At 38.9% G+C, this 1,153,433-nt stretch overlaps 9 protein-coding genes, 4 long non-coding RNA genes and 1 pseudogene across 31 annotated transcripts; 6 read left to right on the forward strand and 8 right to left on the reverse strand.

Annotated features, from left to right (window-relative positions):
* Positions 1-62,210: 62,210 nt before the first annotated feature.
* On the forward strand, positions 62,211-78,833 carry DHRS7 (dehydrogenase/reductase 7). Of its 2 annotated transcripts, XM_082450500.1 has the most exons (7): positions 62,211-62,481; positions 68,960-69,112; positions 70,876-70,982; positions 71,451-71,690; positions 74,036-74,158; positions 75,409-75,624; positions 78,316-78,833. In XM_082450500.1, the coding sequence occupies exons 1-7, from the start codon at positions 62,349-62,351 to the stop codon at positions 78,361-78,363; spliced, it is 1,020 nt and encodes a 339-aa protein (XP_082306626.1). In that variant the 5' UTR covers positions 62,211-62,348; the 3' UTR covers positions 78,364-78,833. The 2 variants fall into 2 exon arrangements, with proteins under 2 accessions (XP_082306626.1, XP_082306627.1); XM_082450501.1 differs by lacking the exon at positions 62,211-62,481 and having other exon boundaries at positions 68,984-69,112; positions 70,863-70,982.
* LOC309655393 lies at positions 64,723-68,951 on the reverse strand. Its single transcript, XR_014260808.1, has 2 exons — positions 68,492-68,951; positions 64,723-67,000 (listed from the first exon to the last, which is right to left on the reverse strand). It is a non-coding gene; the product is annotated as an uncharacterized lncRNA (long non-coding RNA).
* Positions 78,834-80,315: 1,482 nt separating the features above from the next.
* On the reverse strand, positions 80,316-124,990 carry PCNX4 (pecanex 4). Of its 8 annotated transcripts, none has more exons than XM_082450340.1 (12): positions 124,717-124,990; positions 124,124-124,244; positions 114,238-114,982; positions 108,458-108,637; positions 107,860-108,374; positions 107,511-107,611; positions 107,263-107,385; positions 102,465-102,825; positions 99,792-99,895; positions 95,693-96,729; positions 95,141-95,327; positions 80,316-82,961 (listed from the first exon to the last, which is right to left on the reverse strand). In XM_082450340.1, exons 3-12 carry the CDS (start codon positions 114,924-114,926, stop codon positions 82,710-82,712), a joined length of 3,549 nt encoding a protein of 1,182 aa, XP_082306466.1. In that variant the 5' UTR covers positions 114,927-114,982; positions 124,124-124,244; positions 124,717-124,990; the 3' UTR covers positions 80,316-82,709. The 8 variants fall into 8 exon arrangements, with proteins under 8 accessions (XP_082306466.1, XP_082306465.1, XP_082306462.1 ...); XM_082450339.1 differs by having other exon boundaries at positions 124,124-124,177; positions 124,567-124,990; XM_082450336.1 differs by having other exon boundaries at positions 124,567-124,990.
* Positions 124,991-125,120: 130 nt separating this feature from the next.
* Positions 125,121-203,159, forward strand: LOC309655391. Of its 2 annotated transcripts, none has more exons than XR_014260805.1 (4): positions 125,121-125,261; positions 146,867-146,933; positions 193,857-193,907; positions 202,410-203,159. It is a non-coding gene; the product is annotated as an uncharacterized lncRNA (long non-coding RNA). The 2 variants fall into 2 exon arrangements; XR_014260806.1 differs by lacking the exon at positions 202,410-203,159 and adding an exon at positions 196,921-202,383.
* On the reverse strand, positions 140,887-243,581 carry LRRC9 (leucine rich repeat containing 9). The gene is made up of 33 exons (XM_082450322.1): positions 239,380-243,581; positions 232,785-233,113; positions 232,303-232,521; positions 231,544-231,684; positions 230,949-231,012; positions 230,593-230,663; positions 225,838-226,020; positions 222,240-222,395; positions 219,006-219,202; positions 217,973-218,104; positions 210,297-210,473; positions 209,848-209,965; positions 206,141-206,273; positions 203,891-204,013; positions 203,166-203,281; positions 196,750-196,962; positions 191,909-192,028; positions 181,813-182,004; positions 180,434-180,559; positions 178,152-178,286; positions 176,947-177,124; positions 174,641-174,861; positions 173,589-173,711; positions 169,161-169,291; positions 165,516-165,624; positions 164,677-164,816; positions 161,143-161,279; positions 157,186-157,403; positions 155,224-155,292; positions 150,743-150,883; positions 146,503-146,647; positions 144,889-145,057; positions 140,887-144,134 (listed from the first exon to the last, which is right to left on the reverse strand). Exons 2-33 carry the CDS (start codon positions 232,830-232,832, stop codon positions 144,095-144,097), a joined length of 4,485 nt encoding a protein of 1,494 aa, XP_082306448.1. The 5' UTR covers positions 232,833-233,113; positions 239,380-243,581; the 3' UTR covers positions 140,887-144,094.
* Positions 241,282-525,856, forward strand: RTN1 (reticulon 1). Of its 3 annotated transcripts, none has more exons than XM_082450382.1 (9): positions 241,282-241,345; positions 383,456-384,226; positions 393,645-394,394; positions 507,250-507,457; positions 510,017-510,155; positions 511,578-511,647; positions 512,162-512,208; positions 512,294-512,352; positions 525,059-525,856. In XM_082450382.1, exons 2-9 carry the CDS (start codon positions 383,479-383,481, stop codon positions 525,099-525,101), a joined length of 2,064 nt encoding a protein of 687 aa, XP_082306508.1. In that variant the 5' UTR covers positions 241,282-241,345; positions 383,456-383,478; the 3' UTR covers positions 525,102-525,856. The 3 variants fall into 3 exon arrangements, with proteins under 3 accessions (XP_082306508.1, XP_082306507.1, XP_082306509.1); XM_082450381.1 differs by lacking the exon at positions 241,282-241,345 and adding an exon at positions 272,105-272,541; XM_082450383.1 differs by lacking the exons at positions 241,282-241,345; positions 383,456-384,226; positions 393,645-394,394 and adding an exon at positions 493,009-493,194.
* LOC309655376 (non-histone chromosomal protein HMG-17 pseudogene) lies at positions 283,928-321,801 on the reverse strand (annotated as a pseudogene). The gene is made up of 2 exons (XR_014268825.1): positions 317,397-321,801; positions 283,928-317,344 (listed from the first exon to the last, which is right to left on the reverse strand). The product of XR_014268825.1 is annotated as a non-histone chromosomal protein HMG-17 pseudogene (transcript).
* LOC309655411 lies at positions 525,334-539,728 on the reverse strand. Its single transcript, XR_014260827.1, has 2 exons — positions 535,616-539,728; positions 525,334-535,501 (listed from the first exon to the last, which is right to left on the reverse strand). It is a non-coding gene; the product is annotated as an uncharacterized lncRNA (long non-coding RNA).
* On the forward strand, positions 525,960-610,328 carry CCDC175 (coiled-coil domain containing 175). Its single transcript, XM_082450520.1, has 21 exons — positions 525,960-534,646; positions 539,725-540,523; positions 542,264-542,349; positions 544,371-544,482; positions 547,951-548,086; positions 550,732-550,960; positions 557,424-557,546; positions 561,136-561,245; positions 564,806-564,887; positions 572,684-572,820; positions 574,998-575,108; positions 575,944-576,015; positions 583,042-583,177; positions 583,736-583,867; positions 589,771-589,909; positions 594,429-594,508; positions 595,991-596,143; positions 599,010-599,112; positions 602,521-602,564; positions 604,214-604,376; positions 609,667-610,328. Exons 2-21 carry the CDS (start codon positions 540,364-540,366, stop codon positions 609,753-609,755), a joined length of 2,397 nt encoding a protein of 798 aa, XP_082306646.1. The 5' UTR covers positions 525,960-534,646; positions 539,725-540,363; the 3' UTR covers positions 609,756-610,328.
* Positions 610,329-610,476: 148 nt separating this feature from the next.
* On the reverse strand, positions 610,477-629,998 carry JKAMP (JNK1/MAPK8 associated membrane protein). 2 transcript variants are annotated; one of them, XM_082450481.1, is made up of 7 exons: positions 629,865-629,998; positions 627,801-627,892; positions 627,074-627,228; positions 621,382-621,588; positions 616,528-616,709; positions 613,061-613,137; positions 610,477-611,199 (listed from the first exon to the last, which is right to left on the reverse strand). In XM_082450481.1, the coding sequence occupies exons 1-7, from the start codon at positions 629,866-629,868 to the stop codon at positions 610,981-610,983; spliced, it is 936 nt and encodes a 311-aa protein (XP_082306607.1). In that variant the 5' UTR covers positions 629,869-629,998; the 3' UTR covers positions 610,477-610,980. The 2 variants fall into 2 exon arrangements, with proteins under 2 accessions (XP_082306607.1, XP_082306608.1); XM_082450482.1 differs by having other exon boundaries at positions 627,801-627,874; positions 629,865-629,968.
* Positions 629,999-630,027: 29 nt separating this feature from the next.
* L3HYPDH (trans-L-3-hydroxyproline dehydratase) lies at positions 630,028-647,968 on the forward strand. Of its 4 annotated transcripts, none has more exons than XR_014260781.1 (6): positions 630,028-630,655; positions 633,989-634,158; positions 636,666-636,788; positions 636,878-637,015; positions 639,316-639,460; positions 642,067-642,153. XR_014260781.1 is itself a non-coding variant. In XM_082450473.1 (5 exons), exons 1-5 carry the CDS (start codon positions 630,148-630,150, stop codon positions 642,190-642,192), a joined length of 1,065 nt encoding a protein of 354 aa, XP_082306599.1. In that variant the 5' UTR covers positions 630,028-630,147; the 3' UTR covers positions 642,193-647,968. The 4 variants fall into 4 exon arrangements, 2 of the variants coding, with proteins under 2 accessions (XP_082306599.1, XP_082306600.1); XR_014260782.1 differs by lacking the exon at positions 642,067-642,153 and adding an exon at positions 641,403-642,059; XM_082450473.1 differs by lacking the exon at positions 639,316-639,460 and having other exon boundaries at positions 642,067-647,968.
* Positions 647,969-648,176: 208 nt separating this feature from the next.
* On the forward strand, positions 648,177-650,480 carry GPR135 (G protein-coupled receptor 135; the record flags this gene model as incomplete). Its single annotated transcript, XM_082451966.1, has 2 exons — positions 648,177-648,254; positions 648,351-650,480. The coding sequence occupies 2 exons, from the start codon at positions 648,177-648,179 to the stop codon at positions 649,863-649,865; spliced, it is 1,593 nt and encodes a 530-aa protein (XP_082308092.1). The 3' UTR covers positions 649,866-650,480.
* A 22,412-nt stretch (positions 650,481-672,892) lies between these two features.
* LOC309654876 lies at positions 672,893-698,638 on the reverse strand. Its single transcript, XR_014260478.1, has 2 exons — positions 696,012-698,638; positions 672,893-693,869 (listed from the first exon to the last, which is right to left on the reverse strand). It is a non-coding gene; the product is annotated as an uncharacterized lncRNA (long non-coding RNA).
* Positions 698,639-718,350: 19,712 nt separating this feature from the next.
* On the reverse strand, positions 718,351-859,988 carry DAAM1 (dishevelled associated activator of morphogenesis 1). 3 transcript variants are annotated; one of them, XM_082450344.1, is made up of 26 exons: positions 852,104-859,988; positions 832,473-832,691; positions 813,056-813,145; positions 787,521-787,592; positions 781,772-781,866; positions 779,465-779,798; positions 778,389-778,499; positions 778,163-778,266; positions 776,925-776,991; positions 776,583-776,700; positions 776,023-776,161; positions 775,676-775,734; positions 772,232-772,419; positions 771,426-771,725; positions 770,646-770,753; positions 762,590-762,696; positions 753,402-753,659; positions 749,408-749,492; positions 744,292-744,398; positions 742,401-742,489; positions 741,379-741,547; positions 737,519-737,626; positions 735,468-735,528; positions 724,916-725,047; positions 722,061-722,231; positions 718,351-721,067 (listed from the first exon to the last, which is right to left on the reverse strand). In XM_082450344.1, the coding sequence occupies exons 1-26, from the start codon at positions 852,122-852,124 to the stop codon at positions 720,858-720,860; spliced, it is 3,522 nt and encodes a 1,173-aa protein (XP_082306470.1). In that variant the 5' UTR covers positions 852,125-859,988; the 3' UTR covers positions 718,351-720,857. The 3 variants fall into 3 exon arrangements, with proteins under 3 accessions (XP_082306470.1, XP_082306471.1, XP_082306472.1); XM_082450345.1 differs by lacking the exons at positions 753,402-753,659; positions 852,104-859,988 and adding an exon at positions 764,164-764,193; XM_082450346.1 differs by lacking the exons at positions 753,402-753,659; positions 852,104-859,988.
* Between the last annotated feature and the right edge of the window lie 293,445 nt (positions 859,989-1,153,433).

The raw sequence follows: 1,153,433 nt of genomic DNA on the forward strand, positions 1-1,153,433 counted from the left end.
TTACCATCCCTTCTTTCCCACATCCAGCTGGAGAACTCAGGCTGCTCCCTCACTAAAGGGGCTGTAGCTGCTTCCCACCTCAGCCTGCCCCAGCAGCTAACTTATTTCCATCCCATTAATTCAGTGTCCTGAATCTGCTTTTAAAACTAGTGCTTTAAACATATGACTTTCTCCTCCGAAAATATTTGAATTTTAACAAGAGTCTTCTGGCTGAAAATAGGCGAGTCACTCTAGTGGGAAGTCAGGCAGCAGGATAGATACTTCAGGGAAGATTGTCCTCTAGTTCCCTTCAGGCCCTACACAGAGGCAGCTGTCTGCTCTGGCTTGTAGGACTGGTGCAGCTTCAGATCTTTGCTGTGCAGTAAAGGTAGGTTAAAGGGCAACAGGGCACCAAATGGAACCGAGAATAGCAAACAGCACATGGAGATGGTATTTTGTCCATGGATTGGGGATTACTATCCTAAGCTGCCAGGATTTTTCCAGTAGAGTTTTACACAATAAAATAAATGTGTTCTGCACTTTTAGTGTTTAAATAAACATGGAGGATTTATTTCTAGTCATAATGTAAATTGGTGATGTGGAAAGTTATGAAAAGAGAATGCATGCTAAAACTTCAGACCTCCTGGTTTCTGTCACCGCTCTGTGTGCTTAAACAACACTGATTTCTACATAAATAACTTACCTCTTATACAGTATTTGTATAAGAATTTACCCATCCCCCTTTTTCTTTAAAAAAAAAGCTGTTAATGTGAACCAAGGTTTATGGAAACTAACATAAGCAAACCAAGGGCAAAGTGCAATATATGTATAGATTTATTTTGTTTTTTTTCCCCGTTGAAGCTTTTGATTTCCTATATTTGTGTTTAAAACTACAATTGAACACTGTGACCCAAGAGATCCCTTCCTAAAATACACCCTGAAATAGTGTCTTTCCAAACTTTTTTGACTTTGACCTGAAATAATAAATCTATTTTAGCTTATGATCCAACACACACACACACACAACTGAAATCAAAGTTTCATAAAACAAAATTTACTCTTATTATGTGCAATGTACTCTAGTATTTTCTATTTGCTTCTATTTATTTTTCTTTCTTCTTTTTTAAAAAATTGATATTACTAACCACCAGCAACTTGGGACCCACAGTTTGAAAAACACTGCCTTAGAGAAACTCTTGTGCACACATATAAAAATGTTCATAGCAACACTATTTGAAATAGCAAAAAAGTGGGAAAATGCATATGGCAAATGATCAAGATTGTGTATAGAGTAATGGCAGGGGTAGAACTTGGATTGCGATATTAGGAATATTAGGACTTTCTGAGGAAATGACATTTAAAATCAGACTAGAAGACAAAGCTTGGCAAAGAGTATCGTATACTGAGCAGGCTTTGAATAAACAAAGATCTTGGCACCCTCAAGGAACTGAAGGAGGCTAATGTGGTTGTGTCAAGGAGAGAGCTGTGGACAGAAACATGTGATGAGATTGGGATGGTAGGTTGGAGATAAATTATGCAATGCCTCGAAGGCAATATTAAAGATAGTGGATTTTTATCCAAGTGCAATGGGTTGCCATTGAAGGGTTTAAACTGGGAAATGGCATGATCAAGTTTATCTTTTCAACCATTGCCCCACCTCTTGAGTGAAGAATGGTTTAGAGAAAGGATAGAGGAAAATCAGTTAAGAAGCTATCGTTAAAGTCTTTGGTGGTTTGGTATGGATGAACTTATTCACAAAGCAGAAATAGAGACACAGATGTGGAGAACAAATATATGGATACCAAGGGGGGAAGGAGGGGGTGGGATGAATTGGGAGATTGGGATTGACATATATACACTACTATGTATAAAATAGATAACTAATGAGAACCTACTGTATAGCACAGGGAACTCTACTCAATTATCTGTGGTGACCTAAATGGGAAAAGAAATCTAAAAAAGAGGGGATATATGTACACGTATAACTGATTCACTGTGCTGTACAGCAGAAACTAACACGACATTGTAAAGCAACTATACTCCAATAAAAATTAATTTTAAAAAGTCTTTGGTGGTTTGGATTGTGGCTAGAGTGGAAGCAGAGAGAAGTGGATACAGGGAATATTTTAGAGGTATAACATATAGGACTTGGAGATGCCTTATTTGGGATTGAAGTTGGGGTTGAGGGAGGGAGGTGAGATTGAAGATAAGGGCTATGTCAAGGATGACGCGCCCACTGTTCTAGCAAGGACATCTGAGTAGGTGAATATGTCATTTATTGATATAGAAGACCAAAGGGGGAGCACATCTGAGTGAGTCAAGATTAAGAGTTTGGTTTTGTAAATCTTAAAGTCTGAGGTGCTTGTGAGCTGTCCAGATAGATAAATCAAGTTAGCAATGATCTATGCAAAGCTGGAGCTCAGCAAGCGGATCAGACTGAAGATATATTGCCAAAAAGTTCGTTCGGGTTTTCCCATAAGATGTTATGGAAAAAATCCGAACGAACTTTTTGGCCAACCCAATACATTTGCGAGTTAGCAGCCTATACAGATCATTCTGGGATGACAGAGTAGAGAACAAGAAGAGGAGACAGCCCAGGATAGAGCCATGAGGAGTCCTGATGTTCAGAAGCAGCTTGAGAAGGAGGAATCAGAAGAGGAGTCTGTGGAGCCGGAGCCACAGGCTTGGTAGTAAGCCAGGAGTGTGTGGTCTTGTAGGAGACAAAGAGAATAATTTAAGAATTGGTCAGTAATCAACAGCGTCAAATGCTGCTAAGAAGGTAAACATGATGAAATCGAGAAGCGTTAGATTTAGCAATACGAATGTCATGGTGACCTTAGCAAGAGCTGTTTTCCTAGATTGGTGGGGTAGAAGAAAGAAAGGAAGGAGAGGAAGGAGAGTTAGTGAGTGTAGATAACTCTTGTGAACCTTGGCTGGCAAGGAGAGAAGAGTGATGGGAATACAGGCAGAGGAGAGTGTATAATCAAGGAAGGTATTTTTCTTTGTTGTTTGTTTGAGGGTGGAAGGTATAAGAGGATGTTTGAAAGCTGTTTGGAAGGTTTGGGTGGAGAATAAGAGGCTAAATATTCAAAATAGAGGATAACCACCAGAGCAACGTCCGCAGATGGAAGGCAAACCATGGGTGGCTGAATGGCTTTGGATCCGAAGAGGGATGTTCTCCTCCATTGTGGCAAAAGGAGAGAGAGTGTGTGTGGGTCCAGGAAATTCTATGGGATTGATGGTGGGGAGTTACTGTCTGATGAATGCAAAGTGAGTCAGTTTTGGATGGTTTGGCTGCAAGAAACAGAATATCCAACCAAAAGAGGCCTAAACAAATAAAGGTTTATTTTTCTCCCTTAATATAAAGTCCAGAACTGAACAGTTAGAATTGTTAGAATTGAATATCTTCATCTGAAATGATGAAGCCAGCTTTATATCCTACATTGCACTTAATGAACTTATTGTCCTACACTTGCATATAGGTAGAAACTCTACTTTTCAGAGTGCAGTTGAATGTACTTTGTGAAAATTTACAGAAAGTAAGAGAGAAAGAGGAGTGAAAGATAGTGGGCCCTTGTAAATTCAGTCTTACAAAAGGATCATTAGTGATTGCTGTTAATAGGGCTGCCTGGAAATTGTGCCCCCTGGGGTTGGGCAATGTTGCAGCACTAGCTGTTAAGCGCATAGTAGAATCCACTATGAACCCCTGTAGGGATAGTCCAAAACATGGAAGAGGATGATAGGTATAAATAAACTAGCAAGGAAGTGTCTGTTGCTGACAGCCAGTAGGAGGTGTTCACTTAAGGAAAAATGAATGTGGATTTACAATATCCAATAATCTTTTGGTAAATATTACTGAAAATGTTTTCCTACTAGTCTGAATGAAAAAAAAAATTAACTTTGATCCACGTTCCTTTTACTCTAAGTTCTATTGCTTACCTGCGGGAAGTCAGCATGGAACTTTTCACCTCTTCCTCCTTGAAATCCAACAAAATATGCAACTGAGGCACAATCATAGACACAGATAAAGGAAAGCATTCATCTGATACTTTCTCACTACCGTGAATGGTGAAGATTCATAGAGACAAGCTTTGATGCAGATTGGTATTTGCCAGTATGCTTTTTACAGTCTTGAATACATGAATTCCAAGATAGACAGAAATCCTGGAGCCTTGCCATGGATAAAATAAGGTACGCTGTATTCAACATTTCTTCCACATCATTAAATGAAAATTGTCATTTCTCCCATTGCCACACTCTACAATGTATCTTAATTCAAAACATCCCAATGTAGGCCAAATGCCCCATTTCTAAAACTATGCTTCACTCTTAATGGAAATATGTTATAAAGACATGAATCCCTATTATGAGTTTATGGTGCCTTAATTAAAGAAAGCTTCTCTGATATCAATATTTCAAAATATCCCTTGATTTAGTATGCCAGATTTTGTATCACTGTGTAATTCCCCACAGTAAGATTTTTTAATGGTGAAATGTATAAATTTCTTCTGCAAAGTTGAAGAAGAGTATTGTGATACTAATCCAGATTGGTTTTGTGATTTTTATGACAATACTCAGTTGCTCAGGCATTGACACAGGAGGTGGATGATGGAGTTCATTCAGGACTGGGGTCAGATGCCGTGAAAGAAGAGGCCAAGTGATCCCAGCATATTTGCAATAGGATAATTGTAATGATGGCCCAGGAATCTAAGCTGGTATCGGGGTAGGGAGGGCAAAAGGGTATGATGAAAAAATAAATAAAAAGATGAAAGGATCCATGGACTGAAAATGCTCGATGATGGGATTAACATATATACACTACTATATATAAAAGAGATAATCGGCAAGGACCTACTGTATAGCACAGGGAACTCAACTCAATATTCTGTAATGACCTATATGGGAAAAGAATCTGAAAAAGAATGGATATATGTATATGTATAACTGAACCACTTTGCTGTACACCTGAAACCAACACAACATTGTAAATCAACTATACCCCAATATAAAATAAAAATTAAATTAAAAAAAAGAGAAAAAGCTCAATGAGGCCAAGTAGGAAAGCTGGAAAGAGGAGGTTGTGGCTGAGAAATGGGATGTTAAAAGTTGTGATTTGTGAGGTGTTGAGTTTCTGGCGGTATAAAGGAGCAGGGTGTGACCATGGGTGGCTGTGGAGGAATGGAGGAGATCATCAGGAATTAGGAGGTTAAGGATCTGAGATGCAAAGATATTGGATGGGTCATGCCCTTGCATAATGAGATCTTCAAGGGTAATGGTGGAAGCAACGTGGAGAGGAGGGCTGTAAACCAGTCCCTCAGTCAGTGTGAGCAGGAAGCAAAGGGGTGAGCAGCAGATGGTTATTCCGAGATGGGTGGGCATGGTGTAGTCTGTACAGGGTGAACCTTAGAGAAGAGCTTTTTATAAGAGTGTAGGTGCAGAGGAATAGTCTGAAAGTGGCTCTGGAGAGCAAGAAAGAGAACTTGTTCACTTCCCAACCCTAAGCCATATGGTGCTTATTGGATTTCATAAACTCTTTATATACTAAACAGGATCCCACTTCCCTTCCTATAGATGAAGTACACTGTGATTGTAGCTCTCATGGGGCTAACTCTGAAACTTTGCATACCCAACACTGAGAAATAAAATCAAAGTGGAAAAGATATTTAAAAATTTGCATCTTCCAAATGTAGAGAAACATATGGAAATATAATGGACAGATGCTTGTTTTAGAGAGACAACACGAAGAAGGTCCCTATATTTTTCAATTTTCAGTCACCTCTTTGGTATCCATTTTTCCTGGATTTAGGTAAGACTTAAGCCTTCTCACTCAATGGAAAGATATTGAAATACAATTTATTTTCTTCAATTTCTGACAACAGAATATTTTTGGATTCAGTGGCCTGTACCTACTTCTTCCTGTACTTACATGAACACTTGGTGAATGCCAGGTACTATGCTAGGCAGAGTCAGCGGTTAACAATACATAGTCCTCCCCTCAAGGAGCTTAATCTAATAAGAATGATAGTGTAGATTACCATAAGATATCTCATTAATTTATTTATCCATCCACACATTGATTTATCCATCATTCATCCATTCAACCATTCATCAACAAACATTTATTAATCACCCAACTTGGGCATAGCACTACCTTAGCAACTTTGATCATTGTACATCCACAGAGATCCACAAACTGTCATTGTGGGTCTGATCTGTAAAGATAATTTCTGGTATTCATTAAGGTAAAAAGCACATTTTATTAATACTTGACATTGGATAAGGAGCAGGTAGATGATCACAAAAATGCTCTAAGAGGCAGTATAATGTGGCTAAGAGCCTGGACCTTGAAGTCAGATGGATTTGGATTCAAATCTTCACGCAAGTTTAATCTCTATGCTCTTCAATTTCCTCATCTATAGATTGAGAATAATACCTATCTCACAGAGTTGTTGAAATTCAGTGAGATGATATCCATATAGTACTTAGCAAAAAAGTGCTTATTAAATGCCATGATGCCATCGAAAGATCATTGAGGCAAATAGAAACAGACAAGACTGTATGGCAGTACTCCATCACTCCTTCCTTGTCTTTTTACTGTCAAATTCAGTAACAACCACTTTGAAAACAAAGCGTATGAAAACACACACATGCACACACACAATGCACATACACACAAATCTGTGAATCCACAGGTAGAGTGGAGAGCCCTGACAGCCCAACGGGTTCATGTAACCTCTCTGACAAAAGGCTTTTTCCATTTTACTAAGGGATGAGCTATTCAGAGCACCAGCAGTAAAATTCAGTTGTCTAACAGAATTAGAATTCCATTGGTGAGATGCTTTACCTGGGACTGAGAAAGCCGCCGGTTCACAGCCGGCAGTGTCAGAATTTTGCCACGTTTCAGTTGGTAGGTGCTTCAGCCTAAGATGTCCTGGCTTCCACCTGATGATGATAAAATTGAGTGGAGGTTATATTTTCTGTGGGTTAACTAATACATTAACTTTCACTTGAGTAGAGGCTTTACAACTTGCCTGCACATTGGAATGGCTGTGGAGCTGTTAAAAAGTTTGGATGCCAGGTCTCATCCCCAGAGATTCTGACTTAATTGGTCTGGGATACAGCCTGGGAATAAGGATTTGTTAAAGCTGCCCAAGTGATTCTAATGAGCAGCTAAGGAGAGAACCCCTGCCCTAAAGCCTAAGCTCCAGCTTAAGTCACAGAGGAGTTCCCATCTATATTGCATGAAGCAGATGGTGCCTGTACACACACACACACACACACACAGACACTCCAGTCACCTGCTATCCTGGTAATCTTACTGAGAAGACACAAGGTTTGTGTTTGGTCAGCAGGGTGGTAGAGCGCAAGGCTGAGCGTTTCCATCTCACTGTTCGGCACCCAGAGGAGGAGCTCAAGGCATTATCACTCTCAGGTTTTTCTCTTGAGCTACAATTACAAAAGTGCAATGAGCAACAGTAGCTGCTCTCAGCATGAGAAAAGCCATCAGAGTCTCTTCACAAGCTGTGGTGAAGACAGGACATATGGACTGTGAGGTCCAGATTAGTGGCAAGAGCTGGATGGAAGAGGTGTATGTTTGCTTTGGCTGTGGGAGCCATCTTGCTTTGGTCAGAGCTAGACATGGTTCTTTTTATGGTTTATAATGGGAAGCTGTTGATACTCACTGGGGTAAATGCTACAGTGCAGAATCCAGACAATTGTGAATATAGAAATCTCTTGGCGGGGGTGGGGGGCGACTCATTAGAATGCAGATTCCTGGGCCTCACCCTCTCTTCACATTCTGATTCATTAACTCTAGGATAGGGTCAAAGAGTCTGCATTGTAACAGGTGCAATAGGTGGTTTTTATGCAGATGGTCCAGGATTCACTGATGTTGGAGGACCCTAAGCAAATCGGTTGTCAATTATATTTGATACATTGAAAATATGAAGTTGCTTTTGAGTAGCATACAGTCCAGTTGCTGTTAGAGGATCTGTGTGTATGAGTGTAAGAAACAAGGACCTTATAACAGGAGATAGGGTATGATGACAGCCATACAGAGATGCAAACCAACATGTGGGCAGTGAAATGAAACAGATGTCACATTTGACTGAGAGGATCGTAAACACTTCATGAAGGAGGAAGTACTGAATTGGGTTTGGAAGTATGAGTAGGAATTCTATAGGTAGCAGTGGGATAGAGCAGAGAAGAGTATTGCTGTACCAGAGACATCAGTCATTTCCTGCCCACCCACAGTCCCTTCTAAGGGAACCTGATCCACCTACAGCCCTAGCTCACTTGGCAGTAGATCACGTGGTTTCACCTTCTGGTTGGAGTTGATTGGACCACATATATCCACTGGATTAGGGCTAGCTCACTTATAGGCTTGCCAGCTATCTGTCCCTGATGTGGCCGGGCTCACAAAACTGTGCTCTTCTCTTGGGAGTAGGGAATTAGGAAACTGAGAGACTGAGTCACTTAAAAGCAAGGTCATGACAAGGTAAATTATTTGGAGTTATTGAGAATTATTTTGGGACATAAAAACAATTCATTTTCTGGAGGATTTTAAAAATTATTATTCAGTATATTAAAGTTATACAACTGTATTAAATGAGGTTTGATTAAGTAGGACAAATATAGGAGGATACACTGATGATGGCAAGACAATTGGGAGGCCACTGTGACTGTCTAAGGAAGAATTAATTACAGCTAGCATTTATTTAGCATTTATTAGATTCCAGGCATAGTACTTGACAAGTGTGATTAATGCCAACAACAACCCTATTGGGAAAGGCCTATTATTATTTCTATTCAAAATGGGAAATGAAGCTCAGAGCAGTTAAGCAATTTGCCCAAGGTTACAGCTTATAAGTAGTGGAGGCAGAACCAGAGTCTGAACCCAATATGCCTCATTCCAGAACCTGTGCTTGGAACCACCACTTGATGCTCCCTAGATTGCAAACCGAGGGCCTCATGGCAAAGGTGACAATGGATACGGAGAGAATGACAGCAGGAGGCAGCATCCACTGCAGCACTGGCATGAGTACAACAGTGGAATGTAAGAGTGGAAACAGATGTTAGAGTTCATCTAGCACCACAGCCTCTCTATGGACAAGGCTGTAAGACCCTGAAAGGAAAACATTTCTTCCCCCATGAGCTCATCAGGCTACAAAAAAAGCTTTAACATGAAAATTAATGTCAGGGCTAAAGGAGAAGGAAGAATCAACAATACTTCTGAGGTTTGGCATCAGATTACCAAGAAAATAGAGGTTGGGGCAGACAGTGATGAGGTACTGGCAGATCATAAAGGTGGAGATGTCCCATGGACTATAGGCTAAGTTTAAAGATTCACTGAAGTCAGAGGAGAGGTTAGGTCATTGGAAACACCTTAAAGAGAGAAATGAAGAGCCAGGGCAGAGTGAGGGAGGATGATAGAGAAGGAGCAGTGAGAGAGAAAGGAGGATATTCAGAAAGCCTATGGTCACTAAAGACAACATAAGAGACATTTCATGAGGGACAGGATTTAGTTTCAAATCCTGCAAAGAGCTAAGGGAGGGTGCTACTGAGAATGGGCCTTTGCATGGTGATGAGGACAGATTTCTTAGCAACAAACAATGCAAACCAACTCTGGCTAACTTAGGCAGAAAAAGGTGTATTGGAAGAATATTGGATAATTCAAGACCGGAAGAGTAGAGAACCAGACTGAGAACACTGGCAGGAAACCAAAGAAACTGGGGAATCAAGGAACATGGCTGCGGTCTTGCCCAAGAAATTGTCTGGTGAAGACATTGCCACTAGCTTCCCCACTCTGAGGTATTCACTGCATTCACCAGAAACTTCAATGTCACCCCTCCTGTTATGACTAATCTCTAACTGATGTTGTGTTCTTGCTTCATGCTCTCCAAAATCAAATTTCCTTCTGCAATTTTGGCCAATCCTATTGGCCAAACCTAGATCATGTACTTACACTCTAACAGGGAGAAAGACAAGTCTGATCCTCTTCAACATTCATAAAAGGCCAAAGAAGTCTGCATCCACCAATCCTCATGAATAGGAGAGTTATCACATATGAAGCTGTTTCTGTGCTGAATATCCTGGAATGGCCATCATATCACTTGGGACATTTGAAACCATAATTTCAAAAAAGGCTCTAGTGGCAAAGTCTGGTTAAAGAGTGAATGCATACTAAGGAAGTTTTTACTATGGGATAAACTCTTCCCCAAAAAGGGAGGACATAGTTGAAGGAAGAAATTCTTTAGAATGGAGAAAGCCCAAGACAGTTTGTATGCAAGGGAGAAGGTATTCACAGAGAGAAAGAAGCAATATAGGTCTCATTTGCCACTGGATTTTCAGCACCTAGAATGGGAAGAATGAAGGAAGGAGAAGAAGCAAGAAGAAGAGAAAGAAAGAGAGGGCCATAAGAAACAAAGATGCACAGATTTATGAAGTCTTCCTGGGAAGAGAGAAGATGCAGTTGATGTCAGGCACATATTTGTTGGGTTGCCATCAATTGAATTTGTGACTTTCTTCAGCAGCCCCACCTCAACACTGTCAAGAATGATCAAACTTTTGATTGAGATTTTGAAGACCCTCCTCCCCTGACTCAGTACATTTTCTATTTCTTTCTCTCTTTTTTTTTCCTTCTCCTATTGATTTTACAATAGGTGCCATGGCCTGATTCTCAGTCCAGTCCAGCTCAGCCAGCAGTTCATGAACTGAGCATAACATGTGCTAATTTACTCTTACCTTATGCTGCTACTCTTTGAGTGGGACCAATAGATCTGCCCAGGTGCCATCCACATGGTCTTGGTTGGGCTTCTCCTATTCTCCAGCTCTCATTTATCAAGTCTGGCAAGGTTTAAATATATAATAGGCACTGAGGAAGAAAATGCAGCTATGTGACCCAGGAAGAGATTACACCCAAGACTGTGTGCAGCACAAAGGGGAAGGGCAGACATTGGTCTCAGAAGCTCTGAACCAGATTCTCTCATGTGGTCCAAGATAATCAAGCCTAAAAAAGTACACTTGTCTCCCTAACTCATTTGCACCAAAACAATCTTAAGGCAGATTTAATTATATGACAATGAACACCAAGCACATAGAGCTTCACTCCTCTGTTGCAGTAGTCTTTTCATGTACATTTCTCATGTTCCAGTATCTTGATGTCTGATGCTCCTAGAAAGATTTCTTTAAGATCTAAAGAATAAAAGATGCCCCTAAATTTGAGAATCTCTGAGTACCCTATTAACCTAACAAATGTTCTACCAACTGTGAAATGCAATCAGGAACAATAGGAGAAGTTTAAAATGATTCCTGATAAAAGCTGAACACGACCAAAAGTCATGGCAAAGGATATAAACAAGAACCAGAGATATAAAAATATGTCGTAAAATTTAATATGTGTGTGATTTGGTTTAGCAAATATTTTTGTAAGAAATTAATACTTTGGGAGTAATCAGTTCAAGGATAATGTACAATAGAAAGAAATTGTAATGACCTAAATGTCCGTCAACTGGTTTGTTGAATAAATTATGGTACAGCAAATATAGTGGAATACTATGGAACGATTAATAAAGTTGATGGAGTGCTACATCTGTTGACACAAAGAGGTATCCACAGTATTATGCTAAGGAAAAACGCCGATGGCAGAACAGTGTGATACAATTTTGAAAAATCTGGAAGAGACCCACTACAATGTGTAGGTTGAGAAGAGACTCTCACTTCCTTCATTTTCTATGTCATTGATTTTTTAGAGTAAGCATTCATTGCTCTGACAATCAGCAGAACCACTAAAATTGTTCTACTCACAACCACATAAAACAAAAAGAGAGAAAAAGGGTCTGCGTGAGCTAGTAAGCATTTACATAAAAGGTGAGCTACACCTTTTTTCCCTGATTTTGGAATTCAAGGTCAGCACCACTGTGGCAGTGACAAATGGGGGAAGGGTTGTTAAAGACATGATGTTCCGAGAACTTTGTTGAAGAAATTCACAGGCCTGAGGATCTGAAGAAAGTCTAAAAAGCTGTCTCCTTTTATGGTGCTGTGTGTGTATGTTTGCATGCCCTTAGACATAACTTCTCATGCATCTTTTCCAATGAACCTCAGAGCCTCTGGGTGAATGTCAAGGGTGTGGACTCTTTTTTCACATTCCCTCCCTCCCTCCCTGATCCCCAGAGGAAGTCCTCCTTTTAGAATGCTCAGCTCCACCCAGCATCAGTCCTGGGAAAACCTCAGTAGAGGAGGCCTCCCCACATTCTCTCCACGGGACCCTCTTCCTCCTCCCAACCTCCTCTCTCACCGCCCTCTGTCACCTGAGGCTATTCTCCAACTGCCTGCTTTTGTCAACTGTGGTCTCCCACCCCGTGTACCTTCCTCTCACAGCCCCCCTTCTCTCCAGGCTCCAGAGTAGCATTGCCTTTTATTCCCATCTCCCTGTGGGACCACAGCACCTCCTATTATGTCGGGGCTAGTTTCTTGGTTAGGAGCAAGTGAAATCACACCACAGTATAGATAATCCATACCCTGACAAGTATTATGTCACTAGAGCTAGTTACATCTTAGAGAGTTAACCTGGAGTAATCAATCTCTAAAAGTGGAATTTTAGCCAGAGTTACAGACTAGTTAGGAAGATATTTTAGGTGGGGGGAAGCTTGTTAGTAACAAAACAAGGACTAGAAGCCTTGTTTCCCTGTTGCCCAGTCCAGGACCCTGCTGGTAATAGTTGGCTGCCTCTTCTTGTCTCCTTTGTTAAGATTCAGCATGCTTAGCACTATTTTATAATTTAAAGAAAATTCCATCTTTCATCACTTTAAAGGGAAACAATATATTGCTATAGAATATGCATACAAAGCTGATTTGAACAGTGTTTTTAGGCATCATGGTGTCTCAAAGGCTTATCCCATTATACTAGTATTTCCAGTTTAAAGCAAAAAATCAAGATAACATGAATCCCTGCTAAACTGTTTGACAGATAGTGAGCTCTGGAGCCAACTGCCTGGATTTAGTGAGTGTATTATATGCAACAGCTAGCTGAGCCACAGGCTGGCTTTGTGACCTTGGGCAAGTTTACTTCACCTCTCTGTGCTTCCATTTTCTCTTCCATAAAACACAGAAAGAGTACCCACCTGATAGGGTTACTGCTAGCATTAAATGAGTTGATGCATATCAAAACACTGAGAACAGTGCCTGGCACAAGCACTCAATAGATGTTCCCTATTACAAACAGCAGTTGAAGAAATCTAAGCATAGGTTATACCTACATATATGTTTAGTTGGACGCTCGAGTCAGCAAAAAAATCTGTCAAATATATTGTTGAATATATTATATATATAAATGGTGAAAATAGTCAGGAAAACTTTTAAAAGACCAGTAATAAAATGAAGGCTTGTATTTCCAGGCAATATAGAATATAATATAATGTAATATATATAATTGTATATTTTAATATATACATACAATTCATCAATACAATCAATAAAACAAAGTGAAACTATGGCAACAGTAAACAGAACAATGGAACAGAATAGAAAACTTTGAAAGCAATCCCAAAACACACAAGAATTTAGTATCTGAGAAAACTGAGATTTAAAGTTTGGGAAGAAACACTTAGCCACCCAAAAAATAGTGGTGAGACAAATGGTTAACAATAAGAAAAGTTGTCAGATCTATTCTTTATAATTTACAGCAAACCCAAGTAGATTAAAGAGTTAAATGTAAAAACAAAGTGAAAATATAAAATGATAAAAAACAAATATGGATGATAAAGATAACTATTAATCAGCCATTGGGATGAGAAAGGACTTAATAAGCTTGAAACAAAAGGAAGAAGTTACAAAGAAATGGTTTAATTAAAAATTTTTTTTCATTAAAATAAATATTTGGAAAAAATGTTGCATATGGGGTTAAGAGCCTTAATATATAAAGCTCATTTACAAATCAATAGGAAAATACAGTGCACAATGAAACAAACAAAAAAAAATGGATAAAGGACATGGAAGGTAAATTTCCAAAAGAAGAATATTAATGGTTAATATATCAAAATTTTTTATTTGGACTAATATTTCAAGGAATATGAAAATTTTAAATGAGCTGCTATATTTCTCTTATGAAATTTTATCAAAAGTAATCAACTTTAACTAAAAACTAACTTTTAACTAAATTATACTCCTCATTATGTGAGAAGGTTTGGGGAATAACTATTTTCAGTTACTGTTAATAGGAGTGTATTTTGCTACAAACTTTCTTCAGAGCATTTAAGTGATGTGTCAAAGGCCTTAAAAATGCTTATACCCTTTGAACAGTAATTCTACTTCTTAAAATTATCTGAGGGAACTTAGATTGGTCTAAAGAATCAAGATAACTCTCCCAGGGACTTCCCTGGTGGTCCACTGGGTAAGACTCCACGCTCCCAATGCAGGGGGCCTGGGTGAAATCCCTGGTTGGGGAACTAGATCCCACATGCATGCCGCAACTAAAAGTTCACATGACGCAATGAAGATCCTGCGTGCCACAACTAAGACCCGGCACAGCCAAAAAAAAAAAGATAACTCTCCCATGCTAATGAATATATGTTCCCAAAAGAACCTGACTCCATATTTTGAGACACATTTGTATTTGAGAATAAAGACAATGAGCAGATTATCTTGAAAAAAAATTTATCTGAGGGAAATATTCAGAGATGTGGCCAAAGGTTTATCTGCAAACATACTCATTGAACATTTCTCACAATAGACTAAAAAAGACAAACCAAGGGATTGAGTAAATAGATTGTGGTTTTTCCATATGAGAGGATAATATGCAGTCATTAAAAATAATGTTTTAGGAGACTGTATAATCATATGGAAAACTGCTCACAGTATATTAAGTTAAAACACTGGCTTAATAAAAAGGAACGAAACTGAGTTATTTGTAGTGAGGTGGATGGACTAGAGACTGTCATACAGAGTGAAGTAAGTCAGAAAGAGAAAAACAAATACCCTATGCTAACACATATATATGGAATCTAAAAAAAGAAAAGAAAAGAAAAAAAAATGATCAGAAGAACCTAGGGGCAAGACGGGAATAAAGATGCAGACCTACTAGAGAATGGACTTGAGGATACGGGGAGGGGGAAGGGTAAGCTGGGACAAAGTGAGACAGTGGCATGGACATATATACACTACCAAACGTAAAATAGCTAGTGGGAAGCAGCTGCATAGCACAGGGAGATCAGCTCGGTGCTTTGTGACCACCTAGAGGGGTGGGATGGGGAGGGTGGGAGGGAGGGAGATGCAAGAGGGAGGAGATATGGGGACATATGTATATGTATAGCTGATTCACTTCGTTGTGGAGCAGAAACTAACACACCATTGTGAAGCAATTATACTCCAATAAAGATGTTAAAAAACATAACAAAACAAAAAAATAACACTGGCTTATAAAAAGTTTAATACTGATGTTTTTTACCGTTTTTTTTTGGTCGCCCAGAGCAGCATGTGGCATCTTAGTTCCCCAACCAGAGATTAAACCTGTGCCCCCTGCATTGGGAGTGCAGAGTCTTAACCACTGGACTGCCAGGGAAGTCCCAATACTGGTGTTTTTTAATACTGATATTTTTAATATAAGTTTTAAAGAGGCTAGAAGGATATACTTTAGAGTCTTAATAGTGGTTTTTTTTTTTAAGTGATGAAACTGAGAATTATTTTATTTTTCTTCTTTTTCCTTTTTCTTTATTTTCTATATTTTCCACAGAGAGCACCTATTTTTATTTTAGCTGAAATGTTAGTTGAGATAAGTGTATTCTCACATGCAATTATCACAACCAGGATATCGACACTAATATAATCCATGGATCTTGTGCAGATTTCTTTCGTTTTGTTTTTTTTTAAGTATTTTTGGTTTTTTTGTTTGTTTGTTTGTTTTGTTTTTTGTTGGCACCATGCAGCTTGTGGGATCTTGGTGCCCTGGCAGTGAAAGGGCTGAGTCCTGGACCACCAGGGAATTCCCTGAATTTCTTACTTTATTGTACTCATTTGCGTGTGTGTGTTTAGTTCTATATAATTTTTATCACACCTGTAGGTTCATGTATCCACCATCACAAGCAAAATACAGAACAGTAAGTAAGAAGCATCCCTCCTGTTTTCTTTTATACCCACAACTACCTCCCTAGTCTCCCACCCACCCTCCTGATCCGTAACCCTGAAAACCACTATTATGTTCTCCATTTCTAAAATGTTATATTAAATAAGTTAAATAAATGTTTAAATTTGTTAAATAATTTAAAACATGGAATGATAAATAAATGGAATGTTAAAAGTTCAAAATGTTAAAAATATGTATTAAGTATTGGAATGTCAAATGTTAACATTTAAATGTTAAATAAATAGAATCATACTGTATGTAAACTTTTAGGACTGGTTTTTTTTTTTTTTTTTCACTCAGCATAACTCCCTAGAAATTACTCCAAGTTGTCACATGTATCGGTAGTTTTTCTCTTTTTTTTTGCTGAGTAGTATTTCATGGTATGGCTGTGTCACAGTTTGTCAAATCATCCAACCACTGAAGGACTTTTGGAGCTATTATGGATAATGCTCCTGTGAACATCTGTGTACAGGTTTTCATTTAGACATAAATTCTCATTTCTCTGGGGTAAATACCCAAGAATAGAATTGCTACATCTTAAGGTATTTGTGTGTTTACTTCTCTGAAAAACTACTAAACTGTTTTCCAGAGGGCTGTGACATTTTACATTCTTACCAGCAGTGTAAGAGTGATTCAGCTTCTCTGCATTCCTCACCAGCATTTAGTGTTGTCACAACCTTTTATTTTCACCATTCTGATAGGTGTATAGTAATATCTCATTGTGGTTTTATTTGGAATTTCCTTAATAGCTAATGATGGTGAACATCTTTTGATGTCCTTATTTACCATCTTCAGTGAAATATCTCTTCATGACTTTGACCCATTTTCTAATTGGATATTATCGGGGGATATTTTCAGTGTTGAGTTTTTATTTTTATATATTCTAGATACAAGTCTTTGCTGGATATGTGTTTTGCAAATATTCTCTCTCAGTCTGTAGTTTGTTTAACCTATTCACATGGTCTGTCACAGAGTGAAGTTTCCTTTTTTCTTTTCCTTATGAATTTCTAATTGATTTTAAAACCTGTCCAAAGAGCATTTGAGAAACTGGGTATTTTTGACAATGCTAGTATAAGATTGCTGGGTTATACATAAAACTAGTTAATGTCCAAAAGGCCATACTATAACCTTTGGGATTATCTGTTCCACCGGACAGATATTATTTGTATCTCTACCAGATATATAAATTCACCTCCACTTCAACAGAGCTGTAAATAGCCCAGACAGTAGAAAGTCAACCTCAGCACTGTATTGCAAGAGCACTGAGTAACCTCTTTTGTTTCTTTCCAAGTTGAACAATGTGCCAGGAAAACAAAACTAAACTACGGCCAGTGAGAAATTTCAGGTCTTGCACTTTATTTTATTTTTTTAAACAACTTTATTGAAGTATAATTGCTTTACAATGGTGTGTTAGTTTCTGCTATATAACAAAGTGAATCAGTTATACATATACATATATCACCCTATCTCCTCCCTCTTGCGTCTCCCTCCCACCCTCCCTATCCCACCCCTCTAGGTGGTCACAAAGAACCAAGCTGATCTCCCTGTGCTATGTGGCTGCTTCCCACTAGCTATGTATTTTACATTTGGTAGTATATATAAGTCCATGCTACTTTCTCACTTTGTCCCAGCTTACCCTTCCCCCTCTGCGTGTCCTCAAGTACATTCTATACATCTGTGTCTTTATTCCTGTCCTGCCCCTAGATTCTTCATAAACATTTTTTTTTTTTTTTAGATTCCATATGTATGTGTTAGCATCTGGTATTTGTTTTTCTCTTTCTGACTTACTTCACTCTGTATGACAGACTCTAGGTCCATCCACCTTACTACAAATAACTCAATTTCGTTTCTTTTTATGGTTGAGTAATATTCCATTGTATATATGTGCCACATCTTCTTTATCCATTCATCTGTTGATGGACACTTAGGTTGCTTCCATGTCCTGGCTATTGTAAATAGAGCTGCAATGAACATTGTGGTACATGACTCTTTTTGAATTATGGTTTTCTCAGGGTATATGCCCAGTAGTGGGATTGCTGGGTCGTATGGTAGTTCTATTTTTAGCTTTTTAAGGAACCTCCATACTGTTCTCAATAGTGGCTGTATCAATTTACATTCCCACCAACAGTTCAAGAGGGTTCCCTTTCCTCCACACCCTCTCCAGCATTTATTGTTTGTAGATTTTTTGATGGTTTCTGCCCATTTTGGGATTGGGTTGTTTGTTTTTTTGATATGGAGCTGCATGAGCTGCTTGTGTATTTTGGAGATCAATCCTTTGTCAGTTGCTTCGTTTGCAAATATTTTCTCCCATTCTGAGGGTTGTCTTTTCGTCTTGTTTATGGTTTCCTTTACTGTGCAAACGTTTTTAAATTTCATTAGGTTTATTTTTGTCTTAATTTCCATTTCTCTAGGAGGTGGGTCAAAAAGGATCTTCCTGTGATTTATATCATAGAGAGTTCTGCCTATGTTTTCCTTTAAGAGTTTTATGGTGTCTGGCCTTACATTTAGTTCTTTAATCCATTTTGAGTTTATTTTTGTGTATGGTGTTAGGGAATGTTCTAATTTCATTCTTTTACATGTAGCTGTCCAGTTTTCCCAGCACCACTTATTGAAAAGGCTGTATTTTCTCCATTGTATATTCTTGACTCCTTTATCAAAGATAAGGTGACCATATGTGCATGGGTTTATCTCTGGGCTTTCTATCCTGTTCCATTGATCTATATTTCTGTTTTTGTGTGAGTACCATACTGTCTTGGTTACTGTAGCTTTGTAATATAGTCTGAAGTCAGAGAGCCTGATTCCTCCAGCTCCATTTTTCTTTCTCAAGATTGTTGTGGATATTCGGGGTCTTTTGTGTGTCCATACAAATTGTGAAATTTCTTGTTCTAGTTCTGTGAAAAATGCCAGTGGGTTTGATAGGGATTGCATTGCACCTGTAGATTGCTTTGGGTAGTATAGTCATTTTCACAATGTTGATTCTTCCAATCCAAGAACATGGTATATCTCTCCATCTGTTTGTTTCATCTTTAATTTCTTTCAACAGTGTTTTATGCTTTTCTAAATACAGGTCTTTTGTCTCCTTAGGTAAGTTTATTCCTAGGTTTTTTTTTTCAATTCTTTCAGATTTTTTTCATTAGTGTATAGGAATGCAAGAGATTTCTGTACATTAATTTTGTATCCTGCTACTTTACCAAATTCATTGATTAGCTCTAATAGTTTTCTGGTAGCATCTTTAGGATCCTCTATGTATAGTATCATGTCACCTGCAAACAGTGACAGTTTTATTTCTTCTTTTCCAATTTGGATTCCTTTTATTTCTTTTTCTTCTCTGACTCCCATGGCTAAAACTTCCAGAACTATGTTGAATAATAGTGGTGAGACTGGGCAACCTTGTCCTGTTCCTGATCTTAGAGGAAATGGTTTCCATTTTTCACCATTGAGAATGATGTTGGCTGTGGGTTTGTCATATATGACCTTTATTATGTTGAGGTAAGTTCCCTCTATGCCCACTTTCTGGAGAGTTTTTATCATAAGTGGGTGTTGAATTTTATCTAAAGCTTTTTCTGCATTTATTGAGATGATCATATGGTTTTTCTCCTTCAATTTGTTAATATGGTGTATCACATTGATTGATTTGCGTATATTGAAGAATCCTTGCATTCCTGGGATAAACCCCACTTGATCATGGTGCATGATCTTTTAATGTGCTGTTGGATTCTGTTTGCTAGTGTTTTGTTGAGGATTTTTGCATCTATGTTCATCAGTGATATTGGCTTGTAGTTTTCTTTTTGTGTGACATCTTTGGTTTTGGTATCAGGGTGATGGTGGCCTCATACAATGAGTTTGGGAGTGTTCCTCCCTCTGCTATATTTTGGAAGAGTTTGAGAAGGATAAGTGTTAGCTCTTCTCTAAATATTTGATAGAATTTGCCTGTGAAGCTGGTCCTGGGCTTTTGTTTGTTGGAAGATGTTTAATCACAGTTTCAATTTCAGTGCTTGTGGTTGGTCTGCTTATATTTTCTCTTTCTTCCTGGTTCAGTCTCGGAAGGTTGTGCTTTTCTAAGCATTTGTCCATTTCTTCCAGGTTGTCCATTTTATTGGCATACAGTTGCGTGTAGTAATCCCACATGATTCTTTGTATTTCTGCCGTATCAGTTGTTACCTCTCCTTTTTCATTTCTAATTCTGTTGATTTGAGTCTTCTCCCTTTTTTTCTTGATGAGTATTGCTAATGCTTTGTCAATTTTGTTTATCTTCTCAAAGAACCAGTTTTTAGTTTTATTGATCTATCTATTTATTATCTATTTATTGATCTATTGTGTCCTTCACTTCTTTTTCATTTATATCTGATATGATCTTTATGATTTCTTTCCTTCTGCTAACTTTGAGGTTTTTTTATCTTCTTTCTCTAATTGCTTTAGGTGTAAGGTTAGGTTGTTTGAGTTGTTTCTTGTTTCTTGAGGTAGGATTGTATTGCTATAAACTTCCCTCTTAGAACTGCTTTTGCTGCATCCAATAGGTTTCGGGTCATTGTGTTTTCCACATTTGTTTCTAGGTATTTTTTGATTTCCTCTTTGATTTCTTCAGTGATCTCTTTGTTATTTAGTAGTGTATCATTTAGCCTCCATGTGTTTGTATTTTTTACAGAAACTTTCCTGTAATTGATATCTAGTCTCATAGCATTGTGGTCGGAAAAGATACTTGATATTATTTCAATTTTCTTAAATTTACTAAGGCTTGATTTGTGATCCATGATATGATCTATCCTGGAGAATGTTCCATGAACACTTGAGAAGAAAGTGTATTCTGTTGTTTTTGGATGGAACATCCTATAAACATCAATTAAGTCCATCTTGTTTAATATATCATTTAAAGCTTGTGTTTCCTTATTTATTTTCATTTTGGATGATCTGTCCACTGGTGAAAGTGGGGTGTTAAAGTCCCCTACTATGATTGTGTTACTGTCGATTTCCCCTTTTATGGCTGTTAGCATTTGCCTTATGTATTGAGGTGCTCCTATGCTGGGTTCATAAACACTTACAATTGTTATACCTTCTTCTTGGATTGATCCCTTGATCATTTCGTAGTGTCCTTCTTTGTCTCTTGTAATAGTCTTTATTTTAAAGTCTATTTTGTCTGATATGAGAATTGCTACTCCAGCTTTCTTTTGATTTCCATTTGCATGGAAGATCTTTTTCCATCCCCTCACTTTCAGTCTGTATGTGTCCCTAGGTCTGAAGTGGGTCTCTTGTAGACAGCATATATATGGGTCTTGTTTTTGTATCCATTCAGCCAGTCTATGTCTTTTGGTTGGAACATTTAATCCATTTACATTTAAGGTAACTATTGATATATATGTTCCTATTACCATTTTCTTAATTGTTTTGTGTTTGTTACTGTAAGGCTTTTCCTTCACTTGTGCTTCCTGCCAAGAGAAGTTCCTTCAGCATTTTTTGTAGAGCTGGTTTGGTTGTGCTGAATTCTTATAACTTTTTCTTGTCTGTAAAGGTTTTAATTTCTCCATTGAATCTGAATGAGATCTTTGCTGGGTAGAGTAATCTTGGTTGTAGGTTTTTCCCTTTCATCACTTTAAATGTGTCCTGCCACTCCCTTCTGGCTTGCAGAGTTTTGCTGAAAGATCAGCTGTTAACCTTATGGAGATTCCCTTGTGTGTTATCTGTTGCTTTTCCCTTGCTGCTTTTAATATTTTTTCTTTGTATTTAATTTTTGGTAGTTTGATTAATATGTGTCTTGGCGTGTTTCTCCTTGGATTTATCCTGTATGGGACTCTCTGTGCTTCCTGGACTTGCTTGACTATTTCCTTTCCCATGTTAGGGACGTTTTCAACTATAATCTCTTCAAATATTTTCTCAGTCCCTTTCTTTTCCTCTTCTTCTTCTGGGACCCCTATAATTCGAATGTTGGTGTGTTTAATGTTGTCCCAGAAGTCTCTGAGATTTTCCTCAATTCTTTTCATTCTTTTTCTTTATTCTGCTCTTGGTAGTTATTTCCACTCTTTTATCTTCCAGGTCACTTATCCGTTTTTCTGCCTCAGTTATTCTGCTATTGATTCCTTCTAGAGAATTTTTAATTTCATTTATTGTGTTGTTCATCATTGTTTGTTTGCTCTTTAGTTCTTCTAGTTCCTTGCTAATTGTTTCTTTTATTTTCTCCATTCTATTTTCAAGATTTTGGATCATCTTCACTATGATTACTCTGAATTCTTTTTCAGGTAGACTGCCTATTTCCTCTTCATTTGTTAGGTCTGGTGGGTTTTTGCCTTGCTCCTTCATCTGCTGTGTGTTTCTCTGTCTTCTCATTTTGCTTAACTTACTTTGTTTGGGGTCTTTTCGCAGGCTGCATGTTCGTAGTTCCCGTGTTTTTTGGTGTCTGCCCCTAGTGGGTGAGGTTGGTTCAGCGGCTTGTGTAGGCTTCCTGGTGGAGGGGACTGGTGCCTATGTTCTGGTGGGTGGGGCTGGATCTTGCCTTTCTGGTGGGCAGGGCCGCATCAGGCTGTGTGTTTTGGGGTGTCTGTAAACTTAGTATGATTTTAGGCAGCCTCTCTGCTAATCGGTGGGGTTGTGTTCCTGTCTTGCTAGTTGTTTGGCATGGGGCATCCAGCAGTAGAGCTTGTTGGCCGTTGAGTAGCTGGGTCTTAGCATTGAGATGGAGATCTCTGGGAGAGCTCTCGCCAATTGATATTATGTGGGGCCAGGAGGTGTCTGTTGGTCCAATGTCCTGAACTTGGCTCTCCCACTTCAGAGGCTCAGGCCTGACACCAGGCCGGAGCACCAAGACCCTGTCAGCCACACGGCTCAGAAGAAGAGGGAGAAAAAAGAAAGAAAAACAAAAAAAAAATTTAAATAAATAAAATTAAAGAGGAGTCAAGATAGCAGTGTGAGAGGATACGGAGTTAGCATCTCCCCACATCTAGGGCACCTTCTGGCTGCTGGTGGCCGACTCAGACGCCCAAGGAGAAGGGAGGAACTCCAAAGTGAACTGGTAGGATGTAGGGGGACTGAGGGAGGAGGAGAAGTGGAGGCCAGACAGGATTGGCACCCCTGAGGCCAGGGAGATCAGAAGTGGCAGTCGGGAGGGGCACTCGGGGAGGAGCGGAAGAGGAGTGGAGGGCAATTGCCCCACCCACTCAGGCACGGGGAGCCTGCTGAGCTCCCAGGCCAATACCCTGCCCTCCAAAGTCCCCTCCGCGTGGGTCCTTGGGGGCATAGGAGGGAGGCCGGGGAGACTAGGAGAGGCAGGCGAGAGGGGCCCTCCCAGATCAGAGGAGCAGGAGAAGAGAGGAGGGCGTTTGTCCCACCCACTCGAGTCCAGGAAGCCTGCTGGCCTCCCAGGTGAGGTCCCCTGCCCTCTGAGACCAGGGGTGGGGGGCATGCCTGGGTCCCATCTTTTCCTTGAGCCTGAGCCCCACCCCCCACATCCCCCAGGGCCTTTTCCAGCCCCGTGGGTCCTGAGCATTGGCCCCGCCCACCACCCAAACTTTGCCCTTGCTTAGGCCCTGCCCTCCACAGCCAAGGCCTTTTGCCCCCACCTTTCTTTTTTTTTCTTTTCCCTCCTCCTATTTTTTACTAGTGTGATACTGACGTCCCTTCTGGTTGTTGATTCATCTATATTTTAATTTTTATATTCTTCCTATCAGATCTGTTAGTTTCCGAGTCTAATTTTATTTTTCACTTTGTTATTGTTCTCTCTCTTTTTTTTTTTTTTGCCACCTCATGCGGCTTGCCGGATCTTGATTCACGAGCCTGGGGTCGGGCCAAAGCTCCTGTGGTGGGAGCTCTGAGTCTGGACCACTGGACTAACAGAGAACCTCAGACCCCAGGGAATATTCAGCAGAGTGAGGCCTCACGGAGTTCCTCATCTCAGCACTAAGACCCAGCTCTACCCAACAGCCTACAAACTCCACTGTTGGAAGCCTCAGGCCAAACAACCAGTAAGACAGGAACAGACTCCCACTCATAAAAAAAAAAAAAAAGAGATGGCAAAAAATATGTCACAGATGAAGGAGCAAGGTAAAAACCTACAAGACCAAATAAATGAAGATGAAATAGGCAATCTACCTGAAAAAGCATTCAGAGTAATTATAGTAAAGATGATCCAGAATCTCAGATATAGAATGGAGGCATGGATTGAGAAAATACAAGAAATGTTTAACAAAGATCTAGAAGAACTAAAGAACAAACAAACAGAGATGAACAACACAACAACTGAAATGAAAAATACACAAGAAGGAATCAATAACAGAATAACTGAGGAAGAAGAACGAATAAGTTAAAATGGTGGAAATAACTGCCAAGGACCAGAATAAAGAAAAAAGAATGAAAAGAATTGAGGACAGTCTCAGAGACCTCTGGGACAACAATAAATTCACCAACATTCGAATTATAGGAGTCCCAGAAGAAGAAGAGAAAATATTTGAAGAGATTATAGTTGAAAACGTCCCTAACATGGGAATGAAAATAGTCAATCAAGTCCAGGAAGCACAGAGAATCCCATACAGGATAAACCCTAGGAAAAACACACCAAGACACGTATTAATCAAACTAACAAAAATTAAATTCAAAGAAAAAATATTAAAAGCTGCAAGGGAAAAACAAAAAATAACATACAAAGGAATCCCCATAGGTTATCAGCTGATATTTCAGCGGAAACTCTGCAGGCCAGAAGGGAGTGGACGGATATACTTAAGGTGATGAAAGAGAAAATCCTACAACCAAGATTACTCTACCCAGCAAGGATCTCATTCAGATTCGATGGAGAAGTCAAAAGCTTTTCAGACAAGCAAAAGCTAACAGAATTCAGCACCACCAAACCAGCTCTACAACAAATGGTAAAGAAACTTCTCTAAGCGGGAAACACAAGAGAAGAAAAAGACCCACAGAAACAAACCCAAAACAATTAAGAAAATGGTAATAGGAACATACATATCATTAATAACCTTGAATGTAAATGGATTAAATGCCCCAACCAAAAGACACAGACTGGCTGAATGGATACAAAAACAAGACCCATATATAGGCTGTCTACAAGAGACCCACTTCAGACCTAGGGACACATACAGACTGAAAGTGAAGGGATGCAAAAAGATATTCCATGCAAATGGAAATCAAAAGAAAGCTGGAGTAGCAATACTCGTATCAGATAATATAGACTTTAAAATAAAAACTGTTACAAGAGATAAGGAGGGACACTACATAATGATCAAAGGATCAATCCAAGAAGAAGATATAATAATTATAAATGTTTAAGCACCCAATATAGGGGCACCTCAATACATAAGGCAGATGCTAACAACCATGAAAGGAGAAATTGACAGTAACACAATAATAGTAGTGGACTTTAACACCCCATTTTCACCAATGGACAGATCATCCACAGAGAAAATAAATAAGGAAACACAAGCTTTAAATTACACAATAGACCAGAAATATCTAATTGATATTTATAGAACATTCCACCCAAAAGTGGCAGAATACACTTTCTTCTCAAGTGCACATGGAACATTCTCCAGGATAGATCACATCTTGGGTCACAAATGAAGCCCCGGAAAATATAAGAAAATTGAAATCGTATCAAGCATCTTTTCCGACCACAGTGCTATGAGATTGGAAGCTAATTACAGGAAAAAAACTGTAAAACACACAAACACATGGAGGCTAAACAGTACGCTACTAAATAACAAAGAGATCACTGAAGAAATCAAAAAAGAAATTAAAAACTACATAGAAACAAATGACAATGAAAACACGACGACCCAAAACCTATGGGATGCAGTGAAAGCAATTCTAAGAGCGAAGTTTATAGCAATACAATCTCACCTTAAGAAACAAGAAAAATCTCAAATAAACAATCTAACCCTATGCCTAAAACAACTCGAGAAAGAAGAACAAAGAAAACCCAAAGTCAGTAGAAGGAAAGAAATCATAAAGATCAGAGCAGAAATAAATGAAATAGAAATGAAGAAAACAGTAGGAAAGATCAATAAAACTAAAGCTGGTTCTTTGAGAACATAAACAAAATTGATAAAGCCTTAGCCAGACTCATCAAGAAAAAAAGGGAGAGGATGCAAATCAATACAATTAGAAATGAAAAGGGAGAAATCCCAAATGACACTGAAGAAATAAAAAGGATTATAAGAGACTACTACAAACAACTATATGCCAATAAAATGTACAACCATGAAGAAATGGACAAATTCTTGGAAAGGTACAATTTTCCAAGACAGAACCAGGAAGAATTAGAAAATATAAACAGACCTATCACAAGTAATGAAATTGAAACCGTAATTAAAAATCTTTCAGCAACAAAAGTCCAGGACCAGGTGGCTTCACAGGAGAATTCTATCAAACACATAGAGAAGAGCTAACACCCATCCTTTTCAAACTCTTCCAAAAAATTGCAGAAGGAGAAACACTCCCAAATTCATTCTACAAAGCCACCATCACTCTGATACCAAAACCAGAAAAAGATCATAAAAAAAGAAAATTATAGACAAATATCACTGATGAACATAGATGCAAAAAATCCTCAACAAAATACTAGCAAACAGAATCCAACAGCACATTAAAAGGATCATACACTATGATCAGGTGGGGTTTATGCCAGGAATGCAAGGATTCTTTAATATGCACAAATCGATCAATGTGATATGCCATATTAACAAAATGAAGGATAAAAACCATATGATCATCTCAATAGATGCAGAAAAAGCTTTTGACAAAATCCAACACCCATTTATGATAAAAACTCTCCAGAAAGTGGGCATAGAGGGAACCTACCTCAACATAATAAAGGCCATATATGACAAACCTACAGCAAGCATCATACTCAATGGTGAAAAACTGAAAGCATTTCCACTAAGATCAGAATCAAGACAAGGAGGTCCAGTCTCGCCACTCTTATTCAACATAGTTTTGGAAGTCCTAGTCACAGCAATCAGAGAAGAAAAAGAAATAAAAGGAACCCAAATTGGAAAAGAAGAAGTAAAACTGTCACTGTTTGCTGATGACATGATATTGTACATAGAAAATCCTAAACATGCTACCAGAAAACTACGAGAGCTAATCAATGAATTTGGTAAGGTTGCAGGACACAAAATTAATGCACAGAAATCTCTGGCATTCTTATATACCAACAACGAAAAATCAGAAAGAGAATTTAAGGAAACACTCCCATTTACCATTGCAACAAAAAAAATAAAATACCTAGGAATAAACCTGCCTCAGGAGGCAAAATACTTCTACTCAGAAAACTATAAAACACTGATGAAGGAAATCAAAGATGACATAAACAGATGGAGAAATATACCATGTTCTTGGATTGGAAGAATCAATATTGTGAAAATGACTATACTACCCAAAGCAATCTACAGAGTCAATGCAATCCCTATCAAACTACCAATGGCATTCTTCACAGAATTAGAACAAAAAATCTTACAATTCGTATGGAAACACAAAAGACCCCGTATAGACAAAGCAATCTTGAGAAAGAAAAACAGAGTTGGAGGAATCAGGCTTCCCGAGTTCAAACCATAGCACAAAGCTACAGTAATCAAGACAGTATGGTACTCACACAAAAACAGAAATATAGATCAATGGAACAGGATAGAAAGCCCAGAGATAAACCCACACACATATGGGCACCTAATTTATGACAAAGGAGGCAAGAACATACAATGTAGAAAAGACAGCCTCTTCAATAAGTGGTGCTGGGAAAACTGGACAGCTGCATGTAAAAGAATGAAATTAGAACACTCCCTAACACCATACACAAAAGTAAACTCCAAATGGATTAAAGACATAAATGAAAGACCAGACACTATAAAACCCTTAGAGGAAAACATAGGAAAAACACTCTTTGACATAAACCACAGTAAGATCTTTTTTGACCCACCTCCTAGAGTAACAGAAATAAAAACAAAAATAAACAAATGGGACCTAATGAAACTTAAAAGCTTTTGCACAGCAAAGGAAATCGTAAGCAAGACAAAAAGACAACCCTCAGAATGGGTGAAAATATTTGTAAATGAAACAACAGGAAAGGATTAATCTCCAAAATATACAAACAGTTCATGGAGCTCAATATCCAAAAAACAAACAATCCAGTAAAAAATGGGCAGAAGACCTAAATAGACATTTCACCAAGGAAGACATACAGCTGGCCAAGAGGCACATGAAAATATGCTCAACATCACTAATTATTAGAGAAATGCAAATCAAAACTACAATGTGGTATCACCTCACACCAGTCAGAATGGCTGTTATCAAAAAATCTAGAAACAATAAATGCTGGAAAGGGTGTGGTGAACAGGGGACCCTCTTGCACTATTGGTGGGAATGTAAATTGATACAACCACTATGGAAAACAGTATGGAGGTTCCTTTAAAAACTGAAAATAGAACTACCATATGACCCAGCAATCCAACTACTGGGCATATACCCTGAGAAAACCATAATTCAAAAAGAGACATGTACCACAATGTTCAATACAGCACTATCAACAATAGCCAGGACATGGAAGCAACCTAAGTGTCCATCGACAGATGAATGGATAAAGAAGATGTGGCACATATATACAATGGAATATTACTCAGCCATAAAAAGAAATGAAATTGAGTTATTTGTAGTGAGGTGGATGGAGCCAGAGTCTGTGATACAGAGTAAAGTAAGTCAGAGAAAAACAAATACCATATGCTAACACATATATATGGAATCTAAAAAAAAAAAAAAAAGGTTCTCATGAACCTAGTTGCAGGGCAGGAATAAAGAGGTATACAAAGATAACGGACTTGAGGACATGGGGTGGGAGGGTGAAGCTGGGGTGAAGTGAGAGTAGCATCAACATATATACACTACCAAATGTGAAATAGTTGGTTGGTGGGAAGCAGCAGCATAGCAGAGGAAGATCAGCTTGGTGCTTTGTGATGACCTAGAGGGGTGGGACAGGGAGGATGGGAGGGAGGCTCAAGAGGGAGGGGATACGGGGACATGTGTATGCATATGGCTGATTCGCTTTGTTGTGCAACAGAAACTAGCACAGTATTGTGAAGCAATTATACTCCAATAAAGATCGATTAAAAATTTTTTTTTAATTTTAAAAAAGTATTAAAATTAAAAAAAATTTTTTTTAAAGGAAAAAAGAAGAGAACAACCAAACCAATAAACAAATCCACCAATGATAACAAGTGCTAAAAACTAAACTAAGATTAACATAAAAATCAGAAACTAATCAGTCACAGACAGCAAACCCCAAATCTACCATTGCTCCCAAAGTCCACCGCCTCAATTTTGGGACGATTCGTTGTCTGTTCAGGTATTCCACAGATGCAGGGTACATCAAGTTGATTGTGGGGATTTAATCCGCTGCTCCTGAGGCTGCACAGAGAAATTTCCCTTTCTCTTCTTTCTTCGCACAGCTCCTAAGGTTCAGTTTTGGTTGGCCACACCTCTGTGTGTAGGTCACCCTCAGGCATCTCTTCCCCACCCAGACAGGAGGGGCGTAAAGCCACGGCTGATTAGGGCACTCTTGCTCACTCAGGCCGGGGGCAGGGAGGGTTATGGTAGTCATAACTGGAATGCGGGGCGAGCCTGCGGCGGCAGAGGCTAGTGTGACATTGCACCAGCCTGAGTCCACCGTGTGTTCTCCCAGGGAAGTTGTCTCTGGATCATGGGACCCTGGCAGTGGTGGGCTGCACAGGCTCCCGGGAGGAGGGGGGGGTGTGTGGATAGTGACCTGCACTTGCACACAGGATTCTTGGTGGCAGCAGCAGCATTAGCGTTTCATGCCCATCTCTGAGGTCTGAGCTGATAGCTACAGCTTGCGCCCATCTCTGGAGCTTCAGGTGTTGCTCTGCCTTCTGTGGGCACAAGGGGAAGCAATCTCCTCTCCTTGCACACCCTGAAACAATGGTCTCTTGCCTCTTAGGCAGGTCCAGACTTTTTCCCGGACTCCCTCCCGGCTAGCTGTGGCGTACTAGCTCCCTTCAGGCTGTGTTCATGCAGCCAACCCCAGTCCTCTCCCTGGAATCCGACCTCCGAAGCCCGAGCCTCAGCTCCCAGCCCCCACCTGCTCAGGGCTTCCTAGTGCGTGGAAACTTTTCCTCCTTCACAGCTCCCTCCCTGAGGTGCAGTTCTTTTGTCTCTGTTTTTTCTTTTTTCTTTTGCCCTACCCAGGTACGTGGGGGATTTTCTTGCCTTTTGGGAGGTCTGAGGTCTTTTGCCAGCTTTCAGTAGGTGGTCTGTAGGAGTTGTTCCACATGTATTTTTGATGTATTTGTGGGGAGGAAGGTGATCTCTGTCTTACACCTCTGCCATCTTGAAGATCCCTCACGTCTTGCACTTCAAATGATCGATTTCAAATGCACAGGTAATCGATACAAACTTGGGGTTCTTGGCAGATTGTTTAGCTTAGGGCAGACCATCCAGTTGATGCTGACCAATCAATGAATAAATTGCTAAGTATTTGCTTTCCAAGTCAGTTTGAGGAAGGCTTAATAAGCTTCCCTTAAATCTTCCAGGGCAACAGTTTATAATGAGGGCAGTGAGTCAGGTGTCCACACTGGTCATGGCAAAATGTAGTGACAACTCCCTACTGCTTACTACTCCATCATTCTAGGTTCCATTTAAAATTGTTGGAATCCTGTCTCCAGGCTAGCAGTCCCTGAGATGTTTTCCCCTTCATCTCAGAGCACTTTCATGGGCCAGAAAGCCCTATGGGGATTGGCCAGTTAGAACACATGCCTGGGTTCATGACTCTTCATGACAGCGATGGATAACCCTAATTCAGATCCAGAAGCTGCAACCTCAACTTCTCTGTTGTCCGGAGACGGCGGTGGCATGAACTAAAAGAGAACTCCTTCTCCTGGGGCACCAACCTTCAGGACCTGCAGAGGGCTCTCATTTCCACTGTTTGGAGCCTTTCAAATGCACAATTCCTGGTGGTCTATCTAATACCTTGTTTGCGGAATTCAAAAGCTTACATTTATTCATTAAGTAGTGTTTCTGAGCCATGCTCCTGGATAACCAGATGCTGGAGGTGGCTCCATTTCATTAATCAATGTCTCGACTAACTTCTCCACCCTTCAACCTCTACTTCAATGAAATGAAAGTGGTTTCTGTTTCTGGAAGAGGTGCCTTCTCAACCTCCTCAGCCCTGACAGACACCCCTGACACACTAGAGTCTGCTCTCCTTCTTTTTTCAAAACATGAACTACTGTGTACACAAAGAAAGGAGTGTAAAACAAAACGTACCACTGTTTAATGTGAAATTATGGAGTGAAAATCTGCAAAACACCATTAATCAAGGAAGAACATTGCCAGCCCAGAAGCCCCAGTGTGCCCCTTTCCAAACACAACTCCTTCTCCCTCCCCAGAGGTAACTACTATCTTGACATTTGAATTCATTATTTCCTTACTTTACTCTGTAGTTTTACCAATTTTGTATGCATCCCTAAATAGCATATTTTAATTTTGCCTACTTTTAAACTTTTTATGAATGCAGTCATACCATATATCTTGCTTGTTTCATTCATCGTTATGTTTATGAGCTTTATTCATTTTGTTGAGTCTAAATGTAGTTTGTATACATTCATTGTCCCATTTTTTATTCATTCTACTCTTGATGAACATTGTTTTTTTTTCAGTTTTTAGTGAATAGGAACATAAACTATAAAGATTCTTGCACATATTTACTGGTGCAAATGTGCCAATAGTTTCTCCAGGGTAAATACCTAGGAGTGGAATTTCTGGGTCATAGTGTAAGGATATCTCTGACTTTAGTAGATAATGCCAAAGAGGTCTGCCAATTTACTCTCCCAGCAGTCCCCATAACTCCATGTGAGCAGTTATATTTTTAGAGTTCTGATGGAAAGGCCTATGTGGCTGGTGATTTCATAGAGTAATGCTCTTTTCCTTTGCTCCCATGGATCCATGGGATCCATCAAAAGTAGCCAGGTTACTCAGAGCCCAGATTGAGTCTAACTCCACCAAAAGACAATAGGTGTCAAAGTCAACCTCACTGAGCAGGTGGCCGTACTGCCACAATATCATGGACACACTGCCAAAGAAAAGATATAATTTTGAACACTTAAGATAATTTTGCAAAGCATAAAAATATTTGTTGCATTAAATGACATTTGCAGAAAACAAGAACAAAATATTTATTGACAATTCTGCCACTCAACGAATCATACTGTCTTTCTGTGTTTCCTTCCAGACCTGGCTCAATTTACTATTATCATTTTTTTACACTACTGTAGTCACAACATAGATATAATTTTGTGCTTTGCTCTATTCCCTTCACAAGATACCATGAGCATTTTTTTCCTACCTTGCTATATAAACTTCCTAATAATTATTTTATTCACTGTGCAATATACTGCCAATAGTGGCAGCTCTGGAGCAGACAGTTGGGGCAGGTTTTAGTGCCCCCCAATTCCATTCTTCATTCCCCACAAAAAGCCTCAAATAAATATTTAGCCCAAGTAAAAAGAGCAAGCGCTCTGTTGAAATGCAGCTTTAAGCCCCCAACCTCCCTCCAACAAAATTGTGTATCCCAAACTCTTATCATGCAGAAATGCTGAGATTCTACTGACTATCAAGGGTATACCATAACTGATTTAATTGTTCCCCTGTTGGTGAGCCTTCAGGTTGTTCCTAATCCCTAGAAATTTTGACTTTTTTTTTTTTTAAATTATTTATTTATTATTTATTTTTGGTTGTGTTGGGTCTTCGTTTCTGTGCGAGGGCTTTCTCTAGTTGCGGCAAGTGGGGACCACTCTTCATCGCGGTGCGCGGGCCTCTCACCATCGCGGCCTCTCTTGTTGCGGAGCACAGGCTCCAGACGCGCAGGCTCAGTAGTTGTGGCTCACGGGCCCAGTTGCTCTGCGGCATGTGGGATCTTCCCAGACCGGGGCACGAACCCGTGTCCCCTGCATTGGCAGGCAGATTCTCAACAACTGCGCCACCAGGGAAGGCCCAGAAATTTTAAATCATGCCCATTCATAGGACGATTTTCCTTCCTTTGGGCTATTTCTCTAGCATAAATTCTTAGAAGAGGGTTAATGAGTCAGAGATGAATGTTTTTTCTGGATCTTGACATATAATACTACAGCACTTTACAGAAGTGGTGTTGCAATTTATATTTGCATGGAGGATGTATAAATGTGTGTACTATATTAATCAAAGTCTTTAGTTGCAAACTAAAGAATTATTGGCCCTTCCAGAGGTCCAGAGACTATGTCTTGGAGGCTCCACAGCCATGAAGAGTGCCTCCACCACACTATGGGACAGTTCCAGAGAAGATTCTGTTGTTGTCATCAGTAGACACCACTGCAGCTCACCTGCTGAGTCTGGGTACTGGTTGATGATAGAAAGTCTGCTCTCTCCAAAGCTGGACACCTCTGCTGTCGTCTCCATCAGAAAATGAATTCTGTGCATCATCTGCTTCCTCCTGTTTCCCTCTTCTATACCAAATTCTTAATTGGATGTATTTGTAAGTTACAAGTCTATATCCCTGTTGCAAAGGAGCTTGGGAAAATGAGTTCTGTATTTTCCCTTAAGAGGTAGGACTTATAACTTGACAACTTCCTCAAATATAAAAAGATTGTTCAAAAGATGCTGGTGGCCACAGACATAATATGTGTCCGCCTCACCTTCCACAACTGCCAGCATTAGATGATTAAGTTGCTTTTGCTAACCAGTTAAAAAATAGTTCTTTTTTCATTTATCTGATTACTAATTAAATTTTCTTTCAAGTTTCTGAATACTATTTTTATATCCACTCATATAAACTATCAGTCCACCTTCTTCATCTTTTAGAAACACCTGTGAATATATTTATTAATATATTTCTCATGGATGTAGAAGAACTTTTATATGCGATAGAGATTAACCTTACATGTCAGTGTTTTCATCTTTCAGCATCTAAATGTCACACTCATTTCTATGCAGGGTAAAGGTTAGGTAGGCTCAGCTTATTTGGCCTTTGTGCCCTTTTATTGCCAAGATATTTATTCTAATAAGCAGCTAGTCTCTTGATAAATGTCCAGAGAATTCCAAGTAACTCTAAGAAGAGAAGAAAAAAAGATTCCAAAAATCGCAAATATTTGTTTTAAGCCTTTGCACATTTCATGGATCTAGTTATTCTAGGAGGCATGAGAACATTGTGAGCTTAAGTGGCTGAGACGGATTCTCATCATGCCTCAGGTGGTATTTTTTGAACCAGATAGACAGACTTGACCTTGACATTTTTCTCCCGTTTTCATTATGGATTGATGAAACAAAGGAAATAATATTTGTTCTTTATGTCTAATCTTTCACCCAAAGGATCATTAGTTTACAAACATTGACCTCAAGATGAACCCAAACTCTAATTCTACACTCTGTAAGCGGCCATTTTACATATGGGGGGAAACAGCCAAGTTATTTTATTAAGGTTATAAATACTTTATCAACAGAGTCAGGAATTGTCTCTTTCTCAATTTTGGTCGCTTACTATTATTATCTCATATGCCCCTTATACAGAATTGTACAACTGCCAAATCACATTCTCAATGGCCAGGGCATTACGCAGCATTCTTTGGGTACTCTAGGACGTGATTTTCTCCTCTACCATGAAAGTACAAAAGGTGCAGCTTACCTCACAGACCACTGGACAAATGCCTAAATCTTTCTGGATTAGATCTGCCCATGTTTTCTGACACATATGGATTTGCCCTTGCTAGTGCTGCCCATGATTGGGAATGTCTGTGGAAGGACTCTGATGGATGAATGGCTCTTTCCACTACTTGGTGAACTGTGTGCTCCCATGGATAATAAAATAAATCCAACCGACAAGATTGCATTTCAGAGAAGCGGTGGCAGAGGAGTGAGCAACCAATCAAAAGTATCTAAAGCACCAAATTATGCCCCAGAGGAGTAATCCCGCATATCCTTGGTTCTGTTTCCATAGTAGTAAGGATTGCTTGGGATATTCAAAGGCAATTTAAATGCATTTAGGCCACAGCTTACAAGGGGATCATCTTCGGAAAATCAGAAGTGAGTAAACATTAACTGCTAGTAAAAATAAGCAGTATTAAAAACCACACTCCATCTTGCTCGCTTTTTTATTTAGTGAAAAATAAACAATTTTTTGACATCTGGAAACTTATGTTTGCTTCTAACTTGGGCTTAGGTTGACTCATTTCAAGAGAGTACCCCAATTGCCATATGTTAGAATACAGAAATTTGAGGCCGCTTATTTTTTAAATTTAATTTTTAAGCTCAGAACTATTAACTTACATTACCATTCTCCCCAGGGCCAGCATCAGGAGTGTGAGACCAGGTACAGGAAGTGTACCCCCACCTGAAAATACAACTGCTCAGTGATGTGTCAGTGTTGGAGATTCGCTTCTTTAAGCTCTGGTGACTTTCTCAGCCTTTCAGAGTCTCTGGGGAATTCAAAGTTCCCTCTGAGAAGAAGCTTATCCAGGCACCTTAAAACATTACCAGTTGTGATCTGCTGACACCCTGGTAGGAACCTGGAAAGGGGGCTAAAGATGAACATAGAAAAAGGAAGAAGGGATTGAAAGAAGGAATTGTGGGTAGGAAAGACAAAAAGCTTACTTCTGAATTTTTCCCCTAGGGCGTTGTTTGATTGCAATAATGGGACCAAAGCCTCGTGTTGTTTTATTTATTTTATAATTTTGTTTAACAAATAATTTCATAGCACTCGCTAGATGTTAGACACTATTCTATGCACTTTACAAATATTAGCTCATTTGTATCTCATAACCACCTTAAGAAGTAGGCATTTTTATTATCTCAATTGGATGGATAAGGAAACACAGAGGCTGAGGTGAGGGTACCAAGGGTCCTCACAAGCCAGTAAGTGGCAGATCTAGCTCCAAAGTCCCCACTTTTAACCATTCCACTCTGCTCATATACAAACTATGCATGTTTTCAACTCTCTTTGAGAGCTTTGGTGGTAGGGGATGCGGATGAGGAGAGTTCAGGTTAATGGTAACAGCTAGCTCCCAGGATTCAGCTCCCAAGTGGAGAATATATAATAATATCTACAGAGGACTCAGGAGACATAAATCCTGGAATTTGATTCTTTCCTCTGCTCTGTGTAACCTTCAGAGAGCTACAGCAACTCACTGCCTCTGTATTCATCTTTGAATGGAGATTTTGATGTTGATCAGATAAGAATTCTAATTTTCATATAAAAGAGAGGCTGAACTCCCCCAGAGGGCAGTTGGGCATTAGCATGATGGCCTGTGAAGGAAACTTTACTTTTTGCCCCTTTGAAAGCAGAGAATAGTCGGATGGTAGAAAAAAGTAGGGAACTCAAAGTATTTTGTGGAATCTGAAACTCTTCTCTGTGGCTGAGTATCATGGGAATTCTCTTGGCCTGTGCTGTGAAGGTAGCATGACCCTCTCTCTATGAGGGATGTGAGTTATTCACTATTTCCAATCATACAATTGCTTCATTATGTCCACACCCACATTTTTCTGTTTACAGCCAAAGAAAAGGCCCATTGTTGATGCCAAATCAGCACCTGAAAACAAATGTATCATAATTCACCTAAAATGTCTTAGACTGTTCTGAGGAACAGTATATTTTATTTGAAACTGGAAAGCAATTTTCAATCATCCCTTATTTAAGAAAATGGTGTTAAATCTTTCTAGGGTATTAAAATACCTAGATCTTTAAAGGTATTCAGTCTTTAAAGGTATTGCAAATAATCTTTCACTACCCTCAAAACTGTGTTTTCCTCTTAAAAATGTTATGTGTTTTTGTGTATTCATAGTTCATCCACAGAAGCCTGGGTTTCTGGCCTTTGAGAGCAGAAGAGGACTGAAGTGGCTGTAAGCCATTGTTCAGAGACCATTGCATTCCAAAGCCTCAGTGGAGAGTGATTTTGGTCCCTCAGGGGACATTTCCTTGGCTATAAACAGAAAACTGGCGGTGGGATGTTGTTACTGGCATCTAGTGGGTTGAAGCCAGAGATGCTGTTAAATATCCTACAATGCCCTGGACAGTTCCCTACAACAAAGAATTATCTGGTCTAAAATGTTGATAGTGCTGGGATGGAGAAACCCTGCAATAGAGATGTTCAAAACATTATTTGTAGGACTTTTTACTTAGCCCCTTCATTTTATGCTGCTTGCCTTACAAACCTCCTTTATACATAACTAGTCAGTCCATCTTGGAGCTTACCAGCTCGCAAGGGTGCCCGGCAGGACTCCTTGTTCACAGAGGATCAGAGAAGCTCTATTTCAGGGCTTAAGGTTCCAAACCACACTAAAAGCAGTTCTGTAAGCTAGTCCAAGAACCTAACCCTCATTTATGATTTAGAACAAGTATTTGCTAAGTCCTAGTCTTAGAATGAACTTTTAAAATGTACCTGTTTGAAAACTGGGTGCTGCCTTGATGGTAGTTCTTGGTTCAGGTCACTGGGAAAACAGTGGTGTTTGCATTGTTCAACTTCATGCTCTTTAGCTCCTGGAACTACTAAAGAATAAGTCACGACTAGTAAGATCTCTGTCTGAAGAGGACGAAGTATCACGGGGTGGGGTAAGATGATGGGCTTTGGAGCCAGTGTCATTGCTTTCGGATGTGTGGTCTTCGCGGCTCTAATCCTCAGTATACTCATCTGAAGATACCAATTTTTACAGACTTGTTTGAATGATATGAAATGATTTAACCAAATCATGTGCTCCAGTACCTGGCACATAATAGATGTTCACTTAATGCTAATTTTCTTCTCCCCACCTATTTTTTCTTAAGGAGAACCCTTCCTTTCCTCTCCTAGCTCATAAAAAATGAAACATCCACCGTTATGGAAGCAAGGGGAAGGGAGTTTCCGTCCTTTCTTCCATCTGTTGAATTCTTCTCCAGGGAAGGGGGAAAGACTCATCTGATTGGCGAGATCTGAGGAAAGCATATGTAGTACAGCCCCGTGAGTTCACATGGAGCTTTTGTACAAATGAGACAAGGGTCCCTCCCTGGATGGACACAGCCCTCTAAACACAGGGCTTGACGAGCAAATGGTATTTTTATTCAACACAGACTCAAACCGGTGTGCCCTGCTTGGCTAGCAGAGTGTGAGCTGGATTTCAGCCCCCTCCTGCCCCTCAGCTGGCACCCCATGCAGAGAATAACTTGCACTAAAACATGCACTAAAAACTTGCACTGAAACATGCATTCTCGAGACTTCCCTGGTGGCGCAGTGGTTAAGAATCCACCTGCCAATGCAGAGGACACGGGTTCGAGCCCTGGTCCGGGAAGATCCCACATGCCGCGAGCAACTAAGCCCGTGCGCCACAACTACTGAGCCTGCACTCTAGAGCCTGCGAGCCACAACTACTAAGCCCATGCGCCTAGAGTCCGTGCTCAGCAACAAGAGAAGCCACCCCAACGAGAAGCCCACACACCACAAGGAAGAGTAGCCCCCACTCGCTGCAACTAGAGAAAGCCCGCGTGTAGCAACAAAGACCCAGCACAGCCAAAAATAAAAAATTTAAAAATTAAAAAAAAAAGAGCATTCTCATTTTTATAACTGGCTTCCCTGCAAAAAGCACACATTTCCCTCTGCCCTTGATTCTGTGGGTAAGCACACCTGGGTCAAGGCCCATGGACGAGCTTCCGGAGGCAGGCCTCTCTCTTCTCTACATGTGATAGGCATGAGGCAGGTGGCCACTTCCCCTGTGGGATGATGGCTGCTCAGCAGATCTTGTCTGACTTCCAGGGTCTAGAAATCTAAACTTTGGGGGAGGAATAGGAAGCCTGATCCTGGCTTGTGGGTTCCGATGTCATTCTCCATCTGACTTCTAACTCTGTTGCTCCATAAAGGAAAGAGGTGAGAGTGCCATTTTGGAAAATCCAAGAACATATTCATTAATCCTTACCTCTATTCATTTATTCCACAAATGTTTTGCAGTATCCTCATGTGGCAAGTACGATGTTAGAACTTGCGGGTAAAATTTTGAACAAGACAATCAGTGCTCTAAAAGTACTCACAGCCCAGTGGGAAAGTGAAACAAGTCACAACATGGTATAACCAGTTCTCTAATAGACATATCTACGGGGTGCCTTGGGAACATGGGACCAGATTGAGAACTTAACTCAGCCTGAGAGGACCAGGGAAATCTAGGTTCTTCCCAGGAGAGGAACATCTACTGAGTCGTGAAGGCAGAGGAGTTTTTTAGACACATGGAGGTAAGCAAGAGGACGGTATCTAGGGTGATGTTGAGGTGTCTGACTTGGACAACTAGGTGAATAACAGTGGCAGTAATTAGGAAAGAGGATGTAAAGGGAGAAGAATCTTAGACATGTTGCTTAGAATTGATGACCTGTGTGTCACCTGGAGTTGTCTAGTAACCAGGTAGCTATAAGAATTTGGAGGAAAGGGAAAAGAGAACACCAGAGTTTTGTTGAAAACCTAATATATGCCAGATACTAAGTGATTTACATGCCTTATTTCATTGAACTTTCCTCAGACTCTGTGATTTATGTCTTATTATCTCCACCTTGCAGATAAGGGAAACAAGGTCTTTCTCAAAGCCACACAATGGCAGAGCTGGAATTTGAATCCAGGTTGTTTATGCTAAAGCCCATGATCCTTCCAGGATCCGGGAGAGATGGAGATGATGGAGGTCAGGGTTGGAGAGTCTGGTTTGGGATTTTTAACCCAGAAATGATGGTTTATTCTGAATTTGCATTTGTCTTATTATGGCTGCATCCAGGTGTTCTTGTCGGGACAATTTATGGCACATAGTGTAATTTACATTAGGTTTTCCTTTTTTTTTTCCCTTGCAAGTACTATTCATGTAGTAGTATCTTTTAATTACTATTTTTTTTTTTCTTGTAAGTCTGAATTTGGGCTAGATATCAGTTGGTTTTCATGCTGTTACTACGTTGGATACAGCAGTTTGCTGGCTGACTCTCAACCAACAACAGTTACTGAGAGTATAAGATCCTTATTTAGAACCAGTGTCAGGGCTTCAGGTAGGGACAGCATCAGAGCCTGACTTAGGGAGAGCGACAGGGCCTGAGTGAGGCCTAGCGTCAGGCCCTTAGCTGAGGACACTGTCAGGGCATGACTTAGGAACAGAATCAGCGCCTCTGTTGGATCAGCCTTAGCGTCTTTGTTACAGATATGATCAGGGCCTGACTTAGTCACAGCTTCAAGGCCTCAGTTAGGGAAAGCTTCAGGGCCTGAGTTAGGGACAGCCTCAGTTCTTAACATAGGGACAGCGACAGGGCTTTCTTGGGACAGTGTCAGGACTCAAAGCATAACTTTTTTGCAGCAGGAGAACCGATCATTATAGTTGACCAAGCTTACAGCTTAAATTTTGTCTCAAGAAGATAAAAAGTTTATCTCATGAGCTAGAATTAGCATACACATTGTAAGAACTGCAGCTGGTGATGTCACAAAGAAAGCATTTACTTGAGTTTATTTTTGAGGTTGCCAAAGTAGGAAACCAGTACCCATTTACTCTGATGAGAACTGGCTCTCCTTCTCTGGCTATCTGTCTCTATCTCCCTGTCTCTCCCTGTTTCTTTCCCTCATCTCTACCTCTGTCTTTCTGCCTCTCTGACTCTTTCTCTTTGTTGTTAATGCATTGGAATTCATTTTTTAAACTTGCAATTCTCAAAATTAGAAAAGGAAGCCTCCTCTATTTTTTTTTTAACATCTTTATTGGAGTATAATTGCTTTACAATGGTGTGTTAGCTTCTGCTGTATAACAAAGTGAATCAGCTATACATATACATACATCCCCATATCTCCTCCCTCTTGCGTCTCCCTCCCACCCTCCCTATCCCACCCCTCTAGGTGGACACAAAGCACCAAGCTGATCTCCCTGTGCTATACGGCTGCCACTAGCTATCTAGTTTACATTTGGTAGTGTATATATGTCCATGTTACTCTCTTACTTTGTCCCAGGGAAGCCTCCTTTTTGAGGAACATATTATTTGACCATACTAATAGGCATGGAGGAATATCCAGACAGCTCGGATGTCTTAGTTTCCATGCAGCTTTCACTGAAATTCAGAAAAAAAAAATCAAAGATTCTATTTAAATCACCTTGGACACAGTTGAGTAGTAAACACAGATTATCCAGTAGAGGGCGGTGCTGACTTATTCATGGATGTCTTCCATAGAAGATGCAAAATTTAGTAATGAAAGCCCCCCACCCCCTTTTGTTTACTTTAAAGGAACTCCCTGATAGACAATAGGTAGTTTTACCTGAGATCCTTTGAATTCAGCAAAAGTGCCTTTGTTGGAAAGAAGAAGCGTGGTCATCAGCTTCAGTCTCTGAACACCTAGGTTTTGGTGCTACCTCAGCCCAAGTACCGATGAAAAGGTACATTTCTGACTGCTAAGCCTAGACTAAGGTAATGTAGACTCCACGTTCCCCTACGACTCAAGTCCCAGCCGCCATCAGTGTCCCTTCATAGACTCTGGTTGGGGACTTGTGCTGGGGAAATGATTCAGGGTATCAATGGTGCCTGCTGTCCTTAACTGGTCCACAGGCTGGTTTGCAGCTCCCATGGAGAGAAGGGTTTGATGCTGATAGGATCTGGTAGACTTACACTAGCTTTGTGAGACTGAGCACAGAGAATAGTACATAAGGCATGGGGGAGGAAGGAGATGCTTTCCTTCCTTCTTCAGGAAACCGGGGACAGTCTTGCAACCTACAGATAGAAACCTTGGAAACAGAAGCCTGGACACCAAACTTGATGTTCTTGCAATGGTGGGTGGAAGCAGTGAGGTTTCCACAATTCATTCTGCAAAATCATTTAAGGACAAGTGGGAGCAGAGGCAAAAGATGAGGGCAGATGAGTTGTGGTTGTTGCTGACACTCTGCTTGGCAGGTCCATGTGAATCTTTTTTTGGGGGACACCCAACTATGGGTGAGAGACATCTTTTTTTTGAATTAGTACTTCATCATATTTTTACAAATTGAGAAATAATTGACATATAACATTACATTAGTTTCAGGTGAATAACTTAATGATTTGATATTTGTATATATTGCAAAATGATCACCACAAAAGTCTAGTTAACATCCGTCACTACAGTTACAATATTTCTTCTTGTGATAAGAGCCTTAAAGATCTACTCTATAGCAACTTACAAATATACAATGCAGTATTACTAACTATAGTCACCATACTGTACATTGCATCTCCATGACTTATTTATAAGTACTTTTGACTATCTTCACTCATTTCGCCCAACCCTACCCCCTGCCTCTGGCGACCTCCAATCTGTTCTCTGTACCTATGAGTTTGTTTTTTGTTTCTTTTTATTTTACATTGCACATGTAAGTAAGATCACGCACTATGTCTTTCTCTATCTGACTAATTTCACTTAGCATAATGTCCTTAATTTTCTTTCATCCACGTGGTTGCAAATGGCAGGATTTCCCGTTTTTCTATAGATGAATAATGATCCATTGTATTCCACTATATATATATTTCACATTTTCTTTACCTACTCATCCATTAATGGACACTTAGATTGCTTCCATGTCTTGGCAATGCTGCAATGAAAATGGTGGTGCCATTTTCACTAACATATTCGAGTTAATGTGGTTATTTTTAACATCTTTATTGGAGTATAATTGCTTTACAATGTTGTGTTAGTTTCTGCTGTATAACAAAGTGAATCAGCTATATATATATATATATATATATATATATATATATATATATATATCCTCATATCGCCTCCCTCTTTTGTCTCCCTCCTACCCTCCCTATCCCACCCCTCTAGGTGGTCACAAAGCACCAAGCTATGTAGCTGCTTCCCACTAACTATCTATTTTACATTTGGTAGTGTATATATGTCAATGCTACTCTCTCACTTCGTCCCAGCTTATCCTTCCCCCTCCCCATGTCCTCAAGTCCATTCTCTACGTCTGTGTCTTTATTCCTGTCCTGCCCCTAGGTTCATCAGAACCAATTATTTTTTTTAGATTCCATATACATGCGTTAGCATACTGTATTTGTTTTTCTCTTTCTGACTTACTTCACTCTGTATGACAGACTCTAGGTCCATCCACCTCAAGGCAAATAACTCACTTTCATTTCTTTTTATGGCTGACTAATATTCCATTGTATATATGTGCCACATCTTCTTTATCCATTCATCTGTCAATGGACACCTAGGTTGCTTCTATGTCCTGGCGATTGTAAATAGTGCTGCAATGAACATTGTGGTACATGACTCTTTTTGAATTATGGTTTTCTCAGGGTATAGGCCCAGCAGTGGGATTGCCGGGTCATATGGTAGTTCTATTTTCAGTTTTTTAAGGAGCCTCCAGACTGTTCTCCATAGTGGCTGTATCAATTTACATTCCCACCAACAGTGGAAGAGGGTTCTCTATCTCCACACCCTCTCCAGCATTTATGGTTTGTAGATTTTTTTAATGATGGCCATTCTGACCGGTGTGAGGTGATACCTCATTGTAGTTTTGATTTGCATTTCTCTAATGATTAGTGATGTTGAGTATCCTTTCATGTCTTTCTTGGCAACCTGTATATCTTCTTTGGAGAAATGTCTATTTAGGTCTTCTGCCCATTTTTGGATTGGGTTGGGTTTTTTTTGATATTGAGCTGCATGAGCTGCTTGTATATTTTGGAGATTAATCCTTTGTCTGTTGCTTCATTTGCAAATATTTTCTCCCACTCTGAGGGTTGTCTTTTCATCTTGTTTATGGTTTCCTTTGCTGTGCAAAAGCTTTTAAGTTTCATTAGGTCCCAGTTATTTATTTTTGTTTTTATTTCCATTACTCTAGGAAGTGGGTCAAAAAGGATCTTGCTGTGATTTATATCAAAGAGTGTTCTGCCTATGTTTTCCTCTAAGACTTTTACAGTGTCTGGCCTTACATTTAGGTCTTTAATCCATTTTGAGTTTATTTTTGTGTATGGTGTTCTAATTTCATATTATGTTCTAATTGTGTATGGTATTTTTGTGTAGAGTGTTCTAATTTCATTCTTTTACATGTAGCTGTACAGTTTTCCCAGCACCACTTATTGAAGAGGCTGTCTTTTCTCCATTGAATATTCTTGCCTCCTTTATCAAAGATAAGGTGACCATATGTGCATGGGTTTATCTCTGGGCTTTCTATCCTGTACCACTGATCTATATTTCTGTTTTTGTGCTAGTACCATACTGTCTTGATTATTATAGCTTTGTACTATAGCCTGAAGTCAGGGAGCCTGATTCCTCCAGCTCTGTTTTTCTTTCTCAAGATTGCTTTGGCTATTTGGGGTCTTTTGTGTTTCCATGCAAATTGTGAAATTATTTGTTCTGGTTGTGTGAAAAATGCCATTGGTAGTTTGATAGGGATTGCATTGAATCTGTAGATTGTTTGGGTAGCATAGTCATTTTCATAATGTTGATTCTTCCAATCCAAGAACATGGTATATCTCTCCATCTGTTTGTATCGTCTTTAATTTCTTTCATCAGTGCTTTATAGTGTTCTGCATACAAGTCTTTTGTCTCCTTAGGTGGGTTTATTCCTAGCTATTTTATTCTTTTTGTTGCAGTGGTAAATGGGAGTGTTTCCTTAATTTCTCTTTTAGATTTTTCATTGTTATTGTATAAGAATTCAAGAGATTTCTGTGCATTAACTTTTTATCCTGCTACTTTACCAAATTCACTGGTTAGCTCTAGTAGTTTTCTGGTAGCATCTTTAGGATTCTCCATGTATAGGATCATGTCATCTGCAAACAGTGACAGCTCTACTTATTCTTTTCTGATTTGGACTACTTTTATTTCTTTTGCTTCTCTGATTGCTGTGGCTAAAACTTCCAAAACTATGTTGACTAATAGTGGTGAGAGTGGGATCCTTGTTTTGTTCCTGATTTTAGAGGAAATGGTTTCAGTTTTTCATCATTGAGAACGATGTTGGCTGTGGGTTTGTCATATATGGCCTTTATTATGTTGAGGTAAGTTCCCTCTCTGCCTTCTTTCTGGAGAGTTTTTATCATAAATGGGTGTTGAATTTTGTCGAAAGCTTTTTCTGCATCTATTGAGATGATCATATGGTTTTTCTCCTTCAATTTGTTAATATGGTTTATCACGTTGATTGATTTTTGTATACTGAAGAATCCTTGTATTCCTGGGATAAACCTCACTTGATCATGGTGTCTGATCCTTTTAATGTGCTGTTGGATTCTGTTTGCTAGTATTTTGTTGAGGATTTTTGCATCTGTGTTCATCAGTGATATTGGCTTGTAGTTTTCTTTTTTTGTGACATCTTTGTCTGGTTTTAGTATCAGGGTGATGGTGGCCTCGTACAATGAGTTTGGGAGTGTTCCTCCCTCTGCTATATTTTGGAAGAGTTTGAGAAGAACAGGTGTTGGCTCTTCTCTAAATGTTTGATAGAATTCGCCTGTAAAGCCATCTGGTCCTGGGTTTTTGTTTGTTGGAAGAGTTTAATCACAGTTTCAATTTCAGTGCTTGTGATTGGTCTGTTTATATTTTCTATTTCTTCTTGGTTCAGTCTCAGAAGGTTGTGCTTTTCTAAGAATTTGTCCATTTCTTCCAGGTTGTCCGTTTTATTGGCATAGAGTTGCTTGTAGTAATCTCTGATGATCCTTTGTATTTCTGCAGTGTCAGTGTTACTTCTCCATTTTCATTTCTAATTCTGTTGATTTGAGTCTTCTCCCTTTTCTTCTTGATGAGTATGGCTAGTGGTTTATCAATTTTGTTTATCTTCTCAAAGAACCAGATTTCAGTTTTATTGATCTTTGCTATTGTTTCCTTCATTCTTTTTCATTTATTTCTGATCCGATCTTTATGATTTCTTTCCTTCTGCTAACTGGGGGTTTTTGTTCTTCTTTCTCTAATTGCTTTAGGTGTAAGGTTAGGTTGTTTATTTGAGATGTTTCTCAAACAGGTAGGGTTGTATTGTTATAAACTTACCTTCTAGAACTGCTTTCACTGCATCCCATAGGTTTTGGGTTGTCGTGTTTTCATTGTCATTTGTTTCTAGGTATTTTTTGATTTCCTCTTTGATTTCTTCAGTGATCTCTTTGTTATTTAGTAGTGTATTGTTTAGCTTCCATTTTTTGGTATTTTTTTACAGTTTTTTTTCCTGTAATTGATATCTAGTCTCATAGCGTTGTGGTCGGAAAAGATACTTGTTATATTTCAATTTTCTTAAATTTACCAAGGCTTGATTTGTGACCCAAGATATGATCTATCCTGGAGAATGTTCATGAGCACTTGAGAAGAGAATGTATTCTGTCGTTTTTGGATGGAATGTCCTATAAATATCAATTAAGTCCATCTTGTCTAATGTGTCATTTAAAGCTTGTGTTTCCTTATTTATTTTCATTTTGGGTGATCTGCCCAATGGTGAAAGTGGGGTGTTAAAGTCCCCTACTATGATTGTGTTACTGTCGATTTCCCCTTTTATGGTTGTTAGCATTTGCCTTATGTATTGAGATGCTCCTATGTTGGGTGCATAAATATTTAAAATTGTTACATCTTCTTCTTGGATTGATTCCCTTGATCATTATGTAGTGTTCTTCTTCGTCTCTTGTAATAGTCTTTATTTTAAAGTGTATTTTGTCTGATATGAGAATTGCTACTCCAGCTTTCTTCTGATTTACATTTGATTGGAATATCTTTTTCCATCGCCTGACTTTCAGTCTGTATGTGTCCCTAGGTCTGAAGTGGGTCTCTTGTAGACAGCATATATACAGGTCTTGTTTTTGTATCCATTCAGCCAGTCTATGTCTTTTGGTTGGAACATTTAATCCATTTACATTTAAGGTAACTATCGATACATATGTTCCTATTACCATTTTCTTAATTGTTTTGCATTTGTTACTGTAGGGCTTTTCCTTCACTTGCGTTTCCTGCCTAGAGAAATTCCTTTAGCATTTGCTGTAAAACTGGTTTGGTGGTGTTGAATTCTCTTAACTTTTGCTTGTCTGTAAAGGTTTTAATTTCTCCGTTGGATCTGAATGAGATCCTTGCTGGGTAGAGTAATCTTGGTTGTAGGTTTTTCCCTTTCATCACTATAACTATGTCCTGCCACTCCCTTCTGGCTTGCAGAGTTTCTACTGAAAGATCAGCTGTTAACCTTATGGGGATTCCCTTGTATGTTATTTGTTGCTTTTCCCTTGTTGCTTTTAATATTTTTTCTATGTATTTAATTTTTGATAGTTTGATTAATATGTGTCTTGGCGTGTTTCTCCTTGGATTTATCCTGTATGGGACTTGGCTGACTATTTCCTTTCTCACGTTAGGGAAGTTTTCAACTATAATCTCTTCAAATATTTTCTCAGACCCTTTCTTTTCTCTCCTTCTTCTGGGACTCCTATAATTCGAATGTTGGTGCATTTAATGTTGTCCCAGAGGTCTCTGAGACTGTCCTCAATTCTTTTCATTCTTTTTTGTTTATTCTGCTCTGCAGTATTTATTTCCACTATTTTATCTTCCAGGTCACTTATCCATTCTTTTGCATCAGTTATTCTGCTATTGATTCCTTCTAGAGAATTTTTAATTTCATTTGTTGTGTTGTTTATCATTGTTTGTTTGCTCTTTATTTCTTCTAGTTCCTTGTTAAACATTTCTTGCCTTTTCTCCATGCTATTTCCAAGATTCTGGATCACCTTTACTGTCATTACTCTGAACTCTTTTTCAGGTAGACTGCCTATTTCCTCTTCATTTGTTTGGTTTCGTGGGTTTTCACCTTGCTCCTCCATCTGCTGCATATTTCTCTGTCTTCTCCTTTTCTTTAACTTAGTTTGTTTGGGGTCTTCCTCTGCAGGCTGCAGATTCGTAGCTCCCATTGTTTTTGGTGTCTGCCCCCAGTGGGTAAGGTTGGTTCAGTGGCTTGTGTAGGCTTCCTGGTGGAGGGGACTGGTGCCTCTGTTCTAGTGGGTGGGGCTGGATCTTGTGTTTCTGGTGGGCAGTGTTGCACCAGTGTTGTGTTTTGGGGTGTCTGTGAACTTAGTATGATTTTAGGCAGCCTCTCTTGTAATGGGTGGGATTGTGTTCCTGTCTTGCTAGTTGTTTGGCATGGGGTGTCCAGCACTGGAGCTTGCTGGCCGTTGGGTGGATCTGCGTCTTAGCACTGAGACGGAGATCTCTGGGAGAGCTCTTTCCTATTGATATTACATGGGGCCGGGAGGTGTCTGGTGGTCCAATGTCCTGAACTCGGCTCTCCCACCTCAGAAGCTCAGGCCTGACACCAGGCCGGAGCGTCAAGACCCTGTCAGCCACAAGGATACAGCATATTTCTGAAGCTGGAAAAATTCTGAGGGGCTGAGGTGGGTTCATTTTTCCTGGTTTGTCGTGGCGGTGGCGAGGAGATCTCTTACATACCAGGTAAGAAATTCTTTATTCAGGTGTTTGGCAGAATTTATGATTCAAATTTTCCACATGGCATGTTTTGTTATAAAATACCTCAGGCTTTCAAAATATGCAATCTGTCAACATGAGACCACTGTGGATATGGGTTTGTAGTTTCAATAAAGTATTAAAGCATGCAGTGTGATGCAGGCGAAGGCTGGGCACATCTCTGAAGCCAGAGCAACTGCTTTTCTGGAGAGGAACTGGGACTAGCCAGCTATCAGGATCCTTTCCAATTCACATGCTCCACTCAGTCAGAAGGCCCTCACACAGCTCGCCTTCTCCAGTGGAGTGGAGCTTCAAGAACTCTGCTCACGGCACCTCCTCCTCCCTACTTCCACCCCCTTCCACACAGTCCATTCTAACTAGTGTCTTCGAGTTAATGTTTTCATTTCTTCAGATAAATACCTAGAAGTGGAACTGCTGGATCATATGGCAATTCGTTTTTGTTTTGTTTTTGTTTCTTTTTTTTAATTGAAGTATAGTTGATTTCAGGTGATTTCAATGTTTCAGGTGTACGGCAAATTGATTCAGTTATACATATACACACACACATATATATATTCTTTTTCAGATTCTCTTCCATTATAGGTTATTACAAGATATTGAATATAGTTCCCTGTGCTATACAGTAGGTCCTTGTTGTTTATCTATTTTATATATAGTAGTGTGTATCTGTTAATCTGAAATCCCTAACTTATGGCACCCCCTCTTTCCCCTTTGGTAACCATAAGTTTGTTTTCTACGTCTGTGAATCTATTTTTGTTTTATAAACAAGTTCATTTGTTTTTTTTTTTTTTTTAGATTCCACATATAAGTGATATCATATGGTATTTGTCTTTCTCCTTCTGACTTACTTCACTTAGTATGATAATCTCTAGGTCCATCTATGTTGCTGTAAATGGCATCATGTCATTCTTTTTAATGGCTGAGTAATATTGCATTGTATATATATTGTATATACCACATCTTCTTTGTCCATTCGTCTGTCAATAGACATTTAGCTTGCTTCCATGTCTTGGCTATTGTAAATAGTGCTTCTATGATCATAGGAATGCATGTATCTTTTCAAATTATAGTTTTGTCTGGGTATATGCCCAGGAGTGGAATTGCTGGATCAATGGCAACTCTATTTTTAGTTTTTTGAGGAAACTCCAAACTGTTCTCCATAATGGCTGCACCAATTTACATTCCCACCAACAGTGTAGGAGGGTCCCCTTTTCTCCACACTCTCTCTGGCATTTATTAGTTATAGACTTTTTAATGATGGCCATTTTGACTAGTGTAGAATTATTGTAGTTTTGATTTACATTTCTCTAATTAGCGATGATGAGCATCTTTTCATGTACCTATCAGCCATCTGTATGTCTTCTTTGGAGAAATATCTATTTAGGTCTCTGCCCATTTTTCAATTGTGTTTTTTTGTTTGTTTGTTATTGAATTGTATGAGCTGTTTTATATTTTGGAAATTAAGCCCTTATTGGTCAGTAATTTAAAAACTCCCTACAAACAGAAGTCCAGGACCAGATGGCTTCACAGGTCAATTCAGCCAAACATACAAAGAAGAACTTATACTGATCCTTTTCAACTCTTCCAAAAGATTGAAGAGGAAGGAACACTCCCAAAGAGATTCTATGAAGCCACCATCACCCTGATGCCAGAATCAGACAGAGACACTATCAAAAAAGAAAATTATAGGCCAATATCTTTGATGAATATAGATGCAAAAATTCCCAGTAAAATATTAGCAAACCAAATCCAACAACACATAAAAAAGATCATACACCACGGCCAAGTTGGATTCATTCCAGGGTCACAAGGATGGTTCAACATATGCAAATCAATGTGATACACCACATCAGCAAAAGAAAAGACAAAAACCACATGATCCTCTCAATAGATGCAGAAAAAACATTTGACAAAATTCAATATCGGTTCATGATAAAAACTTTTACCAAAGTGGTTATAGAGGGAACATATCTCAACATAATAAAAGCCATGTATGACAAACCCATAGCCAATATAATACTCAATGGTGAAGAGCTGAAAGCCTTTCAGCTAAAATCTGGAACAAGACAAGGATGCAGACTCTCACCACTTCTCTTCAAGATAGTATTGAAAGTCCTAGCCACAGGAATCAGACAAGAAAAAGAAATAAAATGTATTCAAATTGGTAGGAAAGAGGTAAAATTGTCATTATATGCAGATGACATGATACTATATATAGAAAACCCTAAAGACTCCACACAAAAACTACTAGAACTGATAAATGAATTCAGCAAGGTAGCAGGATACAAGATTAACATACAGAAATTGGTTGCATTTCTTTACGCTAACAATGAAATATCAGAAAGGCAATGTAAACAAAAAAATCCCTTTTAAAATCGCATCAAAAAAAATACTTAGGAATAAACCTCACCAATAAGGTGAAGACTTATATGCTGAGAACTACAAAACATTGACAAGCAAATTGAAGATGATTCAAAGAAATGGAAAGATATCCCATGTTCTTTGATTGGAGGAATTAATATTGTTTAAATGGCCACACTACCCAAAGCAATCTACAGATTTAATGTGATCCCTATCAAATTACCCATGACATTTTTTACAGAACTTGAACAAATAATCTTAAAATTTATATGGAACCATAAAGGACCCAGAATTGCCAAAGCAATCCTGAGGAAAAAGAACAAAGCAGGAGGCATAACCCTCCCAGATCACAGACAATACTACAAAGCTAAAGTAATTAAAACAGCATGGTATTGGCACAAAAACAGACATACAGATCAATGGAACAGAATAGAGAGCCCAGAAATAAACCCACACATCTATGGACAATTAATCTTAAAGGAGGCAAGAATATACAATGGGGAAAAGACAGTCTCTTCAGTAAGTGGCACTGGGAAAGTTGGACAGCTGCATGTAAATCAATGAAGTTAGAACACACCTTCACACCACACACAAAAATAAACTCAAAATGGCTTAAAGTCAGGCTTCCCTGGTGGTGCAGTGGTTAAGAATCCGCCTGCCAATGCAGGGGACATGGGTTCAATCCCTGGTCCAGGAAGATCCCACATGCCGTGGAGCAACTAAGCCCATGTGCCACAACTACTGAGCCCACGTGCTACAACTACTGAAGCCCATGTGCCTAGAGCCCCTGCTCCGCAACAAGAGAAGCCACCGCAATAAGAAGCCTGCACACCATAACAAAGAGTAGCCCCTGCTTGCAGCAAATAGAGAAAGCCCGCGCGCAGCAATGAAGACCCAATGCAGCCAAAAATAAAAAAGAAAACCACCTTCCAAAAAAAAAATGGCTTAAAGTCTTAAATATAAGACAATACACCATAAAACTCCTAGAAGAGAACATAGGCAAAACATTCTCTGACATAAATCGCACAAACGCTTTCTTAGGTCAGTCTCCCAAGGCAATAGAAATAAGAACAAAAATAAACAAGTGGGAGACTTCCCTGGTAGCGCAGTGGTTAAGAATCTGCCTGCCAATGCAGGGGACGTGGGTTCGAGCCCTGGTCTGGGAAGATCCCACATGCCGCTGAGCAATTAAGCCCGTGCACCACAACTACTGAGCCTGTGCTCTAGAGCCCACAAGCCACAACTACTGAGCCCATGTGCCACAGCTACTGAAGCCTGCATGTCTAGAGCCTGTGCTCTGCAACAAGAGAAGCCGCTGCAATGAGAAGCCCACGCTCCACAAGGAAGAGTAGCCTCTGCTCGCCGCAACTAGAGAAAGCCCGTGCATAGCAATGAAGACCCAACCCAGCCAAAAATAAATAAATAAGTTTATTAAAAAAATAAAATAAAATAAACAAGTGGGACCTAATCAAGCTTATAAGTTTTTGCACAGTAAAGGAAACATAAACAAAAGAAAAGACAACCTGCAGACTGGTAGAAAATATTTCAAATGATGCATAAATCTTTTTGAATTAGAGTTTTTGTCTTTTCTGGATATATGCCCAGGAGTGGGATTGCTGGATTATACAGTAACTCTATTTTTAGTTTTTTAAGGAACCTCCATACTGTCCTCCATTTTGGCTGCACCAATTTACATTCCCATGAATAGTGTAGGAGGGCTCCCTTTGCTCCACACCCTTTCCAGCATTTATTGTTTGTAGATTTTTTGATGATGACCATGCTGACTGGTGTGACGTGATACATCATTTTAGTTTTGATTTGCGTTTCTCTAATAATTAGCATTGTTGAGCATCTTTTCATGTGTCTGTTGGCCATTTGTATGTCTTCTTTTGAGAACTGTCTATTCAGGTCCTTTGCCCATTTTCTAATTGAGTTACTTGTATTTTTGCTATTGAGATGTATGAGTTCCTTATATATTTTTTATATTAACCTCTTATTAGAGATAGGGTTTGTAAATATTTTCTCCCGTTCCATTGGTTACCTTTTCATTTTTTTATTTTTTTTGATGGTTTCGTTTGCTCTGCAGAAGCTTTTTAGTTTGATGCCATCTCATTTGTCTATTTTTGCTTTTGTTGCCTGTGCTTTTGGTGTCATATCCAAAAATCCATTGTCCAGTCCATCCTTTTACTTTTAATCTATTGTATTTTTAAATTTAAAGTGAGTTTCTTTTTTAAAAAAATTAATTAATTAATTATTTTAATTTTTGGCTGCTTTGGGTCTTCTTTGCTGTGTGCGGGCTTTCTCTAGCTGTGGCAAGTGGGGGTTACTCTTTGTTGCGGTGCACGGGCTTCTCATTGTGGTGGCTTCTCTTGTTGTGGAGCACGGGCTCTAGGCATGCGGGCTTCAGCAGTTGTGGCTCGCGGGCTCTAGAGCACAGGCTCAGTAGTTGTGGTGCACGGGCTTAGTTGTTCCACGGCATGTGGGATCTTCCCGGACCAGGGCTTGAACCCGTGTCTCCTGCATTGGCAGGCGGATTCTTAAACACTGTGCCACCAGGGAAGCCCTAAAGTGAGTTTCTCATAGATAATATTTAACTGGGTCTTGTTTTTTGATCTACTCTGACAATCTGTGACTTTTAATTTTTGTTTTTAGATCACTGACATTCAAAGTGCTTATTGATATAATTGGACTAATATCCACCGTATTTGTTATTGTTTATTGCTCTATTTGTTGCCTTTGTTCTTTGTTCCTAATTTGGTCTTCCACACTCTTTCTGCCTTTTGTGGTTTTTAACTGAGTATTTTATATGAGTCTATTTTCTCTCTGTGATGGTTAATTTTATGTGGTAATTTGACTGGGCTAAAGGGATGCCCAGATAGCTGATAAAACATTATTTCTGAGTGTGTCTGTAAGGGTGTGTCTGGGAGACTGCATTTGAATAAGTAGACTGAGTAAAGAAGATCACTCACCCTCACCAATACAGGTGGGCATCATCCAATCTGTTGAAGGACTGAATGGAACAAAAAAGCAGAGGAAGGGTGTATTTGCTCTCTGCTTGAGCTGGAACATCCATCTTCTCCAGATCTCAGATATCAGCGCTTTTGGGCATTTGGACTTGGATGGGGACTTATACCACCGGCTCTTCTGGTTTTCAGGCCCCTGGCTAAGACTGAATTACACCACTGGCGTTCATGGTTCTCCAGTTGGCAGATGGCAGATCATGGGGCTTCTCGGTCTCCATGATTGCATGAACAAATTCCCATAATAAATTTCCTCTTACACACACACACACACACACACACACACACAAACACACATCTTATTGGCTCTGTTTCTCTGAAGAACTGCCTAATACACTCTCCTGTATTAGCATATAAATTATATTTCTTTTTTGTTAACTTTTTAAAGTAGTTGCTCTAGAAGTTGCAATATACATTTATAATTAATCCAAGTCTACTTTCAAATAACACTACTTTAGAGCAAGCACGTTATAACAAAATATTCCTACTTTAAAATGATTATAGATTCATAGGAAGTTGAAAAAATGAAACAGAGAGAGGTTCTGTATACCCTTTACCCCGTTTTCCCCATTATGTAAAATGGTAACATTCTATATAATTTCAGAACAATGACAGAGCCAGCAAATTGATATTGGCACAATCCACAGAACTTATTCAGATTTTGCCAGCTTTACGTGGGTGCATGCGTGCGCTCAGGCATGCATGTGTAATTCTACACAATTTTACCACAAGTGTAGATTTGAGTAACCAGCACCACTGACTAAATGATTTACTGAGATACGTAAAAGGAAGTTTGAAATGAGGCATTCAATGAGAGAGAGAGAGAGGGAAACAGAGACAGGGAACCATATGGTGAACTTTTCATGTTTAAGAGACTCAAGATAATCTTGAAATCAGCTAATCTAAAGAAATGCAATGATATGCAGAACAACATGTGGCCAGCAGTGCAGTGAGATGTTCCTATTGAGGAATCCCATGAGATTATCAAAGAGAAGGAAGCAACTTCTATAAGAGATGCAAGACCCTTCAGGTAAGATGTTGTCTGCCTGCAGAATATCAGGATACTGAACAGTAACCCGAATGCTTGTACATGCAGTATGGCCCAGCAGATGCACAGGGTGTGGAGGAATCCTTCCCTTAAGCACGGGATAGACCATGAAGCCTCTCTCCACCATGGCCAGGCTGCAGTATTTCTGGACAGGCACGGTGGGCATTTTGGGCCAGACAATTCTTTATTGGGTATGTCTTTACATGCTGCCCAGATATTTAGCACACCTGGCCCTTGGCCACCAGGCACTATGAAGACAAAGCACGTCCAACAGATTTCCAAAAGTATCCAGGGGTTGTAATCATGTCTGCAAGCAAAAGCCACAAACCCCTTCTTGTTCTTGAGGGAGAATATTCTCTCTCCAGACTTCCTCAGTCTCTGTTTCCACTCACAGGGTTTTTCTTTTTTCTTCCCCCAGGTACTGCCAATCTTGGAGGATCTGGATTTTCTCAGTTATTTTTAATATATGCTTTTATTATGGAAGGTGACAATTTTCTTATACACCACTGCTTACATCTTGGCTGATCTACTTTGATTGGTCCTGAGCCCATACATCAAAAGTGACCATTACTAAAAGGAGGGATGGTGGGTATCATTCTATCACAGCTGGAATTAAAAACTAAGGTTACAGATTATACAAAAGGCCTTGCTTGGGACTTTATTCAAAGCATTTTGATGACACTAGGAGAAGTTTGAATTATTAAATTCTAGGAACCCTCATTCTAATTTCAACTTGAGCTGAGAACTTCATAGAGGTTTAACTTTCAAAGAAAGGAGAATTTAATTCAATTTGGGGCTTACCGTTTGTTTTATTTACACTAAGCTAAATATTGTAGACCCTTCAAAAGAAACATTAGCTTTGCTACTTTATCTCAAGGAGCTTAAAGTTTCACTGAAGCAATAATATATTAACCCTAAACATAATTAGAGATATCAGACATAGTTCCAATCAGAAGTAATTGTAAAAAGAGGTAAGACTAGGGAGGAGGTGATATCGCTCCAGATAGCCAGAAAAAACTTTCTAGAGAAGGATGGGAGTGGGCAGGGGTTGGTGGAGGAGGTTTGCAATGGGATTGGAAAGAGACAAAGAAGAGCTGTTTAAAGAAATTTAATTATTGCAAGCAACATTCTTCAAAAACTTTTGAAGACGAAAGAAAAGGAAGTTTCATAACTGGAAAATAAAACATTGAGGAAGGAAGCCGCTATCTCACTTTCATGACTGTTATAAAGTTATATTTGGCTTCTGCCAAAGAACAGCCTTTGATGTCAGAACATACAAGGTATTGCAGGAGTTAGAATGGAAGTTCTGTTGCATCAATGCCTAGAACTTTCTCCATCTGACTATATATTGTCATCAACTATGACCTCGTTTCTCTGCATGCTACCTGGGCCCCCATGAGGCTTGTGGATTGAAACACTTTTGCTTTTAAATGCTTATGAATAAGAAAGTTGCTGCTGTTGATGCTTGTCTAACATATGTAGGTGTTTAGGAGGAAGCAATTAAATGCTTTGAAGCATATTTCTAGTGGAAATTAATCAAGAATAGTATCTTAATGTTTTGTAAATTAGAGTGGTGTTTTGATTACTTTCTGTTTTCACTGCATTGTGAAATTTAGGATGTGAATCATGGCTTAGGTAGGGGATGATTTAGCACCAAACTAGGATTTATTTGCCAAAATGGATACTTTTGCTGAGAGTAAGTTTGTGTGTTTGTAGAATCATGTTGTAAGGTGCTGAAATATATTGGGTTGGCCAAAAAGTTCCTTCAGTTTTTTTTTTTTTTTAATTTATTTTATTTAATTAATTAATTTATTTTTGGCTCTGTTGGGTCTTTGTTGCTGCACGTGGGCTTTCTCTAGTTGTGGCGAGCAGGGGCTACTCTTCATTGCGGTGCACAGGCTTCTCATTGCAGTGGCTTCTCTTGTTGTGGAGCACAGGTTCTAGGCACGTGGGCTTCAGTAGTTGCAGCTCGCAGGCTCTAGAGCGCAGGCTCAGTAGTTGTGGCGCACGGGCTTAGTTGCTCCACAGCATGTGGGATCTTCCTGGACCAGGGCTCGAACCCGTATCCCCTGCATTGGCAGGCAGATTCTTATCCACTGCGCCACCAAGGAAGCCCCCTTCAGTTTTTAAGTAAAAATAAAAGACACATTTTTGATTTTCACCAGGAACTTTATTGAACAACGTATTCACTCTTTTGTTCCACTACCTTCTGCCATTTTTCAGGCAACTTCATAATTCCATCTTCCCAAAACTTTTTATCTTTCTAAGCAAAGAACTGTTCTAGGTGCCTTTTACAGTATTCCAGGGAATTGACATTTTTTCCATTAGGAGAATTCCATAAAGACTGAAATAAATGGAAATCCGAAGGTGTAATGTCTGGTGAATACGTTGGATGAATCAGAACTTCCCAGCCAAGCTCTAACGGTTTTTGCCTGGTCATCAAAGAAACATGCGGTCTTGCGTTATCCTGATGGAAGATTATGCGTTTTCTGTTGACTAATTCTGGACGCTTTTCATTGAGTGCTGCTTTCAGTTGGTCTAATTGGGAGCAGTACTTGGTTGAATCAATCATTCGGTTTTCTGGAAGGCGCTCATAATAGTGAACTCCCTTCCAATCCCACCATATACACAACATCACTTTCTTTGGATAAAGACTGGCCTTTGGTGTGGTTGGTGGTGGTTAATTCAGCCTGCCCCATGATCTCTTCCATTCCACATTATTGTACAGTATCCACTTTTCATTGTCCATCACAATTTTTTTTTAAAAAACAGAATGTTTTCATAACGTTTAAATAGAGAATTGCATGCAGAAATACGGACAAGAAGGTTTTTTTACTTAACTTATGTGGAACCCAAACATCAAAGCGATGAATATAACCAAGCTGGTGCAAATGGTTTTCAATGCTTGATTTGGATATTTTGAGTATGTTGGCTATCTCCCGCATGCTATAATGTTGACTGTTCTCAATTAATGTCTTGATTTGATCGCTATCAACTTCAACTGCTCTACCCGACTGTGGAGCATCAACCAGCGAGAAATCTCCAGCACGAAACTTCGCAAACCACCTTTGACATGTTTGATCAGTCACAGCACCTTCTCCATACACTGCACAAATTTTTTTTTTGCGTTTCAGTTGCGTTTTTACCTTTCTTGAAACAATAAAGCATAATATGCTGAAAATGTTGCTTTTTTTCTTCCATCTTCAATACTAAAATGGCTACACAAAAATTCACCAATTTTGATAAGTTTTTTAAAAAATGCACACTGATATGACAGCTGTCACAATACAATCTAACAAAATTGTTTCGAATGAAGTTAAAGACAACTAAGCGCTGCTAGAGCCATCTTACGGAAAAAAACCAAACAAACCTTTTGGCCAACCCAATAGTATATGGTTTCAGTCTTTTTTCTCTAATTGTGAAAGGCCCCTGTCCTAACTGAGGGACCACTGCCTTGGCTCGTGGGGACTTAAGTGATGGCCACACTCATCAGTGCTGTCCTGACCTCATAAAAATATACTGAGACTTGAGGAAAGGAGAAGCCACTGCTCTTTCCAAATGGGAATGGCATAGGGTCTGAAGTGACAACGATTCTCTCCCTGTCTCTTGGCAATTGTTTAAGTTGCTCTGTTCACAGAGGAAATAATGTACCTTATGTTTGAATAAGTTTTTTAAAAAATTAGTGGAATGTTATATTTCAGTGGTTAAAATTTGGTCAGCTCATGAATGGACTGATTCAGGAGAGGCCAGATTTCCACTGCTCTGCCTCTTATGCCCCACTGGCCTCAGAAGAGTCCCTTCATTTGTTCATCTGTCTTTCATTTGCTTTGAGCACTTTGGCTCCAAGTTTTAAGGTAAATTCTGTGCAAAATGGGAAGAGGCAACCCTAATGGACACTATTTATGAAAAGAATTTGCTGAGTATCTTCACCCGAGGCAGCAGATCTGAAGCTGGATTTTTCTCACTGGTAAATAGAACAAATGAGGACATTTTATATTGCAAAGATGTTAGTTATAATAGTTATTTTTTCTGATGATAGTAACTAAATCTTTACACATATACTTGAATTCCAAAATGAATTATGCCTCTATTCAGGTAAAATAAAATTTCTGATGTGGAAATTCACACATTAATTTGCTGTTTTCATTTTCCAATGCAAGAACTGCTGGTGAGGTGAAATGACTGTGGTTTTATTATAGCTTGTGTACTAGTTAGGGTTCTCCATAGAAACAGAACCAATAGGAGATACACACACATACACACATATACCTATACCTATACATATACAGAGAGAGAGAGAGAGAGAGAGAGAGAGAGAGAGATGTATTTTAAGGAGCTGACTCACACAATTGTGGGGGCCAGCAAGTCTGAAATGTGCAGGGCAGGCCTGAAGGCTGGAGACTCAGGGAAGAGCTGACATTGCAACCCAAGTTCTAAGGCAGTCTGGAGTCAGAATTCCCTCTTCTCGGAACCTCTGTCTTTTTTTTACCTAAGGCCTTTAACTGATTGGATGAGACCCACCCACATTATGGAGGCTAGTCTGCTTTACTCAAAGTCTACTAACTTAAATATTAATCACATCTAAAAAAAATTCCTTCACAGCAACATCTAGACTAGTGTTTGACCAACAACTGGGAACCATGGCCTAGCCAAGTCAACACATAAAATTAAGCATTATAGCTTGTTAATTAATAAATGTCCATAAGTTTACAACAAGTACATACCCTGGAATGAATGAGACATTCATACTGCACCAAATCAACACATTAAAAGACAAAAACACAGGGATAGATTGGGAGTTTGAGACTGACATGTACACACCGCTATATTTAAAATAAAATGCTTTTCCATTAAAAAAAAAAAAAGACAAAGACATATTTTTGAGACTTAGATGTTCAGAGCTCACATAGACCTCTTACTCACCAGGGATGGACAGACCAAAGATCATATTCTTTGGGCCAGTTTTTCCCAGCCCTGGGCCTGCTGTCCCAGCTCCCACTCCCATAATTGCCATCTGCAGACCTGTCCCCTTTCACACACACCCCCCACCACCACCCCCAGCTGGAGTTTGTGATGGAGCATAGAGTGTACCCATCCATGGTATGGTCTGGCTTGGGACATTAAGTCTAACTCGACCCTTTCATTTTACAGAAGGAGAAAAAGGCTCAGAGGAAACTCTTGAAAAGAATTTGTTCACTGTAGTAGTATTGAAACCAAGCAGGACCCTGCGAGGCCCTCCCAGGTACAAAATGCTTCCATGTCCCCTGTTCCTTGTTTGTAGAAAAGCTGTAGTCTCTCAGGCCTCCCCTGAGTCGCAAAAGAGCAGGCTCAAGCAGTTCATGATTAGGACAATGGAGTCACAGAATCTTTAGTTCCTCCCTGAAGAACATAGATAACAGTGTCTGATGCACATTCCTGAGTTGTTTTGCAAAATACTAAAACCACTACCATATGGAAAAAGCGAATTGCATGATGACTAGACTATAGCCATGACATAAGCTGCTCCATCTTACACAATTTCCAAGAACTGGCCTCAAGGAAATGGAGACAAATCGACCTGGAATTGAAGATTAACTGCACTTAAAACAATCAAGATGACACTGACCAGGCCACCACATGACCAGTTTCAAGATGATTGTCGGAGCTGACTGTGCTGTTCTGCACACTCCTGAAACTTCCCCGTTTTCCCCTGTAAAACCCTTTCCCTCTAACTGACAAGCGGGAAATGGTTTTGGGGTTGCTAGTCCACCATCTCCCTAGGTTGCCGGCTTCCTGAATAAAGTATCTTTCTATTTCCAGCAACCCTTGTCTCTTGGAACACTGAGCAAGAGCAGCTGAACCTGAGATCGGTTCCAGCTCCAGCTGGTAACTATTTTTAAGCACCTTATTTGAAAAGTCATTTGTCATAAGGAAAATAAAACCCATATTGTAAAGGTGACAAGGCAATAAGGGTAACTCTTGGGCAATATTATTCCAAGTTGTGATCAGGATAAACTATCAGTCAGGGTCAGGGTTTAGCTAGGTAGGGCACATCTTCCTCCAGGAACCCAGAACAATATCACAATTTCTGACTCAACACAGTGTAAACATTCTTATGGCTTTCAGGTGTAACGGAACTCTCTAGGTGCAGAATATAGAGTTGATAAATAAAGCCCTCGCCTTTCAGGTTGGAGTCTAAGAAATGATAATTATAATAGAAACAATAAATAATAATAATTAATTCTAATAACTACAAAAGAAAGAATGAATATAATTACTGTGTATGAGCCACTGTGCTCCTCTCACAGGCATTTTTCTCATTTAAATTACATATTCTTGGGCTTCCCTGCTGGCACAGTGGTTAAGAATCCGCCTGCCAATGCAGGGGACACGGGTTCGAGCCCTGGTCCGGGAAGATCCCACATGCACGGAGCAACTAAGCCCGTGTGCCACAACTACTGAGCCTGCACGCTACAACTGCTGAAGCCCGCGCGCCTAGAGACTGCTCCGCAATGAGAGAAACCACCACAATGAGAAGCCGGCGCACCACAACGAAGAGTAGACCCCGCTCACCGCAACTAGAAAAAAGCCCGCGCGCAGCAAAGAAGGCCCAACGCAGCCAAAGATAAATAAATAAATTTGTTTAAAAAAAATTACGTATTCTTTGTGGGTACAGATAAGGAAAACATTTACTCAGGGTCACTGAGGAGGGCTCAGCTACCCGGACTCCAACTGAGTTGGCTCAAGTCCCCAGTCCGCGCTCCTAGCACTAGGACGCCCAACCTGCACTTTCTCATTCAGCAATGGGGCCAGGGTCACTTTTCAAGGTGCTTTCCAAATATAGGTGGACACGGGGCCAGTCCTACTCAGCCACTGGGTTAATTCGGGGAAGGGGTGGGGGTGGCGTGGGGTGGAAACAAATTGACGGTTTGTTGGGTTCATCTAGTTAAAGAAAGAAAGATAAGAAGGGGGAGGAGGAGGTCGAATTCATAGGTTGGAATATTTGTGCTCTTCCTGAGCTTCGAAAACTATTTGCCCGCAAAACAACTGTAAAAGAATCGTTCTTGAGATTATAAATGCTGTGACTACCGTACCAACAGGAGTATCGCCAAGTGCTTGAGTCATCCACGCCGTCTGTTCCTACTGCAACCCCTTATTAGGAGCACAAGCAGGCAAAGCCTGGGCAGCGATCGCCGGGCGGGGCGCTGGGCCGGCATCGCCCACGCCCAACGCGCGCAGCCGAGGGGCGGCTCCCGGCCGGCGGGGAGCTGGTCTGGGTGCACCTGGCCACTCCTCCCTTCTGCCGGCTCTCTGGGCGGGCCCGGGCCGGGGGCGGGCGCGGCGGCGGCGGAGGCGGCGCTGAGGCACGAGCGTTGCCGCACGGCTTAGACTCGGTCGGTGGCTTTGTTGGTCGGTCGGTTTTCGTCCTGCGTAGCAGGGTGCGCGCGGCCGCGATGAGCTGGAACCTGCTGCTCTGGCTGCTGGCGCTCTGCGCGCTGCTCGCGCTCTTGGTGCAGCTGGTATGCTTCCTGCGGGCCGACGGCGACCTGACCCTGCTGTGGGCCGAGTGGCAGGGGCGACGCCCAGGTGAGGACCCGCAGCCGCCTTTCCGGAGTGGGAGGCCAGGCTCCGTGCGGTCCGATTTCCGCTGCCTTCGCGTCCCTCGCTAAGGGTGGCGTGGCGCTTCCGGGAAGCGAGGCTGCGTCTTTCCCCGGGGCTACGGTTCGGGGAGGAAAGGGCCGGGGCCTTTTGTCTTCTGTCCTGGTCCATATGGACTTGCCTGGTTGCCAGCGTAAGAGAGCACTGTGGGGCGCCCACAGATCTCAGAATTCTCAAGCCCGCTCCCAGGGATTCCGATGCAGCGTGGGAGGACAATACTTTGAGAAACAGTGCGTTCTTAAAGGAGACTCCTTTTGAGGCTACTTTGTGCGGTTGTTTATCTGCCATTTCTCTCTCTACTCAGAGTAACGAAATAAAATTTGAGGTAATCCAGAGTCACCCACATACCTGCTTACTCACTGGGATAAAAGTATAACCATAGAAAGAACTGGATTGGCGTTTTGCCTGGAGGAAGATCATTACTGGCATACTAAAAGGCGTTCTGCCTGTCTCACTTTTATCTGTGCCCTGCTTAATATTTGATGGTCGTTTACTAAACGCATTCTATGTGCTAAGCACTGGGCTTAGGCCCTTTTCACACATGACAGGTCACCTTTACAGTGACTCTTATAAAGTAGGCATTATTAAGCTTATTTTCCAGATAGGGAACCTAATGCTCAGAGAAATCAATAGACTGCCCAGAGCTAGGCTTTGGCTCTGTAAGGGCCAGGGGGGAAGTGGGATTTCCCTGGACCTAGTTTCCTGTATGAAACTATCCAAATCATGTGAGGAGGTTTGCTTGGAAGTGATAACTAGTATGCTTTAAAAATGGAGCCAGCCATATGCCCTGAGTAAACCATAATTCAAAAAGAGACATGTACCACAATGTTCGTTGCAGCACTATTTACAATAGCCAGGAGGACATGGAAGCAACCTAAATGTCCATTGACAGATGAATGGATAAAGATGTGGCACATATATACAATGGAATGTTACTCAGCCATAAAAAGGAACGAAACTGAGTTATTTGTAATGAGGTGAATGGACCTAGAGTCTATCATACAGGGTGAAGTAAGTCAGAAAGAGAAAAACAAATACTGTATGCTAACACATATATATGGAATCTAAATAAAAGGTACTGATGAACCTAGTGGCAGGGCAGGAATAGAGACGCAGATGTGGAGAACGGACTGGAGGACAGCGGGGGATGAGGAAGCTGGGACGAAGTGAGAGAGTGGCATGGACGTATATACACTACCAAATGTAAAATCGATAGCTAGTGGGAAGCAGCCGCATAGCACAGGGAGATCAGCTCAGTGCTTTGTGACCACCTAGAGTGGTGGGATAGGGAGGGTGGGAGAGAGGCTCAAGAGGGAGAGGATATGGGGATATATGTATACATATAGCTGATTCACTTTGTTGTACAGCAGAAACTAACACAACACTGTAAAGCAATTATACTCCATTAAAACTGTTAAAAACAAACAAACAAAAACTGGAGCCAGGGAGGGAAGAGGAGCCATACCACTTACACAGGGGTGAGAATTGGTTCTTGGGGACAGGAAAAAATCTTAGATGGTACAATGTTTTATGCCCCTCCAAAGCTCATCTCTACCCAACAAAATATTATTCCTTAGTATTTCATTTTTCTTCTTGGGTTTTTGGGGGGTATAGCATGTGTAGCGCTGACATTGAGTTCATGGAAAATACATTAACACATGTGCAAGATCAGGGCTACAGAACTATGGCAAATAGATGGCTGTGATTGGTACACTTTCTCTTAGTCATTTGCTCCATCTCAGCAGATGGAATGCATGTGCCTGTTGGCTGCTTTGTGGATATTTGTGTTTGATCCTCAGTGCTTTTGTGTTAAATTGGACTTTGAGAATTACATAAAAATACCTTATATTTTATTATTCTATAAAAGTTATTCAATTGATAATGTCAAGTGCTGAAAAGGAAAAATGTTGACAATATCTAGCAGCTAGTTAAATGAAAAGTTATTTTAACATATCAAGTAAAAGTTAAGGTGGCTAAAGGTAATTTTTAAGAAATTCATTTAGTTTTTTCAGTGTCTTACTTTTGCTGGAAAAGTATCAGTTTTGAAGGTTTTTTTTAATACATTTAATTACTTTGCTATTATGTAGCTGTATAATTTGCCAATTTACATATGTAATATAATACATTACAATTTAAGTAAATACATTACAAGTTATTTAGCAAAATAACTTTTGTAAGTTTACAGTTGTAAAGTTAAATGTTAATAGCTTTTAACTTAACTTTTTTTTTTAATAAATGTGAATTTCCTGTATATTTTATTTATTTATTTTTTGGCTGTGTTGGGTCTTCGTTTCTGTGCGAGGGCTTTCTCTAGTTGCGGCAAGTGGGGGCCACCCTTCATCGCGGTGCGCGGGCCTCTCACTTTCGCGGTCTCTCTTGTTGCGGAGCACAGGCTCCAGACGTGCAGGCTCAGTAGTTGTGGCTCACGGGCCTAGTTGCTCTGCGGCATGTGGGATCCTCCCAGACCAGGGCTCGAACCCGTGTCCCCTGCATTGGCAGGCAGATTCTCAACCACCGCACCACCAGGGAAGCCCTTAACTTAACTTTTAACTTAATTTTTAAATTTCACCATTCTTAAACCTGCATTGACTGAAGAGTAAACTTCATAGAACTCCTTTTATGTAGAAAACACAGATAGATATATGTAAATACATAAACAGATATACAGTATATCTGTGAAATTTAAATGTCTTGGAGGAGTTAATTAGGAAAAAATGACTAAAAAGACATTTAGGGGCTGGGGGTGGGGGTGAGGCGATAATGAAAAAAAGTAAAAGGAACATGAAGATAGACTCAAGTTCCCTAAACAGCTCAGCCTGCAAAGACGGGCAGACTCTTTTAAGGTTAAAATAAAATTATCCTCTTTTTCTTCTCTATAGGTTTATTACTTTCTGTCACTTTAAAAAATAGACAATATACTCACATAAGGCAAATTTTAAAAATACAAAGGGATGTATGGTGACAAGTAAAGCTCTCTTCCACCCTTGTCTCCCAGCCACCCAGTATGCCTCTTTGGAGGCAACCACCATTTCCTGCCTTTTATGTATCCTTCTGGAGATAGTCTCTGCATTTCCAAGCCTGTGTCTCACATGGTGACATTTAAGAGTGACTAATTTTAGGTATTGCATGTAGATCCAGAAAAATCCATGGCACCAGTCCAGAGTAGGAAAAGTCTCAACAGCAGCACATATGAGGAAGAGTCAGATTTTAGTTGGCAGTAACCTCGAAGTGAATCAACTGTGAAGTGCCAGAAAAGATTAGGCAATCCTGGGAGATGTTTAGTGTCTGATGGAACAAACTGCAAACAACAACAGATGTCTTCTGAATACCTGCTTGTGTTGGCCTCTGTGCTGGGCACTGGGGACACAGCAGTGACTGAGCCAGCCACTGCCTGGGCCCTCACGGAGCCTCCCTTCTGAGGGACAAGGGAAGCGAGTAAGTCATGTCACTTTGCTCTGAACTGTCCAGACCCCATGGGAATCCTGTGTCCTGCTCTGGTCAGCTCCTTTCAGTAGGAACATTGACCAGCTGGAGCTTGTGCAGAGGGTGTGAGCAGAAGAGTGAGGAAATCGGATGCCATGCCATCTGAGGGAAGGTAGCAGAAATTGGAGGTGTTTAGCCTTAGAGAAGCAAGAGATGAAAGGACGTAGGGAGGACATAACAGCTGTCTTCAAATAGATGAGACACTGTCATGTGCAAAACAGGCTTGATTTATTCTTCCTGACACCACAAGGCAGAACTGCTGCCAACGGCTGCCGATCCATAGGAGTTAAAGTTATCAGTGTAAGAAAGAATCCCTGAACCCCTTGAATGATTAGACTTGCCTTGAAAAGGAACCGGTGCCTCAGAGATAACTAGCTTACTCTTCCTGTGAGGAAATTAAGTAGAGACTAGTCAACAGCCTGAGGGGAGAATTCTGAAACTGGGTTGCGGGTTGAACTCTAAGTGTCCTTCCAACTCCAAGAATCTGCTTTCAGAGGCTCTTTAGGGGAGGCCATTATGTATGCCAGATTCTGTTGAATTGTTAAACAAAAGTTGGTGCTGAATAAAAAAGTTTTCTTCTCCAGAGTGGGAAGAAGGGTGCCAGAACTGCAGGTGTACTAAGGTAAATGTGAGCCTGCGGGTTTTCATTGTTGCATTTAAATAATGTTTGCATATTGGTATACAAATGAAGAAATCTTTGTTAGTTCTGTGCTAGTTAGTAAATAGTTACAAATTATATTCACCTTGTAGTCTTGTGTATTGCAGAACTTTGGAACAATGAGTACTCACTGAATGACTATCTGAATATACGTTCTGCTATTCCTGATAAAGTCCTTCAGGAAGGTTGCTCAGTTGAGCCTTTCCACAAAAGTACATCAGATGTGGGAGTTCCCTGGTGGTCTAGTGGTTAGGACTTGGAGCTTTCACTGCCGTGGCCCGGGTTAGTGAACTGAGATCCTTCAAGCTGCAGCCAAAAAAAAGAGAAAAAAGTACATCAAATGATAGGAAAGCATTGTAGCCCAGACACAGTATTTGGGATGTTTCTGTCCTTAGTTCAGATATTTACATGACACCTCTTTCCTGAGGACATTTTCTTGAATGGCTAAGACAGTTGGGTTCTAAGATATTGATCTTATTAAAACGTGGTCAGTGTAGGCTAGTGATCGGAGTGTGGGCTTTGGAGCTAGATATACCTGGACTCCTATCCTAGCTCTGCCAGGGTTCTTGGGTGTTTATTCAACAGTGATTTATGGAGTGCTTTCTCTATGCGAGTCTCTGTGCGATGCACTGAGGACACAGCAATGAATAAGAGAGTCAGGGTCCTAGCCTTAAGGAAATTTACAGTCTAGTGCTGTAAATTAATCTCTGTAAACCTCAGTTTCCTTTTCTATAAAATTGAGATCATTCTTGTTTCATAAGGTCCTTGTGAGGGTTTTAATAAAGTAATATGTTTAAACACATAGGAAGCAATGAAAAAATGTTAAGCCATTAAAGTTAGTAACCCCATTGCCCGTGGCTGGAGAAATTACAGCATACAATGTGATTTGCTGCCAAAAAGTCCATTTGTTAAACAATTTTAGCAACAATTACAGTTGACATTTTATTAAGCACTGAGTATGTGTCACACACTGCTCTGAGTGCTTTACATGTTTTAACTCATTTCTCTCAACAGGCCTATGAAGGAGGTTTTATTATTAATTCAGTTTTCCAGGTTTGGAAAATTAAGGCACCGAGTTCTCACATGGGAGCATTTCATTGCTGTGTGTGAAACAGCTGGAACTTGAGCCCTGATAGTCTCCAGAGCTCGTACTGATTACCCGCCAGTTAGGTTTTAGAATTGTTTGACTAAAACAGTAAACTAGTTTCCTGATTTTAACTTTTCTGATCTAAAATCAGCAATGTGTATCTTAAATAAAACCTTGTTTGCTATTTTTGATAAATAACACATTTTAATAAATAAGGCACACAGGAACACCGCACTACAGTGACTCTCTATGAATTCAGGTGGACCGGTGGCTATCGTGTGCTTCAGTGCAAATAAGTTTTTCACTGGAGAATAAACCACTCGTCATTGCTTTATTTTACATTTTTACAATCTTTAACAAGATGATACTTGGGCAAACAGAGTACATTTCATTGCTCATATGTATTTCTTCTTGGGTGAACTACTAGATTCTTCTAAGATGAAAGCTCAGGCATTTGGAGGGCACTTTTACAAAATGACCTTTAGTTGATAGGCATCAGATATGATTGACAAATGGGGAAAACATGACTTTAAAAATCCAGGGTGATTCTACCATACCCTAGAGTAGAACTTGGTATATTCAGATTTGCAAGAAATTAGAATAATAGAATTGAAAACTGGATGGGACTTTTAGTGATCATCTTATCTGAATCCCTCATTTATGAATACGGAAAGTGAGAATGTGAGTCCAGATACTTTCTATTTACTTACCCTTCCTCTTCTTGATCAAATATACAGATAAATAGAGCCTTAGAGTCAGACCATGGAGTTATACCTTGAAGTAAAGTCTGGAAAACTCACCAAGAGTCTAGAATACACAAAATAACATGTTGATAACTGTTACTAATATGATTTGTATCACTAGGTAGGAAGTGTTTTCTTAGGATATTTAATTAAAAAAAATTTTAAACCACTTTATTGAGGTATGATTATCATATAAGAAACTGTTCATATTTAAGTATACAACTGGATGAGTTTGGGGATAAGTATACACCTGTGAGACCATCACCACAATCAAGGCTGTAAACATAGGATATTTAAATTTTTAAGCACCACACATTATGTCTTCTTATTCAGTGATATTGTATAAAACTACTTTTTTCCTTTGGTTAATCTTTGATTTATGGATGTAACCTGTAGCTTATTTTCTCCCCTCAATCCCCACTCCTTTTTCAATAGAATGGGAGCTGACTGATATGGTGGTGTGGGTGACTGGAGCATCAAGTGGGATTGGTGAAGAGCTGGCTTACCAGCTGTCCAAACTAGGAGTTTCTCTTGTGCTGTCAGCCAGAAGAGTGCATGAGCTGGAAAGGGTGAAAAGAAGATGCCTTGGTAAGTAAATCTAAAATAGCAGCAGTGCTTCCTAGAAGTAAATCAGAACCCAAAGTCAAAATTTGGGAATTTTAGAGGGAAGAGGGGGATCCTCCTGGGCAGTAGACTCTGTTTCCAAATGCTCTACGTGCTTTGATCCAAGTCCTCTCCCTTTTGTCATCTCTTAGTTAGCTGGCCTGCCCTTTTTCTTCTCTTTTTCTGCCACATTTCTACTTTTTTTTGACACTGGTTCTTAGCAGTAGGGAGTGACCATCAATTCTCTCAAATGCTAGTGGATTTTTAGTGACCAAATAAATGTCTTACATTTTCGTCTTAGAGAAAGAACAATTTGGTTCTTATGTATGATATACATGTATGTAACCAGAGAAATTTAATTGACATTTTGTTAAAACATCAGATATTAAAATCATGTGAAATGGTATAAGATTTCTGTTACCAGGATAAAACAGGAATAGAGTTTAATTTTTTTTTTTTCGGGCACGCCACACATGTGGGATCTTAGTTCCCGGACCAGGGATCGTACCCATGCCCCTTTGCAGTGGAAGCATGGAGTCTTAACCACTGGACACTAGGGAAGTCTCGGAATAGAATTAAGTTTGAAAAATGCAACTTGAGGTAATATTTTTCATATATATAGGACAACAATTTTTTTGTCTGTTTGGGTTTTGGTGTAGTTATGTTCACAGTGAAAGCAGCCTCAAGTAATAAAGTTATTATTTCTCATGGGACATTTAGTATCTACCCTGAAATAATTTTGAATTTTCCAGTAGACCATTTTTTTGGTCATTTACCTGTCATTCTTTAAAAATCTTTCTTTCACTTTGCTGATGGAACTAACCACCCAGAAACAGAGTTAGTTGCCACGGCCACAAGCCCTCTTTCACGATATTGCTTTCAAAGGCTTCTTGTGTTTCTGAACTGGGCCACTTCTTATGGCAGTTGCTCCTCCATGTTGAGACTTGCACTGGCAGAAATGAACCATAACAGCATTTCTTAGCTCGAGTAAGGCTGTTTCCCTTTTATTTGTCAGATCATTAGTGCAAACTATTTCTTTTAAAAAACAGTTAATGTTTCACAATTTACTCCTTTGCCCATAAAGCCTTTACACCTCTTGTTTTCTCTACTTACTTGTTTTTCTTATTGAAACACAACCTTGTTGTATTTCAAGGTTAGAATTCAAGGAAATTAGTTTCAGTTGCCCTTTTGATGAACAGAAATAGAAAGGGCCATTACAGCACAACATGTTTCTTGGTTGCGAATTTCAGGATTGTATCCTTTTCCTTGTTTGCCTCCTGGAATCCTTAGCCTCTGGAAGGAAGCTTCTATGTGTCATGTGACTGGAGGACTCAATTTCTTATTGATTTTCAGCATAAAATTTTAAAAAAATGTGTTTAAAAATCAAGTAGTGAACCTATCATATAACAGTTGTACAGATGTACCTCTGTACTTCTAAAGAAATTGCTCTAAAATTTTTGCTTTTTTTAGTTTGTAGTATAATCTTGATTTCTTCTAGAGTCTGTTCCAATATTAGGCTGTATATATTCAAGCTGAAGAGAGGAATTCTACTTCCTGTGTACCCAGCTTTTTGTCTGATGATATGTTGCCATATCACTACCAGTCCTCTTCTTGGTCACTGAAGAGAACCTCAACCACAGGGCCACCCAGAAATGAGTTCATTGCCAAATGTGGTTGTAGGGTGGGTGTTAAATGTTAATGTAAATAGCACATGACTTCCACATTAATTTTTAAGTGTCTTTATTTAGAGAATGGCAATTTGAAAGGAAAAGATATACTCATTTTGCCCCTTGACCTGACTAACAGAAGTTCCCATGAAATGGCTACCAAAGCGGTTCTCCAGGAGTTTGGCAAAGTAAGTAGCATTTTGAGTGCATGAATCTTGCTTTGAAGTAGCTGCAAAAGAGATTCCCATCTATGGTGCTGTCATTCAAAGGGCTTTAGGCAAATGGGTTCATGCAGTGTGATGAAGGCCCATGAGTTGGGCCTCCTAATCTCTGAGACTGTGGCTTTATGTAATTAGAACTTTTCCTCCCTTAACAAATACTAACTCCTCCATGTAAAACAAAAGAAGCTAAAAATCCACTGTGCCTGTTATTTTTGTGACACATTATTTTCCATAAAAAGTCACTTAAGTTGAGAATTTAGTTCCATAGGTGAATTCTGATTTTCATTTTATCTTTTTTATTGCTGACTTCTGGAAATATACCATCCTGTTCCATTGATTCATCAAGTTAACAATATAACCAGCCATCCCTGGGAATTCCAACAATACGTCTACAGGTCATCCTAAAGTGCCCCTTTTCTGATTTTCTTTAATTAGATTGACATTCTGGTCAACAATGGTGGAGTATCCCAGCGTTCTTTGTGTGTGGACACCAGCCTGGACGTCTACAAGGAGCTAATAGAGGTTAACTACTTAGGGACGGTGTCCTTGACAAAGTGTGTTCTGCCTCACATGATTGAGAGGAAGCAAGGAAAAATTGTTACTGTGACTAGCCTCCTGGGTGTTGTATGTGCACCCCTTTCTGCTGGCTATTGTGCCAGCAAACACGCTCTTCAGGTAAGGCTGCCAAAACTCAACTCGGATAGAACTGACCTGAATGTGTATATGGGGCATATGGCCTTCACTGCAAGAGATCATTGGAACTGGGTAGTGATGTATGGAGACAGAGAGACACCCAGGGAGATCTCGGGTAGAAGACTTACCCAGAAGATGCTAAAAAAGACTTGAGCCTTACATGCCTCTTCCTAATTTAGCAAACATGTATTGAGCACCTACACTATGTCGTGCACTGCAACAGGTCCTGGGAATATAAAGATATGATATGATCCCTGCCCTTGAAAACTGTATAGTCTAGTTGACATGTCACCCTTTACCTTTTCCTCATTTCTAACACATCTTCATGGCAAATTTGGGGTCTACCCCTTGTTTCTTCTACTCACATTTCAGGATGTACTTGTCCTCCTCATTTCTGTGACTTCTTTTTCCTTCCCCATTGTTGTTGGTGTTTATTTTACCTGAATTTCTAAATGTACATGCATGTCAGACATAGGAACTGCCCACTGAATGACTAGCCCTGCGTTTCATATCCCTACTGGGACTAGCCTTGACTCTGTTTACTCTGATTTCATTGGAAGAAGAAAATCTAGTTAAGGCAGAGTCTCGGAGGAAGCTTAATTTGGCTTGCATAATTTATGAGATGTGAATATTAGAAACGGATGAATTTTTAATGTTGGCTTAAGAGTGGATAAGAAATGTTACTAAACTATAACATGGAGCAAATTAAATCATAAGGCCAATAGGAGAATGATTAAGAAAGACAAATGATTTATAATTAATGCTGTTGAAGGTCAGTTTAAGTAGAATGTTTCACTGTTGGAATAATGAGATGCAATAGTTGAATGGGTCATCAGTCACATGAAAATTTGAAGCTTTGGTTCCTTAGGATCCTCTTTCTGCTGTGCAGAGCAGACAGTTGCAGAGTGATGAAATGAAATATGGGAGTGATGATTTCCTCATATTTGGTAATGGGGTATCATTTACTTCCTGCAGAGCAGTTGGGCAAGTCTCAGGCAGGCAGATGAGGGAAGTTGGCCACCCCATCTGTTTCGCACTTAGTATCTCATAAGACATGCAGGATGCTTTCAGTCAAACACAATATGAGTTGTCTGGCCTGCCCTCCGAGACTGACTGTTTTATTATTGGATTTGATCATCTGATACCATGTGGCAGGTTGAGACTCTGATTATACCAGTAGCTGAACACTGAGACCAGGAGGCTCTTTTTGAAGAGTACATTTCCTTCCCCGATACCCAGCAAGCTAGAGAGTGAACTTATTTGTCATTCAGAAGTTCACACACTATACTAGATGTGATTTCAAACAAGGAGAGGTTTTCGTGTCTGGTGTATTGGCTTTCATGGTGTCCTCTCCCCTCTTTTGCTTAGAGTGGCAGAAGGTTAAGGGTGCAGGAGTTCATTCATGAAGCCTTTTTTCCTGTCCATCTGAGTCAGGCACCGTATTAGTCTCTGACAGCATGAACCCTCAAAGACCCTGTGTTTGTTAGGCATCAGCATTAAAGGCTGGTAACTGTTTGATGTTATTGGATCATAAATGAATGCACCCTGGGTTAGCTGCTTAGGCTTTTCAATTAATTCAGTTTATCACAATGTAGTCTTGGAATATTTCCTGATTTAGAGAGGAGGTGAAGGGATGTAGATGTTTACTCCCTATTTGGTTTAGAAATGGGCAGTATCTTTTAAGTCTAGAGGGTCCAGCTTGTTTTCACAAAAGCCATTGAGTAAGCAATCATATTACATTTTTAACTAGCCATGTACTCTCTTACTACCCCCAAAATATAAATCATTGCTGAAACTAATTGTCTATTCAAACAGTAATTGAAAAGGTTGAACTGTTCCTCTATGATAGTTTCGGTTTAATACTAATCCCCGCTTGCTCCCCCTTGCCCCAACATCTGCACTTTAGGCCACTTTGAGGGAGAAAAAGAAACCCAGCCTTAGTGACGCTCGGTGGAGAACACGCAACCCTTTTGGGGTGGGGAGCTGGCGGCGACTGGGTGGGAGGGTGTATCAGACTCTCCAGGGGTAATCTCTCACTAATCCAGTGCTAAATCACTGGTGGCATGAGCTGCCACTGCCAATGCGGGGATGAACCATTCATACCTGGAAAGAGCTGAGAATGCCTCTTCTAGATTGCCTTCAGTCTTACACTTAAAAATGCCTCATCTTGTGTAATTACATTTCCTATCCTTTACTCAGGCATTTCAGGACATATTTTCTGCTGCTGTTGGCCTTCATAAAAAGTTGAAGAAAAGTAATTCAGTGCTATTAGTAAACATGAGATATGTGTCTGTATTTAATTTTACTTGCTTTTTTTTGCCTTTTAGGGATTTTTTAATACCCTCCGAATTGAACTTGCTACATACCCAGGTATAATAGTTTCTAACATTTGCCCAGGACCTGTGCAATCAAATATTGTGAAGAATGCCCTAACTGAAGAAGTCACAAAGGTAAAAATTTCTAGTTGGGGAATAATTTGAATGCTTTAGTAGTTATACACTGGCATTATATCACTATGCCTCAGGGTTTTCATGTTAGAATTGCTTATGAACTATTTACAGAACTGAACTCAGCATTAGGAAAATTGTTAAGGTTAGCTGATAGGGCTTTGGCATCCAGTTTTAATAAAAGCTAAAGAAATTACTAAGATAACTGCTTATAAGTAATCCACTATTATGTGCACTATCAGTATTTTAAAAACCCAGTTTTAATCAGTTCACAAATTATAGCAACATTGAAAGGTTCTGTGTGGCTGAATTTTAGTACATTAAATCTTACTGGGATTTTAAAAAAGGGATTATGGTGAAGGAGCTTAGAAAAAAGCTTGTTGAGTTGTACTAATTTTAGGTTAGCCTCACCCAGGCCTGTGCTTCCCTCAGCTCATAGATTACACATAAGTGATCTATCAAATTAATAGTGAATGTCTCATGAAGAATCCAGTATCACTCACTAATACAAAAATCCCTCTAAAGGCCATGAAATTTTCCTTCTTCTCCACTAATATTTCTACTGAGATATAAACCTATATATGCTTCTATGTAAATGTTTATGTATACAGTTTACATTTTCACATTTTCTGTGGAAGCACTATGGTAAAATAGAATAAGCACTCTATTATAGGAATCAAGGGACTTGGAATATAGAACTGGCTACTACTAAATGATCTGTGTGAGCACAGATAAGTTACTGCCTTTCTGGGCCTCAGTTTATTTGTAGAATGGTAGTGGGTTAACTAGAGTAGCAGTACCAGATTTGTTCAATACCAAGAAACCGCTTTTATCTTCTTCCTCCATTTCATCCCCATGGACTCCATATTTTATAGAATTTCACTTGCTAAATGTATGTATTAATAATTTGTTTAACATTTTTTACTATTAAAGTAAACATGGAATTTTTGGACATGGAATTATCATTAAGTACTTTAAGATGGTACAATTCTAATTGAAAGCAGAGAACCTTTATCTTTTAGTTAGCCTGCACAATCTTATCTGGTTAAGTGTATGAATTCCATTAGGCTTTTTGAAATATTACAAATAGCTTATAGGCACCCATTAGTACCTGTGGGGACTCCTAAGGGGCATGAGGCCACATTAAAGGAGTCACTCAACTAGATGTCTTCTGGGTCCTTTCTAGCCTAAAAGTTCTGTGAGATACCTTGGATAAATACACATCCCTCACTAATTTTTCAAAATTTTCTTAGACTACAGGCAGCGATGCAGATCAGTCCCACAAGATGACAGTCAGTCGTTGTGTGCAGCTGATGTTAATCAGCATGGCCAATGATTTGAAGGAAGTTTGGATCGCGGATCAGCCTTTTTTGTTAATGGCATATTTGTGGCAATATATGCCAACCTGGGCCTGGTGGATAACCAACAAATTAGGGAAGAAAAGGATTGAGAACTTTAAGAATGGTGTGGTAAGACCAATTTATACATTTCTGAATACATATCAATCTTGTAGGAAAGTATGACATCTTCTAGTGCTTGAAAACTTTTCTTACTAACCTTCCACTAACCTCATGATATAAATACAAAAGGTATAAAAAGTTTTCCATTCCCCCATGCATATCTGTTGGTTTACTATAAATTACTACTGGTCTTGGAGAAAGTTTTCTACAAGGTAAAATCAAATCAAGGATTGCCATTTTTTCTTCTATACTTACTGTTTGGCTAGTGTATGGGCCAAAATGCTTTTTCTCTACCATGTGTCCCCACAAACTCCAACCCATCCTACAAGTCTACATTCTACAAGTGTCACCTCCTTGGGTTGATACCTGGCCTCCCCTCCCATTTCTCCCCAGGACTTGGTGCACCTCAGCCCTGTGCCTACCTCCGTCAAAGCACTTCCACACTATAAAAGAGATGCACTCTTACATGTAGTGCTGGTTCCTTTGACTTTGTTCCAGAAGCACTTTGCACATCTGAGATGTGTCTAGGAAAATATGCTGATCGCTCATTCTTTCAGCACTCATTCTTCCAGAAAAGTAAGGAATGTTATAAACTATTTGAGAAAATTGTGACCATCAAAAGAGTTTAATGTATAAACAGCACAGGATATGTAATGAGTTAAGCTAAAAATTATAGATCATATAGGTATGATTATGCAAAGAAGCGTTATTTCTGTGGATGGTTTTTACTGTTAAAGTATTTCTTTCAGTGATTACTACCTTCTTTTAGAAATGTTAGCAGGGATTGTATATAAGGAGAATTATAAAATGGGATCATACCATTTGTATCATTATATAACCTACCACTATTTAAGCGATCACAAATTGTTAGACATTTATTCCAGCTTTTTGCAGGACAGTGAAAATGAATTAGTGAAAAAAGCAAAAAACAAAAGAAAACAAAATACTTAAAGAGACTTAAAGGTTATAAAACTTTCAATATGCACTAACATGTCTAGAGCTTGAAAAATCATGAAGGGGGCTATTCATTTTCTCCTAACCAGTTTGCTTTGGGCCAAAACATTTGTAAGTGTTTTGGTAACATTAAGTCCCAACACTGGGACTTGGTAGTGTGGGATGGTTCCAAAGGTAGAGCTTCATCAAATATTACATCTGAGTTTGAAATTTAGAGGACAGCAGATACAGTGGCATTGTGCCCAGTGATGGATAAGAGTTGAGAGGGAAAGGCCACCTTACTAAAGAGGTGACACAGCATCCTGGTTAAGAGCATGGAGCCTGGTGCCGGTCTACCTAGGTTGAAATCCCAGCTCTACCCCATACTCGTCCCATGACCCCAGGCAAGTTACTTCTCTATCAATCAGTCTCCCCATCTACAAAATGGAGATTACTGATGACAATAGCACCTAGTCATAGGATTGTTATGGGGAGTAAATGAGTTAGTATGTGGAAAGCTCTTAAAACATACCGTGGAGTGTTATGATTATTAAGTATTAGCTGTTAATGCTTTTGTTTTAATGGCAGGAGGATATTCAGCAAACAGATAGTAAAGATCAAAGAGTTAAATAATATGGCAGAGAATGCATTATAGAAATAATTGTTTCAGAGGGCAAAGAAGGACTAGGGGCTAGAGTATCAGTCCCACTGTAGCAGCTGTTCTTTCAGGAATGTCCATAGGAAGGATTTTTTTTTTGTTTACAGAATACCTAACTGTAAGATATAAACATCACTCAGTAAATCTAGGCACTTCATTACATCTCACATTTGCTAAAAATGATGACCTTTCTCTTCCTACCGACATCTTTAAAATATTGCTTATTACGTGGTCTTACTGCTTTATCACTTTATGATAAACTGGGCATCCTTTCATTTCCCAAAACCATTTCTGAGATATACCTTATTCTTTACACAAAACCCTAGAAACTTTTAAAAGTTGTTCCTCATTTTTTTTTTTTACTTAATTCTCTCCTCCTTGTTTCTTTCCTCCCCACCGTTATTTTGTATTGTATATATCCATCTCCTTATTGAAATTTGTTTATAAGCATCTAAGTTAAGAGAATGCCAGTATTATCCCAAACTAAATGTACTTGTTGATAATACTTGAATTTGTTTCTGTCATTTAAGCTATGAACATTATGTCTGGAACTGTGTTTTGATGAATCGTTATTAATTTTAGGCATAAAGAATTGCATTGTATTTTGTGTTATAATTTATTTTTGTCTTATTTAGTGCAAATTCTTGAAAGTGGTAAATGGATATCTTCCCAAATGAAATGTCACCGCTTAGAGACTGAGTTGCCTTGTTTTACTCTTTAAGCAATGTACTGTAAAGTCCACAAAAGATTTTGAAGTTGTCTGTCAAATATTTTAATTCTAAAGACACTGTTCTTTGTATTTATTAAGGCAAGTCAGTGTAGGTATGACATGCTGATCCAGAAGAGTAATAATAGAAATTTCAGCATTTATGAAATGGCATAGTCAGATGCTAACAAATGACTGGGGAATAACTATGCTAAGCCCATTAGAGATATTTTTGTGTAGATCTGGAATTTTGGCTATGATTTTTATTCTGATTTAAGCATTTGCCCAGGTTTTATAAGGATTCTCAACAGTGAATCATAATGATATAGCTCCTCAAAACAGAAGGAATTGTCAAAAACCGGGGTAGAAGAGACTGATTCATGTTTCTGTCATTCTGTTATAGGATGCAGATTCCTCTTATTTTAAAATCTGGAAGACAAAATATCAATGAAGGAGTACTTGCATTTTCCAAGCCAATGGAAAGAGAAACGGAAAACGTGACAACAGCAATTTTCTTATGCACTGAAGACTTACTTATTTGTGATTTTACTTCTTAATAGATACAACTTTCCTTTCAACGTGTAATAAATAAGATTGCCAGGAGTCTTGCAATAAGGGTATTAATGCATACTACATTCCTGGATTAAAGAGCATTTTAACATACTCTACCATGTATGCTTAAAATCTAGGTTAGCAGAATGCCAACCAAAGAATTACAGTAATCCATTTAGCATAAATGCATGGAATATTACATGAAGCAGAGTGCTGGGTAATGGGCAGATATAAAGAAGTGTCTGAAATGGCATGCCTCCAAGGTGCTTACACTCTCTTGGAAGAGTTGACAGGTACAAATGACTGGAATTTGAAGCCGTAGGTAGGACTCATAGCAGCCATAATTTATTAAAAATCTATTATATGTCATTTGCTGTACTGAGGTGCTTTGTAATTAGTTAATTCATTTATTTCTCATAACAGCCCTCTAAGCCCTCTGTTATTTCTCATAACAGCCCTCTAATAGATGAAGAAAGAAATGCCCAAAGCAAGTAGGTGTTACTTTCCCAAGGTCACAGAGCTCGTAAGAGGTAAAGCCTGGGTTAAACTCAGCTCAGGAAGATTCCATTGGCAACTTCTTATTTTAGTTATTATCATTAATTTTACTTTAATCTTTAGCACCTTATAGTAGAAAACATGCATAGGCCACAATAGAAAATCAACAAATATTCCTTGACTATTTACTGTCAAGGGAGAAGAACAGGGGAAGAAAAACATGGTTCTTATGTATAAGCAGTTCACAGTTTACCTACAGACAAGGTAACACCCATAAAATAACTGGAATAGTTGGTGGAGAAGTTGGAGACCACCCTGGTGGCTATCTTTGGGAAATGGGGAAGGTGTAAATGGTGGAGTGACACCATGAGGTATAGCAAGTAAAAGCAATGGAATAAATGCACACATGGCAAGATGGATATATCCTAGAAGCACGGTGATGAGTGAAGAAAGTAAATGATGACTATAACAATTCTGTTTGCATATACTTAAATTTATGTGCACAGAAGATAGTGCTTATTTTGTCCACAGGGGATCCCAGACAATGGAATTATTAAACACAGGCTTGAAAATTATGTTTGGTATATTGAAAGATGTAAAACACAAGATTGAGAATTTCAGCAGCAACCTAAGTGTCCATTGATGAATAAAGATGTTGTGTATATATATACAATGTAATATTACTCAGCCATTAAAAAAAGAAATCTTGCCACTTGATACAACATGGATGGATCTAGAAGGCATTATGCTAAGTGAAATATGTCAAAGAAAAACACCACATGATCTCACTCATATGTATAATTTAAAAAAAGAAAACAAAAAACAGACATACAGCCACAGAGAAAACATGGGTGATTATTGTGGGGTAGGGGGCAAAATAGGTGAAGGGGATTAAGAGGAAAAAGCCTCCAGTTATAAACCCCTGTGGGTTTGTTCCTATTGTCTGTTGTTTCTCTTGGATTTTGCTCATGTTGTCTTATCTCCTCATGTGCTTTATTTTAGATTGTCCAACATAAATATGAAAAATTATAAAAATAACTTAAAAGGTCCAGAGAAGATGTACATTTGCTCTGGGTAGTAGCTAGGTACACTACACATCCAGGGTCACCTTAATCCAGTTTTAGGGATTGAAAAGATTGAAAATGCATCTTTTTTTTTGTTCACCCTCCTTCTTTGGAGAGCCCTGGACTCCATTTTTTAACCCTGTAACTTAGTAGCAAGTCTGCCAAAAGTGTTAGTTATCTTCTCAGCCACCTCTTCCTTAATTGGCAAATGTTCCTAGAAGAAAAGCAGCTCAAATGCTGAGCTCAGGTCTCTTAAGTTTCATTTTGCCTTGGATCTTGGTTGGTGATATAATTCTTCACTGTCTTCTTGGTTCTCTGATACCTTTAAACAGACTTAAAAATATTATTTTGCCCAGCTTTCCTAATTCTCTGTGAGATGTGTCATGTGAATTACCTAGGCACTACTAAGGTAGAAGTCAGAAAAGCTGGTTTTAGGGCAAGTTCAATCAGGTCAGATATTTTGAATATATGAGATGGAGATAAATAGTTACATATACAGGTTCAATGCTAAGAAGAGAGGTTGAGTACATGTATTTGAACATCATCAACTTATTGATGATATTTTAGGTCTTGGGAGTGAATGAGATTGTCTATGGTGAAACGTAGAATAAGAAGAGGGGGCCTGAACCAGTTGTTAAGAAATTCCAAAATTTAGACGTCAGGTAGAAAAGGAGAAGCAGCAAAGGTGATTGAGAAGGAGTAGTCAGGGAGACAGGAAGAAAATGAAGATAATGTAGTGTCAGGGAAGCCCAAAAGAAAAAAATTCAAGGAGTTGTCAAATGTGTCAAATGTGTCAAATGCTACTTAGAGGGCAAATAAGACGAGAATATAAAAGTAACTATAGTTGACCCTCGAATAGTGCTGGGGTTTTAATCTGCATATAATTTATAGTGGGCCCTCTGTATCCCTGGCTCCTCCTTATCTGTGGATTCAATCAACTTTGTATCTTAGTATTTACTACTGAAAAACTCCATGTACAAGTGGACCTGCACAGTTCAAACCCACGTTGTTCAAGGGCCAGCTGTAGTTGGTTTGACAATATGAAGGTAAATAATGACTTTAATAAAAACTTTATTTGGGGGGATAGTAGAGATGGAATCCAGACTGGAATGTTTTGACAAGTGAATGAAGATGAGGAAACTTGGCCATGAAAAGAAATGGAGGGACATGGCGGCAGTTTGAGAAAAATTCATGGTAAAGGGAAAGCGTGGCTTGGCACTATTATAATACTGAAAATCTTTAAACAACTTAAAATGCCCATTATTTGGGGGACAGTCTAATAATTTGTCATATCTATCAATGTTGTACAGTCATTAAAACTGATAACTAGTGTTTTTAATGATATGAGAAAATTTCCCTAGGTGACAAAAAAGGTATATATATATAAGTTTCCAGCTAATAAATCTCAGTTACATAAATCATAAGCCTGAGATCTGAACTCAGATGTAACACCAAACCCTATCTTATTAACTATACTATATTGCTTCCCCCAAAATGACTTAACACATGAATCTCGTGAATTCATTAATTGAAATTAGTCCAAAAAGCTATCCTTTAACACTGCTGTATTGAACTGTTCCACTTAATAAAGGAATAATAGTAATAAAAACCTAATTGGTACATTTCAAATAATTTCAATCATTACTAAAGAGAATGTATTACTGTACTACCTACTCAGGAGGCTACTACAGATTAAATAACGGGTACTATAGACGGAAATAAATAAGGTGTAGAGGAAATTCATGTCCCAAATGATGCAGATTCATTGTTCATCCTCCTTATAAGTACCTGTAAAAAGTTCTAAGCAGCAAAAGAGTGAAAATAAAAGCCTGATCACATTATGAAAAATTTTCTCTCATCTCTTTCTGCCTTTAGTTCAAACACCTTAAGACACTAATAACTGGTAGTCCTACCGGATCAGTCATTCTTCAGAAGCAGTATATTCAGTTGAAAAGAAATGCATAAGGAGCCAGATCTACAGAATGGCCTCTAACAGTCATAATCAGATTACCTTAATGTTGCTAATTCTGTGAGTATTCACATGATGAATGGGATGATCTTTTCCTTTCAAACATATCAAAAGGATACTTGGAAAAAAAAAGATTTTTTTTGGAAGAGATTTTATTGAAAATTTTTAAGGTTTCTGAATTGAAGTATATGAAAAGAAAATGAATAGATTATATGGAAACAGACCATGTTAAATATTAAAATAAAATAGCACAAAGTTTGAAAATACTATAAAATTTAATATTTCAAATAAATATATATACATTATGTAACCTTCAGTAGGATCCATTATCTTGACTTAAAAACACTGATATGTGTATCTTTTAAGCATGTAAAAATTACATAGTTGTTGACTTCTCTAAGGCAAGTCACTTATCACACATTTAAGAAAGCATTAAAAAATTCATTATATAATCTTACACAAATGTTTTATATTTACCAAAGCCTACCACACTCAATAGGGCACAAATATTGGCCAACTAATTCTAACTTTTATGTTAGACATAAACTTGTTGTTTTAAACCATTAAGATACCTAAGAGAATCAACTTTATAGAGCTTAGCTTTTCTTAGGCATCTGACTTGTGGGAGGAGAGAGAGAAGTCCAGTGAAGTTATGAGGAATCATATTGTTAATTTTCTAGACATGTCATTTGCTCACAATACAAGTTAAAATGGGCTCTAAAACAAATGTATATGGAGAGGTTTTGAAGAATAAATTGGATATCCCAGGGGAGGATCAGCCGCTTGTACTGTAAGGTTTCTTAAAAGTAGTGGATGAGCTTGTATACTATAACGTTCCTCATCATCATTGGTGGCATAAAGCAATTCCCATGAAAGATTGGCCCACTGACCTCTAACAGCTTCAGCATTTAACTTCCCAACTTGGATCAATAATTCTTGAAGGGTAAGTACTCTCCCAGTGTAAACTCCCTGTAAAGAATAAACGAGGTGGGAGGGAAAGAAAAAGAAAAGAGATTATATTCAGGCCTTTATTTATAAAATTAGAGAAAAATTCCATTGTAGTTAGGCAAACTTAAACAGAAAGTAGTGTATCAAAATGTACACGAGTTGCTTGTCTTCAGAATCAAGAATCACATCTATCTGATTGCTCTCCAAATAAGTGCAAGAGAAAAAAATTTTCTGATAGCCACTGCACTCACTTCTCTTTACTTTCCTCTCTATTCCCTCATCCCATCTGGCCTCAGCAATGCATAAGTCATAAATACTAGTCAGTGAACAATCATCCAATAGGCTCTTTTCAAAAGCAGCTTTATTGAGATATAATTCACATTCCATATAATTTACTGATGTGAAATGTATAATTCAATGACTTTTTAGTATGTTCAGATACGTACAACTATCTCCACAATTGTAGAATATTTTCATGACCTAAAAAAGAAACCTTGTACTCTTTAGCTATTATCCTCCTATCGCTTAATTTCCCCAGTCATTAGCAACCACTAATGTATTTTCTAATCTAATGTATTGATTTGCCTCGTCTTGGAAATTTTACATGAATGGAATCGTGTGGTTTTTCGTGACTGGCTTCTTTAATTCAGCATGTTTTCAAGGTTGATTCATGTTGTAGCATGTATCAAGTAATTCACTCCTTTTTATGGCCAAATAATATTCCATTGAATGAATATACCACTATTTGTTTATTCATTCATCAGTTGATGGACAGTTGGGTGTGTCCATCTTTCAGCAATTATGAATAATGCTGCTATATTTGAATTTTCATGTGGATTTATGTTTTCATTTATCTTGGGTATATAGGAGTGGAATTACTGGATCATATGGTAACTCTATGTCTAGTTGAGAAAATGCGAGAATGTTTTCCGAAGTGGTAGTACCATTTTACATTTCTGCCAGCACTGTATCAAAGTTCCAATTTCTCCATATCCTCACCAACGCTTATTATCTAACTTTTTGATTTTAGACATCCTACTATGAAGTGATGTCATTGTGGTTTTGATTTGCATTTTGCTGATGATGAATGATGAGCATCTTTTCATGTGCTTATTGTTCCATTTGTATATTTCCTTTGAAGAAATGTCTATACAATCCTTTGTTATTTTTAAATTGGGTTAAGTTATGCTATTTATGGTCTAGCCCTCTAGTATATTTTTCACTTAGTTCTTTTTTATAATTTCTATCTCTATTGATATTCTTTCTCTATTTGATGTGAGATTGTCATCATACCTTCCTTTACCTCCCTTTTTAAATTGAGATATAATTGACTTATTAGTTTCAGGTGTACAACATGATTCAGTATTCGGATATACTGTGAAATAATCACAATAAGTCTAATTAACATCCATCACTTCTTGACATGACAACTTTTATTACCTACTCTCTTAGCAATATAACAATATACAATCAGTATTATTATTTTTTTTTTTTTTTTTTTTACAATCAGTATTATTAACCATACTGTGCATTGCATCCCCAGGTCTTATTTATTTTGTAACTGGAAGTTTGTACCTTTACCAATTGCACCCACTCCCACCCTCTGGCAACCACCAATCTGTTCTCTGTGTCTGTGAGTTTGGTTTTTTTCTTTTTAATTTTTTAGATTCCACATATAAGTGAGATCAAATATTTATCTTTGTCTGACTTATTTCACTTAGCATAATACCCTTAAGGTTTATCCACTTTGTCACAAATGGCAAGATTGCCTTTTTTATGGCTGAATAATACTGCAGTGTGTGTGTGTGTTTTCTTTATCCATACATCCGTAGGTATACAGGTTATTTCCATGACTTGGCTATTAAAAATAATGCTGCAATGAGCATGGGGGTGCAGGTATGGTTCTGAATTAGTGTTTTCATTTCCTTTGAATAAACATTCAAAATTGAAATTGCTGGATAATACGGTAGTTCTATTTTTAATTTTTTGAGGAACATCCATATTGTTTTCCATAGTGGCTGCATTAATTTACATTCCCACCAAAGAAGGATCCCCTTTTCTCCACATCTTAGCCAACATTTGTTATTTCCTGTCTTTTTGATAAGAGCCATTTTAACAGGTTATGAGGTGATAGTGGTTTTGATTTGCATTTCCCTGATGATTGGTGATGTTGAGAACCTTTTCATGTCCCTGTTGGCAAACTGTATATCTTCTTTGGAAAAATTCATATTCAGTCTACTCAGATCCCCTGCCCATTTTAAAATCAGATTTTTTTGTTTTTGCTATTGAGTTATATGAGTTCTTTATATATTTTAAAACATAATAACCCCTTATTAGATATATGTTTTACAAATATTTCTCCCACTTTGTAGACTGTCTTTTCGTTTTGTTGATGATTTCCTCTGCTGTGCTGAATGAAGCTTTTTATTTTTTAATTTAATTTAATTTTTTTTTTTTTGCTGAGCCACACAGCATGTGAGATCTTAGTTCCCCAACCAGGGATCGAACCTGTGCCCCTGCAGTGCAAGTGCAGAGTCTTAACCACTGGACTGCCAGGGAAGTCCCTGAATGAAGCTTTTTAGTTTGAAGTAATCCCACTTGTTTATTTTTGCTTTTGTTGTCAAATCCAAAAAATCATTACCAAGACCGATGTCAAGGAGCTACCACCTATGTTTTCCTCTAGGAGTTTTATGGTTTCAGGTCTTACATTTAAGTCTTTAATCCATTTTGAGTTAACGTTTGTGTACAGTGTTAAGACAGTGGCCCAGTTTTCATAACACCATTTATTGAAGAGACCATCTTTCACCCATTGCATATTTTTGGTTCTTTTGTCATAAATTAATTAACCATATATATGTGGGTTTATTTCTCGGCTCTCTATTCTGTTCCATTGACCTATGTGTCTTTTTTTATGCCAATACCATACTGTTTTGATTACTATGGCTTTGTAATACAGTTTGAAATCAGGAAGCATGATTCCTCCAGTTTTGCTCTTTCTCAAGATTGCTTTGGCTATTTGGGATCTTCTGTGGATCCATACAAAGTTTAGGATTGTTTGTTCTATTTCTGTGAAAAATGCCACTGGGATTTTGACAGGGATTGCACTGCATCTGTAGACTGCTTTGGGTAGTATGGACATCTTAACAATGTTAATTCTTCCAACCCATGAGCCTGGAATATCTTTCCATTTATTTGTGTCTTCAGTTTGTTTCATCGATGCCTTATAGTTTTTAGTGTCTTTCACATTCTTTTAAAAATTTACTCCTAGGTCTTCCTAACTTGCCTTTCTGAAAGTTCATTATTAGTGTGTAGAAATGCAACATATTTCTGTATATTAAGTTTGTATACTGCAACTTTATCAAATTCATGGATGAGTTCTAGTAGTTTTTTGGTGGTGTCATTAGGATTTTCTATGTATACTATCACATCACCTGCAAACAGTGACAGTTTTACTTCTATCTTTCCAATTTCGATTCCTTTAATTTCTTTCTCTTCTCTGGTTGCTGTAGCTAGGACTTCCAATACTATGTTGAATAAAAATGGTGAGAGTGGAAATCCTTGTCATGTTCCTTATCTTAGAGGAAATACTTTCAGCTCTTCACCACTGAGTATGATGTTAGCTGTAGGCTTCTCATATATGGCCTTTATTATGTTGAGGTATGTTCCCTTTATACCCACTCTGTTAAAGAGTTTTTATCATAAATGGATGTTGAATTTTGTCAAAAGCTTTTTCTGCATCTATTGAGATGATCATATGATTTTTTAAAAAATTGAAGTATAGTTGATTTACAATGTTGTGTAAGTTTCAGGTGTACAGAAAAGTGATTCAGTTATACATATTCATAAATACATATATACAATATATTCTTTTTCAGATTCTTTTCCATTATAGGTTATTACAAGATATTGAATATAGTTCCCTGTGTGATATAGTAGGTCCTTGTTGTTTATCTATTTTACATATAGTAGTGTGTATCTGTTAACCCCAAACTCCTAATTTATACCTCCTCCCCTTTCCTCTTTGGTAAAAATAAGTTTGTTTTCTATGTCTGTAAGTCTATTTCTGTTTTGTAAATAAGTTCATTTGTATTATTATTTTAGATTCCACATATAAGTGATATGATACTTGTCTTTCTCTGTCTGACTTACTTCACTTAGTATGATAATCTCTAGGTCCAAACATATTGCTGCAAATGGCATTATTTCATTCTTTTTATGGTTAAGTAATATTCCACTGTGTGTATATATGTATGTATGTATATGTATGTATGTGTGTATGTATATATATGTGTGTGTGTGTAAATTGGGTTGGCCAGAAAGTTCATTTGGGTTTTCCCATAACATCTTACAGAAAAACCTGAACAAACTTTTTGGCCAACCCAATATATACTACATCTTCTTTATCCATTCATCTGTCGATGGACATTTAGGTTGCTTCCATGTCTTGGCTATTATAACAGTGCTGTTATGAACACTGGGGGTGCATGCACCTTTTTGAATTAGAGTTTTTGTATTTTCCAGATATATGCCCAGGAGTGGGATTGCTGGATGATATGGTAACTCTAGTTTTAGTTTATTAAGGAATTTCTATATTGTTCTCCATAGTAGCTGTACCAGTTTACATTCCCACCAACAGTGTAGAAGGGTTCCGTTTTCTCCACACCCTGTCCAGCATTTATTCTTTGTAGACTTTTTGATGATGACCATTTTGACTGGTGTGAGGTGACATCTCACTGTAGTTTTGATTTGCATTTCTCTAAAAATTAGCAGTGTTGAGCATCTTTTCATGTGCCAGTTGGCCATCTGTATGTCTTCTTTGGAGAAATGTCTATTTAGGTCTTCTGCCCATTTTTTGATTGGGTTGTTTGGTTTTTTGATATTGAGCTGTATGAGTTTGCATATTTTGGAAATTAATCCCTTGTCAGTCTCATTGTTTTGCAAACATTTTCTCCCAAACCATAGGTTGCCTTTTAGTTTTGTTTATGGTTTTCTTTGCGTGAAAAAGCTTTTAAGTTTAATTAGGTCCCATTTGTTTATTTTCCTTTGTTCATTTCCATTGTTCTAGGAGACAGATCCAAAAAATTTGCTGCAATTTATCTCAAAGTGTTCTGCCTATGTTTTCCTCTAGGAGTTTTATAGTATCTGGTCTTAAATTTAGGTCTTTAATCCATTTTGAGTTTATTTTTGTATACAGTGTTAGAGAATTTCTAATTTCATCTTTTTATATGCAGTTGTCCAGCTTTCCCAGCACCACTTATTGAAGAGAATATCTTTTCTCCATTGTATATTCCTGCCTCCTTTGTCGAAGATTAATTGACCATAAGTGTGTGGACTTATTTCTGAGCTTTCTATCCTGTTCCATTGATCTGTGTGTCTGTTTTTGTGCCAGTACCATACTGTTTTGATTACTGAAGCTTTATAGTATAGTCTGAAGTCAGGGAGCATAATTCCTCCAGCTCGTCCTTCTTTCTCAAGATTGTTTTGGCTATTCAGGGTCTTCTGTGTTTCTCCATACAAATTTTAAAATTATTTGTTCTAGGTCTATGAAAAATGCCATTGTTAATTTGATAGGGATTACACTGAATCTGTAGATTGCCTTGGTTAATACAGTTATTTTAACAATACCGATTCTTCCAATCCAAGAACACGGTATATCTTTCCATCTGTGTTGTCTTCAATTTCTTTCATCAGCATCTTACGGTTTTCAGAGTACAGGTCTTTTGCCTCCTTAGGTAGCTTTATTCCTAGGTATTTTATTCTTTTTGATGCAATGGTAAATGGGATTGTTCCCTAAATTTTTCTTTCTGATATTTCAGTTTTTTGTGTATAGAAATGCAACAGATTTCTGTATATTAATTTTATATCCTGCGACTTTACCAAATTCACTAATGAGCTCTAGTAGTTTTCTGGTGGCGTCTTTAGGGTTTTCTATGTAAAGTATCATGTTATCAGCAAACAGTGATAGATTTACTTCTTCCTTTCCAATGTGGATTCTTTTTCTTTCTTTTTCTTCTCTGATTGCTGTGGCTAGGACTTCCAAACTATGTTGAATGAAAGTGGAAAGAGTGGGCATTGTCTTGCCTGCAAGTCCTTGTCTTGTTCCTGATCTTAGAGAAAATGCTTTCAGCTTTTCACCACTAAGTATGATGTTAGCTGTGGGTCTGTCATATATGGCCTTTATTATGTTGAGGTATGTTCCCTCTATGTCCCTACTTTCTGGAGAATATATTTTTTTATCATAAATGGATGCTGAATTTTGTCAAAATCTTTTTCTGTATCTATTGAGATATGTTTTTTTTACTTAATTTGTTAATGTGGTGTATCACACTGATTGATTTGCAGATATTGAAAAATCCTTGCATCCCTGGGAAAAAATCCCACTTGATCCTGGTGTATGATCCTTTTAGTGTACTGTTGGGTTCAGTTTGCTAGTATTTTGTCGAGCATTTTTGCATTTATATTCATCAGTGATACTGCCTGTAGTTTTCTTTTTTTGTGATATCTTTGTTTTTAGAATAGTTTCAGAAGAATAGGTGTTAACTCTTCTCTAAATGTTTGGTAGAATTCACCTATGAAGCTATGGTCCTGGACTTTTATTTGTTGGGAGTTTTTAAATTACTGATTCAATTTCAGTACTGGTAATTGGTCAGTTCATATTTTCTATTTCTTCCTGGTTCAGTTGTGGGAGACTGCACCTTTCTTAGAATTTGTCCATTTCTTCTAGGTTGTCCATTTTACTGGTGTATAGTTGCTCACAGCACTATCTTATGATCCTTTTTGTTTCTGTAGTGTCAGTTGTAACTTCTCCTTTTTCATTTCTGATTTTACTGATTTGGGCCCTCTCCCTTTTTTTCTTGATGAGTCTGGCAAAAGGTGTTATCGATTTTACTTATTTTTTCAAAGAACCAGCTCTTAATTTCATTGATCTTTTCTATTTTTTTAGTCTCTATTTTATTTATTTCTGCTCTGCTCTTTGTTTCTCTCTCTCTCTCTCTCTCTGTTTCTTCTAACTTTGGGTTTTGTTTGCTCTTCTTTTCCTAGTTCCTTTAGGTGTAAGGTTAAGTTGTTTGAGATATTTCTTGTTTCCTGAGGTAGGCTTGTATTACTATAAACTTCCCTCTTAGAACTGCTTTTGCTGCGTCCCACAGATTTTGGATCATTGTATTTTCATTTTCATCTGTCTCTAGGTATTTTTAAAATTTCTTCTTTGATTTATTCAGTGATCCATTAGTTTCTCAGCAGTATATTATTTAGCCTCCAGGTGTTTGTGGATTTTTGCAGGTTTTTTCTTGTACTGATTTCTAGTCTATTGTTGTGGTTGTAAAAGATGCCTGATATGATTTCAGTTTTCTTAAATTTACTGTGACTTTATTTGTGGTCTAGCATGTGATCTATCCTGGAAAATGTTCCATGTGCACTTGAAAAGAATGTGTATTCTGCTGCTTTCAGATGGAATGTTCTGTATACACCTATGAAGTCAATCTGGTTTAATGTGTCGTTTAACACCAGTGTTTCCCTATTGATTTTCTGTCTGGAGAATCTGTCCATTGATGCAAGTGGGGTAAAGTCCCCTACTATTATTGTGATACTGTTAATTTCTCCCTTTATGTCTGTTAATATTTGCTTTAAGTATTTAGGTGCTTCTATGTTGGGTGCATAATATTTACAATTGTTATATCGGTTTGTTGGACTGATCCCTTGATCATTATGTAATGTCCTTCTTTGTCTCGTTACAGTCCTTGTTTTAAAGTCTCTTTTGTCTGATATAAGCATTGCTAACCCAGCTTTCTTTTGGGAAAACAACCCCATTCACAATTGCATCAAAAAGAATAAAATACCTAGGAATAAATCTAACTAAGTAGGTAAAAGACCTGTACTCATAAAACTATAAGACACTGAAGAAAGAAATAGAAGATGACACAGACGGAAAGAGATACTGTGTTCATGGATTGGAATAAATAATATTGCTAAAATGACCATACTACCCAAGGTAATCTACAGACTCAATGCAATCCCTATAAAAATACCAATGGCATTCTCCACATACCTAGAACAAATAATCTAAAATTCGTATAGAAACACAAAAAACCCCAAATAGTCAAAACAATCTTGAGAAGAAACAAAGCTGCAGGTATCACATTCTCTGAATTCAAAATATATTACAAAGCTACAGTAATCAAAAGTATGGTACTGGCAAAAAAACAGTACATAGACCAATGGAACAGAACAGAGAGCCCAGAAACGAACCCACACATATGTGGGTGATTAATCTATGACAAAGGGGACAAAAACATACAGCGGGAAAAAGCCTCTTCAATAAACGGTGTTGGGAAAACTGGACAGCTACATACAAATGAATGAAACTGGAGTACTCTCTCATATCATACACAAATTCAAAATGGATTAAAGACTTAAATGTAAGACCTGAAACTATAAAACCTCTAGAAGAAAACACAGGCAGTAAGTTATTTTACATGAGACTTAGCAATACATATTTTTGATATGTCTCCTCAGGCAAAGGAAACAAAAGCAAAAATAAACAAATGGGACTACCTCAAACTAAAAAGCTTTTGCACAGTGAAGGAAACTATAAACTAAACGAAAAGGCCACTTATTGAATGGCAGAAGATATTTGCAAATAATATACCTGATAAGGCATGAATGTCCAAAATATACAAAGAACTCATACAACTCAACATCAAAAAAAGAAACAACCCGATTTAAAAATGGGCAGAGGACTTGAACAGACATTTTTCCAAAGAAGATGTATAGATGGCCTAAAGGCACATGAAAAGATGATCAACATCACTGATCATCAGGGCAAGGCAAATCAAAACCTCAATGAGATATCACCTCACACCTCTCAGAATGGCTATTATCAAAAAAACAACGAATAACAAGTGTTGGTGAGGATGTGGAGAAAAAGGAACCCTCATGCACTGTTGGTGGGAATGTAAATTGGTGCAGCCACCATGAAAAACAGTAAGGAGATTCCTCAAAAAATTAAAAATAGACCTACCATATGATCCAGCAATTCTGCTCCTGGGTATTTATCTAATTAAAAGAAATATAGGACTTCCTTGGTGGCACAGTGGTTAAGAATCCACCTGCCAATGCAGAGGACACGGGTTCGAGCCCTGGTCTGGGAAGATCACACATGCCACGGAGCAACTAAGCCCGTGCACCACAACTACTGAGCCTGTGCTCTAGAGCCCGCGAGCCACAACTACTGAGCCTGAGTGCCACAACTACTAAAGCCTGCGTGCCTAGAGCCCATACTCCGCAACAAAGAGAAACCCCCTCAATGAGAAGCCCGCGCACCACAACAAAGAGTATCCCTCGCCCCCTACAACTAGAGAAAGCCTGTGCACAGCAACAAAGAACCAATGGAGCCAAAAATAAAAAATAAATAAATTAAAAAAAAAAAAGGATAAGAAATATATGCACCCCTACGTTCATTGCAGCATTACTTATAATAGCCAAGATATGGAAGCAACTTAAGTGCCCATCAATAGATGAATGAATAAAGAAGATGTGGCATATATACAATGGAATATTAATCAGCCATAAAAAAGAATGAAATCTTGCCATTTGTGACAACATGGATGGACCTAGAGGCTATTATGCTAAATGCAATAAGTCAGACAGAAAAAGATAAATATGATTTTGTTTATATTTGGAATCTAAAAAAACAAATGAACAAACATTAAAAAAAAAAAACAAAACCAGAAACAGAGTTATAGACACAGGAAACAAACAAGTGGTTGCCGGAGGGGAGGGAGAAGGGGAAGGGGATGGAGAGAGGAAAGAAATAGGTGTGGGAGATTAAGAGGTACAAACTTCCAGTTACAAGAAAAATTTATTCCTAGGTATTTTATTCTTTTGATGCAATTGTAAATGGACTGTTGTCTTAATTTCTCTTTCTGATAGTTTGTTATTACAGAGTATAGGGTTTTCTATGTACAATACCACATCATCTGCAAATAGTACCAGTTTTACTTCTTCCTCTCCAATTTGGATGCCTTTTATTTCTTTTTCTTAACTAAAGTGCTCTGGCTAGGACTTCCAATACTATGTTGAATACAAGTGGTGAGAGTGGGCAACCTTGTCATGTTCCTGATCTTAGAGGAAATACCTTCAGCTCTTCACCACTGAGTATGATGTTAGCTGTGGGCTTCTCATATATGGCCCTTATTATGTTGAGGTAGGTTCCCTCTATAACCACTTTGTTTCCCACTTTGTTTAGTTCTTTAATCATAATTTCCTTCAGTCCTTTGAACATATATATAAAATGGTTACTTTGATATCTTTGTTAAATCTGACATGTCATTGATCTCACAGGCCATTTCTGTCATGTCCCCCCTCCCACCACCCTACACATGGGTCAGACTTTCTTGTGATTTTTTTGTTCTTTTTTTTTCATATCGCCTAATTTTTGTTGAAAACTGGACATTTTAGATAATACTGCAGCAATTCTGGGTACTGATCCTCTCTACTCCACACCCCAGGGCTTGTTATTATTATTTGCATATTTGCTTAGTGAATGGCTGGATGACTTTAGTGAAGTTAATCCTACCTCCCGTTCAATTGTGAAGTCTTTGATATTGCTCCTCAGGGAGTACAGCCTTGTTGAGTGCCCACAGTTACGATGGGATGGCAGTGGTTTTGGCAAGGTTCTCTTTGTTAAATGCTCACACCCAGCTGGTTGCTCTACATTTTCAACAATGACCTGGGACCTAAATTGCTCCAGTGATCCAATTAAATTTGGGCTCCTTTGAAAGAACAGTTTTGGAGGTCAGTGTTTGAGATTTGTTTTGACCCCAGGAGGGCTCTCCTCCGCTGTTTCTTTCCCTGGTTCTCTCTGTTAATCTACCTGGCCTGCAGTTCAGCTGAGACCTCTAATGATTTTACCAATTGCCTCTAGTAACTTTCACCACCACCTCCACTGTTTTTTGAGGAACATCTTAAGCTTCAGTGTGTCCACACTATGTGCAAATGAAGTCACTTCCTTTGGTTAAGAGATCTAGAGCTTTTTTTTTAATGGTCTGCTTCTCCCAGTGGGCAGAATCTCTGAGCCAGAGCACTGGAACTGGGGGGTAAGACAATGGCGCACTTCTGAGTAACACCTATGCTTCAGGACATGTGTTTGGTAGAGGGGGAGCAGTAAACTCAGGTCTTCTTGGCTTGCCTCTCCCACTGTGGAACCTCCACAGACAAGGGGGATCAGGCCCTGCTATTGTCAGTGGCACCAGACCCAGGTAAAGCCTCCATCCAACAAGTTGGGGGTGGCCAGAAGGGAGTTCCAACCTCTTGATTACACATGCCCAGAACCAAGCCTCACAATAGGCAGGTGGGAGTAAGATGAGAAATGCTGAAGTCCTTCCTCTTCTGGGAAAACAGTCCTCCAACTGGGAGCTGAGGGGAGAGGGAGCCCTGTGTTCTTGGCCATACCAGTCTGAGTGGAGTTTCTGTCTTGCTGAGCTGGGAGGGAATGGGTCTTGGTTCAAATAATGTAGTCTCTAACTGTTCTTAGGTTTTAGAAGATTTTCTTTAATAAATGTTTATTTGCTGTATGCCCTTAGGACCATTTCTAAGACTTTAAATGGTTGTTTTTTAAAAATAACTTTCATCATTTTCATTGGGAAGCACATGTGCAGTAACACCACATGTGGAACCCACAATAAGCTCATAACACTGAATCTTTCATATTGTGCACACTCAATGACATTTTAAATGCAAGAGAACAAGTACTAAATCTTAAAAAAGGCATTCCTTATTTAGAGTCTCTCTGAATTTTCACAAGTCAGACTTGCTTACAAATTACAAATTAATTTTTCTTCTAGGATTCAAATCCAAAGTAATAATTCATACACTTGAATTTGCCATATAAATACAACCCATTTAGTCAAATATGCTATAGCAAATTACATTTACTTGACTATCTTATAGCTCAGTTACTGCATAATAGCTACACAACATTCTTTATTGGCTCCTATTAGCTTTGCAAAAGTAAATAATCAGTCATTCTAGGACTGGATTATGTTGGCCATAAAGTCATGATTACAAATACCTTAATACTATAATTAATATATTTATACCTAGAATGTTATCTCTATCACTTAGGTTAAATACTTTATAACTGATTTCTATTCTTTAAGGTTAATATACGAAAATGTTTAAGAACACATTTTTAACCTTACCATATTAGGATCATACCCCAGAGAAAACAAGTATGGTTTTTCCTGTAAAATTGCTTCCTTCCACTTTTCATCAGATACCAAACCAATGTACCAGTCACTTTCATACTCTTCAAGGCAGTTAGTCAGCTCTTTAAAGTCTTCTATTGGACCTAAACTCACTTTATCAATCATTAGTTTCAGAGTATACCTAAAAAATGGAGAAACAAAGAATTTTAGAATTTTTTAAATCAACTTTATAGATGAAATAGATTTTTAAAGACACTGAACTGAAATCATACATATTTCAGAAAAAAAGATCTGGGAGAAATGAGAAGAGTTAAAGCAAAACAATCCAGTAAGCCATACAAAAAACAGGTTCTCCACATAAACAAAAAGAAAGTACAAATTTAAGTGTGCTCCCGATATAATCAGAGTACATACCAAGCATTTTTCATTTTTTGGAAAGTGAATACTTTTTAAAATTAGAAATGAAAGAGCATCTCCTTCTAGGTTATAAAAAAATCAACATTTTTTGGCCAATGTTACAACTTGTATGTAATCAAAATGCATTACCTGAAAGCTTTTAGGGCTAGTTGGAACAGTTCTGGCTTTTCTGTGAGCCAATCCAAGGCAAGAGACCAAGGGAAAACACCACTGTAGACTCTCAATATATGACCAGGACTAGGAATCATATTGTCTACTCCAAACAAACTAAAATAACAAGTCATTACTGCATGAACATAAAAGTCTTTTAAAACTCTGTCCTTTGCAATTTCTTCCACTACATCTGAGGCATTTTCTTCTGAATGAAAACATTCCAACTGCCTTAAAACAAAGTGGTACCAGTCTTCTGGAAATAATGAGCTCATCTCCTTCACTTTGGAATTAGGCAAACAATTAGATATCCACTCTTCAGGTAAGCTTAACAAGTGAGAATGAGAACAACTGAACTCCATGAGAGGGATGTATGCCATGGCTTCTTGTTTTCCTTTGTCAGTAGCAGGGTATCCCAGTGCAACTGCTTGGTAAAGACTATCTTCAGTAACTGTGCCTGCAGAATGTTTACCAACCCTCTGTGATTCCACTGATCCTGGAATAGGCAAATTTATACCTGGCAAAACTTTCAACTGATCTCTTTCTTCTTTTCCTTTTTTGATAGTTGGCTCTTCACCAAAAACATCATCAGACCAGTCATCCAAATTTTCTGAATTTAAACTATCTGTGTCTTCTGGGGATTCAGTTTGTGGTGAAGTATTCAAAGCAGGCAGGATTATTAGAGATGCTTTCCCTTTATTTTCAGTTTTGTGAACATTTTCCTGCACGTTGGACCTTCTGGAACAGTACTGAAGAAGTATCCACACAAGTACTTTAACAAGGTCACCTTTAAATTCTTTTAAGTTGTCATGGGAATCAATTATGCCAGATAGGACATTCCTGGCATCAGAATAGAGTTTCACAGGCAAAACAGTACAGGGTGTCAAGACATTTCCAAAGTGTTCATTAATGGAACATACTCTTGCATATTCTTCTTGTTCAAAGGCACCTTCAAAAACTTCATCAACTCTTCGAGCTTCAGCAGTATGACAGGAGGTCTCTTGCAATTCTAACCCCTAAAGAGGAAATAAGAAAATACTTGAGTTTATGATCACTTATTACACAGAGAAAAGTAACTAGTTTTGTAAATGCTCATGGATTGGATTCTCAAAATAAAAATATGTAAAATGCAAAAAAAGTCTTTAACCCAAGAGCTACACCTTAATTCAAACTTAATGACACTTAATACATTTGATGTTGGATACAGATATGAAAAATAATGCTATATTTTTAAAGAAATTTTAGAAATTCCACTGGAAATTGGCAAAACAATTTTAATGAGTATGACCATAAGTTTAAGACTGTATGTCAAGGTTGAATCACACTTGTTAAAAACTTTAAAAAATTATACAAATTTGGGGGGGAGCAAAATTGGAACTACACAGTATGCACATTAGCTTTGTATCCTTTCCATCCTACTTTATATGAGAGCAGTATTCTACTATGTGGATATGCCATAATTTATCTAACCATTCCTTTGTTCCAGTTAAAAAAATTATAATAATGTAAAAATAATACAGATTTATATATTTGATTATTGTCTATCTCTTCCAACTACAATATAAACTCCACAGGGCAGCTCTCTTTTGGTTACTACTGTATCCTCAGTGCCTAAACTAGTACCTGGCACACAGTGAGGGAAGCAACAAATATATGCTGAAAGAATGAATATTATGAATACATCCTTATATAAATTTTAAACCCATTTTAATTACTTCGCTAGAAGGAATCACTTGAAGAGGATACATCAGGTCACTGTTTACTATTATTATTATTATAATTATTGCTTATTTATTTATACATCTTTACAAAACTACCAGTGATTTTAATAAAAGGCAATGCTGTTAGGTTGTATTATGATCCAGGGAAAGAACACGGAATGTGACATCAGAATCTGCTTTTACATCATGGCTCTGCCAGATGCTAGTACACAATCTTGAGTAGGTCACTTACCCCCTGAGATTCCTTTTGCTTCTCTTTCAAAGAAAAATAACCCTGGCACATAGGGTTGTGAAGAGTAAAGCAAGTAATGAAAGTGCCTTGTCAAATTTAAAGTGTTATATAAATGTTAGTAGATGGTATAGCTAAGCAAGCTTGTGTCCGGAAAAATGAAAAAGAAAGAAAAAAAGACTGCCACCAAAAAGTATACTTTTATATCATATATTTTATGGCGCACGAAAGATCAATAAAAGGACCCACATTATTAGGTATTATAAAACTGTACCATTAAAAAAATAGAACTAAATTAAGCAATGAAAATGTCCTCCATATTCTGCATGATTTTTTGCCTTCTCCTACTTGTACATGTTAGACTAGAGCAGTAGTTCTCAAACTTTAGGTGAGTCAGAATCACTGGAAGGCTTGTTAAAACACAGACTGCTGGGCACTCCCCCAGAGTTTCTGATTCAGTAGGTCTGGGGTGAGGCCTAAGAATTTCCATTTCTAAAAAGTTCCCAGGACATGTTAAAATTACTGATCTGGAGAACTGCATTTTGAGAACCACTGGACTAAAGGAACAGCTTTTTAGTCACCAGCAATTTTATCCAATCTGCACTAAGACAAAAAAATTCATTCATTCACTACTCATTCAACAAATATTTATTAAGGGCCTACTATGTGCCAGGCACTGTTCCAGGGGCTCAGGATATATTCTCCAAATAAAAACAGAGATCCTTGCTCTTGTAACATTTATATTAGAGAGTGGAGGAACACAGGTAATCAACAATAAAATAAGTAAATTACATAGTTTGCTAGAAGGTATAAGTGTTATGAAAATAGAGAACAAGTAAAGCAAGCAAGGAGGACTGGAAGTGCAAGCAGGAATGGGAGTGGGTATTCAGTTTTAAATAGGATGCCCACAGTAGACCTCATTGGGGAGGTGACACCTGAGCAAAGCCTTAAAGGTGGTGATAGAGTTAGCTGTGTGGCTGTCTGAAGGAAGAGTGTTCCAGGCAGAGGGAACAGCCAGTATGCTGGAGTAGGGTGAGACGGTTAAAGTAGCAGATGAGACCAAATAGGGAGCCTGACCATTTAGGGCCTTGGCTTTTACTCTGAATGAAAGAAGATATCCACTGTAGGATTTTGAGTAGGTAAGTGACATGATCTGACTTAGATTTTAAAGATCATTCTGGTTGATAATAGGCTGTAGGGGGCCAGAGGCAGAAGCGGAGAGACCAATTAGGAAGCGATTGCAGCTATCCAGCAAAGAAATGAAGGTGGCTGAAAGTAGGGTGGTGAGAAGTGGTGGGATACAGGATATGACTTAAAGGCAGAGCCAACAGGATTTCTTGTTGGATTGGATGTGGGGTATAGAAGTAAACAAGGAGTCAAATATCACTGGACTAAAGCCCAAATGTTTTTGATCTGAGCAACTAGAAGGATGGAGTTGTCAGCAAGGACTGGGGCAGTGTGATATTAACAGGTCAAGGAAAAGAGAAGGAACCATCAAAGGAGACTGTCAAGGATTAATCCGTGAAACAAGTGAAGAGATGAACTCTGTCAAATTCTGCTGACAGGTCAAGAACGGGTCTGAGAATCAATCCTTGGATTTAGCAATGCCACAGCCATTGGAGACCTTGACAACAGCGGCTTTTGCTAGAGTAATAGGTAATAGGGTCAAAAACCTACAGTAAGTTGAAGAGAAAAATGGAAGAAATGAAATTGGAGACATGATTCTAAGTGACTCTAATAAGGCATTTTACTCTGAAAGGAGAAAAAAAGGGTATTAGCAGGTAAGGGCAGTGGGGTCAAAAGAAGGTTTTTATATTAAGTTGAGAATGCTTATATGATATAGGAGTGAAGAAAATATTACTGAGTCACCTTTTTGAGATGCTCAACTAGATAGGGATAAAAAGAATAAGACTGGATGAAAAAGGGGCAAGTGTATTTTGTTACTATGCTCTATCATACAGTCAACACTACTCTGTCTATCAATATGTGCATATTGAAATATACTTTAACAATCCTAAGTGTTTTCACAAGTAAAAAAATACTCTTCCAAAGTGAGCTATTAATTCTTTGATGTGTGCATAACAAAATTTTTACACATGTACTAGAGAGGTTTCAAATGCACATTGACCTTAATGTTAATACAGCAATAAGTATAGCCACATTCTAGAATCATTATCCATATTAAACGATCCTGAAAACGGCCCAAGTAATGAGACCCAGGTAAGAGGAGACCTAAAACAAATTAGAAAAAAAAAGTAAGTGATTGTTCAAGCTTGTTTTATTTTGCCACGTGAATCTTTAAAATTAATAACACACTTGGAACTAATTAATAATTCTTTCTAACCTCTTTTTACGTCAAGAATACAAACAACTATCCATTGCATATCAGGAGGCATTAAATTAAGCTCTCTACAGGAACAGTTGGAAGAGAAAATCTACAGGTGATAATTTATAAGAATTAAGAATATATTTTCCAGAAAAACAACAAATTAGAACCTGTTACGTAAAACCCTAAATACATGTTAAATATATTAGGAAAATATATTAAATATATAAAAGCCAACTTCACATTAATGATTTAAAACATTTTGGACATTTTTATATACATGCCTATAAGTGTTTTGTGGTGTTAAAAATTTATATAAAGTGCTATCTACCACACTGTACAAATACTCTTAAAACTTAGTTTTTCTCTCAACATTGTCTCTGAGACATTATATATTGACTACAAAGCTCCTTCACTGTAACTATACTGAGAATTCATTGTATGAATATAGCTGAATTTAAATATTCATTTCCCTGATAACAAACATTTCAGATGTTTTCCAATTTTTCACTATTATAAATAACGCTGTATAAATTATCTTTGTACAAGTCTGCTTGTACAATGTATTACGTAGAGCTAACATAGCAGAAATAACTGCTGTCTGTTAAAAGGCCTGCTTACAAAGTTGGCCCTTGGCTGGAAACTGGGAACTTTTATTTCAAAAGAGCTCTCACCACCCTAACTGATAAACAGTCTCGCATTGTGCCTAAACTGTCTGTGCAAAGAATACAGTTTATACTGAGCACTTGCTTTCCTTCTGGGAGTCTGGAATTTTGGTATTTGGTAGGCAGCGGGTGCCTACATGACCAGCCCTCAATATAAGCCTTAGGCATTGAGTCTCAAATAAGCTTCCCCAGTAGTCAACATATCACACATACTGTCACAACAAGGTGCTGGGGAATGTAGCACATTCTGTGTAACTCCACTGGGAGAGCACGCCTGGAAGCTTTCACCCAGTCTCTCACCCCATGTGACTTTTCCTTTGCTGTATTTGTTCTGCATCCTTTTGCTATACTAAATCTTAGCTATGAGCACAACTATATGCTGTCCTATGTGTCCTCCTAGAAAATCATCAAATTTGGGAATGGTCTTGGGGACCCTCAAGACACACGTGCAAGAGTTTCTCTAGAATTGCAATCACTGGATCATGGAATCTAAAACTGGAATCCCTAGGCCATGGGATATGTACATCTTTACTACAGACTATTAAGTTTACTCTTCAAGGTAGCTGTATGAATTTACACACTCTCTTTCAACAGGGTTTGAGAGTTCCTGTTCCCCACTCCCTAGCCAATATTTGTTAATGTCAGACTTTTTTAACATTTTTGTCAATCAGATGTGTGTGAAATGTTACCTCACTGTTTTCTGTTTTTCCCCCAGGAAATACTTTACAACACACTTACTGGCTGGATATAATTGATTTGATTATAACGTATAATTTCTACCTTATTACTAAGGTATTTATTATTTCAGATGTGAGTTTAACCTTACAGGCATTTTAAAAAGTGACATTGCACTATATAATAAAAATTAATTGGAACTGTATGAAAGTATTAAAAGTGTAGAATATTTCCTATAAGAAAGGAAAATGATTATTCACAAAAAATTTGTATTACAAAAATAAAATTTTTCCTAAATTATCTCACTTAATAGATAATTAGAAAAGTTCAACCCAAATAAACATTTCATTAAAATTCTAATTTTAAATTGCTACTCTCTGCCAGGGGAGTCAGTCTGCTAGGAAGTCACTGGACATACCTAAAACAAGTTCAGGGGCTAAAGCATACAGTAGGAGACAACACACTACTGTCATCGGCTTGTACTTTATCTAAAACCAACCTTGAGAAGTACAATATAGCTGAATTTACAGTTAGTGTATGATGAAATTATAAAATTATCACAAAATTATAATTATTAGTTCATTCTCATCAAAATTCTTGCTAATATTCGTATAGCACTTCATTTTGGGAGGTTACCGATCACTGACCAAAGCTTTTATGGTACCTTACCCTCTAACCTTGTCAGACAAGTTGCTAGACATTAACTAATAAGATACAAGCAAACTCCTTTAAGCTCTTCAATCTTATATTTATATAATGCTAGTTTTCACTCTTTATGGGCCTAAGCTGTTACATCTACTTGACATGAACTCATTAAAATTCATGAAAATTTTGGGATAAGGTGTTTTCATGTTTCATGGAGGGACTATAACTTGATTTTAGTCAAGAAAATGTTTTTTAAAAATTGTCAAATCACCTAAATGAAATTTTCACTTGGTATTTTTATTTTATAACTTTATTTCCCTCAAAATAAGGAGTAGGAGATATACTTCTTCATATTTAGTCTTTCTGCCTGCACATCAAAGTATTAGAATCTGTATAACAGTTGGATCAAAAGACTGTTTTTCTGTGTGTTCATTTTTTTGTACTTTAAATACATTTGTGAGGATTTCTTAAGCACAACCCATTTACTTACCTAAACTTCCAGCTGCCATTGCAGACTGCAGGGCAGTGTTCAAACTCGGGACCATCTGGTAGTAGTACACTGTATCTGCACACACACAGGCTGTGGTGCCCACAACTCCTGGCCAACTCTGAATAGGTCGAGGAAACCCCACCAAGAACAAAGGAAGGGTGAAGAGGGGGAGTAAAGGAGAAGAGAGTAGTGTAGAAAAAACTATGAAGACCAACATGAATGGAGAGAAGACAATGTTGAGTACACATAAAGTGGTGGTTGATTTTCTACGTTTTTTCTCTGTCCATGATGCCAAGAGTACGGTCACAGCAAACTGCAATTTAGAGATGAACTGAATCAGACGATCACGCATGATACCAACCTGCAGAGACATAAAAATGAATTTTTTATTCTTAAATACCTTTCATAAATTTTCAAGACCATATAAGAAAAACAGTATAATTTTATTACTGCTCCAATATTTTTAAGGAAATAGCCCTTATGTGAGATCCTTTGTTATAATTTTCTCCAATCTCACAATTAATAAATGAGACTACATTTTTTTTTAAATTTTTTTTTTATTTATTTATGGCTGTGTTGGGTCTTCGTTTCTGTGCGAGGGCTTCCTCTAGCTGTGGCAAGTGGGGGCCACTCTTCATCACGGTGCGCGGGCCTCTTATTATCGCGGCCTCTCTTGTTGCGGAGCACAGGCTCCAGACGCGCAGGCTCAGTAATGAGACTACATTTTTAAGTTTCAGCTCTCTTAAAAAAAAAAGTAGTACTAAAGAGAACAGAGTGCTGTCTATCTTAAGGTTGATTAAGCTTTGCATTACATGCTTGTTAAGTCATGAACTAGCAGTAGTAAACAGTTAAGCAACTATCCTTAATTTATCCTTATTTTAGAGAATATTTTACAGATTAAGAAACAGACATCATGCCATAAGACAAACCTCAATAGACTGAAATCATACTAAGTGCATTCATACAAATCATGAAAAGTATGTTCTTCAGTCAAAACTGAATTAAATCAACAATAGAAAGAAATCTGGAAATTAAAAGACAAATTCCTAAATAACCAACAGGTCAAAGAAGAAATCACAAGATAAACAAGAAAACATTTTCAGATGAATGAAACACACACCAAAACTTGTGATACAGCAAACCCAGTCCTCAGAGGGAAATTTATAGTTACAAATGCCTATATTGAAAAAGCAGAAAGATCTTAAACCAATAACCTAATCTTCCACCTTAGGAAACTAGAAAACAAAGAGCAATTAAATCTCAAGTAAGCAGAGGTAAGGAAATAATAAAGATTGGAGTGGAAATTAATAAAACAGAGAATAGAAAAATAATAGAGAAAAATCAATGAAACCAAAAGCTGTTTTTTGAGATCAGCAAAACTGACAAACCTTTAGCTAGACTGACCAAGAGAAATACATAGAAGACTCAAATTACTAAAATCAGGAAGGAAAGAGATAACATTGCCAGCAACCTTACAGAACAAAATAAAAAGAATAAGAGAATATTATGAACAACGGTATGCCAATAAATTAGATCACTTAGATGAAACTGACAACTTCCTAGAAAAAGACATAAATTACTGAAACCAACTCAAGAAGAAATAGAAAATCTGAATATACCTATAACAAGTAGGGAAATTGAATTAACAATTTAAAAGCTACCCAAAGAGAAAAGCTGAGGCCCAGATGGCTTCTATACTACAAAATATTACATAGTACAGAATATTTTAAGATACATACTGAATACTACAAACATTCAAGATTATTGATATGAAATTCCCAACTTATTCTATGAGGTCACTGCTATTCTGATACCTAAACCAAAGATAAGAAAGTCACAAATATATACATCAGACAAAAATTCTCAACAAAACACTAGCCAACTGAATCCTGCAACATAAAGACAAGACTATACACCAAGACTGAGTGAGATTTATTACATGAATGCAAGATTGGTTTAACAACTGAAAATCAATATATTACACCATGTTAGTAGATTAAAGGACCAAAACCACATGACTATTTCAACAGACACAGAAGAGGCAAAATCCAACACCTTCCATGATAAAAAAATTTAACTAGGAATAGAAGGGAACTAAAAGCAGGAATGGTAAAAGACAGATATCAACTTAATGGAGAAAGACTGAATGCTTTCCTCATAAGATATCCACTCTTACCTCTTCTATTCAACATTATACTGGAGGTTCTAGCCAGGGCAATTAGGTAAGAAAAAGAAATGAAAGACATCCAGATTGGAAAGGAAGAAGTAAAACTATCTTTACTATATCTAATTTGCAGATGACATGATCTAATATACAGAATATCCTAAGAAATCCACTAAAAATCTATTAGAAACAATAAAATATTTCAGTGAGGTTTCAGGATATAAGATTAACATTAACTAATCAATTGCAGTTTATACTTGAGCAATAAACAACTCAAAAAATTAATTAAGAAAACAATCTACTTATAATATCATCAAAAAGAATAAAATACTTAGGAATAATATTTAATAAAAGTGTAAGACTTGTACACTGAAAACTACAAAACAATGTTGAAATAAAGAAGATATAAACATGAAGACATGTCAAGCAGATGAAGGGGAAGAATTAATATTTTTAAGACAGCAACGAAGCCAAATCTAGCCTCTGTATCCTGACACTGAATTGAGTCTCGGAGACAAGAGTTTTGGGTGAAGTAGAAAAGAATAGCTTTATTGCTTTGCCAGGCAAAGGGGACCACAACGGGTTAATGTGCTCAAAACTGTGTGTCCCAAACCCGGGGGTGGGGGTGGTGGAGGTGGGGTGAGGAGTTTTATAGTCAAGGGGAGCAGGGTTGCTGGTAAGGATCAGGGTGCCTTGCTGCATTCCTTCAATCCAAAGATCATCTGGCATCAGGTGATGACGGGCAAACTGTGACCTTCTCTGGAATGAAGAGTGCTTCATCAAGTAGTTAACACCTTCCATTTGGTGGGGGTTTTAGTTCTGCAGAAGAGCTCAAAGATATTGTTATGTGTATCCCTTGAGCAGGAACCAGGACCCTGCTCCCAAGGCTGCACTATTGTTTCTTGACTGCTCCTCACTTGTCTCTCCATCCTCTCCCTTCCCCGATTAGCAACTGTTTGAACCTGCCCTTTGGAACTCAGGGAAGGGAACACAGAAAGGCTTTTGTGCCCAGGAGCCCCACAGGGTCCTGCTCGGCTTCAGCAATATTCCCAATTTTATCTACAGATCCAAGGCAATCCCTATCAAAGTCTCAGATGCCTTTTTGAAAAACTTGAAAAGCCAAAACCAATATTTCTATGGTAACACAAAGGTACCAGAATAGTCTAAACAATCTTGAAAAAGAACAACAAAGTCATAACATTCACACTTCCCAATTTTAAAACCTACTACAAAGCTACTGTGATCAAGACAGCGTAGTACTGGCATAAGGATAGACATATAGACGAATGGAAAAAAGAATAAGAGCCCAGAAATAAACCCTTACATTTGTTTGATTTCTGGCAGGGTGCCAAGAAAAGTCATTGAGGGAAGAATAGCTTTTTCAATAAATGATGCTGAAACCATTGTACATCCATATACAAAAGAATGGATTTGGAACCTTATCTCATAACATATACAAAAATTAACTCCAAGTAGATCATAGACCCAAATGTTAAGAGCTAAAACTATAAAACTCTTAGAAGAAAACACAGCAAATCTTTACGATCTTGAATAGGCAGTGTTTATTAGATATGACACCAAAAATACAAGCAACAAAAGAAAAAAATAGATTGAATTTCATCAAAATTATAACTTTTTTGCTTCAAGGGACATTATCAAGAAAGCTAAAGACAACCTACAGAATGGGAGAAAATTTTTGCTTGTCATATATCTGTCAAGGAACTTGTATCCAGAATATATAAAGAACTCTTAAACTTAACAATAAGAAGTCAAATAGCCCAGGTAAAAATGGGCAAAGAATTTGAATAGACACTTCCCCCAAAACATACACATAGGGCCAATAAACATATGTAAAGATGAATCATTAGTATTCAGAGAAATGCAGTATCAAAATCATGAAAAGACCCATGAAAATGCTATAATGAAAAAGTTAGACAACAACTGTTGGTGAGAATGTAGAGAAATTAGAATCCTCATACACTGCTGGTGAGAATGTAAAATGGTGCAATCACTTTGGAAAAATCTTTGGCAATACCTTGAAGTGTTAAGACATAAAGTTTGTGCATAACTGAAATTCCAGTCCTAGGTAAACATACCTGACAGAAATGAACTCACATGTCCATATAAAAACTTGTGCTTGAATGTTCATAGCAGCATTATTCATAATAGTCAAAAAGTGGCAACAACCTAAATATCTATCATTTAATGAATGAATCAACTAAATGTGATATATCCATACAATGGAATATTTTTCAGCAATAAAAAAGAATAAAACACTGATACATGCTACAACATGGATGAATCTTGGAAACATGTAAGAGAAAGAAGCCAGATGCAAAAGACAACATACTGTATAATCATATTCGTGTGAAATGTCCAGAATTGGCAAATCCTTAGAGACAGAAAGTAGATTAATGGTTGCTGGGGCTGGAGTAGGGAATAGATGAGATGGAGAGCAGAACGGAAATGACAATGTGTATGAGGTTTCTTTTTGGGATGTTGAAAATATTCTAAAATTAGATTGTGGTGATGGTTGCAAAGTTCTGAATATACACCGCAGAACTTTACACTTTAAGTGAATGATTTTATGGTATATGAAATACATCTCATTAAGGCTGTTAAAAATATATTTACCAGTAAGAGTCTGATTCCTGTATCCAGGTTTCGGTTCCACCATATGTCTGTATTGGAGATCAACAAGTGCACTGCTGATACAATGACTGTCTCCAATAAAGCATTTTCTGTATTCTGCCATACCTGCAGTACACAAATTTACCAATTTATTAGGCAGAATTTGATAATCTAAGTAAACTGTTAGAGTAAACAAAATCATAATTAAATTTGGGAATAGGAAAATACTATTAAGTGCATATTAGCATTACCATTCTAAAAGCTCTTGTGAATCCAATGGAGACAGACACAGAGTGGAGTCCTTGTAAGGAACTGTCCAATGAAAGAAATGCTATCATAGCAAAAGGTGACACTAAGGCAAACAAAAAAAGAGACAAATTTAATGAAGGCAAAATAACCCCTTCTACCATATTTTATTTTGGCCTATGAGTATTTTTATGAGCATATTTAAGCAATGAGTTAAAAAAACCAATAAATAAACCAAAACATAAAAGAATAAACACTTGTATGCAGTATAACATTATACAAATACAGGAATTCCATAATATTTTTATACACTTCCTAGATAAAATACAAGTTTATTAATATTTGTCTTCCTACCTAGATTTATCAAAATCCGTCTGACAACACCAATCTTCATGAGCTTTGTTTGCTTCTCTAGGAATAAAGTCACAGTCTGCGCATGCTTTGGATAGATAGGGTTCCGGAAAATTCCAAAGATATAGACACTTTGAATTTCTTTAAGTATCCATAGTATTATAAATAATATCATCAAAATATAGCCAACAATAGCCTGGGGACTGTTTTTGGAAATCTGTGAGAAACCAGCAAAGTGATGCAACAAACCAGTTTCTAAGAGAGCCAAGACTAATATAATGCTGTAGAAAAGGTATTCCTTCCAAGTAAACTGTTTTTCTGAACTGTTGGGTAAAGCCTTAGATTTGGTTCCAACTCTGTGTCCGGTCACACTGTGTTTGAAGCCAAAAACCATCTCACTTAGGTTAAGACTCAGTAAGAATCCAAGTCCAGTCATGAAAAGAACCACACCAACAGTGCTGGGAATGAAATATGATGTTACAGCTGTTCCAGTAGAAATGATGAACATTATTAACAACCTGCAGAGGGAAAAAAAGATCTGCTTGAAAAGAAAAAATGTTGAGAATAAATTACATATCATTTTAATATTTAAAATAGTTACCGTAGGTGGGTTGACATAGATGAGCCTCCAAGGCCAAACTCTAAAACCTGCTCCATTGCCCATAAGAAAAGTGCATCAGGTGGGGGTAGGGTCCCGAGTGCCCACAGAAAGGGTAAAAATATAAACAAGATGTGCAAAATCTGATTCATTTGTTCTAGAACTGGTATATTTACCATAAACCTACGATAAAAAGAAAATATTTATATCATACAAAACAATAAATAGAAGAAGATCTTTAAAGGAAAAACAAAACATATACACCTCCCTCTACACCCCACCTCTGCCCTGAAACAAAAGAATATTTACAGGAAGGTCCTAATCCCAAATTGCAAAAGATCAAAAACATAAATTGTGACCACTGTCCTTCCCCTATACCAGCAAGTACTCAACTGTATACAAGTGTAGTACAGGGCGAAAATATTTCTCCCTTAAATCTTTAAACTACATTGGCTGCAATTCCACCAATGATTCTATAGAGTTTAAAAATTTTAAATTTAAAATTGCAAGCAACCCTGGGAAAGCCAAAGCCTTCCTGCTGTTCATATCTTAGTAGCTAGCAAAGAGAGTAAGCTCTTCTCTTTTTCCTACTCTCTCCTGTACTGTCTTGCTCCCAGGTCCTGGAATTTGAAGTCAGTATATTTAAAATCAGAGGTCAGCAACATTAGGTTATGAACATGTCTCTGTGGGTTAGCCTGGGAATTTAACAAACATATAATATTGTTTCTATTTTGTATAAACAGTGGTATGGATTTGAGAACACAAACTTGTACAACACAGTCTCATAAATTAGTGAAGGCTTCTATCTTAAGTGGAGAAACTGGTTTTTGGTACAGCACTTACCAGTTAAACGTAACATTATCAAATCGTTTCAAATAATTTAACAAAAACTTTAAAGCACAGAGGAATAAACATTATCAATATGTTACTAAGTTTTTGGAATAAGGTTAGCCAAACACCTTGCCTGGAAACCAACAACGCTGTAGTACTTACAGAGTTCCAAACACAACTTTCAAAAGAGAAAACTAAATCTCAAAACTTATAGCATAAGAACTGTACTTGAATATCTGAGCTGCTAGGAATCAAAGTCAAGGAGAAAGGCAACTAATATTTATCCACTTAAGTGTATGTTAACAGCCGAGAAGCAAATGCATAGCAACTATGATTATAATAATGGTATAATGTGCTTCCTTACACAGATATCAGGACGATGCCAGCTAATGCACTCTGCTTCATAATGTATGTCCTTCAAATTTTTATAAGCAGAGAGAATTAACGAACACAAGGTTAACAATGTGATCCTAAATTAGAGGATAATACTTTCTGTAGTGTAGTTTTAAAATAAAATTCATTTCATTCTGAGAAGAAAACACTCCAGTAACAAAAAAGAAAATCAAACCACACACAATAAGCCATAGGAAGGTCAAGGAAAACATGTAGATTTGTACAGTTTTTGTTTTTGTTTTTTTAAAGACAACACTTCTCTTGCTAACATATTCAAGGAAAGGAAAATTTGTGTAAAAATAATGTCTACTTAGGATATATGTTACCCAAGTTCTATTTTACCCCCCCAATCTCTTTTTGTTCTTAAAGTAAACAAGCAATAGTACAGGAAAGTGTTTATACACAAGGATAGCACAATATAAGAATACATAATTGAAATAATCAAACATTGTGATTACTTTCCTGTGTGTATGACTCAGGATGATCAAATAGATGATTACTGTGGTTCTTTTATAACAGAAAAATGTTTAAATCCTAAAATTTCTGATAACGTAACAGTAGTTCTCTAGAGCAAAAAAATCTAAGCCCGCAAGAAAAAACTGTTTTTCTAACAACCATAAAAATATTTCAAATTCTGTACACTCACTAAGATAAGATCCACATGCCCAGAAAAAGATGTTCCTAATATGTAGTGGCTAAGATGATATAAACATGCATCATTCATTCAAACAGTTCCTGAGAGTCTATGAACTAAGCACTGAAGGTTTCACACTTGTCTTTGATAAAAATGCATAGAAAAAGTCATTTAAAATTATTAATATACAACTGTACTAGGTAGACTAAAGAATGCAGGAAGAGAAAAGATCACTACACTGTAGGGCTTGTCTCTTCAACTTTCACATTCTCTGAAAGAATATTAAGATACAACTTGACATATCTGACAACTCTCCAAATTCGAATAGAGTACACATTTCATACAGTATTTATATGCAGTATCACACCTACTACTGCATAAAGAACATCTTGATTATTATTTTGTTAATAAGAAGATAAAATTTTTCTAAAATTGAAATGGGAGGCAATTTTTCTATATAAACTTCATATTTTCTTTAAAAATAGATTCGAGGACTGCCTCTGTCTTTTAGTTATAGTTGAAAAAATCTTTTTATAATTATTAAACTGTAAACATTACAACTGTATATTAAATCCAACTTGAACATAGTAAAAAAAAAAAATTTTATGCTCTTTTATCGAGAAATGAAAAATGAGTAATGAGTCAAGGTAACCAAATTATAAATTAACTGTCTGAGATTTTTAAAAAGATTAAAAGAACCTAGGGCATCATTTAAATGCAAAGATGTTTTATAGCAGGTAATTTCCTATATCAGAAACGGCACAGTGAGATAGTAACTCAATAATTTATATTCTGAAAATAAGAATCTCATAAATAAATCTTTCAAAAGGGGTCAAATGTATACATATACATTTAAATTCAATTTTATTGCTAATTTTTCAAAATCAAGTTTTTAATTTTAATATATTTTATAGTTAGTAAATGGTAGTGGTACTAAGAAATCAATTACAATAGAATTTCCATAAATTAATTCTCCTCTTACAATATTTGATTAGGTGAAGAACTACAAGGGTATTATAGTGTTCTTTGGTCCATAAATGTAGCACAATTAGAAGAGGTTAAGAGTTAAGGAATTGCAGACATCTAAGAATCAGTCAGTTTCAGTACACAAACTGGCTATATATTTTTAAATGCCTTGTCTTCTTTTGGGCTACCGTAACAAAGTAACATAGACTAGGTGGCTCAAACAATAGAAATTTATTTCTCACAATCTGAGATCAGAGTGCCATTACGATTGGGTTCTGATGAGAACTCTCTTCCTGGCTTGCAGAGAGCCAACTTCTCACTGTATCCTCACATAGTGGAGAAAGGGAGAGAGATGGAACTCTCTGGTGTCTCTTCTAAGGGCACCAATTCCATCAGGAACTAGGGCCACCCTGATGACCTAATTACCTCCCAAAGACCCTCTCAAAATATCACTACATTGGGGGTTAGGGCTTCAACAGAAGAATTTTGAAGAGACACACACATTCAGTCCGTAACATTCCACCCTGATCTCCCAAATTCATGTTCTTCTTACATGCAAAATACATTCATTCCTTCCCAACAGCCACAAAATTCTCAACTCATTCCAGCATCAACTCTAAAGTCCATCCTCAGGCAAAATCCTCTCCAGCTGTGAACCTGTGAAACCAGAAATGTTATATGCTTCCAAAACACAGTAGTGGGACGGGCAAAGGATGGACATTCCCATTCCAAAAGGGAGAAACAGGAAAGAAGGGGTGATAGGTCCCCAGAAAAGTCCAACATCTGGCAAGGCAAATTCCATTAGATTTTAAGGTTGTAGAATAATCCTCTTTGGTTTCATACTCTGCCCTCCAGGCCCCCAGGGCAGCAACGTCACCCAAAAAGTTCTAGGTGAGGGTCCCACCCCAAGAGCTCTGCAGGGTAGTACCAGCCCCAAGGCTTCCAAAAGAGGCTTTCTAGCTTGTTGAAACCTGATAATCTCTGAATCACTTTTGGGATCATTTGGTGCTTAAGAAAAGCGCCATGTTCACCATCAAATAGCTCCAATATCCCTGTCCTGTCAAATTTAATAACTTTAATAGCCTTCATCCATTACATCTTTAGTTCAAACTGGAAGTGTTTCTGCTCTTATAATCCCAGAAACTCTTCACTGAGCGACAGTCCAGTCACACCCCTGGTGTTCCCTTCAGAACATGCTTTCTCATTTTTTGCAATATGGATAGACTGAAAATTTCCCAAACCTTCAAGTTCCAGTTCCATTTTGTTTAGCAATTGCTTCTTCAATTCATCTCTCTCCTTTTATATTTTACTATAAGCAGTCAGGAGAAATCAAGCTGTTCATTCAACACTTTGCTTAGAAATCTCCTCGGCTATATATCTAAATTTATCACTCTCAAGTTCTACCTTTCATAAAATATTAGAAAATGATTCAGCCAAGTTCTTTGCCACTTTATAACTAGGATCGCCCTCTCCTCCAGTTTCCAATAACATGCTCTCATTGCTGTCTTGAGACTTCACCAGAATTACCTTTAATGTCCACATTTCTAGCACACACTTCAAAACTCTTCCAGCCTCTACCCATTACCCAGTGCCAAAGCCGCTTCTACACTTTTAGGTATTTGTTATGGGAGCACCCCATCTTCTTGGTATCAAAATCTTAGCCAGCTCATAATGAAATACCATAGTCGGGTGACTTAAACAACAGAAATTTATTTCTCACAGACCTGGAGTCTGGCAGTCTGAGATTAGAGTGCCACCATGATCAGGGTATGGTGAAAACTCTCTTTCTGGCTTCAAGACAGCTGCCTTCTCATTTCATCTTCATATGTTGAAGGGAGAAATCAGGCTCTTTAGTGTGTCTTCCTATAAGGGTACTAATCCCATCATACCAGGGCCCCACCCTCATTATCCTAATTAGCTCCCAAAGACCCCATCTCCAAATATCACCACATTGGGGGTTAGGGATTTAATATATGAATGGGGGTGGTAGAAACACTCAGTCCATAAAGTGGTGCCTGTACATGTCTACCTGTGATAGAGAAAGCTGCAATCTATAGGAACAGAGAAAGAAATGTCAGATTTAGAAAAGGCAAGCAAAAGAAGTTATCAAATAATTTTGTTTAAAATTGTTATTTTCGGGGCTTCCCTGGTGGCGCAGTGGTTGAGAATCTGCCTGCCAACGCAGGGGACATGGGTTCGAGCCCTGGTCTGGGAAGATCCCACATGCCGCGGAGCAACTAGGCCCGTGAGCCACAACTACTGAGCCTGCGCGTCTGGAGCTTGTGCTCCGCAACAAGAGAGGCCGTGACAGTGAGAGGCCCACGCACCGCGATGAAGAGTGGCCCCCACTTGCCACAACTAGAGAAAGCCCTCGCACAGAAACGAAGACCCAACACACCCAAAAATAAATAAATATAAATAAATAAATAAATAATTTTTAAAAAAAGAAATTCCTAAAACAAAATTGTTATTTTCTATTTTTCTTCCATAGCAAATTGATTTTTAAAAAATCAATATTCTATATAATTACTATAACAAAATTAAATAAGTTATTCTATTCATCTTAAATCCACTCAATCTGTGCATTAACATTTATGTGTATAAATTTTAAATTCTCTATTTTCCCTTCACAGGAAAGTTCCATCTCATTTCACAGGTTTCACCCAGGCTATCTTACAGATTCATAGCTCCTTATTTAAAGTAAAACACAGGATTGAAATTTTGCTTATTTATCTTATCTTACAAAGGGTTTTCTTTTTACTCTTCAACAAGATTTAATTACTGCTTTAGTATGAATGTTTAACAAAGATTAGTCCTATGAGATTATTCATCAAAACAACCTATCACCCAATGGTTTGGTGACTTTTAATTCATAGATTCTTTTCTTTGAATACTAAGGAGAGTGCTCTTACTATGTATGCTTAAAAATAAAGTTATAAAGTATTTGATAGCTTATTACCTGTGTGCAAGATCTATAGAAACAAAGAAAAAAATATAAAGAGGCCTCATAAGAGGAGTGATTTCATAAGTATCCTGGGTTTGGAAAGTTGCAGTCTCTGTAGCTGTGTTTACAATTAATGAATATTCTCCTATACACAATGTCATCCATCCAAAGATAAATAGTAAAACAGTGCCTCCTGCACTGCCATACAGCAGGGTTATTCTATTCGGGAGCAAATACCATGTTCCAAGACCACACACTAAGCCAGCAAGAACAGAATGAAAAACGATATTGGCTGTATGTTTTTTGCCAGGAATTAGAAATTTGATGGTCTCAGCGCCAGCACAACTTGTAAATTCATGCTCATCTTCCTCTGCTAAGATATCTGTGGTCAGCATTCTTTCCACTGTCACCGATCTGCTTCTGGCGTATAAACTTGTGAATTGGATGACAAATGCAGTGAAAAGCATTAGTCCACCTGAAAGTGCTGCTGTATAGTAGTCTTCCAGGATGCCTAACTGGTACAAAAGTGTTCCTATTCCACCCAAAACCCATGGCATCAAAAAAAGGATAATCTGATTAACATATATGTAAGGAGGGGCACAATAGCCTAACTTGAGTCGAGGGCCTCCAAGAACAGTCTGTGGAAAACGCTTCAGAAAGAAGTCCTGTTTGTAATCATTCAGCAGAGGCACATCTGGACTCATCCTTCTCACTCAGGATTATTCTGAAAGTCACATCCTTTTCTGTAACACAGCGGTCTCTAAAAAAAAGAAAAAAAATCACTATTTGAAAATATCATACTTAAAACATGAGGGAGAAAAATCCCATATTTCCATTAGTTAGTTCCTTAGTGCAGGATTTGTAACTTCACTTCTTTAGCTCCTTCCCATTGCCTGACACGTACTTGGCGCAAAACAAATAGTTGCTAAGTACTTTTTTTTTATTTGGAAAAAAGTCATATTCACTATTAATTTATCTGGAACTTAGATAAACTTGGAATTTCTTAAGTAGCCCACATTTTCAGATTTTGAGGTCAAAGGAAAGTTCAAAAAGCCAGTACTCTCAACTCAAATCTGCTAGTGGTTTAACCAATCATTTCCCTGAGTGCTTCTGTTGTTTGTTTCTTAACTTTTCTATTACAAGGGTGAGCAAAATTTTTCTATAAAGGGTCAAATAGTAAATATTTTTCTGTTACAATGACTCAACCCAGCTGTTGTTGCAGAAAAGCAGCCATAGATAAGTGGATATTAGTGGCTGTCTTCTAATATAACTTTACAGTATTTACACAAACAGGCTATGGGCCAGATTAGCCTGTGGGCCATAGTTTGCCAACCCCTGTTCTATAAAATAAGGATATTCTCTATAATTCCTTTGAATTGAAATGGAAATAGAAGTGGAAAATAGAAATACTAAGTGTTAGTCACATCACTTAACAATTATAGTAAACTTAGGCTTTTCTGATATTTTAAAAAGTCAAACCCTGCTAAAATAGTAGCATTTCAATAAAAAGCCACTGGCAGCTCAACATGCAGTAGGAAGGACAATGAACTGGAAACCAAAAGACTCCAAGAGTCAGATTACATGCTTATTATTAAGCATATTATTACTATGTTACCACATGCAAACCATTTCATGACTCAATTTTTAGTGTCTCTTTCTCTTGTCAGTTTCCAAAAATCTACCAGAACTAGCAAAACATGAAATAATAATAGGACCCATATATGCTTTAGTCTAGATTATTTTCATTTAAGGGCCATAAAAAACTAAGGATCAAATAATATGGATTCTGTTCTCTTCAACTTTCCCTTTTCCTGTTTGTGAAAAACAGTTGCCTGTTAACAAGATCAGCTAGTGAAGCATTACCTCAGGGGTCATATACTAAGTTAGAAATGAAAAATTAAGTTTAAAGCCATCTTTATAAAGACAGACATATAGACCAATAGAATAGAACAAAGAGTCCAGAAATAAACCCACATATACAGTCAAATATTTGACAAGGGTGCCAAGACCATTCAATGAGGAAAGAACAGTCTGCAAAAAATGGTGCTGGGAAAACTGGGTGCCCACATGCAAAAGGATGAAGTTAGCTCCTTACCTAACACCATATACAAAAGGTAACTCAAAATGGATCAAGAGCTTTAAAGTATAAGACCTAAAACAACAACACTCTTAAAAGAAAACATAGGACAAAGCTTCTGACATTGGATTTGGCAATGACTTCTTGGGTATGACACCAAAGGTACAGGTAACAAAAGAAAAAAATAGACAAAATGGACTTCACAAAAATTAAATCACGTGCATCAAAAGATACTATCAACAGAGTGAAAAGACAATTAACAGAATGGGAGAAAAAAATAAGTTATGAATATCCAGGATATATAAAGACCTCCTAAAACTCAACAACAGAAACACAAACAATCTAATTCAAAAACTGGCAAAGAACTTGAATAGACATTTCTCTAAAGAAGATATACAAATGGCAATAAGTATATGAAAAGATGCTCAACATCACTAATCATTAGGGAAATGCAAATCAAAGTATAATGAGATATCACTTCATGTTCATTAGGATAGCTACTATCAAAAAAAACAAAAAAAAAAACCCCAGAAAATAAGTGTTGCCAAGGATGTGGAAAAATTGGAACCCTGTGCACTGTTGGTAGGAAGGTAAAACGGTACAGTTGCTATGGAAAACAGTATGGTAGTTCCTCAAAACATTAAAAATTGAATTACCATATGATCTAAGAATTCCACTTCTTGATATATACTACAAAGAATTGAAAGCAGGGTCTCAAAGAAATAATTTGTATACTCACGTTTACAGCAGCATTAGTCACAATAATTAAAAGGTGGAAGCAAACCAAGTGTTCATCAAAGGATGAATAAATAAGCAAAATTTAGTATATACATACAATGGAATATTATTCACCCTTAAAAAGGAAGGAAATCCTGCAATTTGCTATATCATGGGTGAAACTTTAGGACATTATGCGTAGTGAAATAAGCCAGTCACAATAAGACAAATACTATATAAATCTACAAGGTACTTAGAGTAGTCAAAATCACAGACAGAGAGCAGAATAGTGGTTGCCATGGGCTGAGGGGAGAGGAGAATGGATAGTTACTGTTTAAATGGTATAGAGTTTTACAAGATGAAAAGAATCACAGGGAGAGACAGTGATGATGCTTGTACAACAATGTGAATGCACTGAGTATCACTGAACTGTACACTTAGAAATGGTCAAGATGGTAAATTTTACGCTCTGTGTATTTTACCACACACAAAGAATTTAAAGCCATCTTAAAGTAACCTTTCTTCCTGTCAGTTTAAAAGAGTCTTTCTGCAAGTCACTTCTACCCAACAACATCAGCCATGGTGGGTATCACAAAAGGTTTTTTGGTCATCACTAAGAATTACTACCTTAGAGCACCTCTTGCTATACTTTTGGGAAATTCTTTATACTTTAAACACTTATCACCTTATATCTTCCAGCTACTGGCCTTAGCTCTATATAGAACGTCATAGCTTTTACTCACATGACAGACAGCCCTGCAAGTACTCACAAAATAACAGAACCGCAGGGCCAAATGGAACCTTAATGGTTGATGGTTTAATCTCAGAAAATGAAAAGATTGCCCCCTCCCCTCTGAATGAGCATATCTCCTGTACCGATGTCAGTGATGTCAGTGTACTGTACTGATATGCTTGTTCAGTACAAGCCATAGGTAAGTAAGGACATGCTCCTATGGGTGTGGGTAAAGATTCTGATTTCAATTATCTATGGATGATGCTATCAGACAGGAAATCGAGCTTGGATGGCTGGCCTGAGCATTTTGAAGAATCTAGATGTACCTAAAATTTTCCCAGGGAGTTAGGTAAAAGCTGGCCACTCCTTCTCCACTGAGGCAAGTGAGGAACAAGGTGAGATGGCTCGCTGGGAAAGGAAGACAGAAATTGAAGATATCTTATAAACTAGATTATCTAGCTGCACATTACTACCCATATTCATTAACCTTTTAGTACTTCTGAGTCTTTTGTAAATTTAGTTTAAATGTTCTTACCCATTTGATGGAATACTCTGTGATTATATTCCAAACAGTGGAATACTCTCACGATCTACTGTTGATTTGGAACATGGAAAGATGCCCACAATATATTGCAAAGTACAATAAACACACTGATGATCCCATTTGTATTAGAAAAAAGAAGTACACACACTTGTCTGTATACATGGTTATTCGGTGTGTATAAGTGTAAAAAATTTCAGAAGTCATACTCATTAGGCTGTGTTTGTGTGTATTTTACATATAACATTTTGACACTTCTTTAAAGTATCAAATATCCTCTAGAACTCTCAACCCATGCCCTGCAAACACATCCTGTGGCCTTCTGGGTACCTATGCTCATACCGTTTCCTTTGCCCAGGATGTCTTCTTCTTCCTTCCATAATTACTAATCTTAGTCAACTTCCAAGATTCAGTCTAATCCTTTCTGAAAATTTTGCAGAGCACTTAGACCAAACTATGCCTCTCTCTTATCTGTGTGTCAAAAACATTGCTTGTTCATAGTACTCATCTTGTAACATGTATCAACAGAGGGCAGTTCTTGTATTGTTCATCTCTTTACATGTTATCTTTTCAAATGTTTTTCTTTTCTCTACTATTAAGTTATTTGTGGGTAAGGGCCAAATCTTGAGATACTTCTGATTCTCCATAATATTTAGTAAAATACTGTACCTTGGCACAGAAAGGCATGTATTTAGTACATTACTGGCATAGCTTAGGTAAGATGATTAAAGTTGGAGAACATTAAATATTGTTGTTAAAAGGGAAGTTGGATGTTATTTACTATTTTTGAAAACTTCTTCCAGCATATCCTGCCCCATTCAAAACAGTAAACCCATAAACTCTTTATTCCCAGTTTTTAAATGTTTGGAAAGTATCTTCATTTATTTTTCTTATGGACTAAATAATGGCGTCTAATGATAGTACTATTGGCTCAGAGAAGATTTTGCCTAGAGCAGTATAGTATCCCAGTAATACTGGAGCAGGATGGGCCTGAGGGAGAAACATGGCTGGGTTTCTCCCATGGAGAAGGAAATGGCTAGAGGATTTTAACATGTCAGAAGTCCAATTTTAATTTGCTCCTTGTCTTATGCTACACTTTAATCTCCTTCATTACCAGGAAGGAGCAGTTAGTTCTTATTGGGAGAGAAAAACAGGAAGAACGGCAGACACAAGAGGCAAACTAAGGCAGGAGCGATAATAAAGTGAGGGCAGACGAAAAAGTATGAAGGGTATAAGTTCCCTCAAGAAGCCTTAGGAGAATGGGGGAGGACACTGGGATGGCGATTTATTTTAATGGAATATAAAAAGAAAGGCTGAAGGATACAGGATTGTTTGCCCTACAGAATGTTTTTTGAAAAGGTGTCTGTGGTCAAAGAAGTTTGAGAAACTATATACCAGACTGTAATCTTGAAGAGTCACAATGGATATCAGCAGACTAAAGACTCTGAGACATCTTCAAGTTAAAAAAAATACCACTGCAAATCTGCTTAAAATATGTCATTTGAGTTTTCCAAACTTATCTGTCCTTGGAACCCATTTTTCCCTTGATATCTAATAACAGATCATGTGTGCAGTGTTTCATGGAAACTGCTTTCAGAAATACTGGCCTGGGCTTCAATCACAACCTTAAAGATTTAGCTAGGTGAAGTAGAGTTAAAAAGATATACCAGTTAAGGAGGAATGTCATGAACAAAGGTACACAAGAAAAAAAATTATGGAAATTTGATAGGTAGCAAGTACATCAGGTTGTTTTTTCTAGTATTTTAAGGATAAAAGAGGATTACATGACAGATACTGTAAATTCATTTAGGCAAAAATTATGATAAATTGGTACTGTTTGACTTAAACTTTAATTACAGATCCTGGAATACTTCAGAAATATTTTCTTTGTATGAAATGACAGTTACATTTCTATAGAGAGATCTTCTAAGTTCTAATCTGGATTAGTAGCATGAAAAAATAAAATCAGAATAATTAAAACTAACTCCCTGAATGAGAATTTGGCATATGCTCTGAAAGACTGTTAAAGACAGATTGATGCATTTATATGGCTGCTACCTCCAACATGTTAAAATGAAAAATGGCTCAAGGCTTAGGGAAAAAAAATTTAAAGCTGTGAAAAGAGAAGTTAAGGGATAAAGGTGGCATCACAACAATCATTTAGGCCATATGCTTTCTTCATATGCTACTCTGAAAGCAGGCCAACAAAATAGCCAAAGAAATGTTACTTTTTTTGGAAGTTGAGCCACATTTCTTACCCATTATCCAAAAGGGTAGGAAACAGAGATCAATTTAGCAATGACCTAGAAAGGAGACTTAGTTACCAAAACTTTAACTCAGTAATCATGCAAAATATCAGCCTGAAAATCCCTTAAAACAAAGAAAGAGATAACAAAAAGTGGCAGTTTTGGGGGATTATACTGAATTTATAGTTCTCTAAATTTGGCAAAAAGAATTCCTAGAAATAGAAGTTTTAGCAATTGCCTGATTTTGGTTAGCAAAGGTTACTTTTTTTTTTTTTTAATCTAGCATATTGTTTTTATTGTTGGTTGATTTCATTCATTGAATCCACACATTTATTTTCTGTTCTATTACGTTAGATTTTTTTTTTTTTATGGCAAGGACACTTAACATGTGATCTACCCTCTTAAATTTTCAAATGTACAATACAGTATTGTTAACTAGCAACACAATGTTGTACAGTAGATCTCTAGAACTTATTTATCTTGTATAACTAAAACTTGTTAAACAGCAACTCTCCATTTATTCCTCCCCCAAGCGCCTGGCACATCATTCTACTCCCCGTTTCTAGGACTTGGATGATTTTAGATATCTCATGTAAGTGGAATCATGCAGTATTTGTCCTTCTATGATTGTCTTATTTCATTTACCATGTGTTCAAGGCTCATCCATGTTGTCACATATTGCAGGATTTCTTTCCTTTTTAGGCTTACTAATATTCCATTTTATGTATATACTACATTTTCTTTATCCATTCATCAGCTGATGGACACTTGGTTTGCTTCCCTTTTTGGCTATTATGAATAATGCTTCAGTAAACATGAAAGTGCAAATATGTTGAAAGATCCTGCTTTCAATTCTTTTGGATAAATACCCAGAAGCAGAATTGCTGGATCACATGGCAGTTCTATTTTTAATTTTTTGAGGATTCCCCATACTGTTTTCAGTAGCATTGTGCTACTTCTGTGTGATGTGCCATTTTGTATTCCCACCAACAGTGGGAAGCTTCCAATTTCTCCACATCCTCCCCAACACTTGTTATCTTTTGTTTTTTATAACAGCTATCCGAACAGGTGTGAGAGGATATTGAATCCACACATATTTACTGAGCACTTCTGCACTGTACTTCAACTATAGTTTTGTTGTACTTTCAGGAAACTTATTATGTTTTAATATACTTGTCAAATTTTACTAAATCTGGCAAGATATGAAACAACTTAATTCTCAGTTACTCTGGATAGAAATCATCTGTCATCACCAGAACACATATGTGTACTTTTTAGATAGCCAAGTACTAACTGTTGAGGGTACTAACAGGAATCTACAGATGCAAAGATAGTTACCCCTGTAATTATGAAAATACTCTATGGGATCTGAACCAAATGCTATGCCATGGATGAACAGCTAGATTCTTGAAGAGTCTTTTGAAAGACATTTGGTGCTTAAAGATGAAAAATACATTTCGTGTTTTAGTTTATCGATTATGTAGTAAGCACACTCCTCCCTTACCGGTAAAAGGAAAATCTACCCAAGTGCCTAAAAAGAACAAGGACGTTAACATCTCTTTGGCTATACAAAATGGTAATTTTTCAAATTCCAGATTTTGAAGGGTCTTTCAATTTAAGAGTTTTCTGTAAATTCACAGGAATTGGTATGTAGGGAAAACTCTGGCTGGATGGGAGGGGTGATTAGATAGCTCAAAGGATCTATTTATTGCAGATTATGTACTGGCAATGCTTCCCAGGTGGAACGATGAGTTGTTGGTTCTATGATTCACACTTCCCAAATGTACACCACTAGAACATGAACTGATAGCATTCCATTACTTACAGAAAACTAAGATGGTAGGAAATAGCCAAAGGTCACATCAGAGCATCATAAATGTGCAGCACTGCCAGTAATACTTCTGCTCCTATCCCAATCTACCCTTCCCACACCTCACACATCTTAGCCATTATAAATTCAAATGGATTAATAAGCTCTTCCTTCAAAATCAAGTATCAGGCGAATGAAGTCTACCACTGACATGAATTACCAGAAATAAATCAATATATTTTACAGAAAGTAAAATTGAGAACCAGTGATATTAAGTGACTGAACCAACACATAATGTCAGTTGGAGGAAGACAGAGTTTTTCAATCACATCAAGCTATTGACATATGAAAGGGAAGTTTATTTTGTGAATTAAGAAATAGAAGGACAAATTTGGAAAAAGGGTCTTCAGAGGAAGGTGGGCCTAAGAGACATCTACAAATGTCAAAATAGGAAGCTTTTGTTAGCTAAGTCAGCATGGCCATGGCAGGTAGGACTGCTTGATAAGACAAAAACAAACACAAGGGGGGAAACTGTCTAAAAGAAAAGGTTCTCACCATGAAGAAAGCGAAAACAACTCACAGAATGGGAGAAAATTATTGCAAAAAATATATATGTTAAGGGACTTATATCTAGAATATAGAAAAATCTCTTACAACTTAATAATGAAAAAACAAATAATTTAAAAATGGGCAAAGGATCTGAATTTCTCCAAAGATAATATACCAATGGCTAGTATAAGCACACAAAATGATGCTCAACAACATTACTCATTGGGGAAATGCAAACCAAAACCACAATGAGATATCAGTTCAAATCCACTTGACTGGCCATCAGAAAGACGGACAATAACAAGTACTGCCGAGGTTATGGAGAAATCAAAACCCTCAAGTGATAATGTAAAATAGTGCAGTTGCTTTGGAAACAGTCTGGCAGTTCCTCAAAAGGCTAAACATAGAGTTACCATATGACGTAACAATTTCATTCCTAGGTATTTACCCAAGAGAAATGAAAACATAAGTCTACACAAAAATTTATACATGAACATTCATAGCAGAAATATGATTAATAGCCAAAAAATGGAAACAACATAAACAGCCATCAACAGATGAAATAAAATGTAATATATCCATACAATAGAATAGTAATAGACTATAAATGACAACGAAGTACTGATGCATGATACAACATGAATGAACCCTGAAAACAGAATGCTAAGTGGAAGAAGCCAATCACAAAAGGCCACATATTGTATAATTCCATTTATATGAAATGTCCAGGACCAGCAAATCTATAAAGACTGAAAACAGATTAGGGTATGCCTGGGCTGGTGGATACAGTGAGGACTGGGGGCAGGGAGAGTGACTGCTAAAGGGTACAGTGCTTCTTTTGGGAGTGATGAAAATGTTTTAAAATTGAATTGTATGGAATGTGAATTTTTATCTCAATAAAGTTCTTACAAAAGAAAACGAAACAGAAAAGATCCCCAACGTGGTATTTTCTGTGGCAGTTAATAACTAGCAGGCATCTCTTTAAGTAGGAAATTTTAAAGTAATGGTCAGGTGCCCAAACAGTTAAATTACTAAAATGGCAACATCTGAACTGGCTTTGGATGCTATGATAACGGTCTGGAAATTTGGCATAGGTGGTAGTAGACACCCAATAATATAAAGGATGGTCTTTGCCCTAAATGCAGGAATGAGCTAACAAAGGAAAAATCCACCTAATACTATACAGCTGAATAAGAGAGAAAATCAATTCAGAGGCCTGGTAAGTGACTTCTGATGGAGTAGACTTCATTGAAGTAAATGTTGGTCCTTGATAAACAGCGGGCTGCGGAGAGAGGATGCAGATCAGTGGGGAAAGAGTTGTTCCTGTTCAGGGGTCCATGATTTGACCACTATGGGGCAAAAGGGGAGATAGAGAGAGAATGAACACAGTAGTAAGGGGCATAGTGTATAAACTTTATTGGGATAACAAAGCCATCCCTAAACTAAGACTGAAAGGGCCATTTTCCATTTCGCAAGTGTCTCTTAGAAATAAAATGCTAAAACTCAACGGGCTAACGCAGCCTTACGAAAGAAAATTAAAATCACACCAGATTGATGCCTCTAGCGACTGAGTTCATCTCACGTCTTAAGAAGTGCAATAATCACTCTGCACAGACTTGGAAATTAAGGCTACCAAGAAGTTCCCAGGTGGGTGTCGGGGATCTAACGTACCTCGAGTCACCTGAAGGAAGAGGCGATGCGAAGGCATCCCGGGGACTGCGTTTTTGCAGGTAAACCCATATAGGGCGCTCCCGCCGGGAGGTTGCCTGCGGTCCGAACGCGGAGGCAGAAGAGCTGTGGCGGCCGGGGCAACCAGCTTACCGCGGTGGCGTCGAGACCCGCTCCCCGTTTCCATGGCTAACGTCAACTCCAGCGGGCGCCACCCAGCGCGGAACGGAGCTCGCGTGCTCTGGGGAGGGCCGGGCGCTCGGCTCGCCCCGCCCCTCAGCCTGAGGTCGCGTCTGGGCGTCCAGCCTCCGGCCCGCCAGGCGAGGCCGAGCGCAGGGAGAGGCGCGCTTCGTTCGCTCCCAGGCCTGGGCTAACGCTCGCCTAGCCGGAAATCTTGGGAGTCGCTTGGGTTCCGGCCTCACCTTGGGCCCAGACGCGGCACCGGAGTTCACAGCGTCAGCGCTGAACTTTCACCCGCGTCGCGCCCTTACGCAAGAGCGTCGTTGCCCTGGTGACGTGACGTTCTTCTGGGGTCGTGCTCTCTGGTGGATAGAGGCGCGGCCGCCATTTTTAGAGCGTGAGGTGCCCAGTGATCTGACTGACGAGTCCGGGGCGTAGTGCGACTCCAGCCGCTCAGGGTCCTACGACGTACATTAACCACAGCCGCACTTTGGCCGTCACCACCCAACACACCGACGGTAATAAATGCTTTTAAGTGATACTTCATACATATACGTGTTCGCTGTCGCCCCTTTATTGCATTTTTCCCCCCATGATTGGATTTGTGACTGTATTTTAAATACTAGGAACCAAAATACCCATAAGTGAAACATGCCACTAAGGTATCTGTTTATTAATAAAATAAGGCAAAGTTACCGTGTTCCATCAAAAACAAAACAAAACAAAAAAACTGGCAGAGTATTATTAGTGGTATTAATTTCAGGGCCGGGAATCTTTACAGGGTGCCCGCGAAGTCCCCAGTTTTGCTAGTTTAAAAATTAAACACATGCCCATCACCCACTGCCTCCATTTTCCACCAAGTTTCATTGCTTCCCCAAGTTCTGGACATCTTCCAAGTTGCCAGTTGGGAGCCCAGGAGGCGGCCCCTGAGATCTTTAAATTGGCCTCTAACGATTTAGAGGTGTGGTGCGTACCAGAACGTTGAAGCCAATTTGTCGGTATCAAGGTACCCGAGTTTTCCCACGTGATTGATAACCTAGCAGTTCTGCATACACGAGACTTCTGACTGGCTTGAGGACCGTCTTGTTTGGATCTCCCTATCTAAAAACTATGAATGCGCCCTTTTTTGTTTCTTTTGTGGCTTTACTGAAAATGACGGCTTAGTTCTTAAGCACTTAGGTTTTCAGGCCATAATGGGGAAAACCTTTTGGTATTAATTAAAAGAAAGCCAAGGCTTATAAAAAAAGAAGATATAAATCTATCCAGAGGAAAAATGTAGTTTGTTGAAAGCATATGGAAGAAAACCCTGGGCACCATCCATGACAATGAGGTACGTATATACTTGCTTTCGAGGATACAATTTGCAGATAGGACCTTTCCTAGCTTGGTGTGAAGAGGAAGTGTGCATTTGGTCCATCCCTAATGTTTTCCAGTCTTTTGGGGAACCTCAGTCATCATGGGTCACGGTACCACATTAAGCATCTTTAACGCATCAGCTACCGCTAGGAAGTCAGTATAGAGTGGTTAAGGGTAGAAGCTCTGGGGTCTGGAAGCCTGAGTTAGAACTACTGGGGCCTGGGCAGGCCACCCCAAAATATTTCTCAGTGGCATATTGATTATTTTGAATTAAAGTTACTTAAGGAATGGCGGATGCAAGAGGGTCCATTGAACCTCCTCTCAGTCTCCCTGAAACCAGGGAGCTCCCATGTGAAAGTTATCCTCCCTGTGCCCTCCCTGTATTCTACATTTTTTAAAAAGTTGAAATCACAAGATTGGAAGAGAATGCCAAGATTTGGATATTAGTGGCTGCAAAGAAAAGCATCAGGAGAGAAGACGAAAGGGACTATAAAATGATTGATTTCTTACATGGCTTGTTGAAATTCATCTCATTGCTTTTATATCACAGATCGTGATATGCATGTAAATGTATACAAAGACCAAGTGAATGGGCATGTGATGGGTAGAAATTTTAGTATGTTCCAGCATATTCACAGGCACGTGAGTTGGGTGGCATTGGGTTATGAGGATATAAAGACAGGGAGTGACCACTTGTTAATTGCAAAGTTTCATACTGAAACTTCCTTTATTATAGAAAAAATCTCATACCACACAAACATTCATAAGTAGAACAAATAATGTATAATATAATCGTAAGTTTGCCATTAATTGGTTTTAAGCTTTGTTATAAAAGACAATATATTTTAAATTACAGTTCTGAAAATCTTCCAGTAATTCCTGTAGGGTGAAAGGATAGAGTTTCTCAGGTATTGATTTTGATGAAGAATTTTGAATTTTATTGTGTAGCTTTTAAATTTAATTATTTCACATCAGTAACTTCATAGATTAGATTTTTAATTCTAGAGGTGTTTCAATTAATATTATTTTAGAAAGTTATCACCACTGGAACTTACTTTACATAGTCATTTAAAAAGGGAACACAGAATTATTAGTAGCCTGAAAATCACTAAATTGCAGTATTTAAAAGGCTGAAGTTTCATTTTTTAAAGTTATGTTACATTTTGTAAAAGTCTATGAATATAACTTCACTGAAAGATCAAATTTTAAGCGTAACCAAACTCTGTAAATATCCCCAGGCATATTTATAATTTCACTCTTTACAAAAATTAAGTTACATGCAGATCTGAATTAATAACAATGATTCCCCTTTATTTTGGCGTATATAAATAAGAGTTGACTCTGCAGATTTCATAGTCTTTATCCCCAGTGTCCTGTATTAAGTTTGGAACATCAATTAACCCCTTCTGTTGACAGCGTTACCAAGAATAAGATGTCTTATTATTAGTAACATTAATTTCTAAATCTAGAACTGAAGTTAGTAACCTCAAATAGGTGTCCTTTTCCTGGCATTTGCCTGCTAACTTCTTTGTTTATAAGTGTACCGTTTGTTTAGAATTGTGTGAACATTATTTTCACTTTCCTATAGAATGAATATATAAGGAAATGCAGTAAACAGTTTGCCTGATAAAATTTCTGTTTGAAGTTGTAATTAAATAAGAATGTGGCGGTGGGGGAGATTTAGGTGTAATTTGCCTAAAGGTAGAAGAAAGCTTATATACCCTCTCATAATGTCTCCAGACTCATGATACTATTGCTGTTGAATGGAAAAGTCCACACTGGTTAGAATTACTTCCTAGAGCCTGCATTGTGATACCCTCTTCAGGTTAATATATTTAAAAACATGAAAATTGGAGGTTACTCACAGGTAAATAATTTAGGGGAAATGAAACCACATTTGGCAAATAAAATTATACAAAAAATATAAATAACAACAACAATATCAACAATAACCAGCTTTGGTGGGATGGCAGTTTAGAGGTATGTTTTGAAACAGCTTGGCTCTATCTAGCAAAATTTTAAATGCAGTTCTCTTTGACAGAGAAATTTTATCTCTAGAAACATACCTTACAGATATCTTCCTTTACAGATATCTCACCTAAGTAGGTAGCAATATTTGTACAAAGACGTACTTAAAACATTTGCAATAGCAAAATGCAAAACATTCTTAAATAGGGAACAGTTTTAAATAAATTAATTTAAAAAGGATGTACACCTACATGTACTGCTATGCAAGCATGTCCAACTTATATTAAGTATGAAATTTTAAAATTACACTACAGTTTGTATAGTATGATCTTATGTAAAAACTAGATGTATGCATGAGCATGGTTTGTATAAACTTATCTTTAATGGACACATAGGAAACTGATAGAATTCAACCTCTGAACAGGTTAACGGGTTTTATAGGAAGGGGACTTTTACTTTTTACCTTTACTCTTATGCTGGTAATATATTTTTAGCAATCAATATGTATTGCTTTTATAATCTTTAAATCGTAAAATAACCAACAAACAAAAATAAATTGACAATCAAAAACACCCCCACTACCCTTCCCCGAACTCCACCAAGCTGCTGTATAACCAGAAAACTGGCACAGTAGATTTTTGTTTTTATAATAATACTTTTAATCCAGAAAATAATTTGAAAAATATAGTTGCTAGTTTCTATGAATAAATGATTACAGTATTGATGCTTTCATAGGGAGAAAAATGCTACTTTTAGTGTTATATTACAGTTAAAAGTTACAGTAAGTCATTTGGTATACTGGTAAATTTTGAGCTCTGATCATCAGAGACTGCTTAAAATCTTGACCACTTCAGAGTTACATCGATAAGAATCCTTAAAGTTAGTTCATTTTATGCTAAATGAGAACATTTACTGAATTTATGTATACATTCTCAAAATTATTATTAGGGTTTCTTTCTAATGTTGGGTATAAAATTCTAATTTTAGTATATATGTAAAATATACATAGATTAGTGTATTCATACAGCTATATATGTAAAATATACATATCAAAAGTATCTGTTATATATAACATGTAAAATAAAATACATGGTAATCCTGTTTTATTGAACCAGGAATGACTACGTATTAATGGAAAAAATTTTCATACGTGGTTTGTCTTTAGCAATATAATTTTAAAGCACAACAATTTTTAATAAAATTTATGCCAGTAATTTAAAAAAATTTGCCAGAGGTGCTTTTTAGGCTCTTGGTTTAAATGAAAACCAGTGTATAGAAATGAATATCAGAACAATCATTAATCCTACTGCATTAAAAAAATTCTGTCTATGAATTTCAAGCCAAATATCAGATTCATGTTTTTACATAGAAATTTTCCTCCTAAAAGACTTTGTAATTAGTGGAAAGTGTATATACCAGTAAAGAGCAGCGTGCAAGAAAGAGATGCATTTACTTGTAGAAATAACCATATGTTAAGAAACAATGAATCATTTTTGTTTGTGGTTTTTATATAAAACTTGTCTGTGGATTCTTTTTTCCCTGTGAATTTTTTCCCTTATAACTTTTTCTCCTGGCAACAATAATGAATAAAATTTTAGAGACAGGCTTTATTTTAAGGGCATAAGGGCATATATGCCCTTCCTAACACATGTAATACCAAACAAATACTCATGCTCTCTACGGAAAAAATCAAATGAAACTTCCCCCCCACCCCAAAATGGCCCAGTTAGAGTAGAGTCGTACACTCTGAATTCTACAATCCAGTATCCCTGGGCAACTTGTTCCTGTATCATTGACATGCCCAAATGTACACTGGGCTAGAACATTGGGCTATGAAAACCTAAAACTTACATTTACTCTATAAAAAGACTTCCTTTGTTCATCTATGTCTCATTTCCCCACTATACATTTTCTTTAAAATTATAATACATCATAAAAATACGAACTTGAATATGATGTGGATTCTTCCAGAAATAAAATTTATTCCTTTTTCTCCTGATTCTCCTGATGCACATAGTGAATAGTGTTTGCCTTATTAGACAATGAACAGTCTTTAAGAACAATGAGGGGGCTGAGCTGATTTTCCCCTCCTTTCGATTATAGCCCCAACATCCCATCCATTACTGCCTCCTCCCAAAGAGAATGACTCCTTCTATTCAGAAATAAAAGCAACTCTACCTGACAACATTCTGAAATACTTTGCCCTCTTTTCTTTTCATAACCTCCATTTACTAGACCGGTATTTTCCTCTCTCCTTATCAAAGCATGAACTCAATAACTGCTTTCTTCTTCCATGTTGGATAAATGGATGTGGGAACTTTATTCCAGATTAAAATAGTGGAAAATTAAGAAAACAGTGCTCTTAGTGTGAAGGGCAAGGCCAATGATTTTCATAGAACTATAGAAAGCATATTTAATCAGAAATAATGAGATCTGAATTATAATTCACTCTCTGCAAGAAACTCAATAATTTGACATTGAACAAGTCAAACTCTCTGGACTTCACTTTCCTCCTTTTAAGAGATTGGGCTACATCTCTTAAATTTCCATTTAATTCTGTATTTCTGCTTTTGTATTATTTTTGTGTTAATGTCTCATGGTATGGGTGGAAATAAAGACAGGCTATAACATTTTTGTGTGTGCAAATTTTTTAAGGTGTATGAGTTTTATAAATAACAATCCTTTAACAAAAGATTGAGCTTTATTTATTGTCAGGCAGACCTAAACAAACATGATTATCGTTGGAAAGCTAAACTCTGCTAACTTCAGTAATGACCACTTTTTCCTGGGACAGTGATTTCTGTCAATGTTAACATCGGGTAATGTGTCACCTTAATCAGAATTCATTAAGTGCCAACAGTTTACTTTCTGAGGAATCTCTGTTTAAGGTCAATTAAATAAAAGTGTCAAAGCCAGTGTTGTTAAGATTTTTGCCACATAATAGTCAAATTATTTTATGTTTAGCCTCTTTGATTAAAAGTAGTGGTCAAAAGATGTTGAAACCCTCAAAGGTGATTTTGAAGATAGAGAAGTGCTGGAGCTACCCAGGCAGCAACCAGAAACAGTTAGGAAAAATGTACTAAATGCTTCATTCTTCCTCTAGGCTGCATTGCAAATTACATTTAATATTTCAGGCTTGTTGCATTTTAAAATAAAGCCTCCAACTAAGCAATTTTCAAGACAGTCAAAAGATACTGCTTAAAATTTTCTTTTTGCTACAGAAATGAAAAGAGTGATTGTCTATGTTGATTAGCTTGAAGATTGCTTTGGGAAGAATTTGACAGTTCTAGTAACATTCCCATTACAATTTACAATCTATGAAGAAGACTTGAATACTACATTAAACATCAGGATAGTTTAAAGCTTCCTTTTTATCTGATAATTTTATTCTACTACTTTAACATAAAGAGAGGATCTTTGTAATGTGTATTTTTAATGCATATGTACTTTATTTGTATCATGATTCTTTAAAATTATTCTCAATTAGATCAAATAGAAAATAAATATATAGCATAATAAGTATACCAGAATATTTATTGTTACCTACTATGTACAGATCCTTTTTTTGTGCTAGTCAGTTTGGCAGATGCAAAGATGAAAAGAAACATTTAATGTCAAAGGACTCAACAGTTTAATCAGTAGAAAATTCATAAGAAAAAAGAACAAAGAAAACATAGAGCCAGTTACACTTCGGTTATGATAAGTAGAGTATGGCTGATACTATTTCATTTGCTTATACATAAATGCTAAATAGGGGCTGTATCTACCTAATACCATAAACTATGCAAGTTGGGAACGTGGTCCCACAGTAATATTTTATGTTTAGAAAGAAAGGTTATAATTGAGTGGAATTATATTACACTTGGAAATGTATAGGAAAATGTTTAAATACCAAGAAGACCTACATATTGTCATTTTTTTATGGACCTCCTGATTTGAAGGCCAAATTTTTAACTGTGTTAAAATAAATAGTTTAAACCAGTCCAAAATGCACTGGTTCTCTTAAATTAGCAAACGAAATAAGATTCAGTGATAGTTAGGATTCAGTTAAATGGCATTCTCATTTATTCATTCATGAATTCTATTAGTAAACGTGTGTTTGCTAGGTGATAAGCAATCTGTTAGAGAATTAGTGATACGAAGAAGGTACCTCCCATCACAGCTCCTTCTGGTGAGAGTGCTGGGGTAATACAAATCTATATGATTCCTTTGTTAAAAAAAAAATTAGTGATATTTACCAAAAACTCTGTAAAAAAGTGCACATCTTTTAGCTGATTAATACCTTCCTATGGAAAGTATTCAACAGAAGAAAAAGGATTTATACGTGTATGTGTTTATTGCATATTTTTAATGGTGTAAAAGTGGAAGCAATTTGAATGTTCAAAGGTATGATTAAGAAAATATTTCCCTTTAGTTGAATATAATTCAAATATTAAAATGATAATTATGTTGGGTTTCTAATATCATGGAAAATGCTTAGATTTATAATGTGGAAAAAACCAAAAATTATATAAAGTATAATTCTGTAAAAATATACAAGTGAGAAAGCATTTGGATTTTAGAAAATGATAGTTGTATTAGCATGGTGGTTTAGACAATCATTTCAATGTTTGTTTTGGAAGCACTGTATGTTATTTAAAAATAATTAATTTTTTTATGTTTAAAAGTATTCCCAAGATGGAACCCTTGTGCACTGCTGATGGGAATATGAAATGGTGCAGCTGCTGTGGAAAATGATATGGTGGTTCCTCAAAAAAATTAAACTTGGAATTTGATTCAGAAATTCTAGTTCTGGGTATATACGAAAAGAATTGAAAACAGGAACTTGAACAGATACTTTTACACCAGTGTTCATAGCAGCATTATTCACAATAGCCAAAAGGGGGAAACAAACCTTGTCTGTCGACAGGTGAATGGATAAGCAAAATATGGTATATACTTACAATGGAATATTATTACAATGGAATATCAGTTTTGCAAGGTGAAAAGAGGTCTAGAGATAGATGGCTGTGCAACAGTGTAAGTGTACTTAATGCCACTGGACTGTACAATTAAAGATGGTTCAGATGGTAAATTTTATGTATTTTTTACCACAATTAAAAAATAAAAAAGGTTAAAATGGTAAATTTTATGTCCTATATTTTACTACAATGGTCCCAAAGTTATGGATCGATTTCTAGATACGTATCAGAAGTTGTAAAAAGGGCTAGTTAATAGATTTAAGAGTACAAGACAATGAAAAAATGAAATGCATAAAGCAGTTGGAAAAAGAATTTTAAAAATGAACATCCCCAAATTCTGTTCTCTGTTATGCTCAAATTAATATTTTGAAATCTGTCCTACTAGCGCATGTATGTTGGTAGTTTAAAAAAATGTAATTGTGAGACCAAAATGAGCTTTTAATGCTCATTCACAATTTTAGAGGTGAAAGAGATGCTTGGGTTAAGAGGTGAGAAACCAGGGGTCCAGAGAAGTTAAGATTATATTGATACGTAATGACAGAAATGACTAGAATGGGTCCCTTCATGTTTTTTTTTTCATTTTTATTTTTATTTATTTATTTTTTATTTTATTTTTTTAAACATCTTTATTGGAGTATAATTGCTTTACAATGGTGTGTTAGTTTCTGCTTTATAACAGTGAATCAGCTATACATACACATATATCCCCATATGTCCTCCCTCTTTTTTTTTTAATTTTTTAATATAATTTTATTTTTTAATACAGCAGGTCCTTATTAGTCATCAGTTTTACACACATCAGTGTATACATGTCAATCCCAATCACCCATCGCCCAATTCATCACACCACCACCACCACCCCCACCGCCACTTTCCCCCCTTGGCGTCCATACGTTTCTTCTCTACATCTGTGTCTCAATTTCTGCCCTGCAAACCGGTTCATCTGTACCATTTTTCTAGGTTCCACATATATGCGTTAATATACGATATTTGTTTTTCTCTTTCTGACTTACTTCACTCTGTATGACAGTCTCTAGATCCATCCACGTCTCAACAAATGACCCAATTTCGTTCCTTTTTATGGCTGAGTAATATTCCATTGTATATATGTACTACATCTTCTTTATCCATTCATCTGTCGATGGGCATTTAGGCTGCTTCCATGACCTGCCTATTGTAAATAGTGCTGCAATGAAATTGGGGTGCATGTGTCTTTTTGAATTATGGTTTTCTCTGGGTATATGCCCAGTAGTGGGATTGCTGGATCATAGGGTGATTCTACTTTTAGTTTTTTGAGGAACCTCCATACTGTTTTCCATAGTGGCTACACCAATTTGCAATCCCACCAACAGTGTACTAGGATTCCATTTTCTCCATGTCCTCACCAACATTTTTTATTTGTAGACTTTTTGATAGCCATTTTGACATGTGTGAGGTGATATCTTATTGTGGTTTTGATTTTCATTTCTCTGATGATTAGCAATGTTGAGCATTTTTTCATGTGTCTTTTGGCCATCTGTATGTCTTCTTTGGAAAAATGTCTATCCAGGTCTTCGGCCCATTTTTTAATTATGTTGTGCATTTTTTTATATTCAGTTTTATGAGCTGTTTGTATATTTTGGATATTCACCCCTTATCGGTCATATCACTTGCAAATACTTTCTCTCATTCCATAGGTTGTCTTTTTGTTTTGTTGATTGTTTCCTTTGCTGTGCAAAAGCTTTTAAGTTTAATTAGGTCCCATTTATTTTTACTTTTCTTTTGCCTTAGGAAACAGATTCAAAAACATATTGCTATGATTTATGTTAGAGTGTTCCATGTATGTTCTCTTCTAGGAGTTTTATGGTTTCATGTCTTTCATTTAGGTCTATAATCTATTTTGCATTTTTTTGTTATTTTTTATATTATATGAGGAAATGTCCTAATCTCACTGTTTTACATGTAGCTGTCCAGTTTTCCCAGCACCACTTATTGAAGAGACGGTCTTTTCTCCATTGTGTATTGTTACCTCCACTGTATAGTTGTTGTAGATTAATTGACCATAAGTGTGTGGGTTTATTTCTGGGCTCTCTATTCTGTTCCATTGATCTGTATGTCTGTTTTTATGCCACTGCTGTGCTGTTTTGCTTTGTTTTTTTTTTTTAGTGATCTCTGGACCCTCATTTTCTTTCTTTTTTTTTTTTTTTAATTAATTAATTTTTGGCTGTGTTGGGTCTTCATTGCTGTGTATGGGCTTTCTCTAGTTGCAGCGAGCAGGGGCTACTCCTCACTACAGTGCGCGGGCTTCTCATTGCTGTGGCTTCTCTTTGTTGCAGAGCACAGGCTCTAGGTGCGTGGGCTTCAGTAGTTGTGGCACACAGGCTCAGTCATTGTGGCTTGCGGGCTCTAGAGTGCAGGCTCAATAGTTGTGGCACACAGGCTTAGTTTCTCCGCAGCATGTAGAATCTTCCTGGACCAGGGCTCAACCCCGTGTCCCCTGCATTGGCAGGCGGATTCTTAACCACTGCGCCACCAGAGAAGTTCCTACCATGCTGTTTTGATTACTGTAGCTTTGTAGTGTAGTGTGATCATTTGAGGATTTGACAAGAGACAGTACGTAGCTGATTTTTTTTTAAGTATTTATTTATTTATTTATGGTTGTGTTGGGTCTTCGTTTCTGTGCGAGGGCTTTCTCTAGTTGTGGCAAGCGGGGACCACTCTTCATCGCGGTGCGCGGGCCTCTCACTATCGCGGCCTCTCTTGTTGCGGAGCACAGGCTCCAGACGCGCAGGCTCAGTAATTGTGGCTCATGGGCCCAGCTGCTCCGCAGCACGTGGGATCTTCCCAGACCAGGGCTCGAACCCGTGTCCCCTGCATTGGCAGGCAGACTCGCAACCACTGCGCCACCAGGGAAGCCCCGTAGCTGATTTTTAAACATCTTTTATAAATGTGAAAGGATAAAAGTATGATGTCATGAAATAGAAGTGATCCAGTATGTAGTAGGACAACTTTTTGTTTTATATCATTCTTTTTGTTAGTTATGTATCCTCTATTTTCTGCTATAACATTATTCATATGCTTACTTCTTTAATACATAGGCCATTCAGCTACAGTAAGCTCAATCATATATCCAAATGTATAAGTGGATTTATATCAGAGGAATAGCGTCAATTTTTAAAAACTTATAAGCCCATAACTTTTAAATGTTTTTACATAATCTTATACCTTCATTTAAACTAGTGAGTAGATTGACCTTATTATTTTTTAAAAATCAATTTTGTTTCCCCCACAAACATCATGAAAAGACTCATAAACATAATGAATAAAATTACAAAATTCAGTGGAAATAAAACAGTATGTAAATGTCAATAACTGATCTCAAGACAAAATAACTTAAACAGTTATGACCCAGTAAGGGAATTCAAGCTTCTTTATAACCAAATATGAATAACATTACTCTGGTTACCAATATTCTGCTTTGTTTTCATTTGATTTTCCCCATCTAGGCTCACAATTGTATTCTTTATTGGTTTTTGAATATAATTTAAAATAATTGATCAAAAAATATGCAGGATTGAATAGTAGAAACAAATACCTCACTTTTTAAAGTTGTTTTTGAGTTTCAAGAGAAAAGTGTTTCCTAACCCAAAACTAATTTCTTTCATTTTTGTTTCCTCCATGGAAATAATACTCTTTAAAAGTAAGTTTGGCTTTTATTATCTTTAATAGCTGTTCATGATTATTTCTTTTCTAAATATTGAAGTGACTGAAATACTCATGTGGTAAGTACATACATTTCTACTCTTATCTTCTTACAATGTATTGGAAAAAAGTCTGGAAATAGCACTATATTAAAACAGTTCCATGGTAATAGGAAATCTTCACTCTTTCTGAAGTCTGTTGTAGCTGTTGTTTAAATTCTTGATAATGTCAATATTAGTTAAAAGTAAGTCTTAAAAAGAATAGGTATTTAAAACTTTCAATAACGAACTATTAAAGGATGACATTATATGGCTGACGTTTTCATATTCTTTTTGAGAGTTAACAATGGCCCAACTTGTTAACATTGACAGATATTCGGGCTTTAGTTTTACTTAGTTTTTATCTACAGAGGTTTTCAAATCTATTTCCATAAATATAATTAATACCTTCATTCAAAACAATAATATAGTAATGCTTAAGTTTACTATACATGAAAAATATTAGAACTTTCACCTAACTTGAAAAATTATTTAAGCATCTTAGTCATTGAAGGAACACACACAAAATGCAAGCCAGAAGACAAAAGCAAAAATCACGAATCTTGGTCATAACCAACTTCCAAGGTTATATCGTCAATTCAGGTCACATTCTACACAGTTTTCTTAGCTACATTTCTTTAAAATTGTAAATCATGCACAACTATCACCTGAGACACTATAAATCATTGAAAATAAAATTTTATTTCATTTATTCTGCTTACTAAAACAGGAAAGTATGTCAATACATTTAATAAAAGTTTTCCCAAAATGTAGAAAACAAATGTTCTGATTGACTTCCAGCTAATTAAAAAATTTAAGCCATCTGATTATTCCGAAGTATCCTATTCTGTGAGTTGCATGTGTTATCTAGATGAGCTTTCTTTTTCAAGTTTTTGTAATAGTACACTTGCACCTTTGACATTAACTCTAAATTAGCCTTTTTTTGTTTTTGATTTTGGAGGGTAGGAAGTTTGATATAAATAGTGTACTGATTGCTATAGACCATACTATTAAATTGTTACAATTATATGAGACCTATATGTTGTATTTTTACTTGTATGTATCTGTGTATGTTTATGTGGTGTTAGGGCCACCCCAAAATATGCTTCAATGGCATATTGATTATTTTGAATTAAAGTTACTTAAAACACGACTGATGCAAGAGGGACATATTGACCCCTCCTCTCTGTCTCTCTGAAGGTAGGAAATAAATCCCTTATGTGAAATGTGCCCTCACTGTATCTGGAGGCAGAAGGACATAGGGAATTCTGCCTGGAAGCTTGTATTAACAAACCTTGTTACTTCTTTACTAATTTACTACCCAAGCCTAAACTTTGCGTAAATTCCTTCCTAATTAAGAACCCAAACCTGAGTTTATTTATCCTGTCAAATCCTCACAAATTTATTTTTCTTCATGTAAAAAGATATAAAAGCTGCCTGCTTTTGGTCAGTCTCTGAGCATCATCTTATGATCTTCTGTGTGCACAAAATTCAGCTGGTTTTTCTACTGTTATCTGTTGTGTGTAAATTTTATTATTATTCCAGCTATAAGAACTCAGGAGGGGTAGAGGGGGAAATTTCGCCCCCTGTCCCCGACTGATAGTTGCATGTATTCATTAAATTCACGGATGTACACTATGTTGTTGCTTAAAAACTCCAATGGTGGCAATTTAAAGACTATTTTGTTGCTAATAATGGCTTAATACCTAAAACTGAACAGAGTTGGTCACAGGTAAATTAACCAGGGAAATATGCCAATTTTGACTTCATTTCCATCCTATTGAATGACTGCATTCATTCTGTTTAGATTTAAAGCTCTTCATTCTACTGTTCCTCAACACTCTTTATAGAATTCCATCTTGCTTTTCACCTATATTTTAACAGTTTAACATAGATGGCTGGATCAAGTCCATTGTTCCAATTGTATGTAGCTTAAAAAGCTCTGCAGTATACTGTTTCCATTGTATCTGGCTTCTCTGAGTGCTCTGCTCACTGCATTTTACTCCTGTTCTCTCTGTTTTCTAAACCCATTTATACCTGTTCTTTCTGAAGACACTTGTTCATCTGAGCACTCAAATTGACTTCTCCTCATTCTATTTTCTTAACTAAAAATGCACCATTAAGGTTGATTGAAATCATTTAAAGAACTGCATAAAAAAATGAAAGGCTATAAGAAAGTAGGCGACCAGTGTTTGTAAATAACTGTTTTCAGCCAAATTGATAGAATGAAATAAGAAATAATTGGAAACTTAAAAATGTTATTGATATATTTTTTACAGATTAGTCTTTTTTGGTTGTTCTTTGAGAAACATACGTGTAAAACATTTGGGGGCAGGGAGGGAAGGGAAGGCGTTATATTGTAATTAAAGATGAAACAGTCAAAGAGAGCCAAACTACTAAAATTATTTAAAACATTTTAATGTTTTACAGTAAGCAATATGTAAAACATGCAGGTCCATGATTAAAATCTACAGCTTTTAAACCACATGATCTTAATTTTTTTCTGTTTAAAATACAGATATTGTTGTTTAAAAATAAATGTAATCATAATGGTTTACAAAACTATAAACTGTAAATGATTTATTTAATATCATAACCTTTTTTCCTATTTGTAATGTTTAAAAATGGAGCTCTGTTGGTATGAAATACTTTTAAGCATTTGGAAGTTCATTACCATTATAAAATTAAAAACTGGGGCTTCCCTGGTGGTGCAGTGGTTGGGAATCTGCCTGCCAGTGCAGGGGACACGGGTTCGAGCCCTGGTCTGGGAGGATCCCACATGCCGCGGAGCAACTAAGCCCGTGAGCCACAACTGCTGAGCCTGCGCGTCTGGAGCCTGTGCTCCGCAACGGGAGAGGCTGCGACGGTGAGAGGCTCGCGCACCGCGATGAAGAGTGGCCCCCACTCGCCACAACTGGAGGAAGCCCTCGCACAGAAACGAAGACCCAACACAGCCATAAATAAATAAATGAATGAATGAATGAATACTATTTGTGAAAAATACTTAACATCCATTTTCATTTTATTGTTTGATCAAAATGAAATGAATTTTTAAGAGGTACCAAAATATGTTATCCCAATGAATTTTTATTCAGAGCATATGGAAATAGATACTCTTATTTTTAATGATACAATATAAGGAAAAATATTCTAATTTTAAAATTAGCATTTCAGAATCACCAATATTTTATATGGAAAATGATGTTGACGAATTTGTTTTCTGATTTACCTAAAAGAGCATATAGTTAAGGTAAGGCCTAATAGATTACACGTGAATGATAATTTGATTTAAGGTAATTAACACTTTCAAAGCTCCTAAGTTCCTTTGAATGTATTATTCTATTTTTAGGTCACAGAATTTCATGTTTTTGCTATAAAATCATTTTACTTTAATTATAAGGAAAAATCATCACCAAAACTAAATTTGAAATAAAAAAATACATAAATTGGGCCTGAGAAATGTCTTTTCTGTAGTTTACAAAGCAGTTTTATTCATAAATTGAAGAAAAAGAGTAATAATGTAATTCATATTTTTATAAGATATAGACTTGTAGAAATAAAATATTAGTAATAAAATAACTGTACTTTTTGCTGACCTAGTTCTAAAAGGCAACTGCAAACTAAAATTGCAATTTGGTACAGGTTTTTCTTTGAAAATACTTCAATAATGTGGATGTATGTAGAGGGTATTATGCTAGGTGAAGTAAGTCTGACAAAGACAAATACCATATCATCTCAGTTATATGTGGCATCTAAAAAACAAAACAAAAAGAAAACAGATTCATAGATACAAAGAATGGGTGGTTGCTAGAGGGGAGGCAGAGAGATGTGGAGGGTGAAACAGGTGAAGCAGATTAAGAGGTACAAACCTCTAGTTATAAAATAAATAAGCCAAGGGATGTAATATACAGCATAAGGAATATGGTCAATAATATTGTTAATAACTTTGTATGGGGACAGATGCTTACAAGACTTAGAGTGGCGATCATGTCAAATCACTAGTACATCTAAAACTAACAATATTGTACGTCAACTATATTTCAATTTAAAAAAAGAAAGAAAAAAATTTCAGTAATAAAGTATAGAGAGATGAACAAGAGAAGTAGTTAAGCACTTGGAGGTTGTCCAAAAGTTCTAAGTTTTATAGCAGAGGAATTTTAAAAAAACAGCCAGTTTCTATACCAAAACAAACTGATAATAGATTCATGGAATAACCAACAGAACTCAGACATAAGTGCTTGCTTCTACTCTTATAGAACTATAAATAATTTACTGCTTTTTATGTAACATTTAATTGAAGCTAAGTGCCTATAGCATGACTAACAGTAAGATCTAATGTTTTAAAACAAACACTTCTCATAATATAGGATAGCTTATGAATAAATAATGAAATGACACGTTACTTAAACATAAGGACTATTTTAAAACTAGTCATGAGTGCCTGCAAACACACACACAGAGCCACACTAAATATTCTATGCAAAAATATGTTTTTTGTTAATTTTGTGTCAGTAGTAGTGAAATCAAGTAAATAATAAAGTTCTAATAAACAGTTATAGTCAATCTTCATAAATAGAAATCAGAAGATCACTTTGACATCATCTATATGCAGTTCAGCAAGGTAGGCTCCTTGTCTATAGTTAAAGTGCTCTAAATTTTAGCTTTCCAGGTTGTTTGTGGAATTGTCCTTTAATTTAAAACAAGTCGTACAATTATGCATATGACTGCATGCAAAATAAATTTATCATGACATTTGCTGGGGGGCAAAGAACTAATTTTACTGCAGAAATTATACATTTTCCCTAAGTTAAATACACTGAAAGAGAATGAATAAATAGTTTACAGTTTTTACACACATTAGGGCTCGACAACAGCTGATTAAACAGCACATTAGGAATAATTAAATGTCAGTTCATTTGTAGTAATCAAAAAAGCAATGAATTTAGAGTTGAAAAAATCTAGGATTTGGTGTGATATCTTTTCCTTTTAAGGCCAGTTTTTTTTAATCTATAAATGGAGACAGTACATGTCACATCTACTTTATAAGTTTGTTATTAGGATAAACCATGTAAAATATGGACTAGTGGTTTATAGTAATAAGCACTACCTGCTTGTTTTGTTATAATCGGTTGTGAAATGTATTACGAATAATTTAAAATTTCACAGTTGGTGAATGATTTACTTTAAAAAAAATTTAGAGCAGATCTAAAGCAGACCCGTAAAAGTTTATCTCTCATATTCAATTACATTTTCATTTGTTGAATAGGAAGGGGATGAAGTTATAGCTACTACTTTAAGAACTGCAGATAATCAACAGCTTAACCTGTCCAGGAGAGTATGTGTCATCATCTGCTTTCATGGCAGACAAACTTCAGAACTACTGTGCCAAATTATCTTGGTAATCATCCCCCTCATTGCTTTTATATGGAATTATTGATTGTATATTTATATTCAAAATGTTCTCAAGGTTGGGTCAATGTCTGTTTCTGTACAGCACCTAGCAATGCGTAAATACATTTATTATTATTCTTAGTGTTTGTCACTATTAAATTAAGTATTACAAATTTACTTTCTAGAACAAATTCGAATTAAAATTTTATAATAAAAATATCTCAAAATTGAACAATGTGTTCAAAAAAATCAAGTGATCTCAAATATATTAGAAATGCATAGAAGAAAATAGAATAGAAAAAAATGCATAGAAAAAATGGCTACAAGAAAAAAATGTCAAATGTTAAGTGGATGCTGGATAATAAGTTATGTTTTTCCTGCTTTATACTTTTCTGCTCTTGTAAATTTTTCTCCAGTGAAAACCTGTTTCTTTATTTTTCCCATCCAGTTTATTATTTACAAAGACACTTTTTACTATAAAAGTAGCATATATTGAGCATTTCATTTATACATAATCATAAGAGAAAGAAAAAGCAAATGATGTCAAGTTAGTAACAAATAGTGAAGAGCAGATGCTTATCACAACACTGTAATGAAAGCAGTTGTCAGAACTAAAGGGCAACAAAGACATCTTCTGGACATCTTAAGAACTGCATGGTTCCTTTTTAAACAGAGGATCTTATTTCTACCTTAGAGTAATAGTTGTTTAAAAACCACACATTAAGAAGGGTAAAATCAATCTGTATTAGGTTTGAAATTTTAAATATTACATCATTAAATTACAAACATACAGTATTTAATGAAGACACAAAATTGTTGCATACATATTGGCATTAGTTTCCAAAATATCCTTAAACCTATTTCCAGATAGATTATAAAATACAAATATTTTAGTAAAAATAATTTATTTTCTTGTAAGGAACACATAAAATAATATGAAAATTACATGCAGCGTTGAACCACTACTTGAAAAATTTAAACAGAATACTTCATGAATCTTGGAGCCCATTGATATCAAAATATGATTGGCAATTTAATCATTAATTTAAAGAACTGTGTTTAATAAATAAACAAATTCAAAACCACATTTGATTTGTGATTTGTCCTAGTACTATACAATGTAATTATCAATATTTTAGAAAACTTATTTCCAGTAAAATATAGTTGAGTCCAAATTTTAAATGTGTCCACTTATTTTGAACATGTGTTTATTTAGCCTAAAACTCATTTGTAAAATTATATCACTATGGGCACATTCAATGAATTATGTATATGAAATACTATTCTTTTGTTCTTAGAGCATGAATGGCTGGTTGCACTCATAGCCTCCTTCAGGAAGTATTATTGATGCCTATGATCTCCATCTCTAAACAATTCTTAGGGCGGACTCAGTTTGAGGCTATTTTTTTCGAAATATAGTCCTAAAAAACTAATCTGTAGTTCAACTAGCAAAACTCAACTTGCTTTAGTAATAGTTGTGTTTGGTAAGAAATGTGTGCTTTAGCTTTAGGTAAGCCTAAATGAACAGATATTCTACAAATGAAAGTATGCTTATTTCCTAAAATTATCTTTTCTTAGTATCTTTATATGAGAAGCCAAAATGAGATTTTACAACTAAATGCTTCCAATACCCCAGGACTAAACATCTGATTCTTTGAACTTTGTTTTATGTCACTTGTATCTTTTCAAATTGTTGTATGATATATTTCATGATTTTTCTAATATAGAAAGTCAAATGAATAATTAAGATAACCATAAAGAAAGTTTAAGAAAGATGATATTAAATAAAATTCACTAAGGGTGATAGAGATTATCTTCATATGGAACTGAAGTGCTTCAGTAACATAAGTAATGTGATTATCTTATATTTTTTATCACCCACACTGTCTGCTAGTTTTTGCACAACTACTAAACAGAAATAGGTTTCTTGGTATATATTCATTTCTCTTTAGGCAGTTACATTCGATTTGATCTTGGAAAGTGTCTGCCCGGAATTCTGTCAGAAAAAAAATATTTATGAGTCAAATAATAGTGACAATTTCTTAATGGATCAGCTCACTTAAGGTAATTCTGCAGTAAATAATTTTTGTATTTTATACGTGTACAATTTCAAAAAGACAACACGAGAGAAAAATATCCTATTTTTGGCTATCTATAAATCAGGTTATCATGAGGATAAACCATTGATATCAAAATATGATATCAATATATTACACTCACTAAATATATTCTCAGTGGGACATGACTGATTATAGCAGGGAAGTCAGTACAGCAAGAACCAGGCTTAAGCTAGATCTGCTGCTAGGTCACTCTAATAGATGCTCCAGAGATTGGCTACAAAGAAGCTAGAGGACAGGTATTAACTGGAAATCTGGGTGGACAGGTGTTGAGCAGCAGAGTGAATTCTTAATGAGAAGTAGCATGTTCTTAGGCCTTCAGCTGGCCTCTAGGGCTAGGATCCAAATTGGAGGAAGGGCAACTGGGAATTATAAGAAGCTTGAAGAATTTACATAATTCTCAGCCTTTGTGATTTCAGAGTTGAATTTATCTGTTTTTCAAAATATAAGTGAACTGCTTTGCATATTCAGTGATTAGAAGTGACTTGGGAGAGAATACAATTAAAAGTAGTTCCCATAATAGTAGTTCCCAATTAATAGTAGTTTCCTATTTCTATAGATGACAAGCAAATTTGGGAAGTTTTTTTTTTTTTTAATGATGACAAGTGATATTAAAGCACAGAATAGCTTTACCTTCCCTCATCTTGGTTGCTCTGGTATATTTGTGCACTTGGAGATGCCATATTCTGATGTGATAAAAGAGATGGAGAGAGATTTATCCCTCTGAGTTGCCGAAAAGCTATTTCTGCATGGATGCTCCGAGGATTACTTGTTAGAATCCCTACATTCTTGTCTTTTTTGTCTGAAATTAGGAATTATGAAACAATGAAAAGCATTAATAAATTAATAAGGTTTGGTTGTCCTTCAGTTGACTGTGTGCTATACATATTTCATAACATGAATTAAAATTTTTAAATAAAAATTAAAATTGGACTATATTTCTAGCACTTAATGCTGCTTAGATTTTTCTGAGCTAGTGGATCAATTTGATACCTTCTTGGTGATTTTTAAAAATACAAATATCCAGAGCTGTGTGCTATAATAAATGTATCGATAAAATGACCATACTTTTCAAAACAAAAATTGGGGCAACACAGTCAGAAAATAGGAAAGAAATAGGACTTTCCCAGAAAATCCTAAAAAAGTAGTTGCATAATGAATCTTAAAGAAAGATATCTGAGAAGAAAGTTATGGAAATGAATCCAGGATTGAACTAATGCCCCCCCTGAAAGATATTGAAGACATTCCTGAAGATGACAGTGATGACACTGTACTATTAAGGAGGCTAATAACAATTTGGTATGTCTAGTTTTACTGATAGTTCTATCTACTGGACAAAAGCATTAAATTTCTCACTATGATTAAAATCTTGAAGTCATAAGTACGTAGAAGTATGAAAAATAAGTTAAACAAAAAATAACATCTTAGAGTAAATTATGTTGGATTTCTTTTAACTGAGTTTCCTTTAAAAATAATTGCATATTCTTAATAGGCTTTTCGATCATTTTATTATTATTGTGATGTTCAGTTTTATTGTCTAACAGTAGTCTGAGGCAAAGTGGGATGTTAAAAAGAATGGAAGAGGTGAGCCCTCAGGGAAAGAGTAGCTACCCCCAATTTCACCAAAATGGTAGCCAGTGAAGATCTGGAATTAGAGAAAAGGCATGATCTAAGTCTGAATGAAAATGTATATAATAGAATGAAACATTTCCATGCCTTGTCCTTTTAATATACTCCCTTCCTTTAGAGCGCTACCTCTTGAAACACTTCCCTACTAATAGCTTCATGAATATATAAAATAATATTGTGGTTTCATGGATGAAGTTTGATCTTCTCTTTGTAAGATACCCTTTGAACCCCAAGAGTCTGTTGTTACCAATATTTTTAAACCTCTGATTTCTACTTTTAGCAGGATGTACTACAGGTTTTAGTAGTCATTTGCTATGAAATACACAAAATGTAATAAAAGCTTTGAAAAGAAATGTCAAGAACAATTGTGCAAGTATCACAAAGTTCAAATTGCAAGCAAATGTTTAGTTACAACATATTAGTAGTTGAGTAGAACCAAACAATACTACAGATTCTTTGAAATCAGAATGGTCACATGAAACTTGAACAAACATTCAATTTTAGGAAATGTAAATGTAAAATATGCAATTTTAAGTAGTATTAGAAATCAAAGTGAGATTTTTGTTTCAAATGAAGTGTTTTTGTTTTTTTACATTCACTCAGAAACTGTCAAAATACCTTCAATTTCAGGAGTTAAAGTGAAGTCAGATCCCAAGTAATGGCTAAATCCACCAGGCAGAATTACATTTGTTATCTTTATGGGAGGAGCTTTCACTTGGCCAAATGATCCACCATCCACAGGAGAGTTGGTAACAGGAATAAACTACATAATAAAAGAAAAGTTAAGAAGGCCTTATCTCTAAAACTCAGATCAATCATCTTAGCCTTACCACAAGCCCCACTTGATAATCACCTTAAAATTTTTTAGGTCAGAAATTATATGCTTCCCTAAACTCAGAGTTCGTATGAGGCAAAAACTGTGAAACAGACAGATTTTTGGGCCCTTAACCCCCCTCAGAACCTTATGTTCTTTTTTTTTCAGACTGCATTGTACTCATTACAACAGTCTAGGGTGATGGCACCTCCCCATTCCAAAGAGTCTTAACAAGGTAAGTGTAGAATTAAGAAAATGAGAATTAAGCCTTTACCCCTTTGTAATATCTTTTCTTTTTTTCTGAACAGGAATTTCTAGATGGTTAAGAGTTGTATCTTCTACATCTTTGTGTTCCTCACATTACCTCACCAGGTGTCTTGCAGTTAATTAGTTTCTCAAAAACAAACAAGTAAATAAAATGGGGACTAAGAAAAGCATCTTATAACAACCACTTTTAATGAGTGTGCTAACTCTCTAAACAGTGTTTACATTTTATGTTAGTTGAGAATTAAGAGGCTTTTAAAAGAGTTTCAGGAATCAGCAAATGGAGGAGAGAAGTATTTTAGGCTGGAGACTCTTGGTTTCCCTAGAAATTTATGCCTGCTCTGTCTTCAGTAAGACTGACCTTGTTTATACTTTAAAAAATATGAATTCTGAATATATGATTCAATTTATTTAGAGATACAGGCTTTTGCCATTTGTGTAAAATTACCCATTTCCCTCATATTTCAGTAAACGTAACCAAAATGCAGCTGCGTAATGAGCACTAAGGTATCAGGCCTTTTACTAAAGCTGATCCCAAATTCCCTAACTAATTCCTTCAATGGGAGTTTCTTCCCATCATTAAACTAGAATATTGTCAAATCTTCTTCTGAAACCAGAGCACCAAAATGTTCCGGTTTAAAGGACAACTTTAGATTTCATTTATTTCCTCTTTATTTGCTGTTAAAAAGAAAGAACGGCAGCAACTAAAACAAAGAAAAATACATTAGACTGAACTGATAAAACTTGAAAAGTATTCTGTTCTTGTGTCTTCTGAACAGCTAAATGAATAGCTCAATTTTTTTCTAGCCAGGAAAATAAAAATTATTATTGCATCTTAAAATAGATTTCTCTGAAACAAAGACTTCAAATACTCCCTTTATTTTACTAACCATATATAGATGAATTCTTTAAAACCTAATTTTTAAATAAAATATTTACATATAGAGTAAATGGAAAGATAATTAAATTCTTATGTACGGCACCGATTCGAATGGCAAGAATAGGTATCTAGAATCACTGAAGACAACATGGTAGTATAGAATGGGAAAAATCTTACTTCACTATATGAGAAATAGAAAAGAATAGCCAACAAGCAAAACCTTTAGTGAAATAATCATCCATCACTGACTACAATTTGAGTTTACGTATTTTTTTTGCTATATGAAACTAATTTAAAAATATATATGGAAATTGGGATCTTTAAAGTTGCTCTAAGTGATTTCTTTATATGGAATTTAGTGAGTATTTATGAAGTTATATGGAATTTTTTAAATGTAGCCAACATTACCTTAAAATAGAATTTATAAAATATAATGTTACAATTTGTATAGGTTTCTCACTGGAGGCCTCACATATGTGGTATGATAGACAGAATAATGCCGCCCCCCCCACAAGATGTCCACATCCTAATCTCTAAAACCTGTGAATGCTTTACATGGCGAAAAGGACTTTACAGGCATAATTAAATTAAGGATTTTGAGATCCAGGAGATTATCCTGGATTATCTAGGTGGGCCCAATACAATCACAAGGGTCCTTATAAGAGGGATGCAGGGAGGGTCAGTGTGAGAGAAGATGTGATGATGGAAGCAGAGGTCAAAGTGATGCCATTGCTGGAAGAGGGCCATGAGCCCAGGAATGCAGGTAGCCTCTAGAAGTTTGAAAGGCAAAGAACAAATTCTCTCCTAGAGCTTCCAGAAGGTATGCAGCCCTGTCGATACTTGTGATTTTAGCTCTGTAAGACTGATTTTTCGGACTTACAACCTCCAGAATTGTAAGATAATAAATTTGTGTTGTTTCAAGACACCAAATTTGAGGTAATTTGTTACAACAGCAATAAGAGACTAAAGTTTCCTTTAGTTTTCCACGTCTGGAAGCAAGAAGTGACTTGCCCATGGAATATAAGAGAGAAAGGGAAAGGAGGCTTAAATCATTGAACTAAATTTTGATTATTCTCTTTTTAAAGACTAGAGACTGTGACAGTAATTCGGTAGATGACATTAGATGGCGCTGTCTCTTAGTTATATCATACAGATTAGTAGCTAAGATTTTTTTCACAAAGCATAGTTTTTAGAAAAACATTTGTAAATATAACCCATAAATGAACCAATTTCCTCTGCCTAATCTAGATAATCTTTATTAACATTGTACAGCTCTAAGTTTCACAGGTCTCTATAGCTATTTTGACCCATAATAGAATCCCCTTGGTTAATTTTAAAAAGTCAGGGAATGATAAGAATTAGATCTATAATTCTTTTTATAATTCTTTAAAAAAATTTTACAACATAAAAGTACATGTGCCCACCCATCTTTTGATGAAGGGCCAAGGCCTTTTCTTTAAGAAAGAGTCCCTTGACTGGTATTTTATCTGATTGATAAATCCACCCTTAAGGGTTTTACCTACAGTTTCCAGTTTTGGTTTCGTTAAAGTAGCAAGAATTCAACAACATGTGGAGAAAATTTGAATACAAGAAACTGTCTAGATTTAAAGAAATTTTCCCACATATTTGTCTGAATTTTTATAATTTTCTTCCTTATTTTGCAGGGTTTTTTCCTCCCAACCTAATTTGATATTATTTGTGTATGTGTAATCAATTATTTGTGATTTGTGTAATTGATCTTTTTCCAGACTTTACAGAGAATCCCATTTGGCTTTCATAGAAACATAGAAATAATAATTTAAAATTTGTACTTGTGTATCTGTTTATTTAAAATAAAAGTTATAAGTTTTTGAAAAAACACAGCCGACTCTTAATAAATATGTGAATCTATTGCTGAAGGCAGAAGTGAGCGTAGAGAGTAGCCTACTAGTATCAAACGTTCAATGTGCTCTGGGAACTCGCTAGTTTGTTTTACAAAGGGAGTGGAGAGTGTTGGGTAAGCCAGTGAGATAAATGAAAGCATCTACAGTAGTCTTATCTCTTTCCTCTTCAATTTAACTTTTAAAAGTAATCTTTGTTCACTGACTACTGCCCTTGCTCTCTGGCTTTCACTGACATTAAAGGTTCATTTACATTCTCACTGCCCCACCTTAGTCCAGGTCTTCATAATCTCTCTCTTGGATTATTCTAAAAGCCTCTTAGCTGGTTTCTCTGCCTCCAGCCCCTTCTTCCTTAAACCTTGCAAAGGCACAGCTCTAATAGTATTACTTCTTTGTTCAAAAACCATAGCTTTTCTGTGTTAAATTTAGTCTTTTAAGATAGCTATGAAAAATCCTGGTGGTCAATGCTAGAATTTCCAAATGATATGCTTTTGTGGCTTCTCTCTCTAACCTCTTCCCTGTCATGCTCAGATACCGTACTAGGGTTCATAGGCAAAAGGCCCAATTATTCTGCCAATATACAAGAAAAGAGGCACACACCTCCCTTGTTAGATGAACTACACAGTCCAGAGAGTTTGAGGTCATTATTCCTTCCTTCCCTTTCTATCTCCTAAGTGGAGAGGGTTTTATTGTTAGTCACTGTTTATAAGAGTGATACGTTACAGTTTCTTACCTTCTAGCATTATCTGACATATGGAGCAAGAGGCACACAGTTTAAAATAATTTGCTCTATGTCAAAGTATGTTTTTTGAATAAGGAGCTTTCCTAGCTTCTATGTGTATGTGCTCTATTCACCAGATCAAGCTGCTTTTGACAGTAATCACCAAATACATACTAAAATTATCTAGAAAAACATCATACATCAGGTTTAAACATTTAAGTAAAAACTGATGACAGAATGTTCATCTACTAATAATTTATGTATTTTAAAAGGAAAAGTGTAAATAATAGAATTATTACCGAATTTTTCTTTGCTTGTGGTTCAGAGAAGTGAAATTCAGCTTTTGCCCTATCATCTGAATTCACAGGGATTCCATCTAACATCTGTAAGTTAGGCAGTCGAAATATAAGCATGTGGCGATGTAGCATTTTTCTACAAATCTGAATAAAGTTAAAAATAACAATTCATTCCTTAAAAAAACTTTTTATTTCAAAGATTAACCTTTATAGAGAAGCATAGACAGCAGAAATGACAGGTAACAGCTAATTTGTAGTATTAAGTGATATAAATACGAACTCCCTTTTTGAATGATTTCTCAATTCCCTGTTATGCCAAATGAAGATGAGAAGTTTTTTTTTTTTTTTTTTAACCAAGGCTACCACTTGGAGATTTAGTCTCTTTTTAGAGTATATGATATTGTTCATTAACTACAGGCAATCCCAACTCATGAATAGGATTATATTATAAAAGTTCACTTATAAGTAATCAGTTTGAAACTTGTATGATAATTTCCCATAGGCACTATGCAGTTTAATTCAATACACATCTATTGAACTATATGATCCATCACTTCATAGTATTAACCTACTGTAAAAATACTTGCATATGTGCGTAAGAAAGTGTGTAGAAAGTGTTAACATAGTAGGCTTGAGGCTGTTATCTTTAGAAGGATCTGTTTGCAAGGAGCTCTTGACAAGTGTTTGGTACTTGGATTTTGGAAGCTCTCTTACCATTCCTTAACTGATAAGGGTAGTTCACTATGCCTAGACTGCTTATACAAACAATAGGATTCATGTTCAACCTGCTCTCCTTCTGGGAGTCTGGAATTTTGGTATGTGATTGCCACAGGGTACCTACGTGACCAGCTTCCAAAAAAACCCTTGAATGCTATTAAGTCTAATGGGATTTCCTGGGCAGAAATATAACACATTTGTTGCTACATTTTTGTTGGTGTGTGAAGAGTGCACACTGCGTGATCCCCTCATGTGAGGGAAAGAGCATAAGGAAGCCTGCACATGGATTCTTCCAGACTCTGCCCATGTGTTTTTCCTTCATCACCTGGCTGTGTATCCTCATTATGTCACAGTAATAAATCTTAGCCATGAGTATAGCTATATGCTAAGTCCCTTGACTTTTAGCAAATCTTCTAGCAAATCTCTGAATATAGGGATTATCTGGGGTACTGACAACACAGAAGAAGTATGCAGCACTGTTTGTGATAACAAAAGGAAGAAAGAAAGATTATCATCAGAAGGGAATAAACTATTTTTTAAAACTGTAGTAGATACATATACATTAATGGAGAGAGATCTCTAAGCCATAAATTGAGTTGAAAAAATGAGCACATTCAAGGCCACAAAGCCAGTTTCATAGAACCAAAGAATGTATAAATAGACTCTCTTCTGATTAAAATGTAATAACACTAGAAATAAATAATAACGAGATAACTAAAAGTACCTAATAGTTTTGAAATTAACTATTAACACATACTCCTCAATAATTCACAGATTAAAGAAGAAATCTTTTGTAAAGTAGATTCTAAGATTTTTTTTTTGATGTGGACCATTTTTTTAAAAGTCTATTGAATTTGTTATAATATTGCTTCTGTTTCATGTTTTGGTTTTTTGGCTGCAAGGCATGTGGGATCCTAGCTCCCCAACCAGGGATCAAATCCACACCCACTGCACTGGAGGGCAAAATCTTAACCACTGGACCACCAGGGAAGTCCCTGTAAAGTAGATTCTAAGAAATAACAGGAAAAACACGACATATCAAAACTTTTAGGCTGTTGCTAAAGCAGTATTTTGTAACCTAAAATTTATTCATTTAGAAGAAATATTAAAAATTAATGAGTTAGGCATTCTACTCCAGAATATTTTTAAAAAGTAAATTCCAAGAAACTAAAGATAAAGGGTAGAAATTAATGAACAAAAAAGAAAAATTACACTTGATAAAACCAAAATATGGTTTTTTGAAGAGATTAATATGATAGACAAACCTTTAGTAAGACTCATCAAGAATAAAAGAGAAAAAGCAAAAAAACTCCAACAAATTTAGATTTAAAAAAGGTGACAAAACACAGATATAGTAGAGATTTTTAAAATTCATGAAAGTATTATGATGGAAGTACATTTAAAATTTAGATAAAAGGACAATTTTATTGAAAAATATAACTTCTCAATATTGACTTTTGAATAGAAATTGCTTCTCGCCTTTTTGTTAAGAACAAGTGTAGTATCTGTTCTTATCAGTTTAATAGAAAATGGCTAGATAATATATATCCATTAAAGAGTTTGAATAAGTAGTTTAAAATCTAACTTCAAAAAATATTAAGTTCACATGGTTTTAGAGACAGGATTAATTATCCTTCAAGGAACACACGAGTCTTCTTTTATATAAATTAATTCATAGACTAGAAAAAGAGGGAGAACTCCCCAATTAATTTTATGAGGCAAGAACAGCCTTGATGAACTTGAAAAGAATAGTATAATAAAGTAAAATTACAGAATAATTTTACTTATTTCCATAGAGATATGCTACATGAAATTTTAGCAAATTGAATCCAATAAAGTATAAAAGATGACCAAGTAGTATTCATCCCAGGAATTTAAGGATGGTTTAGCACCAGAAACTATTAATGTAGTTTGCATATTAACAGATTAAAGAGAAATACTGTATTACCAATTAGTTAAAATCCAGTGTCCATTCCTGATAAAAACAAGTAGTAAACTGGAATTAGAAAGGAACTGCCTTAAAATGTTGAAGGTTATCTACCCATAACCTACAGCAAACATATTTAATAGTGACAATTTAGAAGCATTCTTTTGAGGTCAGTAGCTATCAGGTGTGTCTATTCAACACTGTACAAGAAGTCCTAGTCAGCACACTGAGAGAAGTAAAGGAAATAAAACCATAAGGATTGGAAAGAAAGAGTCATTATTTATAGATACTATGATTGTCTACAGAGAAAATCCAACAAAATTTACAATCCATTAGAATTTAAAAGAGAGTTCAGCAAGCTTCCTGGATAAAGAGTAATATGCAAAAATCAGAATTTCTATACTTTAGCAACAAACAACTAGAAAAATATAAAAAGATATTGTTTAAAACAGCTATTAAAACAACAGAATAAATCTAACCAAAGATGATTAAAACCTTTAGGAGAAAATCACAGACCTTTATTGAAGGACATAAAATAAACACAGGGATATTTGTGTTTGTGAAAGAGAAGGCTGAATGCTATAAATATTAGGGGAGACTGCTTATTGTATTTCTTTCTTGGTGGAAATAGCTCTATGATGTGGCACTACTGGCTCTCTCAGTCCCTTCACTCCTTCACTCGGGGAAGTAGAGTGACTTAACTGATAAATCTGGGAAGATTTTTTTTTTAATAAATTTATTTATTTTATTTATTTGTTTTTGGCTGTGTTGGGTCTTCGCTACTGCACACGGGCTTTCTCTAGTTGTGGGGAGCGGGGGCTACCCTTCGTTGCGGTGCGCGGGCTTCTCATTGCAGTGGCTTCTCTTGTTGTGGAGCACAGGCTCTAGGTGCGTGGGCTTCAGTAGTTGTGGCACACGGGCTTAGTTGCTCTGCGGCATGTGGGATCTTCCTGGACCAGGGCTCAAAACCGTGTCCCCTGCATTGGCAGGTGGATTCTTAACCACTGCGCCACCAGGGAAGTCCCAATCTGGGAAGATTAAACTGGGTATGTTTAGCTTCTGTCTTTCCTCTTGAGAAGGAGCTTATTGCTGGGAGAATGCCTTCTGCTCCTCCAGGAGAAGCTCTCCTCCCATGTGGAAAGGCTTCAGTCAAGTATTTCCTGCTACTGGGTCATCATGACTTACTTTTGGCATCTGTTAGCAGGCCCATTTGGCTTTCTTACTAAGCTAAGCAAAATATTCTCAGCTCTCTATCTGCCACTGTCATATTTCTCAATTCGTTCAAATGTTAGGTGAGTAAGGGTGCTACTTATTTGATCCCTTCAAAGACTCCAACGGGAAAGGTGGCAAATTTTTCCCAAAATTAATGTATAAATTCAGTGCAATTCCAATTAAAATATCAACAAGATTCTCATATAACTTGAGAAGCTGCTTCCTGAAACTCATAGGAAGTGTAAAGGGCCAAGGATAGCCAAGACAGTGAAGAAAAAAAAAGAGAAGGTGGAAGACAAGGAAAATTAGAGGTGCTTACTCTCCTGGACATCAAGACTTAATGTAAAACTTTAGTAATTAACACAGTGTAATGTTATAGAGATTGACAAATAGGCCAATGAATACAAAGTAGAACCAAGACGTAGACCCCCTTGTATATGACAATGACAGTTTATATTGTAATCAGTTGGAAGAAGACACTAGTCAATAAATTGTGCTTGGATGACTGTTTATGCATATGGAAACAGATAAAATTAAATCTTTTCTCACATATAAAAATAAATTATATACAACTATAAATTATATTTAAAATAAATTAACTAATAAATTAGAAAAATAACACACTCACTGGATTGCCATAAACTGTAAGCTCTCTGAGGGAAGAGATACCATCAAGTTTTTCCAGTTCGGCCATATCCTATTAAAAATTTAAGCAGTAAGTTATTATTTGGTTAGACCCAACATCTTTAAATATATGCTGATTTGAAGTAATTATATGTAAGTGTTGGATTGCAACGAGTTCATGATTGAATCTTCTGAAGTGAGCTTGATTGACAATATTCTGTATTGTTGATTAAAGACAGATCTGTGTGCTATTGATTCCAAATACATGACTGGGTAAAGATGACATGCTAACATGGGAAATAGGCCATACAGCAGCCCTTGCTAGGAAAGACCATATTTTTTTCAGAAGACTTATGATCTATTCTAAAACTCAGATTATATTTGGTTAATTCCCAAGAGGATTGACCTAGATGTATAGAAAAGGAGGTGAATCTGGTCTAAACAATTTCAGAGGTGCATATCAAACACAACCTTAACCATCAAGGAGCATGTCATATTGAATGGACTTAATACTGATATATTTGGTGGGAATATATATACTTGAAAAACTATTTCTCTAGTTGAATGACTTGCCTTTGCTACTGGATGGGATTATTTATTATTATCTATTTAACATTGGTGAAAGTTTGCAAATACATTTTAGTTTCTGCAAAGTTATTTCTAAAATGCTATTGCTGACAAAATTTAGGCAACAAGATCAGCTTAAGGTTATTGCTAGTTCATAGTAACAAAACAAAGTTATTGATATGCTCCTCTTCTTATTTGGGATGACTAGTGGGTTTAGCCAATTCATCTAGTAACTATAAAAATTTTTAGGCCTATTTTAGATCACTTGGAAGTGGAATTTGAGAAGCCACAGAAATGCCCCAGACCCTGTGTATCCTTGAAATTATTAGTAAACCTTGATACTGGGTAAGGTCTCAGATTCATGTAAGTCTGATTTGACATATCCTTTGTGTTAGCTCAGTTGCTATCACTGGAAAGAGTTCCTATAGGATAACAATTTTCCTAATTTAGATTTCTTCTGGATAAAGCTTTGGAAGAACCATTGCCAGTTCTGGCAGGCTTTTTCTCAGATGAATGTTGTTTGACCCTTGATGTGTGAGTTGTATGTAATTTTCTCTGTATATATATTTCCTAGTTGCTGTGTAGAAAGGGGCACTGCTCATGATTTCCTTGTAGCCTTGAACAGGCTTTTATATCACTCCAGAAAAGGCTTCCTGAACTCCAGCAAGTAGAGCCACTAACAAATATTGGTCGTGTATCTACTATGTACCAGACGCTTTGCTATATTACTAATACAAACGTGGGCAAGAAAGACATGGTCCCTGCCCTTGCGGGGCAGTACACAGTTCAGTTTGTCTTCAAGATTGTCTTAGAGGTATGGGCAGAAATAGCAAAGTTGGTAAAAGGAGAGCTAAGCGATCATCAGCAAAACACTGAGAGAAATATTAGGGCTGTATGTGTATACCTTCAACCCTCTTATCTGCATACTATCTCAGAAGAGAGTGTGGGCAGGCTCAGTTGGGGCAGTGGCCTAATGGAAATAGGCTGAATTATGAGCAGGTGAAACAAATGCAGGATGCTAGCTTAGGAAGCCTTGAGTGGGGAAAGATGGATTATTAAAGCCAAGTCGAAGTCCATTATCAGGAGTTGATTCAAATGTCAGGTAGACCAAGTACATATGTTAAGGTTAAAGGGGCAGAGGGAGTCTGGGATTGAGATGCACAAATAGCTTGGACCAAGAGAAGTCAGGAACAAAAAATATCTCTTAGAGCATCTGCAGGTAGATGCATGTGGGTTGGTTGGGTTTATAAGTCTAGCAGCAGGGTGAGCATTTCTGCATCCCAGAGTATTTACATGTCATATAAATGATAAATAACACACTAGGAAAATTTTCATTGGTGTGCTTGGAAGCTTTATATTCAAAGGAGTTAAGTCTTGTAAATCTCATAAATAATGTTACCTGGATTTTATTATATCCTAGGAAGAGTTTCTCTAGTTTTACCAAAGGTTGTAATTTGCTCAGCTCTCGTAGTCTGTTTTCCTCTAGGTGAAGTGCCAACAGAGAGCTTGGTTTGGCAAAGGCACTATCATTAAAGGCTCTGATGCGGTTATGGTCCACTACCAATTCCTGAAGGACTTCTAAGTTGTCAAGCCCTTCAACTTGACTGATTTCATTCCCTGAAAAAGATAACTCATGATATGTCAAGTGAGCCCAAACTGAATAAAAGTTATCTATCTTCATTTAAATATTTTTTTATCAAATGATTCTTTAAGAAGTGAAGTATTAAAAAGAACATATTTCCAAGGAGAAACAGAAATGTAATTTACAGGAAGGTAGCATCATCATCAAATAATATTTGGCAAAATTTCTCCTTTAAGATATGATGTACAAAATGTACTGAATTGACCCAATCTGTCTGTTCAACAGTTAAGTGCTAAAATAGTTGATACTGATAAAAGTAGATGTATAAAAGTGCTGCAGAAGATATGCTTCTTAGCTCATACAGCTCAATAACAAAAAAACAACCCAATCAAAACATGGGCAGAGGACCTAAATAGACATTTCTCCAAAGAAGACATACAGATGGCTGAAGCATATGAAAAGATGCTCAACATTGCTAATTATTAGAGAAATGCAAATCAAAACTACAATGAGGTACCACCTCACGCTGGTCAGAATGGCCGTCATTAAAAAGTCTTGTCTGTAAAGGTTTTAATTTCTCCATTGAATCTGAATGAGATCCTTGCTGGGTAGAGTAATCTTGGTTGTAGGTTTTTCCCTTTCATCACTTTAAACATGTCCCTTCTGGCTTGCAGAGTTTCTGCTGAAAGATCAGCTGTTAACCTTATGGGGATTCCCTTGTATGTTATTTGTTGCTTTTCCCTTGCTGCTTTTAATATTTTTTCTTTGTATTTAATTTTTGATAGTTTGATTAATATGTGCCTTGGTGTGTTTCTCCTTGGATTTATCCTGTATGGGACTCTCTGCACTTCCTGGACTTGATTGACTATTTCCTTTCCCATGTTAGGGAAGTTGTCAACTATAATCTCTTCAGATATTTTCTCAGACCCTTTCTTTTTCTCTTCTTCTTCTGGGACCCCTATAATTAGAATGTTGGTGCGTTTAATGTTGTCCCAGAGGTCTCTGAGACTGTCCTCAATTCTTCTCATTCTTTTTTGTTTATTCTGCTCTGTGGTAGTTATTTCCACTATTTTATCTTCCAGGTCACTTATCCGTTCTTCTCCATCAGTTATTCTGCTACTGATTCCTTGTATAGAATTTTTAATTTCATTTATTGTGTTGTTCATCATTGTTTGTTTGCTCTTTAGTTCTTCTAGGTCCTTGTTTAACGTTTCTTGTATTTTCTCCATTCTGTTTCCAAGATTTTGGATCATCTTTACTGTCATTACTCTGAGTTCTTTTTTAGGTAGCTGCCTATTTCCCCTTCATTTGTTTGGTCTGGTGGGTTTTTACCATGCTCCTTCATCTGCTGCATATTTCTCTGTCTTCCCATTTAGCTTAACTTACTGTGTTTGGGGTCTCCTTTTCACAGGATGCAGGTTCGTAATTCCTGTTGTTTTTGGTGTCTGCCCCCCGTGGGTAAGGTTGGTTCATTGGCTTGTGTAGGCTTCCTGGTGGAGGGGACCGGTGCCTGTGTTCTGGTGGGTAGGGCTGGATCTTGTCTTTCTGGTGGGCAGGGCTGCGTCCAGTGGTTTGTTTTTGGAGTGTCTGTGCATTTAGTATGATTTTAGGTAGACTCTCTGCTAATCCATGGGATTGTGTTCCTGTCTTGCTAGTTGTTTGGCATGGGGTGTCCAGCACTGGAACTTGCTGGCCGTTGGGTAGAGATGGGTCTTAGTGTTGAGACAGAGATCTCTGGGAGAGCTCTTGCTGATTGTTATTACTTGGGGCTGGGAGGTCTCGGGTGGTCCAATGTCCTGAACTTGGCTCTCCCACCCCAGACGCTCAGGCCTGATATCAGGCCAGAGCATCAAGACCCTGTCAGCCACATGGCTCAGAAGAAAAGGGAGAAAAAAAGAAAGATAAAAATAAATAAATAAATTAAATTAAATTAAATTAAAATTTTAAAAAATTTTAAAAATTATTAAAATAAAAAAATTAAAAAGTAATTAAAAAAAGAAGAGAGCAACCAAACCAATAAACAAATCCACCAATCATAACAAGCGCTAAAAACTATACTAAGATAAACATAAAAATCAGAAACAAGTCAATCGCAGACAGCAAACCTGAAGTCTACAGTTTACCGTCTCCACCAGTGAAGGGGCTTCCTATTGTGTGGAAACTTTTCCTCCTTCACAGCTCCCTCCCAGAGGTGGAGGTCCTGTCCCTATTCTTTTGTCTGTTTTTTCTTTTTTCTTTTGTTCCACCCAGGTACGTAGGGATTTCTTGCCTTTTGGGAAGTCTGAGGTCTTCTGCCAATGTTCAGTAGGTGTTCTGTAGGAGTGTTCCACATGTAGATGTATTTTTGATGTATTTGTGAGGAGGAAGGTGATCTCCACATCCTACTCCTCCGCCATCTTGTTGGTCTCCCAACTCCCACTTATTTAACTAGATAGTTACATTTTAGATAAATTTGACCCTTAATCCTTAAGATTCTAACTTGCTTCCCTACAGCCCCACCCCGCCCTTTCCCTAAAGACTGTACCTTTCCCACCATCTTGCAAATTTAACACAACATGTGAAATGTAAGTTCATTAACTCTCTGGTAGAGCATGGCATGGCCTCATCTTATCACTGCCCACATTTGTGTACTCCTCTACAACTTTTACCCTCTTCCCTCTTTAGACTGACCTTAGAATTATCTCCTCCTGTTCAGTATCTTTAACCTAACTCACCTCTTTACAAACCTTTAAATATGCTTATAATTTCACTAGCTACCATCTGATCTCTTACCTTCTTTTCAGGGACAAGTTCCTTGAGCATGCAACCTCTGACCTCTGTTTGTTGCCTTTACTGCCTATCCAACCACTACCCTCTATATTGTTTTCACTTTGGTTTTTGCTCTTCCCACACTTCCAAATCTGATTCTCTGAAGGTTACTAATGGTCTCCTTTTTTGTTGAATCCAATTGTTTACATCCAGTATTTTTTTCATAGGCCTCATTCTTTTTGTCATTTGACTTTAGGTCAATCACCCTCTTTTCTCCTGACATTTAGAGTTTGTATTTCTTGGTTTTCTTTCAAAATTTTGTGAATGTCTCCTTTGCTGGTGCTTATTCCACCCTTCTTAATATTGGGTGTGGGGTGTGGAAGGGAATTGCTGAGAGGTAGTGGGTTTGTCTCCACATCTCTTTTTGGCTTTTCATTCTTTCTCTATACTTATTTCCTAAGTAAGCACATATGCTATGACTTTACCTGTTACCTCCACTGGGATAATTCTAAAATATACATCTCCCGTTCTGACCTGTGGTGCAGTACTACAACTTGAAAAAGCTTCCATTTTAATGTCTCAAAGTTGTCACAACACTAACTAACCTTTCCCTAGCTTTAGTACCTCATTTTGCCCAATCTCTTAATGAAAGCATGCAAACATCTTGAACTATTTTTCTTTCCTTGTATATCTAGTCATTATGTACTAATATTTACTTCTTTTAAACTGCATTTTGGACTCACCCTTTCCACTGACACCACTCTAGCCCCATTATGTCATTCATGCTGCATAGAAAATGCCATGTGTTTTGGTGTCAGAGCTAGAATGCAATATTCTATAGCTCTAGAATATCACATTTACATTATTTTTATAAATAACCCAAGATAAACCTATTAGTGATTACTAAAATATTTTTGTCAATGAATCTGTTCTAATGTTGATGCTTATATTTGCTTTCAAAACAGGATGATAATCAAATCAGTGTTTAATAATAAAGACTTACACATGAACAGTGTTGCTACTCACCCTGAAGAAAGAGGAATTTTAAATTTCTTAGTCTGTTAAGTTGTAGCTGAATCAGATTACAAATTCCATTGTAGCCCAAATGAAGAACTTCTAAACTGTGCATTACTGGAGGCAAATTTTCACTGTTCATTGTATCTCTGAAACACACATGTAAGTTTGAGCCCATAAACTTAACTTCAAACCAGCTGTTTGTATAAACATGAAAAGACAGTTTAGTATGTACTTACTATAAATTGAAGTTAAAAAAGAAAAAGAATGAATTTACTAATAAATCAAACTATAATATTCTGTCTTCATAATTTATATAATAATCACGTTTTCTTCTTTAAAAACAGTTTTATATGCTAAAGAACAAAGAAATACAGAAAGAGTTACTTGAAATAAAAAGCAAGAGCCAGTGCAATCAGGCAAGAAAAAGAAAAAAACAAATGTATTCAGATTGGAAAGGAATTAGTAAAACTGTCTTTATTCTCAGATGACAGGATCTTGTATTTAGAAAATCCTTAGGAATCCACCAAAAAACTATTATTGCACCAATAAATGAGTTCAGCAAGATTACAGGGTAAAAGATTAATATACAAAAATCAATTGAATTTCTATACATCTTCAATAAACTGAGAATGAAATTAAGATTTCTATTCACAATAGTATAAAAAAGGATAAAATACTTCACAAAAAATTAACAAAAGGAGTACAAAATGTATACACAGAAGACTACAAAACATTGCTGAGATAAATTAAAGATCTAAATAAATGGAGAAATATTCCATGTTCACAGATTAGAAGACTCACTATTACTACTAAGATGGTAGTTGTCCCAAAATTGATCAATAGATTCAATGCAATCCCTATCAAAAGTCCAGCAGGTTTTCTTTCTTTTTTTCTCCAGAAAATAACCGTCTCATCGTAACAGTTATAAGGAAATGCAAATAACCCAGAATATCCAAAACAATCTTTAAAAAGAACAAAGTTGGAGGGCTTACATGTCCTTATATCAAAACTTATAAAGCTGCAGTAATCAAACCAGTCTGGAACTGGCAAAAGGACAGACACCTAGATCAATGGAATAGAATTAAGAATCCAGAAATAAACTTTTATATTTATGGTCAATTGATTTTCAACAAAGGTACCAAGGCAACTCAATGGGGGAAAGGATAGTATATTAAACAAGTGGTGCTGGGACAAATGAATATACACGTGCAAAAAGATGAATTTAGCCCTCACATTTTACCTCACAACATGTACAAAAATAAACTCAAAATGGATCATAGTCCTAAATGTAAGAGAAAAAAAATTTTTTTGAAGAAAACATATGAGAAAATCTTTGTGAACTTAGGTTAGGCGAAGAATTCTTAGGTACAACAACAAAATCATAATCTGTAAGAGTAAAAGTTGATAAATTGGACTTTATCAAAATTAAAATTCTTTTAATTAAAAGACACTTTAAGAAAATAAAAAGACAAGCCACACATTGAGAGAAAATACTTCTAAATCATTTATTTGATAAAGGGCTTGTATCCAGAATATTTAAAGAACTCAATAATAACAAACCAAACAACATAATTGAAAAATAAGCAAAAGATTTAAACAGTCACCAAATAAGATATAATAATGGCTGATAAGCATATGAAAAGCTGCTCAACATTAGTCATGAGGGAAATGCAAATTAAAACCACAATAAGATACTTCTTTAACTCCACTAGAATGGCTGTAATCAAAAACACAGACAACAAGTGTTGGTGTGGATGTGGGGAAATTAGAACCTTCAAAAATTTTTGGTAATGTAAAGTGGTGCAACCACTTTGGAAAACAGTGTGGCAGTTTCTTAAAAAGTTAAACATTAAATTACCATACGACTCAGGAATTTCACTCTTAGGTGTCTACTCAAGAGAAATGTGAACATGAGCACATACAAATACTTCTACACAAATCTTTATAGCATCATCATTCATACCAACCCCAAAGTGGGAACAATCCAAATGTCTATCAACTGGTGAATAGATAAACATGATGTGGCATATATCCAGACAATGGAATGCCCAACATATTCAACAATAAAAAAAGAATGAACTGCTAATAGATGCTATAACATGGATGAATCTCAAAAACATTATGCTAAGTGTAAGAAGTCAAATGCAAAAGACCACATATTATATGATTCCATTTATATAAAATGTCTAGAAAACATAACTCTATAGAAAGTAGATTAGTGGTTTCTTGGAGCTAGAGGTGCAAAAGGGAATTGACTCCAAATAGACACAAGGCATCTCTCTGTTGTGTGATGGAAATGTTCTAAAACTGTACTGTGGTAGGTAGTAGTTGCACAACTCTATAAATTTAGTAAAAATTATACACTTAAAATGAGTGAATATGGTAAGTAAATTGTACTTCAGTAAAGCTGTTAAAAAACAAATATGAGTAGTCTCCAATATAAAGGATGTGTATAAATTTTCATAGCAACTTTAATCAAAACAGCTTCAAACTGGAAACAACCCAAATGTTCATCAATGGTAAATAGATAAACAACTTGTCATATAATGGAATACTACTCAGCAATAAAATGAAATGAATTATTGACACTTGCAACAACATAGATGAATCTGAAAAGAATTCTGCTAAGTGAAAGAAGCCAGATACAAAAGACTACTTACTATATGATTTTAATCATATGAAATTCTAGAAAAAGGCAAAATGATAGTGATAGAAAGCAGATCAGTAGTTGTTACCAGGATGTGGAGGGAGGGAATTGCGAAGAGTTATAAAGGGAAGTTTTGGGATGGGAATAGTTTGTGCCTTCATTGTGGTAATGGTTATATGACTAAATACATTTGTCAAAATTCATTAAACTGTACACTTAAATTGGTGAGTTTTTTATTATATGTAAGTTATACTTCAGTAAATGTGATAAAAACTCAAGGAATGCCCTTCATTGGGAAAACTGGAATGAAAGTATTTTGACTTGGAGATATATTTATATTTTCCTACCAAAAAACTGTAGGAAGGTGGGAGGTATGTCCTCATCTTCTTCATAAGGTATCTTTTCCATTGATGTTGGGGCATTAAGTAACCAGATAAGTAATTTAGAAACAACCAAAACAAAGGTTAAAAGAAACCTAAGTCCATACTACTGGGTAAGGGGCTCTTTTGTGGGTAATAACATTTTGAGGTTAGATGGTAGTAATGGTTGCACAACCTTTTGGATATACTAAAACAATCACTGAATTGTACATAAAGGGTAAATGTTATGGTATGTGAATTGTATCTCAATTTTAAAAAACCAAGGTATTAAAATATAAGGTTTTTTCTTTTATTTCATTTTTTACAATATAAGTATGAAATGGAGAAGGCTCGGAAAAAAACAATAAAAAGGAGTATTTTGGTATCTTTTTATTTGTGAAGTTTATTTTTGGCATGTAGCTATTAAACTAAGTATTAAAATAAGCTAAATGTATGTATTGCTGTCATTAATGTGACTAACTGCTTTTTAAATTCCCAACCAAAATTATTTATAGTTGTAAAAAAAAAGAATAATACCTGTTTATTTTTGAAGTTCCTTGCTGCCCATAGCCACTTGAAGGCACTTTCTGGTAGAGTAGTTGTCTATTGGTCAAGTGAGTCTGAGGCTTTAGTTGGGGCATGATTGATTCAATATGATTATAGTTGAGGCATAAGACCTACAGAAGGAATCCATCATTAATTAGATATTAACATATGAATGATGCTGTAAATATATCTTTGGTTTGAGATTATCACCATCCTAAAAACTATTAAAACGGTATGGATAAAACTTGGACTATACAACATAATTTAACATATTAGTGTTAAAAATGACATAAATTTTTATGTCCCAAATTGTCTGGATTTGGCTTTGAATGTGTTTTTTGTTATCTGACATGCTGAAAAATACACCATTTCAAACAAAATAATGGAGACCCTAGAAAGCTGCTCAACTTTCTCAATCTGTACTCCTGACTTCTCCAAGCCTTATTTAGATGAAATAACTCTAGTTGGAGAGATCGTTATTTCCCTAAGTTTAAAAGGCATTAGTAGATGGCTCAAAGCTATAGGACAGGAGGCAATGAGGCTGCTTTCAGAACCACAGTGTCCTCCAACTTCACTCACTACAGAGGCAGCCTTCCATCCCATCTCCTACAAGAGAGGAAGATTCACTGCTTATAAGACAATCACATAAAATTGAGATCAACCGAAATAACTTTGGGAAGTAATGCTTTTTTTTCTTGGTGAAAAAATACTTTTGGAAAATTAATTTCTCTTCTTTAATGACATGAATATACATTTTAGCCCAAAGTAAAGAAGATTACAACTTGCACTGAAAACTTGAAAGAAAAAAAGAAAATTTGTGAGTGACTCACCTTCACATTAGGCAGATAGATTAATCCACTGAATGAGGTAAGATTATTGTTCTGTAGATTCACATTACACACATTTCTAAACTGGTCAACTGGAATCAAATCCACAGTTCTGAATTTAGACAAAGTAAATACAGTTATAATTTTAACAGGCAAATTATATTGGTGAATCTCTCATGTGTAACCCCAAAGGTGTTTTTAAAAAATCTCATCTGACAAATTCTATGGAAAAGAATTGCCTTAATATAAAATATATGGGTCAGGGCTTCCCTGGTGGCACAGTGGTTGAGAATCCACCTACCATTGCTGGGGACACGGGCTTGAGCCCTGGTCCGGGAAGATCCCACATGCTGTGGAGCAACTAAGCCTGTGCACTACAACTACTGAGCCTGTGCCCAGAGCCCGCGAGCCACAACTACTGAGCCCACGTGCCTCAACTACTGAAGCCCACACACCTAAAGCCCTTGCCCCGCAGCAAGAGAAGCCACCACAATGAGAAGCCCATGCACCGCAACCAAGAGTAGCCCCCGCTCGCCGCAAATAGAGAGAGCCGCGCACAGCAACGAAGAACCAAAGCAGCCAAAAATAAATAAATAAATAAATTTATTTATTTTAAAAAATAAATAAAAAGTAAAGTTAGTTTAAAAAAATAAAATATATGGGCCAAATGATCAGATAAATACACATTTTTTTGGGGTACCTGTGTAAGAAAATGACATATAATTTCATTGACTTAAAAAAACATGTCTATTATCGGGGCTTCCCTGGTGGCGCAGTGGTTGAGAATCTGCCTGCCAATGCAGGGGACACGGGTTCGAGCCCTGGTCTGGGAAGATCCCACATGCCATGGAGCAACTAGGCCTGTGAGCCACAACTACTGAGCCTGCGCGTCTGGAGCCTATGCTCCGCAATAAGAGAGGCCGCAATAGTGAGAGGCCCGCGCACCGCGATGAAGAGTGGCCCCCGCTTGCCGCAACTAGAGAAAGCCCTCGTACAGAAACGAAGACACAACACAGCCAAAAATAAATAAATAAATAAATATTAAAAAAAAAACCAACATGTCTATTATCACATAAATATAGAACTATCATAAAAGAAACGTTAAAAATAAACATTTCCAATTTCTTTATAATTCCATACATGTTCGTGAAGTTGATATGGTAAACCATAAGATTTTCAGGTTGTAAACTGCAGAGGATATATATGAAATAGGTTACTTCTGAAATGCCAGGAAGGGGTTTGGGATAGGCAAGAAAAGGAGAAAGTAGGTAATGTCTTTGAAAACAGAGTTTTCTGTGGAATCTCCTGAAAACTTTTATGGCATTCCACCTTGTAAGGATGTTTTGGTAATTGGTCAGAATGCTTGATTCCTAGTCCACAGCTTTAAAAGTGTTTTACCTTCCTTTGAGCTATGAGGGAGAAGAGCATAAAGCTAAATCACCTTGTTCTAAACACTTCTTTTTTTCATATATCCCCATTTATTCATTTATATATTCTTTTAATTGAGGTATAGTTGATATACAATATTATGTAAGTTTCAGGTGTACAACATACTGATTCACAATTTTTAAAGATTATATTCCATTTATATTTGTTATAAAATATTGGCTATATTCCCTGTGTTGTACAGTATATCCTTGTAGCTTATTTATTTTATACATAGTAGTTTGTACCTCTTAATCTCCTACCCTTATCTTGTCCCACCCCCTTCCTCCTCCCCACTGGTAACTACTAGTTTGTTCTCTATATCTGTGAGTCTTTTTTGTTATATTCATAGTTTATTTTTTACATATAAGTAATATCATACAGTATTTGTCTATCTCTGTCTGATGTATTTCACTTAGCATGATACCCTCCACGTCCATCCATGTTGTTGCAAATAGCAAAAACAAAATTTCATGCTTTTTTGTGGCTGAGTACTATTCCATTTTATATGTATATACCACATCTTCTTTATTCATCTGTTTATGGTCACTTAGGTTTCTTCCATATCTTGGCAATTGTAAATAATGTTGCTATGAACATTGGGGTGCATGTATCTTTTTTGAATTAGTGTTTTCATTTTTTCCCAGGAGAGGAATTGCTGGGTCACATGGTAGTTCTATTTTTAGTTCTTTTGAGAAACCATACTGTTTTTCATAGTGGCTGTACCAATTTACATTCCTACCAACAGTATATGAGGGTTCCTTTTTCTCCACATCCTTGCCAACATTTGTTATCTGTGGTCTTTTTGATGATAGCCATTCTGACAAGTGCGACATGATATCTCATTGTGGTTTTAATTTGCATTTCTCTGATGATAAACGATGTTGAGCATCTTTTCATGTGCCTGTTGGCTATCTGTATGTCTTCTTTGGAAAATGTCAATTCAGATCTCTCCTGCCCATTTTTAATCAGGTTGGTTTTTTTTTTTTTTTTTGATGTTGAATTGTATGGACTTTATATATTTTGGATATTAACCTCTTGTTGGTCATATATTTAGTTTGCAAATTCTTTTTCACATTCAGTAGGTTGTCTTTTCATTTTGTTGATGGTTTCCTTGGCTGTGCAAAAGCCTACCACACCTTGAAATAAATCCTCAACCCTGAAATTATAATTATGGCACACTTTATACATTAAAAGTCATTTATTCTTTTGACTTGTTTTCATTAGTTATTTCCTAAGTGCAGACAGTATGTTTGGAAAGGCTACAACAAATACGAAAGTCACTGTCTGTGTCCTCAAGAAATGGGATTCAGAAAATCTATAATAAAAAAGGAAGGGCCTTCTATGTTGTACAAAGAGATTTAAAATTTTATTCTGTAGACAGTGGAAAGACACTGAACAATGTTGAGAAGGGAAGTGATCTGATAAAATTTGCATCTTAGAAGGCGGTATGGATAATAGATGGATTTGCAGGTAAGGTTATATAAGACAAAAAAACAATAGTTTCTAAATTAGTTAATTCTCCAACCTAGGACAATGGCAATGACTATGGAAAGAAGGGGGGAACTATGACACATACTTAAGACACAGACTCTATAGAATGTAGTGACTAATTAAAAATGGAGGACAAAGGAGAGAGAGAGTGGACTCTAGATTTTTGGCTTGGGTGACAACAGGTGAATGTTGTTTCCTAGATGCTATCTAGAGAGCAATCGAATATTCAAATTAGGAGCCTAGGTTTGGGGTAAATTAGGGGGTCATCGTCATAAATTAAAACTATGGCTAAAGATGTCTGCCTGTGAAGAGTGCAGAATAGAAAAAGAAAGAAGAGAAATGGATTTATTAAACAGGAGGACAATGATAACATTCATGAGAACAGCATCAGGGGAGTGGTGGCAGTGGTAGCCAGATAGCATTGGATTAGAGTGATACAATGTGAGGAGCAAACCTAGTATGTTCTAATTTTAAAAACTTGATTGTAAAAGAAAAGGGAAATATAAGGTCTTAGAAAGAGATTGATGACATTTTTAATCATAGTGTGTGATAATAAAAGTTATTAATGCAATTCAAAGATGGTAAAGTTAGTATGAGATTGTGAAGTAGTGTAGATGATTTTCTGAATTACTGGTTATATTTGGATAAGATGTATAAATTATAAACCTTAGAAAAAGAATAATAACTGTATATTATAATATCAAATAACATAGAATAAAATGATTGTACCTGATGGATGATGAAGTCCAATTTAGTTCTTGCATTTGGGTGAAGTTTGAATGTCCTTGTCGTTCAGCAATCATGTCAGAAGTAAGTCTGCCACCAAACAAATCTTTTGCACACTCAGTCTCTGGTGGTTCCTGTATATGAGGATATTTAGAAAGTGATGTTCTCTCTTACAGATGACTAAATGACATTAATTCTTTGGTTCCAGGTCAAAATGGAATAGCCTCATTTCTCCCTATTTCCTACTAAGTACAGCTAAACTCCTGGATATTATATATAAAATAAACATAGGAGACTGAAAGGTGCAGAGAAGAAGGCAGACCACCTAGGGACCTTGGGACCTGAGGAATGACACTGTGGTGAGTCCTCTGGTGTGTTACTGTGATAATAATAATAAATCTTCATCTACTGTTCCTGGCCTGGCCATATGGTCAGGCAGGAGGGCAATGGAAACCTGACCTATTAAAAGGATGCCCATATGGGGCACAGCCCTATGGAAATTTGAGGGGTACATTAAAGTAGGACACATTGATGCCCATCTGAACTCTCTTCCCATTTTGGAAGGTGATTGGAATCGACAAGCAGATATGCCCATATGCTCACTTAAGGTGGCCACCTGGGTCTATAAAATAGGTGGACATTGGGGGTCTACAGCAGTGCAGAGATGGGCTGAATCTAGACATATTCCTCTTGCACCCTCTGCGGCACTAAATGCCAATAAGAACTGTTCTGTCTGCCAGCAAAAGAGACAGAGACGGCAGATGGCTATGTGGCATATTTCCCTGTGGGAAGGCCCTGAATATAGCTGGCAAGTCAGACTGAGGCTGGTAGCCCTGGGGGGCTACAAATGGGTCTTGACAGGAATAGATACTGACTCTGGACTGGAATTTGCTTACCCAGTGTAAATGCAAATGCACATAATGCTACAAAAGAACTGGAACAGAAGATATTGCACCAATCAGGACAGTTGACTTATTTCTTCAGACCAAGGAACACACTTAACAGCCCATAATGTCTAACAGTGGGCAGAAAGATATCCTCCTCAGAGTAGTAGTTCGACAGAGAACTGGAATGGGCAATTAAAACATTGGTTGTCTAAACTGGGGGGGAGATAAAAGCATGATGGGCTGGCTTACATACCTTCCTAAGAGTGCTCATACTCAGTGTGAACATGAATGGGGCTAAAGGAGGGTCCCCGCTGGATAGACTTCTGTTTTTCTGGTGCATCTGGGGGATGGGGCAAGGATGCTGATATGACTATGCAATTCTTGCTAAAGAAGGGTGATGCTGGTGTAACCATTATATTTTTTCTTTCCTTCTTCCTCACATCACCTCAATTTTCTTTTCTACCTGATGCAGTGGCCACAGGACCACAGCTACAACTACAAATACTGGAAACAGGGATAATTCCTAAGTGAGAAACTATGTTTTTAAGCCTTTTGTCAGGATTCCTAAAGGCCTGATGGGGGTAGGTTTTACCTTCACCCCATCCGGCAAAACTGGGGTTAATCGTGAATGTACCTGTATTTCCTGGTGGCAAAAATAGCCCACTAGTTTTGCTCCTATATAACCTTGTCCTATCTGAAGGGGGGTGGACTGAGGGGAGGTATATGCTAGACTAGACCAGCACAGTGGCCGAACCTAATATCCCTTCCAAAGGTGGAAAAGTATGGGTGTAAATGGAGAGAACAGGGAAGGGCACTTATGGTTAAAGGAATTAATAAATAGGTTATGTAATGGGGAAATCCAATATTATACTACCTCAAAAGAGGTTCAGAGCAAGAGATGATATTGTCTCAGTTCAATTATATCAGATGCCTGAAGAAAGGGTTAAGCTATGTGTTTTGAGACCACTCCTGCTTTTGGAACCTGACAAAGTCTCCAATGGAAACCTGCAAATCTGAGTGGCCTCACTGTGAGAGACATTTCTATATGATTATGGGCTGGATAATTACTGAATGGGATTACAGTAATATTCCAACATATTTTGAATTTTCTGATCATTTTGCTGTAAAGGATCTGTGTTCAAAGGCCAGAGCATGAGCTGTGATATTGTGATTTATAATAAGAAACCTATATTTGGTCTTTGTCTACTGTTCCTGGCACATAGCTCCTAAAACCCTCGTAATTTCCTACATAAGAGCCGTAGGGGCATCTTTTATTATTATAATATTTGGTTTTTTGTTTTCCGTTCCTGAAATAGCTCCAAAGCCATAAAGGTGAAAGGACTGTGTTGCTATTTATAACAAGCTCCTTTCAACCAACCTGAGTTTATCTTAACAAGATGACTTTTGGAAAGTCCTTAAGAATGGGGGCTGGTTGCCAGGGGAATCAACCATGATTAGAGGGTTGGAACTTCTAGTACCACTCCCTTACTTCCTGGTATGATTATATATCCATGGAGCCTTGGGCACAGAGTGAGGCTCAGCTGTCCATGCTTTACCATTAAAAAGTCATGTCACTTGGAATGTCATTTAAATTCTCTGGAGTTCTTTGTGCTCATTCATAAAATAAAGGATTTGGACTGTGTCATTTCTAAAGTCCATGTCCATTTACCTCTCAAACACTCTAGGATTATATTGCTCTTCTACTTCCCTCTGTGTCTACTTTTGGTGGCTTTTTTCCTCTTTACATTTCCTAAATGGAAGTATTAAAGCCTCACTTGGATTTCTTTACTTTCTTTACTCTCTTTCCTTAGTCAATGTTATATGCTTTTGGTTTTAATCATCAGCTTCCTTCGTGTGTCTAACGCTAATCATCTTATTCCTGAAACTGCTTTTCTTCCTGTAATCATATTTCTGTTACGATATCTCTTAGTGGAATAGACTCAAGTCTTGTAGACATCTTTTATTCTTCCATTTCCTTGTCCTTCAAATTTAATTGGTTGCCAAGTTCTGTCAGTTCTTCCCAATATTTCTCCTACCTTTCAGCTCTCCATTTTTAAAACCACTTCCCCTTGGTTTATTTCAGTTTCTCATTTCCTCACATGTAGACTACGCTAATAGCCTCCTATTGGTTTTTCATTGATCGCTCTAAACACTGCTGTTAAATTTCCTAATATATAGTTTTCAATGTTATTCCCCAACTCAAAAATCTTCAATGCCTTCCCATTACCTCTCAATTAAAGTCTAAATTGTTCAATCTAGTCTTCATGTCCCATTATTAATTCATATATTTATATTCTACCTCATTCCACAAACAATTTGTGGCAGCTTACAGGAGGAACATATAATCGAATAGTAAAATGCAAATAATAAATAGTGAAGATCAAGACTGAGAATGATGTAAGTTAGAATAGATCAAAACTGGGGATAGGGACAGATAGACCATAAGTCCTACAGGGTTTCTGTCACTGAACCATAAATGTGGCCCTGAGCTTTTAGGTAGTCAAAGTGAAAAGGAAAATAGTTAAAAAATACTCATTGTCAGTGAGGAGAGCATAACTTTTCCTCAGAGGGAAAAGTTCTTCCTACACTGACTTCTAAAAGCACTTTCTCAGGTGGCCCTTCAAATGAGGGCACAGAGAGAGAGGAAGGATAAGATACTCAACACCACCACTGGAGCACATACAGTACTAGTTTCATGAGACTGTTTTTAAAACGTCCCTCAATGAAAGCCAACACCTAAATAAAACCCAGTATACAAGATTCTAGAGAATTGTTTGTTTTTGGGGGAGAATGTTTTTGATTCTTCATTCTGAGGAGGGCCCTGAAAAAATCAGGGTTAGAATTAGTAATCTTCTCAGAGCACCTCAAAGTCCCAAATAATCATGAACTATCTCTCAATTTCCTAGAAATTTTATGAGTTTTATTGTCTGACAGGGGCTAGGCAATGTTACACAGGGAACCTTTTTATTCTTCACCCATTTGTTGTGCACTTATCCTGTTACATGGAAATCAGGAGCCCTGTATGAACTTACTAGTTATAGAATCCAAGTTTCCAAATACTGCTTTCATATTCAGTCCTATGTTCTGTGTTATTTTTTACACAGTATAGAAAGTTATTTTTTACTAGTATAATTTACTAGTAATGTTGACATACCATTTTTTGGTTCAAATATGTTTTTCTTAAATCTTAACAACTGTATTTTTCCAGGTAACAGGAAGCTGTTTTTAGGCCCAAGAGGACGGTAGGGGTCCAGGGCAGTTTCTCCTATCCTGTCTCATAAATTGTTAGGCACTGAATTCAGTGGGTGCAAATGTAAGCAGCATCTTCCCTCCCCTACTGTCTCAATTTAAACAATTAAAAACTGGCCAGAGGAGAAACATTTAAAACCCAGATCTAAAATGTGCTTTGGAGACCTAGATTTTAATAAGCATAATAAGTTTGGGTAACATACTAGTGATAAAGCAACATTCAAAATGATTATGGCCTATGGATATATTAATATGAAGCCTGGACCAAATGCTATGAGTCAATAAAACAACTTACAATTGAGATTCCATCCAGAGCTTTCAGTTCTGGAAGATGAAATATTACAAACAACCGGTAGTTTTCTTGATTCCATACAATGATGTTTCCATACATATCTAGAATGACCAGGTTGCATAAACCCTGGTAATAAAAATACATACATTTAAAGTGATATACATATATATCTCACTCTAACAAGTTTTTTTTCCCCTTAAGAGTTTAATCATCCTTGAATTTTACTATTAAATTACTCTATCATTTCATAGTGATTTGAGTGCTTTTAAGTATGCTGTTTAGTGCAAGTGTTATACTTTCATACTATTAAGGTCTAATTTTGTGCAGTATTTCAGTGGTCTGTATTATATGATCAGAATCCCTTTTTGGATGCTGGTGCTAAATGTGTTACCCATGATAAAGACTTGTAAAGAAATTTAGCAAAGTTTAAAACATATACTTTGTTTATGGAATAATGATCTATTAAATAGTATGTGTGTATACAGATACAACAGTGAATTGAAACAATGAAAAACACAGCCTTCTGATGAGGGATAAAACTGAAGTGCTTCTGCCTTGTAAGAGAGTAGCAGAATTCATCTTAAGGGAAAATGTGCTTCCTTATTAGGTAAGACGTTTGTTGTGAAGGAAGGGCCCTGAGTAGATATGGATGGGAGAGGTTAAGACGAGAGGGAGTAAAACTAATCTGCATCTATAATGTAAAATGGTTTGTTTTGTTGCTATTGTTGATTAGGTTGACTCTGCAGCTCTAGAAGTAGTTGTATTGGGGGAATACAATGAGGATAAGGCTTCAAGTAAGGAAAGATGGGAAATGGACATAAGTTTTTGGTAGGAGATAAAGCCCTAGCAATATGGTATCAGCAAAAGGAAAGAGGCCACTGCAAGTCCCAATGGTAGGAAATGGCCATCAAATACATTTTTCTTGATTTTTATTTTCTTCCTTACATTTTTCTATATTTTCCAAATTCCGTACAGTGAACATGCATTACTTTCATAGTATAAAGAAATAAGAAAATATTTAGAAAACCAAAAACATTAGTACCCCAGATAGTCACCTTTAAATTGTAGATCTCCTGATTGAGAGCAATATAGTTATTGCCTATGTATAATTCAATTAGTGTAAAAGCTTTTTGTAAACCACTCAATGAAGTGATTCTGTTGTTCTCAAGAGAAAGGGAATGAAGATGAAGCATGTTATCAAAAGTATGCTTTTCCAAACCAGTGAGGAGATTATTATTTATGCTGAGGTGGGTTAATTTAGTTAGCTTGGAAATGCCTAGAAAAATAAGCAAATTCAAGAAAAGATTCAGACAGCACTGAAAGGTTAATTTAAAAAATAACTGGCTGGTTGTTTTACTGTTTCTCTTTTTCTAAGTTCAAATGGCTTTACAGATTTTATAGTATTAACCATCATTGTTTTTCCTTTTGTTAAAGAAGAATATAATGTGTATTAAGTCCTAGATAATATATTAAACTCCAATTTTGGATTTCCAAGTAGACTCATTTTTTTTAGGTGTTAAGGGAAGGTATTGTATAGGAAATACTGAATTAAGTTTTCAAATAACCTTTAAATTATGTAATTAATTAAGGTTTTCACCATCACAATAATATAAAGCTCTACTTTACAAAGCTCAAAATAATCACCAACCCCCATTGTAAAACATTAAGGGTAAGGAACTAGAATACAACACTCTGGAAAGTATTCCTTACTGTGCCATCATTTGTATTTAAAAGAACCTAATTCTACCTTTGTATGCTTGAAAGTACTCTAAGACAGAACTTTAGAAAATGCTTCCTCTCACCACAATCTAACCCCCTATGTACATTACGTGCTGTAGACACTTTATAACTGTAGGTAGGACGGTGCAGTTGACAGATAAGAACTCTGGAGTCAGAGCTGGTTTCAAATGTTGGTTTCACACTAGATTTGGGACCATAGGTAAATTATGTAAAGTTATGTAACCTCTTAGCCTAATTTTCTTCATCCATGAAATGGATATACTGAAATCTACTTCTAACAGTTATGGAATTAAATGGAATGGCATTTGAAAAGTATCAGTTATAGCTTTCGGCAAATAAATAATCAGTCCTCAATAAATTTTATTCATGCACCCCTTTCACACCAGCCTTTATCATGGGACTATGAAATGCTGAAAGCAAATCAATCTAGGGCAAGTTAGGATGTACTATCAAAGCAAAAATCCTTAAATGCATATTAAGCCTATCTATGTTTGGAAAAAAGAAGATAAATATCTGTTAAAGTTTAGTGGGGTAGCTATGTTTGAAAAGTGGGTATAGGGAAAATACAGGTTGAAGGAGTCTTCCCTTCAATGGGCTTATGGAGGGGAATAAAAAGGAAATAGGGTTCTCAATTGTTATATACATAGCAAAATTAACACCCTATTGTATGGGAATGGAGACTAGTGATAGCTGTAAACACAGATGCCTGACCTATACCCCCCCCCCCCACTGTTTACTTAGCTGAAATCTACAGAGGAGAGGCCTGTGGATCTATATACTCAATAAGTATCCTAAGTGATTCTTATGATCAAGCCATTTGTAGAAACTATTGTTAACAGCCATTAAAATAAAGTATAACAAATGTTATACATGATGTTTTTAATACTTTTGCATATGTAATTTTTTAAAGTAAAATTTTCTATTTTATGAAAAAGGTAGTACACACATGCTAAAAACAATTCAAAAGCTAATAAAGTATAAATTAAGTCTCTTTCCCAGGCATGATTTTCAATTCCTACCTTCTCTCCTTGACAAGGACAGCCTTGTTACCAAAATGCACATCCAGAAATGTATTCTACCTAGATAAGTACGCATGATATGTGTGTGTGTACACTTATGCAGGCATTAGTAAAGCTGCTTAATTTGTACTTGTATGTGGATCCCAGTAAAAGGTTATATAGTATATCTGATTTTCAACCTCTAGTGAATAAAATGTTCATTTTGTTGAAAGTCTTCAAATTTCCAAATGTAACCTTAATTCCGTATTTTGAAAAATGAACTGAGCTGCTTTATCTTTTTCAAAAGCATACCTCATTCTTTCATTTATTTACTCAATGGTACAGATTTTGAATACTGACTAGTTTGTAATGTGCTAAGTTTGGTAATAGATGGTAAATACTGGTTAAGAGAGGGGAGGGAAGGCAGCTAGTTGGGCTCATTATATATAGCAGCCAGTCACAGATCCCACTAAAGAGGTGTTTGGAATACTCTACTCCAAACCTTCTTGGAAATTCTCTGGAGACCTTCCTCTTCAGAAATTCTATCCTCAGTGTTATTCACTTTTTGCTCTTGTTAATTAGACATTCATATTTTAAGACTTTAGAATTCTCTAATACCTTACCTTCTATCTTTGAGATGCAGTTTCCATCTAATGTGAGCTCTTCCAAGTTAACACAAGATTCCAAGCCTTCCATTTTAGTGAGATTATTGTTGCTGAATGATGCCCACTTCAAATTTTCCAATTTTTCTAAATTTGTGATTTCAAAAAGATGTTGCCCATCTAAATTTAAGGCAGTTATCTGTAGAATAATTCACATTATATGTTGCTTCTGGATCACATCAATAACTTCAATGTTATAAGATAAAAAGGCTAATGAAATAGTTCAAATGTGGTAAGTAACATAAAAAAGTCCTCTAGGAACTAAAGATATTGCAAAGCTCTTAGTTTACAGAAAAGTAAAATTTGACAAGATTATAACTCAGAGAGGGACTTATACGGTATTACAGACACTGAGCTGTGCCAGTCAGATTCCCAGCAGTGAAGGACTTGTCCCAGTTGCTGCAAGTGCTGTTGGCAGAAAGCCTTCAACTGTCAGTCCCTTCAGGGACAGCATCAGCAGCAGAGAGCTGCCTTGCCCAAGGTCATGCTCCTTCCCAGGTTGGCCCACATCCAATGATGAAGGGAAAGGCCTGGCCATCTCAGCCCAACTTGGGACAGATTTAAAGGGCCATTCTAATTTCACAACTCCCTGTGGGGTCAGCTAAGACTATCACGGAGCCGGCATCACAACTAAATATCTATGTATATTCTGTAATAAAAAGAATGCCACTAATATCTTCCATTTTCAAGGGTCAGATTCTCTTAGCCCAGTTTCTATCTTTGGCAAGAGGTAAAAGGGTGCTTCTTGAGCAAGAAGCTGCTAGTGCTCCAGAACTTTTCCCTTAGCCTTGGCTGAATTCTGACCAGTTCCCCCATTCTCTTGCCAGGATTCTTGATCCCTTTTACCTTGCCATGCAAAGTTTTGGCTTGGTCTCTGGCTCTGAGCTTTAAAGTTTTCTTGCTTATTTTGATATATTATCAGAATCTACCCTTTGGTTTTGTAGTGTACCTTTATCCTAAACTTCCTGTTCTGTAGTGACCACTGCTGAGTTCTAGCCCCTGTGACATAACTACTCATGACTTGACTTCTCTTTTACTTTTAATTTGGCTCTTCCAGTTTTCTGCCCATTACCTATCTATGCCCTTGTTATGATACAAAGGCCAAAGCTGACTAAAAAATCAATTGAAATTAAATTTTTATATTAGGTTTAATAGATTGTCTTTACCTTCAAGTACCAGTTTCCACTCAGATGTGAATGTGGTCCTAACTTTGAAGTCTGTGTCAGAATTTTGGCAGAAGGCCATATACTAAGAATCCGTGATCTCTCCTCTTTAGTACTAGAATGCCGTAAGAGAGATAACTAATAAAACAAAAAACACATAAAGGAAATAGCACAGAGAGGTCCATATATAGAGAGTTAAAAGAATTGTTTCCTAGATGAGCGGCCCAATGAATACTTTTAAAATATGACATTTTCTTTGCCTTAAAATGTTTTCAGTATCTGGATATACTTTATATATCTCACTCATTTTTTTGTTTTAGCAGACATTTAACCACAAAATAATATTTATAAAACTGTGAAAGGATTATTATAAAGCAAACACCATATAATCCATCATGAAACCAGTTTAAGAGCTAGAATATTCCTACTACCCTAGAAGCTCCCTGGGTGCCCCATCCTAATCTTTTTTCTCTCCTTCTCCTTGGAAGCCATCACTCATCTCAAGTGACTCAATCCCCTAAGAAGCAATCAAATGATCTCAAATTTTGTATATACCATACTTGCTTTCTTTATAGACTTATGTTTATATCCATAAATAAAATATTAGTCTTATACATATTCAAACTTTATGTAAATTGAATAATGTTTATATTCTTCTATGACTTGCTTTTTTGCTCAGCATTATATCCATGAGATTCATCTGTGCTTCTTCCTGTAGCTGTAGTTCATTCATATGTCATTGCTATATAATATTTCCTTATCAATTCTCCCATCAATGAACATTGAGCTGATTTCAGTTTTTTGCTATTATAAGCATTGCTGTCATAAATATTCTTGTGCATGACTCTTGGTATATATATGCAAGAGTTTCTTTAGAGTATATAACTTGCTAGGTTTAGGGTATGTATATATTCAGCTTTACTAGATAGGGCCAATCTGTTATCCAAAATGGTTGTACCAATTGTAACCTTTACTTCAAATCTTTGCTAAAACTTGATATTGTAAAGGGTTTTTTTTCTCCCCAATAGTGGCCATAAATTGGTAGATCATTTAAGTTTTAATGTTTATTTTCTTGAGTATCAATGTGGTAGAGCATCTTTTCCTAAGTTGTTTGGCTGTTCTGATTTCCTCTCCAGTGAATTGTCTGTTTAAATCTTTTGCTCAGTTTTCTGTTTGACTGGTTGTCTTTTTCCTGATATATTTTGGATATATAAAGAATATTTTTTGTCAGATGTGTTTCAAATTTCTTTTCCCAGTATATAGCTTGTCTTTTCACTTTCTGCCCTTTGAGGAATAGATGTATTAATTTTAACATAGACAAATCCAATCTTTTATAGTTTATTCTCTTTGTTTCTTGCATAATACATTCTTCCCTAGTTCAAGGTTACAATGATAATCTCTGATCTTTTCTTCTAAAACATTTTTGGTTTTGCTTTTTGTAGTGAAAGCCTTAATGCACTTGTTCCAGTGCCTTTTATTGACTAGCTCCCTGATCTGTACAGGCAGCTCTGTTATTTATCAAGTTTCCAGGTATGTGTGGGTCTACACTGGGTCTTTATACTCTGTTGTATTGGTCTATTTGTCTAACTCTGCCAATTCCACATTGTCTTACAGGATTTTAGTAAGTTTTGATTTCTGGTAGGATAAATCCCCAACTCTTCTTCAGGAGTTAATTATATTTTTATCAGCAAAAGAGTTTCTTTCCTTCACTTTGAACAGATCCAAAATTAAACATTACATTAAGGAATTAATATTCAAATATTCCACAAAAAGTAAATAGCTAGATAACTAGAGTGGAGATATTTAGGATGTTGAAGCTACTTTGGCCAAAGTAGCGTTCTTAATCTGGATAATATAGGTATTTCCTCTTCCCCAAGTTAATAGGTTTTGTTTTTTTTCAGCCAGACACATGTAATATCAATACTAGGTAAATAATTTACTAAATGCTTTCTCAAGGCCTCGAAGCTTACCTTATCCACAGAAAGTTGCTTATTTTCATGTAGGTTCTAAAGGACTCTGGTGAGTTCAGGTTGACTAGGGAAAAAACAGTTACCCTAGAGGTATTTTTGGGGTAGTGTGCAGGGATGAGAATCCATACAACCAGTTGGTATTTACATGGAATACATTTAAACAGAAAAACATTCAAGTGATATGATTGTTATAGACTGATTTTTTTACTAGCATGCTAAGAGAGAATATAAAATCTCAATAACAAAATAAGAGTATGGGAAATATTATTTGTATATTCTAAATAGAACAAGAAATATTAAACAGTAAAATCGAACCTGAGTAATCTTTGTCCCAGAAATAAATTTCATAGCTGCTGTTGCTTCTTCTTCAGAAATAAGGACTCCATCTAACTGAGTAAGAGTCTTTAATCTGCCAATAACACTCAGCCTTAATGTGGCTGGCTTGGGAAAAATACCAAAAGTTAATTTTTACAAAATATTACATGTGCTATGACATGGAAAGGAGTTCTCTGTTCCTTCCCACATAATTCAAATTATGCATCTCCTACTTTATTATATTTGTCTAAAAATAAAGGCTTAACTTAATTCCTTAAATAATAGTTGAAATTAAATTATATTTAAGAATTAATCTCTTTTGTTTGAAGGTGGATAGTTCTACTCTTGTGAAGAGAGGAAATCCCACAAGCTGTTGAAAAGTGACTGTGGTGAAAAGTGTTCACAGAACAACTGCAGTGCCTCCTGTTTATCTAGATCAGCACTTAGCTAGTCAGCTCCATGGGTGATCCAATACAGATCTTTAGCTCTTGACATTTAATTTGGCAACAGGGCTATAGCTGTACTGTGATCATTCAGGAAGTCTGATTTGGCAAAAGAAAAATATCCTTCAATTTTACTGAGCTAAAAAGGAGAAATACAATAGTATAAACATAGTAATATGGCCAATTTAATAGAACCAATCATGCTTTAGTCCCTTTTAAAAATGTTGAACACAGTCTATAAACATTTTTGAAAAGCAAGGAAAGGAATAGTCTTGAAATTATAAACTTGGGGCTAATTTTAAATACTTGGAGATACTCTTCAATATAATCATTGAATACTGAAATTTCTTAGCATGAATCTACATATTTTTATGATGAGAAAGAATAGCGTTCAATCAAATTTCCTTTTATAACAGAACATAAATAAGACTTTATAATTCAGGTTTATCAGGGAATGTGAGGCATAGGAACCAAGAATAATAGAATACAGTGAGAGAAACATACTATTGTTAATTTAAAAGTAAACATGCTTTTGTTTATTTTTCCCCCTTTAATAGTATGTTTCTCTCACTGTATTCTATTATTCTTGGTTCCTATGCATCATTACAGTAGGGTTCTGGCATGATGAGCTATACTGTACTATGAAAATTCTCTGAAGGTGTGCAAATGGCAGTGACATCTAACACTCTTAAAACCACAATACTCTTAAACTATTAGAGAGTGCAAGAAAAGTCTGATGTGAAATTAAAGACTTTTCTTATAGTAACATTTTATTCACTTGATCACTACACTAAATTCAACTTATGAAATACTTAAGGGAATTCTAGCGAGACAAAGATAGTTTGCCTATTTCTGGCTATTCTTGAATAGTAGTGAGAAAACAGCTTTGAAATAAAAATGATTGTTTGCTTTTTTATAAACATTTCTGTTTCATACCTTTTGCCATGGATTTTGTCGAATATCAAGAGTGAGAAGGCTTGTGGTGTGTTTGCATAACATATTTATTTCATCGCCAGATTTTTTCAGCTGATTCCAGCTCAAGTCTAAGTGCTTAAGTTTCATCAGACCTCTAAATCCCTCAAGAGTTATCACATGGTTATGGCTTGCATCCAAATATTCAAGGTTATACTGCAATACATACAAATAGAAGTGATGCTAGAAGGATCACGGTTTGTATTTACATAGTTCTTTTCTCTCTGATTCTCTAAGTATTTTACGTGCTTTTTTGGTAATCCTCACAGAAAACCTAAACAGTAGTTATACTGCAGCAATGGTATCAATGTACATATTTTCCTAGTCATTTTCTCTTAATTCTCACTTCAGCCTTTTAACATAGAGTGGCAATGTTTGTTTTCATGGAGGAGAAGGCAAAGAGAAACTGGCAAGGTAATTGTCCCCAACAAACAAAGAAGTACATTTCTTATATCTAGGCTTCTAGTTTATACTATTGAACTCATGGCTTGGTTAAAAAAGTTCCATCTTGGGCTTCCCTGGTGGTGCAGTGGTTGAGAGTCTGCCTGCCGATGCAGGGGACACGGGTTCGAGCCCTGGTCCGGGAGGATCCTACATGCCGCGGAGCAACTAAGCCCGTGCGCCACAACTACTGAGCCTGCGCATCTGGAGCCGTGCTCCGCAACGAGAGGCCGCGACAGTGAGAGGCCCGCGCACCGCGATGAAGAGTGGCTCCCGCTCGCCACAACTGGAGAAAGCCCTCGCACAGAAATGAAGAACCAACACAGTCAAAAAGAAAGAAAGAAAGAAAGAAATTTATAAAAAAATTTAAAATTTTTAAAAAAAGTTCATCTTCAGAGGCAGAAACTAAACCTATTCCATTCTATAATTTCCTTTTTTAGAAGTACGTGGTTTTTAATAATAATTTTTAAAAATTATTAAAGTAACACATGTTCTTGTTGGAGATCTGAGAAATACAGTAAATAAATAAAAAGAAAAAATAGAAAGCATATATAATTCTATTGCTCAGAAAGAACCCCTGAAAACATTTTTTATTATATGCCAATATATTTTTTCTTATATAAAACATATTTATTATTCTGTTATATAGAATTTTGTACCCTTCTAACATGTTCACACACCATTAAATATTCTTCAAAATGATTTTTCATGGGGCTTCCCTGGTGGCACAGTGGTTTAGAGTCTACCTGCCAATGTGGGGGACATGGGTTTGAGCCCTGATCTGGGAAGATACCACATACCATGGAGCAACTAAGCCCACGTGTCACAACTACTGAGCCTTCACTCTAGAGCCCATGAGCCACAACTACTGAGCCCACGTGCCACAACTGCTGAGCCCACGTGCCACAACTACGGAAGCCCATGCACCTAGACCCCATGCTCCACGACAAGAGAGGCCACCGCAGCGAGAAGCCCACGCATTGCAATGAAGAGTAGGCCCTGCTCGCCACCACTAGAGAAAGCCCGTGTGCAGCAACGAAGGCCCGATGCCACCAAAACTAAATAAATAAATTTATTTTTTAAAATGATTTTTCATGGTTGCATAGTATTCTAATATGTGAATTATTAGTATTGTTCTAAACATTTCATTATGGACATTTATGTGGCTTCTAATTGTTGTCAACACTGCAACAAATGTCCATGGTCATAATACTTTAACCGAGATGCCAATATATTTTCAGAAAAGGTTTTTAGAAATAAGATGACTGGTTTTAAGGATTTCTGTATTGTTAAGACTCTTGATAAATGTTGCCAAATAGTTTTAAGGAAGTTTGTACGAGTTTTTTCTTCCAGCAATGGAATTTGAGAATGCTCATTTCCTTAAATACCCACCAACCCACCTGCCTTATTTTAATTTACATTATTATCAGTGAAGTTGTACATCTTTTCCATGTGTTTATATTAGACATTTAAAAATTTTTTTTGTTTGTTTGTTGTGTTTCTCATCTTTGGCCATTTATATATTCAGATCTTTTTTTACATATTTGTAAGAAGTCTTTAAGACTTTAATTTGTTACTTCTATTTGTTGCAAACAAAATTTTCTTTTAAAGTATATACGAACTCAGACCCAGAACAAGAAAGAGATAAAGAGTACTTGAAGAAAATATTTTGCAACATATTTTTTAAAATAAAAATAATATTACTATAAATTAAAAATAAACTTGATTTCTTTACAGTTTAAAACAAACAATTGTTTGAATTCACCATAGAATTAGTCACTGCTATATAATGCATAGTTTGTATTGTTGGAATAGCATCTATTATAGTGACTCAGGTTTCAAGAGTTGAGTGTTCAGATCATTAAAATCTAAAAAATTTCTGGAAATCAAATAGTATTACTGACATTTTAATCTCATAAGTAAGCATAGTAAAAAAAATCCTATAATTTACTGTGATTATAATTTCTTGAACAAAAGGATATTTGGCAGTAAAAAAGTATTAAGGATATAATCTTAGAACAGTCTTTTAAATTAAATTAATTTAGATTTATAAAAATTTACTATATGGCCCATCTTCTCCCATTTTTCATCAAAAAGTGGTTAAAAACTTGTCCCAAATTCTGGCACTTGCATGCAGACTAGCATTTGTGAATCATGCATCATATAAAGATAACTGCCTTCTTTCCTTGAAAACAGGGGTGGGATCTTCACTTTTTTATATTCCTAGAATATAAAACAGACTCCATACACTCCATAAATATTCAAGGAATAATATTTTCAGTTTTGTAGCAGAGTTTTGTGTTTTAACATTTCTTGTGCTTCAGTTTAAATCTTTGGTAAGTTACAGTACAATGTAGCCCAACTTACAAATATTAAAACCCACAAGACCTCTTTAAAATATTTTAGGGGTAATAGTTCAATCTCTAAATGTAGATTAGCTGTCTCAAGGCATTAGAAACACTTTAACAATAAATTTCTCATTGGAAAAGATAAGACAGAAGTACTATTTCCATAAAAAATTAGGCCCATAATCTATTAAAGTTGCAAATAGCCATACATATTTGTCTTTTCTTGGCCAACTCTGACTGTGGTGTAGCTATTTTCAGAGAAAAAAAAAAATCTGTTCCTATTCCTTTTGCTTGAATACTCTCCTTTTCTGATAGTTCAGGTGAGTGAATGACAGGCATACAGCTTATGCCATTTCAATTTACCTTATGTGGATGTCTTATTTAGATTTTTTAAAACTCTATAAAAACTATATAGTATATTTCCACCATTTATGAAGCCCAGGTCTTCCATTATATAAACAGTCACAGGTTGGGTATTTTGACTCACAAGGCAAGGCCAGGGTGATGAACACATAGTGACAATATGTTTACTTTCTGCAACCTAGTAGAACTAATGCCTAGCATGCAAGATGGGTATGGAAACTCTCCATGTTAGAGACACGCTTAAGGAAAATGACAGTAAAAATGAGAGGCAAATTAAAAAACTTAGAAGACAATAGGAATAACACGTGAGTGATTAAATTAGGTTATAACCTTTTATGATGCTGAGATAAATATAATTAATATTAAACACACATACAAAGTTGATTACTGTAGAATATAGAGGCTAGGCAGCATAGGTGTTCAATCTCTCTGAATCCCCACATAAAAAGAGAGTTAAAAATAAAACCAAAATTCTATGGACAACATTTATAACAAAGCTACATAACAAGGTAGCCCCATAAGTCTCAAAGAAGTTGGTGGGGATAAACCACCACCAACCACAAGACCTACATGGTGTCCAGGTCTATGTGAGAGGAAGAGGGAAGCATCAGGGCAGCATCTGATGGACCTGAGAATAAGAGAGCCCCAAAATAGCCAACCAATATTCAATGGAAGGTATGAGGGCCAACTGAATACAGCAGTTGAAAGTGGGAGGAGTTTTGCCCTCTTTGATACCAGGCGAGTGCATGGGACCTACAGTAAAAAGGTCTGAAGGGGATGGAGCAGTCTAGCCCCTACGAATCTTCAAACTGCCCCACCAGGGCTCCCTTACAGAACTGAATCTTTCTTGGAGAAGAAACTGCTGGGCTAAATAAAAATTAAACAGCATAAGGACAAAAAAGTCAAATAAAAGAGAAAGTTCAAATTGAAGTGGAGGAAGGGAATAGAGCCAGGAAATTTCAGAAAGTAAGTACTACAGTTTTTAAACAGTACATATAAACAGCAGAAGAGGGTGATCTGTGAAATTAGAAAAGCTTTCCCAAATCCCACTTTTGTTTTAAAAGTTAAGAACTAATTTCACTGGAAAATGAGCAGCAAAAAAGTATTAAGGTCAAATCCCAGAGAAAGCTGTGTGTGTGTGTGTGTGTGTGTGTAAGACATAGAGAAATATTGCTATATTGCTGCAGGCAATAAAAGTATACCAGAAATATATGCCCAAGAAACATATCATAACCATAAACCTATTATTTCAGAACAAGCAAAAAGATTTAAGAATGATACAAGATACAAAATAACAACATAAATCTGGATTAGAAAAACTCAGAAATGAGATGAAAGAACCCAGAAAAGAATTTGAAATAAAATAATAAAAGCATTTCAGAAATGAAGATTAAACTAGTCAAAGACAAAAGAAGTAAACACAACAAATAATGCCTTAAGATAAATAGAAGGTGAAAAAGATGAAAATTTTAAAAATCAAATCAATTTAAAATCTAAATGGAGAGATAAAAAGGACTCAAGAGGGGCTTCCCTGGTGGTGCAGTGGCTGGGAATCTGCCTGCTAATGCAGGGGACACGGGTTTGAGCCCTGATCCGGGAAGATCCCACATGCCATGGGGCAACTGGGCCCGTGAGCCCCAACTACTGAAGCCTGCACACCTAGAGCCCGTTCTCCAAAATGAGAGAGGCCACCACTGTGAGAAGCCCACGCACCACAACGAAGAGTAGCTCCCTCTCACCGCAGCTAGAGAAAGACCGCATGCAGCAACAAAGACCCAATGCAGCCAAAAATAAATAAATTTTTTAAAAAAGTTATAAGGAGTTACTTCAGACATACAAAAAGGTATAATGAAGAATATGATTTCCTTTAAAAAAAAAAAAAGAACTCAAGAGAAAGTGACAAATAGTGAAGATAGATAAAGATTCAACATATGGATAATGGGAGTTCCTAAAGAAGAGAACCAAAGAAAGGAAACAGAAAAATTGCTAAAAACCTCCAGTTCAAAAAAATAAAAGAAAAAATGATTTTAATCTACATTTTGGAAAAGCATACTGTGAATCCGAAATATTGACCCAGAACAACCAAGCCTGTGACTTACAAGGGAAAAAATTATACATTCTCATCAGACTTTTCTACTGCAACACTTTATGCCAGAAGAAAATGAAATAACATTTATGATGCCCAAGAAAAGAAATTGTGAGCCAAGGATTTTATATCTAACAAAGCTGCCTTTCAAGTATAAAGGACATAGATAAATTATTATCGACATTCAGTAAGTGAAGGGATATTGTTTCCATAAGCCCTTCCTGAGGAATCTATAATAGAATATTTTTCAGACAGTCAAAATGTTTGATACCACCCTAAGAACTGGTGATAAGAATTAAATACACAATTACCAATGAACTAAAAGAGTGTACAGAGTATAAGGGCTACATGCTCTAACAAAGTAGATATAGTATGATAATTTTAATTTTTTTTAAAATAGAGAAGAATGAAAAGAACATACACAAAATTAAAAAAAAATCTTTCCAGTAACATGTTGATAAGAGTACTAGCGCTATCATTCTGAGACTGTTGTGTGTGTAATAGGGGATAAAACAAATGAGTGATTATTAAATATCCTAATTCTATCACCTTGTATCCCTGAGAATCAGGAATATTGGTGTGGGAAAAAAAGATAAAGATGTTAAGTAACAGAGAAAGGTTAAGTTAAATGATTTGCAGTCTTAAATTTGAATTGGAAGTATCAACATAAATTCATGAGGTTATATTTACTTGCACATATACCACACACACACACACACACACACACCCCTCCCCCACAACAAATTCTGTCCAATGGAAAGACCTAGAAACAATGACCAACCCAGATTGTGGCCCTTAAATACCACTTCTCTAAAAGAAACCAGGGCTCCTTGAAGAAATAGTTGATCCCATGTCTGCAACAGAAAAATACATAAAATGTGTATGGAACATCTTTCATACCAGGCAGCAAAGAAGCTATCACAGACTACTAGGGTCATGGCAAAACGAACTAACCTTATGATGCTTCCGCTGGCTAAGGATGAGAAAATCTGAGCTTCAATCATGATAGTAATTGCAGTAAATTGAATATCATCAAATATGTTTAAGTCCTTGCATTCCTAATGAAATTAAAACTAAAAAAGCATTGCTCATCTTTGGAAATTCATAAGGAACTCATTCATTATCTTCAAAGTTGGTAAATAAAGGCAAATAATCAAACATCTATTCCGCATTTTCTATATGAATGGTCCTACTGGGTATCCAAATAATAGATAAGGGGAAACGTCTCTATGTAAAAGTGTTCCAATTAATAAATGAAAAAGAAATGCTAGAATAAGAATGTTGCTATTTTGTAATCTCCAATGAATTAATAGATACAGGCATTAATAATGGCTCCTAGAATCAGAAAAGTGAGACAACTAGACATTATGTGTCCCTTATAGTCTCGCCAGAGGAATGGAACCTGAGTCTGATCCAATCTCTGGATCCAGTTGCCAATTTGTAGAAAATCTGGAGGGTGGAGGGCATGTAGGGTGTATCATAGGTAAGCAAATTGGCAGGGTCTGGACTGTGGGAAACTCTTTGGTTTTGAAGGTCCAAGTATTTCTACAGATAAACAGTGGGGAGCAGAAGGGGATAGAAGGGAAACTTAAAAGAAACTTAAAAAATACAGTACATTAAAAAAAAAGGGAAAACCAAATTGCTGTGCTAGGGATACACGTTTGGGTGATGGAACTATAGGGGAAAAAGAGCAGGGAGAGAATAACTATTAGTCAGGATAATGATTTCTTGAAGGAATGGGGCATATAGAAGGGGTTTATGCTGTAGGTGGCAAAGTTTTATTTCTTGACCTGGATGCTAGTTAACAAGCATGTTCACCTTATAAAAATTTACTAAACCACTTGTTTGTAGTATGTAGTTTTCAGTATCTGTGTTTTATTTTACATGTACAGTATCTTCTCACTCTGAACATCCAGAGAGCCTTACAGTCATTTTTAGAGACATGTTTATACATTGGATTCTTAATGTCTGAGGGGTCTCTATCTAGCTACCTTTACTAGTCTAAAATTTGAAAATACCACTTGGGCATAAAATTTGTCCAGTTCCCTTATCTGTAAAATGACTGTGGTAACAGTCATCCAATAAGCAGGCTGTGGGGCTATGATGATGAAAGAAATTTTTGTATTGAAGAACAACAAAGCTACATTGCAAATACATGCTGGGGAGCTGGCTAAGCTCACTCACCTTGCATGACTTAAGAGTTTAGTCTTTAAATCTGTGCCTAAGCAAAATTATAATGCCTGTTATAACCTTTGGAACTGCTAGCAAATCATTAGAAGAAAATTAAACAAAAATGCCCAAAATTTATATTAGTCCTGGGACCTCTATTAAACTACCTTCTTTCCTCAGTTGCATACCAAACCCAAGGGGAATTCTATTAAAAAGGACTTTGGCCTTACAGTTAAGTCTTTAATCCATTTTGCATATGGCCGTCCAACTTCCCAACACCATTAAAATTCCTAGAAGAAATATAGGCAGTATGCTCTTTTACGTCGGTCTTAGCAATGTCTTTCTAGATATGTCTCCTAAACAAAAGCAAAAATAAACAAATGGGACTACACCAAACTAAAAAGCTTCTGTACAGCAAAGGAAACCATCAACAAAATGAAAAGACAACCTACTGAATTGGAGAAGATATTTGCAAATCATATATCTGATAAGGGGCTGATATCCAAAATATATAAAAAAAACTCATTCAACTCAACAACAAAAAAAACCAAACAACCCAATTTTAAAAATGGGCACAGGAGCTTTTTTCAAAGAAGACATACAGATGGCCAACAGGTGCATGAAAAGATGTTCATCACTAATTATGAGGGGAACACAAATCAAAACCACAATGAGATATCACCTCATGCCTATTAGAATAGCTATTATCAAAAAGGTAAGAATTAAAAAGAGGATGTGGAGAAAAGTAAACCCTCATGCACTGTTGGTGAGAATGTAAATTGGTGCAGCCACTATGAAAAACAGTATGGAGATTCCTCAAAAATTAAGAATAGAACCACCATATGATCCAGCTTTTCTACTTCTGTGTATTTATCTGAAGAGTACAAAAACACTAATTCAAAACATGCACCCCTATGTTCATAGCATCATTATTTACAATTGCCAAGATATGGAAGCAACACAATTGTCCATCAACAGATGAATGGATAAAGAAGGTGTGGTACATATATACAATGGAATATTACTCAGACATAAGAAAGATGAAATCTTGCCATTTGCAACAACATGGATGAACTTGGAGGGTATTATGCTAAGTGAAATAAGTCAGACAAAGACAAATACTGTATGATATCACTTGTATGTGGAGTAAAAAAAACCAAAATAAATGAACAAACCAAACCAAATAAAAACAAGGGAAAAAAAAAAGGCCATGAAGAACCAAGTGGCAAGACGGGAATAAAGACACAGACCTACTAGAGAATGGACTTGAGGATATGGGGAGGGGGTGGGGTGAGATGTGATAGGGTAAGAGAGTGTCATGGACATATATACACTACCAAATGTAAAATAGATAGCTAGTGGGAAGCAGCCACATAGCACAGGGAGATCAGCTCGGTGCTTTGTGACCACCTAGAGGGGTGGGATGGGGAGGGTGGGAGGGAGGGAGATGCAAGAGGGAAGAGATATGGGAACATATTGTATGTGTATAACTGATTCACTTTGTTATAAAGCAGAAGCTAACACACCATTGTAAGGCAATTATACTTCAATAAAGATGTAAAAAAAACAAAACAAAAAAAAAACATACAGATAAAAGGAACACAGTAGTGATTACCAGAGGGGAAGTAGGGTGGAGGGAGGGCAAAATGGGTAAAGGTGGTCAACTGTATGGTGATAGATAGAAACTAAACTTTTGGTGGTGAGCGCACTGTAGTGTATACAGAAGTTGAAATATAATATTGTACACACAAAACTTATATAATGTCATAAACCAATGTTACCTCAATTAAAAAAAAAGGACTTTGGCTTAGTAAAAGAAAAAAGGAAGAGGGTTTAATACTAAAATCTAAGGCCAATAAGCAAAGCAGCAACTCTCACCACAGTCGCAGAAGTAGCAGTACAAGGGCCTTGACATGGTTGCAAGGAGATAGAGTAGAGAATGAGCAAGAGCTGAGAATGATGATATATTCTGAATAGGTATGTCAGTGACTTGGGACCTATGGAAACAGGGGATGCTGGGTTGGAGTTCTGGGACCCATATGTAATTATTTTTGTTATATGACACATAACAGGGAAAACAAAAGCCAGATAAGATCCACACCTGAGTGTACATGTGTATTACTGTATTTGTCCTTGATTTATAAGAAGGCAAACACAAATCAAATGAGATCTATGTGTGTGATGCGGGTAGAAAGGACAAGGCAGAGAGAAAGAGAACTAACCACATGGATAATGAACAGATGGGAAGACTTGACAACATTAGTTGTGAAGTGGTAAACTAGAAAATGAGGAAGAAATAAAGACTCACAATAAGGAGAAAAAAAAGTGAGAAAAAAAGAGCAGAAGAAATTGGAAATGACACTTTACAAATGACATTTTAAAAACAGGTCTGGAGTAGTTTTACATTTATTTTCAAGTAGCTAGAAATCAGATATGACCACAGGTGTATATTTGGTTTGTAAACAGAATCTAAATCTAAGGCCTATTTTAGAGAAAGTAACATACTATATATACAGTTTATGTATGTTTTGTTCCTGAATTGGGCTGTATAATCTTTAATATGGTATATGTGAGGTCTAAATTACAAAAATAATTTATTCATTAAATTAATAATTTTATTTTACTTAAATAATTTCAAAAAGACAGTTCTTACCAGGTGGTATACATCATCTAAACAAGTAAATTCATTAAAGCTGATATTAAGTTTTCGAAGTCCTGTTAACTTGGAGAGATCTCTCAATTTACTCAAGCTGTTTCCATGTAGATTCAGACTCTGAAGTAAAATAAAATGTAAATAAAAAATAAGACATTATATCCTAATTACAGCTATTTAAATAACATTAAGAGAGAGCCAATGAGAAAAAAATATAATTTTGAAAGTATAGTCTAATTTTATAATCTGATTTTAAAAGGTATAGTTTCTAATAGCAGCATTGCATCTGGTTCTTGATTAATTTGATCTTCCACTTGCTCTAAGTTTATCAATAATCGGCATGAAATTCTTTTTGGAAAATGGTTAAATATTTTGTTGTGATATTCATTAGGGCAGACCTATTTCTCAGGCTAGTGAACAGTGTAGGCCCTAAAGATTTTGGGTATTGGCTAGGTTGCCTCGCAAGAGAAAGGATGGCAAGGATACACCCTGATTACAGGAAACCACATGAGGGCACTGGACTAAGGAAGAAAGGCTGAGGGTGTTAAAGTGGGAGACACAACATCAAAGAAGGAATTGGGAGAGTGTCTAAGACAGTTTCTACATCAGAATTTGGCCCAGATTTTCCCTGCCCATTTGATCCTGGGCTGTATAAAAATGAATGTTATTATATTTTTATATTTAGGGGGGGACCCTGATGTCTACATAATTTTTCTCTTTAAACTATACCATTGTGAATGGTATCAAATGAAGATTTATGTATAGTCTACAAAATAAATAGTGGCACAAGAAAATGTCAATATAATTGACCACACTATTCACAACAAATGGGTATCATGATAAAATCAGGTATCTACCTCCCAACTCTCTTCACTTACCACCACCATCTTATACCCTATTATACTGTGGACATAACTAAATTCCTGGCAGGGAGAAACAATTGAATGTCAAATAGTTATCAAAACTTTGCTAAAATTAAGAAGGGCCAATTTATGCAGACTAGTTTACAGGTCACATATGACAGATTCTACAGATACCTTACATTTAACCTGTTCACAATTGAATTCATCATCTTCTCTTATCTGCTTGGCAGTCCATATTTTCAATCCTGATTAAAAGTTTCACTAACATATTGTTGATCATCCGTTTCCCCTCTTTTCTATATACATTTGATTCTAGAAATGTTTCTTAAGCCAACCGCTCCATACCATCACCACTACAGTGCCTTAGTTCGGACTATTATTTGTCCTTTGGACTACTACAACAGTTGCTACTGGATTTCTATACCACCAGTCTGACCACAGTTAAATCTAACAACAAGCTATCAAAGTTAGGGTCTTTAAAAACAGAGAGCCTATTCCCTAAACAAAAGAATGTAAACTTATAAATTTGCCTTCTGAAATCCATCCTAATGTGGCTATAACCTTTTACTCTTCCAGCCACAGCCTCATGTATCTTCTTTGTATTACAACCTACACCTATACTTCCACTGTCACACACCCTATGTTCTAGTCACACTGAATTCCTCAGTGTTCCCTGAAGACACCAGGATCTTTCAAAACCACGTGCTTATAGATAAAGTATTTCCTCTGCTTGGAAGACAAAAACAATGAAATCTCTCATATCCTTCAAAAATCCACAAAAAACCCACCTCTTTCTGTGGACCTCTCCCAGCAACTCCAAACTTCCTGTATTTGTTTCCATATCTGTCTCCTCCACTGAAATAATATCCTTGGGGCAGGGAAAATAACTTATTCATTGAACCCCCCAATACTTACTTCATTGCCTAAAATACAGCAGATCTCAGTAAATGCTAAATGAATAAATCAGTGCAAAAGCCAGACATAACTGACAACTCTAATTTTCAGTATTTAATTGTGCTGTAAGAGAATATAAAATTATGTTACTCTGGGTTTTTTATTTCTATGTATTTTATTTATTTTTATAGATGTCCTCATAAAACTCGACCTAGTGGGGATAACTGAAAAGAAAATAAGAGGTATGTACCCTCCCCTCAGTTTCTCTTACAGTAACAGCACAAAGAAGGGAGAACAAAGGGTGTGATATCTAAATATCCTTCTTCTAATATCTAGTATTCTTACTAGAAACCCTAGAAAATTTGCTGGCTTTTAAGCAATATAGGCAAATTTAAGATGAAAAAGCCCCTCCATTCTTATGTTATGCGTGTTGACCAAATTAATACAGTCAGGTGGAGGTCACAAGCTGGCCAAGATATTCTGAAGTCTTAACTCTCCTCTCTGTTTCTTATCACAAACCAAAGATAATAAAAAAGACCTACCTTCTGGTGCTGTTTTGTTTTTTTTTTTACTTTTATTTAATCCCTTTAAATCTATAGGAATACATGTTCTAGAAGCTCAGTCCAATCAGAGCACATTCATTTATTAAACCTTTCATTACTGAAGCTTTATTATCAAGAATTCATTACTCAAATATGAAATCTTGACAATATAGTTCAGAAACAATTTTTCCATGCTGTCAGCTGGAAGATTCCTCCTGTAATAAGTATACTGCACACTTATGATAAAGGTGGTGATATTGCCATCATGTTATGAAGTTTTCCTTCCTCTCTAATAATAATCCTCTAAGGTAACGACAATCTCCTAGACTTGAAGATTTGGTGGATAATGCTAACACAGTTTTACCAAAGCAATCCCATAAACTTTCTTTAAAAAGTGTTTCAAATATTTTTAGAAGCAGGCTGAAAACTGTTGACCTCACTTATTATTTAAAAAAATATTTTTTGCTTTCTCTTTCTGTTTCACACAATCACTTGAGAAAAAACTGTCATCATAAACAATGGATTTAGAAATGTAACGATGGAGCAAAGTAATTGACTTTCAAGATAAAAATCATTTCTGAATTTTTATCTGTACCTTAGCTTTCAGTGCGTGCATAGAAAGATAGTGTCATGTAAGAATAATTTGTCTTCTTAAGTATTCTTATCAATTTATCAGTTAATATCAATTTGTTTACTACTTCTGCAGGTTCAAGCAAACAACCCACTTTCTTTGTTAAGAACCACTCAGACATTCTATTTTAAAACAAGTAGCTAATGAGTATCTCATGTGTGCTAGGTATTGTGCTAGATAATGGCAGAATTGATGCTAGTCCACTCAGTGTTTATGAGTAAATTAGAAAAAGGCATCCTTACATCAAGACACCTTTATTTTCCAGCTTTTAGAAAATTGTTGCAATAGGCTGATTTTGTTAGTAAAAGAAATTTTACCAACAGTCATCAAAAAATTGTTGTAGTAAATATACTACTCTTATTTGAAAGTTGCCCCTTAGGTATGGCCCTTTTGTTCAGTGTACACTGCACAATCTTATATTGTTGCCCTCATGCTGGGAATATAAATGACTAAGAACAGCCATAATCTCTACCCCTGTGGAATTTATAGTTTAGGAAGGATACAAAGCATATGACAAAGGAATCTTACTTAGATTCTTAGCTAGACCTAGAGGTAAGAGAAGGATTTAATGCGTAAGTATAGATCAAAAATATGTGTGGGAGTTAACTAGGAGAAACGGGGTCAGGGGAGAACATTCCATGCAGGAGTACAGTGCAGGAGTACAGTACAAGTGCAGAGGCTCTGTGTGGCTGCAAACGGTACATTAAACAAAAAGGAGGCTGAGCATAGATTGCTAAAGGGAGGGTAATATGAGAAGAGTGTGGAAAGACAGGCCAGGGACCAGGTCATGCAAAACCTTATAGGCCATATTAAGGACTCTGGTTTTATTTTTAAAACAATGGAAAATCATTTGAGCATTTCAAATAGGAGTAGTGAGGGATGACAAATCAGACTTGCATTTTGAAAAGACTCCTCTCGCTTCAACATGGAGAATGGGTTGTGGCCTTAAAGCGGAAGCAGGACAAGGCCTCTTTTGCATAGCTCTAGTAGGCATGTACCTCCCCACCCCCCAACACACAGACACACACACCTTGTATTGAGTTATAGTCAAGTTATAGAGTGAATGGCATCCAAAGAGCACATTAACAGAATATAATGTGCATGGTGCCTCCTGGAGTTGTGTAGTAGCCTTATGGAAGTAGTCTAGGTCGGAGATAAAGGGAGTTTGGACAGAATGGTAGCAGATTTGAAATGGACAGATTGAGAGTCAAGATATGGAGGGAGGCTTAATATCTCAATAGAATTTCCTCAGTGTAAAGTAAGTTGCTTCGATAAGTTACTCAAATTCTGTTGATTAATTTTGTAAAGATAAAACTCCTGTATTCTATGTTGATTGGTCCTGGAAACTGTTTTGAAACTTACTATCTTAATCAGTTAAAGAGAGTTTATTTGTTATTCAGGAATGAAATTCCTTGCAAATTACAAGGCTACCTCTAGACCTCCACTGTCCTCTATGATAGCCACTAGCCACATGGGGCTATTGAGCACTTGAACTGTGTCTGAACTGAAATGTGCTGTGAGTGTAAAATATACTCCAGGTTTCAGCGACTTAGCATGAAACTATCTGTTAATGAATCTTCATATTGCCTGTATGTTGAAATGATAATATTTGGGATATATTGAGTTAACTATAATATATTATTAAAATTGATCTTACCTTTTAATTTTAAAAATCTTTAAAAATGTGGCTAATAGAAAATTCAAAATTACATATGTGGTTCATATTATATTACTACTGGACAACACTGATCTGTAGAAGAAAAGGGCTGGGCACTTTTAAGCATGCCTGGCATGGACAGCATGCTGCCTGGCATCATCAGATAGGTGGTTCAATATCTTTAGATTTCATGCGATAGATTCTGACCAAATTCAAGGTTCATGTCCCCAAATTTTATTCCTCATAATACTCACCACAATATGACTGTAAATGCTAGTGTTGGCAAGGGAAAGTATTGTTTTATCATCCAAGCTAATAAGTTTTGGTCTGGGCTTGATCCTGGGATCCATTTTTATAACTTCATCATCAAATTTCAAATCCTGGGACAATACCGATCCTTCTGAATTTTTTTTGCTTTCTTCTAGGATAACATTGTTGAATGCAGAAAATAAAGAGTGAGCCTTGACCTAAAAAATTTATTAAAAATGTTGAAAATTTGGTTGCTGTATCTATCATTTTGAAAAAGAAATAGGCTATGTAGGAAAGATGAATTAACTTTTTTTCCTGTTATATAGTAATATCTATGATGAGTATCACATTAGGAAATCTATGATAGTAGATTAAAATTGTGTCCTCCTGCTGAAAATTCCTTAAAACTAGCAAAAGACAATTTTAAAATATTTTATAACAGTGGAGAGGGTACCAACAAAAGACTAAAAATTGTGAGATATAAATCAGAAGGGACTGAACTGATAGACAAATAGGAGCAGAAATGTAACCTGCAGCCAAAATATGTGCAGGAGATAACCACTTCAAAGAGCAGATCCCAAGAAACTTGATGTTCAGAGTGAACAAGTGAAATAGCAGGAGGATGCTCTAGGTAATTATCAGGCAACTAAGTAATTATCATAAGAACTGTGGATGAATGGGCAAAAACAACATGAACAAACAGAAATGGCTCTAGAAAAAACCAAAATGGTCCCTAAGAGAATTTTTTTTTTACTTTTTCATTTTATATTTATTTATTTATTTTGGCTGCACCGGGTCCTAGTTGCAGCACGCGTGATCTTCATTGCGGCATGCGGGATCTTTAGTTGCGGCACGTGAACCCTCAGTTGCAGCATGCATGTGGGATCTAGTTCCCCAACCAGGGATCGAACCCGGGCCTCCTGCATTGGGAGCATGGAGTCTTACTCACTGGACCACCAGGGAAGCCCCCATAAGAGAATTTTTTAAAATCTGGGAGAACAAAGCATCTATAAAAGAATAGGCTGCTATAGAAAAGAATAGGGTAAATGCTTTGAAGTCAAAATAAAAACAATTAGAAATAGAAAATATTCAATAAACGTTCTGAGAAACCAAATGGATACGACAGCAAATCAAATTAGCAAGTGGAAGCTAATATTGAGGACATCTTCCAGAACACAGAATTTAAAAACAGAAATGTAAATACAAGAGAAAAAAAATTAAAATACATGCAGGATCAGTTCAGAATGTCCAATGTTTAACAAACAGAGGTTCCAGAGGGCTTAACAGAGAATGGAAGAGAAGAAATGATCAAGGAATTAAGAGAAAGAAACTTCCCAGAGGTGACGAAAGAACTGAATATTCCGATTAAAAGAGCTCATGAAGTGGCAAGCAGAAGGATGATGGAGCTCTTTGCCAACATCACTGAAGTCAGTCACAACAGCCAGGGACTTGGCCTCACTACTTCTTGTTATTTCAGTTATTCTGTTTTCTGTTTGTTCGGATTTCTGTGTCTTTTACTGAAAGCATATTTGACTGATACAATCCGCTTCATAGCAATATAAAATATAAATGCCCAGAACTATACTTAACAAGAAATGTTTAAGACGTATATAAAGGAGAATGTGGGAGAGGACTTGAGTAAATGGAATAACTTATCATGTTCCTGGATGAGAGGCCCAATACTACAAAGTAGTCAGTTTGCCCCAAATTAAATTTAAATTCAATACAATCACAATCAAATCCTAATAGGACTTTTAAATAGAACTTAACAAACTGTTTCTAAATTTTATTTGGAAAGGAAAATGTTCAAGAATAGCCAAGAATTAAAAAAAATATATAAGTGGGGACAGGGGAAGAGAATTTGCCCTATCACATATCAAAACATATCATCAGGTTGTAATAACCAAAATAATGTGGTAGGTGTCCAAGATTAGACAGAGAGATCAATGGAACAGAAATAGAAGGATCTATAAATAGACCCCTTATATATGAAAATAATTTTAATGATAGCTAATATTTCAAAATAGAGTAAAAAAGATGATGCTTGGTCCATTTTTAAGGATAAAATTATTTGACCCCCCCCCTGCCACCTCACATAGAATAAAACAATTTCTAGATAGAATTAAAAAGCTAAAAGTTTTAGGTACTTCCCTGGTGGTCCAGTGGTAAAGAATCCGCCTTCCAATGCAGGGGATGTGGGTTTGATCCCTGGTCGGGGAACTAAGATCCCACATGCGGCGGGGCCAGCTAAGCCCATGCGCCACAACTACTGAGCCCGGGCATCTCAACTAGAGAGCCACCTGCCACAACTACAGAGCCCATGCACCCTGGAGCCCGTGCGCCACAACTAGAGAAGAGAAAACCTGCACGCCACAACTAGAGAAGAGAAAACCCACACGCCACAACTAGTGAGAAGCCCGCACACCGCAACGAAAGAAGAGCCCGTGCGCCGCAACAAAAGATCCCACATGCCTCAACAAAGATCCCGTGTACTGCAACTAAGACCCAATGCAGCCAAAAAAAAAAACACTAAAATTTTTAGAACAACCTATATTAGTATTGGAAGAAAATAAAGGAGAATATTTATATAAGCCTTATGAAATGACACATAAAATTCAGAATCCATAATGTAAAAGATGGAGAGATCTGATCTCTTAAAAATTAACTTGTAAATTACAAATGAAAATGACAAATACTTTTTTTGCTACAAATAAAATGAAAATACAAGTGACAGAAAACATTTGCAATATATATAAAAGATAAAGGATTAATATCTAGAATGCATATAAAGATTTTTCCAATCAATATGAAAAAGATTGAGTCCAACAGAAAATGGTCAAAGGATATAACAGCTGATTCATAAAACTATAAATAATCTATAAGAACATGAAAGGATAAAATATCCTTTCTTTGGCCATCAGATATAAACAAAAAGATTGATAATACCTGTGTTGGTAAAGATGTAAAGAAACAAGCACTGTCACACACTGTTGGAAATTTATAAAATGGTTCAACTTCTGTAAAGAGTACTGGCAAAATCTATCAAAATTAAAACACATATATTCATATATCCTTTGACTAGCCAATTCTTCTACAAATATGTGCTGCAGAAAAACTTCCATATTTGTATGGAAGATGCATCTGCAATGATACTCACTGAAATATTGTTTTAAATAGTAATAAAATTGGAGACAACCTATGTTTCATCAACAGGGGAACAGTCAAATAAATCACAGTATTACTGAATAGTATGAAGTCACCAAAAGACTGAAGTATAGACCTATATGTACTGAAGGGAAATTTGTCCAAAACATATTGCTAAAGGCAAAAATTTACAGAATACTTAGAACTTGACTCTACTACATAAAATGGTATATGTTGTTATATGTGTAAATGCACAGAAAAAAAGATTGAAAGCAAACCCACAAAGCTATTAAAAGGGGATGCCTTCATGAAAGGGAGTGGTGGTGGGATTGAGGTGAAAGCAGATTTTCGTGTTTATTCTATATTCTTCAATACAGTTTGAATCTTTTCCAGTGAGACTACAGTTATATATTACTCATGTAATATATTTGCATGATAAAATATTTAGGTGTCATAATGATTTGTTTTGAAAATTAAGTCCTTTAAAGAATAATCATTTTATACTTATATATAGGCATACCTTGTTTTATTGTGTTTTGGTTTATTGCCATTTTTTACAAATTGAAGACATCAAGCAAGTCTATCGGTGCTATTTTTCCAACTGCATTTGCTCACTTCATGTCTCTGTGTCACATTTGGTAATTCTCATAATATTTCAAACTTTTTCATTATTATTATATTTGTTATGGTGATCTGTGATCTGTGATGTTACTATTGTAATTGTTTTGGGGTGCCACAAATCATGCTCATATAAGATGGTGAACTTAATAAATGTTGTGTGTGTTCTGATTACTCCACTGACCAGCCATTTCCCTGTCTCTCTCCCTCTCTTTGGGCCTCTCTATTACCTGAGACAAGACAGTCTTAAAATAAGGCCAGTTAGTAAGCTTACAATGGCCTCTAAGTGTTCAAGTGAAAGGACGAGTCACATACCTCTCATTTTAAATCAAAAGCTAGAAATGACTAAGTTTAGTGAAGAAGGCATGCTGAACGCTGAGATGAGCTGAAAACTAGGCCTCCTGCTCCAAATAGTTAGCCAAGTTGTGAATGCAAAGGAAAAGTTCTTGAAGAAAATTAAAAGTACTACTCCAGTGAACACATGAATGATAAGAAAGTGAAACAGTCTTATTACTGATATGGAAAAAGATTTAGTGCTCTGGATAGAAGATCAAACCAGCCACAACATTCCCTTAAGTCAAAGCCTAATCCAGAGCAAGGCCCTAACTCTCTTCAATTCTATGAAGGCTGAGAGAGGTGAGGAAACTGCAGAAGAAAAGTTTGAAACTAGCAGAGGTTGGTTCAATGCAGTTCAAGGAAAGAAGCCTTCTCCATAACATAGAAGTGGCAAGGTGAAGCAGCAAGTACTGATGTAGAAGCTGCAGCAAGTTATCCAGAAGATCCAGCCAAGATCATTAATGAAGGTCGCTACCCTAAAAAATAGATTTTCAATGTAGATGAAACAGCTTTATATTAGAAGATGCCATCTAGGGCTTTCATAGCCAAAAAGGAGAAGTCAGTGTCTGGCTTCAGAGCTTCAAAGGACAGGCTGAGTCTCTTGTTAGGGCCTCTTTTAGTTGAAGCCAATGCTCATTTACCATTTTGAAAATCTTGGGGCCCTTAAATGCTAAATCTGCTCTGCCTGTGCTCTATAAATGGGACAACAAAACCTGGATGACAGCACATTTGTTTACAACATGGTTTGCTGAATATTTTAAGCCCACTGTCTAGACCTACTGCTCAGAAAAAAAAAGATTCCTTTTAAAATACTACTGCTCATTGACAATGCACCTGGTCACCCAAGAGCTCTGATGGAGATGTACAATGAGATTTATGTTGTTTTTGTGCTTGCTAACATAATATCCTTTCTGCAGCCCATGGATTAAGGACTAATTTCAAATTTCAAGTCTTATTATTTAAGAAATACATTTCATAAGGCTATAGCTGCCATAGACAGAGATTCTTCTGACGGATCTGGGAAAAGGAAATTGAAAACTGTTTGGAAAGGATTTACCATTCTAGATGTCATTAAGAACATTCATGATTCAGAAAGAGGTCAAAATATCAACGTTAACAGGAGTTTGGAAGAAGTTGATTCCAACCCTCATGGATGACTTTGAGGGGTTCAAGACTTCAGTGGAGGAAGTATTGGCAGATATGGTGGAAATAGCAAGAGAACTAGACGTAAAGCCTGAAGATATGACTGAATTACTGCAATCTCATGAGAAAACCTTACAGATGAGGAGTTGCTTCTTGTGGATGAGCAAAGAAAGTGGTTTCTTGAGATGGAATCCACTCCTGGTGAAGATGCTGTGAAGATTGTTGAAGTGACAGCAAAGGATTTAGAATATTACATAAACTTAGTTGATAAAGCAGTGGCAGGATTTGAGAGGACTGGCTCCAGTTCTGAAAGAAGTTCTGTGGGTAAAATGCTATCAAACAGCACTGCAATGCTACAGAGAAATCAATCATGAAAGAAAAAGTCAACTTGATGCGGCAAACTTCACTGTTGTCTTATTTTAAGGAATTGTCATGGCCACCCGTTACCTTCAGTAACCACCACCCTGATCAGTCAGCAGCCATCACCGTGGAGGCAAGATCCTCCACCAGCAGAAAGATTATGACTCACTGAAGGCTCAGATGACGAGTAACATTTTTTAGCAATGAAATATATATTTTTTATTAAGGTATGTATATATTTTTTTGGACATAATGCTGTTTCACACTTAATAGACTACAGTATAGTGTAAAAATAACTTTTATATGCACTGGGAAACCAAAAAATTAGTGTGACTAACTTTACTGCAATATTCACTTTATTGTAGTGGTCTGGAACTGAACCCACAACATTTCCGAGGTATGCCTGTATATATATTATAAACATAACATTAAGAGGCTTCAAATTACTGTTCTGTTCTCATTTAAGGAATTCCAGTTTTTAAAATGCATTCATGGGATTTCCCTGGTGGTCCAGTGGTAAAGAATCCGCCTTCCAATGCAGGGGACGTGGGTTCGATCCCTGGTCAGGGAACTGAGATCCCACATGCCTGGGGCAACTAAGCCCACGCGCCACAACTACTGAGCTCACGTGCCTCAACTAGAGACCCTGCATGCTGCAAACTACAGAGCCCTCATGCCCTGGAGCCCATGTGCCACACAGAGAGAAGCCTGTGTGCCACAATGAAAGATCCTGTATGCCTCAACGATGATCCCGCGTGCTGCAACTAAGACCCGCCGCAGCCAAAAAAATAAAGAAAAATTTTAAAAAATGCATTCATACCACTGTAATATACTCAAATTCTACGATGTATTCAGGCAAAACAAGGTCATGATCAAAGACAAACCACTTGTACTGCCGAATGCTGCAATCACAGTTTCTTGGTCCCATGATAGAATCTAGGGTAAAATAAAAAACAAAAACAAGCAAAACAAACACTCTTCAAAATGATATATAATATACTTTTTTCACCCTTACATAGATCAATAAACAAACTCAGTAAGTTCCAAATATTATGTCATTGAGGTTTTTTTCTCTTATATCTTCCCACCACTGTAGACAATTTCTTAATTCTATAAATACTAGTCACTCTTTCACTACAAAGACTAGTAGGGTTTAGTTTTATTCATCTCCTTTTCCTTTTCATACTTTTTCACTTTTCAATGTTTAGCCATATAGATTTTGACAAATATATTACTTTTTGGTTGTTAAAAGTTGGGCGGGTTCTATTTTTTGAAATACATATATTATACATATATATACATATATCTGTGTATATAAAACATAAAACAAACTTTTACAAAATAAAATATCTACACGCACACATATATAAATGTCACTGAAGTAGGAAATAGAAATATAGAAGCTCATTAGTAGCTAGGAACAGGTTTTTATAAAAAAGTTTATAAGTTTTGTTAGGTAGAGGTTAAACTGTAAGCATCTGTATTAAATGAAAACATTTTGTATTCAGAAAGATGAAAAAAGATTTATCTTCATGGCAGACATACTTCGTAAATATTTTCGAGGAATGAACACTGAATTAATCATTGGGTAGTTGGCTTGACTGATGGAGTCCTGATCACGAGCCTGAACACTCTGGCCAAGGAAAACCTTTGTAATCAGGAGGATGCCTAGTATGAAAAAACAGAATGTTTTAACACTAATTCATTAGAATAATTTTCCAATATCATCTTCCTTATTGGCCCCAGACTTGACTGTATATTTTGTAAAGGTAGAGATCCTGGCTATCTTGTCTGCCACTGTAAAGCACACAGCACACTGCTTGATCCAAAATAGAAGATCAATAAATATTTGTTGCATAAATAAAATGGTTATAAAAGAGAATTCCTGTGATTATATCAAGCAAAGCTTTACAGAGAAGGAAGAAGGAAAGAAGACAATATTTATCAATATTTTTATGAATTAATTTAAGAAAAGAAATTTGTTGTTCTTGTTAACTAGGTAAAAATTCATCTCTGTATCATCAGCACATAGCTTAGATCATAAGAGGCACTCAATATACGTCTACTGAATGGATGAACATTTCTTTTCCCTTTAGGTATTAAGGAACCTTGAAATTCACTAAATCCTAAGGATCTCTAGGAGTCACTGAATCTTATGAAACAGCTTCTAATTACTATGCATAAAGTATTCAGATGACTTTTTAAAACTGTGTACAAGTTATGAAATGTAAATTGGGAGAACCTAATTGTTTTAGAAAGTATATTCCAGAAGGATCAAGAAAAACATCATGGATATTTCTTCTTTTTTTAAAGATTTTTTTGATGTGGACTATTGTTAAAGTCTTTATTGAATTTGTTACAATATTGCTTCTGTTTTATGCTTTGGTTTTTTGGCCACAAGGCATGTGGGATCTCAGCTCCTCGACTAGGGATCGAATCAGCAGCCCCTGCAATGGAAGGTGAAGTATTAACAACTGGACTGCCAGGGAAGTCCCTATCATGGATATTTCTTACATGAGAATGGAGAAGGATGAGAAAAAAAGAAGCAAATGGTTTTTTCAAATAGGAGTTCTTTCTAAATTCAGTAATCTGCTTAATTTTCTGATTATTATTAACTGAATGAAAGACTGCAAAACACATATAATTTAGTTCAGCATGAATTATCTTATAACAGAGCTAGAGTCTGGAACCTAGAATATTACTTTTATAGAATTCAGTTAACCAAATTTCTGACTACCCAGTCTTCCGAAGGTTGCATAGTTGAGACCAAAGAATAGATGTCCCTTACTCCCTGACCTGATCAATTCTCTTTATTTTACATTCTTTGGTACTATGCATTATTCATAGTACAAATTCATCTTTGTAGCTCTTATTATAATTGTAATTTTACATTTATTTGGATATTATTGTTTGTAAGCACCATAGAGGAGAAACTGTCTAGTCTGTATTGACTAAATCCCTATCACCAACCAAATGCCTAATACCCAGTAAGCATTCAATAAATACTGGTGGAACTGAAGAATGAAAAGTGGAAGAGGGTGGGGCAAGAGAGGACATGATGAGCTGGTCTTTGTCCCCAGTCTGTGGGTACCTGGGAACCTCTCCCAGAAGTGTCCTACAAACTGACTCATGTGCTTTTATTTACATATATTCAAGGTGCAAATAAAGTACTAATAACTGTGACTAAATTAAGATACCAAACATTTATCTTCTATAAGGCAACTTTAAAGCAATCCATGCACTTCACAATTTGTCTTTAGCCAATTTTAGATTTATAACCAGGGTTTCTTATCATCTTATATTTTGATAATTAAGGACAAATAAGTCCTGCCTTCCCGAGTGCTTTATATAATGATGATCATATAAATAGGCCAAGTTCTCTTTTCTCTTTCCTATGAATTTGGGGTTTGTATGGTGATTGTGTGTGTGTGTGTGTGTGTGTGTGTATAACATGTACATGAATATGTTAAGTCTATTTTTAGGACACAACTTAATGAACAAAAGCAGATTATGAAAAGTGTTTATTTCATATAAGATGGATTAAATATGATTAACGAATGAGTCTCACCCTATTGATGTTGCTGATAATAATCGCTCAGTAAATATTTGTTGACTACCTGACTAAAGTAATAGATCAGAAAGTCATGTATCACTACACTGGTAAATACTAAATAAAATGGGTTTCAGAAAACCTCCCAGGTTGATAAAACCAAGTATCAAAAATATTATGAAAATAATTAATGAATTTGAATACTTAGAACTTAAAAGTTCAGAAACACTGCATACTTGTATTACCATGTCTGAAGAGCTCATGCTCAAGAGAGTTTTTCTTCTCATCCTTGTACTTTTGCTGTAGAAATTCAATTCTGGGACACTCACATATACTTAGGCTGTTAGCAAGAATAACAGCTTCTTTTCTGAGAGGCAGCTGTAAAGAAAAAACAAAGTATGAGTATTTTTACAAGATTGACAATACTTCAACTTTAGTAAGATGGTTTATCATTTTATGTTTATGTGTCTGTGCAAGGAAACTGCAGGTCAGACTCACTGAAAAGAAGTAGATAACCTTCAGGTGCAACTTCATTCTATAAAACCATTTATATATTTTAAATTTATATGCAAATAGATTTATGAAAAGTAATACAGAACAACATTTGTTCCTGTAAAACCAGCCAGAGTCAAAACTGACCACTCTGTGTGGTGCAGGAGCTATAGTTTTGCACGTTTTCAAGGATACTCCACTAGCAACTGTGCAAATTCCAAAAAGAAAATTCTGTGGGAAATTACACTGAAGATTCTTATTTAAATAAATAAATAGTCTAATAATTGGTCTAATAATCTACATTATTTTCCAGATACATCTCATTGTGCTAATGCATGGAAATTTTAGTTTGCATTGTGATTAGAGTTATTTCTTTAAAAGTGTTTTATCAGAAATATTCATATTACTTGCTGTGAAAGCAGCTCTAAAAAACAAACAAAAGTCTCTATTTTTAGCAGTAAAAAAAAAAAAACTAGACCTAAGAGAGACTATATGATCTATCCAAGGACTGAAGCAGAAATTGTCAAAGTCATGATTTGGACTCAGGTCTACTCCTCCTTGTCACTATCTTGGAGTTTTGAAATTATTACTAGCTTAATATTAGTAGCCAAATTATCTAAAATATATTTTATATAAATGCTGAATTGCCTATTTTCTTATTGAAACCTGTTATTCAAAGAGATTTAGAAAAATAAATACTAAAATGTGGCTCATCTGATCACAAATTCCACATTCTAGTAATTATAATCTCAGATTTCCCATGAACATCACTAAATATCCATTAGATAGAGGCTATGTGCATGGCTCTCTGCCTGGACCACACACTGCCAAACTAAGCCAAATCCTCCTTCTCAGCTGCTTACACAGCATATCTTTTTAATCAGATCCCGTCTCTTAAATGATGCAGAACATAAATGTCAATCTTTACTCATTGTGTGCACACCATAACATAGCATAGAAATTTAGCTTATCTGATCTTTGTGCTACCCAGTGATTTTTCTAGCCAATTATGTTCCCCCATTTCTAAGATCTTAACAATGAGAGTAATTGATGGTGTGTGGAGAAATAAGGGCAGAATAGTAAACTTTAACCTTCTGGTATTTTCTTGTTTAGAGGCAAGATGGGGAAGGAAAAGGAAACAAAGATGGGACAATCAGAAAAATGTGAGGATAACAATAGTGTATGGATGCTAAAGGAGAGTTTCAAAATGGAAAGAGCAATCAAAAGTATCAAATGTTTCAGCAATAACCTGCCTCCTTAGCACAGAAGGCTGTGCGTCAGTCTCATAATCAAATGTTTCAGCAATAATGGTGAATTTAATAAAAAATTTTCTATGTGCCAGGAACTGGTCTAAGAACTTTTTTGGTAAATTTTAATAATATATTTTATTGAATCTAATATTTCCCAAATATTATCATTTTAATATGTAATCAATATAAGAAATTATGGTCTTTTTTTCTGTACTAAGTCTTCAAAAACTGGTATTATATGTCTTAAACCTTTAGCACACCTTAATTCTGACCAGTCACATTTCAAATGCTCAGTAGTCACATGTGGGTGGTGGCTACCATATTGGACAGAGCAGTGTAGAGCGCTGCTGGAAGGATTAGAGATATTGTATCTCCTTTAGGAGATGCAGGGGATAAAGTGCTAGCACAGTGTCTGGCAGGCAGAAAACACACAGAAATAGCCCCATCCTTCCTCCACCCTCTGTGCCCATGATGGTTCAGAGTTCTCTGATATGACCCTGAGCACTTCACTCGCCTTCCTCAATTCCTCACCTCCTTCCTACTTCTCTTCCAGAAAGTACAGTGAGGGCACTCTCACTATACCACCCTGCTGAAGCCACCATCATCTCTGGCCTGAGCTGCTATAGGACCTCCCCCATATAGTGCCCCTGTCATTGCTTCTACTCCCTCCAATTTATTCTCCACCGAGAGGCTGGAAAGCTTTCTTGGTGAATTTTTTTTATTGTAAAAAAAACACATAAGGTAAAAGCTACCATTTTAACCATTTTAAAGTGTACAATTCATTGGCATTAAGTACATTCACGGTGTTGTACAACCATCACCACTATCCATTTCCAGAACGTCATCCCAAATTAAACCTGTATACTCATTAAACAATAACTCTCCGTCCCTCTATCCTCCCCATCCCCTGGTAACCTCTATTCTACTTTCTGTCTCTACCAATTTTCCTATTCTAGATATATTATGTAAGTGGAATCATACAGTATTTGTCCCTTTGTGTCTGGCTTCTTTTACTTAACATAATGTTTTCAAGGTTCATCCATGTTGTAGCATGTATCAGAATTTGATTTCTTCTTATAACTGAATAATATTCTATTGTATGTATATACCACATTTTATTTATCCATTCATCTGTTAATGGACATTTGGGTTGCTTCTACTTTTTGGCTATTGTGAATAATGATGCTATGAACAAGTATCCAAGAACTTTTTTGCGCATATCTCACTAAATCCTAACCATTCTGTTAAGTAGATACTATTATTATCTTCACTTTACAGAATGGATGAAACAGGCACAGAGAGGTGAAGTCACCCAGCTGGTGAGTAGGAAAGCCAGGATTCAAATGCAGCAATACTTTGATTTTATGCGTGCCATGATGAGAAAAGGATTAGGAAACACTGCTCTATATCAGTGTGCTACAGCTGCCTCGTCAAATGGGTGGAGGACCGAGAAAGGTTGATTGGATATTTTGGAGCTCAGGAGTGACCAAGGATAAAGCAATATCAGTATCAAGGTGGGGAAAATGAAGCAGAGAATAAAGAAATGGTGGCAGTAAAAGTAAAGAGAAAAATAGGATGATAGAAAGCACAGCAGTGTTAACTGAATGAATTTTTTCAAGATGGAGAAGACCTTGGAGAGTTTAAAACAGATTAAAGAAATGGATTTCAAGATCATCCACAAAAGAATCACAATATAAAATATAAGATGCCTAGAAAGATTAAATAGATAATCATGAAGATAAAGTAATTCATGATTCAACCAACTGTAGATTGAAAATATTTTAAAAAAAGAATTCTGGAAAGTTCCAAAAAGCAAAACTTGAATTTGCCCCTTCCACAACTATTTACATAGAATTTACATTGTACTTACAACTATTTACATAGCATTTACATTGTATTAGGTATTATAAGTAATCTAGAGGTGATTTAAAGTATACAGAAGGATGTGCATAGGTTATATGCCAATAGTATGCCATTTCATATAAGGGACTTGAGCATCCTTGGATTTCGGTATTTGTGGGAGGTCCTGGAACCAATCCCCCTCGGATACTGAGGGATTGTACTTTCCATGATAGCACTAAGCTTTTTGTGAAAGAGTATAAGTTTGCTATAACATGAATGAAAGCATTGAGAATCAAACCACGCTTAATCAGTGGCAGAGCTTTATTCATTAGGAAGAAAGCATTATTCTGAATGACATTTTATGCTACCTTGCTCGTTTCACTGTCTTTGAATCCTTTTTCAAGTATTTGTAGCAGATGCTTTTTCTTCACTGTAACTTCAGGATCAAAAACATAAAAAAGGCATTCCATCATCTGTCGATAGCTCCTTAAGAATAATTAAGACAAAAAAAGTTTTAGAATTGATTTCAGAAAAGCCTAGCTGTAGATAAGTTGACCATATGCCTTGCCCAGGATATTTCCCATTTACGCTGGATGTTCCAGTGCCATTATTAAACTTCCACTCCTCCTCAGTCTCAAAAAGAGCTCCAATGTGGATAAACTATGAGGTCATCCTAGTCAAGGAAGATGCATGAAAAGGAACTATTTACTGACAAGGATATTTTCAATATTGTAAACTTTTAAAACAGAAAGACTTTTTTTTACAAAATAAAATCAGACTGTTGTAAAAATGTTCCTTATGGAAGTTAACTTCTTACTCTGAATCATGCATATCTTCATTGTCCAAAAACTTTTGGAATTTCTCTTCAAATTTTAGTCTCAGAATACGGTTGTTAACCTTGATGACACGTTTTACTTTCACTCCTGTAATACCATATGTTCTGAAGTCCCATGTACAAAAACGTGATAGAATTAATTCATAGCAGGAATTAAACCTATATGGGATTACAAAATATATGCAAAGAAAAGAGATTTTCCTTAAAATGTTGAGAACACAAAGTTACATATGAAAAAAGTAATAGCTAATATTTTATGTTTTTTTGCTAAAGATAAATGGTCATATAGTATAGCTCTGATTTGGTTCTTATTCAATCAGTAAAAGAGGCGCTAAACTTTGAAACATAAAATAATAGTTCTTTTATTAATTATTATGTATTTGTTCTGACTAAAAGATATGGAGCAATCCTCCTTTATTGAAACACTTCCTTTTTTGGCTTCAGTGAAACTACATGCTTCTGGCTTTCATCTTACTGGCTGCTCTTTCATGTTTTTCTTTGCTGCTTCTCTTTCCTCTGACAGACTTCTAAATGTTGGATTGCCCCAGGAATCAGTCTTTGGCTCTCCTCTTGTTTCCATAAACTCTATCCCTAGGTGATTTCACCTGGTCCTTTGGGGATACATATTTTAAATATATTATTTATATATATATAAATACATATACATATATATTTATTGTACTAGTAAATTCCAACATTTTATTTTCAGGCTTTACCCTTACCCCACTTAGCTGGATATACCCACACTTGAACATCCAACTACCTGCTTGCTATGTTCACTTGTATATGTAATAGGCCTCTCAAATTTAACTCACCTGCCTTTAAACCTGCTCCTCCTGAGTGTTTTCCACCTCAGTATATGGCAACATCACCTAACTGGTAGCTTAGGTTAAAATCCCAGGAATAAACCTTGCCTCCTGTCTTCCTCACCAATATCCAAGTCTTCAGCAAGTCTGTTTGACTCTACATCTAAAATACATCCTGAATATGACCCTATTTAATCATTACCATTGCTATTTTCCTAGTTAAAATCACCATCATCTCTTAGTTGGGCTATTGCAATAACTTCATAACTAGGGATATAGAAGTGAAAGAGGCAGGGTCCCTGCTCTCATGGACCCTATCTTCCAAGGGAGTTGGACAAAAAAATAAACAAGACATAAAAAAAATCTAAACTGGTAAGTGCTCTGAAGAAAGAGAGGCTTGGGGGTAAGGAATGGAGCAGGGGATACTTAAGACAGGTCTTGTGTAAGACCGTTCAGAGAAGATATTTGAGCTAAGAATTGAAGGAGAAGTAGGGGCCTGCTGTGTGAAGATCTCAGGAAAATATACACAATGCTCATTTGCTCTCTGCTGCCGTTACCTGGCCATGATCAAAGTAATAATTCTGGCCCTGTCTTAAAGTAGCACAGAATTTAGATTAATTTGAAATTTAAGGGGGGGGGGTCAACTATATGGTGACAGATGGAAACTAAATATTTGGTGGTGAGCACGCTGTAATGTATACAAAAGTAGAAGTATAATGTTGTACACATGAAACATATAATGTTATAAAGCAATGTTACCTTAATGAAAAAAAAGTAAAAATAAAAAATAAATTTGAAAAAAATGGATCAGTTTGAAAAGGAAGTTAAGTGCTCCTATATGGGGTACATCTGCCTTTGAATGAGATGACTGATCCTCACTGGGATAATCAACCAGGGCCTGAGCATGGGTGTGGGCTAAGATCACAAAGGTAAGCTTCCTGATGGGTTGTCTCTTCCTAAGACTAACATCTGAGCTCCTAATTTAGAGCATTCGCCTTTCTCACTAGCAAAGACTGAACCAGTACAGCTAGGAACTGCCCAGTTACTCTTCCCCGAGAGTTGAAAAGTGAGCTGCCCAAACCAAACTAATCCCAGAGGAACTCGCAGTCTGGTACAGGAGACAGATAGAAATAGTGCTGCAATCCAGCATAATGCTGCTAACTAGTTCAGAGGTCCGGCTAAACAACCAGATCATCATGTGCAGTGGGAAACCTACAGTGTCATATACAGAGGGATTATTTCCTGGGTGCGCCTAAATTAGTCCAAGTCACCCCTAAACAACATGTCCTGGAACCACTGAAACTCATTATTACTTGCACTCTAATTATTATTATTATCATTATTATTGTGCTCTGATAGAAACTAGTGCTATAGGCGTTTTTGTTATAAAGTAACAAAAGGGTAATCGAGAATTGCCCTTGAGAGTAATCAAGAATAGATGGAAATGATGAATGGACAGTTCCCAGCTTCTAGCCTGGTCTCCCAGGAATGCAAGAACCAGGAATGGCACAGGAAACTCCAAGTAGTATGATCCTTTCATAGAGCTTTTCTTTGGGGATTAAGCAGCTGATCCCTTCCTTATATGGAATTCCTAGAGCCCTGGAGATACGGAACCCTGGTGCTGAGAGGACAAGGGCTCTGTGCTACCTGGGGTCACAGTAGTAAAGCAATTCATTCAATCACCTGGCCACACCATGGATGAGAAAACATCATTCAGAGGCTGCAATACTGCGGGAGGAGGGAGAATAGACCTATGCTGATAGAGAAGTACTGAGACTTACAATATTATCAGTACGTCATGGAGGATGATAACTTCTCACACCATTGTTGAATATGTGCTACATGCAACTGGGTAGCATGTCATTACTGGTCTTTTTTTTTTTTTTTTTTAAGTGTCATTTTTTTTTTTTTTTTTTTTTTATTTATGGCTGTGTTGGGTCTTCGTTTCTGTGCGAGGGCTTTCTCTAGTTGTGGCAAGTGGGGGCCACTCTTCATCGCAGTGCGCGGGCCTCTCATTATCGCGGCCTCTCTTGTTGCGGAGCACAGGCTCCAGACGCGCAGGCTCAGTAGTTGTGGCTCACAGGCCTAGTTGCTCCGCGGCATGTGGGATCTTCCCAGACCAGGGCTCGAACCCATGTCCCCTGCATTGGCAGGCAGATTCTCAACCACTGCGCCACCAGGGAAGCCCTCATTACTGGTCTTTATACATATAATTTATAATCTTTATACATATAATGTATACTGATATAATGTATATCAGTATGCATTACTGATGTATACACATTTTTGTCTGAACCTGAAATAATGACTCTCTAGGACTTTGTATAAAATAATATTGAAATCTGCTACACCTTTCTTTCAAAGAGTCTGATAGATTTAAGGGCAAAATTCAAACTACCCAGCCCAGCCTGCAAGACCCTTAATGATCAGGCCCTTGTCATGTGGAACTACTGAGTTCTTGGAACATATTATACTATTTCCAAACCTTTTCACATGCTGTTTCCTCTGCCTGCAAAGTCCTTCCTCTAATTCTTCGTATAGTTAACTTCTATTGGTCCTTCAAAACTCAGATCAAAGCATCTCCCTCAAGTATCCCCACTTCCAGAATACTTTCTCTAACTCTCCACTCTGCTTTGATCTTCACACAGCTGCCCGCTCCTACATTCTCCATGTGTACAATCATCCCAGAACTTATTACTGTTTCATTACCATAGTCTTCTACACCAGATTGTAGGCTTGATTAGAGAGGGAACTATATCTTATTTGACTTTTATCACTAGCACCTAGCATAGAATGTGACTTATGGTAGAAGCTCAGTGGATGAATGCTGAGCAAGTGAACAAAGTAGAAAAGACTCAGAGATTAAAAAGATGCAGTCTCTATCTTCACCGAGTTTATAAACCAATAAAGTGAAAAAGTAATAGGACAAGTACAAGCAAAATTATAATAGAGTATAAGATAGGAGAGATAAAACTCAGTGCTAATGAAGATTCAAAAAGAAGAAGAAATGACTATAGCTGATGGAGATGACAAGAAAATTCCTCACAAAGGAATGGCTTTTGATGTCATCCTTGAAGATAAAGTAAGTTTTGACAGGCAATGATAGAGCCAGGGCCTGGGATGCGAGGCATTCTGGGTGAAGGAAGTAGAACAAAGAAAACCACTTATGTGATGGTGTACCAGGTATATTCCAAGAGCAGTGAGGCATGCACAGTTCAGCTGACTCTGAAAGGGTTTGAAAAGAGGTTAGGGTAGTTTGGAGACTATACAGTGAAGGACATTGAATGTCAGGGTGAAGAGTTAGAATGTAATTTGGAAGATAACAGGTTGCTACAGGAGGCTTTTGTTTTGTTTTTAACAGAGTGCTCTTGGCATAGGAAGGGACCGGCTATATGTAGCAATAGTCTAAGAGGAAGGTCATGACGGCCCATGTGCAGGAGATTTTGGTTACAAAGAAGGAGAGAAAGAATGCGAGAAACATTATGGAGAGAACCTGTAGGTCTTAGGCTGATTGGATATGGAGATTGAGAAAGAGAATGGAGTCAAGAATGGCTTCAGTGTTTGTTGTGCCTCTATGACTAAGAGGATGGTAGTGCTACAAACAGGAATGGAGGAGTCAGAAGGAAGGGGTGGTTTGTGGGCAGAAGAGGAAAACGAAAGCAAAAAGATTAAGAACTAAATATTTTCACATCACCTTGTCTAATCCTAACAGTAACCTTTTGTGATAGTTTTTTATTTTCTCATTTTACAGATGACATTCAGATGAGTTAAATAACCGTTTTAAGACTATGAAGATAGAGTTTTGAACCTAGGCTTTCTGACTCTAACCCCACTGTCTATTTTTTACTTTACAGCTGAGTTCCCTTTTAAATGTGTTGAGTTTGCCTTGCCAGTTGGAATGTCTAGAAATGTCTAATAGGTAGAAATTCAGGACTGGAGTAAAGGAGAGAGATTGTAACTTTAAGTAATTTTTGAAAGTGCAGGAGTAGAAGAGACTGTCAAGGGAGAGCATAAAAAGAAAATAGGAAATGTCTAACTACAAAAAAAAAAAAGAGAGAGAGAGAGAGGTGAAGTTACACGGAAGGAATGGCTAACAGCAACAAGATCTGCAGAGGTTAGGAGAGTGAGGGCCCCTCATGTCACCGGGTGCCCTCACTCACTCAGTAAGACCTGAATGTGTGAGCATCCACAGTGGTGATATACACGTTGACTAAGATATTCAGTTACACAGAGAGATGCCTACAAACGTTCATTAATATACAAATGATGCACCCATTTAGCAAATGTAGAATGCAGAATGCACATGGTTTTAAATGGCTGGAGCTTAATAAAATCTATTAAAATCACTTCAAAATCCTAAACAAGCATTGAATAAATACTGTTAACTGACTTGCTAACTTAAACCATATCAAAAACAAATATAAAACAGTATAAAACAAAAAGTCTGAGTTTCTGTAGCTCCCTAAAACAGTACAGCATGAAATGTTTATATATAAAAAGTTAGATTAATTACTGAAAGTTATTTTATAGACAAGAGTGAACCTACTAAGTGAGTATCTATATATTGATATGGAGACTTCAATTAGTAGTTATCTATTGAGTTATGAATCCAGCCAGCCCTATGCTAGATGTAATGGCTTATAAGGCACATCCTATCTGTCCCCAGGGAGCTCACAGAGTCACTTATATATTGTTTTGTTGTACTTTGAAGTTATTTCTTTAAATTGTAAATGCCATGTATCTATAACCAGGTTAAAAAAGCTTCTCAAGCACAAGGACAGCATCTTTGATGCTTTGGAGTCCCCATCTGATAAATGTTGATAAATGTTGTCTGATGTCAGTAGATAACTCAGTTGGCAATACAGAGGTAAATAATATGATCTATAATGAAAATGCTGTAGTGGCAACAATCTACTCAACAGGCAAGTCTCTGTAAAATCAGGACTTTTTTAAACTGAAAAATAAAGCTCTTCAATTTCATAAAAGAAATGAAGCTAAGAAATATTCAATGATATACAATTAGAAATCTGCAATGCTCTTTTACTATAAACATAGGCTTTTCTGATAGAAAACCTTTATGTTTTAGTTCTAGCTCTACTCCAGTACTTTTTATTTAAATGCTAAATATTGGCCTTAAAAATATTAAAGAAAAGTCAGTGTTTAAATTATAAAATGACTAGATATGTACCACACAGAGCAATTTAAAGCACTTTAATAGTTATTTCCTAATATACATAAAAGATCAGAGCTAAGGTAGCCAAGCTTGTAGTATGCTAAAAGTAACAAACAGTCCTTGAAATTCTGCCAACATGTATTTGATTTTCTCCTTAAAATGGATCAAGGTTATTTTTATTAAAACCAAGTAAACAATTATTAATGCTTATTAAAATCCACCAAAGCTATCTAAATTACTATCAGGCTGACACGGTTACCTAAATGGCTTTTTAGTTATTTTGCTTTTATATATTTTTTTCACTAATGTACTTGTTTTATAAAGAGCTTACTTTGCGATAAGTTAAAAAGAAACAAATAATAAAAAACAATTCTGTTTAGGGTGAGTGAATACAAATGAAAGACTGAAGAATTATGCATACATCCTGCAGAGAGACACCATTCAATTCTTACACTTGAAAAATCAAGGCCTCTACTTGTTTACATGGGAACTGGGATGAATACCTTTTATATCTTTGTATATAAAAATCAAATATTGTGGTTAAGCAACAGTGATAACTGTTGGGCAAATGGATCTACTGATACAAAAGAAAGTATTTTAAAAGATGCCTTTGTCCCTTGGGCAGAGCGTCTTAGACTTGTCCACCAAAGTACCCTCAAGGCCCTTCAGAAGCTTTTACTCACAGGGGTGAGTTAGAGCCACATCTAATAGAATCAGGGGGCTTGGCTTAAAGTAATGGATAACAGTCACACATTTTTCTTTCTAAAAGGTTATTGTAAGTTTTGCGTTTTACTTCACAAAAATCAGTGTTTGTTTCAACACTGACTGTGAGTAAAACCATCCTCTGGGGTGATATATCAAGTCCATTCTATAGCTTTACATGGTTCCTTGTTCACGGGCTTCTCAATTTTGAGAAAGTGACTGCAGAAATATGAAAGTTATGATATTTTTGTGCCAAGACTCTCTTTTTTTAGGATCATTTTTTTGGTTGTACCCTCTAGTTGAAGCAACACAACCACTTCCTTGTGTCTACCAGTAGGCCTTGATTCTGAAGTGTGGATGCCTTTTTCCTGTTTCCATTTTGGGTGGCTTTCGCCATTTTTGTCCAAATGGCCTTTTCACCCGAATTCCTGGTTTTCAAGTGTCTGCCTTGTTTTAACTCATAAAGTCTATGTGCACCCTGACTCTATCTAGCTCTAGGCAACTGGTTTCACTTTGATCATGGACCCCCAGGAAATTTACTAGGCAGCCTCCTCCAGTGTTTGCAACTTGCTGTTGCCAATCCTGCTTTGCCACTCCTTCCCTGTTCTAGCTTCTCACCCAGTATTCAGAATCCAGGGCTATATTCAGTCCATAAATAAACCATATAAACATACATAAAATTAATTCTTGACCATAAGCTTTTCTAAATTATATTCTGCTCTTGGGCTAAGGGAAATTAAGTAAAGAGCAAAGAAATACTATTAGGATGTTTTCAAGTTAGCTCATGGCAATAGTATAAACAGAGAAATGTATATATGGTAAAGTAGGTAACTGCCAATTTTCAGTGGATGAATACTCTATATGGGAAGTGTTTTGAAATGGGACATTTTAAGATTTTTATAAGTTGATATTTTGGTTGATGATCCTAAGCACTTAAAATTAGTTTTAAAGCTATAACTAAATATCAAAAGATTTACCAGTCATCAGATCGAGTGCCTTCTTCAAAGTGGATGTTTCCCACAGTCTCCAACTCAATTAACAAAAATGGGATTAATAAACTATGGCTTGTCTTCTTTTGTTTGACTTCAATACGATAAATTCCTTCAATTCTAGTTAAGAAAAAAATAAAGCTATTAAAATGATCTAAAAATCACAACATTAAAATTCATGATAGTTTCTTCTAAGCTGATGTTAAAATATAAGGCTTTCATCAATGGATAAAGAAAGCCTGGTGCTAACAGTTAAACCACGTAAAAGACATTCTGTTTTTGGCAATTAAAATCACCTCAAATTTTGTTAACCTCAGAGTAAGTGAAGGTTAGAAGACTCTCCTGGCTCCACCATTTATGATTCTCAGATCTTAGACAAGTCACCACATTTTTCTGCTGCAATTTCTCAGAAAATGACAAGATTGATAGTACCTACACCTGAATAGGCTTTTTTGAGGATTATAGGCAAAATATATGTAAAGCTCTTAGCCAAGAGCTTGGCACAGAGTAAGAACTCAATAAATATTAGTTATTATTTTGTTAGTATTTATTATTACAGGGCAAACTAACTTATCCACTTAGTGCCTTAGTAAATTAAAAAAAAAATTCACAGTACTTACTAAGTCTTCTTGCTTTATGTTTCTAGTTGATACTCAACCTGAGTTTCTTTCTACATGATTCCAGACAACTTTTGTATGTGCTTTCTGCACCAGTAGCAGCTAACGTTAAAAAAACTAATGTTTTTAATTTGCAGACACTAGAGTCATGATGTGACAAGAAGCCACTCAGGGGAAGTCCAGTGTTCCTAGTAAAGTATTGCTTCTGTAAAAAACTATATGCTAACTTTGAACCAATGATGCCTACCTCTACTAAGAACTGGACTGGAAAAACATGTCGTGTTTTACTTCATACTGTAATTCTTTCCATTCCTGGAGGAGAGAATTGAGCTCGACCAGTGGCCCAGAACATTCTTTTCCCTCATGTTTCAAATTTGAACAACTAGATAATTCATTAAACATACTCATCTAGTTTTTTGTTCCAGAATGTTACCCTTTCATTCAAGGCATTTAGTTTGGTCACTATCTTCCGCTGAAGACTTGGTTCTTCTGTGACAGTTTCACAGTTTTTTGATTTTTCAAGCTCAGTTACTTTATTGTTACTGGATCTATCATTGTGCCCTTTGCCAGATCCTCTGAGTTCAGTCAGTTCCCGTTCCAACTGTTGAAATCAATGTGCCAGAGAGCAAAATCATTTAGTGGAATCTATTAAATATTTAATTAACTTAAATTAACAAAGTAGCAATCTAGATAATAAATAAGCCAAACTTCATAAAAACATGGCAAGCATGTGATTATAACTTTAGTACAAGTTCGGTCAACAAATTTCTCTTGACCAAGTGAAAGCCAGTATTAAATACTTCAAACATGGCAGTTCTCTCAATTGAAAATAAGAAAAGCAAAGAAATAAATTTTAAAATATTATTGATGAGTTAGCTTCTAATAAAGCCAAAGTAAAACGATAAGAAATGCTGGTTTTAGAACAAAGAGAATAAACTTGAAATAATGTGACTTTCATCACTCCTACTTTTCAGTTTTTCAACTACTTTGGTATTCTGGGAAACAACATATAAATACACACAAGCATGGATATAGGGGTGCACATTTTTCTCTTTGCCTCAGTCTCCTATATGGCTCAGCACAGCAATGTCTTTATTTAAAATTTTGATATTTGGGATTTTTTCTTGTTGTTCGTAATAGAATTTTTTGCATTCATTTGTATTTTTAAAAAATATTATAATAGGGACTTCCCTGGTGGTGCATTGGTTAAGACTCCACGCTCCCAATGCAGGGGGCCTGGGTTCGATCCCTGGTCAGGGAACTAGATCCCACATGCATGCCGCAACTAAGAGTTCACATGCCACAACTAAGGAGCCCACATGCCGTAACTAAGACCGGCGCAACCAAATAAATTTAAATAAATAAATAAATATTTTAAAATATATATTATAATAAAGTATATGATTTATCTTAATTATGGAGGTTTTAGACCTTCCCTTAAACTTTGGGCCCAGGGTGAGTGCCTCATTTGCCTTACCCTAACCCCAGCATCGTAGAATGGATTTCAAGATAAATTGTACTGTACACAGAGAAGTGCATACAAATAGAAATTTGCTAAGTATCTGTACTCCCTTCTCTATAATGGCTATATACAGCTGTTAAAAAAATGAAGTAAGCGTATTTTATAAAAATACCTATAGTTTATATAATCTATAGCTATTATTTTTCACATATTAATACATCCATTTGCACATGAAAATGGCAGATATAAAATGATTTCCATATACTGGTTCGCCTGTGATTTTTTATTCAAATAAATAAATTATGTTAATGTTTTAATGTTAAGAATACCTTTCTGATTATAATATGAATTTAAACCTGTTCATTTGAGAAAGAGTACTAAATATATTTTAAAAACTTGATTCAATCTTAAGAATGAGTAATTCTGCCTCTCTTTTTAAACATTTAGGTAGTTTCCAATTTTTTGTTGTTATTAATAGTACAGTGATGAATATTCTCATATAAATATTTATCCAAATCTTTAAATAGAGTGCTAGAAGTAGATTTACTGGGTCAAAGGCTATGAGCATTTTTAGGCTGTTAATAATATATATGACCCAATTACACTCTCATCAGTGGTGTAATAGTGTCACACCCATCTTCACCAGGCAGGCTATGACAAATTTATAGGTGAAAATGGTTGCTTGTTGTCTTATTTCATATTTGGAAATTAATAATCATGTTGAGGTCCTCTTTCAAATGTTTATTAGTTTTTATTTCTTCTTTTGTAAAATGATAGTTTATGGAATTTGCTTAATTTTTCTATTTGGATATATACTTTTTTGTCTTCTTTAAAATTTTTAAATGTATTTATTTTTGGCGGCATTGGGTCTTTGTTGGTGCGCGCGGGCTTTCTCTAGTTGCGGTGAGTGGGGGCTACTCTTTGTTGTGGTGCACAGGCTTCTCATTACAGTGGCTTCTCTTGTTGCAGAGCAAGGGCTCTAGGCATGTGGGCTTCAGTAGTTGTGGCAGGCGGGCTCAGTAGTTGTGGCTCGCGGGCCCTAGAGTGCAGGCTCAGTAGTTGTGGCACATGGGCTTAGTTGCTCCGTGGCATGTGGGATCTTCCCAGACCAGGGATTGAATCCATGTCCCCTGCATTGGCAGGCGGATTCTTAACCACTGCGCCACCAGGGAAGTCCCTACCTTTTTGTCTTGTTTTATTTATGAGTACTTTTATACTAAGGATATTATGTTTGTCCTTCATGTTTGTTGAAAACAATTTTTCAGACTGTCATTTATTGTTTATTTTCATTAATGATGCTTTTTAGTACAAAAGCATTTTACTTTTTTTTTTTCAATCAAATCTAAATTCTGTTCCCTGTGATATCTAGTATTTTTCTTATTTGGCAGGCTGAGATCAGTTAAATATATTAATCCATATATTCTTCTCCTTTTTTATGTTTTCATTTTTACATTTAATTCTTTTTTCCCCACTGTATTTACTTTTAGTAAAGTATAAACTAAGGATCCAAGTCCCCTATTCCCAAGTAGTTTGACTATTTTTGTAACACCATTTTTTGAATAAACCATTATTTTCTTATACCTTTTTTTTAATACAATAAGTTCTTACATATACAAAGTTCTGTTTTGAGGTAAGTAATCCTTCATTTTTCAGAGTCTACTTTTAGTAAAGGAAATCCTATTTATTCTAAATAAAAAAGCACATATAACTACTAAAGCACAAACTATTAAAGTATACAACATGATGGGAACTTTATAACAAGCTATACTTTAATAGTATACAACATACAATAGTAAAGGAGTGTTTTAGCATATTAGACAAGAAAATGAATTTTGAGCACAGCCTGCTGGTATCTAATTAAAATGTAGTGAAATAAGTCTAACAGATCTCTATAACTCACTGAATCATACTGAATTACACAGCATTTTTAAAATTTTATAAATTAATATACCTATACCTTTTTTAAATTGCAGATTTCTAAGCACAGAATGAAGCTTAGTTAAGTACCTAGAATCAAAACATTTTCAGGGCAAACTTACTTGAAACTTAGCATTAATTTAAAAAGGTATGATATGTATAAATGTATACATACATATAAAATTTTAAAGATAATAGTATCTTATCTGCCAGTTTTCTTAAGACAAGGCTATTGAAATTTTACAATATTAAATCTTACATTTTTTTTCAAAAAGCTGAATAATTTTATTCGTTCTTCTGGCAACTTCTGTAATTTACATTTTCGATCATTCAGTTTTTCAAGGTCTTCATTAAGATGCCTCTGAACAGTTTTTATACGCATATTGTAATACATTATTTTTTTCATTGCTGTGGTCTAAAAGTGAGAAAAAAGGTTAGCTGAAACAAAAAACATTATAGGTAATTATTAGTGGTATTATATGAGTGTGGTATGTTCTATATAATTATTTTTAAGTTTTACATGCTCAGTTACTAATAATGATATTAGTTGAAATGATAATGGCTACACAGAATTCTCTATTTAAATTTAATAAGCAAAACATAAAATTTCAAAGATGTTCTTTGTGTATAATATTTTAAGTGTGAGGCATATTTACATTTACTTTCAATGACAACATAAAGAGACTATAGAAAGAACTCAATTTACAAAATAGTGTCATTTAGCTAATGCGGCAGTACTACTAAAGCTAACATATTATTCCTGTTTGATTAATTTAGAGAAAAAATAAATTTAAAAGAATAAAAGCAAATGTAACATTATTCAATTCATTTTTTAAATGCATGGCTAAGAAATAGGATTTCATGGGGTTTTTTTTTCCCAAATCTATAAAAGAATGCTCTAAATGAACTTGTTTTAGATTGAGCAAATTACTAAATTGTCAATCTAATCCAGTTATCTTGAATTCCTTACTATCAATGGATCATGCAGTTACTAATGTTTATCATGATAAATTGATTAAATCCACCATTAAGAAATATACCAGGTAAATGGTGCTCATGAGTTATATTAGTCAAAAAGAACTAGCTGAGAAGAAAATAAACAAATCAGGTGCATATTATAATGTGACCTAGTTTTAACTGTTTACCTGAAATAATGAAGGCATTTCTTTTTATCGGGAAATCTGTACCTCAAGTAAGTTGGAAGGCTTGTACACTGTTGTGTGATTTATTTAGTAGAGAGTGGATAGTCAAGATCCCAACAGAATTATTTGGCATAACAGATAGAATGGAAACAAATATATGGCTTGATGAACAGACAAAAGAATTCCCTCTCTATACATATTATGAAATTCTGAAACTGAAATCACTAAATTCTTCTGCAAAAAAATCAGGCATTCATAACATAGAAGAGTTAAGGGAAAAAAGGCTGTTTTAGGGTGATGATTAGCAGATAAAAATTCCTGATCAAGAAGAGCTTGTTTCTCAGGTGCAACTGAGTAGAAAAAACTGTAACTAAGGAAATGGCAGATGGTGTTTCTTGATTTTTTTTTTTTTTTTTTTTTTGCCTACAAGTGGCAAGTAAAGTCAGAACTTACCTACCCAAGTGACACACTTCCCCATCCACAACATTCCCTTGGTGATTCATCCAGTCCTCGGCTTGGTATCATCCTTCTGCTTTCAATTCCCATATTTTTATCTCCAATCCAGGCAACTCTCTTAAATAACAGACTCATATATCCATCTTGGATATTCAAAAGATTGTTCAAACTTTATATGCTTAACATTAAGCTGTGATTCTTCCTTCTAAATGTACTCCTCCCATACTCTTCCTCATCTCATCAAATAGCAACTCCTTCCCTCCTTCAGTTGCTTGGGTTAGTTGCTTGGAATTATTCTCTACTTTTTCCTCTACACTTCAAATTCAATCTATCAGCAAATTCAGATGGGTTCTACCTTCTAACTGCTGCTACAATTACTTTTGATTACCTTTTACTACCCCCTCTACAGTGTCCTGTATCAAACCATCAGCATCTCTCATCCAAGTTTCTGGAATCTAACTGGTCTCTCTGCTTTCACCTTTTCCTTTCATCCTCTATTCTTAATTCATTAACCAAAAGGATCCCTTTAAAACATAAGTCATCTTGTTTCCTCCTCCTCTCAAAATTTTCCAGTGGCCTCATATCACTCAAAGGAAAAGCCAAAGTCCTTACAACATTCTTCAGTCTCACGTGATCTGCCCCCCACCACTCCTGTATTCATCTCTTACTTCTTTCTTTCCTCTTTGCTTACTCAGCTCCAGCCATACTAGCCTCCTTCTTGTGCTTAAAATATGAGGCATGCTCCTGCTCAAGGTCTTCGTACTTGCTGATCCCTGAAAAACTTGCTCCCTTATTTCCTTCAGGTCTCTGCTCAAATGTTGCCTTAGTAAATCCTTTCCCAACAGTTCTATATAAAAGAGCCTACAGCCCTTCCTCTGCCCCTACCAACAATCTTGTTTCCTTCGCCCTTATTTCATTTTTCTCCATAGCATTTATCACCATCTGACATACTAGTTTTTCACTCATTTAGCTGCTTACTATCTGTCTTCTCTCACTAAATGTAAACTCCAAGGAAGCAGGGTTTTTTTTTTTCTGTTTTGGTCATTCTATTTCTAGTGCCTCGAATGTAATAGGCATTAAATATTTGTTAGATAAATTAATCAGCCAAGTAATTTAGTGAAGCACATTCACCCTGCTCACCTTTTCAGAAAGTGTGTGATGAAAAACTACAGAGATGATAATGGAAATTTCAAAAATATGGTTGTCACTGCAAAGTTTTGTCATTATTTTTGACTTAACATTGTTAGAGAAGACATTCCTCCCTGACCCTCCAATGACTCTGAACATCTGCTGGTAGACAATAACTCTACCCTTTTGCTCAATATTACAAGACAGCTCACTTCTTAGATTGGGATGGGAGAGAGGATAATCTCAGTTTTGAAAAGAAGAGAGGAGACAATGGAATTTGAGAATAAATCCTCAGGCTACCAAGAGAAGAGATACAAGATAAATGGATAAAGACATTCTTTATCTATGTTGAGATGATGGATGAGCCACAAGGAAAGGATGGGAGGGCTTCATGTGGGCACATTCTAGACACTCATAAACTATTTATTGAATGGTTAACTGAATAAACAAATGGGACTCAATGGACTAGAAGGAGAGTTAGAAATATAATGTGGGAAGAATATTAAAAGACATGGTAAATTCCTATGAACTCTACTCTCAAATTATAAAGCCTTTCATACCATGGCATAGTAATCCCTTTACTGGGAGTTCACCATCAGTGACAGCCCAGGAAAAGCCCTTTTCAAGATTTTGGAGAACTTCAAGATTTGGGCAGTGTGGGTAGATTCACTTATACTTACAGAGAACCCCAAACCATCTTTAATTAGATTAAAATCTACCTAATCCTGGCATACTACCATCAACCATGGGTATCTTCTAATTTTGATATATAATACTCCAAATGAGAGGAGGTTACTTGTTTGATTTCTACTTTATTTAGGCTTTATTAATTTTCGTATATATAGCATTCATTTAATTATTCTTAACACTGATAATTTTTCAGATTTCCTTCAAGTTTTATGTAAGTTTAAATGTTTTTCTATTATTTTACCTTCCAATACTGTCATCAAAATTGAGATTCTAGTACTAATATTATTTGTATGCATCTATGTGAAATATCCAGCTCACTGGGCAAAAGTAGAATTGGTGACAACACTGACACGATAATACTACCTACCACATGTTGACACAGCCAGAAAGAAGCAGTTAATTAAACATAAGACACAGACACCTGATTAGGTATGCACTTACATCTGCCAGTTCCTTGATTTGCTTTGCTGACACATCAAATGTGTCAAGTCTTTGAAGGCAAGGCAAATGATATAACACATGTGTGGAATAATTACACAGCAGACAAACTGGATTGGTTTTATACTGAGGATCATTGAGACATAAATCCTTTAAGCGACACAGCCTGGTTAAGTTAGTGAGGTCCTAAAACAACAGCAACAATAATGGTCAATTGATTAATTGCAAATCTCCATTTCTAAAGGAGGCATTTGAGCTCTTAAGATCACCCATAATTTAATGTAATGCATCCCAATTATGTGCTTTAATATGTTAAAGTTATTTAGATGCATAAAGTGTTATTCTCTATTGAAAAAGATGCTAAATACATGAAAAATGGATCAACAATAATTAAACAGCAGACTCTATATAACTATACATTTTAAATATAAAATGACAAAGAGTATTTACTAAATCATGTATTCCACATGAAACCTTGAAGCCCATTTATTCCTTAAGACACCATTCCCTCTCTGCACAACCCCTTTGCTAACAAGTGCCCTAGGAGTAACAAGGATGTAGGTCTCCTACCCCCTTCACCATACTCGCCACACTGACCACCCAGGAACACAGCTCCCTATTTTCCTCAGCCTCCAGGTCTGCTCTTCTCACCAAAGGCTATGGCACCTATGTTTTAATATAAATAACACTGAACTCCTGATTTTTAGGTTTTTTTGGTTTGAGGTTTTTTTTGTTGTTGGTGGTGGTGTTGTTTGTTTCTATAAATGCCCTTTCTGCCTATTAAGGGCAACTGAAAGCTAGCTTTCTCCTGAAGGCCTCATTTTCCTCACAGCCTCTGGAGGGGTAGGGGTTGACGATGCACTTCCAGACCAATGTGATTCCTTAACATCTTTTATCTTGAAGTTTAAGTCACTGTTCACACCTTCCTTTATTTGGCATCTGGCCCTTGCTTAACTCTTCAGTCTTGTCTCTTCTATTTAAACTCTGACATTTTATGTTTTAGCCATACTGAACAACTTGAAGTTTCAGAATGTCCCAGACCCTTTAGACATTCACTCATGCTTCTGCCTTTGAATGGACTGAACTTCACCCCAATTTTACCTTTTAATCTGTCAAGACTCAACCTAGGTATCATCTTCTTTGAGAGCCTTGTTTCATCCCCCAGGCTTGGGGTAGATGCTCCTCCTATGAACTCTCTTAGCCACTGGGCTTACCTTTGTTATAGAATTTATCACACCCTACTGTCAATTATCCACAAGTCTATAAGCCAAGGGTCTGTATGGGCTTTGGCCCTCAGTCCACAAGCTAAGAATGGTGATTGCATTCTTAACGTGTTGGGAAAAAATAAAGAAGAATGTGTGACAGAGGCCATATATGGTCCACAAAGCCTGAAATATTTTCTTTCCAGCTTTTTAGAGAAAAAGTTTGCCAATTCCTGAGATAAACTCTTTGAGAACAGGGTTTGTGTCCTGTTAACACTGCATTCCCAGCACTCAGCATTTAGAACACAGCAGGCACTAAATAAATAATGTGAATTGAATTGAATGCTTATTACTTTCTACCAACCTCTAAGACACCCTCACATCTTTCTCAATAATAGTATTACTAGGGTGGTGCCTGAGGTAGGAAGGTACTATGGTAGAGTTGGACTTAAATGAATGCAAAGCTAGTCAGGAGACTCAGAATCAGAATTAAAGGAAATCCAAAGCAAGGACCAGGAGGCACTAATTTAGAAGATAAAGTATCAATACAAATGGAATCGGGAAGCAAGTAGTGAAATCAGGCTGCTAGAATTAAGAGTAAGACAGGGTGACATGGATAATGTGTGTCCAAACTCTCTCTGGACAAGTGAGAACTTGGCTTACTGGCTGGACCTAAGGCTATGGCTAGGCCCATGGCATGAGTGGGACTAACTAAGCAGGGTGACTCTAAAAAGGAGATTTCTGAATAGAGTTGTGCAGAGAATTATTTGGTCAAATTCTGCAGGGCAAGGAAGGTAAACCATTGACTATGCTGAAGAGTAAAGATACTGTTTGATTTCTGGGTGGCTGTGTTGCATTTGACCATCAGTCTGGGCTATGGCGGGTATGAACTTTGAAGTCTTACGCAGGAATCCTCCACCTACACTCAGAAGTTAGATGACACTGGAGACTATGAAAGCACATCTCACTTTCACCAGGATAGTATCTTTTTAGGGTGACTGGAAAGGTTAGACATAAAAATTCAGAATAATAATATTTCAGGAATATTCCTAATATGTGAATAATAAAAGTTGCTGAGTCATGTTCAATGTTTTTATGAGAAGCCATAATTATTATAGAGAGCCTTTTTAATTTTACGCCATACAATGAATCTTCACAATAATCCTATTTTTATCCCCATTCTTTTGATGAGGAGATTGAAATAGGTTAACGTAATTAAAGTGATAGTAATAATAATAAAATAGCATATCTATTGAGTGCTTACTGTGTTTAGTCATTATTCTAGGAGCTTTATATTATTATTTCACTTCAACTTCATGTTACCACTGTATTATGCTGCCTTTAGTTTGTGGCAGGGCTATAAGTGACAGATCTTTCTGCCTGTGCAGCCTCTGCTCTGTACCACAAGGCTGCCATGGCTGGCCAGGGTGAGATAAACTTCCATATGGCTTCTTGGCAGGGTGATACCTTATTCTCCCAGCCTTCTGCACTTATCTTCTTCAGCCTCAACTCATGATTCTCTCCCTCATTCCGTTCCAGGCACAGAGGATTTCTAGTTTTCTATATTTGCCACACTCTTTCCACCACTTAGGTCCTTCACACCTTTGCTTGGAATGCTCTTTCCCTAGGTAACTCCTGCTTACGTCTCATTTGTTAGCTTAAACATTACCTCCCACAGCATTCTGAATTTATCTTTCATAGCTCCCTCTGATCTCTGCTGCTGCTGTTACTCAAATAACATTGATTTCTTACCTCCACACCTTTTTGCATATTGTTCTTCTCATCTTGGAATGCCTACTTCCCACTGCGTTGTAGAAAATCCTCCCTACAATGCCTGTTGAAATTCTGTCAGCCCTTCAATGTTCGCATCAGATATTTCCTCTTGAATTTGACCAATAAAATTAAATTTTATTGAAATTTCTTTTTAAGGTGTTTATAACATTCTGCCTCATTCTATAGATTTTTGGTGTCTTATATTCTTCTCTGAGTAAAAGAATGCCTACTTTAATATTGATCAACTCAAAATTATTCCTATAGCTAATATGCTCACCTATCATCTAGAGGAAGTGTTTGAAAATGTACCTTCAGTCTGACACTGTCAAAATCATGAATGCCATATGTTTTCACCCACATTATATACCGTAAACATTGTCTTCTTATTTGTTTTTTCTCTCTCATTTATGTGCTTGACAAATGGTTATTGAGATTCATTACAAGTCAAGTACTGCTTTAAGTATCGTGGATATAGCAGTGAACAAAACAAGCCAAATTCCTGTACTCATGGAGCTTGTAATCTAATAAGGGTTGTGGGTAAGTGCCAATAGGAAAAATAAAACAGGGAGAAAGTAATGGAATGCTTCCGGTTGAGGAGGGTAGTAGGGGTCATTGCTATTTTACTTAAATTAGGCAGGAAAGGTGTCACTAAGAACATAACATTTGAATAACATCCAGAAAGAAATGAGATAAGCCACGAAGATATACAGGGGAAGAATACTCCAGCAAGTGCAAAGGCCCTAAGGTGAATGTGTCCTAGATATATTTAAGGAACAGTGAGGAGACCAGAGTGGCTAGAATGATGAAAACAAAGGGGAGGGTGGTAGAAGCTGTGGTCAGAGAGACAGTGGGGAGACTAGATTATATAGAGTCTGGTGGGCCATTGTAAGAACTGACTTTTACTCTGAAAGAGATGAGAAGCCAAGGGAGGATTTTGAGCAGAAGTGATTTGATCTGACATATTTTTAAAGGAGTGGGCTTCTATGTGGAGAACAGACTGAGTGTAGTGAAAGGGTAAACACAGGGAGAACTGTTAGAAGGCGCTTTTTTTTTTCCAATAATGCAGGAAAGAGATGATGGTGTCTTCAACCAGGCTGATAGTGATGCAGGTGGTAAAAAATGGTCAGACTTTGGATATATTCTGAAGGTAGAGCCAACAGAATTTGCTGATGGACTGGATATGGGGTATGAATGAATAAGAGGAGTAAAAAGTAACTCGAGGATTTTGGCTTAAGTTATTAGAAGCATTGAGATGACATTTAGAGAAATGGAGAAGGCTGCAGGAGACGAAGGTTCGGTAGAGGGGAAATCAGTTTGAGTTAGGATAGGAGATGTCTATCATTTTGGGTAGTTGTTAGGGAAAGTAGAGATACCAATTTAGGAGTGATAAGTGGATAAAGGTATTTAAAGTTATAAGATGATTAGATTAGAGAATGAATGCAGATAGAAATGAGAAAAGATCTTGGACTAACTTGGGGCAATCCATTTTTTAGATGCTAGGAGAGGATGAAAAACCAGAAAACCAAAGAGGTGTAGCCAGAAAGATGGGAGAAAAACTAAGAGAAAGTGGTATCCTAAGAGCCAAGGAAATAGTTATTTGTTTGGTTTTAATAGTGTCAGATCGTTAGGGCCAATTTAATCAGGTGACTCTCAAATTTCTGGGAGTACTGGGTAGTCCAAAACAAATTACTCTTTAAGTGGGGACTATTTAGTCCATTTTCTGTAAAAAGATGGTTCATGATCCAGGTTGATAAATAAAATAAATAATTCCACTTAAACATACCTTGAAAGAACATATTTGGTTACCAGAAAGGTTTAATCTTTCTAGTTGTTCATTGGGATCAAGACATCGACCTTTAATTTAAAAAAACAAGATGAGAAAAAAGTTAAATTTCTCATTTTACCTCCTGTTCATATCTTGTCATATTTCTGAGTTGTATATGACCATCTTTTCTTGCATATAAATGAGACTAACAGTAACGCTGTATAATTAGTAACCACTGATCAATGGGTAGTATTTTCACATCCTGTAATTATAGATTTAGAAATGCTTTTCAAAGATATTATAAGACTGTACTTTTCATATTGACAAAAAATTATTGTAACATTATCTCATATTCCAAATGAAACTGTACATACCAATGCTGCTTATTAGATTTCCAGCAAGGTTGAGATCACTTAAATTCTTCAAAGTTTGCAAGCCCTAAAATTTTAGACAATATATAATTTAGAAGAAATCATTAAAATCTATGTTTATAAATCATCTGAGCAATCTGGTTAGTTCTCCAGGTGTTCCAAGCACCAGGTGCTGTTTACTTTACAAGCTTAGAAGTAAGTGGGTGCCTCAGTGAAGTCTACTTTGTTCTCTGGAACCTGGAAAGAATTTTTGAAGGAGAAGGGAACAGGGAGGGAAGTAGAGAGGAAAAGAGGAGGAGGAGTAGCAAAAAGAACACATCACACAGAGTGTGTTTAAAATCTTAGGCAAGTTATATACAAAACTTCTCTAAACCTCCTTTTTTTTTTTTAACCTTCAGAGAAGAAATAACACCTTACCTCCCAGACATGGTGGGAGGAGTAAAGAAAATGATGCATACGAAGTTCTCTATATGTTACAATATGCTACATACACATTAGTTCTTCTTAACTAATTAAACTAGTCATGAATATTTCTTGAACATTGTGGTTAAACTCTACAGGAGTTGACTTTAAATATGAATCACTGAAATTATCTTACCTCAATATTTTTAATTGCATTGTGGTTCAGCCAAAGAACCTCCAATCTGGATAATTTCTCTAAATTTTCTATTTTAGAAATTTTATTAAAATATAAGTACAGTTTTTCTAAATTTCTACATTCTTGAATACCTTCAATTTTCTGTTAAAAAAAAAAGAGGAGCCTGAATAGTGTTAACTTGTGTTTTTCTATTAATCCTTCAATAAAGTAGATTTTAAGTACCTTTTCCTTAAAAATCACATTTTCAGAATAGATTGCAAAATCAACACCCAGCAAAATGAACTAAAATATAAAAAATCATACAATCCCTCTGCCTAAATACTATTTTCAATTTTCATATTCTTTTTTAATCAACTTGATACCTATTTTTATATGGTTATAATCATAACCATATACACTTTGCAATATTGCTTTTCAATATAGATGTTATAATTTTCACACAACCAATAGGGTCAAAGTAAACCAATTTCACTACAAAGCAGTACTGGGTATTATTTGATCTGATTTGATTACTAAAAAGTAGAATGTGTCTATGTTTTGTCTCTTTATTTCTATTTTCTCCTTTGTATAAATCTATTTTTATATTTTGCCCATTTATCTGTTTTTGTTTTGTTTTACTGGGCAAAGGGTTTAACTGCAATTCATCATGTATGAATCTATCTGTTTTGATCCATGCCTCAAGCATATACTTCAATGAATTATTTTTCCAAAGCCAAAGAACTTAGCATAACCTTCATGTAAGGTTACGTTTAGACTTACCTCTATGCAGCATTCGGCAATCCAAAGTTCTTTAAGCCGTAAACAAGTTTCTAGTCCTGAAATTTCTTTTATATCTTGAGCAACAATTGTGAGACTTGTTAAATTAGGAAATAATGATAATCCGACTATACGAGGATACCCTGAGAAAAACATTTCCAGTTTTGAAGTATCTGATCCTTCTTGTCCAATCATCTCATAAGATAAACCATTGCATAAACACTGTTTTCAAAAAAGAAATTGGATTATTACCTGTTTAAGATAATAAAAAATTATTTTTGCCATTAGAAATTATAAACTGTCAGTTTCACTGATGTCAGTTTTCACTCACAAGAAGAAAAGTTGTGCCATATATATGATTTTTCTCTACTTCCAAAGATCATGGTGTAGAAGAAATCTCTCGATAAGCTCCAGAAAGGAGTGTAGAAATGCTCCATTTAATATTCTTACAAATGTAGTTGAAAAGAAACCTGGCTTTGACTCACCAGTTCTTTAATTATGTCCTCTTGGTTTAGGTTTTCCCATTCAATCATCTTCCATTAAAAATAAAGGTTAAAATAATATATCTGTTAAGGAAAAGGAAAAGTTGAAATAAGTACTAGAGTCATGCCGTATCATTTAAAGGAACCTTAAAGTTACTTGGGTGGAATTACTCACCTGTGGCTTGACATTTTCCAACAGTACATTACCAAGTATGTCTGGACCCCAAGACAGTCCATTCCATCTCTGAAGTTTTCTCTTAGACAGTTATTTTTTATTCTGAATTTAATTCTGTCTCTCCATAACTCCTCCCCATTCACTGTCATTTTACCTCCTGGGTTCAAATAAAACAAGCATAATTTTTCTTTCACACTATGACCCTTTAATACTTGAAGAACATAGTCATCTCTCAGCTATACCTTCACCTTGCCCTCAGTTCATGTCTTTTAGTTCTCTCACTAGAAGGAGCCCTGGTTTTCTCCCTTGAACCAGTTCCAGTTCATTCATCCTATTATACTACGGTGTTTCAAACTGAATACAGTTCTCTAAGTATAGTTAGCAAAGAAAAGAATCTTCAGGGCTTAGTGACATACCATAGGCATGGTAATAAATGTTTATTAAAATGAATTAGTCAACTTCCTCACTTTAGATGGTATGAACTACTAAATACCTAAGTAGCTTCAATGAAGTTTAACCTAATTTTTCATAATTTTTAATATATTCATTATATTATTCCAGACATATACTATTTAAAAAATATAGGAATCCTGGTTTTAATATGAGGACATGACAAAGCATGATGTAGAAACTGTATTTATTTGTTTATTGTGATTCTACCTTTTACGATAATAACTCCTCCACAGATATGTGTGTACATACATGTGTGTATAGACATAGAATAGAGATATGTATGTGTGTTTATGATTATGTATGCATAAGGAGAAAATATGTAAAGATACATACTAAGTTGTTAACATGAGTTACCTTGGATATAGGTGAAAGCTGGTGTGGTTATAATAGGCATGAGAGGTTGGATGGAGATGGATCTAGGTAAAATTGGGAAAAAAAACCCCTACACTTTAAAAAAAACATGTTTAGTATTGTATAATATGAATATATAACCATTTACTTATTCATTCTACCATTAGTAGACATTTGGACTGTCTCCAGTTTGCAGCTGAATAGTGTTTCCCTGGACATTTTTATTATGCAGGACATAGGTACAGTTTTCTTTGGGGTTTATACCTAGGAGTAGAATGAGAAAGAAACTATTGGTGTACATAACATGAATGATTCTCACAAACACAATATTGAACAAAGGAAGACACAAACACAATGAGTACATACTGCATGACTCCATTCATATGAAATCTGGAAACTAATCTATGGTATTAGAAGTCAAGATAGTTACGACCTTTCAGGGGTGATTGACTAGGAGGAGGCAAAAGATAGGTTCTGGAGTGCTGATGAAGATAAATTTTTTGATCTAGGTGCTAAAAGAATGCATTTACTTTGAGAGAATAAAATTAGATACCTAAGATTTGTGTGGTTTCTACATATATGTTATGAAATTTTACGTAAATGTTTATTTTTTAAAGTATTTATATGCTCACTTTTAATCATTTATGCAAAATTTTATACATGTGCAGGTGTACATGTAAATTAATATTTTAAGGAAAAAAAGATGGTGACTTGAGGCCATGTATTTACCTACCTTCTCTGCTCAAATCTCACTGGAATGACTAGGGAACTAGGAAAATAAGAAAGGAATGTGTAGTAGTGCTAGCAAAAGAGCACTGATGGCCAGAGATGTTGAGAAAGGTCTTTTCAATGAAGATAAAGCAGATGGCATCAGACTGAGAGAAAAAGCCCATCAGTACAGACCAGCCCAAAATTCAAGGTACCAGAGATAGAAATTTTACAAAACTATCCTAAAAAATTCCCCAAACTCAGAGCAGCAGTGATTGGGAAGAAAGTGGCTGTGGGCCATCCAAAGAGACCAAATCAAAGGATTTTGAGATCTGTATCAGGGTAATGTGCACAGCCTATATTTGTACTCAGGCTTTGTAAACTGGGGACATTGCTCCACTATGCTGAAGAAGGGATCCCAGCTCACACCACAAAGAAAAGTACACCCAGAAAGTTATCCTCAGACACTGGAATCTCTGTTCATTCACTCATTCATTCACTTATGCATTGAGGACTAGTATCTACCAGTTAGAGAATAATAGATATGGGAGAAAAGAGAAGACCTCTTTGATAATGTGGAATCTGGGCAAAGAACTGTGGGAAATGAGGCAGTACGGGCTATGAGGAATCTTGGGGAAAAGCATCAAAGCATGGGGAAAAGAAAACACAAAAAAAATTGGGTGAGAGTATACTGGACATGTTTGTAGAATAGCAAGTGAGATGATGTAGCTGGAGCACAGTGAGGGAGATGGAGACTGGTAGGATGTGGGGTCAGAGAGGTTCTGTGGGGTCAGATCATGTGCTATCTTGTAGGCTTTTATGAGGATTTTGGATTTCATTATGAGTAAGGTGGAAAGCTGTGTGAGGATTTTGAATGAAAGAATAACACAAGCTGTCTTAGGTTTCAAAAAGGATCGCCCTAGCTATTTTGTTGAAAATGGACCTTAGGGGTTGAGGGGAGAAGCAAGGAGATCAGTCAAGGGGCAGTTGTAATAACGTGAGCGAGGATGGCAGCTGGAATAGGGTGGTAGTAGTGAGGATGGTGAGCAGTGATTAGATGATGGATCTATATTAAAAGTAATATTGATCATTCCTTCCCTGCTTCCAGTTGGCAACTGTCTCTTTACCCCATTCTTGGACAACCCCCAGATATTACAGCATAGGAGTGGCCAGGCAAGGGAGCACGTAGCAAAGGAACAACCTGAAGGAATTTAGATACTCCATCAGAGGCCCATACAGAGATGCAGGCCACAGTCTTCCCTCCTTAGGTTTACTTGGATGGCACCCCAAGTAAAGCAGGGCTTTGTAGCACCTCTTCTTATCAGAATAGAAGCCCCTACATTCTGGTTTAATGTCTGTGAGCACCAAAGGAAAAGTCTGGCTGCCCACCACCACACAAGGGATAAAACCTACCTTTAACACCCCCAAAGTCAACAAACAGCCATCCAAGTTTTCTAGCCCGCGTCCAAGATATCTATTACAGAAGAAATTAACTGCTCCCTTCGTTATTCACTAAATTATCATGTATACTTGAGCCTAATTTTGGACTTTCGAATCTGCTGTCCCTTACCTCTACCTATTCCTACAGTATTATCCTGTATTAATTACTGTGATTTATGTTGTAAATTTCGACCTCATTTTCTTTTTTGGAAATTTCCAGTTATTCTTTCATATTTATTTTTTCCAAATAAGATTTATGATTATTTTGCATTTAGTTTTTAAAAATTCACTTGAGATTTTGACTGAGATTCGACTGTAAAGATTAATTTAGGGAGAACTTCCATCTTTACAGTATTGAGTCTTCCTCTAGAACAACATATAACTCTCCATTTATTCAAGAAGACTACTATGCATATTTGGGGTACCAACCTTTTCTTTCACTTCACCTTATCTTCCCTTCACCAATGCCCTCACTTAGGAAAAACCTTGTTGTAATTCAATAGTTAATTAGCAAAACAAAATTTAACTTAAAACCCCCAGATTCTATAACTTGCATAACTACATCTGAATTATGTGATTGTGCATAATTAATTATGCATAATTATGGACCTTCCTGGTATTTACAAGTCTTGTATGTTTTCTCCGGTCACAAGTGGTCCCAAGGCTTCCAGTTTCTGATTCCATCAAGAGGTGAGTGTCCTGATGCCCAGCTTGTACCCACTCTCCTGCGCCTTGGGAAAGCTCTTTTCAGGGCCTGCCCATCTAAGAAACTACAGATCTTCTCTAGTTTCTCCAGGGAGCCAGGAGCCACCAGGAGCTTCTATAGCTTTCACGCTTCCAATCTTAAACCTTGGGTTGATCTAGTCACCTCTGCTCTCTGCTTTGGAGTGCTGCTGGAAGATTTCACATAGCCGGTTGGTTATGTGAGTTGAAATCACTGCAAATGTATGGTCTCTAACTTGAGTTGAATCCAACAACAGACATTTTATATTTTCCTCTTCAACTTCCTCTCCTAGGGAGTAGGACTAGAGATACAGATCTGGGATTCACAATGTCTGGACTATTCTAAACTTTCACCACTCTTCTCAATTTCTCTCTCTCTCAGCAGATGATCTTGTCCCCATTTTCACAGAGAACAGTGACACCATCAGATATACACTCCTTAAATTCCCCTACCTCTTAAAATATACAGTTGACTCTTGAACAACGCAGGTTTGAACTGCACAGACCCACTTATATGCAGATATTTTTCCACAGTAAATACTGCAGTACTACATGGTCCATGCCTTATTGAATCCGAGGATAAGGAGGAACGAAGGATAAGAGGGCCGACTATAAGTTATACATGGACTAACCCCCAGTTAATCAGTTCAAGGGTCAACTGTATTTCTTTCACTTTCTGATTCCTGTCTTAGTAAAAGTATTCTTTCTCTTGTCCAAAATGAATCCCTTTTCCTCTGTACTCATCCCATCCTCTTCAGTCTCTTTCAGAACTTTGGTCTGTCAAATTTTCCTTCTTTTCATTTATTCCCCTCTTTCTTTCTCTAGGGTCTCTTTTCTCTCCATATATGAATGTTAGGTCATTACTATCTTTAAAAAAAAGCTCTCCTATCCTGTATTCAATGAACAGCTGATTTTAGATCCCTTTACAGGAAAACTTTTAGATATGTCATTAGTACCATATTATAGCATTAGGAAACATTACAAAAGATATGTAGTCATTAGCAATACTTTAGTACCTGTATTCAGTTCTCAGTTTACTGCAGTCTCAGTGAGGACACCTCAGGCCACTGCAGTTTCTTTTTCCAGGTCAACAATAATCTAATTGCCAAAGACACTAGACATGTTTCAGCTCTCAATTTGACCCTGTCATGGAATCTGATGATGCTGATGGCTCTTTTTCTTCTTTGGGGTGACTTTTTCTCCTTGGCTTCTATTTGTTATGTAAAACCTAATTTTCTGATTAATAGTTTCCTTCTTGGTGAAGAATTACTAATTTTTATCTTCCTCTTTTCTGTGCAACACCCAACTACACACATGGAAAGCTCCACCTGAATGTGTCTCAAACTCAGTATGTTCAAAACTGAACTCTATATTTTCCAGCCAGCCTGCTTCTCCTAATGCATGTTTTCTCCTGGTAAGTGACACCATTCTTCTAATCATCCAAGTCAGAAGCCTGGAACTTATGCTCAACCACTCTTTTATTCTTTCCCCCACTTTTGCTCACTTATTAAATCTTTCTGCATATACCTCTTAAATGTCTATCACGTTGGTGTTTTTTTTTTCCTCCCCTCTATCCAATTGCCTCTGCTTTGATTCAGGCTCTCATCACTTCAACTTAACCGATGCTTTCCCTATAGTCCCACTTCCTGCCAATCGATCCTCTACTCTACCGTGACAGCAACCTCCTGAAAGGGAAATCCACTCATGCTACTCCTCTTGGAAGGTATTCATGGTCTCCAAACTCTAACTCCTGTCTACCTCTCAAGCTCATCAACCACAAACTCCCGGGAACAACACAGGCTCTGGCCACAACTATAGTTCTCTAAATGGCATGGGGTATTTCTCTTCTTTGGCACATGCTGTTTCCCCTCCCTAACTGTCCCTTGACTTTACGGCATACTCCATATACCCTTAAAGATTTAAATCAAGGGTCTTCTCTGAAGACTTTAATTCTCTCTGATAGTATTATAATCATTCTTTTCCTCGTGACTCCAATTAAAGCCAGCATATGCCCTATATACAACACCTGTTCCACTGTATTGTGATGCTTCCAGGTCTTTCCTCCTTGCCAGGTTACATGTTCACTGAAGGCAGGGACAAAGAACCTACCACAGTGCCTGACACATGCTTGGTGTTTGATAAAAATTTGTTGAATGGTTTGAATTAATTGTCATGCCACAGGGTCCTATATGGTATAACTTAAATACTTTCTGTACATGACCAATCAGAGTAGAACAATAATTAGAGTACAAAGGGCAATGTTTCTGTCTGCCATGAGAGCTGGGGAGGGTGTCATTGTGAGAAAATCAAGTTTCTTTTCTACAAACTAGAAGCCCTGTATGGTCAAGTAGTTTCCTCCCTTGGGTACAAATGGATCAGAATCCATCCATTATTACTGATGGGCCAAAAAACGCCCTTCCAGCTCTAGGTGAGCAGTATCAAGTGTGTCCAAGGAGCACTTCGTTCCCTCAGTAAAGGCTGCACAGGTGGCTGTGGGCCACCCTCCCTCTCCTCCTCCTCGTCCTCTTCAGCTTTGCTCTGGCAACCGTGACGGCCTCAGATAAAGTCATGTCACTGTCTCTCATTATCATCACCACTGCACCGTTACAGGGGTCTTTTGACTTCAGCGTTGCTTCTCTCTTGTCTTCCTCCCAGTGTGGCCAGAGAGAGAGGAGAGGGGAGCAAAGACTCCTGGGGCCTGCCTACAGGTGAGGTACTCCCAAAGGCCACCGGGGGATAGTCACTCACCTTATCCCAGAGAGAGGATGGATTCCGGGGCAATCCGAGACAGAACAGAGTCCACTCCCACTTCTTAATCCCTGTCTTGCAGCAGCAGGCACGACACCCTCTCTACCGTGGGGCCTGGTGTGTACACACTACCCCGCTGCGGTTGCCTAGGAAACCCGCCCTCCGCCTCCCGCGACCTCTGGGTGGGAAGGGGGTGAAAGGGGCGGGGAAAGCGGTGGCCGACTCGTTTCTGGATCACGTGGCGGCAAGCTCCAACCAATCAGTAGAGGTCGGGGTCGACCCGGAAGACCCTGCTGGTGCTCCTGGGAAAGGGTGGGGAGCTTCCCGAGCTGCGGGTCACTTGGTCCCTACAGGTAGCTTTTCACCCACCTTCGCCGGATCAGAGGCCCGGACAGGAAGCGACGACTTATGGCGGGGACCTAGTCGTTGCCTCTTCCAGTCCCGGCTCTTTCCTACTGAAAATCTTTGACCTTCATTGGAAGCCCGGAGCCTCGCTGGACTTGAACCCCAAAGACACGACGCTGTGATGTCAAGGCGGCCAGACGGCCGGAACAGGCCCTGATGCCCCCCGCGCGCCCTTGGTCCTGCGGCCCGCCACCGCCGCCCTCCAGGAGTGTAGCTGACTACAGCCCGAAGCCGCTGAGCGCAGAGCGAGCCGAATGGAAGGACAGCGCAGGCCAACGTAACGCCCTAGTGCCGTTTAGAGAAGACATAGGACGTCCAAGGGTCTTCTTGTCGTTCGTCGACAGGCTTTTGAGGGCCGTTTAAGTATTACAAAGTGTACAGGAGGCCAAAAAATTTTACAAAATAAAATTTAAAGAGGGAAAGGAAAGAACTTTTAAAAGAGTGGGCAGAGGGGCTGAGAAATGAACGAACTTAGGCAAATCAAAGTAACTGCAGGTCTCGTTTCATTTCTTAGATCTGCGCTGTCCCACATGGCAACCACTAGACACAGCCACGTGAAATGTGGGTAGTCCGAATTGAGTTGTGCTGTGAAACACACATGGTATTTTGAAGACCTAGCGTGAAAAAAGTATGTATTGATTACATGTTGAAATTATAATGTTTTTTGATATATTGGTTTAAATAAAAATGCCTTATTAAAATTACTGTTTCTTTTTACTTTTTAAAAGCGGCGATTAGGAAATTTTAAATTACATATGATTTCTATTATATTTCTGTTGGAGAGCACTACTATATATTTTGAGGTTAAGTTGATTTGTGTAGAATATTTATGACGTTCAGTTCATGCAAAATAGTGTCTGTAGTGCTCTTTTCCGTCACCAGATGGCTGCCTCATTCAATAGACTATAGTTTAAAACTGCTTTCTCATGAAAAATATGAGTGCAGATTTTTAAATATATTTTCATTTCAAATATTGTATCTGTAATATTGACTGTTTATAAACATACATAAACATAGAAAAAGAAAAAATAATTTTATGTGTACTTTTTTTATTTCACAGAAATTTCAGTTTGTCATTAATTAGTTAAAAATTAATTAAAATATTTATGGTTTAAGGGTTTAAAAAAAGGACCAGAAAAATCTGATTCATATTTGTACTTTTAGTATTATCTTCTCTGAAAATCTAGTTGAACAAGATGACCTGTCTGGGTAAATTTTCATCTTAGAGTGTAAAAACGAGATAACAATAGTTTAGAAATTTAAACTTTTAAATTAAATTAAGAAATTGGATCAGAAATCAATCAGGTGAATTATCTACATCAAGCTTCTCATTTTGGGAGATGCAACTCTTGCATAAAAGTATAGAGATTATCTACTTTGATATTGTTAGAAATTTTTATTGTGACTTTCCTAACCAGTAAAGGACTAGGAGAAGGCTAACATAGTTTTCTTTATATTATATAAATGAGTAATTTTAAGAATGTTATTTCTAGGTAAAGCTCAAGGATTTGGTCAGCAACTGAGTCAGAGTTCCTGTATAGCTGTAGACTGATAACCATTGGTGAGTTGCCAAACTAAAGCCCTTGTCCTAGTAATTCTTAAAGGAAGACTTGCCTGTTAGCATATTCTAGATGGTATTTGGAGCAAAAGGTGATTACAGTTAAAACCAGAGAAAGCATACAGAATCAGTGACCATTCTTGTTAATCTCCTTTTCTCATTTTAAAGCTTCTTTATGATATGGTTTTATGTGTCTGTACCAGAAACAATAGAAGTAGAAGCCACTAAAAGTCAAGCAAAGTAAAACATTCTAAGTGAAATAAGACTTCATTTCATTCATCAGTCTGTTCATACTCCTAGACAAAGGCCAAAACATATAAATTTAAATCTACTTTATTTATGGATAAAGGTATCTTGAACCTGAAAACAATTGGGAAGCTACCTTACCACTGATTATGGCACACTTACCGTGTCACCACCTGAATTAAAGAGGAATTACTTGAACAAAATAGAGGTGACTATAGACCTAAATAAGAAAATCTTTCTTTATTAAAATCTTTTGAATAGATGGTTAAATTGCTTTCCCCCAAAGCCCTATTCTTATTGGTAGAGAACAGTGGAGACATCTAATTACAATTTGGCTTTGTAATGTCTTCAAGTTTAATTCCAGAGAACCAAAAGTCTGGAGATTTCAAATACTAATTTAATTTTTATATTCTTGTTGACATTTGATCCTTATGCAAATGAGTACTTTCCAGTTAATGATTTTATTAGATTATCTGTGAAAATTTGCTGTCACATGTTTAAATTTGATATATCATGAAAACATGAAGGCAGCACAACTTAGGGTTTACTTTGGCAGCGGAAGAGATAATTTTGTGGTGCATATAAAATCATCAGCAGGGGCCCTCTTATTACTCATGTCTGGCAATGAATGTATATTATTCAATTAAAAGGTAGGAATTATCCTGAAATAAAACTTGAATTAGACCAACAGAATGCTATTTCTAATGTCTATCTAAAAAAGTTAAATAATCTTTATCCATGATTTGTTGACATATAATTAATGCACAAGCTTTTCTTAAAAGGCAGCCAGAATGGAACTGTAAAAAGATACTCCACTTCAGACAACGTAACCTCCTTATTTTACCTTCCTAATTCTATTTGTATTTAGCTTTATGGTAGCAAACTGAAGGATAGTGAATTTAAGAAGGGATGGTAGTCTTAATTCGCTAGAGAGCTGACCAGTTCTTTGTGTGGGAGAATTCTTTCCTCTACCTCCTTTCTTTTGTGTCTTTTATTTATTTATAATACCTGAGGCTCAGAAAGTTGATTGTATTCCTCATATCACAGCACATTATCATCATTTGTCTATATAAGGCCCTTGTTTTATTTTATATCCAGTTCCACCCCCATCCCAATAATAGGCATACATTTGATGTTTCTTATAAACCTTGAGTTGTGCATCTATCTTTGAAAAACAGGCAGTACTGTTTTGTGTGTCTGTATTTTTTATTTATAAAAAGTTACTGTGCTATAAATTGTATTTTGATTCTCTTTCATTCAGTGCTATTTTAGGATCTATCCTTGTTTCTGTACATGCAGTTCATTGTTTCTGTATTATGCACATTATTCCATAATATATATCTACCATGTTTTATCTTTCATTTATTGCCCTAGTGATGGGCACCTATTTTGACTACAATAAACAATAGGGTATTGAACAGCCTTGAAATTGTTTTCTTAAGGACATTTTCTCTGGGGTATATGCCAGGAATAGAATTATTGGGCAAAAGGCAAACATATACTTCACTAGATATCATCTGATAACTTTCCAGAATGGCTGTCCCAGATTTCCCTCCCACCAGTAGTGCTTGAGAATTCTCATTCCCCTTTTTGGGGAAATATAATTAAAACCAAAATCTCCTGGCCACCCAGAAAACCTCTCCACAAAGGTAGAAGGAAAAGAAAACAGTTTTATTACTGAATAAACATTAAACCAGAATATGATTCATATCACAGGCAATCCCCTGAAGAGATGGAAGACAGAAAGAAACCTAACCATTTTATATAGCCAAGCAGATACAACCCATCCCATACATGTTCTCAAATGATAACTAGGCCTTAAACAAGAGGACATGACATAGAGAATGGACTTGAGGACACGGGGAGGGGGAAGGGTAAGCTGGGACAAAGTGAGAGAGTAGCATGGACATATATACACTACCAACTGTAAAATAGATAGCTAGTGGGAAGCAGCTACATAGCACAGGGAGATCAGCTCTGTGCTTTATGACCATCTAGAGGGGTGGGATAGGGAGGGTGGGAGGGAGATGCAAGAGGGAGGGGATATGGGGATATATGTATATGTATAGCTGATTCACTTTGTTATGCAGCAGAAATGAACACAGCATTGTAAAGCAATTATACTCCAATAAAGATGTTAAAAGAATAATGATATACTGCAAAGGTGGGAGAGGAGTAAAAACACAGGCTGTATTAAATAGAAGGTCAGGGGGCAGCCAGCACATTCACTAACCCCAGTTCTCATTTGTAATAGGGGAAAAATCTCCCAACCATGATATCTGATCAAATTCCTCCCTCCACACTTCCCCTCCCCCCAGTACCTTACCATCCTGCCTTCCTTAATAATTCTATCAAGTTCTTTTAGCCAGAAACCCCCTTATCCTTGATGTTTCCTCTTAGCAATTTTTTTTTTATCCACTGACCCCTCTTTACCTTGCTCCTTGGCTGTAAGTCCCCACTTGTCCTTGTTGTATTCAGAATGGAGCTCTATACTCATGTTGCTCTTCCCCTATTACAATAGTTCCTGCATAAAATTTACCTTCACCACTTTAATTTCTGTCTGGCTCTGGTTTTCTCTGACACTATCTTCCTTGATGATTCCATTTCAAAAAGATGGCTCCCAGGTCCTTGAGAAAGACATTCCTGGGTTATAAAGTTGGCAAGAGGCTTAGGTTTTTAAAAGGGACAAAGAAAGAATTCGCAATTACAAGTATTCTAAAGAAATGCTCTGAAAGAAAAGGAGGAGAGAAGAGTCTCTTTACCATTTCTATACCAGGGAAAATTAAAATTTTTTTCTTTTTGGATTTGTATTTACCCTTACACCTATATCTTTGCTGAATGTTTAATGTCTGCCTCCACCACTACGCTTTGAGCTCTGTGAGGGCAGGAATCACGTCTCTCTCATTTCCCGTTGTGTTTCCAGCATCTACCTTAGTGGCTGTCACATAGCAAGTGCTCAAGAAAGATTTGTGGAATGTATGAATACCAAGTAATATGCCAAGGGCTTTATATGAACAATCTCTTATTTTGATCACTTTGGTGTATTAGGCCTCTAGAACACAGCCATAGAATCCTATCCCTCCTTCACTTTTGTTGGGAAAGCAAGAGTTAGCAAATAATTTTTTTCGTCTGCAAATTTACAGGAAATCCAAGTTTCCTCCACTTTATGCAAACTAAATACTATATGAAGATTGTGATTTATAAAACCCAAATTGATAATGATAGTTTACCCTAAATGTCCAGCTCCTTTCTCTGGAAGATAGTAGTGTCTCTCCAAAATTCAAGTCCATGTGGAACCTTACAATATGACCTTATTTAGATTTAGGTTCTTCACAGACGTAATTAATTAAGATGCGGTCATACTGGATTAGAGTAGCCCCTAAATCCAATGACTGTGTCCTTATAAGGATGCCATGTGAAGACACAGACACAGAGAGAAAATCATGTGAAGACAGAAGCAGAGATTGCGGTCATGCACCTGCAAGCCAAGGAATGCCAAGGATAGCTGGCAAACACCAGAACCCAGGAAGAAGCAAAGAAGGACTCTTCCTGAGAACCTTCAGAGAGAGCATGACCTTGCCCACACCTTGATTTCAGACTTCTAGCCTTCAGAGCTGTGAGAGAATAAGTTTCTGCTTTAAACCACCCAATTTGTGGTAATTTGTTATAGCAGCTCTAGGAAATAATTGTAGGTACTGTTAGGAAGGGGAAAGTATCTTGCCCAAAGTTATACATACAGGAAGGGATCCAAAGCCAAGCTTGATCAAAGAGCCAGAAATAAGATTAGAGTTGAGGGCAGAGCCGAGTTTGAGCCAGGCAAAGACAAGAAGAGTGTAGCCAGACTTTTCTGCCCCACCTCTGGTATGAGGCAGGTTAAATCATACTAACATCCCTATATACACTTTGACCATCCTGTTGTCTTTCCTAATTCCTGCCCCAGTTGGTCCAGCTCCTCTCCTTCTCTCTATTTCTAATACTACTGCCTTAGTTCAGGGTGGGAAATTTTTTTTTACCAATAGCCTCTAAATTATTTTCCAGCCACTAATCTTTGTCCACTAGCCAATCTTCCTCATTACCTCCACGGTTATGGTCTTAAAAAACAGATCTGGTAAAGTCATGCTTTAACAGACCTCCCATGCATCATCCTTTACATGTGTGTTCATTTGTGCATTCATTAATTCAGCAAATATTTATTGAACTTCCACTGTGAGCCAAGCACTCTTCTAGACACTAGAGATACAGTTAGTGAACAAAATAGCTTAAAATATCTATCTTTATGTAGCTTGCATTCTAATGGAGAAAAGACAAATAAGTAAAATGTACAGCAGGTTGCTAGAGATAAGTGCTAAGAAGAAAAGTAAAGAAGAGAAAGGAGATAAGAAGTGTGTGTGTGTGTTTATGCAATTTCAAATTGGATGTCCAGGGAAGGCCACTGTCAGTAGATGATATCTGAGTAATGACTGGAAGGAGGCGAGGCATAAGTCATGATGATGTCTGGGGAAGACTATACAGGATTGGATGTGGGGTATGAAAAAACAAGAGTATGATTCTAAGGCTTTGACCTGAGCAGTTGTAGAAAAGACATGGCATTTTCTGAAAAGGGAAAGCTGCAAATGAAACAGGTTTTAGGGGTGGGAGGATATTAAAGCATAGACTTGGATATTTTAGGTTGAAGATTCCTATTAGAAATGCAAGTAGAGAAGCTGAGTAAGAAGTTGGACTTATGAGTCTGGAGTCCAGGAGAGAGATCCAGGCTGGAAATACAAATTTCATCAGCCTGAAGATGGTATTTAAAGTCATTAGACTGGATTAAACTTCCAAAAGAGTAGGTGTGGGTAGAAAAGAGAAGAGGTTGAAAGATTAAGCTGTGGGACACTTGAATACTTAAGTTAAGAGAGATGAGAAAGAACCACCAAAGACTAAGAATCTTAGCCAAAAAAATGGGAGGAAAACCAGGAAAGTATGGTGTTCTAGAGCCAAATGAAGAAAATTGAGTAATGATAGGTCAAGGAAGATGAAGCCTGAGAATTGAGGTCATTGATGCTACCAAAAAGGACAGTTTCTAAGGAGTGGGTTCAAGAAGAATGGAAGGAGAGAAATTGGAGAACATGAGTATTACAGAAAACTCTTTCAAGGAGTTTTGCTATAAAAGGAAGAAGAGAAATGGGGGCATAAGCTAGAGGAGAAGTAGGGTCAATGAAGATATTTTTCAAGTTGGGAGAATAACAGCATGCTTTTAGGCTAATGAGAATGATCCAGTGGGGACCAAAAAGTATCCAGGAGATAGAGGGAGAATTGTTACAGCAACATCCTTGAGGAGTTGAGAGAAGGTGGGTGCACTCAGGTCACAGGGTTAGCCCTAGCTAAGAGCTTGGACAGGAGATCAGGTACAGTGGATTTGTACAGAAGCAGGTGGGTAGGTATACGTGGTGGTAGAGGTGTGTAGAAGCCTTCTTTTCATGGATTCAGTTTTCTCAGTGAAGTAGAAAGAAGGTCATCTGAGAGTAAGAATTTGGAAAGATGTTGAGGTTTGATGAGAGATGAAAAAGTACAATGTAATGATCCAGGTGAGTGAGTGGACTAGGGCAACAGCGTATGATTGCCTAACAGCATTACTTTCTTATGAATTTAGTGATCAGGAGTGTAAGTGATACTTGTCAGTATGGTTGTGATTTTCCTCCATCTACAGTGAGCTGTGTGGCTGCTAGCATGGAAGATAAGAAGAGTTGAATTTGGCCAGATATATGCAGCAAAGTGAAAGAGCGTGGATAGCTTGAGAGTGTATTCACAGGAAGGTTAATAGTGATTGACCTTGGAATTTAAGCTGGGTGTGGAAGGAAGTGACTTCATGAGGAAGGTAAGGGGATAAGAGTGGTAGGATCTATGGATTATGAATACCAGTGGGGCCACACAAGAAAATCCCCAATTTTTAGCACTTCATAAAATACAAGCTCAAATTACCTCTTGCTTCCTCAACCCCACACCCCACTTGGCAGCAATTCCTCCATCCACACCAAACTTATTTCCAGAGTATTGCAAGGCCTTGCACCACATTACCCTTTTGTACCTACTAGTTCCTAGGCCTCAAATGCTTTTTTCCCCTTCCTGCCTACCTTATCCTACAAATCCCTTTCAACACCTTCACTCAATACCCCAGCAGAGTAAGCTGTTCTCTCTTCCCAACTTGCACCCAGGTCTTGGTTCATGCTTCCATTACAGATATAGCACATTTATCTACGGTGAGTCTCTTCAACCAGACTGTGATCTTTATGAGTCAGGGCTACATCTCATTCATCCTTGCATTTCTGTAGATAATAACAAAGTAGAAACCTAAAAATAATGCCTGAATGAATAAATGAATGAATGAATACTACCAGACTAAAGAACCACCACCTTAGTCTAAACCAAAATAGACTGCAAACCTATTGTTTGCAAACCTATCCGATTATTAGAATCACTTGTAGAATGTTTTTAAGATTCTAAGGACATATCCCAGAGAATACCATTCAGTAGGTTTAGAGTAAGGTTCACAAATTATGTTTTAAAAAGTTTTCCAGATGCTGTTAGTAATCAGTCATGTTGAGATACCTTAGCTAATTATCAAGCTCTAACTAGAAGCTGATTCAATGATGAAGAAATTAGCTTCTTTATCTCTTTATTTTCCTTAGAAAAAATACAAGCATCCTTGATAAAAATGTCCATTATCCCACTTTCCTTTCTCCAAAAAACTGGTAAAAAAATTAACACTAAGATGATAGTTAACACTAAGAATTGATAGTACAATACTTCTCCCAGGGAAAGATTCCTCTTGTGGCACAATTTTAGGTTTCTGGAAAAAAAATTCTTTTGGCAAGGGAGTTTATTAACCTGGAATCTTTTTGATGTTAAGTGAAGAAAATCCAATTCAAATGTTTAAGAAAACTGAAAAAAATTGACCTTCACAAGCAACAGGTCAAGTGTCCAGGGGTAGGAATAGGTTTAGGCAAAGCTACACATCCAGGATTCATTCAAATGAAAATATCTGGACTCAGTTTCTTCATGACTCTGATCTATTTTAATCAGCTTTATTTTCAGAGAGGAGCATCTCCACATAGTGCCATCTGCCAGCTTAAGGACCCTAATGGAAAGAGGGGGCCTTTTTCCTACCAGTTTCAACACAAGTTCTGGTATTCAAGCCTGATTGGCCTAACTTGGGTCATATGCTCAACTGGAATGCTCTGATTGGCCTGGGCTGAGGGGTGGGGTCAGGTCCACCAGAATCTCAGGTGTACTGTAAGAAGAGAGTTGATACCTTGAAGGAAAATTGAGGTGTTCTTACCAGAATGTCGAATGCTGGGAAAGCAAAACCAGCAGATGTGCACTGTAGAGAGAGTGGCTGTCCCCACAACCTTTATATCACAATGTGTAGGTAAGCATTACCCCCACATACACCAAACCAGGGCTGCTTTGACTTTGTATAGATTTATCCTCATTTCTTTTCCATCTGTAGTATTTTACAGTAAAATATTTGAGAAGTTAAGAGAGCAAATGTGAGACCCCCACCCCTCTTCCCCACCCCCAATCTACTGCAGGAGATTTGCTCCTGATTTCATCTGTTGGTGCCCCCAGATTAGTTGGAGGCAGCAGTTTTGCCTAAGTGAATCACCTGAATAGACCCAAATTTTCCATCGAGTGAGCTCTAGCAAGATCTAGTGGGAATAGGGGATGTTAGTGAGCCTTTCTCTACAGATACACAATGATTCTCCCAATGACTTTTCCAGCATTAAAGCTGATATTTTAATCTCCAGTTATCTGTCTCATGTCTATTTCCCAGTTGGTTCCAAGCTTGGGAAGGAAAGAAAAAGGTATTATTTATTTGCTTTTTAAAGCCTAATTCTATAGTTTGGGTTAAGTGTACTTTTGTATAATCCAAATGTTTGTAATTTAAAATGAATATTGACACTGGAAAAAAAAAGAGTATTCCATTAGTCAGAATATGGAACTCTTTTTTCATTTTGGGAAAATGAAAGTTTGCTATACTGTTACTACAGGCCTACCTCTTAGCCACGTGTACACAAAGATGACAGTATCTGTAGAAATTAGAGCCAGCCTACATAGAAACACTTGATTTGCTTTACAACCCATGGCTAAAGTACACATGTGTTCACTTGACAAGAGATCTTGGAAAAAGATGTAACACTGTTATTAAATACAGAGAACTCTGAGACAATTACTAGTTGTGGCCAGCACCATTTTGCTAGCTATGCCAGAATGATCATTATATGAGCCAACCTGCAAACACAACACCTGAATAGAAGCAGAATTTTAATTGTGCAAATACAAGATGAATACCAAGCTGAACATTAGATTATAATTAACTTTAAATGACCCTCTTAAATCAGATACAGGACCTCAAAAATAAGCCATTCATGCCCTTGAAAACATTAGTAACATACGGTAAAAGTAAATACATATATGTTAATGTCTCATATGTATTTTCATTTATATATATGTATTTATACATATACTGAAGAATTTTACCTAAGATAGTGGATTTTGTATCAGAGTTATCAGAGTTAAAAAATTTTTGTGCTTATGAGACCTTGGCCATTTAATTCACCTTTTGTCTTAAAACAGAGTCACATTAAAAATCGTCCCAGATACTCTTTATTTAAAAGATATGTTAGCAATCTTTCAGTTTAATTTAAAAAATCCCCGTTGACAGAATGTTTACCCCTAAGCCTGACCTAAATCTGAAATGCTATAGACTCTGCCTTTTTTTGTCTGTTTTCATCTTCAGTGAAGACAGCTACTGACCCCCATATTAAAAAGTTTGTATTCTAGATCAACCCTGTTCAGTAGAAATAAAATGTGGGCCATATATGTAATTTTAGTTTAAAAATATTTATTGATTGATTGATTTAATGATTTACTTATTTATTATTGAAGTTTAGTTGATTTACAATATTATATTAGTTTTTGCACAACATAGTGATTCAATATTTTTATAGATTATACTCCATTTAAAGTTATTACAAAATAATGGCTATATTTCCCTGTGCTGTGCAATATATCCTTTTTGCTTATCTATTTCATACATAGTACTTTGTATCTCTTAATCTCATATGCATATATGTAATTTTAAATGTTCTATTAGCCATAGTAAAAAAGTAAAACAAACAGGTAAAATTAATGTTTTTACAGTATTTAAAAAATCACATTTATTATCATCAGAAAAGTCTTTTTTTTTAATTGAGGTATAATTGACATACAACATTATATTAGTCTCAGGTGTACAATGTAATGATTTGATATTTGTATATATTGTGAAATGATCACCTCAGTAAGTCTAGTTGATATCCATCACCATACTTCGTTACAGAATTTTTTCTTTTGATGAGAACTTTTAAGATTTACTCTTTTAGTAACTTTCAAATATGCAATACAGCATTATTAACTATAGTTGCCGTGCTGCACATTACTTCCTCATGACTTATTTACTTTATAACTGGAAGTCTGTATCTTTTGATTCCATTTACCCTTTCATCACTCCTCCCCCCAACCTCCACCTCTGGCAACCACCAATCTGTTCCCTGTATCTGTGAGCTTGGTTTTCTTTTGTTGTTGTTTGTTTTTGATTCCATATGTAAGTGAGATCATACAGTATTTGTCTCTCTCTGTCTGACTTATTTCGCTCAGCATAATGCCTCAAGGTCAATCCATGTTGTCACAAATGGTAAGATTTTATTCTTTTTCTTGGCTGAGTTTTACATATGTATATATATATCTCACATTTTTCTTTATCCATTCATCTATCAGTGGACACGTCGGTTGTTTCCATATCTTGGCTCTTGTAAATAATGCTGCAATGAATGTGGGGGTCCATATATCTTTTCAAGCTAGTGTTTTTGTTCTCTTCAGACATATACCCAGAAGTGGAATTGCTGGATCAAATGGTAGTTCTATTTTTAATTTTTTGAGGAACCTCTATACTGTTTTCCACAATGGCTGCATCAATTTACATTCCCATCAACAGTGCTCAAGACTTCCCTTTTTGCCATATCCTTGACAACACATATTTCTTGTCTTTTTGATGATAGCCATTCTGATAGGTGTGAGGTGGTATCTCATTGTGGTTTTGATTTGCATTTCCCTGATGGTTAGTGATGTTATGCATCTTTTCATATGTCTGTTGGCCATCTCTATGTCTTCTTTGGAAAAATGTCTATTCAGATCCTCTGCCCATATTTTAATTGAATTATTTGGTTTCTTTGCTATTCAGCTGTATGAGTCCTTTATGTATTTTGAATATTAACCCCTTATCATACATATGATTTACAAATATTTTCTCCCATTTACTATGTTGCCTTTTCATTTTGTTGATGGTTCCCTTTACTGTGCAGATGAAATTAATTTTAATCATATTTTTTAACCCAACATATCAAAATATTTTCATTTCAACATCTAATCAATATAAAACATCATTAATGAGTGATTTTACATTCTTTCTTTCATATGAAGTTTTCAAAATCCAGTGTATATTTTATCCTTGCAGTATATCTAAATTCAGACTAGCCACATTTCAAGTGCTCATAGACACACCTGTGAATAGTGGCTACCATATTCAAATGCGCAATTCTAAATGATTGTTTTTAATTTTTTAATTTAGAATTTAGATAAATATTAAACTTAGGTTTGGCTGCAGTGAAAGAAGACACAAAATAATCATGGCTTTATAAATATAGAAGTTTATTTCTCTCTCATACAAAGTTGGGAAATAGTGGTCTGGGATTAGTAAGGTGTCAAGGACCCAGCTTTTTTATCTTGTTGCTTTGTACGGCCTCTATTAATAAGATCACCTCATGGTCTAAGATGCTTGCAGCAGAGAGGAAGAAAGAGAAGGCGGAAATTTCATATGATAGTCATATACCATCAGCCAGAACTTAGTCACAAGTCCACAGATAGCTGCAATGGGATGGATGAAAATTTTAATGTTAATTTAAGGTAGCCCTATATCCATCTTAAAATTGGAGATTTTACTACTGTAGAGGAAAAGGAAATGGATAATGAGGGGAAACCAGTAGTCTTTATTTCAAGAGGGTCTTTGAAAACTCAATAGATTTTTGAGGAGATTGTCTTGAATATACTCATCACTGTTTGGAAGTGTAACAAGACATCTTTAGGGTTATATCTACTTCAATAGAATTTACCAACAAATTTGTTAATTTACTGGCAAATCTACTGACATTTAACATTCCAGAAGATAGAGATCCAAATGGGTTGTGTGACCTTAGAACTATAACAGTACGGTGTGTAACATTCAGAGAGGCTTCTGCTACAGTAAAAAGGTCCCCTCTGTCTTGGCTTATAGCCAGATCGCTTGAGATGCCTTTTCTTATTCCAGCTTCCCAATCTTATATTCATACATGCACATATTTAAATGCCTAGTTATTAAATTTGAGTTGTTATGTGTTCAAGAAATGTATTAAATTGAGAAGTTCTCTAAATGTGGAATAGTTTCTGGAGAAAAAATGGGCTAAGTGGAGGATGGACTCCATTTCTCCTTTTTTGGCAGGTTTGCTTTTTTACCATTTAATCATTTTGTTAGGTGTTTTTTTTCTTACTAAATATCTCTAAATATCCAGAAGGCAAGGGCCTATATTTTATTGCTTTTGTGTTTCCCAGACACAACTTTAGTAGAGTATTTGAATAAGCAGATATTTGATATTTCTAATTAAAATGCACCACTACTCTAAGGCTATGAAATCTAGGGCAAATATCCAAGGATCAAGGATACAGATAGTACAAAAAACTCAAAGCCATACTTTTCCTGCTCTTCTTCAAAATCAGTTTGCCTACTTTCTCAAGATATATCCTAACAGTTGAAATAAAAATTCTCTCATTCTCCATCCCTCAATCAATACTCTTAACTTCTGGTCCAACAAAAAGCATCACTGTTTCTGGAAAATTATTTAAATTGTGTGGAGACTTGAAGCCTGGTGATAAATAAATGGGTTTCCAGATAAGTTTTTATGGCACCTTAGAGTGACTTCAATAATCTAAACGGGTGCAGCAAAATTCTCAAAATGAATTCACTTTTATTTAAGTTAGTAAATGAATGCATTAGTAGACAGTTTAGGTTTGTCTGAGAAAGGGAAGGAGAGAGGAACCAACCAGGGGAAGTAAAATGTCATACAATAAAATAAATGGGAAAGAAACATCAAGTCAGCTTGAACCTCACTGTAATTTTCTCCACTAGACTGGGCAGCTCTCAGAGGACAGGGTCCCTCTCTCAGGCTTCTCCTGCCTTCAGGCCTCAGGAGCACACTTGCCACTGAGTGGTTACTCAACACATGTGTGTCGTGAAATGACAGAACAGTTAAGACTCCTTCTCATTACAGTGGCCCCAAGAAATAACTCCTGAAGTGCTGCCAATATGCTTTTACTAACCAAAGTTGGTGAGTTAAAAAGATATCTGAATAAAAATGATGATTTTAAAGGGATCACATTTGCCTTTCCCACATCAAACTCTTTTTAGTAAGTGTAATCATGGTTGCTATTCTCATTTAAAACTATTTCAGCAGCCGCTTGATCAGATTCAAAGGGAAAATAAATGAGAAAAGATTTAAGCCCCTTCTAAAGTTGTAGATCAGAGAATGGAGAAGAAAGGATAAATGAGATGATTGCAGACGAGATCTTTGTGTTCTTCAGTTGTAGATGTTTCTCCTTCCCCTGAATGCACTTTATATCTTTAATTCTTCACTTTTACTTCTTCCTAATTCAACTGAAGTGATTATTGAATTCATCTGCAAACCTTGTTTTGAATGCCTCAATTCTTTAAGTTGCCGTTAAGAATTTTCCTGCTGGATATCCCATTTAAAGGAAAAAAAGCCAAGGCTTATTTTTTCAAGGCTTTTAAAATATTCTTAGATTTTGTCGCTAATTTTCTTCCCTTAGGTTTTATTCCTCAGTTCAATTTAAATGAATTGCTAATCATTAGGAATATTATTAAAGCCATAAATACAATGACTCAAATGAGTGCTATGCCAGATATTGATGAACAGCTGTAATGAGTGACTGACAGGCATTTCAAATCACAAGTTTATTGTGTTTCTTTTATTTTTGTAATAATAATACACTTGACTAATTTGTAAACTATCCCTATCTTTCCCCATTTTCTAGAATATCAAAGCTTATTTATACTAGAGAGAGCTTTTAATTTAGAATTTCACCACAAAAAAATCTCTTAATTAGAACAGCAATACTCAACATTTTGGTCTCCTTTATACTGTTAAAAATTATTGAGGACCGCAAAGAACTTTTGTTTATGTGAGTTATGCCAATTGATATTTACCATTTAATTCAAAATTACAACTCAGAAATTCAAAACATGTTTATTAATTTATTTTAAAAACATTTCATGCTAACATAAACAACATATGTTTGTGAAAGATAAGTGTACCTTCTGAAAGAAAAGCTTTGGTGAGAAACAAAGCAATGTTTTACATGTTTTAAAAATTCTTTAGTGTCTGATGTAAGGGAAGATATTTGGATTCTCATACCTGCTTTTGCAGTCAATCTGTTACAGAATCTCAGATCATGTAGCTTCATGCACCCATGAGAGGATGAGAGTGAGAGGCAAATAATAACTTAATATTGTTATGAAATCAGTTTTGACCTCACAAACCCCAAGAGTCACTGGCCACACATTGAGAACCACTGGCTTAGAACAATATTTGGCCCATGAAGAGAAAAGGTGCAATGTCTATAATTGAAAGTAAATAAATTTAGAATTCTAAGCCTAGATTAAAATTTAAATTCTGAAAAATTCCACGTGTTTGACACTGCTGAGTGCCAGTAATATAAGGATAGATACACACATGGAGCAGAACTTTAAAAAATAGTCTTCAGAAGTTGTCATTTGTGATCTTACTGTTTCAACTAGTTACCACTGTCATATTGCCTAATAGAGTCAGATCAAGGTTTTGAATTCTAACTTCAGAACTGACTGGCTTTGTGAATGTGGGCCAGTTACTTCACTCCTCTAAGCCTCTAAGCCTTAGTGTATTCATTTGTGAAATGGGAAAAAGTGCCTGCACTGCAGAATTGTAAGGATCAGAGGGTGTGTGTGTGTGTGTGTGTGTGTGTGTGTGTGTGTGTGTGTGTGAAGCCAGAGAGCTAATAGCTGTGACTATAAGGATTAAACTTACAGTTTGGGACAGATTTTGATGGACAGCCATGTTGAATTCCACCTGAAAACAGGTGGGGGCAGTGGTGAACTGCATGAGTTGGGAGGCTTTGGCAAACCTTAGCTGCAGATGGACTGCTAAGACCCTACTGAAAGAACGTCAAGCCAAATGCAAGCAAGATGCAGCGATGGCATCAGAGGAGTGTGCACATCAGTTACAACGAGTACAGGGACACAGAAACCAGGGTGAACCCAGGGATGAAAGCCGAAGAGCAAGGTGCCATGTAACTAGAGTGGAGAGTCAGATCAAGGCCAGGAACTAAGAACAAGTAAGGACCTAGAGAGGGTGCAAAGAATCTTGAGAGATAGAAGTCAGGTCCTGGTTGAGCTTAGTGAGGGATGAAACCCTTTGAGGTGATGGCCTGGGCCAGTCACACAGCCCCGGCCTTATCTGAAAGACAACCTGCCCCAGTGTTGCCATAGAGAAGGGGGGCGAATTGGGGGCTTTTACCATGCTTCCACCCAGGCACAAGATGGATCTGGCCTGGGTGAAGTGAATATTTTCCCCTGCTTCAGCCCCTCTTCCCCCTTCATTTTGTAACAGCAGTGCTTTTTCCTGTGGAGAACTCATTCCAAATAGAAAAATAGCTGACCCACCTAGGGTGATCAATCTTCCAGGTTTGCCTGGAACTGAGGGGATTCCCTAGTACATAGACTCTCAGCTTTAAAACTGGAAGAATTCCAGGCAAACTGGGACAAGTTGGTCATCCTGCCCTACATTATAACCAACCCTCTTTCTAAAGGACCTCACATATCACCCCAAATCAAGGTGATGGAAGTCCTCCCCAGGGCATTCTCCTCAGAGCTATCAGCAAAGATGGTGCTATTGCTCCTGGCTGGACTAAGTTAGTGGGATGGATGTTATGATCTGCCAATGGTCATTTCACCCACTACAGGGAGAATTTCTGTCCGAGAGATAAAGATGAATCCTGATCCCTGATGATCATCTCAGTCCAGCTGAGCCTGAACTTATAAATTCTCTCTTCTGCACCAGGAGAGATTTAGAACAAATGAATGGACCTTTGGCTTAATCTTTGGACAATTGGATGCTGTTCTCGGTTGTAACAACCTGTTTTTGTCCTTATTGGAAACATGGCCCTCTTCCAAATAATACTTTCAGGCTTTCTGTGCTTTGGTTCTTAAGGGCTTCTTCTCCCATATCATATAATTTTGGCTCGTTAGATGGGCAAGGGATAGGGAGTGGAAAATTTGTGTAATAAGTTCGTGAAAATGCTGAGTCAGGGCTGAGTTAGGAAAGATGCTTCCACAGCTGTAATTTTCAAGTTTTAGTGGATATAAGAATAATTTGAGGTGCTTATTTCCAGTGAATCTAACTCAGTAGGTCTGGGGTAGGACCCAGGAATAAGCATCTTAAGCAAGAATGTCAAGTGATTCTGATGTAGTTGGTCTCTAGAACATACTTTGAGAAATATTCCTCCATGATATGTTCAGAACAATATGCTTGGGGGGAGGAAAGACCCTGATAGTCTGGGTGTACTAGAATAGATGCAAGGTGGACCATCTTTGTGGTTTTTAAATGTCTTTTGGGCCTTTAATGATGCTTGGCTTATTTTCCTTAAGCAGTTTGGTAAGCTTGGAAGTCAGGATGAAGAAATATGGAAGAAAGTATATTTATATATCCTTCCCACGTCTCTCCTGTAATCTTTCACAAACCCCAAAAGTACTACCAACTGTTGGAGCTTGGTGGCCTGCCCCAATCATGCATGTCAGGGAATGTCTTGAGGGAAGATGATTCCAGAGAATTGACCTTTACAGTCTCATATTTGGGTTGATTCAGCTCATCAAAGAGCCAGTGTTGCCAGCAGCAATTCAGGGTCATATGAGAGAATGGGCCAGAACTCCCTGGAGTTGTGAAAACAGTCATCCAGAATATGATTGAACCCCAATCCAACATGTAAAGAATGGTGTTCCTCAGCTGGGGCATTGTCACAGACTGGTTGGAAGGAAGTCTCAGAATACTTGAATCTGTATTCTCAGAGGGATGAACATACCCCATCAGAAGTGGGACTCCCAGCACCAGGGTGGTAGCTTCCATGGTACTATAAGTGTACTGGAAGTTTTGATATTCTCTGCATATCTCAGGGACACTTTGCTTGGCTGCTGGTTTTTGGACAGAGTCCAGGAAAACCATAGACCTTGTTAGGGGAGCAAAATGCCAGCTCTCAGGCAGACCACAAATTTTGAAACCTAGGAAAAAGTGGGATATATATTACACTCAGGATTACAGTCTGTTAGAAGAACAGAGTAATTATCATGAGTAGATAGTTCTCAAGGTTGGTCTCTCACCGTTTCAACTCCAGTGGGGCAATGAAGTCTGCTGAAGTGTTTGGCTCCTGGGAATGCCATTCACATAAATTGCGATGGGCATGGAGCTCCGTGGAATTTTTAAAGTATGGTAACATTTGGGGAAATATTGGGTAGAGGTAAATGTGGTCCTTAGTTATCAGTCAGAGTGTGTAGTTCCCAAAACTTCTTACGTTGGTAGAACTTGTTGAGGAACTGTAGAATGATCGATGAAGGTGCTAGGGTTGCTCCCTGATGAAATTCATCCTTTGGTAGGGGCCTCATTGCCCAGAGCTGGATTTTTCCACTCCCTCTCTCCAGTGGGGGCTTGTAAATGGCATAGTGGCTTGCCTGCCCAAATTCAAAGAGGAAGAGAAAGCTGGAGTCAGTGTAGCCTAAGTGTATCAGTTTAAGATGGTGCCTGAGAAGGCCACCAAGTTTGAAAAAAATTACAGACACATCTGAGCTGGTATTTAAGGGGCATTGAATCAGCTTCAATCAGTAGGCACAGTAATCTGGACAGAATCACAACTATATCCACTTCGGTAGCCCAAATGGACTGATTATTCAGACCTTCCTTAAACTCATTATATAGAGTGGCTTTATTCCAATCCAAACTGAGTGAGCTAATTGAAATGAGCAATTTAGGACAAAACTAAGCTATGGCTCTGCTACTGCCACTGAAGCTTCCAGACTCAGCCATCATCTTTAGGCATCCTTCAAAATCCACCCCAATTAAGCTGTGTATTCTCCATAGCAGCAGAGAAGGAGACTGTAGTTATTATCACTGGAGATTTGAATCTCTATCCCTCCTGGTGATTTATGAGGAAGCCCAAATTTCAAGGTATCTGTGCTGAAGTCTACAGGTCAAAGATTTTAGCTAAACCTAGAGCCATGCCAAGAAGTTGGACAGAGTCTTCTGTTTCTTTCAAATTTATTTGGAAGGCTGAGGGAGGAAATTATAGGAGAAACAAGGGAAAAGTGCAATGGACTTCAGTCTTTGAAATATTTAGGAATGCTGTGACCTTTTACATGGCTGTGGGGTGGGGGTAGTATTCCTCTATGTGTCTTAGGGGTTAATGGGCAGAATAGGCAAGGACTGACAGAACTCAAGAGGTTAATTTTAGAGCCTGCGGGGCCACAGCTGCACAAAAGCCTCTATCCCATGGGTGACAGACATAGAGAACAGAAAGCCAAGGAGTGGGAAGCTAGTGACTCTGCTTCATCTGGGAAGTGAGTGGAGACTTGCAAGGTGAAAAGAGGCTGAAGTGAAACTAGGGAAGGCTGAGTTCTCAGAAGGGAAGCCATATGTGAGGGAAAGACCAGGACAAGCAGAGATAGAAAGCTGAAGTCTCAGCTGCTTCATCTCCAGAAGGAAAATGTGCATCAAAGCCAGGACCCAGGAAATCATAGCATCTGGAGGTATCTGGCGGAGACCCTGGGTAGATATCTCAGGACTCATATGGAGTAGTGTCCCTTGGAGGTGATGGCCCTGCTTAGTCTAAAGGATCCCCAACGTCTCTTCTTCTAGTGGTACTCTTCACACTTCATTCATTTATTTAGCCCAAATGTATTAAGTATCTACTGTATGCTAGTCACTTCTATAAAATGTGCGTATAAATCAATGAGCAAAAAGACATCCCAAAAACTCAATGATTCCCTGTTTAACACAACATATAGGAAGAAGTTCATTTTTACAGGACTGAAATAACTTTTGGTCAACATATATCAGTCTTTTTTTTTTTTTATTACCACTGATTTTATTTATTTATTTTTTAACATCTTTATTGGAGTATAATTGCTTTACAATGGTGTGTTAGTTTCTGCTTTATAACAAAGTGAGTCAGCTATACATATACATATATCCCCATATCTCTTCCCTCTTGCGTCTCTCTCCCTCCCACCCTCCATATCCCACCCCTCTAGGTGGTCACAAAGCACCGAGCTGACCTCCCTGTGCTATGCGGCTGCTTCCCACTAGCTATCTATTGTATATTTGGTAGTGATGTATGTCCATGCCACTCTCTCACTTTGTCCCAGCTTACCCTTCCCCCTCCCCGTGTCCTCAAGTCCATTCTCTAGTAGGTCTGTGTCTTTATTCCCATCTTGCCCCTAGGTTCTTCATGACCATTTTCTTTTTTTTTTTTTTTAGATTCCATATATATGTGTTAGCATACGGTATTTGTTTTTCTCTTTCTGACTTACTTCACTCTGTATGACAGACTCTAGGTCCATCCACCTCACTACAAATAACTCAATTTTGTTTCTTTTTATGGCTGAGTAATATTCCATTGTATATATGTGCCACATCTTCTTTATCCATTCATCTGTCGATGGACACTTAGGTTGCTTCCATGTCCTGACTATTGTAAATAGAGCTGCGGTACATGACTTTTTTAAATTATGGTTTTCTCAGGGTATATGCCCAGTAGTGGGATTGCTGGGTCATATGGTAGTTCTATTTTTAGTTTTTTAAGGAACCTCCATAGTGGCTGCACCAATTTACATTCCCACGAACAGTGCAAGAGGGTTCTCTTTTCTCCACACCCTCTCCAGCATTTATGGTTTGTAGATTTTTTGATGATGGCCATTCTGACTGGTGTGAGATGATATCATAATGTAGTTTTGATTTGCATTTCTCTAATGATTAATGATGTTGAGCATTCTTTCATGTGTTTGTTGGCAATCTGTATATCTTCTTTGGAGAAATGTCTATTTAGGTCTTCTGCCCATTTTTGAATTGTGTTGTTTGTTTTCTTGATATTGAGCTGCAGTCTTTTCAATGTACTTTCACAGCAGCACTCCTGGCAGTGGGTCCAGCTGGTCAGCTCAGCACTGCTGTTTCTTAGCATTTTGTAACAAAGCAGGGCATTGTTGCCTGTGGCTCTGCATCCATTGATTTTTATGATGTTTCTTCAGCTTGCAATTATTTTGCCTTTTTGTTCACGTCGGAGCACCTACTTAATATCTTGCAGCTGTTTGTGCTTTACATGTGTCCTGCTCAGGTGCAGTGTTTAATGTACCCTTATTTCTAGGGTAATTTAGTTTTCAGAAGCCCAGCTTCCTACATTTTTTGAAAATGTATCCCATTAATGGTAGTTGGAATGCTGGCATTGTCAATTAGGCTTTAGGTAAACCAGTATTTATTACGGGATCAAAGTGTCTTGAAGAGACACTAAGAGCTTTCCCTTTAGAATAATTTAGAACCATTTATTGAGTGCTGACTATATGTCAGGCATTGTGCTAAATACAAAATAACAGATAGTGTTTATTAAGAACTCACTATAGGGGCTTCCCTGGTAGCACAGTGGTTAAGAATCTGCCTGCCAATGCAGGGGACACAGATTCGAGCCCTGGTCCCGGAAGATCCCACGTGCTGCAGAGCAACTAAGCCTGTGCGCCACAACTACTGAGCCTGTGATCTGGAGCCTGCGAGCCACAATTACTGAGCCAGTGTGCCACAACTACTAAAGCCTGCACGCCTAGAGCCCGTCCTCCGCAACAAGAGAAGCCACCACAATGAGAAGCTTGCACACCACAACGAAGAGCAGCCCCGGCTCGCCGCAACTAGAGAAAGCCCGTGTGCAGCCACAAAGACCCAATGCAGCAAAAAAAAAAACAAAAAAAACAAAAAAAAACTCACTATACATCAAACAGTATGCTAAGTCTTTTATATTATCATGTCATTCAGTCTTCACAATAGTCCTGTGGAGGACATACTATTATTCTGATTTTCCAGATGAGGAAGCTGGGGCACAGAGAGTAGCTTACCTGAGGTCTCACAGCTAGACCATGGCAGAGCTGGTATCCAAATTCAAGCCACATGACACAGAGCTCATGCTCTTAACTCTAAATATATGACCCACCTTATACAAACTTCACAGTAGTCTTATGAGGTCTACATTATGACTGTACTTTTATTATTATTACAGATATTAGAAGCTGAGGCTTTGGGGGAGTTAAGTTATTTCCCTGAGTTGAGTAGGCTGGATAGTCACAATTTGGACCCAGGAAGTCTGATACCACAATGCCCTTTTGTTCTTTCTTGCTATACTATACTGCTAGTAAGTGATGCAATAGATGTTCAAATCCTGCCTGACTTCAGAATCCCTAATCAGTCCAATACTGTCCATCTGGAAAGTCAGTCTCAGATGGTTTTCTTTGTTTGTTTTTCTGTTTGTTTTGGATAATGATTTGTACTAAGTGGGATAACTATTGTGGCCATTTAACATTCAACTCCACTGGAGTTATTGAAGAAATTTTAGAAATAAAATACTTTAAGCATACCTTAAAATGCTTTGATGAAAGTTCAAGTTGATTATTCATTTGACAATATTATGATCTTTCCAGAGAAAGATCATATTAGAAAGCCTTTGATAAAGAGCAGTCAGAAAGCTCTTGATAATTTTGGTATTCTCCATTTGAAGAATTAGAGTCTAGCAGATCTGAGAAAAAATGTACTGTAAAATTATAATGGAAGTCAATTGGAAAAAGCAATACAAATTACAAATATTAGGCTTACATGCAATTTTTCTTCTGCTGAAACCCTGCTGTTGCCACCTTCATGCTTTGCAGATGACTCTGCCTTACATGTAACCATCTGATGTGAATCTCCCTCATCACCACCTTGAACTTTTTCTCAGTGTTCATCTGCCTTGTATTTTCTTTCTTCTATCTCTGAAAAAGAATAAGAATTAAGTTTCCTACATTCTAAATTTAATCCTTGCCCTCAAGGGCTTGTACCAGGTGTGGGGTCCTATGGAGAGACTAGATTGGGTAGGGTTTTTTTCTAGGCTAGATGGGAGCTGTCAAAAGTCTACAAGTGATTGTGAGCTGTGGACCGAGAGGGAGGTCAATGTATCAGAGGTAAGTATCAAGCATCTGCTGCAAGGAGAGCCTTCAAGCCTCCAGGGAAGTGGTCAGGATCCAAGGAAAGCAGGAGCAGACCAGAAAGCGACGTTGTGGTGGCTCCATATGAAATGGTTTAGTACGTAGGCAAAGACAAAAAGAGGGGATGGGTACTTGCTTCTTTTGTGGTGATAGGTATAGCAGGCGAGGAGAACCAGGTGCTGATTCCATCTTAATTCATTGACTTCACCAATTATTTCCTGTCCTTGAATCTACAGTTTTCCCCTCTCCATTGTATCCTCCCCCTTAGCTTATATGTTTTCCTGTCCTTTTCTAAAAGCCCACACTTTCCTTTAATCCCTTTACTTCTTTAAGCAAGTATCACCTTTCTTTCCTGTCCCTCCTAGTGGCCAAATTCAGTGGCCAAATTCAATGGCCAATTCAGTCATCATCATCAGGCTCTCTGTGGGATTAAACATTGTTGAAGGTGCTCACACTTGAAACTCCTCCCTGGGGTGTGCTCCCCCCATCTCTGTGGATATTCTTTCTTCTTCTTTGAATTCAAATAAATATGTATTTCTTAAGGATGTGCTCTTGGCTGGCTTCTTAGATCTTGATATACTGTCTCCCCTGGCAGACTCATCCAACCTTATGACTTGGATTATTCTCTCTACCTAGGTGACTCCTAATCTCAATCACCAGCTTTGACCTTGACCTCCTTTTCATATTCTAGGAGCCAGCTAGATACCTTCACCTAAGTGTCTCATCTGCACATTAAATTCTGCATGGCCAAACATTAACGAGTTATTCTACAACCAGCTTCTCTTCCTGTGTTTTTAAGTTTCCATTAATGACATTTATAAATTATCTGTCCCCCAAATTCTTTGGATCAATTTTTACTCTTCCTGCATTCAGTCAGGTACCAAATTCAGTTGATTGAAATATTTCTAATATTTGTCCCCCCATTTATATTATTATTTCCTCTTTCTTAGTGCCCTTCATCAAAACAACTTTAATAGCCTGCTAGCCGGCCTCCTTATCATTAGTTTTCTTCCCCTAAAATTCATTTTAATTGCTGCTGTCTTTTCCTGAATGACATCTATTTATGTCTCTTTAAAACTCTTATTTTAAAAACAAATCCAAACACCCTAACCTGGCTTTCTAGGTCCTTCACAATCTGAACCCAACCAATTTGTCTATTTTTATTTCCCACTTTACCTACCTTTTGCTCTAGAAAAATATACTTAGTCACTCTTCTCTGTAAGTGCCCTATAATTGCTCTCTTCCATGCCCTTGCTGTTCCTTAGATCAGAATGATCTCTATTCATCAGCTCCTCATGTACAGATCCTACAACTTCCAAAGTCTCGCTCAAATAGCTCTCTTTCCATGAAGCTTTTCTTGATATCTCCAGATGGCAGTAATTTGCCATAACACTTTATCTGAGCCTTTTTCCTAGTGCTTATCACCTTCTACTTTGGATTTTGATTATTCACAGGCACATTTTATTATCTCCATGGTTTGATTATAAACATCTTGAAAAGCTGATTCATCTTTGTATTCCCAAAGTGTCTGGTACAAATGTTTGAACAAAGTTTATAAGACTCACCAAATATTCGATGTACTTCCTTACGTTTCCCAGTATCCTTTGCATGAGACCTGGGGCTTATGACCCGTTCTGACCAATATTCTATAAGAAGTGATATGTAAAACTTTCAGTATGAGGTATTTTGGAACAGATGAGAATTCTACACTCTTTCTTCCCTTTTCCCCTTCTGTGATGACCTACAAGGCTGTGTGTCCCAAATGGTCTAATGGCAAGTTGATGGACCATTATAAACATTTTCACAATTGTAGAGATAATTTCTGCTACACTATTACAATCTGCAAGGATTGTTGAACATGTCCATAATTTGTTGAAATATATTCACCCCTGGGGAAGTTAAGCATCTTCCTCTGACTCCTAAAGCCTGCAGTTGCAATCCCACATGCTGTCCTACTTGGGCAGTGTGAAGTGCTGGCTCTTCTCTTTTTCTTACCAAAATCTAAACTCAGCTTATTAAAGTATCTGATAATCCACTATAAGATATTAATACTGTGAATACTGAGTTACCTTATGGGGGGATGCTACCATTTACAGCAGTACTGACCTTCCAAAATTATAAAGTCAAAATGTTGAATTTCCAACACCATTGACACGCTAGATAGAGTAGGAGCAACATTTGGTAGTAAGATCTTTCTAAAGTCTCCAAAGTAAAGTTGCACAGGAAGCCATGATTCTGTTGAAGAATAACATTATTCCAGAGTATCATCTAGATGTTTCTGCAGAACAATTGTTTCTCTACATAAGGTGGTTGACCTATTGCTTTTAAAACAGAAACTAACCCCTTGAGTGATGGTCTATGATGCTAAGCCTGTTTCAAAGAGACAGAGCCCAATGTTCTCTTTTTTGCTTATTTATTCAAGTGAAATAAGTATTTCTCTTTATTGACTATGTGTAGGTATCCTGCACCATCTTCATGTTAAGGACTTCTGTTTGGAACCTTCTACTATCATCAGGACCTTCACTTAGGTTATTTTCCCGGTTATGATAGGCTTATCTTGATTTATCACTGCTTTACAACTGTAACCAAATAGGGATCAGTGAGATAGATGACCAACGACGGGATAGTTCATAAGGCATACAAGCCACAGAGTTTGTGTGGTCCTATCTGCTCTGTGACACCAGTGGTCAAACTTATATTATGGTGTATATGGAATTATAAATACAGCCTGGCTCTGAGCCCTTTTACCTCAGTATTCCCATTAATTCCCTTGGCACTCTCATATAAACTTAAGCTTCTGCCAAGTTCTGTTTTAGGTCCCCACTTATAGTGGATTTCCTGCTTAGTCCCTAAATTGGATGAAAAGGCATCTTGATGGATAAATTGCTGCAAGAAAGAAAAGAAAGAAAACATTTTCTCCTCAGACCAGGCTAACCCCAAAGAAGCCCCTGGGACCTAGGATTTTCTAACATATTTTTCAGGCCCAACGATGAAGGTATGTCATCTGACAAGACTACAGACTCTTGGAAGATGGTATGACCCTCTTCACCAAGAGAGGTTGGGATCATATTAATAAGGCCAGAACCCCTTAAATTGGAACTAACCCCATAAAGTATGAGTCAACCACTAATCTGAGGTTGCAGTGATTACAGTCTAAAGTTAGAAGAAAACTGGTTTTTGGCTAATGCTCATACTGAGCTGTCCAGGGTTCTGACTTTGGCATGGGACATTCCAAACCTTGGGCTTGATGCTGGTGATTTTGCTTTAAATTCTGAATACTTTGGATGTAGTTTGTGATCACTAATCTTGATTACCTCTGTAGTTTACCTTGAGCTCTATTGATCTAGGCTATTGTTAATGACATACTGTGTACAAACTGTAAAATTGATTATACTGTGTCAGGACTTTTAAGTTGGAGAGCATGAGGTATAGAATCAGAAGACTTAGACTTTAATAACAGCTGCATTAGCCATGTGATTTTGAAGAAGTCTCTGAAGATTTTTCAGAACCTTGGTTTTCTCATCATCCTTGAAAATAAAATGTGAAAAATATCTGTAACATAAATGACAAAAATATAATACAAAGAGCATTTAAAAATATGAGAAAAAAAACTTGGAAAAGTAAACATGGGACACAAAAGGCAATTTACAAAATAAGAAAGACAAATTACAAAGATATGTAAAAATTAACTCAAAATGGATCAAACACCAAATTATAAGACCTGGAACTATAAAACTCTTAGAAAAAAACATAGCTGTAAATCTTTTGGCCTTGGATTAGGCAATTGTTTCTTAGATATGACACCAAAATCACAAGTGACAAAAGATAAAATAGATGAATTGAACTTCATAAAAATTAAACAATTTTGTCCTGCAAAGGACACCATCAAGAAAGTAAAGAGACAATCCACAGAATGAAAGAAAAATATTTGCAAATCATATATCTGTTAAAGGACTTGTATCCAGAATATTTAAAGAAATTTTACAACTCAATATTAAAAGAAAAATAACCCAATTTAAAAATGGGCATAGGATCTGAATAGACATTTCTCCAAAGAAGATATACAAATGGCCAATAAGCACATGAAAAAGATGCTGAACACCATTAGCTATCAGGGAAATGCAAATCAAAACCACAATGTGATTCTACGTCACACCCTCTAGGATGGCTGTAATGAAAAGACAAATAATAACAAGTATCGGCAAGGATGTGGAGAAGTTGAAGTCCTCATAAACTGCTGATGAGATTTTTAAATGGGCCAGTTGATTTGGAAAACAGTATGACAGTTCCTCAAGTAATTAAGCACAGAGTTCCCATATGACCTAGCAGTTCTAATGCTAGGTATATACCCAAGATAAAAGAAAACCTACCCCCCAAAACTTATACACAAACATTTATAGCAGCATCATTTATAATAATCAAAAAGTGGAAACAACCTAAATGTCTATCAACTGATGAATGGATGAACAAATTGTGTTATATCTATACAATGGAGTATTATTCATCAATAAAAAGAAATGGAGTACTGATACATGCTATAATGCAGATGGACATTGAAAATCTTATGCTAAGGGAAAGAAGCCAGTCACAAAAGGGCACATATGGTATGATTCCATTCATATGAAGTATCCACAACAGGCAAATTTATGGAGTCAGAAAGTAGATTAGTGATTGCCAAGGACTGGATATGAGGTGGTAGGGATGGAGAATGACTGCTATTGGGTATGAGGTTTCTTTTTGGAGTGATGAAAATATTTTAAAATTGAGTGTGGTGATGATTGCACAACCATGTGAAGATAGTTAAAATCATTGAATTATATACTTTAAATTGTACTGTATGCAAATTATATCTCAATAAAGCTGTTATTTTAAAAAAGAAATACAAATTATCAAGAAGCACATGAAAAAACTCCAGATTCATTGGTCATCAAATAAATAAAAAATTAATAATTATAGTGAGATACCACTTTTCTTATCAAATTTTGGAAATTAAAATCATGTATATGTGCATGTATTAAATGAGATCTGTTTGTAAACTTCAAAGAACCTATTCAAAGAAAATTTACCTTTATCATGTATATATTTCGGTTTTCTTGTCAAGCTCAGAATTTTTAAAAGAGGCTTTGTGAGTCCAAAGCATGGAGAATTCAAGTTTCAGATCTCCTAATTCATGTTTTTGCCCAAAGAAATTAAAAAGTCTTTGTAGTTTTACTCAGATGTGCAAATTAGATAAGAAAAACGAAACTGGGTTCAATGAAAAGTGATCAACTCTCTTCTTTCCACCCCTACTGGAGTGGGAAGCATCTATGTTTTATGCATTAGAAGCGTCTATGTTTTATCCCCTTGGATGGCAGATTAAGTAACAGCAGCCACTCCCTATGGACAGAAGGAGCCTGGTGTGTTCCAAATGTGCTGTGCGACATTTGTGAATGATGTAGTGGTCTCCTGGAGAAAACACAGCTGTCTCGGGCACCAGCCTGTAGCCTCTATAAATTAGTTTCAATCTAAACATTCTTTCACTGCAGTAGGAATTGGAGAACACTTCCTGATCAAATTCAAGAGCTTCTGCATATTGTGGAAGGGTGAAAACCATGTTGCAAAATGAGCTGGATGCTCCATAGACAAGTTAAGTCCTGAACCAACCCCACACATAATGATTTCAGAGAAATCTGAGGCTCCAGTGTGAGTCTCATCTTGAGTCAAACACTTATCTTACTAAGTCGATGGGAGTGTTTCCACAGTTGCAGTCTCTCTTAAAAAGGTTCAAAAGTAGAGCCTTGGCTTGGATGCTAAAAGTTTTTAAATAAACCAGATAAGGCAAATACTTGGCATGTGCTGCCACGCCCCCTTCACTTGCCTGAATGTAGCTATTGCTTACCTTTCTAGACGCTCTTTTTTACTGACTCTGAATGTGATCTAAGACTCTTTCTCAACACAGTGCCCCAAGCATACATTACTAATCTATCAATGAGCTCTATTTGCCATTCCTGATATAGGAATGGCAAGTTGAAATATGTATACATGCCTATGTGTGTTTTACACAACTACTTAGAAGAACCTTTGAAGTATTTATCTTTATGTAAGGTTTGCCTTTCAGAATATAGAAACTACTAGTAGAAACAGATCAATAGCTACTCAATATCATTCCTTATCTAATTTGCTTTGAATGCCTGAAATGGTTACTGTTGACTCTCTGGTCTTTACAAATAGAAATACGCAGGCAGAGTGCTAACCATTATAAGCCATTTTCTGGAAATAATTTGGCATGTGCAATTAAATTTTAATAACATGCGTTACCTACATCAGCTCATTTAGTGCTCCCCCAAATCCTTTGCAGAAGGTGCTATTAAAATATCCAGATTACAAATGAGGAAACTAGGCACAGAACGATTAAATAACTTTCATACTGAGGCTGGAAAGGACTTCATCTTGGTTATAAAGTGTTACTTGTGGTACTCTTTCTCCATGTCCCCACACTTCTTTCCCCATGATATAAGCTTTGATCTAAGTTAAGAAGCTAGTGTTAAATAAATGCTCCTCACCAATTCCTTCTTTTGAAAAAGTGAACAAAACTTCTCTTCTAAAAAACAATAGCTTAAGACAAAACCTGACAGTTCTTTTGTCTCAACTATCCTTGCTATGACTCCTTTAAAAGTGCCAACTCCATTTTTCTTTGTCACAAAAGCATTTTAGAACAACTCATAACTTAGAGCAACTCTGCAAGCCCAGGAATCCCATTGTTAACTGTGTGTTATGCCCATACATCTTCATATTAGTCAAGCTTTGTCAGTTCACAGGGATGCAAATGTATGTAAAATAAATGATAGTGATAGACATTGGTAATTTCAAACCATAGCATAAAGTTGAAAATTCCTTCACCCAAATAGATAATTATTTGTCCACATCCAGTAGTAGAACCTAATGAATAAAGATAGTTGTGAAAATTGCTAAAACTAAACAGTGTGAACACCTCTTTTCAGCAGAGCAAAATAGAATAATTTATCAAAGTGGAATTTCAATTAAATGGGAAATGGAAATGAAAATTTTCAATCAAAATGGAAAATTTCAATTTTCTCTAACAAGTAAAATCTAAATATACTTTAACTGGCTATTTCTTCCACACATTCTCAATTAGAGTATCGATCAGTATCTGATGAACCATGAAAAAGAATTGGAACCATATCCCAAAACTCCTTATCATTTTAGGTGTAAGGAAGTCGTGAGGCTTGCATAGTTACTCCAGTTTTTTTAAATGATGACTTTCATTAGTGTTTCTCAGAGAAACACAATAACATTCTCCATATAATTCTGTATGTAATTCCCTTACCATAACAATTCTCAAATATTCAGTACCCATCGATAAGCACTTAGTGTTATATCATTAATTTTCTATATTCTTGGCATGTTGTCAATAATGAAACTGTGAGAAATTTCCACCTGGTATTTCTGATATTCTAAACAATGGAGTTTAAAAAACTCAGAAATGCCCCTGATTATATGAAAGGATTAAGCTTAATGGAAAGAGAGCAATGTAATAGCTTTTCACCTTAAAGATTTCTTAAACAGGCTCATTTTTCCCATGGAAAGATTTTGAAAACCATGATGGTTCAGGGTAACCAATAATTGTTAATGTTGAAGGGGGTAACTTTAAAAAATAGCTTTATTCAGGTATAATTGACATACACTAAATTGCACATATTTACAGTAAGTGATCTGATGGATTTTGACATATGTATACCCCTGTGAAGCTATCACCACAATCAAGCCAATGAAAATGTCCATCATAATTTTTGAAGATATCAATAATGTAAAATTTTGGTGATCATCATATCCCCAGGGGTATCTGGCCCTAGTAGGCCATATTTCCTGTCTATTGAGTGAACACATTTTCTCTAATTTATTGTCACTGAACAGAACAAAAGGTTGGGCAGAATTCAGGCTTTTAACTTTCAGCATTTTTGAGGAGCATCTGCATGGTGCTGAAGTTGGCCTTTGAATATATAAATTGACAGGTATGAAATCCTCAGCATGTCTATGGTGGCTTAGCAATCCCACAAAGCCTCACAGTAGCTTGCCTGATGCCCCACCTTCTCTAGAGATGGAGCAGTGGATGGGCTTATTCCTCCACCTTGTGTGTTGGACTGTGTGTTATTTTTTTCCCCAACCACATAATTTCATAGACAATTTAGGAACCAATAAAGCACAAGTCTCGTTTGAAAAGATGTATCTAAATATAGGAATAATACATTATAAGCCAAGTCACTTCCCTCCTCTGAGTTTCTGTTTATCTGTCAAATATCTTCCATCTTATCAGAGAGAGCTGTAAAGGAAAATGGGTGGGTGGGGAAGCAGCAGCAAGCTTTCTGGAATGTCCAACTTCTCAAATAAAATAGACTGCACCGACAGCTTATAATTTGTATGGCTTTGGCTCAGGGTTTCTGAAAGGAAACATAAGTTGTTTTTGTCCTGCCTATTGCTGTCTTATTCGCCCTCAGTGCTGGTAGGAATGAAGTCTGGTAAGCTTTTCTCGGAGGCTCTCCTGATAGCTCTTTCCTATACTCCACTATTTTAGGTTGTTTTGGAAACAGTTTATGGATGCAGCATTTAACCTCGGGGTTGCAGATTCCCTCGTCTCCATCTGTCAACAACAATTTTCACCCCTCCCCGCGAAGACCAGTCCCCTCCACAGATGATACTGGTCACCCTCAGAACTGTGGCCTTGAGGGCTCCAGCTTCCTTTCTTTGCCTCGGGTCCCAGGACACCAGTGGAGGTCTAACTTTATGAGTTGGGAGGGCAGCTTGCCTAATCAGTCACTCTTCAGCTGGGGGCTGTTTCTACCTGCTCATCCTCTCTGATTCTCCCCCAAATGAGAGGAAGATTCAAGTGGATGTGGCACATCCCCTAATGTAGGCCTGCAGACCGGTGGCTGACGTGTACAAAGGAAGACCCGGACCAAGCAGGCCTTTTTCACCTGCGTAATGACAGGCTTGGGAGTAGCGAAGCGGCAGCGGCGGCGGCGCCGGGAATAGGAGGAGGAGCGCAGGCAGCGGCCGGGGCGGGGCCGGGAGGAAGTGGAGGGGGAGGAGGAGGAGCTGAAACGCGGAAAGCGGCAGGCAGCAGCTCGGCCGGAGTTGCAGCAGCTGCGGCGGCGGCGGCGCTGACACCGCAACCTCCCCAAGCCCTGAGTCCCGGCGGGGGCAGCAGCAGGGAGCGCCTGCCCGCCCGCCCGCCCAGTCACTGCACCTCGGCCCCGCCAAGCAGCCGTCGCTGCGCCCGGGGAACTGCCAGCTATGGCCGCGCCGCCCGATCCCAAAGAAGAGCTGCTGCCGCTGGCCAGTCCCGGGTCCCAGTGGTTCGGGGACCGGGGCGAGGGGGAGGAAGAAGCGGTGACGCCGAAAGGGGCCAAGCCCGAGCCGCAGGCGGGAGAGCCCGGAGCTGGGCTGGGCTCCGGGGCCCGAGAAGCTGCGCCGCGGGAACTGGGCTCAGGCCCCGCCCGGCCGCCGCCCGTTGCCATGGAAACTGCATCCACAGGTAAGGCGGGCGGGCGCCGCTGCCCCGCAAATGGCGTCGGGGACTCGGGTCCCCCAACCGGTCCCCTTCTCTGCAGCTCGCCTATGCACCTACCTCGCGCTCTCTATCTTGAGCACCAACCTTAACCCCCCTTCGCCACAGGCGACTGTAAATATTAGCGGACTGGTAGGGACAGAAATTTTATTTTTCCAAAGGCTCGGAAGAAAACAAAATACTATTCATCCTTTTATTTCATTATCATTATTTTTCCGGCTTTCAAAGTTGTTCTCAGAGGCAAACCGCAGCATCCTGGCTGCCGCCGCGCCTGTGTACAAGTTTTTTCCTTCTTGGAAGGGGCTGGGGGCCGTAAGGCCCGCTTGGCCAGTTGGGATGATATTCTGAGGCGTGTTTGTGCGCCCGGCGCGCGCCAGCGACAGGGGACGCTGACAACAAAGCGACGGGCGGGCCTGCTGCCCCTAGACCCTGCTCGATCCAGGGCAGAGACGTGACTTTAACTCTCCCTTCCCTCCAAGAATCGCCACACCCTACTCCTAGCCCCTTTCCCTTCACCTCCTCTATCTCCCCCTCCCCCCGCACACTAAACCGAAACGCCAAGGTGTGTCTAATTGCAGAGGGACAGCGTTGCCAGAAGGTTGGGAGTTGTGGCGGCTCCCGCCCAGAGCCCTTCTTTCCCAGCTCCCCGGATGCTCCCGTCTCGAAGGGAGCTGTGAAACTTGCAGCCCTTTAGAGCGGCCGCTGGCTGAGGTGTTAGAGGGCTTGAGTGGCGGTGAGTGTTAGGCACAGTTTACCATCAGTCTGAACCTGCCTGGTCCTTTGGAAATTGCCCTGGGTTCGCCCTCCTTTCGCCTGACTTCCCCTTCAGAACTGGAGCACGTGGGTGCTCAGCGGGGACCAGGCATCCTGAAGCATTCTGTCCGAAGGATGCCTGAGGCGAGCTTTGGGGAGGGGCTCCCGGCTTGGGTAGCTCTGTGTTTCCAGGGAGTGGGGTAGAGGGTGCTGTGTTGTGTTGTTCCCGGAGAAAGCTTTGCTGTGGTGGAATGAGAGTTGTGTAGTTTTGGAAATGTAGCTCTTGAAGGCTGGGTGCTGGGTGATTCTGCAGGAGGGGAAGGGGGGCGGGACTGGCATGCTTGTTCATGGCAGCTGATTTAGGGGAACCCCTTTCTTAAGCCTTGCCTCTCTTAAGGGTCGTGTGGAGTGTCTTAGGTAGTCCTTAGGTAGTCTTAATTCTTCTCTAGTACAAACGATTTGAGCTGAGGAAAGGAGGTTTAGGGAATGTGTCGAATAAAACATTATGAAGGGAAGAAAAAAAGTAAAGAAAGAAAAACGAGAGAAGGGAAAAGGAAAGAAAGATTCAAAAGCAGAAAACCCCATTTGTCATATATTAGTTATTATGTGGAGGAGGGGAGGATTTAAGACTAAGAGAGATCTCAACTTCTTCATCTAAATGGAGAGAAAACAAAACTTTTTATAATTGCAAAAGAAGATGGCGGAAGGTAATAGACAAAGGAAGGTACACATTTCATTGGTTTACCATTACCATTCTTCGTTGAGAGTAGCTCATAGTACAGAACCTTTATCCACTGTCATCAAAGTAAATCATTTATAAACATTGCCCACCTCCCACTGGTGTCCCCAAGGTTAGGTGAACTAGGGAGAGGAAGCTAAGCGCCCCCTGTTCAGTAACATACTATCCACTAAAATGGTTGCTATATACAAAATACCTAGAACAACTGTGACAAAGTAGGCATTTGCAATTTTTAATATTATTATAGAAATATTTTACTTTGTTGAATATATTAGGGGTTTCCTATTCTAGGCAACAAATACACTAATAAAATCGAACATGATGCTAACTTTGGATGGGAGGAGAATGAAGGGAGGCAGAAGGAGCACATAGTTTGCATATTTATGTAGAAATTTTAAAGTTTATTATTGCTGCTTGAAGGAGTTTCTCACATAGTTGTTGGTTATTTAATGTTTTAAGTTTGTATGTGTCTTTTTTAGTAGACTGTATGGGCTGTTATAAGAGTCTCTGATGCCAGAAATGATATCTAAATAAATAACTAGATCTTGAAAAATTCAAATAAAATCTGGGCCAGCTTCCTTATCTGTTGTTTTGGGAGTTCTGTTGCAATAAGCAGAGTCAGCAGGTGCATCCTCAACTTAATCAGGGACAAAATCCAGAGGAAGCCTATTAAGCACATGGCTTTCCTTTTTTTTAAAAGAATGGTACTCTTTGGGACTCAAATCAAACTAAGAAGTAACTTAGACTTTGAGTGTGATGCACTGTAAACAGCTTTTGTTTCTTTCTCAAATGAAATTCTAAAATGTAAGACAGATATTGATGTTTTAAAAACTTTTTTCTGAAAAACACCACTAATCATGCCATCTGGACAGAAATTCTGTTATTTATTTTTATACATTGATGGTAATTAAAGTTCCTAAAGAAATATTTCCAAAAATATTTTTCCGTGATGTCCTGGAATGAGTATGTGTTTAAACATCATTAAAGTTGCACTATAAAACTCCGTCAGTACTGTATTCTCTACCTGTACTCCATCAGTACAGATATTCTCATTGCTTCTGTCCCTTTTGTGGGATGGAAATGTCCTTAACAAAAAGTAACACTTTTTTCTAAAGCTACAGTTTTTCATGTCTAAAATTGATAATGGGCATGTGATATGATGTCTGTTGCCAAGGAAACATTTAATGCACTATATGTAGGCTACAACATGTTAGATTGTTAATCATGAAACAGTGCCATCATCTAATAACTTTATACAAAGAATGTGAAGAGCAACATTTTCGTTTTTTCACGATCAGTTATTTTATTCCTGGAAACTATTCAAAAGGAGCATACAATAACACAAGGATAGAAGAATCGCCCTTTGTTTAAAGGAAGAATTTAAAATAGAATATTTGAACAAAATGCAATGGTAAGAATTAACTCATTGGCCACTTTGGAAATTAACTCATTGACTGATTCATGCATGGAAGGCAAAATGAATAAGAGAACGGAGAATGGTCTGGAGAAAGCAGCCCAGTGTGATGATTTGCTTTAGTGATATTGACTTATAGATAGTTTGACTTAAATTTTTGGATGATTGCCAAGGGGGAGGGAAGTGAGAGAGGGAGAGAGAGGTATTTTTCCAATTTACTTGGACTACAGTGCTCATAAATTTATATTTTTCAAATGCTGAATGTGATACTATATTGGAAAAAACTATTCTTAATCTATCATGATTTAAATACCTTTCAGAAATGCTTATATGTCCTGCATTTATTCTGTTTAATATAATAAATTGTACCATGCACATTACCAATCTTCTTCTAAAATCCATGTAGAGACTGGATTAGCTGTCTTTTCTTGTGGATGTGCTTGATAGATGTGTATATTTTAAAAAAATTTTGAGTCATTCCCAGCAATCCTCTTCAGAAGGTGTAAATTTCAGTCTTCTGTTTTCTTTCATCTTTTAAGAAAGCTACAGTTCTATTGAAATGGGAAGGAACACTACACTAGCTTTTACAATATTTTACAGAACCTATAAGAAAAATAAGAGTTTCTAATGCAATTTATTTCTCTGGACATTGGCTCTGAATATAATCAATGACATTTCTGGCAGTAACTACAGTACTTATCCTTTCATATTGGGAATTCAAATTAGGTTAAATTAAAATTTAGAAACACTTACATACCCTAAAAATACATTGATAAATAAATTTTATCAGAGCTTTCAGCATAACTTCCTTTTCATGAACTCACTGTTCCAGGAAACCCATCCTACTCATTGTCCCTCAGGTACACCATAGACCTTCCTGCTCCCATCTCTTCTCTAGGCTGTTCATCTACTTCTGACTCTGAGGGTTTGGAGAAGAGTTGTGGATTATTTTGTTCATTATACTGTCTGTCTTGCATAGCCTGGGAGATAGACAAAACTTCCAAAAATTTTATGGGAAGTTTTTATTATCTGTAAAGTGAGAGACCATTGAGATTCAATTCAATTTAGTAAACATTTATTGAATGCCTCCTTTGTGTAAGGATCTGTGCTAAACACGGGTTTTGGTTTCCTAGAACATGTGCACCTTTCTGTTTCACATTAGTATTTAGTTAAACAGTTCTTTTATGTCATTTTTAATTTTCCTCATTCCCAAGTCATTGCTGGAAGATTGTTTAGAAGGGTATTACAATAATCTAACCACATGGGCACACAGTCATGAATTAGTTTTCTGAGGTCGACATAGGATAAATAAATACTAGCATAGCTTGCTCAAAGGGCATAGCTGGGGGAAAACAAAATCTATCTATCTACCTAACTATCTATCTAGCTAATTCTTTCTTCTTCATAGAAGTAACTGTGGCTGAATAGTGCCCAAAGATCCTTGTATTAGTTAGTAGTGCTTTTATTTTAAAGTTAAAGGTAGTTATCTCAGTGGTGACTAAGGGAGATTTGAAAAAAGGCACTGTAAAATATAGACGGCAGTGAAAATAAAAGACATATTTCAAGAGACTAATACATCCACACAGGAATGCTTTCCATGAAAGAATATGGTCAAAAGATGAAAGACAACCAGTTTTATTTGTTTAAATAATATTTGAGGGCAAAAAGAGCAATGAGAAGAACATGAACTAGAGGGGCTTACTGCTTGTGGAAGATGCTCTAGTGAGAGTAATGAAAAAAAGGAGAGGGAAGAGTTTCTCAGTTCACATTTAACCCGTATTATTAAAATGGACAGTGATCATTTGGAAATGTACAGGAATATTGAACCACTATGTTGTGTGACAGGAGCTAACATAGTATTGTAGGTCAGTTATACTTCCAAAACAAACAAGCAAACAAACTCATGGAAAAAGAGATCAGATTTGTGGTTACCAGAGGTGGGGGTGGGTGGGTGGAGGGGGAATTGGATGAAGGCAGTCAAAAGGTACAAACTTCCAGATGAGATAAATAAGTACTCAGGATGTAATGTACAACATAATTAATATAATTAACAGTGCTGTATGTTAAATATGAAAGTTGTTAAGAGAGTTTGAGTTCTCATCACAAGGAAAACATTTTTTTCTATTTTTTTAGTCTTATATCTATATGAGATAATGGAAGTTCACGAAAGTTGATCATTTAAAAATAAATAATTAAAATGGACAGTGATTCTTAAGCTGGGCAATCTAAAACATACGGAAGGAAAGACTGGAAGCCCAGGATAAGTAAACAGCAAGTAGACTACTGTGTCACTGCTCTGATAAGATTGGCTCTTCGGAGCCAACTACTTTGTATCTCATGGTATAGAATGAGTGTGGTGAGCAGTTTTGATGTCATTCCTAGTATTTCTTGAGAATAAGACTAATTTTAGAAAAGTTGAAATGGGGAATGATTTTCAGAAAAGGGAAAACAATGGATATTTAAAACTTACAAGCCAATATATTTGTTGCTGAGTGCTGGTAGAATCTAAGAATGCATTATTATGCTGAATATTTATAAACCCTTAGAAAATAATAAACATGTTGATCACCAGCAATTCCCATTGGTTCACTAAAAAAATAATGCCCATAAAACATAATTTTCTCTTTTTCATATTCTGAATCACCAACATATGCACAGCGCTTACTATGCACAGGAACTCTAGAAAGTACTCAACTTACATTAGAAAGCACGCTCTTTAATTTTGCAAATGGCACAAAGTTTCAAAAGATGATTGATATGGTAGAGGGTAGAACTGCTGTTTAAAATTTTTGATTTTAATGTTAACTCAAAAGCAAATTCTTTTTATTAAAATAATTTTTTACTCTAATTAAAAAAATTCCTTGTTGGGGTAAGAAGCACATGCACGTGATATTAAAATTTAAAAGCTACAGAAGGGTGTACAGAGAAAAGGAAGTATTCACACTCAGTCTTTCAACCAGCCAGCTGTTATCCCTCTTCAGCAGCAACCATTGTTATCAAATTCAGCAATAGAGCATTATTTAATTCATTCATGATTATACTATTATTTATTGAACCCCTGCTCTATGCCAGGCATTGTTCTAAGCACTAAGGGTACGGTACAGAAAAGGACAGATAAAAGTTTATCACCTATAAATTATATATCCTACTGTGTGTGTGTGTGTGTGTGTGTGTAGGCAGGGAAGGAGAGAAGACAGAGGGGAGACAAAGAAGAAAAAATATATGTCAAGGTGTGATAAGTCCTAAGGAGAAAGTTAAAATAGAGCAGTAGAGTGAGAGAGATAGTCAAAAAAGTCCTCTTTGATAAGGTGGCATTAAAGCAAAGACTTGAAGAAAGTGACAGAGTAAGTCATGCAGATGCAGAAGATCATTTTAAGCAGAAGGAATAGTCTGTGCAAAGGCCCTGGGTGAAAGTACTCCCTGGAATGGCAGGGAGGTCACTGAAGTGGGGTGAACAAGGTGAAAATGGTAGGAGATGGGCTCAGAGTGCAGGGTGAGGGGTGATGGGCAGATTAGGTCCTATAGGCCATTTTAAGAGTTTTGGATATTACTCTGAGTTTGATGGGAGCCACTGGAGGGTTTACAGTAGGGGAGGAACATGTTTGGAGTTAAGTTTTAAATTAAGTTTAGTGGATCACTCTGTACTGTGTTGAGAATCTAAAATGGGGGAGGAGGGGAGGAATATGGAGCAAGAATGACCAACTAGGAAGCTATTGTAATAATGCAAGCAAGAGATGATAGTGGCTTGCACTGGGGTGATACATTGGAGGAGGTGAAAAGTGCTTGGATTCTAGATATATTCTAAGTGTAAAGCTAACAGTGTATCCCTAATGGGTTTTGTACGGGTGTGAGAGAAAAGAGTTAAGGATGACACCATTTTATGGCCTGAGCAAATGCAAGAATGGAGTTGCTATTAGCTGGGATTGGGAAGACTTTGGGAGGGGCAGGTTTTGGGGAAAAGCCAGGAGTTTGGTTTTGCAAATGCTAACTCTGAAATGCTCATTAGATAGCCAAGCAGTGATGTCAAGCAGGTAGTGTAGAGGTCAGGGGTGGGGAATGGTCTGGTCTGGGTATGTAAATTTTGGAGTTGTTGGCATAGAGTTGAGATCACCAAGAGAGAGTGAGTTTTGACAGTGAAGAGGTCAAGGAGTCCTGGGATACCCAAATACTCAGAGTTTCAAGCAAAGGAAACTGAGTAAAAGTGGCTTAATGATGTAGAAGGAGAACTGAAAAAGTGGGATTCCAGAAGGCAGAGAAATGTATGTTAAGAGGGATGGAATGATTGACTCTGTCAAACGCTGCTTGTAGGTTGGGTAAGATGAGGACTGAGAATCAGCCATTGGATTTGACAATGAGGAGGCCATGAATTTGATGAAGCTGTTTTATTGTGAAGTGTTGGGGGAAAACTTTGGTTGGAATGGGTTTTAGGGAAAATGAGAAAGGAGAAAATGAGAGACAATATTATAGACATAACTTTTGAAGGAGGAAACTAGAAAAATAGGAACATAACTACCTGGAGGGTTGGGATCAAGAGAAGGGAAAGTTTTATTTAATTATTTTTTACTATGGGGGATATTAAAGCGTATTTGTAAGATGATACAAATGATTTAATAAGGGTGGAGAGATGGATGGTACAGGAGAGGGAGGGGGCATTTCCTGTACTATGTCCCTGAGCAGGTGAGGGGAAATGGATCAGGACACAATGGAGGGGTGATGTTAGATAGACGTAAGGACAGTTCACGGATATAACTGGAGGAAAGACAGAGAAGGGGGCACAGGTGCAGGGGTGGGGCTGAGGAGAGGTGGAAGTTCAATGAAATAAGAAGAAAGGTCAACAGCAGAGTGAAGGCAAGAGTGGAGTTGGAAGTTTGAGAGGAGGGGAGAAGGTATACAAGTTTTGTGTAGGAGATTGGGAGAGTGAAATGTCTAGGGGAAATGGTAGGAATTCTAAGCATCCCCAGTGCCCACTTGGAGTTGAAGGTCATGAACTTAAAGCAAGACCAGTTATCATACATGTTGTCTTTTTTTCCCATCAGTGTTGATTTCAAGTAGGTGGACAGTTGGATTGGTTTTTGTTTTTTTCTGGTAAGTATGACAAGATGAGATGGGCAGTGGAGTTAAGGATGTGTGCAAGGCAGTGAGAGTACTGGCGGGTTGTGGAATCTGGGGAGGAGGAAGGAGGACAGAGGGGGATGAAGCACAGTGAAAAGATGATGTGAACAGTGGGTTGTGCGTACTGGCAGGGTTGAAGAAGAGCAGGAGCTGAGGTACTAGAGTAAGGGGGCTGAAAGGATAAGATTCAAGATGTAGTGTGTGATATGGAGATTAAGGAGGGGGTACAGTTATTGAGGGGATTGGGAGACAGATGTAGTGGAGGACAAGGTCAACAGAGGAGTGGCGTCCAGAAGAATGACAAGGCTGGGAGTGAGATAATTACCTACATGATTTCTGAAATTGCAAAGATTGAAGCAATTGGAGAATACAGTGAACTGGTGCTGATATCTTTAGGAAAGGGCACAGTGGCCTGGGCTTCAAAGCTAGGGGATTTTAGAGGGGAGGGAAGAATAGTAGCCTGTAAAATTATGAATTTCTGACTGTAGGTTCTGCAAATTCTATTTAATATGTTCAGAATGTAGGAGACACAAGTTAAAATAGTTCGTTGTGGGGGATGGGAACTTTGAGGGTTGTAATTAACTAAATATGAGCTAGTGGTATGGTGAAATTACTAAAATATCTTATGTAATTTTAGGTAGTATTAATAGAAAGTCTTGGGTACACATTATATGAGGTAATAGTTCCCCTAGATTCTGTTCTAGGCAGACAAAATTTGGAATCTTATACTAAATGATGGGTGCCATGGTTTAGAGACACTAGTACAGTGAGAGAAAGGTGACTAGATTGGTGTGGCTTCTAGAAAAAAAAATGCTGTTTGAGAAATGGTTGAAAAAATTAAGACTTTTTAGCCAGAATAAGAGAATGAAAGGAGATCTGAAAGTAAAATTCAAATACTAGAAGAAATCTTATGAACCAAATGAAGACTTGACCGAGGTGATTTCACAAGGCAAAATTGGGACTGGTGGGTAAATCAGAGAAACACATTTCAACTTAATGAAGGAGAAAGTTCTAATAATTAGAATCGCCCAGAAAAGAGATAGATTGCCTCTCAGTTACTGATATTTAAGCACAAGTGAGGTTGCTGTTTATTGGGGGAGACAGAAAGGAAAGTGTTAAGTTACACCAAGATCTTTATTCCTTCATAAGAGAAAACGATACACCTAACCTTACCTGTGGTTGTTGGAGAAGGCATATTTCTGAAGAGTGAACAGCTCACAAATGAAACCAGAAACAGTACTCATCACAAAAACCACAGTTAACTTCAAATTGGCTCTCTAAAAAATGCACTCTCCACAGAATTGTGGCCATCTTTAAATTCTTCTCTAGTTCTCCATTGTTGAGAAAAACTCTATAATAACATACTTGCCTCTTGAGAACCACACAGTTTTATACAATTTGGGGTTATTAACCTAAATGTGAAACATGCTATCTGCAAGCATCTCTTTTATTTATTCTTTTTTCCTGAACTATCTTTTTCATTTTTTTTTACTACAGACTCTAATTCCATAAATATTTGATATATTCTAAAATGTTTGGGGAATTCATTAACGAATTCCATATTGCTAAAAGCATCATATGATTCTGTCCTTAGTCCTCTGCCTCACTATCTGCATGTTTATGTCAGATTATTTATTGTAAAATCATGTTTGCTGAGTTGCCTAATGATTTACATTCTTAGCTGGAACTGTTCTGCGTTCTGACATGTCCAATCCCCAAATGGATTTTTCAATTCATCTACTGCATGAGATTGTTAGAAAACCAGTTATAGACCAAATTCTTGCTTCCTGAATGTGGGGAATTTGTTGACTATCTCTCATCCTTAAAAGTATCTAGAATTTTGTTTTATGTATAGCAAGTCTTCATTTTTTAAAAACAAGTCTTGGACAACAGAAAATTGTGTGTGATCCAGTTGGTGAGCATAAGAATAAAAAGCAGTGTCACATCTCCCTTTGGCATGAAGTTTTCAACGGATCCCGAAATATCAGGCCTCTCAAAATGTGGTCTGTAGATGACCTGCTTCAAGATCACGTGAAGCGATTCACGGACCTCAACTCAGGGAAACAAGCCTGCCAAATGCATGTTAAAACTTTAAGAAGCACTGATTTATTGACTCTCCTCCTTATGCTCAGCATTTTGCTAGGAGCTGTGGGGAATGATGGGACATGAGCCAGGTCCTCTTTCTCCATTCCTCCAAGCTTACTGTCTAGATGGGAGATGTGACTAAACCACACAAAACAAAGGTAGTTTGTCCAGCCTGGTGCTTGGATGGGTGCTACAAGCTATAAGCACTGTACAGATTTCATAATTTTATGGGTTCCAGGGTCCCTGGTGTCTTGAAAGAGGAGGAGTGTGACTTATGCCTAAAGGATAGATAGATCAGAAATAAGCAGAAGTGGCAGAAAGGCAGTTTTAGGTAAGGGGAGAGACATGGGTGATGACATAGAGATGAGCAATGACCAGGGTGTTTTAAGCCCATTCTGGTTCAGGGAGACAGATTCTGGGGGGTTTGAAAGCTATTCATGGGACTCTAGACTCCTTTTATATGGATTCTGGGACCTTTGAAGGTTTATACGTGAGGGAAGTAATACAGTCAGCCCTCTGTATCCTTGGGTTCCACATCCACCTTCACTGATATGAAGGGCCCACTGTACTATACCATTTTATATACGGGACTTGAGCATCCATGGATATTGGTATTTACACAGGGTCCTGGAACCAATTCCCAGTGAATACTGAGGAATGACTGTATTAAGGAAGATTAGTCCAACAGTGGCATAGATGATGAACTCAACGGGGATGATCCTGAAACCTGCACTTTTGCTGAAAGAAGGCTGACTCAATAACATCAGTTTCAGAGGCTTGATTAAATAAACATGGGAATGAAGAGGAAGGTACCTGGGAAGAAAGAGGAGGAAAGATGAGCACTTCATGGGAACATTCAACAGGACTTTGTGACTGGGGATGAAGGGAGGAATGAATCAACTCTAAGGTTCTGTTCCTATGGCTTGGAGAATGATGGTGCTATAGAGAGGTGGGAGGGGGCACTGGTCAGAGAGATGAGGATAATGCATTCATTTTTGTCATATGGGGCTCAAAATGAAGAAAAGCATTTGAGTGGAAATCTCCACCTGGCTCTGTATATTAAGGAACGGATTTTGGAGATGAAAACAGGATTGTAGATAAAGGTTTAGAAAATTAGAAAAGGGGACTTCCCTGGTGGTGCAGTGGTTAAGAATCCACCTGTCAATGTAGGGGACATAGGTTCGAGCCCTGGTCTGGGAAGATCACATGCCACGGAACAACTAATCCTGTGCACCACAACTACTGAGCCTGTGCTCCGCAACAAGAGAAGCCACTGCAATGAGAAGCCCGCGCACTGCAACGAAGAGTAGCCCCTGCTTGCTGCAACTAGAGAAAGCCCGTGAGCAGCAATGAAGACCCAATGCAGCCAAAAATAAATAAATAAAAATTTTTTAAAAAATTAAAAGAAAATTAGAAGAGAAGCCACAGAATAGTTTTTTGGAAGAGATTATGTAGTATGGGAGGAACAAAGGGCCAAGAACAGAGCAAGTGCTCCTTGTGTCTTACTAGCTGAGTGGCATTAGGCCAGTTATTGAACCTCCCTCAGCCTCAGATTCTGTGTATGTGGCACTAGGTCTTGTAGAGTGCCTGACAATCAGGTGGTAACTCCCCTCATTATTATAGTATCATGGAAATCAAGATGGCATGGTATAGAATTAGTCTTGACCGAGAAGACAGATTTGTCTAGTCTTGGCTTTGGCACCTAATATGTCAATGTGGGCAAACCTGCTTTATGTCTCAGTTTCTTCATATGTAAAATGGGCATGATACCATTGTCCTGGCTACCTTACAGGGCTGTTTTGAGGATAAAATGAGATAACAAGAGGAGGTACATGCAAATTACAAATTACTCTACATCTGTAAGGAACTACTAATAGGAAGCCTGGTAGCACTGTCAGATGCAGAAGAGAGGTCTAAGAGAATAAAGATTGAGAAAAAATCATGTCACCTCGGCCCTAGGTGTTTTAATAGAAAATGCTTGCTGTGCTTAGCTGAACCTCAGCCAAATGTTAGTGGGGAATGGCAGGAGAGCGAGGAAGAGTGGGGTTGGGGAGAAGTTGGTTCTGGCAATCCACATTGGGAGACATTCTGGCTACGAAGAGTGCAGTTGGAGTGGCGACCCACCCCATTCTTCATGTCCTAAAGAGTGAACTGTGGCTGGAGCAGGGCTGAGGCGTGCCCATGGGGGCCAGGTGAGGTCTAGTCTTAATCTCCCGCTCAGTGGAAGGGCAGTAAATGTAGAAAGCTGCCTCGTGTGTGCATGGTAGTCTGGAGAGGCTGTCTCCCAGAGAGGCTATCACAGTGAAAGCCAGCCTCTGCACCTCACCCCCACCTCACCCCCCAAGCTTAAATTAATTGGCCCTGTGGGCTTGTAGGTACTTGCATGCTAGTCTTACAGCTCTATAGATTTAAAAGTCTTCCATAAATAGATTAATACTTCTGGAAAGATGGAGTAGACAGCTTTTCCTTATCCCTCTTGCTAAGTACAGCTAAAAACTCTGAACATTATATACAAGATAAGCATAAAAGACTGTGCAGTGAAAGTAGCATACTTGTAAGGCATTAACCTAGATGAAAACCTATCTGGTGAGAGAGAAAAGCTGGGTGAGGGGGACGGTAGCTAAAACTTGGAATGACAGAACTTGAGAATCCAGAGATTTTTCTTGCAGTAGGATTCTCAAACTAACTCTATGAACAGAATAGGAGGGTCACAGTGAAACTGCAACACATATAAAGAAAAAAATAGAGGTGCTTTATTTAACCATAGTTAACTCTCAGTCAATGGGGCAAGCCAGCTTTCCCCCCGGTGAGGAACTCTTAGTCTTATTAACTCAAGGTGCCCAGAACCAGGAGCTGAGAGTTGTGCTTGGCTCCCGGAGGGTTGACCGCATGCAGGGCTGGGCCAAGTCCTGAGGGTACTGAGAGCGCCGGAGCAGAGATGGTAGCAGAAACCTGGACTCTGGTTGAAAGAACTGAAGATTTACAACCTGCACAAGAGGAGATAGGATGGATTATGACAGCCACCTAAAAATACATAAAGAACTGCCAAGTGGCATAGGGACTGGATATGTTCTACGTGACTCTGGAGGATGGAACTGTGGTCGATCATGAGTTAAGCCGTGAAATATGAAAATAGCTTGGACTACCTCATATGGTGATGAGTTTCTTGTTACTGGAGGTATGTAAGCATAGCTGGGTTGGTCGCTTATATGACAGAGGAGATATAATAGAGAGGATACATTAGGTTAGTAATTCTTTATCTTTTCAGGATCACAGATCCCCATTGGAGAATCTGATGAAAGCTTTGGAATCTCTGCTCAGGAAAGTGTACTTACAAACACCATTTTGGACACAAATTCTGGCATTTTTTCGGAGGCCTTTTATGGATGGAGGAATTAAATAACTTTCTAACTCCTAGAGATCAATAATTTCGGATACTCTCATATAAATCACTGTTTATACAGCAGCAATAGTTTCATGGTTTAATAAAATCTCATTGAATCTTCCATTTATTTATTCAGCAAGTATTTATTAAGCACATACTATGTGTGTGTGTGTTTGCATACCCACACACACAAACACACACACACACAAGGTATGTAGTTGAGTAGGTGATACCTAAATATGTAACCAGAATATAAAAATAAATGTGGTAAAATAACAACATAGGCTATTATGAAGAGTCTAAATTAAGGAAAAGTCTGCATTCCATAAATTCTATTTTGTTAGTTTCAGGAATATGTGGTATCTGAGTTTGTGGCCCTCAAAGGATTACTGAGCCATCCTCTTTCCAAACTGGCCCTGGTGAAGTGGGAGAAAGAGTGTGAACTTGGAGACGCCATGCTGGTTTCCCATCTCAGCTCTTCCAATGGCCAGTAGCTAGTCTCAGCCTCTCTGGGAAGGGCTAAATGGTGGATCTATATGAATCTGTAGTGTCTAGATAATGATGTATCATTTGTCTATTCACTGTTTCTATGTACACTGTACACTTCTGTGTACACTTTAGTCATTACTAAAGTTTTTAGAACCAGTGGTTACTTTAGGCAACATTCCTTTACTGATTATCAGGAGATGCTTGGGGTTGGAGTAGGGGAAGATATTAATTCTCCCTCTAATAATATCCCCATCAGCCATCTAAAGTCACAATAAATAAATAAACAAACAAACAAATAAATAGATATCCTCTGATGTGAACAATTACTGTTTTCTCAATTTTATGTAAAATATACATGCGATATTTTAAAAAATCTATACTACTTTTATTATTTACATATGAGCACATCATCAAAGTAAAAAGGTGCTCCCTGTGCAAATCCAGCTTTAAAATACTAAGTCAACTGGCTTCTACTCCAACCAGACTGTAGCCCCTAAGCACCATCATATATAGAAATTTTGGAGTTACTACTACTGATCATACTATTAATTTATTTAGCAAACCTTTTATTATAGATAATACAAGGTAAATTAAATTGTAACCCAGCATGTTTGCATTACCAGAATTGAACTTGTGTGAGTTTATTTTTTAAATTGAATCCATGGCATTAGAGAAGTGTTCCTGTTTTATTTTACCATAAGTATGAGAAAGAATAAACACCTAGAAATTGTATAACCTTTTAAAGGCCAAGCAGTTCCTGTTTATAATTTGTATGTTTGCATATCAGAAGTCTCAGAAGAATTGATTTCATTTCTGTGAATAAAGTGGAGCAATTAAAAAATATATTTTTAAAGAGAGGTAATATACTTTCTAGAGAAATGAGTCCCAGAAGTATCCTATCTTGAAGGTAAACATGTGTTAGGAGTAGGGACAATTTGCAGTGGCCTGTCAAGGCCGTCTGTGTTACTTTTTTTTTTTTTTTAAGTGTAGTAATCTTCTCTGTGCTCAGTAGTTATCTAACTATTATAATAACTCCCAGGAACATTGGTTCCTAAAAGGAATCTTTATCAATCTGTTAAAAGCAAAAAAAGCTCCGCCATTCTGCCAGACGGGGTACATCAAGGTCAACCTTTAACTGTATCAGTTAACACATAATGACTATGTTTGCACTGTGGTGGCTCTTGTGAAGATGTCTTTTTGATATTGAATTGATGTTGACATGCTCCACTGTATAATCACATTATTATGAATCTTGTGAAACATAATTTTCAGTTCATAAAAGGAAGGGTCGGTACATCAGTTGATCACAAGAACCTAGAACTTCTTTTTTTTTCTGTGAAGGTCCCTGTCCTTCAAGGAAAAAAAAAATCAGCAGATGACTGTATATAAGTAAAATGGGACTTAATTTAGTTGATTTTCTTAGTGAAATGGAAATGGTCAACTCTACAGCCTTGTTTTAAAATTGTAAGAACAATAGTAAAAGAAATGTTTGCAAGAGAAAACATTTATTCATGATCTCACTTTCTCTTTTTTTAAAATCTCACCCTCTCTGTACAACTCTTAGTGCCAACTTCATATGGTGGTTTGAGGATTCAGTGAGCTAATATTTGTAGTTCTTGACACATAGTAATGACTGTATAAATGTTTGCTATTCTTATTATCGTTATTAATTCCCTATCAATTTTATTTATTTGCATAATAATCACCAACCTCCCTTAAGGACTTTAGAATGGATGAAACACTGATGTCCTTTATGGAGTGATCCTCATTTTACAAATGTGAGCCACATCTCTGGCTCCCGAGTCTCATGCTCTCTCTATTGTACCACAGTGCCTTTCTGCCTTTGAAATATAGTATAAGGAAGAATAACACTGTCTTACAAGACAACAAAGCCAGGACATGGAATTCAGCTTTATCTTTCAGGGAGAGAAGACAATAATAGGAGTCTTAGCTGGAGAGACTGGAAAAGAGACAGGAGGAGAGATGAAGGTGGAGAAGAGAGGGGGCAGTGGGGTTGGAGAGGGTTGGTGATGGAGGGAGGAAGCTTGACCCCTGGAATGGACACAAATAAACAAAGGGGAGGGGAGTTAAGACACGGAAAGGGAGAGTGTTAGGGAACAGAGAAATACACAGAGGGAGGGAGGCCCTTTGAGGAAGCCAAAAATATGTCTGTATTTCTATCTTTATATAAAGGAATGGATTTGTAAAAAAAGGAAAAGAGAAGTAGGTAAGAAAGCTTTCCTAAATTCTGGAATCTGGAGTGAGACCAGGTTCTTGGCTTTACTTCCCTTTGAAATGGTAATTTGCATCCTTACAGTTGCTTAGATCCTTAAACCTCCAGTGACTTTTCTAAATGGGGTGACCCCAGCAGGCCCCTGTGGCTCAAGGGTAGGAGTTGTTCTCAAGGTGCTCTGTACAGGGCTGCCCAGAGCTATCTCACCCCCAGGCTAGACAAAATCAGACAGTGGGCTGAGTCAGGCCTGTGGGCCAAATGTTCCTTCCTCTGTCTGGGTATTTTCCAAAGGACTCACATTAACTTTGTCTAAATGGAGAAGAATTTAGCTCAGGGTTTTCCCTTAGATGTAAGAGATTATTTGTAAACTCTTCCCCTATGTACAATGAGCACTGAGGTTTGCAAATGCAATGGTCTGGATATCGATATCAAGAAGTTAATTGGTTTTTCTTTTACCATGCTCAAGTTTAAAAATGTACTTATACCTTGACTGGGGAACAAGGCTAGTTAAGGAAAAGAAAAAACAGATAAAAGATAAAAAGGAAGTTAACATTTATTTAGCACCTAGTGCTAGGCAGACAGGCACTGTGACAAACACTTTATATACTTTCTTAGATTAGTTTAGGATCCAGTGGCCTACTAATAGGTAGCAGAGGACTGTATTGTCATTTAGCTAATCTGAGCAGTGATGACAGATAATTTGCATAATTCTCTTTATTTGCTTCCAGCCAAGACCAAAAACTAGACACAGATAAGTCTTCTAGTGAGATCCCAGGATGGGGGACCAGATGTTGGGGTTCATGTCCTAGTTGGTAACACGTGTGCATTTTCAGGAATGTTTATTTAAACCACACTCTTCCTGGGGCCTGTTGAAATAGTAAGCTAAGCATTTGGGGTCCTTCCTATCCTTGCGTCAATGATGTTTTGCATACATGTACTTGTTTGTGTTCTATCAAGTGCATGAATGTTTTTTCTTGTCTAGTCTGCAAGTCCCTTGAGGCAGGTGTTATGTTTCCAATAGTCTCCATAATCCCTAGCAGAGGGTCAAGTATATCAGTGTCAGAATTTCATTGTTTGATGATTTATTTTATTTTTTCCTTTGATTACATAAAATGCTCTTAGTACTATATTGGGATCATAGCACATTTTCATAAGATTTCAAAGTTCACAGAATCAATGACTATTCATAGACATTAGAAGTAGGATTTGTATCTTTTGTGTATGACTCATGTGACCAATATTAAATCAATTACAGTGTAAATTCTTGCTCCTATTTCTGTGTTATAAGAATAATCAGCAAAAAATTTTCATGTCATACCGCTTTGAATTTCTTTTAAAAACTCGAGGGTGCTAACTTAAAAAATAAAAACAATTATTGACCGTTATGATTAAAACTATCTGATGGTAAATGAATTCTGTTGACATTTTAAAAAATTAATTGGATGGATGTCCTTGATAAGGTGTTCAATTATCCTGAGAATTTACGTAATAAAATGCAGTAGTTTGCCTTGAGATTAGTTTGACACAATTGCCATTAAGAGCTCCTCCTTCTTAGCACCTGGCAGCTCACCTGGCAGCTCTGCCCCCAAGAAGGGGATGCTGCACTGAGATGCAGACCATTACAAGTTAAATCTTCGTTTTCTATTAGTAATAGGAATAATAATGGCGCATTCGTTTTTCATTAGTTTGTGGAGAGCAAGGCATTACAGTCTTTCCAATTCAATTCTAGCCTCTTAAAGTGTGAGCAGTTACTTGAGGTGAAAGAGACTCCAATGAAGTGGAACTTAAAAGCAGGTTTGGGCCTGGTGAAAATTTTATTTCAGGAGTTCCTGGGGTAGACGGCCTGGCTAAAAGTCTTCATGTGGGATTTGTAAGTGAATTCAGGCACTGAGCCCACTTCTGACTGGTGGGCTGGGTAATCTGTGCCAGCTTCCTTCATCTCTACTTGGCCCTGCCTATGTATGTTGCTGTCTCTTCATATGGCAGGAAAAGTCTATGGTTCAAGAGTTAGAGCTGCTCAAAAGGGAATATATCATGAAGTAGTGTGTTCCCCATCCCTGGATGGGTTCAAGTACAGACTGCATGATCACTTAGCAGGGATGTTTAAAATAGGCTTATTTTCAATTAAGTGAGAAGTGAGAAGTTGAACTACACTACTTCAAATATTTTTTATATTCCTTTTGTCTCAGGATTCTACGATTTTACAATAAAATCAGGGAATTGTTATATACTAAGTCCTGTGAATGACTTTGTAAGACACCTATATTTTGAATGTTGGGGATTTAGACCTTTAGCTAAAACTTGTATGAACCCATATGAGCAAACCAAAACACCAACAATCTAAATTTGCAAGTAATTTTAACAAAAAATACTTTCAGCTTATTATTTTTATGGCATGCTCAGGTAAAATGTCATTGATTAATAAAATGGAAACATTGATTAATCATTATGTTCTGTAAAATACTGTTGGTAGACAAAAATATTTATAATGTAGTGTTCACCGGGGACAACAGTAAAGAGATGGGAACTAATTATTCATTATTATACCCTTACATGCCAGGTATTATGCTAAGTGCTGTGGATAGAGCATTAAAAAACCTCTTTCCTCAAGAAACTTATAGTCTAATGAAAGAGCTAAATAGAGCATCAATTATATTTTATTGTGAAATATGATAGAATGATGTACATGATGCGATATCAAGCATCTTAATAGAAGGGAAGGTTAGAAGAAGACTTTTACTGGAAGGGGTTCTGGAACTGAGATTTAAAGGATGAGAAATTAGCAAGGTAAGGCCTGGAGAAGACTGTTCAGAGAGAACAACCCTGCTTAAAGCCACGTTTCTCCCTTCTTGCTTTTTCAAAGAGGAATCCTTTGTTCTGAGAGTGCATATGGCTTTCAGAATTGGACAGACTGTGCATCTCAAACAGGTATGCAGACACTTGGCTAAGGATCAAGGGCACTCAGAGCCAGACTAGACAAAGTCAATTTTTTCCAGTAGCAAGCCTTTTAAAACCCTATTTTTTGTTACAAAATAGATGGATGCATTGAAGAGTAAATTCACATGCAGTTTTCAAAATTGAGACTTTAAATAAACTTCCTGCATCATATACCTAGACTTCACCCACAGGCCCTTGGGATACACACTTGATTTTCTTTTTCTATTGTGCTTACTTAGTTGGAAATATTTGAGAACTACTAGGCAGAAAGGTGTTTGGGTAGGTGCTCTGGGGTGAGTACTGAGAACCTCAGGATCAAGGTAGCAGATGAGTGTTATACGAGTGGGTGTGCATGCGTGTGTGTTGTACATGTGTATGTGCATGCACTGACTCATCGATATGGGTGCTGAGATGAGAAGAATGCTGTGAAAAAGACTGCTGGGATTGGTGAGTGTTGTCTGCTATGGGTGAAAAATGGGAAGGAAGAGAAGCAAAGCTGGGCCAGGATTTATGCTTTAGATCATTCTGTTTCTCCTTCCTCACAAAAGCACTAGTGAACCAGGAAGGTTAGGGGAGACATCATCGTTCTGGTCCTGGTTCTTTCCTTCCATCATCCTTATTATGCAGTATTGCTGACCTTCTGTTATGTCCCAATCTGGTTCACGGCCCATAGTGACCCATCCCTGATTGGTTACTTACTGAAATCAGGGCTGTTACTACAGAGAGTTCTTGGGGTTATTTTTGCAATTGTTCCAAGTTCAGATTTTTAAATATATAACCTTCGTCAATGGTACGTTTATAGTTCCAACTGCTGTTCCTAATCTACTATAGTGGAGTTATATATGATGCTGGAACTTAGGAGATTTTTTTCTCCTCCCCCATGTCCTCTTTAGACTTGTCCATGGCAGCTGCCTGAACTAGCTTCTTTTTCTGGGTCTTGAAGGATGTCATATGCTGGAAAATTGTGCAGGGAAGACTTCCTAGGGAGAGGGTCCGGGGAGTACAAATGAATAGAGTTGTAAAGCTGGCATGATGGGATAATGATAGGCGGTTCCAGGTGTGCCTAGACCCTCCTGGGGAAGGGAACAGAGAATGGAATGGTGGATAGGACTAGACTGTGAGAAGCTTAAAGCTGTTGGATGGCACAGTAAGAACTGTAGATTTTATTTTCTTGACAATAGAGAGTCATTTGAGGTTTTATCAATGAGATAGGAGCTCTCTCAGATTGGTGTTGAGAAAGCGCTTTGGCGACGTGGAAGGTTGGAGTGGGAGCAGGCAAGGGGTGGGAGGTGAGTTGAGAGGCTTCCACAGCAGTCTCATGAGACATGGTGGGGCAGAAGCTGTGGCAGTGGAGAGCAAGAGGCGTTGGGATGGAGAGATTTTGTGTGAAGTACAGATAGAACTTGGAGCGTTATTTCCGTTTCTGGCTTGGACATGTGGGTGCATGGTGATGCTCTTAAGTGAAATATGGTTACAGGAAGAGAGAAGAGAGAATCAATGTAAAACGCTTTCAAAGATAATAGCACTCCATTGCAAATGTAATGTATTAATATTGAAATAATGTATCACTGAACTTATGTTTAAGGTAATGGTCATCCACAGGATTGATTATACAGATGTAGAGAAACCATTAGGAGTCACAAAGCAAGTGCTTTTATAAACACTATAAAAATGCAAACTGAAGGCTTTGAATTTTTAATTTCTAATTGATGCAGGGAATCTGCAATGTCAAGTTCATGTATAAGGTGATTACATTTTACTTTGGTTATAGATTTTACTTTATTAGTGCTTTTTGATATGGAGAAACATTGACTAGTTCTACTGATTGAATATAACTGGATTCGCAATTGCTTTCTTATAATCTCATTATCTAGCATCCATAAAAAGTAACTGAAGTTGTTAAGTCTTAGACAACAAATTAAAGTTTGACAAGTTCTGATAAGATGCAAAAGAAAGATCCTTGATTATATCTTAACCCATTCGATAATTTATTAAATAAAACATCAGGAGAATTCATTATTTATTTAATTTCCTCCTGTGATTATCTTTTTTAAAAAAATATTATTTCTAATTGTGATAAAATGCACATAATGTTTACCAACTTAACCATTTTTAAGTACAGTTCTGTGGTATTAAGTACATTCACATTACTGTGTAACCAGTGCTCCATCTCTCTCCAGAACTCCCTCTACCCATAAAACACTAACTCCCTATTCCCTCCTCCTCCAGTCCCTGGCAACCACCATTCTACTTTCTGTCTCTATAAATTTGACTATTCTAGGAGGACTTATTACTTTTTGAGCAAAAGAAAGAAATATAGTTTTTCTGTAACCTGTTATTGATTCTCTGGGATGGCTCACATGTGACTGACTCATGATCAGAATAACCTTCAAAAGGTTTTAAAGCATCACAGTGCTTTGGGCTTGGTAAGAAAGTAGCACATTGGTGATCTTTGGACAAGTCCTTCAGATGCTGCCCAGTCCCAGTCAGAACCAGCAGTCTCCTGACAGGCAGTAGTCTGAGAGCATAGTATCTGGAGTAGCTTTGCCCGGGTTTGAATCCTGGCCTACCATTTTCTAATCATGCGATGTTGGGCAAGTCGATTGAACTCTGAGAGTCTCAGTTTCCTCTTCTGGAAATCAGTAGAACATGCCTTACAGTATTGTTGTGAGGCTTCAATGAGTTGTTATACATAAAAGCATTTAGAACAGAGCCTGGTGCATCATAAGCATTTAATCAATATTAACTACTATCATTTCTCAGGTGAGCTCTTAATCTAAGTACCTTGTATTGTCAGTCTGAGCTGACCAGGGACATGATTGAACCATGATCATGGAATATTTTAAGACCTTGCCACAGTGTTTTTAAAATCAGCCAGAACTGGGATGTCAAATGTAGTCATGGTTGGTAAAATTTCTGGGGTTCTACTTTGGTCCCAGTGTGTTTCTCTAGTTTTGATAATGGAAATATGAAGTGTGAACATTCTTGTGGCCTTAATATGGTGACTCACAACACTGAATATACTGTGCACTATTCAAAAAATTGTAAATCAAAGCATCACATACTAGAAGGATTGCTCAGGATCCTCCATATCATAACAGAAACTGGTCAGGAGATAGATTGTGGCCCCGTGTAAGGATTTTTCCCCTTTACATTAGCTGAAACTTCCTTCCTCTTTCCCCAGGGTTTAAGTGGAAGAAATTGATTGTTCTAGTTGAAAAATCAAGAGTTCCTCCTACCCCCACTGCACCCTGTTACGATTTCTTTCCCATTCCACATTCAGAGACTAAAATAGGGCTGTTCTTTCTCCAAGAACAAAGGTTTTGACCTCTACTTACTGCCAGTATTGTCTGACTGACATGGTGAGACAAGCAAGGGTTGTATCAGCAACTCTGTATTCAGAAACCTAGGGATAGCAACTCACTTGTGAATACCTGGTTCATTTTTCATGTTTGGAAACTTTATGTTCCCTGAAGTCTCACTATTATATCTCCATGGCCTAGAACAATGCTTGGCATATAAGAGTGTTCAAAACATGTATATTGAATGAAAGAATGATTGAATGAATGAATGGCTAGATTTCTTTGGTGAAGTCCTGGGGAGATTACAGGGAGACATCTAGAAGCAAAAAAGTCTAAGCCCTAAAATTTCCAGGTACTCGATTTAGTTCTTCCCTGTTCAGAAAGTATCATGTGCTTCTTCACTGCACCTTGCCTATTTTACTTTTGTATTTTTCCATTTTAAAACATGTTTTCCACATAATAATCACAAACTCTTCATTTTCTTCTCATATGAATAGAAAGACCACTACTACAATCTCGTTTTTATTTCCTTTCCATCCGTGAAGTTGTGTTTATTAGATCTGCGTAATTGTGCCTGCGAGAACACCCACAAGCTTTTCTTGTTCTTTTGCCCAGACAGGACTCACTCCTCCCTTGCTGAACCAGCCTGTATTCTTGCAGAGGCAGGGAGTAACGGTGTCCCAGGAGGATGCTGAGATTCTCAAAGCAGCTTTTTTCATGGAGCAAATTAAGGACAAACACAAATCATTTTGGGATTTCGACCTAAATCTTAACCCATTTATTTTCTTAAAATAAATCTTTTTTCCTAGTGTCTTTAAAATGTTTGTAAAAAAGCACTATTCTCTAATTGTTGCTTTCCAGATTGAAGACTTTGAGAATAAATGACACTAGTGGCAAAACTCCAATGGCTATGTAATTTATAAGCATTTAATGAAGTTTATCTAACCATTTATAGGACACTGGTTCTACAAGTTTTGTATTTCTTCCGATGTCTTACTTTAGTGAAGTTGCACTCAAAATTTCCCTTCTCAAATCACGCATGCCTTCCTTTTTCAATTTGTTTTAGCTTATCCTTCGAAGGGTGTGCAGTTACACTTGCTTAACAGATATTATTAACAGGTATTTAAGTTAGAATAGCAATAATAGCTATAGTTTATTATATATCATCCATGAGTCAGGCTGATTCTGTGATTTAACTTAATTATACCATTTAATCTTTCAAAAATACTAGATGTAATTTACATACAGAAAAGTAAACAAATGTTATTTGTACAGTTTGGTGTATACACGTCCATGTAACCATCACCCAGATCAAGAAGGAATATTTCCATCATCCAGGAAGGCTCTTTCATGCCACTTCTCTCAGTCAATCCCCTATTCCCAGAGGCAACCATTATTCTGGCTTCCATCACCACAGAATAGTTTTGCCTGTCTTTGAATATTTATGAAGGGAATAATTCAGTATCTGGCTTTTTTTGCTTAATAAGATGCTTTTGAGTTCATCCATGTTATTTTCTGTATGGAGAGTTATTTTACTGTATCACTGTGTAGTAGCGTACAATATGAATATATCACAATTTTTTCATTTGATTGTTGATGGACTTTTGGGTTCTCCTCTTATTTTTTGGCTGTTATGAATAAAGCTGCTATGAACATTCTTGAAACATACCATTTTGTGGATCTGTGGAAACATTTCTCTTGAGTATGTACTTAGGAGTACTTCCTTCCAGGCATAGAGTAGGCCTATATGCCTATATTTACTTTTATTAGAAACTCCTAAACAGTTTTCCAAGGTAGTTGTATCATTTTGTACTCCTATTAGCAATATATGAGTTGTTCCACATCCTCACCAGCACTTGTTATTGTCAGATTCTTTAATTTCAGGCATTCTAGTGAATGTGTAGTGGAATCTCATTGTGGATTTTTTTCCAGCTGAAATGTATCAAGATATAATTTACATATAATAAAATGCACTCACTTTAAGTGTATAGTTTGATGAGTATTAAAAAAAGTTTAAAACCGTGTGACCACCATCTCAATCAATTTTTAGGTATAAATGGTCTGTGATTGCCATTTAGGTCAAGTTAATAAATAATGTGTTTCAGAAATAAGAGTCACAGATGTAGAAAATAAACTTATGGTTACCAAGGTGGAAGGGGGGCGAGGGATAAATTGGGAGATTGGGATTGACACATACACACTACTGTATATAAAATAGATAACTAATAAGGACCTACTGTATAGCACAGGGAACTCTACTCAATACTCTGTAATGACCTATATGGGAAAAGAATCTAAAAAAGAGTGGATATATATGTATATGTATAGCTGATTCACTTTGCTGTACAGCATAAACTAACACAACACTGTAAATCAACTATACTTCAATAAAAATTAATTGTAAAAAAAGAAAATATAGTCAGAAAAAGCAAAAAAATAAATAATGTGTTTCATATCATCTCTGTCAGCTCCCTTTGTAACTGGGATTCTGCAGATAACTAAGCCCTAATGCCTTAAGGTATTCATCGTTTGGATTTAGAATGGTGCTGGTTATATACCATCTTTGGGAAAATTGAAAAAAATATATTGTCATTCAAATCATTTTTAAGTGCTTAAATTTCTTGCACAATTCTAGTTTATTAGAAACTCCTAAACAGGCTGTTCTATATCCTTATTGTTTTTTGTCTACTTATTTTAACCATTCCTGAAAGAGGGATTTTAAAGTCTCCAATTATGATTGTAGATTTTTCTATTTATCCCTTCAGTTTTATCAGATTTTGCTTCATATAATTGAAGCTCTGTTATTAGATGCATACACATATATGAATGTTATGTCTTTCTGATAAACTGACCCTTGCGGAATTATAAAACTATGCTGATACTCCTTATTTTGAAGGGTACCTCGTGTACTTGTTTTCTTATGCTTATTGTTTGCATGTATATCTTTGCTGTTCAACTTTCAATCTATCTACATCTTTATAAAGCATGTGTCTTATATACAGCATACCGTTGAATCTTACTGTTTTATCCAATCTGACAGTCTCTTATTTCTAACTGGAGTGTTTAGATACTTTTTACATTTATATTATTGATAATGTTGGACTTAAATTTACCATATTTTTTGTTTGTTTTTTATTGGCCTCATCTGGTTTTTGTTCCTTTGTTATTTTGTTTCTGCCCTTTTTCAAGTTAATAAAAATTTTATTACTATCAATTTTACTTCTTCTATTGTCTTTTTTCCCACCAGAGGAGTTATATGACTTTTTAAAAAATTGTTTTATTGGGGTATAATTGATTTACAATGTTGTGTTAGTTTCAGGTGTACAGGAAAGTGAGTCTGTTGTACAAATACAGTACAAATATCCAGTCTTTTTGTAGATTCTTTTCCCATATAGGCCATTACAGAATATTGAGTAGTGTTCCTTCTGCTGTACAGTAGGTCCTTATTAGTTATCTATTTTATATACAGTAGTGTGTATGTGTCAATCCCAATCTTCCAGTTTATCCCTCCCCTCCCCTTACCCCCCAGTAACCATAAGTTTATTTTCTACTTCTGTAACTATTTTGTTTTGTAGATAAGTTCATTTGTAACCTTTTCTTGGATTGCACATATAAGTGGTGTCATATGATATTTGTCTTTCTCTGTCTGACTTTTTTCACTGGGTATGAGAATCTCTAGTTCCATCCATGTTGCTGCAAATGGCATTATTTTGTTCTTTTTTATGTCTGAGTAATTTTCCATTGTATATATGTACAATATCTTCTTCATCCATTCCTCTGTTGATGGACATTTAGATTGCTTCCATGTTCTGGCTATTGTAAATAGTGCTGCAATGAACATTGAGGTGCATGTATCTTTTCCAATTATGGTTTTCTCCGGATGTATGCCCAGGAGTGGGATCGCTGGATCATATGGTAGCTCTATTTTCAGTTTTTTAAGGAACCTCCATACTCTTTTCCATAGTGACTGTACCAGTTTGCATTCCCACCAACAGTGTAGGAGGGTTCCCTTTTCTCTATACCCTCTTCAGCATTTATTGTTTGTAGATTTTTTGATAATGCCTATTCTGACCGGTGTGAGGTGATACCTCATTGTAGTTTTAATTTGCTTTTCTCTAATAATTAGTGATGTTGATTGGGTTTGTTTTTTTTTTTGATATTGAGCTGCATGAGCTGTTTGTATATTTTGGAGATTAATCCTTTGTCAGTTGCTTCGTTTGCAAATATTTTCTCCCATTCTGAGGGTTGTCTTTTTGTCTTGTTTATGGTTTCCTTTGCTGTGCAAAAGCTTTGAAATTTCATTAGGTCCCATTTATTTATTTTTGTTTTTATTTCAAAACAAAAAAGGTGGGTCAAAAAGGATCTTGCTGTGGTTTATGTCAAAGAGTGTTCTTCCTATGTTTTCCTCTAAGAGTTTTATAGTGTCTAGCCTTACATTTAGGTCTCTAATCCATTTTGAGTTTATTTTTGTGTATGGTGTTAGGAAGTGTTCTAATTTCATTCTTTTACTTATAGCTGTCCAGTTTTCCCAGCACCACTTATTGAAGAGGCTGTCTTTTCTCCATTGTATATTCTTGCCTCCTTTATCAAAGATAAGGTGACCATATGTGCGTGGGTTTATCTCTGGGCTTTCTATCCTGTTCCTTTGATCTATATTTCTGTTTTTGTTCCAGTACCATACTTTTTTGATGACTGTAGCTTTGTAGTATAGTCTGAAGTGAAGGAGCCTGATTCCTCCAGCTCCATTTTTCTTTCTCAAGATTGCTTTGGCTATTCTTCTGTTGTCTTTTAAGCTATTATTTTTAATGATATAGCTCATATCCTTACCTTATCAAATTCACACAGAATTGAAATTTCGCATTTCAACCATTTAATCTTCTCATTTGCTGTATGAAGTATGTATTATTATCCAGACTTTTTTGATAGATGAGGAAAGCCCCCCAAAAGGGTAATTACTAACTTGCTTAAGGTCACATATAGGAAGAGGTGGATCAAAGACAGCATCTAAAGAATGCTCAATATGGTACTTAAATGGCCTCAATGATAGTTCAGTGGATCTCTCCATATAGTCATTGCTTGTGCAAATTATATTTATGAATGGCATGAAACAAATATTTGTGCTAAGGACTTAGTGAAAGTTCCATGTGTTATCATCAGATGCTTCTAATAAAAGAGGTTAGCATCTAGTGGCTGCAAGATTGGCTACTTACTCATTGAAAAATTTTTTTAATCGTGAGGAAATGTTAATTTTACCCTAGAGAACAAGTCCATGGAAGAGGACTTACAGAGGGAAAATGGTGAGTGTTTTGAAGGTTGGACATGAAGAATATTTCAGTTTTGGATTTATTATAAGAGTGAAAGACTGAAGTGATATAAATTTAACTGTACTAATATTACAAAAATTAAATGTACTAATATTTAATTATACAAATATTATCACATTTTTTCTTTTCTTTTTTCTTTTTTATTACTTTGTACCCTTTACTTTGAACCTCTCCCTATTTCCCACACCCTCTAGCCCCTGGTAACCACTTTTCTACTCTCTATTTCTGTGAGTTTGACTTTTTTAGATTCTACATATAAGCGAGATCATGCAGTATTTGTCTTTCTGTGTCTGATTTATTTCACTTAGCATAATGTTCCCTGAGTTCATTCATGTTGTCACAAATGGCAGGATTTCCTTCTTTTTTTAAGGCTGAATGATATTCCATTGTATATATATATATACCACATTTTCTATATCCATTTATCTCAGAGGACCCTTAGGTTGTTTCCATATCTTGGCTGCTGTGAATAATGCTGCAGTGAACATGGCAGCGCAGATATTTCTTTGAGATAGTAATTTTATTTTCTTTGCATATGAACCCAGAAGTGGGATTGCTGGATCCAAGTATTATCACATTTAACCCTTACAACTATACATGATGCTTTTTGATCTTCAATTTGCAGATGAGGAAATTGAGGCACAGAGAGGATAAGGTATGCCCAAGATCACACAGCTGGAAAAAGAAAGAGCTAGTTAGGCTGAGGAAGTCTGTGTTCTTAACCACTAAGTAAAACTAGGTGGAGAGGAGAGAATGGTTTTCATTTTACAGATCTTCTGGACTCTATTTTATGTAAGTCTCACAACAGCTTTCTGAAGTCAATAAATGCAGTTATTATTTTAATGATGGGGAAGTGGAGACAGTGGTCAGGTGAGCTCAGCAGCATCCAAGATTTCTGTCAATAAAGGTCTGCCAAGTCCAAGTCTCCTCTCAGTGATGAGGATGGATCCATCCTGGAGTGGAGTAGAGTCAGAAGAAACAGAACCATATCAAATGAAGTACAAAGAAGGCAGTGGGTTCCAAACGCTAAAATTGGAAGAGTTTGGAAATGATTCTGGATAACTACTTTGAACAGTTTGAGAGGGTAAAAAAATAAGATGGAAAGAAAGATTAAGTATAGAATACTAAGAATTCAGATAATTTTAGAACAGAGAGGACAGGTTAAGCTTACAAGGCAGGAAAAAAAAAACAATTAAAAAAATTTTTTTGTATGTTTAACACCAAAAACAGATTCTCAATTATTCTTTGGATGAATGAGAATTCTACAAAGGAAATTCATTGTCTAAAATGAATTGTATGTATTAGAGAGAAAACAAAGCTGAGTTTTCCCTATGAGTCAAACTGAATTTGTTGAATTTTTAGCCTAAATATATGGAAAAAATTTCCAGTGTCAGAATTGGAATTAGTAAAGGTTGAGTCACTTTGGATATATTTCCATTGATTTTCTTATAAGTGTGTAGATTGATACTTTGCAAAACCATAATACATTTTGCTAATGGTCTGCACTTGTGCTTTTTTTAAGCCTGTAAGACCACAGTAAAACAAATGTTTTAGAAGGTGCCAAAGAATAATAGCCAGTTAATCTGTGTTCCTTAGGAGAGTTGGATTTGGGTGGAGGGAGGAAGATTATCAACTCTATAGTTCTCTGGGTTGTTTGACAGGTTACAAAAAGTAAGCAGGCATTACTTTGAAAGAGCAATAATTATAGTAAGAATAAAAGGAAATCATAATTTATTTTATGAGCTGGAGCTACAGACAAACTAATGTGTGTCTTAAACATTCTTAGAGGAAGAATATGGTTCCTGTAATGAAAGTATTTTTGTAGTAATAGATACATAGAATGTTGATTTCTAGTGTAAAACTAGTTACATCTGCATATATTTGTTAGGAAAGTGAAAAAAATGGTAGAAAGCAAGAAAACAAAAACAAAAACACCCCTGAATATTATCTATTCAAGTGAATTTCCTTGATAATCTAATTCTAATTGATCATTCTCAGTCTTTCTTTTTGATTCATAAGGAGGAATTTCGTTGAGAAATCTGGAAGATTTTGCCAGTAAAAAAAAAAAGAGAGAGGGAGAGAGAGAGCGCTTCTTTTTATTTTTGTTGGATGCTCTTTCCTTATTAAACTTTAGTAATATATACTACACTACAAAGTCGGTGGAAAGGGCTAAATAAACAAAACTGGACCATTGTAGAGGGAAATGGCAACATTTGAGACAAGCAGAGACAGATTAATAGAAGACTTTCTAGGTCAGAAGCACAGCTGTATTTCAGTGATCTCAAAATCCTCAATCATACATGTCTGTAATGGCCAAAATACTACATGTAATTTTTTCTGTGTAGGGATTCAGAATGGTTGTAAGAGTATCAGTTATTTCCTGTTGTGATCACCTTGCTCACTGGGAGCTGCGGCTCACTGCCCTGCCCAACATCACGAGAGGGGATTGAACTGCACATCACTAGCCAAGGGAAAAGATCAAAATTCAAAATTTGGAGTATGGTTTCTACTGAATGTGTATCGCTTTTGCATCATTGTAAGGTCGAAAAATCGTAAGTTGAACCGTCCTAAATCAGGGACCGCCTATACAAAAAAAAAGTCAGTGAAAATTTTTGATTGAAATGGGTATGTCTTTATTTATTCGAGTATTTCTTATGGTTTTTCAGAAGAATTTGACAGCTTTCCTCCTTCTGTACATTCTGTACCTTTCTATACTTCTTCACTCTTTGCTTCCCTCTTTTCCATTTAGCACATTTTGGATTAATTTGCCTAAAGTTCTCCTATGATTGTGTCATCCCTGGTTTCTTGTCTCTGTGGCCCACCTTTACCTAAGTCCAAATCCTTTCCTCTTCCAATCCTGCTTCCACCCCCCTTTCCGATTTTATCACCCCTTTTGCTCTGGATATCCTGGACTCCTTGCCTTTCCTCAATGAGGAATTCAACTTTCCTACTTCCACCCCTTTATTCACACAATTTTCTCTGTCTGGGATGTCATTTCTTCTGTTTTCATCAGTTTTTCCTAATAGCAACAGATTGTAGCACATCCATAGATGAGAACAAGAGAGTAAAACCTCTAGAAACCATGGTTTATGAAGAAGCGTTCTAAGAACTGACAAACTTAGGTGTGTTTCTTCCCGGGAAGTTTCTTAATGTCTCTAAGCCTCAGAGACCTCATCTATACAATGGGGACAACAAGAGGACTCACCTTATAGGATTGTTGGCATGATTAAATGGAATGATGCATGTAAGGTACTTGGCAGCATGGTTGGTGCATAGTGAATGCAGTGAATGCTAAAAAAAATGTTAACTGATGTGGTAGGCAGAATAATTCCACCCATCCCCCAAAGATGTCCATGTCCTAATCCAAGCAAACTGTGAATGTTACCTTACATGGCAAAAGGAACTTTGCAGATGTGATTAATAAGGACTTTGAGAGGGGGAGATTATCCTGTATTATTCGGGTGGCCTAGTATAATCAAAAGGGTCTTTATAAGAGGTAGGTGGAAGAGTCAGAGGCCAAGAAGATGTGATTACAGAAGCAGAGGTTAGAGTGATGGGATGAAGGAATTGAGGCGAGGAAATGATTCTCCCCTAGAGCCTCCAGAAGGAACACAACCTTGATGACATCTTGATTTTAGCCCAGTGAGACCCATGTCATAATAAATTTGTATTGTTTTAAGCATGTGCTAATTTGTGACTGCATTAATAGGAAACTAATACAGTTCTATAATTAATTTTATCATCATCATTATAACAATTATTAAGCCTGGAAGAAAGCATTAGGACATGATTCAGTCTTAACACAATTAAAGAATTTTCATATGGAAGAGTGATTCTAGGTGGTCCAGGGGGCAGAAGCAAGGTCAATGGTTGGAAGTTACAAGGACATTTTGAGCCAATTATAAAAAGAAAACTTCCTGAGATACAATAAAAGTAAATTACTGATATGTAGGAGTAGTTCAAGCAGCCACTGGAAGACGTCTATTGTTTAGTTGTACATGCATCCTGCAAAGGGTGGGGCTAAATTTCAGCCTTTGAACTTTCATGCCTTCCCTTTCAGTGTGTTTTCCATTATCATGCTAGCAAAAGTAATCTCTCATGCACCGTCTATCTGCTTTATTCCCATTACTCTTGGCTGTCCCACTTCTATGATATTTGTCACATGTGACCTTATATCTTGCTTCCTGGACTCTTGAGGACCAGGGCAGTGTCTTGCACACTTAGTAACTCACACAGAGCTTGTTTATGGTTTCTTGAACTCACCAAAAATATGTTGGAGGAAGGATTAAATTCATCACCGTTCAAGTGTAGAAAATATTCAAATTATCATTTGTCTTCCTTTGAGTTGGTTCATGGGATTAGAGACTATTTCTGCAATTATTTCAATGTTGATTCAGATTTTAATTTTGATGAAGTTATGAAATCCAGGATATGTGGGCAATACTTGTTTAAAGGAATGCCTATTTCTCTGCTTCACCTTATACTTAGAAACTGTATAATCATTTGTATTGTTTTAAAACCCTAAGTTTTTGAGCTCCCTGTTACTGAATGCTTCCCATTTATCTTTTATATGACTTGCATACAGGACTTTTGAAATCCATGTGGTCTCCTGGAAACCTGGATTCTATTTCTCATCACTGCCACCCTTAAACCCAGACCAGAGGGAACCCTTATCTGGATCTTTCTCTTTAGAGGGCTCTGTGTATTACAAATACTGAGACACAAAGATTTAAAATCTTAAAACATTCTTTTTTCCATTTTCTAACATTTTTTTTCCAAGTTCAGAAACCAACTGAGCGAATGAGATGACTGCTTGAGCCTTGTGCTCAGGCAAGGTTGCAGAGGTGAGAAAGCAGGAGTCCAAGAGGGGGAAGGAGAAATTATAGCCTCTGTCCTGGACACCAGAGGGTGCCTAGGCCTGATCTCAGGGGGCCACAGTCTGCGGTGGCTGGAAGCAGGACCTGGGTCCTTGTCTTCTTTGGAGAAAGAATTCAGCAAAGAGACAGTTTGTGAAGCAGTAAAGCATCTATTAGAAGCAAAGTACATGTGGAAAAACACACGGACAGACTCAGAGTGAGTTGTGCCCCAAAGGGGTGACTTAAATCACTTATATGGGGGCAGTTTTCCGGGTTCCCTCTGGCCAGTCATCTTGCCTGTGCCCATATTTGGTCTGACTCAGGGCCCTTCCCCATATGGGCGCACATCTTTTAGCCAAGATGGACTCCAGTGCGAGCATTTCCGGGAGGTTGGCAGGACATATTACAGGATGGCACCCTCTCCCTTCTCTGACCCCTGAGGATCTTTTCTGTGCATGTGTGGTCTGGGAGGTCTCCTTGACCACAAGAATGAGAAAAATGTGGTTGTCTTATCTTTTGTTCAAGCAGAGCTCTGCTCCTGTCATTAACAGGAGACTGTTTGCAGCTGCTCTACGTAGGGCCCAGCTATCTCCTGCCTCAGGCCCACCAGGTTTTCCAGGTAACTTCACTCCTGTGCTGTGCTTTGATCAGACAGTTTAGCTTTGGGAGGCACCTGGAAATCCTGAGTCTGGAAAGTGAGGCCTCAGGGAGGAGCTTGATCCTGTGAGTCTGATCAGGTTGAGAGAGGCCTGGCTTCTACCTAGCTGCTGCATTTTCCTGGCCTCCTTCAGGCTTGCCTGGGGCCCAGGAAGGGTAGCTCCTTAGCCTCTAGCTCTTGGGGCTGAGAGAGAATGTGGGCTAGGAAGGAGCACAGCTTGATTTATTGTTTTTGTATGTTAAATCTGTACTGTGAGCCTCTATTTGCACCCTTGTCCCAGGCTCTGCAAATGTTAGGGGAGGACCTGCTCCTCACTCTACCAGTTTCTAAGCTTTTTCCTGGCCTTAAACAAATCATTTTATTTATAAAAACAGAGATAATATTTTTAGAGGGGACCACAGAAGGGATTTTTGTCTACAGTTGACCATTGAACAACGTGGGGGGTTAGGGGAGCCAACCCTCTGGGCAGTTGAATAGCCATGTATAATTTATATGGGTTCCTCTGAATCCTAGATTACTCCGTATCCATGGTTCCTTAGCAGTGGATTCAACCAATCTCGGATCCATGTAGTACTGTAGTATTTACTATTGAAAAAAATCCACCTAGAAGTCGACTCAGGCAGTTCAAACCTGTGTTGCTCAAGGGTCAACTGTGGTTTATTCACTGTTGTATCCTATACCTATAATGGTGCCTGGTACAGAGTAGATGCTCAACAAATGTTAAGTAAAAGAATACATTTTTTTTCTTTTTTAAAAAGTTTGGTAGAGGTATAATTGAAATATAATAAACTCTACATATTTAAAGGTATAATGAGTTTGACATATGCATAAACCTGTGTAACCATCACCACAATCAAAGTAATGAACATTCCCACACCCAAAAAGTTTCCCGGGGCCCCTTTGTAATCTATCCCTTCCACTCCCACACCTGCTTTTTCTGTTACTATACTATTTTGTATTTCCTAGAACTTTATTTAAATGCAATTTTACAGAATGTACTTTTTTTTGGTCTAGCTTCTTTCACTCAGGGTAATTATAAAATTCATTCATACTGTGTGTATAAATATTTCACTCCTTTCTATTGCTGAGTCCATGTGTGGATGCACAATTTGTTTATCCATTTACATTTTGATAGCCATTTGGATTGTTTCTAGTTTTTGGCTTCTACAAACAAAGCTGCTGTGAACATTATGAACAAGTCTTTGTATGGATGTAAGCTTTCATTTCTCTTGGGTAAATACCTGAGAGTAGACTGGCAGAATCATAAGGTAGGTACAGTTTTAAGTTTGTGGTAAACTGACGAACTGTTTTTCCAATGTGACCGTACTATTTTGCATTCCCACCACCCATATACTAACAGGTATATAGTGGTATTTCATTGTGCTTTTAACTTGAATTTTCCAAATGACTCATGACATTGAGCACCTTTTCTGTGCTGATTTGCCACCCTTACATGTTCTTTGGTGAAATATTCAAATCTTTGCTCCAGTTATTATTAGATTTTTTCCTTATTATTGAGTTTTGAATGTACTTTATATATTCTGCACACAGTTCCTTTATCAGATATGATTTGGTTCTCTCAGCTGTGGCTTTCTTTTCATTCTCTTAACAGTCTTTTTGAAGAGCAGAAATATTTTTTTTATCAACTCTTATCAATTTGCTCTTTCATGGATTACTGTCTTTTATGGATTTTGATGTTGTATCTAGAAATCTCTGCTTAACCCCAGGTGCCAAAGTTTTCTCGGAACTACGTTTTCTCCTGGAGTTTTATAATTTCAGGTTTTACATACAGGCTTGTGATCGATTTTGAGTTAGTTTTTGTATATGGTGTAAAGTATGGATGGACGTCCTCTCCCTTTTTTGCATGTGGATATCCAACTTTTCTGGCACCATTTGTTGAAAGACTCTCCTTTTGCCACTGAATTGCCTTTATTGAAAATAAACTGTTCATATGTGTGTGGAATCTACTTCTGGACTCTCTGTTCTATTCCACTGATCTATCTGTCTATCTTTAAGCCAATACTACACTCTCTTGATTATTGTAGTTTTATAATGTCTTGAAATTCGGTGGCGTTTGTCCTCCAATGTGGTTCTTCTTAATGAAATGATTTTTAAACCAAAGGAAAATTCTGAAACATTGTTTAGAAGAATTTTGCAATGTTTCAGAGCTAGCATTTACTTTGGGGATAAACATGTCTACGTGACCTTTCTTTTTGCCTGTGCTCTGAATAAATGGAAGTTACCATATTATTTACCATCATGCGTATTCTCTAAAACTAATGTATAAATCATGTCATTAACCTTTTTACTATTATTTGATGCATTCCTATAAGTAAATTTTTTATATTACTAATTTGAATATATGTTAATCACCATGAGACAATCAATATTTATTATATTCTTTTTCATTCTTTCTGTCTCTCTTAGACTTACATCTCCCATATGAATCCATGTGGATATAAATGTCTCATTTTCAGATGAATCTCTGAGTTATGAGCCGTTTCTCTAGGATTGTGGATTCTGCTACTTGGAAAATATTTGTTCAAGCTTCAGTTTGGCAGCTACCCAGATGCATCTTATCATTAATTCTTCTCCTGAGGCCCTTTGTCATATTCTCTTCCAGACATGCTCTGTGTACCTCAATTATAAAGACACTTCCTGGTGTGTAATCTTTTTAGAGTACAGTCCTCATTTGTTCTGCATAGCTCCTTTCTTGACTTCCTGTGCTCTGAGAGGAGTGAGGGGGAAAAGTGAGGAAGTGGATTCAGTGACCATTTATGGGCTCTGGGAATTCATGGATAAATAAGAAAAAGTAAGATAAATAAATTGTCTATACTTTATTACAGATAATTATAAATAATTATAAATTATTCATAAATAAATCAAAGAGCTAATATATCTTTATAAAAGCTATCAATCTTTTTATCTTTATAAAAATATAAATTTAATTATTTATATTTGTAGATAAATATAATGACCCTTTTCAGGTCCTTACAACCCTAATTTCAGATTATAATTTAACCATCTCTGCTCTTCAGGTACTGTGACTCTCAGAAACCTGTGGTCTTGAGTCTAAGTCAGATTTACCAGGGTGTACAGAGATCATCAGTGGCAATACTGGGGAAATGTTGCCTCAAAAGGCCTCGACTTAGGGAGGCATCTTCTGTGCCCCAGTGGGTCAGGGGTGAATAAGGCAGAGTGTTGGTTAGGTTGAGGTGGCGTGGCCCTTCTTTCAAGTGTAGGGGAAGAGAATTGGATTTTTTCTAGTGTCAAGAGGCTAGCAAAGTAATAATTTGACATTTTTTCTTTTGATTTAAAACCCATACCTTTAGCTTTTATCGTTAAACCGAAACTCATGGGGAAATTGATCTAAAATGTACTTGTATCTTTTTTTGTGAATTGGTCCAGGACACAGAGCTGCGAGTTCTCAGGGTTGTTTCTGTGTCTTCCATTTTGATTAGTAATAGAAATAATAATAATAACAGATAATAATTATTTAGCCCTTACTACATAGCAGGCCCTGTTCTAAGGGCCTTACGTATGTTAATTCATTTATTCATGACAACCATGCTGTGAGCTAGGTCCATTACTATCCTCATTTTACAGAAAATTGAGGCACAGAGAGGTTAAGCACTTGCTGAGGTTATACTGCTAGTTAGGGACAGAGCTACTGTTCAAACACAAGTGATCTGGCTCTGACCTAGGAAGGTGCTCAGAAATGATCTGGTGCAATCCTCTGATTTTAAAGACAAAGAAAAGGAGAACTGGAAGAGGGTAAATGATTTGCTCAGAGGCACAGGATCTCTAGGAGGCAGAGCTGAGGTTTGTCCTCCGGCACCTGTCACCCTGTCCTGGGTTCTTTCCCATGATGCTGCCCTTGCTACCCTCTGTCACCCGACTGCAGTCACTGTCCCCTGGGCTTCACAGTCCTCACTCAGCAGTTTGCGTTATTGCTGCCTGGGCCAGAGAACTCCCTGAGTTCCCTTTGCTTTGTGAGCAGACTCCGTGGGTAAGGGAATTGGGTCGGTCTCGTTGCGGCTTGCTGTTTGATCCTTTGCTTACAGTGTGCGCCTGAAGAGTCAGCACAAATCATCTCTAATGTTGGCACTGAAGATGTTGGACCACTTTAAAATTCAGACTCAGATCCGGTGTAGCCAGAATTGCTTTCCAGCCAGCATTACCCACATCGATCCAGATTCTCTCTTACGCCTTCAGGAAGGCGTTGTGACAGTAGTGTGCTGCTGGCAGGCACATGGCTGAAGCAGCAGAGAGGCCTCACACTTGCTCATTCTGTGGCTGACCAGCTTGGGTGACTGTGTTCCAGTTACATTCCTTGCAGAATTTACTCTGTTGTTATAAGAAAATCATACTTAAGACACATGCCCCAAATACCTGTGGTTATCGTACATAGAAAACTCTTCAAAAACCAATGCCTGATGACACAGTTTGTGTTCTTGGGGACAGTAGTCATTAGTGCTATTTGCCAGATAGTTTCGGTTTTCCCCTGGGAACATCCTTGTCCCCTGGAAGCTAGATATGGCTGTGTGATGTGCTTTGGCCAATGAAACAAAAGTGCCATGTGCCTCTTCAGGGTGGAAGTTTAAAGAGCCAGGGTGTGCTTCACCACCTGTTGTCTGTCCTCCTTTCTGGAGGCACAGAGGTAGAGCCTCCTTCAGCCTGTTGGTGGGTGAGGACTGCAGAGCAAGCCAACCTGCCTGAACAAGCAGCATGAGCAAGAAATGAAATGACGTTCTGTACCCCCTCACCCACCTGTCTGTTTATTTTTGTTCATATTGCAGTAGCTTTAGATTTATAGGAAGTTACAAAAATAGTACCAAGAGGTTCCTTGTACCATTCACCCAGTTTTCCCCAATGGTTCTATCTTACATAACTATAAAGTGCTGCTTTAAGTCACTGAGATTTTGGGGTTACCTCAGCATTATCTAAGCTCACTGATAGAGATTTTTCTTTTTTTAAAAAAAAATGCATACCTTAATTGCAAAGACATAAAACTCTTCCAAACTCACATCACATTCTGATTGCCTCTCTTTTACCAAATGGAACGTTTTTCCTTGTATTATACTCACTCATGTATATTTTTATTCTCCTTCTGCCAGATCACAAGCTCCCTAAGAGAGCACATCTGATTTATTTTTGAATCCCTCCCAAACAGTTCTGTGTGTGTGGAAGGCACTCTAAAATGTTTATTAGTGAATGAATGATGGATTGCTGTGTAGTTGCTAGCCTCTTGAGTAGAAAGGATGGGAAATAAGAAGCTCATCTGGGGACCTACAAAAGACCAAATATCCTAAAGTTCCTCATTATCCAGCTGCTTCAATATGGACCTATGAGATCAAACAGAGACATGGTGAAAGCCTAAGAGGCTGAAAAATATAATATTTGGGGACTTCCCTGGTGGCGCAGTGGTTAAGAATCTGCCTGCCAATGCAGGGCACACGGGTTTGAGCCCTGGTCCAGGAAGATCCCACATGCTGCGGAGCAGCTAAGCCTGTGCACCACAGCTACTGAGCCTGTACTCTACAGCCCGCGAGCCGCAACTACTGAGCCCGCGTGCTACAACTACTGAAGCCTGCGTGCCTAGAGCCTGTGCTCTGCAACAAGAGAAGCCCGCGCACCGCAACGAAGAGTAGCCCCCGCTCGCCACAACTAGAGAAAGCCCACGCACAGCAACGAAGACCCAACGCAGCCAAAAATAAATAAAATAAAATAAACAAATTAAAAAAATATATACATAATATTTGGCAGAAGTGGGGCAGGCAGAGATAAGGCATTTACTATCCAGCTTTACTTCATTAGGCATAAGAGTCTGCCTTGTACCTTTTATAGGCCACCTTGCTTCCTTATTGCTTACAGATGTTCAGTGCTTCAGAAAATGTATTTGTGACTATATGTCTCTTTAAAGCCAAGAATTTCATACTGAAATCATAATACTTCACCCTCCCTCACAATTAGATTTTCATAACCATCTACCTTTGGGCCATGGGGGTGAAAAATCACCTGTTGGTTGCAGTCGGCAGTACATTTACCCCTGTGGTGTAGCAGCAAGCAGCTGGCCAGGTGTTTTATGATGAGGAGCCTTCTGTAGCTGCATCTGTAGTAAGCCATTGCCTGAGACCAAAACTGGGAGATAATTAGACCACTGGCATCTGGTTTTAAGGCAGTTTGCAGTTACTCTGCTGCTGGTATGTAAATGGATGTTCTGCGGCCTTCCCTCCAGGCCACATAATACCTGCTCATCCTCACCAATCTCTTCTTTCAGGCCTCTGTCATCTTCCCTCTGTGCTCCTATCCAGTGACCTCCACAATCCTCTTAAGGTGAGCTTTGTCCAGCCTAGAAATCAGCACAGCACTCCAGGGAGAGTCAGACTAGTCAGAACACAGTCCTTGCCTTCTGTTTAGGTATTACAGGCAGGCTCTCTGTCTCTCTCTTCTAATGATATACCTAACCCAATACTTCAATATTGAGAGAATGATTAGTTCTTCAGATAGACTTGATCATGTATGTTTAATTCTTTAGCTTTCCTTTTAGAATAAAAACCAAGGACAGATATTTGAAGATCTTCAGGAAATGGTGGCAAAGATGCACAGAAAGAATGTCTGTGTCAGGAGAAATGATTCTGAACTGTTGTTAAAGATGTAAGATTGCATTTGCCAAGCTACATTCCATTGCGAGGCGAACAAAAGTAAACAAGCTTCCCCTGAACTCATTTCCTGGGAGAGAAATAGGGTGGTAACTTATTTTGGTCCTGCTTGACTCATTCAACATGGAAGTATCCTGTTCATTTGCTTGTATGGGAGAACTTAAATTAAGTACCACAGATGAGTGGAAATAAACTGTAAATAGGCTGCAACTTCTGGGAGTATGTCATATTTGAAATCAAAGGACTTGTCTCAAATGCAAATATATGCAGAGGGAAAGTACAGGGAAGTTTGAATACAGAGGGGTAGAGAAGAACATCATGTGGCATCAGACAGGGCTATTATGGGTCACTTGGGTTGGCTGACTGCAGCCTTTTGTTGAAAGCAAGGTAGAAACTGGTTTGAGAAGCCCGTGAAGGAGAGGCAATGACTGAAGATTTCTCTTGGGACAAGGCTGCCTGATTTATTTTCAGTTACGGCTGAATAGTACTTGGAGCTGATGTAAAGAGTTATGGAGTCTATTGTTTTCTCAATAATGTTTCCATGACTAGTTGCTAGGATTGAGTGGGCGCTGAGTGTGGGCTGATGAGCGACTTGGTGGGCAAAATAAAATGGTCTGCCCAGGTTGCTATGGCAGCCAACAGGAGGGCAAGTCCAGTGAGAAAATGAACTCAAGTGAGGCAAAGAAGAAAAATGCAATAAGAGCCACATATGTGCATGTCCTCATTGGCAGTAGACCCATTTAGTGCCCCCAAACCTTCACTTGGCTGGATACTTCTTATCCACCAGGTACCAGCTGCAACACTACTTCCTCAGAGGGGCCCTCCCTGACCACCCACTCTAAATACCACAGCCCACCTCCCATTAATCCCTATCAGTCAAATCTGTTATATTTTCTTTTTTGCACTCATCACTAGCTGATTCTGTGTTTTTGCTTATTTGTTTATTGTCATTAGAATCTAATAACTGTGAAAGCAGGGGCCTTTCCTTCCTCCATGGTATCCTCAGAGACTGACATAGACCCCAGCAAAGAGTAGGAGCTCAATAAACATTTGCTACATGAAGAACTGTGTGCTGCTTGTGGGGGAACCTTATATTTTATTCATCTCTGTATTTTGAATTTCTGGCTTAGAAACATTTATTGAGCAAGTGTGGGCCATGATAAAGCAGGGAGATTATCCCTGTGACCTTTGTCTTCCTTGTCACTTGTTCCCAGGAGCCATTAGCCAATGCAAAGTCTGGAAGGAACTCAGGGGCTTCCAATGAGCAGCTCAGAATTATGGTTATTTGGCCAGACTGGGACTGGAAACATGGCAGACTGAATATGGAGGTGAAAAAGACACAGCTTGCTAGAAAACAGGACAAGAATTACTAAGAGTTATGAAATGCTTACTATGTGCCAGCCACTGTGCTGAACATTTTATATACACTGTGTCTTTAATCCCACAACTATACAGAGAGGTAGGTTCTATTATTATACCCATTTTACAGGTGAGGAAACTGAGGCACAGAGAGTTTAAGTAACTTACCAAAGGTCACCTGATTGTTTAGTGGTGGAGCCAATATTCAAATGTACATCATAGGATCATGTTGAGAACCAACTGAGATAATTAGTTAAAAGTATTCAGTTTGTACTCACAAATGTGTGTTCTCTCCTCCCCTCTTCCCCTCTCTCCTCTCTTCTTGTTAGTACTTTTCTGATCTCCTGATATTGTATTTTAATGCTTTTTCATCAACTTCTCTTTTTTATCTGTCTGGTGGAGAAACGTAAGTATACTATGATATGTTTAGCAGCGCAAAACATGCAGGTACAAATAGAAAAGCCAGTGCTAAATAATGAAATGTATGAACTAGGACACTGGGGATGGGTACCACAAACTGTTGGGTGCTCAATTCCACCATGCCTGGAAAGAGTGGCATGTGATGATGTTATAGGCTTTTGGTCTGAATTCAGTTGCTAAATAGCTTTGTGACGTTGGGTTTGTCATTTAGCCTCTGCAGACCTGTTTTATCTTCTCTAGAACTGAGGGTAAGATGGGGCACTGAGGCAGGAATACTCTAAAATTCTTTGTAACTCTAAGAGCGCATGATAACTTTGTTCCATGGCCTTTTGTGCTTTGTGTGCTCTCGTGGTTTGATGAATGCTGCCCTGGCTGGCCTGAGAGCAGTGGTGCTACCGGAGACCAGAAGGCCCAGATGTGACACGTCTGTATTCTTCTCACACTGTGGGCTGTATAGGAGGCAGCTCCCCCTCAGGCTGATAAAACTTTGAAAAATCAGAAAACACGTTTTAACTATTTTATTATTAGTTTACAGCAACTTTCTCTGAGTTAGAGCATCTTTCTGGATACTTCAGGCTTTTGATAGTAGAGAAAGCTAGGAGGAGAACAAGAACAGTGTTTGCCTAAAACGTATTAGGGCTGGAAAGCAAGGGTCGTAAATCAGGTAGCCAGAGGTCAAGTTTAAGAGGGTTAGCTAACATTCTCAACAGGAGATGGGGGAGCAGTTTTCTCCCCAGGGAACATTTGGCAGTGTCTGGAGACATTTTTGATTGACCTGACTCGGGGGAACTTTGGCATCTAGTGGGTAGAGACCAGGTATGTTGCTAAACATTCTGTAATACACAGGATGGTCCTCCATAGCAGAGAATTATCCAGCCCAGAATGTCAATAATGCTGAGATGAAGAAATCCTAAACTAAGACGGGAGAGCAGAAAAAGTGTCACATCTACAAAATCTGAGATCAGAGATCAGGAACCAGGCAGGCAAACTGAGCAACAGCAGGGCAGGCAGCCCAGGGTAGGAGGTTTGAGCTGCAGAGCTTCGGGAACCCAGCTAAGGATTAGGATTTAGGCCAGACATCTGGAAATAGGCACAGGCCACCAGCAGAATGAAACTTCTAATGTGCCATCGGCTTTCTGAAACAGAAGCCTCTTTTAATTTTTTTAAGGGGCTTCCTGATGCTGGCTTGCTTGGGATCAAATCTGGCATCAAGAAATAGGCATAATTCTAGCATCTGCTCCTTACTACACCTATTTGAGATAGGCATGGTCAGTATTATTATCATTATCTCCATTTTACTGCTGGGCCCTCTGAAGCTGAGACGGGTTAAGTGATTGTCACATATTACCAGTAAGTAACTGACAGAGTCTTCAGACTTCAAGTCTGGCACTTGTTTGACTGAGGAGAGTGTGGGTCAAAGTCGAATCACGTGGCTGGAGCAGGGGAAACATAGAGTTAAGCTGTACGTAGTTCTCTAGAGCCCTTCCCTATCAAAGCTGGAAGATGGGAAGAAAGTGCTCATGGAAAGATTGTGTGGTTTATGCTCAGATTTTAGCACATAGGAATTTGGGAGAATTTTGTTACCTTTTATTGAACAAGTCTCATTAATGAAATCAGGAATTTTATACATTATGACAATTTTTTTTTCCATGCCAAACTGTGCCCAGCTTTATTAAAGATACTTTTCATAAACAATCATGGCATTTCAGGCAGGATATGGGCAGACAATCATTAACAGTATACAACAACTTTCAAATGCCCTTTTTCAATGGACAACCAAAATCAAAAAGCCACTATAAAACCCAATGAAGTCTTCATGTGATGCTCTGAACAGGGAAAGTTTAGAGTGAGAGTTGACATTTAACATTTAGCATGTTGTTTAACAACTTTTCACAAGCTGACCCTGACTTTCAGGAAATGGAAATGAAAATGGCAGAAGTGTCAATCTGAAGATCCACAATCTAAAAAAGGAACCGCTGCTCTTTTGAGGGATGCCATCTCAAAGGTGACACTGGAAAGTCCAGGTTGCCTGACATACTGGTAACCAATTTTTTGGGGTCAGTTTCCAACAGGTCTCAGGGTTTAAGGGAGTCAAGTCTATGCTGAAGGTAGAGAGGGAGAAGAGGACATAAAAACTAATTTTAGTTTTTCCACATCGCAAGGTGTTTGTGCCATGGTGGCTAATGTGTGTCAACATCAAGGAATCCCTCCTTCCTGGGAACCAAGAGGAAGTCTCTCAGAACTTGACAGGAAAGGAGTGTTTTCCCCACATCAGCCCAGCTTCGCAGACATCCTATTAGTGACATGTGACCTTCCCCCAGAAAACAACAATGAGGTGTTCTGTGTACTAACAACATAGCTTAAAAAAAAAGTAAAACAAAATTCTGCATTTTTATAAAACTTGGTAAAAATAGTATTTCAAACAATACAGTCACCGGAAGTACACAGTTATCAAAAATGCACACACCTCACTCGGCATCTCCAGCATCTTCAGCTTTCTGTGCCTGCTCTGTTTTGGCATCTGCATGTTCTGCAGGGTTATTCCCATCCTTGCCAGCATCAGCTTTCCTCTTTTTCCCTTTGGGTACCTCCTCTCCCTTCTTTGCAGGGGCCTTTTTAGGCTTGGGCTCTGGAGCAGGTTTAGCAGAGAACCTTGCAGATCTTCTCTGTGGTTTGTCCTTCATCTTGGCTTTATCTTCTTTAGTATCCCCGTCAGCCTTTCTCTTGGGCATGGTGGTGACGGTGGCGGGATGTAGGCATTGGACACAGGGATGCAGTGACGCAGACTTTTGTCAGTCCAGGGGTCGCTCTCACCTCTTCTTCCATTTTGACAATTCTAATAATGCCTTGAAGTTGGGGATCTAGACTTCTCGGTGAATAAAAAATTAAAAGTTAAGATGCAGTACAGTGGTTTCTTCAGCTAGTTGCTTGCCAGAACTTTTTGTTGCTGTAGTTCCTAAAACTGTATTTTGAAAAAAAAAAAAAAAAATCCGCTACCTCAGGTTAAAGGGAAGGACTTCAGCAAGGGAGCTGTCACCGCATCTTCCTTCAGGTATTGTCTGGCCAACGCAAGCAAAGGGAGTATTTCCCGAACAACAGATTTCAAGAGTCACCACAAATACAAACATATGCGTGGTAAATATTGACACTACACAACATCTTACTTTTCTCAAAATCACATTTTGGGCAGTTTTAGGAAATGCTTGTGAAGTAAGGGGTGAACTCTCCACCCCCTATAAACTTAAATCATCAAAATAGGTGTCACAGAATCCAGAAAATAAAGCTGAAATGTCAGTAGAAGTCCATGGGCTCTCCTTCAAGATGTATTTATTTTACAAAGGCTTCTATACAACAAGAACAAGCAAAATTAAGATAATAAACATAATGGTAGAATAGGAGAAAATATTTTCAATCATTTTGCCAGGTTTATGTTTATTACCTAAAAATACAAGTGCTTATAAATCTAAAAGAACTAAATTGATAATGAATAAATAGACACAATAGTTATCATCTGTTGAATGTTTGCTATATCCCAGATATTGGGTTTAGCATTTTAAGAACATTATTTCATTTGATTCTTAAGCAACACTGCAGAGATGAATATTGTTATTATGCCTGTTCGGCATATGAGGTACATTAAGCTTAGAGAAGGTAAATAATTGTTCAAAATGACATAAAAGAAAAAAAAAACCCAGTAAATCAGTTTTTGAAAACTGTTTAACATCATAGTAAAGAGAGGAGAATTAAGCACTGGTTTTTATCTATTCAACTAGCAAAATTAGAGAAGACACTGAAATGTGCTGCTGACAAAGCTGTGGGTAGTTAGGTACACACCCCAGCATCAGCATTGCAGGATCCCAGCCAGCTGGATGTTCCAGGAGGCGTGGAAATGCTTATACTATTAAACCAGTACTCCCACTCTTCAGAAATTTCCTTATAGAAAAATCAAAGGAAGAATAAATGTGTAGATAGGTAGACAGATGTTTTAATGTATTGACAATTGTCCATTAATAAGGAAGTGGTTAAGGGCGTCATGGCATATTTATTAAGAGGGCAGCATGACTGTCTCTATAAACAAGAAACATGAAGATCATCTTCTTCAGGACATCCCCTTTGCCAGGACTATGGAATGCATGGTTATTTTGACAGACAGTTGGAGGGGAGTATAGGGCACCTTGATGATTTTTTAAGAAACCGATCCAAGTACGTCTTTTTTCCTGCCTTAAAAAAAGAAAAAAAAAATGGCACCTCTCCCCACCCTGAAGCATCATCTTGTTTCGGTCATCCTGCATATAGTCTCATGGTATCTTTTATTTTTTCTTCATAGTTCTTATCACCATTTGTAATTACTTTTTCATTTTCCTTGCTACTAGTTTGTTAATGTCTGTTTTAACTAGACATTAGCTAGAGGTCCCGTGAGGACAGGGACGATCACTCTTGTAACCCCCAGTCTTGGTTGAGTGCTTGTCACACACAGGCACTTAGTAACGATTTCCGGAATAAGTGGGTGCATATATGTTAGGACTTGAACTCTATGTTTGACTATTGCCTTCAAAGCAGAAATATTTCTTATGATGCCCCCTCCTGTTTTCTAGTAAGTTCACCACATACTGTTCATCATGCTGAGATCTGCTTTTAAAACATACATAAAATAAGCCTTACTAGTACTGAGTATTTTATAATTTAATCCTTCACAGTATTATTATTGTACCACTTCCCTTCCCCCCTCCTCCAGACCTTCTGGATATTGGTCTCAACTTGGTTTGAGTATTCCATCTCAAAGCTCATTTCCATGTGCAACAAATATTCATTAAGCCCCTACTTTGTCTCAGGCACTATGTGAGATGCTGGAGATACAGAGCTAAATCTGATTTCATTCTGATTTCTTAGATGTACCTCGGGAATTGGAGAAGGCAGACAATGAGCTACATTACCATGTGGTCAGCTCTGTAGCAATAGAGAAGTGGACAGGATGCTATTGGAGATGCGTGAGGATAGACAGCAGCTTCCCGGGGAATGGCTATTTTGTTCTTTACAAAAAGTCTGAATCAGCATTAATTAATCATTTGAGTACCTATTGTATTCGCATGCGTGTTCATGTGTGTGTGTATTTGCACCCCCCTTAGTCTCTCAGATTATACATGTAGCATTAAAGATAATCATAAAAGAAATTGGAAACAAGGATCCTACATCAAGCATCAGGGAGAAATTGTGCTTCTGTGTATTAGCGGAGGTTGGGTAAAATAAGTGAGGTGGGGATTAATCAGGGAAGTACATGGAGGTACTTCATATTTCTGTCTAAGGAAGGACAGGTGGCACAGGTGACTGCACAGTGGCAGGGACAAGGGGCCCTGCTAGCAGAAGTAGTACCCTGAGGAAAGGCACGAAGGTGGGAGTTGGTAAACAACACAGAAAATGGAGAGCAGATTACCTGGGAAGCTGGAGAAGGATGCAGATAGACAAAGGGCCTCTGGGGTCCTCCCAGGCCTGGGAATCAGCATTAAGGAAATAAGGAAGAAAGGGAGACTCTAAGAAGGGAGGTAGGGTACTGAACAGGCTGACCACAAGATCGGGGCTGGGAAGGGAGGAATGGGAAATCAGTATGAGATGGGAGAAAGGCTGAGCAGTGGAAAGCTTGACGTGGAAGGAGAGCTACCATGGGGCACCTTTGTGTTCCCAGGAGGGCACAGAGATTCTAGGTGTCCGTAGATACCTTCTGCAGAATTGCCGGCTCAGTAGGCATTGGTTGATGGACCAGGAGCTGGTGGAGAGAGTGGGAGTTGAGAGGTGAAGACAGTCTAGATTACCATCTAAGAATCTTGGTCTGAAGAGAATGAAGTAGAGAGACCCTGGCAACTGCAGCGGTATGTAGGGTTCAGGAGGGGAATTTTGAAGTCAGGAGAGAGATTTAAGTTTGAGAGGGAGAGGAGACGAGCAATGCAGTGCCGTCTCCAAGGAAGCAGCAGGGAGGGCTCATGTGGGCTGGAGGGAGATTTGCAGTCTGTATTGGGGAACCCCAAAGACTCTTCTTTAGTTATTCCAGAGCTATCACCCTCAGAAGGTAAAATCCAAGAGAGAAAATTCTGTTTAAAATTGTAGAATGGAGCTTTACACAGTGCAGTGTGCAGCAGGGTAAAGAATAAACATTAGGAAGGGCGTCAGTGCCTGTTGCAGTGACCTTAAAGAAGAAAGCTCTCTGAGAAGAAATCATTTTTCAGAGTAAATATGAACTGTCTTGCTCTAAGTGGTTGCATCTCAGGAGTAATTTATTACATGCCCTGTTTGGAGTAAGTGAGTCATGCACAAGACTTTTGAGTCTTGAGCAATATAAAATAGCCGGGACACACTGTTGTGAGAGATATATAATCTTGGCTTTAAATGTTACTATCTCTGCTGTTTTAACAAAGTAGCTGATTCTAACTATTACAGAGCAAAAATTTCAAAAATACTGTATATGAGAAAATTATACAGAAGACAAATCAGGATAATTTGTTCCTTTTCAGGATAAAATTATCCCAGAGAGAACTTGGCTGCCATTCTAAACTATGGACTTTCTATATTTCTTTCTTTGTTTGGGTTGCCTGTCATTAGCCTAAAATCATTGAATTTGCTCTACATGGTAAATGAATGACACCATTCATAGAATAATTTTTAGCATTTCCAATCAGGGTTTTCCCAAAGACTACTTTGAAGTAGCCCCCAGTCTGGCTTGCTAAAGCCATAGAGGCACTGATGTACTATTGTTTGCAAAAATGAGTTAATGGGTTAAAAAAAATGAGATGGAGTGGGACTTGTGAGAAGTTCATTTAGCTAGTCCTTTCCATAGTCTTTCTCTACATTGAGCTGATGACTCTTTCCAGAGAAGTGCTGACTTTACATCTTCAGAGCTTGTGCTTTCAGATGTAGAGCAGGTACTGGGCTGCTGCTCAGCGAGGACCCCATGCACACCTGCCCTGGCCCCATTCTAGGACAAGTGGGGCCCCTCACTGCCAATCCAATATGCAGTCAGCTAGAAATCAGGCTTTCGGCTCACTTCTCTACAGTAGCTTTGTTGATGCCCAACTTTTAGCCTCTGACTCTGTTGCCTGCCCTGATGTATATATAATACAGGAAAAGCCTTAGTTGACCTCCCTAGATTTTTTTCCCTTGGGTGCCTAGCCCTGGGTTATCTGTTGAGGCCTTCAGCTAATGTGCATGTTCTATCTTTTTCCCTTCACCTTTCCCTCATCTTCCTGCCCGAGATGTGGACATGATGTGTCCACATCCCAGGGTGCAGCATGCCCCCAGGGGCATGAGGGAGAGTCCATATTTTAAACAAGACTTTGTGGAAAGGCAGAAGGAGTCTGGGCCTTTCATGAGTCCCAGCCTGGAACTGTTCTACACCTAGGCTTCTTTTACTTAAGGAAATTAAACCCAAAAGTAGGATTTCTGATAACTTGTAGTTAAATGCAGTCTCAACTGCTTAATCTCCCCATCAACTTTAGAAGTGGTTGTCAAACCTTTTTGATCATGATGTCTATCAATAAAAATTTTGAACATGTATTTATATATATTAATTTGTATTTTTAATTATTTATAAACTATCTACATGTACTGATATGTTAGACATAGAGAAAAAGGAATAAGTTAAAGACAAGAAACATATTTTAAAATAATATTGTATTTTATTCTTTTTATTAACAATACAAAAATTTTTTTTAACTTTTGATACTGAGCAACATGATTGCAATTTAATATGCTTTCGAATTTTTTGAAAATCTAAGCCTAACACCTTTTGATTGAATGATCTCAAGGTCTGTCTTCAAGGTTAGTTTAGCTCTATGCTTGGTTTTATTGTCTGTCAAGTCTGAAAAAGATACCTGACAAAGACACGTATTTCCAAAAGGAATAAGTAAATCATTGGTTGAACTTATTATATCTAGGTACTCAGTTTTCAATCCCATCCCTCAACAATGCAAAGGTTTTTTTTTTTAAATTGAATTTGGCCAGTAAACCTCCATCTTCCCTGATGACTTTCCCTGCAAACTAACTGGAAGTGATGCTCTTTATACATTTAACAATTGGTTTCAAAACCTACTGACAGAAACTCCTCATGTCGAAGATTTTTAGACGGATTGGAAAATTCAGTTTCCAATTTAATATGTGCAGGTTTGAGAGTTTTTATATATGACACATATCATTTTCAGCAAAAAATTACCCAATAATGGAATCATTTCCAATTATTCATTTTCAAAATGCTCCCTTCAGAGCTGTTCTCTTTTGAAAAGCCATTATTTCCTCCCTTGTGGTTAAAGGGAGAGTTTTTGTGTCTACTTAGTACCGTATTACAGAAAGCATTTGTTATTATCAGGAGAGGTCCAAATTTAGCTTACTTGTCTTCTTTTGTGAAATAAAAATGGATAACTCAAATTAAAGTTCAATAAATCTTTTATTTTCTTTACAATGAGATAACCTGCAAACCTTGATTTGATGTAAAAGATTTTCTTGGTCACTTTCCATCTCATTGCAAATTACTGAAAGATTATGCTGTATTTCATTTTGTTGTTTTTGTAATTTTAAGTAGGCAGTTCTGCTATAAAGCTTACTTGAAAATGTGAGTTTGTTCCAATGCAATTGATATTTTAGGGAATACTTTGAGCATAACACAGATTTTGTGTTTGCTTATGCACGGTTTCATCCACGAGAAACACTATGTGAATCTGGGTGAATGCAGAAAATAGCTGAATCAGGACACATGCACATACACACACACACCCTCAAACATTTATTAGCTGCCTCAGTTTACCACGTTGTGTGTTATGAGTCACACTTATTCACATCTGGTGTTATAACTTTCCATCCAGTTTCAGATAACCCTCCTTCACCACTGCACAATAATCCACAAGCTGCAATACAAACCTTCAGGCCTTTTTCAAGGGACAGGGCCATATCTATTATATATTTATGTATGTCTTAGCCATTTAACACATGTAAAACTGTGCTTCTGGTTTTATTAAAATTTTATGTCTTTTTAAAACAATATGACACTGACAAAGTTTTTGAGCCTTGTGCTCATTTTCTTCATAAGCCCTGTGATTTTTATTGCGATTTTGCGTAGTGTGGTGCTGTGATTTTTAAGAATGCATGTCATGTTATAGCAGAACTGAGTATACACTGATGACCTCTAGTAGCAGTTTGTGCAATCCTGGCTTTAACTTCTTTGTAGCAATGGTTTGCTTGTGAATGATTCAGCAATGGGTTTCACATTGAGATGCTATCACTGCAACCTTCCTTCCTTTTCTCTTTCCTGACAAAAGAAGTATTTATAGTAATTCCGATTTAATTGGTCTGGGAAGGGACCTGGCCATGGGCATTTTTAAAAAACACACCGAGTTAATTCTAATGAGAACTTTGGGTTGAGAATCACTGCTTCATATATCACCAGAAGTAACTCTTTGTGTATTTTTTACTTGAAACAGATACTAGCAAATACCATAAGCTGAGACATGTTGAAACCCCAGTATTTTCATCCAACTGTGTAGCAAACCTCCCATATTGTATAATTTGTACTAATACGCATCTCTTCAAATATGCAGCAATGTTTAAAAAATTTTTTTTTTGGCTGCGCTGCACAGGTTGCAGGATCTTATCTCCCCAACCAGGGATAGAACCTGGGACACCAGCAGTGAAAGCCTGGAATCCTAACCACTGGGCTGCCAGGGAATTCCCACAGCAATATTTTTAATGCATCTTCCAACAGCATTTTCTGGGTTGAAGCACATATAATATTAAGTAGCACTGAAAAAACTGTAATGTTTACCTCCATGTTTAGGATGTGCTCAGTTTTTAAATGTCTGGCGAATTGTGGTGACTTGACACCAACATTAGCTAATATCTCAAGAATTAGCAGACACTTATAATGAGGTTCATCTTTACCAATGGTGGATATAGAGCCATATTTCAATTAACAAGGAAATGAATTCTTGTGGCTAGATCTGATTAAATTGTCATTGATTTTAGCTTATAATGTGGCTGATTGAAGAGATGGACTAAATATGTCAGCCCATTTTCAGGTCATTTGTTTGTATTTGCATCATTACTGCTATTGTCAGCCTGTGGTTTCTGGAATCTTTTTAAGCCAATTGTCCGTATTGTAAGAGTTAGCTTAATAAAACAAGGTAGTATAATCTGTGCATATTCTTAACTGAGTGCTCATAGATTGTAATGTTACAACATGCTGAAAGCCCCCCAGTGATTGAGGAGCTTAGCACTGTTCCCTGGGGAATGCCCGTATTCTGTGTGACACAGGATCATCAAAATACAGATCAAGTGGGGGAGGCAGTGTCAATCCATATATTAGATGTTAATCAAGTTAAATTATGATTTTTTCCTGTCACAGAAGACCTTTAATGGTCTCCTATTTATGGTTCTCTTGTTCATTTGTCCTGTTAGAGTTGAATAGACCGTAATAACTTATCTGACATAGCAAGGAATGCCACAGGTACAACAGATAAACCTGGCGGGTGGCCCAGGAATAAGGGTGTCACAAGAGAATCACTTAACAGAAAGGCCACAGACCTGGAGACCAGTCTCAGCCACCTGTCACTCCCCACACCCAGGATCCACTCACAGTGCCAGGCTAAGCGCCGGCTCCTATTGGAAAGGAAGACGCAGGCCCCTCCCCCGGCATCTGTGGCTAGACCCTAACACTGAGCAGAGATGCTCCAGGAGGATGGTCCAGTCTACACTCATCCCCTGAGTGCTCTCAGACCTGCAGGATTCCTCCAGAGACCCTTTAAGCAGTAAATTTCCCTCGAGCAATTCTAAACGGATTCCATTCCCACATTTGTGGTCAACTGATTGTGTGGGCAACAGGCAGGTCCCTGAAGAGAGGCTGGTCCCCCACCTGCAATCCCCCAAATTCTCTTCCTACCGGCCTGCCCCTCTGCCCAGGTCCCTCACCAGGGCTGACTAAGAGGTGGGCACTTTGGGAAGACTTGGACCAGCCCTTGGCACAGAATCCTGCCTGGCCCCCACCCAGGGTATTCCAGGTGAAAATGTGAGACTCAGGGCACAGCACGCCACGTGACGTGGGAGAAATGGTGCCAAGTGCTATTCTGTGTTCAGTCCAAGTGTGCCCTTGGGAACCTGACCTCAGTTTCTCCTTGTGTAAGGTGGAGATAGTGCCAGGCTCTGCCCACCTCAAGGGATTATTGCAAGGGTCATGGGAGAGGTGGGTATGAAGGGGGGCTCACAAATTCAGGGTGCGGTCATGGCCTGCAATAAAGCCTACATATTTGTTTGTATATTCCAATATATTTTTCTAGTGCCACAATGGATTGCCTTGTGTGCCTCTCTTTGGAGACCACTGAGTACAACCAAAATTTAGGCTCCTGTGGAGAGATCCAAGGGTCTCTATCTTTTGGCCTGTACCAACCATTCCAGCTATAGTCTGGGTCAATCCCAGGTTCACAGTTGATGCTTCAGCATCAGTGAATCATTTACTTCTCTGCACACACCATGTTTTGCTGCCACAGAAACCTTTCCTGACTGTCCCTTCCTGCTGATTTTGCAGTGTACCCATAGCCATATGTCTAACACTCCATGTACACGTTATTTTAGAATATTTTTGTTGTTTTTACTTACCCCAGTGACCTAGAGCTCCTTGATACGAGGAATTGAATGCCAAGAACTGTGAGGAGTTGGAGGTTCTATCCTGCTTACAAGCTAACAAGCTAGGCTGCCACAGTTTCGTGGAAGCTGACAGAGGACTGGGGACTCCTGGGTCAGAGACAGAGGACGTATTTATTCACAGCACAGCAGGCAGCATGTGCTTCATGTTTGCGTCAGTTCCCTGTCCCCAAATCCCAAACCCCGTGGGGGCGATGCAGAGCAGCCCGGGTGGATGCTGCACACAGGATGGGCTTGTGTCACAGCCCAGGAACTCTGAGCTTAGGAAATCCTCCAGTCTTCTAAGGGACCGCCAGCAAACCTGTCCCACTTTTGCCCCCCAAGGGAGACTTCATGTTCTGGATGGGAAACAAATCTGCCCCTGCTTGGGAGGGAGACTCTTCCTATCTTCCAAGGCTGTTGGCTACACAAACATTCTTGAAAGGGTAGTCAACAAGCCGTCAATACCTCATCATAAGACATGCGGAATTACGAAGAGACCCATGGAGATTTATATCCCAATATTAATCTTCTTTTCTCTGGCAGCTAGCACAGGGTTGGGAACGTAGTGGGTACTCAGTAAATATTTGTTGAAGAATGAGTGAAAGCAGCTGGAAATTTTTTTAAAAATCTTTGGGAGGAAGTGAAAAAGTCCCTATTTGAGAAGGTTTCCTTTTAAAATCCTTGGACAGAGACCAATTTCTTTTAGTTTTTTTTTTTTAATTAATTAATTTATTTTTGGCTGCGTCGGGTCTTTGTTTCTGCACGCAGGCTTTCTTTAGTTGCGGCAAGCGGGGGCTACTCTTCGTTGCAGTGCGCGGGCTTCTCATTGCAGTGGCTTCTCTTGTTGCGGAGCACGGGCTCTAGGCATGCGGGCTTCAGTAGTTGTGGCACATGGGCTCAGTAGTTGTGGCTCGTGAGCTCTAGAGCACAGGCTCAGTAGTTGTGGCGCACGGGCTTAGTTGCTCCGTGGTATGTGGGATCTTCCCAGACCAGGGCTTGAACCTGTGTCCCCTGTATTGGCAGGCGGACTCCCAACCACTGCGCCACCAGGCAAGCCCCTAGTATTTTTTTTTTTTTAAACCATGAAAATCAACCTGAAACTCTCTTACTACTTTATCAGGAACAGCTGGGGCCTCTGCTGTGCGCTCTTCACTGAGTCAGTCCTCAGCCTTAGTTTTAGCTGCTCTGTAGGGTGGGCCCAAAGTAGGGAGACTTCATAGGAAAACCTCTGGCCAAACTGCCAGGCAGCCTGTGAAACTCTGTTCTTTCCTGTCCATTGGATAAGTTAAAGCTAAGTACCAAATACTGATGCTTCTGATAAGGAAAGACAATTAGCAGATTTACTAATTAGGCTCCTGTTTACCCTTATATCCCACTAAGCCATTAATTTGTATAATTATGGCCTTTTGCTTTGGCTCAGTGATATCGGAATAAGAAAAGTATTTGCCAAACCTTATTCCCTGCTGTAAAATGTTGGGACATTCCAACATGCTTATAGATATGAAAACACACTTTTAGTCATTGTTAGTAAGAACAATTAATAATGTGCCTTAGGGTATATTGAAGGAGCAGGGTTCATAGGCTTCGAACAAAACCTTTATTCCCTCCTTACCCTTTTCCAACCTGCTTTGTGGGACTGGTTCTTCCTTGCTTTTTTGGATGCACGCTAGAGTGATTCCATAACTTCTCTGGTCACTCTGGGAAAACAAAAGGTCCTCAGCAACCTCAAGGGGCAAACACATAGTCACATATTGCAATCAAAACGTCACGTCCTTGTAAACTTCATCCCAGTTTCTTTTAAAGTTAAAGCTTTTCCCTATCACAAATCAGAGCTATTCCGTGTGGGAGGCTGCAGTGGAAAAGAGGGGACCAGTCAGTTTTTCTGTTAATTCGGCCAGGTCCTAGCACAGCTTGTGACTTTCCAGGGTAAAAGTGGGGCTGGAGAGAGGAAGGGTCAGGAAAGATTTCACTTGAATGACAATGATGTAAAAGCCTGTTGACTTCCTCTGAGTGTGGCAAGTATTTAAAGCTCTTATGGAGTATTGTGGATTCTTTGTAGATCACCCCCATCCCTAAAGATCTCTCATCTGCAGTTCCTTTGGATCTCTAGTGGATTTTCACATCCTGAGGATCAACTCAGGCCTCATTTTCCCAAAGTCTCCTAGTAGTTCTAGGCTGACCTCTGGGGCTGGATCCAAGACAACCTCATGTCACCTTTCCTTTGGCCATAGAAGGAGAATGCATCTACTTCCCAAAGTTAGAGCTGCACTCTGCAGCCACGTACCTCCTCACTGGCCGCCAGCCCACAGTGCTTCGGGCACTAGAACATGTACCAAGCTTGGACACATTCTCCAGAAAGACCCTCTCATTTGACTTGAAATCACACCTCATTGAAATATTCCTTTCAGTTGCTAACTGTCTCAGTCTCTCCAACGTTAACACTTTTATCATGTTGAATGAGTTACGGGCAAAGAGTTACAAAGCTGGTTTTCCCATTTCCTTTGGAATATGGGAGTTCTCGCTACCTATTTCGTTCTCAGCCTTTTGGAGCCTCAGCCAAATCTGAGATAAAGAATCCCATTTAAAAAATTTAGCTTTGAAAGGTAAAATATAAAAATATACTGCAATTTATGTTAGTTCAATTTTAATCTACTGGATTATAGTCAGACTTTTCAAAAATAAAAATGGTATCTCCGCAGATCAACTTTGAGGAAAAAGATGTATGATAATGAGAGAAGAAAGAAATATAATTTTATGGGCTATGATTCATAATTTTATTAAATCAAATGTATATAATTGTTTGTCATTCATGTCATCCATAGCAGACATCCTCTGATGTCAGTTTTATGAAACCCTCTCATAGGATTGAATTCATCAACAAAATGAAATACATTATGCATTCTTTGTCTTTGTTTTGTGCTCATTCCTTTCAGGGTCTTTGATGTCATTTGGGAAGTACCTGATAAGGTAGAATTCATAATGTCCCCTTTCATTTTAAAAATTTGGATGTATCATCTTGGGAACCTAACTGATGAAAAACAAAGGCTTTCACGGAAGAAACTTTTTGGACAGTTTTTTAGGTCAAACTTTTGTTTTATCATAATCAGGGTTTATGACACTGTGTAGGCCTTCTAGGAAAACACTCATTTATGGATGTGATTAATCTGAGCATCAGTGTTTAGTTCTAAGCTGTTTTATGGTCCTAAGGTTTATCCCTTGCTATAAATCAGGGCCTTGTGGTGGGGCAGGTGGGCAGCCATGGTTCAATCCCAGTCAGAATGTCCAGGGAGCGACCTGGCCACACACAGTTAGGTTCTTAGGTGCTCCACGCTGGAGACCTCCCTCTCTTCCCCTACCTTGCTTAAGTCTGTGAGCCTGTGTGCCAGAAACTATTTTGGAATTTGGGGATAGAGCAGTGAAGAAAGAAAAGTCTTTGCTATTATGGAGTTTACGTTCTAGTGGGGATGGGATAGTACAGTAAACAAACAGTGTCAGAGTATGTAAGTATCAGAAAGAAAAATGACCAGAATAAGGAGATAGAGACTAGGACTTGGGGATGCTGTTTCAGATGCGGTGATTAAGGAAGGCATCCCTGTGGAAGGGATCTTTGAATAGATGACACTATACATGAAGAGATATAACATTATTTGAAGAGAGATTGCGATATATATCTAAAATACAGATGTATAAATATATCTAATATCTATACTTAGATATTAGAGAAAACCCCACTATTTTCAGTTCTTCCCATGCTGTTCCAAGTAACACTCATGAGTAACACATGAAAAAATGTATCCCATAATCGAATATGCTTGGAGTTAGACAGTGCTTAGCAAACTTCTGAGGCCCATTAATGTGCTCTTCCATCTTATGCAGCATTTCCCAGGTGTATTTGAGTATGGAAACATCTCATAACTCACTTGCATTCTAAAGAAATCAATCTGGGAAATGGTGTCTGGATATAGCACGTCATGGACAACTGAAGTTTTTGAAGCAACTGGTAAAGTTACTAATGTTGAATGAAATCTGCAGAAAAAATGAGCTATTTTTTCTCTTTGGTTCCATTTATTTACTAGTAAAAATAAAGTCGTGAAAAATTAGAGGATTGATTAATTGAAACCTTTTAAAACAGAATTGTGACTTTTTTAGAGGGAGGGGCTAGAACATTCCTAGTCAAAATGTGGACCATGGTCTAGCAGCATCAGCGTCACTTGGGAGCTTGTTTGAAATACACAGTTTTGGGCCAAGCCAAAGACCTCCTGAATCCCTATCTGTACGGTGCTAGAAAAAGGCATGGCACTAGGCTACAGTAGAATGGAATATGACTTTCTACATGTCATTTTACATCAGGGAATGCGATTTAAACCCATTTGAATTTAAATCTATCTGACTCTGAGCTGTAAGAGCATCTGCGTTTGCATTTGCTTCAATGACTGTTACAAAACTCAATCCAAATTCTGGTTGTTAATACATACTCTTTACATATAATGTTTATATGTAATTTCAGATGAAATAAGCATTTAGAGCTCAGTGATACATTTAGAATTTATACATTTAGCATTTAAGGTTTCCTTTAAGTTACCATTTCCAGTATCCAAGCAGCCACAGCAAAGAAAGAGGCTTCTAGATTTGTCCAAAAGTTTCATCACTGGGGAAGCTTCATAGGTTTTGCCCTCCCAGCATCTGACCGTAACCTAAACCAAAATCTCACTTGCTAATAAAATGGCAACTAATTTCAGTTGCATTAACAAATCTTTTTTCTTTATCCAGAATGATGTCGCCATCTTGCTAAGATAGATCACTTTTACAAAGAGGAGAAATGGAGTTGGGAATTTACAGGTGACATTTAATTCTCTCAGCTTTCACTCTGAAAAAAAAGAATCTACACAGCAATCCACCATCCCCTTGGTGAAACTGATAAAGATAACATGTCATTTGCTCTGGGATAAACACCCAGGCCAAACGGAAAGTAGCTGTCTATCTAAGTGAAAGCACGAGGACAGGACGCCTCCTGTTCTCATTTGGCTAAAAACAGCTGGAGAGAGGACACCTGTAATCAGAGCCCCTGGAGCTGTGATTCTGGCAGCTCGCCTGCTGCCCATTGAAGGGAGGGGGGAGTCAGTTCCGTACGAGTCCCCGTGCTCTGTATGACTTGCCTCTACCCTCAAGGACTGTACCATGGGATGAATCCCTTTACAAGCTCATAGTTCAATACAGATGGGAAGTTTCCAGACCTTTCCTTTCATCCTCCAGGAAGGGAATGTGTATCTCAGGGAATGAATGGCCTATTTCCCTCAAAGGCCAGGTCTCCGCAGTCAAAGCGAAGAATTAGGGCAACTATCCAGATAATTCAGGCCACCCAAATCTACTCTGGCCTGAATCATTCAAGTTAAAAAGCAACCTTCTTTGCAGGATCTGGTCCCCCACATAATTCAGAGGGGTCGAGAGCCCATAGCGTTTTCTGCCCTGGGAAATCGGCATCATTTACTGGCCCACACAAGCGAGAAGTAAGAGTATTAATGTGACCCACTTATTTCTGTCTTCTGATTCTTTCTGCCTGGATACATTATACTTTGCTTTCCATTCTAAACAGCACTTTCCTTTCCTGAGCTGCACTACCTGTGACCTGAGAGAGAAACAATAGTAAATAGCACAAGAGGTAGTAGGCAGGTGGGTGGTTCTGAATCTCGACCTGGAGATTCAGAAATCTGAGGCCCCAGTACTCTATGCTTTGTTGTCGGTATGGGATAGAGACTCCATTTTTACACTGAGGGTTTTGTGTATTTATTTATGTATGATGACTTATTTATTTAAACGTTATTTTAGGATAGTTTTGGGTTCACAGAAAACTTGTCTTACAGGCTTCAAATTCCTCTCACGGTGGGATGCTGTTACCTTGTGCTTACTTGTGGTCATATAGTGGCAAATGGTTTTCCTCCATTTTGCTGCTTCACGCTCAGCCTGCAGCAGGCCCCGCCCATCTACTCCATGGAGGGGGTCTCTCCGTCTCTCTCCTTGCTTTTGCTTCTCCCCACCACCAATAGACTTCATTTGCATTATTACTTGGAGCAAAGCTTTTGGTAGTGGAGGTAGGAATTCTCCTGGTGCAGCTCTAGTTTTAAGCAGGTCCTCTGTGCTTACAGATAAAGTAAGGCTTCCTCAGTGTTCTTGTCTCTGTCCCCCTTAGGCCATCAAACTCTGCCTCATGTCTCTGGCAGCTCCTGGGAAGTACAGAATCCTCTCCCTCAGCCACCCCCAACCCCTGCCCATGACAGAAGACCTCTGCTGTGTCTTGGTGCAGGATCCTGGTCCCCAAAGGTTTTCCTGCCCTTCTCCCAGCAGCAGAGGGCTCTTATTTCTACCTTTCTCCCAGAGGCAATAGAGTTTTGCTTGAGTCCTGGCAGTGGGAAGGTTTCCTATCCTCTTCCCCAGCGGTGTAAGGCATTTGCTTTGTAGGAGAGAAGATTCTCTTGAAGTGGTTGGTATTTCATGTCTGCCCCACCCTGGCAGCCAGTCACCACCTGCAAATCTGTGCCACCAAGTGGGGCTTTCATGGTCTGCCCTTTTCAGGTCTTTCTTATGAGCACTCAGTGGGGATCCATGGAGAAGAATGTCAACTCCCTACGTGTCTGGGACTCCTAGTTACTGTAAGCTTACGCACTAGCCTATATTCCGCCTCCACAAATTTGCTAAAACTCTAGCTTATTTATCCTTTTATAGCGTCCATCTCTTCTTCCCATGCTCTATCAAAGGTAAAAGAGTTTGTGTGTCCTATATTTCCTTGGGGAGGACTTGTCCCTGTTGAAATTCAGCTCAGTTCATTGACTTACAACCTATGCTCTTTGATGGCCTTGAGAAAATTGATGATTTTGTAGATTATCCAAATTTTTCTCAGTGTTAGAATGGGAGTGATGTTCTCTTGAAGTTTTCTTCTTAAGAAGAAGCAGAATTTTCTTCTTCATGGTTATTATCATGAGTGAAATTTGATGAGTGTGGCTCACCAACTTATTCTCATTCCATAGGCATTTTGTTTTTGTTCAGACTGAGTGTCCTCCTTGGCCTCGTCTATGAGTGCCACTGGGAGAGAATTTTTAATTCTTCTGTATCATCTCAGATCATGAGGTAATACCTCAAGTTGTATAAAGCAGATTATATGTTTAGAACAATAGTACATTTGTTTATGCAGTCAAGTCATAATTCACTTGACCTCATTGGAAAGAATTATTACATTTTTAGAAAATTCAGACACACCAATTGCCTTTAAGGCTGGGAATTGTTTTTCAAGTGACCTCGCAAATCACTGGCTGTCATTGGGGAGCTAAGAATCCTTTGCTGTTATCATTTTGCATCACTTTTTAAGTCCTCAGTATTTGAAATGCTTTTTCTGTAAGTTTATTAATTTCACCACCGTTGAAGACAGAATAATGCCCCCTTCCTTCAAAGATGTCCATGTAAATATGTTAAATTTTTAACAAAAATCTAGTTCATATTTACAGGTTTACTGAAACCTGTAAATATGTTACCTTATATAGCAAAAGGGACTTTCAGGTGTGATTAAGTTTAGGGCATTAAAATTGAGAGATTATCTAGGTGGGCCCAGTGTAATCACAAAGGTCCTGATAAGAGAGAGGCAAGAGGATCAGAGTCAGGGAAGGAGATGTGATGATGGAAGCAGGGTCATAATGAGAGAGAGAGAGATTGGAAGATGCCACACTACCAACTATGAAGATGCAGTATGGGGCCATGAGCTAAGGAAAATAGGCAGCCACCTCCTGAAGGCAGAAAGGGCAAGGAGGCTGATTCTCTCCTAGGGACTCCAGAAAGAACCTTTCCTGCCAATATCTTGATTTTGGGACTCTGACCTTCAACATTATAGGGTAATACATTCATGTTGTTTAAGCCACTAAGTGGTAATTTGTTATACCAGTAATAGGAAACTAATAATAAATTTTGAAAAGCTAACATCCAATTTGCCTTCATTGCATAAGAAAAGGAATTACCCAGTGGATGTGACCATTTTAAAGAACATTCAGTCAAGTGAGCATTTAGTTAGTAATCTTGAAATGGGTCCTTTATAATATCATATGAACTGTAATGAATTTTGTCCTATGATAAATTAATGATAAATGATCCATTTTAACAGAAGGAGAAGAGTCATTTTAAGAGTCATGCCTTTTAGTGGCCTCTCTTCCTGGGAAAGTGGATACTAAACGCTTTATTCCAGAGATTTACTGTGATGCCCTGTTTTATCATGGATAATAATAGATGACACCCTATCTTTATAACGGGGAATATATCTTGTTTTTTTTCTGGCTTAATATTTAATACATTGTCTCTTCACTTTGGATGTGATGGCCATGATGGGTTAATGCCCCCTCAGAGCTGGGCCATTACCATTTGTAGTAGCAACAATAACAACAGCAGCAGCAACAACAATAATAATAAATGTCCATTTATTATGAGCCATGTACTATGTTAGGCACTTACACTTATCTCATAAAATCTATATAACTTTAGAAGTAAGTATTCTTATCCATATTTTACAGGTAACTGAAGCTCAGGAACCTGATGTAACTTGTCCAAGGTCATACAACTAATCAGTGGAAGAACTAGATTTGAATTAAGAGACATGTGCTTCTAAGTCTCATGATCCTCATCGCTATAAAACACTGCTCCTCAATCGTGCTAACAGGGATGGCACTAGGCAAAAGTAATGCAAAGGCAGAATTTTACCTTTAATATGACTCCAGTGCCTCCGCTCCCATATAAGGAAGAGGCAGACCTAATGTCTTAAAGCAAAGAAATGGCTCTAATAATGGGCGGATAGTTGGCAGCATTCAGGCGTGTTGGTGCATCTCTGTTTTCACGCCACGCAGGTAGTCACCATTTTGGCTATGCTGAGAAGCATCCCTGGGTTACTCTTCTTACTGAATGGTAGGTTCTGGTTACTCGTTGCACAATGGACTTTTGAATAGCTGAAAAGAAAGGTCTCTCTACAGCTTCACAGGAGGGAAGACTGCTGGGCTGGATGTTGCACAAAGTTTTCTGAATCAGAATCCACAGGTTCCCACTTTAATGTTTTCCAGTGTTGATATTTAAATGGCACAGCAGTTTGTGTTACCAGTACAAATAGTCCATTTCAATTAGGGAACCCAAGGTTGTTGTTAGGCAAGGGGATTTTCCCCATAGTAGTATATTACTGTCATATATTCTCTGTGCTTGTAGAAGTTGCTCAGAAAATGGTGCAGAGTAGTGGTGATGAAGATTTATTTCACGTTTAGCAATAGTTGGTTACATGGAGGAATTTCAAATTTCAAAGAGTTTGTTACATAAGAATTTCAGATTGTTTCATGCACAGTAAATCTTCCAAATAATGCTCTGTGGAAGCCAAAAGCTTGTGTTATTTCAAACAATCATGGGGGGAAATGTTCAGAGAATTCAGGTGACTCCCTTGTAATGTGAAGCAGTTACTCATGGATGACAATAATTTGCACTGAGTTCATTTACAACCTTAACACATCTGATCCTTTACTCATTTACTCAACAAATTTGTGTTGAATTTTTATCTTGGACAAGCCACTATTCTAGGCACAGAAGATATGAAGATGGACAGGATAAAATCACTGCCCCCCAGGAGCCCATATTTTAGTGAGTGAAAGAGGTCAGTAAATTAACAGTGAGAAATAATGTGATGGATGCAACCAGAGAGGATGATTTCTTTGGAGGGAATTAGAAGGAGTAACTAATACTGTTTGAAGAGGTTGGGGAAAACTTTCTTTATAAGGGAGGTGAAGCCTGAGCTGAATCTTGAAGAATGAGCGGTTAAACAGTGAGACCAGGTTGAGGTGGGAGTTTAAGTAAAGGCACAGAGACGTGAAACAGCATAGAATGTTCCTGCAGCTACAAGAACTGCTGTAAGGTTAGGGTGTATTGTGTTACAGGGATGCGCCAAGTAAACAAAAGACAGGACATTATTAAAGCCCCGTGTATCTTGCCAAGAAGGAGGGGTATTTTCCTGTAAGCACTGGGAACACTGAAGGTTTTAAAGAACAAAAAATGATATGATCAGTGCTTTATTGATCCACAGCATTGCCTATATTACCAGACTGAACACATCACAGGGGCGTGGATGTCTTGTCTCATTCTTCTTTATCTGCCCCAGTCCCTCACATAGTATTTGGGACATAGTTGGCAATTAATACATGATTTTTGGATTGATGTAGCTTACTTTAACAATTACATTTATTATAAAGCCCCTTTCTGGTCTTTTCTGTTTCCCAAGTACATATTACATTCCTGAGTAGAGCTCATACTGGGCCATTGGGATGGCCAAAACAAACACATCTTCTGTGACATTAATCAGCAACAATTACATGTATATACAACTAAATCGTTCAGTCCAGGTAAACTATGTGCTGCATATATACCAAGTATCAGTGTCATGGTTTGGCCCTTTATCTTTCAGGGAACACCCTAATGAGTTGTTTCTTTTAAAACTCTACAAGTGAATGCAGCTTCCTAGGCACTGGGAAGTTATTCACAGTAAACTATGTAGATGAACACTAACAGATAATACAAACAGATGGCTTTTATGTCCTGGAACAAGTTCCGAATTCTGGCTAAGGTTACCATTGTCCATAAGACTTAACATGAATCTAGTTATTTCTAAATGGTTCAAAAAACAAACTGTTCTCTAATTAACTGGCCTTAGAGAGTAAACCCCACATTTGTTATGCTACTACTTAAAAAAAAAAACAAAACACTTAAATGTCATCAAGCGAAAACAATTTAGTCTAATTCCAGTTTGTTCTATCAAAAATTAAAATTAGTCACAGAATATTGAAATTAGCCAGAGTTTGAACTTTAGTTGCTATGCACACAAACATACACACAATATGGAATTATTTTCTTGTAGAACTCAGCAGATGGAATTGAGACTGCTAGATTGGGGTAGATATTAAATAGGTTTAAAAGAACAAAATGGAAATGATTTTGTAGATCGTAGAAGACAGATTATTGCACCCATAAGGGACAAACTGTGGTAAAGGTCAGGGTGCAGAACTGCTGGTTTTCCTCCAGTATTCATCCTTTTCTTCCCCCATAGTGGAAGACATGTTAGCTGGACATATGGCTGCCCAGACAAAGACTACGTATCTCAATCTTTGTTATAGCTCAATGTGGCTATATGACCATCTTCTGGTCAGTAGAATATGACTGCGAGTAGTATTTGGTACTGTTACCGACCCTCCCCGAGTCAGTTCCCAGCAAGAGTCCTTCTGCCCATGTCACTCGCAACAATAAAAAAAGACCCAGGTGGGTTCGGAAGCAAAGGAAAGCTTCATTCTTTGATCAAAGAATGGAGAGGTAGAAGCTTCTGCTTCCAGAGTCCACGCTCTCCCAACAGGTCATGGGCGGGGCTGCAGGAGCGGAGGGGGCGGGGTTCTTACTGGGCTGGTGCAGCTGTGCAGCTCAGGCTCCAGATCCAGGTGCCGGGCGCAGCGTCTCTGCACACGGCCCGCCGCCGCCGCCATCTTGAATTGAGTGTCCCGCGCCGCGCTTCTGCACGGAGTCCTGAAGCGGAGGGTGCCGTCGCACCAGACACTCTGGTCTGAAGTGCCGAGGGCAGGGCCTCTTCCCATGGCCTCCTGTGCGCCAGGGAAACTAGATGAAGCACAAAGGAAAAGTAAATTAAAAAGGTCAGTCTTTATTTTATTTCCCAGATTCTATTTTTATTTCCCAGGACTTGTTAATGGACTTTGCCGGTGACACTACCTCTGAATTGTGCCCTTAAAAAAAAAAAAGGACGCCCTTTCCTTCCTCTTTTTTCCCCTTCTTCATCCTTCATCCAGGAACATAGGCTTGGTAGTGAGTCACCTTCACCACACAGATGACACCACATTCAAGGTATGACAGTGCAACAAGGTCAAAAGAACCTGGGTCCCAACACCATGGAGCTGCCATATTGGTCCTGGACTAAGTCATTTTTATTTTGAATCTTTGTTGTAACAACGAAAACTTTACTCTAATACAGTTGGGAAGCAGGGGGAATATGCATCAGCCAAGCACCTTTGTGTTGCAAATAACAAACTCGATTGAGACCGTCATAACAATAAAGAAGTCCATTGGCTGGTGAAACTGGAAACTTGAGGTAGACAGGCTTCAGGGGTGGTTTAATACAGTGGCTTACACCACCTTCAGGGCTGTGATGCTTTTTGTCCATAATTCTTTCCATCTGTCTTCCTCTGTAAGTCAACAAGATATTGCTAGCAGCTCCTGGGACTACATGCATTTGATGTTAACATCCAGGGGATGGGGGTGGGGTGCAGTGGGATGGGGAGAGCTCTTGTGCCTCCACCATTGAACAAAGAAATTGAGTTTCGTTTTGACTGGAACAATTTTAGGTCACATGTCTACGCTTGAATAAGTCACTATGGCCAAGATAATGCTATATTCTTACTGACTTATCTTTGGGTTATCAATAACTGAGGTAAAGAGGATGTACCATCCTGGATAGCTTCAGTCAGTGAGCATCCGTGGGACTGGAGGAAGGGTCAGTCTGACTCAAGATTCTGGTTGCTAGTCAGTGCTGCTCTGGGGAGGCACCTAGACAGCACCCACTGCTAAAGGTGGGCACACCTAAGGAAAGAGTGCGAGGCTTATGTGGCTTGGAGTGGAGTACACACGCTGTGGTGTAGGGCACTGTGTATAGAAAGTGTTTGCAAGTTATGATCAGGATTTTGTATATACAATAACTTGGGCATTTGGGCTGAGTCTTAAGCAGGACTCAAAGAAGGTGATTTCTGACAGTAGCACAACAGCAAGTATAAATCAGTATAATGGCCCTTAAGAAAGTCTAAGGGAATGTATGTCTGGGTAGATTTTTGATCTTGTTACTCTACGTGTGTGTCTGTATAATCCTGAGAAGGTAATGATATTTTTTTGAATTCCCTGCTAAAAGGTCCTGGGCAAAGGGAATGAAACATATGTGATTGAAAACATACCCGATTACTTACATATAGTAATCAGTTTCTTACTAGATTTTTAAGGTTAGGAATCGTTGTCTTTGTTGTTGTTGCTCTTGATTTGATTTTGCCTAAATTATCCAGACAGCTGACATAATCATCTGCTTTGCCTTGGCTGAACAGACCTGGAATGGAGCCCGGTGCTTCTGTACTTAAGAAAAAAAGTGTTGCATTTATAGTTTAACTCCACCTTTGATTCTAAGGGCAGCTGAAAGTAAAGGTGGAGACATAGTTTACATGTCCTGAACTATCAGACTGTGCCCAGCATAGAGCTCTGCTGTCACTTGGCAGGATGAATAAAACTGAGAAATCAAGTTTCTGTAGGAAAAAAAAAAATCTTAGTTCTGTTTAGAACAAAGTAAAATACTACATATTTGTTTTAAAAATGTGTGTTCTATGTTAATTAGTACTTAATAGCTCTGCTAATGCTAAGTTTGTTTCTCAGTAGAATTACTATGATGTGTGTTCTTCAGATTTTGCCAGTTTCAGTAATTTCTCCCTAGCATTGTCATGGTCTGACCTTGGGGCCAGAGTGGATCAATTGCTTAAAACAGTATTTTTAGAACCTTTTAAAAAATATCAGGCTAAAAGTGTCACATGATTTCAGGGAGGTTTTCATTGCCTTATTACTTTGTTGTTGGCACATGAAGTAATATAGTTCATTTCAATCTAGCATGACACAGAATGAAAAAGGAACTTTGTTGTTCATCCTGGAGGCCACAAAAGATATCTTTTTAACAGTTCTCTTTACTCATAGAAATACATTTACTGGAACTCTCAGGAAACCAAAGTATTGTTGACCATTTCTTGCTTCCTGTTAGTACTTTCTGAAGGATTCTGCATTTAAATTCTATTTTTGAGGTCATAATATTCACCCTTAAGTGTGATTGTGTTAGAAATATGTTGAGAACACATTGGTATTTTTGATGAAATGGGAATGACAGTGAATACAGAGAAAGCATGAAATGGGGGATTTTGATTCCTGTTTTCAGAATTGAGCCATAAAGAGTGTTGTTGATCCTGGTTTAAATTTCTTGGTGATACTAAGGCAGTTGTTATCTTGTCTTCTTTTGTAAATCCCTGAAGCTTACCCAGTTAAATATGTCCAGTTCTCTGTTTGGCTTTCATGTTTACTTACACTTGCACACACATCCATGCATGTTTTCTCAATAGATCTGTTACCTCAGAGCCTTTTTTTCCCCTCAGGTTTAATTGATAGCCTTTTATGTTTTCACTGTTGAAGAGTAAAACTAACTTACAGTTACTTTGGGGAGGAAAGTCCCTGATATATATAGCCTTAACTCTACTTCCAGGGGAAGATGGTGGAGTGAAGCCAATCACAGAATCTCCCTCTCCCAAAAGCCAACAGCATGCGCAAAGATTGAATACATTAAAAACCAGCAAAAAGTATGCTGGCTGCCATCAAATAAAGGCAGAGGTACAGCTTCCTGCAATGTTAACAGCTGGGGAAAGAAAGAAGCACAAGACTCCAGGAAACTTAATGGCTCCTAATTTCATTCCTTTACTTCCTATTCCCTTTGAGGGAATAGAATGTGAATGGACAAAGTCCTAAGAAGTCTCTTCAGTACTCCTAAGTTTAGTTAGAAGCCCTTGAGAGAATTTGAAAATCCCTTTGTATGCCCTCAGTGTCTCACCAAAGAGAGAAAAAACATCAAGACTAACCTTTATGAAAATGACCAGGTGGAAGGAAAGCTGAGAGAGAATGGAGAGTGACTGTAATTACCCTGAGCAAATTATCTCCAGCCTTGATAGTGATTTAGCCAACTGGAGGATGAAGGGTAAAGTAAATGGGATAAGCAGGAGCCCAGAGGGTCCAATTGTTAGACCACAGGAGATGTTAATGTGGCCAAAATGCTTTTCTTTGGCCTCTGTTGGCTGGGAAGAGAGTGGGATCCACTGTTGGGAAGAGGAGAGTGACACAGAGAAAGTAGACACTGGGCCTGTCTAAATGAAGCTTCCGTGGCTCTGCCGTTTTGGGAAACTGGGAAAATGAGTGTAATGTCCCTTGATACAGGGTGAATTAGAAAGTGTGCACCCAGATGCCAGCTCTTTATTTATCCAGAGCAGAAATGTGAAAGCAGCAGGCAGGTCGACCAGCCATAGCTTCTCACGGTCCCAGCTTCTCACGGTCCCAGCTGAACTCACCCCCAGATAGAACCTGAACTTCCTAACTCTCAGACTGAAAATAAAAGGAGAAGATGAAGAGGGGTCCGATAATATGGAGGAGAGCTAAGAAGCAATTATATTGTCTTGACGGAGGACTGTTCAGGTTCAACATGAGCAAGGTGAAAGCAAACACAGGGAAACTAGGCAAGAGTGAAGGAGCAAAAAGGAAAGCAAAGGAGAGGAGGATAGACTACCAATAAGAGGGAAAGAATTTGTTCTGAAAGAAAACTAGCTATGAAATGGAAACATATGATCTAAATGTTGCTTTTCTGTATAAAGAACTTTAGAGAGCATGAGTTCAATGAAAACTGAAACAAAGACAAGATGATACAGCTACAGAATGAGATAAAAAGGGAAATGCCAGAGTCAAGGAAATTGAGGGCCGAAACAATGTTGTTACCCCAGTGACAAATAACTTGGAAATAGGAGGAAGAGGATAGTAATGGATAAAACCTGCAATAATGACATAGAAGAAAGGCTTGAAATAATCAGTAGGTGTAAAAGGGAAAGGTAGAGATTTAAACATTAGACAATAATAATTATGGAATTCAAAGATGATATAGCAAAAGGAAAATTGGTATATCTGAGTTAGAAATAGAACAAATGGGACAGAAAAAATACTAAAAGAAATTACCACCCCCCACCCCCCCAATTCTGAAATAATTGATTCTGTAGATCAAAAGAACGTACTATGTTCCAGGAAAAATTGATACAGAAGCCTCAATGCCAAGACACACATTCTCTGATTAAACTTTGAAGCTAGAGAATGAATTCTGCAAGCATCTTCCTCACACATAAAAACAAATCACCTACAAGTAGGAAAAATCAGACTCATCTCAGAATTCTCCAAGGTAACAATCAAAGCCGAAGGACAGTGGAGCAAAGTGTGCAGAGTTCCGAAGAAAGAATGATTTGAGAATTTAATATAATTATTAGTTTAAAATTTAATTATAAACAAGCAAAAAAGAACTCAATCCCCTATTGCTACCACTCAGAAATAAATACTATTAATGTTTTTCACATTCTTATTACTTTTTCCTAAGTGTGTGTGTATATATGTAAATGTGTGTGTATCAGACATAATGAATGACTACATTGTTACCATTTAGAAAGTTACATGATTACAGATAAGTTAAATGTTCCAAGACACACATCTAGACTCTTTAGTATGTGTATCATTCCAATCTTCATTTTTACACTTTTATGTGTGTACCTATAAAAACTATACAACATTTTTGTGTATTTTCTTTAATGTATACAAATAGTATCACTCTGTATGCATCATTTTTCAACTTGCTTTATTTTTTTTTTATTTTTTAAAAAAATTTTTGTTTAAATTTATTTATTATTTATTTATTTATGTCTGTGTTGGTCTTCGTTTCTGTGCGAGGGCTTTCTCTAGTTGCGGCAAGTGGGGGCCACTCTTCATCACGGTGCGCGGGCCTCTCATTATCGTGGCCTCTCTTGTTGCGGAGCACAGGCTCCAGACGCGCAGGCTCAGCAGTTGTGGCTCACGGGCCCAGTTGCTCTGCGGTATGTGGAATCTTCCCAGACCAGGGCTCGAACCCGTGTTCCCTGCATTGGCAGGCAGATTCTCAACCACTGCGCCACCAGGGAAGCCCCCAACTTGCTTTATTTTTTAACAAAAAATTTTAGATCCATCCTCATTAACACTATTAATATTCCTTATTCTTTTTAACTTATGTATTTTATTATATTGTAGATATTTAGATTGTTTTTAATTTTGTTAGTTTTACAAATAAAGTGGCATTAGACATCCTTAGGTGTCTCCTTGTGCACAATTGTGACCTTTTCTCTAGGGTAAATATTAGAATTTCTGAGTTGGCAGGGTTGGTATATTTTTTAGTTTGTCCCAAGAATGTTATACCCAGCCAAATTGTTGTTGAAGTCTAAGGCCAACAGAGTATTTTCAAACATGCAAGATCTCCAGCATATAATTCCTAGAGAAACATCCATTTCAACCAGGCTTTCAAACTTATTTGCGTAAAAGTTTGCAAAGTATTCTTATAATTCATTTTGTTTTGTTCGTTAAATTTTCTTGAAGGATAAAAACCATATGATCATTTTAACAGATGCCAAAATGTACTTGATAAAATTCAATTCTTAAAAAAAGGAACAAGTGACTTTTAGCAAAATAGGAATGAATGACTATTTTCTTAACATTAGCTTAAAAAAAAAGGAAATCGTACAACATTAAAAATTTTCCCATTAAAATCATGAACAAATGCCATTTATCCTTATTACTTAGCATTTTCCTGTTTTGGAAAATGCATTTAGACCAAGGAAAGAAATAGACAGTGCTAGAAAGGAGGAGGGAAAATACTGTATATCAAGAAAACCAGAGAGAATCAAACTAAAAAACTGCACATATTACTAGAATATGGTAAGGTCACTCATTACATAACTGTTAAAGACATAAGTAATAGAAAATTTGAAGGAAGAAGAGATGCTATTTATAATAATAACCAAATGATAAAAATATATAGGAAAAAATTAACAATATTATATAATATGCAAAAGGCTGCTGTAAAATTAACATTAAAAACCTACCAAAGGACATACAAGAAGACTTATGTAAATTTGTACCTTATTCTTGAAAAGGAAAACTCTAAAAGATGCTATTTTTCCCCTAAGTTAATTTCTAAATAAATACCAACTAGAAATCAAGATATCCATTTTGGAATTTGACAAAATTGTAATCAAGTCCATCTGGAAAAATAAGTCTGTAAGAACAGCGAGAAGATTACAGGGAGAGGAGAATGATAACCAATCAAAATATGAAAATAAATGATGGAGCTCTAATAACCAAAACTGTTTAGAGCTGAAAAAGAAATAGATAAGTGGAAATGAATACAGATTCTAGAAGTAAACTCAAATTCATGTAAACATTTGGTATTAAAAATGAAGCATTTGAAATTAATATAATAAAAGATATTATAAATGGCCAATTAGATGACAAAGAGAAAGAAGAAAATCTTTAAAAAACAGAGAACTGGACAAAGAATATAAACAGCAATTTCATAGAAAAATAAATACAACATGAGTGAACTTGACATCTTTAGTCAAAGTGAATATTTTCAAATTCCCATATGTTTAGTATTTTGGTAGACAAAAATGTGCCATTGATTGATTTTATATTTCTTACTGTCGTTATTATGAATAACAATATTTATAGAGAATATACACATACACTATATGTATCTAGTCCTCAAAGAAGTGGTTGAAAAAGGGAAAGTGTTTACCATATATTTTGTCAAATACCAGTATGAGCTCTGCCAAAATTGATAAAAATGAATATTTTTACAGCATACAGACCCCCTGAATTGATTGAAATAGTAATAGCTGATACTTGTTTGAATGCTTATTGTGTTAACCAGTATTATAATATTTTACATATGTTAAATTTATTTAATCCTCATACTAACCCTTTAAAGTATGCATTACTATCCCTCTGTTATAGGTGGGATGCACCAAAAAGTAAAGTAATTTCCCCAAGTTCACACAGCTGATGACTAGAACCACAGGATTTCAGTACAGAACGTCTGACTCCATATACTTTACACTATACTGTGTTTCAAATATAGAATATAAAGATTACTATCATACAGAAGCAGATAGTTTAAATTTTTTTATGACTCAGAATTGAGGATCATACCATTTAAACATGTACACATCATGAGGCAGTCAATTTGTGCTTATGTATTTTGTTAAAGTAATTATTGGTGGTATGTAATTTTATTTAATTCAAGGGAGTTCTTATAATATAAGACCATAAGCCAACTCATTAAAATCCTCTGAATACTACTCAATCCAGAATCAAGGGTTTAAATAGTGACCTCTGAGACACAAACAGAATTGTTATAGACACTGAAGTGTTTGAATTACTTATCATGATTATCAAGACAAACGCACATTAGGACTGAATGAAAATATAAATCTTGTAATCCTCAGCTTATTGTTTAGTGCTTTGCAGATTGAATATCTTCTCTTTCACAGATTACTATTTGACCTCGGGCATCAGATAACTATTCAAGGTTATTTAAATGATATCTGTGCCAGCAATTTTATTTCCAAATCAATATGTACTATTTTTTTTCTTTTTTTGGTTGGGGTGTAGTTGTTCTGCAGTGTTGTGTTGGTTTCTGCTGTGCAGTGGGGTTGGGTGGAGTTCCCTGTGCTGTACAGCAGGTTCTCATTAGTTGTCTGTTTTGTATGTATTGGTGTGTATATGTCGGTCCTGGTCTCCCAGTTCATCCCGCCCCCTGTCAGTTTCCCCCCTTGGTGTCCATGCGTTTGTTCTCTGCATCTGTGTCTCTATTTCTGCCTTGCGTGCCAGTCATCTGTGCCATTCTTCTAGATTCCACATCAATATGTACTATTAATGGTAAGATTATTATATAGAGTTAACACATGCTATAATTTGAGTGTTAGAAATGCACATTTTTAAAAAGCAAACTTTATTTGTAATATGTTCACTACCTAGAGAAAAAACGTCTAAATAAACATTTTCCTCATTCCCCCCCAAAAAAAGAAAAATAAATACAAATGGCAAAGAAACATGAAAAACAAACAAATGCTGTGATTATATCCTTCATAATCAAAGAAAAGTCAAATAAAATGAGATTTTACTTTTCATGTGTCTAATGGCATGCTTGTGGCATTTGCTAGCCCTCAGTGTTGGCCAGGGTGAGTGGAAGCAGGACCTCTGCTGTGGGTAGGTGTGCAGATTAGTGCATTATTTTTTAAGGAAATATTTGGCAGTATTTCCCAGCAGAAAAAAAAAAATGCACATACCTATTACTTTAGCAGCCCCATTGCTGGAAATTTACCTTCTGGATAAATTTGCAAAAATATGTAAATTTATGTGTACAAGGATGTTTATTGAAGGATTATTATTACAAAGTGCTGAGAAAAAAAATTAAATATCCACTGATAGGGGTCAGGTTAAAAAAATTAGAGTGCGTTCATTCAATGGAATACCTCTACATCATTATAGAGAATGAGGCAGATCTATAATTGCACATATGGAAAGAGCTCTGAGATGAATTATTTAATGAAAAAAGAAAGCAGTGAGAAAGATCCCATGTAACATAATCCTTCTGTGTAAATAAAGAGTAAGAGGTTTTGACACAGGTAGAGGGATAAGAAAAGGAGTAGAGATTGATTTAGGCTAATAGAGGTGTATAAGAATTTCCTGAGGCGCACACAAGAATATGCAATGATGGGGTATCAGAAGGGGAGGAAGCATTTTCTTTCCATCTTATTTACGCCTTTGTCCTGTTTGCATTTTTAACCATGGGCTGGGCTCACATAAGGGTTATACAAATTACCGAGCGTACATGCGACCCCAGCCACACCAGTCCTGCCACCAGCCTCTCTCCTCTTTCTCCCCATTAGGAGAGTATGTGTCTACCACATTCATGGCTTTTTCTTTAGTTCTGACTTCAGTGGCAGGTGAGAGCTGCGTAGAAGGATAGAGAGATCAGGCTTCACTTCTGTTACTAATATTAATACTAGTGGTCACTGACATTTACTGCGTGCTGATTGTGCTGAACACTTCCCAGACATATAGTCTCAGTTCCTGCTCATATGGACCCATGAGACTGGTACTATTTCTCTGTCCATTTGACCAAAGAATTCTACCATTGGGGACCATGTGGATGGACCTGGAAGACATTATGCTAAGTGAAATAAGTCAGTCACAGAAGGACAAATACTGCATGATTCCTCTTATATGAGACATCTGAAATAGTCAAAGGTATAGAAGTAGACAATAGAATGATGGTTACCAGGGGATGGGGGAAGGGAGACACGGGGAGTTGTTGTTCAATGGGTATAAAGTTACAATTATATAAGAGGAGTAGGTTCCAGAGACTGCTGTATAAAATAGTTAATAATATGCTATTGTGGACTTAAAAATTTGTTAGAAGGGTAGATTTCATATTAAGTGTTCTTACCACAGAAACAAAAGCAAACGAAAAAAGAGCACAGGAAACTTGTGGATGTGATGGATATATTTATTACCTGGATTGTGGTGATGATAACACAAGTGTATACATATGTCCAAACTCACCAAATTGTATACATTAATTATGTGCAATTTTTCTTTACCAATTATATATCAATAAAGCTGGAAAAAAAACCCAGTACTCTGAAGATTATAGGCATGCAGTTACTTGCCCGGGCCTCCACCTACCTAATAAGAGGCAGGTCAAGGGTTCAAACCCTGATGTGCTTAACCCCAGCTAGAGCTTTCAACATTATTACACTACCTCTGTTGCACTCTTCAGAGGACGGCTCAGCTCCACGGTGAGTCAAACAGTTCCCTGGGCCCACCATTTATGGCTTTTTTTTCTTGATGGGGATGTTTTTCAGGTTCCAAATACTGACCCAGATGGACTTGGGGAAATGCAACTCCTTTATAAGCGGAGGACCATCTGCACTCAATGTTCTTTTTAATAATACACGTACAGCGGGAGTTCCTTAAGTACTTTTCTGCCCCTTGATTGCTTTCCCCAAATAATTTCTGATTGCTCAGTTTTATAGCTGTCAGGACTATTTTTGGCTCTTCAAAGGTATATTTTTGGAATTACTCATTTTGCTCCAGTTCAGTTACTAAGTTCTGACACGGTAACTCTTACAGCTAAACATTGTCCCATGCAAGTCTCTATTTTTCTCTCACAATGGCTATGTTGCTCTCAGACAGCAAAGGTGAAATAATTGGCCAGAAGTTTATGCTAATGATAAGAGTTTTAGCCTACATATTCATCAGACTCTTTGAACAGAAATTAAAGGGGAATTTTTCACAGGTTATAAATTTTTGTCATTTTGTGTTCTCTCTTCTTTATCTTATACTCTTACCCTTTCTCCTAACTCTTTCTGCCGTTCCCTAAAATCTAGAAGCTGAAAGGGACCTTGACAAGGCCAGTTGTAATCTTCCCTATTAATAGGAATAGTGATGATGATGATGATGATGATACCTATTGGGTGCCCAGTATGGGCCATGCATTGTTGCAAGTACTTTATATTCAGCATCATTTATTTCTGCATAGAAGAAAGATAGAGAAGCTCAGGCCTACACTTCTGCTACTATAATCCTAATTGTAACTGCTATTTACTGAGTGCTGTGAGGTGGGTCTATTCACTCCATTTTATAGATAAGTAAAGGCTCTAAAAAGTTGCACCCAAAGTCACAATAGTAAGTAGTGTCACTGGAATTCAAACGTAGACCTCCCTGACTGCAAAATGCTTTGTTCCTTCCATGAACTTCTGTTCAGCATAGGGTTTCATCTTAGACACACAGGTAGTTTTAGTAATATCTAGCAAGATGCTGGTCCCTTTCTCTGTTGCCTGTAGTCCTCCCCATTGGGCCATTGACTTCTGTGGATTATTGATGGGATCTTGCACCTTCTAGATAGTGAGGCAGAGAGCTTCTTTCTCTACCCTCCTTTTTGCGGATTGGAGAGGAAATTTTGGCCCTTATGGCCAACAAGAGAAAGTACAGGGAAGACTTTTGGAAGAGAGAGGAAAGGACTACTTCCATGGGTGACCCAGTGTTGGTCAATAGCTGCTGGACCTTAAGAACTCCCTCTCATACATGCTTTCCTAAAAGATACCATTAACAGCTCCAACCCTGGAGTCCCAGTCAAACAACATCAGACTGACCTTCATGGATGAATGGAAGGGTAGAAGTGTCATGTACTGGAAAATATAGGGAGTGCAAAGACAAGACTAGTTCAAATTCCAGTTATACCACTTGAGAAATGTATGACTTTAAGCAAGTTAATTAACTTCTTCAGACTTAGTTTCTTTATCTGTATACTGGGAATAATAATAGTTATAACATAGAGTGTATGATGGGGACTAAAAAAGTATGCAAAGTTTCTTCAAATAAACGTACTTGTCATTTGATATGGAAGCCAGATTAATTCTGAGAGAAATGTTAATTTACTTAAATAAGTTTCCAAACAGATGGGAAAGAAACAAATGTACTTAGGTAGAGACAAAGCACCAGATGACAAAATTTATCTTGGCACTTAGATCTTATGTGTTTAACTTTTGTTATAATTTTTCATATGGGTTTTAGCAATGTACTTGTGTCATTAGGCACTAAAATTAACTCCTATAATGCAAGATTAAGAAGAAGAAAAATGAAATTAGTGTTGCAGGAAGAATTAAGTAAAACAGCTTGAGCACTGATCAGTTTTACTGATTAGGTTAACATATTGTTTGGAAAGCACATTATTTTGTAAATGGAAAAGGTGTCCAAGGCAATACCTGCTGCATTAAGGTTGGTAAAAGACTCAGACATCTAGAACATGAGCCAACATATTTACCGTTGTAAGACACAGAAACCTCTCTGTTTGAAGGAGTTACTGCAGGATTCATCCAGTAAGGTAAACTCTGGATCAAGGTTTGCAGGGTTTGTTGGATCAATGAAAGTAAGTAAAATGGGAAACAAAAAGTGACAGTTGGAAATATGTTTATCAGGAGATTCAGGAAGACTTTCTGTTATTAAAATGTATCAAGGGCTTCCCTGGTGGCACAGTGGTTGAGAGTCTGCCTGCCAATGCAGGGCACACGGGTTCGAGCCCTGGTCTGGGAAGATCCCACATGCCACGGAGCAGCTAGGCCCGTGAGCCACAATTACTGAGCCTGCACGTCTGGAGCCTGTGCTCCGCAACAAGAGAGGCCGCGATAGTGAGAGGCCCGCGCACCGCGATGAAGAGTGGCCCCCACTTGCCACAACTAGAGAAAGCCCTCGCACGGAGACGAAGACCCAACACAGCCAAAAATAAATAAATAAATAAACAAAGTAAACAGTGCATTTAAAAAAATACATTAAAAAAAATGTATCAATTAAAAATGGAACTGTAAGTCCAAGAAGCTTACCAGTTCCCAGTCCAATTTCTGTCCCATTTTTCTTGCATTATATGCCCCAGCAGTTACAGGATTAAAAATATCACTAATTACTTACTCTTCAGCCACTAAGAGTCACTTAAATATCCCAGAAATATGAATTTGCATTTTGTATACAGTTTCTTTCTAGCAAAATATTCAAATGAAGAAAGAGGGAATAACATGTTTCACAAAAAGGAATTTTCAGTGTGAAAAAGAAACACTGCTAAATTTCCTTTCCAAAGGGCTCGAGCAAAGTGTACTCCCAAAGTATACCCCAGTAATAATTTTCCCACAATATACAAAACCCAAAAGACATTATGACAAATATTCACGGATTTAACCACATATAAGCTAAAACTGCTGTATAGCCAAAGATACCATAATTCAAGTTGAAAATAGTGAGAATGGAGATTTTTGTAACATATACAAAGATGAGATCAACAATCAAAACATATTAAGAGTTTCAACAAAGTAATATAAAAAAGACAAATGACCCAATAAATGTACAAAGGATATGAAGAGTCATTGCACAGAGAAAGAAATGACAAATAGCCAATAAGCATTTGTAAAGATTCATACCCTTTCCGGAAACCAGGAAAATGCAAATTCAAACTGTGAAATATCTTTTTTCTGCCCACCAGATTGGAAAGTTTTAATATTATAAGATTTTATTACCTCCTTTTTTTTCATTTATTTGTCTATACCATGCTGTTTTTATTTTTATTTATTTATTTATTTTTTATTCAACACGCTAGTATTTATTCTTCTAGCGTATAGGGACCCTCTCTGTAGGAGTGGACTTCTTCCATCACATATTTATATGATACATTCTTTTTGTTTTTATTATTAGAGGTTTATAATGCATTTTGCTAGCTGGTGGGGAAGATGCCCCTTGATTATCTCTTCCCTTGTGTGTTCCTCAAAGGAAGGAACAACATCCTTGGTGATGGCCCTCAGTGATACCCCTGTGTTATCAGGTGTCACTGGCCTCACTCCCTCCCCCCTTTTGCTACAGGGAAAACAGAAGGTTTCATCTCACTGTTGATATTGCATCTGTGATTTTGATTCTGGTGACTGGTCCTTCACTGTTCTCAAGAAGAAATCTCAATACCCAAAGCATTTTCTCAGTTTAGTTTCTTTGCTGAAAATCAGAAGGCTGTGGGGGAAGAAGCATATTCCACATCACACAGCTTTGACCACCTCACCTACTGCTCCTCTCTCCTCCTTTTCACATCCCCAGTCATCCCACCCTCCACCCCTTCCAAATTTCAGGTGTTAACATTCATCAGTACACCCAGCCTCCTGGGGAATGTAATCCAGGCACCACTCTAACTGCTCCTTCCATGGGATGTGACCCCACAGGGTCACTTTCTTGCCTGGTTCTCTCTCTGCACCCCACTTCATCCAGAATTTCAGTGAATATATTTGTCTCCATCTTGTTGCACATAGAGTAGAAATTTGGACATATTTGTGATTGACCAAAAACCACATATACATAGGCATGTAGGGTGGTCACACAGCATAGGGATCAAGAGGCAGGTCTTGATTAGAAACTCAGGCACTGTGTGTTCTTGAACAATGTTCTTTACCTCTCTCTGTCTTGCTTTCTTCATCTGCACAATCAGATTGACAGAGCTTTCTTTACGAAGTTGTTGAGGAGCATAAATGCAATGATATATGCAAAGTTGCCAAGTGCCTAGCACAGCACAGGGGGTGATGGTAATCTGGGCCACTGCAGCCATCACTGAACCGTCGCTCAACATAGCCGACAGGGTAGACTTGACTCTAACCATTTCCACCTCCCCTTTGAGGATGATGATCAAACACTCATTCTCCTCAATAAAAAAGGGAAGCTCACAGCTGAGTCAGGAAAGAAAAATTGCACCGACAAATCACTGTTGCAGTTCGACAACATTACATAACAGTCATTTGAAAAAGGTGTTGGTGAAGTGCATGCCTCTTCTTGCAGTACAAGCGCAGCTGAAAATGAAGGTCTCAACCTGAAAAATAAACCGTTATAGCCTCTTAGGAAGTCAGGATCACATATTATTCTACCTCATCATTTGGTTACATTTTGCCTCTTTATTGGCTCTTAATGATTAATTTAGGTGAGAGATTTGGGGTAAAAGGCTGACTTAACTCCTTTGCATTTCTGCAACTTCGTGCAGTGAAGTTTTATTGGTGCTTTAAGATGGTTCTAGCTCTGCTAACCCAGGGGAAAATTGTGCTCTCTAAACTGACAGAGTTATTTTATCTCTTCAGGTTTAATTCTTGCTCCTGGCTACTTTTCATTTTAAAGAAGAGTCCAAAACCAGGGGATTATAATGCAAATATACTTTCTCCTTCCCCTACATGGATTTTATTGGATAGTGTTGCCAGGTAGCTATCTTCCAAAAACAATATCTGCATGACCCACCTTTCTGTACTGCGAATCTATGTACTCTTTTATCATATCTTCATGAAATGTCTATCTTTACAGAGATGTTTCAAAAACTATGTTATTTCATTTTTAAAGTAATTCTTATCTAACCTACTCACGTCAACATTTTTGCAGTTTTAATCAAGTCAGGTATCCAAAGAACTCATTGAAGAAAAGTAAATTTTAAATGATAGGCATATTATAAATTCTTATACTTTGTAAACACCTAAATGTCAACTAATAATAATAGGAATGGGGGGAAAGGGTACATGAAAAGTATCCATGGTTATTTGGAAGGAAACCAAATAGTGACCAGAATGGAATATTTTATTGCCATTAAAATGACAAATGGTGTGAACCATGTCAGAAGATGGGGCTGGATTTTGAGATAACATTGAATAGGAAAAGCAGAGACTCAAAATTATATCCTGATGACAACTAAGTAAAACCAGCATATATAGTAACAATAATTGGAGCAGAACAGTAACAAGAACATAAATAGTTGATAACTGAAATTCTGGAGATTTTTGTTTCTATAAAGATATTAAAGTGTACAACAGAGTTATTTTAAAAAGAAATAAAATAGTCCAAGTGGTCTATTCTGATTTTTTTTCTGATCTGCTCTGAAAAAGTAGAAAGGAGATGGCTAAGTGATGGAGAGCCTGGGCTCTGGTATCAGTGAGAACTGGATTCAGATCCCAGCCACCCCCGCCCAATACTGTCCATGTGACCTTGGTCCAAATATTTCCATTCTCTTATCTGCATAGGGAGGCTAAGACACCAATTCCACAGGGTTGTTGGGAGACTAAATGAGATGATAGAAGTAAAAGATGCTTTGCATGTTCTGCTCATTATGATGATGTACTTTGTACTTATTATATATTAATTCTGCCTTCCATGCAGGTGCCATGCCCTGGAGTAGCATCCAGTAATGGTGCTATAAGGAAAAGGGTATGTGAAATCAGAATTTGCAAGGCTTTCACTCTACTTCTAAGGCACATGCCTCCACCTCTAACATCATATCTATTGCTGTTACAAGTTGCAAGTAAAATGAATAAATATTTGTGGAACTAATGGTTTTGCAGCACCTTCCTGAATTTACCTTGCTGTCTATGATGTAATTGGATTCACTGCTACCGAAATGAGTTTATGTTGTGGTAATTCACAGTCTCCTCCGTCCTTTAATTGTTAGAAAAACTGGTAAAGTGTATCTGCAGTAGACCTTGGTTCTCTACTTTCCATAGCTTCTTCATTCAGTTAAAATGGTTCTGGTCCAAATTTTCTCTTGAGTTTGATAACCACCAGCTTTGATTACCTCCTGTGTGGTTGGCACCATTAGGTAACACTTGCTTCTGTTATGGTTTTTCTTCCCCCAAACTTCCTTTTGGTTTCATGACAATTGGATGTAAATCCAAGATGGCATTATGTTTCATTAGTAGACTCTCTAATTTATTGAATTTCTTTGCTTTTATGGTTATGTACATGCTAAGAAAGTTAGGTTTCAGTGCAAGCATCGCATCTCCTCTCCAGACCCGAGGATAGAATTCGGCACACTCTCTCCACCACTGGTGGCACCTACAAAGACCTCTTTCACAGCACAAATCACAGTGCTTCTAACTGTCAACCGGTTCAGCCTCCTGCAACCTGGAAGCTCTTTGAGAACAGAGATCATGTGTTTTTACCTTTTATCCCTAGTACCTAAGCAGTGCATGGCAAAAGAGTGGTGAATGAAGGAACAAGGCCAGAATGTACAAGAAGTACCAATAGTGCAGGGTTATCCACAAATTCTTCTTTCAAGTCCTGCCCTGCTCTTGACTAGTGATGTAATCCTTGCTGAATCATTTAACATCTTTGCCTTAATGTTCTTCTCTGAGATTGCAGGGTGGAGGTAGGGGGAAGAAGAAAAACAGTGAGGGTGTGAGCAGTCATTAAAGAAGTTAGCAATATATGGACAACTTAAATGTGTATGCACAGAGCTAGACTGAGTTCTCTGAAAGAGGTCAGGCAAATTCTCAGAATCACTAAGCAGACTGGTAAGAATGTGCCAAAACACCATGAAAATGTTCCCCAAAGGAACATAATGTATCAGGAGGAGAGTATGATTTTCCTTATGTGGTTGGAACCTTTTCCATTCTCTATTGTTTAGAATAAAATTGTGGGGAATCATTGTCTCTTTTTTTGGCTCCTGTTTTTCAGTCTACACCAAAAATGTGGGTTTGGTTCCTTGAGATTCTGTCTTCCCTCTCTGCAGCCTTCCCCATGGCCTCATTCACAACCATGGCTCCACTTACCAACATTAAGATGAGATTTCCCATATTCATTTCTCTAGCCCAGTGGGCGGCTACACTCATATGTTTTTCAGGCAGTTTAAACTCAATGGGCCTCAAAGAGAATTTATTCTCTGTCTTCCCAAGCCTCTTTCTGCCCTTTGTATGTGGGAAAGTTGTATTACGGTCCACCCAATCAGCCACACCCAAAACCCAAGGATCACCCCAGTCTCCTCTTAGCTTGCACACCCAATGGGTATCAGATCCTGTTGATTCCTCTTCCTTTAATATCTCTTATATCTACTACCCTCCAATCCCACTGCTACTGCCCTAATTCTGGTCTTTATTACCATTGTCCTGGGCCACTGCTGTATGCTTTATTCTGTTCCTCCAGTTTCCAGACTCACCTGCTCCTAATCTGTCTACCTCTCTCCGCTTCCAGAGTGACTTTTTTGAAATCTGGTCAGATCTCTCTTGCTTAAGACCCTTTAGTGACTCCCTGTAGCTACAGCATAATCTCCAAGGTCCTTATAAGGCGTATGAGGCCGTACCTGACTTGCCCTTGCCCGTTCACTCCAGCCTCATAACCTGTGTTCCTGTATCTCCAGTCTGTTTGCTGTGTCTCAGGGGGCCTCACTCTCATGGTCTTCTGTACCTTTGCTTCCAGGGCTCCCTCCACCCTAATGCCCTTATTACTAATCTTTTTGGTAAGCACTTGCTAATATTTCAAGATTCACTGCTCTTCTGGTAGACCTGACCACGCTCTCCTGTATATGCCTGCTGGATGCTAGACAAACATCCTAGCCTGTGTAATATTTTATTTGACTTATTTATTTACAAACTTCTCTTGCTCAAATAGACTAAGAGCTCCTGAAAGAATTGTGACTTATTTGTTACTTTATCCACTGTCTGGCACAGGGCAAGGCATGCAGTGGGCACTGCATAAATACTGGATGAACGCATGAATAAGTATGGTCTCAGGCTCTCCTAACTTACTGTAACTTGGACAAATCATTTACTCCAGCAAACAGTGCTTCTTTACCTTTAAAAATTTGAGTTTAAAATATCTGTAGCACAGGATATTCTGAGAATTAAAAAAAGCCACTCATTCATTAATTCAAAACATGGCTTAAACTACCATGAGCAAAAACGTACATAATCCCTGCTGTCCTGGAGCGTATGATCTAGTTAGAGAGAAAATAAAATAATCACAAAAATAAATGTAAAATTACAACTGTGATCAGTGCTTCAAAACAGAGCCACATGGGGCTGGAGAGTCTGTGGTAGAAGGACTGACCTGCTCAGAGAAGTCAGGGAAGCCTTCCTGGAGGAAGCGATGAGTGAGCAGAAATCTGAAGGCTGAGGAGGAGCTGTTAGGTGAAGAGGGAGGAAAATTTTCCAGGTAGAGGACATCAGAGTATAGCATGTCCAAGGAACTGAAAGGAAGTCAGTGTGCCTGGGATGCAGAGAGCAAGGGTAAACGTGGAGCAGGGAACAGAGGCAAGTGGAGGCTGCATTGTGAAGCCCTGACTTGGCACAGGAAAAGACACAAAATAAATGTTAATTTTCCTAGTCTTGACTTTCCCTCATCTTTGATTTCTAAAGACTTAGAAAAAAGCTGGAAGAAAAAGATCATTCTTTTTTGCTGAAAATGTAGTGTCAGTCTCATTAGATACCCACGCGTTCCCCATGAAAGGGAGAACATCCTTTTGGTCCTAAGAGTAGTCCTGAAAAAGGGCAAAAGTTCTGGGATTCAGAGTCCAGAATTAAAACATCCTTCAGCTGAGCAAAAAGCACCATCAATGACTTTCATTTTATTCTGGAAAGTGATAGTTTGCAAGAAATGCCACCAAGTTAATGGCCAAAGGGAAGAAAGAGCCAGTGGTAGGTACCAAGCACAATAGAAGGACATTTAGATGACAAAGCCACTGGGTTGGCACAAACTTAAAAGGGACCGAGATGGGATGTGGTCTCATTCTTGCAGCTTTAACAAGTCTAATGTGCTCTATTTCCAGCTAATGAGTACTGTAGCTACTATTGGGAGAAGGAGAAGCATTGAGGGGTAAAAAGTCTGTGGGCCATGATGAAAAACAAACAGAAAAAGCAAGCTGATTCCCCAGGATTTTAGGGTGTGCCTCTAAACCGAGAGAAGACGGATGACCCATCATGCTCATGATGATGATGTGTAGCATGTGCTCTCCTCCAATAACCTGGCACCAGACAAAGGAGGGCGTAAGTTGGAGAGTCCACATGCTTCTCTGTGACATGGTCAGAATTCCGATGCTGAGGGTCCCTTGCCCAGGGACCATGTTTGCTGCCACCTTCAGTCTTCTTAGATGAGGGGCATGTTGCCCTGAGATGAACACTGTCAGCCATGGCAGGTGGGTTATTTTTAGTTTGGAAGCTATAGCGCAAATAATTTAGGATATCTGTGGGAGTTTCAGAGTGCCGATTAGTCTCATTTCTTCCCCTGAGTTCTGAACCAATCCAGTCAGATTCGAGCCTACATAGTTGCCTTATTTCTGGAAAACCTGGGTTGGAGGGCACAGCCTGGACCTGTGATTATAAATTGGGCTTCTTATTCCTTCATCCTCCTGAAATGAATTTTCCATCCGGTCCCCAGCAGAGCCTCCTACTGGATGAAGGAGAGGAGCCATGTGCAGCTCCAAAGGAGTATCAGAGAGGGTAAGAGGCAGGCCCAGGGTTGGCTCTAGATTGAAGATCCTTGGCTCAGCCTCTTGTCTTGGGCAGGGCAGATGAGGCAGAGAGAAGGGCTTAAAGGGTTGTGTCTCCCTCCCCCAAACCCCACACTTCCAAGATGAAGGAAGTTCCTATTGTATGGACATGTTCAGAAACGAAGAGAAAGAACAATGACTTAGCAATGTTTTTCTTATAAGTGTTGGTGCAAAGTATTTATTTTATTTATTTATTCTCCAAGATGCAATAGGCTTTTGACTGTAAAATAAAAAGGAAAGTGACAGAAATGAGCTAAAGTTGATTATAATATGGTATCTTATTGAAGGAAATTTTACTTAAATTTTAAATTATTGGATATTATTTATACTGATTGATCTCTGCAACCCCCAATTTAAAAGTTCTTGTCCCTGGTTGTGAGAAGAACAGTTCAGACTTCAAATAGCTTCTCTTCTTTATTTCAGTTATTAAAGACAACTTGCTGTTCCATGAATGAATGGTCTTGCCTATTTGTGGGATGTATTAAAATATACATTGAAGTAGAGGACCTTGATATTTGTCATGTAAATATAGAGCACAGAGTGTGTTATTATTGGTCTGGAGATGCATCATCTGGTATTTCAGTTCAGTTTCTGCTGCTGTGTGTTCTTAACCTCACTGTACTTCAATTTTCTCATCTGTAAAATAGGAATAATGAATAATACCTACCTCGTGGGGCTATTACAAGGATTGAGTGAGTTAATAGCTGCAGAGGATTTAGAACATGGTCCCACCACCCACACCAAAAAAAAAAAAAAAAGTAGAACATGGTCCCACCTAGGAAGGGAGCTGGGAAATGTAGTCCCTGGCTGGGCAACTACATCCCAGCAACACCTGTACAATGTAGAAGGGTAGCATGAGTAGGTGGACTGACAGCCATTGTTGCCATAGCTTTGAAGGAGGTTTCTGTTTATTATTGCAACATTTCCACCTGAAATGTTCATTCAGTAAAGTAACATAGGAGTAGTTACTTGGCCATCTTTGCCTCTTGGAGTAATGAGAAAAAGATAGTACTTTAATTATCAGGAATACTTTTTGGAGGAGTGACTTCCGATCATGCGGTCTCCCTGTAGGGATATTTGTGAATGCTTTGTGAGTTGGCTCTTGGCTGACTACTGTATCACTCCCCAGACTCACCTATGGTGGTGGTAAAGTATTGTGACCAGATTTATGCACATCGATTGCAGTTTATTCAGAAGGGAGCATTAAGAATACATATATGAATATTAGATTCCAAATGAAAATTACTTGAATTTCATTGACTTCACGTGCCTTCATTTGAGATCTTTGGGGGAAAAAAACAAAGTAAAGAATTGGACTATTAGGAACTGATATTCATCAATGTAGAGAGAGACTGCCAAATAGCTTTTTTCTCAGTCATTTTTTTGGCTTGAATTATAGGCCTAATTACTTCAGCTCTCAATTTTGCCCATGTTGACACAGCTAAAACAGTAAGTGACTTAACTAAAACTGCAGAGGTTGAAAGAAACCAACCCTTCAGAGCCAAATTATAATTATCTGTACAGTGTTTTGTAGATTATAAAGCACTTTCATACACTTTTTATTGAGTTGATTCCACATTCTACCAAGTGGGATGAAGAATGCTTTGGGGGGAAATTCAGCAATTTTTCAAGTCAATTTAGTACGAAACTCACATTGTTTGTCATAGAACAATAAAGAGCTGTGCTTTCGTTAACTCAGCAGTTGCATTATGTTTTAATTCTGCTACTTAAGGCAGCGATCCCCAACCTTTTTGGCACTGGGGACCAGTTTCATGGAAGACAATTTTTCCAGACTGTGGGTGGGGTGATGGTTCAGGCGGTAATGCAGGCGATGGGGAGCGGCAGATGAAGCTTTGCTCGCTCGCCTGCCGCTCACCTCCTGCTGTGCGGCCGAGTTCCTAACAGGGTGAGGACCAGTACCAGGGGTTGGGGACCCCTGACTTAAAGCATTTAAAGCTTCCCTTTCATTTAAGTTTAACTGGCAGTTCGCTACAGATAATCTTTTACCCCTAGTGTGGATACTAGTCCAAGATTTGTAAATCTGATATTCTAGTTAGCAAACATGTATGCAGGTTAATCCCAATTGTTTAATAACAGAGAAATAAGAGTAATTCTCCCTTATTAACACAAAAGAAAGAAAGGCATAGGTGGATAAAACCATCAGATCATCTAAAATCCTTTTCTCAGTCACCATATTCCGTCATCCTATTATGTTTTTGTTTTTGTTTGTTTTTCTGAAAGTGCCAAAAAAGAAGTACCAGAGGATGGACTGAATATTCATTTCTTTTCCTGTCTCTTGTCCTTTTCTTTCATCTTCTCTTGGGTAAGATAATGAGATAGTCATAAGCAGGGCAGGAGGAAGAAGAAAGACATTTAATGAAAAGCCAAGACAAATCAGCCCCTGAATACCTGAGAAATAACAGTGCTCCCACCTACTTTTAACTTCATGGGCTTGTCCCGTTATATCTTAGACATAGCAATATGAGTTGGCAACTCAGGTGGGGACACTGCAGTATCTTCAGGAGACTCTTCTCTTGATGGAAAAACTGCTTCTGATACTCAATTATGGAAAAAATATCTTTCATGAGATATTTGAAGTCTTAATCCAAAATGGGAATATTTATATCTGTAAATGAATATTATTATTGGTTTAAAGTGAGTTCTCATATGCTGGTTTATTTGTCAGAAATTAGCTTTTAGCATCAGAAGATGCATAATAGATATATAATAATTCCTTATCTATTGGAACAACTACAGTAAATTACACGATATAGTACTGTATTTAGTTTTTTCTTAATTAGATTTAATAAGATTGTTTTTACTATAATAAGAAATCAATCATGAGAATACTTTTTCTAATATAACTAACTAGGTATTTTAACAGTTTATAACTAATGAGATAGAATACCCATATGTCTCATAGATTTACACTTTACTGTTTGGGGGGTTCTTATCTAAGAAGCAACTTAAAACACATAAGGAAAGGATAATGCAGTTAAAGCCTAATTTATGAACTCCTTTAAGGCAAGGAATTATATTCTTAATTAACAAATCTACTACTATATTAATTTATAGCAAACCATCTGAAATGCATTGCTTTGAAATTTTACTGTAACAGTGTTCATTAGAGACAGAATGAAGTATAAGTTGAGCATAACTTGAGCATCATCCAAGGGAGTGCAATGACTTATTCACCAAAGAGCTCCATTTACCTGGAGTTCATTCACAGGGATCCCAGAGGCATAGCCACGGCGTTTCATAAATAATACATCTTTTCATTCTTTTCTAAGCCCTAAATTTTCCATCTCTAAAATGCCAAAAGACTCCCTTATGAACAAATAAGGATATTATTAGTAGGTTGTCCACATTCTTTGAGAACTTGAGATATTAAATAATGAAGGACAAAGGGCTGTGTCTCAGTCTCGTTCATCTTGGGGGATGAGTATTTTTCATAGTCTACGAGGTCCCTAGAGGAGAAAAACAGTAACCTAAAAGATGCACAGTCACAGTTGCATGATTTAGCATCATGATAGCTAAGGAATCAGCCAGCAGCAAAGATTTCCTGTTAGTGTACTTTTTTTTTTCTTAATCTTGGAGAAGGAGAGGAAGGAATTAGACTGTCATGGAACTTAATTTGGAAGGGTGTAAATTGTTATGTTCACCTTCTTTTGCTTCTTTGGTAGCACTCAAATTACCTAATAAAGTGCTGAGCACATTGAAGGCAGTTAAATGTACTTGTTGGTAAGTTGAACAATGGAATTGGCATATAATAAGCACATTTGTAAATGAAAGTGACTAAGGAGTCAAAAAAAATCTATGAGGGATAACAACTCGTGCAGATTTAAAATCGTCTCAGGATCATTCTAAAAGATGTGGAAACAGCAGGTCGATTCACACAGTTTGGTTTTTTAAAAGTCAATTACATGATACAAAAGCCAACAGATTTTTTAAATGTTCTGTAGACAAAACATTAGTTGATTGACTAAAAATTTTATTTTTCCAGAATTTGTGTGTCCTCAGCCTCCACATATAAAAAGTAATTTCGGTGCTGTTGTCTTCAAATGTTCTATTTGTTCAGATTTTATGAATTTTTTTTAGTCTATGTATTCTCAGAAGTAATTACAAAAGGCAATAGCAATAAATAATGAGTAGCATACTCCAGTCTAAAATAAAATGGTTCTTCAACAATTTAAATGTAGACATTTCTTCTTACTGTGTTTCTTATTGTCTCATGCTTTTAAAAAAAAGCACAGGGCAGTGGTTAAGAAAAAGCACTGGTGGCGCAGTGGTTAAGAATCCGCCTGCCAATGCAGGAGAGACGGGTTTGAGCCCTGGTCCGGGAAGATCCCACATGCTGCGGAGCAACTAAGCCCATGTGCCACAACTACTGAGCCTGCACCCTAGAGCCCGTGAGCCACAACTACTAAGCCTGTGTGCCACAACTACTGAAGCCCATGTGCCTAGAGCCCGTGCTCCGCAACAAGAGAAGCCACCACAATGAGAGGCCCGTGCACCGCAATGAAGAGTAACCCCCGCTCGCCGCAACTAGAGAAAGCCCGCAAGCAGCAATGAAGACCCAATGCAACCAAAAATAAATAAATAAATAAATAAATAAAAATAAAAAGCACAGTGCAAAATGACATGAATCTATACATGAGTAATTCTTCTGAGAATGTCTTGTCATATCTACAAGAAGCAGAATTGGAGTTGCATATAAGCCTTTCATTTACTGATAAGGATAATTGAACAAGCACTTCAGTGAAGATTTCACCAGATGGGAGAAGTTACCCCATTCCACTGTTTATTTGAAATTTACAATGAGAATACTCAAAGTGAAAGAATAATCTTTATGACCTCCAGCAACAGTTTCACATTTTATTATGAAGTATTTTCATGGCTGAAGATACAGCATTCTGTTGCTAAAGTGCCTTGCACACTGCCACGTGTATGCAGCATGTGGGTGTTTAATAAATACTATTTGATGATAAGGCAATTTAGGCATGGCAGTTTATGAATGCTTATGATTCACATACCTCTGTGGCGCTCACAGATGCACTTGGGTTTTAATTTTATAAAAGTTAAGGTGCCACTAGGCACCTTAAAAAGCAATGCCTGCACTTCTTGCACAGTTCAGACTCGTGGGTTTACCAGCAACTCTTACTTATTATTAGTCCTGCTGAAGACCCCTGTAGAGGCCTGTGGTTTTTTTGGATTCCATGACTGCAGGTGGTTCCCTGCTCCAACCCAACCATTTTGCAAATAATGGACCAAAATATCAGTTGGAGAATGAGAATGTAAATGGGTTGTCTTGCATCAGGCTATTAGAGAAATAATTCAAAATACAGATGCTGTTGATGATGGAGGACTTAGATATAGGAAGGAATTCATGTCACCACACAATTCTTAAGTAAAATATTTAAGGCTGCAAGCCTTTTGGGAAGTAAATCTGATTTGAAATTTTAAAGTGTCTATTTTCATTTCTGAATACCTGTGGTTGAGCTAATCACTATTAATTTCCATGAATTTCTAGTTTATGAAAATAAAGATATGTTTATACATACATACATACATACATAAAGCTTGACCATAACATTAAGGTTTTAGATGATAAATTCTGGGAGAGAACCATAGAAATGAGTAGAGCTCTGAAACCATTGAACTGGCCTTAATGCAAACTTGATACATTTCCAGATCCCAACCATCTAAATAAAAGGAAATCATGCATTAATCGTTGAAATCCCAAGTCCTATGTTGTTTTTGGCTTTTGGTTTGTTTATTTGTTCTATTGTGTTCCCCATATGTGGCATGCAGTACACCAGACGATCTTTTTCTTAAGACTCAGACTTTCCCATGGCTTTGCTTATTCTGTGTTCTCTGCCTGGGGAGGGTGGGACTTCTGTCTCCTTCTGTTGCCATCCTATCCATCCACCTAAACATCAACTCCTCTGGGACGCTCCTTGATGTCCCACAAGTCAGAAAGGACTGCTTTGTTCTCTGCGTTCCCACACACATTGTCCTTCCTGTATCTTCAGGTCATTACCTTTCATCACAGCTGTAGCCAATGTACTGTAAAGTCCTGGAGGGCAGCAGACTATGTCTTACCTTGGTATCATGAGACCTGCTTATTGACTCTGTCCTTTGCAGATGGGATTCCAGTGACCACATGATGAGTCAAAGTGGATCTTTTTCCCCCTCAAACCAGCTAAGAGGTGCCTACACCTTTGATGTTGGCGGGGATTGTTTAGACTGTTGTGTGATAAAGCCAAAGAGAAATAATCCTTTTTATTTTAATTCTGTTTATGTTTAATCTTAATGCAAACAAAATCTTCATGGCCTATCTTATAAGACTGCATTTCAGCGTTCTACTTTCTCAGCTTCTTGCACAATGTGATAGGTTCTGCAAGGAGCAGGGCTTGCTCCTTCAGGGTTCCCAGCAGAGTTCTTATCAATTATTCTGGAATTCTAGCAGCAAAACACTCATTGCTGGGGAAAGTGTCCATGAAAATTTTTTTCATTTATCATGAGGTTTAGTGGTGAATCTTTTCATATTCACGTTCATATTGTAGAGCCTCAGAAATGCTATGTACTGATACTGACTTTATTCAGGTGCCAAATCAAAAAGCATCTTTCTTAAAGTGCATATGTTAATAGTGTCTTGAAAAACACCCTAATGGAGATTGCAATGCAGAATGACGTGACTTCATGTAAAAGACCTTCCGGCTATTACTGTTTCCATTTAACATTTGCTAAATACCCTACAGAGAACTTCCATTCTTTTTAGTAATTGTCTGCATCAGCTCAGGCGGCTATAACAAAATACCATAAAATGGGAGGCTTATAAACAACAGAAATTTATTCCTCACAGTTCTGGAGCCTGGAAGTCTAAGACCAGGATGACAGGTCTGGTGAGGGCCCTCTTCTGGGTTGCAGGCTTCTTGCTGTGTCCTCACATGGTGGAGAGCAGAGAGCAGCAAACTCTCTCGTGACTCTTATTATAAGGGCACTGATACCATTACTGAGAGCTCCACTCTCATGACCTCATTTAATCCCAATTATCTCCCCAAAGCTCTACTTCCTCATACCATCACATTGAGGGGTAGGATTTTAACATATGAATTTGGGGGGGACACAGTCTATAACAGTAATGAATACTTAAAAAATAAGCAGGATAACATCATGATCAAGAGCAATGGCTTTAGAGTCCAACTACCTACGTTCAAATTCTTCTTCAGTTATTTATAGGGTAACCAATTTGTCTTGGTTTGTCCAAGACACTGCCAGTTTTAGCACTGAAAGTCCTACATCCTGGATAACGCCTTGGGCAAGCTAAGATGATTATGACTGTAGAAATTTGATGCCTCGTTCACGTCATGTACTTTCTCTAATTCTCAGTTTTCCCATCTATAAAATGGGGATAACAATAGTGCCTTCCTCACAGGATTGTTAAAGAGCTTAAAAGAGTTAATGTATGTATAGCTATTAGCACAGTGCTTAGCACATAAGAAAGTTAAATAAATCCGGCTATTGTCATCCTTATTATTAGCTAGTATACTTTTTTTAAACAATGAGTCACACAGAATTAAATAAAAGGAGGGGAAGAGAACCATGTTAATATGTTAGTGACAAAGCTCAAGGCCCTGAAACAGTCATTTCATGGATAAGACTCCCCTGCCCTCATCTCTGAGCCATTGACAGAGTAGAAGCTGGGGCAGGGGGTGGGGGTGAGGCGATGTGTAGCCCTCTAAACACAGTCCGGGGCCCTGTAGCCTATGGGCAAAGATGACGAAAATAGACCAGATCAATAGCCATGATGCATCCACCATTCTGAGGTAGAGCCATACTTCAGTTACCTCTAGTGGTCCAGCCCTTGTGAGGACAAGACAGATGATCTAAATCCTGATTTTAGTCATTGGACCATGACCACATTTTTGGAAGAGCTGTCTTAAAAGATACAGTTGCTTTGAGGTCCTATTTTTGTGTTGCCGAAGAAAAGGGAATTTTTCAAACATTTGGTGAGTCCTTTGTAAACTTAGTCATTCAGTAAGAGTCCTCGAACTCTTATTAAGTGCTAAGTACTGTGCTAGAGATACAGAGACAGTAGGACCATTCTTGCCTTCAAGTATCTCCCAGTCTAGTGTGACTATAAGTTAAGGTAGACAGCCATTCAATAAGGTTTGTAACTGGCTGGTTAACTGATGTATGTGGCTTTTCACATAAAATTGACAACTGTGGCACATTCAGAGAGATCAGGTACCCCAGTAATGGACCTATCCCAGGGCTTTTATACCGGTGTATAATATTTGCACTCTGGCCCATGGGCAGGAGTAAGAAGAACAAAGCAGTTGAAACAGAGAGAGGAAAAATTCAAGGATTCCATTATGTTTCACCAAAAGAAAACAAAAAATTGCGTATTGCCTCTTCTCATCCTTTAGGTCTCAGCTTGAATGTCACCCCCTAAGAGTGGCCTGAGCATCTTTTCTAAAGTAACCCATCTCTCCCCACTGATAAGCTTTTATTTTTTTTCTTATCCAGTTGTTTGTTTCCTTCAGAGCACTTGTTATAACTGTTAGTTATTTTACTTGTTTGCTATATTAATTAAGGTGTAGGCTAAGCTTCTGTAACAAAAAGATACAAAAACAGAGTGGCTCAAACAAGTTAGAAGTTTATTTCTCTCTTATTTGACAGTCCAGAGGCAGGTGAACGGTCAGGTGAGGGTCTGCCCCAGGGCTCCCGATTCCTTCTGTCTTCTTGCCCATTTTCTCTGTGAGTACTGCCTTCATCTGCATTGTTAAAGCTGGCTCAAAGAGACCTTGTTCATAGACTTAAGTCATGGGAAGGGCAAAGAAAGTGGAGGGCAACCAGCTTCGTTTTGAAGGATGTGATCTAGAGGCACACACCTCACTTCTGTTCATATCCTGGTAATGTGTCCACACGTAGAAGGAAGTTGGGAAGTGTATAGTCTTTAGCTGGGTGGCCATATGCTAAAATTCCTTGAGGGGGGTCTATTGCTAAAGGGAAGGGGGACAAGATAAACATTGGGGGACAATGAGCAGTTCTTGCTATGCCTGCATAGTTGTGTTTTTATTTGTTTGTTGCTTGTTGTTTGTTGTTTAGTTCTGTCCTCCATGGGGCCACGGACTATGTATCTGTCTTATGCACTGTTATTTCCTCAGAAACTGGAATAAGTGCCTAGCATATAGTAGGCACTCATTATATTTGGATGAATGAAGTTAAACAACTAAACACTGAAAAATATAATTTGCTATATCATAATTGGGTTTGGCTTGTCTTCATAATTCTCACGGTACTACTAAACAGTTACTGTAGAACGTTCACGTGGTTATTGATTGGCATCATCTAACATTGTGACTGGCAGGCACATAACAAGTATTCAACAAATGCTGTTTCCTTCCATTTCTTTTAGTTAGGAAGAAAAGATTCATATATAGGATATAAATATATGTTAAGAAATAGTATTGAAACAATTAATCTTGACATTTAGAGAAGAAATACGAAACATTAAGGAATTAAAGAATTTACCTTAAAGGATAGCATTTTCAAAAATCAGTTCTCTCGGGGATCATCTGACAAACAATGACCAACAGCCAACAAGCAATTGGATAGCTCGGTTTTAACTGTTGGTTTCTTCTCAAAATATAAGTGCATCTTATTGGCGTCTGACTTACCAACTTCCAGATAAATAAAAAATATGTTGAATACTGTACATGAGTTTGGAGCAAAAATAATAAAAACAAAGGTAGAAGAGAAGATATATATTGACTCTGGCCTGTTCCTCCACAGTTAAGAAAGGGAAAGCTTGATCCCGTATTTTCTTTCCAATTGCTTTTTTCAAGAAACATTTATTTTGAAAAACACTTTGTGTTAAGGGACAGATTAAAATTTCAGCTAATTGTTAACCAAATTTTCTAAAAAAATAATAATTAAATGTGATTGACTTTTGTTTGTGGCCCAATCTGTTAATTCAGTCCTTAAATAGAACAAGTACAGTTCTTAGGAGTCATGATTAGAGGGCTTCAAACAACAGATGTGGGAGATAATGTCCTGCAGATTATTTTTAGGAGTTTTTTAAAAAAACATGAAAATTTAATGCTTATATTGAATTATTTACACAGTAATTGGTTGCTGGTTCCTCTTCCAGGACACATTTGGTTTTGGCTTCTGCTCTCATTTTATGAATCTTATAGGATGAAGAAATGCAGTATCCTCTGCAAGCTTTTATTTATTTATGGTTTTATCCAGACTGTTTTAACTGTTCATATACTAGCTTGTTTAGGGAGTCTATTTTTTTGCCCTCAAACATGACAGATTCATTTCAGACTACTTAAAAAAATGCCTGTGAGATGGTGTCCAAAATTTAGATGGGATTTGTAGAAATTCAAATAACTCTCTGAATACATTTGACTGAACATCAGAGCATCAAAGCTTCTGTCCTTGGAAATTTATTACCTATACCTTGGCCTATACAAATCCTCCACATCCTTCAAGATTGAGCTCAAAACCCTTCACTTCTGTGAAACTTCCTGAGCCAGGCACTTCTGTATTAAAGAACTTTCTTCTGAACCTACCTTCTCTGGTCTCTTTGAGAGCTGTGCTCTCTGGAGCCTAGAACTCCAGGATATATATATATATATATATATATATATATATATTTTTTTTTTTTTTTTTAATAAATTTATTTATTTTTGTCTGCATTCGGTCTTCGTTGCTGCGTGCAGGCTTTCTCTAGTTGCAGCGAGCGGAGGCCACTCTTCGTTGTGGTGCACGGGCTTCTCATTGCTGTGGCTTTTCTTGTTGCAGAGCACGGGCTCTAGGCACGTGGGCTTCAGTAGTTGTGGCTTGCAGGCTCTAGAATGCAGGCTCAGTAGTTGTGGCGCACGGGCTTAGTTGCTCCACGGCATGTGGGCTCTTCCCGGACCAGGGATTGAATCCATGTCCCCTGCATTGGCAGGTGGATTCTTAACCACTGAGCCACCAGGAAAGTCCGCAGGCTATATTTAAAAGCAAGTCCTGCTGAATGTTCACTATTTTTTCATGGCATCTGCTGAAACCACTCTTTTTCTTAGCCTCTGTGTACTTACGTATTAAAAAAAAAAATGTTATAGTGATCATGTAATATTGCTTTTATAATTAAAAAAAAAATCACAAATTAATTTGACATGACTCCCAAACCTGTATGCTGCCATTGTGGGAGCTATTATTGGACTAATTGCTCTAAAACAATCACTGGATCCTTGTTTCCCACCATCTCTATGAAACCCTCACACTGGCTTCATAATCCCAGCCACCCCTTCTGGCCTGACTTCCCACTGCTTCCCAAGCTCTCCTGTTGGAGTTGGGATTCTTTCCTACTCATTACTTCGTCTTTACCTTTGCTATTATTTTCTGCTCCCAAAATAACTTTGTACTGCTTCCCTCTGCCTCTCTAAAACATATGTATTTTCAGATCCCCAGTGCAAGTCTCATTTTCCTCACAATAGCAATCTTTCTCCAAATTCCCCAAAACACAGTGCATTTTTATTGATCATCATGCAGGTAGCTTATACTAGAACAGTGCGATATTTCAGTTATCCCCTTCAAATATGCAGTTGATTGAAATTTTGCATTGGTGGAAGAAATTATGTGTTTTGAATTTATTGCTTATTATTTATTGTTCTTTTTCTTCTTGGAGATAAAAGGAAAGAAAATGGGAAGAAAAGGAATCTTGATGTAGTTTCCTGACTGAGCACTCAAGCCGCTTGGATCAATACTCCCAAACTCTGGCACATCAATGGCTGAGTTATTGTCTTGCTTTAAACACTACCTCGGCCCATAGATCAGATAGCTCAGAGAAGCAAAATGAATGCTGTTGTTGATAAAGGGCATTAATCTTTCTTTTCTTTCTCCTTGATTAGTATAGCTACCTCTGGGCTCCATTTTCTGTACACCTTAATAGAATAAATTTTCTACATATATTTTGATTGTGACTGCATGTGATTGTTTGTATGTGTGTGTTAAAGTCAAGTGGTTTGCCTTTGAGCCTACCAAGTGATGCGTCCTGAATTCCAGTTTTATGTTAATTTGTCCCCACATGTCATTCACCTGTTTCTACTCTTACAACCTGCATTCCACATGAGATTATGTTTAAAATTAGGAATGCTCAAAATCCCAAATTAAATTTCAAATATTCCAGAACATAGGAGTTAGATTTTGAAAACTTGAGGAAGAAGGTGTACTGTATAAATGCAGAATGGTAGCTAATGTTAATCATGCTATTGATCCTTTCAGGTCCGACCACAAAAAGGGTCCTCCTGCCCAGTGTGGCTCACGCCAATAGAACAAGACTGAGTTCTTCGTTTAGGAAGGAAAGGAAAGCTTTATTCTTTAATAAAGAATGGAGAGGTGGGAGCTCCCATTTCAGAGCACATGCTCTCCCCAGCAGCCTGTGGGCGGGGCTGCTTTGTAGGGATCTCATCAGAGGGGAGAGGGAGTGGGCGGAGTTTTCCCCTGGGGCGGTCGCAGAGTCTCTGCTCACAGCCTGCTGCTGCGGCCATCTTTGAGTGTCGTGGGCAGCGCTTCTGCACGGGACCCACCTACCTGAGGTGTCGGCACAGCCCTGTCTTGCTAGGACCTCTGATCTGAAGGGCCAGGTGCTAGGCCTCTGCCTGAGGCAACCTATGAGCAAATGAAACTAGACTAAGCATGAAGGAGAAAAAAAAAAAGGTTAGACTTTATTACCCAGATTCTATTTTTATTTCCTGGGAATTGTTAATGGGCTTTGCTGGTGACAATATCATTCAATCTCCTTTAATCCTCACAGCAGTTCTGAGAATAGTGCTAATAGCATCTGCTGTGGAGTCAGATTGCCCTAAATCCAAGATCTGAGTCTGTCTTTTCTGGCTGTGTTCCTCACAGTCAGTTCCTTAACCTCTCTAAGCTTCCGTTTCTTTATCAATAGTATGGGTGTGGTTTAAAAAAAAAAGCCCTCAGATTGTTTAAGCTTGAAATGAGATAATCCATTTTTAGCACCTGGTAAGCATGCAATTTAAATGTTAGTTGTTGTTATCTTCCTTTTGCAAGTGAGGAAACAGATTTCCTGAGAATTTAATGACTTATTAAAGGTCAGTAACTTGATGGAGAGATGGAAGGCCAAGTCCTCTAAAGCTTGGGACTTTTCTGTCACAGAATGCCACACTCAAAGCACCCTCACACAACAAACCACAGCATGTCCTAGCGCTCCATACTGCATGCTCTGTCATGTCAGGGCACAACACAGCACAGCACACACCATTCACACCACACCACAGCATGCTGTAACATACTTTATACCATGTCATGCCACATGACATGTCATCTTTCTAACAGAATTATCCCTCAGTCATCCTCCTTTGTCCTTCCTTATGTGCCTCCCAAAGTGTATCACTTTACATAACATTGTTTTAGATTCTAGGGATCTGTGTTCAATTCCCAACGCAGGCACAACATCCAAGATTTTCAGCAGAGGATGCATGTCTCAGGCACTGGTCTGTATCTGCCAGATGAAGGACATCTTTTTTTTTTTTTTTTTGGTCAAGACACAGTATGGGCTGATGGCAGCCCTGCAAGGGTCGCCTTATGCTGTGTGGACATAGATTTCCCTTTATAAAACACATTCTAATGAGACACCCTAACTCTAGCTGTATCTTGATCTTGTGGATTATTCCAGAGTGAGGTAAATTCCCTTTCTAGGGTCTTCTTCAATCTGTTCTAAATGATAGATGCAGGTCATAGGCAATTACAAAAAATCTTTGCATCTGACTTTAATGTCTTTCAAACTTATGAGATATACCCAGTGCTGTGGCTAAAAGTGCAATTTGAAATTATACAGTTTTAAAAAAAATTTATATACCCACATGTTTTAGTTGGACAGAAATGCAACATGAGCTAATAGTACAGGGCCGAAAATATAAAGGTTTGTGAATAAAAATAGGAAGTTTAAGTCAAGGGAATCAAAACTGGGAGGGGAAATTGTCTCACTGTCCGTCTCTGGCCTCATCAGGTTGTAGTCAGGTCCAGGTCAGATTTTAGAGGGATAATGACAAACTATAGTGTATCCCCTGGTTGTAACCAGTATGATGAGTATGGAAACATAGTCATTGATTTATCCCATAAGTATTTACCAAATAAAACCTATATGCCAGCAAACATGCTTAGCATGAGGGAAACAGTGAGGTACAGGTACAGTTCATGTCTCTTAGGAGCTTCCAGTGTGAGGAAAACAAATCATGTGAAAGAGAGAATGAAGAAGGCTCTAGCCTGAGCCATGAGAACCTAAGAGAGGACACATCTGCTTCAAATCTTTGAACATCTGTCATGTGGAAGAAGGAAGCTGGGCTGGGGGTTCCCATGATAGTTTGTGCAACACTATTACTATCATCCCACATTGTTCTCTTTTTCTTTATTTTTAAATGAAATTAAAAATTTAAAGAGTAATACATTCATTTGGTTGAAAGAAGAAAATAAATTTTTAAAAGAAGTACATAATGAAAAGTCTCCCTTCCACTTCTGTTACTCTATGCTGTCCCACTCCCATGGCTAATAATTAGTTTCTTGTGTATTCTCCCAGTGATTCTTTATGAAGATACAAACAAATGCAAGCATATATTCTTATTTCCCCCTTTTCTTACATGAGAGTTAGCATTCTACATATCTGTGTCTATATATCTCTATCTATATAACACATACTCTTCATCTTGCTTTTTCTCTTAACAATATCTGAAAATCTTTCCATATCAGTACGTGGAGATTGTCTTCAGTTTTTTTGTACAACTACTTAGTATTCTATGTGTAGAAGTACAGAGTTCATTTAATCAGGTCCTGATAATGAGTATTTAAGCTGATTCCAATTTTTGTTATTTCAAACTATGCTGCAGTGAATAACTTTGTTCATATTCACTTTATACACATGCAGGTATGTCTGTAGACTAATTCCTATAAGTAAGATTGTTGGTTCAAAGAATAAATGCATTTGTTGTAAGGCCAGACACTATAAAACTCTTAGAGGAAAACATAGGCAGAACACTCTATGGCATAAATCACAGCAAGATCCTCTTTGACCCACCTCCTAAAGAAATGGAAATAAAAACAAAAATAAACAAATGGGACCTAATGAAACTTAAAAGCTTTTGCACAGCAAAGGAAACCATAAACAAGACGAAAAGACAGCCCTCAGAGTGGGAGAAAATATTTGCAAATGAAACAACTGACAAAGGATTAATCTCCAAGATTTACAAGCAGCTCATGCAGCTCAATATCAAAAAAACAAACAACCCAATCCAAAAATGGGCAGAAGACTTAAATAGACATTTCTCCAAAGAAGATGTACAGATTGCCAACAAACAAATGAAAGAATGCTCAACATCATTAATCATTAGAGAAATGCAAATCAAAACTACAATGAGATATCATCTCACACCGGTCAGAATGGCCATCATCAAAAAATCTAGAAACAATAAATGCTGGAGAGGGTGTGGAGAAAAGGGAACCCTCTTGCACTGTTGGTGGGAATGTAAATTGGTGCAGCCACTATGGAGAACACTATGGAGGTTCCTTAAAAAACTACAAATAGAACTACCATACGACCCAGCAATCCCACTACTGGGCATATACCCTGAGAAAACCATCATTCAGAAAGAGTCATGTACCACAATGTTCACTGCAGCACTATTTACAATAGCCAGGACATGGAAGCAACCTAAGTGTCCATCTACAGATGAATGGATAAAGAAGATGTGGCACCTATATACAATGGAATATTACTCAGCCATAAAAAGAAACGAAATTGAGTTATTTGTAGTGAGGTGGATGGACCTAGAGTCTGTCATACAGAGTGAAGTAAGTCAGAAAGAGAAAAACAAATACCATATGCTAAGACATATATATGGAATCTAAAAAAAAAAAAATTGGTCTGAAGAACCTAGGAGGACAGGCATAAAGATGCAGATGTAGAGAATGGACTTGAGGACACGGGGAGGAGGAAGGGTAAGGTGGGGCGAAGTGAGAGAGTAGCATTGACATGTATACACTACCAAATGTAAAATAGGTAGCTAGTGGAAAGCAGCTGCATAGCACAGGAATATCAGCTCGGTGCTTTGTGTCCACCTAGAGGGATGGGATAGGGGTGGTGGGAGGGAGATGCAAGAGGGAGGAGATATGGGGATATATGTATATGTATAGCTGATTCACTTTATTATAAAGCAGAAACTAACACACCATTGTAAAGCAGTTATACTCCAATAAAGATGTTAAGACAAAAAAAAAGAATAAATGCATTTGTAATTTGGATAGGCACTGCCAAATTGCCCTCTGTAGGAATTATATCATATTCTACTCCTACCAGACTTGTCTCAGTACGTGAGTGCCTGTTTTCCTTCAGCCTCACCAAAGAGTGTATTGCCAAACTTTTTTGAATTTTTCCCAATCTGATAAGGGAGAAATGTCATTTTAGGGTTGTTTTAATTTGCATTTTTATGCTCTAAGGTCATTTATATTGCTTTTTCCATGCAGTGTTTATTCTTACCCTTTTTTCATTATCCAAAAAAATGGATCCATAGGCTTTTTCTTCTTGAATTCTAGGAACTGTTTATATATTAGGGAGATTAACCCTTTATGTGCTGTATTGTTTTGTGATTATTTAAGTTATCTGCTTCCACTAACAGACTCTGAAGACAAACCTGGGACTAAAGGCTAGAAGCAAAAGTGAGGTGTAAAGTTCAATTCTAAAAATAATAATGAGCCCTTAATGTGTATCAGGCGTGATTCTTAGTGCTTTGATCCCACCATCTCATTTAATCTTCACAACAATTCTATGAGGTGATAATTATTATTAACAGATGAGATAGAAGCACAAAGGCATTAGAAAATCTGCCACAGAGCTAGTAAATGTTGGAGTCTGTATTAAAAGTCATGCATTTGACCCCAGAACCTAACTACAAACACTTATTAATTATAATTAATTGGTTTTCATAGCAAACAGTGTGATACTATGAACGTGAATATTCAAACTAAGGTTCAGAGACGGCCAATCCTGAATATTGTGGATGAGATCCTGGAATTGAGGGAGGATTGAATTTGGTAACTTCAAAGAACCCTTCGAATTCATCTTTATTTTTTTTTCTGATAATGCCATGCCTGACCTGAAAGATGAATCAGGATATATGACATGTCAGGGCTCCATATAGGACCTTCCTCCTCTTATTATGATCCTCCAACATCACTGCCACTCCCCAGCATTCACTGCCACAAGCAGCCAGGGACACCCAAACTTCCAGTTACAAACAATGACTTCATAGTGGATTTTTGTGACACCAGATTTCTAAGCCTACATATATATGGGAATGTCCTCCACTTTGCATATAGTAAGTGTTCAACAAATCTTTTTGATTGAATTAATACATGATTAATGGTAAAGCTTATAATAAAAGTTCTTGAATGTGACTCAATAAGATGGTAATATGGAGGTAATCATCCATTCAGTGATTACTGAGTACATACTATGTGCAAAGCACAGTGCTAGGAACTCAAAGATATGAAGAGGTATAAGACATGGTTCTCAACCAGTATAGGGAAAAAGATAACTGGTGACGAAGGCAGAAAAGCTGGTGAACCCCAAACAAATGGTCATGCCTCAGAGTGGAGATGAGGGAGAAAGCAGTGAGGAGTGGGGTGGTAGGAGGAGGCTGCTTAGAGGAGGTGTGGCATCACCAGAGGCTTTATTTGGACTTAGGGAGGAGTGAAGGGGCCTTTCAGTTGAGGAAAAGGACTTGCACAGAGGCATAGAAGTTGAAAATCTCATGTTTGTGGGTGAACAGGTGTGTTTCTTGAGCAGGCTCAGAAATAAAACCATAAAGGCAGACTGGGGTCTCATTGATGATGATCCTGAATTCTAAGCCAAAGGATGGGCAAAGATGCTCACCAAAAGCTTTGGAACAGAGAAGTGAAACGGTGAAAGTGGTGTTTTAGGGAGATGAATGTGTCAGCTGTGTGCAAGGTGGCACAAAGAAGAGGCAAGGCTGGAACCCCTAGAACACTGAGGAAACTATCACATTAATTCAAATAGAGGGTGATAAGGGTCCAGCTGGGGAAGTAGCCATGGATGGGAAGTAAGAGAGAAAGGTCATGTAAGAGGTTTCTGAGGATTAGCTAGATGATTCTCTGTCAGGGGAGGGAGTGAAAGAACTATTAAAGTGTAAACAGAAACATAGTACGTATTTTTTTGCTACTATCAATATATACATAGCATTAAGGAAACGACCAAGAACAATTATTTTTCTCTTTGGAAATTAGAGAGCAAAATTCTTCAACAAATAATACAAAGATTGGGATAACTTTTTTTGTTGTTCCAAAGGTAATTCTTTGCATGGTGAAGGTAACTTAGAGCTTTTTCTGTATTGAAAACATTAAGAGTGGAATATATCTAAATTAAGTGGGTGGATTAGTTAATAGTGATGGTTGCATAATTCTGTGAATATACAAAAACTGCTGAGTTGCATGCTTTAGGAGTGAATTTTATGGTTTGTGAATTATAAATCAGTAAAGCTTGTATTTAAAAAAAAGCAATGGGAAGTCTAGGTAGGGTTTTAAGGAACTTTTCTTAAAATCTAAGTAAATTATAAATAAATATTTACCCCCTCCCCCCCAAAAAATTTTCCCCACCCAAGAGGGCTGCAGAATCACATTTCCATCTTTGAACACAGGCAAAAGAAGTCCCCACACTTCGACGCTCATCAGAACTTGGGCTTACTTTGCATCTCAGCACTTGGCAGCTTTATGCTTTCCAAGACCCTGCTGAGAACCGTCAGAGAAACTTAGACAGTGGTTTGCTGCTGGGCCAGGTTTTTCCCTCTAACAGAATTTTCTGCTAAAGTGAAAACTCCACAGGCAATGCAAGCCCTGGCTCTTCATAGTGGGGGAAAAACCCAAAACTTGCTGAATCATTTTTTATTAAACATTAATTTTACAATCCCGACAGCTAAATCTGTTATTCTGTCAGGCGAGCTTTAAATAAGGCAGTGAGTTGGGGAAAGAAAGAGTACTTACTCATGTTCTTAAACCCCGAGCATGTCATCAGCATTGGCTTCAAGTCTTTTGCTAGGGAATGCAGGCTGATCTTTTCCTTTTTACTCAATTAACTAATCACATAGATAAATTTTTAAAGAATGGATGTACCTGAATTTCTCAGTGTCCATTTGTCATGTTAAATAACAGGGTACTTAATTTTAGAAGAGAATGTTTTCTAAGTGACACAGAGGCTCCTGGAGCCTCCCTGGCATATCCATCCCTCATAGATGGCTCTGTTGTCAAATGTGTCACAGCCTCCATACCGTGGGCCTGCTGATTTCTTAGCATTTAGAAAAGATGAGTGGGAGTTTCAGGGGAAAAGCCTCACTGCCTAACCTCTGTGCAGGCTACTACCATCCATCACATAGGCAGTCTAAGGGCAAATGATTCTGGGAAAAGTGAATGCAGATTCACTTTGGGTTACTGTTTCTGGCCTTTAATTCTTTTTTTAAAATTTTTTAAAAATTAATTAATTTATTTATTTTTGGCTGTGTTAGGTCTTCGTTTACTGTGTGAGGGCTTTCTCTAGTTGCGGCAAGCGGGGGCCACTCTTCATCGCGGTGCGCGGGCCTCTCACTATCGTGGCCTCTCTTGTTGCGGAGCACAGGCTCCAGACGCGCAGGCTCAGTAGTTGTGGCTCACGGGCCTACTTGCTCCGCGGCATGTGGGATCTTCCCAGACCAGGGCTCGAACCCGTGTCCCCTGCATTAGCAGGCAGATTCTCAACCACTGCGCCACCAGGGAAGCCCCCTGGCCTTTAATTCTTGAATTTTAACATGCATCTCTCACCCTACTCCTACTGTCATTCCAGTTTTTTATATGCTCCCCCCTTTAAAAAATATTTCTCAATTAATGGAACTATTGTCCCCTATACGTGTTAGTGTTGACTCTATTCAAACAGTAATTGGTGTTTTGTTCTTATTTTTAATCCAGATGTTTATCTAATGGAGCACATCTACCTCTGTGCTCAGAAAACCTTTTTATATAATCATTCTTTCTTTCTGGCATTCTCAATGTTTCCATTTCAGTGCAATGAGAGGGTCTTTATTGAGTTACAGAAGTATCATCTTAAACTATAGACCCCTTATCTCCACCCTGAGGAGTCAGAATGAGCTCTGTCCACAAGGGAGAAACCTCATCTGTGGGTACCGAACACTCGCCTTCCTTTTCTGTTGTCTTGGTAAATTTCAACATATCATACCGAAGTCAGTCATCACCATGTTCATGACAGGATCCATCAGTTGTATCACTAGAAAGTACTTAACACCCAACCACCTGCTCATGGAGCTGTGCAGAGAACCCTGGCCTTGTACTCCTGGGACTTCAGCATCTACAGCAGACCCCAGAGGGCGACATGAGTGTGGACTGGCTATATTTAACTCCTCTGGCCCAAACGACCCTGATCACATGTCACTAGATAGGATAAAGTACCAAATGGACAGATGGTATATATTGCAAATGCTGGTGTCCTCCCTGCAAAATAGAGGTAGTCATGAAATCCACAGCTCTCATTTACTGAGTGTGTGTACTATGTGCCAGGAGTAGAGCTAAGTGCATAATCTCATTTAATCCCTATAACAGCCCAATAAGATGGGAACAATTATTGCCCCCATTTTGAAACTGAATAAACGAGTCTCAGAGAGGCTACCTTGCCCAGAGTCTCACAACTGATAGTAGTAGAGCCAGAATACAAACCTAAGCTGTAGGCTAGCAATTCAATGAGCTTGATTCGGTAAGGATAAGTCAGAGTCAAGAATGAGGATTGTAGGATTGAAACTTTCTTTGAGAAAAGTCAAACTGTCTTCAGCTAGTCATCATTCCTTAGTATTATGGAAGAAATTAAAAAAATAAAATAAAACACCCACCATTTAGGAGACTACTGCATTTGTCTAGCTCATGATTAGCATTTCTGATGTAGGACATTGGTGAATACAAAAGCCTGATTTTATCAGCACATATGATTTAATGGCAATAGTTTTAGCTTATTTTCATTCTTCTTCCGCTTAGCTTTTGACTGGAAATAGTGACCTATGGCTCCTTCAGCTTTTATAAGTACTTTCCTAAAAAGTTCCTTGTAAAATGAAAATTTGAAAATCAATCCCATTTTAAATTTGCTGTGCCCTCCTGTCTGGCCACCTCCCGAGAGGGCACGTGTGAGTCCACACATTGACTCTCCATGTACATCTGCCTCCACGTGAATCAGGTTTCTGGATGGCCAAGGCAATAGCCAGAGAGAATGAGGAAATCAGATGTTCCCAGGAATCCTTGCTTATATAAAGAAAGTAGTAATTTCTAGTCTAGACAAGGAAAGCCCTTTTATTTAGTGGATTTGTATCTAACAATGTAACAATATTGGTTCCTGCCTGGGGCAACTGGCTTATGCTGTCTGCCTCAGTCCCCACAGCTGCCAGCTCTGCAGGAAGTGCTGACAAGGATTAATTGGCTTTCCTGAGCCTTGAGGCTCAGTTCTGCTTCCCATTTCCAGTGATCCCACAGGACTCTGCTCTCACATAATTTACTGTCTACAAGGACTTCCCATTTTCAAGAGTTCTATCTAACAGGCCCTATGTAATGTATACACATTTTTAAATTCAATAACTTTGCACCTTGAGAATCTTTCAGGATATTTAGCTCAATTTAAGAAATGGGACATGACCACATTTAGAGTATTTAGATTATTTGTTGCTTTTTGAGGGTTCTTACATGGTCCCATTTAAAATGTGTGATTTACACAAATGGCTTTGTTCCTCTTCCTCTACTTGGTAGTATTTGTAGAGTGTGACAAAGGAGTCCTTCCAATTTTATGCTGGATTTTCTGAGCAAGATGAGGCTAGTAAGATGAGGATTTCAGGGGTGGGAGTTCTTCCCAATAACTGACTCTATTTATAGTCTCTCAAGTAATATAGATGTAATCTAGAGTCTATTCCCTCAATTATTACCATATATCTGGCAAGCTCTGTGGCATCACCTCAGGGAAAATTATGTTGATTCCATTGTACAGGCAAAGAAGAAGTAAAGGAAGCTGTGTCCCACTATGGTGGCAGCCAATTGGTGTAAAAATCATAGAGAGGGCTTCCCTGGTGACGCAGTGGTTGAGAATCTGCCTGCCAATGCAGGGGACACGGGTTCAAGCCCTGGTCTGGGAAGATCCCACATGCTGCGGAGCAGCTGGGCCCATGAGCCACAATTACTGAGCCTGCGCGTCTGGAGCCTGTGCTCCGCAACAAGAGAGGCCGCGATAGTGAGAGGCCCGTGCACCGTGATGAAGAGCGGCCCCCACTTGCCACAACTAGAGAAAGCCCTCGCACAGAAACGAAGACCCAACACAGCCATAAATAAATAAATAAATAAAAATAAATAATTAAAAAAAATCATAGAGAGTTGGAAGAGACTTCTGCTGTTGTCCTATCCAACTTTCCACCAAATGCTGGTTCCTGCCTAGACAGACTCTGGGCCTCTCTCTATCTGCCTGCCCACTGGGATCATAACAGTCTTGTTCCTGAGATTCAGCTCCATCCCATTGTTGGATGACTTGAATTCTGGATAGTTCTTTCACATAATAGATTAAAAACATCCTCTTTGTAACTTGCATCAATTAGTTTGTTCTGCATAGAATGTCTACTCATTTATTGATTGGTCCATTCATTCATTTATTCATTTTGTATTGGGTGCCTACTATGTACAATGTAGTGTGCAAGACATGAGCCTCAGACTCCAGGAACTGACAGGTTGGCAGGAGATGACGTAGACATATAGAAGTCGTGTGTCATGCATGTGACACAAGCAATATAATTAAGTGCTACAGGATAGGGGAGGGAGAAAAATAGGAAGGGGTCAGGTCTTGACAGGTGTGGTCAGCAAATTCATCTTGGAGTGGGTAGCATTTAAAGCTGTTTTTCTTTAATGGCTTGAAGTTAAAGGTGGAGATTTGGATGTGAAGATTGTAAGGAATAAGTGTTGGAGAAGTGATGGGTAGTTTTTATTAACCAGAGCTGAGAGTTTGAATTGGAGAGTGAAAGGGCTAGAAAGGCTGGTAGAGTGAGTGTGACATTGTGAAGGGCTTTCTATGCCTGGAGTAGAGGGTAAGTGAGAGGAGTCGTGGAGACAGGGCTGTGGCCAGGTGGCATTCACATCATTCATGTCTCTCAAATGCTAGGCTGCAGAGTTTAAGGATTATCCAGTGAGGCAAGGCAGAGCCCTGGGACCAGTTGCTGAATAGGTGACAGTTGTGTTTAGTGTGATAACTGGTGGCAGGAGACAGTGGGCTGCAGGGCTATAAGGGTCAGGAGTCCTGTGGTGGCCCCTGCAATAGAAGCATTGACTGAAAGTTGAATGATAATGACTGTGACACAGCCCTGGAAACTATCTACTGTGTCTTCCGCAGGAGAGCATCCCCTCCCCCACTCCCCAGACTATTTATATCCAGTGGCAAACCCCTCCTCACTTTCTGGTGAACCATTACTTATTAACATGTGGAAGTGGTTCCAGGTAATTGTGGTAGAGAATCCCAGGATCCAAATGTCTGTAGTGAAATATCTCTGCATTGATATCGCTGCCTCCAGTGAGTTCTACATGTAGGCTAAGCCCATATAATGAAAGAAGCTTTAAATATCCTTTAGGATAATGGTGTGTGTGCACACATGGATTTAAATTTAATAGTTTTTCTTTGGTGGTCTATGTATGGTAGGCAATAAGACCCATCATTACTACTATTCCTTTTGTTATTGAGTTTGTTTTTGTTTTTGTCTAACTTGAAAAGCGGGGCTGCCATATACAAAGGAAGTATAACTAGAAGACTAGCTGAAATGTACAGATTTAAACTGGCCTGTTGCTCACAAAATTAGGCTACTTGCTGAATAAACTGAATGTCATTAGCAATTTAGGGGTGTGTTCCAACATGTCTTCTCACACATTGTGTTATTTATGCTTTATTCTAAACTTCAAAATTACCTTCTTTAATTTTGCAAATATCTATTGAGTACCTACCATGTGCCTGGCCCTGTTCTAGGTTTTGGGCTACATTAATGAACAAAATAGTCAAAGATTCCTGCCCTCATGGAACATACCTAGCAAGCGGGGGGGAGGCAATCATTAAATAAGTAATGAATAAATAAGTTAATTATATGGTATATTAGAAGGAGACAAGTGCTACAGGAAAAAGGAAAAGTAGGAAGGGACAGGGTTGCTTGGGAGTGTAGGGTGAGTTGTAGTTTGAGATAGAGTGGTCAGGGTCGCCTTCCTTAAGAAGGTGACATTTGAGCGAAGACTTGGCGGTGAGTGGATTAGGTATGCAGGTAAAATGCAGGTATCTGGATGAAGAGAATTCCTAGCAAAGAAAGCAGCTCCTGCAATGGTGCTGAGACAGAAGAGTGCTAGAAGTGAAGAGGCTCTGTGCTTTTCCCTTCCCCTTAGACTAACAGTGGCTCATGTAACCAAGGAGAAAGCTAGGAAAAGAAAATAGATAAGTTTATTTGTAATAAAACTGATTCAAAATTACTTTAAAAAAAAAACTTCACAAACTGATTTAAGGAGGTACAAAGGGCACTAGGTGAGGTTTTCTGACTTCTAGACTGCTTGGGTCTGCATCCTGACTCCGCCACTTCCTGCCTGTGCGATCTTTGGTGTGCCATTCACCCCTTCTGTTCCTCAGTTTCCTCATCTGTCGAATGAGGCTAATTATAGTACCTATCTTCTAGGATTGCTTTGATGATTAAATGAGTCAATATTAATAAAAAGCTTGGTACTCTGACACATAGCAAGATTCAAATATTAGCTATTAATATTATTATGTTACTGTTACTACCTTTGTTACTTTTATGAGTTGGTGCCCTAATCTGGAATATTCTTCGAGTGTGTCTTAAGGGCTGAATGTGTTTGTATGTGTGATCTCTTGAGAGTGTGGGGCTTAATTTAAATAATTAGTTTTAAAGAATTAGGTAAAATCCTGCTGCTTAGCACATGATACGGCCTCAATGAATGTTAGTTTTCTTCCCCTCTGGCAGTATTTTACAGCACAGAAAAATACTAAAGGGTTTCCTTCTTCTGCTTGCTATTAATGAATTTTTTGGCTCATTTATGAATAAAATGAAGGCCTGGTGAAAGCATTCTATAGACTCAAACTTGGAAACTTACTTTGCCCTTAGAAACCCACCAAGAAATTCCCAGTGGGTCATTTTGAATATCACTGGAAGGCAAAGGGTGGGTAGTGGTGGGGAATTGAAAAGAAAAACAAAATGAGGGGAAAACTGAAGAAAGAGAGAAGCACTCCATTAGGGTGATACCACTTTGGGATGAGGCCACCAGAAAACTGGGAGTTTCTTTCTCTGAGGACCTTTAGCAAGAGAAGGGATGGCATCAATCCAGGTTGAGCAGGAGTCCCTGAATGAAAGGGCTGGACCAGAGAGGGTTCTTGAGCCTTTTCCCAGCTTGTTGAGTCTCCAAGAGCAACCATTCTCCCTAGTGGACTATCCTATTGTTGTATTTACACACCTGAATTTGCCTATATTTCCACCTCTGTTTAAAGAGTCATTAATACTTTAGATACAAAGGAGGCTTCTGTTGACTAATACCAAGTAAGAATCAGTCACTGTATATTTGAAGTACCAGATGTTGAGAATCAACTTTCTAGTCCTCTGGGGTCTGTCCCCCACATGTCTGGATGTGGCAGCTTATGTGGTCTGCTGGGGCTATCAGGGAGACAAGGCAAAGCAACATGAGAGTGGTCCGAAGGAACTCTGAGGTCTTGAGGAGAAAGGATGCTGTGTCTGCACGGGCCAGGGTGGGTGGTGGGTTAGGCTGGAGAGAGAACTGGAGCCAGGCGCCCCCTCACTGTCTGCTGCCGTTTTGATTCACAGGTGCAGCAGATGTATCCAGGGCCATGGATCATACCTTTTCAGCAGCAGCAAAAGATGGGGAAGAAGTGTGTTACACATCTCTGGTTTCTGACATCTGTTACCCACCTCGGGAGGATTCTACGTACTTCACTGGAATTCTTCAGAAAGAAAACAGCCACATGACCGCTTCAGAGAGCCCTGCGGAGATGCGTACCCCCGGGCCCTCCTTACCAGAGGTGCCTGGGACGGAGCCTCGTGGCCTATTTAGCTCTGATTCTGGAATAGAAATGACTCCTGCAGAGTCCACTGAAGTGAACACGATCTTAGCAGACCCCCTGGACCAGATGAAAGCAGAAGCCTATAAATACATTGACATAACTAGGCCAGAGGAGGTGAAATATCAGGAGCAGCGTCACCCCAAGTTGGAAGAGAAAGACTTGGACTTGAATAAGGACACTGACATCTCAGCAAAATCCGAAGAGGCCCGTGCACCAGAGAAACCATCTCCTGTGGAGGGAAAAATCCTCAAGGACCATTTATTTGAAGAATCAGCGTCGGAACCGTATGTAGACGATATCTCTGAAGAGCGGCACAGTGCTCCTCTGATCACGGCCCCTGTCAGAATCACGCTGACTGAGGTCGAGCCTTCTGTTGAAACTGCTACCCCAGAGAAGGCCCCCGAGAAGCAAGATGTCTGCCTGAAACCGAGTCCTGACACAGTCCCCACAGTCACCGTCTCAGAGCCTGAAGATGACAGCCCAGAATCCGTCACTCCTCCGTCTTCTGGAACAGGTAAGGCAACGGGTGTTCCCTGCCTTGGGAAAACCCAGCATATGGAAGTCTGAACATTAAGGAGTGAAGATTTGCATTCAAAATACTTCAATCTCCATTTAACTGATTTAATTAACATAACTTTTTCAGTCTTGTGCCCATTAGCAAAGGTTGACATCTGGGATTTTTTAGAGCCCTATCAGATTTGCTTTGTAAAATATTTCTTTCTTCATTTGAGAGGAGAGGTAAAGATGACACACTGGGGACATTCAAATTCTCCTGTGGCTTTACTCTTCAGAGCAGAGAAGGAGATGCTGCCAGCTTCTAGGTTAGCTCTCCTCCCTGACCTCTGGGCATCGTGGAGAGTACCTTGACTGTTCTTCCCAGACCAGCTGGGCCACCTTGGACAGAGCATTTAACATTCCTGGCCCCAACTCCAAGTCTGAACAATGAAGGGGGGTAGGGTAGAGGTTAGAGTCTTATTTTTGTGGGGGGGAATGGGCAGTGACAGGAAACCTAAACAAAGGGTACTCCTCCCCTCCCCCTTCAATCTCAGCACATCATTTTCATCTTTTTAGTTTATTGAAGTTCTGCATACAATTTTATTTTTTAAACTAAAGATCCTATTTGGTTAGAATTTAAAAAGTTCAGAATTCACTAGCCTATGATGTTTTTCAACCTGAGCCTTCTACTCTGACTCAAGGCAGGGTGTTGTTAAACCACATCGAAACCCCTCTCAAACACAAAGGGGACCTCCCATACCCTAATGAAAGGCCAGAGTGGTAGCTAGAGCTTCCCCATCCCACCCTGTGCCACCATCCTGGGTAGTAGAAGTGGAGCCTTTGTATCTCCATCACTCTCAAACGCTCATGAGGCATCAGGATGAAGAGGATAATGAGAGATCCTTGAATTGTCCCCTGCCTCCAGTGGCTGGAATTCTGACCCCACCCAAAAGAAATTTACAAACCTTTTTGATTTACAAAAAGCAATTTTCAAAAGAATAGATATAGGTATATGTATAACTGAATCACTTTGCTGTACACCTGAAACTAACACAACACTTAATCAACTACACTCCAATATAAAATAAAAAGTTAAAAAAAAAGCAATTTTCAGCACCTCAGGTAAAAGAGCTTCTACTGAACTCTTAAAACAGATCTAAACCCTTACAATTAGGAGTGACTGCTCTAAATCCTGATGATGCAGTAAGTCCAAGTGTTAGAACAGAGAGGATTTAATGGAAGGCCCTCCTGTCTTATTTCCGTAAAGATTTTAGCATCAATTCCTCCCCTCCCCAGCCTTACCTCAGACTCATGCAGCTGTAAACTCACTGCACCAAGTTCCTGATTTTCAAATTCATTCATTCACTCAACACACACTTTCTTTTGGTCAGGCACTCGAATAGGCACTGGTGATGCTGGAGTTGAAAAGCAAACAAAAAGCAGTCCCTGCCTTCCAGTGGGACAGATGACCAGGGAAATAGTCACACTCCAGCGTGACTTATCCCACCTGACAGCAGGCGGTAGGAACATATCTGAGTCTCAAAGCCTCCTTGTGGTTTTTCTGGCAATGCATGTAAAACCCTTCGATTATCCCATGACATAAAGATACTGACACTCTGAAGATATAAACTACATTATAAGCTGTGTTTACAGAGCTTCAGGGTTGTCTGGTGGTCAGTACAGAAGAACTTTGGCCAGTCTTCAGGAAGAGTGAAATGACCCTATAGGTTTTGGTCCATTTATATGACACATGCCTCATGAGAAAACTACAGTTTACAAAGCTGATGGTAAAGACTTGATATAGGATTCATTAATTAGGAGGGAATTTTTTTTTTTCTTCGGTAGTCACGACTCATTGGGGTTCTGGAGCATCTTCAAGAGAAGACAAAGTCGGATTTGGCTCTCATGATCTTGGAGTTTTATGATCTGTTGGTGGCCATTTGACAGCAAGGGGTTAGGGCAGTGGTTTTCTCTGCAATTGTTTCAAATAAACATTCTAAGTAAGGTTTATTCCAGAAAGAGAAAGTCCCCTGTCCCAGTACACAATTATCTCCCATATTCAGCTCCTCTCTCCACACACATCCCACACCATAAACACCTGAGTCATATGAGAACACGTAAGAATAAAATTAATAGGAGAGATAGGAGGACTCGGTTTGTCATTGAGGCTTTTCTCCTTGTCTTTTTTATCCCAAGAGGTTACCCTAACCCCTTCCCCATCTTGTGAGCCCCTGGTACCATGTGACACTGTGCCCATAGACACTGGAGGATTTGGGCTTTATTATATCTGTTGGGTCTTGATTCACTCTGCCATTTCCTGTGCTGACAGGTAAGACAAAGAATTACATATAATCCTACATAGAGACTGAGGAAAAGGAAAGCATCCTAAAGAAAAGGAATTCAGTTTATCATTGTTTAATAAATAAGGAATTATCAACTGACTCTGGGGAATAATCCTAATTATGTGAATTATGAATCAGAAGAAGATCTAATTTAGAACAGTTTTAGCCACAGACCCTAAAGCTTAAGCAAGGAGTCTAATATACTTTTTTCAGTTCCAATAGATTATTACATTTTATAACTTTCTCCAACATACTTAATTATTTTCATGATATTAAATAATATACCATGAGGTACAGAGGTAAAAATTCTTACAGCTTACATATTGAAAGTTTCTTCTAAGCAAAGATCAGTCATGAATACAAGTGAAGTATTTTAGGGAAATATAGTAAGTGCCCTGATGCACCAGACCACTGGCCCATCGGCAGCATGTTGTTTCTGACACAAACACCTAGAAGTATATTATGGTGGTCATGGATGTTCTTTGAGGTGTTATCCTCAGAAAGGACAATAATCAAGAGGCCATCATAAAACCACCCCAGCGTCCCTTAAAAAGAAATAAGCAATAAAAAATAAATCAATTTAAACTCTGAAAACTACTGTTGCTATTTCCTTGCATTGATGAGGTCTGTGATTCTCCTACCCATTTTGAAAATTTATTCTTTTATTCAAAAATACTTATTGAGTGACTTCAATGTGTCAGACATGTGCTGGGCACCAGAGACATTGCAGTAAACAAGATGTGTAAAGTCCCTGCCCTCATGGAGCTTACTTGCTAGTGGGAGAAGTCAATAAAAGGAAGCTCATAAGTAAGTAGTGTAATTTCATGGAGTGTACGCACTGTGAAGAGTGATAGAATGTTGGGTGTGAGAGGGTCAAGGATGGCCTCTCTGAGGTGACATGTAATCTGAGATTTGAATGAGAAGAAGCCCACAATTCAGAGAGGGGTTAAGAGGGGCCCCAGGTATAGAGGACAACTAATACACAGGCCCCAAGGCTGTATTATTTGGGAACTGAAAGATGGTCGAAAGGAGCAAGGGAGGAGTATGGCATAGAACAGAATTGGAGAGGTCGACAGGGCCCCAGTCACTCAGGGCTTCACATGCGAGGATAAAGAATTTGAATTTTGTTCCAAATGCAGTGGGAAAGCATTGGAGGGTTTTACTCTGGGAAGTGATGCCATTCATTCATTCATCCTTCCACTTAACAAATATGTATTGACCATTTACTCCATACCAGTTATTGCTCCATCACTGCTGGGGATACAGTGGTGAAACATAACAAGGTTCCTGAATGCATGGAGTTTGCGTTCTAATTGAGAAGACTTACATACAAATAAATAATAATGTAATATCAGGTCGTTATAATGGTTACGAAGAAAAATAAAGCAAGACAGAATGTAAGAGGGTGATGGGGTGGCCATGAGAAAATGCGTTTCCCTGCTGATGGTTTTCAGCAGAGACCTGAATGGGGTGAGAGAGCAAGCCATATAGACAGGTGAGGAAGAGATGCCAGGCTGAGGAGACAGCCAGTGCAGAGGCCTGGAGCTGGGAATGTCTTGTGTGTTCCAGGAGCAGCTAGAAGGTCAGTGTGGCTGCGTGGGGAGAAGGAAGGGAAGAGCTGCAGCATCAGATTTGTGTTTTCAAAAGATCCTTCTGGAAGATGAGTGGAGAATGAGCCGGGAGCAAAGGGGAGGCTGGAATGGCATCATTGTTCATGGTTGTTCACTGGTATCTGCGACTTGGTAGACTGGCCCATGTTCACCTTCCATTTTATCAATCTGAATTATATCATCATAATTATCATCATCAGCAAACACAGCTCCCCATGTGGGGTGGTTCTAACCTTCTCAGTTTCTATATTCTATTTAATTATTTTCAATGACTGTTTCTAGCTTTGCTGTGTCAGTCCTGACACGTAACTAGTGTCTTAGCTAGAGGCCCATAAGTTTTTAACAAGGGTAGGAAAACCTCTCTTTTGTTCTAAATTTTCTCCTGATTCCTCCTAGCACTTTGTTAAACTTTTACTTCACTTTAAGAATGGAGAGCAATGTCTACACTATATACTGAATCCCCTTTCACTCATAATAAAGATGATTTTTTTTTAAGGTAGTACTTTTACTTACCCAGGATGAAACTTATCAGGCCCTTTCCTCCCACCCCACAGCTGTCTGATACCATCCTTGCTCTTGAGTAAATAAAGCAACATCCTTGAGCCTTCTTTTCTGAATGCTCTAACACAGTGGTTTTCAGCTAGAGGTAGGATTGCCCGATAAAAATACCAGTATTTCATGGGACATACTTATACTAAAAAAATTCATTGTTTATCATAGATTCCTATTTAACTGGGTATCCTGTATTTTTATTTGCTAAATCTGCCATCCCTAACTGGAGGTGATCTTTAGAATCACCCTTAGAGTTACAAAATGCAGATGCCTGGGCCCCATTCAGACTTACTTCTACTAAGTCAAAATTTCTGAGGGCAGTTTTGAGCCATACACCTGATTAAGAATCACTGTTCTAAAGCTCTGAGGTAGTCCTCACATGAGCTCTGCTTGTTGCATACCTCCTGTGTGCCAGGCATTGCACTAGGTGCTGGGGATACGATAGTGAACAAACACCTTGGCTACCCTTTGCCCTCATGATGCTTTCAGTCTGGGGTCAGGGAGAGTGGGGGAGGATGAAGAGACAGATGTTAATGAAATCATCACATAGACATACAGAGCCGCCCAGGGGCACCCAGCTGTGCAGAATGAGTGGGCACCACCCTGTCTCCTGAATGATGCAGCATCAGGCCGGTTTGCACATGAGGCAGGCTACCCTGCAGGGTCGCCTGTGGTCCTCTTAGCCCAAGAGCCTGCCTGCCTGCTTCGTGGTCTCCTAGGAATGTTGTACAAGTAGGAGTTTGGTCAGTCCTAGCAGTTTGTATGGTTAGACAGAGGCTGCCAGCGTGAGAAATTGGAAGGATGTGTGCTATGGAAAGGGATGAAATATCCAGGATGAGAATTTTCTTCCCCTGGCCCATCAAAACAGCTCACTGTTCTGACTTCCATGTTTCTGGGTATGGAATTCCTATTCATTCTACTCACCCAGGCTCACTGTTTCTGAGTGATCTTTGACCACCCCCCCCGTTTCTTTCTCACTCACCACATGAAGCAGACCCCAAGTCTATGCTTTCTCCCTCTTCAGTGTCTCTTGAATTATCCTTTCTTTTCCATCCCTATGACCACTACAACTCATTAGGTTGTCATAATTCCTCCCCTTGACTATTTCAGTATCCTCTTAATGGGTCATGCACCTTTTATTCTTTCTTTCCTAAGTTCATCCTAACCCTTCTAGGACCCACCAGTGCCTTCCTGATAGAATATTGACTTTTAAACTAGCTTCCAGGCCTTTCTATGATCAGGGGTCTGCTTAACTTTCCAGTCATACGTGGTCTTTTGTGACTGGCTTATTTCACTTAGCATACTGTTTTCAGGGTTTAGCCATGTTGTAGCATGTATCAGTATTTCATTCCTTTTTATGGCCAAATAATATTCCAGTGTATGGGTATACCCCATTTTACTTATCCATTCATTAATTAATGGACATTGGGTTGTTTCGCTTTTTTGACAGTTATGGATAATGCTGTTATGAACACTGTGTACAAGTTTTTGTATGGACATAGGTTTTCAATTCTCTACTTATGAGTGGAATTTCTGGATCATATGGTAACTCTAAATAGTTGAACTGCCAGACTGTTTTCCAAAGCAGCTATACCATTTTTTATTCCCACCAACAGTGGATGAGAGTTTCTATTTCTCCACATCCTTTCCACCACTTGTTACTCTCTGACTTTGTTATTCTAGCAATCCTAGTGAGTGTGAAGTAGTAACTCACTGTGGTTTTGATTTGCACTTCTCTGGTGAATTATGACGTTGAGCATATTTTCATATGTTTTTTTGTCACGTGTAAATATTCTTTGGAGAAATGTCTATTCAAGCCCTTTGCCTATTTTTTAACTGGATTATTTGTCTTTTTATAACTGAGTTGTAATAATTTTTAACATATTCTAGATACAAGTCTCTTATAAGATATATGATTTGTAAAATTTTCTCCCATTCTGGTGATCGTCCTTCTACGTTCTTGATGTTGTCCTCTAAAGCACAAAAGTGTTTAATATGGATGAATTCCAAGTTGTATATTTTTATTTTGTCGTTTATGTTTTTGGTGTCATGTCTAAGAAACCACTGTCTAATCCAGGGTCATGAAGATTCATTTCTGTGTTTTCTTCTGGAGTTTCTGGTTTTAGCTCATATATTTAGGTTGGATCCATGTGGAATTAATTCTTACATATGACCTGAGGTAGGGGTCCAGCTTCATTCTTTTGTACGTGGTTATGCAGCTCACTTTTCCTCTTCGTCTCATTCTCCAAAATATAATTTGCCCTATCTGAGACCCCACCCCCTTTTTGAACAGATGTAGCATGATATAGTGAGAAACACATGGAACATGAAGACTTGAGTTCAAATTTAAGCCAAGTCATTTCTAGCCACATGGCTATATCATTCAGGGTCCTGTGAGGAAACAAAGTGACACACTCAAAGGTTGTAACTGAAGAGGGTTTAAAGCGGTAGCTATTTACAAATGTGTAAAGACAGTTAAGAGAACAAACAAAAGATGGTAAAGCACTCAAGGACTGGCAATATTAGGGATCTATTAGCACCCCTGGACCCAAAGGAGGAAGGGGAGGGAACAGCGTTCCCAAAGCCTGCCAAGACCTGGAGCTTCAGAAACAGCAAGAGGTATAAATACCCTAACATTTCTCTCCACCCCCTCCTCCTATGATTCCTATTGGCTGAAAACAACCAGAAACTAGAGGGGAAGGAATTCCAGGTAATGCCTTCTATGTAGGTCAGGCTCTCAGAACAGAGAACAGGACAGAGAAAGATGGGAATAAATCCAAGGGGGCAAAGATAGAAAAACCAGTACCGTGACCTTGGACAAGTCAGTTAACCTACTGCCACTAGACTCGAAGCCCCGTGTGTGAAGTGCCTCTATCCCAGCAGATGCTCAACAAGTGGAGCTGTGACCATGTAGCTACTGATAGTGCTCTGGAAGTACAGGCTGTTCCTCCATTCACACTAGCCTCTACTCCCTGTCTTCTTCCTCCTCCGTCTGGCCTACCATTGAGAATTAATGTAGCTTTTATACTTTTATGCTGCTTGTAATCATATCAAAGAACTATGTGCATGACTTATTAAGGAACTAACTTCTATAAAAATAGAGTTTGGGATCATGCAGTAAATCTTTTTACACATAAATTGCAAGATAATGAGGTTGTTGTTGTTTTAGTTATTAAGAAAAACAGCAACATAGATCATGTCACTTCTCTGCTCAAAACCCTCCAATGGCTTCTCATTTCTCTCAAAATAAAAGCCTGATGAGATCCTACATGATGACCCCCCTTCCCTGAATGCATTTGACCTCTTTTCCTATTATTCTCCCCCTTATTCACTTTGCCCCAGACATAACTGCCTCCTTGTGATATCTATAAATCATGGTGGCTCCCACCTCCAGGCCTTTGTACTGTCTGTTCCCTCTGCTTGGCATGCTTTTCCTCTGGATATCTTCATGCACTCGCTCACCTTCTCAAGTGTTGAATATTGGTTTCCTTCTCAATAAGGCCTATCTTGACTATCCTATTTAAAATTGCAAACTTATCCCCACCCTGTCACAGCCCTCCTGATCCCGTTACCCTACTCTACTTTTTTTTTTCCATAGCACTTAACATATTCTAACATACTATATACTTTAATTATTTATTACATGTATTGTTTGTATATTGTGTTCTCCTCTCATTTTTGTTTCCTGTTTCATTCACTAATACATCCCAAGTGCCTATAAGAGTGATGACACATAGTAGGTTCTCAATAAATAACAGATGAATGAATGATACATGGATAAAGGATACAATCAATTCAGCTTTATAGAGAACTAGACAAATCTAAAATGTTTTATCCATTGGGGTTCTCCCACAGTCCGAAATTGACAGATTACTTAGCCATAGATAGTCTACCTCTTACCCTTCCTATATGCCTCCCAGTGACCTCAAAGCTTCGGAGAAATGACAAGTGGTTCTTGCTTACAAAAGGGCCAGAAATCACTGTCTAGAATATTCTGAAATAAGGCCCTGCTGCATGGGCAAGGGGAAAACCAAGCTCCTGAAAATTGTTGTCATGGCGATCCCAGGTAATTTCAACTAAGATAGAAGTATCAGTAAGATTGCTAGTGAGGTTTGGGGGCCATCTGGATAAACATCAGACAGGAGGCAGGCACTCACCCAGCGGACAGGGGTTGACTCTTGGGTTTTGTTCTTCTCAAGAGGAGGTGAAGAGATGAAAAAGAATGACAGTGGGCTCCACCATTAGAAGCCCTGTGGGGTTGTGCAGTATGGTAATCTGCACAGCCTGCTTGGTGGAATTGGCAAAAACTATCTATTATATTGCTCCACTTTGTTACACTTTTCACTAAAAAAAGAGTAAAAGTATTGATTCTTATGGGAAATGTAAAGCTTAGAAGTTAAGTTGTATACAAGGATGCAAATTAGCTTTCTTTGTCTTATTGAAGTAGGGAATATGAACAGAAACAGACAAGGAATAATGGATGATTTCAGATTTGGTGACATTGGTGGGCCAGATTAGAGGGTTATATACATTGCATTATCTAATGAAATCTGTGAAACTGGAAAACTTCCCTCAGAGAATGGATTAGAAATCAAAACCATGACTTCTAGAATCTTTCCCACATTGGAACAGAAAAACCAGCGAGGTGCTAAAGCTAAGAAATTGCTGGGTCATTTTTAAAAATAGCTAGATTAAGACAGATAGGTATATCAAACACTGATTAATTGGGCCATAACAGTAATTAGCCTTTTAGTTCAGGTGGCCTGTCTTTCCAGCATAGCCCTGGAAACAGACTATTTTTGTGCTAATGAGATATGTATTTTTTAAGCAACGAGAAAATACCTCCCCTAATGGAATTTTGTTTGATTTCTTCTTTTTCTGTCCATCTGTCTGTCCTTGTGTGTGCCTCTTTCTTCGCTCTGTGGGATGACAGAACCATCTGCCGCAGAATCCCAGGGGAAATGCAGCATCTCCGAGGATGAGCTGATCACTGCCATTAAGGAAGCAAAGGGGTTGTCCTTCGAAACAACGGAGAGTCCACGGCCAGCGGGCCAGGTGGCCGACAGGCCGGAGGCCAAGGCCAGGTCCGGGCTGCCCACCATCCCTAGCCCCCTGGACCACGAGGCCAGCAGCGCGGAGTCGGGGGACTCGGAGATTGAGTTGGTGTCCGAGGACCCGCTGGCCGCCGAGGACGCTCTGCCCTCGGGCTACGTGACCTTTGGTCATGTGGGCGGCCCGCCGCCGTCGCCGGCCTCTCCGTCCATCCAGTACAGCATCCTGAGGGAGGAGCGCGAGGCTGAGCTGGACAGCGAGCTCATCATCGAGTCGTGTGACGCCTCCTCCGCCTCGGAGGAGAGTCCCAAACGGGAGCAGGACTCGCCGCCGATGAAGCCGGGCGCCCTGGACGCCATACGGGAGGAGCCGGGCGCCCGAGCGGAGGAGCGCGCCCACAGCCGGTGCGGCCTGGCGGAGCCGGGGCCCTTCCTCAAATTCCCTTCGGCCGCCCCCCAAGTCTGCTCCGAGCTGCCCTCTGGAGACGGAGCCCCTGCGCCCGAGGGGCCCGCAGTGCCGCGGACACCTGTGGAAGCAGCGAGTTACGACCAAAGCTCCCAGGCCACAAAGGGCCCTGGGCCTCGGGGTCCAGGCGTCGCGCCCCCTCTGCTGTTTCTCAATAAGCAACAAGGTAAAGTGACAGCTTTCTTGATTAAAGTAGGTTGTCTGCTTACTGTTCTCCCCTGGGTGCTCTGAGATATTCAGCAGAGGGAGGTGGTTCTGCCTTAGCCCAGTAGTCACGTCCTAGCTGGTCAAACAATCGACCGGAGAACAATTCCGAGGGGGGTGGGGAGGAGATGAGAGGATTCAGATTCTCAGCTGGGGCTTCCATGGAAGAAACACGTGCTCCGAGCTGCGCTGGGCTGGCTGAACCAGAGCATCTCCAATAAGGAGCGGTTTTGTGTACATTCCAAGATCTCCTGAATGGAGTGAATGTGTCCCTCCTTTCATTCCAAGGCTGGGTTTCCTCTCTTGGGAAGGGATGGGGTTTTGTTATTGTCCAGTCTCATTTCCAATTTCCCACCCTCTCAGTGACGGGGCGTGGCTACAGTCCCTCTAGGTGCTGGAACCCACCATTAGCACTTCCACTTGGCCAAACTTGTTTCTTAAATGGGCCAAGAGCATCTCAGCGCCATCCTTTCTCTTACCAAAAAACAAACAAAACAACAGCAACAACGATGACAAAACCAGCAAGGAATTTGGGCCTTGATAAGGTTTTTGTGTCCCAGCTAGCCAGGAAAGACAGTGACCGAAGTTAGTCCCAGGGTTTCTCCTGTGCCTAAGCAAGGCCTAAGGTGACTAATTTTAAAGTCACTTTTAACTTAGAATGATTTTAATCTGGCCATTATATTTTTCCTATGAGAAATCTTGAGTTGAATGAAGTCTTCAAATGCAGAAAAAATGGAAGTCATTATTTTGTCTTCCAGACACTCTTCCCCCCAAGTCATCCCCCACACCGGATTGCAGTTGTATAATGGAATTCAGGAAAGGAATGAAAGAGTCAGGTGAATAAATTAGGCCCTGCACAGTCTAGTTAATGGGCTACATTGAAGATAGACAATCTCTCCCCAGATGCTGGGTAGAAGAACATCCAGGTGGAACTTGAAAACAAACCCTAAAAGCACAACTATGTTCAAGGTCCCCTCTCACCCATCTCCTCTGCTTTCTGTTTTTTTAGAAGTATTTTGCCTTTTGGGGATAAATGATTCTGAGAGTACACCCTCCTTCCTGTTTATATGCTAACTTCAATGATGTTAGTAGCAATTAAAGGGCCTCATATAAAAATAGAGGACAAAAACTTTCTCTTTATAGATTGGAAGCTGGCTTCTAAATTCTTTAAAATTAGCGCATTGGAAAGGGGGAAACTGGAGGAATGTAATAAAAAGATAACCCTGCTGCATGGTTGCCGGAGGCCTAGACATGTGGCATCATGTTGGGGCTGATATAATTGACTCCTGATTTCTCAAATAACTTATCCCTGAGAGTTTAAAGTATATTTAGTGTGTGCAATAGGGAGGCTATTCTATGACAAACTTAACAGTAGGAATGTGTATTTGTTGGGTGAATATTAGAACTAATTTGGACTCTTTGCTACCACTCTGACTGTGGTGGGAAGGGGCCCTGCAGCTTTCAGGGAGCTTTGGGAAACAGCATTAGCCTGAACAACCTGCAGTTCCCTGTGGTCCTGAAGCAGGAGAGCTTGAGTCATTCGGAGTATAGTTTCATATCACCGTACTGTAACACGCATGTGTTTCCATTTTATCCCCTAACTAGTGTCCCCATAGTGAAATAGTCACCATGTGCACAGTGCTGCTCAAATATATTTATCCTTAAAAGTAAGTAAATCTGAAGGCTAATAAAGAGAAAATGGTATTGTGTAGGCCTATTTCCCTCGTTAGTATACTTGAGAGACAAGTATGACAGCTGGAACTGACCGAGTGACCAGACATCCGATGAAGAGCTAAGGTGATGGAATACTACAGCTGTCGATGCAAAGGCTTCAGAGAGTATTTTATGGCTGATTCTGGTGTCATTCTAATCTCTGTGCAAGTTGCCTCATATGGCTTGGACCCTCTGCTGCCAAGTTAGACGTTCGAAAGGAGAAAGTGGCAGTCTTTTCAAACAATTAAGGCATGGCAGGGTGAATAGCCTCTGCTCTCCTCTGCACTGAGGGATCCTTTGAAATCCAGTCTCCCACTGAAACTCAGCACTCAGCCTTATTATCTATGAAGAGTCTAAAAGGCCCTGGGGCAGCCAAGCACTGAAGGTTCTGGGCAGATGACTCAGTGCTGCCAGCAGGTTATTGGAGCCCTGAGTTCTTCTGGTCTCCCTGCTCCATCTCAGCATGTGGGAGGATCAGTGCTGACCAGCCAGCGCCAGGCTATTCTTAATCACTGTCAGTGGACAGTAGGATTGTGCTCACGTCAAGTGTGACACCCCTCAGCAGTGAGGTCAGGTCAGCTTCTGTGGTTTCCTGAAGCCTCCGGCAGTATAAATGCATTCAGGTTCATGCATTCACAAGTATGCTCATCTCCTTGGCTTTGGAGTTATTCTGCTGATGCTGGGCCAAGTTTTAGAAAGGTCCAGAAATATTTAGAATAAGGTTTGGCAAATATCTGACGGCATCATAGCACATACTGTCAAGGAACATCAGGCTTTACTGGTGTGCACATGCCCTAACAAGGTCTATTTTTGGACCTTTCTTACCTTTTGGAGACCTCTGCTGCTGTTTCACTGAAGACAAGATGTGGTTCATCATATTCCAGTTTCCATTCTCTGTGCACCCCCTGAGCTCCTGCTACCCTGTCATTCTGCTTCCTCATAGCCTCTAGGATGGCCTATCATGAACATGATAGGATAGATAAGTTTTCATTGTTGCAAGGTTAACCCTGTTAGGAACATCTAAGTGAAAGCCAATTAAAAATTCTAAATAAAACACTAATACCCAGTGTGACTCATCAGGATGGGTGTGTGGTATATCCAGACCTATTTTATTGCAGAATCTTTTATTAGACTGTGCTGTAGAGTTCATCTTCTAGGGCGTATTCTTTGGGAAATAGTGGTTTCTGGGTACTCACCTCCATTCCCTGCATTCTGATTACTTTTCCTTGCAATTCAAAAGCATAGTGTCAGATCAGCCATGTGGATATCATATGGGAGCCTGTTAGAAATGTCAGGGTCCTTCCCCGACCTACCTACTGAATTGGAATCTGCATTTTACCAAGGTCCCCTAGTGATTGCTATTCACATTGAAGCTTGAGAAGCAATGTTTTAGACCATGGCAGTCAGCTTTCACATTCCAGCCTGAAACTGTTCTGATGAAGGTCACCAATGACAACCTTCTTACCCCCCAAAAGACCTCTTTTCGGTCTCATCTTTCTTGTTCTCCCTGGTACTTTAATGTCATACTGCTGAACAGTCCTTAAAACAGTGAGAAAATAATGTATGTTCAAAATAATAATTTAAATTGTAAGAAATGGTGCAAAATAAAAAGTTAAAGTTCCCCTACTCCAACCTCACATTCCTAAGTCTCAGAGATAACCACAGGCTTCTGTTTTGTTGTTGTTGTTCTTGTTCCTTTCAGAAATTTTCTTTATGTATCACAATTTTTTATTGCACAAGTGATATCATGTTGGACAGACTTTTGCAACTTATTTCTTTTAGCAGTAAAATCAAGGATAATACCGGCTCACATGGAGACTCTTCTCTTCTTCTCAAAACTTTCCCCCCTTATCTCCGTGATGTTTCTCCTTCCTGGTTATCGCCTCAGTCTCTGACCTCTTTCCCAATCTCTTTTGCTACCTTCCTTCCAATTCCTCTGTCTGGCCCCGAGTTCTTTCCCTGTCTTCCTTTGTCCCTCGTTTCCTTGCTCTCATCCACACAGGTTTTCAGCCACTGCCTCATGTGTAGCACCTCCCAGATCTCTGGCTTTTACACTGCTGTAACACAGATAACATAAATTTCACCCAAGGTTATGCCAGCCCCACCCAAGCAAGACCTTACCCATTCATTCATTCATCCTTCCTTTGATTCAACCAATATGGCGTACTGCCTGCCTGACACTAGCAATATAGTAATGACCAAAGCAGACATGAATCCACCCCTTGCAGGGCTTACATTTGGGTGGTTGGGGGGCTGACATTAAATAGGAAATCAACAGAGTGACGTGTTCTCTTGAGCGAGTACCTGGTGATAGTGGAACTTAGATCAGAAGGTCAGAGAAGGAGGAAGCTGAGGAATCAGCTGTGGCAAGAGATAATTTTTAAAAGTTCTGGACAATAGAAAATGCAAAAGCCACAGGCAGGAAAGTTCTGGGAGCATTCTAGAAACTAAAAAAAAAAGTCTTTATAGTTAGAGTATGGTAGGCAAAGGGAAAAATGGGGTTGGAAGGTTGGCAGTGCCCTTTCATGCCCAGACCATGGTGCAGAATTTGGTCTTTATCCTACTCATCATAAGATGCCATTATAGTAGTTAAGGCATGAGATGGCAGTGTCTGGGAGAGGGAGGTAGCAATGAAGATGGAGAGGAATGGATGGGTTTAAAGTATATTTTGGAGATTGACTTAATAGGATTTACTGATACATTGGATTGGTGGTGGGGGTGACTTTATTCCCAACATCTCTCAAATTATATTTCAGTTTTTGTCACCAGAATCATTATAAATAGATGCAAAAATATTTACAATAGGAAAAATACCCCAAACTTAGCTGCTGTTTCTTTAGTCATTGAGCCCAATTTTTTATGTCTGCTATTGGAAAATCATCCATTTGGGTTATGCTGGCACTGAAGTATTCTCTCACAGGTTGAGCTGTATATCTAGTATATTTTCATGGCCAAACATCTGGGGGTATAATGGTCATTAATGTGTTTTGGTGACAGTGATATTTGAGTGGCTGAGACTGGAGCTTGGATGAGGGTCAAATATGGTACTTGTGGAGGTTAAATAAGACATATAGTGAGGTAGGCAGGGATGGTGGACAGCAAGTTGGTTTTTTAAAAAGAATTAAGTGTCAGTTTGGCTAGGGCCAGGAACTCACAAAAGCTTCAGGAGTCTAAAGTGCAGTTCCAAATATGGATCAAAATTACACTAACAGACAAAAGAAAGACAGTAGCCTGCCAGAGAGCAGAGGTTAAAGTCAGAGAAAAGGCAGTTTAAGGCAGGCACTCAAACTAGGGTCTGAAGTGAGGACAAGCATACCACTGGGTCTAGTTAACTTCAGCTCAAGCCTACAGTTGACCATTGTCTTTATCTGTGATTACTCAGTGCTTCCTGAGTTAACCCTATCTCTGTAATGGTCCTTCTGGGTTTTAAATGACCTAGGCCTGAGAAAGTGGTCCTCTTCTGCCAGGTAAAGCATTGATCCAGGACTCTTCTCTCTTCTTGTGGAAACTAGGGGCATGTGACAGGGAGAATGAATTGGGGGCTCAGTGGAACCATTTGTTTTTCTAGACAGTGTTTCTCAAAGTGTGGTTGGTGAACTATTTATATCATAAGCCATTTGTTAAAATACAGATTCCTAGGCTCACCCCGGGATCTCCTAGGAAGGGGCTAAGGAATCTGCTTCATTAAGTGGCCCCCCAGTGAATCCTCGGCACACCAGAATTTGAGAATTATTGTTCTAGGTACTGTGTTGAGGCTGATCTCTCAAAGCCCTCAGAGTTATCTTTGGCAGGTTTTTCCTCTAGTGTCCCATCTTTTTCCAGGGCCTGAGCCAGAATCCTGCAAGGTGGGTTTTCTGATTGAGTTTAAATGTTAGTTAAAATGGCTTATGTGTGGGGTTTAGAATGAAATTTATACTGTTAACTCTGAGACTTCCACCTCCTCGTAGGAGAAGTAGAGGGACGATAACGTGAGCATACCCTGGCCTTACCAGCTCACTCTGGAGGGCGCTCCTACTATCTCCCCACCCCACAAAGCCTCAGAGCAGAGAACTTAATAGGGCTGGCAAGGACGCAGGTCGATAGCCATTCATGTTCCCAGTAGTTTGGGGCCTCCTGGGTTAGAAGAGTCCTCCAGGTTGCCTCTGTCCATAGCTTGGAGAATCATGGGAGAGGGAGAAGTCCTGAGGGTGGGGTTGAGCTCTACACTTCCAGTCACAAATGGGGAATAGCAAGCTTAATCTTCTTACACAAGATCAAAAATTTCACTACCACTAATAAATAATTCAGTTCAAAGCTGCATATTCTGGTAAATAACAGAATTCTGGTTTAACTCTTCCCTTCTGGCTGGACCTCATTTTCTTACAACTCTTGGCTGAACACTGAAATCTTGGGGGATTTACCTACACACAGAGCACTTGCAAAAGCAGAATATGTTTTCCAAAGCTATTTTTTTTTTTTTTTTTACTTCCAAACTCACTTTTGTTTACCTCCCCTAGCAACTCTAGGAGATTTGATGCTATGTCTAAAAGCACAGAGGAAATCAAGTAAAGCAGAAGAATGGCTTTCATATTGATTTTCCCCACTCACTGTTAATGTCTGTTGCCATCCAGTGGTTGTGATGAAAATATCCAACCTCTACTTTTTAACCTCATCTCAAACCACCAGGATTTGAAACTTACAGATCTCCTGGGTTATGTCCCGTAAGTCCCATAGTTGCATAATTTTATGTTTTGCCTCTCCTTCTCTATATCTTTCTCCTTTGTACTCTCCTTTGCTGATGCTAATTGGTCTTACTGTTAGAAATACTGGTGAGGTAATTCTGAGCAAATTAGAAAATGACAATCTTGTCCTCAAGATGTTCTATTGCTACTTAGCTAAATATTGTCATATCTTTGAATGATTTTACAGTGTCCACATGGCTGGACCATTTATATGGTGATTGATGATTTAAATTATCATCCATATTTTTCTTGGAATAAGCAGAAGGACAGAGGTCCAAATAACCTGTTTTTACCAGAGTTAATTTTAAGCTAGGCCATTTGGCCTGTGCCAAAAAATATAGTATATAGGATTCAAGGGCCAAAGTTTCATACTAACTGGAGTTTTTGGATCAACATCCTCCTTTTAAATTGAGCTCAGGGTTTGAGGTACAGTCAGTTGTTCTAGGTGATATTGCAGGGATAGAAGAACCAGGATTTGAGATAAGATCTCCTGACTCTCATCCAGTGCCCTTTTCCAACTAAATTGCTTTCCGGATAGACTTCTTTGTAAGCAAACCTAAATGCTTTTCTGTGTGGAGTTGCTTTAGAATTTGGAGATTTAAGATTTCATATCTTAAACATATATTGCTGTAAATAGTTTTATAATGGTGCAATAAGCACAGCTAGTTGAAGTGAAAGTATGGTCAATCAGGTGGAAATGCAGTCCAGTCACCTGGAGAGGATTTAATTTTTTTTACATTTTAGGTTAGCCAAGTGATGGTTGAATCATTTTACACAGAGTCATAGTTTTCTCAGATGTTAGACATAAATAAAATCATAAATAACTTGGTTCTAGATACTTTTGATATAAGTAAAATGGCCTCATTGCCAATTTGTCCCTTTTATTTTCTCTATCTTCCCTTTGTTGGGGTCCACATTTTAAAGCCCCTTTCTTATTCCTCTGAAAACAGAATCTTGAAATTTTGGGTAGATTTTATATAATCCACAAATCTATGCTCTAATTACAAAGCCAAAGATCTTGACTTTGACTTTGATTTCTAAAGCACCTGGTTCCTGTTGACCACATCTTTCCCTCAGATCCTGTTAGTATGGCTAAAAACACCAGAGACCATGCTGATGGGGAAATTCCTAGGGACTGATGGCAAAGTCCTCTTTGAAGGAGACACCTTTCAGATTTCAGCCTTACTGTTCATCTGTCAAATCCGAACTGATTTGCCTCTAAGATGACACATAAGATCATTCACTTGAACTGTAAGTTTTCTCTCTCCCATTGTATATTATATTTGTTCTTGTGATTTATATAATGCCCATTTTGTAACAGGTAAAGATGGGTCACTTTCCACCAAATTGATACTTCCTCTTCCATAGTGTAGAGTCATTGCTGGGTGTGACTGCTCAGTCAGAGACTGCATTTTCTAGCCCCCCTTGCATGTAGATGAAGCTAAACCCTGATTGTTATCAATGGAATGTAAGTGGAAGTGATGTGAGTTACATCTGGGACAAGGTGGTTAAGATGCAGTTGTGCCTTTTCTTCCTTCTAGGCTGTAAGGGATGACAAAAGGGAAGGAACCTGGGCCCCTGAATGCCTGCTTGGAGGAAAGCTGCCTGCTAATGAACACTCACATTGATCTATTAAGTTAGCCCCAAAACAAATTTCTCCCATGTTAAGCCACCGAAATTTTGGGGTTATTTGTTACCATAGCCAGCCTCATCCTAATATGATAACTCATGATGTAAGGGTGAGGTTGAGAAAGAAGACCTACAGTTAGAATGTATGTTGGACCATATGTCCCATAGTTGCACAGTTTTATGTTTTGCCTCTCCTTCTCTATATCTTTCTCCTTTGCTGATGCTAATTGGTCCTACTGTTAGAAATACTGGTAAGGTAATTCTGAGCAAATTAGAAAATGACAATCTTGTCCTCAAGATGTTCTATTGCTATTTACCTAAATATTGTCATAAAAACTGAACAAATCTTTAATAACCACAAGGTGAGTAGTTGATGCCTTCTGGAGTTCTGCAAAGTAAGAAACAGCCCTGGTGATGATCATCAGGTCCACCAGAACAGAAGCACAAGAAGTTTCTGTGACATAGACCACTGAGAGAACTGGAGAAGTCCCATTGATTGGGCTAACCCCAGGAGAAATTGGGAAATAAGTACAGTATCTTGGGGTCCTCTGCCTCCCACAACTGGTGTATTCCTGTACCTCAGCTACTCAAGATCCCCACTTTGGAGCCCAGTGCTCCTGAGCTCCCCCTGCTTCCCTTTCAAAAATGCATTTCCTGTATCCTGTTTCGTTGGGGTTCTTCATGCTCTCCATTTCTTAGAGTGCGCTATAGAGGTTTAGTTTAACAAAGCAGTTCTTTTTCATGTGTTAGTGAGCTAGTGTGTGATCCCTTCTATGTAACAGAAGATCTCCAGAAGGCTCTGAAGGAATGAGCCACCCTAGGTTAGAGCTGGTCCACTCTAGGGAGTAGTTTCCTTAGTCCAAGACTCCGTTCTCAGTAGTAAGTGTACTGAAACACAAATGTATCTGAATCTGGTATAAACCAGAATGCCTCTTTACAATTTACCTGGAGATGTATCAGGAGAACTCCACCCCAGTGTGGAGATCAGCTCATTGTGGCCTGAACATAGAATTGGGGCAAGAAGAGTAGATTGTTTCATTGGAAATTTCCACCACACTTTGGCGGCGTGTGAACTGTTCTGTTCTCTAAGGACTTGGGTCCTCAACTAGAATCAGAGCAGCTACTCCCTGAGCCCATGCCTAAGGTGCTTCCCCTCTCGTGGCCGTCTAGAGTAACTTTCTCCAAACTCTGTATTGTTTTGACTGCATATCCCCCTCTTCACCGGGACAAGGAATCATGAGCCAGCTGGGTTTGGATCCTAGTTCTACCATTTATTACTAGCTGTGTGATTTTGGGCAGTTACCCTGTCTGCTCTTCAATTTTTTCATTTGTTCAAAGGGGAGAATAGTACCTGTATCACAGGATTCTTGTGATGATTAATTTAGATGATTTAAGTAATTACCCTCTTATTTTATTACTATTTAAATATTTATGTTAATAATAATTTTACAATGAGATGGAGCTTTGGAAGAATCTAGTCCAGTTACTCATTTAGTACAAGAATTCTTTCATAATATTTCAGTCATCTTACGGGTTGTCTTCATATGCTACAGTTTGATTGGCTGCTTTCCAAAGATTTATACAAAGTTGACTTGATCTCACTAATTTGCTCTTTCCCAAGCATATTGTTGGACAGGTTGCCTCTGGGGAGGTTTCTTAAAGCCAACGGACCCGATTTATCATCTTCTATGAGTAGTTTTTTTTCTCAAAATATATATGCTTAGGCCCTACTCTAAATATCCCAGAGTATACTCTTTGGGTATAACGTCATCTGTAGATTCGTACTTTTAGTATCCCTTGAGAGTGATTTAAAATGTCCATCCGGGGTTTACAGCCACTGAGTTTAACCCCATCCATGGTGTATGGGCTCCCATTTGTCCTCTCCCCCCAGGCTCTAGCATTTCATACTTTTTTGACTTAGTTTGAATTACTCAGGCCATACTGCAGTGAGAAACCCCCAAATCTCAATGGCTTAGCTCAACAAATGTTTATTTCTAGCTCACACAAAATCAGATGCTAGTTGATGGGGGGCTCTTTTTCATCCAATTACAAGGGATCCAAGCTCCCTCCCTCCTTTGCCACCAAATATCAACATATGGCTTCCCAGGTTGCCATGCCAGGGTAAGAGAGAGCTGGAGGGGCACGTTAGCTCTTCAAAGCCTCCTCCTGGAAATGACACATGTCACTTTTGCTTATGGTCCATTGGCCAGAATGAGTAACATGACTCTCCCCTGATGCATGGGGCATAGGAGAAATTTGTTGAGCATCAAGTCTTTATCACAGACCTCTTGCACAATTATCTCTTACTATAGATCTTCATAGCACTTATCATTACCCAGTGTATTAAATATGCATTTTTATTTGTTTATGGCTTGTCTTTACCACTTAGACTTTAAGCTCTTTGAGATCACACACTTGCTTTCAGTGCTGTGTCTCCAGTGCCTACAATGGTGCCTGGTAAGTTTGTAGAGACTCAATAAACATTTGGTGACTAAATGAATGGTGACTCCAGACACGCAGATGAAGCCACAGAAGTATATTATGGGATTTTATTGTATGTCAGTGTGTTTTATAGATTGTGCTCTTTTCCAAGAGCTCATTTAAACGTTATTGAATCCAGTGAAAGGTTAAAGAATAATAGGCGAGTTAGGAAGAGAACATTGTGTGTGTATTCCCTACTGTTACTCACGAAGAGCATCGTCCTCCTGGCTGTGCTCTTCTAGAGTGATCATCAGCCCAGGAAAGGGCATATAGCGTCAGCAGAGAAAGATGCTTTCTGAGGTTCAGCCGACAAAGCCAATAATAGATGTGAGTTGACAAAGCAGAAGGTGACATCACTGTAGGCCAGTGTTCAGCTTTTCTTTGCTGAGCCTATGGAATGTGTACAAGACCAGTCTATTGAAACTTTATAACCCCAATAAAATGGGGACACTTTCTGCAGTAAATGCTTCTTGTTTTGAATACAGCAGAACCCAATTAAAAACAAGGTTTGTTATTAAGGTTGTATTACATAGTGATTAAGGCGTGAGCTCTGAAATCACAGATTTGGGTTTGAACCCTCGTCTACCACTTGCCGGCCTAAAACTTCCCAGGCTTCATCTGCAAAATATGGCTAGTAATTCCTACTCCCTTGAATTGTAATGAAATTTAAATTGAATACATTGAATACTGTTTTTAAGGAGCTTAGGTTAGTAGAAGACCTGGCACATTGTAAATGGCAGCAATTATTATCACATTCCATGACTGGATCATGTTTTCTGTACTAGATAAGGCTATACACGCAGGCTACTGTCAGTAATGGTGGTTACCAAGGATATAGGAGAATGTGAGGCAGCAGGGATGGGCTTTCCTTGGTGGATCAGCCCCTTGGCCTTCCAAGGCAGGCTGTATGGCAGGCCTACAGATCACAGCCACAGCAGCCTGGTCATGCATCTGAGCTCCATCGGCAGCTTGCCCTCCTTCTGTGCACTGAGGACTCCTGTTCTCCAAAATGGGGAGGATCTGAGTGGGCTGCTTCATCACCATCAGATGCTCTCCTGTCGCACCTCACCTCATCAATATTTAGGTCAAGCCCCCGACTCTGGTTTGATCAGATTTCTCTCAACGCAGAATGACCAGTGCGGTAGCAGCTTAAGCAGAAATAACCATCAGGGCTACTTTCCTTTAAAAGGGACTGAATTAATGGCAAACTTGTAATGTTGCAGATGCCTCTTCCTCATTTCCCAAAGCATGACTCTAAACAAAAAAGAAGATTCACCCCTCTGATTTATTTTTATGGAAAACTACCTTCTGAACAATCAGATTCTTTAGGACTATTTGAAGTAACATTTGGGGGCAAGGTTTAACCACATTCTTACAGTGATAAACATGGAATTACCCCTTTAGAGTAGATAGACAAATCCTTGAGGGTTTATTTGTTTCTTACATGAAATGCTTCAGATGACTGCTGTTTCCCTCAAAAAGCTCTTCCATTTTTGTTACATGCTTTCAGTTATCCGAAGTGGGAAGGAATCTTTGGCATGCTTCCAATTCAGGGCAGTCTCTTGTCTGCCTGGTCTCCTACGGGCGGGCAGACTGGCAGCAGGCAGGGAGCAGGATTTATGCAGTATTTCTGTCTCCATCTAGGGAGGTTTCTTGCAACATCCTGCTTATTTGGTGCATTTTGCTTCATCTTCTTTGTCCACCATTTTCATGCTTTCAAAAATAATTGTTCATCAGCTCACTCCAAAAATCCACGCAAGGTATTTCACAAGCACTGACAAAGACTTGTCATCCTTAAAATAGTATATATTTTAATCATCCTTTAAGGAAGGCAAGATTAGGGTTGACCCTTCAAATATTTAACTGTTACCTGTGATTTGAATGAGTACTCATGCTTCTATTTTTTTCAAAATATTTAAAATAGATTATTATAGAAAGCTTCATACATACATTGGAGGGAATAGTATAATGAACTTCCAAATATAGATCTACAAAACTTAACAGTCATTACCATTTTTTTCACATTTGTTTCATCTAATTTGGGGGGAGCACTTGAAAATTAAGTCATAGCCATCAATATATTTCCTCTCCTAAATGCTTCATTGTACATTTCTAAAAATAGGAACATCTCTTATGTAACCACAGGACCACTGTTACATCTAATGCCCAGTTCATATTCAAATTTCTTTAAGAATCCTCCAAATTTTTTCGGTTGGTCACTTTTAATTAGCCAACGAGCAAATATCTCTCTTCTATTTTTCAACTATATTAACTGTAATAAGAACATGGAACAGTGGAAAGTTCCCTTGGTTTGTGTATTATATGATGATCAGATGTGTTTCCTTTTTTCCCAATATTTTATTATGAAAATCTTCAAACATACAGAATAGTTGAAAGAATTCTTCACTGCACACCTGTTTACATGGTTCTATTTTAAATTATTTCCCTTCCTTTTTTGGGGTGACTGGGACTTGATAGTTTTTATACCTCAGGCTCAGTGAGAAAGTGAGTATTTTACGGCTTCTTTTTAGGTGGAAGCCTTAAATAATATTTGCAAAGCAGATGGATAAGATACTGATTACTTTGCATGGTTTATAAATCTTGAAAGTGTCTTCTCCAACTGGGTAGCCCATGCCAGCCTATAAATACTATTAAGCCTGACTTTCAGTTGTCAGTATGTCTCTGGGGTATCCCCAGAGAGCCAGGTGCTGCACTGTTGACAGCGATATCACCATTGTGGGTTAAGCGAGAAAATGACAAGCCACCCCGTCTAATAATGAAGCAATTGGAACAGGCAGTGTGTTTACACCTTATGCAATGTCAGTTGTATTTCAACATTATCCAAAATATCATGCAAAGGTACTTAGAAAAGAGAAAAACAAATCTGGTTTTTAAAATGTCTGTCTGAGGGTTGCTGCTGTTGCTATGGAGATCAGAGAAGCAGATTTTCACGGCTTTACCACACGGAGCTTGTTTTTGAACAGATTCATGAGACTGAGCTTTTTTTTCTCCTATTCTAGGTGGTTTTGGTAGACATAACCTTGCCTGAATAATATTAACATATCGCTTGTGTGAAAGCACATTAGATGCTAATGCTTGGAGTTGTTTTTAGCAGAATGGTTTAACAATACCAGATTCATTTTTCATATGCATGTTTTTAAATAGACTGACTCCCCTAATCAGCGTTAACAGAGAGCTCAGCTTGGAGCATAAGGAAATGTTAGTTTAATATTTTAGTGCCATCTGCTGTAAGTTTCATGGCATTCTACCCCATCTGGTTTATTTGCAACTATTCCTCCCCCTTTTTTTTAGTCTTAATAGAATTCAGCAAATCTCTTTCCAAATCTTTTATAATGATTGGCCCTGTTTCTTCCTACTGATCACTGGCTGAGGCTTTTGTCAGAGGAATATGTTCCCTTGGCTCTAGCTATTCATTTCCTGAAGACTTCATTTCCGCTTAGTGCGATGTGTGCGTGTGTGTGTGCATGTGTGTGTGACAATCAAGCAGTTAACACATTCCTAGACCTCTTTGCTTTATCTCAAATGACAGCCTGACTCTTGGTGAGTGAACATTTGTAAATTCAGAAACATCACTAAATAAATAATTATTGAAAGCCTGTTAATATGCCAGGCTCTTTCCTAGGCACAGTGGGGGTCGGGGGGAGAGTGGAGAACAAAGCAGATGCCCTGCTCTCATGGAGTTCAGTTAGTAGAGGAGTCTAACAATATACAAGGAAACACATATTACAGTATCACGCAGTGGTCAGTGCTGTGAATTAAAAAAATAAGGCAGGCTAAGGGGAACTATTTTAAATAAGATGGTCAAAGATAGATGATAGAATTAAAATATTGCAGTGAACACCTCTAACATTAAGGTCACTAACAAGGACAACAAATGTGCCCTCCAACCCTGTGCCTTGAGGCTCTTGTTAAAGATAGAGTCATCTTGTTAGTTAATCAGTTATCTTTCAACTGAAGCAGAAACATTATACAAATGAAAAATCTGTCCTTTGAGAGCTGTCAGACGGTTTCTGCTATTGCTGTGGAACTGGGTGGACCTTGGATTTGATTTAGGTGAACAGTTCTGTAATTCAGCACGTGATTAGAGCTCCTATATGTGTCCAATTCTTTGCTAGGTTCCATGGGGACACCAGAGGATTTTAAGTCAGAGCCTGCTCTCCAGAAGTTGCTTTTAAGTGACTACTCCACCAACCTTCAACCCATCCAGGGGATAGAATAAATACAAATGGAAATTTAAATAATAACAACAGGTACCATTATGATTAACGCTCACTACAAACGCCGTCAATCTTAAATGCAATCATATTGGGTATCAGAGGAGGGAAAAGTGTTAAGATGCCCAGTGCATTTCTCTTTACCTACCCTCTTTAAAGATCAGTTTGAGCTGAACATTGAGCTTATGGAGATTACTAACATTCCTGTCATTAGAAACAAAGGATTTTCTGAATTGTGTAATTAGAACTATGAACAACCCATGTGGATTCCAGTGTGTTTGTGTGTGTGTGTTTGCTCACATGTGTTCACCCACTTACATGTGCAAGTGCTTATTCATTCATTCAAGAATCAAGTCTCTGGCACCTACTGCAGGTGTGTGATAGGGCTGTGTCTGAGGAAGCAAAGATAAGATATAGTCCTTGCCCACAAGGCATTTGTTAAGGACAGACATAAAAACAAATTAATGCAATAAAGCGTTGTAGGAGCAGTAAAAGCCATACCTTTCCTAGGTCTGCCTACGTTAACTGATTTACATTGCAGTGATTAAGCCATTGTATGAGTATTCTGACCTTTCTGGCCTGATTTTCCCATATCTTAACAAATCTGGGGCAGGGAGAAGTATTTGACGAATAATGATTCCTATCCCTTGAGGAGAAAGATTGAACTGTCCTGAAGTGATGACAATATTTGTTTTGTATTACTGTGAAATGAGCCACATAAATAGAATCATTGCTTTAATAGCTTGAGTACCATCATCAGATGCTGTGGTAATAGTACACCAGTGGGAGATAAGCAAATGGTAAAAATGTATGTTCTCCCTGTTTTCCTGTTTATACAGTGTACTTGGAGTCACTGGATAACTTTAGAGACTCATTAGCCCCCTGTATAATTAGATATAAATGCTCACCTCAGTAGAGGCTGATCACAGCGTAGCTGCAAAGTGAGGTGGGTGGGTGCTGTATTCACTCCTAAGTATGCACAGCTCCTCTGCCCTGTGCCTGGGAGCTTGTGGTAGCTTGCATGGAAGCAAAAGTAAAACTGAGTTTGGGAATAGGGGGAGGCTGTTGAGTGTCTTATGTATCCTCTACTCTCTGGGTGCTTTTAATAAAGTTTTTCTAGGTATAAAGGAGGGACTTAGTCCATCATATTATCCATACTGTATATAAAATTTCCATCCAGTTGAGTACCACTTTTCAAAGCCAGGAAAGTATTTGTTGGGCTAACTAAAAGCTATAAATGCTGCTTTTTGCTGAGTGTTTATATTGATGGTCCAGCTCTCTTGATTACCCACTTCTCCTCCCTTCCCCCAATCTAATATGCTCAGTTGACATCAAAATGATATTTTTATGATCTCTGGTGCAGCCTTTGTGAGAGGTGGATTTTCCTCCTGATAGTTGTGTCAGGGAAAATCAGTAGTAGTAGCAGCAGCAGCAAGTCAAACTCCAGGATCAACACTGGCTCTTCTCAGATGCTTTCACTGTATTTCCATATCTTCTCTCCTCTCCTCTCTGTCACTAGCTGGCAGTTTGATTATTTCTACAATTTCCTTTACTTCTGTACTGTCCTTTACTTCTGTACTGTCTGCAAAGGACAATGCTGAATTCAAAAAAGAAAAACCTGACCATCACTTCATTCTGTTGTAGGGACATCCTGTCAATGGAAACAAGGACTAGTGTGTAGATTCTACTGACTCTAGACCTTTGGAGTTCTAAAAGCTGACTCTTAGGTGCCAGAAGGTTTTCAAAGCTCTAACTATTTCTGTTTCTCCTTCTCCTGATGGCAGACCATATTGTACCCACTGCTCTTTCATTCCATCTTCTCAAAGGCATAAGAAGTAGTTTCCCCTTATTCCCATTGTTAAATATTGGATGGGATTCCTGAGCAATGTTGCATAATCCTCTCAGTTGATCTTTGAATCTCGCAGAGATTTGACTATTTGAGTGTTGTTCATAAAAGGATTAGAATTAATGAATTTTTATGATGGGACCATGATATGGTCTGAATATTTGTTTTTGCCTCCCAGAAACATTCATATGTTGAAATACTAATTCCCAAAGATTATGGTATTAGGAGGTGAGGCCTTTGAGAAGTGCTTAAGAAACCATTGCCTATCCAAAGTCACAAAGATTTACTCCTTTGTTTTCTTCTAAGGGTTTTGTAGTTTTGGCTCTTACATTTAGGTCTTTGATTCATTTTCAGTTAATTTTTTAATTTAGTGTGAGGTAGGAGTCCAACTTCATTCTTTTGTATGTGGATATCCAGTTGTTCTGGAATCATTTGTTATAAAGACTGTTTTCCATGGAAGTATCTTGTTATCCTTGTCAAAAAAACAATTGACCATAAATGTGGGGGTTTTATTTCTAGATTATCAGTTCTATCCCATTGATCTACATTTCTAGCCTTATGCTAGTACCATACCGTTTTGATTAATGTAGCTCTGTAGTAAGTGAAATCTGGAAGTGTAAGTCCTCCAACCTTTTTCTTCTTTTTCAATATTGTTTTATCTCTTCTGGGTCCTTTGCACTCCATATAAATTTTAGAATCAACTGAAAAACAGAAACTGATAAAGATTGCTTGGACCATGATAGGGATCCCTTGATAGGGATTGTGTAGTTTGGGGAACATTGCCATGTTAGCAGTATTAAGACTTCTAATTCATGAACACGGGCTATCTTTCAATTTAATTATTTAATTTCACCACTGTTTTGTAATTATCTTTGCATAAGTCTTGCACTTATGTTATTAAATTTATCCCTAATTACTTTATTCTTTTTGATTCTTATCATACCACCACTGGTTTTCTTTTCTTTTTTTTTTTTAGTTTGTTGTATTCCCTTTATTTTGAAAAATAACATTTACAAAATGTTGAGAAAATCACATGTTGGTTGTTAGATTTAAAATATTTAAAAGGTTTGACAAGATATACTGTTCCTTTAAGAGCTTGAAAGGGCATTGAAGAATCAGTTATTTAGTAAATAGTCATGGAGAACCTCTTTGGGGCACACATTTTTTTTTTTGAATTTTATTTTATTTTTTTATACAGCAGATTCTTATTAGTCATCAATTTTATACACATCAGTGTATGCATGTCAAGCCAAATCGCCCAATTCATCACAACCCCCAACACCCACCCCCCCACAGCTTTCCCCCCTTGGTGTCCATACGTTTGTTCTGTACATCTGTGTCTCAATTTCTGCCCTGCAAACCAGTTCATCTGTACCATGTTTCTAGGTTCCACATATATGTGTTAATATACGATATTTGTTTTTCTCTTTCTGACTTACTTCACTCTGTATGACTGTCTCTAGATCCATCCACGTATCAACAAATGACCCAATTTCATTCCTTTTTATGGCTGAGTAATATTCCACTGTATATATGTACCACTTCTTCTTTATCCATTCGTCTGTCGATGGGCATTTAGGTTGTTTCCATGACCTGGCTATTGTAAATAGTGCTGCAGTGAACATTGGGGTGCCTGTGTCTTTTTGAATTATGATTTTCTCTGGATATATGCCCAGTAGTGGGATTTCTGGGTCATATGGTAATTCTATTTTTAGTTTTTTAAGGAAACTCCATACTGTTCTCCATAGTGGCAGTATCAATTTACATTCCCACTAACAGTGCAAGAGGGTTCCCTTTTCTCCACACCCTCTGCAGCATGTGATGTTTGTAGATTTTCTGATGATGCCCATTCTAACTGGTGTGAGGTGATACCTTATTGTAGTTTTGATTTGCATTTCTCTAATAATTAGTGATGTTGAGCATCTTTTCATGTGCTTCTTGGCCATCTGTATGTCTTCTTTGGAGAAATGTCTATTTAGGTCTTCTGCCCATTTTTGGACTCGGTTGTTTGTTTTTTTAATATTGAGCTGCGTGAGCTGCTTATATATTTTGGAGATTAATCCTTTGTCCGTTGATTCGTTTGCAAATATTTTCTCCCATTCTGAGGGTTGTCTTTTCATCTTGTTTATGGTTTCCTTTGCTGTGCAAAAGCTTTGAAGTTTCATTAGGTCCCAATTGTTTATTTTTGTTTTTATTTCGATTACTCTAGGAGGTGGATCAAAAAAGATCTTGCTGTGATTTATGTCAAAGAGTGTTCTTCCTATGTTTTCCTCTAAGAGTTTTATAGTGTCCGGTCTTACATTTAGGTCTCAAATCCATTTTGAGTTTATTTTTGTGTATGGTGTTAGGGAGTGTTCTAATTTCATTCTTTTACATGTAGCTGTCCAGTTTTCCCAGCACCACTTATTGAAGAGACTGTCTTTTCTCCATTGTATATCTTTGCTTCCTTTGTCATAGATTAGCTGACCATAGGTGCATGGGTTTATCTCTGGGCTTTCTATCTTGTTCCATTGATCTATGTTTCTGTTTTTGTGCCAGTACCATATTGTCTTGATTACTGTAGCTTTGTAGTAGAGTCTGAAGTCAGGGAGTCTGATTCCTCCAGCTCCGTTTCTTTCCCTCAAGACTGCTTTGGCTATTTGGGGTCTTTTGTGTCTCCATACAAATTTTAAGATTTTTTGTTCTAGTTCTGTAAAAAATGCCATTAGTAATTTGATAGGGATTGCATTGAATCTGTAGATTGCTTTGGGTAGTATAGTCATTTTCACAATATTGATTCTTCCAATCCAAGAACATGGTATATCTCTCCATCTGTTGGCATCATCTTTAATTTCTTTCACCAGTGTCTTATAGTTTTCTGCGTACAGGTCTTTTGTCTCCCTAGGTAGGTTTATTCCTAGGTATTTTATTCTTTTTGTTGCAATGGTAAATGGGAGTGTTTCCTTAATATATCTTTCAGATTTTTCATCATTAGTGTATAGGAATGCAAGAGATTTCTGTGCATTAATTTTGTATCCTGCAACTTTACCAAATTCATTGATTAGCTCTAGCAGTTTTCTGGTGACATCTTTAGGATTCTCTATGTATAGTATCATATCATCTGCAAACAGTGACAGTTTTACTTCTTCTTTTCCAATTTGTATTCCTTTTATTTCTTTTTCTTCTCTGATTGCCGTGGCTAGGACTTCCAAAACTATGTTGAATAATAGTGGTGAGAGTAGACATCCTTGTCTTGTTCCTGATCTTAGAGGAAATGGTTTCAGTTTTTCACCATTGAGAATGATGTTTGCTGTGGGTTTGTCATATATGGCCTTTATTATGTTGAGGTAGGTTCCCTCTATGCCCACTTTCTGGAGAGTTTTTATCATAAATGGATGTTGACTTTTGTCAAAAGCTTTTTCTGCATCTATTGAGATGATCATATGGTTTTTATTCTTCAATGTGTTAATATGGTGTATCACATTGATTGATTTGCGTATATTGAAGAATCCTTGCTTCCCTGGGATAAATCCCACTTGATCGTGGTGTATGATCCTTTTAATGTGTTGTTGGATTCTGTTTGCTAGTATTTTGTTGAGGATTTTTGCATCTATGTTCATCAGTGATATTGGTCTGTAATTTTCTTTTTTTGTAGTATCTTTGTCTGGTTTTGGTATCAGGGTGATGGTGGCCTCGTAGAATGAGTTTTGGAGTGTTCCTCCCTCTGCAATTTTTTGGAAGAGTTTGAGAAGGATGGGTGTTAGCTCGTCTCTAAATGTTTGATAGAATTCACCTGTGAAGCCATCTGGTCCTGGACTTTTGTTTGTTGGAAGATTTTTAATCACAGTTTCAAGTTCATTACTTGTGATTGGTCTGTTCATATTTTCTGTTTCTTCCTGGTTCAGTCTTGGAAGGTTATACCTTTCTAAGAATTTGTCCATTTCTTCCAGGTTGTCCATTTTATTGGCATAGAGTTGCTTGTAGTAGTCTCTTAGGATGCTTTGTATTTCTGCGGCATCTGCTGTAACTTCTCCTTTTTCATTTCTAATTTTACTGATTTCAGTCCTCTCCCTCTTTTTCTTGATGAGTCTGGCTAATGGCTTATCAATTTTGTTTATCTTCTCAAAGAACCAGCGTTTAGTTTTATTGATCTTTGCTATTGTTTTCTTTGTTTCTATTTCAATTATTTCCGCTCTGATCTTTATGATTTCTTTCCTTCTGCTAACTTTGGGTTTTGTTTGTTCTTCTTTCTCTAGTTCCTTTAGGTGTAAGGTTAGATTGTTTACTTGAGTTTTTTCTAGTTTCTTTAGTTGGGCTTGTATAGCTATAAACTTCCCCTTTAGAACTGCTTTTACTGCATCCCACAGGTTTTGGATCGTTGTGTTTTCATTGTCATTTGTCTCTAGGTATTTTTTTATGTCCTCTTTGATTTCTTCAGTGATCTCTTGGTTATTTAGTAACGTATTGTTTAGCCTCCATGTGTTTGTGTTTTTTACGTTTTTTTCCCTGTAATTCATTTCTAATCTCATAGCGTTGTGGTCAGAAATGATGCTTGGTATGATTTCAGTTTTCTTAAATTTACTGAGGCTTGATTTGTGACCCAAGATGTGATCTATCCTGGAGAATGTTCCATGCGCACTTGAGAAGAACGTGTAATCTGCTGTTTTTGGATGGAGTGTCCTGTAAATATCTATTAAATCTATCTGGTCTATTGTGTCATTTAAAGCTTCTGTTACCTTATTTATTTTCATTTTGGATGATCTGTCCATTGGTGTAAGTGAGGTGTTAAAGTCCCCACTATTATTGTGTTACTGTCGATTTCCCCTTTTATAGCTGTTAGCAGTTGCCTTATGTATTGTGGTGCGCCTATGTTGGGTGCATATATATTTTTAATTGTTATATCTTCTTCTTGGATTGATCCCTTGATCATTATGTAGTGTCCTTCCTTGTCTCTTGTAACATTCTTTATTTTAAAGTCGATTTTATCTGATATGAGTATTGCTACTCCAGCTTTCTTTTGATATCCATTTGCATGGAATATCTTTCCATCTCCTCACTTTCAGTGTATGTGTCCCTAGGTCTGAAATGGGTCTCTTGTAGACAGTATATATATGGGTCTTGTTTTTGTATCCATTCAGCAAGCCTGTGTCTTTTGGTTGGAGCATTTAATCCATTCACGTTTAAGGTAATTATTGATATGTATGTTCCTATGACCATTTTCTTAATTGTTTTGGGTTTGTTTTTGTAGGTCCTTTTCTTCTCTTGTGTTTCCCACTTAGAGAAGTTCCTTTAGCATTTGTTGTAGAGTTGGTTTGGTGGTGCTGAATTCTCTTAGCTTTTGCTTGTCTGTAAAGCTTTTGATTTCTCCATCGAATCTGAATGAGATCCTTGCTGGGTAGAGTAATCTTGGTTGTAGGTTCTTCCCTTTCATCACTTTAAGTATATCATGCCACTCCCTTCTGGCTTGTAGAGTTTCTGCTGAGAAATCAGCTGTTAACCTTATGGGAGTTCCCTTGTATGTTGTCGTTTTTCCCTTGCTGCTTTCAATAATTTTTCTTTATCTTTAATTTTTGCCAATTTGATTACTATGTGTCTCAGTGTGTTTCTCCTTGGGTTTATTCTGTATGGGACTCTCTGCGCTTCCTGGACTTGGGTGGCTATTTCCTTTCCCATGTTAGGGAAGTTTTTGACTATAATCTCGTCAAATATTTTCTCTGGTCCTCTCTCTCTCTCTTCTCCTTCTGGGACCCCTATAATGCGAATGTTGTTGCGTTTAATGTTGTCCCAGAGGTCTCTTAGGCTGTCTTCATTTCTTTTCATTCTTTTTTCTTTAGTCTGTTCTGCAGCAGTGAATTCCACCATTCTGTCTTCCAGGTCACTTATCCGTTTTTCTGCGTCAGTTATTCTGCTATTGATTCCTTCTAGTGTAGTTTTCATTTCAGTTATTGTATTGTTCATCTCTATTTGTTTGTTCTTTAATTCTTCCAAATCTCTGTTAAACATTTCTTGCATCTTCTCGATCTTTGCCTCCATTCTTATTCTGAGGTCCTGGATCATCTTCACTATCATTATTCTGAATCTTTTTCTGGAAGGTTGCCTATCTCCACTTCGTTTAGTTGTTTTTCTGGGCCTTTATCTTGTTCCTTCATCTGGTACATAACCCTCTGCCTTTTCATCTTGTCTATCTTTCTGTGAATGTGGTTTTTGTTCCACAGGCTGCAGGATTTTAGTTCTTCTTGCTTCTGCTGTCTGCCCTCTGGTGGATGAGGCTATCTAAGAGGCTTGTGCAAGTTTCCTGATGGGAGGGACTGGTGGTGGGTAGAGCTGGCTTTTGCTCTGGTGGGCAGAGCTCAGTAAAACTTTAATCTGTTTGACTGCTGATGGGTGGGACTGGGTTCCTTCCCTGTTGGTTGTTTGGCCTGAGGTGAGCCACAGCCACCCCCGCCTCTGCAGGAGACCCTCCAACACTAGCAGTTAGGTCTGGTTCAGTTTCACCTGTGGTCACTGCTCCTTCCCCTGGGTCCTGATGCACACACTACTTTGTGTGTGCCCTCCAAGAGTAGAGTCTCTGTTTCCCACAGTCCTATTGAAGTCCTGCAGTCAAATCCCACTAGCCTTCAAAGTCTGATTCTCTAGGAATTCCTCCTCCCATTGCCAGATCCCCAGGTTGGGAAGCCTGATGTGGGGCTCAGAACCTTCACTCCAGTGGGTGGACTTCTGTGGTATAAGTGTTCTCCAGTCTGTGAGTCACCCACCCAGCAGTTATGGGATTTGATTTTACTGTGATTGCGCCCCTCCTACCGTCTCATTGTGGCTTCTCCTTTGTCTTTGGATGTGGGGTATCTTTTTTGGTGAGTTCCAGTGTCTTCCTGTTGATGATTGTCCAGCAGCGTGTTGTGATTCTGGTGTTCTCGCAAGAGGGAGTGAGAGCACGTCCTTCTACTCCACCATCTTGGTTCCCACCTGTTATTTTTTAAATATAATTTTATTGGAATAGAGCCATGCTGATTCACTTACATATTGTCTTTGGCTTTTTTGCTACAAGGGCAGAGTGGAGTAGTTGCCACTGAGACCATGTGGCCCACAAAGCCGAAAGTATTTACTCTCTGGTCCTTTACAGAAGAAGTTTGCTAATCTTTGTCTTCGAATATAATTTATTTTTGGAAAATGCAATTCTTTTCTTTTTCTCCCTCAGAGATGCTGTGTGGTAAGATGGAAGAAGAATCAGAATTATTTTATTTAATGTTGAGAAATACAAATTATATTAGATAGGATGAGTTGTGGAGTTCGTGAGATCTAGGTCCAATCCTGGGTCATCACTTCCTGTTTGATCTCTGTGAAATTGTCTCTTCTCGTTGAAATTTTCATTTCCTTTTCTTAAGAGGGCAGAAAGTGACTTGCTAATGTCATATGTTGTAGCATATGTCAAGCACTCCGAACTTCTACCTTTTTGTCCATTTTCATTTCCACTGCTTGGAAGTTAAATCCTGACCAGGAGATATAAGCTAAAAGTTGCTTTTTCCCTACCTCCCTCACTAAATTCTTAGTATCAGCTTGTTAGATGTGCCTTTATTACTTATTTATACCATTTTCTTCTTTTTCATAAAAAGTTAAGTGCAAAAAAATATGTTGGTTACTCAGTATTAGGTGATATTGGAACAAGTTTTGTTTTTCCCATAAGAAAAAGATGTTACCTCCGTTTCTTAGTAATGGCATTCTAGCTTGGTTCATAAACATGTAGGACACATTTATATTAGCCACAGTGAGATGGAAAGCATAGCTGTTTCAGCCACCAAAAGCATATCTCCTGCATTATCTATTTTGTTGGTATAGATGACGACAGGCTTCCAGCTGGAACAGATTCAAATTGCTTTCCTCTTGCTCCATTATTTGAATCTAGAAGAATGTTGACTATACCAAAATGGATCAAAATATTACTCAGCAACTCTGGTTGTACAGGTAAAATACAGACTTCCACTCACAACTGAAATTTTCAAAGTGCTTCAAAAACGTGGTTATCTGGAAACAATGATTATCTGAGAAACAAACCTTAAATCTAGTGCTTACAGAAAGATAGAGGACTTTCTCAGTCACAATATTTTTTTTAGCTTGATTCGTAATGCTTTACAAAAAATTAGGTCTTGTAATCTGTTAATAAAATGACAGGCCATTATAACTACTCATTCTTTCAGTGGGACGTAATATTAGAAATGATCACTGTTGAGATGATGTTATCTTTTTCTAGAAATCAGGGAACCTCCATTTTTTTTAACTTGACTAATCAAAGAGGTCAGGATCAGAGAGTTTCTGGGTTGGAAGGAACTAAAAACTTTATGCACACTTTGAGTGACAGGGAACTCACTGCTTCCAGGCTTACTTTCCATCCTTGGTCCATTCTTAAATTTATCTCATATGTTGATGATATTTATCATGGTTGGCACTTTGGGGGGAAATACTAGACCTTGCATTTTGTTGCTACTAAACTTGATCTTGTTAGGTTAATCCCATTTTTCTAGTCTGTCAAGATTTGGGAGGATTCTTTCACTGAATGCATTTGCAGTCTCTGCCAACTTTTGCATTATCTGTTATGGTATAATCACTAGCTTCCTACCTAACATGGATGAAAAGTTTGAGAGCCCACATCCTGTGATGGGCTATTAGAATCTTTTATCCAGATTTAAATTCAGTTCTGTAAGCATTTATTCAGCATGTACTTGGTAACGGACAGTACTAACAGTTGAGAATTCAATGATAAACAAGCTAGGATGGTAGTCTCAAGCAAATCATCATTCTATATAGAGGGAAAGACATCTAAACAAATAACCACAGTGTACAGTAATGAGCGCAATAACAAAGATATGAACAATGAACACAGAGAAGAGGCCAGTAATTACCTGGGGAGGTTAATGATGCATATCAAGTGAGATGATATTTGAACCAATCTTGAAAGAGGATGAGGTGTTTGTGAGAGGAAGGGAGGAGAGTCTGATTGCCATTCATTAATCAGCATTTATTCACAGCAAAACTAAATATTGTTTTCCTGAGAGTTCTTTCCCTGGGGAGCAAGTAGACCAAAAAAATGAGATTCTACCACAATAGTAATGTTAGCCAACCTAACCTAAACTCGAGAGTATCCAGTGGTTACTTCACAACATTACAGCAGTCATATTCTTTGAGAATGGGCAGTTCCATTTAAAAATTTTCTAGATCTTGTATTTTCCTGCTTTTTGCCCCTTGAGTTTGATTAAGAAGCTCTTACTAATGTAATGTTCCTTAGATTTAGGGTCTAGGGGCCAAGAATAGGAAATCCTGAAAAATTGTTTCTTGATGGACTATCCTTATTGACCTGAATCTCTGCTTTGTGACTGACTCATCCATCTTGGAGGAACAGCTCTTGTCTGGATTACATCCTTTGACGGCTAGGTTATAGTAGCTTTCAGCTTCTTCAGTGAGTATTTAGGACCCCTGAGAATCACAGTGGGCTCCATACCTTTGTAGAAATTCAGAAATTTGTTGCTGGCAACATATGGATTTGTTACCAGGCCTTCCAGCCCTGGCCTCAGGATCTGTTCATGTAGCTGTAGTCAATTGCATTTTCCATTTAGCATCTCTACAAGGACAATCAATTCAGCAAGAGATTTTCTCCTTTAAAAACTGAAACAAAATTATTGGGTTGGCCCAAAAGTTCGTTCGGGTTTTTCCGTAAGATGTTATGGAAAAACCCAAATGAACTTTTGGGCCAACCCAATACAATAGCCTCTCTTCTTTCACAATAAGGCCTAAGAATACAAAAGAACTTGTCCTTTTATTAAGTTATGCTACTGACCTTTTAAGTGGTGTCTTGGCCCTGGGAATGATGAGTGACTTGGGCAGAAAGCCATCTGAAGACACCAAGGTAATTCTACTGTGGGCCAAGTCATTCATTTAGTTGGAAGTGACCGTGCATTTAGCAATGATCCTGCAGCTTTAAAAGCAAAGTCATTCTACCTGTGGCCTCAGCATAAAGGCACATGACCTTGTCCTCTGCCAGGCAGGTAAATGCAGGTATTAAATTGCTGTTGACAGTGGAGAAGTCGAGAAGTTTAAAAGTTAGCTAAATTGTTGGAAACTTAGCTGACTAGTTGCTCTGACTTCAACTTCACAAGCTAAATCTGTCTAAATCTCCAGGGAAGCCAAGAATAAAATGAGAGCCCTAAGAAGTAAAATTTTTAAAACTACATTACATTTCTGGTAGCTTGCTATTCTTTGTAGCTTTTATCATGGTTTTAAATTACAGATTTATCCCTGTATTCATTCATTAATGAGTATATCCGTGATAGAGTATAAGCTCTAGGAGGGCATGGACCATGTTTTGTTTGTCATTGTTTATATGCTCACCACCTAGCACAGTGTCTTCCTTGACCTGAAGGAACTCAGGATCCAGTAGAAGAAAAGTGACAGTTACTAGTTACTCCTTCTACCTTTGCCTCTTGAGCCCATAGTCTGGCATCCTTGTTGGTTTTGCACATATCAACCTAGAGCTGAATGTTCCTGGAGAGTAGTACCCCTAGTGAAGGTTCTTAAGACAAGGTGAGCGCCAGAGAAGAATCTTCCTTGGTGATACTTTTCCTTCTTGTCAACTCCTATTCAAAGGCAAAAGTGGAAGCAGCATTTACAGACAATGTGTCTGGGATGAGAAATAGTGGATGGTAACTCACATATATTTTCTCTCAACCTCTCTTTGCCTGTCATTTAAACAATCAATAAAAAATTCCATTATGCATACATTTACTCTTTCACTCATTCAATAGACATTATTAAATGCCTATTATTTGCAAGCCCTGTACTAGGTACCACATGGAAATAACAAGTAAATAAAAATATGACAAACATAAGCATTTCCTTTCGGGGTGGTTCCCTCCAAGGCTGGGGGATGGTGTATTGGTGGATATCAAACTGGAAGGTTGACCAGGGTGACTGGGAGGATTTACCTACTTGAAAGAGGTATACATGGTGGCAACTGAGAGTACCTCTGGGTTCTATTTCACCACTAGTCTGCCACCCTTTGGCTCTTCCACATAAAGACTGCTTAAAATTACCCTCCCCTACCTCATCATCTAATGTGTGGTCAATATATATAAGATTTGGGGCCAAGTCAGCATATCATTTGAATATTTTTATGGACTCGATCTGTAAAGTGCTAGAATTTTTCTGATATTGATAGGTAAGTAGACAGATGGATAGATAGATTCTATACAGTTAAATTGAAACTGTGCTTAAATAATCAAAGGTAGATTTAGGAATCAATAGTTCAAGTCAGAAAAGAAAAGAATTATTCTTAATTTATATGGATAAAACAGATGCTAAATTCTTTTGTCACCCACTAAATCAGTGAATTCTCCAGCTTTTTCTAGTTTATAACAAGTAAATCCCAGATCTCAGTAGTTTACAACAAGAAATAGTTTTTCTTCTGCACATTACATCAAGGTTTGGCTCTGCTATACTTTGTTAGGCTCAGGTCTATGTGTTTTTTCGTTTTGGAACCCAGGCTAAAGGAGCAGTCCCTTTCTAGGACATGCTGTTCTCCTGGTACAAGGATGAAGCAAGATAGCCCCAGCCAAGCCACACAGTCACATGAAGTTTCTGCTCAGATGTGGAAAATGAATGTTCCCTCATATACCATTAGCTGAAGTATGCCACACATAGCCAAGCCTGAAGTTAATGGATGGGTTAGCAGGATGAAAGAAAGGAGGAGCAAATAATGTAAACAAATAATTACACAGTCTACCAGTCAGCATTAAGATTGTAGTCATACTCCTTGGACTTTCTGGCATTCAGCTACATAGCTATAAAAAAATAATGTTCTGTTTTGAAAACAACTGCAAATAAAAACCTTTTAGTTCAGTGTACACTGCGGAGATTTGTGAGGCTTTAACTTACATATAGTGCTATACATGAAACCTTAAAGAAACAACATTACTGTAATCAGATCTTTGATCCACATAACGAAACTTTTGGGTTGTTTAAGTTCTTCCACAATTACTGGGATTGATAATTTTGTAACAGAGCAGAACCCTTCTGATGGGCCTTTAGGGAAAAGCTAGGATGACCACCCAAGAACCATCCCAAGATGCAATATGCAATTTAAGTAGGTACCTAAGCTGGATAATGTCAGTGTTGCCCCAAATGAGTAAAAATGGAAGTGATCTGAGAAACCATTTGTGTTCTGAGCATTATTTGAATAATGTTCACGTCAGTGACTATTGTTGACATTAGGTAAAATACTTTCTTGAAATGTATAATTAAGGAATTTAATAAGTTTGTCAGCATTAATCAAAGTATCTTTCTGACCATGATGAATATTACCTAGAAAATGCAGAAATGTCCCATTTCAAACTAAACATTGATTGCAGAGAAGTCAGCTGTAGGTCATTTCAACAAATGCATCAATAATATAGTCATTCCAAATGCAGAATTTAGTTCAAGGTTTGAGAAAATATATTGCCAATCAGACTATTCCATATTATTTAGGACATTTTTAATATGCCGTTGCTATGTCAGGTTGACCAGATTAATCCAGTCATGTCTTGAGACATGAGACACTTTCCAGTCAACAGTGATAAATGTTGCCTGAGCCTAAGGGCTTACAAAGAGCATACAAATGGATTTAATTATGTCTGTGAGAGTGAATAAGCTAAATCTTCTTTTAACCTGAAAACCTCAGTTTCTGCAGGCACATAAATAAAATGATTGGCTGCTGGTATACGGCAGTAGTTTTTTACTCATGATAAGTGGGGGGAAGCACACTCCTTAAATACAGAGATCAAATTAATCATGTTCTTTATTATGATATGTATACTCATCAATCAGTGAAAGGCCCCTCTCTTATTGTATGTTATTTGATTTTACCCCTTTTTTCTGCTTACTCAGTTCCATTCCCCTGTCCTTCTCATCACTCACTCTAACGGGAGTGATATACATCCTTGGGTTTATGTATATAAACTAGATGTTTGGTGTAAGTGTTTTTAATTTTAAAAAGTGATACTGTGCTACAATTCTCATTCTGTTTCTTACATTTTCTACTTCAACCGTGTTATTAAGACAGTGATAATGTGCAGCTAGTTCATTGCTTCCAACTACTTCATAGTATTTCATTGTGTGCATCCATCAGATTTCACTTATGCATTCCCTGATGATGGACTTCTAGGCGGCTTCCAATCTCGAACTGCCATTCATATACAACACTGTCATAAGCATCCCACATGTGTCTTGTTATAAACCTATGGCAGAATTTCTATAGTCTATACATTGTATGACAGGATTGCTACCTCATTAGTTATTTGCATACCTAATTTAACTAAATACTGCTAGGTTTTTCTCCAGATTGCTTGAATCAGTTTACGTTCCTACCAGCCAGGCATGGAAAGGTTTTATTTCCTCTTCCTTTCCCCTTCTGTGCTTGCTAACATTTGGTATTATCTAAATTTCTAATTCTGATCAATCTGGCAGGAATAAAAAGCTCTCTCTCTCTCTTTTTCTTAATTACAAGTGTGGTTGAGCATCTCTTTATATACTTGTTAGCTGTTCAGGCTTCCTTGTATGTGAATTGGCTAGTTATATTTGGTTTTCCATCTTTTTCTTGTTTATTCTCTTATTGGTTTAGACCTTCCTCTAGTTTGTCACCCATTTGTTAACTCTGTTGTGCAGTTTGTTGAACAGAAATCCTTATTTTGATGTAGTCAACTATACAAATTTTTCACTTTGTGGTTTCTCCTTTTTGGTTAAACACATTTTCAAGACCAAAGTTATTTTCTTGCATTATCTTTTACTATCTAGATTTACCTTTACATTTAATTACTTAATCCATTTGTACTTTACCTTTGAATATACTATGAGTTAAGAATCTAGCATTCTTCATATGTAATGAGTCGATTTTCTCAGCAGAATTTATTGGACAATTTATCCTTCCCCCACAGAACTGTGGTACCACCTTTATCATATATCAGGTTTCAATCTATGGTCCTGTTCATGAACTCTTGATTCTCTTCCATTGGTTTAATTTTCTGTTCTTGTGTCAAAACATTTATTTTTATTGCTATTATAGTTTAGTTGTTTGCCTTAATATTTGCTAGGGTGAGTCTACCCTCTTTTTTCCCCCCAAATTGACTCTGTTTTGCATGGTTCTTTATTCTTACATTTAAGTTTTATAATACATTTTTTAAGTTCTAAAAAAATCATACTGGAATTTTTATTTTTATATCGCCACTTACTGAGTCCTTTGTTTGTTTATTGGATTATTCATTGGAGTTTAAAGTTTTTCTAAATAAAGATCTTGTACCCTTTTATGTTAATTCCAGTGGTTTCCATTGCTGTTATAAATGCAGCAGTGTATTTTTTGTTGGCTATTATTGGTATAGAGGAATGCTCTGTGTGTGTGTACACATATATACATATATATTTTATATCTGACATATTTGCCAAACTCATGTATTAGTTCCATATCATGTCTGTTGAATCTTTTGGGATTTCTGTATAGATGATCATACTTGTCTTATGCCTAATCATAAAGGGAATACATTTAAACTTTCTCCATTAAGTATGATTTCTATAATTTGATTTTTACATACAGCCATAAGCAAGGAAATTTCCTTGTATTCCTACTTCTCCAATATTTTTCAGTCATAAATAGGAATTTAGGGCTTCCCCAGTGGCACAGTGGTTAAGAATCCGCCTGCGAGGAAGGATTACAACTCCCAGCGTGCCCCTGTGCAGTTGTCAGGAGCAACCACGGAATGCAGACTAACAGATCCGCTGGAGTCAGGACTATCCACCGACTGACAACCAACCAACCATGGGCCAGGATTATTACTCTGTGCTCCAGATCACTCGCAATTCAGAAGATGCCCAGATCAAGAATGCATGAGTGGGGGCAGGAGTGAGGCTTTTGGGTTGTGCTGGGACAGGGCCCACCCTCATCTCGTCCAAACTAAGCTCTCCTGCACGGCTTAGGACAGGCAAAGTAGACCTTGTTCCTTTTCTTGCTTCTTGCACACCTACTTCCTGGCTTTGGGCTGGGTCAGGGTTCCCAATCCATCATCCTTTACCCTCTATGCCCTGTCTGCTCTCCTGGGTACCCTTGTTTTCCTAGCAATTAAATGGGAACAAAGGAGAAAAAAAAAGAATCCGCCTGCCAGTGCAGGGGACACGGGTTCGAGCCCTGGTCCAGGAAGATCCCACATGCCGCAGAGCAACTAAGCCTGTGTGCCACAACTACTGAGCCTGCGCTCTAGAGCCCGCGAGCCACAGCTGTTGAGCCCATGTGCCACAACTACTGAAGCCAGCGTGCCTAGAGCCCGTGCTCTGCAACAAGAGAAGCCACCGCAATGAGAAGCCCGCGCACCGCAACGAAGACCCAACGCAACCAAAAATAAATAAATAAAATAAATAAATAATAAATAAATAAATAGGAATTTAACTTTAAATGCTTTATCTGTGTCTAGTAAGATAATCATGTGATTTTTCTCTTTTGACCAATTAATGTAGTAAATTAAACTGATAGGTTTTCAAAAGTTAAACAATCTTACATTCCTGAAATAAACTCTGGTTTGATTAACTACTGTTTTATATAACATTTTAATATATGTTGGTTAGCTACTATTTATTTATAACTTTGATATTCATGTCAATATTGAAAATTACTGACACTTTCAGAACATTTACTCCATACCAGACACTGGCCAAGGACTTTACATATATTGACTCATTTAATCTTCACAACTTATGACATATATACTAATATTTGTCATTCTCATTTTACTGATGAAGAGACTAAGGCACAAGGAAGTTAAGTAACATTCCCAAGGTCACACGGCTAGTCAATGGTGAAGCTGCAGAAAGCCCAGCCCTGGAATCTGTGTTCCTACATACTGTACTTTACTGTCTCTCATAAATAACTGGAGCCTGTAATCATTTTGTCTTATAATGCCCTCATCTCATTTTGGAATCAAGATTATACTTGCAGCATAAAATGATGTGGATAGTTTTCCCTCTTTGTCTGTTTCTGGAACAACTTGAATAAAATAGGCATCATCTAGTCTTTGAAAACAACCCAGTCAAAAAGTGGGCAGAAGACCTAAATAGACATTTCTTCAGAGAAGACATACAGATGGCCAACAAACACGTGAAAAAATGCTCAACATCTCTAATTATTAGAGAAATGCAAATCAAAACTGCAATGAGATATCACCTCACACCGGTCAGAATGGCCAGCATCACAAAATCTACAAACAATAAATGCTGGAGAGGGTGTGGAGAAAAGGGAACCCTCTTGCACTGTTGGTAGGAATGTAAATTGATACAGCCACTATGGAGAACAGTATGGAGGTTCCTTAAAAAACTAAAAATAGAACTACCACGTGACCCAGCAATCCCACTACTGGGCATATACCCAGAGAAAACCATAATTCAGAAAGACCCATGCGCCCCAATGTTCAGTGCAGCACTATTTACAATAGCCAGGACATGGAAACAACCTAAATGTCCATCAACAGAGGAATGGATAAAGAAGATATGGTACATACATACAACAGAATATTACTCAGCCATAAAAAGGAACAAAATTGGGTCATTTGTAGAGATGTGGATGGACCTAGAGACTGTCATACAGAGTGAAGTCAGAAAGAGAAAAACAAACATCATATATTAATGCATATATGTGGAATCTGAAAAAAATGGTATAAATGATCTTATTTACAAAGCAGAAATAGAGACAGACATAGAGAACAAACATATGGATACCAAGGGGGAGTGGGGGGGTGGGATGAATTGGGAGATTGGGATTGACATATAAACACTATTGATACTATGTATAAAATAGATAATGAATGAGAACCTACTGTACAGCACAGGGAACTCTACTCAGTGCTCTGTGTTGATCTAAATGGGAAGGAAATCCAAAAAAGAGGGGATATATGTATATGTATAGCTGATTCACTTTGCTGTACAGTAGAAACTAACACAACATTGTAAAGCAACTATACTCCAATAAAAAAGAAAATTACTGAAAAAAAAAAGTATGGTAGAACTAAAATGTAAAACCACCTGGAATCTATGGGTTTCTTTTATAGAAGAAGTCTTTGATTACTATTTCAATTTCTTTGAAGACTGCTGTTTAGCATTAAGATTTCAACTCTTTTTTTGGTACTAATTTGTACTATATTCCCCCCAAATGTATCCATTTTATTCTAGTTTTCATATAATTGATGTATAGTTGCCCATAATATTATTTTGTAATCTCTGTTGTGTTTGTAGCTATTTCTTGTCATGTTGCATTTTGTTTATTTGTTTCTTCTTTCTCCTTTTCTTGATTTTCTTGATCAGTCCAGTCTGTCTTATTTATCTTTTCAAAAAAGCAGCTTTTGGTTTTTCATTTTCCCCCTTTTTGTTATTTTCTTCTCTATTTTATTGATTTATTTTCATACTCATATTATTTCCTTCTCTCTTATTTCTTTGGATTATTTTCTGTTGCTCTTCTAACACTTGAGTTGAAAATATAGCTCATTTATTTTTACCTTCTTATATTCTGACTAATAATTTTAAAATTCTCACAAATTTTGACGTGTTTTTCACTGTCATTCAGATGTAAGTTTTCCCATATGACTTTTAATTTTATTACATTTTGATTAGTCTTGAATGTCTATAATGTTGATTCTCTGGGATTCATTAAGGTTTTCATTGTGTCCTGGCAAGCAGTTTATATTTGCGAATGTTTCACGTATTCTTAAAGAAAACAGTATATATATTCTCTGTTGGATGTAAAGTTCTGTATTAGTTTGAACTAAATTATGATATTTAAATCTTAAATAACTTTGTTAATTTTTGTGTGCTTGATCTATGAGCTGCTGTGCAGGGTTTATTAAACTTTCCAGTTTCAATTTTTGCTTAATCTATTTCACCCCATAGTTCGATCAATTATGTTTTATATATTTTGAGATTCTAGCTTGGGCCCCTCATAGTAAGCCTAAGGAGTGGCAAAGAGAATGTTCTTCAAAGTAGAAGGCCTCTGCTGTTATGGTCTGGACTTGATGGTCCCTCCTGCCCCACCACCTCACTACCAACCGCCTGTACCCTGTCACTCAACCATAGCACCACCAAATGACTTTAGCTTTCTGGGAACCTCTCTGCTTCTTCACCCTAGAGGATGGGGGAATGCTCTGGTGCCACCCTGAGAGGTGGAATTGCTGTTTTTCTGCCTCTGGTGACCTACCCAGGGCAATAAGGGGAGAAGAAAACTGGGAAGCTCCATTCCAGTCTTTCACTTGTGGTTTCCTGTCCTCTCGCTCTGGACTCCTGTCTGCTGTGCATACTGGAACCCAGACACTACTCTCCTTTGAAGGATTTCTCAGTCTGTGTATGAGTTTCCAAGGTCTGTCAACCTCCTTTTTTTTCTATGGCATCTCCAGGGTTGGGTTTGGAAGATGGAACAAGTAGCTAGTATAAGTTCAGAATCTCATTAGGCTACTTTGTGTTATGTAACCAGTAATTTGCATATCTAACTATAAATTGACTCTTAATGTTGGGAGCTTGGCTGTCAATATTGAATATTGTAGAGGATATAAGAATATAACAGAAATTTTCTTTTCAACCTGAAGCTTTGAGGTTCTAAGTCACCATATGGCATTTTCTCAGTTTTGTAATTGATGTACTGTAATGTTTTTGCACCATGCAAATCTTCAGAATTATTTTCAGAAGCTTGCAATTAATGCTTCTTGAAAAAGATATTTAATTATCCTTTGTCATATGAAATATCTTGTGATGCAATTCTGATTCTCAAGAGAAGTATATACTGTGTAGAAGTTTGTACACACACACTCACATATGTTATTTCTTCCCTCCATTCTTGTGGTGTTTGCCAATCTTTTATGCCCACTGAGAGTGATTTTCTTCTCCTTCCCACCTGTCCTGAGCTATGGCTCTCCTTGTTTCCAGATAGGTAATCTACTGCATTTAAATGTTATGCTAGTATTACCTTTGTTGAGAGTTGACTATGATCGATATTTTATTGAAGTAAAAAGAAAAATTTCTGATTTAAAAAACCGGCCAACTGAGGAATAAGAGCTGAGTAACAAAACAGCTGACTGAAGAAGGCAAATGCAAGGAAGGCCCTATACTGAAAGATGGTGTTTAGAATTAAAGTAAGGTTTCAGCACCAAAGGGACCATTTACTTTGGGATGCATCTCTTTTAAACCAAATTGAGGTGTGTACAAAGCTGAAGGGAAATGAAAAGTCAGTCTGGTTCTGAGCATATCCTGCGTTCATCAGAAATCATCTTTGGATGTGTCAGCATGAAGCAGACTGACTTCCTTTTTTGGCTGAACTCACTTACCTGTGGTAGTATTGACTAGCCTTTGTTTGGATTTATTGCATGCATTTTTCTGTAGTAGCATTGTCTGAATGCATTGTAGGCAAAAGTAAGGCACAGGTAGAAGAACAATTTTGGGCAGCATCTGTATTGAATTGGGCTACTAGAGTTAAAGCATACTTTGTGCAAAAGAGTCAAAACAGGAGCCATATTCAATTAAATGGACATAGAAATGTGCATTAATAGTTGAGAAAATGCTGCAGAAGGTGAATTGTGCAAAAACTGATCAAGGTTGCTCATTGTTTCTTTCTGGTTCTTTGCTTGGCTCTTGCCCCCCTACAGGCGGTTCTGGCAGCTACAGAAGCATGACTCAGAGGCTGCCATCATTCATTGTCTTCCCAGTGCTCTCAGTAAAATCTGAGCTCCTTGCTGTGACTTAAAAGATCCTAGAAGATCTGATTTCTGCCTCACTCTCTGACCTTACTTCATACCACTTTCCTTCTCATACACCATTTTCCAGCCACACTGACCTTCATGTTTCTCTAGCATACCAAGTTTGTTCCTGTCTCAAGGCATTGTACTAACTGTTCTCTTTGCCCAGAATTTTCTCTGTTCCTGATTTTTCTATGGCTGTTTCTATCTTTTTATTCTGTTCTCAGCCTACATGACACCTCAGAGAGGCCTTCTGTGACCACTAAATCTAAAGTAGCCATCGGGCTAGTTGCTTGTACATTATCCTATTTTAGTTCTTAATCTAAAATAGATTTACTAAACTCTGGGTGAGCCAGCAGGGTTCTAGTTATATAATACACGTAGGTCCTCCCTCTCTATGTTAAAAAGGTATTTTATGCAGGACACCCTGATTTTCAGATTTTCAGATAGTGGCACAATCCTATGATACTAAAGATAATTTTAGAATACTTAAATATTAATGCTGGGAAGAAATTTAGAAAATCTCTGTTAGCCCTCTTCACTTTAAAAATGAAGAAAACCAACACAAAGATGTTAAGTGAGTTTCCAAATAATTATAATTGAGTTATAGCAAAGCCAGGAACAGATATGTATTAATAAAACAATGGTTACATCTTCAGAGGAAAGTTTGACAACAGAGTTAAATTGTACCAGGCTTTAGAAGATATCCAGAACGGTTTGAGGGGCTATCAGTTTAAGATGACAAAGCAAGCAGTCGTGCCCACCTCTGCTCCCTCCCATTTTCCCATTGAGATGACAGAAAATATTTTTTAAATAATACATTTATATAATCACTGGAAAATATGAACTAGTGAAATCAGTGGACAAAGAAGTTTTGAAGAGTTTCTGAAAAACAGAAAGCAGATTGGATTGGATTGGATTGGCAATGGAATTGCAGAGGAAATCCAGACACCAGCTCTTGGTGCAGTTCATCCCAAGAAAACCTAGAAAGGCTCCCAGTTTAACAAATACCACAGGCAAGGTGGGCTGGGGGACCTCTCTATGTGCATCGGTGTGAGACAACAGGGCTCACTCCCATCCCTATGTAGAGCTGGTAATGGAACTTGAGACCTTTGACTAAAGCTAGAGAACATTTTCTAAGGAAAGCACTCCTTCTGCTGGGGAGGGCATCTTGAAAGAGAACTCTGGTTTCAGGGAGACATAGAAAAGCTAAAGAAACTCCAGACCTCCACAACAAATATAGAGGGAGAAGAAAAGAGAGGATAGGCATTTCCTTCCAGAAACGCTAAACACTTCCAATCCCAAACTATAGCCCTCTTGCTTTGGTAATTGGGAGCCCTGGGTCTGTGAGCCTGTTGCCTGCACACATACCTAATAGCAGTGCTTCTTAGCTGAACTATACATTAAAATACCTGAAAAGCTCAAAAAAATACTGATGCCTAAGCCCCACTCCTGATTTAACTGGCCTAGGTCAGAGCCTGGGCAACTGCATCGTTAAAAATATCCTGATGATGCTAAGATATACTTAAGTTTTTTTTTTTTTAACATCTTTATTGGAGAATAATTCCTTTACAATGGTGTGTTAGTTTCTGCTTTATAACAAAGTGAATCAGCTATACATATACATATATCCCCATATCTCCTCCCTCTTGCGTCTCCCTCCCACCCTCCCTATCCCACCCCTCTAGGTGGTCACAGAGCACTGAGCTGATCTCCCTGTGCTATTTGCCTGCTTCCCACTAGCTATCTATTTTACATTTACTTACAGTATATATAAGTCCATGCCACTCTCTCACTTCGTCCCAGCTTACCCTTCCCCCTCTGCGTTTCCTCAAGTCTGCGTCTTTATTCCTGCTCTGCCCCTAGGTTCTTCAGAATGTGTTTTTGTTATTTTTTTTTAGATTCCATATATATGTCTTAGCATACAGTATTTATTTTTCTCTTTCTGACTTAGTTCACTCTGTATGACACTCTCTAGGTCCATCCACCTCACTACAGATAAATCAATTTCATTTCTTTTTATGGCTGAGTAATATTCCATTGTATATAGGTGCCACATCTTCTTTATCCATTCATCTGTCGATGGACACTTAGGATGCTTCCATGTCCTGGCTATTGTAAATAGAGCTGTAATGAACATTGTAGTACATGACTCTTTTTGAATTATGGTTTTCTCAGGGTATATGCCCAGTAGTGGGATTGCTGGGTCATATGGTAGTTCTATTTTTAAGTTTTTTAAGGAACCTCCATACTGTTCTCCATAGTGGCTGTATCAATTTACATTTCCTCCAACAGTGCAAGAGGGTTCCCTTTTCTCCACGCCCTCTCCAGCAATTATTGTTTGTAGATTTTTTGATGATGGCCATTCTGACCGGTGTGAGGTGATACCTCATTGTAGTTTTGATTTGCATTTCTCTAATGATTAGTGATGTTGAGCATCCTTTCATGTGTTTGTTGGCAATCTGTGTATCTTCTTTGGAGAAATGTCTCTTTAGGTCTTCTGCCCATTTTTGAATTGGGTTTTTTGTTTTTCTGATATTGGGCTGCATGAGCTGCTTGTAAATTTTGGAGATTAATCCTTTGTCAGTTGCTTCACTTGAAAATATTTTCTCCCATTCTGAGGGTTGTCTTTTCATCTTGTTTATGGCTTACTTTGCTATGCAAAAGCTTATAAGTTTCATTAGGTCCCATTTGTTAATTTTTGTTTTTATATCCATTTCTCTAGGAGGTGGGTCAAAAAGGATCTTGCTGTGATTTATGTCATAGAGTGTTCTGCCTATGTTTTCCTCTAAGAGTTTTATAGTGTCTGGCCTTACATTTAGGTCTTTAATCCATTTTGAGTTTATTTTTGTGTATGGTGTTAGGGAGTGTTCTAATTTCATTCTTTTACTTGTAGCTGTCCAGTTTTCCCAGGACCACTTATTGAAGAGGCTGTCTTTTCTCCATTGTATATTCTTGCCTCCTTTATCGAAAATAAGGTGACCATATGTGCGTGAGTTTATCTCTGGGCTTTCTATCCTGTTCCATTGATCTATATTTCTGTTTTTCTGCCAGAACCATACTGTCTTGATTACTGTAGCTTTGTAGTATAGTCTGAAGTCCAGGAGCCTGATTCCTCCAGCTCCGTTTTTCTCTCTCAAGATTGCTTTGGCTATTCAGGGTCTTTTGTGTTTCCATACAAATTGAGAAATTTTTTGTTCTACTTCTGTGAAAAATGCCGTTGGTAGTTTGATAGGGATTACACTGAATCTGTAGATTGCTTTGGGTAGTATAGTCATTTTCACAATACTGATTCTTCCAATCCAAGAACATGGTATATCTCTCCATCTGTTTGTATCATCTTTAATTTCTTTCATCGGTGTCTTATAGTTTTCTGCATACAGGTCTTTTGTCTCCTTAGGTAGGTTTAATTCTAGGTGTTTTATTCTTTTTGTTGCAATGGTAAATGGGAGTGTTTCCTTAATTTCTCTTTCAGATTTTTCATCATTAGTGTATAGGAATGCATGAGATTTCTGTGCATTAATTTTGTATCCTGCTACTTTACCAAATTCATTGATTAGCTCTAGCAGTTTTCTGGTAGCATCTTTAGGATTCTCAATATATAGTATGTCATCTGCAAACAGTGGCAGCTTTACTTCTTTTCCGATTTGGATTCCTTTTATTTCTTTTTCTTCTCTGATTGCTGTGGCTAAAATTTCCAAAACTATGTTGAATAATAGTGGTGAGAGTGGACAACCTTGTCTTGTTCCTGATCTTAGAGGAAATGGTTTCATTTTTTCACCATTGAGAATGATGTTGGCTGTGGATTTGCCATATATGACCTTTATTATGTTGAGGTAAGTTTCCTCTATGCCTGCTTTCTGGAGGGTTTTTATCATAAATGGGTGTTGAATTTTGTCAAAAGCTTTTTCTGCATCTATTGAGATGATCATATGGTTTTTCTCCTTCAATTTGTTAGTATGGTTTATCACATTGATTGATTTGCATATATTGAAGAATCCTTGCATTCCTGGGATACACCCCACTTGATCATGGTGTGTGATCCTTTTAATGTGCTGTTGGATTCTGTTTGCTAGTATTTTGTTGAGGATTTTTGCATCTATGTTCATCAGTGACATTGGCCTGTAGTTTTCTTTCTTTGTGACATCTTTGTCTAGTTTTGGTATCAGGGTGATGGTGGCCTTGTAGAATGAGTTTGGGAGTGTTCCTCCCTCTGCTATATATTGGAAGAGTTTGAGAAGGATACGTGTTAGCTCTTCTCTAAATGTTTGATAGATTTCGCATGTGAAGCCATCTGGTCCTGGGCTTTTTGTTGGAAGATTTTTAATCACAGTCTCAATTTCAATGCTTGTGATTGGTCTCTTTATATTTTCTATTTCTTCCTGATTGAGTCTTGGAACATTGTGCTTTTCTAAGAATTTGTCTATTTCTTCCAGGTTGTCCATTTTATTGGCATAGTGTTGCTTGTAGTAATCTCCCATGATCCTTTGTATTTCTGCAGTGTCAGTTGTTACTTCTCCTTTTTCATTTCTAATTCTGTTGATTTGAATTTTCTCCCATTTTTTCTTGATGAGTGGCTAATGGTTTCTCAATTTTGTTTATCTTCTCAAAGAACCAGCTTTTAGTTTTATTGATCTTTGCTATCATTTCCTTTATTTCTTTTTCATTTATTTCTGATCTGATCTTTATGATTTCTTTCCTTCTGCTAACATTGGGGGTTTTTTTGTTCTTCTTTCTCTATTGCTTTAGATGTAAGGTTAGGTTGGTTATTTGAGATTTTTCTGTTTCTTGAGGTAGGATTGTATTGCTATAAACTTCCCTCTTAGAACTTCTTTTGCTGCATCCCATAGGTTTTGGGTCGTCGTGTTTTCATTGTCATTTGTTTCTAGGTATTTTTTAATTTCCTCTTCGATTTCTTCACTGATCTCTTGGTTATTAAGTCGTGTATTGTTTAGCCTCCATGTGTTTGTATTTTTTACAGATTTTTTCCTGTAATTGATATCTAGTCTCATAGTGTTGTGGTCGGAAAAGATACTTGATATGATTTCAGTTTTCTTAAATTTACCAAGGCTTGATTTGTGACCCAAGATATGATCTATCCTGGAGAATGTTCCATGAGCACTTGAGAAGAAAATGTATTCTGTTGTTTTTGGATGGAATATCCTGTAAATACCAATTAAGTCCATCTTTTTCAATGTGTCATTTAAAGCTGTGTTTCCTTATTTACTTTCATTTTGGATGATCTGTCCATTTGTGAAAGTGGGGTGTTGAAGTCCCCTACTATTGTGTTACTGTCACTTTCCCCTTTTATGGCTGTTAGCATTTGCCTTATGTATTGAGGTGCCCCTATGTTGAGTGCATAAATCTTTACAATTGTTATATCTTCTTCTTGGATTGATCCCTTGATCATTATGTAGTGTCCTTCTTTGTCTCTTATAATGGTCTTTATTTTAAAGTCTATTTTGTCTGATATGAGATTTGCTACTCCAGCTTTCTTTTGATTTCCATTTGCATGGAATATCTTTTTCCATCCCCTCACTTTCAGTCTGTATGTGTCCCTAGGTCTGAAGTGGGTCTCTTGTAGACAGCATATATATGGGTCTTGTTTTTGTATCCTTTCAGCCAGTCTATGTCTTTTGGTGGGAGCATTTAATCCATTTACATTTAAGGTAATTATCAAAATGTATGTTCCTATTACCATTTTCTTAATTGTTTTGGGTTTGTTGTTTTAGGTCTTTTCCTTCTCTTGTGTTTCCTGCCTAGAGAAGTTCCTTTAGCGTTTATTGTACATCTGGTTTGGTGGTGCTGAATTTTCTTAGCTTTTGATTGTCTGTAAAGGTTTTAATTTCTCTGTCGAATCTGAATGAGATCCTTGCTGGGTAGAGTAATCTTGGTTGTAGGTTTTTCCCTGTCTTCACTTTAAGTATGTCTTGCCACTACCTTCTGGCTTGAAGAGTTTCTGCTGAAAGATCAGCTCTTAACCTTATGGGGCTTCCCTTGTATGTTATTTGTTGCTTTTCCCTTGCTGCTTTTAATATTTTTTCTTTGTATTTAATTTTTGATAGTTTGATTAATATGTGTCTTGGCATGTTTCTCCTTGGATTTATCCTGTATGGGACTCTCTGTGCTTCCTGGACTTGATTGACTATTCCCTTTCCCATATTAGGGAAGTTTTCAACTATAATCTCTTCAAATATTTTCTCAGTCCCTTTCTTTTTCTCATCTTCTTCTGGGACCCCTATAATTCGAATGTTGGTGCATTTAATGTTATCCCCGAGATCTCTAAGACTGTCCTCATTCTTTTCATTCTTTTTTCTTTATTCTGCTCTGCAGTTGTTATTTCCACTATTTTGTCTTCCAGGTCACTTATCCGTTCTTCTGCCTCAGTTATTCTGCTATTGATCCCTTCTAGAGAATTTTCAATTTCATTTATTGTGTTGTTCATCATTGTTTGTTTGCTCTTTAGTTCTTCTAGGTCCTTGTTAAATGTTTCTTGTATTTTCTCCATTCTAGTTCCAAGATTTTGGATCATTGTTACTATCATTACTCTGAATTCTCTTTCAGGTAGACTGCCTATTTCCTCTTCATTTGTTTGGTCTGGTGGGTTTTTATCTTGCTCCTTCATCTGCTGTGTGTTCCTCTGTCTTCTCATTTTGCTTAACTTACTGTGTTTGGGGTCTCCTTTTCACAGGCTGCAAGTTCGTAGTTCTCGTTGTTTTTGGTGTCTGCCCCCAGTGGCTGAGGTTCGTTCAGTGAGTTGTATAGGCTTCCTGGTGGAGGGGACTGGTGCCTGTGTTCTGGTGGATGCGGCTGGATCTTGTCTTTCTGGTGGGCAGGACTGCGTCCAGTGGTGTGTTTTGAGGTGTCTGTGACCTTAGACAGCCTCTCTGCTAATGGGTGTGGTTGTGTTCCTGTCTTGCTAGTTGTTTGGCATAGGGTGTCCAGCACTTTAGCTTTCTGGTTGTTGAGTGGAGGTGGGTCTTAGCATTGAGATGGAGATCTCTGGGAGAGCTTTCACCATTTGATACTACGTGGAGCCGGGAGGTCTCTGGTGGACCAATGTCCTGAACTCGGCTCTTCCACCTCAGAGGCACAGGCCTGACACCCGGCCAGAGCACCAACACCCTGTCAGCCACACAGCTTGGTGTGCCCAGTGGCAGAGAATTCAGTACCTGTGTGCTCCCTCAAAGTGAAGAAAAGCAAAAGCTGGTTTAGGTTCTGAAATGAAGCTTGTTTTCTGAGATTCTTTAGAAATGCAGCAAATCTCTCCACGTACCGTGAGCTGGAGTGTCCCATGATAGGTCTAGTTAGACTCCTTCCCGTTTTCCGCCACTCCATGTGTACATGCGCTCCAGGCCCTCAGTAGGATGCCAGTTGCACAGGCGCAACAGACCCCTCCTCTCAGATGTACTTAAGTTTGAGAATCACTTCCTTTCTGGGGAGGCTTGCCTATTAGAAAAACATGCGTATCAATAGCATACAAACTGCCTTCTCAATTGTGTCCTTCATTCATAAGTAAGAATCACAGTCAAGATCACCACATTTTGGTAAATATAATTTCATGTAAGTTACACCTCAATAAAGCTGTTTTTTTTTTTTAAATAAATAAATTTATTTATTTTTGGCTGTATTGGGTCTTCATTTCTGTGAGAGGGCTTTCTCTAGTTGCGGCGAGCGGGGGCCACTCTTCATCGCAGTGTGCAGGCCTCTCACTATCTTGGCCTCTCTTGTTGCGGAGCACAGGCTCCATACATGCAGGCTCAGTAGTTGTGGCTCACGGGCATAGTTGCTCTGTGGCATGTGGGATCTTCCCAGACCAGGGCTCGAACCTGTGTCCCCTGCATTGGCAGGCAGATTCTCAACCACTGCGCCACCAGGGAAGCCCTAAAGCTGTTTTTAAGAAGATAAAAAGGAAAAGAAATCACTAGTGACAGTGTGCAGGACACAGTACCCTAACATATGGCACCTTGGCATATTGAATATTTCAAGCTGAAAGGATTTGAGAAATGGCATGTGTAGGAAGGACTTTCTGACTTTTCCCTGAAGCAGGTCATAAGACCTTCAAGTGAGTGGTACCCTATCCATACCTGGAGGTAAGGAGCATCCTTATCTCCGAAGACAAAGGGACACAGAGAGGAGTCTGAACGAATAGGCCTTGCTAAGTTTCCCCCAGTTTACACTTACCTCATACTCTTTGCCCTATCATATCTTTCCATGACTTTCTAGTCTTCATCAAACCTAATAAAAATACTCAGTTTTAACCATTTCTTCGAGTCTTCATTTCCTTATGAAGGCTTCCTGTAACATAAAACTTATATTAAATAAGTTTGTATCCTTTTCTCCTGTCTTTGTCAGCTTAATTTTCAGACCCCGCCAGAGACTCAAAAAGGGTTGAGGAAATCTTTTACCTCCCCTACACCAGATTTTGAGGAAAACTAACAACATGATAGGAAACTGAGATGAGAAACAAACTATTTTAAAAGGACAAATGGATAATTCTCCAAAAGGAAATAGAGATAAATCAAAGAAAATGGGTGGAAGGGGTGGAAGAATCTTTTAAAAGCTATAATTAGTATCCTTACAGTGATTAGAGAAAGGTATTTCAACCACAAAATGAAAACAAGCTGCTGTGAATGAGGGACAAAGGAGAATGAGTTCCTCGAAATTATAAACATGATGTTTAAAAATCCAGTGGTAGCTTGAATTGTAGAATGATAGATGAGACTAAAACCAAGCTGGTGATCTGAATTTGGTATCAAGGAACTCTCCTTGAAGGGTAAAACAAAAGACTTAAAAGGTGAAAATCACCAAAAATGTAAAAGGCCTGGAGGCTACACTAGGAGGCCCATCATCTAATCAGAGTTTCAGAACAATGGAAAGGAGGAAGTAATAATAACCAAAATACTAATAATAACAGAAAAAGAAAATTTCCTTGAGGTTTAGAAAGACATGAATCTTCAAGCTGAAAATAACTACCAAGTATGTAGTGAATGGAAGGAGATGCATAGCTAGACATGATCTGATGAAATTTTAGAACTGTAAGGATAAAGATACTTTTTAATATTCCAGAGTGGGGAGATTGAAGGAAGAATACAGAATGAAGAATAAAGAATGAAGGAATGAAAATCTGTCCGATATTATATTTCTTTTTTTTTTGTCCTTTATTTTTTTTTCACACAGACACACTGTATTTTATTTTTACAAGAGATAAATAGACTGACACCAAGCATTGTAGATGGATGACCACAACAAAAGCAACAATGATTGCAATTACCAAACACGAAACACACTTATACTATGTCATAATATTGACATTCAGTCCAGTAATCCTCCACTGTAACAGCTCCTTTACTTTGCAGTGAAAATTGATTTGTATATTCTTTGCCTCTGAGTCCTTGTGGGATTTTTTTTTAAAATTCAAACAGAAAGTCACAAAAATTATAATCATCCTCATCAGTTCACTCAGTTCCATGTAATTAATTTTTTTTTTATCTTGATCTTTTGTTAGCACTTTTATGAGTTCATCAGTTTTTCATCAGAGTTCTGAAAATGCTTATTCATTCAGTTCAGCAGTACAGTCAGTTACCAGAAACCTGTACTTGTCAGAGTCTTTTCCATGAATTCCTTGAAGATGAAACCCTTTTATAGGAACATATTTGCAAAAGCATCAGAGTACACCCAGAACTGTCTGTAAATGACAAAAGACTTAAAAATGACCACGGTTAAAGATTTGATGAAAGTTCATAATAATGCAATTGACAAGGAAATTTAGTTATTTCTGAGATATACATTTTAAAGTAATAACTAGAATTATGACTTATAACATTATACAAGAACATATAAGATTTTTAGAAATTTCATGTAATGTCTGAAACATTTATATTAACATATTTCCGTACAAATAACCCAATGAAAGTTTAGTATTAGTTGTTTTGTTTGTTTCTTTATACTGCAGGTTCTTATTAGTCATCAATTTTATACACATCAGTGTATACATGTCAATCCCAATCACCCAATTCAGCACACCACCATCCCCACCCCACCACAGTTTTCCCCCCTTGGTGTCCATATGTCTGTTCTCTACATCTGTGTCTCAACTTCTGCCCTGCAAACCGGCTCATCTGTACCATTTTTCTAGGTTCCACATACATGTGTTAATATATGATATTTGTTTTTCTTTTTCTGACTTACTTCACTCTGTATGACAGTATCTAGATCCATCCACGTCTCAACAAATGACTCAATTTCGTTCCTTTTTATGGCTGAGTAATATTCCATTGTATATATGTACCACATCTTCTTTATCCATTCGTCTGTTGATGGGCATTTAAGTTGCTTCCATGACCTGTCTATTGTAAATAGTGCTGCAGTGAACATTGGGTTACATGTGTCTTTTTGAATTATGGTTTTCTCTGGGTATATGCCCAGTAGTGGGATTGCTGGATCATATGGTAAATCTATTTTTAGTTTTTTAAGGAACCTCCATACTGTTCTCCATAGTGGCTGTATCAATTTACATTCCCACCAACAGTGCAAGAGTGTTCCCTTTTCTCCACACCCTCTCCAGCAGGTGTTGTTTGTAGATTTTCTGATGATGCCCATTCTAACTGGTGTGAGATGATACCTCATTGTAGTTTTGATTTGCATTTCTCTAATAATTAGTGATGTTGAGCATCTTTTCATGTGCTTCTTGGCCATCTGTATGTCTTCTTTGGAGAAATGTCTATTTAGGTCTTCTGCCCATTTTTGGATTGGGTTGTTTGTTTCTTTAATATTGAGCTGCATGAGCTGCTTATATATTTTGGAGATTAATCCTTTGTCCATTGATTTGTTTGCAAATACTTTCTCCCATTCTGAGGGTTGTCTTTTCATCTTGTTTATGGTTTCCTTTGCTGTGCAAAAGCTTTGACGTTTCATTAGGTCCCATTGTTTATTTTTGTTCTTATTCCCATTACTCTAGGAGGTGGATCAAAAAAGATCTTGCTGTGATTTATGTCAAAGAGTGTTCTTCCTATGTTTTCCTCTAAGAGTTTTATAGTGTCCGGTCTTACATTTAGGTCTCAAATCCATTTTGAGTTTATTTTTGTGTATGGTGTTAGGGAGTGTTCTAATTTCATTCTTTTACATGTAGCTGTCCAGTTTTCCCAGCACCACTTATTGAAGAGACTGTCTTTTATCCATTGTATATCTTTGCCTCCTTTGTCATAGATTAGTTGACCATAGGTGCGTGGGTTTATCTCTGGGCTTTCTATCTTGATCCATTGATCTATGTTTCTGTTATGTTTCTGTACCATATTATCTTGATTACTGTAGCTTTGTAGTATAGTCTGAAGTCAGGGAGTCTGATTCCTCCAGCTCCGTTTTTTTCCCTCAAGACTGCTTTGGCTATTCGGGGTCTTTTTTGTCTCCATACAAATTTTAAGATGATTTGTTCTAGTTCTGTAAAAAATGCCATTGGTAATTTGATAGAGATTGCATTGAATCTGTAGATTGCTTTGGGTAGTATAGTCATTTTCACAATACTGATTCTTCCAATCCAAGAACATGGTATATCTCTCCATCTCTTGGTATCATCTTTAATTTCTTTCATCAGTATCTTATAGTTTTCTGCATACAGGTCTTTTGTCTTCCTAGGTAGGTTTATATTCCTAGGTATTTTATTCTTTTTGTTGCAATGGTAAATGGGAGTGTTTCCATAATTTCTCTTTCAGGTTTTTCATCATTAGTGTATAGGAATGCAAGAGATTTCTGTGCATTAATTTTGTATCCTGCAACTTTACCAAATTCATTGATTAGCTCTAGTAGTTTTCTGGTGGCATTTTTAGGATTCTCTATGTATAGTATCATGTCATCTGCAAACAGTGACAGTTTTACTTCTTCTTTTCCAATTTGTATTCCTTTTATTTCTTTTTCTTCTCTGATTGCCATGACTAGGACTTCCAAAACTATGTTGAATAATAGTGGTGAGAGTGGACATCCTTGTCTCGTTCCTGATCTTAGAGGAAATGCTTCCAGTTTTTCACCGTTGAGAATGATGTTTGCTGTGGGTTTGTCGAATGTGGCCTTTATTATGTTGAGGTAGGTTCCCTCTATGCGCACTTTCTGGAGAGTTTTTATCATAAATGGGTGTTGAATTTTGTCGAAAGCTTTTTCTGCATCTATTGAGATGATCATATGGTTTTTATTCTTCAATTTGTTAATATGGTGTATCACATTGATTGATTTGCGTATATTGAAGAATCCTTGCATCCCTGGGATAAATCCCACTTGATCATGGTGTATGATCCTTTTAATGTGTTGTTGGGTTCTGTTTGCTCGTATTTTGTTGAGGATTTTTGCATCTATGTTCATCAGTGATATTGGTCTGTAATTTTCTTTTTTTGTAGTATCTTTGTCTGGTTTTGGTATCAGGGTGATGGTGGCCTCGTAGAAAGAGTTTTGGAGTGTTCCTCCCTCTGCAATTTTTTGGAAGAGTTTGAGAAGGATGGGTGTTAGCTCGTCTCTAAATGTTTGATAGAATTCACCTGTGAAGCCATCTGGTCCTGGACTGTTGTTTGTTGGAAGATTTTTAATCACAGTTTCAAGTTCATTACTTGTGATTGGTCTGTTCATATTTTCTGTTTCTTCCTGGTTCAGTCTTGGAAGTTTATACCTTTCTACGAATTTGTCCATTTCTTCCAGGTTGTCCATTTTATTGGCATAGAGTTGCTTGTAGTAGTCTCTTAGGATGCTTTGTATTTCTGCGGCGTCTGCTGTAACTTCTCCTTTTTCATTTCTAATTTTACTGATTTCAGTCCTCTCCCTCTTTTTCTTGATGAGTCTGGCTAATGGCTTATCAATTTTGTTTATCTTCTCAAAGAACCAGCTTTTAGTTTTATTGATCTTTGCTATTGTTTTCTTTGTTTCTATTTCAGTTATTTCCGCTCTGATCTTTATGATTTCTTTCCTTCTGCTAACTTTGGGTTTTGTTTGTTCTTCTTTCTCTAGTTCCTTTAGGTGTAAGGTTAGATTGTTTACTTGAGTTTTTTCTAGTTTCTTTAGTTGGGCTTGTATAGCTATAAACTTCCCCTTTAGAACTGCTTTTACTGCATCCCACAGGTTTTGGATCGTTGTGTTTTCATTGTCATTTGTCTCTAGGTATTTTTTTATTTCCTCTTTGATTTCTTCAGTGATCTCTTGGTTATTTAGTAACGTATTGTTTAGCCTCCAGGTGTTTGTGTTTTTTACGTTTTTTTCCCTGTAATTCATTTCTAATCTCATAGCGTTGTGGTCAGAAATGATGCTTGATATGATTTCAGTTTTCTTAAATTTACCGAGGCTTGATTTGTGACCCAAGATGTGATCTATCCTGGAGAATGTTCCGTACGCACTTGAGGAGAAAGTGTAATCTGCTGGTTTTGGATGGAATGTCCTATAAATATCAATTAAATCTATCTGGTCTATTGTGTCATTTAAAGCTTCTGTTACCTTATTTATTTTCATTTTGAATGATCTGTCCATTGGTGTAAGTGAAGTGTTAAAGTCCCTCACTATTATTGTGTTACTGTTGGTTTCCTCTTTTATAGCTCTTAGCCATTGCCTTATGTATTGAGGTGCTCCTATGTTGGGTGCATATATATTTATAATTGTTATATCTTCTTCTTGGATTGATCCCTTGATCATTATGTAGTGTCCTTCCTTGTCTGTTGTAACATTCTTTATTTTAAAGTCTATTTTATCTGATATGAGTATAGCTACTCCAGCTTTCTTTTGATTTCCATTTGCATGGAATATCTTTTTCCATCCCCTCACTTTCAGTCTGTATGTGTCCCTAGGTCTGAAGTGGGTCTCTTGTAGACAGCATATATATGGGTCTTATTTTTTTTTTTTTTTTTAAGATTTTTAGAAATTTCATGTAATGTCTGAAACATTTATATTAACATATTTCCATACAAATAACCCAATGAAAGTTTAGTATTCGTTGTTTTGTTTGTTGTTTTATACTGCAGGTTCTTATTAGGCATCAATTTTATACACATCAGTGTATACATGTCAATCCCAATCGCCCAATTCAGCACACCACCATCCCCACCCCACCGCAGTTTTCCCCCCTTGGTGTCCATATGTCCATTCTCTACATCTGTGTCTCAACTTCTGCCCTGCAAACTGGCTCATCTGTACCATTTTTCTAGGTTCCACATACATGCATTAATATACGATATTTGTTTTTCTCTTTCTGACTTACTTCACTCTGTATGACAGTCTCTAGATCCATCCAGTTCTCAACAAATGACTCAGTTTCGTTCCTTTTTATGGCTGAGTAATATTCCATTGTATATATGTACCACAACTTCTTTATCCATTCGTCTGTCGATGGGCATTTAGGTTGCTTCCATGACCTGGCTATTGTAAATAGTGCTGCAATGAACATTCAGGTGCATGTGTCTTTTTGAATTACGGTTTTCTCTGGTTATATGCCCAGTAGTGGGATTGCTGGGTCATATGGTAATTCTATTTTTAGTTTTTTAAGGAACCTCCATATTGTTCTCCATGGTGGCTGTATCAATTTACATTCCCACCAACAGTGCAAGAGTGTTCCCTTTTCTCCACACCCTCTCCAGCATTTGTTGTTTGTAGATTTTCTGATGATGCCCATTCTAACAGGAGTGAGGTGATACCTCATTGTAGTTTTGATTTGCATTTCTCTAATAATTAGTGATGTTGAGCATCTTTTCATGTGCTTCTTGGCCATCTGTATGTCTTCTTTGGAGAAATGTCTATTTAGGTCTTCTGCCCATTTTTGGATTGGGGTGTTTGTTTCTTTAATACTGAGCTGAATGAGCTGTTTATATATTTTGGAGATTAATCCTTTGTCCGTTGATTCGTTTGCAAATATTTTCTCCCATTCTGAAGGTTGTCTTTTCATCTTGTTTATGGTTTCCTTTGCTGTGGAAAAGCTTTGAAGTTTCATTAGGTCCCATTGTTTATTTTTGTTTTTATTTCCATTACTCTAGGAGGTGGATCAAAAAAGATCTTGCTGTGATTTATGTCAAAGAGTGTTCTTCCTATGTTTTCCTCTAAGAGTTTTATAGTGTCCAGTCTTATATTCAGGTCTCTAATCCATTTTGAGTTTATTTTTGTGTATGGTGTTAGGGAGTATTCTAATTTCATTCTTTTACATGTAGCTATCCAGTTTTCCCAGCACCACTTATTGAAGAGACTGTCTTTTCTCCATTGTATATCTTTGCCTCCTTTGTCATAGATTAGTTGACCATAGGTGCGTGGGTTAATCTCTGGGCTTTCTATCTTGTACCATTGATCTATGTTTCTGTTTTTGTGCCAGTACCATATTGTCTTGATTACTGTAGCTTTGTAGTAGAGTCTGAAGTCAGGGAGTCTGATTCCTCCAGCTCCGTTTTTTTGCCTCAAGACTGCTTTGGCTATTCGGGGTCTTTTGTGTCTCCATACAAATTTTAAGATGATTTGTTCTAACTCCGTAAAAAATACCATTGGTAATTTGATAGGGATTGCATTGAATCTGTAGATTGCTTTGGGTAGTATACTCATTTTCACAATGTTGATTCTTCCAATCCAAGAACATGGTATATCTCTCGATCTGTTGGTATCATCTTTAATTTCTTTCATCAGTGTCTTATAGTTTTCTGCATACAGGTCTTTTGTCTCCCTAGGTAGGTTTATTCCTAAGTATTTTCTTTTTGTTGCAATGGTAAATGGGAGTGTTTCCATAATTTCTCTTTCAGATTTTTCATCAATAGTGTATAGGAATGCAAGAGATTTCTGTGCATTAATTTTGTATCCTGCAACTTTACCATATTCATTGATTAGCTCTAGCAGTTTTCTGGTGGCAGTTTTAGGATTCTCTATGTATAGTATCATGTCATCCGCAAACAGTGACAGTTTTACTTCTTCTTTTACAATTTGTATTCCTTTTATTTCTTTTTCTTCTCTGATTGCCGTGACTAGGACTTCCAGAACTATGTTGAATAATAGTGGTGAGAGTGGACATCCTTGTCTCGTTCCTGATCTTAGAGGAAATGCTTTCAGTTTTTCACCATTGAGAATGATGTTTGCTGTGGGTTTGTCATATATGGCCTTTATTATGTTGAGGTAGGTTCCCTCTATGCGCACTTTCTGGAGAGTTTTTATCATAAATGGGTGTTGAATTTTGTCGAAAGCTTTTTCTGCATCTATTGAGATGATCATATGGTTTTTATTCTTCAATTTGTTAATATGGTGTATCACATTGATTGATTTGCGTATATTGAAGAATCCTTGCATCCCTGGGATAAATCCCACTTGATCGTGGTGTATGATCCTTTTAATGTGTTGTTGGATTCTGTTTGCTAGTATTTTGTTGAGGATTTTTGCATCTATGTTCATCAGTGATATTGGTCTGTAATTTTCTTTTTTTGTAGTATCTTTGTCTGGTTTTGGTATCAGGGTGATGTTGGCCTCATAGAATGAGTTTGGGAGTGTTCCTTCCTCTGCAATTTTTTGGAAGAGTTTGAGAAAGATAGGTGTTAGCTCTTCTCTAAATGTTTGATAGAATTCACCTGTGAAGCCATCTGGTCCTGGACTTCTGTTTGTTGGAAGATTTTTAATCACAGTTTCAAGTTCATTACTTGTGATTGGTCTGTTCATATTTTCTGTTTCTTCCTGGTTCAGTCTTGGAAAGTTATACCTTTCTAAAAATTTGTCCATTTCTTCCAGGTTGTCCATTTTATTGGCATAGAGTTGCTTGTAGTAGTCTCTTAGGATGCTTTGTATTTCTGTGGTGTCTGTTGTAACTTCTCCTTTTTCATTTCTGATTTTATTGATTTGAGTCCTCTCCCTGTTTTTCTTGATGAGTCTGGCTAATGGCTTATCAATTTTATTTATCTTCTCAAAGAACCAACTTTTAGTTTTATTGATCTTTGCTATTGTTTTCTTTGTTTCTATTTCAGTTATTTCTGCTCTGATCTTTATGATTTCTTTCCTTCTGCTAACTTTGGGTTTTGTTTGTTCTTCTTTCTCTAGTTTCTTTAGGTGTAAGGTTAGATTGTTTATTTGAGATTTTTCTTGTTTCTTTAGGTAGGCTTGTATAGCTATAAACTTCCCTGTTAGAACTGCTTTCGCTGCATCCCATAGGTTTTGGGTCGTCGTGTTTTCATTGTCATTTGTCTCTAGGTATTTTTTGATTTCCTCTTTGATTTCTTCAGTGATCTCTTGGTTATTTAGTAACGTATTGTTTAGCCCCCATGTGTTTGTCTTTTTTACATTTTTTTCCCTGTAATTCATTTCTAATCTCATAGCGTTGTGGTCAGAAAAGATGCTTGATATGATTTCAGTTTTCTTAAATTTACCGAGGCTTGATTTGTGACCCAAGATGTGATCTATCCTGGAGAATGTTCCGTACGCACTTGAGAAGAACGTGTAATCTGCTGTTTTTGGATGGAGTGTCCTGTAAATATCTATTAAATCTATCTGGTCTATTGTGTCATTTAAAGCTTCTGTTTCCTTATTTATTTTCATTTTGGATGATCTGTCCATTGGTGTAAGTGAGGTGTTAAAGTCCCCCACTATGATTGTGTTACTGTCAATTTCCTCTTTTATAGCTGTTAGCAGTTGCCTTATGTATTGAGGTGCTCCTATGTTGGGTGCATATATATTTATAATTGTTATATCTTCTTCTTGGATTGATCCCTTGATCATTATGTAGTGTCCTTCCTTGTCTCTTGTAACATTCTTTATTTTAAAGTCTATTTTATCTGATATGAGTATAGCTACTCCAGCTTTCTTTTGATTTCCATTTGCATGGAATATCTTTTTCCATCCCCTCACTTTCAGTCTGTATGTGTCCCTAGGTCTGAAGTGGGTCTCTTGTAGACAGCATATATATGGGTCTTATTTTTGTATCCATTCAACAAACCTGTGTCTTTTGGTTGGAGCATTTAATCCATTCACATTGAAGGTAATTATCGATATGTATGTTCCTATGACCATTTTCTTAATTGTTTTGGGTTTGTTTTTGTAGATCCTTTTCTTCTCTTGTGTTTCCCACTTAGAGAAGTTCTTGCAGCATTTGTTGTAGAGCTGGTTTGGTGGTGCTGAATTTTCTTAGCTTTTGCTTGTCTGTAAAGCTTTTGATTTCTCCGTCAAATCTGAATGAGATCCTTGCCGGGTAGAGTAATCTTGGTTGTAGGTTCTTCCCTTTCATCACTTTAAATATATAATGCCACTCCCTTCTGGCTTGTAGAGTTTCTGCTGAGAAATCAGCTGTTAACCTTATGGGAGTTCCCTTGTATGTTATTTGTCATTTTTCCCTTGCTGCTTTCAGTAATTTTTCTTTTTCTTTAATTTTGGCCAATTTGATCACTATGTGTCTCGGCGTGTTTCTCCTTGGGTTTATCCTGTATGGGACTCGCTGCACTTCCTGGACTTGGGTGGGTATTTCCTTTCCCATGTTAGGGAAGTTTTCGACTATAATCTCTTCAAATATTTTCTCTGGTCCTTTCTCTCTCTCTTCTCCTTCTGGGACCCCTATAATGCGAATGTTGTTGCGTTTAATGTTGTCCCAGAGGTCTCTTAGGCTGTCTTCATTTCTTTTCATTCTTTTTTCTTTAGTCTGTTCCACAGCAGTGAATTCCACCATTCTGTCTTCCAGGTCACTTATCCATTCTTCTGCCTCAGTTATTCTGCTATTGATTCCTTCTAGTGTAGTTTTCATTTCAGTTATTGTATTGTTCATCTCTGTTTTTTTGTTCTTTAATTCTTCTAGGTCTTTATTAAACATTTCTTGCATCTTCTCGATCTTTGCCTCCATTCTTATTCCGAAGTCCTGGATCATCTTCACTATCATTATTCTGAATCTTTTTCTGGAAGGTTGCCTATCTCCACTTTGTTTAGTTGTTTTTCTGGGGTTTTATCTTGTTCCTTCATCTGATATATAGCCCTCTGCCTTTTCATCTTCTCTATCTTTCTGTGAATGTGGTTTTTGTTCCACAGGCTGCAGGATTTTAGTTCTTCTTGCTTCTGCTGTCTGCCCTCTGGTGGTTGAGGCTATCTAAGAGGCTTGATGGGAGGCTCTGGTGGTGGGTAGAGCTGACTGTTGCTGTGGTGGTCAGAGTTCAGTAAAACTTTAATCCACTTGACTTTCGATGGGTGGGGCTGGGTTCCCTCCCTGTTGGTTGTTTTGCCTGAGGCAACCCAATACTGGAGCCTACCTGAGATCTTTTGTGGGGCTAATGGCAGACTCTGGGAGGCCTCACGCCAAGGAGTATTTCCCAGAACTTCTGCTGCCAGTGTCCTTGTCCCCACGGTGAAACAGAGCCACCTCTGCAGGAGACCTTCCAACACTGGCAGGTAGGTCTGGTTCAGTCTACCCTGGGGTCACTGCTCCTTCCCCTGGGTCCCAATGCACACACTATTTTTTGTGTGCCCTCCCAAGAGTGGGGTCTCTGTTTCCCCCAGTCCTATCAAAGTCCTGCAATCAATTTCCACTAGGCTTCAAAGTCTGATTCTCTATGAATTCCTCCTCCCGTTGCCAGACCCCCAGGTTGGGAAGCCTGACGTGGGGCTCAGAACCTTCACTCCAGTGGGTGGACTTCTGTGGTATAAGTGTTCTCCAGTCTGTGAGTCACCCACCCAGCACTTATGGGATTTGATTTTACTGTGATTGCACCCCCTCCTACCGTCTCATCGTGGCTTCTCCTTTGTCTTTGGATGTGGGGTATCTTTTTTGGTGAGTTCCAGTGTCTTCCTGTTGATGATTGTCCAGCAGCTAGTTGTGATTCTGGTGTTTTCGCAGTAGGGAGTGAGAGCATGTCCTTCTACTCCGCCATCTTGGTTCCTCCCGATATTATATTTCTTATCGACAGCACTATACACGAGAAGACAGAGGAACAACGATTTCAGATTTGTGTGTAGAAATGATTTTAAGCCTAGATTTCTATACTCACCCAAACTATTATTCACATAAAAGAGCAAAATCAAGATATTTTCTGTCTTGCAGACTTTGAAAGTTTTTCCACTCAGGTACCCCATATGAAAAAAAAAATTCTCAAGGACAAAACCTTAACAAAACAAAAGTAAATGCAAGGAAGAGGATGGAGCAAAATATAGGAAAGAGTGGTAGCTGAATATGACCTATAAAAGCAAAGAAAGTTGAAGTTAGTAGAAAATGTATTCTTAATGACTGAGCCTTTTTCCTGTTGATCAGGGTGGCGTTTAGTGATATAGATCACATGCCCTTTCTTTTAATCTAAACACATCACTTTTTTCTATATAAATAATATTTAAATAGTTGTAAAACAATAGCTCTGTATATACACCATAAATTTTATCACCCCCATAGAAAAGGCAGAGAAGTCTTTAATTATAGCTGTTTAAAAGAACGTAAATTTTATAAACCTTGGCTCTAAAAATAAAGTGAAAAATATGTAACTGGAAAGGAAATGAGTAGTAGTGAAAGTGCACTAAATTTAAAAATTTTATGTAACAGGTACTACCTGAAATTAATAAATCAAGAAATAGTTGCAAAAAGATAATTTAAATAAATCATAGTAACCACCATAAGTAAAAATATCAGAAACTAAGTAAGAAGAATGGGTTGGAGTGAGGAAGACTTTACATTTTTAGAAAAGCCTTGTTCTAAGTAAAACTCAAAGTCTTTCTCAGTTGTATGATTATATAATTGCAAACTAAATATACACTATATATATTTTACTTGACTCATTGCGGAACTCTAAATGCAGAAGCTTTCTGAGCCTGTGAAAGTCAATCACTAAAATTATTACTTTTGAGAAACTAACTCAAAGCACAGTACTTGATAATAAGAATGACACAAAGACTATCAAAGCGCTAGGGTACTATTCATAGTAAAGGAGTTGGCTTTGACAAGAATGGAAAACCAAAGAAGAGCAAATTAGATGGGTCATCAGTTTTCTTTCATGGCCGACAAAAGTCAAGAACACTTCTCTGACTAATAAGGTCAACTACCTGAAACCAAAAAGATTAAGGAAATAAAGAGTAATTCTAAAGCAAGAGAAGGGAGCCCTTCAAGGAACCCACTATTGAGCTAGAGTATCTAATCTTTCAGGAAATAGAAATGAATAAACAGATTTGTAACTTGGCTCACCTTGTTTGAGGAACAAAGAAAGTTTTCAAATGTTGTGGTAAAACCCATCATTTGCAACATTCAATCCTACAGTGAATGGACCTTAGGAAAGTATATCAGTATATCATAAAGTGTTCTGGGACGGGCCAGAGAGATACTCTAACCAAGCTTCTTTCAATTTTCTAAAAGAAAGTTAAAAAAAGAAGGAAGAAAGAAAGAAAGGGAGGGAGGGAGGAAGGGAGAGGTCCTAGTCTTAAATGCTTAATAAATTGACAAAGATTCATATTGAATCTACATCATTTCAAATATGCAAGATATATTTTCTATCTCAACCATATTGTAAATGTGCAGTTTTCACTTCCCCTATCCAAGGATGATTTGGAAACATTTAGATTAAAAAAAGTCATAGTGTTAACTCATGAAAATCAATACCGTCTTTGTACATTTTTAAACTGATTCAGTGAAAAAAAAGCAAAAGATGATGCCAATTAGCAATTTAGAATAGAAACAGAGATTGAGTTTGGAATAAGCCTCAGTACAAAACCCAGAGAATGCCTTAATAAGAGAGAATGGGGTTGACAGATTCATACATCAACCACAGAGTGAATGTCAACAAATATTTTGTGTTTGATTTTTAAAATATTAATCAAGAACCAAAACGTTACTTCTCTAGCTATAAGTGAAATTTCTACTCCTTTCTCTTGCCTGTATCCCTAAACGCTGAATAAAACAACAAGTAAGATTTCTATCAGGCAGATTAGTGCAGCATGGATTAGAAATCACAGTTTCTAGAAGTGGACTACAATGGGACTAAATATTCCCTACTATCAGTCACTTTAATTATGGATTATGAACTCAGAAATTATCCACTCGTATCTCAAAGCATCCTTAAAGACTCCGGAACCATGTGCTCTCTGAGTACAGTTGATCTTGCTCCATGGAAATATAAAATTGTGTTTTTCTCTTATGAAGTATCAAGCACTACTCATTGGAAATTATGAGTTAGTTTTACAGTTACAAAATTTCATCATTCAAAACACTGTAGTCAAAACACTGCAGTTTCAGTTGGTTCAACACACACTTATTAAGTACCTCCTTTTGCCAAGTTCTGAGAATACAAAGATGATTATGATCCAGTCCATGCCCTCTAGCAGTTCAGGGGAGACAGAGGTGTAAATAAGCCAGGGCAGTAATAGTGATGGGAGTCCCACTGCAGGGGCAGAAATGTCTAGACACCCAGCAGCAAGCACAGTGAATGGCATAATGTTGGATGCTTAGTAGATTTTGGTTGAATAAATAAAACATCATGAGAATATATACAAGACATTGTGATGCCACAGAGGAAGGGAAACAAGAGGTGCTGAACCTTAAGCTAAGGTTTGGAAAATGTGTAGCTTGCAGAGAGATGGAATAGATGAAAGAATCCCAGTTGAAGAGAAGAGTATGTGGAAAGTCCCAAAGGGAGGAAATAACATGTGGGTTCAGAGAACCAGATTAGCTCTCTTTTCCTGGATTGCTGGATGTCAGTGGTGAAGCCATGGGAGATGAAGTCGGGCAGGTGGGAGGGAGCCTGATCAGGTAGGGCATGCTAAGCAGACTTCTAGCTTCTTAAAGGGGAGTGCCGTGATCCAATGTACATTTTAGAAAGATTTCTCCATGTGAAGGATAGATTGGCAACCAAGAGGGTAGTTAGAAGCTCATAACAAAAATCCACTGAGAGGTGATGAGGGTTTAAGATGAGCAGATGAACTTGAGAGATTTGGGAAGTAGAAATCAAGGTGTGAGGGTGAGCACACAGGGGACAGTGGAAGAGAACAAAGAATCTGAGGTGATCCTTGTGTTCTGATTTTATTGACTGTGTGAACAGAAGTGCTAGTTACCAGAACACAGTCTGAGGAGAAGGTGATGCAGGAAGGATGAGTTCATAGATGCCTATGAATCAGTCAGGAAGTTATATTTAGTAAGCAGTTAGTGACTGAGTCTGGAACTCGGAGCAAGATCCAGGCTAGAGATACAGAGTTGGTAGTGCACACGTCTAGTGGTAACCATGAACGTGGGTGATATAGTCCAGGGGGAGACTATAGAATGAATATCCCAGATTCATTATTTCCCAGTGCCTATTGAAGTATATGGTCAACATTTGGGGGTGTAAAAATTTAGTATTATCAAATTATCATTTTTTAGGTTTAAAGTTTTTTTCTACTGAGGGATAGTAACTCATAGAGGAAAACAATCTATCAAGAACCAAATAATTTAAAAGCAAAGTAACTAATTTTTTTGTTAGAGAAAATATCTGTTCATATGTACAAATTAAGAATTGTTCCTTGCACATAAAGCTCAGTTAGTATTTGATGGGTGGGTGCACGTAGAATTCTAAATTGTATTCAATAAATATGGAGTTAATAAAGTAAATTTTAGTTTTATTTTATGGACACTTAGAATGAAGGGAAAGAGAGGCAGAGAAAAGAAGAATGAGAAAGATAGTGATACACAATCTATTATTATGTCTATTAAATACTGATACTATTAATTAAGAAATGTACAAAGGACAAAAATAACTATCATCCACAATGCAACCACCTAGGGTTAACCACTGCCAATTTCAACGTATTTTCCAATATTTTTATGTACATATTTTTACGTACTTTATACATATTATGCTGTATATATAATTTGGCTTGTTGCTTTTTTACTTAACATCATATGATAAACATTTTCCTCAGTTATTAAAAACTCTTCATAAACTTGATTTTTTTATCCTTTAAATCATGTATTTGCTGTGCTAAATAAAAAAAGTATTAAACACATCACTCTAAAAAAATTTTTTTTGCAGCAAAGTGATTCAGTTTATATATATATATATATATATTTTTTTTTTTTTTTTTTTAAAGAAATTCACGTTCTTTTATTTATTTATGACTGTATTGAGTCTTCGTTTCTGTGCGAGGGCTTTCTCTAGTTGCGGCAAGTGGGGACCACTCTTCATTGCGGTGCGCGGGCCTCTCACCATCGCGGCCTCTCTTGTTGCGGAGCACAGGCTCCAGACGCGCAGGCTCAGTAATTGTGGCTCACGGGCCCAGTTGCTCCGTGGCATGTGGGATCTTCCCAGACCAGGGCTCGAACCCGTGTCCCCTGCATTGGCAGGCAGATTCTCAACCACTGCGCCACCAGGGAAGCCCCGATATATATATATTTTTTCAGATTATTTTCCATTATAGGTTATTACAAGATATTGAATATAGTTCCCTGTGTTATACAGTAAATTCTTATTGCTTATCTATTTTATGTATAGTAGTTTGTATCTGTTAATCTCATACTCCTAATTTATCCCTCCCCTCTTCCCTTTCCCCTTTGGTAACTGTAATTTTGTTTTCTGTGTCTATGAGACTGTTTCTGTTTTGTATATCGATTCATTTGTATTATTTTTTAGATTCCACATATACACAATATCATATAATATTTGTCTTTCTCTATCTGACTTCCTTCACTTAGTATGGTAATCTCTAGGTCCATCCATGTTGCTACAAATGGCAATATTTCATTCTTTATTATGGCTGAGTAATATTCCATTGTATATACCACATCTTCTTAAACCAGTTGTCTGTTCATGGGCACTTGGGTTGTTTCCACCATATCTTAACTATTGTAAACAGTGCTGCTATGAACATTGGGTTGTATATATCTTTTTGAATTAGAGTTTTTATCTTTTCTGGATATATGCCCAGGAGTGGGATTGCTAGATCATACAGTAGCTCTATTTTTAGTTTTTAAGGAACCTCCATACTGTTCTCCATAGTGGCTGCACCAATTTACATTCCCACCAACAGTGTATGAGGGTTCCCATTTCTCCACTCCCTCTCTAGCATTTATTATTTGTAGACTTTTTGATGATGGCCATTCTGACCAGTATGAGGTGTTACCTCATTGTAGTTTTGATTTGCGTTTCTCTAATGATTAGCAATGTTGAGCATCTTTTCATGCACCTATTGCCCATCTGTATGTCTTCTTTGCAGAAATGTCTATGTAGGTCTTCTGCCCATTTTTTGATTAGGTTGTTTAGGTTTTTGATATTGAGTTGTATGAGCGCTTTGTATATTTTTTCTATTAACCTCTTGTCGGTCGCATTGTTTGCAAATATTTTCTCCCATTCCGTAGGTTGTCTTTTCGTTTTGTTGATGTTTCCTTTGCTGTGCAGAAGCCTTTAAGTTTGATTCGGTCCCATTTGTTTATTTTTGCTTTTATTTCTTTTGCCTTGGGAGACTGATCTAAGAAAATATTGCTACAATTTATGTCCAAGAATGTTTCGCCTATGTTGTCTTCTAGGAGTTTTATGTTGTCACGTCTTATATTTAGGTTTTTAAGCCATTTTTGTACCTGGTGTGAGGGAGTTTTCTAACTTCATTGATTTATATGTAGCTGTCCAGCTTTCCCAACACCGCTTGCTGAAGAGACTGTCTTTTCTCCATTGTATATTCTTGCCTCCTTTGTCATAGATTAACTTACCACAGATGTGTGGGTTTATTTCTGGGCTCCTTATTCTGTTCCATTGATCTCTATGTCTGTTTTTGTGCCAATACCATGCTGCATAAACATAATTTTTAATGTCAGCACAAAGATGCCCATCACCTTCCAATTATTTGCTTACATATTCTTTCTTGTTTAACATTTAGGTTTTTTTTTTTTCTATTTTAAATACCACTCCAGTGAGCATCTTTGTTATAAGGCTTTGTATCTGTTTAAAATAATTTTCTTGGGATAGATTCCTGGAAATGGAATTACCGTATTAAAAGGTGCTATGGTCTGAATGTGTCCCCTCCAAATTCATATATTGAAATCTTAATGTCGGATGTGATGGTATTATGTGGTGGGGGGCACTTGGGAGGTGCTTAGGTCATGAGGGTGAGGCTTTCAGAAGTGGGATTAATGTTCTTATAAAAGAGACCCCACAGAGATCCATCACCCCTTTTACCATGTGAGGACACAGCAAAAATGCACTGGCTGTGAACCAGGAAGAGGGCCCTCAGCAGAACATGACCATGCTGGCACCTTGATCTTGGACTTAGCCTCCAGACTGTGAGAAATAAATTTCTGTTGTTTATAAGCTACCCAATTTGTGGTATTTTGTTAAAGCTGCCCAAATGGACTAAGATAAAAGGTATGAACGTTTTCAGGCTGCCATTGCCAAAGAGCTCTTGAGAAAAATAACATCAGTTTACACTTCTGTCAGCTTTATATGGCAGTGCCACGAAGCATATTATAAAGCCTGTATTTGGGGTCATTGGGAATCGGCACTACCCTTGCACTTTATTGATTCAATAAATATTCTGATCGGTTCAAATTATTATAAAATTGACCTTATTGTAAACAATCACTACATCACTACTCTCTCTTTTTAAATTTTTTTTTATTGAAGTATAGTTGATTTACAATGTTGTATTAGTTTCAGGTGTACAGCAAAGTGATTCATATATATATATTGGGGGGTGTGTGTGTGTGTCTGTGCGTGTGTGTGTGTGTTCTTTTTCAGATTCTTTTCCATTATAGGTTATTACAAGATACTGAATACAGTTCCCTGTGCTATATAGTAGTTCCTTGCTGTTTTTCCATTTCATGTATAGTAGTGTGTATCTGTTAATCCCAAGCTCCTAATTTATCCTTTCCCTTTTCTTAACCTTTATGCAAAAGAATCTTAAAATGTAGTTCAAAGCACAATACAGTCTGTACATTTTGCATGGTCTTGAAGCTTGGAAATACTTCTCTAAATGAAAGAAATAAGAAAATGTTTCTCTAACTGGTATGGAGGGGAAGAAGGTTTATTATTTTTTAGTGAAATTAAGAAGTATTTAGCAAGGGTTGTTTATTTTGGAGGGGTTTTATGGCTTCTTAAAAAAAAAAAAAACAAAGTGTCCCATTTATCTATTCAAGAGCAAAGCTTTTAGGAAGCAGTAGCCAAAGGCTATATTACTAACTTGATTGTTCCAAGAGGAGTGCTGCTCAGCTACCATGGTGATAGGTACCATGGAAATAGACACACTTTGTCACAGTATTGTAAATGCTTTGGGGTATGAGGGCAGCAGTTGCAGCGAACATTTTATTGTTACACTGTGGAGGTTGTACAACATACCGAGGCTTATTTAGATTCTGTTGATAGGTATGACCCAGATTAAAACGAAACGTTCTGATTTTTTAAAAAATGAACAAAAACATCACCAACCTATTAGACCTAAAATGAAATGAGAGCAATTTGCAAGGCTCACGGCCATCTTTTATGAGAATAAGCAGATCTGTGTAGAAGCTCCAGAAAAGTATATGATATTCCAAGAGCTGTGAACTTTGAAATGTCTGTGGCAGTAGATGATGGGCAGCACGTGAATAATTTAAATCCATAAATAATCCTCAGACTTTAGCTAAGCGGTTCATCTTCTCCTCATTGGTCAGTGCAGTGTTAATTTTTATAAGGACAATGTAAAATTATTAACAGTGATTACTAATATTAATGTCTATTTTGTGCCCTGCTTTTTTCACTGCTCAGCCCTCTTTAACAACCCACCCTAAAAGTACAAATGACTGGTACCATAAGCCCGTGCATTCCCTAATGGGGGACATTAAGGCATAGAGAAGAAATAAAGACCTCCTGGTCTCAACTGACAGGGGTGGAGTTTGAATTGAGAAAAGTTAGAGCCCCAGCCACCAACCTTATTTACAAACATCTCCACAATGGCAGACAACACCTAAGTCAAACGGTGTATGGGTTATCATTGTGGCTGTTTAATAGATAACGTGGTTTAGCAGCAAGCACTGTACTGCTGTTTAATTTTGGAGCACCTACACAACCCTGACACTTAAGAGGGAAATCCAGGGTACTTCCCAATTCATACCCAGGCCACCCTTACAATTACACTAGCACATGTTACTCGATACAGTCAAGTGAGGGATTCTGTTGACCTTTTTCTACTAGGTTCCTACCTGTTCCCAGTCCTTCCCAAATACCATTATCCCTCACAATCCAATCTCTCACCTTCCAAACCCTAGGAAACAACAAGATCCAGATGCTGTTCTTTGCTTTTTGAATTCACTGTCAGACTCAAGAACAAAATTGATTTAGATATTAAAACTTAGCACCTATGGTTATGGTTCTTGAACCTATACATTCAGAAGAATAACCTGGGGAGCATGTTAAAAGTACAGATTCCCAGCGCCCCATTCTGACTCAGGAGGCCATATTTTAGCAAGCTCTTCTGATGCTTCTGAAGCAGGTGGTCTGCATATTGCACTTTGAGACACCAAGAAGTAGCTTGTCAGTTGGTTAGAGCCTCATCCATACCCATGGTTCTAAGCTAAATGGGAGCAATGGGGAGATTACGGAGGTGGCACTAGTGAAAAGGGAGGCCTGGGAGCCCAACGAGGAGCCTTCTGCCCTCGAGTTCTCAGCATATGCTGTGGCCCCGTCTGGATCCATCTACGTGTGAAAAAAGCAACAGACCTTGGGTCTTCACAGGGGAAAAAGCATGGGGAAGAAAAACGGACGCCACACGGCAATCTGCAGTCTGAGTAATTGGTCCCTGAGTCAGTAAGAGTCAACTATAATTACCTAAGTGTTGAAATCAATTTTCTTCTCCCAGATATTGGACACCAGAACATGCATTAAACAAAAACCAGGCCCCAGCCTTGTAGAGAAATGAAAAGTTTTGTAACTTATTGGTGGCTTCTTTCTTGTTGTTAGGAAGACCTGTTCAGAGTAGCTGAAATAATGGAGCTGGGCCACTTGAGCATTAACATGCAGTCCTTGGATAAAAATTTGGAGAAGAGACCCCTTCTCTCATCCCCCACACACTCCCACCGCAGCCCCTAAGCTTTGGCAGCCTTTCAGATCCTCTCGGAGCCCACAGCAGGACTTGTCCCCCTGGCTTGTTTTCCAGGGCTTATATGACGCCCTTGTTCCCTTCTTGGCAATTCAAGCAAAGCTCTCTATCTCTGGCCACAGCAGTGGTAGTTGTTGTAAACAGCTTGGACCAGTTTATCTTTCTAAAACGCTTAGAATAGCATTTAGATGCCAAGATACTTGGAGTGGGAAAAGAATGTTATTTTTATAAGAAATACTATTTTAGGGGATTGTTCTAACATTAAAAGACAGAAATGGGCCATATGGTTTGTTAAGAAATGTCCTTGCAAAGCTAAAATCCATGTACTGCCTATATGAGTGGGGTAGTTAGCCACTTTACCACTTTCTCTTAAATCAGGTCATGATTCCTGAGTTATGGCCACCTCTCAAAGCTAGAGGATGCATGAGCCTGGCCAAGTGCTTTGAATTAACTCAAGAGAAAGCCAACACATGCCTCATTTGTTTCCATATACCTGTGGAAGCCAGGTCCATAACTTCCTTTGGCTGAGTAATTATGACCATCTGCATTATCTCCATCCACAGGGCCAGATTGTTTGATAGTTTTATTTTAGTGATTAAAAACTCCAGTATTAATGTCAGTCTTTTGTTTCATTTCCTTTTACATCATATTCTAGCCACTTACTGCAGTATTTGATCCCTTGAGCTACATTTCAAACTGTAAATCTCTCCTCATGCCTCCTTAAAAAAGGTGGACTTTTTTTGGTTTCTTTATATCCTGCTTTTATCTCCAGACTATAATCACTGTTTCCTCATTGACCAGAGTGATGAGGTACCATCAACCCTGGAAAAAAGATGTCCTGAATAACCTTCGAGGAAAATCAAATGAAGAGAACCTTTGCCTTTTTAGACGTTCAAAGTCTGAGAAAAATCAACCTGATATTGTTTTTTAAATTCAGAGATGTAACAACTATGAATACATCACATCAACATAACTTAAATATCGGCACCTATGGGTATGTTCTTTATAGAAGGACTCAAAAGACTGGGGCTCTGGGGAAAGGGGCTAGAAAGCACAAAAGAAGAAAGAAAGAGCAAGACCTAAAGACAACTGGGAGGTGGCAGCCAGCCCCCCACCCTCAGGTAAACGTGGATGAGAGCAGTGGAGTGGGGAACATGTGTAGATGTGGTGAGATCTGCCTGCCTAAATAGGGTACGATGAATATGATGAATCTGCTCTTATCATCTAAATTCATATTGCCTTTCCAATGCTCATCTTACCTCTTAGAGAATAAGCATGTCTGAATCTCATACTTTTCTGTGCTGCGGTGATCATGTTTCATGGATTTAAGGACTAGTGGTTCACTGTTCTTTCAGTGCTTAAAAATGACCTGAGAAACCTGTTAAAATGCAGATTCTTGGGTTTCATCCCCATCAATTCTGATTTGGTTAATCAGGGATGGATCCAGAAATTTTCAATTTTAGTGAATACACCAATTGATTTTAAAGCTGATAGTTAAGTCAACAGAGCTACACTGTCCTACCATTTGCTTCTTTTTACCGTCATCTTTCATAGTCCTTCCTCCTTTTTGGCATTCTTCCAACACACACCGTATTTGTGCATGTGTCCTTTGCCCTCAAATCTCTTTTCCAATCATCAAGTAGCTAGAATTTCATTATTGTTTCTTTGCCTCAAACTCTGACTTCTCTCTTAGGCCATAAAACTACTGGTAATTAATTGAACCTGTTCCCTAATTGCTGCCACTGCAATTATAAATGATGATGATATTCTCAAGGTCATTTATATACCACAGAAAATAAACAGCATTTGCTATATACACAGAACCTTCTGAGGACCTGGTATATACAGAAGACATTGACTCATTAATCTGTACAGTCCATGTGCAAAAACTGGATAGAATTACTCCTTCCACTTTTCAGTTAAAGGCAACTGGTCATAAGTGCACATTCCAATGTCAGTTTTTTTTCTATTAATCTTGATTTAGAAAATGCATTTAGTGGATGTTTATAGACTACCATACATCAAGCACTATGCTAGGTGCTCATGATACAGTGATGATCCTGCCCTCATGAATCTTACGATCTAATTGGGAAGCAGACAAGAAGACAAAGGGACTCATGAGCACACACATGGTGGCACCTAATCCAGTATTGAATGGGAGGGGCAGGGATATCAAAGAGGCATCTTGGAAGACTGAAAGTTAAGTTGGACTAAATATGTTGACCCTAGATCGTGTCCTTGATGGTTGGTTTCATTTAAAACAAAATTCCAGAATTTATTTTCTTTTGATTTTTTAGTCTTAATTATAAAATTGCAATAGAAAATAAGTAATAAAAATAACCCAGGGTGTTGGAATTGGACCCGTCTGAGTTTAAATCTGAGCTCCACCACTTATACGTGGTGTGACTCTGGACAAGTTACTTAACCTCTCCAAATCTTAGGTCCTAATGTGTAAAGCAGGATTAATCATCCCTAAATCACAGGGTTGTTGTGAAAATTAAATGAGATGACATGTGAAAAGCAGCTAGAGCAGTGTCTGGAACCCAGTAAATGCTCAATAAATTTTAGTGTTATCCTCTAATTGTTGAAGGTCTCAAATAATTAAATTTTTTACTTTAATTAGCCTCTTGACTCCCAAATTAGCATTCTGGCCTCCTGCTGAGCACTCTGACTTTTGCATCCAAACTCCCTGGCCTCTAGGACTTCGCATGTGGGATTCCCATTTTCCCTTTCCTTTCTTCCCCACCCTCCGTGCCCATATGCACACACCCTCTATGTGACTCAGTGTACTTATCCTTCAAGACTCAGGTTAGACACCACTTATTCCAAGAAACCTGCCCTGACCCTCTTGTCCATATCTCGTTTAGCTACCCCTCTCATGGACACTGTAACTCACTGTTTTTCTCTATAATGGTGCCTTTCACACCTTTTGGTAATTGTGTATATACTCATCTGCATACCCTACCAGCCTACGTGGCCTCATGTGTGACTTGTTTACCTTTTTATGTCCAGCGCCTAGAAGAAAGCCTGGCCCATGATAGGTTTTCACTATGCATTGTTGAATGAATGAATGAATGAATAGGTGGATAGATAGATAACTTCCCCCCAATTTTAGATGAAGAATATATTTAGTGCATATACTCTAGCCTTATTGAGCTCCACATTATAACTTTTTACAGATCACTTATATTTTTACTCTTTGCTATTTACAGTTTTTGAAATATTTATTTACCTCTTTTGTCACTTTTCACCTTTTTTTGCCCAAGTATCCTCTGTTGTTTGTATCCTTCAATTTAGAATTATTCACATTTAATATGAAACTATAGGAATAAAGACGCAGATGTAGAGAATGGACTTGAGGACACGGGGAGTGGGAAGGGTCAGCTGGGACGAAGTGAAAGAGTGGCACGGACTTATATATACTACCAAATGTAAAATAGATAGCTAGTGGGAAGCAGTCGCATAGCACAGGGAGATCAGCTCAGTGCTTTGTGACCACCTAGAGGGGTGGGATAGGGAGGGTGGGAGGGAGACTCAAGAGGGAGGAGATATGGGGATATATGTATATGTAAAGCTGATTCACTTTGTTATAAAGCAGAAACTAACACACCATTGTAAAGCAATTCTATGCCAATAAGGATGTTAAAAAAAAAAATGAAACTATAGACTCCCTTCAGCGTAAAAAGAACTTTTTTCAGTATGAAAGATGAAAATCTTTCACTATTTTGAATACTACACATACACACATACATACTCATACCCTTTATGTTTGGGTTTTCTTTGAATGCTATTTGTTAAATCATTTGGTAGTAATCCCCCTGTTCAGAGCATTTTTAGGGATTGGCAATTTTTAACTGTCATTAAAGTATCTCTTCATCTCTCCAACTCTGTGCTCCTTAGTCTATAACTAGAAACCAAATATTTGAAAGAAATTGTGATTGGAAGTTCACTAAACTTATTGTGGTAATCATTTCATGATGTATGTAAGTCAAATCATTATGCTGTGCACCTTAAACCTATACAGTGCAGTATGTCAATTATATCTCAAGAAAACTGGAAGGGAAAAAAGCTAAAAGTAAAAAAATAAAATAAAATAAATTAAAAAATTTAAATGAAAGTTAAAAATAAGGAAATCAAAGCCATAAAGAAAATTAGGTGAAGTAAATGTGCCATGATAAATATTAGTATTTTTTTCTCTGATTTTATATTAAATTTGGCTTTGAGCGTCCTGGTTGGACACAAAAGTCAAGGCAAAAAAAGATATGCTTTGTATTTATTCATTCAACAAATAATTATCTGTTAAATAACTTCATTATGTAATAAAATATAATTTATTTGAGAAATGTAACACACACCTTGATATTAATTTGGAAAATAATTTGTCACAAGGTGTGTCCTTTATGTGGATTATATGAAGCTCAAAGCACCATAGCAGAAAGAGAATAATTCTCCTTGGAATATAGCAACGTTTTAAAGCAACATCCTTTAGGGACTTCCCTGGCAGTCCAGTGGTTAAGACTTTGCCTTCCAATACAGGGGATATGGGTTCCATGCCTGGTCAGGGAGCTAAGATCCCACATGCCTTGTGGCCAAAAAACATAAAACAGAAGAAATATTGTTACAAATTCAATAAAGACTTTAAAAATGGTCCACATCAAAAAAAATCTAATAAATAAATAAGTAAATAAATAAAGTAACATCCTTTAAGGTCCTGCACTGGCTTTGTTCAAGCCGAGGCAACTTGATAGTACTTTACTTTCAACTATGGAATGGCTTTTTATGTTGAAGTGGTCTGTCCAATTTCACCCTCTTCCAAATCGACCCCTGGCTGCTGGCTACTGACCACCATAAGTGCTGTCCTAGTTACATATGTGTGGCGAGGAGTAGTATCCTTTTCCTGCTGATGAAGCTGAGCTCAGGGAAGTCAAAGGATCTGAAGTAGTAAGACCAGTAAGTGGCAGAGACAGAACTCTTTCCACTGCCATTGCTGCACTTTAAGCAGACTAGATTCATATCCCGAGGCCCAGAGAGAAAGTGAGGATGACTTTAGAGACTCCCAAAATTCATGCTTCCAACTAATCAGTTCTAATCCCTGCAGCATCAGGTTGTATGGTATCCACTTCAAGGAGAAAGGCAGGAGCTAGATGTTAGAAATATAGTATCTGAGCTTTCTTGTTTTCATTCTGGGGGCAGAATGAAACATTAAACACATATTAGCTTCCCCCTTCATTGAATTCTTAGCCCAAGTCCAGCTCCATAGAGCAGACACACTGGGGAGACTCAGAACTGTTCCTTACCCTTGGGATTGGCCTTTCCAGGTTCAGATACTTTAGACCTTTTGTTTGCCCAGCACCTGGCTTCTCTGGTGCAGACTGTGGGTGGTTGTTAGGAAATGTCAGTAGGCAGTACAGTCTCCTGAATCACAGCTGGAGTTCTGAAGCCGGGCTAACCTGGGTCTGAACCTGACTCTGCTGCTTATGGGTTCTGGGGCTGGAGTCAAGTTCCCTAATCTGAGCCTTACTTCCCCTCTGGGTAGAATGGATGTATTAGCAGCCCTCCTTTATAAGTCTGTGGTGAGGATGAAATGAGAGAATCCATGTGAAACACTTAGCCCCGCGTCTGCCACTTGGTATATGTTAATAAATGTGTGCTTTTATTGGTATTGCTCTTATTCTTTTAAGTGTGGAATGTTTTTCTCTGCTCTTTGATTTATGTATGAGTCATTCCATGTTATCTGACAATTGCAAAATGAGGAATAAGGAGGACTTTTTTCACAAACTCCTGATCTTTTATCTTTAACTAATGGAGATTAAAAATGGGAAGTAAGAAACATCCTCCACAAATCTGGTAAAACTATATAAAGGATGTTTAAATAAGGAAGACTTTGACACGACATTTTCTCCTTTCCTTTTCACAAGTTTGACTCTTTGAAATGTATCTTTGCAAGACAAACATCTCCTTAAAAACTTAAATAGCAACCTTCTCTCCTCCCCATGTACACTTCCATCAACACCCAAAAAAAGACTTAGCCAGTGTGTACCTCTGTAGAGTCCACCACTTAGAAAGTGATAGGATGGAGTGGTATGTGCTTATTGTCCTTGCAGTGAAGGTGCTGCTATTTGCTCTGTATGGTGGCCTCGGTTGGAAAGTCCTCAAGGAATATTGTGCAAGCATAACTTGCCCAGTTTGCCTTTATTTTCATGGGAATTGCTTAAGAAGTCCTGGTTAATAATTACATTGATACTATAGGACATTCTAAGGAAACCACTACTTGATTATAGCAAACATGTTCTGAAATGACTTAAAATACGCATGCAAAAATATGCTAGACATTATTTATAATTGAATAATTGAATGTCATTTACCTTTTTTATGCATAATAGCTTAGTGTGTGAACACTTATTTAGCATATACCAGCACATTTTTTAATCTTCAAGAAAATGAATAGGCTGAAAGATGGCTGTACTCCTTTGGAGGTATTGAAACACATAGCTGAAGGAGATTGGGCAAAACATGCCAGAGTTCTTTTCACTTCAAGTTTAACATCAGATGTCAGTTTTGTTGAGTTATCTTTAAGCAACTGTCTCTAACCTTCAGGAATTTTAAAAACCATCAACACCTGGAATATTAGATTAAAGGAAAAATAAGAGTATAATTTGAGTGCAGCTGTATCATTATTTTATACCCAAAGAGTAAGTCTATGCTAAGAACACTGAAGCTGAATCAAGAAGTGGTCCTAACTCTGTCGTTGAGACCAGCAGACCTGGGAGCACACACGTCTGTCTGGATCTCAAGTTAACCAACGTAAAACCATTCCTACAGGGTCACTCGACAACAACTGAGTCATTCCTAAGCATCTTTTAATACTCACCTCACATGAGTTTTTAGCCTGGGACTTGTTATAGCCATTATTACAAAAGAATGAATGCCTTTCTGGTCCCTGAGACTTTTAGACTCACTGTAATGCAGATAATATCTTACACATTTTTTAAAAAGAGGTTAAATTATTGGGTTGGCCAAAAGGTTCGTTTGTTTTTTTCCGTAAGATGGCTCTAGTAGCACTTAGTTGTCTTTAACTTCATTCGAAACAGTTTTGTTAGATTGTAAGTGACAGCTGTCACATCAGCGTGCATTTAAAAAAAGACTTATCAAAACTGGTGAATTTTTGTGTAGCCATTTTAATATTGAAGATGGAAGAAAAAAGCAACATTTTCGACATATTATGCTTTATTATTTAAAGAAAGGTAAAAATGCAGCTGAAACGCAAAAAAAAGATTTGTTCAGTGTAAGGAGAAGGTGCTGTGACTGATCGAACATGTCAAAAGTGGTTTGCAAAGTTTCAGGCTGGAGATTTCTTGCTGGACGATGCTCTGCAGTTGGGTAGACCAGTTGAAGTTGATAGCGATCAAATTGAGACATTAGTTGAGAACCATCAACGTTGTGTCACTCGGGAGATAGCCGACATACTCAAAATATCCAGATCAAGCACTGAAAATCATTTGCACCAGCCTGGTTATGTTCATCGCTTTGATGTTTGGGTTCCACATAAGTTAAGCCAAAAAACCTTCTGGACCGTATTTCCGCGTGTGATTCTCTACTTAAACTTAAGGAAAACATTCCGTTTTTAAAACAAATTGTGACGGGCGATGAAAAGTGGATACTGTACAATAATGTGGCATGGAAAAGACCATGGGCAAGTGAAATGAACCACTGCCAACCACACCAAAGGCCGGTCTTCATCCAAAGAAGGTGATGTTGTGTATATGGTGGGATTGGAAGGGAGCCCTCTATTATGAGCTCCCTGTGGAAAACCAAACGATTAATTCCAACAAGTACTGCTCCCAATTAGACCAACTGAAAGCAGCACTCGATGAAAAGCATCCAGACTTAGTCAACAGAAAACACATAATCTTCCATCAGGATAATGCAGGACTGCATGTTTGATGATCAGGCAAAAACTGTTATAGCTTGGCTGGGAAGTTCTGATTCATCTGTCGTATTCACCAGACATTGCACCTTCGGATTTCCGTTTATTTCAGTCTTTACAAAATTCTTTTAATAGAAAAAATTTAATTCTCTGGAAGACTGTAAAAGGCACCTGGAACAGTTCTTTGCTCAGAAAGATAAAAAGTATTGGGAAGATGGAATTATGAAGTTGCCTGAAAAATGGCAGAAGGTAGTGGAACAAAATGGTTAATATGTTGTTCAATAAAGTTCTTGGTGAAAATGAAAAATGTGTCTTTTATTTTTACGTAAAAACTGAAGGCACTTTTTGGCCAACCCAATATTAGGTTAGCTAAGAGTGGAGAGGTGTTCATATTCTAGGAAGCATATTCTTTCAGTCTTAGTGTTTTTATTCCTTTGAGCTCCTATGGTTGTGTGCTTTAGAATTTTGCTGTGGTTTGTCCTAACACATTTCTCCACAATAACAGACTATTCTTGTCCTTTGTCTGCATACTTTTTTCCTAACACAAGGCCTCCTCTGAAATTCCAGACCTAAATAGTGAGACTGGTTTTGTGGATTCAGGTTGCCTCTTGCAGAGAAAAAACATTCAGTGCTGCTTCAGCAGCTTCCTGGACTTTCAGATTAGTTTTGTTTTTGTTTTTGTTTTTCATTTCCTTCTAGGTATGTTAGGAGTGGTTTACAGAATTGGAACTGTTTGCAAAAATTTACTGCTGTGCTGTAAATGTTTAATGAGATCATTATTTTAAATCCAGTTTCTGGTCCTTGTTCACTAACGCATGTTCAGCAGAGGAAACTTTTTTTGGGGGGCGGGGACTTTATACTGATGAGGTACTACTGCAAAATCATCAATATGTCCCTTCTATGATGATTTATTGAGAAATGTTTCCTTAACCTTGAATGTATAAGGCAAATTTTTGCAATAGAAACCCATTGATTTAGTTATTCTATTTGCTGTGGCTATCTGTAAAAGTAGTCAATGATGACCTTCAAAGAAAATGTCTAACTCATTAATGGTGAGAGGAATAAGCAGAAAATGGAAACACAATGTGGTGTTGCTCTTCACTGGTACAAGGAATTTGTAAAATGAAGAAGGGAACCAGGAAAAAGTACAACAGTGCTAACCCTGTCAGTGAGTTTATCCATAGGAACGCTTTTGGCTGCAATGACAGAAAATCCAACTAGCATCAGTGTGAACCATAAGGACATTGACTGTTTACTTAATAAAAAGTTTAGAGGTGGGAGATTCCAGAGACCCAGGTGGTTCAACAGACCTACAACATCAGGGCACTAGACTCTTTACAGTTATCGTTGCCTTCTCCTCATGACCTCAAGATGACTGAAGTAGTTCTAAGCATCATGTCCTCATAGAAAACTGGGGCCAACCAGAGTGACAAAAGATTTCACCCGGCTTTTCATCAAGAAAAAAATCTTCCACAGTGGCTCTCCAGCAGACTTTTCTTTTTATCTCATTGGCTAAACCTGACTCCATTGCCACCCCTATGTGCAAGGCATTCTGGAAAAATTACATGTGCATGCATATAGCTATATGTTACTATATGTTTTTTATAGGCTCCATAGTAGAAGGAGAACATGAGAGAAGAGGGTTTAAAATGACTGTGGCATCTACCACAGTGGGCCACATTTTATACTGTTCGGTACATGCAGTCTTCTCTGTCACAACCTCATCTAGCATGCTCCAGATTTCCCTTTCAGGCCTTGTCAGTTTCCTTAGAGTACATTTCACCATCATTATTTTTCTGGAAATATCAGAACATTCCTTTACAAAAACAAAATAAAGCAAAGATGTTGTTATGTTGTTAGATCATTCACCCCAGCCCTTTCTTTCCCCCTGTATGCAAGATTACCAGTTCATGTCCCAGCACAGATTCAAATTCAGCATGCCAAAACTAAAATTCATCACCAACCTGTATTGAATTAATCAGCAGAAACAAAGAGAATAAGTTAGAACATTCCTGATAATGATGGTAATGAGATGAAGGAGGTTGTGGAAGACCCTGATTTCAGTGATCAGCAGTTTTATTTAATTTAAAAAGCAATTAATGGAACTTCTGGCATAGACCTGTTTCTCTCCATTCACTTCCACTAAGCATAATTATAAACCCTGGAAATAATGCAAGAGACAACCAAAGGAGAATACAACCAAAGGAGAATTCTGAAGGGTGGTAGAAGGTAAACTAGTTTGAACCCCAGGACTGGAGGAACAATATAGAAGTAGGAGGTCTTACATCCCCCTACTCAACAGAAGACCACCCATACCTGGTGTTGTCTGATATTCAACCTAGCAACAGAAGGAAGCCCAGGTAGGTTCATTTCTCCCTCAGATCCAATGGGAATCTTTCTGACAACACCAGGCTAGCCTGGCAAAGGTGGCAAAGTAAGGTCAATCAGGAACCCTGCCAATAATAAGCATCTAGGGAAAATACTCTCCTTCCCTTCCAGGCCTGAGATTCTCCCTTTCTGTGAAGAGATACTGAGGCAGGTAGGCAGAACCGGCAAGAGGAATCCAGCTGCAGCAAGTGGCCCAGTTTTGGAAGCCTCATTGCTCTGTGGGCTTGAGGTTTTCCTCCCCTGCCAGCAGATACCAGGGCAGCTGGGAAGTACCAGTGGGGAGATCCCATCATACCACTGCCCTACTGAGAGACACTGGTTGGCCCAGTCTAGTGAAATCTCCTCTGCTGCCTCTGGCAGCACCAGCAGAGACCAGTGGGAGCCCCAGTGGCAGCAGTAGAACAAAGAAGACCAAACTATTTTTCAAAGGTTTTAAAAATTAAAGAACTGCCTTTAGAACTATAGTTAACAAAACTTGGTTAAGACTCACATGCTAAACCTAAACAAGAGTGCATGCCTACTAAAATAAAAGCCTTAAATAGGAAACAGAGTCTCCTGACATAATACAGCAAATGTTTAGGATACATCATACCATACATCATACCAAGAACCAAGAAAATCACAATTTGAAAGAAAAAACAAGCAACTGATGCCAACAACAATATGAATCATATGTTGGAACTGTCTGGAAAGGATTTTAAAGCAGCTATCATAAAAATGCTTCAACAATCAATTACAAATTCTCTTGAAACAAAGGAAAAAATAGAAAATCTTAGCAAAGAAATAGAATTCATAAAAAAATAACCAAATGGAAGTGATAGAACTAAAAATATAATAGCAAATTTTTCAAAATTGCTGGATAGCTCAATACTAGAGTGGAAATGACCTAGAATAGAATCAGTGAACGTGAAGACAGAACAATAGAGTTCACCTAGTCTGAAAACAAAAAATATACTGGAATAAACTATATGAACAGAGCCTCAGGGACCAGTTGAGAAATAATGAAAGATCTATGGTTTGAATTATCAGAGTCCCAAAAGGAGAAGCAAGGGAGTGGGGCTGAAAGGACATTTGAAGAAATAATGGCTGAAAACTAACCATACTTGACAAAAGACAAGCCTCGATATTCAAGAAGCTGAGCAAGCCCCAAAAAGGATAAACCCTCCAAATCTATGTCAACACACATCATAATTAAACTCTTGAAAACTGAAGACAAAATCTTAAAAACAATTAGAGAGAAATGACATATCTATATGGGAACAGGAATTCAAATGACAGCAAATTTCTCACCTAAAATCATGGAGACCATAAGGAAGTAGCACAATATTTTAAAGTGCTGAAAGAAAGCTGTGGACTATAAATTCTGTATCTAGTGAAACTATCCTTCAAGAATAAAGGAGAAATAAAGACATTCCAGATGAAGGAGAAGACCCCCCAAATTCTCTGTGCTCTGCCTATTCATCTCCCGTACCCCGCCCCTGGCAACCACTGCTTATTTTGTTGTCTCCACGGTTTTGCCTTTTCTAGAATGTCATATACTTGGACTCATACAGCATGTAGCCTTTTCAGATCACCTTCTTTCACTTAGTAGTGTGCATTTGTTTCCTCTTTGTCTTTTCATGGCTTGATAGCTTTTTAGCACTGAATAACATTTTGTTTTCTGAATGTACTACAGTTTATTTATCCATTCACCTACTGAAGTTACTTGGTTACTTTCAAGTTCTGGCAATTAGGAGTAAAGCTGCTATAAACGTCTGTGTGCTGGTTTTTGTGTGGGGATAAGTTTTTAATTCCTTTGGGTAAATACCAAGAAGCACAATTGCTGGATCATATGATAAGAACATGTTTCATTTTGTAAGAAACTGCCAAACTGTCTTCCAAAGTAGCTGTAGCATTTTGCATTCCCACCAGCAGTGAACAAGAGTTCCATTGTTTCACATCCCTTCCCAGCATCTGGTGTTGTCAGTGTTCTGGATTTTGGCCATTCTATTAGGTATATGATGGCATAAAATTTTAATATTCTATATTACTGGTTTCTTAATCAGGTTATTATTTCTCAAGGTACAGTCAACATAAAAATTAATGTCAGCCTCCTCAGATGCATTTAACTTTATTGTTCTGTGGTTGATTTTGTGACTTTTCATGTGTTGTTTATTATTCACAAACTTCCCTCTTTCCAACTACATGTGGACTAAGTGTCCTTTTTTGCTGTAAGCATAAAATGTTTTATGTGTGCTTGAGAAAAAAATAGAAGTGAGGGTCATGCTAATTCTTGTAAGTCAGCTACTGACTGATGGGTAGCAAGACAAGAAACAGAAAATCTAGAGTCAGATTAGAAGATAGGAACATGTGGAAAGCAAGGCTGAGGAACTAATCCCTAGTAAAGAAGAAACCCTCAAATAGAATCATGCCTGGGTTTGGTGGAAATGTGTAGACTGCAGAAACCAATTCAAGTTACGTGCTTAAAAAGTCCAGCAGGGGAAATTCTGAGAGATGTGATGGGAAGGGAGGACCAGGAGAGGGACAGCAATAGACTCAGGTTGTCAAGGAGCTCCAGGGAGCAATTTTGGCCTGAGCCAAGGAATTATACTGTGAGTAGAGACTGAGACAGAGAAAAAGGCTGACCTGGAGGGTGGGCTAAAAATCAGTCCAAGCTACCATGTAAAGTTGTCAGGCTGTGCCCTTTGCCAGGAGTGCCTTGCCACAATGGCAGATGAGGCCTGACTCCAGCTTATGCTCTGTTCACTAAGCCCCATGCCAAGGTGCAACATTACAGCCACCTGGAAGAATAATCTTATTGTAATTCTGTTCTTCCGTATTTCTGTTTTTAAATCAAGGTATAATTTACATATAAAACACCCTTCTAAAATGTACAATTCATTAGTTTTCAGCATATTCACAAAGTTTTGCAACTATCACCACTATCTAATTTCAAAACATTTTCATCACCCCAAACAAAGCCCTGTACCCATTAGTAGTCACTTCCCATTCCCTCCTTCCTTCAGCTCCTAATTGACTTCCTATCTCTATAGACTTGCCTAATCTGGACATTTCGTATAAATGGAATCATAAAACATGGGCCTCTATATCCATCTTCTTTCCCTTAGAATAAAGTTCTCAAGGTTCATCCATGTTGTAGTGGGTATCACACTTCATTCCTTTTTATAGCTGAATAATATTCCATAGAATGGATATGCAACATCTTGTTTTTCCATTCATTAGTTGATATGTAGTTTATGGTTTCCACTTTTGAGCTGTTATGAATGGTGCTGCTATGAATATTTATGTACAAGTTTTTGTGTGGACATATGTTTTCAGTTACCTCAGATATATACTTAAGGAGTGGGATTGCTGGGTCATATTATAACTCTATGTTTAACTTTTTGAGGAACTGCCAAAATGTTTTCCAAAGTGGCTCCACCACTTTACATTCCCAACAGCAATGTACAATGGTTCCAATTTCTCAGAATCCTCACCAACACTTGGTATTTTCCATCTTTTTGATTAAATACATTGTAGTGGGTATGAAGTGACATCTCATTTTAGTTTGATTTGCCTTGACCTAATGATGGTCACATCTTTTCATGTGATGATTGGTTATTTTTTTCATATGATTTTTTTCATGTGATGGTTGGTCATACTTTCTTTGGAGAAATGTCTGTTCAAATCCATTGCCCATTTTTAAATTGAATTGTCTTTTAGTTGTTGAGTTGTAAGAATCCTTTTTATATTTTGGATACATATCCTTTGTCAGATATAAGGTTTACAATTATTCTGTCCCATTCTGTGGTTTGTCTTTTTTACTTTCTTGATAGTATCCTTTGATGCACAAACATTTTTTTCTTTTTTTTTTCTTTTTTTTATAAATTTGGACTTTAAATTTATTTATTTATTTATTTATTTTTGGCTGTGTTGGGTCTTCGTTTCTGTGCGAGGGCTTTCTCCAGCTGTGGCAAGCGGGGGCCACTCTTCATCACGGTTCGCGGGCCTCTCACCATCGCGGCCCCTCTTGTTGCGGAGCACAGGCTCTAGACGCGCAGGCTCAGTAGTTGTGGCTCACGGGCCCAGTTGCTCCGCGGCATGTGGGATCCTCCCAGACCAGGGCTCGAACCCGTGTCCCCTGCATTGGCAGGCAGACTCTCAACCACTGTGCCACCAGGGAAGCCCACATTTTTTTCTTTTTTGAAGTGAAAAAAAGCTTCATCAAACTTGATGAAGTCCAATTTTACCTATTTTATCTTTTGTTCCTTGTGCTTTTGGTGTCATATCTAAGAAACCTCTGCATAATCCAAGGCCATGAAGATTTATGCCTGTGTTTTCTTCTAAAAGGTTTCTAGTTTTATCTCTTTGGTCTATTTTGAGTTAAATTTTGTATATGGAGTAACACAGGGGTCTAACTTTATTATTTTGCATATCCAGTTGTCCCAGCACCATTGTTGAAAATACTACTCTTTTCCCCATTGAATAGTCTTGGCACCCTTGTCAAAGACTAGGTTGACCATATAGGTAAGGGTTTATTTCTGGACTCTTAATTCTGTTCTGTTGATCTATATGTCTAGTCTTACAGTACCACACTGTCTTGATTACTGTAGCTTTGTAGTAAGTTTTGAAATCATGAAGTGTGTTTTTTATCACCTTTTTCTTTTTCAAGGTTGTCTTATCTATTCTGGATCCCTTGCATTTCCATATGAATTTTAGGATCAAGTTGTCAATTTCTGGAAACACACACACACACACACACACAACCTACCTGGGATTTTGACAGGAATTATGTTGAATCTGTAGATTAATTTAGGGAGTATTGCCATATTAACAATATTAAGCCATCTAATTTATAAACAAAAATGTCTTTCCATTTAACCTTTTCCTATTTAATCCAACAATTAAATTGTTTAATTTCTTTTAACAATGTTTTGTTGTTTTTAGAGTATAAGTTTTGCACTCATTTGTCAAATTTCTTCCTAGGTATTTTTTTTTTTTTTTTAAGTTTTTTTTTTTTTTTTTTTAAATTTAATTAATTAATTTATTTATTTTTGGCTGTGTTGGGTCTTCGTTTTCTGTGAGGGCTTTCTCTAGTTGCAGCAAGCAGGGGCCACTCTTCATCGCGGTGCACGGGCCTCTTACTATCGTGGCCTCTCTTGTTGCAGAGCACAGGCTCCAGACGCGCAGGCTCAGTAGTTGTGGCTCACGGGCCTAGTTGCTCCGCGGCATGTGGGATCTTCCCAGACCAGGGCTCGAACCCGTGTCCCCTGCATTAGCAGGCAGATTCTCAACCACTGCGCCACCTGGGAAGCCCCCCTTCCTAGGTATTTTATTCTTTTTATGTTACTGTAAATGGAATTGCTTTCTTGATTTCATTTTTGGATTGTTCACTGCTAGTGTGTAGAAATACAATTGATTTTTTATACTGATCTCATATCCTGCAAACTGCTAGACTTGTCCATTACCTTTAAATATTTTTTGATTCCTTAAAATTTTATATATTCAAGATCATTTTGTCTGCAAACAGAGATAGTTTTACTTCTTTATTTCCAGTCTATATTACTTTTACTTCTTTTTCTTGCTGCATTGTCCTGGCTAGAATCTCCAGTACAATATTGAATAGATGTTGCCAGAGCAAACATCCTTGTCTTGTTCCAGATCTTAAGGGGAAAGCTTTCAGTTTTTGCCACTATGTATCATATCAGCTGTGAGTTTTTTGGTGACTCCTTTTTATCAGGTTAAAGATGTTTCCTTCTATTTTTAGTTTGTTGCGTGTTTTTTATGACGAAAAGGTGTTGGATTTCTCAAATGCTTTTTTCTGCATTAATTGAGATGATAGTATGGTTTTTGGCCCTTATTCTGTTAATATGGTGTATTGTGTTCATTGGTGTATTCTATTGCTTGTTTTAACCCTGGGATAAATCCTGTTTAATCATGATGTTTCTTTTTTATATATTGCTAATTCAGTTTGTCAGTATTTTTTTTAACAATTGTTTCTTTAAATTAATTTATATATTTTTCGCTGTATTGGGTCTTCGTTGCTGCGCGTGGGCTTTCTCTAGTTGCAGCAAACGGGGGCTACTCTTCCTTGCAGTGCGCCGGCTTCTCATTGCGGAGGCTTCTCTTGTTGTGGAGCACGGGCTCTAGGCACACGGGCTTCAGTAGTTGTGGCACGCAGACTCGGTGGTTGTGGCTTGCGGGCTCTAGAGCGCAGGTTCAGTAGTTGTGGCGCACAGGCTTAGTTGCTCTGCAGCATGTGGGATCTTCCTGGACCAGGGCTGGAACCCGTGTCCCCTGCGTTGGCAAGCAGATTCTTAACCACTGCGCCACCTGGGAAGTCCAGTTTATCAGTATTTTGTTGAGGATTTTTGCATCTATAATCATAAGGGATATGTTCTGTAGTTCTCTTTCCTCATGATGCTTTGTCTGGTTTGGCATCAAGGTGATATTGACCTCATATAGTGAGATGGAAAGTTTTCCTATACCTTCTACTTTTTGGAAAAGTTATGAAGGATTGGTGATAAGTCTTCTTTAAACGTTTGGTAGATCAGCAGTGAAACCATCTGAACCTGGGCTTTTCTTAGTGAGAAGTTTTAAAATTACTAATTCAATGCATTTTCATCTCAATCTATTAACATTTTATATTTCTCTTAGAGTCAGTTTTGGTAGCTTGTGTCTTTCTAAAAATTTGTCCACGTTATCTAGGTTATCTAATTTCTTCATCTGCAGCTGTTCATAGTATTTCTGTATAACCTTTTTAATTCTGTAAGGTTGGTGGTAATGTCTCCTCTTTTATTCCTGATTTTAGTAATTTGAGACCTCTCTTTTTTTTTCCTTTTTCTAGCTAAAGGTTTGCTAACTTTGTTGATTCTTTCAGAGAACTAACTTTTAGTTTCATTGATTTTCTGTGTTGTTTTTCTCTCTTTCATTAATTTTCGGTCTAATCTCTATTACTTCTTTCATCTGCTTGCTTTGGGTTTAGTTTGTTCTACTTTTCTAGTTTCTTAAGGCAGAAGATTAGGTTATTGATATGTTCTTTTTAAATATAAAAAGGCCTTTCCAAAAAAATAAATAAATAAAAAGCCTTTCCCTCTAATTATCTTTAGCTATACCTCTAACTTTTGGTTTTATTTTCATTCATTTCAAATTATTTCCTAATTTCCCTTGTGATTTCTTCTTTGACCCATTGCTTATTTAGAAGTGCATTGATTAAATTCTACATATTTGTGAATTTTCAAGTTTCCTTATGTTATTGACTTCTAATTTCATTGCATCATCGTTGGACAACATATATTGTATGATTTTCATCCTCTTAAAATGTATTGAGTCTGTCTTATGGCCTAATGTATGTTCTATCTTGGGGAATGTTCCATGTGCACTTATCAAGAATATGTATTTTGCTGTTGTTGTATGGTATGTTCTACAGATGTCAGTTAGCTCTAGTTAGTTTATAGTTAGTAAACTATAGTTAGTTTGTTCAATTCTTCTTTCCTTGTTGATATTCTGTCTAGTTCTATCCATTGTTAAAAGTAGGGTATTGAATAATAGTTGTCCAACAACTATTATTGTTTGTTTATTTCTCTCTTCAGTTCTTTTAGTTTTTGTTTTATTTATTTTGGAGTTCTGTTGTTAGGTGCATATATATTTATAATTTTTGTCTTCTTGATAGATTGCCATCCATATATGTTATAAACTCAACAATACACTGTTATGATTATTGCTTCACAATCTTATGTCTTTTAAATAAATGAATAGAAAAAGAAGAAAAGATAAATTTATATAGTTTGTTTTGTTCACCCATATATTTACTCTTTCTAGAACTCTTTCTTTCTGTGGATTTTAGTTTGCTGCCTGGAGTAATTTCCTTTCTACCTGAAAGACTTTCTTTAGTATTTTTTCTAAGGCAAATCTGCTACCTATGAATTCTCTCTTTCTTCATCTAGGACTATATGTCACCTTCATTTTCAAAGGGTAATTTTGCTGGATATAAAATCCTTGGATGACAGTATGTGTTTTAGCACTTGTATGTCATTCAACTTCTTTCTCATCTCCATTGTTTCTGATGAGAAGTCAGTTATTATTAGTATTGATACTCTCCTGTATGTGATGAGTCATTTTTCACTTGCTGTTTCAAGGTTTTCTCCTTCTGTCTTTAACTGTTTGATAAAGGTATCTCTAGGTATAGATCACTTTATATTTAAACTATTTGAAGTTTGTTGATCTTAAATCTGTTGATTAATCAGGTTTTAAAATCAAATTTGGGGATTTTTCAAGGATTACATCTTAAATATTTTTCTGTCTCTCTCTCCCCTCTCTCTCTCCAAACTCCTATTATAGATATGTTGGTACACTTGATGTTGTACCATAAGTCTCTGTGGCTTTGTTCATTTTCTTTTAGATTTTTCCTCCATTCTTCAGGTTAGATCACTTCTATTCATCTGTCTTCATGCTCAGTGCTCTCTTCTGCTATATTACATCTGCTGTTGAGTTCATCTAGTGAATTTTAATTTTTAGTTATTGTAGTTTTCATCTCTAGAATTTCCAATTGGTTCCTTTTTAGAGTTTCTGTGTCTTCATCAATTTTTCCTTTTTGTGAATCATTGTCATTCTATTTTTTGCAAATTCTTTAGGGTATAATTTATTTTATTCTTTAGTTATATTCATAGCAGCTGCTTTGAAATTTTTGTCTGCTAAATCAATATTTGTTCTCACTCAGAGTCAATTTTTATTGATTGCTTTTTTCTTGATTATGGATCACAGTTTCCTGTTTCTTACATGGCTAGTAATTTTTTATTGAAAACTAGTCATTTTGAGTCTGACTTTTTAATTGAGAGTTTGTGCCATTGTTTGGATTTTTCTTTTGGTTTTGTTTTTAGTAATTGTCATGGACTTAATCTGAGTTTTCTCTCTCCCCCATTGTATGTGGCCACTGATGTTTCTGCTCAGTATTATTTTAATTTTTAAAAAATCCTGGATTCCTAAGTATTCCCTTTGTGTCTGCAGAGTTCAGCAGACAGCTAATGGTTGGTCAGAGTCTGTGCTCTCACATCTCAAGTCATCAGTAAAGCTTTGACCTGCAACCAATGGATCTATGTACGGGCTGAGAAATACATTTAAAGTTCAGACGGTTTTCACCTCTTTTACTGAGAACACCTCTGAGTGTGGATTTTTCACCCTCCAGTCTAAATCAAGTCAAAAGAAGCTGTTCATTTTCACAGAGTCCCACCTTGGTAACAATAGGGTGGGATGGGGATAGAAGAAGTCCCAGTCGAACACACAACAAATTCCCACTGTTCTTACCCAAATATTAACAGTTTTTCATGTATAAATGCTTCTCAATTTGTTTTTGTGTTTGGCTGATTTCCAGAGCTGTGAAATGGTTGTCTTTGGCAAGTTTGTCCAATTTCATAGTTGGTTTTGGGGAAGATAATTTGCCAGCTTCTTTACTCCACTATTGCCAGAAGTTATGTTGTATATATCCTTTTTCAAGTTGAATTTTTTTACTCAACATTCTGTTTTCAGAGTGAGGTATGCTAATTCATGAAATCCTAGTTCATTCCTTTTAACCACTATATAGGCTTCCATTGTATGAATAAAGCACAGTTTACCAATTTCCCTGCTGAAAGTATTATAGACATGGCTATAGTGAACAACTTTTTTCGTATCTTCTTGTGTACAAGTTTGAGGGTTTTTCCAGAGTAGATACCTAGAAGTGGAATTACTGGGTCACAAGGTATGGATATCAACTTTACTAGAAATTGCCAAATTGTTCTACAGATCTAGCATTATATGTGTTGCTGTTTCTGTATCTTTACCAAAAACATTTAGTAGTATCAAACATATAATTTTTTAAAGTTTCAGCAATGTAAATATTTCACAGTGGTCTTTATTTTTATTTCCCTGATTAGTAGAAAACCACACCTTTATTGTGTTTATTGACTCAACGTATTTCCAGTTATAGGGATTGCCTATTGTATTTTTTTCCTATTTTCCTGTTGAATTTCTTTTAGTATTGATTTGAAGGAGTTCTTTCCCTGATGCCTTCTTCTAGTTTGTGGCTTTTCTTTCTACTTTGTTTATATTTTCAATTGTCAAACTTGAGGGTTTTTAATATAATCAAAGTGATCACAATTTTCCTTTTAGATTTGTAACGTTTCTACCTTACTCGGATATTGTAAAGCTATATTCTTTTACTTTTTCTAAAAATTTTATTTTTAAACTAAGTCTTTAAACCATTTGTTATTTATTTTTATATATAGTGTAAGTTAGAAATTTAATTTTGTCTTTTTCCATATGGCTAGCCAATTATTCGAGAACCCTTTATTGAATAACCCTTCCCTTACCACTGAATTATGTCACCATATCAAATGAATTAATATCTGTAAAGTACTGAAAACATTGCCAAACTATTTTATAGGTAGTTGTAACAGTAGTAGTAATACTTATACTACTGTATCAAAATTTTACATATACATGGGTCCATTTCTAGGTTTTCTAGTTGGTTCCATGGGTCTATTTAACTATTGCTTACCCATATTATGCTTTTTTTTTATTATAATACTTATATAAGTCTTGATACCTAGAAGATGAGAATCTTCTTTTTCCTTTTTGTCTTCTTTCTCTTCCCCTTCTTCCTTTATCACTTTCTCTTTCAAAATTGTGCTGTTTTTGGCATTTTCCTCTTCCATATGAATTTTAGGATAGTTTGTCCAGTACTATGAAAAAGTTTTTTGGAGTTTTGATTGAAATTGCTTTGAATTTACAAAGTGATTATAGAGAGAAGTTCTGTCTCTGCAACAGTGGGTCTTCCTAGCATGGAATATCTTTTTATTTAAGATTTCTTTATGTCACTTAAAAAAAGTTTTATACTTTTCTCTTTAAGTTTCTACAGAATTATATGTACTTCTAGTAACCTTATATATTTGTTACTCTTATGATAGGTAACCTAAACATAATATTTTCCAAGTGACTTTGCTATTTTATAGGAACACTGTTTTTGTATATTGAACTTGTGTCCAGCAATACACCATCATGACTTAGCTCAGTTCCTGGTTGAAATGATGTGATCAACCCAACTTCTTAGCAAAGGGAGGGTGAACCCTTTTTATGGGAAAATAAAATCAGCTGTCAGTCTTCATGGTTCTTGTGCACACAATATCCATTATACTATAAAAAAATTTGCTAGACATGTAAGAGGCAAGAATATGTAACTGATAATCAAACAAAAAAGGCAATAGAAGCAGACCCACAGATGATCTGGATATTGGCATTAGATAAAGTTTTTAAGTTACTATTATAAATATATGAAACAAGATGGAGAATTTAAACAGAGAAGTGGAATTTATAAAAACAAAATCAAGTGAATTTCCTAGAACTGAAAATTAAAATTCTGAAATTAAAACTTAATTGGCTACATTTAATAAGTCTTTGGACACAGAAGAAGACAATTAGTGAACTCAGAGAACTCAATAGGAAATATTCAAAATGGTGAATGAAGGGAATAAAATATGAAAATAACAGAACAGAGTATTGAAAAGTCTGCTGTATAAGAACATATAAAGATACAATAGTTTGAAAGTAAAGGATGGAAAAAGCTATATTATGCAAACACTAATCAAAAGAAAGCTGTTAAAGATATCTTCCATATTAGCTAAACTAGACTTTAAGTCAAGGAGTATTATTAGAGATAAAGGGGGAATATTTCATAGTGATAAAAGAATCAATTCCACTGTAAGGCATGATAATCTTAAATTTATAAGTACCCAATAACATAGCTTCAAAATATATAAAGTAAAAGCAGACAAAATTGAGGGGAAATACACAAATCAACTTCAAAGTTGGAAGTAGTATTTCTTTTCATATTTGACAGCCACATAGACAAAAAATTAGTGGGGAGCTAGATTATTTGAATAATACTATTAACTAATATGGTCTAATTGACACTTCCCCTTGAAACTTCAACATATACGTTCATGTCCACTAGACATATATATCAAAATACATCATGTTCCAGGCTCTCAAGCAAGTCTCAACAAATTTAAATGGATTAAAGTAATACAGAATTTGTTCTCTGACTACACAATAATTAATCTGAAAAACAATAAGGATAGTTAGAACAATCCTCAAAATTGTACAATTCTATATAATCAATAGATCAAAGGAAAAACTCACTTTCCAATGCCTATTGGAAAACATTTTGAACAATAATATTGACATAATGTATCAAAATTTGTAGGATGTAGCTACAGTGTTTAGAGGGCATTTTATACTTTTATTTTTTATAATATTTATTTATTGCTGCATCAGGTCTTACTTGTGGCACGCTCTTCGTTGCTGCATGCGGGACCTTTGTTGTGGCATGCAGGATCTTTTTAGTTGCAGCATGAGGAATCTTTAGTTGCAGCATGTGGGATCTAGTTCCTGGACCAGGGATCAAACCCAGAACCCCTGCATTGAGAGCACGGAGTCTTAGCCACTGGACCACCAGGGAAGTTCCCCAAGAGGGCATTTTATACTTTTAAATGAAATATTAGAAAAGAAAAAATGTTGAATATAATCTAAGCTTCCATTTTAAGGAGCTAGTAAAAGAATAGCAAACAAAAGTTAAAAATAAATAAATAAATAAATAGAGGGAAATAGAGAGCCTATATACAAAAGAGAAAAAACAGCAAAGTAAAATATAATTCTTTAATTCATTATATTGATGAACTTCCAACAAAATGATCAAGAAAGAGGAGAGAAAACAAAACTTAAAATATCATAAATGAGAAAGGAGACATGACTATGACTCCTCCAGATTATTAAAAAATTAAAAGATGATATGAATAATTTATGCCAATAAATTTGGCAATATATTTTAAATGGACAAATTCATTTGAAAAAAACTGACCAAAATTATCATAAGCAGAAATTAAAACTCAGAATAATCCTACACTATTAAATAAATCTGTAATTAAATATCATCTCACAAATAAAACTCCAGGTCCAAATGGGTTCCCTGGTGAATTCTTGCAAACATTCCAAAAAGAAATAATATCATCTTATATAAACTCCTTCAGAAAATATTGGTGGGATTAACATTTTTCAACTCATTTTGTGTGGCCAGTATAAGCCTGATGCAGAAACTTAAGAAAAATATTATAAGAAAGGAAAGGAAGAGACCATATCTCTCATGAATATAGATATAAAAATTCTACACAAAACATTAACAAATTGAATCCAAATTGAACAGCAATATATAAAAAGGATGTCACATCAGGGCCATATAAAGTTTATTCTAGGAATGCAAGTTTGGTTTAACATTCAGAATTCAATCCATGTAATTTATATATTAACAAAATTAAGGAGAAAACCTATGTGATCATCTCACTAGCTTCAGTAAAAGCATTTGACAGAATTTAGTACCTATTCATGATGAAAAATCTCAGAAAACTGGTGCCAGAGGGAATTTGCCTTATTCTGATAAAGGATAGCTAAAAAATTCACAGCTTGCATCATATTTAATGGTGAAATTTTGAACACACTTTCCCCTTTAATTCAAGAAAAAGACAAAGGATAGTCCCTGTTACCGCCTCTACTGAACAGTATACTAGAAGTCCTAGCCAAAGCAGTAAGTCAAGGTAGAGAAATGCAAGTATAAAAATTGGAAGGGAAGAAATAAAACCATCTTTATTCAGAGAAGATATGCTTATGTACATATAAAAGTCAAAAGAATCTACAAATAAAATTAATAAGTTAATCTAGCAAGGTCACTGTTACAAAAATTTATTAACCTGGTATAACTTTTTCCATTTCTACTTAGAACATTTCTGTATCAGTATGTTTTAGGACTTTCTTTTGAAAACATCCTTTGACTACATCTTTTTCATCCAATATGAGAGCTTTCATCATTTTTAGTTGGCATTCTTTAGATATATTTAGAAGTATTTTTAATATTTTGTGCTTTCAATTTACTAGTTATTTTCTTTGCTTCTAATTTTTCCTTTTCCTGATTTCTATTTGATTGAATTAATTACCTTGCTTGTACATTTTATTCATTTGGAAGTTACACGTTCTAGTTATTTTCTTTTAGTGGTGACCATTAAATGTTTGACACATAAATCTGACTTTTTCGTAGTCTAAATATCTCTATCTTCCTCCTGAACAAATACTAGGATCTTAGAATGCTTTTACTCTTGTCACTCCTTCCTACCTGTGTTCTATTTTGTCTACTGTTTTACTTTTACCTTTCTTTTATAACTCTCCCCTCAAATTAGCCATTACTGATGTTTATGCTCAGCATTCTTTCATGCATGTCACTTCTTCCTTTTAACTGAATTTAGGTTCAGTTTTCTTCTTTCTGGAGTACTATCTTTGATAGATTTTTCTGCCGAGTCTGCCATTAGTAAACTCTCTCATTTCTTTCATATTTGAAAATCCCTGTATTAGTCTTTCTGGGTATAGAATTCTAGATGATGGTTATTCTCCCTCACTACTTTGAGGACATTATTTCATTGTCTTCTGGCTTCTATTAATGAAAAGATTGCTGTTCATCTTACAGTTTCTCTGAGGTAATCTTTTATTTATGTCTGCTTTGAAGATTTCTCCTTAATTTTTGATGCCCTGCAGTTTCACTATGATGTGGGTCAGGGTATTGATTTCTTACTTGTCTTGCTCAGGGCTAGAATTTATGTCTTTTATCAATTCTGGAAAAATTCTCAGCCAAATTTGGATAAATTATTCAACTTCCCATGTTACTCCTCTCCTTGAAACCCTGCAGTGTCTCCCTCATCTATTGACAGTATTACTACTCAGGCGTGTCACAGTTTGGCCTCTACACATTTCTGTAATTAAGTTTCCACGTCTGTCAGCCAGGAAAGCCCATCACTCAAACTGGTGATACATTTCTTGTTCATAACTCAGTTTAATTATCACCTATTCTCTGAAGCCTTTCCTGAAACCTCTGCCACTAAACACTCTCTGTTTTGTGTATCCACTCTTTCCTGTTCATACAATCCACTGATTGCATTTATCTATTTATGTGTAAATCTTCCCCCCAGTAGACTCAAATTCCCAGTGGGCAGTTCCCTTTGTATTTACAGAGACAGGCACTTAGTATGGGCTCTATAAACCTTTGTAGATTGAATGAATGAATGAATCAAGAAGATGAAGGTAAACACTATCTACCTCATAGGGATCTTGTAACAACCAAATACACACCATGTGAAAATAAAAAGTGCTAATCTTTTATTTGAATTGAAGACAACTTATGCATTGTTTTGGTACAGTGGGTTATGTAACAAACTGGTTGTTCCTTTAAATTTCCTTATTCCATATGGCATAGAGCAGAGTTCTTAGTGTTCTTTGATCGTAATGAAGTTTTTTTTTTTGGTTCTGTGCCTTTTCTGCCAATTGCTATACTTCTCAGAGCCTAAAAAAATCCAAGGAGTTCTATAAGATGCTTGATATAGTTTACTGGCTATTATGATACATTCTGTCCTGAAAACTCAGTGCATCTGTGAATGCTTTTCCTCCATAGATCTTAATGGCTTTCTCCTTTATTCCATTAGGTGTCTGCTCTAATTTTACCTTACGAATTAGCCCTTTACTGACTCTCATTATAAAACAGAAAATTTCCACCCCAGCCCCTTCTCTGTCCTCTTTTGCCTGCTTTATTTTCCCCAATACACTTCTCCACAAGTGAAATATATATTTACCTCTTTTATTATTATCTACTCCTCCCATACACACTAGCATGTAAACTTCTTAAAGGTAGGAACTTTGCTTTATGCTTAGAGCAGTGTCTAGAATACAGTAGGTGCTCCGTAAGTATTTCTTAAATAAATGTGTCAAAGTAGGTGCCATTGAGTCTCATCAGTAAAAATCCTGATGCTTAGTAGGCAAAAACAATACAGCCACTCTGGGCATAGCAGCCTTCAACATTCATCTTGATCTGGGATGAGATTATAAAACTTGGCTATTTTGCTTTTCCTTAGTACAGACTAATGCACGATTTCATCCTGAAAACTAAAGAAATCACTTCCTTTCCTGGCAGTACCTAAACCAAGTTCTAAGCTGGCTGCATACAAAGCCCGTCTGTTCTCTCCTGGTTTAAAGACAGCGGCAGTTCCTGCCTGCTTTTAGTAAGCTTTATTTTGCTTTCTGTTTTCTTTCACTGCTTAAGGACAATTTACATATCTTTTCTACCCATTCTATCATTTTGATCTTGCCAAGAGCTTTCAATTAATATTTTGTGGGCACTTGTGCAAAGAAAGCACCCATTTACAATGTCTATGGGAAATAAATTCTTATTATTTCATAGAAACAAACATCTAAAGCTGTAACTCATTTCTATATTATGAGGGAGAGGTCCAGAGATACTTATTTGCTGAAAGCCATATAACTAAAGTTTGTAACACAAGTGGGTCTAACACCCATATTCCCAGTCATTCTTCATACTCTTTTTGCCTGATTTTCCTTTAATAAGGTCATTTTTGTTTCTCTTAATTACCTGTGCATTAATCGAAAGCCCCCAATTCTTATTTTACTAGTGTGTGTCTTTGTGGCATCAAACATCTTACCTCCTCAATCTTCAACTATCAAACTGCTATATTGATTTTTCGGGTGCCATCAAGCTTCTCTTTCCAGATTTAGCATGACTGAAAAGAATGTGGTCTTTCAGCTAAGCTGACATTCCAAGGTCAACTTTGTGGCCAGTGAAAACTCATGGCCCAAGAATTCTGACACAGCTACCCTCCACCTGAGGGAGAGTTTGCCTCTCTGCCTACTCTTCCTTGCTAGGGACGTGCTGCTCCCAGCTTGCTGCCCAGTACTGACTGTCAGAGCCACACACTGGCTCCAGTAACACTGAATACTCAACCACTGAAAATACCTGGGTTTTCGGCTTGTTTGTGGTTTCCTTTGCTGTGCAAAAGCTTTTAAGTTTCACTAGGTCCCATTTGTTTATTTTTGGGTTTTTTGTTTTCTAGGCATTTGAAATATGTATTTTCCATCTTTCTGTAATTGGGGATTTTCAGGTTTGTTTGTTTTTTTTATACAGCAGGTTCTTATTAGTCATCCATTTTATACACATCAGTGTATACATGTCAATCCCAATCTCCCAATTCATCCTACCACCCCCTGCCCCACCACTTTCCCTCCTTGGTGTCCATACGTTTGTTCTCTACATCTGTGTCTCAATTTCTGCCCTGCAAACCGGTTCATCTGTACCATTTTTCTAGGTTCCACATATATGCATTAATATATGATATTTGTTTTTCTCTTCCTGACTTACTTCACTCTGTATGACAGTCTCTAGATCCATCCACGTCTCTACAAATGACCCAATTTCGTTCCTTTTTATGGCTGAGTAATATTCCATTGTATATATGGACCACATCTTTATCCATTCGTCTGTCGATGGGCATTGAGGTTGCTTCCATGACCTGGCTATTGTAAATAGTGCTGCAATGAACATTGGGGTGCACATGTCTTTTTGAATTATGGTTTTCTGTCAGTATATGCCCACTAGTGGGATTGCTGGGTCATATGGTAATTCTATTTTTAGTTTTTTAAGGAACCTCCATACTGTTCTCCATAGTGGCTGTATCAATTTACATTCCCACCAACAGTGCAAGAGGGTTCCCTTTTCTCCACACCCTCTCCAGCATGTGTTGTTTGTAGATTTTCTGATGATGCCCATTCTAACTGGTGTGAGGTGATACCTCATTGTAGTTTTGATTTGCATTTCTCCAATAATTAGTGATGTTGAGCAGCTTTTCATGTGCTTCTTGGCCATCTGTATGTCTTCTTTGGAGAAACGTCTATTTAGGTCTTCTGCCCATTTTTGGATTCGGTTGTTTGTTTTTTTAATATTGAGCTGCATGAGCTGTTTATATATTTTGGAGATTAATCCTTTGTCCATTGATTCGTTTGCAAATATTTTCTCCCATTCTGAGAGTTGTCTTTTCATCTTGTTTGTAGTTTCCTTTGCTTTGCAAAAGCTTTGAAGTTTCGTTAGGTCCCATTTGTTTATTTTTGTTTTTATTTCCATTACCCTAGGAGGTGGATCAAAAAAGATCTTGCTGTGATTTATGTCAAAGAGTGTTCTTCCTGTGTTTTCCTCTGAGAGTTTTATAGTTGACATTTAAGTCTCTAATCCATTTTGAGTTTATTTTTGTGTATGGTGTTAGGGAGTGTTCTAATTTCATTCTTTTACATGTAGCTGTCCAGTTTTCCCAGCACCACTTTTTTTTTCTTTTTTAACATCTTTATTGGAGTATAATTGCTTTACAATGGTGTGTTAGTTTCTGCTTTTTAACAAAGTGAATCAGTTATACATATGCATATATTCGCATATCTCTTCCCTCTTGTGTCTCCCCCACTCCCACCCTCCCTATCCCACCCCTCTAGGTGGTCACAAACCACCGAGCTGATCTCCCTGTGCTATGCGGCTGCTTCCCACTAGCTATCTGTTTTACTTTTGGTAGTGTATATATGTCCATGCCACTCTCTCACTTTGTCACAGCTTACCCTTCCCTCTCCCCATATCCTCAAGTCCATTCTCTAGTAGGTCTGTGTCTTTATTCCCGTCTTATCCCTAGGTTCTTCATGACCTTTTTTTTTTTTTTTCTTAGATTCCATATATATATGTTAGCATACGGTATTTGTTTTTCTCTTTCTGACTTACTTCATTCTGTATGACAGACTCTAGGTCCATCCACCTCACTACAAATAACTCAATTTCATTTCTTTTTATGGCTGAGTAATATTCCATTGTATATATGTGCCACATATTCTTTATCCATTCATCCGATGATGGACACTTAGGTTGCTTCCATGTCCTGGCTATTGTAAATAGAGCTGCAATGAACATTGTGGTACATGACTCTTTTTGAATTATGGTTTTCTCAGGATATATGCCCAGTAGTGGGATTGCTGGGTCGTATGGTAGTTCTATTTTTAGTTTTTTAAGGAACCTGCATACTGTTCTCCATAGTGGCTGTATCAATTTACATTCCCACCAACAGTGCAAGAGGGTTCCCTTTTCTCCATACCCTCTCCAGCATTTATTGTTTCTAGATTTTTTGATGATGGCCATTCTGACCGCTGTGAGATGATATCTCATTGTAGTTTTGATTTGCATTTCTCTAATGATTAATGATGTTGAGCATTCTTTCATTTGTTTGTTGGCAATCTATATATCTTCTTTGGAGAAATGTCTGTTTAGGTCTTCTGCCCATTTTTGGATTGGGTTGTTTGTTTTTTTGTTATTGAGCTGCATGAGCTGCTTGTAAATCTTGGAGATTAATCCTCTGTCAGTTATTTCATTTGCAAATATTTTCTCCCATTCTGAGGGTTGTCTTTTGGTCTTGCTTATGGTTTCCTTTGCTGTGCAAAAGCTTTTAAGTTTCATTAGGTCCCATTTGTTTATTTTTGTTTTTATTTCCATTTCTCTAGGAGGTTGGTCAAAAAGGATCTTGCTGTGATTTATGTCATAGAGTGTTCTGCCTATGTTTTCCTCTAAGAGTTTGATAGTGTCTGACCTTACATTTAGGTCTTTAATCCATTTTGAGTTTATTTTTGTATATGGTTTTAGGGAGTGTTCTAATTTCATACTTTTACATGTACCTGTCCAGTTTTCCCAGCACCACTTATTGAAGAGGCTGTCTTTTCTCCATTCTATATTCTTGCCTCCTTTATCAAAAATAAGGTGACCATATGTGCGTGGGTTTATCTCTGGGCTTTCTATCCTGTTCCATTGATCTATATTTCTGTTTTTGTGCCAGTACCATACTGTCTTGATTACTGTAGCTTTGTAGTATAGTCTGAAGTCCAGGAGCCTGATTCCTCCAGCTCCATTTTTCTTTCTCAAGATTGCTTTGGTCTTTTGCAAATGAAGCAACTGACAAAGGATTAACCTCCAAAATTTACAAGCAGCTCATGCAACTCAGTATATAAAAAACAAACAACCCAATCCAAAAATGGGCAGAAGACCTAAATAGACATTTCTCCAAAGAAGATATACAGATTGCCAACAAACACATGAAAGAATGCTCAACATGACTAATCATTAGAGAAATGCAAATCAAAACTACAATGAGATATCACCTCACACCAGTCAGAATGGCCATCATCAAAAAGTCTACAAACAATAAATGCTGGAGAGGGTGTGGAGAAAAGGGAACCCTCTTGCACTGTTGGTGGGAATGTAAATTGATACAGCCACTATGGAGAACAGTATGCAGGTTCCTTAAAAAACTAAAAATAGAACTACCATACGACCCAGCAATCCCACTACTGGGCATATATCCTGAGAAAACCATAATTCAAAAAGAGTCATGTACCACAATGTTCATTGCAGCTCTATTTACAATAGCCAGGACATGGAAGCAACCTAAGTGTCCATCATCGGATGAATGGATAAAGAATATGTGGCACATATATACAATGGAATATTACTCAGCCATAAAAAGAAATGAAATTGAGTTATTTGTAGTGAGGTGGATGGACCTAGAGTCTGTCATACAGAGTGAAGTAAGTCAGAAAGAGAAAAAAAAATACCATATGCTAACACATATATATGGAATCTAAAAAAAAAAAAGTGGTTCTGAAGAAACTAGGGGCAGGACAAGAATAAAGACGCAGATGTAGAGAATGGACTTGAGGACATGGGGAGGGGGAAGGGTAAGCTGGGACGAAATGAGAGAGTGGCATGGACATATATACACTACCAAATGTAAAATAGATAGCTAGTGGGAAGCAGCCTCATAGCACAGGTAGATCAGCACAGTGCTTTGTGACCACCTAGGTGGGTGGGATAGGGAGGGTGGGAGAGAGATGCAAGAGGAAGGATATATGGGGATATATGTATATGTATAGCTGATTCACTTTTTTACAAAGCAGAAACTAACACACCATTGTGAAGGATTTATACTCCAATAAAGATGTTAAAAAAAAAAAGAAAATACCTGGGGCACCTTCTGTACTGAGGCTGATGTCTGCGGCTATCATTGGACTGTCAGTGCCTCCTAGTGGCCAAGGCTCCAAAGGATTCCAACTGAAAAGTGGCCAGGACAGGAACAACCCACCTGGCAGCCCTTTCTCTCTCCTTCTGAGTCTTGTCCCCACCTGTTTGCAGTTTGTCCCAGCCCCACATCATGCAGTGAGAATTCATCATCATGTACCAATCATTTCATCATTTTGCTGACTGAATTCCCAAACATGACCATGATGATGAAAAAATTGGGAGGCGGGGGGAGGGAATATAAATATAACAAAAGTCACTAGCACCTCTAGAGCAGGTCAGTTTGAAAAGTGCTGTGTAATATTTTGGTCACTGTTCTTCCTTCCCATCAGCCCCATGGGAGCTCCGACAAGCCCACTCTTATAGGAGACTTCAGATGCCCAGAAGTGCCAAATCATCCTTCTGAAATCATTCTTTATTAAGCTTCCTTAAGAATAATTTCAGATGTGTTACAAAGATATGCAGAGGCTTAGCTGGTTTCTCTGGAGGCTTTTATTCTAGAAAGAACATGCATGATCATAAAGATCATATTTTAAAGTGTATATGGTTCATAAAATGAAAGATAAATCATGTCCACAAGCATAACCTTGAGATTACTGTCGTTAGGCTCTTGCTGGCACAGGATGTACAGATGTAGATTTGGGTATGGGAAGGAATGCCTCTGTAAACTGCAGAGGAATTGTGGAGGCTCCACTTGTCCATGAGGGAGAGAGAAATTCTGTGTAACAGATAAGGCCATGCTACAACAAATGAAGTGCGAACTCTTCCTTCTATATACCCCTTTGGTCCCCAAGGCATCCTTTGTCCTCATGCTATGTCTTATCTCCTCAAGGGTCCCCTCCACCAGGACTTTCTTTCCCTAGAAAATACCTATATTCCAGTCCTTTCTCTGTGCTATTTATACCTTTTCCTTATCAAAACATACCTATCCCCTGTCCATTCTCTCAACTCCCTTGGAATATAATCTGATAAAATATTTCATGCTAAGATTTGAATAGTAGCTTACTACCTATTTTTTCTGCTCCTCCCATTAACATTTGCATTGTAACTGGGGACACCCGAAGCCCTTGACTCACAGGGCTTGGAAACCAACTTTATCTCCCAAATTATACACACCACCCATGCCCATCACCCCCCAGCACTCAATCTCAAATATGATGTTGTTGAGGAAGAATGCCCTTTGCTTCCCTGAGTTCTGTTTGGGTGTCCCCACAACTGACCACTCTTGGAGGGTCACTGCAGTGGCTAATAACACCGTGTGTCAGAGTCCAAAGGCTTTGATCTGGAGCCTACTGGCACCACATTCTGATATTATTTATTCATTCAACCCACAAACAGAGCTGGGGAAGAGGGGTTAACAGGAGAGGACACAAGCCCTCAGGGTTTCTTTGCAGTGATTGCGGCTTGCCAAGGAAGGTTGTGGATAGCCGTGGACTATTCCAAAAGAGGGAAAGAATCTGGCAGTTGTTTGGAAGATGTCAAGCAATTAAAGTGTGACCACAATGTAAAAAATTGGGGGCGGGTGGAGGGGGAAAGGTGAGTGAGCGCTGCGGCAATTAGGGGACATGATGCTGAAAGCCTTAGATTTGTACTGCCATCAACTATGTCTTATCCAACAAGTTTCATGGGTTTCTAAGTCATTTCTAGAAAAAGCACCATGCCATGCCGGGCAGGAAGTCCCAGAAACAGCCCAAGTGTTGTACTCTCATCCCTACCCTTGGCCCTGTCTCCTCTTTCTCCCAAACTTCCCACCCCCGTCAGCTTTTGTGCCTTCCGGGTAAGAACCGGCTTCACCATCTCTCGGGCAGCGAGCCTACGCTCTCGCCTCTAGCGGCGCCCGCATCCCCGAGCGCGCAGGCCGACCCCGCACCGCGCCGCGCTGATTCGCTGCCTCGGAGACTGCGGTGCCCGCGACGCGCCCGCCCCTCGCGGCGCACGCCGGCTGGTTCAGCCTCAGTCTGTCTGCAGCCGCGGCCACTGCGAGCAGCGCTGCAGCCGGGGCACCGACGCCTCAGTGCTCGCTCGGCGCCCCCGAGGACAGCAACGGCGAGCCCCTAAAGCGCGCACGATGCAGGCCAGCGCCGATTCCACGAAGATGGACTGTGTTTGGAGCAACTGGAAAAGTCAGGGTATTCTCTTTATTTCAGTTGTGCATGCCTGCGGCGCACGGGAACGCCGGCACCCAGACTCGGCCATTGTGCATCATTTCACCTGTGGGACCTATGCATGCTTTATACCCAAGAGCTTTCTGATGGGGGGAGTAAACTTGTTCTGTCAAAAATCAAAGTGAATGGTGTTTGATTTTTGTGGGTTTTTTCCCCTTGTCCTGTCTTTTAAAAAAAAATTCCCCCACCCCCACCCCTTTGTTTTCTTGTTGTCACGCTAGTATTTTAAATAATGCGTCTTTTGCCTCCTCCTGGAGCTCTTTTGGGATCCTTTAATCATTCAGTACTTGTTTAATCTCTTCTCATTCCCGGAGTTAAAATGCTTTCTTATTGTTCCGTGCATCCCAGTGCATTTAGTTTATGCCTAAAGGTTGAAATCTCCTGGTAGAACCATTAGCTGAGAAGGCTGTAGTGCATCCTTTTAAGAGGGACACACCCATTTCAGGCTTATTATTTGTGGTCACACAAAGGAAACTGGAAATGCAGAATAGCTCTCGAAATCCTGAAAATATGATGGCGTAGACACATATTAGGATGATTCACTTTGAAATATTTCAGGGTTTTTTTGTCTTTCATTGGGGTAACCTGTAACTACTGTTTATTAATAATGGGTATATGTGGAACAAATGGAGGGAAGTTAAAAAACAGTGCCAGTTGCCCTCTGGTATAACAGATTTATTTTGAAACAGTCCATATTAGCACTGGGTGTGGCCACCCTCCAGCCTCGCTTGGATTGCTTTTCAGCCATTTTTATTCAGCCTCATACTTCACACATCTCCATCTCTCCTTTGTTACATTAAGATTCTGTCCTTCATCTTGCTCAGTGTGAGATTACTAGGAGAAAGAGAGACTTTGAAAGAAAGAATTACATGTTGTAAACGTGGATGTTTGTAATATGAAGTGTCTTTTAATATTTAACAAATATCGTTCTGAAGAAGGTGCGTTTGACTTAACCTGCAGGGTTGCAGCATCCCTCAGGGGGCCAAGAATACACTGGAGCAGAAGCTGATTTTTTTTTTTTTAAAACCTGGCATCTTCCTCTTGTAATGTTATATCATAGAAAGAATGGGATGTCTTTTCACCTTTAATGCCCCAAGGAGTTTTTCTTTGGTAAATCTTTTAAGCACAGAAAAAGTAAACATGAACCTCAGAATTAAGAACATGTTTTCTCAGTCTCTTATTTGTTGGTTGGGTGGCTAAGACATAAAATACAATAGTCTAGTTCAAATTATGTGGGCCTATTGGAAATACAACTGTCAAAAGTAAATAAATGGACCTAATAAATTTAAATGCCAGGAAATAAGAAATGTACGGCCATTCAGGGGGCATAATTTTAGAGAATGATGTAAACTACATGAACTAGCATATGGTTTATACAGGAGGCAGCTGTGAAAATTCTTGGTAACATTTCATTCTTGTTATGTGTTTAGACTCAGCCGGTTTATTCCGTATACACACTCAACATACATCTATGGCTTGAAAGAATACCAAGTTTAGTTGGACATAACAAAGTTGGTTTTTAGACTATGCTTATGGATTTCCTCTATTCTTAGCAAAAGTAAGTACCAAAAGTGGCAGATTTTCTGCCTTATTTGTATAAGATATAAGACACTATTTCATCACAATCCTATGTGTTTTGCCTCAGTTGACATTCTCACTGGGGGGGGGTTAAAAAATGTGGACATTTATAATCAGAAAATAACACAGAATGCCATAATTTGTCCATTGAAGACAGTCGTTTTCATTTCCACTGTACAGCTGCTTACGAAGATTAACGCACGATCTTTGAGGGTCTTTCATACTCTGTGACCTTTGATAGTGTTCAGTACCATTGATTTCCTTTTGTCAGATAGAATACAGCCATTATCCTGAAAATTAACTAATAACTGGGTGGGTGGGTTTGTAGGCATAAAAGAGAAATAATAAGTAAATTATTCCCGTTTCTCCCCACTAGGAGAACTTTCACCTAAACTAAAATCTACCGTAAGATTCTTGTTTAGCATCTTCTTCATTTTAGTTCCCTCATTATCAAAAACAGTTGTTCTTAACACTGGCTGCATATTAGTATCACCTGGGAAACCTTAAAAACCACGAAGGATGCCTAGACCCCACCCCTAGAGGTTCTGATTCAGTTGAGCCAAGCATCAGTATGTTTCAAAAGCTCCTCAAGTGAATTTAATACATAATCAGGGTTGAAGCCACTCATGTGTAATAATTCTTAGCCCAATCCATAGACCAGCAGAGCAAGGTCTAGTGTACAAATGATGAAATGGGTGTGATCAAGGAACAGCTGTGAATGCAGTTAAAAGAAGTAAGTATTGACTTTGTTGATAATGTCCTCTGAAGGTATTAAGAAGTGAAAGTTTTGCTTGGAAAAGGGAATAAAAGTGAGTTTCTGTTTCCTCCATGTTAAACAATTCCATGGAGAAATTTGCAGCCCATTGGATATGTCATGAAGACTGTACCGAAACTAATACAATGCGTCCTAAAGACTGTAGTATACATGCAAAAGGAACCTTATATTTATTTTACTAATATATATGATTTTAGCTGTAGACAAGAATGTTTAAAGAGAGACTGAAGTCCACATTATACTACATTGCACACATTCTGTTTCCGGTTTAAAAAAATGATACTCATACCCAATTGGTTAATAAACCAAAGCCCAGTCTACTCAGTGAAGATGAAATAAGACAATAACCTAATAAAACATGGCAATCTTCAGATTACTAAGTATTATTATTATTAAATATTAACATTTATTGGGCACTTTTACTGAGTGCTTTACTCGCATCATTGCATTTAATCTTCATGAATCCTATGATGTGTGAGTTGTTTTATTATCCCATTTTACAGGTGATGAACTGAGGCTTCTGCCAAGGCACACAGCTGGTGATGCCAGAGGCTGGATTCAAGCCTAGGGCTGTCTGACCCCAGAGCCCCTTGATTCTTGCTGTTCTACCATCTGCCTCCGAAGTAGATGGCTTCTTCCTCAATGGTTTTTCTAAAAATGTGAATTATCTAGGTAATGGGGGGTGTTAATAACCCGTCACATTTACATAGTTTTCATTTTGCCAAACATCTTCTCATTTGAGCTTTTCAGTTTACTCTTGAACAACATGAGGCTCAAAGAGGTTAAGTGACTTGCCCAAAGTTTTTCGATAAGTGGCAAGTTGAGTAATGAAAAGGTGACTCTGGCCGCGAATCCAGAACTCTTCCTATCAACGCTCACTGCTTCTTTCACTAATGCTGAGTTACAGAAAGTGAACTCTCCTTTACACCTTCAAAGATATTTTCACACAGGTTACCTCTTTAAAGACAAAGCAAAACTGAGCAGTTGAGGCAGTGATCTTGACCAGTTTATGCCATTGTTGTCATCACCCCCATCATCAACTCATCATTAAAAATTCTCCATCAATATTATCCATGTGTTGGTCATTGTCCTAAACTCTTGTTACATATCTTAATCTCATATCTTCCTGAGACTAGTGTGTTACTCTCATTTTATAGAGGATGAAACTGAGGATTTTAAGGCTGAGATGGCCAGTAATTTGCCCTAAGACTTAGGTGGGTCCCAAACGCAGAGCAGTCTGATCCCCAAACCTACACTTTTAACCACTCTACTATACTACCTGAATCCAAATGGTACTGAGGCAGGGGAACAAAGTTTGACCAGAACCACTTATCCATATCATTTCACTTGTGCTCCAAAGATTGCTGTTTTCCAGATATCACTGTGCATGACAAGTTCATGGGCAGGACACTTGGCAATGTGGGGGGCTGAGGCTAGTGGTCAGCTCCCACTTTACTGCACGTGGCAGCATTTTGTACTTACAGGTTCCCCTGCCTGTAAAATAGTGAAGGGCGAAACACTTTCCAGAGAATATAATCTCACATGTTTCTGATTTTGTTAGAAAATAAAATATTTTGAAATTTTTATGCTGGCCTACAGTTCTCTGTGGAAACACTCTTGAGGGTAGTCTGTTCTCAAAGGTGCTAGTTCAAAACGGCCAAGCCTCCCCAAATACACAGAAGAAATGTCTGTTGTAGCCACAGGAATTGAAAGAAATGCTTGTATTTTGAAAATGGCATTTAATAAAGACGATTTTACACACAGACATAAAGGCAGACCAATCCCACCTTTTATCAAAAACAGCATTTTATTTGGATTCAGTATTATTAGAATACTTGTGCAAACATTACAGCATAAATAATTTCATTTACAAACTCCCTCTCTGCAGATTCTAATGAGGTCTAATGGGAAAACTGGCTTAGCTGAGGATCTAGGGATTTTTTTTTAATGAAACGAAACTCTCATTGTACAGATAATATACCAAACGTAGGTAGTTATTACTCTGTTGAAAAATAAAATTCTCCTTTTTCACAATGTATTATCATTTTCAAGAGAATCTTTATAAGGGAATATTTCAAAATTTGGGGGTAGAATAATGGCCTTATTGGTTTTCTAAAAATAATACATGCACATTATGAAAATTTCCATTTCTACAAAGAGTTTCAAATGAAAGCCACAAATCATCCAGAGTCCTACCACCTAGAGTTAATTAATGTTAGTATTTGCTGAATATCTTCCAATATCTGTATACCATATAAAATGAATCTATAGAACTAGGTAGGGAACAAAAACAGCTTTTATTAAACAAGATTGTACATATCTCAAAAAGTATTTAAAATAATTTAATGGGAGAAACTGGCATGAAAGAATTGCTGAACTTCAAATATATGTTTCTTTACATTATGAGCTATTCCTTACTAAAATTAAGAAAAAGACTATGATAAACATCAATAGGTTAGAATCATTTTTTATTACATGTTTTGGTTTTAGACTGTACAGATGGACTCTCTGCAGTGTCTTGTTTTTTTTTTTTTTTTAAAGGAAGAGCCACCATGGATGAGAAAGATTGACAGAAATGCCATGCTAAATCCACATCTTCAAATCTATGGTTTTTCTCATATTTCCATGAATTAATATTTCTTTCATTAAAAACAATAATATTCCTGATATGCCATCACAAAAGCGTTAATTATGATTACCATACATCAATAGGGGTTGTGGATGAAATCTTCTGTCATATTCAGCAGGCCCTTCCTTCTTCATCATTTTTAAAATGATTCCTTACCTCCCTCCCACTTTCTTCTTATAGTATTTGAAATTATATTCTTTACTCAATTGTTTTTCCTCTTTAGAATAATTAATACATTCAGGAACAGAATCTGTGAATTGATCTATTTTAAGTTCACTTAAAATAGAATTCTAAAATCTAATGAAAGCTAATTAAATTTACATCACCACCAAATATCCCATCCTTCTCAACCTGATGTCCTAAGTTGTGTGAATATTTGACCATGTATTAATATTTACATATTGTCACCTTTTCAGTTCTTATGAAAGTACACACAGCCATTAAAAGAAACATGACTACCTTATAATTAAGCTCACAATTTGAGTGCTAGGAATTTGACATTAATAATTCTTTAAAAGCCATCTTCTGCCTATGTGATAGATAATAACTACATTAAAACCTTGATCATTATAATTGTATTCTAAATTTATAGCATATATTTCAAATAAGAAAATAAAATTGTTAGGAGTTTTAGAACTTAGAAGTATAGAGTTCTATTTCCCCCAAGTATGTTTGAGCTATAAACTTAAATCTGAGCAATTATCTTACTGTTTCACAAGATAAAATCCTTAAATTCTTCCTTATTTCTTGTGTTGCCAAAGGGGGAAAATAATTCAAGCATTACTTATAAGTTCTTTGCCCAAACTGGTGTTAATGTTGAACAAATGAAAAGTAGAGAATGGACTTGAGGACACGGGGAGGGGGAAGGGTAAGCTGGGACGAAGTGAGAGAGTATCATTGATATGTATACGCTACCAAATATAAAATAGACAGCTAGTGGGAAGCAGCTGCATAGCACAGGGAGATCAGCTCGGTGCTTTGTGATCACCTAGAGGGGTGGGATAGGGAGGGTGGGAGGGAGAGCAAGAAGGAGGGGATATGGGGATATATGTACACATACAGCTGATACATTCCCTTTGTTATACAGCAGAAACTAACACAACATTGTGAAGCAATTATACTCCAATAAAGAAGTTAAAAAAAAAAACAGACAAAAATAAAGAAAAAAATCAAAAGAAAAAAAGAAAAAGTACAAATGTAATAGGTTTTAATGTTTAGAATTTATTGCAGTTATACCCATTTCACAATGGGCATACTTCACATGTAGTCATATTTTATGTCCTGCCTTCAGAATCATTTCACCAAACTGCAGATCAAATCTAGCGATAATAGGGGTCAGGAAGGACATAATATTTTATTGAACAGAACGAAGGTACAGTGAGAGATCATTCCTTTTCCTCGTCTTATATCTTTTTAGTTCAAGAAATATTTTAGCCATTATGGTCTTTGTCAAAATTTTTAAATATATTCTTTAAAAAAGAGAGAACCAACAGCAGTCTACCCTCTATTCCAATACAGTGATGGATTTTAAGAAGGTATGGCCCAGACTTAAGATTTTGTGGCTAATTATGACTGATACAAACCAACCAATGAACAGTTTTGTATTTTGATCCAGTCAGAAAGCTTATTCAAGAAAGAAAAAGCACACAAAGACATTCATTATTCAATACCTTGAAAATCTTTCTGTGTGCCTCCCTCAACTACCATGTGCCCAAAGCCTGTCTTTCTCTCCATATGGCCGTGTCTTCCTTTAATCCTAAATGAGCCTATTTGCTGGAGGTTTAGCAGGAGAAGCTGACCACCCAGTCTTAAATACTGGGCCCTACTGGTTCATTTCCTGGCCAGGCCTACGCTACCAAGGTGACAATGGCTTAAGCATCATTGTGTTAATTTCACAGCATGGAATATGGTCCTAGTAGTTAGAACTAGCAAACAGGAATCACATTCAGCTGTTAAACCCGGGAAAATGGTAAATCCTTCATGAGTATAAACGTAGTTTATGCCATCAGTCTAATCTGAAGGGTAGTCATTAGAAGAACGTGTTTGCTTTTGTCTCCCATGGAATAAAAGTCCCAGAGATTGTTGCTAGCCGTGGCTTTGGCAATAAAATCCTTCATTTCTCATTGTTCTGCCAAAGCTGATTAGAGTAGAAGATCATCTGTGTGGGTTAAATGCTGTGCTCTTTTACTATTTACACGAAGCACCAGGCTTAACATATATTCCCTTTCAAAACATCCACAGAATTACTTAACCATCTAGAAAATAATGTTGGCATTTTTCTCTTGACAGTCAGATTGGCTGCATTTAAAAGATGTGAAGGAAGGACCTAGAAAATGGAATCACTGCAAGAGTCTTATCTGCAAAAGTGTCTTCTAGCAATTTCCTCTCTGGGCTCAGGGCTCCTGGATTACCTTTTAACTTTTTACCTTATGTAGGAGACTGTTTCATGGCAAATGAAACTCATGGATTAGTTGACCAGAAGATGTCATCTTTGAAGGTCTCTGTGTATGTTTAAAGTATTTTATTACATCTATTTCCATTATGTTTCTCTAGTTTGATGGCAAAATGAGGGAATAAAGTAGAAAAAGTTACTACTGTTATTGTTAACTTTTTGTGCTGATATTTTATTTGCCTAACAAAAATCAGAGTAATGGGCTTTTCTATCACTGCTTTAGACACTGAGTTGTAAAGAACTGAGGGTTTTCTAGCTTTGTAATCCTTTTCACAAGGTAGTAAATTATTGGAGACTTGCTGAAAAGTAAATATAAAAGTCAAAGCATATCATTTTTCAACACTTCTTTTGATGAAATGCTGATATCATTTGTGAACAGGAATTTCACATATTTTCTGACCTGGCCTTTGAAAAAGTAGCATTAATTTGTCACATAGCAAGTGGTGCAATGCTCCCTGAAATCTTTTTTGGACCAAGATGAAATATAAATAAATACATTTAAGAATATGGTGCAGTAATGTAGATAATTGTGCACAATTTATTGCCATTTTATATATTATCCACATTTTGCCTTATAAATAAAATATGAATAGCTGCACCACTGTCTTTTCAGTTCATACATTTTTGATATACTTTCTGAATGCTAGAGTCACTATTGGATCATTTAATTCAATACATTTAAAATAATGTCCCAATCCAAAAAACTTTAGACTGCAGCAAAGGGCTTTCTTTCTAGAAATTTGACATTGAATTTTATTTCCATTTAGGTATTAATTCAAACCTTGGATCACTTCTTCTATTTTATTGTTCTATTCTTGCCTGGATTATGGAAATGAGAGTAGCACTGATTTCAGCATTTGAGATTAGGATTCTTCAAATCTGCCAAATCAGCCAGCCCACCCTTCTAAGTCAGCCCCAGGCAGGCTGCAGTGTATGCTCCCACATGTGGTTTGGGGACAAGGATGCGCTCACCAAGCCCAGTCTATTTATTAGATTGGTAGAACACACTGATCTCCCATTTCATTGCATTGCTCCTTGGTTTTTAGCAAAGTAATTTAATTTTTATAATTGGCAACACAATACAGTAATTTACCTGTCCCAGTGAGTACGCTTAGTGAATGTGTACTCAGCTGTTTAAACTCTCACCTAGCCTTCCTGTATTAGGAGGATATTGAAAGAGACAAGCTATCTACTGCTGTATCCAAAGGCTACTAGTGATAATTTGCTGCAGTTACAGAGATACTTATGTTTTTCTTACTTGGATTCTAAGGAAGCTTTATTCAAATACCCATTTTTCTGGACCAGATACTATAAAGCTTCCTACACAAGTTTACATCACTCTAAGCAAAATTAAAATGTGAAAAATCAGCATTTATACAGCAGCTTGGGGACACAGAAACTCTCTTCTGTGATCACACTTCATCACTTCCTACCCTTCCCACTGAATCATCAGGGCTTCAGGCAGTTTGCCGGCACTCTGGCCACACACAGCCCTTGCCATTCTCCCAGCGCATCAGTTCGCAAAGGTCTTCACTGCTTGTCATTCCCAGCCTGAGCCCAAGGTTGTTCATTTCAATTCTGTCCTTTTGGATCTTTGACTCCTCTAACTATGCCAGTTCACAAATCTGGACCAGCCCCACAATCCACAGATCAGAACCTCTAACCCTGTTGACTGGATCCACAGAGATCCTTGACTTTAACCAAACCCTCTTTACTTCCTGGAAGCCCTTTTATTAATTTCTTTTTGAGTCCTACTGTATTTTTCTAGATCAGCATTGTCCAATAGAAATATAATGTGAACCACATATATAATTAAAAATTTTCTAGTGGTCACATTAAAAAGTAAAAAGAGGGCTTCCCTGGTGGCGCAGTGGTTAAGAATTTGCCTGCCAACGCAGGAGACATGGGTTCGAGCCCTGGTCCGGGAAGATCCCACATGCCGCGGAGCAACTAAGCCTGTGTGCCACAACTACTGAGCCTGTGCTCTAGAGCCCAAGAGCCACAACTACTGAGCCCACGTGCCACAACTACTGAAGCCCATGTAGAGCCCGTGCTCCGCAACAAGAGAAGCCAGCGCAACAAGCAGCCCAAGCACCGCAACAAAGAGTAACCCCCACTCTCTGCAACTAGAGAAAAGCCCACGCACAGCAACAAAGACCCAATGCAGCCAAAAATAAATAAATTTATTAAAAAAAAAATAAGAAGTAAAAAGAAACAGGTAAAATTACTTTTGATAATATACTGTATTTAATCCAGCATATCTAGAGTATTAGCCTTTCAACAACAGAAAATCAATATAAAAAGCATTAATGAGATACCTTTTACATCCTTTTTGTACTAAGTCGGAAATCTGACATGTACTTTACACTTGCAATATGTTTTAATTGAGACTAGCCACATTTCAAGTGCCCAGTAGCTACTGTGACTTATCACTACTATATTGAACAACGCAGGTCTGGACCTCTCCTAATCTCTTCAATCCCTACCCCTATTCTCCTCAGTCTCAGGAGGACCTCATGACTCATTTTCCAGGGAAAACTTGAATAAATCTACCCCGAGCCACTTGATATTATTCCCTATCCACCTCAACATATATCTGTAGCCACACCAATACTTTGACAAAATGTTCTTCCATCCTTACCCACCCTGTCATTCTTCCTTCTTTGAAAAGAAAGAGCTGTGACTGATCCCATCCATTCCCCGCCTTCTCTGAGACTTTGCTCAAACAAATATCTTCTCTTTCCGGGGATCTTCACTCCTCCCTTTTCACTAACATTCCCAGGTTTGCTCAACCTTAAGATTTGCTTGTTACTACTCCCAAAACTACCATTTTCTTTACCATCTTCTTTATTACTTTGAACTTCCCACCACTGACCCGACCCAAACCTTTACAATAGGGCTTCCATCCTCACTAGCACCTAACACCACTCTCCCCCCAGTTATGCGTGACTCCCCAGTCTTCAAAACCAGTGGTCCTTTCTCATTTCTCATTTCCCTCATTGCATCTACCGCATTCCACACTGTAGCCTACCCCTTCTGAAAGTTTCCTTCTTCTTTACTGCCAACCCCTTTCTTTTGGAAGTTTCCTTCTTTTTTTTTTTTTAAAGCACTATTCATTTTAATTAATTAATTTATTTATTTATTTTTGGCTGTGTTGGGTCTTCGTTTCCGTGCGAGGGCTTTCTCTAGTTGTGGCAAGAGGGGGCCACTCTTCATTGCAGTGCGCGGGCCTCTCACTATCGCGGCCTCTCTTGTTGCGGAGCACAGGCTCCAGATGCGCAGGCTCAGTAGTTGTGGCTCACGGGCCCAGCTGCTCCGCGGCATGTGAGATCTTCCCAGACCAGGGCTCGAACCCGTGTCCCCTGCATTAGCAGGCAGATTCTCAACCACTGTGCCACCAGGGAAGCCCAGTTTCCTTCTTCTTGACTGCCCTAACCCAACACTCTTGTGGGACCCTTTCTAATACCCAAACAGGACTCCTTTTACAGCTTTACTCAATCCTTTGAATCCTTAACTATGGTTCATCCCTTATTACATCCGTTAGTTTCTCCTCTCTTGGAGGTTTCCTCTACTTTCACGGCTTCAATCATCATTTCTACTCAGAATACACCCAAATGTGAATGTTCAACCCTCTTAGCTAAATGCCAGTCCTGCACTTCCAAACCTCTACTGTACATATCCATCTGAATATCGCATGGATATTACTGTCCATTTTAACTCGGGGCTACTGTGACAAAGCCTATAAAAAGAAATCATTTTATTTCCAAGCCTCTAAAAAATTAATAAGTATTGGGTGTAATTGTCAGTTACATCTCATTTGTGATCCCTGTCCCATCTCTGCCCCAGGCTGTGTCAAAATGCCCTGCTTGATGTCATCACAGCAGAACCTGGAGGTATAAAAACAAGTGTTAGCTTTTTCCCAAACCAGTTCTCCCTCAGATTTCCTATTTTTGTCAGTGATACTAATCACTCTGTCACCCAGCTTTGAAATGTTGCTTTCGCCCTTAATTAGTTCTTCATCCTTTCTCCCACAGCTAATTGGTCACCATTCTTGTCAACTAATCCTTCATAATATTTCCCTTTATCCACCCCATCTCCCTAACAAATTGTTCGCCACATTCTCAAACCATCCCACAACCTCTTTCGTCAATTCCAGTACTGTCCCTTCCTTGAACTCAACTTTTGCCACCTCTGACAACACAAGGTATATTGGCATTGATGCAGCATTTAAAAAAAAAAAAAAATGAATGTTCCGTCTTCCCATCTAGATCTTAAGTTACATAAAAGCAGGAACAAAATGTTATGATCTCTTCATTCCTGTGCTTACTAAATAAACAGATGACCAATAACTGTTTACTGTTGATAATGACTTGATTGCCCTTACAAAAAAAAATTCACTATAAATATCTAGCTCTGGAAGCAGATTGAAATATAATCAAGTTGCCCCAAATTAATTTTGCATACTTTGGGGACAGTTAACATTCAACCACATAACATGAGAGAGGCAACTCTTTTTTGAAAAAAGCATCAAACTTAGGGTTTGATCTTGTTTCTCCTATTAAATAGTCAGTGTGCGAGTTTCTTAACTTCTAGTTTCCTTGCCTGTTGTACACCTGTATAATGGAGTTTATTGTGAGGTTTAAATGAACTAATATCTGAAAGTGCTTTGAACATTTCAGAATCTGTGTAAATAGAGAATCATGTCACAAAGTACCCAGAATCAACATCCATTGATGTTTTAAGAAAAAACTTTTGTTGACCTCCCAATTAGAAACCTCCGGCAGTTTTATCAAGTTGATTGAAAAACCTGTTGTGTAATTACCCTACACCAAACTAACGTTACTTAGTTAACAGTTAATGTTCTCTGCCCACAGCTTCTTCTAGTGAAGCCCCTACCTGGTGCCTGCCATTCTTGGGCTGTTTGAACAGGGGTCCAGAGATTCAGAAGGTTTTTTCTAGAGGCCACATCATTTTTAACAGGTGTTATGCAATTTGTTAAGTGGGGATTCACTTGAAAATAGCAAATTCTGTCTCCTCTTTGCCTGAAAACTACTTGCAGTGTCTCCGTGCCCCTTTACATCATCTCAGGGATGGGTAAGCCTACCATCCCTAGCACTGTGTACCCCCATAGCACAGATCATGCTGTCTTATAATGTGTTTATTTCTAAACGTGTCTGCCATGGGAATCTGTGGGCATCATAAAACAGAAGATTACAATTTATTTACATATAAGTTTTCTTTTTTAAACAATTCATTTATTTTGATATACCTGGCACTTAGCGCAAAGCATGGCACTTAGTACTTGCTCAATAAATACTGAATAAATGAGCAAATGTGGAAGAGGTAACACTGCAGGTAATGGTGATGTTTTAGTCTCCTTTTTATTCTCCTTCCCCACTCCCCTACACTTAACAGAATAAATACTAAGAGGCTCCTAGCCCCCAGGAGCCTTTAGGCCTACTGGTCTAGACTTAGGCCTAGGCTTACCTCAATTTGTTGTCTCCAGAGCCACTCACACCCAGGGAGGAGCCAGGCTCCTGTGGAGATCCCTTCTTCTCCCACTTCTGTCATCTACCCTCAGGGGCCCAGGGGTTTCTTGTGTCATGTCTTCCCAAAGATTCCTCTTCTCTGCCTGAAAAGAAAGAAACCATTTGTTACTTGCCTAATTGAAGAATAAATTTGCGTACATTCTCCAGCAAGTTTTCTATGCTTTTTTCATAATCTAGTGACTGGAATATTTAAAATATTTCCATTTTGTATCATATTTGAAGCACCATGGCTTTATTCTTTTGAATTTAATTTTTTGTTTCTGAGTTGAAAGAGGCAAATAACTGAATGATAGGTGTGATTTAGATTTTCAAGCTTGTATTCCAGATTTTTTAAGTCACAAGAATGTAAGTGAACAAATCATATGATTACAAAATGGTTTAATCCAAATTCCAGGGATTCTTGAGACAGCTACTAACCCTTCAGTTTTGCTCATTTTGGAGGCAGACCATATCTCTATTCAGAAGCCTTTGACATTAGCTGGGGTCTCCCAGACCTGCTGCCGTGCTTCTGAAGGTTCCACTTCTCCAGAACCTCTGTTTTCCTTGTTGCTGCCCCTTCTCAGCAGCAGGGCCATGTGTATGACTGATGTGCTCATCTACGGGCCACCACTGAGACACTGAATTGTAAACAGGGCATCAAGATGTGTACAATCAATGCCATCCAAAAGAAGAGAACAGGAACTTCACAGAGTCCTCTGAATTTTCAATCTTGTTTCAAAGTCACATAATTTAGGCCACTGTACAGATGTAGCCCACTGAGATTCACTCATAGAGATATTGTCACTGGAGGTTCAACAGCCTAGTCTTATCTGTGAATTTACTGATTGACCTCAGGGATAGAAAAGATTCTTCCAAAGCAAAATGGGATGACAGTAAGTGCCCTGGGAATAGCGCTGTGTCTATTCACCCGTGTTTAGGAATCCAAAAGCTGGTGAGAACCTGTAGCAACTGCGGCTTTGCGGAAGGGGCTGCAACAGCTCCCACGGTGGCACTGCCAGTGCTAACTGGTGTGTGTGTGTGTGTCTCCTCCCTACAGCTATTGACCTGCTGTACTGGAGGGACATCAAGCAGACGGGGATAGTGTTTGGGAGCTTCCTGCTGCTACTCTTCTCCCTGACCCAGTTCAGCGTTGTGAGTGTCGTGGCCTACCTGGCCCTTGCTGCGCTCTCAGCCACCATCAGTTTCCGCATCTACAAGTCTGTTTTACAAGCTGTGCAGAAAACCGACGAGGGTCACCCTTTCAAGTGAGTGCCCCCACCAGCCCAGCCCTTGCCCCGCCTCTCACGTGGCTCTTTCGTCTGCCTCTATTTCAGCTCCTGTGCACTATGGGTTGTGCCTCTCTGACGCCTAACAGGCCTCCTAGAGTCTCCTTTAATGCTCTCTCTTTTAATACCTAATATTTCTGTTAAATTTCTAAAACAAACTCATTTATCTCTATTCTAACCCTTACTGCTTTATTGAGCTTTTAAAACTTTGTACTACTAATTAAATATTAATCTTTAATATTAATTTATATAATTTATATAATATAAATTCTTTTCTTGTGTGTGAATTTATGAAATGTGAAAACATTCAATTTATATTTAATATTAATTTTATATTTATTATTACTAATAGTAATCATAATTCATTATATGTATACAATGTTTTATAGTTTAAAGTGTTTCAACAATTATTCCTCCCAACTCTCTGAAGAAGGCAGAACATTATAATCCCTATTCACAGATGGAGAAGCTGAGGTTCTAAGAAGTAAAGTGACTTACCCAAAGTCACATGGCAGTAAATAGCACAGAGCCGGGACTAGAGTGTTTGGATTTTTATTTCTCTGCTCTTTCCAGAAGTTTCGTATCAAAGGGCCAAACTTCTGAGGGATGCAAGGTTCATGAACAGTATTATGCACCCTCTTCCGTATTTTTATACAGGGGAAATCTAACTCGAATGAACACTGAAGAGGAGGATTTTTTTAAGGCAGTGTATTAAGAGGATATATGAAATGTGGCAGAGGGAGATATTAGCACTTCCAGATGCATGCTCCCCAACTCCACCCCAATTTAGTTGTGAGTCTAGCTTGTAAGCCCCAGGTATTTTAGCACTGACTGTCAGAGTCACCCCCTCACCTGGTGCTGGCCCCAGAGTGCAGGCCCCACCACAGGTGTCCTCACCTCCTGGAGCTGAGGAATATTTCTGCATCCCGAATGAGACCTGTACATACTGCCGCACGATGGCTTCTGAGCCAGCCCCAGTAGTTCACTGGGGATGCCTCTGAATCCTTCCTGGCTCACCCTCACCAGTCAGCTGAATCAAGGCCTCAGGGCACCAGGCTCTTAAAAGAGGGGAAAGATGCCTGTGTTATGGGGCCTTGTTGACGAAAGGGAAAATGCCATGTTTCAGACTTCTCTTCCCAGCCTCTGGTTCCTGGACTCAGTGTCAAACACAGTTACAGTCTGATCATTCTCGCCCTTGGGATGTATTTGGCCTTCTTGTAATGCAGAGTTAGTTAATGGGTTTTCTGGGCCATAACTTGGTTACACATGTTCCCATCCCAAAAGTGGGAAGAATGGAGAAGTGGAGTGTCATTTTACCAGGGTGAATACTATGCCTACTTCAGTGACCCTAGCCTGTGACCAGTATCCACACTGTCTAATTAGAGTCCTGCCCTGCCCCAGGCCCTGTCCTTAGCCATCTGAGAGAGGCTGGTTTCTGCCACGTTCTTGGTTCCAAGCCTGTCAAGTTACACTGAGGACTCATCTCTCACTTGGCTTATTTCTTCTGTAACCACCCAGTTGTAGGACCAAGAGTCTAACTGTAATTAGCTCAACTACTTTATCTTCCATTAGGAGACATTTAAAATGTAAAACACTCCTTCGGCTGAATTGTTTTTATCAGCAAAAGGAATATATAACTCAGAGTACATTTTGAATCAAAACATATTATCTAGACAAATCAGTTTTTCTATTTTTTTCTAAACAGCCAAGCATATAAACATACATTCTCTAAAACTCAAGCCAAATTCTGTTTTACTCTTTTCCTCTCAATCCTCAGAGTTAGGTGAGCACTTTAAAAACTCTGGAAATATCCTCAAAATAGACAACATCACAGAGTGGGGGAAGGAGAGAGAGAGGATGGGCCTGGGGAAGGGGGGAAATGGCCAAAACAGGAGGATGGATTGATCTTTATATACTTGAAGAGTTTATCTACCCAAGAGTTCAAATTAACCATTTGAACAAATGGAAAATGCAATTACTAAAAATACCACTCTTACTAGAACCAGTGAGCATTTTAATATGGTGCAGTTCACTTCCATTTTCAGAGTTCTCTAGATAAAACCTGAAAGTACTTTCTGGAATTTCAATATGAGATCTTAGAGTTTTGATGACAAATAATAATTGGCAGCTAGGATTTTTGGATATCTCAGTTATTTAAAAAGACAATTCATCTTCATGCAGCCAAGAAGAAAGGAGGACTTTCACAATTGCCTGGTGGGCCAGAGATATACAGAGAATTCAGCAAATGAGCTGGTTTGGATTGACTTTTCTCTGTTCCCAGCCAGTTGCTCTGAATTATCAGCTCACACTGTAATGTTGCCTATGGGAGACAGAAGCAGTCCCAGTGCCCCACTAAGTGCCGTGATTCCCGTGTTCCCCAATGCACCGGCTGTGGGTGTGTGTGGTGCCCTGTCGCCTTCTGGCTGGCATGAATCCTTCCGGATGACCTGGCTGTTGTCCTCAGGGTTGGAAAAGGAAAACTTTGCTGTTTCAGGATTCCCTTTGATGGAGTTCTCTGTGGGGGTCCTTTGTTGACAGGGCCTACTTGGAGCTTGAGATCACGCTGTCTCAGGAGCAGATTCAGAAGTACACAGACTGCCTGCAATTCTATGTGAACAACACGCTTAAAGAACTGAGGAGGCTCTTCCTTGTCCAGGACCTGGTGGATTCCTTAAAAGTACGATTGCTTAAGGCGTTCCGTTTGACGGTCTTGAGTTTTATTTTCCCTAACGGTGTAACGTTATAAACTGCGACACGATGGAGAATAAAATAACAAGTGCTAATTATATTCCAGAGTCAGAAAATCTCCAGCTGTCCAGTACCATGGAGCTCATCCAGTCTAATCCCCTCATTTTACAGATGCTGGAACTATGGTTCAGAGAGGTTAAGACACTTGCCTGAGGTTGCCAAGTGAGTCACTGATAGAGCTGGGATCAAACCCAGGTCACACAGCTTCTAGTTCTGTACTTTTGACAATATCCCAGGTTGCTTCTCCTTACCATTTTCAATTCCTCAATTTCCTAAAATTATTTTAAAAATAAAAATCTAGTTTAGGGAATGTAAAAAATATATATGCTTTTTCTTTGAAATGCTGGACTCTGCTAATAAGACATGTGGGCTGTGAGACTGAACCCCTGAGGGGAGAGGACCTTGGGCACTTGGGTGTTATTCCTGGTGCCATCATTGAACTCACCAGGTTTCTTTGAACAAGCTGCTATGACCACCCCGTGGCTTACATGCAAAACCAAAGTCAATCAATCATGATTCAACAGGGCAAGGATGTTGTGAGTTCCCCGTTCCCCCAGAGCACTTTGTACACACCAGGGAGGGGTCTCCCATGGGCTGCTCCATAACTGAGGAAGAAAGAGCAGAAGGAAAGTGAGTGATGAGGCCTTAACCCTCAAGGTGCTTTACTGGAATAATGTCTTGGCAGGTAACGACTAAAAAAGAGATAGCAGGGAGATTATAATTACTTACCATAGGGCTTTTAAGGTGACATTTCTCTTGACATTTGTAATGTAAAAATTGTGGGCTAGAATGGGGATCAGCAAACCTGATCTATAAAGGGCCATATAGTGAATATTTAAGGCTTTGCAGGCTACACAGTCTTTGTTGCAGCTACTCAACTTTGCCATTATAGCAGGAAAGCAGCCAAAGACAATATGTAAATGAATGACTGTGGCTGTGTGCTAATAAAACATTGTTTATGAATACTGAAAATTGAATTTCATATCATTTTCACATATCACAAAATGTTATTCCTGTTTTGATTTTCTTTGACTATTGCAAAATGTAAAATCCATTCTTAACTTGTGGGCCCATACAAAAACAGGCCAATGGCCAGTTTGCTGACCCCTGCCCTAGATTATTATTTTGTTGAGTCCTTCAAATCTTACAACAGAGAGATCCAAAGGGTTCGGAGAGAAGTAAAAACAGGATCCTCTTTCAGTAATTCTGTGATGAGCTTTAAATGCTCTTACATTTTCTATTGAAACCATGATGTAGTTTGCCTCAAGTTTTAATCTAAAGAAGTCAATGAAATGAGACTCTTATCTGTCACGATGGTTTTAGAAGCTCTGATCATCATTTCATTCTTTAGTTTGCAGTCCTGATGTGGCTCCTGACTTATGTTGGCGCTCTCTTCAATGGCCTGACCCTGCTGCTCATGGGTAAGGACAGACAAGCATGTTATGTCTCCCCTCACACGTTCTGTGAGCATAAAGCTTCCTAGGCTGTTAGCTGTTAGCTTGCTTGGATGGATTCCTAGCAACAAATGCCAGATTCTCTGAGTCCAGAGCATTTCCCTGACCATGATAGTTCAATTAAAGAGTATAAAATATATTACATAGTAATAATGAATTTCTTAATCTGAAGTTTTTTTTTCTTCAACCATAACTGGTTTTATTTGGCTTCAAATATATATCTGCTTCAATGGCATTTATGTGTAGAAGTTCATTTTCTTCTTAGGAGGTCATTCCCTCATTCCAGGAATAATGACTTAATATCCGTGAAGGCCTCAGCATATTTTTGTTTTCCTTATGAACTAGTCCTGCCATCTTTTAGCTAGAATGCTGGCTACTGCAAATAATGTCATAATATCATGTGACTATATAAAAATGTATCTATAAGCTTATTCTTACTGACAACTCTCAATTTTAATACTATATTTGTTTTTCATCCCAGCTGTGGTTTCAATGTTTACTCTACCTGTAGTGTATGTTAAGCACCAGGTAAGTTCTATGTGGTGTCAAACATTCATGTTAAGTTTTGACCTTGTGAACCTTGGATGTGCTCATGATTTCTTCCTCTTTGTAGGCACAGATTGACCAATACCTGGGACTTGTGAGGACTCACATAAATGCTGTTGTGGCAAAGTAAGTTACATAGTGCAATTCATAAAAAGGAGAGACCGCCTTAGGCAGGCGTTCGACTGGATTAGATAGGAGTAATAAAAGGATAAGAAAATAATAGGTTGATTTATGATCATTCACTTATTTGAGGCTTATATTCACACCCTTCCCAATTATATTATTTCATAAATTAAGTATGAATTTTAAAACTTCCAATTAAACAAAACTTTCAGTGGTTTATTGCAGGTATAATGAAGTGAATTTTAATGAATGAATGATATTAAGCTCTATCTGTGGACTGGCTCATGTCCAAGAATAAAATGGGTTGGAGGAAAGAAAGAAGCCTGAGTCAGGAAAGTGAAATTAATTTATAACAGTTTAATCGAAATAAAAACAATTAAGTTAAACATTTTCAATCTTTAAACAATAAATATCACTAACTTTTTAAACCATTGAAATTATTTTTAAAACTTAAAACTTTTTTTAATCTTTAGAACTTTTGTTACATTTTAAATTACACCATTTTAACTCAGCAAGTGTGTGTGTTTGCTTATTTTATTAACAGCATTGCTTTTCAAACCTGAGTCTTAAATAGACTGTACTTTATGGCTACTTTATATATTAGGAGATAAAGATTCCAGTTATAAGTACCTACAGTTAATATGGTCATTAACTTAGTAGTTTTCCTTAATTCTTAAATTAGTGTTTTTAGATATGTCTTCATCTAAAATGATAGTTTTTATGTTGTCCTTATTACTCAAAATTTTGTTTTAATCAAAAGCTGACCTAGGCTTCAACTACAAATACATGTCTCAAAAAACTGGACTTTCTCTCTAGTAATCTTAGAATCATGTGGCTAGACCTAGGTGATGGTCAGAATTCAAGGGAAGTATTTTACATAGTAAAAGATGTATAAAACAAAACAAACAAATAAGGAAAAAACAAGCACTTTAAAGTTCCTCTGCTATTTGATTTACATATCATCAGTTACAGTTCTCTCCTGAAGTATATAAAGATTTTTGTTTTTTACTGTATATTGTTTATATTCTTCCTCTTAAATTCATGGTGAATTTGGATCTGTATCAGATCTGTAGCACATTTCAAAATGCCTGAAATTATCAGCTTGGGCACAAATGCAACTAATACCTAATGAAAATCAACAAATTGAGGATATTCGTTACTTTGTACTAAGAAATGGCAGTATGGTATAATATGAAACTTGGTGTTTACCAAACCTGGGGAAGCTGTTAAAAATATGAATTCCCAGACTGTACAACAGACTTATGGAAATAGAATTCCTAGAATAAGGGACCTGTAATCTATATTTTAATGAACTCCCTAGGTGCCTTTTTGGCAGTTAGAACTGTGTTTAGGAACTACAGCAAAGAACATCAGAATAGGAGCTTGGAAACTGGAAGATAGAAGTTTTAGTGCTCAGTCGTCCAATACTTAGTTTGAGGATCTTGAACAAATCACATCTCTTAATTTTTTATTTGACTGATTAGTTGCTTGCTTCCAAAAAAAGGCATACTTATTATTTGACGGGAACTGCATGTAACAGGAACAGAGAGTATAAAGAGGAATGAGATGATCGTATCCTAGCAGAGCTCTCAGCCTATAGGTGCAGACAGAACTGTAAAGAAATAACTGTAAGACAGTACAAGAATGACAATAGAGTTGCATAAAATATTAAAGTGAGAGAGATAAGGAAACTACTGGTCTTACCTGGAGGGGATTATGGAGAGCTACTAAAATGAGGGCCCTTGCCAGCATGGTCAGGTTCTGCTGCAGACTTCTCTCTGTGTCCTCACATGGCAGAAGTGGAAGGAAGCTCTCTGGGTTCTCTCTTATAGGGCACTAATTGCATCCATGAGGGCTCTGTTCTCATGAACTAATCACCTCCCAAAGGCCCCACCACCTAATACCAACACACTGGGGGTTAGGTTTCAACATATGAATTTTGTGGGGGCAGGGTGAGGGGTGGAGTGAGGCATAAACATTCAGTCTATAGCAGCCTTGAAAGATGGGTAAACACTCATCAGGTGGATGATGAGGGGAAAGACATTGCAAGAAGAAATAATACAGGTAGAGGCAGAAACATGAAAATGTAGGCCAAGTTCAGGGAGCAGTGAGTCAACCAGTGTATCTGAAGTTTAAATGAATGGAAAGATGAACTGGAAAGGGTCTAGAAAGAGAGGCAGAGGACAAGTATTGAACACTCTAAGGAGTTATGACTCTGACTCAGCAAGAAATAGCCTGCCCTTGATGTTCCTATGCTGGAGATTGATGTAATCAGACTTGTATTTTGCACAGATTACTATGATAGTCTAGTGGGAGGAGAATTGGAGAGGAAAGTGGAGATGTGGTGATTAGCTGGGAGGCTATTAGAATTCAAACAAAAGTGATAAGGGTATAGGCCTGTTAAAATGGAGGGAAAGGAGAGATGGCAGAGAAGTAAAATGTATGAATGTAGGTATACAATATAGTTGGTTAAATTAAAATTGGAAATCAAGGATCTGAAAAGGAATAGAAAGGAAGCTAAGAACAAAAAGAGAAACTGGGGAAGTTACGTAGTTCTTGTTATCAGAAAGGAGGAAACAGCAGTTCTTCAAAAGAATCTGTTTTGCCTGACACTAAATTTTGAAGGAGATTTCTTGGTGGGATCTTACCTCTAAGGCTCCTTCAACCTCTGAAATTCTGATTCCATGCTAGAATAACTCCACCAGAAGAACTCACACCCTTTTAGTGAAACAGTTAAGAACATGATCTTTGGAATCAGACTAGTTTGACTCCATTTCTGGCATTTTTTAGCTATATAAATTCATTATGCATGTTATTTGACTCCCTGAGCTTGTTTCCTTATCTATACATTGAAAAGATAACGTCTATAAACTACTCTTACTTGGACATAGGAAGCACTCAGTAAATATTCAGTGATCATGATCATGATCATCCTTCTACTGCTTAGAGATCAGTTCAGGAGGGGTGTGGAGGACAGTCCCAGACTGGGTCAGGAGACCTTGGTGCCCCTCCCTTCTCTATACTGAGTGTATGATGAACCTGTCCGGGTCAGTTAACCTTCCTGTGTCTCAGTTTTCCAGCTCTAAAGGCTGACAAATTTGAAAAGGTAAAATAAATATTTTAGAGGAAATTAAAGCTTTAAATAACTGAAAACCTAATAAGAAATCTGCCTCAGGTGAATACAACTCTCCATGTCCAGGTGAGTTATATTCTAGGACGGTAAAATAGTCTGAAATTGGGCAGGAACTGTCCTGATTTTCAAATGAGAAAAGCAGATTCTAGAAATTACCTTTTGATGAATCGAATGCCTACTTTCAAGCAAAGTTCCAGAATGAATTAGTAAAAATGTAGGTAAATACTCAGATCGTTCTGTGGTCGCTAAACTGAGGGATCATACAGCCTGCTCTAGCCAGCAAGAATTTGGATTTCAGTGGAGGTACTAGAAAAGTCTTCCTGGTGTCCTTGAGGAGAAAATGGAGATGTACGGTCCAGGTGATAACACAACTGGTAGAGTTCTAGAAGGTTGAAATAATAGACCCTAGGGATGTTCATTAATCCATCAAATATCCTTCTGGGGCAAGGTGTAGTAATGTGACAGAGGGCTCTGCCCTTGACTCCGTGACTTTCCGTCTCAGTATTTCACATGACTATGTGAAGACAAATCAAATATACTCATCAGAGTTCTAGGTGACACATAGCTTAGAGCAAAAGCACATTCAGAAGACAGCAAAACTCAATATTCAAAATGAATCAAGTGATCTTGACTAGTGTAGAACTGTGAACTGAAATTAATAAAATGAAACTGACAGGGAAAGCAAAGTTCTATATTTAGGAAAGTCAACTTTGCAAATATAGAATGGGAAGAAGGGCAGATGAGATAGGGTACAACAGTAGCTGTGTAAAAAATACCCGAGGGGGTTTAATTGATGAATTGACCACAGCCAAATATGAGTCAATAATGTACTGAGACATATTTTTTAAAATCTATGCAAGTTTAGATGTTATTAATAGAAGTATAAATCAAAATCAAAAGAGGCCATAGTTGCTTCATATTCCATATTGTCATTCCATATCTGTGTTAAATTTCAGAGTTGGACATATTAACAGCTGCAGTTATATACTGGAGTAATGTCAGAAAGATGACCGGGTATTGAAGTATTGGAAATCTGACAGTAATGGCGAGTGACAGCCCAGCTTCACTGGGGATGATTACTCTGGAAAAGAGATAACTTTAAAAGAACACAATAGCTATCCTCAAATATTTGGAGGTCTTACATTGTGAAAGAAGTAGTCTTCCTTATTTTCTCTAACAAGCTGTGAATGGAAAGTCCAGAAGTTCTGAGATTTGAATGAAACATGAGGGAAAACAGTACCAATTAGAGTTGTTCAAGAATGAAACCATTCGCCCCATGAAACAGTGAGCTCACTGACACTCATTCAAGTATTCACATAAAAGTTAGTTGACCACTGTTACAAATGTGGTGAAAAGGACTTCCACGATGGGAGAAGAGTAGAATTAGTTAACACCTAGTCTACTGTGGTATTCTAAAGCATTTCAAAACTAAAACATATATCTTAAACTTTTTTTTTAATCTTTGAATTTTATTTATTTTTTTTTATACAGCAGGTTCTTATTAGTTATCTATTTTATACATATTAGTGTATACATGTCAATCCCAATCTCCCAGTTCATACCACCACCACCACCCCCCCTGCCACTTTCCCCCCTTGGTGTCCATACGTTTGTTCTCTACATCTGTGTCTCTACTTCTGCCCTGCAAACCGGTTCATCTGTACCATTTTTCTAGGTTCCACATATATGCGTTAATATGCGATATTTGTTTTTCTCTTTCTGACTTACTTCACTCTGTATGACAGTCTCTAGATCCATCCACATCTCTACAAATGACCCAATTTCGTTCCTTTTTATGGCTGAGTAATATTCCATTGTATATATGTACCACATCTTCTTTATCCATTCATCTCTCGATGGGCATTTAGGTTGCTTCCATGACCTGGCTATTGTAAATAGTGCCGCAATGAACATTGGGGTGCATGTGTCTTTTTGAATTATAGTTTTCTCTGGGTATATGCCCAGTAGTGGGATTACTGGGTCATATGATAATTCTATTTTTAGTTTTTTAAGGAACCTCCATACTGTTCTCCATACTGGCTGTATCAATTTACATTCCCACCAACAGAGCAAGAGGGTTCCCTTTTCTCCACACCTCTCTCCAGCGTTTGTTGCTTGTAGATTTTCCGACGATGCCCATTCTAACTGGTGTGAGGTGATACCTCATAGTAGTTTTGATTTGCATTTCTCTAATAATTAGTTATGTTGAGCATCTTTTCATGTGCTTCTTGGCCATCTGTATGTCTTCTTTGGAGAAATGTCTATTTAGGTCTTCTGCCCATTTTTGGATTCGGTGGTTTGTTTTTTTGACATTGAGTTGTTTTATATTTTGGAGATTAATCCTTTGTCCATTGATTCATTTGCAAATATTTTCTCCCATTCTGAGGGTTGTCTTTTCATCTTATTTATGGTTTCCTTTGCTGTGCAAAAGCTTTTAAGTTTCATTAGGTCCCATTTGTTTATTTTTGTTTTTATTTCCATTACTCTAGGAGGTGGATCAAAAAAGATTTTGCTGTGATTTATGTCAAAGAGTGTTCTACCTATGTTTTCCTCTAAGAGTTTTATAGTGTCCGGTCTTACATTTAGGTCTCGAATCCATTTTGAGTTTATTTTTGTGTATGGTGTTAGGGAGTGTCCTAATTTTATTCTTTTACATGTAGCTGTCCAGTTTTCCCAGCACCTCTTATTGAAGAGACTGTCTTTTCTCCATTGTATATCCTTGCCTCCTTTGTCGTAGATTAGTTGACCATAGGTGCGTGGGTTTCTCTCTGGGCTTTCTATCCTGTTCAATTGATCTATGTTTCTGTTTTTCTGCCAGTACCATATTGTCTTGATTACTGTAGCTTTGTAGTATAGTCTGAAGTCAGGGAGTCTGATTCCTCCAGCTCCATTTTTTTCCCTCACGACTGCTTTGGCTATTCAGGGTCTTTTGTGTCTCCATACAAATATTAAGATTTTTTGTTCTAGTTCTGTAAAAAATACCACTGGTAATTTGATAGGGATTGCACTGAATCTATAGATTGCTTTGGGTAGTCATTTTCACAATATTGATTCTTCCAATCCAAGAACATGGTATATCTCTCCATCTGTTTGTGTCATCTTTGATTTCTTTCATCAGTGTCTTATAGTTTTCTGAGTACAGGTCTTTTACCTCCTTTGGTAAGTTTATTCCTAGGTATTTTATTCTTTTTGTTGCAATGGTGAATGGGATCGTTTCCTTAATTTCTCTTTCTGATCTTTTGTTGTTAGTATATAGGGATGCAAGAGATTTCTGTGCATTAATTTTGTATCCTGCAACTTTACCAAATTCATTGATTAGCTCTAGTAGTTTTCTCATGGCATCTTTAGGATTATCTATGTATAGTATCATGTCATCTGCACACAGTGACAGTTTTACTTCTTCTTTCCAATTTGTATTTCTTTTATTTCTTTTTCCTCTCTGATTGCCGGGGCTAGGACTTCCAAAACCATGTTGAATAATAGTGGAGAGAATGGACATCCTTGTCTTGTTCCTGATCTTAGAGGAAATACTTTCAGTTTTTCACCATTGAGAATGATGTTTGCTGTGGGTTTGTCATATATGACCTTTATTATGTTGAGGTAGCTTCCCTCTATGCCCACTTTATGGAGAGTTTTTATCATAAATGGGTGTTGAATTTTGTCAAAAGCTTTTTCTGCATCTATTGAGATGATCATATGGTTTTTATTCTTCAATGTGTTAATATGGTTTATCACATTGATTGATTTGCGTATATTGAAGAATCCTTGCATCCCTGGGATAATTCCCACTTGATCATGGTGTATGATCCTTTTAATGTGTTGTTGGAGTCTGTTTGAGAGTATTTTGTTGAGGATTTTTGCATCTATATTCATCAGTGATATTGGTCTGTAATTTTCGGTTTTTGTAGTATCTTTGTCTGGTTTTGGTATTAGGGTGATGGTGGCCTTGTAGAATGAGTTTGGGAGTGTTCCTTCCTCTGCAGTTTTTTGGAAGAATTTGAGAAGGATGGGTGTTAGCTCTTCTCTAAATGCTTTATAGAATTCACCTGTGAAGCCATCTGGACCTAGATGTCTGTTTGTTGGAAGATTTTTTTTTTTTTTAATTTTTATTTATTTATTTATTTATTTTTGGCTGTGTTGGGTCCTCGTTTCTGTGCGAGGGCTTTCTCTAGTTGCGGCAAGTGGGGGCCACTCTTCATCGCAGTGCGCGGGCCTCTCACTGTCGCGGCCTCTCTTGTTGCGGAGCACAGGCTCCAGACGCGCAGGCTCAGTAGTTGTGGCTCACGGGCCTAGTTGCTCCACGGCATGTGGGATCTTCCCAGACCAGGTCTCGAACCCGTGTCCCCTGCATCGGCAGGCAGATTCTCAACCACTGCGCCACCAAGGAAGCCCTGTTGGAAGATTTTTAATCACAGTTTCAATTTCATTACTTGGTCTGTTCATATTTTCTATTTCTTCCTGATTCAGTCTTGGAAGGTTATACCTTTCTAAGCATTTCTTCCAGGTCGTCCATTTTATTGGCATAGAGTTGCTTGTAGTAGTTTCTTAGGATGCTTTGTATTTCTGCGGTGGCCATTGTAACTTCTCCTTTTTCATTTCTAATTTTATTGACTTGAGTCCTCTCCCTACTTTTCTTGGTGAGTCTGGCTAAAGATTTATCAATTTTGTTTATCTTCTCAAAGAACCAGCTTTTAGTTTTATTGATTTTTGCTATTGTTTTCTTTGTTTCTATGTCATTTATTTCTGCTCTGATCTTTGCGATTTCTTTCCTTCTACTAACTTTGGGTTTTGTTTGTTCTGCATTCTCTAGTTCCTTTAGGTGTACGGTTAGTTTGTTTATTTAAGATGTTTCTTGTTTCTTGAGGTAGGATTGTATTGCTATAAACTTCCCTCTTAGAACTGCTTTTGCTGCATCTCATAGGTTTTGGATCATGGTGTTTTCGTTGTCATTTGTCTCTAGGTATTTTTTGATTTCCTCTTTGATTTCTTCAGTGATCTCTTGGTTATTTAGTAATGTATTGTTTAGCCTCCATGTGTTTGTGTTTTTTACGTTTTTTCTCCTGTAATTGATTTTTAATCTCATAGCACTGTGGTCAGAAAAGATGCTTGATATGATTTCAGTTTTCTTAAATATACCGAGGCTTGATTTGTGACCCAAGATGTGATCTATCCTGGAGAATGTTCTGTGTGCACTTGAGAAGAAAGTGTAATCTGCTGTTTTTGGGTGGAATGTCCTATAAATATCAATGAAATCTCTCTGGTCTATTGTATCATTTAAAGTTTGTGTTTCCTTATTAATTTGCTGTCTGGACGATCTCTCCATTGGTGTAAGTGAGGTGTTAAAGTCCCCCACTATTATTGTGTTACTGTTGATTTCCTCATTTATAGCTGTTAGCATTTGCCTTATGTATTGAGGTGCTCCTATGTTGGGTGCATATATATTTATAATTGTTATATCTTCTTCTTGGATTGATCCCTTGATCATTATGTAGTGTCCTTCCTTGTCTCATAACATTCTTTATTTTAAAGTCTATTTTATCTGATATGAGTATTGTTTCTCCAGCTTTCTTTTGATTTCCATTTGCATGGAATATCTTTTTCCATCCCCTCACTTTCAGTCTGTATGTATCCCTAGGTCTGAAGTGGGTCTCTTGTAGACAGCATATATATGGGTCTTATTTTTGTATCGATTCAGTGAGCCTGTGTCTTTTGGTTGGAGCATTTAATCCATTCACTTTTAAGGTAATTATCGATATGTATTTTCCTATTACCATTTTCTTAATTGTTTTGAGTTTGTTTTTGTAGGTCCTTTTCTTCTCTTGTGTTTCCCACTTAGAGAAGTTCCTTTAGCATTTGTTGTAGAGCTGGTTTGGTGGTGCTGAATTCTCTTAGCTTTTGCTTGTCTGTAAAGCTTTCAATTTCTCTACTGAATGTGAATGTGATCCTTGCCGGGTAGAGTAATCTTGGTTGTACGTTCTTCCCTTTCATCACTTTAAATATATCGTGCCACTCCCTTCTGGCTTGTAGAGTTTCTGCTGAGAAATCAGCTGTTAACCTTATGAGACTTCCCTTGTATGTTATTTGTTCTTTTTCCCTTGTTGCTTTCAATAATTTTTCTTTGTCTTTAATTTTTGTCAATTTGATTACTATGTGTCTTGGCGCGTTTCTCCTTGGGTTTATCCTGTATGGGACTCTCTGCGCTTCCTGGACTTGGGCGGCTATTTCCTTTCCCATGTTGGGAAAGTTTTCGACTATAATCTCTTCAAATATTTTCTCTGGTCCTTTCTTTCTCTCTTCTCCTTCTGGGACCCCTATAATGCGAATGTTGTTGCATTTAATGTTTCCCAGAGGTCTCTTAGGCTGTCTTCATTTCTTTTCATTCTTTTTTCTTTATTCTGTTCTGCAGCAGTGAATTTCACCATTCTGTCTTCCAGGTCACTTATTCGTTCTTCTGCCCCAGTTATTCTGCTATTGATTCCTTCTAGTGTATTTTTCATTTCAGTTATTGTATTGTTCATCTCTGTTTGTTTGTTCTTTAATTCTTCTAGGTGTTTGTTCTTTAATTCTTCTAGGTCTTTATTAAGCATTTCTTGCATCCTCTCGATCTTTGCCTCCATTCTTTTTCTGAGATCCTGTATCATCTTCACTATCATTATTCTGAATTCTTTTTCTGGAAGGTTGCCTATCTCCATTTCATTTAGTTGTTTTTCTGGGGTTTTATCTTGTTCCTTCATCTGGTAAAAACTCCTGCCTTTTCATTTTGTCTATCTTTCTGTGAATGTGGTTTTCTTTCCACAGGCTGCAGAATTGTAGTTCTTCTTGCTTCTGCTGTCTGCCCTCTGGTGGATGAGGCTATCTAAGAGGCTTGTGCAAGCTTCCTGATGGGAGGGACTGGTGGTGGGTAGAGCTCTAGATCTTAAACTTTTGAGAAGACAGACCTAAGGTGTCTCTATTGGAATGTTTCGTACTCTAAGCTGCATTATCAGTTTCTGCCTCTATGTGCTTATTTCCACAATCATAATTTCTCCAGTCTTATGTCCTTGCTATCTCTTTCGTCTCTCCCCACCTCACTTCAATCAGGCCTTCACCCTGAGCACTGAAGTTGCTCTTTGTCAGGGACCCAGTGACTTCCATATTGCCATATCTTGCAGTCATCACTCCATCCTCATCCCTCTCAACCTCTCAGATACTCTTCATCACTACTGCTATCTTTGTTAAACAGTCGTCTTGACTAGTGACACTGCTCAAGCCTCAGCTGCTTTCTCCCAGTGTCTTCTCTTGGCTCCTCCTTCTCTGGTTCACCTTTCATCCAGTCCTGTGGCCTCAAAGGTTATCTCTGTGTCAAGGACTCCAAAACGTGTATCTCCACAAGTTTAGGTTTTTAAAAAGTCAGCTTTACAAATATAGAATGGGAGGAGAGGGAGGTGAAGATGAGATAGGGTACAACAGTACTATGTATAAAAAAAAATACCTGGAGGGTTTTAATTGGTTAACTGGTCATAGCTAAATATGAGTCAGTGATGTGCTTGAGACATTTTTTAAAAAATCAGTGCAAGTCTAGATGTTATGAATGGATGTATAAAGTCTAAATCAAAAGGTTTACTGAGGGACTTCCCTGGTTGTCCAGTGGTAAAGAATCTGCCTTACAATGCAGGGGTTACGGGTTCGATCCCTGGTCAGGGAACTAAGATCCCACATGCCACGAGGCAACTAAGCCCACGCGCCTCAACTGGAGAGCCTGCGTGCCACAAACTACAGAGCCCCATGCGCCCTGGAGCCTACATGCCACAACTAGAGAGAAGCGTGCGCGCTGCAAGGAAAGATCCTGCATGCCTTAACGAAGATCCCGCGTGCTGCAACTAAGACCTGATGCAGCCAAAAATAAATAAAAATAAATAAATAAATAATAGAAATAAATCTAAAAAGGAAAGGTTTACTGAGAGCCAGTTCTATTCATCTGCTTATCTGATGTTTTCTCTTGAATGTCCCAAAGATGTTTCAAATTCAAGTGGCCAAACAGATCTTGCAATTTCAGCCCAGAATTTATTTTTCCTTCAGTCGTCACTGTCTTGGTAAATGGCATTATCATTCACCTGGTTGCTCAGGCCAAAAATCAAAGAATCTTCCTTGATTACTCTCTTGTCTTTCCCTTGCCTGCACATTCAATCCATCAACATGACAGGTGGGTCCTGTCAGCTCCATCTCCACACTAGATCCCCAGAGTGTTCACTTCACTCCATTTCCAAGGCTCCAGTTTCATAACACCCAGGCCACTGCCATCTGGCACCTGGACTGCTATAGTTTTCCCCCATCCGTTATTGCTGTCACCTCTGTTTCCCCAGTTTTTTCACATAACCACCATTATGATCTTCTTTGATCACATCATTCCTCTGCCTAAAATTCATCAATGGCTTCCCATCCACAGAATAGAATCTTAATTCCTTACCACTGCCCACAAGTTCCAACACCGTCGGGTTACCACCTGCCTCTCAGACCTCCCCTCCTCGCTCCCCAAGCACACTGGTCTCTACTCTCCTTGCCTCCTAATCTTGTCCTCAGTTTATGGCCTCTGCACTCCCTGCTTCCTCTTCCTGAAACACTTCAAACCCAGATATTTGCCTGGTGGCCTCTTTGGGCATCTGTTTCTCACATCAGTGGATTTAAAGTAGGCATCTCCCACCTTATCACTGCTGCCCCCTCACTGCCTATCATTCCATCTTGTTTGGGCTTTTTTTTTTTTATAGCATTTATCACCATATGTACTTCTCTTGTTTATCTACTTGTTTATTTATGGTTCCTCAACCCCTAGGAGAATGAAAGCTCCATGAAAGCAGGACCTTCTCCCTTCTGTTCACTGAATTCCAACATGTAGAAGGGTGCCTAGGACAGAGGAAGGTCTCAGTCAGACTCTGCATGGGGAGCTCATAAAGCTTTGATTTAATGAAACAAAATGCTTCCAGTATAAACCTACCCTAAAATAATACTGCCATACTGTGAGAATCACAGAATTTTAGGGGCATTGGAGATATCTAATTTGCACCCAATAAATGCTCTAGGACCAGGAAAGCTCATTAGCTGGCCTATGTCACACAGCTAATTAGTAGAGAGCTGAAACTAGGATTCAGGTTTCTTAATTCTAGCTCTGGGCAGTTTATGCTGAGGGTGACCATATGTTTCTTTACCTGGAACCATCCATGTTTATGCTTGTTGTCCTAGCATAGTTAGTAACAGCACCCTCTTTCTCTTTCAGAAGTGTCCCAGACTGAGTGATAAATGGTCACCTAACTATATCACAGTTTCTATAATTCTGAGATAAATTGACCTCTTTGTCTACCTAAAAAGTTATAATTTAAGGAATATGGCTTCCTTGGGTCATTCATTATCTAATTTATACTTTCTTCTTATTGCTGCATAGAAATGTGTTTATAGACACTCATACATAAAAATTATAATATCTTTTGGAATATTAAGCTATTTGGTCACTTAGCTAATTAAAGCAACAACACATAATGATGTCATAAAACGATTTCATTAATAACACTTGTGATTTACCATCTTCTGATATTGTTTTTTTAGGATTCAGGCTAAAATCCCAGGCGCTAAAAGGCACACTGAGTAAATCAGTACCCCACCAGGGACTGGACACCAAGAGGAATGTCTGAAGTGGTAACAGCTCTGTCTTATATGTTACTATAAATTGATTGTTTCTCCCCCCCAGTATCATAATCTTAGAGACAAACTTTAAAACAGCTGTTTTTAGGCTGTTTCTGTACTCTTAGAATATTTGAGTCACTTGTGTCAAGCACTAAAGCATAGAGAAAAGTGTATTAGATGTGGTTTTTAATTTTGTGTTGCTAAAAAAAAGTGCATGATGGTGAGAACCCAAGTTATCTTTCCTTCGTCGGTGTTCTTCTCTCTGCAATGCTTCTGTAGCTTCTCATGTTCCCTGTGGCTAGGCCTTTCCTGCCCAGTGCACTGATGCAATAGTGGAAATCGCTTATATGTCCTTGGGTTGTTGCTTGGATTAATCTTTAATAACAATATATAGACTTGTAGATCGATGTTTAAGTGTTTTTCCAACACCCACAACATAAAAATAAAAACAAGTCGACCGTACTTAGGGTAATCAGTTTTGTATAACTTAAAATAATTAAATAAACAAATAAACCCAAAACAAACATGCAGTACTTTTGTTGTGTGAGACTGACGGGCTGATTTACATGTATGGTAACTAAAAAGTACCAGCATGTTAACTTTATTACAATTTGTATTACTTTCTCTGTAGTTCCTAATGGACTTAATTATGGACTCTGGATATTTGCACTTAATGTACTTGATACTGAATGCATAAATAAATGTTACTAAATGTAGAAACTTCTCCCTCTCTTCTCATGATCTCACCAGAAAATGCAAAAGCTCTAAGAAATAAAATCTCCTGTGAACGTGCTGGGAAGTCTGAGGCCACGTGCTCACTTTACTCCTGTGTCCAGGACCACATAGTCCAACTCCAACATAGTATATGGCTCCTTTGGGTTATTAATAGAAATCACTGGAGGCTGGTAAAACTGGAAAACACCCTTAATATTGTACTCTGTGAGGTTTATGCAGATAATTTAAATAGTTTTTTAAAAACTTGAAAGTTATATAAATCCTTTCATAAACTTCTTATAATAATATGCAACACAATACTGTCATAAAACAATTATAATTGCTATGAACTCACTGTTTTGGTAATTATTTGTGGAGCACCTACTGTGTGCCAAGCACTCAGAACAGGGCTGTGAATAAGAGAGATAGTCACTCCTGCCCTCACCAAGCTAAGTCTTCTAAGGATTGTTCACTACTTTTTGCAGAAGTCCAATTGCCTATGTTATTTCACTGTTAAAGTCAAATGTCAAAGATGATGAGGTAGAAGTGGATGAAAGTAATAGCAAAAGGAGAAATAAAAATTAGAGAGAAAAGGATAGTTACTTAAAAAAAGCTGCCTTTGACCAGTTTTGGACTTGGGTTCAATGAGTACTCATGGAGTTACCCTTCTGTGCAAAGTATTGTGATGACAACACAGCTAACTAGCTGGACACTGTGCCAACAGCCAAGACTGGGGGTGATGGGAGATGGCTATGTGGAAATGCTCACTAAGTAAAAGGCAGCATGAAATAAGAGCTGCAATGTAAGACTAGAGCAACAAAGAAGGATTCTCAGAGGTGGACTTTGGGGCTGGGTTCTGATTTGGCTTTTTCCAGAGGGAGAAGGTTCATCCCAGTATGAAGAAAGAACATGGACTAAGGTGCTATGACATGGAGGCGCATGGCATATGCAGAGAACAGTGAGTAATACGCTGAATTGTGCTGTAAAGTGCTTGGGTGGGAATGTAGTGCCAGGCAAGGCTGAAAGGGTGGGTTGAACCACACTAAAAAGAAACTTGAATGTTAAGGATTTTGTGCTCTATTTTTTAGATCTCAGAGAGTCGCACAGACACAATGAGGATGTATGATACTGGAGATTAGAAGAATATAGGAGATAATTGTGACATAACTAACAGCAGACAGGTGACAAATGAATGACAAGGCTTCTACTAAGGTAGCTGAGAATACAAAGGATATATTCACCTGTCCCTGATCCTCTATATCAACCCAACATGCCTAGCACCCACTGTGCACAGAGGAGCCGCTAAGAGAGATGACATGGAGGGGGATGGGACTGGAGTTGGTGATTGACTACATGTGGGAGTTCAAGACCAAGGCTGTCCCTGAGAGTGAGTGCCTCCTTAAATTCTGCACCCTAGGCAGCTTGCTTACCTCACCCTAACCCCAGCTCTGTCAAAGACTAGCTGATTAGGAGAGTGCAGTACCATTTTTCAGGTTAGAAAGCCCAGAAGAGCTTGTCTGGGGAAGGAAGATAATAAGCTTGGTTTGGTGCTTGCTATTTTTTATGGTTACTAGATATAGAAGAGGAGTGTGTGTGTGTGTGTTTGTGTTTCAGTGTACAACCTTTGAGATAAAGTTTCTTCTAAATGGCTTTATTGTGTCAAATTAACCTTCTTCAAGGTCTGCATGTGCAGCATTTGCCTCCCTCCGGAGAGCCCAGAATTCCTTTCATAAGCAGCTGCTCATTCAGAGGATCTAATGAGGAATTCTGTTTGCTAGCAGTGGTGAAGAAAGTTTCCTGAGGAAACTCCAGCCTGACAAAATGATAGGTATGGATGCAGAATTTTAACAAATGGAACACGGGGCACATATGATCCTGCTTTTACAGGAAGCATCAGTCAGAATGATATTTGAGATGATGGAAATAATGTGAGGACCCAATGCCCAGGTAAGAAGCAGACCAAGGATAGAGCCCTCAGGGACACAGAGTGAGTGAGGTTATCCTGAAAATAGTGAACAGTAGAAGATTCTTATAGCCTACACATGAGTTAAGCAAGCAGGGGGTGAGTAGGTGAAGAAGCTGTGGTATGTTTTATGGATCATTTCAGGAAAAAGGGAGTAGGATAGTTGTATATTCTCTGCGCTTTCCCCACCTTTATCAGTTTCCTTGTATTGCCCTAACAAAGTACCAAACACTGGATGACTTAAAATGACAGATAATGAGGGTGGGAGAGAGACGCAAGAGGGAGGGGATATGGGGATATATGTATACGTATAGCTGATTCACTTTGTTAAACAACAGAAACTAACACAACATTGTAAAGCAATTATACTCCAATAAAGATGTTGAAAAATATATATTAAAAAAAAAAAGTTTTTAAAAAAATGACAGAAATTTATTCTGGCACAGTTCTGGTGGTTAAAAGTCCAAAACCAAGGTGTTGGCAGAGCCGTGCTCTCTCTGATAGCTCTAGGGGAGGATTCTTCCTTGCCTCTTCTAGCTTCTGGTGGTTGCCAGCAGTCCATGGCATTCCTTGGCTTGTAGATGCATCACTCCAGGCACAAGGCCATCTTCTCACTGTGTGTCTTCACATCATCTTCCCTCTGTGTACAAATTTTCCCTTTTCATAAGGACACCAGTCATATGGATTAGGGCCCCCAATGACCTCATTTTAACTTGATTGGTCTGTAAAGATCCTGTTTCCAAATAAGCTCACATTCTGGGGTTTGGGACTTCAACGTATCTTTTATTGGGGCCACAGTTCAACTCATAGAACCCCCTGAGCCTCATGCTGGCCCTTACACCACTGTGAAGATTTTTCCTTCTGTGCAGAGCCCAGCTCTGTTTCCCCAGTTGTTTCTCACTGTAAGGAATTACTGCTGAGAAGTAGTGGGACAGCTCCTCCTTTACCAAAGTGTACTTGAGTGTAGCCGAGTGTTGGGCCTTGCTTCACTATTATGGGGTTCCAGCAACTGCCACTTTGTCATTGAATAGGGCAGCTTCAGGCGTCTGAACTTTAGCACTCTCTTCTGAGTGTAGGGAGTGTGTGGGACATACAGTAGACCCCACTGCGGTTTGGCATCAGCCAGTGTGGTTGTGGTTAAGGAGCAATAACCAAACTCTGTAGATCTGGGCAAAGGACCTTTTTCTCTTCACACTCCAACCTTCTTCTCTAGTGCTTTATATTGGCACCAATCTCAAGCTCCTCACTATGATTTTTTTCTTTAAATTTTTTCTTTAGTTCAGTACATTCAATATTACAGAATTAATTTGGCTGGCCACATTTTCTTTGATGAGTAAATTGAAATGAATTATTTTGTATCCTGTGTCCCAGTTGCCTTTTAAAAGAATCCTGCTGGAATTAGTTCTCTCTGGTTGCTCCCCAATATGCTAAAGTGAGTTTTGCAAGTAGAAATGAAAGGACACTAAATGGCAAGATGAGAATATAAAGTACGAAGTTTGTTGGTAAAGTAGACTTTAAGTCAAAACTGTGTTTGGGGGACTTCCCTGGTGTTGCAGTGGTTAAGAATCCACCTGCCAATGCAGGGGATACGGGTTTGATCCCTGGTCCAGGAAGATCCCACATGCCGCGGAGCAACTGAGCCCATGTGCCACAACTACTGAGCCTGCACTCTAGAGCCCATGAACTACAACTACTGAGCCTGCGTGCCACAACTACTGAAGCCTGCATGCCTAGAGCCTGCACTCCACAACAAGAGAAGCCCCTGCAATGAGAAGCCTGCACACCACAATGAAGAGTAGCCCCCGCTCACCACAACTAGAGAAAGCCCGTGTGCAGCAACAAAGACCCAACGCAGCCAAAAATAAAAATAAAATAAATAAATAAATTGATTTTTTTAAAAAACTGTGTTTGGAGACAAAGAATGTATTACATAATGATAAAAGGGTCAATTCAACAGGAAGATATAACGATTGTAAATATATACGCATCCAACTTTAGAACACCTAAGTATATAAAACAAATATTGACAAATCTGAATGAAGAAATTTACAACAATACAATACAATAATAGGAGGAGACTTCAACACCTCACATTCAATAATGGATAGACATCCAGACAGAAAGACTGATAAAGAAATAGTGGACTTGAACAACATTAGAGGTCAACTGGACCTAACAGACATATACAACTTTTACCCAACAGCAGAGGAATACACATTCTTCTCAAGTGCACATGGAATATTCTCCATGATAGATCACATGTTAGGTCACAAAACAACTCTTAACAAATTTAATAAAATAGAAATTATATCATGTATCTTTTGGACCACAATGGAATGAAGCTAGAAATCAGTAACAGAAAGAAAATGTGGAAAATTCATAAACACATGGAAATTAAATAATACACTCTTGAACAACCACTGGATCAAAAGGGAATTAAAAAAATTTCTCATGAAAAATGAAAACAAAAACACAAATTACCAAAACTTATGGGATGCAGCAAAGGCAGTACTAAGGAAAGTTTATGGTGATAAGCACCTACATTAAAAAAGAAGATGTCAAATAAATGATGTAACTTTACACCCCAAGGAACTAAAAAAGAACAAACTAAATCTAAAGTTAGAAGAAGGAAGGAAATAAAGATTGGAGCAGAAATAAGTCAAATAGAGAATAGAAAAACAATTTTTAAAAATCAACAAAACTAAGTTTGTTTTTCAAAAAATAAAATTGACAAACACTTAGCTAGATAAAAAAGAAAAAAAGAGAAAAGACATGAAATCAGAAACAAAAGAGACATTACAATAGAAGCTTCAGAAATAAAAAGGATCATAAGAGACTATTATGAACAATTATATGCACACCAATTGGATAACAAAGGAGAAATGGATAAATTTCTAGAAACACACAACCTACCAAGACTTTATCAAGAAGAAATAGAATGCCTAAACAGACCAATAACAAATAAGGAGATTGATTTAGTAATCAAAAACCCCCTAATAAAGAAAAGCACAGGACCAGATGGCTTCATAGCTGAATTCTACTAAACATCTAAAGAAGAATGAATACCAATCCTTCTTAAACTCTTCCAAAAACTAGAAGTAGAGAGAATACTTTCAGACTCATTTTATGAGGCCAGCATTGCCCTGATACAAAAGCCAAATAAAGACACAAGAAAAGAAAACTACAAGCCAATATCTCTGATGAACATAGATGCAGAAATCCTCAATAAAATACTAGCAAACTGAATTCAACAGCATCATCAAAAAGATTATACACCATGACCAAGTAGGATTTATCCCTGGGATACGAGTTTAGTTCAACATATGCAAATCAATCAATGTGATACCCCACATTAACAGAATAAAAGATAAAAATCACATGAGCTTCTCAGATGCAGAGAAAGCATTTGACAAAGATCAACATCCATTCATGATAAAAATTCTCAACAAAATAGGTATAAAAGGAAATTTCTTCAACATAATAAAGGCCGTTTATGAAAAGCCCACAGCTAACATCATAATCAATGGCAAAAACTGAAACCTCTTCCTCTAAGATCTGATGCCCACTCTTACCACTTATATTTAACCTAGTACTGGAAGTACTAGCAAGAGCAATCACACAAGGAAAAGAAATAAAAGGCATCCAAAGCAGAATAGAAGAAGTAAAATTATCTCTATTTGCAGATGACATGATCCTGTATGTAGAAAACCCTAAAGATTACACACACACACACACACACACACATTGTTAGAACTAAAAAACAAATACAGTAAAGTTGCAGGATACAAAGTCAACATCCAAAAATTAGTTGTATTTCTTTACATCAACATTGATCTATCCAAAAAGGAAATCAAGAAAACAATCCCATTTACAGTAGCATCAAAAAGAATAAAATACCTAGGAATAAATTTAACTAAGGAGGTGAAAGTTCTGTGCACGGAATACTATAAGACATTGATGAAAGAAATTGATGAAGACCCAAATAAATGGATACTCATGTTCATGGATTGGAAGAATTGATATTGTTAAAATGTACATAATACCCAAAGTGATATACAGATTTAGTGCAATCCCTATCAAAAGTCCAGTGGCATTTTTCACAGAAATAGAATGCAATGGAATCACAAACCCTGAATACCTTAAGCAATCTTGAGAAGGAAGAACAGAGTTGAGGGTATCATGCTCCCTGATTTCAAACTATACTAGAAATCTATGGTAATTAGAACAGTATGATACTGGCATAAAAATAGACATATAGGGCTTCCCTGGTGGCGCAGTGGTTAAGAATCCGCCTGTCAATGCAGGGGACACGGGTTCAAGCCCTGGTTCGGGAAGATCCCACATGCTGCAGAGCAGCTAAGCCCGTGTGCCGCAACTACTGAAGCCCACGCGCCTAGAGCCCCTGTTCCACAACAAGAGAAGCCACTGCAATGAGAAGCCCGCGCACCACAACGAAGAGTAGCCCCCACTCACCACAACTAGAGCAAGCCCATACACAGCAACAAAGACCCAACACAGCCAAAAATAAATAAATAAATTAAATAAATTTAAAAAAAAAAAGACATATAGACCAATGGAACAGAATAGAGAGCCCAGAAATAAATCCATGCATATATGGTCAACCAATTTGCAACAATAGAATCTAGCTCATGTCTTTGCTTCCTCTAAGTGGGAGACAACAGCCAGATGTTTGCTACAAAAAAATGTATTTCCAACAGAATAAGTGGAACTTTCTTCAGGGACTCTATTATATTCTTTTAGGTTACCCACATGAACTCATTTGGGTACCCAGTTCATGGTAGAATTTTTAATCTCCATTGGGAAGAATAGTGCTAAACCAAGAGCAATTCTTTCCTGGCCTTTATAGAGTTTTTTCTTAACAAGTAAAGTGCATTTATTTATTTTCTTTTTTATAAAAATTTACCCTATTTTAAATTTTATTCTCTAATTCCTAAATTGGTTATTACATTAAATGTATTTAGCCAGTTAACTAATTATTTTATAATTTAGCTGCATGATTTATAAGTCAATAAGGTTACTTTGAAGCTATTAAAATGAAACTTGTTAACAATAATATAGCACCATTGAACCAGACACTGTGCCTGGTGGGCTCTTTACAAACATGACTTCTAATCCTCAGAATTTCAAAATCCTGCATGATTAATATTTTTATTTTTATTGTCCAAATGAGGAAACTGAATGTCAAGATGTTTAAATAACTGGCACAAGTTTACATAACTAGTAAGTGATGAAACAAGGACTTGGATCACTATTTGTCTGATTTTGAGGCCTGGGCTCTTTCCACTGAGAACATCGCCTTTCCTGTGTTTCTCTGCCCCCTCACTACAATCTCTAACTCAGGAGCAATGCTGCCTCAGCAAGACTATTTGATTGCTAGTAATAAAAACTCAAGTGAAGTATATTAATTATAAACAGGCATAACACAAGGGAGTCCAAGGACTTAACTACAGGAGGTTGAGTATTTTTCCAAACATACAATTTTGCTGCTTTGACCTTTGTAGTTAAAGACAAAAGTGCTTAAATCCAGGTATTACCTAACAACCCTGCCATGAATAGAGGCAGTAAAGAAGAGTGCACAAATCTTCAAGATATCATGGCTTAATTTTATATACAAATTCATCCTGAACCAGAATGAATTCACAGTGGAACAGGAAAAAAAAAACAAAAACTGTTATGTTGGAGCCACGGTGACAATTCATTCTTCAACTCCAGAAGCTCACTGATCTTGCAGAGCTGGGAATCCGAAGTTCTCATTAACTGAAATCATGGTTAAATAAGAGTTATCATTTAAAAGTAATTATTAAGGAATAATTCTGATGTAATAAAATTCACTTAGAAGCAAACGTTATGTGCAACTTAATCTGGTGGTTCACAATGTTCTTCAGGGTCTTGTAATGGTAATGATCAGTAAGACTTTTATGAATGTCAGTTCTTGCTGTACCAGCCTACATATAAAAGGGGTGTGAGACCCTGAGGAAGTTGCCTTTTTCTCCAGTATTTTTCTTTTTTCTACTAAAACCTAAACTGCAGGAGATTTTGAGCTCTATATTTAAAAAACTTCTGAGCACATGAATCTTTCCTGTTATCCATTTCAACAATATCTGAAGCATCTATTATGTGAAAATTGCTATGCTAAGTGCTACAGGAGATTAAAAAATGAGTAAAACACAGTTCCCACTTTTAAGGAGTTCATAGTATAGCGATCACAACAATAAATATATGGAGTTGTTTGTTTTGTTCCAGGCATTGTTTTAAACACTTTAAAGTGTTTATTAATTTATTTAATTCTCAAGACTACCCTAAATTAAGGCCTCATTTACAGATGAGAAAACTGAGGTGTAAATGCTACACAGCTATTTAGTAATAAGACTATCACACAGAAAACTATTAGACCACTTAGCCTACAATTACTAACCATAAAAAAATTTGAATAAAGTGCTCTGGAAGTACTGAGATTATTGGGATCAAGAAAAAAATTTGTGGATGATACAGCTTTTCAGATGGGCTGACAATACAAGTATGTTTTCAATAGGCAGAAAAACCACCTGCAATGCAGATTTTGATTCTGAACTGGTTGAATTTGACATGCTGGCAGCATAGGCTGATGAGAATGTTTAGTCTAGTCTACAAGATTAATTCTTAGAGGAGAGATCGGGCAGGAGATACAACCTGAGAGTTATTTGTGTAGATTCAACTCTATTCAAGGGAAGGGTTAAGAGAGCCTGAAGAGAAGACCAAGGATGGAGCCCAGGCAGCATGCCCAAGGAAGCCAGCAAAAGAATGAAGAAGAAAAAGCAAGAACCAATTAGGAGGTGAGTTTCTAAAGAAGGGTTGGTGAGAGCTGGGTAATTGTGTCAAATACTGCAGGAAAGGGGATGTGTGGGATCGGGGCTTGAGAAAAGTCCATTAGAAGATGAGGAGGTAATTTAGAATTCAGGGTGAAGGGATGCATTATAGCCAAGATGTAGACCACACTTTCAAGAAGTTTGGTAATTGAGAGGTAGGGTGGCCGAAGGGTTGAGGAAAGGCATGAATTTAGGAAGAGATAACTGGGCATGAGGTCGGAGGAAGACACAGGTGAGGGAGGAGCTAATTGAGGAAGGTCCTTGAGGAGGTGGGAAGGAATGGGATTCAGAATTGCCATGGCTTGTATTTTTACTTTCCCAAATAAGCTCTGGAAATTCTCCACTGCAACCATATATGCAGGAAATGGTCAGCCAGCATTAATCTGACATTTTCTAAATTTGTTAAAGGAAAAAAAAAGAGAAAGATTTTTAAATCAAATGGAGAGTACTTACTCCAATTATCTTTACCAAATTGTCTTCATATGAATTACCTTATCTATTCTTCAAAAATAAGAGTTAACTAAAATGAGAAAAAATAAGGAAAATAAGAATACTGCTCCTGAAAGATCGTGAATGTTAGAAAAGTCTATAAAAATGCTAAGTAAGCATTAACAATCATCCCCTGCTACCTTTCTAAAAGAGGATACCATTCGAAACGTCAGTGACTTAAGTTAATAATAGTAAAAAATAAGACATTCTTGCTAAATATGGCATGGGTTGTTTCAGGCCCAATTTAGTTTCTGATTACTCTGCAGATGCTCATTTGAAAAAATCAGATTGCCGTCATTGATAATGATATTCTGTCCTGTGATAAAATGTTACCTTAGGCAAAATGAAATACTGACTGAATATTTGATGATATTTAGGAATTATTGTTAGTTTTGTTCAAATGTAATAAAGTATTGTGGTGGGTAAAAAAAAAAAAAAAAATGTTACCTTAGGCAAAAATAAACTGAATTACCGTGCAGCTGCCAGCAGGGAGCAGCTTAATCTCTGCTCTCAGCAGCATTGCCCGCAGCATAAAACCCAAACTCCTGAGCTTGGAATTCAAGGATCTTTGTAGTGAAATCACAACCTAAATTTCTGACTGAGCTCCTGCTTTTCCTCTGCATTCACCCCATGCCCACTGGCACACCTCCATGGCTCTGCTGACATCCTGTGTAGTCCAGAGCACTCCTTACCCCAGCCCCAATCCCCTGCCCTGGTCACAAAGCCACAATGCAGCTCTAGCATAGCAGACAGTGCCCCAGTCCTGGAGTCAGAAGGACTGCTCTGCCATTGTCCAACTTTAAGGGCCTGACCCGAAGTTATCCCCAAGGTCATTGAAGCTCTCATCTTGGGGTGATTTTCTGAAAAATAGGGTAATCATAATAATTCACCCCAGAGAGTTATGATAAAGATTAAGTAAGGCATGGAAACAGTTACAAAACGTACATTTTCTAAAACCACAAACTGCTTTGCAGGTGTGCTTCAAAACCTACCCTTCTTTTTCACCTTCAAGGCCATTTTCTTGAAAACAGGGGTCAAATCTTGTCCATGTGTTTAGTCAAAGCACTGATAAGAGTGTCTGGTATGTAATAAAGCTCAATACATGCTGAGTGGATTCATCAGAGAAAGTGAACTTTTAGGGGAAACAAGAGGAAAGGAGGCTCTCATGAGAGTAGACAGCTGACTTCTCCAGATTCTTACCCCTTCTGTCTCCCCTTCCTCCTCTTATTTCTCTTTCCTCTTTTTGCCTTGTCTCTCTGACCTCTTTCTCTCCTCCACTAAGAGAATAATAAAAGAAGGCTGACTCCTTCTCACCACTATGTCTCCCTTCCTCAGAGAGGCCTTCTCTGGTGCCACCTATGGGTCTCTTTTTTATAAGCTCAGTGCCCAGCACAATGCCCAGCACACAGAAGGCACAACCCAAACACGTAAACCAATGAGTCCAATGCCAACACACGTGAGGCCGTGCCTTTCTCTGGTAACCTGGCGGGCATCTTTCTCTGCAGAGACTCGGCCTCGGAACCTCCCTAACTGAGCACTCCAGGCAGTCGCTGCTATCCAGCAGAAATAACATGGAAATAAAACCAATTTCCCATCTCTGGGACAGCAACTGTTGATTTAATTGCAGTAATTGTCACTAAGGGTTGAATGACCAAGAGGTTTAAGGAAGGCAAGGGATGCAGAAAGGACATTAACATCTGTATTTCAGAAGAAATGTTTCTTATTTTCCATTTAGTAGAAATAAAAGATGGGAAATAGCACGTACTCTATGGTAAGCACATCATTATTCTACGTAAGCTTCATAATCCCAGGATGTAAAATCCAATTTTACGGATGAAGAATGGAGATTGAGGTTAACTACCTGAGCCAATCAAAAACCACCAGCAAATGATGCAATGGGCATTTGACTCAAATCTGTTTAGCCCCAAGCAATTGCTGATTACAGATAAAAACTAGTCAAGAGACAGAGTTGAAAAGGAGGCTCCTTATCAGGTGTTATTACAAACAGTGACATGGTCTGCCCTTTTTTGGAGACACCGCCCTATCCTTGTTTGGCATAACTCCATCAGGGACACTAATCCATCTGTTTGCTTCTCTAACCATCTGGCATTACCTAGAGGACATGCTGTTCCTGCCATTCTACCACAAATGACCGTGTGATGGAGTCGCAGGAACTAAGAATCGCAGCCTGATCACAAGACAGGTACTTCAGAAGCTGTGAGAAGCCCAAGGGGTATGGAATCTTTGTCTAATGTATAACCATCTTGCAGACATAGGCATAAAGCCAATATGAAGGCTTAAAAGGTACCCAATGGGCAAGGATCAAGAACGCCTTTCTATTTAATGCTAAAAGCGTCACTGATTCCTTTACCACCCCTAGGAAAGGCCCACCCAGCCAGCTGGTTTAGACCTAATGTTGGGGCTGACAAATATTAGTTCAGAGAATGAATGTGTGTCTGACATTCCATGAGTAACCGTCCAACTGTTCTGAAGCCTCTTCTCTCCTGCCACCCCCACAGAAGCTGGAAATGCAGATACCCCTTGGCCTAACCTCCCTTTCATGGGTGACCTTGTGATCTAGTACTAGCCATTGAGACATAAAAGGAAGTGTGTAGGACTCTGGACAGATTTCCTTCCCTGATGAAAGGGAGGAGGGGCTTCTACAGGTGGACACTTTCCACTCCTTTCCACTTTGTACAAGAGCATGAGGTCTGGGGCTACAGTAGCCATTTGTGACCATGAAGCAACAAGCCTGAAGATGAAACACAATCTGCAAAAGATGGCAAGGCATTAAGATAAGAAAATCCTACTGACCAACCATGATGGGGAGGCAGGGCCGTGTGCCCATATTAGGCCCTTTACTTGGTACTGGTAGGGTCAGAGTGAGGAAGACAGAGACTCTATTTTCTTGAATTCTTACTTCTCAGGAGGATTTGAGCATGGTCCAATACTGAACCATCAGAGATGCCGAAATGCTGAGCACAAAGCACTGAAACATGCAACTACTTCCTATATGTGAGATGTTTAACACATCACAGAGACTGGGACCTTGGCTTGGTCTAACCCCGGGTCTAGAAACACAACCAAGAAGTTGAGGCTTTCTCTAGAGGTACTAGATTTATGCAGAGGCAGGAACAAGAGCAATGTCATCGTCAAATACCACATAAACCTCAAATACTGTAGAAACTGCAAATACGCCTGAATACAGTGTTGTATACGTTCCTTTGCAAGTAGGGGTCAAACTCATGCAGCAGTTGGGTTCTCCTGGCCCTGTCAGCAGCAGGGGAAACAGAAGCAAACTTGCTTATCATAACTTAAAAATCAGTGTCAGCATGGGACTGGGGTATTCTAATATGCTGTTCTGCTACTGATCAAAAGTCTGCCTGAAAAATATTGACTGGAAGAGAAAAGTATCTGTTCTGTTACCAGAGTAAAAAGGAAACGTGAGAGAAGTAGGACATGACTTTTGGCCCAGTGAACACCATCTATGGCTACTGAAGGATCAGAAAGCTTTTTTTATACTCTCAACTATTTTGCTTGTCTATCTTCTGTATCTTTTTAAAGTTTTTTTTTTAATTTAAAAAAAAAAAAAAGCTTTACTTTCTTTTCTGATTACAAAGGTATACATGCAATGTCCTCTCAGGGATTGGCCTCACTCATAGACAGTGGAGAGCAACGTGATCCAGATGAGGTGATGAGTAGGAATAATATTCTGGTGGCAGCAGAAAGGTTGGCTTAGGGCAGTCCAGTCCAGGTAGTTCAAGAAGAGAGGAATTTATCACAGGAAATATGCTACAAGGGCTATAGAAACCAAAGGGAAGTTACATAATGAAGATCCCAGACACCAGAAAGCTGCCACAAACCTGTACAGTGCCCACATGCCTGCACTCACTGATAAGCAGCTGGAGACAGCTGGAGGCACCAATTCCCACTCCTGCCACCCCTGGAGCCACCCAAACTGCTGGGATGCAGTCAACTGTGGTGGCCTGAAACTGCCATTCCAGGAGACGAACAGAATGGCTTCTTTGCCAGCTAATCTCCCACCAGTGTCTCCAACCAGCTGACAAGTGTGTCTGAGGAATGTGGTTCCTAGGTATCCTCCCCCTGCCTCACAGAGAAAAGCACGGAAGGGCAGGGATGGATCTGAATGCCAAATCTTGCAAAAGAGGGGACCCAGGAGAGTGTTAAGAGCCAGGATATGGTTCTCCCTGGAGGAAGGAGGCTGTTGATGTACTGTGTCCTCTCCAAGGCAGTAGAGCATAGTGATTCAGGGCATAAACTCTGTGTCCTCATATGCGAAGTGGGAAATAACACCTACCTCAAAGGATTGTTATGAGGGTTAAATAGGTTACTGTAGGTAAAGTATATAGGACAGTGCCTGGAGTATAGTTCCATTCAATAAAGGATAGCTATTGTCATGTTACTTTCACTCTGATTTCAATTTTGCCATCTGTAAAGAAAACTTAAGAAGGAGGGGGTTAAATCATCTTCGCTGCTCTCTAACCAACCAGAGGAACGGGGAACTAATAGTTACACTCAATCTGATCCTGATGCAGGGCTGGATTTTGGAGACGCAGAGAAAAATAATATCCCTGCCTTCAAAGAGCTCACTGTTTGATGAGAAGGCAGAAGAAAATCACTGATTCAAGGTAAAATGTGTACAGTGCTAGAATGTATACAGGGAAAGGTCTAGAAGAGTACAGAGATGGGTATTGTAGCATAATGGAAAGATTTATACAGACTCCACTTTAAACCCAAAATTATTCTCTTGTAACCCTGGGCAATTCACTTAGTCATCCCTGCCTCAGTTTCCCTGTCTGTAAAAGTGGAGATAATGAAAGAACTTCCCTCACTAAGCCATTATGAACATTAAGGGAGCTGTACAGACAGCTGTAGTACCTAGCACAGAAATGCGTTCAAAAGTGATCATTATTATGATTCCCACGGTCCACGAGAAGTGTACAAGTGTTCAGGCACAAGTCCTGAACTAAAGAAATGGAAATGGAAGGAGGAAAGGACGGCTAAAGAGGGACTCATCCTTATAGGATCGCTTAATTATTGTGTATAAAGTTAGCGAAACTGGCGAGGCACCCACCCCAGGTGGCGCGCTGGCGCTCTGCCTCGGCGTCCTCGTTGCCCGTGGCAACCGGCAGTCCCTAACTCTGTCCTGATAGGCGCTGCGCAGGGGCAGCAAGATGGCTGTGAGCTCCTGGTCCCCACAGCTGGGGTTCGGCAGCGAGAAGGCGCTGCAGGCGGCCGCTGTCTCCACTGGCCCCTCCCTGGAATTATGCACCTTCCCCTCCACCCTGGGCTCCTCGGTCGCGGCTGCCGCCCTGGAGCAGCTCTTTGTTGTCGGTGAGAGGCCCGTGGGCTCCCGGAGGGAAGTCATCTCGGAGGTGGCGCCTAGGCGGCATTAAGCGGGAACCTTCGTGGGGAACCTCCTCCCAGAACTCAGGGCATCCCTGGTAGGGCAGAACCTTCTCTAGCTCCTTGGGGGAGAGGGGGGCGAAGGAGTGGGACCCAGGGCTCAGCTCTGTGACTTGGCCCAACTCACACTAGTAGCTGGTGACAAATCGCGGACAAATCCCTGGACTCCCAGGCCACTGACATTTGCCTGTGATTGGAGTGCCCACCTGCATTTAGATTATGTATTTAATTTCATCTTGTCCCTTCTTGCCTTTTCTTTGCAAGTTAATTTCCTCCAACACTTTGGCATGGCAAACTGGAGGATTTAACAGGTAAATAAGAAAGGAAGAAACTCCTGTTGCATTAGGCAAGCAATTGTGCATTAGGCACAAATACTTTTTATGCTAATAATTTCTTGACGCTCAGAAAGTTTGTCATAGGAGAAAAATTCATTATGCTTTCTTGCCCTGAGTGTGAGTTATAAAGTATGTAGCTCTCCAGCCCATTTGCAAGTGGGAGTACGCTTGTGCTTATTCATTCCATAGAAAAAAGGAAAAGAGACAGCAGGCAATACCTGTCCCTCCCTAACACACACTTGCTTGGAAACTCAGTAACTGATTTTTCACTTGGTTTGAGAGCTTAGTTCATTAAGAGAATCCAAGTTTTCAGGAACTGAGGGCAGAAATTGCTATTTACTCTTCTGAGAGTTGAGGATGGCCACTCAGGGCATAGACTCGAGTCACACCACTTGTGTCTGAATCCAGACTCTATAAGTGATGGGCTCTGTGACCTTGCACACATGACATGACCTCAAAAGTCTTAGATTTCTCACCTCTGAGATGGGAATCATCATGAAGTTATAAGAAACAACTTAGTTTATACATACATGTGAAACATTAAACACATCAAACTCATCCCACACATGTGGATACAGGCCTGGAATCCATTTAGACAGAATCTGTATAATGGAATGGTGACAGAGCCAAGGTGAGTAGAGCTTCCTCTGTTCCCTCTCCTCTTCCTTTTATATTTTCTTTTTCCTTCCTTCTTCCCATTCTGCATGTATCTTGCTTCCTTTGCCAACATTTTCCAAGCCTCTCTTCCCATGTGATTTCAACTTACAGTGTGTGAGAGAAAAGGCACTATCTTTCACATGTCAATGAACAAAAAGGGTTAGAAACTATCTACCTCACACGTACCAGTTTTACAAATATTTACTCTCATCCCATGATTAAAATATTGGCATGGAAGTGAAAATGACATAATGGATTTTTAAAGAATTAAATAAGTGTTGTAAAATATTACGTTTAGGATATACATATACAAATTTATATATATATGAAGACATTCTTAAACCTACACTATGGGTGTGTTATATTTATCCCTTTTATAAATATATATGGAATTTTTTTGTCTTATCCTATACAGATTCCTTCTTTCTACCATGAGTGATACAAAAATAGAATCTTAAGAGGAGTTTGTCCTCAAGAAACATAAAGTATATACCTAAATTAGTACACTGTAAAATAAGAAATAACAAGTACAAAAGAGATTCATATGATGTACTATAGAAATTCAAAGATAGAAGATGTAGTTTTCAGCTGAGTAAGCATTTGAGCTAGATCTTAAAGGGTTAAACAGGATTTGGATAGATAAATAAGAGATCTTAATTTTCTAATTTTTTTTTAGAACAATCACTGCAAAGTGACTACTTTAAATGCAATGAAGAAGCTAAGACCTTTCTTAAGGACGTTGCAATCGCTGTTAAGAAATTGGTATTGTATTATCTATAAGAGCTACTTTTTCAATCTTTCACTTATTTCTTCATCAAACTTTAATTTAGCACCAGCTCTGTTCAACGTACTTCAGTAGATGAATGGGGAAAATATTTGCCCTGAATGAAAATTTCTCTCAGTTTCCTAAGCATTTGCACCAGTATGGATCCGTAGTGGATTGCTGCCCGATTTCCCATGCAGAGCACCGAATTAAGGACCTGTGCTATGGCTGAGGGCAAGACAGCTCGAGAGAAGAGTCCCTGCTGATAACAGAGCTCAGTTAAGGGGTGGGCCACATGGGCAAATGCTTGTGACATCAGTATGTGAGCATTGCTTAAAACCAGCAAACAACCTCTGGGATAAACTGCATGCATAGTGCCAATTTTCTCAGGTCTCTATAAGCAATTCCTCACAAAACTGGTGAAAGATTATTTGGCACCTACTCCATTGACACAGCGCTTTTCAGTGAAAAGAAACAGGTTCTCTTTCAGTTATACTAACTTGGCCCCATCAAAGAAATATTTAAAGAATTTCCTTTTGAAGTGTCACAAACGTGTCTGTTTGGCCCTGGTCCTGAGTGATGTTTCAGAACGGCAGTGTCTCCTCATTTGATTTAAAAATATTGAATAAGAACCTACTACCTATCAAATATCTAAAAATGTAGAAATATGGCTATAAAGTTAATGAGCTTGAGTCTACAGACTGCTGAGAAAAGTTAATCTTATTACTTTATAATTATATTTTTATGTAATTATATATAGTTCTGTAGGTATACTACAGAATTATAGTTTATAATCCCAGTTAAGTACATATATGTAAACACTGAGAGTTTGTGTGTGTTGTACTACACTGTGGTCCTGTGGAAACCCTTTCCTCTGTTTCGTTCTTTTAGTTATGTCTTTCTCCAGGATTTGAAGTGTTCAGAGTAATTATTGTGGCTTATTTATTATCTAGTATGTCTCCATTTAATATCTGAGCTGTGAAATCTCTTAAATAGAGATAAATCCTCCCATTTTTTAAAGTAACACATTTTCACTGTTATAGAAGCATTGCGTGTTTATTCTGGAAAATTTAGAAAAAAATAGACAAGCAAAAGGAAGAATGTAAAAACCACCATGATCCCACCCTAAAACAATCATGATTAACTCCTTGTTGAATGTCTTGACTACTTTCAGGATATAGATGATTCCTGTATTGAATTTTACTTTTTACAGAAAAGTGGTCTTACTAAGTATACAATTATGCAACCTGCTTTTTTATTATTCATAAAATATAATGGCAATTTCTCAGGTCACAAAGTAACTATAGCCATTATGACCGTTTATTTAAGAGGTGATTTATCTGTTCTTTCCACTAGCAGATTTTTGAATGTTTTTTCCTTTTTGAAACTAGCCCCACATATATATATATATATATACACATACACATATCCAAACAAATCCAAACAAATCGGTGGGGAGATATTTTTAGGTAGGTATAAGAAAACCACTGTTCTTTTTATACCTAAGCATACTTTTATAGGCATTTTCCATTTTTTAATTAAGTAGCTTCCTTTCCTTCTCTCTTTTTTTTTTTTTTTTTTTGGCCTCTTGGCACGTGGGATCTTAGTTCCCTGACCGGGGATCAAACCCTCACCCCCTGCAGTGGATGCACAGTATCTTAACCACTGGATCACCACGGAAGTCCCAAGAAGCTTCCTTTCTCAATGTCATCCTTTTGTTGGAGTCTTTCCTTTTAAATTTATTGAAACTGCATACAAGGAACACACACACATAGCGAAAGATAATTTCTGAGTAGAAGAAAATCAGCAGAAATTAAAAGATAAATTAACAATGACACATTAAAAACTCATTGAAGAACAGTTATTTTTCCCACTTTCTATTCCAAATAAAAATAATGGCAAAAGTTACTTACTGAAAAGCAAATTTTGATCTCTGAAAACATTTACAAGGCCTTGTTTAGGAAATCAATCTTATTATTTTAATGTCTTAACTTTTTAACTATGTAATTTACATTTTCAGGAAGAAATGAGAAAATCCACAATTGATCTTCTGGAAATTGAAAGCATGGAACTCAGCAGACTATATTTTCTACTGGAAACTCTTCCCACTAGTGTTAGCAGAGAATTGAAAGGTACTGTGAGGTTATCAACTGTAGAAGTTTAGTTTATCTTATAAGAGAATAGAGCCTAGTACTTGTAACAAGATGAGTTTAATAGTTATTTCATATCAAAAAATAGCCAGAAAGAGTATACAACACAAATATAGTGAGATCCATAATAAGTTTCCCTTACTTTTTAAGTGGAAATAATATATATGACTTGAATTTATATAATTATTATAAATAGACTGAAGACAATATTTATCCTTTTGTGACTGGCTTATTTCACCTGGCATGTCTTTGGGGTTAATCCATGTTGTAGCATGTGCCAGAATTTCCTTTCCTTTTAAGGCTGAACAATATTCCATTGTATGTATATACCATGTTTTGTTTATCCATTCATCCATCAATGGACCCTTGCATTGTTTCCACCTTTTGGCTGTTGTAAATAATGCTGTTACAAAATAATAATAATAACAATGAAATAATAACTAATAATGCTATTACAAACATGGGTGTGGAAATATCTATTCAAGGCTCTGCTTCCAATTCTTTTGGGTATAAATGCAGAAGGGAATTGCTGGATTGTATGGTAATATAGTAATTTTATGTTTAATTTTTTGAGAAGCTCCCATACTGTTTTCCACAGTGGCTGCACCATTTTACCGTCCCTTGCACAATGCACAAGCATTCCAATTTCTCTACATTCTTGCCAGCACTTGCTATTTTCTGTTTTTGTTTTGTTTTAAATAACAGCCATCCTAATGGATAAGAATTGATATCTCATTGTGGTTTGCACTTCCCTAATAATTAGTGATGTTGAGCATTTTTCATGTGCTTATTGGCCATTGGTATATCTTCTTTGGAGAAATGTCTGCTCAGGCCCTTTGCCCATCTTTTAATCAGGTTGTTTGTTTCATTGTGGGAATTCTTTATATATTCTGGATGTTAACCCCTTATCAGATATATGATTTGCAAGCATTTTTTCCCATTCCATGGGTTACCTTATCACTCTTGTTAATAATGACTTTTGTTGCACAGAAGTTTTTAATTTTGACATAGTCCAGTTTATCTATATTTTCATTTGTTGTCTGTGCTTTTTGTGTCATATCCAAGAAATCATGGCTAAATCCAACATTATGAAGATGTCCCCTATGTTTTCTTCTAAGAGTTTTATAGTTTTAGCTCTGACATTTAGGTCTTTGATCCATTTTGAGTTAAATTTTGTATTTGGTGTAAGGTCAGGCTCCAACTTTATTTTTCCAGCTGCCAGGAGTGTTGGCTGAGGCTCACAGCTCAGTTCCTCTACAGGAATTGCCCTAAACAAAGAGAAAAGCTTCACTTCAGGTCAGACTCCCTCCCCAACTGCTGCCCACATTCAGTGATTGGTCACCAAGACAGTACAAGGTCTGCCTCCCTCGCTCCATGTGGAATAACTCTGAAGTGCCATCACAGCTCCAAAGCTCATCATCATTTAAACGCTCCACCCTTGCCCAACCCTTATGTCCTCAGAGGAGATGTTCCTCAGAGCTTTACACACAAATTTTAAGATTTGTTTCCCAGGGAGCCCAACCTAAAACAGTTACCTAAATTAAAAAAAAAAAAAAAAAAGATTCTTAAAGTAGATGTTCCCTTGCAGCTCCAAGTCTACGTTCATTGTCTGCTCTCTCATAAGGGAGCTGGGACGCTGTAAATTTCCGCTTTTGCCAGCTGGCGCAATGTTAAGCTTTGTCAGTACAGAGCACTGAAGGGTTACTGGAGGAAAAAGGGGTTGTCTTCCTGTTCCAGTGTGCTCAGCTTGGCCGACTCTTGCAGTGCAGGTAGCTTCTGCCAGCGGCGTGCAACAGTCCTTGGTGCCCAGAAGCCCCCTCCAGTATCCCCTGAGTGGCTTCATGGTAGATTGCTACCAGTGAGGCACCTCCCTGTGAACAGGTACCCTGGCACCGTTTAGGTGGTTTTGCAGTGAGTTCTGAAGTACAGCAATTCCCTGTGGACCAGTCCCCCCAGTGCCCCCAGAAGCCATATTTCTAGTAAGTTCTGCCAGCGGAACATTTCACGAACTTCTTTGCCATCCAGTGAGCCACAGACCTCTTCAGTGAGGTCTAGATCTCAGGTCTGGAGGTGCTGCTTCCTACAGCCCCTGTAGGGCTGCTCCTTGTGCCTAGTATTCCTAAAGTCTTTACAGTTCTCTTTACTTTCTTAGTATTCGTTCCCTCATTACTCTCTCTGCTACAGTTAATAATTCTTTATATTAAAATTTCCCTATTCAATATAAGATTTCTATCTCCCGATTAGACCCCGAGTGACATAGTTATAAAACAATTTGCACAGTGTTAGTCTAGTTTGGCAGGGAAAATACAACAAACTCCTACATGCAGATAAAAAATAAGACTTAATCTGTGCTCAAGGCAGAATTAAGAATGTTTTTGTTTTATTTTCTTTGGTTGCCTTTTTTTTTTTTTTTACTGTCCAGATTGGGTTACTTTTATAAGCAGGAAAAATATTTTAGAAGGAAAAAGAAATACCATGCTAGCTTGTAAGGTCCTTGATACACACGGAATGCTTAGCCAAGTGAATTTAATTGGCCTTGTGTTTTAAAGCTTTTCAATTTGAAGGATGGTCCTTGGGTCAGTAGCATCAGCATCACCTGGGAGCTTGTTACAAAATGCAGAATCTCTAGGTCCACCTCTGACCTACTACATCAAAATCTGTGTTTCAACAATATCCCCAGGTGATACATATGCATATTCGAGACATAAAGTTTGAAAAGCCCTGCTACAATGAGCAATTTAACTTGTAGCCTACAAAAAAATAATCTAACTCTCTCAGGGGAGCTACCAGCCAGTTTCTAGGGAATTTGTTGCATAGAAATGGATGGCTCAGTATCCATTTCTAAACAGCAGTGTTCAAAAATCCGTGCATTTTAGCCATCTATCTATCAAGCGCTGAGGTAATCCTTTGAAGTCTCATGTGATTACACTGATTTGTTATTTATTAATGAGTAATTAGTTCTTTAACACACTGGGTTCCCTTGAAAGCACAGCCAGAAACAATGGCTTTTGCACTATTATTTTATTAGGACATACAATCCAAAGAGGAGGAGGGTGGGATAAGGAACCAAAGCAGGGAGAAGGGAGAGCTAATATGGCGTGCAATATGATGTTGACTGCCACTGACAGCAACTAGTTGAGTATGAGAATACACCCTCCAGACACAGTGTTACCTCTTCTCAGGAACACCTAGGCAGTGGCTCCTGTCTGAAATTGTGCAGAGCTCATAGGAAGCTGGTCACCGACCATAGCAGCAGCTGAAATAAGGGAAATAATTGATAAGTAAGATTGAGAGGGTCCAAAGAGGTGATTAAGAGGTGTCTGATCTAGGAACATAATTAGAAGAATATTTCAAAGAAAGACGTAATTTGTTTATTATTTGAAAAGTCAGTATCTACAGTTGTGCAGTTTCTCAAATAACTGAGTAACATTTCTTCCACTTACTTTTAAGAATGTGTAGGGGATGCCCGAAGATTAAATCTTGTTGAGATAAATCAATTACACATGAAAATTACGAGGATAAATGATGAAATAGAGTTTCTGAAGAAGAAAATACTTGATCTGAAAAAAATTAATAAAGCTATGGGGTAGGTTTTTTTGAGGTTTTTTTTGTTTGTTTGTTTTTTTAGTATTTGAGGGAGTCAGGGGCTGGGGCTAAAGTGGGAAATCTTTCCTAAGGGATTTGTCCTCTGGTCTGAACTGGTGCAGGGCAAGTTAAGATGTCAGATCACTTATAGAAGATGACTGGGCTGATGAGGGGTGTGTGATGGGCTGCAGAGAGCTGGGAAGAGAGCAGAAACTCTTCTACCACCACAGCCAGGAGACCTGTAAAATTTCAGAGGGAATTCAGCTTCCCAGCAGTAACTACTGTGTGTCAATCACACACTGCCTCGCACCCCACCTCCAAAGGTAGAAACACACAGTGTTTTTCATTTCATTTTTAGTAAAATTAAGTTTACAAACCTCAACCACCGAAGCAAGAAATCTTGCTGGGTATTGTGTTGCAAATATAATATCAAACCAGATATATTGTAGCTAGCTTAGTTCCTTAAAGACATTCAGTTATACTCTACTGGAGGGTTGAAAATGGGATTGGCTCTAGATTTTATCTTCAATTAAATGAGAGCTGACACCTGTTAGTTTCTTTTCTTTATTCCTCAGCTGTGTTGTTAGCACTTCCCCCTCTGTGGGCCTCGTTTTCTCCATCTGTAAAATGGGGACTACAAATCTTGACTTACCCAGCCCACGGAGGAAGAGATATTCTGAAAGAAAAAAACAATAAAACCCTGAAGAATAACTCAGTACTACAAGTAAATTCTCAAAAGTAATATATAAATGTCAGACTTTCAGTTTGTTGGAGTAAGAAATACTCAGAGCCCTCATTATAGTGAAAAAATCTTCTTGGGAAGCTAAAAGAATCAGAAGGTTGCTTGGTGCACAAGGTATCAAAGCATCAGGAATTAGGTGGGGACCTCAAGGCCCAGGGACAGGTTCCCAAAAGTAGGCCCTCAGAACACCTATTCTGGGAGATGCTCCATGAAAAAGAAAGTTCATGATCACGTAAGTTTGAGAAAGACTGCGAACTCTAACTCCTCTTAGGGATTCACAGTGCAGATTTGTGCATGGTGCATGCTAGCCACAATCACCAGAGACCACTATCAAAACTAGACTATCAATTTCTAAACTAATAACAAGGAAGATAATATCCAGGCTGGAATACTCATATCAACTGACCAGCACCATCACACCCCTATAGACCAGTGATTCTTAAACTTGAGTGTACATCAGAATCACCTGGAATGCTTGTTAAATTCCTGGGACCTCCACCCCAGATTTCTGATTTAGTAGGTCTGGGGAATGGGGGTAAGAATTTGAATTTCTAACAAGTTCCTAGATGCTGCTGGTCCTGACCACACTTTGAGAATCACTGCTCTAGAGAAATCTTTATGGAAAGTCAAATTACAAATGAACATAACGTGGGTTGCCTGATGAGCTAGCATCATCAAGCTACAATCACTTATTGTATCCATTTTTCAAAGAAAGATGTATATCAAGGTGCCCACACTCTCTGACAAGTGATCCTCTCCTGGACACTCCTCAAAAACTGGACACAGTCCTCAGAAACTGGGGAGGGGGATTTCCTTGGGTCCTACATTCCGTTTCTGAGAGCTCTCCCAACCCAGCACAATACACCTAGTCAGGTGTATTGATTTGACTTGTTTTGTTTTGCTTTGCTTCCTTAAGGCTACTCAATCCTTAGTTTGCTTCATTCTTAGAAGGCTTCCTCTACTAAACCTACAAAGCACCCATTATCTGGCCCCATCTAGCCTGAGCTTCTCTTAATTGCCTTTCTGTGGTAGAGTTGACTTCTGGAAAATAAACTTACCAACAACCTGTTTCCATTTTCCTGAGCCTTTCACACAATCCTCCTGAACTAGAGTGTTTAGCCTTGGAGATTAGAGAAAGGAAAAAGTCATTACATTACAGGAGCTTTGAAGAAAGGAAAATAGAGAAATGTCACCAATTGTCCTTCCTCCAAATCTTTTATTGTTAGCCCTGGGGTAGATGTTTCTCACAGTCTTAAGGTGGGTGTGGCCAGCAATGGATATGGGAGGTTAATGTCTCCTCTTGAACTCAGATTTGCCTACAGCTGTGAGAAGATAAGTGGGTTCAAATTAGATTTCAAGCATCCTCTGAGCAGTGAAGACAGACTCAGATCCCTCCTCCCCAACTCCTTTCCATCAGAGGAGGATTAGCTTTCTTCTCCTGGGCCTTCTCTGCAGGGCAATGGCATCAGAAGATGGCTGCAAGAGTGGTGGGATGTTTATCTTTCTTTAGCTTAAACTACATATCTCAGGATGATAAGGTAGCTATGGCAATGCTACATATCAAACCATTTGTCCGGCCAGATTCCATTCACCTGTTCAAAACTGTTTTTGAATCATTGTATGTTTTAAACCAAAATATCTCATAGTTACTACCTGGTGTGTGAGAATGGGTGGGGTGAGGCAGGACCACAAGACACTTTTGCAGTGATAAAGAGTTGTGAGGTTGACACTTGTGTTTCCTTCTGTCCTTCATCTCAACCAACTTTAGACAATCACAAATTCAACTCTAAAATAAATATTCGTTAAATTTCCCTCTTTATGGTGGTTCATCTCATCAAACAGACTTTAAATTTCTTCCTGGAAAGCCATCCTTTTCATGCCAAGAATGATTCTTTTTCTCCTAGTGAACAGCAAGAGGAACTAGCGAGGCATTATGAAAATGTTGTCCTGTCACTCAACCATGTGATGAAAGAAAAAGCCACTACCACTGTTTACATCAATGAGACTTATACCAAAATTAACTCAGAGAAGAAAGAACTAGAATTGCAAAAAGGATATATTCAAGAAGTAGAGGAGCAAATGGAAAGAGAAAAAGCAGAATATTTGAAAAAAAAACAAAAATTGAGTCAAGAGGTAAGTGGCATGATTTATTTATTTTTTTAAATACAGAATTGTACAGAATTAAGGGCAGGAAATGAGAAATAACTTATTTGTCCTTGAAGCTAGCAAGCATTCCCGTGGTATCTTCTGCAGGAATAGAGCAGAGGCTCAAGGACACTGGAGCCCGTGGGGAAGATGTTTGATTGTGTAGCAGCATCTGAGTTCATGGGAAAGAATACGAATGACAGGAGTGGTAACACTGGGGTGGCCCCTTGCTTATATGCAGCAATGTAGGGACCAGGAATTTGCTTCTGTGTCACTTGGTTGTCTCTGCAGACAGGATCAGTGAGTTCAGCTCTGCCGGAACTGATGCTGAAACCCGACCTCTGTGCACTGTCACCACGTTGAGTCAGAGACAGAGTTTTGGGTGAAGTAGAAAAGAATAGCTTTATTGCTTTGCCGAGACAGGGGGCCACAGCGGGTTAATGCCCTCAAAACTGTGTGTCCCCAGCCTGGGTGGGTGGGTGGGTTGTGAGAGGAAGGGTTGCTGATAAGGATCAGGGCGCGTGTGGGGCCTGCATCCCTTCAACCCAGAGATCATCTGGAGTCTGGTGGTCTGGTGATGGCTTCTGCGGTTCTCAAGGTTCTCGAACTGTGACCTTCTCTCCGGAATGAAGAATGCTTCAACAGGTAGTTAGCATCTTGCATTTGGTGTGGGTTTTAGTGCTATAGAAGAGCTCAGGATATTGTTGTGTGTATCCCTTGAGGAGGAACCGGGACCCCGCCCCAAGGCTGCACTATTGTTTCCTCACTGCTCCTCCCTTGTCTCTGGATTCCCCTCCCTTCCCTGATTAGCAACTGTTTACACCTGCTCTTTGGAACGCAGGGAAGGTCATGGAGGCTGATTAAAGCGTATTTCCTACAAACAAGAAACAGGGGACAGGGAAAGACTTTTGTGCCCAGGAGCCCCAGAGTGTACTGCTTGGTTTCAGAACTTGTGCCTCTTACTGAATGAATCCAAGAGGAGAGGCCTGCAGAGGGTCTAGGCAGAGCCAAGGGCCCTGTCGACTGGAAAAAGAAAAAAGCGCAACCTAGAAGTCGTGAATTACGTTGTATTTGAGGACCTTACTGAGGACTGTAGCCTGGGAAGGCAGCCTCTCAGATAGTTCTGAGGAAGTGTTCCAAAGAGGTAATGGAGGAGCCAGGATACGTAGAAATTTTTGCCGGGAAAAACCAGATAGTCCAACATTGAAAGATTATTGCTAATCACAAAAAGACAGACATCTCAAGGTAATGATTTTAGTGCTTTTTTATGTATGGGACGATGCAAGAGTCTGGGCTCATTGAAATCATTCCTTTGATATGCATCTTAACTACCTAGGGTCAGTATCCTGTTTTTCTCCATCCTGAAGCCCCTCAGGGCACACCGTCAGGCTGAGGCTGCACAGTGGCTGATGGCTTGATGGCGAGCAGCATTCGTTGTTTACTGAAATGGCAGGCCACATTTTTTTGTCCACAGCCCCAACAGAGAAGGGTATTTTGAGACCAGCAATTTTGTGAGGGTCAGTGGAGATAGCTACTGCATCCTGAATTCTAAATAATTCACCCTCAGGATGGCTTCTGACTATTCCTCTTTGCTCTGCTTCCGGTTGCCCCGGGGGAAGCAGGGCTGTCTCCGTGCTAGGTGTTCCTAGCGGCAACCTTCTTTTCCTCCATGCAGTGAGGGCCTAGCCCAGGATGGAACTTGCTGTTGAGCTCCTGGTGCTGCCCTCTGCATCATGGCAACTGGCCTAACTATAATGCAGGAAATTGGACCTGGGCTTGCAACCCTGCTATATTAAATATGCATAAAGATATATATATATGTATAAAGAAAGAAAGAAAGAAAAGAACATTTATTAAATTGCACTTCTTGAGTCTTAATTAAAATTTAGTAGAATACAATCAGGCAGTGATCAACATTTTGATGCAAGAGAGAGAAATATCACTCCCTGGGAAGTGCAAGCCCCTGGGACAGACTGCCAAGTGAGGGTGCTTGGCTTCGCAAAGGAAAGAATTCAAGAGTGAGACAAAGTAAAGGGAAAGCAAGTTTATTTAGCGAGATACACATTCCTTAGGCAGAATGCCGACCTGTCTCAGAAAGCAAGAGTGGCCTCAGGGTGTGTGGGTGGTTAGTTTTTACGGGCTGCGTAATTTTATACGATAACAAGTGGGAGGAATATTCTATTGCAATATTTTGGGGAAGGGGGTGAGGATTTCCAGGAATTGGGCCACTGCCCTCTTTCTGGCCTTTTATGGTCAGCCTGGGAACTGTCACGGTGCCTGTGGGTATGTCATTTAGCATATGTTAATGTATTACAATGAGTGTATAATGAGGCTTAAGGTCTACTGGAAGTCAAATCTTCCACCATCCTGGGCCTATTTGATTCTAACCAGTTTTTTTTTTTAATTTTTGACTGCATTGGGTCTTCGTTGCTACGCTCGGGCTTTCTCTAGTTGTGGCGAGCAGGGGCTACTCTTCGTTGTGGTGCATGTGCTTCTCACTGCTGTGGCTTCTCTTGTGGAGCACGGGCTCTAAGTGCTCGGGCTTCAGTAGTGATGGCACATGGGCTCAGTAGTTGTGGTGCATGGGTTTAGTTGCTCCGCAGCATGTGGGACCTTCCCGGACCAGGGCTCGAACGGGTGTCCCCTGCATTGGCAGGTGGACTCTTAACCACTGCGCCACCAGGGAAGCCCTTAACCAGTTTTTAGAGTATCCTGTTTTTCTCCAATGGCTTTGTCCCCTCCTCATTCTTTTAATGGTTTTGCCCTGCCCTCTTCCTTCGTCTCAATTTGGCTCTTGGGATGATTGGTTTCATGATAAGACTATTCATAAGTTCCAGTCAGGTCTGAGAGTCTCTATCCTTTAAAGTGCCCCTGTCTTCAGAAGCAGTTTTACACTAAAACCATGGATTATTTTTCTTAAGTATAGACAGCTCAGCCCTAGTCATCCTCAGAACAGGCACTTTGTGAAGTCGCTGGCAAAGAGTCCCTTGGGCAGTCTGCAGCCACTAAACAGAATTTGTAAAAGCCAAGTTCCCTGGACCTTTTCTGGGGATGAAGCCAGCTGTTAGCCTGCACTGCAGTAGTGGAGTCAACTGAAATTCCTGACTCCTATCATTGGACTAGACCTTGCCTGGATTTTTTGTTATTGCAATGAAATAGAGGCAGGACAACAAGGATCAAAAGGGGTTTTCCTGTTTTCATTCTCTACCCACAACAACGATGAGAGGACTTCATTTCACCCACTGTTTCCAGCCCTCTGCTGGACTTTCTCTCTGAGCAGTCTGGAAGCCCCACACTGGAGGGTTCACTGAAGTTATAGGGGCAAAAAGTGGGATGTGTCTTCATGGACACAGGGGAGGGACGATGTGCAGGGCAGTGTAGGTTAGGAGTGGGGAGAGGCTTGTCCCTTTTGTTTACTCCCCCAGGGGCTGAAACAATGGTCAGTAGTGGCACGGGATCTGAGCTTTGCCCACCAAAAGGAAGGCTCCACCAGGCAGGGATTTTGTTTTTTTCATTGCTGAATTCTAGCATCAGGATCAGTGCCTCTCGCAAGTTGTAGGCACTCTATAATATTACTGTATTGAATGATTGAGTTTCTAACTTCATTTTAAGCCCTAAAGGGAAGTTTCTACCCTCCTCAACCCCTTCCTATTCTTTAATATAAATGTTAAAAGAAAGGAAGCCCAGAGGGGCTTCAAATTGGGAATTTGAGAACATGATAGGTTCTCCTTCCTTTTGTGAATAGTGTTTCTCAGGGATCCACAAACTTTTTCTGAAAGGGGCCAGAGAGTAATAGGGCTTTGTGGACCATATACAGTCTCTGTCACAACTACTCAACTCTGCCGTTTTAGCCCAGAGAAGCCAAAAGTACTGACTAAATAAATGAATGTGGCTTCACAAAAACAGGTGGAGGCTGGATTTGGCCCACAGGTAGTAGTTTGCCTACCCCTGGTCTATCTCCCTGGAAAAGGGTTAGGATACTTTCAGTTGCACATGGCAGAAGCCCTGACCAAACTGACTTAAATAGCAAGGACATTTATTATCTTACACAGTAGGAATTCCCAAGGTAGGGCAGACTGCAGGACTAGCTAATTCAGTGGCTCATCCCTCCTCCGTCTTTCATCTTAAGGCTGGTTTCCCTCTTCATCACAAGATGGCTGCCAGTGACAACTGGACTATGTTTCCTTACTCAAGTAGAAAGAAGAAAACCTTTCCCAACCAAGGACATAAGTTTCTTGCTATGTCTGATCCGGCCAGGTTAGGACAGTGCCCACCCCAGAACAATAGTGGATCCTAAGGGAATACGTGTACTAGTGGGCTAGACCAACTGGGGATGGATATTAAGGACTCAACCACCAGTGCTCACTAAATGCACATCATATGCCATAGTAACAGCCTGTTAATTCCCTTTATTTCCATTGAGAAAGGAAAAGCTGTTTACAGCTGTCAGAGTCTTCAAACCCGTAAGTTCTCTTCTAACACAGAAGAGTTTTTGCTAATATTATTTCTATAATTGCAAGACCCAAGACCTTGGGAGAAGGCTTAGGCCAAAGTGTGAGCACAGAATTTCAATTTTCAACAAAATTTATGATCACCAAGTTTCATTTTAATGCACCTGTGCCCTAGTGCAGAGATAACTGATAATGATCACATTCATTCAGAGTAACCACTTTGGGTGAATTGGCTGGTGGCTTTGATGGAAAGCCACACAAACATATGTTTTCATAACTCTTTAATACAGAGTTAAATACACTTTCTCGGGCCTTACTATTCAGTTACCTTGTTCTTGATAATTCATTTTGCCAGACAAATCCATGATGTGTCTGATTTTGATAAGAAGGTGACTCATTTCAATAGGATCTGACAGGTAATCACAATATGTTTAATCTTAGTAAAACTGTTATTTATCCTGTTAGTGAAAAGAATCAATAAACAATCTGTAATAAGAATAGAAAAGAGTTTTTTATTTGAGCCAAACTAAGGACTAGCTCAGAAGCCATCTTCCCAGATTACTCTGAGAAGCTTCTCCGGAGAAGCAGGGTTTTCAGTATAGTTTTATATCTTGTCAGAACAAAGAACATTAAACAAGTCAGGGTTACATTTCTTCAATGTTTCGAAAAAAAAGAACAGACCAGCATGTACACAGTGAGTCAGTATGGGCTTGGCACCTGGGAAAGGGAGTCTTATCATCAAAGTAGTACCAGCATTAGTCTCCCAGGAAGAGGGACATTTAATCTTTATTTTTAACATGGACATTCTTTACTTCTGGTCAATGTGCCCTTTTCTTAAATAATTAAAGCCAGTGTACAATGTATGCATGATAGGCCACGAACAGGCTATTTTAGTTAGCATAAAATTCAAGTTAACTCATGTATAAGCCAGAATGACTTCCCTATATCTCAATATATGAAAATTTCTTTTATCAATCCCCAACAGGTCAGTGACCCCCTCAGTGGGTCCTTTGCCCAGTGTTGCAAATGCCAATCAAACGAACCCGGGTTCGAGATCAGAAACTCGAGTCATTGACAAGGGAGTGGAGAAGGGAGAGCTTGTGCTCTAAAAGCACCATCTCCCTGAAGGGAGGGGAATAAGGGAATTTTAAGGAGTAGGAGGCGGTGGTCATCAGGGCTCTAGGAAAGGGGCAGAGATTTACAGAGGCAGCCAGAGCAGCTGGGGCATGCACAGTCTTCCATGCTTCCTTGCACAGAGCATGAATTGTGCCTAGCAGAGTACAAATGCCCCCTTTGGGCAGAGATCTTAACGTGGTAATGAAGCAAAGGTAACTTTCTGACACCTCTAGGCCTCATCTGCGCAGGCAGAGCACTCCTGTGGTCAAGTCACAGTCAGTTCAGGGCATTTGACCACTGAATATCTCTTAAGACACAGCTGCAAAACATTTCTACCGAATACTTGGTGCTTTTGAAACAAGCACAGATAAATGGAGATAAGGATCCTTTAGCTCTCAGGGGCTGGTATGGGTGACAAAATGGTAAGTTGTTTAGGATTGTGAGCTGCCCTATCTTCAATGATTTTGTTTTTGGTCTGTTTTACTTCTCATGAAATAATGTGAATTTAGATTTCCAAACAATTCTTAATTCCTTCCTTTGATGTGCTAGCGCACAGTAAATCTGGTAACAATTGCTATGATGTTTTACTAGTAAATTTTACAATGGCAGTTGCTTTTATAATTTGCTATTAATGATCATTGTTTCATTGTTCCTCTAAATTTACTAGTTCAACATTTTATAATTACAGTTTGGTCCTTGTGATTTATTATTTTTCCTCTGATGCTTCAAACTAAGCAAACCTGTTTTTTTTTAAATTTGATAATATACTTAGATTGAATATGGTATACTTAAATATGAATTAGGTTGACAAAATTAAAAAAAAGATTTCCTAAACTGTGTTGTCCTCAAGTTTTTTGATTTGTTTATTATGTTTGTCACTACAGATTGATGAATATAAAAAACTCTGTGAACTTAAGAGAAAGGAGACTTACAAAAAGAAGAAAGAATTGGATACATTAAGGCTTAAAATGACAAAAATTAGAGAAACCGTTACTACCAGGAGAGTGGTAAGAAAGAATAAACTGTTTCTTCAAGCCCAACCCCAAGCACCTCAATATACACTGCCTTGAATACAACTAATAGCAGGTGGTTTAAAAAAGGAGCTGATTTTAATTAATCTTCATGCCATTCAGGGGAGAATGTTTTTGGCATGTTAATGTTTTCTGACATTTAAAGTGTTATAGGGCAATTGTGTTTTCTTCTTTAGAAATATGATGGAAAGAAGGAAGTTTGGAATGCTTAGGTACACATTGCATTTCATGGGCCAAAATACTGTAAAAATGTTTTTAAAATAATACATACAGAACTGACCAAATGGATATAGAATCATATGTAATGTTTGTGTGAGATTGCTTTATTTTACATAACAAAGTGAATAAACATGGGCAGATTCCTTAATTCTGAATGTGTGATAATAAAACAGAATTTAGGCTCTCCATTTATATTGAGTACATTAATATGGAAAGGAGACTATTTGTCTCTTCGAGTTAGAAAATACTTCAGAGCTCTGCACTACTATTTTTTTTTTAAATTAATTAATTTATTTATTTTTGGCTGTGTTGGGTCTTTGTTTCTGTGCGAGGGCTTTCTCTAGTTGTGGCGAGCGGGGGCCACTCTTCATCGCGGTGCGCGGGCCTCTCACTGTCGTGGCCTCTCTTGTTGCGGAGCACAGGCTCCAGACGCGCAGGCTCAGTAGTTGTGGCTCACGGGCCCAGTTGCTCCGTGGCATGTGGGATCTTCCCAGACTAGAGCTCGAACCCGTGTCCCCTGCATTGGCAGGCAGATTCTCAACCACTGTGCCACCAGGGAAGCCCTGCACTTCTGTTTTTAAAAATTAATAACATTGATTGAAAGCCAGTATTGTGATAAATATTTTGTGAGGATTATCCTCATTTTAAAGATAAGAAAACTGAAGCTTATGCAGGGACTATATTTGAAGAGGTTAATGTTAATACTACTTCTGTTAATTAAAACAGAAACACCTGTTAATCTATCACAGTTGAATTAATGAGTCTTTAGTGTATTTCTTCTATTTGTGTTGAGAATTACATGTAAAACTATATGGGGCAGGGCTTCCGTGGTGGCGCAGTGGTTGAGAGTCTGCCTGCCAATGCAGGGGACACGGGTTCGAGCCCTGGTCTGGGAAGATCCCACTTGCCGCGGAGCAGCTGGGCCCGTGAGCCACAACTACTGAGCCTGTGCGTCTGGAGCCTGTGCTCCGCAACAACAGAGGCCGCGATAGTGAGAGGCCCGCGCACCGCGATGAAGAGTGGCCCCCGCTCGCCACAACTAGAGAAAGCCCTCGCACAGAAACGAAGACCCAACACAGCCATAAATAAATTAATTTAAAAAAAAAGAACTATATGGGGCAACAGTAATACTAAAACATTGCATTTCTTATCAGGGTCTTCAGTTAATTCCATTATATCAATACTATTTATAGTGTGATTCTGACCATTATAGTTACAATATATCTATTATGACATCCAATTACAAAACATTAGTAAAATCAAAAATTTCCCCCAAATATGTGCGTTTAAAAAGATGATTATCTGTTTTTGCATATATCAACATAGTAAGGAAGCATGAGTCAGGCTAGGCTCAAAGGAGAACACAGGGATTGTATAAAACAGATCTTATCTGCACGCCTAAGCTCATATCCCCAGTTGGGGCCTCATAAATTATGTCAAGCGTACCACCTAGTTTGGAAAAATGACGTATATGTTCCTTAACCTGTTCTTCAAAGATCTCTAAAGACAAATAAGTCAAGGCTTGAGGTGGCAGGGGTAAACTCAGCTCCAGTGTCATTCTCTACCTCCCCCCAATCCAGCGCCCCACCCCACCTTACCAGTGGAGAATTGTGTTTAAAGCACAACCTTCAGTATCACAGAGACCTGGGTTCGAATCTTGGCTTTACCAACCTGAAGTTTCCTCACCTATAATATGGGGGTAATAATATTGCCTATTTCAAAGGACTTTTGTGGAGATGGAATGAGGTCATGCTCATAAGGCTTTTAGCTGAGTGTTTTGTATTTGGTAAAGTTTGTTGTTGTCGTTATTGCCTGAGATTAGAAAACAACATTTTGGCTATGGACTTGAGACTACAGGGAATTTCAGGTTCATCTTCACGCGGTGCTTTTAGTTTAGAAAACTCTGCAGCCAGGTCAAGCTGGTGTGATGCTGGCAGAAAAGAATAACGATGTGTGATTCTCAAGGTGCCCTACATGTCCAGGGTGGGGAGGACCGAGGGCTAGAGGTTACGGATGTCAGGCAGGACGGGCCTTCAGCGTATCGTCACTAATCCTGATTATTGGTCAGAGTTCTTTGGACATTCTGCTAAGTTTTGATGGCATATCTAGGATTTCAGACTCCTGTTAACTCTGGAACTACTTATAGCCCACAAGTTCAGTCATATGAATGCTTTGGAGGAAAAAAAATAGTTTGGGGAGCTTTCACCCACCTGTCTCACCTGGCATGACTGAGAGCACCTCTATACCCCCGACAGGTGTTTTTCTGACCCCACGCTGATGTGCAGGGTTAGGTGGCTCTAAATAATCTGTCCATGGTAGCTCTATGCCAGAGAGCAAAGGAATTTGTTTGATCAGCCTTTCTCTCAGCTCCACTTTCCCTCACAAGCTGAAATGCAGACCCAAGAACTGATAAGTTTGCTTTCCCTTTTCTTTATTCCAAAACTGTGTTGTAAAAATATGTTCACTATGAATTTTCTCCATCCATATTTCCTTTTTAATCATGCTAACATTTTTTCATAGTACCCAACTTTTCCATTTCCAAATTACTGGTTAAGTATTAAGAAAAAAATTTTTGCAACATGGACATAGCTATCAACTAAGGCGAAAGACCCAATTTTTTTTTTTAACATCTTTATTGGAGTATAATTGCTTTACAATGCTGTGTTCGTTTCTGCTTTATAACAAAGTGAATCAGTTATACATATACATATGTTCCCATATCTCTTCCCTGTTGCATCTCCCTCCCTCCCACCCTCCCTATCCCACCCCTCTAGGTGGTCACAAAGCACAGAGCTGATCTCCCTGTGCTATGCGGTTGCCTCCCACTAGCTATCTATTTTACGTTTGGTAGCGTATATATGTCCATGCCACTCTCTCACTTTGTCACAGCTTACCCTTTCCCCTCCCCATATCCTCAAGTCCATTCTCCAGTAGGTCTGTGTCTTTACCCAATTTGTTTTGACTTTTCTTTTTATAATACTCATTCTAGTATCCTGGAATAACATTTTGAAAATAATTATGAAAATGTATATTTAATTTTTTTAAATGGTAGTCAAGATGAATTCATGTCTTGAAAGCTGTTTTTATAGTTTTCACATTTCTATTGCTATAATTGGTTTCTCTCCCTCCCAAATTTTGTTTTCTTTTCTGATGATTTCAGGATTATTTCTATCTCAGTTTGTTTTATAAAGAAACAAGCAGTATAATGATTGCTTTTTATTTTAACTAAAGGACACCCCCAGTTTAAAAGCTGAATGGATGATACATGAATATTTAGTGAATTGGACTTCTGTCATGAATCATTTGGTGACGATTGAATGCCCCAATTTTATTGAATTTTCAACAGGTTCTTAGTGATCACAATTTAGAGATATCACGACTACAAGAATCAGTAAGACATTGGGAACAACAGGTTGAAGACATGAAGAAATCCTGTAAGATCCTGGAGGATAAAATGTAAGTATAATACTTTATCTTTACGGAAGAATTTCTAGATGTTATGTTCCTTTCATCTAAAAAATTTTTTTATTTAATATTAGATGAAAATTATTCTCTTATTTTACTAAAATTTGTGTGATTGTCAGCTTTATAGAATCACCTCTTCATTTTGAAATTAACCAGTCTTTCAGATGATCAAGAGAAAAAATTGAGGATGATGTAGTTAGTTTAGGAAAAGGGAGGGAATTTTGGGTGTGCACTATCCTTATTTCAGTTCCTTACTCCCTACAAATACGCTCCTGGAGGAAGGCACTGCCATAGGGCTACAACTCACCTAACCATGCTGCTACAGTTGTTGTTCTTAGTCAAGGGGGACTTGCAGAACTTATTGAGAAAATACAGGGAAGCCTCAAGGCAAAAACTTTTACCATGGAACTGAAACCAGAAACATAAGGAAATATTCCATCTGTCTCAAGGCCCAGTGTTTGCTTCCTTCTGCAATTCTCTCTTTATCTACATGCTGTGTTCTCTTCCTGGTGAGTCCGTGGCTAAGCATGGCCATTCCAAACGCTCCGAGTTTACCTGTCACAGATCCATCTATCTTTAGAGATTGACCAACAGATTCTCTCCCAGGAGAATTCCCAGATTTCCAATCAAAAGCTGTTTGGCTCAGCTCTGGACAGGAAGGTGGGGTCTTTTAATATAAATATGGCTTCTGGGCTTACCCGCAGGGTTTACTGACAGTTTAAAAGACAAATTGTGGTCTGAGCAGATTCCCCAAAAGACAAGTAATTTCACATGTGGGATCCTGTTACAATATGGCTCATTTCTACATAGATTTGAATGTATTGTGATTAAAATTATGTCTTCTAAAATAACAACGGCACAGCACAATTCTACTCTACCATCAACAGTCCATAAAATATGCAATAATCCTTACACTCAGTACCAGATTTAAAATTGGAAAGCTCAAGTAATACAACAATTAAAAATCAGAATAAAAAATCTTTTTCTTTGAAAGTGATTTGATAATTTTAGTTGATATCTATTTTTTAAAAACTAGGCAAAGAATCATAGTGGAAAGTATAGATTAGCTCTTAACTTATTTCTAGGAATTATGATTAAAAGCCTTGCAACACTGATAAAGTTTTATTTATAAGCAGTCTTCATGTTAGCTAACTGGTTTTAAATGTATGCTCAAGATAAAAATGGGGATTCATTGATCTTTCATTTTGAATGGCTCATCTTTTTTTTTTCAATCCCAGCTTTTCAAGAGTTTTCATGTGGAATCTCACTGAGGAAAAGTGCTTTTGATTAATTTGGTGATTGAGGATATAAGTTTCCCCCCCCTTTTTATTAATAAAAATTTACTTTTTCCTCTTTATAACTTGGCAAATTAAAAGAAAATTCTCTGCATTTTTATTTTCTCACTTAGTTCCTTTTCTCTATCTTTGGAGGTAGGGAGAGGCAGCTCAGTTCTTGTTTGGTGGATTTGAAGAATCAGTGTTGTTTTATAATATTCTATAAGATTCTTTAAGAATAAATTATACAAGAAACTAAAATTATTTATATAACTCATCTTCCTATTAATCTATTAGTCTTAATTTCCCCCTTCCCACCCACCATGAAATCGTTAACTTGCAAGCTCATTATCTATTTTGAGGTCAAAATATTGAGGGAAAACAAAAATTACTCAACTCCAAGTTTAAATTCTATATGTGGACAGTTAAGGGTACCTCAGATTCTTCACAGGTCCACAGGAGGCATTGCTAGTTTAATCCTTCTTCTTTGCTATTATTGATACCCAGCATGATGTATTTGCATAATAAAGGCAAATCAGTGCCTATCTTTCTAAATTGCTATGACTTTTTTTGTCATTCAGCTGGTTATCAACACATGGGAAGTGGGGAATTGGAAGCTAAATATTGTATATAAATGACATCCAATTTGTGACCCAAAGTATATACTTGCCATTATAGTGCAAGAGGCTATAAAAATTATAGATGCTTTTTTAAAAGGGCTGACATGGTTTCACAATTGTCAAGGTTGCCAATGACTTTCATTCATCCTGCCAAATTTTAGTGATCTGATCTATTCCTCAAAGTTTTTTAATTCTTAATAGAATTTGACACAGATGCTCACTTCCATCTTCTTGATATACTTTCTTCACTTGGCTTCCCAAACATCACATTCTCTTATTTCATTTACTACACTGCTCCTTCTCAGGACCCTTTACTTGTTCCAGTTCTTCTTTCTGTCTCTAAATTTTGGAGTTCTCAGCCCTTCACTGTTCTCTATTCTCTACTCGTACTCTCCATATGTGATTTCATTCAGTCTCATACTTTCTGTACCCCAATGACTTCCATATATATATATATATATATATATATATATATATATATATATATATATATATATACAGCCCTGACCTCTAACTGCATATAGTCTACAGCTTATTTGACCTTTCCACTTGGAGGATATCTCAAATATACATGTCCTAAACAGAATTCTTAATTTCCCATCTCCTTGAAATAGCTCTTTCTTTAGTCTTCCATATCACTATTTACCTAGTTACTCCAGCCAGAAAACTAGAAGTCATCCACCATTCCTGTTTTCCTCACTACCTAACCCTAACCCAGCTAACCAACTAACCTAACCTAACCCAACTCTAACTCCAGCCAAATCCAAAGCATGTCCTGTTGCCTTTATCTTTAAAATATATCCTGAGTCCAACTATTTCTCACCAGCTCCACCACTACAACCTTAATCTGAGCCACCATTATCTCTTCTGGACCACTGCCATAGACTTCTACATGGTCTATCTTCCTATACTATTGTCTTTCTCCACTAAGTAGCCAGAGTCATTTTTACAAGATGTGAACCAGTTCATGTCACTCCTTTCCTTAAAAAATCCTCCCCTGGTTCCCTTCAAAATAAAATCTGAACTTCTACCTTGTCCTCAAGACCCTACATGATCTGGGCTGTGTCTAACTCTCCAGCCTTCTCACACTCCTGTCTTCATCAAATATTCAATACACCAAGCTTGTTCCTATCTCAGGGTATTATTACCTGCTGTTCCTTCTATATGAAAAGCTGTTCCTTAAGATCTTCACATATCTGGCTCCTTCTCATCCTTCAGGTCTTTCACAAGTTATCCCAAGAGGTGTTCCCTAATCACCTGTCTACAGTACCATCCTCACTCTCAGGATTTCTCTGTCCTTTACCCTACTTTGTGATCTTTGGAGCATTTAACACTATCTGAAATATATGTATATTTTTTGATAACTTTCTTATTTTCTGTCTACTCCACTAGAGTGTAATTTCCATGAGGGTAGAGACTTTGTGCTGTATCTCCCAGAGTGTAGGTGTTCAAAAATTGCTTGTTAAATTAATATATAAATAAATGAAGTATTAATACATCAATTCAAAAGAGTAAAAATTTTGTTTATTTTAATGAATTGTAAATAAATATATTGCATAAGGAGGTGGGGACTGGAAGTTTCTGATGTCATAAGTAAATGTGGCTTTGCTGGAAAACATGTCCTAATAGGAATTTATTTGGCTTCCTTTGTTCATAGGCTTTTCTTTAGGAATAACAAGGAAAAACTGGATGATGCATCTAATTTTGAAAAAAATGAATTATTGCTGAAGATAAAACAGGTAGGAAGACAGAAATCATGGCTTTAAGATTATAATTAATTTTTAGTTAACATTTTAAGTATATGTGAAAAATGTGAAATTTTCCAAAAGTAGCATTTTTATTAACTAATAATAATCATGATCATTCACAGTAATTGATTTAAAGATTTGCTCAGAAAACTGGAAGAGAATAGTGAAAATCACCTAAGCTGAGCAGAAAAAAGAAAAAAGAATTTTTAAAAAATGAGGATAGTTTAAGAGACCTCTGGGACAACATCAGTGTATTAATATTCACATTATAGGGGTCCCAGAAAGAAGAGAGAGAGAAAGGGGCAGAGAATATAATTGAAGAAATAGTAGCTGAAAACTTCCCTAACCTGAGAAAGAAAACAGGTATCTAAGTCCAAGAAGCATAGAGATTCCCAAACAAGATGAACTCAAAGAGGACCACACCAAGACACATTGTAATTAAAGTGGCAAAAATTAAAGATAAAGAATCTTAAAAGCAGCAAAGGAAAGGTGACTGGCTGTGTACAAGGGAACTCCAATAAAACTATCAGCTGACTTTTTAGCAGAAACTTTTTAGGTCAGAAAAAAGTGGCATGATATATTTAAGGTGATGAAAAGAAAAAAACCTACAACCAATACTCTACCTGGCAAGGCTATCATTCAGATTTCAATGAGAGATAAAGAGTTTTACAGACAAGCAAAAGCTAAAAGAGTTCAGTAGCACTAAACCTACTTTACAAGAAACATAAAAGGGACTTCTCTAAATGGAAAAGAAAAGACCACAACTAGAAATATGAAAATTATGAAAGGAAAAATCTCATTGGTAAAGGCAAACATAGAGTAAAGGTCAACCACTTATAAAAGCTAGTGGGAATGTCAAAAGACAAAAGTAGTAAAATCATCTATATCCACAATAAGTAGTTAAGGGATACAAAAAACAAAAAGCTGGACAATATGATGTCAAAAACATTAAATGTGGTGGGGGCGGATAAAAATGCAGGGTTGTTAGAATGTGTTCAAACTTAAGATCATCACCTTAATCACATATATATAAAAGTTGTTATATATATACTTCATGGTAACCACAGACCAAAAATTTATAATAGATGCACACAAATAAGAGAGAAATGAATACAAACATAACAGTAGTAAGATAGTAATCAAAGATAGTAATCAAATCACAGAGGAAGAGAACAAAAGAAGAAGAAATGAACAAAAAAAAACTACCAAAACAACCAGAAAACTGCCAACAAAATGTTAATAAGTACATATCTATTAATAATTTCTTTAAATGTAATTGGACTAAATACTCCAATCAAAAGACACAGAGTGGCTGACAGATTAAAAAAAAACAAAAAACTCTCTATATATGCTGTCTATAAGAGACTAGCTTCAGATCTAAGACACACACAGACTGAAAGTGAGGGCATGAAACAGGTGTTCAGTGCAAATGGAAACAAAAAGAAAGCTGAGGTAGCAATACTTGTATCAGACAAATAGACTTTAGAGCAAAGACTGTAACGAGAGACAAGGATATTATAGACTGATAAATGGATCAATCCAACAAGAAATAACAATTGTAAACATATATGCACCCAACATAGAAGCACCTAAATACATAAAGCAAATATTAACAAACATAAAGGATGAAATTGACAGTAACATAATAATAGTAGGGGATTTTAACACCTCACTTACATCAATGGACAGATTATCCAGACAGAATATCAATAAGGAAACAATGGCCTTAAGTGACACATTAGACCAATGGAATCAACAGATATATATAGAGAGAGCATTCCTTCTGAAAGCAGCAGAATACACATTCTTTTCGAGTGCACATGGAACATTCTCTAAGATAGATCATATGCTAGGACACAAAAAAGAGTCTACAAGTTTAAGAAATTGAAATCATATCAAGCATCTTTTCTGACCACAGTGTATAAGACTAGCAATCAACTACCAAAACCAAAACCAAAGCAAAACCCTGCAAAAAACACAAACATGTGGAAGCTAAACAATATTCTACTAAACAACTAATGGGTCACTGAAGAAATCAGAGAGGAAATTAAAAAATACCTGGAAACACATGAAAATGGAAACACAATGATTCAAAATCTATGGGACACAGCAAAAACAGTTCTAAGAGGGAAGTTTATAGTGATACAGGCCTACTTCAGAAAGAAGGAAGATCTCAAACAACCTAACCTTACATCTAAAGGAACTAGAAAAATAAGAACAAACAAAACAAAGTAAGAGGAAAAAAATAATAAGGACCAGAGCAGAAATAAATGAAATAGAGGCTTAAAAATAAAACAATAGAAAAGATCAATGAAACTAAGAGATGGTTCTTTGAAAAGATAAGCAGAATTGATAAACTTTTAGTTAGACTAATCAAGAGAAAAAGAGAGAGGGCCCAAATCAATAAGATCGGAATGAAGAGAAGTTCCAACCTATACCACAGGAATACAAAGGATCATAAGAGATTACTACAAACAATAATATGTCAATAAAATGGAAAACCTAGAAGAAGTGAATAAATTCCTAGAAATGTACAATTTCCCAAGACTGAATCAGGAAGAAATAGAAAATATGAACAGACCAATTACCAGTAATGAAAATGAATCAGAAAAAAAAAAAAAAAAACTTTCAATGAAAAAAGTCCAGGATTGGACAGGTTCACAGGTAAATTCTACCAAATATTTAAAGAAGAGTTAATGCCTATCCTTCTTAAACTCTCCCCCCAAAATTTAAGAACCAGTTTTATGAGTCCAGCATCACCCTGATACCAAAACCGGACAAAGACACCACAGAAAAGAATATTACAGGCCAAAATTACTGATGAGCATAGTTGCAAAAATCCTCAACAAATATTAGCACACTGAATTCAATAATACATTAACAGGATCATACACTATGCTCAAGCGAGATTTATCCCAGGGATGCAAGGATAGTTCAGTATCTGCAAATCAATCAATGTGATATACCACTTTAATAAATTGAAAATAAAAATCATATGATTGGGACTTCCCAGGTGGTGCAGTGGTTAAGAATCCGCCTGCCAATGCAGGGGACATGGGTTCGAGGCCTGGTCTGGGAAAATCCCACATGCCACGGAGCAACGAAGCCCATGCGCCACAACTACTGAGCCTGTGCCCTAGAGCCTGTGAGCCACAACTACTAAGCCCATGTGCCACAACTACTGGAGCCTGAGTGCCTAGAGCCTGTGCTCCACAACAAGAGAAGCCAGTGCAATGAGAAGCCTGTGCACTGCAATGAAGAGTAGCCCCCGCTCACCGCAACTAGAGAAAGCCCACACACAGCAACAAAGACCCAATGCAGCCAAAAATAAATAAAAAAAATTTTTAAAAATCATATGATTATTTCGATAGATCAGAAAAGCTTTTGACAAAATTCAGCACCCATTTATGAAAAAAAACTCAATAAAGTGGGTGTAGAGGGAACATACCTCAACATAATAAAGGCCATATACAACAAGCTCATAGCTAAAATCATACTCAAAGGTCAAAAGTTGAAAGTATTTCTTCTACAATCAAGAACAGGATAAGGCTGCCCACTGTCACCCCTTTTATTCAACATAGTATTAGAAATCCTAGCCACAGTCTTTTTCAGACAAGAAAAAGAATCCAAGTGGAAAAGGAAGAAGTAAAACTGTCAATGTTTACAGATGACATGATACTATACATAGAAAATCCCAAAGCCACCACCAAAAAAAAAAAAAACAAGTAGAGCTCATCAGTGAATTCAGTAAAGTTGCAGGATACAAAATTAATATACAGAAATCTGTTGCATTTCTATATACTAATGACAAACTATCAGAAAGAGAAATTAAGGAAACAATTCCGTTTATAATTGATTCAAAAGAATAAAATATCTAAGAATAAATCTAACTAAGGAGGTAAAAGACCTGTACTTGGAAAACTATAAGACATTAATGAAAAAATTGAATATGACACAAACAAATGGAAAGATATATATTTTACCATTGGGAGAATTAAAATTGTTAAAATAACCATACTCCCCAAGACAATCTACAGATTCAATCCAATCCCTATTAAAATTCCAGTGATATTTTTCACAAAATTGGAACAAATAATTCTAAAATTTTTATGGAAACACAAAAGACCCTGAATAGCCAAAACAATCTTGAGGAAGAAGAACAAAGCTGGAGGTATTACACTTTCTGATTTCAAACTATACTACAAAGCTACAGTAATCAAAATGATATGGTACTGGCACAGAAACAGACACATAGATCATGGAACAGAATAGAGAGCACAGAACTAAACCTGCATATATAGTTTATTAATCTATGACAAAGAAGGCAAGAATATACAATGGGGAAAAGATAGCCTTTCTAATAAATAATGTTGGGAAAACTGGATAGCTACATGCAAAAGAATCAAATTGGACTACTTCCTCACATCATATACAAAAATCAACTCAAAATGGGTTAAAGACTTAGATGTAAAACCTGAAATCATAAAACTCCTAGAAGAAAACATAGGCAGTATACTCTTTGACAACAGTCTTAGTGATTTTTATTGGGTATGTCTCCTCAGGCAATAGAAACAAAAGCAAAAATAAACAAATGGGACTACATCAAACTAAAACCCTTTTGCACAGCAAAGAAAACTATTAACAAAACGAAAAGACAGCCTACTGAATGGGAGAAGATATTGGCAAACAATATATCTGACATGGGGTTAATATTCAAAATATGTAAAGAACTCATACAACTCAACATCTAAAAAACAACCTGATTAAACAATGGGCAGAGGATCTGAATACACATATTTCCAAAGACATACAGATGGCAAACAAGCACATGAAAAGATGCTCAACATCACCAATCATCAAGGAAATGCAAATCAAAACCACAATGAGATATCACCTCACATCTGTCAGAATGGCTATCGTTGAAAAGACCACAAATAAGTGTTGGATAAAAACTGAACTCTTCCTGACATCCAATCTTAATTCTCATGAGTTATAGGAGGCAAGTTCAACAATGACACAAAATTCTATTCTAACTTTAACTTTTATTATGAAATATTACACATATACAGAACAGAATATTTACTGTAAGTGTACAGTCTTCATGTACATATGTATCTTTTGATAAATGTAGTTTATTAATTTTAATGAAGTATAGTTTATCAATCTTTTCCTTTTTGACTTATGCTTTTCATGTCCTGTGTCTTGAGGATATTCTCCTACATGATCTTGTAGAAGCTTTAGTGTTTGCTTTTTCACGTTAAGGACTGCAAGCTGTCTGGAATGTGTGTGTGTGTGTGTGTGTGTTCTGTGAAATGGTAGTCCAGATTCATACTTTGACATAAGATTGTCCAATTAACTAGCACTGTTAAATGAAAAGATAGTACTTTCCTCCACTATATTTCAGTGGCGTTTTTGTCATAAATCAACTGTGGATCATAAATACATCATAAATATGTGTGTGAATCTGTAGCATCTATTTTATTCATTTGAACTTAATCTCTTCTCACATTAAAACCATACACTCTTAATTAGTAGCTTTAAAATAAGCCTTTATAGTTAGTAGTAAAAATCCTTCAACTTTGTTCTTCTACAGGATTGCTCCCATTATTCTTGGCCCTTTGAATTTCAGTCTGTCAAGTCCTGCCCAAAAGCCTGTTTGGATTTTGATTGGGGTTGAATTAAATCTATAGATCAATTTGGGGAGGATTCTGTGTTTTAACAATATTGAAGTTTCCAATCCATGAACACAGCATGTCTTTCATTTATCTTAGGTCTTTTTTGTTCCCTTTGACCTAGTTATTCAATTTCACTGTGACATGTCCAAGTTTTTCTTTTTATTTATCCTGCTTGGGATTTATTGGGCATCTTAAATCTGTGAGTTGCTGTATTTTGTAAGTTCTGCAAAATTCTTAGCCATTATATGTTCACATATTTCTTTTGTCCCATGCTTTTTCCTCTTTTTCTGAGACTCCAATTATATGAACACAGTTATGTGTGCTAATAAAATATCCTGTCTGTATCTTACTCGCTCTTCTCTATTTTCTACTTTTTGTCTATCCCTGCTGCATTCTGGGCAGAATGGTCTTATTTCAATTCTTAATTTTGGTTATTGTATTTTTCAACTGGTAATTTTCAAATCTGCTTTGTTGCTCTTTATTGTTTCCAATTCCTTGCCATATTTTTCAAGCATGACTAGTATTCTTTGATCATAATAAATACAGTATTTTTATATTTCAGTGTCTATTTCCAATACCAGGTTTTTGTTGTTGTTGTTGTTTTACCAGGTATTTTTGTAGGACTGGTTCTGTCATCTATTGTTTCTGCCAATTTCTGTTCATGCTGTCTTGTTTCCTTCTGCTGGAAAACTGTACACTGGATATTGTACTTCAAAAAACGTGTTTGTAGAAACAATTTGGGGTCTAGGATGACAGTGTATTTCTCAGGAACAGATTTCATTCACTTCTGTCAGATACCTGGGATGTTAACAGTCCCAAACCTCCTTAATCCACCTTTAGGTTCCCTGGTGATCTAAGTCAGGCTGGACCATGGCTTGTTAGCTTCTAATTCACTCTTCTTCAGAGAGTGAAGCTCTTTGGAATCCCAGACTAATGTGTCAGGAGGTTTATCAGTCGTAACACCTGGATGAGCTCTAAGTGTTGACTTTTGTCCCCCTTGTCATGTAAGAGAACCAAATCTCAGATTCCAAGTGGCTTCTTCTATATCAGTAAATGTCCTCAGAGTAAAAGGAGTTTTCAGTGCTAGGTTTACCAGTCTGGATTCTTGCTTTCTTGTAGAATTAGGCTTACTAATTCCTCATTATCTTGTTAGTTCTGCAACACTTTTTTTAAAAATAAATTTATTTATTTTATTTATTTATTTTTGGCTGCGTTGGGTCTTTGTTGCTATGCACGGACTTTCTCTAGTTGTGGCGAGCGGAGGCTACTCTTCGTTGTGGTGCGCAGGCTTCTCATTGCAGTGGCTTCTCTTGTTGTGGAGCATGGGCTCTAGGCGCATGGGCTTCTGTAGTTGTGGCAGGTGGGCTCAGTAGTTGTGGCTCGCAGGCTCTAGAGTGCAGGCTCAGTAGTTGTGGCGCAAGGGCTTAGTTGCTCTGCGGACCAGGGCTCAAACCCATGTCCCCTGCATTGGCAGGCGGATTGTTAACCACTGCGCCAGGGAAGCCCCTCTGCAACACTTTTAAGGACTCTTTTCATCCATCTATTTTAGTGATTCTTAGCCCACCATTCCTACCTAACCTAACTTTCTTACCTCATTTGAAGCAATTCAGTAGAGACATCCAAGCACAAAGTTCTTACCTCATTCAGAACACTAATGGGTACTATCTTTTGTCCTTGAATAGAAATATTTAACAAAAGTTAAGCATGATATCCAGTCAAAGAGGTTTTGATCAAGAGTTCCTATGGATGTTACATTTTCTTTTCCCTGGTGTAGTTTATCTTCTGGGAAAAGGACATACAGATCTTGTTGAATGATCCTAGTTTATTAATCCCAATTCTTATTTCAATATCAATTATTACTTTATGGTTTACTACTTTACTATGGTTTTTTACTTTACTTTATGGCATCAGTGTTTACTACCTTTCTACACATTTGTCATAATTTATAGAAGAGGCCCCAAAATGTACAATTACATATTTGATATAGAATTAGATCACTCAACATTTAAGGCATAGTCATTGTACGTTAAGTAATATACCCAGTGCTCTAGAGAGTTGCCCACCAAAAGAGCCGTGAAACAAATCCTCTACTTCAATTCCTTTTTTTTCTAGATGGCTGAAAAGCTACACAAATGTCATTTCAAGAACAAAGATCTACGAGAGAAACTGCATACTGTTACGAGACAACATAAGATTGTCTTAAATGAGGAGGATAAAGTTTTTATGCAGAAACAGAAAATTTATTCTGAGTATGTTTCTATCCATAATCCATACATGACTCAACATGCTTTAGTTATGGGTTGCTTCTCCACTTAAGCTTATCCTAGTTTAAAATCTATTGATAACAATGAAATGTTCTTTACCCAATTATAAATACACTCCTAATGCGCCTCTATATATACTGAATAATGCTTTCCTCATATGGGTCAGATCAAATCCATAAACTCCAAATCTATTATTTTTACTTCTAAATCAGATTCTTGAAAGAATAATCATGCTTTTACCCCATGAGACTGCCTAGAGAAACTATGAGATCTACCTTCATCAGAAACTGGCTTTGCACCTACATTTCCTTTCTCAGAAAAAGGTTTTGTCATTGACACAATCCCCTAACCCAGAGACTGGGAAATTATTCAAGGAAACCCCTATCTTTTACTAGGACTCCATTCAAGCACCAAGGCTTGTAAATTCCATCTCCCAAATATTTCTCAAATATATCCTATCCTCCTCTCCAACTCCACTCTTTTCACCCCTTTTAGCTTCTTTGGTTTGGCTTGCCTCTCATAAGTTCTTCCCACTTTCTGTTTTACCACCCCTAACTTATCCACCTCCCTCTCACCACAATGATCCTTCTGGAACATCCCTCTGAGGTCATTCCTTTTTATCAGTCACTGCATTGTTGTCAACTGGGTACAAATCCCTTTGTCCCACTGAACTATGAACAGATCAGAGCAGTTGCTCTGTCTTACTCAGCACTGTCTCTTCAGGATCTTGTCCATTGCTTAGCAGGTAGTAGGCTTTCACCAGTGTTTTCCTAATGAGTATTACAGAATAACATCTTGCAAGTATGAGTTGTGTAAGTAGTAATACATTACTACACTCAAAGTTAAATCACATGGAAGTGTAATTATGGTGTCCAGGCCCACTTATGTGAAGCTGAATTTATGGTCACAGTTGTAGCATTTAGGATACAGAGAGTTATTGCAATCATTTTGTCTCATCCAATTGAATAGCCTACTAATAGTATTCTTCAGGCAAAAACTTTCCTCAGATCCATACTAAGTTATCAGTTTGAGTCACAAAATGTGCTGATGACAAATAATTGTAACAATAAAACATCTACTACTGTTGTTGGTTTTTGTCTTCTTCAGCTTGGGCTACCATAACAAATTACCATAGACCGGGAGGTTTAAACAACAGAAATTGATTTCTCATAGTTCTGGAGGCTGGACATCTGAGATCAGGGTGCCAGCATGGTCAGGTTCTGGTGAGAGCTCTCTTCCTGACTTGCAGATGGCCAACTACCTTCTTGCTGTGTCCTCACAGAGGGGAAAGAGAGAGAGAGAGAGAGAGAGAGCTGTCTGGTGTCTCTGGTTATGAGGGCACTAATCTCACCATGAGGACTCCATCCTCATGACCTCATATAAATCTAATCACCTCCCAAAGGCCCCATCTTCAAATACTATCTCACTGGGGCCTAGGGCTTCAACATATGAATTTGTGGGGGGACACAATTCAGTCCATAGCAGTTTTGAAGAAGATGAGACACTTAGATAAAGTACTTCCTGTTACAGGCACATTCCTATCAATGTCTAGAAATTTGAACAAAATTGTAAACTTCCCATTATTCTCTCTGTAAGTTAGAGACGAAAAATAACCACTCTTTACAAAATGCCTCATGGGTGCCACCCACTGGCTTTGGCACTTTACATCTCAGTTAATCCTTAAAACCAGTGAGATAGGTATTGTGATCCCCACTTTATGGATGGGGAAACTGAGGCTTGTCCACAGGTGAAGTCTCTTTTCAAGGTCACACTACTAGGAAGAGGTAGACCACTATCCAAAGTCGGTCTGATTGATTCCTCCACCTTTTACAAAATAACATAACAGAACTGATAAATTCATTAAAAGAGACACACTCACTCAGCAGGATAAAGTACTATAGAATTGTTCTTGTGGTTTTATGGTTACTATTGCAGTTAATGTTCCTTTCATAGCTTAGAGATTTTCATAAATTTATATTTAGCCACCACTAGCAAGAAGACTGTTTCTATTTTTACTAATTTATTTGATAAACAGTTCATGAACTGAACTTTCCAAACTACTTTTTAAATTCTTGTTTGTGGTTGCATATTTTCTTATGCTAAGGAGTTAAAAATGATTATTTCAACCTTAAATATATGATTACTCTGTTTTTTCATGGTAGAAATCAGAAACAACTGGCATTTATAGCTCAGAAAGAAAACTTCCTATCAAAAAGAAAAGTAGACATCAAAAATATGGAAGAAGGACTTATCACACTCAATGAGCTTCATCGGTATGTTTGTTGCCTTTGAAAATTTTAATCTTCATTCCTCTACATTTATTTTTTAATAGTAACAACAAATCTATGCCAATTTCTAATATACTATAGAAAAGGAGGTTCATAATTGACTCTCTCTCTTTTACAGTCCAGAAAAGTCATGATCATCAAATCTTTGACTGAAAGGATAGACAGGCACTGAGTTTTACATAAGCTGCGTCTAATACCTCTGTTACAGCCTTCACATTCCCCTCCATCCCAGATTCACAAGCACATCTTCCATCCTTAATTACCACTTATCCCAAATTCAAGAATCTTTATTGGCTTTCTAAATTATACATGGCAGCAAATCAGAACTCAGTCTAGAACCCAGAGTTCCTCACCAATTTGTTGACCTTAACCCTTCCTATGTCACAGTGTTATTTCCCTTCATGTCCTCTGTATGCAGCAAGTTTGCCTTAGTCACAAGAGTCCTGACTTGCTGCTCCTTTCCTCTGTTTCTTTGCAGATGATGATGTCCTTTCCTTGGTGAGATTGCACCTCCATTCTGGCAATCCATGTTCCTCCCTCTATTAAACATTATCCTCTAATAACCTTTCCTCAACTGCCTCGCCAAAATCCGTTCTTCCCTATCCTTGGCTTCAATACTTGCAAAATCAGTTTGCACTTGCAAAAATTGTAATTGTCTTTCCATTAGTCTGCCACTAAAATCTTTAGTTGTTTCACAAGGTTTGTTTTGTCTCCCAATTAGATGGTAGCCTTATTGTGCATGTGAATTATACGTAAAGTCTACTATACATTTTAACAGCTCCCACAAATGCGAAATCCAATATATTTTTCTTGTTTTTAGAGCAACAAAGGAAGTATATCGGAAACAAATAAAAGTCCTGAACGACAACCTGGAAAGAAAAAATCAGAGATGGTAAAAAAAAAAAAACCTCATTTATATTATAAGTAGTATATGTTATCTTTTTAAAATTTGATATTATTTATTTAATTTTTATACAGCAGGTTCTTATTAGTTATCTATTTTATACATATTAGTGTATGTATTTCAATCCCAATCTCCCAATTCATCCCCCCCCCACGCCCCCTCAGCTTTCCCCCCCTTGGTGTCCATACGTTTGTTCTTTACATTTGTGTCTCTATTTCTGCCTTGCAAACCAGTTCATCTGTACCATTTTTCTAGATTTCACATATATATGTTAATATTCAATATTTGTTTTTCTCTTTCTGACTTACTTCACTCTGTATGACAGTCTCTAGGTCCATCCACATCTCTACAAATGACCCAGTTTCATTCCTTTTTATGGCTGAGTAATGTTCCATTGTATATATGTACCACATCTTCTTTATCCATTTGTCTGTCCATTGTATATATGTACCACATCTTCTTTATCCATTCGTCTGTCGATGGGCATTTAGGTTGCTTCCATGACCTGGCTATTGTAAATAGTGCTGCAATGAACGTTGGGGTGCATGTGTCTTTTTAAATTATGGTTTTCTGTCAGTATATGCCCAGTAGTGGGATTGCTGGGTCATATGGTAATTCTATTTTCAGTTTTTTAAGGAACCTGCATACTATTCTCCATAGTGGCTGTATCAATTTACATTCCCACCAACAGTGCAAGAGGGTTCCCTTTTCTCCACACCCTCTCCAGCATTTATTGTTTGTAGATTGTTTGTCGATGCCCATTCTAACTGGTGTGAGGTGATACCTCATTGTAGTTTTGATTTGCATTTCTCTAATAATTAGTGATATTGAGCAGCTTTTCATGTGTTTCTTGGCCATCTGTATGTCTTCTTTGGATAAATGTCTGTTTAGGTCTTCTGCCCATTTTTGGATTCGGTTGTTTGTTTCTTTAATATTGAGCTGCATGAGCTGTTTATATAGTTTGGAGATTAATCTTTTGTCCATTGATTCATTTGCAAATATTTTCTCCCATTCTGAGAGTTGTCTTTTTGTCTTGTTTATAGTTTCCTTTGCTGTGCAAAAGCTTTGAAGTTTCATTAGGTCCCATTTGTTTATTTTTGTTTTTATTTCCATTACTCTAGGAGGTGGGTCAAAAAAGATCTTGCTGTGATTTATGTCAAAGAGTGTTCTTCCTATGTTTTTCTCTAAGAGTTTTATAGTGTCCGGTCTTCCATTTAGGTCTTTAAGCCATTTTGAGTTTATTATTGTGTATGGTGTTAGGGAGTGTTATAATTTCATTCTTTCACATGTAGCTGTCCAGTTTTCCCAGCACCACTTATTTAAGAGACTGTCTTTTCTCCATTGTATATCCTTGCCTTCTTTGTCATAGATTAGTTGACGAGGTATTTGGGTTTATCTCTGGGTTTTCTATCCTGTTCCATTGATCTGTATTTCTGTTTTTGTGCGAGTACCATACTGTCTTGATTACTGTAGCTTTGTAGTATAGTCTGAAGACCGGGAGTCTGGTTCCTCCAGCTCCGTTTTTTTCCCTCAAGATCACTTTGGCTATTCAGGGTCTTTTGTGTCGCCATACAAATTTTAAGATTTTTTGTTCTAGTTCTGTAAAAAAAATGCCATTGCTAATTTGATAGGGATTGCATTGAATCTTTAGATTGCTTTGGGTAGTATAGTCATTTTCACAATATTGATTCTTCCAATCCAAGAACACGGTGTATCTCTCCTTCTGTTTGTGTCATCTTTGATTTCTTTCCTCAGTATCTTATAGTTTTCTAAGTACAGGTATTTTACTTCCTTAGGTAGGTTCATTCCTAAGTATTTTATTCTTTTTGTTGCAATGGTGAATGGTATTGTTTCCTTACTTTCTCTTTCTGATACTTTGTTGTTAGCATATAGGAATGCAAGAGATTTCTGTGCATTAATTCTGTGTCCTGCAACTTTACCAAATTCATTGATTAGCTCTAGTAGTTTTCTCGTGGCATCTTTAGAATTCTCTATGTATAGTACCATGTCATCTGCAAACAGTGACAGTTTTACTTCTTCTTTTCCAATTTGTATTCCTTTGATTTCTTTTTGTTCTCTGATTGCCATGGCTAGGACTTCCAAAACTATGTTGAATAATAGTGACGAGAGGGACATCCTTGTCTTGTCCCTGATCGTAGAGGAAATGCTTTCAGTTTTTCACCCTTAAGAATGATGTTTGCTGTGGGTTTGTTGTATATGGCCTTTATTATGTTGAGGTAGGTTCCCTCTATGCCCACTTTCTGGGGAGTTCTTATCATAAATGGGTGATGAATTTTGTCAAAAGTTTTTTCTGCATCTGTTGAGATGATCATATGGTTTTTATTCTTCAATTTGCTAATATGGTGTATCACATTGATTGATTTGCATATATTGAAGAATCCTTGCATCCCTGGGATAATTCCCACTTGATTGTGGTGTATGATCCTTTTAATGTGTTGTTGGATTCTGTTTGCTAGTATTTTGTTGAGGATTTTTGCATCTATATTCATCAGTGATATTGGTCTGTAATTTTCTTTTTTTGTAGTATCTTTGTCTGGTTTTGGTGTCAGGGTGATAGTGGCCTTGTAGAATGAGTTTGGGAGTGTTCCTTCCTCTGCAGTTTTTTGGAAGAGTTTGAGAAGGATGAGTGTTAGCTCTTCTCTAAATGCTTTATAGAATTCACCTGTGAAGCCATCTGGTCCTGGGCTTTTGTTTGTTGGAAGATTTTAGATCACAGTTTCAATTTCATTACTTGGTCTGTTCATATTTTCTATTTCTTTGTGGTTCAGTCTTGGAAGGTTATACCTTTCTAAGCATTTCTTCCAGGTCGTCCATTTTATTGGCATAGTGTTGCTTGTAGTAGTCTCTTAGGATGCTTTGTATTTCTGCGATGTCCATTGTAACTTCTCCTTTTTCATTTCTAATTTTATTGATTTGAGTCCTCTCCTTCTTTTTCTTGATGAGTCTGGCTAAAGGTTTATCAATTTTGTTTATATTCTCACATAACCAGCTTTTAGTTTCATTGATCTGTGCTATTGTTTTCTTTGTTTCTATTTCATTTATTTCTGCTCTGATCTTTATGATTTCTTTCCTTCTACTAACTTTGGGTTTTGTTTGTTTTGCATTCTCTAGTTCCTTTAGGTGTAAGGTTAGTTTATTTGAGATGTTTCTTGTTTCTTGAGGTAGGATTGTATTGCTATAAACTTCCCTCTTAGAACTGCTTTTGCTGCATCTCATAGGTTTTGGATCATCGTGTTTTCGTTGTCATTTATCTCTAGGTATTTTTTGATTTCCTCTTTGATTTCTTCAGTGATCTCTTGGTTATTTAGTAACGTATTGTTTAGCCTCCATGTGTTTGTCTTTTTTACATTTTTTTCCCTGTAATTGATTTTTAATCTCATAGCATTGTGGTCAGAAAAGATGCTTGATATGATTTCAGTTTTATTAAATTTACTGAGGCTTGATTTGTGACCCAAGATGTGATCTATCCTGGAGAATGTTCTGTGTGCACTTGAGAAGAAAGAGCAATCTGCTGTTTTTGGATGGAATGTCCTATAAATATCAATGAAATCTATCTGGTCTATTGTGTCATTTAAAGCTTGTGTTTCCTTATTAATTTTCTGTCTGGATGATCTGTCCATTGGTGTAAGTGAGGTGTTAAAGTCCCCCACTATTACTGTGTTATTGTCAATTTCCTCTTTTATAGCTGTTAGCATTTGCCTTATGTATTGAGGTGCTTCTATGTTGGTGCATATTTATTTATAATTGTTATATTTTCTTCTTGGATTGATCCCTTGATCATTATGTAGTGTCCTTTCTTGTCTCTTGTAACATTCTTTATTTTAAAGTCTACTTTATCTGATATGAGTATTGTTTCTCCAGCTTTCTTTTGATTTCCATTTGCATGCAATATCTTTTTCCATCCCCTCACTTTCAGTCTTTATGTGTCCCTAGGTCTGAAGTGGGCTTCTTGTAGACAGCATGTATATGGGCCTTGTTTTTGTATCTATTCAGCAAGCCTGTGTCTTTTGGTTGGAGCATTTAATCCATTCACATTTAAGGTAATTATTGATATGTATGTTCCTATTACCATTTTCTTAATTGTTTTTGGTTTGTTTTTGTAGGTCTTTTTCTTCTCCCACTTTGAGAAGTTCCTTTAGCATTTGTTGTAGATCTGGATTGGTGGTGCTGAATTCTCTTAGCTTTTGCTTGTCTGTAAAGCTTTTGATTTCTTTATTGAATCCGAATGTGATCCTTACCAAGTAGATTAATCTTGGTTGTACATTCTTCCCTTTCATCACTTTAAATATATCATGCCACTCCCTTCTGGCTTGTAGAGTTCCTGCTGAGAAATCAGCTGTTAACCTTATGGGACTTCCCTTGTATGTTATTTGTCCTTTTTCCCTTGTTGCTTTTAATAGTTTTTCTTTGTCTTTAATTTCTGTCAGTTTGAGTACTATGTGTCTCAGTGTGTTTCTCCTTGGGTTTATCCTGCCTGGGACTCTGTGCTTCTGGACTTGGGTGACTATTTCCTTTCCCACATTAGGGAAGTTTTCGACTATAATCTCTTGAAGTATTTTCTGGGGTCCTTTCTGTCTGTCTTCTCTTTCTGGGACCCCTATAATGTGAATGTTGCATTTAATGTTGTCCCAGAGGTCTCTTAGGCTGTCTTTATTTCTTTTCATTCTTTTTTCTCTATTCTGTTCCGTGGCAGTGAATTCCACCATTCTGTCGTCCAGGTCAGTTATCTGTTCTTCTGCCTCAGTTATTCTGCTATTGATTCCTTTTAGTGTATTTTTCATTTCAGTTATTGTATTGTTCATCTCTGTTTGTTTGTTCTTTAATTCTTCTAGGTGTTTGTTGTTTAATTCTTCTAAGTCTTTGTTAAACATTTCTTGCATCTTCTCGATCTTTGCCTCCATTCTTTTTCCAAGGTTCTGGATCATCTTCACTATCATTATTCTGAATTCTTTTTCTGGAAGGTTGCCTATCTCCACTTTGTTTAGTTGTTTTTCTGGGGTTTTATCTTGTTCCTTCAACTGGTGCATAGTCCTTTGCCTTTTCATTTTGTGTGTCTTTCTGTGAATGTGGTTTTTGTTCCACAGGCTTCAGGACTGTAGTTCTTCTTGTTTCTGCTGTCTGTCCTCTGGTGGATGAGGCTTTCTAAGAGGCTTGTGCAAACTTCCTGATGGGAGGGACTGGTTGTGGGTAGAGCTGGTTGTTGCTCTGATGGGCAGAGCTCAGAAAAACTTTAATCCCCTTGTCTGCTGATGGGTGGGGCTGAGTTCCCTCCCTGTTGGTTGTTTCGCCTGAGGTGACTCAGCACGTGAGCCTGCAGGCTCTTTGGTTGGGTTAATGGCGGACTCTGGGAGGGTTCACATCAAGGAGTACTTCCTAGAACTTCTGCTGCCATTGTCCTTGTCCCTGCAGTGAGCCACATCCCCCCACCCCACCTCTGGCAGACCCTCCAACACTAGCAGGTGGGTCTGGTTCAGTCTCCTGTGGGGTCACTGCTCCTTTCCCCTGAGTCCTGATGTGCACACTTCTTTGTGTGTGCCCTTCAACAGTTGAGTCTCTGTTTCCTCCAGTCCTGTTGAAGTCCTGCAATCAAATCCCGCTAGCCTTCAAAGTCGGATTCTCTGGGAATTCCTCCTCCCATTGCCGTATCCCCAGGTTGGGAAGCCTGACGTGGGGCTCAGGACCTTCACTCCAGTGGGTGGACTTCTGTAGTATAATTGTTCTCCAGTTTGTGAGTCACCCACCCAATGGTTATGGGATTTGATTTTATTTGATTACGCCCCTCCTACCGTCTCATTGTGGCTTCTCCTTTGTCTTTGATGTGGGGTATCTTTTTTGGTGAGTTCCGGTGTCTTCCTGTTGATGATTGTTCAGCAGTTAATTGTGATTCCGGTGCTCTCACAAGAGGGAGTGAGTGCATGTCCTTCTACTCTGCCATCTTGAACCAATCTCAGTATATGTTATCTTAATTAACAGTGCCTCAAAGTTGGAAGGATGTCAGAGTGCTTGTTGCTTGCTAGAGTCCAAGGAAATTATTTCCCCAAATTAAATTGTGTGAGTTTTCTTGGATCTAGATGTGTTTGTTAGTTTGATTTTTTTGGCATTGAACAGAAACAAAGTTTTTCATTCCAATTATGTGAAGTCACCAAAGAGTAAAATTGCCAAGCTATGCAATGCCTCTTTGCTCATCCATGCTCCTATGTGTACCAGTAAGGAAGGTGATGTGCAGGGACAGAGGAGAGTGGTTAAGTACTCTACAGATGGACTACTTTGTTTGCTCTACAGATGGACTACTTTATTTGCTCTGCCTCTTATCGGCTCTGTGACCGGGGCTAAGTTATTTAATAATCTCTCCGCTCCCATCCCTATAAAGTGAGGAATGATAGTAGCACCCGCTTTGTAAGGTTGCTGTGAATGGTAAATGAGATGATCGATGTACAGTATGTAGCTCAGTGCCTGGCACCTAGAAAGCACTTGCAGAAACATAGCTATATTTTATTATTGTTGTCTTTATTATAATATTATTTTTAAGACTCCAATTGCACATTTTTACTCTTCTCTAGTTATATAGTTTTTTTACGTTGTAATGGAGAGAAAAATTTGAGAACCTAGAAGCTTGAAATTTCTTACTAGCACTTTGAGTAGTTTAGGTAATTCTTTTACTATTTCTGTCTGGGACTCTTCTTTTTCAAACACCCCCGAGCCTTCCCCATTTCTCTCCTTTACCTAGAGGAGGCAAGCTCTAGGTAAAGTGTGGTTTGTCCACTGTCCTGTTGGATGTACTGACACAACTTAATGTGAAGCAACTTGCAGAGATGGCATTGAGGCAGTTAATGTTTTGTCTTATTTTTTCAGCTAACATGTCTAGTCTACATCATCAATGGCACAAACAATTTTATATAATCATAGTAGGATTTGTTTTGTTTTGAATTCCTTCATCTTTTCAGTAAACTATGATGTCAATTTGATGATAATTCTTTTTGTTCTAATCTCTAGTATTATAACTCAGTGGAAAATAGCTTGTTTGCTAAAAAAACATGCACGTTGGACCAACATGATAAGGGCTGAAATACAAGAAATTATAGATAAAATTCAGGATGCTGAACTTAGACGCAGTGAATTATTACAAGAGGTAAAGAAACTCAAGGAACTTAGTATTTACTCCCTATATTGCATGTCAGTAATTCTTCAGTATTTCATTAAACCTTACCTTATTAAAAGGTATTTTGCTTTCTGCTGATTTCATGTTTAGAGTGAATTATGTAACTTTCTTGAGAAATGTAGCCAATTGCTGTGTATTAACTTTAGGAATTTAGCAAAGTAGCAATTCTCTCCAGAATATGCTCTTGAAGCATGTAACTGAAACTTGAAGATAGTGTTTAGGGAAACTATCTAAAAATAAGGAGACTAAACATCATTTATTTAGCTCCTATATTTATCCTCTGCCTACCCTCCATCCCCTACTACTCCCATTCCCCATTTCCTCATGTCATTTATAGCTATTGTTTGGTGAAGAAATTAATCTCTGGAGGGAAAATAAGATCCCCCTCAGTGGTTACTGAGAAATAATATAACCTGAAATCAGAGCCAAGTCTCATGCACAGAAATATTAATTTACCTGGCTGTTTGAAAATGTAATACTGACTGCTACAAAACAAATGATAAATCCTCATTTATTTCCCCTAATTAGACCAGTTTCAGAGAAAATGAGATCAATGAGTTTTTGGCACAGATTGAACAACTTACATTAGAATTAAAACAAGAGGAAGAGGAATTTGTTGCCAAAGAAAAAAAGTTAATTCGAGAGTTGAGCAAGTATGAGGTAAATTTTATTTTACGTCTAAGAATAATTTTAGATGGTGATATGCAGGGGAGGGTGTATTTCATGCTATTTTAATCAGTTAGAAGTAAAGTAAATCTTCTAGTATAAACAAGACTACAATTAAATTCTGAATCTTTCTTCTTTTTCTAAAAACGAAATAGAACAAAAAGAAATATGTTTTCAGTTAAAAAAAAAAAAAATCACACACTCCAAGTTTTGTGGAAGTGCTGGCAAAATCCATGGAGACAGGTGGAGTGTTGGGTAAAACCATGCAGAGCCGGAACAGGAGAGGCTGGAGAGAATAATGAAGGGTGAGGGAGACCAAGAAGGCCAATCTCAGAAGTCCTCCTTAAAGACAGGGCATGGCACTGACCTGGGAACTGCCAAGGGCTGACCTGAGGTAGAATAGAGCATGGATGATGGGGGAAGTGGAGAGAAAAGTCACTGCAAGGACCCAGGAGGCCCAGAGTGGCTAGGTCTCTGGAAACACAGCAGAAAACAAACCTTTTCAAGGTGATGGTGTTACCTTGATAGACAAGGGCATGTTTCTTGGAGACCACCATTGGAAGAGTAGCTGGGGAGAAAAGAGATGGTAGCAGAAGGCTTCCTGAACTTGATTCAGTTTGAAGAGGGAAAAAAAAGGCCTGACTACCCCAAAGAGAAGCTTTATTTGAAGGCAAGGGAGTAGGGAGCCTTACATTTCAAAGTTTAGATCTTACCCTGGTCCAAGCCCACTCTTCCTCCCACCACACACACCCTGCCACGTCCTGCAGAAACCCTCTGCAGATAACTGGTCCCATAAAAAGCCAATTCTTTCCAATGTAAATAGCAAAAAAGAAGCAGATATGTCTTACACACAAAAATACTATGAGAAAAACAAGTGAAGGGGCAATGAAACTTTCCATCAAATGAAGAACGCTCAGAAAAATGGTGCTGGAACAGATGAAAACTGTGACTCAACACCCCTCCATGAATTCAGAAAAAAATAATTTCATAGAAGTGCCAAGGAAGATTAGCAATATGGAAATATAGGAACTCAGGGAAGAGACGTCAGAAGGGGATGGCCAGAAATAGGAAGAGGGGAAATGGGAACTGGCACAACTCAGGGAACAAACCAGGGAAAGAAAGCATTGCACAAACCTATACAAAATTAGAAGGAACAGAAGGAAGAAGCAAGGCGGAAAGCATTTCTCCATTGGTTGTAGCATGTGTGGGTACCCAGTATTTTTCTAGATGCTGAAAACTAGAAATTTTTAAAAAGAGGGAAAGAAACAGAAGCCTTATGAAGCTTACATTCCAGTGGGGTTGGGGAGATTGAAAATAACAAGGTAAACAGTAGACCATGTAATATATTCAGTGGTGATAAATGCTCTAGAGAAAATAAAACAGGGAAGTGGGATAGGGTGAGTGTATGTAATGCGGTCTGTGTGCCATTTTAAACAGGGAATCAGAGAAGGGTACAGCCCCAAAGGCTATGAGGAAGTGTGATATGCAGATATCTGGAGAAGGCGGCTGCAGGCAGAGGACACGCTGAGCATGCAGGTTCTGAGGCAGGACTGTCCTATTAGAGGAATGACAAGGAGGCAGTGTGATTGCAGCAGAGATGGGGGAGAGTGCTGGAGGTTCTAGGGACTCATCTTCCAGAAGCAGATGCTGACATGGAATTAGGAGTGCAAAGGTTTATTAAGGTGTAATGCCTATGAAAGGACTGGGCAGGGACCATTATGTAAACTGCAAACTCTCTGGGAAACTCCAGAGCAAGGATCGTCCATTAGAAGAGGCCTGCCTTGGGCAGAAAGGGCTCTACCCTTGTACCATCTCTTTGCTCACATAGTTAGTTGGAGGCCGCCCCTCAAAGAGCATGGTCTTGGCTGGATAGCCAAGGCCACTCTGAAGGAGCCAACCACACTGGAGACTGTCAGCTAACCACACCCCTTGCCACAGGACAGTGAATTCTTCCTTGAGGGTAGATCTAAAAGGGGCATCCCCAGGCTTGCCACACCTTGTGAGAACTTTGTCTTTCACTCTGCATGGGCTGGGAAACCAATAGTAGGTTCTGAGTGAAGATTATTTATTCTGAAATAATCTGATTTTCATTTAAATAGGATCACTCTAGCTGCTATGTTGAGCAGAATTTAGGAAAGCACTGGTGGATGCAGAAAGACCAATTAGCAAACTAGAGCAATATGCCAAGTGGTTCAAGTAGCTTGAACCAGAATGATAACTGAGGAGGCGGTTGGAAGTAGTCAGCATCTCAGATGTTTTTTGAAATAGAGCTGACGGAGTTTACCAGTCGTACTTCATGGTAAACAAATGAGGGCAATCCTCTTAGAGTCAGGAGTAAGACAAGGACACCATTTAACATTGCATTCAAGCCTATACAATGAAATTAGGCAAAATAAGTAAATTAGAAGTATAAGACTGCAGATGAGAAAATTTCTGCAGACAGTCTGCTTGCCAGGCTGTGTGCTCCCTGCAGGACTCCGTCCACCTGTGCCTCATTTACGCAAAGTCACGGACAGATGGCAGCCTGTGCGACATTATTATAAATCCCTTTTCCCCTTGAAAATCATCATCAACAACCCTGGGCACATTGGAATCCCATTTCTACCTTTAGTTCAGTGGCATGAGGAGCCCAAAATGGAGAGGAAACACCCTCAGATTTTGGTTTATGGAACCAGTATTGTACCCTTGATAGAATCATTCTTCTCACCAGTAGTAAGATCTCTGGACTGACAGAGCCCAAATTCACAGGGAGGGAGAGCAAAATCATTAGGTTTAATAGTGAGAAAGCCCACTGCTACTTGGGCCCCTGACCCAAAATTCCCAGGGAAAACAGCCCTGAATATTAGTCACTGGTTCAGAATGTAAACTTCCAAATCTTGAGAGGTGTTTTCTTCTAGGCGGTGCTGTGACTACGTCTTCTATAGACTTGGCTCCGATACCCAGGGGCCTCCGCTACAATGTTCCTATCAGAGCTTGCAAAGCCTTCTGCATCACTCTGATCTAGCACTGACACATTGATCACGGTTGGATCTGCTGGGTCCTTCAGCCCTGTATCTGGCAAGGTTCAGTCAGAGAAACAGAGCTACCAGTAAAGGGGTTTATTAGAGGATTTGACCTTCTGCCATTGTGGGAGCTCGTGATATAGTCTAGTGAGTCCTTCAGCTTTACATCTGGAGCCGGGGCCCAAAGGCAGCAGGGTAGGCAGTTGGGAAGGAAAGATGGGCAGGAAGTGGAGAAAGCAAGGTCAAACTGGAAGTCGCAGGATGAGCGGAACTCGTGAGCTTGGACTGGTACCTGCATTGGCCTCTCTCCTTTCCAAGGCTTCAACCCCCAGAAATTGCAGCAGAAGCCGGAGCCTTTCATCACTGGGCTATGTATGCACGTGGCTCAGGACTCAGGGAAGCTGAGGGAAGATTTGAATGATCTGAGGAAGCTGTGGGCCTGACAGGTCACCCAACTCCAAGAAGCTGAGCCAGCAAACACCACCTTGCCTGAGCTGCAGCAGCATCTGATACCCAAACCCTCACTCCAAGCATAAAACAAGAGCGTCGTTTCTTGTCAGGGTGGTGCTGGCAGCCTCAGCCTTGTGCAGGCAAGGGGAATGAATGAATGCATTCACATGCCTCCTTATCCCCCCAGGCCATTCTTTTTTTTTTTTTTTACAGAATATAATATAGATATGGGTTTCTTAATACTGCAGTCTGGAGAATTTACTCCTGATTCTGCATAGTAATATTTTTATATTACGGTGTTTTATGTATGTTTTTGTCTTTCTGTATTATTCATAAGGGTTCTAATGGTAATTTGGAATGGGACAGCATATCACTGTATTAATTAGGGTGCGAGCAAGGTGCTCTATCAAAGAGATGCCAAAATGCAGTGAACATAAGCAAGATGTGTACTAAAGGGTTAACAATCCTCTATCTTTTACTGGGAAATTGACCTTGGCGTAACTTTCTGGCTCTTCCCCTAGTAGCCTGATAAAGGTGGATTATCAGTTGTATTATCAGGCAACATTGCTTATATAGAACAACCCTTTATTAGTATGCTGCATCTTGACCAGGAGAATAACTAGCGGGAAACCAGAGCATTGGGCTTTCCTGGATTTGGTGCCTCTTTTAAATGGGCACGTCCCTTGTATGGACCTAGAAGGTATGCCCAAGAGATGTTGGTTCCAATTTAAACATGGGGTTTCTAGGCCAGGGAGTCCTTCACATCTACCCCTGTGGATCTCCTTCTCTTGCACTAAGTTACTGCTTTGGTGGGGTCAATGGAAACTAGCCTCTGGTAGGCTATGTTGTGAGGGCATCTCCCGCTGGGGAAGCATGTCTGGCATTGCTCTGCTGGCCCTCAGGGTTTCCTTTAAATTATGTGTGTATGCAACTTAGATAAAAATAAAAAATAAAAATAAAAGTTTTTAAGAGTAAACTGGGTCAATTATGGCCAGTTTAAATCTTTGAGTCTGAGTATCTATTTAAGACGGATACTCAGATACTTCTGACATGGTCATTACAGAAGAGAGATGTTGATTTCTCTTTCCCAGTATAGGCTGAAGGGAAGGGGTGGAGGGCTGGAAGGGTAGCTCTGCCACCCTCAGCATGAGGCTAACATCTGTGGGTCCAAGTGGCAGCTTCCATTCTCATCCTCTTCCAGCCGGGGGAAGGAGGAAGGACCCAGGGGGCACATACCCCTTCCTGTTGCAGGGTCAGGACCCAGAAATGGCACACCTCACTTTCACTCACAAACTCATTGGTCACACCCACCTGCAAGGGAAGCTGAGAAATCCCTCTAGTTGGCAGCCATATGCTCAGCTAAAACTCAAAGAGTCCTGCTATCGAAGGACAGGAGAGTGGATAGTAAATGTCAGTTGGCTGTCTTTGCCTTAGTCACTATTTTAAATCCACCCTGACTTTCCAAGAGAGATTCAACTATATTCCACTTGAAACTAAATAAAACCTGAGTTTGAATAAATAAGCAGGCATTTTCATGTTTTGCTTTCAGCACTTTTAACCCATTTATTGTAGTATCATATCCATTTATTTCTACCCCCTTCCCATTTCTTACTTACATCCACATTTCTTAGAGCTGGTGTATATTTTATTTTGCTGCCTGGTTTTGTTTTGTTTTTTTCATAAAATATCAATCAAGAGAAAGTTTCTCAAATATGTGTTTGGGGTACACATTAGGTAGCAGTAATAGAACCATAGCAGTACAGCTATAGAACTGAAAGGATCTTTGGAGAGCCCAGTGAATTTAATCTCCTAACAGTATAGATTGCCAGAGAGTCAGTGAGTGAGCCAACAAATATTTATTAAATATCTAGTATGTGCCAGATACCTTTCTTTTTTTCTTTTTTTTTTTTTTTAAATAAACCCTGTGTTTGAAACATCTGGCCAGTCTTTGTTTCCCTGTAATATGCAGCGATTAGTAACTTTTTTTTTTTTTAAACTTTTGGGTTTATTTATTTATTTATTTATTTATTTATTTATTTATGGCTGTGTTGGGTCTTCGTTTCTGTGCGAGGGCTTTCTCTAGTTGCGGCAAGTGGGGGCCACTCTCCATCGCGGTGCGCGGGCCTCTCATTATCGCGGCCTCTCTTGTTGCGGAGCACAGGCTCCAGACGCCCAGGCTCAGTAATTGTGGCTCATGGGCCTAGTTGCTCCGCGGCACGTGGGATCTTCCCAGACCAGGGCTCGAACCCGTGTCCCCTGCATTGGCAAGCAGATTCTCAACCACTGCGCCACCAGGGAAGCCCCAGATACCTTGCTATGCACCTTAGGATAAGAGGAGTCCAAGACAGACAGAACTTTCCCCACCAAAGAACTTACCCTCTACTCTAGAATGCTGTGTGAATTCTCCAAAATCATACCTCACAATCAGCTTTACTGTCTTTAAAGCAAAGATTCGCTGAGGAAACACAAATTAACAAAGAAAAGGAAGGTGAACTAGTCGAGTGTCTTCCACAGCTTCAGGTGGCAGAAGAAGAATACATGGACAAAAACAGACAATTTGAAAATCTCGTTGATATTCTTACAGGTACATATGAAGCACTTAGTAATTGAACTCCAGCCCAGGTAAGGATTTCACTGTTGTCTGCTAACACAAAGTGGATCATTCATCACAAGCCAATGGTGAAATTCTCCCAACCTCTCCCATCACCTTTAACTCTCTATTCTCTAGTTTTTGCCTCTTCTACTAATTTCCTCTTCTCTGCACCACAATCTTACTGTTAACTCTTGTCAAATTTCTCCTTTTCTCTTTTAAAACTGTTTAACATTAAGAATTAGTAGCAACTATATTATATCATTTCTCTCTGTACTTGGCAAAGGTAGAACCAACTCCTTTATCTCCTGCCATGTGAAAAATTTTTTGTTTCTTAACATGAATTTACAGCTTGACTTTAATCATTTTCCAGCTATGACTTTAATCATTTATAAGGTATGTACTCCTTAGATTTTTTTCACTAATCTGCCCCTAAGGCAGGGATAGATAACAGCTTGTCTCAGATCTGGGGGCTTCATAGAGAAGATGAAATGTGTCTGAAAGTATGCATATTTTGTGTTTCATTACATGGCACACCATGTGTGTGTTTAATATAAAAAATAATTATTTTCTCCACAAAAATTGGATGTGGTCATCTAACCCTGAACCCCAAATTTCACAGATCCAGATCCATCCCTAGAGGTGTGAGTCTTGTTTTGAATTTGGGGAGTAAAGGATCATTATCCAAGGATTTAGGTTATTAAGCAGGACAACTTCTAGAACTTCTGTCTTCTAGATGATGGAAGAAGTGCCATTGGAATCAGGCCAGGACCAAAATTACAGAAAATGTGCACATTTTTTACTGGAATGGGAGTAAAAATGTGCACTGTGGTGGGACTGACCAGCTGGTAAAGATGAATATGGGGATAGGAATTAAAGCAGTGTGTCAAAACAGGGTAGTCATATGGAAACCCAATATGGTCAAATGTGAAATAAACAGATAATAAATATTCAAAGTGAATAGTGATAATTTTCAAGGAAGGTGGATTTTTAAGAATATAAGAATATTATAAGAAAAAGTACCTGGGTCTGGTTCCCATTCCTCAGTTGATTTTCCACTTTTGCCACATTTTCATTTAGTCAACTCAGTTAGGTTTTCTTGTTTTTTTACCACTTTTACCAAGACTTGCAACATATATGTACTCCGTTCCCAATTTTTCCTTCCTTCATCCCTTCTTGCACTGGGTGGAGGATATAAGAAACACTATGAGTATAAAAATAAGAAATATATTGCAGTATATTGCAAGAACTGATTCTCTTAAGTCAAAGAAAAGGGATAAAATACTGAAGAAAGTAGAGAAAAGAGAGGAAGGCAGGAGAAAAGAAGGAAAGGGGACATAAGAGCAATGTACTTCAGAGAGTAGGAAAATATACTTCACCTGCCAGGAGTGAGACTTACAGAGGGTAGAATATAAAGGCTCAGTACACATAAAGAATAATGTTGTGACTTGTGATTAAATATGATGGATAAAACACATGCATCTATCTTTGCTCCCTAATAGAACTTCATAAAATATGTGCAAAAGATTTATTTAAAGATATAAACCCACAAGTACAAAGAGACTGGCAGAGAAGACATCAACAGATAATAAATAACAGCAAATTGTTGGAAAGTGTAAGTGGATAGAGGTATTAGCAGAAGATGAAGTTTAACTAGCAAGTGCTCACAGAGAAGCATAGCATGAGGACAAGAAGTTCTCTCCTCAGGACCAGGGAAGTCTTGGACATTGGAGGACAGGGATACTGTGAAGCCTGAGATGAGTCATGGGGCTGAAGATTAGCTGAAAGTCTTTATAGTGAGCAGTTGGACCCCCAGGTCAAATGTCCTCTTCTATGCCACTGACTGACTACTCCTCCACAATGCCAGAAGAGAAATTGGGCAAGAGGGTTCTAAACTTCAGGATATCAGATATGGCTGGGGGCAGAAGACAGGTGCTGTTCTGAGACCCCCTTCTACTGCTCAGCTTGATGAAGGCTGCCAACCAGTTGTGTTATAACTCTTCTGTGATCCCTTCCCCACCCTGAAGATGGTTGGATTCTTCCCCAAGGATACTGAACAGTTTCAAAGAGCTCCACAGAATCTAACATTTGAGAGCCCCCCAACAAAATGGGTGATCACTTCCTGATCACTGTACAGTGAAGTCTACCGAGGAACCAAACCTTTTAGTCCCTCACCCTTAAGTAGGATTAGATAGTCAAAGATCACCAGACATCTCAGGAAAAACTCCAGCATGAATGACATAAACTAAAGCAGATAGAAAAACAGAACTTGGTGGAAACATAAACACAAATAACATAAGAATACTTTTAAAGATAAATTCTCAGGGAGTATATATTCTCTCTATATTATTATATATAATACGTATATATTCTCTGTATATTGTTCAGAATATATGTTCTCTCTACTATAGAGAATATATCTTAAAGTATATTCTTAGAGAAATAAAATAAGATATTGCATTTATGAAAAAAGAACAAGATGCTTAAAAGAAAGAACAAAGAACAAAAAAGAGCTCTTAAAAATAAAAAATATAGCAACTAAAATTTTAGAATTCAGTAAGAGGATTATAAGAAAAGTTAAGGAAACCTCTCCAAAAATAGAACAAAAAATAAGGAGATAACAGGATAAAATGGTAAGGAAATTATAAAACTGTTCTGAGGTGTCAAATATCTGACTAACAGGAAGGCCAGAAAAAGAGACCAGAAAAAAAATGGGAAGTATAAAGTTATCAATGAAATATTACAAACATATTTCTCAGTACTGGAGAATATGAACTTCCTATTTTAAAGGGCCTGAAAGGGCCTTAAAGGGCCTGTCAATCCCCAGTACAATATATGAAAGAAAAGACATTAAGCTACATCACTAATGGATTTCAGGAGAAAAAAAAAAAGAGAAGATCCTAAAAGCTTCTAGAGAGAAAAAGCAGATCTCACACAAAAGATTAGTATCAGAATGGTTTCAGACTTCTTTTTTTTTTTTATAATGAAAGAGCTTTATTCAATAGAGAAATCAATAATAGCCACAAATATAAGAAAACCATGAAAAACCTTAAAAAGAAATCTGTAAACTCTATATGAAGAGAGGTTTGCTAAGAAATATATAAGAAGACTTGAATAAATTTAGAGACATCTCCTATTCCTAAATAAGAAAACTGAATTAAAAGTCAGTTTTTCACAATTAATTGATAAGTTTGGCACTATTCCAATTAAATTTGCTGCAGGTTGAGTTCTCCAGAGAAAGAGATTGAGATGGAATTTAGAGTATAAGACATTTATTAGGAATTGACATGTGGGAAAAGGAGGGGGAAAGTAGCAGAATTGCTCAGCAAGTATTGTTAGGATGAATCACTCTATGAGTAGGTTATTATGGCCATTCTCATAAAGATGTTGGCCCATCTCATAATAGGTAATAGAATTATTAATAGAAGGAGAAGTAGACTGAGATGTAGATGCAAAAAGCCTCAGCTAACCAACTGGGAATTTGTTGCCCCAGGTCTCAGACTTCTTAACAGCAATATCATAATAGAATTTAGAAGACATTGCCCTCAAAATTTTGAGAGAAAATAATTTCCAACATTAGGTACCCATCCAAACTACCAGTCAAGTATAGATTTAGAATAGAGATATATTTAGATATACAAGATCTCATTTACTCTGTCTCAGGAAGCTACATAAAATTTGCTTCAACAAACAGAGGAAATCAATCAAGAGAAAGAAGAAGGTATGAGATTCAGAAAGCAGGAGGCCCAACATGAGAGAGATGCAGAGGGAAGTCCCAGGAGGTCAGCTTTGCGGCAGGACTAAAGAAAAATGTACAGAAGGTAGTGGGAGAAGGCAAAGAAAGGGAACTGATGGATTACCTAATGTGTTTGACCACGTGGGAAGTAATGTTCAGAAAGATTTTACAATTCTGTTATAGATTTTGATATGAATTAATGACATGTACATGGAAAACTAAGCAATTTTTTTAAAAAGTGAGGTAATTTTTACCTCCAGGAAAAACAAGAAACTATATAAGAAAGGAAGTGTAATCATACTACACTGGTTGTCTCATCAGTGAATAATATTTACATTGTCATAATGATCCAAACAAAATTCATTTAAATAAAATCCACAGCTTCACGAGGAGGTTGAGGGAGGGGACATGGAGGCTGCGGGTGTGGGCGGGAGGTGTAGGGATGGGGGTAAGTGGGCTGTGTCCTCCTCTACTATGTTAGGAAGCGAGCAGAAGAAGTTAAGAAAGAAAATTTAAAAGTTTCTTAAAAAATTTTAAGAAAATTTTTAAGAAAATGTAAGAGGAAAAGTTAAGATGAGTTAAAGATGGTTGATTCTGAGGAGTCAAACACAGGGGTGGATGCAGCATTGGGGAGCACCTGACTTCCAGTTTTTGTTTTAAGCCTTATAATAGTGTTTGGCTTCTAAAACCAGGCATATGTCTTATTTTGATTATTGTCTTTTAATTAAAGAACATTGTAGGTGGTTATTTATTTTTCTCTCTCTCTCTCTTTTATAGCACAAAAGCAGGAGCAGAATTTACTGAATGATCACATTTCTCAATTGTCAAGAGACTTTTTAAGATACCTTAACAACACGGTAAAGAGTCAATGTATTCATTCTTTTTTCTTTTATTAGAATATTGGTATATACAGACAGTGATACTTACCGAGCACATTAGAGTTTTCAAGAAATTCACATTTTTTAAACTTACCCTGTTAATATCAATGTTTTGAAATTTTTAATCACAACACACACATATGTATATAGATATATATATACACACACATATATATACGTCTGTGTGTGTGTGCGTGTGTATGTGTGTGTATGTAGAGAGAGAGCAACTTCAGAAGCAATGAACATGTAACCTGGGACTTCCCCGGTAGTCCAGTGGATAAGAATCCACCTTCCAATGCCAGGGGTGCAGGTTTGATCCCTGGTCAGGGAATAAGATCCCAAATGCCGTGCCACGTGGCCAAAATTTAAAAAAACAAAACAAAACAAAAAACTGGAAAATCACTGGGGAGGATTCAGTTTCCTTATTTAAAAGGTAGAGATTGGAGTATGCTTCCTAAGGTTCTTTTCAGATCTGTTATTCTGGTAAATTCCTATGAAGACAAGGATAAGTGGGCCAAAGTTGTGGGTGTGGAGGGGGTGAATGAAATGGGAGCAGGTGAATAGATGCTTAATACCTTTTCAAATTTTATAATCAATACTTAATGATAAACATATGTATGTAGAGTTGGTTAATTAAAAATAAAACATATTCTTTGAGAGTCACTGACCTCAAAAATAACTTTCAGTGCATTATGGAAATAGAAACATATGAAGGGGAAAATTCCAAGTAAGTATATTATATATATAATTCCATATTCTTTATAAGATGCTGCTAGGGATGATTATACAATGTACAAAGATTATGTGATTTATAGCAGTATAATAATAGAAAACTGCCTAGAGAATTCAGTAGAGAAAAGTGTAGAGAACTCTGAAAAATCCATAAAGTAATATTCTTCTTCTTTTGAGAAATATTAAGTCCTCACTGAAAGAGCCTCAATAAATTCCACTCCCTGCTTCCCAATTTTTGCCAGGTAGTTGTTCATATGTCAAAGTATATTCTATTTTGTGAAATTGTCTCAACAACTTAACTTTGGCTCTTAACTTGGGATCCATAGACTCATTTCCCAGAGTCCATTAGCTTTGGAGTTTATATAAAGTTTTTCAAGGGAAGGTGTCCATAACCTCTGCTGATGGTCAAGGAGTTACAGTTGACACTTTTAACAACATAGGTTTGAATTCTGTGGGTCCATTTATATGCGGATTTTTTTTCAATGAATGAAAGTACTACGCAGTCTGTGGTTGGTTCAATCAATGGATGTGAAACTGGGGATACAGGGGACCAACTGTAAAGTTACACGCAGATTTCTGAGTGGAGGGGGTTTGTGCCCCTCACCCCTGCATTGTTCAAGGGTCAGTTGTAATTAGAACCCCTTTCTGAATGTGGTCCAGGCAAACTAATACACTGGGGCCCTGCTAGTTGAACTCTATGCAATAATTGTGGGTTTTATGTTTGAGCAGAATAAAGAGAAGCAAGAATTAAAACAATTAAGAGATCATGAAAGCCATAAAATCAAAGCTCATTTTGAAGTTCTAAAGCACTTAGAAAATGAAATCTATGTACATGATTTAAAAACAGATGATTTGCTCCTGGAAAATAAAAGATTAAAAGAGGTAAGTTCAAGCGCACTTCACTTTGTACAATGGTCTTGGTTGATTGTCTACACCTGCACTAGTTACGAGAGAAAAACTCTTAAAACTTTTTAAGTGAAACTTAAAGTACACACAGAAAAGTGCCCAAATCATAAGTGCACAGCTTAATGAATACACTGGGTAACCAACACTTAGATCAAGAAACAAAGCATCAACAGAATCCAGATATCTTCTATTGTGCCTTCCTGCCACTAACCTCCTAACAAGGGTAATGCTATACTGACTTCTAATACCATAGATGAGTTTTGCCTGTTTTTGAACATTATATGTATGAAATGATACAATATGCCCTCTTTTGCCCAACATTATGTTTTTGAGGTTCATTCTTATTACTGAGTGAAGGTATGATTCATTCATTCCTTAGTTCTGTATTGTATTGTATGTGTGTATTGTATTCCATTGTATGACTATACTACAGTTTATTTATACAGTCTACTGTTGATGGGGGTTTAGAGAGTTTCTAATTTGGACTATTACAAAGAGTGTTGCTATGAACATTCTACTACATGTTTTTTAGTGAATAAAATTGCATATTTCTTTTGGGTAAACATCTCAAGTGTAATTCTGGAGCCATAGGGAGGCATATGGTCCACTTTAGTGCTCAGTGCCAGTCTCCCAACGACGTTGCACTAACTGCCACTCCCCCAGTAGTGTATGAGAGCACAGTTGTTCCTCATTCTCTATGAAACTCGGCCTTTTTCAATTTAATCATTCTGGAGGGTGTATAGAGGTGTCCCTTGGTGGTTTTAATTTGCATTTCCCTGATGATTAATGAAGCACCTATTCATAGGTTGTTGGCCACTTGGATACCCTCTTTGTGAAGTACCTGTCCAGGTCTTGTGCCCATTTAAAAAGTTAGGTTGTCTGTTTCATATTGATTGCAGCTTTTTTTTTAAGCAAAGGAATTTGTTCATCCAACCCCTAAAATTAAGGTCTCAATCTCAAATGATTATATTTTACTTATTTATACTTGAGTTACTTATTTGAATCTGTCACTCACTAGTAACCCTGTGTGACTTTGGGCAGATCACTTAACTGTGAGCTTCATTTTTCTCCCCTTAAAATGGGAATAACTCCTAAATTCATAGCGTGAAGGTGACTTCTTTGTAAACTGAAAGTGCAAAAGAAATGCAATTTTAAAAATATTTTTTTCTGGTAAACCTTATTGACCTCAAAGGTCAGGATCTGTATCAATGTGTTTCAAGAGTTTTGCACAATGCCTCACATGTAAGAGGAGTTCAGTCCCATTCGATGCTCACAATAACCTGGATAATATATGTGGATATTACATTATGTCCCTTTTATAGATTAGGAAACTGAGTCTCTTTGGGGTTTTTTTTTGAATTTTTAATAACTGGAAAAATAAAAACAGTCCTACAGCAGTAAGACTCTAAGTAAGGGGAAAATCTCTTTGACTGACTATGTTAAAGACTGATTCTAAAAGTTCTGTTTTTGGATTCAAGGTCCACCTACTAGCCCCTGGATTACCCTATGCGTTTATCTTATTCACTTACCACTCTTTGTTTTAATGATCGCATCCCTTCATTCAACAAACATTTTAAGCATCAGTGAGTCCCAAACTCTAGGGAAGGCACAGTGAATACAAATATGAGTAAGACGCTGTCCCAAGCCCTTAGGAAGCTCACAGTCTAATTGGGGAGATGGGTATACAAATGGATAATTACAATTTGGTTGTTAAGTATGACAATCTACCCAGGGCGCATATACAGAGTCACCCAGAGCAAGAGCACCTAATCACACCACGTGAGGAGCTCCAAGGAAAAGTCTGACAGGGTGTCATTAGCATAGAGGTAGGATTTACACCTGGGAGATGGTGAAATTCCTCAGGGATAGTGAATGAGAACAGTGAGGTGTGAACAGAGTTCTGGAGAAAGACAACTTTTAAAGAGTAAGCAGAAGAGGAGACCAAAAAGGGGGACTAAGAGAGGAAAGTTGGAGAGTTACGAGAGGCCAGCTGAACTAGGCAAGTCTACGAACAGTGATCCATGTTCAAAGAGAGCAAGAATGATGACTTGGACTTGGCTTAAGGTGACTTTCACTTTGGTTTACTGCAAAATCTGCCAGCAAGCCATGCAAAGACTGCCACAAGATCAAGGCTGCGTGAGAGACCCTCTAACACATGCTTATAAACAGTCCTGTGGAACAGTTCCATGTCTACTTCTCCTATGGTACCAGACACTCTAAGATTTTTATCGGTAGTTTCTAGTATTTGATTATTTCTCTCTTGAAACTGGGCCAGTGCCAACATTATATCCCAAAGCCCATACTTTCAGAGTTCCCAGAGACTTTAGAGGTCCTGAGCATTGGGTGGTCAGAACAGAAAGCCATGACTTTAACACCCAAACCACTGCTACCACTGCCACCCAACGCAATGAAACATCCGACTAGAGTGAGCAATTCCATAGGCTCTCCTCACTTGATCTCTGTGAGGTCTTATGAACGCCTCCAGTGAGGCATCAGTGCTGCCTTGTAACATGTACTGAACACACATTTTGCACAAAAAAAAATCATTTTTTTTCCTGTGAAGACAGTGTGTTTAGGCAGAATACCTTTTAATTCATTTTTGTGGCAAATTCAGAATACCGTGTTTACTTGGGTGTTGAAATGCTTACTAGGAAGTAGTGTCCTTTACCTCCCTCACCAGAATGTAAGCTTAACAAGGGCTATGTTCACCACTGTTACCCTTGCACCTAGAATGGTAGGTCGCACAGAGGAGGAATCAATAAATGTTTGCTAAGTGACTGCACGGGTAATTAACCTTCTATAACTAAACGGCTTAAAGCAAGCACATGCCTTTAATTTCCAGCATATTGCATACATAAAGAGCAGCACAGAGCAACACAAAAAGGGAGGAGAAGACCTCATGTGCACCTCAAATGACCTGTCGTCTCAGCTGACGGCTCTTCAGAGTAAGTAATGTGTCATGAATGACCTTTACATATAAAAAATAAAGTTTTGTTTAAATCAATTTTACTGGTTTGCATATAATAAAATGCACCCATCTTAAGTTCAATGTGTTTTGACAAATGTACATACCACTAGAACCACTAGTACCACAAGAAAGATATAGAACATTTTCATCATTGAAAAACGTCCCTTGTGTCCCTTTGTGGTTGATTTCCCACCCTACCTCCAGTCCCTAGAAACCACTGATGTGCCTTCTGTCCCTAAGGATTAGATATAAATGGAATGGTAGAGCATGCACTCTTTTGTACCTGGCTCCTTTCAGTCAGCAAACTGTTTTTTAAGATCCATCCATGTTGTTGCATATATCATCGTTGGCTCTTTTTTACAGCTGTATAGTAGTGTTCCATTAAATGGATATACCATATTTTGTTTATCCATTCGCTAGATGAAGGACATTTGGATTGTTTCCAGTTTGGGGTTGCTATTTGTTTATAAGTGTTTTTGAGAATATTTGTTTTCGTTTCTCTTGGGTAAATACAAAGGAGGGGAATCGCTGGGTTACACCGTTAGTGTAACATGTTTAACTTTATAAGAAATGGCCAGTTTGCTGAAGTAGTTGTACAAATTTATCATCCCACTCTCAATGGGATACTCCACATCCTCACCAACAATTAAAATTGTCAAAACACTTAAAATTGTTAACATTTTAGCCATTTACTAGGCATGTAATGGTATTTCCTCTTGACTAAGTTTTCCTGTTGACTAAGGTTGTTAAGTATCTTTTCATATGCTTTTTGGCCGCTTGTATATCATTTTTTGTGAAGTGTCGTGAACAAATTATCTATTACAGCATGACGTTACAAATTACTTTGCTCAAAAATTGTCAATTTGTTAGAACTTAGTGGAGGCAACTCCTGTCTGTTCTACATGACATCGGTTGGGGCAACTTGATGGCTGGGGGGTAATTCAGCAGCTGGGGACTGGAATCATCTGAAGACCCACTCACTCACACTTCTGGTGTCAATGCTGGCTCTCAGATGAATCCAGGGGAGACTGTTAACCAGAACACCTCCACGTGGCCACTCCATGCATGTAGCTGCTTGGCCTGCTGTGTTCCAAAAGTTAGCATCCCAAGAAAACAAAGTGGAAGTTCACGGCATTGTTGTGACTTGACCTTGGTAGTCAGAGTGCCACTTCCACAATGCCCTAATGGTTGAGGCAGTCACCAGGCAAAAGGGGAGGGGACAGAGACATCACTACTAATGGGAAGAGTGTCAGCATCATGTTGGGGGAAGAGCATGGGAGATGAAATATATTGTGGAGCCATCTCTGGAAAATACAATCTGCCACATGTCTGTCCAAATCTTTTGCACATTGCTTTGTGTTCTTTGTGTTTCTTTTTTTTTAAGGTCTTTTATTTATTTATTTTTGGCTGCATTGGGTCTTCGTTGCTGCGCACGGGCTTTCTCTAGTTACGGCGAGTGGGGGCTACCCTTCGTTGCGGTGCGTGGGCTTCTCATTGCGGTGGCTTCTCTTGTTGCGGAGCACAGGCTCTAGGCACGTGGGCTTCAGTAGTTGTGGCACGTGGGCTCAGTAGTTGTGGCTCGTGGGCTCTAGAGCGCAGGCTCAGTAGTTGTGGCGCACGGGCTTAGTTGCTCCGCAGCATGTGGGATCTTCCCAGACCAGGGCTCGAACCCGAGTCCCCTGCATTGACAGGCGGATTCTTAACCACTGCACCACCAGGGAAGTCCCTCTTTGTGTTTCTTATTGAGTTAAAATCGTTATACAGTCTGGAAATGAGTCCTTTTTCAGTCTGAGGCTTGACTTTTCATTTTCTTAATGGTGTCTTAGAAAAGAAGTTAAAAATTTTCTTTTGAACAAAGACTGCTTTATCTAGTTTGCCTTTTAGGGTTAGTATTTTCTGTGTCCTGTCTAATACATTTTTGCCTAAGCCAAGTTCTCGAAGATTTTTTCCTATGTTATCTCTACGAGTTTTTAGTTTAGCTTTTATGTCTAGATCCCTGATTCATTTCAAGTTAACTTCTTCGTATGGTATGAGGTAAGGGTTGAAATGTCATGGTTTTCTCTTATGCATATTCAGTTGTGTCAGCACAATTTTTGAAAAGACTCCTTTTAGTACTGTATTACTTAAACGACGTTTTCAAAAAATCAGTTTATGAGTCTGTTCCTTTATTCTAAATATCTAACTTTACACCAGTGTTGCACTGTCCTGGTTACTATAGCTTCATATTCAGTCTGGAAATCATGTAATGCAAGTTCTCCACATTTGTGCTTCTCTGTTAGAATTATTTTGGCTATTTTAGATCTTTTGATTTCCATATAAGTTTAGAATCAGCTTATTAATCTATACACACCCCACACACATACCCCTGCTGGGATCTTAATTGGGTTTGTGTTGAATCTGTAAATCAATTTGGGGAGAATTGACATCTTAACAAAATGAAGACTGCCAATCCAAGAACACAGTATATATTTCCATTTATTTAGAACTTCTTTAATTTTTCTCAGCAAGATTTTGCAGCTCTTCGTATTGTTTTAGAGGTCCTCAGGACTGTCCCCATTCTTGATGATTAGCTGGAAGGATTCACAGGACTCAGAAGTTGTTATACCTTATGGTTATTGTCTATTACAGTGAAGGGTACTGAGTAAAATCAGCAAAGGGCAAAAGGGCTTGGAGGAAACCAGGTGCAAGCTTGCAGGCACCCTCTCCCAGTGGAGTTGCAAAGATGCACTTAATTCCCCAGCAATGACGTGTGACACATGCAAGGTGGTGCTAGGCAGGGGAGCTCACAGGGGCTTGGATGTCCAGGGTGTTTATTGGAGGGGGTCAGTCACGTAGGCATGCAGTGCCTGTGTGAACCACCTCAGTGACTCAAGCAGCTACCGAGATGCTCAGGTGGTATTTCTCCTTTACGACGTTAGTATGGGAAATTGCATTGATTGATTTTGGAATGTCAAACCAATCTTCCCCTCCAGGGATAAAACCCACTTGTTCAAAAGCTATTATTGTTTTCATATATTGCTGGATTTGATTTGCTAATCTTTGAGCAGATTTCTGTATCTGTGTGAGACTGCCTTGCTCTGCTCACACCCCCAGCAGAGAGCCCAGTGATCATAGGGCTCACGCTTCTCTCCCTTCTTTCAGGTGCCACAGTTCTGTGCTGCGCACTCGCCAGTATCTGAAAACTGGATATTGAAACAAATATACTAGTTTTATACGTTTAGTCCCATTTTCTCCTTGTTTAAAGTGGGAAGGCAAGTGTTGTTCTGACATTTTGGAAGTAGGAATTTTTAGATAAAAATAATTTTTGAAAAACAAGTAGCGTTACTTGAATTAAAACATTCAAATGATTTCAGTAACTTTTGTATTTTAAAAATCTTTAATTCAGCACAATATTCGGATTTGTGGACTGAATTTTGGACTACACTTAAGGTGAGCTTTTTCTGTGTTGCCTCCATAAGTATCATATTTCTAAGATATTCACCTACCTAATAAGTGTGTGTATAAGGAAAGAGGTCAGGATTTGCGGGGAGTGACAGAGCTGGTGTGATCATCATATCCTAAAATGTATCCTTTGTGCTGTTAAAAAACAAATTTCAACTGAGTAAATTTTAAAGATCTTATTGGCTTTATTCAACACTTCATGAATCAGGCATCATTTAAGCTAGCAGACAGGAAGGAGCTCTGAGGAGCTGTACAAATGAAAGACTTTTATAGTCAGAAGGGAGCAGGAACAAGGAAGTTATTCCAGGCAAAAAAGGCAGGTTGGCTGTTGCAAGGTCACTTTCCTCTCAGGGATGGCAGGGGTCTACTAGGCAAATTACCTGACTAGTAACTGATCAGGTAGATTCCTGATTGACTGGTTTAAGATTCCATTTCTGAGGGAGCTGAAACTGTAATTAAGTCTCGCAGTTTGGTGACATGGGGTTTAGTGTAAGTGACTCCATTTTGGGCCTGTTGTCTTATTTTTAAGAGTACCAAACATCACTATGAAATCTTAATCCTTTGGGAAGCTGTCTTCCCACTCTACCACTTCAGTTAAAGTGGGAATGGGGGAATGACATTTTTATTTTTCAAGCGCAAACTGAACACAGATCATTTTAGGACAAAGTTGTCAATTCTGAACTCCATCTCTCCTCCATGTTTTACCAGCCATTCACCATCTCCAACCCTTCCCCCCTTTAGAGGGAGGTAGGCTGTAGTTTAAAATCCTGGTTCTGCTACTTTCTAAGTATTTAAAGTTTACATGGACTTGAGGATATGGGGAGGGGGTGGGGTGAGATGTGACAGGGTAAGAGAGTGTCATGGACATATATACACTACCAAATGTAAAATAGATAGCTAGTGGGAAGCAGCCGCATAGCACAGGGAGATCAGCTCGGTGCTTTGTGACCACCTAGAGGGGTGGGATGGGGAGGGTGGGAGGGAGGGAGATGCAAGAGGGAAGAGATATGGGAACATATTGTATATGTATAACTGATTCACTTTGTTATAAAGCAGAAGCTAACACACCATTGTAAGGCAATTATACTTCAATAAAGATGTTTTAAAAAATAAAATAAAATAAAAAATAAAGTTTACATGTGATCCTTGTTTAACCCTTAAAACAGTGGATAAGGGAAGTGTTAGTAGTGCCTTTTTTAGATGAAGCTGCTGAGGCTCAGAGAGTTAAGTGACTTGCCTGAGACCGAACAGTTGATGAACTTGTGGGGATTTAAAGCTCAGATCCAGCCTGATTCCAAAGTTCTTTCTCTTAAGCTTTAAGCCATGCTGAATCTCCTCTGCAATTCTGTGCCGCTCTTAAGATGGGCTGGCTTTTTTATACCACAACCATTACCCTACCCAGTTAAAATTTGGAGTTCAGTGAGTACTCCATTAAATCTTCTCGTTTGCTAATCCGCTTTTCTGAGATCCTTTACAGAACCTTGTGAATCTGCTGTCTGCAGACACTTATTTTACATGACTAGTACCAATTTTGCCTATGTATTTTTGTCTTGTACATGACTCACTCATACAAAATACGTTTTTATTTATTTTGTTGCAATTTATATTCACATACCCCCAAATGCTACTTTTTAAAGGAATTGGTAGAGAGTGGTAATGAGACCTTGCAAGAAATAAAAAATCTGATAGAGAAGCTGTATGAAAGAGATGAAAAAATTGAGCAAATCAGTATTTGGCTTCAAGAGGACATTGAAGAGATGCGTTTTCTTATGGAACAAGAATCGCAGACAGACCTTCTCAGTAAGTAACACCTCAAGAGCTTTGGGTAACAAAGACCTTTCTGCTATTTTACTGTAGCTGGTGACATCTAAAATAGCAAAAAAAAAAGAATGCCAACCAATAATTTAGTTATCCCCAATAATCCATTCTCAATAATGTCACATATGTTCAATGAATGTTGATTCTCATTTGTGGGGTTGAATATGGTAATGCAGCAGTGTTGGGCAAGTTTCCCTTCCATCTGAGTGAATCTCCTAAATAACTGAATCTCAACTTCTTTCTGACTTTTTTAAACATTTTCCTCCCAAAATCTTTTAAAACTCTTTTACATACTTCCTTGTCTTCTTAAACAGAAGATATTGAACATCATTTTCCCTTTTCTTCCTGAGCTGAGTTTAGCATTAAAAACAGCAACAGCATTAAAGACAGCAATAGTTGCTGTTTTCTAGTGATGCCTTCTGGGGCTTCTGAGATGATAACACATCCTATGCAACTCGATTGACTCATGAGCAAGCAACCTGGGCTCTCCAGAGGAATATCAACCTTCATCCTCAATCCCTACTCTAGTGTCATGTTAGACACAAGGGCTACAGAACTCCTTCCAGATCAGGGCTGCAGCTAGAAGTGAAGGTGAATCCTCGCACAGTACAGCCCAGAGGTCCCAGGGCTGGAATCCCTTGGGAAGGTGGGATGGTGGAGGTAGAAGGGGCTGGTGAGAAGGAAGGAGAATAGAGCGTAGGGGAGAGATTGAGTGGTGAAATGAAAATAATGTCATCTGGCAAGTGTACAGATCTATTATTAGAGGCTATTAAGGTTTAAGAGCATCATCATTAGATAAGCAATATTATAGGTGGGTTGTAGAAAATTTAAAAATAAGATGAAATAAAAGTAAAATGAGAGAAAGTGGTACAATTAAAAACATCTCAATATTTGGTAAAAACCAATATTCTGAGGGTATTGCTTGACAAAAGAAATAATGTTTTAGCAGCCAATAAGGAATTTTGTGGGTGAACCTTCTTATCAACCTAAAAGCTGTCTTGGTGGTCCTGCTCCAGGTTGGTGATACTTATTATGTCTTAGTGCATAAGGGTCCCTGGTGAATGTTGCTTAACTCTGCATTTTCTTTGCTAGGTCAGGCCATCCCTAGCAACTGTAGAGCAAGCAGAATTTTAAGAGCTAAATCATCTCTAGGTGTCGATTGCACTGTTTTCATACGAGCAAATCTTCCTGTTTTGTCTGAAACCTGATGGAATCTTTGCATTGGAGCAAAAACATAGACTATATTGAAAAGCTAAACCCGCGGAATAACTAATACCATATTCCCTTTTTCATGTATTTTGAGTACTGTCTTATTGATAACCTACGGAAAGTGGAGGATTGCAGCATGGAAAAAATTGCAGGCCACCCAAACGAGAGCAAGCTGAGGCATAAAGCTTGGTAGAACAAGGGAGTCAGAGTCACCGTCACTTGTTTTTGCCAGAGATTCAGAGGCAGGTGCAGGAGTGAGAGAGGTTTAGTGTGAAAAAAAAAAGGAAGGCCTCAGGTGTGTTCTGATTGGAGGTTGTTAGGATGGGGAGGCTGGTAACAGGCTGAGTAGAAGGAGGACAGCCTATGTGATGGATTAGTAAGCATACTTGGCTTTTCTCTAATTGGTCCCAAGTTAGAAGAAGGGTCATAAAAGAGGGAAGTTGGTGGTCATTGGTCAAGTTATGACTGTTCTGGGCTCATTACATATATGGTCATTGCATGGGTCTATTGTCATGTATGGTGTGGCCATTGTTGGTTTGTATATTCAGTCTCAGCACGGATCTTAATTTTTACTTCCATTTTCAACTTCAAGTATCATGTTCAGAAAAGAGTAATAGTTGCTTTGAGTGAAAACCAACCCAAATAAAATATAAAAAATAGGCCAATTCAGCATGTGCCATTCATTTTTATTTCATCCAAATGGTACAATCATTTAATTAAAATTTAAGTTCATTTGATGGGCAATCAGTATATACGACTCTTAATTAAACCATTCTTATTCTAGACAACTGGAACAAGTTCCAGTTAATATTTATTATGAAATATTGCAAGTATGAAAAGTATTGGGTTGGCCAAAAATTTCGTTCGGGTTTTTCTGTAAAGCTGCCCCCTCCTGTTTTTATAGGGCTCAGAGCTAAGAATGGTTTTTATATTTTCAAATAGTTGGAAAAAAATCAAAAGGATAATATTTCCTGGTACCAGAAAACTATATGAAATTCAAATTCCTATATTTGTAGATAAAGTTTTATTGAACACCAGCCATGCTCATACAGTCACACGTTACATATGGCTGCTTTTGTGCTACAACGGTAGACACTGACAGGGACCATGTGGCTCGCCACACCGAAATTATCTGTTACAGAAAAGGTTTGCCAAACCCTGAGATAGAGTATTGCATCTTCTCCTTTGATCACTCATGGAGTGGGTGAGATTTTTTTTGGCAATATGGCAAACCCTAAGGATCACATAGGCTGAGACAAATAAAGAGAAGGGATGATTTCTTTGTTCTAGGCCATGCAATGATGAACATGCTCTGTTACACAGTGACCAATTCTGGAAAAAATTAAAATATTCTCTTTTTGTTGTTGGAAATGAAAAGAATATCACTTAATTTTATAAGAAAAAACACATATTTCTACTGAAAGTATTTTCAGTCAATAGATTACTGATTGGAGGAATTTCAATTTAAAAAGTCAGTACTGTTTGCAGCCACTGAAATGTTCCTAATTGGACATACTGATACTTGAAATTCCTCCTGTTTTTCATCCATGTTTCACTATTAACACTAAACTGAATTCCACAAGTATTAACTGAATGCCTAGTCTGTGCCAAGTATCATGTTAGGCTCTGGGGTTACAGTGGTGAATGAAAACAGATATAATCCCTGCCCAAATGGAATTCACAGTCTAGTACAGAAGCCGGCAAATGTTAAAGGGCCATAATATTTTTTGGCTTTGTCACCCATAAGGTCTCTGTAGCAACTACTCAGGTCTGCCATTGTAGCAGAATTGCCCCTGTAGTTTGCCCACCCCTGACACAGTGGGAGAACCAAGTATTATGCAAATGTATATAAAACCTCTTGTCATAGGAATTTTACAGGTGGGGCATGAGAGCTATGAGAGAACCTAAGAGGGAGAGAGACTTGAGCTAGTGAAGGAACCGGGAGAGGTCTCTGGAGAACTGGAGATGGAGCTGAGATGTAAGGGAGGATTTCCTGATTCCCTTACTCCACTTGTTTCTGCTCCTGGAGCACTGGCACCACATGGGCTTTGGAGGAAGGTGGACCTTGGATCAAATCTCAGCTCTGCTTCTTACATGTTATTTAACTTCCACTCTTCTGTTGCCCTGGTTAAATATGAATGCTAACTAACAGGAATAATAAATAATGCCTCAGACACAAATTAGGCACTGAGATCCCTGAAATCTTCTGCCTTCCTGAGGAGATAATAGTCACCCTGGCCCCTTGAATTACTTGAACATCTCTGAGGCACCTCTCAGCTCTTGGATATTTCGCGTTGAAAGTCTTCTGTTACTGATGGACTTCTAGAGAAGCCCTTGATCTCTTCCAGCTTAACAGCCCTCTCCTGCCCTCTTGTGGACACAATGTGTCACTGTGGCCCTGCAGGTCCTGGTGCTCTCCTTCAGGGTCACTGCACTAGCTGTATTAGCATATTGAATACCTTTGAGCCCGGTACTAGAGCACATGCCCAGTTACTGAGTCGAACAAGACCAGTCCCTGAAACTGGTCATACACTGTGAGAAGCAGACAAGTGAAGAGATGATTAGAATATGGTGGATTCCTTCTAGTGAGTGGCTATGGAGGGTAAAGAGGCACCTCTCAATCTTGTGGGGTGTTGGGAATATATAGGGATATCTTCCTGAAGGAGCAGCTGACATAAGCTGGCCAGGAACAGTAATAGCGTGGCTGAGTGGAGATCTGCTGGGGGTACCAGTTGGCAAGAGTGGGGGATAGGCTTGGCCGAATGGGAAATGCCGGACTTCATCCTGAAAACTAAAATTGTTACTTTTTGCTTTAACATTCTTTCTTGTAAATTAAAGGTAAATAAGTTAATTCTTGGTGTATACCTAAACCAAATAGTAACTGTGTACAGATTATTTTTAAACAAGTACTATAAATAATTTTGTTTTAAAATTCCAAAAATCCCTATTATACCATGTATTATAACTTAGGTTACAGATAATTTGTGTGCTAATCAAATATTTTAACTTGATATGTGCTCTACAGAAGACTTTTTTAGGCCAAGAGATATTTTTAGAGAAAGATAAAAAAGTTCGTGTAAAACACTTTTAAAGCTATCTTTTTGTTATTGTGATGAAAAGGACTTGATATAATTTATTTTGATCATTTAATTCTGGAAAAGAACCTAGTTATTGAAGCAGAATAAAAATTTCAGTAAGAAATACTTTAAAAAATCATTTGCTCAGAAATTTTCAAAAGATCTCTTCGAAAAATTAAGATCTGAACTAGGAAGAGAGTTTAGACCACGGTTTTCAAACATTAGAGTCACCTGGAGGAAGTTTTAAAAATACCTCTGCTCAGCCCGACCAATTCACCCTGAATCTCTGGGGGTGAGACCCTGGCGTGTTTTTAGAACTCTCTCCAGCTGGCTCCATTGTGCAGCCAAGTCTTGAAAACTATATGTTTTAGACAAATATATAACAATGTAATTGTTATATTTATCAATTGACCCAAATTAAGAAAATATTTTAACTTTTATATTACCTATCCAGTGCTAGTTAGCAAAGTAATTACTATACACTGTAGCAGCCAGAGTAGTAATACAGTACAAGGATCTAAGACAAAACAAAGCTGAGCTAGAAAAAGGCGTTGTTTTTGTGTATTTTTAATGACCATTTTAACAAATTTAGTAACATTAGCAACCACAGTTGCTATGAATTGTTCTAGTCTTGTTCTTAAGGAAGCAAATTAAAAATGCAAATATGTATTAAGTATTCCTGAAATTCCTTGCATTTGAGGCCTTGTAATCATATTACTTGCACGATTTCTCCTTTTGCATACACATTTTTCTGCTAGAAGAGGACATTGGAGGGGAAAATAATTATTAAAATGACTCCAAATGTACTGCAACAAAAAGACAGTCCTGGTAATCAGATGCATGATCCCTCAGCACCATCCCCCCCCACACACCCCCGCCCATTATACAGTCGTCCAGTTGAGGATTCTTGGGGCAATTTAAAATTGTAACTACATAAACCTATATAAGATACATATAGAATTTTTACACTTTATTTATTCCTACAGAAAATAAGAAGAAACAGAGTCCTATCAAAAGAATCCGTCTCCCAGTGGTTGAATGTACTATGAAAAAAACATCAACGAAGAAAAACTAACAAAATAAAGGATACAACTGCTGTGAATTTAAAAGGTGCAAAACTACAGAAAAAGTGAGTGCATTTTCTTTTATATTTTGCAGCTGTCAATGGAAGCCTTAAAAGTTTGAGATTTAACAAACTCATGCAACCCTCACCAATGAGCAGAAAAGGGAAATAACCTTCTAAAAATACAAATGGATAAACAGGGTCAGATTATTAAGTGCAAAAATCTTATTTTGCTCCCAATAATGAGCCTCCTGAAGACTTCGGAGCATAAAAATCACAGCACAAGTATTAACAACCAAACACAGGAAAACTTTATATACTGTATATATTCTGTATTTTGTTAAATCTAAGAAGCCATCAATTGAGATATCACAATATGACAAAAATTATGTCTCAGGATTCATAAAACATGGCACATGCATATATCCTCAAAAATGAGATATGGGGGAAGGAAGTATATTTATTCATTTGGGAAAGAGACACTAATCTTACTACTTAACATCTTGAATTATTTCCACAATTAGTGTGGCAAATACAATTAAATGCCAGATATTTGAGATTTTTTTGTAGTTAAGCGTTTTATTATCATTTTTCTTTACAGGAACAGGAATAACCTGAAGATGTCTTCAACCAAACTACCTAAAACAAAAGACCTGTTATATAAATTATGCTCTATTTTTGTAATAGATCAAAATACTGTATTGGTGAAAATAAATAGATAACAAAAAACAACATACTTGATTTCCATGTTTGCTATCAGACCCCACAAATACATTTGACTTTATAATTCAGTATACTTGAAAAACAAACTGAAACACAACAGGCATGCACAATTATGCCAATGCTAAGGATTTCAGATTATACTTGTTACAGTTTTTCTTAATAAAAATGGGAACAACACATTGCTAGGTACACAGAAACATGATTTTGCACAAAAGAATAGCTAAATTGTTGCAAGAGGCAAGTGCTTCCTAATAGGCTTCTAGTGTAATATAACCGTGTGCTCTAAGTGTATGGTGTGTTATACTATGGTATGGAGAATTATGGTATTTTGTATTTTCCATCAAACCACAAAATCTGTTAAGTCAAAAAAAGAAAACAAACAACAAACCCCCCATAACATTAGGTGTACTGACAATCATATTCCCATGTATGACAGAAGAGTACTAATACATTTTTTTATTTCTTTACTTCTTTTTATTAAGAACACTTCTTAGGTTTTTCTGGAATTTTGCATTCAGTGTCCATTGGCTCCTTCTGAGAGTATCCGTGAAGGTTCGGTAAATTTTGCGGTGAACAAGTAAAAAAGGGCCGGTGTGGGTACCAATGCCAAAAGGGGTAAATCTTGCTCGAGTTTATCCACTCTGGAAATGGAGATTATTCCATAGGCATGAAGTAACCAGTGGCTGAAGAGAACAATGAGTCTTTTCTTTCTGACCAGAAGATCATAGCAGTTCTACATAATTTTATAAAAGAAAGAAAAGAGAAACACAGATTATTGGGCTGAATTGGCTAGATAATTTATTACATTTTACTTTAAAACATATTATTGTCACACAAAATCATAACCTCAGAATCATAGGGACCTAAGAAATCACCCAGTCTTGCTACTACACTTCACAGATGAGGAAACTGAGGCTTCCTACAGTCAGCACTCAGCGGCAGCACCAAGACGGGAGCCCACGTCTCTCAGTTCTGGTCTACGCCACCATTCGACCCTGGAAACGCTACAGCTTCTTCTGAAAGATCGGAACTGGAAGGGGAACGCCGCATTATGTGCCTTCTTCCTGCCCTGATCCACAGCAGCTGAGTCTACCGTTGGGAAGGAGGAGGTACATACACCCAACTTCCTTACATCTAGCATTCCTGGAGTCTGCTGCCTGGATACTTAGAAGGGAGCAGAAATGACATGTGACTACTCTGATTTCCCTTTTATCTTTAATACTGCTCTACAATATACAGAAATTGGAAGGACCAAATTATCATAAAAGTAATATCTAAATGTGCTAATGGACATGCTAAAATGTAATTTGCAACTGGTTACTTAACAACTTTCCCTCATTAAGTGGCTCATCAGCTCACCTAGAGCTTGACTGTCTTTTCCTGACTTGAATCCCTATTTCTGATTCATGTATAGAGTGCTAATTGAAGTACATGAATGTTTTATATATGGGGGATTCCCAGCAGCAGAGAAACAAATATGATTCAAGCTAATCGAACTTTCCATAGTAACTATGGATAATAAACAAAAATTCAAAAACTTCGTTTTATTCAAATATCCAATCATTTCCCCCCCACATTTCCCTAGAGTTGCTAAAAGTGCCAAAACTAATTTGCTTATCTTTAATCATACTGCAAAGCTGATTAAAGATTACCAAGGAGAAATGGGAGTAGCATACAAACGGAAGCATCTGAAAAATCACCATAAAAATACTATCTAGTTCCTCTACTGCTAGTCTACCTAGAAGTCACTATGATTTCTAGGTGGTTTGTTCCCCGCTCTCATTCTTTCACTAATGTAATAGAAAACAGGAGCTTCAAGAGCAACCACTCCAAAATAGTTAACAACTTTCTCTGGGGTGAACTTTTTTATGTTAAGAATTACAAGGAAGCATGTATCGACTGTAGTGGGTGGTTGAAAACAGTGCATAGGCACTAGATTAGCAAGCATAGGATGGAAGAGTACTAAGACATGTTACACTTTTATTCCTTTAGAGTTCACTCTCTAAGAGTTCTAACAGTGGCCTTCCACGCACAAAAAGGATATCTCAAGATAGGAACAGCATCGGAACTAATGTAAGTGTTAATCATATTTCCAAATCACCAAAGTATTACAGATATTAGAGGGCAAAAGTAGACATCCGTAATCAAGAAAATAAAATTAGGGACAAAACATAGAAGGGTATGGAATGTACACTGTAATTACTGATGACTGTTAGTGTTCACTGCAAAAAAAAGAGCCTAGAATTAGTTCTATATAAAATAAAGCATTTTTATGTTTCCTTCAAAATAGTGTTAATAAGGTTCAACATTTCAATAATTATACATTTTCTATGTGGATAAGTGATGTGAAATGAGTTTTTTCTCTAACATGCTGGAGTTAAGCCTGACTACTTCACTAATTTCCCAAGCAAATATTGTCTAGTATACAACTTTTCATTAACTAATGAGCCAAAAGCTACTGAGTGGCATCGTTTAGCCAAGGATTACTAAAACAATCAGTTGTAACATATCATATCATATGCACTATTCTCCTATTCAGTTGTCAAATCTATAAAAAAAAAAAAGTCTTTAACAAAGGAAAAAAGATGTCCTACCTCTATTTCAGAAGCCGACATGTACACAGCCAGAGTAACCAAAGATAATACTAATATAATGTATGGGAAGGCATAGTCTGAAAGACAAACATTGGTATTATGCTGAAAATTAAATTTTCTGAATAAACCATCAAAAAAATTCAAACAGTATAATTCTTTCCATAGACAAAAACCTTCTCAACCAGTCTTGGGAGAGAGTGAAGCCCTAATGCTCTAAGGCAGGGGTCAGCAAACTTTTCCTGTAAAGGGCCAGATAGTGAATACTTCTGGCTTCGTGGGCCACGCAGTTTACGTCTCAGTCACCTAAGTCCGCAGCTGTAGTGGGAAAGCAGCCAGATCATACAGAAAATGGATGTGTCTGTGTTCCAGTAAAACTTCCTTTATAAGTTTGTAAGTTATAACTTATTTATAAGTTATTCAGACAGTAAAATTCAAATTTCATATAATTGTCACATGTCAAGAAATACTACTCTTCTTTTGATTTTTTTCCCCAACAGTTAAAAAATGTAAAACTATCATTGGCCCAGCTTTGAAGACCCCTGCCTGACGGCTTCCACTGCTGTAAAGAATTAACTTCTCTCCTATGCATCTGGCATGATACTAGTTATGTATCAAACTTGGGAGAATTGGGAAAATAATTACTCAATTTTCTGTGTTTTGTGGTCCAGATGGGGAACTTCAGTTGAGAAAGGCTATATATAAGAGTAATTCAGCTTTAATTAAAAGGTCATATACCAATAAACCTCAAAGGCTAAATGGATCATTCAGTCTCTTAATGTCAAATTTCTAGACAGTTCTACTTCAAATACAGTACAGTAAAATAATACTTGAAGTGAAATTTTTTCTTAAAAATACCACCTCTTAAAATGTTTTAAATTTATAGCTCACTAAAACAAATGGACAAATTGAGAAAGATACCTTGAATTATTTTTTATACAATTATCTTAAAACAATTAACTTCAGTTACTAAAACTATTAATCATTCTACAATACAATGCAGTGGAACCCACCTGGAACATTTTCAAATGTTAATTAAGGATATGGCAGCCAGAATCTCTGAATTATCTATACAGGCCTGATTCCAATTACTAAATAACTGACAATGATTTGGTCCTAACCAGCCATTCAAAAGAATCCCAATTAACTTATAAATAGCTAAACAATGTTGCTAATGATAGTAAGAACTGGTAGAGAAAGAGCTGGTAGTAAAAAGGAGAAAGAGGAAATTTCCAACAAGCCCCAAACTTGTGGGGAGTAGAGGGAGGTTCTGGGCTCAAAGCAGGATTTAGAGTGGTTCTTACTCTAGGGTCTAAAACAATGTAATATTTTGAGCAACTAGGTCTGGGGGTAGTGCCTGGAAATCTTCATTTTAGTTCTGCTGGTGGTTCAGAGGAAGATCACACTTAAAAACTGGCTTCAGTAATACTTCCAAGCAAGTAAAAGTTTGTCACTGACATCTTCCTAATTACCCCAGTGTCTCTCTCCCTAGACCCTGGTATCTTGAGCTACCAGAAGCCTCTTGGTGCTCTACTTTGCTCAGACTTGCTATATTCCCTTGTCATGGACTAAATGTTTGCGACCCCACCCCCCAAATTATAAAAGAGACCTCAAAGACCTCTTCCCTCTTCTGCTATGTGAGGACACTGAAGGAAGACAGCCGTCAATGAACCAAGACACGAGTCCTCACCAGACTCCAGATCTGCTGGTGCCTTTTCTCAACACCATAAAATTATGAGTTGGTATGATACCCTCTGTGACTAATCTCAGCAGATTGCACAAGTTTATACTTAGTGCAAATAAACAATAACTCCTTGATCCTCCTATGAATGTGCTTTGAGTGGAGGCTTGTTAACAAAATGATCCAAAGACTTTCAGTGTGGGAAAAGGCATTTTCCATATAGGCAGCTACAACATAGGAAGCAATGCTGTCTGGCAGTCTCCTTAGGTTAACTTTCCAAATCTTTCCCTGCTTTCCACAGCTTTTCCCTTTTCTCCATCTCATAACCAAGAGGTTCTATATAATAGCACCAGAGGCAGTCTAGGACACAGGGATTTGAGGGCTGGCAATTCTTAAATCTTTAAGCCTAGTCAGCTCTCCCAAGCTTGTCTAGGATAAATGACTACCTGTGCTCTTTTGAATATTCCATGAATACCTAAAACTGAATTCACTTCTCACCAACCTATTTGCTTATTCTAGCATTCATTATTCATACATTCACTAGTTACTAAGTCAGAAAGCTCCTTTATCGTATTCTCCTCCCATTTCCTCAACCCCTATATTTAATTAGTTACCTAGCTTAGTTAACTCTGTCTTTGAAATAGTTCTTCTTTCCCAATGTTTCTCTGCTTTAGGTCAGACAGTCAGGCCCGGCTTACAGCAGTCATCTCTTAACTGATCCCCCAGGTTCTCTTCCCTGCCAATCCATCTTCCACACTGCTACCAAGTTATCTTTCTAAAATGCAAATCTAGTCATGTCACTCTTCCTCCTGAAATCCTTTTAAGAGCAGCTTTCTAGTCCCTAGAGCAAGAATAGCAACCTCAAATGCCTACAGAGGTCATCCAGGAGAATGACTGAAGTGGGCCAAATCCAAGAAAATAGGAAATGGTAGGAGCTAGGAAAAACTATAGATTTTCAAACATTATGCAGGCCAAAAGAAACAATACATCTGTAAAACCAGAATATGAGGGATAACAGACCCCTGACTAGTCTCCAATTTCTTCTTCCCGTGGCCTTATCCTCAGCTCCACCCTCCTAACTTTGAATCAAATTCATTACTAAGCTACATTATTTGCACAGTGATGCCATCTTGCCCAGTTCCTTCAGGCCAGAAGCTTGCCCTCTGCACCCAGGCAGGCTCCATATAAAGATGGTATCCAACATCCTTGCAATGTTCAACGTCACATGTTCAAAAAGTCCCTCACTATGTTCTCTCAGCTACTTATAGCTTTCCTAGTAGTATATGAGCTCTTTAACACCAACTTTCTCTCATTCTTCTTTCGAGTCACAGATCAGTCTAAATGGTTGCTGAATAAATGAATGGATATATTAAAAAAATATATTGAGGATTTTTTACTATACCTAAAAGTCTTTCATAAAGGAATTTAGAAAACTAAGACTTAATGGTAAACAGTATATATTATCACGAGTAATTTCCATCTATTATATGTAAAAACCATCTATTATATCAAGAGTAATTTCCATCTATTCCATGTTTTTTCATTTATACTCAGGTTTTAAAAATCTTCCTATTGATGTTGTGAGCTTCAAATACAAAGTATTCTCTAAACAGAAATCAGTTTTGATAAAAATGATGATATGTTTTAGCAAATATATATACTATGGTTTATTTTCAAGAATAAAAAACAAAAACCAAACTACAGAAAAAGGTCCAAAATTATACTCAGAGAAAATATTGTTTATCACATATAGTAAATATATTTCATTGACTTTACCCAACAAACTTACATAAAAGGCCTCCACCAACTGCCTGAAGCACGGTTAAAATTGGGAAGAAGTAAAGTGCAGCATAAATACTTTTAAATCGATCAGATTTCCCTAACCCGCAGGCAATCTTCTTTACCAGAAGAGGTCGGAGCAGCATCATTAATACCAAGCAGAATGCATAGTAGATAAATACAATGGTATATCTGGAAAATAAAATAAAAAATTATAACATCAAAAATATGTTTTAAAATGTATTTTTATCATTGATCATTTTAAAATCAAAGATCCTGAAAAAGGTTTAAAAAGTCTGTCCATCGAATATTCAGATTGGTGGAGGGTTCACCAAAAAGACTCTCATAATACCACTGCAGAGTGGATGCTGAGTCCTTTCCGGTAGGCAGTTTGGAAATGTGTGTCAAAAATCCTAAAATGTTTATATCCTTTAATTCAAAAATTTAACTTGTAGAAATTTATCAAAGGGAAACAATCGGGTATACACAAAAAACCTGATGAACAAGCATTTTTATTGAATCACACAATAAAGAAAACTCAGGAAGAAAATAAATATTCAACAATAGGAAGTTGGTTAAATTTTAGAGTACATTTATGCTGGAATACTATGCAGACATTAAAAATCCAGTTATGAAAGAAATGTTAACAACAAAAGCAACTGTGCCTCATACATTAAGTGACAAGAGCAGGCTACAAAATGGCATGTGCATAGAATAACCTTAATATTCTTTAAAAAAGAATAAAAATTAAAAATAATAAAGTAATAAAAATAAAAACAAAAAGTGCAGCTGGAAAGACATTTTTAGCAGTGATCATCTTAAGAAATGGAATTACAGATTATTTTATTTGGGGTATGCCTTTTCTGTTTTCCAAATATTCTATAATGTAATTTTTACAATCAGAAAAAGTTGCAAAAAGATCTCTGTATCAGCAGACTATACTTTCTAGCTCCTTATTTTGAATAATTACATTTCTATGCACATAGTTCTAACTTCCTTTTCATGAGGATTTTCAAATTATTTTTTACTATCTTATATGCAAACCCTCTCGCTTGCAGGGGAGAGTCAAGGGAAGCACGGGAGTTGTTTCAAATAACTGACCACATGCCTCTTCTCCACACAGCTTAATGATACCGAGTCGCTGTGCTCTCATGATGCTTTTAGGTCCAGCCCTGTACCATACTGCATTATTTCAAGCCTCACTTCTTGGATGATGAGTTTTGTCTTCTTAGGCTACCTCTTACCAATATCAAAACAAAATAATAGCTGTCTATTTCTTCAGCTTGTAGTTCCTTAAGAGCTCCAAAAAGACTATTATTTTAATCAGAAGGAAACCATCATGTGCTACCTGTCCTAAAGACCTGGGAAACTAGCTTTTGGAAGCAGATACCTGTTTCCCGCCCCTGCTCTCCACCAGAAGACCTCATCCTCTACCTCCCCCCCCACCATCCATGCCCCTCATATGCACATAGGATAAATCTGACAAGCTAAAGCTAAGTTTTGTTACAACAGTAATTACTGCTCATTGTCAATAACTCAAAGTTTTAGTAAACATTACCTTTTGCAGTAAGTTTCCAATGATAGAAGCTTGCATGTTTTTCCATATCTTATCTAATTAATTTCCCCTCAAAACTATAATTATCAGTAAAAGTATTCTGATATTTTTCAGTTTGTAAGGAATTTATATATACCAATGGAGAAGATATCCTCCACTAGTCAATGTAATAGTGTTCCAAAGGTTTCTGTTAATACTGAGCCATTACTTTTTGTCTAAGTTTTTAATTTTCCATCATCTTTTGAGAAGAGCTATTCAGTGGCGGAAGGGCCAGAGTCAATGCTTTATCTCTTTAGAGGACATAATTATATATAACTATATACAACTATAAAGCAGAAGTTATAAAGACACACACTTCACTTCTATAAAGAATATTATTCTGGGGCTTCCCTGGTGGCACAGTGGTTAAGAATCTGACTGCCAATGCAGGGGACACGGGTTCGAGCCCTGGTCTGGGAAGATCCCACATGCCGCGGAGCAACTAAGCCCGTGCACCACAACTACTGAGCCTGCGCGTCTGGAGCCTGTGCTCCGCAACAAGAGAGGCCGCGACAGTGAGAGGCCCGCGCACCGCGATGAAGAGTGGCCCCCGCTCACCGCAACTGGAGAAAGCCCGCACACAGAAACGAAGACCCCACACAGCCAAAAATTAATTAATTAATTAATTAATTAATTTTTTTAAAAAAAGAATATTATTCTGTCTGAGCTGTCCAATTATACTACCTAATCTTTCCCAATCTTTTATTTCCTTTCAAGGTTTTCACCATATTAGTGTAATATTAATGTTTTATTTATATATTTTACTCAATTTAACTTCTTTTATTTTAAGCAATAACATATCAAACTCATGAACTGATAGGTATTATTTTCTAATATAGAATAAAAATGACCATTAAAAGGAAAAAAATCACATCCTCTCAAAAACAGTTTGTTACAGTATTGAGAAGTACTGATAGACCAGGCACCTTTCCAGTCAGGAGCCCTCTCTTACTGACCTTTGTCTCCCTAGCTTCTAACACAGTGGCTGGTCCTGAGCAGGCGCTCAGTAAACATTCACAGGATGAATGGACAACCATGAGGTCAAGGACATTCATTGGCTCAGAAGGATGTGCACCTCTTGCCTTGGAGTCATTTTAGCATGAGAGAGAAGATAAAACTGGGAAATAAGGCAAGGGAGATGACCTCCAAGAAGTCTAAGATAAGCATTTCAGTTTGTAAGGAGAAATAAGAGTGAGTTCCCAGGGATGGGTAATGACCAGCTAACTTTTGCACCACGAAACTGAGTTTGACACCTAGGTCTGCCACTTATAAACTATGCCACCTTGAACATGATTTTCCCTTGATGTATTAGTGTGAGATATAGCTTTATACTAGTAAGCCATTTTTGAATTCCTGTAATAATCTTACTTAGTGACAGATAAATTTATCTTATTAAATATTATTTTATTTTGCATCTTTACAGCTATACTCATAAGAGAGGTTTCTTTCATTCTGTGGGATTTCTTTGTAAAATGTTAGTCGAGATGTGTTCACTACGTAAAAATAAACTCAGAAACTTCAAAAAAAAAAAAAAAAAAAAAAAAAAGAAAAAAATTATTATGACTTTGGTAGTCCTACAGCTTGCAGAAATGTTTAGCCCCAGTCTAGCCATATATGTAAGTTTAAATGGTTATGTAAAGTAACATGTATGAATTCAAATGCTAGTATTATAAAATCTTCTCATACTTTTAATAAAACATTGTTTTGTATAATTAATAAAACAAGGCAGACAGTCCATTCCACAGTGACTATTGGTGAAGCTGCTAAGAAAAAAAAAAAATACCTACTTAATTCAAAGATGGTGAACAGATGGAAAATGTCCTAATCAATGAAGTTGTGTGATGAGTCTGACTGAGTGCTGTGACAAGGCTCTGAGGCCATACCCAACTCAGCAGGACAAGTGCTGTGATAAATTAGAAGTGGCTGTTATGACTGCAGAATGAGGGCTGTGAGTACCTATTTGCCATCTCTGTTCTCATGTTTTTTGACTCTCCTACTATAGGATTTACAGATATTATTAAAAACACTACAGATGTGAATAGCAGTAAATGAGTCTGATTTTGTTTTAAATAAGATGGTTATACATCTTATTTAAATATAATATCTGATTCAGTAATTAACTTCTCTAAATAGGACCAGGTTAAGTTCTGCAAGTCCCCAGGACAGTATGTGACAAGAGAATAATCAAAGCTGAGGGTTATAGCTCTATGAAATCAACAAAGAAGATAGTATCAGTCTTTTAGATACAATTTATATATATAAATATGTCTGGTTGTCTCTGTATATATATATAAATAATTTGCAGGACTTAAAAGGTAGGCAGGTGGAAAAGATTTTTATAGCTCTATATCTGGATCTCGTTTTTTGTTTTGTTGTTGCTTTTTTTTTTCTACTTTTTTTTTGGATCTCGTTTTTTGCAAAGTATCTTTTTACATACATGCATGTTTGTTTTTGACACTTAGTACTATTAAGAAATGCACAAAATGTACTATTTTGTTGAGCATATTACATAATGGTAACTTGCTACAACTATGAGAATATAAATACCAGACTCTTCTATTATACATTTACTGAGAAAAACACATCAGAATGAACACTAATTCACAGAAATTCTAAAAATGTAGGCCTGGGTAATATTATACAGAATCTTATGAATTTGATATTTTTAAAACAAAACATCCTGGTGAAAATCACAAACATTTATTTGGAAAAAACAAAAACAAAAAGAAAGAACATTAAGCCAAGCCCTCTAATAATAATGCCAGCTACTTGTAAGTGCTTCCTGTATGTAAGGCATTTATTTAAGTCACCTTATAAGGTATCATTATTCCCATTTTTACCAACAGGAAAGCCAAGGTTATAAGAGGCTCTTAACATGTTCAAGTTAACAGCTGACAGACCCGGGATTGAAACTCAAGCCTGTTTTTAGCTCCAAAGCCTATACTACTTCCTGTATGTCAGATATTGCTTCTCTGTTGTATAAGAAAAAGGTTTTCCTTATAATTCCCTTTTTAAGAAACAGATATAGCTTATTTTAGAAGTGCTCAGACATACGTCAACATCAACACAAAAATACTTTCACTTCTATTATACTAAGATGTATTTCTATTTCCTCTTCTCAGACTATGTATCACTTAAAAGAAGAAAATCATTTCTGTATATCTCCCCCAGTGCCTAGGAGCCATTTCACAAGGCTCAATCTGCTTAAATGAATGAAATCTATAATCATCATTTTTTAAAAAATGATCTTACGTCTAAATAAATACTTACAGTGGGTAGACAGCTTCATGAGTACAGTGCACTGTGGTAACATAATCTGGACTTGGATTGTAAAGCATGGTGTACCAATCAGAAAGCATCAATACTCGACATGAATGGATATAAAGCACACCGACTGGATCGCTCACAAGTAAGGTGATGATAGCTGCCATAGTGCATTCAAATAATGCAGTGATGTGTTGGAAAAGGGCACTGGAACTAGTAAAACAAAGGAGGCACAATCACCAGAAAATTCTCAGCATGTTAAGTGGCTTTTAATAAAACCTGTGTATGCTTCAAAATGTGTATTCTAAAAAGGAGTTTTAACTGATAAATCCTGAAACAAAAAAATCTTCTAAATAGGTAAGAAAAGCCAAGCACATATGAAAACTGGAGAAGGATTTAACCTTGTTTACTAAAAAGAGATAAATACTCATCCCAGATAACACTGTGCCAATATTGTCTAAATGTGTAGAAGAGCAGAAATTAGATCTACCTTTATCTTCAGTAACTCGCCAAATTATTAAAAATGTCTTAAAGTTATCTATGCATCATTTTAAATTATCTTAAACATTAAAAGTACATAAAAGATTATATGTAATACATATTAGTTATAAAATATAATAAACATTGTAAGCTCACCACCTAACCCAATAACTAAAACATTAACAACTTACATCTACCTGTTCCTCCCCATTCCACATTCCTGTCTCTCCCCTAGAAATAACCATTATACTAAATGTTCTTTATCAGTTTTTCTAAACAGTTTTTATTCCAACTGTATTTATACTTCAAAACCACTATTTAGTTTTGCTTATTTTTCAACATGATAAAGTGAGGTAAGCTTTCTGAGATTTTTCTTTCCACTCAAAATTACATTTCCAAGATTCATTCATGGTTTTGCTTATACCTGAAGTTCAGTCGTTTTCACTGCTGTATAATATTCCATTGTGTGATCTTTCCATTATTTATCCATTCTGCTTTGTTAGTAAAATGTGTTGCAAATGTCTTCCTCTCAGTTTGTGGGTTGAATTTTCATTTTCTTTCTGATGTCTTTTTATGAACAGATGTTCTAAATTTTAATATAGTTGCCTTTATCAATTTTTAAATTTCTGGTTAGCAGATTCTCACTCTAAGAAAAATATTATCCTATATTTTCTTCTAAAAGTTTTAAGGTTTTGCTTTTCATGTTTCAATCTTTAACTCAGAAGAGATTTCTGTGCCTAAGTTAGGATATAACTTTAGCTTTTCCCATTTGGATATCCAACTGTCCCAGCAGCAGCATTTTATTGAATAGTTACTCTGTTCTCCCCACTAAGCTGCCATGCCACTTCTGCCATATAAAGTCTCCTATATAACCGGCCTGTTTCTAGGTTCTCTATTTTGTTCCTGGGGTCCATTTATCTATCCCTGAGACAACAGAATATGACAATAATTCTTGATATTACATACATTCTTTTACTTTTTCAGTAGTCTTGGTCATTCTTGGGCCTTTGAACTTCCATATAAATTAGAGAATTAGCTTGTCAAGTTCCACAGTATAAATCCAATGTAGCTTAGCTACCTTGGTCTTGGCTACCTCACAGTACTGTGATTCTGTAAATGAAATATAGGGAGGTAATTGATTTTATATACTTAGCTTACAGCCAGCCTCTTCACTAAACTCTCATTATTTACTATTGCTTCTCTATAGATGCTTTTGAGTTTTCTATTTGAACAATGTTTCAGTTACCTATCACTGCACAGCAAACTACCCTAAAACTCAGTGGCTTGAAACAACCACCACTGATTATTTCTCACTGTTCTGTGGTTTGACTGGGCTCATCTGAAAGAATGAAAAACAAATTCACAGAATTGCTTCCTAGGAAGGAAAACACATCCCAAGCAGAATAAATAAAAAGAAATTCACATTATAATTAAGCTGCAGAATACCAAAGATAAAAGAGCAGCTGGTCAGCAGCCCCCGTGTACTCACAGCTGACAGCCAGCACCTACTCCAGCATATGAGTTACTCATTTTGAACACCACAGCCCAGTCCAGCCTCTAGATGGGTGCATCCCAACTCAACATCACGTGGAACAGAAAGGACTACCCAGTTGCTATCGGCAGTTAACCTCTGGCTACCCTCCCAACCCTACTGCCTGGTTTGTCACTCTGGCCCCAGCTCAGGGTGGGTTTGCTTGTTTTCTGAAAAAGAAGAGTTCTCGGAGATCCCCCCTTATTCCTGTGAGACCAGCAATGTCTTAAACAGTATGTCTCTTCCAGACGTTAGTTATTTCATGCAGAAGGGTGACCTGGAGCTCCTGATTAGCCCATGGTGTTGGAAGCAGAACTCCTGTGCCTTTTACACAGATGAAGACACTAAATATGTAAGTAAACGTGTACACTTTCATATTATATAATCCAATCTTTTGCTTCCTTACAGAATTCACATTTTTAGAGGCAAAATCCCCACCTCATTATTTCTTGCCATGACTTTCGCAACCTTCTTACTGGCTTCCTCTTCTCATCATGCTCCCTTTCAATCCATCTGCAGTCAACTATGTAATCTTTACAAAATGGAGTCTGCTTTTAAAACTCCCCTTATTAAACGACTTCAGTGGATCCCATCTGCCTTTCAGGAAAAATACTTCCTACCAGCCTTATCTCCCACGCCTCCTGCCCTTACGAAATTACTTTGTTTCCTCGCTGCTCCCTTCATCCCAGCATGCTTCATGCGCCACCTCAAAACACGTCACCTATCTGGCAAATGGTGTATCCTTCAAGATCGGCTCTGGGGTTGTCCCCAGGTCTTAGGAGTATTTCCTAAGGCTCCCCCAGCCCCAAACCTCTTTATGTCTTGGTCTCATTGAGTCCCTATTTCTCATGGCACCCTCAGCTCTCACTTCTTGGTTATGCTGTGCTCTTCCTTGGCTCTAGACTTCTGCACATCTTTTTCCTACTGTCTGACTCTTTCTTCAGTTCCTCTCTCAAAAACTACTCATTTTTCAAAGTTCAACTTAAAGTCAGTGTTTTCTCCTGTGACACCACCCTATTTTGAGAGGACAGAATTGACTTCTTCCCCCTGTAAGCTAGCCTGAAAACTCTGTGCATACCTCTACTACCGCCCCTCACATACACGGTGATGGTCTGTCTACCTCACCCACCGCGACTGTGAGCATCCACCTTTTCATCACCTCTGAATCCCACAACCTAGCAGAGCACCTGGCACACTGCAAACGTCCCTGAAGATTGTTGCATGAGTACATCTGGAAAGCTATAAATTACATAAAAACAAATTACAGAAGAGGCACAGCTTCTGGCTTCATTACATAAAAACATGCAATTTCTGCCTATCTCTGCCCTGGCCTCAAAGAAAAACAAATTTAATACTAGACTTTGGGGAAAGCAAGCAGGCCAGACAGGGAAGTTTTGATTAGTGTCTAGCCCATGCATTCTCAATGGGCACCAGCACTCCCAAGGGGACAAGAATGGATCCTTGGGTATAAAATAATACTACACTTTTTATATATAAAGCACATGTATACATAAACTATATAAACCAATAAACAATATATCTGCGATATTAAAATTTTACGGGGTAGGTGGAATTGGGGGAAAAAAGGTATCTAAAAAGCTTCTTTAAGGAGGAAAGAATGAAAAAAAGGTCGAGAAACATGAGTCTAGCCTCAGACAGCTAGGCCCCTGCTTCCTTGATTTTAAGTGCAATGTCTCAGGAAAATGCAAGAGATAGTCCTTGTCTTTCTTGCTACCAATTTCCTAGGCAAAGCATAGATATGCAACCTCCTTTTTAAACCTACCTCCTTTCCTGCCTAAGCACTGATCACACCTCTGCTTTACCCCCAAACCAAGGCTCTACCCTCTGCTCTAAAATTCTGTCTCAAAACATATCTGATGTTTTAGTTCAAATGCATTTGGTGAGGTACATCCATTAAACCCACCCCTTCTCCACTCTGGGCTGAGAAGTTCCAAATGAGCAATTATTCTATTTTAGCTCTGTTAATCACATCTCTTTTCTAGCCCTCACCTCTCATCATTCTATAACAGAAATTAAAAGCAGGATGAGAGCTGCTTTAAAAAAATTTTTTTAATAGAGTCTTCTGAAAAATAATGAATGCTCTTCCAATGTAAATAATCACTGTGGACTTATTAGGTAGATCCAGAAAAGTACTGATTCTACTTCCACCTGACCTTCTCTTCACTTCCGTTCCTACCACTGGCCATCACTATTTCTTGGACAACAGCTTTCTAATATGTCTCACCACTAATCTGCCCTCCACATAAGTTATCTTCCTAAAACATACATCCAAGATGCTGTTTCTCTAAACCAAAGCCTTCACCAATAAATCATTCACTTGGCAAATACTAAGTGAGTATCTACCATGCGCCAGCGGCTGTGCTGGTCTCTGGAGATTTCATAGAGAACACCAGCGATGGCCACTGCCCTCATGGAGCCTATGGTCAGGGGTGGGAAAGAACATTAAATGAGGAGGCAAACATAACTACAAATTGTGTTGACTGATAAATACAAAGCAAAAACAACAACAAAATGAGAGTGCTATTAAAAAAGAAAATTAACGGGGACAGACCTACATTAGATTGGGTCAGGGGAGGCCTCTCTGAGTAGGTGTAATTTAACCTGAGATCTGAAGGAAGAAAAGGCAGCTAGGTAAAAAGTTGCAGGGAGAAGAGATTATTTCAGGTGGAGAAGAGAGTATTTCAGGCAGAGAAGAGTTTGGGGAAAGGGACAGGACTTAAAGCAGGAAAGATGCTGAGATGTCAGAGGAACCAACAGCCAGGATGGCTGAAATGTACTACAGTAGAATCTGGTTCCTCATTCCCAGTGGGATAAGGTTCACATCATCCCCAAGAACTTTCACATTCTGGTCTCAACCCCCTTTCCCACCCTCCTTTTTACTACCTTTCTCTCATATGCAATCCACACTTTGAACACCCAACTACTTCCATTCCCACCCACAAGAGATCACGTTTTGTACCTCCCCGCCAGTGTTCACGCTGTTGCCTCTGCCTAAAATGTTCCTTTTTTGAAGTGTTTCAGGTGCCACCAGGCACAATGTATCTCTTCCATTCTTTGTGATTCCAGAGCATTTTGTTTATAAACCTTTTATATACTTTTTGTTTATATACTTTTAAGACTGATTTGTATTATAATTAGTTATGTATACATTTGTCTTCTCTACAAGAGTATAACTATAAACCACATCAGTTATTTTTGTATCTCCTTCCCTGATCTTTTCAACATAAAACACAATGCTCAGTAAATTTTTTGGATTTGTTTTAGTATGAGTTTTCATAATTAGGTTGCAGCTATAACATTTTAACTACATTATACTAGATTACTAGTATTAAGTTGCAAAGTATTTGTTTTAGAACAATAAACAGTTTGTAATCATAGCCAAGTCTTTGTAGAAAACCAATAAAGATAATTAAGAAATAAAAATGTAAATAAAATACTCCCTCAGCATCACTCGGAGTAAAACAGACAAAGGATATTTCCCTTAATATTTACTGAGGCATGCCCTAGAATTAAGTTTCCCTGCCACAGTCAAAAGTAATCAGAAGATAAAGGAAAAACAGGTTTGCCACTTTTACAAAAACAGAAGTATAATTATTTGATAAGGTCTTCTAAATGATAGCTATTCCAACATCAGTCCACCCAGGTACATTCATAGAAAGTACTAACCTCTTTTTCCCTGAGTACCATTCAATGAAGAACCAATGTAAAACAAGAGGAAGCATAGCCATAAATCCAAGATAGAGCCAATCATAAAGTTCTGGAGACTCTGTGCAAGGCTGACAATATTTCTGTGCATTTGTTCTCTGTCCTCTTGGACACACCTATGATATATAAGAACAGTATTTTATGTACAGATATTATCCTAGAACATTAACAACCCCAAAAAATCATTCACTAAGACATCACATTTCAGTTTAAACATCTGTTTACATGTGCATCTTTTAAAAATAAAAGAGAAAGCATAAGTAAAATAAAAAGCAATCTACATTGTATTTGCTATACCTGCATAATGTTATTAAAGGACTTTTTATTAAGTTACTAAAATAGTTGACTAATATTACATGAAAAACCTAGTTATTAACACCATATAAAAATTGCAGACAAATGCTCTGGAGTTGTAATGCTAAATTATTGTCCAAGTCACTTTTCTATATTAATAAAAAGTAATTAGAAATTATTATAAAATTATCAAATTAAAAAACTTAATAACTGTGACTGTCAAGATGTATTATAGATAATCAATATGACAACACAAATAAGGATTTTATTAATGCCTCCATATTCTTTTACAAGTTGAATACATTGAAGAAAAAAGTTATTCTACATGTGACAATATTTCAGAAGCAAAAAGATTTTACAAATGAAATAACATACAAAAAATGTTAAGACTTACCCCACATTCTCCATATATTTCAGTTGAGCCATTTTTAAATAACAGGGTCTTCCCACAATAAAGTCCAAGGCATGCTGGTTGAATATCGACAGCTTTTTAAAAACAAATGCCAGTATAGTAACATCTTTTGTGATTATAAAAAATAAGGTAATAAGAGCTGAAACATTTGGCAGAAATATCTCAACACATTTTCAATTAAAAAATATGTATTAGACAAAAGTCTTGATACATTTATTTAAAGTTTTCCTTTTACACTGTGACACTACTGAAGGTTACATGGAACCTTATTGCTAATATTGTTCCTTAAGATTAAGGTCCTCAACCAGCAGAGCAGACTTTATGCCCACAACTCAAAGCCTAACCTGGTACATCTCCAATGGCTCCAACCAGCCATTCCCCTTGATTAGATGTTCTAGACTTTTGAATTTCCTTTTTTTTTTTTTTAACTAGAGGACTAAGAGAGGATCGATACTTTTTATTTTGCCCAGTCAGGATATTAAGTGCAAGCATACACACGGAATCTATTATCACCTTCCTTCATGACAGAACACCCTTTAATACCAGAAAAGCAGAAAGGACATAAGTTCAGAATAAAGAGAAGGCCTTTAAAGTAAATACATTCACCTTACAAGAAGCTTGTAAAATTATCCTAACTTTGGTCATTTTTGTAGAGGACAAGTGAAGATTTCATCAAGGCTGTCACTGGGCCTCTGACCAATACTTAGGAACCACTGCATTAGAATCAACCCTCTGATCTCAAGGCTTGGACAACATAAAAAGCAGCTCTGCTTAACCAAAAAACTCAGGGCCTACAGATTGTCTTTGACCTCATCTACAGGGAGAAACTATCGAAGGAGTTTTTTTCATCAGTGACATCTGATTCCCTTCAATCACTGATTCATTCATTCAGTAAACATGCATTAAGTGTCTGATTCCACTGGTGAAGGGCCCCTAAAGATCCACGGAGGAACATGACAGCGTCCCTACCCTCAAAGAACCTACAGCCTAGTGTGGAATAAATCCAAAACAACTGCGGTCAAATGTGAATTAACTTGGGAAATTATGCATTTTATGGCTCTTGAACAATCATTTCCCAAATTCTTCATGAATTCACAACCTAGAGACTGCCTGATCCACAATACTCTTTCTTCTTTCAAATTCAAGGAGACTTTTTTTTCTTTCTCCTTGTGCTGAAGAGAAAAACAGAAATGGCACTGACTAAAATGCCTCAAGTTTAATATTTTCACTTTTATCAAATTTCTGACTTTTTAAAAAACCCATGGGCTTCTTTACCTTACTTGGCACTTATTTTTAAACCAGTTGTAATCACAATGTTCTAAACTAAGAGACGGAAACGAGTTGTTTCAGATTTTTTGAGAAGGCAGAAGGTAAAGAATTGGAAACCTTCTATACCGGTTTTGCATCTAGCAGATGCATAATAAATACATTTGAGTGTAAATAATCTAAAATTTCTCAAAATCCAAGGCCTGAAAACCGGTATGATAAACTGAACGCAACAGCTTACCGTCGACCAAAATAACCCTAGCTCCCACTGTACGCTCACTTTCCCCTTTCATTTCCTTTAGTAACGGAGGTCTAGATTTTTTACTTTTTTGCAACCGTCATGCCCCTTTGTGAAGGGCCCCCCAAACTTAACGTTTGATGCTGAAGCAGGACACCACAGTTAAGCAGCAATTAGCTTCTGCTTCCTTTCCTGTTTTCCTGCACTTACGCCCGCTCTTTAAATTGTCAAGTCAACCCTCAGGAATGTTAAAGGGACCGAAACAAAGGGACTGAGGTGACATTCTGAACAAACAGCAAAGGCCTGGCCTTTTCCCCCAGTACGCAGCCGGCGTCCCCTCTGCAGTCGCTCTCCCCGCTGCAGCTTGTCTGGAGCAGAGACTATCCCTATCCCACCTCGGCCCGGCCAAGAGCGGCTGGGAGCAAAGGACAAGGATTCGCCGCTATCCGGAGCCACCCGCTGTGTCCGAGCCCAGAGCTGGGAGCGTAGGGAAGAAGCAGAGACTAGGATAAATGCTTCCCGGGACCTCGGCAACCACTCACCCATCGGCAGCTTGTAGGTTTCCTTGGAGAGGTTCGTGGATCAGCCGACCCGGCCGCAGCGCCCGGACATCCGGGCCAAAACCGCCTCGACGGCTCCGCCTCCTGGTAACCCGGGCAACCGCTCCGAAGCCCCGCCCCGCCTCGCGCTCCCCGGTCTCGGCTCGAAGGCCCCGCCCTTGAGGTGGCGCTGCGGCCTGGCCCTCTGGCGCGGAGGAGGCGGGTGGACAAGCGGCTGGAAGCGCTAGCGGCCGTGCGGTGGTCGATTCCCATCTGGACGCAGACGATGGCGAGCCCGCCGGCTGTGCCCCGGCTGCCTCCGCACGACCCGAGGACGCCGGCTCTGTCGGTGGTGGACATGCACACGGGCGGCGAGCCCCTGCGCATCGTGCTGGCGGGGTGTCCGGAGGTGGTCGGCCCCACGCTGCTGGCCAAGCGGCGCTACATGCGCCAGCACCTCGACCACGTGCGGCGACGGCTCATGTTCGAGCCCCGGGGGCACCGGGACATGTACGGGGCTGTGCTGGTGCCGAGCGAGCTGCCTGACGCGCACCTGGGCGTCCTGTTCCTGCACAACGAGGGCTACAGTTCCATGTGCGGCCACGCGGTGCTGGCTCTGGGCCGGTTCGCGCTCGACTTCGGGCTGGTGCCAGCGCCCCCCGCCGGCGCCCGCGAAGCCCTGGTCAACATCCACTGCCCGTGCGGGCTGGTGGCCGCCTTCGTGGAGTGCGAGGGCGGCCGCAGTGGCGGCCCGGTGCGCTTCCACAGCGTCCCGGCCTTCGCGCTGGCCACAGGTAACCGGCGGGACCCTTCCGGCCCTGCAGCCCAGGACCCAACTAATTACACTGTCCCTCTGGGCTGGAACCCACGCAGCGCAACTAACCCACCCCACAAAGCCTTTACAATCAGTAAAAACGTAATTCTAAATAACTGCAAGTGTGTGTCAGCACCTTGCCCTTGCGAATTTGTTCAGTGTATGCAATTTGATTACCCCGCAGATCTATCTGTCTGTGGTTTGGGGAGAGTCTTGAGGGGTACAGAATTCCGTGTTTCCCTTACTCAGCGCCTCGTTCTCCACTCGTCAGGCATTCCTAGAGATTTCACAGTTGGATAAGGCAAGGTCCACTAGGGTCAAGGAAAGTGCAAAGAACCGGAGCTCCAGGCTGGCTCAGAATATGATTGCTGGACACATTATTAGTAAACACGTTACTAAAAGTCATCTGTAAAAATTGCCTTCCCCACTTCTTGGGGGAAGAATTAAATATTTTCGAGAAGATACAGATGTTACTGGTCTAATTCTTTAAGAACAGGTACAGACATTGCCTGGGTCCAAATCCTGACTCCCCCTTACAGCTATGGAAACTTAGTCAAACTACTGACGCCCTCCGTGTCCATTGTATCTTAATTTGTTATCTCATTGAGGTTTTTCTTGAGGATTTAATGAGAGTATGCAAGGTATTAGAGTTAAAAAAAAAATCTTCCTAGATATAGAAAGACTGCAGAATATATAGGGTTGCTAGTTATAGTTCTCTAGGTGTGCAGAGCCTTTAAAAAGCTTTGGTGGGTTCTCTAGTACAGAGCCTGTATGTCATGTAAAACAGAGTGTCTGTAACTATTCATCCTTGCAAAGAGGGAGATTGCTACAAATTCTATCAGTGGAGGCTGAATTCTATCAGGATGCTTTAGTAGTCTGACTGGAAGTGAGCTGGGAGCTAATTTAGTCAATCCAGCAATAGGGTTAATCACTCCTTTTCTTCAAAGTCTTCAAGCCGTGCAAATCATTCTGTTAATTTGATCTTGATCCTCCTCGTGGATTTGGGTTCCAGTTTAGCCTGATTATAAATGTTATGAATGATGCAGTAATAGCCCAGGTGTTTGAGAGTCTTAGAATACCTCAGGCAGCTGAAACACACAAGTTGCTAAAGAATGCCACTGGGCAGACTGATGCCACTTTCCCAGAAAGAATGGTGTCACGTCCGGATTGGGAGGGAACTTGAGGGAGACAGGAATTTATGTTAGGATTGCATCTTTAAAAACCTCAGCAGTTAACTAGCTTGGCTACCTGATTTCCCCTTAGGCCACCCCAGCAGCAGATTAGAAGCACTCTAGATTTTGTGGGAAATGACAGCTGGCAGCAGGATCACCAACTACGTACATCATGGTTTGGGGTTGGTTAGGGCAGGGGCCTGAAAACATCACTGTGTGACCATAATATAATCAGTGGGCATTAATGGTCACTTTGAGCCATTAAGAAAATGAAATCCTTAAATTCTCTACTTTGAAAATTGCATAAAAGGCAGATGGATAGTGTCCAAGATCACGGCTCTGCCCCTCCCCATCTCTGTGACCTTGTGGAAGGGATTCCATGCCTCAATGTCATCTATAAAATGAGGATGACAACAGTCCCTACCTCAGGATTGCTGAGTTCACCTCCACTCCACCCAGCTAAAATGAAGACTGTTTAGTTTTATTCACTGTATTTAAGTGCTAGAACAGTACACAGTCAATGAATATTTGTTGTGTAAATAAAAGAAATTCAGAGAAGAATATGCTGATTGGCAAATGTAAATATCTGTCCTCTTAAGAGCCCTATTCCAGTTGGAAGTTAAACTTTTGGCTTTAATATTAACATTTATTGTATTCCTAATCTGTGCCCACCGTTCCCCACACATTATCACATGGAATTCTCAAAACAATCCCTTTAGGTAGGAAACTGCAATTCCATTTTACGCATGAGGACTTCAAAGCCACACTTAGCTTTCCCCATTCTGGCAGTCCCACATTTCCATCTATTTCCTGAGTCTCCTTTCATTAAACCTGCTTTTCATGTTGCATCAGCATCAAGATAAAGACATTTTTGATTCACTTTTGCTCTTAAGTTGCACAGGTGTGTTTTATTCTTTTGATTATAAACTTGCTCTGTTTTGACACATCATGTGTTAAAAGGGTCCTGTGGTTCTACTCTAACTGGTAGCCCCCTGGTATCTTTGTATGACTCACTGTGCAAACTCAGGAATACAAGAGCTATTTTATTTTTCACAACTTAATTTCTGAATTTGAGACCCCTCTCTGCCCTGTTGGTTGACTTAGCCTCATACTTACACGGGCTGGCCCCTTTTCTGATACCTGCATGAGAGGCATCTACATTTTCCTTCATAGTTTTCACACATTCATGTACCAGAATTTCCTCTCTCTCTGCCTCTATGATGTTTTCTAGAAAAGGTCTTCAGAATAGTTAACAAAATATGTATGTATGGGCTTCCCTGGTGGCGCAGTGGTTGGGAATCTGCCTGCCAATGCAGGGACACGGGTTCGAGCCCTGGTCTGGGAGGATCCCACATGCCGCAGAGCAGCTGGGCCCGTGAGCCACAACTACTGAGCCTGCGCGTCTGGAGCCTGTGCTCCACAACGGGAGAGGCCACGACAATGAGAGGCCCGCGCACCGTGATGAAGAGTGGCCCCCGCTCGCCACAGCTGGAGAAAGCCCTCGCACAGAAACGAAGACCCAACACAGCCAATAAATAAATAAATAAATTTATGAAAAAAAAATGTATGTATGATTTAGGAAAAACATGGCATTCATGTTCTAAATTATTTATTTATTTATTTATTTATTTATTTTTGGCTGCATTGGGTCTTTGTTGCTGCGCGCGGGCTTTCTCTAGTTGCGGCAAGCAGGGGCTACTCTTCGTTTTGGTGCGCAGGCTTCTCATTGCGGTGGCTTCTCTTGTTACGGAGCACGGGCTCTAGGTGAGCAGGCTCAGTAGCTGTGGCACACGGGCTTAGTTGCTCCGTGGCATGTGGGATCTTCCCGGACTGGGGCACGAACCCATGTCCCCTGCCTTGGCAGGCAGATTCTTAACCTCTGTGCCACCAGGGAAGTCCCCATGTTCTAAAACTTACGCAAACCTCATTAACTTAAAAATAGAAAGATGTACTGAGCTAAAGGTCTATTATTAATTACGTGATGCATACTCATTTTGAAAATGGATTTTTGCTCCATTCCTTTTTATGATAGGAAAAAATACCCCCATCCCAAACCCCAGAAATACACATATATTTAAAATGCTGTGAATTTTATTGCTGAAATACTAAAACAAACTTATTTTCAAATATATCTTTTTTAGATCTCCTAGTGGATGTTCCCAGTCATGGAAAGGTGATGGTGGACATTGCATATGGTGGCGCGTTTTATGCATTTGTTAGTGCTGAAAAGTTAGGACTTGATGTTTGTTCCACAAAGACAAGGGACCTCATGGATGCAGCAAGTGCAGTGACAGAAGCAGTGAAAGCTCAGGTCAGTACAGATGCTGCTATCATAGCAGATACCCTCCTCTGTGACATGGAGGGAATATAAATGACATGTCTATACAGAAAATTAAATATCTCTGAGTTCAAATTATCAGTAGTACTAAGAATAGGGTACTGGTTATAATCTTAGACTCTAGAGCAAGACTACCTGAGAGTTGTAGTTTTGCTACTTGTAGCTTTTATAACCTTGAACAAGTTACATAACTTCCATGTGCTTCAGTTTTCCTAGCTGTAAATGGAAATTATGAAATACCTGCTTCATAGGGAGTTGTAAGAATAAGTCAATATGTGTAAAGGACTTAGAATAGTGCCTAGCCATAGTAAATGTTCAATAAATGATAACTATTATTAACTTTAATAATACATAATAATAATATAATTTGCGGTTACTTAAACATAGAAAATGTATTATATAATATTCCACTAATTTGAAATGCTTTGATATATGTGGTCATTCTGCAAAACTTGAAAATAATGAATGTAAAATATAGCTTACAAAATAGATTTCATTAAATTTGATCAGACTTTCTCTTATTTCACAGAGAACATTAATTCCTAGTTAGTGAATTTTTCCTATATTGCTAAGAAGTTACTTAAATAACCACTCAAGTAACTCTAGTTTGGCTTGGGAAAACTATTGTTATAAAATCAGTTTGGATAATAAATAATTCCAGAATATTCTTTCCTTTCTAGCACAAGTGTGCCTTTTTACCTAATTGGGACCTATATATAAATCTCAATTTTACCTAATTGGGATCTATATATAAAACTCATATACATATTTAAATGTTTTAGCATATGAGAATTTATCATTCTAAGTAAAAAATAACTTAGGAAAGATAGACTCTAATATACTTTTACTAATTATTTATGGGCCTATTTAACATATCTGAGGCTTTATTTTAACATAATAACTTATAACTTTATAACTTAAATAACAAAATGAATTTGTACCATATCCCTGTTCTAAATTATCATTTTTCCAGGACTGTCAATACCAATAGGTAGAATTATTTTATCATAGTAACTTCTGAAACTCTGAATTTACATCCATTTTCTGTTCTAGTAAGCAGACAGCTAATAGTTTGAGTTAACAATTTGACACAAAATAATTTGACCTTATTTTTAATAAAATCAAGAGAAAAAGGCATCGTTTTCTTAATAAAAGGAGTAATTTTGAAGTTCTCAAAGCTAGAACTTCTCACCAAGGTGGCAAGGGGTGGACTTTGAGGGAGGAAGGATTCTGAAAAAAATATGAGTAGTTCTGTCAGTGATGAAGCAGGCAGTAGGACTACTTTGTGAATTGCTGATTATTCATACTGCAAATGCAGATTTAGGCAAAGGCCATTTGCCGGGGGGAGGGAACTAAAGTAAATATAAAATAAATTCATCTTTGTCCTTTTAGCAAACATTTACCAAGGGCTTATTGTATGTTGGACACCATGCTAGATGCTGGAGACCCAGAGGAAGAACAAACCCCACAACCTTCAAGGAGCTCAGTCTAGTGGGGGAAGCATCCCTGTGGGCAGTGTGATGTACTGGTGCTATTGTGGAGGTGGGGCATAGGGGCTTTAAGAGGTCAGAGAACGAAGATCCAATATACGCGCCTCTTTAACTGGGTTATAGATGGACTCTTTGGATTTTAAGAATCCAAATCTCTTCAGCTGCTTTAAATGACAGGTAAGTGGTAGTGGAAGATATTAACTGTAAGAATACAATGGAAGTAAGGTTATAGTAATCTCAGCCAAGCTACCAGGCATTACAGGAATCCCGAAGTTAAACAACCAGACCTCCCAAGTCCAGGAAGCATTGCACATTTGGACCTGACCAAGCTTTACCACTGACGTGACCTAGCTACCCTGCCAGTGCCTGCTTCTCTCTCTGTGTACCTGCTGCTTTTTATGATACTGACTTCATCCTTTATATATCTTTTTTTACCCATCCAATTGTTTCTCTTACCTAATAGCTTCTGCATCCTTATACTTTTTGCTTGCTCATGGCCTCTGACAGTTCTTGTATCTATCAGTGGTATTAATTTCAGCTCTAGATACTCATTGCTTGATTTTTCTACATTATCCCCTTCAAGTTCCTGAGAGTGAGAGTAGGATTGCCTTAGCTCCTCCTGCTTGAGCAGCCATGGCTGGCCTGTGAATTGACCATCCTGGGGTCAGTTCTGGGGTCAGTGCTTCAAAGAGTATGTGTTTTTGGAGGTATGTGTATAAAATAGGACTGTTCCTTTAGTAGAGGCTATGTGCAGGCCAACATCCTTAGAAAGGGCTCAAAGTATAAGAATCATAACTTCCAACAAAACTATCTTTATTCATCTAGAGAAAGATAGAATTTCTAGTATTTAGTGCTGTGACCCAAAAAATGTTTTTTAAATGATAAAGATGGAAAAATTATGTCTAAGAGTACCCCATATATGTTATTTAAAAGATAAGTTTGAATGAAAATATTTATTTTATGTGTGGTTGATAATTATTTTATTTACAGTTTAAAATTAATCATCCTGATAGCGAAGACCTTGCCTTTCTATATGGAACTATATTAACAGATGGAAAAGATGCTTATAGTGAGGAACCAACCACCAACATCTGTGTGTTTGCAGATGAACAGGTATTAAAACCGGAATTTTTAGGCACACAGCCAGGTAATATGGAACTGGAACACTGTGAGCACTCTCATCTTCATTTATTCTGCAACAGGTTGACAGAAGTCCTACCGGCTCAGGAGTGACAGCCCGAATTGCCCTACAGTATCACAAAGGGCTTCTAGAACTGAACCAGACCAGAGCCTTTAAAAGCAGTGCAACCGGCTCAGTATTCACAGGGAAGGCTGTGAGGGTGAGTGGCACCCTTAGCTTCTCATTTGTAAGCATGTTACTTTTGAGACTGTGGAGACCTAAGTTGGGTGTTAGATAAGTTTCTTCACTTAGCTCTTAGAAGAGAATTTTAAGACAGGCCTTAAAAAACTTCTGTTCAGCTAGGATATTGGTTTTCAAAGTGTGGAAAGGACCCTGGGGTCCTATCCATGGGTCCACAAAGTCAAAGTTATATTCATAATAATACTGAGATGTTGCTTCCTTTTCACTTTCATTCTCTCACAAATGTACAGTGGAGTTCTCCAGGAGCTACATGATGGGTGATATCCCAACTGATTGAATTCAGAAACAAATACGAGAATCTAGCTGCCTTTTGTTAAGCCAGACATTAAAGAGATTTGCAAAAATGTAAAAAATGCCATATTTCTCATTAATTTTTTTTTGTTTTGGCAGATACAGTTATTTTCACAAAAATTTGTTGTTTATGACAAAATGTAATCGGTTTATTATTTTTAAATGCATTAATGAACAATTTTTTTTTGAATTTTAGAATTTTATTTACTTTTTTTTTAAATTTTTATTTATTTATTTATTTATTTATGGCTGTGTTGGGTCTTCATTTCTGTGCGAGGGCTCTCTTCTAGTTGTGGCAAGCGGGGGCCACTCTTCATCGCGGTGTGCGGGCCTTTCACTATTGCGGCCTCTCTTGTTGCGGAGCACAGGCTCCAGACGCGCAGGCTCAGTAATTGTGGCTCACGGGCCCAGGTGCTCCGCGGCATGTGGGATCTTCCCAGACCAGGGCTTGAACCCGTGTGCCCTGCATTGGCAGGCAGATTCTCAACCACTGCGCCACCAGGGAAGCCCTATTTACTATTTTTATACAGCAGGTTCTTAACAAATATCTTTAATTCCCAATATAGCAAATATTAATTGATATAACTGAAATAAACAAAAACTCTTTGAGGTCCTAAAATCTTTTTAAATTGAAGTATAGTTGATTTACAATATTGTGTTAGTTTCAGGTATACAACATAGTGATTCAGTATTTTTGCAGATTATATTCCATGGTAGGTTATTATGAGATGTTGAGTATAATTCCCTGTGCTATACAGTATATCCTTGTTGCTTATCTATTTTATAGGTAGTAGTTTGTATCTGTTAATCCCATACCCCTAATTTGTCCCTACCCTCTTTCCTTTCCCCTTGGTAAGCACAAATTTGTTTTCTATATCTGTGAGTATGTTTCTGTTTCGCATATACATTTATTTGTATTATTTTTTAGATTCTACAAATAAGTGATATCATATAGTATTTGTGTTTCTCTGACTTTCACTAAGCACAATATTCTCTCCATCCACGTTAATAATAATAATGGCATCCATAATAATGGCATTATTTCACTGTTCTTTATGGCTGAGTAATATTCCATTGTGTGTGCGTGTGTGTGTGTGTGTGTGTACCACATATTTTTAATCCAATCATCTGTTGATGGACACTTGGGTTGCTTTCCCATCTTGGCTCTTGTAAAAATAGTGCTGCTATGAACATTGGGGTGCATGCATGTTTTTGCATTAGTGTTTTCATTTTTTCCAGATATATACCCAGAAGTAGAATTGCTGGATCATATGGTAGTTCTATTTTTAATTTTTTGAGGAACCTCCATATTGTCTTCCATAGTGGCTGCACCAATTTACATACCTACCAACAGTATAGCAGGGTTCCCTTTTCTCCACATCCTCACCAACATTTGTTATTTGTAGACTTTTTGATGATAGCCATTTTGATTGGTGTGAGGTGGTACCTCATTGTGGTTTAGATTTGCATTTCTCTAACAATTTCATGTGCCTGTTAGCCATTTGTATGTCTTCTTTGGAAAAATGTCTATTCAAGTCTTCTGCCCATTTTTTTAAAAGATTTTTTGATGTGGATCATTTTTTAAGTCTTTATTGAGTTTGTTACAATATTGCTTCTGATTTATGTTTTGGTGTTTTGGCCCTGAGGCATGTGGGATCTTAGCTCCCCGACCAGGGATCAAACCCACACCCCCTGCATTGGAAAGCAAAGTCTTAACCACTGGATGACCAGGGAAGTCCCTTCTGCCCATTTTTTGATTGGATTGTTTGGTTTTCTTGATATTGAATTGTATGAGCTATTTGTACATTTTGGAAATTAAGCCCTTGTTGGTCACATCATTTGCAAGTATTTTCTCCCATTCCATAGGTTGTCTATTTGTTTTATTGATGGTTTCCTTTGCTGTGCAAAAGACTTTAAGTTTAACTAGGCCCCATTTGTTTATTTTTGCTTTTATTTCTTTTGCCTTAGGAGACAGATCCAAGAAAATATTGCTACTACTTATGTCAAAGAGTGCCTATGTTCTCTTCTTCCAGATTTCACAGCACTACTTATTGAAGAGACTGTCGTTTCTCCATTGTATATTCTTGCCTCCTTTGTCGTGTATTGACTATAGGTGCGTGGCTTTGTTTCTGGGCTCTCTATTCTGTTCCATTGATTTATTTGTCTGTTTTTGTGCCAATACCATGCTGTTTTGATTACTATAGCTTTGTAGTATAGTCCAAAGTCTGGGAGGGTTATACCTCCAGCTTCATTCTTTTTTCTCAGGATTGCTTTGGCAATTTGGGGGCTTTTATGGTTCCATATATATTTTAGGATTCTTTGTTCTGGTTCTGTGAAAAATGGCCTGGGTATTTTGATAGAGGTTGCATTAAATCTGTAGATTGCTTTGGGTAGTATAGCCATTTTAATAATATTATTTCTTCCAATCCAAGAGCATGGAATATCTTTTCATTTGTTTAAATCATCTTCAGTTTCCTTCATCAGTGTTTTATAGTTTTCAGCATATAGGTCTTTCACCTCCTTGGTTAAGTTTATTCCTAGGTATTATTTTTTTGACCTGATTTTAAATGGGATTGTTTTTTACTTTCTGATATTTCATTATTGGTGTATAGAAACGTGACCGATTTTTGTATATTAATCTTGTATCCTGCAACCTTGGTGAATTTATTTATTAGTTCTAATAGTTTTAGAGTGGAGACTTTAGGGTTCACTATATAGAGTATCATGTCATCTGCAAATAGTGACAGTTTTACCTCTTCCTTTCCAATACGGATAACTTTTATTTTTTTTTCTTGTCTGATTGCTATGGCTAGGATTTCCAATACTAGGTTAAATAGAAGTGGTGAAAGTGGGCATCCTTGTCTAGTTCCTGAATTTAGTGGGAAGGCTTTCAGCTTTTCACCATTGAGTATTATACTAGCTGTGGGTTTGTCATAAATGGCCCTTATTATGTTGAGATATGTTCTTGCTATACCCACTTTGATGAGAGTTTTTAATCATGAATGGATGTTGAATTTTGTTGAATGCTTTTTCTGCATCTGTTGAGATGATTATGTGGTTTTTGTCTTTCCTTTTGTTAATGTAGTATATATCACATTGATCAATTTGTATATGTTGAACCATCCTTGTGACCCTGGTATAAATCCAGCTTGATCATGGTGTATGATCCTTTCTATGTATTCTTGGATTTGGTTTGCTAATATTTTGTTGAGGATTTTTGCATCTATATTCCTCAAAGATATTGGCCTGTAATTTTCTTTTTTAAGTGTCTTTGTCTGGTTTTGGTATCAGGGTAATGGTGGGTGAGGTCCTCAAATCTTAGGGTATAAAGGGATCCTGAGACCAAAATGTTTGAGAACCATTAAATTAGGGTTTGGATTTTTTTTGTTTTTATTCTATAGGAATGTTCCATTTTATATAATAAGATGTGAAAGTCCTGAAGAGTTGTGGAAAGTATTATTTTTGTAACGGAATCAAATTATAAGTGAGCTAACAGCTAATTAATGAACTTACTCATAGTAGTAAGTAAAATCTACTGTAGTATGATTAAATTGCATCTAATAAATGAATCTACTCACAAAGAGTCCTTTAATATAGCAGATAACTTATCCTAATAAAGACTTTTATATCCTAATGTAGCTGTTTTTAAAGTTTGTTCTTTTCTGAATATGGAATTTGCTTTAAGTTAGGGATTTGTATATAATACGCTGAACTTATGGGATACCAAACCATTTATGTTATATGCAAAAACTTGGAATATGTTATCTTCAAGTCTGAGACTCAAGACAAAATAATAATCGACAACACTTATTGGGTGCTTCACTATGTGTCAGTTTCCAAGCTAAGCACTTCACATATACCGTCTCTTTTAATTCTCCCAAGAATCCTCTGAGGTCAGTGATGTTATCATCCTTTTTTCACAAGTGATAAAATGGAGAATTAGAGTTTAGATAACTTGCCAGAGGTCAAACAGACAGGTAACAGAGCCAGGCTATGCATGTGGGTCCCTCTGAGCAGAGCCTGTACTGTTAACCACCATATTTTCTTGCTCTTAGGCAAACGTTTGATGCAGATGGGCAGTTTCACCCACGTGAGAGTGAACTCAACTCTCAACCACCCACTAATGATGACTCCCAAAGCTTCATCCCTACCATGCTTACCTGTGCCTCTCTCCTGAGTCTGACACTGTCCACTAAACTCATCTCAAGATGATTGTCCTAGAGATATCGCAAACTCAACTTGTTTACAAGTTCTACCTTCCTAAATGTGTTCTTCCTGTCTCATTCCCCATCTCAGTTAATGGTGGCGCCAGCTTCACTTCCAAGCTAGAAATATGGTCATATTTAACTCATCTCTATTCCTCACCTCCTACGTACATCAGTCCCCAGGTCTATCAATTCTGCCTCCAAAGTATCTCTATATTTTGTTCTCCATTCTCTGAAAACTGCCCTCCTGTCTCTAGATTTAATTGATGAATTAAGGTTACGTCTTAACATATTGCTGGGTTTCTAGTCTCTCTCCTCTCCAATTTGTTCCCCACTTTACAGCTAAACTAAATCAAAAACACAAATCCAGTCACTTACCTTAAAAACCTCTCATTGCCTATATGATTAGCTCTTGGGTTCTCTTTAAAATGATAAAAATTGAGAATACAACTTTTAGGCTAGATAAACTATGAGGGCAGTATCTTGATATTCTCCTTTCACCTTCTTTTTTCAGGAAGTAAAATGTGGTGATTTTAAAGCTGTTATAGTGGAAGTATCTGGACAAGCCCATTACACAGGTACAGCAAGCTTTATAGTAGAAGATGATGACCCACTGAGGGATGGATTTCTTCTCAAATGACTTATATGACTTTTAAGGGCTTTCTTTAAATTGTTATCATAAGTAATTTTTCTCTGAATTACGTGGAAAACTGTATCCAAATTGTACATGTAAGCCAACTAACATTCTTCTTAAAATAATACACTGTGGTTAAATATAAAGTCATTATTCCTCATATTTATACATGTGTATTGGTATAAATATTGCTTATAGAATACAAAATGCAGAATACTTTTCTAATTATTAACATATCAGGTAAAATTAAAACCTTAGTTCTTGTTACTTTTAAATATTCCTCTGTGGTAATTACTATAATATTCTGTTTTAAATGCTCTTTGAATAATAGCTTCAATTGTAGCCCTCACAGCAATGAGTCTTACAAGTTCATTATTTTCGTCTTCCAGTTTTTGAGTAAAATAATGCCCTCTCTCTAAGCAGCATGCAAGGGAGACAGCTTATTATAAAGTCCTCCACACTTAGCAGTCATAAACTGGGAAGGAATGGGGTGGTCAGCTTCTTTGGGTGAGAGTAGTTGTAGCTGCTGCAGGGATGTCCTCTGTGCTGCAGAGCCCAGCTCCTATACCCGTAAACTCGTGAGAGATGATCAAGAAACAGGCTTTTGATATATCTTTAAGGCTCTTATAAAAGGGGTTGTTTATTGCATTACTGAAGTATAGGTACACAGTAGGAGTCAATCAATAAATCCCTACAGCGGGACAAGTCTCATACTCTGCCAACTACATGCCAGGTAATTTAAAACATGAAGGAAATGTTAACTATTGGCATTCTTGCTAGTTAATTGTGAACCTGTTAAAAAATAAAATTTGATCATTATCAGTCATTATAAAATGAAGTATTAAAAATTATTCACCATGTGATTTTCTCAATATTCAGTAGACTTTTTTTTTCTGGTGGGTGGGGGGTATTTTCTCAGTTTATTTTAGATTCATTGTTTTGACCTTAATTTGTGCTCTGAACTCTGTCAGCCTTGAATCAGTAGACTCTTTTTTGAGGTAAGTAATAGTATTTCTTTTTTTGAGCATACAATGAAGTAATTAATTCATTTCAACTGGCTGTGTCATCCAGCAAGTCTGTGTAGACCCAGTTATTAGGTCTCTGATTGAATTACCTGACCAAAAGGAAGGCTATAAAGTTAATGTTCTTGATTTCCCTATTAAATACACAAAAACTACTGTTTTCCATTCATTATCTCTTAAAATCTGTGGTAAAAAATTCACTTACTTCCAAAAAATAACACTAAATATTACCAAGAAATTTTCTACAGATCAAGGAGATTTGCTGTACTTTATTTTAATAGAAATAGAACCACTATTTGCTCTCTAAATTTCACAAGTCACATTAATTTGAAGAAAAAAAGACACATACATTGTTTAGAAGTTTATAGCATTTTGTAATGTGCACACACATCTCCCCTGATCTAACGAGGTACACTGTGAAATTTATTATTCTATGGCTACCGCGGGTGGGAAGTATTTTATCACTGACTTTCTTTAGAATTGTTAGCACGTGGTGATAACAAAAATGCAGACTGACATTTAGTCAGTTTTATTATTGTTTCAAAATTCTCTACAGACAGTGCACCCCCTGATCAACTGCACCCAGGCCAGCACTCCCTCCGCCCACCCATGGTATGCCACTGCTTTTATCTCATTCATGAATTTGAGAGAAATGCAAGCCAGAAATGTCAACTAACTCCCTCAGGTCACATTTAAGGCTGTCAGTCTAGGGCTTCTTGACCCCAAGTCCAGTATTTTCCTGCTACACTTCCTCTGCCTCTAAGACAGGACAGCCAGAACTTGTTCTATGATAATACTTTAACAAAAATGTATGTTTCTTGAACATTGAAAAATAAATACTACCTAAATCTTCCTAAATTCTAATCCAAACCAGAGCCAAACCCTTGCAATAATATTCATTCCTTCTGTATTTCACCATGTCTCCCGCAGAGTCAAAACCACTAGGGAAATCAACTGCTGTTCCTCTCACCTCCAAGTGTCTAATCAGTCACAAAGCCCTGTTGATTCTACCTTCTGAATACTGCTCACATCTATCCCTTCCCATCCTTGCTAAGGGTCTTGTCTCATCACTAACCTCTTTCAAGCAACTTCCTTCCCCTCACTGGTTCCTTCCTCTAAGGTCTTATTGAGTGTCATCATAAACAAAATGAAACAACCACCCCTTGTCCACCTTCCCTCTTCAGCCTGCTGTCTGTCACCCCTATTTCCTTCCCTTTGCAGTCAAGCTCCTAGATTCCTTACTCTCTTCTCATTGGGTACATTTTCTCATCTTCCATTTGCTACTCAACTATTGCAATCTGCTTTCGACCTCATTACTCATTGGAAACTATGCTTGATCTAACGGCCAGATTTAACGGTCACCCAGGGGTTTATGCAATCCATGGTGGATGCTGCTTCTTGCTTCTTGCAGGCAAGTGTGGTACATTTTAGAGCAGCAACCTCTACTCCCTTGGTGCAGAGCTTGGACACAGAGCCATTCACTGAGGTTCTCAAGACCATAGGTTAGTACTCAGGCCCCATTAGTACCCATCGGGTGCTGCAGTTGTGTGGGCCCAGGTCCATCTCCTCTTCACCATGCACTTGCAAATCCTTTTTGCTCCAGATCCTCTAGACTCCGTAAGAGTTGTGGCACCCTCCTCTTGGTCCCTCAAATTCCACAATTTCCATACCATCCGTCCTTAGGACAATGCCTCTCATACTTCAATGTAGGTGTGGATTACCCAGGGATCTTAGAATGCAGATTCTCATTTCCTAGGCGTGGGGTGGGGCGTTTCTGACAAGCTCCCAGCTGATGCTGATGCTGCTGGTAGGAGCACTGCAGTTTTAACCAATCGATTTTAATTCCGTATTTGGGCCCAGGCTTTACAGGTGAGCCTCCCCTACCTGGAAACTTCTCCTCTTAGCTCTGAAATACATAAGAAGCCTGCTACCTCCCTACCTGGAGGTAAAGAATAGAGCTGACCTCATCATCACAGCAACTTTTCTGAGAAGAGGCTGAGAAACTTACATTCTCCTCTTTTCTGAAAAGCAAAAGTAAAACAAAGCACCCCGAGACACAAGACGGCTGATTTCTCAGTTGGCCAAATATGCCTCATTAAATACATCACTCACCTGCTTAGCTTTTCTCCCTTTACCTGCTTCTTAATTTTTCCTACTCCCTAGCATTCCACCCATGGTTCCTTTCTCTCTTCACTCAATACTCTGTTCCTAAGTCATCATATTCATGCCCGCGTTTTTCTCTCTTGTAGAGAGGCTGACATCTCCCAAGTCTCTAAATCCTAAGCTCCAGAGCCATACTGCAGATTCACTACTTGGTGGACAAACCAGATTCATCTGCCCCTAGAATGTGCCCCTCCTCCCGTATTCCCTAACTTGATCAATGGTACCACAGTCCATCGAGCCAGGAACTTGGGATCTATCCTTGGCTCCTTTTTCATGCCCTTTTGTCCTGCCTGTTGATGCTCTGAGGTGGATGTCTGTGGATTTGGCCGGCATCATCCCTTTCCCCTTCTTTTATCAACGACACTCTCCTTTTCCTTTGGGAAACCATCCATCCCCTGCACATAGCGTTGATGGGGCTGCCAGACAAGGGGTACTCCAATCAGACTCTCCTCTAAGACCTGGGATCTTGAGAGAAATGACATAAGGTCTGAAAAATGGTTGAAGCAGACTTATTCCTATAGAGCCTGAAGAGATCACCCTCAGTTCCTTTCTGCTGTCTCTACCTGTAGAGCTGCCCTGACTTCTCTTGTTCTTGGGGTTGGCTGTTAGACTATCCTTTTGAACTCCCCCTATCCTTCCAGTAAATTCTGCTTTTGCTTAAATGAGACAGTGCCCTCAATATATTGTTTATATCCGAAGACTCTAATCCATATACTGCCTCCTTCTTCACTGTAAATGCCTTAGTTCAGACTCTTTCATTTCTGCCCTGGGCTATTACAATGCCTTTTCTATTTTTTTTTCCAAATCTATTTATTCATTTATTTTTATTCATCTATTTTTGGCTGCACTGGGTCTTCACCGCTGCACGTGGGCTTTCTCTAGCTGCGAGGAGCGGGGGCCACTCTTCGTTGTGGTGCGCAGGCTTCTCATTGCGGTGGCTTCTCGTTGCAGAGCACGGGCTCTAGGCGCACGGGCCTCAGCAGTTGTGGCATGTGGGCTCAGCAGCTGTGGCTCGCGGGCTCCAGAGCACAGGCTCAGTAATTGTGGCTCACGGGCTTAGTTGCTCCACAGCATGTGGAATCTTCCCAGACCAGGGCTTGAACCCGTGACCCCTGCATTGGCAGGCGGACTCCCAACCACTGCGCCACCAGGGAAGTCCCACAATGCCTTTTCTTAACTGGTCTCCCAGTTGCCAGATTCTCTTCCTAGAGTCCTTATATTTTTAAACAACATTTATGACATTGTAATATATTTGTGTTTGCCTAAAACTGTAAGGTCTCTGGGCTAGGATCCTTATTTGTTGTTTCTGAAAACCTAAATAAACTAATCTGTTACATATTTTTGGCTTAGTTCAGTGGTTTTCAGCTGAGGTTGGCTCCCCTCTCCCCCTGAATATTTGGCAATGTCTGAAGACATTTTTTAGTTGTCACTACTGCCATCTCGTGGGTAGAGGCTAGGGTTACTGTTAAACATCCTACAGTGCCTAGGATAGCCTCCACAACAAAGAATTATCTGGCTCAAAATGTCAATAATGCTGAGACCGAGAAACCCAGTCTTACGTTACCACCTTAAATGAACTTTACTTATACTGTAAGTTTCCAGTCGGATATTTTTCCTCACTAAAATAAGTGCCCAAAACACTAATATTGTTGATTCTAAGACCTGGAAGTATACTAGTCATTCTTGAGATCAGTGTTTCTCAAACGAGCATCAGAATCACTTGCAGGGCTCGTAGCTGGGCTCCATCCCCAGAGTTTCAGATTCAGTAGATTTGGGGTGCGGCCTGAGAATCTGCATTTCTAACAAGTTCCCAGGTCATGCTCATGCTGCTGGTCCAGGGTCCACACTTTGCAGACCACTGCTTTAGAGAACCTAAGGGTTTATCACACTTTCCCTCATTAGAGGCCATGCCCAGAAACTTGAGATGCAGCTTCCCTGGGCAGGCAGGCCCTTCCTGTTCCTGTATCTTCCCGCCAGATACCTGGAGCTGCATCTGTGGCGACTGCTTGGCTGGCAGCACCTTAAACTCAAAACATACCACATTCCAGAGAACTGATGAAGGCTGCCAGCAGGGCAAGGAACCAGTGACTCTCCCCTCTTCCCTGACACGTGTGAGAGAGTAATGGTCCTGAGGTCCAGGTCCTTGAAAACAAGGTGACATCCTGCCTCCAGGATCCATATCCTAGCTCCTCAAAGCACCTGTATCAGAATCACCTTTGGGGTTTAGATTCATGGGCCCATCCTCAGTAATCCTGGGAGTTAGCCAGCCAATGTGCATTTTAATAAGCTTACTACATCAGTGGTTCTCAAAGTGTGGTCCTTGGACCAGCAATATCATCACCACCCAGCAACTTGTTAGAAATGCAAATTCTCGGACAAGACCCCAGACCTACTGAATCTGAACATCTGGGGTTGGGCCCAGTCAACTGTGTTTTAACAAGCCCTAGGTGATTCTGTTGCATGCTCAAGTTTGAGAACACCTGGTTTAAGTTTTTCTGCTCCCTCAGGTTTAAGATTTACGAATTTAGATTGTTTTCCACTTCAGGTTCTAGATTCCTTTCCTACCTGTAGATGCCAGAAACACCCACAGGAAGCAAAGCAACCCCCCCACCTCGTACCCCCCGCCTCTCTGTAGGACATGTGTATCCAACAAGAGAGCTTGAGAGTGAACCCTTGTTGAATTTGGCCGTCTGTGTGAGAACCAGTCCCGCTTTATCTGATTTGGCTGGGCAGTGGTCCCTGAGGAGGTCGACCTGGCACTCTCTGAAGCCCACCTCCCTGGCTGCATAACCTCGGGGAGAGGTGATGTCCTGGACCGGCTCTTCTGAGGGTACTCGGCCGGCGTCCCGCCCCGCGCTCCTGCGTAAACACGCGGTTCCCATGGCAACGCCTGGACCGCAAGTCAAAGGCTCCGCGGGTCCCGGGCGACGGTCAACCCTGCGGCCGAGCGCAACTCCCGGCAGAGGCCCCTGACCCCAGCCCCAAGCCACCTCGGGCTTGCGGCCGCCTCCCCCGGTGCGGGATGAGCAGACCCGCAGCCGCCGCGGGGCCCCATGGAGAAGCAGCCGCCGCCCGCCAGTGAACACAGCCTTGTCGGGCAGCCCACACCCCGGCGCCCCCTCCGCGGCCGGCACGCCTGGCGGGACTTCCTCTGCGGCGACGGCGGCGGCCGTGCTCTCCTTCAGCACCGCGTCGGCCGCGGCGCTGGGGAAGCAGAGCGGCGGGAGCGGGGGCGACAGCACTGGCGCCTCGGCTGGCGGCGGGCGCGGCGCGGCGGGGAGGCCACCGCCGGGCCCCGCGGCGGCGCCGCTGCTATCTCAGGGGACGGCGGTGGCGGCCCAGGCGCTCGCCCTCCTGCTCATCTTCCTGTTGTCTAGCCTGGGCAACTGCGCGGTGATGGGGATGATCGTGAAGCACCGGCAGCTCCGCACCGTCACCAACGCGTTCATCCTGTCCCTGTCTCTGTCGGATCTGCTCACGGCGCTGCTCTGCCTGCCAGCCGCCTTCCTGGACCTCTTCACGTCGCCCGAGGGCCCGGCGCCCGCCGCCGCCGCGGGGCCCTGGCGCGGCTTTTGCTTCTTCAGCTCGTGCTTCGGCATCGTGTCCACGCTCAGCTTGGCCCTCATGTCACTGGACCGCTACTGCGCCATCGTGCGGCCGCCGCGGGAGAAGATCGGGCGCCGCCGCGCGCTGCAGCTGCTGGCCGGCGCCTGGCTGGCGGCGCTGGGCTTCTCCTTGCCCTGGGAGCTGCTCCGTGCTACCTGGGAGTCCCCGGCGGCGCAGAGCTTTCACGGCTACCTGTACCGGACGTCCCCGGACCCCGCGCAACTGGGCGCGGCCTACAGCGTGGGGTTGGTGGTGGCCTGCTACCTGCTGCCCTTCCTGATCATGTGCTTCTGCCACTACCACGTCTGCAGGACCGTGCGCCTGTCGGACTTGCGCGTGCGGCCCCTGACCACCTACGCGCGCGTGCTGCGCTTCTTCAGCGGCGTGCGCACGGCCACCGCAGTGCTCATCATGCTTGTCTTCATCTGCTGCTGGGGGCCCTACTGCTTCCTGGTGCTGCTGACCGCGGCCCGGCAGGCCCAAGCCACGCAGGCTCCCTCGCTCCTCAACGTGGTGGCCGTCTGGCTGACCTGGGCCAATGGGGTCATCAACCCTGTTATCTATGCCATTCGCAACCCAAACATTTCGATGCTTCTAGGGCGCAATCGGGAAGAGGGCTACCGGACTAGGAACATGGACGTTTTCCTGCCCAAACAGGGCCCGGCTCTGCCGGCTAGAAGCCGCAATCCCCTTCGAAACCGCTATAGCAACCGCCTGGGGGCCTGCAGCAGGATGTCCTCTTCCAACCCGACCAGCGTGGTGGGAGGGGACGTGGCCATGCGGGCTCGCAAAAATCCAGTTGTGCTTTTCGGCCCGGAGGGGCCACCAGATCCTGTGACAGCAGCAGCTAAACAGCCTAAATCCGAAGCCGGGGATACCAGCCTCTAAGAAGGGTTGGGATGCACAGCTTGTGAAGGCAAATTTTCACCCGCTTCGATGAACAATACAGGATTCCGGGGAGAATCGTGTGTTTCATAAAGCCAAACATTTACAAAAGAGACAGAGGGGGAGGCTTACCACTTCCCCCAAACAACATACAAGACAATGTCCTTTCCTTCAGAAGTGCTGAAAGGAATGTAAAGTGCAAAAATTAAAACGATGTTTAACCACACAACCAAGCATTGTGAACTGTAAGTGCCAAAAATGACAAAAATAAAATTCACAATTACTGAAAAGCTCATATTACAGGAATCACACTGTGACACAAACAAAAAAATTCATTGAATGCAACTGGTTCATATACATAGACTTTCAGGAAAGAATGAAGACCTTAAGAATTGCTCGAAGGCCCCTCTAAATCACCAGCATTCAGCAGAACTTCAGATTTCTAGAACTTGCACCTCTGACACTTGCCTTGGGTGCTTAGGTTAGGAGTCGAAAATTTTTATCCTTACACACTTTGGTGCATTTCCTCCCCACCACCACCCCCATAATCTTTGTGGGAAATTTTAAATTCATATCCCATTTAAAACCATTTTAGGATTTTGAAAAAATGGTTTATTACTAAAAGTGGTTTATTACTATAAAATCCAACCATTTGAGGGGCAAAGAGAAGTATGAACATAAAGAAATGTGGCTATTTTTTAAAGTATTTCAAGATTATACTTAGAAATTAATGTCCCCCATCTGACCCCCAAAATTATCTGCCTTGGAAGCTTTGAGACTTAAACCTTACTCTAACCTGCTCCTTTTGTTTCTAATGATTTAGGGGTGCCGCTCTCAGAAACCTTTCACATTCTTAAAAAATAATTTTCATAGTAGAAAATCTTTGCATTTGAGGTAAATTTTATTTTTGGATGCAGCCAAAAATGTAATTTGAAGTCAAGTTGATTGAATTTTGTGAGTAATGCATATATACATATATGAGAGCTCTAGAAAAGTAATAAGCTTGGCTATCCTAGGTAGCTTTCATCTCACCGAAGGTGATTCCAAAGAGGAATTCAAACAATATTTTGAGAAGTGGATGCGTTCTTGGAATAAGCATAAAGCTCTCCAGGAAAATCATGTTCTTCCACATTTGGAAGTTTGGGTACATTTGTTTAAAAAAAATAGTTGCTTAATAGACATGACATCTAAAATAATGTGGTCTTTATTTGAGAGGAGAATGGCTGTGGGATTATTATATGTAATAGAGTACTCATAACTTAGGGGTAAAGTCAGAGAGGTACTTTAATCAAGCCGGAAATACCTTGAGAAAGGTGCAAAACAAAGATGCCGTTTAAAAATATTTGAAAGCACAGTTCGGGATTTGTGTGGGTGAAATTTCTCGCATTAAATGCCACTGTACATAGAATCATTTCCTCAGAATTTTACAAGATGTTTTTGTGTTTTCTCCTTCTTTCTTTCCTTTCTTCCATCTTGCCCCTCTTTTCTTCAGTATTTCACAACCTTAATTGAATAAGTACTTTAAACTAGATATGAAACCTCTGCTCTCATATAAAGATTTTAATGTGAAATGGCCACCTTTTTTTTCTTGTGAAGTATTTAAAGATCTTCATTAGTATTTAATATTTTGTGTGTGACAGAAGGGTGTATGTCATTATTTTGTAATCAAAGATGGAAATATATGATTCTTTTTTTTTTTTATACTGCAGGTTCTTACTAGTCATCCATTTTATACACATCAGTGTATACATGTCAGTCCCAATCTCCCAATTCATCACACCACCATCCCCACCCCCGCTTTCCCCACTTTGGTGTCCATACATTTGTTCTCTACATCTGTGTCTCAATTTCTGCCCTGCAAACCAGTCTATGTGTACCATTTTTCTAGGTTCCACATATATGTGTTAATATACGATATTTGTTTTTCTCTTTCTGACTTACTTCACTCTGTATGACAGTCTCTAGATCCATCCACGTCTCTACAAATGACCCAGTTTTGTTCCTTTTTATGGCTGAGTAATATTCCATTGTATATATGTACCACATCTTCCTTATCCATTCGTCTGTCAATGGGCATTTAGGTTGCTTCCATGTCCTGGCTATTGTAAATAGTGCTGCAATGAACATTGGGGTGCATGTGTCTTTTTGAATTATGGTTTTCTCTGGGTATATGCCCAGTAGTGGGATTGCTGGGGCATATGGTAGTTCTATTTTTAGTTTTTAAAAGAACCTCTATACTGTTCTCCATAGTGGCTGTATCAACTTACATTCTCACCAACAGTGCAAGAGGGTTCCCTTTTCTCCACACCCTCTCCAGCATTTGTTGTTTGTAGATTTTCTGATGATGCCCATTGTAACTGGTGTGAGGTGATACCTCATTGTAGTTTTGATTTGCATTTCTCTAATAATTAGTGATGTTGAGCAGCTTTTCATGTGCTTCTTGGCCATCTGTATATATATGATTCTTGTCAGAGCCAAAGATGTTTTAATTTTTTCCCTTTCTCAAGGCATCACACAATCAGAAGTTTATGAATTATCTTTACATATCTTCCTACACTGCGTGTAGTACAGAGTAGATGAGATCATCTCTCCTCTTTAGCACTTATTATAAAACATTTACAGACAGTGCAGCTGAACTCACGTTGAACAGATATCCTGTTAAAGGCAAAAAAGTTGTGTATTTTTCACATTGTGAGAAAATGGAAGTCATGTCTGATATTTAGGGGAAAATGATAAAGTCTTCCAATTGTGAAAGGTATCATAGCACAGAAATTCAGCAACTGTGAATAGAGGCAGAAAAAGAGTTAGAGATCTTAGGGGAAGGAGGCAAGCATGTTGCAAAATAGGGTATTGCCTGAGAAGAAGAATTGAAGGAAGACATTTAAAAATAAACGTAACATGAAATAAACCTGCTTCGTGAATGAGGGGGAATCCATGAGATTGGGAGTGACAAGGTGGTGGCATGAAGGACTGTAGGCAGAAAAATGTATCCCCACCCTGACTCTTGGTAGGCAGGTGTAGGAAGTTTTAGGAAGGGGGTGGCTTGGGAAGGAGATTGTTCTGTTAGTGGTTCTAAGAGTAATGGTGGGTAAGAATGTGAGGGGAGAGAGAGAAAGTAGCTAATAAGTTACTGAACAATTTACAGTGTCGTGTTTGTCTTTAAATTTGAGGCTATACAACCCGTCAGTGATAGAACTAGGACTTGAACCTCAGAGCCCCATATTCCCTTCTCTACCCTCTGTTGCCCCCATAAAGATCAATGGATAGAGAAACTAAGGATGAGAAGTTGTGGTACTATCATCATCATCATCACCACCACCATCAACATCATCACCATCTACTGGTTTTATTTCGTACTTTATGTAGAACAACTTCCTGGGTGCTAAGGCTACTAACGGGTAGAAATCACATTACCTGCCTTAAGAGGGCATACAGACTAATCGAAGACTTTGTGCTTTATAAAAATGGGCCATAATCAGGACTGTTTAGTTTACCTGTAAGGAAGAAAAGGTGCAGCATTTTCAGAAGTGGTTAGCAAAGAAGAGATGGATTTGGAAGCAAAAGACATGCAGATAAAGGCCAGGAACCAATCTGGTCCAGTTGTAAATACTTAGAGACAAAAATTAGCGCCTTGAATAAAAGATGTGAAAGAATGACTCAAATAAATATAAGACTTAGACCTTTCCTCATGACTTTGTGGGAAAAGGAGAAAGAGAAGCTGTGCAATATTGGGATGTATTAAGTATTGCTTAGACATAAAGGCCAGAATGTAATCCTTCATATCTCATTCTGCTCCCAGCTTGAGTATTTCATTTAAATTACAATAACAAGTCATACTCAGCATAGGACATACATTAGCTCATTTAATCCTCAAAGCAACCCTCTAAGTAGTGGGTGGGTGGGGGGATGCTATTATTATCACACCACCCATTTTACAGATGAAAAAACTGAAGCCACACAGGGACGATGTGATTTGTCTAAGATCACACAGGAAGTAAGTTCTAGATGTAAGATTTGTCCCTAGCAGACTGGTGCCAGAAGTCTCATCTTAACCACTGCACGGTACTGCTTCTCTAATTTGTGAAAGATAATGAGAAACCTGGACAAGAGCCTGGGAAGATAAAAACAACTATCAAAGGGATGGGAAATAGACATCATAAAATTTAAAAGAAAGGATCTGTTTAATTTGGAGAACAGCTATATAAGATGTGTGTTTTAAAAATATATGAAGAGAGATTTTGAGCAGTTATTTTCTCGTATAAATCCCAGCCCTGGATGACTCCAATCATTGGCCTTCTCCATTCCTGCTCCAGGGTGGCCGAGCACAGCCGGAGAAAATGAGAGTCAGATCAGTTAGTAGCCTCTACACCTGGAATCCGTAGCCTCACGCTACCCTTCCACCCTGCCTGGCAGTCTGAACCTCTTGTCAGCTCACTCTTTCTGCCCATTTTAGTGAGCCTTCAAACTTTCTCTGCTCAAACTTTTAACCAATTCTCCCCTTTTGGAAGATCACTTTTGCTCCTACTTCACAAAGAAAATAGAAGCCATCAGATACATATACCCTCATATTTTAGCCATCAAATGTAACAAACTAAGCTGAATTTACACCAGTTCTCAGCTCTGTCTTTTCAATAGTAAAGAAGGTGGTCCCCTCACCAGCCTCAGGACCCTCATGCTATCAATTATCTCCTTCCTGTGGTATCCTTAGCCTTTCCTGCTGAACCAAATCCTTCCCATGAGCTCTTAAGCATTCTTACTTAAAAGGAGAAAACAAAACCTCTCAGATTTATTCATCCCTTTTCTCTCCCTGAGCTCCCGCCTTTCCACTAAACTTGTCAAAAGAATTGCCTACACTTTATCAGATCTAGATCCTGGTCCATAATGTTCATGGTGCAAGAAAGTCACTTATGCAACTCAATTTTTCCCCAATCCCCTATTCTGCCAGATGACAGAAACTTAAGATGGGCTTAAATAAGCCCAGGCTCTATGGGCTTATTTAGCTCCAAGGCCCAGGTGAGCGTCAGTCTTCAGTGGTCATCTGTCTGTACTGAGGCACCCATCACTCTGTCTCTGGTCACATCCACAGCGGGCTGTGTGAATTATCCCCACTCAGTCTGAGAGGACCCAGGTCTAATTTAGACAGCTTTAGAGCCCTTCTTTGGACACAGAAAGATTATTACTCCATCTCAGCACCAATGGAGGGCTGTGGCAACCCCTATAATGCTGTCTCAGGCTGTTTTTTAAAATTAGTTTTTAATATTTTTGATTACTTGAAAATTTTTAGTATTGTTGGGTCAGTAAATCAAAATAATACATAAAGTATATGTTGGGGGTTCTACTTATGGAATGGCAGTGAGGAGCTCTGTGACCTGCTCCCCAGTGAAACAAGTGTAGCTGGTGAAAATTATTTAAAAAGCAACCATTTGAAGTGTCTGGAAATTGTAAGAGTAAAACCATGCATAATGGTTGGTCAAATTCATTTCATCTGTCTTCACTAATCAAGGTCATTTTAAGACTTACAGGTCCTCCGAGCAGCACATGGCCTAAACGATAAGATGTCTGCCTGAGTTATTTTCCAAGAACTTGGAGTCAGCTGCATCTAGTTTGAGCTGGGCTGATTAAGACTGGATAGGATCGCCAGCCCTCCAACCGGGCAGGCATGAATGTCCTCTCTGTGACCTTTTGACGTCAGAGGGCTGAAAACTCCACCCTCAGATGGTGCTAAGCGCCTCCACGTTTGAACTGAAGAGGCCTGTAGTTAGTTACACCTGCGCAGAAGGACAATTACAGCACCTTTTTCCAATCACCTTTCCCTACACTCCCCACGCCTCAGACCGCCCTGCTTCTTTATTCATTATCCCATAAATACCCATGCCCTTGCCTTTCGGGAGGCGGGTTTGAGATTTGTTCTTCCGTATCCTTACTTGACTGCCATGCGAATAAACCTTCTCTTTGCTACGGAGCTCAGTGTCTCAGCGTTTCGCTTGCTGTGCGCTGGGCAAGATGAACCTGGTTCAGTAACAAGAGCATACAGCAAATGAAGAAATACGCAAGAAAGTCTGCTATAACTCAGTAAGAACAGCAAGAATGTGTAGAATCTGAATTATAACCAGCTCCTTCTCCCAGCTCATTGTGACAGAAACTCCACTTCAGGTGAGTACAGCCAAGAACCCAGGGCTCCCTCTTTCCCCAGTTCCTAGTCCAGCACTGTGGTGCTTCCTGGGAGGAACAGGTACCGAGAACTTCTCATGTTTCGAGCTACATGTTGCAGAGACTAAATCCCAGGCGATTGCAGCCATAGAGATTGGGAGTTCTCTTCTTCCGCCTGGTCCCCATTCACAGGGTGGGTGCTTAACCTCAGTGCAGCATGCTGGGAATACTGGGACTGTGATTGCCCTCACCCAGCGTGTTGTAGGGCAGAGGCTCCGTGCTAGGAAAGACTAAGAAGCTGAGAAGATTAGAGGCTACTGTCCCCACCACCGCCTTCCTCCTAAAGCGGGGTATTACTCCAACACAGGCAGGCATCCCAAAGAAGAAGACCACTCTCTTCCCCCAGCTTCAGAGCAGTGGTCAGGTGTTTTGATCAGTGGTGTGGACAGGCCTTTAAACAGAGAATCCTGAAGGTTCTCCCTAAGGAACTAACTATATTTGAAACAGAGTGTGGGGAATTTCAAGTCTAAAGGCATTCTTAGAAACAGTACATTTTTGTGTAAACAAAATTTGGGGGCCTGATATCTTCTTGAGAGATACAAACTAAACCATAAGTCAGCTAGTTTACCAGAGAGAATCAGGGAAAGCTATGTAAAAAAATATATCATTTGTTGAGCAATTTCACTTCTTCCAAACTAGTTTATAAAAATATTCACAAATATGGGCAGAGATTTAGAAATGATTATCACTGTGTTATCACTGAGAATAATCAAAACACCCAATGATAAATGGTTAAATAAATGAAACGTTTATACAAAGAAATTTTATGTAGTCATTGTGAATTGCTTTGTACACATTTTAATAAGTTGGGAAAATCCTCAGAATTTTAACTTAAGCAAAATTCTGAACTGAATGTTCAGTGTAACACCTCCTTTTTTAATGAATGCACACACATAGAAAAAGACTAGACATAAATATATCAGTGTTGACAGTGGTGATATCATTGTTCCATATTTCTGGTTATACTTGTACTAGTTTCATAGGGATGCCATTAAACAAAGTACCACAAGCTAGGTGGCTTAAAACCAACAGAGACTTATTGTCTCCTAGTTCCTGGAAGCTAGAAGCCTGAAATCAAGGTGTTGGCAGGGCTGTGTGCCCTCTGACACCTGTAGAGGAGCCTCTTTCTAGCTTCTGGCGGTTTGCTGGCACTCTGGCATTCTTTGGCTTGCAGCTGCATCACTCTAATCCTATTTGCAAATGGCATTCTACTTATATGTCTGATATAACATCATCTTCCCACCGTGTTTATCTATGTGCTCAAGCTACCCTCTTAAAAGAACACCAATCGTATTGCATTAGTGCCCACCCAAATGACCTAATCTTAACATGATTACATCTGAAAAGACTCTGTTTCCAAATAAGGTGATGTTTACAGGTACCAAGGGTTAGGTCTTCAACACATCTTTTTAGGGGGACACAATTCAACCCATAACAGTACTGTACTACATTTTCCAAATCTCCTGCAATAATTACATACTCATTATCAGGAGTGGCTAAGGGATCCAGCTTAGGGGTCATACTAACCTGATGTAAAGCTAACCTCCACCACTTAACAGCTGTTTGACAGTGAGCAAGTTAACCTCACAATATTTCTGTTTCCCCATGTGTAAAAGAAGGGGAATAATAATACCTACCTTAGAGGATAGTATATGTGATGCGCTTAACATTGTGCCTCATCCTTAGCCAGGCATTTACCGTGAATATTTACTATTATGGCTCAAAGAAAAATAATAGACAAATGCTACACAGAGAGAAATAGAATGAGGATTGAAAATAAGCAATTAGAAGGTAATCAGTGGCTGTAATGAGTTGTTTTAGGAGCCAGCCTGTAACAGACACCAGATACCTTAGTGGTTAGGAAGTGAGAAATTGAAGGTAGCAAATAGAGGCCAGTCTCTTACGGACTTGGGCTGTAGAGAGCAGAGGAAGACAACTAGAGGAAACAATGGAATTAAGTTGTTTTATATTACTAGGGATAACTAGCACGTATTTTAAATTAAAGGGAAGTATTGGGGTTGGCCAAAAAGTTCGTTTGTCTTTTTTCCGTAGATGGCTCTAGTAGCCTTAGTTGTCTTTAACTTCATTCAAAACAGTTCTGTTAGATTGTGTTGTGACAGCTGTCATATCAGTGTGCATTAAAAAAAACTTACCAAAATTGGTGAATTTTTGTGTAGCTGTTTTAATATTGAAGATGGAAGAAAAGCAACATTTTTGGTACATTATGGTTTATTATTTCAAGAGAGGTTAAAAACGCAACTGAAATGCAAAAAAAGATTTGTGCAATGTATGGAGAAAGTGCTGACTGATTGAATGTGTCAAAAGTGGTTTGCCGAATTTCGTGCTGGAGATTTCTCACTGGTTGATGCTCCACGGTCGGGTAGAGCAGTTGAAGTTGATAGCGATCAAATCGAGACATTAATTGAGAACAATCAACGTTATACCACACAGGAGACAGCAGACATACTCAAAATATCCAAATCAAGCATTGAAAATCATTTGCACCAGCTTGGTTATGTTCATCGCTTTGATGTTTGGGTTCCACATAAGTTAAGTGAAAAAAAACCTTGACCATATTTCCGCATGCGATTCTCTACTGAAACGTAATGAAAATGTTCCGTTTTTAAAACAAATCGCAATGGGCAATGAAAAGTGGATACTGTACAATAATGTGGAACGGAAGAGATCGTGGGGCAAGCGAAATGAACCACCACCAACCACACCAAAGGCTGGTCTTTATCCAAAAAAAGTGATGTTGTGTATATGGTGGGATTGGAAGGAAATCCTCTATTATGAGCTCCTTCCAGAAAACCAAATGATTAATTCCAACAAATACTGCTCCCAGTTAGACCAACTGAAAGCAGCACTTGATGAAAAGTGTCCAGAATTAGCCAACAGAAAACGCATAATCTTCCATGAGGATAACGCAAGACCGCATGTTTCTTTGATGACCAGGCAAAAGCTGTTACAGCTTGGCTGGGAAGTTCCGACTCATCCACCGTATTCACCAGACATTGCACCTTTGGATTTCCATTTATTTCGGTCTTTACAAAATTCTCTTAATGGAAAAAATTTAATTCCCTGGAAGACTGTAAAAGGTACCTGGAACAGTTCTTTTCTCAAAAAGATAAAAAGTTTTGGGAAGATGGAATTATGATGAAGTTGCCTGAAAAATGGCAGAAGGTAGTGGAACAAAATGGTGAATACTTTATTGAACAAAGTTAAAGATGTCTTTTATTTTTACTTAAAAACCGAAGGCACTTTGTGGCCAACCCAATATATGGATAAAGAGAAAATGAAGATAAAATAGCAGTGAAAGTTGAAGTCAGGCATTGAGAGGGGTAGGTAGTCAATCTTCTGGAAAATATAAGTATTTAATATACTATCCAGAAATTTGAGTATCTATTAAGGATTTTTAAGGCATATTTTTGTCTTATCATTTTTTAAACTCTTTGTAAGCTTACCACCCTTAAAAAAAAAAAGATTTAACTATTTTAGAGCAGTTTTATGTTCACAGTAAAATTGAGAGACAGGTAGAGAGATTTCCTGTATACCCCTTATCGCCACATGTTTGGAGCCTCCTCCATTATCTATCTGTATCCTCCACCAGGTTTGCTACAATCGATGAACCTACATTCATACACCATAGTCATTCAAAGTCCACAGTTTATATTAGGGTTCACTCTTGGTGTTGTACATTCTGTGGGTTTGGACAAGTATATCTTGACATGTATTCATCATTATAGTATCCTACAGAGTAGTTTCACTGCCCTAAAAATCCTGTGTTCCACCTATTCATCCCCCAACCACCAACCTCTGGCAAGCAGTGCCTTTTTACTGTCCCTGTGCTTTTGTCTTTCCAAGAATGTCATATAGTTGGAATCATACAGTATGTAGCTTTTTCAGATTAACTTCTTTCACTTAGCAATATGGATTTAGGGTTCCTCCACGTCTCTTCATGGCTTTATACGCTCATGTATTTTTTGCACTGAATAATATTCCATTGTTTGGAAGTACCATGGTTTATTTTTCCATTCACCTACTGGAAGACATTTTGGTTGCTTCTATATTTTGTAAATAATGAATAAAGCTGCTATAAACATCCATGAGCAGTTTTTTTATGTGCACATAAGTTTCCAACTCATTTGCGTAAATACCAAGGAGCATGACTGCTGAATTGTATGGTTAGAATACATTTAGTTTAGTGAGAAACTGCCAAACCCTCTTCCAAAAAGGATGTTTCATTTTGTATTCCCACTAGCAATGAATGAGAGTTCCTGTTGCTCCACATCCTCGTCAGCGTCAGCATTTGGTGTTGTCAGTGTTTGGGGTTTTGGCCGTTCTAATAGGTATGTACTTATATCTCATTGTTTTAATTTGCTTTTCCCTGATGACCAATGATGTATAGTATCTTTTTATATGCTTATTTGCTGTCTGGATATCTCCTTTTTGTCTGTTCAGGTCTTTGACCCATTTTCTGAAATGGGTTGTTCATTTTCTTATTGACTTTTAAAAGTTCTTTGTATATTTTGGATAATAGTCTTTAATCAGATGTGTCTTTGCAAATATTTTCTCCTAGTTTGTGGTTCGTCTCTTGATCTTTTCAACATTTTAAAAACGCATTAATCTAACAGTTTTAAGGCTATGATGAAAAGACAGAGTTGCTATTATCATTAGGAATATTACCCTTGCCTAAGCGACATTTTGGAAATTGTGTGGGGGGATTTTTGGTGTCATAATGTCACTGGCATTTATTGAGTGGTATCTAAGAATGCTAAATGTCCTACAAAACATATGAGAATACTGCCTGAAGCAGAGTTGTCCCACATCCCATACAATTATCAAATATCCCACCAAACATTGAAATAGCTGACATCTATGAATCATTATGTAACTTTAGAACTTTAATCCATTCTTCATAGAAATAGTTTTTAAACATGGTTTTATATACCCTGAAATGTTTATTTAAATACAACTCTTTTATAAATTAAAAAAAATGTGTATTTGTTTTAGATTTTTATTAAGCAGTATTCACCATTTTGAAAAGTTTCATCACAATTTGCTACATTTCTTGAGATAATGGGTCATGAAGAAAGCACTCTTGTATCTGTCTACACTTGTAGCTATTGTAATCACTGATTCTACATTTAGGTGTAAACATCTAACTACTTCACTGTTTACTTTGCAATAAACTACTTGCCACACAATAATAGATGAATGCTTGACAATTTGCCAAGAGAAAAATCTGGTACAAAAGGGTACATACTATATGACCCCATATGAAGTTCTAAAATAGGAAAAATATATAGTAGAAAGAAATAGAATTTCTAGTTCTGAGAGTTCCCACATGTTCATTCACTATGTCCACCTTTTCCTTTAAGCCCTGAATCATATTTATAACAGGTGTTTTTAAAGTTCTTATCTGGTATTTCAAACATCTGGGTTATACAAAGTACTGCTTCTCCTGGATTATGGTTGGTATTTCCTTTTTTTTTTTTCCTGGTCTAATTATCTTAGATTATATATTTTACATTGAGACAGTGCATTGTAGACAATGGATTTTGTGTTTTCCTTTAAAGGACATTGTACTTAAATTACCAGTGGGTCCTTTAGATCCTTTCAGACTTGGTTTTTAATCTTTGAGCCACTCTACTTTAGTTTTGGCCTTAGTCCCAGGATATGACTCTTGTTTGGGGGCATGATTTTCATTGCCAAGTTATAGTCTCTCTATTGTCTTAAATGAATGCCCAATGTTCTCCATGAAGTCTCTCCACTCTGGTTGAACTATAACTCCATCACCCAGTCCAGTATGATTTCAGGTATCTGTATTCATTCATCTCCCAGTTTTACCATAGTCACCCTCTCCTAGGGCTCATGGCAATTTTTTTTCTATATATTTACACCCCAGTTCTGTAACAAAGATCTACGGGAGAACCCCCAGGCAGATTTCTGTCTCCCTCCATCACATAACTCCTTTTTCTCTAGTTCTCTGGCCTGCAAATTCCAGTTTGTTCAGCTGCCTTGAACTCTGATCCCTACATTCTCAGCTTGGGAAGACCACCATTCTCTACCTGGGCTCCATGTCCCAGTGCTAAAGTCTGAAAAATAGCCCTAGGCAGAAAGATTGAATACTTTATTTTATTTACTTATTTTTTTAAATCAGTCATCAATTTTATACACATCACTGTATACATGTCAATCCCAATCGCCCAATTCAGCACACCACCATCCCCACCCCACCGCAGATTTCCCCCCTTGGTGTTCATACGTTTGTTCTCTACATCTGTGTCTCAACGTCTGCCCTGCAGCCCGGTTCATCTGTACCATTTTTCTAGGTTCCACATACATGCGTTAATATACGATATTTGTTTTTCTCTTTCTGACTTACTTCACTCTGTATGACAGTCTCTAGATCCATCCATGTCTCAACAAATGACTCAATTTCGTTCCTTTTTATGGCTGAGTAATATTCCATTATATATATATACCACAACTTCTTTATCCATTCGTCTGTTGATGGACATTTAGGTTGCTTCCATGTCCTGGCTATTGTAAATAGTGCTGCAATGAACATTGTGGTACATGACTCTTTTTGAATTATGGTTTTCTCTGGGTATATGCCCAGTAGTGGGATTGCTGGGTCATATGGTAATTCTATTTTTAGTTTTTTAAGGAACCTCCATATTGTTCTCCATAGTGGCTGTATCAATTTATATTCCCACCAACAGTGCAAGAGGGTTCCCTTTCTCCACATCCTCTCCAGCATATGTTGTTTGTAGATTTTCTGATGATGCCCATTGTAACTGGTGTGAGGTGATACCTCATTGTAGTTTTGATTTGCATTTCTCTAATAATTAGTGATGTTGAGCATCTTTTCATGTGCTTTGTGGCCGTCTATATGTCTTCTTTAGAGAAATGTCTATTTAGGTCTTCTGCCCATTTTTGGATTGGGTTGTTTGTTTCTTTAATATTGAGCTGAATGAGCTGTTTATATATTTTGGAGATTAATCCTTTGTCCATTGATTCGTTTGCAAATATTTTCTCCCATTCTGAGGGTTGTCTTTTCGTCTTGTTTATGGTTTCCTTTGCTGTGCAAAAGCTTTGAAGTTTCATTAGGTCCCATTTGTTTATTTTTTATTCCCATTACTCTAGGAGGTGGATCAAACAAGATCTTGCTGTGATTTATGTCAAAGAGTGTTCTTCCTACGTTTTCCTCTAAGAGTTTTATAGTGTCCAGTCTTATATTTAGGTCTCTAATCCATTTTGAGTTTATTTTTGTGTATGGTGTTAGGGAGTATTCTAATTTCATTCTTTTACATGTAGCTGTCCAGTTTTCCCAGCACCACTTATTGAAGAGACTGTCTTTTCTCCATTGTATATCTTTGCCTCCTTTGTCATAGATTAGTTGACCATAGGTGCGTGGGTTTATCTCTGGGCTTTCTATCTTGTTCCATTGATCTATGTTTCTGTTTTTGTGCCAGTACCATATTGTCTTGATTACTGTAGCTTTGTTGTATAGTCAGGGAGTCTGATTCCTCCAGCTCCGTTTTTTTCCCTCAAGACTGCTTTGGCTATTTGGGCTCTTTTGTGTCTCCATACAAATTTTAAGATGATTTGTTCTAGTTCTGTAAAAAATGCCATTGGTAATTAGATAGGGATTGCATTGAATCTGTAGATTGCTTTGGGTAGTATAGTCATTTTCACAATGTTGATTCTTCCAATCCAAGAACATGGCATATCTCTCCATCTGTTGGTATCATCTTTAATTTCTTTCATCAGTGTCTTATAGTTTTGTGCATACAGGTTTTTGTCTCTCTAGGTAGGTTTATTCCTAGGTATTTTATTCTTTTTGTTGCAATGGTAAATGGGAGTGTTTCCATAATTTCTCTTTCAGATTTTTCATCATTAGTGTATAGGAATGCAAGAGATTTCTGTGCATTAATTTTGTATCCTGCAACTTTACCAAATTCATTAATTAGCTCTAGTAGTTTTCTGGTGGCAGTTTTAGGATTCTCTATGTATAGTATCATGTCATCTGCAAACAGTGACAGTTTTACTTCTTCTTTTCCAATTTGTATTCCTTTGATTTCTTTTTCTACTCTGATTGCCGTGGCTAGGACTTCCAAAACTATGTTGAATAATAGCGGTGAGAGTGGACATCCTTGTCTCGTTCCTGATCTTAGAGGAAATGCTTCCAGTTTTTCACCATTGAGAATGATGTTTGCTGTGGGTTTGTCGTATATGGCCTTTATTATGTTGAGGTAGGTTCCCTCTATGCCCACTTTCTGGAGAGTTTTTATCATAAATGGGTGTTGAACTTTGTCAAAAGCTTTTTCTGCATCTATTGAGATGATCATATGGGTTTTATTCTTCAGTTTGTTAATATGATGTATCCCATTGATTGATTTGCGTATATTGAAGAATCCTTGCATCCCTGGGATAAATCCTACTTGATCGTGGTGTATGATCCTTTTAATGTGTTGTTGGATTCTGTTTGCTAGTATTTTGTTGAGGATTTTTGCATCTATATTCATCAGTGATATTGGCCTGTAATTTTCTTTTTTTGTAGTATCTTTGTCTGGTTTTGGTATCAGGGTGATGGTGGCCTCATAGAATGAGTTTGGGAGTGTTCCTTCCTCTGCAATTTTTTGGAAGAGTTTGAGAAGGATGGGTGTTAGCTCTTCTCTAAATATTTGATAGAATTCACCTGTGAAGCCATCTGGTCCTGGACTTTTCTTTGTTGGAAGATTTTTAATCACAGTTTCAATTTCATTACTTGTGATTGGTCTGTTCATATTTTCTGTTTCTTCCTGGTTCAGTCTTGGAAGGTTATACCTTTCTAAGAATTTGTCCATTTCTTCCAGGTTGTCCATTTTATTGGCATAGAGTTGCTTGTAGTAGTCTCTTAGGATGCTTTGTATTTCTGTGGTGTCTGTTGTAACTTCTCCTTTTTCATTTCTGATTTTATTGATTTGAGTCCTCTCCCTGTTTTTCTTGATGAGTCTGGCTAATGGCTTATCAATTTTGTTTATCTTCTCAAAGAACCAGCTTTTAGTTTTATTGATCTTTGCTATTGTTTTCTTTGTTTCTATTTCATTTATTTCTGCTCTGATCTTTATGATTTCTTTCCTTCTGCTAACTTTGGGTTTTGTTTGTTCTTCTTTCTCTAGTTGCTTTAGGTGTAAGGTTAGATTGTTTATTTGAGATTTTTCTTGTTTCTTTAGGTAGGCTTGTATAGCTATAAACTTCCCTCTTAGAACTGCTTTTGCTGCATCCCATAGGTTTTGGATCATCGTGTTTTCATTGTCATTTGTTTCTAGGTATTTTTTGATTTCCTCTTTGATTTCTTCAGTGATCTCTTGGTTATTTAGTAACGTATTATTTAGCCTCCATGTGTTTGTGTTTTTTACGTTTTTTTTTCCCTGGAATTGATTTCTAATCTCATAGCATTGTGGTCAGAAAAGATGCTTGATATGATTTCAATTTTCTTAAATTTACTGAGGCTTGATTTGTGACCCAAGATGTGATCTATCCTGGAGAATGTTCCATGCGCACTTGAGAAGAAAGTGTAATCTGCTGTTTTTGGATGGAATGTCCTATAAATATCAGTTAAATCCATCTGGTCTATTGTGTCATTTAAAGCTTCTGTTTCCTTATTTATTTTCTGTCTGGATGATCTGTCCATTGGTGTAAGTGAGGTGTTAAAGTCCCCCACTATTATTGTGTTACTGTCGATTTCCTCTTTTATAGCTGTTAGCATTTGCCTTATGTATTGAGGTGCTCCTATGTTGGGTGCATATATATTTATAATTGTTATATCTTCTTCTTGGATTGATCCCTTGATCATTATGTAGTGTCCTTCCTTGTCTCTTGTAACATTCTTTATTTTAAAGTCTATTTTATCTGATATGAGTATTGTTTCTCCAGCTTTCTTTTGATTTCCATTTGCATGGAATATCTTTTTCCATCCCCTCACTTTTAGTCTGTATGTGTCCCTAGGTCTGAAGTGGGTCTCTTGTAGACAGCATATAGATGGGTCTTGTTTTTGTATCCATTCAGCAAGCCTGTGTCTTTTGGTCATTTAATCCATTCACGTTTCAGGTAATTATCAATATGTATGTTCCTATGACCATTTTCTTAATTGTTTTGGGTTTGTTTTTGTAGGTCCTTTTCTTCTCTTGTGTTTCCCCCTTAGAGAAGTTCCTTTAGCATTTGTTGTAGAGCTGGTTTGGTGGTGCTGAATTCTCTTAGCTTTTGCTTGTCTGTTAAGCTTCTGATTTCTCCATCAAATCTAAATGAGATCCTTGCCGGGTAGAGTAATCTTGGTTGTAGGTTCTTCCCTTTCATCACTTTAAGTATTTCATGCCACTCCCTTCTGGCTTGTAGAGTTTCTGCTGAGAAATCAGCTGTTAACCTTATGGGAGTTCCCTTGTATATTATTTGTCATTTTTCCCTTGCTGCTTTCAATAATATTTCTTTGTCTTTAATTTTTGCCAATTTGATTACTATGTGTCTCGGCATGTTTCTCCTTGGGTTTATCCTGTATGGGACTCTCTGCACTTCCTGGACTTGGGTGGCTATTTCCTTTCCCATGTTAGGGAAGTTTTTGACTATAATCTCTTCAAATATTTTCTCGGGTCCCTTCTCTCTCTCTTCTCCTTCTGGGACCCCTATAATGTGAATGTTGTTACGTTTAACGTTGTCTCAGAGGTCTATTAGGCTGTCTTCATTTCTTTTCATTCTTTTTTCTTTATTCTGTTCTGCAGCAGTGAATTCCACCATTCTGTCTTCCAGGTCACTTATCCGTTCTACTGCTTCAGTTATTCTGCTATTGATTCCTTCTAGTGTAGTTTTCATTTCAGTTATTGTATTGTTCATCTCTGTTTGTTTGTTCTTTAATTCTTCTAAGTCTTTGTTAATCATTTCTTGCATCTTCTTGATCTTTGCCTCCATTCTTATTCCGAGGTCCTGGATCATCTTCACTATCATTCTGAATTCTTTTTCTGGAAGGTTGCCTATCTCCACTTCATTTCGTTGTTTTTCTGGGGTTTTTTCTTGTTCCTTCATCTGGTATATAGCCCTCTCCCTTTTCATCTTGTCTATCTTTCTGTGAATGTGGTTTTTGTTCCACAGGCTGCAGGATTGTAGTTTTTCTTGCTTCTGCTGTCTGCCCTCTGGTGGTTGAGGCTATCTAAGAGGCTTGATGGGAGGCTCTGGTGGTGGGTAGAGCTGACTGTTGCTCTGAATACTTTATATAATACCTATGCATATAGGGCACTTAGCATGATGCCTGCCCAGAGAAAATGGTTAATAAATGCTATTTTTATTATGAAATCTATATTTAGTAAAATATAGCTACAAATTTCATTTTAGAAAAAATCTGTTATTAAAATATTTTGAGTGCTTCCTTGGTGGTGCAGTGGTTGAGAATCTGACTGCCAGTGCAAGAGCCACGGGTTCGATCACTGATCTGCGAAGATCCTGCATGCTGCAGAGCAGCTAAGCCTGTACGCCACAACTACTGAGCCTACGAGCCACAACTACGGATCCCACGTGCCACAACTACTGAAGCCCATGTGCCTAGAGCCCATGCTCTGCAACAAGAGAAGCCACCACAATGAGAAGCCCGCATACCGCAACGAAGAGTAGCCCCCACTAGCCACAACCAGAGAAAAGCCTGCATGCAGGAACGAAGACCCAACGCAGCCAGAGACAATAAATAAATAAATAAATAAAAAATAAATAATACTTCAAGTGATCTCATTTTTTAAAAATTAATTAATTTATATTTATTTTTGGCTGTGTTGGGTCTTCGTTTCTGTGCAAGGGCTCTCTCCAGTTGCAACAAGCGGGGGCCACTCCTCATCGCGGTGCGCAGGCCTCCCACTGTCGCGACCCCTCCCGTTGCTGAGCACAGGCTCCAGACGCGCAGGCCCAGCAGTCGTGGCTCACGGGCTCAGTCGCTCCGTGGCATGTGGGATCCTCCCAGACCAGGACTCGAACCCGCGTCTCCTGCACTGGCAGGCAGACTCTCAACCACTGCGCCACCAGGGAAGCCCAAGTGATCTCATTTTTGGAAAACAAACTTGCATTGTTAGCTGAAAAAATATTTATTAAATAATACTACTAAAATTTTTTTACCAAACTATGATTATAGTGGTCTTCAGGTAAAGACATAATGGGATAAATTATTATAATGTATTTTTAAAATAAATGATTAAAAAAAACACTAAAGAGCACTGTTACTTGTCTGTGAAGAGAGGGGGCAGGTCCCTCCACTTGGCCTTGGACGGAGTAAAATCATTTACCTATTTTTCATTGCAGTGGAGCCTCGGGTTTTTGGGACTATTGGCTGGAAGTACTGTCTTCTTTGCCCAGTAGCCTCTGAGTGAGGCCTGAGTTACTGGCCTGGGCTCCTGAAAATATACCACCATAGGAGTACTTTTAAATTGTGTGTTTGAGTAGTTTAACTGAATTTTTCCCAGTTTTTTTTTAAAACTGTAAGCCAGTCTTATCTTTTAATCATACTGTTAGTACTCACTTGGATTCAGCTAATTTTTTTATATCAATACCCTGTTTTATCCTCTCCACATGAGTAAAGGAATAGAGGATAATCGTATATCTTTACACCCTTGTCCCTGGGTGTTCCTCCTTCAGCTGGATCTCCCTGTATCATTGGTCAAGAAAGCACAAGCCACCAGAATCTAACAATTGTTATCATGTTTATTCACGAAGTTTAGCTGGCTGATCTAGGTGGCTAGCATCTCTCTCCCAAATCATTGGGCTTTGTTAAATAAGGCTGCCTTTCCTCTCAGAGGAATATGCTGTCTAGTCAAAAGCAGAGAAATATCTCTACTAGATTAAGGCAAAGCACACACCTGACTAATCTAATATGTTCTCAAGGATCCCACTATGTGGGCTAGTTTAAAAGTCAACAATTGTCAGTCACCTTATTGTTTTCTCTCCAAAGAACCTAACAATCAATTTAACTAAAAAAAAAAATTCTGTTAACCTTGCTTTACCTTTAGCTACAAGGACAATAGACAAACCAAAGGAGAGATGGTAGAGTTCACCATTCCCTAGTAGTCATTCAGTGCCTGCGGATCTCTGCATGTCAGGGGTTCACAGGCAAATGCATATTTTCTTGGGAGCACTACTGTATATGCTTCCACTACGAGTGAGGAAAAAACTAAAATAGCATTTTACCTGTGATTTGAAAGACTGAAGTACTATTAACTCCCCACAAGGAGGCTCCATTATTAAGTACAACAATTTTCAACGAGGAAAATATCAACCATTTTAAAAGCGGCACATCACAGTGCATTTAAATGCTTTAACATTCTTGTTGATTATGGTTTGGTTCTCATAAAAATAATGTATCATCTTGGTGCTATGCAAATTTAAGGCAAATGTATCATGTGTTAGATCCATAATTTAAATTGAGGTGAGTGAATAGAATTAGACAGTCTTTTTGTGGGACAGAGAAAGTTAAAGCGTGGTAATAATAAAAAATTTAAAAACAATTTCCTCATGCTTCAGTTATTATATTTCATCCAGCAGTTGTCACAAAGGTTCAGCTTTCTCTTTCTAAGTCAAATAAGAAAGATTATTAACCTTTGGCTAAAATTCTTTCCCTTTATATTACCTGTTTGGTAGCACCTAGGGCCATGATGTTATTTTTATTTATTTATTTATTTCTAAAAGGTTTTGTTTTTTTAACATCTTTATTGGAGTATAATTGCTTTACATTGTTGTGTTAGTTGCTGCTGTATAACAAAGTGATCAGCTATACGTATACATATATCCCCATATCTCTTCCCTCTTGCGTCTCCCTCCCACCTCCCTCCCTATCCCACCCCTCTGGGTGGTCACAAAGCACAGAACTGATCTCCCTGTGCTATGCAGCTGCTTCCCACTAGCTATCTATTTTACATTCGGTAGTGTATATATGTCAATGCCACTCTCACTTCGTCTCAGCTTACCCTTCCCTCTCCCTGTGTCTTCAAGTCCATTCTCTACGTCTGCATCTTTATTCCTGTCCTGCCCCTAGGTTCTTCAGAACCATTTTTTTTTTTTTGGATTCCATATCTATGTGTTAGCATACGGTATTTGTTTTTCTCTTTCTGACTTACTTCACTCTGTATGACAGACTCTAGGTCCATCCACCTCACTACAAATAACTCAATTTCGTTTCTTTTTATGGCTGAGTAATATTCCATTGTATATATGTGCCACATCTTCTTTATCCATTCATCTGTCGATGGACACTTAAGTTGCTTCCATGTCCTGGCTATTGTAAATAGTGCTGCAATGAACATTGTGGTACATGACTCTTTTTGAATTATTGTTTTCTCAGGGTATATGCCCAGTAGTGGGATTGCTGGGGCATATGGTAGTTCTATTTTTAGTTTTTTAAGGAACCTCTATACTGTTCTCCATAGTGGCTGTATCAATTTACATTCCCACCAACAGTGCAAGAGGATTCCCTTTTCTCCACACCCTCTCCAGCATTTATTGTTTGTAGATTTTTTTGATGATGGCCATTCTGACTGGTGTGAAGTGATACCTCATTGTAGTTTTGATTTGCATTTCTCTAATGATTAGTGTTGTTGAGCTTCCTTTCATGTGTTTGTTAGCAATCTGTATATCTTCTTTGGAGAAATGTCTCTTTAGGTCTTGTACCCATTTTTGGATTGGGTTGTTTGTTTTTTGAATACTGAGCTGCATAAGCTGCTTGTAAATTTTGGAGAATAATCCTTTGTCAGTTGCTTCATTTGCAAATATTTTCTCCCATTCTGAGGGTTGTCTTTTGGTCTTCTTCATGGTTTCCTTTGCTGTGCAAAAGCTTTTAAGCTTCATTAGGTCCCATTTGTTTATTTTTGTTTTTATTTCCATTTCTCTAAGAGGTGGATCAAAAAGGATCTTGCTGTGATTTATGTCATAGAGTGTTCTGCCTATGTTTTCCTCTAAGAGTTTTACAGTGTCTAGCCTTATATTTAGGTCTTTAATCCATTTTGAGTTTATTTTTGTGTATGGTGTTAGGGAGTGTTCTAATTTCATTCTTTTACATGTAGCTGTCTAGTTTTCCCAGCACCACTTATTGAAGAGGCTGTCTTTTCTCCATTGTATATTCTTGCCTCCTTAATCAAAGATAAGGTGACCATATGTGTGTGGGTTTATCTCTGGGCTTTCTATCCTGTTCCATTGATCTATATTTCTGTTTTTGTGCCAGTACCATACTGTGTTGATTACTGTAGCTTTATAGTAGTCTGAAGTCAGGGAGCCTGATTCCCCCAGCTCTGTTTTTCTTTCTCAAGATTGCTTTGGCTATTAGGGGTCTTTTGTGTTTCCATACAAATTGTGAAATTTTTTGTTCTAATTCTGTGAAAAATGCCATTGGTATTTTGATAAGGATTGCACTGAATCTGTAGATTGCTTTGGGTAGTAGAGTCATTTTCACAATGTTGATTCTTCCAATCCAAGAGCATGGTATATCTCTCCATCTGTTTGTATCATCTTTAATTCTTTCATCAGTATATTATAGTTTTCTGCATACAGGTCTTTTGTCTCCTTAGGTAGGTTTATTCCAAGGTATTTTATTCTTTTTGTGGCAATGGTAAATGGAAGTGTTTCCTTAATTTCTCTTTCAGTTTTTTCATCATTAGTGTATAGGAATGCAAGAGATTTCTGTGCATTAATTTTGTATCCCACTACTCTACCAAATTCATTGATTAGCTCTAGTAGTCTTCTGGTAACATCTTTAGGATTCTCTATATATAGGATCATGTCATCTGCAAACAGTGACAGCTTTACTTCTTCTTTTCCAATTTGGATTCCTTTTATTTCTTTTTCTTCTCTGATTGCTGTGGCTAGAATTTCCAAAACTATGTTGACTAACAGTAGTGAGAATGGACAACCTTGTCTTGTTCCTGATGTTAGAGGAAATGGTTTCATTTTTTCACCATTGAGAACAATGTCATATATGGGCTTTAGTATGTTGAGGTAAGTTCCCTCTATGCCTACTTTCTGGAGGGTTTTTTATCATAAATCAGTGTTGAATTTCGTCGAAAGCTTTTTCTGCATCTTTTGAGATGATCACGTGGTTTTTATCCTTCAATTTGTTAATTTGGTGTATCACATTGATTGATTTACATATATTGAAGAACGCTTGCATTCCTGGGATAAACCCCATTTGATCATGGTGTATGATCCTTTTAATGTGCTGTTGGATTCTGTTTGCTAGTGTTTTGTTGAGGATTTTTGCATCTGTGTTCATCAGTGATATCGGCCTGTAGCTTTCTTTCTTTGTGACATCTTTGTCTTGTTTTGGTATCAGGGTGATGGTGGCCTTGTAGAATGAGTTTGGGAGTGTTCCTCCCTCTGCTATATTTTGGAAGAGTTAGAGAAGGATAGGTGTTAGCTCTACTGTAAATGTTTGATAGAATTCTCCTGTGAATCCATCTGGTCCTGGGATTTTGTTTGTTGGAAGATTTTTAATTACAGTGTCATTTTCAGTGCTTGTGATTGGTCTCTTAATATTTTCTATTTCTTCCTGGTTCAGTCTTGGAAGGTTATGCTTTTCTAAGAATTTGTCCATTTCTTCCAGGCTGTCCATATTATTGGCATATAGTTGCTTATAGTAATCTCTCATGAACCTTTGTATTTCTTCAGTGTCAGTTGTTACTTCTCCTTTTTCATTTCTAATTCTGATTAGAGTCTTCTCCCTTTTTTTCTTGATGAGTCTGGCTTATGGTGTATCAATTTTGTTTATCATCTCAAAGAACCAGATTTTAGTTTTATTGATCTTTGGTATCGTTTCCTTCATTTATTTCTGATCTGATCTTTATGATTTCTTTCCTTCTGCTAACTTTGGGGTTGTTTTGTTCTTTCTCTATTTGCTTTAGATGTAAGGTTAGGTTGTTTATTTGAGATGTTTCTTGTTTCTTGAGGTAGGATTGTATTGCTATAAACTTCCCTCTTAGAACTGCTTTTGCTGCATCCCATAGGTTTTGTGTCATCGTGTTTTCATTGTCATTTGTTTCTAGGTATTTTTTTATTTCCTCTTTGATTTCTTCAGTGATCTCTTGGTTATTTAGTAACGTATTGTTTAGCCTTCATGTGTTTGTAGTTTTTGCAAGAAAAAAACTGTAAAAACTACAAACACATGAAGGCTATTTTTCCTGTAATTGATATCTAGTCTCATAGTGTTGTGGTCGGAAAAGATACTTGATATGATTTCAATTTCGTTAAATTACCAAGGCTTGATTTGTGACCCAAGATATGATCTATCCTGGAGAATGTTCCATGAGCACTTGAGAAGAAAGTATATTCTGTTGTTTTCGGACGGAATGTCCTATAAATATCAATTAAGTCCCTCTTGTTTAATGTATCATTTAAAGCTTGTGTTTCCTTATTTATTTTCATTTTGGATGATCTGTCCATTGGTGAAAGTGGGGTGTTGAAGTCCCCTACTATGATTGTGTTACTGTCGATTTCCCCTTTTATGGCAGCTAGCATTTTCCTTATGTATTGAGGTGCTCCTATGTTGGGTGCATATATATTTACAATTGTTATATCTTCTTCTTGGATTGATCCCTTGATCATTATGTAGTGTCCTTCTTTGTCTCTTGTAATAGTCTTTATTTTAAAGTCTATTTTGTCTGATATGAGAATTGCTACTCCAGCTTTCTTCTGATTTCCATTTGCATGGAATATCTTTTTCCATCCCCTCACTTTCAGTCCATATGTATCCCTAGGTCTGAAATGGGTCTCTTGTAGACAGCATATATACGGGTCTTGTTTTTGTATCCATTCAGCCAGTCTATGTCTCTTGGTTAGATCATTTAATCCATTTACATTTAAGGTAGTTATCTATATGTATGTTCCTATTACCATTTTCTTAATTGTTTTGGGTTTGTTATTGTAGGTCTTTTCCTTCTCTTGTGTTTCCTGCCTAGAGAAGTTCCTTTAGCATTTCTTGTTAAGCTGATTTGATGGTGCTGAATTCTCTTAGCTTTTGCTTGCCTGTAAAGGTTTTAATTTCTCTGTTGAATCTGAATGAGATCTGTGCTGGGTAGGGTAATCTTGGTTGTAGGTTCTTCCATTTCATCACTTTAAATATGTCCTGCCACTCTCTTCTGGCTTGCTGAGTTTCTGCTGAAAGATCAGCTGTTAACCTTATGGGGGTTCCCTTGCATGTTATTTGTTGCTTTTCCCTTGCTGCTTTTAATATTTTTTCTTTGTATTTTATTTGTGAACGTTTGATTAATATGTGTCTTGGCATGTTTCTCCTTGGATTTATCCTGTATGGGACTCTGTGCTTCCTGGACTTGATTGGCTATTTCCTTTCCCATATTAGGGAAGTTTTCAACTATAATCTCTTCAAATATTTTCTCAGTCTCTTTCTTTTTCTCTTCTTCTTCTGGGACCCCTATAATTCTAGAATATTGGTGCGTTTAATGTTGTCCCAGAGGTTTCTGAGACTGTCCTCAATTCTTTTCATTCTTTTTTCTTTATTCTGCTCTGCAGTAATTATTTCCACTATTTTATCTTCCAGGTCACTTATCTGTTCTTCTGCCTCAGTTATTCTGCTATTGATTCCTGCTGAGAATTTTTAATTTCATTTATTGTGTTGTTCATCATTGTTTGTTTGCTCTTTCATTCTTCTAGGTCCTTGTTAAACGTTTCTTGTATTTTCTCCATTCTAGTTCCAAGATTTTGGATCATCTTTACTATCATTACTCTGAATTCCTTTTCAGGTAGACTGCCTATTTCCTCTTCATTTGTTTGGTCTGGTAGGTTTTTACCTTGCTCCTGCATCTGCTATGTATTTTTCTGCCTTCTCATTTTGCTTAACTTACTGTGTTTGGGGTCTCCTTTTCACAGGCTGCAGGTTCGTAGTTCCCATTGTTTTTGGTGTGTGCCCCCAGTGGCTAAGGTTGGTTCAGTGGGTTGTGTAGGCTTCCTGGTGGAGGGGACTAGTGCCTGTGTTCTGGTGGATGATGCTGGATCTTGTCTTTCTGGTGGGCAGGGCCATGTCTAGTGGTGTGTTTTGGGATGTCTGTAAACTTATTATGATTTTAGGCAGCCTCTCTGCTAATGGGTGGGGTTGTGTTCCTGTCTTGCTAGTTGTTTGGCATGGGGTGTCCAGCACTGGAGCTTGCTGGTCATTGAGTGGAGCTGGGTCTTAGCGTTGAGGTGGAGATCTCTGAGAGAGCTCTCACTGATTGATATTACATGGGGCCAGGGAGGTGTCTGGTGATCCAATGTCCTGAACTTAGCTCTCCCACCTCAGAGGCTCAGGCCTGACACCCAGCCGGAACACCAAGACCCTGTCAGCTACATGGATTTTGGGAAGTCTGAGGTCTTCTGCCAGCGTTCGGTAGGTGTTCTGTAGGAGTTGTTCCACATGTAGATGTACTTTTGATGTATTTGTGGGGAGAAAGGTGATCTCCACATCTTACTCCTCTGCCATCTTTGAAGGTCCTCCCTCTAAAATGTTTTTGTCTAGCTAGGCTGCCCTTTTCCAGACCTTTGGTTAAAGAAAGCAGGCTTTTGTTGGGGCTCCTTTTACCTACACCCATTGGTCATTTCGGATTGCCAGTCTCTTCAGTAGCCAGTCTTTTTAGATTGGAAAATGCAGTTTCTGCCTAGCTCCAGCTTGAGTTCACTTATGAAGGACATAGTCCGCTATGAGGCAGTAGTGGGAAGCCTGATGGGAGAACCCAGATCACAATGCTGCATGGCAGAGGCCTTCAAACCCAGGTCTGACTGCATCTCATGCTCCTTGTAGCTTTCAAGGCTTTCCTTCAAGCCTCTGTCCTGAGAGTGCCAGGTGGGGACTGTCCAGGCCTCCTCATTTTCCCATGGATGCTCTTGGAGGTGGTGTATGGCTGCCCTAGAATCCCTGAACTTTGTTTTCCTCTCTGATGTGGTTAAATTACTGAACACACTTCAGGCATCCACGGCAGGAGTGCCGCCTGGGAAGTCCATAGTGTTATTTTAATATCACTCTTTAAAACGGAAGCAGTGAATACTTCTTATTGGATGATGTAAGGTCTTAAAATATTGGTAATAACATTTCTAAATAGCCAAAAATTTAGTTGAAATATTTAATAGGAAATACAGACTAAATACATAATTATTTATATAATTAAGATCTTTATCAACATGATGTTAAAACTAAATATATGATTTAACATCATACAGTGTTGCAACTTTCTTTTGCCTCCTAATTCTCTGAAAAAAGAACTTAGAATAAATATGACTAGTGCTATGAGAGTTCAAATAATTTATTTAATAAATGATTAAAGCATTTATTTCATAACATGTGTTGATAAAATGTCAGGGCAACTGAGAGACAAGTTTCTTTAGATGGAAAATAGAATGAGGCTTATAACTTGGGAGTTTTAGTCTTCTAAGACCTTACCCTCTAGAGGGGGATGTTGGATTCAGCTAGCATTACTGAGTGCCTCCATTAGGTCCTTTGCTTACATCGCTTATTTCATATCTGTGGGCCAGATATTACTATTCCCATTCCACAGATGAGGAGACTGAGATTCAAAGAAACAACTTATTCAGGATCACATAGGCAGCTAAACAACAACTAGAATTGGAGGTTCTGGTATTGGAACCCCAGCAGGGGTCAGGGGTGGGTAGGGATGCGGTTTGGGAGTCTGTGAGTACAGAGGAGGCAGGTTGATGTGAAATGAGCATCGAGTCTAATCATCTGTGTGCTCTCAAATGTGTGATTTATCTCGGTTAGCATGCCTCCCTTGTCCTCCTCTGGCTCTCTGCTGCCAGATGGAGCTTGAATTTTTTTTTCAGTTTGAATTTCAACATCAATATTATATTTGAAATGTAAGAGTAAAATTGACTTCTGTGATAAATTCTGAAATGATGACTGGGTGCCCAGGCAACCAGCTCCTGAACGTCAGGTCCCTCTTCCTAAAGGTCAGGACTGTGCGTGGCTGGCTCTGATAATAGAGTGAACCTAGTGGCTATGTCTCAGGGCAGCCTGAGCCAAGTGGTCAGGAGCTAACAGACTCATGGGTGCCCCCTGTGTACCTGGAGGAACCTGGTTTCCTTGGAGATGCTCAGGCTGCGTGATTAACTCCACCCCTTCCCCCCGCGAGCAGGCCACCCTGCCAGCTGCCTACAGTGGTGTAAACCTTTGTGGCTGGGGAGCCCCTCTGGTCTTCCCCACAGGAAGGACAAGAGGCTGCAATAAAGCTTGCTTCTATTGCTTTTAACTTGTAGGCAGACCCACCTCTTTAGAGGAAAGAGAAGATTCCCCTAGTTCTTTGGAAATGGAAAGTGAGTCTTACAGTCTTATGTTACGGCTAAAACAGATTATCCTCAGATTATCCACACAGACTGCCTCTGGGAACTGGGATCGGTCAGACTCTCTTAGTGATCATGCACAATCAGACAAGGGCTGGATGGGAATGCTTTTCGATTGTGGATTCTTTCTCTTAATTACATGAGACCCACAACAGGACAACACCTCCCTTAAACATTAAAAAAAAACATTAAATAAAATCATGTCAATTCAGACCTTCCTGAATTTGGTGAAAATGTAACACAGGAGAGGAAGAATAGAAAATGTGGTCATGTGTGAAGGCTCTGTTCTCTTGTTGTTACTGAACATTCTGAGTGTCTCCTAAACTTTTTCCTGTGACATACTTAAGGGAAGGGAGGGGAAGAAATCTCTTCCTAAAAGAGAGATAAAGAGAAGAAAGAAGAGGAGGCTGAGGAGGGAGGGAAGGGGATAACAAGTTCTTTAAAAAGGAAAGAGGGAAAGAGAAGTTGGCTGCAATTATAGGGTGTCAGATGAGCAACAAAAACATTAGTCTGAAATATTTACTGAGCATCTACTATGTGCCAGGCTCTCAGACCCTGGTTGAAAGCAGGGGAACAGACAGTTGTTTTGTCTTACAGAGCACGTAGATTGAAGGAAGCACACAATCTATTAAAGTAAATTAGGTTGCTAATAAGTTCTTAGTTCATTCTATTTTACCCTATTTCCTTTCATCCCCCGTAAGTTTATCCATAAACCTAAGTAAATAGAAATGAACTACTCTGGACTATTAAAATATAACATTGCCTTAAAAATTTTTTCCAAGTTAACTTTTTCTTTTTGCTTTCCTAATTGGGGTAATGTTTTTGTATTACTGCATGTCTACATATTTTAAAGGAGCTGATAAAAATATATTCATTCCCATGTAGTCTACTTGATCAGCCTATTTGCCAAAATTTTCCTGAGGAATGTGTAGAGGGAAAAAAGTCAAGAGTAGATTTTGTTTCAAATCAATAATTGGAATAGATGTGAGACAAAAATAATCTGAAATTAAGCACAGTGTTGGATTTAGCTTGAAGTAGATAGCAGTCTATCAAAAAAAAAGAAGAAATCAGGGACTTCCCTGGTGGCACAGTGGTTAAGAATCTGCCTGCCAATGCAGGGAACACGGGTTTGATCCCTGGTCAGGGAAGATCCCACATGCCGCGGAGCAACTAAGCCTGTGCGCCACAACTACTGAGCCTACGCTCTAGAGCCCACGTGCCACAACTACTGAAGCCCACGTGCCTAGAACCCGTGCTCCGCAACAAGAGAAGCCACCGCAATGAGAAGCCCGCGCACCGCAATGAAGAGTAGCCCGCACCTGCAGCAACTAGAGAGAAAGCCCGCGCACAGCAACAAGGACCCAACGCAGCCAAAAATAAATTTATAAATTTATAAAAAAAAGAAAAAGAAATCAAATACTCTTGTGTACCACAGCATTTAAGTCAATAACAGAGGTAAACTTGAGGTCAATGCAGTTATAAGTTCTATATAGAGTCCAGACTAGTTCTTTGCCTTGGTGCCAAAGAGACTGATCAACTTTGTATCTACAACTTACCTTTTAAATGATCAAACTGTAGGTGAGATAGACAAATATTTAACAATCAGTATGGTATGGACACAGATACTGGCTATACACCTTAAAATCTACTTTTGGGTGCATCCTGGTGGAATAAATATCCACCCTAATTATGGGGAAACTGATAGGTAGTTCACATGGAATGAAATTCCCTTCTTGGTCCATTTAAAAATTAAGCTACTCCTTTGGAAGAAAGCTACTATGACCGACTTTGTCCTCAAACAGCATAACTAACATGGGAAAAGAAAAGGTGTTCCTCCTGAAGATATTCTCCATTTCTGGAGAACTTCTCAACCTTTCTAAAATAATGTTGGCATTCTGGTTGTCAACACTAGGTAGCAAAGATATAGAGGATGCAATTTGAAAGCACATGTCTGTTTAGTATACATTGAAACATCAATAGCCATGCTGTGAGACACGTGTAGAAAGGAATCAAAGGGTGGAGACTTTTTAAGTGCTGGCTTCCCGGATGGACGAACCTAGCTATGCTTTTCAACTACGTTGTAGGCGCCACAGGTCCAGCAGGAGGCAGCACTGCTGTTACACAACGGGGAAGGAAAGATAAACTTTGTTTCATGTGGTCTCCTGGGCATCATTTAGTATCCTCCTGCCTAACTTGGCAGTAAACAAGTGTCTGGAGGAGAGCATAGTGAACACGGGTTTGGATCACACAGTAATGAGGGTCTGGGTCACCTGAGCAGGTAAGCCACCTAGACTAGCAGAAGTTCTAGCCAAGGGTGAGGGGAATTTGGGATGTGTAGTAGAGAAGGGAGATGCTGAAAATTCATTGCAGCTCTGAGATCAACTGCTGTAGTGGAATCATCCCACTAACGTTTATCCTGTAAGTTTCCCAAGGGAAAGAGACCAACCAGAATCCCAAGGACGCTGTACCCCTATGGAACAAATGCTTTATACAAAGCAACTGAATCCAGGCAGTGGTAGGGGTGAACTCTGGTGGATGCTGTGATACCCTATCCAGATACCCCCTTCTGGACCAAATCACTCGTTTTCTGAGCTGGCAGACGTATTACCTGTTGATGGCTCATAGCTAATCCCTCCCCAAGATGAAAGGAATTCCTTCACCCAAGGATATGACCACTCCCAGGGGTAGCCCATATCCAATGACTGGTCAATGTCAGGGTACAAAAATCCAGGCCTCTTATCTTAATTTGGGATAGCTCTGAAGGACCATGCCAGCTCTCAAGCTCCTATGGGTTCTGCTAAGGACTTTCTTGAAATTTCCTCACAGTTCAACTTCTTTCATCCATACTGCTGCCTTAACGCCTCACAATTTTTATTCCTGAGAATAAAAATACACTCTATACTATACAATAAACTTCCTGTATACAAATTTCTTTCCTGGGAAATATGATGTAAGCATTTCCTATTAACTGATTTATTTATTTATTTTTCCTATTTTGTACCCCTTTCCCATTGTGGATTTTCCCTTATTTGTAATAAACACTTATTCTGAATTTGGATTTGACTTCTGTGCTTGCCATGCTTTGCCAAGAACACCATCTGTTCACTTACTGAATGTCTAGTCATCATCAGGTTAAACCAAACAATATTACTTCTAAGAAAACACAATTTGCAATGAAAGAAGTAAGGCAGTTGGTTGATATTCATGGGATTTGCTAGTCTTGTGCCCCCAATATAATTGGCCTTATGGAATATTGGAATTATTTTCTTGCTGTTAATATATTTTTTTGAAGTATAGTTGGTTTGCAATGTTGTGTTAATTTCAGGTGTAGAGCAAAGTGATTCAGTTATACATGTATATATATATATATCTATTCTTTTTCAGATTCTTTTCCCTTATAGGTTATTACAAAATATTAGTATAGTTCCCTGTGCTATGCAGTAGGTCCTTGTTGGTTATCTATTTTATATATAGCAGTGTGTATATGTTAATCCCAAACTCCTAATTTATCACCCTTCCTTTCCTCTTTGGTAACCATAAGTTTGTTTCTATGTCTGTGGGTCTATTTCTGTTTTATAAATAAGTTCATTTGTATCATTTTTTTAGATTCCACATATAAGCAATATCATATTTGTCTTTCTCTGCCTGGCTTACTTCACTTAGTATGATAATCTCTAGCTCTATCCATGTTGCTGCAAATGGCATCATTTTATTCTTTTTTATGGCTGAGTAATATTCCATTGTACATATGTACCACATCTTTATTCATCTGTTACTGGACATTTAGGTTGTTTTCATGTCTTGGCTATTGTAAATAGTGCTGCAATGATTCTATTAACTATTTTAAAGATATGTGGAAAAGTATGTTTGTGACACATTTTATCAAAAATATGCTAGATATATGCTATGCTTGAGTTCGTTAACTAATTTAGCAAACCTCAGTAAAACAAATGTAAAGATTTAGCAAAAGAACAATATTTGGTAATTAGTTCTAAATCACTAGACAGGCATTCTAAACATGCTATTTTAAGGCTGTGTTTTAATAAGTAATTAATATATGGTTAGCCAAATCAAATAAACTGCTTTAGTTATTTTCATAACATTTGAGGCTAATAAAATAAACACCAATATGGTAATGCTTTCACTTTTCCATGTTGTCAATTTATCAAAAATTTTAACTAAGCTTCATAGTCATGAAACACATTTTTAGGCCTAAGGTTTATTACTTTTCAACCTCATGCTTTCAATAGTTTGGTTTAATTTGTCTAATATGACAAGTTTCAAAATTCCTTAAAAATTATTTTGTTGAAATTTCATTTCTCTAAATGGGAGATTCTACGTTTGATGTCTTAAAGTTCATTTCACAAGCACGTTGAAATTAATGAGGGCTGAGAGATAGTAAATAATAAAGCAACATCGTAAAAGCTGTTCAGCACCTTTGTTTTAACAGCTTTGATATATCATTTATATACCATTTGATTCACCCTTTAACATATACAATTTAGCAGGTTATGGTATATTCACAGACTTGTGCAACAATTACCACTATCTGACTTTAGAAATTTTTCATCACCTTAAAAAGAAAGCCCACACTCATTAGCAGGCAGTCCTCATTTCTCTTTCCTTCCAGCCTCTGGCAACCACTAACCTACGTTGTCTATGGATTGGCCTATTGTGGACATTCCATATTAATGAAATCATACAACATGGGTTATGTTGTTGTTTTTGGTGGCTGGATTTTTTCACTTAGCATATCTTTTAAAAATTTATTGAAGTACAGTTGATTTATAATGTGTTAATTTCTACTATATAGCAAAGTGATTCAGTTATACATATATACACATTCTTTTTCATATTCTTTTCCATTATGGTTTATCACAGGATATTGAATCTAATTCCCTGTGCTATACAGTAGGACCTTGTTGTTTATCCATTCTACATATAATTTGCATCTGCTAATCCCAAACTCCCATTCCATCCCTCCCCAACCACCCCCTGCTTTGGCAACCACAAGTCTGTTCTATCTGTGAGTCTGTTTCTGTTTCATAGATAAGTTCATTTGTGTCATATTTTAGATTCCACATATAAGTGATATCATATGGTATTTGTCTTTCTCTGTCTGACTTCACTTCACTTAGTCTGATAATCTCTAGGTCCATCCATGTTGCTGCAAAAGGCATTATTTCATTTTTTATGGCTGAGCAATATTCCATTGTGTATATACACCACATCTTCTTTATCCATTCATCTGTTGATGGACATTTAGGTTGGTTCCATGTCCTGACTATTGTAAACAGTGCTGCAGTGAACATTGGAGTGCATGTGTCTTTTTGAATTACGGTTTTCTCCAGATATATGCCCAGGAGTGGGATTGCTGGATCATATGGTAGCTAGCTCTATTTTCAGTTTTTTAAGGAACCTCCACACTGTTCTCCATAGTGGCTGCACCAATTTACATTCCCACAGCAGTGTAGGAGGGTTCCCTTTTCCCTACATCCTCTCTGACATTTGTTATTTGTAGACTTTTTTTTAATGATGGTCATTCTGACCTGTGTGAGGTGGTAGCTCTTTGTAGTTTTGATTTGCATTTCTCTAATAATTAGCAATGTTGAGCATCTTTTCACGTGCCTGTTGGCCATCTGTATGTCTTCTTTGGAGAAATGTCTGTTTAGGTCTGCTGCCCATTTTTTGATTGGGTTTTTTCTTGTTGTTGTTGAGTTGTGTGAGCTGTTTGTATATTTTGGTAATTAAGCCCTTGTTGGTTGCATCATTTGCAAATATTTTCTCCCAGTCCGTAGGTTGTCTCTTCATTTTGTTTGTGGTTTCCTTTGCTGTACAAAATCTTGTATTTCACTTAGCATATTAACCTTATTTTCAAGCTTTATCCATGTTGTAACATGTCAGTACTTCATTCCTTTTATTGCTTTACCCTTTTATTGCTGAATAATATTCCATTGTATGAATATACCACATTTTGTTCATTCATCAGTTAATGAATGGGTTGTTTTGGGGGGTTGTTCCCACTTTTTACCTACTGTGAATAATGCTGTTATTAACATTATGAGTTTTATATGGACATATATTTTAGTTTCTCTTGGGTATATTCCTTGGAGTGAAACATAGGGTTATATGGTATCTCTCTGTTTAACATTTTGAAGAACTGCTAAACTTTTCCAAAGTGGCTGCACCATTTTCTATTTTTATCAGCAGTGTATGAGGGTTCCAATTTCTCCACATTCTCCTCTACACTTTTTATAGATTATTGTTTTGTTTTGAATATTAGCCATGCTAGTAGGTATGAAGTGGTATCTCAGTGTGGTTTTTATTTGCATTTCCCTGGTGACTAATAACTGTCCTGTGAAGGATAGTGAAGAACAAAATGGATGTTTAATTTGGAAAAAGGAAGATTTTGGCAGGAGGGCCTGATAGTTGTCTTTAAGTGTTTAGAATAGGGACAGAATTTTATTTAATTACAGATGTACAGAGAGGTGGTGTGAAATAGTGACATTTAGCACTGTGTAAATGGAATGTCTAATGAAATAGATTGAACAGGGAAACAGTAGGTCCCCATTCCCTAGGGATGTTCAAGCAGATGGTGTAGAAGGATTCCGTGGTGCTACTCTAATATGCTATGGTTTGTAAACCTGGGTGGCAAGTTTACAAAGTATATCGTGTTAGGTAGGTACATGTCACACCAACCAACCAGACAACCAATCATCTCTTGCTGATATTATTTATCTCTTGCTTACTTTCACTGTCTTATCACCTAAATACTCTTACCCAGTTAAGAGAAGATGTGAACTTCAAAAACAGGAGGTTCATTTCCAGCACTGAATCCTCTGTTGATTGATGATATCTGCTCAAGTAAAGTGCTTTTGACTCAATTGGAAAGGAGGAAAATTCAGCTTAACCTGGTGCCTGGCATTTGCCTGAGAGGCATCGTGACCACTTCCTGAGTGATATGTGGATTAGTTCTGACCTGGGTAAAACCACTGGCAAGTGACATCCAAGTCAAAACTGCGGGGTTGCTCAGAATCATAGATAACGATATTTAGAGAGATCAACTTTTTTGATAGTTTTAAAAATATTATTAAACTCTTTATTCTAAGAAAACTGTAGATCCCCATGGAGTTCTATGAAATAAGAGAGCCTGTGTGCCTTTTACCCAGTTTTCCCCAATAGTAACATTTTACAAAACAGTATTACAACCAGCATATTGATGCTGATACAGACAAGATACGAGACATTTTCATCACCCTCAGAATCCTTCCTGTTGCCCTTTTGTTGCCACAGCTGTTTCCCTCCCACATCCTTAATCCCTGGCAAACACTAATATGTTCTCCATTTCTATAAGTCTGTCATTTTAAGAGTGTTACACAAATAGAATCATACGGAATGTAACCTTTTGGGATTGGCTTTCTTCACACAGAGTAATTCTCATAATTGATCCAGGTTGTTCCATATATTAAAAATTGGATCCTTTTGATTGCTGAGGAGTATTCTGTAGTATGAATGTACCACAGTTTGGCTTTTGTTAGCCATTCATTGACATCTTGGTTGTTTCCATCTGGGGGCTATTACAAATAGAGCTCATGTGAACACTTGTGTACAGGCTTGTGTGTAAATTTAAGTTGTCACTTCGTGGGGTAAATGCCCAGGAGTGCAATTGTTGGGTTGTATAGTAGGTGCGTGTTTAGTTTTTTAAGAAACTGCCAAATTATTTTCCAGAGTAGTTGTACCATTTTTTATTCCCACCAGGAGGGTATGAGTGACCTTGTTTCTTCCTATACTTGCCAGTATTTGGTGTTCTGATAGGTGTGCAGTGAGACTTCGTGGTTTTCGTTTGAATTTCCTTCATGGCTAGTGATGGTGAGTATCTTTGCATGTGCTCATTTGCTTATTTCAACTACTGTCTCCAGAGTGTGCTTGGTGTCACCATGAGGTGGACATGGCGGCCAAGAGAGCTAGGCTCAGGGGCCCCCCTCTGCTTCTGCCAAAGCTGCTCTGTTTCTTTGAAAAACCCGTTTTACTTATTGGGCTTTTAAGCAAGATTTCATTTATTTTTAAAATTTTTATTTTTTTAAATAAATTTATTTATTTATCTGTTTTTATTTTTGGCTGTGTTGGGTCTTCGTTGCGGTGCGCGGGCTTTTCATTGTCATGGCTTCTCTTGTTGCAGAACACGGGCTCTAGGCGCATGGGCTTCAGTAGTTGTGGCACGTGGGCTCAGTAGTTGTGGCTCGCGGGCTCTAGAGCACAGGCTCAGTAGTTGTGTTGCACGGGCTTAGTTGCTCCGCAGCATGTGGGATCTTCCTGGGCCAGGAATCGAACCCGTGTCCCCTGCATTGACAGGCGGATTCCTAACCATTGTGCCACCAGGAGCCCCAAGATTTCATTTAAACAAGGTTTCCTTTGCTAAAGAAAAAAAAGTGTGAAATCAACTTACTTCATCTATTTTACTGATTATTTTGTAGGAAATGACTTAATTTCCCACTATCCTAGACAAAAATTAAATTCAGATTTAGAAATAAATGCATTCAAATATATTATATAAAAATATATTCAAAAGCCAACTGCTTAAGCCAATATGTGCTCTTTTTATACTTTTCAGTGAATGATTGCAAGCTGACTCTAATTTTTAAAAATGAAAATTGTATCTCTCACTAATTTTAAAAAGGCTAAAACATCTCTCATTAATAATCTGGAAGACAGTTTCCTTTCCCACAGGACCAGCACATTAATTATCTTTCTACGTGTCAGGCAGGAAGGGCACTAGTGTAGAGGAATAAAAAGTGAAGGCTCTCATAATTTGGTTGTAATATCCTAGATATAATATACATATAATACCTAACATTGATGGCAAATACATGCAAAATACTTGCATACCATCTGATTTTGTGATTCTATAGATTAGGTTTTAGAAAATAAAACATTCCCAGGGAGTGTGAGTCATGCTCACTGAAATCTTGTAAAGAAAGCTTCTCTGGAGACACTATATTTTAGCCTTTCTTCCCATATTCAGGTTCTCTTGCTTTTTCCTCAGGGAGAGATCTTTTTGAGCAAGGCCAAAAAACTTGTCACGTTAAAACAAACAAAAAAGGCAACAACAGCAGCGCTATCCCTGTTATGCTTTTCCTAGTAATTTCACAGCCCAGTGATGGGAGTGTCAGAGTCGGCATTCTTGGAGGGAAGTACAAGAGGGCATTATGTAGCCGGGCTGATGCTAGCTTGGCAGGATCTCAGATGGCCTCCGTGGGGCCATGTGAGCCGACAGGCTGCAGCTGGACAGGAGCCAGTGTGAGCCACATCCTCCCGGAGGACTGAGAGGCAGAGGCCGCTCCATCCTAGTTCCTGGGGAGCAGCACGACCTCCCCAGCCACTGCGGGAGGCAACTGAGTCTCCCGGCTTCCCGGCCACGTGCACACAAACAGCGCTCTGGAGGAACAGGAACTGGCCACAGTGGAACATTTTTCTCCCATGTCATCATCCACCCTGATCCTTCTGCTGGGAAATCTGTGAAAAGTCAAGGATAGGCCTGGTGAAAAGAAAATTGAAACAAAACACATTCGTGCGTCTTCCTTCTGCACACGTACCTTCCCCAAATACTGAGGTCCCCACGGCTATATTTGAGGGCTTCGTACATGGTGGTCAGAAGGCTCTCTGGAGAAGTTCCATGCTGTTGGCTTGTGCGTAGTTTTCTTTTTCTCTGTGTGTGGTAGAAGGAATTAGTGGGGGGGGGGAGGGTTGGATAATCTCTTTTGGAACAATGTTTTACGATCCCATTGGACCTTGGGTTCTCTAGCGCAAGTAAATGTTGAGAAGGAGTGTTTACATCAAGGTAGAACAGAGGCCTGCTGTCTGACTACACCTTGGGGAAGAACTTCTGCAACCTCAGCTCATGCTTCATTGGATTTCCCTGCCCGGGCCCAGTCAGAACCCCAGCAAAACCGGAAGGTGGAAACAGGGCGCTGGCCAATTCCATCTTTCCCACGAATAAGTTAATGGCATTCCCACCAAACTCACTTTAGCACCAGCCAGAGGGTCCAGGACTGGCAAAGCATTCACTCTTTTTCCTTGTGGAAGTAAAGGCCCTAGTGCCTAAGAAAATGTGAGACTTGAGCCCATCCCCCAAATAATTAGGGAATCAAGGCAATTACAGTGTCCTTCTGGTCCTGGCCCTTGCAAAGTAAATGTGGTTGTGAGTTTTAGCAGAAGAGCATTGTTCTAAAGTAGTACACTATCAGTTTCTGTCCTGGCTTCAAAATAATCTACATGTATCAACAGTCAGGGAAGTGAGACACTTTGAAAAGAATGATTAAAAACTGGGATTGGGATTTTATAAATATTATCTCATTTAATCTTCATAACTACCTGTCAGGAAGGTACTATTACAAGTTCCAGTTTACGCACGTGGAAACCGAGGGCTGGTAAGCTTGGATATCTTTCCCAGAGTCACAGACAGCAAGATGAAGTGCTGGAAATTGAGCATGGAGTTGGGCTCCAGAGTGCTCATGCTTAACCATTCAATGACACCACCAAGAAGACCTGCCACGAAGGGCTGGTTATGAGGGCTCATGGGAGAGACACCAACAGACTGGGGGTGAGCGCGGCAGCTGAGACTGGGAGAATTCTCCCAGAACTCAGAACCTTGCTCAGTCCTGACGGACGGAAAGGAGTTAGAAAGGGAAGAAGGGTGAGAGGTGGGAAATGTGAAGATTAACCCAGAAAGGGGAATGGGATGTACAAACACTCAAAGGCGAGGGGGAACATGGCAAGGGGAGGAAAGCTAAGTGGCGCGGTGAGCTCGGATCAGTGAATCTCGGTTGAACTGAACAAGGGGGTGGGGTAGGGAGCAGAAGTCGAAGTGAGAATTAAAACTGGAGATGTTTCTAACTCACGCCAAACAGAATTTAATTTTGAAGGTTAAGGGTAGCCAGTAAAGGATTTTAAGCAGAGATCAGGGTGGTAGGCTTTGCATTGCAGAAAGATCACTGTTTGTTTAGGGAGTCTCTGCAGGAAATGAGGGCTCAGGGTGTGGCAGCAGAGTGAAATGTGAGACAGCAAGACTAGTTAGGAGACAATGCCTCATCCATTAAGAAACAAGGGTACAGACTAAGAGCGGCAGTGCGGGTGGAGAGGAGGGAATGGATCTGAGAGCTACTGCGGGGAGTGGAAGGACTCTGATGACTGAATGAGTGGGAAGAGCGAAGGGCAGGGAGTGTTCGTGGTGAAACGACATTTACACATTTCATAATACACGACGCTGGTATTCATTCAGCAGGGGGAAAAGGGGCAGGGCTGGGAAGGAGATGGGAAGGGTAATGAGAGCAACTTACAACATAATTGAGTTTGAAGTAACAATGGGGCATCCAAATAAATATTCTGGGGGGGCAGGTTGTTGGCTAAATGAGCCTACAGCTCAAGAGAGAGGCTTGGGCTGGGGAAATAGGTTTTTAATCCTCCTGTGGCATTTGAGACTATAGGGCTGTGTCAGTTTTTCTCTCTTGATCCAAGTTTTTCAGATGCTGGAGCTGGGACTCCGCAGACCATGTTTCTGCTTTGCCAGTTGCCTCTTCCCCAGGCTTTGCCACCAGAGGGCAGCTGCAGAGCTGGAGGAGGGACAGCGGGGCGGGTCCCCTCCAGCTCCCTTCTTCACTCCAGTGGTGGTAGTTCACTCCAGTAGGGGCTGCTGGGGCCAGTGTGCAGTTTTTCTAACACTTGAAGAACCAGCTTCCTCTTGCCCCCATTTGAGGCATTCCAGCCCCCAGCTATGCCCCCTCCCCCAAGGTCTGGGTCCCACCTCATGGGGCCTCTTCTCTAAATGCTAGTTTTAATAATCCCAACCTCTTCCTTTTGTACTTTCAGTCCTAGAGGTAGAATTGCTTCCAGTAGGAGCTACCTGCCATACCTTAGAGTTCTCTTTTCACCCTTTCAGTTACCTAGTTAACAACTTTATGCCTAGTCGACAGACAATTCAGTATATTAACTTATGTCAGTTAAAATAACTGATGCGGTTCTGTCTCCTCACTGGCCCCTGACTTTGTAGGGTGAATATGGGGACACCCAAGGAAAGTGTGGAGGGTAATGAAGAAGAGAGCTTTGCAAAGGACCCTGGGGCCGCCTATGTTTAAGGGCTGTCAGTCCTTAAGGCATGGACCAGGGAGATAGATGCTGGAGAATCCAGAAGATTCTGTGTCTAAAGGGAAAAAAAATCAACCAAGGAGAGAGAGAGCATTCAGACTAGAGACATCATTATTAATGGGGCAACGTTCCTAAGAAGGTGGAGAGAGTAGCCTTGTTCCTGGAAAAGAAAGGAAAGGAATGGAGGTGGGTGAGGAGTAGATGGGGAGGTCATCAACTGAGAGTGCAGGATGTGGAGAGTAGGTTTGCAATAGCCTCTGAAGAGGATGGAAGAGAGGGCTGGCTGGGGTTTGCTGGGGGTTTCCTGGGGGAGAGCGCTGAGGGTCAGAGGGGCAGTCAGGGAACAGGAAATTGACATGACTCTAATCAAGTGACTGGGTCTGTGTGTTTTATATTATTAGAACATAGCAGCCTTTTGTGGGGCATTGACAGTGGGATTAACTCAAGGGAAGGAGTTTGTCAGGTGCTCAAGAGATGCCGGTATGAGCAAGAGAGGGATTACATGAAGGACCTTGGGCCAAGGTTGGCTACAAAATGAAGTGAAGCTCATGGGGCTGATGTACAAAACCACACGACTCTATGTGAGCTCACGAGGGTGTGCATAGGGTTGAACTCTCTTTAAAGCCATAGAAGGAAAAGTTTCCAAATATGCTCTAGCCAGGCGGAAGAAAATCTCCCACAGAGATGGGACACTAATTTTAATAAAACATGGTGGTTCATTTTTAGTTCCAACCTAATTTACAAGTTACCCAAGTCAAACAGCTTATAAATCTGTATATTTAAAGTCCTTATTTATTTAGTAAAGGAACTGTTTTTGAGAAGCAGTGTAATAAAGAGCTTAGAAAACTTTAGAACACCTCAAATATGAAGAATCAGGGATGTAGGGATGTCGTTGTAATGAATACTACTTTTTTTTTTTTTTTTTTTTTTTTTACTGCTTAAACTTTCTTATGGCTGAGATCAAGTCTGATAAGCACTTTAAGTTAGGCAAATAACGACGGTAATAAAATACTATGCCCTTGCAAAGTATACTAAATGCCCAGGCTTCCGAACTTTTCCAATTATTTTCTTGTAAATGCATTTGTATGGGGATAGTTTCCCCCTAGGGCAGACTATAATTTAAAAAACTTGAATTCACCGTAGCCCTATAAATTACTGTTTCCCCTTAATGTTGGCAAGTAGTGATTTATTTTAGTCAAATTGCAGACCTCACTAGGCATGTTTTACTGTATAAGTACTTCCCTAGGGCAAGGAAGACTTTTTAGTGTATTATTTGGGGGAAGCGTAAAAGCTATTAAATTCATAAATTAATTTACACTTGAAATCTTAGTTTACTCTGATTTGTCACATATTTTGTACAAAATGGCTGTTATATGTGGCATTATCCATAAGCAACTAAAATATACAACTATTAGTAATTCTTACATTTTTAGAATAGAGCTTTAATGTTGCTAAATATTTTCAAATGTATCTTTTTCACTTTTTTGCAATCCTGATTATGAAAAGGCATTTATATAATTTATATCTGAGGCTCATTTGACATGAAAATCTATTTTGCTTTCATTGACATGAAATCTATTTTGCTTCTCTCATCACAGGTTTATCTAAAAAGGGCATAGGAAAAATAGTTAAGCTGAAATAGGAGTGCTTTTCTTTAATTCAGTTATTGAGGCATTTGAAAATAAAATGTATCCAGAAAAATACACGGAAAGGTGAATGTGGTATAAAATGATGGAACACTAAATGGTTTGGGGCAGGGGTGGTATGGGGATCCAATGCCATGAAGTGCAGCTGCGCCATCACCTAAAGAGTCTGAGTCCTGCTGCATCAGGGACCATGGTGGTGAACATTGTAGGGATCGTCACACACCTGACAGAAAAGAAATTACTTAGTAGAAAAACCACGGGAGTTAGACACATATATGTTCAACTTATAGGTCAGCCACTTACTAGCTTTTGACCTTGGTCAGCTTTAACTTTTCTTAGTCACCACTTGCTCGTCTGAAAATTGAAGATAAAGTAATTACCTCTCAGGGTCCTTGTGAGAAACCACTGTGACTACAGGTGTTGAGTGCTAGCACCTGGAAAGCTTGGGGCACCGTGGCCTCCTGCCTTTATGGGTCCTACATTCCTCAAGCCTCAGGTTCTGACCTCCCAAATGACCATCTGGGGAGACATCAAGTAAGATTTTGCTAGAACTTTAAGGGCAGATGCCACCAACAGACCACCATCCTTTGACTGACTGCAGACTTTAAAATGTGGAACTATTTATACTTTGAAGACCTAATGTAAAATGTGTGATGAAGAAAACAAATTTGTTCTAGAAGTTGTCTCCTTCAAAGAAGGGACAGTGGACGGCACCATTGATTCCTCCACCAATGCCTTGTCATAGAAGCCCCCAAGTATCATTACTTAATTTGGAAACATGACTGAAAATGGAGACTCAAAAAGCAGTTGGAATAATCAAGAAAGTTGGAATGATCAACCTGGTTATTTGAGGCATAGAGGAGAAAATCTCTTGTCGAAAATAGCTTGGCTTAATGATTCCTTTGCTATCACATCCTATCCAAGGAATAGCAGTGTGATTATTTCATTTGACTGTTTCTCAGAACCATCAAAAAATCAATCCCAGTTGTACTGTTGGTTGACCTTCTCAACAGCAGCTGTTCATTCTTCTGTTTCTCATCAATTTGAGTCTTTGCAGGACTTGACAGCTTGTAAAGGATTTTCCTGTTGGTAACCTCCTTAGGCATGCAAGACAGGTTTCATCGATCTTTCCTCAGTTCTTGTTTCTTTTTTTTTATGGCAGTTTCAACTCTCCTGTGAAGATCTGTCACCCACTCCCTCACTTCTACCAATAGTTCTTGGCAGGTACCTCCAGAATCTCTAGCCTGGACACTTCCATGATTTAGCCCCCTTTTCTAGTTGTCTGCTGGACACCTTCACACTCGTGTCTCCCAGGTACCTCGATCTCCTCCAAGCCAAAGCTGAACTTCTCTTTCCTCTTAACTCATTCTTCCTGGTTAATGACATCACTATTCCCTTGGATACAGGCTCAAAAGCTTTGGCTTCTCTTTTGCCTCCAAAATTTAAGCAGTCTCTGTGTTCTATATAGTCTGCCTTTATTAAAAACCTTTCAAATGGACTCCTCATAAAATTTTTATACTTTCTGCTTCATCACAGATCCTTATTACCTCCCCCCAGGACTACTGCAATAGCCTTCTAAAGAGTAGCTCAACTTTACTCCATTCTGCGTGCTCTTGCCAAAGCTCAGCTCTAATGCTGGTGCTCCCCTACTCCAGCATCTTTGCGATTCCTTACTGCTTAGGGATCTAAGATCCAACTTCACATCCCACATGAAGGCTCTCTGCATTACGAGTCCAACTTACTTTCTGCTCCTTTATGTCTACTTGTATTCCAACCAAACCGATTGAAACCAAATTTTTATTGATCACTTACTATGTTTTAGACATAATGATAAACATTTAAAATATATCATTTAATCCATATAGCATATGATGATATTATTTTGCCCGTATTACAAATGAGGAAATTGAGATTCGGTGAATTCAGGTAAATTGCCCAAAGTGTTATGGTTAGTAAGTGGCATTGAGAAAATTTAAATCTGAACTCCCCAAATAGACCCTATGCTTTCTTGCTCATCTGCCTTTATTCATGTGATTTCCTCCATGTGCAATTGTGTAATGTCTTCTCTCCATACATTTTTTAAAAAATTATTTAATTAATTATTTATTTATGGTTGTGTTGGGTCTTCGTTTCTGTGCGAGGGCTTTTTCTAGTTGCGGCAAGCAGGGGCCACTCTTCATTGCGGTGCGCGGGCCTCTCACTATCGCGGCCTCTCTTGTTGCAGAGCACAGGCTCCAGACGCGCAGGCTCAGTAGTTGTGGCTCACGGGCCTAGCTGCTCTGCGGCATGCGGGATCTTCCCAGACCAGGGCTCGAACCCGTGTCCCCTGCATCGGCAGGCAGATTCTCAACCACTGCACCACCAGGGAAGCCCTCTCCATACATTTTTACCTCAAAATCTTACTCATCCTTCAAGACACGTATCAAGCACCACTTCTTCCTTGGGATCTGTCCCGATGTCTCCAACTAGTGGCACTTGTCCTCCATCTGAACGGCCACACATTGATACCTGCCTGGCGTTAGTGAATGGTGAGCTTGTCCGCTCTCATCTTCATCACTGGGGCTGGTGGCTTTGTGAGGACAGTGGCCACGTCTTGGTCGTATTTTTACCCCTGCACTGAACACAAATCCTGGTGTGTTCCAGATGCTCAGTGTTGAAATGAATTGTCCTATAAATAAACAGAGAAGATGCAACACTAGTGTTGACAAAATAACGGCAAGAATTTCCTACTTTACAGTCCCTGTGCCTTACCTGGAAATCATGGTGCTCTGTCTAGCAACTAAGCAATTAAATATGACACAAAGGAGGAAAGGGTGCCTTACTGAAAGGTTGGCTTCTGACATTCAATACTTGGTTTGTACATATGAACAAACATAGACGCTTTCTTAGATAATTAGCAGACATATTTGCTGATCAACTGACTCTTTTTTTAATAAGTCAGAGGTGAGTGATTACCCAGTTCTTGTTTTGGCCAGAGAATTATGTAGTGATATTGGCAACAAAATGGACTCTTTTCTATGTCCATGGGTGCAACATTAACCAACACCTTCCCCTCTGTTCATCAGTTATGAAATCTGGGGGTGTTCAACATTGAAAGGCACTCAAACTGATAGCACCTAGCAATTCGGCTCCATAGAAAATGTATGAAAACACATGTTCACACAAAACCTTGTGCAGCATTATTCATAACAGCCAAAACGTGGAAACAACTCAATGTCCATCAACTGATGAATGAACAAACAAAATAGATATATAACTATCTATACAATTGAGTATTACTCAGGAATAAAAAGGAATGAAATCCTGATGCATACTACAACATGGATGAACTCTGAAAACATGCTAGGTAAGAGAAGCCAGTCACAAAAGACGGTATATTGTAAAATACCATTTATATGAAATGTCAAGAATAGGCAAATCCGCAGAGAGTTGATTAGCGGTTGCCTAGGGCTGGAGGAGAGAGGAATGAGGGGAAATAGGGAGTGACTGTTAAATGGCGTGGAGTTTCTTTTTGGAGTAATGAAAATATTCTAAAATTGATTGTGGTGATGGTTACACAATTTTGTGAATATACTAAAAGCCATTGAATTGTACATTTCAAGTGAGTGAATTATGTTGTGTGAATTATATTTCAATAAAGCTGTTATTTTAAAAAGCTGCCAACATGATATCAAGGATTATTGTGGGATGAAGAGATATGCTAGTCAATTGTTACATAAGCTGTTAAAAATTCTGTATGAAAAAGAAATTCAACATTTGAGTAGGCATCTACCAAACTTTCTTCTTCTCAAAACAGATGATAAGGAAGCAGAAGAGATGAAAGGGAAAAGGTATTTTGTTCTTTGCACAGCACCCTGGGATATTTTACTTGGAGCAAAGATTATGCTTTGGTTTAGATCAGTCAGGAAATACTTTTTCAAAAATACTTTCTACTCTTCTATGTCTTGAAAAGGCAAAAATGAATATTTTATCATTTGGATAATGAGGAACTTTTATTTTTAGCTTTGGTATTTTAATTTTAAAAGGCACTTAACACTAATGAACATTTTTACCCAGCTAGATATATGTATTTTAACACAGTTTTAAACTTATCTAAGAGCATTTAACAACTGAGCTATACATGGAAACTATTAAAAAAAAAAAAAAGCAGCTGTGGTGTTAATGACTATTGCATACTCCCAGCCAGCTGAGACTTGACAGAACATTGGACTCCAGAAACCCTATAAGTGAATAACATGGGAAATAGTCTATAAATAGGAAGAGTATCAGTTATTCGCCAAAACACACAGATTCTGGTGTGACCACACAGAAAGGAGTAGGAAAGGCATCAGGATTTCTGACAAGCTGAATGAAACTTGGACATACAGACAGCAATAAAGATATTATGTTCTCCTGAGCAGATGTTAGGGGCTATGGCTCAGACCTCATCTCTTGGTTCCTTTCCAGCTCTCCAGAAGCGAAAGCTGAGCCTGGGAAGATGAAATGCGTGAGAGTGAAATCGGGGACTTTGGCTCTGATGCTGGGCTCCCTGTGCTCTTAAAAGCCAGTGCACAAGAATTGGGTTGGCAGGGACCGTCCACTTGTTTCAGAGATGCTGAAAGGGTTTGGGGAGTCTGGAGGGCTCCTGACCAGTGTGCCTGTGGCTGCGTGAGTTTCTCCCAAGAGACTTATACTCCAGCTCCGCTGAGGTTCTCACCATTTCCAAACACACTTGATCTGATACTGCTGTGTCTGCGCACATACCATTCCCTTTAGTCAGAATTTCCCTTTTCTTCATCTGGAAACCTCCTACTCATCCTTTCAAACTCACCTTTTCTGTGGCGGCTCCTCAGCTCCCTCAAGCAAAATTCGTTATCTCCACCTCTGTCCTCCCAAAGCTCTCTCCATCACAGCCCTTAAACCAGGCATCAGTCTCCCTCCGCAGACAGTGTCTCAAATACAAGGATTACATCTATGTTTTAAAATCTTTATCACTTAGCTTGTCTGGCATATAGTTTGTACTTAATAAATGTTTGTTGAATTCCACTAGATTGAGATTCTGATATGCAGTCTGAGAATAGAGATGAGTAAACCAGCTGCCGGGCTCAGAAGGAGCTACGTGTGTGTGTGTGTGTGTGTGTGTGTGTGTGTGGTGTTAAGAGATTATTAAACTGAAGAGCCAAAGCCAAAGGACTGACTGCCTCTCATGGGACTATTCCAGGCGTCAAGGGGAGAGAGTTGTTCAAATCATGTTACAGTGAGCATGTTAGTTTGCTGGGGCTGCCATAACCAAGTACTACAGACTACAGTCATTTAAACAACAGAACTGTATTTTTTCTTCTGATTCTGGAGGCTTGGAATCTCAGATCCTAGCATCCGCAGGGTGGGTTTCATCCTGAGGCCTCTTCTAGGCAGCTGTCTTCTCTCTCCGTCTTCACAGGGCCTTTCCCCTGTGTGCATGTGTGTCCTAATCTCCTCTTCTTACCAATCATATCAGATTAGGGCCCACCCTAGTGTCCTCATTTAACCTTAATTACCTCTTAAAGATCGTATCTCCAAATACAGTCACATTCTGAGGTGCTAGGGGTGGGGACTTCCACATATAAATTTTGAAGGGATGCAATTCAGCCCATAGAAGTGGGTAACCACCCACTTTGCCTGAGGTTGAGGCATGCCTTGTACATCAGTTCTGCAAACTCTTTTCTTTAATCTCCCTTCAACTTGAATTCAGATCTAAGCAATGTTGACAGAGACCCCTCAAGCGCACATTTAGATGGTAATTGGAACTGGCAAATGGGAAGCCTGGATGTTAGCGCAGATTTTCTTTTCATTCTTCTCGGCGCTGCCTGGGCTGGGGAGACCTAGCCTTGGGTCTCTTTCATGGGATGTCAGGAGGTACCTGGTCTCCAACTGTATTACAGCCTTTATTTCACAGGCTGCTTTTATGCCACAGAAGAATGTGCCATCACAAGTCTCTGCCAGCATTTTCTTTCATCGCTTTCTGGTGAACACTACTCGGCACCAAACCATCTTAGTGCTCGTGCATGAGGCTGGAGCGGGAGAGATGACCAGCTAAGGTCTCTGTACCATCCTGACGAACTACAATTGTGAACACTTAAAGACATCCACCCCGGTGCTGGACCGAAAGCTAGGCAGGTCGGAGCAGCACATCATTCAAGTGTAGGTGTCCCTTTTAAAATAGAGCAAAATAATCATTATAATATAGTGAAACTGCTCAGAGTGGATTCCTCTTGGAAAGAGCAATACTGGAGTACTTTCCTGAGATAAGATAAGCTTGGGTTTATAGGGTTGGCCCTCCAGAGATGCTCTTCCCCTGCTTTAGTTAACTATTTCCCCAAGTGAGGTCCTAGGCCACTGATGGTGGACTCACATGGGGTTCTTTTGTTTTTTAATTTATTTATTTATTTTTGGTTGCACTGGGTCCTGGTTGCTGTGAGCGGGCTTCTCATTGCGGTGGCTTCTGTTGTGGCACAGCACGGGCTCTAGGCGCGTGCGCTTCAGTAGTTGTGGCTCACTGGCTTCAGTAGTTGTGGCTCGCAGGCTCTAGAGCACAGGCTCAGTAGTTGTGGCACATGGGCTTAGTTGCTCCACGGCATGTGGGATCTTCCCAGACCAGGGATTGAACCCATGTCCCCTGCACTGGCAGGGGGGTTCTTAACCACTGCACCACCAGGGAAGCCCTCACGTGGGGTTCTTAACTAAGCTCCTCTGCACCTCTTGATGACTGAATTGGGATCTCTGGGTGAACACAGGAAAAGGAATTTTAATTTTGCCTGTGTTATTCTTACCCAAACATGTGCAAACCACTGATGAACTGTGTGGAAATGTAGGAGAGGCACTGCAGGTGAGTGATTTCTGCTTGGACTGTGGCCTCGTGATCCCCTCAGCCTTTCCATGGGTGTGGTTCACGGAGACTCAGACTGACAGTCACAATGATCAGGTACCAAGGACCCAGCTCTTGACTCACACTCCAGGGCTCTGCCCACAACTCCAATTACTCTGTCTTCCTTATCCCTTTATTCTTTGAAGTCACAGCTTGGATCGTCCATAATTTAAAAAAGAAAAGTACTTGAAAGTTTCCTAATCCTGAAATGACTCAGTGTTGATGGTGGTGCAGTCAGTAGAAGGGAAATATCACACCCAGATCCTGGGAATGTAAACTGGTACGATCACTTCCAGAGGGCATGTTAGCGATGTGTAGTGAGAAACTATGAATTCTATTTCCAGAAATGAACGCAAGGGCAAACTGATTCTGTCTAAGACTATACACAAGAATATTGATCAGAGCCTTGTTTGTAATAGTGACAAAAGTTCAACAGATAGGAAACTTGTCAAAAAACTTGTCATAAAATTAAAATATTAAGTAGTCACTTAAAATTCTGTTGTCACAAAATACCTAACATGTGGGGAAATACATTTTATTAAGTTAAAAAAAGTAGGGTAAAAATCTCTCTACGTATATAATAATTCCAATTCTCCCTCCCCCTGCCACATGCACACACAAATTTCTCTGTTTCTATCTGAAGAGAAATATACATAGTTGTTAAAGATGATTATCTTTAGGTCAGGGGCTTCCACAGGGAGTTAAAAGGGCAGAACCCTGAGGATGGCGTCACCCAAGTATTCCGTGAACTCGCACTAATCCATTGCCTTCATCTTCACTTGAGCTGAGATCAGCAAGCTTGAGTGAACAGAAACTTGGATTTGGAGTGGAGGAGGAAGTAGGCAATTAGAAACCAAAACGCTTAGTGCAGTGGCTCTCAAACCTCACTGTGTAAAAGGATCACCTGGGGAGCTGGGTTAAAATGCATATTCCTTCTAGAAAGTCACCACTTACAGAAATTTCTATGTAAGAGATGGGGCTTAGTCATCTTCATTTTAATAAGCCCCTGATGTCATTTTGCTGCAGGTGACTTGAGGGTAGTAGTACCTGGAGGACGAATAAGCCAGAGAGAGAACCCCAGAGGAGGCCTAGGGAAGCAAAGCATGCTGGGAAGCTAGGGTGAGGGGCAAAGAAAGAGGCCTCAGGTTTTAACATGCTCCTTTCAGTTCCATATAAACCAGGACTATTTACTGTAGTGCCAGGGCTATTAGAACAGTCTGAAAGCCCTTTGCAGGCTAACCTTGAGGATGTGGTTATCATTTTAAACATGATTTCTAATGGAAAATCTGTTTCAAGTTTTCTAACTCCCATCTGAGCTTTTGGAATTCAACTTGTTCCGTTTCCTCAGGACTCTCTGTTGTAACCACCATTGCCATAAGCCTCCCAACCCCGATGTAACTCTTTAGATGCCCTTCCATTTTTCACGTTGATTTTAGCTCATTTATCAAAACAGAAAAAAGGATAAATCTATTTTTGACAAAAAAAAAAAACCCCAGATATTCACTGTTAAATATAAGATTACATTCAATCCCAAGCCAAAAAACTGTGAGTTAGATTTGAGCCTCTATTTTTCCCTTTTGCAAAGAGCCTTAGATTTTTGCCTTTTTGGAAAGAGATAGTATGAGGAATAGGGAGGAATGTAGCTTAAAAATTCTGATCAGCTTCTTTAGATTTAGTCTTGAATTTGGAATCGTCCCTTAAAATTTTATAAATTTCAGATTCAATAACTCTAAAGAATAAATTATTGAACAAATCCCTTTTGACAGACATGGAGTAGGAAATAATAAAAACTGCCAACGCTGAATGTGTACACAAAGAATGTGCTGTTGTACAATTTGGTGGTAATAACAAGTTGTTTAAAGGAAAGTTCAGATGTGATTTGGAAACAGGTTTGAAGGTGCTGGCAATGGGGTGAGTTAGGACGGCAGTTGTTCCCACGTCTGTCTTGATTGTGTACAAATGGTGGTGAGATTAAAGAGGCTCCTAAGGTGCCACCCTCTCCTCACGTTTTAATTCATTTGCAGAATAAATGAGTATAAAAATCAAAATTATAGGCTCCAAGAGCTGAACTAGATGGTCACAGTTTGAACTACCAAGGACAAAGGGAGCTTAGATGACATTTATGATGCTTCAAACTTTAAAAACACAAAACCCTTGGTTCAAACAACCCTTTGCTGAAGCAGAAGCAGAGTCCTGGCCCCTCAGTCCTTTGAACACCCCCAATTAGACATTTGTATCAGGATTCTTCAGTTCCAAGCAACAGAATCTGACTCTGGCCAGTTTTCAGAATTGCTGGGAAAGCTGAAGAGCTAAGCTTCAGAAAGGACTGGACCCAGGGAAGCTCCTGAGTTCTGGGAAGCAAGGGCTAATGGCAGTCTCTTCAGGGATTGTCACTGGAACCAGGCTTGGTGTTCCTCAGCTCTGATTTGCCTTGCTTGGGTCACATGACCATCCCTTGATCTAGGGGTATGGGAACATTCTGATTGACCTTCTGGTGGAAGAGGATGGTTAGCAGAAGAAAGGGGAGTTGATAGTAAGAAACTAAAATGTGTGTCTACTACAATAGTCCTTTGAGATCTCCTCCAGTCACAGGATTCTAGGACTACTGTTCCATTATCAGAAAATTCCACTTGCAACAGTGAGCCAAAATGACCCCAGGGAGCTAGCTGCAGGCTCTGTTATAATTTCAATTTTTAATCTCAGAGAATAGCATCACCAACATAGGAAAAAAAAAATTAGGTGGATAATAGCAGTGTCTTGCAAATTTTTTAAATGGAATATTTGTTAAGGTCTCAGACTTTGGTCAGATTATAGTTGAATTTTGTGTAACCTTGGGTAAATTTCTTTTCCTGAGCCTAGATTTCCTCCTCTGTAAAATATATGAGTCATTGGGTTTTTATTGGGTTGTTTTTATGACAAATGCTTATTACAGGGCCTAGCCTTAATAAATGGTATTTATTATTATTCTAAAATGAATTTCCTCTCAAATGTTAATCATGAAAATTTATACAGTCATATTTTAATGAGTTCATTTTCATAAATTCATTAAAGCTTAGAGACATGGTAATCAGATATTCTTGATTCTCAACAACCAAGCTCAAGGGGACTAATGAAATGAATGGTAGCAATTCACTGATTCACTAAAGCTGCAGATTTGTTTTCCATGAACACAGACATGTCATAGGGATTGTGTCCAGGTATGTAGATGGTATTTATATTTGACAGCAACTCGGGCAACATGGTATAAATATTATAAATATTACAAATCCTCACTCCGGGCTTCGACATAATGGCATGGAGACCACATTTCTATAGAATTTTGATATAAAATCAAAATGCTGTCTATCCTCTGTCCTTTGGCAAATGGGAGAGGTTGCTGTGACTCTTTGGTACGTCACTGTGATGACTAAAGCACAGATGCTTTTCAAGCCAACCGTGTGTCCTGGGAGTTGTGAAACCACATACTTCCGGAAGCAGCTCTCTAAGAAGGATTTTAAAACAAAGAGGTGCTGAAGTCTGGGGAGAGAATTCCACTCACTTAGTTCATCACAAGCACCTTATTAGGAATGGGAAATGGGGAAAGGAACTGTTTCTAATGCAGATTTACAAATTATCCTGGTGTGACTAGAATTATGTCTGAGAGAGAGAGATTCCTGCACCTCCACTGAACACACTTCCTTCCTCTGGAGAGTGTGAGTTGGAAAGTTTACCCTTCCCTCCCAGAAACAAATGCCAGTGTTCAAAAGCTCAGCATTAACCCTCCAGAATTGCCCCATCCTATTATTTCTAAAACCAATGAACCAAAAGCATTTGTTGGCCATGTACCTACCTATCTTTTTATGTATCACCTTGCTGCCCACTTGAGCGCTCAGAAGAAAAGGGTGATTCAACACTTCTAGTCTCCTTGGGAAGACATGGAAACACATGAAATGGTAAGACCAAGCAAAAATCAGTATAAAATAAAACCTCATCTCTGCAGCTCGCAGGCCCGGTGGGGCTAGACAGCTTTGTGAATTTTGCTGCACGCGTGGCCAAACCCCTTGCTCAGCTGGAGGAGATTTCAATCAGCAAGCTTATCTGTGCCTAACGGAACAGTGTCCAAATTTGTCACCAGGCCGTGCTCAAAGGAACAGGCAATTTGTTGAAGTCATTTCGGATGCAGGAAATCCTGTGTTTACTACCTAGGAAATACTACACAAAGGTTGGGACTTTTTTCCCCTTGTAATGCTCTTTCGAATTGACATTTGGCAACAGAGACACTGCTGATAAGGAGAACGTTGCTCAGGAAATGACAATACGGTGATAGCTGATCATACACAATAGGCCTTACTTCTTTGTCCTGGTTCTCAAAGTTAGTTGATAGAATCGTTTCCTTCAGGGTGTCCAGTCACTCACACGTTCATGTTTTGAGTGCTGATGCCTTCAGGGAGGCACTGTCATCTCCCTAATCGTGTCTAAAAGGATGTAGGAGAGAAATGCCTTGAAAATACTGGACTCCTCTGCAAAGTTGATGGAGAATGTATAAGAGGGACAGTGAGAATCACTAGGTCTCAGTTAATCCAATTAAATCAACTAAATGGACATGAAGTAGGCCCTTTCTAAAGTCACCAGCTTATGCAATAACGTCTCTACTTGTGACTGAAGAGCTTCCTCTAGTCAGAACATCAGAGGCTGCAGACAAAATCTGACAGACGTTACACAGCATGACAAAGATGTGTGGTAGTGTATTTAAAGGAAAAAGACATCAACAGAAGCCAGAGATAGGGCACCCAGAAAAGGGGTGAGTAGATGTAGAGTCATTAGAGTGTATCCAGCACTACCCAGGAATTAAAGGTCTTGAAGATTATAGTCCCACCAGCAAGGCTGTAACTAGAGTGGGCAAGGGTTCCTCCTTTAATTAACTTAGCTGTGAGGCATCCCTTTAGATTACTAATTTTGTTTTCTTTCGGTTTATTTTGTTGTTTTCTCATTTTTAAGTTAAACTTTTAGTTCAATTTTAGTCATTTCTGTTGTTAAGAAATGAAGGCATGGGACTTCCCTGGCGGTCCAGTGGTTAAGACTTTGCCTTCCAGTGCAGGGGGTGCGGGTTCGATCCCTGGTGGTGGAGCTAGGATCCCACATGCCTCATGGCCAAAAAAACCAAAATGTAAAACAGAAGCAATATTGTAACAAATTCAATAAAGACAAAAAAAAAGTCTACATCAAAAAAATCTTAAAAAAGAAATGAAGGCATCAACAGACATAACTTTGCCTTTGAGTACAGTTTGGGCTGTATTCCGTGTGTAGTAGCTATAGTTTTATATGTAGCAATGTTATCTTCATTATTTTATAGAGTTGCCACATTTAGCTAGTAAAATATTAATATCCCCAGTTAAATTTCGATTTCAGATAAACAGATAAATTTTTGGTGTGTGTCTCAAATATTGCATGGGACATACTTATACTAAAAAATGATTATTACCTGAAATTATAATTTAACTGGGTATCCTGTATTTTATCTGGCAGCCCTATTATAAACAGATCTTAGATGTAGTTTTGGTTAACTTTTGACCCAGTGTTTCTTGGAAGATTTTCTCCCCAAATGATTGTGATATTTTTTGTTTTAACTTTTATTATTAAAATTGTATGGCTTAATTTTAGGAATGTAACCATAGATGAGTGGGTCTCCACTGGGAGAGATTTTACTCCCCAGGGGACCCTTAGCAATGTCTGGAGACATTTTTGGTTGTCACAACTTGGGAAAGTGTGCTAATAGGTAGAGGCCGGGGGTGATGCTAAATATACTACAATGCACACAACGGTCCCTACGACGAAGAATTATTTGGCACAAAATGTAATAGTTGCTATTGAGAAACACTGTCAATCGTTTGAAAAGAGGGTTTATCTTTTCAAATATATCTTTGTTTAAAATATATCAATTAAATCATCCTCATCAATTGCATTATTCATGTCATCTCTATTTTTTGCATATTCAATCTATCAAAGAGAGTGGTATATTGAAGTCATTCATTCAATTTAAAATACATCATTGAGACCCTCTAGTATGTCAGAACTTGTTCCAGATGCTGGGAATCCTCAGTGAGCAAAACAGAGTAACATCTCTGACTTCATGGAGCTTTTATTCCAATGGGTGGGGTCGGATCAGGAGACATAATAAACAAATAGTATATAAAATATATGATGATAAGTGTTATGAAGGAGAGCAGAGAATAGGGATGGGTGCTGGGATAGGCGTAGGTTGCAGTCATAAATTGGGTGGCAAGAAAGTTACATTAGAAGAAAGACCTCAAGAAGATGACAGAGAAAGTGATGTGATATCTTAGGAAAGAGTGTTTTAGACTGTTTTAGGCAAAGGAAACAGAAGCGCAAAGACTCGGATGTAGGTCAGCACTTGGTATGATCAAGGAAGAAGAGGAAGCAAAGGGAGGAATAAGGAAAGTAATGGTGATGGATGAGGTCAGAGGGGTGATGGTGCTGGGCTGGCGTCCAGACCATTTAGGGCCAAAGATGCCATTGTGAGAACTGTTGCATTTATTTCTAAGTGAGATAGGAAGTCAGAGCTTCGGTAGACTTGCTAGAATTTTACATACATTTTGAAAGCATCACTTCGGCTGTTGTGTTGAGAATAGATTATGGGGTGAAAATGCTGAAGCAAAGAGACTAGTTAGGAGGCCACTGCCATAATCCAGGAGAGAGATGAAGGTGTTTGTTGCGGGGTGGGGGGGGGAGCGGGGGAGAGGGGTGGGTAACAGTGAGGATTGTGAGAACTGATTGAATCCATTAGGCACACCTACACGCAGCTGGAGAGAATGCAAAATGGTACAACCCCTATGAGGGGAATTTAACAGTCTTTAATAAAGTGACCTAGGTGTCTACTCTTCAACCCAGTGATACCACTTCTAGGAATTTATACTGGAAATATACCTCCAACAATAATTAATAGAGATGCGTAAGGTTATTTATTGCAATGTTATATGTAACTGGAAGGTATTGGAGATTGGTTGAATAAACTATGTTTAGTCAGTACACACAATGAATGCTATGCAGCTGTAAAAAAACAATGCGGCTGAAAATCTGTATGAATCAATATGGAGTAATTTCCAGCAGATATTAAGTGTAAAAGGCTCACTGCAAAAGAGCATATGTAGTTTGCTACCTTTTGTGCAAAAAAGAAGGAAAAATACATTTATCATTATAAAAGGAAATGTTAAAGTTGGGTACCTACAAGATAGCGTGGGGTGAAAGGGACACAGGGAAGAGTGACACTTCCAAGTGTACCTTTTCATAGAGTTTTGACTTTGAAAGTATGTGAGTGACTACATATTCAAAAAATAAAATTAAATCAAGAAGAATGGGAAGGGGACAAAACCTAACTAAAACTGAAAGAAAATGGAAGCAAATGAATCTAAGTGTATTTCAAATGATTACTATAACTATACCGAAGGGGTAGAAAAAGCCAGTCCAAGTTATTTATGAACACAGTTTTTGATTATCTTTCTCAGTCTGGAACAGAGTAGGATGTGGGGAGGGGAAGTAGAAGAGAGAAATATATACAAATTCTGTACTCTTTAGTAGGTTTGTTTTTGGTAGTGTTATGTAAGAAGCAATTTTGAAGCTCTTTTATATTCAATATAGGATTGAATAAATGTGTTGGTATGGTTGGGAGTTAAGGTTCACACTGTGGAAGGAGGGACATAGAAATACAGAACAGGAGGCAAGGAGGACCCTGTGGGGATGGAGTAGAACTTGAGGTATTGGTGTGAAGTCATCATTTCTAAAACATCTTATGTATATACTTGTTTTTGTGCACATGTATATTTGTGTATATGTGTGTTATATGGATATATACATGTATACATTTCCTCACCCTGTCTGTGGAAAGGGTCAAGAAGCAAAATAAATCTTGGTCTCTAATACTATTCCCAGTAAAAGGCAGCAGAGTTCCTTGGAGAAATGTCTCACTCCAAGGCTGGGGCAGGGTAGGTAGAAGATAAACCTGGAAACTTTGGTTTTGTTAGAAAATTAAGAAATGTTTTTTTAAAATAGGGTATATTACAAGGACACAGGAGCAAGCTTGAGGGGGCTCCCCTTGGTCAAATCTAGAACAATTTGAGCATACAAAATTATAAACCACCAGGCAAAATAGGACTTTATGAGTCCACATTGATCACAGAAAATTAACAACGGAGGAGGTGGGAGGGATCTTGCTTACAGTAGAATACTGAGGCCAACTGGTAAATGTGGAAAGAGTATTGGAGCTGAACTATATAATCATTTTGCAATTATCATAGTAAAGATTGGTTCAGCCAAAAATCATTGAAGAATGCTAAACCTATGGGGATATTTTGATGAGGAGCAGACTGCTTATTAATTGCAAGAGAGAACAAAACCCTGCAATTACACAGAGAAGAAACTGGGCGACACGTTGGCTGGGTGATCAAAATTTATGTCACTTATGAGGGATGGACAAACATTGTGTGCCTCCAGATGTGATTTCTTGATACCACCTATGATATATTCCAGCTGAGAATGTATAACTTCATTCTAAAAAAAAAAAAATCAGTCAAACACAAAAAAGGGAAAACTATAGTTAAAAAAAGTAGGTGGGGGAACGTGTATTCCTTGGCTGGTGGCCCCCTTCCATCTTCAAAGACAGAAGTCACATAACTCTAACCTCAGCTTCTGTCCTCACATCTTCTCCGATCCTCCTGCATCTTTCTTATGACCCTTGTGATTACATTGTCCCCACCTGGATGACCCAGGATAAACTTCCTATCTCAAGATCCTTAATCACATCTGCAAAGCCCTCTTTGCCATGTAAGGTAACATATTCATAGGTTCTGGGGACTAGAACATGGCCATCTTTGTGGCAGCCATTATTCTGCCATCCACAGGACTGTTGTTCCAAAACATCAATTCATAAAAGACAAAGGCTGAAGAGAGTAAGAGGCTAAAGAGATATGACAACTACATGCAATACATGAATCTTGGACTAGATCATTTTCCGGAGGGGGGTAATGCTATAAAGGACATTCATTATTATGTCAGCTGACAAAACTGGAACATGGATGGTTGATTAGATACAAGTATCAGTATAAATTTATAAAGTTGACAAATGTAGTGAAGTAATGTAAGAATATATCTCTATTCTTAGGAAATGCACACTTGAGTATTTAAGAATTAAGGGCCATGATACACCCTCTTCAAATATTTGAGGCCAGCTGTTGTATCTCCTTCATAATTTGTTTTGCGAGCTAAAAGCTTCTTGTCAGTGGATGCTTCTGAGCCAGTTTTTAAACCTCCTTACCGGGATGTGTTTTGTTGCATGTATGTATGTATGTATGTATTTATTTTTGGCTGTGTTGGGTCTTCGTTTCTGTGCGAGGGCTTTCTCTAGTTGCGGCGAGCGGTGGCCACTCTTCATTGCGGTGCGCGGGCCTCTCACTGTCGTGGCCTCTCTTGTTGCGGAGCACAGGCTCCAGACGCGCAGGTTCAGTAGTTGTGGCTCACGGGCCTAGTTGCTCCGCGGCATGTGGGATCTTCCCAGACCAGGGCTCGAACCCGTGTCCCCTGCATTAGCCGGCAGATTCTCAACCACTGTGCCACCAGGGAAGCCCCTTTGTTGCATTTAAAATGCAGTGTCTGGGCAAACACAGCACTCCAGCTGTGGCCACTCTCGTGAAGAGAGCAGTGGGCCCATCCAGTGAGTTTGATTTGTTCCTTCCTCCTCTTCCACTTCACTCTTCCTAGATCACCGAAACCTATACAGGGAAAAACCACGTCAATGGTATACACTGACTTCATGACTAAATCAATGCATGTGGTTTTGGTGTAGCCCCGATGGGGCTCTGAGGATCCGCGTTACCATGGTTGCCTGTAAAACAAAAGAAAACCCTGGAATGAGCCTTTTTGCTACTGAAACGTAATCTGCTCTGAGCAATTGCGTGACTGCTGGACAGTGCAATCAGGACAGTGTGTTTAATTCTAGTTAGTAAGTCGGTGGCATTGAATCCCCGGCACGCAGGGACAAGGATCTCTGAGGCAGGACCACGCGTCCCGCTATGGGAAGTTGTAGAACTTCTTTGCCTAGCTCCCGAAGAGGGAAGTGAAGGCGTTGAGGAGGTTCATGAGGCTCCTAGCTCATGGACGCTGGCAACGGACAACTCAGAGTGATCAGGTTCCAGAGTGTCGCTTAGAAATCGGGGCAAGGAAGCTTGGAAGCAGCCTTCTGTGGGGCGTACTTTAATGTTTAAATTTTAACTGTCGCAGGAACGATCAGGGTCACCTGCGCCACATGCTAGTGCGGGCAAGTCAACGCCAGGTGCCCTCGAAGCATCATTTCTCCAGATCGTGTGGTAGAGGCTTCTCTTCCCTGTTGCATTCATCCTTTAGCAGCGACCCAGTGAGACAGGGCCGGCCTGACCCCTCCTAGCTGTGCCTCTAGCCATAGAACTCACCAGCCATAAAAATGTCAGGGCACTAAACAGCTGCTGCATTTCAGGGTCAAATATCTCACATTCAAGGCGATAGGAGAGGAGTGTTTTCTGCAAAAGGCTTTTAAGAGAATTCCAAATAATGAGGCCTTTATGGTGGTGGAGTGACTAACGAAACTGGTTTGAGGGAAGGAAGAAAGGGAGCGAGGCAGGGCAGGCTCTTCCTGCGAGCCTTCTAATGACAGTCAACCTGCAGAAACGGTCTTAATCTGCAAATCCTAAGTTTATGGTCTAAACTGCCTAAGCGTGACTAGTTCACTAGTGACCAGCCCTTCCTTTTGTTTCTTCCCCCCTCCACCTCTGGCTTCTAAGGAGCTGAGACATGTTCAGCAAGGTCCTATTGGTCTAAGAGTTAATCCCGAGCTTTTAGAGACTGGGCTGAAGTCTCAAAAGGTGTTTTCTTGGAGATACACCCAGACGTGAATAAACTGGGGAAGTCAGAGGGCACCATAAGTTAACCAAGGGAGTTTAGCTGAGGGGGTGTGTTCAAGGGAGGAGGGCAGCCTCAGCCGGTTTGGTAGGGGAAATGTGTGGCCAGGCATACAGGGGCTTTTCTCTTTTTAAGCAGTTGGTAGAGACACCTCCTCCTCTCCCCTGTCCTGTCTTTCTGAGTCATTGCTCGGCATCACAATCGCCGAGTCTCCAGGCACCCCTCCCATCCCTGGAGAGTCAGGGTCACCCCCCAATCTCATTAGACTTAGGAAGGTTTCTTTACACTGCAGGCAGAGTGGGAGGTTGGGGACAAGGACACTAAGAGATGCTCACCACTAGGGGATTGCCGCTTCCTTTGCCACAGAAATGTCCCCACATGACCATAATGGGTGTAAATGAAATGGGAGATGGTACCGAAGGTCAGTATAGAACCATTGCCTTTTTTCCACCTCCCAGTGAAAGGAACCACAGGCAGAGAAGCAGAGAGAACACATGCTTTATTTAAGTGACATGGGAAAATTATACTTTGGAATCTTTCTCTTTCCCATGGAAAACAAAAACATATCAAGGTTTGATTAAAATAATGATCTCCATTGTCAAAACCCCCTAGTGTGCAATCTTGTGTTCATGTTGTTTGTTTGATACCATGGAAACACACAGTTGATTGCAGTGGACAAAAAGCATGTCAGGGAAGAGGCCAAAAGGTTAGATCTGATGTTTTCCGGACAAGTTGAATGAAAAGTAATTGACTGGTCTTCGCTATGGAAAACATGAAATCCTTATAAATTTCCTTCCTCCAGGGGTTCCAAGCTTTCTCCAAGATAAAGAATTTATAGATTTTAAGCCATTTCTTAATAATGGACTCAAAAGTTTTTAGACTTCAGTAGAGTTCCTATTAATAGGGGGAACAGGGATATAGAGATATAAGCCAATATACAGACCACATGGAGAAAATGAGCACCTAACTCAACATAGTGATGGTCCATGAATGACCCCAATGCAAAAAGAACCCTGACTTTAAATCTCTCCATACAAAGTTCAATGGTTCTAGAAGCTAGTGCTTATGGAAATGAATGGTATCAAGTAGCTGTTAAACCTTGGGAGGTCTTTTTTTTTTTAACATCTTTATTGGAGCATAATTGCTTTACAATGGTGTGTTAGTTTCTGCTTTATAACAAAGTGAATCAGCTATACATATACATACATCCCCATATCCCCTCCCTCTTGCATCTCCCTGCCTCCCACGCTCCCTATCCCACCCCTCTAGGTAGTCACAAAGCACCGAACTGATATCCCTGTGCTATGCAGCTGCTTCCCACTAGCTATCAGTTTTATATTTGGTAATGTATATATGTCCATGCCACTCTCTCACTTTGTCCCAGCTTACCCTTCCCCCTCCCAGTGTCCTCAAGTCCATTCTCTAGTAGGGCTGTGTCTTTATTCCCGTCCTGCCCCTAGGTTCTTCATGACCACTTTTTTTTCCTTTAGATTCCATACATATGTGTTAGCATATGGTATTTGTTTTTCTGACTTACTTCACTCTGTATGACAGACTCTAGGTCCATCCACCTCACTACAAATAACTCAATTTCGTTTCTTTTTATGACTGAGTAATATTCCATTTTATATATGTGCCACATCTTCGTTATCCATTCGTCTGTCGATGGACACTTAGGTTGCTTCCATGTCCTAGCTATTGTAAATAGTGCTGCAATGAACATTGTGGTACATGACTCTTTTTGAATTATGGATTTCTCAGGGTATATGCCCAGTAGTGGGATTGCTGGGTCGTATAGTAGTTCTGTTTTTAGTTTTTTAAGGAACCTCCATACTGTTCTCCATAGTGGCTGTATCAATTTGCATTCCCACCAGCAGTGCAAGAGGGTTCCCTTTTCTCCACACCCTCTCTAGCATTTATTGTTTGTAGATTTTTTGATGATGGCCATTCTGACCAGTGTGAGATGATATCTTATTGTAGTTTTGATTTGCATTTCTCTAATGATTAATGATGTTGAACATTCTTTCATGTGTTTGTTGGGAATCTGTATATCTTCTTTGGAGAAATGTCTATTTAGATCTTGTGCCCATTTTTGGATTGGGTTGTTTGTTTCTTTGATATTGAGCTGCATAAGCTGCTTATAAATTTTGGATATTAATCCTTTGTCAGTTGCTTCATTTGCAAATATTTTCTCCCATTCTGAGGGTTGTCTTTTGGTCTTGTTTATGGTTTCCTTTGCTGTGCAAAAGCTTTTAAGTTTCATTAGGTCCCATTTGTTTATTTCCATTTCTCTAGGAGGTGGGTCAAAAAGAATCTTACTGTGATTTATGTCATTGAGTGTTCTGCCTCAGTTTTCCTCTAAGAGTTTTATAGTGTCTGGCCTTACATTTAGGACTTTAATCCATTTTGAGTTTATTTTTGTGTATGGTGTTAGGGAGTGTTCAAATTGCATTCTTTTACATGTAGCTGTCCAGTTTTCCCAGCACCACTTATTGAAGAGGCTGTCTTTTCTCCATTGTATACTCTTGCCTCCTTTATCAAAGATAAGGTGACCATATGTGCGGGGGTTTATCTCTGGGCTTTCTATCCTGTTCCATTGATCTATATTTCTGTTTTTGTGCCAGTATCATACTCTCTTGATTACTGTAACTTTGTAGTATAGTCTGAAGTCAGGGAGCCTGATTCCTCCAGCTCCGTTTTTCTTTCTCAAGATTGCTTTGGCTATTCAGGGTCTTTTGTGTTTCCATACAAATTGTGAAATTTTTTGTTCTAGTTCTGTGAAAAATGCCAGTGGTAGTTTGATAGGGATTTCATTGAATCTGTAGATTGCTTTGGGTATTAGAGTCATTTTCACAATGTTGAATTTTCCAATCCAAGAACATGGTATATCTCTCCATCTGTTTGTATCATCTTTAATTCCTTTCATCAGTGTCTTATAGTTTTCTGCATACAGGTCCCTTGTCTCCTTAGGTAGGTTTATTCCTAGATATTTTATTCTTTTTGTTGCAATGGTAAATGGGAGTGTTTCCTTAATTTCAATTTCAAATTTTTCATCATTAGTGTATAGGAATGCTAGAGATTTCTGTGCATTAATTTTGTATCCTGCTACTTTACCAAATTCATTGATTAGCTTTAGTAGTTTTCTGGTGGCATCTTTAGGATTCTCTATGTATAGTATCATGTCATCTGCAAACAGTGACAGCTTTACTTCTTTTCCGATTTGGATTCCTTTTATTTCATTTTCTTCTCTGACTGCCGTGGCTAAAACTTCCAAAACAATGTTGAATAATAGTGGTGAGAGTGGGCAACCTTGTCTTGTTCCTGATCTTAGTGGAAATGGTTTCAGTTTTTCACCATTGAGGACGATGTTGGCTGTGTGTTTTTCACATATGGCGTTTATTATGTTAAGTTCCCTCTATGCCTACTTTCTGAAGGGTTTTTATCATAAATGGGTGTTGAATTTCATCAAAAGCTTATTCTGCATCTATTGAGATGATCATATGGTTTTTCTCCTTCAATTTGTTAATATGGTGTATCACATTGATTGATTTGCGTATATTGAAGAATCCTTGCATTCCTGGGATAAACCCCACTTGATCATGGTGTATGATCCTTTCACTGTGTTGTTGGATTCTGTTTGCTAGTATTTTGCTGAGGATTTTGGTATCCATGTTCATCAGTGATATTGGCCTGTAGTTTTCTTTCTTTGTGACATCTTTGTCTGGTTTTGGTATCAGGGTGATGGTGGCCTTGTAGAATGAGTTTGGGAGTGTTCCTCCCTCTGCTATATTTTGCAAGAGTTAGAGAAGGATAGGTGTTAGCTCTTCTCTAAATGTTTGGTAGAATTCGCCTGTGTAACCATCTGGTCCTGGGCTTTTGTTTGTTGGAAGATTTTTAATCACAGTTTCAATTTCAGTGTTTGTGATTGGTCTGTTTATATTTTCTATTTCTTTCTGGTTCAGTCTCAGAAGGTTGTGCTTTTCTAAGAATTTGTGCATTTGTTCCAGGTTGTCTATTTTGTTGGCATATAGTTGCTTGTAGTAATCTCTCATGATCCTTTGTATTTCTGCAGTGCCAGTTGTTACTTCTCCTTTTTCATTTCTAATTCTATTGATTAGTCTTCTCCCTTTTTTTTTTGATGAGTCTGGCTAATGGTGTATCAATTTTGTTTATCATCTCAAAGAACCAGCTTTTAGTTTTATTGATCTTTGGTATCGTTTCCTTCATTTCTCTTTCATTTATTTCTGATCTGATCTTTATGATTTCTTTCCTTCTGCTGACTTTGGGGTTTTTTGGTTCTTCTTTCTCTAATTGCTTTAGGTGTAAGTTTAGGTTGTTTATTTGAGATGTTTCTTGTTTCTTAAGGTAGGACTGTATTGCTATAAACTTCCTTCTTAGAACTGCTTTTGCTGCATCCCTTAGTTTTGGGTCATCGTGTTTTCATTGTCATTTGTTCCTACGTATTTTTTGATTTCTTCAGTGATCTCTTGCTTATTAAGTAGTGTATTGTTTAGCCTCCATGTGTTTGTATTTTTTACAGATGTTTTTCTGTAATTGATATCTAGTCTCATAGCGTTGTGGTCAGAAAAGATACTTGATATGCTTTCAATTTTCTTAAATTTACCAAGGCTTGATTTGTGACCCTAGATGTGATCTATTCTGGAGAATGTTCCATGAGCACTTGAGAAGAAAGTGTATTCTGTTGTTTTGGGATGGAATGTCCTATAAATATCAATTAAGTCCATCTTGTTTAATGTATCATTTAAAGCTTGTGTTTCCTTATTTATTTTCATTTTGGATGATCTTTCCACTGGTGAAAGTGGGGTGTTAAAGTCCCCTACTATGATTGTGTTACTGTCGATTTCCCCTTCTATGGCAGTTAACATTTACCTTATGTATTGAGGTGCTCCTGTGTTGGGTGCATAAGTATTTACAATTGTTATATCTTCTTCTTGGATTGATCCCTTGATCATTTTGTAGTGTCCTTCTTTGTTTCTTGTAATAGTCTTTGTTTTAAAGTCTATTTTGTTTGATATGAAAATTGCTACTCCAGCTTTCTTTTGACTTCCATTTGCATGGAATATCTTTTTCCATCCCCTCACTTTCAGTCTGTATGTGTCCCTAGGTCTGAAGTGGGCCTCTTGTAGACTGCATATATATGGGTCTTGTTTTTGTATCCATTCAGCCAGTCCATGTCTTTTGGTTGGAGCATTTAAACCATTTACCTTTACGGTAATTATCGATATGTATATACCTATTACCATTTTCTTAATTGTTTTGGGTTTGTTATTGTAGGTCTTTTCCTTCTCTTGTGTTTCCTGCCTGGAGAAGTTCCTTTAGCATTTGTTGTAAAGCTGGTTTGGTGGTGCTGAATTCTCTTAGCATTTGCTTCTCTGTAAAGGTTTTAATTTCTCTGTGGAATCTGAATGAGATCCTTGCTGGGTAATCTTGGTTGTAGGTTTTTCCCTTTCTTCACTGTAAATATGTCCTGCCACTCCCTTTTGGCTTGAAGAGTTTCTGCTGAAAGATCAGCTCTTAACCTTATGGGGCTTCCCTTGTATGTTATTTGTTGTTTTTCCCTTGCTGCTTTTAATATTTTTTCTTTGTATTTAATTTTTGATAGTTTGATTAATATGTGGCTTGGCGTGTGTGTTCTTGGATTTATCCTGTATGGGGCTCTCTGTGCTTCCTGGGCTTGATTAACTATTTCCTTTCCCATATTAGGGAAGTTTTCAACTATAATCTCTTCAAATATTTTCTCAGTCCCTTTCTTTTTCTCTTCTTCTGGGACCCCTATAATTTGAATGTTGGTGTGTTTAATGTTTTCCCAGAGGTCTCTGAGACTGTCCTCAATTATTTTCATTCTTTTTTCTTTATTCTGCTCTGCTGTAGTTATTTCCACTATTTTATCTTCCAGGTCACTTATCCGTTCTTCTGCATCAGTTATTCTGCTATTGATCCCTTCTAGAGAATTTTTAATTTCATTTATTGTGTTGTTCATCATTGTTTGTTTGCTCTTTAGTTCTTCTAGGTCCTTGTTAAGCGTTTCTTGTATTTTCTCCTTTCTAGTTCCAAGATTTTGGATCATCTTTACTATCATTATTCTGAATTCTTTTTCAGGTAGACTGCCTATTTCCTCTTCATTTGTTAGGTCTGGTGGGTTTTTACCTTGCTCCTTCATCTGCTGCATGTTTCTCTGTCTTCTCATTTTGCTTAACTTACTGTGTTTGGGCTCTCCTTTTCGCAGGCTGCAGGTTCATAGTTCCCATTGTTTTTGGTGTCTGCCCCCAGTGGCTAAGGTTGGTTCAGTGGGTTGTGTAGGCTTCCTGGTGGAGGGGACTAGTGCCTGTGTTCTGGTGGATGAGGCTGGATCTTTTCTCTCTGGTGGGCAGGGCCGAGTCCAGTGGTGTGTTTTGGGATGTCTGTAAGCTTATTATGATTTTAGGCAGCCTCTCTGCTAATGGGTGGGGTTGTGTTCCTGTCTTGCTAGTTGTTTGGCGTAGGGTGTCCAGCACTGTAGCTTGCTGGTCGTTGAGTGGAGCTGGGTCTTGGCGTTGAGATGGAGATCTCTGGGAGATTTTTGCTGTCTGATGTTGCGTGGAGCTGGGAGGTCTCTGGTGGACCAATGTCCTGAACTCGACTCTCCCACCTCAGAGGCACAGGCCTAACGCCCAGCTGGAGCACCAAGACCCTGTCATCCACATGGCTCAGAATAAAAGGGAGAAAAAAAGAAAGAAAAAAAATAGAATACAGTTATTAAAATAAAAAGTAATTATTAAAAATAAAAAATATTTTTTAAAGTAATAAAAAAAAAAGAAAGAAGAGAGCAACCAAACAAAAAAACAAATCCACCAATGATAACAAGCGATAAAAACTATACTAAAAAACAAAAAGCAAAAAAACTGACAGAATCCTAGGACAAATGGTAAAAGCAAAGCTATACAGACAAAATCATTCACGGAAGCATACACATACACACTCAGAAAAAGAGAAAAAGGAAAAAATATATATATATCTTTGATCCCAAAGTCCACTGCCTCAATTTAGGGATGATTTGTTGTCTATTCAAGTATTCCACAGATGCAGGGTACATCAAGTTGATTGTGGGGATTTAATCTGCTGCTCCTGAAGCTGCTGGAAGAGATTTCCCTTTCTCTTCTTTGTTCGCAGAGCTCCCGGGGTTCAGCTTTGGATTTGGACCCGCCTCTGTGTGTAGGTTGCCTGAGGGCGTCTTTTCTTTGCTCAGACAGGACGGGGTTAAAGAAGCAGCTGATTTGGGGGCTCTGGCTCACTCAGGCCGGGGGGAGGGAGGGGTACAGAATGTGGGGTGAGCCTGCAGCGGCAGAGGCTGGCATGACGTTGCAACAGCCTGAGGCGTGCCGTGTGTTCTCCCAGGGAAGTTGTCCCTGGATCACGGGACCCTGGCAGTGGCAGGCTGCACAGGCTCCCAGGAGGGGAGGTGTGGATAGTGACCTGTGCTTGCACACAGGCTTCTTGGTGGCGGCAGCAGCAGCCTTAGCGTCTTGCGCCCGTCTCTGGGGTCTGCGCTGATAGCTGCAGCTCGCGCCCGTCTCTGCAGCTCGTTTAGGCGGCGCTCTTAATCCCCTCTCCTTGCACACCCCGAAACAAAGAGGCGTGAAAAAGTCTCTTGCCTCTTCGGCAGCTCCAGACTTTTTCCCTGACTCCCTCCTGGCTAGCTGTGGTGCACTAGCCCCCTTCAGGCAGTGTCCACGCCACCAACCCCAGTCCTCTCCCTGCGATCCGACCGAAGCCCGAGCCTCAGCTCCCAGCCCCGCCCGCCCCGGCGGGTGAGCAGACAAGCCTCTCGGGCTGGTGAGTGCTGCTCGGCGCCGAGCCTCTGTGCGGGAATCTCTCCTCTTTGCCCTCTGCACCCCTGTTGCTGCACTCCCCTCCATGGCTCCGAAGCGCCCCCCTGCGCCACCCGCAGTCTCCACCCGTGAAGGGGCTTCTAGTGTGTGGAAACCTTTCCTCCCTCATAGCTCCCTCCCAGAGGTGCAGGTCCCGTCCCTATTCTTTCGTCTCTGTTTTTTCTTTTTACTTTTGCCCTACCCAGGTACGTGGGGAGTTTCTTGCCTTTTGGGGTGTCTCAGGTCTTCTGCCAGCGTTCAGTAGGTGTTCTGTAGGAGTCGTTCCACATATAGATGTATTTCTGATGTATTTGTGGGGAGGAAGGTGATCTCCACGTCTTACTCTTCCGCCATCTTGAAGCTCCTCCAAACCGTGGGGGGACGGTGTCTTAAGTTAGGTTTTCTATATGATTAGGAAACAGGTGGTGTTTGTTGTTTAAAAAAAAGTCACAGAAAATTCCCACTTTCAGAGCTTGACCTTTTAAAGAATTGTGTCCAAACTAGTTTATTAAAGATTATCCTTTTGCCTGACAAACCCGTGTTAAGCGTAGGAAAGGGGCAGAATCCTGGAGGGTTTGAACAGCTTTACTGCCTGACAGAAGCACATTTTCCCCAGTGATGATTTTCTGGGGAAAAGTGAAGATGTACAAATAAGCATAATGATCTGCAAGTTTCAGGTTTTACCCTGTTTCTATCAATACACCAAGGGCTGCTGAGGGTCTAGATGGTTCTGTATGTAGGTCCCCATGTTTGTAGGGAGGAATATAAAATCTGCTGACCATGCAGCAGGATCTCTCCCGTCTGGATGCCAGTGTAAAAGAACAAAGTAGCCTTTGGATACTATGTAGTATCCAGGGACTAGATAGAAAAAAACAAGATGGTTAGCAATTGTAAGAACATTATGAGTCCACTCTCAAGATCAGAAGTGCTTGGATTCTCAAGCAACCACTAGGATAATTTGTTTTCAGCTTGACTTCGAATTGGGTAGAGGATGGCCAGGAAACTGAAGTGATGTGGGGCTGAGAGAGAGTCCCAATTTTCAGAGAACAGAATACGCACTCCTTCTTCCATATGGTGACGCTTCCCATATTGACTTATATATATCATAAATTAATTTTTTTAAAAGGAAATGCTTCAAAATGAAACAGATTTTGATTGTAGAGATTAGAGATTCTTTTCTATATCCCCAGTTGAATAATTTCACCAGTAGCTCCACCATGAAACTGTTCAATGCATACAGAGTTATAACAAAAACATGTTACAGAAGGAGGTAGTATATGGTAGTCTGTGGACATGCTGAACGCTGCCATAGCAGAAAACTATACTTCTCTAGGCCCAGTACGTACAGGTTTAAAAAATGTATCATTTCTGATTTAGTAAACAACTTGCAATATTTCAATTTAATGGTGGAAAGTGCAACAAAGTTTGATAATGCTGTTTTAATAACTCATAGAAAGCATATACATAACACCTAATGAATTCATCTCTTTATTGCATGTTGCTATTTAAAAAAAATTTACAGGCTCATAACACAACATTTTTTCTTGGTACTATAACAACAGTCTCGTGCCTAAAGACTAAGTGGTTCCAACTACTAAGCTAATAAGATACAAGACATACAATTAAGTTTACAAATTATAATGCTTTTTCTTTTTGGCATTAATTTAAAAAAAACAAACAAACAAAAAACTTTTAAAATACACATCCAAGAGAGGAAAAAGTGGCTACTTACACCAGCACCAATCTAAAAAGTAGGGGTTTTTTTTCAACAATGGCACATGGAATTACCTGCACACAGCTTTCGGGGAAAGAAACGAAAAATGGAAATGGCAAAGAAGGCCTACCAGGATGGCCATATCAAAATGAGGATGATGAAAAAGGGCGAGAGGAACATGCTACACAAACTTGCTCCTTTATGTGACTCTCCCTCCACTTGTCCATTCCTTAAACTGTAAAACAAAGCCATTTTCAAAAGACAGTTCCAAACTTGAGCCAGATCAAATTTCCCCTGCTCTAAATAGAAAGGAGTATATATAGAGGCACTTTAGTTAAGGAATAGACAAACCCACTAGCACATCCCACTCCTCCTCACCGCCAAGCTTTTTTGAGCAAAGTCTCGTCTGCACCTTTAATGTGGTGTACTTGCAGACCTTGGTACATAGGAGCTGGGGGAGCGCGACGTCTGCTGTGTATTTGTGACTGTTTTATTTGCTAGAGTCATCCATATAATGTGTAGAAAGTTGCTAAGTTTGCAGTGAGGGGGGGAAAAAACGTAAAACCATGGCTCTTGCCAACTCTTAGAGCACTATTTCACAGCTTTCATGTAGCGCAGAGACCTTGCCATCTGCGCTAGGCATTATAGTTTATACAAATTATTTTTAAATAGCACGATTCCTGTACAGCGCACGCATCGGTATTCTGTTTGCCCCTTAACTGTCCCCATTAAAGCGTAAGCTCCTTGGGGGCAGGGGCTCTGTCTTGCTTACCACTGTAGCCCTACTATGCCTGGCACATAGTAGGTGTTTCAATAAATATTTGTTAATTGACTGAAAAACTCAATTTAGTGAGTAAGTAACGTTCTAGTGCAATAGGACAAACTACTCTCTCCACAGGAAACCCAACCACAACAGGATCGATGGAAAGAAAACAGAGAACCTTAGCTCCCCTCCCCAACTACTAATAAATAAAGCAAAGCAAAAAAAAAAAAGTAACAGTCCTCTTTATATATCATATAATTTAAGGATATTAAGAGTTGGTAGGTTAATGGTAAGCATCTATATTTTATTTTCTAATGTTCATTGTTTTTATTCATTTCTCCCTGAGAGCTTTTTGGACTGAAATTTTACAGGTAGCGTTACTGACACACAATTTAAAATGACAACATATAAACAGCAAACCACATCAAACATACTTAGAGATAAATAGCTCTTGGCATCTCTGTTGGTGGTGTTGACATTTTGTGCATTCACTAAATGTCCTTTAGTCCAGACCTATATTTACAGAAGATGCAGCTTGTCCTACAAAACAGAAAATACCAAAAAAAAAAAAAATGCACCCCATAAAATTTTTTTAAAAATAATTTTTAATCCCTTCAGAGAATTCCTCCTTGTAGGTCTTGGGTGGGAAATTTTATTTTTAAAGTTTATAGGTCTATGTTGTTAGGAAAATAAGCACATTATGGTAATTTTGTTCTTTAACAAGAGCATGGATTGCATTTAGATAGTGTTCTTTCCAAAAGCAATGTAAAGAAATCATCAAGAGTGCTTGGCAGAGAACTCGATGAAATTAGGGGGGAAAAAATTGATGTCCAAGTTTTAAACGTATAAAAGAACTCTGATTGACATTCTACATAATTCAGATTGTGCCAGATGTTCTCAATAAACATTTACAGACTGCATCCCCACACCAATGTCAGAAATTCTAAGCTGGTCCTATCAACTACTGATGCAATGCGCCAGCATCATACTGTCTGTCAACTATCAAAAACCATTTTAAATCTATATTTTTCCTACACCAGTTTCACCAGTGAAAATAATTTCAAAGTATATATCAAGCTTGGAAACCATAAAATATTTCTCAAGCTTTATTTTTTTTCTTTTGTTTTTCTTTTTACTCTAGGGAATGTCTCTGTATCTCTTTGAGGAGATAGTATTGTGCTTCTGAACAGTCATGGTGTTCAGGGGAAGAAGATGAGCCACACTCAATATGAATGCATACACAAATGGGTTCTGAGCACATACATAAACATAGATTTTTTTTTTTTTAACCAAACATATAGGTCTCCAGACAACGCTCAGATTTCTATATACATTTCTTCATATATACACACACATACATTTACATACACACACATTCACGCATTCACTCGCAGATGAAAGGAGAAATTGCCACTGTTTGTTTGGATTGCAAGGCAGTGTAATGAAAAGTTCTAGTCACTTCAAAGGGCCGCTAATGAGCTTTCTAAAAAAGTATTCAAGGGAAATTAGAAATTAAGTTTTGTGACCGGTCTCTCCCGGCTGCTGTCTGTCATCTGGTTGGTAATGCGCTTGCGATTCCGTTTCAGTTTAGAAAGGTCTTTGTCAAACACTTCTCCTGACCGCAAAGCGGAAACCAGGTCATCAAACTCTCCGCCTTCTTCACTGTTCTCTTTCGCTTTCCTCATTTTCCGTTCCCTTTCACGTTGTTCCTTGAGCTGCAAATGGAAAGTGACCTCTTAGAGAAGTGTCAAAATAATATTGTATTTTGTATTGAGTGGAGATGAATTCTGTGGAACATGATGGTGCGTCAGTCACACTGAGCCACGTTTGTTGACAGCTGCCAGCCCCCTTGGATGCCACGAGAGAGCATGACTGGGACATAAGGGCTCATCAGAGAAGCAAGGAACAATGAAAAAAATGACCACTGCTTTGTGATTAGACTCTTGCCGTCTAGAATCTGGGTAAACCCCATGATATTCTAGTTAAAAAGCGAGCAATTAAGGCTACTCATATTTCTGATGGAATAAGAAAGTTATCACTATTAAATAGACCCCAAATATTGGTTTCTTTGATAGTATAGAGACACTAAAGCAAAATGCTCATTAGGCCACGTTCCTGACATCAAAGGCTAAGCCTGTATCTACTGTGGATACCTGGAACCTGCTATGCAAAAGTTACTATTATTAAGAGCCAAATAATATACACACATTATAGAAAATTTAGATATCCTTAAATAATTAAGGATAATTTTTCCCCTTTTGTTTATCAAGAGATAACCATTGTTATCTAAGCTTTCTCACATCATTAAATATTCTTTAAAGACATGCCTTTTAAGGACTGCATAAACAGTCCACTATGTAGCTATTACATCATTTAGAACTAATGCCCAGTCGGTAAACGTTTAGGTTGTTCCAGGTTAGGGCTTATCATAAAGACTGCTGCTCTCTTTGTGCGCATGTATGATTATTTCTTTAGAATGATTTCTAAGAAGTGGAACTCCAGATCAAAGGAAGGGGATATGTTTTTTTAGGCTTTGGATATAGACTGCCACATTGCCCAAGAGAAACTTTCTACCGAATGAAACTCCCAGCAGCCTTCTAGAGAGGACTTTGATGCCCTCCTTCTTGCCAGCATGGCAGAGCACTTCCTAAAAACCAAGGAGATGCAGCAGCAGAACTTTCCGGGGGTGGAACTGGCCACCCACTTACCTGAGCCTCCATTCGAGCTCGGCGCTCTTCTTCCTCCTTCTTCTTTCTCATGTTTTCATTCTCTTGTTTGGCTTCTGACACAGCCTGAAGAAACTGATCAAAAATGCCAAAGAACTCATCTGGCTGTATTTTGCCAGCCTCTTCCCCGAAGTGTTTCACTGCTTTAGTAAACTGGAAAAAAGAAGGTTTTAAGAAGTTCAGTCTTCCAAGAGAACGCCATGATCACATAAATATCAATCTCTCTCAAGGGGCTAAAGGTCAAATTGAGTCAAATATAACTCGCTGGATTTATCTTTGGCTGCTGAACATGTCTATCAATCGCTTCTAAAGGAAAAAATGTAATACTCCATGACTTGCGAAACCATTTATCCTTGTCCACCTCATTTCAGCTTAACATCTATGATTACATCCTATGACTCTTTATTAACTAAACAGTGGTAAAAACAAGAAAGCAGAATATCACAGGGCAGAGCACTCAGGACATAAAACTAAGAGCAAACTCAGCAGGGGTAAGGAAACTTGTACTTTTAACTTTTCTTTGAAGTAGTTTAGTATCATTTATTGGTGCCATGTGGTTAGTATCAAAAGCAAATAGGATACAGTGTTTCTTAGCTGCTTTTACTAATCATAAATAATATTGGTATTACTGTACTTCCTGGGCCTCGATTAGCAAACACTCACTGATTATGGAATCATTAAGGCAACCCAAAATTCATAACTGAGAATACAATTTTATTCTAAATCCTTTGTTTTAGAACCCCTTTCAAGCCAAATCTTTTAAAAACAGATAAAATGCAAAATATTAAGGGCGAATTTTTAAAAATTAAATTAAAAAATATATAGGGTCACAAAATAGCACAGCCAGTCTTTTTAGTTTAACATTTCTGTTTTTAGTTCTTCTGGTTGTTATCTTCACAACTCGAGATAGTATGCTTTCAAGTGTCTTAGCATTATTATGACCATCCAAATACTGTTCAATGCCAGTCAAGTTGTTTTTTTAGAACTATATCTCCTTCTGTAAGGATCTAATGCTCTTACGTCTAAGCTACAACGGACGGTGTTTCTAACTTCAAGGTCAAACAAATTCTTACTCCCTATGCCTAATCAACTACTTCAGAATTTCCAGGTCTTTCATTTTCTTCACAGTTTGAAACTCTTAGGTTGGGGAGGACGGCATAAATACTTCATGGTCTAATTGCTTTTATCTTTCTTGCACTACTTGTCTTTAGTATATTGTTAAGTTTTCCTGACATTTTGGCAATCCCATCTCTGTAAAGGAAATATTTTCAACATTTATTCTTAAATAAGACAATTTTCAATTGTTTTACATATATATTTCATATCTTTAAATTTATAATAATGCTTTTTTACCATTTTTCTCTTCATCGAGGCGTTCTCAATCTTTTACTTATTTGGAAATATTTTATTAGAAACTAAGCTCTTTAGGGAAAAATACGACATTCTTCATACACCACATGCAGCGCTTCAGTTGCTCCATGGTTTTATAAGCTAATTTCTAAAAGTTCTGGTATGAACAAAACAGCAACAGATAGCCTACAATTGAGTTTCTAAAACATTCAAGTTCAGGCACTTCAAAGCCATCCTGAATGATCTTTTTATCTAGGAATTCTAGTGATGATGAAGTCATGTATATTTTAGTCTTAGAAATCTGAACAAAACTAGTCCCAGACTAAAGTTCCCACACTAAAATTGAAGAAAAAAAAAAAAAAAAAGTAGAGTGTGTATAAATCAAAAATTAACTATTCAGTTGATTCTTAGAAAAATGTTTGAGCCCGTGATGAAGTAGGTACTGTATTGCCTGGATTGAGGTGGCGGCCATCACAGGGGAGGCTGCTGACATCAGTTCACTGATTTCAATCAGGGGTACCAGGGGCTGGACCTCTACCAGCGGTCATTCAAACATATCTTGTCTTCCATTTATTTAATAACATTGGAGGTGGGGTTTCATGTTGAGATTAGCTAGTGTATCTTAACACAGTCCACTTCTGAACTTTGAGTATGTGTGTACACTTACATATACAATCATCCATATCTACAACTGAACAGGGGACCACAGAGAAATGAGATTCATTACTCAAGTTTCAAAGGAAAGATTCAAGTTAAAGCAAAAGAGTGTTGTCACAACTGAGAGATGGGCAGTGTGGAGGACCTCAGTAGGGTGGATAGCAGCTTAATGACATTTGTTAACAATGAGAAGGGGATAAGAGAATGTGCACATGTATATGAATGTGTATGAATTTTGGAAGAGGAAATAACCAGAGAGAGACACAGAGAGATGGGGCAGGGGGATTTTAAGGTGTTTGTTGGTTATTTGCCAATGAAAACTCTTCCCTTACAGGAAAACAAGATTTTGTAATAGCAAAATTCATTCTTAAAAAAAGTCTTATTAAAAATATGCCTTTTGCAATGAGGCTCTGAATTAAAGTGCCTATCATTTAGTAAGTTCTTCTAGAGATTTAAAGAGGGAATATCCTGCCCTCCTAAGTCTCTATCTCAGGTGAGCACCTTACAAGTTTCTGAAGCACAAGGCCTCAGTCATACCTTGATCTCACATTTCATCCTGCCCTTGGTTTTCATAATCTACTCTTTTCTGTTTCCCAGAGATAATTACTTTGATCCAATAACAATCAAGAGAAAAACTATCGAAGTATTTAAAACTGTCAAAGTATTTACTTGTTTTACACCATTCAGATACTTCAAGGTCTTACTAACCTAAAGGCCAGTTAGAGAGCATGTGTTTCAACTGATCACAGCCCTAGAAATGAAAGTATACTTGTAACATCTGAAAGTACCAGCTCTGTCAAGCAACATTCAGTGCGCAAGGGGAAATTTACCAGGTCTTTAGCTTCTGCTAGAAGATCTTCAACGTCAGAGAAGCTGAAGCTGGCTACCGTGATGAACTGGCTGACAACAGACACAAACTTATCTCCAGGCCGTGAGGGCTGAGACTTCTGATATTCCAGCTCCTTAAACACAGGAAATGGATAATGTCAATGTAGGCTTCAAACACAGACACCCCTTTGTCTCATTTTCCTTATGCCTCAAATTTAATAAGTCAGAATGGCAAACCCATCAAAATTAGTGTGAAACATTTTATGATAGTCCAGTTCCCCCTGCCCTTCCACCAACCCTGCCAGAGCCAAGCCCATGTGCCCACACACAGTTGCAAAATGCAATTTAACCAGTCATCTGAGTACTTTATTGGTGTGATTTTGTATACTGGCTTTAGAATGTAAGGAGATTAGCATTTGGATAAAATTAAGAGAAGTTAAACAAATAATGGAGAGCAAATTGGATTCAAAAGGTGTGTGACTGAAAGCAAGAGAATTTGATTGTTGATATTCTGTGCTCAGATTTCTGGTACTTTTGATTTTTTCCTTCTCTCCATCTCTGCCAAGTCTACTTATTTCCTAAACTGTGATATCTAGGTCAGTAGAATTTCAACTGCAGCATTTGGCACCATAACGCCATTTTTCTTCTCATCCATACCATTTGGATGTTGTGAGCAGACAGGTAGGAGTATTAGTGTCTCATTAATCATCCATATTCTCCATTACCATGGTGATGAACACAGATTATTCAAATCAATTTCAGTAATAATTTCAACCATTGCCAGATGCATTTTCTTATTTCATCCCACAAAGCCTCTATGAGTGAGGCATTATTATCCCAATTGTACAGACACATAAATTGAGGTTCAGAGGGATTAAATTCTTTGCTCAAAGTCAAGTAGCTGATAAGTGGTAGAACCAAAATTTGAACTCACGTCTGCCTGACTCCAGGGTCTCAGTGACAACTATTCTGTGTACCTACTGACCTAATCTGGATCTCTATTTTCTTCCATACCTGCTTTGGCAGAGATTCTAACAAGCAGGGCGGTAGAGGTCACAGGCTAGGGGTTCTGATTCAGTTCTACCACTGATTTGGTACTTATCCATGGCAAGTAGCCTGGGCCTTAGTTTCTTCACTCATAAAAGGAGGGCAGGGAGCTTCAAGATGGCTGAAGACTAAGACGCAGAGATCACCTTCCTCCCCACAAATACATGAGAAATACATCTACACGTGGAACAGCCCCTACAGAACACCTACTGAACGCTGGCAGAAGACCTCAGACCTCCCAAAAGGCAAGAAACTCCCCACATACCTGGGTAGGGCAAAAGAAAAAAGAAAAAACAGACAAAAGAATAGGGACAGGACCTGCACCTCTGGGAGGGAGCTGTGAAGGAGGAAAGGTTTCCACACACTAGGAAGCCCCTTCACGGGCAGAGATGGGGCCGGCGGGGGGGAAGCTTCAGAGCCACGGAGGAAAGCGCAGCTACAGGGGTGCGCAGGGCAAAGCGGAGAGATTCCTGCACAGAGGATTGTTGCCGAGCAGCACTCACCAGCCTGAGAGGCTTGTCTGCTCACCCGCCGGGGTGGGCGGGGGCTGGGAGCTGAGGCTCCGGCTTCGGTCGGATCCCAGGGAGAGGACTGGGGTTGGCGGCGTGAACACAGCCTGAAGGGGTTAGTGCACCACAGCTAGCCGGGAGGGAGTCCGGGAAAAAGTCTGGAGCTGCCAAAGAGGCAAGAGACTTTTTCTTCCCTCTTTGTTTTGGGGTGCGCGAGGAGAGGGGATTAAGAGCGCCGCTTAAAGGAGCTCCAAACACGGTCGCGAGCCACGGCTATCAGCACGGACCCCAGAGATGGGCATGAGACGCTAAGGCTGCTGCTGCCGCCACCAAGAAGCCTGTGTGCAAGCACAGGTCACTGTCCAAACCTCCCCTCCTGGGAGACTGTGCAGCCCGCCACTGCCAGGGTCCCGCGATCCACGGACTTCTCCAGGAGAACGCACTGCGCACCTCAGGCTGGTGCAACATCACGTGGGCCTCTGCCGCCGGAGGCTCGCCACGCATCCGTACCCCTCCCTCCCCCCGGCCTGAGTGAGTCAGAGCCCCCAAATCAGCTGCTCCTTTAACCCCGTCCTTTCTGAGCAAAGAACAGACGCCCTCAGGTGACCTACACGCAGAGGCGGGTCCAAATCCAAAGCTGAACCCAGGAGCTGTGCGAACAAAGAAGAGAAAGGAAAATTTCTCCCAGCAGCCTCAGGAGCAGCGGATTAAATCTCCACAATCAACTTAATGTACCCTGCATCTGTGGAATACCTGAATAGACAACAAATCATCCCAAATTGAAGAGGTGGGCTTTGCGAGCAAAAGATATATTTTTTTCCACCTTTTTCTCTTTTTATGTGTGTATGTGTATGCTTCTGTGTGTGATTTTGTCTGTATAGCTTTGCTTTTACCATTTGTCCTAGGGTTCTGTCCGTCCGTTTTTTTTTTTAACTTTAAAAAATTTATTTCTTAATAATTATTTTTTATTTTAATTACTTTTTAAAAATTTAGTTTATCTCCTTCCTTCCTTCCCTCCTGCCTTCCTTTCTTTCTTTCTTCCCTCCTTCCTCTCTTTCTCTCTTTCCTTCCTTCCTTCTTCCTTTCTTCCTTTCTTTTTCTTTCTCTCTTTCTACTTTCTCCCTTTTATCCTGAGCCATGTGGATGAAAGGCTCTTGGTGCTCCAGCCAGGTGTCACAGCTGTGCCTCTGAGGTGGGAGAGCCAACTTCAGAACACTGGTCCACAGAGACCTCCCAGCTCCACGTAATACCAAACAGCAAAAATCTCCCAGAGATCTCGATCTCAATGCCAAGACCCAGCTTCACTCAACGACCAGCAAGCTAGAGTGCTGGACACCCTATGCCAAACAACTAGCAAGACAGGAACACAGACCCATCCATTAGCGGAGAGGCTGCCTAAAATCATAATAAGGCCAGACACCCCAAAACACACCACCAGATGTGGACGTGCCCACCAGAGAGAAAAGATCCAGCCTCATCCACCAGAACACAGGCACTAGTGCCCTCCACCAGGAAGCCTACACAACCCACTGAACCAACCTTAGCCACTGGGGACAGACACCAAAAACAACGGGAACTATGAACCTGCAGCCTGCGAAAAGGAGACCCCAAACACAGTAAGCTAAGCAAAATGAGAAGAAAAACACGCAGCAGATGAAGACGCAAGGTAAAAACCCACCAGACCTAACAAATGAAGAGGAAATAGGCAATACCTGAAAAAGAATTCAGAATAATGATAGTAAAGATGATCCAAAATCTTGGAAATAGAGTAAATACATGAAACGTTTAACAAGGACTTAGAAGAACTAAAGAGCAAACAAACAATGATGAACAACACAATAAATGGAATTAAAAATTCTCTACAAGGGGTGAATAGCAGAATAACTGAGGCAGAAGAACAGATAACTGGGCTGGAAGATAAAATAGTGGAAATAACTACTGCAGAGCAGAATAAAGAAAAAAGAATGAAAAGAATTGAGGACAGCCTCAGAGACCTCTGGGACAACATTAAATGCAACAACATTCGGATTATAGGGGTCCCAGAAGAAGAAGAGAAAAAGAAAGGGTCTGAGAAAATATTTGAAGAGATTATAGTTGAAAACTTCCCTAATATGGGAAAGGAAAAAGTTAATCAAACCCAGGAAGCACAGAGAATCCCATACAAGATAAATCCAAGGAGAAACATGCCAAGACACATATTAATCAAACTATCAAAAATTAAATACAAAGAAAAAATATTAAAAGCAGCAAGGGAAAAACAACAAATAACACACAAGGGAATCCCCATAAGTTTAACAGCTGATCTTTCAGCAGAAACTCTGCAAGCCAGAAGGGAGTGGCAGGACATATTTAAAGTGATGAAGGAGAAAAACCTACAACCAAGATTACTCTACCCAGCAAGGATCTCATTCAGATTTGAAGGAGAAATTAAAACCTTTACAGACAAGCAATAGCTAAGAGAATTCAGCACCACCAAACCAGCTTTACAACAAATGCTAAAGGAAATTCTCTAGGCAGGAAACACAACAGAAGGAAAAGACCTACAATAACAAACCCAAAACAATTAAGAAACTGGGAATAGGAACATACGTATTGATAATTACCTTAAATGTAAATGGATTAAATGCTCCAACCAAAAGACACAGACTGGCTGAATGGATACAAAAACAATACCTGTATATATGCTGTCTACAAGAGACTCACTTCAGACCTAGGGACACATACAGACTGAAAGTGAGGGGATGGAAAAAGATACTCCATGCAAATGGAAATCAAAAGAAAGCTGGAGTAGTAATTCTCATATCAGACAAAATAGACTTTAAAATAAAGACTATTACAAGAGACAAAGAAGGACACTACATAATGATCAAGGGAACAATCCAAGAAGAAGATATAACAATTGTAAACATTTATGCACCCAACATAGGAGCACCTCAATACATAAGGCAAATACTAACAGACATAAAAGGGGAAATCGACAGTAACACAATCATAGTAGGGGACTTTAACACCCCACTTTCACCAATGGACAGATCATCCAAAATGAAAATAAATAAGGAAACACAAGCTTTAAATGATACATTAAACAAGATGGACTTAATTGATATTTATAGGACATTCCATCCAAAAACAACAGAATACACATTCTTCTCAAGTGCTCATGGAACATTCTCCAGGATAGATCATATCTTGGGTCACAAATCAAGCCTTGGTAAATTTAAGAAAATTGAAATCGTATCAAGTATCTATTCTGACCACAACACTATGAGACTAGGTATCGATTACAGGAAAAAATCTGTAAAAAATACAAGCACATGGAGGCTAAACAATACACTACTTAATAACCAAGAGATCACTGAAGAAATCAAAGAGGAAATCAAAAAATACCTAGAAACAAATGACAATGAAAACACGACGACCCAAAACCTACGGGACACAGCAAAAGCAGTTCTAAGAGGGAAGTTTATAGCCATACAATTCTACCTTAAGAAACAAGAAACATCTCAAATAAACAACCTAACCTTACACCTAAAGCAATTAGAGAAGGAAGAACAAAAAAACCCCAAAGTTAGCAGAAGGAAAGAAATAATAAAGATCAGATCAGAAATAAATGAAAAAGAAATGAAGGAAACGATACCAAAGATCAATAAAACTAAAAGCTGGTTCTTTGAGAAGATAAACAAAATTGATAAACCATTAGCCAGACTCATCAAGAAAAAAAAGGAGAAGACTCTAATCAATAGAATTAGAAATGAAAAAGGAGAAGTAACAACTGACACTGCAGAAATACAAAGGATCATGAGAGATTACTACAAGCAAGTATATGCCAATAAAATGGACAACCTGGAAGAAATGGGCAAATTCTTAGAAAAGCACAGCCTTCTGAGACTGAACCAGGAAGAAATAGAAAATATGAACAGACCAATCACAAGCACTGAAACTGCAACTGTGATTAAAAATCTTGCAACAAACAAAAGCCCAGGACCGGATGGCTTCACAGGTGAATTCTATCAAACACTTAGAGACGAGCTAACAACTATCCTTCTCAAACTCTTCCAAAATATAGCAGAGGGAGGAACACCCCCAAACTCATTCTATGAGGCCACCATCATCACCCTGATACCAAAACCAGACAAAGATGCCACAAAAAAAAAAAAACTACAGGCCAATATCACTGATGAACATAGATACAAAAATCCTCAACAAAATACTAGCAAACAGAATCCAACAGCACAGTAAAAGGATCAAACACCATGATCAAGTGGGGTTTATCCCAGGAATGCAAGGATTCTTCAATATATGCAAAACAATCAATGTGATACAGCATACTAACAAATTGAAGAATAAAAACCATATGATCATCGATTCAGAGAAAGCTTTCGACAAAATTCAACACCCATTTATGATAAAAACTCTGCAGAAAGTAGGCATAGAGGGAACTTTCCTCAACATAATAAAGGCCATATATGACAAACCCACAGCCAACATTGTCCTCAATGGTGAAAAACTGAAACCATTTCCACTAAGATCAGGAACAAGACAAGGTTGCCCAGTCTCACCACTATTATTCAACATTGTTTTGGAAGTTTTAGCCACAGCAATCAGAGAAGAAAAACAAATAAAAGGAATCCAAATCGGAAAAGAAGAAGTAAAGCTGTCACTGTTTGCAGATGACATGATACTATACATAGAGAATCCTAAAGATGCCACCAGAAAACTACTAGAGCTAATCAATGAATTTGGTAGAGTAGCAGGATATAAAATTAATGCACAGAAATCTCTAGCATTCCTATACACTAATGATGAAAAATCTGAAAGTGAAATTAAGAAAACACTCCCATTTACCATTGCAACAAAAAATAAAATATCTAGGAATAAACCTGCCTAAGGAGAGAAAAGACCTGTATGCAGAAAATTATAAGACACTGATGAAAGAAATTAAAGATGATACAAATAGGTGGAGAGATATACCATGTTCTTGGATTGGAAGAATCAACATTGTGAAAATGACTCTACTACACAAAGCAATCTACAGATTCAGTGCAATCCCTATCAAACTACCACTGGCATTTTTCACAGAACTAGAACAAAAAATTTCACAATTTGTATGGAAACGCAAAAGACCCCGAATAGCCAAAGCAATCTTGAGGAAAAAAACGGAGCTGGAGGAATCAGGCACCCCGACTTCAGACTATACTACAAAGATACAGTAATGAAGACAGTATGGTACTGGAACAAAACAGAAATATAGATCAATGGAACAGGATAGAAAGCCCAGAGAGAAACCCACGCACATATGGTCACCTTATCTTTGATAAAGGAGGCAAGAATATACAGTTGAGAAAAGACAGCCTCTTCAATAAGTGGTGCTGGGAAAACTGGACAGGTACATGTAAAAGTATGAAATTAGAACACTCCCTAACACCATACACAAAAATAAACTCAAAATGGATTAAAGACCTAAATGTAAGGCCAGACACTATCAAACTCTTAGAGGAAAACATAGGCAGAACACTCTATGACATAAATCACAGCAAGATCTTTTTTGACCCACTTCCTAGAGAAATGGAAATAAAAACAAAAATAAACAAATGGGACCTAATGAAACTTAAAAGCTTTTGCACAGCAAAGGAAACCATAAACAAGACAAAAAGACAACCCTCAGAATGGGAGAAAATATTTGCAAATGAAGCAACTGACAAAGGATCAATCTCCAAGATTTACAAGCAGCTCATGCAGCTCAATATCAAAAAAACAAACAACCCAATCCAAAAATGGGCAGAAGACCTAAATAGACATTTCTCCAAAGAAGATGTACAGATTGTCAGCAAACACATGAAAGAATGCTCAACATCACTAATCATTAGTGAAAGGCAAATCAAAACTACAATGAGATATCATCTCACACCAGTCAGAATGGCCATCATCAAAAAATAAATGCTGGAGAGGGTGTGGAGAAAAGGGAACCCTCTTGCACTGTTGGTGGGAATGTAAATTGATACAACCACTATGGAGAACAGTATGGAGGTTCCTTAAAAAACTAAAAATAGAACTACCATACGACCCAGCAATCCCACTACTGGGCGTATACCCTGAGAAAACCATAATTCAAAAAGAGTCATGTACCAAAATGTTCATTGAAGCTCTATTTACAATAGACAGGACATGGAAGCAACCTAACTGTCCATCGACAGATGAATGGATAAAGAAGATGTGGCACATATATACAATGGAATATTACTCAGCCATAAAAAGAAACGAAATTGAGTTATTTGTAGTGAGGTGGATGGACCTAGAGTCTGTCACACAGAGTGAAGTAAGTCAGAAAGAGAAAAACAATTACCGTATGCTAACACATAGATATGGAATCTAAGGGGAAAAAAATAAAAAGGTCATGAAGGACCTAGGGGCAAGACAGGAATAAAGACACAGACTTACTAGAGAATGGACTTGAGGATATGGGGATGGGGAAGGGTAAGCTGTGACAAAGTGAGAGAGTGGCATGGACATATATACACTACCCAACGTAAAATAGATAGCTAGTGGGAAGCTGCTGCATAGCACAGGGAGATCAGCTCAGTGCTTTGTGACCACCTAGAGGGGTGGGATAGGGAGAGTGGGAGGGAGGGAGACTCAAGAGGGAAGAGATATGGGAACATATGTATATGTATAACTGATTCACTTTTTTATAAAACAGAAACTAACACACCATTGTAAAGCAATTATACTCCAATAAAGATGTTTAAAAATAAATAAATAAATAAATAAATATATAAATAAATATAGGAGGGTAATATACACATCATCATGGGAATCAAATGAAAGAAAAGAAGTGGAAACTCTTATAAATCATGAGACTTGCTCTGATTAAAAGAAATTGCCACAATCCTAGTTCTCTGACCTGGAAAGGGAGTGTATGTATGTGTGTGAGGTACAGAGATGTGAAAGCAATTTTAAAGTGTTTCATGAATGTATAATTCCATAAGAATTCTGTCTTTGATACCTTCAAGCAATGTAATCGATTTGTGCAAAGCACAACTGGGACACACGAATGTTTGGACGGATTCAAGTCTGCCTCCCAATATTTCCTTCCTCTTAACATTTAAGCTGCCAGAGGGAGGGGGAGGCCTCTGTAGCCCCTTTCCTGTGAAGAGTGTGTTACGTTGTACGTGACCCAGGGGCTGGAGAGATTTCAGCTACACAACCTTTAATAAACCCCCCAAACACATAACTTCCTTGGGACCCCTCTCTCATGCCTTGCTCTGAACTAGCTCAGATGCAGGGGTCAGAGCCTCCATTGTCAGGCTTTAGGACTGTCAGTCACTGCCATGCTAGTCTCAAGAAAGCTTTCCACTGGGAGGCAATGGCCTCAGAGTGAAGGCTGTAACACAAGCCTCGTCCCTAACTGCCCTTATCCAGTTTGGCCTCTGAAAGCCGAGGACCGTCCTCCACGCGCACTCACAGTCTCTCAGCCCACAGGGGCTGGAAAAAAGAATATCTCTTGCTCTTTTTAAACAGAGACCCACCCCTACCCCCCTCCCCCAAAATAAGGAAAAAAAGAAAACCTTACATGCTCCTTAATTTATTAAAAATAGAAAAGGTTAGACACTGTGACTCTAATTTTTATTAGAGCTATTTCTTTAATGAAGTCAACTACTTTCTATGGCACAGTTTTACGATTATAAGGAGGAGGAGGTGGGACCTCCCTGGAGGTGCAGTGGTTAAGAATCCGCTTGCCAATGCAGGGGTCATGGGTTTGAGCCCTGGTCCGGGAAGATCCCACATGCCGTGGAGCAACTAAGCCCACGAGCCACAACTACTGAAGCCCGCGTGCCGCAACCACTGAAGCCCGGGTGCCACAACTACTGAAGCCCGCGCACTTAGAGCCCGTGCTCCGCAACAAGATAAGCCACCACACTGAGAAGCCTGCGCACCTCAACTAGAGAAAGCCGGCAAGTGGCAACGAAGACCCAATGCAAACAAAATAAAAAATAAATAGATAAATGTATTTTAAAAAAAGGAGGAGGGTCCTCCTGGCGTTACTAATAAATGATCTGTGGGGCACCTTCCCGACCTGCCTGCAGACCAGCCTCCTTCACCAAGTGCCAGGCCAGAGTTCTGCTCTCCTGAGCGAGGCTTCTCCCCCTGACCCGCCCCCGTCCTGTCAGCAGCCCTCGTGCAGTACCCACGGGGCACTGCGCCCTCACAGTCTGCGTTAGTTCCACCGGCTCCTCTGCCTCCGGCACCCTGACCTGCTTTCCTTCCATGGAGCCCGGGCCCAGGTCATCTCGTATAGCTGGGACAGCCTCCCTCCTCTGTACCTAAGTTCACCCTACCCTCCTTCTAAGCCACAGCTCAAAGTTCATCTCGTCCAGAGGAGAAGCTTCCTCTCACACACGCCAGCCATTCCCAAAGCCTCGGGCTAACCTAAATCCCCGATCCTCCTCAAGGCACCTTTGTCATCACTTAGGAGGTGAACTGGACTGACTGCTCCTGGCCACTGTAACACCTGGAGGGTAAGGATTCTGAGTCATCGTGATCCCCTCGCCTTGAGAATGGACTGTACCCCCAACGTGCTCAAAAACTACTCCCCAAGCGACCGACTCAAAGACAACAGAGAAGTTCCATTGCTCTGAGAATAAACGTCATTTATAAAGAGAACAGAAACACCGAGAAGACCTTGAAGACTCTCTAGCCAATCCACTTTCATGAGTCCTGCCTCACAGGTAGGAAAGTGGTGGAACTCTGGGTCCAATTTCCCAGTTCCTGCTCCCGTGATGCCCCCATGACATCCTGCTGCCCGCCACTGCATCGCCAGGCTAAACACAGCCTGCCTTTGCTTCTTCGTTGTTGCATTTTTTTTTCTTTTTTTTAAACAATAAATGTTTATCCTGAGCATATGAGCATGCCAAGGCAACCAGCAACTCCTCCGCTGGACGCCATCACCAGCACCAGAGAGAGTGAAGGGACCGGGAATTAGGACAGGAAACATACTCACCATCTCTACTGCTTTCAGGCCACTTCTCAAGGTGCTTATTTCTTTGTCCAGCTCAGTCATGCTGTTGTAAATGGCAACATTTTAGTAACCAACGTGGGACTTACACTTATTGTATTAAATATACGATGAGTTTAAATATTTCATGCTTGGAAGTCCACACTACTTCATTTTAAATGTTTAAAATTCCCTTCAGTGTTCAGATCTCACAGAAAGACAGCAACATTTTAAACTTATGAAATTTAGGCATGGAATTATGTTTTTTTTTTGTTTTCCACAGCCAGCAGGTATAATATTTATAGGTTAAAAAGGGCAGAATAGAAATATGTCATGTTTCAATCTCACAAAAATCTCACTTAAGCAAATTACGGTATGTGGAAATGAATTTCTTGCCATGCGTGGCTCCCTTTGGACAAGGAAAAGAAACAGCTGATCCACAATCGTGTGTGTTGTGCTCTTCATTATTATTATACTGCTTTTCATGAATGCTCTGGTAGTATGAATATTATAAGGTGATGGCCTACATTTCAATCAACAATGATTGTTCTTAAAGTTTTACTAATTAGTTTTCATTTTCATTGACTTTTTTTTTTTAAACAGAGAAAGTTTCCTGGGCTTCTCCCATAATGCTTTTTGTCTGACAGCTTTTAAACGTTAGAGATTGCAACTTAATTCTCGCAGAGAATTCACATGTAAACAAATTCACTGACACTTCATTTACGTCAACATTTTAATTTCATGTCTTACATGGTACATTTCTACCAAACTCTACAGAGGGAAAAAATTAGCCTGCTCGTCAGGCTTTTTAAAATCACTGCAAAAAGATGCGGTTTAAATATGTTTTTAAAAAAGGGGAGGGAGGAAAAAAAAAAAAAAAAAAAAAAAGGGGAGGGAGGTATTTCCCTGGTGGCACAGTGGTTAAGAATCCGCCTGCCAATGCAGGGGACACGGGTTCGAGCCCTGGTTGGGGAAGATCCCACGTGCCGCGGAGCAACTAAGCCCGTGCGCCACAACTACTGAGCCTGTGCTCTAGAGCCCGCGAGCCACAACTACTGAGCCCACGCACCTGGAACCCGTGCTCCACCACCGCAATGAGAAGCCCGCGCACCGCAACCAAGGGTAGTCCCCTATCGCCACAACTAGAGAAAGCCCGCGCGGGACAACCAAGACCCAACGCAGCCAAAAATAAATAAATGAATAAACTTTTAAGAAAGGCGGGGTGGGGGCAAAAGGAAGCAGGAAGAACAGCAAGGAAAAGTGCCTGCCCCTCATGAGGTCTCTGAAAAGTGGTGTGAAGTTTGTGGGGAAAGTTTAGTGACTTTCCACTTTCTTTTTAGTTCCTTCATTTGCATAAAGACTGCTTTCTATTAAAAGGTTGCTTGGTTTCTGGGAGTGTGTACGCGTGGGAAAATTACTAGCAACACCCTGACCTGCAGGACTTCCATTTGCTTAACGACGTATCCTCATATCCTCATTTACCTAAGGGTGCTCCCACCTGTATTTTAAGGGGACCACCCTTTCCAACTGCTAGTGAAACCACACTGCTTCCCTAGACTCGTCGTAACGCAGAAAATTAGGTTTTGTAGCAGTTAGAAACTGCATCCAGGAATATTCCGAAACAGCTAGAACAAGTATACAGTGACCCCTGAACAACACAGGTGTGAACTGTGCGGGTCCACTTATACGCAGATTTTTTCTCAATAATTATGTACTACATGATCTGTGGTTGACTGAATCCTCAGATGTGGGACCACGGGTATTGAGGAACCCCGCACAGGAAGGGTCAGCTAGGAAGTTATACGCTGGAGTTTCAGCTGTGCAGTGGGGATTCGGGGGGTGTCGGCACCCTTAACTCCCCCGTTCAAGAGTCTAACCGTATATTCAAACTCATGTAACACATCTGAGTGACTTGGATACGATTCAAACTTTACTTCATACACTGTTCAGGGGAAAGCAAACAGAAGGACCCTCTTCATGCAACGCTAACTATCTCAACGGCTAAACCACAGTCCAACGGATTAAAAAAACTGAAACAATTCACTCTAAGTACTTACTTTACTTTTGCTGCTTGAGGAATGTCCCGCAGCTCCTCATTTAGATTGAGAACCTTGGGGTATTTATTTTCCACAATAGTTATGAGATAGTGCAAAAGTGTAATGTTCCTACAATTACAGAAGGAGAGAGTATTAAACATGGTTAATATCTGCATATGATTTGTATATTCAAGTGATTCCTTCCACAAGAATGCTATATCCTTGCATGACTTTCAAAATGTGTAGGTTCCTGAAAGGCAGGCATTCTTAAGAGAAAGGGAGAAGAGGAGAGCCTTCATGGGATTTACAAAAATATATGTCAAAAGAAGCATACATCTTCTGAAAGGGAAGGGCAGGGGATAAGAATTACGTTTTTGGCCCATAATGGGAATCCTTCAAAATGCGATGGGTGATGGAAATGAGTCTGAACGATTGCCAAAGGGGACATCCCTTCACAGTGCATCCACCCAAAGACGAGGCCTTCCCTGCAAGTTCCTAACAAGCAGGGTGGGGTGGGGAGTGAGGGATGTTTAATCCACTAGAGAGGACAGCTAATTTTCAAGTCTGAAAGTACAGAGCAGCAACTCACTGATGAAAATTACTGACAATTCTCGTTTAAGGGTTTCTTTCGACTGGGTGATAACATTTTTCCCTTCTGACTCATTTGTTTTGCTGTGGCAGCAAAGGATGGCTGGAAAGTTAGAATGCCCCCTATTTCAGGGCAGGGCCTGGAAATGGGCCAGGACTGTGCCATCATGGATATGATACCCTCGCAGCCTAATTTTAGCAACACTTCAGCTCCTAACTGCACAACCAGCTCCCTCTTTGGTGGTGACAGGGCTGAACCCTGACTGACCTGGGTTGAAAATGCGGGCATCTGATAACACTATCTATGAGGCCACGCTGTGGTAGTCTGGTCCCCTGGTCCCCTGGTCCCCGACTCTGATGCACATTACAATCACCTGGACCCCAGATGCCTGGGCCAACCTGAGATTTAGTCATTGTAATGAGGTGGGACCAGGTGTGGGTGTTTTTTAAAACTCCCCACTGAGACAAACAGCCAAGATCAAGAACCACTTATGCTACTGAAAGTTAGCATAATCAGGAGGACACAAATGCATTTCTTTAAAAACATTTCCATAATTTTTAGGCAGTTTGCTAATTCACAAGGCTAAGTACCCACCCTCCCAACAAAAGTAAAGCAGAGCTGCCAAACAATTTTTTCCCCATAGCAATGCAAACCATTTCTGGTTACCCTTGCAGCTTTCTAGAAGTCAATGCAATCCTATTCCTCTGAGCCAACTGGCCCACACGGAAAAAAATTTCCCCTTATTTTTCTTGCGCTAATAATTAGAAAACCATTGCTCAGCAAAGTAAAACAGTGGCTAATAGTTCTGGCCACTTATTTTGCAGGTGTTCAGCTGTATTGTTCCACTTCAATTTTGCCTTTCACAGAATCTATGTGTCTGCCATGCGCCGGCTGCATGAGAGGCAAAATCCCAGCGACCATCGCAAGAAAGAGTAATGCCATTTTCCTTCATTATTTCAGAGAAATGCTTTGTTAGTCAGAGAAATTTATTTAATTAACCATATATGCCTTTTTTAGTGTAGAAAGACTTAAAACCAGATCACATTTGGATAGCAAACCACATTTGTTTGCTATCCAAATAACACCTCATATGAGTGAATATAAATTCCTGAATAATAAAAACAACTAAACAGCCTCACATTTGACTACTCTCTGGTCATTACCAGAAACAAGCCTTTAATGCAGAGTGAAGAGGGAAAAGAAGAAGATCAGAAATGTTTTTAATTTATTGTTCTGAAAAGGCTTATTGTGTATTGGAAAAATTTTATATCATTAACTAGCAGATAATCATGTAGTAAGTGCCAGATTATCAGTAAATTGGAAGGTGGGGGGCAAATGTGTGTGTGTGTGTGTGTGTGTGTGTGAGTGAGTGAGGGGAGGGAGGGAGAGAGAGAGAGAGAGAGAGAGAGAGAGAAAGAGAATAGGACTGACTGGTGGTGAGGATTTCCTTCCTCCCCAACCTGCAAGCCCAGTTGAAGAGAATACCCTTCCTTAAAAGATGGCTGCTCTTTATATGCAAGTAAGATGCTGCAGTTACCTACTGCAACCTCCAAATAAAATCAGTCTGTTGGTAGAGGAGAGCTGTGGGCAGACCACTAGAACAACTGTCAAATACCTGTAAGGCCAAACACCTTGCTGGTTGTGACCTCAGACAAGCTAAATGAGCCACCTGACCCTGCCTCAGTTTCTTTATCTGACAACAGGCGATACAACACTTGGCCTGGGGACTTCACAGGTTGTTGTGACAATCAAATGTGAACGGGCTCTGAAAGGATCAAGTACTTACATTAAAAATAAGGTGGTGTTCAGAGAAAACCATAATTCAAAAAGACACATGCACCCCAATGTTCACTGCAGCACTATTTATAATAGCCAGGTCATGGAAGCAACCTAAATGCCCATCGACAGACGAATGGATAAAGAAGATGTGGTACGTATATACAATGGAATATTACTCAGCCATAAAACGGAATGAAATTGGGTCATTTGTAGAGACGCAGATGGACCTAGAGACTGTCATACAGAGTGAAGTAAGAAAAAGAAAAACAAATATCATATATTAACACATATATGTGGAATCTAGAAAAATGGTACAGGTGAACTGGTTTGCAGGGCAGAAAGTGAGACACAGATGTAGAGAACAAACGTATGGACACCAAGGGGGGAAAGTGGGGGTGGGGGGGTGGGGGGGTGGTGTGATGAATTGGGCGATTGGAATTGACATATATACACTGATGTGTATAAAACAGATAACTAATAAGAACCTGCTGTATAAAAAATAATAAAATTCAAAAAAAAATAAGGTGGTGTTGATAGAACGTATCAGCTGTGCTTTGTTAATCTATTTCTACACAATGCAAAAATAAGGTTTAGCCCCACAACTGAACACACTGCTTGTTTCTTATACGATGGATTCAGGGTTGCCATAATGCTATGCTTCACTAACCCTATAGAAAATATAGAGTAAAAAGTCTCACTGGTTGGGAATAATTAGGGTGAACAGCCTATACTTCTAAAAATAATTCGGGTTACAGAGAAGTTTACCTTAGAAACAAATTCCTTCCAAGTCAGGGGGAAACACAGCTCTCAGGGAAGCTAGAGTTAATACGCCTAATGTCCTTACCTGGAAATGACACTAGCACATTTTCACCATCTGGTGTCTCTAACAGGAATCTGTTCACCTAAAACACACTTTCTAGGAAGCATTTTAATGAGTCTTGGGATGATCAGCTGAATACCAACAGCCAAAATGCATTTATACACTGTCATTTTTTCATATAGCTGCTAGCTTCCAGGTACCAAGGAAACCATAACCTAAAAAGCCAACACACTTCACATTCTATCATCAGCTGTCAGTTTTTTATCTCTGTGGAGGAGTAGCAATTAGGTGAGGTCGTGAGGAGGCTACTAGGATGTTGATAAGGTTCTGTTTCTTGAACTGGGCACTAGTTATACAGATGTGTTCAGTTTGTGAAAAGTCATCAAGCTGTACCTTTACGGTGAGTGAACTTGTCTTTCGTGTATTACACTGTAATAAGTTTACCCAAGAAAACCCCAAACACAAAAAACTTGGACTAGATGATATCTTTGTGGAATGAAAATGAAGGATAACTGGCCCAGTGGGAACTTGGGGATACGTGTGGTCATGAGACAGGAAGGGGGTAATCAATGGAGAAGGAAAGAGCGGGAGAAGGAGAAGTGCAGACCAGACACTTCGAGATGAGGAGGCCCAGGAGGACCAGAGGGTACAAAGTTGAGCCCCGACCTAAGCGCCCAGATCTTCCATACTTACTTATCAATACTGGATTTTGTGTCAGCAATCTTATTTAGGCTGGATATCTTGAATCCATATGCATTGCCTCTTTGGCCTTTATTCATGTAATTTCCAAATGCCAAAACCACTTCTAGCAACTGCTTCAGGGCACTGCTCCTAAACACCTCTTCTGAACCAGAACGAATGGCTTCAAAACAAAATACATAAGACTATTACAACAAGACTTTTCAATGATACCCATCCTAAATCCACACACCTGATAACAGATACTGAAGATGTAAGATAGGGCTGTTAGACTACCAGGGAGCACTTTCCGAACACCTTTACCAGAAGCCAAGAGCAAGGGGGCAAGGAGAGCCAGCTCAAGTTGTTCAAGAGACCCAGAGATAGGTGCGCAATCCTAGCCTTTCTCAGTCTTTTTCTTGGCTGACTCACCGACCATAAGCAGTTAGGAATATATAGAGCAGCAATTGCATTTTCCACATTCCTTCGCAAACCCTTTCTTGCCTGGTGTGAGTCAGATCACAGGACAATTGATCAATTCCACTGATAGAAAAACTGGGCAAACGTGTGACATGTCACAGCTGGCAGGTGTCATCAGGATCCTAAAGTCAGCCTGCACTCTGTGGCTGTGCTCTTCAGTTGCCCACATTTCAAACACCTAAAGTTTAACAGCCTCAAAATCAAACCATATATCAGCCTCAAATCTTCCCTCAGAAAAATCCAGTAAGGCCCCGTTACAAGAAAGCTAACTGTAGGTTTAATGCCAGTAGTGATCAAATAAATTCCTCACCAACACCCAGATAGCAAAAGCCCAGTTCTGCAGAGGAGTCCAGGGAGTGTGCTGTGAGTTCCAGAACCCAGGCTAGGCCATCAAGCCAAGGACAGACCTTAAGTAATTATCTGCCAGAATTCCAACAGATTTCAAGCAAAAAAAAATAATCACCAAAGGGATCCAGTTTACTATATGCACTTGCATTGCACTTGTAAATGGGCACTTGAGATGAACATCATTGCCAGTCTGGGCAGCTTGACTTTACCTTCTACTTTGGGTTTCACTTCTGCCACACGCTCTGCAAACTTCTTTTTGAAGTACAGCGACTGCAATCTTTGCTGATAATGATTAATTCTGTAAGAGCAAGCATCAACTAATGAACATGTACTTAATACACCTACGTTCACTCAATGAATATGGTGGTGATGGTACCTTAGCGCACTCCCACCCCAACACACACACGCACGCAGAGTTCCTCTCCTGGACAGGAGCACAGGGCCTGAGGCCAACTGCACCTGGAGAGCCCGTTTCCCAGTGCCCTACAGGGAGTGTTCGGGCAAGTGCAGCAGGGCCTCAGCTCCAATCAGCTTATGCAATTGCTAAAAGAAAGTGAGATCTAACTGCCGTTGACTAAAGCCCCCTTCACTTCCTCAGAGTCCTAGTAGCTCTTGAGAACAGAAAAGCAATAAAAAGGAAAATGTAAAGACCCCCCGCTTCTGCTGCAAATGAAGGGCAGTTGCCTGCACTCCTGCCGTGGTACTTCACTTGCCACAAAGTCTGCCTTGCAGAACTGTAGGGTAAAACTTGTCTCCGGCATTCTCTCCTCACACCACCCTCTCCCCACTCACATCCCCAAACCTTCCTCTTTCTTCACAGTTAGGTCCCTAGCTGCACCCCTCAGGGCTGGAAAGCTCTGCCTTCCAGGATAGCGACTAGCGACTAGAGATAACAGGGAACTGGCCTGTGATCACCCCCAAGACAGGCTGCTTGGTGTTTCTGAGCGGGTGAGGGTGGGCATACCTGCCCAGGCCTTCTGAAATCGCTGCCTAACCTGCTCTCTGGTGGAAACTTCAGTCCAGTAGGACTAGCGATCAGCCCTCATCCAAAACTATACCATATGATCAGACAGATGCAGGCCAGGTTCTGCTCTTATTAGGTGACCTTGGGCAGGAACCTTAACTCCTCCAGTTGTTGGCAGAGAATACCTCCCTGCCTGACAGCCCTCCTGGCAGGGCTGATAGCAGGATTAAGATGCATGCAAAGATCTAGACAGTTACTAAGGGGCAGTTATTGCAGGTGGTCATGTATTTGTCCACACGAAGGGTTGCTGGGCACACGTGCCAAAATTTCAAAACCATCCTTTGTTCTACAGTAGTATACAAAATGGCAAGTTGAGGTGAAACAACAAAAATAAGTCCAGATATGGCAGAAATGTAGAGTGGCATGTTCACCTTGGTCACCATGTAGGTCATTGGCACTCAGGGGAGGATCTCTGCCCTGGGGTTGACTGAGAGTTTCAGGATCACTGGTCCTTGTCTAATGCAGAATCAATTCGCTAGGCCTGGGATGGCAAAGCAACTCAGCTCACATGCCAAACTCAATTACAGAGCGGCAGCTGCTGCGGGGCTTTCTGGAGAAGGGTTGAGAAAGTTTGACAAAGTTCCGTGGGAAGAGTGCCACGATTGATTAGTGATGTCTGCGTGTGTGGTGATTTGACATCCAGACCCTGGCTATTTCGTTACGTGGGCTCTACGTTGATACCTCTGAGTCTGCCCATTTTTTTCTATTTTACAACAACCTTGAGATGTTGCGGTATAAGGAGGAGTGAGCTAGAATCCCAAGGGATCAAAGTGCTGAGGAGAATGACACTGACTGGAACCCAGAAAAGTTATGACTTGATTAGGTACATGAGCCAAAGAGGCCCAGAAATAGAGATAACTGCGAAGAAACTCTGACCCTGGCTCACCCATGGGCGAGAACTCACATGAACAAAACAATCAAGTTCCATACAACTCAGACTTGAGGAGATTTGGGGATTTAAAAACGCTTCAAGTTAAGGCAGGTTAACTGGCCCAGATAATTCAACAGGAAGCAAAAGATTCACTTCCTTAGAAAGGCCAGGGGCATCTTTGCTCTTTAAACATTTTCAAACTCACCTGCTCATCTCGAAAAGGAATCTGTCAGCCTTGGCCATCCGATCCAGTTCATGTTTATGTTCCTCCAACAGATCAATGTCACCTTTTTCAGGAACAAATTTCAAGAGCTAAAAAGTACATGCAAATATTAAAACTGAGGTTTATAATTTAAATTCTTGCCCTCATTTTTCACGCTTTCAGTTAAATTTCTCCCAAGATGAAATTTTAACTTTTAATTTATAAGCTCTCCTCACAGGTGACTGGTCAGATACAATGAAGTGATTAAATCTTTCCATTTAGGTGGCCAAAAGGTACAAACTTCCAGTTACAAGATAAATCGGTAACGGGGATGTAGTGTACAACATCATGGTTATAATTAACACTGCTGCTTGATATATATGAAAGTTATGAAGACAGTAAATCCTAAGAGTTCTCATCAGAAAGGAAAAAAAAGGTTGTTTTGGTTTTTTGCCTTTAAAAAACTTTTATCTGTATGAGATGACAGGTGCTAACTTAAACTTATTGTGGAAATCATTTCACATTTGTAAGTCAAACCATTCTGCCACACACCTTAAATTTATAGTGATGTATGTCAATTATATTTCAATAAAATGGGAAAAAAACCTTTCTATTTTTACTTGAAAGTAGTTAAACTGGTGTAAGATTCATTTCTGGTACCTATGTGTTCTATACTGCCCCTCAAATCAGAATTGGGAAGTTCTTTACTAGGACCCACTTTACATAGTCCGTTAGAGAGGCCTTGGAGATTCAACCTTCTCATGAGAAGATGCTACAGCTGAGGTGCAGAGAGATTAGGTCACTCACCCAGGATTATAAAGCAAGTGTGTGTGATCTTCAGAAATAGAACCTGGGTCTCGACTTCCAGCTCTATGTTTTTTTCCTATTACATCATGCTGAAATGAGTACTTTTATGTGTATTTTCTAATCAATTTGCTTATTTCTTTGGCTTATCTAATTCCATCTCATTTTTTGCTCCATGTAGAGTTAGGTGAGAGGAACACAATGGGATGTGAAGTTTTTGATTCCATATTTTATTTTGGAGGAAGAAATGAGCATGGAATGTGGAAGAGATAGTAATAATACTTAAAGTAGAAAAAGCACTTCTGTATGTGTCTAATTTTCTTTAAAGGCACAAACGTGTATGTGTATGCCCAGGGCTGTGCTTGTGTGCAATTTTCTAGATCAAATATTCTTGGACTTTTTAAAAAAAAATTACACTGAGCCTCTGGACCCTGAGATCCTCCCTATAAACTTGATGCTGGCATTGGGTGGTCCATTTAGCAGGTTTTCAAATGTTTGTTGGATTTAATTAAGGGACCTCAGAAAAGGTAGTCAGTCTGGGTACCACTAGCAGAGAAAGAGAATTGGAACTACAGGGAAGGAGATGAACGGTTTGAGGTTGGAAATATATTCCAGGCAGAGTGCTTATCATGCTGGGTTCTGGAAGGGGCAGTGCAGCACTTACACAGGAGGAAGAGCGGCCATCACAGCAGTGGGGGAGGGCAGCAGTGGGCAAGGTCAGGGAGGAGCAAGGGCCTTGTAAAAAATTCAGTCTTTATTTCGAGGGCATGGGATGTAACTTAAAATCTCAAGTAGGGGAATGAGTTTGCACTTTAAAAAGATCACTCTGCCTGCAGAATGGAGAAAGACTTAGAAAGGATCAAAAGTATTGGGGGTTGTGATTAGATTGTTGATGCAGTAATCCAGGTGAGAGACGGTGGTGGCCTGGAACGGGTAGTGGACAGGTTCTAGAGCTATTTATGGGGTTTGAACTGGCCTGACTTGTCAACTGTGGTAGATGAGGGTCAAAAGGAAGAGGTCCAGGCTTCCGGCTTAGGCAATGATGTACGCAGAGTGTAAGAGGGAACCCTGTTCCCTGAAGGTTGGAGGAGGGTGGGTGAGGAGAAGGTGAACTTAGTGTTTGAAATACTGGCAAGAGAACCAAGTCGTGATTTCTAGTAGGCAGGTGGACAAATGGGTCTGAAATCCCAAAGAAATCTGGAAGACAAAGCTTTGGTGTGGGTTACAACATGCATGGATGTGAGTAAGGTAATCAGGGGGCCCATCAAGAGAAAAAAGCAGGGCTGGAGAGAAGCTGGCATTGATGGGATGAGAACAAGAAGAGGAACCTTCCTAGAAGGCAGCGGAGGGGCCTATGTGGAATCACAGGGCCAAGGGAAGAGGTGTTTCACCATGGGGCAAGCGGCCATCGGTGTCACATGCCACCAATACGTCAAGGAAGATAAGGACTGCAGAGTACTCCCTGGCTTTGTCAACAAGAAGTTCGTACCCTTAGTGAGAACAGCTTAAGGGAGGTGAGGAGGATGGATTGCAGTGAGGTGAGGAAGAGTGAACAAGCTTTCAAGAACTGGCTGTGTCAAAAAAGAGAGAGGACAGTAGCACATGGGGATGTGCGGTCTTAAGAGGTGTGTGTGGGAAGGGCTGGGACCTGAACAAGTTACATGTCGAGAGGGCAAGGTGGAAGACCTTGAGGAGAGGGGCAGGGCCCTCTGGGCGAGGTCCCTGAGCACAAGGAAAGGATGGGCCAGAGCAGAAGCCCAGGACACCCCTCTCTCCTAATGGGGTGGAAGGCGGAAAGACGGAAGTAGATGCCAGGGGATTCACAGGTCTGGTGGCCTGAGAGCTTCTAGGCATGGATGTTCCCATGTTCAAATGGTAACACTGGACAAGTGTCTTCTTGTTCGTCCTCAGTGCTGGAGGGAAGGTAGTAGGGCAAGGGAAGGAAGGAGGAAGAGAGAGGACAAGGCTTATTTTTCCCCCCGAGTTTGGATTTTTACCTTCTGGACAAGGAAATTCAGTTCTAGTTTCAGGGGTCCCCCCATACCTGCCCTGCTGAGCCTACAGGCCCCTGTTCAGGATAACACAGACACCATCTGTCTCTCGTTACTCACAAGAGCACAGTGAGAGGCACAGGCTAAAGGCTCAGGCCGTCTCAAGTCAGAGTCAAGAACAGACTGTGTTTGGACAGTTTTGAGAGGAATGAAGAGCCAGACAAACACCTGGAGATAAGGAGAAAGGTGTGCAGCCCAAGAAAGAGGAGTGTATGGACCTCATCTGAGATCTGATCTCAGTGGCTAAAAGCAGCAGGAGAGGAGGGGTGGAATGTGGCTCAAATGCAGATCATAACGAGTAGTAAAGGACGCTGTGTGAAGGCACAGGAAGCAGAGGAAGGGGGGTAGAATAAGGAGGAAAAGAAAGAGCCTGGGAGATGAGCAGAGAGCAAGACACTCAGAACTATGGGGAGAGGCCAGGTCGGAAGTATCCCACTCGGCCAGATTCTGCTTCAGTAGACTGATTTTCGTACTTGTATTTACTTGAAGTACGTTCTATGTGCACTACAAGCCCTTTTGGCAAGATTCTGAAATCCTTTCCCTCAAGGAGGAATTTTGCTGGTTGCAATTTCACAGTAAACAGATCTTGTGGAATTTTAAGCATACGACCTTATCGATAGAGGCTGAAGACCTAAGGACTAAAGCAGCTTTCTGCTTAGTTCTTCACTCTGGGTGAAGCAATTTTTGATGCAGGCATTTGGAGCGCAGGGTCACCTGGGGGCCAGGGAGGGACAGAGGGCAGCTGGGCTCCACTCTCTTGGGGCAGAGGCTCTGTTTTGACTGGTATTCAGCGAGGGAGGGAAGAGCGGGCAGAGGAGCTAAAAATGCTCGAAAAAAGGAATACGTTTAAACTATTTATACACAGAGCATCCTAACAGACTTGGAAACATAGTCATTAGCTATTTTGGGAACTAAATCAAAACTTAAAAGGACAGCAAGAAAAGTTTCTCCACTGCTAAGTGTGACGGTTTTCACCCGGGATGACTGCAGCTGCAGAGGTTTCAGGGAGGGGCGGGTCCATGCAGGTGTGGTGATACCACACACATCACTCCTCCCTGCCCGGTATCTGAGGCCTTCTGGGAAATCAGTGAGAACCGTGGAAAATGCACACACACACAGGCACTCCACTGGGATCCTGTTAGCGGAGCAAAATATCCATTTCTTCTTCTCCTGGGAGCTGAGCATGCCTACAGGTGATACCTCAAGTTCAGCCTGGAATCATGATCACCTGTGTCCACTGTTGACCTTAAGTGGTCCTGGCTCTAACAAATGGAGGCCTCTTGACCAAAATCTCTCAAAATATGATTCTGTTGCAGGAACAAGGAGACAGAACAGGCTTAGAGCATTCAGAGACTGTCCCCACAATGCACAGAAAAATTTAGGGCCAGACTGAGAGATAGGTAACCATCCCTGGGGCATCTGCTAGTACAGTATCATCAACAGTATCATTTGGGAGATAACTGAACCAAACTGCTGACAACACACAACACAGCTGGAGTGGCTGCACGGAGCATGTTATGGAAACACTGCATGACGAGAGGCCCTTAGGGCACCACATCCAACTTGTTGTCTGGACATAAAAAATACAAATTATCTTCAAATACCACGGACAAGGATGTATACTGATTGTGTATAAATCTACGCCATACTTACGATCCCCAGCATTTGAATTTCCTGCCATTTACAATGCAAGAAGAGTGCCATACAACTTACAGAGACAAGGCCCAGCCCCAAGAAGTTTACACCCCACCTTATGACACATACGAGTGTTTTGATGAAGATGACAGTGCTAGGGGGTTAACAGTGGCTTTTGTGGTTGTGGGAACAGTGAGCCAAGACCAAGACACAAATTGTGTCAGGGATTAAGCAATGACTCAGTTTACGCAGTGCAGCCTGTGACCTCACAGTGCTGAGATTCTCAATATTCCAGTGAAACAGACATTTTCTACTAAAGCTAGTAGATTTCTATGACCGGCTAAGGAGTAACAACTTGATGGCAGGCAGCATGAGAGACAGATGCCAGCATCGAGGGTCCCAGGCATTTGACAAATTCTGGACCGTCCTTCTCACCCATCATTTTGGAAACAAGGGAAGAATCAAGTCCTAGAGGCTTCTGACAGAGCTGTGTGGAAGCTTGGTTCAACCTCCTCAATTCAGAGATGAGGAAATCATCTACCAGCAACAACCACATTTCTTTCCTCAGTACCCGCTCCCTGCTCAGAGTCTGGTGTCACCTGCGCTCTGAGCGTTGCCCAGCAGCTCACCTGTTCCAACATGTCCTTGGGCAGGTCCTCCTGCTCATCCATGGTTAGAATTGCCCGTTTGATTTCATCGTTGGATAATTTCAACCTGAAGAAAGAATATTTTACTTGTTGTTAACGATATTGGCTTGAGCCGTAAAAATTTAATACAAGGTAACTCATTTTGCTATCCCAGCTGCTGATCTTCAAGTGCCGTTTTTCTCCAAATCTCTCAGTGAAAGCTTATTTCCTGACAATGTTGCACCTAAAAATAGTATTTTGAAAGGGCTTTAACATTCTTCCAGGGCTTTCTAATGCTCTGCTGACACAGAGAACAAAGCTGTTATGTTCTACCATTTAGTTTCCTTAAACAAGGGATTGGAAGATGAGAAATAGGGAAAACACCCACACACACCTGTTTTCTTTAATATACAGTATCCACAAATTGAAGGTGAAAGGGGAAAACTTTTTTTTTTTTAGCACTATTTTATTGGTCCCATGGAAAATTATGTGTTTTATTTATTTATTTATTTTTTAAATTTTATTTATTTATTTTTGGCTGTGTTGGGTCTTCATTTCTATGCGAGGGCTTTCTCTAGTTGTGGCAAGCGGGGACCACTCTTCATCGCGGTGCGCGGGCCTTTCACTGTCGCGACCTCTCTTGTTGCGGGGCACAGGCTCCAGACGCACAGGCTCAGTAGTTGTAGCTCACAGGCCTAGTTGCTCCGTGGCATGTGGGATCTTCCCAGACCAGGGCTCGAACCCGTGTCCCCTGCATTGGCAGGCAGATTCTCAACCACTGCGCCACCAGGGAAGCCCCTAACTTTTTGACTTATGTGTCAGGAGTGTTTAAAGTTCACTCTCATATTAAAAATGGATTTTGAGAAGGTTAGCAGGATCTATGTTATTGTTAAAAAACGGAATAGTTGATATACAAAATAAAATGTATAGCTGAGGAGTTTTCATGTGTATTATTTCATTTGGCATTCAAATTAACTGTGATGATTTTTTTTTTTAATTGAGGGAGAAACTGAGGCTCAGAATGACTAAGTGATTTGCCCAAGGTCAAACATATACAAAGGGGCAGTATCTAACACAAACCCAAGACTTTTGATTGCTAATCCCAAATTCTTTTTACAAATAATGCTTATGTAGTTAATATCTCATAGGGAAGGATTTAAGCAAAAATCCAAATCTGTTTTCTGTTTTTCTGTCTACCATTAATTCATATGATTTACTAATTTATATTAAGGATTTATGTCTTGATTCTGGCAGGACAACAAAGTACTGACTGTGAAAAGAGTTGAAATTAAAACATACTTGTAAAAATATGTTTTTATTACATACAACCAAAAGTGTTAACCAGGGCAAAAAATCTTAATCAGATTATTAGCTGTAACAATAGGGTCATTCTTTTGTTCTACTTGTAAGCATCAGACCCAGACTTATTTAAAAAATCTTACTTCCTTATAAGCTACCACTAACGTGTTATAGTACAATTATTCGATCTGTTCTTCTAGTTTATGATCTTCAAGAAGAATGACATTTAGGACTGGGAATAAAGACATGAACACACAAATATAGAGCAAGGCGTACAGCCTTCATGTGTAACATTTGAAGGAAGGGACTTTGGCATCAGACAGGCTGTGCCTGGCTCTGACCCTTCTTGGTCAGTGTCAGAAAAATTGGAAAAATTTTTTTCTTCAGCCTCAGTTTCTTCATCTATAAGACAGAGATAATGACAACCTATGTAAAAAAAAAAAGGATTTTTGTATGTGTATAAAGTAAAATAATGCATGAGACATGTTTAGCATAGTGTCTGGCCATAGAAAGGGCTCAATAAACTATATGTATACTCTGCAAGGCAGACTTTTCCACCCAGAAAAAAAAAAGCAGCAGTACTTATGTAACATTAATATTCAAGGGCAGCTACTTGATAAATAAACAGCGCTAAGTAGGGTTATCATGAAACTTCCCAAAGTGCTCTCATACCCATTGTTTCATCAGAGTTTCCTCTCTCTATAGAGCACCCATTAGACCTGGGAGAATTAAAAAATAATTAGAAGACATGGTGCTTATTTTAAAGGTGGTTATAATGTTTGAGAGAATCTAATGATGAGCTGAAACACTCCACACAAGGGTACATGAAGCATACATGGTCAGCTGTGCTCTCCCAGGTAAACGAGAGGGTTGGATGAGTGCAGCGGTGGCCATAAAGCCCATGAAGGAGGAAAGAACCCACTCTGGACACCTCTGGCTTGTCCTATTTTCTCCAGATTTTGACACGATCTTGTTAAAACCATCCATCCTGCTATTGAAACTGAATGTTGTTTCATGTACCAATAAGTAGGCCAGGGAAGGAACAGATTTGGGAATCCTATTGTACAAATATCATTCTCTTCTATTTCATGCTTTCAAACCCAAACAGAGCACCTAGGCAACATGCCAAATTGTCCATGTTCTAGAATAAGACCCATTCTCTTCCCTAGTCCAAGCTGTAGCACCATAATAACTCCTGGGCTGTGGAGAGCGACTCTGGATCTGGGCAGACGTCTCTAGATTGATTTAGTCATTCTGGAGTCAGTCATTTCCCATGAATATGTTCACTAGAACATCATAATGGAAAACTCCCAAACTTAAATGGAACAATTTAGCCAAGTTGGCATGGGTAAAAACATATGACGGGAAAAACTGTATCCCGGCATCAAGGTCTCTACCATATGGGCCCTGGGTATCCCTAGATTCCAGGACACTAAAGGCTCTTGAGTCAAGTAAGGGCAAACACCATGGTGTAGCGATGCAAGGCCAAAGAAGTGGGACATTAAGTAAGGTTGAAACTGCCACTGATGAAAACCAGCTGGCTGTGGAAATGTCTAGTTACCACGAGAAAAGCTCCACGTATTTAAAAAAAAAAAAAAAGATTAGTTCTGTGTCCTTTTCACATGGAGTTGAAGAAACCGCTTTATGGTGTCTTTCTGCTGAGTCCTTCTGTTTTGCATTTAAGAGAAAAGGAGTTGAACATCAGAGTGAGAACAATACTTGAAGTATCAGATTTGCATTTCATTAGCTCCCCATATGGAGTGCAGAACTTCTTGCTTTTGAAATTGTATATATTTATGCTGCTCAATCCCCAGAGGCTGTCTGGACCAAACACTAGCTCTAATTCATAACAATTTTGGTTTCTCTTCATGTGGCCCACAAAGAGACTTGAGACTTTAATGGCTAGTACTTAAGAAAATCTACCTGTCAACATCCCGCCTTGCACGTGGTCTGTGGGAGCAGACAAAAAAGCTGTACCTTTGGGGAAAGAGGAGAAGGGTACACGGCCCTCTGGGAGGCTTCTATAGGTTGCCAAAGAGTTCTTAGTATCGTCTGTCATCCACAGATTGAGTCACTAATCTCTGTAATTTAAGGACCCTACCAATCCTAACCTTTTAATTGCTTTTAAAGCTTGGCAGTGTTCTGGTGTGCAGGAGGGTGGCAACTTGTGAGACATCCACTTCGACTTTCTTTGCAAGGCAGGAAACAAACCAGCCATTTAAAACCAGTATTTAACTCCACCTTTCTCTACTCAGGTATTTCAAAAATTTGCCCAGAGAACTGGAACATCCAGGCGTAATTAAACTAAGTTAAGGATGGATGGCTAGATCAGCTTTAGCTCTGCTTCAGTGGATTTAAGCCAAATCCCTCTCCTTTAAAGTAGCCTTTTGTGGTTTACTACACCCCGGCTGTCATGTTAAGTGAGCATCTGGAAAAAAAGAATGGCAGAACACTTCATAAAAGTGTATTTTAGGTGGGTTCATTTTGCAATATGAGCCAGCTTCCAAATTTCTTTCTCTCTTTCTTTTTCTTTTTTTTTTTAACAGAAGGGAGAGGTCTGTTTTAGGGAATAAAGCAGAGTGAATCTTAAGTTGCCCCATGTCGCCCACATACACACAGCAGAGAAGTTGTTGCTGGCTCTTCCAGGGGCCTGACGAACGAGTCTCATTCTCGGGTACCTTGTGTCCATTCTACTCACTTCTCAAGTCTGTAAAAGGCAGGGTCCCTGGTGGCTTGGAGCGTCACACCTTCCAGACAGCCTCTTTCTGGGCGCTGTGAGGGACGCTGGCCTCTTATGCTGTGAGCACATGAAAAGGGCCTGTACTTCCTCCCCTGCTCGGCCCCTGGGTTGAGAAGGCCTTTCCTTCCGGCTGCCTTCTCGGCTCCAGGCAAGGCTGTGGCAGGTGCCCCTGGCCAAAGGGTCTGCGAACTTTCGCGGTATGGGGGTAAGAAAGAGCTTTTAAAGATAACCAGGCGCTGCAGACACGTGTGCATCACAATACCGCCCATGGAACATGCCACGGGCTTTCACCAGGGTGGAATCTGGTGTAATGACTGCGTGGCTGGTAATTAAATTCCTAGTCAGCAAGGTAAGACACAGAGAGGGTCGCCAGTCTTTGGGAATGAAATAAGCAGAAAAGAAGAAAGACACTAAGTGTGGAAAGGTAGGAAATCTTGACTTCAACTTGGAAACATTCCTACTCATTGTCCCCAGGCAGAAAATCAGTCTCCAAACGCTAGTGACAGGTTTTGTCTCTCTCCAGTCTGTCCCTCATCAGGTCTGAGCTGGGCAATAGAAAGAGCTCCCTATCTGAGAGCAGCCTGTGCCTCCAGCTCCGACCCCTCCAGCCTATCCTGCGAACCTGTCAGAGATCAAACTCAAAACCTCATTAAGACAGTACTGTTCTCTGGAACAAACGGCACCAATTCCGGATCCCCCGGGTACACAAACGGGCCATTAACTGAGCAGCTGCCACATACAGGCACTCTGTCAATGCTTCTCACACGCTGGGTCTCATTCTTACAAGCCCACTGCTTTCATTACCTCCATTTTATAGACTGACCCTGGGCTGACTCGGGCCCTGACAAAGGCACCAGGCCTGGATCTCAGGCCCTCCTGCCTGGTCTCATTTAATCCAAGTGATAATCGTCTGCTGCAATTACAGGGCTCTCTCTATAGCCCCGCCTGTACCCACTCCGGTGCCTTTGCTCCTGCTGCACTCTTGGAACTGCCTCCGCTCCCCTGCCTGTGTAACTGTTAATGGCCCTCGAGGCCCACTTTCTCAGGGACACCCTGCTGCTGCCCCCTCGCCCCCTTGGCTGGGCTCCCCATCCCCTTCCATCCAGACCAGTCTAAGGCCTGAATTGTTCACAGGTCATCTGGCCTGTGTCACTGTTCTCCAATTAGCCATGCGCTGCTAAAGGCAACAGTGCTACCTTAAGTCTTGGGACATCCTATGGCACCCAGCACAGTGCCAGGCAAACAAACACTCCAAAGCGATAACTCTAAGCAAAAAGTATCAAAGCATAGTATCACAGCTCTCCCCTTCTTTAAGCCCCTGGCTCCTTTTGTGTGTACTCATGCACTGCCAACGAAAAGGGGAGAGTGAAAGCAAGGTAAACCAACCGCTGACTGGTTAAACAACTAAATAAAAACAAATTAGTTCTGCTTAATTTCTTTTACCTTTAGCCCTGTGCTTTCCTGATGAGAGAGTAAAACCACTGACCACTGAGCAGACAAGCATGTGGTACTGAATCCTCTGTGGCAGAGAAGGTTTTAGACCCTGATCAATAAGGCCCAATTACCATAAGGTTAACTGCATCTCAAAATCACCTTGTTATACATAATACATTTTTAAATTATGCTCATTGTAATACTTATCCATTAAATTGGATATTAATAGATAATTTAACAGATACGAGGCAAATTCTTAAAATTATCTTCTAGAGAGTTTGGACACATTCACATTCTAAGTCACCTTAGCCTTTGACACTTTTGATGTAATGAGGGAATGATATACCACAATATGAAACAATTCCTCCAATAATGGGATGGGAAATTTGCCAGAAGAAGTTGTAACCTTATCTATAACTAGTGTAATTACCCTTGGTGGCATCTTGTACTGAGAATAATCTGTCTATAAGAAACTGGGTCACAGCTAGAGCACTTAAATTACTATAGAAATTCAGAGTGATAGCTCCCTTTGCCAAGTTGTTTTTAAAGTGCTCCTCTAGACTGCAAAAGTGCAAAATAGAGGGGGAAATTCTAGGGTTTTAAAAGAAAAACTGCCCAAATTTTCATTTAATTTTGCTATTAAGTAAAAACATTATTTGTAAAAAGAAGTTTTAACAAAACAATTTGTATAGACTATAGAAAAAAAATATGTAGCCCTTCAAAACTATTTTCAGTGGTGTCTTCTTGAACAAAAGTGGGGATAAACACAGGGCCTGGCCACTTACACAGCTTCCAGCCAGAGGCAGAAATTAAATGCTAACAGGATGGTTCATGTTACCTTACTAAGTTGTATTAAAATTCAGGGGTCTTACCAAATTTCAATTTCTCTTTCACTAAAAGAAACATTTGCTCCAGAAATTAATATATGTCTGGCTATCAATCAAACTTCTATGCTGCAAACGAGGCAGCAGTGCTGTGTGTTAAACTCTAAGACCATGTGAAAAATAAGAACTACTAAAACTACTACTTTCCGTCTTTACTCTCCCTGAAAGTCACCTTATGCCAGCCTTGATACATATATAACATTCTTTCCAGAATGTAACCAATGTGACTTATACATAATGCCTCAAAATTCAGAATTCTTTATATTTTCCTTCCCTTCATCAGCATGAGGTATCTCTGTCTAATGTGAAAGTCCCTTTTAGAGAAAGAAGAAACTAGATTCAGAAAAACTACTTGAAATGCCCAGGATGACCTGACACATTGCCTGAAGCTATAATCAGATTCCAGGTTCCCGAATTTTCTTTCTTCTTTTCAAGCTCCAAGGCCATGATGGTTCACTAATTATGAGAAATACTTCTGAAAGGGCTGGACTGGATGAATTAGCATTTCACTGAGGTTTGAGTTTTACATATTTTTTAGTCATAAAAATGTTCACAAACAGCATGAAATAATATAATCTTGAAGTATAAAAAGGTGACTTTGGAAAGCAAAATGAAACAAAGAGCCTTCATGCCTTCAGCGTGAATGCTGATTCTGTGACAGTGTTACTTCAATGGCTAAAGAATCTCTAAAGCTGAGAGGTATAAATAACAGTAAAGTCCATTTTATAGGCTCTCTGGAAAAACAAAACAAAACATTGATTTGAGATGTTCTGCTCTTTATGATTTAGGAGTCTGTGGAAATTAAACTTCAAGAAATAGGCATCCAGCTGTGACATATTCCACGAGGGAAAGGAGGCACTAACGGTCCTCTTCACGTCAGACAGAAGAAACTCGGAGAACTGACCCTCAGCAGAGTCCAGGTAAAAGGACTAGTCCAAACATGTGGTTTGGAGCCACATGATAGAAAAGTTGGTCCTGATAGCCTCATCCATCAGAGGGCAGACAGCAGAAGCAAGAAGAACTACAATTCTGCAGCCTGTGGGACGAAAACCATGTTCACAGAAAGACAGACAAAATGAAAAGGCAGAGGGCTATGTACCAGATGAAGGAACAAGATGAAACCCCAGAAAAACAATTAAATGAAGTGGGGATAGGCAACCTTCCAGAAAAAGAATTCAGAATAATGATAGTGAAGATGATCCAGGACCTCGGAAAAAGAATGGAGGCAAAGATCAAGAAGATGCAAGAAATGTTTAACAAAGACCTAGAAGAATTAAAGAACAAACAAACAGAGATGAACAATACAATAACTGAAATGAAAAAATACACTAGAAGGAATCAATCGCAGAATAACTGAGGCGGAAGAACAGATAAGTGACCTGGAAGACAGAATGGTGGAATTCACTGCCATGGAACAGAATAAAGAAAAAAGAATGAAAAGAAATGAAGACAGCCTAAGAGACCTCTGAGACAACATTAAATGCAACAACATTCGCATTATAGGGGTGCCAGAAGGAGAAGAGAGAAAGGACCTGAGAAAATATGTGAAGAGATTATAGTCGAAAACTTCCCTAACGTGGGAAAGGAAATAGCTACCCAAGTCCAGGAAGTGCAGAGAGTCCCAGGCAGAATAACCCCAAGGTTAAACATGCCGAGACACATAGTAATCAAATTGACTTTAGTAATCAAAAGACAAAGAAAAATTAGTAATCAAAAGACAAAGAAAAATTACTAAAAGCAACAAGGGAAAAATGACAAATGACATACAAGGGAACTCCTATAACATTAACAGCTTATTTCTCAGCAGAAACTCTACAAGCTAGAAGGGAGTGGCACGATATATTTAAAGTGATGAAAGGGAAGAACCTACAACCAAGATTACTCTACCTGGCAAGGATCTCATTCAGATTTGACAGAGAAATCAAAAGCTTTACAGACAAGCAAAAGCTAAGAGAATTCAGCACCACCAAACCAGCTCTACAACAAATGGTAAAGGAACTTCTTTAGGCAGGAAACACAAGAGAAGAAAAGGACCTACAAAAACAAACCCAAAACAATTAAGGAAATGGTAATAGGGGGCTTTCCTGGTGGCACAGTGGATAGGAATCTGCCTGCCAATGCAGGGGACACGGGTTTGATCCCTGGTCCGGAAGGATCCCATATGCTGCGGAGCAACTACTGAGCCTGTGCTCTGGAGCCTGCGAGCCACAACTACTGAAGCCCATGCATCTAGAGCCCGTGCTCCACAGCAAGAGAGGCCACTGGAGTGAGAAGCCTGTGCACAGCAACAAAGAGTGGCCCCCGCTCGCTGCAATTAGAGAAAGCCCATGTGCAGCAACAAAGACCCAACACAGCCAAAAATAAATAAAATAAAAATAAAAATAAATTTTTAAAGAAAATAGTAATAGGAACATACATATCAATAATTACCTTAAATGTGAATGGATTAAATGCTCCAACCAAAAGACACAGGCTTGCTGAATGGATATAAAAACAAGAGCCATATATATGCTGTCTACAAGAGACCCACTTCAGACCTAGGGACACATACAGACTGAAAGTGAGGGGATGGAAAAAGATATTCCATGCAAATGAAAATCCAAAGAAAGCTGGAGTAGCTATACTCATATCAGACAAAATAGACTTTCAAATAAAGAATGTTACAAGAGACAAGGAAGGACACTACAGAATGATCAAGGGATCAATCCAAGAAGAAGATATAACAATTATAAATATATATGTACCCAACATAGGAGCACCTCAATACATAAGGCAAATGCTAACAGCTATAAAAGAGTAAATCAACAGTAACGCAATAATAGTGGGGGACTTTAACACCTCACTTACACCAATGGACAGATCATCCAAAATGAAAATAAATAAGGAAACAGAAGCTTTAAATGACACAATAGACCAGAGAGATTTAATTGATATTAATAGGACATTCCATCCGAAAACAGCAGATTACACTTTCTTCTCAAGTGCACATGGAACATTCTCCAGGATAGATCACATCTAGGGTCACAAATCAAGCCTCAGTAAATTTAAGAAAATTGAAATCATATCAAGTATCCTTTCTGATCACAGTGCTATGAGATCAGAAATCAATTACAGGGAAGAAAATGTAAAAAACACAAACACATGGAGGTTAAACAATACGTTACTAAATAACCAAGAGATCACTGAAGAAATCAAAGAGGAAATAAAAAAATACCTAGAGACAAATGACAACGAAAACACGACGACCCAAAACCTATGGGATGCAGCAAAAGCAGTTCTAAGAGGGAAGTTTATATCAATACAATCCCACCTCAAGAAACAAGAAAAATCTCAAATAAACATTCTAACCTTACACCTAAAGGAACTAGAGAAAGAAAAACAAACAAAATGCAAAGTTAGTAGAAGGAAAGAAATCATAAAGATCAGAGCAGAAATAAATGAAATAGAAATGAAGAAAACAATAGCAAAGATCAATAAAACTAAAAGCTGGTTCTTTGAGAAGATAAACAAAATTGATAAACCTTTAGCCAGACTCATCGAGAAAAAGAGAGAGAGGACTCAAATCAATAAAATTAGATATGAAAAAGGAGAAGTTATAACAGACACTGCAGAAATACAAAGCATCCTAAGAGACTACTACAAGCAACTCTGCCAATAAAATGGACAACCTGGAATAAATGGACAAATTCTTAGAAAAGCACAACCTTCCAAGACTGAACCAGGAAGAAATAGAACACATGAACAGACGAATCACAAGTAATGAGATTGAAACTGTGATTTAAAATCTTCCAACAAACAAAAGTTCAGGACCAGATGGCTTCACAGGTGAATTTTATCAAACATTTAGAGAAAAGCTAACACCTATCCTTCTCAAACTCTTCCAAAAAATATCAGAGGAAGGAACACTCCCAAACTCATTCTACGAGGCCACCATTACCCTGATACCAAAACCAGAGAAAGATACTACAAGAAAAGAAAATTACAGACCAATATTACTGATGAAAATAGATGCAAAAATCCTCAACAAAATACTGGCAAACAGAATCCAGCAATGCATTAAAAGGATCATACACCATGATCAAGTGGGATTTAACCCAGGGATGCAAGGATTCTTCAATATAGGCAAATCAATCAATGTGATACATGATAATAACAAATTGAAGGATAAAAACCATATGATCATTTCAATAGATGCAGAAAAAGCTTTCGCCAAAATTCAACACCCATTTATGATAAAAACCTCCAGAAAGTGAGCATAGAGGGAATCTACCTGAACATAATAAAGGCCATATACAACAAACCCCACAGCAAACATCATTCTCAATGGTGAAAAACTGAAAGCATTTCCTCTAAGATTAGGAACGAGACAAGGATGTCCACTCTCGCCACTATTATTCAACATAGTTTTGAAGGTCCTAGTCACGGCAATCAGAGAAGAAAAAGAAATAAAAGGAATACAAATTGGAAAAAAAGAAGTAAAACTGTCACTGTTTGCAGATTACTGTACATAGATAATCCTAAAGATGCCACCGGAAAACTACTAGAGCTAATCAATGAATTTGGTAAAGTTGCAGGATACAAAATTAATGCACAGACATCTCTTGCATTCCTATACACTAACAATGAAAGATCAGAAAGAGAAATTAAGGAAACAGTCCCATTCACCATTGCAACAAAAAGAATAAAATACCTAGGAATAGACCTACCTAAAGAGACAAAAGACCTGTACCCAGAAAACTATAAGACAACTGATGAAAGAAATCAAAGATGACACAAACAGATGGAGAGATATACCATGTTCTTGGATTGGAAGAATCAATATTGTGAAAATGGCTATACTACCCAAAGCAAACTACAGATTCAATGCAATCCCTATCAAATTACCAATGGCATTTTTCACAGAACTAGAACAAAAAAATCTTAAAATTTGTATGGAGACACGAAAGACCCCAAATAGCTAAAGCAATTTTGAGGGAAAAAAACGGAGCTGGAGGAATCAGGCTCCCAGACTTCAGACTATGCTACAAAGCTACAGTAAACAAGACAATATGATACTGGCACAAAAACAGAAATATAGATTAATGGAACAGGATAGAAAGTGCAGAGATAAACCCACACACCTATGGTCAACTAATCTATGACAAAGGAGGCAAGGATATGCAATGGAGAAAAGACAGCCTCTTCACTAAGAGTGCTGGGAAAACTGGACAGCTACATGTAAAAGAATGAAATTAGAACACTCCCTAGCACCATACACAAAAATAAACTCAAAATGGATTTGAGACCTAAGTGTAAGACCGGACACTATAAAACTCTTAGAGGAAAACAGGAAGAACACGCTTTGGCATAAATCACAGCAAGATCTTTTTTGACCCACCTCCTAGAGTAATGGAAATAAAAACAAAAATAAACAAGTGGGACCTAATGAAACTTAAAAGCTTTTGCACAGTGAAGGAAACTATAAACAGGATGAAAGGACAACCCTCAGAATGGGAGAAAATATTTGCAAATGAATCAATGGACAAAGGATTAATCTCCAAAATATATAAACAGCTCATGAAGCTCAATATTAAAAAAACAAACAACCCAATCAAAAAATGGGCAGAAGACCTAAATAGACATTTCTCCAAAGAAGACATACAGATGGCCAAGAAGCACATGAAAAGCTGCTCATTACTAATTATTAGAGAAATGCAAATCAAAACTACAATGAGGTATCACCTCACACCAGTTAGAATGGGCATCATCAGAAAATCTACAAACAACAAATGCTGGAGAGGGTGTGGAGAAAAGGGAACCCTCTTGCACTGCTGGTGGGAATGTAAATTGATACAGCCACTATGGAGAACAGTATGGAGGTTCCTTAAAAAACTAAAAATAGAATTACCATATGATCCAGCAATCCCACTACTGGGTATATACCCTGAGAAAACCATAATTCAAAAAGACACACGCAGGACTTCCCTGGTGGTGCAGTGGTTAAGAATCCACCTGCCAATACAGGGGACACAGGTTCACGCCCCGGTCTGGGAAGATCCCACATGCCGCAGAGCAACTAAGCCCATGCGCCACAACTACTGAGCCTGCACTCTAGAGCCCACGAGCCACAACTACTGAAGCCCATGTGCGTAGAGCCTGTGCTCTGCAACAAGAAAAGCCACCGCAATGAGAAGCCCATGCACCACAACGAAGAGTAGCCCCCGCTCGCCACAACTAGAGAAAGCCCACGTGCAGCAGCGAAGACCCAACACAGCCAAAAATAAAAAATATAAATAAATACAATTTATAAAAAAAAAAAACACACACAAAAAGACACATGCACTCCAATGTTCATTGCAGCACTATTTACAATAGCCAGGCCATGGAAGCAACCTCAATATCCATCAACAGATGAATGGATAAAGAAGATGTGGTACATATATACAATGGAATATTACTCAGCCATAGAAAGGAACAAAATTGGGTCATTTGTAGAGATGCGGATGGACCTAGAAACTTCACTCATACAGAGTGAAGTAAGTCAGAAAGAGAAAAACAAATATCATATATTAACGCATATATGTGGAATCTAGAAAAATGGTATAGATGAACTGGTTTGCAAGGCAGAAATAGACACAGATGTAGAGAACAAACGTATAGACACCAAGCGGGGAAAGCGGGGGCGAGGGGTGGTGAGATGAATTGGCAGATTGGGATTGACATATATACACTAATATGTTTAAAACAGATAACTAATAAGAACCTGCTGTATGAAAATATAAAATTAAATTAAAAAAAAATAAAGGAAAGTTGGTCCTAGCAGAAATGTTTAGACAACATCAACAATACCTCGATAGAAGGATGTTGCAATTCTGAGCTCTCCGACCATCAATCACCGAAAGCTCTCTGACTTTAAGTTTGGAGCCCAGTGTGTCATCAATGGCATCTGCTTCTTTCTATAAAGAGCATGAAAGAAATCCATCAAAGTCAAACAAGGACATTCTGACTTCAGATACACAGTTTTCCTTTATATTTGCTGTACACACACACACACACACACACACACACACACACACACACACACAGACACACACACACACACACACACAGATGCAAAGCCGAGGCAGTAAGCAGGAGAATGTATGGAGGTGGTGGAATTGAAACAAAGGCTAAAATCTAGTTGACAAAGGAAAATAAGAAAAGCTGACCACCCACATTTGAAAAAGCATTATCTGGAAGAACAAAGTGCTTCTAAGTTGAAGATGCATAAATTATCAATGAACGGTACCCTCCTTTTGTCCCCCAAATCCCGATGGAGAGCAGACAGAAGGACTGTCACTATGAATCAAGCTCAGCTGAAACGTGCCACTGCTGGTCCAGGGCCCATTCACCCCAGAACCATTTGCATCCTGACCACTCAGAAAGCTGAACAATAAAACCTCCCAAACGTCTTCATGTGCAACAGGAAGCTCCCAAGCCCAGATGGTACCTTTCATTACCCTGGAGCCTGATGGACAACGGGGAGGGCGCAGTTCAAGGCATTGGTTCGATTTACCTCAATTAACAATAAAACACTACTTGCACACTCTACTGCTGTACAGAGAGCTGTAAGCAATGAGGGCCAGTCATAATTTATGGAGGAAGAGGCATAAAACAATCATACATAAAATACTGTTTGAGTAAACTGGGCATCAAGGTGAAAACATAGATTGACTTGATAAATAGCAAGTTTGATTTTGTTAAAGGTCAGGATCAATTTAAAAAACAGATCATGCCATTTAAAAAATGAAAGAAGGGAAAGCAGACATAGAGAATGGACGTGCAAGACTGGGACTGACATACGTGCACTGCCATGTGTAAAACAGATAGCTAGTGGGAACCTGCTGTATAGCGCAGGGAGCTCAGCTCGGTGCCCTGTGGTGACCTAGATGGGCAGGATGGGGTCGCAGGGGCGGGGTGGGGGTGGGTGGAAGGCAGGTCCAAGGTGGGGGGATATAGGGATATATGTATATGTATAGCTAATTCACTTTGTTATACAGCAGAAACTAACACAACATTGTAAAGCAACTATACCCCAATTTAAAAAATAAAAAAGATTAAAAAATAGAGAACTCTGGCCAAAAAAAAAAAAAAGTAAGAAACCAAAGAGTTCTAGAACTGGATAACAGTTTAGGAAACAAAGACAACATGGAGTTTATAATAAGAGGCACCGTGTGACCAAACTTTAACTGTTTCGTATTATGCTGAGATTTCAGGCATACCTCTCAATATTCAGTTAAGAGTTGAAACCCAATGTGAAATTAAGTAGGCATTGCATTACACTATCAGAAAAAAAAAAAAAAACCCAGGAAAACCAAGACATTTTGAGCTTATAGTAAGCCAAGGAGTTACATTAAGCAAGGTGTGGGTTTTAGCTCACTTACCTGCTTGGAGTTACTGTTCACAAAGAAATCCTACAGCCATGGCAGAGGCATGGAAAAGGCAAATCAGATACATGCAGTTCAGAAATCACAGCAACCAACAGGGGAAGGTCAAGGAGATCAGTGACACAGGGTAAGAGATGATTTTATGCTCCCAGGAGCAGCGATGAGAGTTGATGAACATGAGAGTCTGGCTGAAGATACACTGAAGAGCAGGGTACTAAGCGTTCAGGGTAGAGAGAGAAGATGGCATGTGCTGTACACAATTTTCAATGGTGGCAAATCAAATTCAGAAACGAAAGGGCTTAAAACACCCCCGAAAGACTCAAAGTGGTGAAGGAACAAACCCTCTTTGAAAGGACCACTGGGCTCCACGTATTCAACATGAAACAGATTTCACGGTTTTCCCTTGAAGCAGAAAATATCAATCAACTCTACTAACTTGAGGGAACTACTCCCATTGTCATGTGCTACCAGCAAAATATGCTTTTCTGAGGGGATGGAATAATCTCCTATCTTCTTGTGTCATTAGGAAGGATTAAGAAAAGAAAAATGACAAGTTCAACAATATAGGTCAGTAAAACCAACACTCAGTACTCCCCGAGAGTCCAAACAATGTCTGTGGGCAGCTCTGGGTAGGTATGAGGAAAAACAACTTGCAATTAAGAGACAATAAGTGATTCATGTGCTGTGCAGCCATTGGTGGTCCTGTCCCCACTGCCCTGGGGCTGTTCATGCGTACAAGGTCAACAGTCTCTGTTGAAAATAGCTCATAGAAAAGACCTGGAGTGAGGAAGGGAAAGAGGAAGCAGTAATTGACATGTTATGAGAAAGTCACAGCTTTCTTTGCATATTTTTGCCATGATGGCAGGAATAAAGCTTCGGTGTGCAAAACACACCCCAGCTTTCGGGCCAACTACTTACACAATCAGCGTTTACTTAGCAGATTCCTTAAGGCCTCACTGGTCCCGGCAGCACTGCCAAGGCCAAGTTTACACAGATGAGCTGTTTCACATCATTCTTCGAATGGGAAACAAAACGTATCCTCCCCTTGCTCCACCCATACAAGGGGGGATTACTTTTCTGGAATGGCTTTTAAAAAATAAAGTGATAACCACATGAAACTTTTCTTTCCTCTGATGTCACAGTTTTCTTTTGTCCCTGTTGTAACTGTCAATTTTTTTACCCTGAAACTCCTTAGCACTCTTCCCCTGTAAAAGCAGTTTCTCCTTTCAAGGGCAGAAAAAACTTTGGTGAAGTGAACTCCGTGAGGTCATCTTACCCTACTTTTCTCTCTTAAAGAGACAAGTTGCAAGTTGAATTTAGACCCTGCTCTCCCTGTCTGGCCTTCAAGGAAGAAACTTGTACGAAGGTGTCTGGCAACTCATTCTCCCTAAGTTCCCACTGTGTGGAAATTAATCTCTACTGTAGTGGTCTATGGAACCAGGCCACAAGCATTTACTAGGGATGTGACTTGGGGCTCAGTTTCACTATCTGTAAAATGAAGTAAACAACCAGATTTTTATTGTGAGTATTAAATGTGATATGCATGTAAAGCATTTTGTACAGTACCTGTCACATATTTATGAGCTCCATACTTGGAAGCTATCACACATTACAATCATTGTATCTTTCAAGCCAATGATCAAGTCCATTTTTTTGCCTATTGCCCTGCTTTTCAGTTGAGTTGAAGCACAGCTGGTCAAGATCTCCCATTTGTAACCAGCAGCAGCACTAAGTGTAACAGTTAATAGCTAAGTAATGTACCTTATCTTTTGAGAGGTGAGGATGAGGAATGCCATGTGAGAGTTAGGTTAATTGGAGATCTTGAGATTCCCCTATTTTAAGAGTCCTTTAATCATCACATTTTAAATAAAATCACAAAGCTTATTAGATGGGGAATGTTAAAAATACTGATGCTTCCAGGTCTATTTCAAATAAGTTAACATTCTTTTTGAAACTTTAAATTATTCACTAATTGGCTTGGGCCAAACATGATAGAATTGCCTACATCTGGCTCCACCTAACAGGATGTCTGATTTTTCCAGATGATTTTTGGTGTAGGGCTTAGGGTTTGGAAAATAAATAGGAAGTTGGGGCTTGCATTTTCAGGAGCCAGGGCTGATAAATTCCTATAGATAGGGTTTCACCATGAAATAATGACTCAACATTTCATAGACAATGACAACCTTTATATAGATGGTTCTTAATCTTTTTGAGGTTGAGATCCCATTGTAAATCTGATAAACGCTGGAGATCCCTCTCCAGAGAAATGCACGCACTAATATTTATATAAAACCCTGTATTTGATTAACTATTACCATGTTGTCCAGCTATATAGAACCTGTACGTTATACTTTGGTACTAAGAAAAACCACTATTTACAATTTTTATCTCCTGTCTTCATATGCCATGACTAAGGACAAAGCTTATTGAAATCAATGTCCTAAATCACATAATTGTTCAATGTAAAAACTAGATATACAGAATAACAAAAAACATAAAAAGAATAAAAAAAGAAATTTCTTTGGCCATTCATTAAAATTCAGAAGAGACCATTGACTATTCCAAATGGGACCCCAAGAATGACTTGTATATGACATGTTAGCAGAGAGTTGGATTCTGGAGCCTAGGATAGTTATCCTTTGTAACTATTTCAAAGCAGAGAGGCTTTGAAATGTTCTATCACGTGCTGATAATAGGACCTAAAAAGAAGGGGTGTCCCCAGGCAAAGAGTGGGGAAGAGGAATGGAGATAACCAGCTGTTCATTTGTTGCTACAGAGATATGTGTGCCTTTAGGTAAATGTAGTACCTTTAGTTCATTTTCTCTCTGTCCAAATTGCATGTATAGGGAGAATGAATTTATAACATCTTGAGATGAAAATTTCCCACAAAACAAATATGAATGTTGTTTAATTGTAACTGAGATAGTACTACTATGCAACATGCTACATTATGTATTAAAATAAGTCTCTTGTGGCTGGCCTAGAGATCATGTATAGTACAGTTTCAATGAGGAAGAGAGGTTCTGAGATTCAAAACACTGACTTTCAAATGAACTTTTGTAATGTGTGCAGGGGAATAACTGTATGCTATTAAATTCCATTTCTTGTGGCACATAAGCTTACATCAGCTCTGCACACCTTTGATATCCGCACTGGAAAAAAAAAAAGAATCCCGAATAGAAATGATCTTGTTCTTAAAACTGGAGTTAAAGAAAATCCTTTACAAAGTCTAACCTTCATAATCAATAAAGCCATCAATAAGAACAAAGTGAAACTGAGAATTATGCCACTTGTACATCTGTCTGGACACTGAATACATACTGAGCCATATTTTTATTATCTGTGACACAGGAATACTACTCACCTCAAAGAGTTGGTGTGAAGATTAAATGAACAAATAAGTATCAGTTCCTTGAGAACTAAAAATTAGGGTTGATGAGATTGGGGCTGTATATATTATATTCAGCACCAAAAATGTAATGGATACTTAATATTGATTATCATCTTTTAGTCTATATTCTGGTTATTTGCAGATTTTCCTCATCTCTGCTTTTATACTATAAGCTGCATTATAGACCTGTGCAATAGTTGAACACATTTGTGTCCTTTGACATACTTTATATGCAAAGCAGACAGTAAAAATATCTGTTGTTTTTAATGATTCAATATTTCTCATATCAACAGGGCACATCTTGTGTGTGTGTACATTTACTTATATCAAATCTCTCCTACATGTCATTAATCAGTGTTCACCTAAATTATACTAATCTGAAGCTTGAAATTTTTTTCAAAATCTTACTCTGTGTAGTGTTCCTGTTGCATGCACACAGACAATGGTATTCATGGGTTCTTTGCCTCTCTGAGAAATTTACTTGGCCACACAACTGGCTGAAATCCAGAGAGTTTGACCAGGGTTTTATAACTCTGGAGGGAAGAAAGAGGAGAAATCATTGAAATAAAGGGTTCCCGGTATTCATTTGGGAGTAGAAAAGAGAGCAATTCAAGTGTAACAATAATTATATAGAGCATTGCCAAGACTAAAATGAAAATGCATAGGTCTTGACGATGCCATTAGTTACGAGACTAGGGGACACAATGACAGGCACCCCGTTTCCTTTAGTCTATCCTATATGTTCCTACTAGTCTGTCTTCATCTTTCGATTTTCTGTCTCTCAACACTCAATAAATTCAATGGAATGGCTCAAATTACCTTCATTTGGGAAACACCTTTATGGTTTAAAAATTCTCATCTCACGTTCTTACACCAAGAGGGGAGACATACTTGAGTCAAGCTGAGCGGGTGTGCTGAAATTTTTCTCCGGGAAGTACTACTGCAAATGTCACAAATGATTCTACTTACCAGTCTACTACTTAGTGTTAAGTGCGACCGAAATGTTCTGGTTTATCCTGACTGGCATGACTACTGATTACTTAAACAGCAATTGGTTGCTAGGAGACAATTACCCGTTGCTAGGCTTTCTGCAACCCTGTCTCCTGGAGCTCTTGAGAACTGTCCACATGTTTGTCCCAGAGCATTTTGGCAGCATCCTTCTGCACCTTCTACTGAAAGCCAGTTAATTATGAGTCTTGTAAACCTGGGTCTTTCAACCATCTGCCTTCATAATAAATGTAACCCACAAGCTCAGACTTGAATAGCATCATTTGGAATAACTGCTGTTTTCTCTTCCTTTTATTTACTTCTCTAAGTTCCCAAACCTTCATCTTAGGCAACTAGAATGGACCAGTATTAGTGACTGAAACTGAAGTAGGAAATCAGCAGGATGTGTAATTAGGTCAGAAGATTATTTGAATCTACCAGGAAACTGGCTAAAATGTCCTACTTCATGTTAAGGCCCAGAGGAAACTTTTGTGGGACAGGAGAGAGAGGAGGCCTGTTGTGGCCATTCAGGAATGAATCTGGTCCAAGTACTTGCCATACAAGAGCTCTCAACACATCTTTTGTTTGTCCTTTGAAAGATAAGGTATCTTGCTTTCAACTGGACAACGTCCTATCTTCTTTTTCTTCATTTTCCTTTATTTGGTATTTGTGACATTGTACAAGTTTGCCATCATACTTTTGGGGGGGTCCCAGCTGAGTGCTCCTATCTTACAATCATTCTGCCATGGCAGGCAACCACCTGCATTTTTGTACTTTATTAAAATAGCGTTAAGGGTACTGCAGAGAAATATTCTCTCACTTAAGGGAAAATATTCTGGCTAAAAGATGTACTACTTTTTCTTTTCAATTTTAGCTGCATCAAAGGCCATTTTGAAAAAGAAAACCCTCAGCTGTTTTTTCTCCCCAGCCTCAGTCCATCTTCTCCCTTGGTGCCTGGCAGTTCTGTTCTGAGACACTCTTTCTTGGGAACCAAGCCAAGCCTAAGCAGACTAGGAAGTCTGCTGCTTGTCTGAGGATGCTCCACCCTGGGAATGATTCACACGGGAGTTAAGGGCCTCCCAGCAAAACCCAAGGAAAGCCCCTACGCAGATGCCTGGCATCTGCCTGTTCCTGTTCCTTAAGACACACTCTGCTCTCATCATTTCTCCCCCTCAGTCACCCTCTGAACTTTTCTCCTTACACTCTGAGACTCACTTTTTCCCTCCCAGACCTCCGATTGACTGTTGAAGACCCCGCTCCACCTCTTCCTTGTTCTTCCGAGACTCTCTGTACCAAGCCACTTTGCTGTGAACTCTACTAAGATGCCCTCTCGAGGGGTGAGAGGTACCGCACCGATGTGACCAAGCTCACAAAGTGACGCTGACTGCTTGGCCAGGTTAGCAAGCACCAAATCAAACTGCATGTTCTCATACTATCATGTTGCTCACTTTTCAGAAGCTCCTCGGGTCCTATTTGTTCCCCTGCCATCCCCACACTTGCCCAGCCTTCACAGCCCCACTTCTGAGTCGATCATGTTCAGGACAGAGCAAAAACTTCTTTCTAGGTTCTATCTAGCTGCCAACTTATAGTAATTTACCAACCCCCATACTTCAAAAGGTTCCATTTACTTCAAATAAGCAGTCCACTTCTGATAATAACCATCTGAGATATAAATATTATAACTACTTTAGTTACAACACTATTTTAGTTACACAGAAAAAAACACTGTGGGGTGACAGTACAAAGGTGGCCCCTTTGACTAAGCACAAGTGACAATAAGATACAGATCTCCTTCCACCAACGGAGACGGTGTTGTGGAAAGACACCAGAGCGTGAAGCTCCCTAACAAGGAGCTTGTATACCTTCAACATGTACACACACACGCGTGCGCATGCACACACACACACACACACAACTGACAGGAACCTAAACGCACATGCAGACCCACACGCCATGCTGTTTGCAGGAACATAATAGGCTAGACCAAACAGCCTAGAATTAAGATGCCTATCATATCATGGTTATGGCAGATGGCCCAGGGATCCTGCACAAGAACATGACTCCTTAATTATTTTAGCATCTGGAGGGCACATGCTCTTACCTGCTGTCTTTGGTAAGCAGAGAAAGTTCTTTCCAGGTCTTCAAGATCTAGAACTTTGAAGACTTTTGTATCATCAATTTCGGTCCACACTGTTCCTTCCAGTTTGTTCTGCAAACATCAAGTTAAGAAGCGCTGGGGTTTATAGTTAGACACAAAAAGAACAGATGTAGTTTTTTTTTTTTTTTTAAATTGCTGCGGGGTGCGGCTCAGTCATCGGTACGCTGTTTTTTGTTTTTTTTTTAATTTATTTATTTATTTATTTATTTTTGGCTGTGTTGGGTCTTCGTTTCTGTGCCAGGGCTTTCTCCAGTTGTGGCAAGCGGGGGCCACTCCTCATCGCGGTGCGCGGACCCCCCACTGTTGCGGCCCCTCTTGCTGCGGAGCACAGGCCCCAGACGCGCAGGCTCAGTAATTGTGGCTCACGGGCCCAGCCGTTCCGCGGCATGTTGGATCCTCCCAGACCAGGGCTCGAACCCATGTCCCCTGCATTGGCAGGCAGATCCTCAACCACTGCGCCACCAGGGAAGCCCAGATGTAGTTAATTTTTACAAAGTGCTGCTATCCCAAATTTTTCACTCTACCAGATGCTCAAAATGAGCTGGCTTCAAAAATCGGGTCCCTTGTTTCAGAAGCTTTACCACTTGACTATCTGAGCTAGTGAGAATCCTGAGTCCACACTAGAAAATGAAATCACTGGACAGCCAGGGCGGCCCGGTCAGAGACAACACAGTGGGCTGCTAATGCTATCCGTTACAGGGAAAGTTGGAACAAATGGCTCACCTCAGGCAGCTTAGACCAGTTGAAGGATTTCAGGGCGTTCGTGGGCTGAGGAATGTTCTTCTTCTTGAGTGCCAGACCCAGGGGGGCACCAGGAGGTGGCATGACTCCTCCCAAGGGAGGAGGCCCTGGGGGAGGGGGGGGCCCCCCCGGGGGGAGGGGAGGGGGTGGAGGAGGAAGCGCTCCACCAGGCAGAGGCGGGGGCGGTGGGGGAGGGAGGAGGGGCCCGGGCACAGAGGAAGGAAAGGGCCCCCCGGGGGCTCCAGGCGAGGCTCCACCGGGGAGTGAAGAGCAGACAGCCCTCTGAAAAATAAAAATAGGAAAAGAGGAGATGAACGGAAGAAGTAAATGCACTGGGTGATTTTTAGGGTCTGAAACTTTGCCTAACATGTGTATTATGGAGAAATTCACACATCTGAGAATGTGGGCTTAAAGGCGCAGTAAGTTGAGTGGCCTCGTGTGTGGCACTCTAGTGCTCGTTTGCAAAGGGCTCACGTGTCTCTCACTTCTGGTACCATCCTCCAGTTTGGTTTTCATGAAATCAGTTTTCATGTTAAGAAGCTAATGTGATTTCCTTGCTCTTGTGAGAGGATCTGCATTGGAGAACAAACACACACCTCCAGCCACCCCTGCTAACGTGCACGGTAAGCAGAGGGAACAGGTCGCACAACCACCGTGATGGGTCAGGAGACGGTTCAGGCTCTACTGCCCCCAGCAGAGCTGTCTACTTAAGGATGGGGGCTCCGGGATAAGGAGGCCTCGGCAGCTGCCCAGCAATTGGAGACCCAGCCCGGGGCCCGTGAGCTCACCCTGCTGAGCTCGTGGAGCTGGGCCGTGAGGTCCGCCACCTGCTGCTTCACTTGCTTGTGCTCAGTGGTCTCCTTTTCAAGTTTCTCTTTCATTTTATTCAAGGTCTGCATCATCTCTTCCTTCTCCTGGGTCTTGGCATCGCATTCACGCTCTTTCTTTTCCAATTTCTGTTGTAACTCATTGTGCTCTACACAGGAAAACAACTGGACGTGAAAACGGTGAACTCTTCAAAGCCGAAGCATTTTCTCTAAACAGAATCGACTGAGGGTGATTGTGAGGCTCTTTATTAGGTAAATATCATTCCTCTTCTCCATCAAAGGGAGCAACTCATGGGCTCAACGGTGCTCGTGCTTGGAGGGGGCTTCAGATGAACAACTTTATCAACTACATTCTGTAAAAGGCTGAAGAGGCCCTCCAGTCGCAGTTCCAAAGCTGGAACACAGGCGTGAGCAACTATTTGTGGAGGTGAATGGTGCCTGCTTGGTATGTAATTCAGAATCCTGTCCTAGAAATGGCCCTTTAGTCACACTAGGGAGAATGACTATTAACAGGGCCTCTTTTCACAACTTAGAAATGAGAACTAGGCAAGTCCAGCGTTCATTAGCTGGGTTTGCTGGCTCAGGTCCCACTAGCAGAGGGGCTGAAAGGGAGGACCCTGCCCTGGGAGGAAGTGCTGCTGCCGGACCCAGGGTTTGTCCCAGTGTGGAGCCATTGCTCCCACTCCCCTCAGAGGGCCCCTTGGACTTGAAGTGTTTTATGCGCTGGCAAACAATTATTAAAACTTGCGAAAGCAAATGTTATTATCTCAGCATTAAACACCTTAAGGGCAGTAGTACCTGCCAAGCATGAGAATCACGATAATACGAGGAGAAAAATATTAGCTCTCAGCTGTAGTTGCACTCACTCCCCCAATCCCGCTATAACGGAACAAGGCATCCCATTTAGCATAATGCTTACTTATGTTGCCAACACACCTGCTGACTCTAGCACTTACAGGAGTAATACTCTTTGGAAAAGAGGACTAATGAAGTTTAGCCTGCAGATTTTCATTTCAAATACTTGGCCCCAATCCCTAGTCTTTTTATACCAATAAACCCACTAGAGATAGAACCTACTGGGGCAGAGCTATACAGAGTTGGTCTCTATTTCTGAATTTGATAACATTTAAATTCTAGCTTTCTCTGTCTTTTACTTTCTCTCTTCTGAGTTCTCCAAAATCAGAGTTTGCAGAGAAGGGTTCAAGTCACTAAAATCCTTGGATTTTACCAGCCTTGGAGTTAAGACAACCGTCAACCCGCTTCTACCACTCTGTGGATGCTTCCCTGACTTCTTCAGAGACATCTAAAAACTACCCCACTGCCTCCCACTTTCTTTCTTCTATCTCCGTTTCATTCCTCTTTGACAATGTAAGACCTGACTTCCTATTATCGGTCATTAGACTTTGACAAATCTGGCCAAGCCTCAGAACCACCTGAGAAATTCTGACATTCCAGGACTCACAGACCACATTGCAGGGAGTCTGTCCTATAGATCAGGGGCAGGGCTCAGGAACCTGTGGCTTTCAAATGCTCCTTAGAGGATTCTGATAAAGTGCCCGGTATGGGAAGCTCCAGCCTAAAGGGTTATCTCCACAAATGGTCTCCATGTGCTAAGCTTTTATTTAGTACTCACTGGGTATGCGACACTAGAGAGAATTCTCCCCAGATATTCTCCACTTTTCAGGTCCATAGTACTTCCTGTCTCCTCACAGCCTCCACCCTCTGAGAAATTCATCAACAGGTACCCTATTTCATAGAACTTTGCTACTTGACACTCCCAGAGAAGAATTAATTTTACCGACAATATCTCCTTTTTTGCACTCTATGCATGACCTCACTTTAAACCATCCTATTCCTCCAGCTGATCTCGGCCATTTCCTCTTGTACCACCTCAACTGCCTAAATGCTACAAAACTTTCTACCATTTACTAGGCAGCTAATAAATGCCAGGTACTATGCTAAAGTCCTAAAATTTGTCATCTACTCTTCACAACAACCCTGTGAGTTAGATGTAATCTTCACTTTGCAGAGGCAAAGACTGGAGGGGTAAAGGACATGACTTAGCCTACCCACACAGTCAGACAGGGGCAGAGCTGAGACCCAGACCCAGGCCCAGCACCGTGCCTGCCCCATGCAGCCATTCAGTACATACCCACTGCATGAAGGACTGAAATGACCACCAAAGCTTATGTCCTAAGTACTCTCTTCAACTTGCACACCTGAGTCTCCATGCTCTAGGGTATATCCCTAAAGTACCACTCATTGACCATCTTCTCGGGTATAATTCTCTCTTTACCCTAACTTATTGTCAGTGTCTCTATTCTTTCTATAGCAGTTTCTGGAATTAATTTATAAAAATGTATGTGCAACCTCACTTATTTGAGACCTATCTGAATTCATACGAGGAACCCATAATATAACAGAACTTCATATTTGGTATTTTCCGGTATCAGTGGTGAGCCTGCTTTTCTGCTCAATGGACAAAATGTGATGAGAGGAAAGGAAATGCTTCAGCATCTCTTGGACCATCTTTTCAACACACTGAATACTATGGTGAGTGCTACTGTATGTCACTGGCTGTGACTGAGTCACTTGGACAGGGAAAAGGAAGTCAGTTAACCAGCATAGTGAAAGAGTAGTGGCCGGGAGTATGACTGTTTTCTCAAAGGGTCCAACTTTAATTTGCTAATATTTTGAAGGAGGGGAAGAGTTATACTTATTCTGTGAGTGGTTTGGCATGGTGACAGGCACAAATGACCCCCCCCCCCAAGTCATTTGATGCTGAGTGTTGATATCAAAGACATACTGAGATACTCACCAATGGCTGGTCTGTTAATGTTTTATAACATGTACATCTCCAATGGTCAGTGATTTTCTGCATGATTTCTCTTTTTATAACTGGTGCCAAATTAAGGTCACGTGGAGAATTGGGCTGCTGAAGCCAAGTTGCCTGTGCTTCTCTTTTAAAATTCTGGGTAATCCCTGGTGTCCCTGATTATAGTTCTTAAAATCTAGTGTGCTTTAAAGAGCACTTATGGGGAAGGCTGGGATGAACGGTAGTTAAGAAAATTTGAATTAATGAATATTGAACAGCAAATGCTTCAAAAATGCTTCAAAAAATGAACGGTGGTTTAGAAAATTTGAATTAATGAACACTGAACAGCAAATGCTTCAAAAAATGATTATAATGAAAGGATAAAATATTTGGGAATCAACATGACAACTAAGATAGTCTGATTCAAGAAAAACCAGGCAAAATGCCCTGAAAACATGGGGGAGGGGAAAGGCTGTTTATACACCAAAGTCAATGAGAAGCATCAATGCAAATTTCTAAAATATACGGTAAGGAGAGTTGTCCAATAACAGTAACATGACCTCTTCTCTTGTCAGGACCTCATCATTTACCTTTTCTCATTTTTTCTGCTTGTTCTTTCCACTGCTTAACTTCATTTTCATTAACCAACCTGTACAATAGTTAAAGGAGTATTCATTACAAAAACTGTAAAAGACCCACTGCTAAATGCATGCTCTCTAGGTAGAAAAATTGTTTAATGCAGACAAAGTCCTCAGCATGCTTGAAACCCATTTTAAACCCAGATGTTACATACATATATTACATGTATACATATAGGAACTCATATCTGACCTCTAGAACATTTCAGTTATCCCAGCTGCTACTTTGAAGTAGGATAATACAAATGTCTTATATTGGTGCTATTATCTCAAGGGTAGCAAAATAAGAAGAAACTTACATCCGTACGACATTTTTAATATTAAAGTTTTCCAAGGGCGTGGAGTCAGGGTCCTGACCTTTGTCATTCTGAATAACTATTTGCTGTATAATTCTATCTAGGAGTAGCCAGTACTGAACGGTGTTGCCACTTCTCTTGTCTAAAAAAGAAAAGAACAGTGGAGATACTTCAACTGGTTTCAAAACTTGAACGAATATTTTTGAACAGTGCTCACCTGCCAGAGCCACAAAACCAGACAGATGTTTACAACCCTTCCCAACGTTTCTGGAATTCTGACACACGATGATCATTTACGTGACTGACAGGCACTTTCTACCCCCTTCTAAATGTGTTGTAAGGCATATATTTATTTTTAAAATCAAAGCGAGTTATAATTCATTTCATTTTGAGAACTTCACAACACCCCTTAAGCTGTGCAGAGACACACTGGGCTGTCACAAAACTAAGGTTTGGAATCCCTGGTGTGCACCCAACCTAAGCCACACTGTTCAGAAGAGAGGGCCCTTTGGATGATGTCCAAACATTCACAAACACACGCGTTAAGTCACAAACACACTCACAAGGCATTTGGAGGCAGTGGTGCAGGATGGACATGAAGTGAGGGTAAGCTTCACTGTGGGTCAGCCTCTTCCTGGTCAGCTCAAACATCTGAGTAGCACTTTTTGTGTCTATGTGAACCTGTTTCATATGAAAAAGAAATCTAAGTCAAACATCCAAGTTCTTCAATTCTTGCAAGGTAAGGTAAGCAATTCCAAGGCAAATAGAAGCTAACCCTGCCACTTAGATAGCAAAACAGAAATCTGACTTTGCTCTTAGGTTACATGTCATCTCTATGACACACATTACAACAGGGACATTCGTGAGCTGCTGAGTCAAATTAGAATAATTGTAAGCACACGTACCAGTTCAAATCTTTTGGCAAATTCTAGTTCATCTTCATTTCGGAGCATTTCAAAAAAATCTAAATGCCTGAAAGACAATTTAAGAAAAGCTATTAAAAGTTGAACATCCTACAAACACAGGCATGTAGGAATCAGGACATAAATTCTAAGGCCTTTCCTAAAATTTCAGAGAAATCTCTAAAAGAAGTACGACAACAAAATTTGAATGCCTTCTCTTAACTATGTTCTAAGGAAAAAAGACATCATCTGACTGAAATGACATCACTACAAGAGACATATCTGAAAGCCTAGGATGCGCAGCACATAGAAGACAATTCATGAAAGTTTATCAAATCCAAACACAAGCAAATCCAGATTCTACTCATGGAATCGCTTTATGGAAAAACAAGCCCATATAACTAACTTGACTGACCACTGAATTAAAGATTACAAAAGAAATGTTCATGCCTTTCACTTATTCATTCAAATACTTATTGAGCCTCTATTATTGACTGGGGAATGATAAGTTCTGTGAAGACAAATCCAACTGCATAAAGGGGATAGAGAATGATGGGAGGTGAGGTGAGGTGAAGAGTATGAACACAGTGGCTGGAAAAGGTCTCTGCATGGGAAAAAGGGAACAAGCGATTTGGACATCTGCGGGAAGATCTTTTAATGCTGAGGAAATAGCAGGTGCAAAGGCTCTGAGGCAAGTGTATTTTGACATGTTCATAGACTATCAATGAGAAAAGCATGGTGGAGTGTGTGAATGAGGGAGAAGCGTGGTAGAAGGAAAGATCTGAAAGCTGGTAGGATATGTTAGAAATCGTAAAATGACTGCAGACAAGAGCAAATGAACAGGAAAGTGGAAATTAACATTCATGGAATGTCTATCAAAGGTGTCATGTGATTCCACATGTTTTATAGTCAGCTTTCATAACAGCCCTGCAGAATAGTGTTATCATCATCATCACTATTTCTTTATGTATAAAAACAGTAAGGTTAAGAAAAATTGAGTAACTTGACCAGAACACATAGCAGGTAAGCGGCAGGACTAGGATATGGATTCAAGTCTAATGCCAAAACCTACACTAAGTTCTCTACACAAGTGCTGCTTCTTTCATCGAGAAAGTCTTACTATAAAAACATCATTACCTGGTCTAACATTTTGGTACAAGTTCCTTAGGTCACAAGTAGTTCATAGACTGGCACTATACACATGGAAAACACATGAACTATCTCATAATAGTGTGACTTACCTATCTAATGTTGAATTTTCATGTTCCCTTAATTTATCTATTACAGGTTGAATTCCCAACATCAGAAATTCATAGCGAAGATGAAGTCTAAAGTCCAAACTTTCCTGAAAGTAAAAGGGTGATGGAATACATTTTTAAGCTCTTTAGACTACACAGTTGGTAATCTTTAAAAAAAAATTATTCTTTAATAATATATGTTTTAAATTGTGGTACAGAAGGCTCTTACCACTCCTGCGCCTTGGCTTAGCACTGCATTGATGAAGGACATGATGGCAGTCTTGAGACTCACTTCATCTCGATACCGCCCCGTGCTTTTATCCAAGTCATTAATTAACGTCTACCAAGGATACAGATGTAAAAACAAAGGACTGAATAGTTACTAACCTTACACTCATTTTATTAATTTTTTAATACTCAGAAGTTAATTTTTAAAAGCTTGTGTTTAGTCAGAATTACACTGATCCATAGAAAGCTACCTTTTTTTCCTTAAGATTAGTCCTAAAAACTCTACTTTCAAAATTCTTACATCATACATGTTTACATACACATGTATACAAAGTACAAAAGACTGCTTCGTTAACTCTGCTTACTTTTTATATTTGAGAAAAACAATGTGGTGACATAATCTCACTGCTTATATTGATCCTAAATCAAGACTGGCAATCTATAAAATTTTCAGGGACCACCCATTTAGTGGATCGAAAAGTGTTTTATATAATGTGTACGAAGCAGAGCTACATTTTTAAGTTCAGTACAATAGTCTCCCCTTATTCACAGGGGATATGTTCCAACATCCCCAGTGGATGCCTGAGACCATGGATAGTACTGAATCCTATATATACTCCTATGTAGACTATATTTTTCCTACATTAATGGCTGGGTGTTGTATACAGTGTGGGTATCTAGAGAAAGGGATGATTCACATCCTGGGAGGTACTGAGCAGGATGGCACGAGATTTCATCATGTTACTCAGAACAGCTGCACAATTTAAAGCTTATGAATTGTTTATTTCTGGAATTTTCCATTTAATATTTTTTAACCCCAGTTGACCTCGGGTAATTAGCACTGTGGAAAGCAAAACTGCAGTTAAGGGGGGGGGGGGCACTACTGTAAATCCACAACCCCAGATTGATCAACTACAGAAAGAACATTCTACTCTCTACCTAAGAAGAAGGAAATGCTTGAAGTCCCACCGTGAATGCTCACCACAGGGGGAAATTTCAAGTTAACATTCCCCCTTCGTGGCCAGCAAAGGCACTGGTCTGAAGGCAGGAATGAAGAAGTGGTGAGGAAGCACCCACCTGAAAGCGGGTTCTCTCGCTGGCGTACTTCTGGTAGTGCAGCATGGCCTGCAGAACCTTCTTGTGGCCCCCGGGAACCAGGCACACAGCGCCCAAGATTTCCAGCACAGCCACCTTCGTCTTAATGTTCTCTGTGCTCAGACTCTGAGCAATTACATTAATACTCTCAGAATGAGCCAGGACGTGAGCCCGACCTTGAGAGTTGTTCATTAGCGCCTTTATACATCCAATGAGAGAGGTATGTATTCGAGACTCCGAGGTCTCGTAGTCCATGGTCTTTAGAAAGTTGAGAATACATGACAGGCCGTCCAAGTCAATGAATCGGGTTACAAACCTGTCACGAGGAGAAGGTTAAAATGTATCAGACTTAAGTCTTTTTGGAATATTTTAATAGCCCCTAACAGAAAAGTTTAGGGAGCTGGTGGGCAGGAGAAAGTAAGAAGACGTAGTTCCTAAAGTACCCAAAGGCTTACATGAAGTCTTCTTAATTGGGGGCCTCCTCCTTGGCCCAGACCCAACGGTCAGGTCTAACCAGAAGTGTGAAAAAAATCTCCATTTGAGTTAAAAAGATCTTAACTGATATGAATAACCAATTAACAGATCTTATAACCACAGAAAACCAGGAACAAGAAGAAGTTCAGAATATCCACCTTAGGTTAAAGTCACCTGCTGATCCTGTGTTATGATAGCATCTGGTCCCCATGCATGTTTAAGTGTTGACCACTGACCCAGGCATGCCCCATACCAACGAAAGTCAAACAGCATCCTTAAACTCCAGGATATTTACTTGCCAAACAAATGATAATCTATCTCCTTAGTTTTATAGCAAAAACCTTCTTTTGTATGGCATGCTATATGGAATCTCAATATATAAAACAAATAAAAGCAATACTTTATCACTGTACATTAATTTTTTGGATATTTATAGCACTTATTTACTGTAAAGTCAATCAATGAGAATAATTCACAATACATATCTGTAGGTTAAGACTCTGAAAAGTTCAGAAGTAACATAACCTGTTGATGTGACTACTCCAGAATTTTCCAAACTTATTTAGCCTTGGATAACCATTAACATCTGAGAATGCAGAACACACATACAGAGGGAAACAGTGATCTCCTTAGGATAGACTAGAAAACTTCTGATATACAACTGTATATGATTTTTGAGGAATCAGTACATTTTTTCCTAGCATTTTATAGTCAAATATAGGGAATTTTATTTCCCAGCTATTTCATCCAACCACATCACCCAGATCTAGCCAAGCTTCATTCATAGCACTAGTGCTGATGAAATGTACCTGTAAGCACCCCCATATCCCACCAAACCTTAGAGGATTAATGGAAAATGAAGGTGTGGGAGGCACACAGTAGAAGCTGATTGCTCATCCATTTCTTTTACAACAGTTTTATTGAGATATAACTCACATGCCATAAAATTCATACTTTCAAATGTGTAATTCAGTGATTTTTAATATATTCACAGAGTTGTGCAACCATGGTCACTATCTGATTTTAGAACACTTTAATTATCCCCAAAAGACCATTTTCCTCTCTCCCTAACCCCAGGCAACCACTTATCTTTCTGTTGCTATGGATTGGCCTTTTCTGGATATTTCATATAAATGGATCATACAATACATGGTCCCCTGTGTCTGGCTTCTTTCGCTCTGCATAAATATTTTCAAGGCTCATCCATGTTGTAGCACGTATCAGTACTCCATTCCTTTTTAGGGTTGAAAAATATTCTGTTTTATAGATATGTCACATTTTATTTATCAATTCATCAGTTGATAGAATTTGGGTGTTTCCTGTTTCTGGCTATTATAAATAATGCTAATATTCGCACACAAGGTTTTAGGGACATGTTTTCATTTCCCTTGGGCTATATATCGAGAAGTAGAATTGTTGGGTCATATGGCAACACTGTGTTTAATATTCTGCGGAAATGTCCAACTGTTTTCCAAAATGGTTGCACCATTTTACATTCCCCCCAGCAATGAATGAGGGTTACAATCTCTCCACATCTGCACCAACACTTATTAGTTTCTGCCTTTTTGTATTTTAGCCACCTTCATGGATGTCCACATATCTTTTAACTGAAGAAAAACAATTTATTGAATGTTCAATGATTAAAGTATTTCATCCTCGGTTCAATTACATGTTTTTAATTTAAGACTTCCTCAAGAGTTTGGCTATTGCAGAAAAATAAAGAAGAAAGGAAGGGAAAAGAGAAGGGAAGAAGAAAGTAGAAAAGAAGAAAAAGAAAAGAGACAAGTAGTACACGCTCCCCAGTATAAAAATTACCTCATTGGTTTCGTCCTTAGTGCTGTCTTCAAACTCTCTATAGTTTTACTTCTCTCTTCTTCCTCTTCCTTCTCTAAAGCCAGCAGAGATTTTCTCTATGCAAAGAAAACTAAAGTTACTTCTTCAATTTTTGTTTTAATTAGAGTACAAGCAAGACAAGCCCACAGATTCCATGCTATCACTTTTAATACAAATAATCAATAACATTATGACCAAGATTTACTACAAGCCAAAATGTAGACCAAAAGCACCAAGAATTCCACAAATTCATTCTCTGTACTACAAGTTAGTTCTTTTGAATTTAAATAAAGTTTTAAGAAAATGTTGAGAAATCTTAGTAGAGATTAAGTGGTCCAAACACTTGTGTAACTACTCTATAACTACACTCTGATGAAGATATTACTATTTATATTTGATAGAAAGAAGATTAGACCTATAGTTAAATACAACAATCTGACAATTAACGTTAACATTATCACACTATCAAAGAGGCAGGCAGCAATCTTCCCATGCTATCTCTTCCATTTCTCAGTCAAAAAGTGTAATCTTAAAAAAAAAAAGTGTAATTTTTTACATTTTTTGTTACATCAAATTATTTTTTAAGAGGAACGATTAAATTGGACCTGATACAAAGATAGACAATTCCTTTGGAGTAAATGCTTAAGTTTTAGAAATGATTCAATGTCATTTGGAAATCAGGATATGGAATGTATGGGTATGTGTGTGTGTGTGCGCGCGTGTGTGTGTACATGCCCGTGTGTGCTTTCCCTACCCAGGGATCTACTAGAGCAGTGCTTCTCAAACTTTAATGTGGATACGAATCGCCTGGGGATCTTGTTAAAATTCAGGTCCTGATTTGGCATGTCTGCGGTGAAGCCTAAGAGCCTAAGATGATGCGCTTCTGATGGGTTTCCACGTGACGCTGATGCCGCAGTCTGTGGACCTCACTTCAAAGAGCAAGGCCCTAAGGAAGCAGATCTCGGTTGATATCATAAAGTTATGAATGCTAGTAAGGTTCACAGACTTGTTCAAAAGTCTTTTCCATTCCTTTTATGCCATGATCACCTAAATGTACTAAAGTATCGCCAAGTCTTATGGCCCCAGGTGCTTCCACCCACGGAACCACAGGTCCCTTGTCTTCCTCTTACTCTTAACATGTGCTTGTCCAGTCTCAGTCTTTTTACTTGTTACCCATTCTGATAAAATGCATGGTTGGGAAACAGATTGGGGTACAGAAAAAAACATTTGGCTCTTATCCACGTGTCTCAATGGTCCAGTCTCTCCCTTTCTTTCAGGTCCACACATCATCAAGGGGTGACTTTACTTAATTTTTTTCAAGTTAACAGTACAAGCATTAAGTAACTAAATGCTAACTAAAACCTAAATTTGACTTCACACTTAGGAGGGTAAAGCCCAAAGCAAACATATATCAGTATCATTTATGGCAAGTGAAATAAAAATCAGTAAAGCCTTGTTTTGTAAACTTGAATTGTTTCTGCTAAAGCTGCCCTCTTGCTGGTGATGCGCCCGGACAGCTGTCACCAGAGGATGGTAGGGGAAGAGGCTGCGTGCAGAAATAGCGAATGAATTTCTTCACAGCTCCGTGAGACCCATATCCTGGAAAATTTAGCACAAATCCAGCCAAGTACATTTAATCTCCTGTGGCACAGCTGAACTTGTTCAGACTCTTAAGCAATCACTTTGAATCTGCAGCCCAGAATCAAGACTTTTATGAACATCATTTCTTGTTCCTAAGCTTAGTCACCCAAACCTCCCAAATTAAAACTACACGCGTTTCTTATTGTGGTTCATTAATACTAAATAAAGATGCACATATTTATCCTTTTAACAATCTTGGAGAGGGTGTAACCTCCAAATAAAGGCAGACTACATTAAGATTCTCCCTAGCAGAGTTAGGAGATTTATGAAAAGTCAAGAAATTTAAATTGGAATTTCCTTCCCCAATATAAGGACTATTACTTTCCTCTCAAAACAGAAGACAGTATACTCTTTTCTGTGTGTAGTACAATGAGAATTGAATCTGAGATTGTTTATTGTATTGAGAAAATCGAGGTTACGGAGATGAACCTGACATTCTAATGTGACTTTTCGAAATAAAATAATTTATGTGGAGTCTCAAGTTTTCAAGCTTCACATTTATGGAGAAGTCTAAATTTGCAGCTTTTCGACAGAAAAGGGGATCTGCCTACATTTCTGAAGATGGCTGCTAGGCCAAACATCCAGTATGCACCTTGCCATACACTGGACTGGCTTGTGGCGGCCTCCTTGGGTACTCTATGCACTTACTAAATCCCTGCTCACATGAGGAGTGGGCAAAGGACAAAGTGCATCCTGGCAGAGGATCTTCCAGTCAAAGCTGCTAAGGTTTACACTGGAACATGCAGGGCCGAGAGAGATGCGCAAACCAGGCACAGAAATCATTCCTGGTATGGAGTCTGGAACTAAGCTCCTGTTTGAAATATCTCATTGGTGTGAAATCAATAAGCCAACCCGCTAAGCACACTGAACTTCACCTCACATCCTTGCTCCCTGAGACTGCATGCAGAAGCCACACACCAAGAAAGCCCAGGTCCCTCTGGAACACGCACTCTTTTATTATATTGTTTTCCACTCTTTAAAAGCCAGCAGATCACTCAGGGGTCCTTTAAAGAACAAAGCATTCTTGTTACGAAGCTTCCGTAAAGTAACTGAACTTGTTCCACAAAGGGCTTCACAGACCAGTAAGCACTGCGGTTCTCAACCTGGACTGCTTATCAGACTCTCCAGATGCCTGTCCCACCTCAGAAAAGCTGGGGGTGGAGGCATGGGTGGGATTACCAGGCCTCTTTCACGTGCCAACGGATTTAAAAAACTGAGTTAGTGAGAGGCAAACTGGAAAGGAGTCTTTGAGCTTAGACTGATAGGTTTAAATTCCAGCTCTACCACTTCCAAATGAGATGACCTTGGGCAAGGTAACCTTTCTCTGAGTCTCAGACTCCTTATCTATAAATAGCACTTAGAGCATAGGGTGCTTGTAAGGATTTAAAACAGCATGTAGAGTGCCTGTTACATGAGGCACACTCAACAGCAGTAGCCGCTGCTGATGCTGAAGACAGTAGATGATGACAATGTGGATAAACGCCCCTTCGACAATTCCCAAAGCAGACAGCCAGAGAGCTTAGCTGCCAGGCCAGGAAAGGATCTGGAGGAATCATGTGCCTTTCCAGTCCCCAGGGATAATGTCTTAGGATTTCCACTGTGTGCTGTCAGGAATTCTCCAGAGAGATTGGCTAGAACTATGGGGAAGATGTGGTGGCCACAGATAGGGTGAAAAAACCAGAAAACTCAGCATAGGGTTTCTGGTCTCATCAGGCCTCCTTGTTCCTTTACAGATGCAGGAGTGGTGAGGCCTCATTATTTCATCACCTGTTGTAATGCCTTCTACCCTAAACCCTGGAAAGATGCTGGCTCTGTCCTTCAAGGAGCATTAGAAAGCTCTGTGAGGTGTTTAACCCATAAAGAAGAGCAAAGTGACAATGTAAGAGCCTGGAAATGATACTCTTAGAGAGGGCTTTCGATTAGGAAGCAAATATAATTAAAATGTAGATGACTCATGAATGTAGCAAAACGTTGTCCAAGGAGCTAGATGAAGGAGAAAGGGAGGCTCTTGAAGAAGTGCCACATACCAGCACATCACACACCCTCTAGTGCAGGAAACGAGTCAGGCTGACTCCGGAAAAGGCATGGAGTAAGTCACTAAAGGACAAATTAACCTAACTGTCCCAAAATTTGAAGACAGGAAAAATCCATATTATTTAGTACTTCTCCATTGATAGAAGTGAATTCATTAACAAAGGAGCAACTTCCCTTGTTAGACATCAAATAAGGCTGAGTTAATTAGAAAGAGAGACAGCCTGCCTGATAGCTTGTTTTTTCCCAACAGCCAAGAACAAGAATTCAGAAAATAGGGACTTCCCCGGTGGCGCAGTGGTTAAGAATCCGCCTGCCAATGCAGGGGACATGGGTTTGATCCCTGGTCTGGGAAGATCCCACGTGCCGCGGAGTAACTAAGCCTGTGTGCCACAACTATTGAGCCTGCGCTCTAGAGCCCGCGAGCCACAACTACTGAAGCCCGCGCTCCACAACTGCTGAAGCCCGCACGCCTAGAGCCCGTGCTCTGCAACAAGAGAAGCCACTGCAATGAGAAGCCCACGCACCACAACGAAGAGTAGGCCCCGCTCACCACAACGAGAGAAAGCCGGCGCGCAGCAATGAAGACCCAACACAGCCAAAAATAAGTAAATTTAAAAAAAAAATTCAGAAAATAAACTTTATGTGCAGGAATTGTAAATGACTCTATATTATAATTGCTTAGGCGGATGTAGAAAAATCCCTGATGGTTATCACAAGCCTCATGTTCTGATAACATATTCATACAAATGCTGAGATCACCCTTTTCTCATCTTTGCTGTTGTGTAGAATGCCTGGTATAAGGATTTGGTGGTTATTTTCTGTTCTTTTCTGCTGTGCTTTTAGAGAAACCCTTGGGGCAAAAGCTTATGCAGTTTCTTCTATAATTTATACAGCCCTGTTTACCACGGTGCTTATTATTCATCATGTGACAGCAGAAGAAGCATCTTCAAAGAAAAAGCTAGAAAAGAGGAAGTTACTAAAAGTCAAGGCCTCTGAAAATTTAGCAAAAGTGTGAGTGCTTCACATATAGTAGTCAGTTTTTAACTGTTGCAGCAGCAGCAGCAAAATATTAGACAATCTAGAATGTTTGTTCTAAGTGATAAGAAACGAATTCTCCACAAGGGCTCTGTGGATGGTAGGAAAGGGAGAGGTAGAGAAAGTATTATGGAAGCTATCATCTGCTTGAATATAATAAACTCAACGTTGAGCCTAACAGATTAACTCTTAAAATCGTGTGTCCACGGAGGCAAAGACTGCTCTCCTGTGAGCAGCCTCCAATTTTTATCAATGTGAACAAGATTTAGGCTATTAAGGCTCAAATGTTGATGACATGTTTTCTGCTGTGCATTTTTGCTGGATCGACAGATGCCCCTCAAGCAGCTCAAAACTCTGACATCACACAGACATCCAAGTGATCAGAATGCATTATTTTAGACATTGAGCATGCATTTTCATCAATTACTGAACCAAAAATCCACATACTGAAGATTTCCCAAGGATATCTCAGCATTATCATTATTACGCTTTTCCATTAAACCACGTATTCCATGAAATTTTTTCTTATTTGTACGAGTAAAAGAGTACCTTCGTACCCTGTAAGATCAAGAACCCAGGAACTAAGTCCTCCGTTTAAAAAAAAAAAAAAGGATGAGAACAGTGAAGGGATAGTTTCATTGTACTATTCTTAAATGGTATTAACTTTTAGAATGGTGCTGTCCTATCAGAGTTCCAAATGACTGGTAGGAACAATTGCAAGTTAAAGTTGAACAGAGGCCAGATTTATGATTACATTTCGATTACATTTCCTCTAATAACATTAAACTCACTTATATTTTAGTATGTGCTGATTTTATTTAAAACATACTGGAAAAAAATCATTTTGCCAAATACCACTCCTGCCTCCCCTTTCTCCCCAACACTGAGCATTTGGAATGGAGTTTGGAAAGATAATGACATTTGGTAGTTCTTACTCAAGTGAATATTTATTGTTCAACTGTGTGCTTTCTACTAAACTTGCATTTTAAACTGTGAGCTGAAGAACAGAAAGGATACCTACAGCAGCCATGGAATCGAGCTGATCAATGTAGAATTCAGGCCAACTTGTTGCTCCCTTGTTTTCTTCCTGGTCCTAAAGAGAAAGGAAAAAAAAAAAGTGATATACCACCAGATGTATATACACAACAGTCACAAGCACATCTGACTTCCAGAGCCTCTAGACGATGGGCCACACAAACCATTAGAAGACACTGAGATACAAGATATTTGTCTTTTAATGTTAGCTTTAAATCATCAGACTGTCCCCTTGATCAGGGTGGTCTTCCTGATCCAATTTCCACAGAGAGTGCTGAAGTCAGAATTAGGTGTGACAAAGGGGATATTTTCTGAACCAGCGTTCAAGGGGAGTTGACATGGGAACTTAGCCACACATGGTATGATGCTGTTTTCCTTCAGGGGCGCAATAACATTGGGAAGGGCTCTGTGTTTGTTGCAAGGACAAAGGATCTCTAGGTCCTGTGTCGCACTGAGGACGGTACTGCTGCACTACACGTCTGGATGAAGTCCACAAAAGAGGGAAAGCTGCCTTTAACCATGACCACAGGGGGCTTCCCTGGCAGCGCAGTGGTTAAGAATCCGCCCGCCAATGCAGGGGACATGGGTTTGAGCCCTGGTCCGGGAAGATCCCACATGCTGCGGAGCAACTAAGCCCGTGCACCACAACTACTGAGCCAGCATGCTATAACTACTGAAGCCCACGCGCCTAGAGCCTGTGCTCTGCAACAAGAGAAGCCACCACAATGAGAAGCCTGCGCACCACAATGAAGAGTTGCCCCCGCTCGCCGCAACTAGAGAAAGCCCATGCACAGCAACGAAGACCCAATGCAGCCAAAAATAAATAAATAAAATAAATAAATTTAAAAATGACCACTGGACTTGGCCAATTGTTAACTGGACTTTTTTCCGTTAGTTTGTTCAGACTCCAGCAGACAGTAAAAATTTTGAAGAAAGGTCTCATTTGATGTTACCAAAAGTAGATGATACTGCTTCAGATGAGGAGGTAAAATAAAGCCCGACATTGGATGGAAGGTAACAAAATGAACACACATTAGTCCCAGGTCCAGCCCTCATGCCATGACAGCTTGTAAGTTTGAGAAAATGTAATATATCTGAACTGAAGAGAACTGAAACCCAAGGAATTCAGGAACCCATTCCTAAACCGCTCCAGTCAGTTCTGCATCTTACAAACCAGGGTGACTTGAAGCCAGCACCAGAGCCCCCAGGGCTTCTGTGGATGGGCGCTCTGTGCCAGCCTGAGCTCACACCTCCCCCCAAAATCAGGTGGCTCTGGCCTCTGCTCCATTGGAGCACTGAGTCCACTTGAAGATGGCATTGTGGTGGGAGATTTCCATGCATGTTTGCAAACCTGTGTGGCTCCAAGTCATTTGTGTGACCAAACAAACTTGAAGGGGAAAATTTCAGCTCTTCTCTAGCTTCACATTCAGAGAACACCTTAGTATAATCGGCATCTCCTGTCCCCTTGGAGAAGAGCTGGGCCAGGTACACGGAGCTGCTACCGGACAATGAAGTAGTTACTACCTATTTACTGTGTCAGGATCCCCATCCTTGGGATAACGGCTTCAAGGTAGGGCTATTAATTTCAGTCCTACACTTTACTTAAAAGAAAAGAAACAAACTTTCTCTAAACAAATCTTTCTAGGCAGGTCTACTCTGGTGAGATAAAAGAAACAATTTCAAAACTATTCTTTAAGTAGTCACGAAAAGGGGGCAAAGTAACTGTTGCTTACTGTGCCTTGAAAGCTGGCAGTAACTGATACCTGAACTCAGGGAGTTGCATGAATTTCATCTGGAGACTGAACATCCCAGATGATGGGGACAAAGGCTACAGCAGCAGCTTTGAAGTTGGACTGGATTACACTTCCGTGGCTTTAAAAAGCTTAGGAAATCTGATGAGTTTTTAGAACAGCCCCTGATTATTATTTAACATGTTAATAAGATAGCTACAATGGCAGCGTAAATGTTGAACACTTCTCTCCTATTAAAATGGAGTATTAAAGTTAGCAAAACCCCACTGTTACCAATGTTTTCAGCAAGCCAAAACCCACAGTGATATTCAATGGTATTTGAACGTATAAAATGAAACAGAAGGTGCCAGATCTTTCTAGTCCCTCAATCTAGGGCAAATTTCCAAAATTACGACAAAATCACATCCCATGTCTGGGGTCCCATGAGAGCCTGATGTAAGCTATTAAGTCCTGGTTACTGGAAAGAGATCATTTTAGAAGCTTAAGATTAGTATACAGAGAGAAATCTCTACACTCTGAAAATGCTTTTAAAATAATGTAAACAGATTAAGAGTAGATCTAGATACTGCCTTCAAAATAAGGGGAAGAAAGCTTCATTTTTATTTTACATGCCCCCAGTGCTGAGAAAATCAAATGAGCTAACATATGTGAAAGCTTCTCGTAAAAATACTAAGTGTTATCACTACATCCCTGAGGGGGGGAGGTGGTCCTCAGAGTTCTTCATTTTAGCAGTGCATTTCCCTGGTCCTTCCATACAGATGTGTGCTACAGTAGCCAAGAGAAGCTCATCCCTGTGAACCAAATCTCCCCCTCCTTTGTGTGGCTTCTGGAGTCTGCAGTGATACACAGACACAGGCCAGAAGGATCTTAACGCAATTGTTCTCCGAGGTCCCTGAAAGAGCACCAGACACAGAGACTTGCCAAGGGGGAGACTTTCTCCTAAAAAGTCCATGAAAGAGGTGGCTGATGGAAGGGTAACATGTATAATATTCCTGGAAGGTTGGGTCCTCTGTATTACTAACCTCAAACACGTATTATTCTTTGAGTCATCTGTCTTGGTTCTATTTACTTGTTCTAGAGAAACAAGTGGAAAAATACACAAGCTTGTATAAACTGTATTACTGTAGGTGTAATAGAAGCAACTGTAATATCCAGCACATACAGAGCTTACCACGCGTCAAACGCTGTTCTAATCACTGCGCTCTTCATTTAATCTACCCTGTGAGGTAGGTGCTGTCATTATACTCATTTTACCGAAGAGGAAACAGAGGTAAAGGGAGGACAGATGTGTTGCTAAAGGTCATCCTGCTGGAAATTCAGAGGCAGTGGGAAAGAATCATGGCAACCTCTTTCCTAAGATTAGACCTCAGGTTAACCACAAGCAATACACATTGAGTGCAAAGCTGGCTTTTCACTCTTCACCACTTCACTATAAGAGACTCAAACATGGTTAGCGGCCAAAAATGAGTTCACCTCTCCCTAAACCCTTAGTGCTACTTTTGCTACATTCAACATTTCTGAATATTATTCTAAGGCCTGATGTCTTACCCGGGCTACCTCTGAACCCTCTCTCTAGACTTTCTGTGGGAACTCTTCTGCCCCACTATCAACACCTCATCTATCTTTGTAATGTGTGCATGCAGACAGCACTTAAGAAGCTTTTCCCTAACCTGTTCTCCCGTTCTGTTATACACCTCATGTTATCGGCTGTCTTCATGGGGATTTCTCAAGAGCCCCTGAAGATGAGCCCATAGCACTGACCAGCTGTGGACACTGAAATTGTAAACAAAACCCTCCCTAAACCATACACATCTAACCCTACTTTTGGCTACCTATTTCAGTGATTCCGTTAGAACTTTTCTCTGATGAGCAAGAATATTGCCTTCATTCTGTTCTTTTAAAAAGTTGCTTTTCCCCTCTCTTTTAAAACAGATTGTAGGTAAGCCTTAAAGACACCTAGAGGAGGTTGTCCTATGGGAATACAAGTTCTAGCAATCACATTAAATGCTCTTTTCGTTCTACCTACAGAATGGATAATTCATATTAATATCTAGTTTTGTTTCTTCTTGAAATGTAATAAGCATTTAAGATATATGCCTATCTTTAGAGGGTCTATTAGATTAATTAGAATTGAATTGATATAAACATTTTATGTTATTAAATTCTCCACTGATAACTGGTTTTTGAGAATATGTGTAAACATCACTTATATTCAGAGAGATGGTATGATGGAAAAATGACCAGATAGGCCATGCAAAGATGAGGTTCCAGAACTTACTTGTTGGTTTATTCAATCAGCATCTCTTGCTAAGCTTGAATATCTTTGGGCCTTGTTTTTCTTCTGTTCAAAATAAGAGGTGAGACTAGACCATTTCTAAAGTCCCTATAAGCTCTAAGAGTCTACATGCCTCTAATAGTGAGATGCCATGGAAAACACAGTTTGTTACTATATTTAGTTTGAGGGCCCAATTTCTAAAATCAGTAATTAAAAAAAAAAGTTATGTTGTTCAGTGACTAAGTTACAAAACCCTTAACTTTTAACAGCTAATTCCTTTACAAGGTAATTAGAGGGGGAAAAAAACTCCTCAACGTTAATTATTTCATTATTTCTCTAATCCAACTCATCCTGTTTTCTTAGTAGCTTGATAGTCATCAATAAGAGAGTATTCATGGACAAAACTTCCTGCTGGATGGGCACTTTGACACTGCCTTTGCTTTCAACCTGCACTGACTACAGCTTTAACCTCTTTTCTTGGTTTTCCACTTTGCTCCTACAATCTCAAACTCTGAAAAAACAAAACAACAAAACAAAAAAACTCTTTGCTAGTAAGGGAACTTGTACAGTGCAAGGGACCTTCAAGAATGTTGGTTTTTTTTTTTGTTTTTGTTTTTTTAAATCAGGCTCTAATCAACCAACTCATTTAGAAGGTAAAGAAATACATAGTCTATTTCTAACCTCACTTCATTTCCGACTGACACATTATTCACTCCATATCTCTGGTCAGTGGCTACTAAAAAAAAAATCCAAGAGATCCTCCCCCATTCTCTTTAAATGTTCGACAGTACATTTGTTTTTCTCAGCATCAGTTTGCCCATAAGAATAAATTTTGCGTTATTCATTTGTTTGCACTCTTTCTGAAGTAAGCATTCACAGCTCTATCCCAGACTTCTGTCTCTCGCTTCACTATCCTCTCTCTTTCAATCCAAGCTGACTGTATTCCACTTCTTCTACCACCATCAACAGACAGGCATTTGAATTCTCAGCTACTCACTACCTTAAGTGACTTCTAGGCAGGCAAGGTAAGAAACCTCTGCATGTGACTCAGTTTTAGTTTCCTTTTCTGTAAAAGGGGTGACTACCTCATAGGGTCATTGTGAGGATTTAATAAGTTAATACAAGTAAATAAAGCTCTGGGAACACTACACACAGAAGTGCTCAATAAATGTTAGCTAGGATGATAATGATACCCTTTAAGGATCTCCAGCTATGGCTATTCTAAGTCCTTGTTACTAGGACTGAAAAAATTGGAGCAGTTTGGAGGTAAATTTTGTCAGTAATTGTTCACATTTAAAACACACACAGCCTTTGTCAGTCTACTTTCAGGAATTTAGCCCATGATTACACTTGCACAGATACATATTACAAAGATTTGTTTCACTGCAGTGCTGTTTGAATTAGCATATAATAAAGTTAACAAGTATATGGAAAGGGGAATGGTTGAATAAACTACTTTGTAGCAGTAACAAAGAATGAAGTAGAGTTGTGTAATGATATTAAAAATGACCAAGTATATTATGAAGGGAAAAAAATGCTTCAAAATATTATTTTCCATCTATAGAAAAAATATGTACACTACAGACAAACATTTCTGGAAACAGACATAATAAAATTTAACAGTGGCTACCCCCTGGGTAGCAGTAGGAAAAGTCTTTTACTTATAAACTTCTGTATGATTCAAACTGTCATTGTACTAAGAACATGCACTATTTTCACAATTAAAATAGAAGTAAGTTTGAAAGCATTACGTGTTCTGTTAGGACAAGAGCTTTGCTTTTTCTAATGTTCTGTGTGACATGAACAACATCAGGTCGAGACTCTGCAACATGTGCGGTGTTTCTGTTCTCTATCCCTGGGGCACCCCTCTGCTCCCTACAGCAAATTATTTTAAAACATTTCTCTAATTATCTTCTCTTACTGGATTTTCTATTTCTAAAACAGACTATTAACCCTAATATCAGCTGTTTATGCAGACAAAGAAATTGAATGATCTGGGCTAATATTTATGTACCCAAAGCAGGCTAACATTTTCTAAAATTTCCACACTTACATATTTGTGTTGCAAACAATTTCTTGGTAGCAGCTGAAGTCTTTCAGTGACATAAGTGGGTCTCAAAGTGCAGTTTAAACATTAAGTCTTTTGTTAAATAATTAATTAATTAATTAATTTTTAAATTTATGGCTGTGTTGGGGCTTCGTTTCTGTGCGAGGGCTTTCTCTAGTTGTGGCAAGCGGGGGCCACTCTTCATCGCGGTGCGCAGGCCTCTCACTATCGCGGCCTCTCCTGTTGCGGAGCACAGGCTCCAGATGCACAGGCTCAGTAATTGTGGCTCACGGGCCCAGCTGCTCCGTGGCATGTGGGATCTTCCCAGACCAGGGCTCGAACCCGTGTCCCCTGCATTGGCAGGCAGATTCTCAACCACTGCGCCACCAGGGAAGCCCCTAAACATTAAGTCTTAATGTAAAGGATACTTCTTTTGAAATTACCACAGGGAAAATTTCCAGTAGGATCAAGTAATAATATGTAAGACCTGGTACAGTTTTTCTTTAGTTTAAGATGCTCTTAGAAGGCCCAAAATAGGCTGTGCAAAGGTCAATCAATTGTAAAGGACATGTTCTGTGGTTGTTCACTAGACCACAAATCACAGGCAGAAGCAACATGCACTTGGCCAACAAAGGCCATAAATATCCATTCAGTTACAAACCCATGAGGTTCTTAGATAATACTTGTTAGGAAATAAAGACACACTATTTAACCGTCTAGATCGGCTAAAAATCTTCTATAGCGATATATAATAGTACCATTAACTCAAAAACAGTAGAGACAAACTAAGGTTTAACTAAATGAATTTCAACAGCAGAAAGGTACTATTTCAGTATGATACAAAGTAAACTTCATTCTGATAATGTTCATTACAGGACAAAGGCAGCTAAACACTAATAAAAACCTGTTCCGTTTTTAAAGAAGATTCTCTTAGAAAACATGTTAACAATGATCATATAGGCTCAAGAAATGCTACACCTTGTTAATGATCAAAATAGTCACCTGTTGCATTAAACTGTTATTCATATTCTGGATTTCATGGGTTCAGCCCCATATACTAATGAACACAACAGATGTTAAATAAATTCACTCTATACCTAGAATTTTTATAGAATACTAGGCAGAAAGGGCCAGACAGGTTAAAATATTTTATTCTATTAGGTATGTCTCCATGATGTGTGTGGTATCTAATAAACTCAAGTGAATGATAGGAAACGGATGACAATGTGGGTGAGACCAGGTCCAAGGAACAGGGAAGGAAGAGCAGGTAGGATGGAAGATGGAAAAATATTTTGCAGAAGGCCTTGCTAATGACTTCTGCTAACTTTCCCTTCTAGCTCAATAGTAGTATAATTAGCATCTTCTTGAAAGATGGCCATGATGAAGTATGGTACAGCCAGCTCCTTCTGTAAAGGGCCTGATCATACATATTTTAGGCTTTGTAGACCACAGTCTGTTGCAACTACTCAGTTCAACTCTGCCCTTGTACAGCGTGAAAGCAGCTATAGATAACACTTAAAGAGTGAGCCCTGCCATGTTTCAGTAACACTTTATTTACAAAAACAGGTTATTGGCCAGATTTGACCCACGAGCCATAGTTTGCCAAACCCTGTGCTATATTAAGCTTGGCTCTCAAGAGAGCGGGAGTACATCAAAATTCTTACTTGATCACCAAATATTTTCCATGCTTTCTCCTCTCCTCGAAGCCACTCTATGTCCAATAGCCCCAGTTAAAAGTTAGGATGAGCACATAAGTGTGTGGAACTTGCCCAGTAATGTGCACTTTTGCAAGAGAAGGAGCAGGACCTGCCATGCCTGAAAAGTCTACCTTCTTACCAAGCTCGCTGCTTCCTGAAATCTCATTTTTAAAAACAGCACAGAATCATTAGGTCCTTTAAATCCTGATATTTGCCTCCAACTCTTTCCCTCTTGTTCTTCTTTCATCGGGAAGAGAAAACCCTGTAGGGTCCACAAACCTGAATTCCTGAGACAGTAGCTTTACTCAGTCCTTCCAGCACTTACCTCTGACCCCTAGCAGTGGGCTGAAACCATATCCTATAACCGAAGTTTGCCAAAGGCAGGCAGTTGGTTTCAAAAAATACTTCCTATGTTGTCACATTTCAAGATAGTCATGTGGTTCCTGGGACTGCCAAGCCTGGTTACATTTTTTGGCCACTGCCACAATTACACATCAAATGCATCTGCTGCCCAAATCCGGTTGGGCCCACACAAGGACTGATTACAGAACAGCAGTTTCTGCGTCTGCCAGGAAATCCAATACCTCCTCCTAAGCCTAGAGTGTCAGTCATTTTCTGGAAAGACTGGAGGGTGACTCGAAATAACAATGGCTTTCACATTTAGCATTTAGAATCACAGAAGAAGAGCAAACTTCCTTCCCCATTTTTCCTAATGCTACAAAACATCTGTATGTTTTTAAGGCAAGCCATCACGGAATTATATAGCCAGGTCTTTGACCCTAGAGACACCCTAGTTTGAGTTTCTCCTCACAGGGATCCCTTATAGAAGGTCACTGGCAGGTGATCGATCATATGTTCTCTGAAAAAAGGCTTCAAGGGTACACAATTGTTTGGAACCAGCACTCTCACCGACTGTCAGAAAATTCACCTCATAACTGAATTGACAGATGTCTTCTTGTAACTTCAAGCACTTGTTGGCCTTAGTTTTGCCCCTGGGAACTACATGGAATAAGTCTAATTTCTCCTATGAACAATAACCCAGCAAATATAGAAATGATTTGAATAAAGCTATGATGTCCTCCCAAAGTCATCTCCTAACCAGGCCAAAAATTCTCCACTGACTGAATAGCAAATGTTTATCTTCCTCAATTCATAAATAATTCTCAAATTTTCCATAAGGTCATCACACCCTCATGTCTACTACTTGAAAAAATAACCCCAATACATCCATCTGAATTCCTATGAAAGGGCTCTTCTCACATGCTTGTCGGTGATGTTCAACTCTACATGGTCTCTACTGAGAGGGCACTGGGAAGATATCCGACCAGAATGTCTCTCCAAGGGCAAACAGAACAAGTTCTTGCTTTCCTGATGGTCCACAAAAAATAACATTTATGATTTAGAATAAAAGATACATGAAACAGAGGTCAACACGGATAGTCCTTGTTTTATCAAGCATACATATTTTAACAAAGTTAGACATAAACTCAATAGTAAAATTGGGTTTCTTACTCTAAGATTGAGGACACTATCTCTAAAACATAAATATAAGTTAACAGAAATGAAATAGAACCTAGGCTCACTAGCCGCCAAGAAACTTTAGGGAAGCTCAGGCTCCTTTAGGGCACTGTTTTTCAGGTCTCTGGATTATACATCTGCTGTCCCTGTTTCCCTGCCTGTACGTGCATCCCTTCAACATCATAGGAGCTTCTTCCACGTATGAAGCCTGACACCTCTTCTGACCTCCTGAGCTCTGCTTCTTCCCCTTCTTTGGTGGATGCAGATACAAAGGTCAGTAAAACTGATATACAATGCATGTTTTCTCATAGAGGGCTTCCCACTATCATACGATGTACTCGTTTAAAATTTGATTAAAGATCTCAGATTACTTAAAATAAGGTAGCCCCTCTATCAGTTCTCCCTGAGTTAAAATTCTGTACTGATAAAGGATAATTTTTTTAAAGGTAAAATCATGGCATGAACTCAGGTCAAAGATTTTGTTGAACTCATTAATAAATGAGAGAGAACCAGTAAGATGTTACAACAGGTTCAAAAGAAAATTCTAAGGGCAAAGATATGTATGAACATTGGTTTACAAATAGATGCAAAACTGGTCAATACGGCAATAATCAGTTGCATCAGACACAAGTCACTTCAATGGACAAGAATCATTTGCGTTGCTATCAGTTTTTTTTAAACAATTTGCAGATTTGTTAAATAGCTCAAAGATAGTGAAAAGTGGAGATCACTCTGAAGAGTGCTATAGACAGAACATTCAGCATTTTTTTCCGGCATTTCAATATAACTACAGTTTAGCAAAATAAAATATGTATGACTAGTACTGCCTGGTTGAAGAGGACGCAGTCTACAAAGGTGTTAAGGTGGAAGCCAAGCTGTATGACTAACACCTTGCACCAGACTCTCACACCTAAATTACACAAATGCTCAGGCTTGCCCAAAGCTCTTGCTGAAGAACACCTACCCCATCCTGACCACTTCACCTCAATTCTACCTGTTTCCGTTGCCTTGTCTAGTCTGTGTGGCATGGTTTCTATTTGTGCATCCCTGAGTCTCTGACTTGAAACCACGGAGACTATTCTACTCTATCCCCCTTATACCCACAGATGCACCTGGTCTTCTATCCTCTCCAGAAATTTGCTGGGCAAATAGCTGGAGTACTTCTAAGAGACTTCTTGTACTGCTCACCAAAAAAAGCAGTGAACTCAGTGAGTTTAGACCCTCTCCCCACCTCCCCTAACCCCACCCCCAGCCAGAAAGAAAACTACACTTGACCACTGTTCCCTTAAAAAAAAAAAAATCAGGCTTGTGCTACTTCTCAGCCAGCTATCATTTTTGTTCTCCCCAAAATCACCTACACCAGAAAAGCAAGAAAAGAGTGCCACTTTAAAGACATCTAGTCTCTCTGTGGGAACCCCAGCAGTGAAACAAAGAGTAACAATGTGACTCTGAGAGTAAAGAAGCCAGCTGCATTTCTTAAACAGCTCAGAGGCCCAGCCTGTTTCAACACCCTCTTCTTTCCTGAAAAAGCCTTGGCTGACTTTACAGAATTGAAATCTTAAAAGTCGTATGCTACAGGATCCTGGGGGAAAATGCATTTCATGTGCTAATACAGTTAAGAAAATAGCCACAATCCTTACCTAGAACTAAAAGCTGAGACTTTACAGTCAGTCCACTTTCCAAACTACGAGACATTTATTTTATTTATTTTAATAAGTCACTTCTTTGGCAAAGCACTTCACGGCACGGAATATGACTGGAGCCTAAACATCTCAATCAGTGTAACTCCAACATCTGAAGCCAATTTTAGATGACAATTTCCCTTCATTTTCACGGCAAAGAAAAAGAAACAGGCTCCAATTATTGTTTTCAGAAATGAAACAAGTCCACATCCCCCTGTTGCCTATGACACAAAGGTGTGTAATGACATAAAACAAATTACTTCTATGTAGCTTGTTAAGAGTCAAGTCTTTGACCCATGTGTCATCTGGGAGTGCTACAGACCCAGGTACAATTTAGTCCAGCTGGTTGGTAAATTAACATGTTTGGACACACACCACTAAACCCTCACGCAGTGTGGAAATCCAATCAGTGGTGTCAATGGCCTTTGTTGCCTCACATCTTGCTACCAGATTTGCTACCAGACCAGCCTTTCAGAATGTTGTAAAGCGGGTTTTGATGTTCTGTAACCTGCTCTTGGGAAAACAATCAAAGTGTGTTTATGATTTGCAATATAATGCTTAACACAAGGCCATAAAGAGAGGACTTTGGAAAATAGTAATTAAACTATGAAGAGAATCAGGGGAAACAGTGAGCCCGTAAAAGCATATTCCATTCAGGGAAGCATTCTCAGGATGCCTGTGAAAAATGCTACGGCAGGGTTAACTGTCCCCTAGAAGGAGAGTCATAACCATATTTCTGATTTTAAGCCATCATTGGCTCTACAGAATACTACTGAATTAATGACAGCATTTTTTGGCAAAAGAAAGAAAAAAGAAAAGCATCAGTTGGAAGATGTCACTGTCTCAGAAATGTCTAAATGTGAGAACGTGGGGGAGTACATCTTAGAAACTGAGGAGACATAAACTGCTTTTCCTGACATACGGGGACAGATGAAAGGATGCCATCTTAAGACTGCTCCAGTCAAATGCTGTTCCATAGTGCACTGAAGAATAACAAGAGAATTTAAGACACTAATTTAAAGTTGGTATTCTTTGGTAGACTTTGTACTGTAACCCGTTTCTAGTTCCACACATTACTTGGTTCCCGGAGTGAAAGGAATCTGGAGAACTCTGCATAGAAGTTATTAGTGGCACATTCTAACTTACACTGGAAGCTCAAAGCTTCTTCCTACTTCCCAAAAGGGAGAGGCTCTGAAATGCACCAACCGTAATGTGGATTCAATAACATTAGGTGTGCTAGAGCTATTAGTGAAAAGAATGAAATGAATATATATAGAAAAAAATCAGGAAAAGTGGCTTTTTTCCTTCTTTGATCTCTCTTACAAAGTGGATACTTCCTTCTACTGATGTCTTTCATAAACCTATCTGCTGGAGACGGTGAAGTCAGGCAGGCTTTGGGTGGTCTTTTTATGAAAGTAAGTGCCATAGCATCTAGAGAATCTGAGAGAACCAGGGAGAGACGCAAAGGCAAGAAGCATGGAATGTGATACTTATGTACAACCATAATCTAGGCACAAGAGTAGCCTTCAAGGGCAAAGGAGGGTACATATCTGCTACAAATGCCACATTCTCCCACCATCTGTCAGGGCAGACAGTGCTATTCAATTACCACACTATCTGTACTGAGATCCTTCATAACCTCCAAATGCTTCTCACAGTGCTCCAGGCTTCAACCCCTACTTGTTTAGAGTTAGTAATCAACATAAATCTTTTTGCCATCTCTGCTTGGAGTTATTCATAGTGCACTCAGTTAACCAGGGAAGGAAGCCACAGTCCAAAGGAAAACTGAAACAAAGGATGTGCGTTGGTCTGGAGTGTCTCATGAGCTACATGTCCCTGGGCTGGTGATAACTGGAACAGGCAGCCAGTCCTGAATTCTCATATGTGAGCCACAGTGATACCCCTTTCCAGAGATATAGTGATAGCTGAGAACACTCATTTAATGTGCAATTCTACACCTGCAGACTGCAGAATTTTGGAAATGCAATGGAGCTGTGCCTATGGGCTTCGACACACAGGCAAGGGGCTCAAAGGGCCTCACATAGTTGCATTTGGAACCTTGGTCCACAAAAGCACTGTTGACAAGTACTCTATGGCAAAGACTGAGAGCTCCGAGATTGTCATGTACTCCAAACTCTGCAATCAACACCTGATGGAATCTGTCCTGTAGCCGAGCTGTCAAAAGGAATCTGCTTAAGAATTAAGATTTGGAAGCCAAAGATAGCCGCTCTGCGGTAGCTGAGAACGACTGCCCTCCCAGGGCCTCCATTCAAACCCACAGCTCCAAGTCTCTTCCAGTGACTGGAGCCGAAGCAGGAGTGTTCTCCCCACAGTGGGGCACCGATGCAGGCATGAGTGACAAGTACAGAGTGAAAGCTGTGGTGTCTGCTTCTCTAGCCCCCATTCCAGTGGGGAAAATAGAGCTCCACGGGACACACAACCCCCATACTCCCCATGACTCCGTATTAATTGGTTTGTCCAACTAAGATAACTTACTTTGTCTCAGCTATATTTTGCTTATTTATTTTTATTGTTCTTTGAAACACTATAAGTGAACGTAAAACACAGGGTCATTCTCTTCCACCCTCTTCCATCCTGGTGTTCCCTAATTAGAGGGAAAGCAAGGCCTTGGCTAAAGGGTGCTACTCACTGAAGAAATGCAAGTATGAGGAAGCACAAAAGAGAGGTGGCATCCACAAAGCAGATGCATGGAGGATGGACAGACAGTGAGTTACCCATCTCAGTTACTCAATATCTGAAGGAACCAAGGAGTACAAGAAAGGGGAGAGGCTTTCATAATTTGTATAAAGAGATGACCGAGATAAAGGTGCTCTGGTTAGAGGAGAAGAAAGAGACCAATTGTGTGCTTTCCCAGCCACCGCCAACATGCCTGTTTGTGCAGACGTGCCGATTCTGCACCTGCACTTTAGTCACCCACCAGGGAGGTGGTGGATACCTCAGAGGAACTTCCTGTGTTTGGTGATGGCATATATCAGTCAAAAGCTGGCTAAAGATGGAAACACAGTTTGCCTGGGTCTGGACCTGAGGGTGCAAAGAGGTCTAGAGGAGAGGAAGAGTGAACCACACACAGAGCAGTTTCCTTTGTAGACAAACCAAATAAACATAATGCTGAGTGAATTGTCCATTTTTAGGTACTTGTAACATTTTGTACTTTGGTCCAGCTTTAAAGATATTTGAATGGAATGCTTTCATTTTCTAAACCTTGGGTTTTTCTTTTTTAAATGAAATGTTTACTTCCTATTCCAGGAATTTTTACTTTAATTTGATTGGCTAAGGTATATGGGAGAAAACTGAAGAACTTTAATGACAGTGTCCTGTACCTGAAACATTCAAACTTACATAAAATGATTGATCAGGGCAACCAGACACTAGTTCCATCCCCTCAGACAATACCAAGCCCTCAGATGGTTGGCAACTAATTCACTGCAGGTATAAACTATTACAATGACTTTGGAGAGCAATTAAAGGTAAAAATGTTCAAACCAAATGACCCAGTAATTACATGTCTAGGTGCCTATCCTAGAGAAATTCTTGAACACATACACAAGGATGTTCACTGCAATTTTTTTTAAATAATGAAAACTTGGAAATAGACATTATCCAAAGGGGGGATAAAAATAATTAAACTGTGGCATGTTCATATAATGGAACATTATATCGTAGTTAAAATGAAGAGATACCATATATTGTCTATGAATATACACATTCAGAGTAAGATAATATATATATGGGCAAAGAAAAAAAACATATATCACCTTCAGAATAGAGGTCACCTTTCGGCTTCAACTATATTTATAATGTTTTATTTCTTTCTTAAAATCCATGGTGAGTATGATAAAATGTTAGCATTTGTTAAATGTGGGCATTTCTTACATTCTGTACTTTTTTGTGTACATAAAAACTTCATACACAGAAAAAATAATCAACCAGGAAATACTAGTTTATTGCATGATTGAGTAGAAAGTTATCAGAAGTTTGTTAGTTTTCTTTTTTAGAAATTTTAGAGAATGCCAATTTATTGGAACCCAGAATGTCCGCTCTGGTAATTAGGTTTAAGACTCCTAACAATAGCAGCCACTGTGAAAAACAGCATGGAGGCTTCTCAAAAAACTAAAAAGAGAACTACCATATGACCCAGCAATTCCACTCCTGGGTATATATCCAAAAAAACCAAAAACACTAATTTTAAAAGATACATGCACCCCAATGTTCATAGCCACATTATTTACAATTGCTAAGATATGGAAGCAACCCAAGTGTCCATCGACAGATGAATGGATAAAGAAGATGTGGTACATATACACAATGGAATACTACTCAGCCATAAAAAAGAATGAAATTTTGCCATTTGCAGCAACATGGATGGACTTGGAGGGCATTATGCTAAGTGAAATAAGTCAGACAGAGAAGACAAATACTGTATGATATCACTTATACATGGAATCTAAAAAATACAACAAACTAGTGAATATAACAAAAAAGCAGCAGACTCACAGATAAAGAGAACAAATTAGTGGTTACCAGTGGGGAGAGGGGCCAGGTGGGGTAGGGGAGTAAGAGATACAAACTACTAGGTATAAAATAAGCTACAAGGATATACTGTACAACACAGGGAATATAGCCAATATTTTATAATAACTATAAATGGAGTATAATCTTTAAAAATTTTGAATCACTATATTGTACACCTGTAACTTCTGTAGTATCGTACATCAACTATACTTCAATAAAGAGACTCCTAACAATAACAGTATCTGCAACTGTGTTGAAACGTTCTTTTATTATTTCCTCAACACTGACATTTTGTTTCTTTAGCTTAATTTCAGAAATCATACAGCTAGAATGCACTACTGGATTACAATGCTGCAACTCTGAACAAGTTTTGTTGCTGAGAAGAGAACCTGTAAACCCGGTTCATTTTGCCCTAGTAAGTTACTCATTTGTGAAAATTGACTTGTTTAATGGAACCTCTTGGTGGTGTGTCCTACAAAGGGACTTTCCCCCATTGCAAAAAGAGCAGTTGCAATGTTTTCATCTAAAAATATTCTTTCATTGTCTTATTTTGCAAACTGAAGATATTTATCAACCACTTACCTTTCCTAGGCCACAAAGAAGGGATTTTAATGTTGTTTGCAAACCCAATGAAGTGAGCGTCTCCACGGGCTGCCGTGGGAAGCAGGGACTGAGTGCTGCGGTGGCACGTGGGTGAAAGGAAGAAAGAAGGGGACTGGAGTCTGACTTCCTCTTGGCCTCCATCGTCCAAGACGTGAATTAAGGGTACTCCTGAAATCAGATTCAGAGCTCTACCCAGAAGTTAAGGGACTGCCCGTTGACTACCATTGCCCTGGAACTGTTGAATTAAATGGGGCCCCTTTTTTCTGATGCTCACAATAAAGACTTTCTTGGTTTCTTCCCTTATTTTACACAATGTATCCTCCCATCTTACTATTTCCACCTCTGAAATGTCCTGTGAACAACTAAGGGAGAGGTGCTTTTGAAATCCTCACTACTGTTCTGAGAAAACCAGGTATCATTATTTACCAATATGGAGCTGAATCCCAGGCTAGCATGAACGTGAACAAGCAGAAACTCAGTCCATACCACTGTTTCAATTATTGTCACCATCACTGACATTGCCAGTGATCACAGCTAACACTGGCATGTCCCAAGTTCTCTGACAACTTCGAAATCATATTTTCTCAGTTTTCACAACAAGCTTACGAAACTGACCTCATTGTACAGACGAGAAGAGGGAAATGAGAGGGGTTAAGAAATACGTCCCAGGTCACACAGCTAGAGAATCAATGGGGTATCCTGCCTTCTCAGCTTACCCTTTGGATGGCCTTTGACTATGCAAAGTCTTTCTCATAGCTATTACTCGGCTTCTATTTATCTTAGAAAAAATAGTGTCAGACACATTACGCTACAGTTTAGAACAACTGTGAGGGATTAACATAATTTAGGAAACCTGCAGGCAGATCCATTAATGGAAAGACATTTGGAGACAATCCACCCCAAGGGGAGGTTCTCTCACTGGCAGTATCTCAAGCCTGAAAAACAGAGAACTCTACAGAACCAGAGTATAACACCCCAACAGAAGAATCCAGAAGATGTCCGCTCACTTCACCAAGCACCGAAGAAGAAAGGTAGATATGTTTTGGTTCATTCTATGGGCAAGTTTGCTCACTGCTTCTTCATTAATGAAGCTGAGCCAACATTAATGAAAACACAAACTGTGAGTTCAGGACCACCTGGACACTCCATGGCAGGGGTGGCAGTACGCACAGCTGGAATGATAGAATTGGTAACACTGGGAGGAAAAAATGCCCCCAAACTGGTATTATTAAACAAAGGGATTATAGGAAGAGGAGACAAATAAATATTCATGAACCAACTGCCCCCTTTTTTAAAAAAAATATATTTATTTTACTTATTTATTTTTGGCTGCATTGGGTCTTCGTTGTTGCGCGCGGGCTTTCTCTAGTTGCGGGGAGCGGGGGCTACTCTTCGTTGCAGTGCGTGGGCTTCTTATTGCAGTGGCTTCTCTTGTTGTGGAGCACGGGCTCTAGAGCGCAGGCTCAGTAGTTGTGGCTCACGGGCTTAGCTGCTCTGCGGCATGTGGGGTCTTCCCGGACCAGGGCTCGAATCCGTGACCCCTGCATTGGCAGGCAGATTCTTAACCACTGCGCCACCAGGGAAGCCCCCAACTGCCCTTTATTGGGGTACAACTTTGGTTTAAGGGCTGCCAGAGGCAGAGACTCCTCGAATTTTGTACTCCAATTCTAAAATCTGGTGCTCATTTTGATAGTACTGGCTTTTGTAACAAAAAGAAAATAGACAGAAAATGGGTCACTGGCTATTAGATTATGCTACTTAGCAGGGAAAGGGCCATGAGAAACATGCCTTTAGTGGATTTCTGGGCAGAAAGCTGAGGTCATCTCATCAGGTCCAAGAATCACCAAGTTTTCACAGTTACTGCCTAAAGAGATCAATGGTATTGAAAAACTCTGGGTGGTTTACAGATTCACCTTTGCTTTAATCCTCCCAGGGAAGAGTAAATAGAGAAAGTAAAGGGCCCCTGAGCTAAAGAAAAAAAAAAAAAAAGCTAGGGTTGTCTCTACAGCACAAACACTGGTTGCATTTTAAATAATATTTATTTTTCCTCCTAATTTCAAAGAGCAATATGTGGTTGTTTTGTAATGTTCAAGTTGGCTAGGCTGAACCGACTTGCCTACATCCTTTCTTGTATCTTTCTGCGTAGGGTGAGCCACAAGAGACACTCAAGGGAGACGCAGAGGGTGGCAACGAAGCAGCAGCCATTTTGTAGTCCAGAGGCATTGTTCTTTATCTGCTGGCTCACCTCACTGGTGTGGAACAGCAGGCAGGTTTGCAACCGCTCCACCTTCCCCTGGATCCTCCTCCAGCTTCTCCTGGGCTAGGTGTGTGTGTGTGTGTGTGTGTGTGTGTGTGTGTGTGTGTGTGTGTGTGTGTGTGTGTGTGTGTGTGTGTGTGTGTGTGTGTGTGTGTGTGTGTGTGTGTGTGCGCGCGTGCATGCGTGTGTACTGAGCTCCATGACTAATGGCTCAGGCTTCTGCAGGACACCCACTCCAGGGTCAGGCAGTGAGAACTACCACAGGCTTCAGTCTGTCCCTGTGGGCTCCAGCCTGTCCTTGCTCCATCCCCACTTTACATCCACCCTCCTTCCCAACTGCCTACTCCAGGGACATGAAGCAAAGACAGCAGCTTTAGGGGGAGTGCTTAGCTAGCTTGCATGATTATATAAGGGTTAATCTCTTTGCTTTGTGTGTGTGTTTCCCCCAGTAGTCCTGCTTTTCTGACTGAAACTGACAGATAAAAAATATACTCTACACATTTTTTTTAAAAGAGCAGTTTTATTTTTATAATCAGAAAAAAACAAAACAACCTTATCCCAAGGTAGGATGGAGAACAATGCACTGTGGAAAATTTGGGAAATATTTGTATAAAGAAAAAAATATAAACCACCCACAATCCCACCAAACAATGGTTTCTGTCTGCCTACTTCTATATCTACTCTTTGCAAACTCTTGATCGTACTGATTATACAGTTTTATATCTTTTTCTAAACCTTATCATTACATGCTGAGCAGTTTCCCATGTCATCAAAATTTCTTTGAAGGCATGACTTTTCAGTGGGAGCAAGATACTGTTATGGTTGTGTACGATAATACAACCATCCCCCTTTAAATTGTTTACCATCACTGGCTTTCAGAGACAACATTGCAAAGAACACCTCACACATAGTTCTTTGCCTGCATCTTTTATCATTTCCATGGGATCGACTCCTGGAAGACGCATGTTTCAGGCTCTGGGTACGTATTATCAAATGGTTTTGGCCACCATCTTTAGGTCCATCAGCATCTCATACTTAGGCCAATGTTCAAAATATTTATCAACAGTGTAACACGGGCATCAATGAATCAGAACTAATGATGCAATATGGGAACAGGGTCCTGGCGTCCCCTGCTTGTCATGCCAGGAGTTAACCCTTGAGTCCCTGAATCATGAAGGAAGACTGGTGGGCCCTTGGGGGAAAGGTCAGATTGTCAGGGCAGTTTTTATTGGGAGGGCTTGAGGCAGCTGCTCTTTACCACTGGAATTGGCAATATTTTGACAGATACCACAGTTTCACTGGGGTATGCACACCCAGTGAACATACTGAGTTGGTGTCTTCACCTGACTTCTCTTCTCTGGGCTGAACAAACCTCAGTTATTTCAGTCTTCCCCTCAGTGTCTTCATGTTTCAAAAGTTTAAGCCTCTCTATAGATTTCCTAACAAGCCCTAGAAATTGTGTTTAGTAAAGATCAGATTACCCAACAGTCTAAACTTGACCTTTTAAGCACTGGCAAAAAGGAAAAAGAACAAAGTACAAATCAAGAGGGAAAGCGTACAGCACATGTGAACATAGCTCAACTGCTGGAAAAGGAGCCCATTTCTAGATAATGGGATGAAAGCATGATGACAACAGGTCCCTCCCTGGCATAACCCTGGGAGGGGTCAAAGTGGTGAAGGAACAAACTGCTGTCTCAAACACACACACACACACACACACACACCCCCCAAAGCTTGGAGGCTCCTTCCTCTGTGCCCCAGAGCCTGTCTGCTTACCCTAGTATGGAGCTCATGGAAAGACTTGTCAGTTATTTGATTTTATCTGCTTCCTCTACCTGGACCATCCACTCCAGGAAATTTGACTTACTTGTTTAATCATCCTCAGAATCTAGCCAATAGTCTGCCCCAGAGAAGGTACTCAGTACACGTCGGGGTGAATCACACACCAACTAGTCCTTTACCAACTGCATTGCTTCATTGACTGAAGCACCAGATCCGTAAAGCTTGTTGTTTTTCTACTGCTTCAATCTGGGATTAAACACACATCCTCATCTCTCACAGCCAGGGAACATGCAGACAAGGCAGCGAGTTTCAGAGCCTGGAGATACCCGTTATCCTCCAGCTGTGCTTCCCTCATCTGTTCTTCAGAGAAGTAGAAGGGGAAAGACAGCCCAATCTCATTTCTAATCTTTTTTATGTCTGCCACATTCTGTAACTCCTTAGCACTTAGGAGCACAAAGGCCAACTGGAATCCATTATCAGGGTGAAAACTCAATGACAGGAGACCAAACCAGGTACTTCTAAAGAAGTCTAGAAATATAGTTACGGATATCTAGTTTTCTAGATATCTAGAAATATAATTACGGATATCTAGTTTTCTCCCTTTTACTGGCTCCCTCTCCCAAATCTCAACATCTAGCAAAGGGGGCACCTGAAACCCTAACGCTCACTCTATTGCATATTCAAACAACTACAGTAATGAAGGAAGAGGAGACCTAACTTCTCTTCCCTCTTCCCTTTCCATTAGGAGACTCTGAACAACCAGAGGATTAATGTATCAACATCCCACTTCCTTGTTGTTCAGATGGTTTGTTTGACAGTCGTGTAGAAGACCGATGGTTCCTTTTGTCTCTAATTCCACTACTTTAGCATATGTTCCTTTAAATCCCTGTTTTGATCAAACCACTTCCTCCCCATGCTCCAAACACAGGAGGGCCTCGACTCTCCAGGATCTAAAAGATCCTGATGACCATTCACCATACATCTTTTTGTGTTTGTGGTGAAGGAGAATTCCTCCTTGTGGAGAGGAGTGGGGAGGTGATTCAATTAGGCTATGCGAACCAAATAAAGGGAGTGAATGAAAGGTATCAGGAGAATTTTCAGCCACTTTTCCTAGATGTCTTCAGAACATGCCTATCACCAGATCAGCACTTCCCACAAAGCTTAACGGCTCAACTGCAGCCAGGTTAGACAAGATTCTAGAGTGATTTAATTAAACTAGAGTCAAACTCAGCAGCAGAGTAAAAACTCACCTTCTCCAAAGTAGACCTCAAAAGATACAGAAATGGGGACTTCCCTGGTGGTACGGTGGTTAAGACTCCGTGCTCCCAATGCAGGGGGCCCGGGTTCGATCGCTGGTCTGGGAACTAGATCCCACATGTATGCCGCAACTAAGAGTTCGCAGGCCACAACTAAGGAGCCCGCCTGCCGCAACTAAGCAGCCTGCGAGCCACAACTAGACCTGATGCAACCAAATAAATAAATAAATAAGTAAATAAATAAATATATATAAAAAAGATACAGAAATGTAATATGGAGAATCTAGAGCCATTTACTTAAGCCTTGGCTTAGGGATCAGAAATGGAAGGAGGAAAAATTAGGTGCAGTCATCAAATTCTGATCTTTGCCTCAAATATCTGATGTTACTACAGCTAACAGCTTCTAACCCCATTCACTGACTTTGTGAACTCTGAAGCTCATGGAGGGGGAACAAGTATTTTCTGGACACTTACAAGGACTGGTTAAGTGACACAACTATTGCAACTGCTCCTGTGAAGAAGTGTGATTAAAGAAGCTTTCTGCCTGTGCTGATAAGATTGCTGTTGCCATAATATAGCTCGTATGCTATCTTAGTTTCTCCTCTCTGAAGACCTACTCCTTACTTTTCCCAGGGTTTAAAAATCTTGTTAACAATAAGCAAATACAGCATGGCCAGATGCCTTTCGTGGTCAGATGGTTCATTGTTTAAAAGGCTTCAGTTTAAAATCCAAAAGATTGTTAACAGATGCAGTTTCTGGCTGAAGACTGGGAAAAACCTCACTTAAACAAAAGAGCATGTTGTGATTGGAACTAAAAAGGGAATTACCTTTAAAGATAAGAACCACAAACATTTCCTATTTGAAAATACCCCCAGCCCCACCAACAGAACCTTTTTTTGGACCTTTCGTAAAAGTTGAAAAAATTGACAGCGGATGGCTGCATAGGACGAACCACGGCTGACCAACCAGCTCAGTCATTTTTACAGATTTGTTTGGACTTTCAAGGCTGCGACATCCATCTCCTGCTCTCCCCCGGATTACTCAATTAGGCAAAATTCCAATTAATTTCTTTCCAATTCTTTTAGCCCCAGAAATACTTTTGCAGTTTTCATTTTGGCTCTGGAAATGGGTTTTCAACCAGAGGACTCAGATAGAGCCGTTTGAGAAATGAACACAGAGCTTGATAAGCAGATAGCCACTGCTGGGACTCAAGTCTCTATTGGATGGAAAAGAGCCACTTGGCCAAGGAAGGCCTGGCCCCATCTTCAGTTCCCAGTCCCGTTTGTCTCCACAACTGCTGTGCACTTTTACACAGAAAGCCTGCTTTTCACCAACTCTGTTTCTGTTGGCGTTCGTGGGCCCTTACTCTATGGCTTCACTATGTGTGAGAACATCTACGATGCCCTGGGTTCTAATCTTGAAAGATGGAAAGTCTGAAGGAGCCATAGGGGTGTAGCTTTCCCTCGGCCTGAGAAATAGATGTGGTCAGGCTTGCTGGTGACATGTCTGATTTGAAAAGGTTACTCAAGAGATGGTCCAAGGAAAACAGTCTGTTCTCGGTGTTAAGGACGGTCACCATGGGTTTCCTTCAGAGAATGGGCAACCTGTCCCGAAGGAGATCACCTTCTCGGAAGAAACGCAAACATCGTGCCCTTTTCATGCTTAGGGTTTTGTGTTCTCTTATTCATTGTGCTATTTCCCGATTTATTACGGGGCCCCAAAAGGTCAGTTTCAGACCAAAGGCACAGCATAGTTTTAACAGGCTGAGAAGCTCTAATCAAGAAAATCCTTAGTCAAGCCATTTTAATGTGAGGCAGATCTATAAACCCATGGGATTCCCCAAAGAGTTAAGACGGCTTTCCCACTCAGCCACACCACTGCTAAGTCATAAAAGGAATCCAAGCTGCTGGAATGAAGCTAGCAGGAGAACTGCATTTCCAAAGATCTGTGCAATCCGGCCAGGTACTCGCAGGAAGAGCCCATCTGTCAGGAAATGGGATTTTGAGGCCAGTGGCCACAACCATATCCATCCTCCTACAAAAAGCCAACCTGCCACGCACACAGGAGACAAGGTTTGCAAGGGGATTTGATAGGCCTGGAAATTGAAAAATGAGCAGCAGCTGTGAGCCTGAGGTCATTACTATCCTCCAGGGTTTGCCTTTTCTAATCTAAGGGGCAGTAGTTTCCATGATTAACTTTCAATTGCCGTCAAGGGTGTAATAAAATCTGGGAAAGAAGAAAACTTTCCCTTCGGTAAGCTGCTCCCATTTTCCTGCCCTTTCCTTTCCTCTAGTGCATATTCTCAATCTCCGCTTCATGTTGTTTCCTAATTTTGAGAAAAAAATCTGCGCTCGGATGAGCCAAAATAGACAATGTCCTGTGTGTACTCAGGCACTTAAGGACTTTTCTTTCTCAGTTCTAGGGGCCAGGTCTTGAAGACAGCTGCAGGAGAAGTTCTCTTGTTTTCAAGACCATACACTACCATCACTTTCAGAACAGAACATGACACATTTTTATTTTCATTTTAACATTCTTTCATTTTAAAATCTGTTTCCTGAGCCACTGACCATCAGTTCCACAGAAGAGAGGTTTTCTAGGTGGTAAGATGTGCACAGAGAGAAAGAGGAGAAGAGGATATACTCATTCACAAACACATCTTACTGGTTACCACAGGGTTAAGAACCCTTAATGCTCCAACTTGATCTGATCTGATATTGGCTCAGAAATCATCTTGAAAGGCTACAGCTGGACACGTCTCTCAGCAAAGGCCCCCGGAACCAAACCCCACACATGGTTTTATCAGTTACAATGGCTCAGGTGGAAAATTAAATGTGCTTTAGATTGTTTGAGAGTTAAGTATAACACTCATGACAACTCAGTGGTTCATTCATCCTACCTTTGCTTCCAAGTATCAGATGCTGGCGTTACAAAGGTTATAAAGCCTGGAGGGAAAGGGGCACACGCAGGCTCACTGCTGGAGAGATGTCCCCGGGCGGGGGGCATGCCAATTACACAAGGCGGCAAAGGGTGGGGGGCAGCCATGGGGGTAAATGGAGGTCCCCAAATGCATCCTAGTCCCCTAAGAAAAGGTTTCCCTGGCTGACACCGTGTCTTGACAAGATACTGGATTGTTATATTTCGTTCCTGTTTCCCTGCTTCCAGAGGTTAGTAATTGAGTGCCCACTCCTGCTGGAGAGGTAACATTTTTCTTAGGTGCTAGCCCTGCCCTTCCCACTTCCCCGTCTTGATTTAAGTCTCTCCTAGAACAGAAGGAAAAGTGGCAAAAGGTGGCCATGAACAGAACTGGTTCCAAAAATGGGTGAGAGAACAGTCTAAGAATTTGCCACAGGGGTTTAAAAGATGGCAGAGTGCGCTTTACTGAAGGAGATACAGTCCATAGGGTGCTGCCTAGTGCTAGGCCAGGGAATAGTTAGGTGTTTTTGCTGCCCCCGATACCCTTTCTCTCCTCCTCCAAAGGTACTAGAACCCCCAGCTTTTATGTGTGGATGACTGCCCAGAATAAGACTGCATTCCTGGCAGGGGAGTGTGGCCATGTAGCTAACAGTACGATGTGAGGGGAATTCAGGTCTGTAACTCCCGGATGTGGCCCTGAGAGTGGGGGCGTGGGGAGCCTGTGCCTCCCCCTTTCCTCCACCCCTAGTCTGGAATGTGAAATGGCTGGAGAGCAACCCCACAGCACGAGGACGGGCCACACCTTAGAGACGGCAAAATGGAAAGTTGTTAGAAGGGAGTCACAGAGGGCTGTAAAGACTACAATTGTGAAACCACAGTGTTAGTTCTCACCTACCTACACACAAACTTTCTTGTAAAGGACAAGGGACAAACGCTTCAATCTTCTGTAAGCTGATGTTATTTTGGGTCTCATTTACACAGCGTTATGAATAATGGTGTGAGGTGCGGGGTGCAATGAAGTGTTGATAAAAACAACATCCAAGGAGCTGGCCCTTTACTGCATGTAGCACCGAGGCCACAACAGGACACATTCAATCTGGTTTTTACCTTATAAAGAGCTGCCTGAATTCTGGTGGTGAAATGGGAGAGCAAAGGGCATCCAAAATGATCATTTTCCAGTTAACCATAATCATAATGAATAGCTTACCTTTTTCTTGCTACAGTATATTTGCCATTTTTTCTCTGCTGGAAGTGCAAACATGGCTTCCCTGTGTTTGTCTGTGAGGTCAAGTTCATCCTGAGAAGAAAAATAATAATAATTATTTCACAGGTTAAATGTTATTCCTATAAGGGAAGTTATCAGCATTATCAGGGTGAGAAAACAACACCAACACATATTTAAATGAACTTGGGAAAAACCAAGAAGCTAAGTATAGGTGTATGTTACCAGCACTAAGAAAGCAGGTCCTTGGCCTGGGGCTAGGCACCAAGCACAGTAAGAGGGACAGGCACAGCCCTACATTTACCGAAGGGTGGGGAAAGGGGGCTGAACACGGGCAGAACTGTTCTGGGCCACCTTGTACCGCTGCAGAGGGTCCATCGAGCATTAAAGGCCTTTAAAGCTCCAGAGGGTCCATCGAACATTAAAGGCCTTTAAAGCTCCAGAGCTTGGAAGGATTTAATCATATTGCAGAGGAGGGTTTGGTAAGGATGGCTCCACAAACACTGAATAGCGGGATGGGCCCTGAGGGACATGATGAGAGGGGTGGAGGGACAGAACCAAAGGCTGGGATATGGTAATGGATTGGAGTGTTTGCGGGGGACACTGACCAGCTTAGCTGAAGCACTGGGTTTATGCAAAGAATCATCAGATGAAAGGTTTGAGAGGTAAGGAGTGACTTGTTTGTGGAAAATCTTAAATGCCAGATTAAGGAGCTTATTTTCTTGACTGAGAAGAGCCACTGAAGGTTCTGAGCAAGGGAGTGACATCTGCATGCCCATAAGCATCACCAAAAGCATCATCAATATTTATTAAGTACTTTAAGTGTCAAGCCTCGTGCAGGCATTTTCTCATTTAGCTCTCACAGCAACACTAAGAGTTCCACTCATGATTACATCCTCGTTGTAATAATAATACCTGTTGTAATACAGCTGGGGGAAATTATGGAAGAAGGTTGGGTAAGTAACCGCCTCAAAGACCACACACTTGGTAAATGATGGGGCTGGGGTTTCGGCCTGGAGCCATCTGACTCCAGAGCCCAGACTCAGCCTCTCAGATCAGTGTCTGGAACATTAATATTATAGTGGTGTGCAGCTTAGATTGGACACTAACAGAAGGCAATTTATGAGCATCCATAACTAATGAACAACAATGGGATAATCACTATAAAGTGCATAGAGAATAGTTCTTGGCATTTGATAACTCAATCCATGGTCAACATTATTATTGGTACTGAGCGTCTGGTACATTTTTATCCCTATAGGGAAAGTTAAATCTAGTTAAGGGCAGCAGATTGATGGGTGTGAGACATATTTTAAATTGCTATAAATTAAGGCACAATAATAAGGTTCAACTATCTGAGGCGTGTAATGCCTTTGGGGTGTATCTGCAGCTCTGCCACTCGTGAACAACGGCCTCCCATTTTATACTCCTACCTTCACTGGGTCATCAAGTCCTATCATTTCTTCCTTGAAAAATCTCCCAATTTTCCCTTTGTTTTGTTTCCAATGAAACTACCCAAACTTATGCCCTAATCACCTCTCCTTTGGCTCTGGCACCAGCCTCCTCACTGTTCCTCCTTGCCCTTCCCATCCTTCCTACAGCATGGCCACAGATACATTACAGCAGCGGTTCTCAGACTTGAGTGAGCAACAGAATCACCTGGAAGGCTCCTTACATCACTGATCGCCCAGCGCTGAGGACTGAGCAGGTGGGAGGAAGTGCAAAATGTCATTAGTTCCACACTGCCTGCAAAATTAATTATACATCCCTCAGCCTGTCTTTTGAGGTCTTCTATTTATAACCCCAACTTAATTTACCAGGCTTGCTTCTGGTTATCCCCTTATGCCCTATCCTGTTAACACCTGCACCTCCAGGGCCTAGCCACGCAAGGTCTGACACATGCTGGCTGCCAGGGGAAATTCTTCATCTCATTAAGCCTCTGCTTCCTCACCTCCAGGATGGGCGTGTCATTTCTCTGGCAGAGCCCGGTGAAGATTTGCAACATCAAATTACTACCTACTCAGCAGGTAGTAATGCCTAGCACAGGCAGGGGCAACCGTACTGCAGTTAGTTCTCTCATCATTTAAATACAAATCAGGGGCTACTTTCTTTTAAGAGCAAGGTAAACAGTTAAGTCACTAAAACACACACCCACACACTATTACACCCTAACCACAAGAAATTAGTTAAGAATTTCAACAATAGAAAACCAGGGAAGGAATGAAAAATATTTACAGAAAATTGCATTATAAGGGAACATGTTAAAAATGTTAAAATTTTGGCGTGCAACTGTTATATATGTGAAGTAATTATTTTTCTTCCTTTCTTCCTTTTTTAATTTCCTGTAAGTTACACCTGCTCTCACGTATTAATGAATGGGGGGAAAATGGTGACATAAATCACTTCCCAACAATTAGGGTTTTCTGGGGGTGGGGGTCAGGTCAGTTATTCAAAGAGCTTGATGATACGGTGCTTAATCTGGGGCAAAGGATTGTGACTGGTGAGAGAGAACAGTGCTATTAATACTGCATCCTTTACTACACTTCAGCACTGTGTTTTTCCTAACTGAACAGAGGTGTGAAGAAATATGTAAATCCTAAAAACCTAGAAATCACAGCAAAGAGGATTAATATTACCACATTTTGCTGTTAGAAACCTTCTGCTTCTGCTGAGACACAGAAATGACCAAGTGTGAATTGAGAGGACTCAGTTGAACTAGGACTTAAGGGCAGATGGTTCCATGCAAGGAGAGAATTTCCATAAAATAAAAAAATTAAAAACTGCTGTAGGTCCTCTGGATATAATTTGGGATTACAGTAAGAAAATGGGAAGGAATACATGGGCAGTGATAATAGTAATAGCTAACAATTATTGAGCACTTTCTGTGTGCTTAATAGTAGCATTTTATATGGATTAATCTAGTTTATCCTCACAATAATCCTATAAAGTGGGTAATATTACCCCACTTTCCAGGAAGCTGAATGAGAGAGATTAAATAGCCTGCTCAAGGTAACAAAGCTAGTAAATGGTGGAGGAGGAACTTGAGGCTAGACTGTCTGGGTCCAGAGCCATGTTCTTAACCACTAGCCTATTATTCTATTGATCATTCAACAGGTGGGTAGAACCATGACACTGATGCTAATAGGAAAATGCATCCGTGAGCTGCACTCACGGCCTGCTGGGCCTGCTGACTGTTTGCACGAAGAGGAGGATTTTGTTGTCAGACATCCCTGAGTTCCAGGTCTGGCTCTTACAGATTATGTAACCTTCAACAAGTGACTTAACCTCTGAACTTCAATTTCTTCACCTCAAAAATGAGAATAATATATATCTGATAGCCTTCTCTCAAGCAACCAAATTCATGCAACCAAAACATTTTTTTGAGTGTCTACTAAATGTTAGGCATTGTAGATGCAGAGGGTAGAAAGGTATCATAGAGCTCATGTGCTCGAGGCGGCAGAAGGGAAATCAAATAATCACACAGTCCGAGGGACGATCACACAGAGATGAGCTGTGAGAACCCACTTACTGCGGGGAGAGGTGGGGCAGTGAAGGCTGTGAGTGAACTGAAGGGAGATCTGAGAAATGAATAGGAATTAAACAGGTAAAAAGCACTGCAGACAGTGAGTGAACAGCAGCCTTGCAGGCCACTGTGAGCTTTGGTCTTTATCTTGAGAGCAATCAGAGGTCACTGGTAGATCTGAGTAAGGAGAGTGACACAGATTAAATAATAATTGGGAGTGCCTAGGCACAATGCCCAGAGTGTAATGAGACCCCCATCCCTCCATTCCAAAAGTATCTCTGCTCTGACTCATTCCGTTTTAATAATATGGCTGAAACAAGCATGCAAGATTCTAAGAGACTATCACACAGCCTTAGAGATCAATCAACACCTACTCGATGTCCTACCCATTCCAGGACCATGGCCAGACATTACAAAGGATGCAAAGATGAATAACAGACCTGGATCTCATGGAATTCAGATTCTAGTTAGGAAGACAAGATGACAGAAGGCTTCAACAGCTCCTCTTCTTAGGATAAAGTCCAAATTCCTTAGCTGGTAGGTAGGGCCATTCATGGTATGGCCTTTGCTGACTTGCCCCACCTTGCTGCCCCGGCTGCCACCTCCTCCTCCTCCTCCTCCTCCCCCTCCCCTCCCCTCCCCTCCCCTCCTCCACCACCAGCAGCCACCTTTCAGCACGTGGGATCACAAGTTGCCCATTTCTGAATCTTTTGCACATGCTGTTCCCTTTTCCCAGAGAGCCCTTCTCACCATGTCTAAGAATCAATCCTGTTTATCTAAGCTTTTTCAAGGGATCTGCTATTCCCTCCAGGCAGCCTACCCTGACTTTCCTGGGGTGGGCAGCCCCTCTCTGCTCTCCTAACCTTATGGCATTTATCACATTGCTGCAGTTATGTTATCAGCATGTATGACTCCCTTTCTAGACGCATCCCCAGGGGGCAGGAATGAAATTTGTTCCGTTCATTTTTGCATTAATTGCCAGTCCCCAAAACAATATCTGACATAGCTGGATTGCAAAAAAAAAAAAAAAAAAAGTAAGGTGAGGGAAGCTGGGGCAGCTGGGAAGGAGGGAAAGGGGATTATTGTGGGACATAGTGAAGATCAATGAGTTTCGATGATTAAAACCCATTCTTTTCTCTTTTTTGCAGTAAGATGTACATACAGTAAATGTACACTCTTAAGTATACAATTTTCAAGTTTGGCAAAGGTATACACTGAAGTGGTTTTTGCACTTTATGCGTCAGAAACTGGTTGTACCATTGTACTCTCCCACCAGCAATATATGGCAGTTCCAGTTACTCCACATTCGCACAAACATTTGGTGCTGCATCTTTTTAATTTTAGCCATCCTAGTTTATATGAAGTGGTATCTCAATGCAGTTTTAATTTGCATTTTCCTGATGACAACTGATGTTGACTATACCTTTTCACAAGTTCACATGCCATTCATACGTATTCTTTTATGAGGTATCTACTCAAATCTTTTGCCCATTTCTGAGTTGTCGGTCTTATTGTTGCCAAACATGTCCTTTGTCAGAGGTATGTACTGAGAGTATTTTGCCTCACCTGTGTCTTTTCATTTTGTTAACAGTCTATTTTGATCACTGTATTTTTTTATGAAATATAACTTATTAATATTATTTCTTTTAGAGTTAGTGCTTTTTGTCTTCTGCAAGAAATCTTTGCAAGTTGTAGATCAAAAAAAATATTCTATGGTTTCTTATGGAAGCTGCTAGCTTTAGTGTTACCTTCTGTGTTTGAAGCTACACCCCATCTCACAGACACCACTCTTGGGGTCATTCTCTGGTTACAAAATGGATGGACTGATTTTGCCTTCTTTCTTTTCCAGCTACTTGCACTCATTTAGATACATTGCTGGGCAAGTTCCGGAATGAAAGCACAATTAATGCAAGGAGGAAAAATAACAGAGTACAAACTAATTTGAAATCATCTCACACATTAGTTTCTTCAAAGCTATGAAATTACTTCAACGTAATATTACAAGAGAGTTTTTCATTTTGATAATTAATTCAAATACTGAAAGAGGCAATCATGGAAAACAAAACAATTAGGATCACTGTACCTCAGATAGTATCTCTTTACATGAATTTTTTGAGAAAAAAAAGTCAATCTGTAGAGGCAGAAAGCAGATCAGTGGTTGCTTGGGGCTACAGGCAGGAGCAGAGACAGACTGCAAATGGACACAAGAGGAGATAAGGTGATGGAATTGTTCTAGAACTGGATTGTGGTGATGGTTGCAAAACTGTATAAATTTATAAAAATGCACTGAAGCGTACACTTACAATGGGTCCATTCTATGGCTTGTAAATTATATCTCAATAAAGTTCTAAAAAAAAAAAAATCAAGCCTGGTTGTTGGAGCCCCAGGAAAACAAAGAATTGAGAGTAGAGAAAATAGAGCCTTGTGTACACAGTAAGGAAAGAAAATTCTGGTTGAACATTAGATAAACCGAGGAATTGCTTTAGAAGAGAAACTGATTGAAAACAAATGTATGAAGAGGAGGGAAAGGGAAAAAGCGGAGCTCTTTAGTGTAAGTAGTTCAATCTGGGAAATGTGACAACTTCAGATACAATTTTTGTTTGAAACCGTGATCACTTCCATGAAATATTCCTGTCCTTTCCTTGGAAATTACATAGATTCTATTAGTATGCATTCCATTTAGGCCAAGAGATAGGCAATGTTTCCCCCAATGTCCCTTAACATTAAATTAGGTGATAGGTTAATATTAATGACTGAAGTCCTGAAGAACATTTTCAGTGTTTTTTGTTTTTCCTGAGTGGTGGACTAGAGAAGAGTATTGGCTCCTCTGCGGGTTAATAGCCAAGTTTTTCACTAAGATTAACAAACAAATGTAGTTAGCCCAACCTCAATCCCGGTTGCTTCTAGATCACCTTACTTTTACTTTTTACCTCTCACTTTACTTTTTTTTTTTTTTTTTTCCTTTTTGCAATCCAGCTATGTCAGATACTGTTTTGGGGGATTGGCAATTAATGCAAAGATGAATAGAATAAATAAATTTAGTTCCTGCTACTATACCTCAGACTGGGATGGCCTAGCTCCTTTCATCGGCCAAAGAATTTTGTTTTTTTCATATTATTCTTTCTTGGACAAAGTTTTAAAAGTTAAAGGAAAATGATTTAGCAAATGAAAAAAAAAAGAAACATCTGCACCAAGCATCACTCCTCTCCACGGAAAGCTCAAGTTTCTTAAAAACTGAAAGCAACGAACAAAACCCTAAAGGCTTTTCTTCTTGGGGAAGATATCAATTATGTTTTTCATAACTTTGTAAAATAGTTATTTCATATAGTTATAATATCTTGGAGAAAAGGTAATAATTAGACACTTTTTTATTAAGAAGAAAAGAACTCTGAAGGAAGCCCAGCTGCAGGAACTAAAGTTCTAGGTTTCATCCCTAACAAAGCGTATTATCAAGCCCCACTTCTAAAAGATTCTGTACAAAGAAACCCCACCAGTCCTACACTCTAGAGTAAGCAGGCAGCTCTATAGAGAAATCTATTTAAATCAGAAAACAATTGGCACAGTACAAATCTAAGGAAATGGATTGATTTGCTAAATAAAGCAAGGGAAGGAATTTTGAGATAATATACAATAAGGGTCTTGAATGAGTTGAAAAGCTCTTGTCAGAGATGTGAGCTAAACTGCAATATGGGATTATTTATGACACCTTCAGTCTAATATTTAAAGCATTTATTCTTTGAAAATCTACCAAGTCAATAGATTTCAGTGAGCCAACAACAAGTGAGTTTCCAACTAACAAGAGAAATCTCTAATAAAGGAATTCAGGATTTCTATTTCTAATGAGTTAAGCTAACTCTATATTCACACAGAAGTAGGAAGACATATGATGAACGCTGGGAGAAATGGAGATTAAAAAAATGAGGAGAGGGAGAAGCTAAGACAGGTCCTTGGGGTCACCCTGCCAATCAACCCATTGTTTTGTATGTGTTTCTGTTTTGGGTTGTTTGGGTGTTTTGTTTTGGCTTTGTTTGTTTGGTTTTGGTTTTCAAACAGTCCCTGACAAGGTAATCGTCCATCTGACTCACTGTATAGAGCTCACAGAATTTTCAACATTTTATTATTCACACAAGGCTAACTTTTCTCCTTCAAATTAAATACACCAGGTATTTACCCACAGCAAACGGGCCCAAGTCACCCATCCTAACCCCACCCACCAAAGGTTTCCCACATGCCCAGCAAGCAGCAACCCCCTGGTTCACCTCACACACACCCAACATCAGCAGTGCCTTCCCTGGATTTAGCCCTCTCCCTCGTCCACCCTCGCCTCCCATCCCACAACTCAACACCACCAGATATAAGTCAAACCCTCTCAGAGGGACAAGTGAACAGACCTGAAGTCACAAGACATGGTGATAAGTACCACATCACGGGGAAAAGGCCAGACAAAGCAGTGGAGGGCTGAAGGGTGACACTGTGGCAACAAAAAAATTACCCTTTTATAAACGGATGGAGAAAATGTACTATTCAGCTGTAATAAATCATTAAATTTATGAACATCCAGCCTTCCCACAGCAAACGACCATCGCATCAAGGAGTCATGAACTGCCATCACACCTCTTAAAATTTAACCACGATGACCCTGAGAACAGTATTTTATTTTCACAGAGGTGGTTTGGAAACCTGAAAGTTAGATACGACTTTTGTTTGTTTAAATAGAGGTGCATTCAGTGAATTATTACCTGTTCCTAACCAGTCAGGAAAGACATAAATGGAAAACAACGGAGAGTGCTAAGTCCCAAAAGGGATGTGTACACACAGAGAACAAACCTTGAAGGTTTTCAGCTTGTACGATTTCTGCCAACGTTCTTAGTCATTACACAAAATACCACAATGTGACTCACCACCACCTACACAGCAATGTTCTCTGTGTCTGATAGACGTGTTTTCATTCAATATATAAAAAAAAGAAGTGAGAAATCCCACAAGCAAAGGGTGACTAATAAAAATAATTTTTAGTACCTCACTACCCATGGTTAATCGTTTTATACTATTTCTTTTCCTACTTTTAATAGTAGGCAATGCAAACTATCCAGTTTGCTAGACAAAGTCTGCTGCTAAACCTGTAGGCTTCTTGTTTGGCTTCCTTGTGTTATTTCAACTAGAAACTCATTAGAGTAACTTTAACTTCTTTTTTTAATTTTATTTTTGGCTGTGTTGGGTCTTCGTTTCTGTGCGAGGGCTTTCTCCAGTTGCGGCAAGCGGGGGCCACTCTTCATCGCGGTGCGTGGGCCTCACTATCGCGGCCTCTCTTGTTGCGGAGCACAGGCTCCAGACGCGCAGGCTCAGTAGTTGTGGCTCGCGGGCCCAGTTGCTCCGCGGCATGTGGGATCTTCCCAGACCAGGGCTCGAACCCGTGTCCCCTGCATTGGCAGGCGGACTCTCAACCACTGCACCACCAGGGAAGCCCTAACTTTTAATTAGTCTGCATCACCAGCAGTTTTCCAGTAATCTAAAATAAATAACTCTGTTCTAAACATATGTTAAAATCATCTTCCAATACCCATCCAGCCACCCAAATTTCCAATTTTTATATTTATAATCTAATACAACTTCTGCTGACAAGGCTTAATTGAGAGAATTTCTAAGCAATGTTTTCTTAAGTGAATGGAGGGACTTTGTCTCCTGAGACACAGAATCAGCTTATAGAGTGACAGATGAGAGAGGCACCCTAAGGCCCTGTGGGCAACTGTGAAGCCAAGTTCCATACACGTCCCCCTCCCTCAGTGACACCAGCACTGCTACCGCCCAGACTCCTCCCCACCAGCTCAGCATGTCCTCCAGAGACTTGTTGGGCAGCTCAGCTGACCCTTTTAAGTTTTAATTGGGTCAAAAGATATCTAGCACAATGAGTCTCTTCCCACACTGCAGCTATTTATTTATTTTACCATGTAATATAGGGTAGAGAGACTGTTAAGGACAGAAAATATTTCTTAGACATTATCACCCTTAGCCTTTTAATCTGCTATCCTTCATGCCAACCACTCTGGTGCTCACACGGTAACTGACAACCAAATGAAGAAGATGAGTAAACAGAATGACAATGGGTGGGCAGGGATGCAGGAAGAGTGCAGGAATCAGCCCAAATCTATCACGACTACTTCAAGAATAATTCAAAATAGGAACCCAACTGCTGGATGATTCAGCCGTCATTAATTCCTGCACACACACACACACACACACGTATACATTCACTCAAATACATCCTGAGCATCTCATGTGTAATCCTTCAGTAGTAAGTTACTCATCCAGGCCACAAGCATTTACTGAGCATTGATTCTGGGCCAGATACTGCTCCGGGGATCCTGAGAGTGAAAAAGCCAGATAGGATGCCTGTACCATTCTGCTCTCTGAACGCAAAGATACATGTTCACAGTGGATTTAACATAATGAGTGTCCATATGTGAATAAACTCAAACCAATTGTTTAAAAGATGGCAAAGGACTTGCTTTTTCTTCTATATCCGAGAAATGCCCATCTTTCCTGAAAACAACCCATGCATATATTCTAAGTGAGCTTCCAGTCATTTGGTTTAGTTTAGTTCTTAAATATTATATTGTGTAATGAAATAAACATCTAGCAGCTGTAGGATGTTTCCAGTAGATTCATTTAAAATTGGACAAGAGGGGGAAAATTCCAACTTTTTTAGGAATCTGGTTTTTAAAAATATATATTATATATTATATATATTACATATATATATATATTTTTTCCTTCATCCATGAGCCAGAAAATCATAACTAAAAGATGTAGCTGGTACTGAGCTCCTACAACGCGAATCAAGAAACAGTTTGAAATGCCAGAGGAATTCTGGGAATTGAAGGTGGAGGATAGGGGATTCCAATCACAGCGGATAAAAGAAGAGTTGAGGACAGTTTAGAACTGAAATACACGATCCATGTATTGGGCATTCACCTCCCGCAGGCCATGTGACATATGTTTTGTGAGAGCAAATGGTGTTTAAATGATTCCCAGTGCATCAATAGATATTCTCAAGTGCAGTTATTTGTACAAACTAGCCATTACTGAAACACATTTTCAAAATTACACTTGAAAGCTTACCTAAACCACACAATTTATGGAGATCAAATTATCCTCCCAGTCTTTAAAACCTATATTGGTTTGTATGGGGACACGTAAAGAGTTGGCAAGTAGTGCAGTTTGCTGACTTTGTGTAATTCGCACATGGTAGCCTGAGGATTAAGTTAAACAATCAGATATTAAGTTGTAGGCAAAAGCTAAGTAGATACATACGGCTCAGCGTCTCTTTAGGACTCCTAATAATGAAAATCATCAAGGCCAAGGGGACTCATAACCATTTTCTCAATAACGTTGTCAGTTCAGAGATGGTTTTGCAGTGTTTGTATTAAAAAAATAAAGGTTTCATGTTTCTTTCCTCCATCTCTCCCTGCGTCCCCACCCCCATTTCAGTCCCTAATCTAAATTAAGAAGCACCCAGAAATAAACGGACTGATAACAAACTATCTAACATGAAGTAAAAAATGTAAGTGGAGAAAAGGACATTTGGAATGGTCTTGATGAGATAAGATATAAATTTAGGACTAGAAGGAGTAAAATGGTTTTGTGGTTTTATCTTAAGCTTTCCTGGATTTGTTTTTGTGAATCAGAAGGTATGAAGAAAACTTTGAAAACCATCTTGACCATCTTACTGTCTCTAAGCAGACAGGACCTCAGCCAGTACAAAGAGGTGTATACTGTCCATTGGGATGAAGATCTACTGCCAAACCTACTTGATTCCTGGATGTATTACAAAGTTCTGTTCAAAAGTACAATAGAGGGGCTTCCCTGGTGGTGCAGTGGTTAAGAATCCGCCTGGCAATGCAGGGGACACAGGTTCGAGCCCTGGTCTGGGAAGATCCCACATGCCACGGAGCAACAAAGCCCGTGAGCCACAACTACTGAGCCTGTGCTCTAGAGCCTGCGAGCCACAACTACTGAGCCCACGTGCCACAACTACTGAAGCCCGCCCGCCTAGAGCCTGTGCTCCGCAACAAGAGAAGCCACCGCAATGAGAAGCCCGTGCACCACAACGAAGAGTAGCCCCCGCTCGCTGCAACTAGAGAAAGCCCGCGCACAGCAATGAAGACCCAAAGCAGGCAAAAAATAAATAAAATAAAATAAAATAATTTAAAAAAAAAAAGTACAATAGAGAAAAGCAAGCAAAACCACCTATATCCACATCGCCTGTATCACAAATCATCAGGTGTTCTCAGGGCCTAAATAATTTGTTTATAAAGTTCTGGGTTTAGGATTGTTTTTGGGTCACCTTTAAATTGACTGTATATTGGCAGTAGTTCACATCTACCCCATAGGAATTTTAGCACTGAACACATTTAAGCCCATGTCTACACTCCCACTTCCCTTTGTGATGTACTACATGTTTTCATGCTGTTCCAAACATTTTTCTATGAACCCATCAAGTTGATTTATCCAAAAATGCCACAGTGTCAAGGGAATATCTACTCAATATTTTTTTTTCTTCTCTGTCAACTAACCATGTGCTTTAGATAAACAGGATTTTCTCTTTTGACTTTTATAGGTTTGTCAATTGGACAAAAAAAATTAACCTCATGGAAATTGAACAATTTTGATACCAATTCCTTCATTAGACTACGATTTTTGGCTTCCAGACAACTGAACACTTTGAGACTATTCTAGATATATCTTTGAAGTCTTTATATAGTCTGATTTCCTCTGCTTAATTACCAAGCAATCCTTTACACTCCAATTAAGAACAACAGATTAAAACTATGACTTCTTACAAGCAGTTTTTTGGTACTTCCATCAGGTTAATATCAAATGTTCCTGCTACCCAATTTTTTCATCTTTCTTGGAGACAAGGAACTGAACAGCTCCTGCAAGAAGCTTTCTATTCTTAGTCATGGTCTTCGTATAAAAGGCAAGTTTTAAAAATAAACGGATAAAAAGTGTTGAAACTTTTCATCAATTCTGGTGATAATGGAAGAATTTTATTATTAAAGAGGGCTTAAAATAGCCCTAGTAATAAAAGAAATTATGTTGATAGTCTGAGAAGATGGGTACCAGTTCACATGGCTAGTAAAAGAACAAAATCTGTACACTGGTAAACCATAAGACTAACTTTGATTCCTGTAGCTCCTTTCATACCAAAGTGACTTCAGAACATAATGAAAAATGAAGAGATTACTGATGTACGTTCCCAAGGGAATTCATCTGGCACAGCTTACCTTGACTGTGAATTCATCTAACTCTGATACATCAACTAAATCCTCTCATTCCTACTTTCTTCATTTCTCAAAGTCTATGCTGGTTACTAATGTTGAGAGTGTCCTCAGGACTTAATAAAGATAAAACTGACCCATACTAAGTTATTATATTTATGAACATACAAATCTTCTCATTATCCACCAACACTATCTTCCCCATTGAGACGTTAACTTTTGTTGACAGTCCTCAATTGCATAAAAGGTGATCACTAATAAATTTCTCAATAAGTTTCTTTAAAATATTTTATGTTTCCTGGAAGGCACAGCACTGTATAACAAATTATCCCAGAACATTAGACCCATTGGCCAAATAAATGGTAGACTAAACACTGAATTTGAAAGAAGGCAGATTAATCAGGAAACAGTATAAATGGAATTGGTAACATTTCAGGCTTAGGACCATACTGCCTATTATTCCCAACTAGCTATAAATTCACAGTGATGTACTATATTAGAAAGGAAAGTTTTCCTCTGGTCCGTCTGTGAAACTGATTCCAAGTACAATTCTAAAATAATGACCATACTTGTCATAAACCTGGTTTCGCACCTAAAACCTCACCCAGGCAAAGCAGTTGTACGTTCTGATGTTTCACAAGGCAAGAGAACTGAGGGAACCTGTGAGGAGATACCAGTTCCAATATGGCTGTTCCTGTGAAATATTCTGCAGGATACCCTTAGCCCACCAACTCTTGGCATATTCAAGAGTCTACGTATTTGGATAGAAAATTGGAAGGGAGCTCTTAGTAAATTCCCTTTCCTTTCCATTTCAAAATTAAAGTAGCCAGAGGAGGTAAGCATTGAAACAACGCATCTCACCTCAACAACTGGACTCAATGGAAAACATACTCAGAATCTACCCAAGGAGACATGACACTTTTTGCTAAAACTTACTGATACCTCACAGAGACTGCAATGAGCAAGGGTTATTTTTGTAAATATAACCAGACAGCAAAATATTTTTACGTACTTTGGTATATTTAGTTCATTGAGAGAACCTGTAAGAAAGCAGAGATACTGTCCTTTGTTTCAAATAAGAATCTGAGATATATAATTAAATCAACACAACCATCCCCATCCTCTTTTCCTGGCTCTCAGAACCCCAATCTGCTCAGGCTCCTATTTCACACTCCATCTACACTGAACTTTCAGTTCCTTGAGCCTTCCACATTTTGTCTCTCACCTCCCAGTCCCATACATGCTGTTTCACTGTCTGTAACACTCTTTTCTCTCCTCTTCGCCTGGATAAGTCCTTCTAGTTTTTCACGTCTTACATTAAATATCGCTTCCTCCAGGAAGGCTTCCAAGATCCTTCCACACTAGGTACCTGTGAGGCTTGGGGGTAGGTGTAAGCAGCATCCTCCTTCCCCAACAAGAATGGAATTAAATGACAGCTAGGTTAAGAAATCAAGCAAATGGAGATCAAAATACCTTCCTTTTCACTCCTGAAAGCTGGGTTGGAGAACCCAACTTTCATCTGTAGACAAGTGGGCTTGTTGAGATTTCAGTGCTGAATTAAGACACTTAGCCACTCATCATGGAGACAGCTGGACAATTGCAGAACTCCCCAAGGGGGTTCAAACCTATGAAGTTTATAGCACCAAGGGTCACAGAATGTATGCTTTCTGAAGGCAGGTTGATTTGCAGAGAATTACAGAAAGGGAGAGAGACTAAACTATGCATATTCCAAAGAGGAGTTGGAAGAGAAGCTGAGAATATTACTTCCCGGCAAGAGAGCTAAGAGTGATAGAAATAGAACCTGTGAATCAACTCTTACCTTGTGAAAAAAGAGGGGAATAAAGGTTCTTCCCCAAGAAAATGTACTGCTGGAGCAGCCCCTCTCATAGCCCTTGGTCACAGTGGATAAGAAAGAGTGCCTGTTTTGTTGCCTGTTTCCCCTGCTAGACCTTCCGCCCCACAAAGTCATTAAGGACCAGCTGCCTCAGGGCCTGGCACAGAGCAGGCACTTAACACACACACATACATCAAAAGAATCGATCTGTCAATTAATAACACATTCTTCTGTTTATCCCCAAGGAAATCTTCCACTGCTAACGTTAAGATGGAAGAAGTTACTTGAACAAGGACAGTGCACAGAGCTATCATCCCCAGCACTCTTCAACTATGTTGGTGGGGATAATCTAAGACCTAAAAACCCTGTAGGAAAGACAAGACTTTAGCTGAATCTTATTTTCAGGGAAAAATGCTGAATCTCAGATGGGTTACACTCTTGATTTGTGGCTGAGGCAAAGGACAAAGCAGAAGTGGAGAGGGGAGGAGGAGGCGGTAATACAGAAAAAGGACTGATGCCCAAAGGCATAAAATATATGCAGACATCACAATAATGCTCAATATTTTATTTTTAAATATCCCAAATCATTTTAAAATTGTGGGCAAGAAGACTTTATTTCTATTTGGCAATTCTCTCTCTCTCACACACACACATACACACACACACACACACACCACACATTCCCAAGTTATACATCCTCAGTTCTCCAGGAGGTATAGAACCGCTTTAAAAGCAGCTGGTCGACTGGTAGGGAGTGGAAACTAACAAGAGTTGGCAAAGATGCGAAAAAATTGGAACTCTTATACACTGCTGGTGGAAATGTAAGATGGTGCAGCGCAGCCACTTTGGAAAACAGTCTGGAAGTTCCTCAAAAGTTATATACAGTGTTATATATGACCCAGAAATCCCGCTCTCAGGTATATACCCATGAGAACTGAAACTATATTTCCACACGAAAAAACTTGTATATGAACGTTTAGAGCAGCAAAACTCATAATAGCTAAAGACCGGCAACAACCCAAATGTCCATCAGCAATGAGCGGATAAACAAAATGTGGTATGTCCATACAACGGAATTTATTCAACAATAACAAGAAATGAAGTACTGATACATACTACAACTTGGAAAAACCTTGAAAAGATTACGCTAACTGAAAGGAGGCAGTTACAAAGGACCACATATTATCTGATTCTATTTATATGAAATGACCAGAATAGGCAAACTCACAAAAACAGAGACTAGATTAGTGGCTGCCTGGGGATGGTAGGGTTGAGGAGAAGTGGCAAGTGGTGGCTAATGGGTAAGGGAGTTGCTTTTGGGGGTGATGAAAATGTTCTCAAATGTACTGTAGTGATGGGGGCACTACTCTGTGAATATACCAAAAACCAGTGAATTGTACACTTTACACAGGTGAATTATAGGGTATGCGAATTGTACCTCTACAAAGCTGTTACTAAAAACAAAGCGGGGGGTGGGGGGTGGTATGGGGCAGAGTGTGGGTCTGGGACCTCCAGAAATCACTACATCCTGAGGTTGGACTGCTCCGGACTGCCCCGCCTGTGGCAGGGAGACTGTTAGAGTATGAGGCGCTGCTCAGGGCCCCCATTCTTTAAAGATTCACAAGGCCGACCTCCCACCCACGTCTGCTTTATTTATGAGATGATAAGGGTGCAGTAAGTAATTCTGAAACCAACCTATTTGGTATCACTTTTAAATACATCAAAATGAGTGACTCATCAGATGAGACAAAGGAAACTAGTTTATAACAACCGGCTCTGATGAGATGCTTTCCACCAGATAGAGACAGAATGGTCTGCAAGTTATGACCCACACTGGCGTGCTCACAGCAGCCAGATCAGCTTTCAAGAAAAGGAAAAGCCTGAGATACTTGCCTGGGGTGTTGTGTCCAGAAAATACCTGAACTATCTCCTATCCTTCTCGTTGTACTAGGATGTGGGGTATAAAGCACCCATGACTAGATGCCAGCCTTTTAAAAGAAGCTGTCTTCTTTAATCTTCACACCAACCTTAGCAGAGAGATGGCATTATCCCCATTTTGTAGGTGAGGAAATAAACTCAAATTCCAATAGAAACCATTTCAGAGGAAGTTACCCTAGGTTGCAGCGTGCTCTGACTCCAGAGGGCACGTGGCCTCCCTCTCCTAAGCGTGGGCACAGGCAGAACTGCTCCCGCGACTAGTCAAGAGAACCCAGGGCAGAGGTTCCCAGTGGCTTTGAGCCCACCTCCTTTGTCCCAGGATACCCTTGGCAGTTGGATGGATCCGTGGTCTAAGTCCCTGAAGTCAAGAGTAGACAAAAATCCATCCATCACTCACCAGGACAGATACAAACCTCAAGATAATTTGTTTTCCAATGGTTTTGGCTTAAAGTTCTGGTTTGGCATTGGCTTTTTAGCAACTAACAGCTGTAGGCAATTTTCACACAGAATAAAGACATCAATAAGGCGGAGAGTGGAATTTTCTCCTTTATGAATACAGAACAATGAGCTGTCTTCAAGATGTACGTGGAGCTGCCACCACAAAGGCTCTGGCTTGGGTCTCATTTTGGGACGCTGACAGAATACAAGTGAAAGGACACTGGAGGTGGATGCCTTGAGTGGTACTCGCTCTGCCCACCAGCTCCACTACCACTGAGGAGGCCTTCATCTATCAGCAATATCTGTCTCCTTAGGTTGACTTTTGGTTTTAAAATACTTTAACTGGGCAATAACACCAAGCACATCAGTGCGTCATTACTGCCTTTCTTGATAGCCATCCTGATACATGATTCTCTGCCCGTCCCTGGGAAAGGACTGTGTCCTCCACCCATCCCAGTGACCTCAGGCTTGGCCATGTGACTTGTGGTGCCAGTCTCTACAGAAGGATGATATGTCCTCACCCTGCGTGATTTGCACTGGCCAAAGAAATGTGGGCTAAAGTGACACGTGTCATTTCCAAGCATAAGCTTAGAGCCTGCTAGCAGTTCACCATGTCTCTCTTTCCTATTCCATCAGGCCTGGGTCTTGGTCTTGAGCAGAATATGGCACAGGGCAGAACCACAGCTGACTCACACTAGACATGCAGCATTAGCAAGAGATAAGCCTCTGCTGTTGTAACCACTGAGATTTTGCTATCACAGGATACACTAGCTGCAGATGACCGAGACGGCCGTTAACAATGATCCCCTCCACTTCTCTTCTCACTTTCTATCCCTCCTCACAACTCACCTCCTCCAGAAAGCCTTCCCTGACCACCCTCCTCATCATTGTGTCCTACACCCCAAAACACATTTACACAGAGGTGTGTGTGCTTCTTCCTTTGGGGGCATCATACCTCTTGTTATACTGCTGAAACTGTCAGCTCTTTGGGAGCAGGTTCTAGTTTTCCATTTTGAACCACCTCACTAACATCTAGAACAGAGTTCTGCATGCAGTGGAAATGGGAGAGGGTAGAGAGAGATTCCTGAAACGCTGAAAATATTCAACGTCATCAAGTGTAAACATACTGCCGGGAGTCATCTCTTTTCCCCACCAATTCTGGTTGGTAATCAGTCCATTAATCCACTCAGGATGCCAGAACTCAAACATCAGCTTCATAGTACTCTCTCTTCTTGGCTTATTTCGTAAGAGAAGCTTATAGGTGAATCCTGGTCCGTCAAAGCTGGAGTGACAATCAGTTCAGTTATTAGCCCTTGAGGGCAGTAACATAGCCTACGTTACTTTTTTGACCTAAGATTCATGTAAAATGATAGCAGTCTCTAGTATCTGTTGAATAATATAAATGGTCTGATTAGAACTAACTCCATTACAAAATGCCAGTGGTGATCAAGGGAGGATAGAGTCCTCGTGTAACATCTATTGAACCCCTAAGAAGGGGCAGGCTTTGGGCCATTCCCACTCTGCATTATTCTCATTTAAACATTACATCAAACCTAGGAGAAGGTGTTTTTTTTTTTTTCCTTCCGCTTTCCGGAATGTAGACTCGGAAAAGTCATATGCTTTTTCCATACTGATACAGATAATAAAGTCAGAGCAGTAATTTGAACCAAGGTCTTCCTAATGCCCGTGCCAGTGCCCTTGACTGTGCCATAATACCCTCCGGAACACAGAATGGAAAGAAACACTACTTCGCAGGTGCTTGACAAACTAAGTTGAAGACAGCGCCTACATCTCTTGATGAATGGGTCCTACACTAGATACATCCCTCACTTCAGTATAGTGGATTCTAAAATATGATAGTATCTATAAAAAGCTTCCCACAACAGTTATTATTGCAGTCCTATCATTAGGCTAAATAATTATACTCTACTTAAGTAATAATGTCTTTCATCCAAGGATCAAGGACAGGAGGGACAGTATGACTAATTTTTTAAAAGACACTATTACTACACACTGGGAGTGGCGGGAAGCATGGCAGTAATCCCAGCAGGTGTGAAGCAGATGAAGGAAATATTTGCGCACACAAGCATCTCAGGTTGGGATGGGGAGGAATTAGAAAGGGCAACTTAGGAAGCAGTCGTGCCACATATCTGAAGACCTAAAGGTCTAAATCCCTCCACTTAAAGCACCAGCAAAGCCCTCTGATGCTACCCTTTTCTTTCTCCTTCTCCACAGGCTCAGTGCTGACAGTTGGGGTGCAGATCGAAGGGACGGATGGGGGCCATTTCACTGAAGAAAGGCAAGCCTGTGTGTCTAACCAAACTGTCCACATCCTCTCCCCTCCCTCTTGGATAGCCCCGACTACCCCTGGGATGGAAGTCTGAGACTCACCACAAGTTCACTGAACATGACGTCCAGCTCCTCCACAGGGGGCATGGGTAACGCTGGCTCCATGGTCTGAAGCGCAAAGTTGCTATCATTTCGCAGCCGATACGTGATTTCTGGGTGATCATTATTTCGGAAACAGCAGAAGATGAATGAAATCCCCCGTCCACCTCTCTTCCTCGGGGCCATAGCTGAATTCTGTTCTATTTCTTGACCGATTAAACTCTGCAAAAAGAGGACATGGCATGTTAAGAATACAAAAATGGATAAGATATATATAGTTTTCAAGTCAGACCAATTCAAGAAAGAGCCCGGGGAGCCAGAGGCAGTGTCAGTGGAGCCAACACCTGGAGGCAACGTCTGCAGGGCATAGGCGACAAGCCCGAGAGGCTGGGGTCCACCAGGGCAGAGAGCACATGCCCGTCTAGGCACTTGTTCAGTGTTTCCTACGACCCACTGCTGAGCAAGCAGTAACACTCCAGCCACCGCACGCCACGGCATACGCTCCAATCCCATTGGGCTCCTGGCCATTCTCTGCGCATCATGTGCTCTTTCTTGCCAACCCATATTGTTCTTGTTACTCCCCTGCAAGAATGACCTTCTCTTCCTTGCCACCTAGAGGATCTCTTACTTATCCTCTAGGGTTCGACTGCAATTTCTCCTTTGCTTTCCCCAAGCAGAATTAATAATATATATGCTAAGACATATCTATCCATTCCAGCTCATGTCACAGTCGAAGTTCCTTAGAAAGTGTCTTCCTATTAGACTGGGATAACTCAAAGCAGGGGGAAGGGGCTGTGTATCAAGCAACTTGGTGGCCCTAGTGCCCCACACAGCACCAGGAAGTCAGAAGACACTCAGTTAATGTTTACTGTGTTGAATAAATTCATAACAAAGGAGGAGTGACTTAACACAAGCTAGAAGGGTCCGAGATTTTCAAACAGAAAAGATCAAATGAATTCACTGATAGAGAGATGGTTAAATAAATGATAGTATATTCACATAATGGAACATTACACACTCACTAAAAAGAACGAGGCATCTGTGCATGTAGATATGGAAAAATGTTCAAGATACTATGTGATATGTATACTATATACTACAGGATTACATGTTTTAAAGCATTTATGAATATATGTCAGGAAGTGTTATCGGCAGTAACCTCCAAAAAGAGGAGATGGGAGAACTACTCCTTTTCACTTTATACCCTTTTGAATTTGAATTTTTACCATAAAAATACATTTTTAATGACTGCATGGTTTTTTTTAAGTTACAACTGCATGTATTGTCTTAGAAAAATTTCTAAGTTATACTGTCAAGTGAAAAAAGCAACTCAAAGAATAATGTGTATAACATGTGCCATAATGTCTTTTAAAAACAATCTTACACAAAAACCTAAATAATTTACGTGGGACTGCATAGCAAAAGGCCTAGAAAGATACACAGCAATTTCCTAACTCTGAGAGAGGAAGGGGTTAGCGAAAAGGCAAGAAAGGAAACACACTTTTTATGATATATATATATATATATATATATATATATATATATATATATATTATGATGAGAGCATATTCCTGTATAACTTCTGTAGATTGTCAATTTTTAAAAAGAGATGGGATTGAAAGGAAAAAGAAAGGTGGATTATGAATTGGCCCTTGGTGAGCTGGAAGGGCAGAGGAGGAGAGCCACATCTGTGCCAGGAAGATGGCAGGAACAAGGGCATGAATTCCAGGGAGGAGCCAGGGGGAGTCAGCGTAGAGAGGAGGGCTGGTGTGAAGAAGCTGCAACCCAGGCTGAGGAGTCTGGATTTATCCCACAGAAACTGGCAGTCACACTTAAAAGCCTCCCCTACACTTCTCTCTTTAAAAAAAAAAAAAAAAAATTAGAGAAAGCAGATGTGGTTGGGTCTTGACTACTCTTATCCTTTCGAGCTGTGGGCACATGACTTTGATGGAGAAGCTACAGTGACCGCTGAGCACCACAGAGAGTGCACAACAGATGATCAGACAATGTATTAATGTCCTCGTCCTGACAAACACAGCACGTGCTGAGACACAGGGCTAACACTACAGCAGGCACTTCCTGAGACAGAAGAGAAGACTGAGGGGGAGGCAGAGGCCCGCAATTACCCTCGAACTGATTTCTATGGGCGACTCCATAGAAACAGGGTCAGAGCTGTGTCACCCCCCAGGATGAATTTAAAACCAATGGGTAGGGCTTCCCTGGTAGTGCAGTGGTTAAGAATCCGCCTGCCAATGCAGGAGACACGGGTTCAAGCCCTGGTCAGGGAAGATCCCACATGCCGCGGAGCAACTAAGCCCGTGCGCCACAACTACTGAGCCTGCACTCTACAGCCCGCAAGCCACAACTACTGAGCCCACGTGCCACAACTACTGAAGCCCGTGCGCCCAGAGCCCGTGCTCCGCAACAAGAGAAGCCACCGCAATGAGAAGCCCATGCACCTCAACGAAGAGTAGCCTCCACTCTCTGCAGCTAGAGAAAGCCCGCATGCAGCAACGAAGACCCAATGCAGCCATAAATTAAATAAATAAATTTATTAAAAAACAAAACAATGGGTAGAAGCTGTAAGGAGACATAAGGAAGAATTTTCTAATGTCTATGATTGGGATAGGATGCAGGTGAGGAGTCCCTGGCTTCACTGTCTTCAGACTAAAGTTAGCTGTTAGAAATGCCTAAGGTGTGTAAGGTACCCCAGCTCTTAGATGGGAGATGGGAGAGAGATTAGAGATTTTCAGCAAGTGCTGACTTGAGCTTTTCACTCCAGCTTCAATTCCAGCAGCTCTGCTTTTATCCTTTTTTGGATATTGACATATTAGGTATCAATCTTATTTTATAAAAATGTCCTGAGGCTACTCACTGCAATTATAAGAACACGCAAAGGCCACGCAACAGCCTCCAAGGGCATCACGATCCGGCTCCTGCCTGCCTCCCCACCTCACTCTGTAGCTTTCTTCGTATGGGTCACTGCACTTCAACTACACTGGCCATGCTGGGTCCTGCCTCAGGGCCTTTGCATCAGCCATGTCCTTGACTGGCATGTTCTGGCCACATCTGTGCACGGCTGGTTCTTTTCATCATTAAGGCCTCAGCACGAATTTCACTTTCTCAGGAAGCCATCCCCAACCACTGTATCTGCCCCAGTCCTGTTCCATGCTCCAGTCACTCTCTATCCCTTTACCCTGTCTGAAGTTCTTCAGGGCAAGTACCACTATTTCAAATTATCCACTGTGATTATTTCATGGGGGCAGGGGCCTTGCATATATTGCTCATTGCTGTGCCCCCAGCACATGATAGTACATGGGACACATGTACATGGGATACTCACATATTTAATAGCAGACTTTTACATAAAGTCTCATTTAAACAAAGGACTTTACTTCAAAAAAATTTTAGACTATAGGGCATGGGGATGAAAGTCAAGGGGTCTTTAAGCTTTATCTGTACGATTTAAATTTTTAAAGAACAATGTATCCATACATCATTTATGCATTTAAAAATGAAAGTATACACACAGAAGAGAGACCAGAAGCAAGTGTGTCAACATTTAACAATGGTTAATTATGCATAGTGAGGAAATGCATGTCTTCGTTGAACTTTGTTCTTAAGTTTTTTTATAAGTAAAATCCAATTTATGGACTTTCAGCATCTCTTCCAAATCAGAGAATCCAATTCCAAAATCTGTCACCAGTTTCTTGATTGTGTAATGACGCAAACTCGGGTAAAAATTCTCATAAACAACTATGTTTTGCAAACACTTCTAGAGACAAGCTCTCCACTCACTTTAAGGGATAGTGGCCTCCAAAAGCCAGCAATTGGAAGTCCTGAGTTGGGAAGGGAGAAAAGAGGTTAAGAGCAAGGTATCGGTCATGGAGCCCTCTGTGATGACCTAACTGACTCTGGGATAAAGACTTAGCCGAGATACCAATATCCCATTCTGTTGAAGCATACATCTCCGGACCTAGGGAGTACTTATGCAAGGTCATATGAGACATATGCAGTACCTGGGATTCCTTTGGTAAATGTGTATTAGTATCTACTATATGCCAGGCATGATAGTAGATACGTAAGGATACAGAAAGGAGTGGGTCACTAGGAGCTTATAATCTGGGGGGAGAGAGTAGTGCACCAAATAATTATTACAAAAGTAATATGACACGTTATACAGTTAAGTGCTATGTAATCAAGCAGGAACTATGAAGGGAAGAATCTGGTCCCTGATGCTTGTGTGGAATTTTGACAGATGTTAGAAAGCAGGGCACTTAGGCAGAGGGACCAGTGCAAACAAAGGCATGAGCTGGGAAGGGGCATGGAGTACACGGGGAGTGAGGGGTGGTACGGTACAGGTGGTGCTGTATCACATCTCCCCGTAGCTGAGCCCTGGAGGGTCTCATCTCCCTACTTAAAACCTACCAGTGGCTCCCCAACACCATTCTAAATTGGCTTTCAGTGTGCCATCAAATCCAATTCCAGCTCACTGTTTCTGTCTTTTCTATTTCCTTAAAAGTATCCTACACTTAGCCAACAGACCGTTTTCCATGCCCCCTAAATATCTTGCACTCCCATCATCTTCCATCCAGGTGGTCCACTCATTTCTTCTGCCCTTATCTTTGTCAACAGTGTCCCCACCCTGACAGTACCAATCCTGAGAGTACACAATGCAGTAAGCCTCATCTGCTGGTGGTAGATGAAATTTGGTTCAACATTTCTGAAGGGCAATTTATTAAGGCCTTAAAATAGTCACAATTTTGACCTAGAATTTCAACTTCTGGAAATATATTCCACGGATATATTCAGAGACACTATCAAAGGCGTTTTTATAAAAATTTTCAAAGTTATAAGAGCTTTGAAACAAGGGGATGCAAGAACAAAGCTATAAGAGCAAATAAACAAGGGCATAAAATACGTGTTAGTAATAGAGAACTATATGAAAAGGGTAAATAAATTATGGTACAACTAGGTGATAGACCACCATGCAATCCTTTGAAAAAGAATATTTAATACAAGGATATATCGTACAGCACAGGGAATATAGCCAGTATTTTATAAAAACTATAAATGGAATATAATCTGCAAAAATTTTGAATCATTATGTTATACACCTGAAACTAATATAATATGGTAAATCAACTATAACTTAATAAAAAAATTAAAAAGAATATTTAATGACATGCAAATACTTATGATATATGAAATAAAAAATAGGTACACAATGTCCCATTTATGTACAAAAAAATGTATATATTGATACATGGGCAGAAAAGAAGGACAAGAGAAATACACTAAAATATGAGCAGCATTTAGCTCATGTCAGCTGTATGGATTACTTTTAAAAAACCCCAAAACTCTTGTACTTTCCAAGTTGTTCTCACAATACTTTCACAATTAATAAAATGATAAGATTTTAAAAAAACACTTTATATGATTATTTGTTTATGTGACAGAGGAGGGGGAAATGTGTACGCAAAACTGTTCCTACCAAAAACTTCTAAGTTATGGTGATCTACACACCAGCTTCTCAAACTATCTGTGGTGAAGGATGGTTTTCCCACCAATCTGTTACAAACGTATTTTCGTAAAATACAGTACAAATATCTCAGTAGTGTCAAATTGCTATAAGGCTTTCTCTAAGTGTACAATTCTTGCACTTTGTTAACCAGCAGGTAGGCAGCAATGGCACTGATGTACACCAGGAGATAGGAGATAAGACTTATCTCATTAAACTATAACTGTTCATGTTTGTCTCCGGTGTGTGTCCTCAGGGCAGGAACCACCTCCCACTCAAGTGTCCCACATACCCTACCACTGCTGGTCCGTCAACTGAAGAGAGACTGTTCAGAGGCTACTGTCAAGGTCCGACTGCACGTGCATGTGTGTGGAAGGGGTCAGGGGAGGCAGAGTTCAGGCTGCTCAGAGATGAGGTCAAGGAAACAAAGTAGGCGAAGGCCAGCTCATGGAGGGTCCATGCTCAGCCTTCAAGTTCATTGGCAGACAGTCTTGCTAACCCACCCACCCATCTGAACATGATCTGGGCCTGTTAGCATTTTGAGACCCCCTACAATGCACAGCCAACAGGTACGGTAATCTGTGGTCTGGGTCTTTCTTCCCCCATTGAAGAGTCAACTCCATAGGGAAAAGTGCCCATGGCATGTGTTGCACAGTGCCTCACACATATAGGAGGGCAATCAATGTGTTTGAGAAACTAATAAAGAGAGTAATTACTTTACTTTTGCATCTTACAAGTTGTTTCACTTAAACACAAGTTATACTACGTTCTGGCGGTGTTGAAGAGGGGCGCAGAGGAGACATTAAGATCTAAGAAAAATCAGTCCAAAGCATTTTTCAAGTCTTAAAAATATGCCAACAGTTCTATAAACAGAAGAATACTAAGGGGTCTTGGCTAATTTCTAAGATGGGTAATAAGATATAGAGCCTATTACATTTAAGGACCTAATTGAAATCATTTTAATAAGGACAAATACTGCCTTTGATAGGTGATTTGTGTTTAAAAGCCTCAGTAAATCCCAAAGACCAAGTTTTTATTCTGGCTCCTCTGTGGAACCCCAAATACAAGGTCCTCCACTAAGCCCATCCTTAAACTGTAGATGATGGCAAAACTTTGAGATTTCCAACAAGCAACCATTTTTAATGTACTTACTTGGAGCTCCACTGTTCACAGCCTAGTTTCCTAGATATAGACCAAAACAGGAAGCAAAAGTAATCATCCCACTTGACCCCTTAGTGGCAGCAGGCACTTCTGGCCAGCTCTCTTAACTGCTTTAGTACTTCACTAATGAGTGATCCCAACAACTGCCTGTGTACAAGATTCTAGAAGCACATTCATACCCATCACTTCTTTCCATCATCCCCATTTGACACATGAGATTTAAGAGGAGACTTGGCAGGGAGTGGGGCAATTAGGAGGAGTAATTTGAGAGAGACTTGATTTGCTGGTGAAGGCAAAGAGATGTTTATTCAGAACAGCCTAATTGTTGGGAGTGGGGTTTGCAGAGGTCACAGAGGGAGGCTTGCAGAGGTCAGAGAACCTGCTTGCTTAGTTCAGCCTCCTCTCATCTCTCATGTGAATGACTACAACAGCTTCTTAACTCCTCTTCCTGACTCCAGTCTAGGGGTTGACAAAGCTTTTCTGAAAAGGGCCAGATAGTAAATATCTCAGGCTCTGTAGGCCATTAAGCCTCTATCACAACTGCTCAAGCCTGCCACATCATGAAAGCAGCCACAGACATCTGTGAACAAGGGTGTGTGCCTGTGTGCCAATAAAACTTTATTTGTGGACACTAAAATTGAATTTTATATAACTTTCTCATGTCACAAATATTTATTTTAAACCATTTAAAAATGTGGAAACCATTCTTAGCTCATGGAACATACAAGAATAGGTGGCGTGCCCGCGTGGGCCCGTGGGCTGAAGGCTGCCAACAGCTGCCCTAGTCCATCACATTTATCCATTTAATTCATTGCGTCCAATGTTTATCAAGTATCAATTAGGTGCCACACGCTGTGCTAGGTACTAAGGAAAAAAGGCTGAAAATAAGAGAATGTGTCTTTAGGGAACTTATTTGATTTGAAGAAGGCAGGTAAAAGAATCAAGTAAACTACAACATAAGTACTGATTTTAGTTAGTGTTACAGGGGACGCGAGAAGAAAATGAAAGAAAATGGTGGTGATGGTGGTGGTGGGAGGGGACAGCTACTTTAGATAGCGTGATCTGAGAGGGGGCATTTAAAGTGAGGACTGATGCATAAATGGGACCAGCTGTGCAGAGCGTCAGGGAAGCGGACTCCAGGCGGCAGGAGTGTGCGCAGGAGCCCAGGGCAGGTGGGGACCTCGGCACGTTTGAGTCGGGGAGGAAGACCAGTGGGGCTGCAGCACAGCGAGTGACGGGAGTGCTGTTAAGAGAGATGAGGTTGCAGGGGGCAGGGGCCCAGACCCCAGGGCCTCGGACACCGGAGTGAGGAATCTGGGGTTTATTCTCAGCACGTCATAAATCCGACTGTGTCACTCGGTTCTGCAGTGTCTCTTGGATATGGTCCAACTTCCCAGCCTGGACCAAATAAAGACCCTCCTTTATTTTCTACCCTCTTCTCCCACACCCTAAATGCTGTGCACCCCTGTGCCCACCCCATACACACATGCCCGCAGCAGTAGTGGCACCTCTGAGCCCATCCCTCTGCAGTCCCCTCAGCCTAGGTGCTCCTTTCCATCTTTACCTGACTATCTTCCACTTACCAGTCAAGACCCCCCTCCAATACTGCTGCTTTTTTTTTTTTTTTTAGAAATTCACGTTCTTTTATTTATTTATTTATTTATTTATGACTGTGTTGGGTCTTTGTTTCTCTGCGAGGGCTTTCTCTAATTGTGGCAAGTGGGGACCACTCTTCATCGCGGTGCGCGGGCCTCTCACCATCGAGGCCTCTCTTGTTGTGGAGCACAGGCTCCAGACGCGCAGGCTCAGTAGTTGTGGCTCACGGGCCCAGTTGCTCCGTGGCATGTGGGATCTTCCCAGACCAGGGCTCGAACCCGTGTCCCCTGCATTGGCAGGCAGATTCTCAACCACTGCGCCACCAGGGAAGCCCTACTGCTGCTTTTATGACCCTTAAATGTCGCAGAGATGGTCACACATTTCTTTCCACACTCCTGGCACCATATACATAGTTGAGTCTTTTTTTGGTTTTGGGGTTTTTTTTTAATTCATGTCTGTTTCCCCTACTAAACTATGAGATCCTAAAGGCAGGGACCAAGTTTCATTCAGTGCCTGGCACACAGTATATTTGCAATAAATGTTTGTTGAATGCAAAAGCACAAATGCCTAAGTGAACAGATGGTCTCATCTCTGAACTTCAGGGTGGTGCGACTCGGTGTTCTTCCCACAGTTGCCTGTAGATCTGTTTTTCACAACTGCCAGAACATTCGAAGGCAATCAGATCGCCAAGTGCTCTTTAGCCACTTGTCAAGATTTCTGATGCTGACAGTAGCCTCACAAACAGACTTCATCCTGGGGGTATCTGCAGCTTCCCTACGGTGAGAAATTTCTCTCTGGCCAAACTGGCTGGTACTTGGTTTTTCCACCCATCCTCAAGTAAACTCCATTGGAAACAAATCCGTTGATAGAATCTTTTAGACATTTTCCCCACTCCTTACATTCAGTGAACACTTCGCCCAAGATGTATTCACTTACTCAGCTATCATACCTGAGCCTCCTCAATAGGCCAGACTCAGTGCTAGGTGCTAGAGAAATAGATGAAGAAAACTCACAGATTAGGGATGTCACACCTAGTGGGGACATTTAGGGAGCAGTGAAGTTGGTCCTTGTGGCCACTGAAGAGGAAATGTGTAGTTACTGAAACCAGCGGCCGATGTTTCCACATCTCGGCCCCCTTTTCAATCAGATCGGCCTGAGGGAAAGGACTAATTCCACCAGGACAGCTGGGCCCTCAACCAGAACACATCTCCTCATCTCAGCTTCTGGCCCTGCTGCAGAGGGGAGAAGGTGCTTCTGGGACACCCAAACTGCAATCCACCTATAGCATTATGGATGACTATTGCTATGCCGTGCACAAGGAAGCAATTAAAAAGCTACTTAAGATTCTGGAGCAGGTGCATTTTGCTTAGCAAAGAATCAGAAATTTAATCCATCTGTGGCCTAGCTCGAAGTCAGAGTCATTTGTATTGCTCTTTACCAAAACAAACAAGAGTCTCAATGTGATAACAGTCACAAAATGAGGACCAAATTTGCGGGAATGTTGTTTACGATTATGATGAGTAAAAAAAAAAACAAAACAAAACTAGAGAACAAAAACGGTCCACAAGAAAACCCCCTTTAATACTTTTCCTTTGATAAAGCCAAGTCACAATACATACGTAATATGGAAAGTCTGCTTTCCACAAAGCTACACATGAGCAGTACCTAACATATGGGGGAAACTGGAAGGTCGTGTTGACCAAATAGATTTGCACTGATACATACATCAGTCTCACTGGCTCATCAGGGACTTATGGCACACATTTATAAGATGGCTGAGGGATACACTCACTGGCTAAGTTACCAAGGTCTTCCTCTAACCAAAGTGGTTACAGGGGAAACAACAGCTTACATGCTGAAAGAAGGGAAAGAAGGAGACGGTGAGTCCCTTCCTGCCACCAACTTGGTTAAACAGTTGAGAATTTCTGCATGGACACACAAAACAGTGGGCACCATGTATGTCGAGCCCCATGTCTATTATTTTAATCAAGATAGTATTTCGCATTATAGTCTCCAATTATCATTTTACCACTAAAATATCGTCATTGTTTATTATAAATGGTCTCTGGAATTTCTGAAACAATGTCACAGACAGAAAAAGAAGGGCAAGGAAAAAAATATTATGACACAAGCGCAATTTTAAAGAGAAAGGTTAAGAGAACCCTCAGTTTTAATTATCGAACCTATTGTTTTCAGAGCTGCAGTTTACCTCACATTTTGCAGAGGGCCCTGACATACGACTTGGGTTTCAACATGTTAATGTTAACCCAAATTCTCTTATCAAGAAGAATGTGAAAGGAAAAAATTGCTTTGCTTCTTTCCTCGGCCATCTCTCTCCCATCTCACATTCCTCATGTCTGGTTTCATTTCAAGAACACCAGATGCCAAATACTATTTGGAGCTTTAAAAAATGATGGGTTGCAGTCTAAAGGTTGTAGGAGAAACGTCTGAAACGGAATGTGTTTTCCCCGTAAGTTTCAACATCCTCTCCATCAGGAAACGGAAAGGGCGTTTCTCAGTAAGTGAGTCCAGTGGAGGGACAGCCCTTCCCACACACTTGGTCCCAAAAGGATGTTCTAATAGGGCACTTCTTGGAGTGGCTCCTGGAAATTCACTCAGCAGTCAATCCTCTCAACCCAGTGACTTTTCTGAGACAAGAGGAAAACAATGAGGGCACCCCACCATGGATGGGGAAACCAAAATCCAAACATTCAAATAAGCCTCTGGCACCCTGAAAACACTTCCTGCTCCACTGTGTACGCAGCACAGCAAAAGCAAAGCACACTCCCTCCTCTGGGTCCGCCTGCATCAGTGTAGGCGGGGGGCGTGCAAAGTGGAAGCCAGAACCAGTCCCCTTCCTTCCCTACTTCCTCCCGAGATAAGGGAGGAAGGAACCCAAATGAAGTGCATGCACACCCTCAAGCCAGACCAAGCCTCAACCAGCACATAATCAACCGTCTTGTTCCAGGCCCAAGCCATGGACTCCTGCCAGAAAACAGCCCCTCCTCACATAAAGAGCAAAGGAGGGGACCTCCAGGTCTTTACCCTGAAAAGCTGGCAACGACGATTCTGTCATGACTCAATACTTTAACCGTGGGTTTAGGGCATAAATCCCTAAAGCCAATATAACACAGATCTCGAGTTAGGAAGTTTGTGCTGTTCACGTGACAGAAACCAGTCTGGAAGCCAGGACATCTAGTCTAGATCATCTGGGAGAAGAGCCAAACCAAGTGTCATTGGAGCTCCCCACCAAACAAAGCGCAACCTCGCCAGAGGGCCTGTTACTAGTCTGTGAGGGAAGTCAATAAACAAATTTAAACCCACGCTGAAAGAAATGCAAATCATTTTCCCCCTTTGAGTTTTCTACCTCCCTGACTCTAAGGGACCCACTCAGAGTCTATAAAGACAAATTGAGACAAACTCCCTATAACTGGGGGTTATACAAACATAAGAAGCTACACCACTCAAACGGCCAGTTTTGTCACATCAAAGCTCTCACTCTTCCAAGAGGCCAAGTTTTGTTCTTCAACGAATATGTAAAAGAATGCAACTTTCCTGAATCACCTAATAGCCCTTTTCAGAAAGGGTAAGACAGTAAGATAGCACAGCCACCAGAAAAGAGTACTTGTACATTTTAGGACACCAGCAATCACCTGTAGTCTATATGCTCTGGTCCTCTGCTGATCCAACTGAAATAACCCCTAAAGGTCAGAGTCTTCACCATTTCAGGTCAACGTGCTGCGTCTTAAAATGTCTCCCCACCGAAATGACCACACTTGGGGTACTTAAGGTTTCAGACCTTCCCAAACAAGCGGCCAACCCTCTGGTGCCATCCACAGAGAATATGCAAATGACATTAAAAAGACATTGTCTAGGGGCTTCGCTGGTGGTGCAGTGGTTGAGAGTCTGCCTGCTAGTGTAGGGGACATGGGTTTGAGCCCTGGTCTGGGAAGATCCCACATGCTGCGGAGCAACTAGGCCCGTGAGCCACAACTACTGAGCCTGCGCGTCTGGAGCCTGTGCTCTGCAACAAGAGAGGCCGCGATAGTGAGAGGCCCGCGCACTGCGATGAAGAGTGGCCCCCGCTTGCCGCAACTGGAGAAAGCCCTCGCGCAGAAACGAAGACCCAACACAGCCAAAAATAATTAATTAATTAATTAATTAATTAATTTAAAAAAAAGACATTGTCTAAAAAGAAACATAGTATTAGGCATTTTTTGGAACCTCCTAACTGAAATGATTCTGGCAAATTCTGAGAGAAAAGAGGGTGAGCAGATAAATACAGTTGACCCTTGAACAACAAGGGGGTTAAGGGCTCTGATCCTCCACGCAGTAGAAAATCTGAGTGTAATTTACAGTTGGCCCACTGCATACTCGGTTCCTCCCGTATCCACGGTTCTGCAAACGAGGATTCGACCAAGTGCGGATCATGTAGCACTGTAGTATTTACTGTTGAGAAAACTCCAGGTACAAGTGGACCATCACAGTTCAAACCCGTGTTGTTCGAGGGTCAACTGTACTTGGTTTGAACAACTATGTTTTCCAAATCTTCAAGCAAAGTTTAGTGTGATTTAGAAAAGATAAACTGGGGGGTACTCTAGGCCGAGGACTCACGACGCATCCTCCCAGTAATATTATCAGCAGAGGACCAGAGCATATAGACTACAGGTGATTGCTGGTGTCCTAAAATGTACAAGTACTCTTTTCTTATCTCCCCAGTAAGGCCATAAGACGTGGTCCCCTGGAAAAGTGAGTACTGCTGCTGACCCTCACAGCCCCAAACCAGACACTGTTCAATCTTACTCCTTCTCAAATAATATAATTACATTTTATCAAGGCCAAGTAGGTATAATTTCTATTTCTACACAAGCCTCCATGGAAAATAACGTCTCCGTCTCCTGGTATCGTAGGGAAACTACTGGTCTCTGGACTGAAAATAAAAACTTGCCTAGAGGATTTATATGTTTTCATGTTTACTGAAAGCAAATTTTAAAACTCACTGATTACCTTCGTCTTTTCATGTTCTTCTAACTACTTTTATGCCAAGATTACTTTATTACAATTGCAACAGGAGAAAATAAAATAAAATACCATGTAGAACAAAAGTTCTTGGTTAAAATCAGCCTCACTCTCTGATAACTGTTAAGAAACTCCCATCTTTCTCATGGCAAATGTAGCTTTTCAGTTAGGGAAAAACGGATGAGCAGATATAATATGACAGGCAGCCGTGGAGTCGTGACCTGGGTTCAAATACCAGCTCAAACACTTTTTTTTGGTGAGTGACTTTAAAAAAGACTTCAGCATCCTGAAGTCCTCTATAAGTGTTTGATAGATTTTAAGTGGACGTTACAAAGGGAAGTGAGAACTACATAAAAAAGTTGGAAGGGGGATTTATATTTGTTAGCTACTGTTTGGTGGAAATATGTTAACCAGATTCCTTTCCCTGACATTCCTGTGTGTATCAGCAGAACAAATTCCTGGAATGAGGCTGGTTTAATCTCTATAGGGCAGTTGTCACCACTAAATCAAGGGCTCTGCAGGTTAGTCAGCTTATCTGCAAATTGTGGGAAATTCTCTGAGGGTTTTGGGGCAGTGTGGAAAAGGCATTAAAAAAGAAACTTAGCCTTCCTGTATATATTGAAGCATTCAACAGGTTTAATATTTCGATCCAACCACTTACACGAAAACTACCACAGAGCACACCCACTGCAACGACGCTGACATTTGCAACACTGACCTGATTCCCCTTCACATTTTCCTCAGTGATCTCATCTGTTTATTATTCTCCTTGCGACATCTGAAGGCATCTTGTCTGCCCAGAAAAGTAATTGTGAATTGGTCACCAAGGTAGAAAACCTACTGCAAGGTTTTACCAACTGGCTTTCCCAGTTTTGCCTCAGAAAGAGCAGTCTGAACAAGTGTGAACACAGCCATGGTTTGCCATTGTAGATGTGAAAAATGTTTATGGAAAGCTAAGTACATGGTGATCCTGGGTTCCAAATTACAGTGTGGTGAACTGTTTACTAGATAGATGCTGAGTCTCTCCACACCCCTGCTGCTCTGAGGGGCTCATCTGGGGCAAGGCCAGCACCACACCTACGCTCGGGCTGTTCCTAATGAGTCCTGCTCAAGAGGCGGAGAGAGCAGCCACCCAGAAACAACTAGGACCAGACGATGGAGTCACATTATGAAAGCTGAAACTCCCTTCGGAAGAGGCACCCTACCCTTCATAAAAATTCTACCTATAAATTTTACCTAATAATTTTTCAAGAGAGGCTTATGTAAAGATGATAGTAAAAGCTTCCGCTGAAGGCAAGTTCAGCTGTAGAAAGAAGGCAGTAAAGAGGCACTCTGGCCTCCACCTGTTCAGGTCTCGTGTGGCTCTGGGAGCTGCTGCTTTTAAATCAGAACCACCCAGCTCTGCAAGAGATGCACATTCCTCTAATGATTAGAAGTGAAGCCAGGACTGTCCTGTCAGCTTATGAAACTAATTTCCAAAGACACAGTACTAAAAACACCTAGAGAAATAAAGCTTTGACATGAGATTTCCCCAATCTCCCTTCATGCTGGGAACCTCCATAAGCACTCAGATGTACAACCCTCCAAAATCTGAACAAACTTTTTTATAACTGGGGTGGGAACAAGGCAGGCAGGGGAGAAGACCAGTTTAAAAAAAAAAAAAAAAAAGGCACCAAAAATCCTCTGCCCCGCAATGGGCCATCTAATAACCAGTGGATGGGAGTCAATTGTATCGCAATCTGGCAGTATCTATTGTTGTTTATAATGCACTGGCCCATTGACCCACATCTAAGAATTCCTAGATTCCATATCTAGGAATTAACCTACCGACATACTTATACGTGAACACAGAGATATATTAACAAGAATGTGCACTACAACGTTGTAATAGAAAGAAAACAGGATTCATTATTTGTAATAGAGAATATCTAAGTGTCCTTCAAAAGGGGACTCTTTTAAAAAGTGTTGGGGCACCCATAGTATAAAACCCTGGTTCTCATACTCTGACACCCAGGCTTTACACCACACCAATCATATAAGACTCTCTAGTACTGAGGGCCCAGGCTTGGGTAATTTTCCAAATTCCACAGGTGATTCCAATGTGGAGGCAAGTTTGAGAACTAGTGCTATAGAATCCTATGCCTGGTTTCAAAGAATGTGCTAGGTCCATGGATACTGACAGGGAAAGATCTAACACATTCAGAGTGGAAAAAGAAAAGAAAAAAAGAAATCAAGTTGCATGATAATACATATCTATCACCATTTATGTTAAAACTCAAACAAAACCGTATTTGTAGCTACACACAAGTACACACACACGCACACACGCTTACAGCCCTATATGTGTGAATGCATAGAAATGCTTCCAGAATTGGAAGTATTAACTGTAAAGTCGCTAAAGTATTTAGCCAAATGCTTGGCACATGGAAGATTCTCAATAAATGGTGGCTATTACTTCCATGTGTGTCCAAGTTTGGGGGAGCCTATTGGAATAGTTTCACGTAGATGATGAGCTCTCATAAGTGCATGATGCAGATGCAAGTTTTCTACTGAAACTAGAAATTTTGCAAGACTTCTCAGTAAAACTCCATCAAAGCTCTAAGTATATACCTGAATAACTCGTTAATCATTATACTGATTCTTTTATTTAAAATTACAGCTTGCTTTCTTCATACTTGAATCCCACGCCCCAAAATGCAGACAGCTTCACTGTCAATATTATACTGATTAGTAGATCCACCAAAATGACCCATTTAAAAGTTGTTGTAAGTCAGCCAACAAATCTAAAAACTTCAATTGTAATGCTAGACACAACCTTGATGAACACATAGAGGAAGAATATTCCCAAGCCTGCAAGTACCAGCTATAGGGATAACAACATGACAAACTTTAAAAAAATGTTTTGTTGTTATAAATTCTGCATGTTTCAAGAGGCAATTATTGGAGAATTTCTGGTTCACTAAAGCCATTATGTTGGAAGTTCTTCAGATGGCCACAGGGCTGCTTAGATGAGAGGCTGGGCAGTTCTATTATTTTTTCCTTTTATTTGGCTCTGTTTCAATTATACTTCCATTGTGGATCAGAAATCATAAGGGCATCACAAATATAACCAGAACAGGAGATTTCAGGATGCTCTTACATGAAGAAAATTTAGTACTTGGTATGTTTTCAAGATGCAATCAAATATACTTTAAAATTGTGTTTTTATAAAGGTAAATTCAGTACAATTTTCAAAATTCTTCTCTACCTTTAGGTACTTTGAAAAAAGGTATGCATAATCCATATTTACTTGGATGCCAAATGTTTGGCTACAACAACTTTAAAGTTGTTTTCTAGCAATTTTCTCTCAAGTACATGTTCCTGAGGTTCCATCTTTAAAAGGTGAAATGTTTGGGGTCCTCCTTATCAATCAATAAAAATGTAATCACACTGCTTGTAGAACCAAATGAAAACATGGTGATTGTATGAATTTATGAGGCAAGAGATGGTCTTTCCAGGGTCACATTAAGATTTCATCAAGGAATTTTATGAAATTGAGGTCTGAATGCTGACAACAGTCCTATGAGACAAGATTCTAATTATTTCCTGGCCATACCTCCCAAAAGTTTATGCCATTGAAACCTGATTCCTTCAAATATCACTAAATATTCATTGCAAACAGCTGGGAAGAAAGTCAATGATTCTAAGAACGGCAAAATGATCACCAGTATACTTGTATCAGTCCCAATGAAACAAAGCTACCATTACTTTGGAAGCCAATGCCTATTGTAAATGGGAGAGTAAAATGGATTTTTCTGAGATCGTTAGAAGACACTAGAACATAAGCATGCACAGCTCACAGACAATGATGACAGGGTCTGAACAAATCAGCATCAGTCAATGCGACATGCCTATCAAGCTTTGGGAAAATATGGAAGACACCAGAAACTTATCTGTTAATAAGCTCCTCTGGAAATTGAGTTCCAAGCCACTTCCAGAAATCCCAGCTGGCCTGGGGAGAACTGGATAATGACGCCATTTCTGGGTGCTCAGAACTCATACAAAAGTAGAGCCTTGAAGAAGTACAAAGATGAAGCACGTGCTCTCAAGAAAACAGAGTGTTTTCCTTTTAATACGCACTTCAAAACTGCCTAACCTGTACAAGATCAAAGCAATGAATAGACCTTGAGGATGGGGGAAAAGGTAAAGTTGTGAGAGCTAAGTGGGCACACACCAAGGACAAAAGAGCACGTGCGTTGAGTGGGTGAACTGATAAACATATATCATCTCTTTTCATTAAACAAAGCTAACAGTCAACCCAAATAGAAACTACCAGCAGCTACAATAAAGAGTGTGTTTTCTCATTGGTGATTTCTCTCCATGTGATAAGTATCCTTGGGAAGTGATTCACATAGCCTTATAAACAATTCTGAAACTGCAGGAGCCAAACAAATAGTGAGGAAGGATCCTTACTAAATTTTCATCATTAATTACTATACCTGGATTACCATACTCTTGATTTAAAGCCAGGCCAAAAAAAAAGTCCTTTCACCATCATCAAAAGGAAAGTGTGAAGGAAGCTGATACTATCCAATATGCCCACTCCACCCAACTCTGTAATTTTCTATATAATTGGGTGAGAGCAGTAATTGCCTTATTGGGTAATTCAAGAAGACTAGACACTAAAGAGACTGCCTGTCTTGCAAAATCTGTTCTAAATGAGATAAGAAAAGCTCTGTTTTAAATTGCTACTTTGACTCACTGACCACGCCTGGAGTAGTTGGACTAGGGTTAATATTTGGACTTCATATTCTGAGGAATATTGCTAAACAGCCAAAAGATATCATGTGGCTAAATATGGGAAGCTATCAATACAAGACTGGTTAAATGATTTAGGGTACTTCTGTGTAATGAAATACCACACAGCCATTAAAAAGAATGAGCCATCTTTTCTGATGTTCAGAGGTCTAAAGTATATTAAATAAAAAGTCCAATTTGCATAATAACCATGGTACACCATAAACAAAAGGATATACTTATTTAAATATGCAAAGAAATTGTTGAGCATGTGACAAAATAGCAGATACAAAAGCCCAGGAAGAGTGGCTCCTTCTGGAGAATAAAATGGAGATTGGAGAAGGAAGGGATCTTGCTTGCATTTACTTCCTTCTATTGTATTTTTTTCGTTTTTTTTTAAGTAGGGGCTTGGACTACATTTTTTCACCTTAATTATCAAGCTGTTTCTGAAAGTTTAGAAAGGTTTGGCAATATTTGTTTGTAAACTCATCTTTTTAAAAATTAAATAACTCTCTGTTATCAATCTTCTTTAACATGCCAGGCACTTTCAATTCCCTTTACATCCATTCATTATCTTGGTTAATCAAAGAGATAAGCCATGAGTCCTTAAGTGTCTCTTTTTCGTCCTTTTGGGACTGCAGCCCACTGTCAATGAATATCTATGCTCTGGCTCTGGTTCACAGAATGCTTTCATTTCTGCACTTTTCCATTTCACCACACCCACCCCTACAATTGTTAGTTCTCAAAATGAAAACAATCTGTTCAACTGTAAAACACCAATATGAGCAATGACTTTTTTCCTTTAAACTTATAATTAATTTAGAATGGTGGGGGGAGTGAAGGGGAAACTACCAAAGACAAGGCTGTATATCACTGCAGTTGCATCTAATCACCATAGCAACAGAATGCATAGCTGTTCACTTTCACCAAAATTGTACAATTCAGAATCTTCTTAAACCCACTACATTTTTTGCTACAGAAGTAAATATTGCTACCTTTATCTTTAGAACATATACTCTCCAGAAGGCAGGTCCAGGAACATTACATAAGAAACTAGAAGTGTCTAATTAAGGAATTTTTTGTTAGGTATTTATTGGCAAATTTGATCCAAAAGGGAAGAATTTGCTTAGTAATCCAAAACCCTACCTCCTAAAGCCCAGTTCTAAAGCTATTGAAAGAGCAGTACAGTGTATCCTGTTACATTCATGGCTTCTAACCAACCTTAAATAAGCAAGCGAATACAGTAATGGAAAGAATAAATTACAAAAGGGCACCCATGGAAGCATAACAGCTGATCCCTAAAAGATGAAGGCAAATATTGGTAACTACTTTTTAAAGAAGGATGAGAAAATTAATGCCAAAACAAGAGGCAGTATGACATTAAAAGAGATCTCAAAGTAGTCCAGAAAGTTAGGCTTTGCATTTCAAGGGATCATTCAATCCACTTGAAGACATGACAGAAAAATGCTTAACCCTTACTTATTCATGATTGCTACATACATACCATCACCTTTCCCCTGCACCCTACGTCTCTTTTTTTTCCTCCTAAAATCACGTTTACCTTACAGGTATCACTCTCCATTCCATGAAAGTAATCAACCAAGACAGTCTGTTTTTGTTAGATCTCCCTCCTATTCATCAGCGGTAACCAGAGCCGTGGTCAGCGTTCTTGCTAAGCTGGCTACTGGCTCCTCCGTGGTTACTCCCCCCACCCCCCACCGTCCCACCTCACTGGGTAGTGGCAAGTGTAAGGTAACAGGCAGCTCCTTTGTGGAAAAACATGCTGGTTAACAACCATACTTGCTCATACTGGAAAAGCCACCAGCACAGAGATGCCCACAGATAATCAACCTACACACACACACAGACACACACACACACACACGTCAAACTGGTTTTTCCACATAGACAATTCACAGGTAGTCAGAACCACCCCTCCCCACACAGGTACACACCAATCCCAAATTCACAATTCTGCGTGTGTGATCATTTATACATTTTTATTCATTGATTCATGGACCTAGAGTGTGCCCACTCCCCTGTTCTGTGTTGGGATACAAGCATGAACAAAGCAGATGTGCACCTTGCCCTTGCAGAGCTAGTTCACAGGCACACCTGAGCCCTGGCTGCTCAAGCCATTGCAACATTCCAGGCTCTGGCTCAGAGAAGACAGATGGTGAGTGAGTGGAGGGAGTGGTCAATTTGTCAGCCCATCTTCGAGAGGCAAGAACAAATATCTTGCTTGCTTCAAATAGCAATTCGTTTTTACTAGTAACTTCCATGTTCCCTGGAATATGGAGGACCCAGGAGAGGAAGGAAAAGGAAGGAGAGGGTGACGTGTGTGTTCTTGAGAAACAGGGGATGTAGAGTTACCCCTGAGAGGCTAACATTCGGAACTTCAAACAAGACACTGGACTCCCACTGCTGTCCATGAAGGATTAACTGCTATGGGAATTGCACTACAGATAACTACAAAAATGGACAAAATACATGCAACTGAGAGAAGGAAACTCCAGGTGAGGTGAGCCCTACTGTCTCCCCACCTTACTCCAGGCAGTAGTGCGAGAAGAGGAAACCCAAGCCAAGTTCAGGGGTCTTGCTGAGATGCAGAGTCAGAGATAAAGTTCAGGGAGGCTGAGGCAGCCAGTGTTCTGGAAATCTGCAGAGGGGTCCCCTCAAATCTTCAGCTGAGTACTGCTTTGCACATGGACCTAGGATCCACACAGGGCCGGGAATGATTTGCATTCCCACCAGCCTGATGAGAAAGAGATCAGACTACATAAAATATCAGGAAGAGTCTCCAAAAGGGTCGGTCCTAGACTCAGGCTGCTCTGGAAAAAGCTTAAAAGCAACCTCAAAAGGATCTCAGTGATCCCAAGGAACTTAACTGTGTGCCAGAACAAAGGCCAACGCTCTTCAAAGGAAGTCCTTCAGGCAGAAAGAAATTGATGCCAGATAGAAATGTGGATCCACACAGAGCAATGCAGAATGCTGGAAATGGCCAACCTTGGGGTAAAAAGAAAACCAGACGCTACCTCAGAGTTTCCCGAGCCACTGACCTGTAGGATGTGCTTTTGTAGAAATCCACCGATGACAACAACAGGGTCAGAAGGTCAGGATCAAAGCATTTCCCAAGTCTACTACTAACTATCCCCCTAACCTCAGTCAGGCTCCTTACGCTGTCCGGGCTACTATTCCCTCAGAATGATACTCTCCCTTGAACTGTCATCACATTATATAATGACTACGAAAGTGCTATGGAAATTTTGAGGATTCAGCAAGTATTTACTGAGTGCTTTCTATGCATGTTTCTAAGCCCTATATGTCTGGGCCTCAGTTTGCTCATCTGAAAAATAAAAATAATAATAGTAGCCAGCCCGCAGGGTTGATGTTCGGATTAAATAAGTAAATATATGTAAAGTACAAAGAATAATGTCTGGCCATAGTAAGCTCTTATAGATGTATTTTTTAGTATCATTATTATTACTATTATTATACTACTACTGCTACTACTAATTAATGTTACTACCAGGCATATGATGATAAAAAGGACCAATTTGGTTCTTGCCCTCCAAGTTCATATTTGAGCTGTGTCATAAGGAAAACAATGCTCTGGAGATAATTTGTTACAATTTTGACTGAGAAAACTGTGAGGATACCTGGGGGGGAAGAAAGATACTAGTCTGAGGGGAGACCTAGACTTAATCCCAGCTCTGCCCCTTAAGTTGCTCTGTGACCCTGGTTATTTAGCCTGTTGGAGCCTTAGTTCATCCTTTAAGAGGCAGGATGAGAATCTTTAAGATCACTTCCAGTTCTAACATCCGATGAAGTGAACCAGAGGATCCATTTTAGACGCATATTTTTCCTGTCTTTTGAGCAATTTAATCCTCAGAGTGTCAAATCCCCATATAGAAAACAATTAATTTTGAGGAAGGGAAGTTTATGATTTAAGAAAGCCGGAAGAAATAAGCTCTAGATCTAGGATTAATATAAACGCTGCACATAAAGAACCCAAATCAAGAACTAGGACTACCTGATTTATCCCTCTAAAAATGGGAAGAAGTGCAATAGCCCCACTGTTTCCACCCATTGCTGGGTAAGCTGTTGTTTTGATCTTTGAGAAGCTAAAGAATATAATTAGAGGAAGTAGGGAACTCTTCCTTCTGGTTCCAATTTTTGAATTGGTTCCAATAAAACAGAGAAGTCTCTCTCCTGTCTATGATTCTATAACTGAGAAGAAACATGGTAGTACACTGTAGAAGTTCCTTATGCCTGAGAAACAAGAAGAAATCCGTAAACAGCTAACTTCTTCTACCCACTGTTTATACCAGCATGCACAACAATTGGTAAGCTATCAACTACAAACATAAAAGCTCTCACAAAATTAACTGGTTCTAAACCTTACAAAGCACAGATAATTTTAGCAAAGTCTCAGAAATCAATGTCGTCATTTTTGGTAAATGTCATACAAGATAAAGGTTCCACTGGAAGCAATAGGAAATGGCAGAACCCTAAGAGAATGAATCTATGGCTGATCTTCCAAAAATAGTTGTGAAAGGACCTTCCCTAAAGTTTTCCCAACATTTTGCAGAGGACAAGCCAGAGATTTTGCAGAGTCTTTAAAGTAAAACACCCCTATTAACTTTATTGGAGAGAACATGTGCAACAGTAAAATATTTTCTTTGTTCATATACACAAAATGCTGTACATGATTTCAGGCAGGAACCAGATCCCCTGTAGCTCACCACATGGGCCTCAGCCCAAGAACTCTAGTTTAAAGTAACACACAACCAAAACACACTGAAGGAGTCCTTAAAGCACATGCACGTGCATGCACACACAGGTACAGAGTAAAATTTGAGTACATTGTGCCTGTCTTTGGGACATCTACTCGATCACTACCCCTAATGGGCATGTCTCTAACCTATCTGTCTTCCTCGCACATCTTTGGGAACTTCTTCATCTCCTTCTCATATGATTCTAATGGAGTAATCAACCAAGTGGTCCTGCCTCTCTATCTGTAGAGGTGGGCACGTGGCACTGTCTTGGCCAATCAAGGCACTCCACCCCCTGGACTGAGTGACTGATCTAGGATGGGCACATAACACAAAGAAGACCAGAGGTTTTTACGTGGATGGATGCTGCAGATGAGAGGGTTGCTCTCTTTTTCCTGGAATCACGAGATATAAGGACCATTTACCCCTGGAATTTACAATAGCTGCTTTTTCCACCATGTGTTGGAAACTGCCCAAGAATGAAGCCAGCATAGACAAAAGCAGAAATGAGAGATGGGACAAGGGGGCTAGGGAGACAGGGAGGCTTTCATGACATCATTTAACTACTAGATCCAGCTGAGCTTCAACTCAAATATCCTTTGAACTTCCCATTGCATGATTCAATGAAGGGTTTTTTTTCCCCCCCTTAGGCCATTTTAACTGGGATTTCTGTCCCTAAACAATGCAAAGAACACTGATTCATGCTCCACTTGACTAAATGAGATGGAAACAGCCACTTACTGAGTGCCTCCCAAGTGTCAGAGATCATGTGGGACATCAATGTGCATCATTTCAGCTCATTTTTATAGTCATGTTGGGAAGCAGGTATCACAGTTTTATAATAAAGAAAGATACGCACAGCATCCATAGAACTAGGAGATGTCAGCCAGGGTTTAAACCCTGCCTGTCTCACGTCAAAGCCCATTCTCTTTCTACATACCACACCCCCTCAAACGACAAACTCTTTCAAGCTACTATTATTATTTTCCAAGAATCAACCTAATAGTCAACCTAACAATCAAGCCACAAATCCAAACACAGATGTCTCATTTTAGACAAGGCTCTAAAGATTTTGCTGCTCACAAATCAGTATGACTAATGTAACACCTCTTTTCTCAAAGGATTCCTATTTTGGAAACAAATTTTGCAAGGCTGACTTTCCAGGAATCTTAAATAAGCCTATGGGGGACTTGCTCCTTGAAGCTGGGAAGTAACAGAAGTTTTGGTATATACAGTGCTAAAAAGACAGAGTTACTAGAATGTAAAAGTCATCATCATTGCTAGACAGGGAGCATTCAGAAATCACCACCAGTCTTTCTCTTTCTGAAAGACAGGCCACAATCCAAGATTTTAGGCATTCATCTCTTAACTCTGTTCCCAGCAGTAGAGTTTGAGAGAGAAGCTGTGTGGCAGAGAAGGAATATAACAAGGGCAGGGAGGGAAAAAAAGCATACAACGAGGCAAAATTTAAGAAAAGTGTCAAGAATCTGAAAAGTCTACCATTGAGCCTGCAAAAGAAAGTGCCACAGGGAAAGGTATCAAACCCGTTGGGGGCGATGAGAAAGAGACTGGAGAAACTGGAAAAGGCAAGAGGTGGTGAGTAAAATTTAGTGTTCTGCACTGGGCATAAAATTCAGTAGTTATCTCTCTCTCTTTTTCTACCTAGAAAAAGAACTAGCAAGGCAATAAGGAAACTGTGTTTAACTAATTGGGTATTACCATCCTTTTTGCAGGACTTGGGTGTAACAGGTAGAACTTGAGGACCCTATAGCCAACTGTCCTAATTATAGGTTGGATTACTTATTTCATAGAATCACAAAAAATCTAAGTGTTAAAACCATAGGGTGTAACCCTCCTTTACAATATGTAAGAGTATAGTCTCTTCGTAAATTAATTTATGGTTTTCTAAGTACTTGTGTATGCGCTGTATCATTTGATTTTCCCAACAAATTTTTCCTGAGAGAGGAAGAGAGAGGCACAGGCAATCAGATACTGTCTTTATTTCTACTTCACAGATGAGAAACTTCTTTGAGCACTAACGTGACCGCCACAAGGTCAAAATACTCCGAAGCAGCAAAGCAGGGACTTGAATTCAGGCCTCCTTTTCCCAGTATTCTGCACTGCCATCCTGCCCATCCTAGAATCATCTCATAAAGTAGCCTGAGGCTCTTTCACTAAAAGGCTCTGATGGAAGAAACAGCATATAAATCATGTGTGAAATAGATGATTACTATGTGTCATCAACACATTCGATGTTTTAGAGGCTAAGACATTATACTTCCAGGAGGTGTCTAGATCAGCAAAAATCATACAAATGTAGATATTCCAGTGTTTTATTGGGTCAACTGCAGCTTTACTCCCTCTTCCATTAAGCAGCTATTTGTCAGGGGTTATACGTGAAGGATTAGGAATACAAAATTGAACACGCCATCCTCCGTGCCTTTTAGAAGTCAAGTAGATAAAAGGGAGAGGCTGCCCTGCAGATGTGCGATGAGAACACAGGGGAAGGAAAAACTATACCCATGACTGTCTCGATAGGGTGGGAGACAGTGAGAGAAATCACACTTGGTTCCAGTCATTCAGGAACTTACAGTCTAACAGAGACTGATGAACACAGCAAAACACACAGCACTAGATATAAGTGCCACAAAAGAGGTATTAAGTACTACAGGGATTCAGAGGACATAAACTGCACTTCCACATTAGGATGACCTCAGAAATGTTTGAAACAGATGGAATATGAATGGGCCTTCAGAAAACTGCTACATCTTAGCAGAACAGAAGGAAGGGGCTACAAACACCAGCTGCCTGCTCCCTGTAGAGAGACATCCTGAGAAACTCTGGCTTCCATATGGGTCTGTCACAGCCATCTAGCTGAGGACAGGGGTCCTGCTGGACCCCTCTGAGCTTTCTCTCAGTCACAAGGTCATAAAGGCATCTCATAAAACAGACAGACAAAACTGATAAAAAGACAACCAAGACACACCTTACTAGGACCTGAGCCATTATGTTAAGAATATGAATTATTTGTACTTCCAATACTTCTCTCTAAATAGCCTTCGTGTCCACGGATGGAAAGATCACAACGTAAAGAACAAATATCCTACTCTGCAAAATTGTCAATTATATCCTCACAAGTCATTCCAAACAGACCATTTCATTTTAAAGGAGAAGCAAGTTGTGAATGTATCATCTAAAAGCATGCTAATAGCTTCAAAGGGATATATGGGCTTCACTAATTTCCCCAGTTCCAGCAAAACTGGAGCTAGCATATGTGCTCAACTAAAAATCACCCCAGATTATAGAAGAGGCTTGAGAGATCATCTTCATTTTATAGATACTGAGGCTTTGGGAGATTAAAAAACTTCCTCAAGGCCACACACTAATTTAAGACACAGCAATTAAGTAAGACTCAAGGAGTGATTCTAAATAGATTCTTGATTACCAGACAGCCTGACCTAGCAAATGAATCTCAAAATCCTGTATGACTGAGTTTTTTACCAAAATTAAAAACAAACTAAAAAAAAACAAAAAACCTGTATGAATGCTTCTGGTTTATAATGATGCTGTTTTAAACATTGTTTGAAATTTTATCAAGATTTGTACACTCTACTCAGTAGAATGAGTCAACTTTGATTGCATTCTTTTAAACACTTTCAGTCAAAGAAAACTAGAAACCAGCTCCACAGGCAAATTATGTGGCATATCACCTGTGAATCTGTGATCCTTCAAATAACTGAATGAGCCAGTTCAGAGACACTTCCCACTGACCAGCTGGTTCCTGCCTTGGGGAGCAGTGTGGGAAGGAGGGAGAAAGTCCAGGGACTAAGAGCCTCCTCAGCTTCTAGGAGCGCTCAGCCATGTGGTAGTGTCTTATTAGAGACAACAGGGCCTGTGTCAATCCTGGTACAAAACGTTTTATAGATTCAAGTTTTCTAAAGGATGCTTGATGGCATTTAGGTATCCTTGAGTTTATTCCTCCTTCAGAAGAAAAGTACATCAAGTGCTCCTTAATTTCCGATCAATCCATTTCCTAAATTTGCTGCATTAGCCTCAACTAAATCCTATATTGGCTTAGGTGAGACAGAGGTGGTCAAAATAAACTTTTTCAACTTCTAATTCTTATAAATATTTCTCCTGGTATTTCCACCGCAATGCTAGATCAGTAGTTAACTTTTCTGTCACAACACTCTCTAATGTGTATTCCACCACATACATACGGGATATCTCTCTTTTGGAATGTTCCTATCATGCCACAGATAATTTTCACTACACGTTCCCTTCTAACGTAACAGGAATAGATGTTCACACTTTCCTAGTTGTAAACCAGCTGAACTGAGCCTCTGATTAAGACAGCTATTCTTCAAATCCCACACTCTTTCACATACATTCCAGAATGTGTAGGTTAAAACTGATGGACCCTACATGAGGGATGGACCCAGAGGTCAAATGCGGCACCCCTCCCCTCCCCAACAGTTTTTGTAAAGTTTTATTGGATCACAGCGACACCCATGTCTACAGACTGGCTATGGTTGCTTCCTGAGTAGTTGCCAGGGAGGTATTTTGGGCCCCCAAACCTAGAACATTTACTAACACCTTACAGAAAAAGTTTGCTGACCTCTGGTATATACTAATCACATGAAACAAAAGAATTTGGGGGAGGTTTTCAAAAACACTTATATTAAAAATAAATTCATTCATTTAACAAGCATATACTGAGCACCTTTGGAGACTGTTCTAGGTGCTGGAGACCCATCAATGAACCAGAAAGATGTGGCCCTCATCTTCATGGAGATCATATTCTAGTGAGAGGAGACAAACATAAGTACTCTAATTTCGGATAGATAAAACAGGACATTTAGAGAGAGTGGCCAAGGATTCTGAAGAGGCAGTGATTCCTTAGAAGATGCAAAGTCATGAAGATGACAGCTGAGAATATGCCTTTGGAACTGATATTTGAATGATGAGAAGAAGCCAGCCATGCAAAAATCTAAAGAAAGACTGTCCCAGGCAGGGAGAACAGCAAGGGCTGGAGGGGAGGAAACGCGAAGCCGCTTGACAAACAAAAAGGTGGCTGATGTGCCTGCAGCACGGCGGACAAGAGGAAGAGGTGCAAGGCGAGGATAGAGGGCTCGGCAGGGACCAAACCATGTGTGATGAGTAATGAGCAGAGTCATGATTCGAAGAAGTTTCCATCTTCAGGTCCTTAGCTACTGAAAATCACGACTAGATAGAAAACTAATCATAGTGAAAGCATTGCTTTGGCAATTCCATTTTGCCGCAACTTCTTTCTTTCGATCTGCTGAAAGTTACCTGAAGCTTCAAATGCCTAGAAGCTCAAGAAAGAACACTTTGTTAGAGAGTTTCTGCTAAGGAAATGATTACCCACTCCCTGCAAAAAAACTGACTGCCTTCCTCCTTGTAAAGACCATTTTATGTCATTTCAAATGGGACTTTTTTTTTTTAAGGAAGGGAATTTCCCACTATTAAGCATAATTAAGCCTATTTTCCTAAGTCTACCAGGCTATTCATTGGAAGAAGTGAGTTCTGCTTCCTCGTCACCTCTGCATACCAGCTGTGCACATGTCCCAACAGAAATCTTTCAAAGCAGTTAGCTGGTTTGGACAAAATGCAGTATTCCTCGAAAGCCTGTAAAGATGTACCATATGGCTTGGTCTACCATCTCCAAACTAAATGGAGGGCTGTTTCAAGGGTAGAGAGCTTCAATATGTTGGTGAACAGCTACCAAATCAGTCTCCTTTGTCAATGCCCTTTTCCCTCCAATTTTTCAGACAATTTCCGAATCTGAAAAGACAACTTTCTCCTTTTAGATCCAAGCATAAAAGAAATCAAGAGCATTCAGAAGAAAGGCCGAGTCAGAGGTGCTCTGATAAAACCATGACTCTGAGCGAACAATGTAAATTTATGAAGAATGAGTAGCTATGGAATATTCTAGCGATATGACATCCAACTGGCTTTCCTAAGACGTGACAATGCGCAGATCTGCAGAACAAGCTTTCCTCGTGCTGAACGCTGTGAGCTGACAGGTATGGATGTTCATGAGCACGGCTGAACAGGCTATGGAAGAACAATGGGAAAAAGTATGCAGGAGCGTGAACCTTCCAGAAGCACTGCTGGAGAAAAGCCAGTGCACAACTTCCCAAAGGAATTAACTTGCAGTCAGTTTCCTTCCCTGTAAAGTGGGGATAAAACAATACTAACCCTCAGGCTGGTGGAGACTTTACCAAGTGCTCAATAAATAGTATCTTTATCAAACGCGCCAATCACTTCACATGCCTTACCTCAATGAACCCTCATTAAGCCCGGAAGTTGGTACTACTGTGCCACACTTACAACTGATTAAAAACAAAGGCTCAGAAGGGTCACATAAGTTGCCCGAAGATACTCAGCTAGTACATGGTAGCACCTAGATTCAAAGCTGGCTGGCTCCAAAGTCTGTGCTCTTAAACACAAGTTGCATATTGGTGGTTCATTTAAACACTTTCGTAGACCCACTCAGTGTTGACTAATAATATAGTAGCTGCTGGTGTTTCTTAAGCACTTAACTACCATATACAGGTCAGGCACTGAGTTCTTCTAATGGACTTTCTCATCAAGTTCTAACCATAAGCCTATAACAAGGTTTTTATTATTGGCATTGTTTTTCAGTGAGGATCTGGGGCTCAAGGATTAAGTATAACTGTCCAAGGTCACACAGCTAATAAATGGCACAGCTGAGATTTGAACCCTGGCTATCTGGCTCCAGAGCCAAACTCTTAATCATTAGACCAAACAGCCTCCTTAAAAAATAATGTTTTTAAATGTAGTTTGGGGCTTCCCTGGTGGTGCAGGTGTTAAGAATCCGCCTGCCAATGCAGGGGACACGGGTTCGAGCCCTGGTCAGGGAAGATCCCACATGCTGCGGAGCAACTAAGCCCGTGCGCCACAACTACTGAGCCTGCGCTCTAGAGCCCGAGAGCCACAACTACTGAAGCCTGCACGCCTAGAGCCCGTGCTCTGCAACAAGAGAAGCCACCGCAATGAGAAGCCTGCGCACCACAACGAAGAGTAGCCCCCGCTCACCACAACCAGAGAAAAGCTCGCGCCCAGCAACGAGGACCCAATGCAGCCAAAAATCAAATAAATTAAATAAATTTATTTTAAAAACTGTGGTTTTATTAATTGTCAAATAGTTGGGCATTCTATTAACATAGGACTTTCATTCCCAAGCAGCAGCAATTTGATGCACAAGTTTGCCAAGGTCCCACCACTCCCTACTCTTTCTCCAACACCAAGGCCAGGAGTCAGTTGCCATTTTTCATCATTATCACTTGCACTTAATTGGGAGGATGGTAAAATAATTCCTGCACTTGCATTTCTATCAAAAGTGGGAAAACAGACGACAGTGTGCCACATGTCTGAAGAAAAATGGGAGACGAGTAGAAATGAATATTCTTGTGTGTTTAATATGCAAAATGAATAACTGCTTTCCTTCCCATGCTGAGTTATATTACCCACCTGCTGAAACATTTGAATTTAATCCGTCTTAACCTCTACATCACTGTAAGCAGCAAAAGACATGCTGACGGCACGTATACAGTTGTTCAACAGAGAAAGCTTTTAATTCTGACGACAGGATGATGGAGTCCCACGTGCCATGGAACAGTGTTTCTTAAATTCAAATAGGCAATTTAATTAATATCTTTTTTGTTTTTTAAGTGTTTAATTTGTTTGGATAGAAAGAGACCCAGGCCCAGGAAGAGGCCCGATGGTGTCCTGTGGAACAGTACTGCCTCCCTGGGTAAGGGGACCCCTGTTTGTAAGAAAACGCCTCTGAGTGTCCCTGTCCACCACACCACCACCATCACCACCATCACCACCATCGCCATTGCCCTGCTTGCTCAGCTGCAATGTCTGCTTCCCGTTACACCAGTCTCTGTGCTACCCTAGTCACACTTCCAGTTGTCGAGGGCTCCGTGAGTCAAGTTCCACTACGGCCACCTGTGGGGACCTATTTGTAAGGAAACGGCAAAAGGCTCACCCAGATACCCACTGTTTCATAGAGAAACAATGGACTTGTCATGTGGTTTGCTTCGTCTGCATCACAGCTGAAATTCCATTTGTAAGGGAAAGAGAGCTAATGACAGGCCTTGAATTTAAAATCAACTAAGGTTTACACCGGTAAGTTGACAGTGCTATCACTGTTCCATTATTTCAAACATTCTACTCTTAAAACAGGTTTTGTGGGGAGAAACTTATTTGGCATTCATTGCAACCCAGTGAACTATCTATAGGCAGGAAAATAGCCCTGGCCACCCATCAGGATGGAAACACTATCCAGAGCCATGGCTTCCCCGAAGAGCCTCTGAGAGCTTGCTAAGAACAGAAGCCGACCCACAGGGTGGGGGAAGCCTCCTTCCTTTGAATTTCAACTAAGAAGTATATCAAGCAGGTTTTATACAACCTATTTACTTTTACCAAGTTGTTAGAACTTAGGACTACACTGTTGACCACCTGTTACACAGTAAATGAATGGAGAAATATTTCAACTGTATTTACTTCAAAATTGAGAGCAGAATGAATATACAAAGGGCCAGGATAAATTACAAGTAAATCTGGGTCTTCCTTTTAATCTTATTTGTAAATTTTAAATCTTGGTTTTCTCTCTCTTTAAGAACCATGTGAAGTGAATTTCTAAATCATACTCAATGAAAAAAAAACAAACGCTAAATGATACACTGGTGTCAGGAAGAGCTCCTCCAAATGTAATGGAAACCAAACTACAAAAAGCATCCCCTGCTCAGTGAAAACCAGGAGTGTCTTTGGCAAACATGCTAAATCAATACCTTCCACTGCTGATGTGTAACGTTGTGCAAAATGACACACACAGAGGAAACACCCACAGAGGACATTTTCCAAATCAGCCCACTAAACTAAGCTTCTTAGTTTCAATACTTGCTGGCTAATCAGAGCTACAAATATTCAGTCAAATCCTCATAAAAAAGGAATTCATTAGACTACTTCTCTAACATTTTCTAAATATCATATAACTTAAAAAAAATCAATTGAAAATTAAGGTGTTTGAGAACTCAGGGGGAAAAAAAATGGAGAGCATTTGTTCTACCAAGGGAGGGTCACTGGAGAAATAAATTACTTGAAACCAGAGGTAAATCTGAAACAAGTAACCTTTTGATCTGCAACACTTGGGGGAAGGGTGGAAGGAAGAGGTAGGCAAGGAAGACACACGGCTTATTCAGATTACAGACTGACGTGTACAGTGCGTGCTGGCTTCCAGGTGGTTCTGGGCAAAGTGAAGAATAAGGAAAAGCCATCAAGCACAGTACACATAAATATGACCCCGGCCCTGGGGAAAAAAATTTGAGTAATGAAGCCCAAATATAGGAGTGCAATCTAAAAATAACCCTTCTGCTTCTACAGAGTTATTTCCCTTTTAGCATCCGTTCAAAATGTGTGGGAAGACAAAACAGTTTAAGTGAATTTCCAGATATCATCAAATCAAGTGATGCTCTAAACCACTTTCAACCAATAGTAAAAATGCAATTTCTCCTTCCTTTAGTTTTCTCTTCTAAGTGGGGGGAAGGGGAGGGGGACAAAGAATGATGCTGGGCAAGAATGTCATTTCTAAATTCTATGAGAGGCTAATATTATCTCTAGGTAAAATATCTTAATATCCAACTTATGTCATGGGAAACCATTAGCTCCTTGGAATTGTGTCAGTGAGAACCACTGTAATTATTTTTTTTCCATAAAGAATGATGAATAGAGGATGACAGAATGTCGACACTGTAATTACATTTTCCTATCATGCCACAAATTTAAAAGATTTCAGTATCACTGGTAGGGTGTTTTCTGTCCCTTAAGATTAAAAAAAGAAAGAAGAAGAACAAGAATATGGTAAGAAAGGCCAAAATATGTTGTAATTCCAGCACTTCTTCAAAAAATATTTAAAGGGTATCTACTAGAACCAGGTTCTATGCTCCGTGCTGCCCTCAGTTGAGGTAACAGCCTTACTTCTTTTCTCCCCACTGTTTAAAATTATATAACTACAATGGTAAAGCAAAAAAGAAAAAGAAAATAATGGAGTTCCAAAGGATCCCACTGCACTATATAAGAGTGCCTGCCTTTGGAGAGTTAAGGACCACCCATTCCATAGCTCTGGGTGTGCACTGTGGTGCCCAGCAGTGAAGATCCTTCCCTCTTTAATCTTTCTCAACTTCTACTTCTCTTGTTAATAAAAGGGTAAGGGAGGTTTAACCCAGGCTGGCAGATACATGGAGAGAGCATGTTAAGTTGCCCCCTAATTTCAGAGAACTGAGAACTTGCTGAAATCTACTGTTATTTTTGCCTGTCTAGCATACCGATTTTATAGGGAATGACCCACCCTTGCTCCTTACACTCTTGGTGTCTCGTCCCCACCCCTCCAATCCTGCCAAAAATGTGCCAATGCTGAGCAAAGACCTAAAATAGGCCAAGTAGACTTTCTCCCTGGAATTCTAAATCTCCAGAGCCGCCTGTGCTTTCCAGCTTTCATTAGGGCTACCCCATATTCTTCTGGCAAATTTTTTTTTTTTTTGGCTTAAGCTTAATTTCTTTTGCTTGCAATCAAAATAATTCTGACGCATCAACTAAAAGGAAAAGAACAGAGAAATAGCCACTTTGGTGCTACTTGGTGCCTTCTCTATGATCTTACAGAGGTACAAACCAAGTCAGCCCAGAGAACAGCACACAAGAAAGTAGACATCAGTTCAATCCCCCTCTACTTAGTTGAATGTTCCAGGGAACAGTCCACCACCAAATGGATTCCACAGGAAAATGTCCTGCACTCCATTCTCAAACTACTTGAAAATAATAAGAGGTACCAAGTTGACCTTTCAAATGCAAAAAAAAAAAAGAATCATCCTCAGGCAACAAAAATATATTTTGCGCATATATTCCATTAGATTCCTTGCAGTTGTTCTTAGTTGCCCCAACGTCATAAGGCTTGAGTTTCTTGACACATAAATAAGAGGGTTCAATGAGTATAAATATCAATGCACAGATACACATGAGTAATGTATTACTCTTTTAGTAGCAAGATCTTACATTTTATAGTACTGTGCAAAATGATTCCATGTACTCTTTCTCCTTTGATCTTCACAAGCCCCCTCTAAGTAGACAGGGAAGCCAGGCATCATAATACTCATTTTATCAAAAGGGAAATTAGAGCAAAACTCCCCAGACTCAGAGCTAGTAGTGGCAAAGCTGACCCAAGGATAGGCTCAGATCAAGATATCTGCCCAACACACCCAGCATTCTACTGCATCCAGAATCCTAGAGCCATATTCTATTTAGTTCCAGGCGTCCTCACTGCCTAATGGAATAAATGGGGCTATACAAATTTGTGGAATAAGGTGCAGGGAGGAAGCAAAGGCAAAGAACGAAGCCCAAGTCCTATTCTGTGTTAGAGGAAAAAACATTGTTTCATCAGTGTTGCCTCACTAACCACATTCATTTTTTGGCTTCATCAAGAGAGCTATTAATTATCACTAACAGATTCATAGTAAGTATTGTTGGAAGCAATAATGAGTGTGGTTCAAGAGGAAACCATGTAATAAACTAGTTCATTGTTCAAAACTAGGCAAGCTTATTTTCAATAGAGAATATTCCATTTTAGCACCTTTAAATGTTAACAAAAATTAAAGCAAACAGAAAACCACATTGAGCACGTCTTCTCTAGAGTTAATCAATCAGCCAATTACAGTTTAAGTTCTACAGGTTAAGTACTTCAGGTTAAATATAGGTGATAAAGTAAAATATATTGCTTTTGCCTTTCAAGAGCTTAGAATTTAGTTACGTTCCATAACATTTAAAGGAGACAGACACCTCCATTAATCTCTTCCTCAGATCATTCTACCTCCTGCCAGAAGCTTCTGGTAAAACAAAATCTCAGGAGGAGAGGCCTTGAAACTTTGGTCAAATGCTTAAAATCAAGAAATTAAGTGAAGACAATACTTTTCCTTGTGGTTCAGTGATTGACAATGGATGCCATTCTGGAAAATCCACAGCAGGAACCACTCTTGGGTCCAAACACAATCTATGGCTAACACCCAGACAAGGTAAGTGTACACATTTGGAGCAAGATGTTAGACCATAGTTAAGAATGAATAAAGGCATGGCTAAATGCAGTACCACAGTCCCTGAGGCAAAGGAGTGGGCACCAAAGGGATACTAGAAAGGCAGGATGCTGAGAACAAGAAGCTAGAGTAAGTAAGGACAGGATGAATCAGAATGCATTCCAGCCGAGTTCATGGTCAAACCAAACCTTATATGTTTATATGTTCACAAACATATCAAAGACATTGGCACTAAGTCTCAGGTAGATCTAAGATCCCGTTCTGGCAAGCAGAAATTCCAATTTCCTAGACTTTAGTCTGAGTTTTACTCTTGGAGGAAAGAGTATTGTATAATAGTCTGCATACAAACTTACTGTGGACTAAAAAGAAGCCAACAGCCAACCTTCTGTGACAATGGATATGTTCTATCTCTGCAATGTCCAACAGAGCAGTCACTAGCCACATGTGGCTACCAAGGGTCTGAAATGTGGCTACTGTAACTGTGTTCTTTTTAATGTTGGCATTTGGTAGCAATGGTGCGTACATCAAAATTACAACTAAATTCCTCTCCAAACTTAGGCCAAGTGTGTAATGCTGAAGAGGAACTTAACACACTACACTAGCACACCCCTATCACCAGCCTATCTTCAGAAACTTTGTAGGTGAGGCTGTGGGAGTTTGGTGTTTTGTTTTGTTTTGTTTTCGGTTGTTTTTTCTTTCAAATGATCTTTTCTGCAGGCTGGAAAAACTTACTCCATAGCACTTAAGACAGTTCGTGGCATTAAGCCCCTGGGGAGACCGCTGGCATGCTGTGGGAGAGTCCTGGTCCTTGTTCTCTGCTGTCTTCTAGGACAAGCAAGAACACTTTCAGTTCTTCTTACAGCACTTCAAGAAGTGGCTTTACATTTTCTCCTTCGTGAAGGATCACTCGTTCTTTGTTCTTTCGTTATGTTTCACACCTGCTTATCAATAGCCACATACAGCTGATCACTACTTTTCTGGACAGCACAGGACATGTTTATTTAGAAGAATCGGATCTCAGACTTCCACTCATAACTAAAGTTATAAGCCACGCTGATACAGTCAGAAGCCCATCAAAGGTGCAAATGTCACAAAGAGATAAAAGGACGATGTTCTGTGGGTAAGCTGTAATGCAGATAAATCCACTCGCACTACTGAAGATGAAGGTAGCTGTATGAAGTGCTATGGTGACTGATGGTTGATCAATCCCTACTGCCTTAGAAATCGGTCAAACACATTCACAGGGAGCTGGTCCTGAGGCCTGGCATGTCACACAGGCTGCCTCTCTGGGTCCACTGTGGTCAGTAACAAAAAAGGCACATATACAGATTAGGAAGAGCCAGTTTTCCTCCCCCTACCTGCAGGAGAGGCAGCCTTTTTTTAGACACTTCTCTTTCTCCCAAGACCAAGTCAAACACAATGTCAGACGAACTAATGTATATCAAAGATTTGTTTTAAAAAAATTTTAACTGCTGGAAACTCCTATCTGGGGGAGTTTGGGAAGGCATTATAAACTCTGAATCCAGTCAAAGCATTGGCTGGGCCAAAAACAAGTCAAAAGAATATATATGTATTGTATATAAACTCAATTTTTTTATAGCTCCAATTGAAGTCATTAAGCCAGATACATTAATTACTACAGAAATTACACAATGGGCTAGCCAACAGAAAATACATCAACTGTTACTCTAACATTAAAGTATTCTAATGCTTCATGGAGATGTGAAATTGACCCCTGAAATGGATGTACTTAAAAAATTTTTTTTGCCTAATCTATGACATATAGGCTTAATGAAATGGGTAGACATTTGCATGGGTGTAATAAATAGACAGCTGTCCAAAAACCACATACCCACACTTACACATATACATTCATACCCCCAACATCATTTTAATGGAAGCAAGATATTGATTTGACAGAGGTAATACAGGATGTTGGAAGAATGTGCTGAGATGGACAGTTTTTAATGGAAAGGAGAAAGGAACATGGGGTCCTCTCCTGATCTGGGCAAGGCATTTCAGGGAGGGACTCTGGGAAGTCAAAGGAGGTATGGCTCGAGAGTGCTCAAGGAGGAGATTGCCAGCTAAAACAGGCCTGGAGAGGCCCTAGGGACAAACACTCACCTTCTAGACACTACCTGTGTGTAGTGAGCCCCACCCAAAAGGAGAGTGACAGAGGCACACAATGAGTGTGTTAATGAAAATCTGTAGGGAATCTACCCTTGCATAAAGTTCTGCTCTGCAAGAAGATAAACGGCAGGGGAGGGGGGGAGCCATTATTTGTCCCAGCCTGGGTCCCCCCTCTAGCTTCTAGCTTTGCAGTTACTTGAATTAAAAAAATATATCCTTTTCTGGAAAAAAAAAAAAATAGGGGGAACCTGAGAAAGGTGGTCATAAGAGGCGAGTCTTTGTTACAGTGTGGTTTCAGCAGGCAAAATAATCTGATTGCTTACTGTCAATATATGACCAAAAGTAACCAAGATAGTGGGAGTGCTCAGATCTACATACCAGAACTAAGAAACGACATTTCTTGTTGTTCCCTTCCCTGCCTACTCCTGAAGTCGGCCAGACAGGGCAAAGGAGCTGGGATCTTGTCTTTGGCTGGTGTCCTGGGCCATTTTCAAGATCTCTGGACTTGCCTGCTCACTGCCCTGGTGGATTATGAAAGGCCTTGTTACCCTTAGCTCGGACAGGGCAAATGCAAACACCACTGCGTGGTGCAGGCCTGTAACAACTGAGACGCTGCAGCCTGCAGAAATCCCGGTCCAGGGTAGGCCTGCCAACAGCCCGAGCCAGCTGACCAGCATCCAGTCATCACTTCTTTTCCAAATACCAACTCAACAAACCTTGATTCAGCCCTTGTGTTACACTCCGGTGGAGAACATCACAGAGGAAGCACCAAGAGAATGATTTTAGAGAAACTAGTCTGGGCATAGACCAAGTACATGTTCCCATGGAATTGTTAATAACTCAGGGGTCCTTTATGTTTGTTTGAACTTTCCATGTCTAGCTGAGGAAAAGACATATTTCTTTTCTCTCTTCAGGGAGAATAAAAGCAGGACAGTAAAATTCCTGGTAATGTCATATCCAGTCAAACAGGAAGGTTTATAGGCTAGGGGCTGAAAGGCTTCCAGAACTACATTCAGCCTATCTGAAAATAATTTATTTCATTTTCATTTGTTTCATTTCCTCCAAAGTTACCATTCAGTTCCCTACTCTTACACCCATCAAGACAAGAGGAAACATTTAGTAAACACAACAAAAACAAAGTGTTTAAGAAACACCTGAGCTGTGGAAAACTGGAAGCTTCATTCACTGCTGGTAGGAATATAAAATGGTACAGCCCCTTTGGAAAACTGTTTGGCAGTTCCTCAAAATGTTAAGCATAGAGTCTCTGTATGACCTAGCAATTTCATATTTAGGTATTTACCCAAGAGAACTGAAAACGTATGTTCACACAAAAACTTATACATTAATGCTGACAGAAGCATTGTTCATAATAACCACAGAATGGAAATAGCCTAAATGTCCATGAATATATAAATGTGGTGTATCCATAAAATGGAATATTATTTGGCAATAAAAAAGAATTAAGTCCTGATATATGCTATGACATGGATGAAGTCTTGAAAACATTATACTAAATGAAAGAAGCCAGTCACACAAGACCACATATTTTATGACCCCATTTATATTAAGTGTCCAGAAGAGGCCAATCCATACAGACAGAAAGCAGATTAATGGTTGCCTGGGATGAAGATGGGGGTGGGGGAAGGAAAGGTACACAGATGACTGCTAATGCCTATGGAGCTCCTTTCTGGAGAGTTGAAAATGTTCTAGGATTAGATTGTGGTGATGGTTACACAACTCTGTGGATAAACAATGAACTGTGAAAAAAACCAATTAACTGTACTCTAAAATAGGTGATTTATATATGTGAAATATATCCCAGTAAAGCTGAGGAAAGAAGGAGGGAGGAAGGGAAGGAGGGAAGGAAGGAAGGAGGGAGGGAGGAAGGGAGGGAAGAAGGAAGGAATGAAAGATAACAGATCTGAAGTGAAGTGTCTCACCTGGAATGGTAATTCTTCTCAGGGTATTTTTCTTTTAACTTTTCAATCTTGTCATAACCTTAGATGCATAAGAAATTGGAAACAAAAAAGAAGAGAAGAAGGAGAGGAAAGTCCCCTGCTTCCCCCATTGGTAATATCTTACATAACTATGATACATTATCAAACCCAGGAAATTGATATTGACACATTACAGTTAGCTAGACTACAGATTTACTCAGATTTCTAGGGATGCCTTTAAGAAACAGTTTCTGGATAATAATCCTTCAGGTTACATTCCTACTCTTTTTACCTGAAACAGCAGTCACTCTAGATGTGATTACAGCAAACTAATCAATAATTCCAGCGACACAGATATGAACGGTGGACATTTTAACACCTCCGAGATCCCAATTTGCGTTGAGAAGAAAATGAAGTTACGATTAATGAACCATTTCCACCAAAGCACATTAACTTTGTATATACTTTGAGGGCCCTTCAAACTCATCATGTTACTCACCACGCTCTCCCCGACCCCCCACAAGGGAATCTGGTGAGCCTCTAGTGCATTGGTGATGAGCTATGATAACTAAAGCTCTCATACAGTCTTCCCTTAGGTGGGCAATGAACTTGCAGTAAGCCATCCTAACTTATTCTGAAAGAAAACAGACTTGTTAAAGGGCTGACGGATGAGAGGGAAATATCTCCTGTTAAAGACAACAGATAGGGCTTCCCTGGTGGTGCAGTGGTTAAGAATCCGCCTGCCAATGCAGGAGACACGGGTTCAAGCCCTGGTCAGGGAAGATCCCACATGCCACGGAGCAACTAAGCCCGTGCGCCACGACTACTGAGCCTGCACTCTACAGCCCGCAAGCCACAACTACTGAGCCCGCATGCCACAACTACTGAAGCCCATGTGCCTAGAGCCCGTGCTCTGCAACAAGAGAAGCCGCCACAATGAGAAGCCCGCGCACCGCAACTAGAGAAAAGCCCACGTGCAGCAATGAAGACCCAATGCAGCCAAAAATTAATTAATCAATTAATTAAAAAAAATCAGAGCAGAAACCAAAATTAAAAAAAAAAAGAAGACAACAGATAGTTTCAGTTTTCCAACGTAAGACTCTCTGACAGTTTTTTTTCTTTCTTCCTTTTATTTCCTAATTCTGGACACTTCCACTTTAAGTAAAAAGTGAACTGGTCCAGAGAAAGTCACTTCAGTTTCTCAGCATCAGGCCTGTTAAAACATATGGGAAAGGAGCAGGTTGAAACTGTTGACTGAAGTGAAATGGCTGACTTTGCCACAGTTACCAGAAAAGCACCTCTGCTCAGGAGATGACCTTCCCAAGGAAGGCAAGGAAGCAAGCAGTCTGTCAAGGGTCTGTGGGAGCAGCCAACCCAGAAGAATCTGAACAGAAACACTTAACACCCCACACCCAGGCATGGTGCTGGGATCAACACAGCACCCTCTGCAAACTGTCACCAGACACTTATTCCAGCTATTCTGGATCACCTACAGCCTCAAATGTGTAAGGTAAGCTGAGGTAAGCAAGTAAGCAAGTCCTAAAATCATACTGAGCTTTAGAGGGACATTCAGCTTCAGACTAACATCCCAGGCAAAAAAAAAAAGAAAAAGGTAGCCCAGACCAGGCATGTTAAGTATCATATTTGGCTGATATCTTGACAGCATGTTGATTTAATAATGATAATAGGTGACCAATGCAGAGAAATGAGCCCCGAGGTTGTCCTCTGATAGACAGCAAAACCTAGGAAAGAGACCAGAGATTCTGCTTAGACATGGTTAAAATCAGGACAAGGTAAAGCATGCCACAAACACAGAGTGGGGAGAAGGCACCGCACAGCACAGGAAGAAGAGAAAGGAAACTGTCTTCTGCCCAAAGCATCACTCGTTACTGTTTTAAAATAAAATTAAGTTAAAAAAAAAAAAGCCTCACCATCCCTCCACCCATCCCAAACAGTAAAAGAAGCCCACACCCAAACAAGACAAATATTTACAAATATGTACACCATATAACCTTTTATTCAAGGGTGGAAATAGATTTGAGTTCCCTGGTATTACAATGTGAACAATTTTTCTTTCCATATAAGTATCTGTTGCACTCAGAGCTGGTGGTGGTTTCAGCTTACATCCTCCACTGTCCTATGAATAGCAGCTCGGGTAAGGGGATGAAGAGTGGCCTGCAAGTTGCACAATAGTGGTCCTTATCTTGGCTCCAGTGTTAACTAATAGGGTAACCTCGAAACACTGTGTAAAAAATGGGCAGGTAGGATTATCGGTGGTTTTCAACTTTAAAAATCTGTGAAACCCTTTATCTAAATGAAAGCTCATGGAGAACCGCAGAATATAGAAGAGTTTGAAGTAAACAGGCTGGTTAAAGCTGGAAGGGCTGTGGAACAAGGGGGGGTTCCCCTTGAGGCACCTCCTGGAATTGGGACTCCACAGCACACAGAATGGAAACCACTGATGAGGTCCCTTAAAACAAAAATTCGATCCTACTTAAACTAAAACCAAGAAAAAAAAGACAAAGTAATACAGAATAATGATTTCTAATACCTGACTCTTGGTGGCTGGGGATTGGGGATGGGGTGGGGGAGGGGGGAGGGGGCTGGAAGTATTACAAGTCTTTCATTCATAAGCATGTAAATGTTTCATATGTATGTATGCCCACTTCTCCAAATGAATTTATATACTGTGATTAATAAAACTGAAATTCATTGAAAGTGTTACTGAATTCACGGTCATTATAATACGGAATCTATAATTTTTTTTTAATTAAAAAGGAACCATCACGTTGGGAACCACTGCTAAAAAGAAGGCAACAATATTCCACTTGAATTAAACAATATAAGTAAACTTCCTTAAAAAAAACTTAGAGTGGCCTTTTATATTTTAATGACTCTACTACCCACAATGTCAAACTAGTTAGAATTCCTTGTCTGTTAGCTGTGGCTACTAGAATGTTGCTTTGAGATGGATTCTGAAGCCATGTCCAGGCTGGGTAGGAAAGAAATGTCACATTAGATAAGCATTAGATAAACACTGTCTGCCATGACTGTGGGGAAGGGGAAGGGACATGTGTATCTGATGTCCAGGGCTGTGTCAGATAATCATCTAGGATGTGATGGTAGTGGAGACCTGAGTTATAACTCCAATTCTGTCATTACACTAAACTTATTACTAGGCAAATTACTCGTTCCAGTAATTTTGCCAGATCTAAAAAGGAGTCATCCTGACTTCTGACGCAGAGCTCTTAGGGTCAACTCAGACAGTGAATGTTACACCCCTTTAAAAGCCACTAGAGACAAAACTGTCACAGAACTGGTGAGCTAATCCAAACCTCACATTTTACATGTGAGGAAATTGAAACCCAAGAAACTGTGGGCCAAAATGACACAGTCGATAGCAGGCTAAAGAATCCGCATTTCCCCGCTGGAGAGTTTTCTACAATGTGAGCCATAATATACGGTTTGAAACTTTGACTTAACTACTTGTATTAGTTCTCCTTGGGACAACTGATAATTTAAAGGCTTTCTGTCTGATATTACTTTTAAAAATTCTCACTTCAAAAAAGTTCACGCCTCTCAACTAGATGATTGTACTAAATAAATTATAGCATTATTGCTATAATATGGACATATACTTTGTCACTTTTAAGCCTAGGTATTAAAACTGTTTCTTCAAAAGAACAAAACAAGATAAATAATACATTCTCAGTAAACACAAACCAAATAACAGTTGAGAATTAATGATGTTATATCTTACAAACTGTCAAAGCTTTACCCACTTAGGACCAGCCCCTTTAAAAAATAAAACCTACATAAAGAAAGTTACAAAATGTGAGTCCATCAATCATATAGTCCACCCAAAACTTTATAAGAAGAATTAACAGGGAATGGCTGAATCAGAAAATGACAGAGCAGTCTTTTATATATATATATATATTTTTTTTTAATTTTTATTTATTTATTTTTGGCTGTGTTGGGTCTTCGTTTCTGTGCGAGGGCTCTCTCTAGTTGCGGCAAGCGGGGGCCACTCTTCATCGCGGTGCGCGGGCCTCTCACTGTCGCGGCCTCTCCTGTTGCGGAGCACAGGCTCCAGACGCGCAGGCTCAGTAGTTGTGGCTCACGGGCCTACTTGCTCCGCGGCATGTGGGATCTTCCCAGACCAGGGCTCGAACCCGTGTCCCCTGCATTGGCAGGCAGTCTCTCAACCACTGCGCCACCAGGGAAGCCCCCTATATATATTTTTTAAAAAAATAAATTTATTTATTTATTTATTTACTTAGGCTGCATTGGGTCTTTGTTGCTGCACGTGGGCTTTTCTCTAGTTGCAGCGAGTGGGGGCTACTCTTTGTTGACGTGCACGGGCTTCTCATTGGGTGGCTTCTCTTGTTGCAGAGCACGGGCTCTAGGCGTACGGGCTCTAGGCGCGCGGGCTTCAGTAGTTGTAGCACTCGGGCTCAGTAGTTGTGGCTCGCGGGCTCTAGAGCGCAGGCTCAGTAGTTGTGGCGCACGGGCTTAGTTGCTCCACAGCATGTGGGATCTTCCCGGAGCAGGGCTTGAACCCGTGTCTCCTGCATTGGCAAGCAGATTCTTAACCACTGCACCACCACAGAAGCCCTATATTTTTAAACATTAACTACTGATAGAAAAGTATGTTTGAATAATCTTAGCCTAGGATTTTATCAGCCACAGAATAAAAGATTTTATAAACGCTGTTCTGTTTCATATTAAAGATATTTCACAAGATTTTGCCATTGCCAATCAATAAAACATGATAGAAAATTAAGACAAAACATCTCATAGTCCATTTTACATTAGAGGTGTCATTTGTCCACAGAATGTGCAAATGAAGTGTCTCATTCTTTACTTAGAAAGGCTTTGGTACTCTTGTAAATTCTGTTCCATCGGTCAATTTATAATGAATCAAACCACTTGTGATCTGAATGGTGCCTAGGAACTAACTAATGAGCTGGGGATAAATATCCTTTACTAGGCTAGGAAGTCATGAATTGATGTTTCAAGGAGGAGAATGCAAAAGTGACCTTCTCCCCTAGATCTTGGTCTTTACTCCAGAGAATCCTTTCATAATAACCTCTACACCACTGGGTCAAACCATGTTTCCCAAACAAACACACAGGAACTACCTGCCAACACTTGCCTTACCAGAAAGCTCCATAGAATGTGCTGTGCATTTTGTTTGTCTGTTACTTCTTGAACAAAGATGGACAGCCACAGTGCCTCAAAGCAGAGTTCCAGAAAAACTATGTCAACAGAACCATGATAATTCTGAATAGGTGGTCTTCTCTAAAATGTGCTGGGATGTGCTGGGAAACACAGCGCTATATTCTATCACGGGTTACCATAACTATCTAAAATTAGTTTCAAAACACGAACCTTTCTCTCATTGCTTGGAAGAGAATTTTTTTTTTTTTCTGTTTAAATTAAAACAAACCTAAAGTGCTTAAATGTAGGAGAAAAGCCACATTCCCACAATATTGATTTATGATATATCGACATCAAGACAATCAGACTGTGATAAGTACAGCATTATTGTAATATTAGGTGCTGTATAGGCAATGCCTTAAATATTTTAGCTAAGCAGCTGAGTATCTGTTTTGCGACACCATATATAAACAAAAAGAACTGGGTATAACATTTCTTTAATCGCGTAAACCATTCTAATGTAAACTTCTGCCTCCCTCCTCATAATATTTGGATTATTTCATTGTTCTACCTCCTATTCTTCCAAACATCTTCAGTCCAATGGAAAAACTACACATCATCTCCCTTGTTCTCTCTGCCTTCAGAAAAGCCTTCTGTATTAGTCTCACTATCAGCAGAAAAACCACTTACAGTAAGAAACCACTGAGCCAAACTCCAGGAAATGCAAATTGGCCACAAAATGGCAGGAGTTGACCGAAGGTTCCCCTTCAGATAATGAGGAAAGGGCTTGTTAACATAATTAATTATGCAAATCTGTAGCCAGAGACAGTTAATCACAGAGAAATACTTCAGGTCACTTTAAAATGCGCCTAGAGATCTCGTAAGTTTTTTGCTAAGGGGGTCCATGATTATTTATACCTTTCTGAAAAGTCCTGGTGGCTTCATATTTGCATTGCTAATTAATCTCTTTTATGATCTCTTTAAAACACTGGGATTTAAATAGATAAATGGGCAAATAGACCATTTGAGAAAGGAAAAATACAAATGGCCTAGAGAAAAAAGTTCTGTTTAACGAATTTTTAAAAATACAAATTAAAATACAATGTGATAGCATCTGTCAGTTGTTGAATCACAGATAATTGTAAGATAATGATATTCACAGCATAGACATGAAATGAAAGACACTTTAATATCCTGATTCAGCGTCAACCGGCAAAACCTTTCTTGAGGACAATTTGGCAGTACTTAATAAAAAACTTTAAAATTATATACCTTTTGACCCATTTATTTCATTTCTAAGAAATATATCCTAAGAAAATAATCTGAAAAAGAAAAAAAATGTTCATAATAGTTTTTAATGGGAAAACATTAGGAAAATGATTACCCTATACTGCACATAAAATGGAAATAAATGCTGTCATCTAAGAAGTTTATTGAAAATTTTAATAACCTCACACCCATTAGGATGGCGATTCAAAAAAAACAAAAACAAAACAGAAAATATTGCAAGGATGTGCACTTTTGTTGGTGGGAATGTCAAATGGTAGAGCTGCTAGGGAAGAGAGTTAGAACTACCATATGATTCAGGCCCTGGGTATATCCCACCTCTGGGTATATATCCAAAAAAATTGAAACATGGTCTCAAAGTGATATTTGCACACCCATGTTCATAGCAGCATTATTAACAATAGCCAAAAGTTGGAAGCAATAAATAAATAAAGTGTTTCAATTCTGATTTCCAATATGATTTGTATATTAAACAAATTTCGCTGGAGTCTTCAATATTTAATAGGGTCAAAATGTCCTGAAATGGAAAAGTTTGAGAATATGCTGGGCCAGACTATTTCACAACTCTGTAGGGGTAGGAATTAACTTGTAAAAAACACACAGCAATGTAATGGCTTTTATCTATAAGGAAGCAAATGGATTTTGTCTGGCAGAGATAAAATTGATTTACGTAAATGTATAAAAGAAAACATTACATTGTATAGCCCTTTAGGATATTAATCAGTTTTGTATCCACTAGCAAATTTATTCCAGCATTTCTGATTGTGGCTGTTTGGATGGATTGATAGACAGACAGACAGACATATATATGCTCTTCAAATTCTCCTTTGAACTGGTCTTGACAGCTTACTGATTCCTTCACTAATTAATAAGTTAAATAAAAATTGTTGACATATTTATTTTATAATTGTGAGAATCTTACTTTTTAAACTCTTTGAAAATTATTCTTTTAACATCAACTATCTACAAACAGATCAGTTTCTGCATTACAGGCCATAAGACTAACCAAACCAGAGAGTTTAATAATTAATAACCTTCTAAAACAGAAAGCACCAGGCCCAGATGGGTTCACTGGTAAATTCTACCAAATATTTAAGGAAAAAATTACACCAATTCTCTACAATCTCTTTCAGAGGATATAAGCAGAGGGAATACTTCCTAACTCTTTTTATGAGACCAGCATTACACTAATAGCAAAACCAAAGATAATAAAAAAAAGATAACTACAGACCAATATTGCTCATAAATGCAAAAATCCTCAACAAAATATTAGCAGACTGAATCCAACATGTATAAAGAATTATATACCAAAAGGAAGTGGGATTTATCCCAGGTAAGCAAATCACATGATAATATCAATAGATGCAGGAAAAGTATTTGACAAAATTCAACACTCATTCATGATAAAAACTTGCAGTGAACGAGGGATAAAGGAGAACTTTCTCAACTTGATAAAAACTATCTACAAAAAAACAGTCTGCAAGATATAAGGTTAATAATAAAAGTAAATTGCTTTCCTATATACCAACAATGAATGAGTGGAAAGTGAAATTAAAAACACTATTTACATTAGTATCCCCAAAATGAAATACTTAGGTATTCATGTACAAAAAACGTACAAGATCTATATGGGGAAACTACAAAACTCTAGTGAATGAAATGAGAGAAGAATTAAATAAATGGAGAGATACTCCATGTTCATGGATAAGACTCAATATTGTCAAGATGTCAGTTCTTCCCAACTTGCCACACCCATTTGTTTACATATTGTCTATCCTGATGGAAAGTAGTTGGCAGCAGAAACGAAAGATTAGTCACGAACTGATAACTGGTGAAGCTGTGGGTATATGGAGGATTCTCATATTAGCTATATTAGTCATTCTTTGTGTTTGTGTGTAGGAACTTTTAATACCAAAACTTTTTTTTAATCTTCATTTTCACTCTACTTGAAATAAGAAAAGCAGGAATGGAAAGCAATAAATCTGAGGGGGAGGTATCTTAAAAGGACAGAGGGGGTCCTGAAGCATACTTGTGAAGTGTCATCCATTTGGGGATTTTGGATTTTCCACCTTAATAATCATCAGCAGTTATATTAGCATAATTTCTGTTATCTGTTATGAAAGGCAGAACTTTAAATGATGCCCCATAACCTTTTGATGGTGAGTGGAACCTATGAATATGATGAGCTATCACTCTTGTGATTATGTTACATTATATGGTCAAAGGGAGATTATCTTGGGTGGGCCTGACCAAATCAGGTGAGACCTTAAAATCAACCACTTCTCTAGCTGATTGAAGAAGACACCTAGAAGAAGAAACCAAACATCCTAGAAGAAACCAAACATCCTCGTGTGAACTTCCAGTGTAGGCCATGTGGCATAAAATGTAGGTTGCCCCTTGGAGCTAAAAGCAGTCTCTGGCCAACAGCTAGGAGTATTCAGTCCTATAGTCACAAGGAAATAAATTCTGCCAACAACCAGAGAGCTTGGAGGAATCCTCTGAACCCCAGATGAGAACTGCAGCCTTGGCTGACCCGTGAGTTTTACCCTGGTGAGACCCTGAGCAGAGAACCTAGCCACAGCATGCCTAGACTTCTGACCTGGTGGTGTTTTAAGCTGCTAAATTTGTGGTAATTCATTATGCAGCAATAAAACTAATATGTCTGGAAAAGCACCTTATACCCGAATAGTACCTCAAAGTCTACCTCTACACGAGTTTATGATCCCAGTGGCACCAACTGAGTACCTAAACATTCAGCAACTTAACATTTAATGCAGTGTTTCTCAAAGGATCATGAATCCAAATTTGAGAAACCTTGAGCTACATAATCCCTTATAAATGAAATATTCTTTGTCCAACACACACGGTTAGCTTTACAGGCAAGATTATATATCTGAGTGCTTTTTACAGTGTGAAGGCTTCTACAGCAGAAAAATCCTGCAAAATAATCAAATGCAGCAAGTTTAAAGCAAATTGTGACTAAGCCAAACATATCACCAAAACCTTAGCTTATCATCACAGCAGGTATAAAACAGTGCAAAGCTTTCTACCCTTTAATGCCCTAGCTCACAATTAGGAGGTATGAGAAGAATATGAGCCAGATTCCATTACAACAAAATTTCATTATAACAAAGTTTCCCATGGCTCAGGTGGTCCTGAGGAATTATCACAACTATTCTTTGTCCATGTTATACATCTGTTTATTTAAAGAAAACATTGAGACGTACATGAAGAAATAGAAAAGTAAAAGATATTATCCCCAAGGTCTAAAATTCTGTTTCCAAGGTTTTACTTAGTCCAATTCTTTTTAGCCTTTTTTTTTTTTTTGGAATAACAGCTTTGTTTCAACATAATTCACACACCATAAAATTCATTCATTTAAAATGTATAGTTTAGGGGGTATATTTACAAACTGGTAACCATTACAAGTAATTTTAGAACATTTTCATCATCCTTAAAAAAAAAACAAACCCTGTATTCTGCTTTTTTTTTTTTTAACTGTCATTCTTTATAACACCATGTCATGCTAACAAATTTTTCTCTAGTACTAGAAAACACTTGCCATCTGAGACTCAAAATCAGCATTTAGGGGAGAAAAGAGCTGAGGGTAAAAGATTTGATCTGCAGGAATAACAGATACTGGAACAACTGATTTGGGATTGTAGAGCATTGCTTCCTACAAGTGACGCTGGGAACATTCCTTTGAAAACATGGACATGATCCAAATAAGCAAAACATGAAATTACTTGCCAGTGAAAAGCAAAGAATCTTTCACTGGGGAGAGTCTTCACCTATTGCACAATGTAATTTGTTTATTTCAGAAGCTGAAAACAGAGGATAATCTGAGCTTTATTTAGTAAAACAAGAGTTCTGTATTCCAAAGGGAAATATCTGGGATTTAAAACAGCATTCTGATATGCTCACACCCAGTGTAAAAACATTCTTTACCTGCCAAGTGAATAAACAAATGATGCTTTTAAGGTGTCACTTCCATAGCTTATGAGATAGTCCATAAAATGCTCAATATAATATTTTCCCCTTAACTTAGTTGTTCACTTACCTCTGCTATGCTTGATAGGAATTTGGATCTAATCTGATTATTCTAAGTGAAATCCAAGTAAAAGGAGCCATTTTATTGTGTTTCCCACCTTTGGTAGTTATAACTCGAGACTCTGAAATCCTCCGTGATGGCCCATGGCATAGGCCAAGTTAGGAAACTTGTAACAAACAAATCTGCCTCATGTTTATGAAGCCAGAGATGAGTCTGATCGGAAACTCACTCTGAGTGACAAGGCAAGTTTGAGTGCTGCCAAAGCCCAAGTTTTTGAGTCAAGTTCCACAGACATTCTTTTTTGAGGGACAGAAAAAAAGGCGGACATCAGTCTGCTGCGAATCCTTTACAGAGTTCTTCCCTCACTGCTGATTTGAGATAAACTGTCATTTTTAAAGGTAAATGCCTTTTTCTTTTTTTAAAGCATTTTGGCGTTTGATAATAACAACAGAGATGATCTTTTCTTTCCCCAAAGCCTCATCTTCTTTATCCACAGATAACTTTACTGACCTACCAACACAGGCTATGGGCTTCAAAGTTGTTTTCCCGCTAGCGCTGGTGGGCTCGCCCTGACCCAGCGTCAGTATCTCACAGAGTCCCCTGCTGTGACCAAGGACATGTCCTTAAACTATGCCTGGCCTCCCAGGCAGTGGTCATGGAAAAATGGAGAAGTGACCCTGAAGAGTCTAATCCACTGACCTTCACTTTGCTCTAACCAACTACCCAAATAAATAAAAACAGCAGGATAGCTTGGTCTCCCAGATGAATTCCAATTTACCCCTAAATATCCAAGCCTGGTCCAATGTTTAAAATGTCCAGGCCATCCAAAATCTGTCAACTGGCTTTCAAGGGCCCAATTTTGCTCCCCAGGGGACATTTGGCAATGTCTGGAGACATTTTGGTTGTCACAGCTGGGGGAAAGTTTGCTACTAGCATCTAGAGGGTAGAGGCCCAGGGTGCTAACGAACATCCTACATGCACAGCACAGACCCCAACAACAAACAGAGAACCATCCCGCCTAAAATGCCTAAAAGGCTGAGATTGAGAAACCCTGGATTGGGTCATTTGCCAGCCCAGAGCTGGATAAACGTTTGAAGAGACTCTTATTGCAATTTAATTTAGTTTAAAACGGGGATTGAAAACTCAAATGCCTTAAGGGCCAAGGAGGTAAAGAAATATCACATAAACAAAGTGGCTGTGTATGAGGCACTAGGGTGTTGTGAGGTCAGTGACAAATCAGAGTGTAAATGCTCACTAAAACCATTCCCTTTTTAAAAATAACACTGTGTTGGCCAAATAAAACATGACTGTTGGCTACATCCATCCTGTGTGGCAATGGTGGTAATCAAATTCTGGTTTAAAGAGATGATCAATTTAAAGAGAACTGGATGGTCACTCAAAGACACCATCTAGCCTCATCCCTTACTTATATCCTACAGAATTTCCTAAGCCCCAGGACTGGAGAACGTGACTAGAAGCTGTTTAGTTAAGGAGATTAGAGATCAGATCTTGAGGGTTTAGCTCCAGCCAAGAGCAGGGTCTCAGAAACCTTGTGCAGAGACCAATGTTGGAAATTTTGAAGGTGAAAAAATAGAATTCCCCCTCACTGATCTCCATTCTAGGGAAACTCAGTGGATATTACATCAACGTTACACAGCGCCATATAAGTGAGGTCATTATGTTAAGATGAAACCATTCTCATAAAATTTTAGAATTTCCACATTGTTTCACAGATGAGGAAACAGAGGCCCAGGAAAGTTTAAAGGAACTGCCAAGATTACCCAAATCTAAACCTAAAATCAAATGGTGTTTCTTTTTCCTCTGTGCAATTGCCAAGCAGCAACCAAAAGGCAAAGGGATTTTATTCAAGGTGTCAAATATTCGTGTCTAAACTCTCGACCAACATAAAGAAGTTATACGTAGATGTTAAATACTCAGCATCATCCCCTTTCCCTGTCAGAAAAATCATTAATCCATTTGCCCCAAGTCGTTGTTTTAGGATCTCTTTTTCACATAACAGAAAAATTTAAAGCAGGTAAAATATTTCCAGCCCTCCTTTCAGATTAAGCTGGAGAGAGGAAAGCCAAGTCAGCAATTGGAGCACAAGGAGAAGGAAGCCCCAATCTGAACATCCCCGTGTGGATGCATGCTTTCTGTTGGAGGAATTCCTGGCCTGTATAAACAAAGGCAATCCAGAGGGAAACAAATGATAAGATAAGTGAAACCCAATAACTCCCTCTGTCCTCCCTTCCACCTACTTCTCCCAACTTGTTCCATCAGAAAAACAATCTGAGCTTGGGAGAATTAAAATGTAAGCCATCCCCTCTCTGCTGCCACACAGCTCCCTATTCTAAGTAGGAGGTTAGGGGGGAAGACCATTTGTAAGGTCGGTGAGTGTGGCTCCCCTGGTATGGAACCTGGCCACAGGGGACCACGGTCTCCCTTTGCCCACAGAGAGGTTCCTGGCAACGAAGTAGGTCACTGGTCCTTCAGACTCAAATTACAATCCAAGGAGTATAGTAGGAAAAGGTGAGGTATGGAAGAAAGGTACCTTCCATCACAGGAAAAGAAAAGAAATTGGGTCAAACTAAAAATTTTATATACTTAAAAAAAAAAATTTTTTTTAATCACTTCCTTAGCATAAAATATGAAGCAAGGCAGTCTCTTGCCATGGTTTCTGGAACTGTAGTTGAAGTGTCACCTACTCATTGAGTGTCAAGCCCTAAATGGGTCACAGAAGTTTTCTAGTCCAATCTAATCTCTATTCTTGATTTTAAAAATACAAAAATATAATAACATGCCTTTCATTTAACCTTCTGAGGACATAATGAAGTCTCAGTTATCAGCTTCAATTCCAGCAAGATTCATTCCACACCCTCTCTGACTTTTAGTCTGAATGACCATTGAGCGCTGAGCAGGGAGGGGGTGTGGGGAGGAGAACCTCTAATGCAAACAAGATTGCCACACACAAACAGAGTGGGAAACAAACAGAAATGTTATTGTTGTTTCTTTTGCCACCATCATCCTAACTCAAATAGCCACCGCTAATATGGGGTAACTGTGGCAGCATTTTTTTTTTTAATTCCTAAATCATTTACCTTGGCCAAAACCATATGACATTTTCTATATTCAAAATTTCACCAACTTTCAAGAGTAGAGAATGCAGCAAGGACCTTTAAATGGTCTGATTTGTCCATTTCATTTCCTTTAACTTTTTACAATAAGTTTTGTAGTAAATTCTCAGGATTTAGAAGGGTCCCTAGTCTAACCCTCTTGTCACAGAACTGTAGTTTCTAACGTAACTCGTGTCTAGACATTTCACTGCTCAGTTTTACCAAATCTCTATGAATCAAATACAAATTTAAGCCTAGACACATGTGAATAACCTAACTCACCTGGTGAATGATGTTGGGCACGATCCTTCACTCTTCTTCCAGGGTGCAAATCTGCAGAATTTTATGGGAGAAGGAAGAGTGAAGCCTAGAATGGGCACCAAAACACACACTAATGACTGTGGTCACACCCCCAAGAAAGGGAAGGAAAAGACCAAGGCTATGTTTTAGGAAGCTGACCCTGGTCCTGACCCACACTCTTCACAGAAGGACACCTGTCAGAAGCATAAACATAGTTCCTAGGCAAACTGCTGGTGAAGCCCTACCTCTAACTTACGGGGTCTGAAAAAACTAAGACCCTCATCAGTTCATCTTATAATATGGCATCATCTTTTGCCCTTAGTGATGATGGCTATGCACTGATATATCCACAGGGTCTATCCTCCACTGTCTAGTGTCCTTTGGGACCAAGAGCATGATGAGTTAAAAAAAAAAAAAAAAGTTACTAGGATTACAGGTGCAGTTGGTGACTCCAAGACAAGGCAAAGCTAACCCATGCCCTTGACCTGGTTTGTACGTCACTAACAAACTGAGCTTAGCCAGTAAGCCAGAATATAAGAACTCATCTCAAAAAAACAAAAGATGGGCATCTGTATTGCCCAGACAATGCCCAAAGCTCGGATCTAGGCTATCTACACTTGGAAGTCTAAATTCAGACAGTCCATCAGATGGGCAATGTCTGCCAATCGTACAGAAGGTATTTTTTTCAGAAATGAAGAGGACAAAGACCAGTTTAATACGTGTCCCTAATTGTGTGCCTGGCAGAAATGCAGGGAACCTTCAACTCCGATCCTGGTGCAATTTATAGAACAGAATGAGCTCGGGTTATTACTAAAGGTGAATGACATACTTAGGAAATGTAACAAGCTGAATTTAAAAAAGCTTCTGAAACTAATGTCTGTTAAATGAATATTATGTTTGAGCAGCCTAAGGTCTAAGAAGTCTTTTGTTTTCATTTTCCCTTCCTGGCAATATGCTGTTAGGGCATAACTTTCCTATTATTTCTCTAAATGACACAGTTTGTGTTTTATTCAATTGTCTTCATTAAATATTGTCAAAGTGGCACAATATCCAGTGTTAAGCCAAAAGTAAAAGATCTATTGTAAGTCAGGAAATCACACCAACTACACTGGAAATTGAACTTGCTTGCCTAGTTTTCCACATTTAATTCACAATAGTGGCTATGGTTTAAAAGAACTGCAATTGTATATTTGGTGCCAAATTTGCTCCATTGTAAAAGTAAGTCTCTCTTCTAAGGTGAGGGGGGGAAAAAGCTTATTTTAATACGTAAGGATACCCAGTATTAGATTATGTGTTTGACTACTACTCAAGTTTTCATTTTCTTTTCAAAAGAGCTTTCACAATTTATGTTAAAAGACAGACAACAGGGAGTTGGGAAGCTAAGAAGTTATGGAAGTCTTAACTCTCAAGACAGGCTTCTGTGGCCCTGTTCTGGGTGAGAAGGGCTTTCTTCAGGTAAGGGATTCAACCTACTGAAAAGTTATCTCAGTTAACAAGAGGGTCTAATGGGACAAACTCCACATAGATTCAGAGATGGCATTTAAGAACATTTCCTTTTTCGAATAATTTGCCTATCATTCACAAAGCAAAAGGGAGGGAGTTCAAAACTTCTTAACATTCAAATAAACAAATGCAACATTTTAAATCTCATACAACATTTTCTGTTCCAGAAAATCAGACTCTAAGAAACCATTAAGTGAAGAAGCAGTTTTACTCTTAATCAACTCAGCACTTGTTGACCCAGCACTGTTTCAGAATCAAGAGACACAAAGGAAGTTGTGATTCCCCCAACTCAATGGAGAGAAAAGAATAACATATAGGAAAACCAGACGCAAGGCAATAGTGGGGGAGTGTAAAGAACTAGAAGCCTGGGTCCCTAAAAGGGTCTGCCAGTTACTAGCTGTGTGACCTGAGCTCGGTGAGTTCCTTAAGTTCTTCATGCCTCAGTTTCCTCAGCTGTAAAATGGTGATAACAGTACCTACCTCATGCAGCTGTGGAGGAGTCCATGGTTAAGCTCATGTAAAGTATTAGGAAAGGCCTGACCCAAGCTTAGCACCTCACATCCCTTGACTGTTGGCATCACATTAGGTATGAGTGTTTGGTTGTGTGGTCAGGCTGAGGGCGCTAAGGAGCAAGGACCCAGGCGGGGTGGTGAAAGCGGAGGGATAGGCAGGGAAGGCTTCCCAGAAGCTATGGTGCTCAAGCTGGATCTGAGAGCACAGGGAGAATTCAGATGCTCAGAAGAGTGCCCATTCCAGATGAGGGGAGCCATTACTGCAGAAAGTCACAGACAGGGGTAAAAACCAGGTGTGCTTAAACATCAGCAGGGAAAATAAGCTCACCAAGGCTGAGGGTATATTTGGTAACCTCAGATTAATGGATTAATGGGCAGGGGAGGGGGGGGTGCTCAGGCTCTGTGTGCTTGTTGCTATGCTCCTAGGACTTAACATTTAAATCATTTTTAGATATGTGTACTATGAATGCAAACTCACTCTGAAATGCTCATTTCTCTGTTTTTGGAACAGTGGAAAGGATGCCAGAAAATACAAAGGTAAATTTTTTTTTGCTGTGGAAATAGTCTGCTGGAGTGGAATGTAGGTCACCAAAATCAACTTGCATCTCATCTTCATCCGTCCCTCTTTCAGTGGAGGCAATAAGTGGTAGCCTGAAGGAAGGGGGAGGAGGGGCACTTCAGATCCATCCTTCAATTCCAATCTCTATCAGCCACTCAGCCACTCCAAGCACAACCCTCAATAGAGGTATCCTAGGACATCCCCAGCCTGCCCACCCCCCCAGCCCTGCCAATCTACAGAAAAAGCCCTCCTTACCAAGTTCTGAAATATTACCTGTGCTAGCAGTTGCCTCTAAACCGAGCTCTCAGGGAAACCACTATCATCTGATGAGGTAAGTGTTTAAGACATACATTCACTTAAAAGATTCCTTCCATTACCAAGTTAGAAATTATGGTGCCAAAATAAGTGACTGTAGTCCACATTCTTTGTCCAAAGAAGAAAAATCACAAAACAGAAGAATTTTCATTTTGACTGGTGCCCCCTCTAGAGATTCAACAAGTTTGCTAAACTAAGTTGGCAAAGTTGCTTTGTTTCCTGAAATGTAAGGATAGACTTAACACTTGGAAATACCAGGAGCATGACACGAAGCCAGGGAGGGCCCCACAGAAGTTACAGGCTCTGTGATTATTTCCTGAACCAAACACCTAAGGCTCTCAGTGGTACCAGACTCTGTTGGAAAAGCTTGTTTCCCCTGATCCAACAGCTGTAAGTTTTTAAGTAATTTCACAGAAGACCTCAAGATTCTCAAGCCAAAGCCACTCTTTATACTATCCCCCAAATATTTACAAAATGAAACACTTTCAGTCTTAACTATGTTTTGTTTGTAAACACCTTATTTGTTCTGATGATCACAGTCTCAACACTAAAAGCAGCCTTTTAAACAAAGTAGCTCAAATAAAACCACACGCAGACACACGAATTCTTAACACCCAGAGGCGTGTCCACAAAGCAAGAAAGCCAGGGTTCAAATTCCTTGGCACCTCTTCACTGAGCTCCTGTAAGCACCACCCAAGGACATGACCCACTGCACCCTCTTTACTATCACACCTCCTCACTAATTTACACTTCGGAAAACGCACAGAATGCAACTTACTGGATGATAACTGAATGCTACAAATATTGGACAAATGTCTTTTACCCTGTTCCCCTCTCACGTCAGCCAGCCTGAACAACTTACCCCTGTTTATAGAACAACCCCACCCCAAATGAGAGAGCTATTGCCCACTCTTCTACCCACATGGTGCCTCTGGGACCATTGGCAGCCTGGCAAAAGTCTCTAGGTATCTTTGCCTTGGTCTCTCTCCCTGTTCCCCTGCCATATACCTCCTGGGAAAGTTATCTGGGCCAAGGACAGTACAACAGAGAGAAATCTAGAAACGTCTGGTTTGGGGTAATAAGAATTGTATTAAGAATTAATTATAGGGGGAAAAAGTCTCTGTGAGTGAATATATTCCAAAAGCAAATAGTTACAATTCAACGATTTCAAACACATGGAAGGCCGTTTATACCTCGTCACATGCTACACAGGAGTTTTGGTTTATGCTGAGATGAAACTGCTTGACAGAAAACTAAGAGGAATATTACAACTGATGACAAAACTATCAGTGGAAAGAATACAGATCTTGGATCTCCAATCATGGTTCTACTAGTCAGTAGTGATTTAACAAATATTTATAAAATACCTACCAATGGCCAAACACTGCTTTAAATGCTGGATAGACAGGGATAGACAAGACAAAGACTCTGCTCTCAAAGACCTTCACGGAGTGGGAAAAACCCACACACATTGGAATTGTTATCAGAATTATAGGGAGTCAGAAGTACGGAGATAACTGAAGGAGATTTCAGTCAGTGCTAACTTCTACGACAAAAATAGTGAGTGAAATTTCTGATCCTGTTTCCTCGTGGGGATGTTACCACCTACTTAAAACAAGATGATGAATGTCAACCGCCTGGCACACAGCAACCCCAAGCATTTACCTGCACACGAATGTACATGCATAGATGCTAGCAGATATACACCTTCCCCCCTTAACTGCAATGTCTGTGATAATCCACTTTGGTATGAAATGAAAGCAGAAGGTAGGCAAAATGTTTGCATAATTCAATTACTCTTAATGCAGTTAAATTACAAATAACTGCCTTCGACAAGAATCTATAAAAAGGCAAAATCTAAACAATTCTACGATAAAAGGATAAATAGAAGTCCAGATACTAGGATAATAGTAGTAGTAGTCGTAGTAGAACCAATATTATAAATACTAATATAGCTGCCTTGCCCACTTTGAGGGATTACCATGAAAAGTCGGGCTATTTTGCCATACAAGTAAGGCTCAGAGATATTAACCCAATGTCACAGTGTCAGAAGCTGGGCTTAAACTCTCATCTTCAGATTTCTTTGAGAAAAATAAAAGACAATGAACAACTCCTTCTTGGAGTCACAAGATTTTATACCGAAAATCAACTTTAGGAAAACCACTGTGCCCCTCTTCCCACATCACCAATGACTGAGGTTCCCAGAGGCAGAGGGTTCACCCCAGAATGGGGAAGCCAGTAATGACAGAGCCAGAGAAGGACCCAGGCTTCCTAGATCCCAACCCTCTCAAGGATCTGCATCCTCTAGACAGGTCTTTAGATTTCATGAGAACCACAAGGGATAGCCGTGGCTTCCAGAATTCAATTTCAGTTATTACTTGTCCCTAAAAACTTCCAGTGAATTGCACCTAGGGCAAATTGAGGATCTTTACTGGTAGCCAGGGAGCTCTCTTCACGCATAACAGAGAACTCCCTCCTGGAGAAAGCTGCCTACAGCACTATAACATACGTTATTAGGAAAATGTATGTTTTCATTTTCTTGAAATGAGAGATCAGCCTGAAAGGAGAGAGATCTTTTGATTGTAATTTTCAGAGTTTGCCTCAGGACAAAGGCTCCTAACAGCTTTTTCTGGGGAGGGAGGTGGAGAGACCAGGTATGGGGACGCGAGAGGGAAGGGGATCTAAAAATTGTGTCCAAGCTATTTACAAGAGAATGGAGAGAGCCCGGGGCTGTGAAACCGGTGACTAGGAGAGAACAGCTGGGCCCAGGGAGAGCATCTGACCACACCTACTGGCCACGCCCTCCCAGCTGCCCGCAGAGCCACACTGAATTGAAACAGCAGTGGGAGCAGTTAAGATTCCGACGGCAGGAGTCGCCATGGCAACGGGATTCATCTTGCAGGCAAACCCCGCTTCAATTCACTAGGTCCTTCTCGAGCCTCAAGAAACTACCAACTCAAGGGGAGCAAAACGGTCACGGGTGGCATTTACTCTTGATGCTCTCCTGCGGGTGAAGATGGGAGGCGGGGTGGGGAACGGGGGTTGGAGTGTATTCTATTCCTGGGTCCCCTAAAATATTTTATGGGCGCAAGAGACAGAACACCCCAATCGCAGGCTGCGAGCAACTTGAGAACAGAGCCTTTAGCAAGGGTTTGATGAACACGTAAGAGAAAGGATAAGAGTGCTAGGGAAAGGAAATCCAGAGGACTTTATAGAGTTCTCGGGCGCCGCGCACGTCTCCAAGCGGATCACAAGCAGTTGGATTTTCACCACCAGCTGGGAAAAGCGATTACCCAGCCCTCCTGCCCCACTGCGAGTCGTATCGTTAGATTATTCGACACTCCCTACCGCTTTACCACCTCCCAGCCCAGCGCTCCGGGCAGACGCTTTGTCCCAGCTCAGGTGCTCTTTGTCGAGGGAGCCATCAGTGCAAGGGGCACCAAGATGCGCCCTACCCAGAGGGACGGGAGGCGGGAGCGCTCTTTGGAGCCTCGAACCCGGTCCGCAGGCTGCGCAGCCGCCCCTCGCTGCTGTCCGCCAACACCCCTCGCTCCTTCCGCAACGCGGGTTTCCCTCCTCTTTCTGGTTTGAGACCTTTAGCTTCCAACTTTGCCTAAATTACAGTCACCCCATCCCTTTCGAATGAGTCTTGAGGTGAGGGTGCCCGGGATGGTGGGGGTTCTGCTGGGACGCGAACGAGTAAACGAGTCCCTCCTCTTCGGTCCACACCTCCGAGTCTACCAAGCCTGCCTCGGGATTGTCCCTCCCGGAGCCTCCCGGACCAGCAGCTCCCGACAGCAGCAGTGCCCGCAGCACTCAGCCAAGGCCACGACCCCCAGCGCCCCAGCCCCGGGGTGGCAGCAGCAAGGCGGCGAGTGGTACCCTGCCGGCTCTCTTGGCATCCGAGCACCTCAGAAAGAAAGAAGGGAGGCACCCCCGTCCTCGGGGGCGCCTTCTCCCGGTCTCGCCTTGCTTTGCACCGCGCTTGCAGCCATTTTCCCAAACCCTACTTGGCAGCCGGGAGCTGTCTAGGTCCTGTTCCCACCCAGACCCAACCTGAAGGACGGGTTTAATATTTACCTACTGGCCCGGGAGCTCCGGGGAAGCAGCGGGAGGGCGCGCCGCTAACCCAGCACCGGGCCCGAAGAAGCACGCCCACCCCCGCGCCACCTCGCGGTGCCACTTAATGAAGGAGTGCGGCGGGCGACGCGGCACGTCCCCCTTACCTGAGCAGCCCCCGCATGCTGAAAAGGCGGCTCTGCGCTCCGGGTACAATGGGATCCGGTTAAACAGTTTCCTTCACAGCCGCTCGTAGGTTACCAACTCGCAGGTGACATCACCCTCTCCTCCCCTGATAGGATACAATGCGGCGCCCACTGCGCATGTACTCCCGGGCAGGGCCCGTACTCTCCTGGGAGTTGTAGTTCACATTCCACAAGCAGAGCCTGGGTAGCTACGCTACTGAGGGTGTTGAAACTACACTTCCCGACGCATTCCTGGGGCACTTCTTCCCCGCCCCCCAGCCCCGCCCCCTCCGCGACCCGCCCCCTCCCCGCCCTCCAGCCTTGCAGTGTTAGTGTTGGTCTTTCAAAAACCGAGCTGCGGACTCAGCGGGCGAGAGTGGGGGCTGGCACCCTTCGGTCATGCCCTTTGACTTGACCTCCACTCGGTCCCATGCGGGCTCTGAGGGACCAGAGGGGTCCGGGGCTAGTGTACACCAGCCAGGCAGCTCTGACCAACCGGGCTCTGCTGGCCCCAGCTGGAAAGAGAAGATGAAGCCTTTCACTGCCTTCCCTACGCGTAGCAACTAATTAATAGGATGCATTGGTTTTATTGGTTAAATAAGGTCCTGGAATTCCCCCACGGCCCGGAGGATGAGGGACGCCGACCCCGAAGGACAGAAATCCCCCTTTGCCCCACTTGGTACAAATTACCCTTCTGTCTTCTCTTTCCTTCTCCCATTTAATGGAGTCAGGGTGACCAGCCAGAGCTCGGAGAATAGCTTAGTCGTCTGAGCTGACCGAATAACGGAGGGTGTCACTAATAAAAATGCAGTGTAACAGACTAGATAGTTGCCTCAACCCTCCGTCCGGGAGCCAGCTGCTGCTGCAGAGATAATACTATCGCGCAGCCATGCTTTTGTTCTTCCCTGCAGCAGACTTCCCGCTCTCATGGCTCTCAACTCCCAGGAAGACAACATCCTTGCCTAAAGTTTTAATAAATGACGTATATGTATACATGTACTTTTAAATCCACAACACTCTCCTCTCAACTTACATACCTCACTCTTCAAGTTTTTTAAATGACCTAAACCAAAAAACACTGTGCTGTTCAAGAAGTGCTGTGATAGTAATACACCTAAATGTTTAAAGATAAGCAAAAGGTGTGTAGCAGAATTCTGAACCTTCAGGACAATTTTATTTGTAATATGTAAAATTTTTGCGTGGCACTTTTCATTACTCAATGAGTACCAAATATTATGAAGAATTAACATTGAGAGCAAATCTCTAGGTGTCTTTTTAAACGAAAAAAAAAAATCAATACATCTAGTTATTCCAGTTGTAAAGGTAGAGTAAATTATAATGGCATTCGAGGTCTTAATCACATATAAGGATCAGTTCACACCCCCATTTCCACTAGCAAAATCTAAGAAGACTACATCTTGTGAAAAGAAGTTCACAATTAAAATTTCAAACTCTCCACCTAACTGTTGGTGACAGTCTTATCACTCTTATTTTCTCACGTGTTTGTGCAACAATAACTTGAGTTCAAGAGAAAAATATTCATGGAACTAGAGGATCTCAGGGGAGAGGGAAATGCTTTGTTTTGCTGAGAGAGGGATTGTAGTACTGAATTCTGCTTTTCTTTTGTCAAACCAATTCCTTATAGCCCAAACATATTTTTCTCTACTGAAGGAAGATAACTTTGAATGTTGCTCTCCTGTTTTGAGCCATTCTGTCCATTCCAAATATTGTCTTAAATGGAACCTAGACAATACAAATGTTCCACTGGCCAACAGATCAAGAGTACAATCAGTGATATTCTAGCTAATGGGTAGACAATGTATTGCAGTTCACTGTGAGAAAATATTCAGAAAGAAACTTGACCTGGGATGATTCTAAAAGCTCTCCCAGTTTTGTAACTGTGTAAAGCTTTTAGATGGAAATATAATCAGTGAGCTCAAATTTTATTGAGTCAAATTGGATGTGGAGATTCTTTATAAGGCAGGACTTAGCCTTACAGATAAAAGTATATTACAATATTGAGGTACACTCTGAGGAGTAACTCTATAGGATAAATCACCCTACAGCAAGTTCTCTTGGGTCTTCGGTAATGAAGGAGAGGATGAAACCTGCCTGAAGAAGAAATTCCATTCTCTATAGCAATTAATATTATAGGGATGTGCCATGTTACATAGCTCATTTTTATATGTAAAGGACATCATACACACTAGATTATAAGCACAGAAATGTGTGGATGTACGCATGTGAGCTGCCCTTCCTATTAAATAGATATAAATTTAGATAATAAATATTGAAAGCAAGGCATTGTGTTTGGAAGCATTTTGTTATGCATGTTGGATCTGAACTGATCCCTGCACACTATTTCATTGGTAACCAAGGGAAACAAAGATGGCTCTTCAGCATCAGAAATGCAGTCCATGGACCTGGGACCAGAGGAAACTTAACGACTTCTATGGAGACAGAAAGAAACTCTCTCTCTCTCTCTCTCTCTCACACACACACACACACACACATTCACGTACACTCATTGTGTGTGTTTGTATTTCTTTCTAGGTGAATAAGTAGTCTCATGCGCCATCAAAAACACCCATTCTGTCTAGCTTAATTTATATTCTCAGTCAAAGGATTTTGTTACTTTTTTTCTTTTCTTTTTAAAGGACTGCTGCTGTTCTAGAATGATCTTAAGAAAGGCCTTGTCTTTTCCCATAATCATTGCCTGTTAATTAGGAACCCACGGAACCACTGAGGATAGATTTAACTGACCATCTACAGGTGAAGGAGGAGGAAAGGCACCATGGGATATTTTGCTGATCTTTCAAAATAATCTCTCTCAGTTCTGGTTACAAGGTTTTACTCTAGATGTTGGGTTTTAGATAAGGAAGGAAGTGAGATATCAACAGAGAAAGAATTTTAAGTTTGTAGCCCTGCATGTGTTTTCACACTATTGCTTGGTGTTTCGCAACAATTAAGGTTGTGTACTGAGCCCAGGTTTGGGATCATGACATTTTCCCACTTCCAAGCAATGTGACTTTGCTTATTTCGTGTTGCTTATTTTCTCTGAGCTTCAGTTTCCTTATTTTTCAAATGGAGCTAACCATAAACCTACTTCATAAGGTTTTTTAGGATTAAATTAGGTGAGACATATAAAAACCTTTTCAAATTGAAAAGAACTGTACAAGTGCTAGTTCTTGTTATTATTTGCAATTTTCCCCTGAAGATTATTTCAGAAATGTCAGCCCTAATTATGGAACAAGTTAATAAAAACCTAGTTAAATAAAAAATCTTATTCTTAAGAAATTATACAGTGCACATATTATCTCAGTAATTTGTAAGTTGGCAAAATGTTCTTTGAGGAAAAGAAATGAGAAATCCAAATTAAACAGTGCTGGTCCTCAGCTTGTTTTCTTATCCATGCCTTGTTCTTCCACAGCCCCAAGCTGTCCTCAGTATCCCAGGTCATCTTCCCCAGGCTTCACAGCCTGGCAAGGCACTGCCGGGAGACTGGAGGTAGGAGGAAGGGAGAAGCCAGGGTGTTTCTTTACCTCCACAGAATTGCACTGGGAGATGTTTCCGGCAGCAGCAGCATTTTCCCCGTTGAACTGGTTCTTCGTGGTTCCAGCTTCTTCCAGGTCACCCTGGCCTCTGTCAATGCCATCTTCTCCGACTGTCCCTCCAGCCTACAGATGGAGGTAGATTCCTGCCGTTGCTAATCTTTTGTTGCATGTTTGTTTTCTCAGACCTTCTATCACCTGTGTGACCAATTCCCTGTCCTATATTATATCTGTTTTAAATACTTAGAATGGTTTTTGTTTTTGTGGTGGAACACTTAGCTAATATACTCATGTCTTAGTTCAAGTTCTTTTAGGGGCAAGCAGCAGAAACTTTCTATGGCCAGTTTATGCAAAATAATGAAAGTATTAAGATTTATTCAAAGGATTGAACAACCAAGGCTCCACCTAAAAGCAGGAGGCAGACCAGCCCTGGGAACCCAAACAGTGGTAGGTTTTGGACCTTCTCTCCAGAGCATTGCTCTAATAGCCTTCAGTTTCTGTGTCTCTTTGTTCCAAATTTCAAATTCCTGAGAGAAACTGATTACCCCATCTCAGAGCGACTATCTGTAACATTTATCTACAGCAGTGATTCTTTTTTTAATTAATTTATTTATATTTTATTTTTGGCTGTGTTGGGTCTTCGTTGCTCTGCTCAGGCTTTCTCTAGTTGTGGTGTGCAGGTTTCTCATTGCAGTGTCTTCTCTTGTTGCGGGGCACGGGCTCTAGGTGCACAGGCTTCAGTAGTTGTGGCACGTGGGCTCAGTAGTTGTGGCTTGCGGGCTCTAGAGCTCAGGCTCAGTAGGTGTGGCGCACGGGCTTAGTTGCTCCGCGGCATGTGGGATCTTCCTGGACCAGGGCTCAAACCCGTGTCCCCTGCATCGGCAGGTGGATTCTCAACCACTGCGCTGCCAGGGAAGCCCTACAGGAGTGATTCTTAAAGTATGGACCCCAGATCAGCAGCATTAATGTCACCTGAGCACTTATTAGAAATGCAAATGCTGAGGCCCCACCCACAGACCTACTGGAAAAGAAACTTTAGGGCTGGGACCCACAGTCTTGTTTTGACAAGTCCTCAAGCTTATTCTGACACTCATGAAAGTTTTTGAACCACTTGTCTATAGCAGAGATTACAATATCGTGTGGCTCAGATATGATCACTCAGGACCTATCCCTGTGTGTCTGGGAGTCTTCCCAGAGAGGAAGAAGTGCTGTGAACTTGGCAGCCACCCCTAAGAGGTGTCAGGTAAAGCTGGTAAATCTGTCAGGATCTTAATGGTAAAATTTGGTTCTTCCTGAGGGAGAAGACTTTGTAGCATTCTGAACCAACTAAATCAATTTAGTCACTGCAAAGGCATCTGGAAAAGATTCATTTCACTGTATTTAATTGAGAACACAGAAAAGCTGAAAAACCAGCATTGGGGCAGGACAAGGGAGATGGAATCTTATAGAAATCTAAGAACAGTAACAATACCATCAGGCCACAGTAACAGAGGATGTGAAAATAGCTCCAGCCACTCAAACTCTCTCCGGACCAGTCTCATCTGAACAGCTTCTGGGAATTTAGAAACAGAAATTCTTCTTTGACTATCTTAGCTAGAATCCCTGTATCAGCCTATTTATAACTGGCTTACCCTTAGCCTGTCTATGAGACCTGCACATTTTTTTTTTTAAATAAATTTATTTATTTATTTATTTTTGGCTGCATTGGGTCTTCGTTGCTGCGTGCGGGCTTCTTTTGTTGCGGAGCATGAGCTCTAGGCGCGCGGGCTTCAGTAGTTGTGGCTCACGGGCTCTAGAGCGCAGGCTCAGTAGTTGTGGTGCACGGGCTTAGTTGCTCTGCAGCATGTGGGATCTTCCCGGACCAGGGCTCAAGCCCGTTTCCCCCGCATTGGCAGGCGGATTCTTAACCACTGCACCACCAGGGAAGTCCTGAGACCTGCACTTTTCAATCCTGTACCAATGGCCCCATGTGGCTGTTTAAGTTTAAATTAATTAAAATTAAATAAAATGTAAACGCGCAGTTCCTCAGTTACAATAGCCACATTTCAAGCAATGAAGCCACACAAGGCTAATGGATATCGTATTGGACATCTCAGAAATAGAGTATTCTCATCATTTCAGAAAGTCTTATTGGACACTGCTGCCCTAGACTTTTACCTCATGAATTTTCATCCCACCATGCTGAAACCTACCCTTTCCCCGCCCCCCCCCCCCCGCGCCATCTTTTCCAGGTCAAATTCCAGGGAGAAAGAAAGAATGAAAGAGAGAAAGAGAGAGAGGGGAAAAAAATCTGATTGTTCCAGTTCACCATTTTAAGGCAATTCATACTATAAATCACCAGCCACCATGAAAAAATACATATAGCCAAACCAAAAAATGGCCAAAAATCTTGAATAGGCACCACACACAACCGGGCCACCCCCAACATCCAAATGGTCAATGAACATATGAAAAGATACTCAAATGAATTAGCCCTCAGGGAAATATAAATAAAGGCCACAATGGGATGCTACTACACACTCATCAGATTGGTTAAAATTAAAAGGACTAACTATATTAAGGATTGGCAAAGATGAGAAGCAACTTAAATCCTACACTGCCAGTGAAAGTATAATTTTGTGTAACTGCTTTGGAAAACTCTTTGTTAGTATCCACTAAGAGTGAACATTCACATACTTTATATAGCCCAGCAATCCACTCCTAGAAATATACCCAACAGAATTGTGTATATACATACGTTCACCAAAAGACAAATATTTGAATGTTCGCAGCTATGCTATTCAGCCCATGGTTGCCATGCAATATTTGGGATATACCTATATTAAAAATATTCTTTGTTGTTTGTCTGAAATTCAAATTTAACTGAGAGTTCTGTATTTTTATTTGCTAAACCTGGCAACCCTATTATACTCTCAAACTAGAAACAACACAATTGTTCATCAAAAGTAGAATGCATAAATCGATTGTGGCATAGACACATAATTAATACTATATAATCAGAGTCAGCAAACTTTTTCTGTAAAGGGCTACATAGTAAATACTTCAGGCTTTGTGGGCCATATGATCTCTGTTACAACTACTCAACTCTGCCACTGTAGCATGAAAGCAGCCATTGATGTAAATGAATGAGCAGGCTATGTTTCAATAAAACTTTCTTTACAAAAACAGTCAGCTGGACTGTAGGAAATAGTTTTACAGGCTATCCAGCAATGATAATATATGAGTCGTATCTACATGTAAGAATATGAATGAACCTCACAAAATAACATTGAGTGAAAAAGTGTATATGGTGTGATTACATAAAATTCAGAAACAGGTGCAACTAATGGTGGTGTTAAGAGACAAAATAGTAGTACCTTCAGGGGATAGTAATAGGAAAGAGCAAGAAGAAAGTCTCTGGGGTGCTGGTATTGTTCAAATTTTTTATCTGAGTTATACAGGTATTTCACTTTGTGAAAATTCATCATGCTGTACACAATGATTTGTGCGATTTTATGTATGTACATTATATGAAAATAAAATATTTATATAAATTAAAAACTAGGTCAAATTATCTCAACATCATGCCCATAAGAAATTATTTTATGAATTCTGGTACCCAAGTTTTTTCCTTTTCCTAATTATAACAGGAATTCATGTTCTTTGTAGAGAATTTAGAAAATCTTGCTACTTAACGTGATAAAATCTTGCATAAGTCCACAAACCAGTGAGAAAGATTAACATTTCTTTCTCCTGCCCTCCTTCTCTTACAAACTCAGGATCATTTTATGGCTTATTTTATTTAAAAATATACCTTGGGAATTTTCTATGTCATTGATTTTTTTTTAACATTTTTTTACATTTAATGGCTGCATGATGTTTTATCATGTGAAGGTAATCATTTTTTATTTAATCAATCATCTATTATAGAATAAGTCATTTCCAATTTTTTGATATTATCAATAACTGATATACATCCTAGTTCAGTTGTGCCCATTCATGATTATATCTTTAGGAGTACAAATATAGCATAGGAGAACATAAAGGCTTTTAATGCTTTTGATACAGATTGCCAAATTGACCAGATACTTGTTTTCATTATTTGTTGATATTATGGTTGATGTTTCCTGTGAGCCCACGTAGGTCTAGTAACCTCTCTGAGAGAATTGAATCATGTCCTGAAAGCAACTTAAACTGTTTGAGACAAAGTCTAATCATGCTAATGGGGTGGTTGAGGGAACTACCATAAGAATGAATGTCCAAGGGAAAGGGGAGTACTCCTGCTGTCCATAGTTATCTGGCCTCTAGGATATGCTAGGTGTATTCATTTGTAAGGGATACATAACAGGGTACCACAGACTGGGTGGCTTAAACAACAAAAATTCATTATCTCACAGTTCTAAAGGCTGGAAGTTAAAAATCAAGGTGTGGGCAGGTTTGGTTCCTTCAGAGAGTTGTGAGGGAAGGATCCACTCCAGGCCTCTCTCCTTGGCTTGTAGATGGCCATCTTCTCCCCATGTTTCTTCATTTCATCCTCCCTCTATGTGTGTCTGTCCCTGTGTCCAAATTTCCCCTTTTTATAAAGACACCAGTCATATTGGATTATGGGGTCACTCTAATGACATCTCTTTAGCTTGATTACCTCTGTAAAGACCCTATTTCCAAATAATGCTACATTCTAAGGTACCGGGGGTTAGGATCTCAATGCAAGAATATTTTGTGCTCGGGGAGGGGAGAACACAATTCAACCCTTAACACTAGGTAAACTCAAATAAGAGAAAACGCTTTCTTGCTCTCAGCACCAGTGTTATACACCAGCATGCTATAGTCACATAAATTTTAAAGCAGTTGAACATCTGATTAGAAGATATAGACAGGATCAAAAATCTGAAGACAGCAAACTGAAACTTCTCAAGAATAACAGAAACAGAAATACGGAGTGCTTCCTGCATTATATGTGGAAGCCTTGATTCTGACTCTTTCTAGTTTTGAAGGCTGACGTCTTGCCTCCAGGTACACAGTCCTGTCACTCTTGATCAAGAATTCTCAGATGAAGACTCCACAGACTTTCCATTGGTAAAAATTCTCTGGCCATACATACATTTTAGACAAACCATCCCAAGTTAGCTTTCAAAATATCCCCTACTGAGTGTGTCATACAATTTTCATTTTCTTTTTCTCTTTAAACATCAAATCTCTGCATGGGCTCTTAAACACTCAAATGGGTAGTTCATGTGTGGCAAAACCTAGTCTATAAGTAAAAGATGGGTTGGGTGTTCCTCGGAGAGAAAGAATTCTGTTTACTTTTTTCGGTTTTGTAACTTTCCTCGTTGGGAATTATCCTGGCAGATATATTCTCCTTTGTAGCTGAAATATTACAGCTTGTAGGATTTATGTAAGAGCCTTGTATCACAGCAGGTTGTGCTAGCACTTAGGCACTGGATTTGGAGATTAGGGATGACTTTAGTCCTGTATTACATGAGAACCTTGTGATGTGGAATTTCTCATGGAAAGCCACACTTCAGTACAATATGTCATGGCACATTATCTTTGTGAGAATATTTTCTCTTCACCAAACTGTGATTGTAACCTTTTCTCTTGGGTTGTCTGTGCCCTCTCCCTGTGTCTCAAGCTCCTAAGATAATATTTTGGGTTGTCAGAAGACTAGCCACCCAGTTAAAGGGGAAAAGGAGATATTGGAATGCTTTATTCTGGCTTTGCTTTCCTGCAAGTGACAGGTTTTCTTCTCTGGGGTTTATGTTATTGTTTTAGAAAATTATATTCATTTAAATCTAAACATAGTTAAAGCAAGTAAAATATGACCCTGTTACTTTTCAGTCATGTAACAGTAATTCTGAATAACAGTACAATCTTCCTCATATGCATGTTAAGTTAACTATATTGGAAATTCACCTCTGACTACAAACCCACTAGATTTTGCAAGTTGACTAGCTTTGAGTAAGGTCAATGCTAGGATGGGAACTTCTAAAGAAAACCCAGATGTCTCAGAGATGAATACAAGATTTAAAGTAAGTTTCATTGTATCCCTAATACTAGATGCAGATCTCCACAATCATCATTTCAGGAAGCCTTTTCATTATGCATATCCCTTCTTAAAATGTGCAGGGGAAGCGTCCCCTGCTCAAGGCGGCTCTACATTGGAGCGCATGACATTGCCTCACAAAAACCCATTGTGAAATTTCAGGAATTTTGTTAGCCAGTTGTTAAACACAGTTAATATTAAAAATTAAAGTAGGTAAATTAAAAATAAATTATATTAAAAACAAAGGCGATAAATACTCAGAACTCATCACTTAGTAATTGCTACATTTTACTATTATCCGATGTTGAGGTTCCACCTGAATCTGAATGGCAGAAATACTACATCATGGTTTACTGCTGCACTTCTCTTCCCAAATCCACGTTCAGTGACGTCACATTGGTAGCTTGAAATCAGTCATGGTGGAGTAGTTACATCATGGAAACCTGCAAATGCTACAAAGTAGGGCTTCCCCCACCGATCCAGCTGTTGAAGGGTTACTGGCATCTTCCTCCCCCTGCATTTGTTGCAGAAGAGAAGAACCCTCCTCTAACTGCTATGCAATGTTCTGTATTTTCCTCTCCTGACTTCTTTCTGCTGTTGGGTCCTAGAAGTGGAGTACATGTGTCATCACACTCAACTTGGGCAGAAGTGTGGTGTCAGATCCTGAGCTGAGAAGAGCCAGTTCCTGACTGGGTTCAGGGAGCTGAGCATTTTTGCTCCAACAAGAAAGAGGAACTTGGTGATAGGTTTAGTAGGGGGGTAGTTGTTTTGAACCCAGAAGAGAAGGAAGTCAACCTGGGGCTATTGTAGGTATCAGAGAGAATGCAGAGAGAATTCTAGAATAACGGCACCAGCACTGAGGCTGCATGACTACACAGCAGCTTAGAACAGAGTCCCACATGCTGTCTTTAAAAACATTTTCATGAGTCTACAAAATAGTGATAAAAATAATCTTAAAAAGACAATGTGTAGAGTTTTTATGAAATGAAATTTTTTTCATACAAGGACTGTTCTTTATTCAGGGATCATAGGTTAACAACTCAAGAGTAATAAAGACAATTTTATTAGAAGCATGAAACTATTATCCAAAATATATACATAGGTAGTTTATATCTTATGAATTATTTTGTCCCCAAAGTCCATTTTGTACCCATTTTCCCTGCTTGCACTAGAGAATACTTGTTTTTTCTTAAGAAAATTTAATATTATAAATGGTGATCAGGTTTCCAGGCTAGACCAAAAAAAGCAAATACATCCCAGTATTCTGGGAGTTGAGTCATACCATTCATCTTGTTAGCCTGAAGTCTGAATGGCAGGGAAAGAAGTAGTCTTCACAGCAATAAGAGGTAGTCTTCTCTTTGCACAGGAAGTGCAGAAGAGAAGAAAAAAGCATAGCTTTTCCTTCTCCTGAGCCAATGGATGGTGAACTAGGAAAATCTGAACCAGTAAACTTTGTTCTCATCCACACCCTCACCTCACTTTATGCCTTGCTCTCCTAGTATCTGATATCCCTTCTCACCAGGCTCCCATTCCCTCACGACACTCTGTATTCTCCACCACAGTACCTTCAAAGATCTGTCTGAATTGCTAAAGTGCTCCAAGTTCCAAAACTTACTTGCTGTCTCCTACCCTCAGTCATAGCCCATCCATCCATTTTTCCAGCACAGCTGGTCTCAAGTGTCATTGGACAAGTTTACACATATGTGTGAATGGCTGATAGTCCCGAATTTTCCAGAGCCATTTGAATTTTTAGGAACAGATTTTGCAAACATAAATTATTTCTAATTGGCAGTATATTGTGAAATATAAAAAACAAACAAAAATTACAAAAAACCAAGAGAATAGGAGTCGGGGAAGAGTGTTGGAACAGGAAGGAACAGGGCACAGAGCACACTGCAAACTAGCTGCTTAATCCTTTAAAATGTGTTTGTGATTTTCACAAACTCTTCCCTTTGACCTACAGATTTTCCTGAACTGGCTAAACTTGGATTTGAACTAATCCTTGTTTTGCTAATTACCCACTGGTACAAGCAGAATAACAAATGTTTCAAGATTAAACATTACAATTCTCTACATTTTTTCGCCTTCATACTTGAAAAACTGACACATTTCTCACGAGGGTTTTTTTTAATGGGAACTGTGACGTTTCCAGCCATAGAAGGGGGATGGTGTGTGTGTGTGTGTGTGTGTGCATGTGTGTGTGTGTGCACGTGCACTCACATGTGTGCTGGAGTAGGTTGCAGATGTATGGATGCATACACAAGCTATTTATCATTTTGCAAGAAGAGCTCAATATATAATTAAACACGCAACAGATTCTAGCCTTGCCCAGTTTAGGAGACGTCTTAATCAGCTCTAAAATCCAAACTCGCATCTATAATTCCTTCTGTCCAGCTATTCCCGTCTCAGACCAAGGTCCTCCTGCTGTGGTTACTGTGCAAATTCTATTTACAATTATAATCTCATTGCTGCTTTTTTCCTAGTTAAAAGTATACTTACTCCCCTATGCTTTGCAAACAACAGGTGTCCTCTGGTGCTTAAATTGCCTTTTGATCTATCGTTCAGAGTTAACCAGAACTCTCCATTCTCATCTCTCAGTAAGCCTTTACTCATTAACAATAAATGCTCATCAATTAGCTATAGTTATTCATCTATAAACCTAAACATTAATGAACAACTGCAAATGTTGATAAACAACTACCAGGTGTAAACAATAGAAGGGAGCTTGCACAGATGGTGATCATTGTGGGTCAAATCTTTGTCTTGCATTTATAGTGGGTGAGGAGCCGTGCAAAACACAAAGCAACATGGCCTCTGGCCTTGAGGAACTGAGAAATAAAAAAAATAAGAGTGCATCTCTCATTTCACCACAGGGAACTTCACCAGAGAAAGGGGGAAGACCTCAGCAATTTGGGCCAAAGTCAGAGAGAAGTGTTTTTGAAATGGAAATTGTGCTTCTCTTTGGACTGAGCTGAAAGGCAAGAGAGTAACTACTTGTCACTTACATTTTCGGCTAGGACGCACCTGCCTACTTTTTTGTCCTAGAGCACCACTGTCTGATAGAAATATTACATGAGCCACATATGTACTTCAAGATGTTCTAGTACCCACATTAAAAAAGTACAAAGAAATATTGAATTTTAATTATATACTTAACCAAATACATTCAAAATATCTTTTCAACGTGTAATCAAATAAAAATTATTAATTGGATAGTTTACATCCTTGTTTTCCACACTAAGTCTTCAAAATCAATGTGTATTTTACACAGGCAGCACACCCCAATTCAGACTAGCCACATTTCAAGGGCTCAATAGCCACACGTGACCAGCGGCTACCTACCGGCCAGCGCAGGGCTAGAACATTCCACTCCAGAGAGCGCTCCATGTGAACTAAAGCTCATATTTAGTGAGGAAGGGACACTTCACTTTCTCATTCTGTCTCCATTTCCTACAGTCAGAAATTGGTTGGAGGGAGGAAAGGAATAGGGCAAATCATTTTTTTTTAAAATTTTATTTATTTATTTATTTATTATTATTATTATTTTTTTTTTGGCTGCGTTGGGTCTTCGTTTCTGTGCGAGGGCTTTCTCTAGTTGTGGCGAGCAGGGGCCACTCTTCATCGCGGTGCGCGGGCCTCTCACTGTCGTGGCCTCTCTTGTTGCGGAGCACAGGCTCCAGATGCGCAGGCTCAGTAGTTGTGGCTCACGGGCCCAGTTGCTCCGCGGCATGTGGGATCTTCCCAGACCGGGGCTCGAACCCGTGTCCCCTGCATCGGCAGGCAGATTCTCAACCACTGCGCCACCAGGGAAGCCCGCAAATCATTTTTAAAGTTTTCCAAGGAGCAGTTTAGCAATGCTTGTTATCATCCCGAGGTACTTAGGGACTGAAAAGCGTCCTTGGGCAAAAGCAGACTTTCCTTGTGATGAATCAGAAGAATTCCCTGCATTCTCGGGAGTCTGATTTACGTCCCTTCACGCTCACCACCCATAGGCCTGGCGCTGGCTTTTTGCGCAGTCTGCTCTGTGGTTTGGGTTGAGAGGAATTCCCTGATCCATGCTATCTTTCCTATCTGGGACCATCCAAAGATACTTCACCCTGGAAGCATTTCCTTCTGTCTCTGGTCCTCTTTAAAATGCCAAGGCTCTGTCTCCAAGGGAGTGTAACTGATATCAATAGCTCCCACCTCTCTGATGTTTGGATCTTTCAAAGCAATCTCAAGGGTGCTATGGTGTTTTATCCTCATGTACCTTTGTTAGGATTGGCACTTTGATAAAGAACCCACATTTCTGAAAAAAATCCCAGTGACTTCATGATTAATCTCTGGCAAAGGTTTTCAAATTTTAGTGTGCATAGGAAGCTTTGAGGATGTTTGTTACTGTTGATGCCAGGGCTCTTTGACCTGAGGGTCAGGTCTGTGCAGAGCTCCATTTCTAAGAAGCACTGCAAGTAATTCTGAGTCATGTGGCTTGGTGCTCTATAGTTTAGAAATACTAGTGGGTATTCGAACCCAGGTTCCTATACATGGAAGTCATTGCTTTGTGTCCTCAGCTGTACCATATCAGGTGGTAACACAGTAAATCACTTGCATTTTCATATGAAATTATGTTGCAAATCCTTTTTGCTCATCAGAAGGTTTCCCTGGCATCATAAAATTCTGTGTCCTTTTGGGAAAAGGAGCTGCCCGACAGCTGTTGTTGTTTTTTTTTCCCAGATAATGAAAGGGATGTATAGAGGCTAAATAAAAATCGAATATCACTTAGGGTGATACTAGGTTTTACACTGACTTATTTTTCTTCCCTATCCTTGTTAGCCTTTTTTTTTTCTTTTATCAATTTAATTACTTAATTAGTAAGGCTCTCTTTAGATAAGTGTCAATATACAGATAAAATGAAAAGAAAGTTACCCACAGATCCATCATTCAAAAATGTTTGCTTCTTTTTTACAAAATGGATTCCTAAATAAACGTAAATTCTGTTGTATCTGCCTTTTTTCCCTCCATTTTAACCTTATAATTCATTTTATGTTTAAAAATGTCTTCATCCATATTACTATTGTTTTTAATGTTAGTTTCTACTCCAGTATACCATAATTTCATCAACCCTCTATGCTGGAACTTTTACTTTTTTTTTTTTTTAATAGACCTTATTTTTTTAAGAACAGTTTTAGGTTCGTAGCTAAATTCAGAGGAAGGAACAGAGACTTCCCATATGCTCCCTGCCCTCACACACGCAAAGCCTGCCCGATTAGCAACATTCCTCCCAGTGGTACATTTGTTACAACTGATGAACCTACACTGACACATAATAATCACCCAAAGTGTATAGTTTACATTAAGTTCACACTTGCAGTTGTATATTCTATAGGTTTGAGCAAATGTATAATACTATTACAGTATCATACAGAGTGGTTTCACTGCCCTAAAAATCCTCTATGCTCTCGTATTCATCCCTCCCTCCCCCAGTCCTTAGCAATCACTGATTTTTTTTTTTACTGTCTCCAGAGTTTTGATTTTTCCAGAATGTCATATAATTGGAATCATACACTATGTAGCCTCTCAGATTTCTTTTTTCTTTTCTTCTACTTCTCCTTCTTCTTCTTCTTTTTCTTCCCCCTTTCTCTTTTAACAAAGCTAAGGTAAAGATTCTTTATATACTTCTTTTTGGGAGAAGGGCTTAATTTTTAATAAATGAAAACATACAAAGCAGAAACTAACACCCATTTTCCACCTCCCAGAATTAACCACTATTAATGTTTCAATACATTATTTCCCAGCCTTTCCACGTGTATAAATATCTGAAAAGTATGCAAATATTCTTCTTTTAAAAAAAGATGAGACAGTTTCAAGTAAAATGAAAATTCCCTTTGGCTGTAATCTAATCTTGTCCCCTTCATCCTCTACAGATAAAATAACAGTGATCAGTTTGGTGCATATTGTAATCCATTTTTATACATAACATATATATCTAAAAGCATCTAGTAACATCTTGTTGTGCTTTTTTACATAAATAACATTGTTCCACATATATCGTTCTGCAGTTGGCTTTTCTCATGCAGCAATATGTTTTTGACATCTGTTCCCGTGTAGTTATACATAAATCTAATTCAGTCCTTCATATTATGACTTCACCATCTCTTAGTTATCTTTTCCCTATGTATGGAAATTTAGGCTCTTCCCCCCTTTCTTTTTTTTGTCTATTATGAAGAGTTTGTGAACATGTCCTTACGTGTTTCTCTTTGTGGATGTGTATCTTTTTCTCTAGATTAGATACCAAAAATTAGAATCATTGGGTCACGGAGTAAACACACAGTAGTATTTTTTTAAATAGACAGTGTCAAATTTGTCTTCCAAAGTGGGTATGCCAAGTTAGTTTCCTATCAGCAGTACGTATCTGTATTTTCAGAAACTTGACAATGTTTAACATTAGAAAAATTAAAAATTTTTCAGTATCATGGATGAAAAATAGCATATTGTTTTGAGTTTCTCAGATAAGTAGTAAGGTTAAGCATCTTTTCAATGTTTATTAGCTAAACATATACTTATGTACAACTATTTTATTATATTCCCAGGAAAAATTCCTGTCTGGTCTAAGACTGTATTTTAAGGCTTTCAAAACATATTTTGAAATTTCCATCTAAAATTTTTGTAAATATTTATATTCTTGGCAAAACCACGATAAAATATCTATTTTCCACACTCTCACAAAACTCGATTATTCATTTGAATCTTTGCCAATCAGATAAACAAAAAGTGTACCTTGTTTTAATTTTTCATTTCTTTGATTACTGGCAATGTTAAATATTTTTTCTTTTTAAAAAATACATCCATATTTCTTTTATAGACCACATTTTATGACTTTAGCCAACTTTTATATTGGGCATTCTTTTTTTTATTAACCCACTGTCATATACTTTGCAAATATCTTCCCAGTTAGACATCTCTTTTAACTTTGTTTATAGTAATTTAGTTATATGCACATATTTTTAAAATTTTAAGTATTTGAACATTAACATATTTTCACTATATTTTCTGCTTTCTCTTTTAAGTAACAGCTTTAACTTCTTATCTCAAAATGCATGTTCATTATGAGAAATTGTTAAAGTGCAAATACATTAAAGGAAGAAAGTAAAACCCATGTAATTTTACCACCTAGAGATAAGAATTACTAATATTTTGAAGTATATCCTTCCAAATTATTTCTATGCATATAAAATGTTCACATAATTTTAAAAAACAATCATTTAGAACATAGCATTGTAATTAAAAAATTTAAATGACATTAAATGTTCTTAAGAATTATAAATTATAATGCTATAAAGTATTACATTTGAGGATGTACACTCATTTATTTAGCCAATCTTCTATTTTTAAATATTTAGATTGTTTCCAAATATGATTACTTTCAAAAGAGAATCTGTCTGATTCTTTCATAGGATAAGCAATCTTTCATACAGTCTCCTTCCAAGGGGAGAAATCACACTCTTTCCACAAGCATCAGTTTATTCTAAGACTGAAGATTTACATTATCCTGTTACATAGGATTATTACACTTCCTTCCCTAATTGTCCAATGGAGGAAAAAATAACCAGAACTCAGCGAGAGCTGCAGCTGTAGGAAAGAACCCTGTCGGTCTGAGCAAATGTAGGCTCAGGCTTACTTCTGGAAACCCTAATCAGTAAGGTAAATGTGTGGGATGTCTTACTTCCTCCACCTCTCCAAGTCCTCAGCGGGGTCCCAGCCATCTACCTGAATGGTGGCTCTAGAAACATGCACTGCCAACCAACCTGCACAGTCATAAGTGGTGGCCCTGCTTAGGTGTGGTTTTGGCCATTGGACCATTAGGCCTAGGGATCAAAACAGGTGGGATTTGCACCTTTCCGGTAAACCTGCTGAGCATGTGATTCAGGGATAATGTTCTAGGCCCCTGGTTCTCCAACTTCAGCACACATCAGAATCGCCTGAAGGCGCTTGTTAAAATACAGGCGGCTGGACCCTACTCCCACAATTTCTGATTCAGTAGGTCTGTGAGGAGACCTGAGAAGTTGCATTTCTGACAAGTTCCCAGGTGATGTGGAATGCTGCTGTTCTGGAGACCACACTTTGAGAAGCAGTCTTGGGCTCTCTCTCTCCAAACCATCACATGGCAGTCACTTCCCTACTTAAACCCCTTTTATGGTTTCCTTCTGTCTGCAGGACAAAGTCCAGACTGCTTGGCAAGGCACGCATCTTTTTTTTTTTTTTTTTAATTTGTGTTTTGTTTAATTAAGTAATTTATTTTTGGCTGCGTTGGGTCTTTGTTGCTGCGCGTGGGCTTTCTCTAGTTGTGATGAGCAGGGGCTACTCTTCATCGCGGTGCGCAGGCTTCTCATTGCGGTGGCTTCTCTTGTTGCGGAGCACAGGCTCTAGGCATGTGGGCTTCAGTAGTTGTGGCACGCGGGCTCAGTAGTTGTGGCACCTGGGCTTAGTTGCTCTGCAGCATGTGGGATCTTCCAGGACCAGGGCTCGAACCCGTGTCCCCTGCATTGGCAGGCGGATTCTTAACCACTGCGCCACCAGGGAAGTCCCAAGGCACACGAATATTTTATGATCTGGCCCTGAGCTGCTGCTTCTCCAGACTCACTCTTCACCCTTGGCCCATCTCTCTGCCCCAGGGAGCTGACCTGTGTGGACTATACCAATAGGTTTTGTGCTCTCTACCTTCTGTGTCAGCGGACAGGAGACTGGAGGGTGGGAAGAGAAAGTCACAATATTTCCCCCCTGGGGTTCTTTCCTCCAAGGTTTGGCAGTGGCTGCATTCCTCTACTTAAAGTCCAAACCGACTGGGTTCTTTCCTACAGCTGCAGCTCTTGCTGAGTTCTCGTTATTTTTTCCTCCATTGGACCATTAGGCCCAGGGATCATAATGACCTCCTACTATAGTTGGCCCCAGGGAAGTTTCACCTTCCCTTTTGGGTTCCTTTAACTTTGCACACACTTCTAGGGACAATCTCTTCGTCACATTCTCCATAACTACCCCCTTTTGATCGTTCCTTCTCTTTCCTGCTGAGACTCTGGCTAATTTAGACCCTCCTTTAACTTTCCAGTCTCCCTTCCCACTAACCTCTTTCTAGGCATGCGCTGACCACACATTTACCAAATACCATGTAGTTCACAATGCCTTGCTTGTCCCTCTGGCTGAAAAGTCCTTTTACCTTTCTTTATGTGGAAAACTACTCTTCATCCTTTAATCCATAAATCTTCATAAAGCTTTTCCCTTCTCGTTCAAACTTACTCCATGTTTCTGAGACTTTAAAAAATATACAGGTATACTGAGAGATAAACTTTACATACCATAAAATTCACTCATTTAAAGTGTATAATTCAGTGGCTTTTAGGATTTTCCCAGAGTTATGCAACCATTGCCACAACCTGATTTTAGAACATTTCAAAACCCTTGAAAGAAACCATGTGCCTGCCCATTAGCAGTCACTCCCCATTCCTCTCAGCCCACTAATCTACTTTCTTTCTCTATGGTTTTTCCTATTCTGGACATTTCACGTAAATGGAATCATACAATAAGTGATCTTGGGTGGTTACCAGAGGGGAGAGGGAAAGGGGGAGGAACAAATTATGGGTATGGAATTAACAGATACAAACTACTATATATAAAATATATAAGCAGTGCAGATATACTATATGGCACAGGGAATTATACCCACTATCTTGTAATAACCTATAAGGAGTATAATCTGCAAAAATACTGAATCGCTATGCTATACACCTGAAACTACCATAGTATTGTAAATCAGCTATACTTCAATAAAATAAATATAAAAATAAACGTAGAAAATAACACAAAAAGAACCATATCTCTATCATAAATGAGGAACCTTTTTTTTGGCCTTGAATAATAAAGGATATAATAAAGTCAACATGAAGCACAAAAATTTTTCTGGTAAGGCACAGGATTTTTATTATCTAAGCAGATTACACTTAAAGAATGACCCTTCATGTTGTAGGCAAAGGCATTAATCAATTTAAAAAAAAAACGACAGCAAGGCCATCAAAACTGAGCAATTATTACTAAGATTTTTAACACACTTCATAGCTTTTTTTAGACTCAGGTATTAAAAACTAAGGCAAATAAAATACAGTTTCTAAGTTTTGTCCTTCAAATTCATTCCAGCTTTCATTTTCTCGCTATAAATGTGTGGTACTTTGAGTTCTCTTCTGAACCAATTATAATATCTTACTGGTTCCCTCATTATTAGTGAATTAAATAAAATTTTTCATATGTGTTTATTTTATATTTGTATGAGAGTCGTTATTTTATTCTCTTATAAACATAATTCTTTAACAGATGAGAGACACTAAGAACAGAGTCTCACCACTTTTTGCCATGTGATTGTGTGACCAACAGCTCTCACAGGATGGGAGACAGCAATTTTCCTCTCTAGACTGAAGAATAGGAATTAAATCTTTTCATTCTTCTCGGTGCCCCCCTCACACTTAGCCTATCATCAGCTATCTCAGAGTCAGCTGTTTTGGGTATTAGAAACAATTCTAGTATAGACTTTCATGGAGGAAATGAAAATCTGTGACATAGTAGCAGGCTTCTGCTTCGTCCATCTTAAAAGTCAGGTTATTTTATTTTTTCTCCTTTTAGTTTTTTCTCTACATCTCAATTACCTTGATCTTGCTTTTAAGATTTTCATTTCCAAGAGCTTTTTTTTTTTTTTTTTTTGGTCCTTTAATTTTTTATAGTATTTTGTTCTTGTTTTATGGGTACAATATCTTCCCTAATCTCGATGATGATATTAATACTAATTTTTTAAAAAAGAGTTCTCCTTGCCTTATTTTTATTTCCTCAAAGCATTGCCTTTTTTTTTTTTTTATTTCGGGGTTCAGTCTTTCATTTTCATGTTAGGAGCTTTCACCAGAGAGTGGCATTCCCCAGCTGCTCAGGTCTGAGGGTAGGAACCTGAAAAATGCCCTGGAAGCTCTAGGTGTGCTGTATTTACCTGGCACTTCTTCCCTCTGCATTCCCCGCTTTCTAACACACCCTCTCTACTCTCCCCTGTTCCCAGTCTGGCTGCCTCCCTCTTTCAAGATTCGATTCAAGCATTACCTTCTTTTGGAAGTGGTTTTGTGTCCCATTCTGCCCCAATACTTTCCCATACTCCTAGACCACCCCACCCAGATGGGGGACAATCTGGCTCCCGTGCCTGGTGCAGTCACACACGGCAAGCACTGGTGAAAAGAATGAACATATGAATCCCACCTCCAACATGCACTTTATATGTGTTACTTCTTTTTATCCTCATGATAACTTTGTGCCATTCTGCTTTTTTCGTGGTTCTTTTCAATTGTGGAAAAATCAGAAGACTGACAACAGATAAGATGTTGAGCAAATGAACATATCTGCAAGCAAAAGAACAGCCTTCATATTGCCATGTAGGTTTAAAGCAGAGAAGTAAATGGCGAGGGAATGAGATTGACAAGGAAGAGGGAAGGCCTAATATGTACCTGGCACTGTGCTGAGTAAGCATTTGTATACTTTAAATTATTTCTCAAAACAATTCATTGATTTATAGACCAGAAGTTGAGGCTCAGAGAGACTAAATAATTTGCCCAAGATCACACATCTATTATTTCAAATCATGTCCCTCTGGTCCCTCTAAGCCTAGCTCCAGGGTGTCTCTAGGGGAATCCAGACAGGTAGGGTGTTGGCTTTGGTGGGACTTTTGGTACATTGATTGGATGAGCCCTGTCCCAGCCCACTCAACTCCCTGTGCCTGTCCTTAGTGCCCCTGTATACTCTTTATTTAGAAGGTTGCTGTGCTTTTGGACTGAGGCTTTCAAAAGAGCCAGGCAAGCAGCCTTACTAAGTCACTTGTAACTGAAACCCTTGATTTGGTTTCCTGTGTCCAGCCTAGTGAATGTCTGAACTGCTCAGGGCAAAATGCCTTATATATGTCAACTTTGTATTTATCAGCACAGTTCTTAGTTATAACAATCAATAAGACATACCCTTCTTTTGCTAATGGATGCATTAAATGGCATCTCTCCCTTTGCATTAAGAAATCACGTTATACTGGTCTGCCAATTGACTGAAATGAAAACAGCATTTCCAACAGCTGTACCTTTTTAACTGCTGCTGCTTTTCTTTTGGGCTTAGCACTAAAAAGGCAGATGAGATGAACAGAATGGGACTCCTAGTTTCCTCGCCTTGCCCACCCCTTACATGGGCACTGACCATGAAACTAAACTAATAAATGAGCTTTTCAGGCCTAACTGTCATATGCAGCACTTAAGACACACAGGAAAGTTCTAGAACTCTTTTCCACAAGCCATTTCTCCACTTAGTAGTGTCAGAGAACTCACCCAACAGATGTGACTGAGCCCAGCGCGCTGAGGAAATGGAGCGTTTGTATTACGGGTCATCATTTTTTATATTTTTTTACTTCCAGATCATTGGATTTAGGTCCAACCTAATTTGGGTAGGTCCAAGGCCGGATGACACAGTGATAATCTTCATTAGCAAAGCAATATTGTGTATTTTTCCCACATCTGATTAATGGATTATTTCCTTATATATATTGTAACTTTCTCTATGTTTTTCAAGCCACTAATCATTTAATCTTTCCCTCAGGCATGCAACCAGGCCTTATTTTTGTGCTTTTTAAGAGTATTCTTTCAACAGAGTAAGTCATAAAAGCTAAAATGTATTCATTCTCTTCTCAATTTGTGGATCTGAGCCACCATAAAGCATTCTGACTACATAAAGAAAGGAACTGTGTAAAAAGCAAGTATTATTAATGTATTACTTCCCCTGGGCACATTTGCCAACCAAAATATTAAGCTCCCTTTAAAGAAATGCTTGGGAATTATTAGTTTATCACTCAGTTAAAGGTTTATGTGTCTAAAAATATTCCAACCAAGCTTAATGTGCCTGGTAATGTAATGTCATATGTAGTCTTCCAAAAGGGATATTTTGGGGTCTGCAATTTCTCCTGTTTGGGTTGTGATCTAATTTTTCTTAATTACTGGAATGCCAGAAAAGTGGGTTTTAGCGTATAGGACAGTGTTGGATATAATTGTCAGTGTCCCTTTATGTTGAAATTATAAATGCCCAAATGGAAGAGTTTCTGTTTACCACTTTTCTGTTTAAACATGTTGCCCATGTCTGCTACAAAAATAGATGAAATAAACCAAAATGTTCATTTAAATCCAAATAAAAATCACTGGCCCAATTTGTTTACCATAAATGATCAGAGGATTAATTCTAGCTTAGCTTCCTTCTTCCATACTGATCCCTTCCTCTTTGCTTTGAACTCAACACTTGAAAAATCATCTGTTCATTTTTGGTGTAGAATTGGAAGCCACGCTCCCACCCCACCCCCTGCCCAAGCAAGATTACGGTGAGTTTGTGGACGGGCAACGCATGGCCTGACCCCATCTGTGCCCCTGGAGGGGCTGGACAAACACCGCTCACAACAATGCAACAGCTGTCGCAGACCAGCCTCTTTTTTTCCCAGTAGAGCAAGCAGGGGGCTGAGTCTCTCTAACTTCACTGGACATCTACTTTTTTTTTCTCTGAAAGGGCAGGTGGCCCTAAGGCAGCCTGTCTCCAGCCTACCCTTTCCCCCCTAGCTTGCCCATCCACAAGCAGTAAGTTAGTCAGTTGAGGCTTTGGAGGTGAAATATGATGCAAGAGCAGACAGGGAGATCTTAGACATGGAACAAAGCCATTTGAGAACGGTCGCATCAGGCTAGCACTTTGATTTTGTGTGTTTGCCTCTTAAATGCTAGTTACTATAGCGACCACGAGCAACAGATAGGAAGGAGATAATGGAAACAGTCAGTGGCTTTTCAGGAGGAATGTGTATCACATTTTTTTTTGAGCTTTACTTGCACTGACTGTTCAGTCAAGGATACCTACTTTAATGAATGGTTAAATTGGAATAGAGAATGAATCGTAATTAGCCACCTGACACTGATCATCTGAAACCTCAGAGTAAGATTTCCAGTATTCCAGGTTTCTGCCAGCTGTAGAAGTATGCATGTTAGAGAGCTAATCAGGAAAAGAGTCTCAGAAACCCACTTTAAGGCTTATTAATGTCGTTCTTTATTCTGATATAAATGCCCAATGCCAGATTTATCCTGGTAAGTTTAAATTGTAGAAACAATTGATAGCAATTCCCCTTCTCTCTGCTCTTCTTAAATGATTAGATGAGCATTTCCCCATATCATTAGACATTGCAAAGATTCAAGCATATGAACCACAGAGTCTCACACACAAGTAATAAAGACGCTATAAAAGCTGAAGACCAACCTGCACAACTTTATGGTATTTCTCTGTCTTATAATCTATCTTCTCTTCAGTGGTCTGCATGTTGTCTAAACAGCCATTGCAAATTCTTACTTTCCCTTGCACCGAATTACCAGCTTTATAGTCAGAGGTGAAATTCTGCTTTGGTAAAGCCTGCACTGCAAAACCAAACAATACAGAGACTTACAAAAGAGCTCCTCGAACTTAACAGAAAAGCAAAAAGTAAAACCGCTTCTCTGCTCCTGATGGAAGTGATTATCAATTCAAGATTGCCCACAGAGAAGCCTCTCTCCATGATGCATGGAAAAGTTTCCAGAACATAATCTAATAAAAGCAAAATAAATAGAAATATTAAATAAATAGACCGACAAACCCACGGCTCACATCACTAATGGAAATCCAGAGTGCTAACAGTATGCGGGTTTTTCCTGTGACCCAGAGATGTAAGGGGTATGCACCCAACCTAGGTGATATCATATCGAGGTGTGGAATGTCACTGTTCTTTTCCATGTGGAAAAAGTGATGTACAGAAAAGGGATATGGCTCGCCTAAGGTTATGTTGCACAGAGGTGAGCTTATTATGGACTCAAGCATCCACTGTTCAGCTGAGGCTTGGTCTTCTAATTCATTGCCTTTTCTAGCACCTAAGCTCTCTTTTCACCATGAAGCCTTATACTTTCCTTACATCTCATGGAGCCTAGTGTGGTGATCAGAAAATAATTACTTTAACAATAACTTTTAAAATGTATGCAAGTGATGCATGTTCATTCATTATGGAAATACTGAAACTATAGTCAAGAGAAAAGAAGGAAATAAAATCAACTGTAATTCTATCACTTGCATTTTAGACACTTGCATATTACCCTTTTAGACATTTTCCTTAGCATATTCATAGTATACACATAATACATATAATAAATATCTAGTCTTATTTTCAGTAGGATTGTATAGTACATAATTTTATAATTTTGTTACACATGGAGGTTGCTAACATATAAATATGTTAAGAAATATTCTTCTACCACTTCATTTTCAATGGCTAAATAGTGTTCTATTATATAGAACTCCATAATTGTGAACTTTATGGGTTGGGCATTTAGTTTTTTTCCCACTTTTAAATGAAAAATTTTATTAAGTAGAAACACTGAAAAATATGGGGGTGAATATTTTTATAATTAATATTTGTACACATCCTTAATTACAAATACATAATTATTCCGTGATTAGTATTACTCTAATGATGTTTTCAAGTCCAGCAAGTTATAGATCATGTGCACCATAAAAGCATATTCCTTCTGAAGGATCCATATCCTACCTCCCTAGGGTACCACACAAATAGTTATCTGTTGAAAGTGACCTTGAACTTTACAGTCATTGCTACCCTGGCAATATAGGCAGGCAGGATTTTAGCACTGGGGAAAGAGGAGAGATGATGAAGACTTGAAAGTTCTGATTAAATAAAGAGATTCTTCGTTAGTGGAAGAGTTCAGTGCCATCCCATATGGCAAATTCTGAATAGAAATATTCTTTGAACGCCAAAGGGACAGAAAATACTATCCATGCAAAGGGACAAATTGTGGGGAATAAACTGTGAAGGTCAGATTATTTTCTAAGAAGCCACATGGAGAAAGAAAACTCCTGATGACAGAATCCCATCAACCAGCAGGCCAGCCTTGAAATATGAACTTTCATGGGATATCATGAATCCTTCTAGGAACTGCAAATCTCCTTGATCTTTCTGCCTGCAGTGTTTTGGAGATGTTTACAAGTAAAACTGTAATCTAAGACTTGCCTTTCAGGAAAAGAATAACTGGTAATCTGATCCTAGAAAGCTTTCTGCATTGGGTTTTTTAAATAGTCAGCGAATGGAAGGATTTCCCTCCCACCATGCCCACAAAGGGAAATGGGATGGGACCCAACACGTACTCAGTCGCTTCTATGAGCCGGGTGCTACAGTAAATACGTGCATCATCTCATTGCTTCCTCCCAACAGCCTCAATAGTGACTCATTATTTTTCCATTTTATATGAGAGGGAAACTGAGATTCAGAGAGATTAAAAAATTTACTCCCAGTCATACAGTTGGTTAGTGGCAAAGACTAAATTTGAACATAGTTCTGCTAAACTGCAAATCACATGTTTTTTCTACCACACTGATGTATTTAAAAAGTCTTTACCACGTCTCACCCAGATCTTGGTCCTTTTTGCTGTAAAGCTCAGTCAGTTCGATGGGTGCGGTCTTGGAGGTTACAGTCTCACTGGAACCAGTGTGCTGGACATTTGCTTAGATCTCCTCTGTATAGGCTCAGATATACTGAAAAATAGGACTTAACCCAACGTGTCCCATTGGAAAAGAAATAAGATGTGTGTGTAAAGAACACCAGTTCACAATTTCAAAATTTATAAAATCTGCAACTACTAAAAAAAAAACCAAAAACCCCTACCTTGGCCTTTTAAAACTCAACTTTATGTTTGTCCCAACGAGTTCCTTTGTAGATGTACATTAAAAACAAATGCTAACAACACACACTGGGACTGGTTTTGAATTGTGTTCAACAAAAAGCTGACACACATTTTCAAAGCTGGCCTCTGCTTTCCAAAAAGTCTTTTAAGGAAGTAGTTTAATTTATGTATAACTGAAGCTTAGAGAAGGGTGTGGTTATTTACATAGATTGGGATTCCCAAATTACCAACAATATCTAAAAACAAAAAAATTATTTTCTGTAAAGAGAAGACAAAATGAAGTAAAAATCAAAGCTTTCTTCTTATATTCTCTTTGGGTTTCTGAGGGTGGTAGGGGAAAGAGTAATTCTTTCTGAGGTCTACATAAGCTCATCAAAGCACAGTCATATTTATATTTGAAAAGCTAAGACTAACCACTCAGAGAAAAGTGGATTGGAAGGTATAGAGTAAATAGGAAGATGGAGACATCCTTTCAAAGATGGAGTACCCAGGTGTTCCTCCTGGTCACCTGTCACAGAGAAGTAGACAGCCATGGAGAAGGCCACTGAGAACCCTATTTCATTCTCTGTCTTTCCACATTTAATCTAACATGTTCCTCTTTTACAATTTAATGTAGCTACATTTTCTTAATTCCTAGCTAAGGAAGAATTTTGAAATGGAGTGAAGAAAATAAGAATGGCAGTATTTTATATCTTTTATTTTACAGGGTACTTGGTGATGGTGCTGGGTTGTGAAACCTAAGAGGGATTTTAATAAGAGTTTGCAGAGGACAACAGAGGACAACTTGGGGAGGCTCAGCGTTGAGGGTGTTGTGAAGATGGCAGGCCCAGGGTTGAAAAGGAGACGAAAAGGCAGCAAAGACAAGCTTCCTCTTACTCAAGTAAGATTTGCTAGGTCTCTAGTATTGGAGGTTCAACAATCCCCCCGCTTTGTCTGTTACTATAAAACACCTTCACCCTTAGCATCAGCTCTTTACAGAACATACCTGTAAAAAGGCGGAAAGAAATAATCATGAAAAGTGTTTGTTTTTTGAATTATGAAAGCAAGATTAAAGACAGATGAACAAGACATAGCAAATGTTGGTTACATACAGGTTGGCTGTTGTTGATGTTAGAAATACAAGGTTACTGCATTTAAAAAAATTAAATGGAAGTATTTTTTCCTTTAAGTGTAAATATGTAAATATTTAGTGTAAATATGGTGGGTTCATTTTTATAAAATGAGCAAACAGAGTGAATAACATCCTAATTTGACTGAAATATCCAGGAAATATAATTGAGGTCCAAATCAGTTTATTTAGACTTAATCTATTTAAATAATTACTTTAATTCTTCCTCTACTTTAATTGTTAGATCAGTCCCATGCATTATTTTGGAGTTTCTTAACCCTATTCTACATATGAAGGTTTTACTTACAAATACCTGGTAGGCATCTGTGCTTAGAAAACTCCTCTATCATTATAACATACAACATTATTAACAGGTAAAAATCTGATATGAGTTCTACGTACAAATAAGACCGAACCACTTGAGGGATGATCATCTATTCCTCTCTTGGTGACAATCTCTCAGCCTTGGGCAAGAATGTGATCAACATCATCAAATATTTCTTTGGTACATGCAGGAGTGCTGTTTCTGTACTGGGCTCCATGCCTGCTCTCTTCTGGTGGTTAAATAGAGTTGAAACTTCAACCCCTCAAGGAAAGTTCTAAGAATTCACTTGTGAACTGAGCCCTAAAAATTAGTATTTTTATATACTTACATCTACTGTATAACTCACTTACACTGGAGCCAAATCACAAAAGTCTAAAAGTCTAAATCCTTAAAAGCACCAAGAAGAAGGTAGACTTGCTCTTTTAAACTAAATATCAGGTGATTGAGAGCTTTCAGACTATGAGGTTTTTTTTGTTTTTTGTTTTGAGTAGAATAGGGATGATTATTTGGGCTTAAGGGAAGCAATCAGGGCTCTGAATAGCCTATCTCTACTTTCAATTATAAATATATATATATGTATATATATGTACATTTTATACATACATAAATATATACAATCTATTTAACATTTATATTATTCTGTTGTAGTTACTTTATCTATCAGGATTTTAATTTGGGGGGCATCCTTAGAGTCCTTCAAAAAATAGTTTTATTCTCATATTATTTTCATCAGTAGTATGTAATTACACATCTTCACTAGGCTAAGTGAAATCCCAATACTTGGGTCTTTTCTTCATAAGAATAGTTTATTTCAGTATGTCCATCTCCCTCTGGTTGTGAGATAAAAATTGGTGGCTTGGAATGGTTGTTTAACCATGATAGCATGGGGCCAACTGGAAAGGGAGGAGGGCCTAGAAGGAGATCCATCTCCAGAAATAGTGCCAGCACTGAGAGGTAAACCTTGCAGCAGGGGCTGGCAGGAAATCCAGGTAAGCAGAATGCATAGTCTAGTGGTCTTCAAACATGAGTGTTTGTGAAAACCACTAGGAGAGCTTGTTGTAAACATGGAATTTTGGACCCCACAGCTAGAGGTTCTGATTCAGTGGGGTAGGGTGGGTCAAAATAAATAATATTTTAAAACAATACTCCTGAGTGATTCTGCTTCAGGTGATCTGTGGACCACACTTTGAGAAACACTGCTGTAGGGGGTTGCAAAATGGGTAACAGGTGAGAGTCAGGGATAGTAATTGGCAACAGGAATATTGCATCCTGGGAGTGGGCTGTCATGGAAGATAAATGGAGCCTTGGCTGAGGAATTCAGATGCAGAAAATATTCTGAGAGCTGAACTGGCAAGCAGTGGTAGTAGGAAAGTCCCAAAGATTCCATTTCCCAACTGACACCAGTCTCTAGCCTTTGGAAGGAGGACTATTAAGAATAAGGCAGTGCTCTATCCTGGAGGACAGGGGCTCAGACCAAGGGAACCAGGCACGCATCTGACCCAGGGCATCAGGAGGAGACTAGGGCTTAGCAAAAATCTCTGTAATGAGTTGAATTGGGCCCGTCAAAAAAGATATGTTGAAGTCCAAATCCCCAGTACCTCAGAATGTGACCCTTCTTGGAAATAGGGTCTTTACAGAAGTAATCATGTTAAAATGAGGTCATTAGGATGGCTTTAATCCAATATAACTGGTATTATAAAACGGGAAAATTTGGACAGAAAGACAGAAACTCACAGAGGGAGGAAGTGGTGATGATGTGACTGGGACGGTGTGTCTGCAAGCCGGGATTGCTGGCAAATGCCAGAAGTTACAAGAGTCAGGGAGGATTCTCTGCTAGAGGTGTCTGAAGAGGCATGGCCCTGCCAACAGCCAGATTTCAAACTTCTAGCGCACCCCGCCAAACTGTGAGAGAATAAATATCTGTTGTTTTAAGCCAGCCAGTTTATGGTACTTTGTTATGGCAGCCCTGGAAAGTTAATACAACCTTATACTTCTTCCCATCCCCATCGGCCCTCCCCTGGCTCCAGCCACATGACCATCTGTTGCCTGGATGCCTCCAGCAGCTTCCTGATGCAGCCCTCCTCTCCAAATTCGCTTCTCTCCCCTCCATTCTCAACTCTTGGCCAGAGCAATGTTTCTAAACACAAACCTATCAGTTCATTTGCTTGCTTCAAATGCATTGGCTTCTCATTTCTTTTAGGATAGAGTGCTAACCTCACGTCATGGCTTATAGCCTTCTTCCATCTGGCCCTGCCCACTTCCCCATCCTCATATCTTGTTATTTACTCTGTTTCTCTTACCCTTCGCCCACTCTACCCTCAAAACTAACGCTTAGTTCTGAGAATATGTCGTCTTTTCTTTCCTTTTAGGCATTGTAGATACTGAATCCTCTGTTTACTCTTTCCCCTGACTCTTTTGCTAAGTCACAACCATGCTTGAAGTCATATCTTGGATGTCATTCCTGTGACACTTGGGTTTGATGTGCTTCTTGGTATCCACAGCACCAATTAGTGCCCCCATCAGAGCACTTATGGTACTTGGATGTCACTGACTTCTTACTTGTTGGTGTTTGACCCGCTAAATGTAAGTTCCATGAGGGCAGGGACCAGACCAGTGGTGGCTTCAGAATTTCCATTATGAAAGGATTTGAGTGGCAATCTGGTTATAAGAAGGGTTAGGAATTTATTTGGGGTGGGGTGGGGGGCTAACGGAGAATATGGGGTATCTAAAGTCTCCCCAAATTATTTGTTGTATTGCCTTTGGCAGGCATCATGCTTATCTTGTTCAGTACTGTGCCTGGCACATAATAGGTACTCAACCATGTTGACTAAGTGAATGAATGACTGAATATGTGGGAAGATCCATGATTATTTCTTGTGCTCAAGGTCAGAGCCAGATGTACTGAATCTCAAATGCAACTAGAACATCTTAAAATCCTTCCTGCCTAAGATCAGGATTGGTTGTCAGTGGCTCAAGCTGTTGGAAGAGGAGAGATGCAGAGACTGGGAACCAGGCTAAGCTCCATTCTGGGAAAGGCTGACTAGTCATTCCATCCTCACTTCCTCTGGCCTGGTCCTTCCTGCTGCTCATCAAAAGTGAAGCTCTCATTATCAGCTCCTCACCAGCTGCTTCCTTCTTTTGCAGCAAAATAAAAGGGTAACATTTCTCCAAGATGGATGGTCTACATAAGAATGATTTTACTGACTTCTAAAGACACCACAAAGCAGCCACCCTCTTATATTTTTATTGAATGGACATGGCCATTCAGGATCCCATAACATTATGTCAATTTAGGGAATGGTAAGAGCTGCATTAAAAAGGGACATTTACAAAAAAAAAAAAAGGGAGACATTAAAATAGAAAGTGATAACACAAAAACTACTGTAATTGATAAACAAATTCAGCAAGGTAGCAGGATACAAGATTAACATATAGAAATTAGTTGCATTTCTTTACACTAACAATGAAATATCAGAAAGGGAATGTAAAAAAACAATCCTTTAAAAAATTACATCAAAAAAATACTTAGGAATAAACCTGACCAAGGAGGTGAAAGACTTATATGCTGAGAACTATAAAACATTAATAAAGGAAATTGAAGATGATTTCAAAGAAATGGAAAGATATCCCATACTCTTGAATTGGAAGAATTAATATTGTTAAAAAGGCAATACTACCCAGAGCAATCTACAGACTTAATGTGGTCTCTATCAAATTACCCATGACATTTTTCACAGAACTAGAACAAATAATCTTAAAATTTATGTGGAACCATAAAAGACCCAGAATTGCCAAAGCAATCCTGAGAAAAAGAGCAAAGCAGGAGGCATAACCCTCCCAGACTTCAAACAATACTACAAAGCTACAGTAATCAAAACAGACACATGGCTCAGTGGAACAGAATAGAGAGCCCAGAAATAAACCCACACACCTATGACCAATTAATCTTCGACAAAGGAAGCAAGAATATACAATGGAGAAAAGACAGTCTCTTCAGCAAGTGGTGTTGAGAAAGCTAGACAGCCACATGTAAATCAATGAAGTTTGAACACATTCTCACACCATACACAAAAATAAACTCAAAATGGCTTAAAAACTTAAATATAAGATCTGATACCATAAAACTCCTAGAGGAGAACATAAGCAAAACATTCTCTGACATAAAGCATACAAATGTTTTCTTAGGTCAGTCTCCCAAGGCAATAGAAATAAAAGCAAAAATAAACAAATGGGACCTAATCAAACTTATAAGCTTTTGTGCAGCAAAGGAAACCATAAACAAAATGAAAAGACAACCTATGGACTGGGAGAAAATATTTGCAAACAGTGCGACTGACAAGGGCTTAATTTCCAAAATATACAAACAGCTCATACAACTCAATAACAAAAAACCAAACAACCCAATTGAAAAATGGGCAGAACACCTAGACATTTCTCCAAAGAAGACATACAGATAGCCAATAGGCACATGAAAAGATGTTCAAAATCACTAATTATTAGAGAAATGCAAATCAAAACTACAATGAGGTACCACCTCACACCAGTCAGAATGGCCGTTATTAAAAAGTCTACAAATAACATGCTGGAGAGGGTGTGGAGAAATGGGAACCCTCCTACACTCTTGGTGGCAATGTAAAGTGGCAATGCAGCCACTATGGAAAATAGTATGGAGGTTCCTCAAAAAACTAAAAATAGAGTTGCCATATGATCCAGCAATCCCACTCCTGGGCATATATCCAGACAAAACTATAATTCCAAAAGATACATGTACCCATATGTTCATAGCAGCACTATTCACAATAGCTAAGACATGGAAACAACCTAAATGTCCACCAACAGATACATGGATAAAGAAGATGTGGTACATATATACAATTAAACATTACTCATCCATAAAAAAGAATGAAATAATGCCATTTGCAGCAACATGGGTGGACCTAGAGATTATCATACTAAGTGAAGTGAGTCAGAAAGAGAAAGACAAATACCATATGATATCACTTATATGTAGAATCTAAAATATGACACAGATGAACTTATCTACGGAACAAAAACAGACTCACAGACATAGAGAACAGACTTGTGGTTGCCAAGGAGGAGAGGGGGTGGGGAGGGATGGGTTGGGAGTTTGGGATTAGTAGATGCAAACTATTATATATAGAATGGGTAAACAACAAGGTCCTACTGTATAGCACAGGGAACTATACTTAATATCCTGTAATAAACCATGATGGAAAAGAATATGAAAAAGAATATATATGTGTATGTATAACTGAATCACTTTTCTGTACAGCAGAAATTAACACAACATTGTAAATCAACTATAGTTCAATAAAATAAATTTTAGAAGATAGGAAGAGATAGGGAGAAGAAACATAACTGAATGTTGGGCAGTGAAGGCAAACTTTGGAGGAAGAATATATACTGAGGTTGAAGAGACCGTGGAAGAATCCTGACAATCACATTGTTAGACAGCCAACAGGTATTTATTGAGTACCTTTGAGGAGTACTGTTCTAGAACTAAAGAGGACATGGAAAAGGGGTCATAACTTCCACAAGTACATTGTATGCATTAATGGAATATGTACAATAGAACGTTTGTGTGTAGCTAACACTGCATTTCTATGATACATATTTGCAAGAGGACTAGAGCAGAAGAAGAATCCAGCAGCCATGTAACATTGTAGGTTCCCCACCTTTATCTTTTCTAATGTAATTGTAGGCTACACTCCGAGCCAAAAAGGCAAAGTGCTTTCATTTCAAGCACAAACCAAGAGGGATAATAACTCAGAATGAGAGCAGCTGGGGTTGAGAAGAATTCTGAGAGTATCTAGATTCAATGAGAAGAGTGCCATGATCAGTTAGGGGTGTCTGCCAATTAATGGGGTTGGGGGGAGAACAAAGGCATCATATATTTGCATAAATTTTCCATCCCTGTTCTATCAATAGGTCATTGGCAGATATCTGAGTATCCTCGGGGGCTTTCAGTTTCAACTTCCTTCCTAACTGTAAGCTGGAAGTTTGCACTTCTAGACATTCTTTTAATGAGATGGTAGATTTTGTCTTCTAGGTTGAAAAATAAGAGATTCAATTAAAAATGCACAGATACTTAACCTACTTCAATAAGATGGCTCATTAATAATCAAAGAAATTAAAACAAGTAAAATACTCTTTTAAAAACCTATTAAATAGTAAAGATGAAAGAAAAAAGAAAATTCAGGAAATTGTACACTCTCACATAACACTGAACAGAGTGCAATTTGTTGTAACCTTTCTGGAAAGTCATTAGAGAATATATAATCAAGAGCCCAAATGTTCATATTCCTTTACTCAGTGATTTTAATGCCCCAAATTTATCTTAATCATATCATCAATTAGCTACAAGGTTCAGTTTAAAGATATTTAATGCAGCATGTTTTTAAACAGCAAAAAGTTAAAAATAACCTAAATATCTAACAAGATGGGATTGATTAAATAAATAATGTTAAGTGCATTAAATAGAATAATATGGGAGCCACCCAAAATCCTCACAGATTACTAAAAATAAATTATCTATTCAGTGAAAAATGCAGGCTACAAAGCACTATATGTAGTATGATTGTAATTTACTGAAAACATTTTTTCCTCTTTAATAGTGTGTACTAATTATATTAAGAGTGTGTCATAAGCACACATACACAAGACTAAAAGGTAATACACCAAATGTCAACAGTGATGATTTCTGGATTTATGGGTGAATTTCAATTATTTTTATTTTTCTGCGCTTTCCAATATTTTTCACACTGAAATGTAAAACAGAGAAAGAAGATAATTGCTTGTTAAAAATTTACCCATGCTCTAAGTTGCCTCTGGTTGGTCGTGGTCTAGCCAATCTACTCATCTCCAGCTAGAACTGAACAGAATTCTCTATCATAGTTTGTTACTTTGGCATGTATCGTACGAAGCATACTACAAGTGACACTTTCTATAGGCAAAGAGATTGAAAACATTGGAGTGAAAGAGGGGACATAAATAATTAGGGTAAAGTCAGGCTGCAAGTCATTGGCAAGACCTTAAAGAAAATTAGACTCCCATTTCCTAGACCCACACTTAAATCCCTCCACCACACTCTGTCCCATTGTTCAGACCCATTTGCCTGTCACGTGCCTGCTAATCAGTTAGAATTCAGTCTTTGCTGAATTGGAGTATGAATAAAAAGTTTTTTTTTTCTTTTGTCTCAACTGCTGTTGAAGTCTTCTCTGAGGCCTTCAAACTAAATGGCTTTCCAACCTCAAAGAGCCCTTCCTATTTTTGTGATTATAGGATGTTTGCAGCTGGAGGTATTTTATGGAGCCATTCTTTCCCAGGCAACATCAATGTTAACTTTATTAACATGTTAATATTGACCTATTATATATTATTTATCATTGGTATTTGTAATTTTGAGGTAACAGATACTTCTAGATATTGTAAGATTGTTATCTCACTAGTTACTACAAATGAAAATGACAAAACCAGGGATTTTTTTTTTTAAATCCAAACAACACAATTGATTCCATCAGATTGGTAGAACTGGGTAAGGGGTATAGAAGCAGCCTATTTGTGATGTAACAAAGAAGGAAAGAATAGGCCTAGAAGCACAGAAATCTGTCCATTCTTTGTCTGACTTAATCTCCAACTTGCTCATAACTCAAACTGTTTTTTTCACTTTCTCAGAGACCCAGCGTCTCAGCTGTAAAACAGAATAATTTATGCCCGTCACATAAAACACAGGGTTGGGGGAGGCGGCCCACTCAAAGTGGAGATTAGTTCAAAGTGATACAAATACCTTACAAGCTCCATCAGCTTCTTAAAGAAGTATTTCAAATAGTAAGATATTATTAAACTACTTTAATACTTGATTAAAGGTAATACTAATATACCTTACACTTGTATAGAACTTTTTAATGAAGTAATATGGTAAAGTAAAAATATATTCTCAGTTAAATGCGTCACATATTAACTTCTAAAAAGCCCTTTTAGGTATTTAATATATAAAGTAACATTATTTAATATAAACATTGTGAGTGTATTTTGTGTGAATTTGAATTATCTGCATTTAAATAGCACAATATAAATATAAAAATAAAGTTTTCTTTAATGCACAGAACTTGAGATGAGAGTCCCCAAATTAAAAATGTATCACAAATCACGTGACTTCAAAAGTGGTGGGCCCAGTGGATTATTGATACTGTTGCCTGGAACGTGAGAGCTTCATTTTAACCATTTAGGGAAACGGAAATACATGCTTTCTCTCAACAGGACTCATCCTGAATAACACAGGTCTTGAAATAATTGTGAGCCCTGAATTAATCAAGTCTCTGGGCATCTATCCTTCATAAAACATGGTCCTGTTCCTCACATAAAAACAATTATGGGATATCAGCATTTATTACCTTGAATGCCTTCTCATTTTGATTTTGAATTTAGATAAAAAATTAGATCAAATAATGTCAGCATTTTGAATCCAGTTAAACATGCCATCTGTATTTGCAGGAACACCAAATAGCTGGCCTATAATCTTCAAAGCCATAGTTAAGACTCCTACAACTTCCATCAGGAAAGTAGTTTATTCCTAATCCCAAACCGGCTCTGATGACTCAAAATGACAATGACTTACCTGCTCAATTTCCACTGTGTTAATGGCTTTTTAATGGCTAAATCCATAGATCTATATTTGGACCTCTTTTGCTTGGCTTCCCTGTATTATTTGCTTCTTGAAACCCTTCCCTTTGCTTCCTGAATATGACTCTCTACAGTTCTCTTACCACTCAGCACTCTGCTTCTGTCTTCTGCTTGTTCCTCCTTTTCTGCCCATAAATGCTTGTGTTTCACAGGCTTCCACCTATTCGTTTTTTTTTTCTTCTAACTCTATATAAACTCTCCCTAAGTGATGTCACCTGTTGCCTTGACTTTAGCCTCCATGTATACAGTCATGACTCCTACTATGACTATTTTTAGCTCTGCACATCTAATTGAATAGCCTCAGGCACCCAAATTGAATGCATTATCTCCACGGTCCTCATCAACTTCTTTTTGGCCTTTTTATCTTCCTATATTCCATCTTTCATCAAGGTCATCACTCAGGCTCCAAGCTAGAAGACAAAGCCATCCCCAATCACTCCTTCTCCCTCACCTCTTACTATCCAGTTTCTCATCCATCGTTAATAATTCTATTATAAAACTATATTTTAAGTTTGATTCCTCTTGTCCATTTCCACTGTTACTACATTAAGCAGGCTTCCTCGTGTCCTGCTCAGCCTACTGCAATAGCATCCTAAACTGTATCCCTGCCACTAGCCTCTTCCTCCACATAGCTCACTCCCTACACCACCGCCAGAGTGAGCTTCCTAAAAAACAAGGCTGCTCATGCTTTAAAACTTCCATTGGCTCTCTGATCAATAGAAGTGTTTGAATAAATGAACAATGGATTTCTTTAATAGAAAGTTAATATTGCATAATGATTAAGAGGCCAGATTCAGGAGTCAGGCATAGTTTGATTCAGGAGTTTATTATCTGAGTGACCTTGGGCAATATCTCTAAGCTTTAGTTTCGGCACTGCCTAACCAGAGGAGTTGCAGAGGTGAAAGACGATTTCCAAATGAATGAAATTAATTGAAAGATGCAATAATTCTGCTTTCATGAGTACTCGCTCTGTCTTTCCAGTCACAATATGTACTCACTTCCAAAAGGTTGATCAAGATTAGAAATGTTCACATATTTGGTTATAACCTTTACAAGGGCTTAGCTATTTCTCAGAGGATTGCAAGCACTTATTGAGATTCTAGCTCATCTTTCTTTACTCCACTTCCAAAAAAATTTCTTGCACATAGTTCTGTAGTCATAAATCATCTCGAGTGTCCCAGGCCTGGACTCTCCAGAACTGTAGATCATCATCTGAACATAATTCTCAAATCTCTGGGTGCCACTCTGCGTATTCCAGCCCTGCATTACTTTGGCCTCTTCTTTGATGTTCAGAAGTTGGTGTCTTCACATGTACATTCTCAATGATCCCTTGTTTTCATTTTTGGAGAGAGATTTCTTAGTGTAGACCAATAGCATTTCTTTTTCAGTACTTTTTATTCATAAGATATTCTCAGGCATCCACAGTTCTGGCGTAATCTTTCAATGAACTTAAATTAGAATCATAAAATAGCAGAGCTAGAAGGGGTCTTAAGAGACCATCAGATCTAGCCCTTTGCCCTTTAGCAGTTGTCATAGCCTTTTCTCTTTGGGGCAAATTGGATGATTTATTTGTTTTTGTCACACCTGAGCAGCATGAGTTTAGTGTAAAAAGGGTTTAAACTAGTTTAAGATGAGATGGGTTTGGTCAAAGAAAAGGCCATACTCTTTATGTCAGAGGAAATGGATGTTGGGAGTAGGTGAGCATATATCACAGAGTCTGAACAACAAGTTTCCCCAGGGTGGACAGGAATTCCAGTGGTTCATGATCCTGTCAAAATCAAGTGGTGGAGAGAAATGGGCTCCAGATTTCCTCCACCGCAGCTGAAACTTACAGATGCTAGTCAGTGCTAAAATGAGAAATATCAGGACCTTTATTTTCTCTCATATAAATTATTTATACAGGAAGGAAAATAAAGATTATTGATCATTGGGTTACAACTTCAAAAGGAACAAGCGTTCTGTGGAGAAATCAGTTTGGTTTTGTGTGGAAAAACAGACCATCCTGGGAGCAATGGTGATTATACCTGTTAAGCCACATGGTAAAAGAAAGCAAATTTGTTAGCCATATGGGATCAGTCAAGGGAATCTGATTGTTTTGTAAAGGTCTTGGTGTCAGTCCAGGACTATTTGATAGGGGCTCTGGTACCTGAAGCTGAGGCCTTTTATGTGTTTCTTGCACATTTACCATCTGCTTGAGCCTGTGGGTTTAGAGTTAATTTATTTCACATGTTATCAGACCTGGAAGAAACCTTACAGATCATCTGGCTTCTTGGTGGCCAATTCACGTGCACTCACGGGCCAGGTACTAAGGTAAGTGTGTGTGCTGCTGGCCATGGGTGAGAGAGAGTGGTGGGGACTAGGTTGGACTGGGGAGTGGAATAAACACTACCACCTCCCCCACACCCACACACAAACACTATGCCTGTCAAAGGACATTTGGGGCTAGAATTGACCCATGGGCCACAACTTTGCAACTGCTATGTCTCTAACCCCCTTATTTTGTAGAGGAAGAAACTGAGGCCCCCTGTATGACTGATGGCAAAGCTATGAATAGAATCTGGGTCTCTGTTTCTTAGCCCGACGGCTTGGGGAAATGTGTCCCCAGATGTGCAAGAAATGCCATATCACTAAGAAATGCCATCACTTGGTGTGGCTGGAGCACGGGCTTCAGAGAGAGAGGGTGGAAAGTGATAGGAGATGGGGGCTGGACCATGAAGAGCATCCTCTGCCACTCCAATGAAATGAGACCCAATCTTGCAAAAATAGAAAACAAACCCAAAACTTGGGGAGCCGCTAAGTTACAACAACTTATTGAGAGCACGTTGTACGGAGGGATCGCGTCTTCACTGCGGGAGAACCCCAGAGAGTGTGTCAGGCCAAGTCACACGAGGCCAGGCCAGGAGGCCAGTATTTGGGGGTGTTCTCTGCTCTTCACAGACTTTGCTCAGCCCCCAGGCCAGTGCACAGCTCAGTTCCATCCTGTGGCAGTTGAGTCAGATATGGAACCCATCCCACAAATAATCTCCCTTGTTGATAGAGTTGGGCAGAAGTGTTGCTGGGGGATGAGAATATCAGTGATCATATTCTTGAAATTAGAAGCAGACAACTTTAAAGATTCATTGGTCTTAAAGAGATGATCTGTATAAATAATTTATGGATCAGGGATAATAATTCTCCTAAATTCATTTCCTAAGGCCCTTATTATCCAAAGTCTTCTTTCTGCCTCCATCCTAAAATAATGTTCTCTTTTTAGCAATCACTTTATCTACTCTAAAAAAAATTATAAAATGGAAACACATGAACTGCATAAGAAAGTCACAACTTTTCCTCTTAGTGTTCCTGTCTTACAGTATGGAAGGCAAGAAACCATGAAGGTTCATGGTGAAATGACTGAAGGGCCTCAGCAGGTCCAGTCGTCAGTATAGGGACAGCCTTCTCATCATCCTCTTTCAATGCTTAAAATGTGTTGTCTCTTTGTTCTTCATCTCCTGTGGGAAGACATCTGTGAGGAATGGGGGGAGATGCTTATAACCCCTATGGGCAGCATCATGTGACATAATCAGTCTTTGGAAACTTCAGTGTTTAATTAGCATCAAAGAAATGATGAGCATTTCTGGACATTTCTGAGCGTTTCACTTACAAAAAATGCAGCTTTCTGGGAGATTACAAGTTATTTTTTTCTCCTCTACAGAAAGTTAGGGTGGGAATGAAAATGTACTCTAAATTTGCTTAATTCGAACCTGCTATCAGCACTCTTCTACATAGGACATGTTATTTGACTTTTTGGGGACCTCCTATATATTGATCTCTCTACAGACAGTCCTCAACTTATGATGGTTCAACTTGTGATTTTTCAGTTTTATGATAGTGCAAAAGCAATATGCATTTAGTAGAAACTGTCCTTCAAATTTTCAATTTTGATCTTTTCCCAGGCTAGTGATATGCAGTACGATTCTCTCTCCTGATGCTGAGCAGAGGCAACTCCCAGGCAGCCACGCAATCACGGGGGTAAACATCCCATATACCTACAACCATTCTGTGTTTCACTTTCAGTACAGTATTCAATACATTACACAAGGTATTCAACACTTTATAGTAGGCTTTGTGTCAGATGATTTTGCTCAACTGTAGACTAATTCAAGTGTTCTGAGCACGTTTAAGGTGGGCGAGGCTGCGCTATGATGCTCAGTAGGTTAGATATATTATAAAGGCATTTTCCACTTACTCTATTTTCAACTTACTATGGGCTTATTGGGACATAACCTCATCGTAATTCGAGGAAGATCCGTATTATCCCTATCTGTGAGACCCTGTGTCTTTACTTCTTTCTCTAATCTGGTTTAGATTTTACTGCCCATCATTTTAACCCCTCTCTTGTTAACTCCCTGGCCAGTCTGTCTGTAGTTGCACCAAGTAGATGAATGTTCGCTAACTGGGGGATACACATCACTGAAGACTTCCTATAAACTAGAGTGATGTACAGACCAACCATCAGGATTATACAGCCAGAACTCTGAGATATAGTCTATGCATGTACGTGAGTGCTTTTAAAAAATTTCAGTGTGATTCTGACACAAACTCTAATTAAGAACCACTGCTCCTACCAAAACCCCATGCTGGCTAGTCTAGCTATCTGTCTTTTCTGTACATCCCTCTGTGCATCCCTCTTTTCATCAGGCAGCTGAAAAGTGCTAGGGAAATATCACATAACATGCTGATCATTATCACTACAATTTCATGATCACCGCCTCAACTGGGCGCTCAACCCTGCCCATGCATCCTGCCAAGTTGCCCTTGACTGACCCACCTACTCTCCATGGTTACCATTTCAAAGCTTCCACACTCTTTGGCTTCTCTTCTCTTCTTCTCTCAGTTTTAGCAGATTATTTTGCCTCTGATGTAGGAAATTCACAATTTATTTGCAATAAAATTTACAAACCTACCTATATCTGCACCCATTCTCATTTTCTCCGTCCTGTTGCAGAGGAGGAAGAATCTCTTCTCCTACCCAAAGCTAATCCTTTCACATGTCCTCTGGATCTCATCCCTTCCCAAATAGGCAGGAGGCGGAATTCAATTGACATATTTTTTCCTAGTTACCTTGACTTCTTGGAGTGTCCTTCTTGAGCTTCTCTTTCCCTTAGCTTTTGTGATACTACATACTTTCTTGGTTTCTTCTCTACCTCGCTGCCTCTTCCTGAAATCGTCTTTACTGGTTTCTCCTATCTAATTTTAAATGTTGAAGGTCCTCAGGGATATACCCTACCATTTTGTGTTCCACTCACCATTTTCTTCAAGTCTCCATCTTTGTATTGTAGTGTGTGTGTGTGTCCGTTCAGTCATAGAAAGTCAGGTGTGCAAAAATGTAACTTTTCAAAAACATTTCTCATGTTTTTATTTCTGTTGATGGGGGTAACTTGGTCACTTTGGCTCAGGGTTTCTCACCCTCAATACTACTCATTTGGGGCAGGATAATTCTTTGCTGGGAGAGCTGTTCTTTGTATTGTAGGATGTTTAGCAGTATCACTGGCCTCAGACAACTGGATGCCAGTAGGTACGTCCCCTCCCCCTCTGTACCAACCAAAAAACATCTCCAGACGTTTTCAAATGTCTCTCAAGGAACAAAATTAACTCCTGGTTGAGAACCATGGCATTTAGGGGTACCTAATCATTTCCTATTTCATCTCTTCTCCCTTCTCCTTCCGCTCTCCCCAGGAGCAGTCAGAGGCTCTGGGGAATTTATGTAGAATCTTGGCATTGAGAGAGAAACCTTGGCTGCAATCACTTTTCTGCTGGCATCCACTGTTGATGTAACTCAAAGACTGTTATCTCAGCAGGCTCACCTCAGGGCAATTGCTCTGCTGGGTTCAGCCTTCTACCCTGTTGACAGGGCTCCAGACTCAGCTCTGGCTGGGGTCCGTTGAGCTTCTGAAACTCAGCAACATTTTCCATTTCATCTCCGACTCTGGCTGCCCACCCCCAGCCTCTGCTGTGAGAGTCCCTCTCCCTCCTCTGCAATCCTATACTTTAGTTCTCTCTGGGCTCACTCAAGTCCCTCCTTCAGGCACTGCAGGTACAAACGGAGACTTAAGGTGCCATATGTGTGATGTGGGTCTTCCTCACATCCTTTTCCTCCTGCACTTGCCCTGTCCTTCCCCTTCTACTGTGGCTTCTCCACTTTGGTGTGGGGTACCCAGGAAGGCCCTTTCCTCCCACCATTCCAGACAGGACACAGGGCACAGTCCCTTCCTGTCTTGTCTTCCCACATCTTTCCGGGGGTTTCCATCACCCTTTCCCTCCTGGGGATTTGGACCCAGAGGCAACAGCATTAAGAGGCCCTTTTACAAAGGCCTTCAACACTCACTCCCTTTAAGTCTTTTCACTCTCCCACATCTCTCTAGCTCTCTCCCTCAAGTGTTCTTATTTCTTCTTTGTGTTTCAGGAAAACAACACAGGACTTTATCATATAAACACCATGTTCTGAGCACTTCATGTTCTTTTCCTTCTGGAGCTCAAGAAAACATTTTTTTTTGTTTGTTTTCCCCCTTTGAATCTGCCTCTGTCATAGGTTGAAGAACCTATTTTGAAATTCAATACAGGTGTTTGAGCCTACGGACTTGATTCTTTTGTTCTTCCTGGGATTTTTGGTGCTTTCTCTTCACTGGGGCAATAAGCCTCAGCATTAATGTTCAGTATAAATGATATAAGGACTGGAGAATAAAAAGACGTTACCAAGAAGAAGAGATAAAAAACATTATTCCCACTACATATGTCTGATTTTTTAACTTTTACACTTCACTTTGTAAAAGCATTTTGCAGGGCTCATCTTCTTGGAGGAGGAGGTTGACGTTACCAGTTGCTGGCCTTGAATGGGACACGTGGGGTTACAAAGAGCTGACCACTATCCCCTTTCTCCAAACTCTGGAGTGGATCAGCCATAAAATAGTTTGAGTCATCAGGGATCAGCTTTGAGAGGTATCACTGGTATAGAACCTTCATTCTACATGGACATAACCAATAAAAAATTTGAAAGGAGTGTAAAGTGTGTATATATGTGCTTCAAAAGTTATTGGCAATGCCTGGTTGTTTTGCTGCCAGTAATGGTCATTCATTCTTTTTCCCCCATAATTCTATTCAGCTTCATTCTGGACTCATTCGAATAGGAAGCCGACACGATGTCTACCAAAAATCATTTTAATCTCCAACTTCCATAAAACAATATAAGACACTCGTATAACTCATTTTCCTGGAATGAAGGTTGTAGCAACTAAAGTGCTTCCAATTTTATTTTTAGAAACTGGTTCATGCATTTTACATCGAATTCAGTCTCGTTCCTTTCTGTGACAGTTGGGGAGTTGTTTTAAATCGCAGCCAGTGGGTAAAGGACAATTTGTTTCTGATTTAGATTTTTGCTTTGAAGAGACCATCAGCTCTATTAGTAAAACAAATGCTGTTTTTGTTTCCTTGAGAAGCCACAACCTATATAGTCTCTGCCGACAATCTGAGACAAAATGAATTGTGATCAAATAGATTTTATGTTCCAATGAGTCAACCTGACACGGAGCTAAGGGACTGGTCCTGAAGAGTGACAATCACATTTACTGCACTGCAGAGCCAAAAATGCTTCGTGACCCCTGCCCGCAAGTGCTTCTTCATGGAATTCCCAAGCCCTTGCAGATCCATATGCAACCTTTCAAGATAATCTATACCTCAGCTGGTTCCTAAACCTCAAAATTACTGCCCACAGACAAAAGCATAATTTAGAAAAAAACTTTCATAAAAATACACAGATGAAATATGGGTTGAGAATTGTGTATAATTACTGGTACGTTACTGATCATTACTGATGCATTAGGAGTTTGCTCTGATTAAACAGATAATAAATCTTCGAGGAATTAAATAATTTCTAAAAGGCAAAGTGACAGTTAATGATGGATTTCTATGTCCCACTAGGAAAAACTAAAAAGTACATTTATGTGGGAGGTAACTTTTTTAGTTTCTCAAAAGACAGGATAAACACTGACTATCATTTCTGGTTCGAATGTAGAGATTGAATAACAAGTAAATCTTTGGTAAACCCCTTGCAGTCTGGAACTGGCTCAGAAAAAACAGACAGGAGAATTCAGAAAAGCCACGAGGATGAGAGCCGTTGGCTGATAGATGACAACCCCCCCAGCATAACTGCTGAAGAGGTTTATGTGCAAACCTCAAACCACTTGTATTAACTGATCGGCCCTCAGCATATGTTACCGATCGATCATTTGTATCCTGCCTAGCGACTTCTTTTAAAATTAATATTGTTTTTAGGTTTATATTTATTATTTTCCCCAACTTTTTATTTGAAAACTTCAAATAATGTTGAAATGAACAGTAGGATATCATTCACCTAGATTCACTAATTGGTAACACTTTACCACATTTGTGATAAATTTGTGCACTCTTTGTATACATCTCCCCCAGCTATTTGCAAGTAAGTTGCAGCCCTATATCCCTCCTCAGAGCAAGGACATTCTTCCACATAAACAACCACAACACCATGATCACACCAGGAAATTTAACATGGTTATAAAAATATTATCTGATTACACAGAACATACTCACATTTTCCAAATTGTTTCCAAAATGTCCTTTATAGCATTTTTTTTCTGATATAGGTCCAATCAAGAATAATGTATTATATTTGGTTGTCTGATGTCCTTTGTCTCCTTAAATCTAGAACAAGGGTCAGCATTTTCTGTAAAAGATCGTATATAAATACAAATATTTATGTATAAGTAATATATGATAATAATAATATAATATATATTATATTATATATAATATAAAATATAAATAATATATAATGTATTATATATAGTATATATAATATATGATATATATAATATAATAATTATATAATAATATAAATATTTTAGGCTTTGCAGGTCATACTGTTTCTTTCCCAGCTAGTCAACTCGTTGTAGCACCAAAACAGCCATAGGCAATATGTAAAGGAAAGGATGTGGCTATTTCCATAAAACCTTATTTATGGACACCGAAATTTGAAATTCATGTAAAACCCACATACACAAAATATTATTATTTTTTGTTCTTTTTCAGCCATTTAAAAATATACAAGCCATTCATAGCTCATAGGTCGTAAAAAAACAGTAGGTGGCAGGATTTGGTCCAGGGACCATAATTTGCTGACCCCATATCCAGAACAATCCTCCGCCTTTTTTTTTTAAGCAAACATTTTATTGAAGTATGTGGAAATATATACAATTTTAGGTGGACTGCTTCGTGATTTTTCACATAGTGAACACACTCAATAAAACTCAGAGTAAGAAATACCTGTGACTTTATTTTATTTTAAAACACACTTATTGGGCTCACATAGGTTGACCCACTGGTGGTTAGTACCAAGGCTATGTGCCCAACTATAGATTCCTCCTAGAAATGTATTTGCCTGTTATCAGAGTCCTTAGATTCTGTCTACACAGCAAGGGGATCTGCAGTGATCCAAATGTTTCAGTCTTGACAATTAGCTGGCCTCTTGGGCCAGCCTAGCTAATCCTCACATTTGGAGCCATTTCAGCAGGCGTGATAGCTCCTCTAATTTCCATTAACCGCTTCATCCTCTCTTCCCTGGCTCTCTTCCAGCTCTAGGTATCACCTCAGAGGGCGCCCAGGCAGGAAGGTACTATTTTAAGAATGAGCTCAACAAAAGGTAGAGATCAGCATGACCCATAGTCTGCCAGGTCTGGGCTAAGTGAAGTTCACCTTTATCAGCAAACCTGCTGTGAAAATTTAGAACCATGTCATAGTCTGGCTGGAGGGAAACCATCATTCCTGACTGTTAACAGGCTGATGAAACCACTTAAGGCAGTTATTGTGTCCTGTTTGCTACATTTTATTTACCATGGGGTGCAAAAATCTCTTGGCTTCATAAAAACAGAACTTGAAAAGGCTCCTTTAGACATGGGAATGGTCATGGGTGACTCACGGGATCTCCTCCTGAAACAGAAATAAGCTGCCTCACAAGTTCCCTCTGGTGGGTCCCAGCTTTCCTATTTACTTCGGGCATTTTAAGTCTGTTTACAATATTTCCAGGGATTATTCTCAGTGTGAAGTGGGGATTAATGCATTCTTTCAGGACACAGAACCTAGCGTCAGTCTCAGCTTCTCTGAAGATGCTAGAATTGTGTGGATGGCTGTTTAGAAAACATGTCTAAATTTGAGACATATACATATATATGATGGTCCAGCCTTGAGCCTCAGCACGTAGGCTCAGTTACTCAGTTTTACAGTAGCAAATTTGTTTGCAGAAGCTTAATCCCAGGGCTACATCCACTGCAGAACTTTAATCATCTCCTAGGGAATCTCACACTCACATTCCAAAGTAAAGACTGCATTTGAGAGGCCCGGCATCAACCCTAAAGAATTGAACAGACTAGGGGGCCAGTTTCACTCCTGAGGTTCTCAAGTCCTTCCTTTTTTTCTACTCTCAGACCTAATTTTATGTTACTCTCCTTCATCCCCCCCCCCAGCTATTTTCATTTGGCTGAAGTTATTTAATTATTAAGCTCTTCAATTTTATTAAAACTTTTTTCTATGTTCACATTCTAAATAATAACATGGCACAATTAAACTAAACAACATGGCAGAGAATCCCTAATAGAGAAAACAAACCAATCAGATATTATGTATTAGGGAATTCCACATTGGGAAGAAAAAATAGATGTGATGAATCCTGGTAGCTTTTCCTTCTTAGGTTTATTTATCATGATGCAACTTGAAGAGATGATGGGCTTTCTTCTTTTTATTTATGTTAGGACAGAGTTGTGGTTGTTAAGTAAATCCCATTTTCTGACTTTCCCACTTAGCTCATGTTTCCAGCTCAAAGCATCATAAATAACCAATGAAGAAAAATACTGCCTAAACATTGAGACGATTTCTATAAACGTTCACATTAAAAATGCATGATTGGTATGAAGACTTAATTTTAGCCAAAGTGCAGTTTCTGTGTTTTGCCGTGGTCATATTTTTCTTTGCATTGTCTGTCTCAGCTATTAAACTCTGAAGCCCACTAAAGATGAAAAATGGGCATTTATGGAGCAGGAGCATATGGCTTTAGCAGTTCAGTTGCTGACCTGGCATTTCCCCCTCTGTATCATCAGCCATTGCATTCTCAGCAATGAGCTTTAACTAGCAAAACAATCTCAAACCTGAGAGGTGGTGGAGAGAAGAGGGAGCAGTAGATGTTCAGTGATGGTATAGAAGTTGACTATATTATTTCTTTTGCCTGTAAATAAACTAACACACAGCTCATTTCTCCTTCTACCCCACCTATGGGAATTCTAGAGCTGTGCAGTTTTGCCAGAGACACTCACTGAGATTAATGAGCTTTCTGAGTCAGAGCCTAGTAACACAGATGCAGTGCCCATACAGTGATTTTCATTTCATTGAAACCAAATAAGAGTCTTAGCATGATACACAGAAGGACCTAGGACAGGCTATTAATTACTATTATGGCCGTTGTTGTTTAAGCAAGCTGAGGAGCTTCGGGTTCATTATTATTCTTTGTCATAACATGCTAGTAAATATCCTGAAATGCAGATTGTGAAATGGTTAAATTTGGGAATATAAGCAATATAAGTCCTTTTTTTTAAAAAAAATTCTTGGCTACTAAACTTTTGTTAAGTGTGGGTAGGCTGCTGAGGTTTCTGTGGGAAATATCATGTTGGCCTTGGGAGGATTGCAAGGCTCAAGTTGGGCATAATCCAGGATCTTAGAGTTTGGAGCTGTTTGCCTGTCTGGGAAGAAGGGGTGAGAAAAGTCCCCCTTACTTCCACTGGTAAGGGGCCACGCCAAGACTTATTTTCTTTGCCTTTCAGCACCAAAAATGTAAGGGGCTGAGATATTTCAAGTCAAACAAGTAAAAGTGGTGAAGAAAACATGGCCATGATAGGCTAAGGATAAAGAAAGGCCCTACGGTTAGACAGGAATCAGTAAGTTTAGTGTCTCTGAGGAGAAAAGATCCAGGAGCATCTAGTTAGATTGGGGCCAGAATTTTAAAAGAGAAATTCGGATGATTTTATGAATAAAGTTCTTCCAAAGTATATTCCAAACTTCTTAAGGGTTGAGGTCCTTTGCTTTTCTGTGTCTTCCACATAGAACTTTCATCAGGGAACCTTCCACATTGTAATGGTTCAACACATGTCTGTGGACTCATATGCTACTTAAAAAAATATCCTAGGACTTCCCTGGTGGCACAGTGGTTAAGAATCCACCTGCCAATGCAGGGGACACGGGTTCGAGCCCTGGTCCAGGAAGATCCCACATGCCGTGGAGCAACTAAGCCCGTGCGCCACAACTACTGAGCCTGCGCTCTAGAGCCCGTGAGCCACAACTACTGAGCCCACGTGCCACGACTACTGAAGCCCGCGCACCTAGAGCCCATGCTCCACAACAAGAAGCCACCGCAATGAGAAGCCTGTGCACCGCAATGAAGAGTAGCCCCCGCTCGCTGCAACTACAGAAAGCCCACGTGCAGCAATGAAGACCCAACGCAGCCAAAAATAATAAATAAATAAATTAATTAATTAAAAAATATCCTTATTGTGTTTTGCCTCTGTGTATATTTTGAATATTATGGTGATGGTGAACTTTGAAGTAGAGCTAAGTCGCATTCTGTTCTGTAAAGGATGCCTCTGAATTAAATGTAAAGTGAGTCAAGAAACAGCCACACCCAGCTTCTGTCCTTCCATTCAAGAGCCTTGCTGATCTGAGATGTTAGGAGAGTCAACACTGCCACCTTCTGGTAGATATGTGTCAGTTTTCTTTCAGTCCACTGATGGCACTCCCGCCCATTCATAGTTTGTGTTTATGTCAGTAAAGATTTGCTTTGAAGTTTTGCAAACTTTAAATCAAGTGTAAATAATACCTTAGATAAGACAGATGAATATTAAAGGCCTGGAAATAAGGCCCTTGACTTGGAGAGGGATACGATTTTGATGTCAAAGAAAATTTTACCCCAGGCTCACTGTGATGTCAGTTTTAAGACCCACTACTTTACTGGGGGTATTCTAATAGACCTTTAACATGACCAAGAATGTTCTGGCACTAGGGTTGGGGATGATGAGAGTGGATGAAGGGAGAGTATGGTGAAAAGTTCACAGACAAGTTGTAGAGGCATGAAAAAAATGGATGCGTAAGGTGGTCAGACAGTGTGCCTAAGTGGAGAGCAGGTGAACAGGATTTTCCACACCGTGTTTCTAGACTTGCAGCTCACCTTACTCGCGGTTAAATATTTTCAGTTACAGGAGTAACTGTGACTGTAACTTCCAGGGATTAGTTCCCTGGAACCTCAACTGGACCCACAGCTTCCCTAGAGCGGGACATATAGTAGGTATCAACAAGAATTAGTTGCTTGAACGAATGAATGTGAAAATGTCTTTGCTTTTATAATTCATCTCTGAAATACTCTGCTGGTTCTGATGCTGAAGGGTAAATAGTTAATTTTCCTAATCTTTCTTGCTGATTCTCCAATCCAAGCCCAATGGCACCTCATAAGGGAAGGAAAGTACTCATGGATCAATCCTATTCATTTTTATTCCACTTGATCCACATAAGGAAACACTGGAGACATTGGAATAAGCATATAAGGTTAATATCTTTTCAAGGGAATGCTATAACCACTGGGGATTATTTGCCTATAGGAATATATGCACCTTTGTCTTTGACTAGGCTGTTTTATAATTCTGCAGAGATTAAAGTTAACTTGCAGAAAACTGAGAGCAATGCAAATATGTCAATAAACATACAGATAAATTCTGTCCAGTAGAGAGTTGATTGACTTTCTTCCCCTCTCCCAGCAAAAAGCACCAGTTTTTTTTTTTTGTTTTTGTTTCCATTTGCAAATTCTTTTCAATATTCCTGACTTATAAATGTCTCTACCTTTTGGCTTCTCCTTGGAACTGGTTGTTGTTGGAGCTGTACTCTCTCAACCACCAAGCAATTGTACTCTATCTATTTAATGGGATACCCTGTTGAGTTGTTTGAGGCCTCATTTTACCAGTTCCCTCATTTAATTAATGAGTCAAATGAAAGCTTTGACATATTTGTTTTGTATTTGTATGAGAGTCATGACTGTGCTTTTTTTTTTTTTTTTTCTTTAAGTTCCTTTAACACTCAATGTTAAGAAACAAATGGAGCAGTAGTATGGGGCCCTTCCCGCTTACCTGTGAAGGTGCACCACAGGTATTCCAAAGTTTAGCTCCCTTGCCCTCCTTGGAGTAGGGGGTGCGACTGAAAGTCACCGAGACTATATGAAAACAAAGGTAAGAGACTGTCTCCATCTCGATGTGTTCCCCCTGTTGGGTGGCTCCATGCTCTTCCTAGTGATCCTGCCTCTGTGTAAACCACTTCTGAAGCTCCTCTGCTGGAAGTACTTGCAGAGCCAGTTGCATATTCTTTCGACTGTCCTTGGGTTTGCAGCATTGGGTGAATTTCACTAGTTATCTGGCTTTGGTATTGGTCAGATCTGCTTCATAGTCTAGCTCTCCCATGCACCATCCGAGGGATCTTGTGGAAGTTACTACAGATCTTCCTATACTTACAGTGGGGTTATGTACTGATAAACCTATCATAAGTTGAAAATATCATAAGTCAAGAGTGCATTTACTACTCCTAGCCTAACTTGAATGTGCTCAGAACACTTAACATTAGCCTACAGTTGGGCAAATTCGTCTAATACAAAGTCTATTTTATAATGAAGTGTTGAATACCTCATGTAATTTATTGAATACTGTGCTGAAAGTGAAAAACAGAATGGCTGTGTGGGTGCAGAATGGTTGTAAGCGTAGGGGTTGTTTACTCTCCTGACCGTGTGGCTGACTGGGAGCTGAGGCTCAGTATTGCTGCTGCCCAGCATCACGGGAGAGGATCGTACTGCCCATCGCTAGCCTGGGAAATTCAAAATTCAAAGTATGGTTTCTACTGAATGGGTATCGCTTTCACATCATCATAAAGTCAAAATATCATGTCGAATCGTCATAAGTCAGGAACCATCTGTAGATGTTTCTGGTTTACTCATCTGTAAAATAAGGCTGTTGTAAAGAGTGAATGAAATAATGCATAGTGTGCCTGGCATATAAGTGCTCCCTAAATCTTAACCTGTTTTCGCTACGTAGAGAGAAAAGTATAGCCCTGCTTTCTTCCTTGACCCTGCTGAATTGTAGTTGTGCAATATCATTATGGGAGTGATGTTGGGAGGTCATAGTTAAGTCAGACAGGACTGCACCCAAGTGGGCCTGCAAAGGGCCTGAAGGCTCCAGATGGCTGCGTGGACTGGATCAGGCAATTTCCTGGAGTGTGTACACAAGGCCTAGACCTTTCAATTACTTGATTTTTGAGGAAGTCCAAGGAGTCCCAGGGTAGGGCCCAGAGGTCAGAATACGGTGAGTGGCATGTGGTAGCCAAGGACAGTGTCTGTGTACCAACTGTTATGGAATACTTCAATATTTAATAACTAGTATGGCTCTGTTGAGTAAAATTCAGCTCTTGGGAGAGAGTGGATGAGCTGAATTGAGGTTGGGGGATATCTTCCCAGACACCCCCAAGGCATTCTGTAGGGATGGTCATAGGCGACCGGATGATCAAGTAAAGTACTGCTGTGCCCTCCTTCTGATGGATTCTAATTGTGCGATGGAGCAACTAATATGGAGAAGCTCTTCAGTCATGGGCTTGTTCTACCATGCTGCCCTTCTAATACAAGCTTCAACTGTCAGTAGATATTACTGTTGAACCAGGACCGCAATAAAATAGAGGTTTCCTAAATATCACAATGGTACAGTCACTCTAGAGATGCCTCAAAGGTGGCAGTGATACAAACCTTACATCTGTTCACTCCCTTCCCCTCAACCAATAATTTTTATGCAGTAGGAAGAGCTGATGCTGAAATTTGCATTTTAGGCACAGAAAAAGGAATTCTGACATTCATGAACCAATGTAGCTGAATCTTAATTTTAAAACGCTATAAAAGAAGGTTTTGATGATCATGTGTATTATTATTTTGGTTACCTTCCAGTGTTATGGATGTTTAACTTCCAATATCCAGTAGAGGGCATGAAAGGAACTGTTTGGCTCATTATTAGAAGACAGGATTTGAAGAGCGAAATGGAAAAGCACATGGGTTATATATTGCAATTTTCAGACAGGGAACAATAAATAATCTTTAAACATCAACCTGAAATAATATCGCAACTTCTACTTTTTCTTATTTCCTATCTATGTCCTTCATTTAATATAAAATTCTTGTCTCATTTCTCTAGAATTAGATCTCCTGTTATATTTATAAAGCACATATGAAATCATTAAATAAAATATCAATGATTTAGGATGGATAAACAACAAGGTCCTACTATATAGCACAGGGAACTATATTTAATATCCTGTGATAAACCATAATGGAAAAGAATATGAAAAAGAATATATATATGTATAACTGAATCACTTTGCTGTACAGCAGAAATTAACACATTGTAAATCAACTATACTTCAATAAAATTAAAAAATATATACCAGTGATTTGTATTCAGATCTGTCAGAGACATACCAGAAAAGTACACAAAATTTTAGTCCATGATGATGTGGTATCCACAACAAGCAAAGTTTCACCTTCTGGCAGAAACTGTTCTTTAGAATATTGCATTACTCCCAGGATCCATAAACTCAGGACTCCTGTCCTGAAATCCAATCAATCGTACACAGGCTTCCTTCTGGGACCATGTGCGTCATACCTGTGCAACCTGGGAGCAAGGACAACTGATGCAAATGTGCAGATGCTCATGCTGCTTGCTAGGTCATGATAATAAAGTCCTTGGTCTCTGATCCAGGAATCTCATGGTTTTTTTTTTTTTACCAGCATCCACAAAATTATGGCAGACTAACGTTATATTTTAAGTAAGCTACAATCTCAGACCCTTCACAGTTCTTGACACATTAAAAGCACCTTTATCACAGGTTCAGTACTTTTTTTTCCTTAGCCCAAGTGCTTGCCTGGTGAATTCAACAACGACAATTGAAAGAAGTGGCAACTTGGCCAGGATCACAGAGCTAGTTTCAAGCTGAGTCTAGAACCCTGGATTCAGGACTTCTAGCCCTCTGCTCTTTTCTTTACGCTTTGGCACTTGGCTAAACATCCCAGGCAAAGAATATGCAAAGAGAACATCATTTTAACAGGATAGTTAGACAATCTATCTTGCAAAAGAAATGCTTTCTATTGGGCTATTGGGACTTGACCCAAGTAAGTCATCCTTAGGCTATCTCCTCTAGTAGTTTCTCCATGTAAAGATTCACGGGCTGTGCTTCCTCAGCAGCATTTTCATAGACAATTTGAGTTTATGGATTGTCCGATGATGTGCAGCATGTATGAAGGAAAGCAGAGTAGAAACTACATCACCAACAAGCCTTGGGATAGATGGATGTGCTGAGCTGGTGCATAAGTGAGGAATTCTGCACAGGAATTTAAGGTGATGGAATTCACAGGTAGCTATTGGATGGACCGTGTGAGAGAGGCTAGATTATGTTTGCGGCAGATGGTGGCAGGGGAGCAAAATTGGGAGGGAAATAGGAGAAGTAATTCCATTCAAAATACTATTTCCTTATAAGCTGTTCAGTGCCTTTTGGTCAGTGAAAGGAAAATTTAAAATCTTGGAAGTGAAAACAGCTGCAGAGCATTAAGCAATCATCAAGAGTTAGACAGAGGGAGCAAGAGGTTGGGATAGATTCTCAAAAACAGAGAACACTTGATTTAAAGTCCTGTTAGGAAACTTGGCTTTGTTTTGGACATTGCTCCTACTTAGGCATCAGAGTTGTAGTCAATAAAATACATGCATATTCTTTACTTTGGCTTAGAGTATTCCTGTGCCAGTAACATCTCTGGGAGGACACAGAGAGTCCTTTTTTAGTTAAGTTTAGTATAGTTAGTTCATCAGGCAACTTTAGGGTCAAACCTGAGCAGACACAGAGAGGACAAATGGTGCAAAGTGTCTCTGTCCTTAAATAGCTTACAATCCTGTAGGGGAGACAGATACATAAACAAATAATCACAGTGGAGTGAGATATGTGTGATAATATAAATATGCAGGAGAAGGTCATAGGAGCATGAATTCTATCCTGATGTAGAGCGTAATGAAAAGGTTCACAGAAGAGATGACATCTATGTCACTGGTAGACTCTTCGGTTCATTCTTTTAATATGATCTAAAATGGTCTGGTTTTCCCTGTTAACAGTATGTCCTCCTCAAAAAATTTAAATGGGTGGTTTCTTTCTTCACCCCACCCCACGGAGAATTAATTTAAAGGCCATAATAAGTTGTATGCCTCTTTGAAATGTTTTTCAACTATAGAGGTATAGATCAGATCCTTTATGCAGACGGTGTCAGAATTAGTGAATGATGGTGCAATAAGAGATTACTGATTTTGTCGCAACTATGCTGAGGACCAGTTCACTTACTTCAGGTATGAGTTGAGCTTAACAGACTAGCCACTGAAGACTTGGTGACAGTGAAGAAGTTGCAACGTCTTTCAGCCCTAAAGGCTCATGTCGTGAGCACCTCTGATCCCGATGAGAAATGCTAATTTGGAGCATTTAACACAGGAACGTAGTAGTTGCTAGCTTTTCTTGCCATTTTAGTCATCCCAGTTTCATCTACTAGGTTCTGTGTGACAGTGTTTAGTATTGTCTTGCTAATCTTCCCCTTGCTTTTAGGAGTGTCCTGTGGGCAAAACGCTCAGACACTTGGACTTCATGTCTTCCAAGTTCTTTTACTTTTTCCTAAGGACTTTAAACATAGCAGGAACTTTTTTTCCTCTTCAACTTCCTTCATCATTCTTTCCGGAAGAGAGGGTTTGTGCATTTAGTGTTTAAAGGTTGACTGGTTCTCCTGGGAGTTTAAGGCTACCAGGGGTGGCTGGGAAAGGCATTCCAAGTGGAGGAAACAGGATGCACATAAATATAGGAGTTTTCAAAGAATAAGGCATTCAATATCACAGGAGAACAATGGGCAAGGGCAGGAGAAAAGAGTGGGAAATGTGCAAGAGAGGGAGGCAGGGATCAACTATGAGACCAGGGAGGGGAGAATGAATTTGAAAGCTATTTAAAAAGGGAAAGTAAGAATAATTTCATAAGAGAATTGATTTAAGGGGTAAATAATGGGCAGGTACAAAGGATGACTATGAGGTTTCTGATTTCGGTGAGCAGTTCAGTGGGGAAAACATAAGAATGAAGGAACACGGAAGTGGGTGCAGGGTTGTGAGACCAGTGTAAGCCTGACATCAATGAGGAATGTCTAGTTGAAGATATTCAGAGGAATGGAAATTCAGATCAGAAATCGGGAATAGAACTTTGATAATATATAGTCAGTGGAAAACAGCAGTAGAGAACATGGGAGGAGATGCTCTCAGCCAATGAGCTAGATATCAGTATCTTTTCCCTCCCACACTCCCTGCCTTAGGCAGCTGTGTGTCTACCATTAGCTCAACATTCACTTGACAAACACTTTCTGAGTCCCCATTGTCTTTGACATTGTGCCAAGCACGAGTGATTATATGGTGAATAGGACACACAAGGTCTCTGTCTCATGGAGCTCCCATTCTAGTCATGAATGGGCAGCGGGAGGAGCATATACAGTAGCGCTTAGGCAGGAAAAAACCCCTGATGTGGTTTACATCCTGAAATGAAGTTAGAGAGGCAGGCAAGGCCAGATCATGTGGGGCCTTGTAGGTTATGGTGAAGAGAACAGAGTTCTTTCTAAGCCTCTGTGGATTTATAAACAGGGGGTTATCAACATCTGATTTATCATGTTCCACTCCCAGCCACAGTGGGCTGGATTGGGAGTGGGGTCCATTCTGAGGCTGAGAAAGCCTAGTGCAAAAAGATTAGCTGGACCAATCACGATTCTTTCCTTCAGGAGCTGGTGTTGACAAACATGGAGGAAATGTGGGCATGAGTGATGCGGCAGAGGAAAACAGAGCACACCCTGTTGTTTCTTTCCATTCAGAAACCTTTGTCCTTTATTGCCCCATGTGTGTAATCATAATAACTCTCCCCTGTTTGAATCTGCTTGTGTGAACCTCTCTCTTTTATAATGAAAGGGTCCAACTAAGACACCCAGAAGTGCAGGGAAAGAGAGAAGACGACAAGGTTCACTAGTCTCTCCTCTGAGGCCCTGTGGGGGAGTCATTTGTACACATCTTTATTGTAGCACTTAAGTAAAGATTAGATTATACTTGTTTGTTTATATGCCTCTCTCATGATTTGCACGTCTTAGTCATCTTTGCATGTACAGCATTGATCATTATGCATAGTACATTAGTTGGTACTCAGAAACCCTTGTTGAATTGAACTGAGGATGGAACCTTGAAAAATATTTGAAGGTTGAACTCAGTTGGGGCGGGGGGTTGGGGGGTGGGCAGGGAATAAGTCCACAGAGCAGATTTAGAAAAAGGAACTACAGCAGTAGATGGGGAACCAGAAAGATGTGGTGTCTGGAAGGACAGTGGGGATACATAAGAAGGAGTGAACAAGGGACCCAAGGCTTTACAGAGTTTAATAATATGAGGGTACAAATAGGTACCAAATGGGTTTACCAACAGTTTTATCACAGAGGTGGAAGAAAAGGTCATATTGCTATCCACTGAGGAGGCAGAGTCCGCATGGGTGGATGGTGTTCAATACGTTATCACAGCATATACTGATCTTACTGATTTCCCGCAATCAGATGTTACAAACTTCCATTCATATATCACTATGAACCAAAGGATAATTCCTTGGTCATTGAAAAGAGATGAGTAATGCTTTCTATCATAAACAAATAAAACATTAAAGCTTTAATACACTCCAGTTGATATATATACTCATAATTTTTTAAAAAACAAGAATAATAATTTGGTCTCTCACTTCATAAAATGGAAATCTGAAATTTCTCCTGCTAGTATGAAGACATCAGTCTGTAAGTGCAGAGTGTTACACATAAAGTTTCATTTAGAGAGGTGTGTAACTGACACGCCATAAGTGAATTCGTGAAATATACAAATCAATGTATTAATCATGCATGTTTCAAATAGAAGGCAGCCTCAGGTTTTCATATCAAGTAGAGTTTGCATTATTTTTCATGTTCTTATAGATTAATATTACATATAACATACTTGGATTAAATTTATACTTTATAATTCTGAAGTTAAAAAGAAGCAAATGATAGTTGCTTAAAACTGTTTTTCCAGGTAACTTAATTTTCATTGGAAGAGATTAAACACCTAGGAGATTAGTCTGCTAGTTAATTCTAGTCACTTAGTCACATGTGTTTTAAATGTCACAGTGACTGTCTCCTAATCCTGGCAACCCCTCTGCTCCCAGGGAACTATGTGATGATAGCTCTATTAGAGCACACAGGTTTGCTTTCTTTTTTTTCCCCTGTTTTTTCCCCCCTTCTCTTCTCCTTTCCTTTCTGTGCTATCTGAATCCCCACTCATTTGGTTTCCTTTTTAATTATTCATAATTTCCTTCTGAATGCCATCAGAGAGTTCTGGGGGGAGAAAGTTCTGGACATGAACAGTCTATGGGCAGAAGACTGGACATTGAAAATCTGACTTTCTGTGTGTTTTCTGCAGACTTCCATCCCAACATTAAGCAGGGTGTGGCTGTGTCAGAATGCGGGAGGAGCCCTGTGGCTCTGACCTCACTCCAGAGTCACCGTCTATAACGAGTCTCTTCTCTTGGACCTTATTGGAGTCTGACTTTTCAGCTTTTCATTGTTTGCTTGCTTTTTTTCCCTCCTTCACTGTCAGCCACAAGGAACGCTACATCCTCTGTAGAACTGCAGTTTTGGCGCCCTTTCTTCTCTTTTATTGTTTTGCTATCTTTGGGGGCTTTGCATCCAAAACACAGCTCTGTTGAATTTTTCTTTTTCTAATGTTAAAATGCTCAAGCACTTGGGTTCCTGTTAAGGACACCCTGAAATCTTGGCAGGTGCTATTTTCCCCTGAAGGCTGTGCTGTGAGAGAAATGGCCCTCAGCCATCAACGTCCTTTGCAGAAGGTTCAGGTTGGTCGTCAGGTGACTCTAGCCTTACTTGTGTTCTGCTTGGCCTTTAACATTTTTTCTCCATTGCTCTATCTCCCATCAGGTGGATAAGCAGAAGTGGTCTATCTCACCTCACTTGGATAAGAGGTAGTGACCTCCCGTGGCTACTTTTTGTAACTAGATAAATAAGGCTGCCCAACTTCACACCTTCAGAAAGTTTTCCTCTGCCTTTTTACGACAAGAAGTGGCCTTTTGTCCTTCCCAGCTTTTTTTTTCTCTCTCTTCATAAGCCAGGCTAAAAGATAAAGAATCTTCCACCATTTCAGTGGACCCCCATAGCCTGGTATAGGAGTGGGAGTTGAATGACAGTGACAGAGGTGACCTATGCAGCCAAGTTCCTTCTCCTGTCCCCAAGGACAAATCTGACACCATTGTCCACAGCCATCAGCATTTCAGCAAGTTTAGCTGTGAGCAGTTGCCAGAGTGGGTGCAGGGTTAAGGGAGAATATTACAATGAGGAAGATTTGAACTTATCTGCAAACTGAAAGAATCCAGTAGAGAGGGAGAAGCTGAAGACAGTAGAGTCCTATCAAAAGGGTCACTTTTGAATCCTCCTACACTGTTGGTGGGAATGTAAATTGGTGCAGCCACTATGGAGAACAGTATGGAGTTTCCTTAAAAAAACTAAAAATAGAACTACCATATGACTCAGCAATCCCACTCCTGGGCATATACTCAGAGAAAACCATGATTCGAAAAGATACATGCACCCCGATGTTCATTGCAACACTATTTACAATAGCCAGGACATGGAAGCAACCTAAATGTCCATCAACAGAGGAATGGACAAAGAAGATGTGGTACATATATACAATGGAATATTACTAGCCATAAAAAAGAACAAAGTAATGCCATTTGCAACAACATGGATGGACCCAGAGATGGTCATACTGAGTGGAGTAAGTCAGACACAGAAAGACAAATATATGATATTGCTTATATGTGGAATCATAAAAAAAGGGTACAGATGAACTTATTTACAAAACAGAAGTAGAGTCACAGATGTATCAATAGAAAACAAACTTATGGTTACCAGGGGATAAGGGTGGGGATAAATTGGGAGAGTGGGATTGATATATACACACTACTATAAATAAAATAGATAACTAATAAGAGCCTGGTATATAGCACAGGGAACTCTACTCAATACTCTTTAATGGCCTATGTGGGAAAAGAATCTAAAAAAGAGTGGATATATGTACATGTATAACTGATTCACTTTGCTGTACACCTGAAACTAACACAACATTGTAAATCAACTATACTCCAATAAACATTTTTTAAAAAAGGGTCCCTTCCCCAGGCATCAACCTGATCTAGCAGTTGACACCTAACTTCCTGCCCCACCACAGAACAAATGATCTCTTGCCCATATTGATATTTTTGCTACCATGACTACTACTACTATTTGGGTGACTTTGGGAGGTTTGATGTAGATTATGGGGTGGGAAATAAAATCTCTCCAGCCACTCCTTGGTACCATGATTGAAACTTTTAATCATCTGCTGAAGACTCTGGCACCCATCCCCTCTTTGACTGGGTGTCTGCAATCATCATTGTTCATATGGATGCCCATACAACTCCTTGATGTCTTCGTTCCTTGGTACCCTCATCTCCAGTGACCTCTTTCACTCTCCCCAGCCACCCCACTCATGCACTTGCCTACAAGACTCTGATGGGGTGATCTAGCTCTTGAATACCTCCTCATCTGCATCTTGCACCTCTCTCCCCGTCACTCTCCGTGCTCCTGTCTTGAACATCTTTCAGTTCTTCTAAGCCTTGTTGCTTCCCGGCTCAAGGCAATACTTGAGAGAACACATACATTTTCTCCTCCTGAAACAGTTTCTCCCCCCAAGCTGGATCCTAGCTATTTACCTAGCTTCTGCTTACTTATCCATTAAGTTTTAGCTTAAGCAATGCTTTCTCTCTCAGGAAAGACTTCACTGACACAAATGACAGAGCGAGGTCTCCCTGTTTTACATTTTGAAGGCATTGGACATTTTTCCATTGTAACATATCTCACAACTTTGATGAATTAGTTTGACCACATAGTGGCTGGCATACAGTATACTCAGCAAATAGCTGTTGAATGAACAAATGAATCAATGAATGAATGAAAACTCTGAAATAAAGAGGGAATTCAACTGGTTTTTTTAAAAACATTAATACTGTCTATCAACTTTATTCAAATCTCATTAGTTTTACATGCACTTGTTTGTGTGTATGTATGTTTAGTTCTATTCAATTTTATCACGTTTAGATTTGTGTGGCCACTGCTGACACAGAATGGTTTCATCACGAGGATCCCTCAGGCCGTCTTTCATGGCCAAAGTCATCTTCCTTGCCCCCTTACTCCTTTTTAACCCCTGGTAACGACTAATCTGTTCTCTCGTTATTTCAAGGATGCTATATTAATGGAATATAAAATGCAAACTTTTGAGATTGGCTTTATTCACACAGCATAATTCTCTTGCAATCCATACAAGTTGTTATGTTTATCAATAGGTTTTTTTAATTGTTAAGTAGTATTCTGTGGTATAGATGTGCCACAGTTTGTTTAATTATTTACCTGTTGGAGGCATATAGTTTGTTTCTGGGTTTTGGCTATTACAAATAAAGTTGCAGTGAACATTAATGTACAGGTTTGGTGTAAGCCTAACTTTTCATTTATCTGGGATAATTGCCTAAAAGTGAAATTGCCAAATCAGATGGTAAGCACATATTTAGTATTTTTTAAGAAACTGCTTAATCACAGATACACGTATAGTTGATATTTTGCTTAATCTTGCTAGCATTTGTGTCCTATAAAAATAAAATTGTACCATATGCAGTCTTCTGAGACTTACTTTCTTTTACTCAACATTAGATTACCAAGGTTTCTCCATGTTGTTGCACGTAGCCATAATTCATTCATTTTCATTGCTGTATAAATATTTCCCTTTGAGACTGTGTCACATTGTCTAATCAATGGTGGAACATGTTGCACCATATTGTGAACAAGATGCATCATTTTATGAATAAGGTGTTCATGTGCAAAATTTCTTTGGGCATATTCCTAGAAATGGGGTTGCTAAGTGTTAAGGAATTTGAATATTTACCTTTTAGATGAAAAACTATATTAGTTTCCTAGGGCTGCTTTAACAAGTAATCACAAACTTACTAGCTTAAAACAACCATGTGTGAGGTCTGGCCTCTCACATTTTGGAGGCCAGAAGTCTAAAATCAAGGTGTCTGCAGTGGTAGTTTCTTCTAGAGGATCGGACAGAAAATTCTGTTTCATGCCTCTCTCCCAGCTTCTGGTTGTTGCCAGCAATCAGTCTTCCTTGGTTGGTGAGACACATCACTCCAATCTCTGTCTCCATCTTTACATGGCATTCTCCTTTGTGTGTGTCGGGAATTCTTTACGGAACAAAAACCTAGTGGAGGTGGAAAGGAGATGACCTAGAAACAGGTAAGTGGGGATGGAGGACACAGTGCACAGTGTGCCATGGTTTACAAAATGTTCACATTACCTCAAATGATCCTCAGATCAACCCTGTGCAATATACATTAATTTTATTTCTATGATTAAAAGCTGGAAATTTTCCAGAGCTGGGGTTGGAACCTAGGTTGTCAGAGCCTAAATCTGAGCTTTTTCCAAGTTGGATAACTTCCGTGTACATGAAACTTAGACCAGACCTGCTGAATTGCCATCTGGATATTTGGATGTGTGAAATATCTGGTAATATTAACTGTTTAAAATATATTTTGCCCATTTCCCCACCTTGGGTTAGAAACCTAACAGTCCTTTGACTCTGTTTGCTGATAATCGTGAAAGCAATGGCAGTATGCACACTTTAAATTAAAAATGCCAGAGACTTGAAACCGAGATCATACCAGGGAGACTGTAGAGCTTTAGAGAGCTGAGCCTTCCTGCTGGGAGGCCTTGTTTTTCTCAGATTTTCCATGGATGGTACTTCTAAATTTTCTCACCCAGGACTTGATTTATCTCACAGCTTTTGCCAAATGTGTGATTCATCTTGTACTTCCTGAATTTTGTTGCCAGGTAGGTGAGGAGCAAAAGCAATTGCCAACCTTGAAGAACTTCTCAAGTTTCCTCCAAAACAACACCAGTCTTTAAATGATCAGGTTTCATTGATTCAGTGAATTTCTGCCACTCTTACTTAAAATACATCATTTTAAACATATTTTGCAAAATACTGTAGATTGCAGTATATAATTTCAAATTGTCAAATGAAGCTAACAAAATATTCAAACACTTCTGAAGTATTTATAGGAAATACCTCTGGTTTCTTCTACTTTAGAGATGGGTGACAAACTAATGTCATGATGCAACACAACAGTAGCAGAAGGAGCACAGGTTAGTTGTTTCGTATCTGGCTTGGGATTTAGCATTTATTGCTTTAAAAAGATGGAATCATTGAAAAGGACACTGCTCACATATTTACTTTCACTTTACAGAAAGCAGAGAAACTTCTATTAATAGAGTTTATATGATATTTTCTTAGGAACAACTGAAATTTTTATATGGTTAACCATGGCCTGAATTCCAGAGACAGGGTCTTGCCCTCCGTCTTTGTTTCCCTGCTATCTTGTTACGATTTTCTTCAGCTTAGCACTTCTATATTTTTTTCTTCACTGGGACTTTGAAGGCACAGAAAGCCAAAGCTTTGCTCACTTAATATTAAACCTGATGTCTATCTTAAAAATTTTAAAGATAACATATTTATACTTTTATTTCTAGTCCCATCGATTTAGCCAGTATTTCAAGCCTCTCTGTATAAATGGGACATTAACTACCCTTACCATCCTTGATCTTCCCTCTCCACTTCCCCTTTCCACCTGCTGGAAGTGATGCCTTTATATTGATAATATATAGGCTTAAAAATTTTATGTTACAAGTCTCCACAGATGTTCACATCATTTGGAATGGAAAAATAAAGAAGCAAATGATTGGTGAAGTGAAAAGAGACTAGATTGCTTGTCAAGTACCTTGGACTGGGTTTTTTTGTTTTTTTTTTCCTCACTTGTTTCTACTTGCTGTTTCTTTCTCCTATTGCCTGGCTATTTTCTACTCATCTTTCTGGTCTGAGCTGACCTGCATTTCTTCAAGACGGCCATTTCTAATACCATATCTTTTTTTTTTTTTAACACCTTTATTGGAGTATAATTGCTTTACAATGGTGTGTTAGTTTCTGCTTTATAACAAAGTGAATCAGTTATACATATACATATATCCCCATATCTCCTCCCTCTTGCATCTCCCTCCCTCCAACCCTCCCTCTCCCACCCCTCCCTCTCTCACCCCTCCCTCTCCCACCCCTCTAGCACCGAGCTGATCTCCCTGTGCTATGTAGTTGCTTCCCACTAGCTATCTATTTTACATTTGGTAGCTAACACCATATCTTAATTTTGACCGCTACTCTTATACTAATTGTTCTCCCTTAGAGCACCCACCATGCATTGTCATTACATGTTTGCTTGGGTTCAGTTTCTTCTATCCTTCCCCCTAAACTGTAAGCTCCACAGGACAGGGATCCTGTCTATTCTGCTCACCATTGTAAACCTAGTGCCTAGCTTAATGTCTAGCATCCAAAAAATATGCATTGAATGAATTAATTTTTAGTCTCAGTTTAAAACTGAGACTTGAAATATTAATGGTACTTAGCGGGTTTAGGGTTGATATTGAGAACATTACAGCTGATGCAACAATGTCTACTCCATCCCCTGGTTACCGTGTCACAGCAATACAGTTTGGGAAATTGGCCTCTGCTTCCAGGATACATACTAATTGGTCTAAGCCACATTAGTAATCCCATACCCCTTGTCACAGATGACATGCTTCTAGTGCCAATTACTTGTTCAGCAGTAGAGAGCCTATGGCCTAAGCTGGCCTCAGTTTTGAGGGGGAAGAAATGTTGTTCCATAGTTGGGTAAAAACAGTTACTCTCTCTTCAGCCAGATGTGAAAGAGGAAGCATGTTGCCATATCTTATACCTATGAAAGTTTATAGAATTAAAAAAAAATTCGTATAATACAAATTTATTCTATGGCATTTTCCTCATTGAAGGTATTTTAAATAGGTTAAAATACATCAATATTTTATGAAAAATAAACACCTAGTAGAAGAATTTAGATAATAGCAGTAATATGCATGATTTGATGCTGAATATTCATTCTTTTTCATTTCAAACATCATTTTTTAAAAAGTAACATAAAAAAGATAAGGATTGCTGCATTCTTCATATATCCTGTGTCTTACAAACTTTACATCAACTTGTTCTTTTCTCAACTATACATGGTAGCAGTATTTGCTCCTGGTTTCTTGAATGAGAATAGTATCAATTTTCTGTTTCTTAACAGTGATATTTAGGTCTTCTTTCTCTGATTCTTCAAGAAAATCCTTCATGCTGAGTTTGAATAGTAATCGAGGGTCTGGTCCAGAAAGTGGTGGGCAATTACAGATCTCTCTAATTTTGAAAGCCTGAGGGATAATTCTATGGAAGTGCTCAGCTTGATTTCCATGAGAAGGGTGTGTGGATGGATAATGACCATGGAGGCTATCTGCAAATTCCACCTGCTGTCAAACACTGAACTGGGGGCTTCCCTGGTGGCACAGTGGTTGAGAATCTGCCTGCCAATGCAGGGGACACGGGTTCGAGCCCTGGTCTGGGAAGATCCCATGTGCCACGGAGCAACTAGGCCCATGAGCCACAATTACTGAGCCTGCGTGTCTGGAGCCTGTGCTCCGCAACAAGAGAGGCCACGATAGTGAGAGGCCCACGCACCGCAATGAAGAGCGGCCCCCACTTGCTGCAACTAGAGAAAGCCCTAGCACAGAAACGAAGACCCAACAAAGCAATCAATCAATCAATCTTTAAAAAAAAAAAAAACTCTATTCAAAAAACAAAAAAAACCCACTGAACTGGTTCTCAGGTCCACACAAGCCTTTGCAGCAAGCTGTGGTCCAATTTTGTCAGCTTCAGCCTCTAATGTTGTTCTATACGGTCTATCAAAAGTATACTCCTGCAATTTAAACTATATCCACTGGCCCCAAAGCGTCAAACTATCCTAAGGACAAATGGCCCAAATCATTGTGAGAAAAATCAGACCTAGGAAATCCCATAAGTGAACCAAACAGCCTTTTCTACTGCTTGCCTAAATACTGCATGTGCTAGTTCATGGCCCAGAAGGATGAGACAGAGGCTGTGGATGTCACAGCAGAGAGCACAAAGAACCTGGGTCTTTGATGATATCTATGAGACACCGCATCAGCAAGTTCTGATACCTGACCTGTTTCAGAGAAGGGAGAGACTATTCCAGACATAGGGAACTGGTGAGGAAGGGCCACATATTTGAGAGACAGGAAGAGACTGTTGGGACCAGATTATTAAGCTGTGAAGAGCTCCCTGAGATGAAGCTAGAATGGTGAGGAGGGACCAAGTCATACAGAGGCTTGTGGTCATACTAAGTACCAGTTAAGAACTCAACCACTGGAACTGAGCAAATTCCAACTCTCCTATTTCCAGCCGGGTAACCTTGGGGAAGCTACTTAATCTCCTCTCTGAACCTCAGTTTCCTCCCTTGTAAATGAATGGCAACATATAAGCTTCTCCACAGTGTTCCTGGGAAGAGTAAATGAAATATTACAAAGAACTTAGGAGTTTGACAAATGAGCCAAATAAATGAAATAGAAAGCAATAACAGTTATTATTGTTTTGGGGAAGAACTTAGGTGAGATTATGATGTTAACTATAATGATTTGGGGCCCTAAGTTTAAGCAGAGAACATCATGATAAATTTCCATTTTACAAAGTTCCTTCAGCCTGCAAAGTGGGTACACTAGAGAGTGGCAGGTGTAGAGGTGGGAGACCAGATAGGAGAGGTTATTGCATATTTCAGGCAAATATATCGGAGGTTTAGACTAAGATAGAGGAAGTAAAGATGGAGAAAAATAGGTTAGAATTACTCAGGAATAGAACTGGCAGAATGTGAAAATTGATTGAATATGAGGGGTGAGGTAGAGGGAAGAGATATAGCTAACTCAAAAGTTTCAGACTTGGTGCATTTATTAAGCCAAGGAACCCTATAGGAGGAATGGGTTGTATGCGAGTGCCTGGGTGAGGGGAGGAGTAGATAACTTTAGTTTTGGACTTGATGAGTATAAGCTACCTATGAGCCATGCAGAGGGAGATACTTAGTCAGCAGTTGAATATATGTAGCTAGCCTTTAGAGGAGAGGTCTGGTCTAGAGATATAATTTTGATTGTCAACATATAAATGGTTACTGGCGCTATGGGGATGGATGAAAATTGGGAAGAGAAAAAACGACCAGATACTAGAGGAAATCCAAAGATTAAAGGCCAGTCAGTGAGTCAGAAATGAGTTTGGTTGCAAATATTAGACCAACCCAGACTGGCTTGAACAATAGAGGGTTATGACATAAGAACAACCAGTGGTAACGTGGGCTTTAATTAGATTCAGCAGTTTAACTGCGTCACCAAGTTCTCACTTTTCTCCCACTTCTGGGTGCTGCCTCATGTGGTGTTAGCTTCCTTCTAAGGCTGAGTCCTTCTGCAGTCTCAGGATGGCTGCCTATAATTTCGAAGGCTACATGCATCTTTTTCCACACTGAAAAAGGAGAGTGGGTCTGCTACTTTCTCAGAGAAGGAGGAGGCTTCCCCCTCTGAAGTCCCTAGGGAAGGCTCTCCTTTCATTGGCTAGAGTTGGGTCACATGCCTATCTCTGAGCCAAAATTTGCTAAACTTGAGAATGGGATTATGGTGATTAATTTGAACAATGTACAACCCACACAAACGTTGAGAGTGAAGTTAGGTTCTCTACTGCTCATTGGTTGTGAGCCCGAGGCTTGCCTATCTGGACAACACTGGTTCAGTTATCAAAATAAAGGAGCCTAGATATTAAGGAGGTAATCATAGTGCCCACCAGAATCAAGGAGTGAAACAGACTGAGAGACAGATGGCTTGGGGATTCTGAAGGAAATGAGGAGAGGACAACGTCATCTTCATGTTTTAGGATGGAAGGGATGGTCTTCTGGAATGGATACTGCTGAGACACCAAGTAAGGTGAGAAGAGAAAGGGAACTTTCTCTGGTGAGCTTAGTAAGGGGTGGTTATAGGGGAAGGTGGGGAGACAAATAGATGAGAGTTAAGGAGTGAAGGGAGGTGAGGAAATGGAAGGAGAAAGTGCAGACATCCTTTTGAGAAGATAAGGTAGTAGAGGCATAAAGACGAATGGAGGGAGCATTTCTGTCCACTGCTCATACATTTTCTTGTTTTGAAGATGATAGAGTCTCCAGCATATTTAAGTGCTTATTGAAATAATCTATCACAGAGGGATAGGCTTTATATGAGTGGGATGGCGCACTTTAAATATGTGCTAGAATACTTCAGGTTGCTGGACAAGTATCCCTTGATATTTTGTCTGACAGATTCTGCAATGACTGTGATGTGAGGGTCCTTAGTCATAGCAAAGATACATTTGTCTGACAGGTGTGTGAAGAGTCCAAGAATCTCATGTGTGCTCTGGCACATTGGGAGAGAAACACCTGTGTAGGGTATTCAGGAGGTGAGAGAGAGGGGCTCCTAGCATGGGTGAAGGAATTGACTTTGGGAAGTAGGCATGCCTCCTCCTTTGTGATGGGAAGAGAAGAAAATAAGTTTGATCATGCAAAGTTGAGGAGTTCTCACCTGGTGATTTATATTTTATCTAAACAAGGAGGCAACTGCTGTTGAGAGATGAGGGAGAAAGGGACTCAGAGGTTTGAGGAACATGGACAAGGTTTGAGAATATGAGAATGAGATGACTGGAGAAACAGAGTAAGATTCTTGGGCTATGGTACCTTCACATGAGAACTTAGAGACCTTGAATTTATAACACGACAGATTTTCCTGGCTGTGTGATTTTCTTCAGCGATATTCATTTGCCTGTGTTCAGGAACGGGGAAGTTGAATAGTTAGATTCATCCCAGGTTGTTTGGTTAGGGTCTAGTGAAAGGATGAAGGGTCAGTGGGATTAGGGAAATAAATAAGAAGAGTGATGGAAATGAAGGGCCCTGGAATCTAAGCTTGATATTGAGAAAGTGAAAACAAGGAGGAGAAACTAGAGAGTCAATTGATGGAGGTCTCAGTGTAGTTAAAACATAGTTGCAATGGTAGTGATTTATGAGCAAGCAGGAAGGATGGGCAAGAGGATAAGAAGAAAATAAAAGTACTTAAATTCATGATTTTGGTGGTAGAGAAACTTCAGCTATTGACAGTATTCTCTGCATGACTCTTACAGCGATTGGCTCAAGCGAGCTGGTGACAAAGGTTCATTGGAGATGAGGAATGTCAGAAAAGACCTGGTTGCTAAAGGGCCATCTTTGGATGTTGAAGTCCCCCAAGAGGATGGCACGGAGACAGACACAAATATTTCGAGTGCTCATGACCAAGGCTGGCCCTGAATAACATAACAGTAATGGAACGATCACTGAATCCAAAGTCCAGAGAACTGAGTTTTCATCCCATCATGGTCACTGACTACCTAAGTAACTTTGGGCAAGGAGCTTAATGCCCCCAGGTCTTCATTTCCTCACAGAACATGAAGGAATTATGATCTCTAAGATTACTTCCAGGGGTAAATATACTACTATTCTATGATTTCATTATATTAAACTGCTAGGCTTGAGTGATTCACTCTTCTCTCAAGTTCTGGGCAGACTGAGAAACAGATGTAGGAATAAGAAACCTATTAAAATAACAGCACGATTACTGGTAAGGCCGGACTGGAGAGTGTAGCTTGGACTAGGATCCAAGAGTTCCTTCTATTGCCTTGAATTACATCTACCCACCTGGTCCTGGTGAAGCAGCTGGCCAAGCATTGGCCTTTAGCTGCAGGGACAGGTCCTTCCCCAGTGGGCTCACAACGTGGAAGAGAGGTGGGCACGAGCAGTGGCAGAGAGAACAAGAGGCCACAGGTGGGCAATGGTTGCTGCCCAACAGAGCGCAGGTCTGCTTATTAGTTTTGGTCACTTTCCTCCCTAGAAAGAATGAATAGACGAAATGAGGGTGAAAGCTTTCTTTGATTTAGTGGAATTGTCTCTTTTATCATCTGAGGCATGAACTTGGGAAAAACAAGAAAATGTTTCCTCCTTTATGACACATGGATTAACAACCAAAATTATAGTTTTAAATTACATCTATGCAGTTGCCCTATGTATAGGAGACATGCAGAGTTAACATGGAAAAAATTTTCTCGAATGATGCTAGAGTTCCAAGAATAATTTTCCACAGTTTTCCAAATGTTCCATTTGTAACTTGGAGTCAAGTCAGAATTATGAGGTTTCTAAGCAACATAACCAGAGACAGTAAACAGGGTTTGAGTCACTTTAAAATAAATTAAAACAAACAGCTCTCCTTCTGTCCTAGCTTTACCCAGGTCAGCTGAGGTGTGGATTTAATTTCTGTGACCCGCTTTGGTGACGTTAACAACTGCAACAAGCATGATAAAAAGTGGGCTGCAAGCCAGTGAGAAAAATGCAATGAGTGTTCAATCACAGTTCCCTGGCCACCAAATCTCTTTTTTTTTTCACTTTTTGTTTTATATTGGAGTACAGTTGATTGACAATGTTGTGTTAGTTTCAGGTGTACAACAAAGTGATTCAGTTATACATATACATGTATCTCTTGTTTTTCAAATTCTTTTCTCAGTTAGGTTGTTACAGGCCACCAGCTCTCTTACATGGTATTCTGTTAAGCTGACATCCTTGCTACTCCTGGTTCTGAGACTTTAGTAGGGGGACCCTGGAGCAACTAGCCAAATGGACCATAAATCCTAGAACAACAGCAGCTACCTCTGTACAATGGGGGATACCACACAGGCCCTGCCTCTGTCGTAGAAGTAGGCAGGCACTTTAAGGGTGACAACAGAGGGATGTCAGGAAAGTTCTAGTTTTTCTTCAAACTTCTTCCCTATTGGTATTTCTAAAAGTCCACCATCAGATGCTTATATGGGGATGATGAAGGGAGGTTAAAACACTGTTTGAAGAATACTAGTTTAAATTTGAGTTTGTTCTAAAAATAGAACTACCATATGACCCAGCAATCCCACTACTGGGCATTTACTCTGAGAAAACCATAATTCAAAAAGAGACATGTACCACAATGTTCACTGCAGCACTATTTACAATAGCCAGGACATGGAAGCAACTTAAATGTCCATCGACAGATGAACGGATAAAGAAGATGTGGCACATATATACAATGGAATATTACTCAGCCATAAAAAGAAACGAAATTGAGTTATTTGTAATGAGGTGGATGGACCTAGAGTCTGTCATACAGAGTGAAGTAAGTCAGAAAGAGAAAAACAAATACCATATGCTAATGCACATATATGGAATCTAGAAAAAGAGTACTGATGAACCTAGTGGCAGGGCAGGAATAAAGATGCAGACGTAGAGAACGGACTTCAGGACATGAAGGGGAAGGTGAAGCTGGGATGAAGTGAGAGTAGCATTGACATATATACACTACCAAATGTAAAATGGATGGCTAGTGGGAAGCTGCTGCATAGCACAGGGAGATCAGCTTGATGATCTAGAGGGGTGGAATAGGGAGTGTGGGAGGGAAGCTCAAGAGAGAGGGGATATGGGGATATAGGTATACATATAGCAGATTCACTTTGTTGTACAGCAGAAACTAACACAACATTGTAAAGCAATTATACTCCAATAAAGACATGAAAAATTTTGAGTTTGCTACTTAGGAGAATTTACATATTAAGTTGTTAATCTCTAAAATCTTAGTGTGAATTAGCCTTGGCAAATCCCATCCCACAGGATAACTAGCTGAGAGCAGGCTCCCTAAGAAAGGGGCAGGACAACATGCATTTTGAACTGCTGGGGCACGGGAATGGCTGAGGCGGATGCGGAGCAAGGTTTAGGAATGACAGCCCTGAGGGAGGAAGCACCACAGGGAAACCAGGAGATGGGTACTAACCAAACAAGCGAAATGCTGCTGCTTGAGCAGCGAGGAGGACATCAGTGATCGCCTCCACTTTTCTCAACCTCTGCGTAAAGTCAGCTTAGCTCCCTGCAAACGCCCAGAAGAGCACCATGCCCACCCATGTTAGAGATGGACAACAGAGGTGGAAACTCTGCTCTGCCTTCCAGCAGCCTCCACCCCTACAGCAGTGCTGGCCTCGGTACTGTTCAGACACACACACACACACATACACACACACACACACACACTTGCAAAGCAACAACCATGAGAACAAGTGAAATAGAAATAACAATGACCCCAATTTAAGTATTAATATAAAATGGAAGCTCCCTAGAATACCAAGTGGCAAATATGCCCCTCGATCATCATTGATTGAGTGATTTCAGAACCAAAGTACGAATTATTCTTTTTCACTAAAATCAGTGCATGCCCCCTCCTGGTACTCCCTTCTGACCACAACTTGGGGAAGCTGCCCTTTTTGTCTCGTTCTACAAAGTGCTGCCAAGTGGAGAGAACAGAGAGGGCTGGGAAACTGGAAAACCCCAGTTAACTGGAGCTCAAGTAATTAGAGCTTCCATGTAAATGGATACTTTTTTCAGTAGTTTTCAAAAAAATACAAAAGAGCCATGATACATGGCTTTGAGCATTTCAAAAAAACATTCCCAGGGCAAGTAAAAAACTGGTGTGAATGAGTAGATGACTGTGCAAGATATTTTCTGTGGAGTTGGAGGCATGAATCCCCTTCTTCATCAACACTCCTCTCCAGACGATATTCTGGGCTCTGCTGAGGGATAGTGGAAGCAGCAGGGTGAGACTAGCTCCCTTAGTGCACTGAAACGTGACTCAGAGGCCATGTAAGTTTTAGAATTATTGTTACTTAAATTATTTAACTATATTAAGTTCCTTGACATATTATATATACATATATAATATTAAACTCCTTATAATTTAAAAGGGATTTTTAAAATTCACCATGCCCTGCTTACCGAGGCAGGAAAGTGGGCTCACTGAGTCTAATAAATTTTTTTAATAAATTTATTTATTCATTTATTTATTTTTGACTGCACTGAGTCTTCGTTGCTGTGTGCAGGCTTTCTCTAGTTGTGGCGAGCAGGGGCTACTCTTCGTTGCGGTGTGCAGGCTTCTCATTGCGGTGGCTTCTCTTGTTGCAGAGCACAGGCTCTAGGCACATGGGCTTCAGAAGTTGTGGCACGAGGGCTCCAGTAGTTGTGGCACGAGGGCTCAGCAGTTGTGGCTCATGGGCTCTAGAGCGCTGGCTCAGCAGTTGTGGTGCACGGGCTTAGTTGCTCCGCGACATGTGGGATCTTCCCGGACCAGGGCTCGAACCCGTGTCCCCTGCACTGGCAGGCGGATTCTTAACCACTGCGCCACCATGGAAGTCCGAGTCTAATGATTTTATAAAGTGTTCTCCATCTTTTTACATAAAGTCATGAGAGAGAGACAGAGAGAGAGAGAGGGAATTCGCCAGCATTTTCTAAAGCATCCTTTACCTAACCCTGAGGTAACCACGATATTCTATTCTCCAAGCACTTCAGCTAATTATGGTTTTATTGTACAAATCAAACAAAATATTTCTTTTATTCAACTTAGCACGGCTGCCGCACATGCATGATGTATTCATTTCTAGGACACTGGGAACTCTCAGGAGACTAAACTGGCAGGCTGCAGAGAGAAAAATTAGTAGTGCTGAATTTCGATGTCACTAAATTTTCTGAGTTATTTAATCTCATCTCTCAAATAGGCAAATCATCACTCTCTTTGGATGACTCATGCAGGAAATCAAACCTCTTTGCTTCAGTTCAGTTTGTATTTTCCTCAATTTAATTATCTTAGTCACATGTAGTCCTATTCCCAGACCAGCCCCTGTTGTAGTATTTAATTAACATGGTCATCGACAAGAAAGGTCTTGGCTATGCTGGAGGTTTTCTGTTAGATTCTAAGTTCCCCAGAGAATGGGTTTGAGCCAAGCATGCAGGGTTGATTTCCATCTTTTTATTATTTTGACAACTTACTTTGTACTTTTATTTATATATACTTAAAGTGTGTTAAGGAAGTAGGAAGAGGACCTACAGCTACCGGCAGAAATTGTGGAAGCTTAATTAGTTGTAATATTTATTTATGTTTTCCCCCTGAACTGTTCTTTCTCCAAGATTTGTTAATATTACTCGGAGCTACTGGAAGTCCAGCCCAGGAATCTTTGTGGTGTCGAAAGCACAAGCCCCAGAAGCTTTCCCTATCTTTCACAAAACTTCAAGCCCATTGATAAGGTGATGCTGGGTGTCCAGAAAGAGAGAATGTTCTTGAGAGATCATGTGGAGACACACAGGAGAGATTACTGGGGATTGGGAAGGGATGACGCACTGGGGATCCTGCACATTCCTCTCTGCCCATCTGTGGAGTCACAAGGGGACTGGTATGTGGCTTCCAAGAAGGGGTCCAGGGAAGTGGCCACCATGGGGAAGGCTGCATGGTGCATGCAGGGAGGCAGGCCCCAGATGGTGGACCAAGATTTAAACACCTTGCACTGTCAAGACAGGTTGTGGAGAACGTAAAGAGAGAAGGGATCTCCCTGCCGGTCCCCTTTTACTCCTGGCCCTGGCTCTTGTCCCCTGCCCCACCGGACTCTATGGAGAGCCTGCTACTTACAGGAATCTTATTCTGCCCTCATGGTCAGTTCAAGTCTTATCTCCTCTGCTAAGTCTGTTCCGTCCACTCTAGTCCACTTACTCAGCTCATCCTTAGAACTGCTCCCACATTTACAGATAGCCCCACACATCCGAGAAGCATTTGATGATCGATTGTCCTGCAGTCTTCTCTCATTCCTTCATGGCACAGATACTGCAGTCCTGCTGGGTGTGCCGTGGTCTGTTCTAGGGGATGAGACAGAACGACAGCTCTTGCTCTCTAATGTGTGTCAGGCTCTTGCCCCAGTCTATTGATAAGTCATGAGGAGGAAAGACTCACAGACACTTAGGCGGGCACAGCTCTCAGACCACTCTTCAAGGAGAAGTGGTACATTGCAAACCCCCCAGAACACACCGGAATATCTGGGTAATTAAGGAAGGATGGTCCACAGATGTCAGGCAGGATTCTATAAATCGCTAATCTCGGGCATAGTGAGATCTCAGGCTTTTTTCTATCTTAAAATTTGTACTTTGTTATAATTGCTAAAGACACATGCATGTAAATATTGACTTTTGATGTGTTTCCTTTGACCTTAGAGTTGAGTTTAGAATTCTCCTACAGCTCAGTAAAAAGGCTGGTAGTAATTTCTGAGGTGCTGATAGAACAGATGCCCTTCGTGTACAAGGAGTGTTCTTTCTTGCTCCAACCTGAATGTATCCAGTGGTTAAAGGAACATTTTTATACTCAGGAGACAGGAGTTGGCATATCCATTAAGGCTAAATATCTTCCCAGGCCTAAATGAGATATTGGTTTGAAGATCTGGCTTTCCTGCCAATAGAAAGATAAAGCATAGAAGTAAATTAAGAGTGGGTGGTCTTTTTAAAATTACTTGCATTGTCAAAAAATTTTTCCCCACAATATTGAAAGCCAAACATGTCCCTGGAGAGAGGGGTCTTGGATCCACAAGGAATAGTGAAGAGAGAACAGCAGATTGATGGTTTCTAAGAAAAGCAATTATCTTACATTTGGTATTAGAATCACTAGTTCAGACCAATACTTATGAACCACTCTTCCTGTTGATTATCATTTTGTGAGGCAGAGATCACAACCATGGAATTAGGAATTGTCTTATTTATTTTTCTTACAATGGTGTGCCAGTAGTAAAGTCTGGAAGAAGCAGGGTATTGGGAAAGAGATATTTGTAATAATTTACATGGTAAAGAAATAATTATGGGTCTCAAATAGACCCTAGAGGGATACCAGATGTTACTAGTAATTGAGAGGAAACCTGACTGGGTATGTATGTGAAATAGGATCTCTCCTTGCCAATGCCACCCTTGGCAACTGAGGATTCAAAGAGAAAACGTAGGGCTTTCAAAGCTTCATCTGCAAGTTGGCATGTAGTATTTTGTTTAAAAAAAAGGGAGAGGGAACTAAAGTATAAAAAGACTCTCTCTTCCATTGTGTCTGCATTTTATGTGGCAGAAAGTTTCCTACTAAGGAAATAAAGCTAGGATTGACATCCCATTCCAAAAAAAAAAAAGTCAATTGCTTAAGGGTATATGCAAAAAAAAAAAAAGAGAGAGATTTTTGTCCTTTCTTGGAAAGCTGACCCAAGACAAACTGCATCCTTCATTGACAGACACCAGATGAAAGGACCCTAGAAGAATGGCAAGGATGATTGTATTATGCCAATTTTATTCTAACTTTACAAAATAAGTGATATTTTATAGCCACAGTTTGGGGTCCTTGTGCTTCCTTTGGTTCTATGTAAATTAAACCACATTAGAGAATTCATGGGACCCTCATTTTTACAGTGTTATCCTGTCATGTGTTTTTAGTTTTTCTCCATGACATGAGAATTTGACTTGAAGAGGTACACTTTTCAGAATTTTGTTTCTCAAGTTATATATATCCTTGAAGATTTTGTTCCTTGATAGGGACAGAAATGGAGGTATTCTGGGTTTCCCTTTAAGCAGGATGAATGATAGGGCTGACACAGTGGATGCAGCGGAGTCAGGGAAATGCCAGCCCTTCTGGAATGTGCCATTCCTGTCCTGGCATAATAACACTAGGTTTTCTTGTGAGATCTTGTCACACTTCTGTCTCTGTTGGGTGGCATGATGATGTCTTAATCTTTGTAGATTTCCCACAGATGCTCCTCTTGTTTCAGCCAAAAGCCATTATTTAAGTTTAGTATGTTAATGACTGAGAACTAACTTCCAAAAATTGAACTAGACAATAATAAAAATTAGCACAAGACCAGATGATATTAATAAAAACAGTATGAGTCACAGAGTACAGAGGTAAATTAAGTTTTGTGAATTTGGAGACCCCAAATAGAAAACAAACACACTTCATTTGCTTGGGGAAAAAGAGGAGGAAAGAGAAAATTTTGCATTGTTGTAATTATTTGTTACTATGAAATAGTGGATTTCAACCATCATGGGATTGTTAACATCCCACACATAAGGCAAATTCCAAGACAGTCTGGTTAGGGACTGAAGACTTGCTGTCTTCAAAACATATTACAAACCATTTATTTCTATATGCTGCCCAATGCATGTTCACAACAGCTAATAATATAACCAGCTGGCCAAACAATAAAATACTTGTGTGCTACATAGTGTTCTCTAGGGACCTGTTTGGTCATTTGAGGTTTGTCCTTACCTGACATTGCTAACAAGTCTTCTATCCCCACATTGTGTCTTTGTGTACCAAGGTGGATTCTTACCTGGTTATTAATGATGAGTCTCACTATGGTCTATACTACATTATGAAATTATATTTTATTTTTAATCTTTCCTTCAAATCAATATTTGTAACCAATATGAGAAAATCTGTGATTTTTTTCCTCCATTTCAAATCTTGCTTTTAAGTAGCTGGTCAAAGGTAAACTATATACATTTATAAAACCATCAGATTCATTCAGCTCAATATTAAAGAAACAAACAACCCAATCCAAAAATGGGCAGAAGACTTAAATACACATTTCTCCAAAGAAGACATACAGATGGCCAAGAAGCACATGAAAAGATGCTCAACATCACTAATTATTAGAGAAATGCAAATCAAAACTACAATGAGGTATCACCTGACACCAGTTAGAATGGGCATCATCAGAAAATCTACAAACAACAAATGCTGGAGAGGGTGTGGAGAAAAGGGAACCCTCTTGCATTGTTGGTGGGAATGTAAATTGATACAGCCACTATGGAAAACAATGTGGAGGTTCCTTTAAAAACTAAAAATAGAATTACCATATGATCCAGCAATCCCAATACTGGGCATATACCCAGAGAAAACCGTAATTCAAAAAGACACATGCACCCCAATGTTCATTGCAGCACTATTTACAACAGCCAGGTCATGGAAGCAACCTAAATGCCCATTGACAGACAAATGGATAAAGAAGTTGTGGTACATATATACGATGGAATATTACTCAGCCATAAAAAGGAACGAAATTGAGTCATTTGTTGAGACGTGGATGGGTCTAGAGACTGTCATACAGAGTGAAGTAAGTCAGAAAGAGAAAAACAAATATCGTATATTAACGCATGTATGTGGAACCTAGAAAAATGGTACAGATGAACCGGTTTGCAGGGCAGAAGTTGAGACACAGATACGTAGAGAACAAACGTATGGACACCAAGGGGGTAAAACCGCGATGGGGTGGGGATGGTGGTGTGCTGAATTGGGTGATTGGTATTGACATGTATACACTGATGTGTATAAAATTGATGACTGATTAAAAATAAATAAATAAATAAAATAAAATAAAATAAAATTATAAGACAAGTAAAACCATCAGATTATTCTTTCTCTTTCTATCATTTGTGGTCTTTTTGAAGTCTTGCTTTTATGAACAGTTGGTGAAACAGGCACAGAGCAGACTCCGTGAACCTGGTTCTGTTGTTCGTTATATACTACAAGCAGGGCTAGAAGACACGCCAAAATTAAATAAATAAAATGACGATCACCCCCAAACCAGCGGGCAAGGCATTAACTTAGGGAACCTATACAATAAGTTTCACTGTCCTCGAAATAATTCAGGTGAGATTGCCTGTCTCCTTCTCTACCTCCTGGTTACCATTTTTTATCTTAAAATCCATTTTATCCTGTCTGCATGATCATGTTGCAGGACTAAACTGGTGGGCCTAAAGTCCGAGCCCGTGAAGGGAAGCTGTGCCTGGGAAACTGACCTTTCCTTCCCTTGTCTCACAGTAAACATTCAGAAATGTGCTGGGGTTGTTTTGTGTCTGTTCCTTCACCTGGTGAACAGGTTGTGCTCAGAGCAGTTGGCAGCAGGTGGGAAAGAATGGTGGGAGTGAGGGTGGGCAGAGGAATGAAGAGAAGCTTCCTCTGCCCGGTGGAATCCTCACTCGGTGCTGATGATAATCCTTGTGGGAATCTGGGAGCTGCACTTTTGTTTGAGAGCATGCTGGCTTGTCTCTGGCTTTGTGTAACCACCTGCATACATTTCTGTCCGCTTTGCCATTAAAACGCTTTACATGTTTTAACTGGGTCTGTTGGAATTTTCAGTTGGATGACAAGGGCATAGGTACTATCCTGGTACCCAAGGAAAAATCCCAAAGCATTACAGTTTGTATGAGATAATCTACTTAGTTGTATATTAGCCTGTGCTTCTGTATCCTGTCGTTTGACCCTAAGTTCTAAAGTACAATTGAATTGACTTATACCTGTATGTACCATATTAATAAATATAGGCGATGTGCCTTGTTACAAATGTTGATAAAAACAAGACCATAATGTAGCACCATATGAGGCCTGAAAGTCTCTGCATGATTAGAATAATGTTAACAAACAAGAACGAACAATTTCACACCTAAAAGACCTTGCTCTATTACCGTTTCTTTCCAGAAGAAGTATGGAACAAGGCAGGTGACCCTGTAAGTCACTGGACACTGGGTAAATATTGTTGCCTTTCAGGATAACCTATCTCTGTCTGAATTCTAGACTACCACAAGTGTAAAGCACACATTTATTTTAGTATTCTTCTGTATTCCAAATAAAGCTACTACAATCTGACTTACTCATGGCAATGGGTCAGGACAGAGCCATTCTCTAACACTCAGAACATGATAAGATCTGCCCATAGAATGTGCTCAATGAAATAAAGTCTGAGCTGAACTAGATGCAAGCATATGCAAAGTAAAATGTTATTGGCTTCATTATTAGCTTCAGCTAAGTGAATGGAACAAATTGAAGTTTTAAAAAATTTTTTAAAATAAATTTATTTATTTATTTATTTATTTTTAATTTATTTTTGGCTGTGTTGGGTCTTCGTTGCTGCACGCGGGCTTCCTATAGTTGCGGTGAGCGGGGGCTACTCTTCGTTGTGGTGCGCGGGCTTCTCATTGCGGTGGCTTCTGTTGTTGCCAAGCATGGGCTCTAGGCGTGTGGGCTTCAGGAGTTGTGGCACGTGGGCTCAGCAGTTGTGGCTCACGGGCTCTAGAGCACAGGCTCGGTAGTTGTGGTGCACAGGCTTAGTTGCTCCGCTGCATGTGGGATCTTCCCGGACCAGGGCTCAAACCCGTGTTCCCTGCATTGGCAGGCGGATGCTTAACCACTGTGCCACCAGGGAAGTCCCCAAATTGAAGTTTTAAGACCTTTTTTTTTTTTTTAAAGCTTGTGAGTGCTTCAGGTATACTTGGATGGCTGCTTTCAGTTCCTTTTTCAGTGAACCAAATTTTTGTTTGATATAAACTTGTGGTTTGTTTATTTTTTTACCTCTTGTTTTTAAGCTTACAGGTTTTCTGAAATTATTTGGGGGCTACTTCGTTTGGGAGTAGGGATGAATAGAATTTTAGGGGTGAACCCCCTACCCGGTTCTAACCAGAACAGCTTTCATCTTTCTCGTTTACTGAAGTTCCATGTAATGCTTTCCTGTTGGGGACAGGGAGATTTTCACTGCTTAAAATTGTTCTTGAAAAGAGTTTGTAGAGAGCATTGTGCTAAAAAAAAAAACCCCAAAACCTGTGTAGTTAAAGTAAACCATCATACAATGCATTTTCATAAAGGGAGTTCATACTTCTTAAGGCCCATGGAGATGAACCAAAGTTAGTGAGGTGTATAACCAAGGGGCACAAAGCTGAGAGGACCCGAATGATGAAGGCAGCGAAGGTGTTAGGGAAAGCAGCTCACAGGTGGGGAAACCTGCCGCTGTCATGTGTGGAAAGTCCACAGGGAGGTCTGAGCACTGGCAATGATGATCTTGATTGACTGTCATCTCTAAAGAGATGACTGCGTGATTTCACTTGAAATCAGTCAAAATGTGATATAGAACCTGATGCACTCCTTAAGTCCACCATTAGGTTTATGCCAGAATCTGATTTATTTGACCTGTAGATTACAATTCAAGGATTGCTGCTTTGGGGGAGGGTCTTTGTGTTAATGACAGAAAATATCAATTTGTATGCTTTATTCTCAGATTTAAAGGGAGTAAATTTGGGGTTGAAAAATACACTTTAAGAATGGATTTCTAGCTACTAATAGACTATCCTAGGGCAAACTGTTAGGCCACATATTTTTTTTAAAAGTCAAAACCAAAGGAACATCTTTGTTTATTGGATGATAAAGTGGTACATTCCCCTTTTATCTGTTCTTACAAGGAAGGCTATTAAATTGTTTTACAAATAGACTTGCCCAGCAGATTCCTATATGGGAACACACACTAAGAAATATTTAAATCATCACATGGAGAGAAAGAGGTAGCATGAAATGATTGCCAAGGAGGACTGATGTGTTGGGTCTAGTGGAGTGAAGACAGGAACCCATCCTGCCCCACAGGATAGCTTCCAGCTCTGGCCTGATGCCTTAGACCAAAAACAGGGTCCCAGGGACATATGGTGTCATCATCAAGGGGTCACTCTGCTAAGGGAAGATGTAGACTCAAACCATTTAGTTGAAACCTTAAAAGGAGATGTGAACTTATTTTGTACTTCCGAGCTGGTAAAATGGGACCTAACAGTTGTCATTTCTTTTTTTTTTTACAAATAAGGGGACAAAATTAGCTAAGTACACATACAAAGAAGATGATGAGATAAAGTGTTATAAAATGAGATGAAGTGGTGTAATAAAAGTCAAGAATGATTAAGATTAGGAAAAAACCCTCAGTAATTATAAAAATAAAACAACCAGATTAAAAATATGGAGATTGTATGAATAGCAATAAAAATAATTAGTTTAAGGAATATTCCAGATAGTTAGTATTTCATTATATATCCTTCTAGATTCTCCATAAAAATGGTATAACACCACACATAGTTGTTTGCAAGTTGTTTAACTTAAAATTTTACCAGATGTATATTTTAACATCAACAAATATAGATCTACGTCATCTCTTTTAAAGGCTGTATAGGATTCCATTGTATGCTGTAGTGACAGATTTCACACCCTGATTGTAGGGATCTAATTTGGGTGCTGAGGCTATGATGGTGAACAGGAGTCTGTCTGTAAGTGGGAATTTTCCTCTACAGATGCTTTTCCTCTTGCTGTAAAAAAACAGTAACCAAGACCATACACATATTCAGAGTTAAGATCATGAGAACTCTCATGAATTAAAAGATAGTTTTGTGAAGGTCAGCAGGACCCAGGCAGAAGAATATTCTAATTTATTAGACTTGTCTCCCTATGTTAGATAAAACAGTTGAGCCAATGTTGACCTACTCCTCTCTTCCTGAGTCGTAAAGTGAATTATATACCAAAGAGAGTTAATGCCCCTGTTCCTTCTGATGTAATAGCTTTGAACTGGGATAAAAAGCTATCAATTCTGGTGGACAGAAATCTGGGGAGTCACTATAAATGCTGCAAGCTCTGGATACACTGGGGCTGTTGCAGTCAGTATTATCTTTATCCTATTTGGATGAAACCCTGCTCAAACTTTTCCTTCTAGATTCTAAGTTGAAAATCTTGTGAACTTTCGTAGATGACCTATGACCCAGGAGGAGAAAAACACATTAATTCTGAAGGGGAATATATCTGAATCCATGAAAGTCTTTCACTAAAACAAAAGTGAGAGGGTTGGGAGGGGTGGGGAATGTCACTGGCAATAGCTGTAGCTTTCATTTTGTTCTAAAAAGAAGAAAATTAGAATTATTTTTCTTTTTAAATGTCTGATGGTAAAAAGACCTTAAAACAGTTGAATTATTCAGTGGGTCTAAAGAAAATTAAAACAGGCTGGATGCGTCATAATTCATTTAGCCAATTCTTTATAAATAGACTTTTAGTTTATTTCTGGCTCTTTTTAGTTTCTAGGCCTGCAAGCACCTTTGTACATATATCTTGTCATATTTATTTGATTACACCCTTATGGTAATTGTCTTAAAAACGCAGTTGCTGAGTAAGAGTTTATAAAACTTTAAGGTTTTTTGATACATATTGTTAAGTTGCCTGCCAAAAAGATAATAATTTATACCTCCACAAAAGTATATGACAATAGTTGTTTTCTTAATATTGTCACCATTACTACCTATTACCATTATATTAAAAATAATTTTAAAAAACTTGTCTAATCTGAAATGTGAAAAATGGTATATCATTTTTTTAAAGATTACTCCTCAGAACATTGATTGTGATCATCATTATGCTAGCATTTATTTAGGACTTACTGTGTGGCCAACCACTGTGATAATCAAGCATCTTATTTTCTTCTCAGAATAGTGCAATGAGGTAGGTGCTATTAATTCATATATTCACTGACCAGTTATAATTTTTCTCACTGAATCTCTGTGTCTTTTGCCTATTTTGGGGGGGGAGGGGTGTAGAAATGTACCTTAAACACCAAGGAAATCAACCTTTTCCATATAATCTCCTTTTCTGGGGGATATGTTTTCACTGGTATTTCTATTGGTCAAAAATAATTGATAACTCAGAAAGCATGGGAAAAACCCTGACATTGAATATAAACAGAAACAAATGAACCTCAACATGTATCAAAACAATAACATAACTGCACAGAGCAAAAATAATTAATCCAAGTGACTTTTGAATATAGTGCTTTGATGTACACCCTTAGTGGAATATATTCCAAGGACAAAAAGGACTTAAAGAAATATTAAACATTACTTAATAGTAGTAGAGATATTGATGTAGTCATTCTGAAATTATTTGTGCATATTTTAGAACTGAGCAAATGAGGATGGATGGATAGATAGATAGATACTTATATTGCTATTGATGGGAAGCAGGCTCTTACTGAAAGATTAAGGTGGTACAAACATAACGTGGGACAAGGAGATGAAGAATCTTGTAGTGTTTGATTGGAACTGGAAGTCTGAGTATGAACTTATGATTCATATGTAGTAGTCTTGCTTCTCTAAGCCACCACCAAACTTGTAAACATGCTCCAACAGGAAGCAGGCTGCACAAACAAGCTGTTTGTTCCCCGAGAAACGTTTACTCTCCAGCGCCCTTCAGATGTGGCTGCAGGGGCCAGTGGGCAAGGAATTACCTCCCAGAACTAGGAGTCTTAGACACTAGGGGGTTCCTCTCAGAGCTAAATCAGGGACTTGCTCCATCACCAGGACAGGGATCCTCATGATTGGTGAACAGAAGGACTTGATTACGGCTATAGAAATGGTGACTGTGCTGTGTTTCCTCCTTTTCCCTTTTCTGTTCCAAATCTATCACTGTTGGTAGGAATAGAACTTTTCTTAGACTGTAGGCAATCAGACCAAGAGGAGCCACATAATGGAGAGAAATGCTCATCGCCAAGACATCTGGACTATGAACTTGATGATATCTTGGATGGGACTTTGGGAGTATCTTCTGTGGGAAAAAGGAAAGTAAGTCATGTGCACTTGGATATTTGGGTGGCTAAAGGGGTAGTCTGTGGAAGAGACTGCTTTCTAGCTGTCCCTAATACCAATCCTCTTCTTCCTCTATAATAAGAGAGATCTTGAATTTTCTCAAAGTACCAGCATCCCTTGCCCTAGATACGGCCATGAGACTAAGTTCTGGGCAATGGTATATAAATGGTGGTGGTGTGTGTAAATTTAGGCTTGTGCCTTTAAAGTGGAGGAGGTGTGCTCTACTCTGCCCTTTTTTTTCTACCTTGCTTCAACTGTGGATAAGGTGGTGAGCCATCATGGGCCATGAGAATAAGTGGAGCATCCTAGAGGTGGTACAAACATGTAGAAGGAGTCTGGGTCCCTGAATGACCTCATGGAGTAAATCTGTTAAGCCAGTATTGCACCATTTACTTCCAGTCTGGTGAACAAGAGAAAAATTAACTTCTAACTAACTTATTCAAGGTACTGTTATTTTGGATCTCTGTTATGTACAGCTGAACCTATATTCCAATTTACATATGTAAGATTATATATTAGTGATTTTGCCATGCTACAGTTCTGAAATGTATAGAAATAAAACTATTTTTTTGTATAAATTTTTTGATGAGAAACAAAAGTATTAGTTAAAACACAGTTTCTCAGCTCACAAGTTAATCACCCTAGTCACTAAAAAAAAAAAAAAACCCCACAGTTTAATTTATAATAACATCTTAGATGAACTGATTAGAAATTCATCTCGAAATGAGAAACATATATATCTTTTCATTTTTCATGCAAAAACAGTTATGCATATTCTTTCAAACAGAAGTTTGAAAAAATGTTTGTTTGTACTCCTTTTATAAATGGAAGCTTTATATTCTCAAGTATTTTAATTGGTGACTTGGAAGGTATCTTTTCCAAACAGAAACATTTTTTGAAGCCTAGAGACATTCAAACACCTTCTAAAAACCCAAATGGTTTACATTAAAGCCACAAATTCAGAGTTACAAGTTTAGAGTTCTTTTAGAAAGCTCAAGAACTTACTTTTAAAAGGAAACAAACAACATAACATACACATAGAAAATATAAATTATTAAAATTATTGAAGCATACATATAACTAATGAAGACATGGAACTTTTCCCCCTTAATCGTGAGATTTAAAAATCAACCTTTTCTGTCATATCTTGAACAAACTGACATTCTTCTAATTGTATATATAAAGCAGCTCTTTGGCATCAGGTTGGGACAGCTTCACTTTTTTGCCAAGGAACTTTGGACAATCTTTTAGATTCAACTGAGAATCCCTATAATTTCTCAGCTGAGATTTTTTTTAAGGGCTTTGTTATTTTTCTCATACAGCAAAAATAAGAAATCCATTGGATTTCAGTTAATGTACTCCCTTGGATCTCAAGTTCATGCCTAAAAATGAACAACCAAAATTATTACTGGAATACCAATTTTTACTTTTGAGGATGCATAATATTTACAGTCACATCAAATAGGTTAGAGTATGGATGTGTACTTCCTATTCACCAAGGAGTAGAAAAACACAGTCAGACAGATGACTCAAACCAAACATTAAGCTTTCTTGGCCAGGGGTGGGGTGCATTGGGGGTGTGTGTGTGTGTGTGTGTGCGTGTGTGTGTGTGTGTGTGTGCGTGTGTGTGTGATCAATTCAAACACAGAAAGAAGACAATCAAAATGGGGGCTTTGTCAAGGATTTCACTGTATACAGACCAAGTCCCTACCTAAGGTTTCATTTCTAGTCAGTAGGTCCACTTGAGTGTGTGTGTGTGTGATCAATTCAAACACAGAAAGAAGATAATCAAAATGGGAGCTTTGTCAAGGATTTCACTGTGTACAGACCAAGTCCCTACCTAAGGTTTCATTTCTAGTCACGAGGTCCACTTGAGAAGGTGACTCAGGGCTGGCAGACAGGTACACAGGTCTAGAGAATTCAGAAATTGGGCATCAGTTATTGTGCAGATATGATCCTAATTCCTAGCTGACTTCACAAAGCACGACTGGCTATATCTCATTTCACATGGTAAGATACACTCAACACTGTGCATTTATATTTAATCTTTACCCTATTCATCTTTTTTTCCTGGGGCTGTGTCTCGCAGGTTTAGTTATACAAACATGGGCAGCATGATCCTGGACCTGAGTTAGACAGATGGCAGGCAGCTTCACTGAAAGCCTACATAAAGCTTTCAAAGGGCCTCTTATCTTGGAGTTCGGCATCAGGAGATGTAGCAATGAGAATTCTGTCCTAGGGCTCATATTTGTCACAGTCCTTTTGAGTCAATACCAAAACATACAGATGCATTTAAATACAAATGTAAATAAAAAATAAGCACAATTTTATACTCTTCCATTTCTACTTTACACATCCATATACCTTTCCACATCTTATATAGATTTACCACATTTTTAAAAGTCTGCTAGATTCCATTTACTAACCAACATTATCGATTAGGCTGTTTCAGTTTCTCACTATTATTAACAATGTTCCTGGTAAGAGCACCCCTTCCCAAGCTTTAACTATTTTACCAAAACATGAGAGATAGCCACAGATAAGGACTTTCTATATAGATGCAAATGTGGCATGGCACAACTCCAAGGGTTGCCGTTAACACTAGAGTCTCTGTAGATGGTGGGCTCTGGAGTCGAGTCATGCACAGTCTCCCAGGCTGTATGTGATGGCCTTGGCTACAGAATTCTATATCCTCTTAGGAAGATAACCTCTCCCCCAGCTCCTGGGGCAATGTCCCCACGCCCACTTCTCCAACATTCTTCCTTTGACTCTTCCAAGATTCCTGATAGACTAATATCAAGGAGGACACCAAAATTAAATTGATTTTCCACCTTCCCTAAGACTAAGGAAGACTAAGACGATTAAGAGACCAAGAAATCACTAGGATGAATTCCATCATTTGTCAATTCCCTAAATCTCTGTTCCCCTGCAACTCTGACTCTGCGAGAGGCTCAACCCTCTGAGTTCGTTCCTCATCACTCTGACCCTTGCCTAGTAGAATGCCTTATTAAGACCTAGGAATGACACCAGCTAGAGGCAATACTTGCTGGGGTTACAGTTGCTGTTCGTATGTTGCGGTGATGCCATGAAATTGAGTGTAAGTAATTAAGTTGGGAAGTGAACACGGGAAATACTGGTAAGGAAGTGGAAAATTGAGATTGAGAATTGAAGGAAGACCGTCAAGGACACATTTTCAAGCATGTGGGCAACTGAGGCTCAATCCCACTGAGGAACTTGGGAGACCATACAGGCCATGTGAAAGGGTCATCCTCTCTGAGGGGTGGGGAAGCTGGAGGCTTTATTCACCAGCTCCCCATGTATCATTGTTTTGTTGTTGCTTTCAGGGACATTCACTCTTTGAGACTTCTGCCTTGCCACGCTTGATGGCTGGGCCTGTTCCCAAAGCCAGACAAAAGTCCTCAGAATTTTACTACAGAGAGATACGTGTTTGGACAAGTCCCAATGTCTGCCCCGTGGGTCATCCATGACTAGATTTTTCAGATATGTGAGCTAATACATTTCTTATTTTTGTTTGAGAACATTTGAGTTGGGCTTTTATCACTTTTAACCAAATGAATCCTGACTAATCAATCCATATAGCAGACATATACTGCATACCTATATATAATATACACAGTGATATATAATCACTAAGTATCACTGTAAAATTATTGTGAGAAATATCAGATGAATAAGATTCAGGAGCCATATCAAACATAATAATTCTGTGATTAATAATAGTTACCATTTATTAATAGTTACAGTTTGAATTTAGTGGTCATCTACAATATATCAGTCCCTATCTACGGTTTTGATATGCATTTCTCTGATGATGATGATGATGATGATGTTGAGTATCTTTTCATGTGCTTTTTTAGCCATTTGTGTATCTTCTTTAGAGAAACATCTAATCAAGTCTGTTGCCCATATTTGAATTGGGGTTTTTGTTTTTTGGTTGTTGACCACTGGTCTTTTATTGTGTCCATTGTTTTGCCTTTTCCGCAACATCACGTAGTTCGAATCATATAGTATGTGGTCTTTTCAGTTTGGCTTCTTTCACTTAGCAATATATATTTCCCTTATGTCTTAAATGGCTTGATAGCTCATTTCTTTGAAATGTTGAATAATATTCCATTGTATAAATTTATCACAGTTTGACTGTATTCACCTATTGAAGAGTATATTGGTTGCTTCTAAGTTTTGGCAATTATGAATAAAGATGTAATAAACATTTATGTGCAGGTTTTTGTATAGACATAAGTCTTTAATTAATCTGGGTAAATAGGAAGGGACATAACTGCTGGATCATATGGTAAGAGTCTGTTTAGATTTGTAGAAAACTGCCAGACTGTATTCCAGAGTGGTGATGCATTTTGCACTCCCACCAGTAATGTATGAGAGCTCCTGTTGCCCCATAGCCCTACCAGCATTTGGTGTTGGCAGTGACCACACTAATAGGTGTAATGGCATCTCATAATTGTTTTAATTTTCAGTTCTCTAAAGACATAGCTGAACTTGAGACAGGGAGATTACTCTGGATGATGAGAATAGGCACAATTTCACAAGGGTCCTTACATGTGAAAGAGGGAGGCAGTGAAGTTAGCATCAGAGGGAAATTTGAGATGCTGTACTGCTGACTTTGAAGATGGAGGGCAAGGCATGAGCCAAGGAAAGCAGACAGCCTCCATAAATTGGAAAGACAAGGAAACAGATTTTCCCCTAGTGCCTCCAGAGGGTGCAGTCCTGCCAACACCTTGACTTTAGCTCATGAGACCCAGTTTGAATTTATGACCTCCAAAATTGTAATCATAAATTTGTGCTCTTTAAGCCACTGAGGTTATGGTAAATTGTTACAGCAATCATGGGAAACTAGTACATTGTAACTAAGTGGAGGGGGACTGTTTACAGAACTAGCTCCTCCCAAGATTCCAGAAAGAATTATGATATTGACATGAGATTACTCAAAGTGTTCTAAATCACCACTCAGATGCTGAAGGAGTATTACCTAAGCACACCATGAAAAATGAAGATAAAGAAAAATCTTCTTTTAAATGTAGGACTGCTTTAAGATGTTCTATTTTAGTGGAAGCTTAGCTTGATGAGCTCTAGCCTAGTCTTGTGTGAAGACTTCCCTGGGGGTTGTTTTCTCCTAATAGTATAATAAGTGTTTCTTGACAAATCATTGGATGCATTTTCATTTTTCATACTCTCATGGTGAATCTTAGAATTAATTTTTTACCTTATTTATAAATTAAAATATAAATAAAAATGAATTTGATAGATCCTACTTAACTCAGGTCTCTTTCTTTTGAAATCTAATATTATTCTTTAGTTTAAACACAGACTGGAAAATAATACTATCATACCAAAATCTGGAAGAAAATTAAAGTACCCAACTTTTATTCTTTTTACATAAATTGAACTATTTGTATATAAAGAGATTAAATTTATTGTCCTTTGAAGAATATCTGTTTATTTATCTACCTATGTATCTATCATCTATCTATCTATCTGTTTCTATACTAGTACACTTGGTATTTTAAAGTATTTACTCCAATTGGTGTATTGACTTCAATATTTAATACTTGAGGAAGCGTTTTTAATTGTTAGGACTACGACATTTCCATAATATAAGGCTATTTTTTAGTTTGTAAATCAAATAGTAACAAAGTTATCCCACAGTCCCAGGGGCTTATACTATTGAGATCTGATTCAGTTTCCGATGGAAGAGATTGGTAGGGAGGTAGGTTTGATCTGATGGGACCACTATATAAAAATCAAGGATATTTACAAAGAATTTCTCTGAGAATCAAGACAATCATTTGGCTGCCTTGTCTTTAATATTAAGAGTCAGATCTCATCAAGATAATGGTTATCTTTCTACTCAATAGGTAGTTTTTATTCCTTCATACTGAGCAGCACAGAGAGGAACAGGAAATGAGGATTAGAAAAAGAGACCTCTGGGTAAATAATCCATCCAAATTCATCTGGATTTGGCGAACTAAGTAACAGTACATATTTTTGAACCTACAATAATTATTTCCCTAAGAATAGCTGTATTGGACTCATCTGCCTCTAAATGCCAGCATGTGAGTGATTAAATAGCGGTATTTGACGAAGTCCCCTCCTCAACTTTTAAGTTAACTAACATCCCCAGAAACAGAATTTTTTCCCCCTAAGTTTTCACATATTTCATGTCAGGATACAACTGGCGGTCAAATTTCATTTTGCCATGAATATTTTGGGATTGTTTACTTTTGTATATTTGTTTAAATATAAGATTGCTCTTTTTCTTTATGGGGAAGAGACCTTTTAAATTTGGTTTTGTTTTGGGGGAGGAGACATTTTATATTAAAGCAATCTGACCTCCTTTGTCATTGCACTGGTCTTTAGCTTTTTAACAGAGTCATTTGCTTCCTTAAGTCTCTAGGTACATACTGTTGATTGCTTTTATGTGCTACTACTTGATAGGAGCAAAGATATTTCAAGCTTTGGAGACAGACATTCAGGAAGAGTTGAAAAATTCCTTTCTGGATGCTGAAACAGCCTTAATGAAGAACTATGTCAACATAACTTCAGAAGAACTTGAAATCTTTTTGCAGGTAAGAGATAAAGGGGTTTCATTTGGAGAGTTATAAATTTGCCAATTGTGTGAAAGAGAGCTGTAGATAGAAGACTTTATAGAATGCCTTCCTGTGTGTTTTTACCTAAATAGCACTAATTTTCTGTCATCTGAAGAGTGATGGAAAAAAAAGACAAGGTCTTATAGTAATAGGAAACATAAAGACAACAGTAAAAGAATGTAAAGGGGTAAGACTGATACAGATAAGAGGAAAAATTACAGAGCAGACATCACAAGGGTATAGGAACTACCTAAGATATCCTGAGGGTCAGGGGAGAAAAAATAGCATTGGACTAAGTGTACCATTGATAACAATTATAAAACAAAACACTTATTACAAAGAGAATGGAAAACAGAGCAGGGTAAGCTAAGGAGGCAGAACCCAAAAGGGGATGACCATTTAAAGAAAGCACATAAATACACTACCATGTGTAAAACAGATAGCTAGTGGGAACCTGCTGTAAGGCACAGGGAGCTCAGCTCAGTGCCCTGTGATGACCTAGATGGGTGGGATGGCGGGGGGTGGGGGTGGGAGAGAGGTCCAAGAGGGAGGGGATATAGGTACACATACAGCTGATTCACTTCATTGTACAACAGAAACTAACACAACATTTTAAAGCAATTATACTCCAATAAAAAAAATTAAAAAAATATTAAATTACATTAAAAATATAATAAAAATAAAAAAGAAAGAAAGCATGTGAGTTGAGTTTTGAATTTACTTGTCCTTTCCTCTGTGAGCACTATCCCATTAACCCAGCTTGGTGAGGGGAAAATGAGCCCTAGCAGAAAGCAGCAATTTTACTGGGCTGAAGCATCAGGAAGTCAGAACCTGGGGACTCTAACAGTGATTGGAATTTGAGAAGAAAATCACAAAGAGGAGAAATCTTCAAGTGAGAAAGCCCCCAAATTCTAAATCTGCTATGAATTCCTCTCAAGCTTTTGGTCCACTCCTAAATTGTGCATGTGTAAAGCAAGACCTCAGAAAAACAAATGAAAGCAGCATCTGTGATTGTAAAGAGCTATGCAGAGACTTCAGCAGCAGTCTGGTGCTGGGGAGACAGAAATCAGAATTTAAGGCTCAACAAGTTAGAGGGATTTGGTAAACACCCTAGGCCTTCTGTTGGGATCCCAGAAACAACACACCTTAGAAGTAAAACTGAAAATAGAGCAAGCCCTAACAAAGTATAAAATTAACTCTCAACAGATCAAGGGTGATCTGCTGGTATTCCATCTGCCTGCGAAATAAAACCCAAAACCATCTTTTAAGGAACATAGCAACATTCAGAGTCTCTACAAGTTTTCATGTACAGTGGCCAACATCCAATTAAAAATTAGGAAGTATGGGCTTCCTTGGTGGCGCAGTGGTTGGGCGTCTGCCTGCCAATGCAGGGGACACGGGTTTGAGCCCTGGTCTGGGAAGATCCCACATGCCGCGGAGCAACTAGGCCCGTGAGCCACAACTACTGAGCCTGCACATCTGGAGCTTGTGCTCCGTAACAAGAGAGGCCACGATAGTGAGAGGCCCGCGCACTGCGATGAAGAGTGGCCCCCGCTTGCCTCAACTAGAGAAAGCCCTTGCACAGAAACGAAGACCCAATACAGCTAAAAATAAATAAATAAATAAATAATAAAAATGATAAAAATAAAGGAATTCCTTAAAAATTAGGAAGTATGATTAAAAGTAGAAACAACTGACTGGAAACTAAGTGAAACTACAGACATTAGAAAGAGACTCACCAAAAATTTGATATGAAGTTACTATCTAAAGACTTTAAAATAGGGGGCGCCTTCAAGATGGCAGAGGAGTAAGATGTGGAGATCACCTTCCTCCCCACAAATACATCAAAACTACATCTACATGTGGAATAGCTCCTACAAACACCTACTGAACGCTGGCAGAAGACCTCAGACTTTCCAAAAGGCAAGAAGCTCCCCATGTACCGGGATAGGGCAAAAGAAAAAGAAAAATCAGAGACAAAAGAACAGGGACAGGACCTGCACCTCGGGGAGAGAGCCATGAAGGAGGAAAAGTTTCCACACACTAGGAAGCCCCTTCACTGGCAGGGACAGGGGGATGGGTGGTGGGGGAAGCTTCGGAGCCACGGAGGAGAGCGCAGCAACAGGGGTGCGGAGGGCAAAGTGGAGAGATTCCCGCACAGAGGATCGGTGCCAACCAGCACTCACCAGCCCGAGAGGCTTGTCTGCTCACCCACAGGGGCAGGTGGGGGCTGGGAGCTGAGGCTTGGGCTTCGGAGTTCACATCCCAGGGAGAGGACTGGGGTTGACTGCGTGAACACCACCTGAAGGGGGCTAGTGCACCACAGCTACCCAGGAGGGAGTCCAGGAAAAACTCTGGAACTGCCTAAGAGGCAAGAGACCATTGTTTGAGGGTGAGAGAGGAGAGGGGATTCAGAGCACCGCCTAAACAAGCTCCAGAGATGGGTGTGAGCCCATCTGTGAGCCGTAGCTATCAGTGCAGACACCAGAGACGGGCATGAAATGCTAAGGCTGCTGCTACAGCCACCAAGAAGCCTGTGTGCAAGCACAGGTCACTATCCACACCTCCCTTCCTGGGAGCCTGTGCAGCCTGCCACTGCCAGGGTCCCATGATCCAGGGACACCTTCCCCAGGAGAACGCATGGTGCACCTCAGGCTGGTGCAACGTCTTGCTGGCCTCTGCCACCACAGGCTCGCCCCACATTCTGTACCCCTCCCTCCCCCCGGCCTGAGTGAGCCAGAGCCCCCTAATCAGCTGCTACTTTAACCCCATCCTGTCTGAGCAAAGAACAGATGCCCTCAGGTGACCTACAGGCAGAGATGGGGTCAAATCCAAAGCTGAACCCCAGGAGCTGTGCAAACAAAGAAGAGAAATGGAAATCTCTCCCAGCAGCCTCAGGAGCAGCAGATTAAATCCCCACAGTCAACTTGTTGTACACTCCATCTCTGATATATCTGAATAGATAACGAATCATCCCAAAATTGAAGCAGTGGACTTTGGGAGCAACTGTAGACTTGGAGTTCGCTTTCTGCATCCAAATTGTTTCTGGTTTTATGTTTATCTTAGTTTAGTATTTAGAGCTTATTATCATTGGTAGATTTGTTTACTGATTTGGTTGCTCTCTTCCTTTTTTAATTTTATATACATATATATTTTTTCTTTCCTTTTTCTCTTTTTATGAGTGTATGTGCATGCTTCTTTGTGTGATTTTGCCTGTATAGCTTTGTTTTGCCATTTGTCCTGGGGTTCTAACTGTCCGTTTATGTTTTGTTTTTTTTTCTTAGTATACTTTTTAGGGCTTCTTATCATTGGTAGATTTGTTTTTTGGTTTGGTTGCTCTCTTCTTTCTTTCTCTCTCTTTTTTTTTTATTACTTCTTAATTTTTTTATTTCTAATAATTTTTTCTATTTTAATAACTTTATTTTTTAATTTTCTCTCTCTCTCTCTCCTTTTCTTTCTTTCTTTCTTTTTCTCCCTTTTCTTCTGAGCCACGTGGCTGACAGGGTCTTGGTACTCTGGCCGGCTGTCAGGCCTGAGCCTCTGAGGTGGGAGAGCCGAGTGTAGGACATTGGCCAAACAGAGACCTCTCAGCCCCATGTAATAGCAAAAGGCAAAAGCTCTCCCAGAGACCTCCATCTCAACGCTAAGACCCAGCTCCACTCAACGATCAGCAAGCTCCAGTGCTGGACACCCTATGCCAAACAACTGGCAAGACAGGAACATAAACCCACCCACTAGTACAGAGGCTGCCTAAAATCATAATAAGTTCAGACACCCCAAAACACACCACTAGACCTGGTCCTGCCCACCAGAAAGACAAGATCCAGCCTCATCCACCAGAACACAGGCACCAGTCCCCTCCACCAGGAAGCCTACACAACCCACTGAACCAACCTCACCCACTGGGGGCAGACATCAAAAACAACGGGAACTATGAACCTGCAGCCTGCGAAATGGAGACCCCAAAAACAGTAAGTTAAGCAAAATGAGAAGACAGAGAAATACACAGCAGATGAAGGAGCAAGGTAAAAACCCACCAGACCAAACTAATGAAGAGGAAATAGGCAGTCTACCTGAAAAGAATTCAGAGTAGTGATAGTAAAGATGATCCAAAATCTTGGAAATAGAATGGAGAAAATAAAAGAAACGTTTAACAAGGACCTAGAAGAACTAAAGAGCAAACAAACAACAATGAACAACACAATAAATGAAATTAAAAATTCTCTAGAAGGAATCAATAGCAGAATAACTGAGGCAGAAGAATGGATAAGTGATCTGGAAGACAAAATAGTGGAAATAACTACCAAGAGCAGAATAAAGAAAAAAGAATGAAAAGAATTGAGGACAATCTCAGAGACCTTTGGGACAACATTAAACACACCAACATTCGAATTTTAGGGGTCCCAGAAGGAGAAGAGAAAGAAAAAAGGGACTGAGAAAATATCTGAAGTGATTATAGTTGAAAATTTCCCTAATATGGGTAAGGAAATAGTCAATCAAGTCCAGGAAGCGCAGAGAGTCCCATACAGGAAAAATCCAAGAAGAAACATGCCAAGACACATATTAATCAAACTATCAAAAAATAAATATAAAGAAGAAATATTAAAAGCAGCAAGGGAAAAGCAACAATTAACATACAAGGGAATCCCCATAAGGTTAACAGCTGATCTTTCAGCAGAAATTCTGCAAGCCAGAAGGGAGTGGCAGGACATATCTAAAGTGATGAAAGGGAAAAACCTACAACCAAGACTACTCTACCCAGCAAGGATCTCATTCAGATTCGACAGAGAAAGTAAAACCTTTACAGACAAGCAAAAGCTAAGTGAATTCAGCACCACCAAACCAGCTTTACAACAAATGTAAAGGAAATTCTCTGGACATGAAACACAAGAGAAGGAAAAGATTTACAATAAAAAAAACCCAAAACAATTAAGAAGATTGTAATAGGAACATACATATTGATAACTACCTTAAATGTAAATGGATTAAACGCTCCAACCAAAAGACATAAACTGGCTGAATGGATACAAAAACAAGACACATACATATGCTCTCTACAAGAGACCCACTTCAGACCTAGGGACACATACAGACTGAAAGTGAGGGGATGGAAAAAGATATTCCATGCAAATGGAAATCAAAAGAAAGCTGGAGTAGCAATTCTCATATCAGACAAAATAGACTTTAAAATAAAGACTATTACAAGAGACAAAGAAGGACACCGCATAATGATCAAGGGGTCAATCCAAGAAGAAGATATAACAACTGTAAATATTTACGCACCCAACATAGGAGACCCTCAATACATTAGGCAAATGCTAACAGCCATAAAAGGGGAAATCGACAGTAACACAATCATAGTAGGAGACTTTAACACCCCACTTTCACCAATGGACAGATCATCCAAAATGAGAATAAATAAGGAAACACAAGCTTTAAATGATACATTAAACAAGATGGACTAAATTGATATTTATAGCACATTCCACCCAAAAACAGCAGATTACACTTTCTTCTCAAGTGCTCATGGAACATTCTCCAGGATAGATCATATCTTGGGTCACAAATCAAGCCTTGGTAAATTTAAGAATATTGAAATCGTATCAAATAAAAACACTATGAGACTAGATATCAATTACAGGAAAAAACCTGTAAAAAATACAAACACATGGAGGCTAAACAATACACTACTTAATAACCAAGAGATCACTGAAGAAATCAAAGAGGAAATCAAAAAACACCTAGAAACAAATGACAATGAAAACACGATGACCCAAAACCTATGGGACACAGTGAAAGCAGTTCTAAGAGAGAAGTTTGTAGCAATACAATCCTACCTCAAGAAACAAGAAACATCTCAAATAAACAACCTAATCTTACCTAAAGCAATTAGAGAAAGAAGAACAAAAAATCCCCAAGGTTAGCAAAAGGAAAGAAATCATAAAGACCACATCAGAAATAAATGAAAAAGAAATGAAGGAAACAATAGCAAAGATCAATAAAACTAAAAGTTGGTTCTTTCAGAATATAAACAAAGTTGATAACCCATTAGCCAGACTCATCAAGAAAAAAAGGGAGAAGACTCAAATCAATAGAATTAGAAATGAAAAAGGAGAACTAACAACTGACACTGCAGAAATACAAAAGGATCATCAGAGATTACTACAAGCAACTATATGCCAATAAAACGGACAACCTGGAAGAAATGGACAAATTCTTAGAAAAGCACAACCTTCTGAGACTGAACCAGAAAGAAATATAAAATATAAACAGACCAATCACAAGCACTAAAATTGAAACTGTGATTAAAAATATTCCAACAAACAAAAGCCCAGGACCAGATGGCTTCACAGGAGAATTCTATCAAACATTTAGAGATGAGCTAACACCTATCCTTCTCAAACTCTTCCAAAAAATTGCAGAGGGAGGAACACTCCCAAACTCATTCTACGAAGCCACTATCACCCTGATACCGAAACCAGACAAAGATGCCATAAAAAAGAAAACTACAGGCCAATATCACTGATGAACAAAGATACAAAAATCCCCAACAAAATACTAGCAAACAGAATCCAGCAGTAAAAAGGATCATACACCATGATCAAGTGGGGTTCATCCCAGGAATGCAAGGATTCTTCAATATACGCAAATCAATCAACATGATACACCATATTAACAATATGAAGGAGAAAAACCATATGATCATGTCAATAGATGCAGAAAAAGCTTCTGACAAAATTCAACACCCATTTATGATAAAAACCCACCAGAAAGTAGGCATAGAGGGAACTTACCTCAACATAATAAAGGCCATATATGACAAACCCACAGCCAACATCATCCTCAATGGTGAAAAAGTGAAACCATTTCCACTAAGATCAGGAATAAGACAACGTTGCCCACTCTCACCACTATTATTCAACATAGTTTTGGAAGTTTTAGCCACAGCAATCAGAGAAGAAAAACAAATAAAAGGAATCCAAATCGGAGAAGAAGAAGTAAAACTGTCACTGTTGCAGATGACATGATACTATACATAGAGAATCCTAAAGATGCTACCAGAAAACTACTAGAGCTAATCAGTGAATTTGGTAAAGTAGCAGGACACAAAATTAATGCACAGAAATCTCTTGCATTCCTATACACTAAATGATGAAAACTCTGAAAGAAAAATTACGGAAACACTCCCATTTACCATCGCAACAAAAAGAATAAAATACCTAGGAATAAACCCACCTAAGGAGACAAAAGACCTGTATGCAGAAAACTATAAGACACTGATGAAAGAAATTAAAGATGATACAAACAGATGGAGAGATATACCATGTTCTTGGATTGGAAGAATCAACATTGTGAAAATGACTATACTACCCAAAGCAATCTACAGATTCAATGCAATCCCTATCAAACTACCAATGGCATTTTTCACAGAACTAGAACAAAAAATTTCACAATTTGTATGGAAACACAAAAGACCCTGAATAGCCAAAGCAATCTTGAGAAAGAAAAACAGAGCTGGAGGAATCAGGCTCCCTGACTTCAGACTATACTACAAAGCTACAGTAATCAAGACAGTATGGTACTGGCACAAAAACAGAAATATAGAACAATGGACCAGGATAGAAAGTCCAGAAATAAACCCAAGCACATATGGTCACCTTATCTTTGATAAAGGAGGCAAGAATATACAATGGAGAAAAGACAGCCTCTTCAATAAGTGGTGCTAGGAAAACTGGACAGCTACATGTAAAAGAATGAAATTAGAACACTCCCTAACACCATACACAAAAATAAACTCAAAATGGATTAAAGACCTAAATGTAAGGCCAGACACTATCAAACTCTTAGAGGAAAACACAGGCAGAACACTCCATGACATAAATCACAGCAAGATCCTTTATGACCCACCTCCTAGAGAAATGGAAATAAAAACACAAATAAACAAATGGGACCTAATGAAACTTAAAAGCTTTTGCACAGCAAAAGAAACCATAAACAAGACGAAAAGACAACCCTCAGAATGGGAGAAAATATTTGCAAATGAAGCAACTGACAAAGGATTAATCTCCAGAATTTACAAGCAGCTCATGCAGCTCAGTATCAAAAAAACAAACAACTCAATCCAAAAATGGGCTGAAGACCTAAATAGACATTTCTCCAAAGAAGATATACAGATTGCCAACAAATACATGAAAGGATGCTCAGCATCACTAAGACAAATGCAAATCAAAACTACAATGAGGTATCACCTCACACCAGTCAGAATGGCCACCATCAAAAAATCTACAAACAATAAATGCTGGAGTGGGTGTGGAGAAAAGGGGACACTCTTGCCCTGTTGGTGGGAATGTAAATTGATACAGCCACTATGGAGAACAGTATGGAGTTTCCTCAAAAAACTAAAAATAGAACTACCATACGACCCAGCAATCCCACTACTGGACATATACCCTGAGAAAACCATAATTCAAAAAGGGTCATGTACCACAATATTCACTGCAGCTCCATTTACAGTAGCCAGGACGTGGAAGCGACCGAAGTGTCCATTGACAGATGAATGGATAAAGAAGATGTGGCACATATATACAATGGGATATTACTCAGCCATAAAAAGAAACGAAATTGAGTTATTTGAAATGAGGTGGATAGACCGAGAGTCTGTCATACAAAGTGAAGTAAGTCAGAAAGAGAAAAACAAATACCGTATGCTAACACATGTATATGGAATCTAAAAAAAAAAAAAAAAGGTCATGAAGAACCTAGGGGCAGGACAGGAATAAAGACACAGACCTACTAGAGAAAGGACTTGAGGACATGGGGAGGGGGCGGAGGGTAAGCTGGGACGAAGTGAGAGAGGGGCATGGACATATATACACTACCAAATGTAAAATAGACAGCTGGTGGGAAGCAGCCACAGAGCACAGGGAGATCAGCTCGGTGCTCTGTGTCCACCTAGAGGGGTGGGATAGGGTGGGTGGGAGGGAGACGCAAGAGGGAGGAGATATGGGGATGTATGTGTATGTATAGCTGATTCACTTTGTTATAAAGCAGAAACTAACACACCATTGTAAAGCAATTATACTCCAATAAAGATGTTAAAAAAATATAGACTTTAAAATAAGTGTGGTTAATAGTTTAAGAAACTCTAGGAAAGGATAGAGAATTATAGGAAATGTCTGGAATTCTAAAAGAGCATTAGACCAATATTATGGAGATGCAAAACAGATTAGTGGTTACCAGAATTTAGGGATAGAGGATGGTGGTGGTAGATGTGACTGAAAAGGGTAGCATGAGGGAGATCTTCGTGTTTTGTTGATAGAATAGCCCTGTATCTTGATTGTGGTGGTGATGACATAAATCATTATGTTTTTTAAAAATAACAACTTTATTGAAATCTTATACAATTCAGTTATTTAAAGTTTACAATTCAATGGTTTTTAGTATATTCAGAGTTGTGCAAGTATTGTTTTATGCTATTTTTGTTATTTTTGCTGTCAGAGTTTTGCAAATCTTACAAAGAGCATTGGGAAGAAAATCAACCTTTCTCCCCTCCCCTCCTCTCCTCTCCCTCTTTCCTTCCTTCTTTCTTTCCTTCCTTCTTTCCTTCCTTCCTTCCTCCCTTCCTCCCCTTCCCCATCCTGACTCCCTCCTTTCCTTCCTTTCTTCCTTTAATAACTATTACGTGTATCTATCTGGCTCATGTTTAATGAATGATGCTGAGTTTGACGCACCTTTGGGATTTTTATGTGAAAGGCGACATTCATCCCCATGCAGATTGCCCCGATTTTTCTTTTGAGTTTTGAGTATATATATATTCTTTTTCAGATTCTTCTCCCTAATAGGTTATTACAAAATATTGGGTATAGTTTCCTGTGCTATACTGTTTCTTTAGCAATCGATATCATTTATGTCTTTCAGAAATTCTTCACAAATCAGATTTACCTGTGCTTCTTGCTTTTCAATATTGTTTCATTATTTTGTATAATTTTAGTGTTATTTTAATGGAACTTTAGGTGAGCAGGCAAGAAGAAAAGCGTCCATTCCACTACTTTAAATCATGGGTAGCCCTAATGAGGTCTTTATGCCTTTCTTTGTATACTGTGTACAAATTATTATGGTGCCCGCCATTTCAATCAGAAATCCACACACTCCTTCCTATAGATTTACTCAAAGACTTGGCCGTAATTAAAACTTACTAATCTGTCCTCACCTAACATAATGATTTGCCACAGTTGATTACTCTCTCCCTCTTGATAACCTTCGTCACATGGCTCCCAAGACCTCACACTCTAATTCTGATTTTCCTCCTATATTACCAGTTGTTCCTTCTTAGTTCTCTTTGCTGGTTCCATTCTTCTCAATAATTTCTTACTGTTGAATGACTCCTGGGCTCAGCCCTCAGACCTTTCCTGTTTTCTATTTAAACTCATTTCCTTTGTGGTTATTCTATCTCATGGCCTTATATACCATGTACACGCCAGTAACTCCCATATTTATATTTTCAGTTGAGGCCTTTCTCACAAATTCCAGATTGCATATCCACTTGCCTATTGGAAATCTCCACTTGAATGTCCAGCAGGCTACTCAGACTCATCATTTCCAAAAATGGACACCTGCATTTTTCCTTTCAGAAGGAAAATCTGTCACCACCCCCAACCACCTCAGCCTTCCTCACCCTTGGTTGATGGCAGCTCCATCGGGTGAGAAGACTGAGAGTCATCCATGACTCTGCTCTTTCTAGACTCAGTGTTCATCTCTGAGTGTTAAATCCTGCTGGCTGGGGCTTCAGAAACATGCTCCGCATCACCATCACTGCTGCCATCTGGTCTCACTGAGCCAGCACCTGGTTGGTCTCTTCTGGAGCATCCAGAGTTCTGCAATATTCTCCTAACAGATCTGGCTTCAACTTTGCTCTCTATATTCCCTTTTAAATACAGCAGCCAAAGTAATCCTTTTGGTATCTTTCTGGTATGTGAGTCACTTTCTCTGCTCATTACCTTCCAGTGACCCTTCCTGTTTCATCCAGATTTATATTTTTGAATTTTATTTATTTATTTTTTATACAGCAGGTTCTTATTACTTACCTATTTTATATATATTAGTGTATATATGTCAATCCCAATGCAGATTGAAAGCTCCAGTTCTTTGATCTTACATTATCTGGTTCTCCTCCTCTGCTTCCTCTCTTACTTCCTCTTCCTCTTCTATTATTCTGCCCTCAACCTTCCTCTAGTCACGCTGCTTGAGGTTTCTAGACTATTCCAGGGTCTTACTTAAGGCTCTTACCTTTGATCTGGTTATTTCCTCTGCTAGGAATGCTCTTTCCTCAAATACTTGTTTGGCTAAATTTCTCACTGCCTTCAAGTCTTGTTCCATTTTCTATTCTCAGTGACGCTTTCCCTGACTATCCCCCTCTCCAACACTTCCATTCCACTTTGTTCTCCTTAACTCTTATCCCTTCTTAACATATTATATAACTGTGTTTATTTCCCCCTGCTAGAATCTAAATTCCACAAAGGTGGATTTTTTTTTCTACATTGTTTTAAGGGAAAGGTCGCACATTTCATCAAATTAACGCTTACCTTTTTTGTTTGAACTTGTAGATGCTGAGTTTTTCTATAAAACATGGAATAATCCCCTTAAGAACTGGAGCTGTTTATTTTAGTTGGGATTTTAGGAACTCTTCTTCATTTGTGGCATCTACATTAAGCACAATAGGTGAGTAAGGTGCTTTATTTTTAGTTTAATTTAGTTTTATTTTTTATTTAGGATGCCAACCATTTAAATTTTTTATCATAGCATGGAACTTTGTCTACATGAACCATAACCCTTCAACCTGCAAATTCAGAACATGCTTTTATTTTTAAGATGACGTTGCATCAGTACACGTAGCTTCCCCTTTACTTCGTATTTTTAAATCATTTGTCTCTTCCATAACAAGTTCTATGTGCCTATTCTCTTCAGTGGGTGGTCTTGGCAATGGCATTTCTACCTAGTCTTCCAACATACTGGTGAGATAAGAAGCAAAGCTGGAACCAGCCAGATTTTCCACGATTTTTGATAAACTACAATGTCTAAAAGTTTCTCTGGAATTCAGCTATATTTTAGATAAAGAATTGTGTGACTTAAAAACCAAAAGTTACCATAGGTTTCTGCTAAACTTCAGAAAATTCTACGATAGTTTATTATCAACCAAGAGCCAGTAGGATTTACAAAAAGAGTAAGCATAGCTTAAGATAGCTGTAGCCAAAGACTCTCAGAAGATTCCTGGGAAATACCAGTTTAGACTACCCGAGACCTCTGGCACTGCCATGGTATTTTCCTTCTCACGGGAATAGAGAAGATTAATAAGTGACGACTGTTATTCTCAGGTATGGCATACTGAGATCTATTTTCCCTTATTAAAAATAGGATGCGTATTTGCACTTATGGAGGATAAGTTGCAACTTATGCCTGCAAATTTCCAGCAAAATGATCATATTTGTTTTGAAACCATTCTTGCTTGCATATTATATTTCAATAAAACAATTGGGAGGATCTTGCATTTCAGGGGTCCACATGAGGTCAGAGTGTTGGGATTGGATGTCACCATGACCTGTGGTTTCTGTCTTGAGGGGAAAATCCACATTTCTCACTTTTCTGGTCATTTCCTTAGGGGAAATTCCTGGATGTAAAATAACTGCATAATATGTTTTCTCTTAAAACCTGTGTGTGCTGCTGGGACTCTCTCTCATAAGAAAACATCAACAACAACAAAACATCAAAAGTGCATGTTCCAAGGATTACTAGTATTGAGCAGATTTAAATTTGTTTCTTATCATCCATCATGTTATGGGTCAATTGCGCCCAGAACTCCTATGGGTCAGATATTCTGTGTCTTCTATGCTTTACTGGGGATCTCTCTAACGATCATATTCCTGAAATTTGTGAGTAATGCAATATTACGACCACTTTCAGGATTTGAGAAATACCTTCAGAATATGGAAATGAAAGAGGTAATGTTTACTAAATGATTTTTTTTACATATGCTTAGATTCATAACCTTAAGTAGAATAAGTATACAACACTTACTACATTCTTGTTAAACACATGCTAAAAGAATCTATATATGTGTGTAGGTATATATGTACATATGTGAGTGTGTGTCCTTGCTCTATTTTTTATGGAACTCCTAGATCAAGAAAAGGGTATTCAGACCAATATAACTATAGAGTGTTTTATCTCTCCTCTTCAGAAAACAGGAGTAATATTTCAAAAAGTACTTGTAAATAATATAGTATAAGTGCAATTTCACAACCATGATTTTATTTGATTCCCTGAACTACCCCCTGAGGTAAGTACAGTAAAATCTAACATCTCGATTTTCTAGAGGTAGTTATCAACTTAAATTCTTCTGATCCTAGGTTCTGAGCTGTTGTCTCTCACAATGTATTTGTCAACACTGCTAAGGGCAAGACTTTATTTAAGGCTATGATTTTATATATATATATATAATTAGAGGAAGCTGTTTGGAAAACTGTTAGTCAAATTTGTGTTGAGTTGGGGAAAAGTGAGATAAAGAGAGATGACATGGATGGATAGTCCATTCCTGATAGTCCAGGTGTTCCAGAAAGAGAGATGTTGAGAGGACAAGGACGGGTAAATTGTTTGCTCTTATTGCCTTGAGGAATTCCTGTGAACCAGGCTGCACTTTAGCAATGATCCCTTACGCCTAACTAATCCAATTTAAGGAGACAACTGAGGCAGCATGCTCCTTTCCCTTCCTGTCTGTATTTATATCCACTGGCTTAAGAGTGATAATTAAAAGGCCAGCTTGTTGTCTAAACAGGCCTGGTCTAAGCCAGCTGCCCCAGGCCTTCTTAGGAAAGAGCAGTGTTGAGTAAGAGTAGGTCCTGGCTGGTGTTTCTTCCCCAGTCTCAATGAAGTGGAGTCCAGAGAAAGAAACTCCTGGGAAATTATTTGACCACCTACCCTATAGTGGTAGTCAGTGAATTCTCTTGAACTTGACTCCTTCCTACAGGTAATTCTCTCTTGGAGGTGGATTCTGGGAGGAATGGACAAAAAGGAAAGAGCTTTGAGCATTCCTTAGGGACCAAAAAATCCTATGTGAAATAGTTCAACCAGAGAAGCTGCTTTCCCCTTCAAGGAAGAAGATCAGACAGCATCTGCAAAGATTTTGCCCAATTTTTCCTACAGCCATGTTATCAATCCTTGTAATTATGTCTGAGATCAAAGTTTTGGCCATTTCAGAGACTCAAGATCTCTTGAATGTTGCCTTTCAAAACCTACACAAAGCCAAAGTTGGGCCTTATTACATGCTTACAGACATGTCTAAACAAACTCATCAGACAGTCACTCAAGGGCACCAAATAATAGTATAACCCAGATAAAATTATATCAGTGATATAGCATGCTCTGAGCTTGTCACCATCATACAAAGTTAAACAAAAGGAGCTATTAACAGTAATTCCACAGAAAATGAAGTCCTCAATATCAATCTCCCCTTTTTCCCAAAGCTCTTTAAACAGTTCCAAAATACATATTAAAAGACAGCTATCTATTTCTCCATTTTCCTCTAATTCTGATCTATTCTGCTATGGGTATCTTATATAGGTTGGAGTATCTCCAAAGTTGATAACGAGTGTCTTTTTCCAAATTTGTGGAGAAAGAAGACATGTAAGAATTTTATAATATCAGTTCCATATCCCACCAAATTTAGAAAGTACTGCAAATCCCACAATACAATGTAATCATTGCACTAAGCATATAATATGTGTTAAAATTTAAGGAAATATTTACGAGATGTCCCTTTACCGTAATAAATCAAAAAAAAAAAAAAAGGCATAGCTCTTAGCATAGTTTCTGTCCCATATGAGGTACTCTATAAGTAAAAGTTTAAAACATGTTATATCGAATATTGTTTTACTTGTCTGTCTCTCCCCTTATTCCTCCCAAAACTATAATCTCTGTGTGTACAAACTGTCTTATTTTTACATTGTATCTTGAGTATCGCCCATGGTGCTAACTAATAGGAAACACTCAATAAAGGCTTGTTGAATGAATTTTAATTATACCATAAAAAGCATTTAATCAATTAATATGATATAGAATTATAAATGGATTATCCAGTTTTTTAGATGGGAAAATACATTTATTTTCTATTATAATTTGAGGTATTGGAATGTCTCTTAACAGAATATGATTATTTTATTTACTTCAAAAAGTTTATGTCCTGCACTTCCAGATGGTGATTGTCCATCCTACGCTTTTGCATAGTCACCCAGAGCTGGAGGTGAGAGTAAGAAGTTTACAAAGCAAAGAAACATTTTAGTATGAGACCTAGGGAGGGCAGCAAGAAAGGGATTGTTTTACATTAAAACAATGTAAAGTACAATGCATGAAGAGAGAAAACACAAATTAAGGGTTAGAAACAGAGACTCACAAGAAAGATGATGATTCGGTTGATAGAGCTGGGATATACTCCTAGATGCAAAGGAAACCTGCAAGTCAGAGTATGGTAGGATACACCAAGCAAGTCCTTGGTCAGGAAAGGATTTGTAAGGGGAAAATAGTGGTTGAGTCGACAATAGCTCTCTGATTGCTGCTGGGTTGATATTACCTTCCTACCTTCCCACCTTCCCTCCTTCCCCTCTTTCCTTCCTCCCTCCATCCCTCCTCTCCCTTCCAGCCCTCCCCTCTCTTTCCTTCTTTCTTACTTTTGTTTTTCTTCTTTTCTTTAGAGACAAATTAGAACTTACACGCTCCTCTTTTTCTTGGTAACTGGACTTTCCATTTTCATCCTGCTACCACCATTACTTTTCATGCATACAGAGGGCTGGACTTACAAGGAAGGATTATATTTTGCATTCATTTCCTTAAGTACCATTGGTTTTGGTGACTATGTAATAGGTAAGTCAACTGATGTTAATCTTAGAATTGTATAGGTACTCACAGCAACAGAATCAATAGGATTTGAAGTAAACGTATAACCAGAAAAATAGCATTTATCTTATAGGAGTTAGGGTAGAGGTCAAAAAAATTTTAAAAACTTCCATCATCTGACAATCCACAAAAGAATCCAAAATAATTCCTTTCCATCCAACTTTCTCCTTTGTTTAGGCCACAGAGTACACTAATTATGGGCAAATGGAACAGAAGAATTTCTTTCAAAATATGTCACCACTTGTTCACACAAGCATTCAAAGTTCACGTGTAATGGAAACAGTAGATACAAAGGATGAATCCCATGCAACATGTGTTTAGTGTCTTTTCCAGTAGATAAGTCCACTTTCACATTGCATGAGAAGGAAATAAAGACTCTCCCAGACTTTAAGTATGCATGTACATACCTAAAATTCAACCATAAAATATCCAAGAAGTCTTTTGTGTAAAGGATTATGTCTATATGGCCTTTTTGTGTTTATAAATTCCTTAAAGGAACAAAGCAAATCTCCAGGCTATATATTTTGGGAAACTTTTCCATTGTTCTTGGCTCACCTCTGCCTCAAAATAGCATCATCGTATCAGGCATTATTCTTACTATTAACACATTTTTTTAAAATCAGCCCAAAGAACACAGGTGTGGCACACCATCATGCATACATGTACCTGCCTCACATCTGCATAGAAGGAGCAATTCTCTGCCACAATAAGCACAGAGCCAAGAAGCAGAACATTGATGTCTCCTCTGCCATAATCTATCTGGGTCAAACTGAACAAGCTATTTGACCCACAGAACTCAATTCAATCGAATATAAAGTAGCTGGAGTAAGGGAAACTTGAACTAGTTGATTTTTTTCTGTCAGTCAACTAGTCACTCAACCAACCTAGCAATCAGTATTTCTTGAGCCTTTCTTACTATAAGAAAGTCTTAAGTGATGTGTGCTGGGGAATCAACCATGGCTAAAACTTGGCCCTGTCTCTAAGGAGCACACATTGAAGTGGGGAAGATTTAGATATATAAATAGATAATTATAATCCAGGCCACAATAAGCCATAATTGAGTTAAATATGCATAGTGTTATGATGGTCCCAAGGAAGAAGAAAATGTTCTTGACCACGAGGATCTACTAAGGCTTACCAGATGCGTCAGGTACGGCTAAATCTGAGTCTTCAAAGAGAGGTATAAATTTAGCAATCAGGGAGTGAAAAATAACTAATACTTCAGGAAGAATACTTATAAAACTTTTCAGCGCTAATGTTTACCTATATCTGATTAAGTTACCAAAAAGGACTTGTATAGACATTTGGGGTTTTGTTTTTTAATCACGAGGTCACAGAAATGGAATAATCTGTATTAGTCCCTTTATTTAGAAAGGTAATACTGAAAAGAGAGCATGGTATATGTGGTATATATGCTATTGGGTTGGCCATAAAGGCAATCACACTGAAGAATGCCTTGTGCTAGCCCTCCACCAATGCCAATATTTTGGCAAAATCTGGAATGGTGGGGAGTGGGAGAATTATTTGGCTGAATGATCTTTTTTGAGGGGTTGGCACATCTGAATTCCAATCCATCCTGTAAGTCCACGCTGTCATTTAAGGAATGAATAATTTTACTTTGTGTTTGCAATTCCCCACAATCTCTGGCAGGTCTGCTTTGTCCATACACACCCAGCTCAGGTATGGAAGCTGCCACATCTCTTCTGCTTATTTATGAAGAACTCATTCCCCTCTAAAATGTAGCTAATCAAGGTTTCTTGCATCCATTGCTTTTTTCTGGGACCACTGAAAATGATTTTCATTTTGTCTGTTTTCTCTTTTGCTTTCTTTTACTATGGAATAGAAAAACCTTTTTATCCTCTTATTATCTAGCTAGAACTGGATGTTTTATTATAAATTTGGAGGAATTTTATTTATGTTTTATTATAAATTTGGAGGAAGCTGGTTAAGGAACTCCAATTAATATGTCATTTTAAACTGAAAAACAAAGCCTTTCAACTTTCTTCTCAGTGAAATTATGCTGTCTTTCATAAAGTTAAGTTTGTTAATGTATGCCACAGACTGACATTTTATTCTCCTTCCCCTTGTCCTAAAATAATTTCAAATGCAGTTAAAATGTGTTCTTTTGCTCAACAGTCATATTTTATCCTATGCTCCTTGGCAATCTTTATTGAAGGACATGCTCTCTTTATTAGCAAAACCCAGAATGCCACCAAAGTTCATATGATTATTTACATTTTGATATAAAGTATTAGTTTCAAGGATATTTGAGGTAAAAAAAATAGCATAGAGATTGGGGGAATGGAGCTAATGTTTATTGAGGCTCAATAAAGTGTGAGATGTTTGTTGGGATTGTGTATATTTTTTCTTTGTGTTTCTAATTATTAGTTCAAATTGCTTTTTACAAAAGTTATAAAATATCTGGCATGTTTGTAGCCACACAGAATGAACCAATGGCAGAGAAGGAATATATATTTGTGGATGATCACATTACTTTTTAAACAAAATTTGAGTTTCTTCTAAAAGTTTTTTTTATATCTTATGTTTAAGAAATTTGCAACAGCCATGAAAGAAAAGGAATGATCAAATTAACATATGTCCCAAAGTTTTATGGCACATCTGTATTCTAATCCATCCTGTGAGATGTTCAGGATTCAGCTCAATATATTTGCGTAGATACTTTTCAAACCATACATAGAAGCAGAGTTTTTTTACCTTCATGTAATAGATATGTTACAAAAATATTTAATGTAAATTAAAATGTGTAACTATAATTCCATATTCTTATTGAATATGATATTCATTTCAGAAGTGCTACTTCTTAGTTTCCATTCTAATCACTGGTCTTTAATAACCAGTGATTAGAATTTAAAAGTCGACTTTTTATGGGTTTACACTAATGTGATATAGTTTACAAGGAGAAGAGAATATCAGAAGCAAAAGTTATCTTCCAATAATTTAAATTCGATTTACTTTTTTTCCTTTAGGTATAAATCCTTCTGAAAATTATTCACAAATTTACATGGCAATAATAATACTTTGGTGTACGTTTGGTCTTACTTGGATTGCTCTTCTGTTTGATTTATCTTCAAAAAATTTGGAAAAAACTAAAATAAAGCTTACTTGCAATATGTTATGTCAAACAGAAAGAAAGTCGTCTGGGAAAAGTTCTTCGTATTTCTGGCCTTCTTTGCATGAATAATCAAAAAGAGTATCTCAAGCTTTTTTTTTTTTTGAAATAGTGGGACAAGGTGATGCAAAAGATAATAAACATTTTTTTTCATTAACCTGCCATATGGGTGACATCCACAGTGAAGTTTTGTAATTCATATTTTATTTTGAATTACATTAAATGACTAATAGAAAATACAAAATCTTAACTGTAATTGTTGAACCGTTCATTCTCAAAGGCTTTCATAATGTAACATTTGATATATATAAAATGACATGCAATCATGTAACTTAAAAAGTGTAATAAATTCCCCTGAATCCACCAAACAACTTGTGAAGTAGAATTAATGACAATACAATTGAAGCTACCTGTGTGAAACTCCCCAATACCATCCTCCTGGCTCCCCAGAGGCAACAATCATTTCAACCCATGTTAGTTCATAGTTACCAAGTTATTTTTTAAAGTAGTCACTCAATTTAGGCTCACACCAGAAGTGCATTTGAGTTTTCATTATTAATAATTATTATAATTATATTATTCATTATTATAATTATAATAATTCATTATTGCATATTTTCACTTTAATTTGATATTGTCAGATTTAAACTTTTTACCCATGTAATGTGTATAGAATGCGATCCTGTAGTTTTGATTTGCTTATTCATGATTACTACAGAGGGTGAGTACTTTGTATTTCTGGCCATTGTTATTTTTTCTTTTGTGAATTGCCTCTTCATGAATTTTGCTCACTTTTTCTACTGGGTTGTTTGTCTTCTAATTAGTAATTTTTAGGAGTTATTTTCTTTTTAATAAATTCTGAATACTAATCTATTTTCAGTTATATTTATTGTAGATATCATATTAAGTTTGTGATCCATCTTTCCACTCTTTATGGTATATTTTGATAAACAGAAGCTCTTAATTATAATGTAGTTTATCTTTTCTTTTATAATCACTGTTTTTCCCATCTTGTTTGAAGATATTTTCTGATTAATGTATTTAATCAAATTAATTGAGAACCTAACCAATGTAAATGACTGCCCTAAGCACTGTGAAGAATATGAAATAAATAAATATGTCTTAATGATAATTAAATATCAACTAATATAAGGTACAGAATAATGAGTGCCTGTTGTGTGCCATTCACTGTGGTAAATACTTTGAATAACTAAAACATATTGAGAATTTATATGCAAAATGTTTTACATTCATCATTTTATCTAATCCTAATAAAAAACTTAGACATGGGTAAGTAATACCATTTTACAGATGAAGCAATAGATCTATGAGAATTTACCAAAGTCACTCAGCAAATAAGATGCTGAACATTGTTCATTCAAGCATTGTAATGTCCCCAAGTCATCTTTCATATATTGTAAGAAAAACATAAAATTATCCAAATTTAGCATTTACATTTTGAAGACTTGTTAAGTACAGAGCATTGATTTATGTCTTCTGGTGTTCACACATTATTTATATAGATAAATGAGTACCATAATTAGGGTCAAAATACTTTGAGATCAAAGAGGGAAAAGCCTAGGTTATGACTGAAAAGAATCAGAACCAGCATCCACAAGAAGGTAGCAGTGACCTGAGACTGGATGGTCAAAGACTCTAGCAGGTGGAGCAGGCTGGGAAGGTTGGAGTAAAGGCACAGGACTTGACAGTGCCCAGAAAATGGCAGACTGAAAAGAGACTAGTAGGGCAAGAGATGAGGTTGAGGACACAAGGAGTTTTGATGTCTACAGAATGGAGCTGCATTGTGGGTGGAAGGAAGATACATGTGGGACTTAAGAGTGTGGATGGGTAAGACTGAACTGAAAGAGATTAGGAGAGAAGATAAACTCTGAAGGTTTTGTGATGCTCAGAGTCTTTTAATCACAAGGACAAAGTTTCTTGGTGTTGGCCAATGGATGGATGTGGTAATAATGGGGAGCAGGAACTCATCATTTAGACAGGCTCAAAATGTCTACTCAGGTGTGAAAGTCTTAAAAGATGAATGAGTCACTGCCCAGTATTGTGCTAGAGAAGAAGCCAAGGCCTTAATCTGTTGGTCTAACTGATTGAGTGAGGGATCTGGCCAGAAAAGATCTACCATGGTTTTGGGGCTTCTCCCCCTTGGGTAGGGGGCAGCTTTGGCATGGTATCATAAATACTTTAGGAAGTCCTCACACAGTCTGTGAAGATTGGGAGTAGTGGCTATCTTGTCTAACGTGCAGATACTAACACAAAGAGTCAAGGAAAGTAAAAAAAAAAAACAGGGAAATATTTACCAAACAAAATTACAAGATCAATATCCAGAAACTGACTCTAATGAAATGAAGATACATGACTTACCTGATAGAGAATTCAAAATAATTATTACAAAGATGTTCTACAAGATCAGGAGAACAAATCAACAAAGTGAAAGCTTCAACAGAAATAGAAATATAAACAAGTACCAAACAGAAATAATGGAACTCAATAGAATAACAGAAATGAAAAATTCACTAGAGGAGTTCTAAACAGACTAAAACAAGCAGAATTAAGGATCAGAAAATCTGAAGACCACTCATTGGAACTTATCCAGTCAAAGGAACAAAAAGAAAAAAGAATGAAAAATACTGTAGAAAGCTTAAGGAGAATATGGGACACTACCAAGCAGATCAATATATACACTATGGGAGTTTTGGAGACAGAAGAGAGAAAAAGAGGCAGAAATCTTAATCAAAGAAATAATGGCTGAAAACTTCCTAAAACTGGGGAAGGAAATGGACATCCAGATCCATGAAGCCGAAAATAGTCTAAATATGGTGAATCCTGAGGGAAAGAGGCCTTGGAATATAGTTAATGTAGCTTAAAAATTTATAAGAAACAAGAATACTTTCTAAGTGTGTTGTATCTTTCATTGCTCTAGTAGCCTTGTTGCTATAAATGAAAACTAAAAATTATTGTTATGTATTCCTCTGGATGACCCATGTCTGCATTTTGCATTATTTCATCAAACAAGTGACATTCTTTATCATTGTTAGGTGGCTTCTATTCTCAAGAAAAAAAGTGCCAGCTGATAGCCTGTAAAGTATTTTATTTTTCTGCTACCAAATGTATTTTTAACAAGGCTAACCTACCTGTCCCTCCCTTGCAACACTGGAGAACAGAAGTGAACCCATACCATTTGATGATAAACAAGATGTGTAGAACCCAACATAAAGCAATATATTAGCCAGGAATTTCCATTATAAATGACAGAAACCCAAATTGGCTTAAGAAAAGAAAAAGAATTGTGGCTTATGTAAGAATTATAAGCCATAATGAAACTAAAGTAAGTTCAAGAGAACTTTAGGTACAGCTAGATCCAAGAATCTATCTTTATTTGTATCCCCTTCCTGCTGTTTTCTGTGTTGGCTTTATTCTGAAGCAGGTTATTCCAAGGAACATTGGTCTTACATTCTCCCAGCCTTGCAAATGTGACAGATTATAAAGGGTACGCAGCACTAGCAGAAGCCCTACGTCTGATGCACTAGGCTGATATGGGGCACGTGCATGTTTTTGAAATAGTCCCTTTGACAAAGGAGATGCAGAGCTCTGATTGGCTTGGTCATGTGCCTATCCCTGGAACCCAGGGGCAAGGTCAGTCCCACCTCAATGACATGAACTGAAAGTTGGAGGAAAGTGGCCCCTAAAGGCAAATCAAGGTACTGTTACTAGAAAAGAGCAAAAGGAATGTTGGTCAGACAAAAACAGCTGAAAGTCTGCACAGGCACAAACGGGAAAATGCTTCTTTCATGCTGGGGGTAAAATAAATGTCCAAGGCACAGTGTGAAAACTCACTGTGGTAGGATGAATAATAAAACTTTTAGGGACTTCCCTGGTGGTGCAGTGGTTAAGAATCTGCCTGCCAATGCAGGGGACAAGGGTTCGAGCGCTGGTCCTGGAAGATCCCACATGCCGCGGAGCAACTAAGCCTGTAAGCCACAACTACTGAGCCCACGTGCCACAATTACTGAAACCCGTGCACCTAGAGCCCGTGCTCCACAACAAGAGAAGCCACGGCGCTGAGGAGCCTGCGCAGCACAACAAAGAGTAGCCCCTGCTCGCTGCAACTAGAGAAAGCCCGCGCGCAGCAATGAAGACCCAACGCAGCCAAAAATAAATAAATAGATTTATTAAAAAAAAAAAACTTTTAGACTAAATAATCGACAGTGATTAAGAAAAGCTTTTTCTTAGTCATTTCATCATTCAAAATAGAGAAGGAGAAAAATGGGAGCCTGGAATTAGCACTCATTGTTTGACTGTTCCAAGGCCTTGAATAGTTACCTCATATGCAACAAGAAATGAAACACGTGGCGCGAGAAGGACCTTTTCCACCCTGCTCTGTACTTTGGGAGGCTGACCCTACAGACCACATCAACTTCCTCAACCTCTGGCTTCCATTTGCTTCCAGCTGGGGGAGATTGTAGGGTGGGAGGAAAGTGAAGCTGAGTACTTATTCCCTAGACTGCTTCCCTTCAAAACCATAGCTTTTGCCTGGGAGCCCTCTCACAGCTACTGCTACCCCTGGCTCTGCTGGGTTCTGGTAAGCACTCTTTCCCCTTGACCTTCAGATCTAGAGGTGGTAACGGCTTCCTGCTGTTGCTTGCCCTGGGTTGTTTCTCCATCTCTTAAGGTTCTCTTTAACCCTGCTTACACCTTTGCAAATAGTCTCTTTATTAAATTTTCCTCAATAAAAAAAAAAATATGGTGAATCCAAAGAAATCCACACCTAGACACATTATAATCGAATTATCAAAATTCAAAGACAAAAAATTCTGTTTTTTTTTTTTAGGCAATTATTTAATAAAGACATTGCCACTGATGTACGTCTTAGAAATGTGTGAAAGAAACTGATGAATGCTGTTTGGAAGGATGGGCAAGAGAGATTCAAGAACAGGACTCTATATAAAGAAAAGTGTATTCCAATTTATTCCATTCTTTTGAATTTAGAAAAAGTCATCCTTAATAGGTACATAATCATTTCTTTGTATGTAATGAGAATGCCTAAGACCTACCCTCAAAGAGAGAATTTTAGAAGCAGCAAGAGAAAAGCAACTTGTCACATACAAGGGAGCCCCCATGAGATCATCAGCAGATTTCTCCACAGAAACATTACAGGCCAGAAGGGAGTGAGATGATATATTCAAAGTGCTGAAAGAAAACTGTCAATCAAGAATACTATACCAGGGCAAAACTGTCCTTCAAAAATGAAAGAGAGATAAAATCTTTCCCAGACAAACAAAAGCTGAGGGAGTTCATCCACACTAGATCTGCTTCAACTTGATAACAATTTTAAAACACCCTATTTTTAAAAATGGGCAAAGGACTTGAATAGATATTTCTCCAAAGAAGACATACAAATTGCCAACAGGTAAATGAAATGATGCTCAAAATTACTAAATGCAAGTCAAAAATCCACAATGAGATACCACCTCACACCTGTTAGGATGGTTATTATAAAAAAATAATAATGTTAGCAAAGATGTGGAGAAATTGGAACCTCTCTACACTATTGGTGGGAAAGTGAAATATTGTAGCCTCTATAAAAAATAGTATAAAGTTTCCTCAAAAAATTGAAAATATAAACACCATATGATTCAGCAATTCCACTTCTGGATATTTATCCAAAAGAATTGAAATCAGGATCTCAAAGAAATAAGAGATATTTTTACTCCAAAGTTCCCTGCAGCATTATTCACAGCAGCCAAGCTTTGGAAATAAACTAAATGGCAATGATGGATGAATAGATAAAGAAAATGTGATATGTATAAAAGAATATTTTTCAGCCTTAAAAAAGAAGGAAATTCTGCCATATGTAACAACATGGACGAACCTTGAGGACATCATGCTAAGTGAAATAAGCCAGTTACAGGAGGACAAATACTGCATGATTCCACTTACATAAGATATCTAAAGTAGTCAAAGACATGGAAGCAGAGTATAATGGTGGTTGCCCGAGGCTGGAGGGAACCCACTGAGTTGCTATTCAATGGGTATATAAAGTTTCAGTTATGTAACACGATTAAATTCTAGAGATCTGCTGGACAACATTGTGCCTTTTGTTAACAATACTGTATTTCACACTTAAACTTCTGTTGAGAGTAGGTCTCTTATTAAGTATTTTTACCACTATAAAAGATAGTCCTTACAGGTTTTTATTGATAGTATATAATTTAATCCCAACAGAGTAATACAGTGATTCCCTAACTAAACTAGATATAACATTAGATGCATTTATTTGGGAACCAGAAACTACATAAAGCAGCAAAGTATAGTTAAAAATCAAGCAAACTTTCCAGAATTAAAAAATGGAATAATTAAAATGCAGCATAAATGAAAGCCAGCAAGGTTGAAGGAGACAATATCAATAAATAAAAATCAGTTGTATTTCTATACACCAGCAATGAAAAATTTCAAAATGAAATTAAGAAAACCATTCTCTTTACAAATGCAGCAACAAGAATAAAATACTTAGGACTAAATTTAACCAAGAAAGTTCAAGATTTGCACACTGAAAGCTACAAAACATTTTTGAAAAAAAGAGACCTAAATAAGTGGAAAGATTTATGTTTATATATTGGAAGACAATGTAAGATAAGAATATTCTTTTAAGAGTATTTTAAGAGTACTGTTACAGATTAAATGTATGAGTTTTCCTATGAAAATTTCAACTGATTTTTTTTTTTTTTGCAAAAATTAACCAGCTAATTGTAAATTTTATGTGGAAATTCAAGGAACTCAGAGTAGTAAAAACAATCTTGAAAAAGACAGAGTTTAAGGACTCACACTTCCTGGATTAAAAAATTACAAAGCTACAGCAATAAAAACAGTGTGGTACTCACACAAGGATAGATATATGGACCAACAGAATAGAAGTGAGAGTGGAGAAATAAATTGACCATAGATGTATAGGTTTATTTTTTTAAAGTTTTAATATAATTTTTTTTAACAAGTTTTAGGTTTACAGAAAAATTGGGCAGAGAATACAGAGTACAGAGAGTTTCCAGATACCTCCTATCTCACTGCACAGTTTTCCCTATTATTAACATCTTACATTAGTGTGGTACAATTGTTACGATTGAGGAATCTATATTGATATTTATTATTAACTAAAGTCCATGGTGTACATTAGGGTTCATTCTTTGTGTTGGACACTCTGTGGTGGTCAATTTTAAGTGATATGATACTTTCTATATATTCTAAACATTTTACTTTATTATTTTTATAGTCTAATACCAAAGACGATTTCCAAGTTAGTATAAAATGATTTAGGATATCTAAAGTATATAATACAAAGTGGTGACTTTGAAAAACTATGACTGCCAAATTTAGTTTGCAAACAAAAATTTTGAGCAGTTTCTAGTGAATTATCTTGCTCACACCCAGGCAGATTCCTTAATTAATATACAAAGTCAAACTCTTTCAATTGGTTTCATAACTTCTTCACCTCTTTCAATAAACAGGCAAAAATTAATGTTCTACATGTCTTTCATCTGACATAAGATCTAATAAATTATAATGCCTATAAACATTAATTCATTTGAAATTACTCATTAACTATAAACATTTCAGAATATTTTACACAATTTACTGTAGCTTCTAGCTTGGTTTCTGTATTAGAGCTCTCCAGAGAAACAGAATACATATAGAGAATCTATACATATATGTATATTTATATATATATAAAGAGGTTGTTATTATTATAAGGAATTGACTTACATGACTATGGAGCCTGACAAGTCCCATGATCTGTTGTTTGCAAGCTGGAGACCTAGGAGAGCCAGCGGTATAGTTCTAGTCTGAGTCAGAAGGTCTGAGAACCTGGAGAGCCAATGTCCCAGTTCAAAAACAGTCAGAGAGAGAACAAACTCTTCCTCACCCTGCCTTTTGTTCTATTCAGGTCTCCAACACATTGGATGAGGTCCACCCACATTGGGGAAGGCAGTCTGCTTTACTCAATCTACCCATTCAAATGTTAATTTCATTCAGAAACTCCCTTACAGATACACTTAGAATAATGCTTAGCTAGGAAACATTGATATCTGGGTATCCCATGTCCTAGCCAAGTTGACACAATTACCCATCACAGTTTCCAACCGAAAATGACCTATTAAAAGGTCAGTTCATTCCTATAAACTCTTAACATTTCAATGAAGTTGTATAGAAGCCTCTATTAGTCATTTATGGGAATGTATTCATGTACTTTATGAGGTAAGTATAATTATTATCCTCATTTTACTGACATGGAAATTAAGGGTAAATAGCTTGCCCAGCTAGTAGATGATAGGATTGTGGTTCAAACTCCAATCTATTTAACATAAGCGACACCACCCTTAACCAGATCACCCTAACTGTAGTATGGAAGGCACATTTGAGGAGTTGTCTACTAGAGGCAGGAACACAATTACAAGACCGTGACACTGTGCATGAAGATCTTGGAATTATTCTAGTGTTTTTATGAAGGAGAATCAAAAAGACTAGGTGGCATCTCTCTCTCTCTCTCTCTCTCTCTATCTATCTTTGGTGGGAGAGGTTGGGGTGGTATGAATAAAGAAAGCAAGGAGTCAAGGATGACTGAGGTTTCCAGCTTGGGTATCTTCCACCCCAACTACCCACACTATCATGTATGATTCTCACTAAGTAATAATGATAACAGCAGATCGCATTTGCACAGGATAGGAGACATAAAGGGTTTTGAAGTAAGTGTCTTTTATTGGTTCGCAGAAACTATATATAGTGCCATTGAGAAGTGGACAGTCTTGGTCCTAACAGATCTTCCTTTCTCTCCCAAGCTGGTAGACAGATAACTGGCTCTTGCCAGACTGCTATCATCAACATATTGAGTTGATGAGTCTGTAACAGAGGAAAGTACGGGAGGGATCAGCGTCAGAAGTACTTCCCTGCTTTATGATCTCTGTGCATATGGCTAGGAACAGCAGGAGAGGAAACACTGAGCCTACTGACATTTACCAGTCCTCCAATGAATTCTGATTGAAAAATTTATTGACTTTCTCTCTTTTGAGATGTTCATTAATTGTTACCACCTTAATATAACCAAAAAAAAAAAAAGTCCTTCTCTTTCTAAAAAAAGCATAACCTCATTATTGGGAGTATAAAATCACTGAGAGACACGGATGTGAGCTAAGTCCCTTTAGCCAAGTACAAGAACCTCACACTGGCCAAGATGCTCTGGATAAAGTTCATTACTTAATCAACCAGTTTACAAAAGCAAACACCTCCCTCTAGTTTCTTAGACATTATCTTCAACCACACCTTTAGCTTTTGAGTATTTTGACTTATCAGTGAAGGCCTGTCAATACCTTAGAGAAAGTACTAGAAGGGGAGGCTGAGTTTGGGAAGAGCATCCTTAAATCAAAGTTTAGGACTTTCTTGGCTAAATGTTCCAATGCATTTTCAATTCAGCTGTAGAATTGTACAGCTGTGCATCTAGGTCATTTAAAAGGGCAATAGAGACATGGACCCCTTCTATCTTTGGAGGCTCTTAATTTATTAAAAAATTTTAAATGTCAAAATAGTTAAAATACTTGAAGATTAACATGTCTACACTTAATAACAATACTTTTAATACAGAAATACAGTAAAACATAATTATGCTATTTAGAAGATAATTACATTTGCAAAAGTTGTATATTCATAATACATGATGGGGTTAGACTGTCATTTAATGGGATACAAGCATGAAAATGTAGGATGAAAGTCATTGTCTTTCAATGTGTTCAGTGTATCCCATTTGGAGACTGACATTTGAGGCTCTTCACAAATGTGGACCTCAAATAAATGGTCTGAGATCCCCATTAGGATAGAGCTGGGCCCAACTCACTTGACCCAAGAATGTACTTCACAAGTAGATCTCAGACTTAGTTGGCAAGTGATGATATTATTTCTGAGACACTCCTGTCCCCTCCCATCAATTATCCTCCTAAGAAACATTTTTTAATGGCATATTTTCAGTGTTTATGACTTAGGAAGTTGTATAACTCAGCTCCTTGTGGGAATGACTCAGAGAGCTTTATTTTTCACAGGAATTTCTTTTGATTCCATAACACAGTCCCAGCTGCAAAACCTCTGCAACAGTGTCAACTGGGTTCTGGAGTCACACAGATGTGGGGACAAGTTCTGCTCCACCACGACTAGTTAAGTGACCTCGAGAAATTGCCAACCTCTCTGAGCCTGTATCTCAACTGTAAAATGGGAATAATAATAGTCCTTATTTCGTAGGGTGGTCTGAAATGAAATGACTTGTTGCAAGTAAATCACACTGCCTAACATCTAACCGGTACTCAAGAAATGTTAGCCACAGGTACTGTTATTCTTTTCCCAAGTAACAGAGCTCTATGTAGAAGACATGAAAAACATTCAAATCAAACTCTTTTTTCCCACTACTTTTTGATATTTTAAATGTTTCAGATGTTTTACTTATTTTTTAAATTTTATTTTAATATTTTATATCCATTATCACTTTGTGACTGTAAATGTATCTCCAAAATTAATTAACTAATTAATAAATTAACTAATTAATTAAACTTATTTTAAAGAGGATTAGAGACACTGAAGAAATATGTAATGTTGGTACTTCTCATGTAGTACCAAACCCGGCCTCCAGATGTCAGTATGAACTCAACTGATTGAGGCAGTTACTCAAATAAGATGGTTACGTGCTACTCTACTCTTATGCATTAAATAGCATTGCAGATATACAATAACCATTCTTCAATTACAGAAATGTAATAAACAGATCAGCTTCTTTGAATTCAGAAGACATTGTATTATAAAACTAGTAATGAAAAATATGCATCAAGTGCATGAATCTGGAAGTACCATTACAAGAAATTTGGACACATTTAACCAAAATATGAAAAGAGGGTTATATTTAACACTTGCTCTTGGAAAAAAAAATTATTATTTACATGATTGTGGTATGTAGTCCATGGGTCTTCAAAAATTATTCAAGATAATCAGTGGCCACATCTAACATTTTCTACATTCTACTCTTGTGCAGTACACATTTAGGGCCATTCCACTAGAAAGGTAAATCAGATAAAACATTGTTTCGTGCCCATGGAAACCAAGTAAAAGTAAATCAGTTTATAAAGCGATGCAGACTTATTATGGGTGTTGCTACAGAAGCTTCAAAACATTTGCTCTTAGAGGGCACTATTACCCATTTTATTCATTCAATAAATATTTATTGAGTATCTACTATGTTTCAAGCAACTTTTTAGATGTTGGGAACAGAGCTGTGAACAAAGCAAACAAAATCCCTGCCCTCATAGGGTTTTCAGTTCAGGAAAGAAAGAAAGATGGGCAATAAATGTAATAAATAAATAAACAACAAAGTAAAATAGTATATTAAAAAATAATAATTTCTACAGATCAAAAAAAAAAGGGAAACATTTAAAATGTAGTGGTTAATGTGGGCCACACTGTAAAAGTGATGTGTAAGCAAAAACTTAAAGAGAGTGGGGGAGCAAGCCAGAGGTATATCTGGGGGAAGAACACACCAGGCAGAGGCACTCCCAAAGGCAAAAGCTCCAGGGAACCTCCATACTGTTCCCCATAGTGGCTGTATCAATTTACATTCCAACCAACAGTGCAAGAGGGTTCCCTTTTCTACATACCCTCTCCAGCATTTGTTGTTTGTAGATTTTTTGATGATGGCCATTCTGACCAGTGTGAGGTGATACCTCATTGTGGTTTTGATTTGCATTTCTCTAATGGTTAGTGATGTTGAGCATCCTTTCATATGTTTGTTGGCAATCTGTGTATCTTCTTTGGAGAAATGTCTATTTAGGTCTTCTGCCCATTTTTGGATTAGGCTGTTTGTTTTTTTGATATTGAGATGCATGGGGTTCCTTAAAAAACTAAAAATAGAACTATCATAGAACCCAGCAATTCCACTACTGGGAATATACCCTGAGAAAACCATAATTCAAAAAAGAGTCATGTACCACAGTGTTCACTGCAGCTCTATTTACAATAGCCAGGACATGGAAGCAACGTAAGTGTCCATCGACAGATGAATGGATAAAGAAGATGTGGCACATATATACAATGGAATATTACTCAGCCATAAAAAGAGACAAAATTGAGTTATTTGTAGTGAGGTGGATGGACCTAGAGACTGTCATACAGAGTGAAGTAAGTCAGAAAGAGAAAAACAAATACCGTATGCTAACCCATGTATATGGAATCTAAAAAAAAAAAAAAAGGTTATAAAGAACCTAGGGGCAGGACAGGAATAAAGATGCAGACGTAGAGAATGGACTTGAGGACACAGGGAGGGGGAAGGGTAAGCTGGGACGAAGTGAGAGAGTGGCATGGGCATATATACACTACCAAATGTAAAATAGATAGCTAGTGGGAAGCAGCCGCATAGCACAGGGAGATTAGCTCGGTGCTTTGTGACCACCTAGAGGGGTGGGATGGGGGGGGTGGGAGGGAGACGCAAGAGGGAGGAGATATGGGGATATATGTATATGTATAGCTGATTCACTTTTTCATACAGCAGAAACTAACACAGCATTGTAAAGCAATTATACTCCAATAAAGATGTTAAAAAAAAAAAAAAAGAGGAATAGACTGAAATTGTGGAAAGGGCAGAGACCAGTCAGGAAGCTTATGTATTACTCTAAGTTAGAAACTATGGTGGTTTGGAGGAAGACATTGGTGGAGCATCTCAAGGTTGATATTCAGGCAAAGATCTCTGGATGCTTCTGGTGCCTGGAAAGGTCTGCTAGGTTAAGGATGAAATGTTTTAAAGTCCACTCCAGACACCAACCAGCCAGCCAGCCAGCCAGCCAGCCAGCCAACCAGCCAACCAACCAACCAACCAACCAACCAACCAACCAACGAGTCCCCATAATCCTTTTATGCTAAAGGATTGCTTCTTGGGAGCAGTTATAGTTGAAGTTACAAGAAAATAACCTTTTATTTCACTATAGTGCAAAAAGAAGGGTCAGAAAAAAAAATGTCAGCACGAAGTATACATACTGCACAGTGGTTTTTATGGGAGATAAAATGCAAGGTTTCTTCTGACCCTGGCAAATATTGGGACCAGATTTCACTCATAAAATAAAGAATTTTCTATTTTCTCTGGAATCCTAGGGTTTTTTCTAAAATACCACATTTATCTCAGAAATACTAATTCAGTGCTTTTTAAATTAATAAACTTATAAAAAAGGGGTGTTAGGTTTACAGAAAAATGGAGCAGAAATACAGAGAATTCCCACATGCCTCCTCTTTCTCTCCTCCCCAAGGCAGTTTCCTCTATTACTAACATCTTGCATTAGCATGGTACATTTGTTACAATGCATGAACAAATATTGATACATTATTATTAACTACAGTCCTCTAGTTTACATTAAGGGTCATTCCTTGTGTTGTACAGTTCTGTGGGGTTTGATGATGCATAATATAATGTACCCACCGTTACAGTATCATACAGAATAGTTGCACTGCTCTAAAAATCCCCTGTGATTTACCTATTCATCCCATTCTCTTTCCCTGAACCCCTTGCAACCACTGCTCCTTACTGTCTCTATAAGTTTTGCCTTTTCCAGAATATCATATAGTTGGAATCACTCAATACATACGTAATCTTTTCAGACTGGCCTATTTCATTTAGCAATATGCATTTAATGTTCCTCTTTGTCTTTTCACGGCTTAATAGCTCATTTAATTTTATTGCTGAGTAATATTCCATGTGTGGATATACTTGTTTCTTTATCTATTCACCTATTTGGCAATTTTGAAAAAGCTGCTATAAACATTTGTGTGTAGGTTTTTGTGTGGACATACATTTTCAACTCAGCTGGGTAAATACCAAGGAGCTCAAGTGCTGGACTGTATGGTAAGACTATGTTTACCTTTGTAAGAAACTGCAAGACTGTCTTCCAAAGTGACTACTGTTTTGCATTCCCATCATGAATAAATGAGTTCCTGTTGCTCCACAACCTTGCCAGCATTTGATGTTGGCAGTGCTTTGGATTTTAGCCATCCTAACAAATGTGTAGTTTTATCTAAATATTGTTTTATAGTTCCCTTATAACATTTAATGTTGAGCATCTTTTCTTAAGCTTATTTGTCATCTGTATATCTTCTCTGATGAGATGTGTGCTTACATCTTTTGCCCAATTTTTTTAATGTTAAGTTTTATGACTTTTTTGTACATTTTGGATACTAGTCCTTTATTAGATATGTTTTACAAATATTTTCTCCCAGTCTGTGGCTTGTCTTTTTACTCTTAGCATTGTCTCTGCCAGAGCAGAAGTTTTTAATTTTAATGACGTCCAACTTATCAAATATTTTCTTTCATGGATTGCACTTTTGATGTTGTGTATACAAAAACTCATCACTGAACACAGGGTCACCTAGATTTTCTCCTATGCTATCATCTAGAAATTTTTTCCAGAAATTTGTTGAAATCGCTTGTCTCCTAATGATGTCCCTCCCCTTTTCTTCACCAATCTGGTTTATCCAAACAGAGTATTGAAAAAGACAGGAGATTAACATTTTTTATGATTGCACTACTTTTTAAAAATCATTTTTGGTATGCAAAAAATATTAGATTTTATATATTTATTTTTATTCTCACATGGCATTCTTATGATTGATTCCTACTTGATTTAAAGTTTTAGTTGAGATAGTTTCTTAGTTGTTTTCTTGGTTGACATAGTTTCTTAGTTGTTTTCTTAGATTTTCTAGGGAAACAGTAATAATTGACATCCTTTCTAGAATTTGTTAGTCCTTCTTTATCTTATGCATCAAATATCTTCAGAATAATGTTTAAGTGGTAATTAAAGGCAACTGAATTTTTTTCAAACTTAGATGGGACTCTCTCTGGTATATCTCTGATTCTGAAAGATACTGTCTATCAAGCAAAGGGACTTTCCATCTCTTTCTAGATTATGAAGTGTTCTCTTAGATGCTGAATTTTAGCAGAAGGCATTTGGTAGGGGATCATTTTTCAAAATGATAATTGAGTTTTTTCTTCTTTAAAAGTATCTTTTTTGACGTCTGTATTTGCCATTTTAATTCTATATTTCTTTTTTTTTCCCTCTGAATTCTGGATAAATTTTTCTTGATATTGTTCTAATTTACATTTTCAGTGGTGTCCATTCTAGTATTCATCTCTATTGAGTATTTAATACTGCTAGGCCTTTTATTTTTAATATTTTGAGTAACAGGTTTTTTCTGTTTTTTGTTCTTTTGCGTTTTTGCCTGACCTCATTTTATACTTTCAAACTAAAGGATGAGTTTGAATCATTAAGACACTTTTCTGTTTCCTCAATCAGTTCTGCTTCAGTGGTGGCCATTTGTATGCTAGCTTTGCCGCTTGTTTTTAACTTTTAAAAATTTTAATGAGAATTGTTTATAGTCTGCTATACATAAAAATGTATAACTAAGAAAAAAAAGATATGCAGAGGGTACAGATATCAGTGTCAAAATCTTCTTCCCCATAGAACTGACAAATAATTCATAACCAGTGAGCTTAAAAAGAAGTTTCTGAATTATAGATTTTAATCATACATCTCATAATTTTTCATGTTCTGCTTATAGTTATAAGTGGAAGTCTTATTTATACACTATTGGTAATGATATGAACAATGTAAGTATTTATTTATTCATTCATTTAGCTTTAAGTTCCTGTTACGTTCCATATACTGTACTTGTGTGTTTCTAACCTTTTCCATCCTCAGTCCCAAACAGTTAACTAAGCTGGCAGGGAGGCAAGTAGGTACAATCCTGCCTTTGCATAAACATAGTGAACCATCTTCAACCTTGTGAACGAGGAAAACATTTTAAGAGATGGCAGAGCGACAAGCTAGGAGCCCAGAAACTGCTATATCGTCCCTGGTTTATACTGTTGAGACTATCATGTGAGAAATATTGGGGGTTTTTTGTCTTATTGTAGAGTCAATTTCTTGACTGACTTACACATAAAAACTTTTGTCTTATACTTTGCAAACATTTTGTAAGTTGTTCTCTGAGCTTGTGAAAATTTTCAGCTCTTCAAATTTCACCAGCTCACACAAAATTTAAGGGAGCACCAAAACTCTCATTAAGATACTCATATGCTAGTGCAATATTTTGTAAAATAAAAAAGGTATGCAAAAAATCTATGAAGAACAAAATATCAAACTTTAAAATAAAGGCAGGATCAGTATGACTGATTTTTCCCTATTGCTTCCGACTTCAACATGGCTCAGAATGGCACTGTTACTGTCTTTATTTAAAATTTTGATACTTCTAATCTTTCTGACCCTTCTTGTTGAAGTTTTTGACACATGCCCCTTAAATTTTGTCCGCAAGGTGACGAATGACTGCCTCACCTAAATTATCCTAGTCCTGGCTGTCCTCTTTTACTACAGTATGTACAACACACTGATTTTCAGAATCATGTTTTCTACCTTGGCCCAGATTCATAGACAGATCAGATTTTCCCAGGCACTTCCAACACACTCACCAAGTTCACTTTTCTTTGACTTTAAGACAATACTCTATTCAGGCAAACCAGGCTGATGAAGAAAAGGTGAGTGAGGACATCAGCAGACAAGAGATTTTAACAAATTTCTGGAAGACAGGAAGGAATTAGAAGAGTGACATCTGGTGGAGCAGCAAGAGGAAGCCAGAGCCTAGTACAACTAGATAATCATGGTGTCAGCCTCAAAGAGGCTCAAGGCTTGGAAACTCCAGGGTGACAGCTTGATGTGGAGTGAAAAACACAGGCATTAATTAAAAATCTATATGCAGAACCGTTAATACCCCCATGCCTTCTCCAATCCAACACCTCACAGTTGCTATATTCCCACATCCCAAACTCGAGGCTATTTCTCTAAAGAAATTCAGTGGCCCAGAAGCAAAGACGTCTACATTCTGGCATTTAGAGGCCTCCTAGCATAATAGCCAGATCTCCTTCTGGTGATCTAAAAGTAAAACTCACCAGTCAGTACAACTCTATGCCTGTGCATTCTCTAATATCACTGAGCATCTTAAGGCCACAGCACTACTGAGGTAGTCCCCAAAATGAGAGAACAAAATAAACAAGCAGGAAACAAATGGGTCTGAATGAAATAGAGATGGCACACAGAACAGAAGAGAGTCTGATTAGTCTCCTCAGAGATCTTATGAAAATATTTCATCCTGAAAACAAGAACTGGATGACAGGAAATCCAAATAATCAGCACACTTTAAAAGCCTTTGGACATTAAAAATTATAATGTCCAAACCAAATAACTTAATGGAGGGTTGGAAGATAAAGGCAAAAAATATTTCATAAAGCAGAGCAAAAAGACTAAGACTCACATTTTTTGAGAGAACATGTGAGATCTAGGGGATTGATCTAGGAAGCCTATCACTCTAGTAATGGTAGTTCCAATATGAAAAAAATAGCAGAGCAGTGTTTCTCAGAGGTGAATGTAACTGCTCTTCATACTGACACCAAGGGGCTGACACAGTGAATAAATCAAAGTCCCATATGTTAGATGAAATTTCAGGAAAAAAAAAAATGAAATCTGAAAACTGGAGACAGAAATAGAGTGAGACACAGAGAGAGAGAGAGAGACAGAGACAGAGACAGAGACAGAGAATAAGAGAGAGAAGATTAAACAATGAGAATCAAACCATGAAAACCTGAGAATCACACCAGTACTGGATTTCTTATCACCAAAACTGGATGCTAGAAGAATATGCAACAATATCATTAAGGCTGTGAGGAAAAAAACATATTCAACCTCAACCCAAACATTCAAGTACTGATCATCTATGGCCTGCCCAGTGAGAGAACCCTGAGCAGATTTATGGGTATTTACAAAGTAGAAGCAGCCACCTCTGACAGTGTTAAGGAGAGAATGACCAAGGAACATTGTCAAGTCCACAATTCTAAGTGAGCTTGTGGGGCACTATTCCTTCCTTCATTAAAAGGATGGGCACAAAGGGAAAAACACTCCAGAGTAACATTAGCAACTGCCTTAGAAGTATTCATTTCTAAAGCCAGTGCTTCAGAGACACATTTTTTTTTTTAGTTATGTTGACATTTAAGTAGCTCTTGGTAGGACAAATGGTACTGCTCTAAGTGTTGGCTTTGTAGACCAACCAGCTAGGATCTCACTGGGCATGGGAAAATGAAAGCCCAGGGGCTTCCCTGGTGACGCAGTGGTTAAGAATCCACCTGCCAATGCAGTGGACATGGGTTCGAGCCCCGGTCCTGGAAGATCCCACATGCTGCAGAGCAACTAAGCCCATGCGCCACAACTACTGAGTCTGTGCTCTAGAGCCCGCGAGCCACTGCTGAAGCCTCGTACCTAGAGCCCATGCTCCGCAACAAGAGAAGCCACCGCAATGAGAAGCCTGCGCACCACAACAAAGAGTAGTAGCCCTCCCTCGCTGCAACTAGAGAAAGCCCGCGTGCAGCAACAAAGACCCAATGCAGCCAAAAATAAATAAAAATAAAATAAACTTATTAAAAAAAGAATAGACCAGACACTATAAAACTCTTAGAGGAAAACATAGGCAGAACCCTCTATGACATAAATCACAGCAAGATCCTTTTTGACCCACTTCCTAGAGAAATGGAAATAAAAACAAAAATAAACAAATGGGACCTAATGAAACTTACAAGCTTTTGCACAGCAAAGGAAACCATAAACAAGACGAAAAGACAACCCTCAGAATGGGAGAAAATATTTGCAAATGAAGCAACTGACAAAGGATTAATCTCCAAAATATACAAGTAGCTCATGCAGCTCAATATCAAGAAAACAAACAACCCAATCCAAAAATGGGCAGAAGACCTAAATAGACATTTTTCCAAAGAAGATAGTAGCCCCCTCTCGCTGCAACTAGAGAAAGCCCGCGTGCAGCAACGAAGACCCAATGCAGCCAAAAATAAATAAATAAAATAAATAAATTTATTTAAAAAAAAAAAGCCCAGATTTACACATGATGCAGTTAATTGGAAATTCTTTTAGCAAAATGAAATAGCATATCTAAAAAATTAAAATAGCAAGCCCCAAACATACATCTCCCCAAACATATTGCTTGATAAAGAACTGGGCATTGGTTTTATATACCATCTGGGGCCAAAAAGAAAAGGTGGCTGGAAAGGGCTTTGAAGGTGACAGTTTCTGAAAAGTTACAGTATGCCTGGAGACCCCACCTTCAGTGTGAGCCTGGGAGTCTGTGCCAGTGAAAGGCTGCCTTGGGCAAACCATGAAACAGGGAGTCTGCAAAGCTTTGGTAGCTGACACACTCAAAGGAACCCATTTGCTCCTGTGGTGGGTGGTGTTTGGGAGTTGGGGTGGGAGTGGGGAGGGAGACAAGTCCCAGCATCTGTACTTCAGCTCTTTATTTCTTTTTGTATTTGTTTTTTCTTTTTTCTTTTTAATTCAAGTATAGTTGATGTACAATATTATGAGTTACAAGTGTACAATATAGTGGTTCACAAATATTAAAAGTTATACTCCATTTATAGTTATTATAAAATATTGGCTGTATTCCCTGTGCTGTGGAATATATCCTTGTAGCTTATTTTATACAAAATAGTTTGTACCTCTTAACACCCTACGCTTATATTGCCCGTCCCCCTTTGCTTTCCCCACTGGTAAGCACTAGTTTGTTTTCTATATTTGTGAGACTGCTTCTTTTTTGTTATATTCACTAGTTTGTTGTATTTTTTAGATTCCACATATGTGATATCATACAGTACTTGTCTTTCTCTGTCTGACTTATTTCACTTAGCCTAATGCCCTCCAAGTCCACCCATGTTGCTGCAAACAGCAAAATTTCTCTTTATGGCTGAGTAGTATTCCATTGTATATATATACCACATTTTCTTTGTCCATTCATCTGTTGATAGACACTTAGGTTGCTTCCGTATCTTGGCAATTTTAAATAATGCTGCTCTGAACACTGGGGTGCGTGTATCTTTTTGAATTGGTGTGTTTGGTTTTGGGGGGATATATACCTAGGAGTAGAATCGCTGGGTCATATAGTAGTTCTATTTTTATTTATTTTGAGAAACCTCCATACTGTTATCCACAGTGACTGCACCAATTTACATTCCCACCAACAGTGTACAAGGGTTCCCTTTTCTTCATATTTTCACCAACATTTGTGATTTGTGGTCTTTTTGATGATAGCCATTCTGACAGGTGTGAGGTGATATTGTGGTTTTGATTTGAATTTTCCTGATGATTAGCGACAGTGAGCATTTTTTCATGTGCCTGTTGGCCATCTGCGTGTCCTCTTTGGAAATATGTCTGTTCAGGTTTTCTGCACATATTTTAATTGGGTTGTTTGTTTTTTTGATGTTGAGTTGTATGAGCTGTTTGTTATTTTGGATATTAAACCCTTATTTGTCATATCATTTGCAAATATTTTCTCCCATTCAGTAGGTTGTCTTTTCATTTTGTCAATGGTTTCCTTTGCTTTGCAAAACGTTTTAAGTTTAGTTAGGTTCCATTTGATATTTTTCCTTTTATTTCCTTTGTTTTAGGAGATAGATCCCCCCAAAATATTGTTACCTTTATGTCAAAGTGTCCTGCCTACGTTTTCCTCTAGGAGTTTTATGGTTTCTGGTCTTACATTTAGGTCTTTAATCCATTTTCATTTTATTTTTCTACATGGTGTTAGAGAATGTTCTAATTTCATTCTTCCACATGTAGCTGTCCAGTTTTCCCAGCACCACTTATTGAAGAGATGGTCTTTTATCCATTGTATATTCTTGCCTCCTTTGTCAAAGATTAACTGATCATAAATGCATGGGTTTATTTCTGGGCTCTCTTATTCTGTTCCATTGATCTATGTGTCTGTTTTTGTTCCAGTACCATACTGATTTGATGACTGTAGCTTTGTACTCTAGTCTGAAGTCAGGGAAAGTGGTTCCCCCAGCTCTGTTCCTCTTCCTCAAGATTGCTTTGGCTATTTGGGGTCTTTTGTGTTTCCATACAAATTGTGAAATTCTTTCTTCTAGTTTAGGGGAAAATGCCATTGGTAGTTTGCTAGGGATTGCATTGAATCTGTAGATTGCTTTGGGTAGTAGAGTCATTTTCACAATGTTGATTCTTCCAATCCAAGAACATGGTATATCTCTCCATCTGTTTGTATCATCTTTAATTACTTTCATCAGTGTCTTATAGTTTTCTGCATACAGGTCTTTTGTCTCCTTAGGTGGGCTTATTCCCAGGTATTTTATTCTTCTTGTTGCAATGGTAAATGGGAGTGTTTCCTTAATTTCTCTTTCAGATTTTTCATCATTAGTGTATAGGAATGCATGAGATTTCTGTGCATTAATTTTGTGTCCTGCTACTTTACCAAATTCATTGATTAGCTCTAGTAGTTTTCTGGTAGCATCTTTAGGATTCTCTATGTATAGTATCATGTCATCTGCAAGCAGTGACAGCTTTACTTCTTCTTTTCTGATTGGATTCCTTTTATTTCTTTTTCTTCTCTGATAGCTGTGGCTAAAACTTCCAAAACTATGTTGAATAATAGTGGTGTGAGTGGGCAACCTTGTCTTGTTCCTGATCTTAGTGGAAATGGTTTCAGTTTTTCACCATTGAGAACGATGTTGGCTGTGGGTTTATCATATATGGCCTTTATTATGTTGAGGTAAGTTCCCTCTATGTCTATTTTCTGGAGGGTTTTTATCATAAATGGGTGTTGAATTTTGTCAAAAGCTTTTTCTGCATCTACTGAGATGATCATATGGTTTTTCTCCTTCAATTTGTTAATATGGTGTATCACATTGATTGATTTGTGTATACTGAAGCATCCTTGCATTCCTGGGATAAACTGCACTTGATCATGGTGTATGATCCTTTTAATATGTTGCTAGATTTTTATTTGCTAGTATTTTGTTGAGGATTATTGCATCTATGTTCATCAGTGATACTGGCCTGTAGTTTTCTTTCTTTGTGACATCTTTGTCTGGTTTTGGTATCAGGGTGACAGTGGCCTCATAGAATGAGTTTGGGAGTGTTCCTCCTTCTGCTATATTTTGGAAGAGTTTGAGATGGATAGGTATTAGCTCTTCTCTATATGTTTAATAGAATTCTGCTGTGAAGCCATCTGGTCCTGGGCTTTTGTTTGTTGCAAGATTTTTAATCACAGTTTCAATTTCAATGCTTATGATTGGCCTGTTTATATTTTCTATTTCTTCCTGGTTCAGTCTCAGAAGGTTGTGCTTTTCTAAGAATATGTCAATTTCTTCCAGGCTGACCATTTTATTGGCATAAATAAATGCTTGTATTAATCTCTCATGATCCTTTGTATTTGTGCAGTGCGAGTCTTCTCCTTTTTCATTTCTAATTCTATTGATTTGAGTCTTCTCCTTTTTTATCTTGATGAGTCTGGCTAATGGTTTATCACTTTTGTTTATCTTCTCAAAGAACCAGCTTTTAGTTTTATTGATCTTTGCCATAGTTTCCTTCATTTCTTTTTCATTTATTTCTGATCTGATCTTTATGATTCCTTTCCTTCTTCTAACTTTAGGAGTTTTTTTTTTTTTTTTCCTCTCTCTAATTGCTTTAGGTGTAAGGTTAGGTTGTTTCTTTCGATTTTTCTTGTTTCTTGAGGTAGGATTGTATTGCTATAAACTTCCCTCTTAGAATTGCTTTTGCTGAATCCCATAGATTTGGGGTCGTCGTGTTTTCATTGTCATTTTTTTCTAGGTATTTTTTAATTTCCTCTTTGATTTCTTCAGTGATCTCTTGGTTATTTAGTAGCGTATTATTTAGCCTCCATGTGTTTGTATTTTTTACAGTTTTTTTCCTGTAATTGGTATCTAGTCTCATAGCGTTGTTGTCGGAAAAGATACTTGATACAATTTCAATTTTCTTAAATTTGCCAATACTTGATTTGTGACTCAAGATATGATCTATCCTGGCGAGTGTTCCATGACCTCTTGAGAAGAATGTGTATTCTGTTTTTTGTGGATGGAATGTCCTATAAATATCAATTAAGTCCATCGTGTTTAATGTGTCATTTAAAGCTTGTGTTTTCTTATTTATTTTCATTTTGTATGATTTGTCCATTGGTGAAAGTGGGGTGTTAAAGTCCCCTACTATGATTGTTTTACTGTGGATTTCCCCTTTTATGGCAGTTAGCATTTGCCTTATGTATTGAGGTGTTCCTACGTTGGGTGCATAAATATTTACAATTGTTATATCTTCTTCTTGGATTGATCCCTTGATCATTATGTAGTGTCCTTCTTTGTCTCTTGTAGTAGTCTTTAACGTCTATTTTGTCTGATATGAGAATTGCTACTCCAGCTTTCTTCTGATTTCCATTTGTATGGAATATCTTTTTCCATCCCCTCACTTTCACTCTGTATGTGTCCCTAGGTCTGAAGTGGGTCTCTTGTAGACAGCATATATACGGGTCTTGTTTTTGTTTCCATCCAGCCAGTCCATGTCTTTTGGTTGGAGCATTTAATCCAGTTACATTTAAGGTAGCTATTAGTATGTATGCTCCTATTACCATTTTCTTAATTGTTTTGGGTTTGTTGTTGTAGGACTTTTCCTTGTCTTGAGTTTCCTGCCTAGAAAATTCCTTTAGCATTTGCTGTAAAGCTAATTTGGTGGTGTTGAATTCTCTTAGCTTTTACTTGTCTGTAACGGTTTTAATTTCTCCATTGAATCTGAATGAGATCTTTGCTGGGTCAAGTAATCTTGGTTGTAGGTTTTTCCCTTTCATCACTTTAAATATGTCCTACCACTGCCTTCTGGCTTACAGAGTTTCTGCTCAAAGATCACCTGTTAACCTTATGGGGATTCCCTTGTAGGTTATTTGTTGCTTTTCCCTTGCTGCTTTTAATGTTTTTTCTCTGTATTTAATTTTTGGTAGTTTGATTAATATGTATCTTGGCATGTATCTCCTTGGATTTATCCTGTATGGGACTCTCTGTGCTTCCTGGACTTGATTGACTATTTTCTTTCCCTTATTAGGGAAGTTTTCAACTATAATCTCTTCAAATATTTTCTCAGTCCCTTTTTTATTCTCTTCTTTTTTGGGACCCCCAGAATTCGAATGTTGGTGTGTTTAATGGTGTCCCAGAGGTCTCTGAGACTGTCCTCAATTCTTTTCATTCTTTTTTTTTATTCTGCTCTGCAGTAGTTATTTCCACTATTTTATCTTCCAGGTCACTTATCCGTTCTTCTGCCTTAGTTATTCTGCTATTGATTCCTTCTAGAGAATTTTAAATTTCATTTATTGCATTGTTCATCATTGTTTGTTTGCTCTTTAGTTCTTCTAGGTCCTTGTTAAACATTCCTTGTATTTTCTCCATTCGATTTCCAAGATTTTGGATCATCCTTACTATCTTTGCTCTGAATTCTTTTTCAGGTAGACTGCCTATTTCCTCTTCATTTGTTGGGACTAGTGGGTTTTTATCTTGCTCCTTCATCTGCTGTGTATTTCTCTGTCTTCTCATTTTGCTTAACTTACTGTGTTTGGGGTCTCCTTTTCACAGGCTGCAGGATTGTAATTCCCACTCTTTTTGGTGTCTGCCCCCAGTGGGAAAGGTTGGTTCAGTGGGTTGTTTAGGCTTCCTGGTGGAGGGGACTAGTGCCTGTGTTTTGGTGCATGACGCTGGATCTTTTCTTTCTGGTGGGAGGACGGTGTCTGTTGGTGTGTTTTGGGGTGTCTGTGAACTTATTATGATTTTAGCAACCTCTCTGCTAATGGGTGAGGTTGTGTTCCTGTATTGCTAGTTGTTTGGCATAGGGATGTCCAGCACTGTAGCTTGCTGGTTGTTGAGTGGATCTGGTTCTTAGCATTTTGATGCAGATCTCTGGGATAGCTTTTGCTGTTTGATATTACATGGAGCCAGGAGGTCTCTGGTGGACCAATGTCCTGAACTCTGCTCTCCCACCTCAGAAGCTCAGGCCTGACACCAGGCTGGAGAACCAAGACCCTGTCAGCCACACAGCTCAGAAGAAAAGGGAGAAGAAAAAAAAAAGAAAGAAAGAGAAAAATAAAATTAAAATAAAACAGTTATTAAAATAAAAAAATTATTAAGAATAAAATAATTAAAAAGTAATAAAAAACAAGAAAGAAAGGAAGAAGAGAGCAACCAAACTAAAAAACAAATCCACCAATGATAACAAGTGCTAAAAACTATACTAAAAATCAAAAAACGGACAGAGAGAACCCTAGGAGAAATGGTAAAAGGAAAGCTATACAGACAAAATCACTCAAAGAAGCATACACACACACACTCACAAAAAGAGAAAACGGAAATACATATATATATATATATAATAGGAAGAGAGCAACCAAGTCAATAATCTACCAATGATAATAAGCTCCTAATACTAAACTAAGATAAACATAAAACCAGAAACAAAAATTAGATGCAGAAAGCAAACCCCAAGTCTACAGTTGCTCCCAAAGTCCACCACCTCAATTTTGGGATGATTTGTTGTCTATTCTGGTATTTCAGAGATACAGGGTACATCAAGTTGATTATGGAGATTTAATCCGCTGCTCCTGAGGCTGCTTGGAGAAATTTCCCTTTCTGTTCTTTGTTCGCGCAGCTCCTGTGGTTCACGTTTGGATTTGGCCCCGCCCCTGCATGTAGGTTGTCTGAGGGCATCTGTTCCCTGCCCTGAGAGTACGGGGTTAAGCAGCTGATTCAGGCCTGGGGGTGGGGGGGGTGGGGGGGGGAGGGAGGGGTATGGAATGTAGGGAGAGCCTGTTGTCGCAGAGGCTGGCGTGACATTGCAACAGCCTGAGGTGTGCCATGTGTTCTCCTTGGGGAAGTTGTCCCTGGATCAAATGACCCTGGCAGTGGTGGGCTGCACAGGCTTCTGGGAGGGGAGGTGTGGATAGTGACCTGTGCTTGCACACAGGCTTCTTGGTGGCTGTAGCAGCAGCCTTAGCATTTCATGCCCTTCTCTGGGTTCTGTGCTGATAGCCGCGGCCTGTGCCCATCTCTGGAGCTTGTTTAGGCAGTGCTCTGAATTCCCTCTCCTCATCCACCCCGAAACAATGGTCTCTTGCCTCTTAGGCAGTTCCAGAGTTTTCCCTGGACTCCCTCCTGGCCAGCTGTGGCACACTAACCCCCTTCAGGCTATGTTCACGCAGCTAACCCGAGTCCTCTCCCTGGGATCCGACCTCTGAAACCCAAGCCTCAGCTCCCAGCCCGTACCCATCCCGGCACGTGAGCAGACAAGCCTCTCAGGCTGGTGAGTGCTGGCCGGCACCGATCCTCTGTGCGGGAATCTCTCTGCTTTGCCCTCTGCACCACTGTTGCTGCGCTCTCCTCCGTGGCTCCAAAGCTTCCCTCAGCCCATCTCCCACCTCCACCAGTGAAGGGGCTTCCTAGTGTGTGGAAAATTTTCCTCTTTCACCGCTCCCTCCCAGAGATGCAGGTCCCTTCCCTATTCTTTTATCTCTGTTTTTTCTTTTTCTTTTGCCCTACCCAGGTATGTGGGGAGTTTCTTGCCTTTGGGGAAGTCTGAGGTCTTCTGCCAGCATTCAGTAGGTGTTCTGTAGGAGTTGTTCCACATGTAGATGTATTTCTGATGTATCTGTGGGGAGGAAGGTGATCTCCATGTCTTAATCCTCCACCATCTTGAAGTTCCCCTCGTTCTTTATATTTTCTAACTCTGTTAAAAAGTAACTTCTTGCTCTGTGCATCCATTCTTCTCCTAAGTTCTTTGATCATCTTTACAGTCATTACCCTGAACTCCTTCTTGGGTAGATTGCCTATCTCCACTTCTCTTAGTTCTTCTTCTGGGGTTTTATCTTGTACCTTCATTTGGAACATGTTCCTCTGTCGCCTTATTTTGCCTAAGTTGCTGTTTGTATTTTTATATATCTGGTTGGTTAGTTATGTTTCCCAACCTTGGAGAAGTGCTCTTCTATAGGAGATGTCCCATGTGTCCTAGCAGTGCACTCCCCCATCATCACCCAAGCTTTATGCTCTAGGGTTCCCCCTATGAGGGCTGCATGGGTCCTTCTCTTGTGGCATGCTGACTATGTGGGTGGTTTGGTAGATTTGGTTGGTCCCTAGTCCAGTTGGTTGCCAGGCTCTGCCTTGTGCAGAAGCTACTGGCTCCTGATTCGCAGGGCCTGGTCATGAGGTGGATGCCTGCTGAACCCCAGAGGGCCCTGAGGCTAGTACTGGCTCACTGGTCATGGAGTCAGGGTCCAGAAGACTCTGAAATTGTTGCCCACACACTGGTGGGTGAAGCCATGTCCTGGGGTTAGTGCTAGACTACTGGCAGGCAGATCCAGGTCCTAGAGTCTGGATGCAGGGCTCAGGGATCCCAGAGCTGGTGTCAGATTGCTGGTGGGAGGGGGCCAGTTCCTGACACAGTTTGGTATGGGGTCTGGGATGTCCCAAAACTTGTACTGGCCCAGGTCCCGCTGGTCCCAGGGCAGTGTCTGGTCTGCTGTGGACAGGCTGAGGGATTGTGGTTTTCTTGTGGCTGGTGTCTGCCCCCTAGTGGGTAAGTCTGATCCAGAGGCTAGAGCACACTTCCTGGAGGGCAGCGCTGGTGCCTGCTCACTGGTGGGTGGAGCTGGGTCCTGGCCCTCTGGTGGGCAGGGCTGTGTCTAAAGGCATGTCTAGAGGTGGGTGTGGGCTCAGTAAGTCTTTAGGCAGCCTGTCTGTTGATGGGTGGGGCTGTGTCCCCACCCAGTTAGTTGCTCGGTCTGAGGCTTCCCAGAATTGGTGCCTATAGGTTATTGGGTGGGGCCAGGTCTTGGCACTAATTAGCTAGAGGGAGGATCCCACAATGGTACCTGCCAACACCAGTGTCCAGTCCACATGGTAGAAGGAGCTCCCAGGAATGGCTGCCACCAGTGTCTATGTCCCCAGGGTGAGCTTCAGCACCCGCTCTCCCAGCCTCTCCAGGAGCCACTTCAAGACCAGCCAGTAGGTCTGTCCCAGGCTCCTATCAAATTATTGCTTTTGCCCTGGGTGGTGGAGCATGTGAGATTTTGTGTGCACCCTGTAAGAGTCTACTCCCCAGTCCTGTGGGACTCCTGAAATTAAGCCCCTCTGGCCTTCAAAGACAAATGCTCTGGGGGGCTTGTCTTCCCTGTGTAGAACCCCTAGGCTGGGGGGGGGGCCATCATGGGGCTCAGAACTCTCACTCCTGTAGCAGAACCTCTACAATATAATTATTCTCTAGTTTGTGGGTCACCACCTGGGGGTATGGAATTTGACTACATTGTGAATCCACCCCTCCTATCCATCTTATTGTGGTTCTTTATGTCTTTAGTTGTAGAAGATCTTTTACTATAAGTTCTGGTCTTTTTCATCGATGGTTGTTTTGCAAATAGTTGTCATTTTGGTGTTCTCATGAGAGGAGGTGAGCTCAGCGTCTTTCTATTCCACCATCTTATCCGATCCCTCTCAGCTCTTTTCAAAATTGCTTATTAGCACAGCCTTGACCTCTTTTGTCTTTTATATTTTCTATTTCTCTTCTGGTTTTAATTATTTTATTTTCCCTATTATACTTATTTATTCTTAGTTTTATTATGTCATTTTATATGGTGTTTTTTCACATGTACCTGGACTTTTCAAGTTGAAGTATATTCTCTTAGCTATTTTAGTGTGTAGTTTTATAACCTGTATGTCCTATTTACCACTGGAAAGTACAAAGTAACTTCTCTTCTGCCAATATTTTGGTGAAACCGCTAGAGGCCCTATCTTAGTAGTCATTAAAATTGCCTCCTTTCCTTCCTGGGGTTGCTCTTCTACAGATAATCCCCAGAAGTCTTTGTGAAGCATTTCCTGTGCAAAGGACTAATCTTGGTTCTTCTTACTTTGCCCCCAGAACTGGAACTCAGACATATCCCCTTAAGGCTGTAGGCCATCTCACCCCCGACTAGAAAACATATACCAAAGATACACTCAGGGAAGTACCTTTGTGGCCATGACTGAAGCACTTGTCCCCAGTTGTGTCCAAAGTGACCCCTTTGGTCACTTTGAACTTGCTCTGTTCCCTGCCACAGGCTCCTGTGTGGATTCCTGCCTGAGTTGCAGTGCATATTCAAAGCTTGGCAGCAAATCAGCCTCATACCTTCCACTTCCACATACTCAGGACTATGAAGTGATCCAGGGTGAATCTGGCCTGAGCTCTAATATTACATCTCTTTGTGTTCACTTATCCAGATTATTTCTCTCAGTAAAATGGCATCAGGACAAGATCCTCTGTTTAATGTGGTGGGAAAAGATAAAGGAGGGAATGATCTAGGTGATATTTCGTCATGTCTGGTGACTTGACCTCTTCTGCTCAGCACTAATTCCTTCCCAGAAAGAAATCCAGTGGGGAATACCAAATGGTACAGGACCTCAGGGCAGTCAATGAAGCCACCGAGGATACACATCCTGTAGTCCCTAATCCACTGTCCACCAGGACCTGGCATTCTGCATTAGATTTAAAAGATGCCTTCTTCTGTATTCCATTAGCCCTGGAGTCACAAGAAATTTTGCTGTTGAGTGCCAAGACCCAAACATGAAACAAAAACAGCAATACTGCTGGGAAGTCCTGTCCCAAGGTTTTGAAAAGTTCCCCACCATCTTCGGGGAAACTTTAACTAAAGACCTAAAAGATCTAAATCTGGAGGAGGGAACTCTTCTCCAATAAGTAGACAACACTCTGATTGCTGGCCCTACTAAGGAGGCCTCTGACAAAAATACTGTAACCACTCTGAACCACCCAGCCAATAAAGGATATAAGGTGTCCAAGAAAAAGTCTCAAATATCAAAAACTAGGGTGACCTACTTAGGCTTCTTTCTCACAGAAGGTTGGAGAAACCTACCCCAGGAAAGGAAAGGAGGCATTTGCAGCCTCTCTCCTCCTAAAACTAGAAGACAGTTTAGAGGTTTCCTGGGGGTGGCTGGGTTTTGCCACATCTGATCGCTAACTAGGATCTAATAGCTAAGCCTCTATATGAAAAGTTGAAGGGAAAGGATGTTGATCTTTTTGGATGGAATTCAGAACATAAAGGGGCCTTTCAAGAATCAAAAAAGCAATTACTTCAGGCCCCTGCCCTGGCCCTCCCAGATTTAGCTAAACCCTTTGACCTTTACATTTATGAGAGAAGTGAAATCACCTTTGGGGTATTAGCTCAAAACCTGGGACCCCTTACTCAGTTGGTTGCTTATTTCTCTAAACAATTACATCAAATCACTAAGGAATGGCCTCCTTGCCTACAGGCAGTAGCAGCTACTACAACCCTAAAGGAAGCTGAAGAGTTAATGTTTGGTGAGCCAGTCACTATATGGACTTCACACCAGGTTCAGGCTTTAGTAATTTCTAAGGGAACAGAATGGCTATCCCCTGGAATCCACCCATTCCCCTGATTCAAGTTCAAGCTATGCTTTTAGATAACCCAGTGGCTACCAAAAAACCTGTCACATACTAAATCCTGCCACACTGCTACCCACAGAAATGGGGTCCCTGGTGCATGTTGGTACAGAAACCATAGACGTGATCTATTCCAGTCACCTTGACATGGGAAGTGAGCTTCTCCCTAATGCCGAAAGAGGAATGGTTCACAGGCAGGAGCAGTTTTAACAGAGAGGGGAAAAGCCTGGCGGGATACACAGCAACCTCCCAGACCCAAGTCTTAGAAGCAAGAAGCCTACCCCCAGGGATTTCTGCCCAAAGGGCAAAGATGATAGCCTTCACCTGAGCCTTAGAGCTCAGGACAGAGAAGCTCTTAAGTGTTTACACACACTCCCAGTAGGCATATGCCATCCTACATGCACCTGGGGCTATTTGGAAGGAAAGAGGTATGCTTATTGCAGAGAATAAACAGATGAAACATGGTTTAAGCATACTGAAGCTCTTAGAAGCAGTACAGTTTCAAAAACAGGTGGCAGTGATTCATTGTAGGAGACACCAAAAGGTGGGTGCAGAGATAAAAAAGAGAAAAACAAGGTGGCTGCAACTGCCAAAAGGGCAGCCCTAGAACCAGTAAAGTAACTTGGCCACTACCCCTCATACCTCGAAGGCCAGATCCATCCAATTATTCCCCAATCCACACAAGGAAGAATTAGATAAAACCCAAAAATGGGGCTTCAACAGAGATCTAGGAGTCCATGTGTGGCTAGTTAATGAACATGGGCAATACTTCTTTCCCCAAACTGCAGCTTGTCAAGCCATTAGGGAGGCTCATCAAGGAACTCACTATGGGAGGGAAGCCTTATGTAATTGGTTAGTTGAGGTCATGGTAACTCCTGGCATGAAAAGTATAATCAGTCAGATAGTTGAGACCTGCGTCATCTGCACAGTGAACAGCCCCAGCACCAGACCCCCAGAGACCCTAGATTAGGCCCATTCAGACCAGAGGGACATATCCCGGGGAAGACTGGCAGACTGATTTCACATGCCGAGAGTACGGGCAACTTCAGTTCTCTCTCGGTGCTAGTAGACACCTGTTCTGAGTGGATAGAAGCATTCCCTGCTACAACTGAAATGGCAGCTGAAGTGGCTAAGGCATTATTAAGAGAAATATCCCTCAGTTTGGGGCTCCCAGGATCCCTACAAAGCGGTAATGGTCCAACATTTGTGTCTCAAGTGAAAAGGGGATAGTGAGTGCCCTGGGCTAAAATGGACCTTGCACTCAGCCTGGAGGCCCCCAGTCATCAAGGAAAAGTAGAGAGATCAAATCAGACCTTGAAACAGGCCTTAGCCAAGCAATGTCAGGAGACTCAAGAAAGTTGGATTAAGTTGCTTCCCATTGCCCTGCTCCGCACGCAGTTAGCCCCAAGGGATAAGTTTAGTGCATTTGACTCATGTATGGCAGACCCATTCCCCAAGCCCGAGAGGAGGGACACTTTAACCCCCCTGAAATAGAACAACTCAAGTATGCCTTCCAGGTAGGAGCAACCACGAAAGCCCTCACGAATATGGTAACCAGGTGCTGCCTGCACCCACCAACCTGGCCCTGCACCCGTTCCAGCCAGGAGACTGGGTGAACCTAAAAACCTGGAAAACCGGCAGCCCGCAAAATCAGCTCACTCTTACGCCGCAAATGGACCCCACTTGCTGGTCCCAATCGCCTGTTCTGCCCTGAAGCTGGAGGGGTCAGTCCAGGGGTACATCACACTCGAATGAAGAGGTCCCAGAGCTCCAACCTCCAGAACGACAACCTGGGGCAATGGACCCCCCGACTGCTGGTGTGAACCTCTCTCACCTGAAGCTTCTCTTCCGAAAAAAACCAAAAGTATGACCAGGGATATTCAGGCCAGGGCAGTGAGCCTCAACAGCAGGGCACACTTGTGCCTTCAGGCAAAAGAACTAGATACTTTCATGTTTAGGAAAAATTTGACTTGTGACCATTATTCTCTTGCTAGTGTATGAGGCAAGCACCTGAAATTGTCTGCTGTCCTTTGTCTCCGAAAGGTTAACGAATGCTGGTCGCTCAGGGATAGAACAGTTTGGATTGAGGCCTGGAAACAATCACACGCATCTAAAGGCGGCTGGGGAGAAGTTCTGCTCCTCCACCCGGGGTTACGACGATGCCCAAACTCAGCAGGAAGCATTTACAGAAGATGAACCTGCGCCCCTCAGCGCCCTCAAGAATGAGGAGGAGGACAAAAGGCAGAGGAGGGATTCGTCACTGACAAAGCCCAGTAACAATTCCCAGGAAATAAAGATAGAATCTGGGAAATAAAGGCTAACCTTTTTTTTCTTTTCCTCGGTGCCTCTTCTAGTTTCCTTCGCTCTTGGGTCGCTGTGTGCAGAGGCCTGGCACCCGGCCCTTCAGACCAGCGTTCTTGGTGGGAACTGGCCGTGACACCTCAGCCCGGCGGGCCGCGCGCAGAAGCACTGCGCCCAGCGCCGCGAGCTGAAGCGTGAGCAGGGCAGCTGCGCATGTCCCGTGGGAACTCCTCCCCCTCCGCATGCGGACGAGAGCCCCATGAAGCATCCCCGCCCACAGCCCGGAAGAGCGCGTGCGCTAGGGCGGGAGCTGACTCTTCTCCATTCTCTGATCCAAGAATAAAACTTTCCTTTGCTTCTGAACTGAACTGCACAAAGAGGAATGCTGGGCTGGGCATCACTAAACAGTCACAGATCTGTAAATATAGGTAGGTCTGGGGACTCCTACCCACCACTGCTCTCCATTTTGAGAGGCTGAATAAACAAACAGACAATTGCCAGACCACATATGACAACAGAACTCTGACCCACAACCTCTGCAGCAACCAGCCCAGAGTGGTCAGGCTTTGACCAATGACTGCTAACTTCCCTAGTTTTTTTTTTTTTTTTTTTTTTTTTTTTTAGTTTTGGCTGCGTTGGGTCTTTGTTGCTGCGTGCAGGCTTTTCTCTAGTTGCGGCGAGCGGGGGCTACTCTTCGTTGCAGTGCACGGGCTTCTCATTGCGGTGGCTTCTCTTGTTGCGGAGCATGGGCTCTAGGTGTGCGGGCTTCAGTAGTTGTGGCACGTGGGCTCAGTAGTTGTGGCGCACGGGGGGCTTAGTTGCTCCGCAGCATGTGGGATCTTCCTGGGCTGGGGCTCGAACCTGTGTCCCCTGCACTGGCAGGCAGATTCTTAGCCACTGCGCCATCAGGAACGCCCCTTTCCCTAGTTTTCCTCCCTGCTTTCATCTCAGGACCAATCAAAGTAAGCCAAACATGTTCCGCTAAAGCTATCACATGAGGTGCCTTGCTTCTATTGCAGGCACCTCCCATGCCTACAATCTTCAATCAGAGCACACCTGAAGTCTTTACCTCTTTTCACTGTAAAGCTTCTCCATTTCCCTTGCCTGCCTTTGAGTCTCTGCCAAACACAAGTAATGGTGGATGAGTCCCTTGCTCTAGCAAACTCTGAATAAACAACTCTTGTTTGTTCTCAGTAGAGTGGTGTTCATTTATTTCCACAATTCTTATTGGTTAGGCAAAAGATTCATTTTATTAGTAAAAACAAACAAGTGTGTTTAGGTGCCAGGCATTCTGGCCTTATATGCAGCCATTTAGGGAGCTGTCTGGGAACCACAGCTGCTTAGTACCTGGAGATGTGGAAAGTTGCAGCCCCTTCTGAAGATGGGGTCGAGGGATAGGAGAGGGAAGCTCTGGTAGAAGGGGAGACCCCCTATTCCCTGTCGTCTTAGTATCCATGCTACCTGGGCATAAGTTCCCAGGGTCACTGTTGGACAAATTTGCTTGTTATACCATAGTTGCATTCTTGTTATAACGAAGTAGGCAGGGGGAAAATAGGGCTTTATAAACATTTCTGAAACCAGAAGACAGAAATTTGTTGCTTCTGCTCTCTCTATAACTTACCTGTAAATACCTCCCAAAGCAAAAAGGAGAGGGCTGCAGGGTTCCTCCTTGTCGCATCACCTGATCCTAGGAATCCGCTTGGGCAAAGAGGCCTCCCCGTTGGCATTCTGGTCAGACTTGACAGGTGTGTTTCAGTCCACTCGGCTGCTACAACAAAATATCACAGACGGGGTGGCTTATAAACGTCGGAAATTTATTTCTCACATTTCTGGGGGCTGGAAGGCTGAGCTCAGGGTGGCAGCATGGTCAGGTGAGGGCCCTCTTCCTGGTTCATAGCTGGCACCTTCTCGCTGTGTCCTCACAAGGTCGAAGTGTTCCCGACCTTTTCAAGCTGGTCCCTAACAAGGGTTCTCCTGACCAGTGTTACTTGAGCCATAGAATAAGACCGAATTTTGTTCAGAAGCAAAGGAAAGTGCTATTCTTGGATCAAAAGAATGGAGAGGTGCCAGATCGCTTTAGAGCACAGACGCTCCCAGAGAGGCCGTGGGCAGGGCTGCTTTATAGGGAGCTCATCAGCGGGGAGGGGGAAAGGATGCGGTTCTGGCGGGGTTGGTGCAGCTGTGCTGCTCAGGCTCCAGCTTGAAGTGCTGGGCGCAGCATCTCTGCACAGGGCCTTCCGAGCTGAGGTGTCAGTGCAGCCATTTCGTACTAGGAACTCTGGTCTGAAGTGCCAGGTGCAAGGCCTCTGCGTGCAGCACCCTATAGGCAAGTGAAACTAGACTAAGCACAAAAGAAGTGGTTTGACCTTATCATCTAGATTCCATCTTATTTTTCCCAGGGATCCCAGTGGGCTTTGCCTGTGACAGAAGGGGCTGGGGTTCTCTATGAGTTCTCTTTTACAAGAGCACTTGTAAATGAATCGCCCAAACCAATCACATCCCAAAGGCCTCCCCTACTAATAACATCACCTTTGGGGGTTTGGAGTTCACCATATGAATCTGGGAGAGGGCACAAACATTCAGACCACAGCACCATGATTATAAAAGTCACCTTTGAGGGTGGTTATTAAACAAGGCCAACAATTATGGTTGTGCATCTGCACCAAGCCCGGAATAGGAGTAGGCAAAATGCAGGCCAAGAAACCCAAATAAAATTCTACTGGGCTCTGAAGTTTAGAAGGCCAAGGAATGTTTGGGATGCTTACTGCCTCTTTCAGCATCAATGATCTCTTTGGGGCAGCAGAGGTGGACTGAACCCGAGCCTAAGTTCTCCTCTGGGCCAAAGGAACCCAGATGCCAGTAGTGGGGCTTCTGAGACCTGTATCAGAACCAGCCTTGCAGGCAGCACAGGAGTCCTTGGGGATTTTCTTTAAGCAATTTTGAAATGTGGTTTCCAATCATTCTCTGAGTTTTTGACTCAGAGGATTTGGAGACTCTGGGCCCCAGGGACTAGATGGATAGCCCTAGTCTCTAAAGATGATTGAATTTCCTTCTCCCAGGACCTCTTGTCCAATGTCTTTCCGGTGGCTTTCTCTTCCTCTTTGGATGATTTCTAAATGTTTTCTATCCCTAAACTTGCTCTGGCTCTTCTATCTTTCAAGAATTTTTATAGGTCCAACCCTGATCTTTACATTAAGTGTTTTGATGTCTCTGACTCACAAAGGCACTGGTAGATGTCCTGGAAAATATGGCCCATAGCCAGAAACTCATTTTCCGAGATCTCCTGTGTTCTTTGCAGAGCAGGCTGTCTGCAAGCAGCTACACTCTCACTATGGTTACCAGCGGGGAGAGGGAAGGGAGGAGGAACCAGGTATGGGTAAGGGATTAGGAGGTACAAACTATTATGTATAAACTAAATAAGCTACAAGGATATATTTTACAACACAGGGAATAGAGCCAATATTTTATAATAGCTATAAATGGAATATAGCCTTTAAAATTGTGAATCACTATGTTGTACACCTGAAACTTATATGATACTGTACATCAACTATACCTCAAAACAAAACAAAACCTAATGCTGCTCTTTCCTCCACAGACTAAAGACTGGGATCTAAGGGATGGTGGTGGCATTTCTCAAAATTATGTGGAAGGATCCACCCACACATTTTTTGCTTCTCATCTCTATCACCCTGGCTGTACTGGATGCAGATTTTATTACCCAAGGGAGAAATTCTTCCTCTAGAGGACACCTACTTCCCTTAATGTCTTCATTCCTTCCTCTACCTTCTCCTACCATTTTTTAGCTAATTCAAGCATTTTTCCCTTCTTCACGCAGTGCTTGCCATCTGTGTATGTTTATATCGATATCTATATTCATATCTATGTCTTTATAGAGATAATTCATACTTTGGTTTTTAAAAAAGGTCATAATAAGCAATATTTTATAAAGTCAAAGGCTAAATTTATTTGATTTCCATAAAAAGATATTGCTATAATATACGGATCATACCTTTGAAAAAAACAAATCTCTCAAGCCATTCTTTTGGGTTAATGTACTTTTTGTTTGATAGGGCTAAAAATGCATAAAATATTAAGAAGCACTGGATTGATAATTAGAAATAATGTGTACAAGAATCAGAACCCAATGAAATTAGCTCTATATACATGGACATTTTGTACATGCACACTTCTTTTATTGAAATACATGGTAGAAAAAAAAAAAGGGAAACACAGCTTTCAGAATAAGCTTCTACTGTATACAAATGCCGGCATGAAACCAAACATGGGATGAGACTGGTGTGGGGAAGGATAAGTGAAGTTGAGATTTGCATTATATTTTAAAATTATTTTTTAACGACACTAAAAAATTAAAATAAATAAATTTCAATATGGAAATGGAACTCACACAAGAGATTTCTGGAGAAACACCTGATTGTTCTTCTTTTCCTCCTTCCTATTCTGACACTTTTAAAAGGGCTCTGTGGAAACTCTCTGCAGTTCGGGTGGAGGAAACCTACTAAAAGTATTGCTATTCAGAGCTTGACTCCTTTTCTTCTTCAGCTTCTGTTTCAGATGTGTATTTAGTTAGCTTTGATTCCATTTCTTGAAAAAAGCTGGCTATCAAATTAAATAGAAGAGCAATCCAGGCAAGACCATGGAGATTCCAAATTAATAATAAGATTGAGTAAGTGATGTCCTGATTGTCTTTCATAGGATTTGAAACTAAAGACAGGAAGCAAATAACATGCAAATAATTAAATGGTGACTTTTCCCCATAACATATTCTTTCATTCATTAATACCTAGAAAAATGCCTCCTTTTAGAATCTGATCCTGAGAACAAATTAGAAATTAAAATAAAGCATATCTAAAATTATCACTGCTTTTAAGGAAAGAATATAATTTAAATTATAAATATTCAGATTCTATTCACTTTTAGAGCACATCTGGAGGTTGAAAAATTCTCTTCCCCTTTGAACATTATCCTTTTTTAATATCACAGTAAGTACAATATTTTGCAATGAGGTAATATTTTTTATCATTGCTACAGCTAGGAAACCTTTAAAACAAGAGAAGAAAAAGATAAATATATAACACAAAATCACTTAAGATGGGATTCAGATTTTGTTAACAAAGATACAATGTGTTTCATTGTATCAGGTCTCTGTATTTCTATGTTTAAAATTCTATGAATTCATTACCTTTGTCTTTAGAAATCTTGAGAGAACTCTTTGCAGAAGGAAAAGAAAATCACTCATAATTAAAGCATCCTAATACTGTAATACTATAACTTTTACACTCCCTTCAGGTCTTGTCATTTATATTTCATGATTGTAGTCTACTTGTATAAGGAAGTGTAGCTGAAAGTGCATGAACTTTGAAGTCAAAGAGAAGTAACCGGAGACAAATAACACAATAAACATGTTGTGATTTATCACAAGAATACAATTTAACTGTGCTTATTAGAGCATGAAATAACAAGAAATATTTTAAGTTATCAGACACGAAATGATTTGATATTTATCTATAATTTAATAAATTAACCAACATTTATGAAGCAAAATGATCAGAGAATAAATTGAATAAGTATAACTGGAGGGTTACACTCACTTTGGATTTAAGATGACACTTGGTTAACTGTCTCTGATGCAGCTTCTTCCAAACACTGCCTCTCAAAACACATGTGTGCAAACACACACACATACACACACACACCAATAAAAGCAAAATCCTAAGCTGAGATTCTATTGACACAATCTGAGTGTGTATTTTACTAACTAAAAAGCGAAGTATGGACCTTCTGTTCTAGTATGTAAAAAAACACAAGAGATGGTCATACCCACACTAACACAGAGAAAAAACTGGATACACTACAAAATCATAGTTTTATCACAAAACAAAGTCAGAGAGCCGAGGACATGAAAAAGAATCCTAAATGAACTAAATTTTAGAAAGTGACAAGTCCTTCCTAGGAGAGATGATGTTCATGGCTGCTTGCTTACCTAGAGAATGATACCCACTGTGGGTACCCCAAGTGCAAGCGAGGTTGTCCACTGAAGTCTGGAGGCGGGGCAGGGCCACTGAATGAATCTGCCTACCGCACACTGGGTCTTCACTGCTTGAAGGCAGCAGCTGGCAAAGGGGAGAAGCTGGGGGCTGGAGAGCAAAGAGAATACCCAGGAACCCAAATAGCTATAACCAGGCTGTAAACTAGAGATCTCCCGTGATTGTTTAGATCCTCACTGGTACTCAGCTCCCAAGCCTTGCTGAAGGGTATATCTGACCTCAAAATAGTCCAAGCCAGTGATGGACCGAATCTAACTAAAGCTGCAACAAAGCCGAGACCCAGATCATCTAAAGAGTCAATAGCTTCACCCCACCCCCGACACTACCAGCCCATACTAGTAGCCTGGAAAACTCAAGCTATTTCATATCCAGTTGTTTCAATAATAGCTCAAATAAGCAGAGTTTTAGCCATTTAGAGCCTGCCTGCTCTGCACATCCTATGAAATTGTGTCTAACATCTGGGAGCCATAGATAAGATGAACACTATGGCTGTAAAAGACTCCAAGCCACTGCTGTTCTTTGGAGCTCTCTGACCCAGAGACTCCCTGTCAGGTTGCTGAGTGATACTACCTAGACCCATAAGCCCCTCTGATTGTCCTCTGCCTCCCAAAGTTCCCTAACCCTCCTCTCCTTCTGGTAGTTTCCCTCATGCTATAACCTCTGGATGGCCTCATGCTATGAGGGATTTACCCCACGTGCAAACCTGTCAAAGTGTAACCCAAATAAATCTCATGCATGCTACTGCAACCTCATGGTCATATCCTTTTCCTTGATCAGCTCTGAGATCTCCTGAACTCACTAAGGCAATTGACTGTAAAGGATCATAAGGGTACTTTTGAGGTGGTGGCATGTAATAAAGTCTGATTTTATTTTTGGTATTTGACTGCTGACAGTTTCCAAGCCTCATCCCTCCTTCTTTCCCTCATCTGGGCAAACAAGCTCACACACTCCCTCAGTGACTGTGGGAAATTCAACCATGCAAGCTCTGGTCCAAACATGGGAGCTCTCATGCCTTTCCCACACTCTAATCACATAAAAGGCAAAGCCAGTCACTCCTCTTGCTCTCTCAAGAAAGTTTCAGATCTGCTTGAAAGTCACCCTGCTCTGCTCAGAAAGCCTCATTATGTGAGTAATAAATCTCTTTTTACCACTACTACACAAAACTCTACGTACCATACTACACCACTACTACACACATACATTCTTGGGGTGTGTGTGTGTGTGTGTGTGTGTGTGTGTGTGTGTGTGTGACCATCTCAACATCCAAACCAATTTTGGTTGCAAGGTCTATCCTGCCTCTATAGAATGATCACAACATGGACATATTCTGTTTTCTCAGTGCTTGCCCTGATGCATGTTAATCAAATCTCATCAAACTGAATACTTATGATCTGTGTATTTCACCCTAAGTACAGTAAATCTCAGTTTCAAAAGAGAGCATATTTTAAAAATCCCATTTATGGTATTGGCAGTCAAGGATATTTGGACAAATTATCCTTGCAGAAAACAAAAAAGTATATTTGATTACATGTTTGAAAATTATGTTAAAGTCATCAGAAAACGTAAATGTTTGGGAAAATACTAGACCACATTATAAGCACAAGAGTACCTAAGCCACTTTTTCCTTAAAGGTATTTTCCTATTCTAAAACACTAGGGCATTGGCTTTGGTAGCCTCCTATGGTGTGGTGAAAGCAACATAAATCAGTCTCCAATATGAAACACCCCTCACATTAAACTGGGATCCCAATGGGCAATAACTTTGGGGAATATTTGAATCAGAAATAGTCTCACCAGGCATGCAAAGAAATTTTAGAAAGCATGGCTAGGTGTAAATAAACAGGAGAAAAATTATAATATGATCTTAGTAGTTTCTGTTATCATGTTATCTGAATTCTATGCCTTTTAAAAAATGTTCACCTACTTGACATCATTAGTATATATTATTTTGTATCCTTTAATGTAGCTTTATATTATCAGGCTTTCCCTAAGTCATTAAAAGCTCTTCATAAATTGAAATGTCATGCTTTCTAAAATTTCTTCAGTGAGCACTGGAAATGTTTATTTCTTTAAAAATATTTTCATTTTAAATTATCATTCTTTTTACTAATATGAGAATGTAATTTTTAAAGAGATGAGTAGTGAGCTTCATAATATAAGATGACATTTTCTGTTGTAAAATTAGAAGCAGATTTCTATGAGAAGGCCAAGGAAGTACTATCTCTACTCTGGGAATCCAGAAAAATGTAACAGAGACTCTTCTGAGTGATATTTAAAAATAGTTCTTAGATTTTTAGGTATGTGTCCTCAAAATATGTTTATTTATATAAAATTATCAATGTATATATTAAATATTAATTATTTAATTATTAGTTCTATTTAGATTAAAAATAAATATAATAGGGGCACTTTCATTTCTGGGTAGGATGTAGTGGTTTGTGATGGACCAATGTTCCAGCTGAGAACAACCAGAAAAGTCAGATTAATTAAAAGCAAAATAAAACACAATCATGTTTAAAGGCACTAGAGAGCTACTAAAGCAATCGAGACTAGAAGGCTAATGTTCCAGGTAGGAGAGATAGGCAGAAAGTCTGAAACTGCTTTTCCCCTTGGGTTTTGGGTTTTTTTTTTTCAGAGTCTGGGCATAGGCAAAAGTCTGTGGATCTGGGCTAAGCAGAAGAGCACTATAAGGAAGAGAGAAAGTGGCAGAGCTTCCGGTAGTCCTTCCGGGTTGTATTGACACATTGGAGATCTGAAGGATTTCAAACCTATGGCTTGTTTTCCCCTCCAATACATTGCAGAATTCTGAAGCCACATGAGGTTGAAGGCTAAAAAAGGTAAGCTAAAAACCTTTTAAAAAGCAGAGCAGAGTTTCCAGTAGATTCAAGTGCAAGAAAACAAAGAATTGACTTCAAGAACAAACTAGGAGAGTGGTTTTGTGAACATACCAGGCTTTCATCATTTGAAGTTTGTAAAGAACTATGATTTAGGAACAGGAAGAACCAAAGGGAAACTAAGGCTTTACCAAATCTGCAATCTAGTCTCAAATCATAACATTTCCTGACTGGATTAGGTGTTTAGTTACCCTCTGTACTCCTGTATCTCTATTTGCCTAGCAGAGGAAAGAGTAAAACCTCTCTGGATGAAGATAACATTACCTGAAGCACCTATAATTTTTAAAATATACAACATCCAGCATGCAACCCAAAATTATCAGGCATGTCAAGAGACAGAACTATATGACTAAAAATCAAAAGGAAGAAAAAAGACTATAAAATAGACCCACAGGTGTTCCAGATATGGAAATAAGTAAATAAGAACTTTAAAATAACTAGGAATATTATGTTTTTAAAAATATAATATGGAAAAAGAGATGAAAAGATGAAGGCTTTCACCAGAGAACTGGAATCTACAAAAAAAAGTGGGGGGGGATTAAGTGGACATTTTATAATTTTAAAAATATGATATTAACATTAAAAACTCATTAAATGAATCTGAAAGCACATCACATACAGCAGAAGTTACAATTAGTAAACTGGAAGACAGGTTAATAGAAAATATCCTAAGTGAAGTCAGAGAAAAAAAATGGAAAATACAGAAAGTCATTAGAACATGCAAAACCCAGTGAGGAAGTCTTACATTAGAAGTAGAGAGAAAACAAGGAATAATCTGTATTTGAATAGATAGTAGCTGAGAATTTTTCAAACATATGAAAGATTTCAATTCCTCACTTCAATAATTTCTGTGGTCCCCAAGCAGAATCAATACAAAGCAAGCCACACTGAAGTAGGTAATAGTTAAACTGCTGAAAACCAAAGACAAAAATAAAAGTTTAAAAGCAGGTGGAGTGGGGATTGGGGGGAATGCAAGGGGTAGGCTCCTTACCTCAAAGGATCAACAACTAAACTAACAGCTGACTTGTCATCAGAAATGAAGGAAGCCAGAGACAATGGAATGGCATCTTTAAAATACTGTAAGAAAATAACTTCCAATTTAGAACTCTATACCCCCAATAATTTAGGAATTATTTTAACTTGATTCACAGGTGTTTATGAAAAAAAACCCTAATGTCTATAATTCTATCCCTCTCCTTTCTCCATCTTTATTTTAGGGAGGAATTTGAAATACATTCAGAAAAGTTATATATAAGGTATGGGATATAGGGTTCATCACTTAAGTCTAGTGTTTGATTGTATATGCCTTTTGCTTACCATGTGTGATCAAGCAGAGATATTTAGTTTAAGAGGAATTACTCTGTGTCTTATTCCCATAGTCAGTGATCACTGTAGGGTGAGGAGAGAGGGAGGTGATGGTGTTGGGTTTATTTATACAGTGAGTTTTTATTTAAAAGGGCTTGAACTTTATCTTATCTCTCAAAGAAATCTGTTAACATTTCCATTTGATTCTTTATTTTATATCCTGCTTCAATCTGTTGCTCTGATAGCGAATCTTACTTCAGGATTATTAAGACTCACCTACTGTATAGTCTCCAAAACCAATAGCACTTATGGTGTTGAATGAATAATAAATTCCTTCAATATAACTCCAATTCTCTAATGACATGAAAACAAATGGTGGTAATACCAGAAAAAAAAGTGATCCAATTATGATGAAAAATAAGTTCTTCCAGAGATAAACATTTTTCTAAAATATATTAGAAAAAGAGATATAATGTTAGCAGTTATATCATAAACGAGCAACATTAAGAAGTACTATTTGTTTACTCCACTAGTTCAGTGTTCTTATCTACTTCTTCATTGCTCAAAGGCTTGAAGCCCTATAAAGGGATCCTTCTTATGAATAATCCTCCCCCTGGGAGTATGTCCAGGCTCTACAGCTCTACCTCCTGTTGTCCTTTGTCCTGCCATCTTCTGTTTTCTCTCCTGTTCATTCTTTCCTATTATCTGCATCTAGACTTTGATTTAAGATTAATTTCCATGTGACACTTTACCCCCAATGCCTTCTAAAATTACCCTTGCCAAGATATCAGGCTACAGTTCCTCATTGTTTTGGGCTCTGCCCACATACCCCAGGCTTAGCTCGGACTCCCGATCTGGACACAGCCCCAAGCTTTCTGGTCTGCTTGCATAATAAGGTAAGTTAGATAACTGTTGCCGGAAGATCAGAGCACTACTTGGCCTCGAAAAAATACCATTTACTGTATAGAGAGCCCCACAGAACAAAATCAAGACACATTTATATTTATAAATATAGTTTCAAACAAAATTAAGACATTCATCTTATAATTAATTTCTTATTTATCAATTTCTTTTTATCATATAATTCAAGTCTCTACTCATTTATTATAAAGTCATCATTTGTCATTTATCCAGCATCATTTGCCCTTACTACTGGCCAGCACTATATGAGATATAAAGCAAAGGGAAAAGACATATTTTATGCCTTCATCAAGCTTTGATAAGTAAATAAACATTTAGAAAATTTGTTCATTATTTATATATGTAAGTATTATTTACTTATATTTACATATAATTTACTTGACAACACCAGGGACTGTAAATTCTAAGTACCACAATATCAGAGATGAACTTTTAAAAATGCTATTGCATAAGGACATTTATATTTTGATGGTAATTTGTTGTAGTGGTCACATTAGAGCCTGGAGTGTACTGTATTTTCTTTTGTGGCAGTAGAATATTCTAATCTAACCTTGTACATTATCCTGAATACTGAAAAGGGGGATACATGAGGAACCTGACTTTGGAATCAATCAATATTGGAGGGGCCCTGACTTGGAATCCCCCAAAAAACCCTCCTGGATGAGACTGAGAAAAATTAGAAGAAAAGGGCAGTGACAGACATTTGGTATACTTTTTGTGAATTTTATTTTCTGTGGAATCAAGGCAGAATTGTGTTAAAGCATTCATTTCTCCATGAGCATAATGAGAATGTTCTGATTTTATTAAACAAAATCACATTCAGACAGAAGTTGAGCATTTAAAATGGTTGGGAATGTCTGGTCTCTCTATTCTATTTTATTGATCTATGTGTCTGTTTTTGTGCCAGTACCATACTGTTTTGATGACTGTAGCTTTGTATTATAGTCTGAAGTCAGGGAGTGTGATTCCTCCAACTCTGTTCTTCTTTTTCAAAATTGTTTTGGCTATTTGGGGTCTTTTGTGTTTCCATAGAAATTTAAAAATTATTCATTCTAGTTCTGTGAAAAATACCATTGGTATTTTGATAGAGATCGCACTGAATCTGTAGATTTCCTTGGGTACTATGGCCATTTTAATAATACTAATTCTGCCAATCCAAGAACATGGTAAATCTTTCCATCTGTTTGTGTTGTCTTCAATTTCTTTCATCAGTGTTTTACAGTTTTCGGAGTACAGGTTTTTTACCTCCTTAGGTAGGTTTATTCCTAGGTATTTTACTCTTTTTGATGTGATGGTAAATGGGATTCTTTCCTTAATTTCTCTCTCTGACAGTTTGTTGTTAGTGTATAGAAATGCAACAGATTTCTGTATATTAATTTTGTATCCTCCAACTTTACGAAATTCATTGATGAGCTCTAGTAGTTTTCTGGTAGCATCTTTAGGATTTTCTATGTATAGTATCATGTCATCTGCAAGCAGTGACAGTTTTACTTCTCCCTTTCCAATTTGGATTCTTTTTATTTCTTTTTGTTGTCTGATTGCTGTGGCTAGAACTTCCAGGACAATGTTGAATAAGAGTGGCAAGAATGGGGCATCTTTGTCTTGTTCCTGATCTTAGAGGAAATGCTTTCAGCTTTTCACTGTTGAGTATGATGTTAGCTGTGGGTTTGTCATAGATGCTTTATAATGTTGAACTATGTTGCCTTTATGCCTAATTTATGAAGAGTATTTTTTATCATAAATGGGTGTTGAATTTTGTCAAAAGCTTTTCCTGTATCTACTAAGATGATCATATGGTTTTATTCTTTAACTTCTTAATGTGGTATATCACATTGATTGATTTGCAGATATCAAAAAATTTTTGCATCCCTGGGATAAATCCCACTTGATCATGGTATAAGATCATTTTAATATATTGTTTGATTTGGTTTGCTAATATTTTATTAAGGATTTTTGCATCTATATTCATCACTGATATTGGCCTGTAATTTTCTTTTTTTGTGGCATCTTTGTCTGGTTTTGGCATCAGCGTGATGCAGGGTGAAAAGAGAACACAGAAATAGACCCACACACACTTATGGTCAATTAATCTATGGCAAAGGAGACAAGAATATACAATGAAGAAAAGACAGTCTCTTCAATAAGTGGTGCTGGGAAAACTGGACAGCTACAGGTAAAAGAATGAAATCAGATCATTCTCTAACAGCATTTACAAAAATAAATTCAAAATGGATTATAGAGGAAAGCTCCTAGAGGAAAACATAAGTGGAACACTCTTTGACATAAATCATAACTATATTTTTTGGATCTGTTTCCTAAAGCAAAGGAAATAAAAGCAAAAATAAATGGGACCTAATTAAACTCAAAAACTTTTGTGTAGCAAAGGAAACCACCAACAAAATGAAAAGACAACCTATGGATGAGAGAAAATATTTGCAAATGATATGATCGATAAGTGATTAATATCCAAAATATATAAACAGCTCATACAACTCAACATCAAAAAAACAAACAACCCTATGAAAAAATGGGAAGAAGACCTGAATAGATATATTTCCAAAGAGGACATGTAGATGGCCAACAGGCACATGAAAAGATGCTCAGCATCGCTAATCATCAGAAAAATGCAAATCAAAACCACAATGAGATATCACCTCACACCTGTCAGAATGGCTATCATCAAAAAGACCACAAATAACAAATGTTGGTGAAGATATGGAGAAAAGGGAACTCTCATACACTGTTGGTGGGAATGTAAATTGGTGCAACCACTGTGGAAAACAGTATGGAGGTTTCTCAAAATAAATAAAAATAGAACTACTGTATGACCCAGCAATTCCACTCCTGGGTATATATCCCCAAAGAACCAAAAACACGAATTCAAAAAGATACACGCACCCCAGTGTTCAGAGCAGCATTATTTAAAATTGCCAAGATACGGAAGCAACCTAAGTGTCTATCAACAGATGAATGGACAAAGAAAATGTGGTATATATATACAATGGAATACTACTCAGCCATAAAGAGAAATTTTGCTGTTTGCAGCAACATGGATGGATTTGGAGGGCATTATGCTAAGTGAAATAAGTCAGACAGAGAAAGACAAGTACTGTATGATATCACATATGTGAAATCTAAAATATACAACAAACTAGTGAATATAACAAAAAAGAAGCAGACTCACAGATATAGAAAACAAACTAGTGGTTACTAGTGGGGAGAGGGAAGGGGGAGAGTCAATATAAGGGTAGGAGATTAAGAGGTACAAACTATTATGTGTAAAATAAGCTACAAGGATATATTGAACAGCACAGGGAATATAGCCAATATTTTACAATAACAATAAATGGAGTATAAAATTGTGAATTACTATATTGTACACCTGTAACATATAATATTATACATCAATTATACTTCAATTAAAAAATGATGAAATAAAATTCTAAAATACATTTAACTATAATAAAATAAAATAAATAAAATAAAATGGTTGGGAATGTCTTATTTGAATTCTGCTAGTATCTAGTATAGCTTTTTTAAAATTTTTATTTATTTATTTATTTTTAATTTTTGCCTGCGTTGGGTCTTTGTTGCTGTGCACAGGCTTCCTTTAGTTGTGGTGAGCAGGGGCTATTCTTCGTTATGGTGTGCGGGCTTCTCACTGCAGTGGCTTCTCTTGTTGCGGAGCACAGGATCTAGGCACACAGGCTTCAGTAGTTATGACGTGTGGGCTCAGTAATTGTGGCTTGCAGGCTCTAGAGCGCAGGCTCAGTAGTTGTGGCGCACGGGCTTAGATGTTCCACGGCATGTGGGAACTTCCCAGGCCAGGGATTGAAGCTGTGTCTCCTGCATTGGCAGGCAGATTCTTAACCACTGCACCACCAGGGAAGTCCTCTAGTATAGCTTTTATAAGCTTTTCTTGAATGGGCAAGATTGCTGAGCTTTACTTGAGAGGGAAAATAGAATGAGTTGAATTTGACCCCGTTGTGATGTGGTCTTGTCATTGATTATTGACCTTGTTCTGTTTCCAAGGACCACATCATTGAGGTTTTGAGCATCTGCCCATCTCTTTTACAGCGTGGATTTGTGGGAGAAGGGAGCAAGGTGGGTGAAGAGGTCCCTCAAAGGCATGGGTAGATTTCCCTGATAGGCACAGCAGCATCCCCAGTTGACCACAACCTCTGCCTTTGTGTCCTTTGGGTTAACAAAAGAAACAAAAAGGCTGAGAAAATCTGGCTCCTAGTTAGGGCTAGGTGCTCTTCCCACTCCACTTCTTCTCTACCATCGAGTCAAGTTAAGGAATATTCCTGGGCCAAGCACTAGGTGTTTGGTCTGTGTTTCTACCTCTCAGGAGTTTCTCTCTCTTTGGACTCCATTATGGACTGAATTGTGTCCCCTCAAAATCCATGTGTTGAAGCCCTAACCCCCAGTACCTCAGATACTTTAAAGTATCTGAATTCTTTAAAGATGGGGCCTTTAAGAGGTAATTAAGTTAAAGTGAGGCTGATAGAGTGGGCCCTAATCCAATAACACTGGTTCCTTATAAGAAGAGGAGATTTGGACACTCAGAGAGACCCCAGGGGCCCACACGCCCAGTAGAATAACCATGTGAAAAGGCAGCAAGAGGGCAGCCATCTGCAAACCAAGGAGAGAGGCCTCAGGAGAAACCAAACCTGCTGACACCTTGATCTTGGACTCCCAACCTCCAGCACTGTAAGAAAATGAATTTCTGTCGTTTAAGCCACCAAGTCTGTGGTATTTTGTTATGGCATCCTGAGCAAACTAATGCAGATTCTTTTCTTCCACAAGTTGAAAGATTTTGTATCAACCTGAAGGCTACCTTGCTTCAAGGAGTCTTAACTCTCTACTCATATTTGGGCAAACACTCTTCTTTTTGGGGGCTTGCTATTCCCTAATAGACATTCGTCTATACTTGCCTTTCTCTTTCATCAGAGTTATACATGGATATGGGTCCAAGGGAGAGGAGAAGAAAGAAGTCATTTAAGTTTGACTAAAGTTCTTTTTATGGTCCAACCTGAGTCACCACAGGACCATATCCATTTAGTCCAAATACCTCAAAGTATATAAAGCACACACATTCCTGCTCTTTCCCCATCTGCATAAATCCTATCAGAGCCATCATGGAGTGGTGGTTTTAGCAAAAATGGATAAGATTCTGCAGGCCTGCTTATTTTAACCAAAATTTTAATTGTGTATCTTGCCCTAAGCTCAACACAGTTTATGTAGCACTTTTTCATTCTATAGACATGAGAAATATTACTGTATCTGAAAGTCTTAAACAGTCTACTGTACAGAGTAGTGGGATGGAGAGAACCGTGTGATTTGGATTTAGATTCTAATGTTAGAAATCTCAACTCCGTCACCGTCCCTTTCTATTGAGTTTTAGTTAGTAATAGCTTCCCTACCTTCTTTGTGGGTTTGTCGCGAGGACCAAATGATAATGTTGTAAAACTAAACTACATACTATAAATCCCCAAACAAATATTTATTCATATATATGACTTTTAAAAGAAACTATTCAGATACACTCTTCACTAAAATAAAGACAAAGTCCTGTAGTTTTCTGCTGAGAGCTTATCACTTGACCCCAAGTGTTTCAAGATTTTTAGACTTAGTTTCTTGATCTCATTGCCTCCCTATTTTTCCATTTATGATAGAAGATTACAGTAAATCAGCTTTCACATGTTTGACTTTTACAATGAATAAAGTAGTGTTCTGTAGGCCAGGGAGTTATTATAATTGGGGATAGGGCAGTAAACAAAATGTATATGACAAAAAATCTCTGGCCTCTTGCTGGGAAATAAAACTCCTTTATACAATAATATATAAGTAGAATTAAAAGACCACAAACTGTTAAAAGCTATAGACAATAAAAATTCACATGCATCCCTAATAACATTAAAGATTTGCTAGATGTTTAAAAGGGATAAAATGATTAGAAGTTATATGTAATATATATAGTCTTTTTCTTTTTAAAATGTTTCATTATCAACAAATCCATTTTAACCACTATTAAAGTTCTGCTTAAAAGTTTGTAAATTGCTTATTTAAATTATTAATATAAACATAAGTTAATATGATATATATGAGAATGTATCACAATAATTTAAACATAACAAGTAAATTGTGAAAAATATAATGGAATACAACTGCCATTAGATTTAATTAGGCAACTCTTCAAAATACTATCACAGAGTGGTGTCCATAATAATTTGGAAGCTAAAGAGATAATATGATCTAATTTTTATATTAAAAAATCCTGTGTAGAGAGTGAAGTCAGCATCATGGTAGCATAAGACATCCCTCAATTTTTTCACTCCCAACAACAAAAAGTTGGCATCCATCTTGGACAAAAGTGCCTTTGAGGAAGCTGTAGGATCTGGCACCATATGCCAAGGGACCTGAGAGGAGTCTCACCCAACTCTGTGTCAGGTAATAGACAGACCTTGGTCCCAGCTGTTGACCCTGCAGTGGCCTATGAAACATCACTGGCCTCTCTTGGCTGTAGTCCAGGAGTCTTTAAAGAACATTGACTCAGACAATCACTCACAGATAGAGAGCCTTTGTGGAAGTCTAGGTGTCCAGAGGAGAAGTTTCAGCACTCCATTGAAAGAAAAAAACAAACCAAAACAAAAAAAACCAAACAAGTTTGGAGACATTGGAGAGGGAAAGAGGAGTTTTGACTTTGGCTTCATCAGCCCTTCCCCAGGGTAGCACAACTTCACAACCTGGGGCCAAGAAAGATCTTTCTCAGCCTGTGGTTTATCCCACGGGGGAAAGGGAGCTTGTGTGAATGAGCGCTCGGGTTCCCCAGCTGTGTGGGATGCTCTAAAGGGGCTCATTTCTCTCTCTCCTCATTCAGAGTACTGAATTGGGAGCTACATGACTGGGGGATGTGGGTAGAGGCAGGAAGAGTGGCAGATAGAACTCTTAAAGAACATTAAAGGGACGTAGATCCTATCTATGCCACAGATGCCATCAAGAAGACCACCGATGAGCCACTGGGAACACCTCACCATTAGGTCACCCCAACTGGTCCACAGTCACTTCCAGCACTATGTGTGTCTCACCCACACACCCGCTTCCCTGTGGCCAGCTCTCCTGCTGCACTGCTGACAGCAGCTGTTAGGCTGGCTACTGATCAAGTGTAGAAAGTTGCCCAAATCTGGGGGGCCAGAGAGAGACCACAAACTCACGCTTTGGCGCCACCTTTGGGAAAACAAAAGAGACCTGTCACACTCAGCCTGCTGCGTTGAAAATCAAGAGAAGGCATAGAGTACAAGCGTAAGACTTCTGCCGCAAGAGCAGACAAGAAGCGTGGAACAGGTCTGAGATAGCCTTAGAATCTCTAGAAGGGCTGACAGAGTAATTCTATCATGAAGACAGTTAGTAAAGATTAGAGGGAGGTGACTGCTACTTCAAATGTGAAGACAGAATGCAAAATATCAAAGAACATGAAAAATTAAGGTAACATGACACTACTAAAGGATCACAATAATTTCCTGCTAACCAAAGACAAAGAGAACTATACTTAACCAGATTTAAAAAAAAAAAAAAAAAAAAAAGACAAGAGAAAACAAATGCCGGCAAGGATGTGGAGGAAAAGATCACTTGTGCACTGTTGGTGGGAATGTAAACTGGTCCAGCCACTATGGAAAACAGTATGGAGGTTCCTCAAAAAACTAAATATAGAACTAGCACATGAGCCAGCAATCCCACTTTTGGGTATATATCCAAAGGAAATTAAAACAGAATCTTGAAGCCATATCTGTACTCCCATGTTCATTGCAACATTATTCACAGTAGCCAAGACATGGAAACAACCTAAATGTCTATTGACAGGTAAATGGATAAAGATGTGATATACGTATATAATGGAATATTTTTCTGCCATGAGAAAAAAGGAAATCCTGCCATTTGCAACAGTATGGATGAACCTTGAGGGTATTATGCTAAGTGAAATAAGTCAGACAGATAAGACAAATACTGTATGATAAAACTTATATGTGGAATCTAAAAAAGCTAGACTTGTAGACACAGAGAGTAGAATAGTGGTTACCAGGGACTGGGGGTGGGGGAAATGGGGAGATGTTATTCAAAGGGTATAAACTTCTAGTTATAAAATGAGTAAGTTCTGGGAATTGAATGTACAGCATGGTTATTGTGACTAATAATACTGTATTATATACTTGAAATTACTAAGAGAGTAAATCTTAAATTATCTCACCACAAAAAGGAAATGGTAACTATTGACATGGTGGAGGTGTCAGCTAATGCTGTGGTGGTAATCACTTTGCAATTTTGCTATGGTGGTATCAAATCAACATGGTGTACACCTTCAAAATCCACAATATTGCATGTCAATTATATCTCAATAAAGCTGGGAAAGAATCCTGTATACATATATGTTTGTATGTACATAGAGAAAATTTTGGAAGGATATATAATGAACGTTTTTAGCTTAGCAATTTATTATAAGGTATTAATATAAGCCAGAATCACATGAATATGTCCCATTCCTTCCTTTTCCCAAAAGTAACCACTACACTGCTTTACATAAAGATCATTTTCTTGAATTTCTTTATGGCACTGGTTCTTTTTTGAATTTATTTTATTGAAGTATAGTTGATTTACAATGTTGTGTTAATTCTGCTGTACAGCAAAGTGATTCAGTTATACATATACATATATATACAATTTTTTTAATATTCTTTTCCATTATGGTTTATCACAGGATATTGAGTATAGTTTCCTGTGCTATACAGTAGGACCTTGTTGTTTATCCATTCTGCGTATAATAGTTTGCATCTGCTAATCCCGAACTCCCAATCCATCCCTCCCCGACTCCCCTCCTCCTTGGCAACCACAAGTCCGTTCTCTACGTCTGTGAGTCTGTTTCACAGATAGGTTCATTTGTGTCATATTTTATATTCCACATATAAGTGATATCATATGGTATTTGTCTTTCTCTTTCTAATTTACTTCACTTAGTAGGTAATCTCTAGGTCCATCCATGTTGCTTCAAATGTCATTACTTCATTCTTTTCATGGCTGAGTAGTATTCCATTGTATATATACCACATTTCCTTTATCCATTCATCTGCTGATGGACATTTAGGTTGTTTCCATGTCTTAGCTACTGTGAATAGTGCTGCTATAAACATAGGGGTGCATGTATCTTTTTGAATTTTAGTTTTGTCTGGATATATGCCCAGGAGTGGGATTGCTGGATCATATGGCAACTCTATTTTTAGTTTTTTGAGGAACCTCCATACTGTTTTTCATAGTGGCTGCACCTCTTTACATTCCCACCAACAGTGTAGGAGCGTTCCTTTTTATTCACACCCTCTCCAGCATTTGTTATTTGTAGATTTTTTTTAACGATGGCCACTCTGACTGGTGTGAGATGGTACCTCATTGTAGTTTTGATTTGCATTTCTCTCATAATTAGCGATGTTGAGCATCTTTACATGTGCCTATTAGCCATCTGTCTGTCTTCTTTGGAGAAATGTCTATTTAGGTCTTCTGCCCATTTTTTGATTGGGTTGGGGTTTCTTTTTCTGTTTTTGTTATTGAGTTGTATGAGCTGTTTGTATGTTTTGGAAATTAAGCCCTTGTCAGTCACATCATTTGCAAATCTCCCAATCTGTAGGTTGTCTTTTTGCTTTGTTTATGGTTTCCTTTGCTGTACAAAAGCTTGTTAGTTGATTAGGTCCCATTTATTTATTTTTGCTTTTATTTCTATTGCCTTGGGAAACTGACCTAAGAAAACATTGGTATGACTTACGTCTGAGAATGTTTTGCTTATGTTCTCTTCTAGGAGTTTTATGGTGTCAGATCTTATATTTAAATCTTTAAGCCATTTTGAGTTTATTTTTGTGTATGCTGTGAGGGTATGTTCTAGCTTCATTGATTTACATGTGGCTGTCCAACTTTCCCAGACCCACTTGCTGAGGAGATTCTCTTTTTTCCATTGTATATTCTTGTCTCCTTTGTTGAAGATTAATTGATCATAGGTGTGTGGGTTTATTTCTGGGCTCGCTATTCTGTTCCATTGAGCCATGTGTCTGTTCCTTGCTGTTTTGATTACTGTAGCTTTGTAGTAAGTATTGTCCGAAGTCTGGGAGGGTTATGCCGCCTGCTTTGCTCTTTTTCTCAGGATTGCTTTGGCAATTCTGGGTCTTTTATGGTTCCATATAAATTCTAGGATTATTTGTTCTAGTTCTGTGAAAAAATGTCATGGGTAATTTGATAGGGACCACATTAAATCTGTAGATTGCTCTGGGTACTATTGCCATTTTAACAATATTAATTCTTCCAATCCAAGAGCATGGGATATCTTTCCACTTCTTTGAATCATCTTCAGTTTCATTTATTAATGTTTTATAGTTCTCAGCATATAAGTCTTTCACCTCCTTGGTCAGGTTTATTCCTAGTATTTTATTTTATTTTATTTTTTGATGTGATTTTAAAAGAGATTTTTTTTGGGGGGGTTACATTTCCTTTCTGATATTTCATTGTTAGTGTAAAGAAATGCAACAGATTTCTGTATGTTAATCCTGTGTCCTATGGCAGTGGTTCTTATAGTGTGGTCTACAACTCCCAGACCCCCAAGACCTTTCTGGTCATCTACAAGGTCAAATCTATTCTCATAATAATACTAAGACATAATTTGCCTTTTTACTGTGTTGACATTTGCATTGACAATGCAAAAGATATAGTGGGTACAACTGCTGGCACATTTACAAGAATCAAGGCAGTAGCAGCTGACTATACTAGCAGACATTACATTCTTGAACACCATGCACTCAGTCAAAAAAAAAGGCAACTTCACTTAAGAATGTCTTAAGTAGTTAAAAAAATAACTACATTAAATCTTGAGCCTTCGGTACATGAATTTTTAGTATTCTACAAAATTAGTTAATTAATTTAAATTTTCTATATATTAATTTAATGTTCTGAAAAAATGGGAAAGTATGCTTAAAGCATTTCTGCTGCTTACTGAGGAATTGTGGTTTTCTTAAAGAAGAGTAAATAAACAAAAGCCCTTTGGGGTTCTCAACAATTTTTAAGAGTGGAAAGAGGTCCCAAGGCCAAGAAGTTTGAGAACCACTGCCTTATGATTATACTACCATATATGGATCCCCGGACACTTTAGTCTTTTCCATTTATTTTAACTTGTTATGCTTTTTAAGCTTCTCTTCCCCCCTTTAAAAAGAGGTACAACTGACATAAATAAACCGGACAACTTCATAAGTTTTTACACCATTATCACAAGATAGTGAATTTATCCATCAACCCTAAAAGTTTCCTCATGCCCCTGATGACCCCTCTTACCCAGCCCTCTGCACGCTATTCTCATCTCAGACCTCAGGCACTAACAGGTCTGCTTTCTGTCACTATACATTAATTGTATTTCCTTAAATTTTTTATAAATGCAATCATGCAGTATATGTCCTTTTTCTTGGGTTTCTTTCAGTCAGAATAATTATTTTGAGATTCACCCATGTTGTGAAGTATATCAACAGTTCATTCCTATTATTGATAAGCAATATTCCAATACTATATAAATATATCACAGCTATTTATTCATTCACCTGTTGATAGACATTTTGGTTGTTCTCAGTTTTGAGCTATTCCAAATAAAGCTGCAATAAACATTCATGTACTAGTGTTTGTAAGAACATATGCTTTCATTTCTTTTGAGTAAATACCTAATAGTGAAATAACTGAATCATAAATTTGATGTATGTTTAGTTTTTTAAGAAATTGCCAAAAATTGTTTCTCAAGGTGACTGTACCATTTTAAATTCTCATTGGCAGTGAATGAGAGTTCCAGCTCCTCCATATTCTCACCAACAGTTGGTGCGGTCAGTCTTTTTATTTTGAGCCATTATGTTAGGTTTATTAGTTTCTCATTGTGGTATTACCTTGCATCCTCCTAATAACTAATACCTAGTAAATTTTAATCTTCTTGTTTGCCTTGTATATATCTTTACTGGTAAAGAGTGTGCTTAAACTTTTTGCCCACTAAAAATATTGGGTTATTTTTGAGTTTTAAGAGTTCTTCAGTATTCTGGATGCAAGTCCTTTTATAGGGTATATAATTAGCACATATTTTCTCGCAATCTGTAGCTCATCTTTACACTCTTTTAACAGTTTCTTTTCAAGAGCAGAACTTTAGTTTTTTTTTGGTGAAGTATTAATTAGGCTTTAGGTCAGTGTTTCTCAAACTTTAGCATACATCATAATCTCTTGCAGGGCTTGTTAAAATAGATCGATGGGCACCATCTCCAGAGTTCCTGATTCAGTACTCAGGGATTTGGGCTGAGAACTTGTATTCCTAACAATTCCCAGGTGACAGTGATACTGCTATTCCTGGAACCATACTTTGAGAACTACTGGTCTAGATCAATTTCTCAACCTTCATACTGACATTTTGGACCCAGTAAATCTTTGTTATGAATGCCTGTCTTATGCATTGTAGGATGTTTAGGAGCATCCCTGGCCTCTACCCACTAGATGCCAGTAGCACTCTCCTCCTGAGATGTGTACAACCTAATATGCTTCTAGACATTGCCAAGTGTCCCCTTAGAAGGCAAAATCACTCCAGTTGAGAAACATTGGTCTAGATGCATGGTTCTCAACCTTTTTGCACATTGGAATAACTTAGGGAGTTTTAAAAACCATTGAGAGGGACTTCCCTTGTGGTCCAGTAGTAAAGAATCCACCTTACAATGCAGGGGATGCGGGTTCAATCCCTGGTCAGGGAACTAAGATCCCACATGCCGTGGGGCAACTAAGCCTACGTGCCACAACTACTGAGCTCTTGTGCGCCTCATCTAGAGCCCAAGTGCTGCAAACTACAGAGCCCACATGCTCTGAAACCCACGTGCCACAACTACAGAGCCCACATGCCCTGAAGCCTGCGAGCCACAACTAGAGAAGAGAAAAAGCCCACACGCAACAACTAGAGAGAAGCCCGTGCACCACAACGAAGAGCCCCCGCGTCTCAATGAAAGATCCCGAGTGCCGCAACTAAGACCTGATGCAGCCAAAAATAAATAAATAAATAATAAATAAATCTAAAAAAAAAAAAAAAATTGAGAGTTCCATCCTCAAAGATTTGGATCAAATTGATCTGGAGTGGGGTCTAGGCACCAGGATTTTTAAAAGCTTCTCCAAGTCATTCTAATGTGCACCTGAGGTTGATAACCACTAGACTAAATTCTAATTAGAACAGAAGAACAGATCTTACCATAACAATAGACCTCCAAAAAGGACACAAAGAAATAACAAAGAATGTGGTGCCAATTGTGACAGGCTCTGCCCCAGAGCAAGGACTTTGATTACATCAACCACTAATGGGATTCTCTCTCGCCTGGCCCATCTGCTCTCACGGGCTTCCTGAAGGTACCCCTTCTTTATATTCCTTTATAGAAAAGAAAAATACCTTCTTGAAGAATGTCTACAACTCAATTTAGTAATAAATTTGCAATCATTTTAATAAAGAACTGTCTTTCTAATTTTTAAAAAAAGGTAAAACGTGTGCTGATTACTCAATCGACCACACATGATTCAACATGGTATTTGGACAAAGCCTTGGTCCAAACGCCTCTAGGGGTAGTGGCAGCACTGCTACTAATGCTCTGGGTTATCTTGGGCAAGTCACATAGCCTTTAAGAAATATTTTTCCTGTTCTGTAAAATAAGGTTTTGGCCAACTGATGTAACAGAACACAGACCTATGAGAATTGTTTATGCACAATTCACCACTGCTCATCTTCTTTATTTTTTGTTTGCTTTAACATCTTTATTGGAGTATAATTGCTTTACAATGGTGTGTTACTTCTGCTGTATAACAAAGTGAATCAGCTATACATATACATATAACCCCATATCTCCTTACTCTGGCATCTCCCTCCCACCCTCCCTATCGCACCATTCTAGATGGTCACAAAGCACCGAGCTAATCCCCCTGTGCTATGCAGCTGCTTCCCACTAGCTATCTATTTTACATTTGGTAGTGTATATAAGTCCATGCAACTCCCTCACTTCGTCCAAGCTTACCCTTCCCCCTCCCCATGTCCTCAAGTCCATTCTGTACGTATGTGTCTTTATTACTCTCTTGCCCCTAGGTTCTTCAGAACCTTTCTTTTTTTTTTTTTTTTTTTTTTTTACATTCCATATATATGTGTTAGCATACAGTATTTGTTTTTCTCTTTCTGACTTAACTTCACTCTGTATGACAGACTCTAGGTCCATCCACCTCACTACAAATAACTCACTTTCGTTTCTTTTTATGGCTGAGTAATATTTCATTGTATATATGTGCCACATCTTCTTTATCCATTCATCTGTCGATGGACACTTAGGTTGCTTCCATGTCCTGGCTATTGTAAATAGAGCTGCAATGAACACTGTGCTACATGACTCTTTTCGAATTATGGTTTTCTCAGGGTATATGCCCAGTAGTGGGATTGCTGGGTCGAATGGTATTTCTATTTTTAGGTTTTTGAGGAACTTCCATACTGTTCTCCATAGTGGCTGTATCAATTGACATTCCCACCAACAGTGCAAGAGTGTTCCCTTTTCTCCACACCCTCTCCAGCAGTTATTTGTAGATTTTTTGGTGATGGCCATTCTGACTGGTATGAGGTGATACCTCAGTGTAGTTTTGATTTGCATTTCTCTAATGATTAGTGATGTTGAGCATGCTTTCATGTGTTTGTTGACAATCTGTATATCTTCTTTGGAGAAATGTCTATTTAGGCCTTCTGCCTGTTTTTGGATTGGGTTGTTTGTTTTTTTGATATTGAGCTGCATGAGCTGCTTGTATGTTTTGGAGATTAATCCTTTGTCAGTTGCTTCATTTGCAAATATTTTCTCCCATTCTGAGGGTTGTCTTTTCGTCTTGTTTACGGATTATTTTGCTGTGCAAAAGCTTTTAAGTTTCATTAGGTCCCATATGTTTATTTTTGTTTTTATTTCCATTTCTCTAGGAGGTGGGTCATAAAGGATCTTGCTGTGAATTATGTCATGGAGTGTTCTGCCTGTGTTTTCCTTGAAGAGTTTTATAGTGTCAGGCCTTACATTTAGGTCTTTAATCTATTTTGAGTTTATTTTTGTGTATGGTGTTAGGGAGTGTTCTAATTTCATTCTTTTACATGTAGCTGTCCAGTTTCCCCAGCACCACTTATTGAAGAGGCTATCTTTCCTCCATTGTTTATTCTTGCCTCCTTTATCAAAGATAAGGTGACCATATGTGTGTGGGTTTATCTCTGGGCTTTCTATCCTGTTCCATTGATCTATATTTCTGTTTTTGTGCCAGTACCATACTGTCTTGATTACTGTAGCTTTGTAGGATAGTCTGAAGTCAGGGAGCCTGATTCCTCCAGCTCTGTTTTTTTTTCTCAAGATTGCTTTGGCTATTCAGGGTCTTTTGTGTTTCCATAAAAATTGTGAAATTTTTTATTCTAGTTCTGTGAAAAATGCCATTGGTAGTTTGCTAGGGATTGCACTGAGTCTGTAGATTGTTTTGGGTAGTATAGTCATTTTCACAATGTTGATTCGTCCCATCCAAGAACATGGTATATCTCTCCATCTGTTTGTATCATCTTTAATTTCTTTCATCAGTGTCTTATACTTTTCTGCATAGAGGTCTTTTGTCTCCTTAGGTAGGTTTATTCCTAGGTATTTTATTCTTTTTGTTGCAATGGTAAATGGGAGTGTTTCCTTCATTTCACTTTAAGATTTTTCATCATTAGTGTATAGGAATGCAAGAGATTTCTGTGCATTAATTTTGTATCCTGCTACTTTACCAAATTCATTGATTAGCTCTAGTAGTTTTCTGGTAGCATCTTTAGGATTCTCTATGTATAGTATCATCTGCAAACATTGAGAGTTTTATTTTTTCTTTTCCAATTTGTATTCCTTTTCTTTCTTTTTCTTCTCTGATTGCTGTGGCTAAAACTTCCAAAACTATGTTGAATAATAGTGGTGAGAGTGGGCAACCTTGACTTGTTACTGATCTTAGAGGAAATGGTTTCAGTTTTTCACCATTGAGAACGATGTTGGCTGTGGGTTTGTCATATATGGCCTTTATTATGTTGAGGTAGGTTCCCTCTATGCCTACTTTATGGAGAGTTTTTATCATAAATTGGTGTTGAATTCTGTCAAAAGCTTTTTCTGCATCTATTGAGATGATCATATGGTTTTTCTCCTTCAATTTGTTAATATGGTTTATCACATTGATTGATTTGCATACATTGAAGAATCCTTGCATTCCTGGGATAAACTCTACTTGATCATGGTGTATGATCCTTTTAATGTGCTGCTGGATTCTGATTGCTGGTATTTTGTTGAGGATTATTGCATCTATGTTCATCAGTGATATTGCCCGGTAGTTTTCTTTTTTGGTGACATCTTTGTCTAGTTTTGGTATCAGGGTGATGGTGGCCTTGTAGTATGAGTTTGGGAGTGCTCCTCCCTCTGTTATATTTTGGAATAGTTTGAGAAGGATAGGTGTTAGCTCTTCTTTAAATGTTTGATAGCATTCTCTTGTGAAGCCATCTGGTCCTGGGCTTTTGTTTGTTGGAAGATTTTTAATCACAGTTTCAATTTCAGTGCTTATGATTGGTCTGTTTATATTTTCTATTTCTTCCTGGTTCAGTCTCAGAAGGTTGTGCTTTTCTAAGAATTTGTCCATTTCTTCCAGGTTGTCTGTTTTATTGGCATATATTGCATGTAGTGATCTCTCATGATCCTTTGTATTTCTGCAGTGTCAGTTGTTACTTCTCCTTTTTCATTTCTAATTCTATTGATTTGAGTCTTCTCCCTTTTTTCTTCATGAGTCTGGCTAATGGTTTATCAATTTTGTTTATCTTCTCAAAGAATCAGCTTTTAGTTTTATTGATTTTTGCTATTGTTTCCTTCATTTCTTTTTCATTTATTTCTGATCTGATCTTTATGATTTCTTTCCTTCTGCTAACTTTGGGGTTTTTTTGTTCTTCTCTCTCTAATTGCTTTAGGTGTAATGTTAGGTTGTTTATTTGAGATGTTTCTTGTTTCTTGAGGTAGGATTGTATTGCTAAAAACTTCCCTCTTAGAACTGCTTTTGCTGCATCCCATAGGTATTGGGTCATCGTGTTTTCATTGTCATTTGTTTCCAGGTATTTTTTGATTTCCTCTTTGATTTCTTCAGTGATCTCTTGGTTATTTAGTAGTGTATTGTTTAGCCTCCATGTGTTTGTATTTTTTACTGATTTTTTCCTGTAATTGATATCTAGTCTCATAGCTTTGTGGTCAGAAAAGATACTTGATACAATTTCAATATTCTTAAATTTACCAAGGCTTTATTTGTGACCCAAGATATGATCTATCCTTCTCAAGTACCATGAACACTTGAGAAGAAAGTGTATTTTGTTGTTTTTGGATGGAATGTCCTATAAATATCAATTAAGTCCCTCTCGTTTAGTGCATCATTTAAAGCTTGTGTTTCCTTATTTATTTTTGTTTTGGATGATCTGTCCATTGGTGAAAGTGGGGTGTTAAAATCCTCTATTATTATTTTGTTACTGTCGATTTCCCCTTTTATGGCTGTTAGCATTTGCCTTATGTATTTAGGTGTTCCTATATTGGGTGCATACGTATTTACAATTGTTATATCTTCTTGGATTGATACGTTGATCATTATGTAGTGTCCTTCCTTGTCTCTTGTAATAGTCTTTATTTTTAAGTCTATTTTGTCTGATATGAAAATTGCTACTCCAGCTTTCTTTTGATTTTCATTTGCATGGAATATTTTTTTCCATCCTCTCACTTTCAGTCTGTATGTGTCCCTAGGTCTGAAGTGGGTCTCTTGTAGACAGCATATGTACGGGTCTTGTTTTTGTATCCATTTAGGCAGTCTATGTCTCTTGGCTGGAGCACGTAATACATTTACATTTAAGGTAGTTATCAATATTTATGTTCCTATTACCATTTTCTTAATTGTTTTGAGGTTGTTTTTGTAGGTCTTTTCCTTCTCTTGTGTTTCCTGCCTAGAGAAGTTCCTTTAGCATTTGTTGTAAAGATGGTTTGATGGTGCTGAATTCTCTTAGTTTTTGTTTCTCTGTAAAGGTTTTAATTTCTCCATTAAATCTGAATGAGATCCTTGCTGGGTAGAGTAATCTTGGTTGTAGGTTTTTCCCTTTCATCACTTTAGATATGTCCTGCCACTCCCTTCTGCCTTGCAGAGTTTCTGCTGAAAGATCAGCTGTTAACCTTATGGGGATTCCCTTTTATGTTAATTTTTGCTTTTCCCTTGCTGCTTTTAATATTTTTTGTTTGTATTTAATTTTTCATAGTTTGATTAATATGTGTCTTGGTGTGTTTCTCTTTGGATTTATCCTGTATGGGAGTCTCTGTACTTCCTGGACTTGATTGACTACTTCCTTTCCCATATTAGGGAAGTTTTGAACTTTAATCTCTACAAGTATTTTCTCAGTCCCTTTTTTTTTCTCTTCTTCTTCTGGGACCCCTATAATTCAAATATTAGTGTGCTTAGTATTGTCCCAGAGGTCTCTGAGACTGATTGTCCTCAAATCTTTTCTTTTTTCTTTATTCTGCTCTGCAGTAGTTCTTTCCACTATTTTATCTTCCAGGTCACTTATCCGTTCTTCTGCCTCAGTTATTCTGCTATTGATTCCTTCTAGAGAACTTTTAATTTCACTTACTGTGTTGTTCATCATTGTTTGTTTGCTCTTTAGTTCTTCTAGGTCCTTGTAAAATGTTTCTTGTATTTTCTGCATTCTATTTCCAAGATTTTTGATCACCTTTATTATCATTACTCTGAATTCTTTTTCAAGTAGACTGCCTATTTCCTCTTCATTTGTTTGGTCTGGTGGGTTTTTACCTTGCTCCTTCATCTGCTGTGTATTTCTTTGTCTCCTTTTGCTTAACTTATTATGTTTGGGGTCTCCTTTTCACAGGCTGCACGTTCATAGTTCCCATTCTTTTTGGTGTCTGCCCCCAGTGGGTAAGGTTGGTTCAGTGGGTTGTGTAGGCTTCCTGGTGGAGGGGACTGGTGCCTGTGTTCTGGTGCATGAGGCTGGATCTTGCCTTTCTGGTGGGCAGGACCACGTCTGGTGGTGTGTTTTGGGGTGTCTGTAAACTTATTATGATTTTAGGCAGCCTCTCTGCTAATGGGTGGGTTTGTGTTCCTGTATTGCTAGTTGTTTGGCATAGGGTGTCCAGCACTCTAACTTCCTTGTCGTTGATTGGGGCTGGGTCTTAGCGTTGAGATGGAGCTCTCTGGGAGACCTTTTGCCATTTGATATTACATGGGGCTGGGAGGTCTCTGGTGGTCCAATGTCCTGAACTCGGCTTTCCCACCTCAGAGGCTCAGGCCTGACACCTCTGTGTGTAGGTCGCCTGAGGGCATCTGTCCCCTGCCCATACAGGATGGGTTTAAAGGAGCAGCTGATTAGGGGGCCCTGGCTCACTCAGGGCGGGTGGGTAGGGAGAGGTATGGAATGCGCGGCAATCCTGCAGCCCCAGAAGCCAGTGTGACATTACAACAGCCTGACGCACGCTGTGTGTTCTCCTGGGGAAGTTGTCCCTGGGTCACGGGACTGTGGCAGTGGCGGGCTGAACAGGCTCCCGGGAAGGGAGGTGTGGGGAGTGACCTGTGCTTGCACACAAGCTTCTTGGTGGTTGCAGCAGTAGCCTTAGCATTTCATGCCTGTCTCTGGTGTCCACGCTGATAGCTGGGGCTTGTGCCCATCTCTGGAGCTCGTTTAAGAAGTACTCTGAATCCCCTCTCCTTGTGCACCCTGAAACAATGGTCTCTTGCCTCTTAGGCAGTTCCAGACCTTTTCCTGGACTCCCTCCCGGCTAGCTGTGGCGCACTAGCCCCTTCAGGCTGTGTTCACGCAGTCAACCCTAGTCCTCTCCTTGGGATCTGACCTCCAAAGCCAGAGCCTCAGCTCCCAGCCCCCGCCTGCCCCGGCGGGTGAGCAGACAAGCCTCTCGGGCTGGTGAGTGCTGGTTGGCACCGATCCTCTGTGCGGGAATCTCTCCACTTTGCCCTCCGCACCCCTGTTGCTGCGCTCTCCTCCGTGGCTCTGAAGCTTCCCCCACCACCCACCCCCGTCTCCACCAGTGAAGGGGCTTCCTAGTGTGTGGAAACTTTCCCTCCTTCACAGCTCCCTCCCAGAGGTGCAGGTCTGGTCCCTATTCTTTTGTCTCTGTTTTTTCTTTTTTCTTTTGCTCTACCCAGGTACGTTGGGAGTTTCTTGCCTTTTGGAAAGGCTGAGGTCTTCTGCCAGTGTTCAGTAGATGTTCTGTAGGAGCTGTTCCACATGTAGATGTATTTTTGATGTATTTGTGGGGAGGAAGGTGATCGCCATATCTCACTCCTCCACCATCTTCAAGATCCCCCCCCCCCCACTGCTCATCTTCTGAATTAAATGATTAGAGGCAAATACCTAAGAGGAAATAGACGGTCGCTCAAACAATGAATTTTCTCACATCTGTGTTATAACAGACGATTTGCTTGATCTACTCATACAAATTTCATTCAACATGAATTCAGTAAGTATTTATAAAGTGTTGTATGTCTAGTCAGCCTAAGGTTGTGAATCCACATAATTAAAAAAAAAAAACAGAATGTCTCTACCAAATATGTGTGTGTGTGTGTGAGACTGTGTGGAGAGAGAGAGAGAGAGAGAAGTTACCTCATTTATTCCCTTATGTTGAAGGTATCTTCCAAATTTTTCAAATGGCAGATAAACTAATGTACCAACATATTTAAATAATATAATAGTTAGAGGTATTCCAATTGCAGCAAAGACAACACAGAACATCTGTCCACCAGAAGTTTTAGGAAAAATTGTTCCATAACCTGATAAGAGGAAAAAAAAGAAAATTGCAATGCCCTTCAATACAGCAACTTGGTACAATTTTCACATTTGACATTGGTCTTTGAGGGCAAATTTTTAGTTATTGGTTTTCTAAGAGCCCTAGCACACATAGTACCTACTAAAAAACAAATAAACAAAATACAATGAGCCAGCTGATCTTATCCTAAAAAAATGATCAAGAAATGTAAGTTAAAAAGGGTTTTTCACAGTATCACTATTTCAAATTTTGAAAGATTGGAAACAGCTTAAATGTTCAATTAAGGAGACTGGTCATGCACAATATGGTATACACTGTAATGAAATACTGTGATATCATGAAGAATTACAGTGAAGTATGTATGACATAGAAAATAATAATGACATATTGCCCTGACAAAGCAGCCTAAAAGTATATACTGATATATATATCTATCTATATATATCTATATATCTCAAGAACTTTCTATGACTAAAAGTTAAACAGTTATTGTGGGTGGATCAGTGAGATGTTAATTGTTTAAAAATCATGTTTTTCAAGTTTTCTACATTTAGCACATTCTACTCCTGCAATTAAACAAGTTAAGAGCATTTACTTTGGAATCAACTAATTTTAAGAAAGCATGCTGTAATTTATGCTCATGGGCCCTCATGCAGATTCCCTTGACCCTTCTGGTAACCCACCTCCAGGTGCCATGAGTATTAGCTGTTAAGTCAGTTGCCTCCTTCTCTTCAGAACTGCTCTTAGCCCAGGGGAGCTACCACACCTGGGAGGTTTGCCCACACCTCAGCTTGGAAGGTGCTAGTACCAACAGCTGACTAACACAGGAACGTAAAAGGCCAGGCTCCAAATCTAAGGTGAGACCAATTTTGTGGTAGAATTTCTGCTTCAGAGCTACACTGTTGGATTAGACTGATGTATGTGGTTATATATTCATTTGTTGACTTATCAATTTTAGATCATATTTTGGATGTGAAAGATAGGGATTCAACTCCTCTAACCACCTTCTTCCTCCTCTTCTCCATGTTTGACATTTATATGCTACTTTTTATTCTCCTATATTTGCCTTTGTACTTTTAAACAATATTCCTAAACCTCTGTTTAAATGTTTATAAATTCTTGTTTCCTGATACTGTATGGTAAGAGTGTTATACCCCTTATTATTTTCTTCCTCTGTCCTGTGTCTCTTCATCATTCTACATTTTGGTTTCTTTTTTATATCATCTATATGATAACATTTACACTCTGTTCTGCAACTACAAGCTACCCCTTTTGAGAGCTTCTTATTCTAAGAAATTTTTTTCCTCACTCACGGACTCTCTGTTGCCCAAGAGCTGGTAATGCAGATTTTCGGGAAGTGGGAGAAGAGAATAAGTCTCATTTGACTTATTTGGGAACATTTTTCTATATTTGGAACACTTTTTGTTGAAATTCAGTAGTGGGGGACAGCTTTTCTTATGCTCCATACTTCCTAGTTTACAGACAATAGTCTCAAGCCAAGATTTTAATGGATCCAAAGTGCAGGGAAAAAGAAAAATTGTCCTTTTCACAGAGAGCCAAGAATATTGCCAGCTTCCTTCCCTTATCTTAGTAGACCTTGTTATGGATGGGCTACTGCCCCTTAAACTAACCACTTTTTTCATTAAATCTAAGATATCATATAAAGGTGCGGACAGTACCTCATGCAAAACATCTATAAAATATTTAGCATCCTAAGTGGAAAAAAAAAAAAAAGCACAAACCTACCTATTGTGGATAAGATGATTATACAAGTTATAAAAGAGTTTGTAAAAGTCCAAAAGAAAACATTAGTCTTATTTCCTGTGGGAGGTATTCCTGATAATATGAGAGAAGTCATCATCTACAAATTAAAACAAGAGAAAAAAACAAAAACAAAATTTGGGTTGTAAAATTTATATTTCTTCAAGTAAAACACTAAATAAATTAATTCCATTTAGTTGGATTAAAACCAAACCTATATCTAATTGGGTCAAATTGGAAATTCTCCTTAGGATCAAGTGAAATAGAAATGCTTATGATAATAACTTATAATGGAGAACCTTATTTGTTTTAGTAGTGTCAACCCCTTTGGAAGTTGTATATGGGTTGGACATGTGACTACAACAATTTTTTTTAAGGAAATTTGTGACAGTAATGTGTATAGATTTAGCACAATGATTAAAACATTAAGTGAGCTCAATCATTTTCAAATAATTAGCAAATATGAGCTGAAGATAGCTGCAGAGAGACTTCTCATTGAGACAAATGGAAATCATGAGAGATATGAGGAAAAAGATGTAAGAACACAGTAATTTTATCCCATCATTAGAACATAAGAAAGAAGTTAATGAGAGGGGCTTCAATTTCTGGAAAGTCTAAAATACATAGAATTCTTCTGATGAAAGAACCTCGGCCAAAAACTTCACAATCTACACAGCAATAGTAATGATCTGCTCAAGATATTGATGTCTTTATTCCCTAAACAACCCCCTCCCCCAAGAAACTTCAAATACAGAGTCAGAAGGAAAGGAAGATGGGAGTGGAAAGTAGCACAATGAGCAGAATAATTAAAAGATTTTTTTCTATGCTTCTTGATTCTTTATAGAATTCTGGAATGAATCTGATACTAATATGTCAAAACCAGACATGAATAGCACAGGGTTAAGGAAGGAAGGAAGAAAGGAAAGAAGGGAGGGAGGGTGGGAGGGAGGGAATTATAGAATGCCTATAAATATAGAATCCCCAATTATAAATAAAATATCAAATCAAGCAGAGTTATAAAAGAATACATTATGACTAAAGGAATGCATTGTTAGTAGGAAATCACACAAAAAAAATAAAGATGAAAACTCATATATTGATCACTTCAATAAGTACAAAAATAGATAAAATGAAATAATTTTAGGGAAATATTTTGTAAGTTAGAAATAGGAAAAAAATGTTTTAATTTGATATAGAGTAACCATAATAAGCCCCAGCAGCTTCAAGCTTAATAGTGAAACATTAGAGGCATTCTAATTAAAGTCAAAAGCAAGATAGGAATGTCACTATGAGAGTCACAGAAAAATCTTATAGCAGAATTAAAATCCTAAAGACTTCAAATATTGAGTAATTGGACACAGAATATAAAATATGTTTAAAATGTTCATGAACCACACACATTTTAAAAGGATAAAGAGAACTTTTAAAGGATAAGGAAAGGATAAGAGATAGAAAGGATAAAGGATAAGAGAAAGAAAAAATAAAACCTTTGAAATTAAAAATTCAAAACTCAGATAAAATTGGGCCAAAGAGAAAATAGGTAAATGAAAGCTATGTCTTAATGTATTACTCAAAATACACCAAAAAGGGTAAAATAGTGGAGAGTATAAAAAAGAAGTGTTAAGAGATACAGAAGATAAAAATAATAGGTCAACCATATTGGTCATTTTTAAGGAATTAATAGCCCAGAATTTCCTAGAATTGATATGAGAAACAAATACAAAGGTTCAGGAAGAAAACTCCAAGCAAAATAAAAACAAAAATCACATCTAGACTGTTGAATTAAATAGTAAAACAACAGAGATGAAGAGAAGATCATAGAATCAGAGAAGGCCTCAGATGCCAGAGAGAAAAGGTAAATTATTTACAGAGGAGAGACAATTAGATTGACAGAAAAGTTCTTAGAAGCAGCTGAAGGAAGCCACAAAACAGTGGAATAATGTCTCCCATATTCTAAAAGAAAACAATTCTCAACCTAGCATTGCATACTCTGCTGACATATCTTTCAAGAAAGAAGATGAACATATTTTTAGATTAAAACAAAACAAAACAAAAAAGGGAGAGTGTTTTCAGAAGCAGACTGTCATGAGATAAATGTATTACAGATATGTTTTGCAAGAAGGAAAATTATCTCTGAGAGAAACTCTGAGATGAAGAAAGAAAGAATAAAGAAGTCAATAAAATATGGATAGATAAAGACAAAAGCTAAACACACAATAATATATATGGGAGTTTTAAAAATGAGATTGAACAGAAACACTCTTGGATGACATGTTAAATGACGACAGGGGTGATGGTAATTAAAAGTAAAATATTTCAAGAGACAGACCGCTGCTTCCAGTCATGATAGAGTAACACAGTCCAAAATTAACCTCTCACAGTAAACAACTGGAAAACTGGACAAAATATGAGAAACAACTGTTTCTAGACAGCAGACAAGAGAAAATGCAGAACTGTAATTACTGAGAGAAGGAAAGCAAATGAGGTGAGTACTACCATTGCCCAGACTGGCAATTTCTGGCAATTTCTAGATGGTTGCATAGGAAGAGGGACCCCCAAAGAGAGCATGGTGATTTTGCTGAGCTGAGGAAACAGAGATTGGATTTCAGTAAAGCTGAGGTGGCTACAATTTGTGGGCAGAGTTCCACAGAGGACAAAGCTACCCAGAGAAAGAACTATAGAAATCTACATAGAAGTATCTTTGAATCTTGGGCTCAATGACATTCTGCACATGAAAAGAATAAAACTTTATGAAACTGGTCAAAAACAGTTTCCTGAGCATGGCAGACAATCTCTCAAAGTGGCCCCTATGGTCTGGAGTTCATGCCCTTATGTGACTCCCTCTCCCTCTGAGTGTGGGTGGGGCCTGTGGCTTATCTCTAGCAACATATGTGGCTATGAATATATCAAAGGTGATAGGATGTACATGACTCCATGTATGTGATTAGGTTAAATAAGACTGTAGTGGTGACCTTGCTAGAGTCGCTTTCTCCGTTGCTGACTTTGAAGAAGAAGGCTACCATGTTATGATATGCCTATGGAAAGGGCCATGTGGCAGGAACCTGAATGTAGTCTCTAGGCAACAGCCAGTGTGAAACTGGGATCCTTGGTCTGACAGCCTTAAGGAACCAAATGCTGCTAAAAGCCACATGAGTTTGTAGGCAGATTTTCCCTCAGTTGAGCCTCAGGTGAGACCACAGCCCTGTTTGACACCTTGATTGCAGTCTTGCAGAAGACCCAGCTAAGCTGTGCTCGGACTCCTAACCTACAGAAACTGAGATAATAAATGTTTTAAGCTACTAAGTTTGTGGAGTGTTGTTATGTAGCAACAACCAACTAATATATTGGGAGAAAAATAATAACTATGGCCTGTAAGATGAACAATTCCTACAGCTCACATGAGCTTAAAAACCATTTGAGTTTCTGGCTAGAGTGCAGAAGCCCTATTATATGTTCATGACATTCAGTGGAGAATGACCATAACTGAGAAGTGCAGCAAAATTAACCCTAGAAAAAAAGGCTACTTTAAACCTGGAAGGAGTTTAAAACAAATCTTGAAATGGTTAAAGTAATGTTTAAGTAACTTACTTAATTGCCTGTCAGAGAAGGTCCAAGCATCCCCAAATAATTCATAGTGTCCATTATCCAATTAAAAAAAATTAACAGACATACAAAGAATCAAGAAAATGTAACCCATTACCAGGAGACAAATCAGTCAAAAGAAACAAACTCATAAATAACAATTCCATTAAAATGATGGAGTTAGCAGAAAATGATCTTAAAAGGGCTATTATAAATATGCTCAAAGAGGTAAGGAAGCATTAACATAATGAGGAGAGAAATGGAATATGTAAGATATAAGCAAGTGGAAATTCTAGAAATGAAAACTATAATATCCAAAAAGGAATAGACAAGATTATCAACAGAAGAAAAGAATAAACTTAAAGGTACAGTAGTAGATTATATCCAAACTGAAGCACACAGAGGAAAAAAATTGAAAAAAAAAATCAGATATCAAGTATGTGTGTTGGGAGAAAGAAGCCAAAGGAGGGGCAGAATAATGACTGAAAATTTTCAAATTTGATGAAAATGAGACACATAGAGTTACAAGGAGCTCAGTGAATCATAAGCAGGATAAACACATATACACATGAAACATATACATCATAATCACATTACTAAAAACTAGTGATCTAAAGTGTAACCAGAGGGAAAATAAGACACAGTATGTAAAGAGTAACAAATCTAAGAATAACATCAGGCTTCCCATCGTAAGCAATGCAAACCAGAAGCCTGTGGAACAATGTTTTTAAAGTGCTAGACTAGAATTATATATCCAATGAGAATGTCCTTTTAAAAAAGGCAAAACAAACTTTTTCAGACAAAATCTGAGAGGATTCATTATCAGATTTCTGTGGTTCTTCATATGCTGAGTCCTTTTGGACTGTATCCTCTACATTTTGAATACTAACTCATCTACAAGACTCTGAGTCTTATTTAAATCCCATGGATAATGTTATTTTCAGTTTAGCAGGCAATTTGTCTGTTTGCATTCAGACTGCAAGTTCCAACTCACATTCTGCGGGATGGGGTTCTGGTATCGGTTCAGCTCTCACAGCCTCTGCAGTATCATCTGGACCTGTTCCACATGTCCATCACTCAGAAGTCAGTCTGGGACCTAGATTCAGGTCTACCCACTAGTTCAGTTCTCAAAGTCTTTGTTGTGAAAATTAGGATCAGATCCATGCATCTGCAAGTCAGCGGTGAACCCAGGAGATCTTAAGCAATTTTATAGGGTGCCTTCCCAAACAGCTCCCTCTCTGTGATCTCCTCATTACTTTCTTGTTCCTGGGGGCTCCCCTTTTTAGTCTTTTAGCCAGAAAACAACCACTACTTCCGTGATTGTGCCATATCTAGGGCTAAGTGGTAGGAGGAGAGAAAGAAGGAAAAAAAGTATAAGGGTTTGGCCCTAGCTTTGAAACTACTGCTTCAGGGAACAGAGGATGAGTTCCTTCTCCCTTAGAATTGTGTGGGTTCCTATTGCTTCCACTGTTGCTGCTGACACTGCTGCCACCACCACAGGATTGCTTGGGAACTGAGGTGCAAGACAATGAAGAAAAGGAATAAAAGGAAGGATTTCCACACTCTCTCTGAGCATTATAAGTTCCCTTTCCTACTCCTGGAGCCAGAACTAAAGGATGTCTCCTAGGGCTCTCTGACTGTGTTATGTCTGAGTTTCCAGCTACATTAAGATCAGGCTTGAGGGGGCTTCCCTAGTGGCGCAGTGGTTAAGAATCCGCCTGCCAATGCAGGGGACATGGGTTCAAGTCCTGGTCCAGGAAGATCCCACATGCCGCGGAGCAACTAAGGCCATGCGCCACAACTACTGAGCCTGTGCTCTAGAGTAGCGAGCCACAACTACTGAGCCCACGTGCCACAACTACTGAAGCCTGCACGCCTAGAGCCCGTGCTCTGCAACAAGAGAAGCCACCGCAATGAGAAGCCCACGCACCGCAACGAAGAGTAGCCCCCATTCGCCACAACTAGAGAAAGCCCGCACGCAGCAACGAAGACCCAATGCAGCCAAAAGTAAATAAATAAGTAAAATTAAAAAAAAAAAAAAAAAAAAAAGATCAGGCTGGGAGATACCAGAGAAGTACAAGAGTGCGTAACTCACCACCAGTTCAGTACTTCAAATCTTGAAGTTCTTCCTTATATTGCTGCTATTTACTTTTCAGATTCCTCAAATACCTGATCCATATATTCTTTCCAGGTTTTATAGTTACATTCAATGGGAGAGAAAGAGTGGAGTGTGCTTACCCTCCCTTATCCATAACTGGAGCCTGGTCAATTGGCTTTGGACAAAGTTGAAATGGTAATTCCATGAAAAAATGATAGTCTTTTCAACAAATGATTCTGATGTAACAGGAGATCTGTATTAAAAGTAACAACAACAAATCTTGATGCTTACCTCTCACAATTCATCAAAATTAACTTGAAATGTATCAAATAAATAAATATAAAAGCTAAACTAGAAAACTTCTAGAAATCTTTGTGACTTTGGTTTAGCAGAGGATTTCTTAGAACACAAAAAGCACAATCCATAAACTAGAATGTGTAGAAAACAAAATTCTCTTCAAGAGAAACCACGAATAAAATGAAAATCAACCCACCATCAAGGAGAAAATATTGGCAACACATATGCGTGACAAAGTACTTTTCTCTGGAATATATAAAAAATACTTATAACTCTGCATTAAGTAGACAAATGAAAAAAACAGGCAAAAGATTGAACAGATAATTCACAAGAGATAATATAAAAATGGTCAATAAGCTCATAAAAATGCTCAACATGATTAGTCATCAGGAAAATACAAATTAAAATCACAATGAGATATCACTAAATTGGCTAAAATAAAAACACCTTACAACATCCAACTTTGGCAGGGATGTAGAGCAGCTAGAGCTCTGAGATAGTGTTGAAGGGTGTGTAAAATGATATAGCCATTCTGGAGAACTCTGTTGGGCAGTTTCTTGCAGAGTTATACATACTTAACTATTTCACATAGCAATTCCACTTCTAGGCATTTACCAAAAGAAATAAAAGCATGTTTCCCAACAAAGAAAATATTTGTAGCAATTTCATTTATGATAGACACAAACCTGAAGACAACTCAAAGCTCATCAATGTGAATGGATAAGGAAATTTTTGTGTAGATATACCATAGACTACTACTCAGTAATAAAAAGAAACGACATACTGACAAATGCAACAATACAGCCGAACGTCAAAAACATCATGCTAAGTGGAAGGAGCCACTCACAAAAGACTATGTATTATATGATTTGAACATACTAACTGATTCCATTTTGTGTTTAAGAATGCTCAATATCATGACATAAAAATTCTCCCCAAATTCAAAAAAATTTCCATCAAACCCCCAGCAGAGTATATTATGAAATATGATAATCTGATCTCAAAGTTCATACAAAAGGATAGGAAAGTTCATTCCAGGACTTATTGAAAGGCTATTTTAATTCAAACAGAATGGAACAGAATCAAAAGCCCAGAAACAAATTTATGGACATAAGAGAACCTGGAATATGATAAAAATAACACTAAAAATTAATAGGGAAATAATGAATGAATCAATAAACTGTTCTGGAACAATGGGCTCTCTACATGGAAAAATACATAAAATTAGAACCTACTTTACATGGACACATACGTACACACACACACACACACACACACACGTAATCCAGGATGGATTATTTAAATGTAAAAAAGCAAAATTTAAAAACTTCTAGAAGAAAGTTTAAGAAGTGTCTCTATGACCTCAAAGTTGGAAAAGACTAGCATAAGTTGTACAAACCCTAAAGGAAAAGAATAACAAGAATAACTACATTGAAATTAACTTTTCTCAACTATGAAAGATATTACAAGGGAATATTTAAGGACAACATGTCCAGAGTTTAGAGCATGACAACATCTGGAAAAAGTGGAAGGGAAATAAGGCACATTTCCTGCCAGATTCTTATCTCCTTTGCAGATAAGAAGATATTTCTGAACTTCATATGGAATAATGAAAAGGATCACTTCAGTCAGAACATTTTTAGTTTTTAACACTCATCTAGTGATTGGGTTGTAATTTGTCCCTTCCCTGCCTTTTACCTCCTTCCACCTTGTTATCCTCTGCTGCCTTCCTTTTTCTTCCCAGTCTGCATGATTTCCTTATTTTCCTCCTGCTAACCTGAAATATCTTGCTTAGGTAAACTATATTTAGTCTCAATGAAGCAAATTATTTCATAGAATTTTCACACTAAACGGCTTCTCTGCATAGATAGCAGTCTTATAACCCTGAAAATACCCAATTCTTCATCTCTTACCTGCACAGACCTTTGGACATCTTCCCTAGTCATATTAGAACGATTTTTCAGAAAATCAGTTTTCACCTTAACCGCCAAACATCGCTGCTGTACCTCAAAGTCTCTCTCCAAGGCTCCAAATATCACCGCCCCAAGCACGATGTATGATATGTAGGTAAGCAATAGGAAGTCCTTCTGGACTTCGGTGCCAGTCTTATCTTTATCTAGTGGAACGAAGTTCAGAGAAATCAAATCACTGTAATGCAAAATGTAGTGTTCTCTCAAAAGAAACCCAATGTATTTGCTTTGTTGTAACAAAGCAGGACAAAATTCCCAGATACAGAATGTGAACTCTCTCTTATTTCTTAACCTACCTTTAAACAACTATACAAAAGAGACCAATTCCTAAATAGTCAGGGAAGCAGAAAAATAACTCTATTTCACTCCTGACTATAAACTTCCTTATTTTTTTTAAAAAAATAATGAATTGTACTATTTGGGGAGACAGGGAAATATTGCAAGGTCAAAGTTAGCCAAATGATTCAGTCACTCATGCAATTTCCTTAGCGGAGAATTTATTACGGAGTTACACTTTGGCATACGTTCAGTGAATATTTTTAAAAGAGTACAATGTTAACGTTTTAACCAGAGGATAAAATGGATGAATTAGACCATTTACACTCTCCAGTTACTAGCAGTGTGAATTTAGGCCACTCAGGTATCTGGCTGTGTTTCAGATTCTTCATCGACATTTTATAAAATGAAGTTAATAATAGCTACTTGATAAGGTTGTTGTAAAGATTAAATGAATGATATATTTAAATTCTTAGGAAGAGGTCTAGCAAATAGGCAATACCCAACAAATCCTAGCCAGTAGTCCAAGAAGCAGTAGGGTGTGTAGTAGCAGTAGTAATAGCAGTAGTAGTATTAGGGGGAGGAGGAGGAACAGCTCTCTCTCTCAATTTCTCTACGCCTCTGTCCTGCAAGCGTGGGGCAGAAACAAACAGCATGGCTGCTGACGCGATGAAAGAGACTCTTATCTTAATGAGGTCAGATTCTGATACTAAGAAAGGTGAAGCCCCACGTGTTTCCCAGGGCTCTGGGATGATGCTTTGAGGAAGGCATTTAACTGAAGTAGCAGTGCTCTCCACTTGAATCTGCCCCCTCACAGCCTCTTCCACTTTAGAGAACAGGGCAAATCTCAGTACCCATGATGCTCATCACTTGGGTGAACTTTCCCGATGGGATTTTAAAAATGAAAGCACATGGCTATAGGTATTATATGTGACATTCAAAACTGCAAGAAATAGTTGCCCAAGAACAAACATGTTTTATAGCCAATAGGGTTAAAGTATCTAAAATCCACCTGAATAAAACATTATCCAATTAAATGTCATAGTCACAGTTATTAATGTACATTTCCAGTGTTAAATAATAAATTTAATCATACTACATGTAAATAATTCAGAATAGCAATAAAACAGTACAGTCTCACCTAAGGAGCCCTTTTACTTTGAATTTCTACCGGGATAATAATATGCTTTTATTATCTTCTATTTCTATGTTTAAACTAACAATAAATACTAACTAAACAAAAAAAGATATCTGAGTTAAACCTCCATAGACTCTTTCTTAGGTTTCCCTGCCTTCAGTAAAACCCTGAATAGGGAGCAATCAAATCATTATGTTGTATACCTAAAAATAATACAATGTTCTATGTCAATTATATCTTAATTAAGAAGAAAAAGAAAAAAATACTTTCAGGAGCCATTCGTTAGTTGAGCATTAAAAACAAATGCATCTGATTGAGCCACATTTTGCGAAAGGGTCTTCATTGATATGCTGGGGTAAGACGTTACACTAGGAAGGTTTTAAATTTTTTCACTAACACTCCAGCATTTGGGGGTACATTCTCCAGTCACACCACTAACCCAAGACTGTTCCTCACCATCACGGTCACCAAAGACCATACCCCACTCTACTGAAGCCTTTTCAAAGTAATCTTACCTCTTAAACATAAGCTTTGGCAATCAAAACTATAGGATAGTTGGCTGGAAAGGGACATTTTGAGGCTGTCTAAATGATCTTATTACCACTCCAAGTTCCATCTGGAACCTTGAGGACGGCTAGTTCTACACACCAGTCATCTCCGCATTATTACCACATCCCTCCAGCATGTATATGATTCAGTCATTCTGCACCCAAACCCCTCCAACCTGCTACATTTTTGCTGTGATCTCCTTCAGCTCCACCCTCTTGTCTTGTCAGTCCCCCATGGATTCCGGCAATGATGTGACTCCCAGTCTGTAGTCAGCGAACCTCTTCATGTTTGCCCCTTCAGGCTACTTGCTGCTTCAGCTCTTGTCCCTTTAGACTCATGCTCAGTACTACGTGAGGCCTCTGAAACTTAGCTATGTTCTTCACATTGTCTCTCCACTGCCTCAGTACCTGACATCAACTGTGAGCCCCTCTCTGATCCTCTCTAATCAGAAATACAGCTGACAGCAAAGCATTTTTCTAACCAAATCTTAAAGGAAGAGGAGTCTCTGATGTTAATTCAATTATAGCATTTATTTGTACTATATTCGAGCACAATCCCCTAGGGAAGGTATAGATAGACTCTATCTTATCCGAGTTGTTATTCCTTCTTTGAACACCTAACAGGGCTTTACATTCTCCATAAATGCTTCTTGGATGCAACTGAGTAATTTCCATACAACTTGTATTATTGACAGACTTTATATTTTCCACTCTAGATTATAATATCCAGAGATAATACATAATCTTGCAAAAATCGTAGGTTTCAGAGTTTTGCGGCACTGGGTTTGAGTCCTGGATCAGTCACTATCTAGTTTGTGACCTTGGATAGCTAATCTCGGTGAATTTCTGTTTTTTTATTTGTAATGTAAATTTCGTCATCTCCTTGCACTGTTATCATTTTGGATTTGAGTTCCTGTGTAGATTGCCTGACACCAGATAAATTCTCAATAAACAGCTACTATAACTTTTATAGCTAGTTGTAATAACTGTCTTTAGGCTGAACGAATCTTCATGGCACATTTTATGGTGGCTTCCCTCTAGTGTTTATCTTTTTAAATGTTTGTTGCATGAATGGAAAACATGGCAATGAACGAACAGAGTCTTGGCCAGAAGAAGTTCCTGGGAGTTAGTCTGTGAGAAGTATGAATGAGTCATTTCCTCTTCTCTTGAATCCCAAGGAACCATATGGGATTCTTCCTTCACTCTAATGTAATCCTTGGCCACTATGAACTAAGAATGAGACAGCTGTTTTGAGTATGAACCAAGAGTATGGCTCCCAAATACTGAGGGAAACATTGTAGCTGTTCCAGATTCCAGGTTTTTGTGAACATGAGTGACTCTATACTTGGACCACTCCCTAGGGCTGTCCCAAACAGTGTAGAAGTAGGCTACAATGTCTCTGTATTCAAACAATTGCCCTAGTGCCTCATGACCCTGGTAGAGCAAAGCAGTGCAGTGCTGGTTGAGTTGGAGTGTAACCTGCATTGTAATGCTAGGATACATGGGCTGCTGAGTCAGCTTGTTGCACATGGAGGCTCCAGGATGCTTTGTGTGCTAAGCAGCAAGTTGGAACGCTAAGAAAGAAAAATAACAAGCTATGCTTTTTACTTCAAAATAGCAATGAGAGAAAAGAAAGAAATGGAGGAAGGGGAAGGGGAGGGAAGGGAGGAAGTAAAGGAAGCTTTGTTAAGTGCTTCTTATGTATCAGGTACTGTTCTAAACACTTGACCATGACAGAACCTCTCTGAGTCATAACACTCTACAAAGCAATTACTTTTTTAATTAAAAAAAAATTTTTTTAACATCTTTATTGGAGTATAATTGCTTTACAATGGTGTGTTAGTTTCTGCTTTATAACAAAGTGAATCAGCTATACATATACATATATCCCCATATCTCCTCCCTCTTGCGTCTCCCTCCCACCCTCCCTATTCCACCCCTCTAGGTGGTCACAAAGCACCGAGCTGACCTCCCTGTGCTATGTGGCTGCTTCCCGCTAGCTATCTATTTTACATTTGGTAGTGTATATATGTCCATGCCACTCTCTCACTTTGTCCCAGCTTACCCTTCCCCCTCCCTGTGTCCTCAAGTCCATTCTGTACGTCTGCGTCTTTATTCCTGTCCTGCCCCTAGGTTCCTCATTTTTTCTTTTTCTAGATTCCAAGAAACATTTTTTTTTTCTAGATTCCATATATATGTGTCAGCATACGGTATTTATTTTTCTCTTTCTGACTTACTTCACTCTGTATGACAGTCTCCAGGTCCATTCACCTCACTACAAATAACTCAATTTCCTTTCTTTTTATGGCTGAGTAATATTCCATTGTATATATGTGCCACATCTTCTTTATCCATTCATCTGTCGATGGACACTTACGTTGCTTCCATGTCCTGGCTATTGTAAATAGTGCTGCAATGAACATTGTGGTACATGACTCTTTTTGAATTATGGTTTTCTCAGGGTATATGCCCAGTAGTGGGATTGCTGGGTCGTATGGTAGTTCTATTTTTAGTTTTTTAAGGAACCTCAATACTGTTCTCCATAGTGGCTGTATCAATTGACATTCCCACCAACAGTGCAAGAGGGTTCCCTTTTCTCCACACCCTCTCCAGCATTTATTGTTTGTAGATTTTTTTCATGATGGTCATTCTGACCGGTGTGAGGTGATACCTCATTGTAGTTTTGATTTGCATTTCTCTAATGGTTAGTGATGTTGAGCATCCTTTCATGTGTTTGTTGACAATCTGTACATCTTCTTTGAGAAATGTCTAGGTCTTCTGCCCATTTTTGGGGTGGGTTGTTTGTTTTTTTGATACTGAGCTGCATGAGCTGCTTGTAAATTCTGGAGATTAATCCTTTGTCAGTTGCTTCATTTGCAAATATTTTCTCCCATTCTGAGGGCTGTCTTTTCGTCTTGTTTATGGTTTCTTTTGCTGTGCAAAAGCTTTTAAGTTTCATTAGGTCCCATTTGTTTATTTGTGTTTTTATTTCCATTTCTCTAGGAGGTGGGTCAAAAAGGATCTTGCTCTGATTTATGTCATAGAGCATTCTGCTTATGTTTTCCTCTAAGAGTTTTATAGTGTCTGGCATTACATTTAGGTCTCTAATCCATTTTGAGTTTATTTTTGTGTATGGTGTTAGGGAGTGTTCTAATTTCATTCTTTTACATGTAGCTGTCCAGTTTTCCCAGCACCACTTACTGAAAAGGCTGTCTTTTCTCCATTGTATATTCTTGCCTCCTTTATCAAAAATAAGGTGACCATATGTGCATGGGTTTATCTCTGGGTTTTCTATCCTGTTCCATTGAAAGCAATCACTTTTAATTCCTCTCTTCTACAGATGAAGAAACTCAAGCCTAGATAAATTTAAAAAATTGTCCAAGATCACACGGCTATTGTGACCTTAATAAGGTGAGATTCAAATGAGTGTCTAATTAGCTCCAAACTTATTTGTGCCCTTCACTGCTGTTCATTAAGTAAATATTAATTGAGCACTTATTTATTATATGTTAATAACTGATCTAGCACTGAGGACATAACAGTGGACAAAACAGACAAAAATTCCTGCTCTCATGGAGCTTACATCCTAGTGGGGGATTCAAATAATAAACAAATGGGTGAGATGTAGAATGTCAGGTGGTGGAGAGTGTCCTGGAAGAGAGTAGAAGCAAGAAGGGAGATGGGACTGGGGGCTGCCATTTTAAATGGAGTGATTAGGGAATACCTCACTGACAAGATAAAAGTTGGGCCAAGACCTAAAGGATTAAGGGAGGGAGCTATGAGAATCCAGGGATAAGCTTTCCAGGCAGAGGCAATGGCAAGTGCAAAGGCCCTGAAGCTGGAATACTTTTAATTCATTTTAACCTGTGTGAGGAACAACAGGGAAGCCAGAGTAGCTGGAGCAGATTTAGTGGTGGAAGAGTGGGACTCCTAAAAAGCAGGGTGTGGTTGCAAAGGAGAGACAGCATGGATGCTACGGATGGAAAACATCATGTGATGCATGTAGGATCTGTGGAGGAAATTCATAAGAGAAATAAACGCACAAGGAATGTGTGCTATTTACCTCCAAAGAGTTGAAGTGGGGGTAGAAAGAAAGGACAGGATGGAACTTACACTTTTCATTTAATACACTTCTCTACTTATTTTTAAACAAAGCACGTATTTCAATTTTAAAATCTAATTAAGGGAATTAATGTTCTATAAATGTGCCTAAGTACATGCACAAGAATGTTTATTGCTTTACTGTTCATAATAACAACCAGTAGGGACCTGCTTTTAAATATTGGACTATCTATACAAGGAAATATAAAGATACTCAAAAAGCAGATCTACATATTGACTTAGAAAGAGGTCTATGATCTAGGACTCAAAACACTGGAGTATGAAGTGTACCTTATGGATATAATTGAATACATGTGTGCATTTATTTATGTGCTATTATACAAAGTTCCTTCAAAAAGCTGTTTATACAATTATAGCAAAAAACAATAGAAACCATCTGTTTACAATTATGGAACTGAAAAATATTATGGAGCATTCAAATGCTAAACTATTAGTCATTAAAAATTACTGCATACATCTATATTTAGCATGAAAATATATATATAAAATTGTATATTTAAAATTGTATAAATGTATATTTAAAATTGATAAAAAGCAGTCTTTTAAATTATAGGTGTGGAATGATTTCTTTTTTGGTAAAAGATACTAGAACATAACTCCACGAAAGGAGGGACTTATTTTCTTCAGTGCTATATTCCCTGAAAAACACCTGGTTCCTAGGGCATGGCCCACACACAATAAATATCTGTTGAACATTTAAGCAATGAATAAAAGTGTATATCCACACACAAAAACACAAAACCCAAAGGGCCAATCACAATATGTTAACAGAATTTATCTTTAGGCAATAACATTTAAATGTTTTTATTTTTCTTCATACTTACCTGTATTTCCATCTTTTAAAATGAACATATATCATGTAACAAAAATAATACTTTCACTTAATGCTTATTTAAAGAGTTATAAGTTTCAGTACATTTCAAGGCTAAGAGTTTAGAAAATATCTATTATCAGGGATAACTATAATTTATCATTACCTAGCTCAGGACTAAGTGTTGAAGTGCCGTCGGCAGGGCCATCAGCTTTTACTAGGTAGAAATGGTAGTTCTTGTGGGAGGCTGATAAGGAGAGACTGAACAAATGAAAGTTACAAAGGGAGAGTTTTAAGCCTGTAGAGCTTACAGAGGGCTGCTGTATCCTCAAAGACACATGGGGAGCAGAGAGTCCGAATCATTTGGGAATTTGAATCATGCCTACTCGTGATTTATTTTTGGATGCTGCACTTGCAAATTGGGTAGCTGCCCTTTGAGGACTACACAGTTAGGATTCCCCAGGCGTGGGTGTGATTTGCACATGATTCAGTCAGTTATGCATTTTCTCTGGAAAATGATGCCTTCATTAAAAGGGAGAACAAAATGTGGACTTGTAGGTCTGCCTGAGCAGGAATAAGGCAGAAGCTTTGCATTTCCACTGGGGCTGGGAAGAAGAACAGTTGGAACTGGCCCAAAGCTAGTTGGCAGTTTCTTTACCACAAGGTTAAAAGAAAAAGTCGGGAGATACCTACCTTCAGCATAAGGCTGTAGAGACACCCTTTCTTACATTTTAGAAGTATGCAAGAAATTTAAGATATTTGCTGGCCTTCTATAACTATCACAACCTGAAGAGCTGTAAACTAAAGTCATATAAACCCAAGCTTTCTGAAGCTGTTTCTTCTACTTGTTTTTTTTTAATTTTTTTCTTTTTTTAAAAAATTAATTAATTTATTTTATTTATTTTTGGCTGTGTTGGGTCTTCGTTGCTGTGCGAGGGCTTTCTCTAGTTGTGGCAAGCGGGGGCCACTCTTCATCGCGGTGCGCGGGCCTCTCACTATCGCGGCCTCTCTTGTTGCAGAGCACAGGCTCCAGACGCGCAGGCTCAGTAGTTGTGGCTCACGGGCCTAGTTGCTCCGCGGCATGTGGGATCCTCCCAGACCAGGGCTCGAACCCGTGTCCCCTGCATTGGCAGGCAGACTCCCAACCACTGCGCCACCAGGGAAGCCCTCTTCTACTTTTTTTCATCTTGTTTTAAGTATGTTCACTTAATTGAATTTGTTATATCACTATCTTTGATCTTTTTGTTCTTCTGTTATTTCCTTTTATTCCTTACTCATGTACCTGCTGGTATCGTTTATTTTCTTCCTCTATCTTGCAGCTTTTATTGTCTTATTTATGTACTATATTTATTCTTTATATTATCTTATTTAAAAACTATTATATCTTACCATATCACCTTGGATAATTTTATCCTTCTACTTTGTAAAAAGTAATCACCACATCCCATTTTCTCAGCATGATGTATGGTCACATTTCTTTTAAATATTCCTATTAAATCACTTGAATCCCACCTGGGCTTTCTCTCCAGTGATACCCACAAGTGTTGGAAATGCTTTATCTCATCCAGGAGGTCAATCCCCGACCCTCACCCTGACTTGTTGCTATGTTCATCCCAGGTACTCCACATCAAATCTACCTGGGACTCCCAATTTACAATGTTGCAGCTCTTTGAACACACAACTGTGCCATCCAAAGGACCAGGTCAAGTTCTACTATTTACTACATCACCCAGAAGCACTTGTGCAGACAGTATTCTTTGCCTAACAACGGCCATTCCCCTTGCCCTACTCTCTTGCTGCTATGCATGCCTGACCAATAAGGATGAATGGGAAGTATATCAAGAGTAAGAAGAAATGCATAGAGGAAAAACAACTTTTCATATATGTTGAATGTTATTATGTCTACATGTGATGCCTGGAACTACTGCAGACCTCATGAGACAATGAGGGGAGATACTGTCAACAAACTGAGGATGGTGAGGGGAAAAATAGGAAAGTACCGGAGTTCATCACTGCATTGGGTTATTGAACCAAACCTGGAACCACTTTGCCTCTGGACTTCTTCTTATGGGAGATAATAAGTACCCTTATTGCTTAAGTCAATTTTAGTTGGGTATTGTGCCACTCCTTGTCAAAAGCATCCTAACTGGGACATACTGTCCCTGTGTGAAGGTCCACAACAGGCAGAAGTCACCACACTGACTTCATCTCTTTTCTACTCTCATGGTGACTGTCTTTTATAGACCTCCATTACATTTCATTGCTACTTAATTAAAGCCCCACAATTCTCCCCAACAGTGTCAGTAACTATGAATCACTGATAGAAGGAGTCAGATTCTTCTTCACCTCCCACCAAATGTTTGGGCTGCCTATGCAAATTTGCCTACAAAGTCCTAAGCAATTGTCAAATTCATTATATTCAGATTTTCTTACAGAATAAAATTGTGAAGTCTTCACTATACACTTGCTATATTATAACTTTCTTCATAATTATAGAAGCAAAGTATGTTCATGTAAAGAACTGGAAAATGCCAGAAAATTGCAAAAAAAAAGAAAATTTCAATCTGCTATCCAGAAATATGTTAACATTTTGGCATATTTCCTTTGAATCTTATACAACTGAGGTCATACTGCATGTATAATTTGGTATCCTGGCTTATTCACTTAACATATTGTTTCTAATCTTGCATGACTATTCTTTAAAAGCATGATGTTTAAAGGTTGGAAAATATCCTATCATGAGGATGTACCAAAATGTATTTAATCATTTCATTATAGAGAAAGAAGCTATATAACATAATGTTAAAGCTATGGATTCTGAAGCAAAAATCTCAACTCCACTTTTCATTAGATGTGTGGTCTTGGGCAAGTTGATTAACCTCTTGTAGCCTTGATTTCCTCATATGTAAAAGAGGTACAATAATAACACCGATCTCCTAAGCTTGTTGTGAGAAACAATATGAAGGCTTAAAACAGAATCTGGCACAAAGTTAATACTCAATAAAGGCTTATTATTGTTATGAAAATATTGGGGTTTTTTCATTTTCTCAAATATAAAGAACTCATGTCTTAAAACATCACTGAACATAAATTAGTTTTTGCACCTTTGATTATTTTGGGGAATCATTTCCTAGGAAGGGAATTCCTGGTTAATGCCTATTAGTTTCTGATATTTTATCAGAGTTTTATAAAAATGAAAAAGCAGGGAATTCAGGCCTCAAGAGACGATAGTAAGAGGAATACATTCCCTGAACAAAATAAGTATTTTCCATTTTAGTTAGTTTTCCAGTAACCCTCCCAACATCATAGGATAGATTCACCCATTTCCTCCAAAGTTTAGCTTTTTGTCCTTAAATTGAGGCAATCCAGTCCATTCACAGGTCACTAACATAACAACACGTCTATTCTGGGGACCACTCAGATGACCTAGTAGGAGGGTATCATCTTTTACAGTTATGAATTCTCATTTTCCTTTTTGAAGAGAAATGGGATTTAAATAAAAATCTAGGCGTTTTCCACCATACAATTTTTGAAAACTCATGGGAGTACAAAGAATGAGTAAGGAATCCTTTCTGAAGGGAGCCTCATTGTAGCCCTCAGGTATAATTTTAATTAAGTAGTTTAATTAACTACTTAATTAGGCAATTAAGTAGTTTCATCAACCAACTGTCAATTTCCTCAGATACACTTTCATTCATCCTATGTTCTTATTGAAGATGTTAGTATACCTTTAGCTGCCTACTTGCCACCATTTCAAAGAAAGGCCATAGCATCTGTCCTGATTTCTTAGTTATTAGTCTTAGAATTCTCTATCCATCATGGCAGACAAAGAGACAATAATGAAAGGAAGAGGGCATCTTCTGTTTTTACCGCACTCAGAAAATCCTTTCACCAGAATCACTTCTCCTACTTATTCTTTGAATCTTTAAATTGAATATAAAAGTTCCTTTGGATTAAATTACATGAGTCATTAAGAAATATTTTGCTGACTCCCAGCAGTTTTGAGTCCGGATTCTGTGACAGATTCATATCTTTAAAAACTTGTGGTTCTTTAAGGGACGCTCGGGAGTTACATGTGTGATGCTTTTGCTGCCCTCCAGTGGCCATCCCGGATCCTAACAACTTGTACCGCCTTTTGTCCAGATTCCTGGTCTCACTCTTTGTCTTCTGCTTTCTCTGCTCGTTAGCCTCCTCTTACTCTCATCTATAATATCTGAAGGAATTCAGCCCCTCAGTGACTCATCCAGATTCATGACTCCATTTTGACCCCAAGACCGCAATATTATCCTCTGCTAGACTCTTATCTCCCTTCCGGCATCGGTTCTCCCATGTGTGACTAAATGCTCCCTTCCTCTTTGATGGGAAGTGTACATTCTTAGAAATGGTGCATTCAGTTAAGTGATCATTTGTTTAAAAGTTGTATTCTCAATCCTTGCTTGTTATATGGCCCTTCATCAGCCAGATGATCAGGCTGGGCACATCTGTTAGCAAAGCTTGGCTTGTTCACTGAGCGTTTTATGGGCATTTCTGGGTCTACTCATTCTAGGGGGCCCTTTTTCCTATATTTCTGTCTCTCCTGACCATCCAGTCAAATATGCCTTTTCCTTGTTCAGAAAGCCTCACAAAGGTCTTATCTCCAGTGCAAGGAAGATTTCTAATGCAGAGTCATTTGCCAAAATGAAATGCCTGATGAGCTTTACGCAAAATTAATCATTCAGCTTTTCCTGGCACTTTCTCAAGTTTTTGGAAATGATTTCCTCTCTTCTCTCAGTGGAAACAGCCTTTAAAAATTAAAATTTAAAAATATTTATGACTGAAGATGCCAAATTTCATTAAAAGGTAAAACCAACATTAGGGACTTCCCTGGTGGCACAATGGTTAAGAATCCACTTGCCAATGCAGGGGACACGGGTTCGATCCCCGGTCCAGAAAGATCCCACATGCCACAGAGCAACTAAGCCCACAACTACTGAGCCTGCGCTCTAGAGCCCGCGAGCTACAACTACTGAAGCCCACGCACCCTAGAGCCGGCGTACCACAACTACTGACCGTACATGCCACAACTACTGAAGCCTGTGTGCTCTAGGCCCCATGTTCTGCAATAAGAGAAGCCACCACAATGAGAAGCCCGTGCAGTGCAGTGAAGAGTAGCCCCCGCTCGCTGCAGCTAGAGAAAGCCTGCACACAGCAACGAAGACCCAACGCAGCCAAAAAAACCCCACAAACAAACAAACATTAAAAGTGAGCTAATAGGGCTTCCCTGGTGGCGCAGTGGTTGAGAATCTGCCTGCTAATGCAGGGGACACAGGTTCGAGCCCTGGTCTGGGAAGATCCCACATGCCGCAGAGCAGCTAGGCCTGTGAGCCACAATTACTGAGCCTGCGCATCTGGAGCCTGCGCTCCGCAACGGGAGGGGCCGCGATAAATGAGAGGCCCGCGCACCGCGATGAAGAGTGGCCCCCGCTTGCCACAACTAGAGAAAGCCCTCGCACAGAAACGAAGACCCAACACAGACATAAATAAAATAAAAAAAAAAAAAGTGAGCTAATAAATGGGGTGACATCAAGATCTCGGGTTAAGAACAGTTACTTAACTCATTGTCTCTTAACTAAACACACCAGTACCAAAAATGCAGGTGAACAATGCAAGGTACTGGATATATGACACTGTATAGTGATTTAGTGATTAAAATGAGTATTCTCTAGTATTCTCTACCTCTGTGAGCAGTTCACTTAACTCATCACTGCCTCAGTTTACTCATTTTTAAAATGGAGGTAATAATACATACTTTTCTGGGCTGTTATAACAGATGTGATATTTTTACAAAATTTAAATCAAGATGCAAATATAAACTATTATTATTTACACTCTATCTTTTTTAGAATAAAATTAAAAGGAAAACAACATTAAAACAGCCAACCAAGAAAGATGCTTTTCTGATGGGTCCTTTATAAAAATTAAGCATCTAGGAGCTGATAATTCATAAAAATAAATTTTATTCTAAAGATAGTTTCCCCTATTTATCTATCATAAATATGAGAACATTTTAAATAAATAAATAGCAACAACAATAATAAAACAGTTATCATTTGCTGAGCAGTTCTAAGCATTGAGCTACAAATTGCTAAAACCCATGAATTTCAAACCAGAATTTTAAATGTGGATTTATACTGAATGATGATCTTTAACAAACAACGTGAACATATTCTTCATCATCTGGTGATCCAGTCCTAACACTGAGTATTGCTACTTCATTTGAGTGTTCAAGCTTGCATTAATGCCTGCCATTGTGAAAGCCAAATAATTCCATGGCGTCCCACAGCAAGAGAGGTTTCTGGCAGTTCAAATATAAAAATGTAATGAGAGATCTGTGTTCACAGGGCACATAGCGGTTTGAGAAATCTGCTCAATAAATGCTTGTGGTTGATTAAATACTTAGTTTTGAAAATAATATTTAACTTTTCTTCCAGAATACCAGTTTAGCAGGAAATGTTATCGTAAATATAAAGAAATTGTTTCCATTCCCAGAAATAAATGGATTAAGTTCCCATTTTATGCAGATTTTAATCCCTAAAAATACTAACCTTAGTGCTAATCTTTAGCAATTAATTAAAATTGGCATGTAAGAATTTCTTGCTGGAAGAATTTTGATAAATTATGTGACTAACCTGAACTATCAAACAAATCCTTGGAGCTTCACATTGCATTTTGTACAGCATATTTATGCTAGTAAACCTTTTTTGCATTGGAAACAGTGAAGCCAAAATGCTGAAAATTATGGAGGCTGACATGAAGCCTCATCGTATTAATATTAAATTCAACATCAGTGATTTATTGTCACAAACAACATTATCTGTCATGTTAAACAAATGCTGTTAACTTATACTATGTTTTTATCTGATTTGTGTGTCCATTTTGATTTTTAAATATTTATTGTTGAATAAGGCCTGCAAGTGTGAACAACTTATTTCTAAATTTAGGTTTATATGTTTGAATAATATTATAATAAAATTTTAAATCCATATTGTGGAGGTCTACGAGTATATATTTCCTTTAAAGGGGATCTATGTATTACTCAAGTCTGAGAAACACTGGTCCAGATTAGCACTGATTAATTTAACAGTATCCTTCAGAAACATTTTTGCCACTTAATTATCCAATTTCTTGAGCTTATTTCCAAAGACCATGACAAAGACTGTCAAATACCTTGATGAAATCAATACATTTTTGGTGCCTTTTTGACATTTTGGATACATTTTTGGCATTCCTGTGGTCCATTCATTTAGTGATGCTATTAAAAAAATAATGAATTTTGGAATAAAGTTTCAGGGTCACTTCATCTATCTGGAGACTCAGCAAAATCCCTATTTGTTCCATCTGATCCACTCTGAAGCCCATTCTTCACTGTAGAGAAAACAGAAGCCAAAATGAGATTTAAGTAGCTTTAGTATTACGTGGCGAGCTTGGGGACTATAGGAGGGCTGCACTCCACTTTGGATCAGAAAGGACTGGAAGGGAGAGAGAAGATCCCAACACTGGGGTGGTTTCCATCTCTCACTCTCCTCTTTTTGGTGGAAAGAGTGATGTTGCTTCTGCTGTAGCCCAAGGTCTGTCTGCATCTCACTCACCAACTACAAGTAGCTGTGGTGTCCTGCCTCGTTCTGGAAAGTGGTCACACCTATCCATCTAGGTCCTGAGACTGGGATTTTATTGCAGATTCAGACTCCAGTCTCTGCCAGTCTCTGGACACAGGCCACAAGGACATGAGGTATCACCTCTGTTTCCTGCTCTCCTTTTGAGGATATAGGTTCCCATCCAAGCAGTCACCCACGGCTGCATATTCTAACTGGCTCATTGACCCTAATTCTGCCCAGCTCCAATCTCAGCCTGTGCCACCTTGTGCCACTCTAAACTTTAGAACTAACAAGTCTCACACAATTTTATCTCAACTAGCTGTTAAGGCCTGTGAGGGCAAGAAACTTGTTTCTTTTGTTCATCTTTCTGTTTTGAGCATCTAGCTTGGTACTCTGCATACAGTTTACTTTCAAAAACTATTTAGTAAATGAATGCATAAGTAAATGAGTGCAAGCCTTGAAACACACCCTATTCTACCGGTTAAATAGACATGTGAAGCATTTCCTCTCAATTCAGAAACACAAGTGATTTTTTTTTTTTAATCCCAGGTTATTTCATTTGTGTGGTCTCCAGATCTAGCACCTCACTCCTTGTGGTCATTCTAGCTTTTAAAGGCCTCAAACAGAAGGCTCTCCTCACACCTTTCTCAATCTTGGAGCGGGAGGAAATGCAAGATTCCCAGGGGCTGGCAGTTGGCAGCCCTTCTCTTCCAGGAGGTTAAGGAGAGAGGGTTCCAGCTGTCCAAACAGTGGAGTCAGAGACCTCTCCTTTACCTCAAGAACTAGAAGAATTTTTCTTTGCTCTGCTCAGAAGCCTAGAAGTTCAACGTGAACACAAAATAGGATTTTAAAAAATCAGTTTCTGGGGCTTCCCTGGTGGCGCAGTGGTTGAGAATCTGCCTACCGATGCAGGCGACACGGGTTCGAGCCCTGGTCTGGGAAGATCCCACATGCCGCGGAGCAACATGGGTCCGTGAGCCACAACTACTGAGCCTGCGCGTCTGGAGCCTGTGCTCCGCAACAAGAGAGGCCGCGACAGTGAGAGGCCCGCGCACCGCGATGAAGAGTGGCCCCCGCTCGCCGCAACTAGAGAAAGCCCTTGCACAGAAACGAAGACCCAACACAGCCAAAAATAAATAAATAAATAAATTAATTAATTAATAAAAAAGAAAAGTAGGTAAACATATATATTTAAAAAAAAATCAGTTTCTGGGAAAATTTCTGTAGTTGCAGTCATTATACTGCTCACTTTCACTCTCTGCTTCAACAGAAATACTCCTAGGTTACATCTGAGCAAAATGCATCCATCTATGCAAGTATCTTATTTTTGCCTTTGCTTAAAAATGTATCAATAATATTGCTCATTTTAATTCCCATTTCAAATAAATTTTCCAGAATGAAAGGCTGTGATTATAATCAAACTCTCAAATTTCTATAGAATTTCAGATTATTCTCCAGGAATCAAGGACCTTCTCACACCAGAAAGAACTTATTTCTTGCTACAAAAGGCCACGCTAATCAAATAATGACATATTTGAGGAGAAGTAGCATAAATAGAAATAGAATGATTAATAACACCTAGCCAACATCTAATCTTAAAATAAAAATTGTCAAATTTTCAGTATCCCATTATGTGCCCATATGGCAGGCTGTACTTTTTAAAAAGGCTACAGCAACATTCATGGTCCCACACGTCACTCTTCATCAAGCAGTAGAGTCTATTTTTCCTCCCCTTGAAATTGAGTTGACCTTTGTGACTATCTGCCTAAACAAATAGAATATGGTGGAGGCAACACTTCACACTTCCAATGCAAGGTGATAAGAGTTCCACCCAGCTTTCTCTCGTGGAATGTCTACTCTGGGAACCTAAAGATGACGTTATGAGGAAGCCCAGGTCACATGGAGAGGCCACATGTAGGTGTTCTGGTCCCCAGAGAAAATCTCAGCTGTCAGCCTGAGTCAGCAAGCCTTCAGGTAGTTCCAGGCCCCGTCTTCAGGGCACCGCAGATGAAGTTGTGTGGAGCAGGAATAACTCTTCCCACCATGACCTGCCCGAACTGTAGCTTGGTGAGCAAAATAATTGTTGTGGTTACTTTAGGCCACTAGGTTTTGGGTTGTTTGTCATGCAGCAATAGACAACCAATAACCAAATACTGTTATCTCATTCAATCCTCTGAAAGGTAGCTATGATTAACTTCGTGATGCTGATGAACAAACAGGCACTGTGCTGAGCCGTGGAAATACAGGGCAGACATGGTCCCTGCCCTTCAGCAAGCTTTAGGGCAGAGTGACTGTCTTCCTTCCCTTTAGAACCATAACGCATAAGCCATCCGAGGCACTGCTGACCCTTCACTATACATATGAGAACGAAAATCATGTCTTTCCCTAGACATCGTCTTAGTCCGTAATATTCTCCAGCAGGAATAAATCAATCATGTGTTTCTTTTGGCTTCACATGTAGTGTGTGTGTGTGTGTGTGTGTGTGTGTGTGTGCACGCACGTGTGACAACTGGTCCTGTTCTTGCATTAGAATGTTATAGACTGGGCCTTAAACTATGATGGTTGGCTTTCTTTCATTTGATTCTTTTAAATATTTTTTGTGAACTTTCTTATTATTCAATTAATATGTGTTTAATGGAGGGAAATTAGAAAATATAATTAATAAAATATAAAATTACCCCAAAACATCAAATATAGACAGATACCTCTATTAAATATTTTAATAAATAGGCTTCCTGGAATTTGCTATGCCTATATATGCACATCTCCTTTTGTTCCTACTCTGGCTGCTCCACCCTTAAATGTGAGTTGCTGCATCATTTCCATGCTACTGTGCTTCCTTTAAGCAATCACACTCACAGTGCTCCAGGCCTCACATCAAAGCAAGCCTCACTGCATAATTAATTAAACACACTAGCTCCTAAATCAGCTAACTCTGCTAACATCCTGCGTCCTGTCCTGCTTTCCGGGATGGGTATCTTCTGGATAATAATGCTGTTAATTTCTCCATCTCACCTCTGTTTTAATGTATGCCCTTCAATTTTCTAGTTATGGCCTCGGCTCCTACCTACTGCCTCTATCCTTGCAATCCACGCATAACCAGCCCTATCGGCTTGACCTGATCTGAGACACATTCCACCCGGAGAGTGCACCTACCTAACACACCCCTGCCCTGCAGGGACAATCCAGGCATCAGGTTCATTCAACCAACCTTCAGCACTAAGGAAGAGGGAAAGTAAAGTAACACATCCTAATCAGATGGCAGAATTTTGCTGAGGGCTCACTAGGCTAAACTTTTATAATTTCTTACAAAAACACCAATTCTAAAAGATTAATGGACCCCTATGTTTACTGCGGCATTATTTATAATAACCAAGATATGGAAGCAACCTAAGTATCCACTGGTAGATGAATGGATAAAGAAGAATGGAATATTACTCAGCCATAAAATAATGAAATCTTGCCATTTGTGACAACGTGGATGGACCTAGAGGGTATTATGCTAAGTGAAATAAGTCAGACAGAGAAAGACAAACACCATATGATTTCACTTACATGTGGAATCTAAAAAAAAAAAAAAAAAAATCAAATGAACTAACATAACCAAATAGAAACAGACTCATACATACAGACAGCAAACAGGTGGTTGCCAGAAAGGGGGTGTAGGGGGAGGAGTGAAATAGGTGAGGGAGATTAAGAGGTACAAACTTCCAGTTACAAAATAAATGAGTCATGGGAATGAATGTACAATGTGGGAAATATAGTCAATAATATTGTGATAACTTTGTATGGTGATCATTTTGTAATGTTTAGAAAGATCAAACCACTATGTCTTACACCTGGAATTAACATAGTGTTGTAGGTAAGTTATACTTCAACAGAAAATTTTTTCAAATAAAAATTTTTTTAAACTTTTATAATTTCTTACATTTTAACCTTATTCGCATTGGTACTAGAAGTGAAATGATCACTTACTATGCTTTTCAAAACCAAGCTGATTTTACTTAAAATCAATGTGAGTAAAATCAACTTGGCTTTGAAAAGCATGATGAGCTTAGAGAGAACTTCCTTCAAAAAATTTTTTATATTCTTTCACTTTAGGAAAGTAAGATCATTTAACAAAATGTAGAGTAACTTTAATGTTTAGGACTCCTCAATCTTTGGGCTCACATATGTTCCTGTGTATTCACAATTATCTCAGATATGGGGGTCATTAACACATTGGCTGTGAGTTTGAAGCCTTGGCTATGAAGTTGTACTTCTCCCATTAGCAACATCTCACATTCTTGAATGGCTACCTCTGAATCCTGGTTTTAGCTGATTGTGGCAATCTGGGTTTCATTACTTAAGAGAGATAAGATGATATATTGGGCTGGTTCCCACTATCTCAGAATAGCAGTCTTAAGCATTTGGAAAATGTGAACACAAAAGTATTTAGGGATTTGAAGAGTGTAGGTTATTTGCTGACTGGGAGAGAAAGAGCAGATTATCACCCAAATGATTTTGATATTGGGTTTTATCTTCCTGCAACAAGCAGACTATAGTCTTTTGCCATTTATCACAAAACTGTGGACTTACTCATATCTCTAGTATCTCTCATTTATTTTTAGCCTCATGTTTAGTTAGCAACAGTGGAATCTGTGTGCCAGCATGTTTTTAGCAAATATTGTCCAGATCTGCCTGTGATTTTAGCTGCTCATGGCCATGGAGCAATACAGAGCAGGAAAAGTGATGAAGAGAAAAGGAGCTTTCAATGAGGGAATGTTCAGAAAGGTTTCATAGGTTAGAGTTCAGCTGCATCTATGAATTTCAGTTTATTGCACCTTTTCTTTTATCTCTTACAGTACTCATGTCTGAAGAAATGATCCTGGAAAAGAAGTCATTTTGGATTGTCTTATTCATCACATGGAGAGATATTCTTAATAGCCAAAGGGCTCATATTTTACAATCTTTATTTCTAAAAAGACAGACTTCTATTTGCAGCTACCAAACACTGCTTGGCTCCTAAGAGACAGTCTTCCCTCAGTAGTGACTAGAGCTCACACACATCAGAACTTAGCAGATGCTATAGTGAAGGTCAGTATTCAGGAAGCCTGGATAAGCTGTGTTTCCCAGGTGAGAGTTTTCTGAGCAATTAAAACTGCATTATTGAATGTAGCTTTCACTTGAGGTACCCGTTCTGGCCATCCCTCATATGATATTCTACATTTAAATCAGACCACCCAAATGGAATAGAAATGTGATCAGCAGTTATTGGCATAGTTGAAAATATAAAGCCAGAATTGAATGGCCCAAGAGATATTGGCTGTTTATACTGTCTGCTTCCTCATGTGCATAAATAAAAGTACCAAAGAAAGGAACAGAAGGCCAGATAGAACAGCTGGAAAACTGTATGACGAATCTACAGTCCATTCACCTTCTAATTTCATTCCAGTTCTTTGCACCAACCAATTCCAGTTCTATTGCACTACACAGGCTTACGGAAGACAGTCATTATCTTGCTCTGTAACACTAACTCACATTGGGGTGAAATAGGCAGTGAGATTGCAGGAGGTTACAACAGTTGAACAAAGGGAAGCCAGTCCAGTATATTTTTTTCTTATCTGAACGGGCATTTTAATGTCACTGAGAACAAAAGAAATATCATCCTCTTTCCTTTTCTTACCTCTGACCATCAAGGAAGGCTTAGAAATGCTATTGTACTTATGGCTTACATTTCATCATTTCTTGACACTCTGGAGAATATAGAAAATGAAAAGATAATGTTTTACCTTGAAAGACTGAAATGGAAAAAGCTTCTGTTTATGGGATTTCTCTGGAATGTAGTGATTTGTGTGACTCCAATCACAGAATTAGCTAAAATAGCATACGAATTCTCCAATGTCTTCTTTCTGTCAAAAGGAACATTTCCATAAAACTACCTTTATAGACCGGAATGGCTGTCTGCTCTCCAAAAAGAGCTCTAAATAGCTATTAAGCAACCAGTAACTTTACCTAAATGTAGAGCAATTAGAACCATTTTCAAAGTTTTGAAAGATTATTCTAACCTCCCCCCTTCCTTTACCAAGATTAGATGGAATCAAGAAAATAAGTGGCTTGGAGATGAATGAGACTGAAGTATTTGGTGGAAGTTTCCTTTGAGACATAAAGAAGTCAGCTTTATGTTTGAAAGTGAAATGCATCTTTACCTTCCGAGCAATTTTTGACTTTTTAATTATTATGATTAAATGGGGGGAATGGGATGCCATAATCACAGAATACCTCCCTATTTAAAAACAAAAACTAAAACACCTCTCAGGTGCAGAGTTGAACTAACCCTATCTATGCAGGGCACATCATTATGCATCCATGCAAGGCTCATCATTTTTTAATTATTTTTCTCTACTTAATTCCTTATTCCTACTCCCATTCTCTACACTATAGCCCCCTTCTCCAAAGTGCCTGATATGTGTCCCTATGTATGAATAGATACTTATAAATCTACACTGTGTGTGTGTGCTAACTCACATAATGGCATTGTTGTATAGATATTGTTTTGTTTCTTACTTTTGGGACAACACTATGCTTTTAAGATCTACTCCTCTTGCTCTATGAGCATCAAATGCATTGTTTCTGACTACTGCATAGTCCAGGGTGTGCATCTGTCACTTTTTCTTTATCATTCCCCAGTATGGACACTTAAGTGACCTATAACTCCCCAACCCAATAAGCAACACTGTAATAAATACCCTTGTACTGTCCTTCATGGATCTGTAAGAGTGTTCCCCTAGGATACGGATCCAGGAGTAGGATTTCATGGTCACATATGCGTACCTAATTTTACTAAGTCCTCTAGGACCTACTCTAGTTCTCTAGGACGGCCAGGACAGTTTACTCTTCCATCAGCAGAGCATGGGACTTTTTGTCTCTCTATATTTTCATTAATATTTGATGGTATCTTTCTAATTTTGATAATTTAATGGGTATAAAGTAGTGTCTTATTGTTTTAACAATGTTGAGATATTGGCATAGCCTTTTGGGGCAGGTTGAGTACATTTCGTTTGTATGAGGGTAGTTATATTAGGTAGGAGCCTGTGGTTGCTTCAGAATTTGAGAATGGGGAAGAGCATGTACAGAGGCTGAGCTGAGGAGTACTGGAGGTAGACGTAGATGCTCAGCTTAGTCTGTTTTGTCAGCCCTCCCAATGATTCTGTGAACTATACATACCATTTAATAAAACCCTCTTCTGTTCAAAATAGAGAGGGTGCTGTTGCCCGCAACGAAGGAGGCTGGTCTATGCAGTAATTGGTACCATCAGTGGTTAACAACCCTCAAGGAATAAAATGGGAAATTAGGATTGGCTATACACATAGATGAAGTTTGAAAACAGTGAGAATCTGGTTCCCATTATAAGACAGGTCACTGCAGGATTTTATCTGCAGACTTTTAGTTTTCCATATACATTTTGGAATAGATTTGATGAGAGCCTCAAAAATACTCTAGGATTTTTATTAAAATCATATTGAGTTTATTGAATAATTTTGAGATAATTGATATCATTATAATATTGTTGTGCCTCGGTGAACATGGTATGGCTCTCTAGTATTTCCTTATTTTATGTCCTATAATAGTATTTTAAAAATTTCTCCATAAAAATTTTGTAAGTTCTTGTTTGATTATTTGCACTTCTGGGGGATATTCATTTCTCCTCTAGTTCAATAACAATCCTGCTTTGATATACAGGAAATTATGAACTATACTGTAATGTTAGCCATTATAACCACATTATACGACCACTATAAAATACAAAGGGAATGGTGAAAGAAAAATAATAAAATTGTTTATTATGTATAAACATATACTTTCCCGGTTTTTAAATGCCCTTGCGGATGATGCCTGTATTTCTAATGTATGTTCTGGTTGGTTTTTCTGGTATAAAGAAACAGTATGGGTGAAGGAAACTTGCTACACTCTCTTATTAGTTCTCAGTTTCTCAGTTGATTCAGCTTTTTTTAAAAAAAATGTAGATAATCTTATCATTTTCAAATGATGACTGTTAGTTGCTCCCCTTTCAATCTTTAACCTGTTACTTATTTCATGCCATATTTTGCTGATCAGGACTCCAACACGATGTTGAGCATAATCAACGTTAGAGAAAGTCTATTCTTGCCCCAGTCTTGAAGGGGATGCATAAAAGGAGAAAGTTGAAAGACTTAGCAGTCTGGCTTCCCAATTTGCCACCAATCCCCTCCCTGCCACCTGCCCATCCCTGTACTCCACAATTCTCCTTTTCTGAGAGCTGTTTCCCTCAGTTGCAACTAATAGTTCTTGGGGTGTGCAGTGGGAGAGAGGTTGGGGAGGTGGAAAAACACAGGGCCTGCTTAATTGTCTGTATTTTATTCCTCCCTATCTTCCCTGGGCTCAAAGATTATGGTTGTGTTACTCACACTAATCTGGGCTTCTCTTTTCCTGCCTCAAGTTGCGACAGAGGAAGCAAGACCCATTCAGGGCTCTCCTTTACACCCACGCTATCTTCCATCTGTGGCTCCTTGCCCCTTCCCTTCCTAGGCTGTCATTTCAGGGGGAACCTGGAACCCAGCGAACTTCTGTCTCTCCAGAGACTGCTCAGTCTTTTCAGTATTCAAAGAAATCCATCATTTTCTCCCTCACTTCTGTGGCATCTTTAGGATTGGATTTAGCGTAGAGATCCAGAAATTCTTTCAAGTAACATCTTACATTTTTCTACCTGGGACTGTTGTCTACAAATGAAAACAACAGAGATGAAACTGATTGACAATGTAATTAGGATGTACTCACACGGCCTCCTATGGCCTCCTGTATGACCAACTGTGAAGCATTATCTATGAAATACTGCAGAAGCTGGCCAAAGACTAGAAAGGAAGCTGAACACTAGCCCATAACTCTGCATACCTTGAGCTAAAAATAGATTTCTCCAAAAGCTGGTGTCATAATCCTGAAAGGCATATCCCAATCCTTCTTAGAGGGAGAATAACAGGGGAGCTGGTTGCAGCTGAAGAGGAAGAGGTACTCATAGTCTATTCCCACGTGACTAAGATCTAACTTTTAGTCTATGGAGCTAGAGGTTGTGAAATTGGGTAAAAGAAGAAGAGAAGGTGGCAACGGACAGATCATAGCGCACAAAAACGGTGGCCAGACATCTTTGCTTTTGAACACCAAAAGCTGAGAGAGACATACTCCCAAGGCAAAGAAAACAAATCGATGAGATGGCACTTAAACCTCAAGCAAAGCTCTGGCCTGCCCATCTCATGCCTCTTGCTTCATCTTCACATTATTCTCTAATAGGAAATTAGTACTTCTCAAAGATAAGCAATGATCTGAAAAGTGCTGACATTGGACTTGTGCACAGATATGAGATATAAGTGGACAGGAGGAGGGGAACATAAACAAAAGATTAAAAAACTAACCTCACAAACAGGAACTTTTAAAAATGAAGACATAATTGAGGGAATAGTTCATTATCTCAAAGCAGTTACAAATAATGGGCCATTCCTCACAGACTTTTGCCTTTGGAGTCCCTCATTTTATGGAACTCCAGGTCATCTTTCTCTTGCTGGATCCACATTTGCTCCAGGGGGAATACCCTCCTTGCCCAGCTCTTGGTGGGAGCCTTGTTACCTCCCATTCTCAGGCTTTCTGCCCCTTCCTGGGTGTGAACCAGCCACTGGTCCAGTGTGTCTGCCAGCTGCAGGGCACATATCAGACCCTTGAAAAGTCCAAATGATGTTGACCTCCCACCTCTCCCATCAAATTCTCTTTTGGAAGTAGAAGAGTTACCAAATAAATATTTTGTATGAAAAGAAAAGGTTACATGTAAAATTTGACGTTATGTAAGCAAAATATAACCACAATTGTATGAATTAAAAAATCAGAAGGATTCTTATTTATCTATAGGCAAATAGATTTTTTCCATAGCATTTACCTTTCTTTTTTAAAATTGTGGTAAAATATACATACCATAAGTTTTACCATTTTAACCATTTTTAACTGTATAGTTCAGTGGCATTAGGTACATTCCCATTGTTGTGCTACCATCAGCACTGACCATCTCCAGAACTTTTTCTTCTTTCCAAAATTCTATCCATTAAACAATAACTCTCAATATCCCTTTCCCTCCAACCCCTGAAAACCATTATTCTATCTTCTATCTTAATGAACTTGAGTACTTTAAGCACCTAATATAATCAGCCTTCAACATTCTTTCAGCATTCATTTAACATTCTTAAAATCAAATAAATCACATTTTATAGGGGTCTTATACTTGTCTCTACTTTGCACATTCTTATTTTCCAAGCTGATTCAAGCAAGATTCATTTTAAGCCGTAACTTGTTTGGATGTAACCATGTTACATTGTTTTTGTTTTTTGTTTTTCCTGGGATGAATAAGGAATATCTCTAAACTTTAATGCTAGTAAAAAAAAAACATTCTATATAGAGAAATAACACTGAAGGAGAAAGTGAGAAAACGGAGTTACACACAGAGAAAAGGATCCCAGAAAAGATCCAGCTGACAGAATTCAGTGACTCAGTGGGTTGTGTAAGTTTAATTCAATCAATAAGTAAGTGTACCAGTTGGTTTGAAACCATAGGGCTGAACATATATGTCCTGGACTGAAATAGAAGGCAAGGTGTTTGGCTTTGGTTCACCACATAAGCACATTCATTATTCAGAAAAAGAAAATATAGTCAGACATTTGTTCTGATTCTTGGTTTGGAAACTTTCAAATGCTGAAATTGTTAAGAGCCAGTAAGATAATATTCCTGAAATTTAAAATTGATTCACTGGCTCTTTATAACAGATAATGACTTCATATTTATTATTCCAGGGTTGCATTTTGTAATTGAACTTTGCTTAGATAAAATTCTGAAAGACATCATTCACTAATCATCAGTCCTTTAATGAATCTCTACCATGTTTCAGGTGCTGTTGGGCACTGGGGAATAAAAGATACTACATTCAAATTGTTCATGAGGGAATAGAAGACAGATAGGTAGATAGGTAAGTAACTAGTTAGATAGCTAGTTAGCGATAAGGGGGAGGAAAAGAGGGAGAGCCATAGGAAGAAAGAGAGAGAATGAAAAAATAATGTGGCAAATTAAGAAATTTAGGTAAAGGGTAAATAGGAGTCCTTTGTACTATTCTTACAACTTTTATATAAGCACAAAGTAATTTTTTAAAGGTGTCACAAAAAGAATAAGAAAATAGAATATATAAGTGACCCTAACTGTTCATTTAGAAAGTTGTGTCACGAAAGGGTCTTCCAATCTTATTTTTTAAAGGAATGATTCCTCATCATGTTAATGGGTATTTTGAGAAAAATGGTGTTCCGTGGTAGTCAGTTTGCAAAATATGTACTATTCGCCTCTCCTAGATAGTCTAGTGTATATTTTAGCATATTCAAGGATCAGAGAAGTCCCCTAGGAAAGAAAGCCAACTACTTTATTCTGTTTAACACAGGATATCCCAATGTATTTGACCATAGAATTCTTTTTTTTTTAGAGTAACACATTAAAATAGAGATTTCAGAAATACCATTGTAGGATAAGGAACATTATCTTAGTTTGGATGCATTCAAATTCACGTGCAAGGAAGCTACTTGTAATGCTATACGTGTTGCTGGGTTTATGCAGATACAGTTCCAGTTGGTTCTCAGATACCTTGTGCACAGGTATAGACATGTGGTGCCCCTTTAATTAGAAACTCTTACCCTTAATGTGGTATTTATTGAATCTCATGCTGAGATAAATAGTTTTTGTTTACACAATTTCCCAGGGCTAACTGTCGAGTTTTTAGAACAGCCTTTCACTAAGCTTTAATGAGTACAATTAAATGAACCACTAAGATAAAACAAATCATCAATTCAGCCACCTATCGTGAATCAGTTGATCTTGGAGTACCTGAGGTAAATGTAAGATCATTGGCTTCTTGCCTGAGATTGCCAAAGGCAAGATTACCAAATAATTTCTTCTTGTTCCCTTTCCTCAAAATTCCTCAAGAGTAGAGGATGACTTTGGAAATGTAACATCAGGTTTTTCTCTTCAGCAATAATGAAACCCTGGTTACACATACTCTCACTCTATGTTTCTTTAGTAGAAAAAGGTTGCATTTAATACGTTGAAAAGTTCTAAGAAGCAATTAAAAATAATTTTTCTTTCATTGAAAAAAATTTCAATAAAAATCTTGAGTAAGATGTCTTATTTCTTAAGTGACAAAAAGACTTCGTGGAAGTGAAATTAGAGAATGCTAATTTTTTTAAGTGCCTAAATTAAATGTGCGTTCAGGTGTTATTGATTAACTCCAACATTCTGCTTCCTTCTGTATGTACATTTAGGACAAATGGCCAACACTGCAACAAATTGGAAAATACTAATTCAGTTTTATAAGGAATATAATGAATTGTCTCCACAATACTATGTAATTGCTAATAATTGTAAAAATATTTCCTAACTAAAGTAGGTTTTCTTCATAATTATATTTGTAATTTCAAAGAACAGAATACAGTGATTCTTAATGAGCAGGTATCATCTAATAATGCACCAATTCTTAGTTAATTCATTGACTACGTTGTTAAAAAAGTAAGTGCATTAATGTAAAACATTAAATAGATAAAAGTAGGAGAAAGATGATGCCAAATAGACAAAGCTTCAAAATGTCAAGCTGTCATTTTTCATGATATTCCTAACAGGCATATTTCTTCATTGTTCTTTACACCTATGCTCAGCACACTATGTAGATTGTCATTTAACCATGTTAATTAATTATCTTGATTTCTTTGACTAACCTTGTGCCTTAGATTATATGAAATAATAAAAAGTAAGAAAAGAAAGACAGGGCTTCCCTGGTGGCGCAGTGGTTGAGAATCTGCCTGCCAATGCAGGGGACACGGGTTCGAGCCCTGGTCTGGGAAGATCCCACATGCCGCGGAGCAACTGGGCCCGTGAGCCACAATTACTGAGCCTGCGCGTCTGGAGCCTGTGCTCCACAACAAGAGAGGCCGCGACAGTGAGAGGCCCGCGAACCGCGATGAAGAGTGGCCCCCACTGGCCGCAACTGGAGAAAGCCCTCGCACAGCAACGAAGACCCAACACAGCCAAAAATAAATAAATAAATAAATAAAATTAAAAAAAAAAAAAAAAAAGAAAGACAGAAGGACTAAGTGAAGATAGACAAAGAAGAACCCAACATCCCCGGCTGACCCAAGAGACAGTTTTTGTATTAAAATATAAAATGACATAATTTTTATTTCTGATGATCGGTTGTTATGTGGAAAACACTTAGTACTTTTTCTTGGTTAGACCAAAGGTAGAGAAAATAAGTTTAAATTATTTACAAAAGAACTACAGGTTAGAGTTTAGTTCAATTCATTAAAACATTTCCTAATCACCTATCATTCATTCATTCACTCATTCATTTAATCCTGGAATTTGTAAACTACAGCCCCTGGCCAGCCACCAGGTTTTATAAATAAACTTTTACTGGAACGAAGCCTATGCCTATTCCTTATATTTTCTCCGGCTGCTTTCACACTAAAACAGCAGAGTTGAGTAGGTATAACAGAGACTTTATGGTCCACAAAGCCTAAAATATTTACTACCTGGCTGTTTACAGAAAAAGTTTTCTGATTCCTGATTTAATCAGGCATTTAGTCATTTGTTATCATTTAATAAGTGTTTTGCAGAATCTTACAGTCATTGGTCTCAGTGGTAAGAATAAATCAAAGAACATTCAGCGGTAGTCTGTGCACCCATGAAGTTTATAGTCTAGTGGAGGAAACGATTAAACAGCAATATCAATAGTGTGATCCAGTCTAGAAAAGGGAAAGTAAAGCAAGTTATGGGAACAAAGATCAAAGGCACCAAAACCTAGAATGGACAGGGGTAAAGGAAGGATGTTCCTGGAAGGAAATGATGTCTAAACTTAAATCTGAAGGATGAATAGGAGTCAGTCAGAAAAACAAGACCTGGGCTGGGAGGAGAAGGAAAGAGTCCGAGGTGGCTTGTGACTGTTACAAGGAAAAAGTCACATGCTGTGTGTAGGGATAAAAGAAAGTGTGGCACGGGTGATATCCAGTCTGGTCAGAGCAAAGACTTCTAGGGAAAAGAGGGAAAATGAAAGCTAGAAAAGCAAGAAGGACACAGATTATGCTGAGTCTTATAAGGAGTTTATTCTAAGGAAAATGGAAAGCCATGGAAGACTTTAAATTATGGGAAAGATTTGACCATATTAGTGTCTTAGAATGATCACTTAGATTTCATCACAGAGCTTGGAGGGAGCTATTGTAGAGATACAATCCCTGGCTGTGGCCAAGTGAGGAGACTGGCAAATCCTTTCCCTGAAAAGCAACTATAAATCTGGACAAAATAGCCTGACAAAAAAGAAAAATCCTTTTTCAACTGTCTGGAAATGAACAAGAGTAGGTAACATCTGAAAAGCATTTTTACTTAAAAATCTGCTTAACCTCCCAGGTAGAAACACTGGGAATCTGTGATGCTCTGGCCCTGGGGCTGCTCTCCCCACCCCCCAGCCCAGTTGACAAGGAGATTTTCCAGAGCAGGGCAGGTCTTAAAGACCAGCAGCTTCTCTCTGACTGGCGAAGGGGCTCCCTCAGTTTGGTGTGGTGGGAAAAGCCCACACCCAGCAGTGTGGTCAGTGGAAGTGATAATCACAGTGGTGGTTTGAGTAGGGAAGGCCCACAGCTCTAGTAGCCTGAGGTTGCAGTCATCGTTGGAGAAGGCGTATTTCTTGCTAGACTGTGTGAATGTGCAGCAGACACTGGAGAAAACCCAAACTAGTGACAGATGCCTGGCCAACCCCGGAGCAGAACACATGTGCAGAGGAGACACAAAAGGGCCCAGAAAAAAGTAAAACCCTGGTCATACTTGAAAATGGCATGAACTTTGAATGCCACCCCCCTTACCCACATACATATCTATCAGCAGAGAACAGAAGCCTTACTGGTTTGAAGTTGTTGAGCACAACCTCTGTCCAACCTAGATCTGACTGAAGCAATGCAAACACAGGGGTTACGTCAAGGAATAAACACAAGACTATTTTAAAAAACAAAAGACCATAAGCAGGGACATCAGCAATCACAAACCACCGAGGAGATGGATTTCACAGACCTAGCCAGGTAGATTCCTAACAAAGAAATAAATAAATTAACAAAACTGCAACAATAACAATCTTCAGAGGGAAGAAAAATCAGAATCCAGAACTGCTTTAATATATTACCTATAATGTCCAGGTTTCAACAAAAACTACTAGACACACGAAGAAACAGGAAAATGTGACCAATACTCAGGAAACAAAGTAGTCAATAAAAATTTGTCACACGTCACTGAGGTACGAGTTTTGGCAGTTCACAAGGTCCGAGAAGCAGACCAAGTTGAGATCAGACATGCCAAGAGATTCACTGGGAGAAATGCTTGAGAAGGATGAAGGGAGAAGGGAGCCTTCAGACCGCAGTGCAGATCTGCAAGCTATGAAATGAAGGAGGGAAAGGAGGGACTGGGTAGGAAGATGCTTAACTGCAGTGCAGTTCTGAGAACGTCTCGGCGATACCAAAAAGTCTCTGAGCAAAGAGTGCCTAACAGAGGAGGCCAGCATTGGGCAGGCTCAACTCTGGTACCCACACTACATACACTTAGTTATTGGCTGGGAACAACCCGAGTGAAGTGTGGCCTCAGTGTGAATAGAGAGATCTGAAGATGCAGCAGCTCAAACATAAAATCTTCCATCTTCCCATAATACATCCACTCCTGCACACTCACCTCCATCAGCCTCTTCATTCTGTTTTGTTCTCCTCTTTGGCTTGCCAGAATAACTCAGGCCTTTACACTTTACTTAGCATCAGCCATCACTTTCTCTAGCCTTCTAAGACCCACCTGACAGTGAGTTTGCCTGATCTTCTGGGGCCTCACCAGAGTATTAAATGATGTGTCATAAGAGAGAGCCCCAAAGTTAATGAATTCTTGCTTAACCATTCTTTTGTTCCAGCCCTCTTGATCAAGCACTCTCAAAATCCAATTTTAGGGGTAGTCCTCTCATTCTTCATGGTACATGCTAGCTACTTCTTAAAACTCTTACAGAGTGTAATTTCTTCCATTCCTTATCAGCCCCAGCACATCCCAGCCAGGTCCTGTGGAGATTTAACCCTAGTTATCGCTCCAGCAGCCAGGAAAGGAAGTAGGAGCAGCTCCTGAAGGGAGCACCTGTTGCCTTGCTTGCAGCAAGGAGTGACAGCTCCCTCTCAAGGAAGGGTGGGCCACCTCTGCAAGCCCTGAGCATTCAGGGTCCCAGATTTTTCCAACCAGGGCCCTGGCTTGAGCATTTAAACATCGCCAGAGCTCTTGCCTCTATCATAGACTCTCTGCTGCTCAGCTGTTTTCACTCTTCCATTTCAGAAGATAAAGATCCCTTCTTAATTTGTCAAAGAGGCCCTCTGGCTCTCACAATTAGCCTTTAATAGCTTGTTAACTGCTCTCAATTTCTCATTATCCCATCATAGGACGTCAATATAGCTTGTTAATAATAAGGCAACTCCACTCTTCCTAGGCATTAGTCCCCAGTATCTCTCACATGCCAGAATCACTGCACTGTCGAGAGCATTTCTCACCACTGGGACATTTTCCAGGGTCACCGCTGGGGAAATCTTCAGTGGGCTCTCACCTTGTGCCAGACACTTATCATGCCTTCCCCACTCCACTCATGAAACAGTTCTTTGTGTTGGCCACACAGTGAGTGAGCCAGACCCAAGCCCAATCTTACTGTCAGCTTTCTCAGTCCCCACTCTTGATACCACCTGTCTCCATTTAGGACCTCCAAAAAACGGACACTAAGGTGTATTAGACATTCGAGATTTACTGGGGCAAGGATAAAGGGATGGGAACAGGAGCAGGTATGGGGAACCTTCAGGCTGCAATGCAGGTGCAGGTGTGACTCTTGCAAAAGGAGAGAGGAAAGGAAGGACTGGGTAGGAAGAGGCTCAGATCTCAGGGCAGTTCACAGAAAGTCTTGGCAAGACTGATGGAGCCCCACTAGTGTGGGGCTGCCCTGAGCCAGAGGTCAGGGGCAAGGGGTGGTGACCCTTGAGCACAGGTGAGAAAAGGTGACCATTAGAAGTGTCCCGCATCAGGCAGGCATGGCCCAGTTCAAGCACCCATACCATGTTCAGTCATTGGCTCAGTCAGTGGCTGGGAGCAGCCAGGGAAGCACGGGTTGGGTGTGATTGCCATGTGGCTCTAAGCTGTAAGTCAGCCGTGACCCGTAGCAGTTCCTGTTGAATGATGATGTGGGCAGTGCAATTCCATCACTGCTACCTGTGTCCCTCCCCTGGATTTCTGAGGACCCTTGGACTAGAGTGTTGGTGTTCAAAGGTCTCCTTTTGTTTTGAATTCCTTCTCCTAGTTAAGTACTCTATCTTCTTCAGTGATCTCACTACCACTTCTGGCTTCCTCAATGCCCTCTTGGCATCTATGCCCCAAATTTGAAGACCTCCATTCCACAAAGTAGCCCTATCACAGTGCTATGATAGGTATCTGACATATGAAAGATTTGGTGATAATGGGGAAGATTCCAAGAGAGAGAAAGGAAGACCTTAAATTTTAATTTTAGATGTCATCATGTTTAAAGTCCACTGGCCCTTCTCGGCCACAAGGAATTTCTTATTTTTTTTCCCATTCATTTCTTACCTTGGTCTCAATTCTCAAAATTCCCCTTCTCCTGGGTTGTCAGGAAGGAAAAAAAATCACCATTCCTCTCTTTTGCATCCCTATAAGTAGTGTGTGGCCAATCTCTCTTTTATCTCTACTGTTATCTAAGATGAGGTTCTGGAGTCCAGTCGGGCATAACCAAAAATGAGTTAATTAGGGTGTTTATAGTAAATATTGTAGTCAATCCTGGATTTATGGTACTTTCTCATATCTTAGTTTTGGCTACTTCTGACTATATTTTTATTTGTTAACAAATTATTAAAAACTCAATCTTAGATTAAACAGAAGGTTATGAAAAACCTAATGCAAAAATATAAGAAAACAAATAACGATAACCCACAGCCTTTTCTATGCAATTCCTTATCTCAAGTTCGTTTTCCAATCTACTGATATTTTTATCTTTGAAAATGTTCAGTAATGTCAAATGTACATAAAAAAAGACTACGTATCAATTTACGAACAGATGTAGGCATGTAGCCAACATGTATAAAAGGAAAACGGTTTAAGGAGCTGATTCTTTGATGTGAAGTTTCTTTTATAAGAATTTTTCTTTATCTCTCCCTTAATAAAAAAAAAAGTAAGAGCCTAGTTCAAAGCACAATCAGTCTTTCATGGTAAGGACAATGGATGGAAGCAATTTGAAGCAAATGCCCTTTGATTAAATAGATGACTATTTGACTTCTTAATAAATAATCAACATCAAAATGAAAGTCTAGAAATTTTCAAGTTCACATGGTTATGGTTTATTTTAGCAGAATTGAAATGGTATATGCACTTTGAACTCTATAGCTTAAATATTTTAAAAAGACTCCTTGGAAATAATTTTAAAATAACCCAACTACATTCATTCACCAAAACATGGAAAATTGAAAGCAAATTAAGATCCCGAGAATATATATTTGCCTTTCAGCATCACGTTGTACCTGTACTTTTGATTCCAAAATTGCCCTGGCATGTGTTTGTTTTGAAGTCACTTTTGATGGGGGAGGTATGTGCTGCAGTACACAGATAAGCAGGAAATGAACCATGGAAGAAAAATCTATTAGTTTCAAAACTCAAAGAGAGTAACTGCCCCAGCACTGCATGTTTTTCCTTTTTCCAGTTTAAAATTTTCTCTATTCCAAATAATGCCATATACAATTGCCCCAGTTTTGAACCAGCTTATTCGGCACTTGTACTAGTTGGTTGGTACAAATAATTTTTTTTTTCTTACCTACAAGTTCCAAAGAAAAACTATCATTTTTCACAGGTGTTCTCTGCTGGGATGCCCCAGCAATGGCAGCTCTGGTCCTGCAGCAGGAAGACCGGTTGCTCTTCTATTGACAATGCCTGCTGGCCCTTCCTTCCATCCTGGTTGTCCCTTTAAAAGTCAGAGTTGTGTTTTCTTCCCCAGGGTCAGGACAAGGTGTCCTTCTCAGTGAGTTGGAGATCCTTTCTCCTTAAACACACACAAAGCATAAAAATACAAAACAATAGTTCTGCCACACCCAAGTTTAATTCTCATTAAGTAGTTCTCTAAATAGGCGTTAGCAGATTAAAAAAAAAAAAGACTCTCTGTGCAGTACATCTGCTCACAATCTACTTGTCCTTTGCTTATGGCAAAGAAGAGAGATTTCTTAAGTGATGCAAATTATTGCAATAAACTATTCACATCCACCCGGAACCTCAGAATATGATCCTATATGGAATAGGGACTTTGCAGATGTGATTAAGGTAAGGAGCTTGAGATGACATCATCTTGGAAAAGAGAGAGCCCTAAATTCAATGATGAGTTCCCTTATAAGAGACAGAAAAGAAGACACAGACATACAGACAGAAAGCCATGTGAAGACAGGGCAGAAACGAGAATAATGTATCTATAAGCCAAGGAACACTAAAGATTGTCTGCAGCCGCCAGAACCTGACAAAAGGCATGGAACAGATTCTCCCTCAGAGCCTCTGGAGGGAACCAATCCTGCTGACACCTTGATCTCAGATTTCTGGCCTCCAGAACAGTAAGAGAATAAATTTCTGTTGATTTAAGCCACCAAGTTTATAGTAATTTGTTATGGCAGCCCTAGGGAACAGATACGGTACATAATTATTTATACACACACACACACAAACACACTATTAATATCTTGGAAAGTTTCCCTAAGGATCAGCGGCTCTCACTGAAGGCCATACTGCCCATATGGAAATATATGATGGTGGTGGTTTGGGTTTCAGGTGATTGGAGGATGTTACGGGCATTGAGTGGGCAGCATTCATACTGGTCCCACACAGTGAAACACTGTTCAGCCTTTTGCACGACCTTTGAATATTCTCACCAGTCATTTATGTAGGTGGAAAACTGATTCATAATTATTTGAGGCAAGAACCTAATGTTGGTGAACACAAAGTATTTTTTGCATAGTTTCAATATACACGCATTTCCTGAAGTTTTCAGGAAATACAATTACTGTAAAGTGAGGAAAGTTTGCATTTTCTTTTGTTTGAATCATACTGATGCAGCTGTGTTGGTCTGCGTTTGTAGATTCTGCCTCAAAGCATTGACAGTACTATCTTACCTGCTAATTTCATTGTGCCTGAAGATTTACATAATTAAATAGATATTGTATTAATCAGGCTTCTCCTGAATAATATGAAGAGATTTATTATAAGGGATTGAGCTGCATGATTATGGAAGCTGAAGAGTCCCAAGATCTGCAGGGTCAATTGGCAAGCAGGAGACCAAGAAGAGCCAATGGTGCAATTTCAATCTGAAGACCAGGAAGAGCTGATGTTTCAGTTCCGGTTTGAAGCAGGAACAAAACCATGTCCTAGTTTAAAGGCAGCCAAGCAGGAAGAATTGCTTCTTACTCAGAAGGAGGGCCTTTTTGATCTATTCAAGCCTTCAACTGATTGGATGAGGCCCACCCACATTAGAGAGCACAATTTTGTCACTCAGTCTACTGATTTATATGTTAATCTCATTAAAAAACACACTCACAGACACATCCAGAGTAATGTTTGACCAAATACTTGGGCACCTTCTGGCCCAGTCAAAATGACTCATAACATCAATCATCATAGATATTAATATATAAGTTGTTTTTCTTCTATTTCTACCTCACATTTTAATTAAAACAGTATGTTGGTTTCTAAAAATATAAGTGTATAAGAAGGTTATGTTATTTATGAATTTCATTTTCAATAGTAAAGAGGTCGTTAAAAAATATTCATTACAAAGAGGAGTCACTGGCTATTAGAGGGCTGAGCGAAACTAACCTAGGTGTGCTGCATTCTGTCGTGATGGCTTAATAGTTCTCCATATACGGACACACAATGATACATTGAATTAATGAACACTTTGGTTGGTTTTTTTTTTACTATTACTAAAAATCTCATGGAGAACACCCTCATACATGTATCTTTGCACATTTTACAATATTTCTGTATAATAGATTCCTCAAGAAAGAATTCCTCGGAAGAGTATGCACATTTAAAATGTTGATAGACACTTTAGCAGTGGGTTTCAAGACAAGAACTCTTTCTTCAAGGGAAATTATATACTGTGGATGAAAACTGTTGCCTGCCATATCGGTAAACAAAGGATGTTGCAGCCATCAAGCCATCAGTCATTGCAGCCACCCCCAACCGTGCATCCTGAGGGGATTCAGGATGGAGAAAAGCAGGCTACTGGCCCTAGAGAGTTAAGGTGCATATCAAAGGAATGATTTCAGTGAGCCCAGACTCTTGCCTCCTATGCATAGAAAAGCTCGCTAGAATCATTTACTTGAGATGTCTAGTTTTCTTTCATTAACAGTAATCTTTTGATGGTCCCACTACCTGGTTTTTGTTATAAAACTCCTATATATATACCAGTTCCTCCCTTACCTCTTCAGGGCAGTCCCTCAGAGCTGTCTGACAGGCTGTCTTCTGGGCTTAAGTCCTCAGTCTTGCCTGCCAGATAAAACATAATTCTCAACTTTTAGGTTCTGCATTTTTTTTCCGGTCGACAATACCAAAGACTATAAAACAGATATAAGTAGAGCTGCTTTTGATAAAGGATAGAAATCCAGAGGCCCTGCCCATTCCTTTCTTGGCCAAGGCAGTCCCTGGGCATCTCCACAGAGCTCCTCAGGCTTCAGGAGCATAGCGTGAAAACACTGGCCTGAGATGCAATTTATCCCTTTCTTGGTGGCTTAGGCTTTGTAAGGCTGGCCCTCCCTATGAGACTCCTTGATAGCTTCTCCTCACTCTCCCTGACATTAGGTTGTTATCATGAGGTTAAGTGTTGGCTCATTTATCAGCTGTATAAGGCCAACCAACTAGAATCCTCATGCTGCCTTCATTATTATTATTTACTTTTTCGAAATGTTTTAAATACATGTACTGAAAAGTCCATAAAAGGTAAACATGCAGCTTAATAAAACAGCATAATGCATATACCAACATAGCCATTACCCCAATAAAGAAATAAAATAGCACCCCAGACACAACCACCACACTCCTCACCAAAGCTAATCACCGTACTGACATTTATAGTTATCATTCCCTTGTTTTTCTTTGTCCTTTTACTCTAACATATACTGTATATGAGTAAATACACTATAGTTTCTTTTTCACCTGTTTGGGAACTTCATATCAAAGGAATAATATAGTATGTATTTTCTGTTCTTTGGTGCAATACTATTTTTGTGAAATCTGTACATGCTGGTGCATATGGCTGTAGTTTTTAAAAATTTTTATTCCTATGTTGCATTTAATTCTATGAATATACCACAATTTATTTATCCATTCCATTGTTGATGAGCGTTTGGTTGTTTTTCAGTTTAAGGCTATTATAAATAATGCTGCTAAGAACTTTCTTATACATATCTTCTGATTCCCATAGTCTTACATTTCCATTTCACATATTACTGGAGATAAAATTGCTGGGACATATGATATGAACCTGAGCTTTCCATTCTAGGTTGTTTTACTTATATAAACAAACAACTCTACTGCTTGGTTTTAAAAAGTATTTGTTCTGTAGATTACCCGATAACCATGTGTAACTGCAATCATTGTCTCAGGTATCTTCCACAATATTTTATAAAATGTAAGATTGTATGGGGTTTCTTTTGGGGGTGATGAAAATATTTTAAAATTAAATAGTGGTTATGGTTGCACAACTCTAAATACACTAAACCCCTCTGAATTGTACACTTTGAAGGGATGGATTTTGTGGCATGGGGATTATACTTCAATTAGGTTGTTATAAATAAACAAGTTAAAAAAACCAAATGACAATAAAAATTCAGGATTGTCGCTGGCAGAAGCAGTGTAATGGGGGACTCTCTCTCCCTCCAACCATCCTACCAGGAATTATGTGTGAAGGGAGGGGACAGGCAAGGAGCAGGAGAATGGGATGGGGACGTAACGAAGGAGAGAGGACAGGATGAAAGTGGTAGGTTTAGACGGTAGCTTAGGAAATATTATGGTAGCCTGATGTATTATTTGATTATGGGAAATGAGGACAAGGAAATGGAATAGAGTTGATGGAGTACTATAAGCAATGACTATGTTTAAATACACATGATTTTCTGATCTGCACGTATCAGCTCTCCACATACCAAAAAGTGTTAATATGTTCATGGAATACATGAGGGAAAGTGAGTTGCAGGGATGGAACTCAGGGTCACAGGGCTAATATATAGAGATAAAAATAAGAGTAACATCCTAGCTAACACTAGTATTTCATATTTATTTTGTATTTATTATAAGGTTTCAAATCCTGGCTATACCACTTACTATCCGTGTAACATTGAGCAAGTTACTTAGCTTTTCTTGACCTTACTTTCTTCATCCAATAAGCTACCATTGTGCATTTCAGTTCCAGAAACGGTGTCACGGGAATTGCCTTTGTCTCCCCACTTTAAAGGAGGATGCACAGTGGCAGATACGCCAGTTAGAAGGCGTGCACACTTGCCCCGCTGCCCACACACACCCCTGACACAACCACATTAATGAGGTAAGACTGTTGGCACCAGACAGGAACATCCCGTGTGTCAAGAGAACACAGAAAACTGCCTTTCTGCTTGAAACAAGAGAAAAGGGAAAAATAATGTCTCAACAAATCATCCTGTCACACAAGCATCCTACTAACTGAAGAATTTTAAGCAGTATAACTACAAAAGCCCTTGCTCAAATTGTGTGGTATTCTGTGCCTCTTAAGTTATGGAGTGAGAAACAATTTTTTAAAATCTACAAATGATTCTTTGAAATAACATCTTTTTATTTACACGTATGTATTTTTGGATAACGTGGGGAACAGCTCGCTTTGGATAACAAATACGTAACACAACTTATACATCCGTTTTGTTCCTTGAGAAGGTTTGGGGACATGTAAAGAGCCCAGAAAATTCCAACAGGCTGTTGTTATCAAATGAATCAGTACGGCTTCTTCAGCAGTTGAATATCACTCTCTATAACACTTCTCTTCTATAAATGAAGGCCTTGTTTTATAACTGGCCTGGATGCTTCTGATTTTATTGGAACTATACTAAGAAGTTGGTTTGCTGTGAATTCCTTCCTTGTGGCTAAATGTGCATGAATTCAATACAGCATCTGAGCCGACACTAGGTCTCACACCACCCACGTCCCAGGTGGAATTAAATGTCCTCGAGTAGGCTGCTTTGAAATTCTAGTTTTTAAAGCACGCTTTTCAGAGCAGCAAAGCACAAGTGACTGTGTGTATATTTACTGCACTTTATGCATCCTGTGTATAAAAGCTGCATTGAACATTTATGAGGGCTCTCCTCTGAAAAACTGCAGATCATAATAGAAAGTATGTTTTTGCATTTTTATCAAAACCTCAGACTCCAATAGACCGAGGACTTGATGGAGCCAAGAAATAAAAAGAGGGAGCTGCTTACCACAACATATAGTGTTCCTGGCACAAACAGATCTGTTTCACTCACTCAGGCCTTGAGGCACGGGAACAAAAGAACCTGAGCAGTTCCAGCACCCTTTGCCCACATCTGCCCATGCCCTGCCCTTTTTCTCCACAGAGAGCAAGGGAAGGGAAGAAGTGAGGCAGGCAGTGCCCATGAGTTCTGAAAAACAGGGTAAAGGGAGATGCTGGGAGCCCTTTTCATCTTTTCCCATGAAATATCTAGTACATTTTCCTTGACTTTCAAATTTTAAAATGGCCGTACATCGTTCAAGCAGCAGAGGTCTAATGATAATGGCCTCCAAATGTTTGCATTAAGTAAGTTGATTTATTTCCAAGGTAATCTAGAAACAAACATTGGCTGTGTTCATTGTTTGAAAAGTGTTTAACTATGCCTGATTTCCTCCCAACTGCCTACATGTAGCAGTCAGGGGCCAACAAGGAAACCACTTTACCATTTTTTAATAAAGAGAAATCAATGTAGGGAATTGGGGACAAGGGTGACAGAAGAGCTGGAAGCCAAACAGGAGGTAGCATGGCAACCGGAGATGAACAATGGCAGAGAGAGCCAAAGGCTGTTGTGGGGTTTTCAGAGCCCAGAGCCAAGGTCACACACAGGACAGTAGCTGGCACCTCAATGGACCTGTCTGGTGGGGGGGAATGAGCCACAGGGGATATGCAGCCATGCTGGAGAAACACCCAAAGCAGAGAGCAGTCCTGTGTGCTCCCTTCCTCCTGCAACCCCCAGCCTCTCACCAGTTCTCACGTTGCCCAAAGCCAGAAGCCAGCGGACACAGGAGGCTGGGAATCAGCCTGTAGGCAGGGGTCAGCCCCACTGCTATAGAGAGCAGAGCAAGGGAAGAGAAATGAATCTGAGGGCACACTGAGATCACATCTTCCTTGGCCATTTCTCTGACTTCCCAAACTAAGGAAAAAAATATATCTGAAATGAAATCTCTAGCTTATTGGACAATGGGAAAGACGAGGTGCTGAAGGCTGCAGCAACCGAAGAAACTCCGCCTTACCCTGACCTATGAGCTCAATACCACCCACCTATGGTAGCATCAGTCTCTACATTGCTTCCAGCCGAGGCTCTAGACAATGGGACCCACTGCACACTCATACAGGGGAACAGTTGCCTTTGTCTTGATTTTCTTGACATTGTTTCTGTATTTTCTCATACATATTCACACAGAAATGATTATGCAGCATTTTATGAGCTGTCACAAGGGAAAATGGCTGTGGCATGAGTCCACGGCTGACAGGGTGCTCTTGCCACCTGTCATCCAGAGCTTTGAAGTGCAGGGAGAAAAAAGGAGAGAAAATAAAATGTGAATGGGTGGTGAGTTACATCTCCTGACTTTTGGGGAGGTAACTAGAGTCGAGTCACCCTTGCCTTTCTTATTCTTTTCTTCTCTTTTTTAAGAAGAAATAAATATATTTAAGAGAAACATTCTGGCTATCTAAGGGTGGGGAACAAGAGCAGTTAGAAGAAAACAGCTGGAATGTATCCGCAAAAGGAATGGACAAAAACGCTCTTTCTGTGCCATCAGTGAATCGCTGCTGTGAGAAAGCCAAAATAGCAACTTCTTTACCGCCAAAACAATTCTCCCTGAGGCCAGTTCCCAGCTTCCCATGCATACCCAGGACACTTCCCAGCTGTTTGGCAGTGCTGAGTGCTTCTTGACTGACCAGAGCCTCAGATCACAATGGAAGCTGCCATGTCTAAGGGACCATCACATCACATGCAATGGAGGGGCACAGGGGGTCTGGACAAGTCCCATGGAGACAGGACACTACACGGGTCAGTGTGAATAAAGAGAGGAAACTATTGTCTTTAATATAAGTGGCATTACTGGCACCTATTGAGCACTTTGTATATGTCAGGCTCTCTGTTACCTTGCTGAATCTTCGCAAGAGCCCTCTGCGGTCACCATTCTGATTTTCCCCATTTCACAGATGGGGATTCTGAGGCTTGGAGGTTGGGTTATTTGTCCAGTGTCACACAGCTAGTAAATGGAGATTTGAGACTCAAATCTAGGTCTGTCTCTCTCCTCAGACACGAAGCTCTTCATCACCATGCTATTCTGTATATCAACTCTAACGGAAACTCCGTGGACAGTTTGTATGTTCAGTGCAAACAGGCACTGACCTCTTCACCCATGATTTATGGAAGAGATAGTAAAACAGAATTGTTACTTGTTTGTTCTCTCTGTGTAGTTTCTGAATGCAAATAGTCAGTGAATTCTTGCTATCTATTTAGTCTAAATGACTGAGTCATATGATATCTGCTGGTGTTCTAGAAGCTTGTATGTTCCAAATCTCTCCAGCTACCCAAACCCTAGAGAAGAAATGCTCTATTCCCGCAACTTTTCTTCCCACACCTTCTCAGCTGAAATCACCAAAGACTGGAATCTTTAGGCTCAGATCCTGGCCAGTTCTGGAGTGACTCCTAATTTCATCTTTAGGGAGAGTCACATATTGTAACAGTGTTTTGCCCTGGATCCATCATACCTGTGATGAGTACTATTCATTCGGGTGCCCACCCAGCCCTCCTCTTTTCCAGCCCATATACGTAGACTTTGCTTTCATCTCTGTTGCATTGCTGGAGTCCAGCTAGCTCATCCCTACTGTGTAGACCCTTCTCCCTGGAAGTTGACCCTGTCCCTTGGATTCTTACAACATTTATAGAAGTAAAACAGCATGGGATGACAAACACATCGCACATATGCTGCCCATTTCCTTTCCTGCACCCACAGAGTTAGGGTGATCATTTGTTACCTAAACCAGGACCCTTTGGGAGTGAAAAGGAGGACTAAATTACATGAAGACAACAGGTATGAGCCCGGGCAGTCCCATAGGAGCACTGCTCATTGATCCTATGCTTCTCACCAGTGATCCCGGCAGCCTCTCAAAGATGAAAACTAATTGGCACTTTAGGACACTTACTTCTCATGTTTATGTGCATGCTACTTATTTCATTTTTTTCTGCATAAAGTGGAGTGTTTACTCTGCAAATTTCCAGGCAAGGAGCAATTTACTCTTTAAAGAAAAGGAAGCCATTATCTCTGCTCACCAACAGATTATAATCTAGTTTTGAAGAAAAGACATCATAAAATAAACAAATGTATAAAATGTATAAATGTGTAAAATAAATGCACTTTATGAATGCAAGTATTCTGTCCCATAAATGAATTTCCCAGGGTGAGTGAGAAGACCAGGTAGCAATTTGCAAAGCAATTTAGGCTGGAATGTAAACATTCCGTTGTTTCACTAGGAGTTGACATAGAATATAGCCCAGATTTTAGATTCAAAAAGTCCTGGATTCGGGACTTCCCTGGTGGTGCAGTGGTTAAGAATCTGCCTGCCAATGCAGGGAACATGGGTTCGATCCCTGCTCTGGGAAGATCCCACATGCCGTGGAGCAACTAAGCCCGTGAACCACAACTACTGAAGCCCGCGTACCTAGAGCCCGTGCTCCGCAACAAGAGAAGCCACTGCAATGAGAAGCCCGCACGCCACAACGAAGACCAAACGCGGCCAAAAATAAATAAATTAAAAATTTAAAAATGTCCTGGATTTGAGTCCTGAAACTGCATTTTCTAGCTGTGTGAAAATAGTGGAGAATAGAAAATAAGTGGAGGGAGGGATAGTCTTATAGGACTGAGCCCTTAACCTGTGGAATATGGTGCTCTCTCTCCTCCAGGCTCTCCACAGGTGGAGAGTAGTAGAATTGAGCTGAATTGCAGGACACCCAGCTGTGTCAGAGGATTGCTTGATGGTGTGGGGAAACCAACCCCCAAGCCCCCCCAGCCCCGTACACACTGGAATTTGGGTGGCCAAATCATTGGCAGTTGAACCTCACCAAGTCCCCCAATCAGGAGAATGGGAATTTGACAGGACTGTTTCCTAGAAAGAGATTCTAGGTGGCCCTTAAAGGACAAGGTGGATTTTAAAGGGCAGAACAAAGTTCTCAGGGGAGGACTAAATTTCTCCAGATACTTTGCAACACATAACTCTATATAAAGCAGGTATTCTGTGAAAAGTAACTAGTTTAGCAAGATTCCTCTAAGCGTCACATTAGTACCTGGAGGCCAGTTTAATGTGAATTAAATTGCAATGAATATTTTCAAGCCAGACAAACCATCTGCAAGATTATTGAGGACCCACAGAGTGCCATAATGACCCAGAAGCAGAGGCCCAGAGGTACTGGTAAGGAGCTTGTGTAGAGCTGGTCTCTCGGGAAGATTCAGATGCAGGGTTAAAATTTTATGAAGAATTATGATTATCGGTGATGAACCAAGAAAGCTAAAGCAAAAGTACTCAGCCAAAAATGAAAAAGGGTCTTAAAGACTTGACAACAGTGGCAATTCTGCCTGCCAATGCTGTGGAATAATTTATGAACCACACAGCAATTGAGTGGTTTAACAACAATTACCAGATAATGAAATGCATACTTGGAAATGTTACTATTTCTGCAATAATATAATGATATCAAATTAACAAATTCTACTTTACTCCCATTTCTGAGGGTTTGAGGAGACAATTAAATATGCGTAGGTATAACCCCTACTTGTTGAAGACCCCAATGATTCATAAAGACTTTATGAGTAAGAACCTTCTATATTTAGAAAAATGTAGACTCTACATGACTCAAGGATGGATTGGTCTGGTTTTTATATTTACCTAGTGTGGTAGGAAGAATAATGGCCCCCCAAAGATGTCCAGGTCCAAATCCCCAGGACCTGTAAATATGTTACCTTACATGGCTAAAGGGATGTTGCAGACTTAATTAAAGACCTTGTGATGGGGAGATTATCTTGGATTATCTCAGGGGGCCCAATGTAATCACAAGAGTCCTTTATAAGAGAGTCAGAGTCAGAGAAGGAGATGTGATGGCAACAGAAGCAGAGGTTGGAGTGATTTGAATAAGGGACCAAGAGCCAAGGAATGCAGATGGTTTTAGAAGTTGGAAAAAGGCAAGGAAATGGATTTTCCCCTAGAGTCTCAAGCAGGAACTCAATTCTGCCAACTTCTTGATTTCATCCCAGTGAAACCCATTTTGGACTTTTGACCTCTAGAATTTACTAAAATAAATGTTTTAAGACACTAAAGCTGTGGTAATTTGTTACAGCAGCAATAGAAAACTAAGACACCTAATATCTTTCATTATTCTTTTCTTCATTTCTTTGCCTCGTAAATTCAGAACCCAATAAGCCAAGTCCAATACTGAAGGAAAACTCAACAAAGCCAATTTAATGAAGAATGAGAAAGGTATCACATATATCTAAATAAAAGCAAGAGAAATATGGGATAATACTGTAAGCTTTATGCCATATTAGCCTAGAACCATCTTTTGTTAGTTGGTAATTCAATTTATTTAAATATTTTCAATGTCTCTTACAGATTATATTAAATCTACCACAGCCCCGTAGCAAGGCTCTTTTCACAGAAATCTCTTCCACATATTTCATGGAAATCTGAATATTTTAAAGGCAATAAATTTTAAATGTTAGGTTTTCAAAAACTTATATTTAGATGTTGTGATAGATCCTTCTGGGGATTCTCCTCTAATTTCCCTGATAATTTCCACCTCTTTGGGAATTGCCCCTGATCCACAGGGCCTAAATTTAATCCTCCCTTCTAGCCAATGTGAATTGGAACAAGGAGGGGCCAAGAGGAACTCCTGGCCCAAGCTAGGCCAATTATTTCCCCTGGGAATCTAGAATTTGAACTATGAGATTCAGAATCTGGGAATTGGAAAAAGAGTTACTTTAATGTCAAAAATTTAGAGAGAATGTCTGAGTTCCACAGCTGAATGTTAAGCCTCCCTAGGCCTTGTTGTTAAACTCGTCCTTGGATTCCGTAAGATACACGTGGAAAAACGATTTGTGTAAATAGCAGCAATTCTCACCCCTCTCTGGACTCACCCTCTTCCCAGTGTGATTTGTAGTTCCTCCAGTGATGGAATATGTTTCCCTATCCTTTGAATCTGGGATGACCTTCTGACCTGCACTGAACAATGGGATGTGGTCAAAATGATGTACAAGTTTCCACGCTTCTTCTGTCTGTCTGTCTCTCTCTCTGTCTCTCTTTCCTCTTCTCTGCTTCCTACGAGAACAAGTTCAACAAGTTCAGTGTAGCCTTTAGGATAATCAGAGACATGTTACCCACTCACTGCCTTAGTCCCAGTGAAGAACCAGTCAATCACCAGACATGTGAGTGAGGCACTGAGGCTATTCCGATCCTGTCAGCCCCTATTTGACCTGGCAGCCGATCACAAATTTCTGAGCAAACCTAGCCAAGATCAGCCAAGCCTGGCCCAGATCAGTAGACACATCCATCTGACTCCTAGGTGCACAAGCAATAATACTTTCATGTTTTAAGTCAGAGTTTAGAGTAATTTTTCATGAAGTAATGTCTAATTGATATGTCCTAATTTGTTTTGTTTTGGTTTGGTTTTTTTGCCTGTTCTCTTAATTATTTTAAGAAATATTCATTGAGTATCTAATAAATACCAGATAAGTTCTTATGCTAAGAATATGAGATTACTGTGCTATTACTGTAAAACCAAGTCCCCACTCTCATTAAGCTAGCACTCTAGTGAGCATTGCGCGGGAGGTGAGGAGATGGACAATAAACAAGTCAGAGAGTAAAACTACAGCACAGTAAATGGAAAAGAATAAAACAGGATTAGGAAAACAGGGAGTGTGGTATAAGGAGAAGAAACTGGTATCTTATAAAGAATGCAGAGGGAAGGCATCACTCCAAGATGACATTTGAGCAGAGACCTGGGTGTAGTGAGTAAGTAAGCCATGCAAATATCTGGAAAAAAAAAAAAAGCACCCCAGGTAGAGGGAACAGCAAATGCAAAGGCCCTGAGGAGGAGAGAGAAATAGGAGATTTGTGTTTCTGGAGCAGTGAGGTGAGGGAGAGAGGAGCCAGAGGAGAGGTCAGGGTGGTGGCCAAGGGTGAGGCCATGGGAAGCTTGAGTGTAATGATAGGGACTTCGGCGTTTACTCTGAGCAAGATAGGAAACAATAAAGAGCTCTGATCCCAGTAGTTAAGTGAAAGGAATCACATTTTAGAATGTTCACTATATATATATGTTGAGTGTGAATCAACTCTAGAGGGCTAAGTAGGGAGCCAGCTGCCTGATAACTAGAGGGACAGGCAATGGAAATGGGGGGAAAGGGGAGGATTTAGAGAAATCAGGACTTTGGTTTTGGACATGCTAAGTTCAATCGTGTTTTTCGATAGCCTTAAGGATAACATCAAGTAGACAGTTGGCTGTATGAATATGGAACTGCAGTCAGAGACATGAATTTAGGAGTCACTTGAGTATAGTTGGACTTGAAAGACTGTGAGCCTGAGAGAAATCCTTCAGGGAGCACAGATAGAAAGGAGAAGCAGCCCTGGGGCTCCCCAGTGATTATATCCAGGGAGATAGGAACAACCAGCAAAAGCTGAGAAGGGAGGCCAGCCAGGTACAAAGAGAACCAAGTGGGGTTTCTGCCAATAAGTTCCTTTCTTTTCTCTTCAACCTATAGCTTAAGCTGGCTTCTGCTTTTTATGTAATGGGATAATATACGGAGATTTTAAATGGAGGTTTTCCTTTCTGAAAATTATCTCTGTTGTCCCTCATCTCTCCATGCACTGGATACATGGCATTCGGGGCTGCATGGGGAGGGCAGAAACAGGGAAAAAGGCTTCCACTGACTTGCTGATTTTTTTTTAAGTCATGGCAGGCATAAAACCAAAGCATTTTTTATTTGTGAAAGCTAAGAGTATGAGAGAGAAGTGGTTTTGTTTTGATTTCTAAAAGGGCTGAGTGGAAGAGTGAGCCAGAGCCTGGGGTAGACCACAGAGCCATGCAGGATAGGGATGAACTGCAGTTTCTTGCCCCACAGGAGGGAGATCAGATCACTTCCTGGGCAGCAGGGAAGCTGGAGAGAGAAATCAGGAGCGTCTAGATGCTTGTGAGAAGACTTTCCGGCCTGCTGTTCGACTGCATCTCTACACGCACCCCCTCAACCAGGGTGGAAAGCCCTGCTGGGCGCAGGGCAGACCAAGACCCCAAGCAGGTTTGAAAATCCTCTGCTAAAGGGCTTTGCTCCCCACTTCCCATCCTGAGTGCTAAGGGGACTAATTCACAATGCATCTCACACTAATTCAGGAGAGTGACAGCCGAGTGGTTCTGAATATTTAGGCAGAGAGAGCCTGGGCCAGTAGACACCTCCCATGGTCCCCTCTGAATTCTGCAAAGCCAGCACAAGGCACAGATAAGATTCAAATATTTTCTCATGCCCCAAGAGGGGATGTAGAAGGCGGCTGCAAGTTGAATGCCTGCAGTCCTTCCAAGGAGCCGCCAAGGCCATGGGCAAGGTCCCAAAGGTCTGCGATGGAAAGCTCAAAAGCCTGAGCCAGATGGAAGCCTCAGCTGAGGCTCAGAGAAGCAGCAGTGGCAGTGAGAACCACAGGAGGCCACTGTGCATTGACCCTGTGGGTTACAGAGAAAGTCAGTTATAGCTGAGCTGTGGCGATAAATTTTAAAGCGGTTACACTTATAGTGGAAATCTCTCTGCTTAATCTAGACATCAGACTTATAGTTGAACATGCTGCATTGCTTAGGCAACAATTCTGTAAATTCTATTGGAAATATTTTGGTGACAGTTTTGTCACTAGTAATATGGGCAGTCCCCAACTGGTGGTTTGAAATTTACTCTACCATATAAATGGTGTTATAGATAGTGGTTAGTTTCACATATGAGCTCACTAAGTGTAGGTAATCCATAATATAATTGAGTTATGACAGTCTAGTTGGTGCCAGAGTAGTACAGTGAAAAGAGTGTTTTAAATCCCTAGCACCACCTACTCACAGTGGATCCTTAACTACATACTTAGCTTTTCTGGGTCTCAGTTTCCTTATATGTAAAATGAGGATAACAATATCTTTCCTTGTAGGTTTGTTGTAAGAATTGGTAAAAATTTCCACAAGACACCCAAATCTTCAGTGTAACTGATCTTGGCTAGGGGTTAGAAAAAAACAATCTGATTAAACAAATCTACTCTAAGCTATGGGTGGTTCATGTTCCCTTAATTCTCACAGAAATATTTGTACTTTGAAGTGAGAAAGATTTCTAATCTAATTAAATATCTAAATAAAGGGATTTTCAGTCATTCTTTTGATAACAAAATCAACTGAAATTTCCAGTACCATAAGGGAAAATGTTTGAAATGGGGTGATTATCCTTTAAGCAAGATGGATCTGCCTGTCCAAGCCAGCTGAGTGTCCTCTCTCTTAGGATTAGTTTGGGCTGCATATACTAGAAAATCCCTAAAATGCTTAAATGAGATAGACCTTAATCTGTCTTATACATGTAAAAGGAATCTGGAAGTTAGCAATCCAGGACTAGTACAGTTACTTCACAAAATCATCAAAGTTCACAATTCATTTGTCATCCTTGAGAGTGGTTCTTGTCCTCATGGCCCAATATAACTGATATAGCACCAGCCATCACATCTACATTCTGGGAAGCATGATGAAAGACAGGGCAAAAAAAAACCAAAAAACCAAAACCCCACAAAACCCAAAACAAAAACAAAAACTTCCTGGAAGCACCACATAATAATTTCACTCACATTTATCAGCTAAAATATAGTCACATGACCATATCTAGCTGCAAGGAAGGCTGAGACACATCCTTTAACTGAGTCTTGCCTCCCAAATAAATTTAGGGTTCTATTACTAAGAATGAAAGGAAGAACAGATGTTAAAAATAAGCAACCAGCAGTTTTTGCCACAGCACTAATGAGCCAGTTACTTAGCACTTGCCTCTCAGTTGCAATTTCTCCCTTTTATACTCTGCTTTGTGCTGCTGGAGATGGGACTTTGCAAACTATATGCTGCTTTGCCAGGGGATTCTGGAGGGAGACTAGAAAAACTGAGGAGGAAGGACGCTGCTCCTGTTCATGTTACTCAGCTTTGCTTCTTCCCCCAGCGCTGGCAGTTCTTTCCAGGAGCAGCCGTTGATCCCAGTTTGCAGCTTTTTTCAGCACTCATAGACCAGCCTCACTTCTCCTCACTTCAGACGTACCAACACCAGGCCAGCTGTCATCCCTGCTGTGGACTGAATTGTGTGCCTTCAAAAATCATAGGTTGGGCTTCCCTGGTGGCGCAGTGGTTGAGAATCCGCCTGCCAATGCAGGGAACACGGGTTCAAGCCCTGGTCTGGGAAGATCCCACATGCCGCGGAGCGACTGGGCCCGTGAGCCACAATTACTGAGCCTGCGCGTCTGGAGCCTGTGCTCCGCAACAAGAGAGGCCGCGATAGTGAGAGGCCCGCGCACCGCGATGAAGAGTGGCCCCCGCTCGCCGCAACTAGAGAAAGCCCTCGCACAGAAACGAAGACCCAACACAGCCATAAATAAATAAATAAATAAAATTAAATTAAAAAAAAATCATAGGTTGATGCCATAACCCCTAATGTGACTGTATTTGGACTTTGGGTTTTTAGGAGATAATTAAGGTTAAATGCGGTCATAAAGGTGGGGCCTTAATTTGAATCTCTCTCTCTCTCTCTCTCTCTCTCTCTCTCTCTCCAGTAGCACCCACCCCAGAAAAGGCCATGTGAGCACACGGCAAGAAGGTGGCTATCTGCAAGCCAGGAAGAGAGCTCTCATCAGAAAGCGACCACGCTGTCCCCTTGATCTTGAACTACTGCCTGCCGAACATCATGTTCAAGTCACTGGTATTTTTTCATGACAGCCCGAGCGGACTAACGCAACTCCCTCCTCAGAGGTCTGAGTTTTCAATCCCACAGGGCCCCTTCTCCCACCCCTTCGTTTAGCTCCTCCAGACTCAGGAGCAGTAGCTGTTTTCACCAGTTGCAAATTTTTGATAATTTATGTTCTACTTTTACCTTTTCAGTTCCTCAATATCTAGTCAATTCTTCATACTAAGGTTTTTTGTTTGGTTGGTTGGTTTTGGCTTTTTTGTTTTGTTTCTGTTAAATAAGTGATGGTGGTTTCTGACTGTTGACTAGACCTTCACTGGTACAATACAAACAGCTCTGGGATACTCCCAGTTGTGGCTACAGACACTTTAACAGAAGTGTCCATTGGTAGCACATTTCCTACCTTTCCTCTACCCCCAACCACTCTACCAAACTCTACCTGCCTCTTCATACGTCTGCTCATTCCTGGTATCCATTTTCACCTCCCAATGATCCTGTATCTAGATTCTTCCTCCCTCTTCACCCAGCTGTATGATGTACCTGGGTTTTTGTTCCCTTCTCCATAGAACACAAATTCTCACAGCCTTGCCTTAGAATTGGGCTGCACTGCTTTCCTAAATCTGGACCCAGCACTCCATGGTTTTCTGGATGGGATAAGGACCATAATCTAAAACCAACTCCCTTAATCAAGCTATTATTTTTTCAAAGTTTTAGAACTTTCACTTTTATAGCCTACAAGTTCTCGAAATAGTTCCAGTTTGTTCTCCTGATGGCAGCCAAGGGAATCCCACAGAGTAGGTGGGGCACTTATGTGAGAAAAATAATTACTTTGTTAGTGAGGCAGGCATTTTAGGTTGGGGGCAACCAGAAAAAACTTTGTACTTAGCTGTGCATTTAAAGAATAAATAAATTTCCAAGCAGTACCTCATCTTCACACATTTTCAGGTTGCTTTTGCATACTCAAGATTTGTTCATCCTTTTAATGCTATATTTGAGTTGTTTATGTGTTTTCATTTATTGGATGCACTGGAACAATAAAAACTTTTTGGAGAGTTTATCTTTCCTTTCACAGCAGTATTCTTCTTTCTATTATCTCTGTTTCTCTCCTTAAGCTATCTGGTTTAGTTTAATAGACTTTCCTTTACCTATCATCATAAATCCCACAATCACTAAAAAATGCTAGGGAACAAATAAGAAGCACTCTGTTAAAGTGCCCCCGTATCAAGTTATCTTGTAGAAGATAATAACATTTTTAGTCCCTATTCATGTCAAGAATCTTGTTTGCCTGAAGAATACTTCTTGTAAACATGTTTTTATAGCCTTAGGCATGGGTGAGGAGGGAGGCTGGAGAACCATTCACTGATATAAATTCCCTTGCTTTCTCTGTGACTGAAGAAAACGAAAATCCTCACCTATGTTCTCACATGAAAAGCTAAGTTGCAATAAGCAGACATTTTCAAAATACCTAGGAAGCCTCAGGACAAATAATGATCACATTGATTCAACACAGTGATCACTGCAGCCTCTGCCAGTTTCTGTGTTTCCATGCTCCTCGGGAAACCTGGCATTTACACCCATGGGGGCAGTACTTTTTTAAACCAAAGAACAAAACATACTATCAAATCAGTATAAATTTCCTCATATACACACCTGAGGACAATAGGGAAATAACAATAGACAGGCTGTCCCAGGAAATTGTAGTATGGCTGCCCTATCAACACCAGATGTGCAGAACATACCAGCCAAACCAACAGAGAATTTGTGGAAGCTTTGTCCTGTTTTAAATGCACAAGTGTTGGCACACTTCTTCTGTAAGGGGCTAGAGAGCAAATATCTTAGCCTTTGAGGGCCACATGGTCTCTCTTTCAACTACTGAACTCAGTTGTACCATAAAACCAGTCATAGACAGTGTATAAATGAACCAGCCTGACTGTGGCCGATACTGCCTTTTTTTTTTTTTTTTTTTTTTTTTTTTTACAAAAGAGGCAGAGGGCCGTTTTGGCCCATGGATCATAGTTTGCCAACCCTTGTTCTAGGGTGTCCGGCGATACTCTTTTCTATAAAAAGAAACACATCACCAAAAAAACTCTACTTTCCTAGTATTCCACATAATAACCTACACATTATACCTGTAAAAACATATGCAAAAATGTTGTCCTTTTTCTTTCAGCTTCCTGAAGTGAGGCAATGAATTTTTACTCCCATAGAAAAAAGGCATTTAGTGCCATTCTGTCATTTCCTGTTTGCTAGGGTTGTATATCAAGGCAAGACATTGTAATTATCAGGATCATTTATGAGCAAGGCCTGGGTTCTAACTTAACCTCTTCCAAAAGGATAAGTGTAAGTACATTCCAGGCCATTACAAACCAAATAACCCAGCTAGGACAGGTGAAGGCTAATGCCTTTAATGGTACTCTGGAAAATCAATCAGCCAAGACAAACAGAGAAGGCTGTCAATGATATGTTGACTAACTGGTGGGTGGTGTATTAGAAAGAAAGGAAGTGGGTGAGGGGAATATGGAATGATATATATATGGGGAATGTGGGTGAGAGCAATAGAGGATGAAATTCCTTCCAGACCCTTGAGGCAAATGTTCAAGTTCAGGGTTGAGGTTAATGGGGTTCATGGAAAAGAGGCTTCATCTACTAGAGTCTAATGATCCAGTTCTTATGGGATTCTTCTTCTTCTTCTTTTTTTTTTTTTTTTGATAAATCAACAAAGTTTTAAAAACCCAACCTTAAAAGAATTGTGCTTGAAGTCCTCAGAGTGGGGAAAAAAATATTAATAGCTAATATCTGAGTGTTTACTGTGTTCCAGGTTTATATATTACCATATGTATTTATTATTATTATACCCAATTTATAGGTGAGGAAACAGGCTCAAAATGGTTCAGCAACTGCCCAAAGACACAAATATTAAGAGGCAGGGTCAGGGTTTGTTAGTGGGTCTGACTTGGAAGCCCACATTCTCAATTTTTACATTATACTAAGCTATTTTCTCTCCCCACTTCTTGTTGATAGTTAAATATTCAGGTCATAAAGGATTTTGAAAGTAATTTTTGAATAGATGGTAACTCTCATGTTTCAAAGACACCCAAGATCAAATTTTCCTCCCACTGAGTGGCTTGAAGTTCTCTTACTGAGAAGATGATGTATTAAATTTGGAAATTTTTACCTTGTGTCAGAAAAAGAAAAGATAGGAAAGAAATGGTAAGAGAAAGAATTTAGTAAGTTTAATATTTAGTTAATTTTTATTAAAATTTTATTTAATTAATATGTTTCTGTGAAGGTTTAGACAAAATATTTTAGGGCCAGCACATTGATGAAATTAAAATAGAAAATGCCAGTTTACATAAGGTGCATGATGTTGGAGAGGAAATTTCACTCAGTCAGATGCAAATAATGAACAATCTAAAAAGTAAATATGTGTGTGTGTGTATATATATGTATTTACGAATTTTTAAAGAGCATTCCCATCATTATACCCAGCTAGTCTCTTGAAGGAGCATTCATCTTCTTAATCAGGCGTTATTCCTTCCTTTCTGCTACCTAATGCACCTTGCAAATTTAAGAAATTCTGCCATTAATATGGAGGTTATATCAACTCATTCTTTGAGGTGGTTTTCATCTCTGACAGATATGTCCTGCTTCTTCCTTTTTATCATAGAATTTGGCATATTTATGTAACACTAAACCTGAAGCCCACTATTTTTTTCCCTAATTTGGTCTTTATTACTTTATCCTGTGGGTTTGGTCAGTGGACGCTCCCCTTTTCTTTCTGCCCTCCCTCCCTCTCACTACGACATTACAAAGCTTGAGAGCAGGGAGAGGAGAGCCTCAGGAAGATGGTTTCTTACATACTAGTTACAACATGTAGGCTTTGTTCTTTCTTTCTTTCTTTATTTAAATACTTTTTTTGGCTGAAGAAAGTCAAGTAAAGGAAGTCTGAGGAAAAACATCTCCCTCTGGGACCTCAGCCTCAGCTGTTTCTCCTTGTTTTAATGAAATCATTTTTGATTCTGAATTTTGTGCCTCCAGAAAACCTTCCAGAACCAAGCTGATTTTGAAATGTTAGGCATATTCCAGGACCCAAGACCCCAAGGAGTTAAACCGTCCGCCGATTATTCAGACCACCCGCCTGTAGTAGATGCATGGTCTGTCCAAACTCCACCAAAATGCAAAAGCCCGCCTCTGACTATCTCTCCAAATAGTGCCCAGGAGGTTTGTTCCTCTTTAGAACTGCTGAGTTAGACAGGAATTTTATTCCTCTGGCCCAGTGTCCCTTGCAGGTGGAGGGAAAGGGAAATTAAGACACAAATTCCATTGCTAGTGAATAAATGTTGGACCTAGGAGACCAGTTTATCTAAAACTGGGGAAGGAAAATTTAGGCTTCACATACTTATGCATTGTGCTTCCATTCAAATGTTTCTTCTCCTTTTTTCTCAACACATAGGTTCCTATGAAAAGCATTCCCTTTTCAGTAGCATAATCAAATATGAAATAAGAAACTTCCCATGTTGAAATTACTTTCAGGTCTTCTTTATGGGTCATGCAAGCAAAACACTCATATTACTTTATATTCAAATCCATTTTTTAAATAAAAACTTGATGCCCCATCTTATTCACTAAATGACTTTTGGCTGTGTCCAAAAGAGCAGATCCACTCTTAAACGTTGGCACTACTGGTGGCATTTAAAAGAATGAAGACTGTGAAACTGTGGTAGGCGGAATTCTAAGAATGGCCCCTAAAGACCCTCACCTTTGTATAATTCCCTCCCCTGTGAATATGATGGGATATCACTCCTGTGATTACGTCACATTGCATGGCAAAAGGGCTTTTGCAGTTGTAATTGTGTAACCTTAAAATAAAGGTCACTTGGTGGACTAGGTCTAATTACATGATGCCTTTAAAGGCAGAGAATTTTCTCTGGCTGGTGGCAGAAGAGGAAGTTAGAGAGGTTCCCAGCATAAGAGCGACTGGATGTACCATCGCCCATGTGGAAATGGAGGGGCCACGTGATGAGGAATGGGTGCAGACTCTAGAATATGAGAGTGGCCCCCAGCTGGCAGCCAGCAATGAACTAGATTCTCCAACAGCCCAAATGGCTTAGGAGCCGATTCTTCCCCCACAGCCTCCAGATAAGAACCCAGCCAACCCACAGGACTTCTAACCTACAAAACAGTGAGCTAATAAACTGGTGTTGCTTTTAGGTCACTAAGTTTGCGGTAATTTATTTTGCAACAGGAGAAAACTGACATAGAAGGAGAGGAAGGGGATCTTGAAGGGGATGAAGAGCCCCAAAGGCATTCAGAGTCATAATGGAATCCCTGGAACAAGCATCCTCCTTACAAGGAGGGGAGACGCCTATAGCTGGGAATAATGTTTGGGCAGATGTATAAGTTCTGAGGTAATTCTTAATACGTTATTTTATAGCCATGTTCCTCTGCTGTTTTGGAATCTGCTCCTCGGAATCCACTCCTCCTCTCCAAACCCACCCCAGGAGCAGGACAAGGAGACTGGCGAGCCTCCCCGACCAAACCAGCATCACACAGTGGCAGCACATTGGGTGCATTTGTCCCTTCCTGTCCCATGAGTGTCCCTCCACCTTTCAGGAAGTGAGGGCTGTGAGACTGCACTCTCTTGGACACCTGCTCTTGCCACACCATTAGTCAGTGCTGACTGGTTCCCTCAGCCCCATTAAACATGCTGCCCAACCACCTGGTAGTCAATGGACCCATTTTTCTCCTCTGCCCAAAGAGGAGGAAAGCAGGGTGGTACAGAGAGGTCCTTACTAGACAACTGGCAGGTACTCCCAGGGGACGCTGAGATTTATGACCAGGGTTCCAAACAGAAAAACAGCAGAAGTAGCCAAAAAGTAGGAGTTAGCAAAATAAACAACTACAGGAGATGTTGGGAGAAAAGTAAATATATAGACTGGTCCAACTTCATTTTGTTGGGAAGAATCATACTGGCTTGGGACTTCCCTGGTGGTCCAGGGGTAAAGAATCCGCCTTACAATGCAGGGGACTCTGGTTTGATCCCTGGTCAGGGAACTAAGATCCCACATGCCGTGGGGCAACTAAGCCCGTGTGCCACAACTACTGAGCTCGTGTGCCTCAACTAGAGACCCTGCGTGCTGCAAACTACAGAGTCCATGCACCACAACTAGAGAGAGAAAACCCGCACTCCACAATTGGAGAGAAGCCCGCGCCCCGCAATGAAAGGTCCCACATGTCGCGGCTAAGACCCGACACAGCCAAAAGTAAAAAAATAAAATAAAAATAAATAAATAAAAAGAGTCATACTGGCTTGAGTCATTCTAAGAAATTAGATACATACCTATTGGACCTGGCACTTTGATCCCATTTATCACTTTGAAATCTCATCCATTTGGATGTCAGTCTGTTCAGTCTGTGTTGATTTCTTTGCAGTGCTGTCGCTGTCTCCTTTTTTTTTTTTTTAACATCTTTATTGGAGTATAATTGCTTTACAATGGTGTGTTAGTTTCTGCTTTATAACAAAGTAGATCAGTTATACATATACATATATCCCCATATCTCCTCCCTCTTGCGTCTCCCTCCCACCCTCCCCATCCCACCCCTCTAGGTGGTCACAAAGCACTGAGCTGATCTCCCTGTGCTATGCGGCTGCTTCCCACTAGCTATCTATTTTACATTTGGTACTGTATATATGTCCATACCACTCTCTCACTTTGTCCCAGCTTACCCTTCCCCCTCCCCGTATCCTCAAGTCCATTCTCTAGTAGGTCTGCATCTTTATTCCCGTATTTGCCCCTAGGTTCTTCATGACCATTTCTTTTTTTTTTTTTTTTTTGATTCCATATATATGTGTTAGCATACGGTATTTGTTTTTTTCTTTCTGACTTAACTTCACTCTGTATGACAGACTCTAGGTCCATCCACCTCACTACAAATAACTCAATTTTGTTTCTTTTTATGGCTGAGTAATATTCCACTGTATATATGTGCCACATCTTCTTTATCCATTCGTCTGTCGATGGACACTTAGGTTGCTTCCATGTCCTGGCTATTGTAAATAGAGCTGCAATGAACATTGTGGTACTTGACTCTTTTTGAATTATGGTTTTCTCAGGGAATATGCCCAGTAGTGGGATTCCTGGATCGTATGGTAGTTCTATTTTTAGTTTTTTAAGGAACCTCCATACTGTTCTCCATAGTGGCTGTATCAATTTACATTCCCACCAACAGTGCAAGAGGGTTCCCTTTTCTCCACATCCTCTCCAGCATTTACTGTTTCTAGATTTTTGATGATGGCCATTCTGACTGGTGTGAGATGATATCTCATTGTAGTTTTGATTTGCATTTCTCTAATGATTAATGATGTTGAGCATTCTTTCATGTGTCTGTTGGCCATCTGTATATCTTCTTTGGAGAAATGTCTATTTACGGCTTCTGCCCATATTTGGATTGGGTTTTTCGTTTTTTTGGTATTGAGCTGCATGAGCTGCTTGTAAATTTTGGAGATTAATCCTTTGTCAGTTGCTTCATTTGCAAATAATTTCTCCCATTCTGAGGGTGGTCTTTTCGTCTTGTTTATGGTTTCCTTTGCTGTGCAAAAGCTTTTAAGTTTCATTAGGTCCCATTTCTTTATTTTTGTTTTTATTTCCATTACCCTAGGAGGTGGATCAAAGGAGATCTTGCTGTGATTTATGTCATGGAGTGTTCTGCCTATGTTTTCCTCTAAGAGTTTAATAGTGTCTGGCCTTACATTTAGGTCTTTAATCAATTTTGAGTTTATTCTTCTGTCTGGTGTTAGGGGGTGTTCTAATTTCATTCATTACATGTAGCTGCCTAGTTTTCCCAGCACCACTTATTGAAGAGACTGTCTTTTCTCCACTGTATATTCTTGCCTCCTTTATCAAAGATAAGGAGACCATATGTGCGTGGGTTTATCTCTGGGCTTTCTATCCTGTACCACTGATCTATATTTCTGTTTTTGTGCCAGTACCATAGTGTCTTGATTACTGTAGCTTTGTATTATAGTCTGAAGTCAGGGAGCCTGATTCCTCCAGCTCCGTTTTTCTTTCTCAAGATTGCTTTGGCTATTCGGGGTCTTTTGTGTTTCCATACAAATTGTGAAATTTTTTCTTCTAGTTCTGTGAAAAATGCAAGTGGTAGTTTGATAAGGATTGCATTGACTCTGTAGATTGCTTTGGGTAGTATAGTCATTTTCACAATGTTGATTCGTCCAATCAAAGAACATGGTATATCTCTCCATCTATTTGTACCATCTTTAATTTCTTTCAGCAGTGTCTTATAATTTTCAGCATACAGGTGTTTTGTCTCCTTAGGTAGGTTTATTCCTAGATATTTTATTCTTTTTGTTGCAATGGTAAATGGGAGTGTTTTCTAAATTTCACTTTAAGATTTTTCATCATTAGTGTATAGGAATGCTAGAGATTTCTGTGCATTAACTTTGTGTCCTGCTACTTTACCAAATTCATTGATTAGCTCTAGTAGTTTTCTGGTAGCATCTTTAGGATTCTCTATGTATAGTATCATGTCATCTGCAAACAGTGACAGCTTTACTTCTTCTTTTCCAATTTGGATTCCTTTTTTTTCCTTTTCTTCTCTGATTGCTGTGGCTAAAACTTCCAAAACTTTGTTGGGTAATAGTGGTGAGAGTGAGCAACCTTGTCTTATTCCTGATCTTAGTGGAAATGGTTTCAATTTTTCACCATTGAGGACGATGTTGGCTGTGGGTTTGTCATATGTGGCCTTTATTATGTTGAGGTAAGTTCCCTCTATGCCTACTTTCTGGAGGGTTTTTATCATAAATGGGTGTTGAATTTTGTCGAAAGCTTTCTCTGCATCTATTGAGATGATCATATGGTTTTTCTCCTTCAGTTTGTTAATATGCTGTATCACATTGACTGATTTGCATATATTGAAGCATCCTTGCATTCCTGGGATAAACCCCACTTGATCATGGTGTATGATCCTTTTAATGTGCTGCTGGATTCTGTTTGCTAGTAGTTTGTTGAGGATTTTTGCATCTATGGTCATCAGTGATATTGGCCTGTAGTTTTCTTTCTTTGTGACATCTTTGTCTGGTTTTGGTATCAGGGTGATGGTGGCCTCGTAGAATGAGTTTGGGAGTGTTCCTGCCTCTGCTATATTTTGGAAGAGTTTGAGAAGGATAGGTGTTAGCTCTTCTCTAAATGTTTGATAGAATTTGCCTGTGAAGCCATCTGGTCCTGGGCTTTTGTTTGTTGCAAGATTTTTAATCACAGTTTCAATTTCAGAGCTTATGATTGGTCTGTTCATATTTTCTATTTCTTCCTGGTTCAGTCCTAGAAGGTTGTGGATTTTTAAGAATTTGTCCATTTCTTCCATGTTGTCCATTTTATTGGCATATAGTTGCTTGTAGTAATCTCTCATGATCCTTTGTATTTCTGCAGTGTCAGTTGTTACTTCTCCTTTTACATTTCTAATTCTATTGATTTGAGTCTTCTCCCTTTTTTTCTTGATGACTCTGGCTAATGGTTTATCAATTTTGTTTATCTTCTCAAAGAACCAGCTTTTACTTTTATTGATCTTTGCCATTGCTTCCTTCATTTCTTTTTCATTTATTTCTGATCTGATCTTTATCATTTCTTTCCTTCTGCTAACTTTGGGGTTTTTTGTTCTTCTTTCTCTAATTGCTTTAAGGTGTAATGTTAGGTTGTTTATTTGAGATGTTTCTTGTTTCTTGAGGTAGGATTGTATTTCTAAAAACTTCCCTCTTAGAAGTGCTTTTGCTGCATCCCATAGGTATTGGGTCATCGTGTTTTCATTGTCATTTGTTTCTAGGTATTTTTTGATTTCCTCTTTGATTTCTTTGGTGATCTCTTGGTTATTAAGTAGTGCATTGTTTAGCCTCCGTGTGTTTGTATTTTTTACAGATTTTTTCCTATAATTGATATCTAGTCTCATAGCGTTGTGGTTGGAAAAGATACTTGATATGATTTAAATTTTCTTAAATTTACCAAGACTTGATTTGTGACCCAAGATATCATCTGTCCTTCTCCTAACTTCTTGAAACTTCTCTCTTAGCTTTCCTGATACCAGCCTCTCCTGCTTTTCCTACTATATCTCTGGTTTCTTCTTCTCCTTCTCTCTTTAAATCATGTGCCTCCACTCACCCTTAAAATTGGTGTGTCCCAATGACCCATCCTTGACCAGCTTCTCACTCTCTCCATTCATCCTAGGTTATTTCATTCTCTCCTATGGCTTGGTTTCAACACCCACATAAGCTGATGATTTCTAAATGTCTATCTCTAATCCATTCCTATGTCTTGAGCTCTAGAGACATAGGATGTACATACAACTATCTCCTGGACAGTGCAATTTGGATGTTCCATTGGTACCTCTAACTCAACATGCCTGTTCCCCAAATCATGTTCTTCCTCCTTGATCACTTATCTGGTTTAATAATAACGTCATGCACCAAATGTTAACTATAAATCTACCTATTGTAGATATCAAATTCTCATTCTCATGCCCTGAGACCCAAGTTACTTAGGTTAATAATAAATAGTTAACATTTAATGAGGAACAGTCAACCAATTAGTCCTTAGCTTTAAGCAAAAGAAAATAAAGATAGCGAGAAAAGGAAAGACCAGTTTCAGGACATCATTAGTTGGTAGGGATGTAAGTGAACAGTGTTTCCTTGATCAAGTCTGTATCAAGTCTGTTTCCTTGATCAAGCCTGTATATAGAAACAGAGCTTTAAAGGGAAAACCTGCTTTAGATGAGGCATAGTGTGGCATTGACAGGATAATCCTCTTCTAAAAATTCTCTCAACCTAGTCATAGGAGCTCATGCTTCTCCCTTAACTACAAAAGCTTAGTCCTTTGATGATTCAAAGCCAGGATCCTGACAGTTTTCTTACTTGAATGAGTAACTCCCCAATAGCTTTAGCTTCCTAGTGAGGTGCTAGCATTTTCTGGAACAAACAGCCCGTAGAGAGTGCTTCCTCCACTGCTTCAGATCCACTTGTACTTATTTCTATCTTTCACACAAGCCAGGAAGATAATTTACACATACCTCTTGTTACTATTCCATTTAATTACAATATAATCCTACATATGCAAACGTGAAAACAGCAATCATGTTTTATTCCAAGTTCTAATTGCATGTAGCAATCATGTGCTTTCACTAAATTATTTCCATCAAGCATACATAGTGCCATTATTTCCAGCATGCCAAAAGACCCACCTGCAGCCTCCCACTCCCATCAGAAAAGCCAGTTCAGGTTTCATACACTTGCTCTGCAGTTTCATACAGTGGTCCTCCCCCATAAACACACACACACACACACACAGACATACACATACACAGACACACACACTTCTACATCCCAAATCTGTGTCAGTTCAGCTCCTCTGTTGTGCTTTCCTTACCCACCAGCATCACAGACTTTGAGATGCTAAGTGTGCTTCCACCTCTCCCCTTCTTTCATTTGTGCATGGGGACATTCTCAGTTGGTCATTCTCCTTAACTACTTCCTGTTCCTCTGACTCTATCATGGTCAATTTCTGTTCCTCATCGGTACAGCCTTTATTCATCTCTTTTCGTCTTCAGTTAATACCTTAAACTAGTCTTATCAGCATCAACCAACAGTTAATCTTTTTTACTTTTTAAACAACAACAAAAATACAGAATAAAAACGGGAAAAAGAATGTTCATTTCCCTGTGCTCATGCTGAAATTCATTTCTCACTCTAGGAATTGTGCATTCTTTGCCTTATTCCCTCTGAGCTCCCTTTCTACATCACATCATTGGAAACAAGCCTAGAAGTTAGTTAAGTCATGTATATAAAAATGAAAACTAGAGAAAGAAAACACGGGCTAGTGAGCTGGTGAATTACTAAGGGCTGGTGACAGCAAACGTTTGAATTTTTGCTTCTGATCTTCAAAGTTTTGTGCTATTGGGGACATTCCAAGCTAGGCCTCAAGCCATTACTAGAACAGTCATTTCAATAGGTTTTTCTTTTACTTTTTTCCAAAGATGTTATCAATCAAGCTTTCCCAAAGGCTCACGGGCTATTCGCAAAGCCAAAGGGAGCCTCAGTGTCTCAGATGCAGGATTACCATCTGCTGCAGGAAGCGGGAACAAAACCAAGAGCATTGGGCCTTGCACTGGGTCTCTGTGCTTGAGAAAAAGCCTGAGAGAGCTCTGAGGACTTGAAAACAACCAGCATGACTTCATTTAAAAAAGAAATCCTGGAGCGTTCCAGAAACACAAAGACAAGCTCAGTACTGTGCAGCCAGAGGAGGCCACTCCTCTGGGACTAGTTCGTGGAATTGAGAGAAATGACTTTTGAGAAGTGGTTGTCTGAGTGAGAACAGTCAGGGACTTTCTTTTTTTTTTTTAGAGCTGAGCTGCATGTTCACTAGTCTTGAATGCAAAGGTTGCATTTCATGTAAAATGCAAAGGTTGCATTTCATTTCATATAAAATGCAAAGGTTGCATTTCATATAAAATGAAACAGAAAAAAATAAGCATGTTTTCCAACTGTCTCCGTGTGACCAGCTGCCAATCTGCCTAGCCTGGGTGATGATTCTTGCCCTAAAGTTAGCAGAGAGATGGACTGTGTGTTTGTTGCATTTTTATTGGTGTTGCATTTTAGCCATTTTAGTTGTAAAAGGCTTTGAAGTTTAACAGGAAGGGCAACAAATTGTGGTCAGAGTTTGGGATTATAAACTCACTTCTACTATTCAACAGATGCACAAAGGCACACAGTCTCTCTTAGCCTCAGTTTCCTGATTTATAAAGTAAAAAATAACGATTCTGCTTCAAGGCCGATTCCTTACTGTTACTGAAGCCCTGGTTTAAATGTCACCTCCTCAGAGAGATATCCCATCGCAAGTGTCTCCTCCAACCACATAACCACTTTCTGTCGCATCACCTGGCTCCAATTCCTTCCCCAAACTCTGCTTTTTGTTTGTTGCCTGTCTCCTCCAAATAGAATATAAGGACTCTGAGAGTAAGGACATTTGTCTTTGTTGATTCATTCAACAAGTATTGCTTAGTGGCTTCTGGGTGCCAGATACTGTTCACTGGGCTGGGGATGCATCAGTCAAGGAAGGAGAGAAAGAGCCCATTTTCTGACAGAGAAGTCAGGCCTTGACAAATAAGTAAAAACATGCATTGTGTTCAGTGGTAACAGAGGCTCTGAAGAAGGATAAAGTAGGGTAAAGGAATAAAATGTATCATTAGGATGGTGCAGTTTATATAGAGTCATCAGAGAAGGCCCCTCTCAGTAGATCACATTTTAAGAGAGACTTGGAGGAACTAAATGAGCAAGACGTGCAGATATCTGGTGTATTCCAGAAAGTGGAGTTCTTAGAGCAGAGGCCCCGCTTGGTTCCAAGAACAGCAAGGGCTGTGTGCCAGGAGCATTAAGCAAGGGGCACAGAGGGAGGAGATGGAAAGGGAGCCCAGCTCATGGCAGAACATGCCATTCATGGTAAGGACTTTTGATTTTATTTTAAGTGAGATGCAAAATGGGCTGGTTTTGCGTGAAGGAGTGACTTTGGTTTTCTGAGGCTCCCTATGCAGCTGCTTGGAGAGCAGATTGAAGAAGGGTTTGACTGGGAGCAATGTGAATGTGGAGGTTCTAGCAATGATCCAAAGAAGAAATAAAGGTGCCTTGAATGGGTGGTACCAATGGGTGGTAAATGGTGGTAGTGAGAAGGGCTTCAATTCCAGATATATATTTTAAGGTAGAGGTCACAGGATTTCCTGACAGATTAAATATGGAGATGGCAAGGATGGAGGAGAAGAGAGAGAAATCAAGCATGTCTCCCAGGTTTCGACCTAAACGACTGGAAATGAGATGGGGAGCTTACTGGAGGAGAAGGTTAACATGAGAAGGAGGGAGGCGAGGCTGAGGAGTTTGGCTTTAGGCATACTAATTAATTTTGAGATACCTATTAGTGATCCAAGAGGAAATGTTGAATAAGTTAGATATACTGACTCCGAAGTTCAAGGGAAGGTATAGAGGCTGGAGATATAAATTTGGGCAACATCAACAAACAGATAAAATTTAAAACCATCTCTTTCACCATTGTATCTTTGGTGCCCAACACGATATGGACACTCAATAAGTATTTGTTGACTGAATGAATGAATGGTATGAGGATCAAACAAGATAATGGGTATGAAAGTGCTTTTCAAACTATAAATCCCTCTGCAAAGAAAAGGTCCTATGCAATATTATAGTACAATTATCTTACAAACAGAAAACCTTTGAATGAGCAATAAAGACTTAGCGAAATTACAACTAGAAATCTTGCCTCTAACAGAAACAAACTCCAGATGGCTTCTTTCCTCCTCCCCGTTTTGATATTTAAAGTTGATACTGTCTCATACTGTAATTAAGGGCAGTAAAGAACCATAAAAAACTGAATGCTAGTGAAATATAGCAGTATTTTTTCCAAATAATGGCTCTTCAAATTGTCAAAAAGATTTTCACAATTTTTCAAGCTGTTTCAGAAGGAGTACGTTTCAAAATGTAACTCTAAAACTATGTGAGTTTTATATGGACTTTCCCACACCAGATCACTCCGTAACTCTAAATTCAATTGTCGTTATTTTTACACTAAATAAAAATAGGCTTGACTTCCTTACATCACAGCCTGATATTTTCATTTTTTAAAAAAGTTGCTAAATGAATCTTATTGGGCAAAATATTGCTTTGGGGCTGAAGCAACCACCCTAACAAAATTCTCTGCACTTTTTAAAAAACACATGATAGAAGTTAAAAGTTGTAAGTTATATTTCCTCTATTGCTTATGGAAATATAACAAGGTTAAGGGTTTTCTGTCTATAAAAGCTGAGTGTTGTGATATGAAGACAAAGTTTTTCCTGGAGCAAGAGAGAGGACAGGTAGGTAGATGAATGGATATGTGGATGGGTGAACTTATTTACAAATGAACTTATTTACAAAACAAAAATAGAGTCACAGATGTAGAAAACAAACTTTCGGTTACGGGGGCGGGGAGGGATAAATTGGGAGATTGGGATTGACATATACATACTACTATATATAAAATAGATAACTAATAAGAACCTACTGCATAGCACAGGGTACTCTACTCAATGCTCTGTAATAACCTATATGAGAAAAGAATCTAAAAAAGAGTGGATATATGTATATGTATAACTGATTCACTTTGCTGTACAGCAGAAACCAACACAACATTGTAAATCAACTCTACTCCAATACAAATTAATTTTAAAAAATAAAAAAATGAAAGTTGCAAGTTATATTTCCTCTATTGCTTATGGAAATACAACAAGGTTAAGGGTTTTCTACCTATGAAAGCTGAGTGCTGTGATATGAAGACTTAAAGTTTTTCTTGGAGCAAGAGAGAGAATAGGTAGGTAGAGAAATGGATGAATGGATGGGTGGTTGGATGGGTATTGGATGGAGAGAAGTGAGGGTTGGGAGAAACAGAGGCAGGCAGACACAAAAGAGTGAAGAGGAAAATGAGATATTCTGACTTTTGACAAGGGGCCAAAATAATTCAATAGGGTAAAGATAGCCTTTTTAACAACTGACTGGTACAACTGATATCCCTATTGGAAAAACTAAATGTTAATGCTTACCTCACATGATACACAAAAATTAACTTGAAATGGATCATAGATGTAAGTGTACTAACTAAATCTATAAACTGTCTAGAAGAAAACATAGGAAAAAACTTTGATTTAGGCAAAGAGCTTTTAGGACACAAATAGCATGAACCATAAAAAGAAAAAAATTATATATTAAATTTCATCAAATTTAAAATATTTTTCTCTTTGAAAATCACTAGTAAGAAATTGAAAAGTCACACTGAAGACTCGGAGAAAATATTTGCAAAACATATACCTGATAAAAGGTCTTCTGTTTAGAATATAAAGAAATCTTACAACTCAAGAATTTTAAAAATAAGCAAAAGATTTGAACACACATTTCAGCAAAGATAGTATAAGAATGATCCCCCCCAAAAAAAGTATATGAGAAGATGTTCAACATCATTAATCATCAAGCAAATGCAAATTAAAACCACGATGAAATTCTACTACATGCCCAATAAAATAGCTCAACGTTTTAAAAACCTGACAGTGACCTCTACTCTCTAGCTATGAAGAAGTAATAGGGACCAAACTGGAAATCAAATATCCATCAACTAGTGAATGGATAAACTGTGGCATGTTCATACACATATACCTACGTATTACTCAGCTGTAACAACTGACAGACGCCAGAACGCAGATGAATCCTGAAAGCATTATGCTAAGTGAGAGAAGCCAAACACGAAAACTCTTTTTTGCTTAATTCCACTTATACGATATTACTTATTTTTAAGGCAAAACTGTACTGACATAAACAGGGCAATAGTTATCAGGAGTGGAGGGTATAGGAGGGAATTGATTGCAAAAGGGCAAGAGAGAAAATTTGGGGTGATAGAAATGTTCTATATCCTCAATGTGATGATGTTGTCTGTATATATTTGTCAAAACTCATAGAATTATACACTTAAAATTGGCAAATTTTATTGTATGTTAATTATATCTCTATAAAACTGATGGGATTAAATATATTCATTTGATGCGGTTTAAAAATATTAGGCCTCAACAAGAAAGATTTAGTAAATTAGAAGGCAAATCAATAGAATTTATCTGAAGCACAAAGAGAATAAAGTTTTAAGAAATGAATAGAACCTCAATGACTTATGTGCCAATATCAAGCTATTTGACACAGATGTACTTAAAGCCTCAGAAGGAAAGAGTGAATACAGCAGATAAAAATATTTGAACAAATATTGGTCAAAAATATTCCAAATAGAATTAAAAACATTAATCAACAGATCTAATCAGCTTAGTGAACCTCAAACAGATAAATACAAAGAAAACCAAAACAAGGCACACATAATCAAACCGCTGAAGCCCAAAGAAAACAGCAGCCAGAGAAAAAAGGCGTATTTTATACAGAGGAACAATATTAAGAATCAGAGACACAACATAGGTCCCCAAAATAAAACTTTCAAGTGCTAAAAACAAACAACAAAAATCCTGTCAAGCTAGATTTATTTATCCAATGGAAATATTCTTCAGAAATGAAGGCAAAATGAAGACATTTCCAGATAAATGAAAGCTGAGAGAATATGCTGAGCCAACCCACACTATAAGGAATGCTAAAAAAAGTTATTCTGAGTGAACAGAAATCACACCACCCTTATAGGAAGGCATATAACACACCAAAGACAGTAAATATGTGACTAGGTATAAAGACCATTTTCTTTAAAAGATAATTGTGTAAAGCAAAATAACAACAATGTAACACATGTAGAAGTTAAATATACAAAATCAATAGTACAAAGATGTTAGGGAAGGTAAATAAAATAGGTGAATATTGTAATTGCTAGAGCAACCACTAAAAAACTAAGAATACAAAAGTTGTAGTTAAAAATCCAATAAAGGAGATACAATGCAATACTGAGTAATACTTTATTAATCCAAAATAAGGCTGGAAAGAAAGAATAAAGAATAGAGCAGATAAAAACCAAATAGATTTATACCCAACTGTATCAATGATTATATTAGATGTAAATAGACTAAACACTCCCAATTAAAAACAGAGCTTATCTTACTGGATAAAAGACCCCCAAATACATGCTGTTTATAAATAATGCACTTTAAATATAAAGACAAAGAAAAACCCCAGAACACACAAATTTTGGATATCAGGATGATAAAAGCGACATCTCTACAAATCCTGCTGATATTAAAAGGACTATGTTGGGACGTTCATATTGAAACCTTACAATCTAACATCATGTCCCACCTGGCTAAATGTTCATTCAGAATAATGACCAATAGTTACCATAAACTGTGGTTTGTGCTAAACAGTACAAGCGCATGCTTTTGGTCCTCCCACAACCCTGTAGTGTAGATATATTTTTGTTTGTATTTTGTAGATGAGGAAATCAAGACTTACAGAGAGTAATTGACTTGGCCAAGGTCACACGGCTTGTTAGTAGCAGAACCACTTACTTACTGGATTCACATCTTGGGAATATTCCTAGTCTCATAACTGTCTCATTAGAATGAATCTAAATGAATATATTATATTTTAAAGGAAGAACAGTGTTTTTTTTTCCTTCCTGAAACAATTTTATAGCCTGAAGGTCACGAAGGAAGAATGGAAAACCTACTCACTGAATCGCTGCCACTGTTGCCATGGAAACCTGAGAAGAGATTACATACACATCAGTTTTACAACTCCATCTTTTAATAGGAGCAGAATGTAACCACAGGCTGATGATTCCTCATGGAAAACTCCCTGAAAAATTCATTTAATCAAAAACCTCCAGCTTTTTTTCTAATACAAAAGTCCCAATTCACACAGTAAGCTGAACTTTGCCAGATGAGGTGGATAATGATTCTCTTTTTCTGAACTGCTGCCCATCTTCTGCCTGTTGAGAAGTGAACCAAGACAAAAAATATTTAAAAAATACTGAAAAGCAAGAACAAGAGACTACAATGCATAGCATGCGTCTGTCTTAAGAGCCAGATCAAGAGGTGCTGAGAGGGAGATGTGGGCAGTGATTTGAAGGAGTGGTAAACATCACTGAGATAAATAGGCAAAAACATTAGTCTCTCCCTGACGGTGGACTCAGCATCCTTCACCGGAAGCAAAATAAAGCACTCTTCGGCAGCACAGACCCACCCCTGTTGAGTATTTCTGTGATGCTGAGGTATAGACACTGTCAACTAAAAGTCAGCTGTTGCAGTAAGATGAAATTCTGAAATTGCATAAGACGTCAAGTCTGTTTTAAAGAGTGAGGTCCTTGCTTATCTAAATTTAGGCCCTTTAATATGCCTCTCTGCAAACTGATCTAAAAAGTCACAAAAGAAAACCAAAGCAAGAACAGTAGGTACAGAAAAGTAAGACATGATTTACCTCTTTTTTTTTTTTTCATGATATCTGACTCAGGCTCAGCCAGTAGAAATGACTTAGTATGTTTGTTCTCTACATCTGTGTCTCTATTTCTGCCCTGGAAACTGGTTCATCTGTACCATTTTTCTAGATTCCACATATATGCATTAATATATGATATTTGTTTTTCTCTTTCTGACTTACTTCACTTGTATGACAGTCTCTAGATCCACCCACGTCTCTACAAATGACCCAATTTCATTCCTTTTTATGGCTGAGTAATATTCCACTGTATATATGTACTGCATCTTCTTTTTTTTTTTTTTTAATTAATTAATTAATTTATTTATGGCTGTGTTGGGTCTTCGTTTCCGTGTGAGGGCTTTCTCTAGTTGCGGCAAGTGGGGGCCACTCTTCATCGCGGTGCGTGGGCCTCTCACTGTCGCGGCCTCTCTTGTTGGGGAGCACAGGCTCCAGATGCGCAGGCTCAGTAGTTGTGGCTCACGGGCCCAGCCGCTCCGCGGCATGTGGGATCTTCCCAGACCAGGGCTCAAACCCGTGTCCCCTGCGTTGGCAGGCAGACTCTCAACCACTGCGCCACCAGGGAAGCCCATCTTCTTTATTCATTCGTCTGTCGATGGGCATTTAGATTGCTTCCATGACCTGGCTATTGTAAATAGTGCTGCCATGAACATTGGGGTGCATGTGTCTTTTTCAATTATGGTTTTCTCTGAGTATACACCCAGTAGTGGGATTGCTGAGTTGTATGGTAGTTCTATTTTTTGTTCTTTAAGGAACCTCCATACTGTCCTCCATAGTGACTGTATCAGTTTACATTCCCACCAACAGTGCGAGACGGTTCCGTTTTCTCCACAGCCTCTCCAGCATTTGTTGTTTGTAGATTTTCTGATGATGCCCATTATGACCAGTGTGAGGTGATACCTCATTGTAGTTTTGATTTGCATTTCTTTAATAATTAGTGATGTTGAGCAGCTTCTCATGTGCCTCTTGCCCATCTGTATGTCTTCTTTGGAGAAATGTCTATTTAGGTGTTCTGCCCATTTTTTGATTACTTTGTTGGTTTTTTTAATATTGAGCTGCATGAGCTGTTTATATATTTTGGAGATTAATCCTTTGTCCGTTGTTTCGTTTGTAAATATTTTCTCCCATTCTGAGTGCTGTCTTTTCGTCTTGTTTATAGTTTCCTTTGCTGTGCAAAAGCTTTTAAGTTTCATTAGGTCCATTTGTTTATTTTTGTTTGTATTTCCATTACTCTAGGAGGTGGGTCAAAAAAGATCTTGCTGTGATTTATGTCAAAGAGTGTTCTTCTTATTTTTTCCTCTAAGAGTTTTATAGTGTCCGTTCTTACATTTAGATCCTTCTGCTGTTTTCCGATGGAATGTCCTATAAATATCAATTAAATCTATCTGGTCTATTATGTCATTTAAAGCTTGTGTTTCCTTATTAATTTTCTTTTGGGTGATCTGTCCATTGGTGTAAGTGAGGTGTTAAAGTCCCCCACTATTATTGTGTTACTGTCGATTTCCTGTTTTATAGCTGTTAGCATTTGCTTTATGTATTGAGGTGCTCCTATGTTGGGTGCATATATATTTATAATTGTTATATCTTCTTCTTGGATTGATCCCTTGATCATTATGTAGTGTCCTTCCTTGTCTCTTGTAACATTTTTCATTTTAAAGTCTATTTTATCTGAGTATTGCTACTCCAGCTTTCTTTTGATTTCCATTTTCATGGAATATCTTTTCCCATCCCCTCACTTTCAGTCTGTATGTGTCCTTAGGTCTGAAGTGGGTCTCTTGTAGACAGCATATACACGGTCTTGTTTTTGTATCCATTCAGCGAGCTTGTGTCTTTTGGTTGGAGCATTTAATCCATTCACATTTAAGGTAATTATCGATATGTATGTTCCTATGACCATTTTCTTAATTGTTTTGGGTTTGTTTTTGCAGGTCCTTTTCTTCTCTTGCATTTCCCAATTAGAGAAGTTCTTTTAGAATTTGTTGTAGAGCTGGTTTGGTGGTGCTGAATTCTCTTAGCTTTGGCTTGTCTGTAAAGCTTTTGATTTCTCCATCTAATCTGAATGAGATCCTTGCCAGGTAGAGTAATCTTGGTTGTAGGTTCTTCCCTTTCATCACTTTAAGTATATCATGCCACTCCCTTCTGGCTTGTAGAGTTTCTGCTGAGAAATCAGCTGTTAACCTTATAGGAGTTCCCTTGTATGTTATTTGTCGTTTTTCCCTTGTTGCTTTTAATAATTTTTCTTTGTCTTTAATTTTTGTCAATTTGATTACTATGTGTCTCGGCGTGTTTCTCCTTGGATTTATCCTGCCTGGGACTCTCTGTACTTCCTGGACTTAGGTGGTTATTTCCTTTCCCATGTTAGGGAAGTTTTCGACTACAATCTCTTCAAATATTTTCTCAGGCCCTTTCTCTCCCAAGGAGAGTTTTTAAGAAAACTTTCACAGAGCAAATACCATGTAAGGTTAGTCTTCAAAAACATATGACTTTGCCAACTATACTCGTGGAAAAGATTGGGGAGGGGGCTAGGAAGGCAGGCGTCGTTAGAGAGTGTTGTAAAGTAGAAGAGGCATTCCAGGCAAGAGGAACACATGTAAATGTGACAAAATATGGGAAAGTATGGCTTGCTAGGGAGCTCTGTGCAGTTCCACAGGACTTGGAATGGGGATGCGGAGTAGGAAGGGAGCCAGGGAGGAGTGGTAGATGATACTGAAATGTAGACAGGTTGGAGAGCTTGCACATCATTCTGTTCTCAGTAGGAAGCCATGGGAGAGGTCTAGGAATGGGAGGATCACAGTGAGTTTGTGTTTTGAACGATTAGTCTGGAGGGTGTGTGGAAATGTGGAAGATGAATGAACATAACTGAAAGCAGGAAAACTGTTCATTTATCAAGCATTTGCTGAGCATCAAGTCTGCGCCAGACCCTATGGCAAATGCTAAGGATACCTCATGGAGTGCATCAGAAACAGGAATCTTCAAGGATCCACAGCAGAGGGAGAGACATGAACCAGTATTTTAACAGTACTCTGCAACTTGTGGGACCATAGGAAGGCAAAGGATGCCTAACCCTACTGGGATGGACAGAAAGCTGCAGAAGAAGTGAACTTTAGGTTTGTGAAAGCTGAATAGAAGTTTGACAGGTGGTCAAGGGCTGCAAAGAGCATTCTTGGCAGAGCATGTGGCACCTACAAATATAAAGAGTCAGGAAGAAAAACTATAAGTATTTCAATGGAGGGGTTTCAGGATACAAGTGTGAGGGTAGTGGAAAATTAAGCCCATATTTATAGGACAGAGACACTATGCCCATGATGAGACCTGGTAAGAGGTTACTTTACAGTAAATGTCTAGGTAGGAGGAGATGAGAGCCTTATTTAGAGTGGGTGGAAGGGGAGGCAGTCACTGATTTCCCATTTGCTCTCCAATCCACCCAGCACCCTTCTCCAGTCTGCTTGTTGCCCAGGAGGCTGAATTGCATGGTTGACATCAACTGATTCTCTTGTAGTTGGGTTTGGCCAATAAGGAACAACAGAAGGAGATTAATGGTGAAGGGGACTTGAGAGAGTAAGGTCAGTTCCTTACTGAGTAGGAATTTATTCTCTCAGTTCCCTGTCTGTGGAGCTACCCAGGGTTGTCTGATCTCTACAGAGGCCTCGTGCTTTTCTTCTCCCTCCTAATGCTCTCACTTTCTCTTCTTTTCCTCGTTTCCAGAACCACTTCCTGCCCTTCCCCATTTGGGCATGAGAGTAGTAACAACAACCCACTACCTGCAGGGTATTAGACTATCCCTGTTGTTTCCCTACACTATGCCTTTGTAAATAGTCCCTTTATTAAATTCTCAAATTATACAGTAGGTGAGCCAACTGTTTCCTGCCAGGAATCTGACTAATATAATTACCACCCTCATTTAAATTCCATTTCTTCCCAACTCTGGTGACTTTTCTTGTAATCTGTAGCTCCCAGTTTTCCAGGAGGAATGTTCAAACCCCCATGGTTCATAGCTCTCACAGCTCTTGGTTAGTAGGTCAAAGTTCACAATCTGGTGTGCTCAGGTGAATTCAGATGAATAAAACTAAAATTTCTTGCTACTAACAAGTTCACAAATTAGTGGGGGAGATAAACTTGTACATAATTAACAGTAAAACCCACCTAACTAATCTTTGGCATACTTCCTGGGCATGGCATAGTTTAAGCAAATAGTCTAGATTGAATTAAAATCATCATTTCCATGAGGAGATATTGGTCAAATGGTACAAACTTCCAGTTATAAGATTAACAAGTTCTGGGGATCTAATGTACAGCGTGGTGATTATGGCTAATAATATCGTATTACATACTTGAACATTGCTAAAAGAATATATCTTAAATGTCCTCACTATAAAAAAGAAATGGTAATCATATTATAGGATAGAGATATTACCTAATGCTATGGTGGTAATCATTTTGCAATATATAAATGTATCAAATAAACACTTGTACATCTTAAATTTACACAATGTTATATGTCAATTGTATCTCAATAAAACCAGGGAGAAAAGAGTGCCAAAAAAAAAAAATTTGTTTAAAATAAGGAAATGAAGACTCAGGGAAGCACTAGAACTTGTGCAAGTTCACACAGCTGGTCCACGTAGGAGGCAGAATTTGAGTTCAGTTCTAGATGTGTTGCCTTCCACTACCTGTTTTTTGAGAGCTATTCAAGAACAATAGCAAATTCCTGTTTGTTCCACCCCATCTCTCTCCCATGCTAGAATTTTGTACTGCTCAATAAACATCTGTTAAATAATTTTTAAAACAACATCATTTCCAATGCCCAATTCCAGGGAGAGAGAATCTGATTGTGTATCTGAAGCAAGTGTTCAGTTCTATTCCAGTCAGGGTGGCTCACAGTACCAACATGGGTGCCTGCGATTCAGCACTCTGGAGGGAGAGGATGCTTCCAGAGAAAGTGTACTGGTATAGGATGGGCAGACATCCTTAAAAGCATCTATCACAGCAGATAGTAGACCCTATTAGTCTTTCTTTAAATGGATCATTTCCATAAGGCAGATTGTGATGTGCCAAGAAAGACTGATTTAAAGTCTATTTTGTCATAAGATATTTTAGTGTTCTTTTTTTTTTTTTGAAGAGAAGGGATAATAACATATTTACAACTCAATTATATTTCTATTATTCTAGTTCTAGTCAAATTAGGTATTCCTTAGTTCCACAGTGATTTTTCACAGGGAGGGGTGTTGTCACACCTGCTACACAGCTGCGTAGAAGGACTGCCTGCCTGCATGCTCCCAGTATGCTCTGGGGTTAGTTTCCATGCCAACCAGCCTAGGAGTGTTTCCACCCTATCTACCCGCTCCAGGACAGACATTAATAGAACAGACATATATGAGGAAGAGTAAGAGACAGGCTGAATAAGTGTATGCAATTATTTTTAAAGCACTGAGGTCCTAAATTATTCCTTATGCTAGTCCCCTTTATAACACAAGATAATAGGAGACAGATTATGATGTCTTTCATGCTAAGTGCTCAGAGCTCTTTCAAATATGCTATCACATTATCCTCAGAGCATCCCTAAGAGATAAGAAAGGTCTTATTATGCAGGGTGGAAAACTAAGGCACAGAATGGTGAAATGCCCGTCTTACACACACAGGATGAGGCAATTCTAGCATTAGAATAAAATCTAAGAATCCTACCTGTAAAATCTGCATTTTCACTTACTTTTCTGCTCCCGTGTCTCCATCAGTTTTAAGCTCCAGAGCAAATCGATTCAATACAATTTTGATTAAATATCATATTCATATTTTGTGTTAACGGTAAAAATAGCCAAGACAGTGGGGGTGGTTACTGGGGAGGAAAACTGGACAAACTGATTAAAGAAAAAAGCAGATGAATACAAAGATTGGGTAACAGCAAAGCAAATATAAATGTTTAACTTAAGTCAAAATATTTCACCTAAATTTTCTTTCAAGGAAAAGAAATGACTCGGCTTTGATGAGGCATATATGTGACTCAGAGAAACAATAATATGACATCAAATATGGCCAACATTATCAAGAGATACCTCAGAGAGTGAGAGGTAAACTCAGGAAGATGTATCGAAAAAAAGAAACTGAAAATGTTTTCAGCCCCTGTTTCATCTTTCCTAGAGATTCTGTTTGGCCTCAACAGCCTTAGGGAGAGGAGACCAGGAGAGCAACTTGGGAAGAGATAAAATCATGCCTCATGCCTTCGTGAGATGGAGGCTGAGGACACATTAAACCCTATTAAAGTGCTGACTCACCTCACCTCCCTACTCCACGCAAAAAGCTACAACCAAAAAAGACGGCATTCTAACCAGTGAATGCAGAAATGCCAGAATGTAATTTTATGCCCCTGATGTTTGTCCAAAGCAATAACCAATCACTTGAAAAGCACTCCAACTGTTAACAGTCAGTGACATGCTTGTGTCAGGTACTTTCTGCACCCAGATATTTGGGTACTCAGAATACTTATTCTGGACTCATATACACACATACAGGTATATACACATTTATATTTGTTTTTTCCCTCTTATTCCCTTATCATACAACATAAGATGTATCAAATTTATATCCTAGCATTTCAGTGTTAATTTTACATCATAGTATTTCAGTTACAGGATATCAAGGAGAAGAGTAACCATGGCTCAAGGATTTACCTCATCTTCTAGGGGAGGGATTATTGCATTTTCAGTTTGCAGGAGAGCTGTATTATGTTAGGTGGAATTATGACCATGTTCTTGTCTTTATTTGGAGATTAAGTATGGTTTACAGAGATGTGTATGAGTGCCAAGTTGACAAGGGATGGACTTGTGATGATTAATTTTATGTGTTAAGATAACTGGGCCACCAAATGCCCAGATATCTGGTTAAATATTTCTGGTTGTGTTGGTGAAGGTATTTCTGGAAGAGACTAGCATTTGAATTGGCGGACTGAGTCATGTAGATTGCCTTCCTCAATGTGGGTGGGCCTCATCCAGCCCACTGAGGGCCAGTGTGGAGGAGTGTTGGTCTCCCCTGACTTCTCAGGCTCCGCAAGCGCAACCTCACTCACATGACTACACCCTATGTCCTGAAGCTTCCTGGCCTAGAACTCAGGAGATCCCACAGGAAACCTCTTTGCCCCTTTCCTGAGCACCACCTCTGTATTTCCATTGCCTATTTGCCTTGCGGCAACAAGCCCAGAGGACTCCCCACCCCATTCCATCCCCAGGGAGGGAAGCAGGGCTCTGGAGTGAGGCTTAAGTTCAAATCCGGGCCCACAGCGAGCATTTCACTGACCAATAACACTTAGAATGAGTGAACGTAGGCAGCGTTACTTCTCTCTGACCTTCAGTGTTCCTATCCATGAACTATGAATATTAACAATACCAACATCATAGGGTTATTGTGAGCATTAATAAGACAATCCACACCAAGTTTTGGTTCAGTGCCTAGAACATAGCTAGCACTCAATAACTGTTAGCTATTTATTAAAACAACTCCGGAGAAGTCTCTCTCCGAGGAACTGTGCCTTTGCTCATCAGACAGGCTTTTCTGTCACACTCAAAGAGGGTAAACACAGAGGAGGGCAAGAAAAAACTAAAACTGGAAATGGTGAGGCTGTGAAAGTGGCCATTCAGGAGGGGCCAATTAAATAGTTGCCCAAATCACCTATTAAGTGTCTCCCCGGACAGAATGGAGTAT

The sequence above is a fragment of the Balaenoptera physalus genome, assembly GCF_965194825.1.
Source record: "Balaenoptera physalus genome assembly, chromosome: 2".
NCBI lineage: Eukaryota > Metazoa > Chordata > Mammalia > Artiodactyla > Balaenopteridae > Balaenoptera > Balaenoptera physalus.

Excerpts from the sequence above, each read along its gene's own strand:
- DHRS7 (XM_082450500.1), top strand. The coding sequence starts at position 62,349 with ATGAGCTGGAACCTGCTGCTCTGGCTGCTGGCGCTCTGCGCGCTGCTC. Across the intron at positions 69,113-70,875 it reads GGTGAAAAGAAGATGCCTTG|AGAATGGCAATTTGAAAGGA; the intron begins GTAAGTAAATCT and ends GTCTTTATTTAG. Across the intron at positions 75,625-78,315 it reads AGAACTTTAAGAATGGTGTG|GATGCAGATTCCTCTTATTT; the intron begins GTAAGACCAATT and ends ATTCTGTTATAG.
- PCNX4 (XM_082450340.1), bottom strand. The coding sequence starts at position 114,926 with ATGAGTCCAGATGTGCCTCTGCTGAATGATTACAAACAGGACTTCTTT. Across the intron at positions 108,638-114,237 it reads TCTATAGATCTTGCACACAG|GTTTATGGTAAATATACCAG; the intron begins GTAATAAGCTAT and ends TTTTTATCGTAG. Across the intron at positions 107,386-107,510 it reads TCACAAGAGCTTTTAGAATG|GTATGGCAGAATACAGAAAA; the intron begins GTAATGCTAATA and ends TGTGTACTGCAG.
- LRRC9 (XM_082450322.1), bottom strand. The coding sequence starts at position 232,832 with ATGATTGAATGGGAAAACCTAAACCAAGAGGACATAATTAAAGAACTG. Across the intron at positions 178,287-180,433 it reads CTGGGACAAAGATTACTCAG|TTATCTCTCTTACGGCATTC; the intron begins GTTCGATTTTAC and ends TTGTTTTATTAG. Across the intron at positions 164,817-165,515 it reads TCTATCTGCCTAATGTGAAG|GTCTTATGCCTCAACTATAA; the intron begins GTGAGTCACTCA and ends TTCCTTCTGTAG.
- RTN1 (XM_082450381.1), top strand. The coding sequence starts at position 272,301 with ATGGCCGCGCCGCCCGATCCCAAAGAAGAGCTGCTGCCGCTGGCCAGT. Across the intron at positions 394,395-507,249 it reads GTTTCTCAATAAGCAACAAG|CTATTGACCTGCTGTACTGG; the intron begins GTAAAGTGACAG and ends TCCTCCCTACAG. Across the intron at positions 511,648-512,161 it reads CCTGACCCTGCTGCTCATGG|CTGTGGTTTCAATGTTTACT; the intron begins GTAAGGACAGAC and ends TTTTCATCCCAG.
- CCDC175 (XM_082450520.1), top strand. The coding sequence starts at position 540,364 with ATGGCTGTGAGCTCCTGGTCCCCACAGCTGGGGTTCGGCAGCGAGAAG. Across the intron at positions 540,524-542,263 it reads GGAGCAGCTCTTTGTTGTCG|AACAATCACTGCAAAGTGAC; the intron begins GTGAGAGGCCCG and ends ATTTTTTTTTAG. Across the intron at positions 583,868-589,770 it reads GAGAGTTGAGCAAGTATGAG|CAAAGATTCGCTGAGGAAAC; the intron begins GTAAATTTTATT and ends CTGTCTTTAAAG.
- JKAMP (XM_082450481.1), bottom strand. Across the intron at positions 627,229-627,800 it reads AAATATATGGAGAATGTGGG|GTGTGTCCAAGAGGACAGAG; the intron begins GTAAGTCTTAAC and ends TATATATCATAG. Across the intron at positions 621,589-627,073 it reads TGGTACTCAGGGAAAAAGAG|TTCCAGTGCCCTTTTCCAAC; the intron begins GTTAGTACTTTC and ends TTGTTTTACTAG.
- L3HYPDH (XM_082450473.1), top strand. The coding sequence starts at position 630,148 with ATGGCGAGCCCGCCGGCTGTGCCCCGGCTGCCTCCGCACGACCCGAGG. Across the intron at positions 630,656-633,988 it reads GGCCTTCGCGCTGGCCACAG|ATCTCCTAGTGGATGTTCCC; the intron begins GTAACCGGCGGG and ends TATCTTTTTTAG. Across the intron at positions 636,789-636,877 it reads GTGTGTTTGCAGATGAACAG|GTTGACAGAAGTCCTACCGG; the intron begins GTATTAAAACCG and ends ATTCTGCAACAG.
- DAAM1 (XM_082450344.1), bottom strand. The coding sequence starts at position 852,124 with ATGGAGAGTGATACCTGTAAG. Across the intron at positions 787,593-813,055 it reads TATACTGTAGCAAGAAAAAG|GACCAGGAAGAAAACAAGGG; the intron begins GTAAGCTATTCA and ends CTTTCTCTTTAG. Across the intron at positions 776,162-776,582 it reads CCACTGCCTCCAAATGCCTT|ACAAGAGAAGTGGCAACACC; the intron begins GTGAGTGTGTTT and ends TTTCTTTTTTAG.